Below are 1,153,433 nucleotides of genomic sequence, written 5' to 3'. Positions count from 1 at the left end.
TGATTTGATTCCTTCTCTCGACATGGTCATTAGACTGGCCGTGCCTGATGTCCTATTCACCTCTACCTTCTGCTCAGTTCCTGATCCGCTGCTTTGGTTCTCACTCTCCTGGTTTATTCAAATCCATCTGACTTGCACTAGCAACCCCCAAACCTCCCCTCCCTCCCACAAGGAAGCTGGTGCTCGTCCAGTTAAGATACAACCTGTCTTTTTTGTAAAGGTCCTCGCCTGTCTTGGAAGAGGTCCCATTGATCCAAAAATCTGAAACCCCCACCCCTAAACTAGCTTGTTAACAACATGTTAAGCTATACTATGTTCCTCATCCTTCCCTCTTTTCCACATAGCACGGGAAGTAATCCAGAGATTACACAAGGATTGTTGTCTTTCTCTCTCTCTCTACCTATCTCTCTCTCTCTCTCTCGCCTTCTCTCTCTCTCTCGCACCAACCCCCCACTACCCACACACATTCAGAAGACAGACAGACACCATATTATTTTGCAGAAGAATACAAATAACCTTAAAATAATTGGAATGATAACTGAAATGAAGGATTTAGTTAAAGGGAGGATGAGAGAAATTGCGCTTTTTCTGGATGCCAGTTTGCTCGCTGAGCTGGAGAGTTCATTTTCAGATGGTTCTTCACTGTACTAGGGAACATTATCGGTGAGCCTCTGGTGAAGTGCGGGTGTTATGTCCCACTTGCTATTTATGTGTTTAGGTTTCCTTGAGTCAGTGATGTAATTTCCAGTATTGGTGATTTTATGTCCGGTTCTTTTTCTCAGAGATTGTTAGATGGAATCAAAACCGATGCGTTTGTTGATAGAGTTCAGGTTGGAATGTTCTGCTTCTAGGAATTCTTGTGCGTGTTTCCGTTTGGCTTGTCCTAGATGGACCCAGTCGAAATGGTGTACTTCCTCATCTGTATGTAAGGATACTAGTGATAGTGCGTCATGTCTTTTTTTTTCTGGATAGCTGTTGTTCATGTATCCTGGTGGTTACTTTTCTGCCTGTTTTTTCCGATGTTGTGCTTGTTACAGTTCTTGCAAGGCTTATTCTTCCTGGAGGAGAACAGACAAATATGTGAACTTATTGCGGTGCTCAAAAGTATGAAAAAAAAATTGTAGAGTAAAACAGAAATTTCTGTTTCCGTTAGTTGGCATTACAGCATCAAGGAGTTCTCATTCCAAGATTGTTAACAAAAGAACCAGGTTTGAGATAAGGAAAAAATTCTCTATTGAGAGAGAGTTGTTAGGATTTGGAATGGTCTGCCTGGGAGAGTTGTGGATGAAGATTAAAAAGAGATCTGGATATGTATTTGGAAATATGAATTTAACAGGCTGCAGAGATAAGGCTAGCAAATGGGACGGGCATTCGAGGCATTCCTGGAGCTGATGCACACACAGTGGCCAATGGCCGCCTCCTGTACTTTAACGTTTTGCACTCTATCATGTGTCTGATGTGAACAAAAGTCAGTATCTGATTATTTCCCATTGTAAATGCTCACGCATATCTGATTATTTAGTGCAGCATAAGCATTTAAAATGCAAGTATTGCAAGACCATCTTTATTATATAGTCTAATTATTGCTCAGAACATGAATATTTTAAATGTTGTATTCCAATTACGAAAACAAATCTGTCATTGCTTTGGCACAAATGTCTTTGAAAAGATCTGACATTTTAGTCACGATAATATGTTTATCATTTTTCTTCACTGTCTGCATTTCAAATTAAATAACATTTTTTCTAAAAATTAAACGGTTTCAAATTATTGTTCACTAAAATTTGATAACACAAATCATTTATTTAGTTTAATATTCACAGGGCATGTTGAATTATATCCTAATTCGCTGGAAAATAGCTGAAGCTTGTACATTTCAGTGAGAAATTAAACTGATTGATTATATATAAATGTATAACATTGCTAATTCTATTTGATTGTCCAATCGTTTGCTCACCCTGAACATGTAATCCGAAGCCAACCGATTTCAAAATGTTGGAGTGACAGTGCATTATTTTGAATCCTGACATTGTGTGTGTAATTCTGATCGCCAAAAGAGTTACATCCATGTACAAAATAAAATGTACATTCTTTATTTCTGTGTTAGAAAATCTTGACAGGAGTTTATATTTTAGATCCATAAATATAGAATTAACCTAATTATTTTCAGAGATTGTAGTAGAGTCGAATAATCATAGTTGACGTCTTATTTTTGCCCAATTCACGCAACTTAAAAAAACATCTGATTAATACATGGGTCACCCAACAGATTGTATTTGAAGAAAACAGCAGCAAATGACAAGTCAAGAATCACGTTAATAATGGAACTTGGCGGAGCCTGCGTAGTGTACGACACCACACCTACTGTAATCGCATTCAGGTGAATGTAACATGAAAAACATAACTGGAAGTTTTGGGCTAACGCCCCTCCCAGTTTCCTGATCTTACATATATCACTCCCTCACACATTCAACAATTGATAAGAATCCACAGGCTGGGTGAAACATAAAACACAGAACAGTACAGCACATTTCAGACCCTTTGACCCTTGACGTTCTGCCGATCTTTTATCATACTCGAAGATCGGACTAACTGACATACCCAGACATGCTGGTCCGGTGACACGTAAAGTGCACAGTCAGCCATTCTCACTTCTTGATCTTTTCTGATATGCAGCTGTCTTGAAATGTCTGTTCAAACCAAACATATAGAATGAAATTCAAGCAGTCGAGACGACGTTCATGACTGTGTATTTCGATCAGGATTTAATGATGGATGAAATTCCAGAATAACATAATCAATGAATGAAAAACAGGGCAACACAAGAAATAGCAGCTGAGTGCAACATGTGGTTCTAAGCAGGCCTCGTGATATTACCGATAGATTATCAATCCAAAAAATCAGCTCCTGTTCTTTGGACCCAGGTTCGAATCCCGCCACTGCAGAAGGTAAAAATTCAATTCAATAATTTTAAAATATCCCTGGAATTAAGAATCTACCTATGAGAATAAAATCATTGCCGATTTTCAGAAAAATCAATCTGGATCATTAATATCCTTCAATGAAGGAATCTTCCATCCGCACCTGGTCTGGCTGACATGCAAATCCAGACCCAAAGCAACGACATTGACTCCCAATCCCCCCCTGAAATGGTCCAGTGAGTCATTCAGTTGTACCAATCGTTACAAAGTTTCAATGAATTGAAACCTGCTTGACCACCTGGCAGAAACTGTGCACTGGAAAAGTCAACATTAGAAACGCCACTGTAGAACCTCCAAAGTCTTCCTTGCTATCATCTAAAGGGTAGTGCCAAAATTGGGTCAACTGCCTTACAGAATGGTCAAGCAACAGCCTGACGCAGTCATTCTCACGGAATCATACCTTACAAAAATAACCCAGCCATCACCATCACCATCCCTGGATATGTCCTGCCCCAAAGGCAGGACGGATCAAGCAGAGGGGGCAGCTCAGTGAGATATAGTCGGTAGGACGTTGCTCTGGGAGTCTCCAGAATTGACTCCAGACCTAATGAAGTCCCATGTCTTCAGATTAAACATGGACAAAGACTTCTCTTACTGATTACCACGTAACATCTTTCCGCAACTGAATCAGTGCTCCTCTATGTTAAACAACACTTGGAGAAAGCATTGACTGAGGCAAGGAGATTGGCTGGGAGATTTCAAAGGCGACCACCAAGAATGGATTGGCAGCAGTAGTACTGATCACGCTGGTCGGATCCTAAAGGATATAGTTATTAGATTGGGTCTGCAGCAGGTGGCGAGGGAAAGAACAGGAGGGGGAAAAAAATCATACATGACCTCATCCTTACCAATCTACCATCTGCAGACGTATCTGTCCATGACAGTATCGGTAAAAGTCTCGCGGTCACAATCAGAATAAACTCTATTGTGTTATGTGGCACTATCACCATGCTAAATGGCACAGATTTCGAAGACAACTAGCAACTCAAGACTGAGCATCCATAAGACACTGTGGATCATTAATAGCAGCAGAACTGTACTCCAGCATAAACTGCAGTGTCACGACCCATCATATCCCCCCACTCAACCATTATCATCAAGGCAGAGAATCAACTCTGGTTCAATGTAGAATGCCGGAGGGCATGCCAGGAGCAGAATCAGGAAAAAACAAAGATAAAATGTTAATCTGCTGAAGCTTCCAAACAGAAATACTTGCGTGCCAAATAACATAAACAGCAAGGGACAGACAGAACTGAGCTATCCCACAACGAATGCATCAGATTTAAGTTCTGCAGTCCTCCTAATCCGATCATGGATGATGGTGGATGATCAAACAACTCACTAGAGTAGGAGTCTCCACAAATATCCCCATCCTCAATGATGGAAGATCCCAGAACATCAGCTTTCGCAGCAATCTTCAGTCAGAAGTTTTGAGTGGATGATCCATTTTGGCCTCCTCCGGTGGTCCCCATCATTACAGATAGCAGCCTTCAGCAAATTCGATTGACTGATATCAAGAAACGGTTGAAGGTACTGGATACTGCAAAGGCTATAACCCCTGATAACATGCCGACAATTGTCCTGAAGACTTGTACTCCAGAACTTTCCGCATCCCTAGACAAGCTGTTCCAGTACTGTTACAAAGAGACAATGGGGAAAACTGCTCAAGTATCTTTTAGATTACATTACAGCGTAGAAACAGGCCCTTCGGCCCAACAGGTCCACACGGACCCGCCGAAGCGCAACCCACCCATGCACCTACATTTACCCCTTACCTAACACTACGGGCAATTTAGCATGGCCAATTCACCTAACCTGCACATCTTTTGACTGTGAGAGGAAACCGGAGCACCCGGAGGAAACCCACGCAGACACGGGGAGAAAGTGCAAACTCCACACAGTCAGTCGCCTGAGGCGGGAATTGAACCCGGGTCTGTACATAAAACTTAGGACAAAGTCAACCCATCCAAATACCGCCTCATCAGTCCACTCTCCATCATCAGTAAAGTGATGGAAGGTGTCATCAACACTGTTATCAAGCAGCACCTGCTCAGGGACGCCCATTTTGTGTTCCACCAGGGTCACTCAGATCCTGACCTCATCATAGCCTTGGTTTAAACATAGAGAAATGAACTCAATTCCAGTCCTTGACATCAAGACTGCATTCTGCCAAATGGGATATGAAGGATCCCAAGCAAAAACGCAGGCCAACACTGCATTATTGTAGTCATACCTGACAGATAGGAAGATGGTCATTGTTGTTGGAGGTCAGTCATCTCATCTCCAGAACATCTCTGCAGTAGGATAATGTTCTAGGTACAAACATCGTCAGCAGCTTCAACAATGATCTTCCTTCCGTCATAAGGTCGGGAGTGGGGATAATCCAGGCTTGGGCTGACAGGTTGCAAGTAACATTCGTGCCACACAAATCCAGACAATGGCTTTCATGAATGAGAAACAATATAACCACTTGTTATTCAGCAGCATTATCATAACTAAATTCCCCCACGATCAAAATCCTGGGGGGTATTATTGACCATAAACTCAACTGGACTCGCCACAGATAAATGCAGATCAGAGGCTAGGAATACTGCGCGATTTTAACTCACCTTCTGACTTCCCAACATTTACAAAGCACAAATCAGGAATGAGATGGAATAATGCTCACTTACCTGAATGGGTGCAGCCCCAACAACACCAAGGAAGCTTGACACCATCCATGACAAAGCAGCCGATTTGATTTGCATCACATCCACAAACATTCACTCCCTTCTCCACGGTCACTCAGGAATAGCAGTGCGTACTGTCTACAATGCAGAAATTCCACAAAGATCCTCAGAGAGCTCCTTCCAATCTCACAAACACTTCCATGTAGAATGACAACGACAGTAGACTTTTGGGAACACCACCAACTTCAAATTCCCTTCCAAACCAATCAACATCCTGATTTGGAAATATATCGCCGTTCCTTCCCTGTTGCTGGTTCAAAACACTAGAATTTCCTCCTTAATCACTAGTGGGTCAACGCACAGCACGTAGGTTGCACCAGTTCAGAAAGGTAGATCACCACCACCTTCTCAAAGGCAACTCGGGACGGGCAAGAAATGCTGGGTCCATCCAGTGATGCCCACATCCAAAAAATATTTTTTTAAAACAACAGTTCCAAGTTGAGCATCTCGATGGGACAGATTATCTGATTTGAATGCGAACAGGAAAACAGTGTTTCTAATATTGAATATTTTAGACTTTATTTGTTATTGGAAAGGTGTTCCGTATTCGATGACATATTGTTGATGAGTGCTGTGATAAATTGCACCTTTTTACTAAAATCAACAATACTGATGTAACAGGCTCAATCCTTCGAAATGACCAGATTACAAATGACAATCATCGTCGAGACAATGTACTCCCGCCAGGTGAGACTCACAGATAGTAGCTTACATTCAACAGATTAATGGACTACTGGCTACACTGAATCCTCCCACCGTCTATATCACAGGGGTTACCATTGACCAGAACGTGAAGTCAAACCAATTTATAAATACAAGAGCAGATCAGAGACTTACAATTCTGCACTGTGCTGTTTTAGCATTGTCTCTCTGTCTAGTGGAAATATGTTCTACACACAGCATGTATCAATCTTTGCAGTAATCGATCAGTTTCAATCAGATGCTCCCCCTGTCATTCTTCTAAGTTCCATCGAGTACACACACTGCCGCTCATATGACAAGCCATCATCCCTCAGCAGTTCACAATATGCCAAATGCCGTCTGACCATTGCCCATTACATTCTCAACAGTATGTCACCTCATTTGTATTCTTGTTCTCTTGAAATGAACGCGAACATTGCATTTGCTTTCGTAACTGCCAACTGAACCTGCACATTAACCATAAGGGAGGACGAGTGCTTCAAAATACTTTTGTGCTTCAGATTGAATGGATCCTATTAGAACATAGTATCGGCCTCTATTCCGCCTATCAAAGTACATAATCTCACACGATTCCATATTTTGTTCCATCATCCACATCTTCTCCCACAGTCCAAAACTGCCCAAGTCTTTCTGCAGCCTCCCCACGTTCTCAATCTCATCTTCCCAGCAAGCCATCACTGCATCATCTTCAAACTTAGTAAAACTGCCCTCTGCTCCTTTGTCCAATTTGTCCATGTATAATACATTTCCTGGCTCCCAAAGGACTGTCCACCATCTACAAGGCACAACAATCCAGGTGCTTGACTCCATTCGTGTTGAAGCAATGGCTTGAGTGGAATTGCACCTGCAAAGTCTTCACTCCCTGCACCAAAGACTCTCAGTAGAAGCACACCCTGCCCCGTTTTGTGGTGAGTTTACTTCATTATGGCGCACAATCCCAGTCCATTGATGGCATTTTGTCTACACCCACCAATGTCACTGTGTGTTGATGACGATGGAGGGAGGTGGGGGAAGGAATGTCTACAATGAATAACTGTGTGACTGCCAGGCTGAAACCTGCCCCGACAGCCTCGGATGCATCTGTGCCCGCTGTCACCGCTGCAGACATGATCAGTCTTCCTGAGGGTCAAGGCAAGGGAAGCGATGGACCTGGACGATGTTCCCGGCTGTGTACTCAGATCCTGTGAGGACCAACTGGTAGAGGTATTCACATACAACTTCAGCTTCTCCCTCTTACAAGCCGAAGTCCCAACCTGCTTCAAGAAGATCACCATCATCCTCGTAAGTGAAAAAGCACATGTAACATGCCTTAATGACTACCGCCCAGTGGCTCTAACCTCAATAAACATGGAGTGATTTGAAACGCTGGTTATGGCCAACATCACCTCCAGTCTCCCAGGCTGACCTGATCCCTTATAATTTGCCGACTGATGTAACAGGTCCAGACGGATGCCATACCCCGATCCCTGCACTCATCCCTGGGACATCTGGACAACAAGGACACTTACACCAGACACCTGCTCATTGACTACAGCTCCACCTTCACATCATTATCCCCTCCAGACTAATCTCAAAATTCCGTGACATTAGTCGCGGCTCCATCCTCTGCAACTTGATCCCCCTGTTTCAGACCCACAGACCACAATCTGTGAAGATAGGTATCAGCACCTCGACCACAATCACACTCAAAATGGGATACCCAAGGATGCGCCCTCAGCCCCCTACTGTACTTCCTGTACACGCATGGCTGTGTTGCCAAATTCCAAACAACGCCAGCTGTAAGTTCGTTGATGCAGGTAAATGCAGGTATCCCCTGCTTTTCAAAAGTTCGCTTTTCGCCGCTTCCCTTTCCAAATGACCTACATTAGGACCTGTTTTCGCTAATCAAAAGAATTCCAAACAGGATTTTCACTTTTACGAAGATTGCCGAAATTTTTCCCATACAAATGAATGCTTATTCACTTTACACCACAATCAGCCTATGAAAGGAACACTGTACTTTCAGATAGCGCGGGAAACCTGTATATGTCTAAGACAATGTTTAAAGCGATTTTATCTCCCTGTCTCTCTTCCCTGAATGGTGGTCACCTTCTCATATTCGTTAATGGGATACGGGTATCACTGGATGGGCCAGCATTACTTCACTTTTTTAGCTGCTCTTGAGAAGACCGTGAGCCACTGTAGTCCACGTATTTGATTTGATTTGATTTGATTTGATTTGATTTGATTTATTTTAGTCAAATGTAAAATGGAAAGCTTTGATTTGTGAGTAGTGCAGCAACATGATAGTAGACAAAAAACACAGCTCATGGGGTACTTCAACAGAGTGAGGCATATTAGGTTACAGCTGCACGTGAGATGTGCAAAGCAAGATCGCTATTAGCAAGACTAGTATTATTTGAAGTTAGAGATGTCAATTCGTCAGTCTAATTACGGTAAGGAAGAAGGTGTTCCTGAGTATGCTGGTCCATGTTTTCAAGCCTCTCCATCTTCTTCCTGTTGGAAGAGGATGTCGGAGATCATTGCCAGTTTGGGAGAATTTTATTTATGTTATCAGACTTTCGGTGACAATAAGAAGTATAAATGGATGGAAGGTTGCCTTCCGTGATGGTCTGTGCTGTGCACGCAACCGTCTGTAGTTTCTTACGGTCCTGGGCAGAGCATCTACCATGTCACGCGAATAGAATGCTTTCAGTTGCCAGTATACGGAATAACAGTAGAGGTACACCTCATTCTAAGCTGGAAGAGATAATGGGTTGAGTTTCCTCAACCTTTGCTGTAATAATTCTGTGATATGTATTGAAAGCCTATGGAAGGGGGAGACAAGCTTGTTCAATGAAGGACACAGAGTGTTCCATCAACAAAAATCGATTCTTATTACGTCATGAAGTTCAGTTGCAATAAAAAGTGTTTTAGAACAGTGGTTTTCTGAGATTTACAGGATATTCAGAAACATGTTTTTTTTTCTCTTTGAATCTTTAGAAGAAACAGATTTCGGACTTAATACACGTGTCACAGACACACCAACTGTAATAGGAACAGGAAAGGACCACAGTGTCCAAATACAACCAAGGTCAACATATGGACCGGTCAAGAAACATGAGATATAATGATCTGCAAACATTAGATACAACCTGAACATGGTGGAGAAACGAAATAAAAAACGAATAAGTATCTGCAGATAGAAACAGAGTTAACATATTGATTGTGATGCGACACTTCTGAAAAGTCAAAGGTTAATTCTGTGCATCTCTGCGCAGATTCTACCAGATTTGATGAGTTTTGCTCCAGCTCTTTTGATTTCTTTTTTTTCTGAACTATAACAAATTGTCTGGTCTGAACCATAACAGCAAAGCCCCCGTCTCACTTGGATCTTGAGTAATTTGTTATGGACATTAAATGAAAAATTACGAAGTTCCTATGTTTGACAAGGCTCTAAATATTGATGACGCTTTGCATTGTGAGAACTTGCCATGAAAATGTTGAAACACAAACCGTAGTTGCTTCAAAAGCTCAGTAGGTCTGGCAGCATCTGTGCAGAGAAATCAGTTAACTTTTCGGGTTCAGTGACCCTTCCCCAGAACTGATGGTAGCTCGGAAAATGTTGGTTGATATGCAGAAGGGGCTGGACAGCTGTTAATGGAGATTGCTAGTGGCTAAACAGAGAGGGTGTATAATGAAAGGCGATGTGAGAACTAGGACATTGGGGAGTTCAGGGCTGAAAATTATTGAACTTGATTTTGAGTCAGAAGGGCTGTAGGGTCCTCACACGGTAAATGAGGCGTTGTTCTTCCAGTTTGCATAGACTTTTCCTGGAACACAGCAGCAAGCCTGACACAGAGATATTAGCCAGGGAACATGATTCGGTATTAAACTGGCAGGCAACTGGAAGCTCAGGGTCATTTGTATAGGTAGACTTTGGATGTTCAGTGAAGCGGCCACCCAGGCTACCGTTAGTTTCCCCAATGTAGAGGAGACCACATTGTGAGAAGCGAATCTAGACTAATTGTGGGAAATGTCGGTAAGATGCTGCTTCTTCAGTACGGTGTAGTTGGGCCCTTGGATAGTGAGAAAGGAGGACAGAAGTGCGAACATGTTACACTTTCGGCAGGGGCAGGTGAAGTGGACCTGTGGTGGGGGTGAGGGCGGGGTAATGGGAGTGATTAAAGAGTGAACCAGGGTGTCCTGGTCCCTACAGAAGGCAGACAAGGGAGAGGAGCGAAATATATATCTGGTGATGGCATCTTGCTGGAGGTGAGGGAAATGGCGGCTGATGATCCACTTCATGTGAAATCTGGTGGGATGGTAAGCCATGGCAAGAGGAATTATCTCGCTGTTGCAGGAGGGTAGAGAGAGGGTGAGAATAGAAATGCAAGAGGTGGGTCAGACCTGGTTGAGGGCACTCTCGAGAACAGTGCTGGGAAATTCTCAGTTGAGGAAGAAGATGGACATTTTGGAAATTGACATCATCAGAAGCAATGCGGTGGAGACAGAAAAATTGGTGGAATGGGATGGAGTATTAGCAAGAAACAGGTTGTGAGGGTGTATACCCCAGGTAGCTGTGGGATTCGGTTGGTTAATACTGGATATTAGTGGCCTGTCGATCCCCAGAAATGGAAACAGAGATGTCGAGGAAAGGAAGGGATGAGTCAGAGAAAGACTAGGTGAAAGTGAGGGAGAGTTGCAAATTGGAAGTGAAATCGATGATTTTTTTTTTCAAATTCAGGACAAGAGAGAGAAGCACAATCGGTTATATAATCTATGCATTGGAGAAAGAGTTGTGGTTGGGGCTGGAATAGAAGTGGAACAGGGAATTTTGTACGTACCCTTTGAAGAAACAGGTATGACTGGAGCCCACGTTTGTGTCCATGCACCCCCTTTGTGTGGCAGGAGTAGGCTGAAGCAATTGGTCTGCCTGGGCAGTTCTGTTTGTGGATTTTTAGGAGGAGATAGAAGTAAGCTCTGCTATCAGAGGTCCATCAACTTTGGGACCGTTAGGTGGGAGCAGGTAGGGTGTGAATGACAAGATGAAATGTGGTCAATTATCATAGTTGATTCAATGGCCTGATGTACCATGTTCGGGTCACAGTCCAGCAGGTGATATGAGGAGGTAACTGAGAGCTGGTGCTCAGTCTCTGCAATGTAGAGGTCAGTCCACCTGATTACAGCAGCATCACCCTTACCAACACAGGCTGAATAACAAAGTCAGGGTTGGATCAAAGCACACGGCGTACAGCCTGTTCAGAGGGTGATTTGTTGGATTGGGTGAGGGGATGCAGAGAAATTAAGACAACCAATGTCACATCGAACATTCTCAATGAACAGATTGAGTTCAAGCAAACGGCAGAGGGAGATGTCCAGGTGGAGGAAGAGTATTGGAGCTCGGCGAAGAGTCTGTGGAACGGGGAACAGAATCTTTGCCCAAAGAAATCGGTGCCGAGGAGAAGATGGTGGGAGAAGAGTTCAACGTCATGCCGTACCCGAAATTCATTAAAGTCGGGGCACAGCGGGATAATGCTGAGACTATCTTTAAGTACAGAACATTCAACATCAGAGTGTGGAAGGGTAGGAGGAAAGGTGAAGATACGACAGGAGGTTCATTTTGGGGAGGGGATGAAGTCAGAGTGCAGGGCACGGGTGGGGAGGTAGGTTCCAAGGGGTCATAGACATCTCTGTGTTATTGCATCTTGTGTGCCTCATATATCTGATGAGCATGGCGAATGAGCTGGAGAAAGAAATAGAATTGTGGAGTGGTGCAACCTTGAGCCAATGAGATGTGATGCTTTTGCACAGATAAAATGTTGATATCACTGGCACTGACATCACATGATCAGTCCTCAGGAAGTAACTGAATGAAAATGAACGTAATCTTATTGTACTGCCCTGATTTCATTGGAGTGAGACTCAACCAGCAAAGTCTTACTTTTCTAAGATTTTAGACAAAACTGTGAAAACATAATAAATGTTGATGTTATTAACAGGGCAAAGTCATCCTTGGATTTGAAAGGTATTAGCAAGTTCATTTGTCATTCTCAAAAGCTCTGGGGAAGGTGCCATCGTTCAGTGAGGAAATTACCAGGATAGAATTTCCTCCGATTCCCATTGACCACTGTGTACTCAGGGTCCGTGATGCCACATGAGTCAAATAATACTTTGGTGCAAGGGAAGCTACTCTGATCTCACCTCAAAAGAGGTAAACTGTGAAAATAATAAAAAGTAAAACACGGCTTGTTTGAAGAATGTGCTCACTGTACTCACAATGTTTAAGGGAAAACTGATGCATAGACTTCTGATTCTGAGGAAAGGGTCGTCCTATTTGTGATGAGGCTGTTTGGTTGTGCACTGCGACATAGAGACAGAAAGACACTCCACTCTGGACCATGGGGAACAAAACCATCTGTTCACGGTGCATGAGACAGTGACAGACACACACTATTGTCTGTTCTGATTGGACATTGATCTTCCCAATCTCTACATTCACTGATGATCAATAGCAGCACAGCACAGAAGCCAGCGGCTCCCATCATCCCAGTTGGAAAGCAAAAAGGGAATGCGAAGGTCAGATGAAGTGGGAGTAACTGGAGAATTGGTGTAACTTACAGTAGGAGTGGTAGAAGGAGGGTGTAAAGTGAACTCATCAGTAGAAGAGCATGTAGCAGCAGAAGGGGTAGTGCAAGGGAAGTAGGAGTGTGACGAAAGAGTAGGACGAAGGAGGAAGAATGACGGGTGAAGTTTTAGTGACAGGAAAAAACTTGTTTTCGGGGAAGCGAAAATCTCACTGTTCAGGAAAATCGAGATCAGGTTTCCATTCAAAATTAAGAAAAGTTTTCATGTACTTTCTTTTCTATCACTTGATTATTGTTAAGATTGTACATGTACTCTATATTTCTGTTTCAAGTGCAGAGGATTTTTTTTTCTTGTCTTCTGTGGTGTTTCAATAGTTTTGATTTTTCTTTACAGTATGTATTTGGTTCCAATTCAAGTTCGACATGAGAATATAATTTGATCTCCTTCAGTTTGTCCATAACATAGAATTTAATTGAGTATTTATCCTCATCACACTCGCTGATTTAAACAAATAATGAATTAGTCTGTGTCCATCCAGCAGATGAAAAATGTCTCCAGCTCTGGCTATTGCAGGCCTCCAAAAATTTAATGTTCCAGCGCAAGATGCCAAACTCTAGTTCATCTTAAATTATTTACAAGCTTTATAAATAAAACATGCAAAGTGTAAAAGATGAATTCAACTCTGTGTCAAAAATGTTATTTCTGGCTTCCTCATAAAATATGTTAACCACATCACTCTGTAAATTAACCAAAATAAGAAAAAACAGACACTGGAATTCTCAAATCTTCCTCTGAATAACATCTGGGGAACAGGAAGGAAATCACGGTTTGTTTGTGATATTCATAAATGACGATGGTGAGCATGTGGAAAATGGGGGTGGGGAGGTGGGGGCGGGGGGGCAGTGGAATGCTGACCAATGTTGTGGATGACACAAAGCTGAGCTGAGTGGCTCACAATCAGGAGGATATATATAGATTATTCAGATATCCAGATCAATGGCCGATTAAATTTAACACTAATAAATGTGGGATGATGCACGTCAGAAGTAATAAGACAAGGGAGTGCTCAAACTATGTATGGGGAGTGCTAAATTTGCTCGCTTGTTCTTTGCAACAGGGAATGTTGAGGAGTGAACCTGCTACAGATATACTGGAGTATAGGGGTATGGAGAGGATGAACAAACCGAAGCTGTTTCCCTTAGTCAAAGGGTCAAAAATAAAGGAACGCATTTTTTATAATGAAAGGCAAAGGGATTTGAGAGAGGATTTGTGGAATGTATTTCGTACTGAGAGGGTGGTATGAATCCGGAATGCATTGTTTGGAGGGTCGTTGAGGGAGGTAACCTCACAAACGTTTAAAAAGCCTTTGGATGAACACTTACTGGCACAGACCTTTAATTCGTTTCATGATTCTATGCGGTGGCAGCCATGAACCCTCTGTTAAATTCTGAAGCAATAAGCATTGACAGTTGCTGGTTTGTTCCTTTGACTGGACTCAGTAAGTGGCGAGATTACAAAACAGCATCATATCATGGAGCTTCAGCCCTTTCTCCACCTACAGCATCCAAGTCATCTCTGGGAACATCCAGGGTAATTCCCATGCTCAGTGAAAGCATTGTCTAACAACAGCACGAGCATTTTTCCAGCTGTTTACCAACATTATTATAGCTACAGCAATGTCATGGACATTGATTTTCCTTCAATATCATGCAGACTTCTAGCTATGAGGGTGCTATTTCTCTGAAGCATAATAAATTACTTCCCAGATATTCACTTTGACAAACAGCAAGTTTTCCTGTGTTTTGCTGCCAGTTATTTATCACAGAATTCCCCACTCCACTCCACCCCTTTAATATTTCCCCTTTAATATTTTCTTGTGCACTGCCTTCCTGATCTCTCACACCTCAATCCCTCACATCCCCCACACTCTACATCCTCATTTGTAAATCGCTGATAAACCTGAGCCTCATCTCTATCATTTATTCCAACTTCCATCTCACAATGTGAACAGATATGATTCCTTCCCTCAGCATGGTCATTAGTCTGGCCATGCCTGATGTGCAATTCATCTCGACTTTCTACTCAGTTTCTGACCCACTGCTTTGGTTACCAAACTCCTGGTTTATTCGTTTAAATCCATTCGACATGCACTAGCAAAGCTCCCCAAAAGGATGTTGTTGGTCCTCCAGTTAAGATGCAATCTGTCTTTTTTGTGCAGGTCCCGCCTGTCCTGGAAGAAATCCCAATAATCCAAAAATCTGAAACCATCAACCCTGAACTAGATTTTTAACAACATGTTAACTATACCGCCGTCCTAATCCTTACCTCTTTTCTATATAGCACGTGGAGTAATTCAGAGATAACAGAGAATTGTTCTGTCTCTCTCTCACACACACACAATCAGACAGACACCACATTACTTTGCAGAAGAATACCAATGACCTTATAAATAATCAGAATGATCACTGGAATGAAGGATTTAGTTAAAGAAAGGTCGAGAGAAACTGCATTTCTTCTGGATGTCAGTTTGCTCGCTGAGTAGGAGAGTTCATTTTCAGATGGTTCATCACTATACTAGTGAACATTATCAGTGAGCCTCCGCTGAAATGCTAGTGTTATGTCCCACTTCCTACTTAAGTGTTTAGGTTTCCTTGAGTCAGTTATGTAATTTCCAGTATTGGTGATTTCATGTCTGGTTCTTTTCCTCAGAGAGTGTTAGATGGAATCAAAATCGCTGTGTTTGTTGATAGAGTTCAGGTTGGAATGCTCTGCTTCTAGGAATTCTTGTGCGTGTCTCTGTTTGGCTTGTCCAAGATCGATGTGCAGACCTAGTCAAAATGATATACTTCCTCATCCGTATATAAGGATCTAGTGATAGTGCGTCATGTCTTTTTTCTGGCTAGTTGTTGTTCATGCATCTAGGTGGCTAGTTTTCTGCCTGTTTTTCCTTTGTAGTGTTTGTTACAGTACTTGCAAGGCTTATTCTTCCTGGAGCAGAACAGACAATGATGTGAACTGATTGTGGTGCTCAAAAGTATGAAGAAAGTTGCAGAGTAAATCAGGAAAACTCTGTTTCCGTTAGTTGGCATTACACCATCAAGGAGTTCTGATTTCAAGATGGTCAGCAAAAGAGCTGGGACTGAGATACATAAATACTTCTTTATTGAGAGAGTTGTGAGGATTTGGATTAGACTGCCTGGGAGAGTTGTACATGACGATTCAATAAAGAATTGGATATATATTTGGAAATCATGAATTTAATGGGCTACATAGATAGGGCTGGCAAATGGAAGGTGCTTGGGAAACATTACTGGAGCTGGTGCACACACAGTAGCCAATGGCCTCCTCCTGTACTTTAGAGGCTTGCACTCTATCATGTGTCTGATGCAAATAAAAGTCAGTATCGGATTATTTCTCGTTGTAAATGCTCGCAAATATCTGATTATTTGGTGCAGGATGAACATTTAAAATGCAAATATTGCAAGGTCAGTCTCATTATGTCGTCTATTTATTACTCCGAACATTAATATTTTAAATGTTATATTCTGATAACGAAAACAAATACATCATTGCTTTGGCACAAATCTCTTTGAAAAGGTCTGACCTTTCCCTCAGACCATAATACGTCCATCTTTTTTTTTCACTGTCCACATTTCATACTAAGTATCATTCTTTCTAAACATCGGAAGTTTTCAAATTATTGTTCGCTAAAATTTGATAACATAAATCATTTACAGTGCATGTTGAATTAACGCATTTCTAGATTGCTGGCTATTACCTGAAGCTCGTACATTTCACTGAGAAATTTAACTGATTGATTATTCATAAATATGTAATAATGCTAATTTTATTTGATTGTTCAATCGTTTACTCACTCTGAACACGTAATCATTCAGAAGCCTACTATTTTCAAAATGTTGGAGTGGCAATGCATTGTTTTGAATTCTGACATTGAATACATTATTCTGATCTCAACAGTTAGGTACCATGTTCTTTACTCGATATAAAATAAAATGTGCATTCTTTATTTCTGTGTTACAAATGATCGATAGGAGTTTATACCTTGCTCCCATAAATATAGAATCGACCTAATTGTTTTCAGAGATTATTCACGGAACATAGCTAACAGCTAATTATTGTTCGGGTCAGTAAACTCAACACCTTGCAATGAGCTACGGTAAAATGGCTTCCAAAAGATTTGGAATCATTTACAGTGTTTCTGGAATTCACAGTTGCCTGTGATGCTGAGTGACACACTGACCTGCTCCTAGATCTGTGCAAAGTGTTTCTAACCTGGGACAGGGCAGTCAGTCAAACATTTCTTCACAACAAATAATTTGGAATCCACCCTGGGAAAGGTGGGAGCTCGCTAATAGACTATTGCTGGTCTCAGTGTAGCTACAAATGATGTCCAAATTAGATATCAATGGCTGACCAGCAACCAGGTTTGAAAAAATCATCTTCAGTCAGAGCCTGGCCCAGTGGGCAGATGTGTCGACATGCAGTGTCAGAATCACACCGCACAACTTACTGATGGTGCTGACACCTGGCCTGCCTCCCAGACTCCATTCATCTGCACTCTGGACCGGATGCTGGGAAAAGACGTTAAGAAGTTGACAGTCTGATGCACTATCTTGAATCTCACAAAGAAACCTCTGAAACCGTACCCAATAAATGTCACCTTCATTATCATCAGTATCAAAATAAAATTTTACATCTCTGTGGATGGCCAGACATTAATGCATGGTTCACGCAACAGAATATATCTGCAGAAAACAGCAAAAAACGGCAGGCCAAGAAGTACGTTAATAACTGAACGTGGCGGATTCTGCTGGTGTGTGGTGAAATACACATATTGTACTGGCACACAGGTGACTGTAACAATGCACACCGTAAATATAAGTTTTGACTTAACACCTGGTTGCCTCCGGGTGCTCCGGTTTCCTCCCACAGTCCAAAGATGTGCAGGTCAGGTGAATTGGCCATGCTAAATTGCCCGTAGTGTTAGGTAAGGGGTAAATGTAGGGGTATGAGTGGGTTGCGCTTTGGCGGGTCGGTGTGGACTTGTTGGGCCGAAGGGCCTGTTTCCACACTGTAATGTAATCTAACCTCGTCAAAGCTTCATGATCTCACACACATTACTCCCTCACACACTCAAGAATTGATGAGAATCTACAAGCTTGGTGAAATAGGAATCATAGTCCAGACCGTTGAGCCCTTAACGTCCTGCCGACATTTTATCCTGTTAAAAGATCAGACTAACCTACATATCTTTCATCATACGATCATTCATGTGCCTATCCACACACCAATACTCTCTGTGTAAAGAACCTACCTCGGACATCTGCCATAAATATTCCTCCAATTACCTTAAAATCGTGCCCCATCATCATAGCCATTTCCGTCCTTGGTGAAAGTCTCTGGCTGTGCACTCTATATATGCCTCTAATCATCTTGCCCACCTCTATCAAGTCATGTTCCATTCTTTTTCGTTCCACTGCGGAAAAATCCTAGTTCTCTGAATTTTCTTCGCAAGATCTGCCCTCCAGTCCAAGCAGCGTCCTGATAAATTTACTCATTATGCTCACCAATGCTTCCACATCTTTCGTATCATGAGGCGACCAGTACGGAACACAACATTCTAAGTGTGATCTCGCCAGGGTTCCATAGAGCTGCAGCATAACCTCACTACTTAAACTAAATCCCCATGCTAATGAAAACACCATCCGGCTTCTTAATAACCTTATCAACCTGGGTGGCAACTTTGTGGGAGCAATGACATGGATCATCAGATCCCACTGTTACTCCACAATGCATGAATCCTACATTTAACCATGTATTTTTTTTTTTTAAATTTGACCTTCCAAACTGAATCGCTTCACAATTTGCCAGGTTGAACTCCAACTGTCCCTTATCAGCCCAGTTTAGCATCCTGTCAATGTCCTGTGCAAACTGCAATATCCCTCCACACTACCCACAATTCCACCATGCTTTGTTAAATTGAAAAAACTTACTAATCCACCTACCCTCTTTCTTATCGAAGTCATTTATAAATATCACAAACAACAGTGACCCCAGAACCGATCCCAATGGAACACCAATGGTCACCGAGCACCAGACAGAATGCTTGCCATTTACCACCCCCCTCTGTCTTCTATGGGCCAGTCAATTCTGAGTCCAGACAGGCAGGTTTCCCTGTATCCGATGTGTCCTTACTTTCTGAATGAACCTACCATGGGGAAATTTACCAAATGCCTGGTTAAAAACCATGTACTCCACATCCACTACTCTCGCTTCTTGATCCCATCCTCAAAGAATTCAGTAAGGTTTGTGAGGCATGACCTGCCCCTCACAAAGCCATGCTGACTATTTCTAACCAAACTATGATTTGCAAGTAATCATAAATTCTGTCTCTCAGAATTCTCTCCAAAACTTTGCCCAATGCTGATGTAAACTGGGCTGTAATTCTCAGGATTATCCCTATTCCATTTCCTGAACAAGGGAGTAACATTTGCAACCCTCCAATCATCTGACACTATTCCAGTGAAGAGTGAGGACGCAAAGATCATCTCCAAAGGTGCAGGAATCTCTTCGCTCTCTTCCTGTAGTAAGCCAGGGTGGATCCCGTCTCGCCGAAGATATTTATCTATCCCTATGTTTGTATTGCAATCAGTCTGTACTTGACCTCACCATATCTACTCACTGTCCTACTATCTGATTGACTGCTTTCCATTTCAGGGCTCTATACAGTGCTGCTTTCCTGAACACATATGGTTCCCTATAACCTGTTAAGCATGGAATGGAAAACATGGGAAGGCACCAATGCCTTCCTGATGAAAGGCTGATGCCCAAAGCTTTGACTGTCCTGCTTCTCAAATGTCGCCTGACATGCTGTGCTTTTCCAGCGCCACACTTTTCGACTCTGATCAAAAACATCTGCAGGTCTCACTTTCTCCATTACAAAGGGCTGTCCCCTCTGCACACTGAGCAGGCAATTAATCTGCAGAAACCCGTTGTATCTAGAGCTGGCTGTTCAGTTCTGGAAAGTTGCATTTGATGAATACATTTACTGAAAACGAAATTACTATTCAAAAAATATTCATTCAGTCCCAGAGTTACAGTTTTGGTTCATGAATTAGGCAGCTTGATAACGAGCAGTCAATGACTGAAGAACTCCGAGGTACAGAGTATTCCAGGTGATATATTCCAGGGTGGATGTGGTTTCCCTTACTTTTGGGTATATTATCGGACAGATAGATGTGATAAGGGAACGAGGTGACACATGGAATTGTGATATTTTTGCCATTACAGAGATGTGCGTGTGGGAGATCAGGGCTGAAAACTCAATATTCTGCGGTACAAGAAGTATAGGCAGTACAGAGAGGGGTAAAGGAGGAGGTGGTGTTGCATTACTAGTTATGGAACAGTTGCTGCAGTTCGAAGGGAATTAAATCGGAAAGAGAAGCTTAAAGCAGGTACAAACTGAACAGGTCAATGGAGGCAACTACCGTATGTGTAGGGCTAAACTTAAAACGGCAGTAGAAGCGTAAATATGAGGCGTGATAAAACATTAGCGGGTAGTATGAGCGGGTTGAGAGAGATAGGGAGTAGTATATGAATTGGGAGGGGCTGAGAGATATTAGGGAGGCGTGTAGGGTTTCGAGAGGATTAGAGGGATAGGGAGGCGTGCAGGGTTTGAGAGAGTTATGGAGTAATATAGGGTTTGGAGGAGGTTAGAGAGATAGAGAAGGGTTACGGATTGGAGGGGGTTAGACGGATAGGGCAATGTGTAGGTTTGGAGGGGTTAGAGAGATAGGGAGGCGTGCAGGGTTTGAGAGAGATACGGAATAGAATAGGGTTTGGAGCAGGTTAGAGAGATAGGGAAGGGGGTAGGGATTGGAGGGGATTAGACAGATAGGTGAAGGGTTTGGTGGGGTTGAGATATGTAGGAAGAGGTATAAGGTTTGGAGGGTTCAGAAAGATAGGGAGGGGAGCAGGGTTTAGAATGGGTTTAGCAGATAGAGTGTGGTACAGGGTCTAGAGTTTTGACGCTCATTGTGTCAGATCAAACACTGAAACAGAAACCTCCTGCTGACTCCCCTCCCGCAGCCTCACGGTGTCAGATCAAACACTGACACAGAAAACTCCTGCTGACTCCCCTCCCGCAGCCTCACGGTGTCAGATCAAACACTGACAATGAAACCTCCTGCTGACTCCCCTCCCGCAGTCTCACGGTGTCAGATCAAACACTGACACTGAAAACTCCTGCTGACTCCCCTCCATCAGCCTCACGGGGTCAGATCAAACACTGACACAGAAAACTCCTGCTGACTCCCCTCCCTCAGCCTCACGGTGTCACATCAAACTCTGACACAGAAACCTCCTGCTGTCCTCCCTCCCTCAGGTTCACGGTGTCAGATCAAACACTGACACGGAAAACTCCTACTGATCGCCCTGCCTCAGCCTCACGGTGTCAGATCAAACACTGACACGGAAATTTCCTGCTGACTCCCCTCCCTCAGCCTCAAGGTGTCAGATCAAACACTGACACGGAAACCTCCTGCTGATCACCCTCCCTCAGCCTCACGGGGTCAGATCAAATATTGACACGGAAACCTCCTGCTGACTCCCTTCCCTCAGCCTCACGGGGTCAGATCAAATATTGACACGGAAACATCCTGTTGACTCCCCTCCCTCAGCCTCACGGGGTCAGATCAAATACTGACACGGAAACCTCCTGCTGACTCCCCTCCCTCAGCCTCACGACGTCAGATCAAACACTGACACAAAAACTCCTGCTGACTCCCCTCTTGGGCCACTTACTCATCACATCTTATAAATAGCAAATGATACATACATCTATCCAATGAATCAGACCTAATCACTGCAATCCTCTCGCAGTGTGGGTGAGTGGTGGTGGACAATCACACAACTCACTGGAGGAGGAGGATCCACAAATACCACCTTCCTTAAAGATTGAAGAGCCCAGCACAATAATAGAAAAGCTAAGGCTGCAACTTTCACAAAAGTGTTCAGACAAAAATATCGATGGGATGATCTATTTTCGTTAAAAAAATGTGTTGCTGGAAAAGTACAGCAGGTCAGGCAGCATCCAAAGAGCAAGAGAATCAATGTTTCGGGCATAAACCCTTCTTCAGACTTATGCCTGAAACGTCGATTCTCCTGTTCCTTGGATGCAGCCTGACCTGCTGCACTTTTACAGCAACACATTTTTCAGCTCTGATCTCCAGCATCTTGCAGTCCTCACTTTCTCCTAGTTGATATATTGTAGTCTCCGCCAGATGGCAGTCTTCACCTAATCCTATTCGCTGTGTGTGGTATTTACAAACAGCTGGAGGGACTGGAGAATGCAAAGGCCGTGCGCTCTGATAACATTTCATTCAGGCTGTTCCTGCTGGGATACAGCACTGGCATCTACTTGACAATGTGGGAAACTATCCGGGTCTGTCCTGTACATACACAGACAAAACATCAGACAATCAATAACTGCCCCATTGCTCTCATCTCTATCATCAATAAAGGGATGGCAGATGTCACCTACAGTGGAATCAAGCAGCACTTCCTCAGCACCAACCTGCTCATTAAAGCTCAGTTTGGGCTCTCATCCCTTGGGCTCATTGAAGCCTTGGTTTAATGATGTACAACAAGAAAACACATAGCTGAATTTTAGAGGTAAGGTGACAGTGACAGTTAACATGATCATAACTGCATTTGACCAAATGTCGCATCCAGGATTAACGGCAAACCTGGAGCATATAGGAAACGTCTGCGTTGGCAGAAGTTACACCTGGTACAAATGAAGGTGGCTGGGGTTGGAGGAGAGCAGCCATCTCAGCTCCACCGCAGCTCCCCAGGGGAGGGGTTTCTGGGTAAGCCTGTAGATCAGAAACGGCAAAGTAGGGCACCATACCCGACAGATGATAGGGCTTCTCTCTCGTTAGACAGAGGCGACGGGTGGTAGTTTAACTGGGCAGTCATCATGCCTCAAGTGAGGGAGAGCTTAGGTAGGGCAGCCCATTTCAGACACCTCAGTCAGTGCAATAATTGAACCACACTGTTAGTATTAATATGCATTACAGACAAGTCGTCCAACTGATTGCGCTAACCAAGTCCTTACTCAACGCCTGGGGAAGATACTGTAACATTATTCCATTCAGATATGTTGTTAGACACATCTGGTCCAGGTGAAATTAGAAGCAAGCTTCCTAGCTCAGAGAGAGGGACATCATCACTGAGCTGTAAGAGTGCTCTCTGCCATAGGCCCAACACTTTTCAGCTGCTTCATAAATGACTATCTCTACTCAAGTGAAGTGAAAACTGGGGATGTTTGTCAATGATTGGACAGAATTCAACACTATTTGCGATTTGCTCAGATTTTGAAGCAATCCTTATCCAAATGCAACAAGGACCTGGGAATATGAAGGTGTGTGCTTAACAGTGATAAGTACAATTTCCATTGCACACATTGACAACGATTACCTCTAACAATTGAAAATGGAACCATGTCCTCTAACGTTCAATGCCACCACCATCACTGAACTCCCAAATACCAATATCCCGGGGATTACCATTAACCAGAACTGGACTGACCATATAATTTCATTCCCCATTCTTGTAAGGGGCTTATGCTAAAACGTTGACTCTCCTGTACCTCAGATGCTGCCTGACCTGTTGTGACTTTCCAGCGTCACACTTTGACGCATATAAATTAATTGGCAAAAGAATATCTCAAGAGCTAGGAATCCTGCAGAGATAACATACCTCATGATTTCCAAAAACGTGGACACCATCTCTAAGACGCACATTTAATGTGTATGTGATGAAATACCCGCCCCTCCCCATTTGCCTGTGAATGCAGCTTCACCTCTCATCCACTGACACTGAGGAGCAGAAATACCTGTCATCTACACGGTGCCCTGCAGAAATTTACCAATGTTTCTTACAACGTACCTCTGAAACCATGACCGTGAAGAAAGACAAGGGAAACAGATACATGGGATCATCACCATGTTCGCTTTCCGTTCCAAGCAACCCACCATCCTGATTGGGAAGTATATTGCCGTTCCTTCAGTGCCACTATTTCAAGTTCCCTCCCTAATTGTATCGTAAGTCTAATTACAGCACATCGACTGCAGTGGTTCAATTGGCAGCTCACCCTCACCTTCTCAATGGCAACAAGAGCTGGGCAATAAACACTGGCCCAATCATATTCCATGAATAAATGCAAATGAAAATATAGTCCAGACCTGCTCAATGCTGGACACTGTGCTTTTAGTTTTGTGAGCTCAGGCTGTTAGGGTCCAGGCAGTAACCTGTTTGTTGTGAACAGCTGAACGAATGTGCTGTTTTAAACAATCTGTCCATCTCTCAGATGCATGGCCTACGTACCGAGCATCACACAGACACTGACATTCACATCCCACATTACTGAGCTCTGAGATAGACAGAAGGAACTCAAAACGTACTCGTATCTGACTGTAACATATTTAAACACACAGTGATATTGTTGCCATGAAAGTGATTATGAGTGAATATAAGCAGGGAGAAAGTGAGGACAGCAGATGCTGGAGATCAGAGTCAAAAAGTGTGGTTCTTATAAAAAAAAACACAGTCGTTCTGGCAGCATCTGAGGAACAGGAGAGTCGACTATGAGTTCACAATATTAAGACAAGGGAAAATAAATGAATATGTTCAAAGTCCTTGGGTGTGGTAATGAGATTCATCATTTCAAAGCTCCTTACTGTGAGGTGGCCACTGTTTTCATCATATTGTTGTTATAAAAGTGAATAATTGGGTGGATTTTGTGCTTATTGGACAATCTAAAAGTTGGTACTATGAAAGGATGTCAGGCCTTCAGTAAAGAGACTATGCTGTTAATGGTTAGAACAATGCTGCAAACATTTACACAGACATTTCCAGCTCAAGTCACACTCAAGGTCGTTGGGCTGGGATGATTCTGGCCATCCATGGGGCCATACAATTCTGTTTGGATACTGACATTATGGGGCTAACATACACTGGATATGGTTTATGATGGATTCAATGTAAGATGCTATGTGCTGTAGGAGCCCTTCACCTTTATAACACCTTCATTCAGGATTGGATCCAAGGTGCAGATTTACACAAAGTTTAGGTGGCATAAGAAGGGATATACTTGCAAGACATGGTTGTTTACAGGTCATTGTTACAAATGTTGAACTGTGCCATGTTCTAGTCCATTGACTAGTCTGCCCCACACACCTCTTCCTGTTGTTCAGGTATGTCTCGAACCAGTCTATTGTGAGGGATTGTGTGAGTAACTGCCCAGATCCAGTTTGAAAGCTCCCTGGACAGATTTTGGAGATGGCCAGTGTTTTGGAGGTCATGGTGAGGGCCAGTAACACTGTGTCTGAATTCAGACTTTTCCTCAAAGTCATTTCCAACAGCTTTGCTTCCTGCAAGATGGTGTGTTTAATGATCTGAACATGAATCGGCTGTTTACTACAGTCACTGAATTGTGTAATAGTTAAGTGTGCGCTCTGGTATTTCAATTATTGTTCACTTAAATTGTTTTCAACTGAAAAATATTGATGTTTGGTTTATTTTAAAATACGTAAGAAACAAAGTGATATTAACACTTTATTATACAAAATGTAAAAGTGACCTGTTATATATTTCCCACGGACTAATAAAGAAACAATCAGACATTGTCTGCAAAGCAGGATTCTGTGAACAGGACTACGTCCCTGGTAACTTCACCACCCTCTCTGGTAGGTTCTGTCCCATTGACAGGACATAGCCAGGCTGAGGGGGCAGCTCCTTGGTATATAGTCAATACAGTGCTCAGCATTGATGCTGGATCCTATGGCTGCTAGACTGCTCTGTGGCAGGTTATGGGGGAATCAGTAAAAGGGAAACATATAATTGACCACATCGTCACCGAGCTGCCTACTGCAGATACACCACTCAATTTCATATATCGGGAAGAATGGTCACTGCACAGCCCTTGTGGGGAGCAAGGACTACCTTCACATTTTGCAGACCCACCTCACCATGATATGGGTTCCCATTTGGGACAGATGTTAAACAGATTGAGCAACAAATTATGATGCATCTAAGAGGTGCAATGGGCCAACAGCAGCAGCCAAATCATACTCTGGACAACTCAGTCTGCAACCTCACAGCCCGACATATCTCCCACTGTACAGTACCACCACGGCCCGACATACCTCCCACTGCACAGTAACTGTCAAGAGCTCAGTGCTGAACACTGCTGCCCCACAGTACAAAAGTCCTAGGTTCAATTCCGGCCTTGGGTGACTGTGTGCAGTTTGCACATTCCCCCCATGTCTGCGTGGGTTTCCTCTGGATGCTCCGGTTTCCTCCCACAGTCCAAAGCCGTGCAGGACAGGTGAATTGGCCATGCTAAATTGCCCATGGTATTAGGTGCATTAGTCAGGGGTAAAGATAGGGCAGGGGAATGGGTCTGGGTGGGTTACTCTTCTGAGGATTGATGTGGACTGGTTGGGCCGAAGGGCCTGTTTCCACATTGTAGGGAATCTAATCTAACCTCCAAAGTTCAAGTCAGGTATATGATGGGATAATCACTTGTCTGAATTAGTGCAGTACTCTAATATTGATTTACGAGCAACAGGCAATGCACTTGTGTGGGGAAGGTCCTGTCTCACAAACTTGATTGATTATTTTGAGGAACTGACAAAATTGATTGATGAGGGCATGGGGCTGAATGTTGGCCAATTGGACCTTAGCAAGGCCTTTGATATGGTTCCTTATGGCAGGCTCATACAGAAGGTGAAGTGACATAGGATCAGCGGTCAGTTAGTAAGATGGATAGAGAACGGCTTGGTCAAAGAAGACAAAGTAGTGGTGGAACAGTGTTTTTGAGACTGGAGATCTGTAAATATTTTGGCGGAATTGCAGATCATGAGAATAATTGCCAGAGAATACAGCAGGATACAGGTCAGCTGCAGATTTGGACAGAGAAAATGTAGATGTAACCTTATCTGTACAGGTGCAATGTGATGCATTTTAAAAGGTCTAATGCAGGAGAGAAGTATAAAGTGGAAGGAAAAACTACTCGCCGCATCAACATTGGAAGGGATCTAGGTGTACAGCTCCACAGTTCCCGGAAAGTGGCAACACGGGTGGATAGGGTGATCAAGAAAACTGACGGCAAACTTGCAGACAGGCATCGGAGCATGCAGTATGAAAATTAGCAGGTCATATTGCAGCTGTAGAGAAACTGTGTTCGGGTACATTTAGAATCTTGTGTACAGTACTGGTTGCCACACGATGTGGAAGTGTTGGCGAGGGTATGGAAAATTTTACCAGCATCTTGTCTGGTTTGGAGGGTAATAGCCAGAAGGATAAATCGAACAAACGTGGTTTGTGTGCACCTGGGCATTATTGGCTATGGGGCTGCCTGATAGATATTTACAAAATTATCAGAGGCATAGATAGAAGGACAGTTAGAAGCATTTTTCCCCCCAGAGTAGAAATATCAATTACTCAGGACCGTAGGTTTAAGGTAAAAGGGAGAAAGTTTAGGAGATGTGATTGGCAAGTTTATTTTTACTTGTTCAGACAGAATGTGAAAGTGCCTTCAATGCACTGATAGAGGAGAAGAAGCTAATATAGCAAGGTGTAAGAGAGATCTTGCCACAAATATGGGTAAGTCGGGAACAGAATGACATAGAGGGTGTCTGAGCAAAAATTTTCTTTTTAACTTTAGAAGGGCATCATGTGTCAGTGGGGCTTGCTGGCAGAAGAGCCTGTTCCTGTACTGGACTGTTGTTTAAAACAAGATTTGAGCGGGGGAGTGGGGAGATGCTGACTGAATGATTACTGATGATCACCAGCCACATTCAGTGGATCTCTCCTCAACAACTTGCAGCTTCATACCCTCCCTCTCACAGTAGGGAAACTCAATATGGAGAATTGGACGTGAAAGTCCAAGCTGGTAACTGGTGACTCCATCTCGTCCCTCGTTCCGACGGCCTTCTAACTTGGACCCCAACGTCTCGGGGGACACTGCACAGACAGAAGCTGCATGTAATTCACATCCACCAATGATGGCATCTGTCAGATGCCAGCCTCACCATGCCATCCCAGCAGATCCCCGACCCATTGACAGTACGCTTCTGTACTTCAATGCTGCAGCTCAGGGTGCACTGACAACTCTCATTTCAATGCTGCTGCAAGGACACTGTACTCAGAGGGACACACCCACCTCATGGACTACCCCTCTGGGCTACTCACTCCGTGTTTGTACGTACTCAATGCTGCTGCAAGGACACTGTGCTCAGGGACACACACCCAGCTCATGGGCTGTCCCTCTGGGCTGCTCACTCCGTGTTTGTACGCACTCAATGCTGCTGCAAGGACACTGTGCTCAGGGACACACACCCAGCTCATGGGCTGTCCCTCTGGGCTGCTCACTCCGTGTTTGTACGCACTCAATGCTGCTGCAAGGACACTGTGCTCAGGGACACACATCCAGCTCATGGGCTGTCCCTCTGGGCTGCTCACTCCGTGTTTGTACGCACTCACTTTGAGCTGACTTGAATACTCACAGAATTATTGTCTTGCCTTACCCTGCACTCAGCAGTGATTCCCCTCAGCCAGAGCTACCAGGCTCACCCGCTTGCTGTATTGTCTTGGTGTTTAGCGCCGACACAAACCGAGGAAGCTTGATATCATTGTCCACAGTCAGTCACGGTGCCCAACACAGTGAGTCAATGTGAGTCTCAGATCCCAGTCCGGGAGCTTGGACACGGTCAGACAACCTCTCGTGGTCGTTAGGGTCAGGATTCTTCCCCTGTGATGGGGTGAGGAGCTGAATGTTGGGGAGTCCTTGATCCCTCTTGGCTCTTTCTGCTCTCGGTTGGGGTGGATCCTTCCGAAATGTGAGAATTAGCAAGCGGTATTAAGGGAGGTGGAATTATTTGTTACAGCTGGGACAGCTGGGGGAAAGGTAGCGAGATGTCCTCAGTGAGTGAGTGGGCGCACAGACACCAGACAGAGTTTGGAAGACGGACAGAGAAGCGGTTAGAGAGAGACTGAGAGAAGGTGCTGCATTTAGTGAGGGTAGGAGAACATGAGCCTAGGTGGGAGGTGGGTGCAGTAACAGAGATAGAGTGAGATTGAGCTCACAGAGTGCAGATGGTGGCACTTAGCCTGGTGGAGTGGAGAAGGTCACTGACCTCCTTCCTACAATGCTGACATTCACCCAGAAGGCTGGCATCTCACTGACAGAGGGGCAACCTCGGGAGAAGCTGGCAGGGTCTGGTGCCATGGCCTCCCCTGCCAGTCTTAGAGGAAGATAATGTCCCTCTCCTGCACCATGTCATCCACCAGAATCTCAGGGGCTTGTCTACAAAGTGAAACCCCAGTTTTACTCCCTCTGCCATGTCTAGGGCAGTTTTGGACTGATCATCCAAGAGCATAATGACTTTTTAAAGATGCCAACTTTAACAGGGAGGTCAGTGCATTCTGTGATATCCAGGCAGAGGGCAGATGTTATGACAAAGGGAAATATCGTCGCGTTAGTGTTAGATGAGAGGAAGGCCACGCGGGCAGGGAAGGTATGAGGCAGATTGGGGATGGTATCATATGAAAATGCATTTCACCTTGTGGAGAGTAACCCTCCATGAAACCCGACTGAAATGAGACTTGACCAAATCATAAGATGGTTTTGGTTTCTCTCTGTCTGAATCAAAGTAAGGATGAAATATTGGGAGCAAAAACTTGGAGCGGAGAATTTTAAAGGAGATTCAAATCCTTAAAATAGGGGTAACACAATGTTCCAGACTGTTAAAAGGAGCTGGGGAAAATCCCCTGCGCTATAGTTACCCACATTATCCAATCCTCACTGGATGCAGGGATAGTGCCAGAGGCCTGGAAAACGGCTAACACTGTAGCTTTGTTTAATGTGGAGCAAGGGACTGACTGAAAAGATCGAGACTGGAATTCTGAGCCAGTGGGTAAACGGTCACTGAGGAAGTCCCAGGAACCCCAGGATAGTCTGTCTGAATTTGTTCAAGGAAGATCGTGTGTAATTAATCTGACTATGTCGGTTTGAGGCACTAACCTGTAACTGCATGTGACTTACTTGGATTTGACGAGAGATCCCATGGCAGACTGTTTTAAAACAGAAACTATGGGTCCAGGTGAATGGAGCAAACAACCCAGAGAATTGCACGGCAAGGCATTTGAGGACATCAACAATAGAGAAGAATGCACAATAAATTAGAATATGGTCAGTGTGGGCAGATAAATGAAGGTAGCTAGAAACATCAACGATCTTGTAGGTGTAGCAAATGGCATTATTTGCTCTATCAGACAAAATATTCTTCAGAGCAGGAAGCTTATGCAGGAACTGCATAAATAATGAGTCCAGTCACAGCTTGGGGATTGTGTGCACTTCTGGTCGCCCCATTACATGGAAGGATTGAATTGGACTGGAGAGGGCACAGAGGAGATCCGTTTCCCTGTCACATGGAAGTGCAGTTATGAGGAAAGATTGGAATTGAGGATGCTGAGAGGAGATTTGATTGGGATGCACATATTGTCAGGGGCCTGGGTAGAATACCTTGTTCCTGTTGGAGAGCTCAGTTACCAGCAGTGAATATTTAATGTAATTGGGTGAAATGTTAGGGACGTTGTGAGGAAGGTTGTTATTTTACCAGGAGTATGGTTGGGATCTGGGAGTCACACATGGAAGTGGAGTATAGGCAGAAACTCTCAAACCATTTTTAAAAGGTGCCGGGATCTACACCTGAAGTCCTACGCCGTCCGAGGAGACAGAACTAGGGCTATAAAAAAACAACATTACATCTTGTCCAATGTAGACAGTGGACAGAGTGATCTCCTCTGCACTGTGCTATGTTCTGAAGTTTTCAAAGTTTACCAATATTTGATAGGATCAATACGCAGGGATGAGGGGAGAGGACAGGGAGGAGCAGTGTGTAAATTGATTAGCATCACAATAATACTAATCCGATCCTTTATACACAATGCGACTTCACTGTGTTGGCCTATTAATCCTTCCAGTAGAAATGGGGAAAACTGTTGATTATCCAGTTCCCAGTCGTGGTCACACTGAAGCCCCATCTCCATAATGACAGCGAAACCTGACCTGGTACATGCTAGTTAAAGCTACCATTTCATTGGCCTCGTTGAAAAGTTCCCAGCTTCATTCGTGCCCCAATGAAGGTTGCTCTAAGTCAACTAATGTTTATCACTCTCAATTATTGCATATCATTCTCTACCATCATCCTGAACTTTACAATAAAATGATCGCTGCGCCCCAAAACATTCCACTACCGACACTCGATCCACTTGCCCCACCTCTTTCCCAAGGACCAGGTCCAACAGTACATACTCTTTTGGGCTGGACACATATTCCTGCAGTGAGCTCTCCTCCATGTAATCCAGGGACACTGGTCCATCATAACCCTGCACCACCAGTAACCCAGTCAATATCTGGATAAATTAAGTTTCACATTATAACTAATCTGTAGTACAGTCATCGCTCTCAAATGACCCTGCCTATTTATTCTCCATCATTTCTTTGGTTGCTGGCTGACAGACTGTACCTCACAGTTTAATTGTACACTTGTTGTTCTATAGCTCCAGCCAAATTCATTCTGTCCTTGGACGGATCCTCTTTCTCTTGGACCCCTTAGCAAACGCAAATCTCAACCAATGCTTCTACCTTCATCATTTCCCTTCCCTTCTATTATTTTGGAATCCTCTATACGCAGTAATAGTTAACACCCAGTCCTGCCATTCCTTGAGCCAGCTCTCGGTGATCAGTACATCAGATTTCCACACATCAATCTTCATCAAGAACTCCCCACACTCCGCGTAATCATGTCCATGTAGAGTACCTCTGATTAAGGCTTTCTTTCTTTCTCCATCTTCCACTGATAAACTTGTTGTTGTAAATTAATACCAACTGTATCTCCCATGATGTTGAGAATCTTGGTAGTCTCCTCCATTATTCCTTTTTGGATCCTAAGCACACGCCAAGTTTTTTTCTATCCCTCCCAAACACCACGTAAGAAATTCAGTCCCAGCTCTTTCACGTTAGACCATCCGGCTTGTACAGTTGCTGCCTTCCCCAGAACCAGTCCCAATGCCCCAGGAAGCCGAAGCCCATCCTGCTGCACCATCGTTCCAGTCACACTCTCATCTACCTAAACCTCTAAGTTCTGTTCTCACTTGTACATGGCATGGGGAGTATTCCAGGGATTGCTACATTTGAGGTCCTGCTTGCTAACCATCCACCTAGCTCCCTAAATTCTGACTCCCAGACCACTTCACCCTTCCTACCCAGGTCATTCCTACCAAAGTGGACATGACCTTTGACTGCTCACTGTCCCCGAGACGAATGTCCTGCAGACACCGTGACATTCTTAACCCCACTATCCTGGAATTACAGACACGCTGACACCTTCTTCACTTTACTGACTTCTCTGTGAATATTGCTCCTCCTTCGTTCAAGTCAGGCTGCTTGTGGTACCACAGACATGGCTCCGACTGCACTCCCCTGAGCAGCCAGCACCTTCATCAGCTTCCAAACCAGAAAACTGAATTGGGAGGGAGACACCAGGATATTATTTTATTCTCTGACTGTTTCTCGGTGGCACAGTGGTTAGCACTGCTGCCCCACAGCGCCAGAGACCATGGTTCAATTCCAGTCTCGGGCAACTATCTGTGTGGAGTTTGTACATTCTTCCAGTGTCTGCATGGTATTCCTCCCACAGTCCAAACATGTGCAGGTTAGGTGAATTGGCCATGCTAAATTGCCTGTAGTGTTAGGTGAAGGGGTAAATGTAGGGGGATGGGTCTGGGTGGGTTGCTTTTCGAAGGGTTGGTGTGGATTTGTTAGGCCTATTTCCACACTGCAAGTAATCTCATAAAATAAAAAGGACTCTCAGGATATAAGGAGGTACAGAGAATGGAAGAATTGCAAATTAGTGGGATTGCACGGGCTGGAAGAGCTAACAAGGATACGGAGGATGAAAAGTACCAATTTAGCACAACCAGCCGCTGTAATTCCAGATATTTAAGGAAGGGAACCTGTGCTGTCATTGAATACAGTTACATGGAGAGTTACAGATACTGTGGGGTTACAAATTTAGAAAGGAAGAGGTTATAGGTGATCAGAAGTGTAATCAAGAATAAAGAAATTTGAGAGATCACTAACACAGATGGGAATGGAGGAGGTGAAACATTCTGATGAACAATAAGAGTTGTCGGCAGAGGAGGATGTCCCAGAAAAAGGAAGAGCTGCATTGTCTGTATGCATTTACAGACATGAAGAGTGTTTTAGCGCCTGCTGGAGGGTACACAGATAATAACAGTTGCAACGGCTGGTGCAGTGGCTCAGGAAGGCAGCTCACCACCACCTTCTCCAGGGAATTACAGATGGGATGGCAATGATGGCTGAGCAAGAGATAGCCACATCCCATCAATGAATTTGTACAAGGGAAACTCATGGACTGTTCAAATCCCCTTTGCTTCCTCCACACAACCCACACTCCCATCTCTGTGTCAGCAACAAACATGGAAGCAGTAGATTTTGTCCGTCCATCAAATGCATCGAATCTCTTTGTGAATAGTTAGGGGTCAAGCACTAATCCATTTATTCCCGCGTATTTTTATGTTAAAGAATTCCCAATCCATGCCAGTACATTTCCTCCAATCCCACATTTGCCAATATTGCTTATCCACCTCTTCAGTGGGACCTTGTTGAAAAGTTTCTGAAAATCCCGACAAACCATTCCTCCCTTTTATCTACTCTGCTGTTTACAGCAAGACAGGAAAACAAATCCAGCAGGGTTTGTGAAATGAAATTTCAGTTTCAGAACAACATGCTTGGTGTGGATAGAGGATTGGCTGATTAGCAGAAGAAATAGTAGGTATTAAGGGGTCCTTTTCACGATGGGAACTGGCGACGAGGGGAGTTCCGCAGGGTTCAGTGTTGGGACAATGCTATACATTAACAGTCTGGACAAAGGATGTAAGGGGGTACAAGAACTAGTTTAGATTTTATTAGATTCCCTACAATATGAAGATGACACTTCGGTCCAGCAAGTCCACACCAACTCTCCAAAGAGTAATCCACCCAGACCCAGTTCCCTCTAAATGATGCGCCTAATGCTCTGGGCAGTTTAGAATGAATCCCACAGAGATCTGGAAAAACTAAATTCTCCCTCTGCGTTCCATATTACTGACCTTAAAAATATCAGATAGGGAGGATTGTGGGGTCTCCACATTTTGAGAGGGTTTCAGGTTACACTGATAAAGAGGGATATTGGGACTTTTGGAGTTTACAGAGACTGGGAGATTTGGAGCTGTTTCATTGTTAGAGAGATATTTTAGGGTCAGTAATATGGAACGCAGAGGGAGAGTTTAGATTTTATTAGATTCCCTACAATATGGAAACGACACTTCAGTCCAGCAAGTCCACACCAACTCTCCAAAGAGTAATCCACCTAGACCCAGTTCCCTCTAAATGATGCACCTAATGCTCTGGGTTGTTTGGAATGGCCAATTCACCCGACCATCTTTGGACTCTGGGAGGAAACCCATGCAGACACAGAGATAACTTTCTAACTCCATGCAGACAATCCCCCAGGAGTAGAATCGAACCTGGGTCTCTGGCGGTGGCGAGGTAACAGTGCTCACCACTGAACCGCCATGCCAACCTAAACGGCAGAGCTACACAAAGTGAGGGTGTTTGAGGTACAGGGAGGAGCACGCAGAGATGTGGAGTGTTGTGGAAGCTGGAAAAAGGTCTGGAGGTGTTTACACAGATAAGGAGGTTGGTAGGCATGGGAGATGGTTACAGAGGTCGTGTGTTGCTATAGGCCAGGAGGCAGGAGTGTGATCGGGCCTGTAGAAGGTTACAGTGATATCACTTTTTCTTGGGGCTTGAGGAAGGTACACAGGTGGATATTTTGGTCCGGTTTGGAGGATTTTACAGAGACAGGATGGATTGCAGTTATTGTGGAAAACTACAGAAATGGAGATTATTGTACTGAGTGCAGGAAGATATTATTGAGATGGGCATGTTATCGAGACCGGAGCAATTTGCCAATAGGGAGAGTCGTCAGCATTGTAGTAGGTTTCAAATATACAGCAATGTAATGGGAGGGGTGGAATAGGAACTTTTCTGGCAATTACAACCACTCAAGACACTGGTGCAGATGACTTGGACCAAAAGGTGTGTTTCCTTGCTGTATGACTCTATCACATGACAAGTGACCGCGTGAGGGGGGTGTAATAGGGAACAGAAAGATCCCAGGTTTCAATACCACCTTCTTGAGGGAGGCCTCCTTTCCCCTCTGTTGTCCTGATGCTCACTAAGGCAGCACAGGCCTGGATTGATAATTGTGAACTTCCTGTATTGTCATAGGAAGGTTCAGAACTGCAGAGATAAAAGTAAACAAGAGAGTGGAGATTGAGCCTGGGACCTTCATGCTCTGTGTTCACCCTTCAGCACTGTATCTGTGTCAGGTCTTCCGGACCAAACCTCGATCCCTTAAGTTTGCTCTGCTCTGTTCACTGTGAGTGATCTTACCTCGCTGCAGGATTTATTGAAGACTCGAGATCTCTCTGTCCTCCGGATGACCAACTGTGTTCAATGGGATGATGGATGAAACATCCAGCAGTTGGGAAGTTTATTGAGTCAGGACTGTCCTGAATATATGCAGGAGACAGATAAATAGACAGAATGGGAAATTAGACTGATACAGTGAGGGTTACGCATGGAGAGTGGCACTGAGTCCCACAGAGATCTGGAAAATCCCAGCCTCCATCCCTGGCCTGCGCTGCCTCGTCTCCCTGGAGTGCAGAATTCTGTTGGCTCAGGATCTGGAGTAGCTGAAAAAGCTGCAGTCACTGTCAGCAATTAAACCCTCACAGTGACAGATACCACATGGAGAGATACTGAGTGGTAGCACCAGAGTGCTGGAAGTTGTCAGGATCAAACCACGGTCAAGAAGAAGGTGCATTGGGAGCAGTACTCAGGGATAAGGGAGCTATCAGTGGGCGAGGCGATGGCCTAATATTACTCTCACTTGCCTGTTCATCCAGAATTTAATGCCGGTGGCAGGGATATCCATATGAATGCTCAATATCCTTTCAGGAAGTAAATCAGTGGTAGGCAGCTGGTCTGACCTACGTTTGACTCCAGACCCAGAGCAATGGAATTGACCTTAAACTACCCTCTGTAGAGCTCTGGCAAGGCACTTAGCTCAAGGGCAGCTCGGAAGTGGGCATGAAATGCTGGCCAGCCAGAGACAGCAATATTCCACGAGTGAATTAAAAACGACATCGTGGGGACCAGTGTCCTGGCCAATCATGTCGGTAGGTTTACGGACAGAGCTTTAAGCTAACATGGAGGATGCAGGAACAGGGTTCAGATGAAAGGAGCTTTTCAAATCCAAAGAGAAAAGTTGACGCATCGGAACAGTCCAGGAATGTGACTGAAGACAAGCAGAAAGGAACAGGAAGGGACAGAGTGTAACTAAAACTGTACATCAGTGAATCAGTTTGTGACAGGACATTGTGGGAAAGAATAAATTATAATGATTTTTTTGGAATTGCAATAAGATAATAGACTTGTGACACAGAGATAAATGGGATTTAGTCAGCAGAGAGATGTGGTTACAGGGTGAACAAAAGGTGGAACGTAAATATTCAATGGTAAACAACCTTGTGGGGTCTAGGGCAGAATGGGAGTACAGGATGGGTAACCGTGACAGTAATGGATAACAAAGACATTACAGAGAAAGCATTTGGCCTAAGATGATGTGGCTGAATCAGCCTGATTGTGAATCCTGGGTCCCATGTGTCACAAACACAAGCAGAAGAACTTTTTTTTTAAGGCTGCCTCGCAGCATTTCATCGTTCCTCCCTGTATTAAACTGGAATTCATTGGAATCTGTAACAAAGGCATTATGACAATTTTGGGAGACTTCAATCTTTTCATGATCTTGGACAGTCACACTGGCAAGAGTGATATTATCAGAGTTCCTCTTTGAATGTTTTTTGACAGTGTTTTTTTGAATAACATATTGTGTAAATGGCTCGGGATGTCACTAACTCAGATCGACGGTTGAGTGACGAAGGTGAGTGAAGGAGTGATGTCACACAGAGATCCTCCAGGAGATTGCAATATAGTGGAATTCAAAGAGATTATCAGGTTTTCAAGTTGCCATAAAGCACACCCGAGCATCAGAAACAAACATGAGTTTGAGAGGAGAACTGACCAAGGTAAACAGGAGAAACAGACTGAAATATCAGGTTGTAAATGGACAGTGGGGAAAAAATAGCGTCATAGAGATGTACAGCAGAGAAACAGACCCCCTCAGTCCAATTCGGTCACGCCGACCTGATATCATAACCATTCTAGTTCAATTTACCGGCACATATCCTACTAAACCGTTCCTATTCATATACCCACCCAGATGCCTTTTAAATGCTGTAACTGTACTAGCCTTCACCACTTCCTCTGGCAGTTGATTCCATACACACAGCACCCTCTATGTGAAAAAGTTGCCCCTTAGGTCTCCTTCAAATCTTACACCTGTCTGCGCTGAAATTATGCCCACTAGTTCTGGACTCCCCCTCCCCAGGGAAACGACCTTGTCTGTTTATCGTATCGATGCCCTTCCTGACTTTATGAACCTCTATAAGGTCACCCCTCAGCCTCTGACGCTCCAGGAAAAACAGCCCTAGCCTATTTAACCTCTCCCTATAACTCAAATTCTCCCACCCTGGCAAAATCCTTGTAAATCTTTTCTGAACCCTTTGAAGTTTCACAAAATCCTTCCAATAGGAACGAGACGAGAATCGCATGCATGTTGCAAAAGTGGTCTAACCAATGCCCTGTACAGCCGCAAGATGACCTCCCAACTCTTATACTAGATACTCTGACCAAACGTCTTCTTCACTATCCTATCTACCTACGACTCTACTTTCAAGGAACTATGAACCTGCACTCTAGGTTTCTTTGTTTAGCAACTCTCCATAAAACCTTACCATTAAGTGTATAATTCCTGTGAGGATTTGCTTTTCCAAAATGAAGCACCTCACATTAATCTAAATTAATCTCCATCTGCCATTCCTCACTCCATTGGCACATCTGATAAACAGGAGACAGTGAGGTCTGCAGATGCTGACGGTCAGTGTTGAGAGTGTGTTGCTGGAAAAGCACAGCAGGTCAGACAGCATCCGAGGAGAAGGAAAGTCGACATTTCGGGATGGAGCCCTTCATCAGGAATGAGCCTTGGATCCTCTGGGGTGGAGAGATCGATGGGAGGGGTGTGGGGTTGGGAACAAGGTGTCTGAGAGTGCAATAGGTGGTTGTAGATGGTGGTAGAGTGTTAGGTCAGAGAGGAGGGTGGAGCGGATAGGCAGGAAGGAAGATTGACAGGCGGGACAGGTCATGAGGGTAGTGCTGAGCTGGACAGTTGGAACTGGGGTAAAGGGGGTCAAGGGGAAATGAGAAAACTGGTGAAGTGCGCATTGATGCTCTGGGGTTGCGGGGTCCCAAGGCAGAAGACAAGGCGTTCATCGTCCAGGCATCTGGTGATGGGGGCGTGATGGTGGAAGAGGCCTAGGACCTGCATATTCTCGGCAGAGTGGCAGGGGTGTTGAAATGTTTGGCAACAGGTCGGTGGGTTGATTTTCAGGTGTCCGGGATATGGAGATGCTCTGTAAAGCGTGCTGTGAGAAGGCGCCCAGTCTCCTAATCTCCTCTACATTGGGGACATGGGACACCTTCTCACAGAGCACTTCAGAGAACATCTATGGACACCTGCACCAATCAACCCCACTGCCCTGTTGGACAGGATTCGAACTTGTGTGTGCAAGCCCCAATGGATTTCTAACTCCTCGCCTAAACCACACGACTACAATTATATGCTAACAGAGGTTACAGAGCAAAGGAGGATTGTACGGTCTGGAAGAGGTTTCATAGATTATGAGTGTAGTGGGGACTGGAGGAAAATACCAAAATAGGGAGGGTGTAAAATTGAAGGATTCTGCCGAAAGACTTCACAGTGTTAATGCAGGATTCTTGACAGTGTGGAGTAACAGAAAAGTCTTGGGGTCAACGTCCAGAGTTCCTTCAAAGTTGCCACCCAAGTTGTTAGGTTTGTTAAGAACGCCAATGTTGTGTCGGCTTCCGTTAGCAGGGTGATTGCGTCTAAACGCCGTGAGGTTATGCTGCAGCTCAATACAGATCATAATTGGAATATTGTGTTCAGTTCTGTGCACCTCATTACAGGAAAGATGTGGAAGCTTTGGAAAGGGTGCAGAGGAGAATTATCAGGATGCTGCTTGGACTGGACGGGAGATCTAATGAAGAAAGATTGAGGGAGCCAATGCTTTTCTCTTTGGAATGAAAAAGAATGAGAAGTGACTTGATAGAACCGTATGAGATGATGAGAGGCAGACATAGAGTGGGTGGCCCGAGAGTTTTCCCAAGTTAAAATAGCTAGAACAAGGAGGCAAAATTGTAAGGTAATTTGGAGGAATGTTGAGGGGAGATTTCAGAGGTCGCTTCTTTGCACAGTGTGTTGGGTGAGTGGAATGTATTGCCAGTATTGATGGTGGATCCAGGTGCATTATGGACATTTAAGTAACTTTTGGATAGACACATGAATGATAGCAAAATGAATTTCTCAAAATGGAGACCTGTGACCAGTGGTGTTCCACAGGGATCCGTGCAGGGCCCACTGTTGCTTGTGATGCATATTAATAATTTGGAGGAAGGTATCGGTTCCTTGATTAGCAAGTTTGCAGATGACACTAAGATTGGTGGAGGAGCAGACAGTGAAGGGGAATGTCAGATCATAGAGCAGAATATAGATAGATTGGAGAGGCGGGCAGAGAAATGGCAGATGGAGTTCAATCTGGGCAAATGCCAGTTGATCCATTTCGCAAGATCCAATTCAAGAGTGAACTATACTGTAAATGGGAAGGTCCTGGGGAAAATTGAGATTTGGGTATTCAGGTCCATTGTTCCTTGAAGGTGGTAACGCAGGTCAGTAAAGTGGTCAAGGTGGCATACGGCACGCTTTCCTTCATTGGACAGGGTATTGAGTACAAGAGTTGGCAGGTCATGTTACAGTTACATAGGACTTTGGTTTAGTGTGGTCTCCACATTACCAAAAGGATGTACATGCTTTGGACAGGGTGTAGAGGAGGTTCACCAGGATGGTGCCTGGTATATAGGGCGCTAGCAATAAGGAGAGATTGAATAGATTTGGATTGTTTTCATTAGAAAGACGAAGGTTGATTGGGGACCATTGCTATTTGCAGGTAAACGGACGTCAGGCAGATGGAAAGCTTTCAAAAGAACGATAAAATGAGAGTTCAGGGGCACCGTATTTTTGTTAGTGTGAAGTACAATGCTGACACAAGTGAGATACACTGGATGACTGGGGGTATTGAGGCTCTGCTCAACAAAAAGGGGGAACGTGTCACATATAGCTAGCTGGATCAAGGGAACCCATTGAAGAACATTGCAGGTGGAGTAATTAACTTAAGAGGGAATTCAGGAAGGCACAAAGGGGACCACAAAAAGCGTTGGCAGATCAGGTTGAGGAAAACCCAAAGGAATTATTCAAGTATATTCTTCAGGAGATTAACTAGGGGCAGAATATGGCTCCTTGACGACGAATGGGGCCATCCAAGTGTGGAAACACAGGAGATGGGTGAGATCCTGAACAAAAATTTCACATTTGAACTTAACTTGGAGAAATACTGGGGAAGCCAGTGAATAAGGAACAGTGACGTCTTCAAAATACTCCACTTAACAGAACAGGAGGTAATGAAGGTTCTAAAATGCATATAAGATGGACAAATCCTTGGGAACTAATCAAGTATATCCCAGGATATTGCGGGAAGCTCAGGAAGAAATTGTGAGGTCCCATAAAGAGATATTTCTATCACTGATAGCCATGGGTGATGAGCTGGAAGCCTGGAGCGTGGCTAAGGTTGTGCCAGTACTAAGGAAAGGCTGCAACGGAAATCCAGGGACATCAACACCAATTACTTTGATGTCAGCAATGCAAACGTTGTTGGAAGCAATTCTGCAGGACAGGAGTTACATGCATTTGCAACAACAAGGATTCATTAGGGATAATCGGCACAGCTTTGGAACGCTGCATAGAATTCTGATCATCCTGATCTGAGAAGTATTTCCTGAAACTGCAAATGGAGCAAAGATTGACGAAGATGTTACTGATACTGGAGGGGTTGACAGAAACAGAGAGGCTGGATAAGCTGGAAAGCAACATGGGGGAATGAGATAGATTTGGCAGATAAGGTTAAGGAGAATGCGAAGAAATTTCTACAGTACACAAGTACAAAAAAACAACTAGAGTGACACTAGGGCTCCTCAAAGATCAGTGAGGCCATCCATGTATCGACCACAGGAGATGGGAGAGAGCCTAAATGAGCGTTTCATGTCAGAACGTTTTGTGGACAAACACTAGGAAACAAAGTGAAAGAAACAGTGATGGCTTGTAAAGAGTCCCCATTACAGAAGGGGTGGTGCTGGAGGTCTTAGAACACAAAGGTAGAGAAAGCCCTAGTTCCTGAACAAGTATACCCCAGAACATTGTGGCAAAGTAGTAGCAGGGACGGGAGCAGAAATATTTATATCATTGTCCTTCACATTTCCACTGGGCGTAGGTGGCTGAGGGGTGTCCTCATAAAAGTTTATAAAACTATGAGGGGTACAGGTAGCCAACGTCTTTACCCCAGGGCAGTGGAGTCCATAACTAGATGGGAATTGAACTGCAGAAGGATAAGGTATTAGCAATTCTGGAAAGTGAAAAAAAAGGTCCCCTGGGCCAGATGGGATTTATTCTTGGTTTCTCTGGGAAGCCAGTAAGGAGATTTCTGAGCCTTTGGTTTTGACCTTTATGCCGTCATTGTCTTCAGGAATAGTGTCAGAAGGCTGGAGGACAGCAAATGTTGTCCCCTTGACCAATAAGGGGAATAGAGACAACCCTGCTAATTGTAGAACTGTGAGCCTTACTTCGATTCTGGGCAAATTGTTGGAAAGGCTTGTAAAAGCTAGCATTTATTATCATCTGGAGATGAATGCGTTGATGAGGGATAGTCAGCACGGTTTTGTGAAGGGTAGGTCATGCCTCACAAACCTTGTTGACTTCTTTGAGGTGACCAAACAGGTGGATGTGGGTAAAGCAGAACTTGGTAGTGCAGATGAGCAGAAAGGTCACTGTGTCTATGTACATGGATCGCTGAAAGTTGCCACCCAGTTTGATAGGGTTGTTAAGAAGGCATTCAGCATGTGAGCTTTTATTGGTACAGGGATTAAGTTTCGGAACAATGAGATAATGCAGCAGCTGTAAAAAAAAAACTCTGGTGCGGCCGCATTTGGAGTGTTGCCTATTGTTCACCACATTAGAAGAAAGATGTTAAAATATTTCGAAAGGGTTCTGAGGAGTTTTACTATGATGTTACCTGGTACGAGGGAAGGTGTTATGAGGAAGGCTGAGGGACTTGAATCTGTTTTTATTTGAGAGAAGAGTTTAAGGCCAATTAATTGAGACACATAAGATAATCAGAGGGTGACATGGGTTGGACAGTGAGAGCCTTTTCCCTCGGATGGCGATGGCTAGCACGAGGGCAAATATCTTTAAATTGAGGTAGTAACTAATATTAATATTAATTAATAGATATGGAACAGATGCCAAAGGTACGTTCTTTTCTCAGAATCGTCAGGGCATGGATTGCATGGCCTGAAACAGTGGAAGACTCGCCAACTTTAAGGCCATTTAAACGGTCATTGGATAGGCATATGGATGAGAATGGAATAGGGAAGGTTAGATGGGCTTCAGATTGGCTCCACAGGTTGGCGCACATTGAGGGACGAAGGGACTGTACTGCACTGTATTGTTCTGTTCTGTGTTCTGGATGGCATAAGTAGGAGATGGAAGAGGAATAAACTTAAAAGGGTTTGGAGGAGAAGATGATGGTTCAGGTATGGAATGGGTTTCGAGGGGAAGTGGTAGAGAAAAGTACAACAACAACATGCAAAAGACATTTGGGCAGGTACATGGAGAGGAGAAGGTTTGAACGGATATGGGTCAAGTGCAGGGAACCGCGACTCGTTCAGGGACTCTTGTCAACATGGACTAGTTGGATCGAAGGAACCGTTTCCGTGCTGCATGATCCTGTCTCCTGTTATTGTAGGAGGAGACTACGAAGATAAGGCATGTTATAGACACTGAAGCAAATTACAGCGATGGGGATAGTAGTCTGGAATGCAGTACAATTCAAATATGTGGAGGGAGTATAGGGAAGGGAGATAGTTACCGGGACAAGAACTGTTATAGTAGTCACAAATTATTGAAGACACAAGTCACCAAGACATGCCATAGATAGAGTGTTGCAGATTAGTGAGTCTTAGCACAACAGGATTTACTATAGGGGTGTTGATTGAGCCTGGGGTGTGTCTGTACTGTGCTCCCCCTCAAGCACTATATCTTTAATGTTTTGTTAGCCGATGTTTGGAGCTCTCTCTTTGTTCTCTGCTCTGTTCACTGTGAGTGATCTTACCTCACTGCAAGGTTTATTGAAGACTCCAAATCTCCCTTCCCTTTGTCTCCCTGGCTGATCAACCATCTTCAATGTGGCGATGGACGAGAAACCCAGCAGTTGGGAAGTCTATTGAGTCTGGACCTTCCTAATATCTACTGGAATTAGAGGAACAGACAGTATGGGAAATTAGAGTGATCCCGTGAGGGATACACATGGAGAATGGCTCTAAGTCCAACAGAGATCTGAAAAACCCTGTCTCCATCCCTGGCCTGTGCTGCTGCGTTTCTCTGGAGTAAAGACTTCAATTGGCTCAGGATCTGGAGTAGCTGCAAGAGTGAGAGCCGCTGACAGAGGCAGCAATTAGATCATCACAGTGAGGGATAACACATGGAGAGAGACTGAGTGACATCACAAGAGGGCAGCAAGATTTCATAATGAAACAATCATGTAGGAAGAACACGTTTAGGTTCCTGATGCTCTGGTATAAGTGCTCAGGAATGAGCAACCTTTGAACAGGTGAAGTAATGGCCTAGTAATATTATTGCGAGAGCATGTATCCAAAAGCTCACGCAATGTTCAGTGGAGGCAGGTTTAAATCCCACCATCAGAAATCGTGGAATTTGCAATTATCGTTTTTTTTTTTTTAAATTGCAACTAACAATCCATGAATAAGTACGAAATCATTGCTGATGTCCAAAACAATGTTTGTTCATCAAAACTACATTTGGGGACATCTGCCATCCTCACATGGTCTGCACGATATCCCCACAGCAAAGTGCTTTTTCCTCTCAATTACCCTCTGAAATGGCCGAGCAAGCTAGTCAGTTCAAGGGCAGCTAAGGCTGGGCAAGAAAGGCTGCTCGGCCAGAGACACCCACATCCCAGACCTGATTTTAAAAATAAACCATTTAGATGGTCCCACTGGAAGTGTGCTGGGACCAGTGCCCTGGCCAATCACGTCGGTAGGTTTAGGGACAGGACTTTCAACTGACAGAGAGAATGCAGGGATATGGTTCAGATGAAAGGATCTTTGCAAATCCAAATAGAAAAGGTGAAGCATTGGAACAGCATGGGAATGTGGCTGAAGACAAGCAGAAAGGAACAGAATGGGACAGAGTTTAACTAAGACTTTACATCAGCGAATCAATTTGTGACAGGAAATTGTCACCACTCCACCAGATTGGCAAACTTATAAATTTTATAAATTACTCACCACTCCACCAGATTGGCAAACTTACTAACCCACTCTCCAACATCCACATCCAAGTCATTTATAAAAATCACAGAAAGCAGAGTCCAAAAGCCGAGTGTTACAGAACACCACAGGATCAATACTGTCCATCTGCTGCCATACTCTGTCTTCTCTCGGCTGCCAATCCTGTATCCAGACAGACAGATTTCCCTGTATCCCATGCCTGCTTATTTTCTGAATGAGCGTCAACATATTATGCCATATCCTCAAAGAATTCAATAAGTTTTGTGAGGCATGACCTGCCCCTCACAAACCCATGCTGACTGTCTAAAATGTAACTATGGTTTTCCAAGTAGTCATAAATCCTGTCTGTCAGAGTCCTCTCCAGTAATCTGCACTTCACAGACATAAGACTAAATCTGTAATTCCCAGGATTCTACCTCCGTATCATGGCCCAGACTCTACAAAGCTTCCCTCCTCTGCCACGTTCCCCAAAAGGGCACTGGAGGGTGGTGGGGGTTACAGAGATAGGGAGGGATATCAGGACAGGAGGATTTTGCAGACATTCGGTGGGTTGCAGTGCCAAAAGGAGTATTCAGTAATTGTGAGGTTACATGGTAATGAACATATTTGAGGAGGGAGGGAGAGAGGATTGTAGCGAAATGCAAGGTTTCACAGTTTAGGTGTTTTGTTAGGACTGCAAGAGGTTACTGAGTTGGGAAAGGTTTAAGCACTGGTGGATTTTACATAAACATGATTTTGATTGCAATAGCAGGAAGAGGATTCAGGATGCTGGAGAGTATGGGGTCTGAACGAGGTTACACAAATGGGAAGAGTTGTGAGAGGTGGAGGTGTTTACAGAGACAGCAATGGTCTGATCTGGAGCAGAGGACCCAGATTGGGAGGGATGTGGGGACTGCAGGTGGTTTGACAGGGAGGGAGGACCATAGTGCCACAGGAGGTTACAGAAATGTGAAGAGCTGTCAGGCCTGCATGAGTTCATGGAGATAGGGAGGTTGGGAGGGATGGAGTCGTTTACAGGGATAAGGATAATAGTAGGACAGTGCAGATTTATACAGACAGGGACTATTTAGGGAATGGAGCAGATTACAGAGATAATATAGGTTGTATAGACTGGAAGAAAAAACATACATATGAAGGGTAGTCGGGACTGAACACGTTTAGAGATATCGAAATTATTAGGTTCTGGTGTTATTTAGACATGGAGGATGTGGAATCGGACAGATTTTCCTGGAAATGAGAACAGCAATTTTGATTGGAGACAGTTACACAGATAAAGGAGCATTAGTAACCTTCTCCAGTTTGGCCTAAGTGGGAAAGGGTTGTAGGTGAGGTTGTTGTTAACACAGATAGGGTTGTAAGAACTGGAGAAGTTTATGCAGAAAAGTAGATGGGTGTAAATACTGGAAGAGTTTACATTGACAGAGTGGGTGATAGTGATGAGAGCATATTACACAGATCGCAGGTCCTTTAGGAACTGGATTGGAACAGACACAGGGACTGGAGTGGGTTCGACAGATCGGAGTGGGGCAGAGACCTGAGAAGATTATAGAGTCTCCACAGATCGATTGTGTCTTTAGGGCTGGAAGAGGTTTGGTAGATACAGAAACCTTAAACCTAATGTATACCATCTTCATTTGCCAGACCAGAACCTCAATATCTCTCATCAGCCAGGGATCCCTAAACCTGCCATTTTCCCTTCACCCTAACAGGTACATACTGACCTGAATTTTCAGTATCACACTTTTAAAAGCCTCCCATTTTCCAGTCGTTTCTTCTCCTTCAAACAGACTCACCCACTCAACCTCTGCTAGGTCCTGCTTCATGACCCCAAAACTGGCTGTGTTCCAGCATAGCTCGTTAACCTGTGGACCTCTCCTATCGTTTTCTATAGATGTTAAAACTAAGACAGTTGCGGTCACTGGACCCAAAGTGCTCTCCGACTGACACTTCAGTCACTTCCTGATCTCGTTTTCTCAGGGGAGATTCAATTTTACGCCCACCTGAGTAGAGTAGGACCTTCTACATATCGGTCAAGGAAACTTTCTTGGACCTATTTGACAAATTGTAACCCATATGGGACGTTTATTCTCTGAGTTCACAAGTCAATCCAGGGGAAATTAAAATCTCCAATCAATACTACTCTCTTATTCCTAGAGCTATCTACATTCTCTCTACACATCTGCTCTTCTCATACCCGCTGGCTATTTGTGAGTCTGTGATACAGTCCCAACAAAGTGACCACCCCCTCTTCTCTCTAACTTCTAACCATATGGACTCATTTGATGACTCTTTAGGAGTATCCTCTCTGACCACTGATGTTATGCTCTCCCTTATCAAAAGCGCAACTCCCTCTTCTCATTTAATTGTCTTTCTGTCACACTTGTACCTTCTGTATCCTGGAACACTGAGCTGCCAGTCCTGCCCTTCTCTCAGCCATGTTTCTCTTATGGCTATAATATCCCAGTCCCCAGAGCCAATCCATGCACTGAGCTCACCTGCCTTACCAGTCAGGCCTCATGAAATAAATGCCCTTGAAACTAGAAGTCTTTTCCCTCTCTTGACTTTGCCCCTGGATATCCTGAATAGGAAACTTGCTCTCGGTGGCTGGTGTATTTTCCTCTGACTGGCCGATGGTCTCTCTCGTTTTCAGAATCCCAATCACCTGGCAAACCAGATTAAGCCCTCCCAGGTAACACTAGCAAATCGCCCTCCCAGGTTGCTAGTACCCCTCTGGTTCAAGTCTAACCCGTCCAACTTGTCCAGGTCATCTCTACTGCAGAAGAGATCCCAATGATCGAAGACGTAAAAACCCTTCCCCCACCACCAGCCCCTCAGGCACTCATTGATCGTCTTATCTTTCTATTTCCGTATTCACTGGCGAGCGGCACTGGGAGAAATCTGGAGCTCACTGTCCTTGTAGTCCTGCTTTTTAACTTCTTATCTAACTCCCAATACTTACTTGACCAGAACCCACCTAACTGTATTTATGTCATGTGTACTGATGTGCACAATTACCACTGGTTGTTTGCTCTCCCCCTAGAGAAAAGGGCAAAACCTGACCTCCCCTTGGAATACAATGTAGGGAAAGGGACTGAGGTGTTAGTTGGGGAGCACATTGACAAACTGACCACAACTATATTAGTTTTAGAACAGTTATGCAAAAGGACAAGCCTGGTCCATAAGTGAAACGTCAAAATTGGCCTGCCCCAATCCAGAAGTTATTGGTCAAGAGCTTTTAACAGTTGATTGTGGAGACTATTTGCAGGTAAATGGACTTCAGGCAGGTGGAAAGCTTTCAAAAGAAAGATAAAATGAAAGTTCAGGGTGAGGATATTTCTGTTAGTGTGAAGGACAATGCTGATTATAAGTATAAAATTCTGGATGCCTGGGGATATTGAGGTTCTGGTCAAGAAAAAGGCGGTCCATGTTATATATGGCGAGCTGGATTCCTCAAAGATCATTGTGGGTACAGTAATACACTGAAGAGGGAAAGCAGTAGGGCAAACAAGAGACCAGAGAAAACTTTGGCTGATAATGCTGAGGAAACTCCAAAGGGATTCTACATGAATACTAATGACAGAAGATTAACTAAGGACAGAATTTGTCCCCTTGAAGATCAATGGGATAATCCATGTGTGGAACCACAGGAGATGGGTGAGATCCTTTACGAATATTTCACATTAGAACTTAAAGACTGGAGATGTCAGGGAAATAAAGTCTTCAAAAGACTCTGCACATCAGAAAAAGAATTGCTGGAGATTTTAAAATGCATAAAAAATAGACAAATCCCTGGAGCTAATCATGTATATCCGAGGACATTGGGGGAAACTCAGGTAGAAGTGCCTCTTAAAGAGCTATTCATATCAGTGACAGCCATGGGTGATGAGCAGGAAGCCTGCACAAGTAGTGTCTCACAAACTTGACTGTGTTTGTTGAAGAAGTGACTAAGAAGATAGATGATGACAGAACAGGAGACTTTGTCTATACTGACCACAGCAAGGCCTTAGACAGGGTTTAGCGTGGGACACTGGTTAGTGAGGTTAGATCACATGGGAGCAGGGACAGCTATCCAACTGGATACAAAATTGGCTTGACAGTGGGAGACAGAGAGTGGTGGGAGAAGCTTGTTGTGCAGACTACGGCCTATCACCAGCAGTGTGCCATAAGGAACAGTACTAGATCCACTGTTATGCATCATTTACAGATATTATTTCTGTAAGAGCATAGGAGTTATTGTTAATAAGTTTGTTGATAAAAGTGGGTGGCACGGTGGCACAGTGGTTAGCACTGCTGCCTCACAGCGCCGGAGACCCGGGTTCAGTTCCCGCCTCAGGTGACTGACTGTGTGGAGTTTGCACGTTCTCCCCGTGTTTGCGTGGGTTTCCTCCGGGTGCTCCGGTTTCCTCCCACAGTCCAAAGATGTGCAGGTCAGGTGAATTGGTCATGCTAAATTGTCCGTAGTGTTAGGTAAGGCGTAAATGTAGGGGTATGGGTGGGTTGCGCTTCGGCGGGGCGGTGTGGACTTGTTAGGCCGAAGGGCCTGTTTCCACACTGTAAGTAATCTAATCTAAAAAAAAGTCCGGATATAACACGGGTTATAGCAGGAAATACAGTTATCGAGGGGGTTCTCGAACAACTGAGCCAGTGGTCAAGGAATGAAAGATGGAGTTGAATTCAGGCGATGGATTTTGTTAAAGCAAACTAGGGAGGACTAACACAATTAATGGGCAGTGTTGGCGAACAGAGAGACCAAGGAGTACAGTTACATTGTTCCTTGGATGTGGCATCACACGTGGACAGGATGGGGAAAGGGCATTTTGCAGACTACATGAGTTGGTACATCGTAAAATGGCTGTATAAGTCATTGCTGGGTCCCCAATTGGAGTACTGCATAGAATTCTGATCCTCCTGCTTTAGGAAGCATTTCCTGAAACTGCAAATGGAGCAAAGATTGACGGAGATGTTACTGATACTGGAGCGTTTGACAGAAACGGAGAGGCTGAATAAGTTGGAAAGCAACATATGGGGATTAGATAGATTTGGCATTTTAGGTTAAGGAGAATGCAAGGAAATTCTACAGCGCACAAGTACAAAAAAGCAACTAGAGAGACACTAGGGCCCCGCAAAGATCAATAAGGCCATCCATGTGTGCAATCACAGAAGGTGGGTGAGACCCTAAATGAACATTTAATGTCAGAAATTACTGCAGACAAGTCAGTTAAAGAAACAGTGATGGCTTGAAAAGAGTTCCCATTACAGAAGAGATGGTGCTGGAGGTCTTAGAACACAAAAGTGGAGAAAGCACTGGGTCCTGAACAGGTGTATCCCAAAACATTGTGGCAGAGTAGTGTCAGGAACACGAGCAGAAATATATGTATCATTGTCCTTCGATGATAAAAATTGCAGGACGATGATTCAAACCACGTCGAATACAGGAAAGGTGATTAGCCAACGACTTGACCCAGGGTAGTAGTCCATAACTAGATTGGATCGAAGTGCAGAAGGAGGAGGTGTTAGCAATTCTGCAAAGTCTAAAAATAGATAAGTCCCCGGGGCCGGATGGGATTTATCCTCGGATTCTCTGGGAATCCAGGAAGGAGATTGCCATGCCTTTGGCTTCTGATGTTTATGTCGTAATTGTTTACGGGAATAGTGCCAGAAAGCTGGAGGAGAGCAAATGTTGTACCCTTATAATAGATTACTTACAGTGTGGAAACAGGCCCTTCGGCCCAAGAAGTCCACACCGACCATCGGATGAGCAACCCACTCAGACACATTCCCTTACATTTACCCCTTCATCTAACACTATGTGCAATTTAGCATGGCCAATTCACCTAACCTGCACATTTTGGACTGTGGGAGGAAATCGGCAGACGCGGAGGAAACCCACACAGACACGGGGAGAATGTGCAAACTCCTCACAGACAGTTGGCTGAAGCAGGAATTGAAGCCGGGTCTCTGGCGCTGTGAGGCAACAGTGCTAACCACTGCGCCACCGTGTCACCCCAAGCAGAGGAGTGGAGACAATCCTGGTAGTTATAGACGTGTGAGCCTTACTTTGATTCTGGGTAAAGTGTTAGAAAGGCTTGTAATGGATAGGTTTTATATTCATCTGGAGATGAGTACGTTGATTAGGGATAGTCAACACGATTTTGTGAAGGGTAGGTCGTGCCTCCCAAAAACCTTATTGAGGTCTTTAAGAAGGAGAACAAAGACAGAGATGGATGAGTGTAAAGCAGTTGATGTGGTGTATATGTATTTCAGTAAGGCGTTTTTTTAAGGTCCCCCATGGTAGGCTATTGCCCATAATACGGAGGCATGGGATTGTGGGTGATTAAGCAGTTTGGATCAGAAATTGACTCACTGAAAGAAGACAGAGGGTAGTGGTTGATGAGAAAGATTGATCCTGGAGTTCAGCTACAAGTGGATACTGCCAGGATTTGTTTTGGGTCCACTGTTGCTGTCATTTATATAAATGACCTAAATGTGGGCATTGACGGATGGGTTAGTAAATTTGCAGAAGACAGTAAGGTTGGTAGAGATGTGGATAGTGACGAAGGACGTTGTAGGTTACAGAAAGGTATAGATAAGCTGCACAGCTGGACTGAAAGTTCGCAAATGGAGTTTAATGTGGAAAGGTGTGAGGCGATTCACTCTGGAGGGAGTAACAGGAACACAGAGTACTGGGATAATGGAAAGATTGTTGGTAGTGTAGATGAACAGAGAGATCTCTATGTCCATGTACATAGATCCTTGAAAGTTGCCACCCAGATTTAAGAAACCATTCAGTATGTGAGCTTGTATTGGTAGAGGGATTGAGTTTCGGAACCATAAGATCATGCTGCAGCCGTACAAAACTGGTGTGGCCACATTTGTTCAGGTCACTGCAATACAGGATGGATGTGCAAGCTTTGGAAATGATTCAGAGGAGATTTACTAGGAGGTTACCTGGTATGGGGAGGAAGGTCTTATGAGGAAAGGCTGAGAGACTTTTAACTGTTTTTGTTCAAGAGTTCAAATTGAGTTTGAGGTCAATTAATTGAGATATATAAGATTATCAGCAGGTGAGATTGGTTGGACAGTGAGAGCCTTTTCTCTTGGATGGTGATGCCTAGCACGACGGGAGATAGCTTTAAATTGAGGTAGATATAAATATTAATAATGAGATAGGGGACAGATGCCAGCGGTAGGTTCATTACTCAGAATAGTCGGGGCCAACTTTAAAGGCATTTATACGGTCTTTGGGTAGGCATATGGACAAGAATTGGAATAGTGTTGGTGCGATTGGCTTCAGATTGGGTCTACAGGTTGGCGCAAAATCGAAGGCAGAAGGGCCTGTATTGCGCTGTCATGTTCTGTGTTCTGTGGGCATAAATATGGGATGGGAGAGGAAATACTTAAAAGAGATTTTAGGGGACATTTTCTGCACAGAGGGTGGTGCAGTTATGGAATGATCTTCCAGGGGAAATTGTAGAGAAAAGTACAATTACAACATGTAAACGTTGGGCAGATAAATGGGGAGGAGAAGGTTTGAAGGGATACGGACTCTGTCTCCAGTTATTGGAGGAGGAGACTACCGAGATAAGGCATGTTATAGACACTGAAGCAAGTTACATAAATAGGGATGGTAGTCTGGAATACAGTACATTTCAAATATGTGGAGGAACTATTGGGCTAGGAGGAGGTTACAGAGATAGGAACTGTTGTCGGAATTACAAATTATTGAAGACACTGGTGCACAAGACATGCCATAGATACAGTGTTGCAGAGTAGTGAGTTTTAGTACAACAGAACTTACAGTAGGGATGGGGATTGAGCCTGGGGTGTGTGTGTATTCTGGGCTCCCCTCCAGAACTGTATCTATGTCATGTCTTGTTAGCCGATGTTTGGAGCCGTCTCGTTGCTCTCTGTTCTGTGCACTGTGAGTGATCTTACCTGCACCATTTATTGAGGGCTCCAGATCTCCCTGCCATTTGTCTCTCTGGCTGCCCACCACCTTCAATGTGGTGAAAAACGAGAAACCAACCAGCTGGGAAGTTAATTGAGTATGACCCTTCCTGAGTACCTACAGGAGACAGAGGAATAGACAGAATGGGAAATTAGACTGATGTAGGATTTAAAATGGCACTGAGTACCACCATAGAGATCTGGAAAATCCCAGTCTCCATCCCTGGCCTGTGCTCCCTCATCTCTCTGGAGTGGAGAATTCTGTTGGCTCAGGATCTGGTGTAGCTGCAATAGAGAGAGAGAGAGAGAGAGAGAGAGCGAAAGCAAGAGCAAGAGCGAGACTAAGTGATATCACCAGAGTTTTGGAAGATATAAGGATCACATAATTGATATGGAAGAACAGGTTTTGCTTCATCGTGCACTTATATAACCGGTCAGGAATGAGCAACCTGTGAGCAGGTGAAGTGATGGCCGAGTGGTATAATTGCTAGAGCATGTATCCCAAACCTCAGCTGATGTTCAAGAGATGCAGGTTGGAATCCCACCATAAGAAATGGTGGAATTTGAAATGAATATTTTAAAAATAGTAATTAACAATCCACAAATAAGTATGAGACCATTGCTGATGTACAAAAAACCCAAACACTTGTCCTTTCGAGAAGGACATCTGCCCATCCTCACGTGGCCTGCACGACATACCCACAGCAAAGTTGTTGCCTCACAATTACCCTCTGAAATGGCCGAGCAAGTTACTCAACTCAAGGGCAACTAGGGCTGGGCAAGAAAGGCTGGTCAGCCAGAGTCACCATATCCCATAACTGATTTAAAAAATAATCTATTCGGATGGTCCCACTGGAACCGTGCTGGGACCAGTGTCCTGGCCAATCATGTCAGTAGATTTATGAACAGATCTTTCAACTGACAGAGAGGATGCAGAGACAGTGTTCAGGTGAGAGGAGCTTTCCAAATCCAAAGACAAAAGGCGTCTCATCGGAACAGCATGAGAATGTGGCTTAAGACAAGCAAAAAGGAACAGAATGGGACGAAGTTTAAATGAAATTGTACATCAGTGAATAGATTTGTGACAAAAAATTGTAGGAAAAAGTAAGTTATGTTTTTTTTTAATAGACAACGTCGCTGCAATAAGGTAGATGGATTTAAGACTCAGCGATATGAGATTTAGACACCAGGGAGACACGGATATAGGGTGAACAAAAATATTCAATGGTTCACAAACTTGTGCAAGCTCAGGCAAATTGGGTAACGCTAACAATAATGGATAACAATTGCATTACAGCGAAAGCATTTGGACGCAGATTGAGGGTGGCACGGTAGCACAGTGGTTAGCACTGCTGCCTCATCAGCGCCAGAGACCCAGGTTCAATTCCCGCCTCAGGCGACTGACTGTGTGGAGTTTGTACATTCTCCCCGTGTCTGTGTGGGTTTCCTCCGGGTGCTCCGGTTTCCTCCCACATTCCAAAAATGTGCAGGTTAGGTGAATTGGCCATGCTAAATTGCCTGTAGTGTTAGGTCGGGTCGGTGTGGACTTGTTGGGCCGAAGGGCCTGTTTCCCCACTGTAAGTAATCGAATATAATCATGAAGTAAAGTCAGTCTGAATGTAAATTCTGGCTGCTACTTGCCAAGGACACAAGCAGCAGAACAGATTTGTCAACGAACAGTATTGCTCATCACTGCATGACAGAGGAACTCATTGGAATTGTTAACAAAGGCTTGGGGATAATTCAGTGGAACTTCAATCTTCGTATAATCTTGTCAATCACACTGACAACAGTGATATTGGAAGAGGAGTTGTGAGATGTTTTTTTCAGTGTTTCTTTGAATAACACATTGTGCAACTGGCTCGAGATGTATCTATGTCAGAGTCACCGTTGTATGATGGAACTTAGTGACTGAGTAATGTCACCTGGCAAGATCCTCTGGGAAATTGTGATAAAGTGCAGTTTAAAGGAATTTAAGCTTTGAAAGGGAATTACAGAAAGGATAAATTACAACTAGAAACAAAAATAGTCAGTTACATGGGGTTGAGAGGAGAACTGACCAAGATAAACAGGCTAAACAAAACTGAAATATATCTCTGTAATTGAACAACTGAAAACATTTTAAGGGACAGCGAAAAATACTCGACAAAAGAACATTCCATTGAAACATATCAAACCTCAGCAAGAAATTCCCACCCGTCCCTCACTCAGGAAAAATGGATCATACTAGATTATGAGGCTAAGAAGATCATCAAAACGTACTTAAAATCCTGAAGTAAGAGAATATTTTAAGAATAAGTGTTAAAGGGATTGGAAGGAGTCTGCTAGCAGGAGGAGGGCAGTTGGAAGGTGAATCATGATCAGGGTTTAATGATACGAGCGGAACAGGGAGAAATGAAGGTACTGGAGGTGGTGAGAGTGTCACAGAGAGTGGTCCAGGCCTGAATGGTGTTACAAAGCCAGTACGGATTCCTGAAGATGGAGGTGTTTGCAGAGATAGGGAGGGAGATATGTATTTTAATTTATTCATTAATGGGATGTGGGTGTCACTGATTGACCAGAATTCTTTGCCCCACTGCGAATTGACCAGAGGGTAGCACAGAGTCAGCATATTGCTGTGGGTCAGGAGTCACATGTTAGCCAGACCAGGTTAGAATGTCAGATGTCCTTCCCTAAAGCAGGTAAGTGAACATGATGAGTTCTTCCTACATATCAGCAATGCTTTTAAGGTGACCTCACCAGTGTCTTGTACAGATACAACATGGTAAAAACAAAGACTGCAGATGCTGAAAACCACAGTATAGATAATCGTGGTAGTGGAAACGCACAGCAGGTCAGGCAGCATCTTGACATCCCAACTCTTATTCTCAATACTCTGCCCAATAAATGTAACCATCCCAAACACCTGCTTCACCTGCCTGTCTACCTGGGATACCACTTTCAAAGAACTGTGTACCTGCATCCCTGGATCACTGATTGACAACACCAGGCAGGGCCCGAACATTAACTTTACAAGTCCCACTCTAGGTCATTTTACCAAAATGGAACACTTTGTATTTATCTAATTAAACTCCATCTGCTATTCTTCAGCCCACTATCCCAGCAGGACTGTTCATCCTGTTGTATCACAGACAACCTTCTTCACTGTCCATTTTACCATCAATTTCAGTATCACCCAAAAAACTTACTTACCAGTAAACCAATACTGCCATCCAAACCATTTATCCAAATGACAAACAACAGTGGACCCACTACACCGCTGGTCACATGCCTCAAGTCAGAAAAAACAACATGTCTTCCACCACCCTCTGTCTTCGACCAACAAGACAATTTTGTATCCAGTTGACTAGCTCCTCCTGAATGTCATATCCTTTTACATTGATCTGAGCTTATTATCCAGTTTACCATACAGAACGTAGAATACAGAACAATACAACACAAGACCCTTCGGTCATGATGCCATGCCAACCTTTTACCCAACTGTAAGATCAAACTAACCTACATAACCTTCATTTTACTATCATCCATGTGCCTAACTAAGAGTCTATTAAATGTACCGTTACACCCATCCACCACTCTCTGTGTAAAGATCCTAGATCTGAAATCTCCCCTTACGCATCCTCCAATCACCTTAAAATTATGCCTCCTTGTGCCATGTATGCCATGGGATAAAGAGGTCTCTCACTATTCACTTTAGCTATGCCTCACATCATCTTGTTCACCTCTATCAAGTCGCCCTCACTCTTCTTCACACCAGTGAGAAACGCCTAAGCTCCCTTAAGCTTTCTTCATAAGACATGCTCTCCAGTCTATGCAACATCCTGGTAAATCTCCTCTTCACCTTCTCTAAATCTTTCACATCCTTCCTGTATTGAGGGGATCCGAACTGAACACAATATTCTAAGTGGGTCAGAACAGGGCTCTCTAGAGCTGTAGTATAACCTCATGGCTTTAAAACGCAATCCCCAGCTCATGAAAGCCAATTCAACATATTCCTTCTTATTAACATTATCAGATTCGGGGGGTCAGATTTAACGGATCTCTGGTCGTGAAATCCAAGATCCATCTGTTCCTCCACACTATCCAGTATTGTGCCTTTATCCCTGTATTCTGCTAAATGAATCACGTCACACTTTTCCAGATTTGACTTCATCTGCCACTTCTCAGCCCAGCTCGACATCCTGTCAATGTCCCGTTGCAACCTCCAACAGCCCTCCACAGGAGTCATCACTCCACCAACCTTCATGTCATTGGCAAACCTACTAACCCACTCTTCCGCTCACACATCCAAGTCATTCATAAACTCACAAAGAGCAGAGATCCTGTAACTCTCCCTGCAGAAAACCACTGGTCACTGAGCTCCAGGCCGAATGCTTTTCATCTATCATCGTCCTCTGTCTTCTATTGGCCAGGAATTCTGCATCCACACAGATAGGTTTCCCTGCATCCCATGCTCTGTACTTTTACAATGAACAATAAATGCGTTTTGTCACATTCTCAAAGGATTCAAGAAGATTTGTGAGGCATGACCTGTCCCTTACAAAGCCATGCTGAACCTCTGTAATCAAACTATGGTTTTCCAAGAAATCATAAATCCTGTCTCTCAGAGTCCTCTCCAATAATCTGCACTTCACAGACAGAAGATTGACACGGTGGCACGGTGGTTAGCCCTGCTGCCTCACAGTGCCAGAGACACGGGTTCCATTCCCGTCTCAGGCGGCTGACTGTGTGGAGTTTGCGCATTATCTGCGTGGGTTTCCTCCGGGTGCTCCGGTTTCCTCCCACAGTCCAAAAATGTGCAAATTAGGTAAATTGGCCATGCTAAATTGCCCGTAGTGTTAGGCGAAGGAGTAAATGTAGGGGAATGGGTCTGAGTGGGTTGCAATGTCCCTAAGAGGGGGCAGATCACCCACACATTGGGAAGGATGGCATGGTCTCTGAGAGGGGGCAGATCATCCACACATTGGGAAGGACATCAGGGGCTCTCAGAGTGGGCAGATCACCCACACATTGGGAAGGATGGCAGGGTCCCTGAGAGGGAAAGATCACCCACACATTGGGAAGGATGGCAGGGCCCCTGAGAGGGAACGATCACCCACACATTGGGAAGGATGGCAGGGCCCCTGAGAGGGAAAAATTATCCACACATTGGGAAGGATGGCAGAGCCCCTGAGAGAGGGTCAAGTCACCCATAAATTGGGAAGGATGGCAGGGTCTCTGAGAGAGGGACAGGTCACCCACACATTGGGAAGGATGGCAAGGTCTCTGAGAGGGGCAGATCACCCACACATTGGGAAGAATGGCAGGGTCCCTGAGAGGGGGCACATCACCCACACATTGGGAAGGATGGCAGGGTCCCTGAGAGGGGCAGATTACCCACGCATTATGAAGGATGGCAGGGGCTGTGAGAGTGAGCAGATTACCCACACATTGGGAAGAATGGCAGGCTCCCTGAGAGGGACAGATTACCCACATATTACGAAGGATGGCAGGGTCCCTGAGAGAGGGCAGATCAACCACATATTGGGAAGGATGGCAGGCTCCCTGAGAGGGACAGATTACCCACATATTATGAAGGATGGCAGGGTCCCTGAGAGAGGGCAGATTACCCACACATTGGGAAGGATTACAGTGTTCTTGAGAGGGAGAGTTCACCAACACATTGGGAAGGATGGCAGGGTCCCTGAGAGGGGCAGATCACCCACACATTGGGAAGGATGGCAGGATCCCTGAGAGGGACAGATCACATACACATTGGGAAGGATGGCAGTATTCCTGAGAGGGACAGATCACTCACACATAGGGAAGGATGGCAGGGTCCCGGAGAGAGGGACAGATCACCCACAAATCAGAAGGGATGGCAGGGTCCTGAGAGGGGCAGATCTGCTACACATTGGGAAGGATGACAGGGTCCCTGAGAGTGGCAGATCACCCACATTTTGGGAAGGATAACAGGGTCCCTGCGAGGAGACAGATTGGTTCCTTTCCCAAAATGATTCATGTTGAATGAATCATAAGGTGAGGTTTTCATTGAAGCTGAAGGGAAATTTACAGGGTCTACCATTTACTATTCACATTAACTGAAAGGAAGTTGATCATGGGATGTAAATATAAGACTTTGGTTCAGATCGTCTGGGAGAATATGATGGAGAACTTATATGCCGTGAGTGGTAATGACCGAGGATACAACACTTATTGAAAGGTTAGTCATATTCAGTTTCACATGAATCGATCAATTGTGTCAGATTTTGTTTGTTTGGTGTTTCCTTTCTGTGAATCCACTTTAAGTATTCAGCCACGTTTAATAAAGACAGTGTCAGTCCAGGTGAGAAATCAGACAGATAAATAATTCACTTTGATCGATGCTTTTGTCTGTATATCCATCCTTGCAAGCCTCAGTGAAAGAAGCCTCCAGAATCCATCGCTATTAGTGCAGACAGAAAAGTTAATTAAAAGAGAGTAAGAAACTATCTCTAAACATGAACATTATTTATCACTCCCAAAAGCGAACAGTCCTATTTGGTTCTTCCAGCACCCTCTCTTTTATGTCCGAAACTCACATTAGTCCTGTTTCTGTCCGGGGTGACCAGGTAAAGTCACACAGAGATTATCACACATTGTGAAGGATGGGAGGGTCCTGAGAGGTGATAGTCTTATTCATTTTCCCCAGAGTTTCAAGACTGAATGATATAAGATACAATGGAGCAACTGGGGTTGAAGGGAGATGTGACAGAGCTTATGGGTTTATGACTGGTAGATGAAAACAAAATGTTCACATTAGCTGGGGGAAATGGATGATAAGACGCAAAGTTTAAGATTTGGCCAGATTGACAGGGAGGATTTGATGAAGTGGTTATACAGAAGGGATTCTGTACGTGTGTATCTTAATGACAGATAGTTGGACTGAGCTCCGTGAAGCGCTGCATTTAAGTTTCAGTTTCTGTCAAACTGTGGGTTTGAATTACCCCAGTACCAGAGCCACAGGTGATGCACATCAGTCACATCGAGGGGCCTGGGTAACTTCCAGTTTGTGATAGTTCCTTTCCCTCTGGGTGTTTGCAGACCCCTCTGACACGCTCGGTGATGAACGCAGGAAAATTGGTGACAGACTCTGAAAACAGTGAGAGCTCCAGCTGTTCCATCGCCCTTCAGATCTCCCCTAAACTTCCTGTGTAATGGGGATCGGCACGCCTGGTTGGTGTCAGTCTCTGTGGATCAAATGGTCAGCAGCAGGCTGCAAGTTAAAATGTTGGTACTTCAACATTATCCAGGTGTGCAGCTTTGGCTGTTTCAGATCAAAGTATAAGAGTGACCCCCACCTCTATTTAAACCGGAAAATCCATGACAAGGTTGGATTGCAGCCCAAACCATCCATGATTCTGTGATATGGGGATCCACACAGAGGAAGACGAGGCAAACACCATTCTCTCCAAACCTCCACTGCCAGCAGAAAGCAGCCACTCCAGCTTCAATCAGCAGCGTCCTGTCCAGCCCTGGGACGCAGCTTAATGAAACTATTTCCACATGAACGGCTCATTCCATGGGAAGGGGCATAAAGCTTTCTTTTTTCAATGCGGTAACGGCTGCAGCTGATACTCCCCTTTTTTCGGACCTTTGTAACCAAACCCCTGTCCCCGACATGAGAAGCTGGAGGATTTTGTGATGAGAGCAGTGTTATGAAGTTGAAGGCGTGACTATACCTTAAACAGAGTGAATGCTGTTCAGAACTGAGAGCCGACAAATACCTGTTGATGACCAGCTAGCAGTCTCAGTGTGTCCTGCCAAATTTAAAAAGATGTAAGGTTTGGTTATGAAATGGATAACTGAGTTGTTTTAATTGGTTAAAAACAATTCGAATTTAACCAATATGTCTAAATTATGCCTCAGAAAACTAAAATCCAATCGCGCTTGAATTTAGTGGTGTGAAATACTGCAGAAACGAAGGGCTTCCTTACTTTTGCCCCTACTGACCATACACCGTAAAATATTCCCAGACCCTCGGGTGAGGAATTTTGCTGTTGGATATTAGCTCACAAACCGTGCTACCATGTACAGCATTGAGCGAATCGCAAGATGGAAAGCGCTTAACACGGAACAGAAGCAAACATGACAAACCAAACACATTTTCAGATACACCTCATTACGAATGCAATTTGTGAGGAAGTCCGAAGGCAATGAGCTGTAAACTACCTCGACAATTGGCAGCAGAGCAACTCCAAACTGCTCTTCCAAACATCCTAGAGCCTTAATGCACCGCCACTTCCCGGAAAGTGCTGAAATGAGAGAAAAGGAAGAACAGAAAAGGAGTGGGCCACGAAAAGTGAAGATTACCAATCACAGTCTCGATTAGATTAGCTTTCCCTCCGATCAACAATGCAGCGTATCACCAACCTATGTCTCCAGGACAGAAGTGAAGGAAAATGAGAGAAATCCAAGACAATATGACTTCGCCATTAATTGGAATTATTTTCCCATTCGCCAGAACACCAAGCAAGGACGCTAGAGTCACTGCAGCATTTTGTTTCACAACAGCAATGACATAACAATCTTCACTGGGTTTCAGTGAAAAACACAACTTGCTTGGACTATGAAGCAGCAGTGGAGCTGCTGGAGCAAGTGATCACTCCAGTTCAGACACTGACCCGATGGACAGTCTGCACTCTCCCACATCAGAGACAAGTTTCAAATCAACAAATCCAGATGCGCATGTTGGAATTTAAATGCAGCAGCTTTTCGCACACAGCACGAGGGGAGACGAACCGACGCCTTCATGGAAGCACAAACCTTAATCCCGGGGCTTAGACAGCTTGGCCACAGCTCCATGCACGCTGCAATACTATTCTCATACATTTTCAATTGTACTCTTGCGAAAAAAACAGAAGCAAAGTCATAGGCAAACGGTTGCACGATCCCGGTCCTGCTCGCACTGCTACTGGGATGCGCCCAGCTACAATACCAGTTTCACCGCAGATAATGATAGCCCATCAATCCAGAAAAATATCAGTGGGAAGCTGAGTCTATCTTCTGAGCCTCGTTTGAGTCACAAATGGAATGTGTCTGTGAGAAAGTACATTCGGTTATGATACGATAAAGAAACCATGAGCTGCATGACAATACTGTAATTTTGATTCTTGGTTTGCTAACTGGTTTCGCCCATTGCTCAAAAAGGTACAACTATCGTGATTATGCGTAACATAAAACACACCGAACTGCAGGGAAAATTCAGAAAACTGAGCAGGCAATATATCAGATAATACAGTGCCACTAGACAATAGAAAATAGGTGCATGAGTAGGCCATTCTGCCCTTCGAGCCAGCACCACCATTCATTATGGTCATGGCTGATCAGCCTCAACCAATATCCTGTTCCTGCCTTATCCCCAGAACCCTTGACTCCACTTTCCTTAAGAGCTCTATCCAACTCTTTCTTGAAAGTATCTAGAGGCTTGGTCTCCACAGCCTTCTGGGGCAGGGCATTCCATACACTCACCACTCTCTGGGTGAAGAAATTTCTCCTCAACTCTGTTCTAAGTGGCCTGCCCCTTATTTTTAACTGTGTCCTCTGGATCGGAACTCACCCGTCAGTGGAAGCATGTTTCCTGCCTCCAGAGTGTCCAATCATTTTATAATCTTAAACGTCTCGATCAGATCCCCTCTCAGACTTCTAATCTCAATTTTATACAAGCCCAGTCGCTCCAATCTTTCAGCGTAAGATAGTCCCGTCATTCTGGGAATTGATCTCGTGGACCTACCCTGCACTCCCTCACCAGCCAGAATGTCGTTCCACAAATTTGCAGGGCCCAGTACAGCTGCAGAAGGACCGCTTTGCTTCTATACTCAATTCCTCTTGTAATGAATCCCAGCATGCTATTAGCTTTCTTCACTGCCTTCTGTGCCAGTATGCTTGCTTTCATTGACTGATGTACAAATACACCTAGATCACGATGTACTGCCCCTTTAACTAACTTGACTTCATTAAGATAGTAATCTGCCTTCCTGTTCTTGCCACCAAAGTGGATAACCACACATTTATCCACATTAAACTGCATCTGCATCTGTCCACTCACCTAGACTGGCCAGGTCACCCTGTATTCTCCTAATATCCTCCTCACATTTCGGACTGCCACCCAGCTATGTGTCGTCAGCAAATTTGATAATATTACTTTTAATACCTTCATCTATATCATTAATGTACATTCTAAAAACCTGCGGTCCCAGCACTGATCCCTGTGGCAAACCACTGGTCACCGCCTGCCATTCTGAAAGGGAGCCGTTTATCACTACTCTTTGTTTCCTGTCAGCCAACCAATTTTCAATCCAAGTCAGTATTGTGCCCTCAACCTCATGTGCCCTACTTTTGCTCACTAACCTCCTAGATGGGACGTTATCAAAGGCTTTCTGATAGTCAGGTATACTACATCCACTGGATCTACCTTGTTCATCTTCAGAGTTTCATCCTCAAAAAATTAAAGATTATTCAAGCATGATTTCCTCTTCATAAATCCATGCTGACTCTGACCTATCCTGTTACTGCGATCCAGATGTGTCATAATTTCTTCCTTTACAATTGACTCCAGTATTTTCCCACCAATGAGGTCAGACTAACTGGTCTATATTTCTCTGTTTTCTCCCTCCCTCCCTCCTTTCTTAAAAAGTGGGGCAACATTAGCCACCCTCCAATCCGCAGCAACTGATCCTGAATCTATAGAACATTGGAAAATGATCAACAATGCATCCACGATTTCTAGAGCCACCTCCTTCAGTACCCTGAGATGCAGACCGTCATGTCCTGGAGACTTATCAGCCTTTAGACCTAACAGTCTCTCCAAAACCATTTCCTGCCCAATATAAATTCCCTTCAGTTCAGGTCATTCAGCCACTGTTACATCTGGGAGATTGCTCGTGTCTTCCCCAGTGAAGACAGTTCTAAAGTACCAATTCGATTCTTTTGCCATTTCTTTGTTCCCCGTAATAAATTCAGATGCTTCTGTCTTCAAGGGCCCAATTTTAGTCTTAACCATTTTTTTCTTTTCATATACCTAACAAAACCTTTACTGTTGTCCTTTATATTTTTGTCCAGTTTGCCATCGTACCTTATTTTTTCTTTGCATATTTCCTTCTCAGTAATCCTCTGTTGTTCTTTAAAAGTGTTCCACTCCTCCGAATTCCCACTCATCTTTGCTATGTTATACTTTTACTATTTTGTCTTTATATGGTCCTTAACTTCCCTCGTCAGCTACGGCCACCCCTGTCTCCTCTTAGGATATTTCTTCCTTTTTGGAATGAATTAATCCTGCATCTTCTGCATTATACCCAGAGATACTTGCCATTGTTGTTCCACTGCCATCCCTGCTAGGGTATTGCACCATTGAACTTTGGCCAGCTCCTCTCTCATAGCTCCATAATTCCCCTTATTAAACTGAAATATTGTCAATTCCGATTCTACCCTCTCCGTTTCAAAATACAGATTAAAGCTTATTGTATTATCGTCACTACCTCTTAAGGGCTCCTTTACATCGAGGTCCCTGATCAACTCCCGTTCGTTGCACAACACCAGATCAAGAATTGCTTTTTCCCTGGTAGGGTCCAGCACAAGCTGTTCTAATAATCCATTTCGGAGGCACTCCACAACTCCCTTTCTTGGGGTCCAGTACCATCCTGATTCTCCCAGAAAACCTGCGTATTGAAATTCTCCATGACAACTGTAGTAATATCTTTGTGACAGGCCAATTTCAGATCCTTATTCCGCTTACACACTACGTCCAGGCTACTGTTTGGGGGTCTGTAGGTAACTCCCATTAGGGTCTTTCTACCCTTAGAATTTCTCAGCTCTACCCATACTGACTCTACATCCTCTGATTCTAGGTCCTCCCGCGCAGGGGACTGAATATCATTCCTTACCAAAAAGGCCACCCACCCCCTCTGCCAGTCAGTCTGTCCTTACGATAGCACATATAGCCTTGAATTTTCATTTCCCAGGCCCTGTCCATTGAAGCCATATCTCAGTTAACCCCACAACATTGTCACTGCCAATTTCCAAAGGAGCCTCAAGCTCATCCACCTTATTACAGCTACCACGACTGATTTGCAGACAAGGCGCCCCAATGAATGTTCTCTACATAAAAAGCTGAGTTACCGGTAGAATCCGAGAAGGGCAGATCACATTACGAGTATGTTCGAGCTTCAGTGCCGGTACGGGTGGCCAGTTTCCTTGTCTTTCACATTCAACGTGCAATTTGCTGCTGAGGTCATGAGCCAGATGGCTGCCAGCTGAGGTGGAACCCTGAGTGGGAATCGATGAGAAGCCACTCAGTAAAGTTGACTAAATTCCAGGGTACTTATTAGAGATGCACAAAACACACTTTCTGAACATAATGACGGAAAGCAAAAGGCCATCCCTCCACCCCTACGAGATGTCAAAGAGGTGCTAACTGTACGCTAGTGCTCTTTGCTCTCCATGTGAAAAGCTCTCCCGCCTGAGTCACCTTCACGTCACTTGTTGCTGTCTGAATCAGAAAGAAGGAGTTTCACCAGAGCTGCACGTGTTTCTCTGTGTTATTCCCCCTCTCCACACACACACACACACACCGCTGAGATTTTTCTGCTCCTCTGTGATGTAAAGAAATAACAATGGAGACAATGCCTTTCTAACATTTCCTCGGTTTCAGTTCCAACATGGCAGGGATTTCAGATGCGCACGTTAATATTACTGACTCTACGATAGCACAAGTCCAGAGCTTCGTCTGAGAGTGTAAATTCATTCATTCCTTTTGCTGATGGAGTGAGCCGTTGACATGTGAACTTCTCCAAAACATGATTCAGGCTTCTGATGCTGATTTTCACACGTTGAAAAACTGCAGACAGTTTCCAAATGATGCCTTTGAGAAACTGCTTTAGCATGCATTTGATAGAGAGACTACATTAGGAATCCGCGGTGCACTTTGACACCAGCACATCAGCTTTCTCCTTGGCTTTGAACCTGGCCGCCGGGGCAAGGAAAGCAAATGCGTTACTGCTTTTAGCGGAAGGATCAGAGCACGGTAACTACACTCTTCAACCCAGAATGGCCATCGTTGCTGTACACATTGCCGCATATTCAGAACCAGGGAGGAGAAAAACTTAACAATGCTTTACACAGTAATTAAATGGAGTTGCATGTCTTTCCATCGCTACAGCAGATACGGGCGAACAAACTCCAAGGCAGGTTTGCTGATGAAAGCAGCAAGCAAGAAGTGCCCATTCATGCAAACCTACCAGACTGCCATCGGGAGCAAGACTGTTCCTGCCCGGTTTCGAACCAGGGATCTTTTGCAGGTTAAGCAAATGCGATAACTACTACACTACAGAATCTCACACCACACGCGCCTGCTGCTGCTGCTGCTCAAAGTCGAGCACCACTGACATTTGCAGATGGTGACCTCTTCACTTTTCCGTTTCCAATAGCTCGTTGTTGTCCAGCGCAATTGGCATCTTTGAAAAATTAAGGAAATCACGTGAAATTGCTCACAAAATATAGATAAGGATGTGGAGATGATTGAAAGCGTTGGACTGTAGGGCGAGGCTGAATAGGCTGGGACAACATTCCCTCCGGCGTGGTGGCTGAGCCATGAGCTTATCGAAGGTTGATAAAGTCATGAGGAATATGGAAAAAAAACTAAATATTCAAGGTTACTTCGTCCCCAGAGTGGGGTGAGTTGAAATTTAGAGAGCATAGGTTTAAGGTGAGACTTGCTGACACCGGCTTGAAGAGATTATTTTTGACGGGGCTTGCCATCCGTCTGTGTAGCGGTATAGTTGCAGTATTTCCCCACACTAATTCTCTCTGCGCCAACCTCCCTGTGACATGTACATGCTGTGTATTATTCTGTTGCCCAAATGTGTCCCGGCTTTGTTAACATTTCCGCTGTCTAATACTGGACATTCTGTTGACTGGGATTTCACTCAGAATCACGACTGTGTCACAGCCCACCTTAGCTGTGCTGGTTCTCCACAGTAAGGAAAAGTATCCCTCTCTTTGTATCATTCTCTTGCCTTCTCCCTGTAACTCTGCACATTTCTACTTTCAACATAAACGTTGAATACTGTTTTCAGTAACTTAATTGAACCTGCCTCTTTGTCACTGTCAGACAGTGACTTGCAGATCCTAACCACTCCCTGTGTGAAAACCTTCCTCCTCATGTCACTTTTACTTCTATTCCTAATGACTTTAAATCTGTGCCAAATCGTTCTCGATCCTTTCAGGCGGAGGAGCATTTTCACTGCTTTTTTCCACTGTCTAAATCCCTCATCACTTGGAAAGCTTCAACCAGGCGATTTATCAGCCCTCGCGTCTCCAAAGGGAACTGTCCCAACTTTCCAATCCACCTTTATTGATGTCATTCCTCATACACCGCACCAATCCCACCAGCCAGTTCAGCGCTGTTTCCACTCATTCCATGTCCCTGCTTCCTAAACCTTCACACTCAGAACTGTGTGAACATCTAGATAGTGGATTTATTCAGAGTGGGATTGTGTGGGTGAAACAGTTGTTTCGCTTTCACCACGTGTGCTGCTGTACCATGTTCACGACAATGACACTCTGGTCCCAAACACAAACTTATTTCAAAGAGACTAACCTAATGTAGGGCATCTTTTTTTTTTTAAATCGAACAGCTTACAGGGCGACCTGGCAAAAGTGAAATCAAACGACCAAGGCTCGATGGCGATTTGAAGCAAGGGTCTCTCACATGCCGATTTAACACAAGCTCGGGGAATGTCATGCCCCGAGACAAACGAGCCAGTGACACTCTTGCATTTCTAACACTAAACCAGCTGAGAGCCGCTCAGAGCCAACTGCATCCCACTTTGCTTCAGGAATTCTAAGCAACAAAGCGTTTCAATAACATCGCCTTCTCATTCTCTCTCCGTGCACATGGGGCAGTGCTGTTTATCCCTTCCCCTTGGACTGAATTGTATCCATTGGTGGAGTATTCAGCCATTTCCCACCACTTTCAGGCAGTGTGAGGGGAGGCAAGCGCAGATATGCTCTGAAGCTCTCTCTCACCGGCACGGCCAGTTCACTCAGGCGCTGGCAGTGAGTAAATTTTATTGCGATCTTCCTCTAAATATCATTTATCTGAGACAGAGAGAAAGATATTGAACTGGTGGGAAAGAGAGAAATGTACTCCGGATATTCTTCCTTCAGGTATATTCAAACGAGTGCATTTTTGTCCAGCCTGTTTGATACTCAGAATCCATCTTCACGCAGTAATCCTGCAGAAAATCTTTTTTTAAACAGGGGTGTTGGAATCTTTGCTACAACCGGGCAGCAGTTAAAATCTGAGCTCCAACTGTCCCAGATGGAGAGGATCCACGTCAAGCCCTCACTCACCGTGAGCTATCCCTACGGGCCCTGAGCTGCGGGGCTGCTGACAGTCAAACGCGGAGGAGGGAAATAAAAATGAGCTATTGTTTCTCCCTCAGTGCTCTGTTCCAGAGACATGGAGAGGAACGGCATCAACGTGAGGTGTCATTCCCGCGCTGACAGAAGCGAAACAACCAATCAAGTCCATGGCGACTCTCTGTCACTGGTATCTCTCTGAGGTTATTCATAATCGGTGATATTTGCCCTAATAATGGGGATCGGTGTCTGTGCCATAATGCTGTCTCCCACAGGCTGATCCATTTGTCGTTCACGGTTTTTCAATTCACTGGGAAGACCGTGCTGCGTGAAACAACGTGGGGACTAACGGTAGGGCATCGTGCACATGGTACACACCACAACTGATATCTCTCACCTGCAGCAGTGTATTCCCAGCTCAGGGAAGGGATTTTGCGAAGCAGAGCATAGCAGATCGACAAAGAACCGGAAAAGAGATTCCAGATCTTCAGAAGTGTCTTTCCTCACCTGTGTAAATTTGGTGGGTGTATCAATATGAGATATTCATTTCAGATACATTGAGTGACAGGAAGCGGAAGACGAATCAATATGCAATGTGTAGAATGGAGCTCTGTTAGAGATGAGCACTGACGGGGGTAGGAAACACTTGCTGAATACTGGAACTGTTAACGAGCAAGGGATGTTTTCAATCCATGAATTTCTGGGTTATGGGCCAACCACGCTTGCCCTAGGCAGCTCTGTTAGCGCTGACCACAGCACTTTCCCGTATTTTTCAGGTTTTCATCTGGCGTATGGCATGTACCTTAGAGGATGATGTTGAAAGATCTTCGGTGTTCTTGATTGATTGTCTGTGGTGCAGACGTGTGGTGTCCTGTCTTTGTCAATATCGCGTCTGTGTTCCTTCCCACATTCTGTTGGTTTAACTGTGATTTCACTCAGAATCACAAAATGTTGTCACACTGCAGACCTTTAGGCCCCCTTCACTGCACTGGCTCCACACAGTGAGGAAATGATTGTGCCGTTCGATTGCTTGATTTTATACGATTGATTGATTGATTTTCATCTGTGCTGAAGTACAGTGAAAAAGCTTTGTTTGCGTTTGGTAAAAGCAGGTCATAGTGATCAAGGACATGCTGATCACAACGTGAGTAAAACAAAATTTGGGCAGACTAAGGCATTCAGGTTACTCCGCATAGGATGTGCGCTCAGAAAGATCTCCATTAACAGTATCAGCCTCATTTGAAGTTAGAGAATTTATTTATCAGACTAGTAATGGCCTAGAAAAGAAAAGAGGGGGTTTAATGGGATGGTGGAGTATTTGAAGAATCGCACCGAAAAAAAAATACGAAAGACTGAGTTGTGTCCTAATGGAAGGGTTCCAGCTGATGTGAGGTTGGTAAGAATAAATAGGAGGGGAAGTCCCACCTTCAGGTGAGTGGACATGCAGAGGTGAGAGTTGTTTGCTTTAGCTCGGCATTAAATGGAAACCAGTTAGTTCAGTCCGCTGGCTAACTGGATTATGGTATAGAGTGAGACCAACAACATGGAATTAATTGTTGCACTGTCTCAAGTTGCCATTAGGATCATCATCTCTCCCGTCCACCTGATCTGTAATACTATGGCGACTCTAATGAGTAAGATTTGGTCCGTCGATGTAAAACATCATTATCATTGCCATCTGTTGCCTCTAACATTTGGTCACAATCCCAAGAAATGGGACTGAGTCCGTTTAATACTCGCTGATCTCCGCCAGAAAAATCCAGCAACAAGACTCGTCCTTATTCCTATTTGAACGCTCTGTTCCGCACAGCAGCAATACTACTTATCATGCCTTTAGTAGATTTGCTGACAACATTCAAACTACCCAAACAGATAAATCTAGTTCTTTTCGATTGCTTTAATGGACTGTGCGAGTTTACAGCAAATTAAATAATATGAACCGAACTAAACAGTCTTGCCCAGAATGTAACCTCGTGCAAGGTCAACGATATGAGAAGGGCCATCAGACTAAAACTTTCCTCCTGTTTCTCTATCCACAGATAGATATTCACCTGGGGAATACTTGCAGCTTTTTAGTTAATAATTGACACTTTTCCCAAAGACAGAACAATCATCCAAATCAGAAACTGGAGTTTAAGGGCAAAGTTTGATTTACTCAACATTGTTTTTCAATTGTGTTTCAGTCTTATGATCCAATTACCCTTGGTCAGTGTCATTGAAAGCAGTTTAAAATCGGGACTGAAGTTATAAACTCGGCATTTTAAACACCTGTTAAGTACCAGGCGCTGAGTTATTACGCCACAGGAGGCGCGGCAGCCAGCCTCTAACGCGTCATATTCATACATCTGGCACCTTCCACCCAACAGCTCGACTTTTGCTGTAGTTCTGAAATGAACACTAACGCAGAGGAAGTTATATGGACATGGACTTGTGATTATTGGAGCATTCGCTTCAGAAAATGACCTAAAAAATGTTGTGAACAACAGACTTCATTGACAAGTAGGTTTCCATGGGTTCGTGCGTTGTTGACAGACAATGTTACATTGCCGCTGTCACAGGGCTTTCCATTCGATCGGCTTTAATTGGGCACAGAATTCGATTCAGTGAAACGTCACCAACTTCCTTCTGAAAGTTCATACAGACAACATGAAACATCCTGCACTGAAACCGGTTTTCCTGAATACTGAAGATATAACATGGTTATACAAGATTTAGTTGAATTTCAGTTTAAATTGTAAAGTGATGGGAATCCAGGGTTTTGCAGAATGTCCGAAATTCGTGTTTACTTGTGGCAAGAAGGCCAGACCAGCAAAGGGGAAATCTGTTCCTGAATCCCAAAATCCAGATGGTCCCTTGCTCCATGTGCCCAGTTGGACCCCTGTGTGAAGGAGCACGCAGTCTGACAGAGGGTCTGTGAAAATGCTCCATACTCTGATCTAACGCTGCAACAAGAGCCGTCTATTCCCGCTGTGAGAGCGGCTGGGTAAAGGGAAGGACCTTGATATTCCATGCTTTAGATTCACGTTGTCCTCATGGTGTTCTTGTTTAAAACTCTTTACCAGTAACAGCACAGACACAGGGCAACAAGTGGAGGATATTCAACCTCTCGGCCCTACCCCGCAATCTGATCTCATCATGGCTGATGGAACACTATAATGTCTTTTCCCAGACCATCCACATCCACCTATCGCCCCCACGAAACAGATATCTAAGAAACCAAAAATGTCAGTGCGGCTGTGAGTGTGTGTGTGTGTGTGTGGTGCTGGTGGGGGCGGGGGGGGGGGGGGGCAGTCATGTTCAGAGGCAGTGGGTTTCTGCTCGAACTTTGTACGTTTTGTGACTTATCTGCCAATTCTGGTCCGAACATGTTTAAAAGATACGTTTCCCTCAAAACTCACCACTAAGGAGGTAAGGAATTTCCTCTGATCAGCTGTAGGAACCAGAATTCCAGACGACAGGAATTGACGATGAATCAGCATAACCATCATTGATTATGAATAAACTCGGACTCAAACCCAACTAACTTTGAATAACAATGCTGTAGAAGTCTAATCCGCTTTTCGTTGCGCCACAGAGCCACACTGGCCGCCATTTTACTGCACCCAAAGTTGCGGTGTCTGGGTCTTTCATCAAGCAACTGTTTATTCTCGCCACACTTTCCAGTACCTGGTCCATATCCGTGTGTGCCCCAGCTCCTCAAGTGTTCAGCTGAATAGTCCTGAAATATTCTTATCACTCTTACCTTTACCACAGGTTCATACAGTGAATTCCAGATAAACAACAGTGTCAGGGTGATAACATTCTTCCTAAATCTCCTCCAGAAGTCCACTCTCTTGTGTTTAATGTGCAGCCCTGATTATTAATCCTTCCTAAAAGAAGTTTACTCTTATCACAAATGTCGATCCCCTTAATGTGCATGTAAATCAATTCCTCATTCAGCCTTCTGCGCTCTCAGACGAACAGCCCCAGCCGAGCTCGTCTATCTTCACAGTGGGAATGTTTCAGCCCAGGCAATCCCTTGGTCAATCCCCTTTGAACACCGTCCCGTGCAAACACACGATTCCTGCAGTCCGGCGATCAGAGCAGAACAAATGATTTGGATGAGTCAGTGGTGACAGGGGAGTACAAATTTAAAAATCACACAACAGCAGGTTATGGCCCAACAGGTTTATTTAGAGAGCACTAGCTTTTGGAGCACTGCTCTTCATCAGGTAATTGTCGAATGTAAGATCATAAGACACAGAATTTATCACAAAAGTTTACAGTGTGAGGTAATTGAAATTGTAAAGTCTCTCAGCTTTTAGAATGGATATGTTGGTTTCAGTTCTTTCATATGAAAATCTCAGAACTTTTTTAGAAGTTGCATTCTCAAGTGAACTTTAACAATTGGAGTCATATCGGCCCAAATAACGCATTGAAGGTGTGATGTGCCCTTTGTGAGGCTTCCTGTGCCCTACAAATATTGGACTGGCAGAATTTTACATGGATACTTGCAGTTTTCGATCAAAATAAAGTGGAATTCTGTAAATACAAATTCACCCCACAACTTTATAAGTGTGTGCGTGGTGGGTAGGTATGAGTGTGAGAGAGTGGGTGCACGTGTGTGAGCCTGAGTGTAAAGGGGTATGTCTGTAAGAGAGTGCGTGTACATGTGAGTATGTGAACGAAAGAGAGTGAGCTTGTTTTTGAGAGAGAGTCTGCGTGAGTGTATAGGTCTGTAGGAGTGCGCGTGTCTGTCAGTTTGTCTGTCGGAGTGTCTGTGTGTCTCTGTGCGTGTGTCTGTATGTGCTGTGCAGTAAGACCACCTGTAATGTGGCAAGAACTCAAGCTTCCGTTTGAGGCCATCCCCATGGTTACCAAAATTGGCTATCAGCCTCGGTCGGCCACTTTGCATTGTTGACTGTCCCGAAGTCCGCCTTGGAAGATGGTCACCAGCAGGTCCCAGGTCGAATGCCTGGTGATTGTTGTGCCATGTCCATTCATCCATTGCTGTAGCCTCTGCTCGGTCTCGCCGAGGTAACATGCCTCAGGGCATCCTTGCCTGCAGCGTATGACATAGACAATATTGGTGGAGTCACCATGTACATGTTGCAAGGTGTCCCCACGTGTAATGGTGGTACACTTCCCACCATGTACATGGCATGTGGCTGGGCCAAATCGTCTAACTCCAGAGGTTGTGGAGGTTGCATCGAGTACTGCATGTTGAATACTGAGATTGATAGATTTCTACAATAAATTAAAGGCTCAGTGGATAACGCAAGGTATTGTTGAAACGTATGCTTCAATAACAATGTAGTTTCACATCTGTTGCTTCACCAACCTCCCCACACAAGGCAGTATCCCATTGCTGCAAAGGATCACATAATCCCAGTTCCCAGACCCGGAATCAGAGAAACTGAGTGCCGCAGAAACATGTGTCCTTATATATTGTTAAGGCAAGTAGAGAAAGCTCCTGCTCGGCAACGGTTGAGATTTCTAGCACAGACGGGAATAGGGATTTTGAATTAGTTAGGAATTAGAATCGGATTGGTCCACATAAGCACCAAAAACAATGATAACTCTGACAAATGAGAATCCAATCATATCCCATTGAACCTCAATAGCATATTGTAACTGAATTCCCTCATATAATCGCCCAGTGAACAAGTATCTGTGAGAAACGGAACTTGACCAGCTATATAAATACTTTGGGTACAAAGGCAACTCAGTGGATAGGCATTTTTGTGGTTATTAACTCAGCTCTTAAATCCGTGCAGCCTGCATCGTTTGCAAGGCGCAAATCAGATGTGTAACAGATCTATCTCTCTCTCTCTATCCATTTGCCTGGATGGGTGAAGCTTAAATAACATTTAAGGAACTGAGCACCCTTCAAGACAATGCAGTCACTTAACTGTACCCTAAACAGTACCTGCAATAATTACTCCCTTCACCGCTAAGGCACAATTGCAGCAGAGTGCACCACTGACACAACGCACTGGTGTCACTCATCCAGGCTCTGTTGACAGAACCTTCAAAGCTCAACAGCTGTTACCGACGACAAAGACAAGGTGGGAAGGTGCATTGAAACCCCTTCAATTGCAAGTTACCCTCCAAGGCACATTCCACCATGACTTGGAGAGAGGTATCAGTGATAAACGCATTGATTTGTGAAGCGGACCTGATGGGAAAAGTGGCCTACTTCAGCCCTCCATCTTTTACATTATAGTTTTAAAAAATGCTGATTATTGTAGTGACCAGGCTTGTGCTCAGCCCTTTAGATTTTCCCTCAACTGGCGATTGCTAAAGTTCTAGTATCATCCCCAGCCTATGGTCAGCAACAGAACATATCCAAAAGCCCTCTCGACCAACTGACCTTGCTGTCCAACGATCTTCAGTGATCTATAAACGTCCACTCCCACATCGCTTTGTGCTTCTAAACCACTCAGAATCCTCACTGTTATTGTATCCTCTTCCCAAATTCATTATCACTCATTACTCTGCATTCAATCCCATTCATCACTTTTGCTTTCCACCTGTTTGATACATCTGTTCAGTCCCTGGCAATCTTCGTCGTATTCAACTACTCAACCAATTGTTGTATCGCATGGAAACTTCTAAATTATGACTCCAGCAAATAAGTGTAAATTTTGATAAACATCAGAAAATGGTGGGAACTCGACTGGAAACTGACGTCCAAGCATGGTTCATTGCTGGTTGGGATTAACAGCTGCAATCACAGCAGCATCGAACCACTGCTGTCATTTGTAAACATGCTGGTGACTCTGCAGTTTGGTTTCCTGAGTGATTACTTCTCGCATATGGGAGTGGTGGACGGCCTGTCCGTTGTGTGACTGAGCAAGTGAGTTTACACCTCAGCGGGTAATTGCATCCTTTCCTGCAGTCCCCCCAATGCCTTGACTGCCGGGCGGTGTAGGTATCTTTGTGTCTAAAGGTTTAGGCTGCTCATTTGAGTCAGTGGAGCATGTGCAGAGGCTGGCTGTTTAAAGGAACACTGTCCCTCTCTGCTGTTGTCGTTTAAAGGGATGGAGACATTGTGTGCGAGAGAGAGACTGATGTTAACCTGGAGAGCAGGGAAATCAGATCCTGAGCAGAAACTAATCATATAGTTAGTTAGAAACTGTTCTCAATTCCTCCTGCAATTTTACTGCAATAATGACAGAGAGAAACTTGTTTTACAACGAAAGGGTTCACAGATGGGAAATTCAGACTTTAAATCGATCTGAGAGTCACCCAATTGCGCAGATCCTGATTATTACGGGTAATATGGAAGTGAAAAACAGCAATCCCAGCCCAGAAAAACTATTCCCATGTTGTGTCTGTGGTCGAGGATTTAACTGGTCATGTGATCTAGGAAGACACCAATATGACGGGACCAGGTTGAGGCTGTGTAAATGTGGGAATTGTGGGAAAGAATCAGTTACCCCGCCCAGCGGGACACACAGAGACACTGTCACACCGGGAGAGGCCGTTCACCTGCCCCATGTGTGGGAAGGGATTTATTCGATCTTACAATTTGCTGAGGCACCAGTGAGCGCACAGAAGATTGAGAACATTCACCTCCTCAGTGTGTGGGAATGGATTCATTCAAATCTCTTACCTGCGGAGACAACAGTGCATTCCCACCGGGGAGAGACTATTCAGATGCTCAGTGTGTGGGAAAGGATTCCCGCAATCCTCTGATCTGCTGAAACACCAGCGAGCCCACACAGGGGAGAGGCCATTCAGATGCTCAGTGTGTGAGAAGGGTTTCAGTGATTCATCCCTCCTGCCGATACACCAGAGGGTTCACACTGGGTAGGAGCTGTTTCCCTCTCTGTGAGACAAGGGATTTGCTAAGTCTTCAACACGACTGAGAGACCAGTGAGTGGACACAGGGAAGTGGGCATCCACCTCCTCCGTGTGGGGTAGAGTTCACTCATCACTGCAGGATTCTGATTCTGATGTTACTGTTCATCAGAGTCAGGACAGGACCTTGTACATGATGACACTGTTGGAGCATTGATGTTGTGGTTGTTAATCACAATAACTGGGCTGGAGTTGACAGAATTTATATTGCCACTTTCTGGACCTCAGGGTGTCTCTCTGGGAAGTAAGTCTTCACAAACAGCATGTGACAATAAACAATGATCATCTGTTTTGATTTAAATTATGATTGTAGCACTGCTGCTTCACAGCACCACGTACAAAGTTGTCGTTCAATCTTGGTCAATGTGGAGTTCCCACATTCTCCCCATGATAGTGTGGGTCCCCTCCAGGTGTTCTGGTTTCCTCCCACAGTCCAAGGATGTGCAGGCTAGGTGGATCAGTCGTGCTAAATTGTCCACACTATCCAGGAATGTGCAGACTAGGTGGATCAGCCATGGGAAATGCAGTGTTACAGGGATGGAGTGCTCTGGGCGTGATGTTCTTCAGATGGTTGGTGGGATTTGATGGGCCAATGCTCTCCTTCCACACTGTGGGAATTCTACTATATGATTGAGGATAAAGGCTGTACAGCAGGGTGTCCTTGGAGAAGGAGCATGTGGTGTATATCAATGCTCTCGATGACTTTATGTAGAGGTGAGCACCGCAGGGGATACAGTGCTTTACCTCCACCGCTGCCCGCTCACCCTAACTCTACTTTGATTTAGTCCCTTCTCACTCTGTCACTTGTAATGGCTTTGTTTATGAATTTTCAATTGGTTACACGGGGGTGTTCCTGGTGGTGATTACACATTAACAAAAAGCAAAATAAAGGAATAATCTATTCTGATGGTGGGAAGATTGCTCAGTTGTGTGAGATAACACTTCTGGGTAAGAGAAACAGGGGAAAAAAGAACACTACACATCTCACAGAATGGGAACTGAAAAGAAGTTAAATCAAACCAATGGTTCAGACAGGGAGGGAATATTTCCCTGGAGTTTGAGTAACTGGAAAGTGATGGTGTCCGGGAATCGACAGGATTTTGTTCGAAAGGACATTTGAAATTCTAAAAACTGTTATATTCAGATAGTTTCATTTCTTTTAGTTTTATTTATTGTGGAATAAACATTTACATTTTAAGAAAAATGCAAATTCACAAACTATGTGTCAAAGACACCTGTTAAATAAAATCCATCAAACCATCGCTCACTGAAGCCTGATGTGGAAGTGCAATCTCATGGGGAATTCCTGCCCTGCTTACTTCTTTCTACCCGGGCTCCATGGCTATATATACATAGCAGCAGGGGGAGGCCATTCGGGCTTTCAATCCTGCTACACCATTCAATGGGAAACAGCTGAGCATTCAGCTCAGTCTCATGTTCCTGCTAGGCTCCAATCCCCTTTGATGACTTCTCCTCGAATAACACTATCCTTCTTTGGTTTAACTGCCTTTTGTTCCAGTGATATTGCTGCGTTACTGTGTGGGTGGAGGCAGGGGTAACGTGATGTTCTGCCTCCTGGAGGATGCACTCAGCGTTCCTCAGTAACATCAACTGGGTTTCAGCAACTAGAAATATAATCCACTTCCAGGATATGGGCATCACTGGCTCAGCCAGCATTTATTCCCCATCTCTAGTTACTCTTGAGAAGATGGTAGTGAGCTGCCGTCTTGAACCATTCACAGTCTATTTGGCGTAGATAGACCGACAATGCTGGGAGGGAGAGTGTTGCAGGATTTTGGCCGAGTGATTCTCCACCTTTGGTTCTTCAAATGCTGGTTAACCTAATCACGATCTGCGCATTATTCTGAGATTTGAGTCTGCAAATCTTCACCATCTAGCACCCTGTATAAAGGAATACGTACAGATTAGAAATTCAGAACAGACAATTCTCGTTTTGCTGAAATATCTTTTCCTCCCTTTCTTCCCCCAAAACTGGAACCCTCCAGCCCACTTACTCTGTCCCACCATTCTGTCTCTGCTACCCCCTAATGTACACCCTCCCCATTCTCATGGAGTTACTGATAAGCAGATCTATGCCACCACTTCCCGTTCCTGGTTAGACTCTGTACCCTTTCTGGGTTCACTTCCTTTGCCTTCAGTTGCTGCAAATCAAACATTTAACAGCAGAATGAAACAAAAGAAAACAGAAAGGGAGGTCGCAGATCCTGGACAGAGGAGGAACCTTCTGGCTGGGAGAATGGGTCAGATCCTTCTTTGTTTCTCATTGGTCGATTCCAGTGTTATGACGAGTTGGGGATGGAACTTGGTCCCATGTGGGTGTTGTAACACTTTGACCCTCCAACAGATCAATACTACAAGCAAATACGTTCCTCCTCCAGATAAACACAGTGTGAAATACTTTCCACTAGTTACCCCAAACCACATGCTCCAAAACCCACCCACATCCTGTACGTGTGCAGTGCAGGTTTTCCCACAGACGTGCGGTCCCTGCCTTGGAATTTGGAAGTTGTAGTCCCCATGCAGCCACTGGATCCCGGTCTCTGGAACGTGAATGAAAAGTGTGGGGTGGAAGATGTTGTGTATTGGATCCCCATTGAGATATACGGGGCATGCAGGCTGTCACTGGGATTTACTGAGACGTCCGCTTAGACAACCTGATTTCTGATGCAAGGAACATAGATTCAGCCAATTGGGGGTTAGGGAGGTTAATAAGGGGCAGCAGGTTTTAAGTAGAGGTGGCTCAGTGGCTAGCACTGCTGCCTCACAGCATCAGTGACCTTAGGCGACTGCGGGGAGCTTATACATTCTCCCCATGTTTGCATGGTTTCGTGCAGTTCTCCAGTTTCCTCACACAATCCAAAGATGTGCAAGTTAGATGGATTGCCCATGCTAAATTGCTGACAGTGTCCATGCACGTGCCGGTTAGACAATTAGCCATGGGAAATGCAATGATACAGGGAATAAGTGGGTCTGAATGGGATGCTCATTATAGGGTTGGTCTGGATTCGATGGATAAATACCCTGTTTCTGCACTATAGGGATTCTATTCTATTTTCATGAAGAAGAATGTACTTGTCTCGATATGTTGTGAATCTGTGAAATTCCCTATTCAAAATGCAGTGGATGCCAGGACAATTAGCCAATTTAATAAAGAGATACAGATGTTGAATTTGCAATGAGATGATGGGTGAGAGAGAGCAGGCGGGAAAATCCAGCTGAGACCGAGGTGAGCTCAATCATCACCGTATTAAATGGTGGGGCTTGTTCCCCTGTGCCCAGTGCTTATCTTCTTACTGTAATAACTGGAAAGCTGAATCCAAAATTCATACTTTCACCAAAGGAGATTTTTGGAAAATGCAGGATAGTCAGGTGGATTAGCGTTCCAAACTTAGATAGTGAGGAAGCATGTGGGAGATAATGAGTTTGCAATTTTAAACTGAAGGGAGACAGAGATTTATGGTTTTAGATTGTGTCGTACATTCACAACGTCCAGAATATGCTGTTGTGAATGTCTATCCTGTACTTTATTACAAAGCCAAGGTCACTGACAATGAAAACCAAAACACCCAGGAAACATCGCCTCACTTCGTAATCAGATAAAAGACTTGTGATAAGTCTGGTTGAACTTAGAACACAGCTGGAAAGCTGGAAGATTAGATCCAATCCCAAGATCAAGTGCATAAACAAAGGAGATTACAAAGGAGGCAGGAGTTGGCTAATGTAGACTGGAAACAAAGACTTTACGGTGGGAAAGTTGACGGGCAGTGCGGGAATATCAAAGCAATTTTTCGAAGTGCTCAGCAAAAGCATATATCAGGGAAGAGGAAGGACTGTAGGAAAAGGCGTAATCTGCCTTGGGTGGCTCAGGAAATAAGGGAGTCTATCAAACTGAAATAGAAAGCATACAAATTGGCAAAGACCAAGGAGAAACTAGGAGATTAGAAAAACTTTGAAGATCAACAGAAAGCGAGATGGGATTGGGGGAGAAAAGTGATGAGGGGCTATCCCCAGGGCCAGAATAGCAGTTTACACTGCTCGAGGGGAATTTAATGTGTGGGGGACATATGGCCTCTGTAATTGTTGAAGCACTTAACTGTTACCATAGAGATAATCCTGATCAAGTTAAAAATCACAGCACACCCCAAAAGCTTGTACTGCCAAATAAACCTGTTGGACTATAACCTGGTGTTGTGTGATTTATAACTTTGTCCACCCCATCCCAACACTGGCTCCTCCAAATCAGAATCCTGATAGACAGCCCCACTGAAACCTAAGCGTCTGTCAGATACTTGAGGGAGCCACGGGGGCGTGGGGGAGGGGTGTGTGGTTTAACCACAAAGTGCTGAACTGAACAAGACTTTCTAATTGCCTTTGCCATGGAGATAATACTGAGAGACAGTCTCTATTCAAAGTCTCAACCCACAAAGGTATAAGAATGGGAGCTGTACATCGGACAGGCAGGGAGTTACCTGATGCTGCCTGAAGGCGTTTTGCATGTACACTATCCATGTTACTGCCATGTTTCATCAATAAAGATTCAAAGAAGACCTCTAAGAGTTCTGTGCCTAGTTATTCCTATCCAGCAGGGTTCAGGAATATGAGTACACAGCAGTCAGTCTTCACAGTGGAGGATACGAAGAACATGCCAGTAATTGATATGGAGACTGAGAAGGGTGAGGACCTAGAAATAACCATTATCACGAAAGAATTAGAGCTGGGCAAGCTAACGGAGGTAAAGGTACACAAGTCTCATTGCCCTGATGGAATACATCCCAGGATACCAAAAGAGTTAGTGGGAGAAATAGCAAATGCACTTAGAGTCATAGAATCCTGCAGCAGGAACAGGCCCTTTGGCCCAAACTGGCCCATGCCGACCAGAATGTCAATCCACGCTAACCCCATTTCCATGCACTTGGCCCATCTGCTTCTGACCCTTTCCTATAGATGTATTTGTCCAAATGCCTTGTACCTGATGTGAGTGTACCCACTTCAACACTTCCACTGGCAGCTCATTCCATATACATACCTCCCTCTGTGTAAAACAGTTGCCCATCAGCTTCCCTTTCATTCTTTCTCCTTTAACCTTAAACTGATGCCCTCCAATCCTTGAGTCTCTGGAAAAAAGACTGACTGCATTCAGCTTTTCCATACCGCTCATGGTCTTATACACTTCTAGAAAAGAACCCCCTCAGTTTCCTCTGCTCTAAACATAAAACACTCGCTTGTCCAACCTCTCCTTATAACTCAGAAACTTGAGCCCTGACAACATCGTTGTAAATTTTTCTGTACGTTTTACAGTTTAATAACTGAAAATGACACTGCATTCATCACATTTCCAGTGTTTCCCCACGGCGCTGGAACCGACGTGACAATGCCCATGGATTACAATCCATGATCGAGAATTAACTCCTTTACAACAATCCCGATTTCATAGTGTTTCCCAAGGTGCAGGTATCCTTGTGTCTCTCTGGTTGCATGGTTAATTAAAGACTTGTCCTTCTACAAAGCAAAGCTGTGGCTTAAATGTTCCTGGGAAATGTGCCATGATTTTCCAGACTTTCAAAAGCAAATGAAACCTCTCTCCACACTCACCATGCTGACATGGACTTGGCTGTGTCTCAGTACTTTTGCAGTCACACTGAGATTTGGAATATTCGCCCACGGACAGAATGCACACCTTTCCTTCCAGATGAAAAGGCCAATGATATTCAGATCGGCACGGATCAAGTAACCATCAGATCTGAACATGAAGTTCAATTTGTATTTCTCAACCACAAATCCACCCTTTCAGTACCCTACAACAGAGAAAACAAGGTACCACTGTTAATACAGGATGGAAATACATAAGACAATTATAGTGTTAAATTGTATTTTCCTTGTTCCCCCAAAGCTTTAAATCTCCGTCTCACAATTTCTCTCTTCTGTGACTGAAATCCAAACCAATCTCCTCACTCCTTTCCTCCACACCCAGTTCTCACACTCTCTCTCCTCTCTTTGAATTCAGTTTCCTAGCTCCTGTCTGCAGACTAACAACCAAACCAATGAGTCTGACTCTGCGTCCGCCGGTAGTCGGGGGGAGGTGGGGGTGAGGAAGGAGTCAATCCTCTGAGGAGAACCATCCTGCACACACTGCTTCCTGCACACTCTGGCCAAAACCCATCTTACTAGGATGAGCCAAATTAGAATTCTAATTGCAGGCCCATCCTTGTCCCTTTCCATAATAACCCTGAATCTTCACAAAAGCGTTCTGATAACTTTCTGCAAAACGCTGCACCGCTGATAGTCTGATCCCATGTCAGGGTGCCAGAAAACGGGCCATTCCCCCGGGTCCTGCTCCCAGAGCGAGGAAGATGCCAATGACAGATTAATCCCTCACACCCACAGCCTCCTTCCCAGGCACTGACCTATACCAATCCCACAATTGGCCAGCACTGTGCCCGTGCACTTGTCTCCCCTTCTACAGCGCGTGCTCCCGATCATACAGGAGTCCGGGTGATTGACAGCAGCTGCTGCCCAATATATCAGAATCCCTACAGTATGGAAACTGGCCCTTTGGCCAAACAAGTCCATACCGACCCTCCAAACAATAGCTTACACAGACCCATTGCCCGACACTATATTTATCCCTAACTAATGTAACTAATACGATGGGCAAATTATAATGGCCAATTCAGCGGTCCTGCACATCATCGGACTGTGGGAAGAAACCGGAGCACATGGAGGAAACTCGCTCAGACACGGGGAGAATGCGCAAACTCCACACAGACAGTCGCCCGTGGCCGAAAACGAACCCGGGTACCTGGTGCTGTGCGGCAGCAGTGCTAACCACTGAGCCGTCTGTATAGACGGGAGGGGCCAGGTCTGGAGGACTGGGAAAATGGGATTGTAAACAATGAATGAATGTGGAGACCACTGGGGGATGGACAGGTCAGTGAGGGACAGGAGCAGTGCAGCAACAGGAGGGGATCCTGGACAAACTGAGCAATGGGAGAGTCTGACAGGAGAGAAACTACAGGATAGGTTCTGTTTGGACGCTCAGGCAGGCACAGCTGGGAGACATGTTTTCTAATCATCCTCTTCAAAGATGTTGTTTCTCAACTCTGAACCCGATCCTCCTGGTCCAGAGGTAAGGACACTGCCACCATTTCCTGGTGGGCAACGGATACAGGGGCTGCCTTTCAAAACGAACTCAACTGTGTTGGTGACAGTAACAAGACTCAATACAGAGACACTGACAAAATGCTGGTGTAATTGAACTTCAGAATATTAACACCTATAACTGGGCAACGCAGACCCAATGTACAGAGTTAAATCCTGGATACTAATAACAGCTTTGTGCATGGGAAATCATATCTCATGAATTTGACTCAGGTATTTTGAAGAATTAACAAAGAGGATTGCTGAGGTCAGAGCATCGTAATGATCTACATGGACTTCATTAATGTGTTCGACAAGGTTCCTCATGGGAGACTGGTCCGCAAGGTTAGATCGCAGGCAGTACAGAACTGGCCCGAAAGTAAAAGGCAGAGGGTACTTTTCAGGCTGCAGGCCTGTGACCAGTGGTGTGTCACAAGGATCAGTGCTGGATCGACTACTTTTCGTCATTTATATCCATGATTTGGATGTGAACAGAAGTATTGGAAGTAAGTTTGCAGATGACACCAAAATTGGAGATGTAGTAGACAATGAAAAAGATTACCTCAGAGTACAAGGGAATCTGGATCAGATGAGTGAATGGGCTAAGGAGTTCAGTTTAGAAAATGTGAGGTGCTGCATTTTGGAAAAGCAAACTTTACCAGGACTTATACAGTTAATAGTAAGTTCCTGGGGAGTGCTGCTAAACAAAGAGTACATGGGAGTGCAGGTTCATAGTTCCTTGAAAGTAGATTAGCAAGTAAATCGGATAGTGATGAAGGCAGTTGGTCGGCTTGTCTTTATTGGTCAGAGCATTGAGTATAGGGATTGGGTGGTCATATTGCGGCTGTACTGGACATTGATTCGGCAATTTTTGCAATATTCCATAGAATTCTGTTCTTCTTCCTATCAGATGGATGTTCTTAAACATGAAAGATGTCAGAAAAGAAGTATAGGATGTTGCCAGTGTTGGATAGGCTGTTTTCCCTGGAGCTTCAGAAGCTGAACGGTGACCTGAAGGAGATTTTTAAAATCAGGCCGGGCATGGATAGGGTAAATAGACAAGATATTTTCCCTCTAGTGGGGGAGTACAGAACTAGGGGTTTGGGAGGCAGGGTAGGCAGACAGGGAGTGAGTAGATTGAGAGGGGAGGGACAGAAATAGGTGGGGAAAGAGTGGGGGTATAGAGAGGGCTGGCACAGAAACGGGTGAGGACAGAAATTGAGATTAGAGAGGAGGAGAACAGACAGGGGGAACAGAGGAGCGACTGACGGTGGGTGGGGGGAGAGACGGGATGGGCGACTGACAGGAGGCGCAACCGACGGTGGGTGTGCGACCAACAGGGTGGGGGGCGCGACCGATAGGAGGGGGCAACCGACAGGGGGCGACCGACAGTAGGGGGCAAACGACAGAGAGGAGGGACAGACCGAAAGGGCGACAGATGGGGGAACAGACTGACAGGGGGGAGGACGACCCATGAGGGGTTGGGGCGACCGACAAAGAGGCTGGAACAGACAGAGCGGGGGGAGACGGGGTGAACAGAGGGGGAAGATGGAGAGTTATTTCATAGATCTACAACTCAACCCTGTTCCTGTTTTCTCATCCTCACCTTAATTATCTCTGGAGGGCTCAGAACAACTGCATAGTTCTTGGAAAGTAGAGTTTCAGGGAGATCAGCTGCTAAACGTGGCATTTGGGACACTAACATTGAATGGAATGTGCTGATCAATGAATGGACTCTGGTTCGATTCCACTGTCTGTGTGGTGTTTGCACATTCTCCCTGTGTGTCTGCGTGGGCTTCCTCTGGGTGCTCTTAATTTCCTCTCACAAATCCAAAGACATGCAGGTTAGCTGGATTAGCTTTGGGTAATGGTAGGTTACAGAGTTAGGGTGGAATGCTGTTCCGATGGTTGGTATGGTCTCATGGGCCGAACGGGCTTCTTCCACACTATCGGGATACTGTCACTGAGTATAGGGTTAGGAGGTCACATTGTTGCTGGGTAGGGCATTGGTGAGGCTAGTTTTAGAATATTGCATTCAATTGTAGTCTCTCTGATTTCAGAAAGATGTTACCAGAATAGGACGCAACCTCTTAATGGGAAGTTTTTGGGAAGTTGTTGTTGACAAACGAACAGACCGTGTAGTGTAGTTTAATAGTTCCTTGAAAGTGTCTGTGAAGGCAGACAGGTCGGTGAAGGTGGTGTTTGGTATGCCAGCTGTTATTGGGTAGTGCATTGAGTATAGGAGTCGAGAGTTCATGTTTCGGTTGTACAGTTTATTGGGTCGGCCACTTTTGGAATCCCCAGAATGCCTTCAATTCCAGTCTCCCTGCTATAGGAAAGATGTTGGGAAATTTGAAAGAGTTCAGAAAAGATTTACAAGGGTATTGCCAGTATTAGAACATTTGAACCATAGGGATTGACTGAGGCTATTTCCCTGTGGCACTGGACACTTTAGATGGCTTTATCGAACTTTATAACATTATGAGAAGCAATGATAGGGTGACTAGTCATGGTTTCTTTGGAATTAGTTTGGAATGTCATCATGATCTGCACAGACATGGTGGGCTGATTATTCCGGTGCTGTAACGGTTGTGATTTCCAGGGGGTAGAATGTTTTTTGAAGGAGCAACAAAAATGATTGATGAGGGCAGACTGGTCAACATGATCAACGTGGACTTTAGTAAGGCGCTCGTGGAGACTGGTTAGCAAGGTTAGATCTCATGGAATAAAGGGGAACCAACTATTTGAGTACAGAACTGGCTGAAAGGTAGAAGACAGAGAGTTGTGGTGAAGGGATGCTTTTCAGACTGGAGGCCCGTGGAGTGTCACAAGGATTGGTGCTTGATCCACTATTTTTCATCATTTATATCAATGATTTGGATGTGAACATAGGAGCTATTAGTAATTTTGCAGATGACGCCAAAATTGGACGTTTAGTAGACAGTGAAAAAGGCTGCAATGTTTCCTGCATCTGTCACTATTTCAGATGCTGCCCAACCAGCTGAGGATCTCCAGCACTTTTTAGTTTTATTGCAGATTTCCACCATTTTGCTGAAGCACATGGAGACAGAGAGCTGTACAGCTCCGTACTATGCTGTCTCTGATTCCTGGGATGGCAGGACTGATGGATGAAGAGGGACTCAATCCTCATTTAATCCTCCTTTCCTTTGGCTTTCTGAGCCGCTGACTACATAACTCATATTCTACCTCCCATTCCCTGTCCTGAATGTGACCCATCTAAACCGACAATTTATTTCCCATCCCCCTGCCAGACTAGTTAGAACCACAACACGAGAACTGGCAATATCCCACACGAGGAGAGTTGACCTAGGTCTGCCCAGGGGTAACCAGTCAGGCTGGTACAGGTCCCAACTAACCCAAAAACAGTCCCACTGCCTGAAGAATCTACACCCTTCTCTGGTACACCATTACTCCAGCCACACAACCAGCCGATCTACCCTCTTATTCCTGCTCTCACTAGCACACAGCACTGGGAGTAAGTCTGACATTGTATTTCAGGAGCTGCATTTTAATGAGTCCCTGCTCTCCCAATATCCAACTTTCAGGCCCTCATCCCTCTGTTTAGCGATGTAGTTGGTATCTGTGTGTTCCACAACCACGGGCTGTTTACCCTCCAACTCCAAAATGTCCTGTAGCTGCACCATGATATCGCGGATCCTGGCACCAGGGAGAGAACATACCAGCTTGGATTCATGGCTCTGGCCAGAGAAGTGCCTGTCTGTAATCCTGACTATTGAATCCCCTGCCACTCTCTTTCTTCCCGTTCTGGGCAGCAGAGCTATGTATGGTGTCATGAAACTGGCTGTTGCCGATTTTCCCTGAGACCGACACACACACCCACACACACACACGATTCCCAAGCAGTATACACTATCTGTTTGGGAAGGGAATAACCACTGGGAACTCCTGCACTCCCTTTCTGAGCCTTTTTCTTGATCTGATGCACACCCATTCCCTTTCTGCCTGTGTAACCCTCACCTGCGGTGTGACTAACTCACTGAACGTGCTGTCCATAACAATCTCAGTATTGCAGATGCTCCACAGTGAGTCCACTCACAGCTCCAGCTCTGAAAAGCAGTATCCCAGTAGCTGCAGATGGGAACATTTCCTGCACACACAGCCGTTAGGGACACTGGAAACATCCCTAATTTTCCCACATTGTACAAGAGGAGCACACCGCGGATCTGTCACACAGGCTCTCTAGATTCAGGTAGTTACTCCTATTAAGAGAATTTAACTGAGCGTGCAATCTTCCTACCCTTCAAACATATCCATTATAATCAAAATCCTGTGTTCTTTACTTAAGCTGATATTTTATACCTTTAAAACTGTTACAAAATCTCCACAGGTATCGCTTACAAACTGGCTGTTCCGTTTGGGACCATGTGAATTTCTGAATGGGCTGAAAGAAAAATGAGTTTCAGTTTCACATTCTCCCTGTCCCACCACGCTCTGTTTACACTCAACTCGAAAATACTCATTGAACCAAGCAGCACTCACAGTGCAGCCCTGTCATTTTCATTGCCTGCTCACACCTACACTGCCCTCAGCCTCCTGTACTGTTCCAATGCATCTCAATGGGAGCTCAGGAAAAGCATCTCATCATTCAATTCAATCCTTTATAACCGCAGAGTCAACATGGACCTCAGCAGTTTCTGGATGAACAGACAGTTGTTAGAATCTGGAACATTCCACCTAAAAAGGTACTGGAATTTGTGTTCATAAGGAGTTGCAGGGAATTGAAGATAAGAAGTTGACAGGTTAGCATCATGAAGTGGGTGATTGGGACTAAATCTGACAGTCCCTACAAAGAGACGAAGTGTAATTTGGACAAATCTGCGATCCCTCTCAGACCAAAAAAGACCCCGAGTCCAGTTGCCTGCTACTTTAACACATGAGTCTGTTCCCTGGCCAACATCTGTCTTATTCTTACTACAGTGTTGCAGGGAAGCTTGATGCAGAACACTCCAAGAACATACCAAATGGCCCTGTATTTCAAGGACTGCAATTTCCCCACCCATGTGATCAACAATACCCTTCAGTGTATCTCCACCACTTCCCGCACCTCTGCTATTGAACCGCACCACTCCAACCGCAGCAAGGATAGAACCCCCAAGTCCTCACTTTTCAGCCAGATACAACACATCATCCTCTGTCATTTCCACCACCTACAATCAGACCCCACCAGCAGAGATACCTTTCCCTCCACACCCCTTTCAGTATTCCTCAGAGACCATTCCCTGTGACTTCCGCATTAGATCCATGCTCCCCACCAACCCATCCTCCACTCCCAACATCTTTGCCTGCCATTGCAAGAGGTGCAAAACCTGGGCGCACACCTTCCCCTCACCACCATCCAAGGGACCAGAGGTTCCGCCCACATCCAGCAGATATTTTACTGTACATTGGGACACATCCACCACAAAATCCTAACTACATCACTCCTGGAGGAAGAATATCTCATCTTCTATCTTGGGACCCTTCAACCACAGAATCAACGTTTCGTCATTTCCCCTCACCCCACCTTATTCCAGATCCAGCCCTCCAACTCAGCACCACCCTCTTGGACAGTCCTACCTGTCCATCTTCCTTCCCAATTATCCACTCCACCTTCTCACCATTACCTTCCACCAGCATCTTCCTATCGCCTTCCCAACTACCTTCCCGCCATCCCCACACACCCATCCTATTATCTGTCAGCCCTCTTCCCCACCCTCACATTCCTGCTGAAAGGCTTAGGCCCAATATGTCAATTCTCCTGCTCCTTGGATACTGTCGGACCTGCTGTGCTTCTCCTGCGCCAAACTTGAACGTAAGCTGGAAGAACAACACCTCATTTTGTACTCGGGGACCCTTCAGCCCTCTGGCCTTAAAACTGAATTCATTCATTTTAGGTCCTAAGTCTCCGACGTCCTCTCGCCCTAGTCCCCCAGCCCACACTCCAGGCCTTGTTATTGAATAGCCTGCCATTACACACTACCTACGGTTAGCCACTAACAGTCCCCATTAACATTAAATCACCCTCCGCCAGCCAAATCGTTCTCCATTCCTTTGTCCAATTGCTCCTATATCTCTCTTTGGAATCTATCCCCACCTATCATTTACTCCTTAACCGCTACCTTCTGCATATAAACTGACATTGTTTCTCAGTCACATCAGTTCTGAGGTAGGGTCATTGGATCAGAAATGTGAACTCTGATTTCTCTTCACAGATGCTGCCAGACCTGCTGAGCTTTTCCAGTATCTTCTGGTTGTTGTTTCTGATTTAAGCATCTGCAGTTCTTTTGATTTTCATTTACTGAGAGTTTCTAATTCAGGTCTAGCAGCCTACATTGTGTGTTTATAAACCCTCCCAGTGCACACTGACTCCATTTCTCTCCCACTCCCTTCACGCTCACTGGGTCTCTTCCCACCCTCCGCCCAGTGACACTGCACCTCACAGCTCATGGTCACATGTTGGCCTATTGGCAACAACCCTCATTAACTCCTATTGGCTAGAGTATTACACCGAGTCTCCTATTTGTCCGTGTCAACACACGCTGCTCTAGATGAGGTGGGAGCTCCCATCCCTGGCAGCTTACACACCTCTATATCATCATAGAAATACTGCCCACTGACCATTTCCACCACTGGAGCCATTGGTGGATTATCCGCATCATGTGAATTTTATATTATTTTTAGTCACCACCGAATCATTATTTCCAAAAGACATTCTTTCTTAAACATTGTTTAGCATGTGCATGTTTCAGTCAATCCAAAATGAAAGAATGGTCCTAATTGATGTATGCTCAATAAAAATTTCATCCTATTTTTCATGTTGAATAACTGCTACTTAGCAAGGACAATGTTTATAATTAAATCGCACTTTTATTCCAGGTGAGGGAATTTGGTTTGCATTATTTAAAATGATCTTGTTCACTGTGTAAAATGATCAAATAGATCTCAATTTCAAAGCAAAGTTGGTTCCGTTGCCATCCAGCTTGACATGTGGTGTCCTCTTCTTTCAACTACACGGGTATTAGAACGAAACGTCTGTTAATGACATGCGTATAAAGACACATTAAATCATTTTTCATGCTTATGCTGCATGAATCTGCGGTTATTGATCCACAGTTTAGGTTCAGTCCCTACAGTTAACATGCTGACTTCTCCAGTTGTTCATAGTGCAATGTGATGCATCCAGTGTGTGCATAACGTTTTGGAGCTTGCTTCCCACATCTTGTGTTTATCTGTGCCTTATGTCCAGCATTCATCAATGGCGAGAGCAACGGGCGAGGGAGAGACCAATGCGTAAGTCTCTCTGTGCCCATGCACGGCACCAATATCGGCAATTCGCCACTGTGCATTTACAGCTAGTTCTCGGTGCTCCTACACCCATGCCCTGCCCCTTTTGAAATATCTCCATTGTTTTGTGCTGTCTCTCTGTGCTCTTCTCACCAAGATGAATCACTTCTACTCAACCTGCTCCAGATTTCATCTGACAAAACAGTCATTAAGAATCCCACTGCATAAACATACACTTCGCATCTCTAGTTATTTGGTGTTCCTGGATCTCTTTCATACAATAAGAAGTCACAGCAGCTTGACTTGAAAAATAAAATCGCGTTCCTTTTCATCATCCCAATGCGATCTACATTTCAATGCAGTTTAGGCAACTGGCTCAAAGTATTCTTTGAGATTTTATAATAGCGTCGATGCATATAAACTGACCATTGGAGTTCCAATTTCAATAAGACAGGGGTGAGCGTACAAAAATAGCAGCCTTAGAAACAGCGACGAGAGTGGGATTCGAACCCACGCGTGCAGAGCACAATGGATTAGCAGTCCATCGCCTTCACCTCTCGGCCACCTCGTCACATAGACCCAGAACGCTATGACCTTATTAATAAGTGAATTATATAAATTATGCAGAACAGCAGATATTTCTCCCTGGTGTTGGTGAAATGATCAATAGTACAGTACGTTTCCAAGACTATGGTCTGACCTCTGGGTTGTGAGGCAAACGCATTCCCACTCTGCTCACAGTGATTTGAACAAAAATTAAGAAAAGACTATGTGACAAGTTCTGTTGAATTCTGTGAAGATTTGAAGTCAACGGAATGAAGAACCCGAGAAAGCAGGAGGTGTTCTTTCAAGAAAGAGTTGGATAGAGCTCATAAGGATAGTGGAATCAAGGGTTATGGGGATAAGGCAAGAACAGGATACTGAATGAGAATGATCAGCCATGATCATAATGAATGGTAGTGCTGGCTCGAAGGGCAGAATGGCCTACTCCTGCACCTATTATCTGTTAAATTGCCTGTGAGGAATTGTTTTCCAGACTGGACGAGAGTGCATAGTGCTCAATGTCATTATTCGGAACACCTTTCTTCCACTCAGATATTTTTGACACACACTTGTGTACAGGACAGACAATTTCAAAATCCTAAATAAGGCCAAACTGACAATTGAATTCAACAATGCAAAAACCTTGATCTGTATCATTTTCCTGGGCCGTGCGACACAAAGTCACTGTATGATCACAGCAACAGAGTGAGCAAGTGTCAGAAGGAAAATGAGTGTAGTGCCAGAGCGCATGCTGGGAGCAACAGTTGACACACGGGAAGTGCATTTCCCACAACAGAAAAAATTCCCAAACAGCAGACTGCGGTGGAAGAATTCAGAGGGGGTTTACACTTTGGAATTCGATGCCAGAGACACAATGGAGATCTGTCATTGAGTCTGTTAAAGATGAAGATGTTAAGGTTTCTACAGATGAAAAACAAAATAAAATGTTCATTGGTTAGTGAAGGAAAATGTTGAAATTGTATATTTCAAACATCTACCCATCTTTGCAATCAGTAGCTCACCATTTTCCTCACACGGGGTCAGAACCACTGGTGAAGATGATCGTATAATCCCCGTTATTAGCCATGGAATCAGAGAAACTCGGTTTCCCAAACGTTAAGGTACAACCAGGAATGTGGAGGTAAGCATTAATGTGTTGCTCCTGTGCTGCAGGTGACCAGTGCACAATATCTCTGTTCCAGTATAGTGGGCTGTGCTGTGCCGAAGTTTTAAGTTTGAGCCTCACATGGAGCAGCTTCAATTTGTCATCGTGTTGAGGGGTCCGGATCGAAGGTGATATTGAGCAAAGCCAAGTTTATGGGAAAATATCCGAGATTGTGGATTGAGAAACGACCTTTTCTGGGTAATGAATCCTTGATCAACAAACAAACTGCAAGTATCTAAAACGTGTAGAGACATGTGTGGAGAGAGAGCCAAAGGTGATTTTTCAGTAGGTAGATAACGTTTCCCATGTGCACTGCGTCAAATTCCGGGAAAATAGATGTTGAACTGGTTTCATGTTACACAGTTTGTTACAAACTCACAAAGGTTATTGCAATAATAAAAAAAAAATCACATAGGACCGTTTGAATATTGTATTGAATTGAATTTTGTTCTGAGCATATTTTATCTTCAATGACGTGCTGCAGAAAAGTACAGAGGGTTAACGACACAAAAGGACAGAGTCCTCTTGGTGCATTTCGTGGGTGGAGTTATGAATGTACGAAATGTACATAACATCATGTGAATGTGGTCAAATCTTTAAAGTAGGTGTTGCGTCTCCAAGTGACGATTCAATTCCTACTCATTAGGATAGAACTTCTCTCTGTAGTTATTTTAGGACATCAGCTCCATTTGCAGAGTTTCACCTTGAATAATACGCCACACCTTACCAAGCCATGAACTTTTTATATTCAATCTTAATCAGTTGTACGTGTTCATGAAATGTCTTTGTGTCTGAAGTCAACCAAATTCGAAATTGTTACGCAACCACACTGACTTTCTCTCAATGGTAAATTCCCTCCTTGTATGTTTGTTCGTGTATCTTTTAAAACACTGTGAAATCAGCTTCTACGCTTTATTTCTGGAAAGTTGTTCACGATTTAACTAACTCTATTGAGTGGAAGAAACTCTCATCCAAACTTTTCTTAATCATTCACTGATGGTTTTGAAGCTCTAACTAAAGTTATTGATTCACTCGAAAAGGGTATTTCCCCATTTAGGTATTCAAACCTCGCGTTATGTGAAAATCTCATTAGTTTACTTCAAACTTGCGTGTTCCTGCTCCAGCATTTCCAAATCTCGTGAATAAACTCCTTCATTCTTTCTATCATCCCGTTTGTATCCTTTCTGATATTTTTATGTCTCAGTAAACAACGTCACTTAACTTTCTAATATCTTGCTATCCTGGAAACAGCGTCTGTGCCCTTTCTAACCTCTTTACATGTTTTTGGTGGTGAATGAGGACAAGGATTACATACAATGGTCCCACTGAGGGGGACCTACAGATACTACAGTTACACTATGAACTCTTTGCTTTTTAAATATGACGTCTCTATGCATAAACTCAAATAAGGTAAATTATTATCTATCCAGTTCATGAACATCGTTTCCATGGAGAAGAAAATTATCTATGACTCCCTTTATTCTTCCACGAAATGTTCAAAAGGTTTGGAAGGCCAACATCTCAAACTCCCCGTGCCCTGTGTGAGTCTCAGCTATTTCTAAAGGAGACTGAAGTTCAAATACTTCACAGTGTTTCTCCAGTCATTCCAGTGCAGATTGGTTCTGGACAGTAAATGCCATCACCAAAGGCCACCGTAGATCTGAAATCAACAGTTTTCACATTGTAATTATCGTAGCTATTGTGCAACGTATGTCCGTGTTCTTGTTCAATTTGTTCATAATTTCATGGGCCCCTGTATTGAATTCTACTGAATGATTAATTTGTGAATGGAGACATTCCCTTCACCACTCATTCGAAACTCCATGGAACTTTGAATAATTTTACTCATATGCTTACAGTCCTAACATTACTGGGATAAATCAGTGAACATTCCGGACGTATCCTCGAAGGCAAGGATTTCCTTCTCCAGTTTAGCGGATCATTACAACACTGAATCCCATGTGTGCGTTCATTAAAACAAAAACAGTTGCAGCAAGACTTTAAAACTAAGATTTTGCAATCTGCTTGCACTGGTTGTCCCAAACATTACATTCCACATTGAGGTATGTTTGTAGATGAAAGCATTTTCTGAATCTTGAGCAATTACATTTCAATTTTTATTAAAACGTTGTCATTCGCTGTTCTCTCTTACCCTTTCAGTTTCCCGTTTAATATCCCGTATTTTCTCAGTTTATCTTACGTTTTCAACAATTTCAATCAATCTCGCTCCTGATTACCAATCCGAGAGAATGCCACAATTTTGTCAATTTATATGCAGTGCAGCTGTCGGCCGCGGTGACCAAGTGGAAAGGCATTGAACACGTGAACCAAATAAAAGTAGCGAGCTGGTGGAATCTGGCCATTCCATCGCAGTCATATTTAAAACATTTAACGTAATCTTCAGCCAAATCATATTGGCAGAAAATAAGAAAACATAAACGAAAAAAAATGCCGATGTTGAAAATCAAACAAAAACAGACGTTGCTGGAAAATTTCAGGACGTCTGGCAGCATCTGTGGAGAGATGGACCCAGTGGATGTGACACGTTAACTGTAATTCATCTGCACAGAAGCTGCCAGCTCACCTGTGATTTTACTGCAATTTCTGTTTTAGTTTCAGATTGGCAGATTTTGTCACAGTTCATGAGAACAGTGTTCTCGAGAATCAAACAGACAGCATGGACCTGATAGTGTGAAATGAGACAGTAATAATGAATGAGTAGGGCATGTTGTACTGGAAAAGCACAGCAGGTCAGGCAACATGCGAGGAGCAGGAGAATGGACGACTTAGGCATAAGCCATTCATCAGGAATTACGCTTGTGAGTCGGGCAGAGTGACAAAGCTGAAGCCAGGTGCCAACTCGTAGGCACCTCCTCCTATTGACCCCGATCACGACCTCTCCTCCCATCACCAAACCATCATCCCTCAGACCATCCACAATCTCATCACCTCTGCACATCGCCCATCCACAACCTCCAACCTCATTGTCCATGAACCGTGCACTCCCCGATTCTACCTCCTTCCTAAGTTTCACAAACCTGAATTCCCCAGTCGACCTATTGCCTCAGCCTGCGCCTATCCCATCCGAATAATCTCTTCATACCTCGTCACAATCCTATCTCCCCAGTCCAGGAAATGTCCATTTTGTATTCGTGTCACCCCTATGCACTTCACCTCCTCCACGAATTTCGTTTTTCTTGCACCCAACGCGTCATCTTCACCATGGATATCCAGTCCCTGTACAAATCCATCTGCTGTGACAGAAGTCTGCAAGCCTTCCATTTCTTAATCTCACACCATCCCAACCAGTACCTTTCCACGGACATCCTCATCCAGCGGGCTGAACTCGTCCTCAAAATCAACAATTTATCTTTCCAATCTTCCCACTTCCTCCGTCGAAACGGGTAGCCATGGGCATCCGTATAGGACCTAGATATGCCTGCCTGTGTGTCAGATACGCGAAACTGTCCATCTTACGCAGTTACACTTGCACTATCCACCGTCTGTTCCTCCGCTACATTGATGAATGCATTGGCGCCACTTGGTGCTCCAACGAGGAGCTTGAATAGCTCACCAACTTTACTAACACCTTCCACCCCGACCTCAAATTTACCCGGATCATCTTGGCTACTTCCCTCACCTTCCTGGACCTCTCCATCAAAGTCTCTGGTGACTGACTAATTACAGACATATACTACAAGCCCACCGACTCCTACAGGTATCTAGACGACATCTCCTCCAATCCTCTCTCGTGTAAAAACTCCATTCCTTATTCCCAATTCCTCCGCCTCCACCACATCTGTTCCCAGGATGGTCAATTACACCTCAGAAAGACTCAGTTGGTCTCCTTCTTCCACGATCACAAATTGCCTACCCACGTGGTTGATAACGCCCTCCAGCGCATCCCCTCCACTTCACGCACCACCACCCTTGAACCCCACGCCACCCAAAGCAACAAGGACAGAACCTCCTGGTGCTCACCTTCCACCTAACCAACCACCGCATTAAACGCATCTTATCCTGCCACTGATGCCACCTCCAAACAGATACCACCACCAGAGATCTATTTCGCTACCCATCCCTGCCAGCATTCCGAAAAGACCATTCCATCCACGACCCCCTCTTCATGTCCACACTTCCCTCCACCAGCCCACAACCCTCTCCTGGCACTTTTCACTGCCACTAAAGGAGGGGTGAAAGTAGCACCCACACCACTCCCCTCATCTCCAATTCAGATCCGAAGGGATCATTCCACATCCATTAGAAATTCACCTGTACAGCTACCAATGTCATCTCCTGCATCTGCTGCGCCCAGTGTGGTCTCCTTTACATCAGGGAGACAGGACACCTTCCTGAAGATCATTTCAGAGAACATCTTTGGGTAACCCGCACCCACGAACTTCACCATCCCGTGGCTCAACACTTCAACTCCCCCTCCTACCCCGTCAAAGACATGCAGGTCCTGGACCTCCTCCACTGCCAAACCGTTACCACCTAACGCCTGGAGGAGGAACGCCACACATTCCGGCTTGGGACCTCTAACAGCACACGGGTTAAATGTGAATTCGAACAGTTTCCTCATTTCCCCTCCCCCAAACGCAAGCCTTCAACTTGCCATCTCCCTCTCGACCCATTCCATCACTGCCACTTCTGACCTATTATCTTCTCCCTCCTATTCATCCATCTATTGCTTTCCAGCTATTTCCTCTCAATCCCACACCACTTCCTTTTATTTCTCAGCCCCAACTCACAAACCTTTTCCTGATGAAGGGCTTAAGCCTGAAACCTGAATTCTCCTGCTCCTCGGATGCTACCTGATCTGCTGTGCTTTTCCAGCATCACACTACCATCTGCAGTCCTAACTTTATCTTTGGAATTGTCAATGACTTTGGAGTGAAGATATCCCTTTATTGCAGTGATCACAGTGTGACTGAGTTTTCCATTTATTTTGGGTGAGGGCAGACTGGATCTGAGACGAGCGCTTAACACCGAAACAATGGGAATGGTATCAGATAGCGAAGTTAGGGAGGACTGAAGTGAAGTGGAAAATTCTGTCAGAAGATGGGTCAATACAACTGCCCCACATCAACCAGATTGTAAAAGACACACAGAAGGAGCAAAGCCCCTTCAGTGCAGGCACAATGACAGGTAACGTGGAAAGGAGACAATACAGCACACTGAGGTGCAGTGGACTTACTTATGTTAAAGGATTCGATATATAAGCTAATTTACACATGGACTGCCCTCACATTGGAAAAAGGAATTTCCTGCAGGGTAACGGCGACATTTGCCTGTGATATCACAATGTTGAGAGACACTGACGTAGATTCTTCTGCAGTAGCGTGGCCTAGTGAAAGCATGATCGTCCCATTAACCAGAATTCAATACTTCAATACTTCAAAGCTCTCCTCTGCGCTGTACAACTTATTTGCTGCTCCTGTAGTCAGATCTCAATCGCTTCACAGTGTATCTTCTTCTGCTTCCAGCTTCACGAAAGCACTTGAAACGTGAACACATCCACTTTCCACTTTCACCAATCTTTTGCAACTCCCGAGTTGGCACAGGTACGAATGACCGATTGGCCATCTTGAGCGCTCTCAGTCTGGTATGATCTGAATGATAAAGTGCACTGTGCCTGATCTGCAGAATGTCACCACGCGGGACCGTGCTGTTTATCCCACGCGGGACTGAACTGTCTGTATTGGCAGAGTATTCAGACATTTCCCTCCACTTTCAGGCATTATGAGGGGATGTATGTGCGGACATGCTCTGCAGCTTCCTCTCACGGGCACAGCCAGGTGCAAGAGCGCCGCTGGAACTTAGCATCTTTGATTGCGAACTTCATCCAAATATCATTTATTTGAGAGAGAGAAAGATGCTCAGCTGGTGGGAAAGAGAGAAATGGGTTGTGGACTCTCTTCCCTCAGTAAAATTCCAGTAAGTGCATTTTTGTGCTGCCCATTTGATGTTCAGAATCAATCTTCGCAGAACTATCCTCCAGAAAGGCTTTTATTTCAGAGGCGGCTGCTTCTTTGCTGCAATCGGGCATCACTTAACATCTGAGTCCCAACTGTCCCAGATGAAGCGACTCCAATGAAACCCTCACTCACTAAGAACCATCCCCACAGCCGGGAGCTGCGGGGCTGCAGGCAGTGCAAAGCGGAAGGGAGGATTAAAAACAAGCCATTATTTCTCCTCAGCCACTCTGTCACAGAGACAGGCAGAGGGACGGCAAAGACGTGTGACGTCATTAACGTGCAGACAGAAGCCGTTCAGCCCATCAAGTCCACGGCAAATCTCGATCACTTGCTTCTCTCTGAGGTTATTCATCATCAGTGGTGCTTGTTCTAATAATAGGGAACTGTATCTGTCTCGAAATGCTGTCTCCAACATACTGTTCCACATGTCATTCACGGCTGTTCAAAGTTTAACCTGCACATCCACTAATACCATTTATTGTATCCGTTGCTCCCGATGCGGTCTCCTCTACATTGGGGAGACTGGGCGCCTCCTAGCAGAGCGCTTCAGGGAACATCTCCGAGACACCCGCATCAATCAACCAAACCGCCCCGCGGCCCAACATTTCAACTCCCCCTCCCACTCTGCCGAGGACATGGAGGACCTGGGCCTCCTTCACCGCCTCTCCCTCACCACCAGACGCCTGGAGGAAGAACGCCTCACCTTCCGCCTCGGAACACTTCAACCCCAGGGCATCAATGTGGACTTCAACAGCTTCATCATTTCCCCTTCCCCCACCTCATCCTAGTTTCAAACTTCCAGCTCCGCACTGTCCCCTTCACTTGTCCGGACTTGTCCGACCTGCCTAGCTCCTTTTCCACCTATCCACTCCACCCTCTCCTCCCTGACCTATCACCTTCATCTCCTCCCCTACTCACCTATTGTACTCTATACTACTTTTTCCCCACCCCCACCCACCTCTAGCTTATCTCTCCACACTTCAGGCTCTCTGCCTTTATTCCTGATGAAGGGCTTTTGCCCGAAACGTCGATTTTGCTGCTCGTCGGATGCTGCCTGAATTGCTGTGCTCTTCCAGCACCACTGATCCAGAATCTGGTTTCCAGCATCTGCAGTCATTGTTTTTACCTACCTGGTTATCACATGGACCTAAGTACAGTGGAAAGCGTTGTTTGCGATTGGTAAAGGCAGATCATAGTAATCAAGGACATGCAGATCACAGCGTGAGAAAAGCTAAATTTGACCAGACTCAGGAATTCAGGTTACTACGTGCGCTCAGCAAAATCCACATTGGTAAGATCAGCCTTATTTCAAGTTAAACAATCTATTTCTCAGAGCAGCAACGGCCGAGAAGAAGCGGTCCTTGAACTTGCTTGTGTATGTTTTCAAGCTTTGGAATCTTTATCTGACCCCGATCTCAACGAAATCATATCTTCTTAGTCAAAAATGAAGTAGTGTGCAAACTTCCAAGGCTCATCCGCAATGTGAACCCATGACTGCTCGCACGTATGTCACCTGTCTGAGGCAATATCAAACCCGAGACAAACGAGCCTGAACGGCGCCAGATGTGGTAACCATTATTCAGGTGAGTTTTTTTTGGTTAACTAAGGCTATGTCTGTTGTTTCAGAGTGAAAGAAGCACAGAGTTTTAAGAACAGCTCTTTTCCACTCTGACTCGCTTCTCCCAGGAGTCTGTGCTAGCTGCTTTCCCGGAACAGGGCGGTCTTGATTGGTAACTGGACGAACTCATCTTCTATTGTCATGCAGTTGGTGGAGAGCAGCTTGAACGCGGTCTTCAGCTCCCTATCAAACACGGGTTTGTGGAGCGGGGTAGGCGTCTGGCGGGTGTGGGAAGTATGGAAATTCTGGAAATGTGTAGAAAAGGGAAATCGTGCATGCACAACAAATCATTTTCTTTTGGGAACCCTTGTCCAAATAATGCCATCTGAGAAAGATAGAAAATGCAGAACTGCGAGGAAAGAGTGAATCTCTCCCCATTATTCGGGACCAGTGTCTCTGCTTCTCGAAGTCACAGGGAGGCTTCTGCTGTCTGAATCAGCATGGGATGTCACTGCAGCGAGTCCCCTCTCTCACGCAGCTGATGTGTATACATTTTTCCACGTAGCCTCCAGTTCAGATCATAGATTTCACAGCTCACATCATCCCAGAGTGACAAGGAAGAAAAGGAAGCGATTCTGACCATCCTCTTAATACAACCTGGGGATAACTTGGATGTGGGAGAGCGGACAGTCTCGGCTGATTCCAGCATTAACAATTTTGGTCCGTGTGGCAACAAAAGCAGGAACCAGGAACTGCTGATCTTGCTTCTTAAAATAGGTGAGTAATTTTTGAAGAGCATAGATATTTCTCCCTGTTGTTCATAAAATGATCAAGAGCAAAGTACGGTTCCTTGAGTATGGTCTGACTTCTGGGATATGGGCCAGGGCACTCCCACTGTGTTATATTCTGTTCACAAGATCTGACCACATGGAAAGAAATGACAGTGACAAGATCTATTGAATCGGATTCCGTGAAAAACAGAAGCCGATGGAATGAAAAGAGCCATGAGGGCGGGAATGTAACATTATCTGGGAGGAAGATGTTTTCCAGACTCGAGGAGCGTGCACAGTGCTGTTTCCAGGGGTCAATATTTGGATACGTAGACTGAATCAGCATCGGCTGTTATTGTACTGCATCTTTTGTACAATGTTGCAAAAGCACGGGCCTTTTGTATAGAGGGGACAACTTCAAAATCCTCAATGATGCAAAACACACAAATGAGGTGAATAACAAAGCAACCGCAGAAACTCGTGTTACGTCATGGGGTAAACTCCCCTGCTCAACTTTCGCTCAAATTCGTTCTCTGACAAATTCCTGAGCCTGAGATTCGAACAGTGAATGGTCTATGTTAATAAAAACTGCTCTGGTCTCGCAACCTCAGTATTTAATACGCCACTCCATGTATGTGTGACAACAGTCATTGATCCCTCACTGTGTTACTTCAGCGCACGTAGAGAAGAAATAAATATAAGAACAACACTCACGTATGTGACTGGGATTTGACCCGATGCTGCTGCAGCCAATCGATTCAGCTGTAATTGAAATTGCTTCCATCTTTCCTGTGCTGGAAATGAAATTGCATAGCTTAGTGGTGAGTTTTCATGCGTTGAATTGGACCCAGTATTCTTTCTCAGGTTGAAATTTACTGGGATATAAAGGCATGGTGAAAGACACGGTAGTGTTTACTGGAAGGATACGTTAGGACGATACTGTTGAGTTCACTTGATACAAAGTCGATAGAAACGACAGACATGACGCTTTCTTTGAGATAAAACCACTAGAAAAGGAAAGAGCAGATTTACTGGGAAGATGGGGTAGATAAAGAATCATGTAGGAGAAATCAGGAAAGACTTAGTTGTGTCTGAAGGGAGGTTATCCAGCTGATGTAACGTTGGTAAGAGTAAATCTGAGGGAAATTCCTTCGTTTAGATGAGTGGAAATTAAAAGTTGGAGTTTCAGAATCAACGGGGAATGATGAAGAAGTTTGGAGCAGACTTTGTTTATTCTGAGAATTATTGAAATCGGAGATGAATTTTCAGAAATAAAAACATTTTAGGATCTGATTCCACTGTATTTCAAAAGTCATGTGCAGACACACAGGGAGTGAATTTAACAGTGACAGAGATTCTTGGCTACCTGGATGGCGAGGCAAAAGGGACATACTCTCGAATTGGATAACATTCATCGGAAAGAAATTGCATAACCTGCAACTGAAAATGTTAAGTATCAGAAGAGCTGCTGGCGTTGATAGAGGTTGCAGCTCATTCTACATGAAATATTATATATTGTAAATACACTGAGCTGTTTGGTTTAGCTCTGCATTGAATGGAAGTCGGTTAGATCAGTCCGCTGACTAACCAGTTATGAGTAAAGTGAGACCAACAGCATGGGATTAATTCTCTCACTGTCTCAGGTTTGCATAAGGATCATCATCTACCCCTCTCACCTGATCTGTAATGATATGGTGCCTCTAGTGAGTAAGATTTGGCCTGTAGATATAAAACATCATTATTATTACCATCTGTTGCCGTGAATATTTGGTCACAATCACTCGAAAGAAGAGTGAGTCCATTTAATACTCACTGACCTCCGCTTCAAAAATCCTGTGACAAGACTCGACCTTATCCCAGTTGCACCCTCTGCTCCTCCCAACAGAAAAACTATTTGTTATACCTTTGCCAGATTTACTGACAACATTCAAACTCCCCAAAGAGATAAATCTAATACTTTCGATTAGATAATGAGCTTTGCGTGTTTGCAGGAAATGGAATGATATGAAATTAGTAAACAGACTTTCCCAGAATGTCATCCAGTGCAGGGAGAGTGATTTGAGAAAGTCATTAAGCAAAAGTTTCATCTCTGTTTCCCTATCCACAGATGGATATTCACCTGGGGAATATTTGCAGCTTTTCAGATAATAATTGACAAAAATGTGAAACTGGAGTTTTCAAATAAATGTTACTTTACTTAACATTGATTTCAATTGTGTTTTAGTATGATGCGCTAATAATCCCTTGTCAATGTCAGTAACAGCATCTTTAGATAAGCATTGAACTTAGAACCGTGGCATATTACGAACCTTTAAGTAGCAGGCGCTAACGAATTGCGCGATTGAAGCCGCAGACAGCAAGCTGGTCACATATACTACTCACACCTTAGGAACTTTAACTCAACTACTCTACTTTTGCTGCGGTTCTGAAATTAAAGCTAATGCAGACGAGGTGAAATTGACATGGACCTGTGATTATTGAAGTATCAGGTTCAGGAAAGGGGACACATAAAAATATGCAAATTAGACTTGATTGAAAAATGGGTTTCCTTTGGTTCCTGCATTGTTTACAGACAATGTTACATTGCCGCTCTCGCCAGGCCTTTCCTTCGATTGGCTTCAATTCGAATCAATAAAACTTCACAACTTCCTTCTGAAAGGTCATACTGGTAACATGAAACATACTGCATTTATCAATAATCTTCACCATTCCTACATCCATGAACACGTTGCACGGTTTCCATGAATACTTAAGATGTAAGAATGTGATGCAAGAATAAATTCAAATCCAGTTTAAATTGTAAAGTAAGAAGAATGCCCAGTAAGGCTCAGAATGTCAGAAATTCATATACGTCTCCATGTCCAGAACTGCAGCAAAACAGAGGTGTAATTTGTCCCTGAATCTCCACGTTTGCTTGCTCAATGTGTCCAGTTGGAAACCTGTGTGAAGGAGCATACAGTCTGACAGAGCGCTTGGGAGAATCCTCGATTGTCCTATCTAAACCTTGTCTGATTTCCATTCTGGCTGTGAGAGCGGTGGGGTAAACGGGAGGACCTTGATATTCCGTAGTGTAGATTCACATTCCAACAAATTATTGTTGAAAACGCTCTGTCAGAAACAGAACTGACAGAGAGGAACAGATGGACGCTATTCCAAACACTGGTCCTACCCCGCCATTTGACATCATCATGACTGACCGAATACATCAATATCTTTCCCCCGTCCATCCACAACAGACTGTCGCCCAAAGGGAAAAAGATATTTAAGCAATCGATAATGCCTGTGCAACTATTGGAGGGGAATGCGTTTAGAGACAGTGGGTTTCAGCACGGAGTTTGTAGGTTTCGGGGGTTAGCAGTTGATTCTGGTCTGATCATGCTTCAAATGATATGATTCCGTCAAAACTCACCAACAAGGGAGTCAGGAATTTTCTGTGGGAAACAGCAATTTCGAGAACCCCAGACGATGGGAATTAACGATGTATCAGCAGAATAATAATTGATTCAGCTGAAATCTGAACTCCGATTGTGGTGGAGCCCAAAACAACAAACTTTGTATAGCAATATTAACAATGCTGTCGAAATCTAGCGCACTTTTCATTGCACCACCGAGCCGCGCTAGCCACAATTTTACTGTACCCAATGTTGTGGTTGTTGTGGAGAAAATGTAATCAATCTCCAGGAGATGTGGGGAGTTCTTCAAGGAGTAGATCTTTTATTAGCAGACAAAAAACCGTGACACTCAGAGAGCAAACTCTTGAACGACCCCGAAACTCAGGATCCGTGGCTCTTTATACCCTTTCTTTAATTATATTTTTGTTAGCTTACCAGGATGCGCAACTGTGTTAGTCAGAATTAACTGACTCCAGGAATACAATAAACCATTATCGCTCTACTTCTGCCAATAGGGATTTTCTATTGTCACGATTATGTATCTTACTGCCACCTCTGCTGCAATGATCTTCCAGACGAGACTAGCCTGTCATGATTAGATTTTTAGCTACCCCATCTACCACAATGTTTTCCTGTCCCAAGCTGATTAGATATTTAATGTCTTTTTTTCTGCTAAAAGGGTTTCAAGCAGGCTGACTCTACTAACTATCAATCAAATATTTAAAATCAAGTCCTAAATATTTATTGTCATGACTTGTCCCAACCAGCCGTGATGATATTTAGCTGGCAAGGCTGACGATACTAATTGCTATCATCTCAGCCTGTCACAGTAACCGTTCATCCCAAGTCTGACTCTGTTAATTGGTGGAGGAGCATTCCACTATGATTATCCCATCCAGCCACAGTGGCCCCATCCTGCCACAGTGACCTTTTGACTCGTGTAGAATTCCACAGATCCCTTGTAACAGATCAACAGTAGTATCCATGCTTTTATCGTTCACATGCTTTCATGCTCTGTATTTTCCGTACAGTGTTCGGATCTTTGATCAGATATCTGTTTGTCTTCGCCCCACTTTCCATAGTCCTTATCCATGTGTGCTCTAGCTTCTCAAGTATTCGGCTAAATACTCCTGAAGTGTTTTGATGTCTCATAGTTTTACCACACGTTCAAACAGTGAGTTCCAATTATACAACACTCTCAGGTTGAAAATGTTCTTCCTATATCTCCTCTGACTACCTCTCCATTGCGTTTAACGTAGATCTATGATTGTAAACATTTCCCATAAGGAATTTATTTCTATAACATGCATCTATCTCCTTACTGTACACCTTCATCTCTTTCTCACTCACTCTTCTCAATCTCAGATAAAGAGCCTGAGCTAAGCTAATTTATCTTCACCATGACGAGATGGTCGTGCTGGAAAAGTACAGCAGGTCAGGCAGCATCCGAGAAGCAGGAGAACCGACGCTTTTGGCAATAGTCTTTCATCAGGGATGAGACGTGTGGGTGGGGGCGGAGAGATAAATGGGCGGCAGTTGGAGTTGGGTGGAAGGTAGCTGAGAAAGCGACAATTGGATGGAGGCGGGGGAGAAAGTGATAGGTCAGAGGGGGAAAAGATTAATAGGCCCGGAGTGTGGTGCTGAGTTGGATGCTTCGGACTGTGATAATGTGGGGGGAGGGGAATTGAGGAAGATTTGAAATCCACATTTATCCCGTATGGTTGCAGGGTACCAAGGCAGAATATGAGGCGTTCCTCTTCCAGGCAGCGGGTGGTAACGGTTTGGCGGTGCTTATGCCCGAAAAGTCGATTGTCCTGTTCTGCAAACCACATTTCGGGGGAGATGTGAAATACCAAAGACTGAAAAAAGGACAAAAACGTATAGAATCAGAGTTACTGGAATTAGAAACAAAGCAGACAGAAACTATTTGGCCAATTGAGTCTGCTCTATGCCGCCGAAGAGATTCACACTCCCCCATCCTATCTTTGTAAATCCGCATTATTGATCCACCTACAAAAATAGAAATGAGTTAAAAAACTCAGCGGGTTAGGTAGCATCGGTGGAGAGAAATCAGAGTTAACATCGCAAATCAAAATCTGTTTCAAGGAATGATCTGTTGACCCCAAATGGTCATTCTGTTTGCCATGAGCTGCAATTCCAACTTTTGTCTTTGATTTTGTATTTGATTATACAGTCCATTCAGGTTTGGTTTGCCATCTACCTGAAGTGCACACCTTTGGACAGTGAGAAGGAATCGGAGCAGCCAGAGGAAACCAACACAGAAGAGAGAGAAAAGGAGCGTGCAAATTCCACGAAGTCAGTCACATAAGTCTGGAATCAAATGCGGGTTTCTGGCTTCTTAGCCCTCACAAGCTGCAAGCGCCCGTCCCGGATGCGAATTGAACCCAATCTCACACAGTGACAGGCAGTGGTATTACCATGAGTTCTATGCAAAACGAAACCTATGTATCAGTACTGGAAATCAATAATCGATTAACTATCCGAATTCTTTTTTTTTAATCACTTGACCGACAGCCTTGTACGCCTGTCATCGAAAATTCCCATCTGACGACTTCTGAAAGTTATGAGGATTTCTGCCTCTCCAACCTTTGCATGCACTGAGTTCCAGATTTCAAAACGTTTGTCTGCACATTGACTCAAATCTTTCCTCCTCTGTTCTTAAATCTATTACCCCGTGAGTGATCTCTCCATTATAGCAAAACGTTTATTTCAGTCTCCGCTATCCGTATCCCTGATTATTTTGTATATCTCAATCATGTCTCCTCTCGATCTCTTGTGCTCTAAGTATATCCAGTCTATCAAATCTCTCTTCATAACAGAAACTCTTCTACCCAGACAATATCCTGGCAAATCACCCCAGCATCATTTCCAGTGCTAATGTGATTGCAGAACTGCACACAATAGTCTAGATCGAGCCGAATGAGTAAGTGAAATAAATGATGTGGGAGTCCGCAGAAAGACATCTGTTTGAAAAAAAAAGTTTTTTTTTTCTTCAGTGCTGCCCTGTGTTCTTTTCCTGAGCCTGAAGTTCCAATAATATCTGATCCATGTGATTAAAAACTGCTACTTGACCATTGATCTCAAAACCACAGTATCGAAATGGATTGACTGGTCTGAAGGTCGCAATGGTATGATTGCGGCAGGTTCACCCAACAACAGTGAGCGCAGCAGCACAGACTGAACAGGGTTCAATGTGAAAATGATTGTAAGGGAAATGGGAGGGTGAACCTAAAGGAAGTCAGTGATTGTGTGAGGGAGAGAAGTCTCCAAGAATGGGTGAGTCTGAATTCTGATATATATCTCACAGAAATGTGCGAGAGAGGGGTTTGATGAAAAAAATCATAATATCAGAGAAAGTTTTCATGTAAACTCAATTAATTCATTTCTGTGTTTCTTTGGCATGTGCCACAAGGCGTTAAAAAGGGGAGACCGTTACATGCCGTAACTCGGATTCAAACGAGGTTACTGCGGCCACAACGCACACCACTATATGATACCTGGGCCATGCAGAGATGAGTGTTTGAAAAGAGCAGTAACTACAGTGACATACGACATGTAAGGAAGTCTGCGGAGACACAACAGGACTATTTGGCGAGCAATAATAGACATGTGGGAACTCAGAATTGGCTGTATATTCAAATTGGATGTTTCAAGAGGCTGAGGAAGTTCCATCGAGTACTGCATGTTGAAGACTGAGGGTGATAGATTTTTACAAAACATCAAATTCACAAGGGATACTGCAGGATATTGTTGAAATGTATGTTTCAACAGCAATGAGGTTTCACATTTGTTGCCTCACGAGCTTCCCCACACAAGGAAGTACCCATTTCTGCAGTGGATCACATAATCCCAGTTCCTCCACCCAGAACCAATGCAAAGATAAAACTGAAAATTGGGATGGAAATGAGAACGTGAAGCTACTGTGTCGCACCAATGATGCGATCGGTGAGCACATGGTCCTTCTATGATGGTACCGAGGCGCATGAAATTCCGAGGCTGGGAGTTCTCCTGGTCAAAGGCGGGGAGGAAGGGCATATTTGTCTCCAGTTATTAGATTATTAAGATACAATAGCAGTATTAACCAGCACTGCAGATCGGCTCACCGGAAGCGTGCTGCAACCTCAAGCGAGAGCTCGATGTATTGCAAGCATTCAGTGCAACTTTCCTTAATGATGCACTGTTTTGTTATTTTGACAGTAAGAACTGTTTTTTTTTAATCACATCATCCTCTTACTCCCAGCAAACACTCCAGTACAGCGTACATCAGTTTCATTCCGACACAGCCACATGTAATATTCTCACTCCCTCTGAGATTATTGGAATTGCCAATGCCATTCTCTGAGATGGAGAAACATAGCATTGAGATGGTAGTGTAGTGAACAAAGAAGAACAAAGAACACAGAACATTTATAGCCCAGGAACAGGCCCTTTTGACCTCCAAGCCTGGGCTGAACCAAATCAACTGTCTAAACCTATCACCCAATTCCTCAGCATCTGTTTCCATCTGCTCCCCACTTACACATCTATCAAGGCGCACCTTGAATGAAACGACCGTGCCTGTCTCTACTACCTCTGTTAGCAACGTGTTCCAGGCACCTACCGCCCTCTGTGCTAAATAATTTCTACATCTATCCTCTTTAAAGGTTTCACCTCTCAATTTGAATGTGTGACCTCTCATTATTGAACCCCTCACCTGGAGAAAAAACCTATCTCTATACACCCGGTCTGTACCCTTCCAGATTTTGTAGACCTCAATCAGGACCCCTCAATCTCTTTATTTCGACTGAAAACAATCATAAACTTCTTAAACTTTCTTTACAGAAAGCATCTTCCATACCAGCAACATCCTCCTAAACCTTATCTGCACCCTCTCCTAAACGCCCACTTCCTTTTGGTAACTTGACGACCAGAACTGTGCACAGTATTCTAAACGCGGCAGAACCAAGATCTTGTACAATGTTTGCATGACCTACCAGCTCTTACACTCAAAGCCTGGTCCTATGACGACAAGCATGCCATATGCTTTCTTGACCGCTCTATCCACCTGTGCCGCCATCGTCATGGTACAAAGGACCTGAGCTCTCAGATTTCTCTGCTCATCAAATTTCTCCAAGGCTGTTCCGTTTACAGTGTAGTTGGTTCTAGAATTAGGCTTCCCAAAATGCATCACTTCACATTTGCCTCGATTGAACTCTGTCTGCCACTTCTCCGCTCAACTCTCCTGTCTATCTATATTCTTCGTCATTATTTGACTGACCTCTATGCTTTCTGCTACTCACCAAGCTTCGTGTCAAATGCAAATGTTTTGGCGATATACTGGGCTAGCAACCTTTGGAGACTGGAACATGGCAGCTGCTGGTATTTAAATCGATGAATAAAATCTGGAATATTAACCCCGATCAGAGGAACAGAGGCAAAAAGTTTTAATTTGCTGAAAACCCATTCATTCTTGTCCCTTTGAAAGGCAAATTTGCCGTCCTTAACGAGACATGCCAACATATGACTCCAGACTCACAACAGTCCGGTTCACCCTTAGAATCCCTCTGACTCAGTTCAAGGTGAATTAAGAATGAACAACAAATAATATTCAGACCATGGTGGCCACACTCCGTTGGAGAATAAAGTAGAATAAAAAAAAAATACATGGATGATGAGGAAAATTGGGAGTCATCTCTGCGTGGACTCAATTTCAACTGATTATCCAAGCTAAATAGACACATGGATACACACACCGCCAAGAAGTCAGGTCCATAGGGGGACTTCAGGAAAGGGTTCAATTATCCGCTGAAGTGTAAACCTACGTGCCCAGGCAAAATTTGGACACGTCATTCACCACTCCCATATGTGAGAAGGGATCACTGAGGAGGCCAACTGGCAGAATCACCAGCATGTTTACAAATGACATCAGGGGTCCGATTGTGCTGTTATTGCAGGCGTTCATCACATCCAGCAATGAACCATGATTGGACGCCTGTTTCCATTGGAGTTACACTGTTTCCTGATGTAGATCAACGATTCAGACTTAGTTGCAGGAGTCATGATTTAGAAGTTTACAGAGGATGCAATAATTGGTCGTGTATTTGACTATGATGAATAACGTCAGGGCCTGCAGTGATCTATCAATCAGGTGGAAAATAAAAACGGCGAATGGAATTGAATCCAGACCAATAAGTGGTAACGAATTTGGGGAGTTGAAACAATAACAGTGAGGATTCTGAGTGGTGAACAGAACAAACAGGAACAAAGAGATTTTGGAGTGGATATTCACAGATCACTGAAGAGTTTTGGACAGGGAGCTCAGTTGGTCGAGAGTATTTTTGGATATTTTCGGTTGTTGACCTAAGAATTTGGATGATATTCGATCTTTAGTAACCGCCAGTTTAGGACACAACTAAAAGAATGAGCACAAGTCTGGTCAATGCAATCATCAACATTTTAAAAAATTGTAAGATAAAGGATGGAGGGCTGAAGTATACCACTTTGACCATCAAGACCGCTTCATCACTCAATGAATTTACCACTGATACATCTCCAAGTCATGCCGGTATGCGTCTTGGAGGGCAATTTGCAAATGGTAGCGCTTCAGTGCATCTTCAACCTTGTCCTTACAGTCAGCACAGTTTTTGAGCTTTGAAAATTTTCTCAACACAGCCTGGATGACCTACTCCACCGCATCTTGTGGGTGGTGTACTCTACTGCAATTGGGCCTTCGCGTTGAGGTAATAAACATTCAGGTATTGAACGTGGTACAGTTAGGTGACTCCATTGTCGGGGAGGATGTCCAGTTCCTTCAGTGGTATTGAAACTGCACACATCCAGGCAAATGGAGAGAGTTATTTTACACATCTAATTTGTGCCTTGCAGATGATGCAGGCTTCACGGAGACACGAGTTATGTTAATAATCAAACAAAGTCGACTGACGGACTTTTTTTTGTAGTCAACGTCTTTATATGGGCGGTCAGGTTCCATTTCTCCTAAATATCAGCTCCGAGGGCGATTACACGGAGGACTTCAGTTACAATGAAGCCATTGAATGTCAATAGAATATCATTAGATTCTCATTTGTCAAAGTTATCATTACTCTATTTGGTCCATTTGTGGACTAATACGATTCCAATGGCTATCTGATTTCAAGTTCCAGTTCCCGTGCTGTAAGGGACAGCAGAGATTTATGAGGATGTTGTCAACTTTGAATGAAATGGTGCTTCGTGGAATGATTGGTCAGGCTGGGATTATTTTCCTTGAAACAAAATCGTGGGATCTTTATAGGGTAGGCAGGTGGCTTGCCCTCTGCTCTGAGGAGAGCACCAGAGGAGATAATCTAAGAATGAGATATCGCCCATTTAATTCAGAAATGAAGAGTAATTTCCATGCTCAGAGAATCTGTGGCTTTTTTTGGCAACCGAAGTAGAGGCTAAGTTGTTGGGTATTTTCAAACTGTGTCAGGTATTTAATCAGAAAGATGGTGAAGTTTGTCGAGGTAAGTGAGCAGAATGGAGTTGAAGATTATCAGATCAACAATGAGTTCGTTGTATGGTGGGGAAGACTCGATGAGCTGAATGGCATCCGTCCACTTTGTGTAACATTTGGTCTAACGCCAAATTTTATTTATAAGTTCAGATGGAATGAAGTGATAGAAAAGGTTTAGAAACAGATCAGGAACGAAACTTATAAGCTCATGAAGAAGAAATGTGCTGTGACCTGGGGGCAACAAATGACACTCTGCACAGCACAGGTGGCTATTTACAGAAGCTGTGATTGCTGAAGAAAATTGGTCGACCTTGCACAGTTAGCAAGTCAGTCATCACGCTGCATGTGAAAGAATGAAACGTTCGTTTCATTGGAGCAGTTTTCTGCGGTTCCAATTCCGAGTGACTGATTGAAATACTGATCAGATCATTGTGTGGACTGTTAGGTTAAAATAATCATGAACAATCACACTGGATAAATTTGTGCTCCCGATCACTTGTTCGTTATTTCTCTTTCTGTCGATATAAATTCATAGAAAGACAAGATTGAATGAGTGACATAAAGAAAAAAATGTGTTCCTTCCCATTACACCAATTTAATTCACTACTGAATAGAACATCTGCTCTAATTCTTTATTTCAACTTTAATGTGGTGTTTATTATTCGTGAATCTCCCGTGCAGTAAAGGGCAAGAACAAAATTCTCGATTCAGTGTATACCAGAGATTTGAGAGCAAAATAAAAATGCAGTAGTGGTTTGTGGAATTAACAATCAAAATGTGACTTGAACTCGTGAATGGGGAGCACGGTAGTATAATAACCCACCACCGTAATCTCTCGGTCTCCTCAGCACGTTTTGGAAAGGGGTGACATGCGACCTCATCAAGGTTACATGTGATGAAAGTCGTGGATGAGAAATTTCTAGAGCTAAATTGAATCCACATCATTGTGTTTCTGCTTTCACCAGAATTACAATAACAGCAAAATCCAAGAAATAGCCATGCTCGTCGGAATGAACATCTGTCATTGATTCATTCTGAATCAGAACTGTGTCAGAATGAAGCATTGAACAAGGATTTCCCGTCATTTTCACACCCACATTTTGCCTTGACTCATAATTTCATCAGTCACGTTCTCTCTCACGTGAAAAAGTCGCCATGGAGAGGGATATAAAGGCGATGTTGTGGTTCAATAGCCGTTCTCATATGGCTTAACTGAATTGGGTTAAATCGCAAGAAACGCTGTCTTGTTCGTTTCATTTTATTAATTAAACCGAAAGTCACACTGTTCATTGTAATAATCGGAAGTGAATTAGATTTATCTTATTGGAACGATTAATGATATATGCAAATTTGTTCCGAATTTATTTCAGCTGAAAGAAAATACTGCATAAAAAAAGAGACGATTAAAGTCCAAAAGAAAAACCAATAGTTTGTTGCTCGTGCATTGGCAGATTTCACTGATCATTAAATGGACCAAACATCATGGTGATCACATCTTTTAGCCACGTAATCAAAGCAGGAAGTCGATGTCCAACCAATGGGTCACTTACTATTCATTATGTAATATCTTTCCTTTTCGCGAAAAAAAAATCCACTATGTTCCATTTGCAAAGCTTCAGGTGGCATAGTATGTATAATCTTTCCAAATCCAGGGTATTTGAAACAAAATCTTATTCAGCCGTGCCTGTTCGCCAAATTTCTATACTTCTAAAGTCAACCAACTGAGACATTGTTTCCCCGCGGCTTCCAACTGACTACACCCCACCCCTACAACTTTACCTAGCCACAGACTATTTCTCTACTTTTGAAATTTATTCCTTGTAGGTCACCAAATGTGCCTTTCCAAATATTTTGAAAAACAGGTTCTCGGAGTGTCAGCGATTCTGTATCATCATTTCTTTGTCCCTCAAAGGTTTCCTCAAAGGTTTTGAAGGTTTGACGTTTAGATATTTACTAACTTGAAAGAGGGAATTTTCCACAAATTTATTTTGTCCAAGCATTACATAACCTGGAAAACCTCCATTAAGTCTTCCTTGGTTCAGGGATAACTGTTACAAATTTTCCAAGAAAACAAGTTAATAAAATCTCGTCTTCAGTAAACTCCGTCAGCATCGTCTCTAATAACGTTACACCTCCGTAAACGCCATTATTATCCTCTCCGATAGAATCACTGTATTCTACAGTGCAGAAAGAGCATTTCAGTCAATCCAATCCGTGTCGACTCTCGGAAGAGCATCTCACCCAGATCTAGCTCCCTTCCCTCTTCCTGTATATTTCACCTGAAGAAAGGACAGCTCTCCCTTTTATGATTTCAAATAAACCTGTTGGACTATAACCTGCTGTCCTGTAAATTCTGACCTTATTCCTCGCTACCCGTGGCGAATTCACTTAACTTACTTAATTCAATCCCTGGATACGAGAGGGCAATTTAACTTGGCCAATCTACCTAACACTCAGCCCTGACAGCGGTGCTAACTACTGAGCCAATGTTCTATCACAGTGAGCAAAATCTGTATCATTTTTAATGGTTTTATACCCTCCTAACTCAGCCTCATCAAGTCAAGCTGCGCCCCATGAACCCAAATTCAACATATCTAAACACTACTCTGTGCTTTACAGTCTCATTAGTGCTGCAGGAAATGATTCTACACTCGCATTAGAATGCTTTTACCCTAATTCTTTCTCAACTTCCTGCTTCCAATAAACACTTCAAACCGGAACAAGTCTGTCAAATGGTTTTCATTCCAATACAGACAAAGAATGCAGCTTGCAGAAGTCACATATTTGCACTTTCACTGACATTCTGCCTTCCTGAGAGCTGCAACCCTTCCCCATCTTGATTCGGGCAGCACTGTCCTTCCTGTGACATGCCCTATCGAGAATAGGACAAGTATCAATACCCGCACTTGGGAACGGGGCGACAGTTTTAAAATATTTACACTGTCGTCAGCAGAGAATTGAACCTTGTGACAGGCGGGGTCACAAACCATTATACTACCGAGAACAAGAGTGTCAAAGGAGGCCCTTCAGCCAATAGTGGCTATATTTGTCAAAACAACTGTTTAACGAACTGAATTCCTTTCACAGCGTTTATTCCACAGCCTTATTTGTCTTGGCATCACAAATGCACATCTGAATATTTCTTTAGGTTAAAAGGGTTTCTGCCTCTCTGAAAATTACAGACAGTGTATTGCAAATTCCGAACAACCCGCTGGCTGATAAAGCTTTTCTGCACATCTTCTCAAACCTTCCTGCCTTTTCCCTTGACTCTCTATCACCCGTTGATCGATCCCATCCATCAATGGGAAACTCTTTTAGTCTACCCTGTCCATACCTTTACTCAATCATGTTTTCGAGGAGAAAGAGCTGAAGAAGGGCTTATGCTTGAAACGTCGATTATCCTGTTCCTTAGATGCTGCCTGACCTGCTGAGCTTTTCCAGCAACACATTTTCAGCTCAATCATGTTTTATCTACATCTCCTTTGCACTGCGATGAACACTTCACTCTGTCATGTCTTTCTTCCTTACTGAAATTCTTCAGCCCAAACAATATGCCGGTAAATATCTCCTGCAAGTTTCTCTGGGTGATCACATCCCTGATCTAATGGGAATTGCAAAACTGCACACCCTGCTCTAGCTAGAGCCTAATGAGCATTTGTTTTAATCATTCTGTATTAGTCTGAGGGTGATTTTAGCTAGGCAACATTTACTACCCGTTCCTAATTGCCCAGAGGGCTGTTGAGACTCAACCATATCGTTATAAGTCTGAAGTCACATACAGGTCAGACAAAGTAAGAATAGCAGATGCTATCCCGAAATGACATCAGTGAAGCAGATGGATTTTTTACCTCCAACAATTATCAATGGATCTATAGTATTCATTAACTTCTTCATTGCAGATATTTATTGAATCCAAATTTTACAATCTTGGCACGGTGGGATTCAAATCCTTGTACCCAGACTATTAAATGGGTCTCTGGATTGTTAGTCCTACGAAATTACCACGACACCATCGCAGAAAGGCACAAAAGCTGATCTTTTCCAAAAAAAACTAATTCCCCCCAAACTGCCCAAGATCATTTTCAAGACCCTGATGCTCCAATTGTCTCTGGTCTATGTCAGCAAAAGCTGCTACATGGGGATTGATTTCACAACCGCGGTATCCAAACAGACAGACTTGTGTGAAGGTCCCGATGCTGGGATGGTGGCACGTTCACTCAAAAACAGTCACAGCAGCACAGACAGAACAGTATCAATGTGAAGAAGAGTGATAGATTGTGCATTGCCTCAGAGAAATGGAAGGAGGGACGGAAAGGAGGTTTAATGATCGTGGGAAGGAGAGGAATCTCCGACATTGGGTGTGTTTGAATTCTGATATATGAAACGCATAGATGTGAGAGAACGGAATTTGAAGGTAAAACAATTAATTTCTTAGCAGGTGTCATTAAAAGGACAACGGAATGAATACTTAGTGTCATGATTTGGTTTCGTACCGAGGTTGCTGTGGTCACAATGCAAAATACAGTGAACTATGATCACAGAAACCACACAACAGCATGCTGCAAAGCAGCAATAAGTGTGCTAACAGAGGAAATGTTCTGAAGAACAACAAATATACAATATCATTACTCAGCGGACTTGACAGACATGTGAGAACTGAGAATGAACTGAATGTTTAACTTCAATGTCCTCAGAAGCTGTGGAGATCCCCTGAAGGAGAATGTTGAAAACTGACATTTGTGGATTTCCACAAAGTATCAAGGCCTCGGGGGACAGTGCAGGATATTGTTGAAATGTGTGCTTCTATAGCATTGTAGTTTAACATCAGTGACTTCACCAGCTACCCAACTCAAGGCAGTAATCAGTACTGCAGATAATCACACATAATCCCAGTTCCCAGTCCGATCAGAGAAACAGTGACGCAGCTGCCCAGGTCCAAACGGAAATGGGGATGGGAATGAGTGCGCGGAGTTACTCTCTTGCTCCAGTCATGCAATAGGTGACCGTGCGGTCCTTCTATGTTGGAAAGAGGTGCAAGAAATTCCGAGGTTGTGAGTGCTCTTGATCAAGAGAATATTTGTCCCCGTTTATACTTTCATAGCGATCTATAGTGCATCTTTCCGAGACAGCTGAGTGGCACAACTGGAACGTGTTGAGCTCTTAACTGTGTAGTGGGGATTTAAAAGCTGATTATGCAATTTGGATCTGCGTTTCCGACACTGGTGGTGGCAGCTGCTTTTGCTCGCATCAGCTCAGAATGAGTTTCTTCCTCACAGTAAAGACTTCAGCCTAGAGAAGTTGGTGTTGGGGTGATATTTTGAACGAGGCAAAAGTGAGAACTGCAAATGCTGGAAACAAGAGTATAGATCAGAGTGCTGGAAAAGCACAGCAGGTCAGGCAGCATCCGAGGAGCAGGAAAATCGACGCTTTGGGCAAAAGCCCTTCATCAGGAATAGAAGCAGGAAACCTCCAGGGTGGAGAGATAAATGGGGTGTGGGTGGGGCTAAGGAGAATATAGCAAAGAGTACAAAGGTGAATAGGTGTGGGGATGGTGGTGATACGTCAGAGAGGAGGGTGGGGTAAGGTAGCAAAAGTACAAAAGGTGAATAGGTTGCAGATGGAGGTGATAGGTCAGAGGGGAGGGTGTAGCGGACAGGTGGGAAGGGAGATTGGCAAGTAGGACAGGTCATGAGGATAATGCTGAGCTAGAAGGTTGGAAAAGAGGTACAGTGGGGGGAGGGGAAATGAGGAAACAGGTGAAGTACACATTGATGCCCTCGGGTTGACGTGTTCCGAAATGGAATGTGAGGTCTTCTTCCTCCAGGCTTCGGGTGGTGAAGGAGCGGCGGTGGAGGAAGCCCGGGACCTGCATGTCCTCAGGAGAGTTGGAGGGGGAGTTGAAATGTTGGGCCACGGCGCGGTGTGGTTGATTGGTGAGGGTGTCTCAGAGATGTTCTCCGAAGTGCTCTGCGAGGAGGCAATATTTTAAACTAGTCATCCTTAGCGACTGTGACATGGAACTGGTGATGTTTAAGTTCGACGTATTAAATTTGGAATGCAAGCCTGACCTCACGAACAGAGATCATTACTTTAATTTCCTGAAATCCTATTCATTCATGTCCCTTATGCAGGGGATTCTACCATCATTACACAGTCCTGCTTACGTGTGACTCCAGGACCAGAAAAAAAATTAGCTGCCCCTTAATCAGGGAATCCCCACCGTGTGGGGAATCAGGCTATTCGGTCCTTCCAGTCCACACCATCTCTCCGAAACGCATCCCACCAGACCTCTCGCCCATAAGCTTGGATTTCCTATTGCTGATCCCTGTAACTGGCACATTTTTGTTCAGACGGTAGAAAATAACACAAAAACACAGAAATTGTGCAGACTGCACACAAACAGACACCCGAGGCTAGGATCGAAACCGGGTGCAGCCAGACAACATTGAACTAAGGACTAAATAAACGTTGTCTTAACCAGCGATCGCCACACCCTGTGGCGGAATACGGAAAAAGAAAGCCCATTCACAACATGGAAAACTGTTGTTGTGGTTCTGTTCGCCGAGCTGGGAATTTGTCTTGCAAACGTTTCGTCCCCTGTCTAGGTGACATCCTCAGTGCTTGGGAGCCTCCTGTGAAGCGCTTCTGTGTTGTTTCCTCCAGCATTTCTAGTGGCCTGTTTCTGCCACTTCTGGTTGTCAGTTCCAGCTGTCCGCTGTAGTGGCCGGTATATTGGGTCCAGGTCGATGTGTTTATTGATAGAGTCTGTGGATGAGTGCCATGCCTCGAGGAATTCTACTGGCTGTTCTCTGTTTGGCTTGCCCTATAATGGTAGTGTTGTCCCATTCGAATTCATGTTGCTTGTCATTCACCGATTGCATCACTGGAATCATCGAGTAGCTCTGCGATCTCGTTCACGTCCCGATTTCCAGTTGGATCTTCGCGACTGCTCCCTCAGTTCCTCTGAATCTGGGGCTGGAAATTGGGACTATGTGGCAGCAGTGGTTACTGCCTTGTGTGGAGAAACTGATGAAGTAGCCGAAGTTAAATGCATTGCTATTGAAGCGTACATTTCAACAAAACCTTCACTGTCCCCCGGGTCTTTGATATTTTAGAGAGATCTATCAATCTCAGCCTTCTGCATATTAATGATTGAATCACCAGCGCCTCTCGGGACACTGATGTTAAACGTTCAGCCCATTCTGAGTTCCTGCATGTCTGTCACTGTTCTGAGAATTACTGATGTTGTGCATTTGGAGCTCTGCTTAACATTTCCTCTGCGACTATAGCGCTGGCTTTTAATCATTGTCTATGGCGTGCCGTGATCGTGTAGTGGTTGGTACTCTGCGTTATAACCGTCACAACTTCGGCTCAAATCCGAGTCTCGGCGCTACTTTTTTTTCTGCTCCTGCTCCAGCGTTTGTGTTACACCTAAGAAATCAATTGTTTTTACATGGTAATATTCTTGGAAGAAATGTTTCTATTGACTGCAAATTCCACTCGCTCACATCTCTGCGTATCATTTGTCAGAATTCAAATCCAGCCGTTCTCTCCCTCACTAACCGTCCTTTCCGTCCGCCCACACCCCCCACCCCATTTCATTAATTTGGAGATGCTGGCGTTGGACTGGGGTTTACTAAGTTAAAAATCATACAATACCAGGTTTTCGTCTTTCAGGTTATTTGGAAGTTCGAGGTTTTGGAGCGCTGCTCTGTTATCATATGGTTGTTGAGTAATTTCCTTTTTCACTAATCGAAAACTCAATCTCACATTGACACCACTCAGTCTGTGCTGCTGTGTCACTGTTGATTAGATTACGTACAGTGTGGAAAACGGCCCTTCGGCCCAACAAGTCCACACCGACCCGCCGAAGCGTAACCCACCCATCCCCGTACCTTTACCCCTTTACCTAACACTACGGGCAATTTAGCATGGCCAATTCACCGGACGTGCACATCTTTGGACTGTGGAAGGAAACCCGAGCACCCGGAGGAAACCCACGCAGACACGGGGAGAATGTGCAAACTCCACAAAGTCAGTCGCCTGAGTCGGGAATTGAACCTGGGTCTCTGTCGCTGTGAGGCAGCAGTGCTAACCACTGTGCCACCGTGCCCCCCACACTGTTGTTGGGTGAATGTGTCCTAATCTTACGATCAGGGCCTTCAAACTAGCTGATCCATTTGGATGCCACGGTTATGAGATTTGTCTTCATGTAGCAGCTTTTACTGAAATGACCAGAGATTATTGGAGCATGAGGTTCGGGGAAATGAGACACGGCAGTATAGGGAATAAGTGACTTTATTGGAAAAGACGGGTTCAGCATCTTTCTGCAACGGCCGAGTGCTCCTATCACTCGGCTGCTATTTCAGACCCCGAGTTAATGTGCCCGGGTTTCACTCCAACTGTGCGAGGTGGTAGAATTGGGTTGCATGAAATATCGTGTACTACAAATGCAGTAACTTCTAAACTTTTTTTTACAATTGTTGAAAAAACAACCATCCGGTTCATTAATGTCATTTGAGGATGGAAACCGCCATTCTTACCTGGTCGGGCCGTTGTGATATGGTTCAGTATCAACTGCTTGCTGGGCATTTAGAGTTAGCATTAAATGCTACCGAGCCAGCGACACACATTATCCTGTAGCAGAATTTTTTAAAATGTTCATTTGGCTCTACCCATTGTATTGAGTGCAGTTCTACAATTCATATTATAGCATGGAAGTCACCGCACTGGGAATGGTGCAGGAGAGATTCGCTAGGATATTTTGTGGGCTGATGATTTTCAGTTATGAAGGGAGACAGGACAGGCATGGGTTGTTTGTCGCCGAGCAGAGGAGATTGAGAGAAGACATGATTGAGATGAACAAAATAATGAGGGATAGTGATAGAAAGAAACTTTTCCTACTGATGGACAGATCGATCATTGGGGGCCAGAGATTTCAGGAAAAATCAGCAAGGTTTCAATAGCTTTATCAGCCAGCGGGTGGTTGGAATTTGGAATGCACTGTCCGTAAGGGTCAGAGAGACAGAACTCCTCATAACCTGAAGAAATATCCAGATGTGAATTGGTGATGCAAAGACATATAAGGCTATGGGCTAAACGATGGAAAAATTGATTCAGATCGTTAAGTAGATAGAACATAGAACAATACAGTGCAGTGTAGGCCCTTCAGCATTCGATGTTGCACCGACCTGTGAACTATTCTCAGCTCGTCCCCCTACACTATCCCAAAATCATCCAAGTGCTTATCTAAGGATTGATTAAATCTCCATAATATGGCTGAGTTGACTACATGAGCAGGTAGGGCATTCTACACCCTTACCACTCTGCGTAAAGAACCTGCCTCTGTCACCTGTCAAATCTATTACTCCTCAATTTGCTACTATGCCCCCTCGTACACACTGACGTCATCATCCTAGAAAAAAGATTTCCACTGTGCACCCTATCTAATCCTCTGATTATCTTGTATGTCTCTATTAAATCCCCTCTTAGCTTTCTTCTTGCCAAATGAGAGCAGGTTCAAGTCTTTCAGCCTTTACTCAGAAGACCTTCCCTCCAGACCAGGCAACATCCTGGTAAATCTTCTGTTCACTTTTTCCAATGCTTCCACATCCTTCACCGAAATATGGGGCAAAAAACTGTACACAAAATTCCAAGTGTGGCCGCACCAACGTTTTGTACATTTGCAGCATGATATTGCGGCTCTGGAACTCAATCCATCTACAAATGAAACCTAACACATTGTATGCCTTCTTAAGAGCACTATCCACCTGAGTGGCAACTTTCAGGGATCTATGTACATGGACTCAAAGATCCCTCTGCACATCCACACTACCAAGAATCTTTCCATCGACCCAGAACTCTGCCTTCCCGTTATCCTTCCCAAAGAGCATCACCTCACATTTAACTGCATTGAACTCCATTTACCAACTCTCAATCCAATTCTGCAGTTTATGAAAATCCCCCTGCAACCTGTAACATTCTTCCACACTCTCCACTACTCCACCAACTTTCGTACCGCCTGGAAACTTACTAATTCAGCCACCTATGCCTTCGTCTAAGTCATTTATAAAAATTACAAACAGCACAGGTCCCAAAACAGATACGTGTGGTAGACCAGTTGTAACCAGCTGTTTTTTTGCAAATACGGCTACAACAGGCTGAAGGACTTCCTTCGACATTGTTTTTGTCGGTAGTATCGTGGTTAGTGTCCCCGCCTGTCACAGGGTTTAAATCCCCGCAGGGGGCATTGTAAATATTTTAAAACAATCGCTCTGTTCCCCAGTGAAGATTATTAATGTTTGGCGTTCCATTCTCGATTGGACATGTCACAGAAAGTACAGTGCTCTCTGAATCAGTGTGGGGAAGGACTGCAGCTCCCGTGCAGATAGAATGTAGGTGAAAGTGCAAAGACGTGACTTCTGCAAGCTTCACACTGTGTCCGTGTTGGAATGAAAACCATTTGATGGACTTACTCCAGATTGAAGTGTTTACTGGAAGCATGAAGCTGAAGTAGAAACATGGTAAAGCGATTCAGATCTGAGTGCAGAAATATTTCTTGCAGCAATAATGAGGTTGCACAGCACAGAGTCGCGTTTGGATGCTTGAATTCGGGTTGATGGGCGCAGCTTGCTTTCACTAGGCTGAGTTACCAGGTTATAAAACCATTAAAATGAGAGGCATAGTGCTTATTGTGATGGTACATTTGCTCAGTGGTTAGCACTGCTGTTAGGTCTGCAGGTTAGGTGGATTGGCCATGTTAAATTGCACTCTCGTGTCCATGGAGTGAATGCAATAAGTTAAGTTAATTAGCCATGCGTAATGCGGGAATACGGTCAGCAGTAACACGACACCAGTTTATAATCCAGCAGAGTTATTTGAAATCACATGCCAGAGGGCTGTCCCTTCTTCAGGTGAAATATACGGGGATAGAAAGGGGGTCTATGTCTGGTTGAGATAATCTTCTGTCACTCAGAGAATCCGTTTCCAAAACATTTGGAAAGGCACATTTGGAGATACACAAGCAGTGAGTTTCACTAGGAGAGAGACAGCCTGTGGCGGGGTGTAAGTGACAAAGTGGGGTATGGAGGATGGAAAATGCGATGTCTAATTTGGATGACTTTAAATGTAAAGAAATATCGTGAACGGGTGCAGATGAATAAGATTCGACCAAAAAAACCAACGAGTTTGAAGAATTTGCATTAATATTCCACGTGAAGTAACACGTCGTTTGGAGATCGATTTCCTGCTTTAATCACATGCCTTAAAGATTTGAGGACAATCACCACGATGTTGGGTTCATTTGATACCCACTGAAATCGGCCAATGTCACTGAGCACCAAAACGGGCATTTTGTTTTTGCGGTTTAACCTTCTGTTTTTCTCATCAGTGTTTCATTTAAGCTGAAATAAATTCGAAGTAAAATTTAATACATCTTTCAACGTTCCAATGAAGTATATCCAATTGACTTCCGGTCATTGCACTGCACAGAGTGATGGTTCAGCAAAATTAATAAAATGAAACGAACAAAACAACTTTTCCAGGAATTTTACCCAGTTCAGGTTCAGCCATAGGAGAAAGGCCATCGAGCTATAACATTACCTTCACTTCTCTCTTCATATATGCTTCTTCACGTGCGAGAGAATCTGACTGATAAATTATGAGTCGAGACGAAATGTGCGTGTGAATGTGACGGGCATTTCTTGTTCGAAGGTTCATTCTGAGACAGTTCTCACTCGGAATGGATTAAGGACAGCTGTTCCTTCCAAGGACCACGTTGATTTCTTGAATTTTACTGGTATTATTCCGCTGAAAGCAGGAACGTAATGGTGTGGATTCGATTCTGCTCAGGGAATTTCTCATCCCCGACCTTCACCATACATACTCTTGATGTATTACATGTCAGCACATTTTGCAAGCCATTAAGTGGCCAAGAGGTTAAAGTGGTTGGTTGATAACTCATTGAGTTCGTGTGCGTTCGAATCCTACTCGGCTTTCTCCTTCCATTAAACACAGATGTGGTTTTCCTTTGGGTCTTCTATTCTTTAGTTGACATGGGATTGAGAACGTTGCTCTTGTCTTGCACTGTATGGGAGATTCACGAATAATTGAAACCACATCAAAGTCGAAATAAAGCATTTCGATTCTGTTGTAAGTTAAATTGGGATAATGAAAGTCAATGCAACATTTCTTTCCTCCTTTCTAGGAGTTTACATCGAATGAAGGAGAAACAAATAAGGAGAGAACGGGAGCAATAATTTATACAGTGGGATTGTGAATTACTGTTTTATCGTAACACTCCTCACTGACCAGTATTTCAAACAGTCAATTGTAATTGGACCCGCAGAAAACTTAGGCAATGAAACGAACCTTTCATTCTTCCACAACTTTTTGCTGTGTGTGAATAATACTGCGAACCATCATCCAGCGTTATCACAAAGTTGCCAACAATATAAGGTTCACCAATTTTCTTTAGCAATCACAGCTTCTGCATATATCCATTTGTGGTGTGTCCATTGTCATTTGTTGCCTCCAGGTCTTGAAGATCTTAGACCCCTCAAGAGGGGCCTTTTGGTTCGAGATCGGTCAAAAGAACCAACGAATGCGGTCTGTTCAAAAAGCAAGTGTCATTAGTTTATTGAATTAAGGTACCTTGAAACAATTCTATCCAGCAACACAGGGGTTAGAGCTTCTGTGTTCCGTGGTGAAATTGCACAGTTATATTTGAAAATTAGGCTTTATTTACACGGTTGTTTTTGAGAAATACTACAGCATTAATTACAAGAAAGACTAATCACATATAATATTGTGACACGATTTGCAGCAAGTTAATCCAATGACAATTCCTGGGAAAGAGTTCTTAATTACAAAAACGCCCAATCAACTGTAATATGGAGGCAAGATTGAAAGCATGTTAATCCAATGGTAATTCCTTGGAAAATAAATTTTATTTACATAAGTTGTCATGCCATGGCGAGAGTTCAAGGTTATTTCAAATGGTCAATTAATGTGTCAGTATTCATTTTATGCAAACTCTGTTGTTCTCTTTGCTTAGAATTTCAGCTTAATTATGCAAATCACCAGTACAAGTTCACAGGGTTCAAAGACTATTCTCAGCCATTTCATCGTTATCTTTTAAATTGAAAACAAATTGTGCTAATCAAAAATCCACATATACTTATTGCTTCAAGCAATAAACTAAACTCAAATTTTAGACCCTCATCTCCCCCTTTGGTAATTCTATGACCAACTCATAAAGGCATGGAACAAATCATTCCAATTCGATGGCCGTAAAAGAGTGCATTACTTCCTCTTCCTTCGAAGAGGAACCAAGGGCAGGCAATGGTGTTTCTTCATCTTCATCTAAGTGGAGGAGAAACATTTTCTGGGTAGACCAATATTGTCATTAGAAGTTAATATTTTAGCAATAATACACTTCACTATCGCAATACCAACAAAATGACCAATTAAAACCATAGCACTATACAGAGCCGTATTAATTAGCCAGTTGCACATTTCTTTTTCATGAGCTTATGAGGCTAGTTCCTGATCTGTTTGATCAGTTTGAGAAAGCTTGCCGATCACTTCATCCTATCCCGTCGGAATTCTAAACTTATCAATAAAAGAAGGTGTTAGACCAAATGATCCAGTAGTGGAAGTCGGCCATTCAGACCATCGAGTCTGCTCGAACTTTCAATGAACTCATGGCTGATCTGATAATCTTCAACTCCATTCTCCTGTATTGCCTCGACAAAAATTCATCGTCTTTCTGATTAAATATATGTCTGACACAGTTTGAAAACACCCAACAACTCAGCCTCAACAGCAGTTTCGGAAAAGAGGTCCACAGATTCACTGGAGCCTAAGCATAGAAATTACTCTTCATTTCCGAATTAAGTAGGCAATATCTAATTCTGAGATTGTGTCCTCTGGTGCTGTCCTCACACCAAAGGGAAACCACATGTCCATATCTACCGTGTCAAAATTCCATGGATATTTAACGTTTATAGATGGTATTATGTGATTATAGAGCTCTCTCTCCTTCCCCCTCTCCGCCTCCTTTGCTTCAAGGACATTAATCCCAGCCTAACCAATCTTTCCAAGAAGTTCCATTTTATCCAATGTTGGCAACATATTCGTAAGTCTCTGCTGTTCCCTGCAGCATCATTGCATATTATTAAGGCAGGTAGAGGCATAAATGAGAGGCAACAGTTGAAACTTTAGGCAAAATCAGGAATAGGAAATTGAAATCAGATAAGGATAGGAATCGGATTGGTCCACACAATAACTAAATACCGTAATGAGAACTCTGACAAATGAGAATCTAATCATATCCCATTGACATTCAGTGGATTTACTGTAACTTAACCCTCATGTAATCATCCGCGGAGCTAGTATTTAGGAAAAACGGACTGCGACTGGCTATATAATCACTTTGACAACAGAAACTTGTGCGTTGGTAGATATTTTTGTTTACAAACTCAACTCTTGCCTCTGTGAAGCCTGCATAGTTTGTAAGGCACAATTGAGATGTGCTTCAGAACTCTCTCCATTTGCCTAGATGGGTGTAGCTTCAATTACACTTAAAGAACTGTACACCCGCCACGACAATGCAGTCACTTGATTGTACCCTCTTCAATACCTGAATATTCATTCCCATCACTGCGAAGGCACAATTGCAGCAGAGTGCACCAACTACAAGATGCATTGGAATAAGTCATCCTGGCGTTTTTGACAGGACCTTCGAAGCTCAACATCTATAAGGGTGATGCATTGAAACGCCACCATTTGCAAGTTATCCACGAAGGCACATAGCACCCTGACTTGGAGAGGTATCAGTGATAAACTAATTGAGTCGTGAAGCGGTCTTGATGGGCGAAGTTGTATACTTCAGCCCACCATCTTTTATTTTACAAATTTAAAAAATGTTGATTCATGCAGTGTCCAGACTTGTGCTCAGTCCTTTTGCTGTTCCCTAAACTGCAAAAGTTCTACTATCCTACACAGAGTGTGGTCGACAACAGCAAATATCCCAAAACCCTCTGAATCAACTGATTACCCTCAAGATTAAAGTGGTGCTGGAGAAGCACAGCCGGTCCGGCAGCATCAGAGGAGCAGGAAAAATCGACGTTTCAGGCAAAACTCCTTCATCACGAATGAGACTGGGAGCCTATGAGGTGGAGAGATAAATGGGAGTGGGTGGGGCTGTGGAGAAGTTAGCTGACAGTGCAGTAAGTGGATGGAGGAGGGGTGAAGGTGATATGTCACAGGAGAAGGTGGAGCGGATAGGTAGGGATGAAGATACACAGATGGGACAGGTCAGGAGGACGGTGTTGAGCTGGAAGGTTGGAAGTGAGGTAACGTGGGAGGAACGGGAATGAGAAAACTGATGAAGTGCACATTGATGTCATGGGCTTGAAGAGTCCCAAGGCAAAGGATAAGGGCTTCTTAATCCAGGCATCGGGTGGTGAGGCACTGGCGATGGAGGAGGCCCAGGACCTGCATTTCCTCGGGAGACTGGGAGAGGGAGTTGAAATATTTGGCCAAGAAGCAGTGGGGTTGATTCTTGCGGGTACCCTGGAGATGTTCTCTGAAGTGCTCTGTGAGAAGACATCCAGTCTCCCCAATTTAAAGGAGACCACATCGGGAGCAACTGACGCCATAAATGATATGTGTGGAAGTGCAGGTGAACCTTTGATGGATGTGGAAGGCTCCTTTGGGGCATTGGACAGAGGTGAGGGGTGTGAGCACAGGTTTTGCAATTCCTGCAGTGGCAGAGGAAGGTACTGGGATTGGAGGGTGGGTCGTTGCAGGGCGTGGATTTGACTAGGTATTTGTGAATTGAACCGTCTTATTTCAAAGTGGATAGTGGTGGGGAGGGAAATTATCCCAGGAGGTCAGTGTTACTGACATTGTTTTACTAATCCATTGATTTCCACAGCTATCTGGATTACACCTCCACCCTCTCCACCTCCTGCAGTAATGCTACCCTGTATTCCCAATTCCTCTGCCTCCACCCCATCTGCTCCCAAAGGACCAGTTCCAACACAGAACACACCAGATCCCCTTCTTCTTTAAAGACCAGAACTTACCTTCCCATGGGGTTCAAATGCCCTCCAATACATCTGTTCCATGCCCCGCCCCTGCGCCCACGAACACCACACCTCCAACCACAAAAAGGACAGAAACCCCTGGTCCTCACCTTCCATTCCATCAATCTCCACATAAATCATATCATCCACCAACAGATTCGCCACATCTAAACGGATCCCACCACCAGGGATATATGTCCCTCTCCATGCCTATCCACTTTCCCCAAAGTCCAATCCCCCCACAACTACCTGGTCAAGTCCACGACCTCCAATGATCCACTCTTCCCCCCGGCACATTAGGGCTACAGGACACCTTCTTGCAGAGTGCTTCAGAGAACATCTCCAGGACACCCGCAACAATCAAACGCAATGCCCTGTGACCGAACACTTCCACTCCCCCACTCTACCAAGGGCATGAAGGTCCTGGGCCTCCTCCACTGCCACTCCCTCACCACCCGACGCCTGGTGGAAGAACGCCTCATCTTCCGCCTCGGGACCCTATAACCCCATGGTATCAATGTGGATTTCACTAGTTTCCTCATTCCCCCCTCACCTTACTCTATTTCCAATCTTCCAGCTTGGCCCCGTCTTAGGCACGGTGGCACAGTGGTTAGCATTGCTGCCTCACAGCGCCGGAGATCCGGGTTCAATTCCCGCCTCAGGCGACTGACTGTGTGGAGTTTGCACGTTCTTCCCGTGTCTGCGTGGGTTTCCTCCGGGTGCTCCGGTTTCTTCCCACAGTCCAAAGATGTGCAGATCAGGTGAATTGGCCATGCTAAATTGCCCATAGTGTTAGATAAGGGGTAAATGTAGGGGTATGGGTGGGTTGCGCTTCGGCGGGTCGGTGTGGACTTGTTGGGCCGAAGGGCCTGTTTCCACACTATAATGTAATCTAATCTTACTTACCTGTCTATCTTCTTTCCCACCTATCGCTCCACCCTCTTTTCTGATCTATCATTTTTGTCCCCACCTCCATCCATCTATTGCACTCTTAACTAAATTCTCCCAGGCGCCACCCCTTCCCATTTATCTCTCAACCCTCGAGGCTTCCAGCCTTATTTCTGATGAAGGGCTTTTGCCAAAAGCGTGAATATTTCCTGAAGCTCGGATGCTGCCTGACCTGCTGTGCTTCCTCAACTCTACTCTAATCTTGACTCTGATCTCCAGCATCTGCAGTAAGCACTTCCGCCCAACTGATTCCCCTGTCCATTGATCTTCAGCGATCGTAAAAGTGCACTCCAAGATCTCTTTGTCCGTCTACACCACACAGAATACTCACTGTTATTGTTTCTTCTCCACAAATTCATTAACACTCATTGGTCTGGATTCAATTCGATTCACCATTTTACCTTTCCACCTGATTGATGCATCCCTGAGGCCCCTGGCTTTCTTCGTCACTGTCAAATACACGACCAATTTTTGCATTATCAGCAAACGTCTAAATCATGGCTCCTACAACTAAGTCTAAATCATTGATCTACATCAGAAAACAGTGGAACACCAGTGGAAACAGGCATCCAAATATGGTTATATTGCTGGTTGGGATTAACAAATGCAATAATAGCAGAATCGATCCCCTGCTGTCATTTGTAAACTTGCTGGTGATTCTGCCAGTTGGTCTCCTGAGTGATCACTTCTCACATATTGGAGTGGTGAAGGACCTGTGCGCATTATGACTTTGCAAGTGAGTTTACACTCAACAGATAATTGAATCCCATCCTGCAGTCATTCTGTGGACCTGACTTCTTGGTGACATGGGTTTCCTTGTTTCTATTTAGTTTGGATAATCAGTTGGATTCGAGTCCACACGGACACAATTCCCATTTTCCCCGTCGTCCATGTATTTGTATTCTTCATTATTCTCCCACGGAATGTGGCTATCATTGGTCTGAAGAGCATTTGTTGTTCATTCTTAATTCCACTTGAACTGAGTCAGAGAGCACTTATTGGTGAATCGCACTGTTGTAGATCTGGAGTCACATGTTGGCAGGGCTCATTACGGTCAGCAGATTTCCCTTTCAAAGGGACATGAATGAATGAGTTTTCAGTAAATTAAAGTTATCGTCTCTGTTCCTGAGATTGGGTTTATTTTCCATATTTTATTCATGCATTTAAATAACAACAGCTGCCATGTTCCAGTCGCCAAAGATTGCTAGCCCAATATATCGCCACTGCTGCATTTCTCCATTCAAAGAATGACATTGTCAATTCAGATTATCCAAAATGGAGAGAGAATAGGACGCGTTTCTGTGTTGGAATGGAAGCAATGTACGCTGGATTGGAGTGCTTACTGGAGCAAGAGACTGATGTGGGGACAATGTGAGCAAACACAACTCTTACTGTCAAAGAAACCAAACACTGCTGGTTAAGGAACATTTCATAGGCTGCTTTCAATGCATCGACCTCTCACTTAGGGCTCCATACGCTTCCTCTGAGCCAACCTTCAGTGCGGGTTGATGCTGCTGCAGAATCTTAATAATATAGTAAATGGAGACCAATATGGTCTGCCATCCCGCCTTTGACAAAGAGTACTCCTAGGCTCAGAATTTCACCGGCTTCTATCCCGTCATAGAAGGACTGCACCTTTACCAATCACGTTTCTGGTGCCACAGAACAGCTCCACGTGTTCATTTCCAACGCCACTTCCGATTTGATATTCACGCTGCGCCACTAGGTTTGACTGATACCATTTCTAGGAACTGGGATTATGTGACCGACTGCAGCAAAAGGTACTTCCTTGTGTGGGAAAGTTGGTGAAGCCATTGTTATTGAAACCATTGTTATTGAAACACACAGTGCATCAATATCCCGCACTATCCCCTGAACCGTCATTTTTTCTGGAAATCTACCAAACTCATTACTCAACATGTAGTACTCTATGGAACCACCACAGCGTTTGGGGTTATCGAATTTAAAGATTCAACCAATTCTGAATCCCTACATGTCTACTATCGCTCGCCTCATATTCCTGTTGTGAATCTGCTACTTTTCCTAACATATCCTCTGTCACTGTAATTATTGCTGGTTTTAAACGGATGTCTCTGCATGACTCAGTGATGGTTTTAATGTTAAAATATTCTACATTGTTGGCACAGTAACCACTTTCGAATCCGAGTCACTGCAGTTAACGTTCCCCTATTTTATACCTAGTGACACATGCTGAAGAAAGACACAAAGGAATTAGTTGACTTTACGTAAAAATATTCTCCGAGATTATGACTTTTTCCATCAATCCCCTCTCTCACACATTTCTGAGAGTCATATATCAGGATTCAGACTCACTCATTCTCGGAGAATCCTCTCCCTCCCACAATCATTTACCTCCTTTAAGTTCTCCCTCCCATTTTCCTTATAATCACTTTCACATTGCCCCCTGTTCAGTCTGTGCTGCTGTGATCACTGTTGCTGGATGACCATGACCAAGTTTCATCATCAGGACCTTCAAACTCGTTGATCCATTTCAATACCGCGGTTGTGAGATCAATCCTCATGTAGCAGCTTTTAACTGACATGGATCAGCGATTATTTAAACATCAGGCTCAGGAAAAGGACACATGGCAGCATTCAGGAAACAACAGTTATTCAAAAAACATCAGTTTTTGTGGATTTCCACATCATTTATTTCACGCTATCATTCTGCTCCAGCGAGACTATTGTGTTGTGGTTATGCAATTCAGGTTATACCAGGGATGTGATAGCACTGGAAACGATGCAGGGGAGATTTGACAGGATATTGTGTGGGCTGAATAAGGGAGATTGGTCAAACTGGAGTTGTTTTACTTAGAGCAGAGGAGATTGAGAGGGGTTATGATTCAGATGTACAAAATACTGAGGGATATGGATAGCATACACTGAAATAAATGTTCATTTGATAGACATTTCGATCACGGAGGGCTATCGATTTAAGGTCAGAGGCGGAAAGATTAGAGTGAATGCGTGGAAAAACGTTGAAACCTGGAACTCAGTGTATGCAAGCAACTGAGAGGCAGAAATCCACATAATTTTCTGAAGTATTCAGATGTGAATTTATGATGCCAGGACATATGAGGCTATGGGTCAATTCTTATTCAACAGTACAGATATTCTGATCCTAAGTGCGGGTTATTGATGCCTGTCCTTCCATTCTCGAAGTGGCATGTCACAGGTGCTGTCTGAATCAGCGTGGGGAAGTATTACAGATCCCGGGGAGACACAGTGAAAGAGAAAGTGCAAAGACGTGACTTCGGCAAGCTGTACCTAGTATCCGTGTTGGAATGAAAATCATTAGATAGTTTTGCTTCGAACTTATAGCAGGAACGTCAGGAAGATATACCTTCTACTGTACTTTTCACACGAGCTCATCCCACTGAATACCACCCATTACCGACACTATGCAGAAAATTTCTCTCTATACACCCTGGTCCAATCCTCCTTGACCCCCAGCCCTTCACCATACTACGAAATCCCTGAAGGTGTAATGCTGCTCGTTTACGATGTCTCTCCTCACTGTGTAAGGTTCCAGTGACTTGTCTGACCATTACACAATTTAGAAAACTACATTTCCAGCTCACGAAGTGATATCGTCTGGATTGGGGAGACTAAAAACAGAGCGGGTGACAAACGTGAGTACACCTACGTTCTGTTGCAAGCAAAAAAAAGACACTGAGTTTCCAGGTTCCTGTCACTGCAACATTGCACTGTGTTCCCATGCCTTCATTTCAGTTTGGTCTGCTGCAGAGCTCCCGCAGAGGACAGCGCGAATTGCAAGAGCGGCACGTCATTTCCTACTGAAAGACCGTGCAATCTTCAGTACCCAACATCGAGTCCAATCATTTTAGACCCTGTCCACCCTCTTTCACGTTCCTGCCCCAACTACACATACCATTCGTTCAAAAGGTGTATCGTTTTGCTCGAAAATCTCTCCCGAGTTTGGACAAACTGGAGTTGTTTTTCTTAGAGCAGAAGAGATTGAAGGGGGGTGGGGGGGCATGATTAAGATGTACAAAATACTGAGGGATATGGATAGTGTAGACTGAAATACATGTTTCACTTTGATAGAGATTTCGATCACGGTGGGGCCATCGATTTAAGGTCAGAGCTGGAAAGAATACAGTGAATGCGTGGAAATACGTTTTCAAACAGTGGGTGGCTGAAATCTGGAACACAGTGCATGCAAGGATCGGAGACGCATACAAGGCTATGAGTCAAGTGATTTGAAAAGGAGTTAGGATAGTTAAGTGATTTTTATTGAGCTATACAGATACTCCGTTCCAAGTGTGGATTATTAATATCTGTCCTTCCATTCTCGACGGGACATGTCACAGTAAGAACTGTACTATCTGAATCTAGGTGGGGGAGCACTACTGCTCCCGGGGAGATAGACTGACAGTGACAGTGCAAACACATGACTTCTGTAAGCTGGACTTCGTGTCGGTGTTGGAATGAAAATCATAAGATACTTTTGCTCTGTAGTGAGCTGTTTACTTATAGCAGGAAGCTCAGGAAGATATACATTTTACTGCCCTTTCCCCACTAGCCCATACCACTGAATACCAGCTCTATGCAGGAAAATTTCTCTCTGTACATCCTCGTCCAATCCTCCTTGACCCCCCAGCACTTCCCATATGGCACCATTCCACAAAATTTCAGAAGGTGTAATGCTGCTCGTTTACGATGTCCCTCCTCACTGTTTAAGGTTCCAGTGAATTATCTGCCCCTCACTCAATTTAGGAGAGAGTGAGGTCTGCAGACGCTGGAGATCAGAGTTGAAAATGTGTTGCAGGAAAAAATGTGTTCTGGAATCCTCATTCCAGAAGAAGGGCTTATGCCCGAAACGTCGATTCTCCAGTTCCCTGGATGCTGCCTGACCTGCTGCGCTTTTCCAGCAACACATTTTCACCTCACTCAATTTAGCAGATTACATTTCCTGCTCACAATATCACATCAATCAAAACTGGAGAGAGAAAAACAGAGTGGATGACAAATTTGAGTAAACGTACGTTCTGTCTGCAAGTAAAAAAGGACTCTGAGCTTCCAGGTTCCTGTCACTGCAACATCCCACTGTGTTCTCAAGACTTCATTTCAGTTTCTGGTCTGCTGCAGACTCCCACATAGCATAGCACAAGTTAGAAGATCGGCACGTCATTTTCTAGTGAGAGACCGTGCAACCTGCAGGACCCAAAATCGGGTTCAATCATTTTAGACCCTCTCCACCTTCTTTCACGTTGCTGCCCAACCTACACGTACCATCAGTTCCAAAGGTAAATCGTTAGGCTGGAAGAACTCTCTCCCAGACGCACTAGACCTGCTGATTTTGTTCAGATATTTCTGCTCTTTATTTGGAGAACTTGTTCTGTTCTGATCGCCAGACTTCAGGAAGCGTGTGTTTGCACGAGAGGGTGTTCAGAGGAGATTTACCAAGGTACTGCCAGGGCTCGACCATTCCCACTGCGAAGATAGGTGGAAGTGAGGGCTTCAGGTGCTGGAGCCCAGAGTCGAGAGTGTAGTGATGGAAAAGCACAGTCGGTCAGGCAGCATCTTAAGAGCAGGAGGAGCAATGTTTCTGTCACAAACCACCGCCATTCCATTACCACCGGATGCGTGGAGGAAGAACGTCTCATATTCCGCCTTCGGAATATGCAACCACATGGGATTAATGTGTACTTGAACAGCTTCCTCATTTCACTTCCTCCCACATTATACCAGTGGCAAGTCTCCAACTAGGCACTACTCTCTTGACCCGTCGATCAACCAACCCTCTGAATTAACACTTTCTCCTTCACCTTCATCCACCTGTCGCTTTCCCAGATACTTTACCACCAATAGAACTCCCTTCCCACTTATATCTCAACCCCTACCTACAAGCCTCATTCCTGATGAAGGGCTCATGCACAAAACGTCGATTCTTCTGCTCCCGGATGCTGCCTGACATGCTGTGCTATTAGCGCACTGCACTGTTGCCACTGCAAAGATAGATGAGCTCGGCTGGGGATCTTTATCTGACAGTGGAGAAAGCTGAGCTAGGAACTGATGAACGTTCACAGAAAGGGGATAGATATATGTGATAGGAATAAACTTCTCACGGGAAGGGTTAATAACCAGGGATATAGCAAGAGAGAGGATATTCAGAGAAGATTTAGGAAGAATGCTTTCATCCTGAGAGTATTGTTTGTCTGGAACTCACTGTTTGAACCTGTGGTAAAGCTAAGAGTCATGAGAACATTTCCGGATTATTTAGCCGAACACTTGAGGAGCTAGGCCTTAATGAGGAGGTACTGGAAAATGGGGCAAGATGTTCGATGAAAGACTTTAAACCATATCTTTGAGTGCAGCAAAATGAGGGCTGCACTCTGTGGCGAAATGAAAGATGTTTTAGAATTCCACTGCGTTGTTAAGATTGCGATTCAAGGATTGTTTGTTTGAGTCCCACCAGATTCGGAGTTTAGAACATAGAACAATACAGCACAGAATAGGCCCTTCGCCCCTCGATGTTGGGCTGACCTGTGAACTATTCTCACTGCGTCTCCCTATATTATTCCAAAATCATCCATGTGCTTATCAATTTATTTCACATTTCAGCGGAATCAATGATTGTTCGACTGATTCATCGTCAATTCCACTCATCTGGAGTTCTCGCCTCTGCTACTGACCAAAGGACATTCCTCACCTTCTTGGGGGTGAGCTTTGAGGGAATCGTATCATTTGAAACATGATCAGGCCAGAATCGGCTGCACATTCACAAAACCCACTGCAAAAGCCCACTGTCTCTAAATACATTTCCCACCCACAGTTGCACAGAGTTTTTCGGTTTATTCACTGTCTTTTTCCCATTGGATGACAGGTTGATGTGGATAGGTTTGGAAAAGATATTGATGTGTTTGGTCAGCCAAAATGGTATCAAATGACGGGGTAGCGCCGGCGGGTGAAATTGCCTCCTCTTGCTCCTCCCGCTGTCTGTGCTGTTTCTGACAGAGGAAATTAAACAATAACATTATGGGGACACTGTGAATGTACACCACTGAATATCAAGGACCTCCCCTTTATCCCACCGCTTTCACAGCTGGAATACACAGCTCCTGTTGCAGCTTTGATCAGACAGTGGAGGATTCTCCCAGGCGCTCTGTTCGACTGCGTGTTCCTTCACACAGGTTTCCAACTGGGCACATGGAGCAAACGGCCGTGTGGATATTGGGGATTCAGGGACAGATTTCCTCTTTCCTGGGCTAGAGTTCTGGCCACGTTAATGAACATGAATTTAACCGATTCTGTATGTTATTATGCATTCTTATCATTTTAAAATTTAAACTGAAATTCAATTTATTCTTGTTTAACTTTCTTATATCTTTAGTATTCATGAAAACTGTGCAACGTCCTCGGATGTAGCCCTGGTGAAGATTGATGATGAGTGCAGTATGTTTCATGTTGTCTGTATGAACTGTTAGAAGGAAGTTAGTGAAGTGTCTTTGAATCGAATTCTGTGCCGAATTGAAGCCGACCGAATGAAAAGCCCTGTGACAGCGATAATGTAACATTGGCTGTAAACAGGACAGTGACACACAGAAACGCAGCTTTCAATCAAGTCTAATTTGCACGACATTTTTCTATGTCCCTTTCCTGAACCTGGTGCTCCAATAGTCATAGGTCAGTTCCTCCTCCACTGCCTTAACTTTAATTTCAGGACTACAACTAAAGTAGAACAGGTTGGTCGAAGGTCCCAGAGGTACGAATAGAGCATGTTACAGGTTGGCGCTCTGCTGCTCCCATGGACCAATTCATCATCACTTAACAGCGTGTGAAATGCTGCAGCTATAAGTTCAATTATTATCTGAAGCTGCTTTTCCTGATGTTGATCAGGGATCATTGGAGCACCAGACTGAAGTGAATTTGAAAAATAACGTCGAATAAAGCATCAGTAAACCTCCAGTTTCTGATTTGTGGGATTTTTCTGCATTTGGGAAATGTGTCAATTATCAGCCGGAAAGGTGTCCATATTCCCCAGGCGATTATCCATCTGTGGATTGAGAAACAGGTAAGGTTTTAGCATGATGACACTTCTCAAATCTTTGACCCTCCACTGTATTCCATTCTTGGAAAGGCTGTTAAACTCGTTTCATATTATCCCATTTGCTGCAAACTCGCACAGTTCATTAAACTGCTCGAAAGGAATTAGATTTATCTCTTTGAGTAGAGTGAATGTTGTCAGTGAATCTGGTAAAGCCATAACCAATACTTTTGCTGTTGTGCAGAACAGAGCGTTCAAACAGGAATAAGGACGAGTCTTTTTGCTGTGTTTTTCACGCGGAGGTTAGTGAGTATTAAATGAACTCAGTTCCGTTCCTGGTTATTGTGACCAAATGTTCAAGGCAACAGATGGCAATGATGATGATGCTTGATATCCACAGGGCCATTCCTACTCACTAGAGTCACCATTGTATAACAGATCAGGTGAGTGGAAGAGATGATGATCTTTATGGCAACCTGAGACAGTGTGACAATTAATCCCACGTTGTTTGTCTCACTCTATACAATTAACTAGTTAGCCAGCGGACTGAGCTAACTGGCTTCAGTTTACTGCAAAGCTATAACATAATGATCAGTATATTAACAATATGTAGTAGTTCACGTAGAATCAGCCGTGACACATTTCAACACCACCAGCTTTTCTTATACTTAACTTCTTCAGTTGCAGGTGTTATACAATTTGTTTCCAATGAATGCGAAAGAATTTGTGAGTGTGCCACTTTTGCATCCCCATCCAAGAAGCCCAGAATCCCTGTCCCTGTTAAGTTCGCTCGTTGTGTGCCTGCATGTGGCTTTTCAAATATTCTGGAATCAGCTTCGAATTTTTTTTTTCTTTCGGGAAAATCATCTCCGATTTCAATAACTCTCAGAATAAAAAGTACCTGCTGTAAACTTATTTGTCATCCCTCGCTGGTTTTGAAGCTCTAACCTTTAGTTATACACTCACCTCAACGATGGAATTTCCCTCCTATTTACCCTTACCAACCTCACATCAGCTGAAAAACCTCCATTAGGACACAACTCAGTCATTCCTGATTTGTTCCGCTTATTATTCATCTATCCCAACATTCCATTAAACTCCTTAATTGCTTATCTCTTGGCTTTATCTCCCAGTAAATCTCATTTCCGTTGTCTCGAACGATTTTGTATCAAGGGAACTCTCACCATATCCTTCCTGACCATATTCCAACCCCAACCCCCATGTATCTCATCATGTCTTCATATGCCAGTAAATTTCGTCCTCAGAAATGATGTTGGGTCAAATTCAACGCATGAAAACTTACCACTATGCTATGCAATCTCATTGCCGGTACAGGAAAGATGTGGGCTATTTCACTGACAGCTGAATCGGTTGGCTGCAGCAACATTGGGTCAAATCGCAGTCACATAGGTGAAAGTTGTGTTCATTTTTAATTTCTTCTCAACGTATGCTGAAGTAACACAGTGAGGAATCAATTAATATTGTAAGACATACATACGGGGGCGTGTTAAATCTGAGGTTATGAGATCAGGGTCGTTTGAATAACTTAGACCAGAGATTGTTCAAATCTCAGGCTCATGAGATTGACAGAGAGCGATGTTGAGCATAATAGACTGTCTTGGCAAAACCCAGTGCTATGAAGTTGTGTGTGCAATGTACTTTAAAGGGTGCTGAAATTTCTGGCTAGCACAAGGAGTCCAGAACAAGGTAACAACATAACAGTTGGTCGAAACAACTAACAGCTTTGTTACATGGATTAAAAAAAACAAATTCGAATTCGCCTAATCAGTTTAAATTATGCCCCAATCAAGTTTGAATATGGTATTTCAACAATATCAAAGTCAGTGAAACGATCCGACTGTTTGTGGAACAAATATCAGACATGTTGAACAGTTACCCAGAGTGGCAAAGAACAGCAAAGAGCGAAGGTAAAAGACCAACAGATGTCGGATGCTAGTAAGATCTCCGAGGAGTGACTATCTGGAGAAATAGATTGCATAGAAAAAAGCATCGACACCGACCTGGAGAGAAAATCTGGAGAGGAAGATACAACGAGAAAACTCGACAACTGGCTGGTTTTTAAATATGAATATTTTTGTAAATATTAATGGGGTCGGGGTTGGGGAAGGCTTTTCAGACCAGTATTGTAGAGCAGAAGGTTAAAGACAGGTTTACAGAAAGGAGTGTAAGTAGTTGTAAGTTAATTATTCTCTGTAAAATGTAAAAATGTAATAAAGTTGTTATTTTTAACTTAATTCTTGCTATAGTTGTTTGTCTCTTGAATTTTAACACAATACAGCACGAGGTGAATCCTTTCTGTTTTGCTTGTTTACATTAGCAGAGGAGTTTACTCTCTTATGTAATACCAGTTTCTGTGGTTGCTGTGTTGTTTCACTCATTTGTGCATTTTGTCTCATTAACGATTTTGAAGTTGTCCCCTCGACGCAAAAGTTCCGTGCTTTTGCACCATTGTACAAAAGATGCAGTGTGTCTAAGCAACAGGGCTCCTTACAATAACATCCGACGCTGATTCAATCTATCTATCCTGGTATTGATCCATGGAAGCAGCACTGCACACTCTCCTCGCGTTTGGAAAACAATTCCCTGTAAGATAATGTAACATCCCCGCATTCAAGGGGATTTCATTCCATCGCATTCAATTCCTCATAGAATCCGATTTAACAAGTTTTGTTACTGAGTCGATTATTTGTTTGTGTTCAAATCATGTGAGCAAAGGGTCACAGTTGGAGACTGCTGGTCCCATAAAACAGAGGTCAGACCATACTCTGTGCACTGTACTCTGCTATTCATCATTTCACTAACAGCAAGTAGATGTATCTATGCTCTGCAAAATTTCCACGCCTGTTTTAAGAAGCAAGATAAACAGTTCCTGGTTCCTACTTTTGTTGTCACACAGACCAAGATTGTAAATGATGGAAACATGCACTGGTAGAGACTGTCGGCTCTCCGAAATCTCTATTCTCCCCAGCAGGTGGTAAGATGCTGGTCTGAATCGCTTTCTTCTGCTCCCTGTCACTCTGGGATGATGTGAGCTGTGAAAACTCTTCTCTGAGCTGGGGGTAACGTGGTAAAGTTTATGCACATCAGATGCAGAGTGCCTGAGCGACAGGACTCGCTGCAGTAACATCCCATGTTGATTCAGACAGCAGAGCCCTAGTTGTGAATTCGAGAAGTACACAGACACTGTTCCTGATTACTGGGAGAGATTCTCTCTTTCCCAGAATTTCTGCACTTTTCTATCTATCTCAGATGGAATTATTTGGACAATTATCCGAATAGAATATGAGTTCCTGTGCATGCAAGATCTCCCTTTTGTACAGCTTTCCAGAATTTCCATAACTCCCACTCCCACGAGCCACACCCCCGCTGCAGAAGCCGGTGTTTGATAGGGAGCTGAAGAGCGCATTCACCTTGCTGTCCCACAACACTGATTGCCAATAGAAGAGGAGTTCGTCCAGCTGCCAGCGGGGGAAGGGCTGGCGCAGCCTCCTGGGAAACGGGAGGCAGAATGGCAAGAATCTATTGTTAAAACTCAGTGCTGCCTTCACTCCGAAACAAAAGAAAAAGCCTTTTTTAAGCAAGGAGACTCACCTGATTTATAGATAACGCTTCAGGTGCAGTTATGGCTCGTTGGACTTGGGTGTGATATCCCCTCGGGTAGGTGATGTACGTGCGAGAAGTTACACTTGAGCCCTGGAGTTTGAATCCGGTCCCATTTTTGACTCAGAAAGTATGATTTCGATGAGCTCGAGGTCAGCTCAAGATACTGAATCTTCAAGACACATACCAGCTGCTTCTTGTAGGCGGTAACTAGACTGAGAAATGGATTTACTAACTTCAAATGATGCCGATCCTGTTAATGCGGATCTTGCCGAGCGCGCGTCCTGTACGGAGTAATCTGAATGCCTTGTTTTTCTCACGCTGTGTTCTGCATGTCCTTGATTACTATGATCTGCAATTGCAAAGGTTTTCACTGCACTCAGGTAAATGTGACAATCAATCAAGCAAATGTAATCAATCAAACGAACGATACAGACATTTCCTTATTGTTTGGGGCCAGCACAGCGAAGGTGGGCTGTATGGCCTCACTTTGCACTATTTCTTGATTCTGAGTGAAATCACAGTTAAACCAAAAGAATGTGGGAAGTTGCTCACAGGTTATGTTGACACAGCTGGAACACATCTGCGCCACAGTGTATCACACAATAATAATGAAGTCCTTCTTGAAATCATCCTCTGCGGCACATGCCACATGCCAGATTAAAAACTGAAGATCGCTGGAAACTACTGTAGTCAGCGCGAACAGAGCGACCCAGCGGGAGCGTACTGGGCTCATAACCCAGAAATTAATGGACTGAAAACATCCTCTGCTCGTTGACAATTCCAGGTTTCAGTGTGTGTACTGCCCCGCCAGTGTTCCTCTATAATATAGCTTCATTCAACGTATTGCATGTTGTTTCAATTTCCTCTTCCTTTCCCTCAATGTATCTAAAATGAATATCTCGTAATGATACACCCGCAAAATTTACACAGGTGAGGAAACACACTTGTGAATTTCTGGAATCTCTTTTCCTGTTCTCTGTCTTCTCTGATCTGATTCGCAAAATCACTTGCCAGAGTTGGGAATAAACTCGTGTAGGTAAGATATATCAGTTGCAGAGTGCTCTGTGCGCATGACGCCCTGCATTCATTCCCAACGCTGATTCACACTGCATTGTCCTCCCTGTGAAATGAAAAGCCATGAATGGCAATTGGATCATCTTGTTGGAGACAGCATTACGACACATACACAGTTCCGCATTATTAGGACATACATCACCAATTATGAATAACCACAGAGATATACAAGCGACACAGAGTCGCAGTGGACTCGATGGGCTGAACGGCTTCTGCCGGGGCGTGAGTGACGCCACACATTGATGCTGTCCCTCCTCCTGTTTCTGGGGCAGAGTGACTTAGGGTGAAACAATGTCTTATCTTTAACCCTCCTTCCGTGTTAGATTATTTGCAGCCCGCAGCTCAGGGCTGTGGGAATGGCTCTCAGTGAGTGAGGGTTTTACTCGGATTCTCTTCATCTCGGACAGTTGGGGCTCAGATGCTAATTGCTGCCCGATTGCAGCAAAGAAACAGATGTCTGTATTAGAAAAAAACTTCTCTGCAGAATTGCTGTGTGAAGATGGATTCTGAACACCAAACAGTCTGCACAAAAATGCCCTCACATGAATTTACCTGAGGGAAAAGTATCCGGAGTACATTTCTATATTTCCCACTATCACAACATCTTTGTCGCTCTCTCAGATAAATATATTGGGAGGAAGTTCCCAATCAAACTTGCTGATTTCCAGCGGTTGAGGGACCTGGTTGTGCCGATGAGAGAGAGCTTTAGAGCGTATTCGCGCTTGCCTCCCCTCACATTACCTGCAGGTGGATGGAAATAGATGAATAATCTGCCGATTGACACAGCTCAGTCCAAATGGAAGGGATAAACAGCACCGTCCCGCGAACAAGGAGAGGAAATGAGTAGGTGATATTCTTGAAACTCTTTGCTGCTTCGAAATCCGAGAGCAAAGTGGGATGTAGTTGGATCTGAGTGACTCTCAGATGGTTTAGTGTTGGAAATGGAAGAGTGTTTGGGGGTATGATCTTCGCTTCGCAGCTTGTGTTAATACTGGCATGTGAGAATTCGTACTTCAAGTCGTCTTCGAGCCTTGGTTGTTTGATTTCACTTCTGCTCGGTCGCCCTATCAACTGTTAAATAAAAAAAAATGCAAATTATGAAGTTGCACCCCTTAAAATAACTTTGTGTTTTGGGGTCAGAAGTGTCATTGTAGTGGGCATGACACAGTACCATATGTGGTGAAAGTGAAACAAATGTTTCAGGATGTTCACACGCACAATCCCACTCTGAATAAATCCACCATCTGGATGTTCGCACAGTTCTGAATGTTGACCTTTCGGAAATGGGAACGTGAAATGATTGGAAACAGCGCTGAACAGGTTGATGATAATTGTGTGGTGTATGAGGAATGGCAAAAATAAACGTCATTTGGAAAGTTGGGATACTTCTCCTTGGAGAGCAGAAGGCCGAAAACTGGCCTTGTTAAACTTTCCAAGACATGAGTGGATTAGACAGAGGAAATAAGGAAGGGAGAATGCTCCCCATGCCTGAAGGGATCGAGAACGATTCGGTAGAGTTTAAATGTCATTAGTAAAAGAAGAATAATGTACGTATGGAGTGGTTAGGGTCTGTAAACCACTGCCTGACATTGACAAAGACACAGTTTCAATCGAGTTGTTTAAAAAATAATTCGATGTTTATGTTAAAAGTAAAAGTGTGCAGAGTTTCAGGGAGAAGGCAAGAGAATGATATCCACAGAGAAGCACATTTATCTCTGTGGAGAGCCAGCACAGCTGAGGTAGTTTGTGACACATATGTGATTCTGAGTGGAATCACAATTCGACCAACAGAATGCAGGGAGTTAGATAACGGTGATATTGGCAAAGCCAGGACACATCTACACAACAAAATATTACCCGGCACGTACATGTCACATGGAGGATGGCGCTGTTTGAAAATCCTGCAGCGTGTCCTGCGGATCAGACACAATGCACTTCACTATTCCGAGTATGCCAGAGTAAGAGCCAGAGAAGGCAAATTGGTTAATTGTACGTTTTGTCAGCACGGGAGTTACGAACAATGAATGGAAGTGGAAATACTGATGATTTGTTCACATTTGAAGTGTTTACGGGAAGCAGGGAGCTGAGGAAGAGACAAGGTAAAGTTATTGAGATCTGACTGCAGGAGCAGCAAATACGTTGAATAGCACAGAAGAGATCTTTGAAGTCTTGAATTCTGGTTGATGGGCCTAGCGTGCTTTCACAAGGCCACAACGTTACAAAAGGTAATGTGTCCTTATCTGTTTTCCTTGTGTTGTAGCATGGTAAATATCGCCGTTACACTGCAGGACATTCAATTTTCCAACGAGAGGGCAGTCAGAATTTAAAAAAAGGATATATTGCGAAACTTTTCACATAAATTGTTGTATTCCATCTTAGTGTCTTGCTTTGTTTCCTTCCCACTTGACCTGTCATTGTGCCTGCACTGAAGGTGTTTTGCTTCTTCTGCGTGGCTTTTACAGTCTGAGTGACATGATGAAGCTGTACTGCTCCATCTTCTGATGCAATTTTCCACTTCAATTCAGCTCACCCTAACTTCGCTATCTGATACCATTCCCCTTGCTTCGGTTTTAAGCGCTCATCTTAGACCCAACCTATCCTCCTCCAAAATAAATATGAAACTCAGCCACACCGTCATCACTGCAAACCAGCGACACCTTCATTCTGAGGCCAATCATTACTGCGGTCTCATTTCACATGATCAGCTACCGTGCTCTCTGATGGCTTCTAGAAATCACTATGCTTATACATTGCTGTAACATCCGCCAATATGAAATAAAAACAGAAAGATTCAGGAAATTTTATCATCCACAAACAAACGACAATAAGGAATGTAACTTTTGAGACAAACGTTATTCAAGCAGATTGCAAAATCTTAATCTGAAAATCTTGCTGCAATTGTTTAGCTTTTAGTGAGCACACACATTGAGTTCAGTGCAGAACCGATCCCCAACTCGGAGAAGGGAATCCTTGGCTTTGAAGATCCGTTGAGAATGTTCACTGGATTCATCCCAGTAATGGGAGGACTGTCCTCCGGGAGCATATCGGTAAAATCATTCAATGTCGAATGGGGTTTCCAAACATGAGTGGTGAAGGGAATGTCTCCATTCACAAATTAAACGTTGGGTAGGATTTAACACAGGGACACACGAACAAACCAAACAAGAACACAGAAAAATGATAAACAATAGATATGATAATTGTGTTTTGGAAAGTTTTGATTTTAGATCCACGGTAGTCTTTGGTTATAGGTATTTCATGTCCACAACAAGTCTGCACAGAGAACGACTGCAGCCCCACTATGATGTGATTGAATCTCAGTTACCTTTAGAAAAAGCTGAGACTCACTCAGGTCGAGGGGATTTAGGGATGCTGGCCTTACAACCCTTTTCCCAAATTCCTTTGAAGTACAAAGGAAGTTTTCATGGGGAGGTTGTTCATGATCTGGTTAGATAATAATGAATGTTGTTTGAATTCATGAATAGGGAAATTGTATTACAAAGCAAAGAGTTCATAGTGTAACTGTAAAATCTAAAGGTCAAACTAAGTGCATACATTGTTTGTAATCCTTGTCCTCACTCTCCAACAAAAAAAGGAAAGACATTAGAAAGGGCACAGCCACAATTTCCTGTATAGAAAGGCACGAGGAAACTCAGGGTTGAGGTTTACTGAGGCATAAAAATATTAGAAATGATACAAACCGGTTTTATGAAGACGATAGACAGAATGAGGGATTTTATTCACGTGGTTTTGAAAATGCTGTACCAGAAACATGCAAGTTTGGGAAGTAAACTAAATAGATCTTTCACATAACACAAGGATTGAAGTGACTAAATCAGCGGTATTCCCTCTTTTGAGTAAATAAATAAATAGAGTCTCAGATTCAAAACCATTGGTCAATGATCCAGAAAAGCTTGAGTCAGAGTTTCTTCTGCTCAAGAGCTATTTAAATCCTAAAAGAATTTCCACAAAGAATGATAGTAGCTGAGTCCAGAGTGTTTTATAAGACACATCAACAAGAACACAAGTAGCGAATTTACCATTGGGAAAAAGTCAAAGTGTGTGTAAAAAATTCGCATTTTGTTGACTTATCAAAAAAGACTTTTCATGAAAACGTCCAGCTGGATAAGATGGAATATAAAATATTCATGAATTTGAAAGGTATTGCATATTATTCAACGTGAAACATTGTAAATGGAATTGATCTTCTCGAAGATTGCAAACAAAAGTTATTTCCTCATGAGAAAGAATTGAATTGTCGCTAGGAGAAATAATACCTGCTAAAAGATTTTACCACATTTGCATCATGTTACGTATATTTCATGATTTCTGATCTCCATCCATTAAATTCTCAAAGTTGTCTCTATCTTTTTTAGCCCTCTGTTCTTTCCTACAGCACGCAATTTTAAGCTGAAAGAAGCTCTGACCAAAAGTGAATGCAATATTCGAACGGTCCCTTGTGATCAATCTAATTCCTTTTTGATTATTACAATAACTTTTGCGAGTTTACAGCAAATTGAGTAACATAAAACGGGCTCAAAATGTTTTGTTTTCTCTGAATTTAACGCAGTGCGCATGGGAAACGCCATCCATTTGTTGAAAAATTATTTTCGGTTCTCTGTCCACACATGTTGTGACGTTTTAAAAATTTGCAGAAGGTTTGTTGGTAATGAGTCATTTTCCAAAAAAGGTCGTTTCTCAATTCAAAAAACTGATACTTTCCAATCAACTTGGCTTTGCTCAACGCCTTCCGTAATGAAACTTCAACACAATGACAAATTGAAGCAACTCCATGTGAGAATCAAATTTAAAACCTCCAATCAAATTTAAAACACAGCCTACTACATTGGCACAGAGATACCATCCACTGATTACCTGCTACACTGGATCCACGCATTAAAGCTTATCGCCAAATTCCTGGTTGTATCAAAACGGTTGGGACAACGAGTATCTCTGCTTCCACGGCTGGTACCTGGAATTATATGAACGCCTTTACCAGTGGCTCCAACGTTCTATGAGGAAATGGATGAGCTGCTCATTGCTAAGATGAGTTAATTATTTAATAATATAATTGCATTATTTACGTCCACTAACCCCAGGACTTTTTTATTTTGATTTTAATCCGTAGAAATATTTTAATTTTAATTTTGAACAGATTCAATAACTGATCCCCGCAGTGTCTGCAGAATCAATTATAACATTTCATAACACTCTGAGATCTTCCATCTCAGTCCGCTGTTTGGGAAGTGTTCCCGTTGTGGGAAATTAACTTCCCTGTGTATCTGCTGCTGCTCCCAACATGCCCTGTGGTACTACACACATTTTCCCTCTACCATTTACTCACTGTGTTGCTGTGCTTGTACAGTGACTTGGTGTCACCCGGCCCAGGAAAAGAACACAGGCCAAGGTTGAGCAAAATAAACTTTATTGTAAAGTGTCGCTCTAGTCGTCTTTTGCGTTGTTCACTTCAATTTTCAGTTAGTCTTATTTAAGATTTTGAAATTGTTCGCTCTAAGTGCGATCGGTCAAAAATATCTGTCCAGAAGAGAGGGAGCGCTAGTTCTGCCACTAAGCACTGTGGACTGTCCTCGAGTCGGGGAAACAATTCTTCAGAGACAGTGTTACATCGGCCCCGTCACAAGGCTTTTCATTCCATCAGCTCCAATTCTTGATAGAATTCAATTAAACAGATCTTGTTTCTTAGTCATTTCTTTATTTCTGTTCAGACCATGTGAGCAGATCGCCACATTGGGAATGCGCTTGCCCCATCAAGCAGAGGTGAGGCCATTCTTTATGAACTGGACTGTGCTATTTATCATTTCACCAACACTCGGGAGAAGTATCCGCTTCTATGCACAATTTACTCAACTCAATTAAACATTTGGTTGTGGGCGGCACGGTGGCACATTGGTACGCACTGCTAGACCCGGGCTAGCGGCTGAGACCCGGGTTCAATTGACGCCTCAGGCGACTCACTGTGTGGAGTTTGCACGTTCTCCCTGTGTCTGCGTGGGTTTCCTCTGGGTGCTCCGGTTTTCTCCCACAGTCCAAAGATGGGTTGCGCTTCGGCGGGTCGGTGTGGACTTGTTGCCCCCGAAGGGCCTGTTTGCACACTGTAATCTAATCTAAATCTAAAAGATGCGCATTGTATCTCCGACGTGGTGTCTGAGTGGTGAAAGTGATTGACTACTGACACATTGTTCTCTGCAGGCGTGGGATCGAGTCGCACTCTCGTCGCTTATGGAGTGCAGTCGTTCATGACACTGCTTTGGTTTGAGTCTCGGCTAAATTGGAGGACGACTGGTCAGTTTATTGCCATCGACGCTGCAGTAAAGTCTCCATTAATTAGTCGAATCTGTCGCTTAAACTGTATTGAAATGCAGACTGCCTTCGGATAATGAAACGGAACACGGTTTTCCTTTCGAAGACAAGTTATTGCGAGCTTTCATGGAATGAATGAGATCCAGGAAAAGCAAATAACGAGAGATGGCAAGCGCACGTTTATCCAATGGATTGTTAATGAGTATTTTGTCAGTTGAAACCTGTGCAGAGTGGGTAGAAGTGATTCATCTTAGTGACAAAAGCACAGACAGACAGCAGAAAATAATGGAGATATTTCGAAAGGGGCAGAGGAAGGGTTCAGGGACACCGAGTACTGGCTGTAAATGCACAGCAGAGAACTTGGTAATGCAGGTACTGTGCATGGACGTGGACACAGTTACACATTGGTCTCTCCCTTTCTCATTGCTCTTGCCAGTGATGAGTGCTGAATATGAGTGGGAAGCCAGCTCCCTCTCTTTATAAACAATTGGAGCAGACATCATGTTAGCTGCAGGGACTGACCAAAACTGTGGATCAATAACCGCTGACTAATGTAGAACAAACATGTGAAATTATTTAAATTTTATTTATTCTCTTGTCATTAATAGGTAGTTAGTTCGAACAACCGTGTGGCCAATATAAGACAACGCCTCATTTCATGTTGGATAACAACATTATCGAACATTTTTCAAATTGAGATCTATTGTGATCATTTTACACATTTAACAAGTTCAATTTAATGAATACAAACCTCATTCCCTCACAGGAAATAAAACTGCTGATTTCCTCAAATACATTCTCCTTGTTAAATAGCAGTTACACAGCATGAATCATGTGATGCAATATTTATTGAAAATCCGCCATTTAGCACTATTACCTTATGTCGCCTTGAGTGCAATAGGCGCATGCTAACCAAGGCTTTGGAAAGAAAGTCTTTCACAAAGTATATTTGGGCGGTGATTACAAATAAGATAAGGTTCTCATGTTGCGGGAAATACACCTGTATTTGGATACAACTTTAATAGTGCAACTACTCTGTGGCCCCCAGGGATGCAATCAGTGAGCGCACGGTACTTCTATGATCGCATAGAGGCGCATAGAGGCCGAGGCTTCTGTTCAAATAGCAGCTTGAGCAACTTCTATTGACATGGAGCAGCAGGGAGCATTGGGGCATCAGGCTTGGAGCTCCACCCTCATATGGAGCGGTTTCTATTGACATAGCGCAGCAGGGCTCATTGGGACACCAGACGGTAAGCTCCAACTGCACCTGGAGAAGCTTCTATTGACATGGAGCAGGGAACATTGGGACATCAGGCTGGGAGCTCAAAACTCACCTGGAGCAGCTTTGATTGACATGGAACTGGGAACATTGGGACATCAGGCTGGGATATCCAACTTTACCGAGTGCATCTTGACCTCATGCAGCTCATTGTTATATTATGAAATCAAAACCGAACATACATTCTTACACACACATATACACTTGCAGCTGAAAAGCGTCTCAGAAAATAGATTCAGATAACCATTGATTTATGTCTGGATTAATGGGCTATTCCTTATCTGCTGCGAAATTGATATTGGAGCCAGCATTTCCCAGAAGCTGTTGAAGCAGAGATGGATTACAGAACCCTTTCCCTGGGAACGCGCTTCTATTAAATTACAGAGGCATATCTGAAAACGTACGAAAGCATCCAGCAAGGTCACATGGCGGAGTGGGCTAAACCGGTGCACTGAGGTTTTTGAATCTCGGTTATGTGAATTCGAATGCCTGCGCTGCCATTTCGGTGGATCAACTGTAATGCTACAGCATGTTCAAATGTGGGTCAAAGTTAAAAAGTTGGGGTTTGCTTCTCAAAGACTTGACAGTGGTGGGTGTGAATATAGACTCAGGCAAAGGGATCAGTGCCTGTGCTGACGTAACAGTGTTGGCGTCCCGTACGAAAAATCGCGGGCTCAAGCTGCTCGACCGCAACTGTTTCGTTTCAGAAAAGTTGAGTTTTCACTGGAGCCGAATGCAGACTCTTATACCATCGCTGTTGTGAAACAAAGTCCTGCGGTGACTCGACTCATCGTTATTTGGTGTTTTGGCGAATGTTAAAAGTTTGCGATGTCATGTGTCCAATCATTTCCATCATTTCTGTCCGAAAGACAAAAGGGAAAGGTAATCTAATCGAGACTGGTATGTATGAAATTCACTTTTTATGGCCCATTCTCATTATGTTCTTTCTTTCTCTCTTTCCAGCACTTTCTGGGAAGTGGTAGCGCACTAAGGCTGAGACAAAATCGAACGCGGAGTTTGGACTTGCCCTGCTGTCAAGTTGCTGGATCCAGATTCCAGCCTCAACAGGGGCGTGATTTCGAACCACACCAGTGTCATTCCTGCTAATCACCTCTAACTCTGCAGCTTGTTAAAATGCTGTTTCGGTCCCCACTGTATTGATGTACAAAACAAAAGAAAAATGGGTTTGCTTCCCGCGGAATTAACTGTGGTGTGGGAAAGGGCCCAATTTTCCAAGGTGCCTGTGCTGCAATGATCGTGTTCGCCTCCCGTGCAGAAAATTGCAAACAGCTCTGCTGTTGCTTTATGTTCCAGGCAAGTTGAGTTATTACTGGAACCGAATGAAGACTGTTAATTCATCGCTGTTGTAAAACAAAGTCCTATGGTGACTCGACTCGTCCACCTCGCCCTACAGTCCAAACATTGACGACATCCTTGTCTATATTTTGTCATCAATTTCACGTGTCTTTTTTTTATGTTTTCTAGATGTCAATTACGCTGGAAAACAACGAGCTCTTGGAAACAGAAAGGTGAAACGTCGAATGCCTTCAACTTTCAGTGCTGGATGCCACTGAGGCGCTGGGCGGGCAGCTGATGCTTGTTTCGGTAATGTCGCGCTCATCACTTTCGCCTCACACGCGAAATGTCCCCAGTTCGAAACTGGGCAGAAACTGCTTTGTTCTTCAACTGCATCCTTTTGCATGGACAAGAACGGAGCTTTCTTGCTTGATTTCCCATCTGCAAACCTGCCTTCGAATTTGCTGGAACAAATCTGCTGCCGTAGTGAAATGTAATGCAATTCCATTTATTTGCTGTGCAAAGCATTGTAAAGTTTTTCTGCAACCTAGTTCTGATCATATGCCATTCTGTTTGAGAGTGTAGTTACCGCGTTCTGATCCTTCCACGAAAAGCAGTACCGCATTTGCATTCCTTGTGCAGGCGGCTCGGTTCAAAGACAGGGAAGAAGCTGATGCGCTGGTGTCACAGAGCACCACGAATTCCTGAACTTGTCTGTCTGTCAAATGTACCCCAAAGTCATCTCTCAAAGGCCTCATTTGGAAGCTGTCTGTCGTTATTCAACGTGCGAGAATTGGCACCAGATATCCTGAATCATGTTTTGGAGCAGTTCGCACGTTAGTGGCTCATTCAATCAGCAACAGCAATGAAAGAAATTACGCTCTCAGAGGAACCTTTGGACATGTGCTTTCATAGTGTCGCTAGTATTAAGGTACGCCCCGAGATCTAAGTCATGTTGGAACTGAAACGGAGGAATCGACAGAGAGGCTACGGAATGACATCGCATCCATTTGGTTTTCTTTAAATCACTGACGAGCAGGAAAATGTAAACGGGGAGGGCGAGTGGGGAAGTGAGGCAGTTGCAGCTCTGGTGAAATTCCTTCTTTGTGATTCACTCAGCCACAAGAGACGTGAAGGTGACTCAGGCGTGAGAGCTCTTCACATCGAGAACAAAAAGCACTCAAGGGCAGTTAGCACCTCTTCCGGAGTGAGGGTGGGCTGAGGGAATTACCTTTTGACTTCTGTTACTATGTTAAAAAAGTGGCTTTTAGATTGAGGTGAACAGAAACTGCATTTCTAAAAAAGCACCACGGAATTTAGCAAAATTTATTGAGTCGCTTCTCCTCGATTCCCACCCAGGTTTCCAACTCAGTTGGTATCCATGTGGCTCATGTCCAGGAGTGAATATCTCAGCAACAAATTGCACGGTTAAGGTAAAAGGCAAGGAAAGTGGCCTCTCGAACTGGCTCCGAGGTCAGAGCATCCTCACAATGTGATCTGTCGTTCTCGGAATGTCATGCTACCTCCGGTTTTAGGGTGGAGAACATTCTTTGGGACTCTTATTCTGCAAAACAGACACAGTGACTGAAACTATGCTGCACGGTATGATGTGGAACACGGCCTGCTCAGCTTTGTGCATTTTCCCTGTAGTCCGGTGTGTTTCTTGTTCCGTGTAAACGTGAAAGTCGTCCTGTTTCGAGCAATGGGTGAAATCATTTAGAAAAGCAAGAATCGAAATTGCAGTAATGTCAAGCAGCTCATGGTTATTTCACCAAATCATAAGTGAATATATATTCTCACGCACTCACAGATACATTTGTAGCTGAAAAGAGTCTAAGAAGATAGACTCAGCTTACCATTGATTTTTGTCTGGATTGATGGGCTATCATTATCTGCTGCGAAATTGACAATGTAGCCGGGCATATCCCAGCAGCTGTGCGGGTCGGAGAATCAGGGAACCCTTTTCATCGCTGTCCTGCAGTGACTCGACTAACAGCTGACTGTGTTGTAAGGAGCACTTCAAACGCTCCCTCCCACCTCTTCGCATTCCAGCGTTTACTCCTGAAGTCTTTCAGCACTATCCAGTCTCCAGGTTCTAGGTCGTGCATCTTCCCTTCTGCTGATTTGGGTAGTGCTGCCTTCAGTTGATTCTGTATTTGAGACGAAAGTGCAGACCGTTGCATGGTGGCACGGTGGTTAGCACTGCTACCTCAAAGCGCCCGAGACCTGGATTCGGTTCCCGTCTCAGGCAACTGTCTCTCTGGAGTTTGCACATTCTCCCCGTATCTGCCTGGGTTTCCTCCGGGTGCTCCAGTTTCCACCCACAGTCCAAAAATGTGCAGATTAGGTGAATTGGCCATGTTAAATTGTCTGTAGTGTTAGATGTAGGGGAGTGGTTCTGGGTGGGCTGCTCTTCGGAGGGTCGGGGTGGACTTGTTGGGCCGAAGGGCCTGTTTCTACACTGCAAGTAATCTGATCCTCACAGTGATCCTTTATCGGTTTACCTTAGGGTTTTGGCCAATTCCTGTATTGGGCGGCCTACCAAACAAAATCTATAACGGGCTAAGATTGGCTGTTCCTCTTCTTCTAGATCTCATATACTTAATCACAATTGGAAGTGCCTTTGTGCATGCCACCCCGAGTTGCTCACAATGTTTGTCAATTTATTTTTTAAGGTTGCATTTCTCTTTCCACTAACACCGCTTGTTGGGTGGTAGGCACAGTGTTGTCTCACGTTTATTCCCAAGTAATCACTGATCTACTCCACGGCAATAGTGACAAATGGTGTCGCATTGTCCCTGCTAAGCCATTGAGGAATTCCCCATCTCAGAATTATTTCAGTTAGCAAAGCCTTGGTTCCTGCAATGACATCCTATTTATACGTCGAGAGTGCTTCAACCCATTTGGAAAACATATCAATTATTAACAGACAATGCCTTTTCCCTTCGCTAGGTATTAGTTCAATAAAATACATCTGTTAATGTTCAAAGGGTCTTCGAGATTGAGGGTGTTCTGCTTGACTCATCTGTACTCCCTTCCCAACATTATTAGTGGCACAGATAACGCATCATTAACAATATTTTCAGGAGTAATGAATAGATCTCTTCGTGTACCAGTGCGCTGAAATACTGTCGTGCATCGCCCCTTTTGACGCATGGTACTCACTGTGTGTTAATTGGCATGGAATGGGAATAATGATCGCGGTAGACAGGGTTTACCAATGGGGCTACAGCATACCCATTCCCTCATTCTGCACCTTGCCATTGTCCATTGACGCTTCTCCCTCGGCGTGGCCTGCGACTCTAACTCCCATAAGTCTGTTTTGGATTATAAATATTTGACATACATATGTCAACTGATCATTTGGCGGCTGCTGGGCTGCCGTTCTTCCCACTGAGTTTGCATTCGCATTGCCTTGAGAAAGGGAATCATACGTTTTCGTGTGGACTTCACATTTACAGACAGCGAATGATTTAGGCGGTAGGACCGCTTCCAGGGGGTCAGAAATCAGGTCACGGTGTACGTTGGGCTTTACAGTGTAGGTCCAGAAGCCCCTGTGTTTCCACAGGGTTCAAAATTATGTACAGCCCCGAATGCATCTCTGCTGTCGGTGTAAATATTCACTGTCCTTCACTCCGTCAATTTAGATGCCTCAGTCAAGGCAATCAGCTCTGCTCCTTGAGCTGACAGATGACAAGGGAGTCATTCTGCTTTGACTACCTCGTGGATAGTTACTACAGCATACCAACCACAATTCTGGCCTGTCTGTTTTCTCCTGAATACTGACCAATCCACAAAAAAACTCAGAATATCCTGATTCTGAGTTTGTGAATCCTGCACGTCTGGTATTGGGCTGCAAATTTCATTCGTTACAGCGACACAGTCATGTGGGTCTCTGTCTCCTGTTGTGGCGAGAAGGCAAGCAGCATTACGGACGTTACATCTCGTTATTGTAATGTTAGGCATCTCCAATAGCACAGTATTGTATCTGAGCCAACGTGCTGCCGACATGTGTGCTGTGTTTTGCTCGCAAAACAGTCAGCATGCATGTGGGAACAGTGGGGTTAATTCTCCACAGCCGACTGTGTCCCTGGACGCTACAGCAAACATTTTCAGCTGCAGCCACGACTCGCAGGCATACAGGCAATCCTGCCGCTGCGAGGTCTAAGATTAGCCGAAATGTAAGCTACCTGCTCAATTTTCCCACATGATCCTGCATCAGCACAGATGTCATGCAGCCACGCTTCTCATCTACCGTTTGTACAAAAGGCTTGTTTACATTCGGAATCCCCAGTGTCGGTGTAGTTTGGAGCGCCATTTTCAATTCAACTGCTACGGTCTCTGGATCTGCAACTCTTAGCCATTGGAAATTTCTCTTGCGGGGGGCCTCAAGGGTTGTGTAATGTGGGATAAACATTCTACAGTAGGAGCGCATGACCAAAAAGAATAGCAATTGTTTCTTCGTGTGAGACTTTGGAATTTGCTGGATCGCTTGAACTCTGTCTTGACCAATGGCCTTCCCTTGTTCAGACAAGAAGTGACCTAAGAACTTCACCTGTTGTTGCACAAATTGTAGTTTTGCGAAACTAGCTTTGTGCCCATTCCGGGCTCGATGGCAGAGCAACACAAGCGTATTTTTCTCACATTGTTCCTCTGTTGGTGCTGCTATTAAACATTCGTCAAAATACCGCAGAAGCGCTGACCCCGGGGTTAAAACAAGAGTCTCCAGACTCCTGCATAGAACCTCATTAATTATGGTGGGGACTCACAGTAATCTTGACAAAGTCGCGTGATTGTACACGATTTGCCTTTGAATGGAAAAGTGAACCAGAATTGACTTTCTGGGTGTACCGGTACGCTAAAGAAGGCTTTTGCTAAATCCATAGCAGAGAAACATTTGCTGACAGCTGGAATTTGAGTTAATATAGTACAAGGATTAGGAACATTTGGGGCGGGCGGAACAATAGCATAATTGACTACCTGTAGGTCTTGAACAAAGCTCCGTTTCCATGATTCACCTGGAATGTTTGCCTTTTTGACCGGGAAAAATGGGGCTCTTACCGGTGATTATCCACAGGGAATTATCACTCAAGCCTTCAGGAGGGATGCAAAGTAATTCCTTTGAGAGCCTCGGGTTTTAACGTGTCTTGTGTTCTGCAAGGACGATGCTCAGACTTCTGGGGTTATTTTTATGGGTTCACAGCTTCGTATAAACCCCATACCACGTTTGCCTTTTGCCCTGCACTCAGTAGGGCCCCTTCTTAATCTTGGATCCGAAACATCTACCATAGCTAATCGCCAGGCTAGCCTTTTGGCGGGGGTTACCTGGACTGCCGTATCTGCCTGAGATAGCCAATTTCGTTTCTTCACATCTGTCCTTATATCTGCATTGAAGCAGATACGCATATCGTTCCTGAAGACACAATCTTTCGTTTTTGTGCCTATAGTACCCATGGTCCCAAACCCTGCCACCTGTCGCTGGATGCCTTCGCCAATGGTACATGAGGAAAGGTGCCTTCCACATCAAAAGGATAGGGTCTACTTGCCGTCACATGTACTTTGGACAAGTTAACACTGACTGCACATCTGTGATCATTCCAATAAACTTCGCACAACACTAACTGATCTGGTTTAACCAATCTCCTCAAACAATCCTTCTCATATGATTTGTAAGGGCCCTCACGGTGTATGTGTGCTGTTCAGTGCAGCATGTCCTCAGCAAGAAAATCTGTGTTAATGGAATTACCATGGTTACTTAATTGCTGGCCGGGCGAATCACTTACTGAACTTATGGCTCTCTGGCTTTATCGCCACTCATAGACATGCATCGGGGTCGTGAGTCGTAATTTACAGCTTGCGCTGGTAAATCTTTTCGTATTACCTGCAAGCCTGTCGGGGTACTGCACAACACGACCCCAATCTCACAATGTGATCGCGAGCCATCTGATTTAAAGGACAGATTTCCGACAATAGAAATGAGAATTGGAATGTTTCACCGTTACTGGTTCCGCACAATAGTGGTGCGGTTAAGCTTTCTCATATCACGACTCCTGAAGCATCCACTGCGTCGACTCTCTCAACTGCGTTGATTTAAGGACTGAATATGTTGCTCCTGTATCTACCAAAAAGGTAACTAGCTCACCTTCCACAAATAATACATTTTCCCTTGATACTAGAATTCGCTTCTTCTTATCAAAATCTCAAGTTCAGGGGCCTGAAACATTCGGGTTACTTTCCAGATACGGAGTTGTTTTTTCTCATTCTTGACTGTTGATATGGTAGTTTGCTGGCCTTGTAAGTCTGCTATTATTTCGGTTTAACTTAACATTTTTTTCAGTCTGTGTGCAACACTTGCCTCTGTAAAGTCAGGTACTTACTTATTTGTTTCCCTGTGCTTTCTTTGGTTTCAAAATAAATGTTAATTTTCCATTACAATGGACATCACATTATTTTACAGGTCGTGGCAACAGCCAGGGCCGAAGTGCCTGTACTGCATTGTAACGTTCTATGTTGTAAGTTACATTTCCTGCTGGTTTCCGATATCTCTCCTTGCTGTGAAAGCTTCTCGTCACATCTTCCAGTGATTTGTCTGCACTTCATTTAATCGAGGCAACTTTATTTACTGCTCAGAATGTGACCTTTCTCCAATGGAGAGAGGAAAATAGTGTCGGTGACAAAGCTGAGATCACTTACGTTTTGTCCAGAATGAACAAAAACTATCCAGATCTTCCAGTCTTCTGTACTTCAACATTACAATGTGTTCCCACCCTTCTGGGTCTCTGCCTGTATTCCTGATGAAGGGCTGTTGCCCGAAACGTCGATTTTACTGCCACCTCGGATGCTGCCTGAACTGCTGTGCTTTTCCAGCACCACTCTAATCTAGACACTGTGTTCCCATGCAATCATTTCAGTTTCTGGTCTGCTGCTGTGCTCTTCAAGACACAACACAATCTGGAAGACCGGCAACTCATTTTCTACCGACAGACCATGCAAACATTAGGACCCAACATCGAGTTCAATCATTTTAGAAACCGTCCGCCCTCTTCCACGTTCTTCGTCCACCCGCCCTTCCCATCATTTCCGAAGATGGATCATTGGACTCGAAACGTTAACTTTCCTTTCTATTCAGAGATGGACAAGAGCTGTTGATTTTGTTCACACCTTTTGGCTTTCCTCCTGAGAACTTTGCTTTTCCGTTATAATCGCCAGACTGCTGGAAGCGTCTGATTTCAGGAGGAGAATTTCACTGGAGATGAAAAGAATGGCAAGGGCTGGACCTCTCCCATTGTGAAGGTACACGAGCTAGGCTGGGGATGTTTATCTAACCGCAGAGAAGGCTGAATGAGAAACCGATTAACGTGCTCATGTTATGAAGAGGATAAATATGGGTGACAGGGATAAGCCTGTATTGGGAAGGAACAGAGTAACATAAATGAAAGACAGGAGACAAGGATTAGATTTAGGAAGAATGCTTTCATCTATAGAATATTGATTATCTGGAAATCATTATCTGAACATGTGGTAAAGCTAAGTATCATGAGAACGTTTCAGCAGTCTGTCACCGAACACTTGATGGGCCAGAGCACAAGTGGATAAGGACCAGGTACCGGAAAGTGTGACGAGGACAGACAGGCGCGAGATGGGTGTCCTGAACGCAATGCGTCAAAGGCAAACTTGTGTGTTTAAAGCTGGTTGCTTGCGCAGCTCTGTGGCGCAATGGAAAGCGTGTTGGACTTCTATATCTCTCTGCAGGCTGCTATTCAAAGGTTGTGGGCTCGAATCCCATCAGAGTCGAGTTTTAATTTATGTTTTGCAAAGTGGTCAGACCAGACTCGGTTGCTCATCTGCAAAACCAGTAATATTCGTGAATAAACCCAACTGTCTCGAAACAGAACATTTTCCTCTCACAGATTTACATTTTCGATGTCTATTTATGATAGAGATCGATAAATATCTGTTAGCCACTCGGCAACACGATGTCGTGGATGGGCCGGAAAAAGACTTAACATTGTTGTGTCAGCCATGATGATATCGAATGACGTGGCGGGGCAGGATCGGTGTTAAGAATGGCCTCCTTCTGCTCCTTTGTGTCTGTGCCATTTCTGGCCCAGGTTTTTAAACAATCACAATGAGGACAATATGAATTAAACGCCAAGTAATATTTTGGTCTCACCTCCACCTCGCTTCCCTCCCAATTGGAATAGACAGCTCTTGTTTCAGCTTTAGATCAGGCAGCGGAGGATTCTCACAAGTTCTCCTTCAGGCTGAACGTTCCTTCAAATAGGTTTCCAAGTGGACACATGGAGCAATCAATTGCATGGATGCTGGGGATTCAGGGGCAGATTTTCCCTTTGCTGGCTGGAATTCTGCCCAAGGTAATAAACGTGAATTTCTGACATTTTGAATCTTACTCTGGATTCTTGCGACTTTACTAATTAAACTGAATTTCAATTTGCCTTTGCATAACATTATCCAAACTTCACTGTTTATGAAAACCATGCCACATGCTCTTGGATGTAGTATGCTGAACATTGTTGATGTTATGTGCAGTGTGAGTGGATGTGTCATATGAAGATGCCAAAGGAAGTTGGTGAAATGTCAGTGAATCGAATCCTCTGACGAATTGACGCCAATAGAAGGAAAATCCCAGTGCAGTGGCGACATAACATTTCCTGTGATCAATGCAGGAAGCCACGGAAAACGTACGCAGTATTCAATAAAATCGATTTTCACCACATTTTCTGTGCCATTTTCCTGAAGTTGATGCTTCATAATCGGTGATTCATTATCAGTATAACCTCCTCTGCACTATGTTTCATTTCAGGTCCACAGGAAAAAGTGAGTAATTGGGTTGAGGGTCCCAGTTTGTCATCATTTGACGGCAGATCCAGCGGTGTAATTAGTTAGCTTGCTGTAGTTGCATTACAGAATGGCAGTACATGCACTGCCAAAATTGCGCATTGGATTCTCGCCAGGTGTTTGTTTTACTGATAGTGAACAGAGATGATTGCAACTTCAAGCTGAAGAACAGTTCAAACACGGAATATTACACCGCAATAAAGTGCTTTTGGCACTAATGTTGCACGGACCTGTGACGCCAATCTGAAGTCCATCTGACCAGCATTTTGGCATTATAAGCCGTAAATGTATCCAATGATCATTTAATTGCCTTGAATGTTGGTGAGTCTCCGACTGTTGAAGGCAAGGCGTTCTGCACCTTTACTACTCTCTGAGAAAGGAATCGACCTCGGCATCAATCACACTCAAATTACGTCGATGTGCCATTGAGCCAACCATCACCATTTGAAGAAAAAGGCCTTCACTGTCCACCTTAAAGCAACCTCTGATTATCTTTTATGTCTCTATTAATTCACCTTTCAAAATTCTTATCTAAATCAAAAACAGCCTCAAGTCCCTCAGCCTTTCCTCGTAAGACCGTCCTTTCACAGAAGGCAACATCCGAGGAAATCTCGTCTACAACCTTTCCAATGCTTTCACATCCATCCTATAATGTGGCGACCAGAACCGCACGCAACTCGACAAGTTTGGCCATACCTGACAAATTTCTGGAACTGCAAGGGGATCGTTTGGCCCTGAAACTCAATCCCTCTCCCAATAAAAACTAACACACTGTGCTCATTGCAAACAAATCCATCAACGTGTGTGTTAACTTTCAGAGTTTTATATACATGGACGCCGAGATCGCTCTGCTCACCTAAACTTCCAAGAATATTACAATTAGCCCAGAACTTCTTATTCTTGTTGTTCATTCCAAAGTAAATCACCTCACACTTTTCCACAATAACCTCCATATGCCACTTCTGAGCCCCGATCTACAGATTATTCATGTCCGTCTGTAACCTGCAGCAGACTTCGGCACTGTTGACAACTCCATCGACTTAGTGTGTTCTGCGAATTTACTCATCCATCATCCCATGCTCGAACCCAGGTCATTTATAAAGGTGACAAACAGCAGTGGACCCAAAAAGGAACCTTGTGGTACAGCATGAGTAACTGAACTACAGGATGAATATTTTCCATTAACTACCACACTCCGTGTTCTTTCAGCGAGCCAATTACTGATCTAAACCGTGAAATCACCCTCAATCCCATGTCTCTGTATTTTATGCAACAGCCGACCGTGCATTCGTGAAAATCATATCCACCATGTTAACCACTTTACTCTCATCCACTTGTTTGTTGACCTTTTCAAAGAGCTCAATAAAGTTTGTGAGGCACAACCTGCTATTCGCAAAATCGTGTTGACTGTAGCGAATCAACTTCTTCCCGCTTAGGTGATCATAAATCATATCTCTCATAACCTTTCCCAAAACTTCAACTTCAAGGAAATGCGGCTCACTGTTCTATAATTTCCAGCGTTCTCCCTACTCCTCTTCGTGAAGAAGGGGACAATATTTGCTGAACTCGAGTCTTCTCGCACTAATCACATAGACACTGACGAACTAAAGTTGGTAGTCAAAAGTTCTGCAATCTCCTCCCACGATTCCCAGAGAATCCTATGATACATCCCATCAAGCCCAGGGGACAATCTATTTGCAGGCTTTCAAGAATTGCGAACAACTCGTCTTTATGAATATCAATTTCGTTTATTCTTACAGATTGCATCTCAAAATTCTCTTCGACAGCATTGTCTTTTTCATTTGAGATATGATGAAAAATATACATTCAGCGCCTCTCCTATCCTCGGACTCCGTTGACGACGTCCTCCTACTGTTCTTAACAGGCCCTAATCATATCCTAGATATTATTTTATTCTTGAAATGACAAGAGAAAGCTTCAGGGTTTTAAATGACCCTGCCAGCTAAAGACTTTTAATGTCCCCTCTTTGCTCTGAGTAGCTCTCTCTTTTGGCCCTTCCTTGCTAGCTTTTAACTTTCAAGTGCACTAACTCAGCTTTCATATGACATGTTTACATGCACCGCCTTCTCCATCTTGACAAGAAATTCAACTTTTTGAGTAAAAATGGCTCCCTGTCTCAACCTCATATTCTCTGCATGACGCACACACACTTATCAAGGACATGCATGAGTGCTTCCCTGAACAAGCTCCATATTTCAGGTGTGCAAAACCCCTGCGTTTACTTTTCCATCTGGTGCATCCGAACTCTTGCCTGATCGCATCATAGTGGCCTTTCTCCCAGCGGTACCTCATGCTCTGCGATATATATATATATACATATATATATATATATATATATATTCCTATCCATCACTAAACAAACATACCGAATTGTGGTCACTATCACCAAAGTGCTCAATTATCTCCAAATCGAACAGTTGACTTGCTTCATTACGCAGTACCAAATCCAATGTTTTTGATTCTTGTTGGCCTGTCTACATGCTGCGTCACGAAACCCTCCTGCACACATTGGACAAAGACTGACCAATCAGAGCTCATCAAACAATAACATTTCCAATCAATATTTGGAAAGTTAAACTTCTCCACTACAACTACCTTGTTACTTCCGTTCCTATCCAGTATCATCTTTGCAATCTTTTCCTCCATATCTCTAGAACATTTTGGTGGTGACCTCCACTTCCCTGATTTTAATCTCAGCCCATTTTAGTTCAGCAGATTGAGTAGGGTCCTCACCAAATATCCTTTCTGCTACCATAGCACTGTCTTTGACTAAAAATGCCACATCTCCCCCTTTTTAACGACTTCCCTGTTCTTACTGAAAAATCAAAACTGAGGTGCCAGGCAAAACCATTCATTTCAGTGCTCCATTCATGTCTCTGAAATGGCCACAATATTGAAGTCCCAGTTAACAACCCATGACACCTGCTTTATCCCAGATGCTCCTAGCGGTGAAGTAGACAGACTTCAAACCACCTTCATCCTTGCCAGCATTCACTCGCAAACCCGAAAACCTATTTATGTCCTAACCACTCAAAGCTTCCAGCAAACTGCAGCTAAAATTCAGGTTCGCACTCAGCTGCTGAATTCGTTTAAACCCTCCTGAGGAGCTTTAGAAAATTATCCACTCAGGATGTTGGTACCCTTCCGGGTCAGGTGAAGACAATCCTGTTTATTGAGATCCAACCGACTTCAGAATGATCCCCAACTATCCAGATATCCAAATCCCTATCAGCTGCACCATCCTTACAACCACGCGTTCATCTGCTCTCTCCCTATTTTTTTCCCTCACTCCAACGTGGCATGTGTAACAAATCAGAGAGAACAACTCTGTTTGATCTAGATCTAAGATGTCACCCTGGATCCCTGAATTTCTGCCATACATCCACATCACTTTTATTTCATATGTTGTTAGTGCATATGTGAAACATGACCACGGGCTGCTCCCCCTCCCCTTAAGTATCCTGAAAACACGCTGCGAGACATCACAAACCTTGGTAACTTGGAGGTATCACATCAATCATGAGCCTGCCCTGTACCCACAGAAACTGCAGTCTGTCCCCCTTACTATGTAGTCCCCAATAACTATTGCTCTCCTCCCCTCTCCCCTACCCTTCTGATCACAGGGACAAACACTGTGCCAGAGATCTGTATCCCATGGCTTACCCCTCATATGTCATCCCCCCAAAAAGTAACAAATACGGTATGCTTGTTACAGATGGGCACAGCCAAAGTGGATGCCTGCACTGGCTGGCTGTTCCCTTATCGTCTCCCGACTGTATCCCATCGACCTTTTTCTTCTAACTGAAGTGTAACTGCCTCCCTATAACTCCTCTCAATTCACCTCAGACTTCCGAAAGATCCAATGTCCAGCTCCAGTTCCCTAAAGCTGTTACCAAGGAGATGGAGTTGGGTGCACTTCCCGTCGATTCAAATGTCAGAGGCATTACTGAAAACTCTTCGCTCGCACATTCTACAGGAATAACATTCAAATGGCCGACCATCCATTCCTAATATTCTGAATTCACACACACACACACATATGCGTGGGTGTGTGAATTCAGAAAATTTGGAATGGATATATATATATATATATATATATATATATATATATATGTGTGTGTGTGTGTGTGTGCGCGCATGCATGTATGTGTGTGTGTGCATATATATATGTAAGTTGCAAAAGAACATTGAGTAAAACAGCATTTATTCAAAAAATATCTGATTTTGTGGAGTGTTCTGTCCTTGGGAAATACCTCAGTTACTTAAGACCAGCCATAAAAACTCCCTGAGTGAATATTCATCACTTACTAGAGATACAGAGGTGATTTTTGAAGTCGATGACGTTTCTCATGTCGCTGATCCTCCGCTGTGTTAAATTCTGGAAAGGATGTTTAGCTCGTATCATATTACTGATATTGCTGCAAACTCGCACAGTCCATTAAAACAATCCGAAAATTATTAGGTTTATCTCATTGGACATTTTGGTTGTTATCAGAAAAACTGGAATAGAAATGACAAAGATGTTTTTAAGTACTGCTATGAAGATTACAGAATTCAAACAGGATTTTTTTTCGTGCCTTATCACTAGATATGGTTGGGGGAGATGAGTGAGCTGCAAATGAACTCACTCCCTTCTCTGTGATTGCAGCCAAATTTTCCAATGCAACAGATGAAAGAACAAAGGTGCATCACATCGGCAGGTCAGTTCCAACTCACGATAGTATAGTTTCACTTTGATTATCGCCACAGTCTAATTTATGAGCTGAGTTGGGAGATCAGGATCCTGACGGTATGCTGAGACATTGCGCAAATTATTCCCACACTGTTGGCATAACTTTATATCAAAAACCAGTTATGCAGCAGACTGAGCTAACCGGCTTCCTTTTAATGCTGAGCTAACACAAACTGCTCAGTTCTTTTACAATTTATAAAAGTTCACGTAGAACAAGTTGCTCAACCTTTCCTCACAATCAGCTCATTCTACACTTAGTCGTGCTCAGTTGCAGGAGTTATGAGGTTTCTTTCCAATTAACGTTAACCAATTAGAGAGTGTGCACCTTTTGTACCCATTCTAGCCGCCCAGACTACATATCCCGGTGAAATTCACTCCTTGTGTGTCTGCACGCATCTTTAGAAATGTTTTAGAATAAGCTTCTGAATAATTTTTCCTGAGAAAAAGTAATCATTTTCGAATTCAATAGCTGTAGAAAGAAAAAGAATGCGAGCTCCAAACTTCTCTTTATCATTCATCGCTGGTCTTCAAGTTCTATACTCTAGATTTAGATCCATCCGAATGAGGGAATTTCCCTCCTGTTTACACTCACCAAATTCACATCGCCTAGAAACCTTCTATACGGACACAACTCAGTTTTACCTGGTTTCACGCCACATGATCTATTCGTCTTTTCCACCATCCCATGAAACCCCGCTTTGTCTTTTCAAATGGCATTTTCCCCCACTACATCGTTGGCTTCCTTTCCATTTTTCTGTTTCCAAGTAAATGCTGTCCATTCTTACTGATGTCTTTTCATTCCAGTCATCGCCATCCATGTCTTTTATCATCTCTTTCTGTCCCAGTATAGTCCATGTTGAGAAAGGATGCTGGCGCCAAAACAACACATGAAAACCCATTCTAATGCTGCATACTACCATTACCAATGTAGGGGAAATGGGAGCTAGTTCAGTCAAAAGTGAATCCGTTGGTTGTTGCACAATGGATCAATCACTGATTTGGTCGTGCCTGTTTTTCCTCACTTTTCTCCCTTGTCTGAACATGTGCTAAAGCAACACAATAAGGGAACATGGAATGCCTACAGTTCAGAAATTGCCTATTCGATGCAACAAATGCACACCAATCCTCCGGGAATTAACCCTCACAGAACAATTCCTTACCCTTTTTCTCTTTATTTGCTCCTGAATAAGGCACCTTACTGACAGTCGACCCAGTTGTCGGCAAATCATATCTGTGGCGCTGTGAGGCAGCAGTGATAACCAGTGAGCCACCTTGCGGTCCTGCACAATTATGCAAGGCACATTCGGACGCGTTTGAAATGTCGAAGACGCTCACTTTTGTTGTTGCACCGTATCAGGAACAATAAATCCAGATTCCCTGACCAAGAAATTAACCCAAACCACAGCGGTGAAAGCGCTGTGTGGTAACCACTAGTCGACCAGGAAGGACGGCATGTGCAATTGCGTCTTCTCTTAACAGCATAGGTTTCTTTTCCTGCGATGAGAAATTCCTTCCAAAAAAGATTGTTTGTGACACCGTCCATTTACAGCACAGAATAATACATTATGTCAGTGCCAGTCATCAAACATCCAAATATTCTCGTTTCCAATTTCCACTCATTGGCCCAAAGCCTGACGTCTGAAGTGTTCATCTGAATGAGACTTTCCCTGCAAATTTTTAATCTCAAATGAACCATGAATGAGACTGAAGTCAGATACCGTCAAATTTGTTCATAAACTGCGGGACAACTGAACCCCATTTTGACCCATAGAGGGAACTATACAGACACATCTTTTGAAAGTGACGAAGGTCTCAGGAGAGCCCAACTTCCAAAGAATGAGGAATTGACCCGTTTGGACTATTCTGTCTTCATGACTCGCTTTAAAACCCGATTCTGTTTACATAAGCAGAGGGGTAAACAGGCGGGAGGCTGTCCCTCAAGGATTGTCCCAATCGGCAATAATTGATACCTGCTAAATGTTGACTTCTCCAACTCTGAGGCAGCCTGGCAAGCTGCGGTCTTCCAACTTCCTGCCTCTTTAAATGGATTCCAGCAGATTCATGTCTCTACATAAGGAACAGAAGCATTCAACCACATCCCTGTACGTTTTCTTCCCCCATTGTTTCACCGTTACTTTTCTGCTTTTCATGAATCACGTTGTTCTTCCTGCCAAACGAAGGCATTCTTCGCATCAGAAGCTTGTCATCCTCATGTTACTCGAAGGAAAATCACGTATGTAGACTTCCAAACTGAAACAAATGGGGCCTGGGGGGGTGGGGGGGGGGGCGGGGGGGGGGCGGGTGGTCTGCCTATAAAATTACTTCCAGCTATGCCTTCAAAAATAATTCCTAACAACATGGAGAACGCACCTTCGGATGCTTGCTGCAATAGTTTCAAGAAAATTCAGCAAGGCTGTAGTGTGAATCGAGGATGCAACCCCGGGCTCGAACCACTGAGCTTTGGCAGCACTAACGTATGAAGCGTTTTGAGACTGACAAAAGATGATGACATCGAGCAGAAAAACTTCGGTCATCTCAGTTTTGTGATACAAGCTTCGTTTTGTGTGACAAAATACGACTTGAAACTCACTTCTTTGATCATTTGTTTGATATAACACTTTGCTAGCTTCCCAATATCTCATAATGTGACAGGGATCAACATTTGTTTAAACTCACACAAAGTAAAAGCTTTGAAGCTTCTTTTATATAAAAGGCACGATGTAGTATTGATACCAGCTCATTACCCTTGATTTCAGCATGTATTGCAGTTTTTCTTAATCACTTGGTGAATAATTCCTTTCCTTTTGCCTGGTGCGATTTACGTTGCCACGGGAATTCATAATTTATGGTCTTGGCAGGTGACTTTTAGGCACCAAACGTGAAACAGTTCAAATCGAACGTGCTCCAGAACTTGGAATTCGAGGGAATGCAGAATATCTGAGAGTGCACTTTAAAACATAATCTTGGGTGTCGTGTCCGCTGGCTGGGTTGGCATCCTATTGACCAGCTCTATTTGCTCTTGAGTGGGCTGGAGGACATGACAGTGATAGTTAGAGGGAAGACAGTCAAGAGATTTGTAGAACATGATTAAAAATTTGAATTTTTTCCGCCCGGTGATGGATGAGCAACCCTTATTGTGAGTACTCCCACATGCTGGAGAGGTATTGGAAGACCTCAGGATTACATCATTGGGTGAATAACCTGCAACTCCTTCCCTTCCACCCTGTGGGAGCCCTTGTGGAAAGATAAAGCTGCGAAGGCCGCAGTGCACGTTTGGGAAAATGGGCGTTCGTAAAAATGCCATTCAGATAATGCACAATGAAACAGTGAACAGAACGCAAGTACACCCGTGAATAGAAGCAGAGGAGTTAGACCATACAACATAGAACAGAGAACATTACAGCGCAGTCCAGTCCCTTCGGCCCTCGATGTTGCGCCAACCTGTCATACCAATCTGAAGTCCATCTAACCTACACTATTCCATGTACGTCTATATGCTTGTCCAATGACGACTTAAATGTACTTACAGTTGGCGAATCTACTACCGTTGCAGGCAAAGCATTCCATACCCTTACTACTCTCTGAGTAAATAAACTACCTCTGACATCTGTCCAGTATCTATCACCCCTCAATTTAATTCTATGCCCCCTCGTGCTCGCCGTCACCATTCTTGGAAGAAGGCTCTCCCTGTTCACCCTATCTAAACCCACTGATTATATTATATGTCTCTATTAAGTCACCTCTCAACCTTCTTCTCTCTGACGAAAACAACCACAAGTCCCTCACCCTTTCCTCGTGAGACCTTCCCTTCATACCATGCAACATATGAGTAAATCTCCTCTGCACTTTTTCCAAAGCTTCATCATCCTTCTTATAGTGTTGTGACCAGAACGGTGTACAATAGTCGAAGTGCGGCCGCATTAGAGTTTTGTCTAGCTGTAGCATAACCTCATGGTTCCAGAACTCGATCCCTCAATTAATAAAAGCTAAATCACTGTATGCCTTCTTAACAAACTTGTCAACCTGGGTGGCAAATTTCAAAGATCTCTCTACCTGAACACCGAGATCTCTCTGCTCACCTACACTACCAAGAAAAACTTACCATTAGCACAATACTTTGCATTCCGGTTGTTCCGATCAAAAGGAATCACCTCTCACTTGTCCGCATTAAACTCCATTTGCCACCTCTCAGCCCAGCTTGGTAGCTCATCTATGTCTCTCTGTAAACTGCATCATCCTTCATCACTATCTACAACACCACTGACCTTAGTGTCGTCTGCAAATTTACTAACCTACCCTTCTACGCCCTCATTCAGGTCGTTTATAAAAAATAACGAACAGCAGTGGACCCAACACCGACCCTGGCGGTATACCACTGGTAACTGGACTTCAGGATGAACATTTCCCATCAACCACCACCCTCTGTCTTCTTTCAGCAAACCAATAACTGATTCAAACTGCTACATCTCCCAAAATCCCATTCTTCCGCATTTTGTGCAATAGCCTACTGTGGAGAACCTTATCGAACGACTTGCTGAAATCCATATACACAACATCAACCGGTTTACTCCAATCGACCTGCTTGGTCACCTTCTCAAAGAAATCAGTTAGTTTTGTGAGGCACGACCGACCCTTCACAAAACCATGCTGACTATCCCTGAACAAATTATTCCTTTCCAGATGGTTATAAATCCTATCTCTTATAACCTTTTCCAACAATTTACCAACAACTGAAGTGAGGCTCACTGATCTAAAATTAACAGGATTGTCCCTACTCCCCTTCTTGAACATGGGAACCATATTTGCTATCCTCAGGTCTCATGGCAAAATTCCTGGAGACAATGACGATTTAAAGTTCAATGCCAAACGCTCGGCAATCTTCCCCCGGCTTCCCAGAAGATCCTAGGATAAAGCTCATCCGGCCCAGGGGGCTTATCTATTTTCACATTCTGCAGGATTTCTAATACCTCCTCCTAGTAGCCTGTATCTCAGTATTCTCCTCGACAACATTGTCGTTTTCTAGACTGAATACTGTTGAAAAGTATTCATTTAGTGCTTCCCCCATCTCCTCTGACTCCACACACAACTTTCCACTGCTATTGCTGATTGGCCAAAATCTTACTCTCGACATTCATTTATTCCTTAAATACCGATAGAAAGCCTGAGTGTTGACCATGATCCTATCCGCCAAAAACTTCTCATGTCTCCTCCTGGCTCATCTGAGCTCTCTCTTTCGGTCTTTCCTGGCTAACTTGTAACCCTCAAGCGCCCTAACTGAGCCTTCGCCTCTCATCCTAATATAAGCCTTCTTCTTCCTCTTGACCAGACAGTCTACTTCCTTCGGAAACCACGGCTCCCGCTCTCGACAGCTTTCACTCTGCCTGACAGGTACATACTTATCTCGGAAACACAGTTGCGTTTCCTTGAATAAGCTCCACATTTCTAATGTGCCTATCCACTGCAGTTTCCTTCTCCATCCTATGCTTCCTAAATCTGACCTAATCGCATCATAATTGTCTTTCCCCCAGCTGTAACTCTTGCCCAATGGTACACACCTATCCATTTCTCTGTCAAAAGTAAACAAAACAGAATTGTGATCGCTATCACCAAAGTGCTCACCTACTTCCAAGTCTAACAACTGGCCCAGCTCATTACACAGTACAAAATCTAATGTAGCCTCGCCCCTTGTTGGCCTGTCTACATACTGTGTGAGAAAGCCCTCCTGCACACATTGGACAAAAACTGACCCATCTATAGTACTCGCACTATAGTGTTCCCAGTCAATATTTTAAAAGTTGAAATCCCCCATAACAACTACGCTGTCATTCTCACTGCTATCGAGAATCATCTTTGCTATCCTTTCCTCTACATCTCTGGAACTATTCGGAGGCTCTCATGAACTGTCCTGTCTGTCCATCTTCCTTCCCACCTATCTGCTCTACCCTGCGCTGCGACCTATAATCATTACCCCCATCTCCATCCTCCTATCACGCTCTCAGCTACTTTGTCCCAGCCACACACGCTCCCATTTGTCTCTCTACCCCCTCGCTTCACGAGCCTCTTTTCTGATGAAGGCTCGTGCCCGAAACGTCGATTGTCTTGCTCATTGGATGCTGCCTGCCCTGCTGTGTTCTTCCAATATCACACTTCCAACTCAGTGGTGGCGAAGCAGTGGGTTTTGAGTTCCGGACAGAAGTCAGATGCCTCAGTTTTGCAATGATTCAATTGTAAGAAATGTCTGCTCCATCAGGACTGGATGTCAGACATGTCAAGACAGTGTTTGACCTGGAGGGAACAGGGAGGTGATCGTGTTCATATCCACCTGCTGACCCTTTCGTCTCTGTGGTGGAGGCTGTGTGCATGAAAGATTCTGACAAAATTCTCTTCAAATTCTTCGTGTCGAAAATCCCTTACCTTCAGACCTTATCTTCAGACAGAATCTAGAGTCTTGTGAAAGACGGTTTCATACTCATTTTTGGATAACATCAGTTTCGCAGGATTTTAGAAGGGGAAGATTTACAAACCAACCTCTCCAACGTAATCTGATGAAGCCACGCAGTTTATCCCGAATACAACTTGATCAGATTTCGAACATGAAATGAAAAAGCTCTGGTTGCAGTAGGAGATAAATCGTTCATTTATTGTGTGTGTGGACGAGGCTTCTACCTGTCATCAGACCTTACACACCTCAATTGTAGTCATACTGAGGAAAGACTGGGGAAACATGGGGATCCACTCCCTGTCTGAGCTGAATTCCAGGGGAAGCAATGATACCAGGAACAAGCCATTAACCTGCTCAGAGTGTGGGAAGGGATTCACTCTGTCTCTGACCAGCTGCGACACCTAATCGTTCAAAATGATGAGAAACTATTTCAATGTCTGAACTGCGGAAAATGCTTTAAAACGTCCAGCGATTGGAGAACCGAACACCTCGTTCATACTAATAAGGAACCTTTTATCTCTCCGAATTTTGGAAAATGTTATCAACCCTTTATGTGCTTCATCTTTGAGAAATATGCTCACATAAATAAGAGTCCATTAAGAATCATAAAGACCTGATGTGATCCACGTGCTCACCCGGAGGACAGACATCTCCAGTTCCAAATCTGTGGGACTTGCTGTAACGTCCGAGCGACCGGATGGCTCATCACCTTTCACATAGCATTAACAGGTCTTTCTAAATGCCCTGACTGCGGGAAGTGCTGCACTCTTTTCTGAATACTAACGTGTCATCAACGTGTTCACACTGAAGATAGACATTAATCACTATAAACGTTCCTGGGGACAGTATATCATGAACGTCTTCACATTGAGGAGAGACCTTTCAAACATGTAGTCTGTGGGATGTGCTCTCTAGTCTCTGTGGAACTGATGTCCCATCGATATTTTCGAATTGTGAGAGACGTTTCAAGTGTATTTATTCCAGGAAGAGGTTCAAGTAATCATCTCAACTCTCAGTACACCATTTATTTTGCAGTTGTCAGCAAGCATTTACCTGCTCCATGTGAGAAAAACAGTTAGTTCACTCATCGAACCTGCTGAGAGAGTAGAGGAATCCCACTGAGGGATGGAATTCACTCACTCATCGACCCTAAAGAGACAGCGTAGAGTTTACATATCTCAACACCGATTGAACTTTGTTCTTCTCATTCAGGTCTGAAAGCAACGTTTTAATATTCTAGATAACAATCAAATAAATCAACTTTGTGTTAAACACAGTATCGAAGGTCATTGGAAGGATGGAATTATAGAGTACGTGAAGCATCAGCACAGGTTGTCAAGGAGAAATCACATTTGACAAATATATTAGAATGCTTTGAGGAGGTAATGAGCAAGTGAGACGAAGTCAAGCCTGTGGAGGTGACCGGCTTGAATTTCCATAGACATATGTCAAGGTGCAGTATGGCAAACTGCTAAATAAGAGGCCATGGATTGAGGTTTGGATGACTGACAGAAGGCAGGCAGTTCGGTAAAGAGGTCTCTTCCAGGATGGCAGCCCGTGGCTAGTGGAGTTCAAATGAGTCAGGGTTTGCACCACAGCTATTCACATTATGTATGGATGATCCATTCAAAGGAACTGAGGGTGTTATCGCTCCATTTGAAAAAGACACAATGATAGGTGGAAGGCCAGATCTTATTGATGAAGCGGGCATGCTGCAGAATGACTTGAACGGAGTGAGTGCTTCGAAAAATGTTGCAGTTGCCATACTTTGTGGAAAATATGAGGTCATATGTTTGGTGGAAAGAGTAGAGGCATAGGCAATTTTCTGAAAGCAGAAAGAATTCCAAGTTCAATTTTCTCTTATGTTCAGCATGCAGTTTCAGTTGGTGTTTAGGAAGGCAAATAAAATGTCGGCGTTCAGTTCAAGCAAATTAAAAAGCACGGGCAGAGGTTTAGGCCTCAGTCAATTGGAGGCTCTGGACCATTGCATTTGGAACATTGAGAGTAGGTTTTGGCCCCATATCTAAGTGATGGTATGTTTTGAGTGGTGGATAGGAGGTTTATAATGGCTGACTCAGTAGTGAGTAGTAATGTCTTGCAGCCTCCGCGATGTTTGTTCAATATCTACTTTGGACGAATGTGAATTTGGAGTTGGCACATCCTGTCCGTTTCAGCCTGCGTTTCCTCCCCAGACTAAAGATGTATGGCTGACGTTCTTTCGTCATGGGAAATTCAGAGTTACAGGAATTGGGTAGATGTGTGAGTTGGGTGCGATTCCCGTCGCATGATTCGTGTGGGTTTCTTGGCCCAAATGTCCGGTTTGCACATTTTAGGTATTCTGTTAGAACGTTGATTGCAGGGATTTAGGCCTTGTCATAAGATTTTTTTAACGGAGGTGACATCTTCTTTATAAACACATGGTTTCAAGTGAACGTCTTGAATGATATAAGGAGTGGAGGGACATTCTTGAGGAGGACAGCATAAAGGTCAATGGAGAATATTAAATAGCCTCAGACCATAAAGTTAAGTATAATCTAAAGAGATTCTGCAAGTACTTAAGAAATTGAGACCAAATAGGACCACTTTAAGATGAAAAAGCTCACCTATGTCTTGATCCTCAGCAGATGGAGAAACATATAATGTTCATTTCGCGTCAGTTTACACTCTGGAGAACGAAATGGCTAGTACACCTAAATACTGATGTTTTGAAAGTAGTTCACATTGAAAAGGTGAAGTGCTGGAGGATCTGGAAAATATAAAGTTGGATATTTCTCTGGGATCTGATCTCCTGTATCCCGGAAACTTGTGGGAAGTTAGGGAATGAAACTGTTGGGCCCTTCGTAGAAATATTTTTATCATGTATTATTACGAGTGAGGCGCCGAATGACTGGGGGATGGCTAATGTTGTGCCTTGGTTTAGAAAGGAATTCATGGAGAAATCTGGGATCGATAGACCTGTGTGTCTGGTTATGGTCGTGGGTAAGTTGTTGAATGCAATTCTAAACGATAGGATTTATTTGAATTTTTAGATACAAGGAATGAATCGGGATAATCAGCATGGTTTTGCACAAAATTGATTGAGTTTTTTGAGGGCGTAACCAAGAAGATCAATGAGGACATAGTGGTAGAGTTTGCTCACTTGGGTTTTAATAAAAGCTTTTACACTGTTCCACATGATTGACTAATTCATAAAGTTAAATCGCATAAGTTAAATGGAAGGATTCCAATTCGATATAAAATTAGTTCGATAGCTGGAAGCTGAGGTGGAAGGTAGTTTTCAGACTGGAGGACTGTTACCAATGGTATCCCATTGGCTGAGCGCACATTCATTTTATTTTTCATTTAAATAAATGATGTAGGTGGGAAGATAGAAAGCATGGTAAGTACGTTTGTAAAATTGATAGTAGAATGGACAATAATAAGGTTCTGGTAGGTTATGAAGCGATTTTCTCGTCAGGTCAGTTTCTCTCTGGCCTCGAGTTTAAAAAGCGTGTGGGGCAGGAGTTGTGAAGGGTCATTCGTCCATCGTGAAGCGTACGTTATCAGGCATCCATCTATTCTCGTCCCAGTTTGCAGCAATGAGATTGTCTGAAATGACATAACAATGGTACTGAAGGTTGACCTGGTCACACAGTTGTAACACCTTTGAGGAACGTATTCTCATGTTCAAATACAGAGGTAGTCACGCAGGCACATTCCCCGATAGTGACAGAGTCCTCAGGATGATACCCATTTCATGTGCTTTATGTCGGGAGAAAGTGAGGTCTGCAGATGATGGAGATCAGAGATGGAAATGTGTTGTTGGAAAAGCGCAGCAGGTCAGGCAGCATCTAGGGAACAGGAGAATCGACGTTTCGGGCATTAGAAGGGCTAATGCCCGAAACGTCGATTCTCCTGTTCCCTAGATACTGCCTGACCTGCTGCGCTTTTCCAGCAACACATTTCCATGTGCTTTATGTCTACAAGTATCTCCGGAGAAAGGCGGCTTTAAGTGGAATACAAGGCACTTCGCCAGAAAATGTGCACCGTTGCTGTGAGCCGCGATATGAAATGGATACTGAGCTGAAATGGTCCCAAACGCTTCTCATGTGAAACTTTCAATAACACAAATCCCACCACAACAAGTCCTCTGGCTCCTGGGACCTGACAGGTTAGTGCCCAGCAGACATTCCTCCCTAAAAACAACGGACACACGGCAAAATATAAACACTTTCATGTCTCGTCTTGTTCTGTTTCTGTCGCTGTCACACCTCCAGTTTCCCCTGAACGTCCAGTCTCGATGTCAATGAGCTGTTTGATATAAATACAGACACATCGAGAAAGCAATCTTTATTTCAAAAGCAGAGCCAGGGAATGTGAGCTGCAAGGGTTTGGTCTCTGCTGGGTAATGAAACATCACGGTCTCGTTGTCCTCATTATCATATAGACTGGGTCCACAAATATACAACGCAATAGTTATTACCAATTGAAATGTCCCAATGAATAACATGACTGACAGAAAGATCAGGGGAGAGTAGCTTCGACCCCTTCCTCGCCGAGGGACATTTTGCAATGAATGTCCTGTTACTTGACAAAATTACCTCCTCGAAGCTGGCCATGGAAGTGTCTAGCGCAATAATATCCATTGGCCCATATGTCTGCACTAGTCCAACACAATCCGCTGAACTGTTCTTACCTCATTTGGCGTCAATTGGTTCAGAGGGGCAAATGTATTCAGTCATGGAAGTGTACAACTAAATGGGTCTTACCTGCTCTGGAGTTTTCTGTCTTTTCTGTCGTTCCTTATTTTAGTTTTACGCATTTCATCTAATCCTGCGATTGAATTTCAAACAAGAAAGCAGAGAACAAGCACTCTTCAAGTTCACTCGCGGCTTTCAATCACAGTCAGCAAGATGCTTAACTGAATGAGGAATCCACATTGCATTTAACGCCCATCGCCTAAACTACATGGCCACATCTGCAGAAGCGTGCTACTAAACTGGTTTCAAGTACTCCCTCCCTGTGGAGCTGAGGGACAGGCAATCATTGTTCGGTTTGTTTGAATTCAATCACCACAGTTTCGACAGGGTTAAATGTCAGGACATGTTTGGTCTGTGTAATCAATCTCAAAGGTTGAAATGGTCATTCAGTTAAAAAGAAAGGGAGAGATTGCAGGAGAAACTAAACAGATTTGGCAGCATCTGGGGAGAGACAAATAGAGACAACGAATCAGAACTTCTTCAGGAGTTTCTCCGAACTCTGTTTTCTCCGACAGGTACTGGCATACCTGCCGAGTTCCATCATCAGTTTCTGTTTTTGTTTTAGATTCCGAGTGTCCATAACTAGCCAGTCAACAATACAGTAACGCATTTGTGGTTCCTCACTGGAGTTGGTTTCCGTTTGGGTGCATTTCCCTGACCCTATTAAAAACCCGAAAGTGCACAGCAAAGGAGTCGGATGGATAAGGACACCTGCCGCTCCATGCGTGTGTACAATTTCTCGGTTAACAGCCAAACGAGAGGACTAATTGCTCCACAGAGACTTGGTAGTCCCTTGTAGCAAGCCCCTTGCAGGGTCTCCGAAAGCAGACTGTCAGTGAATTCAAGCTTTCGCCTGCCCTTCGCAGAATGAAAATTGTCCTCAATTGGTTAAAGTTTCCAAAATGAATCCTGGGGCATTCATTGTGGACAATAGGAACAGTCTGATCTCATGCTTTGCAAACACATACATATCACCAGGAAACAGCTCTCCTAAAATGGGGAACTTCTCCCTTTGAGCCTTCTGAGGAACATTTTCCTGACCTTGGTAAAAACCCAAAACTGTGCGGACAAAAAAAAACAGATTGTGTGAGAACAGCTGTCGCTCTGTTCCTGGGTCGTAGGAGAACAGCAACCTGTCAGTGAAGAGCCGAACGCACTGACTAACATCGTCACAGAGACTGATGAGCCAATGGCATCACTGACCCCCGAATGCCAGCTGCAGCCTGCTCCTCCCATATTGACAATCATCCTTAATTAGCACTTTTTCCTAAATAAATCCAGGGAAATTCACGGTGAAGACATGGGAATAGTCTGATCCCACCCTCTATAGACGCACCCATGACACCGGAACCAGTTATCCTCCAACCACGATTGTCTCACTTCCAGCTTTTCAGTATCCTATCTGTTCCTGCGTTTTCGAATTGCCCTGGAGCTAGGATGAGATTTGACATCCTGACGTACAGGAACGAGAATCCTTCACCATCATAGATCATTTCATGTCCAGAGAACATCAGAGTCAAAGTACCAGACTCCGAAAGAACGGAAAGATTTCTAAACTGTCTCTGCCCAGTCAGCCATTTCACCCTTCACATTCTACTGAATCCGTGGCCCAAGGATTATCTAAAGATTCAGAAAACTCGAGTCTGGGATTTCTGTTTTGCTTGTTGACAGTTTTCCCACTTGACAAGTGGCAACACGTTCCCAGAATCTTTTCACAACCCTCTGCTTTGCACCATGTACAGAGATTCACGACCCTGGGAATGTTTTGTTTGGAGCAAAGAAGATTAATGGGAAATTTCTTGGGGACGTTTATAATGACGTGGGAGAAAGAGCTGTGGATGGGCGGACTAATGGTCAGGAGGAACTGCTGCCTCTGACCAGGGTAATTGACCAGAGGACGAGGAGTGAAGACGTTTAATGGAAAAAGACAACATGTTTCAAATAAACTCAGTGAAACCCATATCCCATGCTTTTTCTTTATCATCTGTGGAGAGAGAAACAGCTCCGTTTTGAGTTAGGTCCGTTTCTTGTTCAGAACGCAAGTTTCCTGCATGTCAAGAAATGAGCAGACCTGAGAACATATCGAGTTGTTTAGGCGAGATTTCTGGAGTTGCAGCGATAACTCTTCCAACAAGAAAACATGTAAAATAAACTGTAAGGGAAATGTGCTCGGTATTGATGAGAGATGGAATGAATATGAAGGATCCCTTTTCATGAGCAGAGAGATTAATAACACGGCAATGTTGGAGGAATAAAGATGCGCTTCTATCGCGCTTTTCAGCTCCACTTTAATCACAGGCACTGAAGCACCTGTGAAGCAAATGCGTCATTGTCAATAATAATGTGCTAATCAGGGCTGTTTGTTCAAACAGAGGTCAAAAAAGAAAACTCAGAACTGGCACTGGAAACGCCAGTGAGATTATGTTCCACTTTAAAAGTTTGTCCTGCTATTGTTTATATCCAGAATAGTGCAGGACCAGTGATCCCAATCTCAGGGGAAGGCGTTACCCTCTTAAGAAACAAATGAGGAGGATGTTCTCACTTTCAGTGGGTAGCAAGTATGTAGAAGTATTTACAGCCAAGGCCTGTCAAGACTCGGTATGTTCAAGGCTTCAATTATCTCTCTGTTAATAGCATGGAGCAAGTGGCAGTGTGAAATGTGTCCAAATTTGCTGACAATACGCACTCGTGGGAGCGCATGTTATGATAAGATCATGGCAATATGCATAGGTATATAGATAGATTGGGTGAGTGGGGACAAACTATTCAGGTGCAGTTTCATGTCCGGATTATGAGATCATGCACTTTGGTCGGAAGAGTCAAAAGAGAGATTACTATTAAAATCGAGAGAAAGTAGAAGAAACGTGTGACGCAGAGGAATATTATACATGGCACAAAGTTTAGTAACATATTCTTTCTCTGACAAAAAGGATGGCTACCTTTCCGAATGCGAACAATGAAATAGATTGTTTCCCAGGAAAGAAAAATAACTGAAACTAATCGAAAATTTAGAAAAGACTTGAATCGTTCCAATGGATGTTGTTGATGTTTATGGCTCGCTAACATTTGTTTCCAATGGGGCTGGGAGTGGGAGTTAGGGGACCTGGGGAGTGGAAGTCAGTTTACCCATGATTACTGTCATCCTTCATCTGTCTACGTCATTTTGTACGTTTTATTTCGCATTTTGGTTCCTGAGGCTGTCATTGTAAACTGTACCCGCTGGTGACTTATTTCCCTGGTTGTTCTTCATCACGACCTGAAAGAATTCAAAATTCTTTTCTCCTTGATTTCGCTGATCTCTAATCAAATGTCACCAATACATCGATATTTTCCACGCCTGTCAGCCTTCTTGCAATATCAGTTGATCAGTCACTGTGTTACTGTTTCACAAATTAAGAACAAATCAAACGGCACCAATAGCATCTCGGTTCCGAACGCAGATAACTGCAGCCACTCCCCAGAGTACTGCCAACTGTGTGATCACAGAAGCACACATTGAGCAGCCAGGAAACTCAAAACAACAGAAACACTCTTTTGGGTTACGGACCTGGTTATATATCTCAATCAGCAAACGAATTTTACATTGGTGATCTCAACAGTTCCCTCACACAAGGAACTAACCAATGCTGCAGACGGAGGAGAAAGTGAGGACTGTAGATACTGGAGGTCAGATTCGAGAGTGTGGTGCTGAAAAACACAGGTCAGGCAGCATCCGAGGAGCATGATAATGGACGTCTTGACCGAATGCCTGATGAAGTATTCATGTCAGAAACGTCCATTCTCCTGCTTCTTGGATGCTGCTGTACTTTTTCAGCAACGCACTGTCCATTGCTGCAGACTATCACACAACCGAGCTTCGAGCCACGGAATCAGCGACACTCAGTGTCATGAGTAAACCTACTGCGGACACCTGGCAGTGGTGTTTTGTATCATGAATGTGTATAGTGAATTGTCTGTCCTTTATAATGTTTCCTGCAGTCACTACGTGCAACATTGTTTGTCCAAATTTGTCCTGCAGATGATGGGTATTGGGTCCATTTTTTGGTGAGTTGTTGTTAAACGTGGCTTTCGGTTTATGTTGTCTCATAAATCCGAGTGGTCAGAGGGGTCTGGCTGTACGTGCCGAGACATTTTTTTTTACCTATAATGTAGAGTGATTGGTGTGTTGGATCATGGCATGTCCTCCTCGCGTTGATTTTGGCAAGGGATCTGCGGCAATATCTACTGTAGCAAAGTATTTCTGGAGGATCCAGTAAACAACACAACTAGCTGTTCCGAGTAGCAATGCACAGCGATGACGAGGACAACAAATTCGACGAGGTCAACACAAAAATAATAGGACAAGCTAAATAAAGTGCAGCCAGAGAATTTCTAGAATGACGAGATTCATCCAATGACTCCATCCAAAAACATGTTGATCTGGACCCAACATACTGGGACATGCAAAGGACAACAAGAACCAGCAACTGAAATCTGTGGGGAGCAAATCAAACCAATTCGAAACGCTGCAGGACAGCAGCGCTTCACAGGAGTTTCATCTGCCTTGAGGATATCACCGAGAAAGGGAAGGAAACGGCTGCAAACCAACTTCTCAAAACCACCAAACATCCCCACACCATCTGCACCCTTCACTGGAACTGCAGATCTTCACACAAACCTTGAAACCCTGAAACAGTCAGAGCCGCCACAGCGGGAAAATGACCCCTGGCCTCCCACGTGACAACTGAGGTTACAAAACGCCACACGGTGGATGTCAGAGCTAACTGAGCCTGCAAGCAACCTGTGCATGTTCTTGTCAATAACACCTGCTTGATTATCCTCATCTCAGTTTCCATCATTTAACGTTGTATGCCTTAAGCATTACAAATTCACAGTTAAATATCTCTGAAAATTGTGAGAATTTCTGCCGCTCTGACACATACAAACAGTGATGTCCAGATTCCAACCACTCCCGAGCTGATAAAGTTTTCTATGTACAGCTACTCGAACATTTATGACTCTTATCTTAAATCTATGGTTACCGTTTGATTGATCCCTCCATCATAGGGAAATTTTTCGTTCAGTGTACCCAATCCATTCCACTCATTATTTCCTACATCTCAATACTGTCTATTCTCAATCTCTACAGCTCTCACAAAAACAAGGCCAATCTGTCTGAACTCTATCATAGCTGAAGTTCTTCAATCCAGACAATATATTGGCAAATCACTTCTGCACCGTTTCTACAGCTGTCATATCGATTCTTTTATGTGAATTGCAGTATTGTACATAATACTCTAGTGAGTGACGAATAAAGACTTGAAATAAATGTGGGGAATTCACAAACATTGGTCTTTTATAATAAAGTCTCTTTCCCTCGAAACTGTTCTGTGTCCTTTCATGAACCCAGTGCTTCAATGAACTCTTGTCCATACAAATCAAACACTGTACATGAGGATTGATAACCAACCACATTATCTGATTGCATTGAGAGGCTTAAAAGTCCTCATGGTGGTATTCGGACATGTTCACCTAACAAGTGTGACAGCTGCAACACGAACTTAACGGTGTCAATGTGAAAGTGAATGTTAATTTGTGCAATGCCCCAGAGACATGGGAGGAGGGATGGAAAGGAAGAATAGTGATTGTGAAAGGGAAAAAATTCTCCGAGATTCGATGCAGATAAAGTTTGAAGCAAATAAATCATCGCCTTAGAGAGTATTTTCACATTAAAATTGAATGTTTCCTTTCTGCGTTTGTTTTTTACAGGTTATATGGAGTAACATGGAACAAATGCGCATTACTGATACTCGGATTTGAATGGAGGTTGCTTCGGCCACAGTGCAGAGGACGAACCACTACACGATCACATGAAAAACTAAACAGTGATAGCAATAAAAGCAATGGCTGAGATTGGCGAGGGACAGCACCACATGCACAAGAGGACAACGCACTGAGATTGTAATGAATCATCATCTTCAATGCCTTCATTGGCTGTGGAGATTCCATCATTGAGAATGTTGAAGACTGAGTTCAATAGATTTCTAACAAAAATGAAATGTACAGGCGATAGTACACAAATTGTTGAAATGTAGGTTTCAATAACAACGAAGTTTCACATCGTTACTTTATCAGTGCAGCGGGACAACGAAGTAACAACTGTTGAACACTCACATCACACCGGTTCCCAGGTCTGGAATCAGAGAAATTTAGTGGTGCAGTGGCGAAGATCCGATCGGAAATTGGGAATGGAATGAACGCGTGGATATCTACTCCATCTGCCAGTGACAAAGTCCGTGAACATGCAGTCCTTCTATGAAGGCAGAGAGGCGCGAGAAACGCCCAGGCTGGCAGCTCCAAGCTCAGCTGGAGCAACTTCTGTTGACATGGAATAGGGAGCATTGGGAGAAGAGGCTGGGAGTTCGAACCTCATCCGGATACACTTCAATTGACATGGTGCAGGAAACATTGGGTTGATGGAAAGTATTATGGACCATTTCAATCTGAACTGAAATAGTTTTCGGCAGCATACATTTTTGTGGATTGAGGGAGGATCTGCCCCAGGGAATTGTCACAATTGTAAATAAACATTTTGCAAAGACTCAGCTCAGATAGGAATACCTGTGCATTATGAAATGGACTAAATATCATTGCACTCTGACATTTCTCATATTCTGACTCTGCAGTCGGTTAATTTTCTGGAAGGATATTTTTATTTTTTTTGTGTTATTCAATTTCCTGCAAGCTTGTTCTGGTCTGGTCATTGATGTAACATAAACAACCAGAAATTAGAATGAAGTTAGGATTTGGTTCGAGGTTCCGTCGAATTACGGAAGAACAACAGTAGAGTAGAGGTGAAATTTATCAGAACAGCAGTGTTCAAATTGAGTGGATGGGCAGACAAAGGGTGAAAGGAAGCTTCATGGTGATAAATGTGCTTTCTTTGCCAATGAAACTTACCGCGTCACAAAGTGGTGACAATTGAAGTCAAGCATTGTGGGTGACAATATTTGTTGGTTTTGTGAATGTCTCACCTGCACTGACGGGAAGCTTATAAGTCCTTCTACACAGAGTGAGGCAGGGAGAATGTGAACACAGCAAGCTCCAAAAAAACAGAAATATGTCTTCTTTTCTGAACTTCAGTCCTGGACTGACTAAGATGACCTTTGCAAAATTATTTTACACCATGTCAGAGGAGGATTTACAGATTCGAACACGAAAACCAAATTATGTATCAAGATTAAATCATTCCACTTTATTCGCTAAGACAAAAGCAACATGGAAGTTTCACCTTATGACTCGCAGTAATTCTTGCACAATATCATACATTTGTTTCCCATGAAACGGGAACAGCTGCTCTTCCTCTAACTTCCTAAACGTATTAAAACCTTGGTATGTTGAACAAATCACACCTGAATCGTTTTGATCTCTGTAGAACAAATTCAACTTCTCCACCCTGAACTTAGATATAATATTCCGCATTTCTTTGACTGTTCTGATAAATCTCCTTTTCGATTTCTCCACAGACATTCACATTCTTTGTCGAGATCACCTGTTTGCGCAAACCCAAATGCTGTGTATTCATGTGGGTGATGTTATCACACACAAGCAATTGCTCAGTAACATCACCCTGATTCCTGTGTATTTCCTCAACTTTGACCACAGTGCTTCTGATTTCGTGCGACCTGCCGGGTCCAGCATTTGATTACCAAGATGAAATCAAATAAATCAAATAAATTACTTCAGTATTTTTTACTGATAATCTACTGTTACAATCTGACACAACCTTTTGTACTGTCTACTCGACTGCCAATCTTGATCTCATCTGCAAACTCACTGACCATGCTTTATACATTTATATCTAAATCATTTGTATGAATGAAAAACGAAAGTGGGCTCAGCATTGAACTCTGTGGAACACAGCTGGTAACAGTCCTCCAGTCAGAACACTACCTTCCACCACCGTTAATGCCTTCTACCATTAAACTAATTTTATCTCGAATTTTAAAGCTTACGTTAAATTCTATGTTAAAATTTAATAAACCTTGTGGAACCTTTTAAAAAGGATTTATTAAATTCCAACGGAACAATGCCTACCACTTAGTCCTCATCAATATTATTTGTTACGTCCTCAAATAACCCAACCATGTTTGTGAGACAGAAATTTCCTAGCACAAAACCAAACTGATTAGCCCTATTCCTTACTCGTCTCTCAAAATACTTATAAATCTGATTGCTCAGAATTGCTTCCTACAACTTACCCACGACCTTAGCAAGCCTCAGAGGTATATCATTTTTGTTTTCTCCATTCATCCCTTCCTCAACAAAACTACACCCTATTTATTGGGCACATCACTCGCAGTAATAGATGATGCAAAATATTTCTACCAAGGGCCCAACAGTTTATTTCCCTTTTTCCCACAAAGCCCTTTCTGCCCAAGATCAGATCCCAGAGAAATATCCAACTTTATATTTTCCAAGTCTTCCGGAACTTCCTTTTTTCAATGTGAACTACTTTCAAAACATCAATGTTTGTAGCCTCCATTTCGTTCACTAATGTGAAATGAACATGTAGTATCTCTCCCATCTGCTGAGGTGCAAGACAAATCATTCTGGGATCCGATTTGTTCTCTAGCTCTGAATATACTTATAAAATATCTTTACTTTATCCTTAAATTTATGTGCTAAGGCTATCTAATATGCTCGCTTTGCCTTCATGATTTCCTTTGAAGAATGCCCCTCTACTCCGTATATTGTTCAAGAGATTGACTTGATATCGCATGTTTACATGGAAACTGTGATTTTTTAAAAAAAATTCTTAGACGACAAGTCCTTCATCCCTGCGATCAACGTTGTTCTAATAGAATCCTGACAATGTGCGAAAAGGCAAATCAGCCCAAGAAGAACCCATGAAACATACAAAGATCATTGCACATAAGCTCACACCTTTACCCGATTCCTGTAACTCTGCATTTCCCACCGCCAAATGACGTCAACAACGTATTTTTCTTCTGTGGAGGAAACTCACGTAGACATGGAAAGAACGTGCAAACTGCAGACAGTCGCCCGATGAAGAAATTGAACCAGCGTTGCTTAGGCTGGAAGACAGCAGTGCTACCACTGTGTCAGCCATTGAAAACCTCCTATCCACCACTCATAATATATCTCCCCTGAGACATGAGGGTAATAGCTATTCCAGATAATCCAAATACGTCTGACGAGAGCCTCTTATCGCGTCAGTTGTAAACCTCTGCAGTTAGTTCTTAACTCGCCTGAATGAATGCCGACATTGCATTTACCCTCCGAACGGCCAACAGGACCTGCATGTTAAACATAAGAGAAATCTCAACTAGATCTATCAAGTGTCTTTAACCGAGGGATCTCTGAAGCCTTTCCCCGTCACAAAATGGTCTATGCCTCTAATCATGCCATTACTTCATGACCTCACTCTTTTCCACAGTGTTCTAACTGCAACAATTTTTTTATCCAAGCATTCAGCAAGTCCCTGTCATTCTGCAGCCTGCCCACTTCCTCAAAACCATCTGTCCTTCCACCTGTTGTTGTGTATTCTGCAAAATATCAACAACACTCTCAGGTCCTTTGACCCGATCATTCACGCATAACGGGAATAGTTGTGGTGCCAAAACTGACTCTTGCTGAACCCCACACGTCACGTGCTGCCATCCTGGAAAAGACCCTTTTACCCAACTGTTTTCAGACAGTCAGCCAAAACTCAAGCCATGCCAGTACTTTGCCCCTGACACCATAGACCCTTATTTCGCAGCTTCCGATACTGCACCTTGACAAATACCAGCTGCGAATTCAAGCTGATCACATTCACAGAATATGCTGTTTCTCACTTGCTCATTACCTCCTCATAGAACTCTATTACATTTGCCGTAAGAACCTGTGTTGATGCTTCAAGTACTACGGAATCCCATCCTTATATTGACCTCTCATACGGTATTGAGTACAAAATTGTTTTGTTTGACATTTATCTAAAATATTAAAACTTTGCTTTCAGTGCTGAATGTCACGAACAACAAAGTCCAATCGCAGTTGAACTCTGCGCTCTGAGCACGCTCAGCAGGCTCGATGAGTGAGTGAATTCCTTCCCCCAGTGGATCTCTCTGCGGTCTCAGCAGGGTCGATGCGTGAGCTAACTGTTTTTCTCAAATGAAGCATGTAAATACGTTCTGCCCACTGCAAACTCGCTGGTGTACTGAGAGTTGAGATGATCGTCCAACCGAGTCCCACAATGAAAACAATTGAAGTGTCTCTCAACTTGTGAAAATGTCGATGGAACATCAGTCCTGCAGAGACTGGAGAGCACATCCCACCACACACCGGATATTTGATAGTCTCTCCACAATGTGAAGACGTTCATGATTAAACGATCCCAAGGAACTTGTATAGTGATTACCACAATCTCAGCATTTAAAGGGTCTCTTCTTTGTGAATACGTTGATGCCATGTCAGTCCCCAGGAACATTTGCAACACTTGTCACCGTCTGGGCGTTGAAAAGATCTGTTAGTAATGTTGATGGGACTTCACATCGATCGGACATTTGCAGCACGTCCCACAGTTGTGGAATTGAAGATGTCTGTCCTCTGGATGAGCACGTGGATCGGACGCCAGGTCCCCAGAAGTTCTAAAGGACTTTCGTTCGTGTGAGCACATTTCCCATGCATCAACTACACAGAGGTATGATAATATTTTCTAAAGTCTGGACAGATGAAATGTTTCTCATTAGTATGAGCATGGTGTTGGATAATCCAATCACAGTATGTGTTATCGCATTTTCCGCAATCCAGACTTTGAAATGATTTCTCGTCATTATGATCGAGCAGGTATCGCAGTGGGTCAGAGAAGGAGTTTATCCCTTCCCACACATTGAGCTTGTTCCTGGTGACATTGCTTTCATGGGGTTTCAGCTCAGATGGAGAAATGAATCATCACTTGTCTACAGTCTCACTTAAATATGACTACAATTGTAGTTTGTGAGCTCTGGTGGGTGCAGAAGCCTTGTCCACACACACAACAAGTGAAGGATTCTCTCCCACCGTAACCGGAGCCTTTTCCTTCCATGTTCAAACTCTGATCAAGTTCTATTTCGGATAAATTGCGCGACTTCATATTATCATGGTGGAGTGATCGTTTATTAAAACTACCCCTTCTAATATGCTGTCAAATTGATGTTATAAATTATTTAAAATCAAGAGAATGAGAAAGAGTCTCTCACAGACTGTGGATTGTGCCTGAAGCTAGGATTGAAGTTAAGGGATTTAGGCACCAACAATTTGACAGGAAATTTGCAAGAATCTTTCAGACACACAGCCTCCACTTCCGCGAAAGAGCAGGTCAACAGGTGGATGTGATCACCATCAAATCCCTGTTCGCTCGAGGTCAAACACTGTCCGGACTTCTCTGATATCATGTCCTGTTGGAGCAGACATTTCCTACAATTGAATTGTGCAAAAGTGAGGTCTCTATCTTCAGTCCCCAACACAAATCCACTGGCTCGCCACTGAGTAGAGATTGTGGACTTGGAAAGGCACAGCAGGGCAGGCAGCACACGAGAAGCAGGAGAATCGACGTTTCAGGCAAGACCTCTTCATTTGGAATTAGGCCTTTGAGCCGAGGAGGTACAGAGACAAATAGGAGGAGACAAGGTATCTGAGAGTGTGACAGGTGGGTTGAGGTGTGGGTAATGTAAGATTGGTAAGATAACGAGTTTTTTTTTATTCTTTGTATTTTCAACAGTCTCTTTGGGAATTTAGAATCGTGGGAATGGAGGTGAGGGCATTTGAATGTTCCTCCTGCCGAATGTGGGAGGTGAGGCTCATGACTAGTATCCCTGCTGACTACATCTGCGGGAAGTGCACCCAAATCCAGCTCCACGAAGACCGCCTTAGGGAACTGGAGCTGGAGCTGTATGAACTTTGGATCATTCGGGAGGCAGAGAGGGTTATTGAGGGGAGTTCCAGGGAGGTAGTCACTCCTCAGGTACAAGTAAAAGGCAAAATGGTTACAGTCTTGGGACGGAAGTGCAACTGGCAGGCACTGCAGAGATCCCCTGTGGCCATTCCCCTCAACAATAAGTATACCGTTTTGAATACTATTGTGGGGGACGACTTACCAGGGGAAGTCAGTGGGGCACCGGGCTATGGCACAGTATCTATCCTTGCTGGTTAGAAGGGAAGGGGGGGAGAGGAGCAGAGCAGTATTCATTGGGGACTCCATAGTTAGGGGACAGATAGAAAGTTCTGTGGGAACGGAAGAGACTCACGGTTGGTGTGTTGCCTCCCAGGTGCCAGGGTTCATAATGTCTCTGATCGTGTTTTGGGGATTCTTAAGTATGAACGGGAGCAGCCACAGGTCATGGTCTATCGAGCACCAACGATATAGGTAGGAAGAGAGATGGGGATTTAAGGCAGAAATTCAGGGAGCTAGGATGGAAGCTTAGAGCTAGGACGAACAGCGTTGTTGTCTCTGTTTTGTTGCCCGTGCCACGTACTAGTGAGGCGAGGAATAGGAAGAGATTGGAGTTCAACACGTGGCTACAGGGATGGTGCAGGCTGGTGGGTTTTGGATTCTTTGATAATTGGGGCTCTTTCTGGGGTAGCTAGGACCTGCACAAGCAGGATGGTCTTCGTCTGAACCAGAAGGGTACCAATATCCTGGGGGGGGGGGGGGGGGGGATATTCGCTAAGGCTATTGGGGGTGGGTTTAAACTAATCCAGCAAGGGGATGGGAACCAAAATTGTAGTTCGAGTATTCAAAAGGTTGAGAGTATGGAGATCCGAAATCAAGTATCAGGGATGCAAGATGGCACCGGCAAGCAAGGTGTTGGTTTGAAGTGTGTCTACTTCAACGCCAGGGGCATCCAAAATAAGGTGGATAAACTTGCAGCATGGGTTGGTCCCTGGGACATCAATGTTGTGACCATTTCGGATACATAGATAAAGCAGGCACAGGAATGGTTGTTGCAGGTCCCAGGATTTAGATGTTTCAGTAAGAACAGTAGGTGGCACGGTGACACAGTGGTTAACACTGTTGCCTCACAGCGCCAGACGCCCCAGGTTCAATTCCCACCTTGGGCGACTGTCTGTGTGAAGTTTGCACATTCTCCCCGTGTCTGCGTGGGTTTCCTCCAAGTGCTCCGGTTTTCTCCCACAGTCCAAAGGATGTGCAGGTTAGGTGAATTGGCCATGCTAAATTGCCCCGAGTGTTAGGTGTAGGGGAATGGGTCTGGGTGGGTTGTTCTTCGGAGGGTCAGTGTGGACTTGTTGGGCCTAAGGACCTGTTTCCACACTGTAAGTAATCTAATCTAATCTAATCTAAACAGAGAAGATGGTAAAAGTGGCATTATTGGTCAAGGGACAGCATTGCAGTTGCAGAGAGGATGTTTGGAGACTCATCAACTGGGGTAGTATGGGCTGAGGTTATAAACAGGAAAGGAGAGGTCACGCTGTTGGGAGTTTTCTATCGGCCTCCAAATACTACCAGAGATATTGGGGAAAGGATAGCAAAGATGATTCTCGATAGCAATGAGACAGAGAAGGGAGTTGTCACGGGGGACTTCAACTTTCCAAATATTGACTGTAAACACTATAGTACGAGTACTATAGTTTGATCCGTTTTTGTCCAATGTGTGCAGGAGGGCATCCTGACACAGTATGTGGACAGGCCAACAAGGGGTGAAACCACATTAGATTTGGTACTGTGTAATGAGCGCGGACAGGAGTTAGAGTTGGAAATAGGTGAGCACTTTGGTGATAGCGATCACAATTCTGTTATGTTTACTTTAGTGATAGAAACGGACAGATGCATACCACTGGGCAATATCTACAGCTGGGGAAAAGGCAATTACGATGCGATTAGGCAAGATTTAGGCATATGGGGAAGGAAACTGCAGGTTTTGGGCACATTAGAAATGTGGAGCTTAATCAAGGAAAAGCTCCTGAGTGTCTAACATATGTATGCACCTGTCAGGCATGGAGGAAGCTGTAGAGCGCGGGAGCTGTAATTTATGAAGGAAGTTGAATCTCTGGTCACGATGAAGAAAGAGGTTTATGTTCGGATGAGATGTGAAGGCTCAGTTAGGCCGCTTGAGGATTACAAGACAACCAGGAAAGATCTAAAGAGTGAGCTCAGAAGAACCAGGACGAGACATGAGACGTTGTTGGTGGATACGGTCAGCATAAACCCTGAGGCTTTCTACAGGTATTTAAAGAATAAAAGAATGACAAGAGTAAGATTAGCGCCAATCAATGATAGTAATGGGAAGATGTGTGTGGAGAAGAGGGCACAGGGGAAGCACTAAATGAATATCTTTCGACATTAATCTCCTAGAAAACTGCCATGTTGTAGAGGAGAATATTGAGATACAGACTACTAGACTAGTGGGATTGAGGTTCACAAGGAAGAGGTATTAGAAATCCTGCAGAATGTGAATGTAGATAAGTCCCCTGGGCCGGATGGCATTTATCCTAGGATCCTCTGGGGAGCCAGAGAGGAGATTGCCGAGCCTTTGACATTGATCTTTAAATCGTCATTGTCCACAGGAAGAGTGCCAGAAACTGGAGGATAGCAAATGTGGTTCACCTGTTCAAGAAGGGGAGTAGAGACAACCCTGGTAATTACAGACCAGTGAGCCTTACTTCAGTTGTTCGTAAAATGTTGGAAAAGGTTATAAGAGACAGGAGTTATAATCATCTGGAAAATAATAATTTGATTAGGGATAGTCAGCACAGTTTTGTGAAGGGTAGGTCGTGCCTCACAACTTTTATTGAGATCTTTGAGAGGATGACCAAACAGGTAGATGAGAGTAAACCGGTTCACTTAGTGTATCTGGTTTGCAGCAATGCTTTCGATAAGATTCCCCAGAGTAGGCTGTTTTACAAAATGCGGGGGAATGGGATTATGGGAGATATAGCAGTTTGGATCAGTAATTGGCTTGCCGAAAGAAGACAGAAGGCGGTGGTTGATGGGAAATGTTCATCCTAGGCACCAGTACCCAGTGGTGTACCGCAAGGGTCGGTGTTGGGTCCACTGCTGCTCTTCATTTTAATAAACGACCTGGATGAGGGCGTAGAAGGGTGGGTTAGTAAATTTGTAGACGACACTAAGGTCGCTGGAGTTGTGGATAGTGACGACGGATGTTGTAGTTTACAGAGAGACAGAGATAAGCTACAGAGCTGGGCTGAGAGGTGGCAAATAGAGTTTAATGCGGAAAAGTGTGAGGTGATTGTTGTTGGTCAGAGTAACCGGAGTGCAAAGTATTGTGCTAATGGTAAGTTTCTTGGAAGTGGAGATGTTCAGGAACAAAGATCCTTGAAATTTGCTACCCAGGTTGACAGGGTTGTTAAAAAGGCATACAGTGTTTTAGCTTTCATTAATAGAGGGATCGAGTTTCGGAACCATGAGGTTACGCGACAGCTGTACAAAACTCTGGTGCGGCCGCACTTGGAGTATCGTGTACAGTTCTGTTCACCACATTATAAGAAGGATGTGGAAACTTTGGGAAGCGTGCCGATTTCCTCGGATGTTGCCTGGTATGAATGGAAGATCTTACGAGGAAAGGCTGAGGGACTTGACGCTGTTTACGTGGGCGAGAAGAAGGTTGAGAGGTGACTTAATAGAGACATATAAGATAATCATAGGGTTAGATAGGGTGGTAATTATTTCTGATGAAAAAGCGTGAAGTAGTTTTCTCCAGGGCTAAGCTGTTTGAGTTTGAAATTCCACTTCTGTGTTTCTCCTTCGAGGGACATGTGGATAACAAGCAGCTGACGCGAAGAATGCTCCGGTTTGGCAGGAAGAGCAACATGAGAGAGTAGAAGCCATAGAGTAACGGGGAAACAGTTGGGGAGGAGACGTACGGGAAGTGGCTTAATGCTTCTCTTCCTATGTAACGACAACACAACTAGAGGAATCCAAAGTAAACAGGCAGGATGATGGGAGATTACAGGAAGCCAGGCTGCCTCAGGAGGTATACGTTCAGCGTGTATCAATTCTAAACGGCTTGGCCTGTCCTCGAATGGCAGCCTGCTGCCTGTTTACATCTTTGCTTACGTAAACAGCTCTGGTTTTCAAGTCTATAGTGAAGGAAGAAGTAGCCAAATGGTTAGATTCCTAATTTTCTGAAAGTCGGTCCCAACTGAGGCATTTGTCACTCTCGCAAGATGTGTCTGTGGTAATAGAAAGACATGCATACATAAATTGTGAAATTGATATAAATTGATGTTTTTTTTCTTCCATGTTTGGGCTAAAAGTGTAACATGTAAATACTTAGATGATCATTAATATCCAATATTCAAGCCAGTTAGTGTTGTCACAAAACTACAAAACCAGAGGAAGAGTTGGGAGTTGCATGACTGAAGGAGGTGACTGCTCCTGCTTCCGATCCACTTTTCATCCCTTTTGTCCCAAGTTCAAGTGCAGAATCCAAATACTGGCAATCTGATATATATTTAAAAAAAAACAGAAAATGCTGGAAGTATTCAGCTTGTCTGGCAGCTTCTGAAAGTGTGGTGGAGGTTAACACCATCACAACCTGATTGTCATTACTTTGTATTCACGATAACTAATGTCCAAGTCACAACTCATTCAGACACATTTCCTCATCTTTAAAATGTATGCACGCTTTCAGTTTACCATGAGAAACGTGTTGTCAATTAATTCAGTACTGACAGGATAACCGTTTAAAGCTGTATGAAAGATGTTGCAAACGGTAATATCAGACAAAATGAGGTGCCCCGTGAAGAAATATGTGCTTCATTCAGGAAAGTTAAAATAGAATAGTTCATAGAAAATTGTGGTGAACTTTCTGGCGATTTTTTTGATGAGATAAGAAGAAGTCTTGATGATGCTAATCCAAAGCGATCAGATAAATGTAGATTTGCAAAACAAAAGACAAAAGTTCTTTGAGACCGCTGTGCATGAAACCTGGGGATGAAGGAATGGAAGGGGTAGTAGCAATATTGATCATAAATTGGCTGCGTGAAAGGTTACTGATGAAGGGAGCCTGCCTGAAACTTCGATTTTCATGATCCTCGGATGCTGCGTGATCTGCTGTGCTTTCTGAGCACGATTCTAATGCTGACTCTGATCTCTAGCATTTGCAGTCCTCACTTTCGTCTGCGGGAAAGGGAACAGAGTCATCATTAACAATTGTGTTTTGAACTGGAAGAATTTTTCAAGCGAACTTTGATTGAGCATTGTTGTGTGGAAGTTCGGGTTAGATTATTTTAGACAAGCAGCATTCTCTGATTTATCAGACCGCCCAGCGAGCCCATGAGATTCTCTGATTGGTTGGAGGACCAGTGTCTCCAGCTTGGTCCTGTAGGACCGCCTCTTCTTCGCTGTTGAACATTATACGTCATCACTTGGGATGGATCCTGCAGGATGCATAGGGTTAACATGAACTGTAAGCATGCTCGCGGCGAGTGCTCAATGGAACGAAATGTTGTTGTCTCCAATCGACAATCGTTAATTAAGGCTAAAGGGGAGGGAAGCGCCAGATGCTATAGCCCAGTTAGAGGTTACAGGTTGGGTCATGAAATGGTTCTGGAACCAAACATAGTTTATCTTGGATCGCCAATTTAGCCACAGAGAGCACGAGTCTTCTTCTCAGAAACAGGCCCCCGTCAGCGACCGCTATTCCTGTTTCAGTTTTATTTTTTAAAATTTATCAGGTTACGGTGGGTTGATCTATCTTTAGTGTGAAGAGCTGAAAATAAGTGATATTGTTTGAAATGATTGCGGTGGTCCATGAGGATGTAATGTTGTTGGGAGACGCTTGGGAGTGTATTAGTGACTGGAATTGGTGGGAAAGTGTACCCCATGAACACCTCTATCACTGACCTTGCTGTAAATTTGTCAGAGACGGAAAGAATGGAGCAGGAAGTGGAAAGACAAGACTCCTGAGCAGGATAGTGGGTCGCGGGAGTTTTGGAATTTGGGGTCATTCGTGGCCAATCCCTCAACAAAAACCCGACCCATTGTTTTTCTCACTGCTCCCCTTCCCCATACTTTCCTACCACTCCCTCCACCCAGCATTAGCAACAATTTAAAGACGTTTACTTATTTCATACATACTATCTCGCTTTTGTCAGAACATTCAGCAATTTGAGAACTGAATTGAAATTGACATATAGAACAGCCAGTGTACGAATCTCAAAAGTTACTTTGCACCTCCTCGAATTGCTAAAGTTCGTATTCTAAAATTGCTCCCCGATTACTGTTTGATAAGTACTTACATAATTATTTTTTAAATCTAGACAATATGTTACCGTGTCAGTTAAAACAATTGGTTTTCATATCCCACCTTTAACAGAATGGAAATATGAAATATTAGAACTGGCCTGGCTTGTTGTGATGTTTGATCCTTCTCTATAATTCAGTATGATCTTATATGATCATTCCACACAGTAACCTGCTACTTCTTTAGGCCTACACCTTATGATCCCTCTTGCCTCAAAACTTTAGATATCTTCATCTTGTCAACATTCCACATTCTGGCTTCAATTACGTTCCGTGGCATCAAATTTCACTTAGTAACCAGTCTTTGATTAATAAATAAAATCGTCATCTCAGTCTTAAATGGACTACCCATATTCTTAGAAATGACGCCACCTCCCAACCCTCTATGTTTTGGACGCCCTGGTCATTGAAAGCATCCTTCCTGCATTTACCTTGTACGTACCTTTTATAATTTTACTCATTTCGGTGACATCCTACTTCATCATTCTAAACTTGAGTGATTTTCATCCAAACGAATCCTCATACGTCAGTCCTGTCATCCCATGAATTAGTCTGGTAAACGTTTATTGTGCCATCTCCGAATGGAGAACATCCTTTATTAGATAAGGATCACTAAACTGCACTCTCGGTTGTGCTGTCAACAAGACCCTGCACAATTTCAGCAAGTCTTCCCTGCTCCTGTGTTCAAATCCTCTCAGTACAAAGGCAAACACCCCGTTTGGCTTCCTCACCTGCTGCTGCTCCTGCATGCTTACGTTCAGCGATTTGTGTACAAGAAGACGAGATCGCCTTTCCTATTTTAGTTTCGTAAATTCATGCTGACTCTGTCCAATTCAATTATTTTTTAAATCTAGACAATATGTTACCGTGTCAGTTAAAACAATTGTTTTTCATATCCCACCTTTAACAGAATGGAAATATGAAATATTAGAACTGGCCTGGCTTGTTTTGATGTTTGATCCTTCTCTATAATTCAGTATGATCTTATATGATCATTCCGCACAGTAACCTGCTACTTCTTTAGGCCTACACCTTATGATCCCTCTTGCCTCAAAACTTTAGATATCTTCACTTTTGAGATTCGTACACGGGCTGTTCTATATCTCAATTTCCAGTGTTAGGCTAACTTTTCTGTCATTCCATGTTTTCTCGCTACTTCCTTTTATAAATCGTGGCGTCATATTAACTGAACTCCAAGCCCGAGATATTGTTTCAGAGTCGATAGAATATTGAAATATGACAATTAATTTACTCTCTGTAGACTACACACTCTATTTACAGAACGCATTCACTGCATTTAGGGTGACTTCATGTACACTGCTGTTTGATTCGCAGTTGGTGGAATTTACTGTCTTTAATCTCATCAATTTCCACAACACTATCTCCCTGATAATACTGATTTCTTTCAGTTCCTCCCTCTCCTTTTCTTCCCAGCACTTTAGGAATATTACTTTTATCATCTGTGATGACAGAACCAATATACATGTTTATTTGGTGTGCTATATATTTATCCCGCATTATAACATCCTCTGTTTCTCATTGTAAGGGATTTGCTTTCAATAATCGTTTTTTGTTTTCTCAATTCATATACCTTCAGGAGTTTAACAATTCATTATATGCTTACTGTTAAACGACATTTTCGTTCTGTATTAATTCTTTCTTCATCTTCTGCTGATGTCTGATGTTTGCTGCTATTTTCAGCCAATTTGTAAGGCTCCTTGAGTGCAATGCTATGCCTAATGTCGCTTGTTAGCCATGACATGGCCACGTTTCCCGGTTTCTTTGTGTCAGACAGGAGTGAGAAGCAGTTGCAGTTCCTGCAAATGTTTTTGAAGTGCTTGTCATCCCTTTAAGTTCTGTTCCCCAATTCGTTATACCCTGCTCACGCTTCATATCAGTATCATTTCTTCTATTTAGATTTCGGCTCATAATCTGAGTCAGCTCTATCACTCTCCACCTTAATGAAGAGTTCTCTCACTGACTTATTCACTCTTCCTGAGGGACAGCATAGAGATAGATTGTCAATTATCCCTTGACATATATACAAATAAAGCTTTGAAATCAAAGTTGACATATTCCCAGGCCTGCTGACTCATTAGAGACAGAGACAGAGATAGAGAGAGAGAGAGAGAGAGAGATCGCGCGATTTGACTGTTGGTGCTTGAACCTGTGAGTAGTTGTGCCTCAGGCACAAGGTGAAAATGTGGGGACTTCATGAGACCAGTACGAGAACTGTGCACATGCTGCTGCTGTCATTCTTCATCTAAATCTCGTCGACCAGCCAACTAAGCTAGCTCACCAATAGCCATTAAACAGTATGTAATCAAGGATGCTCTGTCCTCCATTTGTGTCCTTAATGTACCGACTCAGAAAACCATCTCATACATACACCACGTAAGTCTCCTCCATAGTATTGTTACTGATCTGACTTGCTCAGTCTATGGGCAGGTTGAAGTCACACGCAATAGCGAGAAGGCCACAAGATACAGGAGCAGCATTCGGCCATTCAACCCATCGAGACCTCTCCAATATTTGGTCATGGTTGATATGTTTCTCAACCTCATTCTTCGGCTTTCTGCCAGTTCCTGTAACTGTTGATCCTCTTATCAATCAGGGACCTATCTATGTCTGTCTTGAAAACTTGCAATGACTTGACCACTAAGCCCTCTATGGCAGAGTTCCAAAGGATGACTAGCCTCTTGCTGAAGACATTCCTCCGCATCTCACTTCAAAATGGTCATCCTTTCTCTCTGTACTGTGCAGTCGGCTCCTGGTCTCTCGTGCTAGTTAAAAAACTTCTCCACAGCCACTTTAATTGCCCCTCTCTGTATTGTTTAAGTTTCAATCCGATCCTCCTCAAACTTCTAAATTGCATCAAGTACAGCCCCCGAGTTTTCAACATTTTATGACAAGCATTTCTTCCCCCGACGATCATTCTTTTAAACCTTCTTCGGACCCTCTCCAATGTCATCATATCTTCTGGAGTATTGTGTACAGTTCTTGTTTCCTCGTTACGAGAAGGATTTTATTATATTGGAGAGCGTTCAGAAAGTATTTACCAGAATGATGTCATGAATAGAAGTCTTCTGTTATAAAAATAGGCTGCGGTTTCTTTTTCACTGGAGCAGAGGACTACGATGTTTGGCCTTCTAGAGATTTGTGAAATCGATAGGAGCATAAATAAGATTACCATCAAAGGTGAGGGAGATCGCATCCAAGGGCATATGTTTAAAGTACGAGAAGGAACATTTATAAAGGACATGAGTGGTAGCTTTTGTTTTACACCCTTTGGTCACTGTGTGCAATAAACCGCTAGAGGAAGTGATGGATGCAACTATAGTTAAATTGTTTAAAAGTCATTTGGATAAGTAACTGATTAAGAATGTATTGGAAGTTTTTGGGTCAACGGCAGGCAGGCGGGTCTATTTGAATTTGGCAATGAGTTCTGCATGGTATATATGGAGTGAATGGTCTGCTAAACTGCTGTATGACTCTGAAATACCCTTAGATATCGGACCTAAATTCCTGCAATATTCCAAATGCAGTCTGACCACGAGTATATAAATGCTCAACTGGACATCTCTGCTCTTGTATTTGAGGCCCCTTGATATAAATTATAAAATTGAATTTTCCTTCCTGAATTCCAACTGAACCTGCCTGATCTCGGGCTCCCAAATCACATTGCACTTCGGATTTCTAAAGTCTTTCCGTGAACAGAAATGAGTTGAAGCCTGCCTTCTTCCTCTCATACTGCATAACCTGACACATCCCATATTGTATTGCATTTGCCACTTATTTGCCCCCTCTCTGCGCCTGCCTAGCATCTTATGAAGTTTTCCAGCTTTCTTGACACGACCTGTCTCTCAAACTACGTTTGTGTCAAGTGCAACTGTAGCGAAAATGCACTCTGTTCCTTTGTCCAGATGTTTAACGTGTAACTTGAATAGTCATGCTCTCAACACCGATGGCTGTGCAAGTCATAAAAAATCAGTAGCTGCCATCCTGTAAAAGACCCCTCTGTTCTCACTCAGCCAGTCAGCCAATCCCCTCCTTGTCACTAACAGCATGCTTTTAACTTATTTAGCAGTATGCCCTATGGCACCTTATCACAGGACTTATGGGTATTGAATTAGATCACGTCCACTGGCTCTGCTTTGCCTAACTTACTTGGTATTTCCTCAAAGAGATCTAGCATAGCTGTCGGACATGACGTCCACTTGATAAAGACATGCAGACTTTGCTGCATTTTACCATCCACTTGCAAGTGCTGTGCAACACTGTCGTTAGCATGGCCGACAGTAGTCTGTGTCTGCCTCTCCCCTTTCTTTCAGCAGGGGTGTTGCATTTAAAAATTTCCAGTCATCTGGGACCCACCCTGACGCCGATGACTCCTGACTGATCACGACCAACGCGCCCACAATCTCCTCAGCAATCTCCTTCAGAAATCAGGAATGCAGTCCATCTGGTCTCAGTGACTTAATCCCTTCAGACCTTGCAGCTTCCCTGGCATCTTCTGGTTATTGTTGGCATTTCATTCACTTCTTCCCTACGTGTCTATTAATTCACATATTTTGTTGTTGTCTTCCATTGTGAAAACTGATGCAAAGTACGTGTTCACCTGCACCATTTCGTTGTTCCCCATTACGTCTTCTCCAGTGCACCAATTTGCTCTCTTCTCTCTGTTATCTCTCCACAATTCAGGCGCTCCGTCTGTATTGCTGATGAAGGGCTTTTGCCCGAAACGTCGGATTTTGCTGCTCCTCGGAAGATGCCTGAACTGCTGTGCTTTTTCAGCACCACTCTACTCGAAAATCTGGTTTCCAGCATCTGCAGTCATTGTTTTACCTTACTATTCTCTCTGTAACCTTTCAAATATGTGAACAAACTCTTGCACCATTCTTTATATTTCATGTTCACACGCTTACGTACTAAATCTTAATAACTCATCTTGCCATTTCGGTTGTTCTCTGCTCGTTATTGAACCCTTCCAAATGCTCTAAGTTTCACTAATCTACACCAGATGGTGTTTTTCTTTTGTTTCTGTGCTCTCCCTGTCTTCTCTTGTCAGTCATGTTTGATTTATCCTCTCTTAAGTATGTTCAGGTGGCGTGAGCAATGGATCCGGTGTTACTAGGCGCTGACAGAGTGCCATTTGGACTTGAGATAACGTCCGCCAACTTCTACAGTATAGCACAGTACATGGAACAAGACTGTGACCAGGACACAATGATTGTGAATTTCTCTCCTGGACTGGTAGAGAAGGGTTTACGAAACTGCATTTACAGTGAGTTCAGAGGAGAGTATTTACACACACCAAACCCAACCCAAGGTATATTTGTGTCTTCTGAACTTCTTACCTGGATTGACAGTGATGAATTTTAGATACCCCTTTTTGTTATTTTACCATAACTCTTGTCGACTGTGTCTTTATGAGTTTTCCACCAATTACCATCCCCAGAGCCTGTGACTGTCACAAATCTACTCCATTTTCCTTCTGCTTCTCAGATCATAAGGATGAAGTAAATCTGCTTCATCTTTATTTCCTGATGTCTGTCTGCGCACGCTAAAACATTCATCTACCTTCTTTCCCTGCACAAACCCGACCAGCTAAGTTATTACAGCATAGCCTGTTTTATTAAAAAAAATATTTCAGCTGCTGCAGTATTTTGCTATGATTTTCTTGCAGGTGTTTCTCACAGCACTGAGTCTAAAAGTACAGATGTTCCAACGATTAGCTGCTTTCTTACTGAGTGGTGAATGCAGAAACAGATCCATGGCAGCCTGTGTGAGTCTTTTTTTCTTTAATTTTAGTCGCAATTACCGAATGATTGCAACACAAGATAATTTGCCGCGTCGTGCCAATGCTGGTTCCCTGATCAGATTAGTTCACCCCACTCTCCAGCCCTTTCATGGGCAAGACTGGCTGATATTGTCAATCTCCAATTGCCTGTGTAGACGTCGATAAATGATCTTCTTGAACTGCTGCAGTCCACGTAGTGCACGTGGTCCCAGATTACTGGCAGGTGAGGAGTTACAGGTTAAACACCTGGAAATGATGAAGGAATTGCAATGGATATCCAAATCAACAACATAAGATTATAATTCTACCCCGTCTTCCATCTGTCAAAATGTCCAAAATGATTCACAGGAATGTAAAAAGGCAGCACTTGACACTGAACCACATAAAGAGTTGTTTAGACACTTGACCAAGCATTTTTGAATGAGTTCTCTCTCAATTATATTTTTCAAATCAATTTTACAGGGTATTAGAAGGATTGATTTGCACCCAGCAAATTTGGATCAAAGATCACAGCAGAGTCTGACGGAGTCACATCATTTATCCGAACCTGAATAGTATGGTGTTCTGAACAGGAAAGGTACAAACTTCGTTCAAAGTCGGGAGAAACAGAGCACATGTGTGTGGGCGAGGCTTCAGCTGATCATCTGGCCTGGCAAGACGCAAAGCGAATCAGCACAGTGGGATACTATACAAATGTCAAGATTGTGGAAAAGGAGAAAGTGAGGATCGCAAATGCTTGCAATCAGTGTCGAAGAATGTGGTACTGGAAAAACACAGGCCGTCAGTCAACATCCAATCAGAAGCCCTTCATCGGGAGATTAAATGTCCCAAAAATACGAAACAAGGGACAAAAAAAAATAAGAACAGGAAAGAGGTCGTACTTCAAAAGTTAACTGGACTAAAGTTTGCGTCAATTAGACCAAACAGGCTTCACCCCAAAATTTTGAAGAAAGAGGAAAACAATGAGAGAATGTGGATGCGCTGGGAGTCATCTTTCAAGTTATGTGATCTCTGCAAAGTCTCCTGTGGAGTGGAATTCACGTTGGAACCCCACTGTTTTGCTTGTTCGGGAAGCTTTTTATCCGGTCCCACACAACATCACAAAACACAATGGGGTTGGAGAAAACGTGCCAGCATTCATTAAGGATTGTTTACCAGCTGGAAAGCATAGAGTAGGAATAAGGGCACTTTTCTCACGTTGGTGTTCTGTTACGGGTGGAGTACCACAAGGATCAGTGACAGCATTGCTGCCTCACAGTGCTAGAGACCGGGGTTCAATTCCATCGTCACGCGATTGCCAACATGAATTGTGCACAGTCATCGTGTCTGCGTGGGATTCCTGCGGATGCTGCTGTTTCTGCACACAGTACAAATATTCACGGTTTAAGTGAATTGCCCATTATATCCAGGAATGTACAGGCTAGGTGGATTGGGCATGCGAAATGCAACATTATAGGGAGAGTGTAGGACCTCATTGCAGTGACTGCATTGCCGAGATTCTATGGTTCAATGCTTGAACCAAATTGTTCCCAACCATTATACATGATTTGGACATTTGGACCTCTTGTAATTTTTCCAAACTTGTTGATGACACCAACTGGATCGGAATGTACATTGTAAGGAGGAAGGTGGGAGCCTTCAAGTGAAGTTTGACAGCCTCAAGAATGAGTCAGTAAATGGCGGTTTATCCATAACACACGATAGCTCCACAAAAGAATATCAATAATCTGGTTAAATCTGACTACCTTTTCGCAAAGTATCTTGAATTTTCATCATATGCTTGATTTTCTTTCTCCAAGTGCCTTGCTCAACAACTTTATTGAAAAAACATTGAGAAGCTTTCATGTGACAGATGTTAAGCTAACTACTTGTCATTTCCTCCTTGACTTCCCTTCTGTTCTGATAAAAAAAAAACTCACTGATCTGCATGGGTTGGAGAAATTGAGGACTGCAGATGCTGGAGATCAGACCTGAAATGTGTTGCTGGAAAAGCGCAGCAGGTCAGGCAGCATCCAGGGAACAGGAGAATCGACGTTTCGGGCATAAGCCCGAAGAAGGGCTTCCTGAAGAAGGGCTTATGCACGAAACATCGATTCTCCTGTTCCCGGATGCTGCCTGACCTGCTGCGCCTTTCCAGTAACACATGTTCAGATCTGTATTGGTTCCCACGATGACTCTCCACTGATTTTATAATTCTCATATTTGTTTTCAAATCCATCCATGGTCTTACACCCCATTAATCCACCACTGCTGCCAGCCCAACATTCCTCTGTGCTCTTCCCACTCCTCTACTTCTGCTCTCTGTATTCGAACGCTCCTTACTCCCCCACTGCGAAATATGCATTTTTACACTGAATGAGAGAGTCTGAAGCAGTGTTGCATTGCACTAAACACTACAGGCTACTGCTCTTGGCGGTAATATGGAGTTCTACCTCATCACCATGTTGTCTAAAAAAATTAGATCAATTCATTCTCATGATATGATGTATTTCCTGCAAAATACTTAACTATTTTCTGTGTGCTGGCAAGTACAGTATCTTTCTCTATCCCCTGTTTCACTTTGACTGTGACATGGCACATTTTACTGCTCCTTTATCCACTTATAACTGTTCTTTGTTTGAGGTCTGTATTTCTGGTTTTGTGTGCGGTGGGCCAGTGACAGCCTGATGTGCAATTCCAAATTGTTATGAAGGTGAAAATGTGTGCTGTACCTTTAAGAGAGGTAGAATGTTGTTCTGCACTGAGAGCTTACGAGAGCAGTGTCAGAGTTTACTGGAAAGTTGAAAATATATAACATTTGGCTGTGAAATCGGTACCTGAGTTGGTTCCTGTTTTGACGACAATTCAAATTTAACCAACGAGATTCATTTACGTCTCTGTAAATTAAAGGCCAATCGATTTCGAATTTATTATTCTGCCAACATCGAACAAATGAGATAATCCGATTTGGGGGTATAAGAAAGGTAGGCATTTTGAATGTCAGACAGAGTTACTACCATCAAGGGAGAACTACAGGAGGAAAAGAAAAGCCAAAAACAAAAAGACCGATTGCGAAATGAAGGGAAATGACTCTGGCAATTTGTGCAGCTAACACCAAACAAATGTTTGCATGAAAGCTGCTGGATTGCGCTGTTGGATCTTATCATCACAACGATCACATGTGCCCCACACGCTGACAATTGATAACTCCGCCGAATCTCAGTTCATCTGCTGCTGAAACTCTCATTTTTTTGCCCCTTTGATATCATTAGAGGGGACTTTAAATGAAAAGGCTGGCAATTTTGATCGATTGAAAAATTGCATTTCTGAGGAATGATGTTTTAAATGAACATCAAACGCGACTGTAAAAATTCAGCGAAGGAACAAAAAATGCAGTGACACTGGTGGAAGAGTGCCACGGAGACCAGAAAAACTTAGTGGTATAGTGGAGCTAATGGCAGTTAATCTCTCAATAATGATCAAATAAAAGGGTAGAAATAACAGTGGATTTTCACAACTCCAATGTAGTGTGTCATTGTAATGCGAAATGATTTTTGAAGTGATTTCAAGAGCACTGTTTTGATCAGTCATGGCAAGACAAACAAGAGAGGCACAATAGGAGGAATGGCGTCGGGAGAGCATCTTGGTGGTAGAGATCACAAACCAGTCAGCTTAACGTCAGACTGAAAACCACAGACCACAAGTATTAGAGTAGTATGGTTGACAAGATGTGTGTTCATTTCACCATGGCAAACTGGTTAAAAGATAAACGTCTGTGGCATAAATGGAAACGTAGCAAGTAAGGTGCCATACTGGCTTAGTGGCAGGAAATCAAGACGAATTGTTAACAGGTAATCTCTGGTCCATGCCAGTAAAGGCTCCGACATGATGATTGATTTCACAACCACCGGGATTGAAATGGATCGAATGGTTTCCTGTTCCCAATCATGGGATGGGACATGTTTACCCATCAAGACTGACAGCAGCAACACAGACAGAATGGTGCCAATGTGCACGTTAGATTATGGAATGCCTCAGTGAAATGGCAGGAGCGATGTAAAGGAGGGTTAGTGACCATGCAAGGGAGGGAAATCTCTGAAAGTGCGTGGGTTTGAATTCTGATTTATGAAATGGAGAAGTGTGATATTCCGCATAAGTAATCAGTGTTGCGGAATATCATATAATCTCATGTTCCCAGGGCTAAACTAAGAGAGACTGAGTGGCGCAGCAGTGAACATCAAACTGGAAATTGGCATGAGGATGAGCCCGCTGTGACGGTATAAAGGTGCATGAAACGCCGGGGCTTGGACTCCAACCTCACCTGTCGTATCTTCTCTTGACGTGGAGCAAGGAGCATTGTGATATCAGATTGGGACCTCCAATTTATATGGAACGGCTTCTGTTGGCATAAAGCAGGGGGCATTGTGGCAGCAGGCTGGAAGTTCCAACCTCACCTGGAGCAGATTGTATTGATAAGGAGCACGGACCGATGAGACGTAAAGTTGGAGAAAGGATACTCAGTTATTTTAATCTGAATTAAATTAGTATTTAGCAGGACCCATGTTTGTAGATTGAGTGAATATCTGTCCCAGGGAAATCTCGCAAAAAGAAGGAAAAATGTGGCAAAGATTCAGCTCGTGGAGGAGAATCTGTGCAGAAAGAAACGCAGGTAATATTTTCTTTTTCTGCCTTTATCAGAAGACTGACTGCGTATTTGGTTAAATTGCAGAAGTGATTTTCAGCTCGTGCCATGATATTATATTTCCTGAAAACCCATACAAGTCATTAAAGCGAACTAAACTTCCAAAAATTAACGGTATATAACTAGATCAAAGGGAGAGGACAGAGGGTGGTGCTGGAGGGTTGTTTTTCAGACTGGAGTCCCGTGACCAGTGGAGTGCTAGAAGGATCTGTGCTGGGTCCTCTACTTTTTGTCATTTAACTGGAGTTGTGGTGGATAGCGAAGAGAGTTACCACAGAACAGGATCTTGACCAGTTCGGCCAATCAGCTGAGAAATAGCAGATGGAGTTTAATTAAGATAAATGTGAGGTGCTGCATTTAGGAAAGCAAATCATAACAGGACTTCAACACTTAATGGCAATGTCTGAGGGAATGTTGCTGAACATACAGACCTTGGAGTGCAGGTTCATAGCATCCTGATGTTTGAAATTTAACTTGAAAGTGGAGTCGCAGGTAGATAGGATAGTGAAGAAGGCGTTTGGTATGCTTTCCTTTATTGTTCAGAGTATTGAGTACATGAGTTGGGATGTCATGTTGCAGCTGTATAAGACATTCGGTAGGCCACTGTTGGAATATTGCGTGCATATCTGGTCTCCTTCGTATCGGAAAGATGTTACGAAATTTGAAAGGGTTCAGAAAGAAATGAGGATTCTGTCAATGTTGGAGGATTTGCTAAAGAGGGAGTGGCTTAATTGGCTGGGACTGTTTTCCCTGGCGCGTCGGAGGCTGAGGCATGACTTGTTAGAGGTTTTCAAAATTATAAAGGTCAAAGATATGGTAAATAGAAAGAGTCTTTTCCCTGGGGTCTGTGGGTCCAAAATTAGAGGGCATAGTTTTACGGTGAAAGGGGAAGGATATACATGAGACCCACTGGGCAACGTTTTCACACAGAGAGTAATAAGTGTATGGAATGTGCTGCCAGAGGAAGTGGTGGAGGCTGGTACAATTGCAACATTTAAGAGGCATTTGGATCGATATACGAATAGAAAGGTTTTGGATGGATATGGACGGGGTGATGGCATAAGGGACTTGATTAGGTTTGGATATCTATTCAGCATGGACGAGTAGGACCAAAGGGTCTGTTTCCATGCTGTGCATCTCTCTGACTCTATGACTCTCTTTGATGTTGACATTATGCTCGAGTTTATCTTGATTTATGGAAGAAAAGCTGGAAACTAATGTTGAAATTTACAGGATCAACGATGATCCCATTCAATGACTGAACAGACAAGAGGCTGAATAGAAGCTTCATCATGACAGATATGTTTTCATTATGAATCGCGCTGAAACACAACGTGGGGAGGATTGGACTGAAGCAGTGGTGGTGATTTTCTTTCCTGGTTAAATTTTTGAATATGACTGCTATTTCTCCTGTCCTTGTTAACATCAAAACTCTGAAGCATGAAAGCGTGAAGAACATATGGGGCAAGTGGCGCAAAGTCTAACGTGCCTGACTCAAGATCAGAACATTGTAGATTTCACTCCGCTCGAGCTCGAGGTTAACACGGGTATTCATTACACTCACAACCTAATCTTCCTCATTGTTCTGAAGCCGAGATGAAGCTTGAGCTCCTGATATGCAGACACGAGAATCTCTTTGAGTACACATCCCGGAGAACATCACAGTCAATGTCGCAGCGTCATCACAAGTGAGGAAGACCAAATAGTCCCACACACTGCGAATCGGCACTTTTCAATTTCACAGAGCCATCGACCCAATCGCTGAGGCTCATAGTAATGGCAAGGAAACAAAATAAATATCTCAGTCTCATGTTGGTTCATGGAGTGCCGAAGCACCTTCTCCTTCTTTAAGAGGCTGGGACATTAACTTTGATGTTCGTGGAGACATTGATTGATTCGAAGCATTGAAAGGAATCCTATCACAGATGCCCACGCTGTTGATGCTGAACAAAACAGCCCTTACTGGGAATTGAACGCGGGCTGCAGTGGTAAAAGTGCCAATTCAGAACCACGACATGACCAGGGACGAGTACAGCGGTCGGAGGCACGTAGTGTGACAGCCCTCAAATGTGTTGGACGCGTTCTCTGCAGAAACAACCACTTCACTATCCTCATTCCATTTTCCATCTCTTTGCCTTGTATGCCTTAACATCACAAATACAGATTGAATTTCTCTGAAGGTTGTGTTGATTTCATCACAATGAGTTGCAGATTTATCCATCACCATTGGTGGATAACGTTTTTACTGCTTATCTACTGAAAATGTTCTGCCTCGTACATTTATCGACTCCACTTGGCGTTTGTCCGAGAGGAAACATTTCTTTCAGCCGAACATGCCTTTATCTCTCATCGTTCTGCACATTTCAATCATGTTTCCTCACAATCTCCTCTTCTCCATTGAAAGTAGAACAGAAAAACTGATCGTTTCCAAAAAAAAAATACCCTTTGCTAAATATGCATTGTGTCATTTTCCTGAGCCTGATGTTCCAGTGATCTCCGGAACATGTCAGTAAAAATTGCTACATGAGCACTGATCTAACAACAGCAGTATGTAAATGGATCGATTGGTTTTAAGGTCCTAACTGTGGGATTGGGTCACGTTCGCCCAACAATATTGACTGCAGCTGCACAGACTGAACAATGTCAATGCGAGTGCTTGATAGCCAAATGCCTCAGGGAAATTGGAGAAGGAACCTAAAGCAGGGTTACTGATCGTGGGATGGGGAGAAATCTCCGAGAATTGGTGCGTTTAAATCCTGATACATAGACAGCAGAGATGTGAAAGGGCCAGGGTTTGAAGGAGAAAAATCATCACCTCGACGAATATTTTCATGTCAAAAAAGATTGATTCGCTCCTGCTTTTGTGAAGCTTGTCTTACTCTGCATAAAACGGGAACAAGTGACAATACTGGAAGTCAAATTGGAGATGATCTTTCTGCTGCCACTACGCAAAGCACTAACCACTGCACGATACCGGCACCGCATGGAATAGCATGATGCAAAAAGCAGTAAAGATAGTGGCAGAGGATATGTTAGGAACAGGTCTACATGAACAGTAGGAATACTTGACAAACAGTGAATGAGAAATGCAAACTCATGGTTGGCTGAATGGTTAACTTCGGTATCTCTAGAGTCGATGGATATTTCATCACTTAGTTTGTTGAAGGCGAAGATTGATATAGTCCTCCAGAAAATGAAAGAATCAGGGAATAGCGCAGGGAATTGCTGGAATGTATTTCTGCAAAAGAAATTTAGTTTACCATCGGTTGCTTTAGCAATTTCGTCATGCAAGGAAGAAACCATTGCTGTGGAATATCATATAGTGCCAGGTTTCAGGCCTGGAATACGAGAAACTGTGTGGTGCAGCAGCGAAGATCAAACTGAAAATGCGGATGGGGATGAGGCAGTGGATATGAGTTCAGAAATGAAATCATTGAGTGTGAAATATTTCACCGAAAGTACAGAGTGAATTGAAATGCCGGGGACTGGGAGTTCCAACATTGCGTGGAGCAGTTTCTATTGACGTAGTATACGTCGCATCAGGCTGGGAGCTCCAACCTGAACTGCAGCAGCTTCCATTGACACGAAGCAGGGAGCACTGGGATATCAAGCTGGAAGTTCCAACTGTATCTGGAGCAGATACTATTGACATCTGCACTGAGAGAAATGGAGGTAATGTTTTCGCTCTCTGAGCTATCCATATGGCTAACTCTGCTCTGGGCAGAAAGGGAATTTTTTTGCTCATTTCATTTTATTGAATTTCTTGTAAACTCGCACAGGCCGTTAAAATACTTTCTGACTTCGAAAATTAGCTTGAATACGATGTTGTGATTAGGCATTAGTTGATCAAAAGTGATGGAGCAAAATCAGTGCAGTGAATTTGAAATTCATCAGATGAGCGGAGATCCCATTGAATGGCTGAGTAGACACAAAGTGAATGGAAGTTTCATGAGGATGAATGTCTTTTCGTTACAAAACCTCCCACTGCACAAAGAGTGGATCATTGGAGTGAAGCAGTAACGGTGGTTATCTTTCCTGGTTATTCAACTTTGAACATGAGTACGATTGGTCATGTCCGTGTTTAGATCACAACTCTGCAGTATACCAACCTCAAGCACGCGCGAGCACAGTGTCACAATGGATAATGCGCTTGGTTACGGTCCAGAGATTGTAGTTAAAGTTTCGACTTGGTTCAAGAGCAAGACTGGCTGGCTTCAAATTCACATACAAGTTAATTTACCGCACAATGTAGCACATACAACGGGCCAGTCGCACAATGGATAACATACCTAACTACAGATCTACTGTGTGGAGCTTCGATTCCAACCTGGCTTGCGGGCAGCACTGACTTTACTGCACTTAAAACTGACTGTTCTGAAACCGAAATGATCAAAACAAACCCAACTCCCGGACTGAGAATCAAAGCCGGGTGACAGCGAAGAAAGCGAAAAAAATAGACCCGCTAGCCCACCATGGACAGCTACACGAATACCACGTATGTGTAGAATGACAGCCCTCAAGGTCGTTGTACATGCTTTCGTCAGATGCAATCGCTTGACTATCTTTATTCATTTTCATCACTTGGCCTTGTATGCATTAACAACTCAAGTTCAGATCCGTGTATTTCTGAAGGTTATGTGGGTTCGCCTCTGCGCATCCCTTCAAACAGTGAATCTAGATTCAACCATCCGCTTGCTGATGAGATTTTTCTGCATATCTCCTCAAGCCTTTCCACCTCTTAACTTCAGTCTACGCCCCTGCTGATCGGTCAAGAGAAAACGTTTCTTTTAGTCTGCATTGTCCATGTTGCTCATTACTTAGTGCATATGAAACATGTATCCTCACAGTTTCCTCTGCCTTAAGAAAACAACCCCAGTCAAAACAATCTGTCTTCATAACCTAAACTTTTCAACTTGGTAAATTTCTGCAAGGTTTCCAGTGCGATCACATGACTCCTGTAATGTGAATTGCAGAACTGCACGCAATATTTGGGGGGAACCGAATGAACAAATGAAATAATTGACTGGAGAAAGCCACAGAAACTTGTCATTTCCAATAAAACATCTTTTGCTCAATCCTGCGCTGTGCACTTACCCTGAGCCCAATGTTCCAGTAATCTATTGTCTGTGTCAGTAAAAGCTGCTCCATGAGGATTAATTACAGAACAGCTGCATCTAAATGGATTGAATTGCTTGCAGATGCTGACCATGGAATTGAGCATTTTCACCCAAAACAGTGACCGCAGCAGTACAGAATGAACAGTGTAAATGTGAGTATTATATTGCACAATACCTCAGTGAAATGGGAGGGTGGACGTTTAGGCGAGTTAGTTCTTGTGGGAGGGAGAGATTTCTCCGATAAAGGGTGGTTATGATATGTGAAACGCAAAGATGTGAGATAGCGGGTGTTTGAAGAAGGAAACTTATCACCACGTATTATCATTTAAAACAAAGATTGATTTTCTCAGCGTTTGCTAAGCACATATTACATGGAGTAAAACGGGAAAATGCCGATTGCTGTCACTGTGATTCGAGCAGAACTTGCTGTGTTTACAATGCCAAGGAAGAACCATTTCATTATCCTGGCGCCACATGGAAAAGCACGATGCAAAAAGCAATAAGGATCGGGGCAGAGGTTATGCCAAGAACAGAAACACACGCACAAAGGAATACTTGTCAAACAGTGACTGAGATGTGGGAACTCAGATTCGGTTGCATATATATCGCTTCTATGTCCAGAGAGACTGTAGAAATTGCAACACTGAGATTGTAGGATGTTACGTTTGCGAGATAGCTACAAAACTTCAAAGGGTCATGGGATACTGCAGGGTATCGCTGAAGTGTATTTCTCAATAACAGTGTATTTTAACATCGGTTACTTCACCAATTTCCTCACTTATTGACGTAATCATATAATGGCATGCCATATAATCCCAGTTCAAGGGCGTGGAATCAGAGAAATTGACTTGCAGTGCACCCAAAACTAATTGGAAATGGTGATGGCGTTCAGCGCGAGCATGTGGCTGCGAAAATGCAATTGGTGAGCGTAATGCCATTCTCTGATGATACAGAGGCGCGTGTAATATCGAGGCTAAAAGCTCCCGCCTTAACGACAGCGGCTTCAATTCCCACGCATTAAGAAGCTGTGGGACTTCAGGCTGGGAGCTCCACTTTCACCTGAAAGAATTTGTATTCACATGGAACACGGAACTTTGGGACATCAGCTGGTAGAATAGATAGTCAACTATTTTATTCTTAAGTAAGTAGTTTTCAGCAGGATACTTGTTTGTGGATTGAAAGAACTGGGACAGTCTAAATTACAAATAAGAATTCTGCAAAGAGTCAATTCTTGGAGAAGCATCTGTGCAGAGAGATGCAGAGGAATGTTTACGTCATCTGCCGTTCTAATATGTTTGACTTTGCACTGGACTAATTTCCATGAAGGGATTTTTTTGCTCAGTTCACAGTATTCACTTTCCTGCATATTCGCAAAAGTCGCTACTGTACTCGAAACCTCTGAAAATTAACTGGTATATACATTGTGGTGATTAGGCTCACATTCACGTCAGTGATGCTGAAGAAGTGGATTCGAAATTCATCACATCACATTCCATTAAATGACTAAGCAGACAGAGTGTGAATGGAAGCTTCATGAGGACATATGTGGTTTTTTTTGGAAAATTCATTGCTTTGAAAAGTGATGAAGATTAGACTGAAGCAGTGACAGTGATTATCTTTATTGCTTGTTCAACTGGTGAACATGACTGCTATTAACCGTGTCCGTATTAACATCACGGCTCTTAAGGCTGTGCATCGGGCCAGTAGCGCAACGGATAACGCGCCTAACTACAAATCCGGAGACTTTGGTTCGAACCCTACCTGGCTCGCAGGCAGGGTAGATTTTAATCCCGCTTAAAAACTGATTTTTCAAAACCCGAAATAAGGTGTGAGCTCCTCATCTGCAGGAACGAGAATGCCTTCATTAAATGTACCTGAGAACATGAGAGTCAATGTCCCAGCGTCATCACAGGAGGGAAGCCAAATAGTCGCGCAGGTGACTTATGGGCACCTTTCCATTTCATAAAGCCACCGATCGAATAACTGTTGCTCGCGGTGATGCTCTGCTTTGAGCATTTTTCAAAACTCTTTGGCCCGTGAAATCAGAGAAGAATGAAGGGTTAACTGTCCAACTGATCTTTATAGAGTGTGAGTTCTGGAGTCTCCTACCTGCTGACTGATAAAGTTTTCCTACCAGTCTATTCAAAGCTTTCTGCATCTTATCTGAAATCTACAAACCCTGGTGATCGATCAAGAGCAAATGTTTCCTTTAATCTGTAATTCCTTGCTCTTCATTATTTCGTACACGTCAATCATGTCTCCTCACAATCAGCTCTGCTCTGAGAAAAACAACATTTTGAAAGTCTTGTGTTCACTGAAATTTCTTGTCTGTTTTTAACAGTTCGGTGAATGGAATAGTCCCACTGCTAACATTCAGCACAAACTTTCAGCAAAAACCACACAATGCGGGGAACCTTCGTACTGCTCTTTTCGTCAACAATGTGTAAAAGTCCCCTGTAACTTTCGATTTCGCATCCCGTGGGGCTATTTGTCCCTGTTCAACGACGTTTCCCAGGAAGGTCACTTTGGCTTTGGCAGATTCATTTTCAGCTAGGTTTACAAACCAGTTTGACTTCCGAATTCGATCAAAAAAGCCCGATAAATGCTGTAAATATTCAATCCACGAGAGTCTGAAAGTCACCAGGCACAATATACACCAATTAGTTGTGTATTCGGCAATTACCCTGTCAGTTAACCTCTGAAATGTGGCTGAAGTGTTTTTCGTACAAACGGCATTACTTTAAATTTCTGCAGGCCAGTTGGCGTTACAAAATTGCCTTTGATCTTTCTGACAAAGTTCCCTACCAGTAACCTTTGAGGAAGTTTAACTAAGAAACGCAAGTTGCTCCTCCAATCTTTCCCACACAGTCCTCCAACTGCAGATATGTATACGCATCAGTCTTTCTAACAACATTGATTTTGTGGTAGTCCACACATAACTGTTGGGTCTTTTCTGCCTTTGGCACCATGATGATGGGTGAACTCTATTCATTGAAACTCACTTCGGTTATGCAATTTTGGTGCATACGTGACATCTACTTATGAACTTGTACATCTTTAAAGGGTTATGCCTGCAAGGATGTTACAGAGTCAGAACAGCATCTCCTATATTTATATCATCTACAATTAGATTATTAATTCCCAGTATATTTCAGCAGATCTCCCCATGCAAGAGTAATAACTCTTTCGATTTTCTTCTGGAAGATAACGGAATAATTTTACCAATTTTGGACAACTTTTGCATTATCCAATTTTATTTCAGGAACGTCCAATGCAGAATTCCCTGACATTGGTTCTTCCCAGTGTGTCGTAGTCAATAACGCATTCTCCTCTTGCGTTCGTTCTCTGCCAAAATACCGTTAGAGGACATTCCCATCACATTCTGTGAGATTCTTTCATGACTGGAGTCCCTATCAAGTAACTAACCTCACTCAATTTCCTCTCAATTTGATAAGGTATTTTAAACCTTACTTTAAAGTTTCACCGACAAATGAATTTTAAATAATTGCATTATGCCCAGCGGCAAAATTGTGATTTTTTTGATTTCTCATACACTCCCTGCTTCACCATTTGCTGTGATACTTTTAAATACAGTCTCGACAACTCCCCAACATTATTTAGTTCAACTCTAAAATTTGACACATCATCCAAATGCGTGGTCTCTGTAATCTGACTTATTAGTTTTTCCTTAATAAATTTTAATGGTCCTCTTACTTTATGCCCAAAACTGGTTTCAGACGGACTTAGTTTGGTGGATTCTTTTGGTGCATCTCAGATCGCAAACAGCACTGACGCAACTCCCTTATGGAAATAATCTGGCTACTCCGAACCATAAAACTTCAATATAGTCTTTAATAATTGACCTCACCTTTCCAGTGCACTCTGTGATTCTGGATTGTACACAGTAGATTTGAATCGTTTTATTTCCAATCTATCTATACACTCCTTGAAAAGTTTTGACGTGAAGTTTGACCCTTGAGCTAATTGTATCTCTGATTGTAGTCTTAATCTCGTTCTTTTAAAAAACCGTAATTCGTCCACTATCCTTTTAGCTGTCATATTGCACGATTGAACAGCATTTGGAAATCTCGTCAAGACATCCTTTTTCTGTTAATTAATACTTATTCCCATCTTTTATTGGATGTAGGGATCCTCACAATGAATGAAGACACTTAAGAAAGATTTCTCGAACGCTGTGATAGATATTAAAGGTGCAGGATTTATTATTTCCAATGGTATTCCTATTAGTTGAAATGTATGACACGTCTGGCAAAATTCAAAGGCATTCCCCTGCAAGCCAGGCCGTAAAAATGTCTTTGTATTTTAGCCTCCGTTTTCATCACGCCGACGTACCCTCCAATTTGTGGCACATGCGGCACTCGCAGCACCACTTTTCTGTACCTACTGGAAAAATAAATTCTGCCCATTTCTCACTTGCTTGAATATGTGTTGCTCTCCATTTTTTCCTTAACATATCATTTGCTAAGTAATATCACACGGGGATGCATTCACTCTCCTTCCAAGTACATGTCTTCTGATCCAACTGCTTTAATTTTTCATCTTTCTGCTGTAACTCAGTTGCATAGCAGAGCTGAATATATTTGCATTATTAACGCTCGTCCCCTGCTGTGTCCCACTTACCTGATAAAAAAAAATGTAATCATATTTCAGCTTCCTTATCCGTGCCTTTTGATTTGTTCTGCTTCAGCTTGTGACTCTGTGATCGCGTTAAGGCACAATCTGGGAAAGTTCCTTGATAAACGTCCTGCATTGCTGCACTTGCCTGCATCTCGACTGGCTTTTCAACTGGAGAAGGCAGCACGCTTACCGGTGATTGAGCTATATCATTTGCAAGCACAAATTGTATTCTTGGAGCTGAGAGTTCCACCAGAAATTCCCCACTCTTTCTGCCCACTCTAGCCTCACTGTACATAACTCAGCAATTTTTCGTCCCACCATGAATTCCCGTATACATAGTTCTTCAGGAGTACATTTTTTCCCCTCCTTCTGAATCACAGACAGGCACGATCCTGTGTCCCTGAATATTGTTACCTCTCTATCTGCTACCCCTGGTCAAGGTAAATGAACTTTAACTTTGCAGGTATATTATTAAAGCAGATCTGCCACTTCCCCTTTACCAACCTCTGATTGGCTTGTGCACTCTGATGCAGCTTTCCACCCTCCACTGTGCTTTCTATGGCCATGCCAACAAAACATCCAGGCTTGTTTCGATTTCCTACATCTGACTTACCAGTGCTTTCCCTCGTTCTCCAACACAGACTTCATGTGGCCTACTTTATTGTAATGAAATCCTCAGATCTTGTTCCCTTCAAGAGTTCCCTATTTACCCTGTGATAAGTTATCCTAATGATTTTCACAGAGATTTCACTTTCCCTTTCCACGTGAGGATTTCTCTTTGCCCCAATTTCGATCCCTCAGACTTAAAATGATTCTGGAAGCCCATCCTTGTTTTATGGACCACTTCATAACAATCAGCCATTTCAGCTGCTAACCTTGTCGTTTTAACAATATGCTCTTCCAGAGTAAGCTTATCTTCAGCCTTTATCTCCAGCCTTTTAAGGTGAATTCCTTTAATAATTACCAATTTCTGAAGTTCAAGCCCTGTCTCCCTTTCTCTCTGCTCTGCTGCTCTCTCTTCTTCCCTATTTCTACTTCGAATCGTATCTCAAACTGCCTCAAATCTGGTGTCCTTTCCTTATCTCTCGAGTCTAACTCAAGCTGCTTCATTTTCAAATAAATTTTAACCATCTTTACAAATTCTCATGATTTTTTCAGCTTAGTTAAATGCTGAGCTACTGCGGGAATGATCTCTCCTTTCCTCACAGAAAGAGGCAAATACAACCCCAGTATGCCTGCTAATTCCAGAAACCCGGCCTGAATTATTTTTTTGTAAAACTACCAACTTGACATCGTCCATAGCAAGACAACTCTTTGTACCTAAATGAGACATTGCTTTCCCAAGCATTGTCTACCCCAATCCAAATGAACACCGGAAATAAAGAGCTGGAAATGTGTTGCTGGAAAAGCGCAGCAGGTCAGGCAGCATCCAGGGAACAGGAGAATAGACGTTTCGGGCATAAGCCCTGCACATTTTCAGCTCTGATCTCCAGCATCTGCAGACCTCACTTTCACCCGAAATAAAGACGCAAGCACCTATCAGTTGCTCTTTTAATCCATCAACTACCTTCCAATTTGTTATGGATGAGGCAAAACCATTCCAACGTTATTAAGCAGACAACCTAGACCGTAACGTTATATTTATTTCGTTAAGCGTACAGTGAAAATTACCCGAGTATGCTAGGTACCAAAATTATTCACAAAATGACGGATTGAAAAATAAAAAACAGAATATTGGATACCCACAGAACTTAGTCTATCCAAAGTAGACTTATTTATGCTGTTCTGAAAATATACAACAATCCTAAAAAAAACCCTTAAAAACAGTAAAAATGAAACAGAAGCTTACAGTTAAAAATTAGAAGGGCAGAAGGAGAGAGGTTATTAGTTAGTGCACCACTGCTGCAGGATCTAAAAACCGGAATTTAACTTTCCAAAATGACCACTCTTTTTCCATTATACAGTTCATTTCTAAAACATTAAATCTTTGGGCTTAAGCCTCAGCTGTTTACGGAGAAACGAAAGGCCTCACAGTGAACACTTTCATCTCTGTAACACTTCATCCGATTCGGAGCCTGAACTGTTTTAAAATGCCTTTGATAAAAAAGATATCAAGAGACATTAACCTTGAGAAAAAGTACAGCTCCGTTTCTTTTTTAAAAAGAGAACATCTTTGTGAGAGCCCAGTCCCTCCAAACTTTCTTCATAAGTGAAACTCTTCGAACAGCCAATATCCTGGTAAATCTGTTTTGCACCGTTTCCAAAGCTATCACATCCCTGCTCTAATGATAATTGCAGAAAGACACACAGTACTCCAGCTAGAGCCGATTGAGCAAATGAAACTAACAACTTAGAAAGCCACAGAAACTGCACGTTTCCAATAATGTGACTTTTACACAATGATGCCCCGTGGAGACAGTCAGATGTGAGAACTCAGAGCCGACAGTGTGGTGATAAAAAACACAATAGGTCAAGCAGCATGCGAGAGCGGGTGAGTTGATGATTCGGGCATAAACCCTTCTGTCGCATGCGAGACAAACTGCAACATTCATTTCCCCATAAATATCAGGTCATTCAGATCACTAAAGAAAAGAAAAATGCAGAGGCTGAATATCTGAGAGAAAAGAAATAATTGTTGTAGAATTCAGCAGCCTGTCAGTTCAACTGAATGTTTGGATATTAAAATTGGTAAAGGAAAAGAAATAACTGCTACGGTCTGTTTCTCAAAAGATAAAAAGGATTTCATGGACTGGAATGTTTCGATCAGGCAATGCATGCTCACCTTGCCAAGTGCTGATAGGAATGGAGGAATATATATTTGCTTCGCCACTGCTGAACAGATGAAAAATATCATTTTGCCTTCCGAATCAGTTGATGCTCCTGCAGAAAAGTCAATGTGACTCATAAACCCAGCACAGCCAGTTCGATGTGCATTTCAGAGTCCCGCAACATCACATTTTATTTAAAAGATCTTTATTGATTGTTCCTTATAAATATGGCATTCTCCATTTCATTATGCATTGGACAATATTGTACCCACTCACTTATTCATTGGTACATCACTCAATTTTAGTATCCCTAACGTTCCATTCACGACTTAACTACTAAACTACTTTCACGAAAAAAATGCTTATTTTTAAAACCGAACACTGAGCTGAAGCAATGCCTGTTGGAAATCAACCATCATTCTCTCACTCTCTATACCTTATTTAGTGTGTCTCAGTGCCTGTCACCTTAAACCTGTGCCCTCCAGTTCTGAACTTCACCATCCTGCGCAAACGATTTAGTCCAGTTGCCTATCCATGCCCCTCATAATTTTATAAACCGTGAGAACTTACACGCTGCCTGGAACATTCCAGCGAAAAAGCCCCTGCCTACCCCATCTCCACGCTTAACTCAAGCCCTCAGTTCCCCACAACATCCTTGTAACTCATTTGTGCACAGTTTCAATTTTCACAAAATCCTTCTTGTAGAAGTTGACCATCACTGCAAGCAGTATTCCGAATGTGATCTCGCCAATGCTCTATATCGCCACAACATGACATTCCTACTTGAATAATCGACTTTCTGACGAATGACAAAAAGCGTGCCAAGTACTTTCTTCACCATCTTGTCTACTTGTGACACCATTTTATCTGCTTTTATAAATATTGCCTTGACTGATAAAGTTGTGATTGTCACGATGTTCTGCTGCCTTGACGGATATGTTGTCCAACATGCAAAGTCTCTCTGGTCCTCTGGGTTTCCTCGTGTCCTGCCATTCATTGAGTAATCCGTTGGTGTGTTTCTTCCAATGTGCATCACCTCATGCTTTTCATGGTTAATTTCAACCTCCCCTATCTGAATTTAAAATTTGACAAATCCATCTCTGAGCTCCTCCATCCTAAGACCTTCTTCCTCACTATTAACCATTTTGCTAATATTCGCATCATGGATAACTCTGCTTCTCATTTCCCCCGAATTTGTTCTATATTCTTTACACACATCCACAAACGACATGGGACCCAGCATTCATCCTTTTGTTACACCATTGAATATCAGTTCCAATCACACAAACAGCCTTCTATCACCATCCTTTGTCTCCTACCACCACCAAATTAAGTTTGGATCCAACTTGCAAGGGACCTTAAATCCCTTTTCACTTTTATCCTCTTACCAGTCTCCAGTGTGGTGTCGTGTTAAAGGCTATGTTGAAATCCACACAAACAACATCAACTTTACTGCCCTCGTTAAAAAACCCGATCACTTGCCAATGAAATATATTTAATCCAATCTGTTAGGCATGACATTCTGTAACAAAGCCGTGATGACTCTTCCTGATGAAACCTTGCCTGGACAAGTGGCAGTTAACTCTCTCCTACAGGGTTTGCTCCAAAAGGTTCCCTTTAACTGATGTGAGACTCACTGCTGTGTGATTCTCTGGTTTATCTCTCCTTTTCCTGCTGAAAAGTGGAACTGCGTTAGTCCAGTCCACTACAAACTCAAAGAGGAAAGTAAAACATTTCCTCCATTGAGACAGAGAGGAACATAAGATACAAATCCGTCCTGAATTTGGAGTATGCCCACTTCAAGCCGCTCAGAACCACGAACACTTCATCAGTCCCTATATCAAACTTTTTCAGAACCTTTCCATCCCACGTCCTGCATTCTGTTCCTATATCTTAGCACAAGAGGACTGTTCGCTTGCTGAACAAGTAAAGTGATTTACTAAGTTATCCCATTTGCTGACACAACTCTACTGTCACACTGGAAGGAGAACATTCAGATATTCTAACTCGAAAATGCTGTATTAAGACTTTGTGGTTATAAAATATTTTGTTTTGATAGCCACAGTCTATTACAGCGAGAAATGGTGTGAATTTTCTCTAACTGAAAAACATTCACTTAATTCCACCTCTTGTGGAGATTCCTATCTGTTCCCATCTGACATGACCGAGATTTAGCTCTCTGTTGTTTTCCATATTCAGAACAGAACTGCGGCACAAATCCAAGCACATGATTTCTTTATTTATTGACCTACGAAGTCGATGCCAATGCCTCACGTTGTAATGGGATTCATCAACAAGAGAACTTTTCAGGATTAACACAGTTGTGTCTTATGTGCAAGGGGTCAATACACAACCACTGTATCATGCTTCCTCAGGGGCAAGACAAAAGATGCTGGAAAGAGAAATCGGAGTTAACATTTTCGGTGCAGTGATGCCGTCCTTAGCATTGATTATTTCCAGGAAAAGTTTGGTCTATATGCAGAAGATATGTGGGAGCGGGTACAGTAATTAGAAGTGAACGAGCTGTCGGGATAGAGCCGAAAGAGACAAACTAACAGTTGGACATAGGAATTGATAATGATTTGTTTGGAGCATTAACAACTGTTCACGGAGACTGTTTATGATTAACCATAAGTATTGTGTAATGGCTGCTATGCTATAACTAGGCCTGGTGGGTGTGTCGGGGGCCAGGACATGGGAGACCTCAGGCCTCTAAAATGATTGAAATTGGTATGGATGGTCGCGGGGTGCTCAAGCAGAAAATGGCCTGTTACTTTTTCAGCATGCGCTGAGCTATGGTGGAACACTGCAGTAAGCCTGAGATAGAGACGTTGGCGAGGAATCTTGGTTCTTTGCTAAAGGAGCAGTCAACTGGAAGCTCTGGGACATTTTTGGCGATAGAACTTTGTATTCTGCAAAACGGTCATTCAATCCAGACTTCATTTCCCAAGGTAATGGCGACCACAATATGAGCAGTGAATCTATTAGACTGGATTGTGTGAAGATTAGGGAAAGTGTTGCTGCACCTAGAAGGTGTATTTGAGCACTTGTGTACTAAGCAGGGAGTTCAGAAATGGACAAGTGAGGAGAAGTAAGAAGCAAGAAGAAAGGATAGCTTAGAAGATATTATTAGAGATGTTGTTTATAAATGTGTAAGAAAGCGACCATAAAGGAACTATACCTGAATGCTCGTACTTTTCGGAAGAAGGTTGGGGATATAACGGCATAAATTATCACGAACGAATACAATTTAGTAGACATTGCAGATACATGGAGACAGCATAGTCAAGACTGGGAGGTAAATATTCACGGGCATGAGACAATTTGGAAGGACAGAAATGGTGGTAAGGAAGGTGGTGTAACTCAAACATTCAAGGACAATCTCAGACCGATGCTGACAGATGATATACGTTCTATGGAGAAAGAGTTTGAATCCATTTGGGAGGAAAGTAGAAGTTCTAAGAAGAAAATGTCATTGACTGTCTGAGTCTACCGGCTTCAAATTTTAAGATCACATTGGGGAGGGCAGGAAACAAAGACATAAACAACACCTGAAAAAATGGTATGGCAATTATCATGCGGGATTTTAATCAACATGTCGATCGGTCGAAGCAGCTCAGTCAGCGTAGCCTTGATGAGAAGAGTATTGAGTATCTGCGATAGATTCCTTAACTACTGTGTAATGGAACAGGCCAACAAGGGGAGAGGCCAAATTAGATTTGGTACCGGGTAATGAACATGGCAAGGTGATGGATTTGGCGGTAGGTGAGCACTTTGGTGATAGTTACCAAAATTAAATTATGTTTACTTGAGCTTTTCAAAGGGATAGGTATACACCGGAGGGCAAGCGCTGCTGCTGGGGGAAAGAAAATTGTAATGCGATTAGATAAGATCACGCATGCACAGGTTGGGCAAGGAAACGGCAGGGAATGGGCAGAATAGACGTGATGAGCTTATTCAAGGAGCAGGTTCTGTGTGTATTTGATAAGTATGTAACTGTCAGAGAGGGAGGAAATTGTCAATTGCAGGAGTCATGATTACTGAGGAAGTTTAGGAAAGACCTGAAGAGAGACAGAAGATGAGCCAGGATGGTAGTTGAGAATTTGTTGGCAGATAGGATAAGGGAAAATCCTATATCTTTCCATAGTTACGTAAGGACTAAAAGAATGAATAGAATAAAATATGGCCAATGAAGGACAGTCGTGGTAAGTAGTGCGTGGAGACAGAAGTGATGGGGGAAGCGCAAAAGCAATATCTTTCGTCAGGATTCGCTCTGGAAAAACAAAATGTTGTAGAGGACAATACTGAGAAACAGTCTACCAGACGAGATCGGATTGAAGTTCCCAAGGACGAGGTGTTGCAAACTCTGAAAATGTGAAAATATATAAATTCCCGTGGGCCGGGTGGGATTTATCCTAGAATTCTCTGGGAAACCAAGAATCGGATTTCCGAGCCTTCGACTTTGATCTTTATGTTGTCATTGTCCAAAGGTGGAGGACCAGAACACTGCAGGATAGTAAACGTTGTTCCCTCATTCAAGAAGTAGAGAAAAACCTGGAAATTATAGACCATTGACCCTTGTTATGTGTGTTTGGGAAAAGGGACAGGCTAGCTGCTAGCGCGGTGGTGGTGTAGTGGTGAGCATAGCTGCCTTCCAAGCAGTTGATCTGGGTTCGATTCCCAGCCATCGCAGTGTTGCGGTTTTGCAAGGAAAAGTCTTGAGCACCAACGTTACATTCTGTGGCGAAATGGATTTGTCAGGTTCCTTGAGGGTTTTCATGGCGATGGTTCCTGTTCATTGCCGTGACAATCCGAGCAGCGTTGCTCGAAAGCTTTACTCTCTGCTGCCCATTGCTTATTTGAATATTGTTCGCAACATAAGGTTCGTTTTGTTTTGTTCGAAAAGTGAGAGATTGCTATCGTCAGAAACCTTAAATAATTACAGAAGCCGATGGGAATTCGGAACAGATCCAACAGCTTCTACCGTGGACAGGAAGGAGGTTTAAATGCGTCAAATTTCTTCAAGGTTAAAATACGTTCGCCCCTCAAAACCATTTGGAAGGTTAAGAATTACAAACATCACATTATAACTTTTCCTAATCCATTCAAGTTTCACAATATCATTCCGGTAGCAGGAAGACCAGTTTGGTATGTTTTATGCAATGTTACTATATTCGAACATTGACTGTTTCGTAGTTAAATGATGTTTCATTTCGTTAAGTTTTCTAATAGATTTGGGTTAGTCCACACTTTGTTTTTTGTTTGTGTTACAACGATAGTGAAAGTAAATTATGTTTCACTTCAAGCCTGGAAGTTTCACCAATTGAATTGCATTGCCGTACATTTGCCTTCAGGAGAAAAGAAAAAGGGATCTAGACAATCTTCTGAACTCATAGGAGTTTGATCTGGTTCAAACCCTCCTCAATTTCGGTCAATAGATGTTCCGACAGTCCGCAACAATGATTTTCACAGATTAGAGGAGGATGCACAGACATCGTTATTAATTGTTATTGCCTTGGACATGAGACATTTGGGAATGATATTCCTCAGACCATCGTCTGTCTGCTCAGCCAAGGTTAAAGGACTGGAATCCGGCAAAATTGGGAACAACACAATTCCCAGGAGACTGAGAGGTTACTAACAGAACGGGAGGTGGAGAGTCGGGAGCAGACCTACAGGGACAGTCCGCTCTGATCGCTGACCCTTCACCCTCAGTAAATCCAGTGCCAGGAATAACTGCCATTAGTCAGAATGACAAAATGTTGTCATGGAAAATAAAGAGCATGAAAGTAAGGGAAGGCTTAAAGCATGAACCCCACTGGCGATCTGTTGCAAGGGGTCTGTAGAATGCAGGATGAGATAAGAATAGTGGAATTCTCTCACACCAATTAGCAAAGAAAGGTTGACGCTGAAAGTTCTCGATGGTGAGATTAGATTACAGTTAGTAAAGTTAGGCTTCCTGTTAAGTATCATTATGACTCGATTGGGAACATAAATATTTGGGACATGACATTAAGTATCAAATTAATAGTTAATAGAGTCAGCCTGATTGAGATTATTGACAATAAATGACTTATTATGACATCGGGAAAATATGAAGTAGGATCTGGAAAGAAAGACTATTGTTGCGAAAGCTGACATTAAATATCTAACCGTCACATGAGAATAACGTTAAGTAGAAAGAACAATTAAAGAGATGATGGGAACTAACATCACTGGTTTATTGTGTAGCGAGTGTGAGGTACTATGATTAATATATTTAGACATGCTGATAAGCAAACAAAGTATGGGAAAAATTTATAAAAAAAACCATGGACAATGAATTTCGAGAGCATTCGAGAATCTGCTTTCTCGGTGTCACGGTTTTTCGTTTGCAAATAACAGACTGACTTCTTAAAGAACACTCTACGTCTCCTGGTGATTTTAGATACTTTTTCCACGACAAAACTCAGCAGGTCTGGCAGCATCCATGCAGAGAGAATCGTGGACAATGTTTAACAACTTCATCCGAACTCAATAATCTCCCACAGGTACTGCCAAACCAGATCGTTTTGTCAGCAGTTTCTGATTTTGTTTCAGATTCCCAGAGGCCACAGTTCATTACATTAACCTTTAAACCATTGCAGAAAGTTCTTTGTGGTTCTTCACATGGAAATTTTCTATTTGAGGAACATTTTCCTGCCCCCATTAGAAACAAGAAACCCTGCAGCAGATAAAACAGATGCTTTAACAACAACGATCGCTGTCGCCTTTGGAGGTCTTGAACGACCAGCCTTTCATTTAACGGTCTAATACGCTGAAACGTCCAACCTAAAAACTTGCCCGGACTTCAGTCTGTCCTTCCCAGACCAAGAAGTGTCCTCTTATCAGTTTTATTTTTCCAGAATAACGTCTGGAGCACTCATTATGGAGGCATGAGAACAATCTTATCCCATCCACGACAGACACACCCATGTCACTGAGCACCAGCTCTCCTCCAACTCGGACCATATCCCTTCAAGTCTCCTCGTCCCTTGTATGGTCCCGAGTTTTTTTTTATTGTCCCGGAGTCTAGATTAGGTTTGTGTTTGTCATGTAGGGGAACGAGAATTATTTCAATGTCTCAGATCAGTTCATGTCCCGAGAACATCAAAGTTAATGGTCTGTCCTCTTAAAGAAGGGGAAGCTGTCTTGACTGTCTCTGCTCATTCGGGCAGTTCACACTTCTTCATTCTCCTTGGATTTCACTTCTTACGGAGTTTCTGAGGATTCACAATGCTGGAGACTGGGTTATATGGTTTGCCTCATTTACATTTTTTCCACCTGCCAATTGATAATATTTTCACAAAATCTCTTTAACCCTCCTCTGCCTTGCACCATGTCCAGGGTCGAGATTTCCTCGCATTTGGAGAGATCCCCGGGGTTTTCTTTGGAGCCAAGAGAGTTAACTGAAGATGTTCTGCATCTGTTTATCTTAATAGGGGAGGGAGCGGTGGGGATTGGTACATTGACGAGCAGGAGGAAATATTGTCACTGAACAGGCTCAGTGTCCAGAGGACTGTGATTGAAGGAATTTAATAAAATGCAGCACTTGTGCACAGTAAATTTACAGAATACTGCAGAAAACCGACGGATCTAGCGGTAATTGTGGAAAAAGAAACAGAGCTAACATTTTGAGAGTGATATATTTGTGATCAAGCACTCGACTTTCGAGCGCACCATACTGCCAGCGAAATTACAGCCAAAGAAGTGTTTTTGAAGAAGATTCAGATCTATTTGTTCATTCAAAAGTCAAAAAAGACAATGCTGCAAACACTCAGAGATGGCACTGGACAGTGCAGACCGAGCTTGAGGGTATTTTTTCTGCTCTGATATGCACCTGGGATAATGTGGCACCAGAAGACCTCCTCACAGCGGAAGGGGTCAATTATGTAAGACTAAGGTGTGGAGGATATTTTCTCTTGCAGAGGGTAGCAAATCTGTGAAGTTTTTTGCAACAGAGGGTTGTCAAGGCTGCATGCATGCAAGGCTGAGAAAGATAGACTTTTGGTCACTTCGGGAATCTATTGCCATAGAAATGAGGCCGAAAGGGGATTTGACGATTAACCAAATCAGCCGTGATCTCATTGAAACTTGTCGCTGACTTGATGGGTTAAATTGCTTCCATCTGCTCTAATGTCTTTAGTTGTCATTTCGAAAATGTGAACCACCATTGCAAATTAAGAAAAGCAGAAAGTTTAGAAGAGATGAGTACAGTCAAACTGAGTCAACATCATTTTTGAAAGGAAAATCACACGATGATAATCCGACAGATTTCTTTGGTAGCATGACCTGCAGACTTGGTGAAGGACGATGCTTAGTAAAGTTCATTTGAATTTTAGCAAGCAATCAATAACGGGCTATATAAAAGTCCGTTGCACAAGAAAAGGAGTTCTTGGTGTTGGGTAATAAAGCAGCATTGTCTGTCCGTTGTCTATTTAATAGAAATCACCGAATCGAGATTAATGAGCAGTTTTCAAGTTGGAAAGATATATTTAGTGAAATCCAGATTGTTCAGTCATCGGATTTAATGTTTTATCTGACCGAATGACTTGGAGGAAGTGGCAGAGTGAAATGCTGCGATACACAATAGGTGGGTGAGAATATTGTGATAAGGATGTGGAATTTTGCAAACAGGTATCGATAGTATGAGTGAGTGGAGAAGTCTTGGCAAATGCAGTTTCATGTCGGGGTACTTTTATCTGTTAATAGGTTCACAGCGCTCCATTCAATTTGCAATGTTGCAACCCCACACAAGAGCGCATTCGCTCGCTGTTGCAGATTTTGTTCACACATTGTTACCACTGTTTTTGATCATGTGTTGGTTTCTGAGTGAAAATTATTTCCACTGTACCGGAGGTGCCAGAGACACGTTTATCAATTCAGCCGAATATACGATAAACATTGTCCCTCTCAAAACGTGAGGTTCCATTCCAACCATGCACCAACCAGACGTGGAATGCAAATGGCCACATGCTCGGGGGATTGACAATAACGTCTCCATGTCAAATAGTGCTGAAACAAAAGTAACTGATTTAGAATGCTCTGAATGAAACCGAACGGAACTCTCCCTAAACTTTTCCCAATTCATTCGGAAAATGATGCTGTTGCGTGCACGTAGGTTTACTTAATGAACAGTTTATTGCTAGTAACAGGGGTAGGGTGGGGCAGGATAATGAGGTTTTCGTGTGGCTGAGATGTGATCTGGTCGAACGGGGAATTCAAACGCCCACAGAACAGAGAGAGCTGGTTGATCCAGGAACTCACTCCCATCTTCTGTTTCAGTACCAACAAAAGAAATTGCTGGAAAATCTCAGCAGGTCTGGTAGAATCTTGGAAATGAAAATAGAGTTAAGACATCAAGACCAGTGACATTTCTTTCTCCATGTCCATCTCCCTCTGCCTTACACACCCTTCCTTTTTATTGAATATCTCCTGACTTCCAACTTTATACTCAGATCCTCTTTTATTACTTCATCTCCAAACATTTTCCCAGTCTCTAAACTTATATCAGACGTGTTCCATCTCTCACCTCACCCAGTTATGACCGGAGGACTTCGAACTGAAAAACAAACTCTCTTTCTATTTCCTTAGATTCCGGATGGCCAGGGACCAGAAGGCATCGGTGGACAGTTAGAACTTTCAGCCCATCTCGTCTGCCCGACCATTCGATCATGGCTGATATCTTTCCCAATCCAATTCTCCAGCCTTCTGTCTGTGACACTCAGCTCCCCTGAATTCCGTATCCAGTATATTTCCCGGAATGGGTCTGAATCCGCCCCAACCTTCTCCACATCTGCTGGCAGCTTTTACACCGCGTCTGTGTGTGATCGAACACAGTTTCAGTCCAACATAGCAAACCCGGTCTGTTCGGAGCAAAGCATTACCCGCTGTGGGACAGATATATGGGTCTCTGGCCCCAATTGTGTTTCTGCGAGGGAGTAGTTAGCTCCTTCACCACTCACAGCAAGGACTGGTGCTTCACAATGTGGGGAGAAAGAAATAGGTACAAAAGTTTGGACAGGTTAGGTCAAGGGTTATTGTCAGCATCAGTGGAGTCCCTGCTTCAGACTCTGAGTTTGAATTGCACAGACCTGGATCCAATTCGCATTCAGGAAATAAAGATTTATTTCTCTTCTTTTGGTTTATCTGAATGAAAACTATTTCCTGCTTCCACACAGAGCACAGACCCGGATCTGCCAGAATCAATCCAGTGATTTATCGCATCCAACTGGAAGGATCATTGCGGCAGATACACGAGACACCTGTCACCGCAAATTGCCTCTAAGAATCTCGCCTTTCTCAGCTGAAACTATCTCACTGTTCCTTCAATGTCGTTTGTTTTAATTCTTGGAATTCCCTAGCGACATCATGGATGCATCTCTGTGCTGAGTACTTCCACGATTCTGTAAAGTAACTCACTATCGCAAGCTCTGGAGTAATTATGGATGGGCAGTGAAGCTGATCCCAAAGAGTGACGTGCATATTCCAGAAATTCGTTTCAAACGGCTGCAATTTCGAAATGGAAAACCGAAAGTATTCGGGAACAAGTGAGAAGTTTCGAAGGGGGAGTAGGATAAACTGAAAGTCAATGATGACTGGGAGACGTGAGGCAAGAAGTGAATGAGATGCTGTTGGTGCAAGGCTCAATGTCAGTGCTAATGGGTCAGCCCTTACTACCCACTGTCAACACCGACTCACACACCACTCCTGGTAAATTCACCACAATTACCCTGATCTTTTGGTATGAGATTCCCTCTGTGCATATTCAGGCGTTTTATCGGCCCCGAGAGGATGAACGCATCCCCTTTATCCTGTCAGATTACAGAGGGGAAGGCAATAGTTTGAAAGCAAAGCAAGAAGAGATTGCCCCTTTCGGTGCATTTTCAGTGAAGGAAGACCAGCTGTGAACTGTTCTCTCCTGCAGGTTGATATATATTCTCATCGAGCAGCTTTATTACTGCAAGGAAGTCCGAGTTACTCTGATCAAATAGTTAATTAAATACACAACGGATTTGAAGAACACCGTATGTGGCTTTGTCAGTTAAAGCATCTGGTAATAACCAGGTGGGAATGGTGTCAAATGCTCTGAAATGTTCCGTACATTGAACGTTCATTGCATAAACTTATTGTAAAAGCCGTGTTGTTGATCCAATATCGCGACAGTGACGGCTCAGCATGCTTCTTGTGTTTGAGCTCAGTCCGTTGTTATTTGGTGAGACCAAGCCCTGCCGCCTGCTGTGGACCCATGAGTCAATGTTCTATCCTGCTCATCCAACGGCGAGATTCTGTACTCTGTTCACCAATAATTTCTCCATCTCTTCTACTTTTAGTCTCTCTGTCACAGCAAGTCTTTTTTTAAATAATGAAGTGAGGCAGGAGACACTGCAGACTTGCCAGGAAATGTTGTGGTAATAACGCATCCATTGCGAGATGACAGCTCTCATTGTCTGCTGTCACCATTCATTAATTTTAGGCAAACTGCAATGACGTCATTGAAATCCTATAATTGGAGAGAAACTGCTCTTTTCTGGTCGGTTAGGAATTCTAATTACAATTGTAAATGATCATATTTTGAGTGAAGAAATGTCACCTGACCTCAGACCTAAGTGACAGAGATATTACCTGGAGACTGTGAGCCCAGTTCTACACACTCTGGCCGGGGCGGGGTGGGGGGGGGGGAGGGGTGTCGGGTTGGGGGGGAGGCGGAGAAAGCCACGAAACAGGTATACTCTCAAACTGTCACCGAATTTCAGACCTTTCCAAGAGTAGGAATAGAAATTGAGGGATATTGACAGACAGAGAGTGGGAGAATGTAGAAGAGAGTGAGATGGTACAGAGTAAAAAAGAGAGACAAATAGATAAGCATACGAAGATAGACACTGAAAACAGAAACTCTCCACTCAACGTTGTTGCTCAAGGACAGAAAGGAGAAGATAAAGATAATGAGTAAGGCCAGCCTTTCACCAACTCAGGAGAACAGCAACAGCATTACAGCCGATAAGACAGTTTTCATTTTACAGATGACGTATGTCAGCTAATGAGAGATTCTGATATGTATGCTGATTCGTGAAGTGAAACTGGCAATTACCCAGGAATTAAAACAATAAAATGCACAAGTAACCTGATTCTGTCGATATGAAAAATTAAATCTCTTTGTCTCCACGGATGCTGTCAAGCCGGCAGAATTTGTTTGTCAATTCCTGTTCTGGATTCAGAATTCCAGGATTCGCACTTATTTGTTTTACACTAGTCTAAATAGTGTTTGTGACAAACCTCCATCAATTGCCAGCACCATACAACATTCCCTGCTTTGGGAAGGCTGTCAAAAAGATAACCAGTCAGAGGAAATCTCCCATTGCCACAGCAGTAAGAGTACTGAATCCTTACCACTAGACTTACAGGGAAATTGAAATATGGCGCTGAGTGTTTCCTTAATGAATGCCCTTTTATTTTTTCATTTCTGATCATTTTAGCTGCACATCAATTTCGTTCTTTCTCCCATTCCTTTCAGCGTGGAAAAGGCCTTTCCGCCTATCTGCAGTGCAGGAGACCGGATATTCATCTACTCTAGTCCCAGTTTCCAGCATGAGGCATTACCCTTACATGTTCTGATGTTTCCAGGGTAAATTTCAATGAGATACTCCCTGTGTTTTAAATGACACAATCATAGGACTGAACTTTGACGTGGTCACACTATATGGTAATCCCCCTGAGGAAATCATCCTCATTTTCATCCACACCGGTGGACAGACAAATCCCGCGACAGCAGGAGAGATGTCAAGATGAGACCAGTTTAGCGTGCTTTACATCTGCCAGTTTCTCCGACCACCTCACCGCAGCCGGTCAAAGATTTCTGTAGCACAGAAAATGCACTTCAGCTGAACAAGTTTGCACCAGTCGAACGCAAGACCCTGACTGTTCTCGTCTTTTTTCAACAGTTGGCTCACAGCTTCAAACGCAGTTGGTGGTAGAAGTGTACACCTCCATGAGTCTCAAATTTCTCTAGAAATTTCTGCTTGCTGCACCCTGACAGGCAGTGGGTTGCAGATTCCCACCATGCCCAATTTGCCCATTTTTGTTTTTAAGCTGACTCTTCCAGTGGAAGTCAGGGAGCAATTTCCCTTCGCAATTATTGGCATTTCTACATCACCATCAGTAGGATTCGAGGCTGCATGGTTTAAGCCATATGAATTTCAATTCCATTGCCTTAACCTCTCATCCAGGACGACAGGACGACACTGTGCAATTCACTTCCCAGGTCTCTTTCCTTGTGGAGTTGAGGAAGAGTAAATCATTATTGGGTTTGTTTGAATTCATCATTTCGCAGCTTCCAAACGTGTAAAATTTCGGTGCTTGGTGAGGCTGGCTGCATCATCCTGATGGATGGAATGGGCATTCAGTTAAAATAAAAACAGAACTTGCAAGAGAACCTCAGCAGGTCTAGCAGCATTTCTGGAGAGACATTAAGAGGCAATGTTTCAGAACGTCACCAGCGCTGTGTTTTCTCCCACAGGTACTCCCAAATTGGCTTGTTTCTGCAGCAGTTTCTTTTTGGTTTCAGAGTCCCACAAGTCACAGTTCTTGACATTAATCTTGACAGCAATGCGGAAATGTCATTGTGGTTAGTCACACGATATTGTTTCCATTTGGAGAATATCTGTTGACCTCATTAGAAACCGAAACAGTGCAGCAAAGCAAACAGATGCATTAAGGGCAGCAATCGCTGTGGCCCTGGGGGCTCTTGAATCAGTTATCTTTCATTCAGCAGACTAATGCGCTGAAACGTGCAATCCAGCACATCACACGATCCTCCAAAGTAGGTGGTTACTGAAACTCAACATCAGTCTGCCCTTCCCAGAATGGCAACTGTCCTCTATCAGATGTATTTTTCCAAAATAAAGCCTGGGACGCTCATTATGGAGACATAATAACAGTCTGATCCCACTCGCTGCAGGCGTACCCATGTCACTGGGAAGCCTCTCTCCCACAACCGGGACAATCTGGGTTCCAGCCTCTCAGTTTTTGTCTGGCCCGAGCTTTTTCAATGTCCTGGAGTCCTCATATACAAAAACGAGAAATCTTTCGATGTCTCAGATCAGTTCATGTCCCGAGAACATCAGAGTTAATGTCCCGTCCCCTTAAAGAGGGAGAAGCTGTCTTGACAGTTTCTGCTCAGTCCGACAGTTCACCCTTGCTCATTCCCCTCTGATTCCACTTCCCAAAAGGTTTCTGAAGATCCACAAAGCTGGAGACTGGTTTCCATGTTTTGCCTCCTTAACATTGTTCCGCTCTCAAATGTCAATATTTCCCCAAAATCTCTTCACTATCCTCTGTCTTGCACCATGTCCGGGGATGAGAATTCCCTTTATGAGGAGAGAGTCCAGAGGCTGGTAAGTTTCACTTTGGAGCGAAGAAGGTGAACCAGAGATTTTCTGCGGCTGTTGATAATGATGTGGGAGGGAGCGGTGGGGATGGGCGCTTTGACGAACAGGAAGAGAACTTGCCACCGTCCAGGGTCAGTACATAGAGGACTGTGATTAACGGAATCGAATGTAAAGTTGCACTTTTTCACAGTACATTCAGAAACTCGATGCGTCCAACAGTATCCGTGGAAAGAGAAACGGTCAAGGTTTTGATAGTGGCACAGTTCTGATTAAGAACTCGAGGTTAAAAAATCAAATCGAACATTTCCATTTTCATGTAGGTAGAATAGTGAACAAGGCGTATGGTATGCTTTCCTTTATTGTTCAGAGTACTGAGTACAGGTGTTAGGAGGTCATGTTGCGGCTATAAAGGACATTGTTTGTTGAGATTGTTCTTTTTTCAAGTTTGAGCCCGAAATCGTCCTTTGGAAATCATTGAAAACGTATTCGGCAGAATTCGAAACTGCGTGGGGTAGTCCCAATGGATATCTAACCCATCACATTTCCCACTCGGACCTGTCTACACATTTAACTCCTGTGCTTAATACATCTTATGAAATGAATGTTTCCAACCTGAAACACCAGTATTTGGCTTGCCCTGTCCGCAGCCTGACCCCAGCATTCGCTGTCCCCCTCTCTTGGTTCAGAACGGAGTAGGATGCTGGGAGATCAAGTTGAATTACACGCGTTGATGAGAGATAATTGTGGCTCAACAGTTAGCACTGCTGCCTCGCATCACCATGGTCCCAAGTTTGCTTCCAACGTCGGGCCACTGTCTGTGTGCTGTTTGCATATTCGCCCCCTGTCTGCCTGGGTTTCCTTCCACAGTCCAAACATGTGTTCATCAGGTGAATTTGCCGTGGTAAATTGCCCATTGTGCTTGGTGCATTACTCACAGGGAAATCAGTCTGGGTGGGTTACTCTTCAGAGGGTCATTGTGGACTGGTAGGGCCGAGGGGCCACACTGGAGGGAATTTAATCCATTAAAGTGGATGGGAAGGATCCATTTTCATGTGCAGAGAGATTAATAAACATAGCAATGGATTGAGAACATAAAAACGTTGTTGTATTGGTCCAGTGCTTTCATCGCCAGCTGAGTTACAGAGGGTTACCTCAGATTCCAACAGGATCTGTACCAGATGGGTCAATTGGCTGAGAAGTGGCAGCAGGTATTTAATTGAGATAAATGCGAGGTGCTGTATTTTGGGAAAGCAAATCTTTGCAGGACTTATGCCATTAATGGTAAGATCCTTGGGAGTGTTGCTGAACAAAGAGACCTTCGAATTCAGATTCGTAGCTCCTTGAAAGTGGAGTCGCAGGTAGGTAGAATAGTGAACAAGGCGTCTGGTCTGCTTTCCTTTATTGGTCAGAGTCCTGAGTACAGGTGTTGGGAGGTCATGTTGCGGCTATAAAGGACTTTGTTTAAGCCAATATTGGAATATTGCGTGCAATTTTGTTCACCTTCCTATCGGAAAGATGTTGTGAATATTGAAAGGGTTCAGAATAGATTTACAAGGATGTTACCAGGGTTGGAGGACCTGAGCTGCAGGGAGAGGCTGATCAGGCTGGGGCTATTTTCCCGGCTGCGTCGGAGGCTGAGGGGTGACCTTCTCGAGGTTTACAAAATTATGAGGGGCATGGATAGGATTAATAGACAAAGTCTTTTTCCTGGGATCGGGGAGTCTAGAACTAGAGGGCATAGGTTTAGGGTTAGAGGTGAAAGATATAAAAGAGACCGATGGAGCAATGTTTTCACGCAGAGGATGGTACGTGTATGGAATGAGCTGCCAGAGAATGTGGTGGAGGCCGGTACAATTGCAACATTTAACATGTATTTTGATGGGCAAATGAATGGAAAGGGTTTGGAGGGAAATGGGCCGGGTGCTGGCAGGTGTGACTAGATTGGGTTGGGATATCTGGTCGACATGGACGGGTTGGAACGAAGTGTCTGTTTCCATGCTGTGCATCTCTATGACTCTATGATTCTATGTGATCTTGAAGAATATTCGCTTTTGGCAAATCTAATGTGCATTTCATGTCTGTTTGTGTCATCTGAGGTCAAGATATGAAAATGTTTCAAATACTCACAGCTGGTTCTGCATAGTGAAGACCGACCTTCGGGTGTTTATTCTGCTCTGATTTACATCTGGGAAGATGTGGGGCCTTATCACAGCGGATGGGGTCAAACATGTAAAACTGACGTGAGGAAAATATTCTCTCCTTTGGAGGATAGCAAGTCTGTGGAAATGCATCCAAAAGAGGTTTGTCAAGAATGGGTACATTCATGGCTGAGATAGACAGTTATTTAGTCAGTCCACAATCAAGGGCCACGGAGATAAGGCTGAAAAGTAGAGTTGAGGATTATACAAATAAGCCGAGATATCATTGAAAGCTGTCGCTGACCTGATGGACTAAATTGCTACTATCTGCTCTAATGTCTTTGCTGTCATTTGGAAAATGCTAGACACCATTGAAAATGAGTAAAAACTCAACGTTAGGAAGAGATGTTTGCACTCAACATGAATCAACATTATTTATTGAAAGGAAAATCACACTTGCCAATTTGCCAGATTTCTTTGCTAACATGACCAGCGGAGCTGATCAAGGGAGCTGTTCGGTATAGCCCTTTCGAATTTCTGTCAAATACTCAATTAGGAGCCATATAATAGATCATTGCACACTGAGAGAGTTCACGGTGTTGGGTAATAAATCAGCATTAACTGTCCACTGTCTACTCACAAGAAGTCACCGAATCGGGATTATTGAACAGTTTTCAAGTTGAAAACATATAATTAGTGAAATCCAGAATGGTCAGTCATTGGGCTTCAATGATTTCTCTGTCTTAATGACTTGAAGGAAGTGGCAGAGTGAAATGTGTCCGGTTCTGCTGCCGATACGCAATCAGTGAGCGGGCTTATTTTGATGAGGACGTGAAAATCTGCAAAAAGATATCGATAGTATGAGTGAGTGGAGAAACCTTGCAGTTTCATGTTGTGAGTGTGAGGTCATGCACTTTGTTAGGAATAATCAAAAGACAGACTAATATTAATATGGAAAGAAACCCAATAAAAGTGTGGTTCAGATTGTTTCCAAGAAAAGACGGAAACTAAGTCGCCTGTAAAGTAATCGATGACCAAGATATGGCTTGTCTTGTTCTATGGGCCATACGTATTTTATTGATTATATTTCTCCAAACATTCTTTACAATAGAACCGGGAGTGGGAGAGGGGAAATTAAGATCACCCATGATTACTGCCACCTTTTAGCACTCACACACAGTACTTTTTCTTGTACGTCTTATTTCTCACTCTGGTTACTGCGAGTGAGCTTGTCAACTACACCTGCTACTGACTTCTTTTCTCACTGTTCCTTATCTCGGCACAAAACACATTTTACATCCTTATTTCCTGAATCAAGGCAATCTCTAATCATTGCATAAATATCACTAAAATCTCGGCATTTCGCACGCCTTTGAATGTCATCTTCCAATATTAATTGATTCTTTACTGTGTTGTAATTGCACATGATAAGAGAAAGACAAAAAAGACATTGGTGGACCTGGGCTTCACACTCGCATTATTGAAGTTAAAACGCAGATTACTGCCCACAATACGATCATAGAAGCACTCACTTAATCTTCAGGAAGCACAGAATAAGTACAGTGTTGTAGGGCATGTCAAGAGTAGCACCAGAAACACAACAGAAATACTGCTCTGGGCTACTATTTTGTATGTATTTCTCAATGAGCAATAGACTTTTACATGTGTTCCATCAGGAGGTACTTCACACAAGGAAGTAACCAGTGCTGCAGACGGTCATACAATCCCAGTTCCAACTCCCGGGATCAGAGATACTCAGTGTCCTGCATATCGATATGCGGAACAGCTGTCCGTGGCATTTATGGGCTGGGTGAACTTTATGAATGCAGCTCGCACGTTGTCAGCCTCTTTCTCCTATATATTGTTTCGTGCAGTCCCTTGGTGGAATCTCGTCAAATACTTTGTCCTGCACTTGATGGGTCTTGGGTCTTGTGTTCTCAAACCCCAACAATCGGAAGTGAAAACTATTGATTGAAACTAATTCAATTCATAACACTCACAGGACCGCAGCGTTTCACCTGAGCTTCAGCAGCGCTGAGAATGTCATCGAGAAAGGGGAGGAAAAGGCTGGAAACCTTCTTCACAGCTCCGCTGAAAATTCCAACAACAACTCCGAGGACAGGAGCTTATAGAACATAGAACATAGAAGAATACAGCGCAGTACAGGCCCTTCGGCCCTCGATGTTGCGCCGATCCAAGCCCACCTAACCTACACTAGCCCACTATCCTCCATATGCCTATCCAATGCCCGCTTAAATGCCCATAATGAGGGAGAGTCCACCACTGCTACTGGCAGGGCATTCCATGAACTCACGACTCGCTGAGTAAAGAACCTACCGCTAACATCTGTCCTATACCTACCTCCCCTTAATTTAAAGCTATGCCCCCTTGTAATAGCTGACTCCATACATGGAAAAAGATTCTCACTGTCAACCCTATCTAAACCCCTAATCATCTTATACACCTCTATCAAGTCACCCCTAAACCTTATTTTCTCCAATGAAAACAACCCCAAGTGCCTCAGCCTTTACTCATATGATCTTTCTACCATACCAGGCAACATCCTGGTAAACCTCCTCTGCACCCGTTCCAGTGCCTCCACATCCTTCCTATAGTATGGCGACCAAAACTGCACACAATACTCCAGATGCGGCCGCACCAGAGTCTTATACAACTGCAACATGATCTCAGTACTCCGGAACTCAATTCCTCTATCAATAAAAGCCAGTACGCCATATGCATTCTTCACTGCACTAATTACCTGGGTGGTAACCTTCAAAGATTTGTGTACATGGCCACCAAGATCCCTCTGCTCATCCACACTACCAAGTATCCGACCGTTAGCCCAGTACCCCATCTTTTTATTACTCTTACCAAAGTGAATCACCTCACACTTAGCTACATTGAACTCCATTTGCCACCTTTCTGCCCAGTTCTGCAGCTTATCTATATCCCGCTGTAATCTGCCACATCCTTCCTCACTGTCTACAACTCCTCCGACTTTCGTAACATCCGCAAACTTGCTCACCCAACCTTCTAACCCCTCCACCAGGTCATTTATAAAAATGACAAACAGCAATGGTCCCAAAACAGATCCTTGCGGAACACCGCTAGTGACGGCACTCCAAGATGAACCTTTGCCATCAACTACTACCCTCTGTCTTCTTCCAGCCAGCCAACTCCTAATCCAAACCTCCAACTCACCCTCAATGCCATACCTCCGTATTTTTTGCAGTAGTCTACCATGGGGAACCTTATCAAACGCCTTACTAAAATCCATATACACCACATCTACTGCTTTCCCCTCGTCCACCTCCTTAGTCACCTTCTCAAAGAATTCAATAAGGTTTGTGAGGCACGACCTGCCCTTCACAAAACCATGCTGACTATCCTTGATCACATTATTCCTATCCAGATGTTCATAAATCCTATCCCTTACAATCCTCTCTAAGATTTTGCCCACAACAGAAGTGAGACTTACCGGCCTATAGTTACTAGGGTTATCCCTACTCCCCTTCTTGAACAAGGGAACCACATTTGCTAGCCTCCAATCTTCTGGCACTACTCCTGTAGACAACGAGGACATAAAAATCAAGGCCAATGGCTCTGCAATCTCCTCCCTTGCTTCCCAGAGAATCCTAGGATAAATGCCATCAGGCCCAGGGGACTTATCTCTTTTCATCCTTTCCAGAATTTCCAACACCTCTTCTCTGCATACCTCAAATTCATCCATTCTACTTAATTGTGACTCAGTACTCACATTAACAACAATGTCCTGTTCCTGATTGAATACTGACGAAAAGTATTCATTCAGTGTCTCCCCAATCTCTTCAGCCTCCACACGCAACTTCCCACTACTATCCTTGACTGGACCTATTCCCACCCTAGTCATTCTTTTATTCCTAACATACCTATAGAAAGCCTTAGGGTTTTCCCTAATCCTACCAACTAAGGACCTTTCATGTCCCCTCCTTGCTGCTCTTAGCTCTCTCTTCAGGTCCTTCCTGGCTACCTTATAACTCTCAATCACCCCAATTGAACCTTCACGCCTCATCTTTACATAGGCCGCCCTCTTCCATTTAACATGGGATTCCAATTCCTTATTAAACCACGGCTCCCTCACACGACCCTTTCCTCCCTGCCTGACGGGTACATACTTATCAAGGACACTCAATAGTTGCTCCTTGAACAAGCTCCACATATCAATTACACCCTTGCCTTGAAGCTTATTTTCCAGGCCACACATCCTAAGTCATGCCTCACAGCATCATAATTTCCCTGCCCCCAGCTATAACTCTTGCCCTGTAGTGCACACTTATCCCTCTCCATCACTAGAGTAAAAGTCACCGAATTGTGGTCACTGTCCCCAAAGTGCTCACCTACCTCTAATTCTAACACCTGGCCTGGTTCGTTACCCAGAACCAAATCCAGTATGGCCTCACCTCTTGTTGGCCTATCTACATATTGTGTCAGGAAACCCTCCTGCACACATTGGACAAACACTGACGCATCTAACGAACTTGAGCTACAGCTTTCCAAATCAATATCAGGAAAGTTAAAGTCCCCCATAACAACCACCCTATTACTTTCACTCTTCTCTTGAATCATCCTCGCAATCCTTTCTTCTCCGTTTCTAGGACTGTTAGGAGGCCTGTAAAAAACTCCTAACAGGGTGAGCTCACCTTTCCTATTCCTAACCTCAGCCCAAACTTCCTCAGATGGCGAGTCTTCATCCATCGCCCTTTCCACAGCTGTAATACTATCTTTGACAAGCAATGCCACACCTCCCCCTCTTTTACCCCCACCTCTGACCCTACTAAAACATTTAAACCCTGGAACCTGCAACAGCCAATCCTGTCCCTGTTCTACCCATGTCTCCGTAATAGCCACAACATCGAAGTCCCAGGTACCAACCCACGCTGCAAGTTCACATACCTTATTTCGTATACTTCTTGCATTGAAGTATACACACTTCAAGCCACTTTCCTGTTTACAGGCACCCTCCTTTGAGATTGATGCCATGTTCCTAACCTCCCTACACTCCAGGTCCTGCACCCTAAAGCTACAGTCTGGGTTCCCATGCCCCTGCAGAGTTAGTTTACCCCCCCCCCCCCCCCCCAAGAGCACTAGCAAACCTCCCACCAAGGATGCTGGTGCCCCTCAGGTTCAGGTGCAGACCATCCTGTTTATAGAGGTCCCACCTTCCCCAGAAAGAACCCCAGTTATCCAAATACCGGAATCCCTCCCTCCTGCACCATCCCTGTAGCCACGCACTTAACTGTTCTCTCTCCCTATTCCTCGACTCTCTATCACGTGGCACGGGTAACAAACCAGAGACAACAACTCTGTTCGTTCTAACTTTGAGCTTCCAACCTAGCTCCCTGAAAGCCTGCCTAACATCCTCAGCCCTCCTCCTACCTATGTCATTGGTGCCAATGTGGACCACGACTTCGGGCTGCTCCTCCTCCCCCTTAAGGACCCGGAAAACACGATCAGAGACATCACGTACCCTTGCACCTGGGAGGCAACATACCAAACGTGAGTCTCTCTCGTTACCATAAAACCGCCTATCTGTGCCCCGAACTATCGAGTCCCCAATTACTATTGCTCTGCTCTTCTCCACCCTTCCCTTCTGAGTAACGGGGACAGGCTCCGTGCCAGAGGCCTGAGCCCCGTTACTTACCCCTGGTAAGTCGTCCCCCCCACAAGTATCCAAAACGGTATACTTGTTCTTGAGGGGAACGGCCGCAGGGGGTCCCTGCACTGGCTGCTTCCTCCCAGTCCCCCTCACTGTCACCCATCTATCTGCCATCTTTCTGCTCCAAAACTCTATGGTTTTCTGTCGCAGAGAAAACCACCCTCAACTCCCGCGTGCAAGGTGAGGATACCAAGCCCTACACTATCAAGTATGGTAGTTAGAGCGAGGGCAACACCGGTCACTGTCATATGGACAGTCACAAACACACTCTTTTCATATGGAAGTCCATTCCTTCACACTCTCTTCATTTTACCATCATCCCAGATATTATTCTGATAAAACAGCTTTGCAGTGCCTCTGTGACAAGGAGACCATTGATTTATAAAGGTCAGAGAGTCTGTCCACAATAGCCGAAATACTGCCTCAACAACACTCCACAACTCCTAAACATGCTTCATTTAGTAATGAAGGCTGACATTTCATTTCCTGTCCTGGTTAATGGATGCCCTGCATGAATTCTGTTCGTGATGTGTGACCAAGGACATTCCAGTCCTTTTTGGCAAAAGCACTTCCCAACCTCTCACCTTCTAATAAATACAACATGAAAAGGAATGTATAAGTTAACAAAAAAGAACAAAGGAAATTTACAGCCCAGCAACAGGCCCTTCGGCCTCCAAGTCTGGGAAGATCCAAATGTACTGTCTAAACCTGTCGGTCAATTCCGAAGCATCTGTATCCCTCTGCTCTCCATCTACTACATCTGTCCACACGCATCTTAAATGAATCTACCGTGCCTGCCTCTACCACCTCTGCTGGCAACGCCTTCCAAACGGCCACCACCCTCTGTGTGAAGTACTTGCTGCGTGTATCCCCCTTAAACTTTCCACCTCTCACCTTGAAAGCGTGACCTCTCGTTATTGAATCCTTCACCCTGGGAAAAAGCTTGTCTCTATCCACCCTGTCTATACGCTTCACGATTTTGTAAACCTCAATCAGGTCCCCCCTCAATCTCCTTTTTATTAATGAAAATAAACCCAACCTACTCAATCTTTCTTCATAGTCAGCACTTCCATCCTCGTAAACCTTCTTTGCACCCTCCAAAAGGCGTCTATATCCTTTTGATAATGTGGCCACCAGAACTGTATACAGAATTCTAAGTGCGGCTGAACCAATGTCTTGTACAATGTTAACATGACTTGCCAGTTCGTATACTCAATACGCCGTCCAATGAAGGCAAGCAAACCATATGCCTTCTTGACTACTCAATCCACCTGTGCAGCAACCTTCAGGGTACAATGGATCTGCACTCCCACATCTCTCTGCCCAATAACTTTTCTCAAGGCTCTTCCGTTCATTGTATAATTCGCTCTAGAATTAGTCTTGCCTACATGCATTATCTCATATTTGTCTGGATTGAAAACCATCTGCCACCTTCCGCCCAGATCTGCAGTCCCTCTATATCCTCCTGCATTCTCTGACAGTCCCTTATGCTTTCTGCTACTCCAACAATCTTCGTGTCATCTGCAAACTTGCTGATCATACCAACAGTGTCCTCTTCCAGATCATTTATTTATATCACAAACAACAGTTGCCCCAACACTGACCCCTGTGGATCACCACTGGTTACCTTTCACCATTTCGAGAAACTCCCTTCAAATACTCCTCTCTGTCTCCTGTTTCTCAACCAGTTCTTTATCCACCTAGCTGGAACACCCTGCACACTATATGACTTCAATTTCTTCATTCGTCTACCATGGGAAATCTTCTCAAACGCCTTACTAAAGTCCATGTATATGACATGTACAGCCCTTCTTTCATCTAGCAAATTGCTCACTTCCTCAAAGAGCTCAATTAAGTTGGTAAGGCACGATCTCCCCTGCACAAAACCATTTTGCCTATCACTGTAAACCCATTCTTTTCTAAATATAAGTAGATCCTATCCCTCAGTACCTTCTCCAGCAACTTTCCCACCACTGACGTCATGCACACTTGTCTTTGGTTACCCAGAATATTCCTACTACCCTTCTTGTACAGGGGGACAACATAAGCTACCCTCCAATCCTCCGGCACCTCACCTGTATTTAAGGATTCCACAAAGATATCTGTCAGGGCCACAGCTATTTCCCCTCTCGCCTCCCTCAGCAACTTGGGATAGATCCCATCCGGTCCTGGGGATTTGTCCACCTTAATAACCACTAGCCTACCCAACACATCTTCGCTACTTATGTCAGCATGATCAAGACTAATCAAACTTCTATCTCTAATCTCAACATTCATCATGTTCCTCTCCTCAGTGAACACTGATGCAAAGTCATCATTCAGAATCTCACCCATTCTCTCAGGTTCGACACACAGCCTTCCTTCGTTATTCTTTAGTGGACCGATCCTTTCTCTAGTTACCCTCTTGCTTCTTGTATAAAAAATAAAATGCTTAGTGATTCTCCTTAATTATGCTCGCTTACGTTATTTCATAACCCGTTTAAGCCCGCTTGATTCCTCGTTTAAGACTTGTCCAACATTTCCAATATTCTTCCGGGGCCCGTTCTGTTCTTAGCTGCCTAGACCTTATGTATGCTTCCCTTTTCCTCTTGGCTAGTCGGAGAATTTCTCCTGCCATCCACAGTTCACGAATGTTGCACTTCCTATTCTTTGCCTTCAACGGGACATGCCTATCCTGCACTATCCTTAACCTACCTTTCAAAGCATCCCACGTCTCAAATGTGGACTTCCCTTCAAATAGCTGTGTCCATTCCACATTTCCGAGCTTCTGCCGAATGTTGATATAATTGGTCTTAGCTCAGTTTAGTACTCTTCCCTTAGGACCACTCTCTTCTTTATCCATGAGTATTCTAAAACTTACAGAATTGTGGTCACTGTTCCCAAAGAAATCCCCCACCGCAACTTCTACCACCTGTCCTGGCTTGTTCCCCAGTGCCAGGTCCAATTTGACCCTTCCCTCGTCGGACTATTGACATACTGCTGTAGAAAACTCTCCTGGACATTTCTTACAAATTCCACCCCATCCAGACCTCTGACGCTAAGTATATCCCAGTCAATGTTGGGAAAATTAAAATCTCTCATCACTACTACCCTGTTGCCTCTACATATTTCCAAAATTTGTTTACCTATTTGTTCTTCTACCACATGCTCACTGTTGGGAGTCCTGTAATACAGCCCCGACAGTGTAACTGCACTCTTCTAATTTCTCTGCTCCACCCATAATGCCTCACTAACCAAGACCTCCATTGTGTGCTCCTTTAGCACAGCCGTGATATCGTCCTTGACCAGCAATGCAACTCCACCCCTCCCTTTTACTTCCCTCCCTGTCCTATCTGAAGCGTCTGTATCCAGGGATGTTTAATTGCCAATCTTCATGCCCTTACTTCAACCAAACCTCTGTGATTGCAATGACATGATACTCCCAGGCGCCAATCCAAGCCCTATATTCATCTGCCTTTCACGCTATACTCCTTGAAGTAATGTAGACGCATTTGTGCTCATCTACTCTCTGTCTACTCTTCCATTTATGAATGCAATCTTCATAATTCTTACAGTCTCCGGTCTCCACATCACTGCCTACTTGTTTTCTCTTCTGGTTCCCAGTCTCCTGCCACATTAGTTTGAATATCCCCAAATGCAGTAGCAAAAAAACCACTAAGGACATTGGTTCCAGTCTGGTTCAGATGTAGATTTTGTAATAGTCCCACCTGCTCCAGAACCGGTCCCAATGTCCAACAAATAGAGCCCCTCCCTTCTACATCATCTCTCAAACCATATGTTCAACCTGTCTTTTTTTTTATTTCTCCGCTGGCTAGCACGTGGCACTGGTAGTAATCCCGAGATCACTACCTTTGAGGTCCTCCTCTTTAACTTCTCTCCTCGCTCGCTGAATTCTTCTTTGAGTTCCTCATCTCATTTTCTACTTATATTGTTGGTGTCCATAAGCACCAAGACAACTGGCTGTTCACCCTCCCCTTTTAGAACGCTCTGCAGCTGATCGGTGGCATACCTGACCTGAGCACCTGTGAGGCAACATACCATCCAGAAGTCCCATTCCAGCACAGAACCGCCTATCTACTCCCATTCACAAGACAATTCCCTGTGACAATGATCCTACGAGTCGTTTTACCACCCTTCTGAACAGCAGTGCCTGCCACGATGCAATGAACCATGCAACTGCTGCCCTCCCCTGGTAAGTAATCTCCCCCAACAGCATGCAAAACGGTATACCTGTTTTGGAGGGAGATGTCGGCAGGGGACACCTGCACTGTCTTCTTACTCTTTTTCTGTCTTTTGGTCACCCATTCACTGTCTCCCTCAGCAATTCTAAACTGTGTTGTGACCAGCTCATTAAACATGCTATCCACGGCATCCTCAGCATTACAGATGCTCCACAGTGAGTCCATCCGCAGCTCCAGAGTCATCATGCGGTCAAACAAGAGCTGCAGCTAGGCACACTTCTTGCAAGTGTAAGAGTCTGGAGCGTCAGCCAAATTCCTAAGCTCCCACATCAAGCAAGAGGCACAGGCCACGGGTCTGAGTCAACCATTGTTGTTTTGCTAAAAGGATGACATAATACAGTGGAAGTTTATAGTATCCATTTGCCTTACAGACATCTTGCATTTCATGATTTTCCCTTATCCATGGTGTGTGTGTGTGTGTGTGTTTGCGTGTGTGAGAGAGAGTGACAGAGAGAGAGGGGTGTTGACAAGAATCCTATTGTTATTTTGGTATACTCTAATTATATTCAGGGGTTCAGCCTTTTTTACATGAATGTTCATTACTTCGGTGTTTGTTTGGAACTGAGAATTAACCGGAGTTCAGAATGGTTAGGATAATATAACTTGAGCAGCTATTTAAAACAAATCTGTATCTGCTCAAATCTTCCAAGTATTGACTCACAGTCCATGACTCACGAAGGAATTAATATAAAGCTGACATGACAAAGAAAGGCTAAAAAATAACTTCAGAGGACATTGGGGCGCTATAGAGAAATACAGGTTAAGTGAGTAGTCAAAGGCCTGAAAAATAGAGCTTTACGTGGATAAAAGTGAAGTTGTCCATTTTGACTGGAAAAAAAAGCATTCTGTTTTGATAGAGGGAGATTCCATAGCTCTGACATGCAGTGGGATCAGAGTGTAACATTACCTGAATCACAAAGTGCTAGCAGTACCTAATTAGGACAGTGCATAAATGTTTTCCTTTTATCGTGGGGGAATTTAAACACAAAAGTAGAGAGCACTGTTGAGCTTGTGTCTTGAATGCTCTAATTCTTATCGGTCACGCTGTTTATGGAAGGAAGTAAATACGATGGAGGCAATTCGGAGAAGGCTTACCAGAATATTACTTACAGAATGACTTGTCATACAAAGGGAATTCGGATAGTCTAGGCTTTTTGTCAGTTTGTGGTTAGGAGAGGAAGAGGCAAATTAATTGAAGCAAGATGTTTCCTCTGACAGAAGGGACGGGAATGAAGGATTGCTGTCTAAATGTCAGTGGTTGCCCATTTAAAACACATCCAGATGATTGGTTTTCTCTCAAAATTGGAGTTTCAATGTAAAGATCCAACAAACAAGTTTATAATGCTGAAATCCTCCATCTTCAGAGCTTTTTCAATGGTTGAAGTTTTCAAGTGTTTGTTTAAAATCACTTAATTTGTGCTGTAACAATAATTGCCGATATGGAAACTGGGACACTTCCAAGGCAGAAGAGATTCCAGTAATGAATGCAGTGATCACAAAGAAAGTTTTAGTCCAATGTGTGACTTAATTCAGATTCATCGAGAACACAACAATGTGAAAGAAAATTAGTTCCACTTCCTGTAAGTTCTATGGAGGGGCTTCTGACTGAGTAATGCCACAGCAATGCAACAAACACCAACCTACGGCAGTCACATTAACAAAGTTGCTTTAATATGTCTATAATGTTTGCATTTTTCTGAGGGATTAGAGATTTTGTTTGCTTAAAAAATAGTTGCATCAATACAAAACCTTCAAAATTGGTCAGTGGAAAATTGCTTGCCGATTCAATATTCAGATCTCAATTTGTATTCGAACATTTAGATAGCTGAACTCTGAAGAAAGAATAAATATATTGAACAATTAGGATTCCTATATCCTCTACTCCCCTCATTCTGCCTGTGATGTTTTTCAAAGCCCCATGATAGTTTTAAAGTAAAAACCTACTGTTTTCCATTGTCCCACTGCCTCTGGAAGTTGATCTACTTAATAAATACAGTTGATCAAAGAATATAATACTGAATCCCTGAGCATCCAGCAATTTTATACCAGCCATCAGCCAATTGTGCATACAAGACCTGGCTTAAAATGTTTTCTTTCATGACTAATTTCAGCTGCGTATACTGTGAAGAACCGGGAAATCTAATTTCTCCAGGAACAGTTGCAGAAAATAAGTTTGCTCCAGTTTGTGTATAAATGATCCTTGATTCAGAATTCAAAGACGTGAAAGGAAATTGCTGGAGAGCTGTTGTTTAGATTGTTCAGGGGCTACCTCTTGAAAGCATGTGACAGCAGTGCAACAAACACCTTTGCAGACCCGACCACAGCAATCGCACTAAATTTGCATCCCTAATGCTTGCTTTGTTCCTACTGATTGATGCTCTTATTTAACTAGAACAACAGAAAGCATCCAAATAAAACCCAAAAGAACTGCAAAAGCTGTAAATCAGAAGAAAAGCAGAGTTGCTGGAAAAGCCATTGCTTTAAAACATCCAAATCTCTTCAGTGAAACGTTTCCCCTTCTTCAGCCCGGTCCTGAACCTTTTACCTCCCATTGACCTCTCTGGTCTATACTGCAAGGAAAAATTCAATCTCCCCGACATTCTCTGCCTCTCCCCCTACCTGTGCTCTGACTTCTTGCAAACCAGTTATGTAAGTTTGACAAAAGAAATCACCAACACATGCAGTCATCCTTCTGCAGTGTGAGCAGTTTTTTTAAAAAAACAGCTGGATAAGTGCTGTAATACTGAATCCAAATCCGTCAGCCATTCCAGCAGCTGGCACACAATTGTATATGCAGACAAATGCTGATTTCAGTGACTAAAGTTGCCTGTTCAATTGCAAGCCTGGTAAACGTGACAACCTAAACTGTGATGGAGATGAAAAACCGTGCCTTCCAAATCTAAGGCGGTCTCGAAAAAGTATGTTTGATACGATATGTGACCATGATTTTGCTTCATGCAGAGTGCAAGAAAGTGAAAGTAAGTTGCTGGTGGGCAGGCAGTTATGGTAAGATAACGTACAGACCCCTCATGAAAACACCACACAGCAGTGCAGAGATTACCACTCCCGACCATAGCAATCACATACTGCCTCTCCATTATCCACATTGTTCTTTGGGTCGGAGAGTTCTTTTCAAAACAAACAGTTTTATGAGAGGACATCAAGAAAGCTTGAATTCAAAATTGCTTGCATATTTGGGTTACTTATTCCTGATCATTTTACTCTCTTAAAATGAATATATTCAAGAAATACGTATCCCATCACACACTCACCCTTATCACCAGCTATAGTGTCCATCAAACCAATGAAAGGGGTTGAAGAATAAAATCAGTATTGATTGCAGTATCCGTCTGGATTGTAAGGAGTTTAACAAAAGCAGCTGACCTCAGCCTGCAGGACTGAATCCAGAGTCTTCAGCCATTCAAGCAGCTGGCACTCAATAGTAGCTGGAGGCAAATGCTAACTGAAGGACTTAATTTATCTTGCCTGACCAGTTACAGGCATGGCAAGTTTGACAATCCAAACTGCATGGGATATGGAAAATATAGTTCTCCAGGATTGTTTACAATAACTACAAAATATGTTTGATCTTCAATGTACTTCATGTTTCATTTGATATTATTTTCTCCAAGGCAATTGCTGGAGAACAAGCAGTTCCTGTGAAGTTATGGAGATATTTCCTTCTGCATCCAGGAACCATGTAGCAGGCCCGAGTTACCACACTCAGCTTAACCCGCAAAATATGTATTACATCCAGAAGTTGGAAGATGGTGTTCTTCTTACACAAGACCTTTGCAGTCATAATTTTATGAATTCTGGTGAAGCCTGCTGGTTGAACTGAGAGCTGGATTATAACGCGATGGTTGACAGTGCCAAGGGTGGCATGGTACTGACAGTAGCTAATACAGAAGTTGCTGCCTGGTCACAAACCATTATTGAAATGGCATGATCCCAGGAGCTAACAGCAATAACAGAGTGAAGGCAGGGCAACGACCTTTCCTTTGCTGCCATTAGTGATGGGTATTGCTGAGCCTGTACTAAAGAGATTGCAGGCAAAAGCTCACTGTGGGAGTTGAGGAGCTCTATTGTTCAAAACACAGACAGACTTGAGTGGCTCTCAATTGGTGCCTTCATTTGCCCACCACTGACAAGATAATATAATGGTGCAGAAGGGATTGGGCTTTGCTCCTGAACTCCCCTCCACTTGGCCTGACTCATCAGAATCTTGGCAAGAGCAAGTTGACGTGGAAAAATCAGCCCTGTATGTCGAGACAGTACCAAAGGTCCTCATTGGAGACATTGGAAAATTGGTTGCCTCATCTCCATTTGGGCCTGGAGCTCTTTAGTTGAGATATTTTGAGACGTTTCAACAAGTATAAAGTATTGAGGAAATGAATTGGTTGCATCGTATCTCCCTTTCTTTGCTCCCACACTCCAGCCTCATTACCTTGTCTTGCAAACAGCCAATGAGGGTTTTGGGGTAATAAATCACCATCTACTATAATTGTGCCTTGAACTAGTTTTACACAACTAGCTGTCCATGGCTTGAAATACTTACTCAATGTTTCAGGTTAATAATGATGATTTTATTGTGGATGTAGATGTTCGCTTAAAATGACTGAATAGCACTTTTCTGACTATTAGCAGACCACCTGACAGTCCATAGTACAAGGTCGATGGAAAACTATACACTCCAAAATCTATCATGAAAAGGTAAGTTTGAAAATAATATGTAATTAATGTTTTGTTTCATTCAGAGTACAGAAAATAGAAAGGAAATTACTTTCTAGGTACTTTTCAGGAAACATCACACAGCAGCGCAGGGAACACCACTCCAGGCAAGAGCATTTGCATTACTGTCTCTCTGTTATCTGCATTAGAATTAGGGCTCCAGAATTTTGGTTCAAAAATATTGTATTAGGAGAGGACATCAAAGACACTTCATTGTAAGTTTGCTTGCATTTTGTTATTGAAGTTTCTAAACTCTAAATATGAATACATTGAAGAACTTGATATCCCCTTTCTGTGGCTAATCGTTATCACCAGCAACAAAGGTTTTGAAGAACAAATTCACCATCTAATGCAGTCACCCATCTGGAGTGTGACCAGTTTCACTCCAACGGCTGAATGCAGGCTGCAGTCCTGAATCCAGAATCTTCAGTCTTTCAAACAGCTGGCACACAATTGTGGGATGGAGCCAAATGCTTATTTAAATAACTTCATTTATCTTTTATGACGAATTGCAGGCATGGTGAGTGCGACAATCCAAACTGCGCTGGAAAAGAAACCTATAGTCCGTCAGGAACAACTGAAGAAATTAAAGAGTCAGTTTGATCCAAAGTGCAATTTAATTCCTGATTAATATTGTATTTGGAATAAAGGCTATTGCTGTAGAACCAGCAATTCCTGTGAAGTTATGTAGATATTTCCTTCTGCATACATCCGAGAACAATGTCAAATACGCTATTCCAGGCCATAGTTAGCACATGACGGAAACTGCTGGGCTCTGCCTCCCAAGTGTGTATTTTTTCTAGAAGTTAGATTGTGGTGTTTTTTCTTAAAAACAAGCCATTTGCAGTAATAATGTTGTGAATTGTGGTGGAGCCCTTCTGCTTGGACTGAGAGCTGGACCCAGCGCTGCTGTGAATGATGGTACCACTAATGTTGGCATGCTGCTGATATGGTCTGTTGCTGGGTCACTAGCCCAAGAAGGAAACGGCCAAATCTAAAGAGCTGGTGGATCAATTGGAGCAATAGCAGAGTAGCAAACCTTTCTGTGCCACTATTAATGTTTGCAATTGCTGAGCCAATACCCATTGATGAGGAAAAGTCAATCCTGTATATAGAACCAGAATCCAAAGCTCTTAAGTGGAGAAATTGGACAGTTAGTTGCCCTTCTCTAATTGCCCTAAGCTCTTTACTTGAGACTTTTCTAGACTGTGCAACACGTGTAAAGTATTGAAGAAATGGGTTTGTCACATCCTTCATTTCCACGTTCCAGCCTGACTGTCAGTGGCTTGAAATCCTGACACTCCTATTCAAGTTTCTAAAAATGTTTTTATTCTGAACGTAAATGTTTGGTTCAATTGACTTAATGGCACTTGATGACCATTTGCAGCTCTGAAAACATCAACTGCTGAAAGTGCAAGGGAGCTGGTGTTTCTGCTTCTCCAGAAACTAAGAAGGTCATTGAAAAGTAAGCTGAACACAATGTGTGACTGTCTACTAACAGCTAGCAGATCTGGCTGCATTTGTGGAGTGAAAGCAGAGTTAATGTTTTTCGTTGAATGACTCATGTTCACAACTTCAGATCTCTCTAAAGAAGGGTCACTTGACTCAAGGTGAACTCTGCTTTCTCTCCACAGATGCTGCAAAATATGTTGAGTTTCTCCAGCAACTTCTGTATTTCTTTCAGATTGTCAACTTCCACAGTTTGTTATTTTACATTAAATAAATTATTGACTGGCATGTAATCTTTGCTCTATCGATAGTCTTGTAAAAAAACATTTTAGGTGAAGCTTGCAGTGAATGCTGCAGACCTGATGCTGGGACTGAAACCTGGAGTTTTGGCGTATGCTAAGGATGGTATATTGCCAGCAGTGACCAATAAAGAGATTCTTCATTGATGAAGGGCTTTTGCCCGAAACGGCGATTTTCCTGCTCCTCAGATGCTGCCTGACCTGCTGTGTTTTTCCAGCACCATTCTAATCTAAAATGAAGAGATTCTTGCCAGAGTTACTCATCAGTTGACAGCGCAGCTTAGTTTCAAGAATTGCTACTCCAGTAAGACGGAGGACAGATCAACACATTTCTGAGCCCTACTGTTCATACTGATCATTGCTGAGGCTGCAAAGGTGGGCACAATCGGGGAAATGAGGGAGGCAGGTTTGAGAGATCATGTAGAGTCAAGATGTCAAAGACAACTGGTCTATGTCAGCATGGCTTAGCAATGAGAAGGTGCCAGAGTCCCGACCTGCCATTTTCTAAATCCTACCACCTCCCAGTTAAATGCCAGTGAATAATTGAGCATGCATTCACACAAAGTCGTTCAATAATCATTCCAGACCTTCAACGTTCAGGCCTTCAGTTGTTCACTTCAAAGCACTGGACTGTGCAATGAGGCTAAACATATTAAAAACACATTGACTACCTAACTCTCTGCTTCCCAATACTATTACATCGGCCACCTCCCCTCACCCCATCTCTTCAAAAAGAACTGACCATGGTTCAAGTTGAAAAAAAGGCAACATATATTGCAGTCATAGCTTTTGAAAGTGGCCTTTTTTAAGAGAATGTAATGTGAACAGGAGTTTCTGGAAAGCAGGAATTTCTGTAAGATTTGCTGATAGCAAACACCACCATTCCAGACTACAGCCCCTCCCGATATTTGCATTACTCCTGGCGAATAGAGTGATTCCTCTTTTAAAAAAAAACATTGTATCAGCTCAATAGAGCCTTTTGATCTTCAGGGTTTATTTCCAAATGTTCGCAAGTTGTTTATAGGTGTAAGCCTTTTGCTTAATTGGTGCTTCATTTTGACAGATGGGAATCAAATTTTGCCAGACGTGAGGGCAACCATGAGGAACCAAGTTTGATTTGATCTGATTTTGATGTGGTTTAATTATGCTTCATTTGGAATACAACAATGTGAAAAGGGAATGTTGGAGAACCACTGGTTCCTTTAAAATGTTTTGTGCAATGCGACAAATGCCAGTTCAGACAACAGCAGCTACATTATAGAGGCTGCTAGACTGTCTCCCAAGGAATTTAATATTAGTGACAGAGTTGTCTTAAACAGTAGTACCACCACCTGAAATGCTGAGACGGGAAATTACTTGCTGATCAATATTGAGGTTCTGTTTCTGGCCATTGGAGCTATAGTGAAAATCCTGAAGAATTGGGTTCCTCTCCTTCACCCCACCTCATCGCATCGTTTTGTTTCTCTTTCCTGCTCATCCTCACTTCCCCACCCACCATTCCACACTCCCTCCAAAATCATTGCCATGGCCTCCAGACTTTGGTGACATTTTATGAAATATGGCTATGGATTGGGACGAGCTCCTGGTCTCCTCGCCTTGTCTATCTCCCATACAATGTCGCCATTGAATGCTTCGCACTTTTTATAAGTTAAGTTGACCAGAGGCCATGTGTATCCACAGAGTCAGGCACATTCCCTAGTAATAGTTATTTGTTTGAATCAAACTTATAAAGTGCTTTCATGGTGAATTCAATACAGGCAGCATCACATCCACACCGTTTCATTGATGTCATCAATTAATCGAAGCCTAAATACTGAGGTCATTACACTGCTCTGGGTCAGAGACCTGTAATTACTTCTGGGTTTATTATGGTCAGATCTTGCAGTAAACTCCGAATGGATGAAGGAGCAGAAAAGGAAAAGGAATAAAATTTTCTTTTCAACAATACAGCCAATACTGACTAATATGACATGAACCTTCAGTGAATTTCAAAAATGAGAAATTACTAAATTCGGATTCTGAATCAAACATTGAGTTACAAATTGTGCTTGTAAGGGTTAAATTAGCAATATAATGTGAAGAGCTTGAGTTTCTTTTTCTAAGATCAAGAAGTTAAACTTAAATCCTTGTATTTGGGATGTTTTCTCTCTGTCCCAGTTCAGAAAGTCTTTATTTGACCTCTTTATTCCGCAACCACCAGCTCCTGCCCTCACAGCCAAAACTCTCGATGTTGATAAGAAGTGCCAAATATTAACTTGGTGATCATGCACATATTTAAAATGATCTAACTGGTACTTTATGATGAGTTGCAGCTGTGAAAATGTTGACACCTCACACTGTGAATTAGGTGGAAACCTAAGTTTGTCAGAAACAAAAGGAAACAGATTGGCAAGTAAGTCTGGTATAATGTCAGATTTAAATCTGCTATGTTAGGGATCCAATATTGTGAAAGGGAAGTGCTGGCAGTTGTTGTAAGATTATGTCAGGGTTGCCTCACGAAGGCATCCAATGGCAGTGTGGTGAACACTAACACAGATGAGAACAATCACAGAAAACAACTGCTTGACTGGTTCAGAAATGCTTGGCTTATTTTGAGAGACCAATCTTGAATCAGCCTAAAACATCCAAAGTTTTTCAATGGTCCGTTGAATTTTGCTTGTTTTTTAGTATGAAGGTCTTGCATAGCCCAGAAATGGCTATAAACAATGGTGACACACAAAGTAAATGGTTTTCTCTTCTATTCACCCTGTACTGACTCTTCCACACCCCAACCCCAGCATTCCATCAGTGTGGTGTACTGTAGACATCCTGTGGAAGTCAAAAGAACCACATACCAACACGACCACGATGGTTCATGATGCATCTTGAAAACAAATAACGTCGCAGCAACATTTTCCAGATCATAGGACAGCATTGCCAATACACTCCAGAGGGCTGGGTGGTGATGGCAGCAATAACTAATAACATTAGCAAGATTACAAGACTGGGATACAAGGTATACTGCTTTGTCATTACCCCCTCATTAACTTCACCATTACAAGGCTAAAATCGGGAGCATTGGAATCTTCACTGCTCACCTGGTGATTGGTTTAATTGCAACAATAGTCAAGAAGCTCAATGTGATCAAAGAGAGAGCAGTTTGATTGACTGGCAAAAGAACTAACGTACCTAATTTCCACTCCCTTCACCATCACTGAGCTACGATGTTGGGCTACGAAGGCATCCAATGGCAGTGTGGTGAACACTAACACAGATGAGAACAATCACAGAAAACAACTGCTTGACTGGTTCAGAAATGCTTGGCTTACTTTGAGAGACCAATCTTGGATCAGCCTAAAAGATCCAAAGTTTTTCAATGGTCGGTTGAATTCTGCTTGTTTTTTAGTATGAAGGTGTTGCATAGCCCAGAAATGGCTATAAACAATGGTGACATACTAAATAAATGGTTTTCTCTTCTTTTCACCCTGTACTGACTCCACGGAATGGACGACAGCAACTCATTAGACTTACACTGAAAGGACCTTTCCTGTCTATAATCTCTATTTCTGAAGAGAACAACGATCAGCGAAAGGCCTGTTACACCTGATTCTGACTTTGCATGGATATCTCTGTTCTTTTCTTATCACTATGGCAAAATAATGCGATTTATTAAAATTGCACAGTCATTGACTAACTTAAGAAAACTAGTCGATCAGGCTTGGAATATTTCCGTCTATGATTTCCTGGGTTTGATAGTATGTAGTTGACAGTGGCCCCAGGGATTCTGCACTTGTTTCAGAGATCTGGAAAGAGATGTTTAGGATACTCAGAGGTGGCATTAAGATTTTATATAAATGCGCAACTTTTCTACTCTGCTAGGGTAAAGCAGAGTGCATCATTTGACATCAATCTGCTTTTCTTTGTTCCATTATTGTATGGAGTTTATTCTCTTAAGTCAATAGCCTGGGCTTTGCCCAAAGTTTAAGAGGTTTTTACTCACATTGGTGAGTTTCTGTATCCCATGAGGTAGATTCATTGCAATCAGTAATGGGAAATATAGCAGATCAAATATAATGTTGTTAATTGTTATTACATCTTTTAACATGGATAACTATGTGCTGTTCTAGGAACCTCAAGATGTAAAAGCCTTTTCAGTGGAACCACTGCTGATTTAACCAATGCACTATACTGGTGAACTCACTGATACTGAAACCTCTATAATCTGGGACAATGATGAAATAGAAACTGACTGGAACTGCAACTTATCGAGAAAACTAGGGATCAGCGAGAGGTTGGGGCCGAAGCTCAGAATACAGAGGCACTGCAAACCCAAACACCCATTGACACAGTTTCTCAAGATGAATTATGATGTGGTTCTGCACTATTCGATTCTGATCTCTGTGGTTTGTGGAAAAAAATGATATCTGCTAGAAGACAACTACAAAGTTCTCTTGCAATAATGTGACACAGAATCAAGTGAAATTTGGAGTTCTCCTTTTGGGGCTTCTTTCATCCTTTCAAGTGACAGCTGAATTTGGTGATCAGGTATCAGTTACTATCGAATTGGATGAAATCTTGACAGTGATTCCTTTATTTACATTTCCCTATCTCTGAGGTTTGCCCCATTTCTTTATTAAAGGGCCAATGGGTGTGAAATCTCTTTCGTGCTGTCCATAGGATAGCCGTGCTCCTGCCACTGTGCAACTTCATATTGATATCTGCCTTTAAAAACAATCTGAATCTATGGTCAAATACTGGTGTCGGAACTAACCGGGTTTCATAATAGAATGACTAATTCTTCAACTGCTACAAACCAATATTGGCTAGATTTTCAAACTGTCATTATCACAAAGGTGCTTTTGGTGCCCCATTCAGCATTCAGAATGACAATTAGGTATTCTGTTAGTGCAGAATTTCTCTCTATTACTTTAAATAACAGTGTGCTGTGTGTATATGCATGTGGTTTGTTTCTATTTATTTCTGTTCCTCAGTGGCTTTGAAATTGTTGTTGTATAGTATCAAAGGCAAAGTAATGTCTCCACAAGGACATTGTTGCTGGTTTTCCTCTGAGACCAGTGCAGAAGTTTACCAGTTTATTGTAGGCCTGATACATTATAGTTAAGTTTCACCTCTGCCAGCTGGTACAACATGGAAATTTGAGTATTGATGAAATTAAAGTTTTTTTTATTTAAGTCTTTAATATTGTACTTAGCAGGACACTCTCAGAAATTCCAATGGAAAGAGAGAAAGCATTTAATCTATCTGGGTAATGAGTGCTGATTGATAAAGGCATGGAGCGTGGACCAGATGTTGGTTGGCAGTTAACTGCCAATGCTTGTTGTGATTCGACTAAATTGGCGATGGCCATTCTCTGCCTCATTTGGCATGACAATACCTTGACCACTTAGGCAACCTGCCAATTGAAAACTTAACAAAGTTCAGTTGTCAATGTCCATCACCATCTGACCAGTCCATTTTTCCATTGGGAATATCTCGATCAATCATTGTGCACTTTCCAAAGCATCAGAACTCTTTTCTTGTTCAGTATAAAATGTTGTTTCCCTTTATGTCAAAATATTTCTGTATTTGCAAACAATTGTTTGAATTTGGGAACCTTTTGTTAATGGAGTATCCAAAATCCAGCTGATATGATTAAAATGGAATCTAGTTTTCGAATTTGAAATGATTTAACCCCCTGACAAGCCCACTTTGTTCATGAAGATCCTCTTTGTATATTGTATTAGTCTGGCTGTTGAAAGACAGCTTCTGAAAGTTGTTTACTTTGGTCAATTTCTATTTAATGAATTGCTGAAATGGTGCAAAATGCATTCTATTGCATTTACAAAACTAAGATATCTTGTGAAATCAGGAGATGTGCACAGTGCAAATAAAATCCCATTTACTGCTGGCCTGAACAAGACTGGTAAACTTAAACTTGTGCTCATAGAGAAAGGACTGAGATCTTAACAGGCTCACTATCATCTAATGTATTAAGTTTAAACTTATGTATATCTCTAAATTCTTCAAGGCCTTGATCCACGCTGTCTCTTGTACCCCTTATATATACAATCTGTTCTTTTGTTCTCTGATTGCTTTATATCTTTTTTCCATGAACATGGCCAAGCCCCCTTAATTAGCTGTACTTTACTGATAAACTTACTCAGATGCCCTCTGGTACTCATTCTCTCTTTGAAAACTTGCTTAAAAGCAGGTTTCATGTTTTTGGTATTGGTCCTAACTCTTCTGATACATGCCAATAAACTTCTCCTGTTTGGCATTTGGTGCATCGTTTGCTAGTTTGAAAGGTCGAACTCGAATAAATATAGGATAAAAGACAGGATTCTTGGCAGTGTGGAGGAACAGAGGGATCTGGGTGTGCAGTACATAGATCCCTCTAAGTTACCACCCAAATGGATAGGGTTGTTAAGAAAGCATTTGGTGTGTTGGCTTTCATTTACCGCGGGATCGAGTTTGAGAGCCGTGAGGTTTTGCGATAGCTCTACAAGTCACTGGTGAGACCACACCTGGAATATTGTGTCCAGTTCTGGTCGCCCTACTATGTACTAAAGATGTAGAGGCTTTGGAGAGCATGCAAAGAAGGTTTACCAGGATGCTGCCTGGACTGGAGGGCTTGCCTTATGAAGAAAGGTTGAATAAGCTCAGACGTTTCTCTCTGGAAAGAAGGAGGAAAAGAGGAGACCTGATTGAGGTATACAAGATAATGAGAGGAGCAGATAAAGTCAATAGCTAGACACTTTTCCCCAGGGCAGGATTGACTGGTACAAGGGATCATATTTTTAAAGTATTAGTAGAAAGGTATAGAGGAGACGTCAGAGGTAGGTTCTTTATGTAGAGAGTTGTGAATGCATGGAATGCATTGCCAGTGGTGTTGGTGGAAGCAGAGTCATTAGGGACTTTTATGCGACTGCTGGGCATGCACATGTTTAGCAGTGAGTTGAGGGTTTGTAGGATGTTATTATATTTTACATTAGGATTAAACCTTGGCCAAAGGGCCTGTTCTGTGCTGTACATTTCTATGTTCTATGTTAAAGCATCTCATAAATGTGAGTATTTAATGTCCACTTTGGCAGATTTAATTGATTCTAATTGGAATGTATCAGCCAAAGCTTTAGCAAAACTGAATCAGCAAACAGCTTCAAGCTGTGCACACATCCATCATCTAACATTGCTGCTCCACATTAACTTTTCAAATGCACTGCTCCATTCCAAATACGGACCACCCGTTCCCTTTCATAGAAATTTGTTTCTGATGGATGGAAGTGGTTGTTTCTGTACTTCTGCCATTTTTATTGAACTCATCTCAAGTTACACTTTAGAATTTGACAGTCAGGCCAAGACTGTTTGTGTTAAGCTTTGTCAATGTTGACCAGTTTACCAGCTCTTCATGTTATTGAATATTGGAATGGGACTGCGTTCTATCAGCCCTCTAGGGACAGGCTGCAAGGTCATTAGGTGGATAATAGGGTGGAAGATGATAAGAGAAGGAAGGAGTTTCAGTGGCTCTCATATTTCCACCTCCGTAGTATTTTATTGATCCCAAATTAGGGAAAGTATGGCCACTCAGGTGGTCAAAGTAGAGATTGTTTCCGCCAATGCTGGCAGTTTATTAGCAGTAGGTGGGTCCTTCATTGTGTGGGAGACCTCCTCCTGCATCCTAGAGACACACCTGCAGGATGTCCCTCCTAATGAAGTATCTGCATACTGGAACAGTCTCCTGTCCATGGTGGCGATCATTACGGGAACTGAAAATCAGAGTAAGTGAGTGAAAGAAGCCGTGAGGGCTCGAGTGTTCACAACATTCCCAGGACCAGGTTGGCAGGTCCTGCTGAGACCATTAATAAGTCATTAAGATCCCCCAATTGGAGCATGGACACTGGGTTACTCTTACTCCTAGTAAGAGTACTGTGATTACTGCTGTTTCAGTGCTATCAAGCAAATAGTGAAGTGTGGCCATGTGATAAAATCATTTACATTCAGTGCTGGATACTTCAGACTTTTTTGTGAGAAACTTTATAATTCTTCTAGATGTTCTTAATACACTTTTTGTTTCATACAATGGTGGTTTTCTACATAGGATTGCAGAGGAAATACAGACCATTTGGCACAATCAGTTCATGTCAGTGCTTATGTTCCACTCAAGGTGTTTCACATCTTTTCTCATCTCAATCGCCCATTGTAATTCTCTATTCCCATCCCTTCCAAGTGCTCGCCTAGTTTCCTTGAAATACATCTAAACTATTGATTTCAAGTATTCTGTCTGGTCACATATTCCCCGTTCTCATCATTCTTTCAGTGAAGAGGTTTCTTCTGAATTCCCTTTTGGATTTCTTGAAGTACCGTCTTATATTGACAGGCTCTAGTTATGCTCTACCCCATAATGAAATGTTTTCTCTGTACCTTCTCGTTTCAAAACCTTTCATAATTTTAGAACTGTCATCCTTCTTTTCAAGAGAGAAGTGAACAGCACAACAATTCTTCCTTGATATGCACAGCCAGAAACTTGTGTATCATTCTTATAAATCTTCTCTTCACACTCTCTCATACATTCTATAATATGTCAACTCGAACTGCAGGCAATACTCTTAATTATAGTCAACCAAATTTCTACAGTGACCCTACTTTCAAATCTATCCCTTTAGAGATAAAGCTTAGAGCCTTGTTTGCATTTTTATGGCCTTTGGAACCTGTGGTGCATTTGTTAGTGACTGATGTAATTGTCTGAAATCCCTTTGTTTGTCTCCCTCACTTAGACGTGCATCTTTGAATAAATAACCTGCACATTATTCCTACCAAGATGTAACACCTTACGTTTATCTGTGTGGATCTTCACTTGCTAATTATTTGAACAATCCGTAAATTAATTAATGATCACTTGCAACTTCTTGTAGTCTTCAGAATTGGCTACATTTCAACATTCCTTTCCAATTTGGTGTCATTGAATTGCTAATTTTTTTCTCGTAATTAGATACAATATTAATTTGCAGTTTTACTTTATTTTGTTTTGAATTTTTAGAGAAGTGCAGTAATCCACACGGTAAATATAACAACTAAATGTCGAATGACAGATAGATGAAAATTATTACACACACAGGACTAATTAATAGACTCTATTAACTTCAAGGTCAAAACAGGGAATTATTTTTTACACGAATGATATGGTGATATTATCCGTAGTGCAATAACTTTTTGTCCATTTTTTTGTTGCAGTTTATTTCCCCAGGTCTTTCTGTGCTACTGGTATGAAATTGAAAAAGCACCCATCCTCCATTTTAAAAACTAAATGATAATAAAAAAACAGCGTTTATATAAAATGTAACATGATTTATGAAACCATCCCTCTCGGCTTATACATATTCACAGCCATGTAGAGTTATATAGGGAGAGGCCGAATGAGCTGGGGCTGATTTCCCTGGAGCGTTGGAGGCTGAGGGGTGACTTTATATTCATTCAAATTTATTAACCATTTCAGAAAGCATTTTTATCCAAAATGTTGATGTAAAAGCTAACAGAAGTGAATATAATGGCTGGATGCCACATTGAGACAAGAACACATGCGCTGTCAGGTGGGAATTTTCTGTACATTAGTAACAATCACCAGAAAGGGAATACAACGGCTCATCAGAAAGGGTAGGCAACCATTCCGAGTCAGGAACAAATAAAAACAAAACAAATGGGCTTCAAACAACTGGGAAGCTCCACATTCTTCCAACCACAACCATCTCAAAGATATCATAGTAAAAAGGAAAATCCATCAATAATTGTCTCAGTTATACGCTGATAAACTGAAGTCATCTCACTGTTAGAGTCAGCAACAGGACAGACTGTAGATTGGGAAGTCAGAGGCCTTGATAAGCAGATCCGGAAAGTCAAAGGGGTCCACAACTCATTCACTTAACCTGGAAAAGAGAGATAAAGCAATGACTCATTTGTTTATGATCGGGGGCATTCAGATTTAATTTTTATTCAATGGCACACTTAGAGATTTCACAAAACATATTGGGCTGCTTGGCATGAGAAAGATGTGATTATTCTCACCTTCACCAGAGTGACGGCAGCGCTATAGAAAATACTCAGGAAGAACAAGGTGATGAACGTGGAAGCAGTTGTCCAGATGTTGCTGTTATCATCCTCATAGTTTTCAATCCAGGTGCGATCTATTGAATCTATGAATATAAAGCCGAGAGAACGCATTTAGATTGTTTATTGATCCAGATCGATTTATCTGCATCGAAGTCATGTAATTAGAGACCATTACATTTTCATAAAACAGTCAGGTATTTCTCAAATGTGACTCTTATCTGTATCTATTAGTGCATTATTGATTCTCAGCAAGAAATTACAAATACTAACTGCACATGTTCTTTCTTCATTGTCCATGTCAGAACATTTTAAATTAGTTTATTTCTTTATTTATTGAAGGATATTATTATTTGGCGAATGCTTATAACAAATGATTATTTTAATTATTTCATTATATTTTAAATATAGGCTGTGACAGTTTAATTGAAAATTGTGGCCATCACTGACTAAAAGTTCAAATGTGATTCTCATCTTTATGTATTGGTGACCAATTGCTTGGCAAATCACGAATATGTTACATCACAATCAGAGCATTGTTTCATATTTTTGTTGTAGGATATGAATATTTAGGAATAAATTTTTGTGCATGTGTCCCTTAATTTATTTGATCTACTGCTTGGTGTTTATGGTTTTCCTTTAATGTTTGTGCATGTGGTTATGAGTGTTTCTTACTTCACTCTTGCCCATGTTGGAGTCTGTGCATGAATAAACCTATTCGTGTGCTCATGTTTGTGTACATAAATTTTGGCCTTTTCACATTGTGTAAGCATTATCATGCAAATATGCCACTTCGTTGCTGCCTATGCTTATCTTGTAATGTCTTTGTGAGTGTTCACTTTTCATTAGTGCTATCTAAAATGTGTGTTTATGTGTCTATTTCACATCCTACCTGAACTAGATTATTTTCATGTTTGTGCTTAATAAATGTTAGCATGCAACGTCACGTTTTGATGATGATTATATTTATGTGATGATGTCTGCTTGTGTGGCAATCTTTCCTAAACTATATCCTAATAAGCTTGTTTGTGTTATTGTGCGTGGATGCTTGCTGATGGTTGTGTCCATTATCCTTGTTTAATAAATGCCCCACTGTTTGTTAATTTATGCACTTGTCTGCATGTGAGACTCTAAATTTGTGTGTATGTGTGACCGTGTATACATGCTGATCGATGTGGTTTAAAAATAAATAACTAAGCTGCCTCTGTCATCGTATGTTTGTGATTATGAAAATGGGAAAATAATGATATTAATGTTTATCTCTGTGCACTTATGTGCCTGTGTGAGTCAACATGTGGGAGGACATTTTTCAGATTTTGTATCTGTGTGTTCATGTGTGTGTTATGTCTGTACGCATTGTGCTGTATGAATGTATATGTATTCGTGTCCATTTGTTTGTTACCGTGTTTCTCATGGTTATGTGTGAGTACCCCTGTTCAGTTGTGCAAATGCTTTTCTTTTGGTGTATGTGAGTTTTTGTAAGAGCTTAGGTGAGTGCTCAAGTACCATTTGCATGTGTAGCTCTCTGCAAGTATACGTGTGTGACGTCTTATCTATATGCACATTTGAGTGTGCACAAAAATATGTGTCTTTAGGTGAGAGCCTGTATATGTGTCTTTACATGTGTCATTTGTGAGCATCTCTGTATCTGTGTGCGTTTCTGCTCTTATACCAGACTGCATTTTTTATTATTCTAATTTTATTGTTCTAATTTTAATGGATTGCCCACAATTAGATCTGACCTTGGTGTTGTAGGAAACATTTTCCATCATCGTGGAGAAATAAGCGTTTTATGAGCGACTCTTCTGTTGCAGTGATAGAATTTCTGTTTCTGAGACAAAAAGGCCTGAGTTCAAATCCCCACTGTCCCAGAGATAACATTTCTGAATATGTTTATCATAAAATATCTACTTATGTTCTGTATGTGAAACAAAATAATATCAGGCGTTCGAATACAGAATTGATCCCATGTGCTCCACGAAACTGAGACAAAACTATGGAATTCAAACCGGGACAATGCAAATACCAGTTTTGGATTATGGGAATCAATGTTAATCATTTGTTAACAGAGTCAAGCGTGTCCAACATGCTTCAAAGGTATTGTTTTGCATGGAAATGTTAAATCTTCGGACAGTAAGCAAGAAGCTGACTGTTCCTGTTAGTAACTGGGTTACATTACAGAGGACATCTACCATGAAAACTCTGCGCAGGGAGCAAGAGGACAGACCATTCATCGTTCCCCTCTTCCCTTTGCTCCAGAAAAACTTATCTGTCGATTCTCTTTGGTGTGAAAGTGAAGATACATTCTGTCAACTCATGCATTGGTGCAAGATCTCTGGCAGTTCCCCAGAAACAAAGGTTACATTCAAACTGCTCTGCACTCTTTACGATTGGTATGTTCCAATCAAAACTAATTTTAAAAGTCTCTTAAATTTACATTTCCAATTGGCACAATGTGGCAGTTTAAAACTGACGTGAATTTTGTCAGAATGTCCAATCGGGGGAATCAAGAACACCAAGTTCAAAGCGCTTGCTCTCCTCTTGACATAAAATGGACATTGTTAGATTTCATCACAGAGGGATTTAGGATGGATAAGTTACTTGGCGGAATCCTGCAATGAGTGAGCTTTACTCTGTCTCTGACCCAGGGTGTATCTGAGCAGGGAACATTAACTGCACAAGACACTCGTCCTAGAGCTGTTAATAATCCACTTTAACTACACAGATGCAGTGTAAGTCAGAGTGAGAAACGACTAATTCAGTATTTAACTCACAACTGGAGGAAAAAAAACTTTATTACTTTTGTTGAATTATTAAATGTAACTTTGCGATTTTTATTGACATGAATTAACAGTGTCCATCAGTGCAAGTGAAATGTTTACAAAACTCGGTTTACCGCTGGTTTTATCGACTGTTCTGTTGATGATCTTCAATGGAATCGTTTCATGTCCCACCACACAGGGGTAAGAAGCACCGCTGGCCCACTCCTCCGCTGTAATGGATAACAGGCTGTAGATGAAGAAGGAGGTGTTGTCGCTCTCCGCCATCACCTCGGTGTTCTTGCAATTACTGGGATTCACCGGTTTGTCATTGTTTGTCCACTTGACGAAGATCTCTCGGGGGGAGACGCCTCTCACTAAACAGGTGAGGGAGAGAAACCTCTGAGCGGAGATTTCTTCTGTTGGTGGCAGGAGGACCGACACTGATGGCTCCAGCGGATTAATCACTGCAGAATATTTGAGATAAATATTAATTAACTATAAAAATCCAGAATCAACATCGCAATTTCACTAAATATTAAAATACACCATTTTTAATTTGGGATTTATTCACTTTCGTTTTTTAAAGGAGCAGAATGGTATCCGTGATGTTCAGTAAAAGAAGTAAAGAGTTTAGTTTGAAAGTCGCCTCCATGTTTCCAGCCCACAACGAGGACATTCTGTCCATTTGTCATTGCTGATGGTGACATCAGAACCCAGGCTTCTTCCCACCTTATCTGACTTAATCAGAATACAATATCCTTTGGTCAGTCTTCTTCTTAATCAGCTATTTAGCTATCCTGCCTTCAGATACATCATTAATGCTCCCAAAGGTGTTTGTTCATTTCCAATCAAAGCCTGCCATTGATGTAACTGGATCTGCATTACACATGGGATGCTTTGTGTTTTAATCTCACCGCTCACCTTTCTCCTTGTGAATGGAGTCTCTCATCGGAGTCGGTAGATTCTGATGGTACACCACACATTCAAAAGTAACGCCACTCAGCCAGGCTTCAGTAGAAATGTCTAATTTGCTGATCACGCTGTCGGGATTCTGTCCAGGCTGCTCATCAATCTCTGATTTCAGAGGCTTCTTTTCTTGTTTCCAGGTCACGTTGACTCCAGAAGGAAGATTGGACACAACGCAGGTTAACGTCACCGTCGCCTCCAGTAAGACTTGTTCTACTGGCGGTGGGAGGATTTTAACGGTGTTAGCGTGGCAATCGGTATCTTCTGTGAACAAAAATCAAAGTCAATGAAAAATGCCCCTTTATGATACAAACAGCCAATCTTCAGATTACTCCTTCACAGGGTGAAGACACCACCTTCAAAATGGCAACTCCAACTATTGCTGAAACGATGCTTACTATTGTTGATATATTTTGATTTGTGAAAGCATTTGTGATTACCTATAACATACCCTGTGTAATTATTCTTAAAGAACACTGGCTTTGTAACAAGTGAAACCGTGAAAAAAGTAAAATCATCGAAGATACCATCATGTAACCCATGGAATTACCTTTCTTTCAGAGTTTGTCTCTCACTTAAGGCCATCTACTGATAGTAATCTGAATATAATGAGTTCATTTCCATGTTCATAACCCTTACTGCTGGTCACAACTGCCAAATCAAATCCCAAATTTTGGACAAATTGTAATAAATAATAATTATTTTCTTTGCAGAGTTCTAAAGTGTTATGGGAGCGGTGAACAGCCATGGAAATTCTGTTCATTATATTTAAAGTGATCGAAAAGACTTTGCGTTATTGGTGTGAGATCATTCTCTAATTTACGTCATTGTTCCTCGTGGGCTGAGTGTGGAGTAGATCTGAAAACAAGACACTGAGTACAGCATTGGATATCGGGAAGGACACCCACACCCCTTAAGTCTTTCCCTCCATTCAGTTAGTTCATGACTGGTCTGTACTTTCACTTTATTTACCCGCTGCATGTTTTAATTTCTTCATAGATCAGAGAGAAAAAAACAAGCAAAAGCATCTTAAATTAATCTACAAATGCAATGGAAATGTGCACTAGTTTCATAGACATCCATTTCTAACTGTGTAAACATCACCACACCCAAACCAGGCTAAATCAGCCTGTCTCAAATTCTTAGTTCATTCATCCCTATTGTGGCATTACTACCAGAATATATTTTCCTGCCTCATCCACTAATTACAGAGAGCTCAGTGAGATCACGTTTATCCTATTCTGGATTAGTGGTGCTGGAAGAGCACAGCAGTTCAGGCAGCATCCAAGGAGCTTCGAAATTGACGTTTCGGGCAAAAGCCCTTCATCAGGAATAAAGGCAGTGAGCCTGAAGCGTGGAGAGGTAAGCTAGAGGAGGGTGGGAGGGGGACGGGGGGGGGGGGGGGGGGGGGGTTGGAGGATGCTACCTGAACTGCTGTGCTCTTCCACCACCACTGATCCAGAATCAGGTTTCCAGCATCTCCAGTCATTGTTTTTACCTCGTTGATTTTAACCCTACTGCGAATCCTCTTGCAAGGATACCTGCCTTAAAGACGTTTTCCTCCTCTCTCTATAAGAATCTCAGGGAGTCCCTCTCCCACTGCAACTCCCAAGTCATTTCCTCTGCCCTGAAGCTCACCCATTGTACTCTATGCTACTTTCTCCCCACCCCCACCCTCCTCTAGCTTATCTCTCCACGCTTCAGGCTCACTGCCTTTATTCCTGATGAAGGGCTTTCCAGAATCTGGTTTTCCAGCATCTGCAGTCATTGTTTTTATCACGTTTATCCTAGTTAATCAAATATGATACCCACTTGGTCTGTGGCCTGATCCCATAAATGAAGGAAAAGAGCTCAGTACCAGATAAAAATCAGTGTCGTACAATGTCCAAAGCCAACAGGTCATTCCTGAGCAGGGAATGAAGCATTGAACGCATATTGATTTATTTTCAAGTAAGGGTCACTGCAAATTTTAACCATGTCATTTTGAGACCACAACATCATAAGATAGAGGATCAGAATAAGGTTGTTCAGCCAATCCAGAGTGTAGATCAGAGTGGCGCTGGAAAAGCACAGCAGGTCAGGCAGCATCTGAGGAGCAGGAAAATCAACGTTTCGGGCTAAAGCCTTTTTGCCTGAAACGTCGATTTACCTGCTCCTCGGATGCTGCCTGACCTGCTGTGCTTTTCCAGCACCACTTTGATCTGCACTCTGGTTTCCAGCAGCTGCAGTCCTCACTTTTGCCTGTTTGGCTAATCCAGTCTGATCTGCCATTCAATCATGGGTGATATGTTTCTCAACCCCATTCTCCTGCCTTCTCCCCGGACTAAGCAAGAACCGATCTTTCTCTGTCTTGAATACACACAATGGCCTGGCCTCCACAGCCCTCTGCAGCAACAATTTCCACAGATTTATCACCCACTGGCTGAAGAAATTCCTCCCCATCTCAGTTCAAAACGGTGCCCCTTTGACCCTGAGACTGTCCCCTTGGGTCGTAGTCTCGCCTACCAGTCAAAACATCTATTCCACGTTTACTCGACCTCAGTCTCTCAGTATTTTCTATGTTTCAATCACATATCTCTCCAATACCCCCCCTCCACCCCCAAACTTATCCTTGAAGCCATTACCAGGCAAGGATTCAGCACTCTCAATTCCTCTCTCTGCATGGTCAGGCAACAAACTATTTAACACAGCTCACTGTCTATATAACTATCATCAAAGAGAGGAAACATACTTTTCTGACTTGCCAAAATGTTGAATTATGAGCAATGCTAATGTAACACTCAAACTGAAATAAGAGACACATGGCATATTGGGAAATGAGAAGCTGTACCGTGCTGTTTACTACGCCTGATAAATTAGTGTGTTTGATTCACATCCGAGTTCAGAGTGATTTGTAGCTCTCTCAGTCTGTGTCTCTTACCCTGGAGTGCGGTGATGTTTTTACTTTGAGTGTTCTCTCCATGAGTGACCTGGCAGGTATAGACCGCGCTGTTGTACCATTCACCATAAGGGACCATCAGCCGACTCGTCACCGAGAAGTTCCCGTTCGCCTCACACACGGGAGACGTGAAGAAGCCAGAATCCAAGGGTTGGCCATTTTTCAACCAACTCACGGCGATTGACTTCGGATGGAACTCGATGATTGAACAGACGACGGTTGCAAACTTGCTGCTTGCGATTTCTTCACTGGAGCTCACAGTTAGGAGAAGGGTTGGTGGGAGAGGACCTGTCCCTTTAGGAAACACATCGTATACATTATCTGACGAATTTCATAACAAATACAATCAGTTCTCATATATCAAGGTTTCTTGTGGTTAATGGATACTAACCTTGATATTATAAAAATCATAATTGTGCAGAGTGCTGAAGAAGCTGGGATCCACACAGAAAGATCATTGGGGAATGTGAAGGACTAAAATTAGAGGACACAGCAAGGGAGTCAAGGAGGCATAGAAACTATAGGCCGGTTAAATCAGAAGGGAGATAGCAACGTTGGATGGTATTCGTTTTAATGAAAGAGTCTGATGAACAAGGCAGATGAATTACCGGCATAAATGAGGAAATTATGCCGTTGTTATCATGGAGACATATTGAGAGTGGGGCAGGAGTGGCTATTCAATATTTCAGGATTTAGTACCTTCAGGTGAGACAGGGAAAGATGGAAAAGGATGGGAGTGGGGTGTATGGTACAGAATGTTGCTTCTGTCGCAATTCTGACAGGAGTATTTTTAGCTGGAAAGAGAAATGACATCATGGATACCTCCTCGAATGAAGGCAAATGAACAGTACTTCAAAACCAAAATACAGTAAACATAACTACTGGGAGAGCACAATAAGACCTTACTATAGGTCCAAAAGACCAAGTGCAGATACATGGGCAAATTTCAGAGTAACGTAAATTAAATAGGGGAATGAGAAAAGCGGTTTTTAACTTCCTCAGTATAGGCTTGGATATTCATTTTGTCAAAAGTTTAGAGGGAGCAGAATTCTGAAAATGTCCCCAGGAGAATATTTTAACAAAGTATGTGTTTAATACAGAGAATTTTAATCCAGACCTTGCAAGAAAGGGGTGAACCTGGACTTAACTTTAGGGAATGAAGTCGACCCAGTGGGTAAAACATTAATGGACAGTGCAGACAGTGATCATAAATCTGTTGGATTCCAGATTGTTCTGGAAAGAGATAGAAATTGGCCCAAAGTTCTGAAGGGGGAAGGACAATGTTAATAAGATCAGGTAATGATTGGACCAGAGTGGACTGGAACTTAGTGGTAAATCTAAATCATAGCAGTGTGACACATTTAAGAAAGAAATAGGAAAAGCACAGGGAGGACATTTCCCAGGAAGCCACTGTGTGGGACCAAGAATGTAGCGGGCTCTCGACATCAAACAGACCATGAGAAGAGCAAAAGGGACCATGAGAAAATAATAGCAGTCAAAATAAAGGAAAATATTTTAAGACGACACAGGCTCGTTCATAAAAGAATAATATGGGAAACAGTAATGCCCATTAAGTATTATTATTGGAATGGAGCCAGAGGATTAGGTTGCGGTCGAAATGAATCTTTTTTTTTTAATATTAGATTACTTACAGTGTGGAAACAGGCCCTTCGGCCCAACAAGTCCACACCGCACCGCCGAAGCGCAACCCACCCATACCCCTACATTTACCCCTTTCCTAACACTATGGGCAATTTAGCATGGACAATTCACCTGACCTGCACATCTTTGGACTGTGGGAGGAAACCGGAGTACCCGGAGGAAACCCACGCAGACACGGGGAGAACGTGCAAACTCCACACAGTCAGTCGCCTGAGGCGGGAATTGAACCCGGGTCTCTGGCGCTGTGAGGCAGCAGTGCTAACCAGTGTTGTGTCAGTGTTCACTAGTCAGATGGACAATGTGGGGACAGAACTCATGGAGGAGTGTTGTGATGTACTTTCAGAATTAGGACAGATGTGATGCTCTGTGTTGTCTTGCTGGATGAAAAGGACAGATGAAATGTATACCAAGCTGTTGAGCGATGCAAAGGATAAAATAGTTGGTCAATGACAACAATTTAGAATTCCTGTCTGGTCCCAGCAGTTGTGCCAAGTGAATGTAGATCAATCAACATTGCACTGTTATGCAGGACGAAGGAAGGCATAAACAATGAAAACACAGATCTGTCAATCTAGTCTAAGTGGTAGGGAAACTATTGAGAAGCGGGATTAGTCTTCAATTAGAAGATCAGTCAACAATTTTCAGTACGGTTTTATTGAGAGGAAGTCATGTCTAACACTTTGATGGTAGTTTTCAGAGAGATAACTCAATGTCCAGATGATAGCAATAATCGGAGCCAATGGGATCCGAGTTAATCTGACGGATTGGATTCAGAACTGGCTGAGTGGTGGGAGCAGGGGATAATGGTCATTGGGTGTCTGCGTGACTGGAAATCTATGTTTCGTGGTGTTCTGCAGGGATTGGTGTTAATTGCCTTGCTGTTTCTCTTATATACCAATGATTGAGACTAGAGTATAGGAGGGTTAACCAGTAAATTCACTGATGAAAGGAAAATTATCATGTTGGTAAGTCATGAGCATAATAGCTTTAGATTGCAGGAGGATATACAAGGGTTGGTTATATGTGAAGAGAAGTTGCAAATGGAAACATTCTGGAAAAGTGTAAGGTGATGTACTTCGGCAGAAGAAATTGCGAGGTATTACGTTTTAAATGATGGAACCCGGGAAAGGACTGAGGATCTTTGGTGTACGTATCCACCGATCCCCTATAGTACTGTGTCGTCTGGATAAAGAGGCTAAGAAGGTAGGGAGGATATTTGCTTTTATTAGCCGAGACATTGACAATGAGGAGTAGGGAGATGATACTGGAACTTAGTAAAACACTGGTTCGGCCATACGTTGTGTGCATGTTATCGAAGGATCTACAGTGTTATACGTTGGGTGCTCTTTGCTGTCCTGGTGATTTGTGCTGTTTCAGTGACAACGTTTACAAGAAAATCTAAGGTAGGGATAATGTACAGTGCTGGGTCCTCTACTTTTTGTCATTTACATAAATGATTTCGATGTGAGCATAAGAGGTTCAGTTAGTAAGCTTGCAGATGATACCAAAATTGGAGGTGTAGTGGACAGCGAAGAGGGTTACCTCAGATTAAAACAGGATCTTGACTAGATGTGCTAATAGGCTGCGAAATGGCTGATGGAGTTTAATTCAGATAAATGTGAGGTGCTGCATTTTGGGAAAGCAAACCTTAGCAGGATTTATACACTCCTGGGGAGTGTTGCTGAACAAAGAGACCTTGGAGTGCAGGTTAATAGCTCCTTGAAAGTGGAGTTGCAGGTAGATAGGATAGTGAAGAAGGCATTTGGTATGCTTTCCTTTACTGGTCAGAGTATTGAGTACAGGAGTTGGGAGGTCATGTTGCGGCTGTACAGGACATTGGTTAGGCCAATGTTGGAATATTGCGTGCAATTCTGGTCTCCTTCCTATAGGAAAGATGTAGTGAAACTTGAAAGGGTTCAGAAAAGATTGACAAGGATGTTGGCAGGGTTGGAGGATTTGAGCTACAGGGAGAGGCTGAACAGGCGGGGCTGTTTTCACTGGAGCGTTGGAGACTGAGGGGTGACCTTATAGAGGTTTACAAAATTATAAGGGGCATGGATAGAGTAAATAGGCAAAGTCTTTTCCCTGGGGTGGTGGAGTCCAGAACTAGAGGGCATAGGTATAAGGTAAGAGGGGAAAGATAGAACAGAGACCTATGGGGCAGCTTTTTCACACAGAGGGTGGTACGCGTATGGAATGAGCTGCCAGAGGAATTGATGGAGGCTGGTACAATTGCAACATTTAAGAGGCATTTGGATGGGTATATGAATAGGAAGGGTTTGGAGGGATATGGGCCGGGTGCTGGCAGGTGAGACTAGATTGTGTTGGGATATTCCGTTGGCATGGACGGCTTGGGCTGAAGGGTCTGTTTCCATGCTGTACATCTCTATGACTCTATGAATGTGATTACACTGAAGGCAGCATTGATGAGATTTGCCAGGATTTTGCCTGGATTGGTTTAGTTATGAAACTAGATTAGATAGACGGGGGGTTTTCCTTGGAACAAAGGAGAATTAGGGAGAAGATTATCATGATATCTGGAATTATTTTAGGCATATTCAGGGTAAACTGGACGAAACCTTTCCCCTTGATGGAGAGATCAATGCCTCAGGAGCACAGGATTAAGGTAAGGCCAGGAGGTTTACAGTGGATCTCGGGGGAAACAAAATCAAATAGAAGGTGATGTGAGTCTGGAGCTCAGTGCCTATAAGTCATGTAGAGACTAAGCCCCTCATAATATGTATGAAGTATTTAGACGCATACTTGCAAAGGCAAGTCACAGAAGGCAATGGATCAAGTGCTGGCACAATGAGATTGGAATAGGTGGCTATTATTGATAGGTGTGGACTGGATGGACCAAAGGGCCTTTTTCCTGTGCTGATTCTGTGAAAACTGTTATAAATAATGCCTTATTCATGTAAATCCACAGATGCTCTGTTTATCTCAGTTCCCACAACACTTACCAACGCATGGCATTTCTTTGCTCTTGTGTGACCCGCTGTGTTGAACCTCACAGTAGATTTCACTGGGGAAATCTACCGCTGACCCAGGCAGGGTTAACTGGCTGCTCAGGGTGTAGGTTCCCTTCTTGTTTCTCACTGATGGGTAAGTCTTCAATCCAGTCGTGATCAGCTCCTCACCTTTCTTCCAGGTTACCTTGGTGACGTCAGGGGAATAGTCCATCGCCAAACAACCAAAGATCAGAGAACCGGTGTTGTGCTCCTGACAGGAGGAGACCAGGCCATAAAGTGTGGGGGGAGACGGTGTCTCTACAATAGAATGACCAATTGAGCATGTTAGTTTCTGTTAATTTGACCTTATCAAATGTATCCTCATCTGTAAACGTTTGCCAGTATGCACCCGCTGAAGTTTACAGCATAACTGGAGTTTATTTTTGTTTCCTACCAACTGCTGGCCCTCTACCTTGACCATTACCATAATTAAGGAAGAAGAACATCCTGATCCCACACCAGTATCTGTTTGAAGATCTCACCAACTGACACTTTCAGTGGATTGCAAGTGAAGAGCAGAGAGATTTCAGTAAATACAAACCAATGATATGCAGATTCATCGAAATTCTACAGTGTGTGCAAACAGGCCATTTGGCCCAAGTCCACACCCACCCTCTGAAAAGTAACGCATCCAGACCCACTCCCCTACCTTATTACTCTACATTTAACCCTAACTAATGCACCTAACCTCCCAATTCCTGAACACAACATGGCCAATTCACCAGTCTGCACATCTTTGGACTGTGGGAGGAAACCCATACAGACACGGGGAGAAAGTGCAAATTCCACACAGACAGTCACGCGAAGTTGGAATCGAACCTGAGTCCCTAGCACTGTGAGGCAGCAATGCTAACCACGGAATCAGCGTGCTGCCCCACTAGGGCACAGTGCTGCTAGACATCAAAAATAAAACAGATATTGCTGGAAATACCCAACGGAGAGAACTCAGAGTGAATCAGGTCCAGTGAGCCTTCCTCACTTATCAATGCAAGGTAGAATGTTCTCTCTGGGAGGGAGGTCACTGCAGCAGCAGCACAGGCAGGAGCTGAGCACTGGGACGGGGAGGATGGCTGTCACGGCTGAACTCATGCCAATTGTCTGAAAGTTGAAACTTCTAATTTACAATTACCTGAATTTCGAGGCCTCTGAAAAATGGAGGACCATTAAGGTTCAGAGACTTTGGAGTGTTACACCTGAGTATTTACGTAAATATGATTTGAGAAATGAACAAGTACTCTTTAACTTTAATAACTATCAAACTGATACGCAGTTCACCATCAAACCTCATCTCTCAGACTAACCACTGCACGTACCCTCTGTCTAGACCTAAATTTCCATTCACATTGACAAACCCTACCCTGTCATATACCCATTCATACCCAGAACACACAACCATATCACAAGAAACACATCCAAGGCAATCCATATTGGTAGTGCAGCTGAGCAGAGAGATCTCAGTGTCCATGTACATAGATCCCTAAATGTTGCCAGCCAATTTGATAGGGTTGTTAACAAGGCATACTTTGTGTTGGCTTTCATCGATAGAGGGACTGAGTTTCAGAACCATGAGGTTCGGCTGCAGCTGTACAAAACTCTGGTGTGGCCGCACTTGGAGCATTGTGTACTGTTCTAGTCACCACATTCTCGGCAGAATGTGGAAGCTTTGGAAGAGTTCACAGGAGGTTTACCAGGATGTTGCTTGGTATGGCGGGAAGGTTTTAGGAGGAAAGGACGAGGGTCTTGAGGCTGTTCTTTTTGATAGAAGACGGTTCAGAGGTGACTTAATTGAGACATAAAAGATAAACAGAGGGTGATGGCTAGCAGGAGGAGACATAGCTTTACATTGAGGGCTGATAGATAGATAGAGGACAGATGTCACAAGTTGTTTCTTTACTCAGGAACACACTGCCTGCAACAATAGGACACTCGCCAACTTTAAGGGCATTTAAAAGATTGTTGGATAAACATATGGATGAAAATGGAATAGTGCAGGATAGACAGGCTTCAGATTGGTTCCACAGGTCGGTGCAACAATCGAGGTTTGAAGGGCCTGTACTGCACTGTAATGTTCTATGTTCTATATTCCAGATCGACATATAATCTTAATTCTTTTCACTCATTTCCACTCCTGCCACCCTGCACCTGGTCCATGATGAATCTGGTCCTGACTGGGACCTGGCACCGTAATTTGCACAACCTCTGACCTCACATGTTACCCAAGTCAACCTGTGCACATTGTGCTCCCTTCGCATCGGTGCTTTACCACCTGCCATTTTCCAGACTCCGAGCTTTGCATTTTGACATCACGTCCACCTGTCACTTCATTACAGTGACCTTCCAACCCCGCAACAACCTGGCATCCTGCCCACCTCTACACTAACCAGCCTGGCACTCTTCCCACCTCTCCACAAACCAACCTGGCAAAGACAGACCTCCTGCCTTTCAGCTCAAACTACCCCTCACCTACCAAGCACAATTTGACCAAATAAACCTGTGACCATTACCATTTACCTTGATGCCACCTTGCCAGACAGAGTGCATGCAAGCTTACCCAGCAGCCAGCCAACACCTCACAGCCTACCAGCCCAAACTCTCCCACATGCCCAATCTAGCCCCTCACTTGCTCACCACCTTCCAACTTTGAGCCTACTCCACCATAAAGTCAGTGAGTCATAAAGTCATACAGCACAGAAACAGTTCCCTTGGTCCAGCTCATTCATGCTGACCAGAGTTCCCAGATTAAACTAATGCCACTTGCCTGCCTTTGGCCCATATCCATCCAGACCTATCCAGTTCCTGGAGCTGTTCAAATGGCTTCCAAATGTTGGACCTATCTCTGCATTTACCACTTCCTCTGGCAGTTCATTCCAATGTTTTGGACAGTTACAACATGAAGCCCTAACTCCTGCACTCATTGCTCTGACCAATGAAGGTACATTTGCCAAACACCTTCAACACACGAGCTACTTGAGACAACGCTTTCAAGAATCTATGAGTCTGAACCTCAGGGCCCTGTGTTCAACATCACTACCCAGTGCCCTACCATTAACTCTGTAAGTTATGACCTGATTTATCTTCTCAAAAAGCAACATTTCGTATTCATTTAAATTAAACGCAATCTGCCACTCCTCAGCCCATTGGCCCAGCTGATCAAGATCTCATTGTACGTTTAGATAACTTTCACTGCCAATTATACTATCAATGTTGGCGTTACGTGCAAACTTACAAACCATGCCCCATTCAATGTTTTCATGGCTTTCAGCCAATATTATACCCTGCCTGCCTTTCTCACACATATCCGTAGCATTTTCTTTTAAGGATTGAAGGAATCTATCTCCTTCTTGAAATCATTTAATGTTTTGTCCTTAATCAATTTCTGTGGTGGAGAATTCCAAAGGTTCACCATTCTTTTGCTGGACAGTAAACAATCAGGATCAATGTTATTGGTGTGTTGGGAAGACTGGTGAGCAGCAAAATTAATGATGATCCCATGAATGGAATAGCCTTCTAGAGCGGCCGAGGGGCCTTCTTCAGCTTCTAATTTGAATGCTGACATGTCCCTTCGGCAGCATGTTCCAAAACTGTGATCCTTGAGGATAAGGGCGCACATGCATGTAAATGTTTCACCTGAGAGCTTTCCTCCAAATTAGACTTCAACTTGACTCTCAACTATTTCCCCGCCCCTTTCCTCTTCCTCAATCACAGCCATGGGACTCACTTCTAACAGTGCTGTGAATGTGCTAATACCACACAAACTTCAGCAATTCAAATACGCTGATGACAACTGGTTTCTCAAGGCGATATAAAACGTCTGACACTTCCACACCTGTCTAGAGATGCAAACAACCACTGGAAGAATTGAAAATTATTTGAGGTCCTTGTGTGTCCACACAAGATGACATGGTTTCCTTCTGGGTGATTTGACTGTGTTTTCACTGAATGAACAGAGCTATTTCTTAATCATATAATGGGAATGAAGCTTCCCTCATTTTTAGCAAGGCAATCACACATTATATTTCTTTATTCCAGGGAAGTGTAGTGCTAAACTAATGGAATATGATGATTGGGATGCTTCAATTGGAAATTGTCAGAGATTTAAAGCTTACTTTCATGAGCAATTAATTCCAGCCTCATTGTGTCACTTTAAATACTCACAGAAATGTCTTTCAGAAATGGTGTCTCCCTTTGTTATGGGCAGTCGAATCATTAAATCTGGGATAGTTTTTGCTTGTTAATCAAAGGCATTAAAGAGTTTTAGCCAAAGGGAGACCAGTGGATTTGGCTCACAGATGCACCATGATCTAAGTAAGTGGTAGAACAGCTCAAGGGGCTGAGTGCGCTCCTCTTGCTCCTACCTTCCTATCATTGTGTCATTCATTAAGCTAGCACTGGCAGTGAACGCTTTTTATTAAAATATTTCAACAAATTAATTGTTTCACACATGCTTTAAAAAAAAAACTTCTGTTGATTATTTGGAACGGGATCATTGACATTCTCTATTTGAGTGATCAAAATAACTTTCACCCAATTACAACAGCCACTGCGCTCTGGAGTGTGTTGTTACTTCATGATAGTTTCTTGTGAAACTACAGCTCGAGATCAGGGCGCTCAAATTCAATGATTCTCTGATATTTAATATCTCTGAAAATTCGCAATTTGTTCAAATGCATCTTCTCTCTGAAGAACGTGTTTCATCGAACAGAACTTTTTTCAATGAAACAACAAACATTAAATGCTAGAAAACCAACATACAGACAGAAATTGCTGAAGAAACTCAGCAGGTCTGGCAGCTCCTGTGGAGAGAAAGCAAGGTTAACCTTTCACTTCCAGAGACCCCCCTCTTCAGCAAATTGTTTTCATGTGTTTGGCACCAGAGGTCACACCTGCTGAGTTAGACAGCGATTATGTTGGCTTGACTCCTGTTGGAAAAAGGATTCTTAACAGAGGTACTGGATGGTCTGAGATAGCAATTGAAGACCAATTGAAAAGCTATCACCATCTGCTGCAAGTGTTGGATTCAGCGGAACCCCCACCGTACTAAACAATCAAATTCAGCTACAGCACTGGTTTAATATAAAGTAAAACAGCCTAAGCATAATCTCATCAAATATGCTTCGAAAATGATTCATTCTGGTTTAGTTATAAATGATATTGTTAGAACAGGAAGTAAAAAGCTGGGATTTCTTTGAGCACTTACTCCATTAACCCCATCTAGAGATACCCAAAAGCTTGTGAACAAATTTTGATCTGGAAAAAGCTGCTAACCGCCAAAATTCTATTTAATATCTAAGAGACACAAGTCAGGACAGCGAATTGAGTAGATTTCACTGGCCTCTGTGAGTGGAATTCCAACAAGCACCCAAACATGTCAATCTGCTTTCTTGCACTGAAGTAACCTGATAAGAGATGATGTTACATACCTCTCTTACACGTAGTAAGTGAACACAGGCCACCTGCCACAGAATCAGGGACCCTATTACAAACCACAACAGACCTGAACACAATGAGCTCGACACTATCGCGGAGAACACAGCCCACCTGTTTGACAGTGCACAAAGCATGTTAGTTATTAACACCTTCCAACAACCAGAGACTGTTCCAGAATGTTTGTACAATAAAAGTAACATTTCAACATTTATCCAATAATACTTTGACAGCAGCTCAGATTTGTTCAAATTCTATGGGAACTGCAGAAGAATAAAACTAGGAATTGCATTGCCATCTATTCACTGTCACTGGATTTCAACCTAGATCTCCCTTCCTCTTAGCCCTGTGAATGTTACTGCACCAGATGATCTTAGTCTGAAATAGATTTAAATGTTTTGAAGTGTATTATGACCGTTGCCAGTGACATTAAAAGCTGATGATAGGTTTTTAAATAATAGGATGCAAAATAATTTCTGCTTCTGCATTGTGCCACTAAACATGTCCCGGATAACTGAGGCACAAAGAAAATATGTAGCACATCTCCCTCTGCCTCGCTCAATCAAATATCCCTTGCTGCCAACAACCAATTTCAAAACTCTTATAATCTGCCTTTTGTTCCTGAAACGTTCGTTCTGATTGCTACAACTTAGTCAGGGCTCTCAATTCTGAAGCACGTAATCGAATATTGCATTTCTGATAAAAGTGGTTTTGAAGTGCAAGATAAAATTGAACTGTCTGAGATACACGTATCCGAACTGGACAATTTACAAATGGTCAGCACAAGTTGTCAAGTTAGCCGGAGATAGCACTGAAACAAACTGTACAACAGCCTTGATCCTAGCAAATACATCTGCTCAATTCCTCACATCAAGTATTTACTGGAATTGAACATTCATCAGAGGAACTAACCAGAGGATTAATGTGAACAAGAATGTGTTCACAATGAACATTGATAATCAATGGGTTTAAACTTAATAAGTCATTGTAATTAACAAAATTATTGAGGTGGGATATATCGCCAATTAAAGCACAGCCCCGGAGGAAATGGATTATTCTCTAATTTATTTTTTACATATTCTTAAAACATTTCTTGAACTGTGGAGATTTTGCATGCACTGCATAAAGCTAAAACAGCATTCAGTGTGGAAATGCATTTCTATTGAAGAAATTAGTGCAAGTTCATTTTCTTGTTAGCTGCTTTTAATGTATGAAAATGTTTAAATAAAAGGTATGAATTGAAAACATGCTTCTGTCGGGAACTGCCCGCTTTAACGGATGTGTAAGTAAATGTGGGCAGTTTCGTGGAGAGCACTGCTGTCTCACAGCTCCAGGTACCCGGGCTCGGTTCCAGCCTCGGGCGACTGTTTGTGTGGAGTTTTCACATTCTCCCCTGTATCTGTGTGGGTTTCCTCCCACAATCTAAAGATATGCACGTCAGGTGAACTGGTCATGTTATATTGTCCATAATGTTAGGTGCATCAGTCACCTAATGGGTCTGAGTAGGTTACTCTTCAGAGGATCGGTGTGGACTTGCTGGGCCAAATGGCAGGAAATCTAATCTAAATGATTGTCACACTTAACCAATGTGAGCAGATTCCTTCCGATAGCTACATTGCAATAATCGGTCAAGTATATTAATTAAAATAAATATTACCTTATTTTCAGTGCTTGAACAAACAATGTGCTCTGTTATCCTTTAGTTCATGTCTTCTGCAAATTTGTGAACTCTGCATATGTCTGAACACATTGATGTAAAATACATTCTCTGCGTTTGCAGCAAATACTCCCATGGTTTTAAGAGTAGATTTCCTACAGTATGGAAACAGGCCATTTGACCCAACAATTCCACACTGACCCTCCGAACAGTAAGTAGCCCACTCAGACCATTCCCCCTAACTTATATTTATACTTATATGTATAAGTGTATACTTATATGCACCCTAACCTCCACATCCCTGAACACTATATGCAATTTAGGACAGCCAATCTTTTGGACTGCGGTAGGAAACCAGAGCGTCTGAAGGAAACCAACGCAGACACAGGGAGAATGTACAAACTCCACACAGGCAGTCACCCGAGGGTGGAATTGAATTTGGGACCCTGGCGCTGTGAGGCAGCAGTGCTAACCACTAAGCCATCATGTTGCCCTGCGATTTCATGAGTGGATTATTTTAATTAATTCGAAATTTGGTCTTGGCCACATAATTCACAATAGCAGTTGTTTCCAAAAGAATGACTCTTCAGTTGATAATTTGTTGTAAAATGTAACTATTTATTTAAACGCACTGATTGGGAACACCTAAAGCACTGTGCAGATTAAATAATTCAGTTAATGTTTTATTTTTATCCTGCAAATCCAGTTTAATCAGGGACATAACAATTAATTAACTCTTGTGAAACAATTCAAAGCAGTGAAACTGATCTGTTCTTCATAGAATTGAGCAGAATTTCCAAATGGTCTTTGCCAATGATCTTTTCCAGCCTGAAAAATTGTATGTAGTGTTCAGCGGAATTGAAAGGTGTTTCTTGATCAATTATTACACCGTCATGGCATTTTTGCTCAAGAGCAAGAACTATTAGAACATTAGACTTTTGAAATTCTATTTATATTTCTCTATGGCTTGTAATCTGTTTAAAGACAGACCTTGTAAATGAACTAGACAGTTTAGTTCTGAATTTGGACTGTAAAGCATGGATTAGATTAAGCCTTAATTACTACTTCTAAGTAAAAATGGCGACCGAAGGTATATGTTTTCCCTTCATTTCCAAAACCTTTGCGATTTGCCTTTCACTTAATATTAGGCTTTACGAAATTTCAACTGGCATGCTGATTGCATTGAATGAGGAACCCTGGAGCAGTTCACTGTCACCAACCATATAAACAGTGCAAAAACAATGTAGAAACCAGAAACTGTTTCCCAAATATAACTAATTTAATATTACCCAAGCACACTCCCTCCTCAACAGAGCAAAGATCACCAAATCACAACACGGTGTGTTTGCAGCAGAACTCGCTCTGCAAACATTTCCAACACAACCAAGAACATGGTGTAACCTCACAAAAAAACAGAAATTGAAATCTAACAAAACTACTCAGAATCAAGCAAACTAATGATTAACTTGAACAGTCATAACAAGAAATAACAAGTCAAAACAGTAGCCTGTCTGTGAGGGGACTTAACACTTAAAGCTGTAACGTTTCCAGCAACAGTTCAATTTATTTCCAACCTGTACACCCTTCCTGATCAGGACAATCTTGTGCAGTCTACAGTAGAGCAGTTGAAGGAATATATTGATTAATCACTTCAAGGTCAAACAAAACTATTTGAATGGACAAATATTACCACATTATAATTTTAAGTTAGTTTCAATTACGTATTCTGATCAATTCTGCAGTTTCAGATTTTAGTCCCAAATTTTATTTTGAATGAGGCTACTCAAAACAAAATTCATTTAGTTTACATTAGAACTCAGATTTTTTTTAAAAAAGTCAGTGCATTAAAAACTCGTTTCTTTTTCATTTTTCACACTTCCGTGTTTCTGACTTAAGTTGGTTTTCAGACAGTTACAAACGGATGTAATGTTTTCAATCAAGCAGAGAAAAATATGTCATGAGTTTAACAAATCCAGAAATGATTCATGAAAAACAAAGAACTTCACAAATATTGGTAATGAAAAGTAATCCAGAGAGACAATCTCCTCACCAGAAAGAAAACACCAATTACAGAAAGCATGAAAACGCAGATCAAGTCCACAAACTGAATAAGAATCCAATCAACTCAATTCAACAGAATCAAGGAAAATAAAATCAGAATCCAATCAACTCAAAACAACAGATTTAAATGAATGATAATCAGAATCCAAGCAATTCAATTCAACAGAATCAAATAAAACAATTTCAAAAGCCAATCAACGCAATTCAACAAAACCAAGTAAAAACAAAGCCAAAATCCAATCAACTCACTTCAACAGAATCAAGTAAAACAAACTCAGAATCTAATAAAAACAGAATGAAATATAGCACAGCAGGAAAATTTTCTGACAGTTTCTAACCTGCTTGCCATCAACAAAATTAACAAAATAAATGAGAAAATATAATCATAGTAAGAACATTATGTATACGGGGAATATATTCAAGAAATGAATAATGATATTTTAACATATTTTAATCATGTTTGGTAATATTTCAAATATCTTTAAATTCTCAGCATTTGTTGCTGATAATAAAACTCACAGTCAGGGTGTCACTGACATTAAACATTATTTATACCTGACTGATTAAGAGACATTAGGTGCTTCAAGTAACCCAGCCACACAGAATGCCCATCTGATCCAAAAAAAGAGATACACCGAGCAACTGACTCCATCATCACCATTGTAACTATTTGCTGAGCCTTAACTGGTCTATAAATCAGTCTGAACAAAAATCAATCCGAACTAAACCAAACTCAGCACAGAATCTGAGTTTCATTTAATTCAGAAATTAGTCACATGAATAGAATGTTTTTTAAAAAGTCACTAAGAAAGTTCAAAGTTCTTACCTGAAGTCACTGTCACCATGGTCCCTTGGCCCCAGTCAGCAAGATAGTCACACAGTGTTACATTCTCTGGTCTGGGTCACACAATAACTAGCTCTGCATGAAACAAATCAAAAATCTACCATTATTTTAAATTTTCAGAACCACAGGCAAAATAACGTCACGATTAATCTTCATCACATAATTGCGCTAGTGAATTCTGATCATTCTTGATACATTTTAATACTGTTTTATACTTCACAGAGTAATACATGAGCTGATTCTCAAAATCCCCAACTGGTGTATCAATAATTACCCAAACACTCTCACAAATTAAATAGTGATGCTAGCATAAAACCCCACAGAACTAATACTGCACTGCAAGTTAAGACGGTTTGTAGAAGTAATCGCTGACTAGTGTCAATCAATGGAGGCTGAATAGGTTTTTGTATTGGTCATAATTGCAGTGTCACCCCAGCTATATCACTGTGAGACACGTTGTGTCAAATACTATGACAGACTGTAAACTGTAAGATGCAGATAATTTCATCACTCCCTGGAAAGCAGTGATTCAGACTCCTCTAAAAATGATTCAGTGCATTATTTCAGCTTTTACTATTCACTGTATTTTGAAAGCTTGGAATATTTTTACAGGTCTGGTCTGCATTTAACTTGGCAATCAACACAAAGAAGGGAGAAAACAAAATACACATTTTTTCAAACTAGAACTACTGGATTGCATTTAAATTGTATCTCACATTATTTCTCGCTCCTGCCATGGTAGAAATCATCAACTTGAGATAAACCCTTGTCAGCGGTTTTTGTATGAGGATGTCACTATGCACAATACTGTGACCCACTGTAGTATCACAATGATGTAGACCAGTACACTCATTCTCTGTTCTTTACTCTAGGTCTCAATTTTCATTTGAAAGAGCCATTTAGTACTGATCATGATTAGAATTAATGCCATAGTTGACATAACAATTAGCAGTGATTTCCTGAGCTGTCAGATATATTAAAACTAACATTTTGTCCGAGCATTTAATTGATGGCAGTGATAGCAGTACATATGATAAGCCCATAATATTGTCTCATTGTATCACCTAGTTTGCTAGTTTAAATGGTACACTTCCTTTTTGATAGTTTTGTAAGATGCAGCCTGAGGTCTGCTTCAGATTGCAGTTGGTATAATTGCATTTAAAACTCGTACTGACCATCAGTGTATGATGGTATTGACAAAATGTTCCCTCGAGCTGTTTTTGAATGGGTCCAGCCCTGGTTCCTCTCGCTGTGGTCTCTTGCACAGTAATAGATGGCGGTGTCTTCGATCTTCAGGTTCCCCATGTCCAACGCGAAAATGTTGTTTGAAGTGTCTTTGGACGCAGTAAATCGACCCTTAATCGCTGGTGCATAGTTATTGCTGTTTGAATTATAGTAGTTCAGCAGCCATTCCAGACCCTGTCCGGGAACCTGTCGGACCCAGTGCATGGTGTAGCTGCTAAGATCGAACCCGCTGGTTTTACAGGTCAGTTTCAGGCTGCCTGCGGGACGGCCAGTCTCTGCCTCTGGCTGGGTCAAAACAACCTCCGACTGGACACCTTTAAAAAAGAAAACAAATAAACCATGAGCATTAATGCTGATGAAATGATAGCTGAGTCTTTTACATTCCTGCGGTAGACTAACATTGAGACAGTCACAAAGAGAGACTTGAACAAAAAACACTCAGATGATAAGAAAGTCAGTAACAAACTGAGAAAAAGTGTCGACACAATCATTCTGATAACTTGTGGGAAACGGTTCTGTCAAGATCTTTCTAAACAAAGCCGACCCAGGAGTGTTGAATTACGGTCTCGTGCCCAGGATTTATATGGCCATCGGAAGGGGCAGGCTTACAGCTTCCGCCTGTTGGTGTCCTGCTGGAGGCTGAGACTGGATCCTGGTATCAGCTTGCACAGCCCGAACACATGGGGTCATGTCTTTACATGAGGTTCTGCTTAAACATAGATATATACACATCTTGGGATATTTGTTTTGCTGAATAGCTTCTTTGGAAGTAAATTTGAGTAGCTTCAGGTCTGTTTCAGATGATAGTTGCAAATGTTTTGTTTAACAAAACAAAACTAATTCAATTGGAAGTTCGCTCCCTTTATTTCTACAGTTGAGCTTTTTTCCCCTGCACACCGCAAGTCTCTGTCGCATTACAAAATAACATGTAATGCATAATAAACATTTAAAAATTCAATTTAGGCAACTGAATACAGAGCGTGTCCAAAGTGATTATATTTAGAATATTCAATTAGAAGTTAACTCTCTTTAGTCCTACCTTCAACCACAAGCACATAAAGCTAAAAAGAACTTCAATAATATTAGTGACTTTATTTTTGCTGTCACTCAAAGTCTCTCTCACATTACAAAATAACATACCATTTCTAATCTGCGTTTCTAAATTCAATTTAGGCAACCTAATATGGAGCATGTCTAAAGTGTTCAGAATGTGAGTGTATGTCACTAAACAGTTTGGACCCGGAGATTAGAAGCACCTCCTTACATTGCAGAATGTCTCTCCTTGCATCTTTTTTTTTCAAATTGCTCCAACCCTAAAATGCACAGTAAAGGAAAGCTGTGTGCCTGAGAAACAAAAAGTGAGTTGGCAGTGAAACATAACACCTAGGTAAACTTTTGAAAGAGCATCTAATGAACTACAACAGGACAGTCCATAAGTTTTTTTTTGAAAAATCCTCAACATCTAAACCATTTCAGGTAACTGTCTGGGTACATCAGGAGTGTCTGGTTAAATTAGAGAGTATTACAATAATCATTACCACGAATGTAGGTCATAAACAGTACATTTCTCTGCTCACTAATAGCTTTGACAGAGGCAGTTAACTCATAAAAATCAGCAAAAATTCGCCATTACACTACAGTATTAACCCACTCAGTTTCAATGAGATGCATGAATCAGAGAATGTTGCAACAAGTGATGTGAGTTTGAACTAATTCAAGTTTATTAATTTACTTTGAGATGATAACAAATGTTACTGCAATGTGGGATTTTGGATCCATTAACTTCATATTCAGGAGCTTTAAAGATACTCAATAAACAGGCTGAACTAACCAGAATGTCAGTGTCCTGTTTTCTGATAGTCATACAGTGAATGCTGTATTCAGTGACTTTCCTTTTTAAAGAAGAAATGCCAAGTGAAATGTGTCCATTGTGAATAAATGGGAAAATATTGTTTGTTTGGTAGGATTTTACTTTAGTTGATTCATTTTCCCTTTAATCGGCCGGATACTGCAATGTGGGATGCAATTAAGCTGCAATGTTGGCAGCAATTAAGCTGACTGCAGAAAAGGTCCTTGAGTTCCCAGTTTCATTTACTGGAAGCAGATGGAGTTTCTGCAGTGGATCAAAGATATTTTGCCTCACTGTTGACCACTTGGTGGAAAACCAACTGCAAACCATAACCACTGCCTCCGCACAAACAAATCTACTCAGCAACAATGCTGCAGAAAGGTTTATTTTTCAGTTGTGTAACTTGGAGAACTAGTCTCTCCTCTCACGGAAGGAAATATTCGCAGAGTCTCAGACACAACCAACATCAACAGCTCATTCGAGGATCACTACAGCACTGTTTAATATTGAGAAAAATTGATAAATAGTCATAGAGTCATGGAGTGATACAGCATGGTTACAGACCCTTCGGTCCAACCAGTCCATGCCAGTCCTAATCCCAAACTAAACTAATCCCACCTGTGTGTACTTGGCTGATATCCTTCCAAACATTTGATATTTATTTACTTATCCAAATGTCTTCTAAAGGTTGTAAGTATCCACCACCAAATCATCTCACACAAAAACCATTCTCTGATATCTTTTTTAAAATTTTTCTCCTCTCATTGTAAAAACATTTTCCCTACTGTTGAAATCCTCCATCATAGGGAAAACACGCCAATGTCTGGGTCAAAAATTAAAACAATCCCAGCTCCAAACATTTACAAAATATCACTGTGGATCTTCCTCGAATCCAAAAAAGATTGCCCCCTTTGATCAATGATTTCTAAAATTTACTCGCATATCTGTTGTGAAGGACGTTTTCAAATAACTTCAGAAGTGCAAATGGTTCACATCAGTCGGATTAAAGTAACATTTCGTGCGTTACCCCACACACAAAAAAGCGTGTTGACATGAATTGCTCTGAGGAAGTCTACGATGGATTCTTTTATCAAACAAAATCATTTCCAATGTTGTGAGGGCTCGTCCACCTTCTGTGCGATGATCTGAATTTTAAGTTGTGTCTGACTGCAGATGAAACTGGCTGATCTGTGTAAAAGTACAGTTTGTGCCTATCACATTGTTAACTTATATTGCTGACTTTAGTTGATAAAGTGACATTGTCCCAGGCATCATCTGGCACCAATAATTAGATCATTAATTTCCGCATCGCTCGCCAGAGAGTCAGGTGGAGTTTATTGATATGTGATATTTTTGAAACGAAAGCTTCGTACATTTCCAGGGTGAATCATGTCAATTAGAGCCATTCACCTTTCCACTCATGGCTTTATAAACTTATATGAGGTCACACCACCCCCTGAACTCTCACCCTCCAGTGAAACAAGTTCCAGTCTATCTGGATTTACAACGGTGGTTCTGTTCCCTCACATTCTGCTGTTAAAGATCATCCTGCCACCCCAGATCCACAGAGAGCATCCCTTGTTACTAGTTCAAAGAAATGAAAGGAACTTCTCCCACCATATTATTCAATTTTAGTTGGCTTCAAACACCATAAAAAATAAATGATCATGTCATTGCTGATTTTTGGGAGAATGCCGTGTACACAGTATCTGCTGAAATACCTGCAGTACCATCCTGAATCTGGTTTGTAGGTTCATCTGTTGCTCACAAACGCAACCAGACATCAGGGAACAGTGAACATCGCTCAACCCCACTCCTCCACCCTCCCCCCACCCCCGTACTTTGCTCTTTGTGAAATCTGTGTTGTCAATAATCAGTTAAAAGAAAGTGTTTTTTTTAAGCGTTCTTAATTCATGTTGCTGATCTTGGCTGAATGTTGCTGTCAGCATTTCTGGGGAATATGTCTGTATCTTTTTCATGTCGGTTAACAATGATATTAAGTCAAGAATAGTCAAAATGTCCTGAGAAACAATGTTTATAAATGGGCCTATTAGCTCCTCAGGGCTGTACCAACTGTTTGAATATTGATACAGTTCTGCCCCTACTTTTTCCCCATAAGCCAGGATTTACAGCATTGGAGATCATATCTATGTTGATAATGGATTAGACCCCACACAATGTTCCCGAATGTTTACAGTGCTATCACCTGCAGGGTCATGGACAACATGCTATAAATTGGGTTTTGGCTGGAAGGCTCTGTCTTCATGTGATATGGGTGCGATAGGTGAAATGATCTCTCTCTGTCGTGAAAACTTTCTACTACTCTAAATTCATCTTTCCTACTATGTTTCGTTCAGAGGCTCGAATTCACATGATTCATGCCGGAAATATTCCAAGCATTTGTTTCAATGAGATCAATAAACTCCACCTGATAGTCTGGCTAGTGATGTGGAAATTAATGGTCTAATTAATGGTGCTAGATTATGCCTGGGACAACATCACTTTATTCAACTTTATTCAACATCACTTTATTCATCAATATACATTAACAATGTGAAAGGCACAAACTTACTTTTACCCAGATCAGCCAGTTTCATCTGCAGTCAGACACAACTTAAAATTCAGACTATTGCACAGAGGATAGACGAGCCTTAAAACATTGGAAATGGTTTTGTTTGATAAAACAGTCCATCGTAGACTTGCTTGAGCAACTCGTGACAACAAACTTGCTGGATTTTTTTTGTGTGGGGAAACATATGAAATGTTATTATATTCCGACTGATGTGAACCATTTGCACTTCAGAAGTTATTTGAAAATGTCCTTCACAAAAGGTATGTGAGTAAATTTTAGAAATCATTGATCAAAGGGACAATTTTTTTTGGATTCAAGGAAGCTCCATAGTGATATTTGGTAAATGTTTGGAGCTGTGATTGCTTAAAACTTTTAACTAAGACATTGGCATACAGTGCACAACTTCTCAATTTGCTGTAACATGAAACTCGTAACCACTGTGAACCTGGAAGGCGATGGTTCAGAATTTAACAAGGACCTAGCAAGGTTCGTGGAATGGACCAACAAGTGATTCATGAAATTTAACAAAGGCATTTCTGAAATGATTAGTTTAGCTAGGAAGAATGTAGAGACACAAATTCACATCTCTGTTTGCATTTCAATATGCTATAAATTACTTTTCCATTATATCCTAAAATACTTGTGTCTTTGTTCATATTTAATACACTCTATCTTGTTCCAGTATTAAGATAGTTTCTTTATTTATTTCACTCAAGACTGTATGCTGTATTTTTGCCTCAGTATTGACCAAACTCGGTTGGGTGCCAGCTTATATTACTTGAGCTGCTTTTTCAGGAAGTGAATCTCTCCACCTGCTATGTCAAAATAATCTGTTCATGCTTAGATAGAAATAAATCCTGTTATTATCATCCCAAATTCAGGATCGGTTATTTTGTAATTATTCATTGGAAATGAACAGAATATGACTGGCCTGCTGGCTTGTTCTTGGTGGAGTGGGAGAGGGAGTTAAAGTGTACAGCCATGGGGCCATGGGGTTGGTGTCCCAGAGATTTCTCTGAAATAATCCGCAAGTTAGTGTCCTGACTCCCTGATGTAGAGGAGACCACGTCAGGTGGAACAGACACAGTGGATGACATTTGTGGAAGAATAGATAAATTTCTCTGGGATGTGAAGGATAATTTGGAGCCTTGTCGGAGGTGAGGGGGAAGGTGTGGGCACAGGTTTTGCACTTCCTGTGGTGGCAGGGGAAGGTGACAGGGCTGGGGAGTGGGCTGATGGAGGGGCATGGGCCTGACGAGGGAGTCGCGGAGGGAATGGTGTTTCCAGAATGCAGATAGGGATAGGGAGGGAAATATACCCGAGTGATGGGGTCTGTTTACAGGTGGTGGAAGCAGCGGAGGATGATATGATGTATGCAAGGTTGGTGCGGTGGAAGTTGAGGACCAGGAGGGCTCCCTGTTGCGATTGGAGGGATGGGGTTCAAGGGCATCGTCGACCACGTGGGAGGGGAAATTGCAGTCTTTGAAAAAGGAGGTTATCTGGGATGTTTTATGGTGGAACTGGTCCTCCTGGGAGCAGATGCGATGGAGGCAGAGGAACTAAGAATAAGTGATGGCATTTTTACAGGAGGTCGGGTTGGAGGAGTGTAGTTCAGGTAGCTGTTGGAGTCAGTGGGCTTGTCGTAAATGTTTAGTCGGTCACTGGAGATAGAGGTGGAGAGGTCTAGGAAAGGTAGGGAGGTGTCCGAGATGGTCCCTGTGAAGTTTAGGTCAGGGTGGAAGGTCTTAGTAAAGTTGATGAACTGTTCAACCTCCTAGTAGCAGCATGAGGTGGCGTTGATACAGTCATCAATGTAGCGGTGGTAAAGGTGGGCAATGATACCAGTGTAGCTGTGGAAGATTGACTGTTCCACATATCTGACGAAGAGGCAGGCATAGCTGGGGTCCATACAGGTGTCCATGGCTACCCCTTTGGTTTGGAGGAAGTGGGAGGATTGAAAGGAAATGTAGTTGAGTTTGAGCATGTGCTGCTTGGGTTGGCATGACAGGAAGAAATGGAGGGCTTCGAGGCCGACATCATGGCGTTTGGATGTGTACAGGGCCCGGACATTCTGTTCATTCTGGGGCTTATCAATAGCTTGCAGTTATTATGGAACTGCAAGGGCAATGGCTGGGAACTCGGAGAAACCAATGTTTAAGTCTTCTGCTTGAAGCAAATTCTGACTAAAACATTTAAACACCACAAAGCTCACTGTCGGAAATGCCAGTGCTGCAACTTTTAATAATATTTGAAACTTTGTTAAAAATAGGGATTTTTAGTCATAGTTTCTGAAAGAATCAAGAAAATAATTATCTGTTAGAACAAGCTCTTTCAAAGAGAGAGGATTTGCAAAGTTTGAAACCATACGGTGCTGTGGTTTATTTGAATTCAATGTCGGCCAGAGTTAGATACAGACAAGGTGATCTCTCCATATATTGGTTCTGTTAATCGGACACACCGACATACCTGAATGTACAAAACTGTATTATTTGTTTAAGTTGATCAAAATCTAGGAAATAGATCAAACAGAATGTATTCAGCTGGGGAGGTGATGGATACAGAAGACAGAATCTAAAACTGGGAACATTAAATCTGAAGAGAGAGTAACAAGTAGTACAAGATCAAAGACATGACAAGGTGCAGTCGATATGTCCCAGACCTTAGTGAATCGAATGAGCTTGTTAGATGGTCGAGAGACTCGTCCAATGACGTCCTGGAATCAGACTGTGAAACAGAGATCGAAAGGTCGATTTGCAAATGTCACTTCAAAGTCACTTCACATTCTGTGTCCTGATATAGGCCACATTGGCAGATGTTTCCACCAGATTGCATCCCCTGGGTTTATTTTCTGATCAGAAGTGAGATGTGTGGCTTGCTGCTGGCACATAGAAACAGGAAGTTGTGTGCCTGCTGAGAATGATACATCAGGCGTTACTTTCCGTATTATCAGCACAAACAGTCTTCCTGCCTCTGAGGGTGAACACACACTGACAGTGTCAAGAACAAACGGACTGATTGCTGTTGGTCTCAACATTGTATTCAATTCCATTCCCATTTTCCAGAATGAAACAGAAGAGACACAAGATTATTTCTGCGATAGTAAATTGTCTGTCAGAGAGATAAGAAGAGTTATCACCAGGCGAAAGGAGCTAAATGACAATGTGTAGTTTCGCTCATAAACCTATGTTTAAAAGTAGAAAGTTTGAGGGAAGTTAATAAGTAAATCTAAGAGACAGCATTGATTAAAAGTTGAAATTGTAAGGTTTAAGCAATAAAATTCAGCACGGCTTCAGTGGAAGTGATATCACATCTGACATGGCTAATACTGTTTTCCGAAGAGGCAATGAGATGTGTCATCGAGTGTAAAAAATGGATGTAATGCTTATTGATTTCAATCGGATTTTTGACAAGATCTTGCAACTTCAATAAGGTAAGGGTTCATGGGATCTGGTGCAGTTTGGCAAATGCATCGAAGGTTTATTTGGTGGCAGAAGGTAATGGCAGTCTTTGTGAAGACATCTTGTGTCCAGTGGCTTGCTGTTAGACTTGGTGCTGGATTCTTTGCTGTTTGCAGCGTATATGAACGATCTAGTCAAGAATGTAACAATTTTCATCAGTAAGTTCAAAGATGAGGTGAAAAACATTTGACTTTGCAATTAATGAGGATGAAAGCCAGTGTGACATCGATGACCTTGCCTGTTGGAGAGAAGAATTGAAACCAGAACATTATATCCTGAAGTCTGTGAAGTAAAGCATTTTCGAGACTAACAATTTAAGCGAAAATACAATGCACGGTAGGAATCTACAAAATACAAAAGATAAGCGATCTTCTGTTGTGCATATCTACATCATGGGGGTGGGGGGATATTGTGGCTAGACTATTAATTCAGGAAACTGGGGTCTGAGCCCGCAGTGCTGCCACATAAAGTCGTGAATTATGGTTGACAATTAAACAACTCGTTGGAGGAATAAGCTCCACAGATATTCCCTTGCTCTGCACAAAACATCAGCGCAAAAGTTAAGGCTGAAGCATTCACAGCAATCTTCAGCCAGAAGTGCCAATTGTCTGATCCATCTCGGCATCTTCCAGTGATCACCAATATGACAGATACCTGTCTTCAGGGAATTCACTTCTCCCCATGTGATATCAAGATACTGTTGGGCGGGGGGCACTGGTTACTGCAAATGCTATGGAGCCTGACAAAATTCTGGCAATAATACTGATGACTTGTGCTAGCCAAGCACTCCCGGTACAGCTACAACACTGGCATGGACAATGTGGAAAATAGGCCAGGCGTGTCCTGTGCACAGAAAATAGGTCAAACCACCCTGACAAATTACTGCCCCATCAGTCCATGCCCAACCATGAGTTAGGTGTAGAAGGTGCTATCAACAGTGCTATCAAGCAGCACTAGCTCAGCAATAACCTGCTCGGTGACATAAAATGTGGGTTACACAAGGCCTACTCAGCTCATGACTGAATTACAGACTTGATTGAAACATGGACAAAGAACTGAATTCCAGAAATGAGGGGAGAGTGACAGCCCTTCACATTAAGGTCACATTTGACAGAGTGTGATATTATAGAGTCCAAGCAAAACTGGATTCAATGGGTATCAGGCGACAAACTCCCTGCTGCCTGCAGTCATACCTCACACAATGGAAAATGTTTCTGCTTGTTAGAGGTCAGTCGCCTCAGCCAAAGCAAATCTTCGTTGGAGTTCCGAAAGAAAGTGTCCTCGGCCCAATCATCTTCAGCTGCTTCAGCAATGACCTTCCCTCCATCAGAATGTCAGAAGTGAAATCTGCATTAATCTAGCACTTTTTTTGTGACTCCTCAGTCCACATTCAAATGCAACAAAATCTGGACAATATCCAGACTTGAGCTGACAAGTGGCACATAGCATTCACACCACAAAACTGCAAGGCAATGACCATTGACAATAACAGACAATCTAACCAAAACCCCTTGATATTCAATATTGTTAACTTCACTAAATCATTCGCCATCAACATATTGGGTTTCCTTGTTCATTAGAAATTGAGCTGGACACTCCATATAAATACAATGGTTGTAAGAGCAGGCCAGATGCTAGGAATACTGCAGCGAGTAACTCACCCTCCTGACTCGCAAAGCCAATTGACTGTCTAAGAGACAGTGGTCAGGAGGGTAATAGCACAGCTCGCCCCTTGACTGGATAGGAGCAGCTTCAACTGCACTCAAGAAGCTTGGCATTGTCCAGGACAAAGCATCCCACTTGACCGGCAGCACATGCACAAGTGTCCATTGCCTCCAAATCTGATGCTTAGTACCTGGCGTATGCACTATCTAAAATACTACACTGCAGTAACTTAGCCACTTCCTTAGACAGTACCTTCCCACTGCCACTTGCATCTCGAAGGACAGGAGCAGCAGATACATGGGAACAGCACCACTGTAAGCCCCTCTCTAAAACACTCGGCATCCTGACATGGAAATATTCACTGATCCTTTACTGTAACTGGGTCAAAATCTGGAATTCCCTTCCTCAGGGCACATGTTATTTCAGAAAGGCAGCTTACTGCCATTTTCTGAAGGACACCTACAGACAACTAAAAGCAACCACTGTGTTCCATGAGTCAATTTAAAAAAATCATTCAAGCTAACATGACAGTTTGATAAAGGTTGAGGAGGCATTATGAGCATTTAATAAGCAATCGAAAGGTTTGGAGTAAAGTTCCAGAATCAATCTCTACCATGGTAGCTTCAATTAATGAAATGAAAATGCTGGAGTAATGAACGATATTCACAGACCTACCAAAGGTTTGAAGCATGTTACATGGTTCAGTATTGTTCTTCAGAGGAGGATGTGTGACCTTCCTACCTGGCCTGCCCTACCCGTTCAACAATAAGGCAATGGTCCTTTCCTGTGCCGAACCTGACTAAGAAACCAATCAGGAGAAAGTGAGGACTGCAGGTGCTGGAGATCAGAGTTGAGAGTGTACTGCTGGAAAAGCAGTAGGAAAATCAACGTTCCAGGCACAACCCCTTCATCAGATATCCTAATGAAGGCCTTATGCCCGAAACGTCGATTCTCCTGCTCCTCGGATGCTGCCTGACCTGCTGTACTTTTCCAGCACTACAGTCTCGACTGAGAAGCCATTTGGTTGTAATAAAGCTTCTTAAGAAAGATCAACCATGATTAGCTGAGCAAGATGGCAGGCCTTCAAAAAGGTACCACCTTCTTGGGATATGTCAGTAAAGAATTCAAAAAATGCAAATGACGGTGAGTCAGGCTCTTCAGACAGAGTCCGGTACACAGTTTAGATTGATGATTGGATGCAAAGTCTCCTGTGATGTTGCTGTGAACAGCAGGAGAGTTCTTGCCAGTATTGCACTTCAATATTTGTTCATGATGTAATGTGTCAGATTTATTGCATTTCTGTTTGTGACCGCTTTCTGTGCTTTCCCAACATTAGGATCACAGTGGTGATATCACGAGACCAGTATTCCCAAACTCCAGTTTGGTGTTAATTGGATGGCGTTTGGAATACCATCGTTTGCCCAGGGTGAAATTTGAATTTAAAGAAAGCCTGGAATCGAAAAGAAAGCCAAATGGTGACCATGTAACCCGAGTCAATGGAAAAATACAAGAACAGCTGGTTCACGAATGACAAAGTACCTGTCACCTTTACAAGGTCTGGCCGACATGAGATTCCAGACCCACTGGGAAGTAATTGACTGTGTTTTGAAGTGGCTTTAGCAAGCTATTCAATGGGCAATTGGGGATAGGGACTCGATGCTGACCCTAGCCAGAAAGTAATAAGTGTAACGAAACCTCGCAACAACTATATCAATTAAATGTAATTGTTGAGGCAGTTCCTGATGTCATTCAAGTATTTCATGTGAATATTCTAAAACGCACTTTGAGTGATGTTGCATCGTCTAAACGGACTGCATTATAACTCAGTGGGACATTCAGAGTAGATCCAGTTCCACATTGAAGTTTAATTGCAGAATTTTCAAAACGGAATTGGTAACCTAAATAAAAGTTTTAAATTGTGTTTATCTTCCAGAAATAAATAAAATCTGTTGCAATTCATCTTCATAAATTTGTATTCACTTCTGCAAATGGTCAACATTCTTAAAATAAACTTGTTTCGATTTGAAACTAACCAATAAATCACTTCGTTCATCTGGCTATGCTGTCATCATCACTTCCTTGAAACTAATTAAGCATTTATGTAAATAAACACAGAAATAGAATTCTCAGAATAGATTACAGAACAACAAAACCCCAACTTATATTTCCCCACAAGCACAGCACACGAATTGTGGAAAAATGCAAATAACTTAATGGATTCCAATACTAATTGATGTTAGGACTTTTTACGATATAAAAGTTGTATGATTGTTGAATGACAGAAGTATCAATTGTCATGTTTAGTCAAAAAACCTATAATTAAGAGATACATTGGCACAGCTAATATTTCTGTCTCTCTTTTTCTCTCTTCCCCTCCTGCCTTCCCCCCATTTTTCTTTATATCTGATGCCTTGTTTGCCTCTCCACAATCGGACAATGTTTTCCTCAATAACATGAAGCCAACACCTCACCAACATATCCTTTCAGCCAAATTCATCCATTTCTCTAGAGAGATTGGAGTCATTAGAGCAAGATTTTCTCAATATTGAATGATCTGGAAATGCTTGATAGGAATGAAGCTGCAAGACTTTACTGTGTTAGTGTTTTCATTGTATCTCAGCAGTATTGTTCTTGGCTGAGGAATGTTTAATAGTGTAATGCATATTTAGTCTATAATTAACCTTTACTGCACATCTCATGGAATGTTTAATATTGTAGAGGTCGATTTATTCTGTATCGACGCTGTGTTGTACCTGCTCTGGGAGGGTTTTTTCAGGGAATCTTGGATGCAGATCTACTCTGTGTCCTAACCAAAATGTATTTGACATATTTGCATTGGGCAGCACAATATAGAGGGAGATTTACCCAGCACATTACATGAGCTGTACAATCACAGAAAACATTTGATGTAGCCGTGTAAAGGGGCTTGAACTCCTACCCACTGTCATTCTGATTTTGAAATGCTTGATACCAGAATAAAAAGGGAACAACACTATGCTTCAAAAATTTGTTATAGAAGTAGATTATCATCTACAGGCACAGACATACACATGCACATATGCAAATCATCTATGAACAACCCTTGCAGTGTTTAATGGATGAGTGCTGAGAGAGCTTTAATTTGCAATGTGTGTATTCCATGCAACACATGCCGACAGTTTGTTTGATATGGTAGTTTAAATATAGTTTTGATCTGTCTTTAACCTTTTCTGTGACAGCTGTGGTTGTGTTTGACAAATATTCAACAGAACTGGAGGACTGTAAATGCAGTCACTGCATTAGAGGCAGAATGCAATGCCATCAAACAGGGAGAAAGGCGATCCCTGTGTATTTTCATGATGAGGAGGGATTGAAGCAGCTGAGCGTCAAACATGAAATGGAGGTTAGTTTGACTGAGGCCGAGATAATTCTGAAAAGACTAACTTAGAGCAAAGGTTCATGATAGAGAACCAGAAGCAGCCTGTTCAGCCAATGGAGTTTGGTCTTCCAAACAATGACGTCATAGCTGAGCTGATAATCCTCACCTCCACTTTGGAGTGTTTTAACTGTCAGCATTGATTCAATTACCAAATCAAAACCTGCCCATTTCAGCCTTCAAAATACTGAATGACCCAACCTCGACAGTCTTCTGTGGTAGAGAATTCCACGGATTCACAACATTCTGAGAGACAAAATTCTCTTCTGCCTGAAATTTGTGACCTCTAATTCAAAGATTCTACTCCCTGGTCTGAAACTCTCCCACAAGGGGAAACAACATTTCTGCATTTACACCATCAAGTTTCCTGAAAATAATAGATGTTTCAGAATGTCACCACTGAATCTTCTATGTTCTAATGTGTATTGGCCCAAACAACTCAATCTCTACTCCCAAGGCAGTCATTCCATCTTCAGGATCAGTCGACTGAACCTCATGTGGATTGTCTCACAGTCCAGTGTACGTTTTCTTTGATATTAGTCCCAAGAACAGGTCACAGTATTCCAGTTGTGATAAGAATAGAGCTTTTTTTTCAGTTTTAACAAACATTATAGTCATACAGATATCCAGCACAGAAACAGACCCTTCAGCCCAACTGCACTAACCAGATATCCCAATCTGACTGAGTACCATTTGCCAAACATTTGGCCCATCTTCCTCCGTTATCCGTTCATACACCCATCCAGGTGCCTTTTAAATGCAGTAATTTAACCTGCCTCCACCACTACCGCTGGCAGCTTTTTCCGTTCACTCACGCAAGTGGGCGGCACGGTGGCACAGTGGTTAGCACTGCTGCCTCACAGCGCCAGAGACCCGGGTTCAATTCCCGACTCAGGCGACTGACTGTGTGGAGTTTGCACATTCTCCCTGTGTCTGCTTGGGTTTGCTCCGGTTTCCTCCCACAGTCCAAAGATGTGCAGGTCAGGTGAATTGGCCATGCTAAATTGCCCGTAGTGTTAGGTAAAAAGGGGTACATGTAGGGTGGGTTGCGCGTCGGTGTGGACTTGTTGGGCCGAAGGGCCAGTTTCCACACTGTAAGTAATCTAATCTAAGAGAAAAGGTTACCCCTCAGGTTCTTTTCAAATGTTTCTCCTCTCACCTTAATCTGCTGTCCTCTAGTTTTGGACTCTCCCACTTGAGGAAAAAGATCTTGGCTATTCACCATATCAATGCCCCGCATGATTTTATAAGTCTTGTTCAGGGCACTCCTTAGCCTCCTTTCCTCTCACTTTAGGGAAAAGAAAAGCCCCAGCCTATTCAGCCTCACCTTATATCTTAAACACTCCAGTTCCAGCATCATTCTTGGAAATCTTTTTTTCCTTCCTCTCAAGTTTCACAAAATCCTTGAGAGAAATGATCAGACAGATTTGTCTGTAATAATTCTAAACGTAGCCTCATAACTGTTCTGTACAGCTGAGACATGACATCTCGACTCTTACACTTAATGTTAAGACCAATGAAGGAAAGCATGCCAAACACCTTTTTCCCCACCCTGTCTCCCTGCAACTCCACTTCCAAGGAATGATACATCTGCACCCTTTGGTTTCTTTGCTCAGCAACACTCCCCAAGGCCCAGCCATTAATTGTATAAGTCCTGCCCTGGTTTGCCTTACAAAAATACAACATCTCAAATTTATTTAATGAAGCATGGGTTCATGAAAGGCAGGTCATGTTTAACTGATTTATTGGAATTCTTTGAGGTCATAATGAGCGTGGTAGACAATGGGGAACTGGTGAACACAGTGATCTGGATTTCCAAAAGGCATTCAGCAAGGTGCTGCACAAAAGGCTGCTGCATAAGATAAAGATGCAGTGTTACAGGCAATGCATTAGCATGGACAGAAGATTAGTTCACGAACAGAATGCAAAACGTGTTTTTCTGGATGGCAATCAGTGGCTAGTGGTGTGTCTCAGGGATCAGTGTTGAGACTGCAATTGTTTACATTTCAGGTAGATTGCTTCGAGTTAGAGACCAAGTGTAGTGTGTTGTAGTTCGCAGAAGGCACTTAAATGAGTGATAGAGCAAAGTGTGCAGAAGGATATAGACAGGCTAAGTGAGTGGGCAAGGGTCTGGCAGATGGAGTACAATGTTAGTAAACATGATGTGATCCATTTTGGTAGGAATAATAGCAAAGTGGACTATTATAAAATGGTGAAAAATTACAGAATGCTGCTGTGCAGGGGGACATGATGCATAAAACACAAAAGTATGGTTTGTAAGTCCAGTAGCTAATTAGGAAGACAAATGGAATAATGTTCTTCATTGGCAGTGGATAGAGTTAAAATTAGGACTTTCTGCTGCAGCTGTATAGGGTGCCGGTGTGGCTACGCCGGGAGTACTTTGTACACTTTTCATCTCCTTACATGAGATGGTACTGGGTTGGGGTTTGCTGAGGAGGTTGACCATGTTGCTTCTGGAAATGAGAGAGTTGTTTTATGAGGAGAGATTGAGCAGACTGGGATTACACTCATTGGAATTTAGAAGAATGGGGGAGGGGATTGTAAAATTATAAATGGGATAGATACGACAGAAGCGGGGAGGCTGCTTCCACTGGTGGGTGAAATTAGAACTACAGGGCATAGCCTCAAAATAAGGGCAGCAGATTTCAGACTGAGTTGGGGATGAACATCTTCACCTAAAGGGTTGTGAATATGTGGAATTCCCTGTCTAGTGGAGTAGCTGAGGTTAACTTGTTGAATGTTTTAAAGGTCAAAATAGATTTTTGAACAGTAAAGGAATGTAGGGTTATCGTAAGCGGGTGGGTAAGTGAAGCCTCAGTCCATTGAAAGATGATCCATGATGTTATTGAAAGGCAGAGCAGACTCATGGGGTTAGATGTCCTTCTCCTGATCGTATTTCTTATGTTTGGATGTTGCTATGTTCAAACAGGCCTCCAATCCGAAAAGTAATGCTCTCTGACTACTAAATAAAAACTGAAAGAACAGTGGATGCTGTGTATCAGAAACAAAAACAGAAACTGCTGGAAATACTCAGAAGGTCTGGCAGCATCTATGGAGAGAAAGGCTCACCAGTTTATGGTTCCCTGGCTTTTCCATACAACTTTCTTCAATAATGCCGCCACATTAGTCACTCTTCAGTCTTCTGGCATCTCACCTATGATTATCAACGATACAAATATCTCAGCAAAGGGTCCAGGAATCTCTTCCTTAACTTCCCACAAAGTTCTGAGAAATACCTGATCAGGTCTTTGAGATTTATTTCCATTCTTCTGCTTTAAGACCTCCAACACCTCCTCTTCTGTAAGATGAACTCTTTTTAAGATCTCATTATTTATTTCCCAAGTCCCTTAGCTTCCATGTTTCTGTCTACTGTAAATATTGATGCAAAATATTTCCTTAGTGTCTCAACCATCTCCTGGGTTTCCATAGAAAGCCATGTTGATCTTTAAGGGGCTCAATTCTCTCCTTAGTTATTCTTTTAACCTTAACATAATTTTAGAATCTTTTCGGATTCTCCTTAATTCTATTTGTCAATGCAATTTCATGTCCCCCTTTTGCCCTCATGACTTCCTGTTTAAGTATACTCTTACTGCCCTTATACCCTTCTCAGGATTCACTCGATCCCAGCTGTCTATATCTGATGTATGTCCCGTTCATTTTCTGGATAGGAGTATCAATTTTCCTTGTCATCGAACTTTTCCCATGCCTTGCCCTTCACACAAATGGGAACATACCAACACTGAACTCTCACTGTCTCATTCTTAAAGGCCTCCCACTTATCAACCGCCCCCTTACCTGTGAATAGCCTCCCCCAACCAACTTCTCAAAGTCTAATACCATCGAAACTGGCCACAGTCCAATTTGGAACATTCATTTTTTAATCAATTTTATCCTATCTCGTCATTATTATAAAACCAATAGAATTATGATCACTTTCCCTGAAGTGTGCCCCTGTGGACACCTCAGTCACTTGCCATGCCTTGGTTCCCAACAGAACAAGTTGCACACTCTCCTAGTAGGTGCATCCACTGATTGAAAACAAAGTTTTTTTGTACACACTTAACCAATTTCTCCCCATTCCAAGATCTTAGCACTATCCCAAACTCTGTTTGGGAAGTTAAAATTCCCTACCATTATCCTTTTTTTCTTACAGATAGCTGAGACCTCCTTTCATATTCGCTTGTGAATTTCCCACTGACAATTGGGAATCCCATTTTACAATCCCAGCAGGGTGATCACCTCTTTCTTATTTTTAAGTTTCATCCATATAACTTCACTGGACAGTCTCCAAGGAATATCCTCTCTACATCCGGCCATAATGTTCTGACTAACCAAAAACACCACTCCTCCTCCTCTCTTGCTCCCCTGCCCATACATTCTATCATATCTGTATTCTGGAACATTAAGCTGCCAGTCCTGTCCATCCCTGAGCCACAATTCTGTAATGGTTATGATATCCTTGTCCCACATTCCCATGCATGCCCTGTGTTCATCTGACTCACATGTCAGGCCTCTTGCATCAAAGTAAATGGAGCTTAGCAGCCTTACCTTGCTCTTGCCAAACTGTTGTCTGCCTTGACTCTTAGAATTGCTCACCTCACCTCACCTCAAATGTCTCTTTTCTCACTATCTTGTTGGTTATTATCACCTCCCTTATTAGTTTAAAACCTTCAGCATACTGCTAGCAAATTTCCCCACAAGAATATCGGCCCCCATCCAATTCAGGTCCCTCTGAAATAGGTCATTTCTATCTCTGAAGAGATCCCAAATAATTGAAAAATGGGAATCCTAGCCCCTGCAGCAACTCCTCATTTGCTGCTCTATCTGACTATTCCTACTCTCAATATTTCATTAGTTTTTAAACAAATCGCAACATGATGTTTGCCATCCTTACTGACAGTTGAAATTGGGTGGCATGGTGCCACCGTGGTGAGCACTGCTGCCTCACAGCGAAAGAGACCCGGGTTCAATTCCCACCTCAGGAACTGTCTGTGTGGAATTTGCACATTCTCCCTGTGTCTGTGTGGGTTTCCTCCGGGTGCTTTGGTTTCTTCCCACAGTCCAAAATATGCAGGTTAGGTGAATTGGCCATGCTAAATTGCCCATAATGTTAGGTGAAGGGGGAATGGGTCTGGGTGGGTTGCTCTTCGGAGGGTTGGTGTGGACTTGTTGGGCCAAAGGGCCTGTTTCCACACTGTAAGGAATCTAAAAGCTAACTTTTTGTGGTTCGGACATGTGGACTCCCTGCAGATTTCAGAATTCAATCTCTATGTCAATAATACTCAGCCTCTCTATCTTGCCTGTTAAAATGCATAACTTCACTACTTGTGTCTGTTCTCATTTATTTCATCCGCATTGCATTAATCTGCAAAGCTCCTTGTTCACTCTGTTGTCCTATCTGTATCACTCCAAAAACTTCTTTTTGTGTCATACTCACCACTTGCCTCCTCTCCAATTTTTGTGTCATTCGCAAACTTGCCTACAACATATTCCCTTTCCTCATCTAAGTCATCAAAATATTTTGTAAATTTTTGTATCCCCAGAACTGATTTATGTGGTACTCCACAGATTGACATCCAGTAAAATAAAACTCTTAATCCAACTTTTCGGATTGGGATTTCAAAAATCCTCTCTCAACAATACCTCCAAAGCCATGGGCTCCTATCTTATTCAGTAATCTTATGCATGGTTGTTATCAAACACCTTCAGAAAATCAAAACATATTACAATCCCTATTTCCTCCATTTTCTCAAAGAATTTCAATACATTTATTAGGCAACATTTCCATTTTGTAAAGCCATTCTCAGTGTTCTGCTGTAAAATCTTTTTTTATAGACTCCACCATTTTTCAATAAATGATGTTAAACGAAGTAGCCTCAGTCAATCTTTTTTGTGCCTTGACTTTTTTTTGAGTGAAGGTGTTGGTTGAAGGATCTACGATCAGCCCTCACTTCCACCTGCTGGAGAAGTACTGCCATTGCATCTGCTGTGAAAATCTCAACAAAATGTATCTGATGCTCATCAACTGAGATAGTAATTCCACAAATGATCCAGCTCATCACCTTCTGCTGGTGGTCCCAGATTTTACAAAGCAACTCATTAAAAGTCGACAAGGCTTAAATAGCATCAAACCAAGATCAATATTGGAGCAAAGATATCTCAATTCCTGATCACATATTTTTGTTCATCTCTTTTTAGGACATTAGCTTCGACAATGTGGAGTCTGCATGGGGGGAGTTGTGAAATACCAAGGGACAAAAAACATGAGTGGGTGTCATACACAGACCCCCAGACTGCAGTAGTCATGTTGGAATAGCATTAAACAGGAAATTAGCCAAGCATGTGAGATGGATACATCGGTAATCATGGGTAATTTTAATTTGCATCTAGATTAGACAAATCAAATTAGCCACAATGTCTAAGAGGAGGAATTCCTGGAGTACATATGAGATGGCTTTCTTAAGTAACATGTGGATGAACCATCTAGAAAGCAGGCCATCTTAGACTGGGTACTGTGTATTGAGAAGGGAACATTGCCAATCTAACTGCGTGAGACTCCTTGGGGATGAGTGACTATGACATGATAGAACTTTTTTATCAAGATAGAGGGTGAGGCAGTTGATTTGGAGACTAGGGTGCTGAATCGTATTAATGGAAACTAAGAGGATATATAAGGTTTGAGTTGGCGTTTATAGATTAGTGAAAGTTACTTAAAGGTGTGACAGTAGATTGGCAATGGCGAATAGCCAAGGAAATCATGGGGGAGCTGCAACAACTATTTATTCCTGGCTGGTACAAAAGCAAAATGGGTAACAGGACCAATCCATGACTTACAAAGGAAATTAGATAGTATCCATTTGAAGGAAGAAGCATAGAGATTGGCCAAGAAAAATAATAGGTCTGATGTTTGACAGCAGTTTCGAATTCAGCAAAGAAGGGCCAAGGGATTGATTAGGATGGGGAAAACACAGTACAAAAGGAAGCTTGCAGGGAACATGAAGACTGAGACTACAATGTTCTACAGTACGTGAAGAGAAAGAGATTGGTGAAGACAAATGTAGATATTCTACAGATGGAAATGGGGAAATGTATAACAAAGGACAAAGAAACAGCTGATCAACTAAACACATACTGTCTTAAAAAAAAAGACAGTTGTGCAGGAGATTAGTGAGGCTGCAGTTGGAGCATTGTGTTCAGTTTTGGTCACCTTGCTCGAGGAAGGATGTTATTAAACTGGAAAGAGTGCAGAAGAAATTTATCAGGATGTTGCTAGGACTCAATGATCTGAGTTATAAGGAGAGGCTGAACCAGCTAGAAATTTTTTCTTAACTGTCTAGGAGACTGAGAGGGGATCTTAGAGAAGTGTACAAAATCATGAGAGACATGCACTCAGTCTTTTTAGCCAGGGTCAAGGAATCGAGCATTAAATGTCATTAGTTTAAGGTTAGAGGGGAAAAATATAAAAGGGAATCTGAGGGGCTATTTGTTTACACAGAGGCTGATACGTGTATGGAATGAGCTGCCAGCGGAAGTGGTTCAGATGGGTACGTTAACAACATTTAAAGGCATTTTGGCAAATACATGGATAGGATGTGGACCAAATGCAGGGAAACAAGGTGAGCATGGGTGGACATTTTGGTCGGTATGGACTAGTTTAGGCCAAACGACCTGTCTCTGTGCTGTAGGACTCTCTGAATCGAAGATACAAATCAAGTACCAGAAATCCTGGAGAATGCAAGATTTAGTGAGAGGGAAGAACTGAGGGAGGTCAATAATAGTAGAGAAATGGTGCTGGGAAATTGAGGGGATTAAACCCAATAAATCCTCAGTGCCTGATAAATCTACAGCCCAGAGTATTAAGGAAGTGGTTCGAGAAATAGTGGATGCTTTGGTTATCAGGATTCTTTAGATTTTAGTACAGTCCCTGCAGATTGGAGGGCAGCTACTGCCACTCCAACATTCAGAAAGAGCTGTACAGAGAAACCAGGCAATTATAGACCAGTAAGCTTCAGATCGTTAGTGGGGAAAATTCTCTAATCCTTTATCAAGTACTTTATGGCAGAGCATTGAGAAAGCCATGGCAGGATCAAACAGAGCCAGCGTGGATATATGGAGGGGAGATCATGCTTGATAAATCTATTGGAATTCTGCGAAGATGTAACTGTCAGAGTTGACAAAGGGGAACTAATCAATATGATATATTTGGGCTTTCAGAAAGTGTTTGACAATTCCCACTTAAGACATCACTGTACAGGATTAAAGCGAATGGGATTGGGGTAAGTGTACTGAGATAGATAGAAAACTGATCAGCAGAGAGGAAACAGAGTAGGGCTTAAGGGGTCCGTTTCAAATTGGCAGACAGTAACTAGTGGGTTACCACAGAGACCCCAGCTATTAACAATATATGTTAATGATTCGGATGAAGGAATAAAATGTAATATCTCAAGATTTGCAGCTGATACCAAATTGGGTGGGAGGGTGAACTGTGACGAGGATGCAGAGATCCTATGGCATGATCTGGACAGATTGGGTGAGCGGGCAAATCAGTGGCAGATGCAGTTTATTTTGGATAAATGTCAGATTATTCACTTTGGAAATAAAAGCAAGGTGGTGGATTACAACCTGACTGGCTGTAAAGTGGGAGAGGGGAGTGTGCTGCAGGACCTACATATCCTTGTGCACCAGTCGCTGAAGGTAAGCATGCAGGTGCAGCAGGTAGTAAAGAAGGCAAATGTTATATTGGCCTTCATTGTGAGATGTTTCAAGTACAGGAGCAGGATGTGTTGTTACAGTTGTACAGGGCTTTGGTGAGGCCACACCTCAAACACTGTGTGCAGCTTTGGTCTCCTTTATTGAGGAAGGATGCTCTTGCTCTGGAGGGAATACAGTGAAGGTTTACCTGACTGATTCCGAGGATGGTGGAACTAACATATTAGGACAAGTTGTCTAGGTTAGGATTGTTTTCGCTGGAGTTTAAATGAATGGGAGGGGATCTCATTCTAACAGGACGAGAAAGGGTAGATACAGGGAGGATGGTCCTGATAGTGGGTGTTTCCAGAATCAGGGGACGGAGATGAGGAGATACTTCGTCACCCAAAGAGTGATGAGCCTGTGGAATTCATTACCACAGGAATTAGTTGATGCCAAAGCATTGAATGTATTGAAGACACGGCTAGATGTAGCATTTAGGGAAAATGGGCTCAAAGGTAATGATGAATAAACAGGACAAGGCTATTGAGCTAGATGAAGAGCCATGATCATGATGAATGGCAGAGCAGGCTCAAAGGGCTGAGTGGCCTCCTCCTGCTCCTATCTTCAACGTTTAAGAGGATATTGCCCTGAGAAAACCGTGGACATTATTAGTGCTTTCCCATTTACCTCAAAATATCACTCATCACCCCACCCGAAAAATAATGTGGAGACATAACTTCTCAAATATCAATGACACAGCTCCTCCCAAGAGTCAAGATGTGATGGTTGAAGTGCAGCTTTGCTCATTCTTAACACAAGATGTCATTTTGTTCTGTGATTGTAAGGGTGTGTGTCTGCGTTTCTGTGTGCGTGTGTGTATGCGCGCGCGCGCGCATGAGTGTGTGTGTGTGTGCATGTGTATTTGTGTGTGCGTGTGTCTGTATTTCTGTGTGTGTGTGCACATGTGCATTTGTGTGTGCATGTGCATGTGTCTGTGTATATCCATGGCCGTGTGTCTGTCTCTGTATAGCTGTAAGTGTGTGTGAGTGTCTGTGTGGGTGCCTCTGTGTGGCTGTGTGTCTGTGAGTGTGTGTGTGTGTGTGTGTGTGTGTGTGTGTGTGTGTGTGTGTGTGTGTGTGTGTGTGTGTGTGTGTGTGTGTGGGCGCGGATGTACATTTCTGTGTCTGTGGCCATGTGAAGCACATCATATTTCCTTGAAACTACTTTCTTTGTCAGAGGCCACCAGCATGCTCCAGTTGCTGGAAGGTGCTCTCATGTATTTCAGATTGTGTGCCTCCATGCAATGTAACGCTCCTGTTTGACGAAGAGACTAATTCATAACAGACAGTTTTTTACCACCGATTTCTTACTAACAACTATAGAGTGTCATTATGAGTTATTGCCTTTAGTTTTAGCGTCTAAGGTGATGTCTGGTCACCCTGACAGCTCATGTCAAACCAATGGAAATCTTCCCATTCATTTCTCTCAGCCAATAGGGACTCTCTCCATATATAGTCGATGTTCAGGGCTGTCATACCATTCTTCAGCATACCTGAAGCAGATCCTTTGGTCCATCACTAGCTGCCTGGCTGTAGGAATCTTACCATGCAAGAAGTAAATTGTGTGGGCGGCACGGTGGCACAGTGGTTAGCACTGCTGCCTCACAGTGCCAGAGACCCGGGTTCAATTCCCGCCTCAGGTGACTGACTGTGTGGAGTTTGCATGTTCTCCCCGTGTCTACGTGGGTTTCCTCCGGGTGCTCCGGTTTCCACCCACAGTCCAAAGATGCAGGTCAGGTGAATTGGCCATGCTAAATTGCCCGTAGTGTTAGTTGAGGGGTAAATGTAGCGGTATGGGTGGGTTGCGGGTCGGTGTGGACTTGTTGGGCCGAAGGGCCTGTTTCCACACTGTAATCTAATCTAATCTAAATTCACAAGTCACATGCTTCCATTCTGTTGACATGTCCAAGACATGTTTGTTGGATGATTTAGGGACTCTCCATTTGAGAGGACACAGAATTCAAGAATTTGTCATGTCACCTCCGAATCTCAGCATTCCAACTGGGATACCCTCACCCAATTCAACCCAACAACTCTTGCATGTCTCCATACAACAGCCTTTTCACTCCTCCCTCTGCATGTTCCAAGACCACAAAACTCCTCACAAGTGCACCTGTATCTCTCAGATTACTTCAGACCAGACAACCAAGGGAAAAGCAGAAAATGAGGACTGAAGCTCAGAGTCAAAAGAAGTGGTGCTGGAAAAGCACAGCGGGTCGGGCAGCATATCCAAGGAGTAGGAGAGTCAATGTTTCGGGCATAAGCCTTTCATGGAGCTTCCTGCCCGAAACGCCGACTTTTCGGTCAGAAGTAAAGACGATTGTTGTGACAAGGTTTGCTGTTGGAATTGGGCAGTGAAAATCAATAACTTAGTAATCATTCTAATAGAACGCAATAAATCAACATTCTTGTGGATGGATTATCTCATGTTCTAAATAAAATACAATAAAATACATTGTTATGTGAATCATGAAAGAATTGGAGAACGTTAACAGATTGATAACAAGGTCACAAAGCCCCCAGTTGACACAGTAGAAGAAAACAAAGAGTGCAGATAAGCAAGTTAAAGCAGAATTATCAGAGATCATATTAGATTGAATGGCTCAGACAAGACAAGAACAGGTGACGAACAAATGGATATTTTTAGTTCAGAGAAATTGACTCAGCTACAATAGAAAGATGAAAACCTGAAGCAATATATTGAAAAGCATACACAGAAGAAGAATCTGAATGTATTCCGAAATTTTACTAACTTTAAAATGATGTCTTGATGAGGAAAGGGAGACCATCGCATATTCAGGCAGATGGGAAAGTGGCAGAAATTCATTACTGGGCTCATAGAAAAGAGGTGTGGCAGGGAGCATATGAGCTACCAGTGGGTCATTTTAGGAGTGATAAAACTCACCAAAATACAAGAACATTTTTACTGGCCTAGACTGCATTAAGAGTTGAAATTTGCCAGAAATGCCATACCTGTCATGCAACCGGAAAGCCTCAAGCAGGAATAAAACCAGCAGCACCTTTAATACCCACCCCTGCATTTGAGGAAACTTTTACAAGAGGCTTAATTGATTGAGTAGGACCCCTACATAAAACAAAAAGTGGGATCAGGATTTGTTAACAATAATAATTGAGTCCATTAGATTTGCAGAGGCCATTCCATTTGTGCAATACCACTGCTAGAAGGATTGTAGAAGAGTTACCCCAATGTTTAACTCGATAAAGACTACCCACAGAAATACATTTAGATCAAGGGTCAAATTTTACATCAAATTTATGCATGGAAGTTATGGGTAGCTTAGGAAAAACAATTCAATTCTACTACTTCCTAACAAGGATGCCAGGGAGTGTTAGAAAGGTGGCATGAAACTTTAAGACTATTAGTGAGTTTAGCGATGACCATATTGAGGGCTTATTATCAAGACAATCCAACCAACTGGACAAAGGAATTCCACTTGTACATCTTGCCAATAGGGATGTACTAAATGAACCTACCACATTCAGTCCATTTGAATGAGTTTTGGGGCATGAGCTGAGAGGACCACTGGAATTAAATAAGGAACAATTAGTGAGTCAGAGTTCAGCTACCATAAATTTGAACTGTGCGTCAAATTTTACAGAATGATAAAATTGAGTGGGGGAGTTGGCTAGATGGCATTTAAAAGTAGCACAGTATGTCATGAAGCAGGAAGCAGACAAAAGATCGAAAATTTGCAATTTTGTGAACAGAGATAAAGTGTTAGTGTTACTTCCAGTGGGAGGTGAACCTTTAAAAGCAAGATTTAGTGGAACTTATCAAAGTGAAAGGAAGTTGAGTGAGTTGAATTATTTGATAAGGACTGCAGATAGAAATAAATCTCAGAGTGTCATGTGAACATGCTCAAAAGGTATTGTGATAGTGCGACAAAGCTGTTCCTTTAACAAGGTTAGGTTGTCATTCATTTTTTTCCTTCTGGAGGTCATAAAAACACAGGTTCGGAAAAGTCTGAGTTTGGAAGGGTTTTAGGGCCAATTTGACAATAGCTAACAGATACTCAGGCAGAATGCTTTCACGCTTAAAAAACAAACACTTGCATAATGAAAGGGGAGCGGCCAGTTTTCCCAGCTCAGCTGCTCTCAGGTTTGGCTTTTATTAGCATTTGTGTGAAGAAAGGCTGCTGGACCCAAAGAAGCAGGTCCAGGCTGACAATCTCTCTCAGCCGTCTATCCTGTGATAACTTGTGTTTGATTTGACCTTTTGTGCCAAGGGGTGTTTATGGGGATGTTGCAAGTATCTTGGAACAGATAAACTGTTAGGTTTTAGGATAGGATAAGTTATTCAGTATTCTGTTTTCTGTTCTTTGTGTTTCATTCAGTAATCTTGTAAATAAATCCTGTTTGGTTTAAAATGAGGTGTTTTGACCAGCTGATTCTCTCCTTGAATATCCACTGTACACCTTCTCAAAACAACTAGCAAAGTTAGGGTCTGGGCTACCTTCTTGAAATGTTTTGAGGGGTCTAGCCTGGTCCATAACAATCGAGAAAGAAAGTAAAAGAAGAATGTGTCACTAGATAAAACACGAGTGATGAAGTGAGTTCAGAGGATTCTGAATTGGACTTTCCTCAAATTAAAATGGACAATGAGGACGTTCTCAAAATTTGGTCTAAATTATTGAGTTATCTTCCCCAGGAAATCAAAATGACCTGAAAGAGTTATTACTATTGCATGGTGAGATATATGGGAATAAACTGGGAAGTACAAATGATGTAGATATTGGAAATGCTGTTCCAATTAAGCGATATCCTTATAGAGTTACGCCAAAGAAAGTTGGTATAGGTTCAAAGACAACTTGAACGCATGTTCCAAAACAACAGCATCAAAGTGAGTTGCAGCAACTGGAGCTCAGTCATAGTAATGGTGCCACAGCCAGATGATTGTGTGCAGATTATTGCAAAGCTAATGCAGTTGCAGAGTTTGATTCATATCCGATTCCACATTGAGAAAACTGTATTGAAAAGGTAGAACAAGCATTTGTAATTTGGCCTTGCTCAGAGGATACTGGTAGGTACCTTTATCGGAAGGAATGAAGACAATTTCGGCTTTTGTCACAATGAATGGACATTACCAACTTAAAGTCATAGAGTCATAGAGATGTACAGCATGGAAACTGACCCTTTGGTCCAACCCATCCATACCAACCAGATATCCTAACCCAAAGTAGTCTCAGCTGACAGCGCCTGGCCCATAACCCTCCAAACCCTTCCTATTTATATACCCATCCAGATGCCATTTAAATGTTGCAATTATACCAGCCTCCACCACTTCCTCTGGCAGCTCATTCTATACACGTACCACCCTCTGTGTGAAAAAGTTGCCCCTTAGGTCTCGTTTATATCTTTCCCCTCTCACCCTAAACCTATGCCCTCTAGTTCTGAACTCCCCCACCCCAGGGGAAAAGACTTTGTCTACTTATCCTATCAATGCCCCTCATGATTTTGTAAACCTCTATCAGGTCACCCCTCAACCACCGATGGTCCAGGGAAAACAGCCCCAGCCTGTTCAGCCTCTCCCTGTAGCTCAAAGCCTCCAGCCCTGGCAACATCCTTGTCAATCTATTCTGAACATTTTCAAGTTTCAAAACATCTTTCCTATAGGAAGGAGACCAGAATTGTACACAATATTCCAACAGTGGCCTAACCATTGTCCTGTACAGTTGCAACATAACCTCCCAATTCCTGTACTTAATACTCTGACCAATAAAAGAAAGCATACCAAACACCTTTTTCACTATTCTATCTATCTGTTATTCCACTTTCAAGGAGCTGTGAACCTGCACTCCAAGGTCTCTTTGTTCAGTAACACTCCCTCGGACCTTACCATTAAGTGTATAAGTTTGCTAAGATTTGCTTTCCCAAAATGCAGCACCTCGCATTTATCTGAATTAAACTCCATCTGCCACTTCTCAGTCCATTGGCCCATCTGGTTAAGATCCTATTGTAATCTGAGGTAATCCTCTTCACTGTCCAGTACACCTCCAATTTTGGTGTCATCTGCAAACTTACAAACTGTACCTCTTATGCTCGCATCCAAATCATTGAAGTCATGCAATTTGGTTTGGAAAATGCACCAGCCACATTTGAAAGACTAACCAATAAAGTAAATTCTGGGTTATCCAATTGTATGGTGTACATCGACAACCTTGTGACCTCGAAGTTACACATGGAAGGAACATGTGCAGCATTTATTGGAACTATTTTACTGACTTTGGGAGGCAGGCTGGTGATAAACCTGACTAAGTATGGATTCGCCAAAGTCGGAGTCATGTCCCTGGACAAGTTGCCAGGCATGGACAGATGGCCCCGACCATAACATTGACAAAGACAGGAGGACTATGATTCCTGGGAGTGAACAGATTTACCAGAAGTTTGCACCAAATTGTAGCAATGTGGTTGCTCCACTGACTGACTAATTGAAGAAGTGCCGGATATTTTAGTGGACAGTAGAACATCTGGAGGCATTTGATAGCCTGAAAGCTGTGTTAGCCATTGCCCCAGTGTTAGCTCTGCCTAATTACACAAAGCTACTCAGCTCCTGACCTCATTAGAGCCTTGATCCAAATACGGACAAAACAGCTGAATGCTTGAGATAAGGTGAGAGTGACAGGCCTTGGTATCAAGGCTACATTCGATTGAATGTGGCTTCAAGGAGCCCTAGGAAAACTGGAATCAATGCATGTTGGTTGCAAACTTTCTGACGGTTGGAGTCAGACTTGACAAATAGGAAAATGAATGTGGTTGTTGGAGGTTAGTCACCTCAGGTCCAAGACGTCTATGCAGGAGTCCCTCAGGTGAGTGTCCTCACCCCGACCATCTTCAATTGCTTCATCAATGACCTTCCCCTCCATCACAAGGTCAGAAGTGGGGATGTTCGCCGATGATTGCATTACGTTCAGCACCATTCACGACTCCTCAGATACTGGTGTCATCCATATTCAAATGCTACAAGATTTAGACAATATCCAGGTATGGGCTGACAAATGGAAGTTACATTGGTGCCACACAAATGCCAGGCTATTACCATAAAAAAAAGACAATCCAACCACCGCCCCTTGGCATTCAATGGTATTACCATCACTGAATCCCATAATATCAACATCCTGGGGGTAATCATTGACCAGAAACTCAACTGCACTTACCACAAACACATTAGCTACAAGAGCAGGTCAGAAGTTGGAAATACTGCAGCGAGTAATACTGCACCAGTCCACCATCTACAATGCACAAGTCGGAAGTGTGATGGAATACTCCAAACTTGCCTGGATGGGTGCAGCCCCATCAACACTCAAGAAGCTTGCTACCATCCAGGACAAAGCAGCCCACTTGATTGGCACCACATCCACAAGCGTCCACTCCCTCCACCACACATGCTCAGTCCACACTGCTGTTGCTATAATTTACAAGATGCACTGCAGAAATTTACAAAAGATCCTCAGACAGCACTTTCCAAACTCACAACCACTTCCATATAGAAGGACAAGGGCATCAGATATATGAGAACTCCACCATCTCCAGTTCCCCTCCAAGTCGGTGGCACAGTGGTCAGCACTGCTGCTTCACAGCGTCAGAGACCCGGGTTCAATTCCTGTCTCAGGCAACTGTCTGTGTGGAGTTTGCACATTCTCTCCGTGTCTGTGTGGGTTTCCTCCGGGTGCTCCGGTTTCCTCCAACAGTCCAAAGATGTGCAGGTTAAGTGAATTGGCCATGCTAAATTGCCTGTAGTGTTAGGTGAAGGGGTAAATGTAGAGGAATGGGTCTGGGTGGGTTGCTCTTCAGAGTTTCGGTGTGGACTTGTTGGGCCGAAGGGCCTGTTTCCACACTGTAAGTAATCTAATCTAAAAAAATGTCATACACTATCCTGACTTGGAAATATATTGCCTTCACTTTTGCTGGGTCAAAGTCCTGGAATTCCCTCCCTAATGGCATTGGGAGTTAACAGCAGGTGGACCACAGCAGTTCAAGAAGGCAGCTCACCACCACCTTCTAAAGGGCAATAAATGCTGGCCAGCCAGTGACACCCACAACCCATAAAATGAATAAAAGAAAACAGTTCATTGTATTTGTGAGAAAGAGAAAGAGAGAGAGAGAGAGAGAGAAAACACCATGCCTGTGAGTGTGCATGAGAGAGAGAGAGAGAGATAGAGAGCGAGTGAGTGAGTGAGAGTGAGAGAGAGAGCATGCACACGTATGTGTGTGTATGTGTGTGTCAAGGGGGCAGGGGGAGTAGGGGCAGTGGGGGGTGTGGTGGTGTGAGGATGCTGTCACTTTAAAAAGGTTATTTTGTCCTGTGTTTTTTTGTAAAGGCAGAGGTGCCAAAAAGAGTCTAGAGTGCCTTCAGGTTTTTCTTAAAAACAGTTTAACAATAGAAAAGGCATGGCCAGTTCTCCAGTTCAGGTTCTTCTAGTTTTGGTTAAGCTGCAGCAATATGAAGATGTTTTGAGTATCAGAAGGTTGCAAGCTTCAGTAAATGATTCCAAACTGACCACTCGGACATTTCTCTGGATGTTGTTCCCTCATGCCTATAAGAATACGAGTTTGAATTTACCTTTTTGCTGAGGGATGTGTTCATGAGATGTTACAACATTGGAACAGGAAATTAGTAAGTTACTGTATCAAGTAGTCGGTTATGTTTTCCAATCATTGTTATTCTAAATGCCACTTTCTTTTGTTTGTGTTTCAACCGTAGTGTTTAAATAAATTCTGTTTGGCTTAAAGCTGAAAGGTTTAACCAGTTGTATCATACCTAGAACATCTGCCTTTAAACAAAGACAACCTTATTTACCCTAACTATGCCCCTCATGATTTTACAAACCTCTATAAGGTCACCCCTCAGCTACCGACGCTCCAAGGAAACCAGCCTCAGTTTCTTCAGTCTCGCCTTGTCGCTCAAACACTCCAACCCTGGTAACATCCTTGTAAATCTTTTCCAAACCCTTTCAAGTTTCGCAACAGCCTTCCTTTAGGAGGGAGACCAGCATTGCATGCAATATTCCAAATGTGGCCTAACCAGTACCCTGTATAGCCGCAACATGACCCCCCAACTCCTATACTCAATGCTCTGACCAATAAATGTAAGCATACTCAATCCCTCTTCACTATCCTGTCTTCCTGAGACTCCATTTCCAAGGAACTGTGAACCTGCACTCCAAGGTCTCTTTGATCAACAACATTCCCCAGGACCATACCATGAAGTGCGTAAGTCCACTGCTTTGCGTTTCCAAAATGCAGCACCTTGCATTTATCTAAATTGAACTCCATCTACCAACCTTTGGTCCATCTGATCAAGATCCCGTTGTACTCTGAGGTAACCTTCTTCGCTGTCCACTACACCTACAATCTTGGTATCTTCTGCAAATTTGCTACATATACCTTCTATGTTCACATCCAAATCTTACATATAAATGATGAAAAGCAGTGAACCCAGCAACGATCCTTGTGGCACTCCACTGGTCACAGACCTCCAGTCTGAAAAACAACCCTCCACCACCACCCTCTGTCTTCTGCCTTCAAGCCAGTTCTGCATCTAAGTGGCTAATTTTCCCTGTATACCATGAGATCTAACCTTGCTAACCAGTCTCCCACGAATAACTTTGTCGAATGCCATACTTAGGTTCATATAAATCACGTCCATTGCTCTGCCTCACTAATTCTCTTTGTTACTTATTCAAGAAACTCAATCAAGTTTGTGAGACATGATTTCCCATGCACAAAGCAATGCTGACTATCTCTAATCAGTCTTCGTCTTTCCAAATACATGTACATCCTGCCCCTCAGGATTCCCTCCAATTGCAACATGCCCACCAATCATGTCAGGCTCACTGGGCTATAGTTCCCTGGCTTTCCATACCACCTTTCTTAAACAGTGGCACCATGTTAGCCAACCTGCTGTCTTCTAGCACCTCACCTGTGACTATCGATGATACAAATATCTCAGCAATGGGCCCAGCAATCACTTCCCTAGCTTCCCCCAGAGTTCAAGGGTACACCATATCAGGTCCTGAGGATTTATCCACCTTTATGTAGTTTAAGACATCCAGCACCTCCTGCTCTGTAATCTGGACATTTTTGAAGATGTCACTATCTATTTCCTTACATTCTATATTTACCATGTCCTTCTCCACAGTAAACATTGATGCAAATACTCCTTTAGTATCTCCCCCATCACTTGCGGTTCGACACATTGGCTGCCTTGCTGATCCTTGAAGGGCCCTATTGTCTTCTTAGTTATCCCTTTATCCTTAATGTATTTGTAGAATCATTTTGGATTCTCCTTAACCCCATTTTTGCTCTCTTGATTTCCCTCTTAAGTATACTCCTACTTCCTTTATACTCTAAGGATTCACTCGATCTATTCTGTCTATACCTGTAATATGCTTCCTTCTTTTTCTTGACCAAACCTTCAACTTCTCTAGTCATCCAGCTTTCCTCACACCTACCAGCCTTGCCTTTCACCCCAACAGGAACACACTGTCTCATTATCTCATTTTTGATGGCTTCTCGTTTTCCAGCCATCCCTTTACCTGCAAAAATCCGCACCCAATTACCTTTTCAAAGTTTTCGCCTAACACTGCCAAAATTGTCCTTTATCCAATTTAGAATTTTAACAGTTAGATCCTGTCTATCCTTTTCCATCACTATTTTAAAACGAATAGAATTATGGTCGCTGGCCCCAAAGTGCTCCCCCACTGACAGCTCACTCACCTGCCCTGCCTTATTTCCCAAGAGTAGGTCAAGTTTTTCACCTTCTGTAGCAGATACATCCACATACTGAATCAGAAAATCTTCTTGTACACACTTAACAAATTCCTCTCTATCTAAACCCTTAACACTATGCCAGTCCCAGTCTACAGTTAGAAAGTTAAAATCCCCTACCATAACCACCCTATTGTTCTTACAGATAACTGAGATCTCCTTACAAATTTGTTTCTCAATTTCCTGCTGACTATGTGAAGCTCTATAGTACAATCCCAAAAAGGTAATAATCCTTTCTTATTTCTCACTTCCACCAAAATGACTTCCCAGATGTATTCCCAGGAATATCCTCCCTCAGTACAGCTGTAATGCTATCCCTTTTCAAAAATGGCACAACTCCTCCTGTCTTGCCTCCCTTTCTATCCTTCCTGTCGCATTTGTATCCGGGAACATTAAGCTGCCAGTCCTGTCCATCCCTGAGCCATGATTCTGTAATTGCTCTGATATCCCAGTCCCATGTTCCTAACCATGCCCTGAGGTCATCTGCCTTCCCTGTTAGGCCTCTTGCTTTGAAGTAAATGCAGGTTGATTTATCAGTCCTACCTTGTTTGCTGCTTTGTCCCGGCCTGCCCTGACTGTTTGACTTGCTCCTCTTCCCAACTGTACCAGTCTCAGATTAATCTCTTTCATCACTAGGCCCTGGGTCCTACCCATCCACCCCCCCACCCCCCTCCCCGACACCACCTCCCTAGCTTAGTACTTTCAATCCTCCCAAGCAGCTGCAGCAATCTCCCTTCCAGTATATATTAGTCCCCTTCCAATTCAGGTGCAATACATCCTTCTTGTATCGGTCACTTCGACCAGAGAAGAGCTTCCAATTATCTAAAATGTGAATCCTTCTCCCATACACCAGCTCCACAGCTACACATTCATCTTGGACACTGCCCTCCCTCCCCTTCCTGGACCTCTCCATCTCCATCAACAGTGTCCAACTCAACACTGACATCTTCTGCAAACCCACCGGCTCCCACAGCTAAACAAGGGCAGAACCTCCCTGGTCTTCACCTTCCATCCCACCAACCTCCAGATACATTTCATCATCGTCTGCCATTTCTGCCCTACAAATGGACCCCAGCACCAGAGATATATTTCCCTCCACATGCTTGTCTGCTTTCTGTAAAGATCATTTTCTCCACAACTCCCTTGTCAGGTCCACACCCCACAAACCCACCCTTCCCTCCCAGCACCTTACTCTGCCAACGCAGGAATAGCAATACCTGTGCCCACAACTCCCTCTCACTTCCGTCAAATACCCTGAAACAACCTTGCACATCCATCAGAGCTTTAGCTGCACTTCCACACATGTCATTTACTGTATCGGTTGCTCCCGATGCAGTCACCTCTACATCAGGGATGTAGGATGCCTACTTGCTGAGCGCTTCAGAAAACATCGCCAGGACACCCAGACCAACCAACCCCCTCTCAAATGGCTGAAAACCTCAACTCCCCCTCTCACTCTGCCGAAGACATGCAGGTCCTAGGCCTCCTCTATCACTTAACCCTAACCAACCAACGCCCGGAGAAAGAACGCCTCACATTCTGCCTTGGGACACTGCAAATACACGCTATCAATGTGGATTTCACCAGTTTCCTCACTTCTCCTCCCCTCCCAATCCCAGTCCCAACCTTCCAAATTGGCACTGGCCTCATGACCTGTCCTACCTGTCAATCTTCCTTCCCACCTATCCACTCCAACTTTTCACCTTTACCCCCAACTCCATCAACCTAGTGCACTCTCAGCTACCTTACCCCAGCCCCACCCCCCTCCCATTTATCTCGCCAACCCCTTGGCTCACTGCCTCTGTCCTGATGAAGGGCTTTTTCCTAAAATGTCGATTCTCCTGCTACTCGAATGCTGCCTGATCTGTTGTATTTTTCCAGCACCACATTCTCGACTCTGACCTCCAACATCTGCAGTCTTCACTTTTACCCAGACGTTCATCTGCTCGATCCTCCTATTCCTAGCCTCACTAGCTCAAAGCATCGGGAGTAATCCAGATATTACTACCATCGAGGACCACCTTTTAAAATTCCTGCCTAACTTTCTATATCCTCTCTGCAGAATCTCATCCTTTTTCCTTCCTGTGTCATTCATTCCAATGTGCACAGTGACCTGCTGCTGGTACCACTGCCCTTTGAGAATATTCTGCCTTGATCCTGGAAACAGGGAGACAACACACCATTCTGATTTCTCACTGTTGGCCGCAGAAACATCGTCTGTGCCTCTGACTAGAAAGTCCACTATCACAATCGATCGCTTGGTACCTGACATTACCTCATTACATTAGAGCCTGTCTCGGTCCCAGAAACTAGGCTGTTCATGCTGCATTCTCCTGAAAGGCAATCACCCCCTAAACTTTCCAAAACAACATACTTGTTTGAGGTGGGGTTAGCCACAGGAGACTCCTGCATTACCTGCCTCCCTCTCCTACTTTTCCTGGCAGGAATCCATCCACCTGACTGTATCTGCGGTTTTTCTCCCTTCCTATAAACTACCATCCGTCAGATGCCCCTAGCTCCTGCAAATTCCTCATTGCCTCAAACTGCCGCACCAACTGATCAATGCGATGTGATAGGATTCGAAACCAAACACACTTACTGCTGACATAATCATCAGTAATAAGGAAACTCTCCCTAATGTCGAACAGCCGACAGGAAGAGCACATCACTCTACCCAAGGACATCTTTGTACCTTAACAATCTACAGAAAATAGCATAGTCTTAGGCTCTTAAAAAAACACTGATCCAGTCTAACTAAGTATCTATATTTCATATTTTTAAATTTAAATAATGGACAGATCTCAAAACAAAAGAAAAAAAGAACCCACTCTGCTCACTATTAATATTACACTTAAAAACCATGCACTTATATGTTCCTGTTCTGTGAGCTCTCCCAACAGGTTCCTCCAATGTCAGCTGTGAATTTCACTGTTTGGTAATTATTTTTTCAGTCACTCCGATGTCCAGAAATACTTAAACTCAAACAGCAAAGGCAGTAACTGTGCAGATTCACTGCGGTATCAGTCAGCAGTGTAGGTTTCTTTCTCTCTCTCTCTCTCTCTCTCACTCTCTCTCTCTCTCTCCCTGAACATGTGGTCGCTACCTTTGTTCTCTTCGTCCTTTTCTCCCAAAATTCCAAAACAATGCAACAGCTTAAGAGCAGTAATTACTGCTTGTGGAATTTGAGGAGCTCCCTTCCAACACCAAAAATACCCCAAAAGCCAGCACCTCTTTCAGCCAAAACTTTTTCTCATCCTCCATCTTGGCTTACCCAAATCCTGATAGTTGTTGCTCCATATCCATGTCAATCCTTCTCAATCACAATAAATTGGTTTACCCTGTTTCAGTTTGGTTACTTGTCTTCTAATCCTAACGAATGCAAGGCAGAAAGTTTCAATTTTGTGTTTCTTTTAGCAATATTTCGATTTTGTTCGTTCTATAACAATAATTCACTATCTTCTTTTTAAAGTCCTTTCTACTTCTCTCATGGCTACATTTGTCACCTTCAGTTGTGTGGAATATTTGTGCCTATTCTTGAAGAAACTGAGTTCACCTTGTACCAAACTAGTTGAATGTCAGACAGATCAGGGAGTCAGGTATCATTCACCCCAGACGTACACTGACAAGGAAAGCTCAGACTTCAGTCAGGTTTTTTTCTTGTTTCTCACCAGCTATTCCTTAAGATACTGAAACTTGACTGTCTTCCAGTCCATTTCTGGAGTTCTTACTCTCTGAACCTTTAACCTTTAGTAGGGCCGGCGGTGAAATGCCACAGTGGGGGTGAACCCTTCAAAAAGGATCTAACTTGCATCAGAGATGTTAAAATGGCTCAAGGTATCTAATACAATGCTAATTTATTTGACTTTTAACCAAAATATCAAACCTGTCTCACACAGGTTAATTAACCTGAGCAGAAACAGACTCAGTGAACATGGCTTGGGCCTGGATGTGGTTAACAGCACAATCTCATTGCTGTAGTTTCTTATGAACACGTCGGTGTCTCAGCAGGTTGAATGAGTGAGCAAACCCTTCTTTCACACGGAGCAGGTGAATAGCCACTCCCTGGTGTGAACTCACTGATGTTTGATGTCAGATGATCGAATGAACCTGGTCCTGCAGTGACAGCACCAGAAAGGTTTCTCATCATTGTGAACATGTTGATGGGACATCAGTTCCCTGGAACTTTTAAAGCACTTCCCACAGTCTGGACATTTAAAAGGCCTGGTATCAGTGTGGACTCACTGGCCCCCCAGTAGGGCAGAAGAGTGAGCAAGTCCCTCCCTAAACACAGTGCAACGAAATCGTCTCACCCCTGTGTGAACTCACCTGTGTTTCTGCACATAAGATAAGGTACAGAATGCCTTCTCACTCAGCTCAGGGGAACAGTCTGAAGTTGCTGATATATCTGCAGCTGGATGACGGAATGAATGCCTTGCCACAGTTAGAGCAGGCTCTCAGCCTCTACCCAGTGTGAACTCACTGGTGTGAAGTGGATTGAAATGACTGTCTGAACTTAATGCCGCAGTGAGAGCACCTGAATGGTCTCTCCTCTGTGTGAGCACGTCAATGGCGCATTAGTTGCCCAGAATTTCTATCGCACTTTCCACAGTCTGGACATTTAAAAAGTTCTTTTATCTGTGTGAACTCAATGGTGTGCCTGCTGCTGAGAAGACTGAGTGAACCCCTTCCCACACTTGGAGCAGATGAATGGCCATTCCTCAATGTGAGTGTGTTGATGAATTTCCAGTTGAAATGGCAATTTTCTTACTTTCTCCCCAGTGTGACAGCGATTATGTCCTGACAGTTCAGATGATTGCCTGAAACTTAGTCCACACAGGACAGGTGCACAGTTTCTCCTCACTGTGATTGGTGTTTTCTCCTTCCAAGCTGAAACATGTGTTGCTGGAAAAGCAGAGCAGGTCAGGCAGCATCCAAGGAGCAAGAGAATCGATGTTTCAGCCATGAGCCCTTCTTCAGGAATGAAGAAGGTGTGCCAAGCAGGCTAAGATAAAAGGCAGTGAGGATGGACTGGGGGGAGGCATTGGGAATGCGTTAGATGGAAGGAGGTTAAGGTGAGGGTGATAAGGTGAGGGTGATAGGCCGGAGAGGGGGTGGGCCCCCACCTATCGCATTCCCAATGCCCCCCCGCTCCCCCAAGTCCATCCTCCCTACCTTTTATCTTAGCCTGCTTGGCACACCCTGAAGAAGGGCTCATGCCCGAAACATTGATTCTCCTGTTCCTTGGATGCTGCCTGACCTGCTGCACTTTTCCAGCAACACATTTTCAGCTCTGATCTCCAGCATCTGCTGTCCTCACTTTCTCCTAGTTGATTTTCTCCTTCTAAGTTCAGAGTCCAACAATATTCCGATCATTAAAAAAAATCAATCTTTCAGATTCTGTTTCCTGACCACTGACTGTTCCCTTCACATACTCTGTGAAACTAATTAAAGAGAATGAAAGTGAGTGAGAGAAGACCACAATCTGACTGAATGGCCATCACTGACACCAAGCAGCAGGATGAAGTTCTAGGACATTCCTGAAGAGGGCGATCGAAGTCAACACCAAAAGACACCAGGACGCAGGCGCTGAGCTGAACAAGGTGGAGCATGCGCATATTGACTGAAGGCCCTTTTGCCTCCGCCGGGGAATGGCTGGCAGGGAGTGATCCCGGACGAATAATGGAGCCAGCGGTGGGGGGGGGGGGGGGGGTGGTCTGATCCGTCTCGGTAATATCCAGTAAAGGCCCCGCGAACCGAATAAGAATTAGCAACTCCCGCGTTTTCAGCCCTGAGTCTAATTCACGGGACCAGGGACAAGGCTGTGGCGGCCATCTTTTTTGGGGGGCGAGGCGCATGCGCCGTTATCCAGGTGACGTGCAGTGAGTGGGCGGGGCCTCCTGTCCCATGGAGGAGACAGTGGGAGTGGGAGTGGGGATGGGGGACTGACCCAGGGAGGAGGGAGACCCTTGGGGGACTGGTATTCACAGCTCTGGGGGTGGTGTGGGGGAAACAGGACTGGGACAAATAATTCACCAATACTGGAAATGGTCTGAACCTCTCCCTTGTACTGACAGTGATCACTTTTATAAACTTCTTTTACAGGGGATCAGGAGAGGGCTAGAGAAAGGAAACTCAAACCAAACCAAAAACAGTCAAAATCTGATGCAACACAATTAATCAGGAACTGATTGCTACCGGTCTTTGAACGAGGAAGGAGAAGTGTTACAACCAGATGCACAGCCCAGTAAAAGCTTTGCACCATTCACAGCAGACAGGACCTAGCCTTCATAGAGTTACAAATTTTGAGTTAGAGATCGACAGCACAGAAAATGGTCCTTCAGCCCACTGAGTCTGTGCCAGTCAAAAACAACCACCTAACTATTCTAATCCCTTTTTACAGCACTTGGCCCATAGCCTAGTATGCCCTGGTACTGGAAGGATACATCTAAACACATTGCTATGACACGGCAATGGGCCCTTCTGCAATTTAAAAAAACCTTACAGAAAAACTCACCTCGCCTTGTAATCTGTTAAAGTACGAGTGACAGAGGACTCCCAATTTCCACTATTTAAAGAAAACTATCAATTTTATTCTTTAACTCTTAAAAGTGAACATTAAACAGCAACTACTGCATTTACAACTCTAAACCTCCTCTCTCTAAGATCTGTTTTCTGTGTCCAACTCTATAACAATATACTGATCCAATAAACCCCTATTAATATTTGCAGCATCTTAATTTTCAAAACCAGACAGTGGCTGTCGTCTCAGGTGTCGTTCATCCTCTGTTTATAGATCTCTCTGGTCGTCTTCGGACTTCTGCAAAGATGAAAACGGTACCTGTGATCGAGAGTGTTTTGGATGGCAGTCTCTCTCTCTGGCTAACTCTCAAAATGCTGGCTTTTTATACCCCAAATATTGGATCATCTCACAGGTTCTAAGTTATCAAAACAGTAAAATTCAAATTCGCTTGGTTTAGTATGCTGGGGCATAATTAAACTGATTGGTTAAATTGAAATAGTGGTCAAACTGAGATATCTAGTTTGCAGTCAAATGTTACATATTTTCAATTTTCCAATCGGAGACTCCTCGTCAGTCACACGACAGTTGCTCTCACTCCCAAAGCAGCTTTCACTCTCCCTTAAAGGTTCAGTAGATGCCTTCAACTTCATAACAACATCTTAAATATTTGGAGGTTTTCTGCTTCTGTCACATTTTCAGACAGTGAGTCACCGCTTCCCACCACCCTGCGGCTATGTTTGTGTGTGGGCAAGGCTTGAACTGATCACTTAACCTGGAGACAAACAATAACAGTACCACAGGGAAACCATGTAAACATGGAGATTGTGGAGAGGCATTCAAATACTCATTGCTGCTGAAAATTATCCACAGAATCACTCTGGAGCGAAGCCATTCTCCTGCACCCAGTGTGGGAAAGGATTCACTCAGTCAACAGCTCTGCTGACACACCAACTAAACTGTCACAGCTACTGATCCATCAGCATGTTCAAACTGGGCAAAGAACATTTTTAAGAATTTTTTAAAAATCTGCCATGTGTGAGAGAAAGGATTCATTAATACCTTCTGACCCATCAGTGAGTTCAAACTGTGTCGAGCTGAAAAATGTGTTGCTGGAAAAGCGCAGCAGATCAGGCAGCATCAAAGGAGCAGGAGAATCGACATTTCGGGCATAAGCCCTTCTTCAGGAATGAGGAGGGTGTGCCAAGCAGGCTAAGATAAAAGGTAGGGAGGAGGGACTTGGGGGAGGGGCGTTGGTAATGCGATAAGTGGAAAGAGGTTAAGGTGTGGGTGATAGGTCGGAGAGGGGGTGGGGGCGGAGAGGTCGGGAAGAAGATTGCAGGTCAATAAGGCGGTGCTGATTCCGAGGGTTGGGACTGAGATAAGGTTGGGGGAGGGGAAATGAGAAAGCTGGAGAAATCTGCATTCATCCCTTGTGGCTGGAGGGTTCCGAGGCGGAAGATGAGGCTCTCTTCCTCCAGGCGTCGTGTTGCCATGGTCGGGCGATGGAGGAGTGGGAGGGGGAGTTAAAGTGTTCAGCCACGGAGTGTTCACACTGTGTCGAGGCCATTCGCCTGCCCTATGTCAGAGAAAGGATTCACAACTTCATCCAACCTTCTGACACATCAGCAGATTCACATCTGAGAGTGACCACTTCAACCTGTGCAAGTGGATTTAGTCAGCTCACACACCAGCAAGTCCACATGGGACTGCAGAGGATGGAATATTCCATTATTCCTGTTCCTCGTGACATCCAGCACTGAATCAGGTATGTTCTGACAGTTAGGGTTTGTTTCTGCTGATGTCACTTCCTTATCACTAGAGTAGAGTTGAAGATTCTTGTCATTGTAGCTAACTGTGTTCTTTAGGGTAGAGTGTCCATTTAAAAACAGCTATCTAAGATCATTTTGCTAAATTAAAATAAACTCAGCAAATTATCTTACAACTAATATTGAATTTCTGCTTCATATGGAACTTGCTCCCTGGTAAAAGAACTGAAATTTGTAATCTGAAAGGTTCCTTTGGGATTAAAATCTCTAGTAATAAAGTGTTGATGAATTCTTGCTGACAATTCTTACTGACTTGAACATTCCGCACAGTGGCTCCTCCTTTCCGATTGGGAAGAATGCGAAGAGAAATCAAAGTTTATATCAGACCCGAGGACATTGGTGGCGCTGAGTGTGAGGCTGGTACAAGTCAGACAAGATGAGATTGGTGTCAGTTACTGTGGGGCTGGTTTATATCAAACGGGGAGATTGGTGTGAGTGACTGTGGAATTCGTTTATATCAGACAGGAGGTGGTTGGTGTCAGTGATTGTGGAGTTGGTTTAGATCAGACTGGGTGAAAGTCTTTTTCCTTCATTACTCAGACCTATGAGTAAATACTTGAGACATCATGTTGAGATTGTGCAGGCCTCTTCTGCAATACTGTAGGTAAAAACAATGGCTGCAGATGCTGGAAACCAGATTCTGGATTAGTGGTGCTGGAAAAGCACAGCAGTTCAGGCAGCATCCGAGGAGCAGTAAAATTGATGTTTTGGGCAAAAACCTTTCATCAGGAATACTGGCAGAGTGCCTGAAGGGTGGAGAGATAAATGAGAGGGGGGTGGGGGTGGGGAGAAAGTAGCATATAGTACAATAGGTGAGTGGAGGGGGGAGGAAGGTGATAGGTAAGGGAGGAGGGTGGGGGAAGGTAGCATAGAGTACAATGGGTGGATGGGGGTGGGATGAAGGTGATAGGTCAGGGAGGAAGATGGAGTGGATAGGTGGTAAAGAAAATAGGCAGGTAGGACAAGTCATGGGACAGTACTGAGCTGGAAGTTTGGAACTGGGGTGAGGTGGGGGAAGGGGAAATGAGGAAACTGTTGAAGTCCACATTGATGCCCTGGGGTTGAAGTGTTCCGACGCGGAAGATGAGGCATTCTTCCTCCAGGTGTCAGGTGGTGAGGGAGCAGCGGTGAAGGAGGCCCAGGACCTCCATGTCCTCGGTAGAGTGGGAGGGGGTGTTGGAATGTTGGGCCACAGGGCGGTGTGGTTGATTGGTGCAGGTGTCCCGGAGATGTTCCCTAAAGCGCTCTGCTAGGAGGCGTCCAGTCTCCCCAATGTAGAGGAGACCACATCGGGAGCAACGGATACAATAAATGATATTGGTCGATGTGCAGGTAAAACTTTGATGGATATGGAAGGCTCATTTAGGGCCTTGGATGGAGGTGAGGGAGGAGATGTGGGCGCAGGTTTTGCAATTCCTGTGGTGGCAGGGGAAGGTGCCAGGATGGGAGGGTGGGTTGTAGGGGGGCGTGGACCTGACCAGGTAGTCACGGAGGGAACGGTCTTTGTGGAAGGCGGAAAAGGGTGGGGAGGGAAATATATTCCTGGTGGTGGGGTCCGTTTGGAGGTGGCAGAAGTGTCAACGGATGATTTGGTTTATGCAAAGGTTGGTAGGGTGGAAGGTGAGCACCAGGGGCGTTCTGACCTTGTTACGGTTGGAGGGGTGGGGTCTGAGGGTGGAGGCCCGGGATGTGGAAGAGATGTGTTGGAGGGCATCTTCAACCACATGGGAAGGGAACTTCTGGTCTCTTAAGAAGGAGGCCATCTGGTGTGTTCTGTGGTGGAACTGGTCCTCTTGGGAGAAAATACGGCGGAGGAATTACGAATACGGGATGGCATTTTTGCAGGAGGTAGGGTGGGAAGAGATGTAATCCAGGTAGTTGTGGGAGTCAGTGGGTTTATAAAAAATGTCGGTGTCAAGTCAGTCGTCATTAATGGAGATGGAGAGGTCCAGGAAGGAGAGGGAGGTGTCAGAGATGGTCCAGGGTAAATGTAAGGTCAGGATGGAATGTGTTAGTCAATTCAGGTAAATTTAAAGTCAGGGTGGAAGTTCTGGAATACTGTGTCCAGTTCTGGGTCTCCCTGTTATAGGAAGGATATTGTTAAACTGGAGAGTGTTCAAAAAATATTTACAAGGATGTTGCCACGACTGCAGTGTTTGAGTTATATGGAAAGGAGCTTGGAGGTTGAGGGGTGACCTTACAGAGGTTTATAAAATCATAAGGGGCATATATAAGGTGAATTCAGATGTCTTTTCCCTGGAGTGATGGACTTCAAGATGAGGCGGCATATTTTTAAAGTGAGGGGAGAAAGCTTGAAAGGTGACATGAGGGCCATTTTTTTTTTTACACAGAAAGTGCTCTGTGTGTGGAATGACCTTCCAGAGGAATTAATGAATGAGGGTACAATTCCAACGTTTAAAAGATATTTGGATAAACAGAAAACGATTGGAGGGATATGGGCCAGGAGTAAGTGGTGTGACTAGTTTTGTTTGGGATTATGGTTAGCATGGACTTGTGGGACCAAAGGGTTTGTTTCCATGTTGTGTGACTTAATGACTCACATTCCCCGTAAGCCTCCTGCCCCTTACCTTAAATATCTGTACTGCCTTCCAGTCTTTACAACATATGTCTTTATTGATCCCTCCACCAAGGGATTCCTTACTGTCTACCCAATCAACACCTCTCATTATTTTATACACCTCAATGATGTCATAGAGTCATTGACGTGTACAGCGCAGAAATAGATCCTTCAACCCAACTTGTCCATGCCGATCAGATATCCTAAATTAATCTAGTCTCATTTACCAGTACTCGACCCATTTCCCTCTAATCTCTTCCTATTCACACACCATGTTAAGAAATACCAGGTTATAGTCCAACAGGTTTATTTGAAACTGCTAGTTTTCGGAGTGCTGCTCTTTTATTAGGTGATTGTGGAGTATTCATCTACCCTGCCAGATGCCTTATATGTGTTCCTAGCCTCGTACTAGCCTCCACTTCCTCTTGAATACATGCATCACCCTTTGCGTAGAAATGCTTCACCTTAGGTCCCTTTTAAGTCTTTCTTCTCTCACCCTAAGCCTATGCCCTTTATGTTCTGGATTCCCCCACCCCAGGGAGAAGACCTTGTCTATTTACCCTATCCATGCCCCCCTGATTTTGTCAACCTCTATAAGGTCACTCCTCAGCCTCTGACGCTCCAGGGAAAACAGCCTATTCAGCCAGTTCCTATAGTTCAAACCCTCCAACCCTGGCAAGATCCTTGAAAATGTTCTCTGAACCGTTTCAAGTTTCCATAGGAATCAGAGCAGAACTGTACACAATACTCCAAAGGTGGCCTAACCAATGTCCTGTACAGCCATAACATGACCTCCACACTCCTTAACTCAATGCTCTGACCAATAAGGGAAAGCATACCTAACACCAATCTACCTGCGACTCCCCTCTCGATCTCTTTGGTCTAAGGAAAATGGCCAATCTTTCCAAGCTCTCTTCATAACTACAACTCTCCAGTTCAGGCAACATCCTTGCAAGTCTCTTCACCTTCTTGAGTGCTAACTTATCCCTTCTATAATGTGGATTCCAGAAATGCAGACAACAAGCTAGCTGTCCCCTAGCCAATATTTTAGACAGTTCCAACATAACCTCCCAGCTCAAACACAGTGTTCAACAAGGAAAGGCAAGATTATCACCTGTCCCGGTGCTTAAGTGACTGGTGGACAGGCACATCAAGGTCCCTCTGATCTTCAGTGCTTCCCAGGGCCCTATCGTTCATCATGTATTCCATTGCCATGTTATCCTCCTGTGATCTAAGCCTATCTTCCTCACTATTTGCCACCACACTCGTTTTCATATCATCCATGAACGCACTGATCAATCCTCCTACTTTCAAGTGAAAATTATTTCTATAAGCCCAGAAATAGCAAGGACCCAATACTGATCCCTGCAAGATTCCCACTGGGCACATGCTTCCAGTTACAGAAGCACATCTCAACCCCCTCACCCTTTGCTTCCTAGCACTTAGCCCATTGTGGATCCAGTTTGCCAAATTGCCTTGAAACCCGTGGGCTCTTGTCTTTGCCATCAGTCTCCCATGGACCTTATCAAAAGCTCCATTGAAGTCAAGTAGACTACACCATCTGGTCATCTCCTTGAAAATTTCAATCAAATTGGTCAGACATGACCTTCCCTTAATAAAACCACACCTACTGTTCTTGATTAATCCCTGCCTGCTCCAAGTGCAGATTAATTCTGTCTTTAAGTATTGGTTTCATTAGTTTCCCCACTGTTAGACTGATTGTCCTGTAGTTTCCTGGTTTCTCCCTCCTCCCTTCTTGAAGAACTTGTCACGTTGGCTGTTTTTAAATTATGCAAAAGTGAAGACTGCAGATGCTGGAGGTCAGAGTCTAGATTAGAGTGGTGCTGGAAAAGCACAGCAGGTCAGGCAGCAACCGAGGAGCAGGAAAATCAACGTTACAGCAAAAGTCCTTCATCAGGAATGAATTTTAAAATTATGTCTGCAGCCAAGTTTTAGGCCTCTTGCACAGCTTGGGGAAGGTAGAAAAGGACAGTGGTAGCATCTTTACCTCTGAGCTAGGAGATCCAGGTTCAGGTCCCACCTGGTCCAGAGGACTATCGTACCATCACTGAACAAGTTAGTTGAGATACTATCTCCAAGGTGTGTTTGATCCACCTGGAATTGTTTACTCCTCTCCTTCAATGACTTAGTTAATCCTGAATAGAAATTCTGACAATACCTCTGCACCTGAATGGCACTATATGCTCTCAATCTAATGTTACTTGTTCTTCCATTGCAACCTCTCTCTCGAGAGAGAGCTTTAAGCAGTCACTTTACCCCAGAAAAGGGAGTTTTGCAGCTTTTAAAAACTTGCACTTTTGTGTCTTTACCAGTTTTTGAAATCAAGGCCCAACCAACCTGAAACAGTAGCAGGAATTTATCTTCTAGGGTACGCAATATGACCTTGCACACGCTGATGTACAGGCATGGTTGAGGTTTTGTTGGAGAGATGGTTTCTCCCAGAACTGAACCCTGATCTCCAACGATGACTGCTCCAGGGAGCCAGACAGCAACTGCAAATAACTTGTTGGATCTTCCTGTGCAACACCTCTTGCATCGACAGCACTGATCTGGTTGGATGCCTGCTTTTCTGAAGCATCTCCAAGCAACAAGTGACCATAGATTGACAACAGTTTTCCTCCAATCCATGTTTAAGACACATGTTTATGTAATTTCTCACTGTTTAAAAAGATCAGAATCTTCTAAAATGGGGTATGGCCTCCATCTTACGACACCAGTGTCCCTTGGAGGCCTGCGGAAATGATCAGGGAAGTGTATCTGTACCTTTCTACCTTCCCACAGCCACCCCTAAGATTGGAGCCCAGGGCCCAGGACATTATTTGGGTCTCTGGATTGATCATAGGCTGAATGGCCTGCTTCCACATTCTATCAGGTACACACTGACCCTTGGCAGAGCATCCCAACAACCACCCCCCCCCCCCCCCAACCCCCGACTCTACCCGGAGGCAGACACGGGGAGAATGTGCAGACTCCACACAGACAATTGCCCGAGGTTGGGATCGAACCCAGATGGGGTGAGGCAACATTGCTAACCACTGAGCCCGGTCACAATCCCTCCATCTCCTCCTCATTGATGACCGTTTATTTTTATTCTCGGCGAGTATCTAACTTGTCTAGCGTTTATTTAAGAAAGATTAGGGACAGGGGCAATGCCCCCACAAGCTCAAGATGCTTGATCCCCCTCTAAAATATCATTTTTTTAAGAAGACTTTATTAATAAAAACATCTTTATGTAGAAACTTAGTCACTAAATTTCGGTTCTGTACAGTCTTTCTGAAGGAATATTCCCGCAGAAATCACTGGATTGAAAGGTGAACTCTCTCTGTCTCTATCTCTCTCTTCACAGATACAGCTGGACATGCTTAGCTTCTTCAGCAATCTCTGTATTGATGTGTCAGGTCTCCAGCGTGTCCGTACAGGTTGATTTTAGTGTTGAATTCTCAAGCTTGCTCTATTAAAGGGATAGAATTCCTCCGCCATAAAGGGGGACCTGTTACCACAGCTAACTAGCTCATGATGCCAACATTGTTGGCTCAATCTCTATCATATCTGAAATTACCATGACGGCCCCAGCTTCTCAACCTCACTCCTCACCTGAGGTGTGTGACCCACCAGGCCTCTCTCTCTGACGAGACAGCAGCTCTCAGGTCCTCCTGGTCTACAGTAACTTTCCACTTTAAAGGGCCACTCCAGTAAGAGAGCTGTCTGCGTGATTCAGGTAAAAATCCTGAAGTTCCCTCCTTAACATCAATGTGGGACATCCAAGGACTGCAGCAGGAGAATACAGGTCACCCCCACCATCCAGGCAACTATTACATTGCGAGGTAATTATCTGCAAGTGAAATTTGAAAGTTACTTTTATTACAAGGTCACACTAGATGGTCACAAAGACTGTTTCTTTACCTCTGTTTAAATCAGCGTAACGGAGAATCAAAGGATGGATTGAAAATGACAGTGATAGCATTTCGTACATTGGTGTTTATTTGAGGTTGCATGAGTCTATGAATGTTTGAGCAAGTGCCATGCAGGTAGCTGCTCGAGGAAGTGGTGGGGGCTGGGACAATTGCGACATTTAAAAGGCATCTGGATGGGTATATGAATAGGAAGGGTTTAGAGGGATATGGGCCAAGTGCTAGCAAATGGAACTAAATTAGGTTAGGATATCTGGTCGGCATGAATAAGTTGGACCGAATGGTCTGTTTCCATGCTGTGCAACTCTCTGAATAGACTATTGCAGAGAGTTTCAGACAGGGCTTGGATTGTGTGTCTCTCTCATGCTTTCTCAGAACCTGCAAACGCAATGTCTCCACATTTCCACAAAACACTAAGAAATAGAAAAAAATAGGGAGGGTACTGAGGGAGCGCCGCAATGTTGGAGGGTCAGTGCTTACATTAGTGTTGCACTGTTGAGGATCAGTACTGAGGGAAACTGCACTGTCGGATTGTCAATACTGAAGGATTGCTGCAGTATCAGAGGGTCAGTACTGAGGGAGTGCTGCACTGTCAGAGGGTCAGAACTGAGGGAGAGCTGCAATGTCAGAGGGTAAGTACTGATGGATTGCGGCACTATCAGGGGGTCAATACTGAGAGAGCACTGCACTGTCAGAGGGTCAGTAATGAGTGTGTCCTGCACTGTTAGAGGGTCAATACTGAGGGAACGCTGCACTGTTAGAGGGTCAGTACCGAGGAAGTGCTGCACTGTCAGTATTGTGGGTGCGCCGTAATGTCGGAGGGTCGATATGGAGGGAGTGCCAAACTGTCAGAGAGTCACTACTGACAGAGTGCTGCTCTGTCAGAGGGGCAGTACCGAGGAGGTGTCGCACTCTCAGAGGGTCATTATGTAATGAGCACTCCACTGTCAGAGGGTCATTACTGAAGGAGTGCCACTCTGTGGAGAGTGAGTACTAAGTTAATGTTGTACTATCAGAGGATCAGAACTGGGGGAGCGCAACACCGCCGAAGCATCAGTACTGAGGGAGTGCTGCACTGTCAGAGGGTCAGCACAGAGGGAGTGCTGCACTGTCAGAGGGTCAGTACTGAGGGAGTGCTGCACTGTCAGAGGGTCAGTACTGAGGGAGTGCTGCACTGTCAGAGGGTCAGCACAGAGGGAGTGCTGCACTGTCAGAGGGTCAGTACTGAGGGATGCTGCACTGTTAGAGGGTCAGTGCTGAGGGAGTGCTGCACTTTCGGTGGGTCAGTTCTTAGGGAGAGCCACATTGTCAGAGGGTCAGTACTGAGTGAATGCTGTACTGTCGTAGCGTCAGTACTGAGTGAATGCTGTACTGTCAGTACTGAGTGAATGCTGTACTGTCATAGCGTCAGTACTGAGTGAATGCTGTACTGTCAGAGGGTCAGTCCTAGGGGAGTGCCACACTGTCAGAGTGTCTGTACTGATGGAGCGCTGCACTGTCAGAGGATCAGTCCTGAGGGCGTGCTTCCCTGTCAGAGGGTCAGAACAAAACTTGCGCATTACTGTTGGAAGGTCATTACTGTGGGAGCTCAACACTGTCGGAGGGTCTGTACTGATGGAGCGCAGCACTGTCAGAAGGTCAGTACTGAGGGAGCGCCACACTGTCGGAGGGTCTGTACTGATGGAGCGCTGCACTGTCAGAGGATCAATATTGAGAGAGTGCCACCCCGTCGGAGGGTCAATACTCAGGGAGCACTGCACAATCAGACGGCCAGAACTGAGGGATTGTCACACTGTCAGAGGGTCAGTACTGAGGAAGTGCTCACTCTCGGAGCGTCAATAAGGAGGGAGTGCCGCACTGTTGCTCGGTCAGTGCTGAGGGAATGGCATAGTGTCGGAGCAACAGCACTGTGAGAGGTCAGTTCCGAGGGAGTGTCACACTTCAAAGGTTCAGTCCTCAGGGAATGTCACACTGTCAGAGGGTCTGTACTGAGGGAGCTCTGCACTATCAGAGGGTCAGTAATGGGGGGAGTGCTACACTGTCAGAGGGTCAGTGCTGAGGGTGCGCTACACTGTCAAAGAATCAGTACTGAAGGAATGCTACAATGTCAGAGGGTCAGTACGGAGGGAGTGATGCACTGTCGGAGCATTAGTATCAAGGGAGTGCTGCACTAACTGAGAGTTAGTACTGAGCGAGTGCCACACTGTCAAAGGGTCAGTACTGAGGGTGTGCTGCATTGCCAGAGGGTCAGTACTGAGGGTGTACCGTATAGCCAGAGGGTCAATACTGAGGGTTTGCCGCACAGTTGGAGGAAGAGTACTGAGGGAATGCCGCATTGATGGAGATTCAGAACTGAGGGAGTATCGCACTATCAGAGGATCACTACTTAGCGTGTGTTGATCTGTTAGAGGGTCAGTCCTGAGGGAGCACCACACTGTCAGCGGGTAACTACTGAGGGATTGCTGCACTGTCGGAGGTTCACTACTGAGGGAGTGCTGCATTGTCACAAGGTCAGTATTGAGTGAGTTCTGTACTGTCACAGGGTCAGTCCTAGGGGAGTGCCACACTGTCAGAGAGTCTGTACTGATGGAGCGCCGCACTGTCAGAGGATCAGTCCTGAGGGCACGCTACACTGTCAGAGGGTCAGTACAAATCGAGCACTGCACTGTTGGAGGGTCATTACTGAGGGAGCACAACACTGTCGGAGTGTCAGTACTGAGGGAGTGCTGTACTGTCAGGGGGTCAGTACTGAGGGAGCACTGCATTGTCAGAGGGACAGTATTGAGTGAATGCCACCTTGTCAGAGGTTCTGTAGTGAGGAAGTGCTGCATTGTCAGAGGGTCAGTACTGCGGGAGTGCAACACTGTCAAATGGTCAGTACTGAGGGAGTGCTGCACTGTCAGGTGCAGGCGTGAGGGAGTGCCACACTGTCAGTATATATGGAGAGCTTCACTGTCAGTGGATCAGTACCGAGTTTGTGCTGCATAGTTAGGGGGTCAGTGCTGCGGGAGCGCAACAATGTCAAAGGGTCAGTACTGAGGGAGTACTGCACTGTCAGGGTGCGAAACCGAGGCATTGCCACACTGTCAGAGTGGCAGCGTAGAGAGAGTGCTGCACTGTCAGAGAGTCAGTACTGAGGGAGTGCTGCACTGTCAGTGGGTCAGTAATGTGGGACTGCCGCACTGTTGGAGGGTCAGTACTGTGGGTCCTCCGCAATGTCAGAGGGTCAGTATGGTGGGAATACCATACTATCAGAGAGTCACAACTGAGGGAGCGCTGTTCTGCCAGAGGGGCAGTACCGAGGGAGTGTGGTACGGTCAGAAAGTCAGTACTGAGGGAGTGTCACACTGTCAGATGGTCAGCCCTGAGGGAGTGATGCACTGTCGGAGGACCATTGCTGAGGGAGTGCCACGCTGTGGAGGATCAGTACTGAATTAATATATTAACAGTACTGAGGGAAAGCTGCATTGTCAGAGGGTCAGTACTGAGGGAGTGCTGCACTATCAGGGTGCGAAACCCGAGGGATTGCCGCACTGTCAGAGTGGCAGCGCAGAGGGAGTGCTGCACTGTAAGAGTGTCAGTACTGAGGGAGTGCTGCACTGTCAGAGTGTCAGCAATGAGGGAGTGCTGCACTGTCAGATAGTCAGTAATGAGGGAGTGCCACACTGTCACAGTGGCAGCGTAGAGGGCGTGCTGCACTGTAAGAGAGTCAGTACTGAGGGAGTGCTGCACTGTCAGAGGGTCAGCAATGAGGGAGTGCTGCACTGTCAGAGGGTCAGCAATGAGGGAGTGCTGCACTGTCAGATAGTCAGTAATGAGGGAGTGCCACACTGTCAGAGTGGCAGCGTAGAGGGAGTGCTGCACTGTAAGAGAGTCAGTACTGAGGGAGTGCTGCACTGTCAGAGTTTCATTACAGGTGCAGTGCTGCACTCTCAGAGTCACGACAGATGAGGTGCTGATCTGTCAGAGGGGCAGCTCTGGGCGAGAGTCGCATGGTCAGAGAGTCAGTAATGAGGGAGTGCCGCACTGTCAGAGGGTCAGTACCGAGGCAATGCTGCACTGTTGTTTGGTCAACGCTTAGGGAAAGCCGTACTGTCGGAAGGTCAGTACAGTAGGAGTGCTGCACTCTCTGAGGAGGTGCCACACTGTCAGAGTGTCAGCACAGATGGAGTGCTGCGCTGTCAGAGGGTCGTACTGACGGAACGCCACACTCTTTGACGGTCTGTACTGATGGTGCGCTGCACTGTCAGAAAATCAGTACTGAGGGAGCTCCAAACTGTCAGAGGGTCAAAGCTGAGAGTTTGCCACCCTGTCGTCGGGTGAATATTCAGGGAGCACTACGCTATCAGAGGGTCAGTTCTGAGGAAGTGGTTACTCTCGGAGGGTCAGTAAGGAGGGAGTGTCGTACAGTTGGTTGGTCAGTGCTGAGGGAACGGCGCACCGTCGGAGCGACAGCACCGTCAGAGGTCAGTTCCGAGGGAGTGTCGCACTGTCAAAGGTTCAGTCATGAGGGAATGCCACACTCTCAGAGGGTCTGTATTGAAGGAGCGCTGGACGGTCATTACTGAGGGAGTGCTACACTGTCAGAGGGTCAATACTGAGGGTGTTCTGCACTGGCAGAGGGTCAGTACTGCCAGAGGGTCAGACTGAGGGAGTGTTGCACTGCCAGAGGGTCAGTACTGAGGGGGTGTTGCACTGCCAGAGGGTCAGTACTGAGGGAGTGTTGCACTGCCAGAGAGTCAGTAATGAGGGAGTGCTGCATTGTCAGATGGTCAGTACTGAGGGAGCTCCACACTGTCAGAGGGTCAAAACTGAGAGTTTGCCACCCTGTCGTCGGGTGAATATTCAGGGAGCACTACGCTATCAGAGGGTCAGTACTGATGAAGTGCTCACTCTTGGAGGGTCAGTAAGGAGGGAGTGCCGTACTGTTGGTTGGTCAGTGCTGAGGGAATGGCGCACCGTCGGAGCGACAGCACTGTCAGAGTCAGTTCCGAGGGAGTGTCGCACTGTCAATGGTTCAGTCATGAGGGAATGCCACACTGTCAGAGGGTGTGTATTGAGGGAGCGCTGGACTGTTGGACGGTCATTACTGAGGGAGTGCTACACTGTCAGAGGGTCAATACTGAGTGTGTCCTGCACTGGCAGAGGGTCAGTACTGCCAGGGGGTCAGTACTGAGGGAGTGTTGCACTGCCAGTGGATCAGTACTGAGGGAGTGCTGCACTGTCAGAGGGTCAGTACTGAGGGAGCGGTATACTGTCAAAGGGCCAGTATTGAGAGGGTGCTGCACTGTCTAAGTGTCAGTCCCGGGGAAAGGCCACACTGTCAGAGGGTCAGTAATGAGGGAGTGCTGCATTGTCAGATGGTCAGTACTCAGGGAGGGGTAGACTGTTAAAGGGCCAGTACTGAGGGAATGCTGCACTGTCAGAGGGTCAGTACTGAGGGAGCGATACACTGTCAAAGGGTCAGTACAGAGGGAGTGCTGTACTGTTGGAGGGTCAGTAATGAGGAAGTGCTGCACTGTCAGAGGGTCAGTACTGAGGGAGTGATACACTGTCAAAGGGCCAGTATTGAGAAGTGGCAGTCCCGGGGAAAGGCCACACTGTCAGAGGGTCAGTAATGAGGGAGTACCGCACTGTCAGTGGGTCAGTTCTGAGGGAGAACCACATTGTCAGAGGGGTAGTAATGAGTGAGTGCTGTACTGTCAGAGGGCCTGATGGAGCACCGTACTGTCAGAGGATCAGTCCTGAGGGCACGCTACACTATCAGAGGGTCAGCACAAAAAGAGCGCTGCACTGTTGGAGGGTCATTACTATGGGAGAACAGCATTGTCGGAATGTCAGTATCGAGGAAGTGCTGCACTGTCAGAGGGTCAGTATTGAGAGAGTTTTACACTATCAGGGGTTCAGTACTGAGGAAGCAACTCATTGCCAGAGGGTCAGTACCGAGGGAGCACTGCATTGACAGAGGATAAGTATTGAGGAAATGCCACCCGGTCAGAGGGTCTGTAGTGAGGAAGTGCTGCATTGTCAGCGGGTCAGTACCATGGGAGTGCAACTCTGTCAAAGGGTCAGTGCTGATGGGGCGCTGCATTGTCAGAGGTTCAGTACTGATGGAGGACTTCATTGTTGGGTGAAGGACTGCGGGAGTGCTACACTATCAGAGAGTCAGCGTAGATGGAGGGCTGCACGGTCAGAGTCAGTACCGAGGGAATTCTGCATTGCCAGAGGGTCTGTACTGAGGACACAATGCACTATCGGAGGTTCAGAACTGAGGGAGTGCTCACACTGCGAGGGCAATAGTGAGTGAGCGCAACACTGTCATCTGCTCAGTACTGAGGGAGTTCTGCATTATTAGAGGGTCAGGATTGATGGAGTGCTGCATTGCCAGAGAGTCAGTACTGAGGGAACGCCGCACTGTCGGAAGTTCAGTCTGGAGAGAGTGTCGCACTGTCAGAGGGTCAGTACTGAGAGAGTGCTGCACTGTCAGAGGGTCAGTATGGAGTGAGTGCTGTGCTGTCAAAGGGTCAGTACTTTTGGGAGTGCTGCACTGTCAGAGGGTCTATACCAAAGGAGTGTCGCACCGTCAGAGGGTCAGTCCTGGGAGAGTGCCACACTGTTGGAGGGTCTGTACTGATGTAGTGCTGCACTGTCAGAAGGTCAGTACCGAGGGTGTGATATATTGTCACAGGGTCAGTGCTAAGCGAGCGCTACACTGTCAGAGGGTCATTACTGAGGGTGCGCCACACTGTGGAGAGTGATTACTGAGATACTGTTGCACTGTCAGAGGGTCAGTGCTGAGGGAGCACTTCACTGTCAGAGGGTCAGTACGAGGGATTGCTGCATTGTCTGAGTGTCAGTCCCGGGGAATGCCACACTGTAAGAGGGTCAGTAATGAGGGAGTACTGCATTGTCAGACGGTCAGTACTGAGTGAGTGCTGTAGTGTCAGAGGGTCAGTCCTGGGGGAGTGCTACACTGTCAGAGGGTCTGTACTGATGGGGCGCTGCACTGTCAGAGGGTCAGTCTTGAGAGCACGCTAGACTGTCAGAGGGTCTGTGCAAAACGAGCGCTGCACTGAGAGAGAACAACACTGTCAGAGCATAAGTGCTGAGGGAGTGCTGCACTGTCAGAGGGTCAGTACTGAGGGAGCTCTAAATTACCAACGGTTCAGTACTGAGAGAGTGCTGCACTGTCAGAGAGTCAGCACAGAGGGAGTGCTGCACTGTGAGAGGCTCAGTACTAAGGCAGTGCTGCACTGTGAAAGGGTCAATAATTAGGGAGTGCCGCACCATTGGAGGGTCAGTACTGTGGGTGCGTCGGAATGTCGGAGGGTCAGTAGGGAGGGAATACCGCACTGTCATTACTGAGGGAGTGCCACTCTGTGGAGAGTGAGTACTAAGTTAATGTTGCACTGTCGGAGGATCAGTATTGAGGGAAAGCTGCACTATCAGAGGATCAGTATTGGGGGAGCGCAACACTGCCGGAGCATCATTACTGAGGTAGTGCTGCACTGTCGTAGTGTCAGTGCTGAGGGAGTGCTGCAATGTCAGAGGGTCAGTACTGAGGGAATGTCACCCTGTGAGACGGTCAGTACTGAGAGAGTGTCACGCTGTGAGAGGGTCAGTATTGAAGAAGTGCCACTCTGTGTGGGTGTCAGTACTGAGGGAGCGCCACAATGTCAGAGGGTCAGTACTAAGGAAGTGCTGCACTTTGGGTCAGAATGTAAACTCTGTCAATGCAGCACTCCCTCAGTACTGACTATCTGACAGTGCAGCTCTCCCTCAGTACTGTCTTTCCAAAAGTGTGGCACTCCCTCAGCACTGAGTGATCTGTCTGAGTGTCAGTTCTGAAAGAGTGCCGCACTGTCAGAGGGTCAGTGCTGCACTGTCACTGACTTTCCAAAATCCGGCACTCCCTCAGTACTGATCCTCCGACAGATCGCCATACACTCAGTGCCAAGGGAGTGCCACATGTTTAGAAAGACAGTACTGAGGGAGTGCTGCACTGTCAGAGGGTCAGTACAGAGGCAGTGCTGCATTGCCGAAGGTTAAGTACTGAGGGTTTGCCACGCTGACAGAGGGTCAGTACTGACAGAACACCGCACTGTCAGAGGTGCAGAACTGAGTGAGTGCACACTCTCACAGGGTCAGTTCTGAGGGAGCACCACACTGACAGAGAGTCAGTACTGAAGGTGTTCTGCACTGGCAGTGGGTCAGTACTGAGGGAGTGTTGCACTGACAGGAAGTCAGTGCTGCCAGAGGGTCAGTACTGAGGGAGTGCTGTAATGTCAGAGGGTCAGTTCTGAGGGAGTGCTGCACTGTCACATGATTAGTAATGAGGGGGTATTGCACTGTCAGAGGGTCAGTACTGACGGAGTGCTGCACTGTCAGAGGGTCAGTACTGAGTGTGTGCTACACTGTCAGAGGGTCAGTACTGAGTGTGCGCTGCACTGTCAGAGAGTCAGTACTGAGGGAGTGTTGCACTGTCAGAGGGTTAGGACTGACGGAGTGCTGCACTGTCAGAGAATCCGTACTGAACGAGTGCTGCACTGACAAAGAGTCAGTACTGAGGAGTGCTGCACTGTTTGTCGGTCAGTGCTGTGTGAATGGCGCGCCGTCGGAGCGACAGCACTGTCAGAGGTCAGTACCGAGGGAGTGTCGCACTGTCAAAGGTTCAGTCATGAGGGAATGCCACACTGTCAGAGGGTCTGTATTGAGGGAGCGCTGGGTTTTGGAGGGTCATTACTGAGGGAGCGCTACACTGTCAGAGGGTCAATACTGAGGGTGTTCTGCACTGGCAGAGGGTCAGTACTGCCAGAGGGTCAGTACTGAGGGATTGTTGCACTGCCAGAGGTTCAGTACTGAGGGGATGTTGCACTGCCAGAGGGTCAGTACTGAGGGAGTGTTGCACTGCCAGAGAGTCAGTACTGAGGGAGTGTTGCACTGCCAGAGAGTCAGTACTGAGGGAGTGCTGCACTGCCAGAGGATCAGTACTGATGAGTGCTGCACTGTCAGAGGGTCAGTACTGAGGGAGTGCTGCACTGTCAGAGGGTTGGTACAGAGGGAGTGGTATACTGTCAAAGGGCCAGTACAGAGGGAGTGTTGCACTGTCAGAGGGTCCGTACTAAGGGAGCGATACACTGTCAGAGGGCCAATACTTAGGCGATGCTGCACTGTCAGAGGGTCAGAACTGAGGAGCGATACACTGTCAAAGGGCCAGTACAGAGAGAGTGCTGCACTTTCAGATGGTCAATAATAAATGAGTGTTGCACTGTCAGAGGGTCAGTACTGAAGGAGTGCTGCACTGTTTGTCAGTCAGTTCAAAGGGAATGACGCAGTGTCAGAGGTTCAGTACTGAGGGAGAGCTACACTGTCCGAGGGTCAATAATGAGGGAGTGCTGCTCTGTAAGATGTGCAGGACAGAGGGTGTGCTACACTGTCAGAGGGTCAGTACTGAAGGAGTGCTGCACTGTTTGTCAGTCAGTGCAAAGGGAATGATGCAGTGTCGGAGGTTCACTACTGAGGGAGAGCTACACTGTCAGAGGGTCAGTACTGAGGGAGTGCTATAGTGTGAGAGTGTCAGTAATGAGTGAGTGCTATATTGTCAAAGGGTCAGTACTGAGGGAGTGCAGCATTGTCAGAGGGTCAGTCCTTAGGGAGCGGCACACTGTCGGAGCATCAGTACTGAGGGTGTGCTGCACTGTCAGAGGTTCAGTACTGAGGGAGTGCCGCACTGACAGAGCGACAGCACTGTCAGAGGTCTGTACTGAGGTAGTGAGCTGAGAATGTGTTGCTGGAACAGCGCAGGAGGTCAGGCAGCATCCAGGGAACAGGAGGTAGTGTCACACTGTCAGAGGTTCAGTCCTTAATGAATGCCGCCCTGTCAGAGGGTCTGTACTGAGGGACTGTGGCACCGTCAGAGGGTCAGTCCTGAGCGAGCGCTACACTGTCAGAGAGTCAATCCTGAGGGAGCGCTACACTGTCAGAGGGTCAGTCCTGAGGGAGTGCTGCACTGTCAGAGGGTCGGTACTGAGGGAGCGGTATACTGTCAAAGGGCCAGTACAGATGGAGTGCTGCACTGTCAGAGGGTCAGTACTGATGGAATGCCGCACTGTTGGAGTGTCAGCACTGAGTGCGTGCTGTATTTGCAGTGAGTCAGTGCAAAGGGAGTGCTGCGTTGTCAGGAGTTTTGTTCTGAAGGAGGTCCGCACTGTCAGAAGGACAGCACTAAGGTAGTGCTGCACTATCAAAGGGCCAGGACTGAGTGAGTGATGAACTGTCAGAGGTCAGTACTAAGGTAGTGCTGCAATGTCAGAGGGTCAAGTAATGAGGGTGTGCTGCACTGTCAGAGGGTCACTACTGAGAGAGTGCTGCACTGTCAGAGGGTCACTACTGAGAGAGTGCTGCACTGTCAGTGGGTCAGTACTGAGGGAGTTCTGCACTGTCAGAGGGTCACTACTGAGAGAGTGCTGCAATGTCAGTGGGTCAGTACTGAGAGAGTGCTGCAATGTCAGTGGGTCAGTACTGAGGGAGTGCTGCACTGTTGGAAAGTCAGTATTGAGGGAGTGCTTCATTGCTGGAGGGTCACTGCTGAGGGTTTGCCACAGTGCCGTAGGGAGTGCACTGAGGGAATGCTGCACTGTCGAAGGTTCAGAACTGAGGGAGTGCTGCACTGTCAGAGGGTCACTACTGAGAGAGTGCTGCACTGTCAGTGGGTCAGTACTGAGGGAGTGCTGCACTGTCAGAGAGTCAGTACTGACAGAGTGCTGCACTGTCAGAGGATCAGTACTTAGGGGGAGTGCTGCACTGACAAAGGGTCAGTACTAAGCGAGTCCTGCACTGTTTGTCGGTCAGTGCTTTGGGTATAGCGCACCGTCGGAGCGACAGCACTGTCAGAGGTCAGTACTGACAGAGTGTCGCACTGTCAAAGGTTCAGTCATGAGGGAATGCCACACTGTCAGAGGGTCTGTATTGAGGGAGTGCTGCACTGTCAGCGAGTCAGTACTGAGGGAGTGCTGCACTGTTGGAAAGTCAGTATTGAGGGAGTGCTGCACTGTCAGAGGGTCAGTACTGAGGGAGTGCTGCACTGTCAGCGAGTCAGTACTGAGGGAGTGCTGCACTGGCAGAGGGTCAATACTGCCAGAGGGTCAGTACTGAGGGAGTGCTGCACTGACAGAGGGTCAGTACTGAGGGAGTGCTGCACTGGCAGAGGGTCAGTACTGAAGGAGTGCCGCATTCTCAGAGGGTCAGTACTGAGGGAGTGCTACACTGTCAGTGCGTTAGTACTGAGGAAGTGCTGCGATGTCAGTGAGTCAATACTGAGGGAGTGCTGCACTGTCAGAGGGTCAGTAATGGGGGAGCGATACACTGTCAGAGGGACAGTACTGAAGGAGTGCTGCGCTATTCATCTGTCAGTGCTAAGGGAATGACGCAGTGTCGGAGATTCAGCACTGAGGAAGCGCTACACTGTCAGTACATCAGTACTGAGGGAGTGCTGAATTGTCAGAGGGTCAGTAATGAGTGAGTGCTGTATTGTCAAAGGGTCAGTACTGAAGGGATGCCGCATTGTCAGACGGTCAGAACTGATCGAGTGCACACTCTCAGAGGGCCAGTAGAGAGGGAATGCTGCACCGTCAAACTGTCATACAGTGGGAGTGCCGAACTGTCAGAGGATCAGGACGGAGAGAGTGCAGCACTGTCAGAGAACCAGTATGGAGGGAGTGCCGCATTGTCAGAAGGACTTTACTGAGGGAGTGCTGCAGTGTCAGAGGGGCAGTACTGAAGGAGTGCCATACTGTCATCGGGTTTGTACTGAGGGAGTGCTGCATTGTCAGAGGATGAGTACTGAGGGAACGATACACTGTCAAAGGGCCAGTACAGAGGGAGTGCTATACTTTTTTTTTTAGATTAGATTACATTACAGTGTGGAAACAGGCCCTTCGGCCCAACAAGTCCACACCGACCCGCCGAAGCGAAACCCACCCATACCCCTATATTTACCCCTTACCTAACACTACGGGCAATTTAGCATGGCCAATTCACCTGACCCTGCACATCTTTTGGACTGTGGGAGGAAACCGGAGGTTCAGTACTGTCAGAGGTTCAGTACTGAGGCAGTTCTGCACAGTCTGAGAGTTAGTACTGAGCGAGGGCCGGATTGTCAGAGGATCAATACTGAAGGAGTGCTGCACTGTTTGTCGGTCAGTGCAAAGGGAATGACGCAGTGTCGGAGGTTCAGTACTGAGGGAGAGCTACACTGTCAGTACGTCAGTACTGAGGGAGCGCTGCCCTGTTAGGGGGTCAATACTGAGGGAGTGTTGCACTGTCGGAGGTTCAGTACTGAGGGAGTGCTGCACTGTCAGAGAGTCAGTACTGATCAAGTGCTGCACTGACAAAGGGTCAGTACTGAGGGAATGCTACACTGTTTGTCGGTCAGTGCTGTGGGAATAGCGCACTATCGGAGCGACAGCATTGTCAGAGGTCAGTTCCGAGGGAGTGTCGCACTGTCAAAGGTTCAGTCATGAGGGAATGCCACACTGTCAGAGGGTCTGTATGAGGGAGCGCTGGACTGTTGGAGGGACAGTACTGAGGGAGAGCTACACTGTCAGAGGGTCAGTACTGAGGGTGTTCTGCACTGGCAGAGGGTCAGTACTGAGGGAGTGTTACATTGTCAGACGGTCAGTACTGAGGGAGTCTTGCACTGTCAGAGGATCAGTACTAAGAGAGTGCTACACTGTCAGCGAGGCAGTACTGAGGGAGTGTTTCATTGTCAGAGGGTCAGTACTGAGGGAGTGCTGCACTGTCAGAGGGTCAGTACTGAGAGAGTGCTGAACTGTCAGTACTGAGGGTTTACTGCACTGCCGGAGGGAGAGTACTCAGAAAATGTCACTGTTTGGGAGATTCAGAACTGAGGGAATACTGCATTATTGGAAGGTCAGTAGTGAGGGAGTTCTGCACAGTCAGAGGGTCTTTACTGAGTGAGTGCTGCACTGTCATCGAGTCAGTATTGAGACAGTGCTGCAATGTCAGAGGGTCAGCACTGAGGGTGGTCCGCACAGTCAGAGGGTCAGTTCTGATGGAGCACTCCACTGTCAGAGGTTCAGAGCTGAGGGAGTGCACACTCTCAGAGGGTCAGTACAGAGGGAATGCTGCACTGTCGGAAGGTCAGTACGGAGTGAGTGCCGCAGTGTCAGAGGGGCAGTGCTGAGGGAGTGCCACACTGTCGGAGGGTCAGTAGTGAAATAGTGCCACACTGTCAGAGGGTCAATACTCAGAGAGCACCACACAATCAGATGATCAGTACTGAGGGATCGCTGCGCTATTGGAAGGTCAATATTGAGGAAGTGCTGCGCTGTCAGAAGGTCAGTGCTGAGGGAGCACTCCACTGTCAGAGAGTCTGTACTGAGGAAGTGCTAGCACTGCCAGAGAGTCAGTGCAAACGGAGTACTGCACTGTCAGAGATTAGTACTGAGCAAGTGCTACACTGTCAGCGGGTCTGTACTGAGGGAGTGCTGCACCATCAGAGAGTTAGTACTGATGGAGCGCCACACTGTCAGCGGGTCTGTACTGAGGGAGTGCTGCACCATCAGAGAGTCAGTACTGACGGAGCGCCACACTGTCATCGGGTCTGCACTGAGAGAGTGTTGCATTGTCAGAGGATCAGTACTGAGGGAGCGATACACTGTTAAAGGGCCAGTCCAGAAGGAAAGCTGAACTGTCAGATGGTCAGTACTGAGGGAGTGCTATACTGTCAGAGGATCAGTACCGAGAGAGTACTGCACAGTCTGGGAGTTAGTACTGAGCGAGGGCTGCATTGTCAGAGGGTCAGTACTGAAGGAGTGCTGCACTGTTTATCGGTCAGTGCAAAGGGAATGAAGCAGTGTCGTTTGTTAAGTACTGAGGGAGCGCTACACTATCAGTATGTCAGTACTGAGGGAGTGCTGCACTGTCAGAGGGTCAATACTCAGGGAAAGCCGCACTGTCAGAAGGTCAGCACCGAGGGAGTTCCGCAATATCAGGGGGTCTTTACTGAGTGAGTACTGCAATATCAACGGGTCAGTACTGAGGAACACTGCAATGTCAGAGGGTCAGTATTGAGGGAGTGCTGCGCTGTCAGATGGTCAGTGCTGAGGGAGCACTCCACTGTCATAGCATCAGTACTGAGGGAGTGCTATAGTGTGAGAGTGTCAGTACTGAGTGAGTGCTGCATTGTTGGAGGGTCAGTGCTGCACTGTCTGAGTGTCAGTCCCGGGGGAAAGCTACACTGTCAGTGGGTCAGTTCTGAGGGAGAGCAACATTGTACTGATGAAGCGCGGCACTGTCAGAGGATCAGTCCTGAGGGCACGCTACACTGTCAGAGGGTCAGTACAAAACGAGCGCTGCACTCTTGGAGGGTCATTACTGAGGGAGTGTTTCACTATCGGAGTATCAGTACTGAGGAAGTGCTGCACTGTCAGAGGGTTAATACTGAGAAGTTTTACACTGTCAGGGGGTCAGCACTGAGGGAGCGCCTCATTGTCAGACGGTCAGTACCGAGGGAAAACTGCATTGACAGAGGAGCAGTATTGAGGTTCTGTAGTGAGGAAGTGCTGCATTGTCAGAGGGTCAGTACCACGGAAGTGCAACTCTGTCAAAGGGTCAGTGCTGATGGGGCGCTGAAAAGAGGTTCAGTACTGAGGGAGGGCTTCATTGTCGGGTGCAGGATTGCGGGAGTGCCATACTGTCAGAGTGTCAGCATAGATGGAGTGCTGCACTGTCAGAGGGTCAGTACTGAGGGAGTGCTGCACTGTCAGAGGGTCTGCACTAAGGAAGCGCTGCACTGTCAAAGGGTCAGAACTGAGTGAGCACTGCACTGTCATGGGTGCAGGACTGACGGAGTGCCGCACTATTGGAATGTCAGTACTGAGTGAGTGCTGCACACTCATGGGGTTAATACTGAGCTAGTGCAGCACTGTCAGAGGGGTCAATCATGATGGAGTGCCGCACTGTCAGATGGTCAGTACTGAGGGAATGCTGCATTGCCAGGCGGTCATTACTGAGGCAGCGCCACAATGTCAGAGGGTCAGTACTGAAGGAGAGCCACACCGTGAGAGTGTCAGTACTGAGTGCTGCATGTCAGAGGGTCAGTACTGAGGGAGTGTTTCACTGCCAGAGGATCAGTAATGAGGGAATGCTACACTGTCAGCGAGTCAGTACTGAGGGAGTGTTGCACTGCCCAATGGTCAGTACTGAGGGAGTGTTTCATTATCAGAGGGTCAGTACTGAGGGAGTGTTTCATTGTCAGAGGGTCAGTACTGAGGGAGTGTTTCATTGTCAGAGGGTCAGTACTGAGGAAGTGACATGCAGTGAGAGGGTCAGTACTGAAGGAGCGCCACACTGTGAGATGGTCAGTACTGAGGAAGTGCTGCACTGTCAGCGGGTCAGTCCTGAGGGAACGCCAATTTTCGGAAGATCAGTACCGAGGAAGTTCCGCACTGTCAGAGGATCTTTACTGAGTGAGTGCTGCACTGTCAGCGGGTCAGTACTGAGGGAGTGCTGCGCTGTCAGAGGGTCAGTACTGAGGGAGTGCCGCATTGCCTGAGTGTCAGTCCCTGGGAAGGCCAAACTGTCATAAGGTCAGTAATGAGGGAGTACTGCATTGTCAGAGGGTCAGTACTGAGAGCACGCTACACTGTCAGAGAAGCAGTACAGAGGGCACGCTTCAGTGTCAGAGGGTCAGTGCAAAATGAGCGCTGCACTGTTGGAGGGTCATTACTGAGGGCGAACAACACTGTCAGAACATCAGTACTTAGGGAGTGCTGCACTGTGAAAGGGTCAGTAATTAGGGAGTGCTGCACTGTTGCAGGGCCAGTAATGACGGAGTGCCGCACTGATGGAAGGTCAGTACTGTGGGTGTGTCAGAATGTCGGAGAGTCAGTAGGGAGGGAATACTGCACTGTCAGAGTTTCATTACAGGTGCAGTGCCGCATTGTCAGAGGATCACGTGTGAGGGAGCCCTGCTCTGTGAGAAGGTCAGTACTAAGGGAGGGCTGCTCTGTCAGAGCGGCTGTACCAAAGGAGTGTTGCACTGTCAGAGAGTCACTACTAAGGGAGCGCTGCTCTGCCAGAGGGGCTGTACCGAGGGAGTGTCGCACTGTAAGAGAGTCACTACTGAGGGAGCGCTGCTCTGTCAGAGGGGCAGTACCGAGGGAGTGTCGCACTGTCAGAGAGTCACTACTGAGGGAGCGCTGCTCTGTCAGAGGGGCAGTACCGAGGGAGTGTCGTACGGTCAGAGGGTCAATATACAGTGAGCACTTCGCTGTCGGAAGGTCATTACTGAGGGAGTGCCACTCTGTGGAGAGTGCGTACTACGTTAATGTTGCACTGTCGGAGGATCAGTATTGAGGGAAAGCTGCACTATCAGAGGATCAGTATTGGGGGAGCGCAACACTGCCGGATTATCAGTACTGAGGGAGTGCTGCACTGTCGTAGCGTCAGTACTGAGGGAGTGCTGCAGTGTCAGGGGGTCATACTGTGGGAGCACTGCATTGTCAGAGGATCAGTGTTGAGGGAATGCCACCCTTTCAGAGGGTCAGTCCTGAGGAAGCACTGCACTGTCATGGATGCAGGACTGAGGGAATGCCGCATTGTCAGAGTGTCAGCGGAGAGGGAGTGCTGCACTGTCAGAGAGTCAGGAATGAGGGAGTGCTGCACTGTCAGAGAGTCAGGAATGAGGGAGTGCTGCACTGTCAGAATGTCAGTACTGAGGGAGTGCCACACTGTCAGAATGTCAGTACTGAGGGAGTGCTGCACAGTCATGGAGTTAATACTGAGTTAGTGCCACACTATCAGAAGGTCAATCCTAAAGGAGTGCCACACTGTCAGATGGTCTGTACTGAGGGAGTGCTGCACCATCAGAGAGTCAGTACTGACGGAGCGCCACACTGTCATCGGGTCTGCACTGAGAGAGTGCTGCATTGTCAGAGGATCAGTACTGAGGGAGCGATACACTGTTAAAGGGCCAGTCCAGAAGGAATGCTGAACTGTCAGATGGTCAGTACTGAGGGAGAGCTATACTGTCAGAGATTCAGTACCGAGAGAGTACTGCACAGTCTGAGAGTTAGTACTGAGCAAGGACTGCATTGTCAGAGGGTCAGTACTGAAGGGGTGCTGCGCTGTTTGTCAGTCAGTGCAAAGGGAATGACGCAGTGTCAATGGTTAAGTACTGAGGGTATGTCAGTACTGAGGGAGTGCTGCATTGTTGAGGGTCTGTACTGATGGAGCGCTGCACTGCCAGAAGGTCAGTACTGAGGGTGTGCTATATTGTCACAGAGTCAGTGCTAAGCGAGCGCTGCACTGTCAGAGGGTCATTACTGAGGGTGTGCCACACTGTGGAGAGTGATTGCTGAGTTACTTTTGCACTGTCAGAGGTTCAGTACTGAGAGAGCGCTGCGCGGTCAGAGGGTCAGTGCTGAGGAAGCACTCCACTCTCAGAGGGTCAGTACGAGGGATTGCTGCATTGTCAGAGTGTCAGTCCCGGGGGAAGGCCACACTGTCAGAGGGTCAGTAATAAGGGAGTACTGCATTGTCAGATAGTCACTACTGAGGGAGCGCTGCTCTGTCAGAAGGGCAGTACCGAGGGAGTATTGCACTGTCAGAGATTCAGTACAGAGGGAGCGCTGCTCTTTCAGAGGGGCAGTACCGAGGGAGTGTCGCACTGTCAGATGGTCACTACTGAGGGAGCGCTGCTCTGTCAGAGGGGCAGTACCGAGGGAGTGTCGCACTGTCAGAGAGTCACTACTGAGGGAGCGCTGCTCTGTCAGAGAGGCAGTACCGAGGGAGGGTCGTACGGTCAGAGGGTTAATATGCAGTGAGCACTTTGCTGTCGGAAGGTCATTACTGAGGGAGTGCCACTCTGTGGAGAGTGCGTAATGCGTTAATGTTGCACTGTCGGAGGATCAGTATTGAGGGAAAGCTGCACTATCAGAGGATCAGTATTGGGGGAGCGCAACACTGCCGGAGCATCAGTACTGAGGGAGTGCTGCACTGTCGTAGCGTCAGTACTGAGGGAGTGCTGCAGTGTCAGGGGGTCATACTGTGGGAGCATTGCATTGTCAGGGGATCAGGATTGAGGGAATGCCACCCTTTCAGAGGGTCAGTCCTGAGGAAGCACTGCACTGTCATGGATGCAGGACTGAGGGAATGCCGCATTGTCAGAGTGTCAAGGGAGAGGGAGTGCTGCACTGTCAGAGAGTCAGGAATGAGGGAGTGCTACACTGTCAGAGAGTCAGGAATGAGGGAGTGCTGCACTGTCAGAATGTCAGTACTGAGAAAGTGCCACACTGTCAGAATGTCAGTACTGAGGGAGTGCTGCACAGTCATGGAGTTAATACTGAGTTAGTGCCACACTGTCAGAAGGTCAATCCTGAAGGAGTGCCGCACTGTCAGACGGTCAGTACTGAGGAAGTGCTGCACTGTCAGAGGGTCAATACTGAGGGAACGCCAACTGTCAGAGGATCTTTTCTGAGAGAGTGCTGCGCTGTCAGAGGGTCAGTACTGAGAGAGTGCTGCACTGTCAGAGGGTCAGTGCTGAGGGAGCACTCCACTGTCAGAGGGTCAGTATGAGGGATTGCTGCATTTTTTGAGTGTCAGTCCCGGGGGAAAGGCCACACTGTCAGAGAGTTAGTACTGAGCAAGTGCTGCACTGACAAAGAATCAGTACTGAGGGAATGCCACACTGTCAGAGGGTCTGTATTGAGGGAGCTCTGGATTTTTGGAGGGTAAGTACTAAGGGAGTGTTACACTGTCAGAGGTTCAGTACTGAGGAAGTGCTGCACTCCCTGAGGGGCAGTACTGAGGGAGTGTTGCACTGCCAAAAGGTCTGTACTAAGGAAGCGCTGCACTGCCAAAGGGTCAGAACTGAGGGAGCACTGCACTGTCATGGGTGCAGGACAGACGGAGTGCCGCACTGTCAGAATGTCAGTACTGAGGGAGTGCTGCACACTCATGGAGTTAATACTGAGCTAATGCAGCACTGTCAGAGGGGTCAATCATGATGGAGTGCCGCATTGTCAGATGGTGAGTACTGAGGGAATGCTGCATTGCCAGGCGGTCAGTACTGAGGGAGCGCCACAATGTCAGAGGGTCAGTACTGAGTTCTGCATGTCGGAGGGTCAGTACTGAGGGAGTGTTGCACTGCCAGAGGATCAGTAATGAGGGAGTGCTACACTGTCAGCAAGTCAGTACTGAGGGAGTGTTGCACTGCCAGAAAGTCAGTACTGAGGGAGTGTTTCATTGTCAGAGGGTCAGTACTGAGGGAGTGACATGCAGTGAGAGGGTCAGTACTGAAGGAGCGCCACACTGTGAGATGGTCAGTACTGAGGAAGTGCTGCACTGTCAGCGGGTCAGTCCTGAGGGAACGCCAACTTTCAGAAGATCAGTACCGAGGGAGTTCCGCACTGTCAGAGGATCTTTACTGAGTGAGAGCCGCACCGTCAGCGGGTCAGTACTGAGGGAGTGCTGCGCGGTCAGAGGGCCAGTACTGAGGGAACGCTGCTCTGTCAGAGGTGCAGTATCGAGGGCGTGCTGCTCTGTCAGAGGGGCACTACTGAGGGAGCGCTGCTCTGTCAGAGGGGCAGTACTGAGGGAGCGCTGCTCTGTCAGAGGGGCAGTACTGAGGGAGCGCTGCTCTGTCAGAGGGGCAGTATCGAGGGAGTGTCGCACTGTCAGAAGGTCAGTACTGAGGGAGTGCTACACTGTCAGAGTATTAGTGTTGAGGGAGTGCTACACTGTCAGAGGGTCAGTACTGAGGGAGCTCTAAATTGCCAACGGTTCAGTACTAACGGAGTGCTGTACTGTCAGAGAGTCAGTACTGAGGGAGTGTTACACTGTCAGAGGGTCAGTACTGAGGGAGTGCCACACTGTGAGAGGGTCAGTACCGAGGGAGTGTTACACTGTCATAGGTTCGGTACTGATGATGCGCTGCAGTGTCAAAAGGGTCAGTACTGATAGAGTGCCACACTGTTGGAGGGTCAATACTCAGGGGGCACCACACAATCAGTACTGTGAGAGAGCTGCACTGTCAGATGGTTAGTACTGAGGGAACGTCACACTGTCAGAGGGGCACGAATGAGGGAGTGCCGCACTGTCAGACCGTCGGTGTGGGGCAGTGCTGCACACCCTTAGCACTGACCCGCCGACAGTTTGTCATACCCTCAGTACCGAGGGAGTGCCACACTTTTGAAAGGACAGTACTGGGGGAGTGCTGCAGTTCAGAGGGTAGGTACTAAGGGAATTGCGCATTGCCAGAGGGTCAGTACTGAGGGTTTGCCGCACTACCGGAGAGAACGCTGCACTGTCAGACGTTCAGAACTGAGGGAGTGCACACTCTCAGAGGGTCAGTACAGAGGGAGTGCTGCACTGTCAGACTGTCATAGAGAGGGAGTGCCGCACTGTCAGAGGGTCAGGACGGAGGGAATGCTGCACTGTCGGAAGGTCAGTACAGAGGGAGTGCCGCATTGTCAGGAGGACTTTACTGAGGGAGTGCTGCAGTGTCAGAGGGGCAGTACTTAGGGTGTGTCACACTGTCGGAGTGTCAGTACTGAGAGAGTGCCACACTGTCCAAGGGTCAATACTCAGGGAGCACCACACAATCAAATGATCAGTACTGAGGCATTGCTGCACTGTTGGAAGGTCAATACTGAGGGAGTGCTGTGCTGTCATTGGGTCAGTGCTGAGGGAGCACTCCACTGTCAGAGAGTCAGTAGGAATGGAGTACTGCACTATCAGAAAGCTAGTACTGAGCAAGTGCTACACTGTCAGAGGGTCTGTACTGAGGGAGTGCTACATCGTCAGAGAATCAGTACTGAGGGACTGCCATACTGTCATCGGGTCTGTGCAGAGGGTGTGCTGCATTGTCAGAGGGTCAGTACCGAGAGAGTGTTGCATTGCAAGAAGGTCAGTACTGAGGGAGTGCTACACTGTGAGAGGGTCAGTGCTGGGGGAACGCCGCACTGTCAGAATTTCAGTACCGAGGCAGTTCTGCACTGTTAGAGGGTCTTTACTGAGTGAGTGCTGCACTGTCAGCTGGTCAGTACTGTGGGAGTGTTGCACTCTGGGAGGGACAGTAGTGAGGGAACGCCACACTGTCAGAAGTTCAGCACTGACAGTTTGCCACACAGTCGGAGAATCAATACTCAGGGAGCGCCACACAATAAGTGGGTTAGTTCTTACCTGGACCATCTCTGACACCTCCCTCCCCTTTATGAACTTCTCCATCTCCATTAATGACGACTGACTTGACACTGACATTTTTTACAAACCCACCAACTCCCACAGCTATCTGGATTACACCTCTTCCCACCCTACCTCTTGCAAAAATACCATCCCATATTCCCAATTCCTCCGCCTCTGCCATATCTGCTCCCAGGAGAGCCAGTTCCACCACAGAACACACCAGATGGCCTCCTTCTTTAGAGACCGCAATTTACCTTCCCACGTGGTTAAAGATGCCCTCCAATGCATCTCGTCCACATCCCGCGCCTCTGCACTCAGACCCCACCCCTCCAACCGTAACAAGGACAGAACGCCCTTGGTGCTCACCTTCCACCCTACCAACCTTCGCATAAACCAAATCATCCGCCGACATTTCCGCCACCTCCAAAAAGACCCCACCACCAGGAATATATTTCCCTCCCCACCCCTTTCCACCTTCCGCAAAGACCATTCCCTCCGTGACTACCTGGCCAGCTCCATGCCCCCCTACGACCCACCCTCCCATCCTGGCACTTTCCGCAGCCACCGCAGAAACTGTAAAACCTGCGCCCACACCTCCTCCCTCACCTCTATCCAAGGCCCAAAAGGAGCCTTCCACATCCATCAACGTTTTACTTGCACATCCACTAATATCATTTATTGTATCCATTGCTCCCGATGCGGTCTCCTCTTCCTTGGGGAGACTGGGCGCCTCCTAGCAGAGCGCTTTAGGGAACCAAGTGCTGAACTATGAAAGCAACCACCCCAATACACACAAACGAAGTTGCATCAAGACACTATTCAAAAGGGCCACGATACACTGCAGCACACCAGAACTGCAAAAAGAGGAAGAGGAACACCTATACAAGGTATTCGCAAAAAACGGATATCCTCGCAATTTCACCAACAGCTGCCTAAGGGAAAGACAACAGAACGAGGACATGCCGCAACCCAAAGGACTGGCCACACTACCATACATCAAGAACATCTCTGAAATGACAACCAGACTACTGCAACCACAAGGACTTATAACAGCACACAAACCAACAGCCACTCTCAGACAACAACTCACCAAAACGAAGGACCCGATACCCAGTTGAGCAAAACTAATGTAGGGTACAAAATCCCATGCAAGGACTGCACAGAACACTATATAGGACAAACAGGAAGACAGCTAACGATCCGCATCCATGAACATCAACTAGCCACGAAACGACACGACCAGCATTTCCTAGTAGCCACACACGCAGACGACAAGCAACATGAATTTGACTGGGACAACACGACCTTTATAGGGCAAGCGAAACAAAGAACAGCCAGGGAATTCCTAGAAGCATGGCACTCATCCACAAACTCCAACAACAAACACATAGACCTGGACCCAATGTACTGGCCACTACAGCGGACAGCTGAAACTGACAACCAGAAGCGGCAAGGACAGGCCACTATAAATGCTGGAGGAAACACCACAGAAGCGCTTCACAGGAGGCTCCCAAGCACTGAGGATGTCACCTAGACGAAACGTTTGCAACGAAACCTTCCAGCTTGGCGAACAGAACCACAGCAACGAGCACCCGAGCTACAAATCTTCTCACAAACTTTGAGCTTTAGGGAACATCTCTGGGACACCCGCACCAATCAACCACACCGCCCCGTGGCCCAACATTTCAACTCCCCCTCCCACTCTGCCGAGGACATGGAGGTCCTGGGCCTCCTTCACCGCCGCTCCCTCACCACCAGACGCCTGGAGGAAGAACGCCTCATCTTCCGACTCAGAACACTTCAACCCCAGGGCATCAACGTGGACTTCAACAGTTTCCTCATTTCCCCTTCCCCCACCTCACCTAGTTCCAAACTTTCAGCTCAGCACTGTCCCTATGACTTGTCCGGACTTGTCCTACCTGCCTATCTCCTTTTCCACCTATACACTCCACCCTTTCCTCCCTGACCTATCACCTTCAGTCCCTCCCCCACTCACCCATTGTACTCTATGCTACTTTCTCCCCACCCCCACCCTCCTCTAGCTTATCTCTCCACGCTTCAGGCTCTCTGCCTTTATTCCTGATGAAGGGCTATTGCCCAAAACGTCGATTTTGCTGCTCCTTGGATGCTGCCTGAACTGCTGTGCTCTTCCAGCACCACTGATCCAGAACCATTGCGCTTCGGGTTGTCTGCTCAGTCTGCAGCATTGCAGGCCGTGGGAGCAGGGCAGTGGGAAAGGTACCACGTGTGGACTGCAATAGGACTTTCCACACATTGTTCCAGGCCAGTTACAGAGGTCCAGGAATTCTGAATGAGGATCGGAAAAATGCATTGATTGAAGGAGGAGGATCAGGAAAACAGGATAAAGCTGATGAGATCAGCAGGATTTCTCGGTCTAACTCTGTACCATAATTTATTTTCTGGTTCATAAATCTACAATCTGGAGCTCCACCCACTCAGAGCAAAACAAGCTCAGAAACAAATAATTCAAAGTTTGTGAGAAGATTTGTAGCTCGGGTGCTCGTTGATGTGGTTCTGTTCGCCGAGCTGGGAATTTGTGTTGCAGACGTTTCGTCCCCTGTCTAGGTGACATCCTCAGTGCTTGGGAGCCTCCTGTGAAGCGCTTCTGTGGTGTTTCCTCCAGCATTTATAGTGGCCTGTCCCTGCCGCTTCCGGTTGTCAGTTCCAGCTGTCCGCTGTAGTGGCCGGTATATTGGGTCCAGGTCGATGTGTTTGTTGATTGAATCTGTGGATGAGTGCCATGCCTCTAGGAATTCCCTGGCTGTTCTCTGTTTGGCTTGTCCTATAATAGCAGTGTTGTCCCAGTCAAACTCATGTTGTTTGTCATCTGCGTGTGTGGCTACTAAGGATAGCTGGTCGTGTCGTTTCGTGGCTAGTTGGTGTTCATGGATGCGGATCGTTAGCTGTCTTCCTGTTTGTCCTATGTAGTGTTTTGTGCAGTCCTTGCATGGGATTTTGTACAATACGTTGGTTTTGCTCATTCTGGGTATCGGGTCCTTTGTCCTGGTGAGTTGTTGTCTGAGAGTGGCTGTTGGTCTGTGTGCTGTTACGAGTCCTAATGCTCGCAGTAGTCTGGCTGTCAGTTCAGAAATGGTCTTGATTATGGTAATGTGGCTAGTCCTTTGGGTTGTGGCATGTCCTCATTCCGTTGTCTTTCCCTTAGGCATCTGTTGGTGAAATTGCAGGAGTATCCGTTTTTGGCGAATACATTGTAGAGGTGTTCCTCTTCCTCTTTTTGCAGTTCTGGTGTGCTGCAGTGTGTTGTGGCCCTTTTGAATAGTGTCTTGATGCAACTTCTTTTGTGTGTGTTGGGGTGGTTGCTTTCGTAGTTCAGGACTTGGTCTCTGTGTGTGGCTTTCCTGTATACCTTTGTGGTGAATTCTCCGTTCGGCAAAAAGAGGGAGCATTGGTGCAGTTCAAGATATGTGGAGGTTCTGTAATTTGGAGATTTCATGCAGGGATCGCAAGATTAGAGAATTCTGGTAGCAGACTACGAAGTGGGAAAATTGTTGCAGGGAAATACTGAATGGAAGAACTGGTGCACAGTGGGGCTAAATTAGAGAATGGGTGCATGGCACCAGAAAATGGGACAATTAGAGTAGGGCACCCTTCAATGGTAGAGTCAGATAGGGCATCAGTAAATGGAAGAATTAGTACAAGATCTGAGTAAATGGGAGATTTGGTGGGAATCAATAAATGGGAGATTCAGTGCACAGTGCCATTACACTGGAAGACTGGTGTGAGTGTCAATGTATTAGAAAATTCAAGCAAAGCATTTCTAAATTGGGGAATAGGGGCCAGGGAATCAATAAAAAGAAATGTTGCAAGCATCAGTAAATTGGAGATTCAGTTCAGTGCATCACTAAATGAAAACAGTTCAGCAGGACACCTGTACGTTGAAGAAGTGTTTCAGGGAACAATTAAATGGAAGGAATTTATTCAGGGCATCAATAATTGGAGAATTCATGCAGGGGCCTTTTAAATGAGCAGAACAACAACAATAATAATAATGGGAGAGTTGGTGCAGTTTCAGAATTTGTGCAGGATTGGTAAATGGGAGAATTATTTGCAAACAGTGGAGCCATAAGTAGAGTCATACAGTCATTGAGGTGTACAACATGGAAACAGACACTTCAGTCCAACTTATTTATGTCTCAATGTTAGAATTCTGGCAGCACTCCACGAAAGTGGTGAATCATTCCAAGGAACTACTAAATGGAATAGTTGGGAAAGGGCTTATCAAAATAAGAGAATTTGGAAAAGGAAATCTGATAGCTGGAGAACTGATGCAGTGAGCACCAAATGGGAAAATTGGGGCAGGAGAATACTTGATGTGGGAATGAGAGTAGGGCACCCCTAAATTGGGTGAGGGCATCAGTCACTATGAGGATTGGTGTAAGACAAAACTGAATGGAGAACGTGTTCAGGACGTCAGGAATTGGTGAAAAGGTGCGAAGCAACACTGAATTGGTGAATTGGTGTGGCGTATCAGTAAACGAGAGACCTGGTGCACAGAGGAGTTAAATTCGAGAATTGGTGCATGGCAACAGTGAATGGGAAATTAGTACAGGCATATGAATAAATGGGGGATTTGGTGGGATCAATAAATGGGAGATCTGGTGCACAGTGCCATGACATTAGAAAATTTGTGGGAGTGCCAATCTATTGGAAAATTGGAGCACAGCATGTCGAAATAGGGAAATAGGGGAAGGGAATCAATAAAAAGAAGAAATGTTGCAAGCATTGGTAAATTGGCGATTCAGTTCAGTGCATCACTAAATGAAAAACAAATTCAGCAGGGCATCCGGACGTGGAAGATGTGTATCAGGGAACAACTAAATGGAAGGAATTGATGCAGGGCAACAATAATTGGAGAGTTCATGCAGGTGCCATTAAATTCTAAGTGAGAGGACTGGGGCAGGATAACCTCAATGGATGAGTTGGAGGTATTCCCGACTTAGTGCAGGATTGGGAAATGAGAGAATTGGTGCAGGGAAGCGGAGCACTAATTACAACCTCAGAGATGTACAGGGCGGAAACGGACCCTTCAGTCCAACATGTCCACGCCTAAATTTAAGAATTCTGAACTTAGCTCTCCATTAAATGGGAGAATTATTGCAAGGAACGACTAAATGGAAAAATTGGGAAAGGGCTTCTCGAAATGTGAGTCATTGCAACAGATAATGGGTAAATTAGTGCAGTTCAGTGCTAAATGGGCGAGTTATGCTGTATTGCACGAAAAGGGAGAATTGGGGCTGTACATTAGATTTTCAGAGATTGAGAGTAGTGAACCCCTAAATTGGGCAAGGTATTCAGTCAGTTGTGAGGATTGATGTCAGGCAACACTAACTGTAGAAATTGTATGGGAAATCAGGAGCTGGAACAGCGTCACTGCTTCCCACTGTAGTATAGAAAATAAAGGAGCTGGAGCAGCGTCCCTGCTTCCTGCTGTATTATAGAAAATAAAGGAGCTGCAGCAGCATCACTGCTTCCTCCTGCATTGTAGGAAATAAAGGAGCTGGAGAAACGCCTCAATTTACTCAAGGGTTATAGAAAATAAACGAGCTGGAGGAGCCTCACTGTTTCCTCTTGTATTATAGAAAATAAAGGAGCTGGAGCAGCGTCACTGCTTCCTCCTGTATTATAGAAAATAAAGGAGCTGGCTCAGCGTCTCTGCTACCTCCTGTATTATAGAAAATAAAGGAGCTGGAGCAGCGTCTCTGCTTCTGCCTGCATTATAGAAAATACAGGAGCTGGAGCAGCGTCTCCGCTAACTCCTGTATAACAGAAAATAAAAAGTCTGGAGCAGCTCTCTGCTTCCCACTGTAGTATAGAAAATAAAGGAGCTGGAGCAGCGTCTCTGCTTCCTCCGGTATTGTGGAAAATAAAGGAGCTGGAGCAGCGTCACTGCTTCCGCCTGCATTATAGAAAATAAAGGAGCTGGAGCAGCGTCTCCGCTAACTCCTGTATAACAGAAAATAAAAAGGCTGGAGCAGGTCTCTGCTTCCCACTGTAGTATAGAAAATAAAGGAGCTGGAGCAGCGTCTCTGCTTCCTCCTGTATTATAGAAAATAAAGGAGCTGGAGCAGCGTCTCGACTTCCTCCTGTATTATAGAAAATAAAGGAGCTGGAGCAGCGTCAATGCTTCCTCACGTATTATAAAAAATAAGGGAGCTGGAGCAGCGTCACTGCTTCCTCCTGTATTATAGAAAATAAAGGAGCTGGAGCAGCGTCACTGCTTCCTCCTGTATTATAGAAAATAAAGGAGCTGGAGCAGCGTCACTGCTTCCTCCTGTATTATAGAAAATAAAGGAGCTGGAGCAGCGTCTCTGCTTCCTCCTGTATTATAGAAAATAAAGGAGCTGGAGCAGCGACACTGCTTCGTCCTGTATTATCGAAAATAAAGGAGCTGGAGCAGTGTCTCTGCTTCCTCATGTATTATAGAAAATAAAGAAGCTGGAGCAGCATCACTGCTTCCTTCGGTATTACAGAAAATAAAGGAGCTGGAGCAGTGACACTGCTTACTCCTGTATTATCAAAAATAAAGGTGCTGGAGCAGCGTCACTGCTTCCTTCGGTATTATAGAAAATAAAGGAGCTGGAGCAGTGACACTGCTTACTCCTGTATTATAGAAAATAAAGGAGCTGGAGCAGTGTCTCTGCTTCTTCCTGTATTAGAGAAAATAAAGGAGCTGGAGCAGCGTCCCTGCTTCCTCCTGAATTATAGAAAATAAAGGAGCCGGATCAGCGTCTCTGCTTCCTCCTGTATTATACACAATAAAGGAGCCGGATCAGCGTCTCTGCTTCATCCTGTATTAATAAAAATAAAGGAGCTGGAGCAGTGTGTCGATTTCCGCCAGTATTTTAGAAAATAAAGGAGCAGGAGCAGCGTCACTGCTTCCTCCTGAATTATACACAATAAAGGAGCCGGATCAGCGTCTCTGCTTCATCCTGTATTAATAAAAATAAGGGAGCTGGAGCAGTGTCTCTATTTTCGCCAGTATTTTAGAAAATAAAGGAGCTGGAGCAGCGTCACTGCTTCCTCCTGTATAAGAGAAAATAAAGGAGCTGGAGCAGTGTCTCTGCTTCCCCCTGTATTATAGAAAATAAAGAAGCTGGAGAAGCGTGTCTGCTTCCTCCGATACGATCGGAAATAAAGGAGCTGGAGCAGCGTCAATGCATCCTCCTGTATTATAGAAAATAAAGGAGCTGGAGCAGCGTCAATGCATCCTCCTGAATTATAGAAAATTAAGGAGCTGGATCATCGTCTCTGCTTCCTCCTGCATTATAGAAAATAAAGGAGCTGGAGCAGTGTCTCTATTTTCGCTTGTATTTTAGAAAATAAAGGAGCTGGAGTAGCGTCACTGCTTCCTCCTGAATTATAGAAAATAAAGGAACGGATCAGCGTCTCTGCTTCCTCCTGTATTAATAAAAATAACGGAGCTGGAGCAGTGTCTCCATTTTCTCCTGGATTAAAGAAAATAAAGGAGCTAGAGCAGTGTATCCATTTTCTCCTCTATGATAGAAAATAAAGGAGCTGGTGCAGCGTCTCCATTTCCTCCTGTATTATAGAAAATATCGGAGCCGGAGCAAAATTACGGCTTCCTCCTGTATTATAGAAAATAAAGGAGCTGGAGCAGCGTCTCTCCTTCCTCATGTATTATGGAAAATAAAGGAGCTGGATCAGCGTCACTGCTTTGTCCTGTATGATAGAAAATAAAGGAGCTCAAGCAGCGTCTCTGCTTCCTCCTGTATTATAAGAAAATAAAGGAGCCGGAGCAGCGTCACTGCTTCGTCCTGTATGATAGAAAATAAAGGAGCTCAAGCAGCGTCTCGGCTACCTCCTGTGTTATCAGAAAATAAAGGAGCTGGAGCAGCGTCTCACCTACCGCTTGTAATATAGAAAATAAAGGAGCAGGATCAGTGTCACTGCTTCCTTTTGTATTATAGAAAATAAAGGAGCTGGAGCTGCGTCTCTGCTTTCACCTGTATTATAGAAAATAAAGGAGCTGGAGCAGCGTCACTGCTTCCCCCTGTATTATAGAAAATAAAGGAGCTGGAGCAGCGTCACTGCCTCCTCCTGTATTATAGAAAATAAAGGAGCTGGTGTAGCGTCACTGCTTCCTCCTGTATAATAGAAAATAAAGGAGCTGGAGCAACGTCACTGCTTCCTCCTATATTATAGAAAATAAAGGAGCTGGAGCGGCGTCTCTGCTTCCTCCTGTATTATAGAAAATAAAGGAGCTGGACCAGCGTCACTGCTTCGTCCTGTATTATAAAAAATAAAGGATCTGGAGCAGCGGCTCTGCTTCCTTATGCATTATAGAAAATAAAGGAGGGGGAGCAGCGTCACTGCTTCCTCCTGTATTATAGAAAATAAGGGAGCTGCAGCAGCGTCTCTGCTTCCTCCTGTATTATAGAAAATAAAGGAGCTGCAGCAGCGTCTCTGCTTCCTCCTGTATTATAGAAAATAAAGGAGATGGAACAGCGTCACTGCTTCGTCCTGTATTATGAAAATAAAGGATCTGGAGCGGCGGCTCTGCTTCCTTCTGCATTATAGAAAATAAAGGAGGGGGAGCAGCGTCTCTGCTTCCTCCTGTATTATAGAAAATAAAGGAGCTGCAGCAGCGTCTCTGCTTCCTCCTGTATTATAGAAAATAAAGGAGCTGCAGCAGCGTCTCTGCTTCCTCCTGTATTATAGAAAATAAAGGAGCTGGAGTAGCATCACTGCTTCCTCCTGTATTATAGAAAATAAAGGAGCTGGAGCAGCGTCACTGCTTCCTCCTGTATAATAGAAAATAAAGGAGCTGGAGCAGCGTCTCTGCTTCCTCCTGTATGATAGAAAATAAAGCAGCTGGAGTAGCGTCACTGCTTCCTCCTGTATTATAGAAAATAAAGGAGTTGGAGCAGCGTCTCTGCTTCCTCCTATATTTTTGAAAATAAAAGAGCTGGAGCAGCATCTCTGCTTCCTCCTGTATTATAGAAACTAAAAGAGCTGGAGCAGCGTCTCTGCTTCCTCGTGTATTCTCCAAAATAAAGGAGCTGGAGCAACGTCACTGATTCTTCATGTATTATATAAAGTAAAGAAGCTGGAGCAGCGTCTCTGCTTCATCCTGTATTATAGAAAATAAAGGAGCTGGAGCAGCGTCACTCTTTCCCACTGTATTATAGAAAATAAAGGAGCTGGAGCAATGTCTCTGCTTCGTCCTGTATAATAGAAAATACAGGAGCTGGGGTAGCGTCACTGCTTCCTCCTGTATTATAGAAAATAAATGAACAGGAGCAGCGTCTCTGCTTCCTCCTGTATTATAGAAAATAAAGGAGTTGGAGCAGCGTCACTGCTTCCTCCTGTATTATAGAAAATAAATGAACAGGAGCAGCGTCTCTGCTTCCTCCTGTATTATAGAAAATAAAGGAGTTGGAGCAGCGTCACTGCTTCCTCCTGTATTATAGAAAATAAAGGAGCTGGAGCAGCGTCTCTGCTTCCTCCTGTATTATAGAAAATAAAGGAACTGGAGCAGCGTCTCTGCTTCCTCCTGTATTATAGAAATTAAATGAACTGGAGTAGCGTCTCTGCTTCCTCTTGTATTATAGAAAATAAAGGAGCTGGAGCAGCGTCTCTGCTTCCTCCTGTATTATAGAAAATAAACGAGCTGCAGCAGCGTCTCTGCTTCCTCCTGTATGATAGAAAATAAAGGAGCTGGAGCAGCGTCTCTGCTTCCTCCAATATTATAGAAAATAAAGGAGCTGGAGCAGCGTCACTGCTTCCTCCTGTATTATAGAAAATAAAGGAGCAGGAGCAACTTCACTGCTTCCTCCTGTACTATAGAAAATAAAGGAGCAGGAGCAGCGTCACTGCTTCCTCCTGTATTATAGAAAATAAAGGAGCTGGAGCAGCGTCACTGCTTCCTCCTGTGTTATAGAAAATAAAGGAACTGGAGCAGCGTCACTGCTTCCTCCTGTATTATAGAAAATAAAGGAGCTGCAGCAGCGTCTCTGCTTCCTCCTGTATTATAGAAAATAAATGAACTGGAGCAGCGTCTCTGCTTCCTCCTGTATTATAGAAATTAAATGAACTGGAGTAGCGTCTCTGCTTCCTCTTGTATTATAGAAAATAAAGGAGCAGGAGCAACTTCACTACTTCCTCCTGTACTATAGAAAATAAAGGAGCAGGAGCAGCGTCACTGCTTCCTCCTGTATTATAGAAAATAAAGGAGCTGGAGCAGCGTCACTGCTTCCTCCTGTATTATAAAAAATAAAGGAGCAGGAGCAACTTCACTGCTTCCTCCTGTATTATAGAAAATAAAGGAGCTGGAGCGGCGTCTCTGCTTCCTCCTGTATTATAGAAAATAAAGGAGCTGCAGCAGCGTCTCTGCTTCCTCCTGTATTATAGAAAATAAAGGAGCTGCAGCAGCGTCTCTGCTTTCTCCTGTATTATAGAAAATAAAGGAGCTGCAGCAGCGTCTCTGCTTCCTCCTGTATTATAGAAAATAAAGGAGCTGGAGTAGCGTCACTGCTTCCTCCTGTATGATAGAAAATAAAGCAGTTGGAGCAGCGTCTCTGCTTCCTCCTGTATTATAGAAACTAAAGGAGCTGGAGCAGCGTCTCTGCTTCCTCGAGTATTATACAAAATAAAGGAGCTGGAGCAACGTCACTGATTCTTCATGTATTATATAAAGTAAAGAAGCTGGTGCAGCGTCTCTGCTTCATCCTGTATTCTAGAAAATAAAGGAGCTGGAGCAGCGTCACTGTTTCCCACTGTATTATAGAAAATACAGGAGCTGTCGCAGCGTCACTGCTTGCTCCTGTATTATAGAAAATAAATGAACAGGAGCAGCGTCTCTGCTTCCTCCTGTAATATAGAAAATAAAGGAGCTGGAGCAGCGTCACTGCTTCCTCCTGTATTATAGAAAATAAAGGAGCTGGAGCAGCGTCACTGCTTCCTCCTGTATTATAGAAAATAAAGGAGTTGGAGCAACTTCACTGCTTCCTCCTGTATTATAGAAAATAAAGGAGCTGGACCAGCGTCTCTGCTTCCTCCAATATTATAGAAAATAAAGGAGCTGGAGCAGTGTCACTGCTTCCTCCTGTATTATAGAAAATAAAGGAGCTAGAACAGCGTCACTATTTCCTCCTGTATTATAGAAAATAAAGGAGCTGGAGCAGCGTCACTGCTTCCTCCTGTATTATAGAAAATAAAGGAGCTGGAGCAGTGTCACTGCTTCCTCCTGTATTATAGAAAATAAAGGAGTTGGAGCAACTTCACTGCTTCCTCCTGTATTATAGAAAATAAAGGAGCTGGAGCAGCGTCACTGCTTCCTCATGTATTATAGAAAATAAAGGAGTTGGAGCATCGCCCCTGCTTCCTCCTATATTTTTGAAAATAAAGGAGCTGGAGCAGCGGCTCTGCTTCCTTCTGTATTATAGAAAATAAAGAAGCTGGAACAGCGTCACTGCATCCTCCTGTATTGAAGAAAATAAAGGAGCTGGAGCAGATTCACTGCTTCCTCCTGTATTTTAGAAAATAAAGGAGGGGGAGCAGCGTCTCATATTCCTCCTGTATTATAGAAAATAAAGGAGCTTGGGTAGCATCTTTGCTTCCTCCTGTATTATAGAAAATAAAGAAGCTGAAGCAGCGACTCTGCCTCCTCCTGTATTACAGTAATTAAACGAGGTGGAGTAGCGTCTCATGTTCCTCCTGTAAAATAGAAAATAAAGGAGCTGGCGCTGCGTCACTGCTTCCTCCTGTATTATAGAAAATAAAGGAGCTGGACCAGCGTCACTGCTTCCTCCTGTATAAAAGAAAATAAATGACCTGGAGCAGAGTCGTTGCTTCCTCCTGTATTATAAAAAATAAAGGAGCAGGAGCAGCGTCACTGCTTCCTCCTGTATTATAGAAAATAAATGAACTGGAGCAGCGTCACTGCTTCCCCCTGTATTATAGAAAATAAAGGAGCTGGAGCAGTGTCTCTGCTTCGTCCTATATAAGAGAAAATAAAAGAGCTGGAGCCGTGTCTCTGCTTCCTCCTGTATTTTAGAAATTAAAGGAGCTGGAGCAGCGTCTCATATTCCTCCTGTATTATAGAAAATAAAGGAGCTGGAGCAGCGTCTCTGCTTCCTCCTGTATTATAGAAAATAAAGGAGTTGGAGCAACTACACTGCTTCCTCCTGTATTATAGAAAATAAAGGAGCTGGACCAGCGTCTCTGCTTCCTCCAATATTATAGAAAATAAAGGAGCTGGAGCAGTGTCACTGCTTCCTCCTGTATTATAGAAAATAAAGGAGCTAGAACAGCGTCACTATTTCCTCCTGTATTATAGAAAATAAAGGAGCTGGAGCAGCGTCACTGCTTCCTCCTGTATTATAGAAAATAAAGGAGCTGGAGCAGTGTCACTGCTTCCTCCTGTATTATAGAAAATAAAGGAGTTGGAGCAACTTCACTGCTTCCTCCTGTATTATAGAAAATAAAGGAGTTGGAGCAGCGTCACTGCTTCCTCCTGTAAAATAGAAAATAAAGGAGCTGGCGCTGCGTCACTGCTTCCTCCTGTATTATAGAAAATAAAGGAGCTGGACCAGCGTCACTGCTTCCTCCTGTATTATAGAAAATAAATGAACTGGAGCAGAGTCGTTGCTTCCTCCTGTATTATAAAAAATAAAGGAGCAGGAGCAGCGTCACTGCTTCCTCCTGTATTATAGAAAATAAATGAACTGGAGCAGCGTCACTGCTTCCCCCTGTATTATAGAAAATAAAGGAGCTGGAGCAGTGTCTCTGCTTCGTCCTATATAAGAGAAAATAAAAGAGCTGGAGCCGTGTCTCTGCTTCCTCCTGTATTTTAGAAATTAAAGGAGCTGGAGCAGCGTCTCATATTCCTCCTGTATTATAGAAAATAAAGGAGCTGGAGCAGCGTCTCTGCTTCCTCCTGTATTATAGAAAATAAAGGAGTTGGAGCAACTTCACTGCTTCCTCCTGTATTATAGAAAATAAAGGAGCTGGACCAGCGTCTCTGCTTCCTCCAATATTATAGAAAATAAAGGAGCTGGAGCAGTGTCACTGCTTCCTCCTGTATTATAGAAAATAAAGGAGCTAGAACAGCGTCACTATTTCCTCCTGTATTATAGAAAATAAAGGAGCTGGAGCAGCGTCACTGCTTCCTCCTGTATTATAGAAAATAAAGGAGCTGGAGCAGTGTCACTGCTTCCTCCTGTATTATAGAAAATAAAGGAGTTGGAGCAACTTCACTGCTTCCTCCTGTATTATAGAAAATAAAGGAGCTGGAGCAGCGTCACTGCTTCCTCATGTATTATAGAAAATAAAGGAGTTGGAGCATCGCCCCTGCTTCCTCCTATATTTTTGAAAATAAAGGAGCTGGAGCAGCGGCTCTGCTTCCTTCTGTATTATAGAAAATAAAGAAGCTGGAACAGCGTCACTGCATCCTCCTGTATTGAAGAAAATAAAGGAGCTGGAGCAGATTCACTGCTTCCTCCTGTATTTTAGAAAATAAAGGAGGGGGAGCAGCGTCTCATATTCCTCCTGTATTATAGAAAATAAAGGAGCTTGGGTAGCATCTTTGCTTCCTCCTGTATTTTAGAAAATAAAGAAGCTGAAGCAGCGACTCTGCCTCCTCCTGTATTACAGTAATTAAACGAGGTGGAGTAGCGTCTCATGTTCCTCCTGTAAAATAGAAAATAAAGGAGCTGGCGCTGCGTCACTGCTTCCTCCTGTATTATAGAAAATAAAGGAGCTGGACCAGCGTCACTGCTTCCTCCTGTATTATAGAAAATAAATGAACTGGAGCAGAGTCGTTGCTTCCTCCTGTATTATAAAAAATAAAGGAGCAGGAGTAGCGTCACTGCTTCCTCCTGTATTATAGAAAATAAATGAACTGGAGCAGCGTCACTGCTTCCCCCTGTATTATAGAAAATAAAGGAGCTGGAGCAGTGTCTCTGCTTCGTCCTATATAAGAGAAAATAAAAGAGCTGGAGCCGTGTCTCTGCTTCCTCCTGTATTTTAGAAATTAAAGGAGCTGGAGCAGCGTCTCATATTCCTCCTGTATTATAGAAAATAAAGGAGCTGGAGCAGCGTCTCTGCTTCCTCCTGTATTGAAGAAAATAAAGGAGCAGGAGCAGATTCACTGCTTCCTCCTGTATTTTATAAAATAAAGGAGCTGGAGCAGCGTCACTGCTTCCTCCTGTATTATAGAAAATAAAGGAGCTGGAGCAGCGTCTCTGCTTCCTCCTGTATTATAGAAAATAAATGAACTGGAGCAGCGTCACTGCTTCCCCCTGTATTATAGAAAATAAAGGAGCTGGAGCAGCGTCTCTGCTTCCTCCTGTATTATAGAAAATAAATGAACTGGAGCAGCGTCACTGCTTCCTCCTGTATTATAGAAAATAAAGGAGCAGGAGCAGCGTAACTGCTTCCTCCTGTACTATAGAAATTAAATGAACTGGAGTAGCGACTCTGCTTCCTCTTGTATTATAGAAAATAAAGGAGCAGGAGCAACTTCACTAGTTCCTCCTGTATAATAGAAAATAAAGGAGCAGGAGCAGTCTCACTGCTTCCTCCTGTATTATAGAAAATAAAGGAGCTGGAGCAGTGTCTCTGCTTCGTCCTGCATAATAGAAAATACAGGAGCTGGCTCAGCGTCACTGCTTGCTCCTGTATTATAGAAAATAAAGGAGCTGGAGCAGTGTCTCTGCTTCGTCCTGCATAATAGAAAATACAGGAGCTGGCGCAGCGTTACTGCTTCCTCCTGTATTATAGAAAATAAAGGAGCTGGAGCAGCGTCACTGCTTCCTCCTGTATTATAGAAAATAAAGGAGCTGGAGCAGCGTCACTGCTTCCTCCAATATTATAGAAAATAAAGGAGCTGGAGCAGTGTCACTGCTTCCTCCAATATTATAGAAAATAAAGGAGCTGGAGCAGTGTCACTGCTTCCTCCTGTATTATAGAAAATAAAGGAGCTGGAACAGCGTCACTATTTCCTCCTGTATTATAGAAAATAAAGGAGCTGGAGCAGCGTCACTGCTTCCTCCTGTATTATAGAAAATAAAGGAGCTGGCGCAGCGTCACTGCTTCCTCCTGTATTATAGAAAATAAATGAACAGGAGCAGCGTCACTGCTTCCTCCTGTATTATAGAAAATAAAGGAGTTGGAGCAGCGTCACTGCTTCCTCCTGTATTATAGAAAATAAAGGAGCTGGAGCAACGTCACTGCTTCCTTCAGTATTATAGAAAATAAAGGAGTTGGAGCAACTTCACTGCTTCCTCCTGTATTATAGAAAATAAAGGAGCTGGAGCAGCGTCACTGCTTCCTCATGTATTATAGAAAATAAAGGAGTTGGAGCATCGCCTCTGCTTCCTCCTATATTTTTGAAAATAAAGGAGCTGGAGCAGCGGCTCTGCTTCCTTCTGTATTATAGAAAATAAAGAAGCTGGAACAGCGTCACTGCATCCTCCTGTATTGAAGAAAATAAAGGAGCTGGAGCAGATTCACTGCTTTCTCCTGTATTTTAGAAAATAAAGAAGCTGGAACAGCGTCACTGCATCCTCCTGTATTGAAGAAAATAAAGGAGCTGGAGCAGATTCACTGATTCCTCCTGTATTTTAGAAAATAAATGAGCTGGAGCAGCGTCTCATATTCCTCCTGTATTATAGAAAATAAAGGAGCTGGAGTAGCATCTTTGCTTCCTCCTGTATTATAGAAAATAAAGAAGCTGAAGCAGCGAATCTGCCTCCTCCTGTATTACAGTAAATAAACGAGGTGGAGCAGCGTCTCATGTTCCTCCTGTATTATAGAAAATAAAGGAGCTGGCGCTGCGTCACTGCTTCCTCCTGTATTATAGAAAATAAATGAACTGGAGCAGAGTCGTTGCTTCCTCCTGTATTATAAAAAATAAAGGAGCAGGAGCAGCGTCACTGCTTCCTCCTGTATTATAGAAAATAAATGAACTGGAGCAGCGTCACTGCTTCCCCCGTATTATAGAAAATAAAGGAGCTGGAGCAGTGTCTCTGCTTCGTCCTATATAAGAGAAAATAAAAGAGCTGGAGCAGTGTCTCTGCTTCCTCCTGTATTTTAGAAATTAAAGGAGCTGGAGCAGTGTCACGGCCTCCTCCTGTATCATAGAAAATAAAGAAGCTGGAGCAACGTCACTGCTTCCTCCTGTATTGAAGAAAATAAAGGAGCAGGAGCAGATTCACTGCTTCCTCCTGTATTTTATAAAATAAAGGAGCTGGAGCAGCGTCTCATATTCCTCCTGTATTATAGAAAATAAAGGAGCTGGAGCAGCGTCTCTGCTTCCTCCTGTATTATAGAAAATAAATGAACTGGAGCAGCGTCTCTGCTTCCTCCTGTATTATAGAAATTAAATGAACTGGAGTAGCGTCTCTGCTTCCTCTTGTATTATAGAAAATAAAGGAGCTGGAGCAGCGTCTCTGCTTCCTCCTGTATTATAGAAAATAAACGAGCTGCAGCAGCGTCTCTGCTTCCTCCTGTATTATAGAAAATAAATGAACTGGAGCAGCGTCTCTGCTTCCTCCTGTATTATAGAAATTAAATGAACTGGAGTAGCGTCTCTGCTTCCTCTTGTATTATAGAAAATAAAGGAGCAGGAGCAACTTCACTACTTCCTCCTGTACTATAGAAAATAAAGGAGCAGGAGCAGCGTCACTGCTTCCTCCTGTATTATAGAAAATAAAGGAGCTGGAGCAGCGTCACGGCTTCCTCCTGTGTTATAGAAAATAAAGGAACTGGAGCAGCGTCACTGCTTCCTCCTGTATTATAGAAAATAAAGGAGCTGCAGCAGCGTCTCTGCTTCCTCCTGTATTATAGAAAATAAATGAACTGGAGCAGCGTCTCTGCTTCCTCCTGTATTATAGAAATTAAATGAACTGGAGTAGCGTCTCTGCTTCCTCTTGTATTATAGAAAATAAAGGAGCAGGAGCAACTTCACTACTTCCTCCTGTACTATAGAAAATAAAGGAGCAGGAGCAGCGTCACTGCTTCCTCCTGTATTCTCGAAAATAAAGGAGCTGGAGCAGCGTCACTGCTTCCTCCTGTATTATAGAAAATAAAGGAACTGGAGCAGCGTCACTGCTTCCTCCTGTACTATAGAAAATAAAGGAGCTGGAGCAGCGTCACTGCTTCCTCCTGTATTATAGAAAATAAAGGAACTGGAGCAGCGTCTCTGCTTCCTCCTGTATTATAGAAAATAAAGGAGCAGGAGCAGCGTCACTGCTTCCTCCTGTATTATAGAAAATAAAGGTGCTGGAGCAGCGTCACTGCTTCCTCCTGTATTATAGAAAATAAAGGAGCAGGAGCAGCGTCACTGCTTCCTCCTGTATTATAGAAAATAAAAGAGCAGGAGCAGTGTCACTGCTTCCTCCTGTATTATAGAAAATAAAGGAGCTGGAGCAGCGTCACTGCTTCCTCCTGTATTATAGAAAATAAAGGATCAGGAGCAGTGTCACTGCTTCCCCCAATATTTTAGAAAATAAAGGAGTTGGAGCACGGTCGCTGCTTCCTCCTGTATTATAGAAAATAAACGAGTTGACGCAGCGTCACTGCTTCCTCCTGTATTATAGAAAATAAAGGAGCTGGAGCAGCGTCACTGTTTCCTCCTGTATTATAGAAAATAAAGGAGCTGGAGCAACGTCACTGCTTCCTCCTGTATTATAGAAAATGAAAGAGCTGGAGCAGTGTCACTGCTTCCTCCTGTATTATAGAAAATAAAGGAGCGGGAGCAGCGTCACTGCTTCCTCCTGTATTATAGAAAATAAAGAGGCTGGTACAGCGTCACTGCTTCCTCCTATATTGAAGAAAATAAAGGAGCTGGATCAGATTCACTGCTTCCTCCTGTATTTTAGAAAATAAAGGAGCTGGAGTAGTATATTTGCTTCCTCCAGTATTATAGAAAATAAAGGAGCTGAATCAGCGACTCTGCTTCCTCCCGTATTACAGAAAATAAAGGAGGTGGAGCAGCGTCTCATGTTCCTCCTGTAATATAGAAAATAATGGAGCTGGCGCTGCCTCACTGCTTCCTCCTGTATTATAGAAAATAAAGGAGCTGGAGCAGCGTCACTGCTTCCTCCTGTATTATAGAAAATAAAGGAGCTGGAGCAGCGTCACTGCTTCCTCCTGTATTATAGAAAATAAACGAGCTGGACCAGCGTCACTGTTTCCTCCTGTATTATAGAAAATAAAGGAGCAGGAGCAGTGTCACTGCTTCCTCCTGTATTATAGAAAATAAAGGAGCTGGAGCAGCGTCACTGCTTCCTCCTAAATCATAGAAAATAAAGGAGCTGGACCAGCGTCACTGCTTCCTCCTGTATTATAGAAAATAAACGAGCTGGACCAGCGTCACTGTTTCCTCCTGTATTATAGAAAATAAAGGAGCAGGAGCAGTGTCACTGCTTCCTCCTGTATTATAGAAAATAAATGAACTGGCGCAGCGTCACTGCTTGCTCCTAAATCATAGAAAATAAAGGAGCTGGAGCAGTGTCACTGCCTCCTCATGTATTATAGAAAATAAAGGAGCTGGAGCAGCGTCTCTGCTTCCTCCTGTATTATAGAAAATAAAGGAGCTGGAACAGAGTCACTTTTCCTCCTGCATTGCTGAAAATAAAGGAGCAGGAGCAGCGTCTCATGTTCCTCCTGTATTATAGAAAATAAATGAACTGGAGCAGCGTCTCTGCTTCCTACTGTATCATAGAAAATAAAGGAGCTGGAGCAACTTCACTGCTTCCTCCTGTATTATAGAAAATAAAGGAGCTGGAGTAGCATCTTTGCTTCCTCCTGTATTATAGAAAATAAAGTAGCTGGAGCAGCGTCTCTGCTTCCTCATGTATTATAGAAAAAAAGGATCCGGACCGGCGTCTCATATTACTCCTGTAATATAGAAAATAAAGGTTCTGGAGCTGTGTCTCTGCTTCATCCTGTATTGTAGAAAAAAAAAGGAGCAGCGTCTCGACGTCCTCCTGTATTATAGAAAATAAAGGAGTTGGAGCAGCGTCTCTGCTTCCTCATATATTTTTGACAAGAAAGGATCCGGAGCAGCGTCTCTGCTTCCTCCTGTATTACAGAAAATAATGGAGTTGGAGCAGCGTCACTGCTCCCTCCTATATTTTACAATAAAGGAGCCGGACCTGCGTCTCAGCTTCATCCTGTATTATAGAAAAAAAACGGTGCAGCGTCACTGCGTCCTCCTGTATTATAGAAAATAAAGGAGTTGGAGCAGCGTCTCTGCTTCCTCCTATATTTTTGACAATAAAGGAGCCGGAGCAGCGTCTCTGCTTCCTCCTAAACGTTTGACAATAAAGGAGCCGGAGCAGTGTCACTGCTTCCACCTGTATTATAGAAAATAAAGGATTTGGAGCAGCGTCTCTGCTTCCTCCTAAATTTTTGACAATAAAGGAGCCGGAGCAGTGTCACTGTTTCCACCTGTATTATAGAAAATAAAGGATTTGAAGCAGCGTCACTGCTTCCACCTGTATTATAGAAAATAAAGGATTTGGAGCAGGGTCACTGCTTCCTCCTGTATTATAGAAAATAAAGGATTTGAAGCAGCGTCACTGCTTCCACCTGTATTATAGAAAATAAAGGATCTGGTGCACCGTGTCATATTCCTCCTGTATTATATAAAATCAAGGAGCTGGAGTAGCATCTTTGCTTCCTCCTGTATTATAGAAAATAAAGGAGCAGGAGCAGCGTCACTGCTTCCTCCAGTATTATAGAAAATAAAGGAGCTGGAGCAGTGTCACTGCTTCCTCCTGTATTATAGAAAATAAAGGAGCTGGAGCAGCGTCTCTGCTTCCTCCTGTATTATAGAAAATAAAGGATCTGGTGCACCGTGTCATATTCCTCCTGTATTATATAAAATCAAGGAGCTGGAGTAGCATCTTTGCTTCCTCCTGTATTATAGAAAATAAAGTAGCTGGAGCAGCGTCACTGCTTCCTCCTATATTATTGAAAATAAAGTAGCTGGAGCAGCGTCACTGCTTCCTCCTGTATTATAGAAAATACAGGAACTGGAGCAGTGACACTGCTTCCTCCTGTATTACATAAAATAAAGGAGCTGCAGCAGCGTCTCGGCTTTCTCCTGTCTTATAGAATAAACTCTGAGCCCTAAACTGAGGAGTCCGTAAATCTCCCAGTTATATATATTGTTTTAACCCACCAGCCCACAGTCTGTGCCCTAAACTGCGGACTTTCTAAATTTTCTGCTTACATATATTTAACCAGACAGCACAGAGTCACTGCCCTTCACTGAGCTGGCTCTAAAACTCCAGGTTTATGTATATTTAAACAGACAGCGGTGAGATGGTCCCCTTAATTGAGTAGAATCTAATTATCCTACTAATAATAATTTTAAACAGCCACCACACAGTCAGTGCCCTAAACTGAAGAGACTCTAAATATCCAGGTTGTATATATGTGTACTTCTCCACCCAGCACATAGTCTGAGCCCTAAACTGAGGAGACCCTAAATATCCTGGTTATATCTTTGTATTTACCTAGCCAGCACGGAGTCAGTGCCCAATGTTGAGCAGACTCAAAAAGTCCTGGTTATATATATTTATTTAATCAGCCAGCACAGAGTCAGTGCCAAAAACTGAGGAGACTCTCAATCTCCTGTTTATTTAACCAGCCAACACAGAGTCTGTGCCCTATACTGAAGAGACTCTAAATTTTCTGCTCATATATATTTAAAAAGATAGCACAGAGTCAGTGCCCTAATATGAGGAGACTCTAAACTTTCTGCTCATATATATTTATAAAGACAGCACAGAGTCAGTGCCCTTCACTGAGGAGACACTAAATCTCCTGGTTGACAGCACAGAGATAGTCCCCTTAACTGAGGAGAATCTAATTATCCTGGTTATAATAATGTTAACAAGCCACCACACAGTCAGTGCCCGAAACTGAGGAGAGTCTAAGAATCCTGGTTATATATATTTAAACAGACAGCACAGAGTCAGTGCCCTAAACTGAGGAGACTCTAAATATTCTGGTTATATCTTTGTATTTAACCAGCCAGGATAGAGTCAGTGCCCTATCATGAGCAGACTCAAGAAGTCCTGGTTAAATATATTTATTTAATCAGCTCGCACAGAGTAGTGCCCTAAAGTGAGGAGACTCTAAATATTCTGGTTATATTTATATTTATTTAACCATAACAGCTCAGATTCAGTGCCCTATAATGATCAGACACTAACTGTCCTGGTTATATATATTTATTTAACCAGCCACCTCAGAATCAGTGTCCTAAACTGAGGAGACCCTAAATCTCCTGGTTATACATATTTAAACAGACTGCACAGAGTGAGTTACCTATAATGATCAGGCTCTAAATGTCCTGGTTACATATATGTATTTAACCTGCCAGCACAGTCAGTGCCCTAAACGGAGGGGACTCTGAATCTCGTGGTTATATATATATATTTGTTCAAGCACTCAGCACTGAGTCAGTGCCCCAAACTGAAGAGACTCTAAATATACTGGTAACAAAACTTTTACCTACCCACCACACGGTCAATGCCTTAAAATGAGGAGACTCTAAATCTCCTGGTTATATTTATTTAACGAGCCAGCACAGAGACAGTGCCCTAAACTGAGGAGACTCTATATTTCCTGTTTATATATGTTTATTTAACCAGCCAGCACAGAGTCAGTGCCCTAAACTGAGGAGACACTAAATTCCCTGATTATGTTTGTTTATTTAACCAGCCAGCACATTGTCTGAACCCTAAAATGATCTGACTCTACATCTCCTGGTTATATATTTATTTACCCAGTCAGTCCAGAGTAAGTGCCCCAAACTGAGGATACTCTAAATATCCTGGTTATATATGTGTATTTATCCATCCAGCACATACTCTGAGTCCTAAACTGGGGCGAATGCAAATCTCCTAGTTATATATATTTAGTTAACCCGCTAGCCCACAGTCAGTGCCGTATAATAAGCAGACTGTAAATGTCATAGTTATATACATTCATTTAACCAGCCAGCACAGAGTCAGTGCTCTGAACTGAACAGACTCTCAATCTCCTGGTTAGATATATTTATTAAACCATCCAGCACACAGTCAGTGCCCTAAACTGAGGAGACTCTAAATCTCCTGGTTATATATAATTAATCAGTCAGCACAGAGTCACTGCCTTAACTGAGGAGACTCTAAAACTCCCGGTTATATATATTTAAACAGACAGCACAAAGTCAGTGCCCTAAAGTGAGGAGACTCTAAAACTCCTGGTTTTATATATATTTAAACAGACAGCACAGAGTCAGTTCCTTGAAATGAGGAGACTCTAAATCTCCTGGTCATATATATGTTTTTATCCATCCAGCACATAGTCTGAGCTCTAAACTGAGGAGATACGAAATCTCCTGGTTACATATATATATTTAAGCAGCCAACACAGAGTCAGTGCCCTAAACTGAGGAGATTCTAAATCTCCTGGTTACATATATTTATTTAATCAGTCAGCACAGAATCAGTGCCCCAAACTGAGGAGACTCTGACTCTCCTGGTTATATATATTTATTTAACCTGCCAGCGCACAGTCAGTGCCCTAAACCAGCAGATTTAGAGTCTCATCAGTTAAGGGCACTGACTCTGTGCTAGCAGGTGAAATATATATAACCAGAATATTTAGAGTCTGCTCAAGAAAGGGAACTTACTCTGTGCTGCCTGGTTAAATTAAAACATATAACCAGGAAATTTATAGTCTCCTCAGTTTTGGGTCCTGCCTCTGGGCTGGTTGGTGAATTATGTGAACAGAAGATTTTGAGTCTCCTCAGTTTAGGGCAATGACTCTGAGCTGGCTGGTTAAATAAATATATTTATCCAGGAGATTTAGAGTCTCCTCAGCTAAGGACACTGCGTCTGGGCTAGCTGGTTAAATAAATATGCATAATCAGGAGATTTTGAGTCTCCTTAGTTTAGGGCAATGACTGTGGGCTGGCTGGTCAAATATATATAACCAGAAGATTTTGAATCTCCTCAGTTTAGGGCACTGACTCTGTTCAGGCTGGTCAAATATATATAACCAGGAGACTTAGAGTCTCCTCAGTTTAGGGCACTGACTGTGGGCTGGTTGGTTAAAAATATATATATAACCAGGAGATTTAGAGTCTCCTCAGTTAAGGGCACTGGCTCTGTGCTGTCTGTTTAGATATATATTACCAGGAAATTTGGAGTCTCCTCAGTTTAGGGCACTGCCTGTGGGCTGGAACGTTAAATAAATATATATAACCAGGAGATTTAGAGTCTCCACAGTTCAGGGATGTCACTATGTTCTGGATGGATAAATACATATATAACCAGGTGATTTAGAGTCTCCTCAGTTTAGGGCACTGACTCTGTACTGGCTGGTAAAATAAATATAAATATCCAGGAGATTTAGAGTGTCCTCAGTTTAGGGCACTGTCTCTTTGCCGGCTGGTGAAATATATATAACCAGGTGATTTAGAGTCTCCTCAGTTTAGGGCACTGATTCTCTGCTGGCTGGTTAAATAAATATATATAAACAGGAGATTTACAGTCTCCTTAGTTTATGGCACTGACTCTGTGCTGGCTGGTTTAATATACATAACCAGAAGATTTAGGTAAGAGCGCTGACTCTGGGCTGGCTAATTAAGTATATGTAATCAGGAGATTTGGAGTCTTCTCAGATAAGGTGACTGTCTCTGTGCTGGCTGGTTAAATATATACAACCAGGTAATTTAGAGTCTCCTCAGTTTAGCGCACTGACTCTGTGCTTACTGTGTAAATGTACATAACCAGGAGATATACAGTCTACTCAGTTAAGGCACTGACTCTGTGCTGGCTGGTTAAATAAACACGTATAACCAGGAGACTTGAATTCTCCACCTTTGAGGGTACTGTCCGAGAACCAGGAGATTTATAGTCTCCTCAGTTTAGGGCAATGACTGTGTGGTGACTGGTTAAAATTTTTATAACTAGAAAATTACAGTCTCCTCAGTTTGAGGCACTGACTCTGGGCTGGCTGATTAAATACATAGATATATTCAAGAGATTTAGAGTCTCCTCAGTTTAGAGCACTGACTCTATGCTGGCTGGTTAAACAAATATATACATCCAGGAGATTTAGAGTCTCGTCAGCTTAGTGCATTGACTCTGTGCCCTAAATATATATATTTAACCAGCCAACACAGAGTCAGTGCCCTTAGCTGAGGAGATTCTAGATCTCCTGAATATATGTATTTATTTAACGAGCCAAGCCACAGTCTGTGCCCTAATCTGAGGAGACTGCAAATTTCCTGGTTATATACATTTAACCATGCAGCACAGAGGCAGTGCCCTAAACTGTGGAGACTCTAAATCTACAGATTACACATTTGTATTTGACCAGCAGCGCAGAGACTGTGCCCTAAACTAAGGAGACTCTACATCTCCAAGTTCAATATGTTTATTTAACCAGCCAGCCAGAGTCAGTGCCTTTAGCTGCGGAGACTGGATAAATATATTTATTTAACCAGCCAGCACAGAGTCAGTGACGTAAACTGATGAGACTCTAAATCTTTTGGTTATACATATATTTAACCAGCCAGAACAGAGTCAGTGCCCTAATCTGAGGAGACTCTATATTTCCTGTTTATATATGTTTATTTCACCAGCCAGCACAGAGTCAGTGCCTATAATGAACAGACTCTAAATCTCTTGGTTATATATATTTATTAAACCATCCAGCACAGAGTCAGTACCCCAAACTGAGGAGAAGCTGAATCTCCTGGTTATATATATTTAAATGGACAGCACAGAGTCAGTGCCCTTAGTGAGCAGAATCTATATCTCTTGGTTTTATTTAACCAACCAGCACAGAGTGAGTGTCGAATAATGCGCAGAATCTAAATTTCGTGGTTATATATATTTATTTAATCAGCTAGCATAGAATCAGTGCCTTAAAATGAGGAGACTCTGAATCTCCTGGTTATATATATTTATTTAACCAGCCAACACACAGTCAGTGCCCTAAACTGAGGACACTCTACATCTCCTGGTTATGTATATTTACCTAGCCACCACATAGTAAGTGTCCTAAACTGAGGAATATCTCAATCTCCTGGTTATATATATTTAAACAGACAGCACAGAGTCAGTGCCCTAAACTGAGGAATATCTCAATCTCCTGGTTATATATATTTAAACAGACAGCACAGAGTCAGTGCCCTTAATTGAGGAGACGCTACGTCTCCTGGTTTTTTGAATTTAACCATCAATCACAGAGTTAGTGCTCTAGATTGAGGAGAATCTGAATCTCCTGGTTATATATATTTATTTAACTCACCTGCAGAAATCAAACTCTACTGATTTTATCAATTTATTTAACCAGCCAGCACAGAGTCTGTGCCCCAAACTGAACAGACTCTAAATCTCCTGGTTACAAAAAGTTTTACCAGCCACCACACAGTCAGTGCCCTAAAGTGAGGAGACTCTAAATCTCCTGGTTATATATAATTAACCAGATAGCACAGAGTCAGTGCCTTAACTGAGGAGACTCTAAATCGCCTGGTTATATATATTTAAACAGACAGCACACAGTCAGTTCCTTAAACTAAGGAGACTCTAAAACTCATGGTAATTTATGTGTATTTATCCATCCAGCACATAGTCTGAGCCCTAATCTGAGGAGACTCAAAATCACCGAGTTATATATATTTATTTAACCCGCCAGCGCAGGTCAGTGCCCTAAACTGAGGAGACTCTAAATTTCTGGTTATATATATTTAAACAGACAGCACAGAGATAGTGCCCTTTACTGAGGAGACTCTAAATCTCCTGTTATTTTTTTTTTATTTAACCAGCCAGGACAAAGTCAGTGCCATAAACTGAACAGACTCTAAATCTCCTGGTTATATATATTTATTAAACCATCCAGCACAGAGTCAGTGCTCTAGACTGAGGAGAACCTGAATCTCCTGGTTTTATATATTTATTTAACAAGCCAGCAAAAAGTCAGTGCCCGAAACTGAGGCAACTCTAAATCTCCTGGTTATACTTATTTTTTAACCAGCCAGCCCAGAGACAGTGCCCCAAACTAAGGAGACTTTAAATATCCTGGTTATAAAAAAATTAACCAGCCACCACACAGTCAGTGCCTTGAAATGAGGAGTCTCTAAATCTCCAGGTTATATTTAATTAACCATCTCGCACCGATTCATGGCGTCAAAATGAGGAGACTCTAAATCTCCTGGTTATTCATAATGAACCTGCTAGCAAAGAGTCAGTGCCTGAAACTGAGGTTACTCTAAATATCCTGATTGTATATATTTAAACAGCCAGGACAGAGTCAGTGCCTGAAACTGAGGAGACTCTTAAATCTCCTGGATGTGCACATTTATTTAATCAGCCAGCACAGAGTCAGTGCCCTAAACTGAGGAGACCCTAAATCTCCTGGATGTATACATTTATTTAACCATCAAACACAGAGTCAGTGCCCCAAACTGAGGAGACTCTAAATATTCTGGTTATAAAAAAATTAACCAGCCACCACACAGTCATTGCCCTAAACTGAGGAGACTCTAAATGTCCTGATTATTAATATGTACTTATCCATCCAGCACATAGACTGAGACCTCAACTGAGGAGACACTAAATCTGCTAGTTATATATATTTATTTAACCCAGCCCATAGTCAGTGCCCTAAACCAACAGATTTAGAGTTTCATCAGTTAAGGGCACTGACTCTGTGCTGGCAGGTGAAATCTATATAACCAGAATATTTAGAGTCTGCTCAAGAAAGGGCACTTACTCTGTGCTGCCTGGTTAAATCAAAATATATAACCAGGAGATTTATAGTCTGCTCAGTTTTGGATCCTCCCTCTGGGCTGGTTGGCGAATTATGTGAGCAGAAGATTTTGAGTCTCCTCAGTTTAGGGCAGTGACTCTGTTCTGGCTGGTTAAATAAATATATTTATCCAGGAGATTTAGAGTCTCCTCAGCTAAGGACACTGCCTCTGGGCTAGCTGGTTAAATAAATATGCATAATCAGGAGATTTCGAGTCTCCTTAGTTTAGGGCAGTGACTCTGCGCTGGCTGGTCAAATGAATATATATAATCAGGAGGTTTAGAGTCTCCTCAGTTTCGGGCACTGACTGTGGGCTGGCTGGTCAAATATATATAACCAGGAGATTTAGAGTCTCCTCAATTTAGGGCACTAACTGTGGGCTGGCACATTAAATAATTATATATAACTAGAAGATTTAGAGTCGCCACAGTTCAGGGATGTGACTATTAGATTACATACCGTGTGGAAGCAGGCCCTTCGGCCCAACAAGTCAACACCAACCCGCCGAAGCGCAACCCACCCATACCCCTACATTTATCCCTTACCTAACACTACAGACAATTTAGCATGGCCAATTCACCTGACCCGCACATCTTTGGACTGTGGGAGGAAACCGGAGCACCCGGAGGAAACCCACACAGACACGGGGAGAACATGCAAACTCCACACAGTCAGTCGCCTGAGGCAGGAATTGAACTCGGGTCTCTGGCGCTGTGAGGCAGCAGTGCTAACCATTGTGTCACCATGCCGCCCAGACTATAATCTGGATGGATAAATACATATATAACCAGGTGATTTAGAGTCTCCTCAATTTAGGGCACTGACTCTGTGCTGGCTGGTAAAATAAATAAATATATCAAGGAGATTTAGAGTCTCCTCAGTTTAGGGCACTGTCTCTTTGCCGGCTGTTGAAATATATGTAACCAGAACATTTAGAGTCTCCTCAGTTTAGGGCACTGTCTCTTTGCCGGCTGGTTAAATATATGTAACCAGAACATTTAGAGTCTCCTCAGTTTAGTGCACTGATTCTCTGCTGGCTGGCTAATTAACTTTATGTAATCAGGAGATTTAGAATCTTCTCAGATTAGGGCACTGACTCTGTGCTGGCTGGTTAAATATATATATAACCAGGTGATTTAGAGTCTCCTCAGTTTAGGGCATTAACTCTGTGCTTACTGTTTAAATATACATAACCAGGAGATGTACAGTCTCCTCAGTTAAGGCAATGACTCTGTGCTGGCTGGTTAAATAAACACGTACATCCAGGAGATTTAAATTCTTCACCTTTGAGGGCACTGACTGAGAACCAGGAGATTTATAATCTCCTCAGTTTAGGACAATGACTGTGTGGTGGCTGGTTAAAGTTTTTATAACTGGAATATTTAGAGTCTCCTCAGTTTGGGGCACTGACTGTGGGCTGGCTGGTTAAATACGTAGATATAACCAAGAGATTTAGAGTCTCCTCAGTTTAGAGCACTGACTCTGTGCTGGCTGGTTAAATAAATATATACATCCGGGAGATTTAGAGTCTCGTCAGCTTAGGGCTCTGTGCCCTAAATATATATATTTAACCAGCCAGCACAGAGTCAGTGCCCTAAACTGTGGAGACTCCAAATTTCCTGGTTATGTATATTTAACCAGCCAGCGCAGAGTCAGCACCCTAAACTGAGGAGACTCCAAATCTCCTGGTTATGTATATTTATTTAACCATCCAGCACAGAGTCAGTGCCCTAAAGTGAGGAGACTCTAAGTCTCCTGGTTTGATATATTTAACCAGCCAGCCCAGAGTCAGTGCCCTAAGGTGAGGAGAATCAAAAGCTTCTGCTCATAGATAATTAAACAACCAGCCCAGAGGCAGGACCCAAACCTGAGGATACTCTGAGTCTCCTGGTTATATATATTTAACCAGCCAGAACAGAGAGAGTATCGTAACCTGAGGAGACCTTAAATCTTCTCGATGCATATATTTATTCAACCAGCCAGCACAGAGTCAGTGCTCTAAACTGTGGAGACTCCAAATTTCTGGTTATATATATTTATTTGACCAACAAGCGCAGAGACAGTTCCCTTAACTGAGGAGACTCTAAATCTCCTGGTTATATACACGTAATCAGCCAGCCCGGAGTCAGAGCTCTAACCTGAGGAGACTCTAAATCTCCTGGTCATGTATATTAAACCAGCCAGCACTTAGTCAGTGCCCTAATCTGAGGAGACTGTAAATCTCCTATATATATTTATTTAACCAGCCAGAACAGAGTCTGGGGCCCATAGCTGAGAAGACTCTAAATCTCTTGAATATATATACTTAATCTGCCAGCCCGGAGTCAGTGCTCTAAACTGAGTACACTTTAAATCTCCTGGTTATATATATTTATTTAACCAGCTAGCAGAGAATCAGTGCCCTAAACTAAGGATAATCTGAATGTCCTGGTTATATACAGTTAGTTAACCAGCCAGCACAGTGCCCTAAACTGAGGAGAGTGTAAATCTCCTGGTCAAATATATTTAACCAGCCAACACCGAGGCAGTGCCCTAAACTGAGGAGATTCAAAATCTTCTGCTCGAAGATAATTAACCAGCCAGCCCAGAGACAGGACGCAAAACTGAGGAGACTCCAAATCCCCTGGTTTTATATATATATTTAACCAGCCAAAACAGAGACAATGCACTAATCTGAGGGGAGTCTAACTCTCCTGGTTATATATTTTGATTTATCCAGGCAGCACAGAGTCAGTGCCCTATATTGAGCAGATTCTAAATATCCTGGTTAAATATATTTATTTAACCAGCCAGCACAGAGTCAGTACCCTAAACTGAGGAGACTGTAAATCTCCTGGTTATGTTCTTTAAACCAGCCAGCACAGAGTCAGTGTCCTAAACTGAATACACTTTAAATCTCCTAGTTATAAATATTTATTTAACCAGCCAGCAGAGAATCAGTGCCCTAAACTGAGAAGACTCTAAATGTCCTGGTTATATATATTTATTTAACCAGCCAGCACAGACTCAGTGCCCAAAACTGAGGAGACACTAATTCTCCTGATTATATATATACATATATATATCCTTCCAGCACATTATCTGAGCCCTAGAATGAGCAGACTCCAAATCTCCTGGTCACATATTTATTTAGTCACTCAGCATAGAATCATGCCCTAAACTGAGCAAACTCTAAATCTCCTGGTTTTATACATTTAAACACACAGCTCAGACTCAGTGCCCTAAACTGAGGAGACTCTAAATCTGCTGTGTATATATATATATATATATATATATATATATATATATGTATCTATTCATCCAGCACATAGCTTGAATCGGAAACTGAGGATATTCTAAATCTCCTGGTTATATATATTTAAACAGACAGTACAGAGACAGTGCCTTAACTGAGGAGACTCTAAATCTTCTGGTTATATTTGTTTAACCAGCCAGCACAGAGTCAGTGCCCTAAACCTAGGAGACTCTAAATCTCCTGGTTATGAGGATCTAAAATTTGAATTTAGGCAACAAGTTTGTGTAGATTTCTATTTACTCCAATATGGTTTCTTGATTTAAACCAATAGTCTAAAATGGCCTGATTTGCAGAATTAAGCTGAAATTCAAAGATATGGGGACAACAGTGTTTTCATAAATTGAATACTGACACATTAATTTACCATTTGAACTAACATTGAACTGACACATGGCATGTGTGGGATGTAGGTAAAACAGTGTTACTTCTGCAACCATAATGGTTTATTAACATCAGTATATGATTGTTTCAGCCAAATTAATAATTGCTTATTAACACCAGTATCAGCCAAAAGCTGAATTAGTGATTGCTTATGAAGGCAAAAATAAAAACTAACACAGGAAAGAAAACTATGTGGAAGAAAACCATAGCAACTTTTCTTTCGCTAAAATATGCATACAGGAATGAAATGTGCCTGCAAACAATGGAAGATGTTACAGACAGACAGATAAGGTCAAAAGAACATCAAGATATGCCAAGCTCAGCGCGTTTCCCTCATGTCAGCACTGAAGTGAGCCAAGTCACTTACAAATAAGGGATAGGGGTGAGGGTCGCCCGGCTTGGAGTAGGTGGAGAAGTAAACAAGGGCAGGGCGCAGCTAGGCAGGGGCAGAACACAATCAGGAATAGTGATAGGTTTGAAGGTCAATGAGGTAAATGGGGATGTACCGAGAATTAAACTGTATAAATTGTGGAGTAATTTCTGGATTGGGGTGGCTACTTGCTAGTCACCGATTCGTGCAAGAACATTTCAATAAAATTCGCTGCTTCAGAATTTGACTCAGACTGAAATTTATTATATTGTGAGCTCTGTTTCTCACAGCATGACAACTTATATAAATAAGATTTCTTTTACAAGGAATACCATTGGATTAGCCTGTTCTCAATTATATCACCACATTACAGTTTATTGGACTTTTCTTGTAATTAAGAGCCCTTTCCCAGGAAATAAGATTGGATTAATTTGCTGGAAATCATGTCACCTTACTATATGTGATGGTCTTTTTTGTAATTAAGGCTGTACTATTTCTTAAAGAACATATAAATAATGTGTAATTTTCAAATGTAATTGCGCAACTTCACCACAGAACACAGAAGCTTTAATCTCTGTGTTGCTGGACAGAATTGCATCAAGGTACTTTAATTCAATAAACTAATGGCCCTTCCTTTTTGAACAGACCACATGTGTCGATTCTTTTGACCGATCTCGAACCAAGAAGCCCCTCTTGAGGGGTCTCGGTTCTTCATTTTGGTGCTGTGACACGTTTTCGGCTCGGACAGATTGTGAACAGCGTAAGAGTTAAATGTCCTTTACTACTGTGTATTTTAAGAGCGTTTGGTTTTCCTCTCATTCAAGTGGTGTCTGACATGACCCCTCCCTGTTTGTTTTCCAGTCCAGCCCTAAAGGATCGGTCTTAGCAAGGGTTGAGTCTGGGGGACTTCTTAAATGTTAAAAAAAAGAGAGATTAATTGAAGTTGAGGGCGCTTTGGTACTGGGCAGTGGGCTTTGGAAATTGCTCAACTCTGAGGGGAGGGTTGAAATCTGAATTCCCAAGCCTTGTTAATTTTTGGGTTTTAAAAAAAAAACTTCGATTGCGTAAACTTTTTACGTTTATTTTCGGGTTTGGATCGTTTGAACTTCGTTTCTTTTCGGTTTTAAAATAAAACTTCGATCGCTTGAACTTCGTTAATTTCCGGGTTTTTGAAAAAAGTTTGGATGCGCCGAGCTTTGTACATTTCCAGGTTGTACAGAAATCGGATGTTTGTATTTTCAGCAGTATTTTCGGAAGCTGTTACCCTCAACAGTTCCAATATAGGCAGTTATTAAAGAAGTTCGATATTTAAAGTGTTTAGGGAGGGAAGAGGACCCCAGTTTTTAATTATATATTTTATTATATTAATAATAACCTAATACTTAAGAAGTTAATAAATGAATAAATAATCAATACTTATGCTGATTTTTAAAATGAAGTTATATTGCGATATTTTATAATAAAAGTTAATTTTTTAAAAAAGGTTTTGTGAAATAATTAGAAGTCTGATTAGTGATTTTTTTTTAAATTAGTTGCTATAGAACTGAAGTAATTTTAAAATGGGTAGATTAGATTAGATTACAGTGTGGAAACAGGCCCTTCGGCCCAACAAGTCCACACCGCCCCGCCGAAGCGAAACCCACCCATACCCCTACATTTACCCCTTACCTAACACTACAGGTAATTTAGTATGGCCAATTCACCTGACCCTGCACATCTTTGGATTGTGGGAGGAAACCGGAGCACCCGGAGGAAACCCACGCAGACACGGGGAGAACGTGCAAACTCCACACAGTCAGTCGCCTGAGGCGGGAATTGAACCCGGGTCTCTGGCGCTGTGAGGCAGCAGTGCTAACCACTGTACCATCGTGCCGCCCACATAGGTAATTACATAGACAGAACAAATGATCCATCATCAGTTAGTAAAATTATGTGTAAAATTTCCCGAAAAGTCTGGGGCCTTTAGAAAACTGTCTGGATGTCTAAATAAACATTGGATGATGAAGAATGGCCATTGGGTGTCCTCAAATCTGTCCAATTGGTTAAATCAGCTCAGCAATTGATCTGGCAACATAACATGGGACTGGGAACGAAAGAGTTAATTAGACTATGGCAACAGTTTTGTGATGAGAGGCACAAAGAATCAGTTTTGTGCCCGTGGCAGGATACTGCCACCAAATTGGGGATTGAATTAACTGCAAATGCTGCTATGAAGTCTTTTGAGGCTCTTAAAAGTGAACGTGCTCAAGCAAAACAACTGAATCAAAAGAAGAAGTCACAAGTGACTAGTTAAAAAACACAGCACTGTGCAGTTCGATGGTTGGCTGTAGTTTTAACGAGGAAGACAATGATAATTCGGATTTAGATGAGTAGTGTTCCTTTTTTTGTGGCTCCCATTTCAAACTCTTCCTTACAGGCTGCTCACTCTTTGGAATGTATAGCTGTTTTACTTAATTCTCAATAACTTTACTGCTTTCGCTAATGCTGTAGTCCAGGAACAACAACGCCAATATAATATTCCCGCCGCTGCATCGGTTATATTAACAAAGCCTATTGGCTTTACTCATATCCTTGAACATCACGCCAAAAATAAGGAGTCTGCTGAGGATTGTTTTGGAACGTTTTAGATAATTTTCTGAATCCTATTCCGGCGATCAAGCTTGGAATTTAAATGCTATTAATGCACAGTATAATTCTATGCTATTAAACTGCCTGTCTCTCTCTGTAGTTACAGCAGTCTTAACAAACATTCTAGGCTGGGTTGAACCCCCCCCCCCCCCACCCCCAATCAACTCCATCGTTCTATTAGGGCCTTGTGGAAGAGGCAGAGGATGAATCACCAGTTTTTCACAAAATAATCCCTCTTCCCCACTCAAAGGTTCGATGGTTGGCCACTCATTAGTTTTGTTGTACTTGTTGCATCTGTTCAGTTCGGCTTGTCTTGCTTTGTTGCTTTTTTTGTTTGTTTAGGTGATTATTCTTTGTTTATGGAATATGGAAGGTGGCTGTTGTTCTTTCCTGAAGTGTTAAAAGATAAGGCTGGCCAGCGGTAACAATTCTTCCACACTTGGTTAAGCAATGATGCCACAGCCAGCATTTATCAGAATAAACTCCCAAGCTAAAAACTGTGATATGGTGTGTGTGTGCGTGAGAGAGAGGAAAAAGAGCTGTACAGCTACTAGCAAGTTTAACCCTTTGTGATTCGGTTTGAATGCACATTTGGTGATTGAATGTTTGTGCTTTGTTCCCTGGAGCTTGAGAACCGGGATGTTTCGAATCTGATTTCTATTATGGAAATTTAACATGATTTCTTTTAAGGTTAAGGATTTTTCAGTGATTATGAAATAAAATATTAACTCCTGTTCTTTTTACAGGTCATGACTGCCTTACTGTCAGTTTCTAACTAATCTCTGTTATCCTAACATGAAAGCTAATCTTATTAGATTTCAAATCAGCTTAATACGGAGGAAAACAACATTATAACCTTTTTTTTGTTTCAGACTCATTTGTTTCCATTTAATGTTAATACTGATGAGTTTCATTGGTGATTATGATGTGCCAGCCATAGATTTATTCAGGAAGTCCACTCCCTCAATACAGTTGAAGTTTCAGTTCAACATTAGATTGTAATAAATCATCAAAAGAAAATCCCATGGTTAATATCTGTGTCCTTGGATGTGGCCATTATGCATACATTAGAAGTTTTTTTAATTTGAATAAACAAATGCTTTCAAGGCAGCTCCAGTTATTTCACGACCTATAGCATTATAATGGAGCAATGACTAGGCAGGACTACTTAATTTAAATCCAAAATTAAGTTTCTTAAGGGACTAAAACTGGGTATTATAGTGAATTTCAAAGTTGGGAACTGTATGTATTTTACATTTGAAATATTAAATACTGAATAAATGAATTTCATATATATAAATTAAATAAGAAAATAAAATGTTGTATAATACTTAGATATATATTGTAAAACTAATATTAATTGATATATTAAAACAGAGGAGATCTGATCCCAAAACAAGACAATGAGAACTAAGCTCTGTTGATCCTCCAATGTCCACAAAAATAATTGAAAACTTATTTTCCATAATCTTCTTCAGCTGGATCCCCACTCAGTAATGCATAAAGTATGCTTGATACCACTCCACTCAGTGCTCTCTTCAAAAATTGAAACTGATTCTATCCATATCATTAGGTGTCCCTAACGGATTAAAAAGGACTACTGCCTGACTTAAACAGGTATTGCTGTCACCCAGCATTCCAACCTTTGGAAAATAGGGACAGGCAAACATATCGAGGAATAGGATGGTATACCAACCACTTTCTTTTGCAGCATCACTGCCACATTGCCATGGAGCTGGCAAGCTCCATAATATCACAACCATGTGATACAGTGACCAGGACAAGTGAATGAGATAAATCACCGATTTAGTTATTCTCCTCTTCCAATTTTTGATTAGCTGAAAATTCAGATCTGAAAACTAGTTTTCAGATTATGACAATTAAGATTCCAAAATGTATAGTTAGGAACAGGCTTTAAAGTTAGACAAGCTAAATTGATAAATTGATTAAATGAGGTTAAAATGAAAATCGAGGCAAGGAGATCAACTACAGAAGGGAAGAGAATGATGTAATAAGAAGGATAAACCAGCAGAGTACAGTTTTAAAATATGTTAGTCACTTGTTGGGTTTCCACACTGAATTACAGATTATTATATTTATTATCATAAATATGTATTATTAATTATATACAATGTTATTTATGTTTATAATAAATCAATTGTACTAACCTGAATCAAAATTAATTGGCAGGATTCTTTTACACATTGCCAGTGACCTGTCAGTTTGATTCATGGTTAATTTAAAACATGACTGCATTAATTAATTGTTAATTTAGAATGAAAAGCTACATTATTGGCCAGTTTAAAAAATTCTGCATATGATTGGGGGATAAAATATATTATATTTTTAATCAGTTGAAACTCCCAAAAGCTGGGGAAGTGATTGTGAATGGGTGTATATATGGAAGAGAAATTAGGAATGACATTGTTTTCTAATGTAAGGCCACTAAGGTTGAGGAATATATAAACAAGGCTAAAGCATCAATACTATCAAATAAAATAAACTTACGCTGGGGATTCCAAGTAGAATCTATTTCTGGCATACCGACCCTTTTCGAGGATTGGTATTTGATTCCTGTATACCTGCTGAGCCCTGTGGCTATGTGGTTGGCACTGCTGCCTCACGGTGCTAGGGTCCTGGGTTTAATGCCAGCCTTGGATGGCTGTCTGTGTGGAGTTTGCACATTCTCCCTGTGTCTGTGTGGGTTTCCTCTGGGTGCTCCGGTTTCTTCCCATAGTCCAAAGATGTGCATGTCAGGTGAATTGGCCATGCTAACCTGGCTGTAGTGTTAGGTGCATTAGTCAGACGGAAATGGGTCTAGCTGGTTTATTCTCCGTAGGATCGGTGTGGACTTGTTGGGCCTGTTTCCACACTATAGGGAATTGAATCATCTCCTGGTTGTCCCCAGCCTTAATTTAAAGCAGGCACTTGTTGAACCTTTTTCCTTCTTTTAAAAATGAAGCATCCAGTCTTAATAGTCGATATCATGGGGATGAGTGACTTGTGCCATCCTAAACCGGGTCCCATCCCAGGGACTAGAGTAATGTTAATGAAGCATGCCTCTAACTGCAAGACCAAACCGGCCAAATTCGCTCAGTGTATCCAAGTGTGATATGGATGCAAGTGCAGTAAAATTCTAGGAGTAGCCTGAATACAAATGGCTTGTGTTACAAGACTGAAAGATACGCTTATCTGTCTGATGGAAGTGACAAACAATTGAACAATAATCAAGAAGCTCAATTACCTTTATTTAACCTGATGCTTTTGCAGTGATTTCTGTCTGGAGTCGCTGACATGATCCAGACCAACAGTACAAACAAGTCCAGGAATTTCTAGTCACAAATGAGGTGAGTGATGGTTTTCTATTGGGATGGCCAGAACCAGACTGAACCATGATGCAAGTTACAGGTAAAACAAATTATATTCAGCGTCCTCGCGGTCCCAAAGGGTTGATTGGAACCAGGATACCCACGGGGGGAGGACCCTACCTCATGACCACTGCTGGACAACGTTTTCCTGAGGGGATCCTGAAAATGGGAACAGGCAGGCCCCAGCATTTCACCTGTGAGACTGGTAACAAAACATCAAAAACCCCAGGGGCAAATGCCTGGCCCTTGCTTTAGCTGTTGAAATGTGGCTAATGGGGAGTAATGTGTCTTTAATGTTATCTCGGAGCCAACGTTGGGAATCGACATGCTTTCATCCTATCAAAAGGAAAATCTACTTATATACACTGACTCTTCATTGTGCTTTTAATATGATCCACGATTTTGGAGCCTTGTGGGAACATTGAGGATTGTTAACTCCCAAGGGGCGGGCAGCATTATAGTAATGCTACTTTGTCCAATCAATCTGACAGTTATCAAGATATCTGGCTCATGCTGATGAAACTGATCATGTTTCTAAAGTAGTGGGCAAGTATATGCAGCTGCCAAGTAGGCAGCCTTACACCCCAAACTTCTGATCCCATTGGATTCCCAGCAAAACTTAGTTAGGCACAGTATAAGGAGGGGAATTGCCAGACCTGGGTAAGGTGCAAAAATCATGGGGGAATGATACTGTCAGTTTAGTGCCAATTCACAATGTAGAGGCTGATTGCTCTATTGCTTACTGACTGTAATCGTACAGGTTTAGTGTTTGGATTGTTTTCAATATTGTTTTGAAATTTGGAAGTAATTTGTAAATTTCCATTTCTGAAATAATTACAGGCACTTTATGCTACAATCAATGACTGACTGACTAAATTATCAAGTGATTTGATTTCATACATGGACGCTAATCCGAAATATATTTGCTTTGTGTATGGCGCTTGTATGAATACGCACTGGTTGTTTTGATTTATTTTTGGATTGGGCTGTTAGTTCTAAGAAGTAGTGCCTGGCTGAGCTATGATCTTCACGTAGATATTAAGTACTGAACAGTGATGGCTTATAATTTTAAGATGGTACCAATATCTAAATTCTAGGGTTAGCTCAATATTAGAAAATTTTCAGTGTGATTTGAAAGCTTTGTGTCATGTTCCCAAAATTTGGGGACAGCATTGCCCTCCAGCCAATACTCATTACCAAAGTTTCTGCTCAAAATCACCATCAGGTTTCTACACTTAATTCTAATTACTGTTAACTAAAGCTGTAGATCGGGCCATTTAATTAGGCACAAGATTAATGATTTTTTTTTATACAAAAAGAATACAATATATTGCAGAACGAATCTAAATTTTATAGATGTTTTTAGTAGGGAAACTTCATAGAGCAAAGCTGGATTTATAAAAATAGGTTTGCTTAATTCACCCATGCCTGGGCTTTTCCATATAAAATAAGAAAATAATTTGTAGGAATAGTTTAAACTAGTGAATAGTTTAAAATTAACGAGCTTTTTGCCAGTATGGGCAATATATTTACTCCAGTGGGCTATTTGAGTTTGAATAATTTGAGAATTATTTATTTCAAAATTGCTCTTAGGGCTTCTAGCTGCTGAAGAGCACATATTATGGCCTAAAATAGGGTACTTCCGTGATATTCAAACCAGAATATGGGTGACCCTGACTAGATTAGTTTGTGTTACTTCTTTGCTGCTGCCTATTTTAATTGAATATCTGTATATTGTATATACTTATATACAAGGAGGAAATGGTTTATACTTTATTCGAATGGGCACTCTGCGATCTCCAACCTTGCAAAGGGGGGAGATAATAAAGATCGAACTTGACCTGCTGTGTGGACTTGCCATTGCCAGCATTGGCGCACAAGAAGGGACCGTTTACCTGTGAGATCCTGAGCAAACAGAGACGGTGTACCAACTCTGCCAGGAAGATGTCCTCGTGTGCCGAAAGACTGAAAGTTGCCAGGAAAAACTTGTGCAGTGGTCAACTATATAAAAAAATGGTTCATTTACACAACAAGTCTAAATGGTCTTTACCCTGTAAAGGTGTGTGCCAGTTTGATTACATTTGTACTCTGGGCATTCCTGGTAAGTCTTATCCCCTTTCAGATAGATCACGTAGTAAAAAAGAGACAAAGGGGACGATGTTTGTAGAAACCCATGAAAAAAGTTTTAGAAAGGATGAAGTAATTTGATACGCCCTTACTTCAGTAAGAGACTCCCTGACCCCTTTTATCCTTCCAAATCCTAACATGGGCGTATGGAATAGTAGTAAACTATTTACAGGACATAATATCTTGTTAGTTATTACCTCTCCCCACCTGCTACTTGTTTATGGACTTCCTCCAATAAATCCGCAATATCCTATCCAAATTGCTGCAATAGTAAGGGATGGGGGTGCAATTATATAAGATTGCCTAATTTTTTTTTCCTGTGCTATGATTAAATGTATTAGTTACCACTGCTTTTCTGAAGGACCTCATGTGTATTCCTAACCGAAAAATGTGTCCCTATTACCACTGGAATTCAAACTCTATGTGAAGAGGGTAATAACACCCACCTTCATTATGATACCCCTAACGGCACTAATATTTTCCCAATTATTGGATGGGTCGAACAATTTTGGGATGTTGACAATGTTTCTTATCAAGAAACGCACCTCATTAGATGAGATGATTTTCACCCTCAGCACCCAGGACAAAATTATGTAATTGTAGATTAGCCACATACCCCAAAAAGTCATAAAGATTGGCTCGCTTCTTACTGGGAAGGTCCCTCTATTATAGAACAAAGAACATAGAACATTACAACACAGTACAGGCCCTTCGGCCCTCGATGTTGCACTGACCTGTTATACCAATCTGAAGCCCATCTAACCCACACTATTCCATGTACTTGTCCAATGACGACTTAAATATACTATGTCGGAGAATCTACTACCGTTGCAGGCAAAGCATTGTATTACTACTCTCTGAGGAAAGAAACTACCTCTGACATCTGTCCTATATCTATCACCCCTCAATTTAAAGCTGTGCCCCCTCGTGCTCGCTGTTACCATACTTGGAAAAGGCTCTCCCTGTCCACCCTATTTAACCCTCTGATTATCTTATATGTCTGTATTGAGTCACCTCTCAACCTTCTTCTCTCTCATGAGGACAGCCTCAAGTCCCTTAGCCTTTCCTTATAAGACCTTCCCTCCATACCAGGCAACATCCCAGTATATCTCCTCTGCACCCTTTCCAAAGCTTTCACATCCTTCTTATAATGCGGTGACCAGAAGGATCTAAACTAGGATTTGTTTTCAGTTATAATAAAGCATGTACCTTATCCTAAATGAAGCAAGTACTCCTTGTGCCGTAAGCTGTAGGAACACTCCTTCCAACTCCTGTTCCCTGTCCAATTACCTCGCAATGACTCTTGAATTCCCCTTTTAAACATACAGTTTCTCCTGACTTCTGCGCAGAATGGAGGAATCCAAATACCATATCAAGAAGTAAAACACACTCATTGTCATAGTGTTCTTTCATTAAGAGAGTCCTTAAGAATTATTAGTCATCAAGACCATCATTATCTCATTTGCGGACTCCCGATTTTGAGAAATGAGACAACTGCTGCCTTAATAGAAATTAGTGACATACTTTCAGAATTATGCCTATTTGCCCAACAAAACCGCTCTGCCCTTGATTACATACTTGTGAAGGAAGGTGGAGTCTGTGCTATAGTTAAAGCAAAATGCATTATGGGGGTCACTGATCTCATTGAAAACATTACTAGACATGTTGATAATATTCAGACTTTGGTCAACCAATGAACGAAGGTGCGGGATGGGGAGATTGGGGATTTTGGTTCATGGTACAACTGATTAATCAATATGGTTATGTACGGTGTTATTGTTTTAATTAGTCCTTTTGTTGGTATTGCTTTAGTTAAGTGTATTATTGCTAAAATATTAACTTCTATTGACAATATTGGTTCCATCCACGAAGTGCTGCTTCTTTACTTACATCATGATGAGAAACATCATTGTCTGCCCCTGGTTCCCCATCGGAGGAAGGGGAAGTCTTTTGCTGCCATTGAATTGGGTTAATTTGATCCATGCCTTTATGGTGTGGTCATAGAATGACCAAAGGGGGGAATGAGGATCTACAATTTGCATTTAGGCAACACAAATATGTAGATTTTCCTTATAACAAAATGGTTTCTAGATGTAAAACAATACTATAAAATGGCCTGTGAAGCACATTGCTGAACATACTGCTGATTTGCAGAATTAAGTTGCAGTTCAAAGATAAGAGGGCAATAGAGTTTTCATAAGGTGAATACTGACACATTAATTGACCATTTGAACTAACCTTGAACTGATACATGGCATGACAATTTATGTAAATAAGATATCCTTCTTAAAAAAATACTATTGGATTAGCCTGCCTTCAATCATATCACATATTACAGTTGATTGAACATTTTTGTAGTTAAGAACCCATTCCCAGGAAATATCACTGGATTAATCATGTCACCTTTATAATATGTGATTGGTCTTTCTTGTGATTAAGACTGTACTATTACTAAAAACAAACAAATAAATAATGTGTAATTTTAAAATGTAATTGCGCAACTTCACCACTGAACGCAGACGCTTCAATCTCTGTGTTGCTGGACAGAATTGCGTCAAGGTACTTTAATTCAATAAACTAATGGCTCTTGCTTTTTGAACAGACCACATGTGTCGATTCTTTTGACCGATCTTGAACCAAGAAGCCCTTCTTGAGGGGTCTCGGTTCTTCATTTTGGTGCTGTGACACGTTTTCGGCTCGGACAGATTGTGAACAGCGTAAGAGTTAAATGTCCATCACTATTGAGTGTTGAGGAATTTGGCAGGCAAGACATAAGTATTTATGAGCGTTTCGTTTTCCTCTCATTCAAGTGGTGCCTGACGTGACCCCTCACTTCTTATTTTCCAGACCAGACGATCGGTCTTAGCAAGAGTTGGGGCTGGGGGACTTTTTAAAGGTTTACAAAAAATGGGGAGAGAGATTCGTTAAGGTTGAGGGTGCTTTGGTACTCTCCGTCCCCTTCTCTTCTGCCCAACTTCACCCCTCTCATTCCCCCCCACTCCTCCCCTCTCCTTCACACCCCCGCCTCCTGTCCTTCCCCCACTCACATTACCCCCTTCCCTGTCTCCTTCCTCCCTCGTCCCCCTCTCTCTTCCCACTCTCCTTCATCCACTCGCCCCCACCTTCCCCTCTCTCCTTCCCCGCCTCTCCTGCCCCCTTCTCTCCTCCCCTCTCTCCTTACCCCCTCTCCTCCCCTCTCTCCTTCACCCCTATCCTTTCCCCCTCTCAATTCCCCCTCTCCTTTCCACCCTCCCTATCAGCCCCCTTCCCTCCCTCTCCTTCACCCCCTTCCCTCCCTCTCCTTCAACCCCTTCCCTCCGTCTCCTTCACCCCCCTTCCCTCCCTCTCCTTCACCCCCCTTCCCTCCCTCTCCTTCACCCCCCTTCCCACCCTCTCCTTCACCCCCCTTCCCTCCCTTTCCTTCACCCCCCTTCCCTCCCTCTCCTTCACCCCCCTTCCCTCCCTCTCCTTCTCCCCCCTTCCCTCCCTCTCCTTCACCCCCTTCCCTCCCTCTCCTTCTCCCCCTTCCCTCCCTCTCCTTCTCCCCCTTCCCTCCCTCTCCTTCTCCCCCCTTCCCTCCCTCTCCTTCACCCCCCTTCCCTCCCTCTCCTTCACCCCCCTTCCCTCCCTCTCCTTCAACCCCCCCTTCACTTCCTCTCCTTCACCCCCCCTTCCCTCCCTCTCCTTCACCACCCCCTTCCCTCCCTCTCCTTCACCTCCCCTTCCCTCCCTCTCCTTCACTTCTTCTCCTTCCCACACCTCTCCTTTCCCACCTCTCTTCCACTCTCCGTCCCCACCCTTGTTGCCCCACTTCTTCCACCCCTTCCTTCCCTCCACTCCTTCACCACTCCCTGCCTCTCCTTCCCCTCCTCCTCCCCCCTCATTCCCCTCCCCTCCTTCCCCTACCCATCTCATTCACACCCCTTCCCTCCCTCTCCTTCAGCCCCTACCTCCACTCCTACCCCCTCTACTCCCGCCTCTCCTCCCCCTCTCCTCCCTATACCCTCCCTTCCCTTTCCTCCCCCCCTCTCCTCCCCCCTCTCCTCCCCCCTCTCCTCCCCCTCTCCTCCCCCCTCTCCTCCCCTCCTCTCCTACCCTCCTCTCCTCCCCCTCTCCTCCCCCTCTCCTTTCCCCATCTCCTTTCCCCATCTCCTTCCCCCCTCTCCTTCCCCCCCTCCTTCCCCTCTCTCCTTCCTCCCTCTCCTTCCCCCCTCTCCTTCCCCCCTCTCCATCCCCCCTCTCCTTCCCCCCCTCTTTCCTCCCCTCTCCTTCCCCCTCTCCCTTCCCCCCTCTCCCTTCCCCCTCTCTCTTCCCCCCTCTCCCTTCCCCCCTTTCCCTTCCCCCTCTCCCTTCCCCCCCTCCCTTCCCCCCTCTCCCTTCCCCCCTCTCCGCTCCCCCCTCTCCTTGCTCCCCCCTCTCCTTGCTCCCCCCTCTCCTTGCTCCCCCCTCCTTGCTCCCCCCTCTCCTTGCTCCCCCCTTCCCCTTGCTTCCCCTTCCTCCCCCTTCCCCTTCCTCTCCTCCCTCCCCCTTCCTCTCCTCCCTCCCCCTTCCTCTCCTCCCTCCCCCTTCCTCTCCTCCCTCCCCCTTCCTCTCCTCCCTCCCCCTTCCTCTCCTCCCTCCCCCTTCCTCTCCTCCCTCCCCCTTCCCCTCCTCCCTCCCCCTTCCCCTCCTCCTTCCCCCTTCCCCTCCTCCCTCCCCCTTCCCCTCCTCCCTCCCCTTCCTCTCCTCCCTCCCCCTTCCTCTCCTCCCTCCCCTTCCTCTCCTCCCTCCCCATTCCTCTCCTCCCTCCCCTTCCTCTCCTCCCTCCCCTTTCCTCTCCTCCCTCCCCCTTCCTCTCCTCCCTCCCCCTTCCTCTCCTCCCTCCCCCTTCCTCTCCTCCCTCCCCCTTCCTCTCCTCCCTCACCCTTCCTCTCCTCCCTCTCCTTCTTCACCCCCACCTTCATCCCACCTACTTCCTCCCCCCTCCTTCCTCCCCCTCTCTCCTCCCTCCCCCCTCTCCTCCCTCCCCTTCCTCTACTCCCTCCCCTACTTCTCCCCCTCTCTTTCCTCCCCACCATCTCCTTCTGACCCTATCCTTCCTCCCCCTCTCCTTCCTCCCCCTCTCCTTCCTCCCCCCTCTCCTTCCTCCCCCTCTCCTTTCTCCCCCTCTCCTTCCTCCCCCCTCTCCTTCCTCCCCCCTCCCTCCTCCCCTCTCTCCTTCCTCCCCCTCCTCCTTCCCCTTACTCTCCTCCCTCCCCCCTCTCCTCCCTCCCCACTCCTTCTCCCCCTCCTTTCTCCCCCTCTCCTTCCTCTCCCCTTCCTCCCCCCACCTCGTTTCTCACCTTCCTCTCCTCCCTCTCCCTCTCCTCCCTCCCCCACACCTTCTACCCACAATTCTCCCCCCTCCTTCACCCCCCTCCTTCTCCCCCTCCACCCTCCTTCTCTCCCCCTCCTTCTCTCCCCCTCCTTCTCCCCCTCTCCTTCTCCCCCTCTCCTTCTCCCCCTCTCCTTCTCCCCGTCTCCTTCTGCCACTCTCCTTTTGCCCCTCTCCTTCTCCCCCTCTCCTTCTCCCCCTCTCCTTCTCCCCCTCTCCTTCTGCCACTCTCCTTCTGCCCCTCTCCTTCAGGCCCTCTCCTTCTGCCCCTCTCGTTCTCCCCCTCACCTTCTGCCCCTCTCCTTCTCCCCCTCTCCTTCTCCCCCTCTCCTTCTCCCTCTCCTTTATCCCCCCTCTCCTTTATCCCCCCTCTCCTTTATCCCCCCTCTCCTTTATCCCACCACTCCTTTATCCCCCCTCTCCTTTATCCCCCCTCTCCTTTATCCCCCCTCTCCTCCATCCCCCCCGCCTCCTTTTCCACTCGCCTCCTTCCCCCCTCGCCTCCTTCCCCCCTCGCCTACTTCCCTCCTCGCCTCCCAACCCCCTCGCCTCCCTCCCCCCTCTCCTCCATCCCCCCCTCTCCTCCATCCCCCCTCTCCTCCATCCCCCCTCCTCCATCCCCCCTCTCCACCATCCCCCCTCTCCTCCATCCCCCCTCTCCTCCATCCCCCCCTCTCCTCCATCGCCCCCTCTCCTCCATAGCCCCTCTCCTCCACCCCCCTCTCCTCCATCCCCCCTCTGCTCCATCACCCCCCCTCTTCCATCCCCCCCTCTTCCATCCCCCCCCTTTCCATCCACTCCCCCTTCCATCCCCCCCTCTTCCATTCACCCCCTCTTCCATCCCCCTCTCTTCCATCCCCCCCTCTCTTCCACCCCCCTCTCTTCCATCCCCCCTCTCTTCCATCCCCCCTCTCTTCCATCCCCCCTCTTCCATCCCCCCTCTCCTCCATCCCCCTCTCCTCCATCCCCCCTCACCTCCATCCCCCCCTCTCCTCCATCGCCCCCTCTCCTCCATCGCCCCTCTCCTCCACCCCCCTCTCCTCCATCCTCCCTCTCCTCCATCACCCCCCCCTTCCATCCCCCCCCTTCCATCCCCCCTCTTCCATCCACTCCCCCTTCCATCCCCCCCTCTTCCATTCCCCCCCTCTTCCATCCCCCCCTCTTCCATCACCCCCTCTCTTCCACCCCCCCTCTCTTCCATCCCTCCCTCTCTTCCATCCCCCCTCTCTTCCACCCCCCCTCTCTTCCATCCCCCCCTTCCATCTCCCCCTATCTTCCATCACCCCCTCTCTTCCATCCCCCCCTCTCTTCCATCCCCCCCTCTCTTCCATCCCCCCCTCTCTTCCATCCCCCCTCTCTTCTATCCCCCCCTCTCTTCCATCCCCCCTCTCTTCCATCCGCCCCCTCTTCCATCCCCCCTCTCTCTTCCATCCCCCCCTCTCTTCCATCCCCACTCTCTTCCATACCCCCTCTCTTCCATCCCCCCCTCTCTTCCATCCCCCTCTCTCTTCCATCCCCCCACTCTTCCATCCCCCCCTCTCTTCCTTCCCCCCCTCTCTTCCTTCCCCCCCTCTCTTCCATCTCCCCCCTCTCCTCCATCCCCCCTCTTCCATCACCCCCTCTCTTCCATCCCCCCTCTCTTCCATCCCCCCCTCTCTTCCATCCCCCCCTCTCTTCCATCCCCCCCTCTCTTCCATCCCCCCCTCTCTTCTATCCCCCCCTCTCTTCCATCCTCCCCTCTCTTCCATCCCCCCTCTCTTCCATCTCCCCTCTCTTCCATCCCCCCTCTCTTCCATCCCCCCCTCTCTTCCATCCCCCCCTCTCTTCCATTCCCCCCCTCTCTTCCATCCCCCCTCTCTCTTCCATCCCCCCCTCTCTTCCATCCCCCCTCTCTTCCATCCCCCCTCTCTTCCATCCCCCCTCTCTTCCATCCCCCCCTCTCTTCCATCCCCCCCCTCTTCCATTCCCCCCTCTCTTCCATCCCCCCCTTTCTTCCATCCCCCCCTCTCTTCCATCCCCCCCCTCTCTTCCACCCCCCCTCTTTTCCATCCCCCCCTCTCTTCCATCCCCCCTCTCTTCCATCCCCCCTCTCTTCCTTCCCCCCCCTCTCTTCCATCCCCCCTCTCTTCCATCCCCCCCTCTCTTCCATCCCCCCCGTCTCTTCCATTCCCCCCTCTCTTCCATCCCCCCCCTCTCTTCCACCCCCCTCTCTTCCATCCCCCCCTCTCTTCCATCCCCCCTCTCTTCCATCCCCCCCTCTCTTCCATCCCTCCCCTCTCTTCCATCCCCCCCTCTCTTCCATCCCCCCCCTCTCTTTCATTCCCCGCCGTCTCTTCCATGCCCCCCTCTCTTCCATCCCCCCCTCTCTTCCATCCCCCCTCTCTTCCATCCCCCCCCTCTCTTCCATCCCCCCCTCTCTTCCATCCCCCCCTCTCTTCCATCCTCCCCTCTCTTCCATCCCCCCTCTCTTCCATCCCCCCTCTCTTCCATCCCCCCTCTCTTCCATCCCCCGTCTCTTCCATCCCCCCCTCTTCCATCCCCCCTCTCTTCCATTCCCCCTTCTCTTCCATCCCCCCTCTCTTCCATCCGCCCCCTCTCTTCCATCCCCCCTCTCCTTTATCCCCCCTCTCCTTTATCCCCCCTCTCCTTTATCCCCCTCTCCTTTATCCCCCCTCTCCTTTATCCCCCCTCCTTTATCCCCTCTCCTTTATCCCCCCCTCTCCTTTATCCCCTCCTCTCCTATATCCTCCCCTCTCCTTTATCCCCCCCCTCTCCTTTATCCCCCTCTCCTTTATCCCCCCCTCTCCTTTATCCCCCCTCTCCTTTATCCCCCCTCCTTTATCCCCCCCTCCTTTATCCCCCCTCCTTTATCCCCCCTCCTTTATCCCCTCTCCTTTATCCCCCCTCTCCTTTATCCCCCCCTCTCCTTTATCCCCCTCTCCTTTATACCCCCCTCTCCTTTATCCCCTCCTCTCCTTTATCCCCCCTCTCCTTTATCCCCCCTCTCCCTTATCCCCCTCTCCTTTACCCCCCCTCTCCTTTATCCCCCCCTCTCCTTTATCCCCCCCTCTCCTTTATCCCCCCCCTCCTTTCCCCCCCGCCCTCTCCTTCCCCCCCCCCTCCCCTGGCATTGTAGTCTATCTGCCCTTTTCCCACTCTCCTCATCTGTCCAAATCCTTCTGCAGCCTCCCCACCTCCTCGATGCTACCTGTCCCTCTACCTTTCTTTGTATCATCTGCAAACTTAGTCAGATTGCCCTCATTTCCTTCATCTAGATCGTTTATTCATGAAATGAAAAGTTGTGGTCCGAACACAGCCTTGAGGAACATCACTCGTCACTGGCTGCCATCCTCAGAAAGACCCTTTTAACGCCACTCTCTGCTTTCTGCCAGACAGCCAAGCTTCTCTCCATGCTAGCACCTTGCCTCTAACACCATGGCACCTTATCTTTCTCTGTAGTCTCCTGTGTGGAACCCTGTCAAAGGCCTTCTTGATGTCCAGGTAGATAACATCCACCGACTATCCTTAGTTCAACCTGCCCATCACTTCCTCAAAGTGTTCCAGAAGATGTGTCACGGAGGACCCCCCCTTGATGACTTTGCCTTATTTTACAATGCACTTCCAAGTGTTCACAAATTTCATCCTTCGCAATGGATTCCAGGATCTTACCCATGACCAAGGTTAGGCTAATCAGTCTGTAATTTTCTGCCTTACTCACTTTTTAAACAGGGGTGTTATGTTGGCGATTTTCCAGTCCTCTGGGATACTTTCTGATTCTAACGATTCCTGAAAGATCATCACTAATGCCTCCACTATTTCTTCAGCTATCTCCCTTAGACATCTGGGGTGTAGTCCATCTGGTCCAAGTGATTTATCCACCTTCAGGCCATTCAGGTTCTCTAACATTGTCTCCTTGGTGATGGCCACCATACTCAGCTCTTCCCCCTCACTCTCTTGAATGTTTTGGGATATTCCTCATGTATTCCACCATGAAGCATGACACAAAGTAATTGTTCAGTTCCTCAGCCATTTCATCGTTCCCCACCACTACTTCTCCAGTGTCCTTTTCCAGTGACCCAATATCCACTTTTGCCTCTTTTTTTGCCCTTTACACATCGAGAGAAACTCTTACAGTCTTCCTTTATATTACTGGCTAACTTACCCTTCTATTTAATCTTTTCCCTCCCCTTATTCCTTTTTCTGTTGCCCTCTTTTGTCTTTGTAAGCTTCCCAATCCTCTGGTTTCCTACTGTCCTTCTCCACATTCTGTGCTTTCTCTTTTGCTTTTCTGCAATCCCTGACTTCCCAACTCAGCTATTGTTGTCTCATCCTCCCTGGACCATGCTTCTTTTCCCTCGGGATGAATCTCTGTTGTGTCTTCTGAAATACTCCCAGAAACGCCTGCCATTGGTATTCCACTGTCCTGTCAGGCACCTCTCCCAGTCAATTCTACCCCAGCTCCTCCCTCATGACTCTGTCGTTGTTTTTATTCAGCTGTAATGCCGTTACTTCTGATTCTCCCTTGTCCTCTCAAATTGCAGAGTAAATTCAATCATATGATGATCACTGCCTCTTAAGGATCCTTCACCTTAAGTTCCCTGATCAAGTCTGTCTCATTGAACAACACTTAATCCAGTATTGGCTGCTCCCCCATGAGCTCCACCAAAAGCTGCTCCAAAAAGCCATCCTGTAGATATCTTTTTGCACATTCTCCCCGTGTCTGTGTGGGTTTCCTCCCACAGTCCAAAGATGTGCAGGTCAGGTGGATTGGCCATATTAAATTGCCCATAGTGTTAGATGCATTAGTGAGAGGGAAATGGGCCTTGGTGGGTTACTCTTCGGAGGGTCGGTGTGGACTGGTTGGGCCGAAGGGCCTGTTTCCACACTGTAGGAAATCTAATCTAATCTCATCTAGACATTCCACACATTCCATTCCTTGCAATCCACTACCAACCTGTATTTCCCAGTCTGCCTGCGTATGGACATCCCCCATGATCACTGTAACTTTACCTTTCCTCCCAATCTTTTCTATCTCCTGGTTTATCTTGTACCCCAGCTCCTGACTGCTATTTGGAGGGCTGTACATAACACCAACTGTGGTTCTAACCACTCAAATTCTATACCATCTGACCTTCCTTCGTTTCTTGCTATTGATTGAATTTCATTTCTGACTAATAAAGCAACCCCACCCCCTCTGCCCACCTGCTTATCTTTTCCTGATCCCCATGTAGCCATGTCTACGTGATGTCCACTGCATCATACCTGCTCATTTCAATCTGTGCCACAAGCTCATTTACCTTATTCCTTACACTGCGTGCATTCAGATGGAACACTTCAGCCCTGTATTAATCTTCCCCTTCTCATTCTCATTTGTTTGTCCAGTGTTTTTGAAGTTTGAATGCTAATCCTTTCCATACGCTTTGCCCTATTTGTATCTGTGCTGGAGAGTTTAATAACTTCTCCTGAGAGCTCTATTCTCATCTCCTCTTGAGTTTCCTAATTTCCCCGAGAAAATAATTCCACTCCCCATTTAGTATAAGTCCCTGTCTACAGTCCTAGTTTAGCGATTTGCTTGGACTCTGGTCCAGCATGGTTCAAATGAAGACCATCGGAACAGGTCCCTTCTTCCCAGGTACTGGTGCAGATGTCCCATGAATTAAAAAATTACACACACACCAGCTTATAGTGCCAATGGTTTGTTTGGAAGAAATAGCGTTTAAAGCACTGCTCCTTCATCAGGTGCTTCATGTTTGACTTGTAACTTTGTCCACCCCAGTCCAACACTGGCACCTCTAAGCCATGAATTTAAACCATTGCTCCCGCATTAATCTTTGAGCCACGTATTTACCTCCTTCATCTTACTGCCCCTGTGCCAATTAGTTTGTAGCTGTGCCTATTCAGTCTCAGCCTATAGCCTACATCCTAAACTCCCCAACCCTGGCAACATTCTTGTAAATCATTTCTGAACCCTTTCAAGTTTCACAGCATCTTTCTGATACGATGGAGACCAGAATTGCACACAATATTCCAACAGTGGCCTAACCAATGTCCTGTACAGCCGCAACATGACCTCCCATATCCTACAATCAGTGCTCTGACCAATAAAGGAAAGTATACCAACTGCCTTCTTCACTATCCTATCTACCTGTGACTCCACTTTCAAGGAGCTATGAACCTGCACTCCAAGGTCTCTTTGTTCAGCAACACTCCCCAGGACAATACCATTAAGTGTATAAGTCCTGCTCTGATTTGAATTTCCAAAATGCAGCACCTCACATTTATCTGCATTAAACTCCAACTGCCACTCCTCAGCCCATTGGCCCATCTGATCAAGATCCCGTTGGTAATCTCAAATAAGATTCTTCGCTGTCCACTGCACCTCCAATTTCAGTGTCATCTGCAAACTTACTAAATATACCTCCTATGTTCACATCCAAATCATTTCTATAAATGACGAAAAGTAGTGGGCCCAGCAGCGATCCTTGTGGCACACCGCTGGTCACAGACCTCCAGTCTGAAAAACAACCCTCCACCACCACCTTCTGTCTTCTGCCTTTGAGCCAGTTCTGTATCGAAATGGCTCGTTCTCTGTATTCCATGAGATCTAACCTTGCTAACCATGAGGAACCTTGTCAAACACCTTACGAAAGTCCATATAGATCATGTGTACTGTCCTACCATGATCAATCCTCTTTGTTACTTCTTCAAAAAACTAAATCAATTTCGTGAGAAATGATTTCCCACGTACAAAGCTTTGTTGACTATCCCTAATAAGTCCTCACCTTTCCAAGTACATGTTCATCCTGTCCCTCAGGATTCCCTCCACCAATTTGTCCACCACCGATGTCAGGCTCACCAGTCTGTAATTCCCTGCATTTTCCTTACCACCTTTTTTAAATACTGGCATCACATTAGCCAACTTCCAGTCTTCCGGCATCTCACCTGTGACTATCGATGATACAAATATCTCAGTAAGAGGCCCAGCAATCACTTCTCGAGCTTCCCACAGAGGTCAAGGGTACACCTGATCAGCTCCTGGGGATTTATCCACTTTTATTCATTTCAAGGCATCCAGCACCTCCTCCTCCTTATTTTGGACATTTTCATTATGTCATCTTCCATGTGTTATGACATGATGGTAAACCCTTCTGCTCATTGAACCAAACACGCAGAAAATCAGCTCATAATCTGTTAGTATGAGGAACAGAGAACTACACAAATTCCACTATTTAAAGAAGAAATATGAATTTTAGTTTTTAACTCTTAAAAGTGACGACTAAACAACTATTTATAGCCTCAGCTTCCTTTCTCTTAAAGGTTTTTATCTACCTCCCACTCTATAACAGTATACTGATCTAATAAGAGCCCCTATTAAAATTAGAGCAACGTACTTTTCAAAACCAGACTGTGTCTGTCGTCTCCAGTGTTGATCTTCTGTTTGTAGATCTCCCTGGATTGTCTTCAGTCTTCTGCTGCAAAGATATTTCATGTGAAAAAAATACCTTCAATCGTGAGTGTTGTGAATAGTAATCTTTCAATGGCAGTTGATGCTGTCTCCCAAGCTAACTGTCCAAAATGCCTGATTTTTTTACCCGAAACGTCAGATCATCTAATTGGTTGGATGTTGTCAGAACATTAAAATTCAAATTCGATTGGATTTTAGCATCTTGGGGCATAATTTAACCTGATTGGTTAAATTCCAACTGCTGTGAAAACAACTGAGGTATCTACGTTACAACCAAATGTTATACCTTTCAATTTTGCAGGACATTCTGTGAATGCTAGTCAGTCACATGATAGGTACTTGCAAGCTTTCAGCTTTCACTGTCTCTTAAAGGTACAGTGCACGCCTTCAACTTCATAACACATGCCCTTCTCCACAGGAAACACGGATGCAAAATACTCATTTAGTATCTCCCCATCTCCTGTGATTCCACATAGAGGCTGCCTTGCTGATATTTGAGGGGCCCTATTTTCTCTCTAGTTACCCTTTTGACCTCACCTGGGCCCCACAGGGTCCGGCCTGGTGAAAAGACCTCAGGCCTCAGGCCTGTGCTCCCCCTCTGGAGGTTATTCTTATCCAAGGCTTTCCTGGCCCCAGTCATTTTGGATCTTCACCTTGCAGCTTTCCCAACAAAAGTTTATGGGCATAAAAGAGGAAAAAGATGAGTTGAAAGGGGGGAATGAAAGCACTTTGATGCAAAATTACACAGCAGATCCTAGGTTTAAAAGCACTCCCCCTTCCTCATCCCCATCTCCATCCTCAATGCATTCCATAACATCACAGCAACATCAAAATAACAACAAATCAGAAACTTGAATAAACACACAGAAACACAATCTCTCTCTCTCTCTCTCTCACACACACACACACACGCCCACAGACTCAACCAGACAGGCGAGAGAGAGAGAGAACAGGGTTTGAGAATGAATCTGACAAACAATTCTTGTCCACATTTATCCTCGGTGAGGGGTTTGTGGTCTCCTCCCCTGCATCTCTGACGCATTGCAACATCTGTTAGTCTGCTCCCTAAGGAGGTCTCTGAATCATTGCTCCCACAGTCGTGTCTAAGAGCCTGACTGAAGACACCCTGACACAGACAGGGCTGGGACGGGAGGGGATATTTGCTGAGGATCTCTCGGGAACATCCTGCTGGACATGTGGTTCCTAGCATCAAATGCTCTTTTGCTGTCTCTCTCTCACTCTCTCTCTCTCTCTCTCTCTCTCTCTCTCTGTCTCTCTCTCTCTCTCTCCTGAGGAATAGGATCTATTTATATTTAGAAAAGAATGAACTTATCAGTGACAGGCAACATGGTTTTGTGCAGGGGAGATCGTGCCTTATCAACTTAATAGAGTTCTTTGAGAAAGTGATCAAGTTGATAGATAAATGAAGGCTGTTGATGTCATATATGTGGTCTTTAGTAAGGCATTAGATAAGGTTCCCCATGGTAGACTAATGGAGAAAGTGAAGTCACATGATGTGCAGGGTGTTCTAGCTAGGTGGATAAAGCACTGGTTGAGCAACAGCAGACAGAGAGTAGTAGTTGAAGGGAGTTTCTCAAAATGGAGAAAGGTGACCAGTGGTTTTCCACAGGGGTCAGTGCTGGGGCCAATGTTGTTTGTAATATACATAAATGATCTGGAAGAGGGCACTGTTAGTATGATCAGCAAGTTTGCAGATGACACAATGATTGGTAGAGTAGCAGAAAGCATAAGGGACTGACAGAGAGTACAGGAGGATATAGATAGATTGGGGAGTTGGGCGGAAAAGTGGCGGATGGATTTTAATCCAGACAAATGTGAGATGATGCATTTAGGCAAGACTAATTCTAGAGCAAATTATACAAAAAACGGAAGAGCCTTGGGAAATGTTGACGGGTGGAGAGATCTGGGAGTGCAGGTCATTGTACCCTGAAGGTTGCTGCACAGGTGGATAGAGTGGTCAAGAAGGCATATAGTCTGCTTGCCTTCATTGGACGGGGTATTGAGTATAAGAGCTGGCAAGTCATGTTAAAATTGTACAAGACATTGGTTTGGCCGCATTTAGAATACTGTGTACAGTTCTGGTCGCCACATTACCAAAAGGATGTGGACGCTTTGGAGAGGGTGCAGAGAAGGTTTACGAGGATGTTGCCTGGTATGGAAGGTGCTAGCTATGAAGAGAGGTTGAGTAGGTTAAGTTTATTTTCATTAGAAAAAAGTAGATTGAGGGGGGACCTGATTGAGGTTTACAAAATCATGAAGGGTGTAGACAGGGTAGATAGAGATAAGCTTTTTCCCAGGGTGAAGGATTCAATAACGAGAGGTCACACTTTCAATGTGAGAGGTGGAAAGTTTAAGGGGGATACTTCACACAGAGGGTGGTGGGCGTTTGGAACGTGCTCCCAGCAGCGGTGGTAGAGGCAGGCACTGTAGATACATTTCAGATGCGTCTGGACAGATGCATGAGTAGGTGGGGAGCAGGTGGATACAGATCCTTAGGAATTGACTGACAGGTTTAGGCAGTACATTTGGATTGGTTCAGGCTTGGAGGGCCGAAGGGCCTGTTCCTGGGCTGTAAATTCTCTTTGTTCTTTGTTCTCTCGCTGTCCCTGTGTTTCTCTGTCTCTTTCTGTCTCTCCTTGCCCTGCTCGACATGCAGCCATTTCTAACTTAACTTTCAATCTCTTATTTCCTTTCCCCTTCTCAAATATATCAGCAGCGATTGGGAATGAAAAGCATTGATCACATGCCTACTCCTCAACACCCACATTTCCCCTCCCGGCTGCTCCCCCTCCCCCCACCACCCCACCCACTCGGACCCCAAACCGTCCCCAGTACAGGACTGTGGTTTTTTGGGGGGACTGTGCACAGGTTTTGTCAGAGGAGAGAGTCAGTGAGGGTCTGAGCTCAATTATCATCACATAAGTGCCTGTTTGTGTGTGTGTGTGAGAGAGAGAGAGACAGAGAGAGAAAGATCATGCCTGGTATGTATGTGTCCATCTGAGTGCACAGTTTCAGTGTAAATGCAGTCACTCCTTAATGTGACTGTGTGTAAACCATGTGTTTATGTACCTGACCCAGGTATGATTCACAAACCATACACTGTCCCTCTTTCTCATTCACTCGCTCTCTGACACGTGTACACGCACACACACACCCTCGCATACCACATTCAGTTCTTCACGCGCACTCTCTCTAACAGGTACACTCCCTCTCTCAGGCACAACCTCTCTTTCAGGCACACCCTCTCTCGGAGGTACACTGACATACAATGTGCATACACACATAGTTCCTTTCACATGCACACTCTCTTTCACGCACACTCGCACGCACACACTCTCTCACACTTGCACTCTCTCTCACAGGTACACTCCCTCTCACAGGCATAACTTCTCTCTCAGGCATTCTCTGTCTCGCAGGCACACCGTCTCTCGGAGGTACACTGACATACAATATGCATGTGCACACTCTTCCTTTCACATGCACACTCTCTTAGATGCACATACTCTCTCTCTCGCACGCATTCTCTCTCACACGCGTGCACATTCTCTCTCTTTTGTGTATGCACACGTTCTCTCTTGCACACATTCTATCTCTCGCACACATTCTTTCAGGCATGCACATTCTTCATCTTTCCCACATGCAATCTCTTTCTCTTGCATCCACTCTCTTTTGCACACGCTATCTCTCTCACATGGACACGACCTCTCTTGCATGTGCAAACGCTCACTCACTCTCATACACACACAAAATCTTTCTCTTGTGCACGCATGCATTTTGTCTCTCTTACAAAGATGCACACTTTCTTGCACTTGCACACTCTCTTGTGCACAGTTTCTCTTGTTTGCACACACTCTCTATCACTCGCACACAGTCTCGTTCTCTCATGCAAGCACACACTCTCTCTCTGTTGCGTGCCCTCTCTCATACACACTCTCTCTCACATACATGCTTAATGTCTCGAGCATGCAAACACTCTTCCTCTTGCGCCCGTGCAGACTCTCTCTCTCGCATACACGCACACACTTCCTCTTGCGTTTGCACACTCTCTCCCTCTTGCGTTCGCACACTGTCTCTCTTCGATTTGTGCACACTCTCTCATATTCGCGTAAACTCTCTCTCTCACATTGATGTAAACTCTCTCTCTTGCATTTGCACACACTTTCTCGCTGTTGCATTTGCACACTCTCTCTTGCATTTGCACACTGTCTTTCTCATATTTGCTTACACTCTCTCATGCACACTCTCTCTTGGATGCACACTCTCTCTCACATGCACAACCTCTCTGAGGTACACTGACATACAATATGCATGCACACTCTTTCTTTCATATGCACACACTTCCTCTCACATGCACACACTCCCTCTCACATGCACACATACTCGCTCACATGGACACACTCGCGCTCACATGGACACACTCTCTCACATGGACACACTCTCTCTCACATGGACACACTCCCGCTCACGTGGACGCACTCCCGCTCACGTGGACACACTCCCGCTCACATGGACCCACTCCCGCTCACATGGACGCACTCCCGCTCACATGCACGCACTCCCGCTCACATGCACGCACTCCCGCTCACATGCACACTCTTACAGGCACTCTCTTTCGCAGGCACACCCTCTCTCGGAGGTACACTGACATACAATGTGCATACGCACACTTCCTCTCACATGCACACACACTCTTTCTCTTACATGCACATACTCTCTCTTGCACGCACATTCTGTCTTGCACACGTACACATTTCTCTTTTGCGCATGCACACGTTCTCTCTCGCACACGCACTCTCGCATGCACACAATCACCATCTCTCACACATTCTCTCTTTTTTCTGTATGCTCACAATCTTTCTTGCACACGCACTCTATCTCTCACGCATGCACGCACTTCATTTCTCTCGCAAGCAAACTCTCTCTCTCTCTCATGCATCCACTCTGTTTTGCATACACTCTCTCTCACACACCCGCTATCTCTCTTGCATGCGCACACGCTCATTCTCTCTCATGCACTCAGACACTGCTTCCCTTGTGCATGCGTGCACTCTGCCTCTCTCGCACAGGGGCACTCTCTTTCAAGGACATGCTCTTCTTTCTCTCACATGCACAGTCTATTGCATACACGCACACTCTTTCTCTCGCATGTGCATACTTTCGCTCTTGTCCGCACACACTCTCTTTCACCCACACGCAGTATCTTTCTCTCATGCAGGCACACACACTCTCTCTCTTTCTCACATGCTCTCTTTCGCACACATTCTCTCGCATGTTCTCTCTCACACTTTCTCGAAGACACACTCCCTTGTTTGCACCCACACAACCTTTCTGACACATGCACACGCACTCTCTCTTTTGCATATGCACACTCTTGCTTTCATATGTACACTGTCTTTTGCACATGCACAGAATGTCTCGCTCATGTACACACTTGTCCCCTTGCACGCAAGCGTACTGTCTCTCTTGCATACACACATACTTCCTTTCGCATTCGCGCACACTCTCTCTCATGCATTTGCACACTCACATTCGCGTAAACTCTCTCTCTCTCTCTCTCTCTCATGGACATAAACTCTCCCTCTTGTATTCGCACACACTTTCTCTTTCTGTCTCCCTTGCATTTGCACACTCTCTCTAGCGTTGGCACAAAATCTTTCTCATGTTCGTGTACACTCTCTCTCTCTCACTTTCATGTACTGTATAAAACAGTGTACTTGTCTGAGATGGGGATTTCTACAGGAGGGCCCTGTATGACCTGCCTCCCTCTCCTACCTTTCTTGGAGGTCCCCCATCTAGCTGACTGCATCTTTGGTTTATCTCCCTCCCTGCAACTGCCATCCATCACACCCCGTAGCTCCTGTAAATTCCTCATTGCCTCTAATGACCGCTCCAACCTACAAAGGTAGGCATTCTGATAGGATTTGCAACAAGACATACTTTGTAGAAAAATCATTCACAGCTACATGGAAACTATCCCTAATCTCCCACGTCCGACAGGAAGAGGACATCACTTTCCAAAAGGCGCTGTCACTGCACTTTAACAATTCACACACCGAGAAAATAGCACAGCCTTACTGCTCGAAAAACACTGCCCTCGGATAACTTGGTATCTGTGTTTTATATATTTTTTTAAATTAATCAACAGAGATCTCAATAAAGCATATGCACAAAAGCCCCATTCAATTCATTACTGTAGCTTTAAAAAGAGGTGTAAGGAAGGATTTTTAAAAACAAAGTGAGCGGTTCCCCTGCTGTGAGTTTTCTCCACAGCTGGGAATTTCACTGTTTTTCTGAGACTGAACTCCATGTTCAGAGCTTAAAACCAAACAGCACAGGCTTTCAGCTGGGAGGGTCACTGCAGGGTCAGACAATGATGAGGGTCACTGCAGGGTCACACGGCTGTGCAGGGTCACTGCGGGATCACAGGGCTGTACAGGGTCACTGCTGGGTCACACGGCTGTGCGGGGTCACTGCGGGATCACACGGCTGTGCAGGGTCACTGCTGGGTCACACGGCTGTGCAGGGTCACTGCTGGGTCACATGGCTGTACAGGGTCACTGCTGGGTCACACGGCTGTGCAGGGTCACTGCTGGGTCTCACGGCTGTGCAGGGTCACTGCAGGGTCACATGGCTGTGCAGGGTCACTGCGGGGTCACACGGCTGTGCAGGGTCACTGATGGGTCACACGGCTGTGCAGGGTCACTGCGGGGTCAGACAGCGGTACAGAGTCACTGTTGAGTCGGACGTGCTGTGCAATGTTACCTGTATGCCTCTATATTAGTGTTTCTAATCTGTACATCCTTGCTTACTATGATCTGCCTGTTTTGCTCATAAACAAAGATTTTTCACAGTAATTTGGTACACATGACAATAAATAAATCAAATCAAATCAATTCAAATCAAACTTTTCAAGAAAGGCAATAAAGATAGACAAGGAATAACAGACCAGTGTGTGTTATATCAGTGTTAGAGAAACTATTTGAGAAAAATTCAAAGGAGGGAATTAATCTCCATTTCAAGAGACATGGTTTGATCATGGAGAGTCAGCACAGCTTTGTCAGAGTAGGGCCATTCCAAACAAATCTGATCATGGAGAGTCAGCACAGCTTTGTCAGAGTAGGGTCATGGCAAACCAATCTGATCATGGAGAGTCAGCACAGCTTTGTCAGAGTAGGGTCATGGCAAACCAATCTGATCATGGAGAGTCAGCACAGCTTTGTCAGAGTAGGGTCATGCCAAACCAATCTGATCATGGAGAGTGAGCACCGATTTGTCAGAGTAGGGCCATGCCAAACCCAATCTGGTGGAACTTTTTGAGGAGGTGACCAGGTGTGTAGATGAGAGTAGGCCAATTGCTGTAGGTTGTATGGAGTTCAGAAAAGCCTTTTGACCAGGACCCACATGGGAGATAACAAAGGTAAAAACACGTGGCATCCGGAGTAACTTGGCAACTTGGCTCTAAAATTGGTTCAGTTAGAGAAGACAGAGGGTGTTGATAGAAGGCTGTTTGGGTAATTGGAAACTGGTGTCCAATGGTGTTCCACAGCTCTCAGGGCTGGTTGACTCATTCTTTGTGATAATCACAAATGACATTGATAAAGGTGTATGTTTGTGTGGGGAGGGGTTGGGATCACTGGGGGTGTGCAGGGTAGGTACAAGGGGAGGTTGGTGATGATACATATATTTGCATATTACACAAATATTGACCGAGTAGTTGGCAGCGAGAGAAATAGTCATTGGTTATCGATAGATCCAGACAGATTGTTCAGACGGGTAAATCAGTGGCAGATGAAATTTTACCCTGATAAATGTGAGGTGATACACTTTGGCAGAAGTCACAAGACAAGACAACACTCAATAAATGGCAGAACACCAGGGCACTTAGAGGAACAGAAAGATCTTGAGGTGATTGTTAACAGATCCCTGAAGGCAGCAGGACAGGTTAATAGGGTAAAGAAGGCAGACAGGACACATGCCCTTCCCGATCGACACATCGATTATAAGAGCAAGGAGGTCCTGCTTTGTTCAGGTCACAGTCTGAGTATTGTGTATAGTCCTGGTCACTGCACGATGGGAAGGATGTGATTGTAACGAAGGGAGTGCAAAGAAGATTCAGCAGAATGTTGTTTGAGCTGTAGCAAAGTCACTGTGAAGAGAAAGGCTGGATAAGCTCAGGCTGCTTTCTTTAGAGCAGTGATCGGTGTGTATAGTACTAAGGGGTGTGGACAGGGTGAATACAAAACAGATGTTTCCCTTGTTCAAGGGCAGATAATAAGGTGGAAGACAGGAGGTTTTGAGGGGACATGAGAAAAGATCTTCCCACGCAGAGGATGGTAGGGGCCTGCATTGCACTGCCCAGGAAGGTAGTTGAGACGGGAAACTTCACAACCTTTAAAACATACTTGGATTAGCTCAATACTTGAGCTCAATAACGTTCAGGGCAATGAGCCTAACGATGGAAAGTGGAAGTGATGTGAACTTAATGTAATTTTGGCAGAACAAATCCGATAGGCTGAAGGCCCTCTGCTGTTCTATGTGATTCTGCCATTCGACGATTCTGAAGGGAAGGATCTGGATTCGTTTTGGATTTTTTTGTATGTATTTTGAGAAAATCTTACCTCTTCAAGTTTCTACCTGTTGCTGTGATCAGCATCAGCATCAGGTTTGTGTTAGAGTGCTCGATCACAGGTCGAATTTCCAAATGAGTTGGATAACTGAATGAACAAGGAAAGCTGTGGTGTAACAGTGTGCAGTAGAAGAGATCGCAAGAGGCTTTACAACATGAGGTGCTGAATGACTGAGTAGCCTCAGCAAAATGAAGGGCATCACTGAAAATACAATTTAAAAAATTCAGATTTTGATGGGAGTGATATTGTTTGAAATAATATAAATCTTGTTGTTTGAAGATAATTTGCAATTAACATCTGAGACCCAATGGGATCAGATTAATCCAGTCTTTGGGGTATTCAGGAGAGACCTAAATCTCACGGGTATCACATCATTAAAATAAACATATTGTCATACTCTGTTTGTTCAAAATGATTTAATAATTGAAGATGTGATCACAGTTTCCTGGTGGAGATACCACACAACATAAAATAAAGACTGTGGAACTGTGTCAGCTCCAATAGCCAGCGAATTCTCCAATTCCCAGCACCAGGAAAGGAGAGGTTGTTCCACAAGCAACAATCTTCCAAGGCAAATGGTCAGAAAAGTATACAACACCATCCTTGCCTGTGTTGGTATTCCTGGTAAGTCTTGGGACAATGTCAATTTTATTAAATCATATTTATTGCATCAAATCAGACTTATTTCCACACTATTAATGGTAATTATTTTATTTCTATTTGGCAAAGAAAATCCCAATGCCAGACAATAGTATCCTCACTGACTGAGTTTTGAGTGAATAGTTTATCAATTAAGAGGCTCCTCAGTAATGTGCAGCATTGTCTGTTCCTCCATACTGTACAGAATGGGTTTGCACTGAGTATTGACCATTGCTGGCCAAGAAAGTGTTTAGCAAGACAACTCTCTCTCTGTCTGTCTCTCTCTCTGTGGTAGTTCAAACCCTGCTATCAGTCAGATGGGTTTTGTAACAACCCACCTCTCAGTGCCACCTGGTGTTTCCCATTACCTGATGTGAAGGGAGTTTGTTGGTGGATCTTGCTCAGACAGATGGCTCCGAATGGGAGCACAGGGACAACGTGGGCAAGAGGTGGGTTGGGCAGGTCATTATGGAGTGATAAGTGAGTGTCAGTATGGATGGCTTTGACTATCCTGTGTTTTTTTGCCTGTGAGCGGACATATGAGGGTGTGATATTTGTGAGGACAGATCACTGGGAGAGATGTTGAGTACAGTGTTCCAATGATGATGTGTGTTGTTGAATTATTTGATTGTCAAAAGGACGTGTTAGTTTGGCCATTTTGCAAAATGATGCACAGTACGGTCATGCAGACTTTAATAGGATTGTGTAAGGTTCACAGAGCATGTGTTACTGCCATTGTGCCCAGAGGTTAGTACAATGCAGAAGACTGAGTCAGGTACCAGCTTTCTGTAATGGGCTCTCTTGAAATATTTTATTCTTATCTTGGAGTTCAGTCTTCACTACCCTAGAGGATCCTACTCATTGATGTGGGGTGCTGTCTGAACACTAATCCAATGCCGTATGAAGTATGACAGATACATGTTACCTTTGACTCACTGGGCACTGGGTGAGGGCAGTATGTGTTCCTCGTGTGATACCAATGTGCACCATTAACATTTCCAAACTAACGCTGTGGATTAGGATGTAGCTTTTTTCACTGAGCTGTAGGTTTGATATCCAGATGTTTCATTACCTGGCTAGGTAACATCATCAGTGGTGACCTTCAAGTGAAGCGAAGCTGTTGTCTCCTGCTTTCTATTTATATCATTGTCCTGGATGGGGTTCCTGGGGTTTGTGGTGATGTCATTTCCTGTTCATTTTCTGAGGGGTTGAAAGATGGTATCGAGATCTATGTGTTTGTTTATGGCGTTGTGGGCCGAGTGCCAGAGAATTCCTAGAGGCCTGGCACTGCAACCACAACACCATAAACAAACACATAGATCTAGATACCATCTATCAACCCCTCAGAAAATGAACAGGAAATGACATCACTACAAACCCCAGAAACCCCATCCAGGAGAAAGATATAAATAGAAAGCAGGAGACAACAGCTTCGCTTCATTTGGAGGTCGCCACTGATGATGTTAACCAGCCAGGTAATGAAAGTCTGGATATCAAACCTACAGCTCAGAGAGCAATCCTACACCCTAAACTGCAACCTGAGCTACAAACCTTCACAAACCTTGCAATAATGCTGTGGTGTAATTCCTCTCCTAAGAAAATCTTTTCTCTATACCTCATGGACATGTTGCATTATCCATCGATTTAATGGAATGTTGTTTTTTTTATCAGTCAGTTTGCTGATGACATTAAAACAGGCGGTATCATGGAAGGTGATCAGAAATTGCAGCAGCATCTTGGTCAGCTGGGGAAGTGGGCCGAGAAATGACACATGGACTTTAATATAGATGTGTGAGGTCTTGCACTTTGGAAAGTCAAATCAAGTTCAGAGCTTCATGGTGAATGGTCGGGCCTTAAGGAGTGTAATGGAACAGCGGGATCTTGATGTTCAGGTTCACAGTTCTCTGAAAGTGGAGGCAGAGGTAGACATGGCAGCGAAGAAGGGTTTTGGTACTCTGGCCGACATCAGTCAGGGAATTGAGTGTAGAAGTTGGTAAGTTACGTTAAAGTTATACTGGAGGTTGGTGAGGCTGCACTTGGAGTATCGCGTTCAGTTTTGGTCACCTTGTTATTGGAAGGATGTTAGTAAACGGAAAGAGTGCAGAAGAAATTTACACGGTTGTTGGCAGGACTCAATGGTCTGAGTTGGGGTAGAGGTTGTACTGGCTAGGTCATTTTTCATCAGAGCTTAGGAGACAAAAGGGAGGATCTTATAGAGGAGCATAAGATCATGAGAGGCATGGAGAGGGTGAATGCACTCGATCTTTTTCCCAGGGTTGTGGAATCGAGTTCTGAAGGGCATCAGTGTAAGGTTAGAGGGGAAAGAATAAAAGGGAACCTGAGAGGAAACGTTTTTTCACACAGAGAGTGGTATACATACAGAACAAGCTGCCATTGGAAGTGGTTGAATTGTTTACATCAAGAGTTAAAAAGTATTTGGATAAATACATGGATAGGAATGGATTAAGAGGATATGGGCCAAGTGCAGGGAGATGCGGTTAGCATGGATGGACATTTGGTCAGCATGGACCAGTTTGGTCCAAAGGGCCTGTCTTCGTGCTGGAGGAATCTATGACTATGACTCTATTTGTTCATTGGTGTAGGATGTGGGCATCACTGGCTGGTCAGAATTTATTGTCCATCCCTAGTTGCCCTTGAGAAGATGGTGGTGAGCTGCCTTCTTGAAACACTGCAGCCCACCTCCTATGGGCTGACCAAAATGCCATTAGGGAGGGAATTCCAGGATTTCGACCCAGCAACAGTGAAGGAATGGCGATATATTTCTCCGTCAGAATGGTGAGTGGTTTGGAGTGGAACCTGAAGCTTTTAGAGTTCCCATATATATGCTGCCCTTGTCCTTCCAGATGGAACTGGTCGTGGGTTTGGAAAGTTCTGTCTGAGGATCTTTGGTGAATTTCTGCAGTGCATCTTGTAGATGTTGCACACTGCAGCTACTGAGCGTCAGTGGTGGAGGGAGAGGATGCTTGTGGATGCAATGCCAATCCTATGGCCTGAATTGTCCTGGATGGTGTCAAGTTTCTTCAGAGTTGTTAGGGCTGCACCCATCCAGGCAAGCAGACAATATTCCATCACACTCCTGATTTGTGTCTTGTAGGTAGCGGACAGACTTTGGGGAAGTCAGGAGATCAGTAACTCACCATGGCATTCCGAGAATGTTGTGTACTACTGATCCAGATCTCCAGGAATCCCTCTAAGTGAAGGTATTACTGATCATGGAATTGTACTGAATGGGGATGACGAAGCTCAGGCAGGACCCTCTGATTGCTGTGGCCTCATGTTGCTGGGAGGATGTGTCATTGCCGAATTGGACTGAGTGGGGGTTACTGCTGCAATGATATTTTCTGGCCCAGTGTTCTTGCCTTTCACAGCTCGCTGTAAATGCAGTATTGAAGTAAGTGTTCAGCACTAACAGCAGAACACTCATGAACTCAATTGCAAGTTTTACTGGGAATATCTTGTACTGTCCAACTGTATTGTGTGTGTGTGTCAACATGTTAATTCTATATTACGCCAAACTCAGGATCAAATAACTTGCATTGACAGAAGGATTGAATATCTGTTCCTCAATCAGTTTACACAGTTATATTTTAATGGTGAAAAGAAATGTTAATTTCTTAAACATATATATTACGAACACATGTTCACAATAAGAAGCTCTCGAAAAACTGGAGTCAATGAGATGACGACTCTTGTTTCAGCCTGAGGACAGATAAAGATGATTCTGGCTGTCGGAGGTCTCAGCCGTTGGACATCTCAGCCGTTGGACATCTCTGCAGGAATTCTTCACAGGTGTACCTTACAGTCTGAGCTCAGGCACAGATATGTTTGATCAATAACTTCAAGTCTCTTTTTTCCTTGTTGTCTCTCTTACAGTAAGTCTAGTGGTGATTCTAATCTTAGCTCGGGGCAAGTGTGGATTTTCTAGAAGCACCACTCATTATATGATGGCCATAGCAATATCTGATCTGCTGTTCATTGTTTTCCAAGTCGTACTTCGGCACTTTGCATCTTATTATTATCCACAGTGTTTCCTGGACATCACTCCTGTGTGTAGTGTCATCTATGTACTGAGCTGCTGGGCCATTGATTGTTCTGTCTGGTTCACCGTTACTTTCACTTTTGATCGATTTGTTGCCATTTGTTTTCATCAGATGAAAACTAAGTATTGGACAGAGAATACTTCAATTAGGGTTCTAGCAACAATCTGTATTTTCTTTTCATTTAAAAATATTCCCAACTACTTTCGATTTAAACCTGGAAAGATCATCAACAATGTGCCATGGTTCTGTTCTACCAGGTCCAGTTATTATATTAACCGCCGGTGGGCAAATTTTAAATATTTTGAGCGATTTTTAACACCAATGCTCCCATTCACGTTTATTCTCTTTCTTAACGTTCTGACTGTTGGACACATCTCTGAGGCCATTACGGTGCGTCGGGGGCTCAGAGGTCAGAGAAAAATAGAGAATGACCCAGAGATAGAGAGCAGAAGGAAATCTGTGATCTTACTCTTCTCCATATCTGCAAGTTTCATCCTTCTCTGGTTGCTGTATATTTTACATTTCTTTCATGTCAGCCATTCCTTGGATTCTACTGGTTTTGATATTTTTGTACAAGCCTCATTTATGCTGCGGGACTTGAGCTGCTGCACCAATGCACTTGTTTATGTGGTAACACAGAACAGTTTCAGAGACCAGTTAAAGCACGCCCTGAAATATCCAGTTATACAAATAATCCAATTGATGAATAAATCCAAGTAACTGAGAGCACACAATAAAGGCAGCAGATAATGGAATGAGGGGTGAGGAATGGACTGACAGGAGAAGGAGGAGCAGCAACACGGTAACACTCCTTTCCTAACGGGCAAGGAATGGTTCCATCTGAGGAACGAAACCAAAGAGACTGGAGGAGCAAAACAGTGGGAAGTGTTGTCAGCAATGGGCAACCGTTAAGAGAAAGCTGAACAACAAAAGTATAACTGAAACAGGAATCAGACATGCACAGAATAACATCATGCCCAGCAACTAATTGTCAGTGAGTGAACCAGATACCAGGTCAATGACCTGGAGGCAAGTACCATCGGTCACTGCAGGTCAGAGTGGGAACAGCAATGGCAGGCTCCTGTCCTCACGGAATTCACTCATCTGGACATAATTAAATAAAAAAGGGAATGTTCCCATTACACAGAGTAATATAATGTAAATAATCCGTGTCTTTTGATTAGAGATGCATTTTCAGCAATGATTTCCTTTCTCTGGTTCCATTCCCTCCCCTCCCCCCGGCCTGATGCTGATATAACTCCCTCTCTTAATTTGGTTCTTTCCACCAATCAGCCGCTGTGTTGGTGGGGAATCCACGGCCCAGTCAGAGGGCTCAGTGACAGACCGGATTCGACACTGGGGAATGGGGTTGATGTGGCAGAAGAGCCGACCCCCCTCAGTGCTGCCATGAGAAGGTTTTGTGGCTCTCACTGACTCCATCGGGCTCAGTGGGAACTGACTCTGGATAAACTCTGTTTGCTTGGGCCTTCATAATGGAGCCTGAGATCAATTGAAAGATCGATGGACAGTCAGCAAGGATTTTGTTTCCATCTGTAAAAGAGCTACTAAAACCCAACCTTGCATCAGTTCATGATTGGCCCGTCTGATCAAGGTCCTGTTTAACACTGAGGTAAACCTCCTTCACTGGTCACTACCCCACCACCACATTTGGAGCCACCTGCCACCTTACTAACCATCGGAGACAAGCAGGAGGCTGGAAGAACACAGCAAGCCAGGCAGCATCAGGAGGTGGAGAGGGCAATGCTTCTGGAGTGGGGGTAAGGGGAGCTGCTGATAAAGGGGTGTGGGGGAGGGCTTTTGGTGGGGGAGGGACGGAGTGCTGAGGTGAACACAGGTAGAGGGTACGGCCTGATCGGTCAATGGGAGGAATGAATCCAGTTGGTGGCAGGGAGGGGTGGAAGGGAGTCCGGGGATGGGGAGGAAGGTTATTTGAAATTGGAGAATTCAATGTTGAGTCCTCTGGGCTGTAGGTAGCCCAGGTGGAAGATGAGGTGTTGTTCCTCTAATCTGCGATCTCACTGGACCTTGTATTGGTTAATGGGCCTGGCCAGCTGACTGATCTTTCACTGGGATAGCATTTTCGAAACAGTGATCACAACTCCTTCAGTTTTAAGATCGCTATGAATAAGGATAAGTCAGAACCTTGTGGGCAGGTACTGAATTTAGGGAGGGCCAATTAAGACACTATTAAGCAGGAGCTAGGGAGAGTTAATTGGGAAGAGCTGTTATTGAGCAAGTCCACATTTCCCATGTGGGAGTTGTTTAAAGACCTGCTGATCAGACTTCAGAATGGGCATACTCCAGTACGGAGGAAGGACAGGGATGGCAAGGGACTGTTATAAAAGGTCCAGTTATTCTGAAGACTATCCATGGGAAAGGTTTAAATAATCCGAAACATTTTAACACCATTTTTACCATTTAATTTTGTTCTGTTTCTCAATATTCTGACAGTGAGGCAAAACTATGAGGCCGTAAGGTGTGTAACAGACTGAAGGGTCAGAGATAAATAGAGAATGGACAGAATTCTATGATCTTACTCTTTGTCATATCTGCCAGATTCATATTTCTCTACAATGAGACTGATACAATCCACACTGACAAACGGTGTGTCCGCTGCTGTCAGTGAACCATCCCCAATTCTAACGGATACTGACCCTCTTCATGGGCACTGAGCCCATCCTGACCAGGGGAAGGACAACTCTCAATACGAGTCCCACTGCACCCACCTTCCCACCATCTCCATCAATCCCATGCTTGGGGGTTTGAACAAAAACACAACAAACAACAGCCCTATCCCCAACTGAAGCAGACACAGTTTCTCAGGTCAGTAGAATAGCTCAGTGTCAAGCTCGGACAGTGGATATCTCTCTGCTGGGCAGAGCAGTGGCATCTCATCTCAGCCTCTCTCTGTCTCTGACTCTGTCTGTGTCTGTCCCTCTTGTGTTTAAACTGATACAATGCCACCCTCTGCTGGCCTCGCCGCGCCACTGCACAAGCAGCAGATTTCTTTTTCTCTGGGATAATTTGTTCCTGTCCCTGTTCATTCCATTCTCTCTAAACTGCAGTCCCTGGTCCCTGTCCAAATCAATCCAAGCAATAACAAAACGAAATAGAAACGGATAAGAGCTTGGATTGTTTTTCTAAGCCTTTATAAAAAGTTAACCTATTTGCATAAACTGCAAAAACTCTGTTTATTTTTTGAGTCACTCTGTGCAACCGCACAATCTGTCTGCAATAAAGAGACAGCAAGTTCCTGATCCCTAACTTCACTCGTTCATTTTAGATTCATTGATTTGTGTAAAATCCTTGTGTCCATTTGGATTGTAGCAGGGTGCTGTGCCTACTCTGGGTGTGAAACTGTAGCTTTGTGTCTGTGTGTATTCCAAGGCTGGGTCCAGAGGGGGTGGGGAAAGGACAGGGACAGACCTGGGCTAAACCATTGAGCTGCTGCTTTCTCCCAGAGTCCCCTCTAATCCCACAAAAATGATTGTTGGTGTGTCCCACACCTGGGGGAGGTGTGTTCCAGGTAGAGGAAGCTGGGCGCTGACTGGATGAACTGAGGTTAGGGAGGACATGGGTTTGAGTGACAGATCTTGAGGGTTTTTCAACCTGGTTCAGTCAGCCATTATTCTGCTGCCACATGCACTGACCGGGGAGAGAATCTATCTGTTTGTGAGTGTGTCAGTGAGAGAGTGAGAGTTGAATCTCAATCCCATTTTCAATGGTTTGAGTGTCCCGAAGCAGATTCTGTCCCTGATGTGTCACAGAGAGAGAAACCTTGGGGAGAGGGAACTGGGGAGTATTGCCTCTGTATCTCCATGTCTCGGGTTTGTCTCTGCCTCACATTTCCCCTTTTCTATCTCTCTCTCTGGCTCCTCTCTCTCTCTCTCTCTCCCTCTCTCTCTCTCTGTCAGTCTCTCTCCCTCTTTCTCTGAGTCTGGCTCTCTCCCCCTCTCTATGTCTCTCCTCCTCTCCCTGACTCTGTGTCGATCTCTCTCTGAGTGTGTTTCTCTCTATTCTATCTTTCTTGTGCGCGCTCTCTCTCTCTCTGACTGACTCTGTCCCCTGACGTTTGCTCCCCCACAATTCCTGCAGTTCCAGGAAAGAGGGAAGCTCCAAACTGTTGTAGGAAGGGAAACTACATGGGAATGTGAACAGGGCAGAGATAGGAAGAATGGGGATTGAAGGAAAGATGTGGGACAGACAGAGGGAGAGAGCAAGCTGGGAACACAGATGGTAGGGATAGGGGCTGTAGTGAGAGATGGAGGCAATGATATCTGTGGGATCAGACTGTGCAGCTGCTCCTTCTCCATCTTTTTCGCCCCTTTGTTCCCCCAGCCCAGAACTTGCCCCTTGTGGTAAAAAACCCACAGACGGCCTGAACCCCACAATTCTTTTCCCCATGTGTGAGCTTAAATGAGGAAACAGGACAGTTTCTGATTATTCTCTCTCTCTGGGTCCAGCTCTTGTCTGATGATTCCTTACAGGAGATTGGATTTGATTCTCTCTGTCTCTGCACGGTCCTGAGTTTCAGCCCCTGGGTCTAATCACCCCCTCCTCCTGGGGTGGGGAACAGCCTGAGAGAGAAATAAGAATTGATGTGATATAAAATAAAGCAGTGGCACCAAAAGCACAGCAAGATCCCACCACTCTCTGCCTTCCACAATCTCTCCCTTTACCCTGTGATGCTGTGAAGTTTAATTATTGCATCATTAAGGCATTGCATAACATCACAGCAACATCCAAATACAAAGAAATCACCATCGAGCAGTTGGCCAGAGGCTAGAAACATAAATAACCATGCACAGCAAGATCCCACAAACAGCAAAGTGACCACAGACACATTGTGTGTATCACTGATGCTGGTTTGATTCTGTGTCCAGGATGACAGAGAGGGACCAATCCTATTGTTTGACAAAATCCAAACATTACCCCCTTTCGCACTCTGTTTCCCCCCTCACTCACTGTTTCTCCCTTTTGCTTCCCCTCTCTCTCAGTTCCCTCTCTCAATCTCTCTGTCTCTCTCAGATTTAATCCTGTACACTGTAATCTTTATCCCAACACCCACTTTAAATAACGACAGCTCACCTTGGGATGGTTTTACTTATTGTGTGGGATGGTTTTACTTATTTGAAAACTCAACGAAAGAAACCCGGACAGAGAGCGATCCCCCACCCCCACCCCCACCGATTCTGAATTGAATTGAAATGACCAGCCTGTGCCTTTTTTTCTGCGATAATAACAATTTCTTCTCCTGGCCTATATGCATCTCACATTACTCTGACATTAGAACAGGACTTTGGAGAGAGTTTCTCATTTAAGGTTTTAATTCTCTCCTCGGGGAGTGCTGCCTCCCAGATCCTGGGGGTTAATCTGTTTGTGTAACAATCTTAGGGCCGGGTTACTTTAACCTCAGGCTTCAAACCCATTTAAAAAATGACAAGGCCGCAACCTGACAGGACCCAGTTAACCAGAGGCCCAAACAAACCAGATTCCACGCTCCCAAGAGACTAAACTTCGGGATGATAAACACACTACAACTCACCAGGGCCCCACGGCGTGCAGCCTGGTGAACAGGCCTCAGGCCCGTGCTCCCCCTCTGGAGGTTGTTCTGATCCAAGGTTTTCCAGGCCCCAGTCATTTTGGATCTTCACTTTGCGGCTTTCCCAACAAAAGTTCCTCGGGATAAAAGAGAGAAAAGATGAGTTGAAAGGGGGTCGTGAGAGCATTTTGCTGTCAAATTACACAGCAAGATTCCAGGTTTAAAAGCACCCTCCATCCCCATCCCCCAACGTCACAGTAACATCAAAATACAAACAAATCATAAGACAGCAATTAAAAAGAGACTGGAAACATTAATAAACACACGCACACACACACAGCCTCTCAACCAGACAGGGAGAGCTGCTCACTGCCGAGAGAGAGAGAGAAGGGTTTGAGAATGAATCTGACAATTTCTTGTCCACATTTATTCTCGGTGAGGGATTTGTGGCCTCCTCCCCTGCATCTTTAACACATTGCACCATCTGTCAGTCTGCTCCCTGGGGAGGCCTCTGTGTGATTGAGATGTTCATCCCCAGGACAGGAGCCTTGTTGGATCTAACTGCCCACTGAGGTCTTAATTCTCGGGCAACAAAGTGTTCCCATTCCTACTTTGTTAAACTCTTTTTTAAGCCTCGTTAGTTATGTCAGTACAGTTTGAAAATATTAACCATTGGTCTCACACTCTAAGAGAGTGGCTGTAGACACCCTGACTCACACAGGACTGGGAAGAGATTAGATTAGATTAGATTACTTACAGTGTGGAAACAGGCCCTTCGGCCCAACAAGTCCACACCGACCCGCCGAAGCGCAACCCACCCATACCCCTATATTTACCCCTTTAACCTAACACTACGGGCAATTTGGCATGGCCAATTCACCTGACCTGCACATCTTTGGACTGTGGGAGGAAACCCGAGCACCCGGAGGAAACCCACGCAGACACGGGGAGAATGTGCAAACTCCACACAGTCAGTCGCCTGAGTCAGGAATTGAACCCGGGTCTCTGGCGCTGATGAGGCAGCAGTGCTAACCACTGTGCCACCGTGCCGCCCACTAAAGAGAGGGAGATATTTTCTGAACATCTCGCGGGATTTTCCTGCTGTACATGTGGTTCCCAGAATCAAACTCTCTGTCTCTGTCCCTGTCTGTCTCTCTGTCTCGCTCTCTCTCTCTCCCTGTGTCTCTCTGTCTCTGTCTGTCTCCCTGCCCTGCTCTACACGCAGCCATTCTTAAATTGACTTTCAATCCCTTATTTTCTTTCCCTTTCTCAAATATTTCAACAGATTTGGGAAATTAAAATATTGATCGCTCACCTGGCAATCAACACCCATATTTCCCCCTCTCTGCTCCCATCCTGCTCCTCCTGCCCCATCCTACACACTCCCCCCCCCCCCCCCCCCCAACACACATCTGGAGAGATCATGGGGACTTTAATCTGAAATCTAATCGAAGGGTTCAGGGTGTTTTTATATCGAATAAGGGATACCCAGGAATGTGTTACAGACCGGAATCTATTTGAGGGGTTCGGGATGGTTTATATATGCAATAACATACACCCGGGAGTGAGTTACAGACTGGAATTGAATTGAAGGGTTTGAGGTGATGTGGATATAGAATAAGAGATAGCTGTCTCAGTCTTTGTCAATTTGAATCTCTCAGATATTTGGAGCTTGGAAGGGAAGGCAGACATTGCTGGAATGTGCCATTATCTCAGGCATTCACTGTAAACAGGTTCTAGAATTTGCATTTTAATCACCGTCAAAGAGCTGTGTCCATTTCCTATCTCTGTGAAGGGAATTCACATTTTGAAGATGTGTTAATGCAGGACAGAAAACAGCTTCTGAGACATTCCCATTGTGACAGTGTTTCAGACCCAAACTGAAACTTGGAGATTTTTTTTTTAGATTTTAGATTGGACAGTGTGGAAACAGGCCCTTCAGCCCAACAAGTCCACACCAACCCTCCGAAAAGTAACCCACCCTACATGTACCCCTTTTTACCTAACACTATGGGCAATTTAGCATGGCCAATTCACCTGACCTACACATCTTTTGGACTGTGGGAGGAAACCGGAGCACCCGGAGGAAACCCACGCAGACATGGGGAGAGCGTGCAAACTCCACACAGTCAGTCGTCTGAGTCGGGAATTGAACCCGGGCCTCTGGTGCTGTGAGGCAGCAGTGCTAACCACTGTGCCACCGTGCCGCCCACAATGGTAGGGCCGTAAGGAGTGTAGTGGAACAGAGGGACCTTGGAGTTCAGGGGCATGGTTCTCTGAAAGTGGAGCCACAGGTAGACAGGGTAGTGAAGGACACTTTTGGCACACTGGCCTTCATCAGTCAGGGCACTGAGTATAGACCTTGGGAAGTTATGCTGCAGTTAGACAGGACATTGGTGAGGCTGCGCTTGGAGTATAGTGTTCAGTTTTGGTCACCTTGCTGTAGGACAAACGTTATTAAATTGGAAAGAGTGCAGAAGAAATCTGCAAGGACTTTGCCAAACTGAAGGTACTGAGTTATAGGGAGAGGTTGGATAAGCTCTCATGATGCAATTGTATAAGACTCTGGTGCGGCCGCATCTGGAGTATTGTGTGCAGTTTTGGTCGCCATATTTTCGGAAGGATGTGGAGGCACTGGAACGGGTGCAGAGGAGGTGTACCAGGATGTTGCCTGGTATGGTAGAAAGATCGTATGAGGAAAGGCTGAGGCACTTGGGGTTGTTTTCAATGGAGAAAAGAAGGTTTAGGGGTGACTTGATAGAGGTGTATAAGATGATTAGGGGTTTAGATAGGGTCGACAGTGAGAATCTTTTTCCACGTATGGAGTCAGCTATTACAAGGGGGCATAGCTTTAAATTAAGGGGGGGTAGGTATAGGACAGATGTTATGGGTAGGTTCTTTACTCAGCGGGTCGTGAGTTCATGGAATGCCCTGCCAGTAGCAGTGGTGGACTCTCCCTCATTATGGGCATTTAAGCGGGCATTGGATAGGCATATGGAGGATAGTGGGCGAGTGTCGGTTAGGTGGGCTTGGATCGACGCAACATCGAGGGCCGAAGGGCCTGTACTGCGCTGTATTCTTCTATGTTCTATGTTCTATGTTCTATAAGCTGGGACTTCTTTCTTTAGAGACTGAGGCGGGATCTTATAGAGGTGTATAAGATCATGACAGGAATGGACAGTTTGAATGCACTCAGTCTTTTTCCCATGTTTGGGGAATCGAGGATTAGAGGGCATCAGTTTAAGGTTAGAGGGGAAAGAATAACAGGGAACCCGAGGGGCAACATTTATTACCCAGAGGGTGGTACGCATGTGGAATGAGCTGCCAGTGGAAGTGGCTGAGGCGGGTACATTAACAACATTGAAAAGGCATTTGGATTAATACTTGGATAGGAAAGGATGAGAAGTATATGGGCCAAGTGCAGGGAAATGGGGTTCATGTGAATGGACAAGTTTGGTCAGCATGGAGCAGTTTGGGCTGAACGGCCTGTTTCCGTGCTGTAGGACTCTGACTCGATGACTCTATGACAATGTTCGGCAGTATTGTAGACAGTGCAGATAGTACCATCACTTACAAAGGGATATTGATAGGCTGGGTGAATGGGCAAAGCTGTGTTAGATGGAGTTCAGTGTCAGCAAGTGTGTGGGTATCTGGTTCGAGTACAGAGATGGAGCACAAAGGAGGTTTACAAGAATGATCCTGAACCTCGGGGTCATATTCTGAGGGGACACTCGACAAATGAGGCCGTTTTCCTCCAGAATTGAGAAAGTTAAGGGGTGATCTGACCAAAGCCTCCAAGGTATAAACAGGATGAGACAGGATCGATCAAGATCAACGATTCCCACTGGTTGGAGATTCTAGACCGAGAGGGAGCAGAGTCTGAGAATGAGGGCCCAGAGCGTTCAGGAGACATGGTAGGAAGCACTTTGACACACAAAGGGTGGGAGAGGTTTGGGACTCTCTTCCACAAACAGCAGTGGATGCTGGATCAGTTGATCGTGTTAAATCCTACACTATTCCCATCAACACTCTCAGGACAGGGACTGTATGTGGTTAGATACATGTTAAAGCTCCCTTTAATGTATCCTCATCAAACACTTCCAGTGAAGGGAGAGCACAGAGTGAGATATATAATAAAGCTCCCTCCACACTGTCCCCATCATTTCCTCCCTGGTCAGGGAAAACATTCAAATTGATACAGAGTTAAGGTCCTTCGATGATATCACAGTCAAAACTTTAACGGCAGGTATAATCTGATGAGAGATGCTGATTTAAACTCACTCCTTACTTTCCCCATCTTACACGCATGTGTGCACACACACACACATACAAACACACATACACAGACACTCACATACAGAGACACACGCAAGCACAGACACACACACACAGACACACACACACACAGACACACACACAGACACACACACACAGACACATACACAGACACACACATACAAAACAAAAATGGAAGAACTCCACAAATTCAACACCAAGTTCTTTGTTTGATTCTCCCTGTTCTGTTCTGATTCCCTGTTAGATTGCTGGCTCGGGACATCCACAAGGAAGGAGAGGGGAGGGGGAAGGAGAGGAGAGGGGAGGGGGAAGGAGAGGAGGGGGGAGGGAGAGGGCGGGGAGGAGACGGGGAGGAGGGAAGGAGACGGGGAGGAGGGAAGGAGACGTGGGGAAGGAGACGGGAGGGGTGAAGGCGACGGGGGGGAGGCGACGGGGGGAGGTGACGGGGGGAAGGCGACGGGGGGAGGCGACGGGGGGAGGCGACGGGAGGGAGACGACAGGGGGGAGGCGACAGGGGGGAGGCGACGGGGGGAGGCGACGGGAGGGAGACGACAGGGGGAGGCGACGGGGGGAGGCGACAGAGGGGAGGCGACGGGAGGGAGGCGACGGGAGGGAGACGACGGGGGGAAGGCGACGGGGGGAGGCGACAGGGGTGAGGCGACGGGGGAGGCGACGGGGGGAAGGCGACGGGGGAAGGCGACGGGAGGGAGACGACAGGGGGGAGGCGACAGGGGGGAGGCGACGGGGGGAGGCGACGGGAGGGAGACGACAGGGGGAGGCGACGGGGGGAGGCGACGGGAGGGAGACGACGGGGGGAAGGCGATGGGGGGAGGCGACAGAGGGGAGGCGACGGGAGGGAGGAGACGGGAGGGAGACGACGGGGGGAAAGCGACGGGGGGAGGCGACAGAGGGGAGGCGACGGGAGGGAGGCGACGGGAGGGAGACGACGGGGGGAAGGCGACGGGGGGAGGCGACAGGGGGGAGGCGACAGGGGGGAGGCGACGGGAGGGAGACGACGTGGGGAAGGCGACAGGGGGGAGGCGACAAGGGGAAGGCGACAGGGGGGAGGCGACGGGGGGAGGCGACAAGGGGGAAGGCGACAGGGGGGAGGCGACGGGGGGAGGCGACAGGGTGGAAGGTGACAGGGGGAGGCGTCAGGGGGGAAGGTGAAGGGGGAGGCGACAGGGGGGAAGGTGACGGGGGGAGGCGACAGGGGGGAAGGAGACAGGGGGAGGCGACAGGGGGGAATGTGACGGGGGGAGGCGACAGGGGGGAAGGCAACGGGGGGGAGGCGACAGGGGGGAAGGAGACAGGGGGAGGCGACAGGGGGGAAGGTGACGGGGGGGAGGCGAAGGGGGGAAGGTGAAGGGGGAGGCGACAGGGGGGAGGCGACAGGGGTTAAGGTGACGGGGGAGGCGACGGGGGGAAGGTGAAGGGGGAGGCGACGGGGGGAAGGTGACGGGGGGGGAGGCGACAGGGGGGAAGGTGAAGGGGGAGGCGACGGGGGGAAGGTGACAGGGGGAGGCGACAGGGGGGAAGGTGATGGGGGGAGGCGACAGGGGGGAAGGTGACGGGGGTGAGCCGACAGGGGGGAAGGCGACGGGGGGAGGCGACAGGGGGGAAGGCGACGGGGGGAGGCGACAGTGGGGAAGGTGACGGGGGTGAGCCGACAGGGGGGAAGGCGACGGGGGGAGGCGACAGGGGGGAAGGTGACGGGGGGAGGCGACAGGGGGGAAGGCGACCGGGGGGAGGTGACAGGGGGGAAGGCGACGGGGGGAGGCGACGGGGGGGAAACGACGGGGGGAAGGCGACGGGGGAGGCGACAGAGGGGAGGCGACGGGAGGGACGCGACGGGAGGGAGACGACGGGGGGAAGGCGACGGGGGGAGGCGACAGGGGGAGGCGACAGAGGGGAGGCGACGGGAGGGAGACGACGGGGGGAAGGCGACGGGGGGAGGCGACAGGGGGGAGGCGACAGGGGGGAAGGTGACGGGGGAGGCGACGGGGGGAAGGTGAAGGGGGAGGCGACAGGGGGGAAGGTGACGGGGGGAGGCGACGGGGGGAAGGTGAAGGGGGAGGCGACAGAGGGGAAGGTGACGGGGGGAGGCGACGGGGGGAAGGTGAAGGGGGAGGCGACAGGGGGGAAGGTGACGGGGGGGAGGCGACAAGGGGGAAGGCGACGGTGGGAGGCGACAGGGGGGAAGGTGACGGGGGAGGCGACGGGGGGAAGGCGACGGGGGGAGGCGACGGGGGGGAGACGACGGGGGGAAGGCGACGGGGGGAGGCGACAGAGGGGAGGCGACGGGAGGGAGGCGACGGGAGGGAGGCGACGGGAGGGAGACGTCGGGGGGAAGGCGACGGGGGGAGGCGACAGAGGGGAGGCGACGGGAGGGAGACGACGGGGGGAAGGCGACGGGGGGAAGGTGACAGGGGGTAAGACGACGTGGGTAGGCGACAGGGGGGAAGGCGACGGGGGGAGACGACAGGGGGGGAGGCGACAGGGGGGAGGCGACAGGGGGGAGGCGACGGGGGGAGGCGACAGGGGGGAGGCGACAGAGGGGAGGCGACGGGAGGGAGACGACGGGGGGAAGGCGACAGGGGGGAGGCGACAGGGGGGAGGCGACAGGGGTTAAGGTGACGGGGGAGGCGACGGGGGGAAGGTGAAGGGGGAGGCGACGGGGGGAAGGTGACGGGGGGGGAGGCGACAGGGGGGAAGGTGAAGGGGGAGGCGACGGGGGGAAGGTGACGGGGGGGAGGCGACAGGGGGGAAGGCGACGGGGGGAGGCGACAGGGGGGAAGGTGACGGGGGTGAGCCGACAGGGGGGAAGGCGACGGGGGGAGGCGACAGGGGGGAAGGTGACGGGGGAGGCGACAGGGGGGAAGGCGACAGGGGGGAGGTGACAGGGGGGAAGGCGACGGGGGGAGGCGACGGGGGGGAGACGACGGGGGGAAGGCGACGGGGGAGGCGACAGAGGGGAGGCGACGGGAGGGACGCGACGGGAGGGAGACGACGGGGGGAAGGCGACGGCGGGAGGCGACAGGGGGAGGCGACAGAGGGGAGGCGACGGGAGGGAGACGACGGGGGGAAGGCGACGGGGGGAGGCGACGTGGGGGAGGCGACAGGGGGGAAGGTGACAGGGGGGAGGCGACAAGGGGGAAGGCGACAGGGGGGAGGCGACGGGGGGAGGCGACAGGGGGGAAGGTGACGGGGGAGGCGACGGGGGGAAGGTGAAGGGGGAGGCGACAGGGGGGAAGGTGACGGGGGGAGGCGACGGGGGGAAGGTGAAGGGGGAGGCGACAGGGGGGAAGGTGACGGGGGGAGGCGACGGGGGGAAGGTGAAGGGGGAGGCGACTGGGGGGAAGGTGACGGGGGGGAGGCGACAAGGGGGAAGGCGACGGTGGGAGGCGACAGGGGGGAAGGTGACGGGGGGTGAAGCGACAGGGGGGAAGGCGACGGGGGGAGGCGACAGGGGGGAAGGTGACGGGGGAGGCGACGGGGGGAAGGCGACGGGGGGAGGCGACGGGGGGGAGACGACGGGGGGAAGGCGACGGGGGGAGGCGACAGAGTGGAGGCGACGGGAGGGAGGCGACGGGAGGGAGACGACGGGGGGAAGGCGACGGGGGGAGGCGACAGAGGGGAGGCGACGGGAGGGAGACGACGGGGGGAAGGCGACGGGGGGAAGGTGACAGGGGGTAAGACGATGTGGGTAGGCGACAGGGGGGAAGGCGACGGGGGGAGACGACAGGGGGGAAGGTGACGGGGGGGAGGCGACAGGGGGTAAGACGACGTGGGTAGGCGACAGGGGGGAAGGCGACGGGGGGAGACGACAGGGGGGAAGGTGACGGGGGGGAGGCGACAGGGGGGAAGGCGACGGGGGGAAGGCGATGGGGGGAAAGGCGATGGGGGGAAAGGCGATGGGGGGAAAGGCGATGGGGGGGAAGGTGACGGGGGAAGGCGACGGGGGGAAGGCGATGGGGGGAAAGGCGATGGGGGGGAAGGTGACGGGGGAAAGGGGACGGGGGAAGGCGATGGGGGAAGGCGACGGGGGGAATGCGATGGGGGGAAAGGCGATGGGGGGAAAGGCGATGGGGGAAAGGCGACGGGGGGTAAGGCGACGGGGAGGGAAGGCGACGGGGGAAATGCGACAGGGGGAGGCAACAGGGGGGAAGGCGACGGGGGGAGGTGACAGGGGGCAAGGTGACGGGAGGGAGGCGACAGGGGGGAAGGCGACGGGGGGGAGGCAACGAGGGGAAGGCGACGGGGGGAAGGCGACGGGGCGGTAAAGCGATGGGGGGAAGGCGAAGGGGGGAAGATGATGGGGGGGAAGACAATGGGGGGAGGCAACGGGGGGTGTAAGGCGACAGGGGAGTAACGCCACGGGGGGGAAAGACGACGGGGGGAAAGGCGACGGGGGGGAAAGGCGACGGGGGAAGGCGACGGGGGGGAAAGGCGACGGGGGAAGGCGACGGGGGGGAAAGGCGACGGGGGAAGGCGACGGGGGAAGGCGACGGGGGGAAGGCGACGGGGAGAAAGGCGATGGGGGGAAAGGCGACGGGCGAAGGCGACGGGGGGAAGGCGATGGGGGGGAAGGCGATGGGGGAAAGGCGATGGGGGGAAAGGCGATGGGGGGGGAAGGCGATGGGGGGAAAGGCGATGGGGGGAAGGCGACGGGTGAAAGGCGATGGGGGGAAAGGCGATGGGTGAAAGGCGACGGGGGGTAAGGCGACGGGGGAAAGGCGATGGGGGGAAAGGCGATGGAGGAAAGGCGACGGCGGAAGGCGACGGGGGAATGCGACGGGGGGAAGGCGATGGGGGGAAAGGCGATGGGGGGAAAGGCGATGGGTGAAAGGCGACGGGGGGTAAGGCGACGGGGAGGGAAGGCGACGGGGGAAATGCAACAGGGGGAGGCAACAGGGGGGAAGGCGACTGGGGGAGGCGACAGGGGGGAAGGTGACGGGGGGGAGGCGACAGGGGGGAAGGCGACGGGGGGGAGGCGACAGGGGGGAAGATGACAGGGGGAAAGGCGACGTGGGGAAGGCGACGTGGGGAAGGCGACGGGGGGGAGGCGACAAGGGCGAGGCGACGGGGGGAAGGTGACGGGGGGAGGCGACGGGGGGGAAGGTGACGGGGGTGGGGCGACAGGGGGGAAGGCGACGGGGGGAGGCGACAGGGGGGAAGGTGACGGGGGGAAGCGACAGGGGGGAAGGCGACGGGGGGGAGGCGACAGGGGGGAAGGCGACGGGGGAGGCGACGAGGGGGAGGCGACAGGGGGGAAGGCGACGGGGGGGATGCGACAGGGGGGAAGGCGACGGGGGGGACGGCGACGGGGGGGAAGGCGACGGGGGGGACGGCGACGGGGGGGAAGGCGACGGGGGAAAGGCGACGGGGGACAGGCGATGGGGGGGAAGGCGATGGGGGGGAAGGCGATGGGGGGAAAGGCGACGGGGGGAAGGCGACGGGGGGGAGGCGACAGGGGGGAAGGCGACGGGGGAAAGGCGACGGGGGGGAAGGCGACAGGGGGAGGCGACGGGGGGAAAGGCGACGGGGGGGAAGGTGACGGGGGGAAGGCGACGGGGGGAAGGCGACGGGGGGGAAGGCGACGGGGGGAGGCGACGGGGGGAGGCGACGGGGGGAGGCGACGGGGGGTAAGGCGACGGGGGGGAAGGCGACGGGGGGAAAGGCGACGGGGGGGAAGGCGACGGGGGGAGCCGACGGGGGGTAAGGCGACGGGGGGGAAGGCGACGGGGGGAAAGGCGACGGGGGGTACGGCGACGGGGGGAGGCGACGGGGGGGAGGCGACGGGGGGGAAGGCGACGGGGGGAGGCGACGGGGGGAGGCGACGGGGGGAGGCGACGGGGGGGAGGCGACGGGTGGAAAGACGACGGGGGGAAGGCGACGGGGGGAAAGGCGACGGGGGGAAGGCGACGGGGGGAGCCGACGGGGGGAAAGGCGACGGGGGGGAGGCGACGGGGGGAAAGACGACGGGGGGAAGGCGACGGGGGGAAAGGCGACGGGGGGAAGGCGACGGGGGGAGGCGACGGGGGGAAAGGCGACGGGGGGAAGGCGACGGGGGGAGCCGACGGGGGGAAAGGCGACGGGGGGAAGGCGACGGGGGGAGCCGACGGGGGGAAGGGCGACGGGGGGAAGGCGACGGGGGGAGGCGACGGGGGGAAGGCGACGGGGGGAGCCTACGGGGGGGAGGCGACGGGGGGAAAGACGACGGGGGGAAGGCGACGGGGGGAAAGGCGACGGGGGGAAGGCGACGGGGGGAGCCGACGGGGGGAAAGGCGACGGGGGGAAGGCGACGGGGGGAGGCGACGGGGGGAAGGCGACGGGGGGAGCCGACGGGGGGAAAGGCGACGGGGGGAAAGGCGACGGGGGGAAGGCGACGGGGGGAGCCGACGGGGGGAAAGGCGACGGGGGGAAAGACGACGGGGGGAGGCGACGGGGGGAAAGGCGACGGGGGGAGGCGACGGGGGGAAAGGCGACGGGGGGAGGCGACGGGGGGAGCCGACGGGGTGTAAGGCGACGGGGGGGAAGGCGACAGGGGGAGGCGATGGGGGGAGCCGACGGGGGGAAAGGCGACGGGGTGGAAGGCGACGGGGGGTAAGGCGACGGGGGGAGGCGACGGGGGGAGGCGACGGGGGGAAAGGCGACGGTGGGGGGGCGACGGGGGGAAAGGCGACGGGGGGAGGCGACGGGGGGAGCCGACGGGTGGTAAGGCGACGGGGGGGAAGGCGACAGGGGGAGGCGATGGGGGGAGCCGACGGGGGGAAAGGCGACGGGGGGGAAGGCGACGGGGGGTAAGGCGACGGGGGGAGGCGACGGGGGGAGCCGACGGGGGGTAAGGCGACGGGGGGGAAGGCGACAGGGGGGAAGGCGACGGGGGGGAAGGCGACGGGGGGGAAGGCGACGGGGGGTAAGGCGACGGGGGGAGGCGACGGGGGGAGGCGACGGGGGGAAAGGCGACGGGGGGAGGCGACGGGGGGAGGCGACGGGGGGTAAGGCGACGGGGGGAAGGCGACGGGGGGTAAGGCGACGGGGGGAAAGGCGACGGGGGGAAGGCGACGGGGGAAAGGCGACGGGGGGAGGCGACGGGGGGAAGGCGACGGGGGGAAAGGCGACGGGGGGGAAGGCGACGGGGGAAAGGCGACGGGGTGGAAGGCGACGGGGAGGAAGGCGACGTGGGGGAAGGCGACGGGGCGGAAGGCGACGGGGGGGAAGGCGACGGGGGGGGAAGGCGACGGGGCGGAAGGCAACGGGGGGAAGGCGACGGGGGGGATGGCGATGGGGGCAAGGCGATGGGGGGAAGGCAACGGGGGAATGGCGATGGGGGCAAGGCGATGGGGGGAAGGCAACGGGGGGATGGCGATGGGGGGCAAGGCGACGGGGGGAAGGCAATGGGGGGATGGCGATGGGGGGCAAGGCGATGGGGGGAAGGCAACGGGGGGATGGCGACGGAGAGGAAGGCGACGTGGGGGAAGGCGACGGGGCGGAAGGCGACGGGGGGGAAGGCGACGGGGGGGGAAGGCGACGGGGCGGAAGGCAACGGGGGGAAGGCGACGGGGGGGATGGCGATGGGGGCAAGGCGATGGGGGGAAGGCAACGGGGGGATGGCGATGGGGGGCAAGGCGACGGGGGGAAGGCAACGGGGGGATGGCGATGGGGGGCAAGGCGATGGGGGGAAGGCAACGGGGGGATGGCGATGGGGGGCAAGACGATGGGGGGAAGGCAACGGGGGGATGGCGATGGGGGGCAAGGCGACGGGGGGAAGGCGACGGGGGGAGGCGACAGGGTGGAAGGTGACGGGAGGAAGACGATGGGGGGGAAAGCGACGGGTGTAGGCGACGGGGGGAGGAATGTGATGGTGGGGAAAGCATCGGGGGGAAGGCGATGGGGGAAGGCGATGAGGGGGAATGCGACGGGGCGGTAAGGCGACGGGGGGGAAAGGCGACGGGGTAAGGCGACAGGGGGAAGGCGACGGGGAGGAAGGCGACGGGGTAAGGCGACAGGGGGAAGGCAACGGGGAGGAAGGCGACGGGGGGAAGGCGACGGGGGGGAAGGCGATGGGGCGGAAGGCGACGGGGGGGATGGCGATGGGTGGGATGGCGAAGGGGGGCAAGGCGACGGGGGGAAGGCGACGGGGGAAGGCAACGGGGGGGTTGGCGATGGGGGGCAAGGCGACGGGGGGAAGGCAAAGGGGGGGTAAGGCGACGGGGGGAAGGCAACGGGGGGAAGGCAAAGGGGGGATGGCGATGGGTGGAAAGACGACGGGGGTAAGGCGACGGGGGGAAAGGCGACGGGGGGAAGGCGACGGGGGGAGCCGACGGGGGGAAAGGCGACGGGGGGAAAGGCGACGGGGGGGAGGCGACGGGGGAAAGGCGACGGGGGGAAAGACGACGGGGGGAAGGCGACGGGGGGAAAGGCGACGGGGGGAAGGCGACGGGGGGAGGCGACGGGGGGAAAGGCGATGGGGGGAAAGACGACGGGGGGAAGGCGACGGGGGGAAAGGCGATGGGGGGAAAGACGACGGGGGGAAGGTGACGGGGGGAAAGGCGACGGGGGGAAGGCGACGGGGGGAGGCGACGGGGGGAAAGGCGACGGGGGGAAGGCGACAGGGGGAAAGACGACGGGGGGAAGGCGACGGGGGGAGGCGACGGGGGGAAGGCGACGGGAGGAGGCGACGGGGGGAAGGCGACGGGGGGAGCCGACGGGGGGAAAGGCGACGGGGGGAAGGCGACGGGGGGAGGCGACGGGGGGAAGGCGACGGGGGGAGCCTACGGGGGGGAGGCGACGGGGGGAAAGACGACGGGGGGAAGGCGACGGGGGGAAAGGCGACGGGGGGAAGGCGACGGGGGGAGCCGACGGGGGGAAAGGCGACGGGGGGAAGGCGACGGGGGGAAAGACGACGGGGGGAGGCGACGGGGGGAAAGGCGACGGGGGGAGGCGACGGGGGGAAAGGCGACGGGGGGAGGCGACGGGGGGAGCCGACGGGGGGAAAGGCGACGGGGGGAAAGGCGACGGGGGGAAAGACGACGGGGGGAGGCGACGGGGGGAAAGGCGACGGGGGGAGGCGACGGGGGGAAAGGCGACGGGGGGAGGCGACGGGGGGAGCAGACGGGGGGTAAGGCGACGGGGGGGAAGGCGACAGGGGGAGGCGATGGGGGGAGCCGACGGGGGGAAAGGCGACGGGGGGGAAGGCGACGGGGGGTAAGGCGACGGGGGGAGGCGACGGGGGGAGCCGATGGGGGGTAAGGCGACGGGGGGGAAGGCGACAGGGGGGAAGGCGACGGGGGGGAAGGCGACGGGGGGGAAGGCGACGGGGGGTAAGGCGACGGGGGGAGGCGACGGGGGGAGGCGACGGGGGGAAAGGCGACGGGGGGAGGCGACGGGGGGAGGCGACGGGGGGTAAGGCGACGGGGGGAAGGCGACGGGGGGTAAGGCGACGGGGGGAAAGGCGACGGGGGGGAAGGCGACGGGGGAAAGGCGACGGGGGGAGGCGACGGGGGGAAGGCGACGGGGGGAAAGGCGACGGGGGGGAAGGCGACGGGGGAAAGGCGACGGGGGGGAAGGCGACGGGGAGGAAGGCGACGTGGGGGAAGGCGACGGGGCGGAAGGCGACGGGGGGGAAGGCGACGGGGGGGGAAGGCGACGGGGCGGAAGGCAACGGGGGGAAGGCGACGGGGGGGATGGCGATGGGGGCAAGGCGATGGGGGGAAGGCAACGGGGGGATGGCGATGGGGGCAAGGCGATGGGGGGAAGGCAACGGGGGGATGGCGATGGGGGGCAAGGCGACGGGGGGAAGGCAATGGGGGGATGGCGATGGGGGGCAAGGCGATGGGGGGAAGGCAACGGGGGGATGGCGACGGAGAGGAAGGCGACGTGGGGGAAGGCGACGGGGCGGAAGGCGACGGGGGGGAAGGCGACGGGGGGGGAAGGCGACGGGGCGGAAGGCAACGGGGGGAAGGCGACGGGGGGGATGGCGATGGGGGCAAGGCGATGGGGGGAAGGCAACGGGGGGATGGCGATGGGGGGCAAGGCGACGGGGGGAAGGCAACGGGGGGATGGCGATGGGGGGCAAGGCGATGGGGGGAAGGCAACGGGGGGATGGCGATGGGGGGCAAGACGATGGGGGGAAGGCAACGGGGGGATGGCGATGGGGGGCAAGGCGACGGGGGGAAGGCGACGGGGGGAGGCGACAGGGTGGAAGGTGACGGGAGGAAGACGATGGGGGGGAAAGCGACGGGTGTAGGCGACGGGGGGAGGAATGTGATGGTGGGGAAAGCATCGGGGGGAAGGCGATGGGGGAAGGCGATGAGGGGGAATGCGACGGGGCGGTAAGGCGACGGGGGGGAAAGGCGACGGGGTAAGGCGACAGGGGGAAGGCGACGGGGAGGAAGGCGACGGGGTAAGGCGACAGGGGGAAGGCAACGGGGAGGAAGGCGACGGGGGGAAGGCGACGGGGGGGAAGGCGATGGGGCGGAAGGCGACGGGGGGGATGGCGATGGGTGGGATGGCGAAGGGGGGCAAGGCGACGGGGGGAAGGCGACGGGGGAAGGCAACGGGGGGGTTGGCGATGGGGGGCAAGGCGACGGGGGGAAGGCAACGGGGGGTAAGGCGACGGGGGGAAGGCAACGGGGGAAGGCAAAGGGGGGATGGCGATGGGGGGCAAGGCGACGGGGGGAAGGCGATGGGAGGGAAGGCGACGGGGGGAAGGCGACGGGGGGAAGGCGATGGGGGGAGGGCGACGGGTGGCGGCGACGGAGGTGAAGGCAACGGGGGGAAGGCGACGGGGGAGGCGACGGGAGGGAAGGCGACGGGGGGAGGCGACGGGGGGGAGAGGCGACAGGGGGGAAAGGCGACGGGGGGAAGGCGATGGGGGGGAAGGCGACAGGTGGAGGCGATGGGGGGAAGGCAACCGGGGAAGGTGACGGTTGGGAAAGGCGACGGGGGGTAAGGCAACGGGGGAAGACGACGGAGGGGAAGGTGACGGGGGGGAAGGCGACGGGGGGGAGGCGCCGGGGGGAAGGCGACGGAGGGGAAGGCGACGGGGGGGAAGGCGACGGGGGGAAGGCGACGGGGGGGAGGCGACGGGGGGGGGAGGCGCCGGGGTAAGGCGACGGGGGGGAAGGCGAAGGGGGGAAGGCAACAGCGGGAAAGGCGCCGGGGGGTGGGAAGGTGAAGGGGGAGGGAAGGCGACGGCGGGGAAGGCGACGGAGGGGAGGCGACGGGGGGGAAGGCGAAGGGGGGAAGGCGAAGGGGGGAAGGCAACAGGGGGAAAGGCGCCGGGTGAGGGAAGGCGACGGCGGGGAAGGCGACGGAGGGGAGGCGACTGGGGGGGAGGTGACGGGGGGAAGGCGACGGGGGGGAAGGCGAAGGGGGGAAGGCAATGGGGGGAAAGCGGCGGGGGTGTAAGGCGACGGGGTGAAGGCGACGGGGGGGAAGGCGACGGGGTGGGAAGACGACGGGGGGAAGGCGACGGGTGTGTAAGGCAACAGGGGTGTAAGGCGACGGGGGGAAAGGCGACGGGGTGGAAGGCGATGGAGGAGAAGGTGATGGGTGAAAGGCGACAGGGGAGAAAGGCGACGGGGGGGAAGGCGACAGGGGGGAAGGCGACGGGGTTAAGGCGACGGAGAGGGAAGGCGACGGAGGGGGAAGGCGACAGGGAGGGAGGTGACGGGGGGAAGGCGACGGGGGGGAAGGCGAAGGGGGGAAGGCAATGGGGGGAAAGCGACGGGGGTGTGAGGCGACGGGGTGAAGGCGACGGGGGGAAGGCGACGGGGGTGTAAGGCAACAGGGGTGTAAGGCGACGGGGGGGAAAGGCGACGGGGGGGAAGGCGACGGGGGGAGGCGACGGGGGGAGCCGACGGGGGGTAAGGCGACGGGGGGGAAGGCGACGGGGGGTAAGGCGACGGGGGGTAAGGCGACGGGGGGAAAGGCGACGGGGGGAGCCGACGGGGGGTAAGGCGACGGGGGGAATGCGACGGGGGGAGGCGACGGGGGGTAAGGCGACGGGGGGTAAGGCGACGGGGGGAAAGGCGACGGGGGGAGCCGACGGGGGGTAAGGCGACGGGGGGAATGCGACGGGGGGAGGCGACGGGGGGTAAGGCGACGGGGGGAGGCGATGGGGGGAAGGCGACGGGGGGAGGCGATGGGGGTAAGGCGACGGGGGGTAAGGCGACGGGAGGAAGGCGATTGGGGGGAAGGCGACGGGGGGAGGCGATGGGGGTAAGGCGACGGGGGGAAAGGCGACGGGAGGAAGGCGATTGGGGGGAAGGTGACGGGGGGAGGCGATGGGGGTAAGGCGACGGGGGGTAAGGCGACGGGAGGAAGGCGATTGGGGGGAAGGCGACGGGGGGAAGGCGACGGGGGGAGCCGACGGGGGGGTAAGGCGACGGGAGGAAGGCGATTGGGGGGAAGGCGACGGGGGGAAAGGCGACGGGGGGAGGCGACGGGGGGGAAGGCGACGGGGGGAGGCGACGGGGGGAAAGGCAACGGGGGAAGACGACGTGGGGGAGGCGACGGGGGGTAAGGCGACGGGGGGAGGCGATGGGGGTAAGGCGACGGGGGGTAAGGCGACGGGGGGAAAGGCGACGGGGGGAGCCGACGGGGGGTAAGGCGACGGGGGGAATGCGACGGGGGGAGGCGACGGGGGGTAAGGCGACGGGGGGTAAGGCGACGGGGGGAAAGGCGACGGGGGGAGCCGACGGGGGGTAAGGCGACGGGGGGAATGCGACGGGGGGAGGCGACGGGGGGTAAGGCGACGGGGGGAGGCGATGGGGGGAAGGCGACGGGGGGAGGCGATGGGGGTAAGGCGACGGGGGGTAAGGCGACGGGAGGAAGGCGATTGGGGGGAAGGCGACGGGGGGAGGCGATGGGGGTAAGGCGACGGGGGGAAAGGCGACGGGAGGAAGGCGATTGGGGGGAAGGTGACGGGGGGAGGCGATGGGGGTAAGGCGACGGGGGGTAAGGCGACGGGAGGAAGGCGATTGGGGGGAAGGCGACGGGGGGAAGGCGACGGGGGGAGCCGACGGGGGGGTAAGGCGACGGGAGGAAGGCGATTGGGGGGAAGGCGACGGGGGGAAAGGCGACGGGGGGAGGCGACGGGGGGGAAGGCGACGGGGGGAGGCGACGGGGGGAAAGGCAACGGGGGAAGACGACGTGGGGGAAGGCGACGGGGGGAAGGCGACGGGGGGAAAGGCGACGGGGGGGAAGGCGACGGGGGGGAAGGCGACGGGGGGAAGGCGACGTGGGGGAAGGCGACGGGGGGAAGGCGACGGGGCGGAAGGCGACGGGGGGAAGGCGATGAGGAGGAAGGCGACGTGGGGGAAGGCGACGGGGGAAGACGACGTGGGGGAAGGCGACGGGGGGAAGGCGACGGGGCGGAAGGCGACGGGGGGAAGGCGATGAGGAGGAAGGCGACGTGGGGGAAGGCGACGGGGGGAAGGCGACGGGGCGGAAGGCGACGGGGGGGAAGGCGACGGGGGGAAGGCGACGGGGCGGAAGGCGACGGGGGGGAAGGCGACGGGGCGGAAGGCAACGGGGGGAAGGCGACGGGGGGGATGGCGATGGGGGCAAGGCGATGGGGGGAAGGCAACGGGGGGATGGCGATGGGGGGCAAGGCGACGGGGGGAAGGCAACGGGGGGATGGCGATGGGGGGCAAGGCGATGGGGGGAAGGCAACGGGGGGATGGCGATGGGGGGCAAGGCGATGGGGGGAAGGCAACGGGGGGATGGCGATGGGGGGCAAGGCGACGGGGGGAAGGCGACGGGGGGAGGCGACAGGGTGGAAGGTGACGGGAGGAAGACGATGGGGGGGAAAGCGACGGGTGTAGGCGACGGGGGGAGGAATGTGATGGTGGGGAAAGCGTCGGAGGGAAGGCGATGGGGGAAGGCGATGAGGGGGAATGCGACGGGGCGGTAAGGCGACGAGGGGGAAAGGCGACGGGGTAAGGCGACAGGGGGAAGGCGACGGGGAGGAAGGCGACGGGGTAAGGCGACAGGGGGAAGGCAACGGGGAGGAAGGCGACGGGGGGAAGGCGACGGGGGGTAAGGCGATGGGGGGGAAGGCGACGGGGGGGATGGCGATGGGTGGGATGGCGAAGGGGGGCAAGGCGACGGGGTGAAGGTGACGGGGGAAGGCAACGGGGGGGTTGGCGATCGGGGGCAAGGCGACGGGGGAAGGCAACGGGGGGTAAGGCGACGGGGGGGAAGGCAACGGGGGGAAGGCAATGGGGGGGATGGCGATGGGGGGCAAGGCAACGGGGGGAAGGCGACGGGTGGAGGCGACGGGGGGAAGGCGACAGGGGGAAGGCGCTGGGGGGGCAGGTGACAGGGGGGGGCGACAGGAGGAGGAATGTGACGGTGGGGAAGGCGACGGGGGGAAGGCGACGGGGGAGGCGACGGGGGGAAGGCGACGGGGGGGGAAGGCGAAGGGGGGAAGGCGATGGGAGGGAAGGCGACGGGGGGAAGGCGACGGGGGAAGGCGATGAGGGGAGGGCGACGGGTGGAGGCGACGGAGGTGAAGGCAACGGGGGGAAGGCGACGGGGGAGGCGACGGGAGGGAAGGCGACGGGGGGAGGCGACGGGGGGGAGAGGCGACAGGGGGGAAAGGCGACGGGGGGAAGGCGATGGGGGGGAAGGCGACAGGTGGAGGCGATGGGGGGAAGGCAACCGGGGAAGGTGACGGTTGGGATAGGCGACGGGGGGTAAGGCAACGGGGGAAGACGACGGAGGGGAAGGCGACGGGGGGTAAGGCGACGGGGGGGAAGGCGACGGGGGGGAATGCGACGGGGGGGAAGGCGACGGAGGGGAGGCGCCGGGGTAAGGCGACGGGGGGGAAGGCGACGGGGGGAAGGCGACGGGGGGGGAGGCGCCGGGGTAAGGCGACGGGGGGGAAGGCGAAGGGGGGAAGGCAACAGCGGGAAAGGCGCCGGGGGGTGGGAAGGTGAAGGGGGAGGGAAGGCGACGGCGGGGAAGGCGACGGAGGGGAGGCGACGGGGGGGAAGGCGAAGGGGGGAAGGCGAAGGGGGGAAGGCAACAGGGGGAAAGGCGCCGGGGGAGGGAAGGCGACGGCGGGGAAGGCGACGGAGGGGAGGCGACTGGGGGGGAGGTGACGGGGGGAAGGCGACGGGGGGGAAGGCGAAGGGGGGAAGGCCATGTGGGGAAAGCGACGGGGGTGTAAGGCGACGGGGTGAAGGCGACGGGGGGGAAGGCGACGGGGTGGGAAGACGACGGGGGGAAGGCGACGGGGGTGTATGGCAACAGGGGTGTAAGGCGACGGGGGGAAAGGCGACGGGGGGGAAGGCGACGGGGGGAAAGGCGACGGGGGGAAGGCGATGGAGGAGAAGGTGATGGGGGAAAGGCGACAGGGGAGAAAGGCGACGGGGAGAAGGCGACAGGGGGGAAGGCGACGGGGTTAAGGCGACGGAGAGGGAAGGCGACGGAGGGGGATGGCGACAGGGAGGGAGGTGACGGGGGGAAGGCGACGGGGGTGAAGGCGAAGGGGGGAAGGCAATGGGGGGAAAGCGACGGGGGTGTGAGGCGACGGGGTGAAGGCGATGGGGGGAAGGCGACGGGGGTGTAAGGCAACAGGGGTGTAAGGCGACGGGGGGGAAAGGCGACGGGGGGGAAGGCGACGGGGGGAAAGGCGACGGGGGGGAAGGCGATGGAGGGGAAGGTGACGGTGGAAAGGCGACAGGGGAGAAAGGCGACGGGGGGGAAGGCGACGGGGTTAAGGCGACGGGGGGAAAGGCGATGGGGTGAAGGCGACGGGGGGAAGGTGACGGGGGTGTAAGGCAACAGGGGTGTAAGGCGACGGGGGGGAAAGGCGACGGGGGGGAAGGCGACGGGGGGAAAGGCGACGGGGGGGAAGGCGATGGAGGGGAAGGTGACGGTGGAAAGGCGACAGGGGAGAAAGGCGACGGGGGGGAAGGCGATGGGGTTAAGGCGACGGGGGGAAAGGCGACGGGGTGAAGGCGACGGGGGGGGAAGGCGACGGGGTGGGAAGACGACGGGGGGAAGGCGACGGGGGTGTAAGGCAACAGGGGTGTAAGGCGACGGGGGGGAAAGGCGACGGGGGGGAAGGCGACGGGGTTAAGGCAACGGGGGGAAGGCGACGGGTTTAAGGCGACGGGGGGAAGGCGACGGGGAGAAAGGCGACGGGGGGAAGGCGACGGGGTTAAGGCGATGGGGGAAAGGCGACGGGGGGGAAAGGCGACGGGGGGTAAGGCGACGGGGGGAAAGGCGACGAGGCGAAGGCGATGGAGGGGAAGGTGATGGGGGAAAGGCGACAGGGGAGAAAGGCGACGTGGGGGAAGGCGACGGGGTTAAGGCGACAGGGGGAAAGGCGACGGGGGGGCAGGCGACGGGGTTAAGGCGACGGGGAGGGAAGGCGATGGCGGGGGAAGGCGATGGGGGAAGGCGACAGGGGGGAAGGCGACGGGGGTTGAGGGCGATGGGTGGGAAGGCAACGGGGGAAGGCGACGGGGGGAGGCGACGGGGAGGGAGACGACGGGGGGAGGTGACGGGGCGAGGCGACGGGGGGAAGGCGAAGGGGGAAGGTGACGGGGGGGTGGCGACGGGGGGGAGGCGAAGGGTGGGAGGCGAGGGGGAGGGAGGCAACGGGGGAGGCGACGGGTGGTAGGCGACGGTGGGTTTATGCGACGGGGGGAGGTGACAGCGGAGGGAAGGCGACGGGGGGGAAGGCAATTTACCGGAGAGCTGCCAGAATTCTTAAATTTAGGCGTGGACAGGTTGGATTGAAGGGTGTGTTTCCATGCTGTACATCTCTAAAGGTGTAATTAGTGTTCCGCTTCCCTGCACCAATTTCGACAGCCTCTGCTTAAATTTTCCAATATATTGGCACTCACACCAGTTTTCTAATGTAATGGCACTGTGCACCAGATCTCCCATTTATTGTTTCCACCAAATCTCCCAGTTACTCACATCCCTGTACTAATTCTTCCACTTACTGATCCACGAGCCCGATTCTACCATTTAAGGGTGCGCTACTCTAATTCTCCCATGTACTATTGCCATGCACCAATTCTCTAATTTAGCTCCACTGTGTACCAGGACTCTCATTTACTGATGGCCTGCATCAATTCTCCAATTCAGTATTGCTTAGCACCTTTTCCCCAATTACTGACGTCCTGAACAAGTTATCCATTCAGTTTTGCCTTACACCAATCCTCATACTGACTGATGCCCTCATTCCCACATCAAGTATTGTCCTGTCCTAATTCTCCCATTTACTGCTAAACTGAAACTCTCCCATTTGGTACTAACTGCACCAATTTTCCATTATCCGATGCCCTTTTCCAAATTCTCTTATTTCGATAAGCCTTTGTCCAATTCTTCCATTTAGTATTTCCTTGGAATGATTCTCCAATTTCTTGGAGCGCTGCCAGAATTCTAAAATTGACCCATAGACAAGTTGGACTGAAGTGTCCGTTTCCATGTTGTACATCTCTATGATTGTATGACTCTATTTATGGCTCCGCTGCTCTGCACCATTTCTCCCATTTACCAATTCTGCACAAATCCTGAAATTGTACCAACTCTCCTGTTGAGTATTATCCTGCCCAATTTAAAGGCATCTGCATGTATTCTCCAATTATTGTTTCCTCGCATCAATTCCTTCCATTTCATTGTCCCCTGAAACACTTCTTCCACGTACGGGTGCCTTGCTGAATAGTTTTATTTAGTGATGCACTGAACTGAATCTCCAATTTACCGATGCTGGCAACATTTCTTCTATTTATTGATTCCCTGGCCCCTGTTCCTCAATTTAGACATGCCCTGCTCCAATTTTCAAATATATTGACACTCCCACCAGTTTGCCAATATAATGGCACTGTGCATCGAATCTCCCATTTATTGATTCCCACCAAATCTCCCATTTACTCATATCCTTGTACTAATTCTTCCATTTATTGATGCCCGAGCCTGATTCTATCATTTATAGGTGCCATTTATGACGGCACGGTGGAACAGTGGTTAGCACTGCTGCCACACAGCGCCAGAGGCGGCTTCAATTCCCGCCTCGGGCAACTGTCAATGTGGAGTTTGCACATTCTCCCCGTGTCTGCGTGGGTTTCCTCCGGTTTCTTCCAACAGACCAAAGATGAGCAGGTTAGGTGAAATGGCCATGCTAAATTGCCGATAGTGTTAGGTGTAGGGAAATGGGTCTGGGTGGGTTGCTCTTTGGAGGGTCGGTGTGGACTTATTGGGCTAAACGGCCTGTTTCTACACTGTAGGTAATCTAATCATACCCTCATTCTCCCAATTACTGGTGCCATGCACCCATTCTCTAATTTAGCCCCACTGTGCACCAGTTCTTCCATTCAGTATTTCCCTGCAACAATTCTCCCATTTAGTAGTCTGCTGCCAGAATCCTCTAATCTTGCGATCCCTGTATCATATCTCCAAATTATCGATCCTGCGCATATCTTCCCTTTAGTGATGAACAGCACCAACTCCCCCATTTCGTGGTACACTGTATTGAATATGGACCACTAATCCTTTGCAACATTTGCCCTATTTACTGATGCACTGCCCGTGTTCTCCCATTTGCTCTAATTCTCGAAGTTATCAGCACCCTGCACCAGTTCTTTCATTTACTGATACCCCACACCAATTCTCCAATTCAGTGTTGCTTAGCACTAATTCCCTCAATTATTGATGTCCTGAACAGGTTCAGTGTTGCCTTACCCCAATCCCCATACTGACTGATGCCTCCGCCCAATTTAGCGACGCCCTATTCGAAATCTCCCAAAAGGTAATGTCCTGCTCCAATTCTCCCATTTAGTGCAACACAACATAGCTCACCCATTTAGTGCTGAACTGCACTAATTCACCCATTATCTGATGAACTGTTGCAAATTCTCACATTTCGATAAGCTCTTTCAAAATTTATCCATTTAGTATTTTCTTGCAATGATTCCCCAATTTACTAGAGCTTACAGAATTCTTAAATTAGGCGTGGACAAGTTGGTCTGAAGGGTCTGTTTCTGTGCTGTATATCTCCAAGGCTCTAATTAGTGTCCCGCTTCCCTGCACCAATTCTCCCATTTACCAATCCTGCACTAATTCGGCAATTTCACCAGCTCACCCATTGAGGTTATCCTGCCCCAGTCCTCCCACTGAGAATTTCATGGCACCTGCATAAACTCTCAAATTATTGTTGCCCTGCATCAATTTCTTCCATTTAGTTATTCCCTGATACACATCCTCCATGTACGGGTACCCTGCTGATTTTTAAATTTCATTTAGTGATGCACTGAACTGAATCTCCAATTTACTAATACTTGCAACATTTCTTCTTTTTATTCATTCCCTGGCCTTGAATCCCCAATTTAGACATGCTCTGCTCCAATTTTCTAATACATTGGCACTCCCACCAATTTTCTAAAGGAACGGCACTGTGCACCAGATCTCCCATTTATTGTTTCCACCAAATCTCCCATTTACCCGTATCCCTGTAGTAATTCTTCCATTTATTGATGCCTGAGCCTGATTCTACCATTTAAGGGTGCGCTACTCTAATTCTCCTATTTATTGATACTCCACACCTATTCCCCAATTCAGTGTTGCTTAGAACCATTTCCCTGAATTGCTGATGTCCTGAACAAGTTCTCCACTCAGTGTTGCCTTGCACCAATCCTCATACTGACTGATGCCCTCACCCAATTTAGCGATGCCCGACTCTAAATCTCGCTAAAGGTATTGTCCTGCCCCAATTCTCCCATTTAGTGCAACACAGCATAACTCATTCATTTAATGCTGAACTGCACGAATTCACAAATTATCTGATGCCCTGTTGCAAACTCTCACACATATCGATCAGCCCTTTTCCCATTTTTTCCATTTAGTAGTTTCTTGAAATGATTCTCCAATTTAGTGGAGAGCTGCCAGAATTCTTAAATTTAGGCATGGTCAAGTTGGACTGAAAGATCTGTTTCCGTGCTGTACATCTCTGAGGCTGTAATTAGTGCTCTGCTTCCCTGCACTGATTCTCCCATTTACCAATCCTGCACTAAGTCGGGAATTTCGCCAACTCACTTATTGAGATTATTCTGTCTCTGTCCTCCCACTTAGAATTTAATGGCACCGACATGAATTCTCCAATTAATGTTGCCCTGCATCAATTCCACCCATTTAGTTGTTCCCTGACACACATCTTCTACGTACGGATGCTGATTATTTTTTCTTCATTTAGTGATGCACTGAACTGAATCTCCAATTTACCGATGCTTGCAACATTTCTTCTTTTGATTAATTCCCTGGCCCCTAATCCCCAATTTAGATATGCTCTGCTCCAATTTTCCAATATATTGGCACTCACACCAGTTTTCTAATGTAACGGCACTGTGCATCAGATCTCCCAAATATTGTTTTCACCAAATCTCCCATTTACCCGTATCCCTGTACTAATCCTTCCATTTATTGATGCCCGAGCCTGATTCTACCATTTAAGGGTGCCCTACTCTAATTCTCCCATTTTCTGTTGCCACGCACCAATTCTCTAATTTAGCTCCACTGTGCACCAGGTCTTTCATTTACTGATACTCCACACCAATTCTCCAATTCAGTGTTGCTGAGCACCATTTCCCCCAATTACTGACGTCCTGAACAAGTTCTCCATTCAGTTTTGCCTTACACCAATCCTCATATTGACTGATGTCCTCGCCCAATTTAGGGGTGCCCTATTCTCATTCCCGCATCATGTATTGTCTTGTCCCAATTCTCCCATTTAGTGCTAAACTGAAACTCTCCCATTTGGTGCTAACTGCCCCAATTTGCCATTATCGGATGCCCCATTCCAAATTCTCTGATTTTGATAAGCCCTTGCCCAATTCTTCCATTTAGCATTTCCTTGGAATGATTCTCCAATTTCGTGGAGCGCTGCCAGAATTCTAAACTTGAGTCATACACAAGTTGGACTGAAGTGTCTCTTTCCATGTTGTACATCACTATGATTGTATGACTCTATTTATCGCTATTTCTCCCATTTCCCAATCCTGCACACATCCGGGAACTGCACCAATTCTCCCATTGAGTGTTATCCTGCCCCAGTTCTCCCACATCGAATTTAATGGCACCTGCATGAATTCTCAAATTAATGATGCCCTGCATTTTTTTTTCATTTAGTGATGCACTGAACTGAATCTCTAGTTAACTGATGCTTGCAACACTTCTTTTTATTGAAGGTAGAAGACAGAGGGTGGTTTGGGAGGGTTGCTTTTCAGACTGGTGGCTTGTGACCAGCGGTGTGCCACAAGGATTGGTGCTGGGTCCATTGTTGTTGTGTCATTTATATAAATGATTTCGATGTGACCATAGGACGAATGGTTAGTAAGTTTGCAGATGACAGTAAAATTGGAGGTGTGGAGGAGAGTGAAGATGGTTACCTCAGAGGACAACGGGATCTTGATCAGATGGGCCACTGGGCTGAGGAGTGGCAGATGGAGATTAATTTAGATAAGTGTGAGGTGCTGCATTTTGGAGAAGTAAAAGAGAGCAGGATATATACACTTAAGGCAAGGTACTGGGGCGTTGCGAAACAAATAGACCTGGAGTGCAGCTTCATAGATCGTTGAAAGTGGATTAACATTTCGATAGGATAGAGAAGAAGGCGTTTGTCACTTTTGTCTTTATGGCTCAGTTATTTGTGTAAATGAGTTAGGAGGTCATGTTGCAGTATTTGTTCGGCCACTTTTGGTATATAATGTGCAATTCTGGACTCCCTCCTGTAAGAAGGATGTTGTGAAACTTTAAAGGATTCAGAAAAGATTTACAAGGATGTTGCCAAGGTTGGAGGGTTTGTGCTGGAGGGTAAGACTGTATAGGTTGAGGCTATTATCCCTGGAGCGTCAGTGGCTGAGGGGGTAACCTTATCGAGCTTCCCAAAATCATGACGGGCCTCAAAAGGGTAAAAAGGCAAGGTGATTTCCCTGTGGTGGGGGAGTCCAGAAGCAGATGGTATGTGTTAAAGTTGAGAGGAGAAACATAAAAGGGACCTAAGGGGAACATTTTTCACGCAGAGGGCACTGTGTGCATGAGCTGCCAGAGGAAGTAGTGGAGGCTGGTACAATTACAACATTTAAAAGGTATCTGGGTGGGTGTAGGAGTTAAAAAGGGTTCAGAGGAACATGGGCCAAATACTGACAAATAGGATGAGATTTACATCGGATATCAGTTCGGCATGGATGTGTTGGACTGAATGATTTGTTTCTGAGCTTATATGGCTCTGAGTGGGTTGACCTCCGGATTGTAGATTTATGAACCAGAAAATAAATTATGGTACAGAGTTAGACCGAGAAATCCTGCTGATCTCATCAGCTTTATCCTGTTTTCCTGATCCTCCTCCTTCAATCGATGCATTGTTCAGATCCTCATTCAGAATTCCTGGAGCTCTGTGACTGCCCTGGAACAATGTATTGAAAGTCCTATTGCAGTCCACACGAGGTACCTTTCCCACTGCCCTGCTCCCACGGCCTGCAATGCTGCAGACTGAGCAGCCAACCCGAAGCACAATGATGAGCTCCTTCCGACCCACTGCCCTCCTTCTCACTGAATGAAGACAATCACCAGAAGCAGAATCCAGCTCTTGTTGGAGCCTTGAATACCTGACTCTGTCTCACTGAGTGAAGATTGGACTCAGAAACAGAAATGAAATCAACTTCCTATCTGCATTGTGTCACTCTTTAAGATCTCGGTGTGTCTGAGTTCAGGTCATTTGATTGGAGACTGTGGATGGCGGGTTCCCTGTGAAATGGAAAGAATGGTGGAGGAGCTTACTGAGGGACATCTCTCAAAGTGAGAATCAGAAAGATGCTATTCCACATTAGAAGAGTTTAAGGGGAATTGATGGCTCAGAATAATGTTATACGGATATTTGTAAAACTTAGGAACTCTGACTGTTTTGAGGCTGGAGTTTATTTTATCCTTGTATAGATTTGACACATTAATCCTCCCTCCCCACCACGACAGAAGCTGTTGGAACTGTTCAGTGTTTCCAGCGGCTTCTGTAATTATTTCAGGTTCCTGACGGTATCAGTCTCTCACTTTTCGAACAAAACAAACCCATCCTTGTGCTGCAACCAATATTTCAATAAGAAATGGGAAGCAGCAGAGGGGAAAGCTTCCGAGATGCCGAGCAATGCTGCCAGGTTCCACACTGCAATTCACAGGAACCATCGCCAGGAAAAGCAAGGAGCAATCTGACAGATCCATTTTACCACAGAATGAAACATTCATGTGCTGGTTTTATTCGGTGGATTTCTTAAAAGGTGAGTTTAAAAACCATAACCAGGAATTGAACCTGGGCGTGGAAGGCAGCTATGCTCACCACTATCCCACCATCACCCTGCTAACAGCTCCCTCCCCATTCCCAAACACACTTAGCAAGGCCGTGATCATCACCAAGTGGATTGGGGCTGAAATCCAAACAAGAAATTGCTGGGGAAGCTCAGCAGGTCTGACTGCACCAGAATCAGAAGCCTTCAGTTCTGAAGAACAATCACTGGATCTGAAAGGTTCCCTCCCCACAGATGCTGCCAGACCTGCTGAGTTTCCCCAGCAATTTCTGTGCTGTCTCTCAGATCTGCAGCATCTGCAGCTCTTTGTTGGAAACAAAGCAAACGTTGAGCCACCGAAGGGGATATTGGGTCAGGTGATAGTCTCCCTCATCAATAGAGGCAGATGGGAAGAGCATGGAATCATAGAATCCCTTTCGTGTGGAAAACGGCCATTCGGCCCATCATGCAGCCCACTAAGACACCTCCCCACCCCCCCCACCCCCACCCCACCCTCTCCCTGTAACCCCGCATTCCCCATGGCTAATCCACCTCACCGAAACATGCCTGGGCACAATGGCCAACTCAGCCAAACCTGTACATCTCAGGACTGTGGGAGGAAACCGGAGCACCCAGAGGAAACCCACGCAGCCACAGGGAGAATGTGCAAACCCCACACAGTCTTCAATCAGACAAGGATCTGGGTAATTGGAGAGGTTTAGAGAGGGAGTCCAGAGGGTTATACTGGCGTGTGAATGATGGGCCGAACAGCCTGATCTCAGTGCTGTAAAACCTCTACAGTAACATGCCTCCCTACATGCAGCATTCATCACAGTTTGTATTGTGTTTTAATCCGTCCTGTTATTGACCTTATTCTGAATGAAATGGATGGAGAGGGGTTGTTTGTGCATTCAGTCAGATCTGTGTATTGGTGGGTCAGGAGCATCATACCCAATAACAACAGGGGGAGGGCGGATTGAATTCCTGCCCCTTACAGACCCCATTGTAACATGCCATTTCCTCATGGATTTCATTTGGTTTAAGATGTTTTATTGTTTTTTTATAGATATTTTAATTAGAAATTTAAAATTTTTACAAGTTTACAAAACTAAAAAAAAACTCTCAAGTACAAACATTGATATACAACTAAATCTTAAATATATAATAACCAAAATTTAACAAAAGAAAAATACCGAGAAAAAAAAGCAAAACTCAACTAACTACTAATTTAACCTACAACTAACCAGAGTGTATATTTAAGTCTCTTACATTATTCAAATAAGAGAAAGAGAAAAAAAGACAAACAGCGGATAACATAGAAATTGGGTAGTGAGATACATGCTCGGAATGTGTTAACATCAAATGTAACAAAATCCGTATTCGTGCGGGATTCCTCTCTCCAAGGGACCCGGACCAGCCAGGTTAGTAATCTCAATTAAATAAAAGCCCATGTTAGGATAGCCAAAATACCTGTATTCATATAATTCAAGAAGGGCTGCCATATTTTATAAAATAATTTGGTCTTTCGGTGCACCATATTTGTAAGGAAGTCAAGGGGAATACATTCCATAATTAATCTGTGCCAATTTGAAAGTTCAGGGGGGCCCTCAGCCACCCAGTTTACCAAAATATTTTTCCTTGTACAGAAAGAGAGAATAGAAAATAGTCTCTTCCCGTGCATATCCAGGGAGGGAATGTTCGAAAGCCCAAAAGGAGAGATACCCGGTCTACTTTAATTTCCGTTCCTAAAATTTCTGTCAGGGTGCTTGCTACTTTAGTCCAGTATCTACGGATCTTATGATAGGTCCATAGACAATGTACAAGAGTGGCCACCTCTATTTTACATTTGGGACACATTGGAGATGCTCCTGCCTTAAATGTTGCCAATCGATCCGGTGCTATATGGGCCCTATGAAATATCTTCAGCTGGATAGCCTGGGTTCTGTTACAAATGGTGATTCTTCTGGCATCTTCTCAAATGTCATTCCACGTTTCTATAGAGATTTCTAGTCCCAATTCCTGATCCCATGTTTTAAGCAGATTGTCCATATCTCCCGATACTTCATCATGTAGTAAACGATAAATAGTACTGATGGAGGATACCCCCATTAGTCGTAGTACTCTATGTTCTCTATCTGATTTATAAAGACTACCTAATAACGTAGTCTTCTTCTGTATATAGTCTCGAATTTGGAAGTATCGATAGATGTCTCCATTAGGTAATCCGAATTTCTGACGCAGCTGTTCAAAAGACATCAGGACCCCCTCTTTAAATAGGTCCTCTAAACATGAGCTACCCCTGGTTCTCCAGGGTTTAAAAGTGGCATCTGTAAACCCCGGTTGAAATCCCCATGCTCCCACTATCGGTGCATAGGGGGATGTTTTATGTGAGTTTCCCTCATTTTGCCGCATTATATTCCAAGCTTTAATTGTGTTTAGTATTATGGGGTTTTTACAGTGATCCGTAATGATTTTCCTCTTGTCTGAAAATAAAAGGTTAATAAGTGAGCATTTTACTTGAGAAGCCTCGATGTTCAGCCAGGTTGATTGCGAGTCAGACAAAACCCAATCAGCTATGTAACTTAATAGGGAACTTAACTGATATTTCCTAAAATCTGGGAAGTCCAATCCTCCCCTTGCTTGTGGAAGCCGCAGCTTCTTCAGCTTAATGAGGGGCCGTCTATGATTCCAGATAAAGGAACCCAACCAGCCATATAATTTACATAGTGCCATCCTCAGCAGCATCACCGGAAGCATTCTCATGGGTATAGGAGACGGGGAAGGACATTCATTTTAATTAGTGCTATTCTACCTAGCCAGGAAATTAGAAGGTTTCCCCATCGCTGGAGGTCCTGCCTTATCCTCTCCAGTAAATGCGCAAAGTTAGCCTTGTATAACAGACCAAATACTGAGGTAATAAAAATGCCTAAATATAAGAAACCCTCCAGGGACCACCGAAAGGGAAAGTGGGATCCGTCCACTAAGTGGGGTATCATAGCAAGGCCACCCATTGGCATAGCCTCCGATTTTCAGAAATTAATTTATAGCCTGAGAATGCACTAAATGTATTAATAACTTGGATTAAGCGAGGCATGGACATCAGAGGAATACTGAGGAATAGAAGAACATTATCTGCATAAAGGGCAATTTTATGTTTACCTGTACCAATCCTCGGGGCCGTTATATTAGGATAAGCTCATATAGCTTCTGCTAGTGGTTCAATTATTAGCGGAAATAATAATGGCGAGAGGGGACATCCCTGACGGCAGCCCGTACCCACACTAAAGCTATCCAAACCTAATCCATTGGTAACCACAACTGCTTTGGGATCACTATACAATGTTGAGACCCATTTGATAAACACCTTTCCAATGCCAAACCTTTTCAATGTGTAAAACAAATATGACCATTCAACCCTATCGAATGCCTTTTCCGCGTCTAATGAAACGACTACTCCTCGTATCTTTCCCTGATGACAGGCTTGAATCATATTCAAAATCTTTCTAATATTATTGGATGATCTATAGCCCTTAATAAACCCCGTCTGATCCTCCTTTGTGATATATGGCAGTACCCTTTCTAGTCTCAATGCTAACGTTTTAGAAAGGATTTTAAAATCTACATTTAGCAAGGATATTGGTCTGTATGACGCGTGATCTTCTGGGTCCTTTCCTTTTTTTAGGATAAGAGAGATATTTGCCTCTTTCAACGAAGGCAGGAGACAGCCCTGACTGTATGCGTAGTTATACATGTCCATAAGTGGACCAGCCAATATTCCTGTAAATTCTTTATAGAATTCAACTTGAAAGCCATCTGGACCAGGTGCCTTACTGCTCTGAAGTTGTCTGATTGCATCAAGTATTTCTTGGACTGTTAGGGGAGTATTTAAGACCGATACCTGTTCCGGAGTTAGGCCCGGAAAGGTCAAATTTAAAAAAAAATAATTGCATCCTCCTAGTCCTGTCTTCACAATCCTGCGATTTATATAAATCAGAATAAAATTTTCTAAAGATTGCATTAATCCTTTTATGATCATGAGTCAAAATACCCGTACTTTCCTTGATAGACGTAATAGTTTGAGGGGCCTTTTCTTCCTTTGCAAGAAATGCTAAGTATCTACCCGGTTTGTCACCAAATTCATATAACCTTTGTTTTGCAAATAATAATACCCTCTTAGCCGTTTGGGTAAGCGTAGTGTTTAGAGCTGTCCTAAGGGCCGTAATCCTTTGCAATTTAATAATAGAAGGTCTATCAGTGTATGCTGTTTCAGCTGCTTTTAAGCGAGCTTCGAGCAGACGCTGTTGTTCTCCCTTTAATTTTTTCTGGGTCGCTGAGTAGGAGATGATCAAACCTCGCGCGTAAGCTTTGATGGTCTCCCACATCATTGATGGGTTGCTAGCCGTACCTAAATTAATTTCTAAAAAAAGTTTTAAGTTCTTGAGGGAAGGACTTTACAAATTTACTATCTTTCATTCTTTCATTCAATGTCCCATTGTTCCTCGTCTTGGTTTCCATATATACAGCAGCGTGATCGGAAATTGCTATACTACCTATTTAACAGGATGATATGGAATTTAAAAAAAATCGAGGGGGCAAAAAACATATCAATTCTGGTATGACATTTATGTGGATTGGAGTAAAAAGAAAAATCTCTGCCCTGTGGATGAAGATATCTCCATACATCTACTAATCCTAATTCTTTGTTCAAATCCACCAATTATCTAGATCTGGGAGATACTCCTGCAGTACTCTTGGGAATCCTATCTATTTCCGGATCCATAATACAATTAAAGTCTCCCCGTATAATTGTATGATGGGCACCAAGAGCCATCAATTTTGAGAAGGCATCCGTTATAAATTTAAAAGGATGTACCGGGGGCAGTACAAATTTAAAATCCCATACTCCTCTCCATTTATGAGGGCTTTAATCAGAACATATCGTCCAGATTCGTCTTTTATCTGATTTAGGATTTTGAGAGGGAAATTCTTCCAAATAAGAATAACCAACTCCACTGCTTTTTGAGCTAAAAGAAGAAAAAAAGGCCTGATAAAATCCACCCTGTCGTAATTTCAAGTGTTCTTTATCCAACAAGTGCGTCTCCGGTAGGAGAGCTATATCAACCCTTTCTTTCTTGTGATTTGATAATATTTTCTTCCTTTTGACTGGCGAATTACTCCCCTTGACATTCCAGGTGCACCACTTAACTGACTGATCAACCATAATCGTCCGGGCAAATCCGAGACCCCTCGGGAGGGGAAACCCTATCCAGAACATCCCGAGCATAGAGCATATAAAATTCACAAAAATAAACGCTCTCTAATACATTCACAACAGTGTAATAAAAAAACTATTTCTAAATAAAAAAAAATATAAAACGTATTTAAAAGGAGATTTTCCCCCTTGTTCCTAGGGGGTGTCACTTCCTTTCCAAAGGTCCATCGTATCCTCTCCCAACCAGTGCCCCACACTTGACCCAGGCGCTCCTCAATAGGATGAGGAATATTCAAATATACTACAGAGCTAGAGTTAACAGTGAGCACCCTACCCCCAACCCCCCACCCACACCAACACCTGGATATATTTGGTAATGTTAATACCATGTATAAACATATATAACTAAAATTACAACCTCAACAAGTAATAATTAAATATAATAATACAAAATAACAAGGGAAAACAATCCCGCTCCTGGAGACAGAGGTAAAATAGAATAAGGTAACCACCTCCCCCCACCAACATTAACTAGACCCCCCGGCCTAATATAATAATTAAAAAAAACCCAAGATGGGGAGAAAATCGTTAAGTAAATAACAGATAAATAAATCCCTCTCCCCACCCCCTAAGGTAATGTTAAACAGTATGGTAAGAAAAAAGAAAAGGGGGGATATAAACCAAAGCGGGGGGGGGGGGGGGGCGGGAGGCAAACCAACATCAATTATCTCTTACAATTTATCTAAGAGAGTCCAAAAATTCCTTAGCCTTTTCTGGCGATCCGAAGTTATACACGGATCCTTCATGGTTAAAGCGTAGCGTCGCTGGGTAGCATAAGGAGTACTGAATATTTAAGTCCCTTAAACGTTTCTTCGCCTGATCAAATGCCTTCCTCTTTCGAACCAGAGCCGGGGAAAAGTCCTGAAATAACACGATCTTGGATCCTTTATAGATCATAGCTTGGGAATCTTTTCCAAGATTTGTAGAGGCTTCTAGGAGAATCTGCCTCTCCTTATAGCTCTGCAGCCGGAACAGGACCGGGCGAGGCCGCTGGTTCGAGCCGGGCCCGCGTATTGCGACCTGGTAGGCCCATTCTACCCTTATCTGGCCTGATACAGCCTCCAGATTTAACAGTTGTGGAAGCCACTGTTCAAGGAATGCTGTAAGCTGCCCTTCCTCTTCCCGTTCGGGAAGGCCCGGCAAACGAATATTTTTTCGACAACGTCGATTCTCAAATTGTCAATATGATTCTCTAAGGTCCGGACCCGCTGTTCGAGAGTCCGGACCCGATCCACGGCCGATTGCGCGGTAGTTTGGGAGGTCGCGGCCTTTATCTCCGCCCCTCTGACTTGGCGCTCGATTTCCTTAATGTCTCGGTCGAGAGTGAGTCCCATCGACTTCGGAATTATTCAATAAAAGCGTCGATCTTCGCATCCAGTTGGAGATGATTTCCACAAGGCTCGCCACCGTAGCTAAGTCCCCCGGTGCAGCTGGGGACGCCTCTGCTGCAGCTAGAGAGGGTGGGGTAGGGGTTCCTGCTTGCTGAGAGCTGCGGGCTCCCTTTCCTTTAGTCATTTTTACTGAAGATTAAATTATTTAAATTTAATACTAAACAACTAATTAAATTAAACAGCTATTTTAAATGATTTGTTGAGTGTGGTGGGGGTGGGTGAGCCATTTTGCCCAAGTCTTGGGAGTAAGCACTGTAGACTCAGACTTGCTGGGTCGCCGCCATCTTGGATCCCTAATATCCTTAATTTTAACCATGAGGTACACTGGAGCAAGATCAGAGATGGCAATATTACCAATCGTACAGGATGCCACCAGATCCAGGGTTACCGCAGGGGTCAGAAAAAATATCAATCCTCGTGTGACATCTGTGCAGATTGGAGAAAAACGTGAAATCCCTACCTGTAGGGTGGAGACACAACCAGACATCTACCAATCCTAATTCCCCACACAAACCCAATAACTGTTCATTTGTGCAGAGGGTATAGATGGACCTTTCGGCAGCCTGTCTACTGTGGGGTCCATGAGGCAGTTAAAATCTCCCCCTATAATAATGTGCCGAGACTTGAGACTTATCAGTTTAGAAAAAGCATCTACCAAGAATTTAAGAGGATGAGCTGGGGGACAACAAACATTTAAAATGCCATATTCTTCCCCATTTATCAAGGCTTTAAGAATTACAAACCTCCCGTATGTGTCTTTAACACATTCCAACAATTTAAATGAGAGATTTTTCCTAACCAATATAGCCACTCCCCTACTTCTGGTATTAAATGATGAAAACTAAACTCGGTCAAAGCCATTCTGCTGTAATTTCAGATGCTCCTTGTCATCCAAATGTGTCTCCTGTAACAAAGCAATATCCACCTTCTCCTTTCTAAGACTCAAGAGTACCTTCTTGCTCTTAATTGGTGAGTGACTTCCCTTGATATTCCAGATACACCATTTAATCAAATCATTAGCCATAATCTTCTGCAATTACATTTAAATTCCAGAGAGGAGGAACCCGAACCACAAATTGCTGAGCATTAGTGTCGTATGGTCCACTAAATATAAAAACTACTTAAGCTAAAACCACTACATTTAACAAACATACAAAAACAACAAAAAACAGAAAACAAACCAACATATAAAGCACCAATAGCGCTGAGTAGGGGAACTCACCCCCTGCCCAGAGGGGGCAACTACCCATCCCGAACTGCCCATAAATAGGCATATAACTATCCCAACCACCTTCACTTCTCCCAGCTAGAGCCGCATCGCAAGCACAAGCTAAAAAGAATAAACACCCCATAGAATATAAATATGAATAAAAAAACCCTTCTTTTATAAAAAATAAAGGGAAATAAACACTCCACCCAGCCTTTGGTATGTCCTCACTTAGAAATTTAAAATGTACATCTTAACCACCGCCAGACATAGTTTGAACCAAATTATTATTAATAGAGGGAGAAAAAGGGGAAAAAAACAAAGCTTCAACCGGATTTCCCCCATTTCTTTTACAGAATGATAAACGCATACCTAAGCAACCATCTTGATACATACAACAATTGTTTAATTTAGGTTAGTTTGTCCACAAAGTCTCTTGCCTTCTCCGAGTGTCAAAGAGATGCATGGATCCATCTAAGGTGATCCGAAGCACTGCCGGATATCTCAGGGAGTACTGAATCTCAAGCTCCTTCAACCTTCTCTTGACACCATCATATGATTTTCATTTCTGGATCACCGCCGCTGAAAAGTCCTGGAAAAACATTATCTTAGACCCCTCGTAAATTAGGGCCTTTGAATCCTTCCCCAGGAGTCTAGAAGCCTCCATGACACTCTCCTTATCCCGGTAATGATGGAACTGCACCAGGAAAGGAAGAGGACGTTGACCCAGACCCGACCTCCGAGTTGCGACCCGGTGAGCCCTCTCTATCTTCAATCCTCTCATGCAAGTCTCCAAATCATTGAATTTCGGAAGCCAATCTTCAACAAATTCCGCAGGCATCTCACCTTCCTTACTCTCAGGCAGACCGATGAAGCTAATGTTTTTCTCCTGCCCCTGTTTTCAAGATCATCCACTTGGTCACGCAAATTACGAACCTGCGTCTTCATGGCTTCGATCTCTTCCTTGAATGAACTGGCATCAGCTTCCACCACTGTGACCCTGTGCTCCACCTCATCCGTCCTCTTCTCCAGGTCTCCCAGCTGCTGCTCATGCTTCTGCAGCATGAGAGAGACTGGAGCCAGCTTCTTTTCAATATGTTTCCCCAACATCTCGTGAGAATTCGAGAGCTGGTTCACCAGGCCCTGGAGAGTAATCGGCTCTGAGGCTGCTGCAGGCCTGGCCTCAGATGCTCCTCCCTTTTTAGGCATTTCTGGACAGCTGAAAATACAGGTGAGTCAATTTTTAAATGTTTCTTGGGGCGCCACAATCTTTCCAACACCCCAAGAAATCCTGATGACCTGTGTTGGGTTGGTTAAAGGACAATCCTGCTCCTGCTGCGAAGCGAAGCTCTGCAGTGTGATCTTCTCAGATCGCCACTATCTTAGATACCCTTACCTCAGTGTTAAACAGGACCTTGATCTGACGGGCCAATCATGAACTGATGCAAGGTTGGGTTTTAGGAGCTGTTTTACAGATGGAAACAAAATCCTTGCTGACGGTCCATCGATCTTTCAAATGATCTCAGGCTCCATTATGAAGGCCCAAGCAAACAGAGTTCATCCAGAGTCAGTTCCCACTGAGCCCGATGGAGTCAGTGAGAGCCACAAAACCTTCTCATGGCAGCACTGAAGGGGTTCGGCTCATCTGCCACATCCAACCCCATTCCTCAATGTCGGATCCGGTCTGTCACTGAGCCCTCTGACTGGGCCGTGGATTCCCCACCAACACAGCGGCTGATTGGTGGAAAGAACCAAATTAAGAGAGGGAGTTATATCAGCATCAGGCCGGGGGGAGGGGAGGGAATGGAACCAGAGAAAGGAAATCATTGCTGAAAATGCATCTCTAATCAAAAGACACGGATTATTTACAGTATATTGCTCTGCAGAATAGGAACATTCCCTTTTTTATTTAGTTGTGCCCAGATGAGTGAAGTCCATGAGGACAGGAGCCTGCCATTTCTGTTCCCACTCTGACCTGCAGTGACCGATGGTACTTGCCTCCAGGTCATTGACCTGGTATCTGGTTCTCTCACTGAGAACTAGTTGCTGGGGATGATGTTATTCTGTGCATGTCTGATTCCTGTTTCAGTTATACTTTTGTTGTTCAGCTTTCTATTAACGGTTGCCCATTGCTGACAACACTTCCCACTGTTTTGCTCCTCCAGTCTCTTTGGTTTCGCTCCTCAGATGGAACCATTTCTTGCCCGTTAGGAAAGGAGTGTTACCGTGTTGCTGCTCCTCCTTCTCCTGTCAGTCCATTCCTCACCTGGACCCCTCATTCCTTTATCTGCTGCCTTTAATGTTGCCTCTCAGTTGCTTGGATTTATTCATCAATTGAATTATTTTTATAACTGGATATTTCAGGGCATGCTTTAACTGGTCTCTGAAACTGTTCTGTGTTACCACAGAAACAAGTGCATTGGTGCAGCAGCTCAGGTCCCGCAGCATAAATGAGGCTTGTGAAAAGACACCGAAAGCAGTGGAATCCAAGGAATGAGCGACATGAAAGAAACGTAAAATATCCAGCAACCAGAGAAGGATGAAACTTGCAGATATGGAGAAGAGTAAGATCACAGATTTCCTTCTGCTCTCTATCTCTGGGTCATTCTCTATTTTGCTCTGACCGCTGAGCCCCCGACGCACCGTAATGGCCTCAGAGATGTGTCCGACAGTCAGAACGTTAAGAAAGAGAATAAATGTGAATGGGAGCATTGGTGTTAAAAATTGCTCAAAGTATTGAAAACTTGCCCACTGGCGGTCAATAAAGTAACTGGACCTGGTAGAACAGTACCATGGCACATTGTTGATGATCTTTCCAGGTTTAAATCGAAAATAGTTGGGAATATTTTTAAAAGAAAAGAAAATACAGATTGTTGCTAGAACTCTAATTGGAGTATTCTTTGTCCAATACTTAGTTTTCATCTGATGAAAACAAACAGTGACAAATCGATCAAAAGTGAAAGTAACGGTGAACCAGACAGAACAATCAATCGTCCAGCAGCTCAGTACATAGATGACACTACACACAGGAGTGATGTCCAGGAAACACCGTGGATAATAATACGTTCGAAACCAGCGAAGTACGATTTCGAAAGCAATGAATAGCAGATCTGACGTTGTCATGACCACCAGATAATGAGTGGTGCTTTTAGACAAACCACACTTGCCCAGAGCTAGGATTAGGATCACCACTAGACTTACTGTAAGACAGAGAGAAAGGAAAAAAAGAGACTTGAAGTTACTGATCAAATATATCTGTGCCTGAGCCCAGACTATATGTATTTTAGGCAAAAGTGAGGACTGCAGATACTGAAAACCAAAGGTTAGATTAGAGTGGTGCTGGAAAAGCACAGCAAGTCAGGCAGCATCGTAGGAGCAGGAAAATCGATGTTTTGGGCAAAAGCTCTTATCAGGAATAGCACAAAGATAATTGTTGTTCCATATCACACAAACGTTAAAGATTGTGAATCATTTTCACTTTGAAAATACATAGGGATGAACACAAATAACAGGTTAATCTCAGAAACACAGTGACGTATTCAACATTTTTTTGGGGGTTGACAGTAGTTGATTTATTCTGCTTCATACACTGCTCAGGTTTGATGGAGTTGTAAATTAGATGACAGCATTCACACAAACACTCCCAGGATCAGTAAAACAAAGAGTGGATACATCTAACACAGACATGGATTACAAAAAAATCCTGAATTCAGTTTTGGAGCCTCCACAGTTGAGTTTACTCCTTACATTCTGCACCCACACAACATGAATTACAGTACAAGGCACTGGATCACTCAAGCGTGTCGATGAATGGATAGTGTCTCAAATATGAACAAAGAAATGATAGAGCATTGAGCCCCTCACTCTGAACATCCTGGCAAGCTGAACTAAGAAGATATTCACCAGTGTATCCAACCACCATGTCCCAGCTTGGATAGCCAATGCAATCAGGAGAACTTCAACATTTGGCATGGACTCCCCACCACCTGTCGAACATTTTATACCACAACATCCACCCAAACCCAGACATGAGTAATATCCCAACAGTTAAGGAGAATTGGGGGCAGAGTTGAGTATGGTAGCCATTACAAAAGAGAAAGTGCTAAAAGAAAAGCCATAAGGTCTAAAAATCAATAAATCTCCTGGCTCTGATGGGCTACATCCTAGAGTTTTGAGGGAGGTGGCTGAGGAAATAGCAGAGGCATTGGTTGTGATCTTTCAAAAATCACTGGAGTCAAGGAAAGTCCCAAATGATTAGAAAATCACTGTTGTAACCTTCTTGTTCAAGAAAGGATTAAGACAAAAGATGGAAAATTATAGACCGATTAGCCTAATCTTGGTTGTAGGTAAAATTCTAGAATCCATCGTCAAGGATGTATTTCTAAATTCTTGGAAGTGCAGGGTCGGCTTAGAACAAGTCAGCGCGGATTTAGTAAGAGGAGGTCGTGCCTGACAAACCTGTTAGAATTCTTTGAAGAGTTAACAAGTAGGTTAGACCAGGGAAACCCAGTGGACTTCCAAAAGGCCTTTGATTAGATGTTTCACAGGAGGTTGCAGAGTAAGGTGAATTCCAATGGTGTTTGAGGTGAGCTACTGGCATGGATTGGGGATTGGCTGACTGATAGAAGGCAGAGAGTTGGGATAAAATATTATTTTTCGGAATGGCGGTTAGTGACATATGGTGTCCCACAGGGTTCAGTGTTGGGGCCGCAGCTGTTCACGTTATATATTAATGATCTGGATGAAGGGACTGGGGGCATTCTGGCAAAGTTTGCCGATGATACGAAGTTAGGTGGACAGGCAGGTAGTTCTGAGGAGGTGGGGAGGATGCAGAAAGATTTAGACAGTTGAGGAGAGTGGTCCAGGAAATGGCTAATAAAATTCAAGGTGAGCAAATGCGAGGTCTTGCACTTTGGAAAACAGAATACAGCCATGTGCTATTTTCTAAATGGTGATAAAAGTCCAAAAGCCAAAGTACAAAGGGATCCGGGAGTGCTCTTCCATGATTCTCTAAAGGTTGACTTGCAAGTTGTGTCCGTGGTTAAGAAAGAAAATGTAATGTCATTTATCTCAAGAGGATTGGAATGTAAAAGCAGCGACGTGCTACTGAGACTTTACAAAGCTCTGTTCGGCCCCATTTAGAATACTGTGTCCAGTTTTGGGCCCCACACCTCAGGAAGGACATGCTGGCACTGGAGTGTGTCCAGCGGAGATTCACACGAATGATCCCTGGAATGGTAGGCCTAACATACAATGAATGGCTGAGATCCTGGAATTGTATTCATTAGAGTTTAGAAGGTTAAGGGGAGATCTGATAGAATTCACAATGCGTGGCTTTCAATGGGCGGACGCTGGAATTTGTTTCCATCAGGTGGGGAGACTAGGACCTGTGGGCATAGCCTTAGAATTAGAGGGAGTCCATTTAGAACGGAAATAATGTACTATTGCTTGGCATCTGAAACTATCACTTTGGATTCAGGCCAATGTGAAAGATGAGCAGAGATGATGGCCTCAATGTCTTATCCCTAGATTATTAATTCAGAGACCGATGTTCGATGTCCACCATGGCAGATGGTGGAACTTCAATTCAATCGAAATCAAGACTTCTACTGTCTGATGGTGGCAATGAACGGTTGTCAATTGTTAGAAAAGAAACCATCTCACTCACTAATATCCTTTAGGGAGTGTCACCTGTCATCCTTTCCTAGTCTTGGAGTACATGTGACTCCAGATCTACAATAGTCTGGTTTATTCTGGGCAATAAGGGAAGTGTGGTAACTGTTGGTCTAGCCAGCGACACCCATAACCTTTCAATTAATAAAAGTAAATGGAGCTCCCCGTGCACAGATAACTCACTGTTCCTGAAGAATGCTCCCTTTTCAGACCACTCCCTGGTATTTTAATATCCCCATACTGAGTCCATTACCTCAACTATGAAATTCCCAAAATGGATCCACTATTAAAGATAAGGGATCCTAAAACTCTCTCAGTGTAGATACCTGGAATCGGGAGCACCAATACATTGGCCAGGACTCAGCATAGACAACCGAGGCAACAGGTTCTGTCTCCTGGCTTTGTGATCATCAAGAGTTGGGAAACTCATTGGACTTGACAAATTAAGCTATGACACGGATTATCCACTAGGATAGCTGATGCCCTGAGTTCAGCACGAAGCACCCATCCTTTCACTACTCTCTGCTGTACAGGATGTTCCCTTGGAGACTAACCAGCCCTCGGGTTCAGAGATCTCCCCTTGCAGATGTGGAAATAGTGATTACTTTAAAATGTCCTCACGGAGTGTAAGCTTTAACTGTCAAGCACGTGATGGTGTCTCAGGTGCTGGAGGTCATGGGTTTGTGAGATGCTGGTAAAAAGAGCCCTGCCCTGATCCTGGTTTGCATCTTGTAGGTGGTGTTCATTGCTGGCCGTGCTGTCATTGGTGAAGAGAGTGTGTGCTGAGTGGTCAGTGGGGAAGTTATGACAATCCTGGACAATGTGGAGCTTTGTGAATGTTGCACTCAGTGTTGCATGTGAGCTGCACTCAGCAAGATACTTGGAGAGAATTCAATCCCACCCCTGAGCGATGCTTTCTGGATGGTGGGGATGGATTGGAGACGCAGGCAGGGACGTTATTGTCACAGTAAGCATGGTGTCTGACATCCTCCTGTGTCCCCAGCACCTATACAGCTGGAACAGGTCATTTCCTCATCAATGATTGATCCGGGTTGTGGATAATAATGCACTCAGTGATGGCAATGTCATCCAACACCAATAGGAGATTGGTAGATTCTCACATTTTGAGATGGTCATTTCCTGGGGCTTGTGGGATATGAATGTTACTTGTCAATGATCAGCTCAAGCCAGATGTTAGCGCACTCTATATAGACACAGACCTCTCTGTTATCTCAAGAGTAGTAAATGGTGCTGAACATTGTGTATTCACGGGCAAACCTCACTAATTTTGAAATAATGACGGAGGGACCAGCATTGATGAGGTGCCTGCAGATTTTAGGACCAAGGTACAGCTGTGAAGAATTCCTGCAGAGATGTCCAACGGCTGAGATGACTGACCTCCCACAGCCAGAACCATCTTCACCTGTCCTCAGGCTGAAACAAGAGTCATCATCTCATTGACTCCAGTTTTTCGAGAGCTTCTTATTGTGAACATGTGTTCGTAATATATATGTTTATGAGTTGTACATTTCTTTTCACAATTAAAGTGTTACTGTGTAAACAGTTGCAACTGATTGAGGAACAGATATTCAATCCTTCTGGAAAAACAAGTCAACTGATCCTGCGGTTGGTGTATTACAGAGTTAACATGTTGTTGTATTGGAAGGTCAGAGGCTATGGTATAAAAACCAAGCGATGAGTGACAGAGTTTGGGCTCCCCGCAGAATCAGAATGTTTGTCATTCTGACGTGTACAAAAGGGAAATACTCATAAATCTGTAAATTGGATTTGTGCGCAGTGTTAGTGATATAGAGGATGCAGGTGTATAAATAGCACTTTGTGATACCAATATGGAAATGATATTCCCACTAATGAGAGGGACCGTGACTGCAGCTCATGAATATGGAACACTCATTCTGGTTTAGAAACTTAGTAATGGGAGAGGCTTGTGTAGTATATTAAAGCAGGGTGTTAAATGTTCCGTATTGTGGGCTCTCAAGTTGATGTAATGCTCCTTAACTTGATTATTAACCATAGTCAGAATATTGCAAGTCAGTTATTTGTTGAAACTGACATTTTAATTCCTATTATTATGAGTGTTTTGTTTTATTTTCATATATTGCCTTAAAACTGATTGATGCTCAGTTCCCATCAAAACATTTTCCTCCCAAGGAAGACTCACATCACAAAGCGAAGAGCAATGGTCGCTGGAAAACTCACTGTGGAAAGATTATGAATTACAAATTCAAACATTGTTCATCCAAATGTAACCAGGTACACCTATGAAATCTTGTTAGCATTTGCTGTTGTATTTTAGAGATGGCACAGTGCTCAGTACTGTTGCCTGGGAGCCTAGGTTCAATTCCATCACCAGGTGTACGGGGTCGGGAGGGTGGCAGAGTGTTTCCGCTGAGTGCTCCTGTTTCATTCCACAGTTCAAAGATGTGGAGGCTTGGTGGATTAGCTACAGGAAATGCAGGGTTACAGGGAGACGGTGCGATATTCTTTGGAGGGTTGGTGTGTCTCAAATGGCTTTCTTCCACACTATAGGGATTCCATTTTATGATCTCAATCCTGATTAATGTACATTCGCACAGCAATGTCCCACAACTTGTCCTAACCTTACAAAGATTAATCAGAACCAAAAGTATAATTTAAATCAGCATAATATGTCTACTGGGTATTTTACTGAATTAACATTATTGCTCTGCCATTTCCCTTTCTGAAAACTATTATGACATCTGTTCATCTCCAATGGAACATTTCACTTTGAAAACTTAGCATCGAACATATTCAACCAGCTGCCAAGATGTTCCCAGTTACAATCCATTGTATTTTTACAAACTACATTGACAGCTCCATCAGTGGACAGACAGGAATGAGAAATCTCCCAGAAATGAAGCACCATGGGATTTATATCTATATGGTCCTACTTCCCACTGTGGTCAGATATTCCGTTTCATCCACTTTTCCCCAACAGTGAGATTCTATACCCAGAAGTACTCCTACTTACACAAGACCACTGGAGTAGGCTGTTCTCCAGTTAGTAACCCACACTCAGTGTAAGTTTACTTTGAGAAATGCCCCCAGTAACATTTGGAGACTGGGGTTCGTTATTCCCCTTTGGCTAGGAACCCACACTCCGTAATATTCAAATTGAAAGATGTTCCCTGAATCACATTGTCACCGTCCCTTCAGGCTATTGACATACACACAATACAGTTGGACAGTGCAAGATATTCCCAGTAAAACTTGCAATTGAGTTCATGAGTATTCTACTGTTAGTGCTGAACACTTACTACAATACTGTATTTACAGTGAGCTGTGAAAAGCAAGAACACTGGGCCAGAAAATATCATTGCAGCAGTAACCCCCACTCAGTCCAATTCGGCAATGACACATCCTCCCAGCAACATGAGGCCACAGCAATCAGAGGGTCCTGCCTGAGCTTCGTCATCCCCATTCAGTACAATTCCATGATCAGTAATACCTTCACTTAGAGGGATTCCTGGAGATCTGGATCAGTAGTACACAACATTCTCGGAATGCCATGGTCAGTAACTGATCTCCTGACTTCCCCAAAGTCTGCCCGCTACCTACAAGACACAAATCAGGAGTGTGATGGAATATTGTCTGCTTGCCTGGATGGGTGCAGCACCAACAACTCTGAAGAAACTTGACACCATCCAGGACAATTCAGGCCATAGGATTGGCATTGCATCCACAAGCATCCTCTCCCTCCACCACTGACGCTCAGTAGCTGCAGTGTGCAACATCTACAAGATGCACTGCAGAAATTCACCAAAGATCCTCAGACAGAACTTTCCAAACCCACGACCAGTTCCATCTAGAAGGACAAGGGCAGCATATATATGGGAACACTAAAAGCTTCAGGTTCCACTCCAAACCACTCACCATTCTGACGGAGAAATATATCGCCATTCCTTCACTGTTGCTGGGTCGAAATCCTGGAATTCCCTTCCTAAGGGCATTTTGGTCAGCCCATAGGAGGTGGGCTGCAGTGTTTCAAGAAGGCAGCTCACCACCATCTTGTCAAGGGCAACTAGGGATGGACAATAAATTCTGACCAGCCAGTGATGCCCACATCCTACACTAATGAACAAATAGAGTCATAGTCATAGATTCCTACAGCACGAAGACCGGCCCTTTGGCCCAAACTGATCAAAATGCTAACCCCATTTTCCGTTATTCAGCCAATATCCTTTTAATCCTTTCCGATCCACGTATTCATCAAACTTCCTCTTCAATCTTAATGTAAATGGCTCAACCACTTCCTCTGGCAACTCATTCCATATGCATATCACCCTCTGTGTAAAACATGTTGCCCTTTAGGTTCCCTGTTATTCTTTCCTCTCTAACCTTAAACTGATGCTCTCTCGTTATCGATTCACAACCTGGGAAAAATATTGAGTGCATTTACCTTGTCATGCCTCTCACGATCTTGTACACCTCTATAAGATCCCTGAGATTAGAGTGGTGCTGGAAAAGCACAGCAGGTCAGGCAGCATCCGAGGAACAGGAGCCATCGACATTTCGAGCAAAAGCCCTTCATCGGGAATGGATGAAGTGCTTTTGCCTGAAACATTGGTTTTTTCTATTCCTGGATGCTGGCTGACCAGCTGTGCTTTTCCAGCACCACTCTAATCTTGACTCTAAGCTCCTGAATCTGCACTACCCACTTCTGCCTATTAGATCCCCTCCCCACCCCTCAGTCTCTCATGCTTTTAAAAAAGAAGTCCTACCTGTCCAATCTCTCCCACAACTCAGACCATTGAATCCAGGCAACATCCTTGTAAATTTTGTCTGCACTCTTTCCATTTAACTAACATCCTTCTTATAGCAATGTGACCAAAACTGAATACACTATACTCCAAGTGCAGCATCACCAACGTCCTGTATAACTGCAGCATATCTTCCCAACTTCTACGCTCAGTGCTGTGCCTGATGAAGGCCAGTGTTGCAAAAGCCTTATTCACTGTCTTGTCCACCTCTGACTCCACTTGCAGAAAACCGTGAACCTGAATTCCAAGATCACTCTGTTCCATTACACTCCTTAAGGCCCGACCATTCACCGTGAAACTCTGACCTTGATTTGACTTTCCAAAGTGCAAGACCTCACACATCTACATGAAAGTCCATGTGCTATTTCTCAGCCCACTTCCCCAGCAGATTAAGGTTTTGCTGCAATTTCTGATCACCTTCCTCACTGTCCATGATACCGCCCATTTTAATGTCATCAACAAACTTTCTGATAAAATACAAAATTCCATTAAATCACCGAATAATGCAGCGTGTCCACGAGGTACAGAGAAAAGATTTTCTTTTCTCAGGAACGAAATTACAACACAGGGTTATTTTGGAAATGTTAACTGTGTACATTGCTATCACATGAGGAACACGTACTGCCCTCATCCAGTGCCCAGTGAATCACGGGTAAAATGCATCTGTCATACGCAGCATTGGATGAGTGTTCAGACAGCACCCCACACCAATGAATAGGATCCTCTGGGGTAGTGAAGACTGAATTTCAAGATTGAATAAAATATTTCAAGAGAGCCAATTACAGAAAGCTGGTGCTGACTCAGTCTTCTGCATTGTACTAACCTCTGGGCACAATGGCAGTAACACATGCTCTGTGAACCTTACACAATCCTATTAAAGTCTGCATGACCGTACTGTGCATCTTTTTACAAATGGCCAAACTAACATGTACTTTTGACAATCAAATAATTCAACAACACACATCAGAATTGGAACACTGTACACAACATCTCTCCCAGTGATCTGTCCTCACAAATATCATGCCCCCATATGTCCGCTCAAAAGCAAAAACACACAGGATAGTCAAAGCCATCCGTGCTGACCCTCAATTATCACTCCATAATGACCTACCCAATCCACCTCTTGCCCAGATTGTCCCTGTGCTCCCATTCGGAACAAGCTGTCTGAGCAAGATCCACCAACAAACTCCCTTCACATCAGGTAATGGGAAACGCCAAGTGGCACTGAGAGGTGGGTTGTTACAAAACCCATCTGAGTGATAGCAAGGTTTGAACTACCACACACACACAGAGAGAGAGAGACAGAGAGAGTCTTGTCTTGCGAAACACTTTCTTGGCCAGCAGGGTCAGTACTCCGTCAAACTCCATCATTGTGGATTCAGTGCACCTATTCTGTACAGTATAGAGGAACAGACAATGTTGCACATTACTGAGGCGCCCCTTAATTGACAAACTATTCACTCAAAACTCAGTCAGTGAGGATACTATTTTCTGGCATTGGGATTTTCTTTGCTAAATGGAAAGAAAATAATTACCATTAATAACATGGAAACAAGTCTGATTTAATGCAATAAATATGATTTAATAAAACTTACATTGTCCCAAGACTTACCAGGAATACCAATACAGGCAAGGATGGTGTAGTATACTTTTCTGACCATTTGCCTTGGAAGATGCATTTTGTTGCTTGTGGAACAACCTCTCCTTTCCTGGTGCTGGGAATTGGAGAATTCGCTGGGTATTGGAGCTGACACAGTTCCACAGTCTTTATTTTATGTTGTGTGGTATCTCCACCGGGAAACTGTGATCACATCTTCATTTTGAACAAACGGATTACGACAAAATGTTTATTTTAATGATGTGATACCCGTGAGATTTAGGTCTCTCCTGAATACCCCAAAGACTGGATTAATCTGATCCCATTGGGTCTCAGATGTTAATTGCAAATTATCTTCAAACAACAAGATTTGTATTATTTCAAACAATATCACTCCCATCAAAATCTGAATAATTTTTGATTGTTTTTTCAGCGATGCCCTTCATTTTGCTGAGGCTACTCAGTCATTCAGTACCTCATGTTGTAAAACCTCTTGCGATCTCTTCTACGGCACACTGTTATACCACTGCTTTCCTTGTTCATTCAGTTATCCAACTCATTTGGGAAATTCTACCTGAGATCGAGCACTCTGATACAAAAACTGATGCTGATGCTGATCACAGCAACAGGTAGAAACTTGAAGAGGTAAGATTTTCTCAAAACAAATCCATAAAAATTCTGAAACGAATCCAGATCCTTCCCTTCCCGTCGAATGGCAGAATCACATAGAACAGCAGAGGGCCTTCAGCCTATCAGATGTGTTCTGCCAAAATTACATTAAGTTCACATCACTTCCACTTTCCATTGCTTGGCTCATTGCCTTGAATGATATGACAGTTCAAGTGTTAATCCAAGTACATTTTAAAGGTTGTGAAGTTTCCTATCTCAACCACCTTCCCGGGCAGTGCAATGCAGGCCCCTGCCATCCTCTGGGTGGGAAGATCTTTCCTCATGTCCCCTCGAAACCTCCTATCTTCCACCGTATTATCTGCCCTTGAACAAGGGAAACATTTGTTTTCTATTCACCCTGTCCACACCCCTCAGTCCTATACACCCCGATCACTGCTCTAAAGAAAGCAGCCTGAGCTTATCCAGCCTTTCTCTTCACAGCGACATTGCTACAGCTCAAACAACATTCTGCTGAATCTCCTTTGCACTCCCTTCGTTACAATCACATCCTTCCCATCGTGCAGTGACCAGGACTATACACAATACTCAGACTGTGACCTGAACAAAGCAGGACCTCCTTGCTCTTATAATCGATGTCTCGATTGGGAAGGGCATGTGTCCTGTCTGCCCTCTTTACCCTATTAACCTGTCCTGCTGCCTTCAAGGATCTGTTAACAATCACCGCAAGATCTTTCTGTTCCTCTAAGTGCCCTGGTGTTCTGTCATTTATTGAGTGTTGCCTTGTCTTGTGACTTCTGCCAAAGTGTATCACCTCACATTTATCAGGGTTAAATTTCATCTGCCACTGATTTATCCGTCTGACCAATCTGTCTGGATCTATCTATAACAATGACTATTTCTCTCACTGCCAACTACTCGGTCAATATTTGTGTAATATGCAAACATATGTATCATCACCAACCTCCCCTTGTACCTACCCCCATACCACCATGTCTACCCTGCACGCTCCCAGTGTTCCCACCCCTCCCCACACAAACAAAGACCTTTATCAATGTCATTTGTGATTATCACAAAGAATGAGTCACCCAGCACAGAGCTGTGGAACACCATTGGACACCAGCTTCCAATTACCCAAACAGCCTTCTATCAACACCCTCTGTTTTCATTGTCTGAACCAATTTTAGAGCCAAGTTGCCAAGTTACTCCGGCCATGTGTTTTTACCTTCGTTATCTCCCTGGTCAAAGGCTTTTCTGAAATTCATACAACCTACAGCAATTGGCCTCCTCTCATCTCCACACCTGGTCACCTCCTCAAAAAGTTCCACCAGATTGGTTTGGCATGGCCCTACTCTGAAAAAGCTGTGCTGTCTCTCCATGATCAGATTGGTTTGGTATGACCCTACTCTGACAAAGCGTGTGCTGACACTCCATGATCAGATTGAGTTTGGCATGACCCTACTCTGACAAAGCGTGTGCTGACTCTCCATGATCAAACCGTGCCTCTTGAAATGGAGAATAATTCCCTCCTTTGAAATTTTCTCAAATAGCTTCTGTGACACTGAAATGACACTCATTGTTCTGTGTGACCCCGCAGTGACCCTGCACTGCTGTCTGACCCCACAGTGACCCTGCACAGCCATCTGACCCAGCAGTGATCCTGCACAGCCGTGTGACCCTGCAGTGACCCTGCAAAGCCATGTGACCCAGCAGTGACACTGCATAGCTGTGTGACCCAGCAGTGACCCTGCACAGCCATGTGATCCAACAGTGACCCTGCACAGCCATGTGACCCTGCAGTGATCCTGCACAGCCGTGTGACCCTGCAATGACTCTACTCAGCCGTGTGTCCCAGCAGTGATCCTGCACAGCCGTGTGACCAAGCAGTGACCGTGCACACCTGTGTGACCCAGCAGTGACCCTGCACAGCCATGTGACCACGCAGTGACCCTGCACCGCTGTCTGACTCCGCAGTCACCCTGCACAGACATCTAGCCCAGCACTGACCCTGCACAGCCGTGTGACCCAGCACTGACCCTGCACAGCTGTGTGACACTGCAGTGACCTTGCACAGCTGTGTGACCCAGCAGTGACCCTGCACAGCCGTGTGACCCTGCAATGACTCTACTCAGCCGTGTGACCCAGCAGTGACCCTGCACAGCTGTGTGACCCTGCAGTGACTCTACATAGCCGTGTGTCCCAGCAGTGACCCTGCACGTGCATGTGATCCAGCAGTGATCCGGCACAGCCATGTGACCAACCAGTGACGCTGCACAGCTATGTGACCCTGCAGTGACCATGCACAGCCTTGTGACCCAGCAGTGACCCTGCACAGCCGTGTGACCCTGCAGTGACCCTGCAAAGCCATGTGACCCAGCAGTGACCCTGCACAGCCATGTGATCCAGCAGTGACCCTGCACAGCCATGTGACCCTGCAGTGATCCTGCACAGCCGTGTGACCCTGCAATGACTCTACTCAGCCGTGTGTCCCAGCAGTGATCCTGCACAGCCGTGTGACCAAGCAGTGACCCTGCAACCTGTGTGACCCTGCAGTGACCCTGCACAGCCGTGTGTCCCAGTAGTGACCCTGCACAGCTGTCTGACCCTGCACAGCCTTTTGACCCAGCAGTGACCCTGAACAGCCGTGTGACCCTGCAGTGACACTGCAAAGCCATGTGACCCAGCAGGAACACTGCATAGCTGTGTGATCCAGCAGTGACCCTGCACAGCCATGTGACCCTGCAGTGATCCTGCACAGCCGTGTGACCCTGCAATGACTCTACTCAGCCGTGTGTCCCAGCAGTGATCCTGCACAGCCGTGTGACCAAGCAGTGACCCTGCACACCTGTGTGACCCAGCACAGCCTTGTGACCCAGCAGTGACCCTGCACAGCCGTGTGACCCAGCCGTGACCCCGCACAGCCATGTGACCCCGCAGTGACCCTGCACCATTGTCTGACCCTGCAGTGACCCTGCACAGCCATCTGACCCAGCACTGACCCTGCACAGCCGTGTGACCCAGCAGTGACCCTGCAAAGCCATGACCCAGCAATGACCCTGCACAGCCATGTCACCCAGCAGTGACCCTGCACAGCTGTGTGACCCATCACTGACCCTGCACAGCTGTGTGAACCAACAGTGACCCTGCACAGTCATGTGACCCCACAGTGGCCCTGCACAGCCATGTGACCCCACAGTGGCTCTGCACAGTCGTGTGACCCTGCAATGACTCTACTCAGCCGTGTGTCCCAGCAGTGATCCTGCACACCTGTGTGACCCAGCACAGCCTTGTGACCCAGCACTGACCCTGCACAGCCGTGTGACCCAGCAGTGATCCTGCAAAGCCATGACCAAGAATGACCCTGCACAGCCATGTGACCCAGCAGTGTCCCTGCACAGCCGTGTGACCCAGCAGTGACCCTGCACAGCGGTGTGACCCAGCACTGACCCTGCACAGCTGTGTGACCCATCACTGACCCTGCCAGCTGTGTGAACCAGCAGTGACCCTGCACAGTCATGTAACCCCACAGTGGCCCTGCACAGCCATGTGACCCCACAGTGGCTCTGCACAGCCGTGTGACCCAGCAGTGACCCTGCAGAGATGTGTGACCCTGCACAGCCATGTGACCCTGCACATCCGTGTGACGCTGCAGTGACCCTGCACAGCCATATGACCTAGCAGTGACCCTGCACCGCCGTGGTATATGCAGTGACCCTGCACAGCTATGTGACCCAGCAGTGACACCGCACAGCCGTGTGACCCAGCACTGACCCTGCACAGTTGTGTGACCAAACAGTGACCCTGCACAGCTGTGTGACCCAGCAGTGATGCCAAACAGCCGTGTGACCTAGCAGTGACCCTGTACAGCTGTGTAACCCCGCAGTGAACGTGCACAGCCGTGTGTCCCAGCAGTGACCCTGCACAGCTGTGTGACCCAGCAGTGTCCCTGCACATCTATGTGACCCTGATATGACCCTGCACTGCTGTCTACCCCAGCACTGACCCTGTACAGCCTGCACAGCCGTTTGACCCAGCAATGACCCTGCATCACTGTCTGACCATTCAGTGACCCTCACAGCAGAAAGCCTGTGCTGTTTGGTTTCAAGCTCTGAACAGGGAGCTCAGCCTCAGAAAAACAGTGAAATTCCCAGCTGTGGAGAAAACTCACAGCAGGGGAACTGCTCACTTTGTTGCTAAAAATCCATCCTTACATCTCTTCTTAAATCATCAATAATGAATTGAATGGGGCTTTTGTGCACATGCTTTATTGAGATCTCTCTTGATTAAATTTTTAAAAAATATAAAACACAGATACCAAGTTATCCGAGGGCAGTGTTTTTCGAGCAGTAAGACTGTGCTATTTTCTCGGTGTGTGGATTGTTAAAGGGCAGTAAAAAGTGCCTTTGGGAGAGTGATGTCCTCTTCCTGTCAGACGTGGGAGATTAGGGATAGTTTCCATGTAGCTGGGAATGATGTTTCTACAAAGTATGTCTTGTTGAAAATCCTATCAGATTGCCTACCTTTGTAGGTTGGTGCGACCGTTAGAGGCAATGAGGAATTTACAGGAGCTACGGGGTGTGATGGATGGCAGTTGCAGGGAGGGAGATAAACCAAAGATGCAGTCAGCTAGATGGGTGACCTCCAGGAAAGGTAGGAGAGGGAGACAGGTCATACAGGACCCTCCTAGAGAAATCCCCACCTCAGACAAGTACACTGTTTTATACAGTACATGAATGTGAGAGTGAGAGTGTCCGCGAACGTGAGAAAGAGTTTGTGCAAAAGCAAGAGAGAGAGTATGCGCAAATGCAAGAGAGAGAGAGAAAGTGTGTGCGAACACACGAGAGAGAGTTTATGTCAATAGGAGAAAGAGAGAGAGAGTTTACGTGAATGTGAGAGTGTGTGCAAATGCATGAGAGCGTGTGTGTGAATGCGAAAGGAAGTGTGTTTGTATGCGATAGAGAGTATGCATGCATGCAAGGGGGAAGAGTGTGTACATGAGCGAGACATTCTGCGCATGTGCAAAAGACAGTGTACGTAAGGAAGCAAGAGTGTGCATATGCATGACAGAGAGTGCGTGTGCATGTGTCAAAAAGGTTGTGTGGGTGCACACAAGGGAGTGTGTTTTTGAGAAAGTGCACGAGAGAGAGAGCATGCGAGAGAATGTGTGAGAAAGAGAGTTTGCAAATGCAAGAGAGTGCAAATGCAACTGAGAGAGAGAGAAAGTGTGTGCAAATGCAAGAAAGAGAGTTTACATCAACGTGAGAGAGGAAGTTTACGCGAATATGAAAGAGTGTGCACAAATCCAAGAGAGACAGTGTGCAAACGCAAGAGGGAGAGAGTGCGTGAACGCGAGAGAAAGTGTGTGCATGTATGTGAGAGAGAGACAATTCACGGGCGCAAGAGGAAGAGTGTTTGCGTGCTCGAGACATTAGGCACGTGTGTGAGAGAGAGTATGTACGAGAGAGGGCACGCAACAGAGAGAGAGTGTGTGCTTGCACGAGAGAAAGAGACTGTGTGCGAGTGATAGAGTGTGTGCAAACAAGAGAGATTTTGCACGAGAGAGTGTGCACGTGCAAAAGAGTGTGCATCCTTGTAAAAGAGTGTCTCTGTATAAGAGAGACAGAGTGCATGCATGCACAAGAGAAAGATTGTGTGTGTAGGAGAGTGAGTGAGCGTGTGCACATGCAAGAGAGATTGTGTCAATGTGAGAGAGATAGCGTGTGCAAACGATGAAGTACATGCATGTGTGAAAGAATGTGTGTGAGAAATAGAATGTGTGCAAGAGAGAATGTGTGCATACGCAAAAGAGAGAGAATGTGTACGTGTGTGAGAGAGAATGCGTGCGAGAGAGAGAGTATCTGCATCTAAGAGAAAGGAAGAGTGTGCACATGCATATTATATGTCAGTGTACCTCCGAGAGAGGGTGTGCCTGCGAGAGAGAGAATGCCTGAGAGAGAAGTTATGCCTGTGAGAGGGAGTGTACCTGTGAGAGAGAGTGCACGTGTGAGAGAGTGTGTGCGTGCGAGAGAATGTGCGTGAGAGAGTGTGTGCATATGAAAGGAAGAGTGTGTTCATACACATTGTATGTCAGTGTACCTCCGAGAGAGGGTGTGCCTGTGAGAGTGCCTGTGAGAGTGTGCATGTGAGAGAACGTGTGCGCAAGAGTAACTGTGTGCGTGTGAGTGACAGAGTATGCAAGAGAGAACGTGTGCATATGCAAGAGAGATAATGTGTACGTGTGCGAGAGAGGGAGTGTGTCCATATGAGTGAGAGTGTGTGCATGTGAGAGAGAGTTTGCATGTGAGAGAGAGTGTGTGCATGTGAGAGGGAGTGTGTCCATGTGAGGGAGAGTATGCATGCAAGAGTGTGCGTGTGAGAGAGAGTGTGTTTGTGTGTGAATGTGCGTGCGAGCGAGAGTGTGTGTGCGAGAGAGAGAGTGTGCATGTGAAAGGAAGAGTGTGTTCATACACATTGTATGTCAGTGTACATCTGAGAGAGGGTGTGCCTGTGAGAATGCCTGTGAGAGTGTGCATGTGAGAGAACATATGCGCAAGAGTAACTGTGTGCGTGTGAGTGACAGAGTGTGCAAGAGAGAACGTGTGCATATGCAAGAGAGATAATGTGTTCGTGTGTGAGAGGGAGAGAGTGTGTCCATATGAGAGAGAGTGTGTGCATGTGAGAGAGTGTGTGCATGTGAGAGAGAATGTGTACATGTGAGAGGGAGTGTGCACACGAGTTGTGCATGTGAGAGAGAGTGCACGTGCGAGTGTGTGTGCGAGCGAGAGTGTGTATGCGAGAGAGAGTACACGTGCGAGGGTGTGTGCGTTCAAGAGAGTGTGCGTGCGAGAGAGTGTGCATGAGAGAGAGAGAGTGTGCATATGAAAGGAAGAGCGTGTTCATACACATTGTATGTCAGTGTACCTTCGAGAGAGGGTATGCCTGCGAGAAAGAGTGTGCCTGTGAGAGAGTGTACATGAGGGAGAGTGTGTGCATGCGAGAGTGTGTGCGAGGGAGAGTGTGTGCGAGAAAGAGTACACATGCAAGAGTGTGCACATGCGAGAGTGTGCGCGTGCGAGAGAGTGTGCGTGCGAGAGAGTGTGCATGTGAAAAGAAGAGTGTGTTCATACACATTGTATGTCAGTGTACCTCCGAGAGAGGGTGTGCCTGCGAGAAAGAGCGTGCCTGCGAGAGAGTGTGCGTGAGGGAGAGTGTGTGCGTGTGAGAGAGTGTGCATGTGAGAGGGTGTGTGTGAGGGAGAGTATGTGCGAGGGAGAGTGTGTGTGTGCGAGAGAGAGTGTGCGTGTGAGAGAGTGTATGCGTGTGAGAAAGTGTGCGTGTGAGAGAGTGTGCGTGAGGGAGTGTGTGCGTGAGGGAGTGTGCGCATCAGATTTTGTGCGTGTCAGAGAGTGTGCGTGTGAGAGAGTGTGCGTGTGAGAGTGTGCACGCGAGAGAGTGTGTGCCTGCGGGAGGGAATGTGCGTGTGAGAGAGTGTGTGCGTGTGAGAGAGTGTGTGCGTGCGAGAGAGAGAGAGTGGAGGCAAACACGAGAGTGTGCAAACACGAGAGAGAGTGTGGAAAAGCTAGAGAAAGAGAAAAAGTGTGTGTGAACACAATTGAGAGTTTATGTCAACGCGAGAGAACGAGAAATATAGAGAGAGTTTATGCGAAATGTGAGAGAGAGTGTGTGGAAATGCAAGAGAGAGAGAGAGAGTGAGAGAGAGAGTATGCACAGGTGCAAGGGGAAGAGTGTGGGCATGTGTGAGACGTTAGGCGCGTGTGCGAGAGAGAGAGCATGTGACTAAGAGTGTGTGTCTGCATGAGAGAAAGAGACTGCGTGCAGTGAGAGTAGAAAGAGAGTGTGCGCGAGTAACAGCGTGTGTGCGAGAGAATGTGCACATGCGAAAGAGCGTGTGCATGTGACAGACTGTACATGCGCGAGAGAGTGCGTCCTTGTAAGAGAGTGTCCCTGTACAAAAGAGACAGAGTGCATGCGTGCATGAGAGAGAGCGAGTGTGTGCGCATGCAAGAAAGATAGAGTGTGTGTGTGTGTGAGAGAGAGATAGTGTGCGCAAAAAGGAGTGGGTGCAAGAGCGAAAGAGAGATTGCATGCGAGAGAGAGAAAGTGCGTGCATGTGTGAAAGAATGCGTGCATGCGAGACAGAGTGTGCGCATGTGAGAGATAGAGTGCGTGTGCAAGAGAGAACGTGCGCATACACAAAAAAGAATGAGTGCGCAGGAGTGACTGTGTGCGTGTGAGTGACAGTGTGCAAGAGAGAACGTGTGCATATGCAAAAGAGATAATGTGTACGTGTGCAAGAGAGAGTATGTGCATGTGAAGAGAGAGTGTGTGTGAGAGAAAGTGTGTGTGCATGTGAGAAGAAGAGTGTGTGTATGCACATTGTATGTAAGTGTACAACTGAGAGACAGTCTGCATGCGAGAGAGAGTGCGCGTGAGAGAGAGAGTGTGCCTGTGAAAGTGTGTGTGCATGTAAGAGAGAGTTCATGCGTGCACAAGAGAGAGTGTGTGCATGCCCGAGATAGATGATCGTGTACATGTACGAGTGTGAGAGAGTGTATTTGTGTGTGTTAGAGTGAGTGAGAGACTTTGCGGGTGCGTCTGTGTGCGAGAAGCTTTGGAGACATTGTGTGTGTGAAAGAGTGCGTGAATGAATGTGTGTGAGCGGGTAAGTGTGTGGCAGTGTGTGTGAGAAAGTGTATGCATGCGTGTGAGAGGGTAAGTGCATGAAAGAATGAGTGTATGAGAGAGTGAGCATGTCAGAGTGTGTATGTGAAAGTGAGTGTGAGTGAGAGTGTGAGTGAGAGCGTGAGTGAGAACATGAGTGAGAGTGTGAGTGTATGCGCGAGTGCGTATGTGAGAGAGAGACAGTGAGAGAGGGTGTGTACATATGTGTGATCATGGTAGAGTGTGTGAAGCTATTTGAATGTGTATTTGCCTGAAAGAGTGAGAGTCTTGAATTGAGAGTGACTGTGTGTATAAGTCTGTGCATCGGTGTGGATGTTTGCATGCACATGTGTGAGAGTAAGAGTGAGCGTCTGTGAAGAATTGAATGCGGTATGCGAGGGTGTGTGTGTGTGTACACGTTTGAGGGAGCGAGTGAATGAGAGTGAGGGATGGTGTATTATTTGTGAATCATACCTGGGTCAGGTACATGAACACATGGTTTACACACAGTCACATTAAGGAGTGACAGCATTGACATTGAAACGGTGCACTCAGATGGACAAACACCAGGCATGATCTTTCTCTCTCTGTCTCTCTCTCTCTCACACACACACACACACACACACACGCGCGCGCGCATTTATGTGATGATAATTGAGCTCAGACCCTCACTGACTCTCTCCCCTGACAAAACCTGTGTATAATCCTCATAAAAACAACAGTCCTGTACTGGGGGGAGTTTGGGGACGGGATGGGTGGAGGTATGGTGGGGAGAGCAGCGAGGGGAAATGTGGGTGTTGAGGAGTAGGCATGTGATCAATGTTTTTCATTCCCAATCGCTGCTGATATATTTGAGAAGGGGAAAGGAAAAAAGAGATTGAAAGTTAAGTTAGAAATGGCTGCATGTCGAGCAGGGCAAGGAGAGGCAGAAAGAGACAGAGAAACACAGGGACAGCGAGAGACAACGTTTAAAGAAACTTTACAGCCCAGGAACAGGCCCTTCGGCCCTCCAAGCCTGAGAAAATCCAAATGTACTGTCTAAACCTGTCGGTCAATTCCGAAGGATCTGTATCCACCTGCTCCCCACCTACTCATGCATCTGTCCAGACGCATCTGAAATGAATCTACCATGCCTGCCTCTACCACCGCTGCTGGGAGCACGTTCCAAACGCCCACCACCCTCTGTGTGAAGTATCCCCCTTAAACTTTCCACCTCTCACCTTGAAAGTGTGACCTCTCGTTATTGAATCCTTCACCCTGGGAAAACTCTTGTCTCGATCTACCCTGTCTACACCCATCATGATTTTGTGAACCTCAATCAGGTCCCCCCTCAATCTCCTTTTTTCTAGTGAAAATAAACTTAACCTACTCAACTGCTCTTCATAGCTAGCACCTTCCATACCAGGCAACATCCTCGGAAACCTTCTCTGCACCTTCCCCAAAGCGTCCACATCCTTTTGGGAATGTGGTGACCAGATCTGCACACAGTATTCCAAATGCGGCTGAACCAACGTCCTTTACAATTTTAGCATGACTTGCCAGCTCTCATACTCAATACCCCATCCAATGAAGGCAAGCAGACTATATGCCTTCTTGACCACTCTATCCGCCTGTGCAGCAACCTTCAAAGTTCAATGGACCCGCACTCCCAGATCTCTCTGCCCATCAACTTTTCCCAAGGCTCTTCCGTTTATTTGTATAATTTGCTCTAGAATTAGTCTTGCCTAAATGCATCACCTCACATTTGTCTGGATTAAAATCCATCCGCCACTTTTCTGCCCAACTCTCCAGTCTATCCATATCATCCTGTATTCTCTGTCAGTCCCTTATGATTTCTGCTATTTTACCAATCATTGTGTCATCTGCAAACTTGCTGATCATACCAATAGTGCTCTTTTCTTGATCGTTTATGTATATTACAAACAACAGTGGCCCCTTACTGACCCCTGTGGAACACTACTGGTCACCTTTCTCCATTTTGAGAAACTCCCTTCAACTACTACTCTCTGTCTGCTGTTGCTGAACCAGTTCTTTATCCACCTAGCCAGAACACCCTGCACACCATGTGACTTCACTTTCTCCATTAGTCTACCATGGGGAACCTTATCAAACGCCTTACTAAAGTCCATGTATATGTCATCAACAGCCCTTCATTCATCTATCAACTTGATCACTTCCTCGAAGAACTCTATTAAGTTGATAAGGCACTATCTCCCCTGCACAAAACCATGTTGCCTATCACTAATAAGTTCATTCTTTTCTAAATATAAATAGATCCTAATCCTCAGGAGAGAGAGAGAGAGATAGAGGGAGAGAGAGAGAGACAGACAGATAGGGACAGCGAAAGAGCATTTGATGCTAGGAACCACATGTCCAGCAGGAAGTTCCTGAGAGATCCTCAGTAAATACCACCTCCCGTCCCAGCCCAGTCTGTGTCAGGGTGTCTTCAATCAGACTCTTAGACACGAGTGTGGGAGCAATGATTCAGAGACCTCCTTAGGGAGCAGACTGACAGATGTTGCAATGCATCAGAGATGCAGGGGAGGAGGCCACAAACCCTTCACCGAGACTAAATGTGGACAAGAATTGTCAGATTCATTCTCAAACCCTGTTTTCTCTCTCTCGCCTGTCTGGTTGAGAGTGTGTGTGTGTGAGAGAGAGAGAGATTGTGTTTCTGTGTGTTTATTCAAGTTTCCAACCTCTGGTTAATTGCTGTCTGCTGATTTGTTGGTATTTTGATGTTGCTGTGATGTTATGGAATGCATTGAGGATGGAGATGGGGATGAGGAAGGGGGAGTGCTTTTAAACCTAGGATCTGCTGTGTACTTTTGCATCAAAGTGCTTTCATTCCCCCCTTTCAACTCATCTTTTTCCTCTTTTATGCCCAGAAACTTTTGTTGGGAAAGCTGCAAGGTGAAGATCCAAAATGACTGGGGCCAGGAAAGCCTTGGATAAGAATAACCTCCAGAGGGGGAGCACAGGCCTGAGGCCTGAGGGCTTTTCACCAGGCCGGACCCTGTGTGGCCCAGGTGAGGTCAAAAGGGTAACTAGAGAGAAAATAGGGCCCCTCAAATATCAGCAAGGCAGCCTCTATGTGGAATCACAGGAGATGGGGAGATACTAAACGAGTATTTTGCATCAGTGTTTGCTGTGGAGAAGGGCATGTGTTATGAAGTTGAGGGTCTGCACTGTACCTTTAAGAGACAGTGAAAGCTGAAAGCTTGCAAGTACCTATCATGTGACTGACTAGCATTCACAGAATATACTGGAAAATTGAAAGGTATAACATTTGGTTGTAACGTAGATACCTCAGTTGTTTTCACAGCAGTTGGAATTTAACCAATCAGGTTAAATTATGCCCCAAGATGCTAAAACCCAATCGAATTTGAATTTTAATGTTCTGACAACAACCAATCATTAAATGATCTGATGTTTCCGTTATAAAAATCAGGCATTTTGTACAGTAAGCCAGAGAGAGAGCACCAACTGCCATTGAAAGATTACTATTCATAACACGCACGATTGAAGGTACCTTTTTCACATGAAACATCTTTGCAGCAGAAGACTGAAGACAATCCAGGGAGATCTACAAACAGAAGATCAACACTGGAGACGACAGACACAGTCTGGTTTTGAAAAGTACGTTGCTCTAATTTTAATAGGGGCTCTTATTGGATCAGTATATTGTTGTAGAGTGGTAGGTAGATAAAAACCTTTAAGAGAAAGGAAGCTGAGGCTGTAAATAGTCGTTTTGTTGGTCACTTTTAGAGTTAAAGAATAAAATTCATATTTCTTCTTTAAATAGTGGAATTTGAGGAGTTTTCTGTCACTCATACTTGAACAGCTTATGAGCTGATTTTCTCCGTGTTTGGCTTAATTAGCAGAAGGGTTTACCATCATGTCGTAACACATGGAAGATGACATCATGAAAATGTCCAAAATAAAGAGGAGGAGGTGCTGGATGCCTTGAAATGAATAAAAGTGGATAAATCCCCAGGACCTGATCAGGTCTACCCTAGAACTCTGTGGGAAGCTAGGGAAGTGATTGATGGGCCTCTTACTGAAATATTTGTATTATCGATAGTCACAGGTGAGGTGCTGGAAGACTGGAGGGTGGTTAATGTGGTGCCAGTATTTAAGAAAGGTAGTAAGGAAGAGACAGGGAACTATAGACCAGTGAGCCTGACATCGGTGGTGGACAAATTGTTGGAGGGAATCCTGAGAGACAGGATGAACATGTGTTTTGAAAGGCTCGGACTGATGTCTCACAAAATTGATTTAGTTTTTTAAAGAAGTAACAAAGAGAATTGATCATGGTAGAACAGTACAGGTGATCTATATGGACTTTAGTAAGGCGTTTGACAAGGTTCCTCATGGTTAGCAAGGTTAGATTTTATGGAATACAGATAGAACTAGCCATTTGGATACAGAACTGGCTCGAAGGTAGAAAACAGAGAGTTGTGGTGGTGGAGGGTTGCTTTTCAGACTGGACGTCTGTGACCAGTCGAGTGCCACAAGGATCGCTGCTGGGTCCACTACTTTTCATCATTTGTATAAATAATTTGGATGTCAACATAGGGGGTTAAAGTTAGTAAGTTTGCATATGACACCAAATTGGAGGTGTCGTGGTCAGCGAAGAACCTTACCTCAGATTACAACAGGATCTTGATCAGATGGGCCAATGGACTGAGGAGTGGCAGTTAGAATTTAATTTAGATAAATGTGAGGTAATGCGTTTTGAAAAATCAAATCAGAGCAGAACTTATACACTTAATGGTATTGTCCTGGGGAGTGTTGCTGAACAAAGAGACCTTGGAGTGCAGGTTCATAGTTCTTTTAAAGTAGAGTCGAAGGTAGATAGGATAGTGAAAAAGGCATTTGGTATGCCCTCCTTTATTGGTCAGAGCATTGAGTACAGGAGTTGGGAGGTCATGTTGTGGCCATTCAGGACAATGGTTAGGCCACTGTTGGAATATTGCATGCAGTTCTGGTCTCCATCCTCTCGGAATGATGTTGTGAAACTTGAAAGAGTTCAGAAATGATTTACAAGTGTGTTGTCAGGGTTGGAGAGTTTGAGCTATAGGCTGAGACTGAATAGGCTGTGTCACAAGCTAATTGGCACAAGGTCAGTAAGATTAAGCAAGTAAATGCGTGGCTGAAAGATTGGTGTGGGAGAAATGGTTTGAATTCATGGCTTGGAGGTGCCAGCTTTGGACTGGGGTGGACAAAGTTAAAAGTCACAAAACATGAAGTACCTGATGAAGGAGCAATGCTTTAAAAGCTATTGCTTCCAAACAAACCTTTTGCACTATAACCTGGTGTTGTGTGATTTTTAACTTTGAATTCATGGGACATTGGGACCAGTACCTGGGAAGAAGGGACCTGTTCTGATAGGATAGTCTTCATCTGAACCATGCTGGACCAGACTCCATGCAAATTGCTTAACTAGGACTGTAGACAGGGATTCAATCTAAATGGGGATGAGGGGGTTATTTTCTCGGGGAAATTAGGAAACTCAAGAGGAGATAAGAATAGAGCTCTCAGGAGAAGTTATTAAAATCTCCAGCACAGATACAAATAGGGCAGAGCGTATGGAAAGGATTAGCATTCAAACTTCAAAAACACTGGACAAACAAATGATAATGCGAAGGGGAAGATTAATACAGGGCTGAAGGTGTTACATCTGAATACACGCAGTGTAAGGAATAAGGTAAATGAGCTTGTGGTGCAGATTGAAATGAGCAGGTATGATGCAGTGGACATCACGTAGACATGGCTACACTGGGATCAGGAAAAGATCAGCACATGGGCAGAGGGGGTGGGATTGCTTTATTCGTCAGAAATGAAATTCAATCAAAGCAAGAAATGAAGGAGGGTCAGATGGTATAGAATTTGAGTGGTTAGAACCACCCTCTAAATAGCAGTCAGGAGCTGGTGCACAAGATACACCAGGAGATAGAAGGGATGTATAGGAAATGTAAAGTTACAGTGATCATGCGGGATTTCAATATGCAAGTGGACTGGGAAATACAGGTTGGTGGTGGATTGCAAGGAAATGAATATGTGAAATGTCTAGATTAGATTCCCTACAGTGTTGAAACAGGCAGTTCGACCCAACTAGTCCACTCTGACCCTCCAAAGAGTAACCCACCAAGGCCCATTTCCCTCTGACTAATGCATCTAACACTATGGGCAATTTAGTATGGCCAATCCACCTGACCCGCACATCTTTGGACTGTGGGAAGAAACCGGAGCACCCGGAGGAAACCCACACAGACACGGGGAGAATGTGCAAAATGATGTTTACAAGATGGCTTTTTGGAGCAGCTTTTGGTGGAGCTTATGGGGGAGCAGCCAATACTGGATTAAGTGTTGTTCAATGAGATAGACTTGATCAGGGAACTTAAGGTGAAGGAACCTTAGGAGGCAGTGATCATCATATGATTGAATTTACTCTGCAATTTGAGAGAAGGGAGAATCAGAAGTAACGGTATTATAGCTGAAGAAAAGCAACGACAGAGTTATGAGGGAGGAGCTGGGTAGAATTGACTGGGAGAGGTGCCTGACAGGACAGTGGAATACCAATGGCAGGCGTTTCTGGGAGTATTTCAGAAGACACAACAGAGATTCATCCCGAGGGAAAAGAAGCATGGTCCAGGGAGGATGAGACAACAATAGCTGAGTTGGAAGTCAGAGATTGCAGAAAAGCAAAAGAGAAAGCACAGAATGTGGAGAAGGACAGTAGGAAACCAGAGGATTGGGAAGCTTACAAAGACCAAAAGAGGGCAACAGAAAAAGGAATAAGGGGAGGGAAAAGATTAAATAGAAGGGTAAGTTAGCCAGTAATATAAAGGAAGACTGTAAGAGTTTCTTTCGATGTGTAAAGGGCAAAAAAGAGGCAAAAATGGATATTGGGTCACTGGAAAAGGACACTGGAGAAGTAGTGGTGGGGAACGATGAAATGGCTGAGGAACTGAGCAATTACTTTGTGTCAGGCTTCACGGTGGAATACATGAGGAATATCCCAAAACATTCAAGAGAGTGAGGGGGCAGAGCTGAGTATGGTGGCCATCACCAAGGAGACAATGTTAGAGAACCTGAATGGCCTGAAGGTGGATAAATCACTTGGACCAGATGGACTACACCCCAGATGTCTAAGGGAGATGGCTGAAGAAATAGGGGAGGCATTAGTGGTGATCTTTCAGGAATCGTTAGAATCAGAAAGTATCCCAGAGGACTGGAAAATCGCCAACATAACACCCCTGTTTAAAAAGTAAGGCAGAAAATGACAGACTGATTAGCCTCACCTTGGTCATGGGTAAGATCCTGGAATCCGTTGTGACTGATGAAATTTCTGAATACTTGAAACTGCATTGTAAAAACGGCAATGTCAGCAAAGCCATCAATGGAGGTCCCGCCTGATAAATCTTCTGGAATTCTTTGATGAAGTAATGGGAAGGTTGGACTAATGAGAGCCAAAGGATGTTATCTACCTGGACTTCAGGAAGGCCTTTGACAAGGTTCCACACAGGAGGCTACAGAGTAAGATAGCTGAAAAATGTGGTGCTGGAAAAGCGCAGCAGGTCAGGCAGCATCCAAGGAGCAGGAGAGTCGACGTTTCGGGCAAAGCCCTTCTTCAGTCTTATGCCCGAAACATCGACTCTCCTGCTCCTTGGATGCTGCCTGACCTGGTGCGCTTTTCCAGCAACACATTTTTCAGCTCTGATCTCCAGCATCTGCAGTCCTCACTTTCTACTCCTACAGAGTAAGATAAGGTGCCATGGTGTTAGAGACAAAGTGCTGGCATGGAGAGAAGCTTGGCTGTCTGGCAGAAAGCAGAGAGTGGCGATAAAAGGGTCTTTCTGAGGATGGCAGCCAGTGACGAGTGGTGTTCCTCAAGGCTGTGTTCGGACAACGACATTTCACTTGATACATAAATGATCTAGATGAAGGAACTGAGGGCACTCTGACTAGGTTTGTAGATGATATAAAGATCGGTAGAGGGACAGGTAGCATTGAGGAGGCGGGGAGGCTGCAGAAGGATTTGGACAGGTTGGGAGACTGGGCAAAGAAGTGGCAGATCGACTACAATGTGTGAAAGGATACGTTCATGCACTTTGGGCGGAGGAATAGAGGCAGATAGGCATGGACTATTTTCTAAATGGGGAGAAAATTCAGAAATCTGAAGTGCAGAGAGACTTGGGAGTTCTCGTCCAGGATTGTCTCAAGGTAAACCTGCAGGTTGAGACAGTAGTTAGGAAGGTAAATGCAATGATGTCATTTATTTTGAGAGCACTTGATTATAAAAGCAGGGATGTATCCGAGTTTCTATGAAGCTCAGGTCAGAACACATTTGGAGTATTGTACACAGTGTTTGGCCACATATCTCAGGAAAGATGCCCTGACCCTGGAACGCGTTCAGACGAGCTTCACGAGAATGGTCCCAGCGATGAAACGCTTAACATATGAGGAATGTGTGAGGACTCTGGGTCTATACTCAATGGAGTTCAGAAGGATGAGGGGGTGGGGGATCTATTAGAAACTTACAGAAAACTGAATGGCCTGGACAGAGTGGATGTTGGGAAGATGTTTCCATTTTGTCGGAGAGACTGGGACCCAATGGCACAGCCTTGGAGTAAAGGAAAGAGCTCTTAGAACAGTGATAAGGAGAAACCTGTTCAGCCAGAGAGTGGGGGAATCTGTGGAATTCATTCCCACTGAAGGCTGGGGAGGCCCAGCTCGCTGAGTATATTTAAGACTGAGATCGATAGGTTCCTGAGTATCAAGGGTTACAGGAAGAAAGCGGGACAATGAGGTGGAGAAATCTATCAGCCACGATTGAATGGTGGAGGAGGCTCGATGGGCTGAATGGTCTCGTTTCTTATGGTCTTATGGAATATCTCTGTAATTTCTATCATCACAAAAACTGACTCCCGGGTAACTGTTACGCTGAATAAAAACTACCTTGAATCCTTCAATTACATTCCAGTCTGTAACGTACTCCTGGGTATCTGTCTCTCTGTACATAAACCACCCCGATAGCCTCGATTAGATTCCTGTCTGCAACTCACTCCAAGTTATCAGTCACTCTGCATATAAATCGCCCCGACAGCCTCGATTAGATTCCAGTCTGAAAACCACACCTGGTTAAATATTAGTCTATAGCTAAAGTAATCAAAAATCGTGTTTAGATTCCAGTCTGTAACTCTCTTCTGTCTCTGTTATTGTATATATAAATCTCCCGGGACCCTTCAATTAGATTCCAGGCTGTAACTCAGTCCATGGTACCTGTTACTCCGAATGAATATCCCCACTGAACCCTTGATTAGATTCCAGTCAGAAACTCACTCTTGGGTATCTGATTTTTGATATGCAAAGCACTGTACCCATACCGAGTGGAAGAGTGAGTAAGAAAGAGAGTGAGAGGGCATAAGTGTTCGTGTGAGGGATGTGTGAGCGAGAGTCAGTGTCTGCGCATGAAAATGTGTGTGTAGAGAGTGTGTGTGAGTGCATGTGAGTGTGTGTGTATCTGTGTGTTTGTGTTTGCATGTGTGTTGTGAGTGAGTGTGTGCCTTTGTGTAAGTGAGTGAGTGTGAGGCTGCGAGTGTGTATGTGAGTGTGAGGAGTACCATCGCTCTCATAGATATGCTCACTCACAGCCAGAAACACACACATACACGCATATACACACACAGACACACATACACACACATGCATACACACACCCACACACACTGGAAATATAGAAATATAAGTCAGAGAGAGTTTTTTTTTCTGGGAGTCACACTGAGAACAGTAATATTCCAAGAGAGAACCTCAGCTTCAGGAGTTTAGGGTCAGAGAATCTTAGACGTTTGCGTGGCACCAAGATCCAAAATGTTCAAGGCCAGGTAAGAACAACCTCCAGAGGGGACAAGGTCCTGAGGCCTGAGGCCTGGTCAATAGGCTGCACCCCGTGGAGGCCCACGTGAGTTGTGTGTTTATTTACCCCAAGGTTTAATCTCCTCTGGGGGACCCTGGGCTTTAAGGACCTCTGGTTATCTGGCTCCTGTCGGATTGCGGCCCTGTCAATTTAAAAACATTTTTGATGCCTGGGGTTAAAGTGTGAGGTAAAAACAATGACTGCAGATGCTGGAAACCAGATTCTGGATTAGTGGTGCTGGAAGAGCACAGCATTTCAGGCAGCATCCGGGGAGCAGCAAAATCGACGTTTCGGTCAAAAGCCCTTCATTATTCCTGATGAAGGGCTTTTGCCCGAAACGTCGATTTTGCTGCTCCTCGAATGCTGCCTGAACTGCTGTGCTCTTCCAGCACCACTAACCCAGAATAGGACTAAAGTATGTTAATCCCCTGGATCTCAGAGGCAGGACTGCCGGAGGACAGAATTAAATCCCAAATGATGTGACCTTCTCGAAAGACTTGTCATAAAGTCAGAGTAATGTGGGTTGTAGAAAGTGCAGGATGAGAAAATTCGACAGTGGGAGAAAGAGAGTGAGAGGAATTGAGTGAAAATTTGAGAGAGCAAAAGAAACAGAAGGGGAAAGAAAGGAGAAGCATTTTGAGATTGTGAAATTGCTGTAACGTTTGATTCTAGGGTGACAGGAAATAATTAAACCGACACAGTATCACAGAGGGGAAAAATGATCAGAGTAATTAGCTGCTGCTGCATTGTTGCATGTGGGATCTTGCTGTGCACCAGCTGCCCCAATACTGTCATTGCAGGCAGTGACTGTTTTAATTAGCTAACCCGTCATTTCAAATTTTACTTTAGGATTAGGAGATCTTTGAACAAGAGCTTTCCCCAGCGGGGACACGGCCCTGAGGCCTGGTCGACAGGCTGCACCCCGTGGGGGCCCACGTGAGTTGTGTGTTTATTTACCCTGAGGTTTAATCTTCTCTGGGGGACCCTGGGCTTTGGGAGCCTCTGGTTCACTTGTTCCTTTCGGATTGCGGCCCTGTATTTTTAAAACAGTTTTGAAGCCTGGGGTTAAAGTAACCAGGTCCTTGGGATTTGATACAAATACATCAATCCCCAGACAGTGTCCAACAGACAGGACTCTCCAAGGAGGGAATTAAAACCTTAAATGAGAAACTCCCTCCAAAGACTTGCTGTAATGTCAGAGTAATGTGAGATGTGTACAGGCCTGGGTGATCAAATGTGATAATGCATAAATAAGAAGCAGGTTGGCCAGTTCAATTCAATTCCCTGAGTATCTGCGAGGGGATCTCTCTCTCTCTCTCTGTGTCCTCTCTCACACCCTCCCAGCTTTCTTTTGTTAGTTTTTCAAATAAATAAAACCGTCCCACACACAGCAATGTGACTCGTGGGTATTTGAAGTGGGGGAGATGGAAATATTTTGCAGCACAAGGCGATTGTTTCTGAGACAATGGGTTAAAAAAACACAAGATACGGACAAAGAGAGAGAGTGTGTGAGGGAAGGAGGGAGCGTTAGAGGGATAAGATGTGTCTTTGTAGCTGGGCTGGGAAAGGGAGACAGGATCTGGGAGAGGGGGGAGAGAACGGGGCTCTCCAATATCCCATCACCGTCCAGCTCCAATCACTTCCTTCTAGAAAGTACCATCCACAAAACTAAATCCAGGGATAGAGGGAATGATTTTTTTAAAAAAAAAACAGGACTCTCAAAGAAAGCCAAGGTCTCTTGCTAGATAGAAAAGAGGGATTGGAGCACATTCTGGAGCAGGAAGGAAGTACCCTGTGGGATCTCCCTGTGCATCAATGGCCCCCAGCATTACTGGCATAGAGACTGCTGGGAAACAGTGCCCCAGTTTATAAAAGGGAATTTTGTCAAATGTAAACACTGCTATCTTTTAAAAGGCAAATAATGATTACCATGGACAAGATTAAATCAGAGAGAGAGAAAGATTAGAGATGGAGAAAGGGAGGGTGGAAAGAGAGAGAGATAGGGAGAGAAAGTGAGAGGGAGAGAGAGAGAGGGAGAGAGGGAGAGAGAGAGGGAGGGAGAGAGAGCGAGAGGGAGAGAGAGAGAGACAGAAATAGAGGGAGAGAGAGAGACAGAGAGAGGTAGAGAGAGAGACAAAGAGAGGGAGAGAGAGAATGAGAGAGAGAGGGAGAGAGAGACAGAGCGAGAGAGAGAGATGGAGATAGTGAGAGACAGACAGAGAAAGAGAGAGAGAGAGGCAGCGAGTTCTTGGTGAAGAATGAAAGTGGGGGTTGGTTTAAATTTGTCAAACTGCCGGATCTTTGAACCTTTATCCAGCGTCAGTGAAACACACAACCTGTCTGCGGTCACACTGCTATACCCATCCAAATGCCTTTGAAATGTTGCAATTGTTCGAGCTTCCACCACTTCCTCTGGCAGCTCATTCCATACACGTACCACCCTCTGCTTGAAAACCTGATGAACCTACCCCAACAGTCACTGCATCAGAGGTCAGATCAGTTTTCCTTTGTGTGAATCCAAGGCAAGCGATAAGATCAGACATAGTACCAGGCTATGTACTCAGAGCATGCGCAGATCAACTGGCAGAGATCTTCCCAAACATCTTCAACCTCTCCCTGCAGCAGGCCACTGTCTCTGCCTGTTTCAAGAGGGCCAACATCATCCCTGTGCCTAAGTAGACTCATGCAGCATGTCTCAATAACTACCGCCCTGTGGCCCTAACTTCGGTGTTTGTGAAGTGCTTTGAAAGGCTGGTCATGGCATTAATCAACTCCAGCCTCCCCACTACTCTTGACCCACTCCAATTTGCCTATCGGTCCAACAGATCCATGTCAGATGACATATCACTTGCCCTTCATTCCTCCCTCGAACATCTTGACACCCAGAACATCTATGTAAGAATCCTATTCATTGACTACAGTTCAGCCTTCAACACTATTATCCCATCGAGACTGATTAATAAACTTTGTGATCTTGGACTAAGCCCAACTTTCTGCAACTGGACCCTCACTTTCCTGACTCACCGGCCACAATCAGTGAAGATTGGGGACAATATTTAATCCTCACTTACACTCAATACTGGAGCCCCCCAGGGGTGCGGACTCAGCCCCCTACTGTACTCACTGTGTACCATGACTTCGTCGCCAAATACCAGACTAATGCCATTTATATGTTCGCTGATGACACCACCATAGTCGGTCGAATCTCAGATGGCGACAAAACAGAATACAGACAGGAGGTGGAAGACCTAGAAAAATCGTGCACTGAGAACAACCTATCTCTCAATGCTGGCAAAACCAAGGAAATCATGATTGATTTTGGTGGGATGTTACTCATGCAAACCCCCCCCCCCACACACATTAACACCACAGAGGTGGAACGAGTGGAGAGTGTCAAGCTGCTGGGAGTGGTCATCCAAAATAAGCTTTCTTGGACTCTTCATGTGGACGCACTGGTTACAAAGGCCCATCAACGTGTCTTCTTAATTACAAGAAAAGTCCAATCAACTGTAATATGCTGACATGATTGACAACATGTTAATCCAATGATATTCCTTGGAAAAGAAATCTTATTTACGTAAATCATCATGCCATGGTAGCAGTTCAAGCTTAGTTCGAATGGTCAATTAATGTGTCAGTGTTCATTTTATGAAAACTCTATTGCCCTCTTGTCTTGGAATTTCAGCTTAATTCTGCAAATCAGCAGTACAGGTTCACAGGGTTCAGTCACTATTCTCAGCCATTTTATAGTATTCTTTTAAATTGAAAATTTATTTTGTGTTTAATAAAACTCTACATATACTTGTTGCCTAAATTCAAATTTTAGATCCTCAGATTGAGGGGGGGACCTGATTGAGGTCTACAAAACCATGAAGGGTATAGCCAGGGTAGATCGAGATAACCTTTTTCCCAGGGTGAGGGACTCAATAACGAGAGGTCATGCGTTCTAGGTGAGAGGTGAAAGATTTAAGAGGGATATACGTGGCAAGACATTACACAGGGTGGTAGGTGCCTGGAACGCAGAGGTAGTAGAGGCAGGAATGGTAGATTAATTTAAGGTGCGTGTGGACAGATGTATGAGTAGGTGGGGAGCAGAGGGATACAAATGTTTAGGAAATGGGTGATAGGTTTAGACAATGGATTTGGATCACCTCAGGTTTGGAGAGCCGAAGGCCCTGTTCCTGGGCTGTAAGTTTTCTTTGTTCTTTATGGGATATGGGTGCTGCAGCCTGAGCAACCTGAAGTCCCTAATTGCACTTGAATCTCTGCAGCCCATGTGCTGTTGTTAGATCCACAATGTTCTGTGGGAGGGAATTCCAGAACTTTAACCAAGTGACAGTGAAGGGAAGGTTATCCCATTTCCAAGTCAAAATGCTGCGTGAATGGGAAAGGAACTTGCAGTTCGTGGTCTTCCCATGTATGTGCTGTCCTTCTAGATGGAAGTGGCCATGGTTTTCCAATGTGCTTCCGAAGGATCTTTGCTGAATTTCTGTAGCACGTCTTGTAGATAATATACATTGCTGCTGCTGAGCGTCACTGGTGGATGGAACAAATGTTTATGGGATGTGATGCCAAGCAAGAGGCTCCTTTGCCCTGGAGATTATGAAACTTCTTGAGTGCTGTGGAGCTGTACTCATTCAGGGGAGTATAGCATCACATTCATGACTTGTGCCTCGCAGATAGCGTCCTAGAGTTAGCCAGGATGGAACCGGACCCTTCAGTCCAACTCGTCCATGCCGATCAGTCTTTCTAAACTGATCTAGTGCCATTTGCCAGCATTTAACCCATACCCCTCTAAAGCCTTTCTATTCATATCCCCATCCATATATTTCTTAAATGTTGTAAGTATACCCACCTCCAGTACTTCCTCTGGCAGCTCTTTCCATACACACACCACCTACTACATGCAAACTTTACCCCTCAGGTCCTTTTTATATCTTTCTCCTCTCACCTTAAACCTGTGACATCTAGCTTTGTACTCCCCTACGTTTGGAAAAGGATAATGGCTATTCACTATATCCATGATTTTCGAAATCTTTATGAGGTTACCCCTCAGCCTGCAATGCTTCAGGGAGTAAAGCCCCAGTGTTTTCACCCACTCCCAATGGCCCAAACGCTCAGTCCTGGCAACATCCTTATAAAACTTTTCCGAACCCTTTAAAGTTGAATAACACTTTCCAACAGCAGGGAGATTTGAATTGATAACAGTATTCTAATAGTCGCCTTATCATTATCCTGTACAGTGTGATGTCCCAACTCCTTTACTCACTGCACTGACCAATGAAGGCTAGTGTACCAAGCTAGTGTACGTTTTTCACCACGCTGTTGACATGCAACTGCACTATCAAGAAACTATGCAGCTGTACCCCTGGGTCTTTGTTCAGCAACTCTGCCCAAGACCCTACCATTAATTGTATAAGTCCTGCCCTGGTTCACCTCACCAGAATGCAACATCTAGGAGACAGTGAGGTCTGCAGATACTGGAGATCAGAGTTGAGAGTGTATTGCTGGAAAAGCACAGCAGGTCAGGCAGCATCCGAGGAGCAGAAAAATCGACGTTCAGACAAAAGCCCTTCATCAGGAATTAGGCTGGTAGTTTCGGGTTGGAGAGATAAATGGGAGGGGGTGAGACTGGGGAGAAGGTAGCTAAGATTGCAATAGGTGAATGGAGGTGGGGGTAAAGGTGATAGGTTGGAGAGAAGGGTGGAGCGGACAGTTGGGAAGGAAGATTGACAGGTATGACAGGTCATGAGAGCGGTGCTGAACTGGAAGGTTGGAACTGGGGTAAAGTGGTGAGAGGGGAAATGAGGAAACTGGTGAAGCCCACGTTCATACCCTGGGGTTGAAGGGTCCCAAGACAGAAGATAATGTGTTTTTCCTCCAGGCGTTGGGAGATAAGGGGGTGGTGATGGAGGAGGCTCAAGACCTACATGTCATCAGCAGAGTGGGAGGGGAAGTTGAAATGTTCGACCACGGGGCAATGGGGTTGATTGGTGCGGGTGTCCCAGAGATGTTCCCTAAAGCACTCTGCTAAGAAACGTCCAGTCTCCCCAATGTAGGGGAGACCGCATCGGGAGCAACGGATAAAAGAAATGAATGGATGTGCAGGTGAAATTTTGATGCATGTGGAAAGCTGCTTTGGTGCTTTGGAGAGAGGTGAGGGGGGAGGTGTGGGCCAAGGTTTAATTCCTACGGTGGCAGGGGAACGTGCCAGGAGGGAAGGGTGGCTTGTTCGGAGACGTGGACCTGACCAGGTAGTCATGGGGGGAATGGTTTTTGCGCAAAGTGGATAGGAGTGCTGGGACCAGTGTCCTGGCCAATATATCTCTGGTTGTGGGGTCCATTTGTCGGTGGTGGAAATGTCGGCGGATGATGCAATTTATACAGAGTTTGGTGGGGTAGAAGGTGACGACAAGTGGGGTTCTGTCCTTGTTGCAGTTGGAGGGGTGGGGCTCGAGGGCAGAGGTGCAGGACGTGGATACGATGCATGGGAGGCCACCTTCAACCACATGAGAGGGGATGCTCTTTAAAGACTTCAATTTCCCCTCCCACTGCTAAGTCAGGAATTCTGAGCAGCTACAGGAGACATATAAATAGACAGATTCAGAAATTAAACTGACGTCGTGAGGATTACACATATGAAATGATACTGAGTCTCACGGAGATCTGGAAAATCCCTGTCTCCATTCCTGGCCTGTGCTACATATCTTTCTACTCTTCTCTCAAGAGTGGAGAATTCTGTGGGCCCAGGATCTCAGGGCAGCAGCAACAGAAGGCGGCAGAGGCAACAGCTACACCCACAGAACAAAAGATATCACATGCAGAGATACTCAGCTATCCCGAATGCTTGCAGGAAGATTTCAAAATCAAACAACACACTCAGAAGAAATGGTTTTGATTCGGTATTCAGGAAAAGTGAGTTATCCCATTGTGATGGATTCCACTAGAACAGTGCTGGGACCAGGGTCCTGGCCAATCATATGAATACGATGATGGATAGCGGTGTAATCTGACAGAGGTGAGATTAGTGGGCGGCACGGTGGCACAGTGGTTACCATTGCTGTCTCACAGCGCCAGAGACCCGGGTTCAATTCCCGCCTCAGGCGACTGACTGTGTGGAGTTTGCACGTTCTCCCCGTGTCTGCGTGGGTTTCCTCCGGATGCTCCGGTTTCCTCCCACAGTCCAAAGATATGCAGGGTCAGGTGAATTGGCCATACTAAATTGCCCGTAGTGTTAGGTAAGGGGTAAATGTAAGGGTATGGGTGGGTTTCGCTTCGGCGGGTCGGTGTGGACTTGTTGGGCCGAAGGGCCTGTTTCCACACTGTAATCTAATCTAATCTAATCTAAAAGATGGGAGCAGGGGTCAGGTCAGTGGATATTTCCAAAAGGTTTAGAATTTCTTAAGTGTGTACAAGACAATTTTCTGATTCAGTATGTGGATGTACCTACTAGAGAAGGTGCAAATCTTGACCTACTCTTGGGAAATAAGGCAGGGCAGGTGTCTGAGGTGTCAGTGGGGGAGCACTTTGAGGCCAGCAACCATAATTCTATTGGTTTTAAAATAGTAATGGAAAACGATAGACCAGATCTAAAAGTTGAAGTTCTAAATTGGAGAAAGGCCAATTTTGACGGTATTAGGCAAGAACTTTCAAAAGGTGTTTTGAGGCACATCTTTGCAGGTAAAGGGTCAGCTGGAAAATGGGAAGCCTTCAGAATGAGACAACAAGAATCCAGTGAGAGTATATTCCTGTCAGGATGAAAGGGAAGGCTGGTAGGTATAGGGAATGCTGGATGACGAAAGAAATTGAGGGCTTGGTTAAGACAAAGAAGGAAGCATATGTAGGTTATAGACAGGATCGTGAGAATGAATCCTTAGAAGAGTATAAAGGCAGGAGGAGTATACTTAAAAGGGAAATCAGGAGGGCAAACCGGGGACATGAGACAGCTTTGGCAAATAGAATTAAGGAGAATCCAAAGGGTTTTTACAAATATACTAAGGACAAAAGTGTAACTAGGGAGAGAATAGGGCCCCTCAAAGATCAGCAAGGCGGCCTTTGTATGGAGCCACAGATAATGGGGGAGATACTAACTGAATATTTTGCATCAGTATCGACTGTGGAAAAGGATATGGAAGATATAGAATGTAGGGAAATAGATGGTGACATCTTGCAAAATGTCCAGATTACAGAGAAGGAACTGTTGGATGTCTTGAAACGGGTAAAGGTGGATAAATCCCAAGGACCTGATCAGGTGTACCCAAACACTGTGTGGGAAGATAGAGAAGTGGTTGCTGGGCCTTTTGCTGAGATATTTGTATCATGGATAGTCACAGGAGAGATGCTGGAAGACTGGAGGTTGGCAAACATGGTGCCACCGTTTAAGAAGGGTGGTAAGGATAAGCCAGGGAACTATAGACCGGTGAGCCTGACCTCAGTGGTGGGCAACTTGTTGTAGGGAATCCTGAGGGACAGGATGTGGATGTATTTGGAAATGCAAGGACTGATTAGGGATTGTTAACATGGCTTTGTGCATGAGAAACTCACAAACCTGATCGAGTTTTTTGAGGAAGTAACAAAGAAGATTGAGGACGGCAGAGCAGTACATGTGATCTATATGGACTTCAGTAAGGCCTTCGACAAGGTTCCCCATGGGAGACTGATCAGCAAGGTTAGAGCTCATGGAATACAGGGAGAACTAGCCATTTGGATGCAGAACTGGCTCAAAGGTAGAAGACAGAGGATGGTGGTGGAGGGTTGTTTTTCAGACTGGAGGACTGTGACCAGTGCAGTGCCACAGGATAGGTGCTGGGTCCTCTACTTTTTGTCATTTACATAAATGATTTGGATGCGAGCATAAGAGGTACAGTTAGTAAGTTTGTAGATGACACCAAAATTGGAGGTGTAGTGGACAGCGAAGAGGGTTACCTCAGATTACAACAGGATGTGGACCAGATGGGCCAATGGGCTGAGAAGTGACAGATGGAGTTTAATTCAGATAAATGCGAGGTGCTTCATTTTGGGAAAGCAAATCTTATCAGGACTGTCACTGAACAAAAAGACCTTGGAGTGCAGGTTCATAGCACCTTGAAAGTGGGGTCGCAGGTAGATAGGATAGTGAAGGTGGCATTTGGTCAGAGTATTGAGTACAGGAGTTGGGAGGTCATTTTGCGGCTGTACAGAACATTGGTTAGGCCACTGTTGGAATATTATGTGCAATTCTGGTCTTCTTCCTGTCGGAAAGATGTTGTGAAACTTGAAAGGGTTAAGAAAAGATTACAAGGATGTTGCCAGGGTTGGAGGATCTGAGCAAGAGGGAGAGGCTGAACAGGCTGGGGCTGTTTTTCCTGGAGCATTGGAGGATGAGGGGTGACTTATTGAGGTTTACAAAATTATGAGGGTCATGGGTAGGATAAATAGGCAAAGGCTTTTCCCGGGGGTTGGGGAGTCCAGAGCTAGAGGGCATTGGTTTATGGTGAGGGGGGAAAGACATGAAAGAGGCCGAAGGGGCAACTTTTTCAGTCAGAGGGTGGTATGTGTATGGAATGACCTGCCAGAGGATGTGCTGGAGGCTGGTACAAGTGAAACATTTAAGAGGCATTTGGATGGGTAAATGAATATGAAGGGTTTGGAAGAACATGGACCGAGTGCTGGCAGGTGGAACGAGATTGGATGGGGATATCTGGTCGGTGTGCACAGGTTGGACCGAAGTGTCTGTTTCCAGGCTGTACATGACTATGACTATGAATCTAAGAGCAGACTGAACCCACTCTGACAAACAGACTCACACAGACAAGAGCTGACTAACTCCACTCTGTCAATGTAACTCACACAGCCAAGAGCAGACTGACCTCACTCTGTCAAGATAACACACCCAGGGAAGAGCAGATTGACCCCACTCTGTCAATGTAACACGCCCAGGCAAGAGCAAACTGACCTCCACTCTGCAAAATAACTCACACAGTCAAGTGCAGACTGAACCCCACTCTGTTAATGTTACACATTCAGGGAAGAGCAGACTGAACCCACTCTGTCAATGTAACACATCCAGGGAAGAGAAGACTGACCCCACTCTGTCAATGTAATACATCCAGGGAAGAGAAGACTGACCCCACTCTGTCAATGTAACACACCCAGGGAAGAGCAGACTGACCTCACTCTGTCAAAGTAACCCACCCAGCGAATAGCTGACCAACCCAACTCTATCAATAGAACACACCCAGGCAAGAGCAGAATGACCCTACTCTGTCAATGTAACACACCAAGGAAAGAGCAGACAAACCACACTCTGTCAATGTTAAACATCCAGGCAAGAGCAGACTGACACCACTCTGTTAATGTAACACACCCAGGGAAGAGCCGACTAACCACACTCTGTAAATGTAACACACAGAGGGAAGAGCAGACTGACCCAACTCTGTCAATGTAACACACCCAGGGAAGAGCAGACTAACCACACTCTGTTAATGTAACACACAGAGGGAAGAGCAGACTAACCTCACTCTGTCAATGTAACACACCCTGGAAAGAGCAGACTGACCTCACTCTGTTATTTTAATCCAACCAGGGAAGATCAGACTGACCCCACTCTGTCAATGTAACACACCCAGGGAACAGTAGACAGACCCCAAACTGTCAATGTAACCAACCCAGAGAAGAGTAGACGGACCCCACTCTGTCAGTGTAACACACCCAGGGAACAGCTGACTGACCTCACTCTGTCAATGTAACACATCCAGGGGAGAGCTGACTGACCTCACTCTATCACTGTAACCCACCCATGGAAGTGCAGACTGACCCCACTCTGTCAATGTAACACACCCAGGGAACAGTAGACAGACCCCAAACTGTCAATGTAACCAACCCAGAGAAGAGTAGACGGACCCCACTCTGTCAGTGTAACACACCCAGGGAACAGCTGACTGACCTCACTCTGTCAATGTAACACATCCAGGGAAGAGAAGACTGACCTCACTCTATCACTGTAACCCACACATGGAAGTGCAGACTGACCCCACTCTGTCAATGTAACACACCCAGGGAAGAGCAGACTGACCCCACTCTGTCAATGTAACACACCCAGGCTAGAGCAGACTGATCCCACTCTGTTAATGGAACACACCCAGGGAAGAGCAGACTAACCTCACTCTGTCAATGTAATCCAACCAGGGAAGATCAGACTGACCCCACTCTGTCAATGTAACTCACCCAGGGAAGAGCAGACAGAACCCAATCTGTCAATGTAACACATCCAGGGAAGAGAAGACTGACGCCACTCTGTCAATGTAACACATCCAGGGAAGAGAAGACTGACCTCACTCTATCACTGTAACCCACCCATGGAAGTGCAGACTGACCCCACTCTGTCAAGATAACACACCCAGGGAAGAGCAGACTGACCCCACTCTGTCAATGTAACACACCCAGGTTAGAGCAGACTGATCCCACTCTGTTAATGGAACACACCCAGGGAAGAGCAGACTAACCTCACTCTGTCAATGTAATCCAACCAGGGAAGATCAGACTGACCCCACTCTGTCAATGTAACTCACCCAGGGAAGAGCAGACAGAACCCAATCTGTCAATGTAACACACCCAGGGAAGAGAAGACTGACCTCACTCTATCACTGTAACCCACCCATGGAAGTGCAGACTGACCCCACTCTGTCAATGTAACACACTCAGGGAAGAGCAGACTGACCCCACTTTGTCAATGTAACACAGCCAGGGAACAGCAGACTGACCTCACTCTGTCAATGTAACTCACCCAGGGAAGAGCAGACTGACCCCACTCTGTCAGTGGAACTCACCCAGGGAAGAGCAGACTGACCCCACTCTGTCGAACAAACTTACACACCAAGGGGAGACTAACACCACTATGTCAATATAAAACACACAGCGAATAGCAGACTGATCACACAAAGTAAGTCACCCAGGGAAGAGCAGACTGACCCCAACCTGTTAATGTAACCAACCCATGGAAATACAGACTGACTCCACTCTGTTAATGTAACACACATAGGCAAGAGAAGACTGACACCACTCTGTCAATGTAGCCCACCCTGGTAAGAGCAGACTGACCCCACTCAGTCCAACAAACTTACACACCAAGGGCAGACTAACACCACTCTGTCAAAATAACACACACAGCGAATAGCAGACTGACCACACTCTGTCAAAGTTAGTAACTCAGGGAAGAGCAGATTGACCCCACTCTGTCACTGCAACACACCCAGGGAATAGCAGGCTGACCTCTCTCTGTCAATGTAACCCAACCGGGGAAGAGCAGACGGTCCTCACTCTGTCAATGTAACTCACCCAGGGAAGAGCAGACTGACCCCACTCTGTCAATGTAACACACCCAGGAAAGAGAAGACTGACCCCACTCTGTCAATGTAACACACCCAGGAAAGAGAAGACTGACCCCACTCTGTCAATGTAACACATCCAGGGAAGAGAAGACTGACCTCACTCTATCACTGTAACCCACCCATGGAAGTGCAGACTGACCCCACTCTGTCAATGTAACACACCCAGGGAAGAGCAGACTGACCCCACTCTGTCAATGTAACACATCCAGGGAAGAGAAGACTGACCCCACTCTGTCAATGTAACATACCCAAGGAAGAGCCGACTGACCCCACTCTGTCAATGTAACACACCCAGGCTAGAGCAGACTGATCCCACTCTGTTAATGGAACACACCCAGAGAAGAGCAGACTAACCTCACTCTGTCAATGTAATCCAACCAGGGAAGATCAGACTGACCCCACTCTGTCAATGTAACTCACCCAGGGAAGAGCAGACAGAACCCAATCTGTCAATGTAACACATCCAGGGAAGAGAAGACTAACACCACTCTGTCAAAATAACACACACAGCGAATAGCAGACTGACCACACTCTGTCAAAGTTAGTAACTCAGGAAGAGCAGATTGACCCCACTCTGTCACTGCAACACACCCAGGGAATAGCAGGCTGACATCTCTCTGTCAATGTAACCCAACCAGGGAAGAGCAGACGGACCTCACTCTGTCAATTTAACTCACCCAGGGAAGAGCAGACTGACCCCACTCTGCCAATGTAACTCAGCCAGAGAAGAGCAGACTGTCCCCACTCTGTCAATGTAACTCACACAAGGCAGAGCAGACTGACCACATTCAGTCAATGTAACTCACCCAAGGTAGAGCAGACTGACCACTCTCTGTCAATGTAACTCAGCCAGGGAAGAGCTGACTGACCCCACTCTGTCAATGTAACCGACCCAGGCAAGAGGAGACTGACCCCACTCTGTCAATGTAACTCACACAAGGCAGAGCAGACTGACCCCACTCTGTCAATGTAACTCACCCAAGGTAGAGCAGACTGACCCCACTCTGTCAATATAATACACCCAGGGAAGACAGAAAGACGCCAATCTGTCAATGTAACACACCCAGGGAAGAGCAGACTGACACCACTCAGTCAATGTGACTCACCCAGGGAAGAGCAGACTGACCCCGCACTGTCAATGTAACTCACACAAGGAAGAGCAGACTGACACCACTCAGTCCAACAAACGTACACACCAAGGGCAGACTAACAACACTCTGTCAAAATACCACACACAGAGAATAGCAGAGTGACCACACTCTGTCAAAGTAATTCTCCCAGGGAAGAGCAGACTAACCACACTCTGTCAGTGTAACACACCCAGGGATAGCAGACTGACCACACTCTGTCAATGTTAAACATCCAGGCAAGAGCAGACTGACACCACTCTGTTAATGTAACACACCCAGGGAAGAGCCGACTAACCACACTCTGTTAATGTAACACACAGAGGGAAGAACAGACTGACCCAACTCTGTCAATGTAACACACCCAGGGAAGAGCAGACTAACCACACTCTGTTAATGTAACACACAGAGGGAAGAGCAGACTGACCCCACTCTGTCAATGTAACACACCCAGGGAAGAGCAGACTAACCTCACTCTGTCAATGTAACACACCCTGGAAAGAGCAGACTGACCCCACTCTGTCAATGTAACACACCCAGGGAAGAGCAGACAGACCCCAAACTGTCAATGTAACCAACCCAGGGAAGAGTAGACTGACCCAACTCTGTCAGTGTAACACACCCAGGGAACAGCTGACTGACCTCACTCTGTCAATGTAACACACCCATGGGAGAGCTGACTGACCCCACTCTGTCAATGTAACACACTCAGGAAGAGCAGTCTGACCTCACGCTGTCTATGTAACACACTCAGGAAAGAGCAGACAGACCCCAATCTGTCAATGTAACCCACCCAGGGAAGAGCAGACTGACCCCACTCTGTCAATGTAACACACCCAGGGAAGAGCAGACTGACCCCACTCTGTCAATGTAACACATCCAGGGAAGAGAAGACTAACACCACTCTGTCAAAATAACACACACAGCGAAAAGCAGACTGACCACACTCTGTCAAAGTAAGTCACCCAGGGAAGAGCAGACTGACCCCAACCTGTTAATGTAACCAACCCATGGAAAAGCAGACTGACTCCACTCTGTCAATGTAACACACACATGCAAGAGAAGACTGATCCCACTCTGTCAATGTAACCCACCCAGGGAAGAGCAGACTGACCCCACTCAGTCAAACAAACTTACACACCACTGGCAGACTAACAGCACTCTGTCAAAATAACACACACAGCGAAAAGCAGACTGACCACACTCTGTCAAAGTTAGTCACTCAGGGAAGAGCAGACTGACCCCACTCTGTCAATGCAACACACCCAGGGAATAGCAGGTTGACCTCACTCTGTCAATGTAACTCACCCAGGGAAGAGCAGACTGACCCCACTCTGTCAATGTAACTCACACAAGGAAGAGCAGACTGTCCCCACTCTGTCAATGTAACTCACCCAAGGAAGAGCAGACTGACCCCACTCTGTCAATGTAACTCACCCAACGAAGAGCTGACTGACCCCACTCTGTCAATGTAACTCACCCAAGGAAGAGCAGACTGACCCCACTCTGTCGATGTAACACACCCATGCAAGAGCGGAATGACCCTACTCTGTCAATGTAACACACCAAGGAAGAGCATACTGACACTACTCTGTCAATGCACAGCACCCAGGGAAAAGCAGACTGACGACACTCTGTCAATGTAACACATCCAGGGAAGAGAAGACTGACCTCACTCTATCACTGTAACCCACCCATGGAAGTGCAGACTGACCCCACTCTGTCAATGTAACACACCCAGGGAAGAGCAGATTGACCCCACTCTGTCAATGTAACACATCCAGGGAAGAGAAGACTGACCTCACTCTATCACTGTAACCCACCTATGGAGGTGCAGACTGACCCGACTCTGTCAATATAACTCATCCAGGGAAGAGCCGACTGACCCCACGCTGTCAATGTAACACACCCAGGCTAGAGCAGACTGATCCCACTCTGTTAATGGAACACACCCAGGGAAGAGCAGACTAACCTCACGCTGTCAATGTAATCCAACCAGGGAAGATCAGACTGACCCCACTCTGTCAATGTAACACATCCAGGGAAGAGCCGACTGACCCCACGCTGTCAATGTAACACACCCAGGGAAGAGCAGACTGACCCCACTCTGTCAATGTAACACATCCAGGGAAGAGAAGACTGACCTCACTCCATCACTGTAAACCACCCATGGAAGTGCAGACTGACCCCACTCTGTCAATGTAACACATCCAGGGAAGAGCAGCCTGACCCCACTCTGTCAATCTAACACACCCAGGTTAGAGCAGACTGATCCCACTCTGTTAATGGAACACACCCAGGGAAGAGCAGACTAACCTCACTCTGTCAATGTAATCCAACCAGGGAAGATCAGACTGACCCCACTCTGTCAATGTAACTCACCCGGGGAAGAGCAGACAGAACCCAATCTGTCAATGTAACACACCCAGGGAAGAGCAGACTGACCCCACTCTGTCAATGTAACTCACACAAGGAAGAGCAGACTGACCCCACTCTGTCAATGTAACTCACCCAAGGAAGAGCAGACTGACCCCACTCTGTCAATGTAACTCACCCAACGAAGAGCTGACTGACCCCACTCTGTCAATGTAACTCACCCAAGGAAGAGCAGACTGACCCCACTCTGTCGATGTAACACACCCGTGCAAGAGCGGAATGACCCTACTCTGTCAATGTAACACACCCAGGGAAGAGCAGATTGACCCCACTCTGTCAATGTAACACACCCAGGGAAGAGCAGATTGACCCCACTCTGTCAATGTAACACATCCAGGGAAGAGAAGACTGACCTCACTCTATCACTGTAACCCACCTATGGAGGTGCAGACTGACCCAACTCTGTCAATGTAACTCATCCAGGGAAGAGCCGACTGACCCCACGCTGTCAATGTAATCCAACCAGGGAAGATCAGACTGACCCCACTCTGTCAATGTAACACATCCAGGGAAGAGCCGATTGACCCCACGCTGTCAATGTAACACACCCAGGGAAGAGCAGACTGACCCCACTCTGTCAATGTAACACATCCAGGGAAGAGAAGACTGACCTCACTCTATCACTGTAACCCACCCATGGAAATGCAGACTGATCCCACTCTGTCAATGTAACACATCCAGGGAAGAGCCGACTGACCCCACGCTGTCAATGTAACACACCCAGGCTAGAGCAGACTGATTCCACTCTGTTAATGGAACACACCCAGGGAAGAGCAGACTGACCCCACTCTGTCAATGTAACACATCCAGGGAAGAGAAGACTGACCTCACTCTATCACTGTAACCCACCCATGGAAGTGCAGACTGACCCCACTCTGTCAATGTAACACACCCAGGGAAGAGCAGACTGACCCCACTCTGTCAATGTAACACACCCAAGGAAGAGCCGACTGACCCCACTCTGTCAATGTAACACACCCAGGTTAGAGCAGACTGATCCCACTCTGTTAATGGAACACACCCAGGGAAGAGCAGACTAACCTCACTCTGTCAATGTAATCCAACCAGGGAAGAGCAGACCGACCCCATCTGTCAATATAATACACCCAGGGAAGACAGAAAGACCCCAATCTGTCAATGTAATCCACCCAGGGAAGAGCAGACTGACACCACTCAGTCAATGTTACTCACCCAGGGAAGAGCAGACTGACCCCGCACTGTCAATGTAACTCACACAAGGAAGAGCAGACTGACCCCACTCAGTCCAACAAACGTACACACCAAGGGCAGACTAAAACCACTCTGTCAAAATACCACGCACAGCGAATAGCCGACTGACCACACTCTGTCAAAGTAAGTCACCCAGGGAAGAGCAGACGAACCACACTCTGTCAATGTAACACACCCAGGGATAGCAGACTGACCACACTCTGTCAATGTTAAACATCCAGGCAAGAGCAGACTGACACCACTCTGTAAATGTAACACATCCAGGGAAGAGCAGACTGACCCAACTCTGTCAATGTAACACACCCAGGGAAGAGCAGACTAACCACACTCTGTTAATGTAACACACAGAGGGAAGAGCAGACTGACCCCACTCTGTCAATGTAACACACCCAGGGAAGAGCAGACTAACCTCACTCTGGGAATGTAACACACCCTGGAAAGAGCAGACACACCTCACTCTGTTATTTTAATCCAACCAGGGATGATCAGACTGACCCCACTCTGTCAATGTAACACACCCAGAGAAGAGTAGACAGACCCCAAACTGTCAATGTAACCCACCCAGGGAAGAGTAGACTGACCCAACTCTGTCAGTGTAACACACCCAGGAAACAGCTGACTGACCTCACTCTGTCAATGTAACACACCCAGGGAAGAGCTGACTGACCCCACTCTGTCAATGTAACACACTCAGGGAAGAGCAGTCTGACTCATGCTGTCAATGTAACACACTCAGGAAAGAGCAGACAGACCCCAATCTGTCAATGTAACCCACCCAGGGAAGAGCAGACTGACCCCACTCTGTCAATGTAACACACCCAGGGAAGAGAAGACTGACCTCACTCTATCTCTGTAACCCACCCATGGAAGTGCAGACTGACCCCACTCTGTCAATGTAACACACCCAGGGAAGAGAAGACTGACCCCACTCTGTCAATGTAACACATCCAGGGAAGAGAAGACTGACCTCACTCTATCACTGTAACCCACCCATGGAAGTGCAGACTGACCCCACTCTGTCAATGTAACACACCCAGGGAAGAGCAGATTGACCCCACTCTGTCAATGTAACACATCCAGGGAAGAGAAGACTGACCTCACGCTGTCAATGTAATACACTCAGGAAAGAGCAGACAGACCCCAATCTGTCAATGTAACCCACCCAGGGAAGATCAGTCTGACCCCACTCTGTCAATCTAACACACCCAGGGAAGAGCAGACTGACCCCACTCTGTCAATGTAACACACCCAAGGAAGAGCCGACTGACCCCACTCTGTCAATGTAACACACCCAGGTTAGAGCAGACTGATCCCACTCTGTTAATGGAACACACCCAGGGAAGAGCAGACTAACCTCACTCTGTCAATGTAATCCAACCAGGGAAGAGCAGACCGACCCCATCTGTCAATATAATACACCCAGGGAAGACAGAAAGACCCCAATCTGTCAATGTAATCCACCCAGGGAAGAGCAGACTGACACCACTCAGTCAATGTTACTCACCCAGGGAAGAGCAGACTGACCCCGCACTGTCAATGTAACTCACACAAGGAAGAGCAGACTGACCCCACTCAGTCCAACAAACGTACACACCAAGGGCAGACTAAAACCACTCTGTCAAAATACCACGCACAGCGAATAGCCGACTGACCACACTCTGTCAAAGTAAGTCACCCAGGGAAGAGCAGACGAACCACACTCTGTCAATGTAACACACCCAGGGATAGCAGACTGACCACACTCTGTCAATGTTAAACATCCAGGCAAGAGCAGACTGACACCACTCTGTAAATGTAACACATCCAGGGAAGAGCAGACTGACCCAACTCTGTCAATGTAACACACCCAGGGAAGAGCAGACTAACCACACTCTGTTAATGTAACACACAGAGGGAAGAGCAGACTGACCCCACTCTGTCAATGTAACACACCCAGGGAAGAGCAGACTAACCTCACTCTGGGAATGTAACACACCCTGGAAAGAGCAGACACACCTCACTCTGTTATTTTAATCCAACCAGGGATGATCAGACTGACCCCACTCTGTCAATGTAACACACCCAGAGAAGAGTAGACAGACCCCAAACTGTCAATGTAACCCACCCAGGGAAGAGTAGACTGACCCAACTCTGTCAGTGTAACACACCCAGGAAACAGCTGACTGACCTCACTCTGTCAATGTAACACACCCAGGGAAGAGCTGACTGACCCCACTCTGTCAATGTAACACACTCAGGGAAGAGCAGTCTGACTCATGCTGTCAATGTAACACACTCAGGAAAGAGCAGACAGACCCCAATCTGTCAATGTAACCCACCCAGGGAAGAGCAGACTGACCCCACTCTGTCAATGTAACACACCCAGGGAAGAGAAGACTGACCTCACTCTATCTCTGTAACCCACCCATGGAAGTGCAGACTGACCCCACTCTGTCAATGTAACACACCCAGGGAAGAGAAGACTGACCCCACTCTGTCAATGTAACACATCCAGGGAAGAGAAGACTGACCTCACTCTATCACTGTAACCCACCCATGGAAGTGCAGACTGACCCCACTCTGTCAATGTAACACACCCAGGGAAGAGCAGATTGACCCCACTCTGTCAATGTAACACATCCAGGGAAGAGAAGACTGACCTCACGCTGTCAATGTAATACACTCAGGAAAGAGCAGACAGACCCCAATCTGTCAATGTAACCCACCCAGGGAAGATCAGTCTGACCCCACTCTGTCAATCTAACATACCCAGGGAAGAGAAGACTGACCTCACTCTATCACTGTAACCCACCCATGGAAGTGCAGATTGACCCCACTCTGTCAATGTAACACACCCAGGGAAGAGCAGACTGACCCCACTCTGTCAGTGTAACACATCCAGGGAAGAGCCGACTGACCCCACGCTGTCAATGTAACACACCCAGGCTAGAGCAGACTGATCCCACTCTGTTAATGGAACACACCCAGGGAAGAGCAGACTAACATCACTCTGTCAATGTAATCCAACCAGGGAAGATCAGACTAACCCCACTCTGTCAATGTAACACATCCAGGGAAGAGCCGACTGACCCCACGCTGTCAAAGTAACACACCCAGGCTAGAGCAGACTGACCCCACTCTGTCAATGTAACACACCCAGGGAAGAGCAATTTGACCCCACTCTGTCAATGTAATTCACCCAGGGAAGAGCAGACAGAACCCAATCTGTCAATGTAACACAGCCAGGGAACAGCAGACTGACCTCACTCTGTCAATGTAACTCACCCAGGGAAGAGCAGACTGACCTCACTCTGTCGAACAACCTTACACACCAAGGGGAGACTAATACCACTCTGTCAAAATAAAACAAACAGCGAATAGCAGACTGATCACACAAAGTAAGTCACCCAGGGAAGAGCAGACTGACCCCAACCTGTTAATGTAACCAACCCATGGAAATGCAGACTGACTCCACTCTGTCAATGTAACACACACAGGCAAGAGAAGACTCACACCACTCTGTCAATGTAACCCACCCATGGAGGTGCAGACTGACCCCACTCTGTCAATGTAACACACCCAGGGAAGAGCCCACTGACCCCACTCTGCCAACGTTACACACACAAGGAAGAGCAGACTGACATCACTCTGTCAAAGTAATCCACCCAGCGAATAGCTGACCGACCCAACTCTGTCAATGTTACACACCCATGCAAGAGCGGAATGACCCTACTCTGTCAATGTAACACACCAAGGCAAGAGCATGCTGACCCTACTCTGTCAATGCACAGCACCCAGGGAAAAGCAGACTGACGACACTCTGTCAATGTAACACACAGAGGGAAGACCAGACTGACCCCACTCTGTCAAAGCAACACACCCAGGGAAGAGCAGACTAACCTCATTGTGTCAATGTAATAAAACCAGGCAAGAGCAGACTGACCCCACTCTGATAATGTAACACACCCAGGGAAGAGCAGACTGACCTCACTCTGTCAATGTAACTCACCCAAGGAAGTGCAGACAGACCCCAATCTGTCAATGTAACACACTCAGGGAAGAGCAGACTGACCCCACTCTGTCAGTGTAACTCACCCAGGGAAGAGCAGAATGACCCCACTCTGTCGAACAAACTTACACACCAAGGGGAGACTAACACCACTCTGTCAAAATAACACACACAGCGAAAAGCAGACTGACCACACTCTGTCAAAGTAAGTCACCCAGGGAAGAGCAGACTGACCCCAACCTGTTAATGTAACCAACCCATGGAAAAGCAGACTGACTCCACTCTGTCAATGTAACACACACAGGCAAGAGAAGACTGATCCCACTCTGTCAATGTAACCCACCCAGGGAAGAGCAGACTGACCCCACTCAGTCAAACAAACTTACACACCACGAGGAGACGAACAGCACTCTGTCAAAATAACACACACAGCGAAAAGCAGACTGACCACACTCTGTCAAAGTTAGTCACTCAGGGAAGAGCAGACTGACCCCACTCTGTCAATGCAACACACCGAGGGAATAGCAGGCTGACCTCACTCTGTCAATGTAACTCACCCAGGGAAGAGCAGACTGACCCCACTCTGTCAATGTAACTCACACAAGGAAGAGCAGACTGACCCCACTCTGTCAATGTAACTCACCCAAGGAAGAGCAGACTGACCCCACTCTGTCAATGTAACTCACCCAACGAAGAGCTGACTGACCCCACTCTCTTCAATGTACCTCACCCAAGGAAGAGCAGACTGACCCCACTCTGTCGATGTAACACACCCATGCAAGAGCGGAATGACCCTACTCTGTCAATGTAACACACCAAGGCAAGAGCATACTGACCCTACTCTGTCAATGCACAGCACCCAGGGAAAAGCAGACTGACGACACTCTGTCAATGTAACACACAGAGGGAAGAGCAGACTGACCCCACTCTGTCAATGTAACACACCCAGGGAAGAGCAGACTAACCTCACTCTGTCAATGTAACACACCCTGGAAAGAGCAGACTGACCTCACTCTGTTATTTTAATCCAACCAGGGAAGATCAGACTGACCCCACTCTGTCAATGTAACACACCCAGGGAAGAGTAGACAGACCCCAAGGAAGAGCACACTGACACCACTCAGTCCAACAAACGTACACACCAAGGGCAGACTAACAACACTCTGTCAAAATACCACACACAGCGAATAGCAGAGTGACCATACTCTGTCAAAGTAATTCTCCCAGGGAAGAGCAGACTAACCACACTCTGTCAATGTAACACACCCAGGGATAGCAGACTGACCACACCCTGTCAATGTTAAACATCCAGGCAAGAGCAGACTGACACCACTCTGTTAATGTAACACACCCAGGGAAGAGACGACTAACCACACTCTGTTAATGTAACACACAGAGGGAAGAGCAGACTGACCCAACTCTGTCAATGTAACACACCCAGGGAAGAGCAGACTAACCACACTCTGTTAATGTAACACACAGAGGGAAGAACAGACTGACCCCACTCTGTCAATGTAACACACCCAGGGAAGAGCAGACTGACCTCACTCTGTCAATGTAACTCACCCAGGGAAGTGCAGACAGACCCCAATCTGTCAATGTAACTCACCCAGGGAAGTGCAGACAGACCCCAATCTGTCAATGTAACACACTCAGGGAAGAGCAGACTGACCCCACTCTGTCAGTGTAACTCACCCAGGGAAGAGCAGAATGACCCCACTCTGTCGAACAAACTTACACACCAAGGGGAGACTAACACCACTCTGTCAAAATAACACACACAGCGAAAAGCAGACTGACCACACTCTGTCAAAGTAAGTCACCTAGGGAAGAGCAGACTGACCCCAACCTGTTAATGTAACCAACCCATGGAAAAGCAGACTGACTCCACTCTGTCAATGTAACACACACAGGCAAGAGAAGACTGATCCCACTCTGTCAATGTAACCCACCCAGGGAAGAGCAGACTGACCCCACTCAGTCAAACAAACTTACACACCACGGGCAGACGAACAGCACTCTGTCAAAATAACACACACAGCGAAAAGCAGACTGACCACACTCTGTCAAAGTTAGTCACTCAGGGAAGAGCAGACTGACCCCACTCTGTCAATGCAACACACCGAGGGAATAGCAGGCTGACCTCACTCTGTCAATGTAACTCACCCAGGGAAGAGCAGACTGACCCCACTCTGTCAATGTAACTCACACAAGGAAGAGCAGACTGACCCCACTCTGTCAATGTAACTCACCCAAGGAAGAGCAGACTGACCCCACTCTGTCAATGTAACTCACCCAACGAAGAGCTGACTGACCCCACTCTCTTCAATGTACCTCACCCAAGGAAGAGCAGACTGACCCCACTCTGTCGATGTAACACACCCATGCAAGAGCGGAATGACCCTACTCTGTCAATGTAACACACCCAGGGAAAAGCAGTCTGACCTCATGCTATCAATGTAACACACTCAGGAAAGAGCAGACAGACCCCAATCTGTCAATGTAACCCACCCAGGGAAGAGCAGACTGACCCCACTCTGTCAATGTAACACACCCAGGGAACAGCTGACTGACCTCACTCTGTCAATGTAACACACCCAGGGAAGATCAGTCTGACCCCACTCAGTCAATGTAACTCACCCACGGAAGAGCAGAGTGACCCCACCCTTTCAATGTAACTCATACAGGCAAGAGCAGACTGACCCCACTCTGTCAATGTAACACATCCAGGGAAGATAAGACTGACACCTCCTCTGTCAATGTCACCCACCCAGGGAAGTGCAGATTGACCCCACTCTGTCAATGTAACACACCCAGGGAAGAGCAGACTAACCTCACTCTGTCAATGTAATACACCCAAGAAGGAGCAGATTGACATCACTCTGGCAATGTATTCCAAACAGGGAATATCAGACTGACCCCACTCTGTCAATGTAACTCACCCAGGGAAGTGCAGACAGACCCCAATCTGTCAATGTAACACACTCAGGGAGAGCAAACTGACCCCACGCTGTCAGTGTAACTCACCCAGGGAAGAGCAGAATGACCCGACTCTGTCGAATAAACTTACACACCAAGGGGAGACTAACACCACTCTGTCAAAATAACACACACACGGAAAAGCAGATTGACCACATTGTGTCGAAGTAAGTCACCCAGGGAAGAGCAGACTGACCCCAACCTGTTAATGTAACCAACCCATGGAAAAGCAGACTGACTCAACTCTGTCAATGTAACACACGCAGGCAAGAGAAGACTGATCCCACTCTGTCAATTTAACCCACCCAGGGAAGAGCAGACTGACTCCATTCTGTCAATGTAACTCACCCAGGGAAGAGCAGACTGACCCCACTCCGTCAATGTAACTCACACAAGGAAGAGCAGACTGACCCCACTCTGTCAATGTAACTCACCCAAGGGAGAGCAGACTGACCACTCTCTGTTAATTTTACTCACACAGGGAAGAGCAGCCTGACCCCTCTCTCTCAATGTAACTCACCCAGGGAAGAGCAGACTGACCCCACTCTGTCAATGTAACACACACAAGGAAGAGCAGACTGATCACGCTCTGTCAATTTAACTCACCCAAGGAAGAGCAGACTGACCCAACTCTGTCAATGTAACTCACACAGTGAAGAGCGGACTGAGCCCACTCTGTCATTGTAACTCACACAAGGAAGAGCAGACTGACCCCACTCTGTCAATGTAACACACCCAGGGAAGAGCAGACTGATCCCACTCTGTCAATGTAACACATCCAGGGAAGAGAAGACTGACCCACTCTGTCAATGTAACCCACCCTGGGAAGAACAGACTGACCCCACTCAGTCCAACAAACTTACACACCAAGGGCAGACTAACACCACTCTGTCAAAATAACACACACAGCGAATAGCAGACTGACCACACTGTCAAAGTTAGTCACTCAGGGAAGAGCAGACTGACCCCACTCTGTCAATGCAACACACCCAGGGAATAGCAGGCTGACCTCACTCTGTCAATGTAACTCACCTAGGGAAGAGCAGACTGACCCGACTCTGTCAATGTAATTCACACAAGGAAGAGCAGACTGACCCCACTCTGTCAATGTAACCCACCTTGGGAAGAGCAGACTGACTCCACTCTGTCAATGTAACTCACCCAGGGAAGAGCTGACTGACCCAACTCTGTCAATGTAACTCACACAGGGAAGAGCAGACTGACCCCACTCTGTCAATGTAACTCACCCAGGGAAGAGCAGACTGAACCCACTCTGTCAATGTAACTCACCCAGGGAAGAGCAGACTGACCCCACTCTGTCAATGTAACTCACACAAGGAAGAGCCGACTGACACCACTCCGTCAATGTAACTCACACAGGGAAGAGCAAACTAATCCCTCTCTGTCAATGTAACACACCCAGGGAAGAGCAGACTGACATCACTCTGTCAAAGTAATCCACCCAGTGAATAGCTGACCGACCCAACTCTATCAATCTAACACACCCATGCAAGAGCGGAATGACCCTACTCTGTCAATGTAACACACCAAGGCAAGAGCATACTGACCCTACTCTGTCAATGCACAGTACACAGGGAAAAGCAGACTGACGACACTCTGTCAATGTAACACACAGAGGGAAGAGCAGACTGACCCCACTCTGTAAATGTAACACACCCAGGGGAGAGCAGACAGACCCCAATCTGTCAATGTAACCCATCCAGGGGAGAGCTGACTGACCCCACTCTGTCAATGTAAACACACCCAATGAACAGCTGACTGACCTCACTCTGTCAATGTAACACATCCAGGGAAGAGAAGACTGACCACACTCTGTCCCTGTAACCCACCCATGGAAGTGCAGACTGACCCCACTCTGTCAATGTAACACACCCAGGGAAGAGCAGACTAACCTCACTCTGTGAATGTAAAAAAACCAGGCAGGAGCAGACTGACCCCACGCTGATAATGTAACACACCCAGGGAAGAGCAGACTAAACTCACTCTGTCAATGTAATACAACCAAGAAGGAGCAGACTGACATCACTCTGTCAATGTATTCCAAACAGGGAAGATCAGACTGACCTCACTCTGTCAATGTAACACACCCAGGGAAGTGCAGACAGACCCCAATCTGTCAATGTAACTCACCCAGGGAAGAGCAGACTGACCCCACTCTGTCGAACAAACTTACACACCAAGGGGAGACTAACACGACTCTGTCAAAATAACACACACAGCGAAAAGCAGACTGACCCCACTCTGTCAAAGTAAGTCGCCCAAGGAAGAGCAGACTGACCCCAACCTGTTAATGGAACCTGCCCATGGAAAAGCAGACTGACTCCACTCTGTCAATGTAACACACACAGGAAAGAGAAGACTGATCCCACTCTGTCAATGTAACCCACCCAGGGAAGAGCAGACTAACTCCACTCTGTCAATGTAACTCACCCAGGGAAGAGCAGACTGACCCCACTCAGTCAATGTAACTCACACAAGGAAGAGCAGACTGACCCCACTCTGTCAATGTAACTCACCCAAGGAAGAGCAGACTGATCACTCTCTGTCAATTTTACTCTCCCAGGGAAGAGCAGCCTGACCCCTCTCTGTCAATGTAACTCACCCAGGGAAGACCAGACTGACCCCACTCTGTCAATGTAACTCACCCAAGGAAGAGCAGACTGACCCCACTCTGTCAATGTAACTCACCGAACGAAGAGCAGACTGATCACTCTCTGTCAATTTTACTCACCCAGGGAAGAGCAGACTGACCCCACTCTGTCAATGTAACTCACCCAAGGAAGAGCAGACTGAACCCACTCTGTCAATGTAACACACACGAGGAAGAGCAGACTGATCACGCTATGTCAATTTAACCCACCCTGGGAAGAGCAGACTGACCCCACTCTGTCAATGTAACTCACCCAAGGAAGAGCAGACTGACCCCACTCTGTCAATGTAACTCACACAAGGAAGAGCAGACTGACTCCACTCTGTCAATGTAACACACCCAGGGAAGAGCAGACTGATCCCACTCTGTCAATGTAACACATCCAGGGAAGAGAAGACTGACCCACTCTGTCAATGCAGCACACCCAGGGAATAGCAGGCTGATCTCACTCTGACAATGTAACTCACCTAGGGAATTGCAGACTGACCCCACTCTGTCAATGTCACTCACCCAAGGAAGAGCTGACGGACCCGACACTGTCAATTTAACTGTCGCTGGGAAGAGCAGACTGACACCACTCTGTCAATGTAACTCACCCAGGGAAGAGCAGACTGACCCCACTCAGTCAATGAAACTCACACAAGGAAGAGCAGACTGACCCCACTCTGTCAATGCAACTCACACAGGGAAGAGCAGACTGACCCCACTCAGTCAATGTAACTCACACAGGGAAGAGCAGACTGACCCCAATCTGTCAATGTAACTCACCCAGGGAAGAGCAGACTGACCCCACTCAGTCAATGTAACTCACACAGGGAAGAGCAGACTGACCCCAATCTGTCAATGTAACTCACCCAGGGAAGAGCAGACTGACCCCACTCAGTCAATGTAACTCACACAAGGAAGAGCAGACTGACCCCAATCTTTCAATGTAACCTACAAGGCAAGAGCGGACTGACCCACTCTGTCAATGTAACACACCCAGGGAAGTGCAGACTGACCCCACTCAGTCAATGTAACTCACACAGGGAAGAGCAGACTGACCCCAATCTGTCAATGGCACTCACCCAGGGAAGAGCAGACTGACCCCACTCAGTCAATGTAACTCACACAAGGAAGAGCAGACTGACCCCAATCTGTCAATGTAACTCACCCAGGGAAGAGCAGACTGACCCCACTCAGTCAATGTAACTCACACAAGGAAGAACAGACTGACCCCAACCTGTCAATGCAACTCACACAGGGAACAGCAGACTGACCCCTCTCTGTCAATGTAACTCACACAAGGAAGAGCAGACTGACCCCAATCTGTCAATGTAACTCACCCAGGGAAGAGCAGACTGACCCCACTCAGTCAATGTAACTCACAGAAGGAAGAGCAGACTGACACCACTCAGTCAATGCAACTCACCCAGGGAAAGCAGACTGACACCACTCTGTCAGTGTAACACACGGAGGGAAGAGCAGACTGACACCACTCAGTCAATGTAACACACCCAGGGAAGAGCAGACTGACACCAATCAGTCAATGTAACTCACCCAGGGAAGAGCTGACTGACCCAACTCTGTCAATGTAACTCACACAGGGAAGAGCGGACTGACCCCACTCTGTCAATGTAACTCACCCATGGAAGAGCAGACTGACCCCACTCTGTCAATGTAACTCACACAAGGAAGAGCAGACTGACCCCGCTCTGTCAATGTGACTCACCCAGGGAAGAGCCGACTTACACCACTCCGTCAATGTAACTCACGCAGGGAAGAGCAGACTATCCCCACTCTATCAATGTAACTCACACAAGGAAGAGCAGACTGACTCCACTCTGTCAATATAACTCACACAGGGAAGAGCAAACTGATCCCACTCTGTCAATGTAAAACACCCAGGGAAGAGCAGACTGACCTCCACTCTGCAAAATAACTCACACAGTCAAGTGATGACTGAACCCAACTCTGTTAATGTTAGACATTCAGGGAAGAGCAGACTGACCCCACTCTATCAAACCAACTCACAAAGGGAAGAGCAGACTGACACCACTCTGTCAATGTAACACACCCAGGGAAGAGAAGACTGACCCCACTCTGTCAATGTTACCCACCAATGGAGGTGCAGACTGACCCCACTCTGTCAATGTAACTCACCCAGGGAAGAGCCCACTGACCCCACTCTGTCAAGGTTACACACACAGGGAAGAGCAGACTGACATCACTCTGTCAAAGAAGTACACCCAGCGAATAGCTGACCGACCCTACTCTGTCAATGTAACACACACATGCAAGAGCGGAATGACCCTACTCTGTCAATGCACAGCACCCAGGGAAAAGCAGACTGACGACACTCTGTCAATGTAACACACAGAGGGAAGAGCAGACTGACCCCACTCTGTCAATGTAACACACCCAGGGAAGAGCAGACTGACCTCACTCTGTCAATGTAACCCACCCAGGGAAGAGCAGACAGACCCCACTCTGTCAATGTAACACACCCAGGGAAGAGCAGATTAACCTCACTCTGTCAATGTAACACACCCTGGAAAGAGCAGACTGACCACACTCTATCACTGCAACCCACACATGGAAGTGCAGACTGATCCCACTCTGTCAATGTCACCCACCCAGGGAAGAGCAGACTGACCTCACTCTGTCAATGTAACCCACCCAGGGAAGAGCAGACTGACCCCACTCTGTCAATGTAACACACCCAGGGAAGAGCAGACTGACCTCACTCTGTCAATGTAACCCACCCAGGGAAGAGCAGACTGACCCCACTCTGTCAATGTCACCCACCCAGGGAAGTGCAGATTGACCCCACTCTGTCAATGTAACACATCCAGGGAAGAGAAGACTGACCACACTCTATCACTGTAACCCACCCATGGAAGTGCAGACTGATCCCACTCTGTCAATGTAACACACCCAGGGAAGAGCAGTCTAACCTCACGCTGTCAATGTAATAAAACCAGGCAAGAGCAGACTGACCCCACTCTGATAATGTAACACATCCAGGGAAGATAAGACTGACACCTTCTCTGTCTATGTCACCCACCCATGGAAGTGCAGACTGACCCCACTCTGTAAATGTAACACACCCAGGGAAGAGCAGACTAACCTCACTCTGTCAATGTAATACACCCAAGAAGGAGCAGACTGACATCACTCTGTCAATGTATTCCAAACAGGGAAGATCAGACTGACCCCACTCTGTCAACGTAACTCACCCAGGGAAGTGCAGACAGACCCCAATCTGTCAATGTAACACACTCAGGGAAGAGCAGACTGACCCCACTCTGTCCAACAAACTTACACAACAAGGGCAGACTAACAGCACTCTGTCCAAATAACACACACATCGAATAGCGGGCTGACCACACTCTGTCAAAGTTAGTCACTCATGGAAGAGCAGACTGACCCCACTCTGTCAATGTAACTCACCCAGGGAAGAGCAGACTGACCCCACTCTGTCAATGTAACTCACCCAAGGAAGAGCAGACTGACCCCACTCTGTCAATGTAACTCACCCAAGGAAGAGCAGACTGACCCCACTCTGTCAATGTAACTCACCCAAGGAAGAGCTGACTGACCCGACTCTGTCAATATAACTCACCCAGGGAAGAGCAGACTGACTCTACTCTGTCAATGTAACTCACCAAGGGAATAGCAGGCTGACCCCACTCTGTCAATGTAACTCACCCAAGGAAGAGCAGACTGACCCCACTCTGTCAATGTAACTCACCCAAGGAAGAGCAGACTGACCCCACTCTGTCAATGTAACTCACCCAAGGAAGAGCTGACTGACCCGACTCTGTCAATATAACTCACCCAGGGAAGAGCAGACTGACTCTACTCTGTCAATGTAACTCACCAAGGGAATAGCAGGCTGACCTCACTCTGTCAATGTAACTTAAACAGGGAAGAGCAGACTGACCCCACTCTGTCAATGTAACTCACACAAGGAAGAGCAGACTGATCCCACTCTGTCAATGTAACTCACCCAAGGAAGAGCAGACTGAACCCACTCTGTCAATGTAACTCACCCAAGGAAGAGCTGACTGACTCGACTCTGTCAATTTTACTCACACAGGGAAGAGCAGAATGACCCCTCTCTGTCAATGTAACTCTCCCAGGTAAGAGCAGACTGACCCCACTCTGATAATGTAACACATCCAGGGAAGATAAGACTGACACCTTCTCTGTCAATGTCACCCACCCATGGAAGTGCAGACTGACCCCACTCTGTAAATGTAACACACCCAGGGAAGAGCAGACTAACCTCACTCTGTCAATGTAATACACCCAAGAAGGAGCAGACTGACATCACTCTGTCAATGTATTCCAAACAGGGAAGATCAGACTGAACCCACTCTGTCAACGTAACTCACCCAGGGAAGTGCAGACAGACCCCAATCTGTCAATGTAACACACTCAGGGAAGAGCAGACTGACCCCACTCTGTCCAACAAACTTACACACAAGGGCAGACTAACAGCACTCTGTCCAAATAACACACACAGCGAATAGCAGACTGACATCACTCTGTCAATGTATTCCAAACAGGGAAGATCAGACTGAACCCACTCTGTCAACGTAACTCACCCAGGGAAGAGCAGACTGACCCCACTCTGTCAATGTAACACACACAAGGAAGAGCAGACTGATCACACTCTGTCAATTTACCCCACCCAAGAAAGAGCAGACTGACCCAACTCTGTCAATGTAACTCACACAGGGAAGAGCGGACTGAGCCCACTCTGTCAATGTAACTCACACAAGGAAGAGCAGACTGACCCCACTCTGTCAATGTAACACACCCAGGGAAGAGCAGACTGATCCCACTCTGTCAATGTAACACTTCCAGGGAAGAGAAGACTGACCCACTCTGTCAATGTAACCCACCCTGGGAAGAGCAGACTGAACCCACTCAGTCCAACAAACTTACACACCAAGGGCAGACTAACACCACTCTGTCAAAATAACACACACAGCGAATAGCAGACTGACCACACTGTCAAAGTTAGTCACTCAGGGAAGAGCAGACTGACCCCACTCTCTCAATGTAACGCACACAAGGAAGAGCAGACTGACCCCACTCTGTCAATGTAACTTACCCAAGGAAGAGCTGACTGACCCGACTCTGTCAATGTAACTCACACACGGAATAGCAGACTGACCCCAATCTGTCAATGTAACTCACCCAGGGAAGAGCAGACTGACCCCACTCAGTCAATGTAACTCACACAGGGAAGAGCAGACTGACCCCAATCTGTCAATGTAACTCACCCAGAGAAGAGCAGACTGACCCCACTCAGTCAATGTAACTCACCCAGGGAAGAGCAGACTGACCCCACTCAGTCAATGTAACTCACAGAAGGAAGAGTAGACTGACCCCAATCTGTCAATGCAACTCACACAGGGAAGAGCAGACTGACCCCACTCAGTCAATGTAACTCACACAGGGAAGAGCAGACGGACCCCAATCTGTCAATGTAACTCACCCAGGGAAGAGCAGACTGACCCCACTCAGTCAATGTAACTCACACAAGGAAGAGCAGACTGACCCCAATCTGTCAATGTAACTCACCCAGGGAAGAGCAGACTGACCCCACTCAGTCAATGTAACTCACACAAGGAAGAGCAGACTGACCCCAATCTGTCAATGCAACTCACACAGGGAAGAGCAGACTGACCCCACTCAGTCAATGTAACTCACACAGGGAAGGGCAGGCTGACCCCACTCTATCAATGTAACACACCCAGGGAAGTGCAGACTGACCCCATTTTGTAAATGTAACACACCCAGGGAAGAGCAGACAGACCCCAATCTGTCAATGTAACCCACACAGGGAAGAGCTGACTGACCCAACTCTGTCAATGTAACTCACACAGGGAAGAGCAGACTGACCCCACTCTGTCAATGTAACTCACCCAGGGAAGAGCAGACTGACCCCACTCTGTCAATGTAACTCACACAAGGAAGAGCAGACTGACCCCACTCTGTCAATGTAACTCACCCAGGGAAGAGCCGACTTATACCACTCCGTCAATGTAACTCACCCAGGGAAGAGCAGACTATCCCCACTCTATCAATGTCACTCACACAAGGAAGAGCAGACTGACCCCACTCTGTCAAATAACTCACAGAGGGAAGAGCAAACTGATCCCACTCTGTCAATGTAACACACCCAGGGAAGAGCAGACTGACCTCCACTCTGCAAAATAACTCACACAGTAAAGTGCAGACTGAACCCCACTCTGTTAATGTTACACATTCAGGGAAGAGCAGATTGACCCCACTCTTTCAAACCAACTCACAAAGGGAAGAGCAGACTGACACCACTCTGTCAATGTAACACTCCCAGGGAAGAGAAGACTGACCCCACTCTGTCAATGTAACTCACCCAAGGAAGAGCAGACTGACTCTACTCTGTCAATGTAACACACCCAGGGAAGAGCCCATTGACTCCACTCTGCCAAGGTTACACACACAGGGAAGAGCAGACTGACATCACTCTGTCAAAGTAATCCACCCAGCGAATAGCTGACTGACCTCACTCTGTCAATGTAACACACACATGCAAGAGCGGAATGACCATACTCTGTCAATGTAACACACCAAGACAAGAGCATACTGACCCTACTCTGTCAATGCACAGCACCCAGGGAAAAGCAGACTGACGACACTCTCTCAATGTAACACACAGAGGGAAGAGCAGACTGACCCCACTCTGTCAATGTAACACACCCAGGGAAGAGCAGACTGACCTCACTCTGTCAATGTAACCCACCCAAGGAAGAGCAGACTGACCCCACTCTGTCAATGTAACACACCCAGGGAAGAGCAGATTAACCTCACTCTATCAATGTAACACACCCTGGAAAGAGCAGACTGACCCCACTCTGTCAGTGTAACACACCCAGGGAACAGCTGACTGACCTCACTCTGTCAATGTAACACACCCAGGGAAGAGCAGTCTGACCTCACGCTGTCAATGTAACACACCCAGGAAAGAGCAGACTGACCCCACTCTGTCAATGTAACACACCCAGGGAACAGCTGACTGACCTCACTCTGTCAATGTAACACACCCAGGGATGATCAGTCTGACCCACTCAGTCAATATAACTCACCCATGGAAGAGCAGACTGACCCCACTCTTTCAATATAACTCATACAGGCAAGAGCAGACTGACCCCACTCTGTCAATGTAACACATCCAGGGAAAATAAGACTGACACCTTCTCTGTCAATGTCACCCACCCAGGGAAGTGCAGATTGACCCCACGCTGTCAATGTAACACATCCAGGGAAGAGAAGACTGACCACACACTATCACTGTAACCCACCCATGGAAGTGCAGACTGACCCCACTCTGTCAATGTAACAAACCCAGGGAAGAGCAGACTAACCTCACTCTGTCAATGTAATAAAACCAGGCAAGAGCAGACTGACCACACTCTGATAATGTAACACACCCAGGGAAGAGCAAACTAACCTCACTCTGTCAATGTAATACACCCAAGAAGGAGCAGACTGACATCACTCTGTCAATATATTCCAAACAGGGAAGATCAGACTGACCCCACTCTGTCAACGTAACTAACCCAGGGAAGTGCAGACAGACCCCAATCTATCAATGTAACACACTCAGGGAAGAGCAGACTGACCCCACTCAGTCAATGTAACTCACACAAGGAAGAGCAGACTGACCCCAATCTGTCAATGTAACTCACCCAGGGAAGAGCAGACTGACCCCACTCAGTCAATGTAACTCACACAAGGAAGAGCAGACTGACACCAATCTGTCAATGCAACTCACACAGGGAAGAGCAGACTGACCCCACATAGTCAATGTAAATCACACAGGGAAGAGCAGACAGACCCCAATCTGTCAATGTAACCCACAAGGGAAGAGCGGACTGACACCACTCTGTCAATGTAACACACCCAGGGAAGTGCAGACTGACCCCATTTTGTAAATGTAAACCACCCAGGGAAGAGCAGACTGACACCACTCAGTCAATGTAACACACCCAGGGAATAGCAGACAGACCCCAATCTGTCAATGTAACCCACACAGGGAAGAGCTGACTGACCCAACTCTGTCAATGTAACTCACACAGGGAAGAGCAGACTGACCCCACTCTGTCAATGTAACTCACCCAGGGAAGAGGAGACTGACCCCACTCTGTCAATGTAACTCACGCAAGGAAGAGCAGACTGACCCCACTCTGTCAATGTAACTCACCCAGGGAAGAGCCGACTTATACCACTCCGTCAATGTAACTCACCCAGGGAAGAGCAGACTATCCCCACTCTATCAATGTAACTCACACAAGGAAGAGCAGACTGACCCCACTCTGTCAAATAACTCACACAGGGAAGAGCAAACTGATCCCACTCTGTCAATGTAACACACCCAGGGAAGAGCAGACTGACCTCCACTCTGCAAAATAACTCACACAGTCAAGTGCAGACTGAACCCCACTCTGTTAATGTTACACATTCAGGGAAGAGCAGACTGACCCCACTCTTTCAAACCAACTCACAAAGGGAAGAGCAGACTGACCCCACTCTGTCAATGTAACACACCCAGGGAAGAGCCCACTGACCCCACTCTGCCAAGGTTACACACACAGGGAAGAGCAGACTGACCTCACTCTGTCAATGTAACCCACCCAAGGAAGAGCAGACTGACCCCACTCTGTCAATGTAACACACCCAGGAAAGAGCAGATTAATCTCACTCTGTCAATGTAACACACCCAGGGAAGAGCAGTCTGACCTCACGCTGTCAATGTAACACACCCAGGAAAGAGCAGACTGACCCCACTCTGTCAATGTAACACACCCAGGGAACAGCTGACTGACCTCACTCTGTCAATGTAACACACCCAGGGAAGATCATTCTGACCCACTCAGTCAATATACCTCACCCATGGAAGAGCAGACTGACCCCACTCTTTCAATGTAACTCATACAGGCAAGAGCAGACTGACCCCACTCTGTTAATGTAACACATCCAGGGAAAATAAGACTGACACCTTCTCTGTCAATGTCACCCACCCAGGGAAGTGCAGATTGACCCCACTCTGTCAATGTAACACATCCAGGGAAGAGAAGACTGACCACACACTATCACTGTAACCCACCCATGGAAGTGCAGACTAACCTCACTCTGTCAATGTAATAAAACCAGGCAGGAGCAGACTGACCCCACTCTGATAATTTAACACACCCAGGGAAGAGCAGACTAACCTCACTCTGTCAATGTAATACACCCAAGAAGGAGCAGACTGTCATCACTCTGTCAATGTATTCAAAACAGGGAAGATCAGACTGACCCCACTCTGTCAACGTAACTCACCCAGGGAAGTGCAGACAGACCCCAATCTGTCAATGTAACACGCTCAGGGAAGAGCAGACTGACCCCACTCTGTCATGTAACTCACCCAGGGAAAAGCAGACTGAGCCCACTCTGTCAGTGTAACTCCCCCAGGGAAGAGCAGACTGACCCCAGTCTGTCGAACAAACTTATACACCAAGGGGAGACTAACACCACTATGTCAAAATAAAACACACAGCGAAAAGTAGACTGATCACACTCTGTCAAAGTAAGTCACCCAGGGAAGAGCAGACTGACCCCAACCTGTTAATGTAACCAACCCATGGAAAAGAAGACTGACTCCACTCTGTCAATGTAACACACGCAGGCAAGAGAAGACTGATCCCACTCTGTCAATGTAACCCACCCAGGGAAGAGAAGACTGACCCCACTCAGTCCAACAAACTTACACACCAAGGGCAGACTAACAGCACTCTGTCCAAATAACACACAGAGCGAATAGCAGACTGACCACACTCTGTCAAAGTTAGCCACTCAGGGAAGAGCAGACTGACTCCACTCTGTCAATATAACTCACACAGGGAAGAGCAAACTGATCCCACTCTGTCAATGTAACACACCCAGGAAAGAGCAGACTGACCCCACTCTATCAAACCAACTCACAAAGGGAAGAGCAGATTGACACCACTCTGTCAATGTAACACACCCAGGGAAGGGAAGACTGACCCCACTCTGTCAATGTTACCCACCATTGGAGGTGCAGACTGACCCCACTCTTTCAATGTAACTCACCCAGGGAAGAGCCCACTAACCCCACTCTGTCAAGGTTACACACACAGGGAAGAGCAGACTGACATCACTTTGTCAAAATAATCCACCCAGCGAATAGCTGACCGACAAAACTCTGTCAATGTAACACACACATGCAAGAGCGGAATGACCAAACTCTGTCAATGTAACACACCAAGGCAAGAGCATACTGACCCTACTCTGTCAATGCACAGCACCCAGGGAAAAGCAGACTGACGATACTCTGTCAATGTAACACACAGAGGGAAGAGCAGACTGACCCCACTCTGTCAATGTAACACACCCAGGGAAGAGCAGACTGACCTCACTCTGTCAATGTAACCCACCCAGGGAAGAGCAGACTGACCCCACTCTGTCAATGTAACACACCCAGGGAAGATCAGTCTGACCTCACTCTGTCAATGTAAAACACCCTGGAAAGAGCAGACTGACCCCACTCTGTCAGTGTAACACACCCAGGGAACAGCTGACTGACCTCACTCTGTCAATGTAACACACCCAGAGACGAGCAGTCTGACCTCACGCTGTCAATGTAACACACCCAGGAAAGAGCAGACTGACCCCACTCTGTCAATGTAACACACCCAGGGAACAGCTGACTGACCTCACTCTGTCAATGTAACACACCCAGGGAAGATCAGTCTGACCCCACTCAGTCAATATAACTCACCCATGGAAGAGCAGACTGACCCCACTCTTTCAATGTAACTCATACAGGCAAGAGCAGACTGACCCCACTCTGTCAATGTAACACATCCAGGGAAGATAAGACTGACACCTTCTCTGTCAATGTCACCCACCCAGGGAAGTGCAGATTGACCCCACTCTGTCAATGTAACACATCCAGGGAAGAGAAGACTGACCACACTCTATCACTGTAACCCACCCATGGAAGTGCAGACTGAACCCACTCTGTCAATGTAACACACCCAGGGAAGAGCAGACTGACCTCACTCTGTCAATGTAATACACCCAAGAAGGAGCAGACTGACATCACTCTGTCAATATATTCCAAACAGGGAAGATCAGACTGACCCCACTCTGTCAACGTAACTCACCCAGCGAAGTGCAGACAGACCCCAATCTGTCAATGTAACACACTCAGGGAAGAGCAGACTGACCCCACTCTGTCATGTAACTCACCCAGGGAAAAGTAGACTGAGCCCACTCTGTCGAACAAACGTATACACCAAGGGGAGACTAACACCACTATGTCAAAATAAAACACACAGCGAAAAGTAGACTGATCACACTCTGTCAAAGTAAGTCACCCAGGGAAGAGCAGACTGACCCCAACCTGTGAATGAAACCAACCCATGGAAAAGAAGACTGACTCCACTCTGTCAATGTAACACACGTAGGCAAGAGAAGACTGATCCCACTCTGTCAATGTAACCCACCCAGGGAAGAGCAGACTGACCCCACTCAGTCCAACAAACGTACACATCAAGGGCAGACTAACAGCACTCTGTCCAAATAACACACACAGCGAATAGCAGACTGACCACACTCTGTCAAAGTTAGTCACTCAGGGAAGAGCAGACTGACCCCACTCTGTCAATGTAACTCACCCAGGCAAGAGCAGACTGACCCCACTCTGTCAATGTAACTCTCCCAAGGAAGAGCAGACTGACCCCACTCTGTCAATGTAACTCACCCAAGGAAGAGCAGACTGACCCCACTCTGTCAATGTAACTCACCCAAGGAAGAGCTGACTGACCCGACTCTGTCAATGTAACTCACCGAGGGAAGATCAGTCTGACCCCACTCAGTCAATATAACTCACCCATGGAAGAGCAGACTGACCCCACTCTTTCAATGTAACTCATACAGGCAAGAGCAGACTGACCCCACTCTGTCAATGTAACACATCCAGGGAAGATAAGACTGACACCTTCTCTGTCAATGTCACCCACCCATGGAAGTGCAGACTGACCCCACTCTGTCAATGTAACACACCCAGGGAAGAGCAGTCTAACCTCACTCTGTCAATGTAATAAAACCAGGCAAGAGCAGACTGACCCCACTCTGATAATGTAACACATCCAGGGAAGATAAGACTGACACCTTCTCTGTCAATGTCACCCACCCATGGAAGTGCAGACTGACCCCACTCTGTCAATGTAACACACCCAGGAAAGAGCAGACTAACCTCACTCTGTCAATGTAATACACCCAGGAAGGAGCAGACTGACATCACTCTGTCAATGTATCCCAAACAGGGAAGATCAGACTGACCCCACTCTGTCAACGTAACTCACCCAGGGAAGAGCAGACTGACCCCACTCTGTCATGTAACTCACCCAGGGAAAAGCAGACTGAGCCCACTCTGTCAGTGTAACTCCCCCAGGGAAGAGCAGACTGACCCCAGACTGTCGAACAAACTTATACACCAAGGGGAGACTAACACCACTATGTCAAAATAAAACACACAGCGAAAAGTAGACTGATCACACTCTGTCAAAGTAAGTCACCCAGGGAAGAGCAGACTGACCCCAACCTGTTAATGTAACCAACCCATGGAAAAGAAGACTGAATCCACTCTGTCAATGTAACACACGCAGGCAAGAGAAGACTGATCCCACTCTGTCAATGTAACCCACCCAGGGAAGAGCAGACTGACCCCACTCAGTCCAACAAACGTACACACCAAGGGCAGACTAACAGCACTCTGTCCAAATAACACACACAGCGAATAGCAGACTGACCACACTCTGTCAAAGTTAGTCACTCAGGGAAGAGCAGACTGACCCCACTCTGTCAATGTAACTCACCCAGGGAAGAGCAGACTGACCCCACTCTGTCAATGTAACTCACCCAAGGAAGAGCAGACTGACCCCACTCTGTCAATGTAACTCACCCAAGGAAGAGCAGACTGACCCCACTCTGTCAATGTAACTCACCCAAGGAAGAGCTGACTGACCCGACTCTGTCAATATAACTCACCCAGGGAAGAGCAGACTGACTCTACTCTGTCAATGTAACTCACCAAGGGAAGAGCAGGCTGACCTCACTCTGTCAATGTAACACACCCAGGGAAGAGCAGTCTGACCTCACGCTGTCAATGTAACACACCCAGGAAAGAGCAGACTGACCCCACTCTGTCAATGTAACACACCCAGGGAACAGCTGACTGACCTCACTCTGTCAATGTAACACACCCAGGGAAGATCATTCTGACCCACTCAGTCAATATAACTCACCCATGGAAGAGCAGACTGACCCCACTCTTTCAATGTAACTCATACAGGCAAGAGCAGACTGACCCCACTCTGTTAATGTAACACATCCAGGGAAAATAAGACTGACACCTTCTCTGTCAATGTCACCCACCCAGGGAAGTGCAGATTGACCCCACTCTGTCAATGTAACACATCCAGGGAAGAGAAGACTGACCACACACTATCACTGTAACCCACCCATGGAAGTGCAGACTAACCTCACACTGTCAATGTAATAAAACCAGGCAAGAGCAGACTGACCCCACTCTGATAATGTAACACACCCAGGGAAGAGCAGACTAACCTCACTCTGTCAATGTAATACACCCAAGAAGGAGCAGACTGACATCACTCTGTCAATGTATTCCAAACAGGGAAGATCAGTCTGACCCCACTCTGTCAACGTAACTCACCCAGGGAAGTGCAGTCAGACCCCAATCTGTCAATGTAACTCACACAAGGAAGAGCAGACTGACCCCACTCTGTCAATGTGACTCACCCAAGGAAGAGCCGACTTACACCACTCCGTCAATGTAACTCACCCAGGGAAGAGCCGACTTACACCACTCTATCAATGTAACTCACACAAGGAAGAGCAGACTGACTCCACTCTGTCAATATAACTCACACAGGGAAGAGCAAACTGATCCCACTCTGTCAATGTAACACACCCAGGGAAGAGCAGACTGACCTCCATTCTGCAAAATAACTCACACAGTCAAGTGCAGACTGTACCCCACTCTGTTAATGTTACACATTCAGGGAAGAGCAGACTGACCCCACTCTATCAAACCAACTCACAAAGGGAAGAGCAGACTGGCACCACTCTGTCAATGTAACACACCCAGGGAAGAGAAGACTGACCCCACTCTGTCAATGTTACCCACCAATGGAGGTGCAGACTGACCCCACTCTGTCAATGTAACTCACCCACGGAAGAGCCCACTGACCCCACTCTGTCAAGGTTACACACACAGGGAAGAGCAGACTGACATCACTTTGTCAAAGTAATCCACACAGCGAATAGCTGACCGACCCAACTCTGTCAATGTAACACACCAAGGCAAGAGCATACTGACCCTACTCTGTCAATGCACAGCACCCAGGGAAAAGCAGACTGACGACACTCTGTCAATGTAACACACAGAGGGAAGAGCAGACTGACCCCACTCTGTCAATGTAACACACCCCGGGAAGAGCAGACTGACCCCACTCTGTCAGTGTAACACACCCAGGGAACAGCTGACTGACCTCACTCTGTCAATGTAACACACCCAGAGAAGAGCAGTCTGAGCTCACGCTGTCAATGTAACACACCCAGGAAAGAGCAGACTGACCCCACTCTGTCAATGTAACACACCCAGGGAACAGCTTACTCACCTCACTCTGTCAATGTAACACACCCAGGGAAGATCAGTCTGACCCCACTCAGTCAATATAACTCACCCATGGAAGAGCAGACTGACCCCACTCTTTCAATGTAACTCATACAGGCAAGAGCAGACTGACCCCACTCTGTCAATGTAACACATCCAGGGAAGATAAGACTGACACCTTCTCTGTCAATGTCACCCACCCATGGAAGTGCAGACTGACCCCACTCTGTCAATGTAACTCACCCAGGGAAGAGCAGTCTAACCTCACTCTGTCAATGTAATAAAACCAGGCAAGAGCAGACTGACCCCACTCTGATAATGTAACACATCCAGGGAAGATAAGACTGACACCTTCTCTGTCAATGTCACCCACCCATGGAAGAGCAGACTGACCCCACTCTTTCAATGTAACTCATATAGGCAAGAGCAGACTGACCCTACTCTGTCAATGTAACACATCCAGGGAAGATAAGACTGACACCTTCTCTGTCAATGTCACCCACCCATGGAAGTGCAGACTGACCCCACTCTGTCAATGTAACACACCCAGGGAAGAGCAGACTAACCTCACTCTGTCAATGTAATACACCCAAGAAGGAGCAGACTGACATCACTCTGTCAATGTATTCAAAACAGGGAAGATCAGACTGACCCCACTCTGTCAACGTAACTCACCCAGGGAAGTGCAGACAGACCCCAATCTGTCAATGTAACACGCTCAGGGAAGAGCAGACTGACCCCACTCTGTCATGTAACTCACCCAGGGAAAAGCAGACTGAGCCCACTCTGTCAGTGTAACTCCCCCAGGGAAGAGCAGACTGACCCCAGTCTGTCGAACAAACTTATACACCAAGGGGAGACTAACACCACTATGTCAAAATAAAACACACAGCGAAAAGTAGACTGATCACACTCTGTCAAAGTAAGTCACCCAGGGAAGAGCAGACTGACCCCAACCTGTTAATGTAACCAACCCATGGAAAAGAAGACTGACTCCACTCTGTCAATGTAACACACGCAGGCAAGAGAAGACTGATCCCACTCTGTCAATGTAACCCACCCAGGGAAGAGAAGACTGACCCCACTCAGTCCAACAAACTTACACACCAAGGGCAGACTAACAGCACTCTGTCCAAATAACACACACAGCGAATAGCAGACTGACCACACTCTGTCAAAGTTAGCCACTCAGGGAAGAGCAGACTGACTCCACTCTGTCAATATAACTCACACAGGGAAGAGCAAACTGATCCCACTCTGTCAATGTAACACACCCAGGGAAGAGCAGACTGACCCCACTCTATCAAACCAACTCACAAAGGGAAGAGCAGATTGACACCACTCTGTCAATGTAACACACCCAGGGAAGGGAAGACTGACTCCACTCTGTCAATGTTACCCACCATTGGAGGTGCAGACTGACCCCACTCTTTCAATGTAACTCACCCAGGGAAGAGCCCACTGACCCCACTCTGTCAAGGTTACACACCCAGGGAAGAGCAGACTGACATCACTTTGTCAAAGTAATCCACCCAGCGAATAGCTGACCGACAAAACTCTGTCAATGTAACACACAAATGCAAGAGCGGAATGACCATACTCTGTCAATGTAACACACCAAGGCAAGAGCATACTGACACTACTCTGTCAATGTAACACACCCAGGGAAGAGCAGACTGACCCCACTCTGTCAATGTAACCCACCCAGGGAAGAGCAGACTGACCCCACTCTGTCAATGTAACACACCCAGGGAAGAGCAGTCTGACCTCACTCTGTCAATGTAAAACACCCTGGAAAGAGCAGACTGACCCCACTCTGTCAGTGTAACACACCCAGGGAACAGCTGACTGACCTCACTCTGTCAATGTAACACACCCAGAGACGAGCAGTCTGACCTCACGCTGTCAATGTAACACACCCAGGAAAGAGCAGACTGACCCCACTCTGTCAATGTAACACACCCAGGGAACAGCTGACTGACCTCACTCTGTCAATGTAACACACCCAGGGAAGATCAGTCTGACCCCACTCAGTCAATATAACTCACCCATGGAAGAGCAGACTGACCCCACTCTTTCAATGTAACTCATACAGGCAAGAGCAGACTGACCCCACTCTGTCAATGTAACACATCCAGGGAAGATAAGACTGACACCTTCTCTGTCAATGTCACCCACCCAGGGAAGTGCAGATTGACCCCACTCTGTCAATGTAACACATCCAGGGAAGAGAAGACTGACCACACTCTATCACTGTAACCCACCCATGGAAGTGCAGACTGAACCCACTCTGTCAATGTAACACACCCAGGGAAGAGCAGACTGACCTCACTCTGTCAATGTAATACACCCAAGAAGGAGCAGACTGACATCACTCTGTCAATATATTCCAAACAGGGAAGATCAGACTGACCCCACTCTGTCAACGTAACTCACCCAGGGAAGTGCAGACAGACCCCAATCTGTCAATGTAACACACTCAGGGAAGAGCAGACTGACCCCACTCTGTCATGTAACTCACCCAGGGAAAAGTAGACTGAGCCCACTCTGTCAGTGTAACTCCCCCAGGGAAGAGCAGACTGACCCCAGTCTGTCGAACAAACGTATACACCAAGGGGAGACTAACACCACTATGTCAAAATAAAACACACAGCGAAAAGTAGACTGATCACACTCTGTCAAAGTAAGTCACCCAGGGAAGAGCAGACTGACCCCAACCTGTTAATGTAACCAACCCATGGAAAAGAAGACTGACTCCACTCTGTCAATGTAACACACGTAGGCAAGAGAAGACTGATCCCACTCTGTCAATGTAACCCACCCAGGGAAGAGCAGACTGACCCCACTCAGTCCAACAAACGTACACATCAAGGGCAGACTAACAGCACTCTGTCCAAATAACACACACAGCGAATAGCAGACTGACCACACTCTGTCAAAGTTAGTCACTCAGGGAAGAGCAGACTGACCCCATTCTGTCAATGTAACTCACCCAGGCAAGAGCAGACTGACCCCACTCTGTCAATGTAACTCACCCAAGGAAGAGCAGACTGACCCCACTCTGTCAATGTAACTCACCCAAGGAAGAGCAGACTGACCCCACTCTGTCAATGTAACTCACCCAAGGAAGAGCTGACTGACCCGACTCTGTCAATGTAATTCACCTAGGGAAGAGCAGACTGACTCTACTCTGTCAATGTAACTCACACAAGGAAGAGCAGACTGACCCCTCTCTGTCAATGTAACTCTCCCAGGGAAGAGCAGACTGACCCCACTCTGTCAATGTAACACACACAAGGAAGAGCAGACTGATCACACTCTGTCAATTTACCCCACCCAAGAAACAGCAGACTGACCCAACTCAGTCAATGTAACTCACACAGGGAAAAGCGGACTGAGCCCACTCTGTCAATGTAACTCACACAAGGAAGAGCTGACCGACCTCACTCTGTCAATGTAACACACCCAGAGAAGAGCAGTCTGACCTCACGCTGTCAATGTAACACACCAAGGAAAGAGCAGACTGACCCCACTCTGTGAATGTAACACACCCAAGGAACAGCTGACTGACCTCACTCTGTCAATGTAACACACCCAGGGAAGATCAGTCTGACCCCACTCAGTCAATATAACTCACCCATGGAAGAGCAGACTGACCCCACTCTTTCAATGTAACTCATACAGGCAAGAGCAGACTGACCCCACTCTGTCAATGTAACACATCCACGGAAGATAAGACTGACACCTTCTCTGTCAATGTCACCCACCCATGGAAGTGCAGACTGACCCCACTCTGTCAATGTAACACACCCAGGGAAGAGCAGTCTAACCTCACTCTGTCAATGTAATAAAACCAGGCAAGAGCAGACTGACCCCACTCTGATAATGTAACACATCCAGGGAAGATAAGATTGACACCTTCTCTGTCAATGTCACCCACCCATGGAAGTGCAGACTGACCCCACTCTGTCAATGTAACACACCCAGGGAAGAGCAGACTAACCTCACTCTGTCAATGTAATACACCCAGGAAGGAGCAGACTGACATCACTCTGTCAATGTATCCCAAACAGGGAAGATCAGACTGACCCCACTCTGTCAACGTAACTCACCCAGGGAAGAGCAGACTGACCCCACTCTGTCATGTAACTCACCCAGGGAAAAGCAGACTGAGCCCACTCTGTCAGTGTAACTCCCCCAGGGAAGAGCAGACTGACCCCAGACTGTCGAACAAACTTATACACCAAGGGGAGACTAACACCACTATGTCAAAATAAAACACACAGCGAAAAGTAGACTGATCACACTCTGTGAAAGTAAGTCACCCAGGGAAGAGCAGACTGACCCCAACCTGTTAATGTAACCAACCCATGGAAAAGAAGACTGAATCCACTCTGTCAATGTAACACACGCAGGCAAGAGAAGACTGATCCCACTCTGTCAATGTAACCCACCCAGGGAAGAGCAGACTGACCCCACTCAGTCCAACAAACGTACACACCAAGGGCAGACTAACAGCACTCTGTCCAAATAACACACACAGCGAATAGCAGACTGACCACACTCTGTCAAAGTTAGTCACTCAGGGAAGAGCAGACTGACCCCACTCTGTCAATGTAACTCACCCAGGGAAGAGCAGACTGACCCCACTCTGTCAATGTAACTCACCCAAGGAAGAGCAGACTGATCCCACTCTGTCAATGTAACCCACCCAAGGAAGAGCAGACTGACCCCACTCTGTCAATGTAACTCACCCAAGGAAGAGCTGACTGACCCGACTCTGTCAATATAACTCACCCAGGGAAGAGCAGACTGACTCTACTCTGTCAATGTAACTCACCAAGGGAATAGCAGGCTGACCTCACTCTGTCAATGTAACTCACCCAAGGAAGAGCAGACTGACCCCACTCTGTCAATGTAACTCACCCAAGGAAGAGCAGACTGAACCCACTCTGTCAATGTAACTCACCCAAGGAAGAGCTGACTGACTCGACTCTGTCAATTTTACTCACACAGGGAAGAGCAGAATGACCCCTCTCTGTCAATGTAACTCACCCAGGGAAGAGCAGACTGACCCCACTCTGTCAATGTAACACACACAAGGAAGAGCAGACTGATCACACTCTGTCAATTTACCCCACCCAAGAAAGAGCAGACTGACCGAACTCAGTCAATGTAACTCACACAGGAAAGAGCGGACTGAGCCCACTCTGTCAATGTAACTCACACAAGGAAGAGCTGACCGACCTCACTCTGTCAATGTAACACACCCAGAGAAGAGCAGTCTGACCTCACGCTGTCAATGTAACACACCCAGGAAAGAGCAGACTGACCCCACTCTGTCAATGTAACACACCCATGGAACAGCTGACTGACCTCACTCTGTCAATGTAACACACCCAGGGAAGATCAGTCTGACCCCACTCAGTCAATATAACTCACCCATGGAAGAGCAGACTGACCCCACTCTTTCAATGTAACTCATACAGGCAAGATCAGACTGACCCCACTCTGTCAATGTAACACATCCAGGGAAGATAAGGCTGACACCTTCTCTGTCAATGTCACCCACCCATGGAAGTGCAGACTGACCCCACTCTGTCAATGTAACACACCCAGGGAAGAGCAGACTAACCTCACTCTGTCAATGTAATAAAACCAGGCAAGAGCAGACTGACCCCACTCTGATAATGTAACACATCCAGGGAAGATAAGACTGACACCTTCTCTGTCAATGTCACCCACCCATGGAAGTGCAGACTGACCCCACTCTGTCAATGTAACACACCCAGGGAAGAGCAGACTAACTTCACTCTGTCAATGTAATACACCCAAGAAGGAGCAGACTGACATCACTCTGTAAATGTATCCCAAACAGGGAAGATCAGAATGACCCCACTCTGTCAACGTAACTCACCCAGGGAAGAGCAGACTGACCCCACTCTGTCATGTAACTCACCCAGGGAAAAGCAGACTGAGCCCACTCTGTCAGTGTAACTCCCCCAGGGAAGAGCAGACTGACCCCAGTCTGTCGAACAAACCTATACACCAAGGGGAGACTAACACCACTATGTCAAAATAAAACACACAGCGAAAAGTAGACTGATCACACTCTGTCAAAGTAAGTCACCCAGGGAAGAGCAGACTGACCCCAACCTGTTAATGTAACCAACCCATGGAAAAGAAGACTGACTCCACTCTGTCAATGTAACACACGCAGGCAAGAGAAGACTGATCCCACTCTGTCAATGTAACCCACCCAGGGAAGAGAAGACTGACCCCACTCAGTCCAACAAACTTACACACCAAGGGCAGACTAACAGCACTCTGTCCAAATAACACACACAGCGAATAGCAGACTGACCACACTCTGTCAAAGTTAGTCACTCAGGGAAGAGCAGACTGACTCCACTCTGTCAATATAACTCACACAGGGAAGAGCAAACTGATCCCACTCTGTCAATGTAACACACCCAGGGAAGAGCAGACTGACCTCCACTCTGCAAAATAACTCACACAGTCAAGTGCAGACTGAACCCCACTCTGTTAATGTTACACATTCAGGGAAGAGCAGACTGACCCCAATCTATCAAACCAACTCACAAAGGGAAGAGCAGACTGACACCACTCTGTCAATGTAACACACCCAAGGAAGGGAAGACTGACCCCACTCTGTCAATGTTACCCACCATTGGAGGTGCAGACTGACCCCACTCTTTCAATGTAACTCACCCAGGGAAGAGCCCACTGACCCCACTCTGTCAAGGTTCCACACACAGGGAAGAGCAGACTGACATCACTTTGTCAAAGTATTCCACCCAGCGAATAGCTGACCGACACAACTCTGTCAATGTAACACACACATGCAAGAGCGGAATGACCATACTCTGTCAATGTAACACACCAAGGCAAGAGCATACTGACCCTACTCTGTCAATGCACAGCACCCAGGGAAAAGCAGACTGACGACACTCTGTCAATGTAACACACAGAGGGAAGAGCAGACTGACCCCACTCTGTCAATGTAACACACCCAGGGAACAGCTGACTGACCTCACTCTGTCAATGTAACACACCCAGGGAAGATCATTCTGACCCACTCAGTCAATATAACTCACCCATGGAAGAGCAGACTGACCCCACTCTTTCAATGTAACTCATACAGGCAAGAGCAGACTGACCCCACTCTGTTAATGTAACACATCCAGGGAAAATAAGACTGACACCTTCTCTGTCAATGTCACCCACCCAGGGAAGTGCAGATTGACCCCACTCTGTCAATGTAACACATCCAGGGAAGAGAAGACTGACCACACACTATCACTGTAACCCACCCATGGAAGTGCAGACTAACCTCACTCTGTCAATGTAATAAAACCAGGCAAGAGCAGACTGACCCCACTCTGATAATGTAACACACCCAGGGAAGAGCAGACTAACCTCACTCTGTCAATGTAATACACCCAAGAAGGAGCAGACTGACATCACTCTGTCAATGTATTCCAAACAGGGAAGATCAGTCTGACCCCACTCTGTCAACGTAACTCACCCAGGGAAGTGCAGTCAGACCCCAATCTGTCAATGTAACTCACACAAGGAAGAGCAGACTGACCCCACTCTGTCAATGTGACTCACCCAAGGAAGAGCCGACTTACATCACTCCGTCAATGTAACTCACCCAGGGAAGAGCCGACTTACACCTCTCTATCAATGTAACTCACACAAGGAAGAGCAGACTGACTCCACTCTGTCAATATAACTCACACAGGGAAGAGCAAACTGATCCCACTCTGTCAATGTAACACACCCAGGGAAGAGCAGACTGACCTCCATTCTGCAAAATAACTCACACAGTCAAGTGCAGACTGAACCCCACTCTGTTAATGTTACACATTCAGGGAAGAGCAGACTGACCCCACTCTATCAAACCAACTCACAAAGGGAAGAGCAGACTGGCACCACTCTGTCAATGTAACACACCCAGGGAAGAGAAGACTGACCCCACTCTGTCAATGTTACCCACCAATGGAGGTGCAGACTGACCCCACTCTGTCAATGTCACTCACCCACGGAAGAGCCCACTGACCCCACTCTGTCAAGGTTACACACACAGGGAAGAGCAGACTGACATCACTTTGTCAAAGTAATCCACCCAGCGAATAGCTGACCGACCCAACTCTGTCAATGTAACACACCAAGGCAAGAGCATACTGACCCTACTCTGTCAATGCACAGCACCCAGGGAAAAGCAGACTGACGACACTCTGTCAATGTAACACACAGAGGGAAGAGCAGACTGACCCCACTCTGTCAATGTAACACACCCCGGGAAGAGCAGACTGACCCCACTCTGTCAGTGTAACACACCCAGGGAACAGCTGACTGACCTCACTCTGTCAATGTAACACACCCAGAGAAGAGCAGTCTGACCTCACGCTGTCAATGTAACACACCCAGGAAAGAGCAGACTGACCCCACTCTGTCAATGTAACACACCCAGGGAACAGCTTACTCACCTCACTCTGTCAATGTAACACACCCAGGGAAGATCAGTCTGACCCCACTCAGTCAATATAACTCACCCATGGAAGAGCAGACTGACCCCACTCTTTTAATGTAACTCATACAGGCAAGAGCAGACTGACCCCACTCTGTCAATGTAACACATCCAGGGAAGATAAGACTGACACCTTCTCTGTCAATGTCACCCACCCATGGAAGTGCAGACTGACCCCACTCTGTCAATGTAACTCACCCAGGGAAGAGCAGTCTAACCTCAATCTGTCAATGTAATAAAACCAGGCAAGAGCAGACTGACCCCACTCTGATAATGTAACACATCCAGGGAAGATAAGACTGACACCTTCTCTGTCAATGTCACCCACCCATGGAAGAGCAGACTGACCCCACTCTGTCAATGTAACTCATATAGGCAAGAGCAGACTGACCCCACTCTGTCAATGTAACACACCCAGGGAAGAGCAGACTAACCTCACTCTGTCTATGTAATACACCCAAGAAGGAGCAGACTGACATCACTCTGTAAATGTATCCCAAACAGGGAAGATCAGAATGACCCCACTCTGTCAACGTAACTCACCCAGGGAAGAGCAGACTGACCCCACTCTGTCATGTAACTCACCCAGGGAAAAGCAGACTGAGCCCACTCTGTCAGTGTAACTCCCCCAGGGAAGAGCAGACTGACCCCAGTCTGTCGAACAAACCTATACACCAAGGGGAGACTAACACCACTATGTCAAAATAAAACACACAGCGAAAAGTAGACTGATCACACTCTGTCAAAGTAAGTCACCCAGGGAAGAGCAGACTGACCCCAACCTGTTAATGTAACCAACCCATGGAAAAGAAGACTGACTCCACTCTGTCAATGTAACACACGCAGGCAAGAGAAGACTGATCCCACTCTGTCAATGTAACCCACCCAGGGAAGAGAAGACTGACCCCACTCAGTCCAACAAACTTACACACCAAGGGCAGACTAACAGCACTCTGTCCAAATAACACACACAGCGAATAGCAGACTGACCACACTCTGTCAAAGTTAGTCACTCAGGGAAGAGCAGACTGACTCCACTCTGTCAATATAACTCACACAGGGAAGAGCAAACTGATCCCACTCTGTCAATGTAACACACCCAGGGAAGAGCAGACTGACCTCCACTCTGCAAAATAACTCACACAGTCAAGTGCAGACTGAACCCCACTCTGTTAATGTTACACATTCAGGGAAGAGCAGACTGACCCCAATCTATCAAACCAACTCACAAAGGGAAGAGCAGACTGACACCACTCTGTCAATGTAACACACCCAAGGAAGTGAAGACTGACCCCACTCTGTCAATGTTACCCACCATTGGAGGTGCAGACTGACCCCACTCTTTCAATGTAACTCACCCAGGGAAGAGCCCACTGACCCCACTCTGTCAAGGTTCCACACACAGGGAAGAGCAGACTGACATCACTTTGTCAAAGTAATCCACCCAGCGAATACCTGACCGACACAACTCTGTCAATGTAACACACACATGCAAGAGCGGAATGACCATACTCTGTCAATGTAACACACCAAGGCAAGAGCATACTGACCCTACTCTGTCAATGCACAGCACCCAGGGAAAAGCAGACTGACGACACTCTGTCAATGTAACACACAGAGGGAAGAGCAGACTGACTCCACTCTGTCAATGTAACACACCCAGGGAACAGCTGACTGACCTCACTCTGTCAATGTAACACACCCAGGGAAGATCATTCTGACCCACTCAGTCAATATAACTCACCCATGGAAGAGCAGACTGACCCCACTCTTTCAATGTAACTCATACAGGCAAGAGCAGACTGACCCCACTCTGTTAATGTAACACATCCAGGGAAAATAAGACTGACACCTTCTCTGTCAATGTCACCCACCCAGGGAAGTGCAGATTGACCCCACTCTGTCAATGTAACACATCCAGGGAAGAGAAGACTGACCACACACTGTCACTGTAACCCACCCATGGAAGTGCAGACTAACCTCACTCTGTCAATGTAATAAAACCAGGCAAGAGCAGACTGACCCCACTCTGATAATGTAACACACCCAGGGAAGAGCAGACTAACCTCACTCTGTCAATGTAATACACCCAAGAAGGAGCAGACTGACATCACTCTGTCAATGTATTCCAAACAGGGAAGATCAGTCTGACCCCACTCTGTCAACGTAACTCACCCAGGGAAGTGCAGTCAGACCCCAATCTGTCAATGTAACTCACACAAGGAAGAGCAGACTGACCCCACTCTGTCAATGTGACTCACCCAAGGAAGAGCCGACTTACATCACTCCGTCAATGTAACTCACCCAGGGAAGAGCCGACTTACACCTCTCTATCAATGTAACTCACACAAGGAAGAGCAGACTGACTCCACTCTGTCAATATAACTCACACAGGGAAGAGCAAACTGATCCCACTCTGTCAATGTAACACACCCAGGGAAGAGCAGACTGACCTCCATTCTGCAAAATAACTCACACAGTCAAGTGCAGACTGAACCCCACTCTGTTAATGTTACACATTCAGGGAAGAGCAGACTGACCCCACTCTATCAAACCAACTCACAAAGGGAAGAGCAGACTGGCACCACTCTGTCAATGTAACACACCCAGGGAAGAGAAGACTGACCCCACTCTGTCAATGTTACCCACCAATGGAGGTGCAGACTGACCCCACTCTGTCAATGTCACTCACCCACGGAAGAGCCCACTGACCCCACTCTGTCAAGGTTACACACACAGGGAAGAGCAGACTGACATCACTTTGTCAAAGTAATCCACCCAGCGAATAGCTGACCGACCCAACTCTGTCAATGTAACACACCAAGGCAAGAGCATACTGACCCTACTCTGTCAATGCACAGCACCCAGGGAAAAGCAGACTGACGACACTCTGTCAATGTAACACACAGAGGGAAGAGCAGACTGACCCCACTCTGTCAATGTAACACACCCCGGGAAGAGCAGACTGACCCCACTCTGTCAGTGTAACACACCCAGGGAACAGCTGACTGACCTCACTCTGTCAATGTAACACACCCAGAGAAGAGCAGTCTGACCTCACGCTGTCAATGTAACACACCCAGGAAAGAGCAGACTGACCCCACTCTGTCAATGTAACACACCCATGGAAGAGCAGACTGACCCCACTCTTTCAATGTAACTCACCCAGGGAAGAGCAGACTGACCTCACTCTGTCAATGTAATACACCCAAGAAGGAGCAGACTGACATCACTCTGTCAATATATTCCAAACAGGGAAGATCAGACTGACCCCACTCTGTCAACGTAACTCACCCAGGGAAGTGCAGACAGACCCCAATCTGTCAATGTAACACGCTCAGGGAAGAGCAGACTGACCCCACTCTGTCATGTAACTCACCCAGGGAAAAGTAGACTGAGCCCACTCTGTCAGTGTAACTCCCCCAGGGAAGAGCAGACTGACCCCAGTCTGTCGAACAAACGTATACACCAAGGGGAGACTAACACCACTATGTCAAAATAAAACACACAGCGAAAAGTAGACTGATCACACTCTGTCAAAGTAAGTCACCCAGGGAAGAGCAGACTGACCCCAACCTGTTAATGTAACCAACCCATGGAAAAGAAGACTGACTCCACTCTGTCAATGTAACACACGTAGGCAAGAGAAGACTGATCCCACTCTGTCAATGTAACCCACCCAGGGAAGAGCAGACTGACCCCACTCAGTCCAACAAACGTACACACCAAGGGCAGACTAACAGCACTCTGTCCAAATAACACAAACAGCGAATAGCAGACTGACCACACTCTGTCAAAGTTAGTCACTCAGGGAAGAGCAGACTGACCCCACTCTGTCAATGTAACTCACCCAGGGAAGAGCAGACTGACCCCACTCTGTCAATGTAACTCACCCAAGGAAGAGCAGACTGACCCCACTCTGTCAATGTAACTCACCCAAGGAAGAGCAGACTGACCCCACTCTGTCAATGTAACTCACCCAAGGAAGAGCTGACTGACCCGACTCTGTCAATGTAACTCACCTAGGGAAGAGCAGACTGACTCTACTCTGTCAATGTAACTCACACAAGGAAGAGCAGACTGACCCCTCTCTGTCAATGTAACTCACCCAGGGAAGAGCAGACTGACACCACTCTGTCAATGTAACACACACAAGGAAGAGCAGACTGATCACACTCTGTCAATTTACCCCACCCAAGAAATAGCAGACTGACCCAACTCAGTCAATGTAACTCACACAGGGAAGAGCGGACTGAGCCCACTCTGTCAATGTAACTCACACAAGGAAGAGCTGACCGACCTCACTCTGTCAATGTAACACACCCAGAGAAGAGCAGTCTGACCTCACGCTGTCAATGTAACACACCAAGGAAAGAGCAGACTGACCCCACTCTGTGAATGTAACACACCCAAGGAACAGCTGACTGACCTCACTCTGTCAATGTAACACACCCAGGGAAGATCAGTCTGACCCCACTCAGTCAATATAACTCACCCAAGGAAGAGCTGACTGACCCGACTCTGTCAATATAACTCACCCAGGGAAGAGCAGACTGACTCTACTCTGTCAATGTAACTCACCAAGGGAATAGCAGGCTGACCTCACTCTGTCAATGTAACTCAACCAGGGAAGAGCAGACTGACCCCACTCTGTCAATGTAACTCACACAAGGAAGAGCAGACTGACCCCACTCTGTCAATGTAACTCACCCAAGGAAGAGCAGACTGAACCCACTCTGTCAATGTAACTCACCCAAGGAAGAGCTGACTGACTCGACTCTGTCAATTTTACTCACACAGGGAAGAGCAGAATGACCCCTCTCTGTCAATGTAACTCACCCAGGGAAGAGCAGACTGACCCCACTCTGTCAATGTAACACACACAAGGAAGAGCAGACTGATCACACTCTGTCAATTTACCCCACCCAAGAAAGAGCAGACTGACCGAACTCAGTCAATGTAACTCACACAGGGAAGAGCGGACTGAGCCCACTCTGTCAATGTAACTCACACAAGGAAGAGCTGACCGACCTCACTCTGTCAATGTAACACACCCAGAGAAGAACAGTCTGACCTCACGCTGTCAATGTAACACACCCAGGAAAGAGCAGACTGACCCCACTCTGTCAATGTAACACACCCATGGAACAGCTGACTGACCTCACTCTGTCAATGTATCACACCCAGGGAAGATCAGTCTGACCCCACTCAGTCAATATAACTCACCCATGGAAGAGCAGACTGACCCCACTCTTTCAATGTAACTCATACAGGCAAGAGCAGACTGACCCCACTCTGTCAATGTAACACATCCAGGGAAGATAAGACTGACACCTTCTCTGTCAATGTCACCCACCCATGGAAGTGCAGACTGACCCCACTCTGTCAATGTAACACACCCAGGGAAGAGCAGACTAACCTCACTCTGTCAATGTAATAAAACCAGGCAAGAGCAGACTGACCCCACTCTGATAATGTAACACATCCAGGGAAGATAAGACTGACACCTTCTCTGTCAATGTCACCCACCCATGGAAGTGCAGACTGACCCCACTCTGTCAATGTAACACACCCAGGGAAGAGCAGACTAACTTCACTCTGTCAATGTAATACACCCAAGAAGGAGCAGACTGACATCACTCTGTAAATGTATCCCAAACAGGGAAGATCAGAATGACCCCACTCTGTCAACGTAACTCACCCAGGGAAGAGCAGACTGACCCCACTCTGTCATGTAACTCACCCAGGGAAAAGCAGACTGAGCCCACTCTGTCAGTGTAACTCCCCCAGGGAAGTGCAGACTGACCCCAGTCTGTCGAACAAACTTATACACCAAGGGGAGACTAACACCACTATGTCAAAATAAAACACACAGCGAAAAGTAGACTGATCACACTCTGTCAAAGTAAGTCACCCAGGGAAGAGCAGACTGACCCCAACCTGTTAATGTAACCAACCCATGGAAAAGAAGACTGACTCCACTCTGTCAATGTAACACACGCAGGCAAGAGAAGACTGATCCCACTCTGTCAATGTAACCCACCCAGGGAAGAGAAGACTGACCCCACTCAGTCCAACAAACTTACACACCAAGGGCAGACTAACAGCACTCTGTCCAAATAACACACACAGCGAATAGCAGACTGACCACACTCTGTCAAAGTTAGTCACTCAGGGAAGAGCAGACTGACTCCACTCTGTCAATATAACTCACACAGGGAAGAGCAAACTGATCCCACTCTGTCAATGTAACACACCCAGGGAAGAGCAGACTGACCTCCACTCTGCAAAATAACTCACACAGTCAAGTGCAGACTGAACCCCACTCTGTTAATGTTACACATTCAGGGAAGAGCAGACTGACCCCAATCTATCAAACCAACTCACAAAGGGAAGAGCAGACTGACACCACTCTGTCAATGTAACACACCCAGGGAAGGGAAGACTGACCCCACTCTGTCAATGTTACCCACCATTGGAGGTGCAGACTGACCCCACTCTTTCAATGTAACTCACCCAGGGAAGAGCCCACTGACCCCACTCTGTCAAGGTTCCACACACAGGGAAGAGCAGACTGACATCACTTTGTCAAAGTAATCCACCCAGCGAATAGCTGACCGACACAACTCTGTCAATGTAACACACACATGCAAGAGCGGAATGACCATACTCTGTCAATGTAACACACCAAGGCAAGAGCATACTGACCCTACTCTGTCAATGCACAGCACCCAGGGAAAAGCAGACTGACGACACTCTGTCAATGTAACACACAGAGGGAAGAGCAGACTGACCCCACTCTGTCAATGTAACACACCCAGGGAAGAGCAGACTGACCTCACTCTGTCAATGTAACCCACCCAGGGAAGAGCAGATTAATCTCACTCTGTCAATGTAACACACCCAGGGAAGATCAGACTGACCTCACTCTGTCAATGTAACACACCCTGGAAAGAGCAGACTGACCCCACTCTGTCAGTGTAACACACCCAGGGAACAGCTGACTGACCTCACTCTGTCAATGTAACACACCCAGAGACGAGCAGTCTGACCTCACGCTGTCAATGTAACACACCCAGGAAAGAGCAGACTGACCCCACTCTGTCAATGTAACACACCCAGGGAACAGCTGACTGACCTCACTCTGTCAATGTAACACACCCAGGGAAGATCAGTCTGACCCCACTCAGTCAATATAACTCACCCATGGAAGAGCAGACTGACCCCACTCTTTCAATGTAACTCATACAGGCAAGAGCAGACTGACCCCACTCTGTCAATGTAACACATCCAGGGAAGATAAGACTGACACCTTCTCTGTCAATGTCAACCACCCAGGGAAGTGCAGATTGACCCCACTCTGTCAATGTAACACATCCAGGGAAGAGAAGACTGACCACACTCTACCACTGTAACCCACCCATGGAAGTGCAGACTGAACCCACTCTGTCAATGTAACACACCCAGGGAAGAGCAGACTGACCTCACTCTGTCAATGTAATACACCCAAGAAGGAGCAGACTGACATCACTCTGTCAATATATTCCAAACAGGGAAGATCAGACTGACCCTACTCCGTCAACGTAACTCACCCAGGGAAGTGCAGACAGACCCCAATCTGTCAATGTAACACACTCAGGGAAGAGCAGACTGAGCCCACTCTGTCATGTAACTCACCCAGGGAAGAGCAGACTGACCCCAGTCTGTCGAACAAACTTATACACCAAGGGGAGACTAACACCACTATGTCAAAATAAAACACACAGCGAAAAGTAGACTGATCACACTCTGTCAAAGTAAGTCACCCAGGGAAGAGCAGACTGACCCCAACCTGTTAATGTAACCAACCCATGGAAAAGAAGACTGATTCCACTCTGTCAATGTAACACACGCAGGCAAGAGAAGACCGATCCCACTCTGTCAACGTAACCCACCCAGGGAAGAGCAGAATGACCCCACTCAGTCCAACAAACTTACACACCAAGGGCAGACTAACAGCACTCTGTCCAAATAACACACACAGCGAATAGCAGACTGACCACACTCTGTCAAAGTTAGTCACTCAGGGAAGAGCAGACTGACCCCACTCTGTCAATGTAACTCACCCAGGCAAGAGCAGACTGACCCCACTCTGTCAATGTAACTCACCCAAGGAAGAGCAGACTGACCCCACTCTGTCAATGTAACTCACCCAAGGAAGAGCAGACTGACCCCACTCTGTCAATGTAACTCACCCAAGGAAGAGCTGACTGACCCGACTCTGTCAATATAACTCACCCAGGGAAGAGCAGACTGACTCTACTCTGTCAATGTAACTCACCAAGGGAATAGCAGGCTGACCTCACTCTGTCAATGTAACTCAACCAGGGAAGAGCAGACTGACCCCACTCTGTCAATGTAACTCACACAAGGAAGAGCAGACTGACCCCACTCTGTCAATGTAACTCACCCAAGGAAGAGCAGACTGAACCCACTCTGTCAATGTAACTCACCCAAGGAAGAGCTGACTGACTCGACTCTGTCAATTTTACTCACACAGGGAAGAGCAGAATGACCCCTCTCTATCAATGTAACTCACCCAGGGAAGAGCAGACTGATCCCACTCTGTCAATGTAACACTTCCAGGGAAGAGATGACTGACCCACTCTGTCAATGTAACCCACCCTGGGAAGAGCAGACTGAACCCACCCAGTCCAACAAACTTACACACCAAGGGCAGACTAACACCACTCTGTCAAAATAACACACACAGCGAATAGCAGACTGACCACACTGTCAAAGTTAGTCACTCAGGGAAGAGCAGACTGACCCCACTCTCTCAATGTAACGCACACAAGGAGAGCAGACTGACCCCACTCTGTCAATGTAACTTACCCAAGGAAGAGCTGACTGACCCGACTCTGTCAATGTAACTCACACACGGAATAGCAGACTGACCCCAATCTGTCAATGTAACTCACCCAGGGAAGAGCAGAATGACCTCACTCAGTCAATGTAACTCACACAGGGAAGAGCAGACTGACCCCAATCTGTCAATGTAACTCACCCAGAGAAGAGCAGACTGACCCCACACAGTCAATGTAACTCACACAGGGAAGATCAGACTGACCCCAATCTGTCAATGCAACTCACACAGGGAAGTGCAGACTGACCCCAATCTGTCAATGTAACTCACATAAGGAAGAGCAGACTGACCCCAATCTGTCAATGTAACTCACCCAGGGAAGAGCAGACTGACCCCACTCAGTCAATGTAACTCACAGAAGGAAGAGCAGACTGACCCCAATCTGTCAATGCAACTCACACAGGGAAGAGCAGACTGACCCCACTCAGTCAATGTAACTCACACAGGGAAGAGCAGACAGACCCCAATCTGTCAATGTAACCTACAAGGCAAGAGCGGACTGACACCACTCTGTCAATGTAACACACCCATCGAAGTGCAGACTGACCCCACTCAGTCAATGTAACTCACACAGGGAAGAGCAGACTGACCCCAATCTGTCAATGTAACTCACCCAGGGAAGAGCAGACTGACCCCACTCAGTCAATGTAACACACCCAGGGAAGAGCAGACTGACCCCACTCAGTCAATGTAACTCACACAAGGAAGAGCAGACTGACCCCAATCTGTCAATGCAACTCACACAGGGAAGAGCAGACTGACCCCACTCAGTCAATGTAACTCACACAGGGAAGAGCAGACAGACCCGAATCTGTCAATGTAACCCACAAGGGAAGAGCGGACTGACACCACTCTGTCAATGTAACACACCTAGGGAAGTGCGGACTGACCCCATTTTGTAAATGTAACCCACCCAGGGAAGAGCAGACTGACACCACTCAGTCAATGTAACACACCCAGGGAAGAGCAGACTGACACCACTCAGTCAATGGAACTCACCCAGGGAAGGCAGACTGACGCCACTCTGTCAGTGTAACACACCCAGGGAAGAGCAGACAGACCCCAATCTGTCAATGTAACCCACACAGGGAAGAGCTGACTGACCCAACTCTGTCAATGTAACTCACACAGGGAAGAGCAGACTGACCCCACTCTGTCAATGTAACTCACCCAGGGAAGAGCAGACTGACCCCACTCTGTCAATGTAACTCACACAAGGAAGAGCAGACTGACCCCACTCTGTCAATGTAACTCACTCAGGGAAGAGCCGACTTGTACCACTCCGTCAATGTAACTCACCCAGGGAAGAGCAGACTATCCCCTCTCTATCAATGTAACTCACACAAGGTAGAGCAGACTGACCCCACTCTGTCAAAATAACTCACACAGGGAAGAGCAAACTGATCCCACTCTGTCAATGTAACACACCCAGGGAAGAGCAGACTGACCTCCACTCTGCAAAATAACTCACACAGTCAAGTGCAGACTGAACCCCACTCTGTTAATGTTACACATTCAGGGAAGTGCAGACTGACCCCACTCTTTCAAACCAACTCACAAAGGGAAGAGCAGACTGACACCACTCTGTCAATGTAACACACCCAGGGAAGAGCAGTCTGACCTCACGCTGTCAATGTAACACACCCTGGAAAGAGCAGACTGACCCCACTCTGTCAAAGTAAGTCACCCAGGGAACAGCTGACTGACCTCACTCTGTCAATGTAACACACCCAGGGAAGATCAGTCTGACCCCACTCAGTCAATATAACTCACCCATGGAAGAGCAGACTGACCCCACTCTTTCAATGTAACTCATACAGGCAAGAGCAGACTGACCCCACTCTGTCAATGTAACACATCCAGGGAAAATAAGACTGACACCTTCTCTGTCAATGTCACCCACCCAGGGAAGTGCAGATTGATCCCACTCTGTCAATGTAACACATCCAGGGAAGAGCAGACTAACCTCACTCTGTCAATGTAATAAAACCAGTCAAGAGCAGACTGACCCCACACTGATAATGTAACACACCCAGGGAAGAGCAGACTAACCTCACTCTGTCAATGTAATAAAACCAGGCAAGAGCAGACTGACCACACTCTGATAATGTAACACAGGCAGGGAGAAGCAGACTAACCTCACTCTGTCAATGTAATACACCCAAGAAGGAGCAGACTGACATCACTCTGTCAATGTATTCCAAACAGGGAAGATCAGACTGACCCCACTCTGTCAACGTAACTCACCCAGGGAAGTGCAGACAGACCCCAATCTGTCAATGTAACACACTCAGGGAAGAGCAGACTGAGCCCACTCCGTCAGTGTAACTCACCCAGGGAAAAGCAGACTGAGCCCACTCTGTCAGTGTAACTCCCCCAGGGAAGAGCAGACTGACCCCAGTCTGTCGAACAAACTTATACACCAAGGGGAGACTAACACCACTATGTCAAAATAAAACGCACAGCGAAATGCAGACTGATCACACTCTGTCAAAGTAAGTCACCCAGGGAAGAGCAGACTGACCCCAACCTGTTAATGTAACCAACCCATGGAAAAGAAGACTGACTCCACTCTGTCAATGTAACACACGCAGGCAAGAGAAGACTGATCCCACTCTGTCAATGTAACCCACCCAGGGAAGAGCAGACTGACCCCACTCAGTCCAACAAACTTACACACCAAGGGCAGACTAACAGCACTCTATCCAAATAACACACACAGCGAATAGCAGACTGACCACATTCTGTCAAAGTTAGTCACTCAGGGAAGAGAAGACTGACCCCACTCTGTCAATGTAACTCACCCAGGTAAGAGCAGACTGACCCCACTCTGTCAATGTAACTCACCCAAGGAAGAGCAGACTGACCCCACTCTGTCAATGTAACTCACCCAAGGAAGAGCAGACCTAACCCACTCTGTCAATGTAACTCACCCAAGGAAGAGCTGACTGACCCGACTCTGTCAATATAACTCACCAAGGGAATACCAGGCTGACCTCGCTCTGTCAATGTAACTCACCCAGGGAAGAGCAGACTGACTCCACTCTGTCAATGTAACACACCCAGGGAAGAGCAGACAGACCCCAATCTGTCAATGTAACCCACCCAGGGAAGAGCAGACTGACCCCACTCTGTCAATGTACCACACCCAGGGAAGTGCAGACTGACCTAACTCTGTCAATGTAACTCACACAGGGAAGAGCAGACTGACCCCACTCTGTCAATGTAACTCACCCAGGCAAGAGCAGACTGAGACCACTCTGTCAATGTAACTCACCCAGGGAAAAGCAGACTATACCCACTCTATCAATGTAACTCACACAAGGAAGAGCTGACTGACACCACTCTGTCAATGTAACTCACACAGGGAAGAGCAGACTGACCCCACTCTGTCAATGTAACCCACCCAGGCAAGAGGAGACTGAACACATTCTGTCAATGTAACACACCTAGGGAAGTGCAGACTGACCCCATTCTGTAAATGTAACCACTCAGGGAAGAGCTGACTGACCTCACTCTGCAAAGTAATTCACATTGTCAAGCGCAGATTTATCCCACTCTGTCAAAGTAGTACACACAGGCACGAACAGACTGATCCCGCTCTGTCAATGTAACCCACCCAGGGAAGACCAGACCGACACCGATCTGTCAATGTTACTCACCCAAGGATGTGCAGACTTATCCCACTCTGTGAATGTAACTCACACTGGGAAGAGCAGACTGATCCTACTCTGTCAATATAACCCTCCCAGGCAAGAGCAGACTGACCGCATTCTGTCAATGTAACACACCCAGGGAAGAGCAGACAGACCCCGCTCTATCAATGTCACACACCCAGGATAGAGCATACTGACCCCACCCTGTACAACATACTTACGCACCAAGGGCAGACTAATGCCACTCTGTCCAAGGAACTCACAGCGAATAGCAGACTATTCCCACTCTTTCAAAGTAACTCAGCCAGTGAATAGCAGAGTGATCCCACTCTGTTAATGTAACTCACACAGGCAAGCGCAGCTTGACGCCACTGTATCAAACCAATTCACACAGGGAAGAGCAGAATGACGCCACTCTCTCAATGTACACACCCAGTGAAGAGCAGACTGACCCCACTCTATCAATGTAACCCACCCTGGGAAGTGCAGACTGACCCCACTCTGTCAATGCAACCCACCCTGGGAAGAGCAGACTGACCCCACTCTGTCAATGTAACCCACCTATAGAAGAACAGTCTGAGCTCACTCTGTCAATGTGACCCAAGCAGGGAAGAGCAGACTGACCACACTCTGTCAATGTAACGCACAAAGACAAGAGCAGACGGACCCCACTCTGTCAATGTAAATCACACAGGCAAGCGTAGCTTGACGCCATTGTATCAAATCAATTAACACAGGGAAGAGCAGAATGACCCCACTCTCTCTATGTACACACCCAGTGAAGAGCAGACGGACCCCATTTTGTCAATGTAACCCAACCATAGAAGTGCAGACTGACCCCACTCTGTCAATGCAACCCACCCTGGGAAGAGCAGACTGACCCCATACTGTCAATGTTACCCAACCATAGAAGTACAGACTGACCACACTCTGTCAATGTAACATACCCAGGGAACAGCAGGCTGACACCACTCTGTCAATGTAACACAACCAAGGAAGAGCAGACTGACCCCACTCTGTCATTGTAACACACCCAGGGAAGAGCAGAGTGACCCCACTCTGTCAAGGTAACCCACCCTGGCAAGAACACACTGACCCCACGCTGACAATGTTACTCACCCAAGGAAGAGCAGACTGGCCACACTCTGTCAATGTTACCCATCAAGGGAAGAGTGGACTGACATCATTCTGTCAATGTAACACACCCAGCGAAGAGTAGACTGACCCCACTCTGTCAATGTTACCATCCAGGGAAGAGCAGACTGATCCCACTCTGTCAATGTATGCCATCCAGGGAATGGCAGGCAGACCACATTCTGTCAATGTAACACACCCAGCGAAGAGTAGACTGACCCCACTCTGTCAATGTTACCATCCAGGGAAGAGCAGACTGATCCCACTCTGTCAATGTACCCCATCCAGGGAATGGCAGGCAGACCACATTCTGTCAATGTAACACACCCAGGGAAGAGCAGACTGACCACACTCTGCCAGTGCAAACCACCCAGAGAAGAGCAGATTGACCCCACTCTGTCAATGTTACCCATCCAGGGAAGAGCAGACTGATCCCACTCTCTCAATTTAACACACACAGGGAAGAGAGGACTGACCTCACTCTGTCAAAATAAATCCCTCAAGCAACGGCAGACTGATCCCCAACTGTCAATGTAACACACCCAGTTAAGGGTTGACTGACCATACTCGGGCCAACAAACTTACACACCAAGGGCAGACTAACCACAGTCTGTCAAAGCAACACACCCAGGGAAGAGCAGACTGACCACACTCTGTCAATGTAACACACACAGGGAAGATCAGACTGACCCCACTCTGTCAATGTAACACACCCAGGGAAGAGCAGACAGACCGCACACTGCAAAATAACTCACACAGTCAAGTGAAGATTGATCTCACTCTTTCCATCTAACTCAGGCAGCCAAAAGCAGACTGACAGCATTCTGTCAATGTAACTCACACAGCCAAGAGCAGACGGACCTCACTCTGTCAATGTAACCCTTCCCCGGAAAGAGCAGAGTGACCTCACTCTGCAAAATAATTCACACTGTCATGCGCAGACTAAGCCCACTCTGTCAATGTAGGACACACAGGCAAGAACAGACTGACCCCGCTCTGTCAATGTAACCCACCCAGGCAAGAGCAGACTGACCGCATTCTGTCAATGTAAAAAAACCCAGGGAAGAGCAGACTGACCTCACTCTGTCAATATAACATACCCAGGGAAGAGTAGACTGACCCCACTCTGTCAATGTTACCCATCCAGGGAAGAGCAGACTGACCCCACTCTGTCAATGTAACTCACCCAGGGGAGAGCTGACTGACCCCACTCTGTCAATGTAACACACCCAGGGAAGAGCAGACTGACCCCACTCTGTCAATGTTACCCATCCAGGGAAGAGCAGACCGATCCAACTCTGTTAATTTAACCCATCGAAGGAACAGCAGGCAGACCACACTCTGTGAATGTAACACACCCTGGCAAGAGCAGACTGACCTCACTCTGTCAATGCAAGACACCCCGGAAAGAGCAGACCTACCACACTCTGTCAATGTACCCCACCCAGGGAAGAGCAGACTGACCGTACACTGTCAATGTAACACTCCCAGAGAAGAGGAGACTGACCCACTCTGTTAATGTCACTCAATCAGGCAAGAGCAGACTGACCCCATCTGTCAATGTAAACCATCAAGGGAAGAGCAGACTGACCCCGCTCAGTCAATGTTACCAACCCAGTGAAGAGCAGACTGACCCCACTCTGTCAATGTTACCCACTCAGTGATGAGCAGACTGACCCCACTCAGTCAATGTAACTCACCCAGGGGAGAGCAGACTGACCACACTCTGTCAATGTAACTCACACAGGGAAGAGCAGACTGACCCCACTCTGTCAATGTAACCCACCCAAGGAAGAGCAGACTTACTCCACTCTGTCAATGTAACCCACCCAGGGAAGAGCAGACTGACACCACTCTGTCAATGTAACTCACCCAGGGAAGAGCAGACTGACCCCATTTTGTAAATGTAACCCACCCAGGGAAGAGCATACTGACCTCACTCTGTCAATATAACACACCCAGGGAAGAGCAGACAGACCACACACTATCAATGTAACCCACCCAGGGAAGAGCAGACTGGCCCCACTCTGTCAATGTAACTCACCCATGGAAGAGCAGACTGACCCCACTCTGTCAATTTAACTTACACAAGGAAGAGCAGACTGGATCCACCCTGTCAATGTAACTCACCCAAGGAAGAGCATACTGACCACTCTCTGTCAATGTAACTCACCCAGGGAAGAGCAGACTGACCACACTCTGTCAATGTAGCTCACACAGGGAAGAGCAGACTGACCCCACTCTGTCAATGTAACCCACCCAAGGAAGAGCAGACTTACTCCACTCTGTCAATGTAACCCACCCAGGGAAGAGCAGACTGACACCACTCTGTCAATGTAACTCACCCAGGGAAGAGCAGACTGACCCCATTTTGTAAATGTAACCCACCCAGGGAAGAGCATACTGACATCACTCTGTCAATATAACACACCCAGGGATGAGCAGACAGACCACACACTATCAATGTAACCCACCCAGGGAAGAGCAGACTGGCCCCACTCTGTCAATGTAACTCACCCATGGAAGAGCAGACTGACCCCACTCTGTCAATTTAACTTACACAAGGAAGAGCAGACTGGATCCACCCTGTCAATGTAACTCACCCAAGGAAGAGCATACTGACCACTCTCTGTCAATGTAACTCACCCAGGGAAGAGCAGACTGACCACACTCTGTCAATGTAGCTCACACAGGGAAGAGCAGACTGACCCCACTCTGTCAATGTAACCCACCCAGGCAAGAGGAGACTGAACACATTCTGTCAATGTAGCACACACAGGGAAGTGCAGACTGACAACATTCTGTCAATGAAACCCACCCAGGGAAGAGCAGATTGACCTCACTCTGCAATATAATTCACACTGTCAAGCGCAGATTGAGCCCACTCTGTCAAAGTAGTACACAAAGGAAAGAACAGACTGACCCCGCTCTGTCAATGCAACCCACCCATAGAAGAACAGACTGAGCTCGCTCTGTCAATGTAACCCAAACAGGGAAGAGCAGACTGACCACACTCTGTCAATGTAACGCACCCAGGGAAGCACACGCTGACCCCACACTGACAATGTTAAACACCCAAGGAAGAGCAGACTGACCCCACTCTCTCAATGCAACCCACCCATAGAAGTACAGACTGACTTCATTCTGTCAATGTAACCCAAACTGAGAAGTGCAGACTGACCCCACTCTGTCAATGTTACACACCCAAGGAAGAGCAGACTTACTCCACTCTGTCAATGTAACCCACCCAGGGAAGAGCAGACTGACACCACTCTGTCAATGTAACTCACCCAGGGAAGAGCAGACTGACCCCATTTTGTAAATGTAACCCACCCAGGGAAGAGCATACTGACATCACTCTGTCAATATAACACACCCAGGGATGAGCAGACAGACCACACACTATCAATGTAACCCACCCAGGGAAGAGCAGACTGGCCCCACTCTGTCAATGTAACTCACCCATGGAAGAGCAGACTGACCCCACTCTGTCAATTTAACTTACACAAGGAAGAGCAGACTGGATCCACCCTGTCAATGTAACTCACCCAAGGAAGAGCATACTGACCACTCTCTGTCAATGTAACTCACCCAGGGAAGAGCAGACTGACCACACTCTGTCAATGTAGCTCACACAGGGAAGAGCAGACTGACCCCACTCTGTCAATGTAACCCACCCAGGCAAGAGGAGACTGAACACATTCTGTCAATGTAGCACACACAGGGAAGTGCAGACTGACAACATTCTGTCAATGAAACCCACCCAGGGAAGAGCAGATTGACCTCACTCTGCAATATAATTCACACTGTCAAGCGCAGATTGAGCCCACTCTGTCAAAGTAGTACACAAAGGAAAGAACAGACTGACCCCGCTCTGTCAATGCAACCCACCCATAGAAGAACAGACTGAGCTCGCTCTGTCAATGTAACCCAAACAGGGAAGAGCAGACTGACCACACTCTGTCAATGTAACGCACCCAGGGAAGCACACGCTGACCCCACACTGACAATGTTAAACACCCAAGGAAGAGCAGACTGACCCCACTCTCTCAATGCAACCCACCCATAGAAGTACAGACTGACTTCATTCTGTCAATGTAACCCAAACTGAGAAGTGCAGACTGACCCCACTCTGTCAATGTTACACACCCAGGGAAGAGCAGACTGACCCCACTCTGTCAATGTTACACACCCAGGGAAGAGCAGACTGACCCCACTCTGTCAATGTTTCCACCCAAGGAAGAGCTGACTGACCACACTCTGTCATTGTTGCCCATCCAGGGAAGAGCAGATTGACCCCACTCTGTCAATGTTACCAATCCAGTGAAGAGCAGACTGATCCCACTCTGTCAAAGTAACACACCCAGGGATGAGCCGACTGACCTCACTCTGTCAATGTAACACACCCAGGGAAGAGTAGACTGACCCCACTCTGTCAATGTTACCCATCCAGGGAAGAGCAGACTGATCCTACTCTGTCAATTTAACCCATCCAGGGAATGGCAGGCAGACCACACTCTGTCAATGTAACCCACACAGGGAAAAGCAGACTGACCACTCTCTTTCAAACTAATTCACACAGGCAAGAGCAGACTGACCCCACTCTGTCAATGTAACACACCCAGGGATGAGCAGACTGACCCCGCGCTGTCAATGTCACACACCCAGGGTAGAGCAGACAGACCTCAACCTGTCCAACATACTTACACACCAAGGGCAGACTAATGCTACTCTGTCAAAGTAAGTTACAGCGAATAGCAGACTAATCCCACTCTGTCAAAGTATCTCAGCCAATGAATAGCAGAGTGTCCACACTCTGTCAATGTAACACACACAGACAAGCGCAGTTTGACGCCACTGTATCAAACCAATCCACACAGGGAAGAGCAGAATGACCCCACTCTCTCAATGTACACACCCAGTGAAGAACAGACTGACCCCACTGTGTCAATGTAACCCACCCTGGGAAGTGCAGACTGACCCCACTGTGTCAATGCAACCCACCCTGGGAAGAGCAGACTGACCCACTCTGTCAATGTAACCCACCCATAGAAGTACAGACTGACCTCACTCTGTCAATGTGACCCAAAAAGGGAAGAGAAGACTGAACCCACTCTGTCAATGTAATGCACATTGACAAGAACAGACTGACCCCACTCTGTCAATGTAACTCACAGAGGGAAGACCAGACTGACCTCACACTGACAATGTTACCACCCAAATGAAGAGCAGACTGACCACACTCTGTCAATGTTGCCCATCCAGGGAAGAGCAGATTGACCCCACTCTGTCAAAGTTACCCATCCAGGGAATGGCAGGCAGACCACACTCTGACAATGTTACCCACACAGGGAAAAGCAGACTGACAACTCTCTTTCAAACTAACTCACACAGGCAAGAGCAGACTGACCCCACTCTGTCAATGCAACACATCCAGGAAAGTGCAGACCTACCACAGTCTGTCAATGTTCCCCACCCAGGGAAGAGCAGACTGACCCACTCTGTCAATGTCACTCAACAAGGCAAGAGCAGACTGACCCCATCTGTCAATGTAAACCATCCAGTGAAGAGCAGACTGACCAACTCTGTCAATGTTACCCACCCAAGGAAGAGCAGACTGACCCCACTCTGTCAATGTTACCCACCCAATGAAGAGCAGACGGACCCCACTCTGTCAATGTTACCCACCCAATGAAGAACAGACTGACCCCACTCTGTCAACGTTACCCACTCAGTGAGGAGCAGACAGACTCCACTCTGTCAATGTAACTCACCCAGGCAAGAGCAGACTGACCCCACACTGTCAATGTAACACTCCAAGAGAAGAGCAGACTGATCCCACTCTGTCAATGTCACTCAACCAGGCAAGAGCAGACTGACCCCGTCTGTCAATGTAAACCATCCAGGGAAGAGCAGACTGACCCAATTCTGTCAATGATACCCACCCAGGGAAGAGCAAACTGACCACACTCTGTCAATGTAACTCACCCAAGGAATAGCAGACTGACCCCACTCTGTGAATGTAAATCACACAGGGAAGAGCAGACTGACCCCACTCTGTCAATGTTACCCACCCAGTGAAGAGTAGACTGACCCCACTCTGTCAATGTATCTCACCCAGGGAAGAGCAGACTGTCCACGCTCTGTCAATGTAACTCACACAAGGAAGAGCAGACTGTCCCCACTCTGTGAATGTAACTTACACAGGGAAGGGCAGGCTGACCCCACTCTGGAAATGTAACCCACCCAGGGAAGAGTAGACTGACCTCACTCTGCAAAATAATTCACACAGTCAAGCGCAGATTGAGCCGACTCTGTCAATGTAACTCAAAAAGGCAAGAGCAGACAGACACCGCTCTGTCCAACATACTGACACACCAATGGCATATTAATCCCACTTTGTCAAAGTAGCTCACCCATCGAAAAGCAGACTGACCCCACTCTGTCAATGTAAGTCACACAGGCAAGCGCAGCTTGACGCCACTGTATCAAACCAATCCACACAGGGAAGAGCAGAATGACCCCACTCTCACAATGTACACACCCAGTGAATAGCAGACTGACCCCCCTTTGTCAATGTAACTCACCCTGGGAAGAGCAGACTGATCCCACTCTGTCAATGTTACCCACCCAGGGAAGAGTAGACTGACCACACTCTGTCAATGCTACCCACCCAGGGAAGAGCAGACTGACCACACTCTTTCAATGTTACCCATCCTGGGAAGAGCAGATTGACCCCACTCTGTCAATGTTACCCATCCAGGGAAGAACAGACTGACCTCACTCTGTCAAACAAAATCACTCAAGCAACGGCAGACTGATGCCAAACTGTCAATGTAACACACCCAGTTAAGGGTGAACTGACCCCACTCGGTCCAACAAACTTACACACCAAGGGCAGGCTAACCCCACTCTGTCAAAGTAACACATCCAGGGAAGATCAGACTGACCCCACTCTGTCCATGTAACCCACCCAGGGAACAGCAGACTGACCCCACTCAGTCCAACAAACTTACACATCAAGAGCAGTCTAACCCCACTCTGTAAAAGTAACTCACACAGCGAAAAGCAGACTGACCTCACTCTGTCAATGTAACACACCCAGGGTAGAGCAGACTAACCTCACTCTGTCAATGTAACCCAACCTGGCAAGAGCAGACTGACCCCACTCTGTCAATATACACATCCAGGGAATAGCATTCTGACCCCACTTTGTCAATTTAACCCACCCTGGGAAGAGCAGACTGACCCCACTCTGTCAATGTAACTCACACAGGCAAGAGCAGACTGACCTCACTCTGACAAACGAAATCACTCAAGCAACAGCAGACTGATCCCAAACTGTCAATATAACACACGCAGGGAAGGGTTGACTGACCCCACCCGGTCCAACAAACTCAGATACCAAGGGCAGACCAACCCCACTCTGTCAAAGAAACACACCCAGGAAAGAGCAGACTGACCACACTCTGTCAAACTAACTCACACAGACAAGAGCAGACTGACCCCACTCTGTCAATGCAACCGACCCAGGGGAGAGCAGACTGCCCCCTCTCTGTTAATGTAACCCACCCATGGAAAAGCAGAGTGACCCCACTCTGTCAATATAACACACCCAGGGAAGAGCAGACGGACCGCACTCTGCAAAATAACTCACGCTGTCAAGTGCAGACTGATCTCACTCTGTCAAACTAACTCAGTCAGCCAAGAGCAGACTGACCTCACTCTGTCAATGTAACCTCTCCCCGGGAAGTGCAGACTGACCTCACTCTGCAAAATAATTCTCACTGTCAAGCGCAGATTGAGCACACTCTGTCAATGGAGTACACACAGGCAAGAACAGACTGACCCCGCTCTGTCAATGTAACCCAACCAGACAAGAGCAGACTGACCGCATTCTGTCAATGTAACACACCCAGGAAAGAGCAGACTAACCTCACTTGGTCAATGTAACCCACCATGGCAAGAGGAGACTGACCACAGTCAGTCAATGTTACCCACCCAAGGAAGAGCAGACTAACCACACTCTATCAATGTTACCCATTCAGGGAAGAGCAGATTGACCCCACTCTGTCAATGTTACCCATCCAGGGAAGAGCAGACTGGTCCCACTCTGTCAATTTAACACACACAGGGAAGAGCAGACAGACCCAACTCAGTCCAACAAACTTACACACCAAGGGCAGACTAACCCCACTCTGTCAAAGTAACTCACCCAGCGAATAGCAGACTGACCTCACTCTGTCAATGCAACACACCCCGGAAAGAGCAGACAAACCTTACTCTGTCAATGTAACACACCCAGGGAAGAGTAGACTGTCCCACTCTGTCAATGTTACCCATCCAGGGAAGAGCAGACTGATCCCACTCTGTCAATTTAACCCATCCAGGGAATGGCAGGCAGACCACACTCTGTCAATGTAACCCACACAGGGAGGAGCAAACTGACCTCTCTATTTCAAACTAACTCACACAGCAAGAGCATACTGACCCCACTCTCTCAATGTAACACACCCAGGGAAGAGCAGACTGACCGCACTCTGTCAATGCAACCCACTCTGGGAAGAGCAGACTGACCCTACTCTGTCAATGTAACAAACCCATAGAAGTACAGACTGACCTCCTCTGTCAATGTAACACAAAAAGGGAAGAGCAGACTGACCCCACTCTGTCAAAGTAACACACACAGGGAAGAGCAGACTGACCCCACTCTGCCAATGCAACACACCCAGGAAAGAGCAGACTAAACTCACTTGGTCAATGTAACCACCATGGCAAGAGGAGACTGACCACAGTCAGTCAATGTTACCCACACAAGGAAGAGCAGACTGACCACACTCTATCAATGTTACCCATTCAGGGAAGAGCAGATTGACCCCACTCTGTCAATGGTATCCATCCAGGGAAGAGCAGACTGGTCCCACTCTGTCAATTTAACACACACAGGGAAGAGCAGACAGACCTCACTCTGTCAAAATAAATCACTCAAGCAACGGCAGACTGATCCCCAACTGTCAATGTAACACACCCAGTTAAGGGTTGACTGACCACACTCGGTCCAACAAACTTACACACCAAGGGCAGACTAACCCCACTCTGTCAAAGCAACACACCTAGGGAAGAGCAGACTGACTTCACTCTGTCAATGTATCCCACCCAGGGAAGTGCAGACTGACCCCACTCAGTCCAACAAACTTACACACCAAGGGCAGACTAACCCTACTCTGTCAAAGTAACTCACCCAGCGAATAGCAGACTGACCTCACTCTGTCAATGCAATACACCCCGGAAAGAGCAGACAAACCTTACTCTGTCACTGTAACACACCCAGGGAAGAGTAGACTGTCCCACTCTGTCAATGTTACCCATCCAGGGAAGAGCAGACTGATCCCACTCTGTCAATTTAACCCATCCAGGGAATGGCAGGCAGACCACACTCTGTCAATGTAACCCACACAGGGAAGAGCAAACTGACCTCTCTCTTTCAAACTAACTCACACAGGCAAGAGCATACTGACCCCACTCTCTCAATGTAACACACCCAGGGAAGAGCAGACTGACCGCACTCTGCAAAATAACTCACACAGTCAAGTGCAGATTGATCTCACTCTGTCAAACTAACTCAGGCAGCCATTAGCAGACTGACAGCATTCGGTCAATGTAACTCACACAGCCAAGAGCAGACTGACCTCACTCGGTCTATGTAACCCCTCCCCGTGAAGAGCCTACTGAACTCACTCTGCAAAATAATTCACACTGTCATGCGCAGATTGAGCCCACTCTGTCAATGTAACAAACCCATAGAAGTACAGACTGACCTCCTCTGTCAATGTAACACAAAAAGGGAAGAGCAGACTGACCCCACTCTGTCAAAGTAACACACACAGGGAAGAGCAGACTGACCCCACACTGACAATGTTACCACCCAAGGAAGAGTAGACTGACCGCACTCTGTCAATTTAACACACACAGGGAAGAGCAGACAGACCTCACTCTGTCAAAATAAATCACTCAAGCAACGGCAGACTGATCCCCAACTGTCAATGTAACACACCCAGTTAAGGGTTGACTGACCACACTCGGTCCAACAAACTTACACACCAAGGGCAGACTAACCCCACTCTGTCAAAGCAACACACCTAGGGAAGAGCAGACTGACTTCACTCTGTCAATGTATCCCACCCAGGGAAGTGCAGACTGACCCCACTCAGTCCAACAAACTTACACACCAAGGGCAGACTAACCCTACTCTGTCAAGGTAACTCACCCAGCGAATAGCAGACTGACCCCACTCTGTCAATGCAATACACCCCGGAAAGAGCAGACAAACCTTACTCTGTCACTGTAACACACCCAGGGAAGAGTAGACTGTCCCACTCTGTCAATGTTACCCATCCAGGGAAGAGCAGACTGATCCCACTCTGTCAATTTAACCCATCCAGGGAATGGCAGGCAGACCACACTCTGTCAATGTAACCCACACAGGGAGGAGCAAACTGACCTCTCTATTTCAAACTAACTCACACAGCAAGAGCATACTGACCCCACTCTCTCAATGTAACACACCCAGGGAAGAGCAGACTGACCGCACTCTGTCAATGCAACCCACTCTGGGAAGAGCATACTGACCCCACTCTCTCAATGTAACACACCCAGGGAAGAGCAGACTGACCGCACTCTGTCAATGCAACCCACTCTGGGAAGAGCAGACTGACCCTACTCTGTCAATGTAACAAACCCATAGAAGTACAGACTGACCTCCTCTGTCAATGTAACACAAAAAGGGAAGAGCAGACTGACCCCACTCTGTCAAAGTAACACACACAGGGAAGAGCAGACTGACCCCACTCTGCCAATGCAACACACCCAGGAAAGAGCAGACTAAACTCACTTGGTCAATGTAACCACCATGGCAAGAGGAGACTGACCACAGTCAGTCAATGTTACCCACACAAGGAAGAGCAGACTGACCACACTCTATCAATGTTACCCATTCAGGGAAGAGCAGATTGACCCCACTCTGTCAATGGTATCCATCCAGGGAAGAGCAGACTGGTCCCACTCTGTCAATTTAACACACACAGGGAAGAGCAGACAGACCTCACTCTGTCAAAATAAATCACTCAAGCAACGGCAGACTGATCCCCAACTGTCAATGTAACACACCCAGTTAAGGGTTGACTGACCACACTCGGTCCAACAAACTTACACACCAAGGGCAGACTAACCCCACTCTGTCAAAGCAACACACCTAGGGAAGAGCAGACTGACTTCACTCTGTCAATGTATCCCACCCAGGGAAGTGCAGACTGACCCCACTCAGTCCAACAAACTTACACACCAAGGGCAGACTAACCCTACTCTGTCAAAGTAACTCACCCAGCGAATAGCAGACTGACCTCACTCTGTCAATGCAATACACCCCGGAAAGAGCAGACAAACCTTACTCTGTCACTGTAACACACCCAGGGAAGAGTAGACTGTCCCACTCTGTCAATGTTACCCATCCAGGGAAGAGCAGACTGATCCCACTCTGTCAATTTAACCCATCCAGGGAATGGCAGGCAGACCACACTCTGTCAATGTAACCCACACAGGGAAGAGCAAACTGACCTCTCTCTTTCAAACTAACTCACACAGGCAAGAGCATACTGACCCCACTCTCTCAATGTAACACACCCAGGGAAGAGCAGACTGACCGCACTCTGCAAAATAACTCACACAGTCAAGTGCAGATTGATCTCACTCTGTCAAACTAACTCAGGCAGCCATTAGCAGACTGACAGCATTCGGTCAATGTAACTCACACAGCCAAGAGCAGACTGACCTCACTCGGTCTATGTAACCCCTCCCCGTGAAGAGCCTACTGAACTCACTCTGCAAAATAATTCACACTGTCATGCGCAGATTGAGCCCACTCTGTCAATGTAACAAACCCATAGAAGTACAGACTGACCTCCTCTGTCAATGTAACACAAAAAGGGAAGAGCAGACTGACCCCACTCTGTCAAAGTAACACACACAGGGAAGAGCAGACTGACCCCACACTGACAATGTTACCACCCAAGGAAGAGTAGACTGACCGCACTCTGTCAATTTAACACACACAGGGAAGAGCAGACAGACCTCACTCTGTCAAAATAAATCACTCAAGCAACGGCAGACTGATCCCCAACTGTCAATGTAACACACCCAGTTAAGGGTTGACTGACCACACTCGGTCCAACAAACTTACACACCAAGGGCAGACTAACCCCACTCTGTCAAAGCAACACACCTAGGGAAGAGCAGACTGACTTCACTCTGTCAATGTATCCCACCCAGGGAAGTGCAGACTGACCCCACTCAGTCCAACAAACTTACACACCAAGGGCAGACTAACCCTACTCTGTCAAGGTAACTCACCCAGCGAATAGCAGACTGACCCCACTCTGTCAATGCAATACACCCCGGAAAGAGCAGACAAACCTTACTCTGTCACTGTAACACACCCAGGGAAGAGTAGACTGTCCCACTCTGTCAATGTTACCCATCCAGGGAAGAGCAGACTGATCCCACTCTGTCAATTTAACCCATCCAGGGAATGGCAGGCAGACCACACTCTGTCAATGTAACCCACACAGGGAAGAGCAAACTGACCTCTCTCTTTCAAACTAACTCACACAGGCAAGAGCATACTGACCCCACTCTCTCAATGTAACACACCCAGGGAAGAGCAGACTGACCGCACTCTGCAAAATAACTCACACAGTCAAGTGCAGATTGATCTCACTCTGTCAAACTAACTCAGGCAGCCAAGAGCAGACTGACAGCATTCGGTCAATGTAACTCACACAGCCAAGAGCAGACTGACCTCACTCGGTCTATGTAACCCCTCCCCGTGAAGAGCCTACTGACCTCACTCTGCAAAATAATTCACACTGTCATGCGCAGATTGAGCCCACTCTGTCAATGTAGTACACACAGGCAAGAACAGACTGGCCCCGCTCTGTCAATGTAACCAACCCAGGCAAAAGCAGACTGACCGCATTCTGTCAAAGTAACACACCCAGGGAAGAGCAGGCACACCACGGTCTGTCAATGTCACACACCCAGGGTAGAGCAGACTGACCCCACCCTGTCCAACATACTTACACACCAAGGGCAGACTAATCCCACTCTGTCAATGAAACTCAGCCAATGAATAGCAGACTGATCCCATTCTGTCAATGTAAATCACACAGACAAGCGCAGTTTGACGCCACTATATCAAACCAATCCACACAGGGAAGAGCGGAATGACTCCACTCTCTCAATGTACACACTCAGTGAAGAGCAGACTGACCCCACTGCGTCAATGTAACCCACCCTGGGAAGTGCAGACTGACCCCACTCTGTCAATGCAACCCACTCTGGGAAGAGCAGACTGACCCCACTCTGTCAATGTAACAAACCCATAGAAGTACAGACTGACCTCCTCTGTCAATGTAACACAAAAAGGGAAGAGCAGACTGACCCCACTCTGTCAAAGTAACACACACAGGGAAGAGCAGACTGACCCCACACTGACAATGTTACCACCCAAGGAAGAGTAGACTGACCCCACTCTGTCAATGTTACCCATTCAGGGAAGAGCAGACTGATCCAACTCTGTCAATTTAACCCATCGAGGGAACAGCAGGCAGACCACACTCTGTGAATGTAACACAACCAGGAAAGAGCAGACCTACCACACTCTGTCGATGTACCCCACCCAGGGAAGAGCAGACTGACCGCACACTGTCAATGTAACACTCCCAGAGAAGAGCAGACTGACCCACTGTGTCAATGTCACTCAACCAGGCAACAGCAGACTGACCCCATCTGTCAATGTAAAACATCAAGGGAAGAGCAGACTGACCAACTCTGTCAATGTTACCCACTCAGTGATGAGCAGACTGACCCCACTCTGTCAATGTAACTCACTCAGGGGAGAGCAGACTGACTGCACTCTGTCAATGTAACTCACACAAGGAAGAGCAGACTGACACCACTCTGTCAATGTAACACACGCAGGGATATGCAGACTGACCCCATTTTGTAAATGTAACCCACCCAGGGAAGAGCAGACTGACCTCACTCTGTCAATATAACCCACCCAGGGAAGAGCAGACAGACTCCAATCTGTCAATGTTACCCACCCAGGGAAGAGCAGACTGACACTACTCTGTCGATGTAACTCACCCAGGGAAGAGCAGACAGACCCCACTCTGCCAATGCAACACACCCAGGAAAGAGCAGACTAACCTCACTTGGTCAATGTAACCCACCATGGCAAGAGGAGACTGACCACAGTCAGTCAATGTTACCCACCCAAGGAAGAGCAGACTAACCACACTCTATCAATGTTACCCATTCAGGGAAGAGCAGATTGACCCCACTCTGTCAATGTTACCCATCCAGGGAAGAGCAGACTGGTCCCACTCTGTCAATTTAACACACACAGGGAAGAGCAGACAGACCCAACTCAGTCCAACAAACTTACACACCAAGGGCAGACTAACCCCACTCTGTCAAAGTAACTCACCCAGCGAATAGCAGACTGACCTCACTCTGTCAATGCAACACACCCCGGAAAGAGCAGACAAACCTTACTCTGTCAATGTAACACACCCAGGGAAGAGTAGACTGTCCCACTCTGTCAATGTTACCCATCCAGGGAAGAGCAGACTGATCCCACTCTGTCAATTTAACCCATCCAGGGAATGGCAGGCAGACCACACTCTGTCAATGTAACCCACACAGGGAGGAGCAAACTGACCTCTCTATTTCAAACTAACTCACACAGCAAGAGCATACTGACCCCACTCTCTCAATGTAACACACCCAGGGAAGAGCAGACTGACCGCACTCTGTCAATGCAACCCACTCTGGGAAGAGCAGACTGACCCTACTCTGTCAATGTAACAAACCCATAGAAGTACAGACTGACCTCCTCTGTCAATGTAACACAAAAAGGGAAGAGCAGACTGACCCCACTCTGCCAATGCAACACACCCAGGAAAGAGCAGACTAAACTCACTTGGTCAATGTAACCACCATGGCAAGAGGAGACTGACCACAGTCAGTCAATGTTACCCACACAAGGAAGAGCAGACTGACCACACTCTATCAATGTTACCCATTCAGGGAAGAGCAGATTGACCCCACTCTGTCAATGGTATCCATCCAGGGAAGAGCAGACTGGTCCCACTCTGTCAATTTAACACACACAGGGAAGAGCAGACAGACCTCACTCTGTCAAAATAAATCACTCAAGCAACGGCAGACTGATCCCCAACTGTCAATGTAACACACCCAGTTAAGGGTTGACTGACCACACTCGGTCCAACAAACTTACACACCAAGGGCAGACTAACCCCACTCTGTCAAAGCAACACACCTAGGGAAGAGCAGACTGACTTCACTCTGTCAATGTATCCCACCCAGGGAAGTGCAGACTGACCCCACTCAGTCCAACAAACTTACACACCAAGGGCAGACTAACCCTATTCTGTCAAAGTAACTCACCCAGCGAATAGCAGACTGACCTCACTCTGTCAATGCAATACACCCCGGAAAGAGCAGACAAACCTTACTCTGTCACTGTAACACACCCAGGGAAGAGTAGACTGTCCCACTCTGTCAATGTTACCCATCCAGGGAAGAGCAGACTGATCCCACTCTGTCAATTTAACCCATCCAGGGAATGGCAGGCAGACCACACTCTGTCAATGTAACCCACACAGGGAAGAGCAAACTGACCTCTCTCTTTCAAACTAACTCACACAGGCAAGAGCATACTGACCCCACTCTCTCAATGTAACACACCCAGGGAAGAGCAGACTGACCGCACTCTGCAAAATAACTCACACAGTCAAGTGCAGATTGATCTCACTCTGTCAAACTAACTCAGGCAGCCATTAGCAGACTGACAGCATTCGGTCAATGTAACTCACACAGCCAAGAGCAGACTGACCTCACTCGGTCTATGTAACCCCTCCCCGTGAAGAGCCTACTGACCTCACTCTGCAAAATAATTCACACTGTCATGCGCAGATTGAGCCCACTCTGTCAATGTAGTACACACAGGCAAGAACAGACTGGCCCCGCTCTGTCAATGTAACCAACCCAGGCAAAAGCAGACTGACCGCATTCTGTCAAAGTAACACACCCAGGGAAGAGCAGGCAGACCACGGTCTGTCAATGTCACACACCCAGGGTAGAGCAGACTGACCCCACCCTGTCCAACATACTTACACACCAAGGGCAGACTAATCCCACTCTGTCAATGAAACTCAGCCAATGAATAGCAGACTGATCCCACTCTGTCAATGTAAATCACACAGACAAGCGCAGTTTGACGCCACTATATCAAACCAATCCACACAGGGAAGAGCGGAATGACTCCACTCTCTCAATGTACACACTCAGTGAAGAGCAGACTGACCCCACTGCGTCAATGTAACCCACCCTGGGAAGTGCAGACTGACCCCACTCTGTCAATGCAACCCACTCTGGGAAGAGCAGACTGACCCCACTCTGTCAATGTAACAAACCCATAGAAGTACAGACTGACCTCCTCTGTCAATGTAACACAAAAAGGGAAGAGCAGACTGACCCCACTCTGTCAAAGTAACACACACAGGGAAGAGCAGACTGACCCCACACTGACAATGTTACCACCCAAGGAAGAGTAGACTGACCCCACTCTGTCAATTTAACACACACAGGGAAGAGCAGACAGACCTCACTCTGTCAAAATAAATCACTCAAGCAACGGCAGACTGATCCCCAACTGTCAATGTAACACACCCAGTTAAGGGTTGACTGACCACACTCGGTCCAACAAACTTACACACCAAGGGCAGACTAACCCCACTCTGTCAAAGCAACACACCTAGGGAAGAGCAGACTGACTTCACTCTGTCAATGTATCCCACCCAGGGAAGTGCAGACTGACCCCACTCAGTCCAACAAACTTACACACCAAGGGCAGACTAACCCTACTCTGTCAAGGTAACTCACCCAGCGAATAGCAGACTGACCTCACTCTGTCAATGCAATACACCCCGGAAAGAGCAGACAAACCTTACTCTGTCACTGTAACACACCCAGGGAAGAGTAGACTGTCCCACTCTGTCAATGTTACCCATCCAGGGAAGAGCAGACTGATCCCACTCTGTCAATTTAACCCATCCAGGGAATGGCAGGCAGACCACACTCTGTCAATGTAACCCACACAGGGAAGAGCAAACTGACCTCTCTCTTTCAAACTAACTCACACAGGCAAGAGCATACTGACCCCACTCTCTCAATGTAACACACCCAGGGAAGAGCAGACTGACCGCACTCTGCAAAATAACTCACACAGTCAAGTGCAGATTGATCTCACTCTGTCAAACTAACTCAGGCAGCCAAGAGCAGACTGACAGCATTCGGTCAATGTAACTCACACAGCCAAGAGCAGACTGACCTCACTCGGTCTATGTAACCCCTCCCCGTGAAGAGCCTACTGACCTCACTCTGCAAAATAATTCACACTGTCATGCGCAGATTGAGCCCACTCTGTCAATGTAGTACACACAGGCAAGAACAGACTGGCCCCGCTCTGTCAATGTAACCAACCCAGGCAAAAGCAGACTGACCGCATTCTGTCAAAGTAACACACCCAGGGAAGAGCAGGCACACCACGGTCTGTCAATGTCACACACCCAGGGTAGAGCAGACTGACCCCACCCTGTCCAACATACTTACACACCAAGGGCAGACTAATCCCACTCTGTCAATGAAACTCAGCCAATGAATAGCAGACTGATCCCATTCTGTCAATGTAAATCACACAGACAAGCGCAGTTTGACGCCACTATATCAAACCAATCCACACAGGGAAGAGCGGAATGACTCCACTCTCTCAATGTACACACTCAGTGAAGAGCAGACTGACCCCACTGCGTCAATGTAACCCACCCTGGGAAGTGCAGACTGACCCCACTCTGTCAATGCAACCCACTCTGGGAAGAGCAGACTGACCCCACTCTGTCAATGTAACAAACCCATAGAAGTACAGACTGACCTCCTCTGTCAATGTAACACAAAAAGGGAAGAGCAGACTGACCCCACTCTGTCAAAGTAACACACACAGGGAAGAGCAGACTGACCCCACACTGACAATGTTACCACCCAAGGAAGAGTAGACTGACCCCACTCTGTCAATGTTACCCATTCAGGGAAGAGCAGACTGATCCAACTCTGTCAATTTAACCCATCGAGGGAACAGCAGGCAGACCACACTCTGTGAATGTAACACAACCAGGAAAGAGCAGACCTACCACACTCTGTCGATGTACCCCACCCAGGGAAGAGCAGACTGACCGCACACTGTCAATGTAACACTCCCAGAGAAGAGCAGACTGACCCACTGTGTCAATGTCACTCAACCAGGCAACAGCAGACTGACCCCATCTGTCAATGTAAAACATCAAGGGAAGAGCAGACTGACCAACTCTGTCAATGTTACCCACTCAGTGATGAGCAGACTGACCCCACTCTGTCAATGTAACTCACTCAGGGGAGAGCAGACTGACTGCACTCTGTCAATGTAACTCACACAAGGAAGAGCAGACTGACACCACTCTGTCAATGTAACACACGCAGGGATATGCAGACTGACCCCATTTTGTAAATGTAACCCACCCAGGGAAGAGCAGACTGACCTCACTCTGTCAATGCAACACACCCCGGAAAGAGCAGACAAACCTTACTCTGTCAATGTAACACACCCAGGGAAGAGTAGACTGTCCCACTCTGTCAATGTTACCCATCCAGGGAAGAGCAGACTGATCCCACTCTGTCAATTTAACCCATCCAGGGAATGGCAGGCAGACCACACTCTGTCAATGTAACCCACACAGGGAGGAGCAAACTGACCTCTCTATTTCAAACTAACTCACACAGCAAGAGCATACTGACCCCACTCTCTCAATGTAACACACCCAGGGAAGAGCAGACTGACCGCACTCTGTCAATGCAACCCACTCTGGGAAGAGCAGACTGACCCTACTCTGTCAATGTAACAAACCCATAGAAGTACAGACTGACCTCCTCTGTCAATGTAACACAAAAAGGGAAGAGCAGACTGACCCCACTCTGTCAAAGTAACACACACAGGGAAGAGCAGACTGACCCCACTCTGCCAATGCAACACACCCAGGAAAGAGCAGACTAAACTCACTTGGTCAATGTAACCACCATGGCAAGAGGAGACTGACCACAGTCAGTCAATGTTACCCACACAAGGAAGAGCAGACTGACCACACTCTATCAATGTTACCCATTCAGGGAAGAGCAGATTGACCCCACTCTGTCAATGGTATCCATCCAGGGAAGAGCAGACTGGTCCCACTCTGTCAATTTAACACACACAGGGAAGAGCAGACAGACCTCACTCTGTCAAAATAAATCACTCAAGCAACGGCAGACTGATCCCCAACTGTCAATGTAACACACCCAGTTAAGGGTTGACTGACCACACTCGGTCCAACAAACTTACACACCAAGGGCAGACTAACCCCACTCTGTCAAAGCAACACACCTAGGGAAGAGCAGACTGACTTCACTCTGTCAATGTATCCCACCCAGGGAAGTGCAGACTGACCCCACTCAGTCCAACAAACTTACACACCAAGGGCAGACTAACCCTACTCTGTCAAAGTAACTCACCCAGCGAATAGCAGACTGACCTCACTCTGTCAATGCAATACACCCCGGAAAGAGCAGACAAACCTTACTCTGTCACTGTAACACACCCAGGGAAGAGTAGACTGTCCCACTCTGTCAATGTTACCCATCCAGGGAAGAGCAGACTGATCCCACTCTGTCAATTTAACCCATCCAGGGAATGGCAGGCAGACCACACTCTGTCAATGTAACCCACACAGGGAAGAGCAAACTGACCTCTCTCTTTCAAACTAACTCACACAGGCAAGAGCATACTGACCCCACTCTCTCAATGTAACACACCCAGGGAAGAGCAGACTGACCGCACTCTGCAAAATAACTCACACAGTCAAGTGCAGATTGATCTCACTCTGTCAAACTAACTCAGGCAGCCATTAGCAGACTGACAGCATTCGGTCAATGTAACTCACACAGCCAAGAGCAGACTGACCTCACTCGGTCTATGTAACCCCTCCCCGTGAAGAGCCTACTGACCTCACTCTGCAAAATAATTCACACTGTCATGCGCAGATTGAGCCCACTCTGTCAATGTAGTACACACAGGCAAGAACAGACTGGCCCCGCTCTGTCAATGTAACCAACCCAGGCAAAAGCAGACTGACCGCATTCTGTCAAAGTAACACACCCAGGGAAGAGCAGGCAGACCACGGTCTGTCAATGTCACACACCCAGGGTAGAGCAGACTGACCCCACCCTGTCCAACATACTTACACACCAAGGGCAGACTAATCCCACTCTGTCAATGAAACTCAGCCAATGAATAGCAGACTGATCCCACTCTGTCAATGTAAATCACACAGACAAGCGCAGTTTGACGCCACTATATCAAACCAATCCACACAGGGAAGAGCGGAATGACTCCACTCTCTCAATGTACACACTCAGTGAAGAGCAGACTGACCCCACTGCGTCAATGTAACCCACCCTGGGAAGTGCAGACTGACCCCACTCTGTCAATGCAACCCACTCTGGGAAGAGCAGACTGACCCCACTCTGTCAATGTAACAAACCCATAGAAGTACAGACTGACCTCCTCTGTCAATGTAACACAAAAAGGGAAGAGCAGACTGACCACACTCTGTCAAAGTAACACACACAGGGAAGAGCAGACTGACCCCACACTGACAATGTTACCACCCAAGGAAGAGTAGACTGACCCCACTCTGTCAATTTAACACACACAGGGAAGAGCAGACAGACCTCACTCTGTCAAAATAAATCACTCAAGCAACGGCAGACTGATCCCCAACTGTCAATGTAACACACCCAGTTAAGGGTTGACTGACCACACTCGGTCCAACAAACTTACACACCAAGGGCAGACTAACCCCACTCTGTCAAAGCAACACACCTAGGGAAGAGCAGACTGACTTCACTCTGTCAATGTATCCCACCCAGGGAAGTGCAGACTGACCCCACTCAGTCCAACAAACTTACACACCAAGGGCAGACTAACCCTACTCTGTCAAGGTAACTCACCCAGCGAATAGCAGACTGACCTCACTCTGTCAATGCAATACACCCCGGAAAGAGCAGACAAACCTTACTCTGTCACTGTAACACACCCAGGGAAGAGTAGACTGTCCCACTCTGTCAATGTTACCCATCCAGGGAAGAGCAGACTGATCCCACTCTGTCAATGTAACCCACACAGGGAAGAGCAAACTGACCTCTCTCTTTCAAACTAACTCACACAGGCAAGAGCATACTGACCCCACTCTCTCAATGTAACACACCCAGGGAAGAGCAGACTGACCGCACTCTGCAAAATAACTCACACAGTCAAGTGCAGATTGATCTCACTCTGTCAAACTAACTCAGGCAGCCAAGAGCAGACTGACAGCATTCGGTCAATGTAACTCACACAGCCAAGAGCAGACTGACCTCACTCGGTCTATGTAACCCCTCCCCGTGAAGAGCCTACTGACCTCACTCTGCAAAATAATTCACACTGTCATGCGCAGATTGAGCCCACTCTGTCAATGTAGTACACACAGGCAAGAACAGACTGGCCCCGCTCTGTCAATGTAACCAACCCAGGCAAAAGCAGACTGACCGCATTCTGTCAAAGTAACACACCCAGGGAAGAGCAGGCACACCACGGTCTGTCAATGTCACACACCCAGGGTAGAGCAGACTGACCCCACCCTGTCCAACATACTTACACACGAAGGGCAGACTAATCCCACTCTGTCAATGAAACTCAGCCAATGAATAGCAGACTGATCCCATTCTGTCAATGTAAATCACACAGACAAGCGCAGTTTGACGCCACTATATCAAACCAATCCACACAGGGAAGAGCGGAATGACTCCACTCTCTCAATGTACACACTCAGTGAAGAGCAGACTGACCCCACTGCGTCAATGTAACCCACCCTGGGAAGTGCAGACTGACCCCACTCTGTCAATGCAACCCACTCTGGGAAGAGCAGACTGACCCCACTCTGTCAATGTAACAAACCCATAGAAGTACAGACTGACCTCCTCTGTCAATGTAACACAAAAAGGGAAGAGCAGACTGACCCCACTCTGTCAAAGTAACACACACAGGGAAGAGCAGACTGACCCCACACTGACAATGTTACCACCCAAGGAAGAGTAGACTGACCCCACTCTGTCAATGTTACCCATTCAGGGAAGAGCAGACTGATCCAACTCTGTCAATTTAACCCATCGAGGGAACAGCAGGCAGACCACACTCTGTGAATGTAACACAACCAGGAAAGAGCAGACCTACCACACTCTGTCGATGTACCCCACCCAGGGAAGAGCAGACTGACCGCACACTGTCAATGTAACACTCCCAGAGAAGAGCAGACTGACCCACTGTGTCAATGTCACTCAACCAGGCAACAGCAGACTGACCCCATCTGTCAATGTAAAACATCAAGGGAAGAGCAGACTGACCAACTCTGTCAATGTTACCCACTCAGTGATGAGCAGACTGACCCCACTCTGTCAATGTAACTCACTCAGGGGAGAGCAGACTGACTGCACTCTGTCAATGTAACTCACACAAGGAAGAGCAGACTGACACCACTCTGTCAATGTAACACACGCAGGGATATGCAGACTGACCCCATTTTGTAAATGTAACCCACCCAGGGAAGAGCAGACTGACCTCACTCTGTCAATATAACCCACCCAGGGAAGAGCAGACAGACTCCAATCTGTCAATGTTACCCACCCAGGGAAGAGCAGACTGACCCCACTCTGTCAATTTAACTGACACAAGGAATAGCAGACTGAATACACGCTGTCAATGTATCTCACCCAAGGAAGAGCAGACTGACCACGCTCTGTCAATGTAACGCACCCAGGGAAGCGCAGACTGACCCCACTCTGTCAATGTAACGCACCCAGGGAGGAGCAGACTGACCCCACTCTGTCAATGTTACCCACTCAGTGAGGAGCAGACTTACTCCACTTTGTCAATGTAACCCACCCAGGGAAGAGCAGACTGACACCACTCTGTCAATGCAACTCACCCAGGGAAGAGCAGACTGACCCCATTTTGTAAATGTAACCCACCCAGGGAAGAGCATACTGACCTCTCTCTGTCAATATAATACACCCAGGGAAGAGCAGACAGTCCCCACACTATCAATGTAACACACCCAGGGAAGAGCAGACTGTCCGCACTCTGCAAAATAACTCACACAGTCAAGTGCAGATTGATCTCACTCTGTCAAACTAACTCAGGCAGCCATTAGCAGACTGACAGCATTCGGTCAATGTAACTCACACAGCCAAGAGAAGACTGACCTCACTCGGTCTATGTAACCCCTCCCCGTGAAGAGCCTACTGACCTCACTCTGCAAAATAATTCACACTGTCATGCGCAGATTGAGCCCACTCTGTCAATATAGTACACACAGGCAAGAACAGACTGACCCCGCTCTGTCAAAGTAACACACCCAGGGAAGAGCAGGCAGACCACGCTCTGTCAATGTCACACACCCAGGGTAGAGCAGACTGACCCCACCCTGTCCAACATACTTACACACCAAGGGCAGCCAAATCCCACTCTGTCAAAGTAACTCAGCCAATGAATAGCAGACTGATCCCATTCTGTCAAAGTAAATCACACAGACAAGCGTAGTTTGACGCCACTGTATCAAACCAATCCACACAGGGAAGAGCAGAATGACCCCACTCTCTCAATGTACACACTCAGTGAAGAGCATATTGACCCCACTGCGTCAATGCAACCCACCCTGGGAAGAGCAGACTGACCCCACTCTGTCAATGTAACCCACCCATAGAAGTACAGACTGACCTCCTCTGTCAATGTAACGCACACAGACAAGAGCAGACTGACCCCACTCTGTCAAAGTAACACACACAGGGAAGAGCAGACTGACCCCACACTGACAATGTTACCACCCAAGGAAGAGTAGACTGACCACACTCTGTCAATATAACACACCCAGGGAAGAGTAGACTGACCCCACTCTGTCAATGTTACCCATCCAGGGAAGAGCAGACTGAGCCAACTCTGTCAATTTAACCCTTCGAGGGAACAGCAGGCAGACCACACTCTGTGAATGTAACACACCCTGGCAAGAGCAGACTGACCTCACTTTGTCAATGCAACACACCCAGGAAAGAGCAGACCTACCACACTCAGTCAATTTACCCCACCGAGGGAAGAGCAGACTGACCGCACACTGTCAATATAACACTCCCAGAGAAGAGCAGACTGACCACTCTGTCAATGTCACTCAACCAGGCAAGAGCAGACTGACCCCATCTGTCAATGTAAACCATACAGGGCAGAGCAGACTGACCAACTCTGTCAATGTTACCCACTCAGTGATGAGCAGACTGACCCCACTCTGTCAATGTAACTCACCCAGGGGAGAGCAGGCTGACTGCACTCTTTCAATGTAACTCACACAAGGAAGAGCAGACTGACCCCACTCTGTCAATGTAACTCACACAGGGAAGAGCAGACTGACCACACTCTGTCAATGTAACTCACCCAAGGAAGAGCAGACTGACCCCACTGTGTCAATGTAACTCACACAGGGAAGAGCAGACTGACCCCACTCTGTCAATGTAACCCACCCAGGGGAGAGCAGACTGACCCCACACTGAGAATGTTACCACCCAAGGAAGAGTAGACTGACCACACTCTGTCAATATAACACACCCAGGGAAGAGTAGACTGACCCCACTCTGTCAATGTTACCCATCCAGGGAAGAGCAGACTGATCCAACTCTGTCAATTTAACCCATCGAGGGAAATGCAGGCAGTCCACACTCTGTGAATGTAACACACCCTGGCAAGAGCAGACTGACCTCACTCTGTCAATGCAACACATCCAGGAAAGAGCAGACCTACCACACTCTGTCAATGTACCCCACCCAGGGAAGAGCAGACTGACCGCACACTGTCAATGTAACACTCCCAGAGAAGAGCAGACTGACCCACTCTGTCAATGTCAATCAAACAGGGAAGAGAAGACTGACCCCTTCTGTCAATGTAAACCATCAAGGGAAGAGCAGACTGACCAACTCTGTCAATGTAACCCACTCAGTGAAGAGCAGACTGACCCCACTCTGTTAATGTAACTCACCCAGGGGAGAGCAGACTGACTGCATTCTGTCAATGTAACTCACACAAGGAAGAGCAGACTGACCCCACTCTGTCAATGTAACTCACACAGGGAAGAGCAGACTGACCACACTCTGTCAATGTAACTCACCCAGGGAAGAGCTGACTGACCCCACTGTGTCAATGTAACCCACTCAGGCAAGAGGAGACTGACCACTCTCTGTCAATGTAACACACCCAGGGAAGTGCAGACTGACCCCATTCTGTAAATGTAACCCACCCAGGGAAGAGCAGACTGACCTCACTCTGCAATATAATTCACACAGTCAAGCGCAGATTGAGCCCACTCTGTCAAAGTAGTACACACAGGCAAGAACAGACTGACCCCGCTCTGTCAATGTAACCCACCCAGGGAAGACCGGACTGACACCGCTCTGTCTATGTTACTCACCCAAGGAAGTGCAGTCTGATCCAACTCTGTCAATGTGACTCACACAGCGAAGAGCAGACTGACCGCATTCTGTCAATGTAACTCACACTGGGAAGCGCAGACTGATCCCATTCTGTCAATGTAACCAACCCAGGCAAGAACAGACTGACCGCATTCTGTCAATGCAACACACCCAGGGAAGAGCAGACAGAACCCGCTCTATCAATGTCACACACCCAGGATAGACCAGACTGACCACACCCTGTCCAACATACTTACGCACCAATGGCAGACTAATGTCACTCTGTCCAAATAACTCACAGCGAGTAGCAGACTATTCCCACTCTGTCAAAGTAACTCAGCCAGTGAATAGCAGAGTGATCCCACTCTGTCAATGTAACTCACTCAGGCAAGCGCAGCTTAACGCCACTGTATCAAACCAATTCACACAGGGAAGAGCAGAATGACCCCACTCTCTCAATGTACACACCCAGTGAAGAGCAGACTGACCCCACTCTATCAATGTAACCCACCCTGGGAAGAGCAGACTGACCATACTCTGTCAATGTAACGCACACAGGGAAGAGCAGACTGACCCCACACTGACAATGTTATCACCCAAGGAAGAGCAGACTGACCCCACTCTCTCAATGCAACCCACCCATAGAATTACAGACTGACTTCACTCTGTCAATGTAACCCAAACTGGGAAGTGCAGACTGACCCCACTCTGTCAATGTAAAACACAAAGGGAAGAGCAGACTGACCCCACACTGACAATGTTACCACCCAAGGAAGAGCAGACTGACCACACTCTGTCAATGTTGCCCATCCAGGGAAGAGCAGATTGACCCTACTCTGTCAATGTTACCAATCCAGTGAAGCGCAGACTGATCCCACTCTGTCAATGTAACACACCCAGGGATGAGCAGACTGACCTCACTCTGTCAATGTAACTCACCCAGGGAAGAGTAGACTGACCCCACTCTGTCAATGTTACCCATCCAGGGAAGAGCAGACTGATCCCACTCTGTCAATTTAACCCATCCAGGGAATGGCAGGCAGACCACACTCTGACAATGTAACCCACACAGGAAAAAGCAGACTGACCACTCTCTTTCAAACTAACTCACACAGGCAAGAGCAGACTGACCCCACTCTGTCAATGTAACACACCCAGGGAAGAGCAGACAGGCCGCACTCTGCAAAATAACTCACACAGTAAAGCGCAGATTGATCTCAATCTGTCAAACTAACTCAGGCAGCCAAGAGCAGACTGAAATGACTCTGTCAATGTAGCCCCTCTCCGTGAAGAGCCTACTGACCTAACTCTGCAAAATAATTCACACTGTCAAGCGCAGATTGACCCCACTCTGTCAACGTAGTTCACACAGGCAAGAACAGACTGACCCCGCTCTGTCAATGTAACACACCCAGGCACGAGCAGACTGACCGCATTCTGTCAATGTAACAAACCCAGGTGAAAGCAGACTGACCCCACTCTGTCAATGCAACCCACCCTGGGAAGAGCAGACTGACCCCACTCTGTCAATGTAACACACCCACGGAAGCGCAGACTGACCTCACTCTGTCAATGTAATCTAACCAGGGAAGAGCATACTGACCCCACTCTGTCAATGTAACGCACCCAGGGAAGAGAAGACTGACCCCACTCTGTCAATGTAACACGCCCACGGAAGCGCAGACTGACCCCGCTCTGTCAATGTAATCTAACCAGGGAAGAGCATACTGACCCCACTCTGTCAATGTAACGCACCCAGGGAAGAGCAGACTGACCTCACTCTGTCAATGTAATCCAGCCAGGGAAGAGCAGACTGACCCCGCTCTGTCAATGTAACTCACCCAAGGAAGAGCAGACTGACCCCGCTTTGTGAATGTAACTCACCCAAGGAAGAGCAGACTGACCCCACTCTGTCAATGCAACCCAACCATAGTAGTACAGACTGACCTCACTCTGTCAATGTAACGCAACCAGGGAAGAGCAGACTGACCACACTCTGTCAATGTCACACACCCAGGGATGAGCAGACTGACCTCACTCTGTCAATGTAATCCAACAGGAGAAGAGCATACTGACCTCATTCTATCAATATAACACACCCAGGGAAGAGCAGACAGACCCCAATCGGTCAATGTAACACACCCACTGAAGAGCAGACTGACCCCCCTCTGTCAATGTAACTCACATAGGTAAGTGCAGACTGACCCCACTCTGTCAATGTAACACAACCAGGAAAAAACAGAGTGACCCCACTCTGTCAATGTAACACAACCAGGGAAGAGCAGACTGACCCCACTCTGTCAATGCAACCCACCCTGGGAAGAGCAGACTGACCCCACTCTGTCAATGTAACCCACCCATAGAAGTACAGACTGACCTCCTCTGTCAATGTAACACAAAAAGGGAAGAGCAGACTGACCCCACTCTGTCAATGTAACGCACACAGACAAGAGCAGACTGACCCCACTCTGTCAAAGTAACACACACAGGGAAGAGCAGACTGACCCCACACTGACAATGTTACCACCCAAGGAAGAGTAGACTGACCACACTCTGTCAATATAACACACCCAGGGAAGAGTAGACTGACCCCACTCTGTCAATGTTACCCATCCAGGGAAGAGCAGACTGAGCCAACTCTGTCAATTTAACCCATCGAGGGAACAGCAGGCAGACCACACTCTGTGAATGCAACACACCCAGGAAAGAGCAGACCTACCACACTCAGTCTATTTACCCCACCCAGGGAAGAGCAGACTGACCGCACACTGTCAATATAACACTCCCAGAGAAGAGCAGGCTGACCCACTCTGTCAATGTCACTCAACCAGGCAAGAGAAGACTGACCCCATCTGTAAATGTAAACCATCAAGGGAAGAGCAGACTGACCAACTCTGTCAATGTAACCCACTCAGTGATGAGCAGACTGACCCCACTCTGTTAATGTAACTCACCCAGGGGAGAGCAGACTGACCCCATCTGTCAATGTAAACCATACAGGGCAGAGCAGACTGACCAACTCTGTCAATGTTACCCACTCAGTGATAAGCAGACTGACCCCACTCTGTCAATGTAACTCACCCAGGGGAGAGAAGGCTGACTGCACTCTGTCAATGTAACTCACCCAGGGAAGAGCAGACTGACCCCACTGTGTCAATGTAACTCACACAGGGAAGAGCAGACTGACCCCACTCTGTCAATGTAACCCACCCAGGGGAGAGCAGACTGACCCCACACTGAGAATGTTACCACCAAGGAAGAGTCGACTGACCACACTCTGTCAATATAACACACCCAGGGAAGAGTAGACTGACCCCACTCTGACAATGTTACCCATCCAGGGAAGAGCAGACTGATCCAACTCTGTCAATTTAACCCATCGAGGGAACAGAAGGCAGACCACACTCTGTGAATGTAACACACCCTGGCAAGAGCAGACTGACCTCACTCTGTCAATGCAACACACCCAGGAAAGAGCAGACCTACCACACTCTGTCAATGTACCCCACCCAGGGAAGAGCAGACTGACAGCACACTGTCAATGTAACACTCGCAGAGAAGAGCAGACTGACCCACTCTGTCAATGTCACTCAACCAGGCAAGAGAAGACTGACCCCATCTGTAAATGTAAACCATCAAGGGAAGAGCAGACTGACCAACTCTGTCAATGTAACCCACTCAGTGATGAGCAGACTGACCCCACTCTGTTAATGTAACTCACCCAGGGGAGAGCAGACTGACTGCATTCTGTCAATGTAACTCACACAAGGAAGAGCAGATTGACCCCACTCTGTCAATGTAACTCACACAGAGAAGAGCAGACTGACCACACTCTGTCAATGTAACTCACCCAGGGAAGCGCTGACTGACCCCACTGTGTCAATGTAACCCACCCAGGCAAGAGGAGACTGACCACTCTCTGTCAATGTAACACACCCAGGGAAGTGCAGACTGACCCCATTCTGTAAATGTAACCCACCCAGGGAAGAGCAGACTGACCTCACTCTGCAATATAATTCACGCAGTCAAGCGCAGATTGAGCCCACTCTGTCAAAGTAGTACACACAGGCAAGAACAGACTGACCCCGCTCTGTCAATGTAACCCACCCTGGGAAGACCAGACTGACACCGCTCTGTCTATGTTACTCACCCAAGGAAGTGCAGTCTGATCCCACTCTGTCAATGTAACTCACACAGCGAAGAGCAGACTGACCGCATTCTGTCATTGTAACTCACACTGGGAAGAGCAGACAGACCCCGCTCTATCAATGTCACACACCCAGGATAGACCAGACTGACCACACCCAGTCCAACATACTTATGCACCAATGGCAGACTAATGTCACTCTGTCCAAATAACTCACAGCGAATAGCAGACTATTCCCACTCTGTCAAAGTAACTCAGCCAGTGAATAGCAGAGTGATCCCACTCTGTCAATGTAACTCACACAGGCAAGCGCAGCTTAACGCCACTGTATCATACCAATTCACACAGGGAAGAGCAGAATGACCCAACTCTCTCAATGTACACACCCAGTGAAGAGCAGACTGACCCCACTCTATCAATGTAACCCACCCTGGGAAGAGCAGACTGACCATACTCTGTCAATGTAACGCACACAGGGTAGAGCAGACTGACCCCACACTGACAATGTTATCACCCAAGGAAGAGCAGTCTGACCCCACTCTCTCAATGCAACCCACCCATAGAATTACAGACTGACTTCACTCTGTCAATGTAACCCTAACTGGGAAGTGCAGACTGACCCCACACTGACAATGTTAACACCCAAGGAAGAGCAGACTGACCACACTCTGTCAATGTTGCCCATCCAGGGACGAGCAGATTGACCCCACTCTGTCAATGTTACCAATCCAGTGAAGCGCAGACTGATCCCACTCTGTCAATGTAACACACCCAGGGATGAGCAGACTGACCTCACTCTGTCAATGTAACACACCCAGGGAAGAGTAGACTGACCCCACTCTGTCAATGTTACCCATCCAGGGAAGTGCAGACAGATCCCACTCTGTCAATTTAACCCATCCAGGGAATGGCAGGCAGACCACACTCTGACAATGTAACCCACACAGGGTAAAGCAGACTGACCACTCTCTTTCAAACTAACTCACACAGGCAAGAGCAGACTGACCCCACTCTGTCAAAGTAACACACCCAGGGAAGAGCAGACAGGCCGCACTCTGCAAAATAACTCACACAGTCAAGCGCAGATTGATCTCACTCTGTCAAACTAACTCAGGCAGCCAAGAGCAGACTGAAATGACTCTGTCAATGTAACCCCTCCCCGTGAAGAGCCGACTGACCTAACTCTGCAAAATAATTCACACTGTCAAGCGCAGATTGACCCCACTCTGTCAAAGTAGTACACACAGGCAAGAACAGACTGACCCCGCTCTGTCAATGTAACACACCCAGGCACGAGCAGACTGACCGCATTCTGTCAATGTAACAAACCCAGGTGAGAGCAGACTGATCCCACTCTGTCAATGCAACCCACCCTGGGAAGAGCAGACTGACCCCACTCTGTCAATGCAACCCACCCTGGGAAGAGCAGACTGACCTCACTCTGTCAATGTAATCCAACCAGGGAAGAGCAGACTGACCCCGCTCTGTCAATGTAACTCACCCAAGGAAGAGCAGACGGACCCCGCTTTGTGAATGTAACTCACCCAAGGAAGAGCAGACTGACCCCACTCTGTCCAACATACTTACACACCAAGTTCAGATTTATCCAACTACGTCAAAGTAACTCACCCATTGAATAGCTGACTGACCCCACTCTGTCAATGTAACTCACACAGGCAAGCGCAGCTTGACGCCACTGTATCAAAACAATCCACACAGGGAAGAGCAGAATGACCCCACTCTCTCAATGTACACACCCAGTGAAGAGCAGACTGACCCCACTCTGTCAATTTAACCCACACTGGGAGTTGCAGACTGACCCCACTCTGTCAATGCAACCCACCCTGGGAAGAGCAGACTGACCGCATTCTGTCAATACAACCCAACCATAGTAGTACAGACTGACCTCACTCTGTCAATATAATCTAACCAGGGAAGAGCAGTCTGACACCACTCTGCCAATGTAACACAACCAGGGAAGAGCAGACTGACCACACTCTGTCAATGTCACACACCCAGGGATGAGCAGACTGACCTCACTCTGTCAATGTAATCCAACAGGAGAGGAGCATACTGACCTCATTCTATCAATATAACACACCCAGGGAAGAGCAGACAGACCCCAATCGGTCAATGTAACACACCCACTGAAGAGCAGACTGACCCCCCTCTGTCAATGTAACTCACATAGGTAAGTGCAGACTGACCCCACTCTGTCAATGTAACACAACCAGGAAAAAACAGAGTGACCCCACTCTGTCAATGTAACACAACCAGGGAAAAGCAGACTGACCCCACTCTGTCAACGTAACGCACAGAGGGAAGAGCAGACTGACCCCACTCTGTCAATGCAACCAACCCTGGGAAGAGCAGACTGACCCCACGCTGTCAATGTCACCCAACCATAGAAGTACAGACTGACCTCACGCTGTAAATGTACCCCACACAGGGAAGAGCAGACTGACCCCACACTGTCAATGTAACACTCACAGGAAATAGCAGTCTGATCCCAATCTGTCAATGTCACTCAACCAGGCTAGAGCAGACTGACAGCATCGGTCAACGTTACCCACCCAGGGAAGAGCAGACTGATCCCATTCTGTCAATGTTACACACCCAGTGAAGAGCAGACTGACCCCACTCTATCAATGTAACCCACCCTGGGAAGAGCAGACTGACCATACTCTGTCAATGTAACGCACACAGGGAAGAGCAGACTGACCCCACACTGACAATGTTATCACCCAAGGAAGAGCAGACTGACCCCACTCTCTCAATGCAACCCACCCATAGAATTACAGACTGACTTCACTCTGTCAATGTAACCCAAACTGGGAAGTGCAGACTGACCCCACTCTGTCAATGTAAAACACAAAGGGAAGAGCAGACTGACCCCACACTGACAATGTTACCACCCAAGGAAGAGCAGACTGACCACACTCTGTCAATGTTGCCCATCCAGGGAAGAGCAGATTGACCCCACTCTGTCAATGTTACCAATCCAGTGAAGCGCAGACTGATCCCACTCTGTCAATGTAACACACCCAGGGATGAGCAGACTGACCTCACTCTGTCAATGTAACACACCCAGGGAAGAGTAGACTGACCCCACTCTGTCAATGTTACCCATCCAGGGAAGAGCAGACTGATCCCACTCTGTCAATTTAACCCATCCAGGGAATGGCAGGCAGACCACAATCTGACAATATAACCCACACAGGGAAAAGCAGACTGACCACTCTCTTTCAAACTAACTCACACAGGCAAGAGCAGACTGACCCCACTCTGTCAATGTAACGCACAGAGGGAAGAGCAGACTGACCCCACTCTGTCAATGCAACCAACCCTGGGAAGAGCAGACTGACCCCACGCTGTCAATGTCATCCAACCATAGAAGTACAGACTGACCTCACGCTGTCAATGTACCCCACACAGGGAAGAGCAGACTGACCCCACACTGTCAATGTCACACTCACAGGAAATAGCAGTCTGATCCCAATCTGTCAATGTCACTCAACCAGGCTAGAGCAGACTGAACGCATCTGTCAATGTTACCCACCCAGGGAAGAGCAGACTGACCCCATTCTGTCAATGTTACACACCCAGTGAAGAGCAGACTGTTCCCACTCTATCAATGTAACCCACCCTGGGAAGAGCAGACTGACCATACTCTGTCAATGTAACGCACACAGGGAAGAGCAGATTGACCCCACACTGACAATGTTATCACCCAAGGAAGAGCAGACTGACCCCACTCTCTCAATGCAACCCACCCATAGAATTACAGACTGACTTCACTCTGTCAATGTAACCCAAACTGGGAAGTGGAGACTGACCCCACTCTGTCAATGTAATACACAAAGGGAAGAGCAGACTGACCCCACACTGACAATGTTACCACCCAAGGAAGAGCAGACTGACCACACTCTGTCAATGTTGCCCATCCAGGGACGAGCAGATTGACCCCACTCTGTCAATGTTACCAATCCAGTGAAGCGCAGACTGATCCCACTCTGTCAATGTAACACACCCAGGGATGAGCAGACTGACCTCACTCTGTCAATGTAACACACCCAGGGAAGAGTAGACTGACCCCACTCTGTCAATGTTACCCATCCAGGGAAGTGCAGACAGATCCCACTCTGTCAATTTAACCCATCCAGGGAATGGCAGGCAGACCACACTCTGACAATGTAACCCACACAGGGTAAAGCAGACTGACCACTCTCTTTCAAACTAACTCACACAGGCAAGAGCAGACTGACCCCACTCTGTCAAAGTAACACACCCAGGGAAGAGCAGACAGGCCGCACTCTGCAAAATAACTCACACAGTCAAGCGCAGATTGATCTCAATCTGTCAAACTAACTCAGGCAGCCAAGAGCAGACTGAAATGACTCTGTCAATGTAACCCCTCCCCGTGAAGAGCCGACTGACCTAACTCTGCAAAATAATTCACACTGTCAAGCGCAGATTGACCCCACTCTGTCAAAGTAGTACACACAGGCAAGAACAGACTGACCCCGCTCTGTCAATGTAACACACCCAGGCACGAGCAGACTGACCGCATTCTGTCAATGTAACAAACCCAGGTGAGAGCAGACTGATCCCACTCTGTCAATGCAACCCACCCTGGGAAGAGCAGACTGACCCCACTCTATCAATGCAACCCACCCTGGGAAGAGCAGACTGACCTCACTCTGTCAATGTAATCTAACCAGGGAAGAGCATACTGACCCCACTCTGTAAATGTAACGCACCCAGGGAAGAGAAGACTGACCGCACTCTGTCAATGTAATCCAACCAGGGAAGAGCAGACTGACCCCGCTCTGTCAATGTAACTCACCCAAGGAAGAGCAGACGGACCCCGCTTTGTGAATGTAACTCACCCAAGGAAGAGCAGACTGACCCCACTCTGTCCAACATACTTACACACCAAGTTCAGATTTATCCAACTACGTCAAAGTAACTCACCCATTGAATAGCTGACTGACCCCACTCTGTCAATGTAACTCACACAGGCAAGCGCAGCTTGACGCCACTGTATCAAAACAATCCACACAGGGAAGAGCAGAATGACCCCACTCTCTCAATGTACACACCCAGTGAAGAGCAGACTGACCCCACTCTGTCAATTTAACCCACACTGGGAGTTGCAGACTGACCCCACTCTGTCAATGCAACCCACCCTGGGAAGAGCAGACTGACCCCACTCTGTCAATGCAACCCAACCATAGTAGTACAGACTGACCTCACTCTGTCAATGTAATCTAACCAGGGAAGAGCAGTCTGACACCACTCTGTCAATGTAACACAACCAGGGAAGAGCAGACTGACCACATTCTGTCAATGTCACACACCCTGGGATGAGCAGACTGACCTCACTCTGTCAATGTAATCCAACAGGAGAAGAGCATACTGACCTCATTCTATCAATATAACACACCCAGGGAAGAGCAGACAGACCCCAATCGGTCAATGTAACACACCCACTGAAGAGCAGACGGACCCCCCTCTGTCAATGTAACTCACATAGGTAAGTGCAGACTGACCCCACTCTGTCAATGTAACACAACCAGGAAAAAGCAGAGTGACCCCACTCTGTCAATGTAACACAACCAGGGAAAAGCAGACTGACCCCACTCTGTCAATGTAACGCACAGAGGGAAGATCAGACTGACCCCACTCTGTCAATGCAACCAACCCTGGGAAGAGCAGACTGACCCCACGCTGTCAATGTCACCCAACCATAGAAGTACAGACTGACCTCACGCTGTCAATGTACCCCACACAGGGAAGAGCAGACTGACCCCACTCTGTCAATGTAACACCCACAGGAAATAGCAGTCTGATCCCAATCTGTCAATGTCACTCAACCAGGCTAGAGCAGACTCACCGCATCTGTCAATGTTACCCACCCAGGGAAGAGCAGACTGACCCCACCCTGTCAATGTTACCAACCCAGTGAAGAGCAGAATGACCCCACTCTGTCAATGTTACCTACCCAGTGAAGAGCAGACTGACCCCATTCTGTCAATGTTACACACCCACTGAAGAGCAGACTGACCCCAACCTGTCAATGTTACCCACCCAGTGAAGAGCAGACTGACCCCACTCTGTCAACGTAATTCACCCAAGGAAGAGCAGACTGTCCCCACTCTGTGAATGTAACTCACACAGGGAAGAGCAGACTGACCCCACTCTGTCAATGTAACATACCCAGGAAGTGCAGACTGACCCCATTCTGTAAATGGAACCCACCCAGCGAAGAGTAGACTGGCCTCACTCTGCATAATAATTCACACAGTCAAGCGCAGATTGAGCCCACTCTGTCAATGTAACTCAAACAGGCAAGAGCAGACAGACCCCGCACGAACAATGTCACACACCCACGGTAGACCAGACTGACCCCACTCTGTCCAACATACTTACACACCAAGGGCAGATTTATCGCACTCTGTCAAAGTTACTCACCCATCGAATAGCAGACTGACCCCACTCTTTCAATGTCACTCACACAGGCAAGCGCAGCTTGAACACGCTGTATCAAACCAATTCATGAAGGGAAGAGCAGAATGACCCCTCTCCTAATGTACACATCCAGTGAATAGCAGACTGACCCCACTCTGTCAATGCAACGCACCCTGGGAAGAGCAGACTGACCCCACTCTGTCAATGTTACAGACCCAGGGAAGAGCAGACTGACCCCACTCTCTCAATGTACACAGCCAGTGAAGAGTAGACTGACCCCACTCTGTCAATGTAACCCACCCTGGGAAGAGCAGACTGACCCCACACTGTCAATGTTACCAACCATAGAAGTACAGACTGACCACACTCTGTCAATGTAACATACCCAGGGAACAGCAGGCTGACACCACTCTGTCAATGTAACACAACCAGGGAAGAGCAGACTGACCCCACTCTGTCATTGTAACACACCCAGGGAAAAGCAGAGTGACCTCACTCTGTCAATGTATTTCAACTAGAAAAGAACAGACTGACCTCACTCTGTCAATATAACTCACACAGGGAAGTCCAGACTGACCCCACTCTGTCAATGTAACACAACCAGGGAAAGGCATACTGACCCCACTCTGTCAATGTAACGCACGGAGAGAAGAGCAGACTGACCCCACTCTGTCAATGCAACCCACCCTGGGAAGAGCAGACTGACCCCACTCTTTCAATGTCACCCAAACATAGAAGTAAAGATTGACCTCACTCTGTCAATGTACCCCACCCAGGGAAGAGCAGACTGACCCCACTCCGTCAATGCACCCAACCCTGGGAAGAGCAGACTGACCCCACGCTGTCAATGTCACCCAACCATAGAAGTACAGACTGACCTCAGGCTGTCAATGTACCCCAGACAGGGAAGAGCAGACTGACCCCACACTGACAATGTAACACTCACAGGAAATAGCAGTCTGATCCCACTCTGTCAATGTCACTCAACCAGGCAAGAGCAGACTGACCCCATTCTGTCAATGTTACCCACCCAGTGAAGAGCAGACTGACCCCACTCTGTCAATGTTACTCACCCAGTGAAGAGCAGACTTACCCCACTCTGACAATGTTACCCATCCAGTGAAGAGCAGGCTTACCCAACTCTGACAATGTTACCCACCCAGTGAAGAGCAGACTGACTGCACTCTGTCAAAGTAACTCACCCAGGGAGGAGCAGACTGACCCCGCTCTGTCAATGTAACTCACCCAAGGAAGAGCAGACTGACACCAATCTGTCAATGTAACCAACCCAGGGAATAGCAGACTGACCTCACTCTGCAAAATAATTCACACAGTCACGCGCAAATTGAGCCCACTCTGTCAATGTAACTCAAACAGGCAAGATCAGACAGACCCCGCTCTAACAATGTAACACACCCACGGTAGAGCAGACTGACCCCACTCTGTCAATGTTACCCACCCATTGAAGAACAGACTGACACCACTCTGTCAATGTTACCCACCCAGTGAAGAGCAGACTGATCCCACTCTGTCAATGTAACTCACCCAAGGAAGAGCAGACTGACCCCACTCTGTCAATGTAACTATGCCAAGGAAGAGCAGACTGACCCCACTCTGTCAATCTAACGCACGCAGGGCAGTCAAGCGCAGATTGAGCCTACTCTGTCAATGTAACTCAAACAGGCAAGAGCAGACAGACCCCACTCTGCCAATGCAACACACCCAGGGAATAGCAGACTGACCCCACTCTGTCCGACATACTTACACACCAAGGGCAGATTAATCCAACTATGGCAAAGTAACTCACCCATCGAATAGCAGACTGACTCCACTCTGTCAATGTAACTCACACAGGCAAGCGCAGCTTGACGCCACTGTATCAAACCAATTCACACAGAGAAGAGCAGAATTACCGCACTCTCTCAATGTACACATCCAGTGAATAGCCGACTGACGCCACTTTGTCAATGTTACCCACCCTGGGAAGAGCAGACTGACCCCACTCTGCAAATGCAATCCACCCTGGGAAGAGCAGACTGACGCCACTCTGTCAATGTAACAGACCCAGGGAAGAGCAGACTGACCCTACTCTGTCAATGTAACTCACACAGGCAAGAGCAGACTGACCTAACTCTGTCAAACTAATCACTCAAGCAACGGCAGACTGATCCCAAACTGTCAATGTAACACACCCAGGGAAGGGTTGACTGACCCCACTCGGTCCAACAAACTTACACACCAAGGGCAGACTGACCTCACTCTGTCAATGTAACACACCCAGGGAAGAGCAGACTGACCCCACTCTGCCAATGTAACACACCCAGGGAAGAGCAGACTGACCCCACTCTGCCAATGCAACACACCCAGGGAATAGAAGACTGACCTCACTCTGTCAATGTAACTCACCCAGGGAAGAGCAGACTGACTCCACTCTGTCCATGCAACACACCCAGGGAATAGCAGACTGACCTCACTCTGTCAATGTAACGCACCCAGGGAAGAGCAGACTGACCCCACTCTGCCAATGCAACACACCCAGGGAATAGCAGACTGACCTCACTCTGTCAATGTAACACACCCAGGGAATAGCAGACTGACCTCACTCTGTCAATGTAACTCACCCAGGGAAGAGCAGACTGACTCCACTCTGTCAATGCAACACACCCAGGGAATAGCAGACTGACCTCACTCTGTCAATGTAACACACCCAGGGAATAGCAGACTGACCTCACTCTGTCAATGTAACTCACCCAGGGAAGAGCAGACTGACTCCACTCTGTCAATGCAACACACCCAGGGAATAGCAGACTGACCTCACTCTGTCAATGTAACACACCCAGGGAAGAGCAGACTGACCCCACTCTGCCAATGCAACACACCCAGGGAATAGCAGACTACCCTCACTCTGTCAATGTAACCCACCCTGGCAAGAGCAGACTGCCCCCACTCTGTCAATGTAATACTCCCTGGCAAGAGCAGACTGACCCCACTCTGTCAATTTACCCCACCCAGGGAAGAGCAGACTGACCTCACTCTGTCAATTTACCCCACCCAGGGAAGAGCAGACTGATTCCACTCTGTCAATGTCACTCAAGCAGTCAAGACCCGACTGACCCCACTCTATCAATGTAAACCGTCCAGGGAAGAGCAGACTGACCCAACTCTATCAATATTACCCACCAGGGATGAGCAGACTGACCCCACTCTGTCAATGTTACCCCCCAGTGAAGACAGATTCACCCCACTCTGTCTATGTTACCAACCCAGGGGATTGCACACTGACAGCACTCTGACAAACTAACTCACACAGGCAAGAGCAGATGACCCAACAGATGACCCGGTGGCCGTGTCAGTCCAGGGGTTAGGGACTGCAACACAGTGTCTGAGAGTTTGGGGTGGCCGGGTCAATTCAGGGTTTAGGGTCTAGTATACGTTGTCTGATCTTATGGGATTAACCGGATTAATCCAGGGGTTAGGTTCCGACCACAGTGTGTAAGTGTGTGATAGGCCGGAATAGTCAAGGGGTTTGGTCTGGAACGCAGTGCTTGAGAGTGTGGGATAGGCCGGATTAATCCAGGGGTTTATGTCTGGAATACAGTGTCTGAGAGTATACATAGGCCAGGTCAATCCTGGGGTTAGGGTCTGGAACACAGTGCCCGATAGTGTGGGATAGGCCGGATTAATCCAGGTGTTAGGGTCTGGAACACAGTGTCTGAGAGTATAGGATAGGCCGGGTCAATCCAGGGGTTAGGGTCTGGAACACAGTGCCTGAGATTATAGGATAGGCCGGGTAAATCCAGGGGTTAGGGTCTGGAACACAATGTCTGAGCGTGAGGGAGAGGCCGGATTAATCCAGGTGTTAAGATCTGGAACACAGCGTTGGAGAGTGTGAGATAGGCTGGATTAATACAGCGGTTTGGGTCTGGAATACAGCGTCTGCGGGAATAGGACAGGCCGGATTAATCCAGTGGTTAGGGTCTGGTACAAAGTGCCGGAAAGTGTGGGGAAAGCCGATTCAATCCCGGTGTTAGAGTCTGGAAGAAAGTGTCTGGGAGTAAAGGATAGGACGGATTAATCCAGGCATTAGGGTCTGGAAGTGTGTGTCTGAGGGTGTGGGGAGGCCGGATTAATCCAGGGGTTAGTGTCTGGAACACCGTGCATGAGTGTGTGAGATAGGCCGGGTTAATCAAGGAGTTAGGGTCTGGATCACATTGTCTGACAGTATCGGATAGGCTGGATTAATCCAGGGTTTAGAGTCTGGAACACAGTGTTTGAGAGTGTGGGATAGGTCGGATTAATCCAGGGGTTAGGGTCAGGAAGGAGAAAGTGAGGACTGCAGATGCTGGAGATCAGAACTGAAAATGTGTAGCTGGAAAAGCGCAGCAGGTCAAGAAGTGGGCTGAGAAATGGCAAATGGATTTTAATATAGCTCAGTGTAAGTTCCTGCATTTTAGAAAGTCAAATCAAGGTTGGAGTTTCATGATGAATGTTTGGGTCCTAAGGAGTGTAGTGGAACAGAGGGACCTTGGAATTCAGGTGCATGGTTCTCTGAAAGTTGATTTACAGGTAGACAGTGAAGAAAGCTTTTGGCACACTGGCCTTAATTGGTTTATATCACTGAGTATCGAAATTAGGGAGTTACGTTGCAGTTATACATGATGCTGGTGAGGCAGTTATGTTAGCGTTATGTTCAGTTTTGTTCACTTTGCTATAGGAAGGATGTTATTAAACTGGAAAAAATGCAGAAAAAAAATTAAAAGGATGTTGCCAAGGTCTCAATGGTCTAAGTTATAAGGAGAGTTTGGGCAAGCTAGGACTTACTTTTGTGTGTGTGAGACTGAGGGAGGATCATATTGAAGTCTATAAGATCATGATAGGCAAGGGTAGAGTGAATATATTCAGTCCGTTTTTTCCCTAGGGTTGGGCAGTCTCAAACTAGAGAGCATCAGTTTAAGGTCAGAGGAGAAAGAATAAAAGGGAACCTGAGGAACAATGTTTTTACACACAGGGGCTGGTACGCATATGAAATGAGCTGCCAGGGGAAGTGATTGAGGCGGATACATTAACAACCTTTAAAAGGCATTTGGACAAATACACGGATAGGAAAGGATTAGAAGGATACCGGCAATGGCAGGGAAATGGGGTTAGCGTAGATGGATATTTTAGTCGGAATGGACCAGTTTGGGCCGAAGGGCCTGTCTCCGTGCTGTCGGACTCTATGACTCTAACAACCATTGCTTATTTCCCACTGGATTTTATATTGTACTTTTCCAATTCACTTGAGCTATCTTGACCCTCTAGCCTCCAGTCTTCCATGATGTTTAACTAGAAGGTTCAAGCATTCTGTATTGTATGCAGACGCCGTGCAAATCCCACTTTATTAATGTGATTATTCCTTTAAAGCTGCTTCAGTACAAGGTTATTAATTCATCATTCTGACCACACAATACCAAATCCAAAATAACCTGTTCTCTAGTTTGCTTCACAGCATACTCTTCAACCTACCTCATATACACTTACGGAATTTGTTTTTCACAACATGTGCAGTCACTTAGTTAACGCAGTTTAGATGCAACTTGAAACCATCCAATAAGATTGCAGTATCCACAATACTTGCATATCTAATTTATGGAGCATATGATGCTGAGAATTTCTGCTGGCGTTTTGGTTTTGATATATAACACGCAAATATTTGCTTCACCTTGCTATTTCAAGCTCTACCTAAACTGATTCTGTGGAAGCTAAGGGGCAGGTCTGTGTTGTTATTAGTGACAGACTTGGACAACACACTCAGGGAGCCTCACCTCGACGCTGAGATGATCTGAACAAATGTCCTGCAATACAGGATAAGCATCCACATCCTCCTAGCTCTGTCAGGATAAGAGTTACCGTATACTCTTTGCTCGCTCACACTCACTGTATATCTGTTATAGCACCTACCCCCGAACAAGATTCACGCTCTATCTCCAGATAAGGCTCAGGCGCTACCACTCTCACTATTGAATTCAGTAACTTCCTTCCTCACTTTCTCTGTCACCTACGCAATACCTCCCACACTAATAATACTATATGGATTCAAAACTTTCGACTGACTCACTCCATGCACCTCACAATTCCTCCCAACTACACCAGCACTAACAGCAGGGTCACCCATTCCCACTCTCCCTGCCACCCTCCCTTTCTCCCATTCGAGGAGGAAGAGCCTGGAATAGGACAGAAAGGCAAAGTCGGGTGGTGGAGTGCCCAATATCCATTCCCTCACCCCACCCCGTGCCATGTGGGTAGGGCACTGGTATGAGCCAGAGAGGTCTGGGACGCCTTGTGTGGAGATTCTGAAACATCCATGTCGCACCGAGCGATTAATGAGCAATGTTTAGTGAAAGATAATTCTCATTTTAAACCCACTGGCAGATCCAACGACAGTCCTTTGCCTTCCAAAACAAAAAGACACAGAAACTCACTGCACAGAGACGCAGACACAGAAATACACAGAAGCGTTGGTAAACATCCCAATATAAAAACACACACAATACTCACAAGGAGATAGGCATACACACTGGTAGAAACAGACAGAGACATATACAATCACATATAAATAGACACAAACACAGTTAAGAAACACACAGGCTGATACACAGACAGGCAGACATAGACACACAAACACACAGATAACAAGCACATGGATGCTTACACACACACACACACACACACACAGAGCAACAGAAACTAGTGTCATTAAGACGCAAATCGCAATGCTTTGGATTTGTAAGGGGATCAAGGAATCTAGGAAGAAGGCAGAAGAATGAGGTTGAGGTACACATAAGAAATTATTGAACGGAATTTTAGACTCGGTGGGCCGAATGTCCTCATTCTGCTTCTTGCTTTTATGTTGTTGTGGTGTTATGCTATCGGGTATTCTCATTCTGAGACAGCAGCAGAGGCTGGGTTTGATACATATTTGATTGGAAAGGGTCAGCGGGAATGTGGGACAGGTTTGAAGTCCGGAATACTTTATGTTTATTCCTAATTATTGTGTCCTTATGTCTGAAAAGAAGTGATGATTTGACGCTAGGTTAACACGGTTTAAAATAACGGATCCCACAATGAAATAATGATGTCATTTTAATTTATTGTTGTGCTATCTGTGGTGTCCTCATCCTCAGGGAGCAGTGAAGACTCGGTTATTGATGATATGCAACACTGAGCTTGACTGAACTTTGTTGGACAGGAGAGTTAATGTTTACTGGGAACAGGCAGGAGACGGATACTCAGACACACTCGGATCAGTTAGGAACATTCTGAATGGTGCAGCCAAAAGGCCAGCTGCTGCTCCTACACAAGGCGCTGTGCTCTCAATCTAACCTCGAGGTTGTTACAGAAATGTACTGCTGCCCCTACCCCTTGTGTTATTCTCTCAATCACGCCCGAGGCTGTTACAGAGATATACTTCTGCACCTACCCCATGTGTCTTCGCTCAATCCACCCCTCGATGCTATTACAATGTAGGAGACCATCCCTTTCAGATAGACAGGATCGTTACAATGAGATGGGAGGAGACCATTCTGCCCCTCGAAGGAGTTACACAGGAATGGAGAATGAAGTAATTCAGCTCGTTGAGTACATTACACAGCCCAGGAGGAGACCATTCAACCCACCTTATGTGCTACACAGGAACGGGGCAGCTGTCGCTAAGAGGAAATAGAGAGTAGAGGTAAATGTTTATTTTCAGGTTGCAAAGCTGCAACTAATGTAGTGCTGTGGAGATCATTGAGGGATCATCAATGACAAATAATCTGTATCAAAGATCTGGAGGAAGGGAACTGAACGGCGCAAAGCTCAATTAGCGCATCACCAAGATGATCGTTCAAGATTTCGTCAAATGGAGATACTGAGTCTGCAATGTGATACAGACAGGGAAGGTTAGTGAGCAAACCTTCAAGAGAAAGAACATAAGGTGAGTTGTCTACTGTGGCAGGAAGGATAAACAATGGCGAACAATTTAAATGGAGACAGATTGCAGAACTCTGTGATAGAGGCTGTTTCCATGTTCCCGGGACATGAATCATATGAAGTCAGTCAGCAGATGCAGCAAGTGATCTGGAAGGGAAGTGGAATGATGCTGTTTCTGGCAAAGGTTATCACGTTTAATGAGGAATGTTTTACTGCATTTGAACGGGGCATTGCTGAGACCACACCGGATACACTGTGCGCAGTTTTGATCGCCTAAACTGAACAAGAAGATATAATTCTTTCAGAAGATTTTCATACATGTTTCCCTTTACTAATTCCTGGAAGGAAGGCCTTTTGTTATGGGGCATTATTAGTTTTGATCTGAGATGAGAAATCTTCTTGAACCATACATGAATTTCTGAAAGTTTTTTCAGCTGGATGCGTTTCCTCTTGTTAAGGAGTTTAAACCTGGAGAATAAATTTAAGAATAAGATTATTGCTATCAACACATGTATTATATAGGCATCGACCGATAATTACAAATTACACAGACGCATATAAACATGTCATCAGATGATAAAGCAGGGACTTTTTTTTCTAACCAAAGGCACTGTGTACAACAACAGGGGTGATGCACCTTCATATCGTCCATTCCCATCCGTTCCAGAGAATGCTCCAGGAGAGCACAGTTGGCCCAGTTGGATGTTCAGTTGACATTATTGTATGGTTCCAAATAGAGAGGGAGACAAATGTTCCCTACTTGAGTAGCAGCGGCTGATTGATCCCTCTCTCTTACTTTGTACACCCGATAGCAAAATGTGAGACCATAAAATCCCTGAGCTATCTTCACCACTTGTTAATGGTTCCTGTTGAGGATTCATTGGAATCTCTCTGCTGCCGGAATCAAGGGGAGTTCAGCCAAATCCAACTGTTCCACAAATAAATCCCATTACCCGCAGCTTGTGTGAGCAGAATAATTTCAGAGGCAGAAGCACATTTGGGGCATTCCATCATTTTACCATTTGTTGTGAGTTCAACTTTCTGCATCTCCCATTTTTCTCAGTCCTGAGTCCTACACAATTGGTCATATCACTAAACTGGCTGCATTTAAAATTTGTTGTAAACAGTGGAAGAGTGAGACTGGAAAATGACACAGTGACCCTCCAGCATTTGTCGGAACACAAATGAGAAATTCTTATTGGACTGTTCAGGTGGTAATTTCATTTACCAAACTTTGTGGTGCCTGGATGTTTGCAGTTGTTCAAAGTTGTGCTGTTTTCAAACATTTGACAGACAAGTGCATGTAGGAAAAAAGTATACAGACAGGAAAGTGCTGCTGAGACCACAATAAGAGCAGCTACGATCTTAGTGCCTTGTGGAGCAATGACAACGTGTCTAATGACCCACTCCTGCTCTTCAGTCCTATGTTCCTATGTTCAATTTAGCCCCTCAAACCTCCTGCACTTATGCTGACGGAGGCATCTTGATCCAAATGCCTGGTCCACAGTAACACAGGATCTCATTCCTTCCCTCCAGGCTGTCACACATAGTTTGGTGTGAGTTGGAAAATGTTACACCAAAACCCAGGCTGGGTTCGAAAGACAACTCTAGCATCTTTACAGAGTGTCTCCTCTCTGCAACTTGTGCTTCCTTTGTTGGCCATGGTATAGACCAAGATTCACTGTGAAATCAGCCTCTAGACCTGGACGGCACGGTGGCACAGTGGGTGGCACAGTGGCACAGTGGTTCGCACTGCTGCCTCACAGAACCAGAGACCCAGGTTCAATTCCCGACTCAGGCGACTGACTGTGTGGAGTTTGCACATTCTCGCTGTGTCTGCGTGCGTATACTCCGAGTGCTCCGGTTTCCTCCCATCATCCAAAGATGTGCCCGTCAGGTGAATTGGCCATGCTAAATTGCCCGTAGTATTAGTTAAGGGGTAAATACAGAATATGAGAACTTAAGCAACAGGATCAGGCAGTTCGGACAATCAAGCCATTGTGTACGATCATGGCCGATCTACTGTTCGTATTATCTCATCTTTAATGTCCAATTCTCCACACCTTCTCAGCTCTCTAACAGGTCAAAAGTCCATCTACCTCCTTTTTAAATACTTTCTGTGATGTAGCTCCCCTAGTTCTCGAGATAAGATAATTCCTGACATTCACTACCCTCTGTGAGAGGAAGACACTCCCCACACAGACACCGTCACTTTTTGATATGAACAAGAGGGGAACACATGGGCTCAGCAAAGAATGAATGGCCTAGATATTAAGGCAGTTTTTGACTGAGAATGTCATCAGAAGCGCTATCTTATTTGACCTTAATGGGAACCAGGTGTCCCCTCCCCACTGGCTGGGGTCTTTCAGAGCACAAAGGATGATGCTTGTGGGTGGGGGCCGAAAATCGTCTTAGTCCCGGGACATTTTTTCAGGAGATCCTCAGGGTAGTTACCTCAGCACAAACATCTTCAGCTGCTTCATCAATGTCCTTCCCCATCATGAGACCGGAGGTGGGGATGGTCACTGAGGGTTACACAATGTTCAGAACATTTTGTCTCCCATCAGCTCCTGATGCAATCTGTGTCCGTATTCAGTAAGACCCGGACAGCGTTCAGGCTTGTGCTGTTAAAGTGTCGGTAACATTCATGTAACTGTGCTGGCAGACACAGTTAAAAGAGGAGCTCATTCAACATCTCAAGTTGGTTACATACAGAAACGTGGAAGCCATTCAGCCCATCGAAACTACTGAACAAGAACAGCGACTGCTCATTCAATACTCCTGCTTGTTCCACACGAAGAGAAGGGGCCTGGTCAGTACATCGAGCTGTTAAACAGGATCAGATAGAGCCCACTCAGACCCTTGAATCTTTTCCATGGGATCTGGAGGAGGCCATTGAGCCCCACGACATTGTTATACTGGAACAGGAGGTGTCGTTGATGCTCCGCTACGACAAACCAATGGAGCAGAGACTGCATTCATGGATGGCTCAACGAGGTTGCTTGGGGGTCCATTGCTGGTGGATCGTCTGCTACTTTAAAGTGGTCATTTTCTACTGAGAGACCGTGCAACCTTCAGGACCCAACATCGGGTTCAATCATTTTAGACCCTATCCATCTTCTTTCACGTTGCTGCCCCACATACACGTACCATCAGTTCCAAAGATAGATCATTCCGCTGGAAAATCTCTCTCCCAGATCCACTAGACCTGCTGATTTTGTTCAGACATTTCTGCTTTTTTTGTGGAGAACTTGTTCTGTTCTGATCACCAGACTTCAGGAAGCGTGTGTTTGCACGGGAGGGTGGCCAGAGGAGATTTACCAAGGTGTTGCCAGGGCTCGACCACTCCAACTGCGAAGATAAGCAGAAGTGAGGGCTGCAGGTGCTGGAGCTCAGAGTCGAGAGCGTAGTGCTGGAAAAGCACAGCAGGTCAGGCAGCATCTGAAGAGCAGGAGAAGCAATGTTTCTGGCACAAACCACCGCCATTCCATTACCACCTGATGCGTGGAGGAAGAACGTCTCATATTCCGCCATCGGACCATGCAACCACACGGGATAATTGTGTACGTGAACAGCTTCGTCATTTCACTTCCTCCCACATTATACCAGTCGCAAGCCTCCAACTCGGCACTGCTCTCTTGACCCTTCGATCAAACACCCCTCTGAACTATCACCTTCTCCCTCACCTTCATCCACCTGTCGCTTTCCCAGATACTTTACCACCAAAAGAACTCCCCTCCCACTTATATCTCAACCCCGAAATACAAGCCTCATTCCTGATGAAGGGGTCAGGCCCGGAATTTCGATTCTCCTGCTCCACGGATGCTACCTGACATGCTGTGCTTTTAAATCACTACACTGTCGCCACTGCAAAGATAGATGAGCTCGGCTGGCGCTCTGTATCTGACAGTGGGGAAAGCTGAGCTAGGAACTGATTATCGTGCACAGAAAAGGGGTAGATATATGTGATAGGAATAAACTTCTTACGGGAAGGGTTAATAACCAGGGATATAGCAAAAGAGAAGATGTTCAGAGAAGATTTAGGAAGAATGCTTTCATCCTGAGAGTGTTGTTTGTCAGGAACTCAGTTTGAAGGTCAGGTAAAGCTCAGAGAAATCAGAACATTTCCGGAGTATTTAGCCGAACACTTGAGGAGCTAGCCCTTAATGACGAGGTACTGGAAAGTGGGGCAAGGATAAACAGATGTTCGATGAAAGACTTGAAACCGTATCTTTGGGTGCAGTAAAATGGAGGCTAGCGCACCTCTGTGGCGAAATGAAAGATGTTTTAGACTTCCACTGCGTTGTTAAGATTGCGATTCAAGGATTGTTTGTTTGAGTCCCACCAGATTCGGAATTTAGGACATAGAACAATACAGCACAGTATAGGCCCTTCGCCCCTCTGTGTTGCGCCGACCTGTGAACTATTCTCACTGCGTCTCCCTATATTATCCCCAAATCATCCATGTGCTTATCAATTTATTTCATATTTCAGCTGAATCAATGATTGTTCCACTGATTCATCGTCAATTCCAATCATCTGGAGTTCTCGTCCCTGCTACAGACCAGAGGACATTCCTCACCTTCTTGGGGGTGAGCTTTGAGGGAATCGTATCGTAATATGATCAGACCAGAATCGGCTGCTCATTCACAAAACCCACTGTAAAAACCCACTGTCTCGAAACACATTTCCCACCCACAGTTGCACAGAGATTTTCGGTTTATTCACTGCCTTTTTCCCATTGGGTGACAGGTTGATATGGATAGGTTGGGAAATGATATTGCTGCGTTTGGTCAGCCAAAATGATATCAAATGCCGGGGTAGCGCCGGCGGGTGAAATTGCCTCCTCTTGCTCCTCCCCCGTCTGTGCTGTTTCTGACAGTGGAAATTAAACAATAACATTATTAAACAATAACTGTGAATGTACACTACTGCATATCAAGGACCTCCCCTTTAACCCACAGTTCTCACAGCTGGAATACACAGCTCCTGTTGCAGCTTTAGATCAGACAGTGGAGGATTCTCTCAGGCGCTCTGTCAAACTGCATGCTCCTTCACACAGGTTTCCAACTGGCACATGGAGCAAACGGCCTTGTGGATATTGGAGATTCAGGGACAGATTTTCCCTTTGCTGGATGAGAGCTCTGGCCACATTAATAAACATGAATTTAAGTGATTCTGTATCTTATTATGAATTCTTATCATTTTACAATTTAAACTGAAATTCAATTTGCTCTTGCTTAACTTTCTTATAACTTTAGTATTCATTAAAACAGTGCAACATGTCCTCGGCTGTAGGAATGGTGAAGATTGATGATGAGTGCAATATGTTTCATATTGTCTGTATGAACTTTCAGAAAGAAGTTAGTGAAGTACCTTTGAATCAAATTCTGTGCCGAATTGAAGCCAACCGAATGAAAAGCCCTGTGACAGCGATAATGTAACATTGTCTGTAAACAGGACAGTGACCCACGGAAACGTTTCTTTCAATCAAATCTAATTTGCACAACATTTTTCTATGTCCCTTTCCTGAGCCTGATGTTCCAATAGTCACAGGTCAATGTCAGTTGCTCCTCCTCTGCCTTAACTTTAATTTCAGGATTACAACAAAAGTAGAACAGGTTGGTCGAAGGTCCTAGAGGTACGAATAGCGCACATTACAGGTTGGCGCTCTGCTACTCCCGTGGAGCAATTCATCATCACTAAACCGCGTGTGAAATGCTGCAGCTGTAAGTTCAATTATTATCTGAAGTTGCTTTTCCTGATGTTGATCAGGGAGCATTGGAGCACCAGACTGAAGTGAATTTGAAAAATAATGTCGAATAAAGCAGCATTTATTGTAAACCTCCAGTTTCTGATTTGTGGGATTATTCTGCATTTGGAAAATGTGGCAATTATCAGCCGGAAAGCTTTCCATATTCCCCAGGCGATTATCCATCTGTGGATCGAGAAACAGAGGTAATGTTTTAGCATGATGACACTTTTCAAATCTTTGACCCTCCACTGTATTCCATTCTTGGAAAGGCTGTTAAACCCGTTTCATATTATCCCATTTGCTGCAAACTCGCACAGTTCATTAAACTGTTCGAAAGGAATTAGATTTATCTCTTTGAGTAGATTGAATGTTGTCAGTGAATCTGGGAAAGTCATAACAAATAGTTTTGCTGTTGTGCAGAACAGAGCGTTCAAACAGGAATAAGGACGAGTCTTTTTGCTGGGTTTTTCACGCGGAGGTTAGTGAGTATTAAATGAACTCAGTTCCGTTCCTGGTCATTGTGACCAAATGTTCAAGGCAACAGATGGCAATGATGATGATGCTTGATATCCACAGGGCCATTCCTACTCACTAGAGTCAGCATTGTATTACAGATCAGGTGAGTGGAAGAGATGATGATCTTTATGGCAACCTGAGACAGTGCGACAATTAATCCCACGTTGTTTGTCTCACTCTATACCATAAACCAGTTAGCCAGCGGACTGAGCTAACTGTCTTCAGTTTACTGCAAAGCTATAACATAAAGATCAGTATATTAACAATATGTAGTAGTTCACGTAGAATCAGCCGTGACACATTTCAACACCACCAGCTTTTCTTATACTTAACTTCTTCAGTTGCAGGTGTTATACAATTTCTTTCCAATGAATGCGAAAGAATTCGTGAGTGTGCCACTTTTGCATCCCCATCCAGGCAGCCCAGAATCCCTGTCCCTGTTAAGTTCGCTCGTTGTGTGCCTGCATGTGGCTTTTCAAATATTCTGGAATCAGCTTCGAATTTTATTTTTCTTTCGGAAAAATCATCTCCGATTTCAATAACTCTCAGAATAAAAAGTACCTGCTGTAAACTTATTTGTCATCCCTCGCTGGTTTTGAAGCTCTAACCTTTAGTTATACACTCACCTCAACGATGGAATTTCCCTCCTATTTACCCTTACCAACCTCACATCAGCTGAAAAACCTCCATTAGGACACAACTCAGTCATTCCTGATTTGTTCCGCTTATTCTTCATCTATCCCAACATCCCATTAAACTCCTTAATTTCTTATCTCTTGGCTTTATCTCCCAGTAAATCTCATTTCCGTTGTCTCGAACGATTTTGTATCAAGGGAACTCTCACCATATCCTTCCTGACCATATTCCAACCCCCAACCCCCATGTATCTCATCATGTCTTCGTATGCCAGTAAATTTCGTCCTCAGAAATGATGTTGGGTCAAATTCAACGCATGAAAACTTACCACTATGCTATGCAATCTCATTGCCGGTACAGGAAAGATGTGGGCTATTTCACTGACAGCTGAATCGGTTGGCTGCAGCAACATTGGGTCAAATCGCAGTCACATAGGTGAAAGTTGTGTTCATTTTTAATTTCTTCTCAACGTGTGCTGAAGTAACACAGTGAGGAATCAATTAATATTGTAAGACATACATACGGGGGCGTGTTAAATCTGAGGTTATGAGATCAGGGTCGTTTGAATAACTTAGACCAGAGATTGTTCAAATCTCAGGCTCATGAGATTGACAGAGAGCGATGTTGAGCGTAATAGACTGTCTTGGCAAAACCCAGTGCTATGAAGTTGTGTGTGCAATGTACTTTAAAGGGTGCTGAAATTTCTGGTTAGCACAAGGAGTCCAGAACAAGGTAACAACATAACATTTGGTCGAAACAACTAACAGCTTTGTTACATGGATTAAAAAAAAAACAAATTCGAATTCGCCTAATCAGTTTAAATTATGCCCCAATCAATTTTGAATATGGTATTTCAACAATATCAAAATCAGTGAAACGATCCGACTGTTTGTGGAACAAATATCAGACATGTTGAACAGTTACCCAGAGTGGCAAAGAACAGCAAAGAGCGAAGGTAAAAGACCAACAGATGTCGGATGCTAGTAAGATCTCCGAGGAGTGACTATCTGGAGAAATAGATTGCATAGAAAAAAGCATCGACACCGACCTGGAGAGAAAATCTGGAGAGGAAAATACAACGAGAAAACTCGACAACTGGCTGGTTTTTAAATATGAATATTTTTGTAAATATTAATGGGGTCGGGGTTGGGGAAGGCTTTTCAGACCAGTATTGTAGAGCAGAAGGTTAAAGACAGGTTTACAGAAAGTAGTTTAAGTAGTTGTAAGTTAATTATTCTCTGTAAAATGTAAAAATGTAATAAAGTTGTTATTTTTAACTTAATTCTTGCTATAGTTGTTTGACTCTTGAATTTTAACACAATACAGCACGAGGTGAATCCTTTCTGTTTTGCTTGTTTACATTAGCAGAGGAGTTTACTCCCTTATGTAATACCAGTTTCTGTGGTTGCTGTGTTGTTTCACTCATTTGTGCATTTTGTCTCATTAACGATTTTGAAGTTGTCCCCTCGACGCAAACGTTCCGTGCTTTTGCACCATTGTACAAAAGATGCAGTGAATTCGAGAAGTACACAGACACTGTTCCCGATTACTGGAAGAGATTCTCTCTTTCCCAGCATTTCTGCACTTTTCTATCTATCTCAGATGGAATTATTTGGACAATTATCCAAATAGAATATGAGTTCCTGTGCATGCAAGATCTCCCTTTTGTACAGCTTTCCAGAATTTCCATAACTCCCAATCCCACGAGCCACCTCCCCTGCTGCAGAAGCCGGTGTTTGATAGGGAGCTGAAGAGCGCATTCACCTTGCTGTCCCACAACACTGATTGCCAATAGAAGATGAGTTCGTCCAGCTGCCAGCGGGGGAAGGGCGGGCGCAGCCTCCTGGGAAACGGGAGGCAGAATGGCAAGGATCTATTGTTAAAACTCAGTGCTGCCTTCACTCTGAAACAAAAGAAAAAGCCTTTTTTAAACAAGGAGACTCACCTGATTTATAGATCACGCTTAAGGTGCAGTTATGGCTCGTTGGTCTTGGGTGTGATATCGTCTCGGGTAGGTGATGTACGTGCGAGAAGTTACACTTGAGCCCTGGAGTTTGAATCCGGTCCCATTTTTGACTCAGAAAGTATGATTTCGATGAGCTCGAGGTCAGCTCAAGATACTGAATCTTCAAGACACATACCAGCTGCTTCTTGTAGGCTGTAACTAGACTGAGAAATGGATTTACTAACTTCAAATGATGCCAATCCTGTTAATGTGGATCTTGCTGAGCGCGCGTCCTGTACGGAGTAATCTGAATGCCTTGTTTTTCTCACGCTGTGTTCTGCATGTCCTTGATTACTATGATCTGCCTTTACCAATTGCAAAGGTTTTCACTGCACTCAGGTAAATGTGACAATCAATCAACCAAATGTAATCAATCAAACGAACGATACAGACATTTCCTTATTGTTTGGGGCCAGCACAGCGAAGGTGGGCTGTATGGCCTCACTTTGCACTATTTCTTGATTCTGAGTGAAATCACAGTTAAACCAAAAGAATGTGCGAAGTTGCTCACAGGTTATGTTGACACAGCCGGGACACATCTGCGCCACAGTGTATCACACAATAATAATGAAGTCCTTCTTGAAATCATCCTCTGCGGCACATGCCACATCCCAGATTAAAAACTGAAGATCGCTGGAAACTGCTGTAGTCAGCGCTAACAGAGCGACCCAGCGGGAGCGTACTGGGCTCATAACCCAGAAATTAATGGACTGAAAACATCCTCTGCTCGTTGACAATTCCAGGTTTCAGTGTGTGTACTGCCCCGCCAATGTTCCTCTATAATATAGCTTCATTCAACGTATTGCATGTTGTTTCAATTTCCACTTCCTTTCCCTCAATGTATCTAAAATGAATATCTCGTAATGATACACCCGCAAAATTTACACAGGTGAAGAAACACACTTGTGAATTTCTGGAATCTCTTTTCCTGTTCTCTGTCTTCTCTGATCTGATTCGCAAAATCACTTGCCAGAGTTGGGAATAAACTCGTGTAGGTAAGATATATCAGTTGCAGAGTGCTCTGTGCGCATAACGCCCAGCATTCATTCCCTACGCTGATTCACACTGCATTGTCCTCCCTGTGAAATGAAAAACCATGAATGGCAATTGGATCATCTTGTTGGAGACAGCATTACGACACATACACAGTTCCGCATTATTAGGACATACATCACCAATTATGAATAACCACAGAGATATACAAGTGACACAGAGTCGCATTGGACTCGATGGGCTGAACGGCTTCTGCCGGGGCGTGAGTGACGCCACACATTGATGCTGTCCCTCCTCCTGTTTCTGGGGCAGAGTGACTGAGGGTGAAACAATGTCTTATCTTTAACCCTCCTTCTGCGTTAGATTATTTGCAGCCCGCAGCTCAGGGCTGTGGGAATGGCTCTCAGTGAGTGAGGGTTTTACTCGGATTCTCTTCATCTCGGACAGTTGGGGCTCAGATGCTAATTGCTGCCCGATTGCAGGATTGCTGTGTGAAGATGGATTCTGAACACCAAACAGTCTGCACAAAAATGCCCTCACATGAATTTACCTGAGGGAAAAGTATCCGGAGTACATTTCTATATTTCCCACTATCACAACATCTTTGTCGCTCTCTCAGATAAATGATATTGGGAGGAAGTTCCCAATCAAACTTGCTGATTTCCAGCGGTTGAGGGACCTGGTTGTGCCGATGAGAGAGAGCTTTAGAGCGTATTCGCGCTTGCCTCCCCTCACATTACCTGCAGGTGGATGGAAATAGATGAATAATCTGCCGATTGACACAGCTCAGTCCAAATGGAAGGGATAAACAGCACCGTCCCGTGAACAAGGAGAGGAAATGAGTAGGTGATATTCTTGAAACTCTTTGCTGCTTCGAAATCCGAGAGCAAAGTGGGATGTAGTTGGATCTGAGTGACTCTCAGATGGTTTAGTGTTGGAAATGGAAGAGTGTTTGGGGGTATGATCTTCGCTTCGCAGCTTGTGTTAATACTGGCATGTGAGAATTCGCACTTCAAGTCGTCTTCGAGCCTTGGTTGTTTGATTTCACTTCTGCTCGGTCGCCCTATCAACTGTTAAATAAAAAAAAGTGCAAATTATGAAGTTGCACCCCTTAAAATAACTTTGTGTTTTGGGATCAGAAGTGTCATTGTAGTGGGCATGACACAGTACCATATGTGGTGAAAGTGAAACAAATGTTTCAGGATGTTCACACGCACAATCCCACTCTGAATAAATCCACCATCTGGATGTTCGCACAGTTCTGAATGTTGACCTTTCGGAAATGGGAACGTGAAATGATTGGAAACAGCGCTGAACAGATTGATGATAATGGTGTGGTGTATGAGGAATGGCAAAAATAAAGGTCATTTGGAAAGTTGGGATACTTCTCCTTGGAGAGCAGAAGGCCGAAAACTGGCCTTGTTAAACCTTTCCAAGACATGAGTGGATTAGACAGAGGAAATAAGGAAGGGAGAATGCTCCCCATGCCTGAAGGGATCGAGAACGATTCGGTAGAGTTTAAATGTCATTAGTAAAAGAAGAATAATGTACGTATGGAGTGGTTAGGGTCTGTAAACCACTGCCTGACATTGACAAAGACACAGTTTCAATCGAGTTGTTTAAAAAATAATTCGATGTTTATGTTAAAAGTAAAAATGTGCAGAGTTTCAGGGAGAAGGCAAGAGAATGATACCAACAGAGAAGCACATTTATCTCTGTGGAGAGACAGCACAGCTAAGGTAGTTTGTGACACATTTGTGATTCTGAGTGGAACCACAATTCGACCAACAGAATGCAGGGAGTTAGATAACGGTGATATTGGCAAAGCCAGGACACATCTACACAACTGAATATTACCCGGCACGTACATGTCACAGGGATGATGGCGCTGTTTGAAAATCCTGCAGGGTGTCCTGCGGATCAGACACAATGCACTTCACTATTCCGAGTATGCCAGAGTGAGAGCCAGAGAAGGCAAATTGGTTAATTGTACGTTTTGTCAGCACGGGAGTTACGAACAATGATTGGAAGTGGAAATACTGATGATTTGTTCACATTTGAAGTGTTTACGGGAAGCAGGGAGCTGAGGAAGAGACAAGGTAAAGCTATTGAGATCTGACTGCAGGAGCAGCAAATACGTTGAATAGCACAGAAGAGATCTTTGAAGTCTTGAATTCTGGTTGATGGGCTTTCACAAGGCCACAACATTACAAAAGGTAATGTGTCCTTGTCTCTTTTCCTTGTGTTGTAGCATGGTAAATATTGCCGTTACACTGCAGGACATTCAATTTTCCAACGAGAGGGCAGACAGCATTTAAAAAAGGATATATTGCGAAACGTTTCACATAACTTGTTGAATTCCATCTTAGTGTCTTGCTTTGTTTCCTTCCCACTTGACCTGTCATTGTGCCTGCACTGAAGGTGTTTTGCTTCTTCTGCGTGGCTTTTACAGTCTGAGTGACATGATGAAGCTGTACTGCTCCATCTTCTGATGCAATTTTCCACTTCAATTCAGCTCACCCTAACTTCGCTATCTGATACCATTCCCCTTGCTTCGGTTTTAAGCGCTCATCTTAGACCCAACCTGTCCTCCTCCAAAATAAATATAAAACTCAGCCACACCGTCATCACTGCAAACCAGCGACACCTTCATTCTGAGGCCAATCATTACTGCGGTCTCATTTCACATCATCAGCTACCGTGCTCTCTGATGGCTTCTATAAATCACTATGCTTATAAATTGCTGTAACATCCGCCAATATGAAATAAAAATAGAAAGATTCAGGAAATCTTATCATCCACAAACAAACGACAATAAGGAATGTAACTTTTGGGACAAACGTTATTCAAGCAGATTGCAAAATCTTAATCTGAAAATCTTGCTGCAATTGTTTAGCTTTTAATGAGCACACACATTGAGTTCAGTGCAGAACCGATCCCCAACTCGGAGAAGGGAATCCTTGGCTTTGAAGATCCGTTGAGAATGTTCACTGGATTCATCCCAGTAATTGGAGGACTGTCCTCCTGGAGCATATGGGTAAAATCATTCAATGTCGAATGGGGTTTCCAAACATGAGTGGTGAAGGGAATGTCTCCATTCACAAATTAAACGTTGGGTAGGATTTAACACAGGGACACACGAACAAACCAAACAAGAACACAGAAAGATGATAAACAATAGATATGATAATTGTGTTTTGGAAAGTTTTGATTTTAGATCCACGGTAGTCTTTGGTTACAGGTATTTCATGTCCACAACAAGTCTGCACAGAGAACGACTGCAGCCCCACTATGATGTGATTGAATCTCAGTTACCTTTAGAAAAAGCTGAGACTCACTCAGGTCGAGGGGATTTAGGGATGCTGGCCTTACAACCCTTTTCCCAAATTCCTTGGAAGTACAAAGGAAGTTTTCATGGGGAGGTTGTTCATGATCTGGTTAGATAATAATGAATGTTGTTTGAATTCATGAATAGGGAAATTGTATTACAAAGCAAAGAGTTCATAGTGTAACTATAAAATCTAAAGGTCAAACTAAGTGCATACATTGTTTGTAATCCTTGTCCTCACTCTCCAACAAAAAAAAGGAAAGACATTAGAAAGGGCACAGCCACAATTTCCTGTATAGAAAGGCACGAGGAAACTCAGGGTTGAGGTTTACTGAGGCATAAAAATATTAGAAATGATACAAACCGGTTTTATGAAGATGATAGACAGAATGAGGGATTTTATTCACGTGGTTTTGAAAATGCTGTACCAGAAACATGCAAGTTTGGGAAGTAAACTAAATAGATCTTTCACATAACACAAGGATTGAAGTGACTAAATCAGCGGTATTCCCTCTTTTGAGTAAATAAATAAATAGAGTCTCAGATTCAAAACCATTGGTCAATGATCCAGAAAAGCTTGAGTCAGAGTTTCTTCTGCTTAAGAGCTATTTAAATCCTAAAAGAATTTCCACAAAGAATGATAGTAGCTGAGTCCAGAGTGTTTTATAAGACACATCAACAAGAACACAAGTAGCGAATTTACCATTGGGAAAAAGTCAAAGTGTGTGTAAAAATTTCGCATTTTGTTGACTTATCAAAAAAGACTTTTCATGAAAACGTCCAGCTGGATAAGATGGAATATAAAATATTCATGAATTTGAAAGGTATTGCATATTATTCAACGTGAAACATTGTAAATGGAATTGATCTTCTCGAAGATTGCAAACAAAAGTTATTTCCTCATGAGAAAGAATTGAATTGTCGCTAGGAGAAATAATACCTGCTAAATGATTTTACCACATTTACATCATGTTACGTATATTTCATGATTTCTGATCTCCATCCATTAAATTCTCAAAGTTGTCTCTATCTTTTTTAGCCCTCTGTTCTTTCCTACAGCACGCAATTTTAAGCTGAAAGAAGCTCTGACCAAAACTGAATGCAATATTCGAACGGTCCCTTGTGATCAATCTAATTCCTTTTTGATTATTACAATGACTTTTGCGAGTTTACAGCAAATTGAGTAACATAAAACGGGCTCAACATGTTTTGTTTTCTCTGAATTTAACGCAGTGCGCATGGGAAACGCCATCCATTTGTTGAAAAATTATTTTCGGTACTCTGTCCACACATGTTGTGACGTTTTAAAAATTTGCAGAAGGTTTGTTGGTAATGAGTCATTTTCCAAAAAAGGTCGTTTCTCAATTCAAAAAACTGATACTTTCCAATCAACTTGGCTTTGCTGAACCCCTTCCGTCATGAAACTTCAACACAATGACAAATTGAAGCAACTCCATGTGAGAATCAAATTTAAAACCTCCAATCAAATTTAAAACACAGCCTACTACATTGGCACAGAGATACCATCCACTGATTACCTGCTGCACTGGATCCATGCATTAAAGCTTATCGCTAAATTCCTGGTTGTATCAAAACGGATGGGACAACGAGTATCTCTGCTTCCACGGCTGGTACCTGGAATTATATGAACGCCTTTACCAGTGGCTCCAACGTTCTATGAGGAAATGGATGAGCTGCTCATTGCTAAGATGAGTTAATTATTTAATAATATAATTGCAATATTTACGTCCACTAACCCCAGGACTTTTTTATTTTGATTTTAATCCGTAGAAATATTTTAATTTTAATTTTGAACAGATTCAATGACTGATCCCCGCAGTGCCTGCGGAATCAATTATAACATTTCATAACACTCTGAGATCTTCCATCTCAGTCCGCTGTTTGGGAAGTGTTCCCGTTGTGGGAAATTAACTTCCCTGTGTATCTGCTGCTGCTCCCAACATGCCCTCTGATACTACACACATTTTCCCTCTGCCATTTACTCACTGTGTTGCTGTGCTCGTACAGTGACTTGGTGTCACCCGGCCCAGGAAAAGAACACAGGCCAAGGTTGAGCAAAATAACTTTATTGTAAAGTGTCGCTCTAGTCGTCTTTTGCGTTGTTCACTTCAATTTTCAGTTGGTCTTATTTAAGATTTTGAACTTGTTCGCTCTGTACATAAGTGCGATCGGTCAAAAATATCTGTCCAGAAGGGAGGGAGCGCTAGTTCTGCCACTAAGTACTGTGGACTGTCCTCGAGTCGGGGAAATAATTCTTCAGAGACAGTGTTACATCGGCCCCGTCACAAGGCTTTTCATTCCATCAGCTCCAATTCTTGATAGAATTCAATTAAACAGATATTGTTTCTTAGTCATTTCGTTATTTCTGTTCAGACCATGTGAGCAGATTGCCACATTGGGAATGCGCTTGCCCCATCAAGCAGAGGTGAGGCCATTCTTTATGAACTGGACTGTGCTATTTATCATTTCGGGAGAAGTATCCGCTTCTATGCACAATTTACTCAACTCAGTTAAACATTTGGTTGTGGGCGGCACGGTGGCACATTGGTAAGCACTGCTAGATCCGGGCTAGCGGCTGAGACTCGGGTTCAATTGACGCCTCAAGCGACTGACTGTGTGGAGTTTGCACATTCTCCCTGTGTCTGCGTGGGTTTCCTCCGGGTGCTCCGGTTTTCTCCCACAGTCCAAAGATGGGTTGCGCTTCGGCGGGTCGGTGTGGACTTGTTGGCCCCGAAGGGCCTGTTTGCACACTGTAATCTAATCTAAATCTAAAAGATGCGCATTGCATCTCCGACGTGGTGTCTGAGTGGTGAAAGTGATTGACTACTGACACATTGTTCTCTGCAGGCGTGGGATCGAGTCGCACTCTCGTCGCTTATGGAGTGCAGTCGTTCATGACGCTGCTTTGGTTTGAGTCTCGGCTAAATTGGAGGACGACTGGTCAGTTTATTGCCATCGACGCTGCAGTAAAGTCTCCATTAATTAGTCGAATCTGTTGCTTAAACTGTATTGAAATGCAGACTGCCTTCGGATAATGAAGAGGAACACGGTTTTCCTTTCGAAGACAAGTTATTGCGAGCTTTCATGGAATGAATGAGATCCAGGAAAAACAAATAACGAGAGATGGCAAGCGCATGTTTATCCAATGGATTGTCAATGAGTATTTTGTCAGTTGAAACCTGTAGCAGAGTGGGTAGAAGTGATTCATCTTAGTGACAAAAGCACAGACAGATAGCAGAAAATAATGGAGATATTTCGAAAGGGGCAGAGGAAGGGTTCAGGGACACCGAGTACTGGCTGTAAATGCACAGCAGAGAACTTGGTAATGCAGGTACTGTGCATGGGCGTGGACACAGTTACACATTGGTCTCTCCCTTTCTCATTGCTCTTGCCAGTGATGAATGCTGAATATGAGTGGGAAGCCAGCTCCCTCTCTTTATGAACAATTGGAGCAGACATCATGTTAACTGCAGGGACTGATCAAAACTGTGGATCAATAACCGCTGACTAATGTAGAACAAACATGTGAAATTATTTAAATTTCATTTATTCTCTTGTCATTAATAGGTAGTTAGTTCTAACAACCGTGTGGCCAACATAAGACAACCCCTCATTTCATGTTGGATAACAACATTACCGAACATTTTTCAAATTGAGATCTATTGTGATCATTTTACACATTTAACAAGTTCAATTTTATGAATACAAACCTCATTCCCTCACAGGAAATAAAACTGCTGATTTCCTCAAATACATTCTCCTTGTTAAATAGCAGTTACACAGCATGAATCATGTGATGCAATATTTATTGAAAATCCGCCATTTAGCACTATTACCTTATGTCGCATTGAGTGCAATAGGCGCATGCTAACCAAGGCTTTGGAAAGAAAGTCTTTCACAAAGTATACTAGGGCGGTGATTACAAATAAGATAAGGTTCTCATGTTGCGGAAAATACACCTGTATTTGGATACAACTTTAATAGTGCAACTACTCTGTGGCCCCCAGGGATGCAATCAGTGAGCGCACGGTACTTCTATGATCGCATCGAGGCGCATAGAGGCCGAGGCTTCTGTTCAAATAGCAGCTTGAGCAACTTCTATTGACATGGAGCAGCAGGGAGCATTGGGGCATCTGGCTTGGAGCTCCACCCTCACATGGAGCGGTTTCTATTGACATAGCGCAGCAGGGCTCATTGGGACACCAGACGGTAAGCTCCAACCGCACCTGGAGAAGCTTCTATTGACATGGAGCAGGGAACATTGGGACATCAGGCTGGGAGCTCATAACTCACCTGGAGCAGCTTTGATTGACATGGAACTGGGAACATTGGGACATCAGGCTGGGATATCCAACTTTACCGAGTGCATCTTGACCTCATGCAGCTCATTGTTATATTATGAAATCAAAACCGAACATACATTCTTACACACACATATACACTTGCAGCTGAAAAGCGTCTCAGAAAATAGATTCAGATAACCATTGATTTATGTCTGGATTAATGGGCTATCCTTATCTGCTGCGAAATTGATATTGGAGCCAGGATTTCCCAGAAGCTGTTGAAGTAGGAGATGGATTACGGAACCCTTTCCCTGGGAACGCGCTTCTATTAAATTACAGAGGCATATCTGAAAACGTACGAAAGCATCCAGCAAGGTCACATGGCAGAGTGGGCTAAACAGGTGCGTTGAGGTTTTTGAATCTCGGTTGTGTGAATTCGAATGCCTGCGCTGCCATTTCGGTGGATCAACTGTAATGCTACAGCATGTTCAAATGTGGATCAAAGTTAAAAAGTTGGGGTTTGCTTCTCAAAGACTTGACAGTGGTGGGTGCGAATATAGACTCAGGCAAAGGGGTCAGTACCTGTGCTGACGTAACAGTGTTCGCGTCCCGTACGAAAAATCGCGGGCTCAAGCTGCTCGACCGCAACTGTTTCGTTTCAGAACAGTTGAGTTTTCACTGGAGCCGAATGCAGACTCTTATACCAACGCTGTTGTGAAACAAAGTCCTGCGGTGACTCGACTCATCGTTATTTGGTATTTTGGCGAATGTTAAAAGTTTGTGATGTCGTGTGTCCAATCATTTCCATCATTTCTGTCCGAAAGACAAAAGGGAAAGATAATCTAATCGAGACTGGGATTTATGAAATTCACTTTTTATGGCCCATTCTTATTATGTTCTTTCTTTCTCTCTTTCCAGCACTTTCTGGGAAGTGGTAGCGCACTAAGGCTGAGACAAAATCGAACGCGGAGTTTGGACTTGCCCTGCTGTAAAGTCGCTGGATCCAGATTCCAGCCTCAACAGGGGCGTGATTTCGAACCACACCAGTGTCCTGCTAATCACCTCTGACTCTGCAGCTTGTTAAAATGCTGTGTCGGTCCCCGCTGTATTGATGTACATACCAAAAGAAAAATGGGTTTGCTTCCCGCGGAATTAACTGTGGTGTGGGAAAGGGCCCAATTTTCCAAGGTGCCTGTGCTGCAATGATCGTGTTCGCCTCCCGCGCAGAAAATTGCAAACAGCTCTGCTGTTGCTTTATGTTCCAGGCAAGTTGAGTTATTACTGGAACCGAATGAAGACTGTTAATTCATCGCTGTTGTAAAACAAAGTCCGATGGTAACTCGACTCGTCCACCTCGCCCTACAGTCCAAACATTGACGACATCCTTGTCTATATTTTGTCATCAATTTCACGTGTCTTTTTTTAATGTTTTCTAGATGTCAATTACGCTGGAAAACAACGAGCTCTTGGAAACAGAAAGGTGAAACGTCGAATGCCTTCTACTTTCAGTGCTGGATGCCACTGAGGCGCTGGGCGGGCAGCTGATGCTTGTTTCGGTAATGTAGTGCTCATCACTTTCGCCTCACACGCGAAAAGTCCCCAGTTCGAAACTGGGCAGAAACTGTTTTGTTCTTCAACTGCATCCTTTTGCATGGACAAGAACGGAGCTTTCTTGCCTGATTTCCCACCTGCAAACCTGCCTTCAAATTTGCTGGAACAAATCTACTGTCGTAGTGAAATATAATGCAATTCCATTTAATTACTGTGCAAAGCATTGTAAAGTTTTTCTCCAACCTGGTTCTGATCATGTGCCATTCTGTTTGAGAGTGTAGTTACCACGTTGTGATCCTTCCACGAAAAGCAGTACCGCATTTGAATTCCTTGTGCAGGCGGCTCGGTTCAAAGACAGGGAAGAAGCTGATGCGCTGGTGTCACAGAGCACCACGAATTCCTGAACTTGTCTGTCTGTCAAATGTACCCCAAAGTCGTCTCTGAAAGGCCTCATTTGGAAGCTGTCTGTCGTTATTCAACGTGCGAGAATTGGCACCAGAGGTCCTGAATCATGTTTTGGAGCAGTTCGCACGTAAGTGGCTGATTCAATCAGCAACAGCAATGAAAGAAATTACACTCTCAGAGGAACCTTGGGACTTGTGCTGTCATAGTGTCGCTAGTATTAAGGTGCGCCCCGAGATCTAAGTCATGTTGGAACTGAAACGGAGGAATCGACAGAGAGATTACAGAATGACATCGCATCCATTTGGTTTTCTTTAAATCACTGACGAGCAGGAAAATGTAAACGGGGAGGGCGAGTGGGGAAGTGAGGCAGTTGCAGCTCTGGTGAAACTCCTTCTTTGTGATTCACTCAGCCACAAGAGACGTGAAGGTGACTCAGGCGTGAGAGCTCTTCACATCGAGAACAAAAAGCACTCAAGTGCAGTTAGCACCTCTTCTGGAGTGGGGGTGGGGTGAGCTAATTACCTTTTGGCTTCTGTTACTATGTTCAGAAACTGCCTTTTAGATTGAGGTGAACAGAAACTGCATTTCTAATAAACACCATGGAATTTAGCAAAATTTATTGAGTCGCTTCTCGTCGATTCCCACACAGGTTTCCAACTCAGTTGGTATCCATGTGGATCATGTCCAGGAGTGAACATCTCTGCAGCAAATTGCACGGTTCAGGTAAAAGGCAAGGAAAGTGGCATCGGGAACTGGCCCAGACGTCAGAGCATCCTCATTATGTGATCTGTCGTTCTAGCATTGTAATGCTACCTCCGGTTTTAGGGTGGAGAACATTCTTTGGGACTCTTATTCTGCAAAACAGACACAGTGACTGTAACTATGCTGCGCGGTATGATGTGGAACACGGCCTGCTCAGCTTTGTGCATTTTCCCTGTAGTCCGGTGTGTTTCGTGTTCCGTGTAAACGTGAAAGTCGTCCTGTTTCGAGCCATGGGTGAAATCATTTAGAAAAGCAAGAATCGAAATTGCAGTAATGTCAAGCAGCTCATGGTTATTTCACCAAATCATAAGCGAATATATATTCTCACGCACTCACAGATACATTTGTAGCTGAAAAGAGTCTGAGAAGATAGACTCAGCTTACCATTGATTTTTGTCTGGATTGATGGGCTATCATTATCTGCTGTGAAATTGACAATGTAGCCGGGCACATCCCAGCAGCTGTGCGGGTCGGAGAGGGATCATGGAACCCTTTTCATCGCTGTCCTGCAGTGACTCGACTAACAGCTGTCTGTGTTGTAAGGAGCACTTCAAACGGTCCCTCCCACCTCTTCGCATTCCAGCGTTTACTCCTGAAGTCTTTCAGCACTATCCAGTCTCCAGGTTCTAGGTCGTGCATCTTCCCTTCTGCTGATTTGGGTAGTGCTGCCTTCAGTTGATTCTGTATTTGAGACGAAAGTGCAGACCGTTGCATGGTGGCACGGTGGTAAGCACTGCTAGCTCAAAGCGCCCGAGACCTGGATTCGGTTCCCGTCTCAGGCAACTGTCTCTCTGGAGTTTGCACATTCTCCCCGTATCTGCCTGGGTTTCCTCCGGGTGCTCCAGTTTCCACCCACAGTCCAAAAATGTGCAGATTAGGTGAATTGGCCATGTTAAATTGTCTGTAGTGTTAGATGTAGGGGAGTGGTTCTGGGTGGGCTGCTCTTCGGAGGGTCGGGGTGGACTTGTTGGGCCGAAGGGCCTGTTTCTACACTGCAAGTAATCTCATCCTCACAGTGATCCTTTATCGGTTTACCTTAGGGTTTTGGCCAATTCCTGTATTGGGCGGCCTACCAAACAAAATCTATAAAGGGCTAAGATTGGCTGTTCCTCTTCTTCTAGATCTCATATACTTAATCACAATTGGAAGTGCCTTTGTCCATGCCACCCCGAGTTGCTCACAATGTTTGTCAATTTATTTTTTAAGGTTGCATTTCTCTTTCCACTAACACCGCTTGTTGGGTGGTAGGCACAGTGTTGTCTCACGTTTATTCCCAAGTAATCACTGATCTACTCCACGGCAATAGTGACAAATGGTGTCGCATTGTCCCTGCTAAGCCATTGAGGAATTCCCCATCTCGGAATTCTTTCAGTTAGCAAAGCCTTGGTTCCTGCAATGACATCCTATTTATACGTGGGGAGTGCTTCAACCCATTTGGAAAACATATCAATTATTAACAGACAATGCATTTTCCCTTCGCAAGGTATTAGTTCAATAAAATACATTTATTAATGTTCAAAGGGTTTTCGAGATTGAGGGTGTTCTGCTTGACTCATCTGTATTCCATTCCCAACATTATTAGTGGCACAGATAACGCATCATTCACAATATTTTCAGGAGTAATGAGTAGATCTCTTCGTGTACCAGTGCGCTGAAATACTGTCGTGCATCGCCCCTTTTGACACATGGTACTCACTGTGTGTTAATTGGCATGGAATGGGAATAATGATCGCGGTAGACAAGGTTTACCAATGGGACTACAGCATACCCATTCCCTCATTCTGCACCTTGCCATTGTCCACTCACGCTTCTCCCTCGGCGTGGCCTGCGACTCTAACTCCCATAAGTCTGCTTTGGATTATAAATATTTGACATACATATGTCAACTGATCATTTGGCGGCTGCTGGGCTGCCGTTCTTCCCACTGAGTTTGCATTCGCATTGCCTTGAGAAAGGGAATCATACGTTTTCGTGTGGACTTCACATTTACAGACAGCGAATGATTTAGGCGGTAGGACCGCTTCCAGGGGGTCAGAAATCAGGTCACGGTGTACGTTGGGCTTTACAGTGTAGATCCAGAAGCCCCTGTGTTTCCACAGGGTTCAGAATTATGTTCAGCCCCGAATGCATATCTGCTGTCGGTGTAAATATTCACTATCCTTCACTCAGTCAATTTAGATGCCTCAGTCAAGGCAATCAGCTCTGCTCCTTGAGCTGACAGATGACAAGGGAGTCATTCTGCTTTGACTACCTCGTGGATAGTTACTACAGCATACCAACCACAATTCTGGCCTGTCTGTTTTCTCCTGAATGCTGACCAATCCACAAAAAAACTCAGAATATCCTGATTCTGAGTTTGTGAATCCTGCACGTCTGGTATTGGGCTGCAAATTTCATTCGTTACAGCGACACAGTCATGTGGGTCTCTGTCTCCTGTTGTGGCGAGAAGGCAAGCAGCATTACGGACGTTACATCTCGTTATTGTAATGTTAGGCATCTCCAATAGCACAGTATTGTATCTGAGCCAACGTGCTGCCGACATGTGTGCTGTGTTTTGCTCGCAAAACAGTAAGCATGCATGTGGGAACAGTGGGGTTAATTCTCCACAGCCGACTGTGTCCCTGGACGCTACAGCAAATATTTTCAGCTGCAGCCACGACTCGCAGGCATGCAGGCAATCCTGCCGCTGCGAGGTCTAAGATTAGCCGAAATGTAAGCGACCTGCTCAATTTTCCCACATTATCCTGCATCAGCACAGATGTTATGCAGCCACGCTTCTCATCTACCGTTTGTACAAAAGGCTTGTTTACATTCGGAATCCCCAGTGTCGGTGTAGTTTGGAGCGCCATTTTCAATTCAACTGCTACGGTCTCTGGATCTGCAACTCTTAGCCATTGGAAATTTCACTTGCGGGGGGCCTCAAGGGTTGTGTAATGTGGGATAAACATTCTACAGTAGGAGCGCATGACCAAAAAGAATAGCAATTGATTCTTCGTGTGAAGCTTTGCAATTTGCTGGATCGCTTGAACTCTGTCTTGACCAATGGCCTTCCCTTGTTCAGACAAAAAGTGACCTAAGAACTTCACCTGTTGTTGCACAAATTGTAGTTTTGCGAAACTAGCGTTGTGCCCATTCCTGGCTAGATGGCAGAGCAACGCAAGCGTATCTTTCTCACATTGTTCCTCTGTTGGTGCTGCTATTAAACATTTGTCTAAATACTGCAGAAGCGCTGACCCCGGGGTTAAAACAAGAGTCTCCAGACTCCTGCATAGAACCTCATTAATTATGGTGGGGACTCACAGTCATCTTGACAAAGTCGCGTGAATGTACACGATTTGCCTTTGAATGGAAAAGTGAACCAGAATTGACTTTCTGGGTGTACCGGTACGCTAAAGAAGGCTTTTGCTAAATCCATAGCAGAGAAACATTTGCTGTCAGCTGGAATTTGAGCTAATATAGTACAAGGATTAGGAACATTTGGGGCGGGCGGAACAATAGCATAATTGACTACCTGTAGGTCTTGAACAAAGCTCCGTTTCCATGATTCACCTGGAATGTTTGCCTTTTTGACCGGAAAAAAATGGGGCTCTTACCGGTGATTATCCACAGGGAATTATCACTCAAGCCTTCAGGAGGGATGCAAAGTAATTCCTTTGAGAGCCTCGGGTTTTAACGGGTCTTGTGTTCTGCAAGGACGATACTCAGACTTCCGGGGTTATTTTTATGGGTTCACAGCTTCGTATAAACCCCATACCACGTTTGCCTTTTGCCCTGCACTCAGTAGGGCCCCTTCTTAATCTTGGATCCGAAACATCTACCATAGCTAATCGCCAGGCTACCCTTTTGGCGGGTTTACCTGGACTGCCCTATCTGCCTGACATAGCCAATTTAGTTTCTTCACATCTGTCCTTATATCTGCATTGAAGCAGATACGCATATCGTTCCTGAAGACACAATCTTTCGTTTTTGTGCCAATAGTACCCATGGTCCCAAATCCTGCCACCTGTCGCTGGATGCCTTCGCCAATGGTACATGAGGAAAGGTGCCTTCCACATCAAAAGGATAGGGTCTACTTGCCGCCACAGATACTATGGACAAGTTAACACTGACTGCACATCTGTGATCATTCCAATAAACTTCGCACAACACTAACTGATCTGGTTTAACCAATCTCCTCAAACAATCCTTCTCATATGATTTGTAAGGGCCCTCACGGTGTATGTGTGCTGTTCAGTGCAGCATATCCTCAGCAAGAAAATCTGTGTTAATGGAATTACCATGGTTACTTGATTGCTGGCCGAGCGAATCACTTACTGAATTTATGGCTCTCTGGCTTAATCGCCACTCATAGACATGCATCGGGGTCGTGAGTTGTAATTTACAGCTTGCGCTGGTAAATCTTTTCGTATTACCTGCAAGCCTGTCGGGGTACTGCACAACCCGACCCCAATCTCACAATGTGATCGCGAGCCATCTGATTTAAAGGACAGATTTCCGACAATAGAAATGAGAATTGGAATGTTTCGCCGTTACTGGTTCCGCACAATAGGGGTGCGGTTAAGCTTTCTCATATCACGACTCCTGAAGCATCCACTGCGTCGACTCTCTCATACGCGTTGATTTAAGGACTGAATATGTTGCTCCTGTATCTACCAAAAAGGTAACTAGCTCACCTTCCACAAATAATACATTTTCCCTTGATACTAGAATTCGCTTCTTCTTATCAAAATCTCAAGTTCAGGGCCCTGAAACATTCGGGTTACTTTCCAGATACGGAGTTATTTTTTCTCATTCTTGACTGTTGATATGGTAGTTTGCTGGCCTTGTCAGTCTGCTATTATTTCGGTTTAACTTTACATTTTTTTCAGTCTGTGTGCAACACTTGCCTCTGTAAAGTCAGGTACTTACTTATTTGTTTCCCTGTGCTTTCTTTGGTTTCAAAATAAATGTTAATTTTCCATTACAATGGACATCACATTATTTTACAGGTCGCGGCAATAGCCAGGGCCGAAGTGCCTGTACTGCATTGTAACGTTCTATGTTGTAAGTTACATTTCCTGCTGGTTTCAGATATCTCTACTTACTGTGGAAGCTTGTCGTCACATCTTCCAGAGGTTTGTCTGCACTTCATTTAATCGAGGCAACTTTATTTACTGCTCAGAATGTGACCTTTCTCCAATGGAGAGAGGAAAATAGTGTCGGTGACAAAGCTGAGATCACTTCCGTTTTGTCCAGAATCAACAAAAACTATCCCGATCTTCCAGTCTCCTGTACTTCAACATTACAATGTGTTCCCACCCTTCTGGGTCTCTGCCTGTATTACTGATGAAGGGCTGTTGCCCGAAACGTCGATTTTACTGCTCCTCGGATGCTGCCTGAACTGCTGTGCTTTTCCAGCACAACTCTAATCTAGACACTGTGTTCCCATGCAATCATTTCAGTTCCTGGTCTGCTGCTGTGCTCTTCAAGACACAACAGAATCTGGAAGACCGGCAACTCATTTTCTACCGACAGACCTTGCAAACATTAGGACCCAACATCGAGTTCAATCATTTTAGAAACCGTCCGCCCTCTTCCACGTTCTTCGTCCACCCGCCCTTCCCATCATTTCCGAAGATGGATCATTGGACTCGAAACGTTAACTTTCCTTTCTGATCAGAGATGGACAAGAGCTGTTGATTTTGTTCACACCTTTTGGCTTTCCTCCTGAGAACTTTGCTTTTATGTTGTAATCGCCAGACTGCTGGAAGCGTCTGATTTCAGGAGGAGAATTTCACTGGAGATGAAAAGAATGGCAAGGGCTGGACCTCTCCCATTGTGAAGGTACACGAGCTAGGCTGGGGATGTTTATCTAACCGCAGAGAAGGCTGAATGAGAAACTGATTAACGTGCTCAATTTATGAAGAGGATAAATATGGGTGACAGGGATAAGCCTGTATTGGGAAGGAACAGAGTAACATAAATGAAAGATAGGAGACAAGGATTAGATTTAGGAAGAATGCTTTCATCTATAGAATATTGATTATCTGTAAATCATTATCTGAACATGTGGTAAAGCTAAGTATCATGAGAACGTTTCAGCAGTCTGTAACCGAACACTTGATTGGCCAGAGCACAAGTGGATAAGGACCAGGTACCGGAAAGTGTGACGAGGACAGACAGGCGCGAGATGGGTGTCCTGAATGCAATGCGTCAAAGGCAAACTTGTGTGTTTAAAGCTCGCTGCTTGCGCGGCTCTGTGGCGCCATGGAAAGCGTGTTGGATTTCTATATCTTTCTGCAGGCTGCTATTCAAAGGTTGTGGGCTCGAATCCCATCAGAGTCGAGTTTTAATTTATGTTTTGCAAAGTGGTCAGACCAGACTCGGTTGCTCATCTGCAAAACCAGTGATATTCGTGCATAAACCCAACTGTCTCGAAACAGAACATTTTCCTCTCACAGATTTACATTTTCGATGTCTATTTATGATAGAGATCGATAAATATCTGTTAGCCACTCGGCAACACGATGTCGTGGATGGGCTGGAAAAAGACTTAACATTGTTGTGTCAGCCATGATGATATCGAATGAAGTGGCGGGGCAGGATCTGTGTTAAGAATGGCCTCCTTCTGCTCCTTTGTGTCTGTGCCATTTCTGGCCCAGGTTTTTAAACAATCACAATGAGGACAATATGAATTAAACGCCAAGTAATATTTTGGTCTCATCTCCACCTCGCTTCCCTCCCAGCTGGAATAGACAGCTCTTGTTTCAGCTTTAGATCAGACAGCGGAGGATTCTCACAAGTTCTCCTTCAGGCTGAACGTTCCTTCAAATAGGTTTCCAAGTGGACACATGGAGCAATCAATTGCATGGATCCTGGGGATTCAGGGGCAGATTTTCCCTTTGCTGGGCTGGAATTCTGCCCAAGGTAATGAACGTGAATTTCTGACATTTTGAATCTTACTCTGGATTCTTGCGACTTTACTAATTAAACTGAATTTCAATTTGCCTTTGCATAACATTATCCAAACTTCACTGTTTATGAAAACCATGCCACATGCTCGTGGATGTAGAATGCTGAACATTGTTGATGTTGTGTGCAGTGTGAGTGGATGTGTCATATGAACATGCCAAAGGAAGTTGGTGAAATGTCAGTGAATCGAATCCTCTGACGAATTGACGCCAATAGAAGGAAAATCCCAGTACAGTGGCGACATAACATTTCCTGTGATCAATGCAGGAAGCCACGGAAAACGTACGCAGTATTCAATAAAATCGATTTTCACTACATTTTCTGTGCCATTTCCCTGAAGTTGATGCTTCATAATCGGTGCTTCATTATCAGTATAACCTCCTCTGCACTATGTTTCATTTCAGGTCCACAGAAAAAAATGAGTAATTGGGTTGAGGGTCCCAGATTGTCATCATTTGACGGCAGATCCAGCGGTGTAATGAGTTAGCTTGCTGTAGTTGCATTACAGAATGGCAGTACATGCACTGCCAAAATTGCGCATTGGATTCTCGCCAGGTGTTTGTTTTACTGATAGTGAACAGAGATGATTGCAACTTCAAGCTGAAGAACAGTTCAAACACGGAATATTACACCGCAATAAAGTGCTTTTGGCACTAATGTTGCACCGACCTGTGACGCCAATCTGAAGTCCAAATGACCAGCATTTTGGCATTATAAGCCGTAAATGTATCCAATGATCATTTAATTGTCCTGAATGTTGGTGAGTCTCCGACTGTTGAAGGCAAGGCGATCTGCACCCTTACTACTCTCTGAGAAAGGAATCGACCTCGGCATCAATCACACTCAAATTACGTCGATGTGCCATTGTGCCAACCATCACCATTTGAAGAAAAAGGCCTTCACTGTCCACCTTAAAGTAACCTCTGATTATCTTTTATGTCTCTATTAATTCACCTCTCAATATTCTTATCTCAATCAAAAACAGCCTCAAGTCCCTCAGCCTTTCCTCGTAAGACCTTCCCTTCACAGAAGGCAACATCCGAGGAAATCTCGTCTACAACCTTTCCAATGCTTTCACATCCGTCCTATCATGTGGCGACCAGAACCGCACGCAACTCGACAAGTTTGGCCATACCAGACAAATTTCTGGAGCTGCAAGGGGATCGTTTGGCCCTGAAACTCAATCCCTCTCCCAATAAAAACTAACACACTGTGCTCATTGCAAACAAATCCATCAACGTGTGTGTTAACTTTCAGAGTTTTATATACATGGACGCCGAGATCGCTCTGCTCACCTAAACTTCCAAGGATATTACAATTAGCCCAGAACTTCTTATTCTTGTTGTTCATCTCACACTTTTCCACAATAACCTCCATATGCCACCTCTGAGCCCCGATCTACAGATTATTCATGTCCGTCTGTAACCTGCAGCAGACTACGGCACTGTTGACAACTCCATCGAGTTAGTGTGTTTTGCGAATTTACTCATCCATCATCCCATGCTCGAACCCAGGTCATTTATATTAGATTACTTACAGTGTGGAAACAGGCCCTTCGGGCCAACAAGTCCACACTGCCCCGCCGAAGCGCAAACCACCCATACCCCTACATTTACCCCTTACCGAACATTATGGGCAATTTAGCATGGCCAATTCACCTGACCTGCACATCTTTGGACTGTGGGAGGAAACCGGAGCACCCGGAGGAAACCCCCGCAGACACGGGGAGAATGTGCAAACTCCACACAGTCAGTCGCCTGAGGCGGGAATTGAACCCGGGTCTCTGGTGCTGTGAGGCAGCAGTGCTAACCACTGTGCCACCGTGCCACCGTGCCGCCCATTTATAAAGATGACAAACAGCAGTGGACCCAAAAAGGAACCTTGTGGTACAACATGAGTAACTGAACTCCAGGATGAATATTTTCCATTAACTGCCACACTCCGTGTTCTTTCAGCGAGCCAATTACTGATCTAAACCGCGAAATCACCCTCAATCCCATGTCTCTGTATTTTATGCAACAGCCGACCGTGCATTCGTGAAAATCATATCCATCATGTTAACCACTTTACTCTCATCCACTTGTTTATTGACCTTTTCAACGAGCTCAATAAAGTTTGTGAGGCACAACCTGCTATTCGCAAAATCGTGTTGACTGTAGCGAATCAACTTCTTCCTGCTTAGGTGATCATAAATCATATCTCTCATAACCTTTCCCAAAACTTCAACTTCAAGGAAATGCGGCTCACTGTTCTATACTTTCCAGCGTTCTCCCTACTCCTCTTCGTGAAGAAGGGGACAATATTTGCTGAACTCGAGTCTTCTCGCACTAATCACATAGACACTGACGAAATAAAGTTGGTAGTCAAAAGTTCTGCAATCTCCTCCCACGATTCCCAGAGAATCCTATGATACATCCCATCAAGCCCAGGGGACAATCTATTTTCAGGCTTTCAAGAATTGCGAACAACTCGTCTTTATGAATATCAATTTCGTTTATTCTAACAGATTGCATCTCAAAATTCTCTTCGACAGCATTGTCTTTTTCATTTGAGATATGATGAAAAATATACATTCAGCGCCTCTCCTATCCTCGGACTCCATTGACAACGTCCTCCTACTGTTCTTGACAGGCCCTAATCATATCCTCGATATTATTTTATTTTTGAAATGACAAGAGAAAGCTTCAGGGTTTTAAATGACCCTGCCAGCTAAAGACTTTTAATGTCCCCACTTTGCTCTGAGTACCTCTCTCTTTTGGCCCTTCCTTGCTAGCTTTTAACTTTGAAGTGCACTAACTCAGCTTTCATATTACATGTTTACATGCACCGCCTTCTCCATCTTGACAAGAAATTCAACTTTTTGAGTAAAAATGGCTCCCTGTCTCAACCTCATATTCCCTGTATGACGCACACACACTTATCAATGACATGCATGATCGCTTCCCTGAACAAGCTCCATATTTCAGGTGTGCAAAACCCCTGCATTTACTTTTCCATCTGGTGCATCCTAACTCTTGCCTGATCGCATCATAGTGGCCTTTCTCCCAGCGGTACCTCATGCTCTGCGATATATATATATATATTCCTATCCATCACTAAACAAACATACCGAATTGTGGTCACTATCACCAAAGTGCTCAATTATCTCCAAAACGAACAGTTGACTTGCTTCATTATGCAGTACCAAATCCAATGTTTTTGATTCTTGTTGGCCAGTCTACATGCTGCGTCACGAAACCCTCCTGCACACATTGGACAAAGACTGACCAATCAGAGCTCATCAAACAATAACATTTCCAATCAATATTTGGAAAGTTAAACTTCTCCACTACAACTACCTGGTTCCTTCCGTTCCTATCCAGTATCATCTTTGCAATCTTTTAGTCCATATCTCTCGAACATTTTGGTGGTGACCTCCACTTGCCTGATTTTAATCTCAGCCCATTCTAGTTCAGCAGATTGAGTCGGGTCCTCACCAAATATCCTTTCTGCTACCATAGCACTGCCTTTGACTAAAAATGCCACATCTCCCCCTCTTTAACGACTTCCCTGTTCTTACTGAAAAATCGAAACTGAGGTGGCAGGAAAAACCATTCATTTCAGTGCTCCATTCATGTCTCTGAAATGGCCACAATATTGAAGTCCCAGTTAACTTCCCATGACACCTGCTTTATCCCAGATGCGCCTAGCGGTGAAGTAGACAGACTTCAAACCACCTTCATTCTTGCCAGCATTCACTCGCAAACCCGAAAACCTATTTATGTCCTAACCACTCAAAACTTCCAGCAAACTGCAGCTAAAATTCAGGTTCGCACTCAGCTGCTGAATTCGTTTAAACCCTCCTGAGGAGCTTTAGAAAATTATCCACTCAGGATGTTGGTACCCTTCCGGGTCAGGTGAAGACAATCCTGTTTATTGAGATCCAACCGACTCCAGAATGATACCCAACTATCCAGATATCCAAATCCCTATCAGCTGCACCATCCTTACAACCACGCGTTCATCTGCTCTCTCCCTATTTTCTTCCCTCACTCCAACGTGGCATGTGTAACAAATCAGAGAGAACAACTCTGTTTGATCTAGATCTAAGATGTCACCCTGGAACCCTGAATTTCTGCCATACATCCACATCACTTTTATTACATATGTTGTTAGTGCATATGTGAAACATGACCACGGGCTGCTCCCCCTCCCCTTAAGGATCCTGAAAACACGCTGCGAGACATCACAAACCTTGGTAACTTGGAGGAATCACATCAATCATGAGCCTGCCCTGTACCCACAGAAACTGCAGTCTGTCCCCCTTACTATATAGTCCCCAATAACTATTGCTCTCCTCCCCTCTCCCCTACCCTTCTGATCACAGGGACAAACACTGTGCCAGAGATCTGTACCCCATGGCTTACCCCTCATATGTCATCCCCCCAAAAAGTAACAAATACGGTATGCTTGTTACAGATGGGCACAGCCAAAGTGGATGCCTGCACTGGCTGCCTGTTCCCTTATCGTCTCCCAACTGTATCCCATCGACCTTTTTCTTGTACCTGAAGTGTAACTGCCTCCCTATAACTCCTCTCAATTCACCTCAGACTTCCGAAAGATCCAATGTCCAGCTCCAGTTCCCTAAAGCTGTTACCAAGGAGATGGAGTTGGGTGCACTTCCCGTAGATTCAAATGTCAGAGACATTACTGAAAACTCTTCGCTCGCACATTCTACAGGAATAACATTCAAATGGCCGACCATCCATTCCTAATATTCTGAATTCACACACACACACATATGCGTGTGTGTGTGAATTAAGAAAATTTGGAATGGATATATATATATATAAATGTGTGTGCGCATGCATGTATGTGTGTGTGTGCATATATATGTAAGTTGCAAAAGAACATTGAGTAAAACAGCATTTATTCAAAAAAATATCTGATTTTGTGGAGTGTTCTGTGCACCTTTTGTACCCATTCTAGCCGCCCAGACTCCATATCCCGGTGAAATTTACTCCTTGTGTGTCTGCACGCGTCTTTACAAATGTTTTAGAATAAGCTTCTGAATAATTTTTCCTGAGAAAAAGTAATAATTTTCGAATTCAATAGCTGTAGAAAGAAAAAGAATGCGAGCTCCAAACTTCTCTTTATCATTCATCGCTGGTTTTCAAGTTCTATACTCTAGATTTAGATCCATCCGAATGAGGGAATTTCCCTCCTGTTTACACTCACCAAATTCACATCGCCTAGAAACCTTCTATATGGACACAACTCAGTTTTACCTGGTTTCACGCCACATGATCTATTCGTCTTTTCCACCATCCCATGAAACCCCGCTTTGTCTTTTCAAATGGCATTCTCCCCCACTACATCGTTGGCTTCCTTTCCATTTTTCTGTTTCCAAGTAAACGCTGTCCATTCTTCCTGATGTCTTTTCATTCCAGTCATCGCCATCCATGTCTTTTATCATCTCTTTCTGTCCCAGTATAGTCCATGTTGAGAAAGGATGCTGGCGCCAAAACAACACATGAAAACCCGTTCTAATGCTGCATACTACCATTACCAATGTAGGCAAAATGGGAGCTAGTTCAGTCAAAAGTGAATCCGTTGGTTGTTGCACAATGGATCAATCACTGATTTGGTCGTGCCTGTTTTTCCTCACTTTTCTCCCTTGTCTGAACATGTGCTAAAGCAACACAATAAGGGAACATGGAATGCCTACAGTTCAGAAATTGCCTATTCGATGCAACAAATGCACACCAATCCTCCGGGAATTAACCCTCACAGAACAATTCCTTACCCTTTTTCTCTTTATTTGCTCCTGAATAAGGCGCCTCACTGACAGTCGACCCAGTTGTAGGCAAATCATATCTGTGGCGCTGTGAGGCAGCAGTGATAACCAGTGAGCCACCTTGCGACCCTGCACAATTATGCAAGGCACATGTGGACGCGTTTGAAATGTCAAGGACGCTCACTTTTGTTGTTGCCCTTATCAGGAACAATAAATCCAGATTCCCTGACCAAGAAATTAACCCAAACCACAGCGGTGAAAGCGCTGTGTGGTAACCACTAGTCGACAAGGAAGGACGGCATGTGCAATTGCGTCTTCTCTTAACAGCATAGGTTTCTTTTCCTGCGATGAGAAATTCCTTCCAAAAAAGAGTGTTTGTGACACCGTGCTTTTAGAGCACAGAATAATACATTATGTCAGTGGCAGTCATCAAACATCCAAATATTCTCGTTTCCAATTTCCACTCATTGGCCCACAGCCTGACGTCTGAAGTGTTCATCTGAACGAGACTTTCCCTGCAAAGTTTTAATCTCCAATGAACCATGAATGAGACTGAAATCAGATACCGTCAAATTTGTTCATGAACTGCGGGAGAACTGAACCTCATTTTGACCCATAGAGGGAACTATACAGACACATCTTTTGAAAGTGACGAAGGTCTCAGGAGAGCCCAACTTCCATAAAATGAGGAATTGACCCGTTTGGACTATACTGTCTTCATGACTCGCTTTAAAACTCGATTCTGTTTACATAAGCAGAGGGGTAAACAGGCGGGAGGCTGTCCCTCAAGGATTGTCCCAATCGGCAATAATTGATACCTGCTAAATGTTGACTTCTCCAACTCTGAGGCAGCCTGGCAAGCTGCAGTCTTCCAACTTCCTGCCTCTTTAAATGGATTCCAGCAGATTCATGTCTCTACATAAGGAACAGAAGGATTCAACCACATCCCTGTACGTTTTCTTCCCCCATTGTTTCACCGTTACTTTTCTGCTTTTCATGAATCACGTTGTTCTTCCTGCCAAACGAAGGCATTCTTCGCATCAGAAGCTTCTCATCCTCATGTTCCTCGAAGGAAAAACACGTATGTAGACTTCCAAACTGAAACAAATGGGGCCTGAGGGGGGGTGGGGGGGGGGGGGGTGGGGGGGAGGGCGTGGGGCGGGGGGGGTTCTGTCTATAAAATGACTTCCAGATATGCCTTCAAAAATATTTCCTAACAACACGGAGAACGCACCTTCGGATGCTTGCTGCAATAGTTTCAAGAAAATTCAGCAAGGCTGTAGTATGAATCGAGGTTACAACCCCGGGCTCGAACCATTGAGCTATGGCAGCACTAACATATGAAGCGTTTTGAGACTGACAAAAGATGATGACCTCGAGCAGAAAAACTTCGGTCATCTCAGTTTTGTGATACAAGCTTCGTTTTGTGTGACAAAATACGACTTGAAACTCACTTCTTTGATCACGTGTTTGATATAACACTTTGTCAGCTTCCCAATATCTCATAATGTGACAGGGATCAACATTTGTTTAAAATCACACAAAGTAAAAGCTTTGAAGCTTCTTTTATTTAAAAGGCACGATGTAGTATTGATACCAGCTCATTACCCTTGATTTCAGCATGTATTGCAGGTTTTCTTAATTACTTGGTGAGTAATTCCTTTCCTTTTGTCTGGTGCGATTTACGTTGCCATGGGAATTCATAATTTATGGTCTTGGCAGGTGACTTTTAGGCACCAAACGTGAAACAGTTCAAATCGAACGTGCTCCAGAACTTGGAATTCGAGGGAATGCAGAATATCTGAGAGTGCACTTTAAAACATAATTTTGGGTGTCGTGTCCGCTGGCTGGGTTGGCATCCTATTGACCAGCTCTATTTGCTCTTGAGTGGGCTGGAGGACATGACAGTGATAGTTAGAGGGAAGACAGTCAAGAGATTTGTAGAACATGATGAAAAATTTGAAATTTTGCCGCCCAGTGATGGATGAGCAACCTTTATTGTGAGTACTCCCACATGCTGGAGAGGTATTGGAAGACCTCAGGATTACATCATTGGGTGAATAACCTGCAACTCCTTCCCTTCCACCCTGTGGGAGCCCTTGTGGAAAGATAAAGCTGCGAAGGCCGCAGTGCACGTTTGGGAAAATGGGCGTTCGTAAAAATGCCATTCAGATAATGCACAATGAAACAGTGAACAGAACGCAAGTACACCCGTGAATAGAAGAAGAGGAGTTAGACCATAGAACATAGAACAGAGAACATTACAGCGCAGTCCAGTCCCTTCGGCCCTCGATGTTGCGTCAACCTGTCATACCAATCTGAAGTCCATCTAACCTACACTATTCCATGTACGTCTATATGCTTGTCCAATGACTACTTAAATGTACTTACAGTTGGCGAATCTACTACCGTTGCAGGCAAAGCATTCCATACCCTTACTACTCTCTGAGTAAATAAACTACCTCTGACATCTGTCCTATATCTATCACCCCTCAATTTAATTCTATGCCCCCTCGTGCTCGCCGTCACCATTCTTGGAAGAAGGCTCTCCCTGTCCACCCTATCTAAACCCACTGATTATATTATATGTCTCTATTAAGTCACCTCTCAACCTTCTTCTCTCTGACGAAAACAACCACAAGTCCCTCACCCTTTCCTCGTAAGACCTTCCCTTCATACCATGCAACATACGAGTAAATCTCCTCTGCACCTTTTCCAAAGCTTCATCATCCTTCTTATAGTGTTGTGACCAGAACGGTGTACAATAGTCGAAGTGCGGCCGCATTAGAGTTTTGTCCAGCTGTAGCATAACCTCATGGTTCCAGAACTCGATCCCTCAATTAATAAAAGCTAAATCACTGTATGCCTTCTTAACAAACTTGTCAACCTGGGTGGCAAATTTCAAAGATCTCTCTACCTGAACACCGAGATCTCTCTGCTCACCTACACTACCAAGAAAAATTTACCATTAGCACAATACTTTGCATTCCGGTTGTTCCGATCAAAAGGAATCACCTCTCACTTGTCCGCATTAAACTCCATTTGCCACCTCTCAGCCCAGCTTGGTAGCTCATCTATGTCTCTCTGTAAACTACATCATCCTTCATCACTATCTACAACACCACCGACCTTACTGTCGTCTGCAAATTTACTAACCCACCCTTCTACGCCCTCATCCAGGTCGTTTATAAAAAATAACGAACAGCAGTGGACCCAACACCGACCCTGGTGGTATACCACTGGTAACTGGACTTCAGGATGAACATTTCCCATCAACCACCACCCTCTGTCTTCTTTCAGCAAGCCAATAACTGATACAAACTGCTACATCTCCCAAAATCCCATTCTTCCGCATTTTGTGCAATAGCCTACTGTGGAGAACCTTATCGAACGACTTGCTGAAATCCATATACACAACATCAACCGTTTTACACCAATCGACCTGCTTGGTCACCTTCTCAAAGAAATCAGTTAGTTTTGTGAGGCACGACCTAACCTTCACAAAACCATGCTGACTATCCCTGAACAAATTATTCCTTTCCAGATGGTTATAAATCCTATCTCTTATAACCTTTTCCAACAATTTACCAACAACTGAAGTGACGCTCACTGATCTAAAATTAACAGGATTGTCCCTACTCCCCTTCTTGAACACGGGAATCATATTTGCGATCCTCAGGTCTCATGGCACTATTCCTGGAGACAATGACGATTTAAAGTTCAATGCCAAACGCTCGGCAATCTCCCCCCGGCTTCCCAGAAGATCCTAGGATAAAGCTCATCCGGCCCAGGGGGCTTATCTATTTTCACATTCTGCAGGATTTCTAATACCTCTTCCTAGTAGCCTGTATCTCAGTATTCTCCTCGACAACATTGTCGTTTTCTAGACTGAATACTGTTAAAAAGTATTCATTTAGTGCTTCCCCCATCTCCTCTGACTCCACACACAACTTTCCACTGCTATTGCTGATTGGCCAAAATCTTACTCTCGTCATTCATTTATTCCTTAAATATCGATAGAAAGCCTTAGTGTTGACCATGATCCTATCCGCCAAAAACTTCTCATGTCTCCTCCTGGCTCATCTGAGCTCTCTCTCTTTCGGTCTTTCCTGGCTAACTTGTAACCCTCAAGCGCCCTAACTGAGCCTTCGCCTCTCATCCTAATATAAGCCTTCTTATTCCTCTTGACTAGACAGTCTACTTCCTTCGGAAACCACGGCTCCCGCTCTCGACAGTTTTCACTCTGCCTGACAGGTACATACTTATCTCTGAAACACAGTCGCGTTTCCTTGAATGAGCTCCACATTTCTAATGTGCCTATCCACTGCAGTTTCCTTCTCCATCCTATGCTTCCTAAATCTGACCTACTCGTATCATAATTGTCTTTCCCCCAGCTGTAACTCTTGCCAAAGTGGTACACACCTATCCATTTCTCTGTCAAAAGTAAACATAACAGAATTGTGATCGCTATCACCAAAGTGCTCACCTACTTCCAAGTCTAACAACTGGTCGAGCTCATTACACAGTACCAAATCTAATGTAGCCTCGCCCCTTGTTGGCCTGTCCACATACTGTGTGAGAAAGCCCTCCTGCACACATTGGACATAAACTGACCCATCTATAGTACTCGCACTATAGTGTTCCCAGTCAATATTTGGAGAGTTGAAATCCCCCATAACAACTACGCTGTAATTCTCACTGCTATCGAGAATCATCTTTGTTATCCTTTCCTGTACATCTCTGGAACTATTCGGACGCCTATAGAAAATAACCAACAGGGTGACATCTCATTTCCGGTTTCTAACTTCAGCCCATATTACCTCGGTTGACGAGTCTCCAAACATCTTTTCTGCAACTGTAATACTGTCCTTGACCAACACTGCCACAGGTCCCCCCTCTTTTACATTCTTCTCTGTTCTTACTGAAACATCTAAATCCTGGAATCTGCAGCAACCATTCATGTCCCTGTTCTATTCATGTCTACGAAATGGCCACAACACCGAATTCCCAGGTACCAACCAATCCTGTAACGTCATCGACCTTACTCCAGATGCACCTGGCGTTGAAGTAGACATACTCCAAACCAACGTCTTGCTTACCGGTGCAATCTTGCGACCCTGAAACTTGTTCTGGACCTCCCTACTCTCAAACTTTTCGATACTTGAACTACAATTTTGGTTCCCATCCCTCTGCTGGATTAGTTTAAACACACCCCAATAGTCTTAGCGAATGTCACCCCAGGATAATGGTACCCCTCTGGTTCAGATGAAGACCATCCACCTACCCCAGAAAGATCCCCAATTATCCAAGAATCCAAAACCCTCCCTCCTGCACCATCCCTGTAGCCACGTGTTCAACTCCACTCTCTCCATATTCCTTGCATCACGAGCACAACAGCAGGGAGGGAATTTGAAAGGACGGATGGAAGTGTATTATGACCCTGGCTTCCAAACGAATGGATTAGAGTTTGAGCTGGAGAAGAGCAGAGACGTGGAAGAGTTAATGATGTAATGAAGTGCAAGTCGGCTGACGTGGTGATGTTGGGGATATGTGGTTAAAAACACATCAGGAAGTGAAGTATGTCACCATGGTTATGACGTGCCTGTTCAGACTCAGACAATTACCAGGGAGGAGATTGAATCAGTGGGGAGGCATTTTCTCCTCGGACTTGGTCGATGATGCCTTCCAGCTCATCACATCTACTTCCCTCAACTCCGCTCCCAAAACTCATCCTTCCAACTGAGACGAGGATGGAACTCCCTTCTACATCACTTCAAAATCCAGCACCCTCTGTAGACATCATGTCATCCTCCGGTATTTCCGTCAGCTGCAAATGAAACCCACCAACTAAGATGTGTTTCCCTCCCCGCCCCTACCCACTTTCTGTAAATATCATTCCCTCTTCGACTTCTTGGTGGTGCACGCCCCCGCCAAATCACCCTCCCATCCGCTCCCAGCAAACGTCTCATTCCAACACGGAATTTGCAAAACATCCATCCACACCTCCGCCCTCAACTCTGTCCAAGGCCCCAAAGAACCCTTCCATGTCCATCAGAGTTTCACCTGCATTTCCATGCATGTCATTTACTATATCCATTGTTCCCTTTGCAGTCTCCTCGACACTGAGGAGATCGGATGCCTAATTACAGACCACTTCGGGAAACTTCCCCGGGACACCCGCACGAAACAACACCACTGGCTCCTGGCCGAACATGCCAACTCCCCCTCCCACACAGCCAAGTTCATTCAGGTCCAGGGCTTCTGCCGCTCTCATGAACTATCCTGTCTGTCCATCTTCCTTCCCACCTATCTGCTCTACCCTGCGCTGCGACCTATAATCATTACCCCCATCTCCATCCTCCTATCACGCTCTCAGCTACTTTGTCCCAGCCACACACGCTCCCATTTGTCTCTCTACCCCCTCGCTTCACGAGCCTCTTTTCTGGTTGCCACCCAGGTAAATAGTGCGGTGAAGAAGGCATATGGCGTACTGGCTTTTATTGGTAGAGGAATTGAGTTCCGGAGTACTGAGGTCATGTTGCAGTTGTATAAGACTCTGGTGCGACCACATCTGGAGTATTGTGTGCAGTTTTGGTCGCCATACTATAGGAAGGATGTGGTGGCACTGGAACGGGTGCATAGGAGGTTTACCAGGATGTTGCCTGGTATGGTAGAAAGATCGTATGAGGAAAGGCTGAGGCACTTGGGGCTGTTTTCATTGGAGAATAGAAGGTTTAGGGGTGACTTGATAGAGGTGTATAAGATGATTAGGGGTTTAGATAGGGTCGAAAGTGAGAATCTTTTTCCACGTATGGAGTCAGCTATTACAAGGGGGCATGGCTTTAAATTAAGGGGGGGGGGGTAGGTATAGGACAGATGTTAGGGGTAGGTTCTTTACTCAGCGAGTCGTGAGTTCATGGAATGCCCTGCCAGTAGCAGTGGTGGACTCTCCCTCATTATGGGCTTTAAGCGGGCATTGGATAGGCATATGGAGGATAGTGGGCTAGTGTAGGTTAGGTGGGCTTGGATCGGCGCAACATCGAGGGCCGAAGGGCCTGTACTTCGCTGTATTCTTCTATGTTCTATGTTCTATGTTCTATGATGAAGGCTCGTGCCCGAAACGTCCATTGTCTTGCACATTGGATGCTGCATGCCCTGCTGTGTTCTTCCAATATCACACTTCCAACTCAGTGGTGGCGAGGCAGTGGGTTTTGAGTTCGGGACAGAAGTCAGATGCCTCAGTTTTGCAATGATTCAATTGTAAGAAATGTCTGCTCCATCAGGACTGGATGTCAGACATGTCAAGACAGTGTTTGACCTGGAGGGAACAGGGAGGTGATCGTGTTCATATCCACCTGCTGACCCGCTCGTCACTGTGGTGGAGGCTGTGTGCATGAAAGATTCTGACAAAATTCTCTTCAAATTCTTCGTGTCGAAAATCCCTTACCTTCAGACCTTATCTTCAGACAGAATCTCGAGTCTTGTGAAAGACGGTTTCACACTCATTTTTGGATAACATCAGTTTCGCAGGATTTTAGAAGGGGAAGATTTACAAACCAACCTCTCCAACATAATCTGATGAAGCCACGCAGTTTATCCCGAATATAACTTGATCAGATTTCGAACATGAAATGAAAAAGCTCTGGTTGCAGTCGGAGATAAATCGTTCACTTATTGTGTGTGTGGACGAGGCTTCTACCTGTCATCAGACCTTACACACCTCAATTGTAGTCATACTGAGGAAACACTGGGGAAACATGGGGATCCACTCCCTGTCTGAGCTGAATTCCAGGGGAAGCAATGATACCAGGAACAAGCCATTCACCTGCTCAGAGTGTGGGAAGGGATTCACTCTGTCTCTGACCTGCTGCGACACCTACTCGTTCAAAATGATTAGAAACTATTTCAATGTCTGAACTGCGGAAAATGCTTTAAAACGTCCAGCGATTGGAGAACCGAACACCTCGCTCATACTAATAAGGAACCTTTTATCTAATAAGGAACCTGTTATCAACCCTTTATGTGCTTCATCTTTGAGAAATATGCTAACATAAATAAGAGTCCATTAAGAATCATAAAGACCTGACGTGTGATCCACGTGCTCACCCGGAGGAGAGACATCTCCAGTTCCAAATCTGTAGGACTTGCTGTAATGTCCGAGCGACCGGATGGCTCATCACCTTTCACACAGTATTAACAGGTCTTTCTAAATGCCCTGACTGCGGGAAGTGCTGCACTCTTTCCTGAATACTAACGTGTCATCAACGTGTTCACACTGAAGATCGACATTAATCACTATAAACGTTCCTGGGGACAGTATATCATGAACGTCTTCACATTGAGGAGAGACCTTTAAAACATGTAGTCTGTGGGATGTGCTCTCTAGTTTCTGTGGAACTGATGTCCCATCGATATTTTCGAAGTGTGAGAGACGTTTCAAGTGTATTTATTCCAGGAAGAGGTTCAAGTAATCATCTCAACTCTCAGTACACCATTTATTTTGCAGTTGTCAGCAAGCATTTACCTGCTCCATGTGAGAAAAACAGTTAGGTCACTCATCGAACCTGCTGAGAGAGTAGAGGAATCCCACTGAGGGATGGAATTCACTCACTCATCGACCCTAAAGAGACAGCGTAGAGTTTACATATCTCAACACCGATTGAACTTTGTTCTTCTCATTCAGGTCTGAAAGCAACGTTTTAATATTCTAGATAACAATCAAATAAATCAACTTTGTGTTAAACACAGTATCGAAGGTCATTGGAAGGATGGGATTATTGAGTACGGGAACCATCAGCACAGGTTGTCAAGGAGAAATCACATTTGACAAATATATTAGAATGCTTTGAGGAGGTAATGAGCAAGTGAGACGAAGTCAAGCCTGTGGAGGCGACCGGCTTGAATTTCCACAGACGTATGTCAAGGTGCAGTATGGCATACTGCTAAATAAGAGGCCAAGGATTGAGGTTTGGATGACTGGCAGAAGGCAGGCAGTTCGTTAAAGAGGTCTCTTCCAGGATGGCAGCCCGCGACTAGTGGAGTTCAAATGAGTCAGGGTTTGCACCACAGCTATTCACATTATGTATGAATGATCCATTCAAAGGAACTGAGGGTGTTATCGCTCCATTTGAAGAAGACACAATGATTGGTGGAAGGCTAGATCTTATTGATGAAGCGGGCATGCTGCAGAATGACTTGAACGGAGTGAGCGCTTCGAAAAATGTTGTAGTTGCAATACTTTGAGGAAAATATGAGGTCATATGTTTGGTGGAAAGAGTAGAGGCATAGACAATTTTCTGAAAGCAGAAATAATTCCAAGTTCAATTTTCTCTTATGTTTAGCATGCAGTTTCAGTTGGTGTTTAGGAAGGCAAATAAAATGTCGGCGTTCAGTTCAAGCAAATTAAAAAGCACGGGCAGAGGTTTAGGCCTCAGTCAATAGGAGGCTCTGGACCATTGCATTTGGAACATTGAGAATAGGTTTTGGCCCCATAATTGATGGTATGTTTTGAGTGGTGGATAGGAGGTTTATAATGGCTGACTCAGTGGTGAGTACTAATGTCTTGCAGCCTCCGCGATGTTTGTTCAATATCTACTTTGGACGAATGTGAATTTGGAGTTGGCACATCCTGTCCGTTTCAGCCTGCGTTTCCTCCCCAGACTAAAGATGTATGGCTGACGTTCTTTCGTCATGGGAAATTCAGAGTTACAGGAATTGGGTAGATGTGTGAGCTGGGTGCGATTCCCATCGCATGATTCGTGGGGGCTTCTTGGTCCAAATGTCCGGTTTGCACATTTTAGGTATTCCGTTAGAACAACGTTGATCGCAGGGATTTAGGCTATGTCATAAGAATTTTTTAACCGGGGTGACACCTTCTTTATAAACACATGGTTTCAAGTGAACGTCTTGAACGATATAAGGAGTGGAGGGACATTCTTGAGGAGGATATCATAAAGGTCAATGGAGAATATTAAATAGCCTCAGACCATAAAGTTTAGTATAATCTAAAGAGATTCTGCAAGTACATTAAGAAATTGAGACCAAATACGACCACTTTAAGATGAAAATGCTTACCTATGTCTTGATCCTCAGCAGATGGAGAAACATATAATGTTCATTTCGCGTCAGTTTACACTGTGGAGAACGAAATGGCTGGTACACCTAAATACTGATGTTTTGAAAGTAGTTCACATTGAAAAGGGGAAGTGCTGGAGGACCTGGAAAATATAAAGTTGGATATTTCTCTGGGATCTGATCTACTGTATCCCGAAAACTTGTGGGACGTTAGGGGATGAAACTGTTGGGCCCTTCGTAGAAATATTTTTATCATGTATTATTACGAGTGAGGCGCCGAATGACTGGGGGATGGCTAATGTTGTGCCTTGGTTTAGAAAGGAATTCATGGAGAAGTCTGGGATCGATAGACCTGTGTGTTTGGTTATGCTCGTGGGTAAGTTGTTGAATGCAATTCTAAACGATAGGATTTATTTGAATTTTTAGATACAAGGAATGAATCGGGATAATCAGCATGGTTTTGCACAAAATTGATTGAGTTTTTTGAGGGCGTAACCAAGAAGATCAATGAGGACATAGTGGTAGAGTTTGCTCACTTGGGCTTTAATAAAAGCTTTTACACTGTTCCACATGGTTCACTAATTCATAAAGTTAAATCACATAAGTTAAATGTAAGGATTCCAATTCGATATAAAATTAGTTCGATAGCAGGATGCTGAGAATGGTGGTGGAAGGTAGTTTTCAGACTGGAGGACTGTTACCAATGGTATCCCATTGGCTGAGCGCACATTCATTTTATTTTTCATTTAAATAAATGATGTAGGTGGGAAGATAGAAAGCATGGTAAGTACGTTTGCAAAATTGGTAGTAGAATGGACAATAATAAGGTTCTGGTAGGTTGTGAAGCGATTTTCTCGTCAGGTCAGTTTCTCTCTGGCCTCGAGTTTAAAAAGCGTGTGGGGGAGGAGTTGTGAAGGGCCATTCGTCCATCGTGAAGCGTACGTTATCAGGCATCCATCTATTCTCGTCCCAGTTTGCAGCAATGAGATTGTCTATGTGATTTGAAATTGTAACCCCTCTGAGGAACGTATTCTCATGTTCAAATACAGAGGTAGTCACGCAGGCACATTCCCCGATAGTGACAGAGTCCTCAGGATTATACCCATTCCATGTGTTTTATGTCTACAAGTATCTCCGGAGAAAGGCGGCTTTAAGTGGAATACAAGGCACTTCGCCAGAAAATGTGCACCGTTGCTGTGAGCCGCGATATGAAATGGATACTGAGCTGAAATGGCCCCAAACGCTTCTCATGTGAAACTTTCAATAACACAAATCCCACCACAACAAGCCCTCTGGTTCCTGGGACCTGACAGGTTAGCGCCCAGCAGACATTCCTCCCTAAAAACAACGGACACACGGCAAAATCTAAACACTTTCATGTCTCGTCTTGTTCTGTTTCTGTCGCTGTCACACCTCCAGTTTCCCCTGAACGTTCAGTCTCGATGTCAATGAGCTGTTTGAAATAAACACATGCACATGGAGAAAGTAATCTTTATTTCAAAAGCAGAGCCAGGGAATGTGAGCTGCAAGGGCTTGCTCTCTCCTCGGTAATGAAACATCACGGTCTCGTTGTCCTCATTATCATATAGACTGAGTCCACAAAAATGCAACGCAACAGTTATTACCAATTGAAATGTCCCAATGAATACCATGACTGACAGAAAAATCAGGGGAGAGTAGCTTCGAACCCTTCCTCGCCGAGGGACATTTTGCAAAGAATGTCCTGTTACTTGACAAAATGACCTTCTCGAAGCTGGCCATGGAAGTGTCTAGCACAATAATATCCTTTGGCCCATATGTCTGCACCAGTCCAACACAACCCCCTGAACTGTTCTTATCTCATTTGGCGTCAATTGGTTCAGTGGGGCAAATGTATTCAGTCATGGAAGTGTACAACTAAATGGATCTTACCTGCTCTGGAGTTTTCTGTCTTTTCCAGCCTGACAGGCAGTTAGTTGCAGATTCCTAACGTTCCTTATTTGAGTTTTACGCATTTCACTTAATCCTGCGATTGAATTTCAAACAAGAAAGCAGAGAACAACTACTCTTCAAGTTCACTCGCGGCTTTCAATCACAGTCAGCAAAATGCTTAACTTAATGAGGAATCCACATTGCATTTAACGCCCATCGCCTAAACTACATGGCCACATCTGCAGAAGCGTGCTACTAAACTGGTTTCAAGTACTCCCTCCTTGTGGAGCTGAGGGACAGGTAATCATTGTTCGGTTTCTTTGAATTCAATCACCACAGTTTCGACAGGGTTAAATGTCAGGACATGTTTGGTCTGTGTAATCAATCTCGATGGTTGAAATGGTCATTCAGTTAAAAAGAAAGGTAGAGATTGCAGGAGAAACTAAACAGATCTGGCAGCATCTTGGGAGAGACAAACAGAGACAACGATTCGGAGCTTCTCCAGGAGTTTCTCCGAACTCTGTTTTCTCCGACAGGTACTGGCAAACCTGCCGAGTTCCTTCATTAGTTTCTGTTTTTGTTTTAGATTCCGAGTGTCCACAACGAGCCAGTCAACAATACAGAAACGCATTTGTGGTTCCTCACTGGATTTGGTTTCCTTTTGGGTGCATATCCCTGACCCTATTAAAAACCCGAATGTGCACAGCAAAGGAGTCGGATGGATAAGAACAGCGGCTGCTCCATGCGTGGGTACACTTTCTCGGTTAACAGCCAAACGAGAGGACTAATTGCTCCACAGAGACTAGGTAGTCCCTTGTAGCAGGCCCCTTGCAGGGTCTCTAAAGCAGACTGTCAGTGAATTCAAGCTATCGCCTGCCCTTCGCAGAATGAAAATTGTCCCCAATTGGTTAAAGTTTCCAAAATGAATCCTGGGGCATTCATTGTGGACAATAGGAACAATCTGATCTCATGCTTTGCAAACACATACATGTCACCAGGATACAGCTCTCCTAAAACGGGGAACTTCTCCCTTTGAGCCTTCTGTGGAACATTTCCCTGACCTTGGTAAAAACCCAAAACTGTGAGGACAAGAAAAAACAGATGGTGTGAGAACTGCTGTCGCTCTGTTCCTGGGTCGTAGGAGAACAGCAACCTGTCAGTGAAGAGCCGAACGCACTGACTAACATCGTCACAGAGACTGATGAGCCAACGGCATCACAGACCCCCGAATGCAAGCTGCAGCCTGCTCCTCCCATATTGACAATCATCCTTAATTAGCACTTTTTCCGAAATAAATCCAGGGAACTTCACGGTGAAGACATGGTAATAGTCTGATCCCACCCTCTATAGACGCACCCATGACACCGGAACCAGTTATCCTCCAACCGGGATTGTCTCACTTCAGCCTTTCAGTGTCCTATCTGTTCCTGCGTTTTCGAATTGCCCTGGAGCTGAGATGAGATTTGACATCCTGACGTACAGGAACGAGAATCCTTCACCATCATAGATCATTTCCTGTCCAGAGAACATCAGAGTCAAAGTACCGGCCTCCGAAAGAACGGAAAGATTTCTAAACTGTCTCTGCCCAGTCGGCCATTTCACCCTTCACTTTCCACTGAATCCGCGGCCCAAGGATTATCTAAAGATTCAGAAAGCTCGAGTCTGGGATTTCTGTTTTGCTTGTTGACAGTTTTCCCACTTGACAAGTGGCAACATGTTCCCAGAATCTTTTCACAATCCTCTGCTTTGCACCATGTACAGCGATTCACGACCTTAGGAATGTTTTGTTTGGAGCAAAGAAGATTAATGGGAAATTTCTTGGGGACGTGTATAATGATGTGGGAGAAAGAGCTGTGGATGGGCGGATTAATGGTCAGGAGGAACTGCAGCCTCTGATCAGGGTAATTGACCAGAGGACGAGGAGTAAAGACGTTTTTTGGAAAAAGACAACTTGTTTCAAATAAAATCAGTGAAACCCATATCCCATGCTTTTTCTTTATCATCTGTGGAGAGAGAAACAGGTCCGTTTTGAGTCAGGTCCGTTTCTTGTTCAGAACGCAAGTTTACTGCATGTCAAGAAATGAGCAGACCTGAGAACATATCGAGTTGTTTAGGCGAGATTTCTGGAGTTGCAGCGATAACTCTTCCAACAAGAAAAATTGTAAAATCAACTGTGAGGGAAATGTGCTCGGTATTGATGAGAGATAGAATGAATATGAAGGATCCCTTTTCATGAGCAGAGAGATTAATAACACGGCAATGGTCGATTAATAAAGATGCACTTCTATCGCGCTTTTCAGCTCCACTTTAATCACAGGCACTGAAGCACCTGTGAAGCAGATATGTCATTATCAATAATAATGTGCCAATCAGGGCTGTTTGTTCAAACAGAGGTCAAAAAAGAAAACTCAGAACTGGCACTGGAAACGCCAGTGAGATTATGTTTTACTTTAAAAGTTTGTCCTGCTCTTGTTTATATCCAGAATAGTGCATGACCAGTGATCCCAATCTCAGGGGAAGGCGTTACCCTCTTAAGAAAAAAATGAGGAGGATGTTCTCACATTCAGTGGGTAGCAAGTGTGTAGAAGTATTTATAGCCAAGGCCTGTCAAGACTGGGTATGTTCAAGGCTTCAATTATCTCTCTGTTAATAGCATGGAGCAAGTGGCAGTGTGAAATGTGTCCAAATCTGCTGACAATACACACTCGTGGGAGCGCATGTTATGATAAGATCATGGCAATATGCATAGGCATATAGATAGATTGGGTGAGTGCAGTTTCATATCCGGATTATGAGGTCATGCACTTTGGTCTGAAGAGTCAAAAGAGAGATGATTATTAAAATCGAGAGAAAGTAGAAGAAACGTGTGCCGCAGAGGAATATTATACACGGCACAAAGATTAGTAACATATTCTTTCCCTGACAAAAAGGATGGCTACCTTTCCGAATGCGAACAATGAAAGAGATTGTTTCCCAGGAAAGAAAAATAACTGAAACTAATAGTCTAATCGAAAGTTTAGAAAAGACTTGAATCGTTCCAATGGATGTCGTTGATGTTTATGGCTCGCTAACATTTGTTTCCAATGGGGCTGGGAGTGGGAGTTAGGGGACCTGGGGAGTGGAAGTCAGATTACCCATGATTACTGTCATCCTTCATCTGTCTACGTCATTTTGTACGTTTTATTTCGCATTTTGGTTCCTGTGAGTGCCCTTGTAAACTGTACCCGCTGGTGACTTATTTCCCTGGTTGTTCTTCATCACGACTCAAAAGAATTCAAAATTCTTTTCTCCTTGATTTCAGTGATCTCTAATCAAATGTCACAAGTACCTCGATATTTTCCACGCCTGCCTGCCTTCTTACAATGTCAGTTGATCCGTCACTGTGTTACTGTTTCACAAATTAAGAACAAATCAAACAACATCAATAGCATCTCGGTTCCGAACTCAGATAACTGCAGCCGCTCCCCAGAGCACTGCAATCTGTGCGATCACAGAAGCACACATTCAACAGCCAGGAAATTCAAAACAACAGAAACACTCTTTTGGGTTACGTACCTGGTTGTATATCTCAATCAGCAAACGAATTTTACATTGTGATCTCAACAGTTCCCTCACACAAGGAACTAACCAATGCTGCAGACGGAGGAGAAAGTGAGGACTGTAGATACTGGAGGTCAGATTCGAGAGTGTGTTGCTGAAAAACACAGGTCAGGCAGCATCCGAGGAGCATGATAATCGACGTTTTGGCCGAATGCCTGATGAAGTATTCATGTCAGAAAGGTCCATTCTGTTGCTTCTTGGATGCTGCCTAACCTGCTGTACTTTTTCAGCAACGCACTCTCCATTGCTGCAGACTATCACACAACCGAGCTTCGAGCCACGGAATCAGCGATACTCAGTGTCATGAGTCAACCTACTGCGGACACCTGGCAGTGGTGTTTTGTGTCAAGTTGATCTTCATGAATGTGTATCGTGAGTTGTCTGTCCTTTATAATGTTTCCTGCAGTCACTACATGCAACATTGTTTGTCCAAATTTGTCCTGCCTTTGATGGGTATTGGGTCCATTTTTTGGTGAGTTGTTGTCAAACGTGGCTTTCGGTTTATGTTGTCTCATAAATCCGAGTGGTCAGAGGTGTCTGGATGTACGTGCCGAGACATTATTTTTACCTATAATGTAGAGTGATTGGTGTGTTGGGTCATGGCATGTCCTCCTAGCGTTGATTTTGGCAATGGACTTGCGGCAATATCTACTGTTGCAAAGTATTTCTGGAGGATCCAGTAAACAACACAACCATCTGTTCCGAGTAGCAATGCACAGCGATGACGAGGACAACAAATTCTTCTGGGTCAACACAAAAATAGTAGGATAAGCTAAATAAAGTGCAGCCAGAGAATTTCTAGAATGACGAGACTCATCCAATGACTACATCCAAAAACATGTTGATCTGGACCCAACATACTGGGACATGCAAAGGACGACAAGAACCAGCAACTGAAAGCTGTGGGAAGGAAATCAAACCAATTCGAAACGCTTCAGGACAGCAGCGTTTCACGCGAGTTTCATCTGCCTTGAGGATATCACCGAGAGAGGGGAGGAAACGGCCGCAAACCAACTTCCCAAAACCACCAAACATCCCCACACCATCTGCACCCTTCACTGGAATTGCAGATCTTTACACAAACCTTGAAACCCTGAAACAGTCAGAGCCGCCCCAGCGGGAAAATGAACCCTGGCCTCCCACGTGACAACTGAGGTTACCAAACGCCACACGGTGGATGTCAGAGCTAACTGAGCCTGCAATTACTTGTGCATGTTCTTGTCAATAACACCTGCTTGATTATCCGCATCTCAGTTTCCATCATTTAACGTTGTATGCCTTAAGCATTACAATTTCACAGTTAAATATCTCTAAACATTGTGAGAATTTCTGCCGCTCTGACACGTACAAACAGTGATGTCCAGATTCCAACCACTCCCCAGCTGATAAAGTTTTCTATCTACAGCTACTCGAACATTTATGACTCTTATCTTAAATCTACGGCTACCGTTTGATTGATCCCTCCATCATAGGGAACGTTTTCGTTAAGTGTACCCAATCCATTCCACTCATTATTTCCTACATCTCAATACTGTCTCCTCTCAACCTCTACAGCTCTCAGAAAAACAAGGCCAGTCGAAATGAACTCTATCATAGCTGAAGTTCTTCAGTCCAGGCAATATATTGGCAAATCACTTCTGCACCGTTTCCACAGCTGGCATAGCGCATCTTTTATGTGAATTGCACCATTGTACATAATACTCTAGTGAGAGACGAATACAGACTTGAAATAAATGTGGGGAATTCACAAACATTGGTCTTTTCCAGTAAAGTCTCTTTCCCTCGAAATTGTTCTGTGTCCTTTCATGAACCCAGTGCTCCAATGAACTCTGGTCCATGCAAATCAAACACTGTACATGAGGATTGATAACGAACCACATTATCTCATTGCATAAAGTGGCTTAAAGGTCCTCATGGTGGTATTCGGGCATGTTCACCTAACAAGAGTGACAGCTGCAACACTAACCTACCGGTGTCAATGTGAAAGTGAATGTTAATTTGTGCAATGCCCCAGAGACATGGGAGGAGGGATGGAAAGGAAGAATAGTGATTGTGAAAGGGAGAAAATTCTCCGAGATTCGATGCAGATAAAGCTTGAAGCAAATAAATCATCACCTTAGAGAGTATTTTCACATTAAAATTCGTTGTTTCCTTTCTGCGTTTGTTTTGCAAGGGTTATGTGAAGTAACATGGAACAAATGCGCATTACTGATACTCGGATTTGAATGAAGGTTGCTAAGGCCACAATGCTGAGGACGATCACATGAAAAACTCAACAGTAAAAGCAATAAATGCAATGGCTGAGATTGGCGAGGAACAGCACCATATGCACAAGAGGACAACGAACTGAGATTGGAATGAATCGTCATCTTCGATGCCCTCATTGGCTTTGGAGATTCCATCATTGAGAATGTTGAAGACTGAGTTCAATAGATTTCTAGCAAAGATGAAATGTACAGGGGATAGTACACAAATTGTTGAAATGTAAGTCTCAAAAACAACGAAGTTTCACATCGTTACTTATCAGTGCCGCGGGAGAACGTAGTAACAACTGTTGAACACTCACGTCACACCGGTTCCCAGGTCTGGAGTCAGAGAAATTTAGTGACGCAGTGGCGAAGATCCGATCGGAAATTGGGAGTGGAATGAACGCGTGAATCTTTACTCTTTCTGCCAGTGACAAAGTCCGTTTGCATGCAGTCCTTCTATGAAGGCAGAGAGGTGCGTGAAACGCCCAGGCTGGGAGCTCCAAACTCGGCTGGAGCAACTCCTGTTGACATGGAATAGGGAGCATTGGGAGAAGAGGCTGGGAGTTCTAACCTCATCTGGATACACTTCAATTGACATGGCGCAGGAAACATTGGGTTGATGGAAAGTACCCTGAGTCATTTCAATCTGAACTGAAATAGTTTTCGGCATCATACATTTTTGTGGATTGAGGGAGGATCTTACCCAGGGAATTGTCACAATTGTAAATAAACATTTTGCAAAGACTCAGCTCGTGTCGGAGTATCGGTGCATTATGAAATTGACTAAATATCATTGCACTCTGACATTTCTCATATTCTGACACTGCAGTCGGTTAATTTTCTGGAAGGATATTTTAATTTTTTTTTGTGTGTTATTCAATTTCCTGTAAGCTTGTTCTGCTCTGGTCATTGATGTAAAATAAACAACCAGAAATTAGCATGAAGTTAGGATTCGGTTCGAGGTTCCGTCGAATTACGGAAGAACAACAGGAGAGTAGAGGTGAAATTTATCAGAACAGCAGCGATCAAATTTAGTGGACGGGCAGACAAAGGATGAAAGGAAGTTTCATGGGGATAAATGTGCTTTCTTTGTAAATGAAACGTACCGCATCACAAAATGGTGACAATTGAAGTCAAGCATTGTGGGTGATAATATTTGCTGGTTTTGTGAATGTCTCACTTGCACTGACAGGAATGGAGTGCATAAGTCCTTCGACACAGAGTGAGGCAGGGAGAATGTAAACACAGCAAGCTCCAAAAATGCAGAAATATTTCTTCTTTTCTGAACTTCAGTCCCGGACTAAGATGACCTTTGAAAAATTATTTTACACCATGTCAGAGGAGGATTTACAGATTCGAACACGGAAACCAAATTATGTATCAAGATTAAATCATGCCACTTTATTCGCTAAGACAAAAGCAACATGGAAGTTTTACCTTCTGACTCGCAGTAATTCTTGCACAATATCATAAATTTGTTTCCCATGAAACGGGAACAGCTGCTCTTCCTCTAACTTCCTAAACGTATTAAAACCTTGGTATGTTGAACAAATCACACCTGAATCGTTTTTGATGTCTGTAGAACAACTTCAACTTCTCCACCCCGAACTTAGATATAATATTCCGCATTTCTTTGACTGTTCTGATAAATCTCCTTTTCGATTTCTCCACAGACATTCACATTCTTTGTCGAGATCACCTGTTTGCGCAAACCCAAATGCTGTGTATTCATGTGGGTGATGTCATCACACAGAGGCAATTGCTCAGTAACATCATCCTGATTCCTGGGTATTTCCTCAACTGTGAACGTTTGCTTTGACCACAGTGCTTCTGATTTCGTTCGAGCTGCCGGGTCCTGCATTTGATTAGCAAGAGGAAATCAAATAAATCAAATAAATTACTTCAGCATTTTTTACTGATAATCTACTGTTACCATCTGACACAACCTTTTGTACTGTCCACTCTACTACCAATCTGGATCTCATCTGCAAACTCACTGACCATGTTTTATACATTTTTATCTAAATCATTTGTATGAATGAAAAACGAAAGTGGGCTCAGTATTGAACCCTGTGGAACACAGCTGGTAACAGTCCTCCAGTCAGAACACTACCTTCCACCACCGTTCATGCCATCTACCATTAAATTAATTTTATATCTAATTGTAAAGCTTACGTTGAAGTCTATGTTAAAAATTAATTAACCTTGTGGAACCTTTTAAAAGGATTTATTAAATTCCAACTGAACAATGCCTACCACTTAGTCCTCATCAATATTCTTGGTTACGTCCTCAAAACACCCAACCATGTTTGTGGGACAGAAATTCCCTCGCACAAAACCAAACTGATTAGCCCTATTCATTACTCGTCTCTCAAAATACATATAAATCCGATTGCTAAGAATTGCTTCCAACAACTTACCCACGACCTTAACAAGCCTCACAGGTATACCATTTTCAGTTTTCTCCAGTCATCCGTTCCTCAACAAAACTACACCCTAATTATTGGGCACATCACTCGCAGTAATAGGTGATGCAAATATTTCTACCAAGGGCCCTACAGTTTATTTCCCTGTTTTCCCACAAAGCCCTTGCTGCACGTAATCAGATCCCAGAGAAATATCCAACTTTATATTTTCCAAGTCTTCCGGAACTTCCTTTTTTCAATGTGAACTACTTTCAAAACATCAATGTTTGTAGCCTCCATTTCGTTCAATAATGTGAAATGAACATTTAGTGTCTCTCCCATCTGCTGAGGTACAAGACAAATGTTAGCTCTTGCATCTTTCTGGGATCCGATGTGGTCTCTAGCACTGAATGTACTTATAAAATCTCTTTAGATTATCCTTAACTTTATGTGCTAAGGCTATTTAATATGCTCGCTTTGCCTTCATGATTTCCTTTGAAGAATGCCCCTCCACTCCTCATATTGTTCAAGAGATTGACTTGAGATTGCATGTTTACATGGAAACTGTGATTTTTTTAAAAAAATAAATTCTTAGACGACAAGTCCTTCATCCCTGCGATCAACGTTGTTCGAATAGAATCCTGACAATGTGCGAAAAGGCAAATCAGCCCAAGAAGAACCCATGAAACATACGAAGATCATTGCACATAAGCTCACACCTCTACCAGATTCCTGTAACTCTGCATTTCCCATGGCCAAATGACATCAACAACGTATTTTCCTTCTGTGGAGAAAACTCACGTAGACACGGAAAGAACGTGCAAACTGCAGACAGTCGCCCGATGAAGCAATTGAACCAGCGTTGCGAAGGCTGGAAGACAGCAGTGCTGCCACTGTGTCAGCCATTGGCAACCTCCTATCCACCAATATATCTCCCCTGAGACATGAGGGCAAAATTATTCCAGATAATCCAAATGCGTCTGACGAGCGCCTCTTATCGCGTCAGTTGTAAACCTCTGCAGTTGGTTCTTAACTCGCCTGAATGAATGCCGACATTGCATTTACCCTCCGAACGGCCAACAGGACCTGCATGTTAAACATAAGAGAAACCTCAACTAGATCTCTCAAGTATCTTTAACCGAGGGATCTCTGAAGCCTTTCCCCGTCACAAAATGGTCTATGCCTCTAATCATGCCATTACTTTATGGCCTCACTCTTTTCCACACAGTGTTCTAACTGCAACAATTTTTTATCCAAGCATTCAGCAAGTCGATGTCATTCTGCAGCCTGCCCACTTCCTCAAAACCATCTGTCCTTACACCTGTTGTTGTGTATTCTGCAAAATATCAACAACACTCTCAGGTCCTTTGACCCAATCTTTCACTCATAACGTGAAGAGTTGTGGTGCCTAAAGTGACTCTTGCTGAACCCCACACGTCACGCGCTGTCATCCTGGAAAAGACCCTTTCATCCAACTGTTTTCAGCCAGTCAGCCAAAACTCAAGCCATGCCAGTACTTTGCCCCTGACACCATAGACCCATATTTCGCAGCTTCCGATACTGCACCTTGACAAATACCAGCTGCGAATTCAAGCTGATCACATTCACAGAATATACTGTTTCTCACTTGCTCATTACCTCCTCATAGAATTCTATTATATTTGTCCTTAAGAACCTGTGTTGATGCTTCAAGTACTACGGAATCCCATCCTTATATTGACCTCTCGTACGGTATTGAATACAAAATTGTTTTGTTTGACATTTATCTAAAATATTAAAACTTTGCTTTCAGTCCTGAATGTCACGAACAACAAAGTCCAATTGCAGTTGAACTCTGCGTTCTGAGCTCTCTCAGCAGGCTCGATGAGTGAGTGAATTCCTTCCCCCAGTGGATCTCTCTGCGGTCTCAGCAGGGTCGATGAGTGAGCTAACTGTTTTTCTCCAATGAAGCATGTAAATACGTTCTGCCCATTGCAAACTCGCTGGTGTACTGAGAGTTGAGATGATCGTCCAACCGAGTCCCACAATGAAAACAATTGAAGTGTCTCTCAACTTGTGAAAATGTCGATGAACATCAGTCCTGCAAAGACTGGAGAGCACATCCCACCACACACCGGATATTTGATAGTCTCTCCACAATGTGAAGACTTTCATGATTAAACGATCCCAAGGAACTTGTATAGTGATTACCACAATCTCAGTATTTAAAGGGTCTCTTCTTTCTGAATACGTTGATGCCATGTCAGTCCCCAGGAACATTTGCAACACTTGTCACCGTCTGGGCGTTGAAAAGACCTGTTAATAATGTTGATGGGACTTCACATCGATCGGACATTTGCAGCACGTCCCACAGTTGTGGAATTGAAGATGTCTGACTTCTGGATGAGCACGTGGATCGGACGCCAGGTCCCCAGAACTTCTAAAGGACTTTCATTCGTGTGAGCACATTTCCCATGCATCAACTACACAGACGTATGATAATATTTTCCAAAGTCTGGACAGATGAAAGGTTTCTCATTAGTATGAGCATGGTGTTGGATAATCCAATCACAGGATGTGTTATCGTATTTTCCACAATCCAGACTTTGAAATGATTTCTCGTCATTGTGATCGAGCAGGTGTCGCAGTGGGTCAGAGAAGGAGTGTATCCCTTCCCACACATTGAGCTTGTTCCTGGTGACATTGCTTTCATGGGGTTTCAGCTCAGATGGAGAAATGAATCATCACTTGTCTACAGTCTCACTTAAATATCACTACAATTGTAGTTTGTGAGCTCTGGTGGGTGCAGAAGCCTTGTCCACACACACAACAAGTGAAGGATTCTCTCCCACCGTAACCGGAGCCTTTTCCTTCCATGTTCAAACTCTGATCAAGTTCTATTTCGGATAAATTGCGCGACTTCATCTTATCATGGTGCACTGATTGTTTATTAAAACTACCCCTTCTAATATGCTGTGAAATTGATGTTATAATTTTTTTAAAATCAAGAGAATGGGAAAGAGTCTCTCACAGACTGTGGATTGTGCCTGAAGCTAGGATTGAAGTTAAGGGATTTAGGCACCAACAATTTGACAGGAAATTTGCAAGAATCTTTCAGACACACAGCCTCCACTTCTGCGAAAGAGCAGGTCAACAGATGGATGTGATCACCATCAAATCCCCGTTCGCTCGAGGTCAAACACTGTCCGGACTTCTCTGATATCATGTCCTGTTGGAGCAGACATTCCCTACAATTGAATTGTGCAAAAGTGAGGCCTCTATCTTCAGTCCCCAACACAAATCCACTGCCTCGCCACGAAGGAGAGATTGTGGACTTGGAAAGGCACAGCAGGGCAGGCAGCACACGAGAAGCAGGAGAATCGACGTTTCAGGCAAGAGCTCTTCATTTGGAATGAGGCTTTTGAGCCGAGGAGGTACAGAGACAAATAGTAGGAGTCAAGGTATCTGAGAGTGTGATAGGTGGGTTGAGGTGTGGGTAATGTAAGATTGGTAAGATAATGAGTTTTTTTTTTTATTCTTTGTTTTTTTCAACAGTCTCTTTGGGAATTTAGAATCGTGGGAATGGAGGTGAGGGCATTTGAATGTTCCTCCTGCCGAATGTGGGAGGTGAGGCTCATGACTAGTGCCCCTGCTGACTACATCTGCGGGAAGTGCACCCAAATCCAGCTCCACGAAAACCGCGTTAGGGAACTGGAGCTAGAGCTGTATGAACTTTGGATCATTCAGGAGGCAGAGAGGGTTATTGAGGGGAGTTACAGGGAGGTAGTCACTCCTCAGGTACAAGTAAAAGGCAAAATGGTTACAGTCAAGGGACGGAAGTGCAACTGGCAGGCACTGCAGAGATCCCCTGTGGCCATTCCCCTCAACAATAAGTATACCGTTTTGAACACTATTGTGGGGGACGACTTACCAGGGGAAATCAGTGGGGCACCGGGCTATGGCACAGTGTCTATCCTTGCTGGTTAGAAGGGAAGGGGGGAGAGGAGTAGAGCAGTATTCATTGGGGACTCCATAGTTAGGGGACAGATAGAAAGTTCTGTGGGGACGGAAGAGACTCACGGTTGGTGTGTTGCCTCCCAGGTGCCAGGGTTCGTAATGTCTCTGATCGTGTTTTTGGGATTCTTAAGTGGGAACGGGAGCAGCCACAGGTCATGGTCTATCGAGCACCAACGATATAGGTAGGAAGAGAGATGGGGATTTAAGGCAGAAATTCAGGGAGCTAGGATGGAAGCTTAGAGCTAGGACGAACAGCGTTGTTGTCTCTGTTTTGTTGCCCGTGCCACGTACTAGTGAGGCGAGGAATAGGAAGAGATTGGAGTTCAACACGTGGCTACAGGGATGGTGCAGGCTGGTGGGTTTTGGATTCTTTGATAATTGGGGCTCTTTCTGGGGTAGCTGGGACCTGCACAAGCAGGATGGTCTTCGTCTGAACCAGAAGGGTACCAATATCCTGGGGGGGGGGGGGGGGGAGATATTCGCTAAGGCTATTGGGGGTGGGTTTAATCTAATCCAGCAAGGGGATGGGAACCAAAATTGCAGTTCGAGTATACAAAAGGTTGAGTATGGAGATCCGAAATCAAGTATCAGGGATGCAAGATGGCACCGGCAAGCAAGGTGTTGGTTTGAAGTGTGTCTACTTCAACGCCAGGTGCATCCAAAATAAGGTGGATGAACTTGCAGCATGGGTGGTACCTGGGACGTCAATGTTGTGGCCATTTCGGATACATGGATAGAGCAGGCACAGGAATGGTTGTTGCAGGTCCCAGAATTTAGATGTTTCAATAAGAATAGTAGGTGACACAGTGGTTAGCACTGCTGCCTCACAGCGCCAGACGCTCCAGGTTCAATTCCCACCTTGGGCGACTGTCTGTGTGAAGTTTGCACATTCTCCCCGTTTCTGCGTGGGTTTCCTCCAAGTGCTCCGGTTTCCTCCCACAGTCCAAAGGATGTGCAGATTAGGTGAATTGGCCATGCTAAATTGCCCCGAGTGTTAGGTGTAGGGGAATAGGTCTGGGCGGGTTGCTCTTCGGAGGTCGGTGTGGACTTGTTGGGCCGAAGGACCTGTTTCCACACTGTAAGTAATCTAATCTAATCTAAACAGAGAAGATGGTAAAAGTGGCATTATTGGTCAAGGGACAGCATTGCAGTTGCAGAGAGGATGTTTGGGGACTCATCAACTGGGGTAGTATGGACTGAGGTTATAAACAGGAAAGGAGAGGTCATGCTGTTGGGAGTTTTCTAATGTCCTCCGAATACTACCAGAGATATTGGGGAAAGGATAGCAAAGATGATTCTCGACAGCAATGAGACAGACAAGGTAGTTGTCATGGGGGACTTCAACTTTCCAAATATTGACTGAAAACACTATAGTACGAGTACTATAGTTGGATCCGTTTTTGTCCAATGTGTGCAGGAGGGCATCCTGACACAGTATGTGGACAGGCCAACAAGGGGTGAAACCACATTAGATTTGGTACTGTGTAATGAGCGCGGCCAGGAGTTAGAGTTGGAAATAGGTGAGCACTTTGGTGATAGCGATCACAATTCTGTTATGTTTACTTTAGTGATAGAAACGGACCGATACATACCACTGGGCAATATCTACAGCTTGGGAAAAGGCAATTACGTTGCGATTAGGCAAGATTTAGGAAGCATCATATGGGGAAGGAAACTGCAGGTTTTGGGCTCATTAGAAATGTGGAGCTTAATCAAGGAAAAGCTCCTGAGTGTCTAACATAAGTATGCACCTGTGAGGCATGGAGGAAGCTGTAGAGCGTGGGAGCTGTAGTTTATGAAGGAAGTTGAATCTCTGGTCACGATGAAGAAAGAGGTTTATGTTCGGATGAGATGTGAAGGCTCAGTTAGGCCGCTTGAGGATAACAAGACAGCCAGGAAAGACCTAAAGAGTGAGCTCAGAAGAACCAGGAGGAGACATGAGACCTTGTTGGTGGATAGGGACAGCATAAACCCTGAGGCTTTCTACAGGTATTTAAAGAATAAAAGAATGACAAGAGTAAGATTAGCGCCAATCAATGATAGTAGTGGGAAGTTGTGTGTGGAGAAGAGGGCATAGGGGAAGCACTAAATGAATATCTTTCGACATTAATCTCCTAGAAAACGGCCATGTTGTCGAGGAGAATATTGAGATACAGACTACTAGACTAGGTAGGATTGAGGTTCACAAGGAAGAGGTATTAGAAATCCTGCAGAGTGTGAATGTAGATAAGTCCCCTGGGCCGGACGGGATTTATCCTAGGATCCTCTGGGGAGCCAGAGAGGAGATTGCCGAGCCTTTGACATTGATCTTTAAATCGTCATTGTCCACAGGAAGAGTGCCAGAAACTGGAGGATAGCAAATGTGGTTCACCTGTTCAAGAAGGGGAGCAGAGACAATCCTGGTAATTACAGACCAGTGAGCCTTACTTCAGTTGTTCGTAAAATGTTGGAAAAGGTTATAAGAGACAGGAGTTATAATCATCTGGAAAAGAATAATTTGATTAGGGATAGTCAGCACAGTTTTGTGAAGGGGAGGTCGTGCCTCACAACTTTTATTGAGTTCTTTGAGAAGGTGACCAAACAGGTAGATGAGAGTAAACCGGTTCATTTAGTGTATCTGGATTTCAGCAAGGCGTTCGATAAGATTCCCCAGAGTAGGCTGTTGCACAAAATGCGGAGGAATGGGATTATGGGAGATATAGCAGTTTGGATCAGTAATTGGCTTACCGAAAGAAGACAGAAGGCGGTGGTTGATGGGAAATGTTCATCCTGGACACCAGTTCCCAGTGGTGTACCGCAAGGGTCGGTGTTGGATCCAATGCTGCTCTTCATTTTAATAAACGACCTGGATGAGGGCATAGAAGAGTGGGTTAGTAAATTTGTAGACGACACTAAGGTCGCTGGAGTTGTGGATAGTGACGACGGATGTTGTAGTTTACAGAGAGACATAGATAAGCTACAGAGCTGGGCTGAGAGGTGGCAAATAGAGTTTGATGCGGACAATTGTGAGGTGATTCTTGTTGGTCGGAGTAACCGGAGTGCAAAGTATTGTGCTAATGGTAAGTATCTTGGAAGTGGAGATGTTCAGGAACAGAGATCCTTGAAATTTGCTACCCAGGTTGACAGGGTTGTTAAAAAGGCATACAGTGTTTTAGCTTTCATTGATAGAGGGATCGAGTTTCGGAATCATGAGTTTATGCGACAGCTGCACAAAACTCTGGTGCAGCCGCACTTGGAGTATCGTGTACAGTTCTGTTCACCACATTATCAGAAGGATTTGGAAACTTTGGAAAGCATGCCGATTTCCTCGGATATGGCCTGCTATGAAGGGAAGGTCTTACGAGGAAAGGCTGAGGGACTTGACGCTGTTTACGTGTGCGAGAAGAAGGTTGAGAGGTGACTTAATAGAGACATATAAGATAATCATAGGGTTAGACAGGGTGGTAATTATTTCTGATGAAAAAGCGTGAAGTAGTTTTCTCCAGGGCTAATCTGTTTGAGTTTGAAATTCCACTTCTGTGTTTCTCCTTCGAGGAACATGTGGATAACAAGCAGCTGACGCGAAGAATGCTCCAGTTTGGCAGGAAGAGCAACATGAGAGAATAGAAGCCGTAGAGTAACGGGGAAACAGTTGGGGAGGAGACGTACGGGAAGCGGCTTAATGCTTCTCTTCCTATGTAACGACAACACAACTAGAGGAATCCAAAGTAAACAGGCAGGATGATGGGAGATTACAGGAAGCCAGGCTGCCTCAGGAGGTATACGTTCAGCGTGTATCAATTTTAAACGGCTTGGCCTGTCCTCGAATTGCAGCCTGCTGCCTGATTACATCTTTGCTTACGTAAACAGGCTCTGGTTTTCAAGTCTAAAGTGAAGGAAGAAGTAGCCAAATGGTTAAATTCCTAATTTTCTGAAAGTCGGTCCCTACTGAGGCATTTGTCACTCTCGCAAGATGTGTCTGTGGTAATAGAAACAACTAAAATTCCACCGAATCGTTCAAACGAATTGACGTCTTCATTGGAATCATCTTGCAAAGCAAGTTGTTTATCTTCTTAAACTCGGTTTTCCTAAATATCTCTCAAAAATGAGCTGTTTCTGAGTACTTTGTAGCCAGAGCATTTGAAAGAAATTAATTCTGTTTGAATTATTTGTGGCACTTTTTAATATACCGATTAATGTCTCCAATCGATGAATGCAACCGAGAATATCAGAGTCAACCTCAGACCGCTGTCAGTGGAGGGGAAGAGAGGAAGGGAAGGTCGGAGCATCTCGCACGCAGCGCTTGTGCACATTATCAATTTCAAATCAATCCAATACCTGCAACCCGTGGGAGTTTTAAGGAAACAATTAAAAGGAGCCCCGTTTCAAATCTGTGAATCTTTAGGGGAATGAAGGATGAACTGACCGAATGAGCAGAGAATGTCAAGGTGCCTTCCCCTTCTTGAAGGAGCAGGGACATGATCTCTGATGTTCTAGAGGCATGAACCGATCTGAGTTATTGAAGCATTCCCATCAGAGCTGCTCCACTGTCGTTGTTGTCACTCTCAGCAACAATATAACCTGATTCCCTGACCAGGCACCCAACCCTGGCCGCAGTGAAGAAAACACCGACTCTTAACCAATACACCACCAGTGCTGCCTCGCAAGCTGTTGAACTGCTTTTTAATGCCAAAGCATGTGGGGTTTAATTTATCAGTACATAAGTTTGAGCAAGTCATCGACTGGTTACAGAATGGAAAGAGGCCCATCATCCAAGTTTTCAGCTCTTGGCCTCTCCCGTTGTGTTCTCAAATGTTTCAAGCACTCGTCGTAATGCTATCATCCAGGCACGTTTTGCAATGTATCCGACTGAAGTTTAAGATGGATAACCTGTGTTCACACCCCGTCGGTGATCTAAACTGCATTTCTCTTACAGAGGCAAACACACAGACACGTTCTGGCGAAGTGACTGTGGCCTTTGGAGAGATCAGCCAGAAAATAGGATTGCACTCAATTGCCTTATTTCGTCCCATTTCAAATTTCAACACCAGAGTTTGGTTGCAGCAAAGAAAGGAAGCATTCAGCCATTCCCCTGTCTGTGTTCCTCCCCTATCTAAGCATTGAACTACGGAGGCAGTGTGCTCTGAGAGAAGGATCCTCACTCTTTAGAAAAAGCAACATAATAGATGATTGGATAGCCAGTGCATTAGAAACCAGTCGGAACAAAACCAAGACAGAACTGAAGGCATCATGAGCAGAAGGATGGGAGACTGTAAGGCCGAATCAGACAGTGTCCATGTTGATAGAAACAGCGACTGTCCCTGGAAGTCCAGTCATTTGGATTCCGTGCTCTCACAGCCATGGCCTGCGAATCGTTAGCATTTACTGTTACCAATATGAAATGCTGCCTTCCCCTTAAAAGTAGAATTATGACCTGGACATGCACACATAAATTGTGAAATTGATATAAATTGATGATTTTTTTCTTCCATATTTGGGCTGAAAGTGTAACATGTAAATACTTAGATGATCATTAAAATCCAATATTCATGCCAGTTAGTGTTGTCACAAAACTACAAAACCAGAGGAAGAGCTGGGTTTTGCATGACTGAAGGAGGTGACTGCTCCTGCTTCCGACCCACTTTTCATCCCTTTTGTCCCAAGTTCAAGAGCAGAAGCCAAATTCTGGCAATCTGGTATATATTTTTTTAAAAAACACAGAAAATGCTGGAAGTATTCAGCTTGTCTGGCAGCTTCTGAAAGTGTGGTAGAGGTCAGCACCATCACAACCTGATTGACTTTACTTTGTATTCACGATAACTAATGTCCAAGTCACAACTCATTCAGACACATTTCCTCATCTTTAAAAGGTATGCACGCTTTCAGTTTGCCATGAGAAACGTTTTGTCAATTAATTCAGTACTGACAGGATAACCGTTTAAACCTGTATGAAACATGTTGCAAACGGTCATACCAGACAAAATGAGGTGCCACGTGAAGAAATATGTGTTTCATTCAGGAAAGTTAAATTGAATTGTTCACAGAAAATTGTGTTGAATTTTCTGCCGATTTTTTTGATGAGGTAAGAAGAAGTCTTGATGATGCTAATCCAAAGCGATCAGATAAATGTAGATTGGCAAAACAAAAGACAAACGTTCTGTGAGACCGCTGTGCATGAAACCTGGGGATGAAGGAATAGAAGGGATAGTAGCAATATTGATCATAAATTGACTGCGTGAAAGGTTACTGATGAAGGGTGCCTGCCTGAAACTTCGATTTTCATGATTCTCGGATGCTGCGTGACCTGCTGTGCTTTTTGAGCACGACTCGAATGCTGACTATGACCTCTAGCATTTGCAGTCCTCACTTTCGTCTGCGGGAAAGGGAACAGAGTCATCATTAACAATTGTGTTTTGAACTGGAAGCATTTTTCAAGCGAACTTTGATTGAGCATTGGTGTGTGGCAGTTCTGGTTAGATTATTTTAGACAAGCAGCATTCTCTGATTTATCAGACCGCCCAGCGAGCCCATGAGATTCTCTGATTGGTTGGAGGACCAGTGCCTCCAGCTTGGTCCTGGAGGACCGCCTCTTCTTCGCTGTTGAACATTATACGTCATCACTTGGGATGGATCCTGCAGTATGCAGAGGGTTAACATGAACTGTGAGCATGCTCGCGGCGAGTGCTCAATGGAACGAAATCGACAATCGACAATCGTTGAGTGAGGGCTAAAGGGGAGGGAAGCGCCAGGTGCTATAGCCCAGTTAGAGGTTACAGGTTTGGTCATGAAATGATTCTGGAACCAAACATAGTTTATCTGGGATCGCCAATTAAGCCACAGAGAGCATGAGTCTTCTTCTCAGAAACAGGCCCCCGTCAGCGACTGCTATTCCTGTTTCAGTTTTTTTTTAATTTATCAGGTTACGGTTGGTTGATCTATCTTTAGTGTGAATAGAGCTGAAAATAAGTGACATTGTTTGAAATGATTGTGGTGGTCCATGAGGATGTAATGTTGTTGGGAGACGCTTGGGAGTGTATTATGAACTGGAATTGGTGGGAAAGTGTACCCCATGAACACCTCTATCACTGACCTTGCTGTAAATTTGACAGAGACGGAAAGAATGGAACAGGAAGTGGAGGGACAGGACTCCTGAGCAGGATAGCGGGTCGCGGGAGTTTTGGAATTTGGGGTCATTCGTGGCCAATCCCTCAACAAAAACCCGACCCATTGTTTTTCTCACTGCTCCCCTTCCCCACACTTTCTTACCACTCCCTCCACCCAGTATTAGCAGCATTTTAAAGACGTTTACTGATTTCATACATACTATCTCGTTTTTGTCAGAACATTCAGCAATTTGAGAACTGAATTGAAATTGAGATACAGAACAGCCAGTGTACGAATCTCAAAAGTTACTTTGCACCTCATCGAATTGCTGAAGTTCGTATGCTAAAATTGCTCCCCGGTTACTGTTTGGTAAGTACTAACAGAATTATTTTTTTAAATCGAGACAATATGTTACTGATATCTGCGTCAGTTAAAAACAATTGGTTTTCATATCCCACCTTTAACAGAATGGAAATAGGAAATATTAGAACTTGCCTGGCTTGTTGTGATGTTTGATCCTTCTCTATAATTCAGTATGATCTTATATGATCATTCCGCACAGTAACCTGCTACTTCTTTAGGCCTACACCTTATGATCCCTCTTGCCTCAAAACTTTAGATATCTTCATCTGTCAACATTCCACATTCTGGCTTCAATTACGTTCTGTGGCATCAAATTTCACTTAGTAACCAGTCTTTGATTAATAAATAAAATCGTCATCTCAGTCTTAAATGGACTATCCATATTCTTAGAAGTGACGCCACCTCCCAACCGTCTATGGTTTGGACGCCCTGGTCATTGAAAGCATCCTTCCTGCATTTACCTTGTTCGTCCCTTTTAGAATTTTACTCGTTTCGGTGACATCCTACTTGATCATTCTAAACTTGAGTGATTTTCATCCAAACGAATCCTCATACGTCAGTCCTGTCATCTCATGAATTAGTCTGGTAAACTTTTATTGTGCCGTCTCCGAATGGAGAACATCCTTTATCAGATAAGGATCCCTAAACTGCACTCTCGGTTGTGCTGTCAACAAGACCCTGCACAATTTCAGCAAGTCTTCCCTGCTCATGTGTTCAAATCCTCTCAGTACAAAGGCGAACACACCGTTTGCCTTCCTCACCTGCTGCTGCTCCTGCATGCTTACGTTCAGCGATTTGTGTACAAGAAGACGAGATCGCCTTTCCTATTTTAGTTTCGTAAATTCATGCTGGCTCTGTCCAATCCAATTACTGTTTTCCAGTGTTAGGCTAACTTTTCTGTCATTCCATGTTTTCTCGCTACTTCCTTTTATAAATCGTGGCGTCATATTAACTGACCTCCAAGCCCTGGATATTGTTTCAGAGTCGATAGAATATTGAAATATGACAATTAATTTACTCTATTTGGACTCCACACTCTAGTAACAGAACGCATTCACTGCATTTAGGGTGACTTTAAGTACACCTCTGTTTGATTCGCAGTTGGTGGAATTTACTGTCTTTAATCTCATCAATTTCCACAACACTATCTCCCTGATAATACTGATTTCTTTCAGTTTCTCCCTCTCTTTTTCTTCCCAGCACTTTAGGAATATTACTTTTATCATCTGTGATGACAGAACCAAAATACATATTTATTTGGTGTGCTATATATTTATCCCGCATTATAACATCCTCTGTTTCTCATTGTAAGGGATTTGTTTTCAATAATCGTTTTTTTTTTCCTTAACCTTCATTAACCTTAAATTCATTAACCTTCATGAGCTTTAACAATTCTTTATATGGTTACTGTTAAACGACATTTTCGTTCTGTATTAATTATTTCTTCATCTTCTGCTGATGTCTGATGTTTGCTGCTATTTTCAGCCAATTTGTAAGGCTCCTTGAGTGCAATACTATGCCTAATGTCGCTTGTTAGCCATGACATGGCCACGTTTCCCGGTTTCTTTGTGTCAGACAGGAGTGAGAAGCAGTTGCAGTTCCTGCAAATGTTTTTGAAGTGCTTGTCATCCCTTTAATTTCTGTTCCCCAATTCGTTATACCATGCTCACGCTTCATATCAGTATCATTTCTTCTATTTAGATTTCGGCTCATAATCTGAGTCAGCTCTATCACTCTCCACCTTAATGAAGAGTTCTCTCACTGACTTCTTCACTCTTCCTGAATGACAGCATAGAGATAGATTATCAATTATTCCTTTACATATATACAAATAAAGCTTTAAAATCAAAGTTGACATATTCCCAGGCCTGCTGACTCATTAGAGAGAGAGAGAGAGAGAGAGAGAGAGAGAGAGATCGCGCGATTTGACTGTTGGTGCTTTAACCTGAGAGTAGTTGTGCCTCAGGCACAAGGTGAAAATGTGGGGACTTCATGAGACCAGTACGAGAACTGTGCACATGCTGCTGCTGTCATTCTTTATCGAAATCTCGTCGACCAGCCAACTAAGCTAGCTCACCAATATCCATTAAACAGTACGTAATCAAGGATGCTCTGCCCTCCATTTGTGTCCTTAATGTAGCGACTCAGAAAACCATCTCATACATATACCACGTAAGTCTCCTCCACTGATCTGACTTGCTCAGTCTATGGGCAGGTTGAAGTCGCACGCAATAGCGAGAAGGCCACAAGATAAAGGAGCAGCATTAGGCCATTTAACCCATCGAGACCTCTCCAATATTTGGTCATGGTTGATATGTTTGTCAACCTCATTCTTCGGCTTTCTGCCATCTCCTGTAACTGTTGATCCTCTTTTCAGTCAGGGACCTATCTATGTCTGTCTTGAAACATTGCAATGTCTTGACCACTAAGCCCTCTATGGCAGAGTTCCAAAGGATGACTAGCCTCTTGCTGAAGAAATTCCTCCGCATATCACTTCAAAATGGTCATCCTTTCTCTCTATACTGTGCAGTCGGCTCCTGGTCTCTCGTGCTAGTTAGAAAACTTCTCCACAGCCACTTTAATTGCCCCTCTCTGGATTGTTTAAGTTTCAATCAGATCCTCCTCAAACTTCTAAACTGCATCAAGTACAGCCCCCGAGTTTTCAACATTTTATGACAAGCATTTCTTCCCCCCAGGATCATTCTTTTAAACCTTCTTCGGACCATATCCAATGTCACCATATCTTCTGGTGTATTGTGTACAGTTCTTGTTTCCTCGTTATGAGAAGGATTTTATTGTATTGGAGAGCGTTCAGAAAGTATTTACCAGAATGATGTCATGAATAGAAGTCTTCTGTTATAAAAATAGGCTGCGGTTTCTTTTTCACTGGAGCAGAGGACTTCGACGTTTGGCCTTATAGAGATTTGTGAAATCACGAGGAGCATAAATAAGATTACTATCAAAGGTGAGGGAGATCGCATCCAGGGGCATATGTTTAAAGTACGAGAAGGAAGCTTTATAAAGGACATGAGTGGCAGCTTTTGTTTTACACCCTTTGGTCACTGTGTGCAATAAACCGCTGGAGGAAGTGATGGATGCAACTACAGTTAAATTATTTAACAGTCAAAGTTTGTGCGAAGATTTGTAGCTCGGGTGCTCGTTGTTGTGGTTCTGTTCGCCGAGCTGGAAGTTTTTGTTGCAAACGTTTCGTCCCCTGGCTAGGTGACATCATCAGTTCTTGGGAGCCTCATGCGAAGCGCTTCTTTGATGTTTGCGCCGGTGTTTATAGTGGTCTGTCCCTGCCGCTTCCGGTTGTCAGTTTAAGCTGTCCGCTGTAGTGGTTGGTATATTGGGTCCAGGTCGATGTGTTTGTTGATGGAGTTTGTGGATGAATGCCGTGCCTCTAGGAATTCCCTGGCTGTTCTCTGTCTGGCTTGCCCTATGATAGTAGTGTTGTCCCAGTCGAATTCATGTTGCTTGTTGTCTGCGTGTGTGGCTACGAAGGATAGCTGGTCGTGTCGTTTCGTGGTTAGTTGATGTTCATGTATGCGGATTGTTAGCTGTCTTCCTGTTTTTCCTATATAGTGTTTTGTGCAGTCCTTGCATGGTACTTTGTACACTACATTCGTCTTGCTCATGTTGGGTATCGGGTCCTTCGTTCTGGTGAGTTGTTGTCTGAGCGTGGCTGTTGGTTTGTGTGCCGTTATGAGTCCTAGGGGTCGCAGTAGTCTGGCTGTCATTTCTGAGATGCTCCTGATGTATGGTAGTGTGGCTAGCCCTTTTGGTTGAGGTATGTCCTCGTTCCGTGGTCTTTCTCTTAGGCATCTATTGATGAAGTTGCGCGGCTATCCGTTTTTGGCGAATACCTTGTATAGGTGTTTCTCTTCTTCTTTTTGCAGTTCTGGTGTACTGCAGTGTATTTAACAGTCATTTGGATAAGTAACTGATTAGGAATGTATTGGAAGTTTTTGGGACAACGGCAGGCAGGCGGGTCTATTTTAATTTGGCAATGAGTTCTGCATGGTATATATGGAGTGAATGGTCTGCTAAACTGCTGTATGACTCTGAAATACACTTAGATATCGGACCTAACTTCCTGCAATATTCCAAATGCAGTCTGACCACGACTATATAAATGCTCAACTGGACATCTCTGCTCTTGTATTTGAGGCCCCTTGATATAAATTATAAAATTGAATTTTCCTTCCTGAATTCCAACTGAACCTGCCTGATCTAGGGCTCCCAAGTCACTTTGTCCTTCGGATTTCTAAAGGCTTTCCGTGAACAGAAATTAGTCAAAGCCTGCCTTCTTCCTCTCTTACTGCATAACCTGACACATCCCTTTTTGTATTGCATTTGCCACTTATTTGCCCACTCTCTGCGCCTGCCTAGCATCTTATGAAGTTTCCCAGCTTTCTTGACACGACCTGTCTCTCAAACTACGTTTGTGTCAAGTGCAACTGTAGCGAAAATGCACTCTGTCCCTTTGTCCAGATGTTTAACGTGTAACTTGAACAGTCATGCTCTCAAAACCGATGGCTGTGCAAGTCTTAAAAAATCAGTAGCTGCCATCCTGCAAAAGACCCCTCTGTTCTCACTCAGCAAGTCAGCCAATCCCCTCCTTGTCACTAACAGCATGCTTTTACCTTATTTAGCAGTCTGCTGTATGTCACCTTATCACAGGACTTATGAATATTGAATTAAATCACGTCCACTGGCTCTGCTTTGCCTAACTTACTTGGTACTTCCTCAAAGAGATCTAGCATAGCTGTCAGACATGACGTCCACTTGATGAAGACATGCAGACTTTGCTGTAATTTACCATCCATTTCCAAGTACTGTGCAACACTGTCAGTAGTCTGTGTCTGCCTCTCCCCTTTCTTTCAGCAGGGGTGTTGCATTTAAAAATGTCCCGTCATCTGGGACCCACCCTGACTCCTGACTGATCACGACCAATGCATCCACAATCTCCTCAGCAATCTCCTTCAGAAATCAGGAATGCAGTCCTTCTGGTCTCAGTGACTTAATCCCTTCAGACCTTGCAGCTTCCCCGGCATCTTCTGGTTATTGTTGGCATTTCATTCACTTCTTCCCTACGTGTCTATTAATTCACATATTTTGTTGTTGTCTTTCATTGTGAAAACTGATGCAAAGTACGTGTTCACCTGCACCATTTCGTTGTTCCCCATTACGTCTTCTCCAGTGCTCCAATTTGCACTCTTCTCTCTGTTGTCTCTCCACAATTCAGGCGCTCTGCCTGTATTGCTGATGAAGGGCTTTTGCCCGAAACGTCGGATTTTCCTGCTCCTCGGAAGATGCCTGAACTGCTGTGCTTTTCCAGCACCACTCTACTCCAGAATCTTGAATCCCGCATCTGCAGTAATTGTTTTTACCGAGTTGATTTTAACCCTACTGCGAATACTCTTGCAAGGATGCCTGCCTTGAAGAAATTTTCCTCCTCTCTCTACAAAAATCTCAGGGAGTCCTCTTCCACTGCAACTCCCAGGTCATTTCCTCTGCCCTGAAGCTACCTTCTCCCACTCTCCTCACTGACCTGTCACCTTCATCCTCACCCACAATCACCTATTGTACTCTATTCTACTTTCTCCCCATCCCCTCCCTCCTCACATTTCATTCTCCACCGTCAGGCTCTCTGCCTGTACTCCTGATGAAGGGCTTTTGCCCGAAACGTCGGAATTTCCTGCTACTCGGATGCAGCCTGAACTGCTGTGCTTTTCTAGCACCACTCTACTCAAGAATCTGGTTTCCAGCATCTGCAGTCATTGTTTTACCTTACTATTCTCTCTGTAACCTTTTAAATATGTGAACAAACTCTTGCACTATTCTTTATATTTCAAGTTCACACACTTACGTACTAAATCTTAATAACTCATCTTGCCATTTCGGTTGTTCTCTGCTCGTTATTGAACCCTTCCAAATGCTCTCGGCTTCACTAATCTACACCAGATGGTGTTTATCTTTTGTTTCTGTGCTCTCACTGACTTCTCTTGTCAGTCATGTTTGCTTTGTCCTCTCTTAAGCATGTTCAGGTGGCGTGAGCAATGGATCCGGTGTTACTAGGCGCTGACGGAGTGCCATTTGGACTTGAGATAACGTCCGCCAACTTCTACAGTATAGCACAGTACATGGAACAAGACTGTGACCAGGACACAATGATTGTGAATTTCTCTCCTGGACTGGTAGAGAAGGGTTTACGAAACTGCATTAACAGTGAGTTCAGAGGAGAGTATTTACACAGACCAAACCCAAAGCAAGGTATATTTGTGTCTTCTGAATTTCTTACCTGGATTGACAGTGATGAATTTTAGATACCTCTTTTTGTTATTTTACCATAACTCTTGTCGACTGTGTCTTTATGAGTTTTCCACCAATTACAATCCCCAGAGCCTGTGACTGTCACAAATCTACTCCATTTTCCTTCTGCTTCTCAGATCATAAGGATGAGGAAAATCTGCTTCATTTTTATTTCCTGATGTCTGTCTGCGCACGCTAAAACATTCATCTACCTTCTTTCCCTGCACAAACCCGACCAGCTAAGTTTTTCAGCATAGCCTGTTTTATTAAAAAAATATTTCAGCTGCTGCAGTATTTTGCTATTATTTCCTTGCAGGTGTTTCTCACAGCACTGAGTCTGAAAGTACAGATGTTCCAACGATTAGCTGCTTTCTTACTGAGTGGTGGATGCAGAAACAGATCCATGGCAGCCTGTGTGAGTCTTTTTTTCTTTAATTTTAGTCGCAATTACCGAATGATTGCAACACAAGATAATTTGGCGCATCGTGCCCATGCTGGTTCCCTGAGCAGATTAATTCACCCCACTCTCCAGCCCTTTCATGAGCAAGACTGGCTTATATTGTCAATCTCCAATTGCCTATGTAGAAGTCGATGGATTATCTTCTTGAACTGCTGCAGTCCACGTAGTGCACGTGGTCCCAGATTACTGGCAGGTGAGGAGTTACAGGTTAAACACCTGGAAATGATGAAGGAATTGCAATGGATATCCAAATCAAAAACATCAGATTGTAATTCTATCCCGTCTTCCATCTGTCAAAATGTCCAAAATGATTCACAGGAATGTGAAAAGGCAACACTTGACACTGAGCCACATAAAGAGTTGTTTAGACACTTAACTGAGCATGTTTGAATTGGTTCCCTCTCAATTATATTCTTCAAATCAATTTTACACGGTATTAGAAGGATTGACTTGCACTCAGCAAATTTGGATCAAAGATCACAGCAGAGTCTGACGGAGTCACATCATTTATCCTAACCTGAATAGTATGGTGTTCTGAACAGGAAAGGTACAAACTTCGTTCAAAGTCAGGAGAAACAGAGCACGTGTGTGTGGGCGAGGCTTCAGCTGATCATCTGGCCTGGCAAGACGCAAAGCGAATCAGCACAGTGAGATACTATGCAAATGTCAAGATTGTGGAAAAGGAGAAAGTGAGGATCGCAAATGCTTGCAATCAGTGTCGAAGAATGTGGTACTGGAAAAACACAGGCCGTCAGTCAACATCCAATCAGAAGCCCTTCATCGGGAGATTAAATGTCCCAAAAATACGAAACAAGGGACAAAAAAATAAGAACAGGAAAGAGGTCGTACTTCAAAAGTTAACTGGACTAAAGTTTGAGTCAATTAGACCAGACAGGCTTCATCCCAAAATGTTGAAGAAAGAGGAAGACAATGAGAGAATGTGGATGCGCTGGGAGTCATCTTTCAAGTTATGTGATCTCTGCAAAGTCTCCTGTGGAGTGGAATTCAGGTTGGAACCCCACTGTTTTGCTTGTTCAGGAAGCTTTTTATCCGGTCCCACACAACATCACAAAACACAATGGGGTTGGAGAAAACGTGCCAGCATTCATTAAGGATTGTTTACCAGCTGGAAAGCATAGAGTAGGAATAAGCACACTTTTCTCACGTTGGTGTTCTGTTACGGGTGAAGTACCACAAGGATCAGTGACAGCACTGCTGCCTCACAGTGCTCGAGACCGGGGTTCAATTCCATCGTCACGCGATTGCCAACATGAATTGTGCACATTCATAGTGTCTGCGTGGGATTCCTGCGGATGCTGCTGTTTCTGCACACAGTACAAATATTCACGGTTTAAGTGAATTACCCATTATATCCAAGAATGTCCAAGCTTGGTGGATTGGGCATGCGAAATGCAGCATTATAGGGAGAGAGTAGGGCCTCATTGCAATGCAGAGATTCTATGATTCGATGCTTTAACCAAATTGTTCCCAACCATTATACATGATTTGGACATTTGGACCTCTTGGAATTTTTCCAAACTTGTTGATGACATCAACTGGATCGGAATGTACATTGTAAGGAGAATGGTGGGAGCCTTCAAGTGAAGTTTGACAGCCTCAAGAATGAGTCAGTAAATGGCAGTTTATCCATAACACACGATAGCTCCACAAAGAATATCAATAATCTGGTTAAATCTGACTACCTTTTCGCAAAGTATCTTGAATTTTCATCATACCCTTGATTTTCTTTCTCTAAGTGCCTTGCTCAACAACTTTATTTAAAAAACATTGAGAAGCTTTCATGTGAAAGATGTTAAGCTAACTACTTGTCATTTCCTCCTTGACTTCCCTTCTGTTCTGACTAAATAAAACTCACTGATCTGCATGGGTTGGAGAAATTGAGGACTGCAGATGCTGGAGATCAGAGCTGAAAATGTGTTGCTGGAAAAGCGCAGCAGGTCAGGCAGCATCCAGGGAACAGGAGAATCGACGTTTCGGGAATAAGCACGAAGAAGGGCTTCCTGAAGAAGGGCTTATGCCCGAAACATCGATTCTCCTGTTCCCTGGATGCTGCCTGACCTGCTGCGCTTTTCCAGCAACACATTTTCAGATCTGCATTGGTTCCCACGATGACTCTCCACTGATTTTATAATTCTCAGATTTGTTTTCAAATCCATCCATGGTCTTACACCCCATTAATCCACCACTGCTTCCAGCCCAACATTCCTCTGTGCTCTTCCCACTCCTCTACTTCTGCTCTCTGTATTCGAACGCTCCTTACTCCCCCACTGCCAAATATGGATTTTACACTGAATGAGAGAGTCTGAAGCAGTGCTGCATTGCACTAAACACTACAGGCTACTGCTCTTGGCGGTAATATGGAGTTCTACCTCATCACCATGTTATCCAAAAAAAATAGATCAATTCATTCTCATGACTATGATGTAGATTCCTGCAAACTACTTGACTATTTTCTGTGTGCTGGCAAGTACAGTATCTTTCTCTATCCCCGTTTCACTTTGACTGTGACATGGCACATTTTACTGCTCCTTTATCCACTTATAACTGTCCTTTGTTTGAGGTCTGTATTTCTGGTTTTGTGTGCGGTGGGCCATTGACAACCTGATGTGCAATTCCAAATTGTTATGAAGTTGCAAGTGTGTGCTGTACCTTTAAGAGAGGTAGAATGATGTTCTGCACTGAGAGCTTACGAGAGCAGTGTCAGAGTTTACTGGAAAATTGAAAATATATAACATTTGGCTGTGAAATAGGTACCTGAGTTGGTTGCTGTTTTGACGACAATTCAAATTTAACCAACGAGATTCATTTACGTCTCTGTAAATTAAAAGCCAATCGATTTTGAATTTATTATTCTGCCAACATCGAACAAATGAGATAATCCGATTTGGGGGTATAAGAAAGGTAGGCATTTTGAACGTCAGACAGAGTTACTGCCATCAAGGGAGAACTACAGGAGGAAAAGAAAAGCCAAAAACAAAAAGACCGATTGCGAAATGAAGGGAAATGACTCTGGCAATTTGTGCAGCTAACACCAAACGAATGTTTGCGTGAAAGCTGCTGGGTTGCGCTGTTGGATCTTATCATCATCACGATCACATGTGCCCCACACGCTGACAATTGACAACTCGGCCGAATCTCAGTTCATCTGCTGCTGAAACTCTCATTTTTCCCCCTTTGATATCATTATAGGGGACTTTAAATGAAAAGGCTGGCGATTTTGCTCGATTGAAAAATTGCAGTTCCTAGAAATGATGTTTTAAATGAACATCAAACGCGACTGTAAAACTTCGGCGAAGGAACAAAAAATGCCGTGACACTGCTGGAAGAGTGCCACAGAGCCCAGAACAACTTAGTGGTACAGTGGAGCTAATGGCAGTTAATCTCTCAATAATGATCAAATAAAAGGGTGGGAATAATGGGGGGTTTTCACAACTCCAATGTAGTGTCTCATTGTAATGCGAAATGATTTTTGAAGTGATTTCAAGAGCACTGTTTTGATCAGTCATGACAAGACAAACAAGAGAGGCACAATAGGAGGAATGGCGTCGGGAGAGCATCTTGGTAATAGAGATCACAAACCAGTGAGCTTAACGTCAGACTGAAAGCCACCTAGCACAAGACTTAGACTAGTATTTTTGACAAGTTGTGTGTTTATTTTACAATGGCAAAGTGGTTAAAAGATAAACGTCTGTGGCATTAATGGAAACGTAGCAATTGAGGTGCCATACTGACTTCGTGGCAGGAAATCAAGACGCATTGTTTACAGATAATCTCTGGTCCATGTCAGTAAAGGCCCCGACATGATGATTGATTTCACAACCACCGGGATTGAAATGGATCTTCTGGTTTCAAGTTCCCGATGATGGGATGGGACACGTTTACCCATCAAGAGCGCCAGCAGCAGCACAGACAGAATGGTGCCGATTTGTGCATTAGGTTATGGAATGCCTCAGTGAAATGGGAGGAGCGATGTAAAGGAAGGTTAGTGACCATGCAAGGGAGGGAAATCTCTGAAAGTGCCTGGATTTGAATTCTGATTTATGAAATGGAGAAGTGTGCTATTCCGCAAAAGTAACCAGTGTTGCGGAATATCATATAATCTCGTCTTCCCAGGTCTAAACTAAGAGAGACTGAGTGGTGCAGCAGCGAAGATCAAACTGGAAATGGGCATGAGGATGAGCCCGCCGTGACAGTATAAAGGTGCATGAAATGCCGGGTCTGGGACTCCACACTGTAGTACCTTCTGTTGACATGGAGCAAGGAGCATTGTGATATCAGATTGGGACCTCCAACTTCTATGGAGCAGCTTCTGTTGGCATAAAGCAGGGGACATTGTGGCAGCTGGCTGGATGTTCCAACCTCACCTGGAGCAGATTGTGTTGATATGGAGCACGGAGCAATGAGACATCAAGTTGCAGAAAGGATACTCAGTTATTTCAATCTGAATTAAAGCAGTATTTAGCAGGACACATGTTTGTAGATGTCCCAGGGAAATCTCGCAACAATAAGGGAAAATGTGGCAAAGATTCAGCTCGTGGAGGAGAATCTGTGCAGAAAGAAACGCAGGTAATGTTTTCTTTTTCTGCCTTTTATCATAAGACTCACTGCGTATTTGGTTAAATTGCAGCAAGTGATTTTCAGCTCGTGTCATGATATTAAATTACCTGAAAACCCATACAAGTAATTAAAGCAAACTAAACTTCCAAAAATTAACGGTATAGAACTAGCTCAAAGGTAGAGGACATAGGGTGGTGCTGGAGGATTGTTTTTCAGACTGGAGTCCCGTGACCAGTGGAGTGCTACAAGGATCAGTGCTGGGTCCTCTACGTTTTGTCATTTAATTGGAGGTGTAGTGGACAGCGAAGAGAGTTACCACAGATTAGAACAGGATCTTGACCAGTTCGGCCAATCGGCTGAGAAGTGGCAGATTGAGTTTAATTCAGATAAATGTGAGGTGCTGCATTTTGGGAAAACAAATCATAACAGGACTCCCACACTTAATGGTAATATTCGAGGGAGTGTTGCTGAACAAAGAGACCTTGGAGTGCAGGTTCATAGAATTCTGATATTTGAAATTTAACTTGAAAGTGGAATCTCAGGTAGATAGGATAGTGAAGAAGGCGTTTGGTATGATTTCCTCTATTGGTCAGAGTATTGAGTATATGAGTTGGGAGGTCATGTTGCGACTGTACAAGACATTGGTTAGGCCACTGTTGGAATATTGCGTGCATATCTGCTCTCCTTCCTATCGGAAAGAAGTTACGAAACTTGAACGGGTTCAGAAAAAAAAAACATGAGGATTTTGCCAAGGTTGGAGGATTTGCTGGGGCTGGGGCTGGGGCTGTTTTCCCTGGCGCTTCGGAGGCTGAGGCGTGACTTGTTAGAGGATTTCAAAATTATGAGGGTCAAAGATATGGTAAATAGTAATAGTCTTTTTCCCTGGGGTCTGCGATTCCAAAATTAGAGGGCATAGTTTTAGGGTGAAAGGGGAAAGATATACATGAGACCGACTGGGCAGCGTTTTCACACAGAGAGTGATAAGTGCATGGAATGTGCTGCCAGAGGATGTGGTGGAGGCTGGTTCAATTGCAATATTTAAGAGGCATTTGGATGGATATACAAATAGACAGGGTTTGGAGGGATATGGACGGGGTGATGGCAGGTGGGACTACATTGGGTTGGGATATCTGGTCAACATAGACGAGTAGGACCAAAGGGTCTCTTTCCATGCTGTGCATTTCTCTGACTCTATGACTCTATTTGATGTTGACATTATGCTCGAGTTTATCTTGATTTATGGCGGAAAAGCAGGAAACTGATGCTCAAATTTACAGAATCAACGATGATCCCATTCAATGACTGAACAGACAAGAGGCTGAATGGAAGCTTCGTCATGACAGATATGTTTTCATTATGGATCGCACTGAAACACGAAGTGGGGAGGATTGGACTGAAGCAGTGGTGGTGATTTTCTTTCCTGGTTAAATTTTTGAATATGACTCCTATTTCTCCTGTCCATGTTCACATCACAACTCTGAAGCATGAAAGCGTGAAGAACACGTGGGACATTTGGCGCAAAGTCTAACGTGCCTGACTCAAGATCAGAACATTGTAGGTTTCACTCCTCTCTAGCTCGAGGTTAACGCAGGTATTTATTAATCTCACAACCTAATCTTCCTCATTGTCCTGAAGCCGAGATGAAGTTTGAGCTGCTGATATGCAGACACGAGAATCTCTTTCAGTACACGTCCCGGAGAATATCACAGTCAATGTCGCAGCGTCATCACAAGTGAGGAAGACCAAATAATCCCACACACTGCGAATCGGCACTTTTCAATTTCACAGACCCAACGACCCAATCGCTGCGGTTCCTCGTAATTGCAAGGAAACAAAATAAATATCTCAGTCTCACGTTGGCTCATGGAGTGCCGAGGCACCTTCTCCTAGTTTAAGAGGCTGGAACATTGACCCTGATGTTCGTGGACACATTGATTGATTCGAAGCATTGAATGGAATCCTATCACAGATGTCCATGCTGTTGATACTGAACAAAACCGCCCTTACTGGGAATTGAACCCGGGCCGCAGTGGTAAAAGTGCCAATTCAGAACCACGACACGTCCAAGGACGAGCACAGCGATCAGACGCACGTAGAGTGACAGCCCTCAAATGTGTTGGACGCGTTCTTGGCAGAAATAACCGCTTGACTATCCTCATTCCATTTTCCATCCCTTTGCCTTGTATGCCTTAGCATCACAAATACAGATTGAATACCTCTGAAGGTTGTGTTGATTTCATCTCAATGAGTTGCCGATTTATCCACCACCACTGGTGGATAACGTTTTTACTGCTAATTACTGAAAACTTTCTGCCTCTTACATTTAGTCTACACCACTTGGCGTTTGCCCGAGTGAAACCATTTCTTTCATCCGAACATGCCTTTATCTCTCATTGTTTTGCACAATTCAATCATGTTTCTTCACAATCTCCTCTTCTCCATTGAAATTAGAACAGAGAAACTGATCGTTTTTAAAAAAAAACACCCTTTGCAAAATACTGCATTGCGTCCTTTTCCTGAGCTTGATGTTCCAGTGATCTCCCGAACATGCCAGTAAAAATTGCTACATGAGCACTGATCTCACAACAGCAGTATGTAAATTGATCGACTGGTTTTAAGGGCCTAACTGTAGGATTGGGTCACGTTCGCCCAACAACATTGACTGCAGCTGCACAGACAGAACAATATCAATGGGAGTACTTGATTGCCAAATGCCGCTGGGAAATTGGAGGATGAACCGAAAGTAGGGTTACTGATCGTGTGATGGGGAGAAATCTCCGAGAATGGGTGGGTTTGAATCCTGATACATAGACAGCAGAGATGTGAAAGGGCGAGGGTTTGAAGGAGCAAAATCATCACCTCGACGAATATTTTCATGTCAAAAAAGATTGATTCGCTCCTGCTTTTGTGAAGCATGTCTTACTCTGCATAAAACGGGAACAAGTGACAATACTGGAAGTCAAATTGCTGATGATCTTTCTGCTGCCACAACGCAAAGCGCTAACCACTGCACGATACCGGCACCACAGGGAATAGCATGATGCAAAAAGCAGGAAAGATAGTGAATTCGTCACTCACGCTGCCCTTTACACCTGTCAACTTTCCGAGGTTCACTGTGGCACCTGCGATTGTGAAGGTAACAAGACGCAGAGCCAATTCTCAGCGTTGACAATTTTGGGAAAACCTTTAGGAAGCGGAATCAGAGGAGAATAGAGAGTGAACTGTCTGAATGAGCAGAGACTGCCGAGGTACCGCCCCCCTTCTTTAAGAGACTGGAACATCGTCTCTCATTTCTCGATGTCATTAATTGATCCGAGGTACGAAAAGCTCTCCCTTTGCAGGTGGTCTGCTTTTGCTGATGTCGCTGTTAGGATCAAAACAAACCCCAACTCCCAGACTGAGAATCAAAGCCGGGTCCCAGCGAAGAAAGCGAAAAAAATAGAACTGCTAGCCCACCATGGACAGCTACACAAATACCACGTATGTGTAGAATGACAGCCCTCAAGGTTGTTGTACATGCTTTCGTCAGATGCAATCGCTTGACTATCTTTATTCGTTTTCATCACTTGGCCTTGTATGCATTAACAACTCAACTTCAGATCCGTGTATTTCTGAAGGTTATGTGGGTTCGCCTCTGCGCATCCCTTCAGACAGTGAATCCAGATTCAACCATCCGCTTGCTGATGAGATTTTTTCTGCATTTCTCCTCAATCCGTTCCACCTCTTAACTACAGTCTACGCCCCTGTTGATCGGTCAAGAGGAAGCGTTTCTTTTAGTCTGCCTTGTCCATGTCGCTCATTACTTAGTGCAGATGAAACATGTATCCTCAGTTTCCTCTGCCTGAAGAAAACAACCCCAGTCAAAACAATCTGTCTTCATAACCTAAACTTTTCAACTTGGTCAATTTCAGCACGGTTTCCAGTGCGATCACATGACTACTGTAATGTGAATTGCAGAACTGCACGCAATATTTCGGGGGAATCGAAGGAACAAATGAAATAAATGACGGGAGAAAGCCACAGAAACTTGTCTTTTCCAATAAAACATCTTTTGCTCAATCCTGCGCTGTGCACTTATCCTGAGTCCAATGCTCCAGTCGTCTATTGTACATGTGAGTAAAAGGTGTTCAAAGTTTGGGTGAAGATTTGTAGGGACAGGCCAATATAAATGCCAGAGGAAACACCACAGAAACGCTTCACAGGAGGCTCCCAAGCACTGAGGATGTCACCTAGACAGGGGACGAAACGCTTGCAACAAAAATTTCCAGTTCGGCGAACAGAACCACAACAGTAAAAGGTGCTCCACGAGGATTAATTACAGAACAGCTGCATCTAAATGGATTGAATTGCTTGAAGATGCTAAACATGGGATTGAGCACTTTCACCCAAAACAGTGACCGCAGCAGTACAGAATGAACAGTGTAAATGTGAGTATTATATTGTGCAATACCTCAGTGAAATGGGAGGGTGGATGTTTAGGCGAGTTAGTTCTTGTGGGAGGGAGAGGTTTCTCCGATAAAGGGTGGTTATGATATGTGAAACGCAAAGATGTGAGACAGCAGGTGTTTGACGAAGGAAACCTATCACCATGTAGAGTATTTTCATGTAAAACAAAGATTGATTTTCTCAGCGTTTGCTGACCACACATTACATGGAGTAAAACGGGAAAAATGCCGATTGCTGTGACAGTGATTCTAGCAGAACTTGCTGTGCTGACAATGCCAAGGAAGAACCATTTCATGATCCTCGCGCCACATGGAAAAGCACGATGCAAAAAGCAATAAGGATCGTGGCAGAGGTTATTGAAGAACAGAACCACACGCACAAAGGAATATTTGTCAAACAGTGACTGAGATGTGGGAACTCAGATTCGGTTGAATATATAGCTTCTATGTCCGGACAGACTGTAGAGATTGCAACACGGAGGTTGTAGGATATTACATTTGCGAGATATCTACAAAACTTCAAAGGGTCATAGGATACTGCAGGGTATTGCTGAAATGTACTTCTCAATAACACTGTATTTTAACATCGGTTACTTCACCAATTTCCTCACTTATTGACGTAATCATATAATGGCATGTCATATAATCCCAGTTCAATAGCGTGGAATCAGAGAAATTGATTTGCAGTGCACCCAACACTAATTGGAAATGGTAATGGCGTTCAGCGCGAGCATGCGGCTGCGAAAATGCAATCGGTGAGCGTAATGCCATTCTCTGATGATACAGAGGCGCGTGAAATATCGAGGCTAAAAGCTCCCGCCTTAACGACAGCGGCTTCAATTCCCACGCATCAAGAAGCAGTGGGACATCAGGCTGGGAGCTCCAATTTCACCTGCAAGAACTTGTATTGACATGGAACACGGAACTTTGGGACATCAGCTGGTCGAATAGATAGTCAACTATTTTAATCTTAATTAAGTAGTTTTCAGCAGGATACTTGTTTGTGGATTGAAAGAATATCTACAACTGGGACCGTCTAAATTACAAAGAAGAATTCTGCAAAGAGTCAATTCTTGGAGAAGCATCTGTGCAGAGTGATGCAGAGGAATGTTTACGTCATCTGCCGTTCTTATATGATTGACGTTGCACTGGATTAATTTCCATGAAGGGATTTTTTTGCTCGGTTCACAGTATTCACTTTCCTGCATACTCGCAAAAGTCGTTACTGTACTCGAAACCTCTGAAAGTTAACTGGTATATACAATGTGGTGATTAGGCTCACGTTCACGTCAGTTATGCTGAAGAAGTGGATTCGAAATTCATCACATCACATTCCATTAAATGACTAAGCAAACAGAGTGTGAATGGAAGCTTCATGAGGACATATGTGTTTTTGTTTGGAAAATTCGTTGCTTTGAAATGTGATGAAGATTAGACTGAAGCAGTGACAGTGATTATCTTTATTGCTTGTTCAACTGGTGAACATGACTGCTATTAACCGTGTCCCTATTAACATCACGGCTCCTAAGCCTGTGCATCGGGCCAGTGGCGCAATGGATAACGCGCCTGACTAGGAATCAGGAGACTGTAGGTTCGAATCCTACCTGGCTCGCCTGCAGATTTTAATCCCGCTTAAAAATTGATTTTTCAAAAGCCGAAATAAGGTGTGAGCTCCTCATCTGCAGGAACGAGAATGCCTTCATTAAATGCCCCCGAGAACATGAGAGTCAATGTCCCAGCGTCATCACAGGAGGGAAGCCGAATAGTCGCGCAGGTGACTTATGGGCACCTTTCCATTTCATAAAGCCACCGATCGAATAACTGTTGCTCCCGGTGATGCTCTGCTTTGAGCATTTTTGAAAACTCTTTGGCCAGTGGAATCAGAGAAGATTGAAGGGTTAACTGTCCAACTGATCTTTATAGAGTGTGAGTTCTAGAGTCTCCAACCTGCTGACTGATAAAGTTTTCCTACCAGTCTATTCAAAGCTTTCTGCATCTTATCTGAAATCTACAAACCCTGGTGATCGATCAAGAGCAAATGTTTCCTTCAATCTGTAATTCCTTGCTCCTCATTATTTCGTACACGTCAATCATGTCTCCTCACAATCAGCTCTGCTCTGAGAAAAACAACGTTTTGAAAGTCTTGTGTTCACTGAAATTTCTTGTCTGTTTTTAACAGTTCGGTGAATGGAATAATCCCACTGCTAACATTCAGCACAAACTTTCAGCAAAAACCACACAATGCGGGGAACCTTAGTACTGCTCTTTTCGTCAAAAATGTGTAAAAGCCCCCTGTAACTTTCGATTTCGCATCCCGTGGGGCTATTTGTCCGTGTTCAACGACGTTTCCCAGGAAGGTCACTTTGGCTTTGGCAGATTCACTTTCAGCTAGGTTTACAAACCAGTTTGACTTCCGCATTCGATCAAAAAAGCCCGATAAATGCTGTAAATATTCAATCCACGAGAGTCTGAAAGTCACCAGGCACAATATACACCAATCAGTTGCGTATTCGGCAATTACCCTGTCAGTTAACCTCTGAAATGTGGCTGAAGTGTTTTTCGTACAAACGGCATTACTTTAAATTTCTGCAGGCCAGTTGGCGTTACAAAATTGCCTTTGATCTTTCTGACAAAGTTCCCTACCAGTAACCTTTGAGGAAGTTTAACTAAGAAATGCAAGTTGCTCCTCCAATCTTTTCCACACAGTCCTCCAACTGCAGATATGTATATGCATCAGTCTTTCTAACAACATTGATTTTGTGGTAGTTCACACATAACTGTTGGGTTTTTTCTGCCTTTGGCACCATGATGATGGGTGAACTCTATTCATTGAAACTCACTTCGGTTATGCCATTTTGGTGCATACGTGACATCTCCTTATGAACTTGTACAACTTTAAAGGGTTATGCCTGCAAGGATGTTACAGAGTCAGAACAGCATCTCCTATATTTACATCATCTACAATTAGATTATTAATTCCCAGTATATTTCAGCAGATCTCCCCATGCAAGAGTAATAACTCTTTCGATTTTCTTCTGGAAGATAACTGAATAACTTTACCAATTTTGGACAACTTTTGCATTATCCAATTTTATTTCAGGAACGTCCAATGCAGAATTCCCTGACATTGGTTCTTCCGTTCGTTCGCTGCCAAAATACCGTTAGAGCATATTCCCATCGCACATTCTGTGAGATTCTTTCATGACTGAAGTCCCTATCAAGTAACTAACCTCACTCAATTTCCTCTCAATTTGATAAGGTATTTTAAACCTTACTTTAAAGTTTCACCGACAAATTAATTTTAAATAATTGCATTCTTCCCAGCGGCAAAATTGTGATTTTTTTATTTCTCATACACTTCCAGCTTCACCATTTGCTGTGATACTTTTAAATACAGTCTCGACAACTCCCCAACATTATTTAGTTCAACTCTAAAATTTGACATATCATCCAAATGCGTGGTCTCTGTAATCTGACTTATTAGTTTTTTTTAATAAATTTTAATGGTCCTCTTACTTTATGCCCAAAACTGGTTTCAGATGGACTTAGTTTGGTAGATTATTTTGGTACATCTCAGATCGCAAACAGCACTGACGCAACTCCCTTATGGAAATAATCTGGCTACTCCGAACCATAAAACCTCAATATAGTCTTTAATAATTGACGTCACCTTTCCAGTGCACTCTGTGATTCTGGATTGTACACAGTAGATTTGAATCGTTTTATTTCCAATCTATCTATACACTCCTTGAAAAGTTTTGACGTGAAGTTTGACCCTTGAGCTAATTGTATCTCTGATGGTAGTCTTAATCTAGTTCTTTTAAAAAACAGTAATTCGTCCACTATCCTTTTAGCTGTCATAATGCACGATTCAACAGCATTTGGAAATCTCGTCAAGACATCCTTTTTCTGTTAATTAATATTTATTCCCATCTTTTATTGGATGTAGGGATCCTACACAATGAATGAAGACACTGAAGAAAGATTCCTCGAACGCTGTGATAGATATTAAAGGTGCAGGCTTTATTATTTCCAATGGTTTTCCTTTTAGTTGAAATGTATGACACGTCTGGCAAAATTCAAAGGCATTCCCCTGCAAGCCAGGCGGTAAAAATCTCTTTGTATTTTAGCCTCCGTTTTCATCACGCCGACTTACCCTCCAATTTGTGGCACATGCGGCACTCGCAGCACCACTTTTCTGTACCCTACTGGAAAAATAAATTCTGCCCATTTCTCACTTGCTTGAATATGTGTTGCTCTCCATTTCTTCCTTAACATATCATTTGCTAAGTAATATCACACGGGGATGTATTCACTCTCCTTCCAAGTACATGTCTTCTGATCCAACTGCTTTAATTTTTCATCTTTCTGCTGTAACTCAGTAGCATAGCAGAGCTAAATATATTTGCATTATTAACGCTCGTCCCCTGCTGTGTCCCACTTACCTGATAAAAAAAGTTGTAATCATATTTCAGCTTCCTTATCCGTGCCTTTTGATTTGTTCTGCTTCAGCTTGTGACTCTGTGATCGCGTTAAGACACAATCTGGGAAAATTCCTTGATTAACGTCCTGCATTGCTGCACTTGCCTGCATCTCGACTGGCTTTTCAACTGGAGTAGGCAGCACGCTTACCGGTGATTGAGCTATATCATTTGCAAGCACAAATTGTATTCTTGGAGCTGAGAGATTGTCCAGACCTCCAACCAGAAATTCCCCACTCTTTCTGCCCACTCTAGCCTCACTGTACATAACTGAGCAATTTTTCGTCCCACCATGAATTCCCGTATACATAGTTCTTCAGGAGTACATTTTTTCCCCTCCTTCTGAATCACAGACAGGCACGATCCTGTGTCCCTGAATATTGTTACCTCTCTATCTGCTACCACTGGCCAAGGTAAATGAACTTTAACTTTGCAGGTTTATTATTAAAGCAGATGTGGCACTTCCCCCTTACCAACCTCTGATCGGCTTGTGCACTCTGATGCAGCTTTCTACCCTCCACTGTGCTTTCTATTGCCATGCCAACAAAACATCCAGGCTTGTTTCGTTTCTCTGCATCTGACTTTCCAGTGCTTTCCCTCGTTCTCCAACACAGACTTCATGTGGCCTACTTTATTGTAATGAAATCCTCAGATCTTGTTCCCTTCAAGAGTTCCCTATTTACCCTGTGATAAGTTATCCTAATGATTTTCACAGAGATTTCACTTTCCCTTTCCACGTGAGGATTTCTCTTTGCCCCAATTTCGATCCCTCAGACTTAAAATGATTCTGGAAGCCCATCCTTGTTTTATGGACCACTTCATAACAATCAGCCATTTCAGCTGCTAACCTTGTCGTTTTAACAATATGTTCTTCCAGAGTAAGCTTATCTTCAGCCTTTATTTCCAGCCTTTTAAGGTGAATTCCTTTAATAATTGCCAATTTCTGAAGTTCAAACCCTGTCTCTCTTTCTCTCTGCTCTGTTGCTCTCTCTTCTTCCCTATTTCTACTTCGAATCGTATCTCAAACTGCCTCACATCTGGCGTCCTTTCGTTATCTCTCGAGTCTAACTCAAGCTGCTTCACTTTCAAATAAATTTTAACCATCTTTACAAATTCTCATGATTTTTTCAGCTTAGTTAAATGCTGAGCTACTGCGGGAATGATCTCTCCTTTCATCACAGAAAGGGGCAAATACAACCCCAGTATGCCTGCTAATTCCAGAAGCCCGGCCTGAATTATTTTTTGAAAAACTACCAACTTGACATCGTCCATAGCAAGACAACTCTTTGTACCTAAATGAGACATTGCTTTCCCAAGCATTGCCTGCCCCAATCCAAATGAACACCGGAAATAAAGAGCTGAAAATGTGTTGCTGGAAAAGCGCATCAGGTCAGACAGCATCCAGGGCACAGGAGAATAGACGTTTCGGGCATAAGCCCTGCACATTTTCAGCTCTGATCTCCATCATCTGCAGACCTCAATTTCACCCGAAATAAAGACGCAAGCACCTATCAGTTGCTCTTTTAATCCATCAACTACCTTCCAATTTGTTATGGACGAGGCTAAACCATTCCAACGTTATTAAGCAGACAACCTAGACCGTAATGTTATATTTATTTCGTTAAGCATACAGTGAAAATTACCCGAGTAAGCTAGGTACAAAAATTATTCACAAAATGACGGATTGAAAAACAAAAAAAACAGAATATTGGATACCCACAGAACTTAGTCTATCCAAAGTAGACTTACTTATGCTGTTCTGAAAATATACAACAATCCTAAAAAGAACACCTTAAAAACAGTAAAACTGAAACAGAAGCTTACAGTTAAAAATTAGAAGGGCAGAAGGAGAGAGGTTATTAGTTAGTGCACCACTGCTGCAGGATCTAAAAACCGGAATTTAACTTTCCAAAATGACCACTCTTTTTCCATTATACAGTTCATTTCTAAAACATTAAATCTTTGGGCTTAAGCCTCAGCTGTTTACGGAGAAACGAAAGGCCTCACAGTGAACACTTTCATCTCTGTAACACTTCATCCGAGTCGGAGCCTGAACTGTTTTGAAATGCCTTTGATAAAAAAGATATCAAGAGACATTAACCTTGAGAAAAAGTACAGCTCCGTTTCTTTTTTAAAAAGAGAACATCTTTGTGAGAGCCCAGTCCCTCCAAACTTTCTTCATAAGTGAAACTCTTCGAACAGCCAATATCCTGGTAAATCTGTTTTGCACGGTTTCCAATGCTATCACATCCCTGCTATAATGATAATTGCAGAAAGACACACAGTACTCCAGCTAGAGCCGATTGAGGAAATGAAACTAACAACTTAGAAAGCCACATAAACTGCACGTTTCCAATAATGTGACTTTTACACAATGCTGCCCCGTGGAGACAGTCAGATGTGAGAACTCAGAGCCGACAGTGTGGTGATAGAAAACACAATAGGTCAGGCAGCATGCGAGAGCGGGTGAGTTGATGATTCGGGCATACACCCTTCAACAGGAATTAGATTTGTGGCCGTGGGGACTGATAGATAAATGGGAGGTTCGGGGGTTTGGGGGCGTGATAGCTGTGAATGCGAGGAGTAGATAAATGTGGAGAATAAGATACTAGTTCTGACAGGAGGTGGAGCGGGTAGGTTGCAAAGGTGATGTGCAGGTCATGAAGGCAATGCTGAGTTGGAATCATGAAACTAGAATAATGTGAGGGAAGGGCGAATGAGGAAACTGGTGATCCCATGTGGCATCAAGGGCCCAAGGGGAAGATGAAGCCTTCTTCTTTCAGGCATCAGGTGTTAAGGGAATGTCAATGAAGGAGGCGCAGGACCTGCATGTGCTTGGCAGATTGAGAGGCGGAAAATGAATTTCATCAGTGATCAGCTTCTAACTGCATATCCAAACTATCATATTGAACATGTTGTTACATCTTCGGAACCGTATCTATCACTACCCCGCCTGAGGAGAAGGCGAGGATTGCAAATGCGAGAGATCAGAGTCTGGAAGGATGCCGCTAGAAAGCACAGCTTTTAGGCAACATCGTAGGGCCAGGAATGTCAATGTTTCCAACATTCCTGACAAAGAACTTATGCTCGAAACATCGACTTTCCTACTCCATGGATGCTGCCTTACCAGGTGTACTTTTCCGGATCCACACTTTTAACTCGACACCACTCAGCTCAACTGCATGGGAAAATTAAGATGCACCTGTCACCACTCAGTTGATTCTTCTGTCGCATGCGAGACAAACTGCAACATTCATTTCCCCATAAATATTGGTCATTCAGATCACTATAGAAAAGAAAAATGCAGAGGCTGAATATCTGAGAGAAAAGAAATAATTGTTGTAGAATTCAGCATCCTGTCAGTTCAACTGAATGTTTGGATATTAAAATTGGTAAAGAAAAAGAGAAAGCTGCAGTTCAATAACTGCTACGGTCTGTTTCTCAAAAGATAAAAAGAATTTCATGGACTGTAATGTTTTGATCAGGCAATGCATGCTCACCTTGCCAAGTGCTGATAGGAATGGAGGAATATATATTTGCTTCGCCACTGCTGAACAGATGAAAAATACCATTTTGCCTTCCGAATCGGTTGATGCTCCTGCAGAAAAGTCAATGTGACTCATAAACCCAGCACAGCCAGTTCGATGTGCATTTCAGAGACCTGCAACATCACATTTTATTTAAAAGATCTTTATTGATTGTTCCTTATAAATATGGCATTCTCCATTTCATTATGCATTGGACAATATTGTACCCAATCACTTATTCATTGGTACATCACTCAATTTTAGTATCCCTAACGTTCCATTCACGACTTAACTACTAAACTACTTTCACGAAAAAAATGCTTATTTTTAAAACCGAACACTGAGCTGAAGCAATGCCTGTTTGAAATTAACCATCATTCTCTCACTCTCTATACCTTATTTAGTGTGTCTCAGTGCCTGTCACCTTAAACCTGTGCCCTCCAGTTCTGAACGTCACCATCCTGCGCAAACGATTTAGTCCAGTTGCCTGTCCATGCCCCTCATAATTTCATAAACCGTGAGAACTTACATGCTGCCTGGAACATTCCAGCGAAAAAGCCCCTGCCTACCCCATCTCCACGCTTAACTCAAGCCCTCAGGTCCCCACAACATCCTTGTAACTCATTTGTGCACAGATTCAATTTTCACAAAATCCTTCTTGTCGAAGTTGACCATCACTGCAAGCAGTATTCCGAATGTGATCTCGCCAATGCTCTATATCGCCACAACATGACATTCCAACTTGGATAATCGACTTTCTGACGAGTGACAAAAAACGTGCCAAGTACTTTCTTCACCATCTTGTCTACTTGTGACACCACTTTATCTGCTTTTATAAATATTGCCTTGACTGATGAAGTTGTGATTGTCACGATGTTCTGCTTCCTTGACGGATATGTTGTCCAACATGCAAAGTCTCTCTGGTCCTCTGGGTTTCCTCGTGTCCTGCCATTCATTGAGTAATCCGTTGGTGTGTTTCTTCCAATGTGCATCACCTCATGCTTTTCATGGTTAATTTCAACATCCCCTATCTGAATTTAAAATTTGACAAATCCATCTCGGAGCTCCTCCATCCTAAGACCTTCTTCCTCACTATTAACCATTTTGCTAATATTCGCATCATGGATAACTCTGCTTCTCATTTCCCCCGAATTTGTTCTATATTCTTTACACACATCCACAAACGACATGGGACCCAGCATTCATCCTTGTGTTACACCATTGAATACCAGTTCCAATCACACAAACAGCCTTCTATCACCATTCTTTGTCTCCTACCACCACCAAATTAAGTTTGGATCCAACTTGCCAGGGGACCTTAAATCCTTTTCACTTTTATCCTCTTACCAGTCTCCAGTGTGGTGTCGTGTTAAAGGCTATGTTGAAATCCACACAAATAACATCAACACTACTGCCCTCGTTAAAAAACCCAATCACTTGCCAATGAAATATATTTAATCCAATCTGTTAGGCATGACATTCTGTAACAAAGCCGTGATGACTCTTCCTGATGAAACCTTGCCTGGACAAGTGGCAGTTAACTCTCTCCTACAGGGTTTGCTCCAAAAGGTTCCCTTTAACTGATGTGAGACTCACTGCTGTGTGATTCTCTGGTTTATCTCTCCCTTTCCTGCTGAAAAGTGGAACTGCGTTAGTCCAGTCCACTACAAACTCAAAGAGGAAAGTAAAACATTTCCTCCATTGAGACAGAGAGGAACATAAGATACAAATCCGTCCTGAATTGGGAATATGCCCACTTCAAGCCGCTCAGAACCACGAACACTCCCTCAGTCCCTATATCAAACTTTTTCAGAACCTTTCCATCCCACGTCCTGTATTCTGTTCCTATATCTTAGCACAAGAGGACGGTTCGCTTGCTGAACAAGTAAAATGATTTACTAAGTTATCCCATTTGCTGACACAACTCTACTGTCACACTGGAAGGAGAACATTCAGATATTTTAACTCGAAAATTCTGTATTAAGACTTTCTGGTTATAAAATATTTTGTTTTGATAGCCACAGTCTTTTACAGTGAGAAATGGTGTGAATTTTCTCTAACTGAAAAACATTCACTTAATTCCACCTCTTGCGGAGATTCCTATGTGTTCCCATCTGACATGACCGAGATTTAGCTCTGTGTTGTTTTCCATATTCAGAACAGAACTGCGGCACAAATCCAAGCACATGATTTCTTTATTTATTGACCTCCGAAGTCGATGCCAATGCCTCACGTTGTAATGGGATTCATCAACAAGAGAACTATTCAGGATTAACACAGTTGTGTCTTATGTGCAGGGGGTCATTACACAAGCACTGTATCAAGCTACCTGAGGGGCAAGACAAAAGATGCTGGAAAGAGAAATCGGAGTTAACATTTTCGGTGCAGTGACGCCGTCCTTAGCATTGATTATTTCCAGGAAAAGTTTGGTCTATATGCAGAAGATATGTGGGGGCGGGCACAGTAATTAGAAGTGAACGAGCTGTCGGGATGGAGCCGAAAGAGACAAACTAACAGTTGGACATAGGAATTGATAATGATTTGTTTGGAGCATTAACAACTGTTCACGGAGACTGTTTATGATTAACCGTAAGTATTGTGTAATGGCTGCTATGCTACAACTAGGCCTGGTGGGTGTGTCGGGGGCCAGGACATGGGAGACTTCAGGCCTCTAAAATGATTGTAATTGGTATGGATGGTCGCGGGGTGCTCAAGCAGAAAATGGCCTGTTACGTTTTCATCATGCGCTGAGCTATGGTGGAACACTGCAGTAAGCGTGAGATAGAGACGTTGGCGAGGAAACTTGGTTCTTTGCTAAAGGAGCAGTCAACTGGAAGCTCAGGGACATTTTTGGCGATAGAACTTTGTATTCTGCAAAACGGTCATTCAATCCAGACTTCATTTCCCAAGGTAATGGCGACCACAATATGAGCAGTGAATCTATTAGACTGGATTGTGTGAAGAGTAGGGAAAGTGTTGCTTCACCTGGAAGGTGTATTTGAGCACTTGCAGGGAGTTCAGAAATGGACAAGTGAGGAGAAGTAAGAAGCAAGAAGAAAGGATAGCTTAGAAGATATTATTAGAGATGTTGTTAATAAATGTGTAAGAAAGCGACCATAAAGGAACTATACCTGAATGCTCGTACTTTTCGGAAGAAGGTTGGGGATATAACGGCATAAATTATCACGAACGAATACAATTTAGTAGACATTGCAGATACATGGAGACAGCATAGTCAAGACTGGGAGCGAAATGTTCACGGGCATGAGACAATTTGGAAGGACAGAAATGGTGGTAAGGAAGGTGGTTTAACTCAAACATTCAAGGACAACCTCAGACCGATGCTGACAGATGATATACGTTCTATGGAGAAGGAATTTGAATCCATTTGGGAGGAAAGTAGAAGTTCTAAGAAGAAAATGTCATTGTCTGTCGGAGTCTACCGGCTCCAAATTTTTAGATCACATTGGGGAGGCAGGAAACAAAGACATAAACAACACCTGAAAAAATGGTATGGCAATTATCATGCGGGATTTTAATCAACATGTCGATCGGTCGAAGCAGCTCAGTCAGGGTAGCCTTGATGAGAAGAGTATTGAGTATCTGCGATAGATTCCTTAACTACTGTGTAATGGAACAGGCCAACAAGGGGAGAGGCCAAATTAGATTTGGTACCGGGTAATGAACATGGCAAGGTGATGGATTTGGTGGTAGGTGAGCACTTTGGTGATAGTTACCAAAATTAAATTATGTTTACTTGAGCTTTTCAAAGGGATAGGTATACACCGGAGGGCAAGCGCTGCTGCTGGGGGAACGAAAATTGTAATGCGATTAGATAAGATCACGCATGCACAGGTTGGGCAAGGAAACGGCAGGGAATGGGCAGAATAGACGTGAGGAGCTTATTCAAGGAGCAGGTTCTGTGTGTATTTGATAAGTATGTAACTGTCAGAGAGGGAGGAAATTGTCAAGTGCAGGAGTCATGATTACTGAGGAAGTTCAGGAAAGACCTGAAGAGAGACAGAAGATGAGCCAGGATGGTAGTTGAGAATTTTTTGGCAGATAGGATAAGGGAAAATCCTATACCTTTCCATAGTTACGTAAGGACTAAAAGAATGAATGGAATAAAATATGGCCAATGAAGGACAGTCGTGGTAAGTAATGCGTGGAGACAGAAGTGATGGGGGAAGCGCAAAAGCAATATCTTTCGTCAGGATTCGCTCTGGAAAAACAAAATGTTGTAGAGGACAATACTGAGGAACAGTCTACCAGACGAGATCGGATTGAAGTTCCCAAGGACGAGGTGTTACAAACTCTGAAAATGTGAAAATATATAAATTCCCATGGGCCGGGTGGGATTTATCCTAGAATTCTCTGGGAAACCAAGAATCGGATTTCCGAGCCTTCGACTTTGATCTTTATGTTGTCATTGTCCAAAGGTGGAGGACCAGAACACTGCAGGATAGTAAACGTTGTTCCCTCATTCAAGAAGTAGAGAAAACCCTGGAAATTATAGACCATTGACCCTTCCGTCGGTTGTGGGTAAAGTGTTGGAAAAAGTTCTGAGAGATAAAGTTTGTAATTATCTCGATTGGAAATAGTTTATGAGGGAAGGTCAAGCCGGTTTTGTGAATGGGAGGTCGAGACTCACAAACATTATTTGAGTTATTTGAGTAGGTCATTAAACTGGATGTCGGTTTGCTCACTGAATTGGAAAGTTCATTTCTAGACATTTCATCACCCTACGAGGTAACAATTTCAGTGGGTCTCCAGGCGAAGAACTGTTCATGATTCCTGTTTAAATTTTATATGTTTGGGGTTCTTCGGGTCGGTGATGTAATTTCTGGTGGTGATGTCATTTCCTGTTATTTTTCCTCAGCGGGAAGTCGATGACGTCGAGCTCGAATTGTTTGTTGGAAGAGTTCTGGTCGGGATGCCATGCTTCGAGGAATTCTTCTGCATGTATCTGTTTGGCTTGTCCTAGTATGGATGTGTTGCCTCAGTCGACTGTAGTGTTTGTCGAATGTAGTGTTTGTTTCCAGTTCTTGCACGGTATTTTGTAAATGTCGTCAGTTTTTGAATATGGACAAATAAGCAGAAAACGAGCCACCAGGATACATGAACATCAACTAGCCACAAAACGACGTGACCCTCTCTCACTGGTATCCTTCCATACAGATAAGGAAAGGCACCACTTTGACTTGGACACCGCATCCATCCGAGCACAAGTGAAACAGAGACATACACGAGAATTCCGAGAAGCATAGCATTCCAAACGGAAATCTATCAAAAAGCACATCGAGGTGGACCCCATCTACAACCCCCTGAGAAAAAGAACAGGAAATTATATCACTACAGGAAATTACATGACCAACCCAAAGAACCCCAAACATGTCAATAGAAAGCAGAAAGCCTGAACAGTACGCCGCCCGAAGGCCCACTGAAGATGTTACCCAGGAGGATAAAGAAAAGTATGTAAGTGAGCCTTCTAGCTCAGCGAGCAAATCTTCATGTGGAAGCTAATCCTGAGCTACAAACTTGTTAAAACTCGCCAGGTGACTAAACAGATAGATGAGGATAATGCCGTTCATGTCATGCACGTTTGGATTTCAGTTAGCCGTTTGATAAATTTCGCCATGGTAGATGACTGCACAAAATACTGAGGTATGGGCTTGAGGAGGATTTCGTGCTTTGGACCAGGAATTAACCAGCTGAAAGAGGACAGAAGGTGTTATTTGATGGGAAAACGTCATCCTGGAATTCAGTTGCTTTTGGTGTACTGCAACGATCAGTTTTGGGTTCACTGCTTTTTCTATTTTTATATAAACGACCTGGATGGGGGCGGAGAAGAATGGGTTCGTAAATTTGCGGACGACACTAAGTTCGGTTCAGTTGTGCATAGTGCTGAAGGATATTGTAGGTTACATAGGGACACAGGTATGCTGCAGTGTTGGGCTGAGAGTTGGCAAATGGAATTTAATGCAGAGAAAATGTGAGAAAGAGCATGGCATTAAAATTATCACAGAATATAAAGAGCGATAGCAGAAGTTTCTATTAAAATATAAAATGAAAAAGAGTGGCAATAGTAAACGTTGACACTTTCGTGGATAAGAAGGGGCATTTACTTATGGGATATGCAGAATAGCCTTGACATTGAACAGGCATTTGCGTCGGTCTTCACAGTGGAGAATATTAATTACATGCCAGTAATTGACAAAGTGATGGCGGTTGGTGACGTTTTGGGAACAGTCATTATAACAAAAGAGCTTGTGTTGGATTATTGGAGCTAATTAACATCGCAGGGTGTTATACGCGATGGTGTGTTAAAAAGAAGTTTGCTGACGGTATTTTTCCAAAATTCATTGGTCTCTGGGGCAGTCCCAGCTGATTAGAAAACACAAATATGACATCACTGTTTAAAAAGGGAGGCAGACAGAACATGAGGAATTAGATCAGATTACTTACAGTGTCGAAACAGGCCCTTCGGCCCAACAAGTCCACACCGACTGCCGAAGCGCGACCAATCCAGACCCATTCCCCAACATTATAGAACTTTGTTTAACTTCTGTAGTGCAGAAATTTCTTGAGTCTATTATCGAGGAAGAAATAGCAGAGTATCTCGACAGAAACTGGAAAGACGCAGCATGGGTTAAAGAAGGGCAGGTCATGCCTGAAAAATCTTTTCGAGTTCTATGATGGCATTACGAGCATGTGTATAACGGGACCCAGTGAATTGGTGTACCTAGATTTTCAAAATGCCATCGACAATTTTTCTTCAGTGGCTGACAGCAAACGTATGCATGCTGTTAAGGGTAAAGTATGAGCATGGATTCAGGATTATTTGTCCAACAGGAAGAGTAGAGCCGAGATAAATCAGTGCTATTCTATTGTCCATCAACGGTGTGCTTCAGGGATTGGTACTGGGACCGCAATTACTTACAACTTCTATGATGATTTGGATTTTGGAGCTATGCGCATCGTGTCAAGGTCTGCGGTTGACACAATGGTGAGTAGCTGAGCAAACTGTGCGGAGGACAGTGAAAATTTGCAGAGGAACATTGAAATATTGGGTTAATGGGCAATATTCTGGCGGATAGAATTCCGGATTTGAAGGTGTTCACTGATGACAAGAGACTATGTGGAACAGGATTGTATCGAAAATTCAGAAGAATTAGGCCGGATCTTATGGGAACATATAAAATTATGAAGGGCATGTGTGAGATTGAAGTAGAGAGCATGCTTCCATTGGAGGATGAAACGAGGACAAGAGGGCACATCCTCAAGATTATAAGGTGCCGATTTAGGACTGAATTGAGAAGGAATTTCTTCAACCAGAGGGCTGTTACTCTATGGAACTGCTTGCCCAACGAAGTAGTTGATGATACATCAATAAATGTTTTTTTTTAAGCTAGGACTGATTTTTGTTTGAACAATAAAGGAAGTAATGATTACCTTCAGAGGTTGGTTAAGTGGATGCATATCCACGGAAAGATCAGGCATGATCTTATTGAATGGCGAAGCAGTCTCTAATGCCCATATGGCATAGTCTTGCTCCTCGTTCTCATGTTCGATGAATGGATGTGTCACATAAACCGTAGATTTTAGGGAAACCTCCATGGGAAGGTGTTGAGAGATAAGGCACAGTGCACGACGGTCCCGCGGAGGGAATGGTTCCTAGGGAAGGCGGACAAGGGCGGGGAGGGGAATATATGTTTGGTAATAGTATTTCGCTGGAGGTGGTGGAATTAGGAAAATATTTCGTTGATGACTTGGAGTACCATAGCGCTGAAGGTTCCAGACCATGTTCTGAAAAACATGGGATGAGAATGGAACGTTGCTTCATGACGGACATTTGAAAGATGTGTGCAAAGTCCTTGTTTGGTTCGGTGAAAGTCACAATGTCTTTGAGAAGCTAACTTTAGCAGCCAAAAGCATTGTGGCCACAAGAGCAGGTCATAGTCAGAGATTTCCGTGATTCCCGAAAGCCTGTCATGCACATAGCCTGCGACGACACGCCACCTATGATTTGTCACCGGCAGTCTCCACTAACAGCTGTTCACTCTCCGAGCGAGAGCGTTATTCACCTCATTGACCAAATGTTCTTCACTTTCTTTTGTTCTTTCCCGACCAACTCTTTACTCCTTTACAATACAGAAGGAAACATGATGGGATAGTTCCTGTTCGCCTGGATGATTGCAGTGTTAAAGAAACAATGCACAGGAGAAGCACAGCAGATTAGTAAGCATCTGAGTTGCAAGAGACATTTAAATCACAACCTTCTTGAGGATTCCTTAGTGCATTTGCAGCAAAACTGAAAAGCTCAACACCGTCCAGAACAGAGCAGCTGAATTGAGCAGCAACACACAACTAATAAAACATCGACCAACATCCATTCCCTCCACAACCAAACACTCAGACATGCAGTCTGCACCATCCACAAGATGCGCTGCAGATATTCACCAAGGCTCCTTAAACAGTACATTACAAACTCACAACTAGTTCCATCTAAAAGGAAAAGGTTAGTAGATAGATAGGAAAGACCTACAACCCACTTACCATCCTGCTCTGGAAATATATTGCCGTTCCTCCAGAATCACTGGGTCAAAATTGTGGATTTCACTCCCCTATAATTTGGGTCTACCGACAGCACACGGAAACGATGGTTCAAGAAAGCAACTCATCACCACCTTGTGCAGTCAAATCAGGAATGAACAATAAATGCTGACCTGTTCTGGAATACCAACACCCGACGAAGAATGAAAATCATACGCTTTGGTGTTTTGAGGAGTTCTCTCTTCCTGAGATATATCTGGTTTTATTTGACGGGTATCAAAGATGAGGATTTGCATTTGGGAAACTGAAACGAAGCATCACATCAGAATTTGATGGAGTTGCTTTGTTCCATGTAGCCTTAACCTCACCGGCCTTTGAAAATGAAAGCAGAAAGCTACATTCACAGTGGAGTGAAAGCATTCAATATCTGAACTATCGAGACATAATTGGAGGGAAACTGAGAGAAAGTGCGGAAATGTGGTGACGATTCAATTACTTGTCTGTACTGAAAATTCATCAGTACAACCATACCGGGGAAAAGCCAATCAACTGTTCTGAGAGTGAAAATGGATTTACTCAGTTTTCTAACTTGCTGACTCACCACTGAGTTCACACGGAGAAGAAACCATTTAATTGTCCAGAGTATGGAAAAGGCTTCAAAAGTTTTCACGAACTGCTGTACCATCAATGTGTTCATGTTGATGAGAAACCATTCAAGTGTTCTCAGAGAGGGAGTGGGTTCAGGCCATCATTTGATCTCACTTTACATCTGCGAACCCAGTGGACAGAGGCCGTTCGCCTGTTCTAAGAATGGGAAAGCATTCAGTCAGTCATTCAATCTGCTGAGACACCAGTGAGTTCATACCATTCGTATGAGACCATTCGTCCGCTGCGATTTGAAGTAATTAATTGATTCCGGTAAACTGCTGAAATACAAGAGAGTTCAACTAGAAAGAGACCATTCACCTGCTCTGACGTTTCTCAAACTTACTGAAGGACGAGTGAATTGATATTGGCGAGAGGCCATTCATATGTACTGAATTGGGGAAAGGATGCACTTAAGCCATCCATCCTCCTGATACACCAACGGGTTCACTGTGACAATAATTTGTTTTAATGACGCAGTGTGGGAAATGCTTTATAAGTTTCCACTAATTGAGCTCGCATAAACATGTTCACGCTGATGAGAACACAATCTTATGCTCTCACTGTAGGATTGTTCTTTCTCTGATATAAGTGAATATACTTCACAAGGTCTTCATTTCGATGTGAAGAGCATTCATAAATGCTGAATGCATCGAACTAGTTTTTAGTACAAATCCACACTTAACAATGAAGAAAAGGATCAAGAACAGGGCAGTCAATGGATATCTACCAGTCTCCTCTAATTGTACAGAAATTCAGGGAAAAGAATCTTTGAATTTGATGTGATTGAAAACTGAAAAATTAAACACCAGATCAATTGAAGAGATTAAACACATCCAATGAAGTAAACCCCGGCTGACAGAACGAACACAGTTCAATTCTCGATGCAATAACTCCATATCGCATTCACATGTGGCCTCACTGGATTGTTTGCACTATTACCGTCTTTCCAGACCGGAGAGGCTACTGCCTTCATTTGAGAAAGAAAGGGCTGTTCGGTGATTTAACCAGGTCAGAGAAGATTTAGAGATAGACAACTTTTAAATTAACCTCAAACCAATGATAGGAATTCGAACACGTTGCGACCATCACACTGCTTTATAAGCGAACAAAGCAGCCAACTGAGCGAAACAGATTCCACCTGACTGGGTTGTCACACGTGCGAGTGAGTAATTGAATCCCTTGCTACCCACAGTGCAAATTAACTGCCTCTCCACGCACGGTGGCTCAGTGTTTAGCACTGCTGCCTCAGAGCATGAGGGGCTGGCTTCGATTCCAGTCTCGGAGGCCTGTCTGTGTGGCGTTTGCACGGTCTCCACGTGTCTGCGTGAGTTTCCTCCAGGTCCTCAAATTTCATCCCACAAGACAAACTGGTGCGCCGGTTAGTTGAATTGGTCATGATATATTACCAATACCGTAGGTTAATAGTTGGGGTAAATATAAGGGAGGGTAATGGGTTTGAGTGCTTTTGGAGAGTTTGTGTGAACTTGTTGGGCCGAAGGGGCTGTTGCTGCACTGCAAGGATTCTCATGTGTTTTCTGGTGTTTCGTCACATCATTGCTACTCCTTAAGCTCTTTTCAAAGTCAGACCATTGAAATTTTCTCTCATTTGAGGGAACAAGTCCATATCTGCTGAGATTGGAGACCCGAGTTAATCACTTCCTGGCAAGGAGCAAGTAAATGTTTCTCGCTAGTGTAAATATACTCGTGCTCACTGAATAGAGATGACCAGGTGAATCTCTTTCCACACTCAGTGCAGGCCTCTCTACAGTGTGCCCATTAATGTTTATCTGAACCTTTGCTGATTTAATAAATTCCTTCTCATACACAGAACAGACGAATGGTGTCTCTTCAGTGTCATGTCTTTGCAGATCTGAAAGTTTATTTTTCAACAGTATGGGAAATGACATGCAAACCTGCCTACACACTGCATGGCCAATAAGAACACAGAAAATCAAGCCTGTCCAAGCCATACAAGGAACACCCAAAAAGCCTCAGCATTGACCAAACAGGCTGACAAGGGAAACCATCCATGATCAGAGTTATTCACAAACCAGGGAATACACTTCCCAAGACAATCTACCAATAAGCTTCCTCGTCCCTATAAACACAGCTGAACCAAAGGCCGAAGGGTAATCTAGTACCCCAGTGATATCAAAGCCACATGAAGCTCAGGTCAGCCAGGGATGCACCGGAATACCTTGCTCATCTCTGGTGAGCACCAATGGTATCACCTTACTGCCAAGGAAAGGGACATTCTCACATACCCACGAAGAGAGCTCGAACCCCCTGATCCCATTCTTGAACTGGTTAATGCTGCTGGATGCTTGATTGTGTCCAGATTGTATCAATCACGGCCAGAGATTGTGCCGTAACCCGGATCCAGCCAGGGGAGAGCCAGAAGGGCAAAGGAAGCCTGGAAAAATAGAATGAGAGACTGCTGATGAAATTTTTCGCATCAATCCTAAGAGATTCCACAGCTCGAAGGAAATTGACCGGGGCTCCACCAGTTCACTTTTTGTTTCTAAGTGCAATGCTTAGCAGTCAGCGCAGGACGTCCAGTACGCCATGAAGGCAGGGAATTCCACCACTGCTGGGATGTGCTAGCTGGGCAACCCCAACCATGTGGTGAGAACGGCCCAGGACCGAAGTTGTACAAGACGATATTGAGGAGACATGTAAGTTTCAATTCCCTACAGTGTAGAAACAGGCCCGTCGACCCAACCAGTCCACCCCGACCCTCGGAAGAGGAAGCAGTGCAGACCCATTTCCCTCCCACCAATGCACCTGACACTATGGGCAATTTAGCACGGCCATTTCACCTGACTTACACACCTTTGTGATTGTGTGAGGAAACCGGAGCACACGGAGGAGTCCCAGGCAGACATGGGGAGAATGTGGGCTGAAAATGTGTTGCTGGAAAAGCGCAGCAGGTCAGGCAGCATCCAGGAACAGGAGAATCGACGTTTCGGGCATAAGCCCTTCTTCAGGGATCCCTGAAGAAGGGCTTATGTTCGAAACTTCGATTCTCCTGTTCCCTGAACGCTGCCTGACCTGCTGCGCTTTTCCAGCTACACATTTTCAGCTCTGATCTCCAGCATCTGCAGTCCTCACTTTCTCCCCATGGGGAGAATGTGTAAACTGCACACAGACAGTCGTCCAAGGTTGAAATCGAATCTGGGACTCTGGCTGTGAGGTTGCAGTGCTCACCACGCCCCCCTGTCAACACGTGAAAATCAAAATAAGGATATGAGATTCTCTTGTTATCCCTGATTCACTGGCAGACACTGTGCTGAAAGAGACAGGGGATGGCGGTTACTTTACCCACTTTACAGGAGACTTTTAAACATGTCCACAAGGAAATTGGCCAGATGGGAGGTCCTTTAAATTCGATAAGCTTGATTATTGGACCATATCCATTACGGGAGCGCACGTTGACCCCTCCGAGGACACTGTATACATGCTGCAGTGTCTTGCAAAGTTTCGGCAGGTTGCCCAGCAGTATCAGGCCGCGAAGGTGAAAGATTGCTGCAATAACAAGCGACACTGTGATCAAAATAATTCCGGATACAGCCACACCGCCCTATGCCCCACAGTACCCGAAATTTCCCGTGCTGGCTTCAAAGCCAGACCCGTTGGGCCTGAATGAAGTGGCTGCATTTTTTTTACCATGCATTACACAGCAAGCCCGCGATGGGACACATTAGCCGCCGGGCAGTATGAATCACCACTGCTGCCCAACACAAACGATAACTCCAGACTCACAAGAAGCCCTAGTGCTTGCCGAAATTACCAGGCAACCAACTGTCAGTTTCCCCGCATCATGATTGGGTGCACTCCCCTGTCTAAGACCTGGACCCACGCAGAGATCCGGGCCATGCTACAAGATGCCCCAGGCCCGTTGAAGTGACTGCTCCCGTTCTACAATTGGGTCCTCGAAATTTCCTGTATTTTCAACTGTCGGTCCCAAGATGTGCAGACCGTATTACAGCTTGTGCATATGACCCACTTGGTGACCATTAGCCCTGTTATTGACATCCCCCTGTGACACCGCTTCAGACTGGGAAACAGTGGCTGGAAAGCACCGTGAAGGATGCAATAAAGGCCAGTGCAAGACGGCACGCCGAGTTTGGGCTGTTATCCAGTGTCTGCAGAGCAGCCAAGCATTAGCTCGATGTCATTGTCCGCTTTAGGGAGATCTGTGACTCCTCGTCCGACATTCCATTAGCAGAGAACGAAAAGCTTGCCGTGCAGACCTTACATATGCTTACGTTTTCACATTGCACAATCGAACGACGAGCAGGACGGACAATTTAATTGTACTTAATAACTTGGACGGGAATGGGCGGTTCACTACACCAAAACGGACGTAGGCATTCGACTGGCTCGCACAACCCGACAACCACAGGGACACCCCCAGGCCAGTACAGCAAACTAGGTCAATTCAAAGAAGGCAGTGCTGTAGCAGTGTGAAATTGGAACACTGAGTGACACAGTGCTGGTCCAGGCAATGTCGCCCAGGGACATCTAACCTCTCCGTCTCCCCTCAGGCACGACAGCAGTCCACCACACAACACAGGCAGCTTCAGCAAGCTGCCTACACTGTGGCTGATCCCTTCCCCCGTGCTCCAGGAACTAACTAGGGCTATCGTGAGAGTGAGTTTTCACAGGCGATCTCAATATGTCGCTCACACGCCCCCTCTGAAATTCCGATGATGGATGTGGAGGTGCTGGGGAGATGGTCATTTCTTTTGTGTTGGATACTGGGTCTGTCCATCCGTCTGCTGCTTCCGACTCGGAAAATTACCTGAGTTGCAAGACCCTCTGCACTATACGGTTTTTGAGAATACCCATAACAGACCCACTCTCCTAACCCATTTACTCCAGTATTGGCCCTGCCACTGCGACTGATGCTGCCATTATTTCAGACTCTTGCCCAGTCGCCCTCCTGAGCCGGCAGACCTTATATAAATTGAATGCCAGTATCCACTGTTCCTCTGAGGATCTCACATTAGAGAACCTGGACGTCCATTATTCCATGCTGCGAGCAGTAATTTCACAGAGCCCTGAACCCTCTGACCAGGTAAGCTCCTGATGCTCTTGGTCATGCTGCAATTCACCTATCTGCGCTCTTCTCGACCCCCACTTGCGCTGTTGTCAATGGCCCCTTTCTGTAGACAGTTCCCTGACTCCCTGCTCCCAGTGGGGTGCGCAATTGAAGGTATTGTCTTGTCATGCATCCCACCAGAATTAATTGAAAATAGCGACACACAACGGTGATATGTAATCACAAAATAGATACTTGTGAAATCTAAGGACTTCAAGGTAACCTTCTTAGCAAATGCGGGTACTATGATGTTGCTGTACCTCTGCACTGACAGCTGAAGTGATGTCAAGCTGCTATCTGTTTTCTCCATTGGTTTTGATCATTCTGGCTCTCGTCTAATTGCCTGAAGACGAGAGGTGCCGACAACCTTGGAGCTTGCTGCGTGGTTTCTCGTGTAATTTGCAGAGGGGATGTGGAGCTGCTGTTGGTCACGGGAAGTGACTGTGAGGCCCCCAACCCCCACAACCCCGAAACCCCACAACCCGCCATAATCCAGTTACTGCAGTCAGCAACTGATCTACCCTGTCAGGGCACACTGGATCCTCCTTACCCTTAACTTTTGGAAGGACAGTCTGCTGCCATGAATTTGGCAATGGCTGGATATGATGTGTTTTGCTTTCAATTTCACTTTCATCTCTGGCCACATGTAAGTTCTTCAGTTTAACCATGTAACCCTTCCAGAAAATGTCCGTTCGCTGATCTCTTTTTGTCAACTTAACCAGGTTCCCCACACGTACTCACCACCTCAGCAATGTCTATTTGAACTTGCCCACATTGACTTATTGATCTTCTCCGGCCTTGATAGAACAGGGACTGTTCCTGTGCCCAAGCACCCTGCAGGAACTTTAATGAATCAGGGAGCAATCTGAATCTAATTGATGTTAAATCGTTGTTAGTAGCCAATATCTCTCCAGAGCTGTTGTTTGAAAGTATAGGTAACAGCCTTTAAATATGATTGCTGCATTCTCTGAACCGGAATATCCTCTGCCCACATTGATTGAACGACGCCCCCTGCTGACCGACCGTTAATTGACCAGTTCTGACAATGCTGCATTCAAGACTTTTCCTACCCTGGCCACGTGGCCACACCTCCTGATTCCAATCCTAGTCCCAGCATTTCATAGCTTCCAGTAATATTTTGGCACTTATGCTCAATTCCACCACAAACCCCATTCCCGACCTATTACTTTGTGCTTCCAAGCAACTTTGGGCAAGAAAGTTGGGATGCAGAGGTTCTGTTTTGCACCCTTATCATTTTGTTATCTCATCATTCCTGCACTTCCATTTTGTTTTCGTTGCCTCCGGTTTCCCTCTTTGTTCTTTGTCACTAAATCCTTTTAATTGCTGCATTTTTAATTTTTGACGAAAGCGAATGGAACTCAGAAAAAGTAAGTGTCTACAGCAGATTGTGAGCATTTGTTAATTGCCAATATAATACGTAACGTATGATTAGGATTCATTAAAAATTACGCTGAACACTTATTGATGTTGGAATATAAAGTCCACTTTCCCCCTTATTGACACGAAGTATGTTCCTCGATTTAATTTTCATATTTCAGAATCATTTCAGTTCAAATGGCAAACGACAGCGAGAGTCGCTGAAGTCACTGCATTCCAACCTGATTTTGGACACGTGAGAACTTCAGTTTCTCTCCCTACTAATCTCTCTACCCGAGCAACTTTCTCTGACTTCCTTTCCTTCACATTTAAGCGGCCGTGCTCCAGGGGGAAATACTATTGGATGTTGTTGAATCTCCAGCTCGAGCTGAGAGAGGGTTATCTCCCATTGTGAGGTCAAGAGACCCAGCCGCAGGTTGATGGGACTCAGGGATCAGGCCCCACTGCGCAGCCTCTGTAGAATCTCCATGTCTCGATGTTCCCCAAGGGGAAAGGCACATCCAGGAAGGAGTCACTGCGGGCCTAACTATAGGCTGCACAGAGGGACACTGAGAATTACACACGGAGCTTGGACAGCCAGTTCCAAGGGAACCGATGTGACACCTGTGCCCTGTGACTTAGCTTGGGAATTGAACCTGCGTGTGTTTAGGACAGGGACTCTTCCACTGGGTTAAATCCAGCCATTCAAAAGGGTTGAATATCTACTGTACGAATACCTGATATACTTCTGAACACCTCATGGAGACTATCATTTACAGCAGATTCTAGTCGATTGTACAACCAGAGAATTACACTGAAAAGTATAAATATTTCTCTGCATTAACTCATTCATAAACGAATCAATCCATTGGTCAGGTATTTGTTGGAGAAGCACAGGCTGGCGTTGCATGTCAGGCCCCTGCAAAAATCTGGACATAGACTCTGTTCTAATCAACTGGGGACCTGAAAACTCTGATGGGGAGACCCTCCTAAAGAATGTGACCTTCACTGTCTGTACTGTCACTTATTCCTCCCGAGAAGGTGGTGGAGAGTGAGCTCACTTGCTTAATCACTACAGATTACTGGAATATTGCGTGCATCTGTTCCTGGGTCCGGAACCTTCAATCTTGGGGATGGATTGGAAAGAATGGAACTGTTCAGATTGGGAATCTGATGGGACTTTCAAAAATCATGAGCCCTCTGGGAGTAACTGTTCCCGAATATAAGGTTCAAGAATGAGACAACACAGGCTGAAATTATCTGCAAAAGTAACAGATGTATAGTAAGAGATGTTTTTTGTTGACACAACGCTTGGTGTTTGTGTGGAGGGCCCTGCTGGCGTTCTAATGGAGGCGGCTCCAACTGACGCTTTTAACAGAGAACTAGGTCATTATTTGAATTTCACTGAGGGGTGGAGAGTCAATGGATAGAACAGAGTGTCACAGTTATTTAATTTCTGAATCTCAAACTCCCACTTTGTCAATGAGGACTTGGTCACTGACATCAAGAGATGTCAGCATGCTGACGCTTGGCTTGGGCGTCTTTGTTGTGGACATCGAGCTTTACTCACTGTCAACCTCCAGATAACAGGTCATGTCTTCAGAATTTGCAAATGACACAAATTGAAAATGCAGGAAACAGGGAAGAGAAGAGTAGCAGAATTTAGGAGGACACATGCAGAAGTTATTTCTAGTCGGTCTGAGGATGAACGTGGTTCACAGGATTCCTGCTATCCTCACAATGAACTAATCAGAGCCAGACTTCCTTATTGTTCGCGGCCAATTAATATGAAGCACAGAATTCCTGTGAAACAGACACGAGAGAGGCGAGAGCTTTCTGTTTGTCACAAAGAGCAAAACAGTCACGCAATGACCGTGGGGGAGTGACATTTCCTGGATTTAATCAAAATCACACCCTGACAAGGCGAACCCTCCAACTACCTGAGGGACTGTGATTTATAAAGCATATTCCACGTGAAGCTTGTTCAGAATCAGTCACAGATTTTTTTTTAAATCTGCAATCTGACTAGATTGATCCTGAAGGCAGAAGTTTTAGAGACACTGCAGAAAAGATTTACCACCTTGCTTCCTGGACTGGAGGGCATTTCTTATGCAGTAAGATTGAGGGGCTGGGGGCTTTTCTCATTAGAGTGAAGAAGGATGTGGGGTGAATTGATAAGGGTGTATATGATGACAAGAACTACAGATAGAATGAATTACCAGAGACTTCTTCCAAGTACAGAAATGTCTTCATAAGGGGGCATAATTTAAAAGTGATTAGAGGAAGGTTATTGGGGAGATGAGAGGTAAGTTCTTTCTATGCACCGACCAGACTCTGTGGCGGTGGTAGTTCAATCAGATGCATTATGGATGTTTTCGCGACTCTTGGATAGGCACATGGAAGATAGGTTATGCAGATTAGTTTGACCTTAAAGTAGATTAACCGATCAGCACATCATCGAGGGCTGAAGGGCCTGCACTGTACTCTTCTGTATGAATTGTCCTCCACATTATTGACTCCACTGTCAGTTAAAGTTCTGATACCATATATCCCCCTGAACGATAATGTTTAAGAACGTCTCACCATTTTCAACGGGATCATTCAATTTCTGTTCGATTCCTCCAACAAACGTGAACCAATTGTTGTAATTGTACCATTCTCCACCACGACCTCTGGAGAGCAAGTGGGAATATAGCGTTGAGATTGGGAATCAGGCATGATCACATTGAATGGAGAGGAGGCAGTAGGGGCTGAATGGCTTCGTCCTGCTCCTGGTTTCATTCAGCTAAATGTCCTCCTGAAAATCTCATCCTAAAAATTATCAGTGATTACATTGGGGAAGCACATCAGCAGTTGATTTCATTGAGATTTTCCTGCATCTTGAAAATTTGATTTTTCTTTGCAATGACCATGAACAGTCAGTCTGAGACTTCTGATGGCGTCTCAGTGAAAAAATTCATAGGAACGCTTCCTTACTGTTAATGACCAATCGCATGCAACGTGGCCTGAGATTTGAAAGGGTTCCAGTCTATTGTTAGATTACTCGACAATGAACCTATTTATAGATTCCAGAAGCAACAACGATATTTTCTCCCTATCTAATCCTGCAGTTCCGCTCATTGACTCTCAAACTCTCATCATTTTAGACTATTCAAAATTCCAGGGATACAGTCCTGGGCTTCTGTCATTTCCATGGCCATTGAACCCGTGCCGTCCAACTATAGTTCTATGAATCTACGCTGCATTCATTTGCACATGGATTCCCAAGTCCCCAACCCGTTCTTGCCTTTCCCTTATTATAAAGTCGCTGTCAGCGCTGTGCTGACATGAAATGGCTACCTGACACAAACATATAATGACTACTGACACTTTTGGAATCATTTGTCCTGGTTTGGCAGATTAAAACACATCGTACACTTTATACATTTTCATCTCTCGGCCTCCTGCAGATGAAATAAACTGGGATGTGAATCGATGGAATTTCGATGTAAGAGGAAGGATAATCTAAACCAAATGGTACAATGGTAAACTGGATGCAGGAGCAGAGAAGCTTCAGTTTGACTCTGAATTCTGTCAGCACAGGTGAGGGGCAAATGTGTGAAAAGCTTTTTTTTCCATTCATGCATTCCTACATTGTAGAAATGTTAATTTACAAATTAAACTGTAAAAACAGGATATGGAGAACTCTGTTACAAAGTTTCCATTGATTAAGATGCAGATTCCAGAATCCTTTTAACGTCCGTGCCCTGAGATTTTTAAAAATATGTCTAACTTTCCAAACTTCAAGACAAAAATACGACAGTAATATGACAGGTCTGCTACTGAATTGTAGGTGTGTGGTCTTGTTCAGAATCTGTCAGAGATTTAGCACGGAGTAAGATGTATTTTATCCAGATAACAGGCATTTATCAAGGACCAGCCGGACGTAATTTGTCTTCAAATTTTGTGTTCTCTAAAAATAAAGAAATTGATTCACCATTAAGCAAGCCTCTCGGATTGTGCATCATTAGTATACATTTGTGAAAGAGTAACTGTGTTTGTGAATGAGCGAGTGTGGCTTTGAGGTGTCTGTGACTGATTGACTGAGAGTTGGTGGCTGAGATTGGCTGAGTGAGAGGTTGTGTTCGAGTGTGAGATTCTGATATCGGGAGTTTGCAATGCTCTACTGTGCGTGTGACTGAACATGTGTGACTGCATGACAGTGTGTCTGTGCGTATGAGCTATGTAAGAGTTTGTGATAGACACTGTAGAGGCAGCTTTACTCTGTAATCTAACACACAACTTCCCTGACACGGGAGTGTTTGTGGACATATCTGTCCTTTGTATGTAACCCTATTTTTCCCGGACCCTAGGAGGTTTAGTTGGAGAAAGTGTACAGGGAAATGTACTCTGCCTATAAACCAGTGATATAACTATGCTAAGTGCATTTGATAGGGACAGTGTGGGGATAGGGGTTGACTTCGTCATTATCTAATTCCACAGTGAACATGGTCTGGGAGTTAGAAAAGCTGAAGTGCAGAAACAACTTTACTCTGAACTTAAACCCATTCACTACCTAAATACAATCTGAAAGAAATGCAGATTCTGTCAATCAGAAACAAAACCAAAAGTTACTGAAAAACCTCAGCAGGTCTGGCAGCATCTTTGAAGAGAAATCAACGTTAAAGTTTCAGGTCTGGCTCAGATAAACGGTGACCGGAAACGACGTGGTAACTCTGGTTTCTCTGTTCAGATGTTGCCAAAACTGCTGAGCTTTTATCAGCAATTTTTCCCTATTCTCTCCCTGTTCTACGAATTGCACCCCTCAATTAGCTTAGACACTTTGTTCTGTTGTACATCAGCTTGCTGACAACACATGGAATTCCAGTCTCTCAGTCAGACTAGAGTAAATGAATATATAATCCCAGCGGTGTGAAATTGCCCTGCCCTATCACTGTACATTTCCCTGACTAATAACCTAACCTTCACATGTCTGATCACTATGGGCAATTTAGCATGGCCAATATTACTGAACCCGCACATGTCGAAGCAAACCAGACCATCCGAAAGAACCCCACGCAAACACGGGGAGAACTTACAAACTCCATTTACAGTCGCACGATACTGCAATCAAACACGAGTCCCTGGAACTCTGAGGCAGCAATGCTAACCACTGAGTCACTGTGCCACCCAAACAGTTAAGTTTAAAAGCTGCAGTTTAATTTCTGCGACATTCAGTTTCTCCAAAAATAATGTTTTATGGAGTACATCAGTTCAATAAGGCAGTTCACTACCATCTTCTCAAGGGCTGATGGGAATGAGGGATAAATGCTGAGCCCAGCCAGTGATACTCACGTCCAATGAACAAACGAAAACTTCATCCCTTTGCCTTGCTAATACCTTGCTGCCCCTGCAGATTAACTTAATGTGTTTTAATATCCCAGGACACACAGATCCCTCTCTACGTCAGAGTCCTAGAAAATCTCCCCATTTAAACTAAAGTCTCTGTCGATTCTCCCTGACACTCTCCACTTTGTATTGTAAAAGACAAGGCTTTGCTCATTCACTTATCATTGCTACATCGATTTGTTTGTCAGCAGCTTACTTCCACTTCAGAGATTACTTCTAAACGAGTTTCACCAATAATATACTCAGTTTTTAGATCAAGACTGACTTGAGCAGATGACTTTTGGAAATCTCAAAAGCCTTCTGTCACTCTCTGTTCCTTATTCAGTGTGTCTGCCTGTTTCACTCTCCTCGCCCAGAATATCTGTGAATTGACACATTCATCCGTTATCATTTTGGAGATGCTTCATGGTGTCCATATCTCCTGCACGATCACAGTAAAACGTCTTCACCTCCCCAGGCCCAAGTCTTGGTCATAATTGCCAAACTGTCCACATATTTGGTGACGCCATCACTTTAACTCTCCCGATTTGTGTCCAAGGTTGTGGACAATGATGTTGAATCAATTAATAGGATCCAGAATAAAGGTGAACTTGACTGAAAGTAAATACAGTTCTCCTAAGGGACTGTAAAAAATTAACATCAGGATTTCCAAACATCAAAGCTTCATTAAACAATCCTGGATGTCAGATAAACAGGACATTCACACACCTGGGTCGGACTCAAGACTCAATCCCCCCGACACCGAAAGGTTCCTGTATCAAACAACATACGGTATTGGAATCAAATGCAGTTTTTGTGAGCAGGACATAGCACATGGGTTGAGGAAAATTGTCCATGTGGATGTTCCGAATCAGGAATCTAATTTAGAATCCAAACTGAACAGAAACAATCCTGTAAAGAACTCTGTGATGAAGTTCTGGAATACATCTATTTTTTGTTTGAAAATGGGAACCCTCTTGGATAACAATCGAGAATTACTGCTTGTGTGCGTGTGTGTGTGTGTGTGTGTGCCTGTGTGTGTGTGTTTGTGCGCACGTGTGTGTGTGTGCGTGTGTGTGTGCGCCCGCACGCACGTATGCGCGTGTGTTTCTGTGGTGATAGTTGAGAGTGAGTTAAATTTCTATCACTTCTCAGATTATACATATCTTCCAAATGTTTGGTTAGGCATCATCGATGGAACTTTACTTTGTATTTAACCCTGTGTTGTCAATTGATCTCACAGCTTCCTATGTACTGTTTTCAAGGCTCCAACCGTTGCCACATCTTATATTTGCTCGTATCCTTTTCAGACTGTCCTTCAGCCACTCAGTGACATCCCAGACTCTGCAACCAGGGAGGCAGTGTGCTACCTGGTGTCGCATCTACACTGTCACAGACATCTGCCTGATGCCCGAACAATGCAATCCCCTTATCACTATTGCTCTCCACTTCTTTTGTTTTCCTTCATTAAATTCAGAGAAGGATCATTTAAACTCGGAAGCAACAAATGTAACTTTTCGATTTGAAAATGGAGGGAGGCAGAAAACAGGGCCACTGCTGAAATTCTGTCCAAGCAACAATGTTAAACCTTTTCATCGTTCTGTGTTTCCTAACATTTATACATTTCCTGTACTATAGCATTGAAGTATTTCAGGGGGTGGGTGCTGCCTTGTTACAGAATGTTGAAATGAGAATAAACGACCTAGTTCTCCAAAAATATCGAGTTGCTTTTATTCAGAAAGTGGTTGCTGGTTCCTCTCGTGGCGGCCAGAGGGGATCGCTCTCCCTCACGTCACGGCCCTGGCACGAGTCACCTGTTGCCTCCTCTCGCTTCCTCGGTGTCAGACTTTCCCCGCTGGTTGTGGCCATCCTTTTTGTGACGTCGCTGCGCAGCCGTTTGCGCCTTTGCGTCATTCAGCGCATTGTGAGACTGTCAGAAATAAAAGAATGAACAGGGACAGGAGCAAAGTGCCCCAGAGAGAAAAGAAAATCTGCTGCTTGTACAGTGACACTGGGAGGCCAGCAGAGGGCGGTATTTTATCACTTTTAAAAAAAGAGGGACAGAGAGAGTCAGATATATTTCTTCAACAAATTTTAATTAATTCATTGATTGATCAACTCACGTTAACACTTCTGGTAATATTGGATCGACACCCTCACTCCCAGGCCCCCCTCCTCTGTCTTGGGTAGTTCTTGTGCAGGATGCCCTATTCCGAACAACTTTTGCAGCTCTTGGACTGCTTGTGCTCCTTTATCTGAAACCCTCCTCTTTGCAGTTCCTGCTGATGTTCATTTTACAGTCGGCTACCATACAACCAGAAGAACGTAAAGTCTCACACACTCTCATTTCTAGGATGAATGTTTGAATCATAAGCATTCATATTACCTGTGTGGTATTTCAACAACCCATGCATTGCTGAAATCTTCAGGACAATGGGCTTATAGCCGAGAAATGGGATTTGTGTATGTGGATCTTCATTGTCTGCCAGGACCATTCGTTAACATGTTTCCCTCTGAGCTATAAAGAACAAATGAACACAAGAAATAGGAGCATGAGTCTGGAATTCGGCTCCTCGAACCTGCTCCGATTTTTAATGCAATCATGGCCGTTCTCATTTATGAAGTGCTTTAAGAGGTTAGGAATGGCAAACATTAACTCCCAGATTGCTCAGGTCCTCGATAATTCGCCACGACCGTAATAGATCCATGCAGACCCCATCTCTCTAGCACTTCACTCATCTCTGGAACATCTGGATAACATGGACACCTACATCAGACTTCTGGAAATTGGCTTTAGCTCTGCCTTGAAGACCCTAATGCCAACAAGACTCATCGACATTTCTGAGTCCTAGGACTTTCCTCACATCGAGAACTGGATCTTTAACTTTCTGACCTGCAGATCACAATGAATGAGGAGAGTTGGAAACTCCTCCTCTTCAATAATACGCAATACTGGTGTCCTTCAAGGCTGTCCACTCAGCCCCCTTCAATATTTCTTACCCCCTTATGAATGTACCGCCAAATTCAGCTCTAACTCCATTTACAGATTTACTAATGACACCACGATAGTGGATAGGTCTCAAAATCGACCTAGATTACACCTCCTCCCACCATGCCCCCTGTAAAAACGCCATCCCATATTCTCAATTCCTTCACTTCCTCCGCATCTGCTCCCAGGTGGACCAATTCCAATACCGAACAACCCAGATGGCCTCCTTCTTCAAAGACCGCAATTTCCCCTCAGACGTGGTTAACGATGCTCTCCACCGCATCTCCTCCACTTCCCGCTCCTCCGCCCTTGAACCCCGCCCCTCCAATCGCCACGAGGACCGAACCCCACTGGTCCTCACCTATAACCCACCAACCTCCAGATATCGTATCATCCTTCGTCGTTTCTGCCACCTCCAAACAGACCCCACCACCAAGGATATGTTTCCCTCCCCTCCCCTACCAGCGTTCTGGAAATACTCCCTCCACGACTCCCTTGTCAGTTTCACAACCCCCACGAACTCAACCTCCACTCCCAGCACCTTCCCCTGCAACCGCAAGAAATGCAAAACTTGCGCCCACACCTCCCCCTCACTTCATTCCACGGCCCCAAGGGATCCTCCCATATCCGTCACAAATTCACCTGCACCTCAACACACAACATTTACTGCATCCACTGCACCCGATGTGGCCTCCTCTACATTGGGGAGACAGGCCGCTTACTGGCGGAACATTTCAGAGAACACCTCTGGGACACCCGCACCAAACAACCCAGCCACCCTTTGGCTGAACACTTTAACTCCCCCTCCCATTCCGCCAAGGACATGCAGGTCCTTGGCCTTCTCCATCACCAGACCATGGCAAGAGACGCCTGGAGGAAGAGCACCTCATCTTCCGCCTAGGAACCCTCCAACCACAAGAGATGACTGCAGATATCCCCAGCTTCCTCATTTCCCCTCCCCCCACATTATCTCAGTGCCAACCCTCCGACTCAGCACCGCCTTCTTGACCTGCAATCTTCTACCTGACCTCTCCCCGCCCACCCTCTCTCTGACCTATCACCATCACCTTAATCTCTCTTCACCTAGGCATTCCCAACGCCACTCCCTCATGTTCCTCCTCCCTACCTTTTATCTTAGCCTGCTTGGCACACCTTCCTCATTCATGAAGAAGGGCTTATGCTCGAAACGTCGATTCTTCTGCACCCTGGATGCTGCCTGACCTGCTGCGCTTTTCCAGCAACATATTTTTCAGCTCTGATCTCCAGCATCTGCAGTCCTCACTTTCTCCTACAGGAAATAGAGCTGCGTGACATGGTGAAAAGACAACAATCTTTCCCTCAATGTCAGCAAAACAAGGGAACTGGCCATTGACTTCAGGAATTGGACTGAAGGACACACACTGGTCTCTGCCATTGGTGCTGATTTGGAGGTGACGGACAGCTTCAAGATCCGAGTAATATCACAAACAATCAGTCTATCCATGTCAACTCTACAGCCAAAAAAGCACATCAATGCATCTACCACCTCAGACGGGGAAGGAAATTTAGCATTTTGGTAATGACTCTGATCAATTTTAATATTGCACTGCAGAAAACATTCTATCCAGATGCTTCGTATGGTAACTGCTCTGGCCGTACTGCAAGAAATTGCAGAGATGCATGTACCTAACACAATCCATCACTCAAATCATATTTCCTTCCATTGACTCAGTCTTGAATTCCCACTGCTTCAGGAATGCAGCCAACACAATCAAAGGCCCCTCCCACCACCGCAATGCTCTTTCCCAACCTCTTCCATCGGACAGAAGATGCAAATGTTTGAAAATACGCACCAAGGGATTCAGGAACAATTTCTTCCGTGTTGTTATCAAACTTGTTAATGGACCTGTTATATATAGAGTTGATCCTTTTCTGCACCTGTTCAAAAGCTGTGAAACTATATTAAACTGATGACCTTATGTAAGGTATGATTTGTACTGGAGAGAATGCAACACAATATTCTTCACTGTTTCTCAGAATGTATGACTATCATAAAACAAGCAAAATCAATCTGCATACCATACATCTGGGTCTGGTCTGCTCGATAACACTTTAAAACTATGTCTCCTGTGGTCTGTGTAAAAGGCTTCCATTATCCATTACTTCCATGACTGTCATAATTTCGAAAGGATCTATTTCATATCCCTCAGCCTCGTCGTTCATGTGAAAGAAATGATTTATTATATTGTCCCGCATCATTTATGATGGGAGCTGGCAGGACTGCAGATATTATGTCTGATCCGTGAGTGATAAAGTCAATTAGCCTTGTCTATCCGTTGCTTCTTATGGTTTCTGGCATGCAACTATTTCTGAGTCGTAGCTTCACCAGGTTGACACCTTACGTTTAGATATACCAAGTGTACACACTCATAGAACATAGAACATAGAAAAGTACAACACAGAGCAGGCCGTTTGGCCCACGAGATTTAATTCTAATATCAAATATAGTAACAGAACCTACGCACCCCTCAACTCACTGCTATCCATGTGCATGTCCAGGAGTCGCACCATGTCCCCAATGACTCTGCCTCCACGACCACAGCTGGCAACCGATTCCATGCATTCACAACCATCTGCGTAAAGAACCTACCTCTGACATCTCCTTTATACCTTCCTCCTAATATCTTCAAACTATGACTTCTCATAACAGTCAATCCTGGCCGTGGGAAAAGTCTCTTCCTATTGATTGTATCTTTTCCACACATTATTTTCTATACCTCGATCAGGTCTCCTCTCTTCCTCCTTCTCTCCAGAGAGAAAAGTCCTAGCTTATCCCAACTTTCTTCATAAGGCAAGCCCTCCAGTCCAGGCAGCATCCTGGTAAACCTTCTTTGCGCTTTCTCCGAAGCCTCGGCATTTTCCTATAGTAGGGCGACCAGAAGTAGACACAATATTCAAGGAGTGGTTTCACCAGGGACTTGTAGAGCTGCAGCAAAACCTCGCAGCTCTTAACCTCAATCCCCCTTATTGAAAGCGAATACTCCATATGCTTTCTTAATAACCCTATCCACTTGGGTGGCAACTTTGAGGGATCTTTGTACTTGCATACCCAGATCCCTCTGCTCATCCACACTACCAAGGATCCTGTCTTTAATCTTATATTCAGCATTCGTGTTCCTCCTTCCGAAATGCATCACTTCGCGTTTATCCAGGTTGAACACCATCTGCCATGCCCAGATCTGCATCCTATCTATGTCGCGCTGCAGCCTGACCTAGCCGTTTATACCGTCGACAATACCTGCAACCTTAGTGCCATCTGCAAACTTACTAACCCACTCTTCAACCTCCTCATCCACGTCATTTATAAGAACTACAAAGAGCAGAGGCCCAAGAACAGAGTCCTGCGGGACCCCAATCACCACTTTCCTCCAGGCAGAATATTTTCCATCTACAAGCACATTCTGCCTTCTGTCAGCCAGCCAATTCTGAATCCAGATCGCCAAATCTCACTGTATCCCATACTTCCTGACGTTATCTACTCTACTCTTCATTTCTCTTCGTCTACTTTTCATTTAACCAGGTTTGATCACTGGCTCCAAGTCCTAAGCCTCCCATTCATCTGCTTCCCCTGCCCTTCCATTTCTTCGTTGTCATGTCTTTAGAGCCTTGTTAAATTTGTACAGTGCATCTTGGAGGCTGTCATTGAGTTACACCATGCAGAAGGACTGGCTCATACTTACAAACAGTCTCTAACACACTCATTAAAAGGCAGAGCGCATAGGAACAGCTGAAACAAAAATAAACCAGGTTTCGTCAGGATTAAAGCACCGATCACTGCCGCGAGGAGAGAGAGCTCCTGAGCAGTTGAAGACTTCCCTGTATCTTGTTCAGAGTCCCAAGCTGTGTAGTTGCCTGAGAACCAATCACATCGTTGCTGGTAGCAGACAGCCTTTGTCAGTGGTGAACTCGTGGCCAATAATCAATGAGCTCCTTGTCACAAACAAATGCTGTGTATAACTCCGTTCATCTCCATTCACATTTCAATTATTGGGTCACTATCAGGTAAATTGCTGTCAAACCTTGCAGCTATCCTCCACTTCCGATCTGTTTATAAGGTCGCTCTTTTCACATTTTAGTTCACAATCACACTCAATTCTTTTTTAAAATATGTTTTATATGTATTCGCCCTGAGAAAACTAAAATGCCATTTCAAAAACGCATTTACTTTCAAAATACATGATGCACATTTTTTATAACAAGTACAGTCTATTTATTAATTCTCCCTTCTTGCAATGTTATGCAACCTTCGCATTTCTTAAAGCTTTTACGTATTTCACCATTTGTATTTTAGGACAATATATCTGAATTCACATTCAGTTATCTGGTGATGTGTATAATAAAATGGTTACAACAAACGACACCATCAAAATATGATGCATTGTTAATTTGAAACATTTAAAGAAGGCCAGTGGATTACAATCTGTGTAATTTTGTATTTCATTGTTCTTTGTTTGGTCGTCTTCAAAGTACTGAAGATCTAACAGAAACCCCAAAGTCCCCTTTCCTATGGAAGAGTACTTTTCCAATGTTCGGTATTGATTCTAATAGAACTATCCTCCAGGTTCTCAATTCCTAATTTATCATCCTGGAACAAGAAAGCACTTAGACCCAATTCAGAAGCATCAGCGGCCATTTTGAAAAGACTGGAAAACGCAAGGATGGTAAAATAGGTTCATCAATTCAAATTGCTTTCATCCTTCAACATTAACCTCGCACTCTACTAACTAAACCACCTTTTTCTTATTTCATTCAAAAACATGTTAAAGGCGCAGCTGTTCGGACAAAATTATGGACAAATTTCCTGTAAAGTCAAACAATCCAAAAATCTATTAATTTCTCATTTATTTTTAGGAAATAAATTCTGATAATATCACTTTTGCTGTCTCCATCAACATCTGTGCGCTTGTGTGTGTATGTCTGTGTGACTGTATGTGCACGTGTGTCTCTTTAAGTCGATATGTGTGCTTCTGTCTGTATGTGTCTTTGCACATCTCTCTGCACATGTGATTGTGCCTGAGTCTCTGTACGTATTTTCGTCTGTCACACACACAAAGAGACAGGCACAAAACACACACACACACGCGCACACGCACACACACACACACACAGACACACACACACACACACACACACACATACACACACACACACACACACACACGATATCTGGAGGTTCCAGAGGCGGAAGATCAGGCGTTTTTCCTCAAGGCGTTGGGTGGTGAGTGAGTGGTTATAGAGAAATTCCTGGTCCTGCATGTCCTCGGCAGATTCGGAGGGGGAATTCAATTCTCCCTCCGACAGTTGTTGTTTTGTATGTTGCTCCTGACCCATCAAAACACAGATCTGAGTGAATGCGCAAACAACCTCTCTCTATACATTTCACTCAAAATAATGTCAATAACAGGACGGATTAAAACAAAATGCAAACTCTGTTGAATCCTGGATGTAGGGAATCATATTACTGTAGAGCCTTTACAGCACTGAGATCAGGCTTTCGGCCCATCATACACACAGCAGTCTGCACTCCCTCTTGAAACCTCTCCAATTACCCAGATCCCTGTCTGATTGAAGACTGTCTGTGTGGAGTTTGCACATTCTCCCCGTGTCTGCGTGAGTTTCCTCCGGGTGCTCCAGTTTCCTCGCACAGTCCAAAGATGCGCAGGTTAGGGTGGATTTGCAACGCTCAATAGTCAGTAGTGTCCAGGTGAGTGTTGGTTATATGGTTAGCCATGAGAAATGCGGGGTTACAGGAATAGCGTAGAGGGTGAGACTTGGTGGGATGCATGATGAGCCGAACAGCCTGTTTCTACACTGTAAGAATTTTATGATCCTATACTCTATCCCATCTATATCTGTGTATGAAGAAGACAATCACCTGATCAAATACCCCTTCAATGGGTCAACGTTTGTTTTATATCTGACTAAGAACTGCAGACGTTGCAGATCTGAGAGACAGCACAGAAATTGCTGGGAAACTCAGCAGGTCCGGCATCATTTGTGAGGACTAAACCTTTTGGATCCAGTGATTGTTCTTAAGGGCTGAAGGCTTCTGATGCTGGTGTTTTCAGACCTGTTGACGTTTGACAAGCAATTTTATTGTTTTGCTTTCAGCCCCAGTTCAGTTGGTGACTATCACGGCTTTGTTATGTGTGTTTCGGAAAAGGGAGAGTTCAGCTGCAAGCGCGGTGGTGGTGTAGTGGTGAGCATAGCTGCCTTCCAAGCAGTTGACCTGGGTTCGATTCCCGGCCATCGCAGTGTTGTGGTTTTAAAAGGAAAAGTCTTGAGCACCAACGTTGCATTCTGTGGCGAAACGGATTTGTCAGGTTGCTTTTGGGTTTTCATGGCGATGGTTCCTGTAAATTGCCGTGACAATCCGGGCAGCGTTGCTCAAAAGCTTTCCTCTCTGCTGCCCATTGCTTATTTGAATATTGTTCGCAACATAAGGTTCATTTTGTTTTGTTCGAAAAGTGAGAGATTGCTGTCGTCAGAAACCTTAAATAATTACAGAAGCCCCTGGAAATTCGGACCAGATTCAATAGCTTCTATCGTGGACAGGAAGGAGGTTTAAATACATCAAATTTCTTCAAGGTTAAAATACATTCGCACCTCAAAACCATTTGGAAGCTTAAGAATTACAAACATCACATTATACCTTTTTCTCATCTGTTCAAGTTTCACAATATCATTCCGCTAGCAGGTAGGCCAGATTTGTGTAGTTTATGCAATGTTACGATATTCGAACATTGGCTGGTTCGTAGTTAAATGATATTTCATTTTGTTAAGTTTTCTAATAGAGTTAGGTTAGTCCACACTTTGTTTTTTGTTTGTGTTACAACGATAGTGCGAAGTAAATTGTGTTTCGGTTCAAGCCTGGAAGTTTCACCAATTGAATTGCATTGCCGTACATTTGCCTTCAGGGGAAAAGAAAAAAGGATCTAGACCATCTTCTTAACTCATAGGAGTTGATCTGGTTCAAAACCTCCTCAATTTCGGTCAATAAATGTTCCTACAGTCCGCAACAATGATTTTCACAGAATAGAGGAGGATGCACAGACATCGTTATTAATTGTTATTACCTCGGACATGAGACGTTTGGGAATGATATTCCTCAGACCATCGACTGTCTGCTCAGCCAAGGTTAAAGGCCTGGAATCCGGCAAAATTGGGAACAGTGCAATTCCCAGGAGACTGAGAGGTTACTAACAGAGCGGTAGGTGGAGAGTCGGGAGCAGACCTACAGGGACAGTCCTCTCTGATCACAGACAATTCAACGTTAGTAAATTCAGTGCCAGGAATGACTGCCTTTGGTCAGAATGACAAAATGTTATTATGGAAAATAAAGAGCATGAAAGCAAGGGAAGGCTTAAAGCATGTAAGCACGGGAAGGCTTAAAGCATGAACCCCACTGGCGATCTATTGCAAGGGGTGTGTAGAATGCAGGATGAGATAAGAATAGTGGAATTCTCTCACACCAATTAGCAAAGAAAGGTTGACGCTGAAAGGTCTCGATGGTGAGATTAGATTACAGTTAGTAAAGTTAGGCTTCCTGTTAAGTATCATAATGACTCGATTGGGAACATAAATATTTGGGACATGACATTAAATATCTAATTAAAAGTTAATAGAGTCAGCCTGATTGAGATTATTGACAATAAATGACTAATTATGACATCGGGAAAATATGAAGTAGCGTCTGGAATGAAAGCCCATTGTTGCGAAAGGTGAGATTAAATATCTAACCGTCACATGAGAATAAGGTTAAGTAGAATGAACAATTAAAGAGATGTTGGAACTAACATCACTGGTTTATTGTGTTGCGAGTGTGAGGTACTTTGATTAAAATATTTAGACATGCTGATAAACAAACAAAGTATGGGAAAAATTTATAAAAAAAACCATGGACAATGAAGTTCGAGAGGATTCTAGAATCTGCTTTCTCGGTGTCACGGTTTTTCGTTTGCAAATAATAAACCGACTTCTTGAAGAACACTCTACGTCTCCTGGTGATTCTCTATACTTTTTCCACGACAAAACTCAGCAGGTCTGGCAGCATCGTGACAATAGAGAATCGTGGACAATATTTAACAACTTCATCAGAACTCAATAATCTCCCACAGGTACTGCCAAATCAGATAGTTTTGTCAGCAGTTTCTGATTTTGTTTCAGATTCCCAGAGTCCACAGTTCATTACATTAACCTTTAAACCATTGCAGAAAGTTCTTTGTGGTTCTTCACACGGACATTTTCCGTTTGAGGAACATTTTCCTGCTCCCATTAGAAACAAGAAACCCTGCAGCAGAGAAAACAGATGCTTTAACAACAACGTTCGCTGTCGCCTTTGGAGGTCTTGAACCACCAGCCTTTCATTTAACGGTCTAATACGCTGAAACTTCCAACCTAAAACCTTGCCCGAACATCTAAAGCAGGCTGTGACAGACTTCAGTCTGTCCTTCCCAGACCGATAAGTGCCCTCTTATCAGTTTTATCAGTTCCCATGCCTCCATAACATTCATTATGGAGGCATGGGAACAGTCTTATCCCATCCACGACAGACACACCCATGTCACTGAGCACCAGCTCTCCTCCAACTGGGACCACCTCCATTCAAGCCTTCTTGTCCCTTGTGTGGTCCTGAGGTTTTTCATTGTCCTGGAGTCGAGATGAGGTTTGTATATGTCATGTAGGGGAACGAGAATTATTTCAATGTCTCAGATCAGTTCATGTCCAGAGAACATCAAAATTAATGGTCTGTCCTCTTAAAGATGGGGAAGCTCTCTTGACTGTCTCTGCTCATTCGGGCAGTTCACCCTTCTTCATTCTCCTTGGATTTCAGTTCTCACAGAGTTTCTGAAGATTCACAATGTTGGAGACTGGGTTATAAGGTTTGCCTCTTTAACATTTTTTCCACCTGCCAATTGATAATATTTTCCCAAAATCTCTTTAACACTCCTCTGTTTTTCACTATGTCCATGGTCGAGATTTCCTGGCATTTGGAGAGTTTCCCGAAGTTTTCTTTGGAGCCAAGAGACTTAACTGAAGATGTTCTGCAGCTGTTTATCTTGATGGGGGAGGGTGCGGTGGGGATTGGCACATTGACGATCAGGAGGAAGTATTGTCACTGAACAGGGTCAGTGTCCAGAGGACTGTAATTGAAGGAACTTACTGAAATGCAGCACTTGTGCACAGTAAATTCACAGAATACTGCAGAAAAACGACGGATCGTGCGGTACTTGTGGAAAGAGAAACAGAGATAATATTTTGAGAGTGATATATTTGTGATCAAGCACTCGACTTTCTAGCGCGCTAAACGGCCAGTGAAATTACAGACAATGAAGCATTTTTGAAAATAATCCAGGTCTATTTGTTCATTCAAAAGTCAAAAAAGACAATCCTGCAAATACTCAGAGCTGGCACTGGACAGGGCAGACCGATCTTGAGGGTTTTTTTTCTGCTATGATATACACCTGGGATAATGTGGCACCAGAAGGACTCCTCACATCGGAAGGGACCAATTATGTAAGACTTCGGTGTGGGGGATATTTTCTCTTTCAGAGGGTAGCAAATCTGTGATGTTGTTTGCAACAGAGGGTTGTCAAGGCTGTATACATGCAAGGCTGAGAAAGATAGACATTTGGCCACTTCGGGAATCTAGGGCCACAGAGATGAGGCGAAAGAGAATTTGAAGATTAACCAAATCAACCGTGATCTCATTGAAACTTGTCGCTGACTTGATGGGTTAAATTGCTTCCATCTGCTCTAATGTCTTTGTTGTCATTTCGAAAATGTGAACCACCATTGCAAATTAAGAAAAGCAGAATGTTTAGAAGAGATGATTACAGTCAAACTGAGTCAACATCATTTTTGAAAGGAAAATCACACGTTGACAATCTGACAGATTTCTTTGGTAGCATGACCTGCAGACTTGGTGAAGGACGATGCTCAGTCAAGTTCATTTGAATTTTAGCAAGCAATCAATAAGGGGCTATGTAAAAGTCCATTGCACAATAAAGGAGTTATCGGTGTTGGGTCATAAAGCAGCATTGTCTGTCCATTGTCTATTTAACAGAAATCACCGAATCGACATTAATGAGCATTTTTCAAGTGGCAAAGATATATTTCGTGAAATCCAGACTGCTCAGTCATCGGATTTAATGTTTTATCTGACCGAATGACTTGGAGGAAGTGGCAGAGTGAAATCCTGCGATACACAATAGGTGGGTGAGCCGTCAGTAACAGGGGTGGGGTGGGGCAGGTTAGTGAGGTTTTCGAGTGGCTGAGATGTGATCTGGTCGAACGAGGAATTCAAACGACCACAGAACAGAGAGCTGGTTGATCCAGGAACTCACTCCCATCTTCTGTTTCAGTACCAACAAAAGACATTGCGGGAAAATCTCAGCAGGTCTGGTAGAATCTTGGAAAAGAAAATAGAGTTAAGACTTCAAGACCAGTGACACTTCTTTCTCCATGTCCATCTCCCTCTGCCTTACACACTCTTCCTTTTTATTGAATATCTCCTGACTTCCAACTTTATACTCAGATCCTCTTTTATTACTTTGTCTCCAAACATTTTCCCAGTCTCTAATCTTACATCAGACGTGCTCCATGTCTCACCTCACCCAGTTATGACCGGAGGACTTCGAACTGAAAACAAAAACTCTGTTTCTATTTCCTTCGATTCCGGATGGCCAGGGACCAGAAGGCATCGGTGGACAGTTAGAGTTTTCAGCCCATCTAGTCTGCCCAACCATTCGATCATGGCTGATATTTTTCCCAACCCAATTCTCCAGCCTTCTTTCTGTGACACTAAGCTCCCTTGAATTCTGGATCCAGTCTATTTCCCAGAATGGGTCTGAATCCGCCCCAACCTTCTCCACATCTGCTGGCAGCTGTTACACCGTGTGTGTGTGTGATCGAACACAGTTTCAGTCCCACACAGCAAACCCGGTCTGTTCGGAGCAAAGCATTACTCGCTGCGGGACAGATATATGGGTCTCTGGCCCCAATTGTTTTTCGGCGAGGGAGTAGTTAGCTCCTTCACCACTCACGGCAAGGACTGGTGCTCCAAAATGTGGGGAGATAGAAAATAGGTACAAAAGTTTGGACAGGTTAGGTCAAGGGTTATTGTCAGCATCAGTGGAGTCCCTGCTTCAGAGTCTGAGTTTGAATCGCACAGACCTGGATCCAATTCGCATTCAGGAAATAAAGACTTATTTCTCTTCTTTTGGTTTCTCTGAATGTAAACTATTTCCTGCTTCCACACAGAGCACAGACGCGGACCTGCCAGAATCAATCCAGTGATTGATTGCCTGCAACTAGAAGGATCATTGCGGCAGATACACGAGACACCTGTCACCGCAAATCGCCTCTAAGAATCTCTCCTTTCTCAGCTGAAACATCTCACTGTTCCTTCAATGTCGTTTGTTTTAATTCTTGGAATTCCCTAGCGATATCAGGGATACATCTCTGATTCCACGATTCTGTAAAGTAACTTACTATCGTAAGCTCTGGAGTAATTATGGATGGGCAGTGAAGCTGGTCCCAAAGAGTGACGTGCATACTCCAGAAATTCGTTTCAAACGGCTGCAATTTCGAATTGGAAATCCGGAAGTGTTCGGGAACACGTGAGAAGTTTCGAAGGGGGAGTCGGATAAAGTAAAAGTCAATGATGACTGGGAGACGTGAGGCAAGAAGTGAGTGAGGTGCTGTTGGTGCAAGGCTCAATGTCAGTGCTAATGGGTTAGCCCTTACTTCCCACTGTTAACACCGACTCACACACCACTCCTGGTAAATTCACCACAATTACCCTGATCTTTTGGTATGAGATTCCCTCTGTGCATATTCACGCGTTTTATCGGCCCCGAGAGGATGAACGCAGCCTCTTTATCCTGTCATATTACAGAGGGGAAGGCAATAGTTTGAAAGCAAACAAGAAGAGATTGCCCCTTTCGGTGCATTTTCAGTGAAGGAAGACCAGCTGGGAACTGTTCTTTCCTGCACAAGCGCAGGTTGATATATTTTCTCATCGAACAGCTTTATGACTGCAAGGAAGTCCGAGTTACTGTGATCAAATAGTTAATTAAATGCACAAACGGATTTGAAGAACACCGTATGTGGCTTTGTCAGTTAAAGCATCTGGTAATAACCAGGCGGGAATGGTGTCAAATGCTGTGAAATGTTCCGTACATTGAAAGTTCATTACATAAAGTTATTGTAAAAGCCGTGTTGTTGATCCAATATCGCGACAGTGACGGCTCAGCATGCTTCTTGTGTTTCAGCTCAGCCCGTTGTCATTTTGTGATACCAAGCCCTGCCGCCTGCTGTGGACCCATTCGTCAATGTTCTATCCTGCTGATCCAACGCCGAGATTCTGTACACTGTTCAACAATGATTTCTCCATCGCTTCTACTTTTAGTCTCTCGCTGTCACAGCAAGTCTTTTTTTAAATAATGAAGTGAGGCAGGAGACACTGCAGACTTGCCAGGAAATGTTGTGGTAATAACGCATCCATTGCTAGATGACAGCTCTTATTGTCTGCTGTCACCATTCATTAATTTTAGGCAAACTGCAATGACGTCATTGAAATCCTAAATTGGAGAGAAACTGCTTTTCTTCTGGTCGGTTACGAATTCTAATTACAATTGTAAATGATCGTATTTTGAGTGAAGAAATGTCACCTGACCTCAGACCTAAGTGACAGAGATATTACCTGGAGACTGTGAGCCCAGTTCTACACACTCTGGCCCGGGCGGTTTGGGGGTGGGGCAGGTTGGTGGGGAGGCGGAGGAAGACACGAAACAGGTATACTCTCAAACTGTCACCGAATTTCAGACTTTTCCAAGAGAAGGAATAGAAATTGAGGGATATTGACAGACAGAGAGTGGGAGAATGTAGAAGAGAGTGAGGTGGTACAGAGAGACAAAGGGAGACACATACATAAGCATACGAAGGTAGACATTGAAAACAGAAGCTCTCCATTCAACGTTGTTGCTCATGGACAGAAAGGAGAAGATAAAGGTAATGAGTAAGGCCAGACTTTCACGAACTCAGGAGAACCGCAACAGCATTACAGCCGATATGACATTTTTCATTTTACAGATGACCTATGTCAGCTAATGAGAGATTCTGATATGTATGCTGATTCGTGAAGTGAAACTGGCAATTACCCTGGAATTAAAACAATAAAATGCACAAGTAACCTGATTCTGTCGATATGAAAAATTAAATCTTTTTGTCTCCACGGATGCTGTCAGGCCGGCTGAATTTGTATGTCAATTCCTGTTGTTGATTCAGATTTCCAGGATTCACACTTATTTGTTTTACGCTAATCTGAATCGTGTTTGTGACAAATCTCCATCAATTGCCAGCACCATACAACATTCCCTGCTTTGGGAAGGCTGTCAATAAGATAACCGGTCAGAGGAAATCTCCCATTGCCACAGCAGTAAGAGTACTGAATCCTTACCACTAGACTTCCAGGGAAATTGAAATATGGTGCTGTATGTTTCCATAACGAATCCCCTTTTATCTTTTCATTTGTGATCATTTTAGCTGCACATCAATATCGTTCTTTCTTCCATTCCTTTCAGCGTGGAAAAGGCCTTTCCGCCTATCTGCAGTGCGGGAGACCGGATATTCATCTACTCTAGTCCCAGCTTCCAGCATGAGGCACTTAACCTTGCATGTTCTGATGTTTCCAGGGTAAATTTTAATGAGATATTCCCCGTGCTCTTAAATGACACAATAATAGGACTGAACTTTGACGTGGTCACACTGTATGATAATCCCCCTGAGGAAATCATCCTCATTTTCATCCACACAGGTGGACAGACAGACAAATCCCCCGAGAGCAGGAGAGATGTCAGGATGAGACCAGTTTAACGTGCTTCACATCTGCCAGGTTCTCCGACCACTTAACCACAGCATGTCAAAGATTTCTGCAGCACAGAAAATGCACTTCAGCTGAACAAGTTTGCACCAGTCGAACACAAGTCCCTGACTGTCTCGTCTCATTTTCCAACAGTTGGCGAACAGCTTCAAACGCAGTTGGTGGTAGAAGTGTACACATCAATGCGTCTCAAATTTCTCTGGAAATTTCTGCTTGCTGCACCCTGACAGGCAGTGGGTTGCAGATTTGCCCGTTTTTGTTTTTAAGCTGACTCTTCCAGTCGAAGTTAGGGAGCAATTTCCCTTCGCAATTATTGGCAGTTCTCCATCGCCATCAGTAGGATTCGAGGTTGCATGGTTAAAGTCATATGAATTTCAATTCCATTGCCTTAACCACTCATCCAGGACGACAGGACGATACTGTGCAGTTCACTTCCCAGGTCTCCTTCCTTGTGGAGCTGAGGAAGAGGAAATCATTATTGGGTTTGTTTGAATCCAATCATTTCGCAGCTTCCAAACGTGTAAAATTTCGGTGCGTGGTGAGGCTGGCTGCATCATCCTGATGGATGAAATGGCCATTCAGTTAAAATAAAAACAGAACTTGCAAGAGAACCTCAGCAGGTCTAGCAGCATTTCTGGAGAGACATTAAGAGGCAATGTTTCAGAACGTCATCAGCGCTGTGTTTTCTCCCACAGGTACTCCCAAATTGGCTTGTTTCTGCAGCAGTTTCTTTTTGGTTTCAGATTCCCACAAGTCACAGTTCTTGACATTAATCTTGACAGCAATGCGGAAATGTCATTGTGGTTAGTCACACGATAGTGTTTCCATTTGGAGAATACCTGTTGACCTCATTAGAAACCGAAACAGTGCAGCAAAGCAAACATATGCATTAAGGGCAGCAATCGCTGTCGCCCTGGGGCCTCTTGAATCATCTATCTTTCATTCAGCAGACTCATGCGCTGACATGTGCAACCCAGCACATCACACGATCCTCCAAAGTAGGCGGTTACTGAATCTCAACTTCAGTCTGCCCTTCCCAGAATGACAACTGTTCTCTATCAGATGTTTTTTTTTTCAAAATAAAGCCTGGGACGCTCAATAGGGAGACCTAGGAACAGTCTGATCTCACTCACTGCAGGCGAACCCATGTCACTGGGAAGCCTCTCTCCCACAACCGGGACAGTCTGGGTTCCAGCCTCTCAGTGTTTGTCTGGCCCGAGCTTTTTCAATGTCCTGGAGTCCTCATATACATAAACGAGAAATCTTTCAATGTCTCAGATCAGTTCGTGTCCCGAGAACATCAGAGTTAATGTCCCGTCCCCTTAAAGAGTGGGAAGCTGTCCTGAGAGTTTCTGCTTAGTCCGACAGTTCACTCTTGCTCATTGCCCTCCGATTCCACTTCCCAAAAAGTTTCTGAAGATCCACAAAGCTGGAAACTGGTTTCCATGTTTTGCCTCCTTAACATTGTTCCGCTCTCAAATGTCAATATGTCCCCAAAATCTCTTCACTATCCTCTGTCTTGCACCATGTCCGGGGATGAGAATTCCCTTTATGAGGAGAGAGTCCAGAGGCTGGTAAGTGTCACTTTGGAGCGAAGAAGGTGAACCAGAGATTTCCTGCGGCTGTTTACAATTATGTGGGAGGGAGCGGTGGGGATGGGCGCTTTGACGAACAGGAAGAAAACTTGCCACCGTCCAGGGTCAGGACATGGAGGACTGTGATTAACGGAATCGAATGTAAAGTTGCACTTTTGCATAGTACATTCAGAGAATACTGCAGAAACTCGATGCGTCCAGCAGTATCCGTGGAAAGAGAAACGGTCAAGGTTTTGATCGTGGCACAGTTCTGATTAAGAACTCGAGGTTACAAATTCAAATCGAACAACAGGCATGGTTTGTTGAGATTGTTCTTTTTTCAAATTTGAGCGCGAAATCGTCCTTTCGGAAATCATTGAAAACGTAGTCGGCAGAATTCGAAACTGCGTGGGGACTCCCAGTGGATTTCTAACCCATCACCTTTCCCACTCGGACACGACTACATATTTAACTCCCGTGCTTAATACATCTTATGAAAGGAATGTTTCCAACCTGAAACACCAGTATTTGGCTTGCCGTGCCAGCAGCCTGACCCCAGCATTCGCTGTCCCCCCCTCTTCGTTCAGAACAGAGTAGGATGCTGGGAGATCCAGTTGAATTACACGCGTTGATGAGAGCTAATTGTGGCTCAGCAGTTAGCACTGCTGCCTCGCATCACCATGGTCCCAGGTTTGCTTCCAACGTCGGGCTACTGTCTGTGTGCTGTTTGCACATTCTCCCCCTGTCTGCGTGGGTTTCCTTCCACAGTCCAAACATGTGTTCATCACGTGAATTTGCCGTGGTAAATTACCCATAGTGTTTGGTACATTACTCACAGGGAAATGAGCTGGGTGTGTTAATCTTCAGAGGGTCAGTGTGGATTGGTAGGGCCGAAGGGGGCCACACTGGAGGGAATTTAATCCATTAAAGTGGATGAGAAGGATCCATTTTCATGTGCAGAGATATTAATAAACATAGCAATGGATCGAGAAAATAAAAACGTTGTTGTATTGGTCCAGTGCTTTCATCGCCAGCTGAGTTACAGAGGGTGACCTCAGATTACAACAGGATCTGGACCAGATGGGTCAAGGGGTTCAGAAGTGGCAGCAGGAATTTAATTGAGATAAATGCGAGGTGCTGCATTTTGGGAAAGCAAATCTTAGCAGGACTTATGCCATTTATGGTAAGATCCTAGGGAGTGTTGCTGAACAAGGAGACCTTCGAATGCAGGTTCGCAGCTCCTTGAAAGTGGAGTCGCAGGTCGGTAGAATAGTGGTCTGCTTTCCTTTCTTGGTCAGAGTACTGAGTACAGGAGTTGGGAGGACATGTTGCGGCTGTAAAGGACATTGTTTAAGCCAATGTTGGAATATTGCATGCAATTTTGTTCACCTTCCTATCGAAAAGATGTTGTGAATATTGAAAGGGTTCAGAATAGATTTACAAGGATGTTACCAGGATTGGAGGATCTGAGCTGCAGGGAGAGGCTGATCAGGCTGGGGCTATTTTTCCTGCTGCGTCGGAGGCTGAGGGGTGACCTTCTCGAGGTTTACAAAATTACGAGGGGCATGGATAGGATTAACAGACAAAGTCTTTTTCCTGGGGTCGGGGAGTCCAGAACTCGAGGGCATAGGTTTAGGGTTAGAGGTGAAAGATATAAAAGAGACCTATGGAGCAGTGCTTTCACGCAGAGGGTGGTACGTGTATGGAATAAGCTGCAAGAGGATGTGGTGGAGGCCGGTACAATTGCAACATTTAAGAGGCATTTTGATGGGCAAATGAATGGAAAGGGTTTGGAGGGAAATGGACCGGGTGCGGGCAGGTGTGACTAGATTGGGTTGGGATATCTGGTCAGCATGGACAGGTTGGATCGAAGTGTCTGTTTCCATGCCGTGCATCTCTATGACTCTATGATTCTATGTCATCTTGAAGAAGATTCGCTTTTGGCAAATCTAATGTGCAATTCATGTCTGTTTGTGTCTTCTGATGTCAAGATATGAGAATGTTTCAAATACTCACAGCTGGCTCTGCAGAGTTAAGACCGACCTTCGGGTGTTTATTCTGCTCTGATTTACACCTGGGAAGATGTGGGACCAGTGGGCCTTATCACAGCGGATGGGGTCAAACATGTAAGACTGACGTGAGGAAAATATTCTCTCTTTCGGAGGATAGCAAGTCTGTGGAAATGCATCCAACAGAGGTCTGGAGAGAAAGGGGTTGAGCGAGAGAGGGAGAGAGTGAGAGCGAGAGAGTGGGGGTGGGCCAGAGAGGGAGAGAGGGTTTTAGTGGGAAACAGGGCAAAAGAGAGAGAGAGGGTGAGAGAGAGGGAGATAGTGCGAGAGAGGGTGAAACAGTGAGAGAGGTCGATAAAGGGAGAGAGGGCGAGAGAAAGACAGAGGGCGAGAGAGGGTGAGAGGGCGAGGGGGGAGAGCCACAAAGAGGACGAGAGATGAAGAGAGAGAGAGAGAGAGATGGCGAGAGAGGGAGAGAAGGCAAAAAAGGGCGAGAGGACGAAAGAGGGAGAGAGGATGAGAGAGAGGGAAAGAGTGCGAGAGAGGGAGAAACGGCGAGAGAGGTCGAGGAAGGGTGAGAAATTGAGAGAGGGCGAGAGAGTACGAGAGAGGGAGAAGCGATGAGAGAGGGAGAGAGGGCAAAAAGGCGCGAGAGAGGGAAAGAGGGAGAGCGGGCGAGAAAGGTCGAGAGAGATACAGAGAGGGAGAGTGGGAGAGAGATGGAGAGAGGGCGAGAGGGAGAGAGGGCGAGAGAGAGAAAGAGAGGGAGAAAGAGGGAGAGAGGGCGAGAGCGGGAGCGAGGGCGAGAGAGGGAGAGAGGGCGAAAGAGGCAGAGAGAATGATAGAGGGCGAGAGGGCAAGAGATGGTGAGAGGGAGAGAGGGAAAGAGAGGGAGAGAAGGCGAAAGAGGCAGAGAGAGTGAGAGAGGGCGAGGGCGAAAGAGGGTGAGAGGGCGAGAGAGGGAGTGTGGGCGAGAGAGGCAGAGAGGGCGAGAGAGAGCAAGAGAGGGAGAGATGGAATGAGGGAGAGAGGGACAGAGAGGGAGAGAGTACGAAAGAGGGAGAGAGGGCGAGAGAGGGAGAGATGGCTAGGGGAGAGAGAGGGCGAAAGAGGGAGAAAGGACAAGAAAGGAAGAGAGGGAGAGAGAGGGAGAGAGGGAGAGAAAGGTCGAGAGAGGGATAGAGAGGTAGGGTGGGAGAGAGGTGGAGAGAGGGCGGGAGAGGGTGAGAGAGGGCGCGAGGGAGAGAGGGCGAGAGAAAGGGAGAGAGGGAGAGCGGGTGAGAAAGGTCGAGGGAGAGATAGAGAGGGCGAGTGGGAGAGAGATGGAGAGAGGGTGAGAGGGAGAGAGGGCGAGAGAGGTAGAGAGGAAAGGAGAGGGAGAGAGGGCGAAAGAGGGTGAGAGGGCGAAAGAGGCAGAGAGAATGAGAGAGGGTGAGAGGGCGAGAGAGGGTGAGAGAGGGAGAGAGGGAAAGAGAGGGAGAGAAGGCGAAAGAGGCAAAGAGAGTGAGAGTGGGCGAAGGCGAAAGAGGGTGAGAGGGCGAGAAAGGGAGTGTGGGCGAGAGAGGGAGAGAGAGCGAGAGAGGGATAGATGGAGTGAGGGAGAGAGGGCGAGAGAGGGAGAGAGTACAAAAGAGGGAGAGAGGGTGAGAGAGGGAGAGATGGCGAGGGGAGAGATAGGGCGAAAGAGGGAGTGAGGGCGAGAGAGGGCGAGAGAGGGAGAAAGGGCAAGAGAGAAAGAGAGGGAGAGAGAGAGGTAGAGAGGGCGAGAAAGTGCGAGAGAGGGAGTGAGGGAGAGAGAGGAAGAGAGGGTGAAAGAAATGTAGAGAGGGCAAGAGAGACAGAGAGGGCGAGAGAAGGCGGGAAAGGGAGAGAGGGTGAGAGAAAAAGAAATTGCGAGAGAGGGAGAGCGGGCCAGAGAGGGTGAGAGGGTGAGACAGGGAGAGATGGAAAGAGAGGGTGAGAGGGCGAAAGAAGGAGAGAGGGCGAGAGAGGGAGTATAGGCGAGAGAGGGCGAGAGAGAGCGAGAGAGGGAGAGATGGAGAGAGGGAGAGAGAGGCTGAGAGAGGGCAAGACAGGGAAAGAGGGCGAGAGAGGGAGAGAGGGCGAGAGAGGGAGAGAGGGCGAAAGAGAGAGAGAGGGTGAGAGCGGGAGAGAGGGCGAGAGAGGGAGAGGGGGAAGGAGAGGGTGAGAGAGCGAAAGAAGGAGAGAGGGCGAAACAGGCAGAGAGAGTGAGAGAGGGCGAGAGGACGAAAGAGGGTGAGAGGGCGAGAGAGAGAAAGAGAGAGAGAGGGAATGAGAGGGAGAGAGGGCGAAAGAGGGAGAGAGGGCGAAAGAGGGTGAGAGGTCGAGAGAAAGAGAGAGAGGGAAGGAGAGGGAGAGAGGGCGAAAGAGGGAGAGAGGGCGAAAGAGGTAGAGAGGGCGAGAGAGAGAGTGTAGGCGAGAGAGGGCGAGAGAGGGCGAGAGAGAGCGAGAGAGGGAGAGATGGAGAAAGGGAGAGAGGGCTAGACAGGAAGAGAGAACGAAAGAGGGAGAGAGGACGAGAGAGGGAGAGATGACGAAATAGGGAGTGAGGATGAGAGAGGGTGAGAGAGGGAGAAAGGGCAAGAGAGGGAGAGAGGGCGAGAGGCGAGAAAGTGCGAGAGAGGGAGTGAGAGAGAGAGAGGAAGAGAGGGTGAAAGAGAGGTAGAGAGGGCGAGAGAGAGAGAGCGAGGGCGAGAGAGGGAGAGAGGGCGAGAGAGGGAGAGAGGGAAGGGGAGGGTGAGAGGGCGAAAGAAGGAGAGAGGGCGAAAGAGGCAGAGAGAGTTAGAGAGGGCGAGAGGACGAAAGAGGGAGAGAGGGTGAGAGAGGGAAGGAGAGGGAGAGAGGGCGAAAGAGGGAGAGAGGGCGAGAGAGTGAGTGTAGGCAAGAGAGAGGGCGAGAGAGAGCGAGAGAGGGAGAGATGGAGAACGGGAGAGAGCGCGAGACAGGGAGAGAGTACGAAAGAGGGCGAGAGGACGAGAGACGGAGAGATGGCGAAATAGGGAGTGAGGACGAGAGAGGGTGAGAGAGGGAGAAAGGGCGAGAGGGCGTGACAACGAGAGAGAGAGAGGGGAGAGAGTGCGTGAGAGGGCGAGAAGGGGAGAGAGATGGAGCGAGGGCGAGAGAGGGAGAGTGGGCGAGAGGGCCAGAGAGAGAGAGGGCGAGTGAGGGAGAGAGAGCGAGAGCAGGTGAGAGGGTGCGAGGGCGAGAGACGGGGAGAGGACGAGAGCTAAAGAAGTCAAAAGAGGGACAGAGGGCGACAGAGGGAGAAACAGTGAGAGAGGGAGAGTGGGCGAGAAAGGTCGAGAGAGAGGGATAGAGAGGGAGAGTGGAAGAGAGAGGGAGAGAGGGCGAGAGAGGAAGAGAGGGCAAAAGAGGGCGAGAGCGGGAGAGAGCGGGAGAGGGCGAAAGAGGGAGAGACGACAAAAGAGGGAGAGAGGGCCAAAGCGGGAGAGAGGGTGAAAGAGGGCGAGAGAGGGAGAGAGGGCGAGAGCGCGAGAAAGGGAGAGAGTACGAAAGAGGGAGAGAAGATGAGAGAGGGAGTGATGACGAAAGAGTGAGTGAGGGCGAGAGAGGGAGAAAGGGCAAGAGAGGAAGACAGGGAGAGAGAGAAGTAGAGAGGGCGAGAAAGTGCGAGAGAGGGAGTGAGGGAGAGAGAGGAAGAGAGGGTGAAAGAGAGGTAGAGAGGGCAAGAGAGAAAGAGAGAGGGCGAGAGAGGGAGAGAGGGCGAGAGAGAGAGAGAGGGAAGGAGAGGGTGAGAGGGCGAAAGAATGAGAGAGGGCGAAAGAGGCAGAGAGAGTTAGAGGGCGAGAGGACGAAAGAGGGAGAGAGGGCGAGAGAGGGAAGGAGAGGGAGAGAGGGCGAAAGAAGGAGAGAGGGCGAAAGAGGCAGAGAGAGTGAGAGAGGGCGAAAGAGAGAGAGAGGACGAGAGAGTGAGTGTAGGCAAGAGAGGGCGAGAGAGAGCGAGAGAGGGAGAGATGGAGAGAGGGAGAGAGGGCGAGACAGGGAGAGAGTACGAAAGAGGGCGAGAGGATGAGAGAGGGAGAGATGGCGAAATAGGGAGTGAGGACCGAGAGAGGGCGAAAGAGGGAGAAAGGGCAAGAGAGGAAGAGAGGGAGAGAGTGAGAGGTAGAGAGGGCGAGAAAGTGCGAGAGAGGGAGTGAGGGAGAGAGAGGAAGAGAGGGTGAAAGAGAGTTAGAGAGGGCGAGAGAGAGAGAGAGGGCGAGAGAAGGCGAGAAAGGGAGAGAGGGTGAGAGAAAGAGAGAGTGCGAGAGAGGGAGAGCCGGTCAGAGAGGGTGAGAGGGCGAGACAGGGAGTGAGGGACAGAGAGGGTGAGAGGGCGAGAGAGGGAGAGAGGATGAACGAGGGAGCGAGGGCGAGAGAGGGAGAGAGGGCGAGAGAGGGAGAGAGAGGGAGACAGGGCAAGAGAGGGAGTGAGGGCGAGAGAGGGAGAAAGGGCAAGAGAGGAAGAGTGGGCGAGACAAGGAGAGAGGGTGAGAGAGGGAGAGAGGGCGAGAGAGGGTTAGAGGGAGGGAGAAGGAGAGAGGGCGAGAGAGGGAGAGAGTGCGAGAGGGCGAGAGAGGGAGAGTGGGCGAGAGAGCGAAAGAGAGAGAGAGGGTGAGAGAGGGAGAGAGCGTGGGCGGGAGAGAGAGGGAGAGTGCGTGGGCGGGCGAAAGATGGAGAGAGGGTGAGAGGGAGAGAGGGTGAGAGAGGGATAGAGGGCGAGAGACGGCGAGAGAGGGAGAGACAGCAAAAGAGGGAGAGAAGGCGAAAGAGGGAGAGAGGGTGAAAGAGGGCGAGAGAGGACGAGAGGGCGAGAGCGGGAGAAAGGGAGAGAGGGGCGAGAAAGGGAGAAACGGTGAGAGAGGGAGAGCGGGCGAGAAAGGTCGAGAGAGGGAGAGAGAGGGAGAGTGGGAGAAAGATGGAGAGAGGGCGAGAGAGGGTGAGAGAGGGCGAAAGAGAGAGAGGGTGAGAGAGGGAGAGAGAGAGAAGGTGAGAGAGGGCGAAAGAGGGAGAGAGGCCGAGAGTGGGAGAGAGGGTGATAGGGGAGAGAGGGTGAAGGAGGGAGTGAGGGCAAAATAGGGCGAGAGATGGAGAGAAGGTGAAAGAGGGCAAGAGGGTGAAAGAGGGAGAAAGGGCGAGAGAATGAAAGAGGGCGAGTGAGGGAGAGAGGGCGAGAGAGGGAGAGAGGGAGAGAAAGGTCGAGAGAGGGAGAGAGGGCGAAAGAGGGAGAGGGTGAGAGAGAGTGAGGGTGAGAGAGGGAGAGAGGGCGAGAGACGGCGAGAGAGGGAGAGATGGCAAAAGAGGGAGAGGGGGCGAAAGAGGGAGAGAGCGTGAAAGAGGGCGAGAGAGGGTGAGAGGGCGAGAGCAGTAGAAAGGGAGAGAGAGGGCGACCGATGGCGAGAGAGGATGAGAGGGTAGGAGAGGGAGAGAGGGCGGGAGAGGGAGAGAGGGTGGGAGAGAGAGTGGGCAAGAGAGGCAGAAAGGGCAAACGAGGGAGAGAGGGCGTAAGAGGGAGAGAGGGTGAAAGAGGGCATGAGAGGGAGTGAGGGCGAGAGCGGGAGAGTGGGAGAGAGAGATGGCGAGAGATGGCGAGAGAGGATGAGAGGGAGAGAGAGGGAGTGAGGGAGAGAAGGCGAGAGAGAGAGAGGGCGAGAGTGGGAGAGAGGGCAAGAGATGGCAAGAGGGCGAGAAAGAGAGAGAGAGGGTTAGACAAGGAGAGAAGGCGAGAGAGGGAGAAAGGGCGAAGAGGGAGAGAGGGCGAGAAAGGGCGAGAGAGGGAGAGAGGGATAGAGAGCGAGAGAGGGAGAGAGGACGAGAGGAGGAGAGATTGCGAGAGTGGGAGAGAGAGTGCGAGATAGAGAGAGATGGTGAGAAAGGGCGAGAAAGGGAGAGAGGGATAGAGGGCGAGAGAGGGATAGAGGGCGAGAGGAGGAGAGAGTGCGAGAGTGGGAAAGAGTGTGTGAGAGAGGGAGAGATGGCGATAGAGGGAGAGAGAGGGAGAGAGGGCAAGAGAGGGAGTGAGGGCGAAAGAGGAAGAAAGGACAAAAGAGTAATGAAGGGTGAGAGAGGGCGACAGAGGGAGAGAGGGCGAGAGGGCGAGACAAGGAGAGAGGGTGAGAGAGGGAGAGAGGGTGACAGAGGGAGAGAGGGAGAGAGAGGGAGAGAGGGCGAGAGAGGGAGAGAGATGGAGCAAGGGCGAGACAGGGAGAGTGGGCGAGAGGGCCAGAGAGAGAGAGGGCGAGAGAGGGAGAGAGGGCGAGTGAGGGAGAGAAGGCGAGAGAGGTTGAGAGGGTTATAGAGGGCAAGAGAGGGTGAGAGGGAGAGAGAGGGAGAGAGGGCAAGAGAGGGTGAAAGGGAGAGAGAGGGAGAGAGGGCGAGAGGGCGAGAGAGGGAGAGAGGGAGAGAGAGGGAGAGAGATGGAGCGAGGGCGAGAGAGGGAGAGTGGGCGAGAAGGCCAGAGAGAGAGAGAGGTCGAGAGGGTGATAGAGGGTGAGAGGGCAAGAGAGGGAGGGCAAGAGAGGGTGAGAGGGAGAGAGAGGGAGAGAGGGCGAGAGAGGGATAGAGAGTACGAGAGGGAGAGAAATCAAAAGAGGGAGAGAGGGCGACAGAGGGAGAAACGGTGAGAGAGGGAGAGCGGGCGAGAAAGGTCGAGAGAGGGATAGAGGGCGACAGAGGGCGAGAGAGAGAGAGAGGGTGAAAGAGGGAGAGTGGACGAGAAAGGGCGAGAGAGGTAGAGAAGGATAGAATGCGAGAGAAGGAGAGAGGCTGAGAGGAGAAGAGAGTGCGATAGGGGTAGAGAGAGTGCGGGAGAGGGAGAGAAGGCAAGAGAGGGAGAGAGGGTGATAAGGGAGAGAGGGTGAAGGAGGGAGTGAGGGCGAAGATGGAGAGAAGGTGAAAGAGGGCGAGAGGGCGAAAGAGGGAGAGAGGGCGAGAGAATGAAAGAGGGCGAGAGAGGGAGAGAGGGCGAGAGCGGGAGAAAGGGAGAGAGAGGGCGAGAAAGGGCAAGAGAGGTTGAGAGGGCGGGAGAGGGAGAGAGGGAGAGTGAGGGAGATAGGGTGGGAGAGAGAATGGGCAAGAGAGAGAGAGAGGGCAAACGAGGGAGAGAGGTTGTAAGGGGGAGAGAGGGTGAAAGAGGGCGAGAGAGGGTGAGAGGGCGAGAGAGGGATAGAGAGGACGACAGGGAGAGAAGTCAAAAGAGGAAGAGAGGGCGAGAGAGGGAGAAACGGTAAGAGAGGGAGAGCGGGCGAGAAAGGTCGAGAAAGGGATAGAGAGGGAGAGGAGGAGAAAGATGGAGAGAGGGCGAGAGAGGGTGAGAGAGGGCGAAAGAGAGAGGGTGAGAGAGGGAAAGAGAGAGAGCAGGTGAGAGAGGGCGAAAGAGGGAGAGAGGCCGAGAGTGGGAGAGAGGGTGATAGGGTAGAGAGGGTGAAGGAGGGATTGAGGGCGAGAGAGGGCGAGAGATGGAAAGAAGGCGAAAGAGGGCGAGAGGGTGAAAGAGGGAGAAAGGGCGAGAGAATGAAAGAGGGCGAGTGAGGGAGAGAGGGCGAGAGGGGGAGAGTGGGAGAGAAAGGTAGAGAGAGGGAGAGAGGGCGAAAGAGGGAGAGGGTGAGAGAGAGAGAGAGGGTGAGAGAGGGAGAGAGGGCGAGAGACGGCGAGAGAGGGAGAGACGGCAAAAGAGGGAGAGGGGGCGAAAGAGGGAGAGAGGGTGAAAGAGGGCGACAGCGGGAGAAAGGGAGAGAGAGGGCGAGAGATAGGGGTCGATGGCGAGAGATAGGGGTCGATGGCGAGAGAGTATGAGAGGGTAGGAGAGGGAGAGAGGGCGGGAGAGGGAGAGAGGGTGGGAGAGAGAGAGTGGGCAAGAGAGGGAGAGAGGGCAAGAGAGGGTGAGAGTGACAGAGAGGGAGAGAGGGCGAGAGAGGGATAGAGAGGACGAGAGGGACAGAAGTCAAAAGAGGGAGAGAGGGCGACAGAGGAAGAAACGGTGAGAGAGGGAGAGCGGGCGAGAAAGGTCGAGAGAGTGATAGAGGGCGACAGAGGGCGAGAGAGAGAGAGGGTGAGAGAGGGAGAGTGGGCGAGAAAGGGCGAGAGAGGGTGAGAGGGATAGAGTGCGTGAGAGGGAGAGAGCCTGAGAGGAGAAGAGAGTGCGATAGGGGTAGAGAGAGTACGGGAGAGGGAGAGAAGGCAAGAGAGGGAGTGAGGGTGATAGGGGAGAGAGGGCAAAGGAGGGAGTGAGGGCAAGAGATGGCGAGAGATGGAGAGAAGGTGAAAGCGGGCGAGAGGGCGAGAGAATGAAAGAGGGCGAGTGAGGGAGAGAGGGCGAGAGAGAGTGAGGTAGAGAAAGGGCGAGAGAGGGAGACAGGGTGATAGGGGGAGAGAGGGTGAAAGAGGGAGACAGGATTAGAGAGGGCGAGAGTGAGAGAGAGGGCAAGAGACGGAGAGAGGGAGAGAGGGTGAGAGACGGAGAGAGGGAAAGAAAGGGCAAGAGACAGAGAGAGGGATAGAGGGCGAGAGAGGGAGATAGGGCGAAAGGAGAAGGGAGTGCGAGAGCGGGAGAGAGAGTGCGAGAGAGGGAGAGAGGACGAGAGAGGGCGAGAGATGGAGAGAGGGCGAAAGAGAGCGAGAGGGCGAAAGAGGGCGTGATGGCAAGAGAGGGAGAGAGGGCGAGAGGGGGAGAGAGGGAGAGAAAGGGCGAGAGACGGCAAGAGAGGGCAAGAGGATGAGAGAGGGAGAGAAGGCGGTAGAGGGAGAGAGTGCGAGAGGACGAGAGAGAGAGGGAGTGAGTGTGAGAGAGGGAAAGTGAGTGCGATTGGATGAGAAAGGAATAGAGGGCGAGAGACGGGGCGTTGGCGAGACAGGGAGAGAATTCAAGAGGTCGAGAGAGGGTGAGAGAGGTAGAGGGGGAGAGAGGGAGAGAAGGTGAGAGAGGGAGAGAGGGCGAGAGAAAGGGGTTGGGAGAGAGATAGAGTGAGAGGGAGTGAGTGGGGGTAGGCCAGAGAGGGAGAGAGGGTGGTAGAGGGAGAGAGGGCAAAAGAGAGAGAGAGGGAGAGAGAGGGAGAGAGGGAGAGAGGCTGAGAGGGGGAGAGAGGGGGAGAGGGGGAGAGCGGAAAAGAGGGTGAGAGAGGGAGAGAGGGAGAGAGGGCGAGAGACAGAGAATGGGCGAGAGAGGGAGAAAGGGCAGGAGGGTGAGAGAGCGTGAGAGAGGGAGAGAGGGAGAGAGGGGGAGACAGGAAGAGAGGGCGAGAGATAGGGGTCGGGCGAGACAGGGAGAGAGTGAGAGCGAGTGAGTGGGGGTAGGCCAGAGAGGGAGAGAGTTTTTACAGGGAGAGAGGGTGATAGAGGGATAGAGGGCAAAAGAGAGAGAGAGAGGGAGAGAGAGGGAGAGAGAGGGTGAGAGAGGGAGGGAGGGGAGAGAGAGAGAGGGGAGAGAGGGCGAGAGAGGGAGCGAGGGGGAGAGCAGAAAAGAGGGCGAGAGAGGGAGAGAGGGCGAGAGACGGAGAATGGGCGAGAGAGGGAGAGAGGGTGGGAGAGAGAGAGTGGGCAAGAGAGGGAGAGAGGGCAAGAGAGGGTGAGAGTGACAGAGAGGGAGAGAGGGCGAGAGAGGGATAGAGAGGACGAGAGGGACAGAAGTCAAAAGAGGGAGAAAGGGCGACAGAGGGAGAAACAGTGAGAGAGGGAGAGCGGACGATAAAGGTCGAGAGAGTGATAGAGGGCGACAGAGGGCGAGAGAGAGAGAGGGTGAGAGAGGGAGAGTGGGCGAGAAAGGGCGAGAGAGGGAGAGAGGGATAGAGTGCGTGAGAGGGAGAGAGGCTGAGAGGAGAAGAGAGTGCGATAGGGGTAGAGAGAGTACGGGAGAGGGAGAGAAGGCAAGAGAGGGAGTGAGGGTGATAGGGGAGAGAGGGCAAAGGAGGGAGTGAGGGCTAGAGAGGGCGAGAGATGGAGAGAAGGTGAAAGCGGGCGAGAGGGCGAGAGAATGAAAGAGGGCGAGTGAGGGAGAGAGGGCGAGAGAGAGAGAGAGGTAGAGAAAGGGCGAGAGAGGGAGAGAGGGTGATAGGGGGTGAGAGACGGAGAGAGGGATAGAGGGCGAGAGAGGTAGAGAGGGAGAGAGGGCGAAAGGAGAAGGGAGTGCGAGAGCGGGAGAGAGAGTGCGAGAGAGGGAGAGAGGACGAGAGAGGGCGAGAGATGAAGAGAGGTTGAAAGAGAGCGAGAGGGCGAAAGAGGGCGTGATGGCAAGAGAGGGAGAGAGGGCGAGAGGGGGAGAGAGGGAGAGAAAGGGTGAGAGAGGGCAAGAGAGGGCAAGAGGATGAGAGAGGGAGAGAAGGCGGTAGAGGGAGAGATTGCGAGAGGACGAGAGAGAGAGGGAGTGAGTGTGAGTGAGGGAAAGTGAGTGCGATTGGATGAGAAAGGAATAGAGGGCGAGAGACGGGGCGTTGGCGAGACAGGGAGACAATTCAAGAGGTCGAGAGAGGGTGAGAGAGGTAGAGGGGGAGAGAGGGAGAGAAGGTGAGAGAGGGAGAGAGGGCGAGAGAAAGGGGTTGGGAGAGAGATAGAGTGAGAGGGAGTGAGTGGGGGTAGGCCAGAGAGGGAGAGAGGGTGGTAGCGGGAGAGAGGGCAAAAGAGAGAGAGAGGGAGAGAGAGGGAGAGAGGCTGAGAGGGGGAGAGAGGGGGAGAGGGGGAGAGCGGAAAAGAGGGTGAGAGAGGGAGAGAGGGTGAGAGAGGGAGAGAGGGAGAGAGGGCGAGAGACGGAGAATGGGCGAGAGAAGGAGAAAGGGCAGGAGGGTGAGATAGGGTGAGAGAGGGAGAGAGGGAGAGGGGGGAGACAGGAAGAGAGGGCGAGAGATAGGGGTCGGGCGAGACAGGGAGAGAGGGAGAGCGAGTGAGTGGGGGTAGGCGAGAGAGGGAGAGAGTGTTTAGAGGGAGAGAGGGTGATAGAGGGATAGAGGGCAAAAGAGAGAGAGAGGGAGAGAGAGGGAGAGAGAGGGTGAGAGAGGGAGGAAGGGGAGAGAGAGAGAGGGGAGAGAGGGCGAGAGAGGGAGAGAGGGGAGAGCGGAAAAGAGGGCGAGTGAAGGAGAGAGGGCGAGAGACGGAGAATGGGCGAGAGAGGGAGAGAGGGCAAGAGAGAGTATGAGAGAGGGAGAGAGGGAGAGCGTGCCTGAGAGGGAGAGAGTACGAAAGAGGGAGAGAGGGCGAGAGAGTGAGAGAGGGTGAGTGGGGGAGAGAGGGCGAAAGTGGGAGAGAGGGTGAAAGAGGTACAGAGTGTGAGAGAGGGCGAGAGGGCGATGGGGCGAAAGAGGCATATAGTGTGAGAGAGGGTTAGAGGGCAAGAGAGGGAGAGAGTGTGAGAGAGGGAGAGAGTTCAAGAGTGGGAGTGAGGGTGAGAGAGGGAGAGAGAGGGAGAGAGGGAGAGAAGGCAAGAGGGTGAGAGAGGGTGAGGGAGGGAGGAAGAGAGGGGGAGACAGGAAGAGAGAGCGAGAGATAGGGGTCGGGCGAGAGAGGGAGAGAGTGAGACCGAGAGAGTGGAGGTGTGCCAGAGAGGGAATGAGGGTGATAGAGGAAGTGAGGGCGAAAGAGGGAGAGATGACGAGAGTGGGAGAGAGGGAGAAAGGGCGAAACAGGGAGAGAGGATGAGAGAGGACGAGAGCGGGAGAGAGGGCGAGAGACGGAGAGAGGGAGAGAGAGGGTGAGAGATGGCGAGAGAGGATGAGAAGGCGAGGGAGGGAGAGAGGGCAAGAGAGGGAGAGAGGGCGAGTTGGAGAGACGGCGGGATAGGGAGAGTGTGAGAATGCGAGGGAGAGAGGGAGAGACGGAGTGAGCGTGAGAGAGGGAGACCGCGTGCGATAGGGTGAGAGAGGGCAAGAGAGCGAAAGAGGGAGTGAGGGCGAGAGAGGAAGAGAGGGCGAAAGGATGAGAGAGGGCGAAAGAGAGGGAGAAAGGGCCAGAGAAGGAGAGAGGGCAAGAGGACGAGAGAGGGAGAGAGGGCGAAAGAGGGAGAGTGGGTGAGAGTGAGAGTTAGAAAGGGTGAGAGAGGGGGTGAGGGTGAGAGAGAGAGGGAAGGCGACAGAGTGCGTGAGGGCGAGAGAGAGTGAGAGGGTGAGGTTGGATGAGACAGTGAGAGAGGCAGAGAGAGGGCGAGAGGGAGACAGAGCACGAGAGAAGGAGAGAGGGCGAAAGGGTGAGACAGGGTGAGTGAGAGAGAGAGAGCGAGAGAGAAAGTGGGGGGTAGAGACAGAGAGGGTAAGAGAGGGAGAGGGGGAGAGAGAGGGAGAGAGAGCGAGAGAGAGAGAGGGAGAGCAGGCGAGAGGGTGAGAGAGGAAGAGAGGGCGAGAGAGGGGGTGTGGGCAACAGAGGGAAAGAAGGCAAGAGGGCGAGAGAGGGAGAGAGAGGGAGAGCGTGCGTGAGAGGGAGAGAGTACGAAAGAGGGAGAGAGGGCGAGAGAGTGATAGAGGGTGAGAGGGGGAGAGAGGGAAAAAGAGGGAGTGAGGGCGAGTGTGGGAGAGAGGGCGAAGGAGGGAGAGAGGGCGAGTGGGGGGAGTGGGCGATAGAAGGAGAGAGGGCGAGAGAGAGGGAGAGAGGGTGAGAGAGGGAGATTGGGCGAGAGAGGGAGAGAGGGCAAGAGAGAGCGAGAGAGGGAAAGAGAGGGAGAGAAGGCGAAAGTGGGAGAGAGGGTGAAAGAGGCAGAGAGTGTGAGAGAGCGCGAGAGGGCGAATGAGGGAGAGAGGGCGAGAGAGGGAGAGTAGGCGAGAGAGAGTGAGAGAGGGAGAGAGGGAAAGAGAGCGGGGGAAGGAGAGAGTACGAAAGAGAGAGTGAGGGCGAGAGAGGGAGAGAGGGCAAAAGAGGGTGAGAAGGCAAGAGAGGGCGAGAGATGGAGAGAAGACAAAAGAGGCTGAGAGTGTGAGAGAGGGCGAGTTTGCGAGAGAGGGAGAGAGGGCGAGAGATGGAGAGAGGCTGAGAGAGGGAGAGAGAGGGAGATAGGGCGAAAGTGGGAGAGAGGGTGAAAGAGGTAGAGAGTGTGAGAGAGGACGAGAGTGTGAGAGAGGACGAGAGGGCGAGAGGGAGAAAGAGGCATAGAGTGTGAGAGAGAGTTAGAGGGCAAGAGAGGGCGAGAGTGCGAGAGAGGGAGAGAGGGTGAGATAGGGAGAGAGGGTGAGAGAGGGAGAGAGGGCGAGAGGGAGAAAGAGGCATAGAGTGTGAGAGAGAGTTAGAGGGCAAGAGAGGGCGAGAGTGCAAGAGAGGGAGAGAGGGTGAGATAGGGAGAGAGGGTGAGAGAGGGAGAGAGGGCGAAAGTGGGAGAGAGGGTGAAAGAGGTACAGAGTGTGAGAGAGGGCGAGAGGGCGATGGGGCGAAAGAGGCATATAGTGTGAGAGAGGGTTAGAGGGCAAGAGAGGGAGAGAGTGCGAGAGAGGGAGAGAGTTCAAGAGTGGGAGAGAGGGTGATAGAGGGAGAGAGGGCGAGAGGGAGAGAGAGGGAGAGAGGGAGAGAAGGCAAGAGGGTGAGAGGGTGAGGGAGGGAGGAAGAGAGGGGGAGACAGGAAGAGAGAGCGAGAGATAGGGGTCGGGCGAGAGAGGGAGAGAGTGAGACCGAGAGAGTGGAGGTGTGCCAGAGAGGGAATGAGGGTGATAGAGGAAGTGAGGGCAAAAGAGGGAGAGAGGACGAGAGAGGGAGAGAGGGGGAGAGAGGGCGAGAGAGGGAGAGAGGGCGACATTGGGCGAGAAGGCGAAAGAGGGAGAGATGACGAGAGTGGGAGAGAGGGAGAAAGGGCGAAAGAGGGAGAGAGGATGAGAGAGGACGAGAGCGGGAGAGAGGGCGAGAGACGGAGAGAGGGAGAGAGAGGGCGAGAGATGGCGAGAGAGGATGAGAAGGCGAGAGAGGGAGAGAGGGCAAGAGAGGGAGAGAGGGCGAGTTGGAGAGACGGCGGGATAGGGAGAGAGTGTGAGAGTGCGAGGGAGAGAGGGAGAGAGGGAGTGAACGTGAGAGAGGGAGACTGCGTGCGATAGGGTGAGATAGGGCAAGAGAGCGAAAGAGGGAGTGAGGGCGAGAGAGGAAGAGAGGGCGAAAGGATGAGAGAGGGCGAAAGAGAGGGAGAGAGGGCGAGAGAAGGAGAGAGGGCAAGAGGACGAGAGTGAGAGAGAGAGCGAGAGAGAAAGTGGGGGGTAGAGACAGAGAGGGTAAGAGAGGGAGAGGAGGAGAGAGAGAGGGAGAGAGGGCGAGAGAGATAGAGGGAGAGCAGGCGAGAGGGTGAGAGAGGAAGAGAGGGCGAGAGAGGGTGTGTGGGCGACAGAGTGAAAGAAGGAAAGAGGGCGAGAGAGGGAGAGAGAGGGAGAGAGGGAGAGAGGGGGAGAGTGGGAGACAGGGCGAGAGAAAGGAGTAGGGCGAGAGAGGGAGAGAGTGAGACCGAGAGAGTGGAGGTGGGCCAGAGAGGGAGTGACGGTGATAGAGGGAGTGAGGGCAAAAGAGGAAGACAGGGCAAGAGGGGGAGAGAGGGGAGAGAGGGAGAGAGGGAGAGAGAGGTAGAGTGGGAGAGAGAGGGAGAGAGAGCGATTGAAGAGAGGGAGAGAGAGGGAGAGTGTGGGTGAGAGAGGGTGAGAAAGACGGAGAGGGCGAGAGAGCGAAAGAGAGAGAGAGGGTGAGAGAGAGCGCGAGAGAGGGAGAGGGGGCGAGAGAAGGCGAGAGAGGGAGAGAGGCTGAGAGAGGGAGAGAGGCCGAGAGGACGAAAGAGAGAGAGAGGGCGACAGAAAGAGAGAGGGCGAGAGTGTGAGAGAGGGCCAAAGAAGGAGAGAGAGGGCGAGAGTGGGAGACAGGGCCAGAGAGGGTGAAAGGGCAAGAGGGCAAGACAGGGAGAGAGGGAAAGAGAGGGAGAGAGGAAGAGAGAGGGAGAGTGGGAGAGAGAGGGCGAGAGGGGGAGAGAGAGAGAGAGAGAGAGAGAGAGGGTGATAGAAGAGAGGGAGAGAGAGGGAGAGAGCGGGCGAGAGACGGTGAGAGAGGGCGAGAGAGGTTGGGAGGATGAGAGGGCGAAAGAGAGAGAGTACGAAAGAGGGAGAGAGGGCGAGAGAGGGAGAGAGGTTGAGAGAGGGCGAGAGAGGGAGAGATGACGAGAGTGCGAGAGAGAGGTCGAGAGAAGTTGAGAGGGCAAAAGAAGGAGAGGTGGCAAGAGAGAGGGAGAGAGGGCGAGAGAGGGCGAGAGCGAACAAAAGGCGAGAAAGACAGAGAGTGTGAGAGAGGGAGAGAGGGCAGAGAGGGAGAGAGGGTGTGAGAGAGAAAGGGCGAGCGAAGTCGAGAGAGGGAGAGAGGGTGAGAGAGAGGGAAGGCGAGAGAGTGCATGAGGGCAAGAGAGAGCGAGAGGGCGAGGGAGGATAAGACGGTGAGAGAGGAAGAGAGAGGGCAAGAGGGAGAGAGGGCGAGAGAGCGAGAGAGAGCTAGTGTGCGAGAGAGGGCGAGAGAAGGAGAGAGGGCGAAAGGGCGAGTCAGGGTGAGAGAGAGAGAGAGAGAAAGTGGGGGAGAGAGAGGGAGTGAGAGAGGGAGAGGGGGTGAAAGAGGGTGAGAGGGCAAGATGGAGAGAGGGAGAGCAGGCGAGCGGACGAGAGAGAGAGTGAGAGAGAAAGAGAGGGTGAGAGTGGGGGCGTGGGTGAGAGAGGGAGAGAAGGCAAGAGGGCGAGCGAGGGTGAGAGAGGAAGAGAGGAAAGAGGGGGAGAGAGGGAGAGAGGGCGAGAGAAAGGTGTTGGGCGAGAGAGGGAGAGAGTGAGACCGAGAGAGTGGAGGTGGGCCAGAGAGGGAGAGAGGGCAAAATAGGGAGAGAGTTTGAGAGAGGGAGAGGCCGAGATGGGAAGAGAGGGTGAGAGAGGGATAGAGGGGGAGAGAGGGCGATAGGGCGAATGAGGGAGAGAGGGCAATTGAGGGAGAGTGGACGAGAAAGGGCAAGAGAGGGAGAGAGGGATAGAGGGCGAGAGAAGGAGAGAGGGCGAGAGGAGAAGAGAGTGCGAGAGCGGGAGAAAGTGCGAGAGAGGGAGAGAGGGCTAGAGAGGGAGAGAGGGCGAAGGAGGGAGTGAGGGCGAGAGAGGGAGAGAGGGCAAAAGAGGGCGAGAGATGGAGAGAAGGCGAAGGAGGGTGCGAGGGCGAGTGGGGGGACTGGGCGAGAGAGGGAGAGAGGGAGAGCGGGCGTGAGAGGGAGAGAGTACGAAAGAGGGAGTGAGGGCGAGAGAGTGAGAGAGGGTGAGGGGGAGAGAGGGCAAAAGAGGGAGTGAGGGCGAGTGAGGGAGACAGGGCGAAGGAGGGAGAGAGGGCGAGTGGGGGGAGTGGGCGAGAGAGGGAGAGAGGGCAAGAGAGGGAGAGAGGGCGAGAGAGAGAGAGGGCGAGAGAGGGAGATTGGGCGAGATAGGGAGAGAGGGCAAGAGAGAGTGAGAGAGGGAAAGAGAGAGAGAGAGGGCGAAAGTTTGAGAGAGAAGGTGAAAGAGGCAGAGAGTGTGAGAGTGGGCGAGAGGGTGAGAGAGGGAGAGAGGGCGAGAGAGGGAGAGTGGGCGAGAGAGAGATAGCGAGAGAGAGTGACAGAGGGAGAGAGGGAGAGAGGTAGAGAGAGCAAGGGAAGGAGAGAGTACGAAAGAGAGTGTGAGGGCGAGAGAGGGAGAGAGGGCGATAGGGAGAGAGAGGTCGAAGGAGGGAGAGAGGGCGAGAGAGGGCGAGAGATGGAGTGAAGGCGAAAGAGGCAGAGAGTGAGGGAGAGGGCGAGTTTGTGAGAGAGGGAGAGAGGGCGACAGAGGGATAGCGGGAGAGAGGGCAAGAGAGAGTGACAGAGAGGGAGAGATGGCGAAAGTGGGAGAGAGGGTGAAAGAGGTAGAGAATGTGAGAGAGGGCGAGAGGGCGAGAGAGGGAGTGAGTGCGAGTGAGGGAGAGAGGGCGAAGGAGGGAGAGAGGGCAAGAGAGAGCGACAGAGAGGGAGAGATGGCGAAAGTGGGAGAGAGGGTGAAAGACGCATAGAGTATGAGAGAGGGTGAGAGGGCAGAGAAGGAGAGAGTGCGAGAGAGAGGGGGAGACACGAAGAGAGAGTGAGTGATAGGGGTAGGGTGAGAGAGGGAGGGAGTGAGACTGAGAGAGGTGGGCCAGAGAGGGAATGAGGTTGATAGAGGGAGTGAGGGCAAAAGAGGGGGATAAGACGAGAGAGCGAGAGAGGCCGAGAGGGGGAGAGAGGGTGAGAGAGGGAGAGAGGGGGCGAGAGGGCGAGAGAGGGAGAGAGGGCGAAAGTGGGCGAGAGGGCGAAATAGGGAGAGATGGCGAGAGTGGGAGAGGGGGCAAAAGAGGGAGAGAGGGTGAGAGAGGGCGAGAGATGGAAAGAAGACAAAAGAGGCAGAGTGTGAGAGAGGGCGAGTTTGCGAGAGAGGGAGAGAGGACGAGAGAGGGAGAGAGGTCGACGGAGGGAGAGAGTGCGAGAGAGGGCGAGAGATGGAGAGAAGGCGAAAGAGGCAGAGAGTGCGAGAGAGGGCGAGTTTGCGAGAGAGGGAGAGAGGGCGAGATAGGGAGAGAGGGCAATAGAGAGTGACAGAGAGGGAGAGAGGGCGAAAGTTGGAGAGAGGGTGAAAGAGGTCGAGAGTGTGAGAGAGGGCGAGAGGGCGAGAGAGGGAGTGAGTGTGAGTGAGGGAGAGAGGGCGAAGGACGGAGAGAGGGTGAAAGAGGCAGAGTGTGAGAGAGGGTGAGAGGGCAAGAGAAGGAGAGAGAGGGAGAGAGGGAGAGAAGGCAAGAGGGCGAGAGAGGGTGAGAGAGGGAGAGAGGGAGAGAGGGGAAGATATGACGAGAGGGCGAGAGATAGGGGTAGTGCGCGAGAGGGAGAGAGTGAGAACGAGAGAGTGGAGGTGGGCCTGAGAAGGAATGAGGGTGATAGAGGGAGTGAGGGCAAAAGAGGGAGAGAAGGCGAGAGTGGGAGAGAGGGAGAGAGGGCGAAAGTGGAGAGAGGGCGGGAGAGAGTGACAGAGGGCAAGAGTGGGAGAGAGGGTAAGAGAGGGCAGAGGGCGAGCGATAGAGAGAGAGTGTGAGAGAGGGAGAGAGGGCGAGAGAGGGAGAGAGGGCGAAAGAGAGGGAGAGACGGCATGAGAAGGAGAGAGAGCGAGAGAAGGCGAGAGAGGGAGAGAGGCTGAGAGAGGACGAGAGAGGGAGAGAGGGAGAGGGCGAGAGATGGCGAGAGAGGATCAGAAGGCGAGAGAGGGAGAGAGGGCAAGAGAGGGAGAGAGGGCGAGATGGAGAGTGGGCGGGATGGGAGAGAGTGCAAGAGTGCGAGAGAGAGAGGGAGTGAGCGTGAGAGAGGGAGAGTGAGTGCAATAGGGTGAGAGAGGGCAAGAGGGCGAAAGAGGGGGAGAGAGGGCGAGAGAAGGAGAGAGGGAAGGAGGACGAGAGAGGGAGAGAGGGCGGAAGAGGGAGAGTGGGTGAGAGTGAGAGTTAGGGAGAGTGAGAGCGGGAGAGAGGGTGAGAGAGGGAGAGAGGGCGAGATGGAGAGAGGGCGGGATGGGAGAGAGTGCAAGAGTGCGAGAGAGAGAGGGAGTGACCGTGAGAGAGGGAGAGTGAGTGCAATAGGGTGAGAGAGGGCAAGAGGGCGAAAGAGGGAGTGAGGGCAAGAGAGGGAGAGAGGGCGAGAGAGAGGGAGAGAGGGCGAGAGAAGGAGAGAGGGCAGGAGGACGAGAGAGGGAGAGAGGGCGGAAGAGGGAGAGTGGGTGAGAGTGAGAGTTAGAGAGAGTGAGAGCGGGAGAGAGGGTGAGAGAGAGAGAAGGCGAGAGAGTGCGTGAGGACGAGAGAGAGTGAGAGGGTGAGGTTGGATGAGACGGTGCGAGAGGCAGAGAGAGGGCGAGAGGGAGAGAGGGCGAGAGAGCGCGAGAGAGCTAGTGTGCGAGAGAGAAGGAGAGAAGGAGAGAGGGCGAATGGGTGAGACAGGGTGAGAGAGAGAGAAAATGGGGGGTAGAGAGAGAGAGGGTAAGAGAGGGAGAGGGGGCGAGAGAGGAAGAGAGAGGGAGAGAGGGACAGCAGGCGAGAGAGTGAGAGAGGAAGAGAGGGCGAGAGAGGGGGTGTGGGCGAGAGAGGGAGAGAGGGAGAGAGGGGGAGAGTGTGAGAGAGGGCAATAGAAAGGGGTAGGGCGAAAGAGGGAGAGAGTGAGACCGAGAGAGTGGAGGTGGGCCAGAGAGGGAGTGAGGGTGATAAAGGGAGTGAGGGCAAAAGAGGGAGAGAGGGCGAGAGAGGGAGAGAGGGAGAGAGGCCTAGAGGGGGATAGAGGGTGAGAGATGGAGAGAGGGAGAGAGAGGGAGAGTGGGAGAGAGAGGGAGAGAGGGCGATAGAAGAGAGGGAGTGAGAGGGAGAGTGTGGGTGAGAGAGGGTGAGAGAGGCTGAGAGAGGCGGAGAGGGCGAGAGAGTGAAAGAGAGAGAGAGGTTGAGAGCGAGCGCGAGAGAGGGAGTGAGGGAGAGAGGGTGAGAGAAGGAGAGAGGGTGAAAGAGAGGGAGAGGGGGCGAGAGAAGGAAAGAGAGGGCGAGAGAAGGTGAGAGAGGGAGAGAGGGTGGGAGAGGGCAAGAGGCCGAGAGGGCGAAGGAGTGAGAGCGGGCGACAGAAAGAGAGAGGGCGAGAGAGTGAGAGAGGGCCAAAGAGGGAGAGAGAGGGCGAGAGTGGGAGAGAGGGCGAGAGGGCAAGACAGGGAGAGAGGGAGAGAGAGGGCGAGAGGGGAAGAGAGAGGGAGAGTGGGCGAGAGAGGGCGAGAGACGGTGAGAGAGGGCGAGAGAGGTGGAGAGGGCGAGAGGGCGAAAGAGGGAGAGAGTATGAAAGAGGGAGAGAGGGCGATAGAGGGCGAGAGAGGGAGAGAGGGCGAGAGAGGGAGAGAGTGCAAGAGAATGAGAGAGGGCGAGAGAAGGCGAGAGAGGGAGAGAGGTTGAGAGAGGTCGAGAGGCCGAGAGGGTGAAGGAGTGACAGAGGGTGACAGAAAGAGAGAGGGCGAGAGAATGAGAGAGGGCGAAAGAGGTAGAGAGTGTGAGAGAGTGGGAGAGAGGGCCCGAGAGGGCGAGAGGGAGAGAGAGGGAGAGATTAAGAGAGAGGAAGAGAGGTAGAGAGAGGGTGAGAGGGAGAGAGAGAGAGAGGGCGATAGAAGAGAGGGACAGAAAGGGAAAGAGTGGGCGAGAGAGGGTGAGAGAGGATGAGAGAGGCAGAGAGGGTGAAAGGGCGAAAGAGGGAGTGAGGGCGAGAGAGAGAGGTCGAGAGAGAGAGAGTGGGCGAGAGAGGGAGAGAGGTTGAGAGAGGGAGTGAGGGAGAGAGAGGGCAAGAGACCGTGAGAGAGGGCGAGTGAGTGCGATAGGGCGAGAGAGGGCGAGAGGGCGAGAGAGGGAGAGAGGGCGAGAGAGGTAGAGAGGGTGAGAGAGAGTGGTGGGCGAAAGAGGCTGTGAGGGCGAAAGAAAGGGAGAGAGGGCGAGAGAGGGAGTGAGGGTGAGAGAGGGCGAGAGATGCAGAGAGGGCGAGAGAGATAGAGAGAAGTTGAGAGAGGGCGTGAGGGTGAGAGATAGCGAGAGGGCAAAGGTGGTTTAGACGGCGAGAGAGTCATTGAGAGGGCAAGAGAGGGAGAGAGGGCAAGAGGGCGAGAGAGACAGAGAGGCTGAGAGTGGGAGAGAGGGCAGAGAGGGAGAGGGGGCGAGTAAGTGCAAGAGAGAGGGAGAGGGAGAGAGGGCGAGAGAGGGAGAGAGGGCGAAAGAAAGGGAGAGAGGGTGAGAGAGAGAGAAGGCGAGAGATTGCGTGAGGGCGAGAGAGAGTGAGAGGGTGAGGGAGGATAAGACGGTGAGAGAGGCAGAGAGAGGGCGAGAGAGGGAGAGCGGGCAAGAGAGCGAGAGAGAGAGCTAGTGTGCGAGAGAGGACGAGAGAAGGAGAGAGGGCGAAAGGTAGAGAGAGGGTGAGAGAGAGCAAGTGGGGGAGAGAGAGAGAGTGAGAGAGGGAGAGGGGGTGAGAGAGGTAGAGAGGGCAAGATAAAGAGAGAGGGAGAGAGGGAGAGCAGGCGAGAGGACGAGTATGGGTAAGAGAGGAAGAGAGGGCGAGAGAGGGAGCGTGGTTCAGAGAGGGAGAGAAGGCAAGAGGGTGAGAGAGGGTGAGAGCGGAAGAGAGGGAAAGAGGGAGAGAGAGGGTGAGAGAGGGAGAGAGGGAGAGAGGGGAAGATAGGACGAGAGGGCGAGAGATAGGGGTAGGGCGAGAGAGGGAGAGAGTGAGAACGAGAGAGTGGAGGTGGGCCTGAGAAGGAATGAGGGTGATAGAGGGAGTGAGGGCAAAAGAGCGAGAGAAGGCGAGAGTGGGAGAGAGGGAGAGAGGGCGAAAGTGGAGAGAGGGCGGGAGAGAGTGACAGAGGGCAAGAGAGGGAGAGAGGGTTAGATTAGGCCAGAGGGCGAGCGATAGAGAGAGAGTGCGAGAGAGGGAGAGAGGGCGAGAGAGGGAGAGAGGGCGAAAGAGAGGGAGAGACGGCATGAGAAGGAGAGAGAGCGAGAGAAGGCGAGAGAGGGAGAGAGGCTGAGAGAGGACGAGAGAGGGAGAGAGGGAGAGGGCGAGAGATGGCGAGAGAGGATCAGAAGGCGAGAGAGAGGGAGAGAGGGCAAGAGAGGGAGAGAGGGCGAGATGGAGAGTGGGCGGGATGGGAGAGAGTGCAAGAGTGCGAGAGAGAGAGGGAGTGAGCGTGAGAGAGGGAGAGTGAGTGCAATAGGGTGAGAGAGGGCAAGAGGGCGAAAGAGGGGGAGAGAGGGCGAGAGAAGGAGAGAGGGAAGGAGGACGAGAGAGGGAGAGAGGGCGGAAGAGGGAGAGTGGGTGAGAGTGAGAGTTAGGGAGAGTGAGAGCGGGAGAGAGGGTGAGAGAGGGAGAGAGGGCGAGATGGCGAGAGGGCGGGATGGGAGAGAGTGCAAGAGTGCGAGAGAGAGAGGGAGTGACCGTGAGAGAGGGAGAGTGAGTGCAATAGGGTGAGAGAAGGCAAGAGGGCGAAAGAGGGAGTGAGGGCAAGAGAGGGAGAGAGGGCGAGAGAGAGGGAGAGAGGGCGAGAGAAGGAGAGAGGGCAGGAGGACGAGAGAGGGAGAAAGGGCGGAAGAGGGAGAGTGGGTGAGAGTGAGAGTTAGAGAGAGTGAGAGTGGGAGAGAGGGTGAGAGAGAGAGAAGGCGAGTGAGTGCGTGAGGACGAGAGAGAGTGAGAGGGTGAGGTTGGATGAGACGGTGCGAGAGGCAGAGAGAGGGCGAGAGGGAGAGAGGGCGAGAGAGCGCGAGAGAGCTAGTGTGCGAGAGAGAAGGAGAGAAGGAGAGAGGGCGAATGGGTGAGACAGGGTGAGAGAGAGAGAAAATGGGGGGTAGAGAGAGAGAGGGTAAGAGAGGGAGAGGGGGCGAGAGAGGAAGAGAGAGGGAGAGAGGGACAGCAGGCGAGAGAGTGAGAGAGGAAGAGAGGGCGAGAGAGGGGCTGTGGGCGACAGAGGGAAAGTCGGCAAGAGGGCGAGAGAGGAAGAGAGGGAGAGAGGGGGAGAGTGGGAGAGAGGGCAATAAAAAGGGGTAGGGCGAGAGAGGGAGAGAGTGAGACCGAGAGAGTGGAGGTGTGCCAGAGAGGGAGTGAGGGTGATAGAGGGAGTGAGGGCAAAAGAGGGAGAGAGGGCGAGAGAGGGAGAGAGGGAGAGAGGCCTAGAGGGGGATAGAGGGTGAGAGATGGAGAGAGGGAGAGAGAGGGAGAGTGGGAGAGAGAGGGAGAGAGGGCGATAGAAGAGAGGGAGTGAGAGGGAGAGTGTGGGTGAGAGAGGGTGAGAGAGGGTGAGAGAGATGGAGAGGGCGAGAGAGTGAAAGAGAGAGAGAGAGGTTGAGAGCGAGCGCGAGAGAGGGAGTGAGGGAGAGAGGGTGAGAAAAGGAGAGAGGGTGAAAGAGAGGGAGAGGGGGCGAGAGAAGGAAAGAGAGGGCGAGAGAAGGTGAGAGAGGGAGAGAGGATGGGAGAGGGCAAGAGGCCGAGAGGGCGAAGGAGTGAGAGCGGGCGACAGAAAGAGAGAGGGCGAGAGAGTGAGAGAGGGCCAAAGAGGGAGAGAGAGGGCGAGAGTGGGAGAGAGGGCCAGAGAGGGCGAGAGGGCGAGAGGGCAAGACAGGGAGAGAGGGAGAGAGAGGGCGAGAGGGAAAGAGAGAGGGAGAGTGGGAGAGAGAGGGCGAGAGACGGTGAGAGAGGGCGAGAGAGGTGGAGAGGGCGAGAGGGCGAAAGAGGGAGAGAGTACGAAAGAGGGAGAGAGGGCGAGAGAGGGCGAGAGAGGGAGAGAGGGCGAGAGAGGGAGAGAGTGCAAGAGAATGAGAGAGGGCGAGAGAAGGCGAGAGAGGGATAGAGGTTGAGAGAGGTCGAGAGGCCGAGAGGGCGAAGGAGTGACAGAGGGCGACAGAAAGAGAGAGGGCGAGAGAGTGAGAGAGGGCGAAAGAGGTAGAGAGTGTGAGAGAGTGGGAGAGAGGGCCCGGGAGGGCGAGAGGGAGAGAGAGGGAGAGATTAAGAGAGAGGGAGAGAGGGAGAGAGAGGGTGAGAGGGAGAGAGAGAGAGAGGGCGATAGAAGAGAGGGACAGAAAGGGAAAGAGTGGGCGAGAGAGGGTGAGAGAGGATGAGAGAGGCAGAGAGGGTGAAAGGGCGAAAGAGGGAGTGAGGGCGAGAGAGAGAGGTCGAGAGAGAGAGTGGGCGAGAGAGGGAGAGAGGTTGAGAGAGGGAGTGAGGGAGAGAGAGGGCAAGAGACCGTGAGAGAGGGCGAGTGAGTGCGATAGGGCGAGAGAGGGCGAGAGGGCGAGAGAGGGAGAGAGGGCGAGAGAGGTAGAGAGGGTGAGAGAGGGTGGAGGGCGAAAGAGGGTGTGAGGGCGAAAGAGAGGGAGAGAGGGCGAGAGAGGGTGTGAGGGTGAGAGAGGGCGAGAGATGCAGAGAGGGCGAGAGAGACAGAGAGAAGGTGAGAGAGGGCGTGAGGGTGAGAGATAGCGAGAAGGCAAAGGTGGTTTAGACGGCGAGAGAGTCATTGAGCGGGCAAGAGAGGGAGAGAGGGAAAGAGGGCGAGAGAGACAGAGAGGCTGAGAGTGGGAGAGAGGGCAGAGAGGGAGGGGGGCGAGTAAGTGCAAGAGAGAGGGAGAGGGAGAGAGGGCGAGAGAGGGAGAGAGGGCGAAAGAAAGGGAGAGAGGGTGAGAGAGAGAGAAGGCGAGAGATTGCGTGAGGGCGAGAGAGAGTGAGAGGGTGAGGGAGGATGAGACGGTGAGAGAGGCAGAGAGAGGGCGAGAGAGGGAGAACAGGCAAGAGAGCGAGAGAGAGCTAGTGTGCGAGAGAGGACGAGAGAAGGAGAGAGGGCGAAAGGTCGAGAGAGGGTGAGAGAGAGAAAGTGGGGGAGAGAGTGAGAGAAGGAGAGGGGGCGAGAGAGGGAGAGAGGGCAAGATAAAGAGAGAGGGAGAGACGGAGAGCAGGCGAGAGGACGAGAGTGGGTGAGAGAGGAAGAGAGGGCGAGAGAGGGAGCGTGGGTCAGAGAGGGAGAGAAGGCAAGAGGGTGAGAGATGGGTGAGAGTGGAAGAGAGGGAAAGAGGGAGAGAGAGGGAGAGAGGGCGAGAGAAAGGTGTTGGGCGAGAGAGGGAGAGAGTGAGACCGAGAGAGTGGAATTGGGCAAGAGAGGGAATGAGGGTGATAGAGGGAGTGAGGGCAAAAGCGGGAGAGAGGGCGAGAGAGGGAGAGAGGGCGAGAGAGGGAGAGAGGGTGTGAGAGGGAGAGAGGGGGAGAGAGGGTGAGATGTCGAGCAAGTGTGCGAGAGGGAAAGAGGGAGAGAGGGCGAGAGAGGGGGAGAGGGCGAAAGAGAGGGAGAGAGTGCAAGAGAATGAGTGAGGGCGAGAGAAGGCGAGAGAGGGAGAGAGGTTGAGAGAGGGCGTGAGGCCGAGAGGGCGAAGGAGTGACAGAGGGCGACCGAAAGAGAGTTGGCGAGAGAGTGAGAGAGGGCGAAAGAGGGAGAGAGTGTGAGAGAGTGGGAGAGAGGGCCCAAGAGGGCGAGAGGGAGAGAGAGGGAGAGATTAAGAGAGAGGGAGAGAGGTAGAGAGAGGGCGAGAGGGACAGAGAGGGAGCGATTAAAAGAGAGGGAGAGAGGTAGAGAGAGGGCGAGAGGGGGAGAGAGAGAGAGAGAGAGCGATAGAAGAGAGGGAGAGAAAGGGAAAGAGTGGGCGAGAGAGGGTGAGAGAGGATGAGACAGGCAGAGAGGGTGAAAGGGCGAAAGAGGGAGTGAGGGTGAGAGACGGAGAGAGGGAGAGAGGCCTAGAGGGGGATAGAGGGTGAGAGATGGAGAGAGGGAGAGAGAGGGAGAGTGGGAGAGAGAGGGAGAGAAGGCGATAGAAGAGAGGGAGAGAGAGGGAGAGTGTGGGTGAGAGAGGGTGAGAGAGGGTGAGAGAGGCGGAGAGGGCGAGAGAGCGAAAGGGAGAGAGAGAGGTTGAGAGCGAGCGCGAGAGAGGGAGTGAGGGAGAGAGGGTGAGAGAAGGAGAGAGTGCGAAAGAGAGGGAGAGGGGGCGAGAGAAGGAGAGAGAGGGCGAGAGAAGGTGAGAGAGGGAGAGAGGCTGAGAGAGGGCGAGAGGCCGAGAGGGCGAAGGAGTGAGAGCGGGCGACAGAAAGAGAGAGGGCGAGAGATTGAGAGAGGGCCAAAGAGGGAGAGAGAGCGCGAAAGTGGGAGAGAGGGCCAGAGAGGGCGAGAGGGCGAGAGGGCAAGACAGGGAGAGAGGGACAGAGAGGGCGAGAGGGGAAGAGAGAGGGAGAGTGGGAGAGAGAGGGCGAGAGACGGTGAGAGAGGGCGAGAGAGGTGGAGAGGGCGAGAGGGCGAAAGAGGGAGGGAGTACGAAAGAGGGATAGAGGGCGACAGAGGGAGAGAGGTTGAGAGAGGGCGAGAGAGGGAGAGAGGGCGAGAGAGCGAGAGATGACGAGAGAGGGAGAGAGGTCAAGAGAGGTCGAGAGGGCAAAAGTGGGAGCGAGGGCGCGAGGGCAAAAGAAGGAGAGGTGGCAAGAGAGAGGGAGTGAGGGCGAGACAGGGAGAGAGGGCAAGAGAGAGCAAGAGGGCGAGAGAGACAGAGAGGGCGAGAGTGGGATAGAGGGCAGAGAGGGAGAGGGGGCGAGCAAGTGCGAAAGAGAGGGAGAGGGAGAGTGGGGGAGAGGGCGAGAGGGCAGAGAGGGAGAGGGGGCGAGCAAGTGCGAAAGAAAGGGAGAGGGAGAGAGGGCGAGAGAGGGTGAAAGAAAGGGAGAGAGGGTGTGAGAGAAAGAGGGCGAGCGAAGGCGAGAGAGGGAGAGAGGGCGAGAGAAAGGGGTAGGGCGAGAGAGGGAGAGCGTGATACCGAGAGTGTGTAGGTGGGCCAGCGAGGGAGTGAGGGTGATAGAGGGAGTGAGGGCAAAATAGGGAAAGAGGGCGAGTGAGGGAGAGAGGGAGAGAGGCCGAGAGGGGGAGAGAGGGTGAGAGAGGGAGAGAGGCAGAGAGAGAGAGAGGGCGATAGAAGAGAGGAAGAGAGTAGGCGAGAGACGGTGAGAGAGAACGAAAGAGCGAGAGAGGGCGAGAGAGGGAGAGAGGTTGAGAGAGGGCGAGAGAGGGAGAGAGGGCGAGAGAGGGAGAGATGACGAGAGAGGGAGAGAGGTCGAGAGGGGTTGAGAGGGCAAAAGAGGGAGAGAGGGCGAGAGAGGGCAAGAGGGCAAAAGAAGGAGAGGTTGCAAGAGAGAGGGAGGAGAGGGCGAGAGAGGGAGAGAGGTTGAGAGAGCGCGAGAGAGGGAGAGAGGGCGAGAGAGCGAGAGATGACGAGAGAGGGAGAGATGTTGAGAGAGGTCGAGAGGTCAAAAGAGGGAGCGAGGGCACGAGGGCAAAAGAAGGAGAGGTGGCAAGAGAGAGGGAGTGAGGGCGAGAGAGGGAGATAGGGCAAGAGAGAGCAAGAGGGCGAGAGAGACAGAGAGGGCGAGAGTGGGATAGAGGGCAGAGAGGGAGAGGGGGCGAGCAAGTGTGAAAGAGAGGGAGAGGGAGAGAGGCCGAGAGGGGGAGTGATGGTGAGAGAGGGAGAGAGGCAGAGAGAGAGAGAGGGCGATAGAAGAGAGGAAGAGAGTAGGCGAGAGACGGTGAGAGAGAACGAAAGAGCGAGAGAGGGCGAGAGAGGGAGAGAGGTTGAGAGAGGGCGAGAGAGGGAGAGAGGGCAAAAGAAGGAGAGGTGGCAAGAGAGAGGGAGAGAGGGCGAGAGAGGGAGAGAGGTTGAGAGAGGGCGAGAGAGGGAGAGAGGGCGAGAGAGCGAGAGATGACGAGAGAGGGAGAGAGGTCTAGAGAGTTCGATAGGGCAAAAGAGGGAGAGAGGGCGCGAGGGCAAAAGAAGGAGAGGTGGCAAGAGAGAGGGAGTGAGGGCGAGAGAGGGAGATAGGGCAAGAGAGAGCAAGAGGGCGAGAGAGACAGAGAGGTCGAGAGTGGGATAGAGGGCAGAGAGGGAGAGGGGGCGAGCAAGTGCGAAAGAGAGGGAGAGGGAGAGAGGCCGAGAGGGGGAGAGAGGGTGAGAGAGGGAGAGAGGCAGAGAGAGAGAGAGGGCGATAGAAGAGAGGAAGAGAGTAGGCGAGAGACAGTGAGAGAGAACGAAAGAGTGAGAGAGGGCGAGAGAGGGAGAGAGGTTGAGAGAGGGCGAGAGAGGGAGAGAGGGCGAGAGAGGGAGAGATGACGAGAGAGGGAGAGAGGTCGAGAGAGGTTGAGAGGGCAAAAGAGGGAGAGAGGGCGAGAGAGGGCAAGAGGGCAAAAGAAGGAGAGGTGGCAAGAGAGAGGGAGAGAGGGCGAGAGAGGGAGAGAGGGCAAGAGAGAGCAAGAGGGCGAGAGAGACAGAGGGGCTGAGAGTGGGAGAGAGGGCAGAGATGGAGAGGGGGCGAGTAAGTGCGAGATAGAGGGAGAGGGAGAGAGGGCGAGAGAGGGAGAGAGGACGAAAGAAAGGGAGAGGGGGTGAGAGAGAGAGAAGGCGAGAGATTGCGCGAGGGCGAGAGAGAATGAGAGGGCGAGGGAGGATGAGACGGTGAGAGAGTCAGAGAGAGAGCGAGAGAGGGAGAGCGGGCAAGAGAGCGAGAGAGAGCTAGTGTGCGAGAGAGGACGAGAGAAGGAGAGAGGGCGAAAGGTCGAGAGAGGGTGAGAGAGAGAAAGTGGGGGAGAGAGAGAGTGAGAGAGGGAGAGGGGGTGAGAGAGGGAGAGAGGGCATGATAAAGAGAGAGGGAGAGAGGGAGAGCAGGCGAGAGGCCGAGAGTGGGTGAGAGAGGAACAGAGGGCGAGAGAGGGAGCGTGGGTCAGAGAGGGAGAGAAGGCAAGAGGGTGAGAGCGGAAGAGAGGGAAAGAGGGAGCGAGAGGGAGAGAGGGCGAGAGAAAGGTGTTGGGCGAGAGAGGGAGAGAGTGAGACCGAGAGAATGGAATTGGGCAAGAGAGGGAGTGAGGGTGATAGAGGGAGTGAGGGCAAAAGAGGGTGAGAGGGCGAGAGAGGGAGAGTCGGCGAGAGAGGGAGAGAGGGTGTGAGAGGGAGAGAGGGGGAGAGAGGGTGAGAGGTCGAGCAAGTGTGCGAGAGGGAAAGAGGGAGAGAGGGCGAGAGAGGGAGAGAGGGCGAAAGAGAGGGAGAGCGTGCAAGAGAATGAGAGAGGGCGAGAGAAGGCGGGAGAGGGAGAGAGGTTGAGAGAGGGCGTGAGGGAGAGAGGGCGAAGGAGTGACAGAGGGCGACAGAAAGAGAGAGGGCGAGAGAGTGAGAGAGGGCGAAAGAGGGAGAGAGTGTGAGAGAGTGGGAGAGAGGGCCCGAGAGGGCGAGAGGGAGAGAGAGGGAGAGATTAAGAGAGAGGGAGAGAGGTAGAGAGAGGGCGAGAGGGGGAGAGAGAGAGAGAGAGAGGGCGATAGAAGAGAGGGAGAGAAAGGGAAAGAGTGGGTGAGAGAGGGTGAGAGAGGATGAGACAGGCAGAGAGGGTGAAAGGGCGAAAGAGGGAGTGAGAGCGAGAGAGGGAGAGAGGGAGAGAGGCCTAGAGGGGGATAGAGGGTGAGAGATGGAGAGAGGGAGAGAGAGGGAGAGTGGGAGAGAGAGGGAGAGAGGGCGATAGAAGAGAGGGAGAGAGATGGAGAGTGTGGGTGAGAGAGGGTAAGAGAGGGTGAGAGAGGCTGAGAGGGCGAGAGAGCGAAAGAGAGAGAGAGAGGTTGAGAGCGAGCGCGAGAGAGGGAGTGAGGGAGAGAGGGTGAGAGAAGGAGAGAGGGCGAAAGAGAGGGAGAAGGGGCGAGAGAAGGAGAGAGAGGGCGAGAGAAGGTGAGAGAGGGAAAGAGGCTGAGAGAGGGCGAGAGGCCGAGAGGGCGAAGGAGTGAGAGCGGGCGACAGAAAGAGAGAGGGCGAGAGAGTGAGAGAGGGCGAAAGAGGGAGAGAGTGTGAGAGAGTGGGAGAGAGGGCCCGAGAGGGCGAGAGGGAGAGAGAGGGAGAGATTAAGAGAGAGGGAGAGAGGTAGAGAGAGGGCGAGAGGGGGAGAGAGAGAGAGAGAGAGGGCGATAGAAGAGAGGGAGAGAAAGGGAAAGAGTGGGTGAGAGACGGTGAGAGAGGATGAGACAGGCAGAGAGGGTGAAAGGGCGAAAGAGGGAGTGAGGGCGAGAGAGGGAGAGAGGGAGAGAGGCCTAGAGGGGGATAGAGGGTGAGAGATGGAGAGAGGGAGAGAGAGGGAGAGTGGGAGAGAGAGGGAGAGAGGGCGATAGAAGAGAGGGAGAGAGATGGAGAGTGTGGGTGAGAGAGGGTAAGAGAGGGTGAGAGAGGCTGAGAGGGCGAGAGAGCGAAAGAGAGAGAGAGAGGTTGAGAGCGAGCGCGAGAGAGGGAGTGAGGGAGAGAGGGTGAGAGAAGGAGAGAGGGCGAAAGAGAGGGAGAAGGGGCGAGAGAAGGAGAGAGAGGGCGAGAGAAGGTGAGAGAGGGAAAGAGGCTGAGAGAGGGCGAGAGGCCGAGAGGGCGAAGGAGTGAGAGCGGGCGACAGAAAGAGAGAGGGCGAGAGATTGAGAGAGGGCCAAAGAGGGAGAGAGAGGGTGAAAGTGGGAGAGAGGGCCAGAGAGGGCGAGAGGGCGAGAGGGCAAGACAGGGAGAGAGGGACAGAGAGGGCGAGAGGGGAAGAGAGAGGGAGAGTGGGAGAGAGAGGGCGAGAGACGGTGAGAGAGGGCGAGAGAGGTGGAGAGGGCGAGAGGGCGAAAGAGGGAGAGAGTACGAAAGAGGGATAGAGGGCGAGAGAGGGAGAGAGGTTGAGAGAGGGCGAGAGAGGGAGAGAGGGCGAGAGAGCGAGAGATGACGAGAGAGGGAGAGAGGTCGAGAGGGCAAAAGAGGGAGCGAGGGCGCGAGGGCAAAAGAAGGAGAGGTGGCAAGAGAGAGGGAGTGAGGGCGAGAGAGGGAGAGAGGGCAAGAGAGAGCAAGAGGGCGAGAGAGACAGAGAGGGCGAGAGTGGGATAGAGGGCAGAGAGGGAGAGGGGGCGAGCAAGTGCGAAAGAGAGGGAGAGGGAGAGAGGGCGAGAGAGGGAGAGAGGGCGAGAGGGCAGAGAGGGAGAGGGGGCGAGCAAGTGCGAAAGAAAGGGAGAGGGAGAGAGGGCGAGAGAGGGTGAAAGAAAGGGAGAGAGGGTGTGAGAGAGAGAGGGCGAGCGAAGGCGAGAGAGGGAGAGAGGGCGAGATAAAGGGGTAGGGCGAGAGAGGGAGAGAGTGATACCGAGAGAGTGCAGGTGGGCCAGCGAGGGAGTGAGGTTGATAGAGGGAGTGAGGGCAAAAGAGGGAAAGAGGGCGAGTGAGGGAGAGAGGGAGAGAGGCCGAGAGGGGGAGAGAGGGTGAGAGAGGGAGAGAGGCAGAGAGAGAGAGAGGGCGATGGAAGAGAGGAAGAGAGTAGGTGAGAGACGGTGAGAGAGAACGAAAGAGCGAGAGAGGGCGAGAGAGGGAGAGAGGTTGAGAGAGGGCGAGAGAGGGAGAGAGGGCGAGAGAGGGAGAGATGACGAGAGAGGGAGAGAGGTCGAGAGAGGTTGAGAGGGCAAAAGAGGGAGAGAGGGCGAGAGAGGGCAAGAGGGCAAAAGAAGGAGAGATGGCAAGAGAGAGGGAGAGAGGGCGAGAGAGGGAGAGAGGGCAAGAGAGAGCAAGAGGGCGAGAGAGACAGAGGGTCTGAGAGTGGGAGAGAGGGCAGAGAGGGAGAGGGGGCGAGTAAGTGCGAGAGAGAGGGAGAGGGAGAGAGGGCGAGAGAGGGAGAAAGGGCGAAAGAAAGGGAGAGAGGGTGTGAGAGAGGGAGGATGAGCGAAGGCGAGAGAGGGAGAGAGGGTGAGAGAGAGAGAAGGCGAGAGATTGCGTGAGGGCGGGAGAGAGTGAGAGGGCGAGGGAGGATGAGACGTTGAGAGAGGCAGAGAGAGGGCGAGAGAGGGAGAGCGGGCAAGAGAGCGAGAGAGAGCTAGTGTGCGAGAGAGGACGAGAGAGGGTGAGAGAGAGAAAGTGGGGGAGAGAGAGAGTAAGAGAGGGAGAGGGGGTGAGAGAGGGAGAGAGGGCAAGATAAAGAGAGAGGGAGAGAGGGAGAGCAGGCAAGAGGACGAGAGTGGGTGAGATAGGAAGAGAGGGCGTGAGAGAGAGCGTGGGTCAGAGAGGGAGAGAAGGCAAGAGGGTGAGAGAGGGTGAGAGCGGAAGAGAGGGAAAGAGGGGGAGAGAGGGAGAGAGGGCGAGAGAATGGTGTTGGGCGAGAGAGGGAGAGAGTGAGACCGAGAGAGTGGAATTGGGCAAGAGAGGGAGTGAGGGTGATAGAGGGAGTGAGGGAAAAAGAGGGAGAGAGGGTGAGAGCGGGAGAGAGGGCAAGAGAGGGAGAGAGGGTGTGAGAGGGAGAGAGGGGGAGAGAGGGTGAGAGGTCGAGCAAGTGTGCAAGAGGGAAAGAGGGAGAGAGGGCGAGAGAGGGAGAGAGGGCGAAAGAGAGGGAGAGAGTGCAAGAGAATGAGAGAGGGCGAGAGAAGGGGAGAGAGGGAGAGAGGTTGAGAGAGGGCGAGAGGCCGAGAGGGCGAAGGAGTGACAGAGGGCGACAGAAAGAGAGAGGGCGAGAGAGTGAGAGAGGGCGAAAGAGGGAGAGAGTGTGAGAGAGTGGGAGTGAGCGCCCGAGAGGGCGAGAGGAGAGAGAGGGAGAGATTAAGAGAGAGGGAGAGAGAGGTAGAGAGAGGGTGAGAGGGAGAGAGAGAGAGAGAGGGCGATAGAAAAGAGGGAGAGAAAGGGAAAGAGTGGGCGAGAGAGGGTGAGAGAGGATGAGAGAGGCAGAGAGGGTGAAAGGGTGAAAGAGGGAGTGAGGGCGAGAGAGAGAGGTCGAGAGAGAGAGAGTGGGCGAGAGAGGGAGAGAGGTTGAGAGAGGGAGTGAGGGAGAGAGAGGGCAAGAGACCGTGAGAGACGGCGAGTGAGTGCGATAGGGCGAGAGAGGGTGAGAGGGCGAAAGAGAGGGAGAGAGGGCGAGAGAGGGAGTGAGGGTGAGAGAGGGCGAGAGATGCAGAGAGGTCGAGAGAGATAGAGAGAAGGTGAGAGAGGGCGTGAGGGTGAGAGATAGCGAGAGGGCAAAGGTGGTTTAGACGGCGAGAGAGTCAGTGAGAGGGCGAGAGGGAGAGAGAGCGAGAGAGCGAGAGTGGGCAAGAGTGCGAGAGAGGGTGAGAGAGGGAGAGAGTGCGAGACAGGGCGAGAGAGGGAGAGAGGGCGAAAGGGCAAGACAGGGCGAGAGAGAGAAAGAGAGAAAGTGGGGTAGAGAGAGGGCAAGAGAGGCAGAGGGGGACGAGAGAGCGAGAGAGGGAGAGAGGGCGAGAGAGGGAGAGAGGGCGAAAGTGGGCGAGAGGGCGAAAGAGGGAGAAATGGCAGGAGCGGGAGAGCGGGAGAGAGGGAGAGAGGACGAAAGTGGGAGAGAGCGTGAGAGAGAGTGACAGAGGGCAAGAGAGGGAGAGAGGGTGAGAGAGGGCGGAGGGCGAGAGAGGGAGTGAGGGTGAGAGAGGGCGAGAGAGGCAGAGAGGGCGAGAGAGGGAGAGAGGGAGAGAGAGGGTGAGAGACGGCGAGTGAGGATGCGAGGGCGAGAGAGGGAGAGAGGGCAAGAGAGTGAGAGTGAGTGCGATAGGGCGAGAGAGGGCAAGAGGGTGAGAGAGGTAGAGAGGGCGAGAGAGGAAGAGATGGCGAGAAGGAGAGAGAACGAGAGAGAGTTAAAGAGTGCGAGAGAGATAGAGAGAAGGTGAGAGAGGGCGTGAGGGTGAGAGATAGCGAGAGAGCGAGGGTGGTTGAGATGGCGATAAAGTCTGTGAGAGGTCGAGATGGAGAGAGGGCAAGAGAGCGAAAGTTCGAGAGAGTGCGAGAGAGGGCGAGAGAGGGAGAGAGAGCGAAAAGGCGAGACAGGGCAAGAGAGAGAGAGAGAGAGAGAAAGTGGGGGAGAGAGAGAGGGCAAGAGAGGCAGAGGGGGCGAGAGAGGGAGAGAGAGGGCGAGAGAGGGAGTGAGGGTGAGAAGGAGAGAGGAAGAGAAAGAGAGTTAGTGAAGGTGAGAGAGAGAGAGAAAAAAGCCGAGAGAGGGAGAGAGTGTAAGAGATAGCAAGATGGCGAGGGTGGTTGAGACGGCGAGAGAGGCAGTGAGAGGGAGAGAGGACGAGAGAGCGAGAGTGGGCGAGCGTACGAGAGAGGGCGAGAGAGGGAGAGAGCACGAAAAGGCGAGACAGGGCAAGAGAGAGGGAGAGAGAGAAAGTGGGGGATAGAGAGAGGGCAAGAGAGGCAGAGGGGGCGAGAGAGGGCAAGAGGGCGAGAGAGGTAGAGAGTGCGAGTGAGGAAGAGAGGGCAAGAAGGAGAGAGGACGAGATAGAGTTAAAGAGGGCGAGAGAGATAGAGAGAAGGTGAGAGAGGGCGTGAGGGTGAGAGATAGCGAGTGGGCGAGGGTGGTTGAGACGGCGAGAGAGTCAGTGAGAGGGCGAGAGGGAGAGAGGGCGAGCGAGCGAAAATGGGCGAGAGTGCGAGAGAGGGCGAGAGAGGGAGAGAGGGCGAGAGAGGGAGAGAGGGTGAAAGTGGGTGAGAGGGCGAAAGAGAGAGAGAGTGTGAGAGCGGACGAGAGAGGAAGAGAGGGCGAGAGGGCAAGACGGCGAGAGAAGGAGAGAGGGCGAGAGAGGGAGAGAGGGTGAGAGAGGGCGGAGGGCGAGAGAGGGAGAGAGGGCGAGAGAGGGAGTGAGGGTGAGAGAGGGCGAGAGATGCAGAGTGGGCGAGAGAGATAGAGAGAAGGTGAGAGAGGGAGTAAGGGTGAGAGATAGCGAGAGGGCGAAGGTGGTTTAGACGGCGAGAGAGTCAGTGAGAGGGCGAGAGGGAGAGAGAGCGAGAGAGCGAGAGTGGGCGAGAGTGCGAGAGAGGGCGAGAGAGGAAGAGAGGGCGAAAGGGCGAGACAGGGCAAGAGAGAGAAAGAGAGATTCGTACCAGTCGCCCAAGGGAGCGGATCAAACCAGGGCACGAGCCCGCTCCTCAATGGGGAACGGGATGCGTCTTCCCAGTGTCTAAGGCCAGCCACTCCCACCAGCAATGGAAGAAAATCCCGGACAGCCCCCAATTGTGAGAAACAAAGCTCACTCACTTCAATAATTTCAGTCCGAGACAAAATCTGAATCAGCAGTGTCATTTATTTCACACTTGCAAGTTGGTGTGATGTCCAGTGCCTATAAGGCAGAGGACATACACAACCCAAATTCAATTCATACAAAATAATATATAATTTGGTTTCTTTTGTTTTACATTGCTCCTCCCCTGTTTACATCCTCCACTTCCCTTAGACTGGTCCCATTACTCCTGTTTATCTCTTGCCTTATCCAGCCTTGTCTGTGACAAAATGCTTTCTTCTGGCCTCACAAGGCCGTTTGACCCCATCCCGCTCGAGGTCATTGTTAGGCATATTCTTTCTTCATCATTATCTACACCCTCCATTTGTACCTTCCCCTGATCCTTGGGACCCTTTTAATTGGGGTTTGTTCCTGTGTCTCTGTAAAAGTGGGAAACATATGTTTATACCTACTGTTTGTACAGGCGTATCTAGCTTAACTTCATCCCCTTACAACATCTTATCTATTTGCCCGTAATATCTACCATTGTTTTGCTGTCATGTTTCATTCTGGCATACACTTTTAGCAAATACAAAAACAATTATATATTTCCTCCACATCGTTTCCTTTCTTGTTGACTCAGCTCTTGGCTAAAACAATTACACATTGGTGTGAGTTCATTTACCTTGTATCAGAAATTATAATTGCAGAATTGCAGAAGTAACATTAATTTACCTATATCCCACAGACACTCAGTAGCAGCAGTGTGCACCATAGACAAGATGCACTGGAGAAATTCCCCAAGGAAAAGAGTTATATGGATGTTTGTAATACTTAGGAACTCTGACTGTTTTCAGGCTGAAGTTTATCCTTGTATAGATTTGACACATTAATCCTCCCTCCCCACCACGAACAGCCTGATTTCAGTGCTGTAAAACTCTACAGTAACATGGCTCCCTGAGTGCACAAACAACCCCTCTCCATCCATTTCATTCACAATAAGGTCAATAACAGGACGGATTCAAACAAAATACAAACTGTGATGAATGCTGCATGTAGGGAGGCATGTTACTGTAGAGTTTTTACAGCACTGAGATCAGGCTGTTCGGCCCATCATTCACACACCAGTCTAACCGTTTGGACTCCCTCTCTAAACCTCTCCAATTACCCAGATCCCTGTCTGATTGAAAGTTCTCTGTGTGGAGTCTGTGTGGGTTTCCTCCGGGTGCTCCGGTTTCCTCCCACAGTCCTGAGATGTGCAGGTTTGGGTGGGTTGGCCATGCTAAATTATCCATAGTGTCCAGGGATGTGTAGGTGAGGTGGATTAGCCATGGGTTATAGCGATAGGGTAGCGGGGGTGAGTCTTAGTGGGATGCATGATGGGCCGAGTGGTCAGTTTCCACACTGTAGGGAGTCTATGAATCCATGCTCCTTCCCATCTGTCTCTATGGATGAGGGAGACTATCACCTGACACAATATCCCCTTCGGTGGCTCAACGTTTGCTTTGTTTCCAACAAAGAACTGCAGATGCTACAGATCTGAGAGACAGCACAGAAATTGCTGGGGAAACGCAGCAGGTCTGGCAGCATCTGTGGGGAGGGAACCTTTCGGATCCAGAGATTGTTCTTCAGAACTGAAGGCTTCTGATTCTAGTGCTGTCAGACCTGCTGAGCTTCCCCAGCAATTTCTTGTTTGGATTTCAGCCCCAATCCAGTTGGTGATGATCACGGCCTTGTTAAGTGGGTTTGGGAATGGGGAGGGAGTTGCTAGCAGGGTGATGGTGGGATAGTGGGGAGCATAGCTGCCTTCCCAGCAGTTAACCCAGGTTTGATTCCCGGCCAACGCAGTGTTGTTGGTTAATTTTATGGTAAACCGGATCTGTCAGGTTGCTCCTTGCTTTTCCCAGCGATGGTTTCTGTGAATTGCAGTATGGAATCGGGCAGCATTGCTCGACATCACGGAAGCTTTCCCCTCTGCTGCTTCCCATTTCTTATTGAAATATTGGTTGCAGCACAAGGATGGGTTTAGTTTGTTTGAAAAGTGAGAGACTGCTCCCGTCAGGAACCTGAAATAATTACAGAAGCTGCTGGAAACACTGAACAGTTCCAACAGCTTCTCTAGTGGTGGGGAGGGAGGATTAATGTGTCAAATCTATACAAGGATAACATAAATTCCAGCTTCAAAACAGTCAGCGTTCCTAAGTTTTACAAACATCCGTATAACATTTTTCTGAGCCATCAATTCACCTTAAACCCTTCCAATGTGGAATAGCATCTTTCTGATTCTCACTTTGAGAGATGTCCCTCAGTGAGCTCCTCCACCATTCTTTCCATTTCACTGGGGACCCGCCATCCGCAGTCTCCAATCAAATGACCTGATCTCAGACACACAGAGATCTGAAAGAGTGACACAATGCAGATAGGAAGTTGATTTCATTTCTGTTTCTGAGTCCAATCTTCACTCAGTGAGACGGAGTCAGGTATTCAAGGCTCCAACAAGAGCTGGATTCTGTTTCTGGTGATTGTCTTCATTCAGTGAGAAGGAGGGCCGTGGGCCGGAAGGAGCTCATCATTGTGCTTCGGGTTGTCTGCTCAGTCTGCAGCATTGTAGGCCGTGGGAGCAGGGCAGTGGGAAAGGCACCTCGTGTGCACTGCAATAGGACTTTCCACACATTGTTGCAGGCCAGTTACAGAGCTCCAGGAATTCTGAATGAGGATCTGAAAAATGCATTGATTGAAGGAGGAGGATCAGGAAAACAAGATAAAGCTGATGAGATCAGCAGGATTTCTCGGTCTAACTCTGTTCCAGACATTATGATCTGCTTCAAAAATATACAATCTGGAACTCAACCCACTCAGAGCAATATAAGCTCAGAAACAAATCATTCAGTCCAACACATCCATGCCAAACTGATTTTTTTTTATTTCAAAAATATACTTTATTCATAAATATTTTGATCTATACAACTGGACATGTCATACATATGTACACATTCCATTTCTTTGCGTGTCGAAACAGAGTAATCATTCTTATTTACAGCTTGGTGCGATTACATTGAGCTGAGGCGCCAGCATAGCCCAAATGACTGCGTGGGCGCCGTGTTCTTCTTAGGCAGGCAGATGTTACACGGTGGTCTTTCCCCACCGCGCATTGGCAGAAGCTGCCCCAAGCTTCAGCACATCCCTCAGCACGTCGTCCTGGACCTTGGAATGTGCCAGTCTGCAACCCTCAGTCGGGGCCAACTCCTTCAGCTGGAAGATCAACAGGTTTCGCACTGCCCAGAGAGCGTCCTTCATCGAGTTGATGATCCTCCAGGCACAGTTGATGTTCGTCTCGGTGTGCGTCCCGGGGAACAGGCCATGGAGCACGGAGTCCCGCGTCACGGCGCTGCTCGGGACGAACCTCGACAAACACCATTGCATTCCTCTCCAGACTTCCTCTGCATAGCCACATTCCAGAAGGAGGTGTGTGACAGTCTCGTCCCCCACTCAGCCGCTTCCAGGGCAGCGTGCGGTGCGGCTGAGAGTCCGGGCGTGCATAAAGGATCTCACAGGCAGAGCCCTTCTCACCACCAGCCAAGCCATGTCTTGGTGCTTGTTGGAAAGTTCTGGCAATGAGGCATTCTGCCAAATGGCTTTGACAGTCTGCTCAGGGAACCGCTCGATAGGATCCGCCCTCTCTTTTTCCCGAAGCGTCTCAAGGACACTACGTGCTGACCACTTCCTGATGGACTTGTGGTCAAAGGTGTTTTTCTTCATAAACTTCTCCAGGAAGGACAGGTGATATGGAACGGTCCAACTACTCAGAGCGTTCCGCAGCAGCGAGGCCAGGCCCATCCTTCGCAACACTGGGGACAGGTAGAACCTCAGTACGTAGTGACACTCAGTATTTGCGTACCGGGGATCCACGCACAGCTTGATGCAGCCACACACAAAGGTAGCCATCAGGGTGAGAGTGGCATTGGGTGTATTTTTTCTCCCGTTACCCAGATCTTTATACAGTGAGTGCCTTTGGACCAGGTCCATCTTTGACCTCCATATAAACTGGAAGATTGCCCGGGTGACTGCAGCGGCACAGGTTCTGGGAATAGGCCCGACCTGTGCCACATATAACAGCAATGACAGTGCCTCACACCTGATGACCAGGTTTTTTCCCGCGATGGAGAGCGACCGTAGCGTCCATCTGCCCAGTTTCTGCCTTACTTTGCTGATATGCTCCTGCCAAGACTTGGCACACGCCCAAGCCCCCCCGAACCAAATACCCAGCACCTTCAGATGGTCGGTCCTGACGGTGAAGTGGATCGAGGATTGGTTGGCCCAGTTCCCGAAGAGCATGGCCTCGCTCTTGCCTCGGTTTACCTTGGCCCCCGAGGCCCGTTCGCACTGGTCACATATGCGCATGAGTCTGCGCATGGACAGCGGATCCAAGCAGAAAACGGCGACGTCATCCATGTACAGGGAGGCCTTAACCTGTAGGCCCCCGCTGCCAGGAATAGTCACCCCTCTCAGGCTCGCATCCTTCCTGATGGACTTGTCAAATGGCTCTATGCAGCACATAAACAAGGCAGGAGAGAGAGGGCAGCCCTGCCTGACTCCAGATCTGACTGGGAAGCTATCTGATTCCTATCCATTGATTGAGACTGCACTGACAATGTTGGCGTAGAGCAGTCTGATCCAATTGCAGATTCCCTCCCCAAAGCCCATTTTGAAGAGAACATCTCTCATATACCTGTGTGATATCCTGTCAAAGGCTTTCTCCTGGTCCAGGCTGATCAGGCAGCTGTCCAACCCTCTGTCCTGCACGTAGGTGATCGTATCCCTGAGGAGTGAGAGACTCTCAGCGATCTTCCTGCCCGGCACAGCACATGTTTGGTCAGGGTGAATCACCAACCCCAGAGCAGACCTGACCCGGTTGACGATTACCTTTGACAGAATTTTTTAATCCGCATTCAACAGTGAGATTTGTCTCCAATTTTTGAGTTCGTCCCTCTCCCCCTTCCGCTTGTAGATGAGGGTGATGATGCCTTTCCTCATGGATTCACTCATGGTACCTGCCTGAAGCATGCTGACATACACCTCCAGCAGGTCCCGGCCAATCAAGTCCCACAGAGCGGAATAGAGCTCGACCGGTAAGCCGTCGCTTCCAGGAGTTTTATTCTTTTCGAAGGACTCGAGGGCCTTGGTCAGCTCGTCCAGAGATAGCGGCTGGTCCAGCCTCTTGCGTGTTCTGTTGTCTAAGACCTCCGTGATAGAGGACAGGAACGACTGGGAGGCCGCGCTGTCAGTCGGCTTCGCATCATACAGACTGGCGTAGAAGGATTTACTGATCCTCATGATGTCAGCCTGAGATGACGTTATCGAGCCATCTTCTTCCTTCAGGCTGCTGAGCACGGAGCTCTCTTTGTGCACCTTCTGGAAGAAGAAACGTGAGCACGTCTCGTCCTGCTCCACCGAGCGGACCCTGGACCGGAAGATTGTCTTGGAGGCCTCCGAAGAAAAGAGTGAGGCTTGCTGGGCCTTCACCTCCTTGAGGTCCTCCGTGACATCGACCCCCATCGTCTGCAGCAGGAGCAGGTTCTGCATACTTTCCTGGAGCTGGGACGTTTTCCCCGCCTCTCTCTCTCGCCTCCTGAACATCTTTGAGGATGAAGAACCTCTTGATGTTCCCTTTTACTGTTTCCCACCAGTCCGCTGGGGACTCAAAGAGGGGCTTCACGGTTCTCCAACCTGCGTAGTCCCTCTTGAGCTCCTCAATGTTTCCGGGGGTCAACAGCTTTGTGTTCAGCTTCCACGCTCCCTTACCAGCCCGCTGCTCGTCCTGTAGGTGACAGTCGGCCAGCAGGAGGCAGTGGTCAGTGAAGAACACCGGCTTGACGTCGGTGGATCTGACCGAGAGCGTTCGGGACACAAACAGGTCATCTATCCTTGAGCGGATAGACCCGTCTGCCCGTGACCAGGTGTATCTACGCTGCGCTCCGTCTGCAGGGGTGCTGAAGACGTCGTGCAGCTTGGCATCTTTTACCGTGTCCATCAGGGCTCTGGAGGTTGTGTCCAGTTTACTGTCCCCCCCGCCGGATCGTCCATCTGCATCAATGATACAGTTGAAGTCTCCGGCCAGAATGACCGGCCTGGACGTAGCCAGCAACAGTGGAAGCTGCTGCAGGACGGCCAACCGTTCACTCTTACCCACTGGGGCGTACACATTAATCAGTCTCAGGGGAGCATTCATGTTCATGACGTCGGCGATGAGGAGGCGCCCGGCCACCACCTCCTTAACCTCGGAGATGGTGAAGTTGCCTCCTCGCAACAGGATACCTAGGCCGGAGGCGCGGCTATCGTTGCCCCCCGACCACACTGACGGCCCATGGGCCCACAAGCTCGACCATCTCCTATAGCTGCTGATGTGCGGTATCCCACACTCCTGCAGGAACAGGACCTCGGCTTTAACGTTGGCCAGGAAGACCATCGTAGAAACACATCGCGTAGCCGATTTGATGCTACGCACATTGATGCTGGCAATTTTTAACCACATTTTAACAGTTTACAAGGTTGACATTGTCCATTTGCTGCTGGTCTTGCCCCTCTGGGGTAGTTGTGTGCATGCCCGTGGTGACGGCAAACTGCTGGACCCTCCCAGGGCTGAGGTAGCTGTCCAGCTCCACGCTGGAGCCATTTCCCCGCTCTGGTGTCTTCGGGTCGGGCCCAGGGTCCGTCTAGTTCAGTTCTCCATCTGACAGCAGGGCTGTCACAGGACCGCTGTTCCCAGTTACCTGGAGCTGTGGGCCGGTGGGTACCTCTTGGTTCTCACCGGGGGGGGGGGGGGGGGAGGCCTTTACCCATCCCCTCAGAGGGATCGTCTTTTCCTGCTTGGGTGGTGCTGTCCTCCTTTTTCCCCGCGGCGCTCTGTCTCTTCCTCTGGTGACGACCCTCCTTGCGCCTGTCCTCACCGTCGGAAGAGCTGCCTGTATTCTCGCCGTGTAGGTGTCGCTTCCCCCCTCGCTGGGTGGCTTTGGGAGGTTTCCTCTTCCTGCTTTTCACGGTAATCCAATCCTCTGCCTCCTTTGATCCCTTCCCTTCCCTTTCCTCCGTCTGTCCTGAAGGAGCTTGGATCGGCTGCTGCACCTCCCCGCTGTCTGTGTCTGCTCCGCTACAGCCTGCCCTTCCTTCTGGGTGCCTCCAGACACCGTTTCCGTGCTGTTTTGTGGTACCTTGCTGATCTTAGGCTGTCCACGGCTCGTGTTGCCACCTCCGGCCATCTGTGCGTAGGTGGTGGCCCCTCGTCTTGGGCAGGCCTTGCACATGTGGCCCGCCTCTCCGCACAGATTACAGTTCTTGGCCTCCTTACATTCCTTGGTCGGGTGGCCTTCCTGCTTGCAGTTTCGGCAGACGGTCGCCTTGCAATCCGCCACCATGTGTCCTGACCTCCCGCAGGTTCGGCACACTTTTGGCTGCCCTGCGTATGTCAGGTAACCTCTGCTTCCTCCGATGGCAAAGCTGGAGGGTGAGTGAAGGATGTTCCCACTGGCATCGACCCTCAGGGTTACCCTGACCTGTCGTTTGCTGGTCCAGATCCCGAAAAGATCGACCACATCGGTACTCTCTCCCTCGACCTGGACGTATCTTCTCAAGAAGGTCAGGACATCTGCTGCTGGGACGTGAGGGTTGTCCATCTGGATTGTTACAACCCGACTCCTCTGCGCAGGAAGCACACACAACGGGACCACCGACAAGATGGAGAACAGAGGCTCCCCTTCCTTCTCCTGGAAGACCTTCAGGAGCTGCTCGCAATTCTTCACGCTCCTGAAGGTCACATCGAAATAGCCTGCCGCAGGGAAATCCTGCAGGCAGTACACGTCCGCCGCTTCGAACCCGCAGCACTCCAGCAAAATCTTCTTCACAAACACTGTCTGATCGACTGGTGTGTGCTCCTCCACCTTCTTCACAGTCACCCTGACTGTGTTGCGAATGCCCTGGCCAGGGCTGCGAGTGGCTGCTGAGGCCATAGCTCTGAGGTTGGCTGGTACCTGAATTGGCGTTAGGCCGAAGCCAGCATTAAGATCCACTAAGAGCAGGTCAGCACAACCAAACGATCCTCCAACGTCCAATCACGATCCAGCGATGGTCTCCAGCAGCTCCGACGACTCGCAACACGATCCCCGCGGTTTCTCCCCCGCCAGCACACGTCCGCTGCGTCGAACCGACAGCACTCGAGCAGAATCTCTTCCTCCGGTCCTCAGGAACTACCCATATTCCGAGCCAAAAGGCCGAGAAGCGCACGTCCACTGCTTCAAACCCACAGCACTCCAGCAAAAGCAGTCGCTGGTAAATAGAACAGTGAAGAAGGCATTTGGTATGCTTCCCTTTATTGTTCAGAGCATTGGGTAAAGGAGCTGGACAGGACATTGGTTAGGTCACTTTTGGAATATTGTGTGCAGTTCTGGTCTCCCTCCTATCAGAAGGAGGTGCAGAAAGTTGAAAGGTTTGATAATTGATTTTCAAGGGGTTGCAGGACTTGAGTTGCAGGGAGAGGCATAATAGGCTGAGGTCGTTCTCCCTGGAGTGTCATAGGCTAAGGTGTGATGTTATAGAGGTTTATAAAATCGTGAGGGATATGGATAGCGTAAATAGACAAGGGTTGGTGGAGCCCAGAACTAGAGGATATCGGTTTAGGGTGGGGGGCCGGGGGGCGGGTGGGAAGTTCAAAACGAGCCTAAGGGGCAACTAAAATTGTAACATTTAAAAGCATTTGAATAGGAAGGGTTCAGAGGGATGTTGGCCATGTGCTGGCAAATGGGAATAGATTAGGTTAGAATATCTGGTTGGCACAGATGGGTTGGACCGAAGATCTGTTTCTGTGCTAGACATCTCTGACTGTGGGATCATAAAAGTGAACAACGCTCTGATTCATCTCTGGGCTCCTTGATGTCCACTTGTTTGTTATCCAGCTTCCTCAGTCTCTCGTGTGTATTTTTGTTCTGTATAGTATTTTACTATTATATTCACAGATCTTTTTGTAAATGAAGTCTTCACTGCTGCCCAGGTCCTGACCATAAGCTCCATTATCAAGTTATTTTTTCCACAATATCTTTGACAGCCAAGAGTTCTTTTTTCCAGTAAGTGAGTGGATTTTCCTTCCATTTCTGACAGTCAAATTCTGCACCATTTTCATTCCCTATAATTCATACTGCACTCTCTGAAACATGTGTATTTCTCCTTCCGCAGATACCAGTGATCAAGGCCAAAGCTCTGTTACCTGTTGAGAAGGTGATGTTTGACTTCCTTGTACTGCTGCAGTTTGTGTGGTGAAGGTGCTCCCACAATGTGGTTGGGTAGGAGACATTACAGATTATTCACTCAGCGATAGTGAAGAGTAGAAGATATCTGTGCAAATCAACACGTTTTAATTTCACAAAAATATTGAGAACTTTTAACATAAGGCCACAGCTGGAGAATATTATGTCCGGTGACCAAAACCTTTGTGAAATAAGCAATTTTTCAGGAATGACTTAAAGGAAGAAAGCAGATCTTAGAGGGTGGGAATTCCAGACCGTGTTGCCTTGGAATCTATAGAAACAGTCACACAGCTGAACTCAAAAATAAACATATCATTGGGAGTCTAAACTAAAATGAGTTATTGAGATATGAAAGGGTGTGTGGTGCAGGAAGATAGGAATGATTACAGCCCGGAATTAAGTCAAGTGTGTGAAAGTAAATTGTTGTTGCTTATAAATGGGAGCCTTTTGACGGATCAGCAAGTTCTGGTACAAGTGAACACTTGGGCGGTAGAGTTTTCAATATTCTGGAGATTAAAGGGAGGGTGATTGTGGGATGCTGGCCAGGAGTGGGTTTAGATAATGAAATCTAGAGTTAACAAAATGAATGAATGAGAGTTTCAGTAAATGAGCTGAGACTGTGGTGAAGTCAGGTGATATCACTGAAGTCGAAGTAGTGGTCTTGGAGTGGGACTGGGCTATCACCCTCACCTCACCTCTGGAATTCAGCTGTTTGTCAGTTTGTGAATCAAATCTGTAACAAGCTCGGGAGCTGAGTGGCCCTGGCAGAACTCAAACTGGGTGTCACCGAAGGTTATTGCTGAGCAGCTGCGTGACAGCACTGTTGATGATACCTTCCATCACTTCACTGCTGAGCGAGTGTCGACTGATGGAGGGAAAATGGCTGGGTTGGCTCTGTCCTGCATTTTTGTGTTGAACATCCCTGGGAAATGTTCCACAATGTCAGTAGGTGCCAGTACTGGACTTGTCTGGTGGGCAGCAATTTCTGGAGTACAGCCATCAGTATTATTGCCACAATGTTGGTAGGGCCGACAGCCTTTACACGACTTCTCCATTTCTTGATCTGATTTGAAATAAGTTTCAACCAATTCGATTCACATCTGTGCTGTGAGGGACCAATGGAGAAGGCTCATCCACTTGGCACTGCTAGCAGAAGATTGCTGCAAATGCTGTCCTCTTATCTGGTGCATGGATGTGTGAGGCCCCTCCATCAGTAAGGGTGGGGATATCTGTAATGCTTCCTCCAGTGAGTTGTTTAATTGCCCATCACCATTCCTGACTAGGTGTGGCAGAACTGCAGAGCTCAGATCTGATCCATTGGTTGTTGGATCACATAGTTCTATTTGGTGTTGCTTGCGCTGTTTAGCGTGCAGGTGGGTAGCTTCACCAGGTTGGCACCACATTTTTAGGTATGCCTGGTATTGCTCCTGGCATGCGCTGTGGAACTCTCCATTGAACTAGGGTTGATCCCCTGGCTTGATGTTAATGGCTGAACGGGGGATATACCAGGCCATGAGATTTCAGATTGGGCTGGAGTACAGTTAGAACATAGAACAGTACAGCACAGAACAGGCCATTCAGCCCACGCTGTTGTGCCAACCACTGATCCTCATGTATGAACCCTCAAATTTCTGTGACCATATGCATGTCCAGGAGTCTCTTAAATGTCACCAATAACCCTGGCTCCACAACTGCTGCTGGCAACGCATTCCATGCTCTCACAACTCTCTGTGGAAAGAACCCACCCCTGACATTCCCTCTATACTTTCCTCCAACCAGCTTAAAACTATGACCCCTCATGTTAGTCATTACTGCCCTGGGAAATAGGCTCTGCCTGTCGACTCTATCGATGCCTCTCACTATCTTGTATACCTCAATTAGGTCCCCTCTTCTCCTCCTTTTCTCCAATGAAAAAAGTCCGAGCTCAGTCAACCTCTCCTCATAAGATAAGCCCTCCAGTCCAGGCAGCATCCTGGTAAATCTCCTCTGAACCCTCTCCAAAGCATCCACATCTTTCTTATAATAGGGCGACCAGAACTGGACGCAATATTCCAAGTGCGGTCTAACCAGAGTTTTATAGAGCTGCAACAAGGTCTCACGTCTCTTAAACTCAATACCCCTGTAAATGAAAGCCAAAACACCATAAGCTTTCTTAACAACCCTGGCCACTTGGGTGGCCATTTTAAGGGATCTATGTACCTGCACACCAAGATCCCTTTGTTCCTCCACACTGCCAAGAATCCTATCCTTAATCCTGTACTCAGCTTTCAAATTCAACCTTCCAAAATGCATCACCTCGCATTTATCCAGGTTGAACTCCATAAACAGCAGTTCTGCTGCTGTTGTTGGCCCACAGTGAGGCAGAAGTTGCAGGGTCAAGAGGGCTGATTGTGTTGTTGTATTTTCTGGTGCATTGGTAGATGTAATGTGGTTCATCCAGTTTCATTCCTTTGTTGAGACTGTGCAATGATTAATACAATGAGTGATTGCTTGTGCCACTGTCAGGAATGCAACTTTTTAAAAAGGATTTTGTGATTTACACATGAAAGAAATGAAACTATCATGGTATTCGAACATGAAAGGTGAAAGACTCAACAGACAATCAATGGATATTTCAATGGATAATTTCAGTTACATCACACTGTAAGTTTTTGCTATAAATTCTGTGCCTTAGAATTGTGCCCTCCACAATCACCTGATTAAGGAACGGCGCTCTGAAAGCTAGTGTGCTTCCAATTAAACCTGTTGGACTATAACCTGGTGTTGTGTGATTCTTAACTTAGAATATTACAGCACTAATAACGGGGCTGCATGTAAACAGGCTCAGTGCAGTTAATCAATACATTCGGAAGGATTTCCTCCAAGTTTGATGACACAATATTAGTCAAAACCGTCAACTTCAACCTGCAATATAGCTCTTAACAAAAACTTCAGGCTGACACAAAGCTCCCCACCCAACTGCAATGTGGTAACTGGGCCCGGCCCAGGAATTGGAACTGGGACATTTGTGGACTGTGATCTCAAAGGAAATGAGCAAACAGAATTCTGACAGATTAGTTCTCAAAGATGAGTAGCAAGTTTGAGACAAGGCAGGTGGTATGCCACCTTGCACTTAGCTTAATTGCATTTCTTATTTACAGTCGTGTTTTGCAAAGTATAAAGAACCGGTGTGTTTTCCGTGGTTGGGGAGTTTTATCCTCGTTGATCACAGTTGCTGCCTTTCGCTCCCCAAGTCAAATTATAGGATCGATAACAAAACAATAAACTGCAGGTGCTGGAGATCTGAACCCCAGAAACAAAGTGCTGGAGAAACTCAGCAGTTCTGAGGGCATCGGTGAAGAGAAAAACATGTCACATTTCAAGTTTACTGACTCTTCGTCTGAACGGATAAAAGGTCATGAGACTTTGAATTACAATGTTTTATTCCCCTCAGAGATGCTGCTGGACCTGCGGTTCTCCAGCACTGTGCTTTCTATATTGAGCTTTATTTACAAAACACATCGGAAAATTACTGATCTTCACATGCGAAAGGTTTATTGCAAACACGAGCATAGTTTCCACACTTGAGTGACACAAGGACGCCTCAGTTTAAAAACAAGATTTAACTCAAAGTGTCATTCCATCTCAAAATTAGCCGAGTGACACCAGTAATAAAGCTCATCCACCCAATGAGGCACTTCAGCACAACATCCTGCAGTGTTGCACACAGCCACCTTTACCAAAGAATGATCACATGTCACAAAATTGAAGGCCAAAGCATGTCTCTTCAAAGGAGCTGAAGTCAAACTCTCAATTTTTGAAGAATTTTTACTAAACCTGATTGAACATTTAAATCTCAGAGCATAATCTTTGCTTTTATAAACAAAGTGTGTGGGAAACATCCCACATCTTGCTAAAGGTTCAGTTCAGTCTGATACATAGAGCCAAAGGTCAAGCAAACATCACACTTTCCATTCACCGCTACAAAGGGCTGACATCACATTTCTTCAGGATTTAAAGTATTTTATAAATTGTTTGTAAAATCATTGTCACGTTAAAGAACTGGACAATAAATGTCATTGTATGCAATAAGAGTGAAGCCTGTGACAGCAGATTTAGCTTCGGAGGGCAGTGTGTGCGCTTCCTAAATTCTGGGAGCATTTTGGGAGACTGCTCCCAGATGGTGATAGTGAGCATATCTGGAATGCACTGTTTAGATTTTGGAATCCTTGGGAGACTATCTGTGGTTTCAATAGTACTTGGCTTACATTGTTGGTGTACAGTAAGCAATTCAAAAAAATTATTTATGTATTGTTTTTGACGACCTGAATGGTATTCAAATCTGCCAGGTTGCCTCAATAGTGCAAATGCATCTATTGTAAATATTTGGAATATTCCAGAACTGCCCAGTGCTTGGAAAATTCAGGGGGGACAAAAATCACATTGAGTAATTCGAAATTAAGAATGCACGAGGATTTACGTACTTCAGTGATGAATTCAAATAGTTAAATGGAGTGCTCACATTTAAAATATCTCTTATCCATAAGAATGGCTGGACCGACAAAACAGGAACCAAATTCCTAGCTGGGAAGTGTGAAATGTGTTTTGATAATGTCACCTGCATTTAGCAACAATAATTTGCCAAGTTTGGAAATTTAACAAACAATACTAACTTCGGTGATGCTCTTAGTCCATAACCCTGCATGTTCCAGCATTTCAGTGACATCCATGTCCTGCTGGTGGGACAGGACATACAGGGATGGTGACGGTGGTGTCTAGGACATTGTAAGCTATGATTCTGTGCGTATGACTGTGTCAGGTTGTTGATTGACTAGTCTGCGTTCCAGCTCACCCAATAAGATGTTGGCCGGATGAGACACGACAGTTGGAGCTCCTCTGCTCGCCAGTTCCTTTCCTTTCTGCTTTTTAAAAAAATTCTTTCTCTCTCACTCTCCCCTTTGCAGACACTGACACACCTGTCTCAACCTGGAAACATGACAATTAAAAAAAAAACATGTCTCTACAAGAAAACCAATGGAGGAAGATATATTATTCTTGCATAACTGCATTTTTAAACAAAAACAATCCTGTTCAATAAACACTGTCTCATTTTTTCCTTCAATTCTATCAAGCGAGCTATTATATTTTGTCCCTCAGTTTACTGATATAAATAAATATCCAATCAATTTCAGAGCAACATGCTGACAAAGTATTGAACCAATTTATCTGTTTAGGTTTTAGCATTAGTTATCAAGTCATTACCATTACAATAATTGCATAATAATTGTTCCGGGTAATAAGCATACTGAGGTTCACAATTTAATTTATTGACTGTTTGAAAAATGGTACTATATGTCCTTTTTTTCAGGATTCTAAGAGTAATTGTTCAGGCATTTGCATGACTATAGTATAATTATAGTATACTTTAGTTTAGTCTTGCTAACAATTACAGTGAAGTTTATATGTGAATTTAATCCAATCTTCCCTAGTACCTATACAGTAATATAAAAATCCATTTTATTTCCAATCAACACACCTACAAAAGAATCCATTATTTCTGATGCAACGTGCACTGTTAAAAATATGACTTTTCCTCGTTTGAATGATCTGTGTAATCTCAGCCTTATAAATTTAGAAACACCTAATTGCTTTCCCTGCAACAATTCCTGTTTATTTTTGCAGATAGCACAGTCAATAGCAAGATGACATTTATCATTATTCTTAAGTATGCTAATAGAATTTTGAAAATCTATATGTTGCTAATATATAATAATTGTTCATTTCAATCCATAGAATATAGGACAGTACAGCACAGTAGGGCCCTTTGGCCACGATGTTGTTCCGACATTTTATCCTACTCTAAGATCAAACTAACCAACATGCCCTTCATTTACTATCATTCATGTGCCTATCCAAGAGTCGCTTAGATGTCACTGATGGATCTGAATCTACTACCACCACTGGCAGTGCATTCCACACACTCACCACTATCGATAAAGAAACTGTCTCTGACATCTCCCCACAACTTCCCCCATTCATCTTAAAAATATGCCACTTTGTGGGGAAAAGTCTTTCATTGTCCACTCTACCTATGCCTCTCATCATCTTCCACAAAGCTATCAAGTACACGCTCATCCGCTTTCACTGCAATGACCAAAGCCCCAGCTCTGTCAACCTTTATTCATAAGACATGCCTTCCAGTCCAGGCAACATCTTGATAAATCTTATCTGCACCTTCTCTAAAGCTTTCGCATCCTATGTCTCATGAGGTGATCAGAACAGAACACAATATTCCAAGTGTAGTCTCACCAGGGATCCATCGGGCTGTAGCATAACCTCGTGGCTCTTAAACTCAATCTCCCCGCTCATGAAAGCCAACACATTATGCACCATCTTAATAATCCTATCACCTTGGATGTCAGCTATGAGGGATGTATGGACGTGCACCCCACGATCCCTCTGTTCCTCCATATTGTCAAGAATCCTGCAATTAATCTGAACATATGCATTCAAATTTGATATTCCAAAATGAATAACTTCACAAATCACAAACAGCAGAGATCCCAGAACTAATCACTTCAGAACAACATTGGTCACCGTGCTCCAAGCTGAAAACTATCCATTTAATCTCACCCTGTCTTCTATGGGTAAGCCAATTTATTATTAAACCAGACAGGTTTCCCTGCATCCCAACCTCATTACTTTCAAAATGAGCCGACCATGAGGAATCTAATCAAACACCTTGCTAAAGTCCTTATACACCACATCCACTACTCTGTCCTCATCAATGTGTTTGCCACAACCTCAAATAATTCAATGAGGCTTGTGAGGCATAACCTGCCGCTCACAAAGCCATGCTGACCATTTCTAATCAATGTATGCTTTTACAAATAATCATAAATCCTGTCTCTCAGAATTCTCTCCAAACATTTGCCCACAACTGATGTAAGACTGACTCATCAATGATTCCCCGGATTATCTCAATTGCCTTTCTTGAATAAGGGAATAACTTTTGCCACCCTCCAATCATCTGGTATGAATCCAGTGGACAGTGCGGATGCAAAGATCATTGTCAAAACACAGTAATCACTTGCCTCCCTTCTCATAACAACCTAAGTTATATACTTTCTGGCCCAGGGGACTTATCTATCCCCATGATCTTTAAATATTTTCAGCACATTCTCCGCCTTAACATCAACCTGTTCGACCATATCAGCATGTTTCACGTCGTCCTCACAAGGAACAAAGTCCCACTCACTCGTGAATACTGAAGCAAAGTACTTATTAAGGACCTCCCCTACCTCCTCTGACTCCTGGCACAAGTTTGCTTCACTGTAAGGGGTATAAATGTGGAATTATGTCTCAGCACTGAATTAATGTAAAAATATAGCAGTGTACAATCAGTCGACTACTTTGAATATTGAACGGTATTTTAACTGAGAAAACACAGTTGAATTGATTTGATTATATTTCACGTCATGCTAACATTTATTGTATTTTGAACCACAATAAGAGTTTCCTTTTTACATATATGAAACTTCCTTAAATTATTCACATGTTTATGTGAAGAAAATAGAATTAGCATCTGCTTGTTACTTCCTTTATCAATGACTGTTCATTTTGAAATTGTGGAAGTTGTACATTGTTGAAAGGAAGGGAACTTGTCTTCGGCTGCATATTCACATTGAATGACTGATGCATTTTTAAAATCAAAGTACAATGATCACGCAGTTTTGTCAATTTGTCTTTCAAAGAATTGTCATGCGATTCCTCTTTATTTAAGACTATCATTCATTTATTCTATTGCTATTGTAAAATATTGTTTAATTTCCAGTCCATTACACACAGAAAGTACCTAATTATTTCCCATTCAAATTACTGCAATAAACAGCTGATTAGTTTTCATTTGTGGAACCACTTTAAACATAATATTGCCGTCCGGCCGTCCTGAGTGGGAACATTATGAAAGGAGCCTGTGGAGCTGTGGCATTGTCTATATTACTAGACCCGAGGGAAGGTTTCAAATCACACCTTAAACAGAAATATATCAAGAGCTATCTGAATGGTGATTAGAGAGCACCTAAGCACAGATCGAACTGCTTTTCAATCCAATATTAGATCTGCTTTTATCTATTACATCAATAATTACAAAATCTGATACTTATTTGTGTCAGGTTACCAAGAAATATGTGTTGGAAAATTCGCATTAGCCACTTTGCTTTTACAAAAGACTTACCTCTGTCCCTGCTTTCTCTAACTGAAAGAAATCTGAAGAGGGTTTTCACTTTTACGAAAAAGGGGAGGTGTTTCCCATATAAATTAATGCTTCTTCGATCTACGCCTTTTCAGTTTATGTAAGGTTTCATAATAACGCTCTATTTTCGGATAGTGGGGATACCTGTATCTAATTCTGTTGCTTATAAGTTCCTGGAGAATATTTGAAAATGTTGCAGAATTAAAGGTTACGATGTCCACGTAATGAAATTAATCTTTTTTGTTGCAAAGGGGCAAGTCCAAAAAAATTTGAAACACATTAAACATTATTCTCTCGTGCTATAAATTGGAAAGAAAGTTGATATCTTCTTCACTAAACTAACAAATGCTACCACCTATTACTTGTCAGTCAGCTGATTACCTACTTTGTAACTAAATGTTGTGATTCATCTAAATATTCCTCTGTCCTTTGATCAAAGTGAATATGTAATTGTTGTTCAGTTTATGAATTGTCAGAAACTTGTTTTTATTTTTCCATTCACCTGTTCATTTTGACCGTAAGATTGAAATGATTTGAAAATATTGGAGTTTGTTAATTTAAAAATAAGGTTTGCACATCTCTCACAAATCTCACTTCTTGTCCTATGATTCAAGAATGTTTTCTGGTGGAATTCTAGTAAATACCAAACATCTGTTGCCTTCAAATAAGGTCTTTAACACCCAGTTATCAATCTGTTGTTAATGTTTCAGCTGTTACATTGACATTGATTAGGTACTCATTCAGAGAGATCAACTGACAATTATAAACTATTTGCAGGATTATTGAATTGAGAAAATGATATAGACATGGAAACATTTTATTGTGCCCGGAATTTTGAGATTTGACTCAAAGTTAAGAAGAAAACGAAGAGCAATTAATATGAGAACTTGAGAGAATAGAAAGCACAGTAAATTTAAATTACAGACTGTGAGGTAGAGGAATTGAGTTCCGGAGCCCTGAGGTCATGTTGCAGTTGTATAAGACTCTGGTGCGGCCGCATCTGGAGTATTGTGTGCAGTTTTGGTCGCCATACTATAGGAAGGATGTGGAGGCACTGGAACGGGTGCAGAGGAGGTTTACCAGGATATTGCCTGGTATGGTAGAAAGATCGTAGGAGGAAAGGCTGAGGCACTTGGGGTTGTTTTCATTGGAGAAAAGAAGGTTTAGGGGTGACTTGATAGAGGTGTACAAGATGATTAGGGGTTTAGATAGGGTCGACAGTGAGAATCTTTTTCCACGTATGGAGTCAGCTATTACAAGGGGGCATAGCTTTAAATTAAGTGGGGGTAGGTATAGGACAGATGTTAGGGGTAGGTTCTTTACTCAGCGAGTCGTGAGTTCATGGAATGCCTTGCCAGTAGCAGTGGTGGACTCTCCCTCATTATGGGCATTTAAGCGGGAATTGGATAGGCATATGGAGGATAGTGGGCTAGGGTAGATTAGGTGGGCTTGGATCGGCGCAACTTCGAGGGCCGAAGGGCCTGTACTACGCGGTATTCTTCTATGTTCTATGTTCTATGTTCTATCAATATGGTTGGGGAAAGGGAGGAAATGTCACAGGTGGGGGATTTAGATAATAGTAATGGAGAATATTCCTAACAATGGGCCACAGCAGGATGTGGTGAAATGGCCAAGTAAATCTTGTACTTTATTATGTACAAGGCCGGATAAGGCAAGCGAGAAACAATAGTAATGGGCACCGGATTTAGAGTAGTGAGTCCTATATAAAGTATGTATTTGCTAAACTCTGTGTGCACAAAAACAAACCCCAATTAAAAGGTCATAAAGATCAATCATAATTTGTGCCATGTGGTTTTCTTTATCATTAGGTATATTGGGCTATGCTCTTTATCGGGACAATTGAGAGGTGATCGGAAGGTGGCCCAGTGTATTGTGACAAGACCATTATACCAAGTACCATACTCAAAGGACTTAAGATGTATCTCTGAGCTGCGGTACTGTCTCTGATTATCTACATCCCCACAATTTATTAAGTTACATGCATCAGGTCTATTACTTGCTGATTATCAGACTCAGGGACCGTTAATAACACATATGAAAATTATCTTTGACAAAATTTCAATACCAAGAGAGCGAGCATCATAATTCTAAGCATCCCCAGCATTCTAAAAATTGTGCTGAAGCACAAAAAAACTTTATACACAATCCTACAGAAATAATCCCGTGCTCGCGTCGCCACTGTATAATCAGTTACTCTAAGACTCTTCACCCTGAGTTTCAGCGGGTCTTGCGTTGATTTGGCTGTCCAGACTTCTTCCTCTGATCGAAATTTCACTGGCCCTTTGATCCGAGTGTAGTCAGTCCAGCCTTTCTCCGCTGACCTTATTGTCCTTCGGTAATCAAAGGATCCTGATACGGCCCTTCCCAGTCCGGCTACAATTTAGTCTCTGTCCATGATTTTACTAAGCCCCAATCTCCCGGCCGGATGGGATGAATGGTGAATTCAAGGGGTGGAGTCTGTGCCAATAAACTCTGTTTCCTGAGGAGAGACAAGGATGCGGACAAGCCCAGTATATATTTCTTTAGAACAAGCCTTTAGTTTCGGGAATTTTCAATTCTCCTTTCGTTCCCAGATAAGGTAATCCAAATATGATTTCATAGGAGGATAGTCCCAAATCTTTCCTTGGGGCTGTTCGTACTCGCAAGAGAGCTATAGGGAAACATTTGGTCCAAGGGAGTCTGGTTTCTATTATCAATTTAGAGAGCTGTCGTTTGAGTGTTTGGTTCATTCTCTCAAACCTTCCTGATGATGTTGGGTGCCATGGAGCATGGAACTCCCAGGAAATTCCCAACCCTTTCATTATCTCCTGTAACACTTTAGAGTAAAAAAGAGTTCCTTGGTCGGATTCTATACGGTTCACTAGCCCATATCGGGGAATTATGTGCTCTAATATTGTCTTAGACACCTCACTCGCAGTGGCAGTAGCTAGGGGGTATGCCTCAACCCAACCAGATAGATGATCTACTATGACCGGCATATATTTTAGTCTTCCTACTCTGGGTAGTTCAGTATAATCTCAATCCCGGGTCTCTTCCTTCCGGGGTCGGTTTTCTCAAGACTTTCTTATTTACCTTTGTGCATATTATACATGCCTCACATATTTATTTAGCAATTGTATATATTCCTTTACATCCATATTCCCTAAGAACTAAATCACATATTGCTTGTACCCCCCAATGGTTGCCTTGATGTAGGACAGCCATAATCACTCGCATCATCATTTGGTTTAACATTTCCCTTCCATCAGGTAACACCCATTGCCCATCTGCTGTTTTTTGCAGCCCCCAAATCTTTCAATTCTTTTTCTTCTCCTTCAGTAAGTATAGGAGCTTCCGGGGATCAGGGACAGTAGGTATTAGGGAATGAATCAGCACTCCTTGTGGGTCCAGGCCTGCTTCCTTAGCCACTTCATCGGCTAATCTATTCCCCCTAATTTCTGGTTCATTTCCTTTCTGATGACCATTTTCATGCACTACCACTATTTCTTGGGGGAGTAATAGGGACGCCAAGACCCGTTTAATCAACTCCTCATGTTCTAATTCCTTCCCTCGGCTATTGATCAGTCCTCTTTCCTGCCATATCTTTCCAACAGTGTGCACAACACCAAATGCATATTTAGAGTCACTGTATGCTGCTCCCTCTTTATTTTCTAACGCCCTAAGGGCTCTTTCCAATGCATACAGTTCGCAGGTCTGAGTTGACCACCCATTTGGGAACCTTCCTGCCTCCACCACACTACCTTTTGTCCCCTCTACGACTGCATACCCATTATGTCTTTTCCCTTCACTCACCAGGGATGATCCGTCCATAAACAGTCAGGCTCCTGCATGAAGTGGAACGTCTCTCAGGTCCATGCAGACCTTAGTTTGGTATTCTATAATGTCAAGGAAATTGTGCTCTGGATTCTGAGGACATTCTCCTTCCCCTTTCCAAAGAAAGGCAACTTGATTTAAACAATTGTCCGTGACCAACACTAGATCATCCTTTTCTATTAATATTGCCGCTTATTTCAGAACCCGCGAGTCTGTCAACCATCGCCCAGCTTTTTGGTTCAGGATCGTTCTCACATGGTGTGGGGTGCTTACTATTAGGGCTCCCCCAAATGTAAGCTTCCTGCTTTCCTCCACCAACAGTCCAGTGGCAGCCACGGCCTGCAGACACTCAGGCCAACCCCGGGATACTGGATCCAATAGCTTCGAAGGATATGCTACTGGCTGTTACATTCCTCCCCACCTCTAAGTTAATACTCCCAAAGCCGCTCCCTTATCTCCGGTAGCAAAGAGCTGGAAAGGTTAATCTAGAGAAGGTAAGGCTAACATGGCGGCATGGATCAGATCTGTTTTGAATTACTTGAATATTTATTGTTCCTCTTCTTCCCAACTCAGACACTTTGGTTCCTCCTCTATTAGTTTGAGACATAATTTATTCGTCTTTTGAGCAGAAGAATTAATCCACAATCTGCAATAAGCCGTTAAACCCCCCAAAATTATGTAATTCCCGTTTAATCTTGGGCAGCAGAATCCCCACTATTCCCTCTAACCATTCTGGGCTGATCTTTCGATTTCCCTCACTAACTAAATGTCCCAAGTATTGCACTTCCCCCTCCACATATTGGAGTTTGTTTTTAGATACTCGCAGTCCCTGCTGACCCAGGAAATTCAATATTCTTTTAGTGGCTTCTACTACTCTTTCTCTTCTCTTTCCTGTTACTAAGAGGTCGTCTACATACTGCAACGGGGTAGTTGCCTTGGGGCTGCTACATTTCTCCAATATTTGTTCTAACATCTGTCCAAATAAATTCGGGGATTGCGTAAACCCCTGGGGGAGCACGATCCACCGGTATTCATGTTTCCGTCCTGTCTTGGGATCTTCCCATTCCCTGCTTTCCTCCCCCAAGGAACAAGCCCAAAAGGCATCTTTTAAATCTATCACACTAAACCATTTGTGGTCATGAGGGATCTTACTTAATAACGTATAGTGATTTGGCACCACTGGGTGCCTGACCTGTTCTACTCGATTCAGTATTCTCAATTCCTGCACCAGTCGATAAGTTCCATCGAATTTTCACACTGGTAGAATTAGGATATTATAAAGAGACATACATGGCTCCAACAGTCCATCTCTAGCCCCTCAATTACTGGCTGCAGTCTTCGTTTGCCTTCTATGGAAATGGGATATTGTCGCTCATAAACAACGTCCCCTTTCCTTTTTAAACTTATTTATAGGGGACGGATCTGTATTTTTCACGATTGCCTTCTCTCGCCCATATAATAGAGTCTATCTCTCTCTCCACAACTTCTGTCAACATTGCCATTTGTGCAACCAGTTCTTTTTCCTGAATTCAAATCTCCAGTCCTAAGAGGATAATTAAATCTCTCCCTGGTAAGTTACTTCCTATATCAGGGATATACAACAGTTCCCCTGTCACTGTATCCTTCGGACCTTCTATCATCATAGGTTCAAATACTGGAACAGTAAATCCTTCCCCTTTTAACCCGGAAACAGTAATTGACCGTGTTGACATTCCTACTTTCTTTGATTTAAAATTCAGCGATGATGGTGCTGCCCCCCGTATCTACTAGGAAGACGACCTCAGGCGACTGACTGTGTGGAGTTTGCACGTTCTCCCCGTGTCTGCGTGGGTTTCCTCCGGGTGCTCCGGTTTCCTCCCACAGTCCAAAGATGTGCAGGTCAGGTGAATTGGCCATGCTAAATTGTACGTAGTGTTAGGTAAGGGGTAAATGTATGGGTGGGGGTTGTGCTTCGGCGGGGCGGTGTGGTCTTGTTGGGCCGAAGGGCCTGTTTCCACACTGTAAGTAATCTAATCTAAAGTAATTCCCCACAGGGTCTCACCTTCAAGTTGATCAAGAGTTCCTGATGGCTCCCCAGGGGCAGGAACCGCTGAAACCCCTATTCTACATCAAAATTCATAAGCGGAATTGCCCTTTCTTCCCTTTGTAGATCAGGACACTCCCGCTTAAAATGCCCGAGTTTCTGCAATAACAGCATCCTGCCTGTGGAGACTTCCATCTCTGCCCCTGTCGCCCGAACCCTCTATCAACCCCCTTTTCCTCTCCCTCTCCCTCTCCCTCTCTGTCCTACATGCTGCCACCCACCGCTCTGGTTGCTCACTATTGGTTCCATTATTTTCTTAACTACTTCATCAACCGTAGCTACCACCATTTTCACCTTCTGTTTTTGTCTCTCATCCTCTCTCTTTGCAAACACTTTCTGTGCCTCTCTTAACAATTCATCTAATGGTGTTTCACTCCTCCCTTCTATCTTCAGTATCTTTCTCTGTGTCTGGCCATGCCTTTGTCACAAAATATACTTTCAAATGACCCTGTGCCACTGGGTCCTCAGGGTTCATTCCACAGTATTTCCGCATTGAGTCTCTTAATCTTTGCAAGAAAGCTGACGGAGTCTCATCTTTCTCCTCTTTTACTTTAAAGGCTTTCGTCAAATTCTGCGACTTCGGAACTGCCTCTCTTATTCCTTTGAAAATCAGGTATTTCAATTCCATCATTTCTTCCCTATGCTCCGGGTTTTGATTTTCACACTTGGTGTCTCTGAAGGGAAACTCCGTCTCTCCCTGTCCAGTATCCCCATCTCCAATGGGAAGTTCGTTGTCCCATATTTTAATGGTTGCTCCTGGTATAATTCCCCTTTCTTCCCCTGTAAATAGTATATTCAAAATAGACATTAACTCAGTCCACGTATACAGACTGGGCCCCAAGAATTGATCAATTTGTTCAGTCACCCCTATCGCATCCTCAACCAGGACCTTCATCTCCTTTTTAAATGTTCTGACCTCCCCACTGGTGGGGGGGGGGGGGGGGGCACTTATAAACCCAATCTCTTTGTCCCCTATTGGTACCTCCCGAAGGGGATAAGACTTTATATTCTTCCACTTTTTTGTTTTGTTTTTCCCCTTAGCCTTTCGTTTAGATACTCCAGAGGCCTCCTCTACATCTACTTTATCCTCCCTTTCTTTTGTTGCGGATTGATGGGCGGGAACAACAACATCCCCGCCCACCGCCCCTTCGTCCTCCTCTTGTGGGTCATCCATTCCCTGTCCCTGTCTGTCTGTCTCTCCACCTCCCCCATTTTCACCTAATCTGATTTTATGGTACGGGGGGAGGGAGTGCAAACAGGCAAAAGGATCCCAGGGACTGGGTGGGGCAGAGGGGAAATCCTTTGTCTTTACTACCATCATTCCCAAACTGCCCTTCCAACAGGACACATAGTCCGCCTCTTCTTGACTAAAAGGTTGTTTTTATTCACATACAAATCTAAATACTGACAGACGCAATCTTTACCCGAATCATACTTTGGCCAGAAGACAGCTGGATGAAGGATTGGTTCTTTGGTCCATACTAAACAACAATATTTAATCATTTTCTATTTATCTTTTTCCCCTGTACAAGTGTTACTTGTCCATTCCCTCAACATCCTTCCCAACGGAGTTTCAGGAGGAATGTTACCAGGGAATTTTTCTTCCTTTACTCCGTGACAGTTCGACTTACTCTGCCTTACTCTATCTATGTTCCCCTTCATTTTTTGACAGTCTCCTATGTTTTCTGGTTACTCCACCAATCTTTGCGTCATCTGCAAATGTAGTGGCGAGATACTGGGCTGGCAACCCATGGAGATTGGAGCATGGCAGTTGTTCATCCCATGCAGCAAGGAACCATGTTTGGATGCTTATTCCCAGTGAAGTACCACTGTCTCCTGATGTAGATCAATAATTCAAACTTTTTTATTAGGAGTCATGATTTAGAAGTTTACTGACGATACATAGTCGTGTAGTTGACTATGATGAATAATGTCTGGGACCGCAGGGATGTATCCATCAGGTGGAGAGGAAAAATGGCGAATGGAATTGAATCCAGACCAATGAGTGGTGGTGAATTTAACAATAGCAGTGAGGTTTCTGAGTGGCGTACAGGAACAAAGAGATCTTGGAGTGGACATTCACAGATCCCTGAAGATTGTTGGACAGGGAGATCAGTTGTTCGAGAGGTTTATTGGATATTTTCTGTTGTTGACCACAGACTGTGGATGATATTCGATGTTTAGCAGCCTCCAGTTTAGGAAACAAGTAAAGGAATGAGCACAAGTCTGGTCCATGCAATAATCTACATTTTTAAAAATTGAAAGATGAAAGATAGAGGGCTGAATTATAAATCTTTGCCCATCAAACTACTTCACCACTCAATGAATTTACCACTGATTCCTCTCCAGGTCATGCTGGTATGTGCCTTGGAGGGTAATTTGCAAATGGTGAAGGTTCAGTGTATCTTCAACCTTGGCCTTATTGTCGGTACAGTTTTTGAGCTTTGAAGGTTCTGTCAACTAAACCTGGATGACTTACTCCAGTGAATCTTCTAGGTGGTGCACTCTGCTGCAATTGTGCCTGAGCAGTTCAGTGAATAAATATTCAGGTGTTGAACAATATACAGTTAAGTGACTGCATTGTCGTGGAGGGTGCCCAGTTCCTTCAGTGGCATTGAAGCTGCACCCACCGAGGGAAATGGAGATAGTTCTGTTAAACATCTAATTTGTGCGTTGCGGACGATGTAGGCTTCACGGAGACAGGAGTTGAGTTAATAATCAAACAGAATCGACCCACGGACAGTTTTTTGTCGTCAACTTCTTTATATGGGCGGTCAGGTTCTATTTTCCCTAAATGCTAGCTCCCAGGACGATTACACGGAAGAATTCAGTTACATTGAAGACAGTGAATGTCAATCGAATATGATTAGATTCTCATTTGTCAGAGTCATCATTGCTGTATTTGGTCCTTCTGTGGGTCAATCCGATTCTAATCGCTTTCTGATTTCAAGTTTCAATTCCCGTCTGCGCGTGAAATTTCAACCCGTTTCCTCACCGAAATTTCTCCACCTGCCTTAATAGTCTTACAGGACGCTGTAAGAGACAGTGCATACTTACTAACATGTTGCCAACTCTATACAGTAGAACTTCGTGGAATGATTGGTTAGGCTGGGATTATTGTCCTTGAAACAAAAGAGGAGGAGGGGAACTTTATAATCACATAACAACAATTATAAATGTACAATATTCGTGGGATCTTGACAGGGTAGATACGGGCAGGTGGCTTGCCCTATGCTCTCAGGAGAGAACCAGAGGACATAATCTCAGAATTAGATATTGCCCACTTAATTCAGAAATGAGGAGTAATTTCTTTGCTCAGGGGTCAAACAATCTGTGGCATTTTCCAGTAACCGCTGTTGAGACTGTGTGGTTGGGTATTTTCAAACTGTACCAGATAGTTAATAAGAAATATGATGAAACTTTGTCGAGCTAAGTGAGCAGAAAGGAATTCAAGATTATCAGATCAACTATGTTAAAAATCACACAACACCATGTTACAGTCCAACAGGTTTAATTGGAAGCACACGAGCTTTCGGAGCGACGCTCCTTCATCAGGTGCGAGTCAGGTGACTATCATCTGAAGGAGTATCGCTCCGAAAGCTCGTGTGCTTCCAATTAAACCTGTTGGACTATGACCTGGTGTTGTGTGATTTTTAACTTTGTACACCCCAGTTCAACACTGGCATCTCCAAATCAGATCATCCATGAGTTCGTTGAATAGTTAAGCAGGCTCCTTGGGCTGAATAGTATACCTCTACTAGGTTTAACATTTCGTCTAACGCCTTATTTTATTCATAAGTTCAGAATTGTGGGGGGATGGGATGAAGTGACAGAAAAGGTTTATTAAACAGATCAGACAGATCAGGAACAAAGCTCATAAACTCAGCAAGAAGAAATGTGCTGTGACCTGTGGGCAACAAATGACACTGGGCACAGCACAGGTGGCTGTGTACAGAAGCTGTGAATGCTGAAGGAAGTTGCTCGATCTTATACAGTTGGCAAGTCAGTGAACACGCTGGATGATGGATCGTTGTATGATTCGCACACATCAGAAATTTGTGAAAGAATGAAATGTTTGTTTCATTGGAGAAATTTTCTGCGGTTCCAATTCCGAGTGACTGTTTGAAATACTGATCAGATCTTTGTGTGAAGTGTTAGATTGAAATACTCATGAACAACCCCACTGGAGAAACTTGTGCTCCCGATCTCTTGTTACTTTTTTCTCTTTCTTTCGATGTAAATTGAGAGAAAAACAAGTTGGAATGTTGGGCTGAAAGAAAAATGCGTTCCTTCTCATTATACCAATTTAATCTACAATTGAATAAAATTACTGCTCTCACTCTTCATTTCGACTTTAATGAGGTGTCGATTATTTGTGAACCTCCCATGCAGTGAATGGCAAGAACAAGATTCTCGATCCAGTGTATACCAGAGTGTGAGGTGCAAAGGAAAACTGCAAAAGCGGTGCGTAAAGTTAGCAATCAGAGTGTGACTCGAACCCGTGAATGTGGAGCACAGCGGTATAATAACCAACTACCATAATCTCTCGGTCTCCTCTTCACATTTTGTAGAGGGGTGACATGTGACCTCATCAGGTTACATGCAGTGAAAGTCATGGATGAGAAAGTTCCAGAGCGGAATCGAATCCACACCATTGTGTTTCTGCTTTCACTAGAATTATAATAACAGCAAATTCCAATAAATAGCCATGCTGGTCAGAATGAATAGCTGTCAGTAATACATTCTGAGTCAGAACTGTGTCAGAATTAAACAGGACAAGAATTTTCCTTCATATGTACACCTACGTTTGATCCATAATTTCTTCAGTCAATTTCTCTCTCACGTGAAGAAGCAGCCATGGTGAGTGAAATAAAGGCAATGTTGTTGCTCAATGGTCTTTCTCATATGAAGCTGAATTGGATTAAATCGCAAGAAATGCTGATTTGTTCATTTCATTTTAATTTTGCTGAAACCTCACAATGTTAATTGTAATAATCAGAAGTGAATTAGATATACCTCATTGGAACGATTAATGTTGTATTCAAATTTGTTCTGACTTTATTTCAGCTTAAGGAAAATACTGCTTAGAAAAACAGACGGTTAAAGTGCAAAAGAAAACCCACCAGTTTTGTTGCTCGTTGCTTTGGCAGATTTCACTGAGTATTAAATGGACCAAACATCATGGTGTTTGTTCTCACATCTTTTACGCATGTGATGAAAGCAGGAAGTCGATCTTCAAACAACTGGTCACTTCCTATTCATTATTTAATATCTTCCCTTCACAATAAATAAAAATCCACTCAGTTCCATTTACAATGCTTTAGGTGGAATATTATTCCAAATCTTTCAAAATGCAGCGTTTTGGAACCGAACCTCATTCAGCTGCACACATTAAAGAAATTTCTTTACATTGAAAGTCAACCAACTTAGACATTGTTTCCCTGCAACTTCCGACCGACTACACCCCAGCTCTGAACTTTACCTAGCCACACGCTGTCTCTCTCCTTGTGAAATTTATTCCTTGTATGTCACCAAATGTGCCTTTCCAAATATTTTGAGAAACAGATTCTCGGAGTGACAGCGATTCTGTTCTCATCATTTCTTTGTCCTTCAAAGGTTTTATCAAAGGTTTTGAATGTCTAGCGTCTCGATGTTTACTTATTTGAAAAGGGTATTTCCCACCTATTTACTCTGTCCCAACATTTTATAACCTGAAAAAAACCCATTAAGTCTTCCTTGGTTCAGGGATAACTGTTCTCAATTTTCCAAGAAGACAAGTGAATAAAATCTCATCCTCAGTACACCCCCATCAGCATCTTCTCTAATGACTTTACACCCCAGTAGACACCGTCATTATCAATTCATAGAATCACATAATCCTACAGTGCAGAAAGAGCATTTCAGTCAATCGAACCGGTGTCGACTCTCTGAAGTGCATCTCACCCAGACCTAGCTCCCCTTCCTATTTCCTTATATTTCAACTGAAGAAGGGGAATCCCTCCCCCTTATGATTTCAAATAAACCTGTTGGAATATAACTTGACGTCCTGTGACTTCTGACCTTATCGCCGTGGTACCCAGGGCTAATTCACCTAATTTACTTAATTCACTCCCTGGACACGAGAGGGCAATTTAATTTTGCCAATCAACCTATCCCTCCCTCTGAGCAGCAGTGCGAATTACTGAGACAATGTTCCATCATACTGAGCAAATGCTGTATCATTTGTTAATGGTTTTATACCCTGGTAACAACCTCATCAAAACAAATGAACCCAAATTCAATGTATCGAAACGCTACTCTGTCCTTTACAATTTCATTCGTGCTGAGGGACATGTTTCTGCCCTCATATTTGAATACATTTATGTTGTTTCTTCCTCAGCTTCCTGCGTCTAATAAACACTTCAATCCGGAACAAGTCTGTCAAATGCTTTTCATTCCAACACAGTCGCAAGGTGAAGTTTGCAGAAGTCACGTGTTTGCACTTTCACTGACACTGCTTCCCTGAGAGCTGCAGTCCTTCCCCACCTTTATTCAGGCAGCACTGTCCTTCCTGTGACATTCCCCATCAAGAATGGAAGTTCAGGTATCAATACACGCACTTGGGAATGGAGCGACAGTTTTAAAACGTTTACACTGTCCCCAGCGGAGAATTGAGCCCGGTGACAGGAGGGGACACTAACCATTATATTACCGAGGACAAGAGTGTCAAAGGAGGCCCTTCAACTAATTGTGGCCACACTTGTCAAAAACAACTGCCTAATGAACGGAATCCCATTTCAGAATGCTTACTCTACAGCCTTATATACCTTGGCATCAAAAGTTCACATCTGAATATTTATTCAGGTTATAAGGGTTTCTGCCGCTCTGAACAATGCAGACAGTGTATTCCAAATTCTAACCACCCACTGGCTGATAAAGCTTTTTTGCACATTTTCTCAAGCCTTTCTGTCTTTCTCCTTAAGTCTCTGGCCCCTGCTGATCGATCCCTTCATCAATGGGAAACTCGTTCAGTCAACCTTGTCCGTACCCTAACTCAATCATGTCTTGTCTGCATCTCCTTTGCACTGCGACAAACACTCCACTCTGTCCTGTCTTTCTTCACAACTGAAACTCTTCAGCCCAAACAGTATCCCGGTAAATATCTCCTGCAATTTTCTCAATGTGATCCCATCCCTGCTATAATGTGACTTGCAAAACTGCACACAACACTTGCTTGAGCCTAATGAACATTTGTTTTAAAATTTCTGGATTAGTATGAGGGCGATTCTGGCTAAGCAGAATTTATTACCCATTCCGAATTGCCCAGAGGGCAATTGAGACTCAACCATGTTGCTATGAATCTGATGTCACATGCAGGCCAGACCAAGTAAGGATAGCAAATTCCATCCCGAAATGACATATGTGGAACAGATTTTTTTCTACAATTGCCAGTGGATCTATAGTAGTCATTAGATTCTTCCCTGCAGACATTTTTTGAATCCAAATTTGACAATCATGGCATAGTGGGATTCAAGCCCGATTACCCAGAGTATTACCTCGGTCTCTGGATTATCAGTCCGATGAAATGATCACAAGACCAACGCAGAAAGCCATAAAAGCTGATCTTTTCCAATAAAATGTCTTTTCACCAAAACTGCCCTGGGAATTTTCCATGAGTCTGACGCTCCAGTTGTCTCTGACCAATGTCAGTAAAGGCTGCTACATGGGGATTGATTTCACAACCGCGGTATTCAAATGGATCGACTTGTTTGAAGTTCCCGATTGTGGTATTGGGACACGTTCACCCAACAACAGTCACCGCAGCAGCAGCACAGACAGAACAGTATGAATGTGAAAGAGAGTAATAGACGGTGCATTACCTCAGAGAAATGGGGGGAGGGACGGAAAGGAGGTTTAATGATCGTGGGAAGGAGAGAAATCTCCGACAACGGCTGTGTTTGAATCCTGATATATGAAACGCAGAGATGTGAGAGAGCGGAACTTGAAGGTATAACAATTAATTTCTTAGCATGTGCCACAAAAAGGACAACGGAGAAAAAACCGGAGGTAGCATTACAATCCGAGAACGACAGTTCACATTGTGAGGATGCTCTGACCTCGGAGCCAGCTCGAGATGCCACTTTCCTTGCCTTTTACCTTAACCGTGCGATTTGCTGCAGAGATCTTAATTCCTGGGATTCGAGGAGAAGCGACTCAATAAATTTTGCTAAATTCCATGGTGCTTATTAGAAATGCAGTTTGTGTTCACGTCAATCTAAAAGGCAGTTTCTGAACATAGTCACAGAAGTCAAAAGGTAATTACCTCACCCCACCCCCACTCCGGAAGAGGTGCTAACTGTCCTTGAGTGCTTTTTGTTCTCGATGTGAAGAGCTCTCACGCCTGAGTCACCTTCACGTCTCTGGTTGCTGAGTGAATCACAAAGAAGGAATTTCACCAGAGCTGCAACTGCCTCATTTCCCCATTCGCCCTCCTCGTGTACATTTTCATGCTCGTCAGTGATTTAAAGAAAACCAAATGGATGCGATGTCATTCTGTAGCCTCTCTGTCGATTCCTCCGTTTCAGTTCCGACGTGGCTTAGATCACGTGGCGCACCTGAATACTAGCGACGCTATGAAAGCACAGGTCCAGAGGTTCCTCTCACAGTGTAATTTCTTTCGTTGCTGTTGCTGATTGAATGAGCCACTAACGTGCGAACTGCTCCAAAACATGATTCAGAACCTCTGGTGCCAACTCTCGCACGTTGAATAACGACAGACAGCTTCCAAATGAGGTCTTTCAGAGACGACTTTGGGCTACATTTGACAGACAGACGAGTTCAGGAATCCGTGGTGCGTTGTGCACCAACGCATCGGCTTCTTCCCTGTCTTTGAACCGGGCCGCTGCGCAAGGAATGCAAATGCGGTACTGCTCTTCGTGAAAGGATCAGAAGGCGGTAACTACACTCTCAAACGGAATGGCATATGAACAGAACCAGGTTGGAGAAAAACGTTACAATGCTTTGCACAGTAATTAAATGGAGTTGAATTACATTTCACTACGAGAGCACATGTGTTCAAGCAAATTCGAAGGCAGGTTTGCAGATGGGAAAGCAAGCAAGAAAACTCCGTTCTTGACCATGTAAAAGGTCGCAGTTGAAGAACAAAGCAGTTTCTGCGCACTTTCGAAACGGGCACCTTTCGCGTGTAAGGCGAGCGTGATGACCACTACACTACAGAAACCAGCCTAAGCCAGCCGTGCTGCGGCTCAGTGGCATCCAGCACTGACAGTTGAAGCCATTCTACTTTTCACCTTTCTGTTCCCAGTAGCTCGTTGTTTCATGGGACTTGTTTAATTTTGGCGATGTGGTGAGCATGGACGAGATACACCGAAGTATCTGTTTCCACGCGGTGTACTCCAATAACGTTGTGTTGCTTCCACCGGCTTGAAAGGATTACTTTTTAGCGGAGCTTGCCGTCGCAGTCTGTGGCACAATCATTTAGTCTGTTCGACTGCTCACGGGAAAGGTAGTATTGTGAAAAACTGCAGAAACGAACGACTTCCTTACTTTTGCACCGACTGACCATACTCTGTGAAATTTTCCCAGATCCTCAGCTGAGGATTTTTGCAGCTGTAAGTTACCTCAGAAACCCTGTTAATTCGTAATGCATTGAGCGAATCGCAAAACTGGAAGCATTTAACCGGAACACAAACAAAACTGGCATACCTCATGCATTTTCAGACACAGAGATGCATGAATGCTAAATGTGAGACAGTCCGGGGGCATGCGTCATAAAGTAATCTCACAACTAACAACAGGGCATTTCCAAACGACTCTTTCAAACATACTGTAGCCTTAGTGCACCATCATTTTCCAGACAATGCTGAAAAGAGAGAAAAAAAAGAACGTAATAAGAATTGGCCGTAAAAAGTGAATTTCACCAATCACAGTCTCGATTAGATTACCTTTCCCTTCCGATGTTCCCAGGTCGGAGATGAAGGAAATGGGAGAAATTCAATAAGGTATGACATCGAAATTCATTGGAACGATTTTCCCATTAGCTAGAAACCCAAATAACAACGAGTAGAGTCACCGTAGGACTTCGTTTCACAACAGCGATGAAATAACAGTCTCCATTCGGTTCCAGTAAAAGCTCAACTTTCCTGGGACGGCAGAACTGTTTGCGATTTTCCGCGCGGGAGGCGAACACGATCATGACAGTAGAGACATTTTGAAATATTTGGCAGTATCCCACACCACAGTTAATTCCCTGGGAAGCAAACCCATTTTACTTTTGTTTTCAACATCAATATACAGTGGGCACCGAAACAGCATTTTAACAAGCTACAGCGTTGGAGTTGATGAGCAGAAATGGCAGTGGTGGGATTCGAACCCACGCCCCTTTCGAGACTGGAAACTGGATCCAGCGCCTTAGACCGCTCGGCCAAACTACCAGCCGGCCGCGCCGCCTCATTTTCTTGTATTTCCACTTGTGCTCCTGCATAACAACAGATGCATCAATCCAGACAAAAGTCAATGGTAAGCTGAGTCTATCTTCTCAGACTCTTTTCAGCTACAAATGTATCTGTGAGTGCCTGAGAATGTGGGTTCGCTTATGATTTGGTCAAATAACCATGAGCTGCTTGACATTACGGGAATTTCCATTCTTGCTTTGCTAAATGATTTCACCCATTGCTCGAAACAGGACGACATTCACGTTTACACGGCACACGAAACATACTGGACTACAGTGAAAATGCACAAACCTGAGCAGGCCGTGTTCCACATCATAGCGTGCAGCATAGTTTCAGTCACTGTGTGTGTGTGTTTTTTTTTTCAGAACAAGAGTCCCAAAGAATGTTCTCCACCCTAAAACCGGAGGTACCATTACAATCCGAGAACGACAGGTCTCATTGTGAGAATGCTCTGACCTCGGAGCCAGTTCGAGATGCCACTTTCCTTGCCTTTTACCTTAACCGTGCAATTTGCTGCTGAGATGTTCACTCCTGGACATGAGCCACATGGATACCAACTGAGTTGGAAACCTGTGTGGGAATCGAGGAGAAGCGACTCAATATATTTTGCTAAATTCCGTGGTGCTTTTTAGAAATGCAGTTTCTGTTCACCTCAATCTAAAAGCCAGTTTCTGAACATAGTCACAGAAGTCAAAAGGTAATTACGTCACCCCACCCCCACTCCAGAAGAGGTGCTAACTGCCCTTTTTGTTCTCGATGTGAAGAGCTTTCACGCCTGAGTCACCTTCACGTCTCTGGTTGCTGAGTGAATCACAAAGAAGGAATTTCACCAGAGCTGCAACTGCCTCACTTCTCCACTCGCCCTCCCCGTTTACATTTTCCTGCTAATCAGTGATTTAAAGAAAACCAAATGGATGCGATGTCATTCTGTAGCCTCTCTGTCGATTCCTCCGTTGCAGTTCCAACATGACTTTGATCTCGGGGCGGACCTTAATACTAGAGACGCTATGAATGCGCAAGTCGAAAGGTTCCTCTGAGAGTGTAATTTCTTTCATTGCTATTGTTGATTGAATGAGCCACTAACGTGCGAATTGCTCCACAACATGATTCAAGACATCTGGTGCCAATTCTCGCACGTTGAATAACGATTGACAGCTTCCAAATGAGGTCTTTCTGAGACGACCTTGGGGTACATTTGACAGACAGACAAGTTCAGGAATTCGTGGTGCGCTGTGACACCAGACCATCTGCTTCTTTCCTGTCTGTGAACCGAGCCGCCTGCGCAAGGAATGCAAATGCGGTACTGCTTTTCTTGAAAGGATCAGAAGGCGGTAAATACACTCTCAAACAGAGTGGCATGTGATCAGAACAGGGTTGGAGAAAAACTTAACAACGATTTGCACTGTAATTAAATGGAATTGCATTACATTTCACTACCAGAGCAGATTTGTTCAAGCAAATTCGAAGGCAGGTTTGCAGATGGGAAAGCAAGCAAGAAAGCTCAGCTCTTGTCCATGTAAAAGGCTGCAGTTGAAGAACAAAGCAGTTTCTGCCCAGTTTCGAACTGCGGACATTTCGCGTGTTCGGCGAACGTGATGACCACTACACGACAGAAACAAGCCACAGTCGGCCGTGCTGCGGCTCACTGGCGTCCAGCAATGAAAGTTGAATCCGGTCTCCGTTTCACCTTTCTGTTTCCAATAGCTCATTGTTGTCCAGCGTAATCGACATCTTGAAAACGTAAAAAAAAAAGACACGTTAAATTGATGACAAAATATAGACAAAGATGTCGTCGATGTTTGTACCGTAGGGCGAGGTGGAATAGGCTGGGACGACTTTCCTTGCAGCTTAACAGCTGCGACATGACCTTATGGAAGGGTGGTAAACTGAGTATTTACGTGTTTTACCCAAGTTGGTGTGAGTTGAAAACTCGAGAGCATAGCTTTAAGGTGAGTGGACTGAAAGTGACAAAGGACCTGAGGCACATTTCCCACAAAGAAGGTTGTGCGTGTTTGGAATGATCTACCAGAGGAAGTGGAGGAGGCTATTACACTCAGAAAATTGCAAAGGTAATCGGGTGAGTTTCTGGATAGGATGCGTTTCGAGGGATTGGGGCCAAATGCTGGGGAACGGGACTTGTTTAATTTTGGCTATGTGGTGAGCATGGACGAGGTCCACCGAAGTATCTTTTTCCACGGTGTACCCCAATAACGTCGTGTTGCTTCCACCGGCTTGAAAGGATTACTTTTTAGCGGAGTTTGCCATCGCAGTCTGTGGCACAATCATTTAGTCTGTTCGACTGCTCACGGGAAAGGTAGTATTGTGAAACACTGCAGAAACGAACGACTTCCTTACTTTAGCTCCGACTGACCATACTCCGGGAAATTTTCCCAGATCCTCAGCTGAGGATTTTTGCTGCTGGAAGTTACCTCAGAAACCCTGTTAAATCGAAATGCATTGAGCGAATCGCAAAACAGAAAGCATTTAACACGGAACACAAACAAAACTGGCATACCTCATGCATTTTCAGACACAGAGATGCATGAATGCTAAATGTGATACAGTCCGAGGGCATGAGTCATAAAGTAATCTCACAACTAACAACAGGACAGTTCCAAACGACTCTTTCAAACATACTGCAGCCTTAGTGCACCACCACTTTCCAGACAATGCTGAAAAGAGAGAAAGAAAGAACATAATAAGAATTGGCCGTAAAAAGTGAATTTCACCAATCACAGTCTCGATTAGATTACCTTTCCTTTCCGATGTTTCCAGGTCGGAAATGAAGGAAATGGGAGAAATTCAATAAGGTATGACATCGAAATTCATTGGAACGATTTTCCCATTAGCTAGAAACCCAAATAACAACGAGTAGAGTCACCGTAAGACTTCGTTTCACAACAGCGATGAAATAACAGTCTCCATTCGGTTCCAGTAAAAGCTCAACTTGCCTGGGACGGCAGAACTGTTTGCGATTTTCCGCGCTGGAGACGAACACGATCATGACAGTAGAGACATTTTGAAATATTTGGCAGTATCCCACACCACAGTTAATTCCCTGGGAAGCAAACCCATTTTACTTTTGTTTTCAACATCAATATACAGTGGGCACCGAAACAGCATTTTAACAAGCTGCAGCGTTGGAGTTGATTAGCAGAAATGGCAGTGGTGGGATTCGAACCCACGCCCCTTTCGAGACTGGAACCTGGATCCAGCGCCTTAGACCGCTCGGCCAAACTACCAGCCGCCGCGCCGCCTTATTTTCTTGTATTTCCAATTGTGCTCCTGCATAACAACAGATGCAAAGTCACATGAAAAGGGTTCCATGATTCCTCTCGGACTCGCACAGCTGCTGGGATGTGCCCCGCTACAATGTCAATTTCGCAGCAGATATTGATAGCCCATCAATCCAGACAAAAGTCAATGGTAAGCTGAATCTATATTCTCAGACTCTTTTCAGCTACAAATGTATCTGTGAGTGCGTGAGAATATGGGTTCGCTTATGATTTGGTCAAATAACCATGAGCTGCTTGACATTCGGGGAATTTCCATTCTTGCTTTGCTAAATGATTTCACCCATTGCTCGAAACAGGACGACTTTCACGTTTACACGGAACACGAAACACACCGGACTACAGTGAAAATGCACAAACCTGAGCAGGCCGTGTTCCACACCATACCGTGCAGCATATTTTCAGTCACTGGGTCTGTTTTTGTTTCAGATTAAGAGTCCCAAAGAATGTTCTCCACCCTAAAACCGGAGGTAGCATTACAATCCGAGAACGACAGATCTCATTGTGAGAATGTTCTGACCGCAGAGACAGTTCGAGATGCCACTTTCCTTGCCTCTTACCTTAACCGTGCAATTTGCTGCTGAGATGTTCACTCCTGGACATGAGCCACATGGATACCAACTGAGTTGGAAACCTGTGTGGGAATCGAGGAGAAGCGACTCAATAAATTTTGCTAAATTCCGTGGAGCTTTTTAGAAATGCAGTTTCTGTTCACCTCAATCTAAAAGCCAGTTTCTGAACATAGTCACAGAAGTCACAAGGTAATTACCTCACCCCACCCCCACTCCAGAAGAGGTGCTAACTGCCCTTGAGTGCTTTTTGTTCTCGATGTGAAGAGTTCTCACGCCTGAGTCACCTTCACGTCTCTGGTTGCTGAGTGAATCACAAAGAAGGAATTTCACCAGAGCTGCAACTGCCTCACTTCTCCACTCGCCCTCCCCGTTTACATTTTCCTGCTCGTCAGTGATTTGAAGAAAACCAAATGGATGCGATGTCATTCTGTAGGCTCTCTTTCGATTCCTCCGTTTCAGTTCCAACATGACTTAGATCTCGGGGCGGACCTTAATACTAGAGACGCTATGAATGCGCAAGTCGAAAGGTTCCTATGAGAGTGTAATTTCTTTCATTGCTATTGTTGATTGAATGAGCCACGAACGTGGGAATTGCTCCAAAACATGATTGATGATATCTGGTGCCAATTCTCGCACGTTGAATAACGATTGACAGCTTCCAAATGAGGTCTTTCTGAGACGACCTTGGGGTACATTTGACAGACAGACAAGTTCAGGAAATCGTGGTGCGCTGTGACACCAGGGCATCTGCTTCTTTCCTGTCTTTGAACCGCGCCACCTGCGCAAGGAATGCAAATGCGGTACTGCTTTTCATGGAAGGAAATGAAGGCGGTAACTACACTCTCCAACAGAATGGCATGTGATCAGAACAGGGTTGGAGAAAAACTTAACAACGATTTGCACTGTAATTAAATGGAATTGCATTACATTTCACTACCAGAGCAGATTTGTTCAAGCAAATTCGAAGGCAGGTTTGCAGATGGGAAAGCAAGCAAGAAAGCTCAGCTCTTGTCCATGTAAAAGGCTGCAGTTGAAGAACAAAGCAGTTTCTGCCCAGTTTCGAACTGCGGACATTTCGCGTGTTCGGCGAACGTGATGACCACTACACGACAGAAACAAGCCACAGCCGGCCGTGCTGCGGCTCACTGGCGTCCAGCAATGAAAGTTGAATCCGGTCTCCGTTTCACCTTTCTGTTTCCAATAGCTCATTGTTGTCCAGCGTAATCGACATCTTGAAAACGTAAAAAAAAAGACACGTTAAATTGATGACAAAATATAGACAAAGATGTCGTCGATGTTTGTACCGTAGGGCGAGGTGGAATAGGCTGGGACGACTTTCCTTGCAGCTTAACAGCTGCGACATGACCTTATGGAAGGGTGGTAAACTGAGTATTTACGTGTTTTACACAAGTTGGTGTGAGTTGAAAACTCGACAGCATAGCTTTAAGGTGAGTGGACTGAAAGTGACAAAGGACCTGAGGCACATTTCCCACAAAGAAGGTTGTGCGTGTTTGGAATGATCTACCAGAGGAAGTGGAGGAGGCTATTACACTCAGAAAATTGCAAAGGTAATCGGGTGAGTTTCTGGATAGGATGCGTTTCGAGGGATTGGGGCCAAATGCTGGGGAACGGGACTTGTTTAATTTTGGCTATGTGGTGAGCATGGACGAGGTCCACCGAAGTATCTTTTTCCACGGTGTACCCCAATAACGTCGTGTTGCTTCCACCGGCTTGAAAGGATTACTTTTTAGCGGAGTTTGCCATCGCAGTCTGTGGCACAATCATTTAGTCTGTTCGACTGCTCACGGGAAAGGTAGTATTGTGAAACACTGCAGAAACGAACGACTTCCTTACTTTAGCTCCGACTGACCATACTCCGGGAAATTTTCCCAGATCCTCAGCTGAGGATTTTTGCTGCTGGAAGTTACCTCAGAAACCCTGTTAAATCGAAATGCATTGAGCGAATCGCAAAACAGAAAGCATTTAACACGGAACACAAACAAAACTGGCATACCTCATGCATTTTCAGACACAGAGATGCATGAATGCTAAATGTGATACAGTCCGAGGGCATGAGTCATAAAGTAATCTCACAACTAACAACAGGACAGTTCCAAACGACTCTTTCAAACATACTGCAGCCTTAGTGCACCACCACTTTCCAGACAATGCTGAAAAGAGAGAAAGAAAGAACATAATAAGAATTGGCCGTAAAAAGTGAATTTCACCAATCACAGTCTCGATTAGATTACCTTTCCTTTCCGATGTTTCCAGGTCGGAAATGAAGGAAATGGGAGAAATTCAATAAGGTATGACATCGAAATTCATTGGAACGATTTTCCCATTAGCTAGAAACCCAAATAACAACGAGTAGAGTCACCGTAAGACTTCGTTTCACAACAGCGATGAAATAACAGTCTCCATTCGGTTCCAGTAAAAGCTCAACTTGCCTGGGACGGCAGAACTGTTTGCGATTTTCCGCGCTGGAGACGAACACGATCATGACAGTAGAGACATTTTGAAATATTTGGCAGTATCCCACACCACAGTTAATTCCCTGGGAAGCAAACCCATTTTACTTTTGTTTTCAACATCAATATACAGTGGGCACCGAAACAGCATTTTAACAAGCTGCAGCGTTGGAGTTGATTAGCAGAAATGGCAGTGGTGGGATTCGAACCCACGCCCCTTTCGAGACTGGAACCTGGATCCAGCGCCTTAGACCGCTCGGCCAAACTACCAGCCGCCGCGCCGCCTTATTTTCTTGTATTTCCAATTGTGCTCCTGCATAACAACAGATGCAAAGTCACATGAAAAGGGTTCCATGATTCCTCTCGGACTCGCACAGCTGCTGGGATGTGCCCCGCTACAATGTCAATTTCGCAGCAGATATTGATAGCCCATCAATCCAGACAAAAGTCAATGGTAAGCTGAATCTATATTCTCAGACTCTTTTCAGCTACAAATGTATCTGTGAGTGCGTGAGAATATGGGTTCGCTTATGATTTGGTCAAATAACCATGAGCTGCTTGACATTCGGGGAATTTCCATTCTTGCTTTGCTAAATGATTTCACCCATTGCTCGAAACAGGACGACTTTCACGTTTACACGGAACACGAAACACACCGGACTACAGTGAAAATGCACAAACCTGAGCAGGCCGTGTTCCACACCATACCGTGCAGCATATTTTCAGTCACTGGGTCTGTTTTTGTTTCAGATTAAGAGTCCCAAAGAATGTTCTCCACCCTAAAACCGGAGGTAGCATTACAATCCGAGAACGACAGATCTCATTGTGAGAATGTTCTGACCGCAGAGACAGTTCGAGATGCCACTTTCCTTGCCTCTTACCTTAACCGTGCAATTTGCTGCTGAGATGTTCACTCCTGGACATGAGCCACATGGATACCAACTGAGTTGGAAACCTGTGTGGGAATCGAGGAGAAGCGACTCAATAAATTTTGCTAAATTCCGTGGAGCTTTTTAGAAATGCAGTTTCTGTTCACCTCAATCTAAAAGCCAGTTTCTGAACATAGTCACAGAAGTCACAAGGTAATTACCTCACCCCACCCCCACTCCAGAAGAGGTGCTAACTGCCCTTGAGTGCTTTTTGTTCTCGATGTGAAGAGTTCTCACGCCTGAGTCACCTTCACGTCTCTGGTTGCTGAGTGAATCACAAAGAAGGAATTTCACCAGAGCTGCAACTGCCTCACTTCTCCACTCGCCCTCCCCGTTTACATTTTCCTGCTCGTCAGTGATTTGAAGAAAACCAAATGGATGCGATGTCATTCTGTAGGCTCTCTTTCGATTCCTCCGTTTCAGTTCCAACATGACTTAGATCTCGGGGCGGACCTTAATACTAGAGACGCTATGAATGCGCAAGTCGAAAGGTTCCTATGAGAGTGTAATTTCTTTCATTGCTATTGTTGATTGAATGAGCCACGAACGTGGGAATTGCTCCAAAACATGATTGATGATATCTGGTGCCAATTCTCGCACGTTGAATAACGATTGACAGCTTCCAAATGAGGTCTTTCTGAGACGACCTTGGGGTACATTTGACAGACAGACAAGTTCAGGAAATCGTGGTGCGCTGTGACACCAGGGCATCTGCTTCTTTCCTGTCTTTGAACCGCGCCACCTGCGCAAGGAATGCAAATGCGGTACTGCTTTTCATGGAAGGAAATGAAGGCGGTAACTACACTCTCCAACAGAATGGCATGTGATCAGAACAGGGTTGGAGAAAAACTTAACAACGATTTGCACTGTAATTAAATGGAATTGCATTACATTTCACTACCAGAGCAGATTTGTTCAAGCAAATTCGAAGGCAGGTTTGCAGATGGGAAAGCAAGCAAGAAAGCTCAGCTCTTGTCCATGTAAAAGGCTGCAGTTGAAGAACAAAGCAGTTTCTGCCCAGTTTCGAACTGCGGACATTTCGCGTGTTCGGCGAACGTGATGACCACTACACGACAGAAACAAGCCACAGCCGGCCGTGCTGCGGCTCACTGGCGTCCAGCACTGAAAGTTGAATCCGGTCTCCGTTTCACCTTTCTGTTTCCAATAGCTCATTGTTGTCCAGCGTAATCGACATCTTGAAAACGTAAAAAAAAAGACACGTTAAATTGATGACAAAATATAGACAAAGATGTCGTCGATGTTTGTACCGTAGGGCGAGGTGGAATAGGCTGGGACGACTTTCCTTGCAGCTTAACAGCTGCGACATGACCTTATGGAAGGGTGGTAAACTGAGTATTTACGTGTTTTACACAAGTTGGTGTGAGTTGAAAACTCGACAGCATAGCTTTAAGGTGAGTGGACTGAAAGTGACAAAGGACCTGAGGCACATTTCCCACAAAGAAGGTTGTGCGTGTTTGGAATGATCTACCAGAGGAAGTGGAGGAGGCTATTACACTCAGAAAATTGCAAAGGTAATCGGGTGAGTTTCTGGATAGGATGCGTTTCGAGGGATTGGGGCCAAATGCTGGGGAACGGGACTTGTTTAATTTTGGCTATGTGGTGAGCATGGACGAGGTCCACCGAAGTATCTTTTTCCACGGTGTACCCCAATAACGTCGTGTTGCTTCCACCGGCTTGAAAGGATTACTTTTTAGCGGAGTTTGCCATCGCAGTCTGTGGCACAATCATTTAGTCTGTTCGACTGCTCACGGGAAAGGTAGTATTGTGAAACACTGCAGAAACGAACGACTTCCTTACTTTAGCTCCGACTGACCATACTCCGGGAAATTTTCCCAGATCCTCAGCTGAGGATTTTTGCTGCTGGAAGTTACCTCAGAAACCCTGTTAAATCGAAATGCATTGAGCGAATCGCAAAACAGAAAGCATTTAACACGGAACACAAACAAAACTGGCATACCTCATGCATTTTCAGACACAGAGATGCATGAATGCTAAATGTGATACAGTCCGAGGGCATGAGTCATAAAGTAATCTCACAACTAACAACAGGACAGTTCCAAACGACTCTTTCAAACATACTGCAGCCTTAGTGCACCACCACTTTCCAGACAATGCTGAAAAGAGAGAAAGAAAGAACATAATAAGAATTGGCCATAATAAGTGAATTTCACCAATCACAGTCTCGATTAAATTACCTTCCCCTTCCGATGTTTCCAGTACATAACTGAAGGAATTGGGAGAAATCCAATAATATATGACATCGAAATTCATTGGAGCGATTTTCCCATTGGCCAGAAAACCAAATAACGACGAGTCGAGTCACCGTAAGACTTTGTTTCACAACAGCGATGAAGTAACTGTCTCCATTCGGTTCCAGTAAAAATTCAAAATGCCTGGAACATAAAGCAACAGTAGAGGTGCTGGCGATTTTTCACACGGGAGGCGAACACAATCATGACAGCACAGATACTTCCCCACACGACAGTTAATTCCCCGGGAAGCAAAGCCATTTTTATTCTGTTTAAACATCAAAACAGCTGGGATCCTCATAGTATTTTTAGAAGCTCCGTCGTTGGAGCTTGTCAGCAGAAATGGCAGCGGTGGGATTCGAACCCACGCCCTTGTCGAGACTGGAGACTTCAAAATTTGGGACAAGATTTGTAGCTCGGGTACTCGTTGTTGTAGTTTTATTTGCCGTGCTGGAAATTTGCGTTGCAAACGTTTCGTCCCCTGTCTAGGTGACATCCTCAGTGCTCGGCAGCCTCCTGTGAAGCGCTTCTGTGGTGTTTCCGCCGGTGTTTATAGTGGTCTGTCCCTGCCGCTTCCGGTTGTCAGTTTCAGCTGTCCGCTGCAGTGGCCGGTATATTGGGTCCAGGTTGATGTGCTTGTTGATAGAGTTTGTGGATGAGTGCCATGCTACTAGGAATTTCCTGGCTGTTCTCTGTTTGGCTTGCCCTATAATTGTAGTGTTGTCCCAGTCGAATTCATGTTGCTTGTCGTCTGCGTGTGTGGCTGCTAGGGATAGTTGGTCGTGTCGTTTTGTGGCTCGTTGATGTTCATGGATGCGGATCGCGAGCTGTCTTCCCAGTTGTCCTATGTAGTGTTTTGTGCGGTCCTTGCATGGGATTTTGTACACTACATCAGTTTTGCTCATGCTAGGTATCGGGTCCTTCGTTCTGGTGAGTTGTTGTCTGAGAGTGGCTGTTGGTTTGTAGAAGAACATAGAACATAGAAGAATACATCGCAGTACAGGCCCTTTGGCCCTCGATGTTGCGCCGATCCAAGCCCACCTAACCTATACTAACCCACTATCCTCCACTTCCCACTACTATCCTTGACTGGACCTATTCCTACCCTAGTCATTCTTTTATTCCTAACATACCTATAGAAAGCCTTCGGGTGTTCCCTAATCCTACCGACTAAGGACCTTTCATGTCCCCTCCTTGCTGCTCTTAGCTCTCTCTTCAGGTCCTTCCTGGCTACCCTATAACTCTCAATCGCCCCAATTGAACCTTCACGTCTCATCTTGAGATAGGCCGCCCTCTTCCATTTAACAAGGGATTCCAATTCCTTATTAAACCACGGCTCCCTCGCACGACCCTTTCCTCCCTGCCTGACAGGTACATAATTATCAAGGACACTCAATAGTTGCTCCTTGAACAAGCTCCACATATCATTTACACTCTTGCCTTGGAGTCTACTTTTCCAAGCCACACATCCTAAGTCATGCCTCACCGCATCATAATTTCCCTGACCCCAGCTATAACTCTTGCCCTGTAGTACACACTTATCCCTCTCCATCACGAGAGTAAAAATCACCGAATTATGGTCACTATCCCCAAAGTGCTCACCTACCTCTAATTCTAACACCTGGCCTGGTTCGTTAACCAGAACCAAATCCAGTATGGCCTCACCTCTTGTTGGCCTGTCTACATATTGTGTCAGGAAACTCTCCTGCACACATTGAACAAACACTGACCCATCTAACGAACTTGAGCTATAGCTTTCCCAATCAATATCAGGAAAGTTAAAGTCCCCCATAACAACCACCCTATTACTGTCACTCATCTCCTGAATCACCTTCCCTATCCTTTCTTCAATGATTCTAGGACTATTAGGAGGCCTGTAAAAGACTCCTAACAGGGTGACCTCACCTTTCCTATTCCTAACCTCAGCCCAAACTACCTCAGATGGCAAGTCCTCATCCATCGTCCTTTCCACCACTGTAATACTATCTTTGACAAGCAATGCCACACCTCCCCCTCTTTTACCCCCTCTGACCCTACTAAAACATTTAAATCCTGGAACCTGCAACAGCCAATCCTGTCCCTGTTCTAGCCATGTCTCCGGAATAGCCACAACATCGAATTCCCAGGTACCAACCCACGCTGCAAGTTCACCTACCTTATTTCTTATACTTCTTGCATTGAAGTATACACACTTCAAGCCACTTTCCTGTTTACAGGCACCCTCCTTTGAAATTGATGCCATGTTCCTAACCTCCCTACACTCCAGGCCCTGCACCCTGAAGCACCCTCTCCTTCGCGCTTTTAAAGGGGGAAAAAACCTACCCAGGTAAGCTTACACTAACTGCTTCCGGGTCTCGGCTGCCCCTCTGGTCGTCGTCACTTCCCCCTGGTACTCCCGCTCTTTCTGTGAAGAGAGAGTGAAAGAGAAAAAAAACACCACTGCCCGCTACCGGTAAGTACTTTTAAAACCAAACGGTCTTACCTTCGCTGCTGCTCGCACTGGAAATGTGTGCAGTTATAAGTCGTAATGGGAGTAGTAGTGTGGCTATCAGTTCGGAAATGCTCCTGATGTATGCTAGTATGGCTAGTCCTTTGGGTTGCGGCATGTCCTCGTTCCGTTGTCTTTCTCTTAGGTATCCGTTGATGAAATTGCGGGGGTATCCGTTTTTGGTGAATACATTGTAGAGGTGTTCTTCTTCCTCTTTTTGCAGTTCTGGTGTGCTGCAGTGTGTTGTGGCCCTTTTGAATAGTGTCTTGATGCAACTTCGTTTGTGTGTGTTGGGGCGGTTGCTTTCATAGTTCAGGACTTGGTCAATGTGTGTGGCTTTCCTGTATACCTTTGTGGTGAAATCTCCGTTCGGTGTTCTCTGTACCATCTCGTCTAGGAATGGGAGTTGGTTACCTTACCAGGTACAACAATCAATTCAGAAAGCAAATGGAATTTTGAGCTTCATTGCTGAAGGGATTGTGTTCAAAAGCAGAGTTTATGTTCCAGCTATATTGGATGCTGTTAAGGCCACACCTGGAATACTGCATGCAGTTTCTGTCTCAAGGATGTACTGGCACTAGAGGAGTTGCAGAGGAGGTTAACTAGATTGATTCCAGAGTTGAGGGGGTTGGTTTAACAGAGACTGAGTAGATTGGGATTATAGTGATTGGGATTCAGAAGAATGGGAAACATATAAAATAATGAATGGAATGGATAACATAGAAGTAGAGAGAATGTTTCCACTGGCTGGTGAAGCCAGGACAAGAGGGCATCACCTCAAGATTAGAGGCAGCAAATTTAAGACTGAATTAAGAAGAAACTTCTTAACCTCTATGGAATTCATTGCCCAGGGAAGTAGTTGATGCTAGTTCAGTAAACGTTTTTAAAGCTAAGATAACTCTTTTAAAAATAACTAAATAATTAATTGATTAAGGGATATGATGAGAACGTTGGTAAATGGTTCTGCGTCCACAAAATGATCAGCCATGATCTTAATGAATGGCAGGACGGCCTTATCGTGTTCCTAGTTCTTTTGTTGTTATATTTTGCATTCCTCCCTCACTCTTGACTTTCAGCTGCTGGTGTTGGATTAGAATGGACAAAATTAAAATTCACAGAACTGGGACATTTGTGGACTGTGATCTCAAAGGAAGCGAGCAAACACAATTCTGACAGATTAGTCCTCAAAGATGAGAAGCAAGTTTGAGACAAGGGCGGTGGGATGACACCTTGCACTGAGCTTATTTGCATTTCTTATTTACAGTCGTGTTTTGCAAAGTATAAAGAACCAGTTTGTTTTCAGTGGTTGGGGAATTTTATCCTCGTTGATCACAGTTACTGCCTTTCGCTCCCCAAGTCAAATCATTTGATCTATAACAAAACAATAAACTGTAGGTGCTGGAGATCTGAACCCCAGAAACAAAGTGCTGGAGAAACTCAGCAGTTCTGAGGGCATCGGTGAAGAGAAAATAATGTTACATTTCAAGTTCACTGACTCTTTGTCTGAATGGAGAAAAGGTCACTGAACGTGAAACTTACAATGTTTAATTCCCCTTAGAGATGCTGCTGGACTTGCGGTTCTCCAGCACTGTGCTTTCTATAGTGAACTTTATTTACAAAACAGATCGGAAAAATACTAATCTCCAAAAGTGAAAGGTTCATTGCAAACATGAGCATTGTTTCCACACTTGAGTTACACAAGCACGTCTCAGTTTAAAAACAAGATTTTACTCAAAGTGACATTCTGTCTCAAAATTAGCCAAGTTACACCAGTAATAAAGCTCATCCACCTAATGTGGCACTTCAGCACAACATCCTGCAGTGTTGCACACAGCAACCTTTACCAAAGAATGATCACATGTCACAAAATTGAAGGCCAAGAGCATGTCTCTTTAAAGGAGCTGAAGTCAAACTCTCAATTTTTGGAAGGATTTTTATTAAACCTCATTGAACATTTACATCTCAGAGCAAAATCTTTGCTTTTTTAAACAAAGTGTGTGGGAAACATCCCACATTTTCCTAAAGGTTCATTTAGGCCTGATACATAGAGCCAAAGGTCAAGCAAACATCACACTTTCCTATCACCCCTACAAAGGGCTGACACCACATTTCTTCAGGATTTAAAGTATTTTCTAAATTGTTTGTAAAATCATTTGTCACGTTAAAGAACTGGACAATAAATATCATTGTATACAATAAGAGTGAAGCCTGTGACAGCAGGTTTAGCTTTGGAGGGCAGTGTGTGCGCTTTCTAAATTCTGGGAGCACTTTGGGAGACTGCTCCCAGATGGTGACAGTGAGCATATCTGGATTGCACTTTTTAGATTTGGGAATCCTTTAGAGACAATCTGTGGTTTCAATAGTACTTGGCTTGCGTTGTACAGTAAGCAATTCATAAAGTTACTTATGTATTGTTGTTGACTACCCGAATGGTATTCAAATCTACCAGCTTGCCTTCAATAGTGTAAATCCATCTATTGTAAATATTTGGAATATTCCAGATCTGCCCAGTGCTTGGCAAATTCAGGGGGGACAAAAAATCACATTGAGTAATTAGAAATTAAGAATCCAAAAGGACTTAACCACTGAAGTATTCAATTCAAATAGTTAAATGGAGTGCTCACATTTAAAATACCTCTTATCCATAGGAATGGATGGACTGACAGAATTGGGACCAAATTCCTAGCTGGGGCATGTGAAATGTGCTTTGATAAAGTCACCTGCATTTACCAACAATAATTTTGCAAGCTCGGAAATGTAAGAAACAATACAAGGTTCATTACTGCTCCAGTCAGGTCTCAAGCTCTGTGAAAAAATAACAATATTCAGGTTTATTGCATACACTCTGAAATAGGAGTTTCTTCTACAGATCTTGCAAGTTTCCCCAATGAGCACAGTCCATCCAAATGATGTTGCTAACTTTGGCCAACTCATTTCTTTCCTAGCCTCTATAGCCTGAAGAGTGACCAGAAGCAATTACTCCATTACTGACGAGGTGTTTTACCTTCAGAATTGATTTCCATACATTCAGTGCCCAGAAAAGCTAAAAAGCTTGTTATCTTTTATAGAGCAATGATTCAGTGGGAGTAAAACAGTGGGAAGGGATTGAACGTTTTCTTGCTTAACAGTCAAGCTGCCTAAATTTTAAAAATGAGCACTTCTTAATAGTTCACTAGATCCTAATGAAATATTTTCTGCGTAACAAATCACATGATACATATGTATTCAGATAATAAAACAAGTTTGTTCATTGAAGAACTCAGAGGAAAAAGTCATGAAATAATGTGAGTTTGATATACCTCAATCATCATTCCAAGTGCTGTCTGCATAAATTCTCCTTTTTCTCCTCGAAGTATTTAACTTCTTGAATAATTGAGGGAATAAAGTCACAGATGTACAACACAAAATCAGACTCTTCAGTCCGACTTGCCCATGCTTACCTGATATCAAAAATTAATCTAATCCCATTTGCCAGAATTTGTTCCATATCAACCTTAAACCATTTCTACTGATTATCAGTTTATTTTCCTTTTTCAGCACTTGAAATACTGACATTTTTGTTCTCCCAACATTGCTTAAAGATGTCAAAAGTTCATTCATCGAAGTTAATTTTGTAATCTTTCACAAAGAAACAAGTGAGAACAACATATAGCTGAGTCCAAAACAAAATACTGCAGCTGCGCGATATCTGGGAACACTCTAAAGGTGAGGCACTGATATTGCACAAGTTTGTCAGCACGGTTTCAATTACTGATAATAATTTAGTAATGTCTTAGCGTTCACATCGTTAAGGTAAATGTGAGATATCTGAATTTCATGAATTAGTTCCTATTGCACTTTGATCAACAAAAGTTATTCTTGGTTTAATCTACACAAAGGAGAAAGTGATGATCAAAGAACCTGGACATCAGAGCCGAAAAGTGTCATGCAGGAAAAACACAGCAAGTCAGGCAGCATCCGAGAAGCAGGAGAGTTGATGTTTCGGGCATAAGCCCTTCATCAGGAATTATAGGCTTCAGAAAAATAACTGGCATAGACTTATGGCAAAACATTTGTAGAAGGGTCAAAGCACGTTACTATCAGATTAGAGACTAATTTCAGATTTGATACCATTCAGTGCAACATTTCAGTATGATATTTACATATGTACCTAAAAGAGAAGTTGTCTAAAATTACAAGCTCTAGAATGATTCTACGATTAAATCTGGAAATAAAGCTGGTGAACAAGAATGGCAAAGTGAAGTCCCATCAGTATCGCCTTGGGCAGTGTCAAGTAAGAATTTGAGAGCAGAGTTGCCACTTTGGTGTAACCTGCAGTCTGGCCAAATTGCAGCAAACATCTGTTCAATGTTATCTGCAAACTATTTAATGCAAAATCCTCCTTGCCCAATAATGAGGCAGCAATTTGGGAAGTCATTTTTAAAATACATTATTTTCAAAGTTCCCCGCAATTAAAAGTGATCACTTGGTGCTGTCTGCATAAAACAGTAGAAAAGGAATTAACAAAAAAAAAATATAACCCAAATTCAGAGTCACTAATTTATTGATATTGTATGGGTCCAACATTGATAAGTAATCGATTTTTAAAAATAAATCCAGATAAATTTACTAACTACATTGGAGTACAGTCAAGTTTCTTACTGAACAGTGACTGGATTGGACAGAGTCCGCATGGATTTAAGAGAGGGGAAATCATACTTAGCAAAGCTACTGAAAGAATCTACAGAGTCAAATATTAAAGTAAGAAATTGCAGGACATTTAGAAAAGATTAGCATTAAACATGGTAGACTGGGTTTTGTGAAAGAGAAACTATATTTGACAAATTTGCGACAGTTCATTGAGGAGATAACAAGCAGGGCTGATAAAGGGCAATCCAATGATGTTCTGTATTTGGATTTTAAAAATGCAAATGATAAGGTGCTACATAACAGTTAATTGCACAATTTAGGAGCTCATGGTATTGGCGTAATGTATTAGCATGGATTGAGGATTGGTTAACCACACTGGCTGTTGCTGAGTCCTCATTTGCAATTCTGTATATAATGTTCGCTCCCATATTTAATAAAGGATAAACCAACATCAGAGACCATTCAAAAAAGATTCACTTACGTGCTTCGAGGACGAAAGGGTTGACCTATCAAAAATAGATAAGCAGGGGTAATATAATGGAAACAAGATTCTGAGGAGGTTGACAGGGTTGATGTTGACTAGATCTTCTAGCACCAGTGAAGTCTGAAACCAGGGGATATTACATAAGGGAACATTCATTTTATAAAAAGTAAAGATTTTTTTCTCTCATTGAACGGCAAGAATTTTCTCACCCAAACAATTGTGAAAGTTAAATGTGGGAGGGTAATGGTTGGGTTACTCTTCAGAGGGTTGTTCTGGCTTGTTGGGCTGAAGAACCTGTTTCTACACTGTAGGCAATCTATGATTCTATCTCCAATTATTTTGAAAGAGGGCAGATATATTTTTGAAATATTGAGCAGTTGAGGGCTATGCGGATCAAGCATAAAAGAGGTGTTGAGGTCTGGGTTGGCCCAGCCATGATCTGATAGAATGGGGGAACAAGCTGAAGGGAATGAATGCCCTACTCCTGCTCCGATTCCTTGAGGCTCCGTTTCATGTTTTTTTTATTCCAAAGAAGACCGTGATACAATGTGCTAAACATTTCAGATGTTGTGAAAATGGGGTGTTTATGTACTGATTCAGATGGCGTTGATTCATCAATCATAGCTATACAGTCATGAGTAGGAAGGCAATTCCCTCCATGAATAAAGGAAGTCTACTGCAGAGGGAATTCTTACCCTCAGTAAACTCTCCCATCACATTACCCAACATATCAGCTAAAGCAGGACACACTGCGCATGCTCTAGCCGACAAAGTGACCCGCGGGTGATTGATGTCAGCACCGGACCAATCAAAGGACGGTGGGCGGAGCTGGATGACCTAGCGGGATGTTGGTCCTCCAACCAATCAAAGTGAATGAAGGGCGGAGCTAAATAACCATGTGATCACTCCAGCGCGCGGCGAAGAGTCGCTGTAATGAATGCTCGGGAAGTTATGGAGAGAAAGGATATGATAAGGAAAGAAATAAACAGGGAAACGGGAGAAAAACTGTGTTGCTATGAGCGGAGAGGTTTTCAAACAAATTATGCACGTCGGAAAACACAAATGTGAACGTCCCAGTCCCGTGTTTGCAGTAAACGGGGAATTGCCTCAGCGCGGCTGCAGGCCTGAATGAGCGCCGCCATCTTTATTCGGGACAACGATTCACTGGATACGTGCGGAGCCGCCATCTTTGTAGGGGGCAAGATGCAGCCAGGCGCATGTGCAGCCTTTCTTTCGTCGAGAGTCTTTGGGATCACAGCAGCCAATACAGCTCTGATTCACCTCTGGGTTCCCTCATGACCACTTTGTCAATATCTGGCTTCCTTAGGTATATTTTTGGTCTGTTTGCTACTATATTATTACTTTTTTAGACCATTTGTAAATGAGTTTTTCACTGCAGCCCAGCCGCTGACCACGTGTTGCTCTATTATCAGATTATTTTTTTCTTGAAGATTTTTGACAGTCAAGAACTTTTTTTTTCGAACAAGCAAGTGTATTTTCCTTCCAGTTCTGACTGTCAAATTCTGCACCATTTTCATTCCCTGTAATCGATTTTGCACTCCCTGAAACATCAACTGTGTTTCTCCTTCCACAGATTCAAGTGATTAATGACAAAGCCCTGTTGCTTTTGGAGAGGATGATGTTTGACTTTCTTGTACAGCTGCAGTTTGTGTGGTGAAGGTGCTCCTACAATGTGGTTGGGTAAGTGGCATTATAGATTATTCATTCAGCAACAGTGATGATTTGAAAATAATGTCCAAATCAGCAACAGTTTGTATTTTTGTTATCATACTTATAATTTCACAAAAGTACTATTGAGAACTTTAGGCCAGAGATGGAGATATTAGGTCAGGTGACCAAAAGCATTGCCAAAAAGCAGGTTTTGAGGGATGTCTTAAAGGTGGAATGCAGACCTTTGAGTTTTGGCTGCAAATTTCAGACCATGCTGCTTCAGCAACTGTAGAAACAGCCACACAGGTGAAGTAATGAAGTAACAAATGGTTGGGATTCTTGAAGAAAATGGGTTGTCGAGGTCTCAAAGTGTGTGTAGTGCAGGGAGCTAGGGATGAATTAAATCAAGTGTGAGAATTCTAAATTGAAGGATATTCGCCAGGTGCTGGCAGGTGAGACTAGATTGGGTTGGGATATCTGGTCGGCATGGATGGGTTGGACTGAAGGGTCTGTTTCCTTACTGTACATCTCTATGTCTGTATGCTGTTGATGATAATTAGGAGCCTTTTGATGAATCAACAAGCAGAGATTTAGACTTTCTTCAGATTATAGGGAGGTTGAATGTGGGAACCTGGCCCTGAGTGTGTTTGGAAAATGAAGTCTGGGGATAACACAAGGTGGATGAAAGTATATGAGCAGAGACAATGATGAAATCAGCTAGGAATAGTGGTCTTGGAGTGGGACTGAGTTATCACACTCACCTCACCTCTGGGATTCAGCTGGTTGCCAGATTGTGAATCAGGGCAGTAACACAATCGGAAGCTGAGTGGCCCTGATGGTGCCTAAAATGAGTGTCGCTCAGCTGGCTGTTGCTGAGCAGTTGATGCTTAGTAGCCCTGTTGATGACATCTTCCATTACTTGACTGCTGATCAAGTGGGGACTGATGGATGGAAATTGCCTGGGTTGGATGCCCTATGCTTTTGTGTTGAACATCCCTGGGCAATGTTCCACATTGTCGGTAGATGCCAGTGCTGGAGCGGTACGAGGCTCGGTGGGTGGCAAGTTCTGGAGCACAAGCCATCAGTATTATTGCCAGAATATTGGCAGGGCCCGTAGCCTTTGCACTACTTAACCTTTATAACATTTCTTGATGTTATACAAACTGAATCGAACTGACTTAAAACTCACATCTGTGATGTTAGAAACCACTGGAGAAGGCGAAGATAGATCATCCCACTTTGCACTTCTGGCTGCAGGTTGCTGCAAATGCTGTCATCTTATCTGTTGCATGGATGTGTGAAGCCCCTCCTTTAATAAGGGTGGGGATTTCTGTGATGCTTCCTCCAGTGAGTTGTTTAATTGTCCATCACCGTTCACAACTCGGTGTGGCAGAACTGCAGAGCTCCTATCTGTTCCATTGAATGTAGGATCACTTAGCTCTGTTGCTTGCTGCTGATGCTGTTTGAAATGCAGATGGTCCTGTTTGATAGCTTCACCAGGTTGGCACTTCATTTTTAGGACTGCCTGGTGCTGCTCATGGCATGCCCTCCTTTCCTGTCCATTGTGATGGGTGAGAGCAGGATTTACAAACCCATGAGATTACAGATTGTGCTGGAGTGCAGTTCTGCTGCTGTTGATGTCCCACAGTGCCTCAGAGATACCCAGTTTGAGATCCTACATCTCTTCGAAGTCTGTCCGATTTAGAACTGTGATAATGCCACTCAACACGGTTGAGGTTTTTCTCAACTTTAAGGCAAGACTTTGTCTCCGAAAGGAATGTGTGATGGTCGCTCTTACTGATACTGTCATGGCCAGATCTATCTGCCGCTGCTCAATTCATAACAATGAGATCAAGTATGTTTTGCGCTCTTGTTGATTCCCTCACCACCCGCTGCAGACTCAGTTGAGCAGCGATATCCTTTCGGACCTGACCGGCTCAGTCAGTAATTCCGTTGCAGAACTAGTCTCGATTGTGGACCTTGAAATCCTGTACCCAGAGTACATTTGACACCGTTTTACTTCCTCAGTGCTTCCTCCAAATGTTGTTCAACATGAAGGAGAACCGATCCATCAGCCAAGGGAGGACGGGACGTGGTAATTGGCAGGAGCCCTGAGATTTCCTGGTCTCCGGACCCAATGCTGTGTCCTCCCAGGGCAAATCCTCCCTGTCTGTACGCCACTGTGCCACCACATCTGCCTGGTCTGTCCTGCTGGTGGGACAGAACCTATCCAGAGATTTCAGGAGAAAGTGAAGACTGCAGATGCTGGAGATCAGAGTCAAGAGTCTGGTGCAGGAAAAGCACAGCAGGTCAGGCTGATGAAGGGCTTAGACTCGAAACGTCGATTCTCCTGCTCCTCGGATGCTGCCTGACTGTTGTGCTTTTCCAGCACCACACTCTCGATATCTAGGGATGGTGATGGTGGTGTCTGGTCATTGTTTGTAAGGGATGATTCTGTGAGTATGAGTATGTCAGGCTCTTCCTTGATTGATCTGTGAGACAGCTCTCCACATTTTGGCACCAAAAACCATATGTTTGTGAGGAGGACGTTGCAGCATTGAGAGGGCTGATTCTGTGGTTGTAATTTCTGGTGCCTTGTTAGTTGCCAACTGGTCCATCCAGTTTCATTCCTTTGTTGAGACTTTGGAGTGATTAATACAGTGAATAGCTGGCTGGGCCGCTGTCAGGTTGGCAGGAGTTGTCTCGCCATTGACAATGGTTTCATGGAGATCAGGAGATTCCTAATACTTTTTTTTCTTGAATTCAGATTCCACCATCTGACAAGACGGGATTCGAACCAGGACTTTAGTCGTTTGTTTTAATATTCTGGATAAAAGCTAAATACATCAGGTTTGTTCACTCATTTTAAATATCACTAACCCTGGTTTTGTTTCTTTGTAAAACACTGTCCATCATCCTGACTCCTCCACCCTCCCCTCCAACAACGAGTGAAGAGCACATGGAGTTCCTCTGACACTAAGACTGAGATAATCCGATCTGCTCTTTCCCTCCCTCCCACTAGCCCACTGAGCCAAACTGCATCACGTGGTGTTCCTGGTTTTTATCCTAAACCTACATCTTTCTCCAGTCTCTTGTAAAGCCTTATCAGAGCCCCCCTTGACCCTTTACTCTAATCTCACTAAACTCACTTTCCAACTCTCTCTCCTCCGCTGCCGCCTCTTCACTCCCCCTCGCCAATTCATAGATATTGTTCCTTGTTCTGTCTGTTGGTCTTTTCTGGTTATGTCGTTCTCTCCCATTCTGTGAAAAACTAATATTTGACCTCACCGTTGTTGGAAAATCCTGCTCCATCTCCACTCTCCCTTTCCTTTCTGAATTCCTTGCATTTGGTGTCCCTCAACGATCTATCCTTGGTCTCTCCTGTATCTCACGTACATAGTGCCAGGAGGTGATATCATCCAAAAACACTGTTAGGTTTGACATGTACACTGACGATGCCCAGCTCTCCCTCCCCATCATCCCTCTCCATTACTCCACTGTTACTCAGTTATCAAAATGCTTACCACTCTCCCACTACTCGATTAGCTGCAGTTTCCTCCATTGAAACATTGTCACGGTTAAACCCATTGCCTTACCTTTACTTTTCTGCTGAGCCCCTCCCTCTCACTGGGAACTCTCTGAGGCAGAACAACACTCTTCACAATATTGCTGTTATATCTGACCCCAAGGTGACCTTCTGATCAGACATCCACACAATCACAACACCAGGAATTCCAATCTCTTAAACGTTGCTTTTCTCCACCTCATCCCAGCTCCATTGCCACTGAAACCCCTTACCCGCATCTGTGTCACCTTAAACTTGAAAAAAAAAACCCTTGATTCCGTGACTCAGAATCTGGATTCAGACTCCCCCCCTCCTCAGTATTTACCCTCAGACACATCCTCTCAGTATTTATCCTGTCAAACCCCTTAAGAACCCCATCGGTCTCAATGAGATCACCTCTCTTTCTCCAAAATCCAGTGAGTAGAGTCACAACCTTTTCAGCCTTTATTTAAAAGATAATCCCTCCAAACCAGGGATCATCTCATTAAATCTTCCCTGAAATGCCTCCAATAAAGTGACACATTTCCTTATCTAAAGGGACCAAAACTGCTCCCATTACTGCAGATATGGTGGTCTCACCAGCACTTCCACACGGTACTCTCAGGTATATACTCCAAACTCTAGTACTGAGAACCTTTGAAACAAAACATTCGATTCCCCTTCCTCATTCCCTGTTGTAACTTTGTGGTAGCTTTCTGTGTTTCCTGAACAATTACCCCTGGTCCCTTTGTGGTACAGCTTTCTACAGTTTCCACCATTTAAATAGTACTTAGTTCTTTTATTATCTCCTCCAAAATGAGCAACTTCCCATTTTCCCAAGTTACACCCCATCTGGCAACTTGTTGCCCCCTTCTCCTGAGCAACTCTCTCTTTTCATAATCCTCTTAGACCTTTATAGTTATGCCTTTTCTCGGAGATATCTCCCCTTCCCATTCTTCCAAACATTTACTGGGAGCACTGGGCAGTGGGAAGCAGGCAGAGTTGCTATCTTTTTAGGGATACGCTTTGGAGTGATTGGGAGGATCTTCCTACCCATTGGTCAGGATGGAGACAACTTGCCCATCGTTAGCCTTTCACACCCAAGTCTTATTGATGAGGCAGAGCGGCAGCACGGAATAAAAGAAAAGAAAGTAATTCTTGTTCCCCATATCTCACTGACGCTTGGATCATTTTCTCCAACGTGTCAAAGAACTGCTGTGTTCAGTCACATGAGATCTCAAGTTGGAATCTCCTAGAAACCCACAGATTTCCCCCTGAGTTGACTGCTGATGTCCTCAAGGGTAATATGTACAGTCATCCTGGGCCACGAGGAGGGGATGGTGTGGGTTTCTAACTTGAACTGGTAGTGACAGATTTTATAAACTTGTATTACAGGATATTACAGGTGGACATTCAGATGGTAATCTCAGTAAATATTCTGCCAAACTCTGATTGAATTACTCAGTATATCAGGACCTGGATATTCGCATTGTGTGTGTGAGTGTTGTGTTCCAGATCAATCCTATTTGCTGCTTAAAAATTCTCCTTTGAATCATCGCATTCTCGCAAAAGGTCTCCCCAAACCGTCAATGTGTCATGTAATCCTTTTATGATGACGTGCTGAGTGTAAGGTTTGTTATTCGAATGTGTAATTTTTGTATAAGGATGTCTCAGAGAGGGAGCAGAATATTCTTAAAGGGGAGAATAACCATTTTGAGGGGAGGCTGTTGTTTATTGGTATCAATGACATAGGAATAGAAGAGTTCACATTGTTGGATCATTGGAATCTCTTGTGGGGTAGAATTGACCTCCATCAGAAGGATGGATTGTACCTGCACTGGAAGGGAACAGTTGCTAGTGCTATTCAGGAGGCATTAAACCAGTGAAGGAATGTGGGTAAACCCAGAGAGAGAGTGAGGAAGAGCGAAGTCTGACGCTGGTACAGTTCAGACGTCAAACAGTCAAGGCAGACAAGGGCAAGGCACAGAATGAGCAGTTACACTGCATTTATTTCAATGCAGGAGGCCCGATAGGTCGGGCAGAGGAGCTCAGGGTATGGTTTTGAACATCGCACTGGGTTATTATAGCAATTACAGAGGCATGACTCAGGGATGGATAGGACCAGCAGCTTAATGTTCCAGTGTATAGATGCTATCGCAAAGATAGAAAGGGGGCAACAGAGCAAGGGGAGAGATATTTTTGATTAGGGATAACATTACAGCTGGGCTTCAAGAGGGTATTCCTGGGAGTACATCCAGGCAGGTGATACAGGTGGAACTGAGAAATAAGAAAGGGTTGATCTCCTTATTGGGATGGTACTATTGAGCCCCCCTTCCCCAATAGTCAGCAGGGAGTTGAGAAGCAAATTTACTAAGAGATGACTTCTCTGTAAGAATAGTATGGTTGTGTACAAGACTTTACCTTCTTTGTTATTCATTCACAGGATGAGAGTGTCACTGGCTGGGCCCAAAGGGCAGTAAAGAGTCAACCACATTGCTGTGGGTCTGGAGTCACATGTGTGCCAGATCAGGTAAGGATGGCAGATTCCTTCCCTGAAGGATACTAGCGAATCTGATGAGATTTCTTTTCGCAGTAATCAGCAATGGATTCATGGTCTTTAATAGATTCTTACTTCCAAATTTTTATTGAATTCACATTCCACTATCTGCCGTGACGGGATCCAAACCCTGGGCCCCAGAATGTTATCTGGGTGTCTGGATTATCCATCTAGTGATAATCTCACTAGGCCATTTGGCAGGGTGAGTGACTGAGGTATCCGTGGGCCAGCACATCAGCACCAAAGATCCCATGGTCTCTGCGGAAGATAGAAAGGGCTGGAGAGGGAGATATATCCCTGGTGGTGGGGTCTGACTGTAGGTAGCGGACATAGCAGAGGTTAATGGAGATTAGTGGGTGGCAGGTGAGGACTGGGGGGTTATATTCTTATTGTGGTTGGAGGGTGGGGGGAAAGCGGAGGTACAGGAAGTGGAGGATATGCGTTGGAGTGCATTGTTGATCACGTGGAAGGGAAATGTGGTCCTTGAAATAGGAAACCTTTCTGGGAGTGGAATTGCTTCTACTGGGAGCAGATATGGTAGAGGCGGAGGAATTGGGAGCACAGGATCACGTTTTTACAGTAATACACTCGAGGGTAATCAGGAGAGAAAAAGGGGACTTGAAATATCTCTAGGAAATAGTTTAAGGAGAATCCAAAGAGATTCTACAAATACATTAAGGATAAAATAATAACCGGACAGAGAATAGGACCCCTTAAAGATCAACAAGGCCATCTATGGAACAACAGGAGGTGGGACAAATACTATGCTATTCTATTCTAGAGAGTTTGGAGAAATAAATAGTGATCACTGGAAAAGTGTCTAGATTACAGAGGAGGAAGTAGTGGATGTCTTAAACAGTAGCAAGGTGGATAAATCCCTGGGACCTGATCAGGTGTATCCCAAAATTTGTGGAAAGCTAGGAAGGTGATGGCAGTGCCCCTCCCTGAAGTATTTATATCATTGTTTGTGACAGGTGAGATGCTGGAAGATGGGTGCCATTATTTAAAAAAGGTGTTAAGGAAAGCTAAAGAACAAGAGAAAAGTCAACCTAACGTCAGTGGTAGGTACGTTGTTGGAAGGGATTCTGAGGGACAGGATTTACATGTATTTGGAAAGACGAGGATTGATTAGGGATAGTTAACATGGCTTTGTGTGTGGGAAGTTCTCTCTCTCTAACTTGATTGAGTTTTTTTGAAGATGTGACAAAGATGATTGATGAAGGCAGACTGTGAACGTTGTCTATATGGACACTGAACGATGTTCCACAAAGCAGACTGGTTAGCAAGGTTAGATAACAACATGAAGTGGCGGGAGAACGAGCCATTTGGATACAAATCTAGCTTGAAGGTAGGAGGCAGAGGGTGGTGATGGAGGGTTGCTTTGCGGACTGGAGGCCTGTGAGCAGCATTGTCCTGCAGGAATGGATATTGGGTCCTTAAATAAATGACTTGGATGTGAATATGAGATATGGTCAGTGGGTTTACAGAAGACACCAAAATTGGAGGTGTAGTGGACAATGAAGAAGTGGACAAGTTCAGAATGCAACAGTATCTTGACCGGATGGGCCATTGGAGCGAGGAATGGCAGACTGGGTTCAATTTAGACAAATGTAAGCTGTTGGATTTTGGAAAGGCAAATCAGATCAGGACTTGTACACTTAATGGTAAAGTCCTTGGGAATGTTGCTGAACATAGAGACCATGGAGTGCAGGTTCATTGTTCCTTGAAAGTAGAGTCGCAGGTAGGCAGACTAGTGAAATGCTTATATTTATTGGTCAATGCATTGAGTACAGAAGCTGGGACGTCAAATTGTGGTTGGACAGGACATTGATTAAGCCATTTCAGGAATTATGTTTTAAGTTCAAAATTCCCTGTTCTGGAAAGGATGTTGTGAATCTTGAAAGAGTTCAGACAAGATTTACAAAGACTTTGCTAGGGTTGGAGGATTTGGACTACAGGGAGAGGCTGAATAGGCCAGGGTTAATTTCCCTGGAGAGTCAAAGACTGGGAGGTGACTTCATGGAGATTTATACAATCATGAAGGGCATGGATAAGGTGAACAGCCAGGGTCCTTTCCCCCCAGTTAGGTGGGATCAAAATAAGATCACATGGGCTTAGGTTGAGAGGGCAAAGATTAAAAACGGATCTAAGGGGCAAAGTTTTCAAGCTGTGTGTGGTGTATGTGTGGAATGAGCTGCCAGATGAAATAGTGGAAGCTGATACAGTTACAACATTTGAAAGGCATCCGATTGGGTACATGAAGAGGAAGAGTTTCCAATGATACGGACCAATAGCTGGCAAATGGGGCTCCATTTGTTGAGGATTCCTATTTGGCATGGACAAATTGGACCAAAGGTCTGTTTCTGTGCTGTACATCTCTATGACACTCATAAATGAAAATAAGATGTGTTCCTCTTTTGTGGAGAGCGAGCAGAAGCACAGATAATTGTCCTTGGAGCTGAGAAGGTTAAGCAGTGATTTTGACCAGATGCAAATTTGTTTCTAGGATATTTAATTTGCAGAGAGAGTGGAATTTTTAACAATGTCACAATTTTAGTAACTATTTTCAGGTAATTGGCAAATAATGTGAACATTATTTTATTCAGTAAATTCTGAGCATCTGGAACAGTCTGAATGCAGCTGGACACAGACTCAGCAGTTATTCATAAACAGATTTGGAATTTTACTTTTTAAGGGAAGATTTGGGAGGCTATGGGCAAAAAGGAAGGGAATTGGGACAGATTTGCAGCATCTCCGCAGGGAGAGGGTACATCCCAAATCGGCTGAATAGCCCCAGCCCCTGTGCTCTGTGATACTGCCCCATTAAGTGTGAATATTGTAGCTCATCCCAGGGCAGAGAGAGGGAGGATCCCACCACTCACCTCACAATGGGCCCCGATGATTGATGTCAGTGCAGGCCAATAGGGGGCAAAGGGCAGTACTGGAGGACCAGGCCGTACCAGTTTGTCCTCCAACCAATCGGAGTGAATGAGGGCATCCTCAAGGCTGGAACTAAAGAAAGGCACATATCGCAGAGATTTGAGAAACTGGAGGACATGAGATAGGGAGCGTTCTGTGGCTGGTGAGGAATTATATAAATAAGGAAGAGTTGTGAGGCTGGATGAAGTGACAGTGATCGGGAGAGTTGAGGATGGAGGAATTTAGAGTTATTGAGGATTAGAGTCATAATGTTATACAGCAAGGAAACAGGCCCTGTGGTCCAACCAGTCCATGCCAACCATAATTCCAAACTGAACGAATTGTACTTGCCTCCGCTTAGTCCACATCCATCCAAATGTTTCCTATTTATGTACTAATCTGAATGTCTTTTAAATATTGTAATTGTATTCACAGCTACCACTTCCTCTGGAAGTTCATTTCACACGTATACATTTTTAAAAAAAATCCTAATGTCTTTTCTGAAACCTTTCTTATTTCTTCTCAAAATGAATGCACCCGAGTTTTGAATCCCCCTCTCCCCCGGCTTTTCACCTTATCTACACTCTTTCTGATTTTATAAACCTCTAATAAGGTCACCCCTCAACCTCGTGCACGCCAGTGAAAAAATTCCAGCCTATCCAACCTCTCCTTAGAACACAATCCCTCCATTCATGGCAACATGCCGGTAAATCTCTCCTGAACCTGCTCCAATTTAATATCCTTCCTATAACAGCGCAACCAGAACTGGACAGAGTATTCCAGAAGAGGCCTTTCCAACGTCCTGTACATCCTCAACATAACGTCCGAACTCCTGTACTCAAAGGTCTGAACAATGAAGGTAAGTGTGCTAAGCATCTTCTTAACCACCCTGTCTACATGTAACACAAACTTCAAAGACATGAACCCCTTGGTCTCTTTGTTCCCATATCACTACTCAAGGCCCTACTTTTATTGAGTGTAAGTCCTACCCTCGTTTGTTTTGTCAGGATGTTATATTTTGCATTTATTCCAATCCAAAAAATTTTTGAGTATAAAGGCAGTAGGAGTATAATTAAGAGGGAAATCAAGAGGCAAAAAAAGGGACGTGAGATAGCTTTGGCGAATAGGGTTAAGGATAATCCAAAGGGCTTTTGTAAATATATGAGGAACAAAAGGCTAACTAGTGAGAAAATAGAGACCCTCAAAGATCAGCAAGGCAGCCATTGTGTGGAGCTGCAGGCGATGGGCGAGTTAGGAAATAAGTATTTTGCATCAGTGTTTACTGTGAAGAAGTACATCGGAGATATAGAATGTGGGGAAATAAATGGTGACATCTTGGAAAATGTCTATATTACAGAAGAGGAGGAGGTGCTCAATGAGTGGCTAAGGAGCTGGTGCAGGGGGAAAGGATTCACGTTTTTTGGATCGTTGTGATCTCCACTGGAGTAGAGTTGACCTGCGTAAGAAGGATGGATTGTACCTGAATTGGAAGGTGTCTAATTTCTAGGCAGGGAGACTTGCTGGTGATACTCGGGAGGCATTAAACCAGTGAGGGAGTAGGTGTAAACCCAAGAAGATAGTGAGGAAAGAGATATGTCTGAGGCTGGTACAGTTCAGAAATCAAATAGTCAAGGCAGGCAAGGGCAAGGCACAGAATGAAGTCGGACTGAGCAGTTGCACTGCATTTACGTCAATAGAAGAGGCCTGACAGGGAAGGCAGAGGAGCTCAGGGTATGGTTTTGAACATGGCACTGGGATATTATAGCAATTACAGAGGCATCACTCAGGGATGGATAGGCCTGGCAGCTTAATGTTCCAGGGGACAGATGCTATAGGAAGAATAGAAAGGGGGACGAGAGAGGAGGGGGAGTGGCAGTTTTGATTCGAGATAGCATTATGTTTTTTCTTAGGGAGGATATTCCTGGGAGTACGCCAGTGAAGATATTTAGGTGGAACTGGGAAATAAGAAAGGGATGATCATCTTATTAGGGGTTTCTGCATGGATTTCGTCTGGTTCCTCTGGTTTCCTCCCACAGTCCAAAGATGTGCAGGTTGGGTGGATTGTCCAGGCTGAATTGCCCATAATGTTCAGGGATGTGTACGTTGGGTAGCCCTGGGAAATCCAATGTTACAGCGGGAGGTTAAGAGGCTCTCAGGGTCAGCATCAATATGATGGGCTGAACGACCTGTTTCCACACTGTTGGGATTCTCTGATAATTCTACTATTTTAAAAATAGTTTTAGACAATAATATATCAGATCTAAACGTTAAGGATCTGAATTGGACAATGGCCAATTTTGATGGCACAAGGCAAGAACTTTCACCTGCCCCCTCAAGCCTGCTCTGCCATTCAACAAGATCAGGGCTGATCTTTCATGGCCTCAACTCCACATTCCTGCTCTCTCACCATAACCCTTAATTCTTTTCCTGTTCACAAATCTACATTTTGCCTTAAAGGCATGCAAGTTGATAACGTCAAATGCTGCACTCAGAAGGGAATTCCACAGATTCACAACCCTTTAGCTGAAGAAGCTCCTCCTGAGCTCAGTCCTAAATCTGATCCCCCTTATTTTGAGGTAATGCTCTGTTGTTTGACCTGCCCCCAGTGGAAATAGCCTCCCTGCTTCTATCTTACCTACTCCCGTCATAATTTTATTGTTTCCTATCCAAACTCCCATTCTTCTAAATTACAATGACAAGAGAACCAGTTTTCTCAATCTCTCCACATACGCCAACCCTCTCAACTCCCAACTCAAACTAGTGAACCTCCTCTGTACTCCCTCCAGTGCCAGTACATCCTTGCTAATGTAAGGGGACCAAACCTGTACACAGTACCCCAGGTGTGGCCTCACCAGCAGCATAACCATCCCTCTCGCATGGAAGGATAATATTCCCTTTATTCCCTTCACTGCCTTAATTACCTGCTGGAGCTGCAAACCAACTTCCTGTGATTCATGCACAAGGACACCCAGCTCCCTCCGCACAGCAGCCTGCTGCACGTTTTCACCATTTCATCATCCAGTTTGCTGTTCGTCCGACCAAAATGGATGACCTCACATATCCCAACATTGAACTCCATCTGCCAGATCCTTACCCACTCACTTAACCGATCTGTATCCCTGTGCAGACTGACAGTGGCCTCTGCAGACATTGCTTTACCTCATCTTCGTATCAAATGTGAACTCTGACACCGTACACTTGGTCCTCAACTCCAAAACATTTGTGTAAATTGCAAATAGTAGACAATTTCTACCCAGATATCTCACCACTACCTCCTTGAGAGGTTCAAGCATTTTCTCCACTACAGAAGTTAAGCTAACGGGTCCTTTTTGAAAAACAGTGGCACCACATTTGCAGCTTCCAGTCTGTCAAAACCATCCCAGAATCCAACAACTTTTAATGAATTATTACGAGTTGTATTTGCTATCCCACCCCCCGCCATCTTTTCTTTTAGTCCCTGGGATGCATTCCATCAGAGCCAGGAGACCCATCTACCTTGAGGCTGTTATCTTTCCCAACATTACCTCTTTACTGAGAATGATTGCTTCTCTGTCCTCATCTGCCATTGCTTCCATAGGCCTGCGACGATGAGAGTACATAGACAGTATTTTCCTGGTAAAGCCAAGGCTGATAGGTGTAGAGAATGCTGCCTGTCGAGAGAAATCGAGGGGCTGGTCAAGAAAATGAAGGAGGGATATGGCAGGTACAGAGAGCTGTGTTTGTGTGAATCCCTAGAGGAGTGTAGCGGCAGTAGGAGTATACTCGAGGTAAACCAGGAGGGCAAAAAGGGGACATGAGATAGCTTTAGGAAATAGGTTTAAGGAGAATCCAAAGTGATTGTACAAATACACTAAGGACAAAAAGTAACCAGGCAGAGAATAGGTACCCGCAAAAATCATCAAGACTGTCTGTGGAACCGCAGGAGGTGGGAGAGATTCTATATGAGATTCTTTTACTGAAAGTGGATGTGGCAGCTAGAGTGTTTGGAGAAATAAATAGTGATAACGTGATAAGTGTCCATATTACAGAGGAGGGGGTACTGGATGTCTTAAACGGTAGCAAGGTGGATAAATCCCTGGGACCTGCTCAGGTGTAACCCAGAACTTTGTGGGAATCTAGGGAAGTGTTTGCTGGACCCCACGCTGAGATATTTATGTCATTGATAGTCACAGGTGAGGTGCTGGAAGCTGGGCAGAATTATTTGAGAAAGGTAGGAAGGAAAGGCCAGGGAACAATAGACCAGTGAGCCTGAAATCAGTGGCACAGAAGTTGTTCAATGTGATTCTCAGGGACATGATTTACATGTAATTGGAAAGGCAAGAAGTGATGAGGGAGAGGCAGCATGGCTTTGTATATGGAAGTCACTAACTTGGACTCCGGGAAGACACAAGGTTCTACATAACAGACCGGTTAGCAAGTTTGAGACTGTAGAATACAGGGAGGACTAGCTATTTAGATACAGAATTGTCTAGAAGGTCATAGAGATGTATAACATGGAAACAGACCCTTCAGTCCGTACCGTCCATGCCAACAACTTACCCAACCCAACAACTGTGTGAGAAATATGCTGTCAGGATGGGTGCTGGGTCCACTGCTTTTTGTCATGTATATCAATGATTTCTATGTGAATATATGAGGTATGGTTAGTAGGTTTACACTAGACACCAAAATTGGAGGTGTAATTGACAGTGAAGAAGGTTACCTCAGTACAATGGGACTTCAATCAAATGTGCTAAGGAGGGGCAGATGGGTTTAATTTAGATAAATATGAGGTTCTGCATTTTGGAAAAGCAAATCAGACCAGGGCTTGTACACTTAATGAGGAGCTCCTGGGGAGTGTTGCTGAACAAAGAGACCTTGGAATGCAGGTTCACACTTCCTTGAAAGTGGAATCTTAGGTAGGCTAGTGAACGTGTTGTGTATTGAGTATAGGAGTTGCGACATTATTTTGGGGCTGTACAAGGCATTGATTCAGCTACTTCTCGAATTCTGCTTTCAGTCCTGGTCTCCCCGCTACAGGAATGATGTTGTGAAACTTGAAAGGATTCAGAAAAGATGCACAAAGATGTTGCCAGGGTTGAGAGTTTGAGATATAGGGAGAGGCTGAATTGGCTGGAGCTGTTTTCCCTGGGGCATGGGATGCTGAGAGGTGACCTCAGTGGTTGATACACTCGTGAGAGACATGGTTAGGGTGAACAGCCAGGGTCTTTTTCCCACATTAGGTGGGTCCAAAACCAGAGAGCACAGGCTTAAGGTGTGAGGGAAAAGATTTAAAAGCGATGTGAGGGGCAATGTTTTCAAGCTGAACATGGTATGTGTATGGAATGAGCTGCCAGAGAAAGTGTGGAGGCTGGTACAATTGAAACATTTAAAAGGCATCTGATTGGATATGTGATCAGGCAAGATTGAGAAAGATATGAGCCAAGTCCTGGCAAATGGGATGAGATTAATTTAGGATATCTGGTGGGCATGGACAAGTTGGACCAAGGGTTCTGTTTCTGTGCTGTACATTTCTATGACACTAAAATTTTAAAATTAAGATCGGTTTTTCTTTTATGGAGAGTTAGCAGAAGGTCAGAAAATTCTCCTTGGAGCTGAGAAGGTTAAGCAGTGATTTCAACGAGGAGCAGAATTGTTTCCAGGAAATTTAATTTACAGAGACAGCATGATAAATTATTAACATTGTCACAATTTTTATGAACTACTTTCAGGTAACTGGCAAATAATGCAGGGTAAAAACGTGAAGATTATTTTACTCAGTAAGTTCTGAGCATCTGGAACAGTTTGATTGACAGCTGGATGCAAATTCAGTAGTTATTGTCAAAACAAATTTGCAATTTTCCTTTTTAAAGGAAGGATTTGGAGGGCTATGTCCAAATGGAAGGTGAGTTGGGACTGACTGGCACCATCTCCAGAGGGAGTGTGTACAGCCCCATTGGGCTGAATAGCCCCCAGCCCCTGTGCTCTGAGATACTGTCCCATTCACTGTGAATTATGAAGCTCATCACAGGGCAGAGCCATAGACATGTACAGCATGAAAACACACTCTTTGGTTAAACTGGTCTATGCTGACCAGATATCCCAACCTAATCTAGTCCCATTTGCCAACACTTGGCACATATCCCTCTACTCCCTTACTATTCGTATACCCATCCATATTCCAAATGGTATAATTGTACCAACCTCCTCCACTTCCCGAGAGAAGATTCCATCCACGCACCAACTCCAGTGTGAAAGAAATTGCCCCTCAGATCCATTTTAAATCTTTCCCTTCTCATCTTAAACCTATGCCCTCTCGCTCTGGACTCCTCCATTCCAGGGAAGAGACCTTGTCTATTTATCCTATCCATGCCCCTCATTATTTAATAAACCTTTGAGGTCATCGCTCAGCCTCTGATGCACCTGGGAGGATCCCACCACTTATGTCACAATGGAGCCTGGCTGATTGACACAGCTTCAGACCAGTAGGACAGTTGGCGTGATCCTCCAGCCAATGGGAGTGAATGAGGGGGGGGGGGGGTGTCCAGCGGGCCAACACCTGACCATGAGCTTTGCAAGCGCAGTGTCACTGTGAGGGGAGAGGGGTCTCAGTCAGTATGAGGGACTGGGAGAGAGATGAAGTTAGTGTGGACTGGGAGGGTTGATAAATACTGTTTCAGTCTGCTTGACCTGAAAGAAATACTCGGGGTAAATTAAAACCAAAAGAACTGCGGATGCTGTAAATCACACACAACAACCAGAAGGTACTGGAAAAGCTCCGCAGATCTGACATCATCTGTGAAGAGAAATCAGTTCGCATTTTGGATCCGGTGACGCTTCCTCAGGTACTGATATTACTGAGAAAATTCTATTGGTTTATATGAAGAAGGTAGAGGTTAAGGAGTAAATGATAGGTGGGGATAAAGTCCAAAGAGAGAGAGATCAGAGCAGTTGGACAAAGGAGTGGATATCAACCTGGATGGGGGAGAGTAAATAGCTGTTTATGGGGACTGTTAGTGGTTATCCATAGGTAGTGTGTAATAACAGGCTATGTAATAACAAGGCCTGGTAGGTGAGGTAGGGGGCAAAAAAACTAGAACGTGGGAGAGTTCAGGACCTAAAATTATTGAATTCGATGTTGAAGCCAAAGGATTGCAGGGTCCCCGAGTGGGAGATGAGGTGTTGTTCTTCCAGCTTGCTTTGAAGTGTGGCGCTGGAAAAGCACAGCAATTCAGGCAGCATCCAAAGAGCAGGAGAATCGACATATTGGGCATATAAGCACTTCATCAGAAATGTGTGAGTGGGGGAAGCGGGCTGAGAGATAAATAGGGAGGGATGTGTGGGGAGCTAGGAAGAGACTAGGTAGATATAGATGGGGTAGTAAAAACAATGACTGCAGATGCTTGAAACCAGATTCTGGATCAGTGGTGCTGGAAGAGCACAGCAGTTCAGGCAACATCCAATGAGCTTTGAAATCGGCGTTTCGGGCAAAAACCCTTCCTGATGAAGGTCTTTTGCCTGAAAAGGCGATTTCAAAGCTCCTTGGATGCTGCCTGAACTGCTGTGCTCTTCCAGCACCACTAATCCAGTAGATGGGGTAGTGGTGAGAGGGTGGAATGGATAATTGGGAAGGATAATGGACAGGTGGGACAGTTTAAGAGGCCAGTGCCGAGTTGGAGGGTTGAATCTGCGATGAGATGGGGGAGAGGAGATGAGGAAACCTTGATGCCGTGTGGATGAAAGGTCCCAAGGTAGAAGATAAGGTGTTCTTCCTCCAGGCGTCGGGTGGCTCGGATTTGGGGGTGGATCACACCCAGGAATTGCATGTCCTTGGCAGCGTGGCGGCAGAGGGGGTTAGCTGAAGTGGTTGGCCACAGGGCGGTGGGGTTGGTTGGTGCATGTTCCCTGAAATGTTCCACAAGTTGGCATCCTGACTCCCCACTGTAGAGGAGACCGCATCGAGAGCAAAGGACACAAAAGTTGGGGTGTTTGGATGTGCAGGAAAATCTCTGTTGGATGTGGGAGGGGTGCGGAGGGAAATATATCTCTGGTGGTGAGGTCTGATTGTAGTTGGTGGAAATGGGTGGAAATGCATTGTATCTGGGTGGAAGGTGAGGACTAGGGGGATTCCATCCTTGTTGCAGTTAGAGGTGTGGGTGCCAAGGGCAGTGGTGTGGGAAGTGGAGGAGATACACGGGAGGGGAAATTGCAGTCCTTGAAATCGGAGGCCTTTTGGTATGTTCTGAAGTGTTCTGCCAGCTTGAATCAAGCTTCACTGGAACACTGCAGTAAGCATGAGACAGAAATGATGGCCTAGGAACAGTCTTGTGTGTTAAAGTGGGGGGAATTTGATGCTCCGGGTCTTTTTTGCAACAGAACGTAGATCATCAGCTGCCATTTCCACCACGGCTGCTGAGATGCTACCAGGTTCCTGTCTCCTCCATTAACAGCTTTCCGCCCTCCCAGCCGGATCGTTATCCACTCTTTTGTCTTTCCAAATGTTCCAGTCTCTCTTTGGGGTCTGTCCCCACCTATTATTTACTCTTTAAACCCTATCTCCTGTCGTCCAAAAATGTGCAGTTTGGAGAATTGGCCAAGCTATATTTCCCATAGTGTTCAGGGATGTACATTAGTCCGGGGAAATGGTGAGTAATAGAGTAGGGGAATGGGTCTGGGTGGGTGTGAATTGTTGGGCCGAAGGGCCTATTTCCTGTGGGGATTCTAATTTTCCGAAGTGGGGGGAGAAACCGAGAGGCGAGGGAGACTGTTATTTTATAGATCTGCAACACAACCCTGTTCCTGTTTTCTCCCCATCCCCTTCAATCCCTCTGAAGGGCTCGTACCTCCTCCCCCACCGCAGGGAAAAGACCTTGTGTATTTCCCCTATCCATGCCCCTACTGATTTTATACATCTCTATAAGGTCACCCATCAGCATCTGACGCTCCAGGGGACACAGTGTATTCATCCTCTCCCTGTACCTCAAATCCTCCAACCCTGGCAACATGCTTGTAATTCTTTTCTGAACCTTTCAAGTTTCACAATATTGTTTGATAGGAAGGTGACCAGAATTGCACGCAATATTCCAAGAGTGACCTCACCCATGTCCTGCACAGCCGCAACATGACCTCCAAACTGCTGTACTCTGTACTCTGACCAATAAAGGAAAGCATACTAAACGCCTTCTTCACTATCCTATCTACCTGCGATTGCTTTCATGGAGCTATGAACCTGCATTCCAAGGTCTTTTTGTTCAGGAGCACTCCCGAGGACTTTACCATTAAGTGTATACACCCTGCTAATATTTGCTTTTCCAAAATGCAGCACCTTACATTTATCTAAATTAAACTCTTTCTGCCAGTCCTCAGCACATTCGACCCTCTGATCAAGATCCCGTTGTAATCTGAGGTAATCCTCTTCACTGTCCACTACACCTCCAATTTTGGTGTCATCTTACTAATACTTCCTATATTCACATCCAAATCATTTATATAAATGATGAAAATTGGTGGATCCAGCACCGATCCTTTGTCACACTCCACTGGTCACAGTTCTCCATTCTGAAAAGCAACCTTCCACTACCACCCTCCGTCTTCTACCTTTGAGCCAGTTTTGTATCCAAATGGATAGTTCTCTCTATCTTCCGTGAGATCTAGCCTAGCTAACCAGTCAACCATTGGGAACCTTGTCGAAAACCTTACTGAAGTCCATGTAGATCGTTTCCACCGCTTTGCCCTCATCAATCCTCTTTGTTACTTCTTCAAAAAAATTGACTCATGTTCATGAGAGGTGATTTCTCACACACAAAGCCGTTATTAATATCCACGACTTAACTCTGTACATTGGGGTCTGCGTCACCCAATTATAGGTGTTAATATTCTGGATAAAGTTCATGTACACCAGCTTTGTGTTAGTGACTGTGTCTTGAATCTTGTTAATAACACCAATGCCGGTAAGTTCCTTTTGAAAGGCAGTCCCTTCCGTCTGCTCTGTCTCCTCCATCCCCACCGTAGACAGTAAGTGGGAGGAGCTCATGGAGTTTCCATGTGAGTCTGACTGAGAAAATCTTCCCTTCATTCCACTAGGCAACCAGGAAACGGCGATAGTGTCCTTACCTCTGAACCACGAGGTTTGGGTTCAAAGTTGAGTAACAGCATCTTTGAAGAGGCTGATTGGAAAACATGCCCAAGCTCCCAACTGTCCCTGTCTGAGCCTCCAAATCTTCCTGTAGTCTCTCTCCTGTCAGACTCTCCCATTGCTCAGTTTGTCCAGGATCCCCTCCTGCTGCTGCACTGCTCCTGTCCCTCACTGACCTGTCCATCCCCCAGTGTCCTCCACATTCATTCATTGTTTACCATCCCATTGTCCCAGTACTCCAGTCCTCCAGCCCCGCCCTCTCCACCCTATTGGGCAGCAACTGCAGTCAATCACCCAGGCTCCTGTGTGATCTGGAGCATGCTCTGTAGGAGGGGAGACGAGTGCACGGGCACAGTGCTGGCCAATTGTTGGCCTATGTGCAGTATGGGTCAGTGCCAGGGAGGGAGACTGTGGATGTATGGGATTAATCTGTCATTGTTTGCTCCCTCCCTTCCTCCCTCTGAGAACAGGACCCAGGGGAATGGTCCCAGCCTTCGTATCCTGACATGTGGTCGGCGTATCAGTGGGGGGAGCATTTTGCAGAAAGTTATCAGAACTCGTGTGAAGATTCAGGAATGTTATGGAAAGGAACAAGGATGGGCCTGCAATTAAAGTTCTAATTTGTTTCATTTTAGTTCAACCAGATATGATTTGGCCAGTGTGTGCAGGATGGTTCTTATCAGAGGGTCGGTGTGGGGAAAATAAATAAGAGATTCCAGATTGGGGAAAAAAGTCAGTTTGGTTCTGACGAGGAAGGAAACCCTGGGAGGTGGGAGGAGGATTCACCAACACCCGGAAAGCTCCGAGTTAGAGTAATAGACTTGATTAGATTAGATTTCCTACACTGTGGAAACAGGCCCTTAGGCCCAACCAGTCCACACCGACCGTCGGAAGAGTAACCCACTCAGATCCATTTCCCATGGCCGATTCACCTGACCTGCGCGTCTTTGGATTGTGGGAGGAAACCGGAGCACCCGGAGGAATCCCACGCAGACACGGAGAGAATGTGCAAACTCCACACAGACAGTCACCCAAGGCTGGAATCGAACCTGGGACCCGAGTGCTGTGGGGCAGCAATGCCATCATGCCACCCCTTTTTTTTGGTTCTTAGCCTGCAGGCAGGATCTAGGGAGCTGAATTCAAGGAGAGGAGAGAGAGTGTGAGAACTGGGTGTGGAGGAAAGGAGTGAGGAGATTGGTTTGGTCTTCAGTTAACAAGAGAGAGAAATTGTGAGACTGAGATTTAAAGCTTTGGGGCAACAAGGGAACTACAACTTAATACTATCATTGTCTTATAAAGATCCATCCGGTATTAACGATGGTATTTTATTTTCTCTGTACGTTACTGAAATGGCGGATTTATGGATGAGAAATTCAAATTGAACTTCATGTTCAGTTTTGATAGGTACGTGATCCGTGCCGATCTGGATATCATTGGCCTTTTCATGTAGAAGGAAAGGTGTGTATTCTGTCCGTGGGTGAATATTTCAAATGTCAGTGTGCCTGGAATAAATTACTGAGACACAGCCAAGTCCATGTTAGTGTGGTGACTGGGGAGAGAGATTTCATTTGTTTTTAAAAGTCTGAAAAACATGGCACATTTTCCAGGAACAATTAAGTTACAGATTTGTTTTGTATGAGGACAAGGTTTTAATTACCAAGCAACCAGAAAGAGACCAGGATACCTGCACCATGGAACAAACGATGAAAACGGGATTGTTGCAAAGGAGTTAATTATCGATTAAGGATTGTAATCCATTGGCGTTGTCACGTCGGTTCCAGCGCCGTGGGGAAATACTGGAAATGTGATGAATGTAATGTAGGTTTCAGCGATTAAATTGGAAAAAGTGCAGAAGAAATATATAAGGATTTTTGCCAGGGCTCAAGGGTCTGAGTTATAGGGAGAGGTTGGAGAAACGAGGATTTTTTGTTGTTGTTTAGAGCAGAGGAAACAGAGGGGGAATGTTTTCTCGAAGTCTATAAGACCATGAGAGGCATGGGTAAGGTGAATGCAGTCAGTCTTTTGCCCAGGGAATCAAGGAGTGGAGGGCATCAGTTTAAGGTTATAGGAGAAAGAATGAAAGGGAACCTGAGGGGCAACTGTTTTATACAGAGGGTGGTATGTATATGGACTGAGCTGCCAGTGGAAGTGGTTGAGGTGGGTACATTAACAACATGTGAAAGACATTTGGACAAATACATGGATAGCAAAGGGTGAGAAGCAGATGGGCCAAGTGCAGGGAAATGGGGTTCGTGTGGATGGACATTCTGGTCAGCATGGGATAGTTTGGGCCAAAGGGCCAGCCTCTGCTATAGGATGCTCTGACTCCAAGTATATTTACTATTTCTCCTTCTATCTCTGGTAGCACCCTGGGATGTATTTCATCTGAGCAAGGAGACTTGTCTACCTTTAACTCCATTAGCTTGCCCAACTCTAACGCTTTTGTGATGATGGTTGTTTCTTGGTCCTCACCTTCCTCAGTCTCCTTATCAATTACTGGCATGTTCTTCGTATCCTCCACTGTGAAGACTGACTGCTGTGTACTCATATTCCTGAACCCTGCTGGATAGGAATAACTAGGCACAGAACTCTGAGAGGTCTTCTTTGAGTCTTTATTGACGAGACATGGCAGTTACCTGGTTAGTGTACATGCAAAACACCTCCAGGCAGCATCAGGTAACTCCCCGCCTGTCCGATGTGCCACTCCCATTCTTATACCTTTGTGGTTTGTGGTTTTGAATGGAGGCTGTCTCTCAATATTATCTCCATGGCAATGGCAGTTAAAAAGTCGAGTTCAGCTCAACACTTTGTGGTTAAATCAAATACCCCTCCCCCACACCCCTGTGGCTCAGTTAGGTATCTGACAGGCACTTAAGTTTCAGTGGGGCTGTCTGTTAGGATTCTGATGTGGTAGAACTGGTGTTGGAGCGGGGTGGGCAAAGTTAAAAACCACACATCACCAAGTTGTACTTCCAAATAAAGCTGTTGGACTATAAGATTTTGCAGTGTGCTGTGCGTTTTAACTTGATCAGCATTATCTCTATGGTAACAGTTAAATGCTCCAACTATTACAGAGGCCATATGTTCCCCACATAATAGGTACCCCTCTAGCAGTGTAAACTGCTATTCTGGCCCTGGGGGTAGCTACTCAATCCCATCTCGCTTTTTGTGGATCTTTAAAGTTTTTCTAATCTCCTAGTTTTTCCTTGGTCTTTGCCAATTTGTATGCTTTCTATTTCAATTTGATAGACTCCCTTATTTCCTTAGACACCCATGGCAGCTTACTCCTTTTCCTACAGTCCTCAATTTTCACTGATACATACTTTTGCTGAGCAGTTTGAAAAATTCTTTGATATTCCTCCACTGTCTGTCAACTGTCCCACCCTAAAGTCTTTGCTTCCAGTCTACATTAGCCAACTCCTTCCTCATCCTATTGTAGGTCTCCTTTGTTTAAGCGCAGGGATTGGATTGGATTTAATCTTCCCGCTTTCCTTCTGTATTCTAAATTCAACCAGACTTATCACAAGTCTTTTATCAGATTACGAGGTGAGGCGATGTTACCTGGGAGTATTGGTTTTCATTGTCAGAGACCTTCGCTTTGTGATAAATTATAGGATAGATATTCACAGCAGAATATTCTGGACGGTGTGAATGAATGTACTCCACAGTCTAAAATCATAAATCACTGTCTCCCTTCAGTTTACATGATTTGGAAATGCCGGTGTTGGACTGGGGTGTACAAAATATTAAAAATCACACAACGCCAGGTATAGTCCAACAGTTTTAATTGGAAGCACACTAGCTTTCGGAGTGTCGCTCCTTCATCATGATCACATTAAACCTGTTGGACTATAACCTGTTGTTGTGTGATTTTTAACTCACCTCAGTTTAAAATTGCAAAATCATTATCTCCCACATACTTCCTCACGATCTAAGCTTGGAACGCTAATCCACCTGACTATCCTGCTTTTTCCGAAAATCTCCTTTGCTGAAGGTGGTGAGTTTTGGATTCAGCTTTCCAGTTATTACCGTAAGAAGATAAGCCCTGGGCACAGGAGAGGCAATGTAGCCCTTCGAACCAGCTCCACCATTTAATATGGTGATGATTGAGCTCACCTCGGTCTCAGCTGGATTTTCCTGCCTGCTCTCTCTCACCCTTCAACTCATTGCAAATTCAACATCTGTATCTATTCAGTAAATTTGCAATGAGTTGTCCTGGCATCCACCGCATTTTGAATAGGGAATTCCACAGATTCACAGCACATTGAGATAAGTACATTCTTCTTCATGAGAATAGAATAGAATCACTACAGTGCAGAAACAGGGTACTCGTCCATGGAGTCCACACCAACCCGATAATGAGCATCCCTTTCAGACTCACCCATTCCCTGTATTTCCCATGGTAAATAGCTTAACCTGCACAGGCATGGACACTGTGGGAATTTAGCACAGCCAATCCACTTAACATGCACATCTTGGGACTGAGAAATGAAACTGCAGCACCCAGAGGAAACTCGCACAGACACGGGGAGAACGTGTAAACTCCACACAGTCGCTTAAGGCTGGAATCAAATCCAGGTCCCTGACGCTGTGAGTCAGCAATGCTAACCATTGAGCCACCACTGCTTAAAATCATCTCTTCCTATTAACCACCCCACGCCCCAGTTGGCTGAATCTATAGTCCTTACATCAGAAAATGAGGTTGTGGAAGCAGATTTCTCAGTAAAACCCAATGACAGTCCATATGTTCTGTGTGTCTGAATGGGACTCCTATACACCCTCCAGTCCACACTTTTCATTTTCTTTCCAGAGATATGGCTCCAATGGCTTCATGGGGACTACAACTCCCACAATCCCTGAAGCAGGGACCACACCTGTGTGGGGAAACCCGGCACTGTACATGCATAGAATTTTGGCGGATTTTGGAGCATGTGCTTTGGGTAAGTATACTTTGCGGAAAGTATTTCACACTGTGTGATTGGCTGGAGGAAGAATGCATCTGCTTATAGTATTGATCAGTTGGGGAGTCAAAGTGTCACCACACAAATGGAGGACAATTCTCTATCCACAATTCATTGTAATAGTGGGAATCAACTAATGGGAAACAAAGAAGGATCTGACCCATTCTCCCAGACTGAAGGTTCCTCTTCTGTCCAGGACCTACCACCTCCCTGTCTGTTTCCTTTTGTTTCGTTCTGCTGTTACATTATTGACTTGCAGCAACTGAAGGGAAAGGAAGTGAACCCAGAAAGGGTGCAGAGTCTAACCAGGGACGGGAAGTGGTGGCATAGATCTGTTTATCAGCAACTCCCGTGAGAATGGGGAGGGTGTACATTAGGGGGTAGTAGAGTCAGAACGGTGGGAGAGGGTAATTGGGCTGGAGGGTTACAGCTTTGGGGGAAGAAAGGGGAAAAGATATTCCAGAGAATTGAGAATTGTCTGCTCTGACTTTCTAATCTGTACATATTACTTTATACAGGGTGCTAGTTGGTGAAGATTTGCAGACTGAAATATCAACATCATGTGCCGATCGTGATAAAGTTAACCAGCATTTGAAGAACCAAAGATGGAGAATCACTGGACCAAAATCCTGCAATACTCTCCCTCCCAGGATTATCGGTCTATCTGTACCAAATGGACAGTGAATGGTACAAGACAGCAGCCTACGACCATCTTCTCAAATGTAACGAGAGATGGGGAATAAATGCTGGCTGAGCCAGTGATGCCCATATCCTGGAAACGGTTTCTATCTCTAGTTGCTGAAACCCAATTGATGTTACTGCAGGATGAAGATGGAGGCTGAGAGCATTACCCCTGCCTATACGCACACAGTAACACAGCAACGTCACTGGAACAAAAGGCAGTGAAGCCAAAGGAGGGCTTAGATATAGTTCTTCGAGATAAAATCATCAAAGGGGATTGGAACACAGCAGGAACAGGAGGCTGAGCTGGATGGTCAGCTGCTTTCCATTGAATGGTGGAGCAGGATCGAAAGGCCTCCTCCTGCTGCTATCTCCCAGGTATGTACATAACCATGGAGCCCGGCTAGGAAGAAGTAGGCAAGGCAGGGATTCTCCAGGCGATTGCACTTCCACATCAGTTTTCAGTGAGGGATGGTATGATGGATTTTATTTAACATTTAGGTCTTTCACACAAGGTTTGTGACTTTGTTTTGCTTTAAATGTAAACGTTTATTCCACAATAAATAAATCTAAAAGAAAAGACACGGAATATCTACATATAAAAGTTTTAAAATTTCAAATGCCCTTTAGAACAAAATCATGTCTACTCCTGTACACCGTCACTACCCAGTTACTCACACTCCAGGGAAACATTCCCTCCCTTTCTGAACCTTTGTTTTGCTTTAACTGCTTTTCAGATCGCGTTCTGTGTGCTGTGAAGTGTTCTTTTTTCTTCTACACAGAAGTGTTATCCCATACGGCGGAACAACCTTCCCACCATCAAAATCATCATTACACCGTTTTGGTTTTTGTTAATATATAATCACTGGCAGTAAACCATTTGTAAACCAATTGAATATTTCCAAACAAAGCCCATTACGGGCCAAGCAAATCATTACAAGTGACAGAATGAGAAGGGACTGTATCAAAGTAGTGTTGTGGGAGGGGGCAGCGGTGGATATAAAGCACTGTATCCCCTGCGGTGCCCACCTCTATCCAAAGGCATCGAGAGCACTGATACACACCACATGCTCCTTCTCCAAGGACACCCTGCTGTGTAGCCTTTATTCTCAATCATAGAATAGAATCCCGACAGTGTGGAAGGAGACCATTGGCCCGTCAAATCCCACCAACCATCTGAAGAACATCACGTCCAGAGCACTCCATCCCTGTAACACTGAATTTCCCATGGCTGATCCACCGAGTCTGCACATTCCTGGATTCTGTGGACAATTTAGCACAACCGATCCACCTGAACTTCACATCTTTGGACTGTGGGAGGAAACCAGAGCACCTGGAGTGGACCCACACTATACGGGGGGGAATATGGGCACTCCATACAGGCCGTTGACCAAGGCTGGACTCCAACCTTGTACCTGGTGCTGTGAATTCACAATTTAAATCAAAACAGATGATACCTGCTCATTGTCACATTGCTGTTTGTGGAGACTTATGCCCAGAGAGACATCCCGAGGTTCAGAAAGTGGCAATATAAATTCAGTCAACTCCAGCCCAGTTAATGTGATTAACAGCCACACCAATACCCCAACAGTGTCATCATGTACAAGGTCCAGTCCTGACTCTGATGAACAGAAACTGCAGAATCAGAGTCCTGCAGTGATGTGTGAACTCTACCCCACATGGAGCAGGGGGATGACCACTTCCCTGTGTGCACCTACTGGTCTTTCAGTCCTGTTGAAGATGCAGCAAATCCCTTCTCGCACAGAGAGGTAAACCGCTCCTACCTAGTGTGGTCTCGCTGTGGTCTCAGAAGGCCGGATGAATCACTGAATCCTTTCTCGCACACTGAGCATCTGAATGGCCTCTCCCCTGTGTGGTCTTACTGAGGTCTCAGGAGGCAGGATGCATCACTGAATCCCTTCTCGCACATTGAGCGTTTGAATGGTCTCTGCCCTGTGAGGGGTCACTGGGGTCTCGGGGGAGGGATGAATCACTGAATCCCTCTCACACACTGAACATCTGAATGGCCTCTCCCCTCTGTGGGCTCAGTGGTGTCTCGGAGGAGGGATGAATCACTCATTCCCTTCTCACACACTGAGCATCTGAATGGCCTCTCCCCCTGTGTGGGCTCACTTGGGTCTCAGCAGCTGTGGCATTTGAGTGTGTCTCATCCCACACAGGGAGCAAGCACTTTTCCCCAGAGTGAGTTCCCTGGTGTTTCAGCTGGTCAAAGGACTGAGTGAACCCTTTCCCACACACTGCACAGGTGAATGGCCTCTCCCCAGTGGGAATGCACTGATGTCTTTGCAGATGAGAAGAGATTTGAATGAATCCTTTCTCACACATGGAGCAGGTGAAGGGTCTGAATCCTCTGTGCCCTCTCTGGTGCCTCAGCAGATTGCACGATCGAGTAAACCCTTTTCCATATGTGAGGCAGGTGAGCGGCCTCTCCGCAGTGTGACTGTGTTGATGAGTGTCCCACTGGGAGGGGTAGGTGAATTCCTTCCCTCCTTCCCCACATTTACACAGCCTCATGCTGGTCCTGTAATGATGGTATCTTCCCAGATCACATGACCAGTTAAATCCTCAACCATGCGCACAACATGGGAATGGTTTCTCTGGGCTGGGAATGCTGCTTTCCCTTCCATATTACCCATAATGATCAGGACCTGTGGAATTGGGTGGCTCTCATATCGCTTTCAAGTGTGAATTTCCCATCCGTGAATCCTTTGGCTGTAAAACAATCTCTGTCCTTATTGCAATAATATTGCAGGAGGAATTGAGAACAGTTCGTAATTTACTCTATTGTTCATTTCTGATCAGGATGTGATTTCTCTGCTCTCAAGGTTGACATCAGTCTGTCTCACACATTGTTTCTATCTCTTTAAATTAGAACAGCAGTGAAGGACAGTGTTCCTTTAACCAGCCAGCCTCTGCACATGCTCCAATGGCTCAAATGAGCAACTTAAAGCTGTAGTTATGCTTTCGTGTCTCCAAGGGAATGAGGAGAAGCTGGAAAAGAGGCTGGATCACTGAGAGGAAGTGAATTTCCCAGGCTTTGGAGAAGCAAAGACAAAACTGTAGGACAGAGTCTGAGTGGGACTAAGTTCTTTTTATCAATCGCAACTTTTGTCTTTTTTTGTCCCTCTGACTCCTAGCTCATCCCACAACGCCCAGCTCCAGCTTTCCCTTTAGTTATTTGAACGTAGAAAACTTGAACAATGTAATGATCTCAGTTATGTGTCCTACTGTCATCATGATGCTGAAAGTAAGTTAGCAACATTTTAAACAACTTTGTGCACTTAACCAGCAGAACTGACACCTCCTCCATTACTTACACTTCTTGACCCATGATACCAGCTTCTATGACAGTTATAATTCTTTGACAACTTGGTTAAAGCCAGGTAAGTCAGTTCCAACAACTATTAATAGATCGTATCGAAAGAGGGTGCCCCTCAACTGGCATTCATTTCCCAAATGTGTTTTTTTTTATAAACACTTGACATGTCTGGCAACGTGGCAATACAGCATACAGTAAACTGACAGTCTCAGTAGCCAGTTCCAATCCATGAAGCAGCCAGTAACATACACCAGTGAATTGATTTCTAACAGCAGCATTGCCCTCTCAGGAGAGATTGAGGAGAATGAAGCTGTCTTCTTGAGCGTATCTAAACATGAAACACTTGAAATGAACAAAATTTTTAAAGAGCTCAATAGGATCGATACAGGAAGGATGTGCTCCCTGGCTGGTGTGTCTGTAATGAAATAAACACTAACTGTGGTATCTTTAACCAGCGTCGTCTTCAGCTGCATCAATGTTGTGTGTTTCACTCTCTTGAGCATTCTCTTTGTTAACTGCTGTAATATTGGGGGCCATGCAAATTCATGAGATTTGGAATTCCATTCCCAGCCCTCAACCGTCTGTCCCTCACTTTTACTCATTGAGGCACTCCTTCAATTTGACCTCTTTACCAAGCTTTCCTTCACCTGCTCTGATTTTCCTTTATTTGGCTCAGAATTAAGTGACCACTGAACTTTTATAGCGTAAAAGGAGGCCATTTGGCTCATCAGCTCCCCAAAGGATCCTCTTCCCGCATGCTATTCTTGCATCTTTTCCCCATTCTTCCTCTTCCAATGTTGATGGGAGGCACAGTGGTTAGCATTGCTACCTCAGAGCACTTGAGACCTGGGTTCAATTCCCCTCTTGGGCGACTGTCTGTGTGGAGTTTGTACATTCTCCCCGTGTCTGCGTGGGTTTCCTCCGGTGCTCCTGTTTCCTTTCACAGTCCAAAAATGTGCAGGTTAGGTGAATTGGCCATGCTAAACTGCCCGTAGTGTTAGGTTAAGGCGTAAATGTAAGGGAATGGGTCTCGGTGGGTTGCATTTCCGAGGGTCGGTGTGGACTTGTTGGGTCGGATGGCCTGTTTCCACACTGTAAGTAATCTAATCTAATGTTCTCTTCATTGTACCTGGCTCCATTGGCAGTGAATTCCTAATCTCAACCTTTTGCCGCATGAAAGTGGTTTGTCTAAATGTCACATGCGCCTCGGTGCCTCAACATTCTTGATTCTTTCACAAATGTGAACATTTGGATTATGATTCCTTTTTAGCAGCATCCCTTCCATCCAGGCTGCAGGTTATGTTTGCAGTCAGGAGGAGTCCATGGGCAGTGTTCATATTCACTGTGACAGGTTCTAGCCTCTGTGCAGTTCCCTGAATGGGCAGCTTCCCAACATTCAGTGACGTATAAGTTCCATGTTCCTGACCCTGAGCTGTGCACGGTGGAAGCCATAGGGATGTTGAAGGATCTTCACTTGGTTAAAACTAATCTGTTGGACCAGAATGCACAGCGTGTGAGAGGCGGGTGACTGACTGAACAATAGTTAGAGGAGAATATGAGAGTCCACTTGGCCCATCAAGACTGCTCTGCCATTCAACAAAGTCATAGCTCACCCAATTGTGGCCTTCACTTCATTTTCCTTGTGGATTTGCTTCTGATCTGTCCATTTGTCTGTGCCTGATTATACAGCGAGATGAAGTGTGCGGAGACAAGCAGTGGACTTGATACCTTCCAGAACTATTGGACCCTCAGGACACAGGGTGTCTAACAGACACGGAGAAACACATTCTGATTTAATTAGACAGCTTCCCATGTCCCATTCCACTGTTTTGGACTTTGTTGCTGATTTTGGTTTATTTTAAATTGATTGGACTATATATTGAGTGAAGAAAACAGCGAAGAAGAAGCCCCTTCAGGTCGCTGTACAGAGGCTGGAAGCTCTCCCACTGACTATATCAAAAGCCTATGGACTGTTCTCAGCCCCTGCCCAGTGCTCTCTCCCTTCACATTGGTGACAGTGCTAACTGGGTGATAGGTTCCCATCCCTGATGAACATGAGTGAATCCTTTGGTGATTTAACAAGAACCTGATAGCTTTTATGGTCACTATTGCTGACTGCCAAACCCACTAATTACTACATTAATTCCCCTTGATTTCACAAGCTGCCTTTCAGTTTATTTTTTGTCTCACACTTTTTAAACATTTTAAGTCAATTCTAACGTGTTTTATAAAATGGAGACATGCAGTTAAGAGACAGACTAAACATCACCCCAGGATCAGAGAGAGATACTTCATTTAATATAAAATGAAGAGCGCTAGTTTTTAGAACATGGAAGGTGGATGCACCATTGACAGTGAGGAGAAACTGTACACATTCTGTATAGTCTGGGCCTCAGGTTAACATGTGACTTTTTGAAACTAAACCAATGCCACATTGACAAGAAACTGGGGATATGTGGGGACTGTGGGAACGGTTTCAGTTACTTATTCAATCTGTAAACGCATTGGTAAACACAGTCACAACGGGGAGATACCGTTCACCAGCTCAAAGTGAGGGAAGGCATTCATAAAGTCCACTCACCTCCTGGCTCAGCAGTGTCTTCACTCTGTTCCCCCACTCTGGGTGTGACAAGGAATTCAGTCAGACATCTCACCTGCAGACACACCAGTGAGTCTACACTGGGGAGAGACTGTTCCCCTGCTCTATGTGTGACAAGGAATTCATTCAGACATCCAACCTGCTGGCACACTAGTGAGTGCACACTGAGGAGAGACTGTTCCCCTGCTCTGAATGTAACAAGGACTTCATTCCGAAACCCCACCTGCTCACACACCAGTGCGACCACACTGGGGATAGACTGTTCCCCTGCTGTGTGTGATAAGGAATTCATTCAGACCTCCCATCTGCTGACACACTAGTGAGACCACACTGGGGAGACTGTCCCCCTGCTCTGAATGTGGGAAGAAATGCACTGTCATTCAGGTGAATTAATTACCAGCGAGTTCCCACGGAATGACAATGATTGGATTTTTGATTTTGTTTGTTTACAGGATCATCACATCCCTTTCTGGGGCAGCATTTATCAACCATTCAAACTATCCAGAGGATATTGAATAATCAACCACATTGTCATGTCTCAGTATTCACATATCGGTCCGACCAGGTGAAGATGGCAGATTCCCTTCATGAAAGGATATGAGTGAAGCAAATGGGAATTCAAAACAATTGACAGGATACCATGAGGCGAACCTTTTTAAACTCCAGAATTATATTAATTTAACGATTTGCAAATACTGTCAGTTGGGGTTCCTTAAACACATAATTTTACAGGGACAGCAAACGTTTATTGACCAGCAAAGTTTTATTTCAGGCAAAGTTGCGTTATTATTTAAGCAACTTGTACTGTAAATAAGGTATAACAGTATACCAGTTTCATTATGTTTAAATACTGTGTGCGTGATTTATACTAATTATGTGGAGCACATGATTACCTGGAATAGTTGATCAACAGGAACACTCCTGGACTCGATGGGTGCAGGTTAATAAAAGTTTTGTTGCTATGTCTGGTGAACATGCAGTTATGTTGATCAGCTCTGACACGAGTAGTTAACTTTCAAATTCTATGTCACATCGCCATGAGTCAAAAGGGTTCAGATAATTGATTGACACAGAAACAAACCGGCCTGAGAGCAGAGTATTACATGCTTCAGTCCTGGATATATTATATATGAGAATAGCAGATAGATAATAGATTGGAGAGCAGCAGGCTGACCTACAACCCATACAAGACTGCCCCATTGTTCGCCAACAGCCAGTTTGTCTTCTGTATCAGTGAACCATTTCCAATTGTCACAATGGGATAATTTCTTCATATATCATTTAATTCTTAATTAGTTAAATGATTCATTCTTAAACTCAATAAATTCTTTGGAAATTGCTACAAATTGCCAACTGCATATAGTCAGTAACTTTAATCACGAAACCATATAAATTCAACAGAATCCATATCCAGTACAACAGTCTGAGGTTGCCGATCACCCACACATTGGGAAGGATGGCAGGGTCCCTGAGAGTGGGCTAATCATCCGCACATTGGGAAGGATGGCATGGTCCCTGAGAGGGGGCCGATCACCCACACATTGGGAAGGATGGCAGGGTCCCAGAAAGGGGGGCGATCACCCACACATTGGGAAGGATGGCAGGGTCATGGAGAGGGGACAGAATCACCAGAACATTCGGAAGGATGGCTGTGTCCCTGAGTGGGACAGATCACTCACACATTGCGAAGATTGGCAGTGCCCTGAGAGGGGACAGATCACCCACACATTGGAAGGATGGCAGTGTCCCTGCGAGGAAGCTGATCAACCACACATTGGAAAGATTGGCAGGATCCCTGAGAAGGGCAGATCACCCACATATTGGGAGGATAGCAGGGTCCCTGAGATGGGGCAGATCACACACACATTGGTAATGTTTGCAGGGTCAGTGAGAGGGGAAGATAACCCACACTTTGGAAGGGATGGCAGTGTCCCTGAGAGGGGGCAGATCACCCACATATTGAGAAGGATGGCAGGATCCCTGAGAGGGAGCAGATCAACGATACAATGGGAAGGATGACTGCGTCAATGAGGGGGGACAGATCAACCTCACATAGGGAAGGACGGCAGGGACACTGAGAGGGGCCAGATCACCCACATTGAGAAGGATGGCAGTGTCCCTGAGAGGGGGCAGTTCACCCACATATTGGGAAGGATGGCAGCGTCCCTGAGGGGAAATTGATCAACCGCACATTAGGAAGGATGGCAGGGACACTGAGAGGGGCCAGATCACCCACATTGAGAAGGATGGCAGTCTCCCTGTGCGGTGGCAGATCGCCCACTCATTTGGAAGGATGGCAGCATCTGCTTTGAGGGGCAGATCACCCACACATTGGGAAGATTGGCAGTGTCTCTGAGAGGGGACAGATCACCGATATAATTGGAATAATGCCAGAGTCCCTGAGAAGGGACAGATCACCCACATATTGGGGAGGATGGCATTGTCCCTGAGAGGGGGCAGATCACCCACATATTGAGAAGGATGGCAGGATCCCTGAGAGGGAGCAGATCAACGATACAATGGGAAGGATGGCAGCGTCCCTGAGGGGGGAAAGATCAACCTCACATAGGGAAGGATGGCAGGGACACTGAGAGGGGCCAGATCACCCACATTGAGAAGGATGGCAGTGTCCCTGAGAGGGGGCAGATCACCCACACATTTGGGAGGATAGCAGGGTCCTCAAGAGAGGGCAGATCACCCACACATTGGGAAGGATGGCAGAGTCGCTGATTTTACAGATCACCCAAATATTGGGAAGGATGGCAGGGTCCATGAGAGGGAGCAGATCACCCACACTTTGGGAAGGATGGCAGGGTCCCTGAGAGGGACAGATCACCCACATATTGGGAAGGGTGGCAGGGACACTGAGAGGGGCCAGATAACCCACACATTGGGAAGGATGGCAGGGACACTGAGAGGGGCCAAATCACTCATACATTGTGAAAGATGGCAGGGTCACTGAGAGGGGGCAGACCACCCACACATTGTGAAGGATGGCAGCGACCCTGAGAGGGACATATCACCCACACATTGGGGAGGATGGCAGGGTCCCCGAGAGGAGGCAGATCACAAACACATTGGGAAGAATGGCAGGGTCCATCAGAGGGACAGATCACCCATACATTGGGAAGGATGGCAGGGTCCCTAAGAGGTGCCGATAATCCCACACATTGGGATGATAGGCAGGGTCTCTGAGAGGAAGATGGTCATCATCACATTGGAAAGGATGGCAGGGTTCTTGAGAGGTGCCGATCACCCACACATTGGGATGATTGCCAGGATCACTGAGAAGGGGCAGATCACCCACACATTGGGAAGGATGGCTGTGTCACTGTAATGGGGCAGATCACCCACATATTGGGAAGGATAGCAGGATCCCTGAGAGGGGGCAGATCAACGATACAATGGGAAGGATGGCAGGGTCCCTGAGGCGGGGGGAGGGGGGGGGGCAGATCAACCTCACATTGGGAAGGATGGCAGGGACACTGAGAGGGGCCAGATAACCCACATTGAGAAGGATGCAGTGTCCCTGAGAGGGGGGCAGATCACCCACACATTGGGGAGGATGGCAGGGTCCCCGAGAGGAGGCAGCTCACATACACATTGAGAAGAATGGCATGGTCCATCAGAGTGACAGGTCACCCTTACATTGGGAAGAATGGCAGGATCCCTGAGAGGGTGCAAATCACACACACATTGGGAAGTATAGTAGGGTCACTGAGAGGGGCCAGATGACCCACACATTGGGAAGCATGGCAATGACCCTGAGAGGGACAGATCACACACACATTGGGGAGGACGGCAGGGTCCCCAAGAGAGGGTAGATCACCCACACATTGGGAAGGATGGCAGAGTCTCTGTGATTTTACAGATCACCCAAATATTGGGAAGGATGGCAGGGTCCATGAGAGGGAGCAGATCACCCACACATTGGGATGATTGCCAGGGTCACTGAGAGGGACAGATCACCCACACATTGGGAAGGGTGGCAGGGACACTGAGAGGGGCCAGATAACCCACATATTTGGAAGGATGATAGGGACACTGAGAGGGGCCAAATCACACATAAATTGTGAAGGATGGCAGGGTCACTGAGAGGGGGCAGATCAACCACACATTGGGAAGGATGGCAGCGACCCTGAGAGGGACATCTCACCCACACATTGGGAAGGATGGCAGGGTCCCGGAGAGGGGGCAGACCACCTACACATTGGGAAGGATGGCAGGGTCCCTAAGAGGTGCCGATCACCCACTCATTGGGATGATAGGCAGGGTCTCTGAGAGGGGGAGGATCATCATCATCACATTGGAAAGGATGGCTGAGTCCCTGAGAGGTGCGATCACCCACACATTGGGATAATTGGCAGGGATACTGAGAAGAGAAAGATCATCTTCACATTGGGAAGGAAGGCAGGATCACTGAGAGGGGGCAGGTCGCCGACACATTTGGAAGAATGGCAGTGTCCCTGTGAGGGACAGATCACCCACACTTGGGAACGTTGGCAGGATCCCTGAGATGGGGCAGATCACCCACACATTGGTAATGTTTGCAGGGTCCCTGAGATTGGCAGATAACCCACAGTTTGGGAAGGATGGCAGTGTCCCTGAGAGGGGGCAGATCACCCACACATTGAGAAGGATGGCAGCGTCCCTGAGGGGAGACAGATCAACCTCACATTGGGAAGGATGGCAGGGACACTGAGATGGGCCAGATCACCCACATAGAGAACGATGGCAGTGTCCCTGAGAGGGGTCAGATCACCCACACTTTGTGGAGGATGACAGTATCTCTGAGAGGGGCATATCACCCACACATTGTAAAGGATGGCAGCATCTGCTTTGAGGGGCAGATCACCCACACATTGGGAAGATTGGCAGTGTCCCTGAGAGGGGCAGATCACTGACAAAATGGGAAGGATGCCAAGGTCCCTGAGAAGGGACAGATCACCCACACATTGGTAAGAATGGCAGGGTCACTAAGAGGGGCCAGATCACCCACACATTGGAAGGATGGCGGAGTCTCTGAGATTGTACAGATCACCCAAAAATTGGGAAGGATGGCAGGGTCCATGAGAGGGAAGAGATCACCCTCACATTGGGAAGAATGGCAGGGTCCTGAGAGGGACAGATCTCCCACACATTGTGAAGGATGGCATGGTCACTGAGAGGTGCCAGATCACCCACACTTTGGGAAGGATGGCAGGGTCACTGAGAGGTCGCAGATCACCTACACATTGGGAAGGATGGCAGGGTCCTTAAGAGGTGTCGATCACCCACACATTGGGGGCAGATAACCCACAGTTTGGGAAGGATGACAGTGTCTCTGAGAGGGGGCAGATCACCCACACATTGGGAAGGATGGCAGTATCTCTGAGAGGGGGTAGATCAACGATACAATGGGAAGGATGGCAGGGTCCTTGAGGGGAACAGATCAACCTCCAATTGGGAAGGATGGCAGGGACACTGAGAGGGGCCAGATCACCCACATTGAGAAGGATGGCAGTGTTCCTGAGAGGGGGCACATCACCCACACATTGAGGAGGATAGCAGGATCTCTGAGAGGGGGCAGGTCACCCACACATTGGGAAGGATGGCAGTGTCCCTGAGAGGGTCACATAACCCAAACATTGGGAAGGATGGCAGGGTCCCTGAGCGGTGGCAGTTTGCCCACACATTGGGAAGGATGGCAGTATCTCTGAGAGGGGCAGATCACCCACACATTGTAAAGGATGGCAGCATCTGCGTTGAGGGGCAGACCACCCACACATTGGGAAAATTGGCACTGTCCCTGAGAAGAGACAGATCACCCACACATTGGGGAGGATGACATTGTCCCTGAGAGGGGACACATCATCCACACATTGGGAAGAATGGCATGGTCCATCAGAGGGACAGATCACCCATATTTTACGAAGAATGGCAGGGTCCCTGACAGGGGGCAAATCACCCATACATTGGGAAGGATGGTAGGGTCACTGAGAAAGGCCAGATGCTCCACACATTGGGAAGGATTGCAATGAGCATGAGAGGGACAGATCACCCACACATTGGGGAGGATGGCAGGGTCCCCAAGAGTGGGCAGATCACCCACACATTGGGGAGGATGGCAGGGTCCCCAAGAGAGGGCAGATCACACACACATTGGGAAGGATGGCAGAGTCTCTGCGATTGCACAGATAACCCAAATATTGGGAATGATGGCAGGGTCCATGAAAGGGAGCATATCACCCACACATTGAGAAGGATGTCAGGGTCCTTAAAAGGGAAAGATCATCCACACATTGGGAAGGATGGCAGGGACACTGAGAGGGGCCAGATAACACACACATTGGGAAGGATGGCAGGGACACTGAGAGGGGCCAATTCACCCATAAATTGTGAAGGATGCCAGGGTCACTGAGAGGGGGCAGATCACCCACACATTGTGAATGATGGCAGCGACCCTGAGAGGGACATATCACCCACACATTGAGGAGGATGGCAGGGTTCCCGAGAGGGGGCAGATCACCTACACATTGGGAAGGATGGAATGGTCCCTAAGACGTGCCGATCACCCACTCATTGGGATGATAGGCAGGGTCTCTGAGATGGGGAAGATCATCATCACATTGGAAAAGATGGCAGGGTCACTGAGAGGTGCCGATCATCCACACATTGGGATGATTGGCAGGGTCACTGAGAGGAGAAAGATCATCTTCACATTGGGAAGGTTGGCAGGATCACTGAGAGGGGACAGGTCGCCCACACATTTGGAAGAATGGCAGTGTCCCTGAGAGGGACAGATCGCCCACACTTTTGGAAGGATGGCATTGACACATTAGGGCGGCACGGTGGCACAGTGGTTAGCACTGCTGCCTCACAGCACCAGAGACCCGGGTTCAATTCCCGCCTCAGGCGACTGACTGTGTGGAGTTTGCACATTCTCCCCGTGTCTGCGTGGGTTTCCTCCCGGTGCTCCGGTTTCCTCCCACCGTCACAAAAGATGTGCAGGTCAGGTGAATTGGCCATGCTAAATTGCCCGTAGAGTTAGGTAAGGGGTAAATGTAGGGGTATGGGTGGGTTGCGCTTCGGCGGGGCGGTGTGGGCTTGTTGGGCCGAAGGGCCTGTTTCCACACTGTATGTAATCTAATCTAATCTAATCTAAACCCACACTTTGGGAAGGATGGCAGGGTCCCTGAGAGGAGGCAGATCACTGATAAAATGGGAAGGATGCCAAGGTCCCTGAGAAGGGACAGATCACCACACATTAGGAAGGAAGGCAGGGTCGCTGAGAGTGGACAGATCACCCACACAGAGGAAGGATGGCAGAGTCTCTGAGATTGTCCAGATCACCCAAACATTGGGAAGGATAGCAGGGTCCATGAGAGGGAGCAGATTACCCTCACATTGGGAAGAATGGCAGGGTCCCTGAGAGGGAGAGATCACCCACACATTGGGAAGGATGGCAGAGACACTGAGAGAGGGCAGATCAACCACGCATAGAGAAGGATCGCTGCGTTCCTGAGAGCGACAGATCTCCCACACACTGGGGTGGATTGCAGGGTCCGTGAAAGGGGGCCAGATCACCCACACATTGGAAAGGATGGCAGGGTCCCTGAGAGGGACAGATCAACCACACATTGTGACGGATGGCAGGGTCACTGAGAGGCGGCAGATCACCGACACATCGGGAAGGATGGCAGGGTCTCTGAGAGGGGGAAGATCATCATCACATTGGGAATGATGGCCGGATCACTGAGAGGGGGCAGGTGGCCCACACACTGGTAAGGTTTGCAGGGTCCCTGAGAGCGGCAGATAACCCACACTTTGGGAAGGATGGCAGTGTCTCTGAGAGGGGGTAGATCATCCACATAGTGGGAAGGATAGCAGGATCCCTGACAGGGGGCAGATCAACGATAAAATGGGAAGGATCGCAGGGTCCCTGAGGGGGGACAGATCAAGCTCACATTGGGAAGGATAGCAGGGACACTGAAAGAGGCCAGATCACCCACATTGAGAAGGATGGCAGTGTCCCTGAGAGGGGGCAGTTCACCCACATATTGGGAAGGATGGCAGCGTCCCTGAGGGGAAATTGATCAACCTCACATTAGGAAGGATGGCAGGGACACTGAGAGGGGCCAGATCACCCACATTGAGAAGGATGGCAGTGTCCCTGTGCGGTGGCAGATCGCCCACTCATTTGGAAGGATGGCAGCATCTGCTTTGAGGGGCAGATCACCCACACATTGGGAAGATTGGCAGTGTCTCTGAGAGGGGGCAGATCACCGATATAATGGGAAGGATGCCAGGATCCCTGAGAAGGGACAGATCACCCACACATTGGGACGAATGGCATGGTCCATCAGAGGGACAGATCACCCATACATTGAGAAGAATAGCAGGGACCCTGAGAGGGGGCAAATCACCCACACATTGGGAAGGATGGCAGGGTCACTGAGAGGGACCAGATGACCCACACATTGGGAAGGATGGCACTGACCTGAGAGGGACAGATCGCCCACACATTGGGGAGGATGGCAGATTTCCAAGAGGGGGCAGATCACCCACATATTGGTAAGGATGGCAGAGTCTCTGAGATTGTACAGATCACCCAAACATTGGGAAGGATGGCAGGGTCCATGAGAGGGAGCAGATCACACACACATTGGGAAGGATGGCAGGGTCCCTGAGAGAGACAGATCACCCATCCATTGGAAATGATGGCAGGAATACTGAGAGGGGCCAGATAACCCATACATTGTGAAGGATGGCAGGGTCCCTGAGAGTGGGAAGATCACCCACACATTGGGAACGATGGCAGTGACCCTGAGAGGGACATATCACCCACACATTGCGGAGGATGGCAGGGTTCCCGAGAGTGGGCAGATCACCTACACATTGGCAAGGATAACAGGGTCCCTAAGAGGTGCCGATCACTCACACATTGGGATGATAGGCAGGGTCTCTGAGAGGGGCCAGATCACCAAACATTGGTAATGTTTACAGGGTCCCTGAGAGGGGCAGATAACACACACTTTGTGAAGGATTGCAGTGCCCCTGAGAGGGGGCAGATCATCCACACATTGGGAAGGATGGCGGTGTCCCTGAGGGGGGACAGATCAACCTCACATTGGGAAGGATGGCAGGGTCCCTGAGAAGGGACAGAACCCCACACATTGGGAAGGATGGCAGGGTCCCTGAGAAGGACAGTACACCCACACACTGGGAAGGATGGCAGAGTCCCTGGGAGGGACAGACAAACCACCCATTGGGAAGGATGGCAGGATCCCTGAGAGGGGACAGATCACCCACACAATTGGAAGGATGCCAGGGTCCCTGAGAGTGGGCAGATCACCCACACATTGGGAAGAATGGCAGTGTTCCTGAGAGGGAGCAGATCACCCAAACATTGTGGAGGATGGGAGGATTCCTGATAGGGGGCCGATCACCAACACATTGGAAAGGATGGCAGTGTACCTCAGAGGGGGCAGATCACCCACACATTGGGAAGGATGGCAGGGCACCTGAGAGGGGAAGGTCACCCACACATTGGGAAGGAAAGCAGGATCTCTGAGAGGGCCTGATCACCCACACATTGGGAACGATAACAGGATCTCTGAGAGGGGTCAGATCACCCACACAATGGGAAGGATAGCAGGATCTCTGAGAGGGGTCAGATCACTCACACAATGGGAAGGATGGCAGGGTCCCTGAGACGGGCCAGATCACACACACATTGTGGAGGATGGCAGTGTCCCTGAGAGTGGGCAGATCACACACACAATGGGAAGGATAGCAGCATCACTGAGAGCGGCAGATCACCAACACATTGGAGAGGATGGCAGTATACCTCAGAGGGGGCAGGTCACCCACAGATTGCGAAGGATGGCAGACTCCCTGAGAGTGGGCAGATCACCCACACATTAGGAAGGATGGCAGTGTCCCTGAGAGGGACAGATCAAACTCACATTGGGAAGATTTGCAGGGTCGCTGAGAGGGGACAGATCACCCACATATTGGGAAGGATGGCAGGGACACTGAGAGAGGCCAGATCACTCACACATTGGGAAGGATGGCAGCGTCCCTGATAGGGGGAGGTCACCCACACATTGGGGAAGGAAAACAGGGGCTCTGAGACGTATCAGATCACCCACACACTGGGAAGGATGGCAGTATCTCTGAGAGGGGCAGGTCACCCACGCATTGGAAAGAATGGCAGTATCTCTGAGAGCAGCAGATCAACCACACATTGGGAAGATTTGCAGTGTCCCTGAGAGGGGACAGATAACCCACACATTGGGAAGGATGGCAGGGTATTTGAGAGGGGACAGATCACCCAAACATTGGGATGGATGGCAGGGTCCCTGAGAAGGACAGATCCCTCACAAAATGGGTAGGATAGCGGGATCCTAGAGAGGGACAGATCACCGAAACATTGGAAAGGATGGCAGGGTCCTTGAAAGGGGACAGATCACCCAAATTTTGTGGAGGATGTCAGTGTTCCTGAAAGTGGCAGATCGCCCACACATAGGGGAGAATGGCAGGGTCACCGAGATGGGCTAGATTACCCACATAGGGAAGGATGGCAGGCTCCTTGAGAGGGCGCATATAACCCACACAGTGGGAAGGATGGCAGGGTCCCTGAGAGGGGACAGATTACCGAAACATTGTGGAGGATGTCAGTGTTCCTGAAAGTGGGCAGATCACCCACACAATGGGTAGGATAGCAGGGTCTCTGAGAGGGGGCAGATCACCCATAAAATGGGAAGGATGGCATTGTCCCTAAGAGGGGGCAGATCACCAACACTTTGGAAGAATGGCCGTGTTCCTGAGAGGGGCAGATCACCCACACATTGGGAAGGATTGCAGGGTATTTGAGAGGGGACAGATCACCCACACATTGGGAAGGATGGCAGGGTCCCTGAAAGGGGGCAGATCACCCAGACTTTGGGAAGGATGGCAGTGTCACTGAGAGGGGCCAGATCACCCAAACATTGGGAAGGATGGCATTGTCCCTGAGATGGGGCCAGATCACCCACACATTGGGAAGGATGGCAGGGTCCCTGAGAGGGACAGATCAAACACACTTTGGGAAGGATGGCAGGGACACTGAGAAGGGCCACATCACGCAGAACATTGGGAACGATGGCAGGTCCCTCAGAGAGTACAGATCCCTCACAAAATGGGTAGGATGGCAGGGTCACCCAGATGGGGTAGATTACCCACATAGGGAAGGATGGCAGGCTCCTTGAGAGGGCGCATATAACCCACACATTGGGAAGGATGGCAGGGTCCCTGAGAGGGGACAGATCACCTAAACATGTGGAGGATGTCAGTGTTCCTGAAAGTGGGCAGATCACCCACACAATGGGTAGGATAGTAGGGTCTCTGAGAGGGGGCAGATCACCCATAAAATGGGAAGGATGGCATTGTCCCTAAGAGGGGGCAGATCACCAACACTTTGGAAGAATGGCAGTGTTCCTGAGAGGGGCAGATCACTCACACATTGGGAAGGATGGCAGTGTTCCTGAGAGGGGACAGATCACCCACATAATGGGAGGGATTGCAGTGTCCCTGAGAGGGGACAGATGACGCACACATTGGGACGGATGACAGTGTCCCTGAGAAGGACAGATCACTCACATATTGGGAACGATGGCAGGTCCCTGAGAGGATACAGATCCCTCACAAAATGGGTAAGATGGCAGGGTCCCTGAGAGGGGACAGATCACCCAAACTTTGTGGAGGATGTCAGTGTTCCTGAAAATGGGCAGATCACCCACACAATGGGAAGGATAGCAGGGTCTCTGAGAGGGGGCAGATCACCCATAAAATGGGAAGGATGGTATGGTCCCTAAGAGGGGGCAGATCACCAACACTTTGGGAAGAATGGCAGTGTTCCTGAGAGGGGCAGATCACCCAAACATTGGGAAGGATGGCACGTTATTTGAGAGGAGACAGATCACCCACACATTGGGAAGGATGGCAGGGTCCCTGAAAGGGGGCAGATCACCCAGACTTTGGGAAGGATGGCATTGTTACTGAGAGCGGCCACATCACCCAGAACATTGGGAAGGATGGCAGTGACCATGAGACGGACAGATCGCCCACACATTGGGGAGAATGGCAGGGTCACTGAGATGGGCTAGATTACCCACATAGGGAAGGACGGCAGACTCCTTGAGAGGGCGCATATAACCCACACATTGGGAAGGATGGCAGGGTCCCTGAGAGGGGACAGATTACCGAAACATTGTGGAGGATGTCAGTGTTCCTGAAAGTGGGCAGATCACCCACACAATGGGAAGGATAGCAGGGTCTCTGAGAGGGGGCAGATCACCCATAAAATGGGAAGGATGGCATGGTCCCTAAGAGGGGGCAGATCACCAACACATTGGAAGAATGGCAGTATTCCTGAGAGGGGCAGATCACTCACACATTGGGAAGGATGGCAGTGTTCCTGAGAGGGGGCAGATCACCCACACAATGGGAGGGATTGCAGTGTCCCTGAGAGGGGACAGATCATGCACACATTGGGAAGGATGACAGTGTCCCTGAGAAGGACAGATCACTCACATATTGGGAACGATGGCAGTTCCCTGAGAGGGTACAGATCCCTCACAAAATGGGTAGGATAGCGGGATCCTAGAGAGGGACAGATCACCGAAACATTGGGAAGGATGGCAGGGTCCCTGAGAGGGGACAGATCACCTCAACATTGTGGAGGATGTCAGTGTTCCTGAAAGTGGGCAGATCACCCACACAATGGGAAGGACAGCAGGGTCTCTGAGAGGGGGCAGATCACCCATAAAATGGGAAGGATGTCATGGTCCCTAAGAGGGGGCAGATCACCAACACATTGGGAAGAATGGCAGTGTTCATGAGAGGGGCAGATCACTCACACATTGGGAAGGATGGCAGTGTTCCTGAGAGGAGGCAGATCATTCACACACAATGGGAATGATTGCAGTGTCCCTGAGAGGGGACAGATCACCCACACATTGGGAAGGATGGCAGTGTCTCTGAGAAGGACAGATCACCCACATATTGGGAACGATGGCAGGTGTCTGAGAGGGTACAGATCCTTCACAAAATGGGAAGGATATCGGCATCCTAGAGAGGGACAGATCACCCAAACATTGGGAAGGATGGCAGGATCACTGAGAGGGACAGAACAACCACACATTGGGAAGATTATCAGGGTCCCTGAGAGGGAGAAGAACATCATCACATTGGGAAGGATTCCAGGATCACTGAGAGGGGGCAGATCATCCACACATTGGGAAGGATGGCAGGGTCCCTGACAGGGGGCAGATCTCCCACACAATAGGAAGGATGGCAGTGTCCCTGTGAGGGGGCAGATCACCCTCACATTGAGAATGATTGCAGTGTCCCTGAGAGGGGGCAGATCACCTATATATTGGGAAGAATGGCAATGTCACTGAGAGGGGGCAGACCACCCACGCATTGGGAAGGATGGCAGTGTCCCTGAGATTGTACAGTTCACCCATACATTGGGAAGGATGGCAGGGTCCCTGAGAGGGATCAGATCACACACACATTGGTAAGGATGGCAGGGTCCCTGAGAGGGTGCAGGTCACCCACACATTGGGAAGGATGTCTGGGTCCCTGTGAGGGAGAGATCCCCCACACTTTGGGAAGGATGGCAGGGTCCCTGTGAGGGGGCAGATTACCCACACATTGGGAACGATGTCAGGGTTCCTGAGAGAGGACAGATCATCCAAACATTGTGGAGGATGGCGGTGTTCCTGGGAGTGGGCTGATCACCCACACAAACGGAAGGATAGCAGGGTCGATGAGAGGGGGACAGATCACCCATACAATGGGAAGGATGGTATGGTCCCTAAGAGGGGGCAGATCACCAACACATTGGGAAGAATGGCAGTGTTCCTGAGAGGGGCAGATCACACACATTGGGAAGGATGGCAGTGTTCCTGAGAGGAGGCAGATCACCCACACAATGGGAAGGATTGCAGTGTCCCTGAGAGGGGACAGATCACCCACACATTGCGAAGGATGGCAGTGTCCCTGAGATGGACAGATCACCCACATATTTGGAACGATGGCAGGTGTCTGAGAGGGTACAGATCCTTCACAAAATGGGAAGGAAATCGGGATCCTAGAGAGGGACAGATCACCCAAACATTGGGAAGGATGGCAGGATCACTGAGAGGGACAGAACAACCACATATTGGGAAGATTATCAGGTTCCCTGAGAGGGAGAAGAACATCATCACATTGGGAAGGATTCCAGGATCACTGAGAGGGGGCAGATCATCGACACATTGGGAAGAATGGCAGGGTCCCTGACAGGGGGCAGATCACCCACACAATGGGAAGGATGGCAGTGTCCCTGTGAGGGGGCAGATCACCCTCACATTGGGAATGATTGCAGTGTCCCTGAGAGGGGGACGATCACCCATATATTGGGAAGGATGGCAATGTCACTGAGAGGGGGCAGACCACCCACGCATTGGGAAGGATGTCAGGGTCCCTGAGATTGTACAGTTCACCCATACATTGGGAAGGATGGCAGGGTCCCTGAGAGGGATCAGATCACACACACATTGGTAAGGATGGCAGGGTCCCTGAGAGGGGGCAGGTCAACCACACATTGAGAAGGATGTCTGAGTCCCTGTGAGGGAGAGATCCCCCACACATTGGGAAGGATGGCATGGTCCCTGTGAGGGGGCAGATTACCCACACATTGGGAACGATGTCAGGGTCCCTGAGAGAGGCCAGATCATCCAAACATTGTGGAGGATGGCGGTGTTCCTGGGAGTGTGCTGATCACCCACACAATGTGAAGGATAGCAGGTCGATGAGAGGGGGACAGATCACCCATACAATGGGAAGGATGGTATGGTCCCTAAGAGGGGGCAGATCACCAACACATTGGGAAGAATGGCAGTGTTCCTGAGAGGGGCAGATCACTCACACATTGGGAAGGATGGCAGTGTTCCTGAGAGGAGGCAGATCACCCACACAATGGGAAGGATTGCAGTGTCCCTGAGAGGGGACAGATCATCCACACATTGCGAAGGATGGCAGTGTCCCTGAGATGGCCAGATCACCCACATATTGGGAACGATGGCAGGTGTCTGAGAGGGTACAGATCCTTCACAAAATGGGAAGGAAATCGGGATCCTAGAGAGGGACAGATCACCCAAACATTGGGAAGGATGGCAGGATCACTGAGAGGGACAGAACAACCACACATTGGGAAGATTATCAGGGTCCCTGAGAGGGAGAAGAACATCATCACATTGGGAAGGATTCCAGGATCACTGAGAGGGGGCAGATCATCGACACATTGGGAAGGATGGCAGGGTCCCTGACAGGGGGCAGATCACCCACACAATGGGAAGGATGGCAGTGTCCCTGTGAGGGGGACAGATCACCCATACAATGGGAAGGATGGTATGGTCCCTAAGAGGGGGCAGATCACCAACACATTGGGAAGAATGGCAGTGTTCATGAGAGGGGCAGATCACACACACATTGGGAAGGATGGCAATGTTCCTGAGAGGAGGCAGATCACCCACACAATGGGAAGGATTGCAGTGTCCCTGAGAGGGGACAGATCATCCACACATTGCGAAGGATGGCAGTGTCTCTGAGATGGCCAGATCACCCACATATTGGGAACGATGGCAGGTGTCTGAGAGGGTACAGATCCTTCACAAAAAGGGAAGGAAATCGGGATCCTAGAGAGGGACAGATCACCCAAACATTGGGAAGGATGGCAGGATCACTGAGAGGGACAGAACAACCACACATTGGGAAGATTATCAGGGTCCCTGAGAGGGAGAAGAACATCATCACATTGGGAAGGATTCCAGGATCACTGAGAGGGGGCAGATCATCGACACATTGGGAAGGATGGCAGGGTCCCTGACAGGGGGCAGATCACCCACACAATGGAAAGGATGGCAGTGTCCCTGTGAGGGGGCAGATCACCCTCACATTGGGAATGATTGCAGTGTCCCTGACAGGGGGAAGATCACCCATATATTGGGAAGGATGGCAATGTCACTGAGAGGGGGCAGACCACCCACGCATTGGGAAGGATGTCAGGGTCCCTGAGATTGTACAGTTCACCCATACATTGGGAAGGATGGAAGGGTCCCTGAGAGGGATCAGATCACACACACATTGGTAAGGATGGCAGGGTCCCTGAGAGGGGGCAGGTCACCCACACATTGAGAAGGATGTCTGAGTCCCTATAAGGGAGAGATCCCCCACACATTGGGAAGGATGGCATGGTCCCTGTGAGGGGGCAGATGACCCACACATTGGGAACGATGTCAGGGTCCCTGAGAGAGGACAGATCATCCAAACATTGTGGAGGATGGCGGTGTTCCTGGGAGTGGGCTGATCACCCACACAATGGGAAGGATAGCAGGGTCGATGAGAGGGGGCAGATCACCCATACAATGGGAAGGATGGTATGGTCCCTAAGAGGGGGCAGATCACCAACACATTGGAAAGAACAGTAGTGTCCCTGAGAGGGAGCAGATCACGCACACATTGCGAAGGATGGCAGGGTCCCTCAGGGGAGGCAGATCACCCACACATTGGGAAGGATGGCATTGTCCCTGAGAGGGAACAGATCACCAACACATTGGGAAGGAGAGCAGGTTCTCTGAGATTGACAGGTCATCCACACGTAGGGAATGATGGCAGGATCCCTGAGAGGGGGCCAGATCAGAGCTGAAAATGTGTTGCTGGAAAAGCGCAGCAGGACAGGAGAATCGACGTTTCGGGCATAAGCCCTTCTTCAGGAATGCTGCGCTTTTCCAGCAACACATTTTCAGCTCTGATCTCCAGCATCTGCAGTCCTCACTTTCTCCAGGGGGCCCGATCACCCACACATTGGTAACGATGGCAGGGTCCCTGAGAGGGGCAGATCACCCACACATTGGGAAGGATGGCAGGGTCCCTGACAAGGGGCAGATCACCCACACAATGGAAAGGATGGCAGTATCCCTGTGAGGGGGCAGATCAACCACACATTGTGCTGGATGGCAGTGTCCCTGAGACGGAGCAGATCACCCACACATTTGGAAGGATGGCAGGGTCCCTGAGAGTGGGCAGATCACCCACACATTGGGAAGGATGGCAGTGTCACTGAGAGGGGGCAGACCACCCACGCATTGGGAAGGATGTCAGGGTCCCTGAGATTGTACAGTTCACCCATACATTGGGAAGGATGGCATTGTCCCTGAGAGGGAAAGGATCACCAACACATTGGGAAGGAGAGCAGGTTCCCTGAGATTGACAGGTCATCCACACGTTGGGAATGATGGCAGGATCCCTGAGAGGGGGCCAGATCAGAGCTGAAAATGTGTTGCTGGAAAAGCGCAGCAGGACAGGAGAATCGACGTTTCGGGCATAAGCCCTTCTTCAGGAATGCTGCGCTTTTCCAGCAACACATTTTCAGCTCTGATCTCCAGCATCTGCAGTCCTCACTTTCTCCAGGGGGCCCGATCACCCACACATTGGTAACGATGGCAGGGTCCCTGACAAGGGGCAGATCACCCACACAATGGAAAGGATGGCAGTATCCCTGTGAGGGATCACGTCACCCACACAAAGGGAAGGATGGCAGGGTCCCTGAGACGGAGCAGGTCACTCACACATTGCGAAGACTGGCAGGGTCCCTGAGAGGGGGAGATCACCCACATACTGGAAAGGATGGCAGTATCTCTGAGAGAGGCAGATCACCCACACATTGCGAAGGATGGCAGGGTCCCTGAGAGGGGACCGATCACCGACGCATTCGGAAGGATGGCGGGGTCCCTGAGAGGGGACAGATCACCCACACATTGGGAAGGATGGCAGGGTCCATCAGAGGGACAGATCACCCATACTCTGGGAAGGATGGTAGTGTCCCTGAGAGGGGGCAAATCACCCACACATTAAAGGATGGCAGGGTCCTTGGGAGAGGGCATATAACCCACACATTGGGAAGGATGGCAGGGTCCCTGAGAGGGACAGATCACCCACACATCGGGAATGATGGCAGGGACACTGAGAGGGGCCAGATCACCCATACATTGTGAAGGATAGCAGTGACCCTGAGAGGGACAGATCACTCACACACTGGGGAGGATGGCAGGGTCCCTGGGAGAGCGCATATAACCCACACATTGGGAAGGATGGCAGGGTCCCTGAGAGGGGGCAAATCACCCACATATTGGTAAGGATGGCAGGGTCCCTGTGCGGTGGCAGGTCACCCAAACATTGGGTAGGATTGCAGTGTCCCTGACAGTGGGCAGATCACCCACACTATGGGAAAGATGACAGGATCTCTGAGGGGGGCAGATCACCCACACATTGGGAAGGAGGTCTGGGTCCCTGAGAGAGGGCAGATCAACGATACAATGGAAGGATGGCAGGGTCCCTGAGAGGGGACAGATCACCCACACATTGGGAAGGATGGCAGTGTTCCTGAGAGGGTGCAGATCACCCACACATTGGGGAGGATGGCAGGGTCGCTGAGAGGGGGCAGATTACCCACACATTGTGAAGGATGGCTGTGTCCCTGAGAGGGCCAGATCACCCACACACTGGAAAGGTTGGCAGTGTCTCTGAGAGGGGTAGATCACCCACACATTGGGAAGGATGGCAGGATCCTTGAAAGGGGACAGATCTGATACACATTGGGAAGGATGGCAGGGTCCATGAGAGGGGACAGCACACCCACACATTGGGAAGGATGGCAGTGTCCATCAGAGGGACAGATCACCCATACATTGGGAAGGATTGCAGGGTTCCCTGAGAGGGGGCATATAACCCACACATTGGGAAGGATGGCGGTTCCCTGAGAGGGGGCAGATCACCCACACATTAGGAAGGATCGCAGGGTTCCCGAGAGGGGGCATATCACCCACACATTGGGAAGGATGGCAGTGTCCCTTAGAGGGGACAGATCACCCACACATTGAGAAGGATGGCAGTGTCCATGAGAGGGTACAGATCTCCCATACATTGGGAAGGATGGCAGGGTCTCGGAGAGGGACAGATCACTCATACATTGGGAAGGATGGCAGGGTCCCGGAGAGAGGGCAGAACACCCACGCATTGGGAAGGATGGCAGGGACCCTGAGAGGGGGCATATCAACCACACATTGGGAAAGATGGCATTGTCCCTGAGAGGGGGCAGGTCACCGACACATTGGGAAGGGTGACAGGGTCCCTGAGTGAGGACAGATCACCCACACATTGGTAAGAATGGCAGTGTCCCTGAGAGTGGGCATATCACCCACACATTGGGAAGGATGACATTGTTCCTGAGAGAGGGCAGGTCACCCACACATTGGGAAGGATGGCAGTGTCCGTGAGAGGAGACAAATCATCCACACATTGGGAAGGATGGCAATGTCTCTGAGAGGGCGCAGGTCGCCCACACATTGGGAAAGATGGCAGGGTCCCTGAGAGGGAGCAGATCACTCATACAATAGTGAAGGAAATCAGGGTCCCTGAGAGGGGACAGGTCACCCAAACATTGTGGAGGATGGTAGTGTTCCTGAGAGGGGGCAGATTCCCCACACAATGGGAAGATTAGCAGGGTCTCTGCGAGAGGGCAGATCACCCACACATTGGGAAGAATGGCAGTGCCCCTGAGAGGGGGCAGATCACCCACAGATTGCGAAGGATGGCAGGGTCTCTAAGTGGGGGCAGATCACCCACACAATGGATCTCTGAGAGGGGCAGATCACCCACACATTGGGAAGGATGGCATCGTCCATGAGAGGGGCCAGTTCACCAACACATTGGGAAGAATGGCAGTGTCCCTGAGAGGGGGCAGATCACCCACAGATTGCGAAGGATGGCAGTGTCCCTGAGAGTTGGCAGATCACCCACACCATGGGAAGGATGGCATGGTCCCTAACAGGGGCCTGATCACCCACACATTGCGAAGGATGGCATGGTCCCTGAGAGAGGGACAGATCAACCACACATTGGGAAGGATGGCAGTGTCCCTGAGAGGGGACAGATCCCGTACACAATGGGAAGGATGACTAGGTCCCTGAGAGGGACAGATCACCCACACATTGTTTCTTAATGATAGATAGTTGAGCTGAGCGTCGTGAAGCGCTGTATTTAATCTCCAGTTTCTGTCAAACCATGGGCTTGAGTTATCCCAGTACCAGAACCACAAGTGACGTACCTCAAGTATTCACATCGATGGGCCTGGGTATCTTCCAGTTTGTGATAGTTCCTTTCCCTCTGGGTGTTTGCAGACCCCCTCAAGCTCTCTGACACTCTCGGTGATGAAAGCAGAAAATTGGTGACAGACTCTGAAAACAGTGAGAGCTCCAGCTGTTCACCGCCGTTCAGATCCCCGCTAACCTTCCTGCTTTAGAGAAATCGGCATGCCTGGTTGGTGGCAGGCTGTGTGGCTCAAATAGGCAGCAGCGGGATGCAAGATAAAGGTTGGTAGTTTGAGACCATCCAGGTATGGAGCTTTGGTTGTTCCAGATCAGACTATGGGAATACCACCCTACCTCCATTCAAACCGGAAAATCCATGGCAAGATTGAATTGCAACCCAAACTATTGATGATTCTGTATTCCCTGACCCCACACGGAGTACGATAAGGACAAACACTGCTCTCTCCAGTCCCCCCGCTGTCAACAAAAGGTGGTCACTGCAGCTCCCTGCACAGCCCTGGGACTCAGCTGACAGAAACTCCCCTCATGAACGGCGCTTCCCGTGTGAAAATTTTACATTTAATACGGTTACGGCTGCAATCCAACCCCTGTCCCCAAGACAGCTTCTAAGCTGCAGGATTTTGTGATGAGAACAGTGTTATGACGTGGAAGGTGTGCCCTCCACCTTTAAATGAGAGCGAATGCTGTTCAGAACTGACAGCTGACAAATACCTGTGATGACCAGCTAGCAGTCTCAGCGTGCACTGGAAAATTGGAAAGATGTAACATTTGGCTGTGAAACAAATCTGATTTGGTTTCTAATTAGGAAACAATTCCTATTTTACCAATCAAGTTTAAATTATGTCTCAGAATACAAAAATCCAATCGCGCTTCAATGTAGTGTTTAGCAACACTGCAGAACCGAGGACTTCCGTAATGTTGCCTCCACTGACCATTCCCCATGAAACATGCCCAGGTCCTCAGCTGAGGAATTTTGCGGGGAACCTTAGCTCCTTGGCTTTGAACCGGGCCGTCTGCCCAAGGAAAGTAAATGTGGTACTGCTTTTAGTGGAAGGATCAGAGCACGGTAACTCAACTCTGAAATAGAATGGTCATCTGTGTTGTACACATCTGTGCATATTCAGAACCAGGTTGGAGAAAACTGTAACAATGTTTCACCTAGTAATGAAACAGGATTGCATTATTTTTCACCACTCGAGCATGTATGAGCGAGAAAATTCAAAGTCACGTTTGCTGATATGAACAGCAAGTTAGAAAGCTCTGCTCATGTCAGTCTGAAAGGCTGCCATCGGGAATAAGGCTATTCGTGCCGGATTTTGACGCGGGGCGTTTATGTGTATGAGGTGACTCCAACACCCACTACACGACAGAAAGCATCCCCGCAAGCAGCTGGTCTTCAGAGTCGTCCAGTGCTAAAATTAACAGCCGTTCAACGCTTCATCTTTATGTTTCCAGGAGCTGGTTGTTCTCCAGCGTAACTGGCATCATTGAAACATTAAGAAAATTACGTGAAATTGCTCACAAAGTATAATTGACAGGGGCGCACAGTTTGGAATGTAGGGCGAGTCTGAAAATGCTGGGATAACTTTCCGTTCATCGTCAGGCATGACCTTAAGGAAGGTTTGTCAACGGAATACTGAAGTTTTTTGCTTTCGGCAATATACGGTGAGTTGAAAACTGGAGAGCAAAGGTTTAAGGTGAAATAGGTAAAATATAAAAAGGATTTGAGGCACCTTTCCCACACAGAAGGCTGTGCGTGTATGTAATCAGCTACCAGGTGAAGTGGAGGAGGCGAGTACACTCAGAAGATTTCAAAGGCAATTGGATGAATTTCTGGATAGGAAGGGTTTACTGGGATAGGGGCTAATTGCTGAGAAATTGTTTAAAATGCACTTTCAGAGATTTCGAAGCATGAATGCTGTTCTGGGAACAGTCCGAGGGCAATCAGCCATAAACGACACCCAGATCCTTCAGCAGAGCAATTCCATATTATGCTCCCAACATATATTGGAATCTTAGTGCAATGTCACCTCCCGAAAAACTCCGAAATGAGGGAAAACAAAGAACCGAACATGAATGGGCCATGAAAAGTGAATATTCCCAAACACAGTCTCGTTTAGATTAGTTAGCCCATCCGATCAACAATGCGGCAGTGCCTGCTGCCCACGTCTCCAGGACAGAATTGAAGGAAATGAAAGAAATGTAAGACCATATGACATCACAACTAACCGGAATTATTTTACCATTCGCCAGAACACCAAATAACGACAAGTAAAGTCACTGCAGGATTTTGTTTCACACCAGCGATGTAAGATCAATCTCCGTTCGGTTTCAGGAAAAACAGTGAACGACACAACTTGGCCGGAATATGAAGCAGTAGTGGAACCGTATGAGGCCCGGGCTTTTCGTGTGGGAGGTGAATGTGATCACGACAGCGTGGTCACTGGCAGGTTGGAGAGGGTGCACTCTCCCACATCAGAGATGCATTTCCAATACTCAAAGTAAGCTAGTCGTGTTGGAATTTAAACACTGAACATTAACACGCTGCAGTAAAACCGGCAAAGCACACAAATGGTGGAATTCAAACACACGCCTCATTGGAGATTCGAGCCACAATGCAGCGCCTCCGACCACTTGGCCACAAGACCAGCCGCGGCAGTCGCCCCTTATCTTACACTTTCAGTGATGCGCCTGCAAAACAACAGAAGCAAAGTCACAGGGAAAGACTTCCCCCATCCCTGCCCTGCTCACACAGTAATTATATGGAATTGCATTACCTTTCACGACGAGAGCAGATTTGTTCAAACAAATTCGAAGGCAGCTTTGCAGATGGGAAAGCAAGCAAGAAAGCTCCATTTTTGTCCATGTAAAAGGTGGCAGTTAAAGAACAAAGCAGTTTCTGCCCAGCTTCGAACTGGGGACCTTACGCGCAGAAGGTGAACATGATGACCACTACACGACAGAAACAAGCCCCAGCCGTTCCTGCTGCGGCTTAGTGGCATCGAGCACTGAGGGTTGAAGCCATTCTACTTTTCACATTTGTGTTTCCAATAGTTCGTTGTTTAATGGGACTTGTTTAATTTTGGCTATGTGGTGAGCATGGACGAGATACACCAAAGTATCAAGCTACCTCCAGAAACCCTGTTAATTCATAATGTATTGAGCGAATCGCAAAACAGAAAGCATTAAACACGGAACACAAACAAAACTGTCAAACCAAATGCATTTTCAGACACAGCGAGCATGAATGCTAAATGTGAGACAGTCCGAGGGCATGAGCCATAAAGTAATCACACAACTAGCAACAGGACAATTCCAAACTAATCTTTCAAACATCCTGGAGCCTTAGTGCACCACCACTTCCCCGACAATGCTGAAAAGAGAGAAAAAAAGAACACAATAAGAATGGGCCATAAAAAGTGAATTTCACCAATCACTGTCTCGATTAGATTACCTTTCCCTTCCGATGTCTCCAGGACGGAAATGAAGGAAATGGGAGAAATTGAATAACATATGACATCGAAATTCATTGGAACGTTTTACTCATTGGCCAGAAAGCCAAATAACGACGAGTCGAGTCACCGCAGGACTTTGTTTCACAACTACGATGAAATAACAGTCTCCATTCGGTTCCTGTCAAAATTCAACTTGCCTGGAACGTAAAGCAACAGTAGAGCTGCATGCAATTTTCCGCGCGGGAGAGAAACACGATCAGGACAGCACAGACACTTTGGAAAATTCCGCAGTTCCCCACACCACAGTTAATTCCCCGCAAAGCAAACGCATTTTTCTTCTGTTTTGAACATCAAATCAATGGGGATCGAAACAGCATTTTAACAAGCGGGGTCGTTGGAGTTGATCAATAGAAATGGCAATGGTGGGATTCGAACTCACGCCCCCGTCGAGACTGAAGCCTTAATCCAGCGCCTTAGACCACTCGGCCAGACTAATGCCCAAACGTCTTGCATTTCTAATTGGGCTCCGGCATAACAACAGATGCAAAGTCCCGTGAAAAAGTTTCCATGATCCCTCTCCGAATCGCACAACTGCTGGGATGTGCCCGTCGACAATCTCAATTTCGCAGCAGATAATGATAGCCCATCAATCCAGACAAAAATCAATGGTAAGCTGAGTCTATCTTCTCAGAAACTTTTAAACTACAAATGTATCTGTGAGTGCGTGAGAACATACGATCGGTTATGATTTGGTCAAATTACCATGAGCTGCTTGACATTACTGCAATTTCGATTCTTGCTTTGCAAAATGATTTCACCCTTTGATCGAAACAGGACAACTTTCACGTTTACACGGAACATGAAACACACCGGACTACAGGGAAAATGCACAAAGCTGAACAGGCCGTGTTCCACATCATACCGCGCAGCATAGTTACAGTCACTGTGTCTGTTTTGCAGAATAAGAGACCCAAAGAATGTTCTCCACCCTAAAACCGGAGGTAGCATTACAATCCGTGAACGACAGATCACATTGTGAGGATGCTCTGACCTCGGAGCAAGTTCGAGATGCCAATTTCCTTACCTTTTTGCCTTACCCGTGCAATTTGCTGCAGAGATGTTCATTCCTGGACGTGAGCCACATGGATACCAACTGAGTTGGAAACCTGTGTGGGATTCGAAGAGAAGCGACTCAATAAATTTTGCTAAACTCCACGGTGCTTATTAGAAATGCAGTTTCTGTTCACATCAATCTAAAAGGCAGTTTCTGAACATAGTAACAGAAGTCAAAAGGTAATTAGCTCACCCCACCCCCACTCCGGAAGAGGTGCTAACTGCCCTTGAGTGCTTTTTTGTTCTCGATGTGAAGAGCTCTCACGCCTGAGTCACCTTCACACGTCTCTGGTTGCTGAGTGAATCACAAAGAAGGAATTTCACCAGAGCTGCAACTGCCTCACTTCCCCACTCGCCCTCCCAGTTTACATTTTCCTGCTCGTCAGTGATTTAAAGAAAACCAAATGGATGCGATGTCATTCTGCAGCCTCTCTGTCGATTCCTCCGTTTCAGTTCCAACGTGGTTAGATCTCGGGGCGCTATCAAAGCACAGGTCCAGAGGTTCTCTGAGAGTGTAATTTCTTTCATTGCTGTTGCTAATTGAATGAGCCACTAACGTGCGAACTGCTCCAAAACATGATTCAGGACCTCTGGTAACAACTCACGCACGTTGAATACCGACAGACCGCTTCCAAATGATGTCCTTCATAGACGACTTTGGGGGTACATTTGACAGACAGACTAGTTCAGGAATCCGCGGTGCGCTGTGACACCAGCGCATCAGCTTCTTCCCTGTCTTGGAAACGGGCCGCCTGCGCAAGCAATGCAAATGCGGTACTGCTTTTCGTGGAAGGATCAGAACGCGATAATTACACTCTCAAACAGAATGGCATATGATCAGAACCAGGTTGGAGAAAAACTTTACAATACTTTGCACAGTAATTAAATGGAGTTGCATTACATTTCACTACGAGAGCAGATTTGTTCAAGCAAATTCGAAGGCAGGTTTGCAGATGGGAAAGCAACCAAGAAAACTCCGCTCCTGTCCATGTAAAATGCTGCAGTTGAAGAACAAAGCAGTTTCTGCTCAGTTTCGAACTGGGGACCTTTCGCGCGTAAGTCGAACGTGATGACCACTACACCACAGAAACAAGGCGCAGTCGCCACCGCTAAAGCTCAGTGTCACCCAGCACTGAAAGTTGAAGCCATTTTACCTTTCACCTTTCTGTTTCTAATCGCTCGTTGTTTAATGGGACTTCTTTAATTTTGGCTATGCGGTGAGCATGGACGAGATACACCGAAGTATCTGTTTCCACGCGGTGTGCGCCAATAACATTGTGTTGCTTACACCGGCTGTAAAGGATTACTTTTTAGCGGAGCTTGCCGTCGCAGTCTGTGGCACAATCATTTAGTCTGTTCGACTGCTCACGGGAAAGGTAGCGTTGTAAGACACTGCAGAAACGAACGACTTCCTTACTTTTGCTCCGACTGACCATACTCCGGGAAATTTTCCCAGATTCTCAGTTGAGGATTTCTGCAGCTGGAAGTTACCTCAGAAACCCTGTTAATTCGTAATGTATTGAGCGAATCGCAAAACAGAAAGCATTTAACACGGAACACAAACAAAACTGGCAAACCAAATGCATTTTCAGACACAGCGAGCGTGAATGCAAAATGTGAGACAGGCCGGGGGCATGAGTCATAAAGTAATCTCACAATTAACAACAGGGCAATTCCAAACTGCTCTTTCAAACATACTGGAGCCTGAGTGCACCACCACTTCCCAGACAATGCTGAAAAGAGAGAAAGAAAGAACACAATAAGAATGGGCCATAAAAAAGTGAATTTCACCAATCACAGACTCGATTAGATTACCTTTCCCTTCCGATGTCCGCAGGACGGAAATGAAGGAAATGGGAGAAATTCAATAACATGTGACATCGCAATTCATTGGAACGATTTTCCCATTGGCCATAAAACAAAATAACGACGAGTCGTGCCACCGCAGGACTTTGTTTCACAACAGCAATGAAATCACAATCGACATTCGGTTCCAGTAAACGCTCAACTTGCCTGGGACAGCAGAGCTGTTTGCGATTTTCCACGCAGGAGGCGAACACGATCATGACAGCACAGACACCGGAAAAGTTGGGACTTTGCCACACCACAGTTAATTGCCCGGGAAGCAAACCCAATTTTCTTCGGTTTTAAACAGAAATGCAGCAGGAGTCGAAACAGCATTTTAACAAGCTGCGTCGCTGGAAACGATCAGCAGAAATGGCAGCGGTGGGATTCGAACCCACGCCTCTGTCGAGACTGGAGCCTTAATCCAGCGCCTTAGACCGCTCGGCCACACTACCAGCCAGCCGCGCTGCCCCATTTTCTTGCACTTCCAATTGTGCTCCTGCATAACAACCGATGCAAAGCCACGTGAAAAGGGTTCCATGGTCCCTCTCCGACTCGCACAACTGCTGGGATGTGCCCGTCTACAATATCAATTTCGCAGCAGATAATGATAACCCATCAATCCAGACAACTATCAATGGTAAGCTGATCTTTTCAACTATCTTTTCATCAATCCAGACAACTATCAATGGTAACTACAAACGTATCTGTGAGCGCGTGAGAACATACGATCAGTTATGATTTGGTCAATTTACCATGAGCTGCTTGACATTACTGCAATTTCGATTCTTGCTTTGCTAAATGATTTCACCCTTTGATCGAAACAGGACAACTTTCACGTTTACACGGAACATGAAACACACCGGACTACAGGGAAAATGCACAAAGCTGAACAGGCCGTGTTCCACATCATACCGCGCAGCATAGTTACAGTCACTTTGTCTGTTTTGCAGAATAAGAGTCCCAAAGAATGTTCTCCACCCTAAAACCGGAGGTAGCATTACAATCCGTGAACGACAGATCACATTGTGAGGATGCTCTGACCTCGGAGCCAGTTCGAGATGCCACTTTCCTTGCCTTTTTGCCTTAGCCGTGCAATTTGCTGCAGAGATGTTCATTCCTGGACGTGAGCCACATGGATACCAACTGAGTTGGAAACCTGTGTGGGATTCGAAGAGAAGCGACTCAATAAATTTTGCTAAACTCCACGGTGCTTATTGGAAATGCAGTTTCTGTTCACATCAATCTAAAAGGCAGTTTCTGAACATAGTAACAGAAGTCAAAAGGTAATTAGCTCACCCCACCCCCACTCCGGAAGAGGTGCTAACTGCCCTTGAGTGCTTTTTTGTTCTCGATGTGAAGAGCTCTCACGCCTGAGTCACCTTCACACGTCTCTGGTTGCTGAGTGAATCACAAAGAGGGAATTTCACCAGAGCTGCAACTGCCTCACTTCCCCACTCGCCCTCCCAGTTTACATTTTCCTGCTCGTCAGTGATTTAAAGAAAACCAAATGGATGCGATGTCATTCTGCAGCCTCTCTGTCGATTCCTCCGTTTCAGTTCCAACGTGGTTAGATCTCGGGGCGCTATCAAAGCACAGGTCCAGAGGTTCTCTGAGAGTGTAATTTCTTTCATTGCTGTTGCTAATTGAATGAGCCACTAACGTGCGAACTGCTCCAAAACATGATTCAGGACCTCTGGTAACAACTCACGCACGTTGAATACCGACAGACCGCTTCCAAATGATGTCCTTCATAGACGACTTTGGGGGTACATTTGACAGACAGACTAGTTCAGGAATCCGCGGTGCGCTGTGACACCAGCGCATCAGCTTCTTCCCTGTCTTGGAAACGGGCCGCCTGCGCAAGCAATGCAAATGCGGTACTGCTTTTCGTGGAAGGATCAGAACGCGATAATTACACTCTCAAACAGAATGGCATATGATCAGAACCAGGTTGGAGAAAAACTTTACAATACTTTGCACAGTAATTAAATGGAGTTGCATTACATTTCACTACGAGAGCAGATTTGTTCAAGCAAATTCGAAGGCAGGTTTGCAGATGGGAAAGCAAGCAAGAAAACTCCGCTCCTGTCCATGTAAAATGCTGCAGTTGAAGAACAAAGCAGTTTCTGCCCAGTTTCGAACTGGGGACCTTTCGCGCGTAAGTCGAACGTGATGACCACTACACCACAGAAACAAGGCGCAGTCGCCAACACTAAAGCTCGGTGTCACCCAGCACTGAAAGTTGAAGCCATTTTACCTTTCACCTTTCTGTTTCTAATCGCTCGTTGTTTAATGGGACTTCTTTAATTTTGGCTATGTGGTGAGCATGGACGAGATACACCGAAGTATCTGTTTCCACGCGGTGTGCGCCAATAACATTGTGTTGCTTACACCGGCTGTAAAGGATTACTTTTTAGCGGAGCTTGCCGTCGCAGTCTGTGGCACAATCATTTAGTCTGTTCGACTGCTCACGGGAAAGGTAGCGTTGTAAGACACTGCAGAAACGAACGACTTCCTTACTTTTGCTCCGACTGACCATACTCCGGGAAATTTTCCCAGATTCTCAGTTGAGGATTTCTGCAGCTGGAAGTTACCTCAGAAACCCTGTTAATTCGTAATGTATTGAGCGAATCGCAAAACAGAAAGCATTTAACACGGAACACAAACAAAACTGGCAAATCAAATGCATTTTCAGACACAGCGAGCGTGAATGCAAAATGTGAGACAGGCCGGGGGCATGAGTCATAAAGTAATCTCACAATTAACAACAGGGCAATTCCAAACTGCTCTTTCAAACATACTGGAGCCTGAGTGCACCACCACTTCCCAGACAATGCTGAAAAGAGAGAAAGAAAGAACACAATAAGAATGGGCCATAAAAAAGTGAATTTCACCAATCACAGACTCGATTAGATTACCTTTCCCTTCCGATGTCCGCAGGACGGAAATGAAGGAAATGGGAGAAATTCAATAACATGTGACATCGCAATTCATTGGAACGATTTTCCCATTGGCCATAAAACAAAATAACGACGAGTCGTGCCACCGCAGGACTTTGTTTCACAACAGCAATGAAATCACAATCGACATTCGGTTCCAGTAAACGCTCAACTTGCCTGGGACAGCAGAGCTGTTTGCGATTTTCCACGCAGGAGGCGAACACGATCATGACAGCACAGACACCGGAAAAGTTGGGACTTTGCCACACCACAGTTAATTGCCCGGGAAGCAAACCCAATTTTCTTCGGTTTTAAACAGAAATGCAGCAGGAGCCGAAGCAGCATTTTAACAAGTTGCGTCGTTGGAAACGATCAGCAGAAATGGCAGCGGTGGGATTCGAACCCACGCCTCTGTCGAGACTGGAGCCTTAATCCAGCGCCTTAGACCGCTCGGCCACACTACCAGCCAGCCGCGCTGCCCCATTTTCTTGCACTTCCAATTGTGCTCCTGCATAACAACCGATGCAAAGCCACGTGAAAAGGGTTCCATGGTCCCTCTCCGACTCGCACAACTGCTGGGATGTGCCCGTCTACAATATCAATTTCCCAGCAGATAATGATAACCCATCAATCCAGACAACTATCAATGGTAAGCTGATCTTTTCAACTATCTTTTCATCAATCCAGACAACTATCAATGGTAACTACAAACGTATCTGTGAGCGCGTGAGAACATACGATCAGTTATGATTTGGTCAAATTACCATGAGCTGCTTGACATTACTGCAATTTCGATTCTTGCTTTGCTAAATGATTTCACCCTTTGATCGAAACAGGACAACTTTCACGTTGACACGGAACGTGAAACACACCGGACTACAGGGAAAATGCACAAAGCTGAACAGGCCGAGTTCCACATCATACCGCGCAGCATAGTTACAGTCACTTTATCTGTTTTGCAGAATAAGAGTCCCAAAGAATGTTCTCCACCCTAAAACCGGAGGTAGCATTACAATCCGTGAACGACAGATCACATTGTGAGGATGCTCTGACCTCGGAGCCAGTTCGAGATGCCACTTTCCTTGCCTTTTTGCCTTACCCGTGCAATTTGCTGCAGAGATGTTCATTCCTGGACGTGAGCCACATGGATACCAACTGAGTTGGAAACCTGTGTGGGATTCGAAGAGCAGCGACTCAATAAATTTTGCTAAACTCCACGGTGCTTATTAGAAATGCAGTTTCTGTTCACATCAATCTAAAAGGCAGTTTCTGAACATAGTAACAGAAGTCAAAAGGTAATTAGCTCACCCCACCCCCACTCCGGAAGAGGTGCTAACTGCCCTTGAGTGCTTTTTTGTTCTCGATGTGAAGAGCTCTCACGCCTGAGTCACCTTCACACGTCTCTGGTTGCTGAGTGAATCACAAAGAAGGAATTTCACCAGAGCTGCAACTGCCTCACTTCCCCACTCGCCCTCCCAGTTTACATTTTCCTGCTCGTCAGTGATTTAAAGAAAACCAAATGGATGCGATGTCATTCTGCAGCCTCTCTGTCGATTCCTCCGTTTCAGTTCCAACGTGGTTAGATCTCGGGGCGCTATCAAAGCACAGGTCCAGAGGTTCTCTGAGAGTGTAATTTCTTTCATTGCTGTTGCTAATTGAATGAGCCACTAACGTGCGAACTGCTCCAAAACATGATTCAGGACCTCTGGTAACAACTCACGCACGTTGAATATCGACAGACCGCTTCCAAATGATGTCCTTCATAGACGACTTTGGGGGTACATTTGACAGACAGACTAGTTCAGGAATCCGCGGTGCGCTGTGACACCAGCGCATCAGCTTCTTCCCTGTCTTGGAAACGGGCCGCCTGCGCAAGCAATGCAAATACGGTACTGCTTTTCGTGGAAGGATCAGAACGCGATAATTACACTCTCAAACAGAATGGCATATGATCAGAACCAGGTTGGAGAAAAACTTTACAATACTTTGCACAGTAATTAAATGGAGTTGCATTACATTTCACTACGAGAGCAGATTTGTTCAAGCAAATTCGAAGGCAGGTTTGCAGATGGGAAAGCAAGCAAGAAAACTCCGCTCCTGTCCATGTAAAATGCTGCAGTTGAAGAACAAAGCAGTTTCTGCCCAGTTTCGAACTGGGGACCTTTCGCGCGTAAGTCGAACGTGATGACCACTACACCACAGAAACAAGGCGCAGTCTCCAACACTAAAGCTCGGTGTCACCCAGCACTGAAAGTTGAAGCCATTTTACCTTTCACCTTTCTGTTTCTAATCGCTCGTTGTTTAATGGGACTTCTTTAATTTTGGCTATGTGGTGAGCATGGACGAGATACACCGAAGTATCTGTTTCCACGCGGTGTGCGCCAATAACATTGTGTTGCTTACACCGGCTGTAAAGGATTACTTTTTAGCGGAGCTTGCCGTCGCAGTCTGTGGCACAATCATTTAGTCTGTTCGACTGCTCACGGGAAAGGTAGCGTTGTAAGACACTGCAGAAACGAACGACTTCCTTACTTTTGCTCCGACTGACCATACTCCGGGAAATTTTCCCAGATTCTCAGTTGAGGATTTCTGCAGCTGGAAGTTACCTCAGAAACCCTGTTAATTCGTAATGTATTGAGCGAATCGCAAAACAGAAAGCATTTAACACGGAACACAAACAAAACTGGCAAATCAAATGCATTTTCAGACACAGCGAGCGTGAATGCAAAATGTGAGACAGGCCGGGGGCATGAGTCATAAAGTAATCTCACAATTAACAACAGGGCAATTCCAAACTGCTCTTTCAAACATACTGGAGCCTGAGTGCACCACCACTTCCCAGACAATGCTGAAAAGAGAGAAAGAAAGAACACAATAAGAATGGGCCATAAAAAAGTGAATTTCACCAATCACAGACTCGATTAGATTACCTTTCCCTTCCGATGTCCGCAGGACGGAAATGAAGGAAATGGGAGAAATTCAATAACATGTGACATCGCAATTCATTGGAACGATTTTCCCATTGGCCATAAAACAAAATAACGACGAGTCGTGCCACCGCAGGACTTTGTTTCACAACAGCAATGAAATCACAGTCGACATTCGGTTCCAGTAAACGCTCAACTTGCCTGGGACAGCAGAGCTGTTTGCGATTTTCCACGCAGGAGGCGAACACGATCATGACAGCACAGACACCGGAAAAGTTGGGACTTTGCCACACCACAGTTAATTGCCCAGGAAGCAAACCCAATTTTCTTCGGTTTTAAACAGAAATGCAGCAGGAGTCGAAGCAGCATTTTAACAAGCTGCGTCGTTGGAAACGATCAGCAGAAATGGCAGCGGTGGGATTCGAACCCACGCCTCTGTCGAGACTGGAGCCTTAATCCAGCGCCTTAGACCGCTCGGCCACACTACCAGCCAGCCGCGCTGCCCCATTTTCTTGCACTTCCAATTGTGCTCCTGCATAACAACCGATGCAAAGCCACGTGAAAAGGGTTCCATGGTCCCTCTCCGACTCGCACAACTGCTGGGATGTGCCCGTCTACAATATCAATTTCGCAGCAGATAATGATAACCCATCAATCCAGACAACTATCAATGGTAAGCTGATCTTTTCAACTATCTTTTCATCAATCCAGACAACTATCAATGGTAACTACAAACGTATCTGTGAGCGCGTGAGAACATACGATCAGTTATGATTTGGTCAAATTACCATGAGCTGCTTGACATTACTGCAATTTCGATTCTTGCTTTGCTAAATGATTTCACCCTTTGATCGAAACAGGACAACTTTCACGTTTACACGGAACATGAAACACACCGGACTACAGGGAAAATGCACAAAGTTGAACAGGCCGTGTTCCACATCATACCGCGCAGCATAGTTACAGTCACTTTGTCTGTTTTGCAGAATAAGAGTCCCAAAGAATGTTCTCCACCCTAAAACCGGAGGTAGCATTACAATCCGTGAACGACAGATCACATTGTGAGGATGCTCTGACCTCGGAGCCAGTTCGAGATGCCACTTTCCTTGCCTTTTTGCCTTACCCGTGCAATTTGCTGCAGAGATGTTCATTCCTGGACGTGAGCCACATGGATACCAACTGAGTTGGAAACCTGTGTGGGATTCGAAGAGAAGCGACTCAATAAATTTTGCTAAACTCCACGGTGCTTATTAGAAATGCAGTTTCTGTTCACATCAATCTAAAAGGCAGTTTCTGAACATAGTAACAGAAGTCAAAAGGTAATTAGCTCACCCCACCCCCACTCCGGAAGAGGTGCTAACTGCCCTTGAGTACTTTTTTGTTCTCGATGTGAAGAGCTCTCACGCCTGAGTCACCTTCACACGTCTCTGGTTGCTGAGTGAATCACAAAGAAGGAATTTCACCACAGCTGCAACTGCCTCACTTCCCCACTCGCCCTCCCAGTTTACATTTTCCTGCTCGTCAGTGATTTAAAGAAAACCAAATGGATGCGATGTCATTCTGCAGCCTCTCTGTCGATTCCTCCGTTTCAGTTCCAACGTGGTTAGATCTCGGGGCGCTATCAAAGCACAGGTCCAGAGGTTCTCTGAGAGTGTAATTTCTTTCATTGCTGTTGCTAATTGAATGAGCCACTAACGTGCGAACTGCTCCAAAACATGATTCAGGACCTCTGGTAACAACTCACGCACGTTGAATACCGACAGACCGCTTCCAAATGATGTCCTTCATAGACGACTTTGGGGGTACATTTGACAGACAGACTAGTTCAGGAATCCGCGGTGCGCTGTGACACCAGCGCATCAGCTTCTTCCCTGTCTTGGAAACGGGCCGCCTGCGCAAGCAATGCAAATGCGGTACTGCTTTTCGTGGAAGGATCAGAACGCGATAATTACACTCTCAAACAGAATGGCATATGATCAGAACCAGGTTGGAGAAAAACTTTACAATACTTTGCACAGTAATTAAATGGAGTTGCATTACATTTCACTACGAGAGCAGATTTGTTCAAGCAAATTCGAAGGCAGGTTTGCAGATGGGAAAGCAAGCAAGAAAACTCCGCTCCTGTCCATGTAAAATGCTGCAGTTGAAGAACAAAGCAGTTTCTGCTCAGTTTCGAACTGGGGACCTTTCGCGCGTAAGTCGAACGTGATGACCACTACACCACAGAAACAAGGCGCAGTCGCCACCGCTAAAGCTCAGTGTCACCCAGCACTGAAAGTTGAAGCCATTTTACCTTTCACCTTTCTGTTTCTAATCGCTCGTTGTTTAATGGGACTTCTTTAATTTTGGCTATGCGGTGAGCATGGACGAGATACACCGAAGTATCTGTTTCCACGCGGTGTGCGCCAATAACATTGTGTTGCTTACACCGGCTGTAAAGGATTACTTTTTAGCGGAGCTTGCCGTCGCAGTCTGTGGCACAATCATTTAGTCTGTTCGACTGCTCACGGGAAAGGTAGCGTTGTAACGAACGACTTCCTTACTTTTGCTCCGACTGACCATACTCCGGGAAATTTTCCCAGATTCTCAGTTGAGGATTTCTGCAGCTGGAAGTTACCTCAGAAACCCTGTTAATTCGTAATGTATTGAGCGAATCGCAAAACAGAAAGCATTTAACACGGAACACAAACAAAACTGGCAAACCAAATGCATTTTCAGACACAGCGAGCGTGAATGCAAAATGTGAGACAGGCCGGGGGCATGAGTCATAAAGTAATCTCACAATTAACAACAGGGCAATTCCAAACTGCTCTTTCAAACATACTGGAGCCTGAGTGCACCACCACTTCCCAGACAATGCTGAAAAGAGAGAAAGAAAGAACACAATAAGAATGGGCCATAAAAAAGTGAATTTCACCAATCACAGACTCGATTAGATTACCTTTCCCTTCCGATGTCCGCAGGACGGAAATGAAGGAAATGGGAGAAATTCAATAACATGTGACATCGCAATTCATTGGAACGATTTTCCCATTGGCCATAAAACAAAATAACGACGAGTCGTGCCACCGCAGGACTTTGTTTCACAACAGCAATGAAATCACAGTCGACATTCGGTTCCAGTAAACGCTCAACTTGCCTGGGACAGCAGAGCTGTTTGCGATTTTCCACGCAGGAGGCGAACACGATCATGACAGCACAGACACCGGAAAAGTTGGGACTTTGCCACACCACAGTTAATTGCCCGGGAAGCAAACCCAATTTTCTTCGGTTTTAAACAGAAATGCAGCAGGAGTCGAAACAGCATTTTAACAAGCTGCGTCGTTGGAAACGATCAGCAGAAATGGCAGCGGTGGGATTCGAACCCACGCCTCTGTCGAGGCTGGAGCCTTAATCCAGCGACTTAGACCGCTCGGCCACACTACCAGCCAGCCGCGCTGCCCCATTTTCTTGCACTTCCAATTGTGCTCCTGCATAACAACCGATGCAAAGCCACGTGAAAAGGGTTCCATGATCCCTCTCCGACTCGCACAACTGCTGGGATGTGCCCGTCTACAATATCAATTTCGCAGCAGATAATGATAACCCATCAATCCAGACAACTATCAATGGTAAGCTGATCTTTTCAACTATCTTTTCATCAATCCAGACAACTATCAATGGTAACTACAAACGTATCTGTGAGCGCGTGAGAACATACGATCAGTTATGATTTGGTCAAATTACCATGAGCTGCTTGACATTACTGCAATTTCGATTCTTGCTTTGCTAAATGATTTCACCCTTTGATCGAAACAGGACAACTTTCACGTTTACAAGGAACATGAAACACACCGGACTACAGGGAAAATGCACAAAGCTGAACAGGCCGTGTTCCACATCATACCGCGCAGCATAGTTACAGTCACTTTGTCTGTTTTGCAGAATAAGAGTCCCAAAGAATGTTCTCCACCCTAAAACCGGAGGTAGCATTACAATCCGTGAACGACAGATCACATTGTGAGGATGCTCTGACCTCGGAGCCAGTTCGAGATGCCACTTTCCTTGCCTTTTTGCCTTACCCGTGCAATTTGCTGCAGAGATGTTCATTCCTGGACGTGAGCCACATGGATACCAACTGAGTTGGAAACCTGTGTGGGATTCGAAGAGAAGCGACTCAATAAATTTTGCTAAACTCCACGGTGCTTATTAGAAATGCAGTTTCTGTTCACATCAATCTAAAAGGCAGTTTCTGAACATAGTAACAGAAGTCAAAAGGTAATTAGCTCACCCCACCCCCACTCCGGAAGAGGTGCTAACTGCCCTTGAGTGCTTTTTTGTTCTCGATGTGAAGAGCTCTCACGCCTGAGTCACCTTCACACGTCTCTGGTTGCTGAGTGAATCACAAAGAAGGAATTTCACCAGAGCTGCAACTGCCTCACTTCCCCACTCGCCCTCCCAGTTTACATTTTCCTGCTCGTCAGTGATTTAAAGAAAACCAAATGGATGCGATGTCATTCTGCAGCCTCTCTGTCGATTCCTCCGTTTCAGTTCCAACGTGGTTAGATCTCGGGGCGCTATCAAAGCACAGGTCCAGAGGTTCTCTGAGAGTGTAATTTCTTTCATTGCTGTTGCTAATTGAATGAGCCACTAACGTGCGAACTGCTCCAAAACATGATTCAGGACCTCTGGTAACAACTCACGCACGTTGAATACCGACAGACCGCTTCCAAATGATGTCCTTCATAGACGACTTTGGGGGTACATTTGACAGACAGACTAGTTCGGGAATCCGCGGTGCGCTGTGACACCAGCGCATCAGCTTCTTCCCTGTCTTGGAAACGGGCCGCCTGCGCAAGCAATGCAAATGCGGTACTGCTTTTCGTGGAAGGATCAGAACGCGATAATTACACTCTCAAACAGAATGGCATATGATCAGAACCAGGTTGGAGAAAAACTTTACAATACTTTGCACAGTAATTAAATGGAGTTGCATTACATTTCACTACGAGAGCAGATTTGTTCAAGCAAATTCGAAGGCAGGTTTGCAGATGGGAAAGCAAGCAAGAAAACTCCGCTCCTGTCCATGTAAAATGCTGCAGTTGAAGAACAAAGCAGTTTCTGCTCAGTTTCGAACTGGGGACCTTTCGCGCGTAAGTCGAACGTGATGACCACTACACCACAGAAACAAGGCGCAGTCGCCACCGCTAAAGCTCAGTGTCACCCAGCACTGAAAGTTGAAGCCATTTTACCTTTCACCTTTCTGTTTCTAATCGCTCGTTGTTTAATGGGACTTCTTTAATTTTGGCTATGCGGTGAGCATGGACGAGATACACCGAAGTATCTGTTTCCACGCGGTGTGCGCCAATAACATTGTGTTGCTTACACCGGCTGTAAAGGATTACTTTTTAGCGGAGCTTGCCGTCGCAGTCTGTGGCACAATCATTTAGTCTGTTCGACTGCTCACGGGAAAGGTAGCGTTGTAACGAACGACTTCCTTACTTTTGCTCCGACTGACCATACTCCGGGAAATTTTCCCAGATTCTCAGTTGAGGATTTCTGCAGCTGGAAGTTACCTCAGAAACCCTGTTAATTCGTAATGTATTGAGCGAATCGCAAAACAGAAAGCATTTAACACGGAACACAAACAAAACTGGCAAACCAAATGCATTTTCAGACACAGCGAGCGTGAATGCAAAATGTGAGACAGGCCGGGGGCATGAGTCATAAAGTAATCTCACAATTAACAACAGGGCAATTCCAAACTGCTCTTTCAAACATACTGGAGCCTGAGTGCACCACCACTTCCCAGACAATGCTGAAAAGAGAGAAAGAAAGAACACAATAAGAATGGGCCATAAAAAAGTGAATTTCACCAATCACAGACTCGATTAGATTACCTTTCCCTTCCGATGTCCGCAGGACGGAAATGAAGGAAATGGGAGAAATTCAATAACATGTGACATCGCAATTCATTGGAACGATTTTCCCATTGGCCGTAAAACAAAATAACGACGAGTCGTGCCACCGCAGGACTTTGTTTCACAACAGCAATGAAATCACAGTCGACATTCGGTTCCAGTAAACGCTCAACTTGCCTGGGACAGCAGAGCTGTTTGCGATTTTCCACGCAGGAGGCGAACACGATCATGACAGCACAGACACCGGAAAAGTTGGGACTTTGCCACACCACAGTTAATTGCCCGGGAAGCAAACCCAATTTTCTTCGGTTTTAAACAGAAATGCAGCAGGAGTCGAAACAGCATTTTAACAAGCTGCGTCGTTGGAAACGATCAGCAGAAATGGCAGCGGTGGGATTCGAACCCACGCCTCTGTCGAGGCTGGAGCCTTAATCCAGCGACTTAGACCGCTCGGCCACACAACCAGCCAGCCGCGCTGCCCCATTTTCTTGCACTTCCAATTGTGCTCCTGCATAACAACCGATGCAAAGCCACGTGAAAAGGGTTCCATGATCCCTCTCCGACTCGCACAACTGCTGGGATGTGCCCGTCTACAATATCAATTTCGCAGCAGATAATGATAACCCATCAATCCAGACAACTATCAATGGTAAGCTGATCTTTTCAACTATCTTTTCATCAATCCAGACAACTATCAATGGTAACTACAAACGTATCTGTGAGCGCGTGAGAACATACGATCAGTTATGATTTGGTCAAATTACCATGAGCTGCTTGACATTACTGCAATTTCGATTCTTGCTTTGCTAAATGATTTCACCCTTTGATCGAAACAGGACAACTTTCACGTTTACAAGGAACATGAAACACACCGGACTACAGGGAAAATGCACAAAGCTGAACAGGCCGTGTTCCACATCATACCGCGCAGCATAGTTACAGTCACTTTGTCTGTTTTGCAGAATAAGAGTCCCAAAGAATGTTCTCCACCCTAAAACCGGAGGTAGCATTACAATCCGTGAACGACAGATCACATTGTGAGGATGCTCTGACCTCGGAGCCAGTTCGAGATGCCACTTTCCTTGCCTTTTTGCCTTACCCGTGCAATTTGCTGCAGAGATGTTCATTCCTGGACGTGAGCCACATGGATACCAACTGAGTTGGAAACCTGTGTGGGATTCGAAGAGAAGCGACTCAATAAATTTTGCTAAACTCCACGGTGCTTATTAGAAATGCAGTTTCTGTTCACATCAATCTAAAAGGCAGTTTCTGAACATAGTAACAGAAGTCAAAAGGTAATTAGCTCACCCCACCCCCACTCCGGAAGAGGTGCTAACTGCCCTTGAGTGCTTTTTTGTTCTCGATGTGAAGAGCTCTCACGCCTGAGTCACCTTCACACGTCTCTGGTTGCTGAGTGAATCACAAAGAAGGAATTTCACCAGAGCTGCAACTGCCTCACTTCCCCACTCGCCCTCCCAGTTTACATTTTCCTGCTCGTCAGTGATTTAAAGAAAACCAAATGGATGCGATGTCATTCTGCAGCCTCTCTGTCGATTCCTCCGTTTCAGTTCCAACGTGGTTAGATCTCGGGGCGCTATCAAAGCACAGGTCCAGAGGTTCTCTGAGAGAGTAATTTCTTTCATTGCTGTTGCTAATTGAATGAGCCACTAACGTGCGAACTGCTCCAAAACATGATTCAGGACCTCTGGTAACAACTCACGCACGTTGAATACCGACAGACCGCTTCCAAATGATGTCCTTCATAGACGACTTTGGGGGTACATTTGACAGACAGACTAGTTCAGGAATCCGCGGTGCGCTGTGACACCAGCGCATCAGCTTCTTCCCTGTCTTGGAAACGGGCCGCCTGCGCAAGCAATGCAAATGCGGTACTGCTTTTCGTGGAAGGATCAGAACGCGATAATTACACTCTCAAACAGAATGGCATATGATCAGAACCAGGTTGGAGAAAAACTTTACAATACTTTGCACAGTAATTAAATGGAGTTGCATTACATTTCACTACGAGAGCAGATTTGTTCAAGCAAATTCGAAGGCAGGTTTGCAGATGGGAAAGCAAGCAAGAAAACTCCGCTCCTGTCCATGTAAAATGCTGCAGTTGAAGAACAAAGCAGTTTCTGCTCAGTTTCGAACTGGGGACCTTTCGCGCGTAAGTCGAACGTGATGACCACTACACCACAGAAACAAGGCGCAGTCGCCACCGCTAAAGCTCAGTGTCACCCAGCACTGAAAGTTGAAGCCATTTTACCTTTCACCTTTCTGTTTCTAATCGCTCGTTGTTTAATGGGACTTCTTTAATTTTGGCTATGCGGTGAGCATGGACGAGATACACCGAAGTATCTGTTTCCACGCGGTGTGCGCCAATAACATTGTGTTGCTTACACCGGCTGTAAAGGATTACTTTTTAGCGGAGCTTGCCGTCGCAGTCTGTGGCACAATCATTTAGTCTGTTCGACTGCTCACGGGAAAGGTAGCGTTGTAAGACACTGCAGAAACGAACGACTTCCTTACTTTTGCTCCGACTGACCATACTCCGGGAAATTTTCCCAGATTCTCAGTTGAGGATTTCTGCAGCTGGAAGTTACCTCAGAAACCCTGTTAATTCGTAATGTATTGAGCGAATCGCAAAACAGAAAGCATTTAACACGGAACACAAACAAAACTGGCAAACCAAATGCATTTTCAGACACAGCGAGCGTGAATGCAAAATGTGAGACAGGCCGGGGGCATGAGTCATAAAGTAATCTCACAATTAACAACAGGGCAATTCCAAACTGCTCTTTCAAACATACTGGAGCCTGAGTGCACCACCACTTCCCAGACAATGCTGAAAAGAGAGAAAGGAAGAACACAATAAGAATGGGCCATAAAAAAGTGAATTTCACCAATCACAGACTCGATTAGATTACCTTTCCCTTCCGATGTCCGCAGGACGGAAATGAAGGAAATGGGAGAAATTCAATAACATGTGACATCGCAATTCATTGGAACGATTTTCCCATTGGCCATAAAACAAAATAACGACGAGTCGTGCCACCGCAGGACTTTGTTTCACAACAGCAATGAAATCACAGTCGACATTCGGTTCCAGTAAACGCTCAACTTGCCTGGGACAGCAGAGCTGTTTGCGATTTTCCACGCAGGAGGCGAACACGATCATGACAGCACAGACACCGGAAAAGTTGGGACTTTGCCACACCACAGTTAATTGCCCGGGAAGCAAACCCAATTTTCTTCGGTTTTAAACAGAAATGCAGCAGGAGTCGAAACAGCATTTTAACAAGCTGCGTCGTTGGAAACGATCAGCAGAAATGGCAGCGGTGGGATTCGAACCCACGCCTCTGTCGAGGCTGGAGCCTTAATCCAGCGACTTAGACCGCTCGGCCACACTACCAGCCAGCCGCGCTGCCCCATTTTCTTGCACTTCCAATTGTGCTCCTGCATAACAACCGATGCAAAGCCACGTGAAAAGGGTTCCATGATCCCTCTCCGACTCGCACAACTGCTGGGATGTGCCCGTCTACAATATCAATTTCGCAGCAGATAATGATAACCCATCAATCCAGACAACTATCAATGGTAAGCTGATCTTTTCAACTATCTTTTCATCAATCCAGACAACTATCAATGGTAACTACAAACGTATCTGTGAGCGCGTGAGAACATACGATCAGTTATGATTTGGTCAAATTACCATGAGCTGCTTGACATTACTGCAATTTCGATTCTTGCTTTGCTAAATGATTTCACCCTTTGATCGAAACAGGACAACTTTCACGTTTACAAGGAACATGAAACACACCGGACTACAGGGAAAATGCACAAAGCTGAACAGGCCGTGTTCCACATCATACCGCGCAGCATAGTTACAGTCACTTTGTCTGTTTTGCAGAATAAGAGTCCCAAAGAATGTTCTCCACCCTAAAACCGGAGGTAGCATTACAATCCGTGAACGACAGATCACATTGTGAGGATGCTCTGACCTCGGAGCCAGTTCGAGATGCCACTTTCCTTGCCTTTTTGCCTTACCCGTGCAATTTGCTGCAGAGATGTTCATTCCTGGACGTGAGCCACATGGATACCAACTGAGTTGGAAACCTGTGTGGGATTCGAAGAGAAGCGACTCAATAAATTTTGCTAAACTCCACGGTGCTTATTGGAAATGCAGTTTCTGTTCACATCAATCTAAAAGGCAGTTTCTGAACATAGTAACAGAAGTCAAAAGGTAATTAGCTCACCCCACCCCCACTCCGGAAGAGGTGCTAACTGCCCTTGAGTGCTTTTTTGTTCTCGATGTGAAGAGCTCTCACGCCTGAGTCACCTTCACACGTCTCTGGTTGCTGAGTGAATCACAAAGAAGGAATTTCACCAGAGCTGCAACTGCCTCACTTCCCCACTCGCCCTCCCAGTTTACATTTTCCTGCTCGTCAGTGATTTAAAGAAAACCAAATGGATGCGATGTCATTCTGCAGCCTCTCTGTCGATTCCTCCGTTTCAGTTCCAACGTGGTTAGATCTCGGGGCGCTATCAAAGCACAGGTCCAGAGGTTCTCTGAGAGTGTAATTTCTTTCATTGCTGTTGCTAATTGAATGAGCCACTAACGTGCGAACTGCTCCAAAACATGATTCAGGACCTCTGGTAACAACTCACGCACGTTGAATACCGACAGACCGCTTCCAAATGATGTCCTTCATAGACGACTTTGGGGGTACATTTGACAGACAGACTAGTTCAGGAATCCGCGGTGCGCTGTGACACCAGCGCATCAGCTTCTTCCCTGTCTTGGAAACGGGCCGCCTGCGCAAGCAATGCAAATGCGGTACTGCTTTTCGTGGAAGGATCAGAACGCGATAATTACACTCTCAAACAGAATGGCATATGATCAGAACCAGGTTGGAGAAAAACTTTACAATACTTTGCACAGTAATTAAATGGAGTTGCATTACATTTCACTACGAGAGCAGATTTGTTCAAGCAAATTCGAAGGCAGGTTTGCAGATGGGAAAGCAAGCAAGAAAACTCCGCTCCTGTCCATGTAAAATGCTGCAGTTGAAGAACAAAGCAGTTTCTGCTCAGTTTCGAACTGGGGACCTTTCGCGCGTAAGTCGAACGTGATGACCACTACACCACAGAAACAAGGCGCAGTCGCCACCGCTAAAGCTCAGTGTCACCCAGCACTGAAAGTTGAAGCCATTTTACCTTTCACCTTTCTGTTTCTAATCGCTCGTTGTTTAATGGGACTTCTTTAATTTTGGCTATGCGGTGAGCATGGACGAGATACACCGAAGTATCTGTTTCCACGCGGTGTGCGCCAATAACATTGTGTTGCTTACACCGGCTGTAAAGGATTACTTTTTAGCGGAGCTTGCCGTCGCAGTCTGTGGCACAATCATTTAGTCTGTTCGACTGCTCACGGGAAAGGTAGCGTTGTAACGAACGACTTCCTTACTTTTGCTCCGACTGACCATACTCCGGGAAATTTTCCCAGATTCTCAGTTGAGGATTTCTGCAGCTGGAAGTTACCTCAGAAACCCTGTTAATTCGTAATGTATTGAGCGAATCGCAAAACAGAAAGCATTTAACACGGAACACAAACAAAACTGGCAAACCAAATGCATTTTCAGACACAGCGAGCGTGAATGCAAAATGTGAGACAGGCCGGGGGCATGAGTCATAAAGTAATCTCACAATTAACAACAGGGCAATTCCAAACTGCTCTTTCAAACATACTGGAGCCTGAGTGCACCACCACTTCCCAGACAATGCTGAAAAGAGAGAAAGAAAGAACACAATAAGAATGGGCCATAAAAAAGTGAATTTCACCAATCACAGACTCGATTAGATTACCTTTCCCTTCCGATGTCCGCAGGACGGAAATGAAGGAAATGGGAGAAATTCAATAACATGTGACATCGCAATTCATTGGAACGATTTTCCCATTGGCCATAAAACAAAATAACGACGAGTCGTGCCACCGCAGGACTTTGTTTCACAACAGCAATGAAATCACAGTCGACATTCGGTTCCAGTAAACGCTCAACTTGCCTGGGACAGCAGAGCTGTTTGCGATTTTCCACGCAGGAGGCGAACACGATCATGACAGCACAGACACCGGAAAAGTTGGGACTTTGCCACACCACAGTTAATTGCCCGGGAAGCAAACCCAATTTTCTTCGGTTTTAAACAGAAATGCAGCAGGAGTCGAAACAGCATTTTAACAAGCTGCGTCGTTGGAAACGATCAGCAGAAATGGCAGCGGTGGGATTCGAACCCACGCCTCTGTCGAGGCTGGAGCCTTAATCCAGCGACTTAGACCGCTCGGCCACACAACCAGCCAGCCGCGCTGCCCCATTTTCTTGCACTTCCAATTGTGCTCCTGCATAACAACCGATGCAAAGCCACGTGAAAAGGGTTCCATGATCCCTCTCCGACTCGCACAACTGCTGGGATGTGCCCGTCTACAATATCAATTTCGCAGCAGATAATGATAACCCATCAATCCAGACAACTATCAATGGTAAGCTGATCTTTTCAACTATCTTTTCATCAATCCAGACAACTATCAATGGTAACTACAAACGTATCTGTGAGCGCGTGAGAACATACGATCAGTTATGATTTGGTCAAATTACCATGAGCTGCTTGACATTACTGCAATTTCGATTCTTGCTTTGCTAAATGATTTCACCCTTTGATCGAAACAGGACAACTTTCACGTTTACAAGGAACATGAAACACACCGGACTACAGGGAAAATGCACAAAGCTGAACAGGCCGTGTTCCACATCATACCGCGCAGCATAGTTACAGTCACTTTGTCTGTTTTGCAGAATAAGAGTCCCAAAGAATGTTCTCCACCCTAAAACCGGAGGTAGCATTACAATCCGTGAACGACAGATCACATTGTGAGGATGCTCTGACCTCGGAGCCAGTTCGAGATGCCACTTTCCTTGCCTTTTTGCCTTACCCGTGCAATTTGCTGCAGAGATGTTCATTCCTGGACGTGAGCCACATGGATACCAACTGAGTTGGAAACCTGTGTGGGATTCGAAGAGAAGCGACTCAATAAATTTTGCTAAACTCCACGGTGCTTATTAGAAATGCAGTTTCTGTTCACATCAATCTAAAAGGCAGTTTCTGAACATAGTAACAGAAGTCAAAAGGTAATTAGCTCACCCCACCCCCACTCCGGAAGAGGTGCTAACTGCCCTTGAGTGCTTTTTTGTTCTCGATGTGAAGAGCTCTCACGCCTGAGTCACCTTCACACGTCTCTGGTTGCTGAGTGAATCACAAAGAAGGAATTTCACCAGAGCTGCAACTGCCTCACTTCCCCACTCGCCCTCCCAGTTTACATTTTCCTGCTCGTCAGTGATTTAAAGAAAACCAAATGGATGCGATGTCATTCTGCAGCCTCTCTGTCGATTCCTCCGTTTCAGTTCCAACGTGGTTAGATCTCGGGGCGCTATCAAAGCACAGGTCCAGAGGTTCTCTGAGAGTGTAATTTCTTTCATTGCTGTTGCTAATTGAATGAGCCACTAACGTGCGAACTGCTCCAAAACATGATTCAGGACCTCTGGTAACAACTCACGCACGTTGAATACCGACAGACCGCTTCCAAATGATGTCCTTCATAGACGACTTTGGGGGTACATTTGACAGACAGACTAGTTCAGGAATCCGCGGTGCGCTGTGACACCAGCGCATCAGCTTCTTCCCTGTCTTGGAAACGGGCCGCCTGCGCAAGCAATGCAAATGCGGTACTGCTTTTCGTGGAAGGATCAGAACGCGATAATTACACTCTCAAACAGAATGGCATATGATCAGAACCAGGTTGGAGAAAAACTTTACAATACTTTGCACAGTAATTAAATGGAGTTGCATTACATTTCACTACGAGAGCAGATTTGTTCAAGCAAATTCGAAGGCAGGTTTGCAGATGGGAAAGCAAGCAAGAAAACTCCGCTCCTGTCCATGTAAAATGCTGCAGTTGAAGAACAAAGCAGTTTCTGCTCAGTTTCGAACTGGGGACCTTTCGCGCGTAAGTCGAACGTGATGACCACTACACCACAGAAACAAGGCGCAGTCGCCACCGCTAAAGCTCAGTGTCACCCAGCACTGAAAGTTGAAGCCATTTTACCTTTCACCTTTCTGTTTCTAATCGCTCGTTGTTTAATGGGACTTCTTTAATTTTGGCTATGCGGTGAGCATGGACGAGATACACCGAAGTATCTGTTTCCACGCGGTGTGCGCCAATAACATTGTGTTGCTTACACCGGCTGTAAAGGATTACTTTTTAGCGGAGCTTGCCGTCGCAGTCTGTGGCACAATCATTTAGTCTGTTCGACTGCTCACGGGAAAGGTAGCGTTGTAACGAACGACTTCCTTACTTTTGCTCCGACTGACCATACTCCGGGAAATTTTCCCAGATTCTCAGTTGAGGATTTCTGCAGCTGGAAGTTACCTCAGAAACCCTGTTAATTCGTAATGTATTGAGCGAATCGCAAAACAGAAAGCATTTAACACGGAACACAAACAAAACTGGCAAACCAAATGCATTTTCAGACACAGCGAGCGTGAATGCAAAATGTGAGACAGGCCGGGGGCATGAGTCATAAAGTAATCTCACAATTAACAACAGGGCAATTCCAAACTGCTCTTTCAAACATACTGGAGCCTGAGTGCACCACCACTTCCCAGACAATGCTGAAAAGAGAGAAAGAAAGAACACAATAAGAATGGGCCATAAAAAAGTGAATTTCACCAATCACAGACTCGATTAGATTACCTTTCCCTTCCGATGTCCGCAGGACGGAAATGAAGGAAATGGGAGAAATTCAATAACATGTGACATCGCAATTCATTGGAACGATTTTCCCATTGGCCATAAAACAAAATAACGACGAGTCGTGCCACCGCAGGACTTTGTTTCACAACAGCAATGAAATCACAGTCGACATTCGGTTCCAGTAAACGCTCAACTTGCCTGGGACAGCAGAGCTGTTTGCGATTTTCCACGCAGGAGGCGAACACGATCATGACAGCACAGACACCGGAAAAGTTGGGACTTTGCCACACCACAGTTAATTGCCCGGGAAGCAAACCCAATTTTCTTCGGTTTTCAACAGAAATGCAGCAGGAGTCGAAACAGCATTTTAACAAGCTGCGTCGTTGGAAACGATCAGCAGAAATGGCAGCGGTGGGATTCGAACCCACGCCTCTGTCGAGGCTGGAGCCTTAATCCAGCGACTTAGACCGCTCGGCCACACTACCAGCCAGCCGCGCTGCCCCATTTTCTTGCACTTCCAATTGTGCTCCTGCATAACAACCGATGCAAAGCCACGTGAAAAGGGTTCCATGATCCCTCTCCGACTCGCACAACTGCTGGGATGTGCCCGTCTACAATATCAATTTCGCAGCAGATAATGATAACCCATCAATCCAGACAACTATCAATGGTAAGCTGATCTTTTCAACTATCTTTTCATCAATCCAGACAACTATCAATGGTAACTACAAACGTATCTGTGAGCGCGTGAGAACATACGATCAGTTATGATTTGGTCAAATTACCATGAGCTGCTTGACATTACTGCAATTTCGATTCTTGCTTTGCTAAATGATTTCACCCTTTGATCGAAACAGGACAACTTTCACGTTTACAAGGAACATGAAACACACCGGACTACAGGGAAAATGCACAAAGCTGAACAGGCCGTGTTCCACATCATACCGCGCAGCATAGTTACAGTCACTTTGTCTGTTTTGCAGAATAAGAGTCCCAAAGAATGTTCTCCACCCTAAAACCGGAGGTAGCATTACAATCCGTGAACGACAGATCACATTGTGAGGATGCTCTGACCTCGGAGCCAGTTCGAGATGCCACTTTCCTTGCCTTTTTGCCTTACCCGTGCAATTTGCTGCAGAGATGTTCATTCCTGGACGTGAGCCACATGGATACCAACTGAGTTGGAAACCTGTGTGGGATTCGAAGAGAAGCGACTCAATAAATTTTGCTAAACTCCACGGTGCTTATTAGAAATGCAGTTTCTGTTCACATCAATCTAAAAGGCAGTTTCTGAACATAGTAACAGAAGTCAAAAGGTAATTAGCTCACCCCACCCCCACTCCGGAAGAGGTGCTAACTGCCCTTGAGTGCTTTTTTGTTCTCGATGTGAAGAGCTCTCACGCCTGAGTCACCTTCACACGTCTCTGGTTGCTGAGTGAATCACAAAGAAGGAATTTCACCAGAGCTGCAACTGCCTCACTTCCCCACTCGCCCTCCCAGTTTACATTTTCCTGCTCGTCAGTGATTTAAAGAAAACCAAATGGATGCGATGTCATTCTGCAGCCTCTCTGTCGATTCCTCCGTTTCAGTTCCAACGTGGTTAGATCTCGGGGCGCTATCAAAGCACAGGTCCAGAGGTTCTCTGAGAGAGTAATTTCTTTCATTGCTGTTGCTAATTGAATGAGCCACTAACGTGCGAACTGCTCCAAAACATGATTCAGGACCTCTGGTAACAACTCACGCACGTTGAATACCGACAGACCGCTTCCAAATGATGTCCTTCATAGACGACTTTGGGGGTACATTTGACAGACAGACTAGTTCAGGAATCCGCGGTGCGCTGTGACACCAGCGCATCAGCTTCTTCCCTGTCTTGGAAACGGGCCGCCTGCGCAAGCAATGCAAATGCGGTACTGCTTTTCGTGGAAGGATCAGAACGCGATAATTACACTCTCAAACAGAATGGCATATGATCAGAACCAGGTTGGAGAAAAACTTTACAATACTTTGCACAGTAATTAAATGGAGTTGCATTACATTTCACTACGAGAGCAGATTTGTTCAAGCAAATTCGAAGGCAGGTTTGCAGATGGGAAAGCAAGCAAGAAAACTCCGCTCCTGTCCATGTAAAATGCTGCAGTTGAAGAACAAAGCAGTTTCTGCTCAGTTTCGAACTGGGGACCTTTCGCGCGTAAGTCGAACGTGATGACCACTACACCACAGAAACAAGGCGCAGTCGCCACCGCTAAAGCTCAGTGTCACCCAGCACTGAAAGTTGAAGCCATTTTACCTTTCACCTTTCTGTTTCTAATCGCTCGTTGTTTAATGGGACTTCTTTAATTTTGGCTATGCGGTGAGCATGGACGAGATACACCGAAGTATCTGTTTCCACGCGGTGTGCGCCAATAACATTGTGTTGCTTACACCGGCTGTAAAGGATTACTTTTTAGCGGAGCTTGCCGTCGCAGTCTGTGGCACAATCATTTAGTCTGTTCGACTGCTCACGGGAAAGGTAGCGTTGTAACGAACGACTTCCTTACTTTTGCTCCGACTGACCATACTCCGGGAAATTTTCCCAGATTCTCAGTTGAGGATTTCTGCAGCTGGAAGTTACCTCAGAAACCCTGTTAATTCGTAATGTATTGAGCGAATCGCAAAACAGAAAGCATTTAACACGGAACACAAACAAAACTGGCAAACCAAATGCATTTTCAGACACAGCGAGCGTGAATGCAAAATGTGAGACAGGCCGGGGGCATGAGTCATAAAGTAATCTCACAATTAACAACAGGGCAATTCCAAACTGCTCTTTCAAACATACTGGAGCCTGAGTGCACCACCACTTCCCAGACAATGCTGAAAAGAGAGAAAGAAAGAACACAATAAGAATGGGCCATAAAAAAGTGAATTTCACCAATCACAGACTCGATTAGATTACCTTTCCCTTCCGATGTCCGCAGGACGGAAATGAAGGAAATGGGAGAAATTCAATAACATGTGACATCGCAATTCATTGGAACGATTTTCCCATTGGCCATAAAACAAAATAACGACGAGTCGTGCCACCGCAGGACTTTGTTTCACAACAGCAATGAAATCACAGTCGACATTCGGTTCCAGTAAACGCTCAACTTGCCTGGGACAGCAGAGCTGTTTGCGATTTTCCACGCAGGAGGCGAACACGATCATGACAGCACAGACACCGGAAAAGTTGGGACTTTGCCACACCACAGTTAATTGCCCGGGAAGCAAACCCAATTTTCTTCGGTTTTAAACAGAAATGCAGCAGGAGTCGAAACAGCATTTTAACAAGCTGCGTCGTTGGAAACGATCAGCAGAAATGGCAGCGGTGGGATTCGAACCCACGCCTCTGTCGAGGCTGGAGCCTTAATCCAGCGACTTAGACCGCTCGGCCACACAACCAGCCAGCCGCGCTGCCCCATTTTCTTGCACTTCCAATTGTGCTCCTGCATAACAACCGATGCAAAGCCACGTGAAAAGGGTTCCATGATCCCTCTCCGACTCGCACAACTGCTGGGATGTGCCCGTCTACAATATCAATTTCGCAGCAGATAATGATAACCCATCAATCCAGACAACTATCAATGGTAAGCTGATCTTTTCAACTATCTTTTCATCAATCCAGACAACTATCAATGGTAACTACAAACGTATCTGTGAGCGCGTGAGAACATACGATCAGTTATGATTTGGTCAAATTACCATGAGCTGCTTGACATTACTGCAATTTCGATTCTTGCTTTGCTAAATGATTTCACCCTTTGATCGAAACAGGACAACTTTCACGTTTACAAGGAACATGAAACACACCGGACTACAGGGAAAATGCACAAAGCTGAACAGGCCGTGTTCCACATCATACCGCGCAGCATAGTTACAGTCACTTTGTCTGTTTTGCAGAATAAGAGTCCCAAAGAATGTTCTCCACCCTAAAACCGGAGGTAGCATTACAATCCGTGAACGACAGATCACATTGTGAGGATGCTCTGACCTCGGAGCCAGTTCGAGATGCCACTTTCCTTGCCTTTTTGCCTTACCCGTGCAATTTGCTGCAGAGATGTTCATTCCTGGACGTGAGCCACATGGATACCAACTGAGTTGGAAACCTGTGTGGGATTCGAAGAGAAGCGACTCAATAAATTTTGCTAAACTCCACGGTGCTTATTAGAAATGCAGTTTCTGTTCACATCAATCTAAAAGGCAGTTTCTGAACATAGTAACAGAAGTCAAAAGGTAATTAGCTCACCCCACCCCCACTCCGGAAGAGGTGCTAACTGCCCTTGAGTGCTTTTTTGTTCTCGATGTGAAGAGCTCTCACGCCTGAGTCACCTTCACACGTCTCTGGTTGCTGAGTGAATCACAAAGAAGGAATTTCACCAGAGCTGCAACTGCCTCACTTCCCCACTCGCCCTCCCAGTTTACATTTTCCTGCTCGTCAGTGATTTAAAGAAAACCAAATGGATGCGATGTCATTCTGCAGCCTCTCTGTCGATTCCTCCGTTTCAGTTCCAACGTGGTTAGATCTCGGGGCGCTATCAAAGCACAGGTCCAGAGGTTCTCTGAGAGTGTAATTTCTTTCATTGCTGTTGCTAATTGAATGAGCCACTAACGTGCGAACTGCTCCAAAACATGATTCAGGACCTCTGGTAACAACTCACGCACGTTGAATACCGACAGACCGCTTCCAAATGATGTCCTTCATAGACGACTTTGGGGGTACATTTGACAGACAGACTAGTTCAGGAATCCGCGGTGCGCTGTGACACCAGCGCATCAGCTTCTTCCCTGTCTTGGAAACGGGCCGCCTGCGCAAGCAATGCAAATGCGGTACTGCTTTTCGTGGAAGGATCAGAACGCGATAATTACACTCTCAAACAGAATGGCATATGATCAGAACCAGGTTGGAGAAAAACTTTACAATACTTTGCACAGTAATTAAATGGAGTTGCATTACATTTCACTACGAGAGCAGATTTGTTCAAGCAAATTCGAAGGCAGGTTTGCAGATGGGAAAGCAAGCAAGAAAACTCCGCTCCTGTCCATGTAAAATGCTGCAGTTGAAGAACAAAGCAGTTTCTGCTCAGTTTCGAACTGGGGACCTTTCGCGCGTAAGTCGAACGTGATGACCACTACACCACAGAAACAAGGCGCAGTCGCCACCGCTAAAGCCCAGTGTCACCCAGCACTGAAAGTTGAAGCCATTTTACCTTTCACCTTTCTGTTTCTAATCGCTCGTTGTTTAATGGGACTTCTTTAATTTTGGCTATGCGGTGAGCATGGACGAGATACACCGAAGTATCTGTTTCCACGCGGTGTGCGCCAATAACATTGTGTTGCTTACACCGGCTGTAAAGGATTACTTTTTAGCGGAGCTTGCCGTCGCAGTCTGTGGCACAATCATTTAGTCTGTTCGACTGCTCACGGGAAAGGTAGCGTTGTAACGAACGACTTCCTTACTTTTGCTCCGACTGACCATACTCCGGGAAATTTTCCCAGATTCTCAGTTGAGGATTTCTGCAGCTGGAAGTTACCTCAGAAACCCTGTTAATTCGTAATGTATTGAGCGAATCGCAAAACAGAAAGCATTTAACACGGAACACAAACAAAACTGGCAAACCAAATGCATTTTCAGACACAGCGAGCGTGAATGCAAAATGTGAGACAGGCCGGGGGCATGAGTCATAAAGTAATCTCACAATTAACAACAGGGCAATTCCAAACTGCTCTTTCAAACATACTGGAGCCTGAGTGCACCACCACTTCCCAGACAATGCTGAAAAGAGAGAAAGAAAGAACACAATAAGAATGGGCCATAAAAAAGTGAATTTCACCAATCACAGACTCGATTAGATTACCTTTCCCTTCCGATGTCCGCAGGACGGAAATGAAGGAAATGGGAGAAATTCAATAACATGTGACATCGCAATTCATTGGAACGATTTTCCCATTGGCCATAAAACAAAATAACGACGAGTCGTGCCACCGCAGGACTTTGTTTCACAACAGCAATGAAATCACAGTCGACATTCGGTTCCAGTAAACGCTCAACTTGCCTGGGACAGCAGAGCTGTTTGCGATTTTCCACGCAGGAGGCGAACACGATCATGACAGCACAGACACCGGAAAAGTTGGGACTTTGCCACACCACAGTTAATTGCCCGGGAAGCAAACCCAATTTTCTTCGGTTTTAAACAGAAATGCAGCAGGAGTCGAAACAGCATTTTAACAAGCTGCGTCGTTGGAAACGATCAGCAGAAATGGCAGCGGTGGGATTCGAACCCACGCCTCTGTCGAGGCTGGAGCCTTAATCCAGCGACTTAGACCGCTCGGCCACACAACCAGCCAGCCGCGCTGCCCCATTTTCTTGCACTTCCAATTGTGCTCCTGCATAACAACCGATGCAAAGCCACGTGAAAAGGGTTCCATGATCCCTCTCCGACTCGCACAACTGCTGGGATGTGCCCGTCTACAATATCAATTTCGCAGCAGATAATGATAACCCATCAATCCAGACAACTATCAATGGTAAGCTGATCTTTTCAACTATCTTTTCATCAATCCAGACAACTATCAATGGTAACTACAAACGTATCTGTGAGCGCGTGAGAACATACGATCAGTTATGATTTGGTCAAATTACCATGAGCTGCTTGACATTACTGCAATTTCGATTCTTGCTTTGCTAAATGATTTCACCCTTTGATCGAAACAGGACAACTTTCACGTTTACAAGGAACATGAAACACACCGGACTACAGGGAAAATGCACAAAGCTGAACAGGCCGTGTTCCACATCATACCGCGCAGCATAGTTACAGTCACTTTGTCTGTTTTGCAGAATAAGAGTCCCAAAGAATGTTCTCCACCCTAAAACCGGAGGTAGCATTACAATCCGTGAACGACAGATCACATTGTGAGGATGCTCTGACCTCGGAGCCAGTTCGAGATGCCACTTTCCTTGCCTTTTTGCCTTACCCGTGCAATTTGCTGCAGAGATGTTCATTCCTGGACGTGAGCCACATGGATACCAACTGAGTTGGAAACCTGTGTGGGATTCGAAGAGAAGCGACTCAATAAATTTTGCTAAACTCCACGGTGCTTATTAGAAATGCAGTTTCTGTTCACATCAATCTAAAAGGCAGTTTCTGAACATAGTAACAGAAGTCAAAAGGTAATTAGCTCACCCCACCCCCACTCCGGAAGAGGTGCTAACTGCCCTTGAGTGCTTTTTTGTTCTCGATGTGAAGAGCTCTCACGCCTGAGTCACCTTCACACGTCTCTGGTTGCTGAGTGAATCACAAAGAAGGAATTTCACCAGAGCTGCAACTGCCTCACTTCCCCACTCGCCCTCCCAGTTTACATTTTCCTGCTCGTCAGTGATTTAAAGAAAACCAAATGGATGCGATGTCATTCTGCAGCCTCTCTGTCGATTCCTCCGTTTCAGTTCCAACGTGGTTAGATCTCGGGGCGCTATCAAAGCACAGGTCCAGAGGTTCTCTGAGAGTGTAATTTCTTTCATTGCTGTTGCTAATTGAATGAGCCACTAACGTGCGAACTGCTCCAAAACATGATTCAGGACCTCTGGTAACAACTCACGCACGTTGAATACCGACAGACCGCTTCCAAATGATGTCCTTCATAGACGACTTTGGGGGTACATTTGACAGACAGACTAGTTCAGGAATCCGCGGTGCGCTGTGACACCAGCGCATCAGCTTCTTCCCTGTCTTGGAAACGGGCCGCCTGCGCAAGCAATGCAAATGCGGTACTGCTTTTCGTGGAAGGATCAGAACGCGATAATTACACTCTCAAACAGAATGGCATATGATCAGAACCAGGTTGGAGAAAAACTTTACAATACTTTGCACAGTAATTAAATGGAGTTGCATTACATTTCACTACGAGAGCAGATTTGTTCAAGCAAATTCGAAGGCAGGTTTGCAGATGGGAAAGCAAGCAAGAAAACTCCGCTCCTGTCCATGTAAAATGCTGCAGTTGAAGAACAAAGCAGTTTCTGCTCAGTTTCGAACTGGGGACCTTTCGCGCGTAAGTCGAACGTGATGACCACTACACCACAGAAACAAGGCGCAGTCGCCACCGCTAAAGCCCAGTGTCACCCAGCACTGAAAGTTGAAGCCATTTTACCTTTCACCTTTCTGTTTCTAATCGCTCGTTGTTTAATGGGACTTCTTTAATTTTGGCTATGCGGTGAGCATGGACGAGATACACCGAAGTATCTGTTTCCACGCGGTGTGCGCCAATAACATTGTGTTGCTTACACCGGCTGTAAAGGATTACTTTTTAGCGGAGCTTGCCGTCGCAGTCTGTGGCACAATCATTTAGTCTGTTCGACTGCTCACGGGAAAGGTAGCGTTGTAACGAACGACTTCCTTACTTTTGCTCCGACTGACCATACTCCGGGAAATTTTCCCAGATTCTCAGTTGAGGATTTCTGCAGCTGGAAGTTACCTCAGAAACCCTGTTAATTCGTAATGTATTGAGCGAATCGCAAAACAGAAAGCATTTAACACGGAACACAAACAAAACTGGCAAACCAAATGCATTTTCAGACACAGCGAGCGTGAATGCAAAATGTGAGACAGGCCGGGGGCATGAGTCATAAAGTAATCTCACAATTAACAACAGGGCAATTCCAAACTGCTCTTTCAAACATACTGGAGCCTGAGTGCACCACCACTTCCCAGACAATGCTGAAAAGAGAGAAAGAAAGAACACAATAAGAATGGGCCATAAAAAAGTGAATTTCACCAATCACAGACTCGATTAGATTACCTTTCCCTTCCGATGTCCGCAGGACGGAAATGAAGGAAATGGGAGAAATTCAATAACATGTGACATCGCAATTCATTGGAACGATTTTCCCATTGGCCATAAAACAAAATAACGACGAGTCGTGCCACCGCAGGACTTTGTTTCACAACAGCAATGAAATCACAGTCGACATTCGGTTCCAGTAAACGCTCAACTTGCCTGGGACAGCAGAGCTGTTTGCGATTTTCCACGCAGGAGGCGAACACGATCATGACAGCACAGACACCGGAAAAGTTGGGACTTTGCCACACCACAGTTAATTGCCCGGGAAGCAAACCCAATTTTCTTCGGTTTTAAACAGAAATGCAGCAGGAGTCGAAACAGCATTTTAACAAGCTGCGTCGTTGGAAACGATCAGCAGAAATGGCAGCGGTGGGATTCGAACCCACGCCTCTGTCGAGGCTGGAGCCTTAATCCAGCGACTTAGACCGCTCGGCCACACAACCAGCCAGCCGCGCTGCCCCATTTTCTTGCACTTCCAATTGTGCTCCTGCATAACAACCGATGCAAAGCCACGTGAAAAGGGTTCCATGATCCCTCTCCGACTCGCACAACTGCTGGGATGTGCCCGTCTACAATATCAATTTCGCAGCAGATAATGATAACCCATCAATCCAGACAACTATCAATGGTAAGCTGATCTTTTCAACTATCTTTTCATCAATCCAGACAACTATCAATGGTAACTACAAACGTATCTGTGAGCGCGTGAGAACATACGATCAGTTATGATTTGGTCAAATTACCATGAGCTGCTTGACATTACTGCAATTTCGATTCTTGCTTTGCTAAATGATTTCACCCTTTGATCGAAACAGGACAACTTTCACGTTTACAAGGAACATGAAACACACCGGACTACAGGGAAAATGCACAAAGCTGAACAGGCCGTGTTCCACATCATACCGCGCAGCATAGTTACAGTCACTTTGTCTGTTTTGCAGAATAAGAGTCCCAAAGAATGTTCTCCACCCTAAAACCGGAGGTAGCATTACAATCCGTGAACGACAGATCACATTGTGAGGATGCTCTGACCTCGGAGCCAGTTCGAGATGCCACTTTCCTTGCCTTTTTGCCTTACCCGTGCAATTTGCTGCAGAGATGTTCATTCCTGGACGTGAGCCACATGGATACCAACTGAGTTGGAAACCTGTGTGGGATTCGAAGAGAAGCGACTCAATAAATTTTGCTAAACTCCACGGTGCTTATTAGAAATGCAGTTTCTGTTCACATCAATCTAAAAGGCAGTTTCTGAACATAGTAACAGAAGTCAAAAGGTAATTAGCTCACCCCACCCCCACTCCGGAAGAGGTGCTAACTGCCCTTGAGTGCTTTTTTGTTCTCGATGTGAAGAGCTCTCACGCCTGAGTCACCTTCACACGTCTCTGGTTGCTGAGTGAATCACAAAGAAGGAATTTCACCAGAGCTGCAACTGCCTCACTTCCCCACTCGCCCTCCCAGTTTACATTTTCCTGCTCGTCAGTGATTTAAAGAAAACCAAATGGATGCGATGTCATTCTGCAGCCTCTCTGTCGATTCCTCCGTTTCAGTTCCAACGTGGTTAGATCTCGGGGCGCTATCAAAGCACAGGTCCAGAGGTTCTCTGAGAGAGTAATTTCTTTCATTGCTGTTGCTAATTGAATGAGCCACTAACGTGCGAACTGCTCCAAAACATGATTCAGGACCTCTGGTAACAACTCACGCACGTTGAATACCGACAGACCGCTTCCAAATGATGTCCTTCATAGACGACTTTGGGGGTACATTTGACAGACAGACTAGTTCAGGAATCCGCGGTGCGCTGTGACACCAGCGCATCAGCTTCTTCCCTGTCTTGGAAACGGGCCGCCTGCGCAAGCAATGCAAATGCGGTACTGCTTTTCGTGGAAGGATCAGAACGCGATAATTACACTCTCAAACAGAATGGCATATGATCAGAACCAGGTTGGAGAAAAACTTTACAATACTTTGCACAGTAATTAAATGGAGTTGCATTACATTTCACTACGAGAGCAGATTTGTTCAAGCAAATTCGAAGGCAGGTTTGCAGATGGGAAAGCAAGCAAGAAAACTCCGCTCCTGTCCATGTAAAATGCTGCAGTTGAAGAACAAAGCAGTTTCTGCTCAGTTTCGAACTGGGGACCTTTCGCGCGTAAGTCGAACGTGATGACCACTACACCACAGAAACAAGGCGCAGTCGCCACCGCTAAAGCTCAGTGTCACCCAGCACTGAAAGTTGAAGCCATTTTACCTTTCACCTTTCTGTTTCTAATCGCTCGTTGTTTAATGGGACTTCTTTAATTTTGGCTATGCGGTGAGCATGGACGAGATACACCGAAGTATCTGTTTCCACGCGGTGTGCGCCAATAACATTGTGTTGCTTACACCGGCTGTAAAGGATTACTTTTTAGCGGAGCTTGCCGTCGCAGTCTGTGGCACAATCATTTAGTCTGTTCGACTGCTCACGGGAAAGGTAGCGTTGTAAGACACTGCAGAAACGAACGACTTCCTTACTTTTGCTCCGACTGACCATACTCCGGGAAATTTTCCCAGATTCTCAGTTGAGGATTTCTGCAGCTGGAAGTTACCTCAGAAACCCTGTTAATTCGTAATGTATTGAGCGAATCGCAAAACAGAAAGCATTTAACACGGAACACAAACAAAACTGGCAAACCAAATGCATTTTCAGACACAGCGAGCGTGAATGCAAAATGTGAGACAGGCCGGGGGCATGAGTCATAAAGTAATCTCACAATTAACAACAGGGCAATTCCAAACTGCTCTTTCAAACATACTGGAGCCTGAGTGCACCACCACTTCCCAGACAATGCTGAAAAGAGAGAAAGAAAGAACACAATAAGAATGGGCCATAAAAAAGTGAATTTCACCAATCACAGACTCGATTAGATTACCTTTCCCTTCCGATGTCCGCAGGACGGAAATGAAGGAAATGGGAGAAATTCAATAACATGTGACATCGCAATTCATTGGAACGATTTTCCCATTGGCCATAAAACAAAATAACGACGAGTCGTGCCACCGCAGGACTTTGTTTCACAACAGCAATGAAATCACAGTCGACATTCGGTTCCAGTAAACGCTCAACTTGCCTGGGACAGCAGAGCTGTTTGCGATTTTCCACGCAGGAGGCGAACACGATCATGACAGCACAGACACCGGAAAAGTTGGGACTTTGCCACACCACAGTTAATTGCCCGGGAAGCAAACCCAATTTTCTTCGGTTTTAAACAGAAATGCAGCAGGAGTCGAAACAGCATTTTAACAAGCTGCGTCGTTGGAAACGATCAGCAGAAATGGCAGCGGTGGGATTCGAACCCACGCCTCTGTCGAGGCTGGAGCCTTAATCCAGCGACTTAGACCGCTCGGCCACACTACCAGCCAGCCGCGCTGCCCCATTTTCTTGCACTTCCAATTGTGCTCCTGCATAACAACCGATGCAAAGCCACGTGAAAAGGGTTCCATGATCCCTCTCCGACTCGCACAACTGCTGGGATGTGCCCGTCTACAATATCAATTTCGCAGCAGATAATGATAACCCATCAATCCAGACAACTATCAATGGTAAGCTGATCTTTTCAACTATCTTTTCATCAATCCAGACAACTATCAATGGTAACTACAAACGTATCTGTGAGCGCGTGAGAACATACGATCAGTTATGATTTGGTCAAATTACCATGAGCTGCTTGACATTACTGCAATTTCGATTCTTGCTTTGCTAAATGATTTCACCCTTTGATCGAAACAGGACAACTTTCACGTTTACAAGGAACATGAAACACACCGGACTACAGGGAAAATGCACAAAGCTGAACAGGCCGTGTTCCACATCATACCGCGCAGCATAGTTACAGTCACTTTGTCTGTTTTGCAGAATAAGAGTCCCAAAGAATGTTCTCCACCCTAAAACCGGAGGTAGCATTACAATCCGTGAACGACAGATCACATTGTGAGGATGCTCTGACCTCGGAGCCAGTTCGAGATGCCACTTTCCTTGCCTTTTTGCCTTACCCGTGCAATTTGCTGCAGAGATGTTCATTCCTGGACGTGAGCCACATGGATACCAACTGAGTTGGAAACCTGTGTGGGATTCGAAGAGAAGCGACTCAATAAATTTTGCTAAACTCCACGGTGCTTATTAGAAATGCAGTTTCTGTTCACATCAATCTAAAAGGCAGTTTCTGAACATAGTAACAGAAGTCAAAAGGTAATTAGCTCACCCCACCCCCACTCCGGAAGAGGTGCTAACTGCCCTTGAGTGCTTTTTTGTTCTCGATGTGAAGAGCTCTCACGCCTGAGTCACCTTCACACGTCTCTGGTTGCTGAGTGAATCACAAAGAAGGAATTTCACCAGAGCTGCAACTGCCTCACTTCCCCACTCGCCCTCCCAGTTTACATTTTCCTGCTCGTCAGTGATTTAAAGAAAACCAAATGGATGCGATGTCATTCTGCAGCCTCTCTGTCGATTCCTCCGTTTCAGTTCCAACGTGGTTAGATCTCGGGGCGCTATCAAAGCACAGGTCCAGAGGTTCTCTGAGAGAGTAATTTCTTTCATTGCTGTTGCTAATTGAATGAGCCACTAACGTGCGAACTGCTCCAAAACATGATTCAGGACCTCTGGTAACAACTCACGCACGTTGAATACCGACAGACCGCTTCCAAATGATGTCCTTCATAGACGACTTTGGGGGTACATTTGACAGACAGACTAGTTCAGGAATCCGCGGTGCGCTGTGACACCAGCGCATCAGCTTCTTCCCTGTCTTGGAAACGGGCCGCCTGCGCAAGCAATGCAAATGCGGTACTGCTTTTCGTGGAAGGATCAGAACGCGATAATTACACTCTCAAACAGAATGGCATATGATCAGAACCAGGTTGGAGAAAAACTTTACAATACTTTGCACAGTAATTAAATGGAGTTGCATTACATTTCACTACGAGAGCAGATTTGTTCAAGCAAATTCGAAGGCAGGTTTGCAGATGGGAAAGCAAGCAAGAAAACTCCGCTCCTGTCCATGTAAAATGCTGCAGTTGAAGAACAAAGCAGTTTCTGCTCAGTTTCGAACTGGGGACCTTTCGCGCGTAAGTCGAACGTGATGACCACTACACCACAGAAACAAGGCGCAGTCGCCACCGCTAAAGCTCAGTGTCACCCAGCACTGAAAGTTGAAGCCATTTTACCTTTCACCTTTCTGTTTCTAATCGCTCGTTGTTTAATGGGACTTCTTTAATTTTGGCTATGCGGTGAGCATGGACGAGATACACCGAAGTATCTGTTTCCACGCGGTGTGCGCCAATAACATTGTGTTGCTTACACCGGCTGTAAAGGATTACTTTTTAGCGGAGCTTGCCGTCGCAGTCTGTGGCACAATCATTTAGTCTGTTCGACTGCTCACGGGAAAGGTAGCGTTGTAAGACACTGCAGAAACGAACGACTTCCTTACTTTTGCTCCGACTGACCATACTCCGGGAAATTTTCCCAGATTCTCAGTTGAGGATTTCTGCAGCTGGAAGTTACCTCAGAAACCCTGTTAATTCGTAATGTATTGAGCGAATCGCAAAACAGAAAGCATTTAACACGGAACACAAACAAAACTGGCAAACCAAATGCATTTTCAGACACAGCGAGCGTGAATGCAAAATGTGAGACAGGCCGGGGGCATGAGTCATAAAGTAATCTCACAATTAACAACAGGGCAATTCCAAACTGCTCTTTCAAACATACTGGAGCCTGAGTGCACCACCACTTCCCAGACAATGCTGAAAAGAGAGAAAGAAAGAACACAATAAGAATGGGCCATAAAAAAGTGAATTTCACCAATCACAGACTCGATTAGATTACCTTTCCCTTCCGATGTCCGCAGGACGGAAATGAAGGAAATGGGAGAAATTCAATAACATGTGACATCGCAATTCATTGGAACGATTTTCCCATTGGCCATAAAACAAAATAACGACGAGTCGTGCCACCGCAGGACTTTGTTTCACAACAGCAATGAAATCACAGTCGACATTCGGTTCCAGTAAACGCTCAACTTGCCTGGGACAGCAGAGCTGTTTGCGATTTTCCACGCAGGAGGCGAACACGATCATGACAGCACAGACACCGGAAAAGTTGGGACTTTGCCACACCACAGTTAATTGCCCGGGAAGCAAACCCAATTTTCTTCGGTTTTAAACAGAAATGCAGCAGGAGTCGAAACAGCATTTTAACAAGCTGCGTCGTTGGAAACGATCAGCAGAAATGGCAGCGGTGGGATTCGAACCCACGCCTCTGTCGAGGCTGGAGCCTTAATCCAGCGACTTAGACCGCTCGGCCACACTACCAGCCAGCCGCGCTGCCCCATTTTCTTGCACTTCCAATTGTGCTCCTGCATAACAACCGATGCAAAGCCACGTGAAAAGGGTTCCATGATCCCTCTCCGACTCGCACAACTGCTGGGATGTGCCCGTCTACAATATCAATTTCGCAGCAGATAATGATAACCCATCAATCCAGACAACTATCAATGGTAAGCTGATCTTTTCAACTATCTTTTCATCAATCCAGACAACTATCAATGGTAACTACAAACGTATCTGTGAGCGCGTGAGAACATACGATCAGTTATGATTTGGTCAAATTACCATGAGCTGCTTGACATTACTGCAATTTCGATTCTTGCTTTGCTAAATGATTTCACCCTTTGATCGAAACAGGACAACTTTCACGTTTACACGGAACATGAAACACACCGGACTACAGGGAAAATGCACAAAGCTGAACAGGCCGTGTTCCACATCATACCGCGCAGCATAGTTACAGTCACTTTGTCTGTTTTGCAGAATAAGAGTCCCAAAGAATGTTCTCCACCCTAAAACCGGAGGTAGCATTACAATCCGTGAACGACAGATCACATTGTGAGGATGCTCTGACCTCGGAGCCAGTTCGAGATGCCACTTTCCTTGCCTTTTTGCCTTACCCGTGCAATTTGCTGCAGAGATGTTCATTCCTGGACGTGAGCCACATGGATACCAACTGAGTTGGAAACCTGTGTGGGATTCGAAGAGAAGCGACTCAATAAATTTTGCTAAACTCCACGGTGCTTATTGGAAATGCAGTTTCTGTTCACATCAATCTAAAAGGCAGTTTCTGAACATAGCAACAGAAGTCAAAAGGTAATTAGCTCACCCCACCCCCCTCTCCGGAAGAGGTGCTATCTGCCATTGACTGCTTTTTGTTCTCGATGTGAAGAGCTCTCACGCCTGAGTCACCTTCACGTCTCAATGAAAATGTCACTGAGACAAATTATTTTTCGATTCAACCCATTGAGTCGAAGACTCTACAGACCCCAATCCCTGTTACAACGCTGCAGTTGCTCGACCAATGCTTTGAATCACAGATAAGGAGCTAAACGTTACGCTACCCTTGGGACATTAGGCAGTGTGGAGGGGGTGGTTGAGGTATCACTGGGGGAGCACGTTATAGTAAGTCATCATAAGTCTATTAGTTTTAAGCTAGAGAAGGAAAAGGATGAACCACGTCTAAAACCTAAAGTTCTAAATTATTGAAAACCAATTTTGATGATATTAACTATGAATTCGATTGGGACAGATATTCTCACAAAATGGGGTCAGTTGGGAATCATATGTCAGGTATAGACAGCAGGAACTGAGGGTTCTTTCTTAATTAATTCACGGGAAGAAGGCGTCCCTAGCTAGGCAAGCACCTCGTACACATCCTTAATTAGCCAGAGGGTCGTTAGCAGTCAACCACATTGCTGTGAGTCTGGAGTCACTTGTAGGCCAGACCAGGTAAGAATGCCAGTTTGTTTCCTTAATGCGTATCAGTGAACCAGATGGATTTTCCCAACATTCGAAATGGTCATCATTAGCCTATTAATTCCTGATTTAAAGTGAATCACTAGAAGAGTCTGAAGGCAACAAGAGTATACTTAAGAGGGAATTCGGGTGAATAAAAAGGGGCCATATGATAGCTTTGACAAACAGAGTTCAGGAGAATCCAAAGGAATTCTACAAATACATCAAGAACGAAGAGTAACTGTGGAGAGAATAGGACATCCTTCAAGATCAACAAGGTTGCCCATGTGCAGAATCACAGGAAATGGGGGAGGTACTGAACGAATATTTTGTATCAGTATTTACTGGGCAGGAGGATATGGAAGCTAGAGAACTTGGGAAATAGGTAGTGACATCTAGGAAAGTGTGTGTCTTACAGAGGAGCTGCTGGACTTCGTAAAACATGCAAAAGAAGGAAAATGTCCTGGCTTTTTTAGATGGACGCTAGAACCCTGTGGGAAGCTCGCGAAGTGATTACTGGGCCCCTTGCTATCATCAATAGCCACAGGTAAAGTATCAGAAGACTGGAAGTTGGCTACGTGGTGCAACTACGTAATAGATTTAAGGAGGGTAATAAGGAAAATCTAGTGAGCCTGACGTTAGTGGTGGGTAAGTTGTTGGAGGGGATTCTGAGTCATCGGATTTTCACGCATTTTGAAAGGTAACGACTGATTAGGGATAGTAAACATGACTTTGTGCAAGCAATATTGTGTCTCACTGACTTGACTGAGATTTTTTTGAAGAAGCGACTAAGAAGATTAATTGAGATAGAGTGATGTACATTGTCGAGATGGACATCAGTCAGACGTTGAATAACATTGTGCATGGTCATCTGTTTAACAAGGTTGGTTCATATGAAAGCCATTTGGTTACAAAACTGGCTCAAAGGTCGGAGACAGAGGGTGGTGGTAGAGGGTTGCAATACCCTGGCAAAGGAGAAAGTGAGGACTGCAGATGCTGGAGATCAGAGCTTAAAAATGCGTTGCTGGAAAAGCGCAGCAGGTCAGGCAGCATCAAAGGAGAAGGAGAAACGACGTTTCGGGCATAACCCCTTCTTCAGCAAATATCCTGGTGAAGGTTTGCAATGTTTCTCATGCTATGTAGGTAGTCCAGTTTATGGAGTTGTCCACTAGCACGGCCTGCACAGCTCTCCATTTTAGCCTTTGTCTCAACCCAGTTTATGCTGTCTTGGCTGGTTCTGTGAGGCAGATTCAGAATTTGAGGCAATGGACCATTCTGGCGGATCTGGCTATGTCTCTATTCAATGCTTACTTTCTTGGGATTGGACCCAACATTGTCTCCCTTATCCCGTTATTCCAATCCGTCCATCTCCTTATCCATATTTTCAGCAAGTTATCAGTTCATAAATTATTTGTTTATTTTTCAGTATTTTTCCCTGGCCTTAGTTCTTGACTCCCTCGTGCATTGAGTGCTGGCATGGTGAAGCTCAGAAAAGTTGAAATGGTGTGTGTCAGGCTGTGTTCACTCCCCGATGTGAAGGTCACTAATCATATGCCAGTAATTGTCAAAGGGAGGAAGGTAGGTGAGGACCTGGAAACAACCATTCCCACGATAGAGATAGTGTTGGGCAAGCTAATGGATCTAAAGATAGGTAAGTCTCCAGGACCTGATGCAATGCATTCCAGGGTAATAACAGAAGTGGTGGGAGAAGTAGCAAATGCATTCGTGAAAACGTTTGTAATTCACCTGACTCTGATGCAGTTCCAGCAGATTGGAAAACAGGAAATCAGACACCACTGTTTAAAAAGGGAAGTAGGAAAGAATGGCGCATTATAGACTCGTTAGCCTCACATGTGCAGTGAGGAAAATATGTCAATCTGTAATCAAGGAATAAATAGCACGCATCTAGATAGAAATTGTCCCGTTGGACAGACACAGCATCAGTTCATGAAAGACAGGTTATGCTTAACTAATTGACTAGAAATCCATGAACACATTATGACCACGGAGACTCAGTAGATGTGGTGTACCGAGATTTACAAAAGGCATTCGACACAATGCCGCCAAAAAGTTTGCAGCATAAGGTAAAGATGCATGGCATTACGGGTAATGTATTAGCATGGATAGAGGATTGGTTAACTAACAGGATGCAATGAGTGGGAATAAATGAGTGATTTTCTGGTTACTGATCATTTTCTAGTGGTATGCCTCTGGGATCGGTGATGGGACCGCAATTATTCACAGCTTACACAGACGTTTTGAAGTTGGGGACCATGTGTAGTGTCTCAACGATAGCAGATTATGCTAAAAAGAGTGGCAGAGCAAAGTGTGCAGAGGACTGATAAACTTTACAACAGGACATAAATAGTATAATTGAGTGGGCAAAGGTCTGGCAGATGGAGTACAATTATAATAAGTGTGAAGTCATCCATTTTGATAGGAATACCAGTAAGAAAAAGACTATTATTTGAATGGCAAAAATGCAGCATGCGTCTGTGCAGAGGGACCTGGATGTCCTTGTGCATGAATCACAGTAGTTGGTCTGCAGGTGCAACAAATAATTAACAAGACAAATGGATTTGTGTCCTTCATTGCGAAAAGGATTGAGTTTAAACACAGGGAGGTTATTTTGCAGCTGTGCAGGGTGCTGGAGAGGTCACATCTGCAATACTGTGTGCAGTTTTGGTCTCCCTACTTGGGAAAGGACGTATTGGCGACAATGGATGCAGGGCAGGTTCGCTAGGTTGGCTCTGGAGTTGAGGGGGTTGGCTTTTGAGGAGAGACTGAGTGGACTGGAATTATATACTGATTGGAATTTGAAATAATGCGGGAGGATCGGATAGAAACACATATGATTATGACTGGAATAGAAAGAATAGAAATAGCGAGGATGCTTCCAGTGGCAGGCGGAACTTGGGCAAGAGGGCAAAATCTCAAAATTAGGTGGAGCAGATTTAGGACTGAATTGAGAAGGAACTTCTTGACCAAGAAGGTTGTGAATCTGTGGAATTCCCTGCCCACTGAAATAGTTGAGACTTTATCATTGAATGTATTTGAAGCTCAGATAGATAATGTTTTGTGCATTAAAGGAACAATAGGTTATGGAGAGCGGATAGATAAGTGGAGCTGAGGCCATGAAATGATCAGCCCTGATCTTATTGATGCTCATAGATTTTATGCATTGGGTCAATATGAAATGGGAATCATATTTGTGAAAATGGCTGGTTGATACGTACGAAGAAGCAATGGATGAATGCATTTGGATTTTCAGAAAGATCTTGGTACAGACTCTGGCCTAGTATGCAAAATTAGATGTTACAGGATTTGGGCTAAAATATCAACATGGTTTTAGAATTTGAGAGCTGACAGGAAGCAGTGAACATTAATAAAGCAGTGAACATTAATATGTTTTGAAGTGGAAGGAACATGGTGTGCCGCAAGGATCGGTGCTTGGGCCTCAACTATTCCCAATGCATGTCAAACATTCAGTTGAGGGAATCAAATGCAATATTCCCAAATCTGTTGCAGGCACTAAACGAGGTCGGATTGTGCATTGGTGAGGAGGATGTAGAAAAGCTACAAGGTGATTGAGACATGTGGAGTAAATGGTCAAATACGTGGCAGATGGAGTGCAATGGGGTGGATGCGACGGTGTGTATTTTGGTGGGAACAATAAAACAGCAACCTTTCATTCGAAAAGGGATTCGTTGAAACATGTTGATCTTTAAAGGGATTTAGATTCTAATTTTGTTTCTTCTGTGCAGCCCTCCGAGGTCCATGCAGGGCAGTGAGTTCTGAAGGAGAAAGTGAGGTCTGCAGATGCTGGAGATCAGAGATGGAAATGTGTTGCTGGAAAAGGGCTGCAGGTCAGGCAGCATCTAGGGAACAGGTTTGTTCCCTAGATGCTGCCTGACCTGCTGCGCTTTTCCAGCAACACATTTCCATCAGTGAGTTCTGAACCCAGAAGTCAATAATGGGAATGGCATTGACACACTGACCAGTGAACACAGACCCAAAAATAGGAGAGCTGTAACATTGAAAAGGACCTGTACCTCCTTGTACACCATTTACTGACAACAATATTGCAGGGAATAAAGCAGTTAGGAAGATAAAGGTTGTGTTGACCTTCATTTCAGGGAGATTTAATCCAGGAGTAAGGGTGTCTTACTGGAGCTGTACAGGGCCTTGGTGAGACCCCATCTCGAACATTGTGCAATATTGTGTGCAGTGTTGGTCTCCGTGCCTCATTAAGTGAGAGCATTGAAGGATGACCAGACTGATCGCTGGCTTGTTATGGGGCAGCTCTTGCATTGACTGGATTGGACCTTTAATCATGGGCTTTAGGAAAACGAATGGAGATATCAATGAAATATATAAAACCCAGACTGGGCGAGACAGATTGGAAGCAGGGATGGTAATTCCACTGGCTGGGACGTCTAAAACCAGGAGCCACAGTGTCAGGAGCAGGCAGGTCACTCTGCATTGAGAAGATAATAAATGTCTGCACTCACAGACTAATGAACCTGGGGAATTCTCTCCCACATAAGGTTGTGGAAGCCAGGACATTGAATATAAATAAGGATTTCTGGACACAAAAGGCATCAGGAGACAGCTGGATTACAGCTGTCAGAGGATCTCAGATGTTAGGAAGGAGATCTCTGCAGTATCAACAGGACTGTGTTTCCTGTTCCCTTTTCCGATAATGAGTTTGCTGTCGGTTTTATCCTTCCAAATTCGGAGCAGTTTGATAAATTTTAGTGTCTTGCTTGTGTGTTTTAGAGACCATTGAAGAGTTTATCACAAGTCGTGTGTCTGGAGTCACTTTTAGACCAGACCAGGCAAGCATGGGAGATTCACTTCCTGAAAGTACATTGGGCAAGGAAATAGATGTTTACAATCGACATTGGCTTCAAAGTCACTGTTACTGACACCAGATTTTAATTCTTGATATTTTATTAATTGTTTTAACTTCCACCAGCTGCCAGAGCATCAACCTGGTATGGATTAGTAATTCAGTGACATTTCTCCAACAGAACCATCTCCACATGGGGACCTATCAGATACCACACTGAGCAGGTTATTTCTGTGCTGCTTGACAGCTCTGTCAGAAAAAAAAAACACTAATTTGACTTTTGTGAAGACACTGGTGGTATGATAATTAGTCAGATTGTAACTACTTCTTTCTTTGAAACTGGACATAGCTGAGTAATTTTCCGCATTCCCAGGGAGATGTCAGAGTTGTCAGCTTGGTGGAAATGGTCGACTGAGGGATTATCCCAGTCAAAAAGTTACATTGTGTGTGAACAAAATGCTGTTTCAACTGCTGCTGCTGCTGTGGTGTACAGCACGACAACAATGCCAGGAATTCTGTATTTACGCAAGTTCAGCGAGTTATGTCATTGAAAGTATTTACAGAGGAGTTTTGACTTCGAAAATAATTGAGTGCAATGAAGAATTAGTGAGGAAAGAGGAGTTGTCAAGTCATAGACTCTGAGAGTCATATAACATGCAAACAGACCCTTTGGCCCAACTCATCCATGCTCACCAGGTTTCCTAAACTTCCAAACCTTTCCTATTCATGTACGCATCAGGTTGTCTTTCAATTGTTGTAATTGCACTCAGCAATACCTCTTCCTCTGACAGCTTGCTACACATACACACCAATCTCTGTGAGAAACAGATGCCCTTAGATCTCTTTTAAATCTCTTCCCTCTCAACTTAAACTTATCCTCTCTAATTTTGGACGGCCACACCCTGGGCAAAATACCTTGTCTCTTTATCCTATCCGTGCCACTCTTGATTTTATGAACCTCTGTAAGGCCACCCCTCAGCCTCCTACGCAAAAGGAACAAAATCCATGCCTCTCCATATATCTCAAAATCTCCCGTCTCCGTCACATCATTTTAAATACTTCGCCCCCTTTCCAGGTTATAACAACCTTCCTACAGCAGGGCGACAATAAGTGTACTCAGTACTACAAATGTGGCCTTACCATCCTCTGGTGCAGCGACAACATGATGTCCCAATTTCTGTACTCAATGCTCTGTTTGATGTAGGTAAGTGTTTCTAACGCCTTCTTCACATCACTGTCTACCTGCGACTCCACTTTCAAGGAACCATGTACCTGCACCCTGGGTCTTTCTGTTCGAATACACTCACCAATGCGCTGCTGTTAACTGCATAAATCCTGCCCTATTTTGTGTAACAAAAAGCAATACCTCACAGTTATCTGCATGAAGCTCTACCTGTCAATCCTCAGCCCACTTTCCCAGTTGATCACTATCTCATTTTTCTCTAAGATAACCTTCTTCACTGTCCACTTTTAACCCCAATTTTGGGGGATTTGTCAACGAACTTATTATCCATGGTTCCTGTATTCTCATCTAAATCATTTACAAAAACAATGAAAAGCAGCAGGCGGTTCCTTGTGGCACACCACTGGTCACGAGCCTCCAATTTGGACAACACATCTCTCCCAGAATAACCTACCTCCTACTGTCAAGCCAATTTTGTGTCTAATTGGCTAGCTCTCACTGATCCCCTGTGATGTAACCTTATGAACAGGCTACCATGAGGATCTTTGTTGGGCCTCACTAAGGTCCGCATAGGCGCCGCATGCTGCATTAACTTCGTCTATCTTCCCAATCACCTCTTCAAAAACTGCAATCTAGTTTGTGAGACATGGATTCCCAGACACAAAGCCGTGCTGAATATCCTTAATCAGTCTTTGCCTTTCCAAATGCATGTAAATCCTGCCTCTCAAAATCTCCTACAAACACACACCCACCCTTGACATGAAACTCACTGGTCTGTAGTTCCCTCGGTTTTCCCTACAGCCAAATTACAAATAATGGAAAAACATTAGTTGCTTCCAGCACTTCAACCATGGCTGTCAATGATACACATAAGAAAGTCAAGAGAACTGCAGATTTCGTAAATGTGCTGGAAAAGCTCAGCAGGTCTGGCAGTATCTGTGCAGAGAAATCAGAGTTAATGTGTTACAACACGGGGTAACACCCCAACCCCCACGCCATCCCGCACGCTAATTTAAACTTGCAAGACAGAAAAGATTTAACCCGTGCTGTAATCTGTAAAAGTTTGGAAGGCCAAGAACCATCCTAAAGGTCAGTATTTAACGTAAAAATTAACAACTTTTTTTTAAAGTCTAACAGGGAATAATTACCGTCAGCTATTAGCAACGCCTTTCTCTGACCTATCTTTTACTTTCTCTTCTACAATACTGGTCCGATAACACCCCCCACTTCAGATTTACCAAAGCAGACAAATTTCACAACCTGCCAGCTGTCCAATCTTCTCTTTGTATCTTCCTCTGTCTTCTTTTATTCTCCGTAGTGTTTCTGTTTCACAGGTCATTGATAAATATAGATGAATTTAAGAGAGCTATTCTGCGGGCAGTCTGCAGATGTTGGTGGCGTGGCAGTTCTCCCCCAACTGATCTTTTTTTTTTCAACTTTATACCTCAAAGCGTCGGGTCATTTCATTTTTTTATAATATTGCCAAATGCCAAATTTAAACTCGATTGTAGTTTAGCTTCTTGGGACATAATTTAAAAGGATTGAATTTGATTTTATTTTTTTGTCTCATAGCAACCCAGGTACTGCCAGCTGCTGAACCAAATTCTAAATTTTCCAGAACTCACTATGCGTGTAATCCCTTCACTCTCCTAAAGGTACAATACCCTTTACACATTCATAACACCTTCTCTCTCAAAAAAGAAGCATCATAATGAAAACACGGTCTCAATTGTTTTTCTATTCTTTAAACACATTACCATAACATACAGATAACTGAAATCTAAGATCACCTTAACTTTTCCCATATACCTATATTTTACATCGGATAAATGCAAATCTCGTCTAAATTTTATCAGTAAAATCTGTGAGAACACCTCTGTGATTACATTCTTATGACATTCTACATGTCTATTTTTTAAATGAAAAGACTGTAACATAAGACTCCAATTAAATAGTCTTTAAAGCATTCAAAGACTGTAAGTAGATTGGGATCCGTGTACACAGCCGTCTCCAACACGCTGAGTGCACATTAAAATGTCGTAAGGCTAGTGCCAAACTCAATAGTTCTTTCTCAATCATGGAACATGTTCTCTGGTGGATGTTGAGTTTCTTTGAAAAGTACAATCCCATCTCATCATCCTGTAGCAATATAGCTCCAACTCCTATGTCACTAGTGTCGATGGAAACTTTGAAAGGTTTTGAAACGTTTGGTATATCTAAAACTGATTTGGTGGTCAATATTTCTTTCTAGTGGTCGAATGCCTCCTGGCATTGTTCTGTCCATCAATACTTTGTGTTCTTCTTCAGCAAATTGGTTAATGGTGCCACTACACTGCTGACGTTTGGAACAAATTTCCGATAGAATCCGCTGACTCCTAAGAATCAAAACACCTTTTTCTTCGAGGTTGGTCATGGAAATTCCTGGGTAACTTTTGTCTTTGTGTTCCATGGGGTCAACTTTCCATGACCGATGTTTTGTAACAAGAACATCACATCTGCTTTCGTGAATTCAGTTTTTTTTTTCAATTTTGTCACAAGTTTTGTTTCACGTATTCATTCAAAGAGCTCTGCCAACTGTATCAAGTGATCTTTCCACGACTTAGTAAAGATTACTACATCGTTCAAACGGATTGCACAGTTTATTAATCAGGCCACAACTCTGTTCATGATTGTGTTGGTTGTGTTGTTCACTCCAAAGGGCATCACTTTGAATTGATACAGTCCATTTAGCGTTACAATTCAGAAATTTATTTTACCGTCTCTGACAAAGGTACCTGCCAGAAACTACGCATCAAGTCAAACTCTGTGGTGTAACTGACTTGTCCAACTTTCTCGATACAGTCTTCCAATGTCGGTATGAGATATGAGTCTGATTTTTTAACAGTGTTGACCTTCTAATAATCCAACCAAACTCATTGGACTGTTTGGGAACAAAGATAATCGGCGAGTTCCACTCGCTCTGGCTTGGTTTGATGATGACCTAAATGAGCAAACCCTCCACCTCCTTCTGGACCTGTCTACTTTGAGAGGATTAAGCCGTTAGGGGTGTTGAATTATCGGAATAGTATTCCATGCGTCTACTTCAGGTACAATGGCATTAGTTCTCCCCATATGCTACTTACATAAGCCCTCATATTGCAATAACAAATGTTTCAACTGCGTTCTATACTCCTGAGGCAAATTGTTTATGAACCTATCCCACTGCTCAAGGACATCTACATTTTTAACATATTTTGAGGCACATCAAAATCCACACCATCCTCACTCTGTGGGGCAGAAACTAGCACCTGTTTCTTCAATTCTTTCCCTCCTGTACTTTTCCGGAGGGCACACTAATTTATAAGCCGCATGAAGGGGTTTCTGAATGTGGGAATTGGTGACAGAGGTCCTAGTTTCATTACTGCCTGTGGCCTACCTGCTATTCGGCATGTATGACACGTATGCCAGAAGTTAACCATATCTTTGTGCATTCAAGGACAATAAAAATGTTTTTGTCCCTTAACCTGAGTCTTTTGTACCCCTCAGTGACCTCCCATAGGTAGTTCACGTGCTACCCGTAACACTTCCTGTTTCTATGCTACGGGCAACACAATCTGGTGCACTTCAGCACACTACTCCTCTGCACTAACCTGCCGTAGTCTCCATTTCTGTTTTAGGATTCTATATTTCTGATAATAATCCTCAGGAATAACTCTGCCTCACTTTCAGAGTACGCATCCACATATATATCTTTTACCATCTTGCTTGTCTGTTGCAAATCCCTTCGCCTTTCAGGACTAAACACCTTTGTCTGACCCTCTCTATGTTCATGTTTTCCCTGCACCATTACGTCAAACAGGATGTCAGCTAACAGATCCTTAACTCCTTCGTCGTTGTCTTATTTTTGTGCTTCCTGCTGTCACTTATGATAGTGGGATCTGGTTACTGTATAGTCTTCGAAAATACTAGTATATTTCTGTTTTAACTCCTCAGTTTCCTGGTCTACTTGGGCTTCTCCACAACAAGGGGTATCGCTCCCACATTGGACCCTGCTAAATCATTCTCGAGAACAAACCGGATTCCTGGAACTCACACTCTGTCAGTTACTCCCACGGTTACTTCCCCAGACTTGAGGAAGCACTCCAACCTCATCTTATGGAGAGGAAAGCTAAATTTCTGTCCATCTATCCCACAAATTATAACACTCTCGGGGAACAGATCTGAAATATTGCAAAGTTGCTCATCTCTTACTATTAGAAACTGGTTAAATCCTGTACCTCTCAAAATTATAACTTATTCTCATTCTCCTCCTGTTGTTTCTGAGTAAATTTTACTCACAAAGGCGAATTCTTTATTGAGATCAGGTACTAACCCCATACCTAGCCCCTGCCGAGGCTGTGCACTTTCCTGCAGCTCTTCGGTTCTTGTTGGGGTTTCCTTTAAGACTTTCACTAATGCCACTGGCTTACCTTCTTTTACCACATCTTTTCCCACAGTCACTTTCTGAACGATCAGCAGTGTGACCATGCATATGGCAGTGAAAACATCTTTTCCCAATGCCCTTCTGAAACCACCGGCACTGTAGTTTTCTGTGCCCCACTCTATTAAGTGAAAGCACCTGAGGCCTTTCATCTCTTTTATATATTCTTGGGTATCTTCGTTAACCTGTGGTAAACTCTTAATCTCTACTGTTTCTTTTACAATGTAGCATCTCCACATCTCCCAAATGCGATCCTTCACAGGACGAAATTCTGGTTGGAAGCTTGTCTTATGCAGCAACATGTATTCATCTGCTAATTCTACTACCCTTCTCATTTTCTGAACTTTCTGTTCCTCCACGTGAATTCTTATCATCTCTGGAAGTGAGTTTTTCAATTCGTTCAGCAGAATAATCTCCATTAGAGCCTCATAGGTCATATCTAGTATTAAAGCAAGCATCCATCTATCAAAATGCCTATGGATAATTATTTCAAACTCAACATAAGTCTGACCTGATTACTTCTTTATGTTTCTGTACTGCTGTCTATATGATTCTGGTACCAATTTGTGAGCACTTAAAAGAGCCTGTTTGGCGTCTTGAGAATCTCGTGACCCTCATCTGACAACGGAGAAAATACCTCACTTACCCTGCCTACCACTTTAATCCGAACTAGCATTACCCATAAATCCTTGGACCACTCCCAATGCCTTGCCAATTTTTCAAACGAGATAAAGAAGGCATCAACATCTTTCTCATTAAAATGTTGCAGAGTATTGACATAATTGCATATAACACGACCATTTATTTTACTCTCCATCTTTTTAATGTGACTTTGCTGACTAAATCGCAACTTCTCAAATTCAAATTCTCTCTTTTTTATCAGCTAAGAACCTTCTCCTTCTTTCTTTTTTCTCTCTCTGTGTTCCGTCTTGCTTTCTGTTTCTTCTCTCTCTCTCTCGTTCTCTCCCTTTGTTTATCTTTAAACTGCATTTTCCTCAATTGGAATTTACGTTTTGTTTTTCTCACTCTACTGCACTTGTCTGTGTTTCTGACACACCTTAGAATGTGAGAAGTTCCCGGACAATTTCAGCTTTACTTTTGTCCTTGGTTAAATCCAAATCTAACTTCCTTGCTAATTCTAAAAGTTTGGCCTTTATCTTTCCTTCTAAGATTTCGTGGCAAATTTGAGAATCATCTTCAAACCCCTCTAAACTTTTTTTTAACAGCCATTTCTCTCACTTTTAATTTAAACAGACACAAGAGATCAATTAAACAAGTTGTCTCACTGATGTTTTATTTAAAGATCTCAACATGAACGTGCAAATGTTTAAATATACTTTGTTTTCGTTTCATCCCACAAATCTATACAAATCTGCTCAAATCTCAGACTGGATCTGTCTAAACCTATTCATATCCTGGACGAAAGCCCCCAAACTGTTACGACACAGGGTTAACCTCTCTCCTAAATTAAACCAGCCACACAGAAAAAAGTTCACCTTATGCCATAATCTGTTAAATTTCGAGACGCAAAGATCCATTTACAGAGGTCACAATTTAAAGTAAAAGTAACAATTGTGTTATTTAAGTCCAACAGAGAATAATAAAACAAACAACTATTTATAACTCCCTTCGGTTAAACGTATCTTTGACCTCCCACTCTACAATACAGGTCCGATAAAACAAAAAAAAACGATTTACAAAAAAATAACACATTTCAAAACCAGTCAGCTTTGTCGATTCTCCATTGTATACTTTCCTCTGTAGAGCTTTCTCTCGGTTGGCATCGATGTTCTGCTATGCAAACCTCTTATGGACAGGAACCTTTCAGAAAGTCCTTCAACTCGCAGTCTATCTTTCTGGATGTCCTTAGCAGTTCTCCTCATAAATGTCCAGTTTTATACCTCTAAACATCGGACCATTTCATTGATTTTGAAGTCATCAAGTATTTAAAAATCAATTTGATTTCAGTTTGTTGGGGCAAAATTTAAACTGGCCGAATTTGAATTGGTTTGCGTTTCGTGGCAACTCAGCTATTGATTTCACAGTCAAATGTAACATTTAACTTCTTTCAGAACACTTTGTGCCAGCTTCCAATCTCTCTTAAATGTAACATATATGTCTCCAGCTTCATAACAGTAATTTTTATCTGCCTTGCATAGCTTTCCATAAATTTGATCAACCTAGTAATTTCACATGATAGTCTTTTCTGTTCCAAAAAGCCCCATTTTCTCTCATCCTTCTTTTACCTAAATCCTTCTTTCCAGTTATCATTCCAATTATTTACATTGTTAATGGTATTCTTCGACAAAGAATTACATTGTGTGTATGCGTGTGTCTGTGTATGTGCTTGCATGTGTGTATGCATATGTGTGTATCTGTTTGTATGTGTGTGTGCATTTTGTGAATAATTCTCTGTAATTGGACTGAGATGAAAGACTGAAATATTATCACATTCCCATATGAAAGAGTAAATGTGCAACCTTTCCAAAGAAATGTAAAAGCCTCCTTTATTCATGGATTGGGAAAGTGAACAAAGTGTCCATGGAAGGAACAGCAGTAATGTAATGAACCTTTACAGGGATCATTGAACGACCAAATAATTAGTTTTCTCTTGAGAGTTTAAATTCACCTTGTTTTTTTTTCCATTCTGTGTTGCACACGTTTTTATCAATATGCAATCAACATCGGTGACAAAACCAGAAGATGCTGGAAATGCTCGGTAGTTCTGTCATTATCTCTTGTGAGTAAGCAGACTCAACATAATGTAGAGGAATGGGTCTGGGTTGTTTGTGTTTCGCCAATCGTGGTCAGCGATGTGCCGCTTAGGTGCATTAGTCAGGGGTAAATGTAGAGTAACAGAGTAGGGGAATGGGTCGGACTGAGTTACTCTTCAATGGGTCCGTGTGGACGTGCTGTTTGAAATGCACTGTTTTCCCACCGTCAGGATTCTATGATACTATGATTTCTTCATAAAAAGGGTGGTCAGCACCAGGATCAAGAATGACTCCGAGCATGCTCAGGGCATACTGAAGTGGAAGGGTAAACAGTCAGCGGCCGTGGTTCACATTGACACCAATGACATAGGTAAGAAGAGTGAAAGGTTGGAAGAACCTGCAAAGAAAGTTAAGGGAGTTAGGAGTGAGTTTAAAATGAGGATCTCTAGGATTGTGTTCTTGGGATTACTCCCGGGGCATCTGGAAGTGAGACAAGGAAGAGGAAGATAGTCGCGTTGAATATGTGGCAAAGAATTAGTTTGGGAGGAGGGTTTCTGATTTTTGGATGATTCCGATCGTGTTCAATGCAGATGGGAACTGTAAAAAAAGGAAAGTGTGCGGTTTAACTGGAGGGCTCCAACGTCCTGGAAGGGAGATGTGATCATGCAGATTTAAGCTAATGATGCAGGAGGATGGGAACCAAATCAGCAGGTTAGAAAATGAACAGAAAGTAAAGGTTTGTCAATTAAACATACAGAACCATTGTAATGACCATGCTAAGGGAACATTTTTAAAAATGTGAGTTGAAAGTTGGAGTAAATGATAGGTTCACTATTATCAGGGATCAATAAATAAGGATGGAGCGCCTGTGCACACAAGTATTAAAAGAGAAAGATAAATCGATAGAACTTATGTTAAAACGTTTTCTAACTAAATGTGCGCAGTATTTGGAATAAAATGAATGAGCTGATAGCGCTAACAGGTAGAAATAGGTATGGCATGGTGTGCATGACTGAAATGTGGTTACATGAAGGTCAGGACTAGGGTGTTAAATGTCCAAGGCTACTCAGTATTCAGACAAGAAGGAGCAGCAGGTGGAGTGCCTATATTCGTTAAGGATTATGTCAAGGTTGTCTTAAGAAATGGTATTAGCGCGTGGGACAAATCTGATGAATCAGTCTGGTTTGAAATAAAACACATTGAAAGAAACCTATTGGTAGGAGCATTTCCAGCCCACAAATTACACCCCCCACGACAAATTACTTTCAAAGTAGGGAATAACATGAACCAGAAAATAACGATGGCTTGAGACAAGAGCACAAGAGTGATTATGGGAATGTAAGCATGCAAATTGACTGGATTAATCAATTTGGCAAGGGGAGCCTCAAAGAACGATTCGGCGAATATATGATGGATTATTTCTTTGATTAATATGTAATGGAACGAACCAGAGAACTGGCTTTGTTATTACGTAATGAGGAAGGAATGAAAAATCATATTGTAGCACAGGATCAACTTAGAAAGAGTGACCACAACATGTTGGAGTTTCATATTCAGACTGTAACAGCGAAGACAGAGTCACACAGGAGAGGTTAAATGTTGGACAATCATAATTTTACTGGCCTGAGGAAGGGCTTGGCCTGAGTGGACATGTCAAAAAGATGAAAGTGCAAGACATTTGAAGAACAGTGGCAACTACTTAGGGAGATAGTCAAAACCCTTCAAATAAAGTGTAATCCTGAGTGGAAGAGGAATTGTAAAAAGGTGAAAAGCAATCCATGTCTTAACAAGGAAGTCAACAATAACATGAAGGTTCTTGCCTGGTGGTATTATCGCTGACTGCTAATCCAGATAATGTTCTGGGGACATGGCTTCAAATGCCACCACGGCAGATGGTGGAATTTGAATCCAATATGAACCTGGAATTAAGAGTCTAATGATGGTAATGAATCCATTGCTCATTGGTGGAAATACGCATATGTTTCATGAATGTCCTTTAGGATCGGAAAACACCCTCCTTACCTGGTCTGACCTACATGTGATTTCAAACTCACACAAATCTGGTGGACGCTTAACTGCCCTCTGAGCAATTAGAGTCAGACAATGGCTGCTGTCTAACCAGTGACACGCTCATCCTTTAATGAATGAAAGAAAAATACATTACTTGTCAGCAAATGGTTACTGAAAACATAATCAAAACGGCTATGAAGGAAAATGAGATGAAAACATAAATGATAAAGAATACTTCTCTGAGTAGTCAAAAGGTTTAAAAATGCTGAAAGCAAATGTAGGCCTTTGAGAGGATGAAAATGGCGAGGTAATAATGGGAAACTCAGAAATGGCAGAGGTAAAACCAACACTTCCTGTTTTCACAGTGCAAGATAATTTCTTCCCAAAATTTAAAACAACTGCAAAGGACCATGATGGAACTATGATGACGAGGAAGAAGATATTAAATGCATTAATGGGATCATACGCAGGTCAGACCCTCGGCCTGCAGTATATCATATTCAAGGATGTAACAGCAGAAACAGTGGATGTGTTAATTAGGATATTCAAAAAAATCCTTGAATTCTGGAACGGTACATATGTATTGGAAAATTAATAATGTAGTACTCATTCCCAAAACATGAGATAGGCAAAAATTCACAAACTGTCGACCAGTGAGTTTAACCTCTGTAGTGGGGAAGTTTCTTCAGTCAACCGTAAAGTATGAAATAACTAAACACTTGGAAAACAAAGATCAATTCACCAGTGTCAGCACAGTTTCATTATGGGCAGGTTGTGCTTGACAAACCTGCTGGAGTTCTTTGAGAATGTAACCAGCAAGGTGGATAATGGGGATGCAGCAACTGCTGGATATCTGAACTTCAGAAGGCATTTGACAAGGTGCTGCACAAAGGACTGATCTAGCCGGTTAGATCCAAGGAGTTAAGGGTAGAATATTGAATTGGATAGAGGATTGACTGACTAACAGAAAGCAGAGCATCGGGATAAAGGGTCTTTCCCTGGCGAACTGAAACAATTGAGGTGCTGCAGGGTTCAGTGCTCAGACCTCAGTTGTTTACAATCTGGAAGGAGAGACAGAGTGTAGCAATTACATTCACAGATGGCATTAAACTAGGTGGTAAAACAGGCTGTAATGAGGAGCTAAAGAGTTTTCAGATGAATAATGGTAGGGTTCGAAAATGGGGCGGATTGCTATTTCTGGCAGATGGTGTTTAATGTGGTTAACTGCACAGTTGAATTTCCTACGGTCACTCATAATTTCTATTTCTTTGGATTTTATTCACCGTTGGTGGCTGGGGTCACAGGAGTCGAGAGGTTTGGTTGAGGGAGATGCAGGTTGCTCTGTGTGTCCAGAACAATACATTAACGTGGAGAAAAGACCACAGTCAGGCCTTGTTGATTCCCACAGCAGGCCTGGCAACCAGATGGCCTATCGCTGTTCTTACCTCCTGATGTTTAATTGCCTGGAGTAATCCACATCAAAATGTTACAGTCAGACAGACAGTCCGTAATTAATATGCCCATTTCATAATAAAGCGACAAATGGCCACTTAGATCAGAAGTAAAGACTTGGCAATTCTTTTGAGATTTAATGACTATTTGCAGCAACTGCAGTCTGGGAACTGGGTGATGGGAGAACAAAACAGTTCAGCATTGTTGCAAATTTATAGATTAAATATTGAGTAAAAATATTATGTTAGCAATTCTGTTAGAAAGTGTCCATAATCTATATCTTATGAAAAATGTGTTGAAGGTATTGTGGGAGAATACAAATATTGAATTGTTTAGAAAGGAAGATGTGAGGTGGATATAAGTCATAGAACATAGAACATAGAACAATGCAGCGCAGTACAGGCCCTTCGGCCCTCGATGTTGCACCGACCTGTCATACCAACCTGAAGCCCATCTAATCTACACTATTCCATGTACGTCCATATGCTTGTCCAATGACGACTTAAATGTACTTAAAATTGGCGAATCTACTACCGTTGGAGGCAAAGCATTCCATACTCTTACTTCTCTCTGAGTAAAGAAATTACCCCTGACATCTGTCCTATATCTATCACTCCTTAATTTAAAGCTATGCCCCCTCGTGCTCGCCGTCATCATACTTGGAAAAAGGCTCTCCCTGTCCACCCTATCTACCCTCAGATCATTTTATATGTCTCTATTACGTCACCTCTGAACCTTCTTTTCTCCAATGAAAACAGCTTCAAGTCCCTCAGACTTTCTTCGTAAGACCTACCCTCCATACCAGGCAACATCCTAGTAAATCTCCTCTGTACTCTTTCCAAAGCTTCCACATGCTCCTCATAACGTGGTGACCTGAACTGTATACAATACTCCAAGTACACAATACCAGAGTCCTGTACAGCTGTAGCATAATGTCATGGTTCCAGAATTCGATCTCTCTATTAATAAAAGCTAAAACACTCTATGCCTTCTTAACAACCCTCTCAACCTAGGTGGCAACTTTCTAAGATCTGTGTACCTGGGCACCGAGATCTCTCAACTCATCTACACGACCAAGATTCTTACCATTAGTCCATTACTTTGCATTCCGTTTACTCGAACCAAGGTGAATCACCTCACATTTGACCACACTAAACTACATTTTCCACCTCTCAGCCCAGCTCTGCAGCTTATCTATGTCTCTCTGTAACCTACAACATCATTCGTCACTATCCACAACTCCACCGACCTTCGTGTCATCTGCAAATTGACTAACCCACTCTTCTACGCCCTCAAATATTCGTTTATAAAAATGACGAACAGCAGTGGAACCAACACCGACCCTTGCGGTACACCACTGGAAACTGGACTCCAGGATGAACATTTCCCATCAAACGCCACCCTCTGTGTTTTTTCAGCAAGCTAATTACTGATCCAAAGAGCCAAATCTCCCACAATCCCATTACTCCGCATTTTGGACAATAGCCTACTGTGGGGAAACATATTGAACGATTGCTGAAATCCAAATACACCACATCAACCCGCTTGCGTTCATTTTTACTGTCTGGTCACCTTCTGAAAGAACTCAATAAGGTCTGTGAGGCACGACCTACCCTTCACAAAACCGTGCTGATTATCCCAAATCAAATTATTCTTTTGAGATGATTATAACTCAAAGCTCTTATAACGTTTTCCAACACTTTACCAACAACTGAAGTAAGGCTCACTGGTCTATAATTTCCAGGGTTGTCTCTACTCCCCTTCTTGAACAGGGGAACCACACTTGCTATCCTCGAGTCTTCCAGCACTATTTCTGTCGACAATGACGATTTAAAGATCAATGCCAAAGGCTCGGAATCTCCTCCCTGGCTTCCCAGACGATCGAGGATAAATCCCATCCGGCCCAGGGAACTTATCTCTTTTCATACTCTGCAGGATTTCTAATACCTCTTCCTTGTGAACCTCAATCACACCGAGTCTCAATCACACCTTTGTATTTGCCTCGACAACATTGTCGTTTTGTAGAGTGAACACTGTCGAAAAATATTCATTTAGTGCTTCCCCTATCTTCTCTGACTCCACACACAACTTCCCACTACTATCCTTGATTGTCCCTAATCTTACTCTCGTTATTCTTTTATTCCTTAAATATCGATAGAAAGCCTTAGGTTTTACCCTCATCTTATCCGCCAACAATTCTCATGTCTCCTCCTAGCTCTTCTGAGCTCTCTCTTTAGGTCTTTCCTGGCTACCTTGTAACCCTCAAGCGCCTTAACTGAGCCTTCACATCTCATCCTAACATAAGCCTTCTTCTTCCTCTTGACCAGAGATTCCACTCCCTTCGTAAACCACGGCCCCCGCGCACTACAGCTTCCTTCCTGCCTGACAGGTATATACTTATCTCGGACACTCAGGAGCTGTTCCTTGAATAAGCTCCACTTTTCTAATGTGTCCATCCCCGGCAGTTTCCTTCCCCGTCTTATGCTTCCTAAATCTTGCCGAATCGCATCGCAATTGCCTTTCTCTCAGCTACAACTCTTACCCAGTGGTATGCACCTATCCCTTTCTATCACTAAAGTAAACATAACATAATTGTTTTCGCTATCACCAAAGTGCTCACCTACGTCCTTTTCTAACACCTGGCCGGATTCATTACCCAGTACCAAATCTAATGTGACTTCACCCCTTGATGAGCTGTCTACATACAGTGGCAAGAAGCCCTCCTGCACACACTGGACAAAAACTGACCCATCTATATTATTCGTACTATCGTGTTCCCAGTCAATATTTGGAAAGTTGAAGTCCCCCATGACAACTACCCTGTCTCCCTCACTTCTATCAAGAATCATCTTTACTATCCTGTCCTCTAAATGTCTGGAAATATTCGGAGGCCTATAGCAAACTCCCAACAGGCTGATATCTCCTTTCCTGTTTCTAACCTCAGCCCATTCTACTTCAGTTGACGATTCCCCAAACATCCTTTCTGCAATTGTAATACTGTCATTGACTAACAATGCCACACCTCCCCTCTTTTACCATCTTCTCTGTTCTTACTGAAACATCTAAATCCTGGAACCTGCAACAGCCATTCTGTCCCTGCTCTAAACATTTCTCCGAAATGCCCACAACATTGAAGTCTCAGGTGCCAACCCCTGCTGTAAGTTCACCTACCTTAATCCGGATGCTCCTGGTGTTGAAGTAGACACACTTCAAACCAACTTCTTGCTTGCCGGTGCCATCTTGCATCCCTGAAACTTGACTTCTGACCTCCCTACTCTCAACCTTTTCTATACTCGAACTACAATTTTGGTTCCCATCCGCCTCTTGATTAGTTTAAACCCACCCGAATAGCCTTAGTGAATTAACCCCCCCCCCCCACCCCCAGGATATTGGTACCCCTTTGGTTCAGATGAAGACCATCCTGCTTGTAGAGGTCCCACCTACCCTAGAAAGAGCCCCAATTATCCAAGAATCCAAAACCCTCCGTCCCGCACCATCCCTGTAGCCACGTGTTCAATTCCTCTCTCTGTATCCCTTGTCCCACCTTACTAGCACGTGGCACGGGCATCAAACCAGAGACAACAACTCTGTTCATCCCAGCTCTAAGCTTCCATCCTAGCTCCCTGAATTCCTGCTTTAAATCCCCATCTCTCTTCCCAGCTATATCGTTGGTGCCGATGTCGACCTCGACCTGGGGCTGTTCCCCCTCCCCTTTAAGGATCCCAAAACCACGATCAGAGGCATCACGAATCCCGGTACCTGGGAGGCAACACACCAACTGTGAGTCTCTCTCGTCCCCACAGAACCTCCTTTCTGTCCCCCTAACTATGGAGTCCCCAATGACTACTGCTCTGCTCCTCTTCCCCTTCCCTTCTGAGCAGCAGGGACAGACTCTATGCCAGAGCCCTGTGCCCCACTGCTTTCCCCTGGTAAGCCCTCCAACAGTATCCAAAAAGATATACTTATTGTTGAGGTGAATGGCCACAGGGGATCCCTGCACTGCCTGCCGGTTCTCTTTCTATCCCCTGACTGTAACCCATTTGCTTTTTTCTTGTACCTGAGAAGTGACTACCTCCCTGTAACTCCTCACAATAACTCCATCTGCCTCCCGAATGATCCGAAGTTCATGCTTCTCCAGCTCCATTTCCCTAATGCGGTTTTCGAGGAGCTGGAGTTGGGTGCACTTCCCACAGATGTAGTCAGCAGGGACACGAGTGGTGACTCTTACCTCCCAAATTCTGCAGAAGGAACATTCAACTGCCCTCACCTCCATTCCCATGATTCTAAATTCCCATAGAGATTGTTGAAAAATAAGGAATAAAAAATAAACTCACTATCTTACCAATCTGGTGCACAGAAGTTTTTTTTTGGTCAGAGGAGGAGATGGGTGGGAGACACTACCCGAGTACTGTTTCAGGTAACGCAACCACACAAATATATGACTTCCCACACACTCCTCCCTCACACCTCTCAGCAAATGGAGGCCCGACTCCCGAGATAAGTCCCTTTTAATTCTTTATATAGGTCCAGACAAGCCAAAGAACGGGCAAATATTGGTCTTTGGATCATATTAGGAAAATGTGCCTGTGTGAGAGCACATTGACGAGTGAGGAGAAAGTGAGGACTGCAGATGCTTGAGATCAGAGCTGAAAATGTGTTGCTGGCAAAGCGCAGCAGGTCAGGAAGCATCCAAGGAGTAGGAGAATCGACGTTTCGGGCATGAGCCCTTCTTCAGGACTCCTGAAGAAGGGCTCATGCCCGAAACGTCGATTCTCCTGCTCCTTGGATGCTGCCTGACCTGCTGCGCTTTGCCAGCAACACATTTTCAGTCACAATGACGAGTTGAATGGAAAAAAACAGTGTATCATTTCAATAAATTATTTCCTTATTATTGAGCCTTCGAGTAAGGGGACGAGCTGCTCTTTGTTTTCCTTGTCTGGACCCCTCATGTTGTTAAACACGTCCATCAGGAGCACCTCTCAGCCTTCTTTGTTTAAAAGTAAAATCAAGTAAATCCAGCCTGTGTTCAGTTTGAGTACACTCTTGTCTTGTTATTTCTGAGAAGTATCAATGTTAAATTTCATTAGCGATTGATCTGTCAACCCGAACAACCGGTTTATACCATCCTGTACCCTCACACGTTCCTCATCACTGTGAACCACCATCTCATCTTTCTGTCAGCCACAAAATTATTTATCATTCCCTTCAAACTCCATCCCTCCCATTATCATCATCATCGTTTATGAAGTTCACAACTAAGCCCTGATTTTCTCCTGTTCTTCAGATGTTGTTCCCAGGGAAAGCATTGAGAATTCAATTCTCTTGTTTTTTCCTATTTTGGTGAATTTACAGCGTGATGCAGTTGAGTTCTTTTTTATGAGGGAGCCACAAATTTTATTTTGGACATGGAGCTGAATTCTACTTTTATACTATGCTCCTCTGTATGTTTATTAATTAAGCTTGTACGTAATTAGTATTGGATTAGGTTTAGATGGTTTTCACTGCAACACTTATGTTCCGCATGGACGTGGATAATGTTTTTTGTGTCGTTCCCTGCAATAGTCAGAGCTGAAGAAAGTTTCCGTTTCTACGATAGAGATAGACTCATAATTTTGTTTGAAATAGTTGGAGTGATGAGGATAAAGATTCAACTAAATTCTGTATATAGACTTACAGAAGGAGATCAAATCATATCGTCAAGTCTACCTTGAACTGGAAACAAATTATTAAATTATATGCCACTTTTCTTCATATTGTAAAAACATTTTCAAAACATATTCTTAGAGCAGCGTGGATCTTCTAGCTGCTCCTGGGAATGCAGACAGTTATAATCTTAATACAGTCCTTTTGCAGTTGATATAATAGTTTATTAATTTAACATAATTGTTTCTATTTTGTTTTATTAACATTCAAAAACAAACAAAACAGCAAAAAAAAAACTCTCAATTTTCTTTCAAATGAACATTTTTTAAAAAGAGTTGTTTAAGGGTGGTTTGCAAAAAAAACGTCTATTTTTGTTTTAAATAGTTTCTTTTATTACACTGCAGAATTTTTTTTTGTTTTATAAAAATAATTAATTAAAATAAGGAGGTGTACCTTCAATCCGGAGAATCGTACACATTTTCAGCTCTGGAGAAGACTATTTTCTTCTCGGACTTCATTGAAGAGAAATATTTTTTATTAATTTAATTAGCTAAATGGTTGGTTTTGTTTCATTTTTCTATGTTTGATACGTATATGTATATATTTTTCAATTTTAACATTGTCTGTAGGTAATGAAAGGTAACAGAAGGTTTTGTAAAAAAGTTCTGCTTTTAGGCATAACATTATTAAGATCACATATAAGGCACAGAGTGGATGGCTGGCAGAATTGGAAAAAAATGCTTTTCAGCTTTTAGAACAGCTGAAAGGGATTGTCTCTCTGAGGAAAATGGAAGAGCAGTCAATTATTGGACACTTGGAATGATTCTTATGTTCAGCAGCGTTTGAGAAGATTTAGTGGAATGATTGCTTCAGTGGACTTTTCTATCAGGGGCATGAACAGAATATTCTGTGGCAGTGACCGCTAATTCAGGATGCTTTGTTGATTTCCCTGTGCTAAGATTAAGAACGTCTCGAAACATTTCAAGCACGTTGTTAAAGGTGAGATTGAGTAGAGAAACATTATTGTAGTTATTGGCAGGAATGATATTTTTAGGGAAAGATTAAAGCAGTACAGAGTGAACTTAAGAGGTGACGTAGAGTATTAATAATAAAACCTTTAAAGCAATACTTTCTGGTTTACTCCCAATGCAAAACCCAACTGGGAAGTAACAAAAGGTTAACGGAGAAAAAAACAATGGCTGAAGAGCTATTGTTTTATTGAGGGATTTCGATTTTTGGGAAATTGGAATCTATTTTAGATTGGAAATGACCTGTTCAGAAAGGATTGGTCTAATCTAAACTGGAAATCAACCAATATTTTAGCAGGGAGGTTTGCTCATTCTATGTAGGGAGACTTTATGTTGATAGAGTTGACAAGGAGGATATTCCAAGTAGAATCATAAATGGTAGGATGGATGGAGAAGTTTATGAACGTGAGGAGAGCACGTCAATTAAAAAACAATAACGAGAGAATCAAAAGTATATAGCAATTCTGAAGCACGAAATTGCATTTCTTTCAATGTGAGGGGACTTACAGGGGAGGCTGATGAACTCGGGGCATGTTTAAGAACATGGAATCGGGATATCATATGTATTACAGAAAATTGGTTGCGAGACGATCAACTCGAAAATGTAGTGCTGGGAAAGCACAGCAGGTGATGTAGCATGTGAGGAGCAGGACAATCAACCTTTTGGGCAAAAGCCCTTGATCAGGAATGGGCTGATGAAGGGCTTTTGCTTGAAACGTCGGTTTTCCTGCTCCTTGGATGCTACCTGACCTGCTGTGCTTTTCCGGCACCACACTCTCGACTCTAACTTCCAGTATCTGCAGTCTTCACTTTCGCCTGAGAGATGTTCAAGCTGAGAGATGGCAATTCAATGCTCCAGCTATAAAGCGTCATAGAAAGGGTGGAAAATATATGCGGAGGGCAGGGAGGGGGCGGTCTACCATTTTTGATTAAGGAATAAATTATTGCTGGAATTGGGAAAGACATTTCTGAAAAATTATCCAGCTAAAATATGCAGGTAGTATTGAAAATAAAAAAAAAATTCACTTTGAACAGATTGCACTAAATGCTCTTTTGTGAAAAACCGTCCAGTGAAAATATATTGGTCGAAATTAAAAAGAAGAAAGGAAAGAACACGTTGATTGTATTGTACCATATGCTCTCCAACAGTAAGAAAGAAATTGAGAAACAAACATGTAGGGAAATCTCGGATATATATAAGCTTAATAAGGTTGTAATAATGGGGGATTTTAATTTTCTTAAAATTAATTGGGACGACCACAGCATTAAAGGGTTGGATGGTAAAGAATTTGTCAAATATGTTCAAAAAAATTTTCTTCATCAATATCCGGATGATTCTAACAGAGAAGGAGCAGAACTAGGCCTTCTTTTGTTCAAAATGCAGGGAAAGTGACTGAAGTAAACGTGAGGGAATGTTTTGGGCATTGCAATCATAATTCTATTAGTTTCATAATGGTTATGTAAAAGAATAAGCCTTTCATTACTTTTTTTTAATTGGAGTGCCATAAGTTTTAATGGCATGGGACAAGGACTCATCAAGTTTGATTGGAGTAGACTGTCAGCAGGTAAAATAATGTCTGACAAGTGGGAGGCATTCAACAGTGTGCCGACGGGAGTTGAGAGGCATTATGTTCCTGTTAAAGTGAAGGGAAGATTAAGGAACAATGGACAACTACAGTTATTGAGATTTTATTTAAAAATCAAATAAAACCTTACTTTAGATATAGACAACTTTATTCAATTTAATCTCTTAGACAATATAAAGAGTTCGGGGATTTGTTTCGAGAGAAATCAGGAAAGCAAAAAGGCGATATGAGTTAGCATGGGCAGATAAGGTTAAGGGTAATCCAAAAATATTGTGCAACTACACTAACAGCAAGAGGGTAACCATAGAAAAGGTTAGGCCTCTCAAAGATCATGAAGGATATCGATGTTTATGAACCCAGGAGATGGGAAATAAAATCATCCCTTTCCTGGTGCAACAGACAGCAACAAACACACACTATTACCTGCAACTCACATTCATCCAGCTTGAACTCTATCTGCTATCAGTCAATCTACTGACCCATTTCATCAAGATCCTTTTGCATTCTTAGAAAACATTCTTCACTGTCCACTGTGCCACCTGTTTTGGTGTCATCCACAAACTTACGAACCATGCCTTCGATTTTCTCACACAAATCATTTACATCAATGACAAACAAAGAAAACTCACAACCAACCTCTGTGGAACACTGCTGGGCAGAAGCCTTCCGTTCGAAAAACAACCGCCCACCATTACTCTGTTTCCTGCTGTTGCACCAATTGAAAGTGCTGGAGAGAAACCCCACTGCTCAGGCAGTATCGGGACAGAGAAAAATGGAATTAACTTTTTTTGAGTCCAACATAACTTGTTCAAGATAGGTTCATATAAAACTTGATAACTCTGTTTCTCTGCCCAGATCCTGTGTCATCTGTTGCTTTTCTCCATCATTTTGCATTTGCATTTCAGATTTCGACTTGCTCTAATATTTTGCTTTTTCTTGATTGGTCTGGATGTTGGTTATATTTGGACAATATGCTCCATTCCTGTTCCTATCACTTGAGCCAGTGACACATGTATTACACTAGAGTCTGTTTCTTCTTTAAGTTCTGAAAATAAATGCGTGGATCTCACCAATGTGATTTTGATTTAAACGGCCTTTTAGAGACAGCTGCACTTGATGAAAAGTAGGAATAGTTTATTAATTATGATATTGTCTGTGTGTTTTATGACGAGACTTGTCTCCTCAGTCTCTGAACATTTTCAATACGTTTCTCTGAATAATTACAACAAAGATGGTTGTCATGCAGCCCATCATCTCTGTACCAGCTAACTATGAGCTGTGTCTTCATTATTACTCTGCTGCAACTCATGTAACCCAATACATTTTGTAATCTGTGTCTGTTTTTATTTCTGTATATCCCGTCCCGATATAAACAATCTTAACTATCTGTATAACCTGTGATTAAACAGTCTATATATAAAATATAATGATGTACATCACATTTAAAATTGTCTTATTCCATTCACATTGTCGTTCAGCATTCCATGTACCAAAGGTCGTCTGTTATCTTGCTCTGCACTGCATTTCATTCCATTTGTCAGAAACAGTAATGGCTGAATACTAGTGACTGGGAGATATTGCTGCACTCCCCTCAGGTCTCCTCAGCCACTGCCCGCAGCCCTTTCTGTCTTATAGCCATTTTCATATTCATTCCATCCCTTACTCATTAATTCATGACTTTTAATAAACAAGGTTATTGTACATTGTTATGGACCAGGCTCGACCACTCAAAACATTATTAAGCACGTAGCCCAGTCCGTAATGTTGCCATTTGTTGAAGGGAAGTGTATAGTGGATATTCCCAGAATGAATTATTTGTTCGACTGCCGACTTTTAAACAAACAGAATGTATTTGTAAGAATAAGGAATGAAACACAACGAGCTGAAAACACCGTAACTGAATAATTCATCCTATCTAAAACTGACAAGCTACCTCGAATTAAGGATGCTGATCCAAATTACTTGCAACAATCCCAATAAACAAACCTACGAGCAGAAAGAGTAAAAATTACACAAGAAAGCTTATAATTTACCAAGTCAGAGAACTGAAGGAGGGGGAGAGCGTCCAATTTCAACAGTGAACCTGACTCAATTAACGCTCGAACTGAACTGACCTGTGCAGCCGGAGAGCTGGCTGTATCCCCTCGATTACACAATGAAGCATTCAAAATTGAGACACGTTGGAACATTGGGTCGTTTAGAACCTCTCTGAAAAAATTCAATGACCACATAACCTTGTAAAGGTACCACCTGTGTGACAACATCCCCAATATAAAACTGAATCTTCAATATCCAAGATGGCTTCAGTTTTCAAAACTCCCAAAAATCGTAGCTCGTACCCTACAATCTGCATGTACATTCGTTTACTATAAACGTGCAAACATGCACAATTACATCCAGATTGAGTGCATGGTACTTCCATCATTGAGTGCCTCCATTTGTCACTCAAGTCTCAACAATGCATTGGAGATAATTTTTTCAAGGCAGGCCACATGCACAATTTTCAAATTGAATGGCTGTAGCAACAGGCTCCAGCTAAACAGTCTCGCATTTTTGTCCTAACATTTCTCAAAAAGACTTCATTGAGTTATGATCTGTGAAAATGGTTGTCTCCGATACATTGCTGTTAATATAAACACTAAAATGTTGTCATACCAACACAAAGCTCACAGTCTCTTTCTCAGCTGTTGAATATTTCTACTAATGAACATTGAACTCCTTGGAGGAATACCCAGTAGGTCTCTCTGTCTTCTAGTCATCTTCCCGCAAGAGCCCAACACCGAAATCGACATCATTTGCTTTTAAATCCACCTTGAAAGATTTTGCATAATCAGGTGTGTCTGATCGTGAGCAGTGGTTAACACATATTTCAAATGCCTCAAATGCCTTCTTACAGTCCTCTGTCCACGGAAACGTCTTGCCTTTCTTTAAAACTTCAGTGAGTGGGCAGTCACACTGCGAAAATGAGGCACAAATATTCGATAAAATTGACTTAATCCCAGGAACTGCTCCTTTTGTCAACAGGATGCGAAATTCCCCAATTACCGTGACTTTTAAATCTCATGGCACCATTTATCTATGCCCAATTGCATGGCCAAGGAAGGTGACATTTGCTTTGGCAAATTCACTTTTCGCTCGGTTTACCACTAAGTCTTCCTTCCGAAGTCGATCGAACAAGTCTGATAGATGCTGTAGTGTTCCTTCCATGAGTCACTAACAATCACAAGGTCATCAATGTAAACCACAGGTTGGATAATCCGGCTACTTATTGGTTAGTCCCTGAAATGTGGCCGGCACATTTTTCATACCAAATGTAAGTTGCTTATCCCACATTTTCAACACAGTTTTCCAACCGTCGAACTCGGTGTACTTCAACCTTTTTAACTGCATTGACGTTACAATAGTCCACACATAACCGTTGTGTGCCATTTGGCTTTGGCACCATGACTATGGGTGATTTCCAGTCACTGCAACATATGTTGATTATGTCATCTTAGAGTTTGCATTCAATCTCCTTCTGAGCCTGTGCCAACTTTAGAGGATTATGCCTGTAAGGATGTTGGTTAATCGTAACAACATCTCCTATAGCTACATTATGCACAATTAGGTGAATACTTCCAAGTTAATATCTGCGTAATTCCACATGTGATCGTAATAACGCTTTCTGATAATTTCAATTTTTCTCATGAAGGTAAATCAATAAATCATCCCAATTTTAGACAAGTATCTCATTGTCCACTTTAATTTGAGGAATATCCGATTCAGAATCCTCTGAACTTGGTTCTTACTTCTGTGCCGTAATCATTAACACCTTGTCCTCTGGCTTTCCTTCCCTATCAAAGTACATTTTGAGCATATTCACATGACATACGCTGTGAGATTTCTTTTTTTCTGGAATCCTCATCAAGTAGTTATCCTCACTCTATATCCATTGTATTTGATTATGTCCACAAACCTTGCTTTTCATGGTTCACCTATAACTGAAAGTAACAGTAATACATTATCCCCGATCTCAAAATTGCATTTTTTAAATTTCCTGTCCGCTTCCTGCTTTATTGCATGCTGCAGTACTTTTACATGCTGTCCAGCCAACTCCCCGGCACTATTGATCGTTCCCTAAAGTTTGAGACCTAATCCAAATGTGTAGCCTTTTAATTCTGATTTACCATTTTCTCCGTAATCAATGTTAATTGTCCTCTCACTTAATATCCAAAAAATAATTCAAATGGATCGAATTTGCCCTGTTAATTTGGTACATCCCTAATCACAAAAAAGCGCAAATGGAATCCCCTTCACTAATCATCTGGATAATCCAGATCATAAGCCCTCAACATGGTCTTCAATGTTTAATATCACCTTTCTGACGCTACCTGCAATTTTGGATGGTATGCAGTCTATTTGAATTGCTTTATTCCTAAGATATCATAGTGAATAAATTAAATGTGAAGTTTGAACCTTGACCTCACTGTATCTCTATTGGTAGTCTGTGTCTATTTTTAAAAAAACAGAGTAATTACTTTGCAATTGTTTTAGCTGTGATACTGCATCTTGGGATGGCCTCTGGATATCTATTCGATACATCCATTATTGTTAACAAATACTGGTGACCACGTTTTTGTTTGAGGTCGGGGACCTCGCCAATCAATCAAGACTCTTGTAAAAGGTTGTTCAAATGCAGGAATAGTTAAGAAAGGCGCAGGTTTTATTATCACTTGTGTGTTCTCCAATAACCTGAGATTAATGACACGTCTGGCAAAATTCAACTACATTCTGTTGCAGTCCAGGCCAGTAAAAGTGTCTCTGTGTTTCAGCCTGTGTTTTCCTCACTCCGAGATGACTTCTAGGTGGTCTCTCATGCACCATCCACGTCACCACTTTTCTGTATTCCATTGGCAATGCGATTTGTTGAACCTCTGCCCAATTATCATCTCCTTGAGTATGTGATAGTCTCCATTTCCTCATTTGGACATCATTTTTAGGTTAATAACACTCAGGGATACATTCTAAATTTCTAACATATACGCTTTTTGATAAAATTGCTTTAACCTTTTATCTTTCTGCTGTAATCCAATTAGTTTAAATGAACTAAAATATTTGCATGATGCCCTGTTTGCTCAATAGTTTTTTCACAACTATGTGATGGAACAAAGTCTCGTTAAATGCCACTTCCGCTTCCTTATCTTTACATTTTTGATATCTCCTGTTTCAACTGGCTTCGTTACCCACACTCAGGAAACTTCCAGGATTAGACTTCTGCATTACTTCAGTTACCTGCGTCTCCACGGGCTTTTCAACCAGAGCCGGCAGTACTGCTACCAGTGACTCAGCTGTATGTTTTGCAAAGATAGATTGTATTCCTGGAGCTGAGAGTTTGTCCAATACTCCAACCACAATTTCTCCACACTTTTCTCGACACTCTATCCTCGCTTTAAATCATTATGCACTTTTTTGTCTCAAGGTGAATTCCCTTTAGCACTACCTTTTCTGGAAATAGTCCTTCTGGAGTATATATCTCCTGATCTTTCAGCATCACAGACGAAGAGTGTCCTGTGTCCCTTAATATTGCATCCTCTTTACATGCCCTATGTCTGTAAATGTTCCCTTTGTAGGTATATTTTCTAAGCAGATCTGCCACTTCCTCTTTAACAAACCTCTGATCAGCTTATATTCTCCGATGCAGCTTTCTAGCTTCCACTGTGCTTTCTGTTACCACCCCAACAAAACTTCCAAATTTATCCTGTTTTCCTGCATCTGTATTTTTTTTTCCTGAACCCTCCAATGCAGTGATTTCATGTGACATAATTTATTGCAATGAAAGTACCGGACCATTTTAACTTCTTTGTTTCCTTCAAGTGTTTACTTTTTAGCCTGTCCGAAGTTATCCTTATGACCTTCTCCGAGATCCACCTTTCCCTCCCACGTGAGGATTTCTCTTTGCCCCAGTTTCTATCCCTCATGGACTGAAATTGATTCCAGAAGCAAAACCATGTTTTATGGACCAATTCATAATCATCAGCCACTTAAGCTGCCAGCCTTGCCGTTTTAACTCTCTGCTCTTCCAAATGTGTTTGCACTATGTCAGGCAGCGAATCTTTGAACTCCTCCAAAGTATTGCCTCACTCAGAGCATTGTAAAGCTCTTTTCCAGCTATCAAAATTACTTTGTTTGATCCTTTCACACTCAATATATGTTTGATCAGGATCCCTCATTATATTCCTGAAACGTTGTCTGTTGGATTCTGGCACAAGCTCATATGCACTTTCTTTACCTCCTCATACAGCCCAGATCCCTCATCTGATAGTGTTGTGTTGCGAATACTTGCCGAACTTAACCTACAAGTTTTATTTGGATCAAGAAAACCCACATGGTCACTGGCCACTGCAATTGTTTAGCCACTTTTTCAAATGAAATGGAAAAGGTTTCCATATCCTACTCATCAAATTTAGGCAAGGCTTGAATATATTTAAAACGTTTCTCACCAGGCTTTTGACTACTATGGTTTTGCTCATCCTCTCTCCGTTCTTCACTAAGCTCACCTTCAGCCTTCATCCCCATCCTTTTAAGCTGACTTTCCATTCTAAGTGTCCATCTCTGAAGCACAAACCCTCTCTATTTTTCTTTCTCTCCTGCTAAGGACATTCATTGTTTTTTCTTTCCTCCGCTAAACCTATTCATTCTCTTTCTTTCTCTTCTGAGTTTAGCCGTAACTCAAACTGCTTCATTTCCACTTTTAACTCAAGCTGCGTCATTTGCAATTGAAGTTTGCTCATCTCTACAAATCCTGATGGGGAATCCAGCAATTTGGAATGCTGAGCTACTGCTGCAATCATCTCATCTTTCCTCACGTTAGGAGGTAGCTTCAACGCAAGCATGTCTACTAATTCCCGCAGCTTGGACTTATGTGAATTCTGTTAAAAATGCCAAGATCACTTCTTCCACCTCTAAAACATCCTTGGTTCCTGCAAGAGTCATTGCTATCTAAAGCTCTGTCTCCCCACCAAATAATCACACGAAATAAAAGACACTAATACTTGCCACTCGCTGCCTAAATCCCGCAAATGGCTCCCATTCTGTTATGGAACAGGTCCGACCCCACAGAAGATTTTAAGCAACTAGCCCAGACCGTAACTTTGTTATTTGTTAAAAGTTAGTGTACAGTGGATCTTCCTTGAGTGAATTAGCTGGTCAGACTGCCGAGTTTTAAACAAATAGCATTTATTTACCACATTACCGAATGAAACACAAGAAACCTAAAATAGAATGCCTGAATAACTAATCCTATATAAACCTGACAGGCTATCCAGACTTTAGGATCCTGTTACAAAATACTTGCAACAATCCTAATAAGCAAACCCCTTAGCACCAAGAGTAAAACTGACACAAAGGCTTACAGGTTATAAGGTCAGAAGGACAGAAGGAGGGGGAGAGCGTCCAGTTCCATCAGTGACCTTGACTGAACTAACCCCAGAACTGATCAGGCCTGTCCAATTGGAGAGTTGGCCACGTCCTCTTGATTGCCCAAATTTCTTATTAAATACTAAAAAAGCCTTCTGGCTGAGGCATTAACTGTTAAATATAAACAAAACGATCCCAATGAAACGTTCAAAGTTTAGACATATTTGAATCTTAGTTCATTTAGACTCTCTGTAAAAAAGTAAGGACAACATAACCTTGTAAATGGACCGGTTTTGTGACAACATGGCACATATGGCTTTGAACTGAATTCAGTAAATGTAAGTCTTACTGCTTTGAAGCCAATAAAATGTATTCAAGTGTTTGTGAGTTTACATAAAACAAAGCTGAATCGCATTATGTGTTGAAGGTTCAACATTGTTTTATTAGAGCTACGAGAGGAAAATCCAGACAGATCCACACTTCCTGTGTATGGTCAGGGAAAATATGCCCAGTGAGAATCTATTGGCTGGCGTCTGGTCTAGTTGAGGAGAGATCAGCACTTTAACTAATATCTAGATCGCGTATTTTGTGCGTGGCTCTGTTGGGAGGGTGGGGGAGGTTGTTCAGGTGGTTACAGCATTGCAAACGGACAACACAGCAGAATCATCGAGCCTGTGATAAAGAAACATCCATCATTCTCCCCCACAACTAACTTCACAAGAGCAATTTGTGATGGGAGATGTGACCAATAGTCAGCGATGTCAAAATTCAATCAAGTCCAGTTGTCATTTGTGATCTGAAGGTACCATAGTGAAAGGGGTTAACTGGATCTGTTTGTTCAGTGACTGTGATTGATGCCAGTCTCCATGGATCCCTAATGATGTTGTTGGATGTTTTCCCTCTTCTATTAGTAAGGGGTTTCTTGCAATAATTTATCCCATTGTAGCAGCCGATGCATCACCTGCAACACTAACAAGAATCAGAAGTTGCAGAGACCGGGAGAGGAGAGGTCAGAATCTGAGAGTAGACTGGAATATTCTAACAATGGATCAGAATCTGAGAACAGTAGACTGGAATGTTGCACCAATAGTTCAGAATCTGAGAACCCGAGGATGGAATGCTGTAACAATGGACAGGAGTTTATCCTGGGGTCTTATCTATGTTTCCTGTTATTGGGACAGATTACCACTTCGGATACACGGTGTACTGCTGATTATTCAGGCTGGTTACTATCCCATGCTCGCTATTGTTGGTGTTCCTGGTAAGTTTCCCCATCTCTATCTATTTATTAATCCCATAAGCCATGGTGAACTTCAGTGCTATTTCTGTTAACTATATTTGGCAAAGTTGGAAACGACTGTCTTCAGTTTCAAATGCAAATCCATTCATTACCACAAATTTCAAAACCGCCCACACCCCGACCTCACACACATCTGAGGACAAGGCTGTTCACAATCCGGAAGTACCTATATACCCTGAATTGATTTATGTCTTCACATTCTCTCCATCAACAAACAGACCCACCACCAGCTCTGTGGTATCCCCATTCCACAGCTTGACGTTTGTTCGGTTGCTAAATATACCATTACATACCTTGGAAAATTTCAGACTTCATGGTTCCAGCTCTCTTCTAATCACTCTTTCCATTTCAATGTTTCCATCATGACCTTGTTCTTGTCTCGAAAGTAATCACATGTCAGGCACACTGTGTCAGACTAGTAATGTCGCTGGCCACGTCATTCAGTGATCTAGGTTACTACACTAAAGACATTGTTTCAAATCCTATCTCAGAGAATGAGAGAACTTAAACTCAAATAACAGGAACTGGAAATAAAAGCGAATTTCACTAATATAACCCCACTAGCATTTTGTCAATATGTTTATATATTTCGCTGATGTCCTTTGGTAAAGAAAGCTAACATTATTATCTGGTCTGGATAAGGACGACGTCAGGTCCACAGCAATGTGTTTTGCTCTATACTGACTTAAGGAATGGCCTCACATTAAAGGGCATTTAGTGAGGTCAACAAACGGTGCTCTTAACAGCGTTGCAGACATCCTATATAATGACAACACTAAAGTTTGGGAAAAAAAAAGAATGATGCGAGAGATCAGAAGAAGTAGGAAGTGCCAGAGAAACTGAGCAGATTTGGCAGCCTCGGATCGAGATAAAAATAGAGTTGGCATTTCGAGTCCAATGACCATCCATCAAAACTGCACAGAACTGGGAAATAGTGTGATTGATATTGGTGACAGGGACGTCTGTTGTGAAGGGGAGAAGGAGGGAGTTGAACAGATAGAGAAAGAGAGAGATAGAGGGAAAGAAGCAAATAGAGGGATTGTTGATGACCAGCTGGAATGGAAATAAAAATCAAGATTAATCTTATTTATTTTTCTCCTGTTGCCATATTAACGAAAATGCTGTCCATGTAAGGTATACATCAAAGTCACGGTTTGAAGTGAGTTATGTCCTTTTGTCTCCCATTCCTAAGAATAATAATCTTTTTTTCAAAAAAAAATCATTAATGGGGCGTTGGACAGCATGCAATCCCTTTTCTACGTTGTCCTTGAGAAGCTGTTGGTGAGCTGCCTTCCTGACCATGGCAGTCTGTGGGGGTAAGCATTCAATGCTTAGTTGCGTCTGGTTTAATTTCTTTGAGACTTTTTAGTGAGTGAAATAACTGAATGGTTGGGCTTGGACGTTTAAAACGGCAGCCGAGAGTTAACAACATTGCTATGGGTCGAGAGTCACATATAAGCCCGATCAGGTGAAGATGATAGATCTCATTCCTTGATGGGCATCAATGTGCCAGGTAGGTTTTTCTGACAATCGTTTCATTGTTTCTTAATGCATGATATTTTATTGAACTCAACTTCCAATATTTGTGTGGTGGGATTTGAATCTGTGCTCTGGGTCATTACCTGGGTCGCTGCATGAATAATCTGGAGATAATACAGCTCGGCCATCGCCTCCTCAGCATCTCCAAACATCTCCAATGGCAAGAGTGATGATGCTGTTGTCATAGCTATGCTGGAAGTATAGCGTTTCGCAAGGCAAAGAAATTATTTGGAAAAACATACCATCCTTCTCATTTTGTATTTACGAGAGGGTGAAATGATGGGAAGTGCTCTTGGTGAAAAGGAGCTGAATGCCCTTGGTCATGAGTCACTGACAGAATTCATAGAGAGCAGCAAGTAGTCAGCACAGTATATTGTATAATGTCCTTCACTGAAAAATGATTCAAATATAGATGTGAAGACACCTCCCTGCAGTTTAGAGAGATATTGAGACAGCACGTGGGGCACTGTGAGCAGATTTTCTCTCCATTATAAGGAATGATCTCCTTGCCACAGTGAGATAGTTTAAAGGAGTTTGACCAGACTAATCCTTGCAGTGATGGTACCATGAGGAGCGTGTGAAGGAAATGAGTGTTTAATCTGTAAGGCTGCAAAAGATTAAAAAGTGATTGCAATAAAACTTGAGTGTTTTGAACCTGGACTCATTATTCACAAAACAAAACAATGATAGCGTGAAATATGACATGTGTTTTCCTGCAGTACATGTTTTCATATGTGTACAGATACATTGATAGAAAAGGTTTAGCAGGATATGGGTCAAGTACAGGGAAATGGAGTTAGCATGAATGGACATTTTGTTTGGCATAAACAAATTTGGGCGAAAGGGCCTGTCTCCCTGCTGTTAAACTCCATGACTGTCTGATAGTTTTCATTCTCTGTGGAGACCCCCTGTTGGTTGCAAGAGAACTGCAGATTCTGAATGAACTCTCTCCATCTCAACAACAGTTGGAGTGAGACCCTGCACTAAGCAACATGTTGTTCACAAACATGTCAGCAGCTGCACTGTGATCGAGTTGGCCATTCCCAAAAGTTTCTGATCTCCATGCCGAAGACAAGCCTGTCTTCTCAGAGATCGCAGATGCCTCCTTGCGACGTGGGACAAGCCATCCGTTGTACTCCTCTCCATCAGCAAACCACATTAATGTAACACATGTGTAGCTATAGCAATGGAGGCAGGAGGAAAAACTTGGGCCAGTCTGTCTGTGCAGTCTCTGCTTCATTGGTGTGTCGTGTTGCAGCATCAATGACATCCTCCTATTTTAGTGTAACAGTTTGGAGGGGCAGAATGATTCCTTCTTTTCGTGTGTCAGAGTCTCGACGAGGTTGCATATTCTCCTCCTCATCCCAGGGAAGAGGTTCATTGTTGGGTGACTCGTGGTAGCTGCTAACCAGCGTGTTGTGCTGACTAGACTCTTTAAGGTCCTGTGTAATAATAGACAAACAGGAGGCTGGAGAACACAACAAGCCAGGCAGCATCAGACGGTGGAGAAGTAAATATTTCCGGTATAATCGTTCTTCAGGATTGGGGGTGGGGTAGGGGAACTGCAGGTAAAGAGAGAAGGAAATGGTCGGGGTGGGGAGAGTAGGGAAGGGGAATTGAAATGGTTGGTGACTGGGAGCTCATGTCGGCCCCTTTGGGCCCGGCTGTGATGGTTGGGAAAATATGTCCTTAGTTTATGTTTGGTCTCCCCAATGTAGAGAAGACCACATCGGAAGCACTTGGTGGAGTACACTAGGTTGGAATGAGGCAGGTGAATCTCTGTATCACCTGGAAGGACTGTTTGGGACGCTGAATGGAGGTGAGAGAGATTGTGTGCCAGCAGGTGTTGCATTCCGTTTGCAGGGGCAGTTGTCAGTGGGGATTGGAGGGTTTGGTGGGGAGTGTGGCACGAACCAAAGATTAACGAAGGGAATAGTCCGTGTGGAAAATGTGGCAGGTGTTGGGATCCAACCTAGTTTACTGTAACTGGTGCTCCCAATGTGGTCTTCTCTACATCGGCGATCCCAAATGTTAACTAAGGGGATGTTTTGCTAAGCATCTCAGCTGGGCCCGTAAGGGCTGAGCTGACCTACCAGTCACTGCCTATTTCAATTCCCCCTCCAACGCCCTTTCCAACGTGGCCATCCTTGACTTCCTCCATTGACACAATGAAACAAACTGCAAATTGAAGTAACAACACTTCATCCTCTGCCTGGTCAACCTACAGCCGGGGGGACTCAATATTGAGTTCTCCAATTTCAAATACCCTCCACTCCAATCCCCTATAAACATTCCCAGCCCCTCCTCCTCCCTTCCATTCCACTGATCAGCCCATCTTCCATCTCCCAACTGGATTCATTCTTCCCATCGACCAACCCAGTCATAACCTCTACTTTTTTCACCTATCCTCTGTACCTGGACGATTGTGTACAGGGTTGGTGAGACTGTACCTGGAGTATTATGTACAGTTTTAGTGAGCTAATCTGAGAAAGAATATGCTGACCACAGAGGAAGTGCAATGGACATTCTCCAGATCCGTCCCTCAGATGGTGAGATTGTCTGATGCAGAAACTCGGCCTGTGTTCTCTAGGATTTCAAAGAACGACAGGTAATTGGAGTGAAGTTTAGAAAATTCACTAAGCATATGACAAGGTGGAAATAAACAGGATGTTTCTCTGGATGTCTACCCTAACTTAAGGCAAATAATGGCAGGATAAGGGACAGGCCATTTAAGACTGCAATGAGGAGGAAATTCTTCACTCGGAGAGCACTGACTAATACAGAGGCATGGAAATCTGCTGGCAGGGCAAGTTTAGGGAGACTCCCCAGGAATTCAGCAAGTGTGTCAAGTGGAACAGAATAAGCAGGCAATAGGTAGGAGTCATTAGTGAATTGACAATTTGCATCTAAATCAACTTTAGTGGAAGGAGACAGAGGGTAGTGGTAGAAGCCTGTTTGTGTCCAATGGTGTACGACGGGGAGCAGTGTTGTGTCCTTTATTATTTGTGATTCGGAGTTACTTGTGTTGGACTGGGGTGGCCAAGTTAAAAATCACACAACACCAGGTTTATTCGGGGGCACGAGCTTTCAAAGTGCACAACCACCTGATGAAGAAGCAGCGCTTCGAAAGCTCGTGCCTCCGAATAAACCTGTTGGGCCAGGGTAAACCTGGTGTTGTGTGATCTTTCACCTTATTATTTGTGGAATTCATAAATGTTGTATCTGTGAATATGGAGGAGGGGTGGTGAGAGTGTGATAACGAAGTTTGTGTTTGATACAACGAATGACCAGTTGATTGGCAGTGAGGAGGAAGGTTTTACGTTGCAGGAAGATACAGATGGAATGATCAGATGGGCAGATCAATAGCAGATGGAATGTAACCCATATAAATATGAGGTGATGCACTTTGGAAGAAGAAAGCAGACAGGGGAGTACTCAGTAAATGGCAGCACACTAGGGAGCTCAGAGGGAGCTTCTTCACACGTCGCTGAATGTGACTGGACAGGTTAATACACAAGTTGAAAAAGCAAATGGGAGCTAAGCATAGCCTTTATTCTTCGAGGCACAGATTAGAAGAGCTAGGCAGAACTTTGGTTAGGTCAAGATGGAATACTTGGTGTAGTTCTGGGAACCACATTAAAGGAAGGATGTGATTGTACTGGAGGAGGTTGCAGACGAGATTCGCCAGGATGTTCCCTGGGATGGAGCATATCAGCTATGAAAAGAGGCTAGGTAAGCTTGGGTTGTTTACATTGGAGCCGTGAAGGCTGAGGGGGACGTGATTCAGAAGGAAAAGATTTTGAGGGATATGGGTAGGCTGGATAGACAGCAGCTGTTCCTTTTAGTCAGAGGGCGAAGAAGAAGGGGGAGCACACTCTTAAAGTGAAGTGTTTGAGATTTAGAGGGGACTTGAGGATCATTTTTCACCCAGAGGGTTTTCAGGTCTGGAATGCACTACCGAAGAGGGAGTTGTCACGGGTAACCGCACAGCTGTTACAAAGTACTTGGATGACGTCTTGAAGTGTCATAATATTTGTGTAGAAAAGTGGGAGTAATGTAGACCGTGCTGTATTTCTGATGAGGACATGATTGAGCAAGGTCAATCATTGAGAAGCTTAAGACAGGAATTTTTGGGTTTCAGAACACTCTGTATGCACAAGGGTAATAAGAGTGAACTTGTAACAGCTTTAAAAAGTACGTCAATGTCAAAAAGTAAAGGAAACGAACGTGCAGCTTCTTTACAGCCTGAAACCAGAGAATGGAGAAGAGGGAAATGGCAGAACTATGCAGCAAATATTTCAGTTATGTCTTCACTGAAGAAAACAAAACAAAAAAAAATTCTTCCCAGCCATACAAGGAAAGCTTAATCTGGTGAGAGAGAAAAAGGGATTAGAATACAATTAGCAAATATACGTTATGGAGAAAATACGTTAACTGAAAGCAGTGGGCTGAGACAAAGTCAACAGAGATATATAAAATGGGAATCATATTTGAGAGACTGACTTTCAGAAAAACTATGGAGAAGCAATCAATACAATACGGATGGATTTTCAGAAAGATTTTTGATAAAGTCCCAAACCTACTATGCAAATTCGAATCCTATGGGACTGGGGCTAACAGAAGGGCATGGGTTTAGAATGGCAGAGCTAACAGGAAACAGTGTGTAGGAATAAATCGATTTTGTTTTACAGCAGAGGACTCGGGGGGTATAGCAGGATTCAGTGTTTGGGCTCTAGCTATTTCAAATACACACCAAGCTTTTGTTAGAGGGAATCAAATGCAATATCTCCGCACCAATCAACCAAACCGCCCCATGGCCAAACATTTCAACTCCCCCTCCCACTCTGCCGAGGCCATGGAGGTCCTGGGCCTCCTTCACCGCCGTTCCCTCACCACCAGACGCCTGGAGGAAGAACGCTTCATCTTTCGCCTCGGAACACTTCAACCCCAGGGCATCAATGTGGGCTTCAACAGCTTCCTCATTTCACCTTCCCCCACCTCATCCTAGTTTCAAACTTCCAGCTCAGCACTGTCCCCTTGACTTGTCCGGAATTGTTCGACCTGCCTAGCTCCTTTTCCACCTATCCACTCCACCCTCTCCTCCCTAACCTATCACCTTCATCTCCGCCACCACTCACCCATTGTATTCTATGCTACTCTCTTCCGACACCCACCCTCCCCTCGCTTATCTCTCCACGCTTTGGGCTCACTGCCTTTATTCCTGCTGAAGGGCTTTTGCCCGAAACGTCGATTTCGCTGCTCGTTGGATGCTGCTGAATTGCTGCGCTCTTCCAGCACCACTGATTCAGGCCCTTGATGAGACCCCATCTCGAACATTGTGCAGTATTGTGGGCAGTTTTGGTCTCCTTACCTAATAAAGGACAATGCTGACACTGCGGGAGAACAGTGAAGGATGACCAGACTGATCTCTGGGATAACAGGCTTGTTGAAAGGAGCAGAGTTTGGGTCGACTGAACCTCTATTCCATGTGCTTTAGCAAAATGAGTGGATACCTCAGTGAAATATATCAAACTCTGACAGGGTGAGACAGATTACAAGCAGAGATGATAATTTTGTAGCCATTTCAGAGACCATTGAAAAGTTTATCTCATGTTTGTGCATCTGGAGTCACTTTTATGCCAGACCTGGAAAGCACGGGAGATTTACTTCCTGAAAGTACACTGGGGATATAAACTGATGTTTACAATCGACATTGGCTTCAGGGTAACTATTACTGACACCAGATTTTATATCTCAATATTTTATTAATTGTTTTTAAATTCCACCAGCTGCCAGAGCATTATCATTGTCTACATTAGTAATCCAATTATATTTCCCCAATAGCACCATCTTCACATGGGGACCTATCAGAAACCACACTGAGCAGGTTATTCCTGTGCTGCTTGACAGCTCTGTTCAAAAGAACTCCCACCAATTTGAGCATCGTTATTGGACTTAGGGCGTGGAAATTGGTCAGATTGTAATTATTCTTCTCTTAAGGGAGTGGACATAGTTGGGTAATTTTCCACATTACCAGGGAGATGTCAGAGTTGGAGCTGGAATGAAACCTCTTCCCCAGGGACACGGCTTGTTTTGCAGCACAAGTCTTCAGTCCTACTGCAGGAATGGTGTCAGGGCCCATTGCCTTTGTCGTACCTACTGTGTTCAGCTGTTTCTCTATGTCACGTGCAGCAAATCGAATTGGTTGAACACGAGCATCTGTGATTCTGTGGGCATCATGGTGAGGGTGAGGTAGATCATCCACTCAACACTTTTGGGTGAGGATGTTGCAGATACTACATCCTTGTCTTTTACACTGAGGGTGCAGGGCTTTTCCCTTATTTAGGATGGGGATGTTTATGCAGTCCTTTCCTCCGTCATTTGTTTCATTATACATCACCATTTGTGACTAAATGTGCCAGGACTGCAGAGCTTCAATCAGATCTGTTGGTCAAGTCTGGTAGCTTTATCGGTTAGCATCAGATTTAGGTTCACGTGGTTCTGACCTTGGCACGTTCACCCACACTCGTCACTGAGCCATAGATCATGTTGATGGTAATGAAGGATTATCCTGGGCAAAAAAGTTACCAGTTGTGGTTGAATGCTGTTCTGCTTCTCCTGCTGCTGTGGTGTACAGCACTATATGAAAACGCAGTTTTGAGCTACAATATCTGCAATGCAATTCTGCTGTCTGTTCCCCAATTCACATCGAGACCCATTCGCCCATCAGCCCTGTACTCAGTGACCAACTCTGGTTTCTGATGTAGGAATACTTCCATTTTCTAAAATTCTCATTCTGCTGACGGTCTCTCCCCGAGTCATGCTTTCGATCTGACACATTCCACAAAAGCATTTAACTGATTTTAATTCAACTGTTTATTTCATCTGAATCTTTTTCCTTCATTAATGCCATCTTCAGTGTTAAAGTGAATGTGTTTCCCTCTGTTTCTCTGCCTGACCACGATTACGAGCTCTGTAGTGTCAGTGAAGCCAGCCTTATGTCGTTCCAGAGCCAATGAATTCTCTGGATTCCCAATAATCTTCACCACAGTGTATGTTTTCTCTTTTGACTTGATGCTGTCCCTTACTTGCCTTATCGTTCATGGCTGCCTTGTCCTCACATGAGTATATTTCATCTTCTTTCTGATGAATTTCATTATTTTCTGAATTATCCCCAGAAACTCCTTCCATTGCTGCTCTATGGTCTTCCCTGCTCAGCTTCCCTTCCAATTAACTCTGGCCAGCTCCTCCAGAATGTCTTTTGACTTATATTGCTCAATTATAATCACAGTACATCAAGAAAAGAGCAATAGATATAAACCGAAAGAAGGAGTTTTGAGAGATGGGACACGAAGAATAATTGGTGGATTTCGTAACTAGATAGAAAGAGATAACGAGAGACAGGATGTAAATGTGAAGGTAAGAAAAATGAGAAAACTAGATTATTGAAAGAAGTAGATGTACATCCCTCAATGGTTTGGCAATTCCTGTGTTCTACGGTCCTCTGTATAGTCTGATGCCAGAATGTTTATCTCCAATAATATGACAGACACTAGCTTTAGCAAGACCCAGCAGGCCAATATATTGAATTCCTGAAAGAAAGGGGATTAACTGAAATAAATTGGGACACCAAAAGCAAGCTTTATAGCACACATCCTGGTAAGAATGGGAGACAAGAGTAAGGAATCCCAGAAAAGGGGGAACGTTGAGAGAAGGGGAACATATCATTTCAGATGAGGATCAAATAATGCTTTAATGCTTTTTAAATGTTCTACATCATGTGCACCATTTTTTTGTTATCTGTCTCTCCATTGTTCATTCATAATGTGTTATACACATACGAACAATCTTCCTTATCTGAACACACACGGATAAAAAGTGTGTATAAAATAGTTTTTTCCACCATTTCAAACTGTCCTGTTGTCGTGCTATCAGGATACATGAACACCAACTGGCAACAAAAAGACATGACCCACTATCACTCGTTTCCATACATGCAGACAAAGAATTATACCACTTTGACTGGGACTACACACACATCGTAAGAAAGGCAAAACAAAGACGCACGAAAGTTCGTAGAGGCATGGCGTTCTAACCAGAAGTACATGAATAAACGCATCAATTTCGATCCTATCTACTTTCCCTTGAGAGAAAGAATTGGAAATGACATAATCCAACTTAAGAAACCAAAACCTATAAATAGAGAGTCGAGACATACCACCAGTGGGTTACCGGAGACTCTAACTGATTATGTTACCTCGTCATGGTAACGAAACATCTGAAAACAAACCTTCAAGCTCAGCGAGCTAATTTACATACTTATAAATTGTCATTTTTCTTTTAATGGTTGAATTTGGGACTTCCCTGTCACTCATGTTTTAACAGATTATGAGGCGAGGCGAGCTTTTCTGGGTGTGAGTTTTTTATTAACAGAGGGGTTCGACATCGACATCATAACAGCTTGAGGGCTTGTCGTGTGGGATTAGGACAGATTTGAACAGATTTGTGGTACGAACGTTGCCAGCAGATTCCATCACTTGGCAGTTAGTGACCTGGATCTTCAAATAAAACAGGTGAGAAAATTCTTTTAATTTTTATTCCTTGTGGTTGGTTAAATTATAAGAAATGGCTTTTTAACATCACTAAAGAGGTTCTGGGGTTTGAAGATGATTTCCAAGTTTGCCAAGAAAGTCGAAAAAGATTGAGGAAGGGCATAATTTTACAATTAGCAAATAGATTAGAATTGGGTTTAACCAGGGACAAAAGGAAAGCTGAAATTGTAATGGAATTGGTCCAACACTTTGGTGCATCAGAGAAACAGCAACTGCAGTCGAGTGAGAAAAAACTTAAATTGCAAATGCGGCAACTGGACTTAGAAGATAATGAAAGAGACAGAAAGAGAGAGAAAAAAGAGAAAGAGAACGAGAGGAAAAAGAAAGAGAAAGAATCTGAAATTCGGAAGTTTGAAATTAGATAAGCAAGTTAAATTAATAGGATGAAGATAAAGGGAGAATGTCGGGATGTATACAACTATGTTAATACATTGCCATATTTCGGTGAAAAAAAAGTCAAAAGCTTTTTTTATTTCTTTCGAAAAATTGACTCGGCAGATAGTAAGTTCAGAAACAGAAATGGAACCAGATCAGTTTGAAAGAATTAAACAAAGTAATTTAGACAGATGGATGCAGACCTTAAATATGGATAAGACCTGTGAGACCCGAAGGGAGATTATTCTGCTAGAGGTGTTTAAAAACTCACTTCCAGAGTTGGTAAGGATTCACGTGAATGGATAGAAATTGCAAGAAGTGAGAAGCGCGGCAGATTTGGCAGGTAAATATGCATTGGTGCATGAAATGAAATTTAGCTTCTCGGAGGAGTTTCATCCTGTGAGGGATAGAAATTGGGAGAAGGGGAGATCCTACACTGCAAAGCATAGAGTAAAGCACGCTGGCAATACTTTACCACAGGTGAAAAAAGAAGTCCAAGGGGTTGAAAGGTGGTGAAAGCTTCAGGTGTTCTCACTATAAGGGAGTGGAATTACAGTGTAATTACATAAAATTACAGTGCCTATGGTTTTAGAAGGGCACTGGGAAAAGGAGCTTTCACTGCTGTAAGCTGGGACACACAGTGCTGGGGGTTGAAGGAAGACACTTTGGGAAAAGATGTGGTAAAAGAGGCTAAGCCAGTGGCATTAGTGAAACTGGTAAAGGAGACCCCAAATGGTGCCAAGGAGCTGCAGGAGAGTGCACAGCCTAGCCGGGGTTGGTATGGAGTCAGTGCCTGATCTCGATAAAGAATTCGCCTCTGTAGATAAAGTTTACTCGGGGTGGGGGGGGGGGGGGCGGTGGACAAGAAATTATAACTTTGCAAGATACAGTATCTGTTCAGTATCTAATAGTTGAGAAGTTGGGCGCCAGAAAATCACAACAGATCAGGTAGCTTGCGAAGAGCAGGACAATCGACGTATCAGGCATAAACCCATTTTAGGAATGTGGTGGGGGGGGGGGGTTGGGGGGCCAAGGGGGCTGAAAGATACATAGGAGGGTGGGAGCTGGGCTGGTGGGAGGGTCACTGGGAGGGCCATAGGAAGATGAAGGTGAGAGTAATAGTGATATGTCGGAGGGTAGGGTGAATGCATAGGCGGGAAGGAAGATGGACAATTAAGACAGTTCAAGAGGGCTGTGCTAATTTGAATGATTGGATCTGGGATGAGGTTGGGGAAGGGAGATTTGGATTTTGGTGAATTCAACGTTGATGCTGTATAGTTTGAGGGTTCCAACTGTCCTACCACTTATCCACTTCACTCTCCTGTCCAACCTATCACCATCAGACCCCACCAGCATCTACCTATCGCCTTCGAAGCTAACGTCCACCCAGTTCCACACCCACCCTCCTATTTATTTCTCATTCCCTTCCCCCTCCCTTACCCCCCACTTTCCTGATGAAGGACTTGTGCCTGAAAGGTCAACTCTCCTGCCTTCCGGATGCTGCCGACCTGCTGTTTTTTTTTCAGCCCCACACTTTTCAACTCTGATCTCCAACAATTGCAGCCCTCAGTTTCTCTCGGCCTCTAATAGTAAGAGATGGAAGTAGTTTCACTCTTTCTAACATGTTATTCAAGAGCGTGATAATTTATGGAATGGGGACAGAAATTAAGCATTCCCTGTGTAACATCAGGTTGGAATGCTAAATCAATAGTGGGGAAGTAACAGTGAGAGTGAGTGACAGAGTGTCAGTTCCAGGAATACAGTTTGTTCTTGGGAATGATTTAGCAGGAGGCGAGGTGGGATAGGCACCCCTTGTGGTGGAGAAGGCAAAGGAAGATGAGAGAACTAGGGAGTGAAAAAGAAAAAAAGATTTTTTTCCAGAAAGTGTAGTAACAGATCTCATTGTCATAAGTCACAGCAGGAAGGAAAAAACGAAAGAAAAAGACAAAGGGGTCGATGTGCAGTTAACTGATACCCTGTTTGGTGTCACGGTGCAGGAACGAAACCTGACCAGGCAGAGGGTCAGGCAGTGGTGTTTAGTCCTGAAAGGCTCATGCACTTACACCAGAGATATATACCCACACATACACCTGCACACACACAGAAAAGGAATCAGAATATATTATCGAACGTTATTAATTGAAAGATAGAATCCTAAAATTAAAATGGAGACCACAGTAGGTTAGTGCAGAAGGGAAATGGGCCGAAGTGCAACAGATTGTGTTACCGGTAGCATACAGTGTTACGGGTAGCACATCAACTAACTGCAGGCGGTCACATAGGTGTACGGAAGACTCAGACTAAGGTACAGAAGAATTTCCAGTGGCCTGAAATGCACAAGGACGTGGTTAATTTTTGTTACATGCCAAATGGTATGTAAGTCTCAGGCAGTAAAAAAAAACAGCACCTTTGTGGGCAATTCCTGCATTCGAAGAACCTTTCACGTGGTTTATAATTAATTGTGTAGCTCCCCTTTCTAAATTAAAAAGTAGAAACCAATATTTGCTGGCCATGATGGATGTGTCTACCAGATTTCCAGAGGCAATTCCATTATGGAGTGTTAAGGTAAAAAGGGAGGTGGAGGCGTTGGCAGCTTTCTTTACTCGCTGTGGACTGTGCAGAGCGATTTATTCAGACCAAGGTTCTAATTTCACTGCTCAGCTGTTATAGGAAGTCATGGATAGCTTCGAAATACAGCAGTTCAAATCAGGTGCGGCCCATCCTGAATCCCAAAAAACCTTGAAAATTTAGCATCAGACACTGAAGACCATGTTAACAGCGTACTGTCAGGATTACCTGAATGATTGGGATAAAGGTGTCCCATTAAATTGTTTCCCATTAGAGATGTCCCAAATAAATCTATTCAGTTTACTTCCTTTGAGTTAATATTCGTACATGAAGTGAGAAGTCGTTTGAAGCTGTTTAAATATGAATTGACAAGACTGACTTCGGAGATCTCACACTTGGATTATGTACGTGAAGTGAGGGAGAGATTAGATGGAGTAGATGAGTTAGCTCAACAGCATCTGAAGAGGGCACAACATAGAATGAAGCAGGAGGCAGAAAAAAAAATCTAAAACTTTGATGATTTCCCGTGGGGACGCCGTATTGCCACTAGTGGTAGGAAATCCCTTTAAAGCCAGGTTTAGTGGCTCCTTTCAAATTAAAAAAAAATTGTTGAGTCAGTTAAACTATCTGGTAAAGATACCGGAGCTGACAAAAACGTTATTAAGTGTGTCATGTGAAGGAATAATGCTCCAGCCACATTTAAGTCTCAGGAACAGAGTTGAGGCCAGATGAACAAATTGTGCAGGTTTTCTGTATGATGTAGTGACCTTTAGCAAGTGGTTGAAAGCTCACATGTTACAGTTGGCAGAGCATGTTGAACGATTACAAGAAGCAAACTTGGTAATAAACTTAAAGAAAACAGAATTCGCGAAGGCAGATGTGGTGTTCTTGGGACATTACATTGGACATGGAAGGTTGATCCCATGGAACACAAAGACGAAGGGCTTTGAGGAATTTCCACGACCATCCTCGAAGAAAGAGGTGCTTCGATTTTTGGAACTGAGTGGATTCTATCAGAAGTTTGTAACAAACTTCAACAGCGTATTGGCACCACTGATGGATTTATTAAAGAAGAACACAGAATTGTGGTGGACAGAACAATGCCAGGAGGCATTTGAGAATTTTAATGCAGAATTAATCACCACACCAGTTTCAACTACACCAAATATTTTGAAACCCTTTGAAAATTGTGTTTGCTGCGAGCGATATAGGGGTCGGCGATGTATTGATACAGAAAGTTGATAATGGAATTGAGTGGCCAATTGGCTACTTGTCGAAAAAACTCAATATCCACCAGAAAGAAAAATACAAAATTTAAATTATAGAAAAAGAATGATTGAGTTTCGTACTGGCCTGACAATATTTTAATGGTTACATGACAATTTGTCCCAGATGGTTGTAGACAACAACGACAATCCTTTCGTATTTTTGAAATATTTAAAGACCAGAATATGAGACTATTTCACTGGAGTCTCATGTTACCAGCTTTGAACTTAAAATACACATGCTGTGGGTCCTAAAAATGTGATAACAGATGTGTAGATTTAAACATGTAGATTTAAAGGAAAAAGTGTAGATAAGATTTTATTTATTTCAGTGCTATATATGTGTGCAGAATTAATTTGAATGGTATAACTGAGATTAATACTTTGTATTTCAGAATAATGACGTTAAGAATCAGAGGAAAAAAGTTCATTTTTTTTCTGAACGGGTGAAGCGTTCTGAAGCCGAAAGCATGTCTCGTCACTTTAAGACAGAACGGGTTTTGCTGAATAGAAAGTATAGCCAAAGATGCCAGCTAAAGGTCAGGCTGTTTCACATGTCAGCATTAGCTGGGAAATAGATACCTGAGTTTTGGTTGCTGTTTTGACAACAATTCAAATACAACCAAAGAGTTTGAATAAAGCTCAGGATACCAGAAGCCAACGGAATGTGAATATTATTGTTTGGACACCTTGAAAGCAATCGAATTGTGAGAATTATTGTATCATGGGGAGTAAATAAACACAGCATTTTTAATAATAGAGGCAGAGCCAATGCCATCCAACAGCAGAGTAACTGCTGTAGAGAAGGAGTGCTTACTGGCCATCTCACACACTCTCTATCATGTAAAACCTACTTGCATTTTAAAAAAAACATGACCCAGGGAGATCAGCAGCTGGAAGAGTGAACACAGCAGGGAAGATGGAGAGTGTGTGGTCTTGAGATTGCAATGGTTAATATGTGGGTTGTTGGAACAGCATATTTTTACAGAGTTGGAGTCAGATAGTAAGTAGTTAAGAAACAGAAGGGCTTGTGTTTGTGAATAGTTGTTGTTCAGTGTTCACTATTAAAGTTAAGAAACTAACTTGTTCTATTTTTAAAATAGTGGAATGTGGGAGATCTCTGTCGCCCATATTTTAACAGATTACAAGGTGAGGCGTGCTTTTCTGGGTGTTTGGTTTGAATTAACAGAAGGGTTCGACTCTACCTTGTAAATGTCTATCCATTCCATCCGCATTTCCCTGCAGTTGGCCCATATCCTTCCAGTCATTTCCTATCCACATATTTATCCTAAAGGTTTTGAAATGTTGTTAATGTACCCCCTTCAACCGCATCTGCTGGCAGCACATCCACGTACCAGCCCTCTGTGTAAAGAAGTGGCCCCTCAATTTCCCTTTTATTCCTTCCCCTCGAACATTAAACTCATCCCCTCTAGTCCTCGATTCTCTAAACTTTGGAAAATACTGAGAGCATTCACCCTATCCATATCCCTCATGATCTTAGACAGCTCTATAAGGTTCCCGCTCAGTCTCTTACACTCTAAAGAAAATGTCATACTTTGTTCAACCTCTCTCTATTACTCAAACCACGAGGTCCTGACAACGTCCTTGTAAACTTCTTATGCACTCTTTCTAATTTAGTAACATCCTCCCTATAACAAGGTGATAAACTGAACACGATACTCCAAGTTCGGCCTTACCAAAGTCCTGTGTAATTGCAACATAAATTCCCAACTTCTATACTCAATGTCCTGCCTGATGAAGGCCAGTGTGCCAAAAACCTTTTCCCTGCCCTGTCTACCTGTGACTCCAATCTCAGAGAACCTTGTGCACCTGAACACAAAGGTCTTTCTTCCCTCGACGCCCCTTAAGGCCCTCCAATTCAACATGAAACTCCTCCCTTGAGTTAAGCTCCCAAAAGGCAAGACCTTATACATCTACACTACATTCCATTCTCCATTTCTCGGCCCACTTCCCCACTTGATTAAGACACTGCTTTAATTTCTGATAAACTTCCTCACTGATAACGATACTACTTATTTTAGTGTCATCTGCAAACTTACCAATCATGCCTTGTACATTTTAAAACAAATCGGAGACAACAAACAGCAATGGGCCCAGCCTCCAGTCTGACCATCACCCTTCCACAAAACCCTCTGCTTCCTGCCATCAAGACAACTGTGTATCCAATTGGCTAGTTCCCCCAGTATTCCACGCGATATAACCTACCCGAGCAGCCTGCCCTGTGGAACCTTTTCAAAGACCTTACTGAAATCCATAGAGACTACGTCTACAGTTCTGTCCTCATCAATCTTCCTGGTCATTTCATAAAAGAACGCTAACAAATTTTGGAAGCATGATCTCCCACTCACAAATCTATGCTGACTGCTCCGAATCACACCCTGTGTGCGTAATGGGTGCAGTCAATGGTATGCTGTCCTTCATTGTAAGATGATTCCAGTACAAAAGTAAAGCCATCTTCCTGCTGTTGTAGAGCCTTGCTGAGAGAGTATTTGGGGCACTCTGTATAGATTTGATCACCTTTGTAAGGAATGATCTCCTTACCACAGACACGGTTGATGGTAACATGAGGATAGAGTGAAGAAGCTGAGTGTTTAATCTGTAGAGCTGTGAGAGATTAATAAATACTGATACTGAGGAGTGGTCAGAGATCACTTATTTCAAAACAGACATTGACAGGGAGAGAAATTCCATACTTTACCCAGGATTGATTGGTTTGATTTATCGTCACGTATACCTCAGTAGAGGGAAACACTTTGTTTATGAGCAGTGGAAGCAGATCATAGTAAGCATGGCCAGGCAGATCATAGGGTGGAAATAAACTTGGACAGAGTAAGGCACACAGGTTACACTGAACAGGACGTGCACTAGACAAGATCAACATGAACAAGATCGGCATTATTTGAACTTTCCATTCATCTCATCTAATGTAACTTTCCTAATAGTTTATATGCCTTAATTAACTCTCCTCATGTTATTGTGCAGTCGGCGTGAGAACCCGTACTGGACGTCATGTTGCTCACAATCCCCAACAGCAGCCACAATACGTTCCATCTGAAACAGGTATCCATTCCCATCAGCTTTCTCCTTATATATTGAACACGAGGTTGGCTTCTCGGATTTGGAAGATACCTTCTTGAGACTTCACACAAGGCTTCTGTCCTCACCACGAGCAAACCAAATTAACGTCCCACGTGTGTATCATGAGCAACGGAGCCAGGAGGAACAACGTGGAGTAGTCTGTTTGTGCAGCCTCTGCTCCACTTGTTCATCATGTTAGAGCATCAATTAGGAGACAGTGAGGCATACCAATGCTGGAGATCAGAGTAGAGAGTGGTTTGCTGGAAAACCACAGCAGGTCAGGCAGCATCCGACAAGCAGGAGAATCAACGTTTCGGGCATAAGACATTCATCAGGAATCAGCAACAATTACCTCATTCTGCCCCCGTGTAAGTGCATTGAGGTGGGAATGGCCTCCTACTGTTTCTGTACAAGTGACTCAAGGGACTGAATGGCTTCTTCCTCGTTCGATTGGACAAGGCCAAGGGCCTGACTGGGTTACCCCGTTTGCTGTTTGACAGCTCAATGTGCTGACAAGTGTGATGATGCTGCAGCTTTAAGAGGTTATTTTGTTCTGGTTTCTTTTATGAGAGAGATTGAAAGATCGTTACCAAGCTGGCTAGTTAAGACCACTTGAGTAAACAGCTAGCGAGGCCTTAGGTTTATTTTAATGCAGCCTGAATGGGTGTGGCCAGCTCTCACAGATTAGGATCTCTGGGTTTTGGTTTCTCAGTAACATCAAAAACTATAAGGGTCTCCACAGAGTTGGAAGCTTCAGGAAATGTCTCCTGGTTGCTATTCTCTCTGAACTTTCTCTTGATGCTGTTTTCTATTCCTGAATTTTCCTTATTGCCAAGGGCTGTGTTTTCGGGAGTTTCCTACACTGGAACAGTTCATTAGTAATAGTTCCTAGAATTACGTTATTCTAAATTCCTCTTTATTTGGTTTTATTTCATTTTTCGTGTTTCAATAAATGGTGTTTTGCTTCACACCGAGTAGTTTGACCAGTCACATTGCATCTGGAACAGACCCTATATATTTCCTTTAAAATAAGAAAACATTAGAGTCCAGACTACCTGCCTTCCAATATTTTCGAGAGGCTCTGGTGTGGTCCATCACAATAGACTCCCTGTCTTCTTGAATAATAGGCTGGAGGCACTGAGTGGGCTGTCCCTGTTCTTCTCCAATCGTGTCAATGGGCTGAATGGTTTCCTTATATTCCTGTGAAACCAGCGTTCGGCGCTGATTGAACTCTTGTTTTACTGTGGCAATAGGCAGTGCTGTTACATGAATATTACTGACACGTTAACAGCACAAGTCTCAATGGAGTCTGGGTCTTACTGCACCTGGACATAGAGCAGTTCGTGAGCTGACGGGGGAACAAAATGTTCTGAACATTGTGGAATCTTCAGTGACCATCCCTACTTCTGATCTTATGGTGGGGAGGGTGGGGAGGGGAGACATTGATGAAGCAGCTGAAGATGTTTGTGAATAGGAAGCTACCCTGAGGATCTCCCACAGAGCTGACCCAGGACGGAGATGATGAACATATTCCTTTGTGCCATTTTTGCTTCCAAATACTGGAGAGTTTACTCTGATTCCCATTAAGTCCAGCTTTGTTAAGCTCCTTGATGTCAACAAAAGTCAACCACTGCCTTGATATCAGGGCCAGTCATTATTACCTGAACCCTTGTTTCAACCTCTTTTGTTCACATCAATAGGCCATGGTATAGGAGCAGCAAGTGTTTTCTTCAAACACATGGTATTGAATGTCAGGATTTCTCTTCTGAAGAGTGTTGGGGACCAAGATTACTGACAGTATTTGAAGAGGAGGTAGATGGATATTGACCTGTCAGAGAGGTGAGGGCTATGAGGAATTGGGCATTAAAGAGGATTTCAGACCGAGAGCAGATCAGCCACGATCTTGGTGAAGGACAAGGCAGGCTTGGGGAGTGAACGACCTGCCCCTGTTTCTGATGTTCTCACTTTCTGTTATTGGAAACTTAGTGGGTGCTATTTTCACGAATGCTCTGTTATTGCATATTGCAGTCAGGGAGACCAGAGGATTTTGTGAGCCATCTCTGGGTGAGGTATGGGGGCTGTATTCACAGTGAATCTGGGTCTACAACATGACCAATAAATGGAGCATAAATTGCAGAGAGGGGAAGCTCTGTAAAGAGAGGTGAGGGGCCTCTTTCATATCCAGCCTGGGTGTTCCAATTACATTTCCCAAATCATTTCAAAGCGTATGGGACAGTCTTAAAGGGCCGAATTGTCTAGTCTGTTTCTGTGCACCTGGTTATAGCAGTAAATGGCCTCCAACTGCTCCTGTCTAGCAGGTATGATGGGCTGAATGGAACACAGAAACAGAGGACTGAGGAGCAGGAGTGGGTCATTAGACACTTTGAGCCTTCTTCACTAGGCACTAAGATTGTGGCTGATTAGGTTGTGGTCTCAGCTCCTCTTTCCTGTCTATATCCCATTATGCATGACTCCCGTCTCTGTCAAATACTTAACTAATGCAGCTTTCAATCAATGTGAACATAGAGGCACAATAAACTTCCAATGAAGAGAATTCCCACTTGAAAGGTCCTTTCAGAATTATTCGTCGTTCCTCTTACAGAATCAAAACGTCATACAAAACGCAAACAGACCCGTTAGTCCAATCTGTTCACTCCGATCAGATATCAAATCTGATCCAGTCCTATTTGCCAGCATTTGGTAAATATCCCTCCTCTTTCAGATACTTTTTAAGTGTGGGATTGTAACCGCCTTCACCACTTCCTCTGACAGCACTTTCTGTACACACACCACGCTCTGTGTGAAACATTTATCTAAATCATTCGCCCTCTCCCCTCAAACCTATGCTCTCCTGTTTGGACTCCCCTGCCCTGGGGAGCAGCGCATGACTGTTCAGAATATCCATGCCTATGATGATTTTATAAACCTCTATAATGTCACCCCTCAACCTCTGACACTCCAGGAGGAAATACCTCCACCTAATCAGCCTCACCCTACAGATCAAACCTCCAGACCTGGAACATCCGTGGAAGTCATTTCTACAGAAAACCAAATTGTAAGTAGTATTCTTAATGTGGCCTCACCAACATCCTGTACAGATACAACATGCCACCACAATTCCTATACTCAATGCTCTGACTGATTAAGGCAAATGTGCCAAATGTGTTCTGCCCCACTCTGTCTACCTGCGACTCCACTTTCAAGGAACAATGTACCTGCAGCCCTATGTCCCTTTGTTCCTCAACACTCCACAGGACCTTACCATTAAGTGTGTAATTCCTGTCCTGATTTGCCTTCCCAAAATACAAAAAAACTCATCTTTACCGCAATTAAACTTCATCTATCACTCCTTGCCCCTTTGTCCCATCTAATTGCGGTCTCATTGTACTCTGAGATAATCTACTACACCACCTTTTCTGATGTCATTCTTAAACGTACTAACTATGGCACCAATATTCACATCTAAATCCTTTACATAAATGATGAAATGCAGTGAACTTAGTCCAGATTCTTACAGCACACTGCTGCTGACAAGCCTCCAGGCTGAAAAATATCCCTCCTCCTTCAAGCCAATTGTGACGAGCTTCTTATGTATCTCATGTGACTGAAACATACTAATCTGTCTACCAATCAAAATGAAATACTAGCTATGAAGAGAGGCTGAGTAGGTTAGGTTTATTTTCACAAGAATAAAATAGATTTAGGGGGGACCTGATTGAGGTTTTCAAAATCATGAAGGGTATCGACAGGGTGGACAGAGACAAGCTTTTGACAAGGAGGGATTGAGCTACAAGGAGAGGCTGGATCGGCTTGGATTTCTTTCACTGAAGAATATGAGATTAAGCGGTAACTTTACACAGGTTTATAAAATAATGAGGGGTACAGATAAACTGAAGGGCTGATGTCTTTTCCCTAGAGTTGGGGATTCAATTCTGAGGGATATTTTAAGATGCGAGGAAAAAGATTTACAAAAGTCACGAGAGGTAATTATGTTAGACAGAATCTGGTTTGGGTGTAGAATGAACTTCCAGAGGAAGTGGTGAAAGCAGGGGCAGTTACAACGTTTAAAGGACATTTCGATCAGTACATGATAAGACATCAGTTTGGATGGTGCTGTGAGCAGCTGCCCTCTCCCTCCCCCTCTCTGAATGAATCCCTTTTGGTTTGCACCCTCTGCCAATGTCTGTGCAGTGGCGTGTGGAGGCAAGCAGAGGGTGGCATTGCATCACTTTAAGCACCACAGAGACTGCCAGACCTGACCCACACAGAGACACACAGATACACACACAGCAATTGTTAGGACATAGCATTGAGCTCATCTGGTAATTTAAACTAAACATAAAGAAATGCTCAATTTGCCTTGTAAACTGTTAATTCCACTGTTTAAATTCCACTGTTTAAACAAAAATATCAATTTATTTTTTCACTCTGAAACTGAACATTTTATATCAACTATTCACAACACTGAGACCCCATTTCTCCTAACTGCTTATTACCCGACTCAAACTCTACAGCAATATATTGTTTCAAAATGACACTTATTAAAATTACATAAAAGTAATTTCAAAACCACACAGCAGCTGGCCTCATACCAATATCTCTTTTTCCCATCTTTCCTGGGAAGACAGGCTCATGTTACAGGATTTTATCGAAGAGTCTACCTTTCAGCAGTCTGCAACCTGGGAACGCATCATTCCATGACACTGTCTCTCAGTCTCTCCCTCTCTGTCTATACCACAAACCCCTCTCATGTGGTGATATTTAGACAGATTCCCCCGCCATCCCTCCCTGTCAGTGATGTTCACACCCACAGCATCCCCTTGTCAGGGTACAATGGAGAGATGGAGCAGTAAATGGGTGGGAGCTGCACATCCTGTCACTTCCAGCATGGGCTGCAAGTTTCCCCATACTGGGCAGTGATCAAACACAGTGTTACAGAGCAATGCACTGGGATGGTGTACACAGTCCGACATGTTGAGAGGGAACTGCTCCTGGTTTACAGATCAATGCACTCGGGTGGTGTACACAGTCCTACATGCTGGGAAGGTAACTGCTCCTGGTTTACAGATCAATGCACTGGGGTGGGGTACACAGCTCTGCATGCTGGGAGGGTAACTGCTCGTGGGTTACAGATCAATGCACTGTGGAGGTGTACATAGTTCTACATTCTGGGAGGGTAACTGCTCCTGGTTTACAGATGAATTCATGGGTGATCACTGCACAGGTTGCTGTGCTGGTCAGACTAGCAGGTTGAGGTTTATAGATAATGCCATGATGTGGTCTGTGCAGCTCCCCATGCTGGATGGATATTTGTTTCAGGTTTACACATTAGTGCCCAGTTGTGTTCTGCACAACTCCCGATGCTGGACAGATATCTAGTCTGGTCTTATAGATCAATGCATGGATGTGGTCTGCATTGCTTCCCACGCTGAATCCTTGCTGGAGGAATACAGCAATCCAGGCAGCATCAGGAAGTGTAGTATTTGATGTTTCAGGTGTAGCCCTCCTTCAGGATTCTTACAGAACGGTTACACCCGAAATGTCGACTTCTCCACGTCCTGATGGTGTCTGGATTGCTGTGTTCTCCCATCTTCCTGTCTGTCTACTTTGTACTCCAGCATCTGCAGCTTTTCTGTCTCTATCCCAGCTTCCCAAACTGGACAGATGTCTAGCCTGCGTTTGAAGATAAGTACTCTGACATGACATGATCTGTGCAGTGTTTCACTCTGGACATATTTCCGGATTGTATTCACCAGTGCAATGGATTAATCTGGAAAGATTGCGGGGTTGTACTGAGCCGCACACTGGCCAGGTTGGCACAGTGTTCCACGGTGAACAGTTATCTCCTCTGGATTTATGGTGTCTGGGCTGGTTCTGTGAGGTAGGTTGAGAATGTGGTATATCTAACCATTTCAGCTGATCTGGCAATGCCTTTAGTTCCCATTCCTGTGATTGGACCCACCGTCTCTCACCCCAATAATGTTACAATGTGCCCAGGCACAGTACATCATGTTGGTGGGGCGGGTAGGGGGGGAAAGGTGATGGACAGGTCAAGGAGTTCCCTGGAACGTTCTGACCCCGACATTCTATAACTGACATTCCCCAGAACGTTCTGTCCACAACATTCTATAACTGACATTCCCTGGAACGTTCTGGCCCTAACATTCTATAACTGACATTCCCCGGAATGTTCTGACCCCGACATTCTATAACTGACATTCGCTGGAACGTTCTGTCCCCAACATTCTATAACTGACATTCCCCGGAACGTTCTGTCCCCGACATTCTATAACTGACATTCCCCGGAACGTTCTGTCCCCAGCATTCTATAACTGACATTCCCCGGAACGTTCTGTCCCCGACATTGTATAACTGACATTCCCCGGAACGTTCTGTTCCCAACATTCTATAACTGACATTCCCCGGAACGTTCTGTCCCCAGCATTCTATAACTATCATTCCCCGGAACGTTTTGTCCCTGACATTCTATAACTGCCATTCCCTGGAACGTTCTGTCCCTGACATTCTATAACTGACATTCCCCGGAACGTTCTGTCCCTGACATTGTTTGTGAACGGCCGGACGTCAGTGAATTGAACAAACGATAAGATCCCGAGGGAAGAGATCCCGTTCCAGTGAGAAGGAGACACTGTTCCGAAGGCCCCTCAGGCAGTTAAAGGGGTGAATGCATTTTCGCTGCGTTTACATTTCTTCACGACACAGGATCGACCACATATTAGACCAAAATACAGGAATTCCCAAACTCCATTTGTCTTCAGGAAACTGGGAGATAATGCTTCAGGACAGCAACGTTTCCATCCTCCGTATTAGGAACTGGGAAGGAGTGACCTGTGTCTGCTCTCGAGTGATCGAGTGTGTGGGAATGTCCTAGAAACCATCTGTCCTTATGGATGCGTCTCTGTGTGTTTGGGGAGGGAGGGTTTCTTGTGGTTTATGTCACATTTTTGTCAGGAATTCAGACCTTTCCATTTGTTATTCCAGCTCCAATTATTTTAATAAATCCCTGAATACAGGGACACATTTGAAAATCTCACTGTGCCCCCGATCAAACGGGTCCCTTTGCCTCCAGGCTGATGGATAATGGGTTTGTTTTCCTTCCTCACAGTTAACGTAGTGACCATCTACGTCCTGCTTTATAAAGATTGTGGATTGTCTCCATGTGTCAGACGTTACCTGGGGGCCATGGCAGTGGCGGATCTCCTGGTCATTATCCTCGACCTGATCCTGAGACACATTCCCATTGTTTATCCGGAACAGTTTTATTTACTGTATTCTGTCCCGGTGTGTAATATCCACGCCGTCCTGCTTTATGCAGCCACTGACTGCTCTGTCTGGTTCACCGTCACTTTCACCTTTGATCGGTTTGTGGCAATTTGTTGCCAGAAGCTGAAAAGTAAATATTGCAGTGAGAAAACAGCGGCTGTGGTTCTGGGAGCAGTGACTGTGCTGAGCTGTTTAAAGAACATTTCCTGGTATTTTATGCTCACAGCTTCGTATTTGCTGGTGAACCGCGTTTGGTTTTGTGATGTAACACTCTCTGTTCGAATCTCCAGTGTCTGGGTCACAATCCAGTTCCTCCACCACATTCTAACCCCATGTGTCCCATTTCTCCTGATTCTGCTGCTCAATATTCTCACCATCAGACACATTTTAGTGACCAGCAGAGCCCGCAGGAGACTCCGCGCCCACACCAATCGGGACGCTCAGTCTGACACTGAAATGAGAAACCGAAAAAAATCCATCATTTTATTGTTTGTGATCTCGGCCAATTTCATCCTGTTATGGTCAATGTTAATGCTGTATTCTATATGGTACCGGATTTCTTTTATTGGATATAAGTCTTTGTATCTCCATCTCTTTGTGCAGGAATTGGGCTTCATGCTGCAGCTCCTCAGTTTCTGCACAAACACCGCGATTTATGCCGTGACCCAGACTAAGTTCAGGCAGCAGCTGAACAATGTGCTGAAATATCCCTTCACCCAAATCCATTCATCCATCAAATTCCCTCATTAATCAATCCATCCGGGATTTTCTCATTTCAGTTCAGTGTTTCAGTGATGGAGCAGTCTGTCGCTATGTTAACAGTCTGAGGTTAGCGCTGGTTTGTCCATCCTTATGCCACAGGGGGGTTACAGGGACACATTTCAATGTTTCTCACAACTCAGGGGAGAGTGAGAAAAGGCACCATCCCACTGACTGTGTCCATCACTTCCATTTGTAAACAATAAAAATGTTCATTAAAGCGTGCCGAGCAGCAGAGTGACCGATGTTGTTGTGTGTCTTTGTGATGGAGAAGCTGAGCTGGTGAGAGACAGACTCAGCCCCAAGTCCTGGTCCTCAGGGAAGGAGAGGGCACCACGCCCTGAGCTCAGGAGCTGGGTGCAACTCTCTCTGCCCTTACTTTCACCTCTGGGTCTCCCACTCCAACTTGGCTTTCAGCAGAATTCACCTTGCTCCCTTTGTCCCTCTCCCTCCATATATCCCGACCACTCTCACACTGCACTGCTCTTTCTCTCTCCTTTTCCCATTTACACACACAATTCCACTGTCCTTGCCTTCCCCAATCTCATTCACTCTCTCTCCATCTTGCGATCATAACCTCCCAATGTTACTGTCTTCCTCGAATCCTTCGGTGCTGGGGGAACAGAAGAGGGTTGTCGATCTTCAGGCCGATGTTAGGGAACAGAGATTGGGACGACATATCAGACCATTGCCAGGGCAACAGTATGGAGCTTGGGCCAAACGCCATTGCTCAGGGACATAGTGGTGTGAGAACATAAGCCGTTACTAGGGGGTAATAGGTGGAGTGGCATCGTGGACTGTGGCTGAAACTGGTACAACTGGATATCACAAAGAGAACACATTGTGTGGGACATACTGCCTGTTACTCAGGGGATAGAATGGGGATGTGGTTAAAGGCTATTTATTGGGGATCAACTGGGTCGGTGTTCACAGGCAGGAGCTCAGTTTAAGGTGTGTGAGGAGTGTGATGGTGGGAGACTGCAGGGGCGTGTGAGCGTGATGCTGGGAGAGTGTGCGAGGGAGTGAGCCTGATGGTGGGGGAAAGTGTGGGGGAGTGAGGGTGACGGTGGCGGTGGTGTGGGGCAGCGTGTGTGATGGTGGTGGAGTGTGTGGGGGTGAGCGTGGTGCGGGGCAGTGTGTGTGATGGTGGTGGTGTGTGTGTGAGTTAGCGTGTTGGTGGGGGTGGTGTGGGGCAGTGTGTGTGATGGTGGTGGAGTGTGTGGGGGTGAGCGTGGTGTGAGGTTGGTGTGGGGCAGTGTGAGAGATGGTGGTGGAGTGTGTGGGGGTAGGCGTGACGGTAGGCGTGTTCTGGGGCAGTATGTGAGGATGGTGTAGTGTGTGGGTGTGAGCATGAAGGTTGGGGTGGTGTGGGGAAGTGTGTGTGAGGGTGGTGGAGTGTGTGGGGGTGAGCGTGATGATGGGTTTAATGCGGGGCAGTGTGTATGATGGTGGTGAAGTGTGTGGGGGTGAGCATGATGGTGGGTAAGGTGTGGGTCAGTGTGTGATGATGATGGAGTGTGTGGAGGTGGGCTTGATGGTGGGGATGGTGGGCGGCAGTGTGTGTGATGATGTTGGAGTTTGTGGGGGTGAGCGTGACGGTGGGGGTGTTCTGCGGCAGTGTGTGAGATAATGGTGGAGTGTGTGGGGTTGAGCTTGAGGGTGCGTGTGGTGTGGGGCAGTGTGTGTATTGGTGGTGCAGTGTGTGGTGGTGAGCGTGACGGTGGGGGTGGTGAGGTGCAGTGTGTGTGATGATAGTGGCGTGTGTGGGTGTGAGCGTGATGGTGAGGCTGCTGTGGGGCAGTGTGTGTGGTGGTGGTGGAGTGTGTGGCGATGAGCGTGGCAGTGAGAGTGGTGTGGGGCTGTGTGTGTGATGGGGTGGAGTGTGTGGGGGTGAGCGTGATGGTGGGGGTGGTGTGGGGCAGTGTGTGTGATGATGGTGGAGTGTGTGGGGGTGAGCTTGAGGGTGGGTGTGGTGTGGGGCAGTGTGTGTGAGGGTGGTGGAGTGTGTGGGGGAGAGAGTGACGGTGGATGGGGCGTGCGGCAGTGTGTGAGAGGGTAGAGTAGAGTGTCGGAGTGGGCGTGACGTTGGGGGTGTTGTGGGGCAGTATTTGTGATGGTGGTGGAGTTTGTGGGGGTGAGCGTAATGGTGGGAGTGGTGTGGGGCAGTGTGTGTGAGGGTGGTTGAGTATGTGGGTGTGAGCGTGAAGGTGAGGGTGGTGCAGGGCAGTGTGCGTGATGGTGGAGTGTGTGGGGGTGAGCGTGACAGCGGGGGTGGTGTGGGGCACTGTGTGTGAGGGGGTGAGCGTGATGGTGGGGTGTTGTGGAACAGTGTGTGTGAGGGTGGTTGAGTGTGTGGGTATGAGCGTAAGGGTGTGGGTGGTGTAGGGCAATGTGTGAGGGTTTGGTGGAGTGTGTGGGAGTGAGCGTGACGGTGAGGGTGGTGTGGGGCAGTGTATGTGATGGTGGTGGAGTGTGTGGGTATGAGCGTGACTGTGAGGGTGGTGTGGGGAAGTGTGTGTGAGGGTGGTGGAATGTGTGGGGGTGAGCGTGTCCGTGGGGTTGGTGAGGGGCACTGTGTGTGAGTGTCATGGAGTGTGTGGGGGTGAGCGTGTCGGTGAGGGTCGTGTGGGGCAGTGTGTGTGAGGGTGGTGGAGTGTTTGGGGGCGAGTGTGATGGTGGGGGTGGTGTGGGACAGTGTGTGTGTGATGATGGTGGAGTGTGTGGGGGTGAGCTTGAGGGAGGATGTGGTATGGGGCAGTGTGTGTGAGGGTGGTGGAGTGTGTGGGGGTGAGCGTAATGGTGAAGGTGCCGTGGAGCAGTTTTTGAGAGGGTGGTGGAGTGTGTGGGGGTGAGCAGGGGGGTGACGGTGAGGGTGGTGTGGGGCAGTGTGTGTGTGATGGTGGTGGAGTGTGTGGGTGTGAGCGTGACGGTGGGGTGATATGGAGCAGTGTGTGTGAGGGTGGTTGAGTGTGTGGGTGTGAGCGGGAGGCTGTGCGTGGTGTGGGGCACTGTGTGATGGTGGTTGAGTGTGTGGGTATGAGCGTGACTGTGAGGGTGGTGTGGGGAAGGTGTGTGTGAGGGTGGTGGAATGTGTGGGGGTGAGCGTGACCGTGGGGGTGGTGAGGGGCAGTGCCTGTGAGGGCGGTTGAGTGTGTGGGCATGAGCGTAACGGTGAGGGTGGTGTGGAGCAGTGCTTGTGAGGCTGGTGGAATGTGGGGGGTGGTGAGGTGCAGTGTGTGTGATGATAGTGGCGTGTGTGGGTGTGAGCGTGATGGTGAGGCTGCTGTGGGGCAGTGTGTGTGGTGGTGGTGGAGTGTGTGGGGATGAGTGTGGCAGTGAGAGTGGTGTGGGGCTGTGTGTGTGATGGGGTGGAGTGTGTGGGGGAGAGCATGACGGTGGCAGGTGCGTGGGGCAGTGTGTGTGAGGGTGGTGGAGAGTGTGGGGGTGAGCGTGATGGAATGGGTCGTGTGGGGCAGTGTGTGTGTGGGTGAGCATGACGGTGGGGATGGTTTGGGGCAGTGTGAGTGAGGGTGGTGGAGTGTGTGGGGGTGAGCTTTACAGTGAGTATGTGATGGGGCAGTGTGTGTGATGATGGTGGAACATGTCGGGGTGAGCTTGAGCCTGGGTGTGGTGTGGGGCAGTGTGTGTGAGGGTGGTGGTGTGTGTTAGGGTGAGGGTGACGGTGATATTGGTGTGGGGCAGTGTGTGTGATGATGGTGGAGTGTGTGGGGGTGAGCGTAATGGTGGGGATGGTGTGGGGCAGTGTGCATGATGGTGGTGGAGTGTGTGGGGGTGAGCGTGACTATGAGGGTGGTGTCGGGAAGTGTGTCTGAGGGTGGTGGAATGTGTGGGGGTGAGCGTGACAGTGGGGGTTGGGGGGGCACTGTGTGTGAGGGTTATGGAGTGTGTGGGGGTGAGCGTGACAGTGGGGGTGTTGTGGAGCAGTGTGTGTGAGGGTGGTGGAGTGTGTGGGGGTGAGCGTGACGGTGAGGGTGATGTGGAGCAGTGAGTGTGAGGGTCATGGAGTGTGTGGGGGTGAGCGTGACAGTAGGGGTGGTGTGGGGCAGTGTGTGATGATGGTGGTGGAGTGTGTGGGTGTGAGCGTGACAGTGGGGGTGTTGTGCGGCAGTGTGTTTGAGATGGTGGTGGAGTGTGTGGGGTGAGCGTAACGGTGGGGATGGTGTGGGGCAATGTGTGAGATGGTGGTGGAGTGTAATAGTGGGGATGGGGTGGGGTAGTGTGTGTGAGGGTGATGGAATGTGTGGGAGTGGGCGTGACGGGGGTGTGGGGCACGGTGTGTGATGGTGGTAGAGTGTGTGGGGGTGAGCATAAGGGTGGGGTTGGTGTGGGTGTGAGTCTGAGGGGGTCAGGTTGACGGTGATGGAGTGAGTTTGAGGAGGACATGGTGATGGTGATGGAGTGAGTTTGAGGGGGTCAGGGTGACGGTGATGGAGTGAGTGTGAGGAGGACATGGTGACGGTGATGGAGTGAGTGTGAGGGGGTCAGAGTGAGGGTCATTGAGAGTGTGTGAGGGGGTCAGGGTTACGGTGATGGAGTGAGTATGAGAGGGTAAGTGTGACAGTGATGGAGTGAGTGTGTGGGGGTCAGAGAGACGGTGTTGGAGTGAGTGAGAGGGGGTCAGTGTGACTGTGATGGAGTGAGTGTGAGGGGTTCAGTGCGATGCTGAAATAGTGAGTGTGAGGGGTTCAGGGTGAGTGTCATGGAGTGAGTGTGAGGTGGTCAGGGTGTGGATGATGGGGTGAGTGTGAGGGGTTCAGGGTGAGTGTCATGGAGTGAGTGTTAGGTGGTCAGGGTGACAATGATGGAGTGAGTGTGAGGTGTTCAGTGTGATGCTGATGGAGTGAATGTGAGGGGTTCAGGTTGAGTGTCATGGAGTGAGTGCGAGGTGGTCAGGGTGAGGGTCATGGAGTGAGTGTGAGGCGGTTTGGGTGAGGGTGATGGAGTGAGTGTGAGGGGGTCAGGGTGACGGTGATGGAGTGAGTGTGAGGCGGTCAGGGTGAGTGTCATGGAGAGAGTGAGAGGCGGTTTGGGTGAGGGTGATGGAGTGAGTGTGAGGGGGTCAGGGTAACGGTGATGGGGTGAGTGTGAGGGGGTCAGGGTGACGGTGATAGAGTGAATGTGACGGGGTCAGTGTGATGGTGATGGAGTGAGTGTGAGGGGTCAGGATGACGGTGATGGAGTGAGTGTGAAGGGGTCAGTGCGACAGTGATGGAGTGAGTGTGACTGGGTCAGGGTGACGGTGATGCAGTGAGTGTGAGAGGGTCAGTGTGACGGTGATGGAGTGAGTGTGAGGGTTTCAGGGCGACGGTGATGGAGTGTGAGGGGATCAGGTTGAGTGTCATGGAGCGAGTCTGAGGGGGTCGGGTTGACGGTGATGGAATGAGTGTTTCGGGTGCAGTGTTACAGTAATGGAGTGAGTGTGAGGTAGTCAGGGTGATGGTGATGGAGTAAGTCTGAGAAGGCCAGGGTGACGGTGATGGAGTGAGAGTGAGGGGATCAGTGTGACGGTGATGGAGTGAGTGTGAGTGGTTCAGAGTGACGGTGATGGAGTGAGTGTGAGGGGGTCTGTGTGAGTGTGATGGAGTGAGTGTGAGGGGGTCAGTGTGACGGTGATGGAGTGAGTGTGAGGGGATTAGTGTGACGGTGATGGAGTGAGTGTGAGGGGATCAGTGTGACGGTGATGGAGTAGTGTGACGGGGTCAGTGTGACAGTGACGGAGTGAGTGAGACAGAATCAGGATGACGGTGATGGATTGAGTGTGAGGGGGTCATGGTGACGGTGATGGAGTGAGTGTGATGGGGTCAGTGTGATGATGATGGAGTCAGTGTGAGTGCTTCAGGGTGTCGGTGATGAAGTGAGTGTGACAGTTTCAGGGTGACGGTGATGGAGTGATTGTGAGGGGATCAAGTTGGCAGTGATGGAGTGAGTGTGAGGGTATCAGGGTGTTGGAGATGGGGCGAGTGTGAGAGGTTCAGGGTGAGGGCGATGTAATGAGTGTGAGTGGTTCAGGGTGACGGCAAAGGAATGAGTATGAGGGGGTCAGGGAGATGGCGATAGAGTGGGAGTGAGGGGGTCATTGTGACGGAGATGCAGTGGGTGTGCGGGTGTCAGGGCGAGGGTGATGGAGTGAATGTGAGTGAGTCAGCGTGGTGGTGATGAAGTGAGTGTGACAGAATCAGGGTGACGGTGATGGACCGAGTGTGAGGGGGTCTGGGTGACGGTGATGGAGCGAGGGTGAGTGGTTCAGGGTGACGGTGATGGAGTGAGTGTGAGGGGATCAGGGTGACAGTGATGCTGAGTGTGAGGGGGTCAGGGTGACGGTGATGGAGTGAGTGTGAGTGCGTCAGAGTGACAGTGATGGTGAGTGTGAGGGGGTCAGGGTGACGGTGATGGAGTGTGAGGGGGTCAGTTTGAAAGTGATGGAGTGAGCGTGAGTGCGTCAGGGTGTCGATGACGGAGTGTGAGGGGGTCATAGTGACTGTGACTGGATGAGTGTGAGGGGGTCAGGATGACGGGTTTGAAGTGAGTGTGAGGGGGTCAGCGTGGAGGTGATGAAGTGAGTGTGAAGAGGTCAGGGAGACGGTGATGGAGTGAGCGTGATGGGGACATAGTGACTCACTGGGCGAGTGTGAGGGGGTCAGTGTGACGGTGATGGAGTGAGTATGAGGTGGTCCGGTTGAGGGGGATGGAGTGAGTGTGAGAGGATCAAGGTGACAGTGATGGAGTGAGTGTGAGTGGGTCAGGGTGACGGTGATGGAATGAGTGTAGGAGGGTCAGGGTGACAGTGTTGGAGTATGTGTGAGGGGACCAGGGCAACTGTGATGAAGTGAGTGTGAGGGGGTCAGGGTGACGGTGATGGAATGAGTGTGACAGAATCAGGGTGATGGTGATGGTGTGAGTGTGAGGGGGTCAGGGTGACTGTAATGGAGTGAGTGAGAGGGTGTCAGGGAGACGGTGGTGGAGTGAGTGTGAGGGGATTATGGTGAAAGTGATGGAGTGAGTGTGAGGGGCTCACAGTGTCTGTGACTGGGTGAGTGTGAGGGGGTCAGGTTGAGGGTGATGGAGTGAGTGTGAGAGGGTCAGTACGACGATGATGGAGCGAGTGTGAGAGTGTCAGGGTGACGGTGCTGGAGTGAGTGTGAGGGGGTCATTGTGACGGAGATGCCGTGGGTATGAGGGTATCATGGTGACGATGATGGAGTGAGTGTGAGGGGATCATGGTGACGGTGATGGAGTGAGTGTGAGGGGGTCATAGTGATGGTGATGGAGTGAGTGTGAGGTGCAGATGCTCACAGTGTCTGTGACTGGGTGAGTGTGAAGAGGTCAGGGAGACCGTGATGGAGTGAGTGTGAGGATGTCAGTGTGACGGTAATGGAGTGAGTGTGAGAGGGTTAGGGCGACGGAGTTGGAATGAGTGTGACAGTATCAGGGTGACGGTGATGTAGTGAGTGTGAGGGGATCATGGTGATGGTGATAGAATGAGTGTGAGGGGGTCAATTCGACAGTGCTGTAGTGCATCTGAGGGGGTCAGTGTGAGGGTAATGGAGTGAGTGTGAGTGGTCAGTGTGACGGAGATTGAGTGAGTGTGAGGGGGTCAGAGTGGCGATGATGGAGTGAGTATGTGGGAGTCAGGGTGACGGTATGGAGTGAGTGTGAGGTGGTCAGGGTGATGGAGATGGAGTGATTGTGAGTGTATCAGGCTGACAGTGATGGAGTGAGAGAGAGGGGGTCAGGGTGACGGAGTGTGAGCGGGTCAGGTTGATAGCGAAGGAGTGAGTGTGAGGGGATCAGGGTGAGCGTGATGGAGTGAGTGTGAGGGGGTCAGGGTGACAGTGATGGAGTGAGTGTTTGGTGGTCAGGGTGAGTGATGAAGTGAGTGTAAGCGGGTCAGGTTGACAGTAATGGAGTGAGTGTGAGGGGGTCAAGGAGACGGTGATAAAGTGAGTGTGAAGAGGTCAGGGAGACCGTGATGGAGTGATAGTGACTGAGATTGGGTGAGTGTGAGGGGGTCAGGGTGACAGTGATGGAGTGAGTGTGAGGGTGACAGTGCGACAGTGACTGAGTGAGTGTCAGGGGGCAGGGGGACAGTGATGGAATGAGTGTGAGGGGGGTCAGGGTGATGGAGACGGAGTGAGTGTGAGGGGGACATGGTGACGGTGATGGAGTGAGTATGAGGGGGTCAGATTGACGGGTTTGGTGTGAGTGTGAGGGGGTCAGCGTGGTGGTGATGAAGTGAGTGTGAAGAGGTGAGGGAGACGGCGATGGAGTGAGCGTGATGGGGACTTAGTGACTCTCACTGGTTGAGTGTGAGGGAATCTGGGAGACGGTGATGGAGTGAGTGTGAGGGGCTCAGTGTCTGTGACTGTGTGAGTGTGAGGGGATCAAGGTGAGAGGTTTGGAGTGAGTGTGAGGGGTCAACGTGGCGGTGATAAAGTGAGTGTGAAGAGGTCAGGGAAACTGTGATGGAGTGAGCGTGTTGGGGAGATAGTGACTGTGACTGGGTGAGTGTGAGCCGGTCAGGTTGACAGCGATGGAGTCAGTGTGAGGGGGTCAGGGTGAGCATGATGGAGTGAGTGCGAGAGTGTCAGGGTGACGGTGCTGGAGTGAGTGTGAGGGCTTCATTGTGACGGAGATGCAGTGGGTATGAGGGGATCATGCTGACGATGATGGAGTAAGTGTGAGTGGAAAATGGTGACGGTAATGGAGTGAGTGTGCGAGGGTTAGAGTGACGGTGATGGGGTGAGTGTGAGGGGGTCATGGTGACGATGATGGAGTGAGTGTGAGGGGGTCATTTCGACAGTGATGCAGTGCATCTGAGGGGGTCAGTGTGAGGGTAATGGAGTGAGTGTGAGGGGGTCAGGGTGACGGTGTTGGAGTGAGGGTGAGCGGGTCAGTTGGAAAGTGATGGAGTGAGTGTGAGTGAGTCACGATGTCGATGATGGCGTGTGAGGGGTTCATAGTGACTGTGAATGGGTGAGTGTGAGGGGGTCAGGGTGATGGGTTTGAAGTGACTGTGAGGGGGTCAGCGTGGCCGTGATAAAGTAATTGTGAAGAGGTCAGGGAGACGGTGATGGAGTGAGCATGATGGGGACATTGTGACTCTCACTGGGTGAGTGTGAGGGGGTCAGGGTGACGGTGATGGAGTGAGTGTGAGGGGGACATGGTGACGGTGGAGGAGTGAGTCAGGGAGAGTGCGATGGAGTGAGTGTGAGGGGGTCAGGGAGACAGTGCTGGAGTGAGTGTGAGGGGGTCATTGTGACGGAGATGCAGTGGGTATGAGGGTATCATGGTGACGATGATGGTGTGAGTGTGAGGGGATCATAGTGACTGTGACTGGGTGAGTGTGAGGGGGTCAGCGTGGCGTTGATAGAGTGAGTGTGAGGGAGTCAGTACGACGATGATGGAGTGAGTGTGAGAGTGTCAGGGTGACGGTGCTGGAGTGAGTGTGAGGGGGTCATAGTGACTGTGACTGGGTGAGTGTGAGGGGTCAGCGTGGCGGTGATGAAGTGAGTGTGAAGAGGTCAGGGTGACGGTGATGGAGCGAGTGTGAGGGTATCATAGTGACTATGACTGGGTGAGTGTGAGGGGGTCAGCGTGGCGGTGATGAAGTGAGTGCGAAGAGGTTAGTGTGATGGAGATTGAGTGAGTGTGAGGGGGTCAGAGTGCCGGTGATGGATTGAGTGTGAGTGTGTCAGGCTGACAGTGATAGTGAGTGAGAGGGGATCAGGGTGACGGAGATGGAATGAATGTGACAGAATCAGGGTGACGGTGATGGAGTGAGTGTGAGGGGGTCATGGTGACGGTGACGGAGTGAGTGTGAGGGGGTCAGGGTGACAGTGATGAAGTGAGTGTGAGCGGGTCAGGTTGACAGCGATGGAGTCAGTGTGAGGGGGTCAGGGTGAGCGTGATGGAGAGAGTGTGAGGGGGTCAGAGTGACAGTAATGGAGTGAGTGTGAGGGGGTCAGGGTGATAGTGATGGAGTGAGTGTGAGGGGGTCTGGGAGACGGTGCTGGAGTGAGTGTGAGGGGCTCAGTGTCTGTGACTGGGTGAGTGAGAGGGGGTCAAGGTGACAGGTTTGGAGTGAGTGTGAGGGCTTCAGGGTGACGGTGATGGAGTGAGTGTGAGGGGGTCAGCGTGGCGGTGATAAAGTGAGTGTGAAGAGGTCAGGGAGACGGTGAGGGAGTGAGCGTGATGGGGAGATAGTGACTGTGCATGGGCGAGTGTGAGGGGGTCAGGGTGACAGTGATGGAATGAGTGTGAGGGGGCAGGGGGACAGTGATGGAATGAGTGTGAGGGGGGTCAGGGTGACGGAGACGGAGTGAGTGTGAGGGGGACATGGTGACGGTGATGGAGTGAGTATGAGGGTGTCAGCGTGGCGGTGAAGAAGTGACTGTGAAGAGGTCACGGAGACGGCGATGGAGTGAGCGTGATGGGGACATAGTGACTCTCACTGGTTGAGCGTGAAGGGATCAGGGTGACAGTGATGGAGTGAGTGTGAGGGGCTCAAAGTGTCTGTGACCCGGTGAGTGTGAGGGGGTCAGGGTGACTGTGATGGAGTGATTGTGAGAGGGTCGGGATGACGGTGATGGAGTGAGTGTGAGGGGAACAATGTTACAGCGATGGAGTGAGTGTGAGGGGGTCAGGTTGCTGGGGATGGAGTGGGTGTGATGGGAACATAGTGACTGACAGGGTGAGTGTGAGGTGTTCATGGTTACGGTGATGGAGTGAATGTGAGGGCGTTACTGTGACGGTAATAGTGAGTGTGAGGGGATCAGTGTGACGATATGGAGTGAGTGTGAGCGGGTCAGGGCGATGGTGATGGAGTGAGTGTGACGGAGTCAGAGTGACAGTGATGGAGTGAGTGTGAGGGGGTAAGGGTCCCAGTGATGGAATGCGTGTGAGGGGGTCAGGGTGACTGTGATGGAGTGAGTGTGAGGGCATAAGTGTGACTGTGATGGAGTGATTGTGAGGGGATCAGTGTGACGGTGATGTAATGAGTGTGACAGAATCAGGGTGACAGTGATGTAGTGAGTGTGATGGAGTCAGTGTGCCTGTGATGGAGTGAGTGTGAGCGGGTCAGGTTGACAGCAATGGAGTCATTGTGAGGGTGTCAGGGTTTCGGAGATGAGGTGAGTGTGAGAGGTTCAGGGTAACGGTGATGGAGTGAGTGTGAGAGGTTCAGGGTGACGTTGGTGGAGTGAGTGCGAGAGGCTCAGTATGACGGAGATGGACTGAGTGTGAGTGTGTCAGGGTGATTGTGATGAAGTGAGTGTGACTGGATCAGCGTGACGGTGCTGGAGTGAGTGTGAGGGGATCAGTATGACGGTGATGGAGTGAGTGAGAGGCGGTCAGGGTGACGGTGATGGAGTGAGTGTGAGGGGGTCAGGGTGACGGTGCTGGAGTGAGTGTGAGGGGATCAGTATGACGGTGATGGAGTGAGTGAGAGGCGGTCAGGGTGACAGTGATGGAGTGAGTGTGAGTGAGTCAGGGTGTCGATGAGGGAGTGTGAGGGGTTCATAGTGACTGTGACTGGGTGAGTGTGAGGGGGTCAGGGTGACGGGTTTGGAGTGAGTGTGAGGGGGTCAGCGTGGCCGTGATGAAGTGAGTGTGAAGAGCTCAGCGAGATGGTGATGGAGTGAGCGTGATGGGGACATAGTGACTCTCACTGGGTGAGTGTGAGGGGGTCAGTGTGACGGTGATGGAGTGAGTATGAGGTGGTCCGGTTGAGGGCGATGGAGTGAGCGTGTGAGGATCAAGGTGACAGTGATGGAGTGAGTGTGAGTGGGTCAGGGTGACGGTGATGGAATGAGTGTAGGAGGGTCAGGGTGACAGTGTTGGAGTGAGTGTGAGGGGGTCAGGTTGACAGCGATGGAGAGAGTGAGAGTGCGTCAGGGTGAGCGTGATGGAGCGAGTGTGAGGAGGTAAGGGTGACTGTGATGGATTGAGTGTGAGGGTGTCAGTGAGACGATGATGGAGTGAGTGTGAGGGGGTCAGGGTCGCGGTGATGGAGTGAGTATGAGGTGGTCCGGTTGAGGGCGATGGAGTGAGCGTGTGAGGATCAAGGTGACAGTGATGGAGTGAGTGTGAGTGGGTCAGGGTGACGGTGATGGAATGAGTGTAGGAGGGTCAGGGTGACAGTGTTGGAGTGAGTGTGAGGGGGTCAGGTTGACAGCGATGGAGAGAGTGAGAGTGCGTCAGGGTGAGCGTGATGGAGCGAGAGTGAGGAGGTAAGGGTGACTGTGATGGATTGAGTGTGAGGGTGTCAGTGAGACGATGATGGAGTGAGTGTGAGGGGGTCAGGGTCGCGGTGATGGAGTGAGTGTGAGGGGGTCAGGGAGACGGTGATAGAGTGGGAGTGTGGGGGTCAGGGAGACGGTGATAGAGTGGGAGTGTGGGGGTCATTGTGACGGAGATGCAGTGGGTGCGCGAGTGTCAGGGTGAGGATGATGAAGTGAGTGTGAAGAGGCCAGAGAGATGGTGATGGAGAGAGCGTGATGGGGACATAGTGACTCTCACTGGGTGAGTGTGAGGGTGTCAGTGAGACGATGATGGAGTGAGTGTGAGGGGGTCAGGGTGACGGTGATGGAGTGAGTGTGAGGTGGTCAGGGTGGCGGCGATGGAGTGAGTGTGAGGGGGTCAGGGTGGCGGTGGTGGAGTGAGTGTGAGGGGGTCAGGGAGACGGTGATTGAGTGGGAGTGAGGGGGTTATTGTGATGGAGATGCAGTGGGTGTGCGAGTGTTAGGGTGAGGGTGATGGAGTGAGTGTGAGTGTGTCAGCGTGGCGGTGATGAAGTGAGTGTGAAGAGGTCAGGGAGATGGTGATGGAGTGATCGTGATGGGGACCTAGTGACTCTCACTGGGTGAGTGTGAGGGGGTCAGTGTGACGGTGATGGAGTGAGTGTGAGGGGGTCAGTGAGACGATGATGGAGTGAGTGTGAGGGGGTCAGTGTGATGGTGATGGAGCGAGGGTGAGTGGGTCAGCGAGACGGTGATGGAGTGAGCGTGATGGGGACATAGTGACTCTCACTGGGTGAGTGTGAGCGGGTCAGTGTGACGGTGATGGAGTGAGTATGAGTGGGTCAGGGTGACGGTGATCGAATGAGTGTAGGAGAGTCAGGGTGACAGTGTCGGAGTGAGTGCGAGGGGGCCAGGGTGACTGTGATGGAGTGAGTGTGTGTGGGTCAGGGTGACTGTGATGGAGTGAGTATGAGTGGGTCAGGGTGACGGTGATGGAATGAGTATAGGAGAGTCAGGGCGACAGTGTCGGAGTCAGTGTGAGGGGGCCAGGGTGACTGTGATGGAGTGAGTGTGAGTGGGTCAGGGTGACTGTGATGGAGTGAGTGTGAGGGGGTCAGGGTGACTGTGATGGAGTGAGTGTGAGAGGGTCAGGGTGACAGTGATGGAGTGAGTGAGAGGGGGTCAGGGTGACGGAGATGGAGTGAGTGAGAGGGGTAAGTGTGACGGTGATGGACCAGGTGTGAGGGGGTCAGGGCAACTGTGATGGAGTGATTGTGAGTGGGTCAGGTGATGGAGTGAGTGTGAGTGCATCAGGGTGAGCGTGATGGAGTGAGTGTGAGTGGGTCAGGGTGATGGTGATGGAGCGAGTGTGAGGGGGTCAAGGTAAAGGTGATGGAGTTAATGTGAGGGGGTCAGGGCGACTGTGATGGAGTGAGTGTGAGGGGGTCAGGGTGACTGTGATGGAGTGAGTGTGAGTGGGTCAGGGTGACTGTGATGGAGTGAGTGTGAGGGGGTCAGGGTGACTGTGATGGAGTGAGTGTGAGTGGGTCAGGGTGACTGTGATGGAGTGAGTGTGAGGGGGTCAGGGTGACTGTGATGGAGTGAGTGGGAGGGGGCCAGGGTGACTGTGATGGAGTGAGTGTGAGTGTGTCAGGGTGATTGTGATGGAGTGAGTGGGAGGGGGCCAGGGTGACTGTGATGGAGTGAGTGTGAGTGGGTCAGGGTGACTGTGATGGAGTGAGTGTGAGGGGGTCAGGGTGACTGTGATGGAGTGATTGTCAGGGGGTCAAGTTCGCAGGGATGGAGTGATAGTCAGGGTATCAAGGTGTCAGAGATGGGGTGAGTGTGAGAGGTTCAGGGTGACAGCGATTTAGTCACTGTGTCGGGGTCTGGGTGACAGCGATGGAATGAGTGTGAGGGGGTCTATGTGACGGTGATGGAGTTAGTGTGAGGGGGTCATAGAGACTGTGACTGGGTGAGTGTGAGGGGTTCACGGTGACGATGACAGAGTGAGTGTGAGGGGGTCAGTGCGACGGTGATGGAGTGTGTGTGAGGGGGTCATAGAGACTGTGACTCGGTGAGTGGGAGGGGGTAAGTGTGACGGTGATGGCGTGAGTGTGAGGGCTTCAGTGTGACGGTGAATGAGCAAGTGTGAGGGTGTCAGGGCAACGGTGATGAAGTGAGTGTGAGCGGGTCAGGTGATGGAGTGAGTATGAGTGCGTCAGGGTGAGCGTGATGGAGTGAGTGTGAGGGGGTCAGGGTGATGGTGATGGAGCAAGTGTGAAGGGGTCACGGTGACGGTGATGGAGTGAGTGTGAGGGTTCAGAGAGAGTGTGATGGAGTGAGTGTGAGTGCGTCAGGGTGAGCGTGATGGAGAGAGTGTGAGTGCGTCAGTGTGACGGTGATGGAGTTAGTGTGAGTGGGTCAGTGTGGCGGTGATGGAGTGAGTGTGAGGTGACCATGGTGACGGTGATAGAGTGAGTGTGAAGTGGTCAGGGTGAGGGTGATGGAGTGAGTGTGAGGGTTCAGAGAGAGTGTGATGGAGTGAGTGTGAGTGCGTCAGAGTGAGCGTGATGGAGAGAGTGTGAGTGCGTCAGTGTGACGGTGATGGAGTTAGTGTGAGGGGGTCAGTGTGGCGGTGATGGAGTGAGTGTGAGGGGACCATGGTGACATGATGGAGTGAGCGTGAAGTGGTCAGGGTGAGGGTGATGGAGTGAGTGTGAGGGGGTCAGGGAGACAATGATGGAGTGAGTGTGAGGGAATCAAAGTGACAGTGATAGAGTGATTGTGAGGCGATCACGTTGGCAGTGACGAAGTGAGTGTGAGGGTGTCAGGGTATCGGAGATGGGGTGAGTGTGAGAGGTGCAGGATGACAGCGATTTAGTCAGTGTGAAGGGGTCAGGGTAACAGCAATGGAATGAGTGAGAGTGGTTCAGGGTAACAGCAATAGAATGAGTGTGAGTGGTTCAGGGTGACAGCGATGGAATGAGTGTGAGTGGGTCAGTGTGATGGTGACGGAGTGAGTGTGAGGGGTCAGGGTGACGGTGATGAAGTGAGTGTGAGGGGTCAGGGAGAGTGTGATGGAGTGAGTGTGAGCGGGTCAGTGTGACGGTGATGGAGTGAGTGTGAGGGGGTCAGGGTGAGGGTGATGGAATGAGTGTGAGGGGGTCAGTGTGACGGTGATGAAGTGAGTGTGAGGGGGTCAGGGTGAGGGTGATGGAGTGAGTGTGAGGGGATCAATTTGACGGTGATGGAGTGAGTGTGATTGTGTCAGGGTGTCGGAGATGGGGTGAGTGTCAGGAGGTCAGGGTGACGGTAATGGAATGAGTGTGAGGGGGTCAGTGTGACAGTGATGGAGTGAGTGTGAGGGGTTCAGGGTGACGTTGGTGCAGTGAGTGCGAGAGGCTCAGTATGACGGTGATGGAGTGAGTGTGAGAGTGTCAGGGTGACGGTGAGGGAGTGAGTGTGAGTGGGTTAGTGTGACGGTGCTGGAGAGATTTTGAGGGGGTCAGTGTGGCGGTGGTGGAGTGAGTGTGAGGGTGTCAGGTTGACAGCGATGGAGTGAGTGTGAGTGTGTCAGGGTGAGCGTGATGGAGTGAGTGTGAGGGGTCAGTATGACGGGGGTAGAGTGAGTGTGAGGGGATTATGGTGACGGTGATGGAGTGAGTGTGAGGGGGCCATAGTGACTGCGACTTGGTGAGTGTGAAGGGTCAGGGTGATGGGCTTGGAGTGAGTGTGAGGGGGTCAGGGAGACGGTGATGGTGTGAGCGTGATGGGGACCTGGTGACTGTCACTGGTTGAGTGTGAGGGGTCAGGGTGGCAATGCTGGAGTGAGTGCGAGAGGCTCAGGGTGATGGTGATGGTGTGAGTGTGAGGGGGTAAGTGTGTCGGTGATGGGGTGAGTGTGAGGGGATCAGTGTGACGGTGATGGAGTGAGTGTGAGGGGGTCAGGGTGATGATGATGGAGTGAGTGTGAGGGAGTAATGGTGACTGTGATGGAGTGAGTGTCAGGGCGTCAATGTGACGGCGATGGAGTGAGTGTGAGGGGGTGTGGGTGACGGTGATGGATTGAGTGACAGAGGGTCATGGTGACGGTGACAGAGTGAATGTGAGGGGGCAGTGGGACAGTGATGGAGTGAGTGTGAGGGGGTCAGGGTGACAGTGACTGGGTGAGTGTGAGGCGGTCAGGGTGACGGAGATACAGTGAGTGTGAGGGGATCAAGGTGACAGTGATGGTATGAGTGTGAGGGGGTCAGGGTGATGTTGAAGGAGTGAGTGTGAGAGGGTCAGGGTGACGGTGATGAAGTGAGTGAGAGAGTGTCAGGGCGACGGTAATAGAGTGAGTATGAGGGGGTCAGGATGATGGTGATGGAATGAGTGTGATGGTATCAAGGTGACAGTGATAGAGTGAGTGTGAGACTGTCAGGGTGACGGTGATGGAGTGAGTGTGGGGGGACAGGGTGACGGCGATGGAGTTGGTGTGAGTGGCTCATTGTGACTGTGATGGAGTGAGTATGAGGGTGTCAGCATGAGGGTGATGGAGTGAGTGTGAGGGGGTCAGGCTGACGATGATAGAGTGAGTGTGAGGCGGCCAAGGTGACACTGATGGAGTGAGTGTGAGAGGCTCAGGGTGACTGTGATGGAGTGAGTGTGATGGGGTCTGAGTGAGGGGGATGGAGTAAGTGTGAGAGTGTCAGGGTGACGGTGATAGAGTGAGTATGAGATGGCCAGGGTGAGGGTGATGGAGGGAGTGTGAGGGGGTCAAGGTGACTGTGGTGGAGTGAGTGTGAGGGTGTAAGTGTGACGGTGATGGAGTGAATGTGAGGGAATCAGGGTGTCGGAGATATTCACACACAGCCTGGGACTGACTCACTCACTCTCACACACACAGCCTGGGACTGTCACTCTCTCTCTCTCTCTCTCGCGCTCTCTCTCTCTCGCTCTCTCTCGCGCTCTCTCTCTCGCGCTCTCTCTCTCTCTCTCACTCACACACACACACACACACACACACACACACACACACACACACACACACACACACACACACACACACATACAAAGCCTGGGACTCACTCACTAAAACACACACGCACAGCCCGGGACTCACTGGCTCTCTCTCACACACACACAGCCTGGGACTACACACATACACAAACACACACACACAGCCTGGGACTCACTCACTGACTCACACACACACACACACAGAGCCTGGGACTCACTCACTCACTCTCATACACACACAGCCTGGAACTCTCACTCACACACAGCCTGGGACTCAGTCACTCACATACACACAGCCTGGGACGGACTCACTCACACACACACACAGCCTGGCACACACTCACTCTCACACACACACACAGCCTGGGACGGACTCACTCTCACACACACACACACACACACAGCCTGGGACTCACTCACTCACACACACTTGGGACATTCTGTGATTCTCTCTTACACTCGGGGATTCCCTTACACACCATAGGACTCTGGGATTCTCTCACACACACTCTGGGCACACTCACACACTCTGGGACACTGTGATTCTCCCTCACACTCTGGGATTCCGTTACACACTCCGGGACACTATGAGATCCTCTGACACACTCTGGGATTCTCTCACACAACCTGGGACTCTCTCAAACAATCTGGGACTCTGAGACCTTCTCCCAAACACTGTGGGACCCACTTCCACACACTCTGGGACACTGTTAATCTCATACGCACACTGGTATTATCTCGCACACTCGGGGACACTCTGAGATTGTCTCACACATTCTGGGACTCCCTCACACACACTCTGAGATTTTCTCTCACACTCTAGGAATCGCTTACACACTTTGGGACACTCTAGGATTCCCTTACGCAATCTGGGACACTAGGACCCTCGCCCACACACTCTGGGATTCCCTCAAAAAACACTCTGGGACTCCCTCACACATACTCTGGGAAACAATGGGATTCTCTCATACATTCTGGGACTCTCGCACACACTCTGGGACTCTCTCTCTCTCTCTCACTGTGGGATTCTGTTACACACTCTGGGATTCACTCACACACTCTAGGAATCCCTAACACACTCTGGGATTCCCTTATGCAATCTGGGACACTCTCACACACCCTGGGATTCTCTCGCACACACTGGGGGGGAACGGCATTGCGCGGGGCTGAGGAGACGGGGTTGCACGGGGTTGGGGGGGGGATCGGCGTCGCGCGGGGCTGGGGGGAATGGCGTTGCATGGGGTAGGGGGGAACGGCGTTGCGCGGGGTTGGGGGGACGGGTTTCGGGACGGCATTGCGCAGCGTTGGGGGAAACGGCATTGCAGGGTTGAGGGAACGGCGTTGCACGGGGTTGGGGGGGCGGCGTTGCACGGGGTTGTGGGGATCGGCGTTGCATGGGGTTGGGGGAACGGCGTTGCACGGGGTTGGGGGGATGGGGTTGGGTGAACGACATTGCACGGGGTTGGGGGGACGGGGTTGGGGGGACGGCGTTGCGCGGGGTTGGGGGGAACGGCTTTGCACGGGATTGGGGGGGACGGCGTTGCACGGGGTTGGGGGACGGGGTTGGGGGATTGGTGTTGCGCAGGGTTGGGGGGAACGGCTTTGCACGGGATTGGGGGGGACGGCGTTGCACGGGGTTGGGGGCGACGGGGTTGGGGGGAACGGCTTTGCACGGGATTGGGGGGGACGGCGTTGCATGGGGTTGGGGGCGACGGGGTTGGGAGGGAACGGCGTTGCACGGGGTTGGGGGGGATGGGGATGCAGGGACGGGGTTGGGGGGGACGGGGATGCAGGGACGGGGTTGGGGGGGACGGCGTTGCACGGGGTTGGGGGGGACGGCGTTGCACGGGGTTGGGGGAAACGGCGTTGCACGGGGTTGGGGGGACGGGGATGCAGGGACGGGGTTGGAGGGGACGGCGTTGCACGGGGTTGGGGGGACGGGGATGCAGGGACGGGGTTGGAGGGGACGGCGTTGAACGGGGTTGGGGGGGACGGCGTTGCACAGGGTTGGGGGGGACGGCGTTGCACGGGGTTGGAGGGGACGGGGATGCAGGGACGGGGTTGGGGGGGACGGCGTTGCACGGGGTTGGGGGGACGGGGATGCAGGGACGGGGTTGGAGGGGACGACGTTGCACGGGGTTGGGGTGGACGGCGTTGCACGGGGTTGGAGGGGACGGCGTTGCACGGGGTTGGAGGGGACGGGGATGCAGGGACGGGGTTGGGGGGGACGGCGTTGCACGGGGTTGGGGGGACGGCATTGCACGGGGTTGGGAGGGAACGGCGTTGCAGGGGATTGGAGGGGACGAGAATGCAGGGACGGGGTTGGGGGGACGGCGTTGCACGGGGTTGGGGGAACGGCGTTGCATGGGGTTGGGGGGACGGCGTTGCACGGGGTTGGGAGGGAACGGCGTTGCAGGGGGTTGGAGGGGACGAGAATGCAGGGACGGGGTTGGGGGGGACGGCGTTGCACGGGGTTGGGAGGGAACGGCGTTGCACGGGGATGGAGGGGACGGGGATGCAGGGACGGGGTTGGGGGGGACGGGAATGCAGGGACGGGGTTGGGGGGGACGGCGTTGCATGGGGTTGGGGGCGGGGATGCATGGACGGGGTTGGGGGGGACGGCGTTGCACGGGGATGGGAGGGAACGGCGTTGCACGGGGTTGGAGGGGACGGGGATGCAGGGACGGGGTTGGGGGGGGCGGGGAAGCAGGGACGGGGTTGGGGGGACGGCGTTGCACGGGGTTGTGGGGGACTGCGTTGCACGGGGTGGGGGGTCGGCGTTGCACGGGGTTGGGGGGACGGCGTTGCACGGGGTTGGGGTGGACGGCGTTGCATGGGGTGCGGGGAACGGCGTTTCTCGGGGTTGGGGTGTACGTGGTTGGGGAGGGAACGGCGTTGCATGGGGTTGGGGGAAACGGCGTTGCACGGGGTTGGGGGCAAACGGCGTCTCACGGGGTTGGGGGCGACGGGGTTGGGGAGGGAACGGTGTTGCACGGGGTTGGGGAAGAATGATGTCGGTCGGGGTGGGGGGTAACGGTTTCGGATGGGGTTGATGGGAGCGAGTTTGGACAGTGTTGGGGGTGGGTGAGGGGACGTGAGCCCCCTGTAAATAGAGGTACATTCCCCCCAGCGCCTCAGAGCCCCCTGTAAACACGGACACATTCCCCCTGCCCACCCCCCTCGGATCCCCCTCTAAATACTAACACATTGCCCCCCACCCTCCTCGGAGCCCCCTGTAAACACGAACACATTCCCCCCCCCCCCACCCCACTCGGAGCCCCCTGTAAACACTGACACATTCCCCCCCACCCCTCTCGAAGCCCCCTGTAAACATTGACACATTCCCCCTGCCCATCCCTATCGGAGCCCCCTCTAAATACTGACACATTCCTCTGGTGTATTAATCCGTTCCTGAAAGTTTGTATAATCATCCCCACAACCACGCTAAATCAGCTTCTCTCAAGCTCCCACTCACAATGAAAGTTGTAGCCCCCTCTACAAATTGGTGAAATGAACAATCCAAATGATACCCTTCCATTTCCTACATCAAAGCAGTGACTACTCTTCAAGCTGACAATCTGGGCCTCCAGTGAATCTCTCTGTCCTAACAATTAACTGAGTAAATATTAAAGAAATATCCGTTCTGATCCTGACAGACAACTTTTCAGGGACTCCTCCTGAGGGAAAATGTGGATATTGGGTATCTCTTGGATTGTCCCATCTGTTGGAAGGGTTTCTTCATCAAGATCCTCTGATTCAGATTCCAGAAGCCGGAATGTGTGGAAGGACAGGACTGTGTGAGCTACTGTAGACCACATCTGACTCTGTCATTCACAAAAATAAATCCCTCGGTTTGAGCCCTGTCATGGTCAGTGAGGATCAGTAATGGACGTCTGATTCCCTGTCTGGGAAAAATCTTCCTGTTTTGAAAGATCAACATTTTAAATTGAATATTCCCATGTATCAGAACTGCCTACAGAGTCAGCGATGAACAACGGACCCTAATTTACACCCAGACATCAATGAGACCCAGAAAGAGTCATTGCTGTTTCAATATCGCAATCACAGTGCCACAGTCAAGCAAATGAGGGGATTGTTTCTCCAAAAAAACTTCAACCACATGGACAGAACGATACCATTTAGCCCCAGGAGTCTGAGCACAGCTAATAACATTCTTTGTTCTGCTTAAAAGTTATATCAAATGCAAAACATTAACTCTGCTTCTCTCTCTCTACATTAGCTGCCGGTCTGTTTCAAATTTCCAGCAGCCACAGCATTTGTGTTCATTTTAGTAACATCATCGTTAACTTTCCAGAACTCACCCAGTTTCTGCAACATCTTTTGATCCACTTCGCATCGCAAACATTGCAAATTATCTCTGGAATGTAGTCAGTGATTCCGTTCTTGAGGTGGAAATGAACACAGATTCCCAGGTGTTTGAGTGAAGTCATTTCTCCTTATCTCAGTCACTCAGGCTGCTCTCCAGTCCTGAGACTGTGACCCATTGTGGATTCCTATCAGCAGAGACAGCTGCCAACATCAACCCTGCCAATCTCTTTGGTAATAATATCCAGTTCAATGAAAACACTTCTTATTCACATGCAGTACTCACCCACTTAGTCCCTCTTTGTAAACAACCTCCAGTCCTAGGAATGAGTCAGTGCCCTTCTGTTACAAACACTGATTGCAGCGTGTGCTTCCTTCAGGGAAGAAAATAAATTTGCACCCACCTGGGTCCATCTGTCTGCCTGAGGTTCCACTAAGTGCATTGATGGAAATCACATTGGAAAACCAAACCCCTTTCCAGGTGTTTACATCACTTCGTGCAGAATTTAGAAACAAAGGAAATCTGCATTATCGGGAGCATAATCTTATTAGTGACAGCCTGTTGCACAGAGCAACATGATCCTCTCACAAACACAAGCCATTGTTTTATGTTGAAATTGAAATATTACGCCAAAAAGGTCATGTAAACAATCTGCTGCTTGTCACTTTAATAAATGAACTTGCTGATAAGATAATGCTCAAAGTGTTTTAAAGTTGAACGTGTGTACTGTATCTTTAAGAGGGAGAGAACAATCTTCTGAACTGAGAGCTTACAACTACCTGTGTTCCGTATATGACTATCCAGCAAGCCAAAGTGTACTGGGAAAGCAAACAAATGTAACATTTGGCTGTGAAATATAGACCTGAGTTGGTTGCTGTTTTGACAAAATTCAAATTTAACCTATCAGTTTAAATTATACCCCAAGATTCTAAAACCCAATCGAGTTTGAATTTATTGTTTTGCCAGCATCAAGCCAATGAGATGATCTAATGGGGGCAATTAAAATGCAGACATTTTAAAAACTGGTCAGAGAGTAACTGCTGTCTGGGAGAGTTAACATCTTCCTCGTCAAGAAATAAGGAAAGTCTCTCAATCAAAGGATACCTTTTCATAGGAATCATACTCAGAGTAAAAGAAGACGACGATGACCCAGGGAGATCCTCCACCAGAAGCAGAAAGACACAAAATTCACGATTCACTGTGTGGGTTTGAAATTAAATTGATGTAATTTTAACAAGTGTCTGATTGAAATAGCGTATAGTTATAGAGCTGGAGGCAGATAATAAGCAGTGAAGAGAAAGGGAGAGCTTAGATTTATGAATAGTTGTTTAATATTCACTTTTCAGGTTAAAAATAAGTTGATGATATTTTCTTTAAATAGTTTTCTGTCACTCAGACTTGAACAGATTATGTGGGGAGGTGAACTTTTCTGGGTGTTTGGTTTAATTAACAGAGGGGGTCACCGTCATGTTGTAACAAAAGAAACACAACAAAGAACAGCACAGCACAGGAACGGGCCCTTCAGCCCAGAATGTTGTGCTGAATGTGACACCAAATTCAACTCATCCTTTCTGCCTATCTTTGTTCTATATCCTTGCATATTCACATGCTTACCCAAAAACCCTTTAAACACCCCTCTCACATCTTTCTCCTCCACCATCCCTGGCAGCATGTTCCAGATTCCGACCACTCTCTGTGGAAAACATATTACCCCTCACATCTCCTTGGAGCTCTCCCCCTCTCACCTTAAATGCACATTCTCTCGTAAACATATTTCAACTCTGGGTAAAACATTTTGACCGTCAACCCTGTGCATCTCATGGCGCTGCGCTGACTGTCCCTAATTAGGTCATTCTTTACCAAATGCGCATAAATCCTATCCGTAAGAATTCTGTCCAAAGCTTCCCAACCACAGAGGTGAGACTCACCAGGCTATAATTTCCTGGATTGTCCGTATTTCCCTTCTTGAAGAGAGGAAAACCATAAGCTACTCACCAGTCCTTTGCGACCTTTCCAGTGGCTAGTGAGGATTCAAAAATCATGGCCAAGACCCCAAAAATCTCCTGTCTTGCCTTTCTCAAATAACCTGGGGTAGCTACCATCGGGTCCTCGGGATTAATCCACTTTAATGCTCTTCAAGAAATCTAATGCTTCTTTCTCGACCTCAAAAATACCCGAGCACATTAGCATGCTCCACACAAATCTCATTATCCTCTATTTCCTTTTCCTGGGTGAATGCCGATGCAAAGTGATTATTTAGGATCTCGTCCACTTCCACTGACTTCAAGCACAAGTTCCTTCCTTTAGTCTTGACTGGCCCGACCTCTTTCCACTTCCACTGACTTCAAGCACAAGTTCCTTCCTTTAGTCTTGACTGGCCCGACCTCTTTCCTAGTTATGTGGAAGCTGTGGAAAGGGTACAGAGGAGATTTACTGGGATATTGCCTGGTATGAAAGGAAGGTCTTAAGAGGAAAGGCTGAGGGAATGGAGGCTGTTTTAGTTGGAAAGAAGAAGGTCGAGAGGTGACTTAATTGCCTGCAACAGTAGTAGAATCGCCGACGCAAAGGGCATTTAAATGGGCATTGGACATACATATGGGTAATATTGGAAGGGTGCAGGTTAGATAGGCGTCAGATTATTTTCACAGGTCGGAGCAACACTGAGGGCCAAAAGGCCTGGACTGCGCTGTAACGATCCATGTTCACATCCTCTTGTGGGTAATTATCTCCAGAACGATTTGGGATTCACTTTAACCCTACTTGCGAAGGGCATGCCCCTCCTTGCTCTGCTCATTCCCTGTTCAGGTTCCTTCCAGCTTTTGGTTTTTCACATTCCTCACATGCCATGTCCAATTCTAGCTTCTCAAACCTTGCATAGCTTGTTTTGTTTCCCCTTTTGACTAAATTCCCAGCCTCCCTTGTTATCCAAGGGGCCCTTACGTTACCAGCAATATCCCTCCTCCTTACTGGAACATGCTGGTCGTAAACTCCGATCAGCAAGCCTTGACCTATCTCCCACGTGCCCAATGTGGCATTGTCTGATGACAGCTCCTCCCAATTAAGACTCCCTAGCTCCTGCCTAATACTGACATCATTTGCAATCCCACAATTTAGAAACATCACATTTATTCGTAGCTGCCTTAAAAAAAAACGTAAGTTGCGATCACTGTTTCCAAAATGGTCTCCCACTGAAAGGTCAGTCACCTTGCCAGGCTCATTCAGCAATACAAGGTTCACTATGGCCCCTCCCCCTCCTTTACATTACTATTTCAAGAAACCCTCTTGAATACACTTCAACTCTGCACCGTTTTAGCCTCTTACTCTAAAGTAGTGCCAGCAAATGGTGGGGAAGTTAAAGTCACTTTGATAACTCTTGTTATTGTCTCCTTTCATAATCTGCCGAGATATTTGTACCTCGAGGTATCGTTGGCCGATTGAGGGTCCTATAGTATAATCCCATCAACTGCATTCTTCTTATCCACATTGCCTCAGTGGGCGAGCCCCTCCAGTATGTCCTGAGTGCAGATGTAACATTCACCCGATTGGTAATCCAACTCCTCCACCTCTTTTACCCTCCTGTCCATCTCATCTGAAATAATGAAACCTGGAACATTGAGCAGCCCGTCCTATCCTTCTCCGAAACAAATTTCTGGAATGGCCACAATATCGGATCTGAGCTTAACTACCTTAGCTATGTTGCGCCTTGTTGAAATTAACACAATCAGCCCATTCGAACTATGGTGTTCGTTTCTCTGTATTTCCTTTCTGATTGACTCGTATACATCTTCCGACCTTCCTTCCTTCCTCCCCCCCCCCCCCCCCCCCACGTGCTGCCCTGCTGCTGTGATTCCGAGGACCTTGCCATTCTAGGTTAAACCCTTCCCTTGTAGCAGGAGCGAGCCTCCCTGTGAGGATATTGGTTCCCCTCTAGTTCAGGTCATCCCTGCTCCAGAAGAGGTCCCAATGATTCAAGATCCTGAAACTCTTTCCCCTGTACCAGCTCTTCAGCCATGCATTCATCTCTGCTATCGTTCAATTCCTTGTGTCACAAGCACATGGGACTGGTGGTAACGTAATGATCACTATCCTCAAGGTCCTGCTTTTGAGTCGTTCCCTACTTCCTGTGCTTACTCCTCAGGATCTCATCCCTCTTTCTACCCATGTCGTTGGTAGCAATGTGCACCATGACCTCTGGCCTCCCATTCTCCCAATTCAGAATTTCAAGCAGATGCTCAGAGATGTCCTTGACCCAGGCATCATGGATACAACACCCCATCCTGGAGTCTCGGACGCAGCCACAGTAACACCTGTCTATGCCCCCAACTAGTGCCTCTCCTCCCATTTACGTTCCCTTGGATTTTGCCCGACCTTGTTCTACAGCAGAGTCAGTTATAGAGTCATAGAGTCCTACAGCACAGAGAGAGGCCCTAAGGGCCAGACTGATCCCTGGCAACCATAATGTCCATCTATGGCCACCCCATTTCCCTGCCCATTCCCCATATCCTTCTAATCCTTTCCTATCCATGTATTTGTCCAAATGCTTTTTAAATATTGTTAATGTACCTGCCTCGGCCACTTCCACTGACAGCTCATTCCGTATGAGAATCAGCATCTGTGTAAAAAGTTGCTGTTAACGTTCCCTTTTATTCTTTCCCCTCTAACCTTTAACTGATGCCCTCTAGTCCTCAATTCTTCAACCCTGGGAAAAAGACTGAATGCATTCACCCTATCCATGCCTCTCATGATCATATACATTTCTATAAGATCTCCCTTATGTCTCCTGTGCTCTGAAGAAAAATGTCCCAGCTTGTCCAACCTCTCCTGATAACTCAGGCCATTGAGTTGTGGTGCTATAGACCTGGCTACCGCTGTGCTCCTCCCCTGAGAAGCTATCCCCAACAATACACCAGCTCTCTCTCCTTAATCATCCCGCATCCAAACCCATCTTTGTCCCCTGTACGATCCTCACTGTCCTGCTGTTGCTCCAACCCAACAACGCGGACACCCACTACCTGATGGAACCTGGATGCTTGGACAGGACAAGATCATGGGTGTTTTTAAATGCAATGAATGGAATTCTGAAATTATATTTGGACTGAATATAATCTAGAGCAACGTGAAATGGAGGTGGATGACGTACGTGACTTGCTGACAGTAGAATCTGAGGTGATCATGAGTATATGAAGGTAGAATGTGGAAGACATGCTGGGACTGTATTGGAGTAGTCATGGTGAGAGGGAACAAATGCTGAATGGAGAGTTTCAGCAGCTGATGGACTGACAATGAAGTGAGCCATCGGAAACTGCGCAAGTGGCCACCATCTAATAGGACAGAGAAACTGATCCATCAGTCTGAAACTGACTCACCACGTGGCTATCAATGAATCCAATACAAGTGAATGGAAACATTGCTCAGAGCCTGTTTCTGTAACATTCAACACAACCAGGAAATGGAAAGTGAATAATGAGCTGAAAACAAGGCTCTGTTGGAGTCAAAATCATTCAATGTTCAGTCACTGAATATTCTAACCTGCAGAAAGGAATCTCCCAGAATCACAGCAGAAGGAGAAAACAAATTTCACAGAGGCAGAATGAAGCCACCGACTGCATCACAACAGCTCAGAGCAAAGAGGCTGAATTCTCAACCAACTGACAAGCAATACAGATACTTTCAGAGTTACAGATCGAGTTCAGAATTATTCAGGAAACAAACTTACCAGATACACTGGTCGGTGGTGTGTGCCAGAAATCCATGAAATAGCTTTGTGATGTGCCGTTTTTTCGTTGAGAAATGATTCTTTGTTTACGCTAAGAAGAGCAGATGCATAGTTCACTGATCATTAGATTTACAGACAAAGGAAACCTGATCAAGGACTCACAGGTCAATTACACTGTTAGTGACAGTCCATCGCACAAAACAACAGCCTGTTACACAGAGAACAGAACAGATTCTAGTTTAACAGAGACACTCTCACAATGAACATCTGCTGCTTTAATAAAAATGTTACCTTTTTGAAGAAAAGGGACATATCACCAATACAGCGAAACTTTTAAACTGCCCGATGTAACTGCAGAGTTTTTAAGCAATTCAGTGATCATTGTTTCTATGTAGCTTGAAGCTATTTTGAGCAGGGAATGTATCGAGGGTCGGTGTGTACTGCTAGACTAAGGGCCTGTTTCCACACTGGAGGGATACTATTCAATACAATTGTCAACCTGTCCCACAGCAGGATGGGTAAGGCCCGAGGGGAGTCTGTATCGGGCAGTGGTTGTGTCCCACAGCAGGATGGGTAAGGCCCGAGGGGAGTCTGTACCGGGCAGTGGTTGTGCCCACAGCAGGATGGGTAAGGCCCGAGGGGACTCTGTACCAGGGAGAGGCTGTGTCCCACAGCAGGATGGGTAAGGCCTGGGGGAATCTGTACCAGGCAGGGGTTGTGTCCCACAGCAGGATGGATAAGGCCCGAGGGGAGTCTGTACCGGGCAGTGGTTGCGTCCCACAGCAGGATGGGTAAGGCCCGAGGGGAGTCTGTACCGGGCAGTGGTTGTGTCCCACAGCAGGATGGGTAAGGCCTAAGGGGACTGTGTACCGGGCAGTGGTTGCGTCCCACAGCAGGATGGGTAAGGCCCGAGGGGAGTCTGTACCCGGCAGGGGTTGTGCCCCACAACAGGATGGTTAAGGCCAGTCAAGAGTCTGTACCGGGGAGGTGTTGTGCCCCACGGCAGGAAGGGTGAGGCCCGAGGGTACCCTGTACCAGGGTGGGTATGAGACCCAAAGCAGGACAGGTAAGGCTCAAGGGTAGACTGTACCGGGGAGGGGTTGTGTCCCACAGCCAGACGGTTAAGGCCCGAGGGGAGTCTGTACCTCGAAGGGGATGTGTCCCACAGCAGGATGGGTAAGACACGAGGGGAGTCTATACCGGGGAGTGGCTGTGTCCCACAGCAGGATGGGTAAGACCCAAGGGGAGACTTTACCGGGGAGGGGTTGTGTCCCACGGCTGGAAGGGTGAGGCCCGAGAGTACTCTGTACCAGGGAGGGTATGCGACCCAAAGCAGGACAGGTAAGGCTCAAGGGTAGACTATACTGGGGAGGGGTTATGTCCCACAGCCAGACAGTTAAGGCCTGAGGGGAGTCTGTACCTCGGAGGGGATGTGTCCCACAGCAGGATGGGTAAGGCCCGAGGGGAGTCTGCACTAGGGAGGGGTTGTGAAACACAGCAGGATGGTTAAGGCCAGAGAGTAATCTGTACCGGGGAGGGTATGCGTCCCAAAGTAGGATGGGTAAGGCTCAAGGGGAGACTGTCCCGGGGAGGAGTTCGGTCCCACAGCAAGATGGGTAAGGCCTGAGGACAGTCTGTACTGGGGATGGAATGTGTTGCACAGCAGGATGGGTAAGGCCAGAGGGAAAACTGTAACCGAGTGGGGTTGTGTCCAACAGCAGGGTGGGCAAGGCTCAAGATTAGACTTTACCAGGGAGGAGTTCATTCCCACAGCAGGATGGGTAAAGCCTAAGGGGAGTCTGTACCGGGGAGGAGTTCAGTCCCACAGCAGAGTGGGTAAGGCCCGAGGGCCATCTGTAAAGGTGAGGGATTGTGTCCCACTTCAGGATGGTTAAGGCCTAAAGGGCAGTCTGCACCGGGGAGGGGTTGTGTCCCACAGCAGGATGGGTATGTCCCAGGGGAGTCTGTACCTGGGAGGGGTTGTGTCCCACTTCAGGATGGGTAAGGCCCGAAGGATTCAGTACTGGAGCGGTCTTGTGTCCCACAGCAGGATGGGTAATGTCCGAGGGGAGTCTAGGTTGGGGAGGGGTTGTGTCCCACAGCAGAATGGGTAAGGTCTGAGGAGTGACCGAGAGCAAAGGTTTAGTTAGGGAGCTGAGGGGCAACATTTTCCACAGAGGACGGTTCATATACGGAATGGACTGCCAGTGGCACATGGGAGAAACAAGAACAATTACAATATGGAAAAGACATTTGGGCAGGAACATGGAGGGGAGAAGGTTTGAAGGGCCATGGGCCAAACGCAGGGAAATGCAACTCATTCAGTTCAGGAAACCTGGCCAGCATTGATGACTTCGACCAGAGAGTCATGCAGCACAGAAACAGACCCTAAGTCTTGGCTTATTGGGGGAGTGGACTATCGTGATAAGGCATGTTGTCGAGACTGAAGTAAGTTAGAGAGATATGGATGGTCGTCTGGACTGGAGCAGGTTCAAAAGTATGAAGTGATTGGTGAGAGGGGAGGAAAGTACAGAGATAGGAACTGTTTTTAGCATTAGAATGATTGAAGACACTGATCCACAAGACAAGCCATAGATACAGTGTGGGAGAGGGAACACAGAATGTAACATTCCCAGACAGCATTTCCACCCTCTCGTGGAAGGCCTGCGTTCCCCTCTTTTGTACTGATGCTCACTAAGACAGCACAAGCATGGATTGATAACTGTGACACTCCCGATGTTGTCTTAGTACAACAAAACTTGCAGTAAAGGCGGTGACCGAACCTGGGGTGTGTCTATATTGTGCTCCCTCTCCAGCACTATAGCTATGTCATGTCCTGTTAGTTGATGTTTGGAGCCCTCTCAATGCTCTGTGCACTGTGAGTGATCTTACCTCACTGCAGGATTTATTGAAGGCTCCAGATCTCCCTGCCCTGTGTCTCTCTGGCTGACAAAACATCTTCAATGAGGGATGGATGAGACACCCAGCAGCTGGGAAGTCTATTAGGTCAGGACCTTCCTGAGTACCTACAGACAGATAAACAGAATGGGAAATTAGACTGATGCAGTGAGGGCTACACATGTCAAATGGCACTGAGTCCCACAGAAATCTGGAACATCCCAGTCTCCATCGTCTATCTGGAGTGGAGAATTCTGTTTGCTCAGGATCTGGAGTAGCTGCAAGAGCGAGGGACACTGACAGAGGCAACAATTAGACCCACACAGTGAGGGATACCACATGGAGAAAGGCTGAGTGATATCACCAGAGTGCAAGATCAAACAATTGTGCAGGAAGAAAGGGTTTTGATTCATGTTGCACTGCGATGTGCAACCTATGAGCAGGCGAAGTGATAGCCTAGTGGCATTATGTGAGACAATTTATCCAGAAACTCAGCAAATGTGCTCTGGACACAGATTCAAATTCCACAATTGCAAATGATTGAATGTGAATTAAATGCTTCAAAAAAGATGTAATTAAAAACCTGTAAGTGAGTATTAATCAATTGCGGATGTTAAGAAAAATCCACCGGGTACATTCATGACTTTAGTGAAGTAATCTAAGGTGGGTCTTTCCTCCTGTTGTCCTAGACCCCGATAGCCCCGCCCTCCTGCACATTGACCTTCTCAAGATGGCGACTCTGAGGCCCGCACTCCCTCTTCCCTCAAACATATGGCGGCCGTGACCCTGGGCCGCTTTCCCGACAGAGACCACCACCTCCTTATCAGGGCCTTGAGGGTCTTTTTCAGGTTTTTTCAGCTATCCGCTTCTTGTGAATTCTCTATGCTCCTTTCTCCCAGTGAGTCTCCCACACGCCGCTCTCAGAAGCCGATCGTCGCCGCACCCGGAGAAAGCTGCTCCACGTCTCGCTGTATCCTGGTTAATGTGACACTGCGCATGCCCTTCATAGAAACCAAACTGCGCGTGCGTCGGAGGTTATCAGTGAGTTTATAGAGAATATTCTTACCTGCACAGAATCACGGGAGAAATATTAGACATTAACAATTGCTCTGTCGTGTTACAGTCATTGAGATGGTTCATATACAAATAGATTTCTCGGTCCAACTTAACCATACCAGCCAGGTAAGTAAATTACCAATCATTCTGGGAGTTTGAAAATAAGTTTGTTCCTCGAGTTGTGTAAATCGATTGGAAATGTGTACATTGTCAGATTTCCATCTCAACGATTTCTTTTAAACCTCACATTTTTTTCTGAGAGGGGATAATGCTCCACGATGTCGTGAGAATGATCAATCCTGCAAAACAGTTTACTTTCTGACCAATCCTGAAGCGTTCACTCCCGAGAATGCATTGGTCCCGCTCCTCACTCACTCTGGTTGGAGGAAAGGACGCTGCTCTGTCCTCCAGTTCCGCCGCTTCCTCCCAATTGCAGTGTTGATTGAGGCGCGACTCAGCAGCTAAGCAACAGAAACATTAAGGGAGAAGGGAAGTTGGAGTCGATGCCTTGTGATGCGGTGAAAATATCCCCAATCTTGGACCGAGAGGTCTGGGTTCAATTCACAGATGGTGCAGGTGTGTGTAAAAGCAACTTTGAACAGGTTCATGAGGGAAAACAAGGGAAGTCAGGAACCGAGTAAAAACAATAGAAAACGCATACAATGTGGTGGGGCTCTCAATACTCATATGATTTTAGTCTTTACCAAGTGTTTCAGCGTCCCAATACAGTCTGTTCCACTCTTCCTTGTGCACAGCCATATACCACGATTGTGGGATAAAGTGTTGTGGTGGGATATAAAGGTAGTTTTCTGGAACTCCCTCAGTTTTGGAGGTGAAAATAGGTGAGAAGGAGTAGGGTTTTGTATGGAGTTACCTGTTCCCCTTCTGTTGCAGCATCTTATTATTGCCCTGACTCTACCTCGTAGATGTTTGGTAGAGATCAGTGACATTTCATAAGCCCACAATACAAGATCCGTCACTCTGTTTAAGACAGCAGAAATCTCTTTTAGCACTATAGTCATGACATGCATGGACCTGTTGCAGTGCTTCAGAGACCATGAGGCAGCCATACTCTTTATGATAGACAAACTGAGTTTGGAACCTCCTCTGTCCTTAAGACTTTATGCACTGCTTGCACTCTTCCATTTCCCCTTTGCCCGTTCCCTTTCCAACCCACCCCACCTGCATCACTCCACAGTTGGAGCTGTCAAGAGCAGAAGTCTGTGGAATAGCCTCCCTAAACTTCTCTATCCTCCTTTTAAGATGTATTTTAAAATCATTCTCTTTTATCAACGTTTTGATCATCCATGAAGCACCTTAGGAGATTTGCCATTGTGAAAGTTCCATACAATGCAAGTAGTTGTTGTTATTGCCATACAGGAATGATGCAGTCAAAATTCTAACAAGAAAGTCACTGATAGGCGTAGTGTATAGGCCACCAAATAGGCATAGGTAATAAACAAATTCATAACTAATGCCTGTACAAATGGTACAGCCATTATCGTGGGTGATTTTAAACTACTGTAGATTGGTCAAATCAGGTCAAACCTGACCTGCTGCGCTTTTCTAGCAACATACTTTCAGCTCAAACCAACTCAGTCAAGGTAGCCTTGAGGAGTTCATTAAGTGTATTCATGATAGTTTTCTTGAACAGTATGAAATGGAACTGACAAGGGAGCAAGCTATCCAAGACCTGGCCCTGAACAATGAGGCAGGAATAATCAATGACTTCAGAATTAGGGATCCCCTGGGAAGAAGCGATCACCGTATGGTTGAATTAGAATACATATGGAGAGTGTGAAGATAAAATCTAATAACTGGGTCCTGTGCTTGAACACTGGGAACTACAATAGAATGAGAGAGAATCTGGATAAAGTAGACTGGAAACAAAAATTTTATGGTGGGAAGTTGATGAGCAGTGGAAGATTTTCAAAGACATTTTACAAAAGTCTATTCCAGTGAAAAGGAAGAACTGTATGAAAAGGCATACTCGGCAATGGGTATCTGAGGAAAGTGATCAAATTAAACTATAAGACCATAAGACATAGGAGTGGAAGTAAGGCTATTCGGCCCATCGAGTCCACTCCGCCATTTAATCATGGATGATGGGCATTTCAACTTCACTTACCCGCATTCTCCCCGTCGTCCTTAATTCCTTGTGACATCAAGAATTTATCAATCTCTGCCTTGAAGACATTTGGCGTCCCAACCGCCACTGCACTCCGTGGCAATGAATTCCACAGGCCCACCACTCTCTGGCTGAAGAAATGTTTCTGCATTTCTGTTCTGAATTGATCCATTCTAATTCAAAGGCTGTGCCCACCGGTCCTAGTCTCCTCGCCTAACGGAAACAATTTCCTAGAGTCCACCCTTTCCAAGCCATGTATTCTCTTGTAAGTTTCTATTAGATCTCCTCTTAACCTTCTAAACGCCAATGAATATAATCCCAGGATCCTCAGCCATTCCTCGTATGTTAGACCTACTATTCCAGGGATCATCCGTGGGAATATCCGCTGGACACGCTCCAGTGCCAGCATGTCCTTCCTGAGGTGTGGGGACCAAAACTGGACACAGTATTCCAAATGGGCCTAATCAGAGCATTTTAAAGTCTCAGCAGCACATCGCTGTTTTTATATTCCAACCTTCTTGAGATAAATGACAACATCGCATTCGCTTTCTTAATCACGGTTTCAACCTGCATGTTTACCTTTAGAGAATCCTCGACTAGCATTCCCAGATCCCTTTGTATTTTGGCTTTATTAATTTTCTCACCGTTTAGAAAGTAGTCCATGCTTGTATTCATTTTTCCAAAGTGCAAGACCTCGCGTTTGCACACATTGAATTCCATCAGCCATTTCCTGGACCCCTCTCCCAAACTGTCTAGATCCTTCTGCAGCCTTCCCACTTCCTCAGTACGACCTGCCTGTTTACCTAACTTCGTATCATCAGCAAACTTAGTTAGAATGCCCCCAGTCCCTTCATCAAGATCATTAATATATAATGTGACTATGCAGGTAACCATGCCTGGGATCCAATCAATAACAAGTCCAGCAGTAACTTTAGTGCAATTGCTGAATGGGCAGACTGTTTAACTCCAAGGAGTTATCCAAGCAGCTCAGTCCTCAGTCATACAGTCCCCTCAATTTCAGACAGTTCAGATTTCTAATATACTTGAAAATGAGGACTCCTAGGAATCTGTGGATAGCATGACTGACTCTCAGAAATGTAGAGAAATTCTACCGAGACGGCCTTCATACAGGAAAATCCTGAATGAACTTTCTTCTGATCCCCCAGTGTGCCAAGAAATCGATGAGGAGAAATCAGAAGAAGAGTCTGTCTCAACCATTACTACAATGACAATGCAGACACCCATCTTTCAGACGAGCAGCGGACAATACATTGCTATTACACAGGGGGGAGCAATTCAGCTGGCCAACAATGGTACAGATGGAGTGCAAGGACTCCAGACACTAACAATGACCAACGCAGCTATAGCCAAGGTTGGAGCAGCCATTATACAGTATGCACAGAGCCCTGATGGACAGCAAATCTTTGTGCCGGGCAGAAGTTTGATAGAAATTGTCCCATTGTACAGACACAACATGGGTTCATGAAGGGCAGGTCATGCTTGACCAATCTTTTGAAATTCTATGAAGACATTTCAAGCAAGGTGAACAACGAGGAGCCAGTGGATGTGGTGTAGCTGGATTTCAAAAAAAAAACATCATCAAGGTGCTGTGCAAGAGGCTGTTGCATAATATAAGGGTGCATGGTGTAAGGGGTAGAAGATTGGTTGACTAATAGAAAGCAAAGTGTGGGGATAAATAAGTATTATTCTGGCTGGCAATCATTGATAAGTAGTGTGCCTCAGGGATCGGTGTTGGGACTGCAATTATTTACAATTGATACAGATGATTTGGAGTTGGAACCAAATGTAGGGTGTCAAAGTTTGCATGTGACACTAAGATAATTAGCGGAACAAAGTGAGTGGAGGACTGTGAAACTTTCCAGTGGAACATAGATACATTGAGTGAGTGGGTAATGGTCTGTCAAATGAAATAGAATGTTTGTAAATATAAAGTTTATACTCTTTGGTTGTAGTAACATTTAAAAAAAATACTTGAATGTTATAAAGTTGCATCATTTGCTCTTCAGAGGGACCTGAGCATCCTTCTGCATGAAGGTTGGTCACCAGGTACAACAATCAATTCAGAAAACAAATGGAATATTGTCCTTCATTCCTGAAGGGATTGTGTTTAAAAGCAGAGGTTATTTTCCAGCTGTATTTGGGTGCTGGTGAGGCCACACCTGGAGTACTCCATGTAGTGTTTAACTCCTTCGTTGAGAAAGGATGTACTGGCACGAAAGGGGGGTGCCGAGGATGTTAACTAGGTTGACTTCGGAGTTGAGGGGGTTGGCTTAAGAGAGACTGATTAGATTGGGATTATAATCATTGGAATTCAGAAGAATGGAAACATATAAAATAATGAATGGAATGGATAAAATAGAAGTAGAGAGATGTTTCCATTAGCAAGTGAAGCTAGGACAAGAGGGCATCACCGCAAGACTAGAGGCAGCAAATTTAAGACTGAATTGAGAAGGAACTTCTTGACCTCTATGGAATTCATTGTCCAGGGAAGTAGTTGATGCCTGTTCAGAAAACGTTTTTAAAGCTAGTTTAGATTTTTTTAAAAAAGTAATTAATTAATAGACATGGTGAGAACGTGGGTAAATGGTTCTGTGTCCACGGAATGGTCAGCCATGATCTTATTGAATGGCAGAGCAGGCTAGAAGGGCAGGACGGCCTTCTACTGTTCCTAGTTCTTCTTCTGTTATACATCCCTCCCTCATTCGGGACTTGGAGGTGTTGATGTTGGATTGGGATGGATAAAATTAAAATTCACACAACACTAGGCTATTGGTCAACAGGATTATTTGGAAGCACTAGGTTTGCTGCTTCTTCATCAGGTGGTTTTGAGATGGTGTTGTCATTTTTAACTCTTGTAACTCATGAACAGCAACAAAAGCCACGAAGCAATCCGCATGCTCCAGCCAACAATGGGCTCCAGGTGATTGATGTCAGCGGCGGACCAATGGAAAGGCAGGGACAGAGCTGGAGGACCTGGCGGGGCAGTTGGTCCTCCGACCAATCAGGGTGATGTAGGGGCGGGACTAGACTATACCACGTGATCATCCTCGCGGTCGTTTCGGGATGTGTGGACGGAGAGCTGTTGGTAAAGATAGAAATAAGCAGCAGGAAGCATGAGGGAAATGGTGTTGGTCTGGGTTGAGAAGGTTTATAGACATTTAGTGCACATTGGAAAATACAAATTTGAAACTTTTTTGCAATAAACGGGAAAATGCCTCATCCAGCGATTGACTCGAGTAAGCGCCGCCATCTTTATTCGGGGCAACAATTCAGTGGACACTTGCAGGCGCCAGCTTTGTAGGGGGCAAAACGCATGTGCAGCCCTCTCTAGTCGAGAGTCATAGGGCAGGATTTACACAGAGCATATTCACACCAAGAGAAAAGGATTTTTTTCCTGGATTTGTTTTGTCATTCATTTAAATGATTTGGATGTGAATAGAGGCAGTACAGTTAGTAAGTTTGCAGTTGACACCAAAATTGGAGGTATTGTGGACAGTGACAAAGGTTGTCTCAGAGTACAATGGGATATTGATCGGATGGAACAATGGGCTGGGGAGTGGCAGATAGGGTTTAACTTAGATAAATGTGAGGTGCTGCATTTTAGAAAAGCAAATCAGAGCAGGACTCACACACTGAATTGTAAGATCTTGGAAAATCTTGCTGAACAAAGAGACCTTGGAATGTAGGTTCATATTTCCTTGAAAATAGAGTCGCAGGTAGATACGACAGTGAAGAAGGCATTTGGTATGCTTCCCTTTATTGGTCAGAACATTGAATAAAGGAGCTGGACAGGACATTGGTTGGGTCACTTTTGGAATATTGTGTGCAGTTCTGGTCTCCCTCCTCTCAGAAGGAGGCACTGAAACTTGAAAGGTTTGAGAATTGATTTTCAAGGATGTGACCAGGGTTGGAGGATTTGAGTTGCAGGGAGAGGCATAATAGGCTGGGGTCATTTTCCATGGAGTGTCATAGGCTGTGGTGAGACGGACGAAGAGATCATGGAGTGGGAATTCACGATCGCTAAAGTTCAATGGACAGGGGAATCATTTGGACGGAAGTACGTTCTGCAGATTTTGGGAACCAGAATCAATATTAGAGTGGTGCTGAAGAAGCACAGCAGGTCAGGCAGCATCCGGGTTGCAGAAAAAAAATGACGTTTCGGTCAAAAGCCCTACATCAGGAATAAAGCTGCGAGCCTCGAGGGTGCAGAGATAAACGGGAGGACTGGGTCTGGGAAGAATTTAGATGAGAGTGCAATAGGTGGATAGAGATGGGGTTAAAGGTGATAGGTCGGAGGAGAGGGTGGAGCGGATAGGTGGGAAGTAAGATAGATAGATGGGACAGGTCAATAGGATGGTGCCAATCTAGAAGGTTGGAACTCGGATAAGGTGGGCGTGGAGAGATAAGGAAGCTGGGGAAGACCACATTGATGCCCTGGGGTTGAACATCCCAAGGTGGAAGATGAGGCGTCAGGTGTTGACGGAATGGCGGTGGAGGAGGCGCAGGAACTGCATGTCCATGGGAAAGTGGGTGGGGGGGGGGGTTGGGGGGGAGGGAGGGAGTTGACGTGTTTGGTCATGGGGAGTTGAGGTTGAATGTTGCAGGTGTGTTGGAAATGTTCGCTGAAGTGCTCTGCGAGAAGGTGTCTGTTGACCCCAATGTAGAGGAGACCAACCGATGCAATAAATGACATGTGTGGCAGTGCAGATTCACATTTGATGGATGTGGAAGGATCTATTGGAGCCTTGGAAGGATGTGATGGGGAAGATGTGGGTGCAGGTTTTGCAATTCCTGTGGTGGCAAGGGAAGGTGCCGGGAGGGGAGGGTGGGTCATTGGAGGGCGTGGACTTGACTAGGTAGTCGTGCAGGAAACAGTCTTAGTGAAAAGTGGATAGGGGTGGCGAGGGAAATATATCTTTCAAGTTCAGTGTTACTGACACTTTTTACAAACTCACCGACTCCCACAGCTGTCTGGATTATACCTCCTCCCACCCCGTCTCTTGCACAAATGTGATCCTATATTCCCAATTCCTCCACCTCCATCGCATCTGCTCCCAAAGGAGAAGCACAGCGTTTCAGGAAGCATCCGAGGAGCAGTAAAATCGACGTTTTGGGCTAAAGCCCTTCGTCAGGAATACAGTCAGAGAGCCTGAAGGCTGGAGAGTTAAATGAGAGGAGGTTTGGGGTGGGGAGAAAGTAGCATAGAGTACAATAGGTGAGTGGGAGACGTGATGAAGGTGATGGGTCAGGGAGGAAGGTGGAGTGGATCGGTGGAAAGGAAGATAGGCAGGTAAGACAAGTCATGGGGACATTGCTGAGCTGGAAGTCTGGAGCTGGGGTGAGGTGGGGGAACGGTAAATGAGTAAACTGGTCAAGTCTACATTGATGCCCTGGGGTTGCAGTGTTCTGAGGCAGAAGATGAGGTGTTCTTCCTCCAGGCATCGGTTGTGAGGGAGTGGCGGTGTAGGAAGCCGAGGAGCTCCATGCCCTCAGCTCAGTTAGAAGGGGAGTTGAAATATTGGGCCACTGGGCAGTGTGGTTGCTTGGTGCGTGTGGCCCAGAGATGTTCCATAAAGTGCTCTGCTCGGAGGCGTCCTGTCTCCCTACTGTAGAGTAGACCGCATCGGGAGCAACGGATACAATAAATTATATTGGTGGCTGTGCAGGTAAAACTTTGATGCCTGTGGAAGGCTCCTTTGGGGCCATGGATGGAGGCCAGGGAGAAGGTGTGGACGCAGATTTTGCAATTATTGCGGTGGCAGGGGAATGTGCCAGGACGGGAGGATGGGTTGTTGGGGGGCGTGGACCTGACCAGATAGTCACGGAGGGAACGGTCTTTGTGGAAGGTGAAATGGGATAGGGAGGGAAATATATCCCTGGTGGTGGGGTCCGTTTGGAGGTGGTGGAAATGTTGGCGGATGATTTGGTTTCTGCGAAGGTTGGTAGGGTGGAAGGTGAGCACCATGTCGGTTCTGTCCTTGTTATTGTTGGAGGAGTTGGGTCTGAGGGCGGAGGTTCAGGATGTGGACAAGATGCATTGGAGGGCATCTTTAACCACATGCGAAGGGAAATTGCGGTCTCTAAACAAGGAGACCATCTGGTGTGTTCTGTACTCTATGCTACTTTCTCTTCACCCCCACCCTACTCTCATTTATCTCTCCACCCTTCAGGTTCTCTGCCTGTATTCCTGATGAAGGGCGTTTGCCCGAAACTTCGATTTTTCGGCTCCTCGGATTCTGCCTGAACTGTTGTGCTTTTCCAGCACCGCTCTAATCTCAACTCTTCTTTCCAGCATCTGCAATCATTGTTTTTACCCTCTGCTCCCAAAGGACAAGTTCCACCACAGAACATACCAGATGGCCTCCTTCTTTAAAGACCGGAACTTCCCAATCTATGTGGTTGAAGATGCCCTCCAACGCACCTCATCCATGTTCCGTACTCCACCCATGAACCCCAAACCTCCAACCACAACAAGACAGAACCCCCAGGTCCTCATCTTCTATCCCACCAACTTCTGCATAAATCACATCATCCGCTGACAGTTTCGCCAACTCAAAACGGATCCCATCACCAGGGATAGGTTCTCCTCCCCAGCCCTATCCACTTTCCACCAAGACCATTCGCTCTTTGACAACCTAGTCAAGTCCACGCCCTGCAATGTCCAACCCTTCCCTCCCGGCACCTTCCTCTGCCACCGCAGGAATTGCAAAACCTGCACCCACATCTACTCTTTATCTCTGTCCAAGGCTCCAATGGAGGCTTACACATCCATCAAAGTTTCACCTGCACTTCCAAACATGTCATTTCTTGTGTCCGTTGCTCCCGATGCGGTCTACTCTAAATTGGGGAGACCGGAAGTCTTCTCATAGAGCACTTCAGAGAATATCGCCAGGACACCCACAAGAATCAATCCCAGTGCCCTCATGGCCAAACATTTCAACTACCCCTCCCACTCTCCCGAGCACATGCAGATCTTGGGCCTCCTCCATTGGGCCTCCTCATCTTCCGCCTCGGGACCCTTCAAACCCAGGGCATCAATTGGGACTTCACCAGTTTCCTCATTTCCCCTCCCCCTACCTTACCCCAATTCCCAACTTCCAGCTCATCACCGTCCTCCTGACCTGTCACACCTGTGCATCTTCATTCCCACCTTTTCACTACACCTCTTCCCTGAAATATCATGTTCACCCTCCACCTCTATCCACTTACTGCACTCGCAGCTACCTTCTCCCCAGCCCCGCCCCACTCCCATTTATCTCTCCAACCAAATGCTCCCAGTCCCATTCCTGATGAAGGGCTTTTGCCTGTAATGTTCATTTTTCATGCTCATCAGATGCTGCCGGACATGCTGTGCTTCTCCAACACCACTCTAATCTTGAGGGGAATCAGTTGATTGGGAGCGTTTTCGGATATTTTCTATTGTTGACCACTTTAGCAGCTATCAGTTTAGGGAACAGCTAAAGGACTGAGCACAAGTCAAGTCACCACATAAACATTTTTTTTTAATTGTAAGATAAAACATGGAAAGCAGAAGTATGCAAATTTGCCCATCAATACTGTTTCACCAATGAGTTTATCATTGATTCCTTTCCAGATCAGAGTGCTATGGGCCTTGGAGGGGAACTTGAAAATGGTGGTGTTTCGTTGCAACCTCTAATCTTGTCCTTTTGGTCAGTACAGCTATTGAGCTTTGAAGGTTCTGTCAAATATGCCCACATGACTTACTCCAGTGCATCCTGTAGTTGGTGCACCCTGTTGCAAGTGTGCCTAAGCGGTGAAGAGAATGAATATTGCAGGTATTGACGAGGGTACAATCAAGTGACTGCATTGTCGTTGACCGTGTCCAGTTCCTTAAGTGTTACTGAAGTTACACCAATCGAGGCAAATGGAGAGAGTTATGTTCCACGTCTCATTTGTGCCTTGCAAACGATTTAAGATTCACGGAGACACAAGCTGAGTTTATAATCAAAAAATGTCGACCAAAGGACATGTTTCTGTTGTCCAATTGTTTATATAGCCAGTTTCTATCTGTTTATTTTTCTAAATACTAACTCTGTGGACTATTACACTGGATAATTTGGTTACAGTAAAGCCATTGAACGTCAGTGGGATATAATTAGATCCTCATTTGTCAGAGTTATCATTATTCTATTTCGTCCTTGTGTGGACCAATCTGATTCCAGTCGCTGTCTAATTTCAAGTTTCAATTCCCGTCTATGCTTGAAATTTCAATGGTTTCTTTACATAAATGTCTCCACGTGCCGTAATAACATGTAAGGACGCTGCAGGGGACAGCAGAGATTAATGAACATGTTGTCAACACAGGAGAAAATGGAGCTTTGTGGGATGATTGCTTAGGCTGGGATTATTCTCCTTGAAACAAAGGACGCTGAGTGCAGCTCTATAATCACGTAATAACATTTATACACGTTCAATATTCATGGGAACTTGACAGGGTAGTTACTGGCAGGTGGGGTGGTTTACTCTGGTATGAGGGGAGCACCAGAGGACATAAACTCAGAATTAGGCATTGCCAATTTAATTCAGAAATGGGGAGTAATTTCTTTGCTCAGGGACCAGTGAATCCGTGGAACTCCTTACCAAAACTGTTGTTGAGGCTGAGTTGCTGTGTATTTTCAAACTGTGCCAGACAGATATTTAACGAGAAAGACGATGAAGCTTTGTCGAGGTAATGCAGGAGAATGGAGTTGAGGATTATCAGATCAGCCATGAGTTCATTGAATGGTGGAGTTGACTCGATGGGCTGAATGGCCTACTTCCAATTTTACATCATTTGGTCTAACTCCTTACTTTATTGATAAATTTAGAATTCTGAGGGGATGGGATGAAGTGATAGAAAATGTTTCCAAACTGATCAGACAGATTAGGAACTAGGCTCATAAGCTCATGAACAAGAAATGTGCTGTGGCTTGGAGACAACAAAGGGCACTGGGCACACCGCAGATGGGTATGTGCAGACGCTGTGATTGCTAAAGAAAATTGGTGGATCTTATATTGTTGCCAACTTGGCGTCATGCTGGATGATGGATCTCGGTATGACTCACACAGCAAAAGGTTGTGAAAGAATGAAAGGTTCGTTTCATTGGAAAAGTTTTCTGTGGTTCCAATTCCAATTGACTGTTTGAAATACTGATCAGAAAGTTGTGTGGAATGTTACATTAAAATTCACAATCCCACTGGATAAACTATTGCACCCAATCTCTCCTTATTTGTTTCACTTTCATTCGAAGTAAATTCATAGAAAGTCAAGATGGAATGAAAGGAGGAAAGAAACGTTTGCACTCCTTTTCATTATCCCAATTCAACTTACAACAGAATCAAATTGCTTTATTTCGACTTTGATGAGGTATCAATTTATCACAAATCTCCGGTGCAATGAAGGACAAGAGCAAGATTCTCCATCCAGTGTATCCTAAAGATGCGAGGTACAAAGGAAACCACAGCTGCGTTTGATAGAAGTAACAGCCAGAGTAGGATTCAAATCCACACATTCACAATGAAAGAGCAACCTGACGCGTTAAACTCTGGGCCACTTAAGTCCATGGAAAAGGGGCTCACATATAACCACATCAAGATTACATATGGTGCACCTCGGGGAGAAGAAATTCCCTGAGCAGAATCGAATTCACACCATTATGTTTCTTCTTTCAGCGGAATAATCATATCAGCAAAATCCAAGGAATTGACCTCGTCCTTGGAAGGAATACCCTGTCCTTGATTTATTCCGAGTCGGTACTGTCTCAGAATGAACCAGCAAACATGTAATTCCCGTCACATTCATACATTTAGTCTTGACGCATAATTTCTTCAGACAGTTTCTCTCTCACGTGAAGAAGTATATACGGAGAGAGAAGTGAAGGTGATGTTTTAGATCGATGGACTTTCTCAAATGGATGAACCTCAAGTGGGTAAAATTCCCGGAAATGCGGTGTTGTTCGTTTCATATTATTAATTTTGCTGCAACTTCACTTTGTTCACTGGAATGATCGGAAGTGAATTGCATTTACATGATTGAAATGTTTAATGTTGTATTGAATTTTGCTCCGAATTCATTCCAGCTTAAAGAAAATACTGATGAGAAAACAGCAGGTTAAATTACAAAACAAGATGCCAGTTTTGATGCTCAGTTACGTTGGCAGGTTTCAGTGGGTATCAAATGAACCCAACATCATGGCGATTGTCGTCCCACCTTTAAAACATGGGATTAAAGCACGAAATCGATCTCTAAGAGACGGGTCACTTCCTATTCATTATGGAATTTCTTTCCTTGACAATATACAAACTCTGCTCAGTTCCATTTGTAATGCTTCATGTGAAATATTAATAGAAATCTTTCAAAACTCTGAGGTATTTTTTTGCTGAATCTTACTCAGCTGCATACGTTTGCGATATTTCTTTATATCTGAAGTCGTCCAAATTAGACATTGTTTCCTCGCACCTTCCACTCCCCACATCCCACTTTTACACTTTTGCCCAGCCACGGTTGTCTCTCTCCTGGAAAAACTCACTGCTTGTGTGTCTCTAAATGTGCCTTTCCAAATATTTTGGAAACGGATTATCTGAGTGACAGAAATTCTGCTCCCATCATTTCTTTGTCCTACGTCGATGGTTTTGAAAGCCTGACGTTCAGAAATATACGAACTTGAAATAGGGAATTTACCACCTATTTACTCTCTCCAAACCTCACATACACTGAAAAACTTGCATTCGGTTTTCCTTGGTTCAGTTTCAAGTTTTCCAAAACACAAATAACTAAAATACCATCCCCACTAAACGCCGTCAGCATCATCTCTAATGCCTTAGCTCCCCAGTAAAAGCTGGCAGTGTCCTCTCTGATAGAATCACAGATTCTCTACAAGGCAGAAAGTACAATTCAGCCAATCGAGTCTGTAGGGACACTCTGAACAGCATCTCAACCAGACCTAGCTCCCCTCTCTATCACTGCAGGCCTCTGGCTTGTGATTTTGAATAAACCTGCTGCAATAAAACCTGGCATCGTGTGACTGCTGACCTTATCACTGCGTTACCCATGGCTAATTCACTTAACTTACTGAATTCACTCCCTGGACACATCAGCGCAATTTAGCATTGCCAATCCACCTAACCTATAGACTTAACAGCAGTGCGACCCACTGAGCAAATGTGCCATCACATTCAACACCATCTGTATCATGTGTAATGGCTTTACACACTGGTAAGTCCGCCTAGTGAAAGCAAGCTGCCCCCGTCAACCCGAATTCAATGCATTCAAACGCGGTTCTACGCTGTACATCCTCATTAGTGCTGCCGGAAATGTTTCTGCACTCGGATCTGAGTGAGTTTACTCTTTTTTCTTACTCAGATTCCTGCTTTAAGTAAACACATCAGTCAGGAACAACTCTATATAATGGTTTTCATTGCAACACAAACATAATCTGCAGTTTGCAGAAATTACGTGCTTGCACTTTCACTGACGCTCTCTGCCCCAGGAGCTGCAGTCCTTCCCCAGCTGATTCAGACAGCACTGTCCTTCCTGTGACATATCCAATCGAGAATGGGAGGCCAGGCATTAATAACCTTCACTGGGGAACAGAGCTACAGGTTTAAAACTTTCACGATGCCCCCAGCGGAGAATTGAGCCCTGTGACAGGAGGGGACACTAACCACGATACTGTGGAGGACAAAAACATCGAAGGAAGCCCTTCATCCTGTTGTGGCTGCACTTGTCCAACACAACTGCTTAACGACCTGAATCAAGTTTTTCATTGTTTATCCTATAGTCTTATATGTTTTGGCATCACAAATTAACATCTCAATTTTTTTCAGGTTGGAAGGGTTTCCACCTCTCTGACCCTTTCCTATCTACTCATAACTTTCTGCCGTTTCCAGAAATCTCTTGGCCCCAGTGTTCGATCCATCCATCAATAACAAACGCTTTTTTCAGTCTATCTTATCCATATCCCTCATTATTTTGTACATCTCAGTCATATCTTCTCCAATCTCCTCTGCTCAGGGACAGACAACCCCAGTCTGTCCAATCTCTCATCATAACTGAAACTCTTCAGCCCAGACAATATACCATTGAATCTCTCCTGCAACGTTCCCAGTGCGATCACATCATTGCTATACTGTGAATTGCAGAACTGCACACAGTAATCTAGCTAGAGCCGAATTAACTTTTTTTTCTATTCTGTTACAGTATGAGGGCGTCGCTGGCTCGGCAGTATTCATTGTGATCCCGAATTGCACAGCGGGCAGTTGACACTCAACCGTATTGCAGTGAGTCTGGAGTCACATCGAGGCTCGACCAGGTAAGAATGGCAGGTTCCTTCCTCAAAGGACGTCAGTGAACCCGATGGTTTTGTTTTTTCAACAGTTGACCATGGATTTATTGGTGTTATTAGATTCGTAATTCCAGATATTTATTGAATCTCAATTCTAACACCTGGCATGGTTGGAGTCAAACCCTGGTTCGTTAGCTTATTGTCTGAATTAACAGTCCAGTTGTAATGGTGCTCAGCCATTGCAGAAAACCCGTGAAACTAATCTTTCTCAATGAAGTCACTTTTCCTCGATATTGTCCTGTGTCATTTTCCTGAGCTTGACTCCCAATAATCGCAAGTCCATATCAGTAAAAGCTGCTACCTGAGGATTGGCCTCACAACAGCGGTAAGCAAATGAAGCAACTGGTCTGCAGGTCCCTATGGTGGGGTTGGGGCACGTTCACCCAGCAACAGTGACCGCAGCAGCACAGAGTGAAGAGTATCAATGTGAGAGTCAGTGTAAGATTCTGCAGTGCCTTAATGAAATAGGAAATGACTCCACAACCACATGATGAAAGAGCAGCGCTCCCAAAACTAGTGCCCAGTTAAACCTGTTAGACTCTAACCTGGTGTTGTGTGATTTTTAACTTTGTACACCATAGTCGAACACTGGCATCTCTAAATTAATGAAATTGGGGTGTGGGACGGAAAGTTCGGTTAGCGATCGAAGGAGGGGGAGAAATCTCTGAGAACGGGTGGATTTGAATTCGGACATATGAAACACAGAGATGTGAGCGAGCAGAATTTGAAGGGAAAAGATAATCACCTTTGGAGAAAATTACCATGTGAAAACCACTGATTCCTTTGTGTTTCACAAAAACTGGGGCAGAGAGAGCGATTAGTGCCGTGACTCGGATTTGAACCGAAGTTGCTGCGGCCACAACGCAGAGTACTAACCACTATACGATCACGGCACTCCACAGACGCGCACGCTGACAGTGGGCAATAAGTACTGTATCATAGGAAATGTTAGGCAGCGCAACAAATGAACAATATCAGTGCTAAGCGAACAGTGGCAGATACGTGGGAACTCAGAATGGGCTGACCGTTTAATATCGGTTCCCCCAGTGGCTGTGGTGATTCCATATACTGTAGGCTGAGATAAATAGATTTCTCGAAAACATCAAAAACTCCAGGGACAGTGTTGTTGAAATGTATGCTTCAATAGTAATGCAGTTTAACATCGGCTAATTCACCAGTTTCCCCACACAAGGCAGTAACCACTGCTGCCACATAGTCCCAATTCCCAGCCCCAGAATCTGAGGAATGGAGTAGCGCAGTCGCGAAGATCCAACTGGAAGTCGGGATGAGAATGAGGTCGCACAGATACTCGAAAACTCCAGTGACACAACCGGTGAATGCAGGGCATTTCTATGACGGTTTAGAGGCGCAAGCAATTCCGAGGTTGGGAGTGCTTCTGGTCAAAGGCGGGGCAGAAGGGTAATTTTTTCCCGTTTATAGCAATCTACAGTGCATCTTGCTGAGACAGCTGAGTGCCACAACTGGAGCGTGGGCGGCTGGTTTGAAGTTTGAACTTGCTTCACTATCACCAACTTGCCTGGAATGAATTGCTCTCACCATTTTCATTTCCAATTGTTTAATATCTCCCTGCAGTCTGCGGCTTTCGTCCTCATGGTTAATTGCATGACTAACTGTTGTATGATCTGCACACTGCTAAATCACGGCCACTACAAGTAAATATGAATCATTGATCTATATGAGAAAACAGTGGAACTCACTGCAGGCATGCTTTGTCGGTTTGCAGGCGACGCCAGAATTGTAGACAGTGAGGAAGATTATCTAAGTTTCAAAAGGATCTTAATCCAATGAGTCGTTGGACTGAAAAATGTAACATGGAGTTCAATCTGGATCAATGGAAGGTATTGTATTTTGGTACAACAACAAGAGTAGGGCTTTGCATAGTTTTGGAGAACACAGAAGCTAGGGGTGCAGGTGCATAATTCCTTGTAGTTTGCATCACCGACAGACAAGATGGTTCAAAGGCATTTAACATACTTCCATACTTAACATACTTAACATAAAAGGCAGTGTTGTGTGATTTTTAACTTTGTACACCATAGTCCAACACCGGCATCGCTAAATTAATGAAATGGGGGTGTGGGACGGAACGTTCAGTTAGTGATCGAAGGAGGGAGAGAAATTTCTGAGAACGGGTGGATTTGAATTCTGACATATGAAACACAGGGATGTGAGCAAGCAGAATTTGAAGGGAAAAGATCGTCACCTTGGAGAAAATTACCATGTTTCAGCAACTGATTCCTTTGTGTTTCACAAAAACTGTGACACTTAGAGCGATTAGTGCCGTGACTCGGATTCAAACCGAGGTTGCTGCGGCCACAACGCAGAGTACTAACCACTATACGATCACGGCGTCCCACAGACGCGCACACGAGCAACATGCAATAAGTACTGTATCATAGGAAATGTTAGGCAGCGCACCAAATGCACAATATCAGTGATGAGCGAACAGTGGCAGATACGTGGGAACTCAGAATGGGCTGACCGTTTAATATCGGTTCCCCCAGTGGTTGTGGTGATTCCATTATTTATATACTGTAGGCTGAGATAAATAGATTTCTCGAAAACATCAAAAACTCCGGGGACAGTGCAGGTGTTGTTGCAATGTATGCTTCAATAGTAATGCAGTTTAACATCGGCTACTTCACCAGTTTCCCCACACAAGGCAGTAACCATTGCTGCCACATAGTCCCAATTCCCCGCCCTAGAATCAGAGGAATTGAGTGGCGCAGTCGCGAAGATCCAACTGGAAGTCGGGATGGGAATGAGGTCGCACAGATACTCGACGACTCCAGTGACAGAACCGGTGAATGCACTGCATTTCTATGACAGTTTAGAGGCGCAAGCAATTCCGAGGTTCGGAGTGCTCATGAGCAAAGGCGGGGCAGAAGGGAAAATGTGTTCCCGTTTCTAATAACAGCAATCTGCAGTGCATCTTGCTGAGACAGCTGAGTGCCACAACTGGAGCGTGGGCGGCTGTTTTGAAGTTTGAACTTGCTTCACTGTCACCAACTTACCTGGAATGAATTGCTTTCACTATCTTTCTTTTCAATTGTTTAATATCTCCCTGCAGTCTGCGGCTTTCTTCCTCATGGTTAATTGCATGACGAACTGTTGTATGATCTGCACACTGCTAAATCACGGCCACGACAAGGGAATATGAATCATTGATCTGCATGAGAAAACAGTGGAACTCACTGCAGGCATGCTTTGTCGGTTTGCAGGCGACGCCAGAATTGTAGACAATGAGGAAGATGATCTAAATTTCAAAAGGATCTTAATCCAATGAGTCTTTGGACTGAAAAATGTAACATGGAGTGCAATCTGGATAAATGGAAGGTATTGCATTTTGGTACAACAACAAGTTGCGTAGTGTTGGAGAACACGGAAGCTCGGGGTGCAGGTGCATAATTCCTTGTAGTTTGCATCACCTACAGACAAGATGCTTCAAAGGCACTTAACATACTTCCCTTCATTGTTCAGTCCTTTGTGTATAGGAGTTGGGACGTTATGTTGAAGCTTTGCAGGACATTGATGAGGCCACTTCTGGAATATTATGTCCAGTTCTGGTCTCCCAGTTGTTGGAATAATATTATTGGAGTTGGAGCAGGTTCAGAAAGTATGCACGCATGTTGCCGTGTGTGGAAGGTTTGAGTTATAATGAAAAGCTGGATAGGCTGAGACTATTTTCAGATTCGAGATCGGGGTGCTGGAAAACCACAACAGGTAAGGCAGCATCCCAGGAGCAGGAGATTTTTTTTTTGCGCAAGTGTCCTTCATCAGGCTCTTCCCCGAAACGTCGATTCTCCTGCTCCTCAAATGCTGCCTGACCTGCTATGCTTTCCCAGCACAACACTCTGGACTCTGATCTCTCATCTGCAGTTCTCACTTTCTCCTAGTTGAGACTGTTTTCACTCTAGGATAGGGGTTTGAACGACGACCTGATAGAAGTTTATCAATTATTGAGAGGCAAGTTAGAGTTTACGATACCGGCCTTTTCCCAGGAGGGGAATTTCAAGGCGAGCGGGCATCTGTTTGAGATGAAAAGAGAGATTTTTTTTAAAAAATCACGTGAGGCTTTTTTTTAAGGAAGGTGTTTTACGTGTGCAATTAACTTGCTCAGGAAGTGATGGATGAGTGTACGTTTGCAACATTTAATGGACAATTGATTCCAAACATGAATGGGAAAGTGGGATTTTTAAAATAAATTTCTTCATGCCTAGTACATCAGTTATTTCCCAGAGGACATTTAAGAGTCAACCACGGTATTATCCATCTGGAGTCTCCTGTGGGATAGAGCAGATGAATATGAGTTTGCTTCCCGAATTGCCATGAGTGAACCAGATGGGATTTTCCACACAACTGATTCAGGTCATCACGAGACTCTTCAATTCCAGGTGCTTATTGAATTCAAACTCCACTATCTGTCATGCCAGGACCTGAACTCTTTGTCCCCAAAACATTACCTGTTTTTTTGGATTAACAACACAGTAATAAAACTACAAGGGCATTATAACCACTCAACGGGTACAGCAGGAGGCAGATGGGACGAGATTAGTTTGGCAGTATGTTCAGCATGGATTGGTTGGACTGACAGGCCTGTTTTCATGCTGTGTGACTCTATGATTGACGCTATGGAACAAATAGCTGGTTGGGATTAACAGCAGCATTGACAGCATAATCGAATACCTGATGGAATATGTAATCCTGCTGAAGTCTCCGGAGGTTGTTTTGCTCAGTCATCTTTCCCACACACGGGACTGGTGAACGGTCTCTCCCCAGTGTTACTGATGAAATGAGTTTCAATTTCTGTGGTTAATTGAATCCCATCCAGCAGTTCCCACATTGCCCTGCTTTCTCTGTGGTATCAGTGTCCTTTTTTCTACCCAGGGTAAACGATCCTTTCAAATTGTGTCCACACAGATACAAATCCCGTTTTCCATGTTGTTAATGTGTTTCCCTTCTTTCTCATTCACCCACAGGGTGTGAGTATGACTGGTCAGGACAACATTTATTTTTCGCCCCTCGTACATTGCTGTCTGGCTACACCACAAACTCGGGTGTGGTCCCAGCCTCGGGTGTCTGTCTGTGGGTAGTCTGCACATTCTCTGTGTGTTTGCGTTTTTATTTCTCCCTCTGACCAAAGATGTGCCAGTTACAGGGATCAACAATGGAAAATGCAGGCTTATGGGACAGGGAATACCCTGGGGTCTGGTGGGATGCGCTTCCGATGTACCCGATGGACTGGAAGGGCCGACAAGCCTCTCTCCCCACACGGTGAGGATTCTTGAACTAAGGGTCATCTCATGTTTGTTTCTGGTCCTGGAGTCTCTCGTAGGCAGGACTGGGTGAAGATGGTAGAATCCGCTGCATAAGGGACATGAATGAATGAGATTGCAGGAAATTAAAGTCATGATCTCTGTTTCTGAAGTCAGGCTTTTATTTCAGGTTTTATTCGTCGACCTTCAAGCAAATCGATCCATTTGGATACCGCGGTTGTGAAATCAATCCCCATGTAGCAGCTTTTACTGACATAGGCCAGAGATAATTGGAGCGTCAGGCTCATGGAAAAGACCCAGGCAGTTTTGGTGAAAAGACATTATATTGGAAAAGATCAGCTTTTATGGCTTTCTACGTTGGTCTTGTGATAATTTCATAGGACTGATAATCCAGAGACCGAAGTAAAAGTCTGCGTACTCGGGCTTGAATCCAATCATGCCATGATTGTCAATTTTGGATTCAAAAAATATCTGCAAGGAAGAATCTAATGACTACTATAGATCCATTGACAATTGTTGAAAAAAAAAATTGTTCCACTGATGTCATTTCGGGACGGAATTTGCTAACCTTACTTGGTCTGGGCTGCATGTGACTTCAGACTCATAGAAATATGGTTGAGTCTCAACTGCCCTCTGGGCAATTCGGAATGGATAATAAATTCTACTTAGCCAGAATCGCCCTCATACTAATCCAGAAATTTGAAAACAAATGCCGATTATGCTTTAGCAAGAATGTTGTGTGCAGTTTTGCAAGTCAAATTATAGCAGGGATGTGATCACACTGAGAAAATTGCAGGAGATATTTACCGGGATATTGTTTGGGCTGAAGAATTTCAGTTGTGAAGAAACACAGGACAGAGTGGAGTGTTTGTCGCAGTGCAAAGGAGATGTATACAAGACATGATTGAGTATGGACAGGGTTGGCTGAATGAGTTTCCCATTGATGGAGGGATCGATCAGCAGGGGCCAGAGACTTAAGGAGAAAGACAGAAAGGTTTGAGGAGATGTGCGCAAAGGCTTTATCAGCCAGTGGTTGGTTGGAATTTGGAATACATTGTCTGCATTTTTCAGAGCGGCAGAAACCCTTATAACCTGAATAAATATTCAGATGTGAACTTTTGATGCCAAGACATATAAGGCTGTGGGGTAACCATTCTGAAATGGGATTCAGTTCATTAGGCAGTTGTTTTTGACAAGTGTGGCCACAGTTGGTTGAAGAGCCCCCTTTTACACTTTTAACCTCGGTAGTATAATGGTTAGTGTACCCGCCTGTCACAGGGCTCAATTCTCCGCTGGGGACAGTGTAAACGTTTTAAAACTGTCGCTCCATTCCCGAGTGCGGGTCTTGATACCTGTCCTTCCATTCTTGATGGGGCATATCACAGGAAGGACAGTGCTGCCTGAATAAAGGTGGGGAAGGACTGCAGCTCTCAGGGAGGCAGAGCGTCAGTGAACGGCCAAACACGTGACTTCTGCAAACTTCACCTTGTGACTCTGTTGGAATGAAAAGCATTTGACAGACTTGATCTGGATTGATGTGTTTGCCAGAAGCAAGAAGCTGAGGAAGAAACAACATAAACGCATTCAAATATGAGTGCAGAAACATTTCCCGCAGCACGAGTGAAATTGTAAAGTACAGAGTAGCGTTTACATTGAATTTGGGTTCATTTGTTATACCAGGGTATAAAATCATTAAAAAATGATACAGCATTTGCTCAGTATGATGGAACATTGAATCAGTGATTCGCACTGCTGTTCAGAGGGAGGGTTAGGTTGATTGGCAAAGTTAAATTGCTTTCTCGTGTCCAGGGAGTGAATTAAGTGAGTTCGGTGAATTAGCCATGGGCAACGCGGGGATCAGGTCAGAAGTCACAGGACGTCAGGTTATACTCCAACAGGTTTATTTGAAATGATAAGGGGGAGGGATTCCCCTTCTTCAGGTGAAATATAAGGAAATAGGGAGGGGAGCTCTTCAGAGTGAGATGCTCTTCAGAGAGTCGACACGGCTCGATTGACTGAAATGCTCTTTCTGCACTGTAAGATTCTGTGATTCTATGAATTGATAATGACGGTGTTTACTCGGATGTAAAGCCATTAGAGAAGGTGCTGATGGGGGTGTACTGAGGATGAGATTTTGTTCACTTGTCTTCTTGGAAAATTCAGAACAGTTATCCCTGAACCAAGGAAGACTTAATGGGTTTTTTTCAGGTTATGAAATGTTTGGATGAGTAAAAGGTTTAAAGTTTGTGCGAAGATTTGTAGCTCGGTTGCTCGTTGTTGTGGTTCTGTTCGCCGAGCTGGAAGTTTTTGTTGCAAACGTTTCGTCCCCTGGCTAGGCGACATCATCAGTGCTTGGGAGCCTCCTGCGAAGCGCTTCTTTGATGTTTCCTCTGGTGTTTATAGTGGTCTGTCCCTGCCGCTTCCGGTTGTCAGTTTCAGCTGTCCGCTGTAGTGGTTGGTATATTGGGTCCAGGTCGATGTGTTTGTTGATGGAGTTTGTGGATGAATGCCATGCCTCTAGGAATTCCCTGGCTGTTCTCTGTCTGGCTTGCCCTATGATAGTAGTGTTGTCCCAGTCGAATTCATGTTGCTTGTTGTCTGCGTGTGTGGCTACTAAGGATAGCCGGTCGTGTCGTTTCGTGGCTAGTTGATGTTCATGTATGCGGATTGTTAGCTGTCTTCCTGTTTGTCCTATATAGTGTTTTGTGCAGTCCTTGCATGATATTTTGTACACTACACTGCAAAAAGAAGAAGAGGAACACCTATACAAGGTATTCGCCAAAAACGGATACCCGCGCAACTTCATCAACAGATGCCTGAGAGAAAGACCACGGGGCGAGGACATTCCACAACCAAAAGGACTAGCCACACTACCATATATCAGGAGCATCTCAGAACTTACAGCCAGACTACTGCGACCCCTAGGACGCATAACGGCACACAAACCAACAGCCACGCTCAGACAACAACTCACCAGAACGAAGGACCCGATACCCAACATGTGCAAAATTAATGTAGTGTACACAATACGATGCAAGTACTGCACAAAACACTATTCCATTTGCCTAGGTGGGTGCAGCTTCAATACCACTGAAGGAACTGGGCACCCTCCACGACAATGCAGTCACTTTACGGTATATTTTTCAACACCTGAATATTTATTCCCTTAACTGCTAAGGCACAATTGCAGCAGAGTGCACCACATAGAAGATTCACTGGTGTAAGTCATCCAGGCTTTGTTGACAGAACCTTCAAAGCTCAAACATTGTACTGATTATAAGGACAAGGTTGAAGATGCACTGAACCTTCACCATTTGCAAATTACCCTCGAAGGCATATACCAGCATGACCTGGAGGGGAATCAATGGTAAATTCATTGAGTGGTGCAGTAGGTTGATGGGCAAAGATTTATACTTCAGCCCTCTATCTTTCATCTTTCAATTTTTAAAAATGTAGATTATTGCATGGACAAGACTTGTGCTCATTCCTTTAGTTGTTTCCTAACCTGGCGTTTGCTAAAGATAGATATCATCCACAGTCAACAATAGAAAATACCCAAAAACCTCTCGAACAACTGATCTCCCTGTCCAACAATCTTCAGGGATCTGTGAATGTTCACTCCAAGATCTCTTTGTTCCTATACACCACTCAGAATGCTCACTGTTATTGTTACAACTCCCCAAATTCACTACCGCTCATTGGTCTGGATTCAATTCCATTCACCATTTTTCCTTTCCACCTGATGGATACATCCCTGCGGTCCCTGACATTATTCATCATAGTCAACTACACAACTATGTATCGTTAGTAAACTTCTAAATCATGACTCCTAATAAAAAAGTTTGATTTATTGATCTACATCAGGAAACAGTGGTACTTCACTGGGAAAAATCTTCCAAACAGGGTTCCTTACTGCCATGTTCCAATCTCCAAGGGTTGCTAGCCCAGTATCTCGCCACTACATTTGCAGATGACACAAAGATTGGTGGAGAAGCCAGAAATCATAGGGGACTGTCAAAGAATGAAGGGGAATATAGATAGACAGAAGGGTTGAGCGGAGAATTGGCAAATGGTGTTCCATTCAAGCAAATGTGAGGTGATGATTTTGGGAAGTCTAATTCCAGAGCCAAGTATACAGTAAACGGAACAGCCTTGGGTAAACTTGATGAGAAGAGAGATCTGGGAGTTCAGGTTCTTTGTACCCTGAAGGTGACTGCACAGGTGGATAGAGTGGTCAAGAAGGCATATGGCATGCTTGCCTTCAACGGATAGGGCATTGAGTATAAGAGCAGGCAAGTCCTGCTAAAATTGTACTGGAGTTTGTTTCGGCCACGTTTAGAATACTCTGTACAGTTCTGGTATCCAAATTACCAAAATTATGTGGACGTTTAGTAGAGAATGCGGAGAAGGTTTACGCAGTTGTTGCCTGGTATGGAAGATGCAAGCTCTGAAGAGAGGTTGAGTAGGTTACTTCTGCTTTCATTAGAAAAAACGAGATTGCTGGGACCTGATTGATGCCTACAATATCATGAAGGGTATAGACAGGGTGGCTAAAGATAAGCTTTTTTCCAAGATAAGTAATTCAATAATGAGAGGTCACGCGTTCAATGAGAGAGGTGAAACGTTAAAGGGAGATAGACATGGAAAGTATTTTACACAGAGGTTGGCAGGTGCTGGAATGCGTTGCCAGCAGTGGTCGTAGAGGCAGGCATGGTAGATTCATTTCAGGTGCGCCTGGACAGATGCATGAGAAAGTGAGGAGCAGAGGGATACGGATGCTTAGAAATTGGGCGACATGTTTAGTTAGTTGATTTGGACCGGCTGAGGCTTGGCCGTCCAAAGGGCTTGTTCCTGGGCTGCACATTTTCTGTATTCTTTGTTCTTCTTTGTTCACTACACTACCAACTGTGGGTTACAGGTGAAGTATTGTTACTTCTGCAATCATAATTACTTATGCAAGGTAAATGAACTCACACCAGTGCACAATTGTTTCAAGCAAGAGCTGAGTCAACAAGAATGAAACCTATGTGAAGGAAATATATAATTGTTTTCATATTAGCTAAAATGTGCATAAAGAATGAAAGGTGCCTGCAAACAATGGTAGATGGTACAGACAAATAGATAAGGTGCTATGAGGGTGTAGGTTAAGCCAGATATGCTTGTACAAGCAGTAGTTATGAGCATTTGTTTCCCATTTCTGCAAAAAACAAACAAAAAAGAAACCCAATTAAAAGGTCTTAAGGTTCAATATGGTTGGGGTAAGGGAGGAAATGTCACAAGTGGGGGAAATAGATCGCAGTGAAGGAGGATATACCTAACAGTTGACCACAGCCAGAATGTGGTGAAAAGGCCAAGTAAAACCTGTACTTTGTTATGCACAAGGCCGGATAAGGCAAGAGATAAACAATAGTGATGGGCAGCGGGTTTGGAGTAGTGAATCCTATGAACTTGCTAAACTCTGCAAGTCTATTTCAGGCACCATGCTTGCAAGTGTATAATAAACATACTGATTGCTTCATACCTTGTCTCGCATGAAATTATTGAAGGGAGTGGGTTTAGTTTCTCACAATTGGGGGATCCTCCGCGATATTCTTCCATCGCCGGGGGGAGTGGTTGGCCCTGGACACTGGGAAGAGGCCTCCCATTCCCAATTGAGGAGCGGCTTTTGTCCCGGTTTTGTCCGCTCCCTTGGGTGGCTGGTACGAATTCCACAAGAGTGACATCAGAATCAGACAGTGAAAGAAGGTCGATAAAAAATATGGAAAAAAAAGGGGCCAGGCAACTCTGGGCACAGACCAACGTCAGAAAACTGACTTTTAAGTATTAACTTGGTGGCCGGGGAAAGGGGTATTTAATCGCTGAGGGACTGGTGAGGGGCCCGAGAAATGGGGGGGGGGGGGGGGGGGGAGGGTAGGCAAAGAAAGTCGAACTGTCACGGAGTAAAGGAAGAAAAAGTCCCTGGTAACATTGCTCCTGAAAGTCCGTTGGGGAGGATGTTGAGGGAATGTTTGAGGAGAAAGTGATGTCTGCAGATGCTGGAGATCAGAGATGGAAATGTGTTGCTGGAAAAGCCCAAAGAAGAAGGGCTAATGCCCGAAACGTCGATTCTCCTGTTCCCTAGATGCGGCCTGACCTGCTGCGCTTTTCCAGCAACACATTTCCATCATCTGTTGAGGGAATTGACAAGTAACACTTGTGCAAGGGAAAAAGTTAAAAAAAAAATGATTGAATATTGTTGTTTAGTATGGACCAAAGAACCAATCCTTCATCCAGCTGTCATCTGGCCAATGTATGATTCGGATTAGGATTGGGTATGTCAGTATTTAGATTTGTATGTGAATAAAAAAACAAACTTTTAGTCAAGAAGAGGCGGACTATGAGTCCTGTTCGAAGGGCAGTTTGGGAATGATGGTAGTAAAGCCAAAGGATTCCCCCCTGCCCCACCCAGTTACTGGAATCGGTTTTCCCGTTTGCACTCCCGCCCCCCCGTACCATAAAATCAGATAAGGTGAAAATGGGGGAGGAGGAGAGACAGACAGACAGGGACAGGGAACAGATGACCCACAAGAGGAGAACGAAGGGGCTGTGGACGGGGATGTTGTTGTTCCCGACCCTCAATCCACAACACAAGGAAGGGAAGATAAAGTAGACGTAGAGGAGGTCTTTGGAGTATCTAAACGAAAGCCTAAGGGGGAAATTCAAAAACAAAAAAGGGGAAGAATATAAAGACTTATCCCCTTCGGGAGGTACCAATAGGGGACAAAGAGATTGGATTTTTAAGTGCCCCCTTAACCAGTGGGGAGGTCAGAACATTTAAAAAGGAGATGAAGGTCCTGGTTGTGGATCCGGTAGGGTTGTCTGAACAAATTGATCAATTATTGGGGCCCAGTCTGTATACGTGGACAGAGTTAATGTCTATTTTGAATGTACTATTTACTGGGGAAGAAAGGGGACTTATACCAGGAGCAGCCATTGAAATATGGGACAGGGAACTTCCCATTAGAGATGGGGATACCGAACAGGGAGAGACGGAGTTTCCTCTCAGAGACACCCAGCGGGAAAATCAAAACCCGGAACATAGGGAAGAAATGATGGAATTGAAAGACCTGATTCTAAAAGGAAGAAGAGAGGCAGTTCCGAAGTCGCAGAATTTGACTAAAGCCTTTGAGGTTAAACAGGAGAAAGATGAGATACCCTCAGCTTTCTTGCAAAGATTAAGAGACTCAATGCGGATATACTCTGGAATGAACCCTGAGGACCCAGTGGCACAGGGTCTTTTGAAAGTATATTTTGTGACGAAGGCATGGCCAGACATACAGAGAAAGATACAGAAGATAGAAGGGTGAAGTGAAAAACCATTAGATGAATTGTTAAGAGAGGCAAAGAAAGTGTTTGCAAAGAGAGAGGTTGAGAGACAAAAACAGAAGGCAAAAATGATGGTAGATACGATTGATGAAGTAGTTAAGAAAAGAATAGAACCAATAATGAGCAACCGGAGCGGTGGGTGGCAGCATGTCGGACAGAGAGGAAGAGGGAGAGGGAGAGGAAAAGGGGGAGCATTTTATAGAGGGTTCTGGCGACAGGGACAGAGATGGAAGTCTCCACAGGCAGGATGCTGTTCTTGCAGAAACTCGGGTATTTTAAGCGGGGGTGTACTGATCTACAAAGGGAAGAAAGGGCAATTCCGCTTATGAATTTTGATGAAGATTAGGGGTGTTAGGGGTTCCTGCCCCCGGGGAGCCACCAAGAACTCTTGATAAACTTGAAGGTGGGACACTGTGGGGAAGAGGTAGTCTTCCTAGTAGATACGGGGGTAGCACGGTCATCACTGATTTTTAAACCAAAGAAAGTAGGAATGTCAACACGGTCAATTACTGTTTCCGGGGTAAAAGGGGAATAATATACTGTTCCAGTATTTGAACCTATGATGATAGATGTTCCGACGGACACAGTCACAGGGGAACTGTTGTATATCCGTGATATAGGAAGTAACTTACTAGGGATAGATTTAATTATTCTCTGAGGACTGGAGATTTGAATTCAGGAAAAAGAATTAGTTGTACCAATGGCAATGTTGACAGAAGATGTGGAGAGAGAGATAGACCCTATTATATGGGCTAGAGAAGGGAATTGTGGAAAAATACAGATCCGTCCCCTAGAAATAACTTTAAAATGGAAAGGGGACGTTGTTTATGAGCGACATTATCCCATTTCCATAGAAGATAAACGAGGACTGCAGCCAGTAATTGAGGGGCTAGAGATGGACTATTGGAGCCATGTATGTCTCCTTTTAATATCCTAATTCTACCAGTGCGGAAATCTGATGGAACTTATCGATTGGTGCAGGATTTGAGAACATTGAATCGAATAGTACAGATCAGGCACCCAGTGGTGCCAAATCCCTATACGTTATTAAGTAAGATCCCTCATGACCACAAATGGTTTAGTGTGATAGATTTAAAGGATGCCTTTTAGGCTTGTCCCTTGGTGGAGGAAAGTAGGAATTTGTTCGCCTTTGAATGGGAAGATCCCAAGACAGATCGGAAACAGCAATAGCGGTGGACCGCGCTCCCCCAGGGGTTTACGCAATCCCCGAATTTATTTGGACAGATGTCAGAACAAATATTGGAGAAATTTAGCAGCCCCAAGGGAACTACCCTGTCCCAGTATGTAGACGACCTCTTAGTAACAGGAACGAGAAGAAAAAGTGTAGTAGAAGCCACTAAAAAAATGTTGAATTTCCTGGGTCAGCAGGGACTGCGAGTATCTATAAACAAAATACAATATGTGGAGCGAGAAGTGAAATACTTGGGACATTTAGTTAGTGAGGGAAAGAGAAAGGTAAGCCCGGAACGCTTAAAGGGAATAGTGGGGATTCCGTTGCCCAGGAATAAACGGAAATACCTTAATTGTTTGGGTTTAACTGGATATTGCAGATTGTGGATTGATTCTTATGCTCAAAAGACGAATAAATTATATCTCAAACCAATAGAGGAGGAACCAAAGTGTCTGAGTTGGCAAGAAGAGGAAAAAGAACTAGTTACGAATTCCAAAGGGATCTGATCCATACCCCCATGTTAGCCTTACCTTCTCTAGATAAACCTTACCAGCTCTTTGCTACCGTTGATAAGTGAGCGGCTTTGGGCGTATTAACCCAGAGGTGGAGAGGAATGAAACAGCCAGTAGCATATCTTTCGATGCTCTTGGATCACTATCCCGGAGAAGGCCTGAATGTGTGCAGGCCGTGGCTGCTACTGCATTGTTGGTGGAGGAAAGCAGAAAGCTTACATTTGGGGGAGCCCTAATATTAAGTACCCCACACCAAGTGAGAATGATCCTAAACCAAAAAGCTGGGCGATGGTTGACAGACTCGCGGATTCTGAAGTATGAGGCAATATTAATACAAAAGGATGATCTAGTGTTGGTCACGGACAATTGTTCAAATCCAGCTGCCTTTCTTTGGAAAGGGAAGGAGAATCTCCTGAGAATCCAGAGCACAACTGCCTTCACATAATAGAATAACAAACTAAAGTCCGCATGGACCTGAGAGATGTTCCACTTCATGCAGGAGCCTGACCGTTTGTAGACGGATCATCCCGGGCGACTGAAGGGAAAAGAAATAATGAGTATGCAGTCGTAGACGGGACGAAAGGTAGTGTGGTAGAGACAGGAAGGTTGCCAAATGGGTGGTCAGCTCAGACCCGCGAACTCTCTGCATTGGAAAGAGCCCTTAGGGCATTAGAAAATAAAGAGGGAGCACCATACAGTGACTCAAATATGCATTTGGTGTTGTGCACACTTTTGGAAAGATATGGCAGGAAAGAGGACTGATCAATAGCCGGGGGAAGGAATTAGCAAATGAGGAGTTGATTAAATGGGTCTTGGGGTCCCTATTACTCCCCCCGAGAAATAGCAGTATTGCATGTAAATGGTCATCAGAAAGGAAATGAACCAGAAGTTAGGGGGAATAGATTAGCCAATGAAGTGGCTAAGGAAGCAGGCCTGGACCCACAAGGAGTGCTGATTCATTCCCTAATACCTGCTGTCCCTGATCCCTGGGAAGCTCCTATATTTACAGAAAGAGAAGAAAAAGAATTGAAAGATTTTGGGGCTGAAGAAAACAGCAGACCGGCAATGGATATTGCCCGATGGAAGGGAAATGTAAAACAAAATGATGATGCGAGAAATTATGGCTGTCCTACATCAATTCAACCATTGGGGAGTACAAGCAACGTATCTTTTAGTTCTTAGGAAATATGGATGTAAAGGAATATATACAATTGCTAAACAAATATGTGAGGGATGTATAATATGCACAAAGGTAAATAAGAAAGTCCTGAGAAAACAGACCACGGGAGGAAGAGACCCAGGATTGAGACCCTTCCAGAGTATACAAGTAGATTATATTGAACTACCCAGAGTAGGATAACTAAAATATATGTTGATCATAGTAGATCATCTATCTGGTTGGGTTGAGGCATACCCTCTAGCTACTGCCACTGCGAATGTGGTGTCTAAAACAATATTAGAGCACATAATTCCCCGATATGGGCTCGTGATCCATATAGATTCCGACCAAGGAACTCATTTTACCTCTAAAGTGTTACAAGGGGTATTGAAAGGTTTGGGAACTTTCTGGGAGTTCCATGCTCCATGGCACCCACCATCATCAGCAAAGTGTTAGAGAATGAACCAATCATTCAAACGACAGCTCTCTAAATTGATAATAGAAACCAGACTCCCTTGGAACAAATGTTTACCTATAGCTCTCTTGCAAGTACGAACAGCCCCAAGGAAAGATTTGGGACTAACCCCTATGAAATCATATTTGGATTACCTTATCTGGGAAAGAACGGAGAATTGACAATTCCCGAAAATGATGACTTGTTCTAAAGAAATATATACTGGGCTTATCCGCCTGTTTGTCTTTCCTCAGGAAACAGGGTTCATTGGCACAGACTCCGCCCCTTGAATTCACCGCCCATCCCCTCCGGCCAGGAGATTGGGGCTTAGTAAAATCATGGACAGAGACTAAATTGCAGCCGGACTGGGAAGGGCCATATCAGGATCCTTTGGCCGAAACGGCAATAAGGACAGCTGAGAAAGGCTGGACTCACTACACTCAGATCAAAGGGCTAGTAAAATGTCCAGTTGAGGAAGAAGTCTGGACAGCCGAATCAACGCAAGACCCGCTGAAACTCAGGCTGAAGAGATTTATAGTAACTGATTATACAGTGGCGATACGAGCGCGGGATTATTTCTGTAAGATTGTGTATTAAGGTTTTTTGTGCTTCAGCACAATTTTTAGAATGCTGGGGATGCTTAGAAGTATGATGTAGTATTCTTAGTATTGGGATTTTGTCAAATATAATTTTCATATGTGTTATTAACGGTCCCTGCGTCTGATAATCAGCAAGTAATAGACCTGATGCATGTAACTTAGTAAATTGTGGGGACGTAGATAATCAGAGACAGTACCGCAGCTCAGAGATACATCTTAAGTCCATTGGGGATGCTACTTGGTATAATGGTCTCGTCACAGGACACTGGGCCCCCTCCGACCAGCTCGCAATTGTCCCGATAAAAAGTGTAACCCAATATACCTAATGATAAAGAAAACCACATGGCTCAAAGCAATTCTGGGAGGTGGGGTGGGGGATACCTATAAAATACAATTAGATGAAACATTTGGGAAAGAAATGTAAGCAAATGGGAAGGAGTTCTCGGGCTGTTGTTTTCAAATTAGCGTAGGACAGGGAAAACGGGCAGAACTATTGGATAATAAGGTACAACCTTTCACCCCTCCCGATGATCCTAAAGTAGTAAAAATTATAGAGATGAAGGACTTGAAACAGACAATCGAAATAGAAACTGGATACGGGGATGCAAATGCCTGGGTCGAATGGGTAAAGTATACTGTAAAAAGTCTGAACAAGAGCAATTGCTATGTATGTGCCTCCCGTAGGCCAGTGGCCCAGGTGGTTCCCTTTCCGCTTGAGTGGAAGTGAGACAAGAAGGGCATGAAATGTATGATAGCCCTGTATCAGGATAAGACTGCATTGAATGATAGGAATTGTACCTCCCTATCTCTTATTTTCGCTCCCTGGGAGAAGAAAGATTCAAAAGCCCCCCTATGTTTTCAACCGCAGTTGGAAATCACACGTCGTACAAATCAGTCTGGAGATTTGGGGGAGCTGAAAGTATGTACAGAGATTAAGAATGTCACCGAAACAGACAAGGGAGGGAACTACTCAGCACCAAAGGCTACTCGAGCGGACCTGTGGTGGTACAGTGGAGGCAAAATATTGAGACCCACCCTACCACCGGATTGGAGAGGGATATGTGCAATTGTACAATTGGTAATTCCATTTACCCTGGCATTTGAGAAGGAAAAGATAGTGGGGAAAAAGGAAAAGAGTAAGAGATCACTGTTAGACACTTCTTTCGATGACAGGATTTATCTCGATTCTGTAGGAGTCCCTAGGAGGGTACCTGATGAGTTCAAGGCTCGTAACCAGATTGCAGCAGGCGTTGAGTCAGCTCTCTTTTGGTGGGTAACAATTAATAAAAATGTAGATTGGATAAATTACATTTTCTATAATCAACAGCGACTTATAAATTATACAAGAGATGTGGTTAAAGGAATATCAGAACAGCTTGATGCGACAAATAGGATGGCATGGGTACACAGAATGGCCCTTGATATGATTTTAGCAGAAAAAGGGTGTGTATGTGTGATGTTAGGAGGAAGCTGTTGCACCTTTATTCATAACAACACTGCACCTGATGGTTCAATTACTCGGGCATTAAGGGGATTGACTACCTTAGCAGAGGAACTGGATGAGAATTCAGGAGTAGACACATCTCTCACGGGATGGCGTGAATCATGGTTTGGAAAATGGAAGGGGTGGTGGTTTCCATCCTTATTGCCCTGATAGTAGTAGCCGGGGTATTGGTAGCCATTGGCTGTTGCATCATGCCCTGTATACGAGGACTCACCCAAAGACTGATTCAGACAGCCTTAATAAAACAGATGAGACCAAGATGGATGAAATCTCCGGAATGATGCTTCTGAATTTTTGGACAATGCTTAAAAGAAAAATGCAGAAGATAACAAATGGTAATTAAAGAAAAAGGGGGAAATTTTGGGATATAGGTAAAGTTGTGTCACTTCTGCAACATAATTATTTATGCAAGGTTTATGCACTCACAGGAGAAAGTGAGGTCTGCAGATGCTGGAGATCAAAGTTGAAACTTTATTGCTGGAACAGCACAGCAGGTCAGGCAGCATCCAGGGAACAGGAGATTCGACGTTTCGGGCACAGGCCCTTCTTCAGGCCCATTAAGTGTTATTATTGGAGTGGAGCCGGAGGATTAGTTTGTGGTCAAAACGAATGTGTTGTGTCAGTGTTCACTAGTAAGAGTGACAATGTGGGGACAGAAATCATGGAGGGGTGTTGTGATGGACTTTCAGAAATTAGGACACATGACGTGATGTTCTGTGTTGTCTTGCTGAATGAAAAGTGGTTGTATTTCCAGGGCAGATGAAAAATATACCAAGCGGTTGAGCAATGCAAAGGATGAAATAGTTGGGTCGCTGACAATAATTTAGAATTCCTGTCTGGCCACAGCAGTTGTGCCGAGTGAGTGCAGATCAGCCAACGTTGCACTGTTATGCAGGACGAAGGAAAGGATAAATAATGAAAACACAGATCTGTCAAGCTAGTCTCAGTGGTAAGGAAACTATTGAGAAGTGAAATTAGTCTTCATTTGCAAGATAAATCAACAATTTTCAGCACGATTTTATTGAGAGGAAGTCATGTGTAACAATTTGATAGTAGTTTTCATAGAGATAACTCGATGTCCAGATGATAGCAATAATCAGAGCCAATGGGATCCGAGTTAATTTGGCAGATTGGATCTAGAACTGGCTGAGTGATGGGAGCTGGCGATAATAGTCATCGGGTGTCTGCGTGACAGGAAATCTATGTCTCCTGGTGTTCTGTAGGGATTGGTGTTGATTTCCTTGCTATTTCTCTTACATACCAATGATGGAGACTCAAATTTAGGAGGATTAACCAGGGAATTCACAGATGAAATGAAAACTGTCATGTTGGTAAGTCATGAGCACAATGGCTTTAGATTGCAGGAGGATATGAAAGAGTTGGTTGTATGTGAAGAGAAAAGTTGCAAATGGAAATTATTCTGAATAAATGTAAGGTGATGTAATTCGGCAGAAGAATCTGTGAGGTATGACGTTTTGAATGGTGGAACCATGGAAAGGCCTGAGGATCTTTGGTGCATGTACCCACCGATCCCCTATAGTACTGTGTCGTCTGGATAAAGAGGCTAAGAAAGTGGGAGGATATTTGCTTTTATTAGCCTAGACATTGACAATGAAGGGTGGTGAGATGATACTGGAACTTAATAAAACACTGGTTAGGCCATACGGAAGCGTTGTGTGCATGTTATCGAAGGAATGTGATTACACTGAAGGCAGTATTCATGAGAATTGCCAGGGTCTTGCCTGGGTTGGAGGGTTTTAGTTAAGAAACTAGTTTAGATAGACAGGGGTTTTCCTTGGAGCAGAGGAGAATTAGGGAGAAGATTATCATGATATCTAGAATTATTTTAGGCATAGACAGGGTAAACTGGATGAAACCTTTCCCCTTGATGGCGAGATCAATGCCTCAGGGGCACAAGGTGAAGGTAAGGCCAAGAGGTTCCAAGTGGATCTCATGGGAAAACAAAATCAAACAGAGGGTGGTGTTAGCCTGGAGCTCAGCACCTACAAGTCATGGAGAGACTGAGCCCCTCATTATAAGTAGGAAGTATCCTTGCAAGGGCAAGTCACACAAGGCAATGGATCGTGTGCTGGCACATGAGACTGGAATAGTTAGGTGGCTGTTATTGATAGATGTGACTTTGATGGATCAAAGGGCCTATTTCCTGTGCTATATAAGGTGATTCTGTGAAAACCTTCTTCATGTTAATCACAGATGATCTGTTTATCTCAGTTCCCACAACACTGACCTGGACATGGCATTACTTTGCTCTTGTGTGTCCCGCTGTGTTGAACCTCACAGGAGATTTTGCTGGGGCAATCCACCGCTGACCCGGGCAGGGTTAACTGGCTGCTCAGGGTATAGGTTCCCTTCTTGTTTCTCACTGATGGGTAAGTCTTCAATCCAGTCGTGATTAGCTCCCCACCTTTCTTCCAGGTTACCTTGGTGACGTCAGGGGAATAGTCCATCGCCAAACAACCAAAGATCACAGAACCGGTGTTGTGCTCCTGACAGGAGGAGACCAGGCCATAAAGCGTGGGGGGAGACGGTGTCTCTACAACAGAATGACCAATTGAGCATGTTAGTTTCTGTTAATTTGACCTTCTCAGTTACTCAAATGTATCCTCAGCTGTAAACGTTTGCCAGTACGCTCCCGCTGAAGTCGACAGCATAACTGGGGTTTATTTTTGTTTCCTATCAGTTGCTGATCATGATCATTGGTTGCCTCTTTAGAAACATGCCCTCGACCTTGACCATTGCCATATAATTTCGGAAGAAGAACATCCTGATGCCACCCCAGTAACTGTTTGAAGATCTCACCAACTGACACTTTCACTGGATTGCTGTGAAGAGCAGAGACATTTCACAAAATACAAACCAAGGAAATGCAGATTCATCGAATTTCTACAGTGTGTGCAAACAGGCCATTTGGCCCAACAACTCCACACCCACCCTCTGAAAAGTAACGCATCCAGACCCATTCCCCTACCCTATTATGCTACAGTTAACCCTGACTAATGCACCTAAACTCCCAATCACTGAACACAACATTTGCAATTCCCAGAACTTGCACATCTTTGGAGTGTGGGAGGAAACACACACAGACATGGGGAGAAAGTGCCAACTCCACACAGACAGTCACCCGAGGCTGGAATGGAACCTGAGTCCCTCGCACTGTGAGGCAGCAGCACAAACCACGGAATCAACTTCTGCTCCACGAGGTGCCGTGCTGCTGGAAATACCCAACAGCTGGCAGTACCCCCGGAGAGAAGTCAGAGTGAATCATAGAACATAGAACATGACAGCGCAGTACAGGCCCTTCGGCCCTCGATGTTGCGCTGCCCTGTCATACTAATCTGAAGCCCATCCCACCTACACTATCCCATGTACGTCCATATGTTAGCCCAATGACGACTTAAATGTACTTAAACTTGGCGAATCTACTACTGTTGCAGGCAAAGCATTCCATACCCTTACTACTCAATGAGTAAAGAAACTACCTCTGACATCTGTCTTATACCTATCTCCCCTCACTTTAAAATTGTGTCTCCCCGTGTTTGCCGTCCCCATACTTGGAAATCAGGTCCAGTGAGCCTTCCTCACTTATCAATGCAAGGCAGAATGTTCTCTCTGGGAGGAAGGTCACTGCAGCAGCAGCACAGGCAGGAGCTGAGCACTGGGACTGGGAGGATGGTTGTTACGGCTGAACTCATGCCAATTGGCTGGAAGTTGAAACATCTCATTTACAATTATCTGAATTCTGGAGGCCTCTGAAAATTGGAGGACCATTAAGGTTCAGCGACTTTGGAGTGTTACAGCTGAGTATTTACGTAAATATGATTTGAGAAACGAACAAGTAATCTTTAACTTTAATAACTATCAAACTGACACACAGTTCACCACCAAACCTCATGTCGCAGACTAACCACTGCACTTATTCTGTCTCGACCTAAATTCCCACTCACATTGACAAACCCTACCCTGCTATACACCCATTCATGCCCGGAACACACAACCCCTATCACACGAAACACATCCAAGGCAATCCATATTGGTAGTGTAGCTGAGCAGAGAGATCTCGGTGTCCATGTACATAGATCCCTAAAAGTTGCCAGCCAGTTTGATAGAGTTGTTAAGAAGGCATACTTTGTGTTGGCTTTCATCGATAGAGGGAATGAGTTTCAGAACCACGAGGTTAGGCTGCGGCTGTACAAAACTCTGGTGTGGCTGCACTTGGGAGTATTGTGTACTGTTCTGGTCACCACATTATAGGGAGAATGTGGAAGCTTTGGAAGAGTTCAGAGGAGGTTTACCAGGATGTTGCTTGGTATGGTGGGAAGGTTTAATGAGGAAAGGATGAGGGTCTTGAGGCTGTTTTTATTTGAGAGAAGAAGGTTGAGAGGTTACTTAATTGAGACATAAAAGATAAACAGAGGGTGGACAGTGAAAGTCTTTTTCCTTGAATAGTGATGGCTAGCAGGAGAGGACATAGATGACAGATGTCAGAGGTTGTTTCTTTACTCAGAGAGTAGTAGGGCCATGGAACGCACTGCCTGCAACAATAGTACACTCGCCAACTTTAAGGGCATTTAAAAGGTCATTGGATAAACATATGGATGAAAATGGAATCGTGTAGGATAGATAGGCTTCAGATTGGTTCCACAGGTCAGCGCAATATCGAGGGCTGAAGGGCCTGTACTGCACTGTAATGTTCTGTATTCTATGTTCCAGATGGACATATGATCACAATCCCTTTCACTCATTTACACTCCTGCCGCCCTGCGCTGGCCCATGGTGATTCTGGCCCTGACTGGATCTGGCACCATCATTTTCACAACCTCAGACAAAAGCCCACTACCCAAGACATGACCTCAGTCCATGATCACTGACCTCTCACCTTACCCAAGTCAACTTGTGCACATTGCATCCCAGCTCCTTTCACATCTGTCATTTACCACCTACCATTTTGCCAGACTCCGAGCTTTGCATTTTGACAACACGTCCCCCTGTCACTTCATTACAGTGACCTTCCACCCCCGAAACATCCTGGCACACTGCCCACCTCAACACTAACCAACCTGGCACACTGCCCACCTCTACACTAACCAGCCCGGCACATTGCCCACCTCTACACTAACCAGCCCGGCACACTGCCCACCTCTACACTAACCAGCCTGGCACTCTGCCCACCTCTACACTAACCAGCCTGGCACTCTGCCCACCTCTACACTAACCAGCCCGGCACACTGCCCACCTCTGCACTAACCAGCCAGACACTCTGCCCACCTCAACACTAATCAGCCTGGCACTCTGCCCACCTCTACACTAACCAGCCCGGCACATTGCCCACCTCTGCACTAACCAGCCTGGCACTCTGCCCACCTCTACACTAACCAGCCTGGTACACTGCCCACGTCTACACTAACCAGCCCGGCACACTGCCCACCTCGACACTAACCAGCCTGGCGCACTGCCCACCTCTACACTAACCAGCCTGGCACACTGCCCACCTCTCTATAAACCGGCCTGGCACTCTGCCCACCTCTACACTAACCAGCCTGGCACTCTGCCCACCTCTACACTAACCAGCCCGGCACACTGCCCACCTCTACACTAACCAGCCTGGCACACTGCCCACCTCTACACTAACCAGCCTGGCACACTGCCCACCTCTACACTAACCAGCCTGGCACACTGCCCACCTCTGCACTAACCAGCCCGGCACTCTGCCCACCTCTACACTAAGCAGCCTGGCACTCTGCCCACCTCTACACTAACCAGCCTGGCACACTGCCCACCTCTGCACTAACCAGCCTGGCACTCTGCCCACCTCTACAATAACCAGCCTGGCACTCTGCCCACCTCTACACTAACCAGCCTGGCATCCTGCCCACATCTCCATAGACCAGCCTGGCAAAGACAGACCTCCCGCATTTCAGCTCAAACTACCCCTCACCTACCAAGCACAATTCGACCAAATTATCCTGTGACCATTACCATTTACCTTGATTCCACCTTGCCAGACAGAGTGCATGCAAGCTTACCCAGCAGCCAGCCAACACCTCACAGCCTACCAGCCCAAACTCTCCCACATGCCCAATCTAGCCCCTCACTTGCTCACCACATTCCAACTTTGAGCCTACTCCACCATAAAGTCAGTGAGTCATAAAGTCGTACAGCACAGAAACAGTTCCTTTGTTCCAGCTCATCCATGCTGACAAGAGTTCCCAAATTAAACTAATTCCACTTGCCTGCCTTTGGCCCATATCCATCCAGACCTATCCAGTTCCTGGAGCTGTTCAAATGTCTTCTAAATGTTGGACCTATCTCTGCATTTACCACTTCCTCTGGCAGTTCATTCCAATGTTTTGGACAGTTACAACATGAAGCCCTAACTCCTGCACTCAGTGCTCTGACCAATGAAGGTACATGTGCCAAACACCTTCAACACACTAGCTACTTGAGACAACGCTTTCAAGAATCTATGAGTCTGCACCCTCAGGGTCCTCAGTTTTCAATATTACTACCCAGTGCCTTACCATGAACTCTGTAAGACTCTATGAGTCTGGACCCTCAGGGCCCTGTGTTCAACATCACTATCCAGTGCCCTACCATTAACTCTGTAAGTTGTGACCTGATTTGACTTCTCAAAAAGCAACACGTCGTATTCATTTAAATTACACTCCATCTGCCACTCCTCAGCCCATTGGCCCAGCTAAGCAAGATCTCATTGTACGTTTGGATAACTTTCACTGCCAATTATAACACCAATGTTGGTGTTACGTGCAAACTTACAAACCATGTCCCATTCAATGTTTTCATGGCTTTCAACCAATATTGTACCCTGTTTGCCTTTCTCCATATATCCGGAGCATTTTTTTAAGGATTGAAGGAATCTATCTCCTTATTGAAATCATTTAATGTTTTGTCCTGAATCAATTTCTGTGGTGGAGAATTCCAAAGGTTCACCATTCTTTTGCTGAACAGCAAACAATCAGGTTCAATGTTATTGGTGTGTTGGGAAGACTGGTGAGCAGCATGATTAATGTTGATCCCATGATTGGAATAGCATTCTAGAGGGGCCGAGGGGCCTTCTTCAGCTTCCAGATTGCATGCCGACATGTCCCTTTGACAGCATGTTCCAAAGCTGTGATCCTTGAGGATAAGGGCGCACATGCATGTAAATGCTTCACCTGAAAGCTCTCCTCCAAATTAGACTTCAACTTGACTCTCAACTATTTCGCTGCCCGTTTCCTCTTCCTCAATCACAGCCATGGGACTCACTTCCTAACAGCGGTGTGAATGTGCTAATGCCACACAAACTTCAGCAATTCAAATAGGCTGATGATAACTGGTTTCTCAAGGCGATATAAAAAGTCTGACACTTCCACACCTGTCTAGAGATTCAAACAACCACTGGAAGAATTGAAAATTATGTGAGGCACTTGTGTGTCTGCACAAGATGACGTGGTTTCCTTTTGTGTGATTTGACTGTGTTTTCACTGAATGAACAGAGCTAGTTCTTAATCATGTATTGGGAAGGAAGCTTCCCTCATTTTTAGCAAGGCAATCACACATTATATTTCTTTATTCCAGGGAAGTATAGGGTTAAGTTAATGAAATATGATGATTGGGATGTTTCAATTGGAAATTGTCAGAGATTGAAAGTTTACTTTCATGAGCAATTAATTCCAGCCTCATTGTGTCACAGTACTCACAGGAATGTCTTTCAGAAATGGTGTCTCCCTTTGTTGCGGGCAGTCGAATCAGTAAATCTGGGATAGTTTTTGCTTGTTAATAAAAGGGGTTGAAGAGTTTTAGCCAAAGGGAGACCTGTGGATTTAGCTCACAGATGCACCATGATCTAAGTAAGTGGTGGAACAGCTCGAGGGGCTGAGTGGCCTCCTCTTGCTCCTACCTTCCTATCATTGTGTCATTCATTAAGCTAGCACTGGTGGTGAACACTTTTTATTAAAATATTTCAACAAATTAATTGTTTCACACATGCTGCAAAAAAACGTTCTGTTGATTATTTGGAACGTGATCATTGACATTCTCTATCTGAGTGATCAAAATAACTTCCACCCAATTACAGCAGCCACTGCGCTCTGGAGTGTGTTGTTACTTCATCATAGTTTCTTGTGAAACTACAGCTCGAGATCAGGGCGCTCCAATTCAATGATTCTCTGATATTTAATATCTCTGAACATTCGCAATTTGTTCAAATGCATCTTTTCTCTGAAGAACGTGCTTCATCGAACACAACTTTTTTCAATGAAACAACAAACTTTAAATGCTAGAAAACGAAAATAAAGACAGAAACTTCTGAAGAAACTCAGCAGGTCTAGCAGCTCCTGGGGAGAGAAGGCAAGGTTAACCTTTCGCATCCAGAGACCCCCTCCCCGCCCCTTCACCAAATTGTTTTCATGTTTTTGGCACAAGAGCTCACACCTGTTGAGATAAACAGTGATTACGTTGGCTTGACTCCTGTTGGAAAAAGAATTCTTAGCAGAGATACTGGATGGTCTGAGATAGCAATTGAAGACCAACTGAAAAGCTTTCACCATCTGCAGCAAGTGTTGGATTCAGCGGAACTCCCACCGTACTGAACAATCAAATTCAGCTCCAGCACTGGTTTAATATAAAGTAAAACAGCCGAAGCATAATCTCATCAAATATGCTGCGAAAATGATCTATTCTGGATTAGTTATAAATGATATTGTTAGAACAGCAAGTCAAAAGCTGGGATTTCTTTGAGCACTTACTCCATTAACACCATCTAGCGATGCCCAAAAGCTTGTGAACAAATATTGATCTGGAAAAAGCTGCTCACCACCAAACTTCTGTTTAATATCTAAGAGACACAAGTCAGGACAGCGATTGAATAGATTTCATTGGCCTCTGTGAGTGGAATTCCAACAAACACCCAGACATGTCAATCTGCTTTCTTGCACTGAAGTAACCTGATAAGAGATTGTGTTACATACCTCTCTAACAGGTTGTAAGTGAACACAGGCCACCTGGCACAGAATCAGGGACTCTACTACAACATCACAACAGACCTGAACACAATGAGCTTGACACTATCACGGAGAACACAGCCCACATGTTTTGACAGTACATAAACCATGTTAGTTATTATCACCTTCCAACAACCAGGGATTGCTCCAGAATGTTTGTACAATGAAAGTAACATTTCAACATTTATCGAAGAATGCTTTGACAGCAGCACCAAATTGTTCAAACTCTATGGGAACTACAGAGGAATAAATCTAGGAATTACATTGCCATCAATTCACTGTCACTGGATTCCAACCTAGAACTCCCTTCCTCTTTCCCCTGTGAATGTTGCTGCACCAGACGGTCTACTTAGTTTGGAAAAGATTAAAATGTTTTGAAGTGTAATATGACCGTTTCCAGTGACACTAAAAGCTGATAATAGGTTTTCAAATAATAAGATGCAAAAAAATTCTGATTCTACATTGTGCCTCGAAACACGTCCTGCATAACTGAGGCACAAAGAAAATATACAGCATATTTCCCTCTGCCTCTCTCAATCAAATATCTCTTGTTGCCAACAACCAATTTCAAAACTCTTGCTATCTGCCTGTTGTTCCTGAAACGTTCATTCTGATTGGAACAACTTAGTCAGGGCTCTCAATTCTGAGGCACCTAATCGAATATTGTATTTCTGGCAGATAAAAGTGGTTTTGAAGCTCAAGATAAAATTGAACTGTCTGAGATTCAGGTATCCGAACTGGACAATTTACAAATGGTCAGGACCATTGACAAGTTAGTCAGACATAGCACTGAAATAAACTGCACAACAGACTTAATCCTAGAGGATAGATTGCTCAACTCCTCACGTCAAATATATTCACTGTAATTGAACATTCATCAGAGGAACTAACCAGAGTATTAATGTGAACAAGAATGTGTTCACAATGAACATAAATAACCACTGAGTTAATAAACTTAATAAGTCATTGTATTTAACAAAATTATTGAGGTGGGAAATATCGCCAATTAAAGCACAGATCCGGAGGAAATGGATTATTCTCTAAATTGTTTTTACATATTCTTAAAACGTTCCTTGAACTGTGGAGATTTTGCATGCACTGCATAAAGTCAATACTGCATTCCAGTGTGGAAAGCATTTCTGTTGAAGGAATTAGGGCAAGGTCATTTTTTTGTTAACTCCTTTAATGAACGAAAATGTTTCAAAAGGTATGAATTGAAAACATGCTTCTGTCTGGAGTTGCCCGCTTTAGCGGATGTCTAAGTAAATGTGGGCACTGCTGCCTCACAGATCCAGGTACCCAGGCTCGGTTCCAGCCTCGGGTGACTGCCTATGTGGAGTTTACACAATCTCCCCTGTGTCTGTGTGGATTTCCTCCCACAATCCAAAGATGTGCATGTCAGGTGAACTGGTCATGCTGTATCGTCCATAGTGTTAGGTGCATTAGTCAGGGGTAAATATAGGGAAGGGGAATGGGTCTGGGTGGGTTACTTTTCAGAGGGTCGGTGTGGACTTGTTGGGCCAAATGGCCCGATACATACTGCAGGAAATCTAATCTAAATGATTGTCACACTTAACTAATGTGAGCAGATTCCTTCCGATCGCGACATTGCAATAAATCGGTCAAGTATATTAATTAAAATAAATATTACTCTATTTTCAGTGTCTGAATAAACCATGTGCTCTGTTATCCTCTAGTTCATGTCTTCTGCAAATTTGTGAACACTGCATCCGTCTGAACACATCGATGTAAAATGAATTCTCTGCGTTTGCAGCAAGCACTCCCATGGTTTTAAGAGTAGGGTTCCTACAGTATAGAAACAGGCCATTTGGCCCAACAATTCCACACTGACCCTCTGAACAATAAGTAGTCCAGCCAGACTCATTCCCCCTAATTTATATTTACCCCTGACTAATGCACCCTAACCTACACATCCCTGAACACTATGTGCAATTTAGCACAGCCAATCACCTGACCTGCACATCTTTTGGACTGTGGTAGGAAACCAGAGTGCCCGAAGGAAACCCACGCAGACACAGGGAGAATGTGCAAACTCCACACAGACAGTCACCCGAGGGTGGGATCGAATTTGGGACCCTGACACTGTGAGGCAGCAGTGCCACCCACTGAGCCACCATGCTGCCCTGCGAGGTCATGAATGGATTATTTTAATTAATTTGAAATTTGGCCTTGGTCACATAATTCATTATAGCAGTTGCTCCGAAAGAATGACTCTTCAGTTGATATTTTGTTGTAAAATGTAACTATTTATTTAAAATGCACAGATTGGGAACACCTAAAGCACTGTGCAGATTAAATAATTCAATTAATGTTTTATTTTATCCAGTAAATCCAGTTTAATCAGGGACATAATTAATTAACTCAAGTTACATGTGAAACTGATCAAAGCAGTGAAACTGTCCAGTTCTTCATAGAATTGAGCAGAATTTCCAAATGGTCTTTGCCAATGATCTTTTCCAGCCAGAAAAATATGTATGTAGTGTACAGCGGAATTGAAAGGTGTGTGTTGATCAATTATAACACAGTCATGGCATTTTTGCTCAAGAGCAAGAACTATTAGAACATTAGACTTTTGGAATTCTATTTATATTTCTCTATGACTTGTAAACTGTTAAAAAACACACCTTGTGATTGAACTAGATAGTGGAGTTCTGAATTTGGATTGTAAAGCATGGATTAGATTAATCCTTAATTATTACTTTTAAGTAAAAATGGCGCCCGAAGGTATCTGTTTTCCCTTCATTTCTAAAACCTTTGCGATTTGCCTTTCACTTAATAATAGGCTTTATGAAATTTCACCTCGCATGCTGATTGCATTGAATGAGGAACCTGGAGCGGTTCACTGTCACCAACCATGTTAACATTGCAAAAACAATGTAGAAACCAGAAACGGTTTCCCAATTATAACATATTTAATGTTACCCAAGCACAGTCCCTCCTCAACTGATCATCGATCACCAGATCACAACACGGTGTGTTTGCAGCAGAACTAGCTCTGCAAACATTTTCAACAGAACCAAGAACATGATGTAACCTCACAAAAAAAAATAAATTGAAGTCTAACAAAGCTGCTCAGAATCCAGCAAACTAATGATTAAATTGAATAGAAATAGCAAGTCATAACAGCAGCCTTGTTTGTGAGGGGACTTAACACTTAAAGCTGTAACGTTTCTGGCAACAGTTCAATTTATTTCCAACCTGTACACACTTCTTGATCGTGACAATCTTGTGCAGCGCACAGTAGAGCAGTTGAAGGCATATATTGATTAATCACTTAATGATCAAAACAAAATTACTGAATGGACAAATATTACCACATTATAATTTTAAGTTAGTTTCAATTACATAATCTGATCAATTCTGCAGTTTCAGATTTTAGTCCCAAATTTTATTTTGAATGAGGCTACTCAAAACAAAATTCAGTTAGTTTACAATTAGAACTGAGTTTTTTTTAAAGTCAATGCATTAAAAACTCGTTTTTGTTTCATTTCTCACACTTCCGGGTTTCTGCCTTAAGTTGTTTTTCAGACCGTTACAAATGGATGTAATGTTTTCAATCAAGCAGAGAAAAATGTGTCATATAATTTTAACAAATGCAGAAATGATTCATGAAAAACCAAAGAACTTCACAAATATTGGTAATGAAAAGTAATCCAAAGAGTCAATCTCCTCACCAGAAAGAAAACACCGATTACAGAAAGCATGAAAACGCTGATCAATTTCACAAACTGAATAAGATCCAATCAACTCAATTCAACAGAATCAAGGAAAATAAAATCAGAATCCAATCAACTCAAAACAACAGATTTGAATGAAACATAATCAGAATCCAAACAATTCAATTCAACAGAATCAAATAAAACAATTTCAAAAGCCAATCAACACAATTCAACAAAACCAAGTAAAAACAAAGTCAGAATCCAATCAACACAGTTCAAACCGAACCAACTAAAACAAAGCCAAAATCCAATCAACTCAATTCAACAGAATCAAGTAAAACAAACTCAAAATCTAATCAACAGAATGCAATATAGCACCGCAAGAAAGTTTTATGACAGTTTCTAACCTGCTTGTCATCAACTAATTTACAAAATAAATGAGAAAATATAATCAGGGTAAGAACATATATTCACGAAGTGAATAATGATATTTTAGCATATTTTAATCATGTTTAGTAATATCTCGAACATCTTTGATTTCTTAGCGTTTGTTGATGATAATAAAACTCACAGTCAGGGTGTCACTGACATTAACCATTATTTATAGCTGACTGATTAAGAGACATTAGGTGTTTCAAGTAACCCAGCCACACAGAATGCCCATCTGATCAAAAAAAGCGATACAACGAGCAACTGACTCCATTATCCCCATTGTAACTATTTGCTGAGCCTTAACTGAAGTCCGTAATCAGTCTGAACAAAAATCAATCCGAACCAAACCAAACTCAGCACAGAATCTGAGTTTCATTTAATTCAGAAATTAGTCACATGAATAGAAAGTTTTTAAAAAGTCACTAAGAAAGTTCAAGGGTCTTACCTGAAGTCACTGTCACTATGGTCCCTTGGCCCCAGTAATCAAGATAGTCACAGTGTTACATTCTCTGGACTGGGTCACACAATAACTAGCTCTGCATAAAACAAATCAAAAATCTACCATCATTTTAAATTTTCAGAACCACAGGCAAAATAAAGTCATGATAAATCTTCATCACATAATTGCGCTAGTGAATTCTGATCATTCTTGATTAATGTTAATACTGTTTTATACTTCACAGAGTAACACATGCGCTGATTCTCAAAATCCCCAACTGGTGTATCGATAATTACCCAAACACTTTCACAAATTAAATAGTGATACTGGCATTAAACCGCACAGAACTAATACTGCACTGCAAGTTAAGACGGTTTGTAGAAGTAATCACTGACTAGTTTCAAACAATGGAGGCTGAATAGGTTTTTGTATTGGTCATAATTGCAGTGTCACTCCAGCTATATCACTGTGAGACACGTTGTGTCAAATACTATGACAGACTGTAAACTGTAAAATGCAGAGAATTTCTTCACTTCCTAGAAAGCAGTGATTCAGACTCCTCTAAAAATGATTCAGTGTGTTATTCCAGCTTTTACGATCCATTGTATTTTGAAAGCTTGGAATACTTTTCCAGGTTTGGTCTGCATTGAACTTGACAATCAACACGAAGAAGGTAGAAAAATTTATACATTTGTACAAACTAGCACTACTGGATTGCGTTTAAATTGCATCTCACATTATTTCTCGCTCCTGCCATGGTAGAAATCACCAATTTGAGATAAACACTTGTCAGTGTTTTTTGTATGAGGATGTCGCTGTGCACAACACTGTGACCCACTGTAGTATCACAATGATGTTGACCAGTACACTCATTCTCTGTTCTTTACTCGAGGTCTCAATTTTCATTTGAAAGAGCCATTTAGTTCTGATCATGTTTAGAATTGATGCCATAGTTGACATAACAATGAGCAGTGATTTCCTGAGCTGTCAGATATATTAAAACGAACATTTTGTCCGAGCATTTAATTGATGGAAGTGTTAGCAGTACATATGAGATGCCCAAAACATTGTCCCATTGTGTCACCAGTTTGCTAGTTTAAATGGTACATTTCCTCTTTGATAGTTTTGTAAGAGGCAGCCTGAGGTCTGCTTCAGATTGCAGTTGGTATAATTGCATTTAAAACTCGTACTGACCGTCAGTTTATGATGGAATTGACAAAATGTTCCCTCGAGCTGTTTTTGAACGGGTCCAGCCCTGGTTCCTCTCGCTGTGGTATCTTGCACAGTAATAGATGGCGGTGTCTTCGATCTTCAGGTTCCCCATGTCCAACGCGAAAATGTTGTTTGAAGTGTCTTTGGACGCAGTAAATCGACCCTTAATCGCTGGTGCATAGTTACTGCAGGATGAACTATAGTAGTACAGCAGCCACTCTAGACCCTGTCCGGGAACCTGTCGGACCCAGCTCATGGTGTAGCTGCCAAGATCGAACCCGCTGGTTTTACAGGTCAGTTTCAGGCTGCCTGCGGGACGGCCAGTCTCTGCCTCTGGCTGGGTCAAAACAACCTCCGACTGGGCACCTTTAAAAAAGAAAACAAATAAACTATGAGCATTAAGCTGGTGAAATTATGGCTGAGTCTTTTACATTCCTGCCGTAGACTAACATTGAGACAGTAACAAAGAGAGACTTGAACAACAAACACTCACATGATAAGAAAGTCAGTAACAAACTGAGAAAAAGTGTCGACACAATCATTCTGATAACTTGTGGGAAGCGGTTCTGCGAAGATCTTTCTAAACAGATCCGACCCAGGAGTGTTGAATTACGGTCCAGTGCCCAGGATTTATACGGCCATCGGAAGGGGCAGGCTTACAGCTTCAGCATGTTGGTTTCCTGCTGGAGGCTCAGACTGGATCCTGGTATCAGCTTGCACAGCCCGAACACATTGGATCATGTCTTTACATGAGGTTCTGCTTAAACATGGACACATACGCATCTTGGGATATTTCTTTTGCTGAATAGCTTCTTTGGAAGTAAATTTGAGTGGCTTCAGGTCTGTTTCACATCATAGTTGCATGTATTTTGTTTACAAAAAACAAATTCAACTGGAAGTTAGCTCCCTTTATTTCTACATTCATTCACAAGCAGATAAAACTAAAATCAAAGTTCAAACATATAACTAGCTAATAAAACAGTTGAGCTTTTCTTCCCTGGATACTGCAAGTCTCTGTCGCACTCAAAATAACATGTAATTCATACTAAACATTTCAAAATTCAATTTAGGCAACTGAATACAGAGCGTGTCTAAAGTGATTATATTTAGAATATTCAATTAGAAGTTAACTCCCTTTAATCCCACATTCCACCACAAGCAGATAAAGCTAAAAAGAACTTCAATAATATTATTAGACAACAAAATGAATGACTTTATTTTTGCTGTCACTCAAAGTCTCTCTCACATTACCAAATAACATACCATTTCTAATTTGCGTTTCTAAATTCAGTTTCGGCAACCTAATATGGAGCATGTCTAAAGTGATTATGTTCAGAATGTGAGTGTATGTCACTAAACAGTTTGGACCCGGAGATTAGAAGCACCTCCTTACATTGCAGAATGTCTCTCCCTGCATCTATTTTTTCAAATTGCTCCTACACTAAAATGCACAGTAAAGGAAAGCTGTGTGCCTGAGAAACAAAATGTGAGTTCGCAGTGATACATAACACCGAGGTAAACTTTTGAAAGAGCATCTAATGAACTAGAACAAGACAGTCCATAAGTTTTTTTTAAAATCCTCAACGTCTAAACCATTGCATGTAACAGTCTGGGTACATCAGGAATGTTTGGTTAAGTTAGAGAGTATTACAGTAATAATTACCACGAATGTAGGTTATAAACAGTACATTTCTCTGCTCACTGATAGCACTGACAGGGCAGTTAACTCATAAAAATCAGCAAACATTCGCTGTTACAGTACACCAGTGTTAACCATGTATAAAGGGCCCACTCAGTTTTAATGAGATACATGAATCAGAGAATGGTATAACAAGTGATGTGAGTTTGAACCAATTCAATTTTGTTAATTTACTTTGAGATGATAACAAATGTTACTGCAATGTGGGATTTGGGATCCATTAACTTCATTTTCAGGAGCTTTAAAGATACTCAATAAACAGACTGAACTAACCAGAACGTCCTGTTTTCTGATAGTCATACAGTGAATGCTGTATTCAGTGACTTTCCTTTTAAAGGGAGAAATGCCAAGTGAAATATGTCCATTTTGAGTTAATGGGAAAATATAATTTGTTTGGTAGGATTTAACTTTAGTTGATTCATTTTCCCTTTAATCGGCCGGATCCAATAGTTTGCAGCAATTAAGCTGACTACAGAAAAGGTCCTTGAGTTCCCAGTTTCATTTACTGGAAGCAGGTGGAGTTTCTGCAGTGGATGAAAGATATTTTGTCTCACGGTTGACCAGTTGGTGGAAAGCCAACTGCAAACTATAACCACCGCCTCCGCAGAAACAAAACAACTCAGCAACAATGCTGGAGATTAGTTTAATTTCAGTTGTGTAACTTGGAGAACTAGTCCCTCCTCTCATTGAAGGAAATATTCGCAGAGTCTCAGACACAACCTAAACATCAACAGTTCATTCAAGGATCACTATAGCACTGTTTAGTATTGAGAAAAATTGATCAATAGTCATAGAGTCATGTAGTGATACAGCATGGTTACAGACCCTTCGGTCCACCCAGTCCATGCCAGTCCTAATCCCAAACTAAACTAATCCCACCTGTGTGTACTTGGCCCATATCCATCCAAACATTTGATATTCATTTACTTATCCAAATATCTTCTAAAGGTTGTAAGTATCCACCACCAAATCATCCCACACACAAACCATTCTCTGTGTCTCTGATATCCTTTTTAAAAATTTTCTGCTCTCATTTGAAAAACGTGTTCCCTATTGTTGAAATCCCCCACCATAGGGAAAATACAGCAATGTCTGGGTCAAAAATTGAACACAATCCCAGTTCCAAACATTTACAAAATATCACTATGGATCTTCCTCGAATCCAAAAAAGATTGTCCCCTTTGATCAATGATTTATAAAATTTACTCGTGTATCTACTGTGATAGACGTTTTCAAATAACTTCTTAGGTGCAAATTTTTTTCACATCAATCGGATTAAAGTAACATTTCGTGCGCTACGCCCACACACAAAAAAACAAGTTTGTTGACATGAATTGCTCTGAGGAAGTCTACGATGGATTCTTTTATCAAACAAAATTATTTCCAATGTTGTGAGAGCTCGTCTATCTTCTGTGCAATGGTCTGAATTTTAAGTTGTGTCTGACTGCAGATGAAATTGGCTGAAGTGGGTAAAAGTACAGTTTGTGCCTTTCACATTGTGAATGTATATTGCTGACTTTAGTTGAGTAAAGTGATGCTGTTCCAGCATCGTCTGGCACCATTAATTATACCATTAATTTCCACATCACTAACCGTAGGGTCAGGTGGGGTTTATTGATATGTGATATGTTTGAAACGAAAGCTTCGTACATTCCCAGTATGATTCATGTCAATTAGAGCCATTCACCTTTCCACTCATGGCTTTATAAACTTATATGAGGTCACCCCCCCCCCCGCCCGCCCCTCACCCCGCCGAACTCTCACCCTCCAGTGAAACAAGTTCCAGTCTATCTGGATTTCCAACATGATTCTGTTCCCTCACATTCTGCTGTGAAAGATCCTCCTGCCACCCCAGATCCACAGACACTGTCCCTTGTTACTAGTTCAAAGAAATGAAAGGAACTTCTCCCACCATATTGTTCAATTTTAGTTGGCTTCAAACACTATCACAAATAAAGGCTCATGTCATTGCTGATTTTTGGGAGAATTCCGTGTACACAGTATCTGCTGAAATACCTGTAGTACCATCCTGAATCTGGTTCGCAGATTCATCTGTTGCTCACAAACGCAACCAGACATCAGGGAATAGTGAACATCGCCCACCCCCACCCCTCCACCCTTCCCTTCTGTACTTTGCACTTTGTGAAATCCGTGTTGTCAATAATCAGTTAAAAGAAAGATTTTTCAAAACTTTCTTAATTCATGTTGCTGATCTTGGCTGAATAAAGGTATGTAGCTGTCAGCATTTCTGGGGAACATGTCTGCATTTTTTTCATGTCAGTTTACAATGATATTAAGTCAAGAATAGTCAAAATATCCTGAGAAACAACGTTTAGAAATGGGTCTATTAGCTCCTCAGGGCTGTACCAACTGTTTGAATATTGATACAGTTTTGCCCCTACTTTTTTCCCATAAGCCAGGATTTACAGCATTGGAGATCATATCGATGTTGATAATGGATTAGACCCTACACAATGTTCCCGAATGTTTACAGTGCTATCACCTGCACGGTTATGGACAACATGCTGTAAAGTGGGTGTTGGCTGGAAGGCTCTATCTTCACGCGATACAGGTGCGATGGGCAAAGTGATCTCTCTCTGTCGTAAAAACATCCTACTACTCGAAATTCATCTTTCCTACTTTGTCTCCAGGATGTTGCCTGGAATGGAGAATAGGTCGCACGAGGATAGGTTGAGAGTGCTAGGCCATTTCTCATTGGAAAGGCGAAGGAAGAGGGGTGATAGAGGTTTATAAGATGATCAGGGGAATAGATAGAGTAGACAGTGAGAGAGTTTTTCCCCGAGTACAACAGAGTGTTACAAGGGGACATAAATTTAAGGTGAAGGGTGGAAGGTATAGGGGGGATGTCAGGGGTATGTTCTTTACCCAGAGAGTGGTGGGGGCATGGAATGTGCTGCCTGTGGGAGTGGCAGAGTCAGAATCATTGGTGACCTTTAAGTGGAAATTGGATAGGTACATGGATAGGTGCTTAAGCTAGGACAAATGTTCGGCACAACATCGTGGGCCAAAGGGCCTGTTCTGTGCTGTATTGTTCTATGTTCTATGTCTCGTTCAGAGGATCCACTTCACATGATTCATACCGGAAATATTCCAAGCATTCGTTTCAATGAGATCAATACACCCCACCTGATAGTCTGGCCAGTGATGTGGAAATTAATGATCTAATTAATGGTGCCAGACGATGCCTGGGACAACATCACTTTTTCAACTCAAGTCAGCAATATACATTAACAACGTGAAAGGCACAAACTGTACTTTTACCCAGATCAGCCAGTTTCATCTGCAGTCAGACTCAACTTAAGATTCAGACCATTGCACAGAAGATAGACGAGCGCTCACAACATTGGAAATGATTTTGTTTGATAAAACAGTCCATCATAGACTTGCTGAGAGCAACTCGTGAATATTGCTTGATTTCTTTTTGTGTGGGGTAACACATGAAAAGTTACTGTATTCCGACTGATGTGAACCATTTGCACTTCAAGTTATTTGAAAACTTCCTTCACAACAGATATGTGAGTAAATTTTAGAAATCATTGATCAAAGGGACAATTTTTTTTGGATTCAAGGAAGATCCATAGTGATATTTTGTAAATGTTTGGAGCTGTGATTGCTTTAAATTTTATTTAAGACATTGGCATACAGTGCACAACTTCACAATTTGCTGTAACATGAAACTCACAACCACTGTGAACCTGGAAGGCGATGGTACAGAATTTAACAAGGACCTCGCAAGGTTCGTGGAATGGACCAACAAATGATTCATGAAATTTAACAAAGGCATTTCTGAAATGATTAATTCAGCTAGGAAGAATGTCGAGACACAAATTCACATCTCTGTTTGCATTTCAATATACTATAAATTACTTTTCTATTATATCCTAAAGTACTTGTGTCTTTGGTCATATTTAATACACTCTATCTTATTTCTCTCAAGACTGTATGCTGTATTTTTGCCTCAGTATTGACCAAACTCGGTTTGGTGCCAGCTTATACCACTTGAGCTGCTTTTTCAGGAAGTGAATCTCTCCACCTGTTTTGTCAAAATAATCTGTTCATGCTTAGATCAAAATAAATCCTGTTAATATCATCCCAAATTCAGGCTCGGTTATTTTGTATTTATTCATTGGAAATGAACAGAATATGACCGGCCTGTTCTTAGTGGAGTGGGAGAGGGAGTTAAAGTGGTCAGCCACGAGGCTGTGGGGTTGGTTGGCACGGGTGTCCCAGAGATGTTCTCTGAAATGATCCGCAAGTTAGTGTCCTGTCTCCCTGATGTAGAGGAGACCACAGCAGGTGGAACAGACACAGCGGATGACATTTGTGGAAGTATAGATAAATTGCTCCGGGATGTGGTAGGATCATTTGGGGCCTTGTCGGAGGTGAGGGGGGAGGTGTAGGCTGGTGGAGGGGCGTGGACCTGACAAGGGAGTCGCGGAGGGAATGGTGTCTCCGGAATGCAGATAGGGGTAGGGAGGGAAATATACCCCGAGTGATGGGGTCTGTTTACAGGTGGTGGAAGCAGCGGAGGATGATATGATTTATGCGAGGTTGGTGCGGTGGAAGAGGGCCAGGAGGGCTCCCTGTTGCGATTGGAGGGTTGGGGTTCAAGGGCATCGTCAACCACATGGGAGGGGAAATTGCAGTCTTTGAAAAAGGAGGTTATCCGGGATGTTTTATGGTGGAACTGGTCCTCCTGGGAGCAGGTGCGGTGGAGGCAGAGGTATTGACAATAAGGGATGGCATTTTTACAGGAGGTTGGGTGGGAGGAGTGTAGCCCAGGTAGCTGTGGGAGTCAGTGGGCTTGCAGTAAATGTTTAGTCGGTCACTGGAGACAGAGGTGGAGAGGTCTAGGAAAGGGAGGGAGGTGTCCGAGATGGTCCCTGTGAAGTTTAGGTCAGGGTGGAAGGCTTTAGTAAAGTTGATGAACTGTTCAATCTCCTTGTGCGAGAATGAGGTGGCGTTGATACAGTCATCAATGTAGCGGTGGTAAAGATGGGCAATGATACCGGTGTAGCTGTGGAAGATTGACTGTTCCACATATCTGACGAAGAGGCAGGCATAGCTGGCGTCCATACAGATGTCCATGGCTACCCCTTTGGTTTGGAGGAAGTGGGAGGATTGAAAGGAAATGTAGTTGAGGTTGAGCATGTACTGCTTGGGTTGGCGTGTCAGGAAGAAAGGGAGGGCTTCGAGGCCGACGTCATGGCGTTTGGATGTGTACAGGGCCTGGACATTCTGTTCTCTCTGGGGCTTAGCAATAGCTTGCAGTTATTGTGGAACTGCAAGGGCAATGGCTGAGAACTCGGAGAAACCAATGTTTAAGTCTTCTGCTTGAAGCACATTTTGACCAGAACATTTAAATACCACAAAGCTCACTGTAGGAAATGCCAGGGCTGCAACTTTTAATAATATTTGAAACTTTGTTAAAAATAGGGATTTTTAGTCATAGTTTCTGAAATAATCAAGAAAAGAATTAACCGTTAGAACAAGCTCTTTCAAAGAGAGAGGATTTGCAAAGATTGAAACCATACAGTGCTGTGCTTTATTTGAATTCAATGTCGGCCAGAGTTCGATACAGCCAAGGTGATCTCTCCATATATTGATTCTGTTAATCTGACACACCAACATACCTGTCTGTACAAAACGGTATTATTTGTTTAGTTGATCAAAATTTAGGAAACAGATCAAACAGAATGTATTCGGCTGGGAAGGTGATGGATACAGAAGACAGAATCAAAAACTGGGAACATTAAATCTGAAAAGAGAGTAACAAGTAGTACAAGATCAAAGACATGACAAGGTGCAAGTCGATATGTCCCAGACCTTAGTGAATCGAATGAGCTTGTTAGATGGTCGAGAGACTCGTCCAATGATGTCCTGGAATCAGACCGTGAAACAGAGATCGAAAGGTCAATTTGCAAATGTCACTTCAATGTGATCACTTCATACTCTGTGTCCTGATACAGGCCACATTGGCAGATGTTTCCGCTAGATTGCATCCCCTGGGTTTATTTTCTGATCAGAAGTGAGATGTGTGGCTTGCTGCTGGCACATAGAAACAGGAAGTTGTGTGCCAGCTGAGAATGATACATCAGGCGTTACTTTCCGTATTATCAGCACAAAGTCTTCCTGCCTCTGAGGGGGAACATACACTGACAGTGTCAAGAACAAACGGACAGATTGCTGTTGGTTTCAACACTGTATTCAATTCCATTCCCATTTCCCAGAATGAACCAGAAGAGACACAAGATTATTTCAGCTGGAGTAAATTATCTGTCAGAGAGATAAGAAGAGTTGTCATCGGGTGAAAGGAGCTAAGTGACAATGTGTAGTTTCACTCATAAACCTATGTTTAAAAGTAGAAAGCTCGAGGGAAGTTAATAAGTAAATCTAAGAGACAGCATTCATTAAAAGTTGGAATTGTAAGGTTTAAGCAATAAAATTCAGCATGGCTTTGGTGGAAGTGATATCATATCGGAAGTGGTTGATTCTGTTTTCCGGAGAGGCAATGAGATGTAACATCGGGTGTAAAAAGTGGATGTAATGCTTCTAGACTTCAATCAGGTTTTTGACCAGATCTTGCATCTTTAATATGGTAAGGGTTCATGGGATCTGGTGCCGTTTGGCAAATGATTCGAAGGTTTATTTGTTAGCAGAAGGTAATGGTCGAAGGTAGTCATTGTGAAGACATCTTGTGTCCAGTGGCTTACTACATGACTGGTTGCTGGATCCTTTGATGTTTGCAGCGTATATGAACGGTCTAGTCAAGAATGTAGCAATTTTGATCAGTAAGTTCAAAGATGAGGTGAAAAACGTTTGGTTTTGCAATTAGTGAGGAGGAAAGCCAGTGTGACATCGATGACCTTGTCTGTCGGAGAGAAGAATTGAAAACAGAACATTATATCCTAAAGTCTGTGAAGTAAAGTATTTTCGAGACTAACAATTTAAGCGAATATACGATGCATTGTTGGAATCTACACAATACAAAGGATAAGCAATCTTCTGTTGTGAATATCCACATTATGGAGTGGGGGTTGGAATTATAGTCTGGAGATATTGTGCCTAGACCATTCTTTCAGGAAACAGGGTTCTGAGCCCACAGTGCTGCCACATCAAGACATGAATTAAAGTTGATAATTAAACAACTCATTGAAGGAATAAGCTCCACAGATATTTCCTTGCTCTGCTTTGGAGAGCACAACACATCAGCACAAAAGTTAAGGCTGAAGCATTCACAGCAATCTTCAGCCAGAAGTGTCAATTGTGTGATCCATCTCGGCATCTTTCATAGATCACCAATATCACAGTTACCTGTCAGCAGGGAATTCGCCCCTCTCCATGTGAAATCAAGACACTGTTGGCCGGTGGGGGGAGGCGGGGGGGGGGAGGAGGGAGGGGGGTGGGGCAGGGGTTACTGCAAATGCTATGGAGTCTGACAAAATTCTGGCAATAATACTGATGACTTGTGCTAGCCAAGCAATCCCGGTACAGCTTATACACTGGCATGGACAATGTGGAAAATAGGCCAGGCACGTCCTGTGCACAGAAAATAGGTGAAACCACCCTGGCGAATTACTGTCCCATCAGTCCATGCTCAATCATGAGTTAGATGTAGGGAGGTGCTTTCAAGCAGCACTAGCTCAGCAATAACCTGCGTAAAAGTGGGTTACGCAAGGCCTACTCAGCTCATGTCTGAATTACAGACTTGATTTAAACATGGACAAAGAACTGAATTCCAGAAATGAGGGGAGAGTGACAGCCCTTCACATTAAGGTCACATTAGACAGAGGGTGATATTATGGAGCCTAGCAAAACTGGGTTCAATGGGTATCAGGTGACAACCTCCCTGCTGCCTGCAGTCATACCTCACACATTGAAAGATGGCTTTGCTTGTTAGAGGGCAGTCGTCTCAGCCAAAGCAAATCCCTGTTGGAGTTCCTGAAGAAAGTGTCCTTGGCACAATCATGTTCAGCTGCTTCAGCAATGACCTTTCCTCCATCAGAAGATCAGAAGTGAAATCTGCATGAATCTCGCACTTTTTAGTGACTCCTCAGTCCACATTCAAACACAACAAAATTTGGACAATTTCCAGACTTGAGCTGACAAGTGGCACATAGCATTCACACCACAAAGCTGCGAGACAATGACCATTGACAATAAGAGAAAACCTAACCAAAACCCCTTGACATTCAATAGTGTTACCATCACTGAATCCCTCACCATCGACACCCTGGGTTTTATTGTTCATTAGAGATTGAGCTGGACACTCCATATAAATACAATGGTTGTACGAGCAGGCCGGAGGCTAGGAATACTGCAGCGAGTAACTCACCCTCCTGACTCGCAAAGCCAATTGACTGTCTAAGAGACAGAGGTCAGGAGGCTAATATCACAGCTCGCCCCTTGACTGGATAGGAGCAGCTTCAACTGCACTCAAGAAGCTTGGCATTGTCCAGGACAAAGCATCCCACGTGATCAGTAGCACATCCACAAGCGTCCGTTGCCTCCAAATCTGATTCTTAGTACCTGCCATATGCCCTATCTAAAATCCTACACTGCAGTAACTTAGCCACTTCCTTTGACAGTACCTTCCCACTACCACTTGCATCTCGAAGGACAGGAGCAGCAGATACATGGGAACAGCACCACTGTAAGCTCCTCTCTAAAACACTCGGCATCCTGACATGGAAATATGTCACCGATCCTTTACTGTAATTGGGTCAAAATCTGGAATTCCCTTCCTCAGGCCATTTTGGAACATGTTATTTCAGAAAGGCAGCTTACTGCCATCTGCTGAAGGACAACTACGGACAACTAAAAGCAACCACCATGTTCCAGGAGTCAATAAAAAAATCATTGAAGCTAACATGACAGTTTGATAAAGTGGTTCAGGAGGCATTACGAGTATGTAATAAGCAATCAAAAGGTTTGAAGTAAAGTTCCAGAATCAGTCCCTACCATGGTAGCTTCAATTAATAAAAGAGTATGAAATAAAAATGCTGGAATAATGAACGATAATCACAGACCTACCAAAGGTTTGAAGCATGTTACATGGTTCAGTATTGTCCTTCAGAGGAGGTCGTCTGACCTTCCTACCTGGCCTGCACTACTCGTTCAACAATAAGGTGATGGTCCTTTCCTGTGCCGAACCTGACTAAGAAACCCATCAGGAGAAAGTGATGACTGCAGGTGCTGGAGATCAGAGTTGAGAGTGTAGTGCTGGAAAAGCACAGCAGATTAGGCAGCATCCGAGGAGCAGGAAAATCAACGTTCCAGGCATAACCCCTTCATCAGGTATCCTAATGAAGGCCTCATGCCCGAAACGTCGATTCTCCTGCTCCTCGAACGCTGCCTGACCTGCTGTACTTTTCCAGCACTACAGTCTCGACTGAGAAGCCATTTGGCTGTAATAAAGCTTCTTAAGAAAGATCAACCATAATTAGCCGAGCAAGATGGCAGGCCTTCAAAAAGGTAGCTGATGACCACCTTCTTGGGATATGTGACTAACCTTTTCATAAGTCAGTGAAGAATTCAAAAAATGCACATTATGGTGAGTCAGGCTCTTCAGACAGAGTCCGGTACACAGTTTAGATTGATGATTGGATGCAAAGTCTCCTGTGACGTTGCTGTGAACAGCAGGAGAGTTCTTGCCAGTATTGCACTCCAATATTTGTTCATGAGTTAAAGTGTCAGATTTATTGCATTTCTGTTTGTGACCGCTTTCTGTGCATTCTCAATATTAGGATCACAGCGGTGACACCACGACACCAGTATTCCCAAACTCCAGTTTGATGCTGAATGGACGGGGTTTGGAATACCATCGTTTGCCCAGGGTGAAATTTGAATTCAAAGAAAGCCTGGAATTGGAAAGAAAGCCAAATGGTGACCATGTCACCCGAGTCAATGGGAAAATACAAAAACAGTTGGTTCACGAACGACAAGGCATCTGTCACCTTTCCATGGTCTGGCCGACATGACATTCCAGACCCACTGTGTTCTGAAGTGGTTTTAGCAAGCTATTGAATGGGCAGTTGGGGATAGGGACTCATTGCTGACCCTTACCAAAAAGTAATACGTGTAACAAAACCTCACAACAACTATATCAATTAAATGTAATTGTTGCGCAGTTCCTGATGTCATTTCAAGTATTTCATGTAAATATTCTAAAATGCACTTTGAGTGATGTTGCACCGTCTAAACGGACTACAATATAAATTAGTGGGACATTCAGAGTAGGAGAAAGTGAGGACTGCAGATGCTGGAGATCAGAGCTGAAAATGTGTTGCTGGAAAAGTGCAGCAGGTCAGGCAGCATCGAAGGAGCAGGAGAATCGATATTTCAGGCATAAGCAACACATTTTCAGCAGCGACATTCAGAGTAGATCCAGTTCAACATTGAAGTTTAATTGCAGAATTTTCAGCACTGAATATTTAACCTAAATAAAAGTTTTAAATTGTGTTCATCATTCAGAAATAAATAAAATCTGTTGCAATTCGTCTTCATAAATTGGTATTCACTTCTGAAAATGGTCACCATTCTTAAAATAAACTTGTTTCGATTTGAATCTTACCAACAAATCACTTCTTTCATCTGGCTTTGCTGTCCCCATCACTTCATTGAAACCAATTAAGCATTTATGTAAATAAACACAGAAATAGAATTCTCAGAATAAATTACAGAACAACAAAACCGCAATTTATATTTCCCCACAAGCACAGCACACGAATTGTGGAAAAAATGCAAATAACTCAATGGATTCCAATACTAATTGATGTTAGGACTTTTTAATACATAATTTGTATAATTGTTGAATGACAGAGGTATCAATTGTCATGTTTAGTCAAAAAAAAACTATAATTAAGTGATACATTGGCACAGCTAATATTTCTGTCTCTCTTTTTCTCTCTTCCCCTCCTGCCTCCCCCCATTTTCCTTTATATCTGATGCCTTGTTTTGCCTCTCCACAATCGGACAACGTTTTCCTTAATAACATGAAGCCAACACCTCACCAACATATGCTCTCAGCCAAATTCATCCATTTCTTTCGAGAGATTTGAGTCAGTACAACCAGATTTTCTCAAAAATCTGTCTGAGTATTGAGTTATCTGGAAATGCTTGATCGGAAAGACTTTACTGTGATAGTGTTTTCATTGTAACTCAGCAGTATTATTCTTGGCTGAGGAATGTTTAATGGTTCAGTGCAATGCATATTTAGTCTATAATTAACTTTTACTGCACATCTCATGGAATGTTTAATATTGTAGAGGGTGATTTATTCTGTGTCGACTCTGTGTTTTACCTGCTCTGGGAGGGTTTTTTTTTAGGGAATCCTGGATGCGAATCTATACTGTGTCTAAACCAAAATGTATTTGACATGTTTGCATTGGACAGCACAATATAGAGGGAGATTTACCCAGCACATTACATGAGCTGTACAATCACAGAAAACATTTGATGTAGCCGTGTAAAGGGGCTTGAACTCCTACCCACTGTCATTCTGATTTTGAAATGCTTGATACCAGAATAAAAAGGGAACAACACGATGCATCGAAACTTTGTTATACAAGTAGATTATCATGTACAGGCACAGACATACATACACACATAAGCAAATCATCTACGAACAACCCTTGCAGTGTTTAATGGATAAGTGCAGAGAGACCTTTAATATGCAATGTGTGTATTCCATGCAATGCATACCGATAATGCGTTTGATATGGTAGTTTAAATGTAGTTTTGATTAGATTAGATTAGATTACTTACAGTGTGGAAACAGGCCCTTCGGCCCAACACGTTCACACCGACCCGCCGAAGCGTAACCCACCCAGACCCATTTATCCCTTCACCTAACACTATGGGCAATTTAGCATGGCCAATTCGCCTAACCTGCACATTTTTTGGATTGGAGGAAACCGGAGCACCCGGAGGAAACCCACGCAGACACGGGGAGAATGTGCAAACTCCACACAGTCAATCGCCTGAGGAGGGAATTGAACCCGGGTCTCTGGCGCTGTGAGGCAGCAGTGCTAACCACTGTGCCACCGTGCCACCCACCTGTCTTTTGATCTGTCTTTAACCTTTTCTGTGACAGCTGTGGTTGTGTTTGACAAATATTCAACAGGACTGGAGGAATTTAAATGCAGTCACTGCATTAGAGGCAGAATGCCATGCCATCAAACAGGGAGAAAGGCGATCCCTGTCTTTTTTCATGATGAGGAGGCATTGAAGCAGCTGGGCTTCAAACATGAAATGGAGGTTAATTTAAATGAGGCCGAGATAATTCTGAAAAGACTAACTTAGAAGAAAGGTCAATGATAGAGAACCAGAAGCAGCCTGTTCAGCCAATGGGGTTTGGTCTTCCAAACAATGACATCATGGCTGAACTGTTAACCCTCACCTCCACTTTCCAGCGTTTTAACTGTTAGCATTGATTCAATTACCAATCAAAATCTGTCCATTTCCGCCTTCAAAATACTGAATGACCCAACCTCGACAGTTTTCTGTGGTAAAGAATTCCACAAATTCTCTACATTCTGGGAGACAAAATTCTCTTCTGCCCGAAATTTGTGACCTCTAATTCAGAGAATCTACTCCCTGGTCCGAGACTCTCCCACAAGGGGAAACAACATTTCTGCATTTACACCATCAAGTTTCCTGAAAATAATAGATGTTTCAGAATGTCAAGACTGAATCTTCTATGTTCTAATGAGTATAGGCCCAAACGACTCAATCTCTACTCTCAAGACAGTCCCTCCATCTTTAGGATCAGTCGACTGAACCTCGTGTGGATTGTCTCTCTGTCCAGTGTACCTTTTCTTTGTGATATGAGTCCCAAGAACAGGTCACAGTATTCCAGCTGTGGTAAGAATACAGCTTCTTTTCAGTTTTAACAAACATTATAGTCATACAGATATCCAGCACAGAAACAGACCCTTCGGTCCAACTGCACTGACTAGATATCCCAATCTGACTGAGTACCATTTGCCAAACATTTGGCCAATCTTCCTCTAAATGTGACCTGTTCATACACCCATCCAGGTAACTTTTAAATGCAGTAATTGAACCCGCCTCCACCACTACCGCTGGCAGCTTTTCCCACACATACACGTGAAAAGGTTACCCATCAGGTTCTTTTCAAACTTATCTCCTCTCACGTTAAACCGCTGTCCTCTCGTTTTGGACTCTCCCGCTCGAGGAAAAAGGCCTTGGCAATTCACCATATCAATGCCCCGCATGATTTTATACGTCTTGTTCAGGCTACTCCTTAGCCTCCATTTCTCTCACTGCAGGGAAAAGAGAAGCCCCAGCCTATTCAGCCTCAGCTTATATCTTAAACACTCAAGTTCCAGCATCATTCTTGGAAATCTTTTCTACACCCTCTTAAGTTTCACAAAATCCTTCATAGAAACGGTCAGCCAGATTTGTCTATAATAATTCTAAATGTGGCCTCACAAATGTTCTGTGAGACATGACATCTCGACTCCTACACTTAACATTATGACCAATGAATGAAAGCTTGCCAAACACCTTTTTCCCCACCCTGTCTCCCTGCAACTCCACTTTCAAGGAATGATGCATCTGCACCCTTTGGTTTCTTTGCTCAGCAACACTCCCCAAGGCCCAGCCATTAATTATATAAGTCCTGTCCGGTTTGCCTTACAAAAATGCAACACCTACATTTATTTAATGAAGCTTGGGTTCATGAAAGGCAGGTCATCTTTAACTGATTTATTGGAATTCTTTGAGGTTGTAATGAGCGTGGTAGACAATGGGGAACTGGTGAACGTGGTGTATCTGGATTTCCAAAAGGCATTCAGCAAGGTGCTGCACAAAAGGCTGCTGCATAAGATAAAGATGAACAGTGTTATGAGCAATGCATTAGCATGGACAGAAGAATGGTTAACTACCAGAACGCAAAAAGTGGGGATAAATGGGTGTTTTTCTGGTTGACAATCAGTGGCTAGTGATGTGTCTCAGGGATCAGTGTTGAGAATGCAACTGTTTACAATTGTTGGGACTGCAATTGTTTACAATTCAGGGAGATTGCTTCGAGTTAGAGACCAAGTGTAGTGTGTTGTAGTTCGCAGAAGCCACTAAAATGAGTGATGGAGCAAAGTGTGCAGGAGGATATAGACAGGTAAAGGGAGTGGGCAAGGGTCTGGCAGATGGAGTACAATGTTAGGAAACATGAGGTCAACCATTTTGGTAGGATTAATAACAAAGTGGACTACTTTAAAATGGTGAAAAATTACAGAATGCTGCTGTGCAGGGGGACCTGGGTGTTCCTGTGCATGAAACACAAAAGTCTGGTTTGCAAGTCCAGTAGCTAATTAGGAAGGCAAATGGAATAATGTCCTTCATTGCCAGTGGATAGAGTTTAAAATTAGGACTTTCTGCTGCAGCTGTATAGGGCGCTGGTGTGGCCACGCCTGGAGTACTCTGTACACTTTTCATCGCCTTCCATGAGATGGCACTGGGGTGGGGTTTGCTGAAGAGTTTAACTACGTTGATTCTGGAAATGAGGGGGTTGGCTTATGAGCAGACTGGGATTATACTCATTGGAATTCAGAAGAATGGGGGAGGGGATTGTAAAATTATAAATGAGATAGATAAGACAGAAGCAGGGAGGCTCAAAGTTTGGGAGAAGATTTGTCGCTCGGGTGCTCGTTGTTGTGGTTCTGTTCGCCGAGCTGGGAATTTGTGTTGCAGACGTTTCGTCCCCTGTCTAGGTGACATCCTAAGTGCTTGGGGCACTCCTGTGAAGCGCTTGTGTGATGTTTCCTCCGGCATTTATAGTGGTTTGTATCTGCCGCTTCCGGTTGTCAGTTCCAGCTGTCCGCTGCAGTGGCTGGTATATTGGGTCCAGGTCGATGTGCTTATTGATTGAATCTGTGGATGAATGACATGCCTCTAGGAATTCCCTGGCTGTTCTCTGTTTGGCTTGTCCCAATAGTAGTGTTGTTCCAGTCGAACTCATGTTGCTTGTCATCTGCGTGTGTGGCTACTAAGGATAGCTGGTCAAGCCAATGTCTTCACCCAAAGGGTTGTGAATCTCTGGAATCCCCTGCCGAGTGAAGCAGCTGAGGCTAACCTGTTGAATGTTTTAAAGGTGAAGATAGATTTGTGAACAGTAAAGGAATGAAGGGTTATCGTGAGCAGTGGGTAAGTGGAGTCTCAGTCCATTGAAAGATGATCCATGATGTTATTGAAAGGCAGAGCTGACTCATGGAGTCAAATGGCCTACTCCTGATTGTATTTCTTATGTTCGGATGTTGTTATGTTCTAACAGGCCTCCAATTCAAAACGTAATGCTCTCTAACTACTAAATAAAAACTGAAAGAACTGTGGATGCTGTGTATCAGAAACAAAAGCAGAAACTGCTGGAAATGCTCAGAAGGTCTGGCAGCATCTCTGGTGTGAAAGGCTCACCAGTTTATGGTTCCCTTGTTTTTCCATACAACTTTCTTCAATAATGCTGCCACATTAGTCACTCTGCAATCTTCTGGCATCTCATCTATGATTATCAACGATATAAATATCTCAGCAAGGGGTCCAGGAATCTCTTCCCTAGCTTCCCACAAAGTTCTGGGAAATATCTAATCAGGTCTCCAGGATTTATTTCCATTTTTCTGTAACCTCCTTTTCTGTAAAATGAACTCATTTTAAAGAACTCGTTATTTATTTCCCAAGTTTCTTAGCTTCCATGCTCCTGTCTACTGTAAATATTGATGCAAAATATTTGCTTGGTGTCTCTGCCATCTCCTGTGGTTACATGCAGGAAAGCCATGTTGATCTTTAAGGCCTGTATTCTCTACTTAGTTATTCTTTTAAACTTAAAATAATTTTAGAATCTTTTCGGATTCTCCTTAATTCTATTTGCCAAAGCAATTTGATGTCCCCATTTTCCCCCTCATGATTTCCTGTTTACGTATACTCCTACTGCCCTTATACCCTTCTCAGGGTCACTCAATCCCAGCTGTCTATATCTGATGAATGGTCCCTTCTTTTTCTGGACAGGATTTGCAATTTCCCTCATCATTGAGCTTTTCCCATGCCTTGCCCTTCACACAAACAGAAACATACCATCACTGAACTCTCATTGTCTCATTCTTAAAGGCCTCCCACTTGTCAGCCGTCCCTTTACCTGTGAATAACCTCCCTCAACCAACTTCTCAAAGTCTAATACCATCGAAACTGGCTACACTCTAATTTGAAACTTTCATTTTTAAATCAATGTTATCCTTTCTCATCATTATTATTAAACCAATAGAATTATGATCACTTTCCCTGAAGCCTACCCCTATGGACACCTCAGTCACTTGCCCTGCCTTGGTTCCCAACAGAAGGTCAAGTATTGCGAACTGTCTCGTAGGTGCATCCACATATTGAATAACAACGTTTTCTTGTACACACTTAACCAATTTCTCCACATTCCAAGATCTTAACACTATCCCAAACTCTGTTTGGAAAGTTAAAATTCCCTACCATTATCCTTTTTTCTTACAGATAGCATAATCGCTTGTAAATTTCCCACTGACTATTAGGAGGCCCATTTTACAATCCCAGCAAGGTCATCACATCTTTCTTATTTTTAAGTTTCATCCATATAACCTCACTGGGCAGTCTCCAAGACATATCCTCTCTACATCCAGCTGTAATGTTCTTTCTAACCAAAAACACCACTCCATCTCCTCTCTTGCTCCTCTGTCTATACATTCTACAGCATCTATGTCCTGGAACATTAAGCTGCCAGTCCTGTTCATTCCTGAGCCACGTTTCTGTAATGGCAATGATATCCTTGTCCCACATTCCCAACTATGCCCCATGTTCATCTGTCTCACATGTCAGGCCTCTTGCATCAAAGTAAATGCAGTTTCGCAGTCTTACCTCGCTCTTGCCAAACTGTTGTCTGCCTCGACCCCTAGAATTGCTCACCACATCTCACCTCAAACATTTCTCTTTTCTCACTATCTTGTTGGTTCCCACCATCCCCCTTACTAGTTTAAAACTTTCAGCATACTGCTAGCAAATTTCCCCACAAGAATATCGGTCCCCTTCCAATTCAGCTCCCTCTTATACAGGTCATTTCTATCCCTGAAGAGATCCCAGTGATTGAAAAATGGGAACCCTAATCCCTGCAGCAGCTCCTCAGCCACACATTAGCTGCTCTATCTGACTGTTCCTAATCTCAATATTCCATTAGTTTTTAAACAAACCCCAACATGACATTTGCCATCCTTATTGACAGTTGAAATTAAAAGCTAACTTTTTGTGGTTCGGAGATGCTGACTCCTTGTAGATTTCTGAATTCAATCTCTATCTTGCCCGTTGAAATGCATAACATCACTGTTTATGTCTGTTTTCATTTATTTAATCCACATTACATTATTATGCAAAGCTCCTTGTTCACTCTCTTGTCCTATCTGTATCCCTCCGCAAACTTCTTTTTGTTTCATACTCACCACTTGTCTCCGCTCCAATTTTATAGTCATTCGCAAACTTGCCTACAGTATATTCACTTTCCTCATCTTAAGTCATCAAAATACTTTGTAATTGTTTTTGTCCCCAGAACAGATTTATGTGGTACTCCACAGATTGACATCCTGTAAAATAAAACACTTAATCAAACTTTTCTTATTGGGATTTCAAAAACCCTCTCTCCATGTTAATACAGCACCTCCAAAGCCAAGGCTCCTTGCTTGTTCGGTCATCTTATGCATGGGTGCTATCAAACATCTTCAGAAAATCAAAACATGTTACAATCACGGTTTCCTCCATTTTCTCAAAGAATTCCGATACTTTTATCAGGCAAGATTTCCATTTTGTAAAACCATTCTCAGTTTTCTGCTGTAACATCCTTTTTTAAAGATTCCACCATTTTTTCAATAAATGATTTTCCACTAAATGGCCTCAGTCAATCTTTTTTGTGCCTTGACGTTTTTTGAGTGAAGGTGTTGGTTGAAGGATCTATTATCAACCGTCACTTCCACCTGCTGTAGAAGCACTGTCTTTGCATCTACTGTGAAAATCTCAACAAAATGTATCTGATGTTCATCTACTGAGAAAGCAATTCCACAAATGTTCTCGCTCATCACCTTCTGCTGGTGGTCCCAGATTTACGAAGCAAGTCGACAAGGCTAATTAGCATCAAACCAAGATCAATATTTGAGCAAATATATCTCAATTCCTGGTCATGTATTGTTGTTCATCTCTTTTTAGGATATTAGCTTTGACAATATGAATTCTGTGTGGGTGGACCTGTGAAATACCAAGGGACAAAAACATTAGTGGGTGTCATACAGAGACCCCCAGACTGTAGTGGTCATGTTGGAATAGTATTAAATAGGAAATTAGCCAAGCTAATGATATGGAGACATCTGTGATCATGGGTAATTTTAATCTGCATCCAGATTGGTCAAATCAAATTAGCCACAATGTCTACGAGGGGGAATTCCTGGCCTACATATGGGATGGTTTTCTTAACCAACATGTGGATGAGCCAACTATAGAGCTTCGACTGGATACTGTGTAATGAGAAGGGAATCATTGCCAATCTAGCTGCATGAGACTCCTTGGAGATGAGTGACCATGACATGATACAACTTTTTTAATCAGGATGGAAAGTGAGCCAGCTATTTTGGAGACTAGAGTGCTGAATTTTATTCAAGGAAACTATGAAGATATATAAGGCTTGATTTGACGTTGATAGATTAGTGAAAGTTACTTAAAGGTGTGACAGTATATAGGCATTGGCAAATACCCAAGGAGATCATGGGGGAACTGCAACAACTACTTATTCCTGTCTGGTACAAAAGCAAAATGGGTCACAGGGCCAATCCATGGCTTATAAAGGAAATTAGATAGTATCCAATTGAAGGAAAAAGCATAGAGATTGGCCAAGAAAATAATAGGTCTGATGTTTGAGAGCAGTTTCGATTCAGCAAAGAAGGACCAAGGGTTTGATTAAGATGGGAAAAATACAGTACAAAAGGAAGTAAGCTTGCAAGGAATATGAAGACTGACACTACAAGGTTATACAGTATGTGAAGAGAAAGAGATTGATGAAGACAAATGTAGGTCTCTACAGATGGAAATGGGGAAATGTACAACAAAGGACAAAGAAACAGCTGAGCAACTGAATACATAATTTAGTTCTGTCTTCACAAAAAAGGACCGTTGTACAGGAGGTTGGTGAGGCTGCAGTTGGAGCATGTGTTCTGTTTTGGACACCTTGCTCGAGGAAGGATGTTATTAAACTGGAAAGAGTGCGGAAAAAAATTATCACGATGTTGCTAGGACTCAATGATCTCAGTTATAAGGAGAAGCTGAACAAGCTCGAACTTCTTTTCTCGGCAGTCTAGGCAATCATGAGAGACATGCACCCTTTTTTTTAGCCAGGGTCAAGGAATCGAGGATTAAATGTCATTAGTTTCAGGTTAGAGGGGAAAAGTATAAAAGGGAACCTGAGCGGCATTGTTTTTACACAGAGGCTGGTACTTGTATGGAACGAGCTGCCAGCGGAATTGGTTCAGTTGGGTACGTTAACAACATTTAAAGGCATTTTGACAAATACATGGATAGGATGTCGACCAAATGCAGGGAAATGGGGTTAGCATGGTTGGACATTTTGGTCAGTATGGACCAGTTTGGGCCAAACGACCTGTCTCTGTGCTGTAGGACTCTCTGATTCGAAGATACAAATCAAGTACCAGAAATCCTGGGGTATGCAAAATTTAGTGAGAGGGAAGAACTGAGGGAAGTCAATATTAGTAGAGAAATGGTGCTGGGAAATTGAGGCGATTAAACCCAATAGATCCTCAGGACCTGATAAATCTACATCCCAGAGTACTTAAAGAAGCGGTTCTAGAAATCATGGATGCTTTAGTTGTCAGGATTCTTTAGATTTTGGTACAGTCCTTGCAGATTGGAGGTCAGCTACTGCCACTCCAATATTCAGAAAGAGAGGTACAGAGAAACCATGGAATTATAGACCAGTAAGATTCAGATCGGTTAGTGAGGAACATTCTCAATTTATCAAGTAGTTTATGGCAGAGCATTGAGAAAGCCGCGGCAGGATCAAACAGAGTTAGCATGGCTTTATGGAGAGGAAATCATGATTGTCAAATCTATTGGAATTCTGCGAAGATGTAACTATCAGAGTTGACAAAGCGGAGCCAGTAAATATGGTATATTTGTACTTACAGAAAGTGTTTGACAATGCCCCATTTAAGAGATCACTGTACAAGATTAAAGTGCATGGGATTGGGGTAAGTGTACTGAGATAAATAGAAAACTGATTGGCAGAGATAAAACAGAGTAGGTCCTAAGGGGTCCGTTTCAAATTGGCAGACAGTAACTAGTGGGTTGCCACAGGGTCCCCAACTATTAACAATACATATTAATGATTTGGATGAAGGAATAAAATGTAATATCTCAAGGTTTGCAGATGATACCAAGTTGGGTGGGATGGTGAACTGTGACGAGGATGCAGAGATCCTATGGCATGATCTGGACAGATTGGGTGAGCGGGCCAATCAATGACAGATGCAGTTTATTTTGGATAAATGTCAAATTATTCACTTTGGAGACAAAAGCAAGGTGGTGAATTACTACCTGACTGGCTGTAAATTGGGAGAGGGGAGTGTGCTGCAGGGCCTACATGTCCTTGTGCACCAGTCGCTGAAGGTAAGCATGCAGGTGCAGCAGGCAGTAAAGAAGGCAAATGCTATATTGGCCTTCATTGAGAGATGTTTCGAGTACAGGAGCAGGGATGTGTTGTTGCAGTTATACAGGGCTTTGGTGAGGCCACACCTCAAACACTGTGTGCAGTTCTGGTCTCCTTTTCTGAGGAAGGATGCTTTTGCTCTGGAGAGAATACAGCGCCGGTTTACCTGACTGATTCCGAGGATAGTGGAAGTAACGGATGAGGACAGGTTGTCGAGGTTAGGATTGTTTTTTGCTGGAGTTTAAACGAATGGGAGGGGACCTCATTCTAACAGGACGAGGCAGGGTAGATACAGGGAGGATGCTCCTGATGGTGGAGATGTCCAGAATCAGGGGACACAGACTGAAGATTCGGGGTGTATCATGTAGGATGGAGATGAGGAGACATTTCTTCACCCAAAGAGTGATGACCCTGTGGAATTCATTACCACAGGAATTAGTTGATGTAAAAGCATTGAGTGTATTGAAGACGCAGCTAGATGTCGCATGTAGGGCAAATGGGAGCAAAAGTAATGGGGAGTAAACAGGACGAGGCTATTGAGCTGGATGATGAGTCATGATCGTGATGAATGGCAGAGCAGGCTGCAAGGGCGGAATGGCCTCCCCCTGCTCCTACCTTCAATGTTTAAGAGGATATTGCCCTGAGAAAACCATGGACATTCTTCGTGCTTTCCCATTTACCTCAAAATATCACTCATCACCCCACCAGAAAAATAATGTGGAGACATAACTTCTCAAATTTCAATGACACAGCTCCTCCCAAAGTCAAGATGTGATGGTTGAAGTGCAGCTTTGTTAATTCTTAACACAAGATGTCATTTTCTTCTGTGATTGCTTGTGTATGTCTGTATTTCTATGTGTGTGCGTGCATGTGTATTTGTGCATGCATGCGCATGTTGTTGTTGTGTGTGCATGTGTCTCTGTGTGCGTGTCTGTGTCTGAGTGTCTGTGTGTGGCTGTGTGTGTGTCTGTGTGTGTCTGTGTCTGAGCATATCTATGACTATGCGTCTGTCTCTGTGAAGATGTAAGTGTGTGTGAGTGTCCGTGTGTGTGTCTGCATCTGTGTGTGTGTGTGTGTGTGTGTGTATGTGTGTGTGTGTGTGTGTCTGTGTCTGTGCATAGCCATGGCTATTTGTCTGTCTCTGTGTAGGTGTAAGTGTATGTGAGTGTCTGTGCCTGCGTCTGTGTCTGTGTGTGTGCACGTGCGGGTGTATGTTTCTGTGTCTGTGGCATTTTGAAGCACATCATATTTCGTTGAAACCACTTTCTTTGTCAGAGGCCACCAGCATGCTCCAGTTGCTGGAAGGTGCTCGAATGTATTTCAGATTGCGTGCCTCCATGCAATGTAACTTTCCTGCTTGACGAAGAGACTAATTCATAACAGTTAGTGTTTACCACCAATTTCTCACTAACAATTACAGAGTGCAATTATGAGTTATTGCCTTTAGTTTTAGCGTCTAAGGTGGTGTCTGGTCACCCTAACAGCTCACATCAAACCAATGGAAATCTCCCATTCATTTCTCTCAGCCAATAGGGACTCTCTCCATGGAGAGTCGATGTTCAGGGCTGTCATACCATTCTTCAGCATTTCTGAAGCGGACCCTTTGGTCCATCACTATCTGCCTGGCTGTAGGAATCTCACCATGCAGGAAGTAAATTCACACGTCACATGCTTCCATTCTGTTGACATGACCAAGACACACTTGTTGGATGATTTAGGGACTCTCCATTTGAGAGGACACAGAATTCAAGAATTTGTCATGTCACTTCCAAATCTCAGCGTTCCAAAGGGGATACCCTCGCCCACCTCTCAATCAACCCAACAACTCCTCCAAGTCTCCATACAACAGCCTTTTCACTCCTCCCTCTTCATGTTTCAGGTCCACAAACTCCTTGCAAGGGCATCTGTACCTCTCAGGTTATTCCAGACAAGGCCACCGAGGGAAAAGGAGAGAGGACTGCAGATCAGAGTCAAAAAGTGTGGTGCTGGAAAAGCACAGCGGGTCAGGCAGCATATTGAAGGACAAGAGTCAGCGTTTAGGGCATAAGGCTTTCATGGAGATTCCTGCCCAAAACACCGACTTCTCGGTCAGAAGTGAAGACTATTGTTGTGATAAGGTCTGCTGTTGGAATTGGGCAGTGAAAATCAATAACTTCATCATCATTCTAATAGAGGGCAATAATTCAACATACTTGTGGATGGATTATCTCATGTTCGAAATAAATACAATGATAATCATTGTTATATGATTCGTGAAGGAATTGGACAACATTAACAGATTATTAACAGGGTCTCAAAGCCCCCCCCCCCCCCCCCCCAGTTAACACAGGCGAAGAAAATAAAGAGTACAGATAGGCAAGTTAAAACAAAAGTATCAGAGACCACATTTGATTGAACGGCTCATACAAAACAAGAACAGATTGAGAACTAATGGATATTTTTAGTTCAGAGAAATTAACTCAGTTACAACAGAAAGATAAAAAACTGAAGGAATAGCATTTAGAAGCAAACACAGAAGAAGCATCTGAGTGCATTCCCAAATGTTACTAACTTGAAAATGATGTCTTGATGAGACATTCAGGCAGATGGGAAAGTGGGAGAAATTCATTACCAGGGGTTTATAGAAAGGAGGTTTGGCAGGTAGCACATGAGTCACCTGTGGGTCATTGTGGGAGTGAGAAGAACTTCCACCAAAATACAAAAACATTTTTACTGGCCTGGACTGCATAAATATGGAGTTGAAAATTGCCAGAAATGTCATACTTGTCATGTAACTGGAAAACCTTAGGCAGTAATAAAACAGGCACCTTTAATTCCATCCCTGCATTTGAGGAATCTTCTACAAGGGTCTTACTTGATTGAGTAGGACCCCTACAAAAACAAAAAGTGGGAATTAGTATTTGTTAACTATAATTGATGAGTCCATTCGATATCCAGAAGCCATTCTATGTCTGCAATACCACTGCTAGAAGGTTTGTGGAAGAGTTATACCAATGTTTAACTCGATAAGGAACACGCAGAGATACAATACAATGGTCAAAATTTACATCAAATTTATGCATGGCAGTTATGGGTAGCTTACCCACTGCTTACCAACAAGGATGGCAAGGGAGTGTAAGAAAGGTGGGGTCAAACTTCAAACACCATTAGTGAGCACAGAGAAGATCATGTTGAGAGCTTATCGTAAAGATAATCCAAACGACTGGATAAAGGTATTCCATTTGTACATCTTACCAGTCGGGATGCACTAAATGAACCTACCACATTCAGTCCATTTGAATGAGTGTTGGGGCATGAGCTGAGAGGATCACTGAAATTAAATAAGGAGCAATTACTGAGTCAGAGTTCAGCGACCACATACTTAAACTGTGTGTCAAATTTTAGGGAATGATTAAATTGAGTAGGGGAGTTGGCTCCAATTAAGCAATATCCTTACAGACTTACGCCAAAGAAAGTTGACGTATGTTCGAAGACAGACTGAACACATGTTCCAAAAACAACAACATCAAAGTGAGTTGCAGCAACTGGAGCTCAGCCATAGTAATGGTGCCAAAGCCAGATGATTGTGTGCAGACTATTGCAAAGTTAATGCGGTTGCAGAGTCTGATTCATATCCGAGTCCACATTGGGGAGACTGTATTGAAAAGGTAGGACAAGCAACTTAGATTTGTAATTTGGACTTGCTCAGAGGTTACAGGCAGGTACCTTTATCCGAAGGAGTGAAGACTATTTCGGCTTTTGTAACACTGAACGGACTTTACCAATTTGAAGTCATGCCAGTTGTTATGGAAAATATGCCAGCCACATTTCAAAGGATAACCAATAAAGTCATTTCTGGGTTATCCAATTGCAAGGTGTCCATCAACAACCTTGTGATCTTTTAGTCACACACGGAAGGAACATTTGCAGCATTTGTTGAAACTATTCAATTGACTTTGGGAGGCAGGCTGGTGAGAAACCTGGCTAAGTGTGAATTCGCCAAAGTTTGAGTCATGTCCCTCGGCCAAGTTGTCAGGCATGGAACAGATGGCCCGGACCATAACTTTGACAAAGACAGCAGGACTATGACTCCTGGCAGGGAACAGGTTTAACAAAAGTTTGTACCAAATTGTCGTTGTGTGGTTGTTCCACTGACTGACTAATTGAAGAAGTGCGGATATTTTAGTGGACAGTAGAATGTCAGAAGGCATTTGCCAGCCTGAAAGCTATGTTAGCCACTGCCCCAGTCTCCCCTTTAATTGTACGATATTCCCCAAAGGTAATGAGCCTCGAGAGCGCATCCATTAGAAATTTGAGGCGGTGTGCTGGGGGCAATATTATACAAGGTCCCATATTCCTCTCCATGTATTAAAGATTTAAGGATCTGAAACCACTCACCCTTAATTTGGTCAAACAACTGAAGTGGAAGGTTTGTATGAAAGAGTGAAGTTACTCCTCTACTTTTCCAAATAAAGGATGAAATAAACAGCGGGCCGAATCTTCCCTGCTGTAACTTGAAGTGCTCCTTATCAGTTAGATGTGTTTCTTGCAGCAAAGCGACATCGACCCCTTCCTTTCTGAGGCTTGAAAGTATCTTTTACTCTTAATTAGTGAGTGACTCTCCTTAACGTTCCGCGTGCACCATTTAAACGAGCGGTTAGCCATAGCAATCTGAAGCAGCCCATGACCCACTGGGAGAAGAACCCCATTTATAGTGCGTCAAGTGAAAGCAGTAAACAGTTCATACAAACTTGAACATATAACTACAATAACAACCAAATCAAAACTTCTAACAACTATTTCTACAATAAACCAACATCTAACATAAATAAGTGGAGACTTTCCGCCTTCCTGCAGAGGGTGTTCATATTACCCATTAATCCCCCATGGCTCCTCCTAGCTGAAGCCGCTCCCCAAACCCAGGCAAAACAATGTGTTAAAAAGTTGCACGCGTCTTACAATAAGAAAATTAAAAGTGGGCATTCAATCCGTCCCATCCATACTTTGACCCGAGGCAGTCCTGGTGAAACAAAATGTAACCAACCCCACCATCCCCAAACCCCCTTTCGCATTCCGGGCTAAGTGAGAGTAACGAAAAGCAAATGATAGAAAAACAAAGGATAATGTGAGTTTAGGAAGAAAGGAGAAGAAAGAGAAAAGAAAAAAAAAGAACTTCCACATACTAAAAAAAGCGTGGTAAACCAGGCAAACGCCGGAGAAATCAAAGAGAACATAATAGTCCATATTATTTCAACCAGCCAGTCTATTTTTAGATATACAGGAAGTCCTTTGAGTTTTCCGGTGAGTAAAAATTAAACACAGACCCTCCATGGCTGAAACAGAATATTGCCGGATATCCTACCAGAATATTCACATCCCTCAGCCTCCTTTTTACCTTACCAAAGGAATGCCTCTTGCGGATCACAGCCGGAGAAAGGTCTTCGAAAAACATAATTCGTAATCCTTTATAGATCAGAACCTACGGATCCTTCCCCGGAGCTTACAGCACTTTATTTTTCTATCGTGTTGGAGTTGCACGAGGACCGGGTGGGGGCACCGCTCTGATCCCAATGGGCCCACTCGACCCGCACCCATTCTGCCCTGACTTCCAGCTTCAAAAATTGTATGAGCCATTTCTCCAAGAAGCTGACGAGCTGGCCTTTTTCTTCTTGTTCCGGAATCCCGACCAGACTGATGTTTTTCTGATGGCTCCGATTTTTGAGGTCGTCGACCTACTCTACTAAGGCTCTTACCTCACATTCCAGGGCTTGGACACGACCCGCCGAGGATTCTGCCATGGTTTCCGAAGCTGCGGTCCGCTGGTCCACCTCGATGATGCGCGGCCCTAGACGCTGGGTCTCCTGCTCCTGCTTCTGCAGATTGGTTGAAATCAGTTCCAGCCTGGTTCGGGTCTCCTCCATCGCTGAATCAATCTTCTTTTGCCGGCTCTGAACTCAGAGACCAGGCTCTACTCGACAGATAAGTCCACTGGGGCGTTCGCAGAGGCCTTCTTCAAAGCCGCGGGCGTATCCATCGCTGCAGTGCCCTGCTGGTTGTGATCTTCATGCTTCTTTTCCCTTAGCCATTTTCCTTTCTCACTTGAAATGGCATAGAGCAACACTGGGGATCAAAAACGACCGATTTTACCTCAAGATGGAAGAAAGAGAGGGTGAATACATCACTTTGTCTGGGTACTGGTGCAGAGCTCAGCACGGCAGACCAACTTAATCGCCGTCATCGTGGATCTCACCCGTATAATCACTGTTAATAAACTTTTTTGAAATGGTTTCAAGATGTTTCTTGTAGGGAGAGACAATGGAGAACTATTGGATGTGATATAGTTAGATATTCAGGTGGATGTTTAAGAGTTCAAAAAGTGAATAGTAAATAAAATTGAACTAACGTGGTTCAGGGGTGACTTTTGGAAATTGAAAGGTAAAAGTGAAGTTGGCCTTCAGTTAACGGAAATTGGAAAATCGAAGTAAAAGCGTTCTGCACAGACTGCATGCAGTGTGGATGAGATTACACCTGTGTTTTGTACTGTTTCAAACAATGAGAGGTGATCTCAGGGAAACTTAAAAAAGTCACCCACAGCAGACTGACTAATACAGGGGCATGGAGAAGTGCAGCAGGCAACGTTAGGGGGAACCCAAGATTTTCTGCGAAAACATCAAGCTGAACAGAATAACCAGGTAAAACTTAGGTCCGATTTCGAAACCAAGGAGGTAATCAGTAAGTGAAACTGGGGAACATTGATAGACTGTAACATGAGAGCTTCACATCTGTTTTAGTTGGGAGAAGGAAGATGCATGTACAGAATTCAAGAAGATGGACTGGGAAGCTCTCGAACAGATTGATATAAGATGCAAGTTGGGATTGATGGTTTTGGATGATGTAAAGTCCAGATGAGTTGTATCGCAGGATGCTGTTGGAGACAAGAGAGGAGATGTCCTGTCCTAATTGTTTAAGTCCAATCTGACCACATAAGGGAGGTGCTAGAGGACTGGAGAACAGCTATGTGGTCCCAAGTTACTGGAAAGGTGGTAGAGATAGACCAGTGTATGGTGGTGTACCACAGCGAACAGTGCAGTTGTATTATTTGTGGTATTCATAAATGATGTAAACGTGAATGTGGAGGGAGTGGTGGGGGGTGGGGGCTAAGCGTAATAAGTAATTTTGTGTTTGACACAAAGATTGGCCAGGTGGTTGGCAGTGAGGAGGAAGGCCTTATATTACAGGAAGATACAGGTGGAATGGTCAGATGTTCAGATCACTGGCAGATGGAATGGAACCCTGGTAAATATGAGGTGATGCACTTTGGAAGAAGGAGCCAGACAGGGGAGAATTCAATGAATAGCAGAACACTTGTGACGTCAGAAGGTGTTTCTTCACACATCCCTGAATGTGATTGGACAGTGTAATAGCCAGTTCAGAAATCACACGGGACTGTAGGCATAATGTTTATTCATCGAGGCGACATAATATAAGTTAAACATGCCATTGGTTAGGCCATAGATAGAATACTGTGTGCAGTTCTGGCAGCCACATTACAGAAAGTGTTTTGCTGTTATAATAACATCAGAAGCTATTGGGGTCTCCACAGAGTTGGAAGCTTCAGGGGAAGTCTCCTGGCTGCAACTCACTCTAAATTTTCACTTGATTTGTTTTTCCTCCTAGATTAGAGAACTGTATCTGAGAATCTGTGTCTGATCTTTCCTTTTTGCCAATTACATGTGTCAGAACACTTAATTATTAATAGATTCTAGGCCAACGCCTTCAAATATTTTTGAGGAGCTCTGCTGTCGTCCATAACACGTGACTCCTTCTCTTCCTGTGTAATTGGTTGGAGGCACTAAATGAGCTATCTCTACACTTCTCCAATAATTTCATTGAGCCGAATGCCTTCCTCATATTCCTGTGAAGCTACCGTGAGAGCTGAATAATCGCCTCCTTTTAACTGTGGAAATGTGCAGTGTCCAGCAGCACTGTTACATGAGTGTTACCAATACTTACAAGAGCACAAGCCTGAATGTTGTCCAGATCTTGCTGCACATGGACACAGACTAGTTCAGGAGCTGAAGGGGGACGTTTTTCCTGAATATTTTATGATCTTCAGTGAATACCTCCACTTCTAATCTTATGGTGTAGGCAAGACATTTATGAAGCAGCTGAAGATGTTTGTGCGGAGGAAGCTACGTTGAGGATGTTTTGCAGACATATCCAGGACTGAATGGAGTTTTGTACACAAACCACAGTCATGGTGCGTTATGCTTTAAATCACTCTAACCAGGGAAGTTTACAACTCATTCGCATTAAGTGCAATCCTGCTCAAAAAGAGAAAAGGAGAGAGAAAAAGAGAGAGATAAAGAGAGGAAAAGAGACAAATAGAGAAAGAGAGAAAGTAGGGACACTACCACCACTCCACAATAGTCCCAAAAGTTGCAACATTATTTTCCTGTGTGTTTGTTCATCAGCCTGTTCAGACATGCTGCACCTGAATCCAGACAATCTGGTCTCGAGCTAGGGACACTACCAGACAAGTTCAGGAATTCGAATAGAATCCAGAGGTCTGGCTCAGAGGAAGGGATACTACCGACTACACAAGATCTAAACCATGCCCAAATTTTTAACTTTAAATGCCAGCTTTCAGATCGGTATGGATTCATTGAAATCTGGTTTACTTTACTGAATTACCCAGTTAAAATAGTAACGTTGTTAAAAAATGCAAGGTATTTACCTCAACTGTAGGATGTCGAGTTTATGTGCTCTGTCTTCGAGATAAACTATGAACATCTTTCAACACTTGGCTATTATTTCCGGTTTAAATGGCTATTATCTGTAGTCCTCAATATAAAGGAATGAAATCCTGCAGACACACTTTGCACTGTGAAGGAACTCGAATGGATATCAATACTGAACATCAGAGACAAAGACAGAGCATAAATTTCTGGCCTGAAACAGCGATCACTGTTTCCCACCTCTAACGTGTGACTGCCGTCTTCCTAAAACAATTAAATAATACAAGGCAACTGATTATTTTTCAGCCTTTCTTCCCCAGTATTATCATTTACTGGGCAAAAGAATTGCAGATGGAGTTTAATGTTGATAAATGCAAGGTATTGTACTTTGGTAAAACAAACTAAAAAACACATATACCATTAAATGTTGAACCATTGGTAGTGTTGAAGAACAGAGCAACCTAGAGTTTCAGGCATAATTCGTTGAAGTTTGCTTCATATGTCGACAGGGTGGTTATGAAGGTGTTTCACTTGCTGACCTTCATTATAGAGACATAGAGTCATAGAGATGTAATGCAGGGAAATAGACCTTCTGGTCCAACTTGTCCATGTCGACCAGATACCCTAACCTAATCTTGTCAATTTTGCCAACACTTGCCCATATCCCTCAGAACCCTTCCTATTTATATACTCATCCAGATGTCTTTTAAACACTTTAATTTGACCAGCCTCTGGCAACTCATTCCATACACATACCACCCTCTATGCATAAAAATTACCCCTGAGGTCCCTTTTAAATCTTTTCCCTCTCATCCTAAAGCTATGCCCTCTACTTGTGGACTCGCTCACCCCAGCGAAAAGACATTGTCTATTTACCCGATGCATGCCTCTCATGATTTTATAAACCTCTATAATTCACCTTTAGTCTCTATGATTCAGAGAAAACAGCCCCAGCCTATTCCAGCTTTCCCTCCAGCTCAAATCCTCCAGCCCTGGCAATACCCTTGTTAATCTTTTCTGAACCCTTTCAAGTTTCGCAACATCTTTCCGATAGGAATGAGACCAGAATTGTACACAATATTCCAAAAGTGGCCTAACCAATTTCCTGTACAGCTGCAAATGACCTCCCAACACTTGTATTCAGTGGTTTGAACAATAAAGGAAAGCATATTAAACACTTACTTCACTATCCTATCTACCTGCAACTCTATTTTCAAGGAAATAGGAACCTGTACTCCAAGGTCTCTTTGTTCAGCAACACTCTCCAGGATTTTATCATTAAGTGTATAAGTCCTGCTCTGATTTGCTTTTCCTAAATGTAGCACCGCGCATTTATCTAAATTTATCTCCATCTGCCACTCCTCAGTCCATTGGCCCATCTGATCTTGATTCCATTTTACTCTGTGGTAACGTTCGTAAGTGTTCACTACAACTCCAATTTTCGTCTCATCTGCAAACTTACTAGCTATATCTCCTATGTTCACATGCAAATCATTTATATAAATTACGAATAGCAGTTGACAGTCCTTTGAATACAGGAGTTGGGACGGTATGTTCAGGTTGCGCAGGACATTCATGAGGCATCTCCTGGAGGACTGTGTGCAGTTCTGGTCGCCCTGTTATATAGAAAATATTATCAAGTTTGAAAGAGTTCAAAGAGATTTGTCAGGATGTTGCTGGGAATGGAGTATTTGAATTATAAGGACAGGCTCAACAGCCTCGAACATTTCCTACTGGAGCATAAGAGGCTGAGACGTAACCTTGTGGAGGTTTATAATATCATGAGAGGTTTCGATAATGTTAAATTGTAGGTGTCTTTTCCCTCGCCTGGGGGATTGTTTTACAATAAGAGGAGGAAGTTTCTTAAAAGAAATAGCGTCATAGAGCTGCATAGCATAGAAACAGACCCATTGGTCCAACGTGTCCATGCCAACCAGATAGACAAAATTATTCTCCTTCTATTTGCCGGCATATGGTCAATTTCCATTTAAACCCTTCCCATTCATCTGTCCATCCAGATGCCTGTTAAATGTTGTAATTGTGCCAGCCTCAATACCTTCCTCTGGCAGCTCATTACACACGGACCATCCTCTACATGAAGATGTTGCCCATTAGAGCCCATTTTTGTCTTTCCCATCCGACCTTAAACCTTTGCCATCTAGTTTTTGACTGCACTATCCTAGGGAAAAGACCTTGACTATTCACTTTATCCGTTGCACCCATGATTTTACTAACCTGTAACGTCAACCCTCATCCTCTGATTCTCCAGGGAAAATAGGCTCAGCCTATTCAGCTCTCCCTGTAACTCAAAACCTCCAACCATGGCAACTTCAGTGTAAACCCTTCTTGAAGCCTTTAAAATTTGACAACATCCTTCCTACAGAGCAGGGAGATCAGAATTGCATACAATATTCCAAATGTGGTCGAACCAATGTCTTGTACAGTCTCAATTATGTCTCCTAACGCATATACACAATGCACTGACCAATAACATATCAAATACTTTCTTCACTGTCCTATCTACCTGCACATCCACATTCAAAGAACTATATACCTCTACTCTGATGTCACTTTGTTCAGCAACACTCCCCAGGACTTTATCTGTAAGTGTATAAGTCCTGCCTTGATATGCCTTTCCAATATGCAGCATCTCACTTTAACCTAAATTAAACTCTGTCTGCCACTCCTCGGTCCATTGGCCCATCTGATTAAGTTCCCGCCGTAATCTGAGGTAACCTTCTTTGCTGGCCACTATACCTCCAATTTTGGTGTCATCTGCAAACGCACTAACTGTCCTATGTTCATATCGAAATCATTTATATAAATGACGAAATGTAGCGGGCCCAGCACTGATCCTTGTAGCACTCCACTAGTCACAGGCCTCCATTCTGCAAAACAACCCTCCACCACCACCCTCTGTCCTCTACCTTTGAGCCAGTTCTCTATCCAACTGGGTAATTCTCCCTGTATTCCATGTGATCTAACCTTGCTAACCAGTCTCCATGGGGAACTGTGTCGAATGCCTAACTGAAGTCCATATAGATCACATCCAGCGTTCTGCCTTCATCAATCCTCTCCGTTACGTCTCAACAAAAACAATCAAATTAGTGAAACATGATTATCCACGCACGTTCCCATTTCACTATCCAGATAAAGGGCTATTGCCCAGAACGTCGATTTTCATGCTCATCAGATGCTGTCTGACCTGCTGTGCTTTTCCAGTACCACTCTGATCTAGACTCTGATCTGTTGCATCTGCAGTCCTCACTTTTGCCGATCCCTAATCAGTCCTTGCCTATCCAAATGCATGTAAATCCTGTAGCTCATGATTCCCTCCAACGCCGTGCCCACCACTTATGTCAGGCTCCCCAGTCTATAGTTCTTGGCTTTTTCTTTCCATTTTGTTTAATAGCAAAACTTTAGTCAAACTCATGACTTCCAGCATCTCACCTGTGGCTATTGATGATGACAACATCTCAGCAAGGGACCCAGCATCACTTCCTTAGCTTCCTACAAATTTATTGGGTCCAGCTGATCAGGACCTGTGAGGTGATTCATGTTTTACACAGCATGTGGTTCGTGAAGGGAATGTACTTTCTGAAGAAGTGATGGATTGTGGGTGAAGTTATAACATTTAAAACGCATTTGGTTAAGTACAAGAATAAGAGAACATTTGGACAAATCTGAGCCAAGCGCAGGCAATGGAATGATTTAGCTTGGGATTATGGTCAGCATGGACTGTATGGGCCGAAAGGCCTTTTTGCAAATACCCTGTATAACTCGATGAGTCTATGTGTGTTTGCATGTCCAAGTATGTGTCTGCATATTTCTGCTCGTGTTTGTCTATTCCTGTGTGTCTATATATGTCTCTGTTAACCTCTGTGCGCATGTCTATCTCTCTGTGCTTGTTACATGTGTTCCTGCATTAGTGTGTGGATCTCTGTCTCTGCATCTCTGTGCAATGGGAACTCTTCTTGTTTTTGGTGTGAATCACTGAAACTGGGTCAAAACCGCTCTCCCTTCCTCTCCATTTCCCTCTTTTCTTTAAAGTGATACAAACCCACACTCTGCTGGTCTGGTTTAGGTCTTTTCAATCCTTTCTCACATGTAAGGTTACTTGTAAGAGTAAAACATTAAAAATTCCAAGATACAGGAAGTGCATTAAAATTAATCCCATCGCCTTGGAAAGTGGCTCACTCGGAATTGCTTGGATATATTTGCAATGGAAATAAGCTTTCATGTGTGTACACTGTGTGTTGGAAATATTACCCAGTGACAAACCATTTCCACATTGCAGAAGGAGCGCAGACATTTCTCCACACGAACATATTCCAATCTGCGGGCCTAAGTACAATGACAATCCTCTCCGAACCAACCTCGTGTGTGCATGTGCGTGAGTGTAAGTGTGTGTTTGGTGCAATCAACATTCAGGTTGTATTGTGCTGCGAGCTGCTGCCCTCCCTATCTCCCTCTCAGATTGAATCCCTGATCGTTTACACACTTTAGCACCAGGATTACAGTGGCGTAGGGGGTGGGGAATCGGGGTGGGGGTGCAACAGAGATTGCCAACAACAGAAATCTCAGCAGCTCTGGAAGCATCTTTGGACAAAAATGAAAGTTGACGTTTTGGATCGAGTGATCCTTACTCAGAACTCATATCGGGGCATATTACATCACTTTAAACATCACAGTGACTGCCAGACCCGCCCCACACAGATACACACACGAATACAGACACATAGAATCACTCACTATACATTGACAGTAATACAGACCTGGAGAGTGTGTCAATATTTCACTCGCTCTGTTTGGTGTGTGTCAGTATTTTTGAGTGGAGTGTGACTGTAGGACAATTTCAATAGTTGCAGATACCAAACCTGAAAGAATTGTAAAGTTTGTTGAGGACGGTGTGGAACTCCAACAGGAAAGTTATGTGTTGATGTAGTGTTCAGGTGTATGGCAGATGACGATCAATGCAGCGCAGTGTGAGGTGATGTTCTTTAGTAGGAAGGACATTGAAAGACAATATAAAACAGGTTGTACCGTTATAAAGGAGGCGCAGGAACAAAGGGCAAGGGTGTATATGAGAACAGGTTATTGAAGATGTCAGGACAAGTGGGGAAAGCTATAAATCTCACAGAATAGTTTCAGAATCTGAGCTGTTAACAGGGGGAGGTGTAGAAGGGAGTCTCCGTGCTCCTTTCCTGGGATGTGAAGGAGACGATGTGTTGCGAGCCCACCCTCCTGCCGACCGAGACCGTGGGGATTCCATTTGTACCAGCTCGACACAAAAGGGAGATGGCATCAGGGCCACGTCTTCTAAGTTGTGCCGGGGGGAAACGGAGGTGCCAGTAAGTTAAAAATCAAAATTGCCCTTCACTGAACATTGCTCCTTACTCGGTTGCTGGGACGTTTCAGAATCTCCACTCGAGGCGTTCCAGTCCTCTCCGACTCGTACCAGGGGCCTCCCAACATGGCGGGGGGAGGGGGGACGTGAGGGAACGGATATCGGGCACTCCACCACTCGGCTTGGCACTTACTGTCCTATTCCAGGCTGTTTCTCCTGGAATGGGAGAAAGGGAGGGACGGAGGGAGGGAGGGTGGGAGTGGGTGCCTCTGCTTTTCGTGCTGGTGTAGGTGGGGGGAGATATGGTGAGGTATCTGGAGGGAGTCAGTCCACAGTGTTGTATCCATGCAATGTTATTAGTGTGTGTGTGTGTGGGGGGGGGGGGGGGGGGATAATGGGGAGAGAGAGAGAGAGAAGAAAGGTACTGCAAGCAGCATTGAGGGTGGTGTAGCATGAACGTTGTTCTGGGTAGCTGCTGCAACAGATATACAGTGAGTGTGAAGGACCAGAGAGAATACGGTGACCCTAATCCTGACAGAGCGGGGAAGGTTATTGATGCTTGTCCTGTATTGCTAGACATTTCTTCAGACTGCAGATACTGCACTGAGCTGGGTGGGGAGCTCAGACCATGCCAGGTGTGTCTGATAGTGTGAGCACCCTCTGGAAAGAGATTGGTCCCCCTCTGTACTACCCCATCCACCAGGACCTCCGTGCCCCTGTTAGGGTGAAGGGTAAGGCTGATAGATTTAAGGAATGCTGGAGGACTGGAGAAATTGAATGTCTGGTCATGGATAAGAGGGAATTATATGTCAGGTAGAGAGTGCAGGAGTCAAGGTTTTTTCAGTACTCATTCATGGGTTGAGGGTATCACTGGTTGGGCCTGCATTCATTACCCATTACTAATTGCCCAGCGGGCAGTTCCGAGTCACATTTCAACTCTCCCTCCCACTCTGCCGAGGACATGGAGGTCCTGGGCCCCCTTCATCGCCGCTCCCTCACCACCAGACGCCTGGAGGAAGAACGCTTCATCTTCCGTCTCGGAACACTTCAACCCCAGGGCATCAATGTGGACTTCAACTGTTTCCTCATTTCCCCTTCCCGCACCTTATCCCAGTTCCAAACTTCCAGCTCAGCACGGTCCCCGTGACTTGTCCGGACTTGTCCTGCCTGCCTATCTTCTTTTCCACCTATCCACTCCACCCTTCCCCCCGTCCCCGACCTATCACCTTCATCCCCTCCCCCACTCACCTATTGTACTCTATGCTACTTTCTCCCCACCCCCAACCTCCTCTAGCTTATCTCCCCACGGTTCAGGCTGTCTGCCTTTATTCGATGAAGGGCTTTTCCCCCAAACGTCGATTTTACTGCCTCTCGGATGCTGCCTGAACTGCTGTGCTCTTCCAGCACCAATAATCCAGTTACGAATCACACACATTGTTGTCGGTCTGGAGTCACATGTAACCCATGCCAAGTAAGGATGGTAGTTTGCTTCCTTCAAGGCCATCAGCGAACCTGATGGGTTTGTCAAAATCGAAAATTGATTCATCATCGTCATTTGACTCTTAATTCCAGATTTAAAGTCACTGTCGAGAAGGGTCTAAAGCCAGTAGGAGTATACATAAGAGGGACATCCGGAGGCCATAAAGGGGACATGAGATAGTCCTGGTAAATACGGTTAAGGAGAATCCAAAGGGACTCTACACATACATTAAGGACAAAAGAATAACTCAGGAGAGTTTTGGGCCACTTAAAGATCAGCAAGGTTGCCGATGTGCAAGACCGCCGGAGATGGAGGCGATACCAAATAAGCATCGTGCGTCAGTATTGACTGTGCAGAAGGATATGCAAGCTAAAGAACTTTGGAAATAAACCGTGACATGTTGAAAAGTGCCTGTATTACAGCGAAGGAGATGCTGGAGTTCGGAAACCCGTAAAGGTGGAAAAATCTCCATGACCTGATCAGATGTACCCCAGAACTCTGTGGGAAGCGAGTGAAGTGATTGATGGGACACTTGCTGAGATATTTGTATCGTCAATTGTTACAGATGAGGTAGCAGAAGATAGGAGGCTTGCGAACTTGGTGCGATTATTGACAACATTTAAGAAGGATGGTAAGGAAAAGCTAGTGAGCCAGACTTCAGTGGAAGGAAAGCTGTTGATAAGGATTATGAGGCACAAGGTTTGCATGGATTTTGAAAAGCAAGGACTGATAAGTGATAGGCCACATGGGTCGAAGCATGGAAAGTTGTGTCTCACTAAATTGACTGAGTATGTTTGAAGAAGTGACTCAGAGGATTCATTGAGGCAGAGGTGTATATTGTTGGTATGGACTTCAGTCAGGCATTTGCCAACTTCCTGCATGGTAGATTGGTTAACAAGTTTAGTTCATATGGAATACAGGGAGAAATAGCCATGTGTCGACACAATTAGCCCGAAGGCAGGAGACAGAAGGTGGTGGTGAAGGATTGCTTTTCGAAAAGGAGGGTTGTGACCATTGGTGTGCTACAAGGGTTAGTGCTGGCTCCACTGCATTTCACTATTCACATAAATCATTTGGATGTGATCATTGCAGCAATAGTTGCTACGTTTGCAGATGAAACCAAAAATGATGTTGTAGTGTAGAAAAAAGAAGGTTTACCTCAGAGTACAATGGAATCTTGATCAGATGGGCAGATGGACTGACAATTGGCAGATGGTTTTTAATGTAAATCAATGGGAGGTGCTGCATTTTGGAAATGCAAATCAGGGCAGGACATGTCCACTTCATGCTAACGTCCTGGGGGTTGTTGCTGAACAAAGCGACCTTGGAATGCAGGTTCATAGTTTCTTGAAAGAAGAATCGCAGGTAGATAGGATTGTGAAGAAGGCATTTGGTATGCTTGCCTTTATTGGCCAGTGCTTTGACTATATGAATTGGGTGGTCATGTTGCTGCTGTACAGCACATTACTTTGGCCACTTTTGGAGTCCTGAATTCAATTCTGGTCTGCCTCCTTTTGGAAATATATTGTGAAAATTGAAGAGAGTCAGTTAAGATTTACAAGGATGTTGCCAGGATTGGAGCTATTAGGAGAGTGTGAGTAGATTGGGTTCTCACAAACTTTGATGATTGGGTTATTTTATTCCTGCAGGGTGAGGAGCATGTATAGGGTGTATAGCCAAGGTCTTTTTTCCCCAAAACTAGAGGGCATGGATTTCCGATGAGAGGGAAAAGATTTTAAAATGATCTAATGAGCACATTTTTCCCACAGAGGGTGGTGCATGTGTGGAATGAGCTGCCAGAGGAGGTGTTGGAGGCTTTTACAATTATAACGTCTAATGATATTGGGATGGGTACATGAAGAGGAAGGGTTTACATCGACATTGGCCAAATGCGATTAGTTTAATTTGGGATATCCCATCAGCATGGACGAGTTAGACTGAAGCGTCTTATTCTGTGTTGTACATCTCCGAGACTCTGACTCTATCTGACCTTGCACCAATACCGTATTAATTCATCATTCCCGGACATACTAACCTATGTTGCTAGATATGATCGAAATGTCTTCATTTCAGCATTCTGAAACCTGCAAACACATCCTTCCGTAACACTTACTCAGAGTCTCTCTCCCTCTGGCTATTTCCCAAATCCCTGTGGATGTTTAAACTGCTTCCCAGCCATCCAGTTTTAATTGTCCAGTTTTAATGTGAATAACTGTCCTATATCTTTTCCTGCCCTTGAATGTTGCTCACCCAAGAGCATCAGCTTCCAACACTAAGAAGTTTAGAAACAGTGGTCAAAAAGCATTGCTTGCGTTTTCTTTGACTTCCCAGTATCCTGCCCTGTGCTCCACGTTGGAGAGTGGGGTTTTAGCAGTTTCGAGGCACACCTTTGTAACTTGTTCTGTGCCTATTCATTTTACGCCTGTGTTAATCACTCTCTGCTGCTCATGTGCTCAGTAACATGAGAAATCCTCACAACTATTAGTGATTCAGACCAGGCTTCTCATTTGCCTTTGACTGACATCTGACTTAACTCTAGTTTTTGTACATTCGTGGAAATGCTGGGGATGGTTTTCTGGAGGCTGTGTTTTAAGCTGCTGTGGAAATTCAGGAAGACCAGAGGCTTTGGTGACCCAACTCTGGATGAAACAATGGTGACTGTAGTTACAGCATCTGGATCTGCAACATGACCAACAAATGGAGCAGAGGCTGCAGAGAGGAGAGTCTCCGTAAAATGGAATGAGGGTCTTACAATCAGATCAGTCATGGTTTTGAAGAATGTTGGAGCAGGATTGAATGACTCGTTCATGCAACTTATTCAGATATTTCTGTTAGTACCAAGGCAAATACTCTTCTCTCCCAGTGTCTTACAGTGGTGGGTAGAGAGTCACCTCCTCCTGTTCCTGGGGAATAGACATCTGGGCCTCACTAGCCTCCAGATTTCCCTGTATGGTAGTCTCGAGCAGTTGAGTGACTCCTCCTGTGCCTGTGTCCCAGTATCGAATAGTTGAAAGACTGCCTCCTGTTCCTCTGTCCCTGTCTCGAGCAGTTGAGTGACTACCTCCTGTTTCTCCCTGTTCCTGAGCAGCAGTTTCAATGCTCTGAATGATGTCACAAGGTGAAGAAAGGACTTGATAACAGGGAATTTCAAACTTGGAGCAGCATTACACAAAGGTTTCGAGAAACGCCTCCACCAAACATTTTATGCAGCTCGTCTGTTATTTTATTCCTGTCTCCTTTCATTTACAGGGTGAATCATATACAACAGTGCAGTGTTCCGACAATACTCCCATATATAGGGAAGACAGATTAAAAAGATTGAAAGATTTATGATCTATCCCTTAGCAACTCTCATTCTTTCCATCCAAACCTAGTAAATGTACCCGTTTATTGTGTTATGTAAAATGATGTAAGGAACTGGTTAACTGAACCTATTTGTTTGGTGACTGTGACTAATGTCAGTCTCCATGGAATCTAATTATCCCAGTGGAGAGTTTCCATCTTGTAACGATAAAAGAGCTCGATTCAATATGTTATCCCATAGTATGGGCGGGAGCATCACCGATAGCACTAACAGGGGTCGGCTGCTCCAGAGAGAGGGAGAGATCAGAAACTGAGAACATTAGACTGGAATGTTACAACAATGGATCAGAATCTGAGAGCAATGGACAGGAATGTTCCAACAATGGACAGGGGTTTATCCCATTATGTTTGGATTTTTTCTACATATTATTGGTGGCCGTTATCATCGCGGATCAGATATGCACTTTACATTATTCAATGTTTTTATTATCCTATCCTGGCTATTGTTGGTGCCCCTGGTAAGTTTCACTGTCGATATATTATTTGCATTAACCATGTGCGACCGTATTACTGTTCTTTTCATTTACTCTACTCTGTAAGTATTCACGGTCCAAACCACAACAAACAACAGTGAACCTGTTCATTCTTTCTCTCCTTCTTTTGTTCTGGCACTGGGCCTTGTTGGTTGACCTACTCACTTTCAGGTATGAACCAGGATGCATTGCATCACTGCCCTTGCTATTTAAATATTGAGAGCTTGGAGGTCACTGTCTTCTGTTCTGGATGCAAACTCCATTTCCTTCCTCTGACTCCATCTCATATCTGGCCAATAACTGAGGCTGAAACAGACGAGTCACAACTACGGTGATCCCTTTGGCCACAAGCTGATTACTGACACTATATCCTGACCATTCCTAATTTTAACTATTGACAGCTGCAGAATATACTTCACTGGTTCATCCCATCTGCTGTTTGAACCTTCAGCTATGAAACACAATCTTAATAAAGCCAATAATCTGCTGTTGCTTAACCAAATTTGAGTCGGTATTCCATGGCTTGTATCTAAAGGCAGACCAAAATCTCATCATTCCTGTACGGATTGCTTTATATTGTTGTTGGGTCTGGCAATGCCTTTACTTTAATATTCACAAGGACATCGTCACCTCTGTCTATAACACGGTCCTCAATCTCCCTCGGTTAATGACACAAAACCCTGTCAGTTGTTCACATTTAAACTGATTTCCTCTATGTCTATTCTCTCTCAAATAATAATTTTCATATCTATTGCTACCAACACACACACACACACACACACACACACACACACACACACACACACACACACACACACACACACACACACACACACACACACACACACACACACACAATCTCTTATCTTATACTTCAGCAGTGGAGATACAGAGCCATACATTTGTGGGAGTCCATTTACTGTCACTGCATGGGTTACTCATCTTCCCGTGCAAGACATTTCTGTAGTGCAAGTATAGGAGCAATATACTGGCAAAGGTTTGCAATGGTTCCCATGCTGGGCAGGTAGTCCAGTTTATAGAGTAGTCCACTAGCATGGTCTGCACAGCTCTCCATTCTGGCTAGTCCCTTGTCCTAGTTTATGGTGTTTTGGATGGTTCTGTGAGGCAGATTCACAATTTGATGTAACTAACCATTTCAACTGATTTGGCAGTAATTTTATTGAATGGTCCCATTCTTGTGATTGGACCCACCATTGTCTCACTTCTCCAGTTACTCTCACTCCCCTGTCTCCTTATCCATATTTTCACAACATGTTATCAGTTAATTAATTGTTTGTTTTTCTGTATCTTTCCCTGGTGTTGTTTTTTCACTCCCGAGTGTATCGAGTGCTAGCATTGTGAAGCTTAGAAAAAATGAAATGGTATGTGGCGGGCTGTTGCTCCAAGTTGGAAAGGGGGTTCCAGCAGCTTTGAGACACGTCTTTCAAATTTGGTCTGTGCCTGACCTCTTAAGGCCTGTGTTTGTCCCTCTCAGTTGATTGTGTAGACCATAACATGAGGAAACCCCTCGAGTATTATTGTCAAGGAACAGGAGCCGAGGGGCATCCTGCTGCCTCCTGTCATGGAAAGGTTAGTGGAGGTGATGGAGATGGTTTGCTGGAGGTTGTGCTGTGAGCTGCCTTAGACATTCAGGGAAACCTAAGGATTTGATGAACCAACTCTGGATGGAGCATGGGGACTGTAGTTCCAGCATCTGGGTCTGCAACATGAACAACAAATGGAGCAGAGGCTGCAGAGAGGGGGAGCTCTGAAACCACAGAGTGTTTATGGGGAAAGGGATCTGCCAAACCTGCCTGTGTTTTAACGAGGAGACACACATCCTTTCGCTCTCCCCTTTAAGTACACCCATGCAAATTCACCCTATACTTCTCGCACACAAACACATTCCCCCTCTCTCACATGCATACACACTCTCCCCTCTCTCACACGCACGCATACCCTCTCTCTCCCTCCCAAAGACACACATACTCCCCCTCACTCTCTCACAAACGCACACACACTCTCTCTCCTTCCCACAGACACTCCACCTTATTTTTAATCACACACAAGCACATGCGTGCAAACACACACACACACATACACACACATACACACACACACACACACGCACACACACATACACACACACACACACATCTAATCTGTAAGATGAATTTTCATTTGCCGATTTGTATTTCCAGATGCATTATATTTTCTCAAAAAAATACAATTTGTAGACAGTCTGTCAATACGATATTTTATTAACTCCTACTTTGGAAATAAACCTAGTCTGATTCCAGGTGAAGACACATACAGACTCCAAACATGCCTAAAATACGATGTCTGACTGGAGGGGTCACCTCCTTTACATCGATAATACTTGAAGGTATCTCCAGGCAGGACTTGAAAGGAACTCTTGGATTTGCATATTCATCAGTCAATATCTGCGTCTCCATTCTAACCGATTAAAGATTTAGCAACCATCTTAGATGTGTTCAATTCATATGCATGTGTTGTACAAGCCTTTCATCTTTTCCTTATAAATTTTGTGCCTAAGGTCTTTTCTCTCTAACTTCTGACAAAGTAGCAAGGACAATGAAAGTTTGTGTTTTCAAATTAACCCGTCAGACTATAACCTGATGCCATATGATCATTGACCTGACTCAACCCAGTCCAAAGCTAGCACCTCCATATCATGTTTTTTTTTATTGGTTAGGCAAATTTCTCTCCAAGCAAATAAATTGTCCTAACTCATGTGCTCTTGACTTGCATACTAATCTTTCGTCAAGCATTGCCTTCTTGAAGTCTAGATATAATACATCTTTCAGATCCCCGTTATTCAACTTGTTTGTCACACGTTTTAATTTAAAAAAAATCGGAAAATAATTCAACAATGATTTATCCTTAATACAATCATGTCGACTTTGATGGGTTGTGGTTTGACTTTCCAAGTCTCCTGTTGTTAATTCCTTAATAACCGATTCAAACAATTTGTCTTCAATCGTTTGCTCATAACTTTTCATTCCCGATTGAAGTTGGTTATTCTAAGTTCTTCCCTTTCCATAACCTCGACAGTCCGTTTCAATTCCTGTGAAATAGGCACAACGCTGTAAAAGATCGGCTCCAATTGCTGTGTAAGATGCATGGGTGGCTGATTGGACTCATTGTGTTCCTGCTTTACAGACACGATGGGCTGAATGTCCTCCTGGTGATCCTACATTATAGCTTCGATGCCTTGCATGTCCTGCGCCTGTTCCTGACCAAGCCACTCAAGATATCATTGTCCTCATCCTGTTGCACACTGACAAGTTTGGGGACTTATGGAATCTCCCTGCTGTTATGCTACATTTCGAGTGTTGAATTGTGCAGGCAGGTTGCGTTGCCCACAGTGGGTAGCTCAGTGGTTGGCACTGCTGCCTCCCAGCACCAGAGAACTGGGTTCAATTTCAGTCTCGCGTCACTTTTGTGTGGAGTTTGCGCATTTTCCTTGTGCTTGCAAGGGTGTCTGTCGTGTACTGCAGTTTCCTCCCACAGTCCCCAGATGTGCCAGTTAGGTGCATTAGCCATGGAAAATGCTAGGTTGCAGAGATTGGGTTGGGAAGGGGGTTGGAGAATGGGGTTTGTATGGGATGGCCTTCGGAGGATCAGCGTGGAGTCGATGGGTCAAATGGTCTGCTTCCACACTGTAGGGATTCTATGATTAACACCTTCATTGCAGAAATCAGTTGAGGGAATAATATCTGAGTTAATACCAATACCCTTTCTTAGTGAGGAGATTAAATCTGTGCACATTACTCCAGACGTGATCTCACTAAGACCCTGCACAGCAGCAGCCACACTTTACCAGCTTGTTGTAAGGTTCCCACTCAGGTGAGAGCAGACTCAGCTGTCACGGGAATGCACAATTTTGTTGAAAATGAATGGTGTGCTGACCTTCATTTCAGGATGATTTGAGTCCAGGAGTAAGGGCGTCTTACTGCAGCTGTACAGGCCCTTGGTGAGACCCCATCTTGAACATTGTGCAGTATTGAGTGCAGTTTCGGTCTCCTTACCTAATAAAGGACAAACGTGACATTGAGGGAGAGCAGCGAAGGATGACCAGACTGATCTCTGGGATGACAGGCTTGTTGTGGCAGAGTTTGGGGCGACTGAGCCTGTATTCCATGAGGTTTAGGAAAATGGGTGAACTATATAAAACTCTGACATGGCGAGACAGGTTGGAAGCAGGGATGATAATTCCCCTGAGTGGGATGTCCAAAACACGGGCTCACAGTGTTGGGTACAGCCAGGCCAAAGTGCGTTGAGACGAAACTAAATGTCTGCACTCAGAGACTGGTGAATTTGGGGAATTATTTCCCTGATCAGGCTGTGAAAGCTAAGGTACTGAATATAAATAAGGATTTCAAGACACAGAAGGGATGGGGAGAGTGCAGGGGTTTGGTGTGGAGATATAGAATCAGCAATAATTACAGGTAGTTATCCAATACTGTGGCAGCTGTGTTCCTGTGGAATACCGTATTATAGAAAACGGTGCAATATAAATAATGGGGCTAATGGAAAAAAAAAGGCTTCGGTGCAAACCCCCAAATTACAAGTAAAAATCAAAACAAAAATAATAGTCGGCCTAACGCAAACAATAGCACAGGCTACATAAATTTTTAAACCGTATATTGTAATGAGTTAGTGCAGTAAATGCCACACGTTAACACTACAGTCACTGACTACAGCCTTGTACCTTTCACCAAGGTCTTCACCAGAAATCGCGCGGGTTGACTGACCACGTGATGCGGAATTACAGTTCTCTCCAAAATATTCCACTCCCGGTTTGAAATAAAGTCTACAAATCCCGCATTCAGGCTCAGTTTCAAGGCTTGCAGAGCAGATTACATTCCTGCTTTATCTGAACACACTGAGGGTGCATTTGGCAGACAGAGGGCTCCTGAGGTTGGGATTTGCTGTTCAGCTGGTGCCAGAGACAGACTCCCATAACAGTGAACGGGAGCTCGTTTTATAAAGAAAGGGGCACAATTCACTAATTGTGTTGCAGCGAAATTGCGTTTAATAAACACACCTTATTGGATAACTGCCTGTATATTGAATGGAGGATAAAAATGTATGGACCAAAGCGAATACAGTATATAGAACATAGAACATAGAAGAATACAGCACAGTACAGGCCCTTCGGCCCTCGATGTTGCGCCGATCCAAGCCCACCTAACCTACACGAGACCACTATCCTCCATATGCCTATCCAATGCCCGCTTAAATGCCCATAATGAGGGAGAGTCCACCACTGCTACTGGCAGGGCATTCCATTAACTCACGACTCGCTGAGTAAAGAACCTACCCCTAACATCTGTCCTATACCTACCCCCCTTAATTTAAAGCTATGCCCCCTTGTAATAGCTGACTCCATACGTGGAAAAAGATTCTCACTATCGACCCTATCTAAACCCCTAATCATCTTATACACCTCTATCAAGTCACCCCAAACCTTCTTTTCTCCAATGAAAACAACCCCAAGTGCCTCAGCCTTTCCTCATACGATCTTTCTACCATACCAGGCAACATCCTGGTAAAAAGTAGTTCATATTTTATGTGTTCCGATGATTAAACATGCTAAAGGATATGTGTGTTGAAAACTGAATTGAGGAGATTTTCACCATGAACTAGAATGGGGGATGCTCAGTGTGTTGAATGACCTACTCCTTTCCCGAAGTTTCTGTGCAGTATGTGGGAAAACTCTGTAAATATTGCCACCAGCTCTCAGATGTTAGGAAGGAGCTCTCTGCAGGGTCAATAGGATAGTGTTTCCCGTTCCACTACTGAGGCTGGTGCCGGGTGATCTGTACAGCTTTATCCTTTAAGGCTTCGGAGCAGTTTGATACAATAGAGAGTCTTGCTTGGCAGTTTCTGAGACCATTGAAGAGTTTTCCACATATCTGTGTATCTGGATTCACTTTTAGGCCAGACCAGGAAAGCACCCGAGATTCAATTCCTGAAAGTATATTGAGGAAGGAAATTAGTGTTTATAATCGACATTGGCTTCAAGGTCACTGTTAATGACTCCAGGTTTTACGTCTTGATATTTTATTAATTATAACTTCCACCGCCTGCCAGAGAATTAGCTTGGTCTGGATTAGTAATCCAGTGATATTTCCACAACAGCACCATCTCCACATGGGGACCTATCTGAAACACACGGAGCAGGTTATTTCTGTGCTGCTTGACAGATCAGCCAGAAAGAACTCCCACCAATGCGACCATTGCAATGGGACTCAAGGCGTGGTAAATGGTCAGACTGCGGTTATTCCCTTGTTATGGGATTGGACATAGCTGAATTGTTTTCCACATTGCCAGGGAGATGTCAGAGTTGGAGCTGGAATCAAACAGCTTCCCCAGAGACACGGCTTGTTGTGCAGCACAAGTCTTCAGTCCTATTGCAGTAATGGTGTCGGGGCCCATTGCCTTTGTCGTATCTACTGTGTTCAGCTGTTTCTTCATGTCACAAACAGTGAATCAGATCTATTAAAGACTGGCATCTGTGATTCTGCGGGCAGCACGATGAGGGTGAGGTGGATCATCAACTCAACACTTCTGCTAAGGACGTTGCAAATAGTACAACCATGTCTTTTACACTAATGTACAGGGCTGTCCCGTTATTTAGGATGGCGATATTTATGGAGTCCTCTCCTCCAGTGAGTTGTTTAATAGTCCATCGACATTTATGTCTCGATGTGGCAGCACTGCACAACTTCGATATGATCTGTTAGTCTTGGGATCATTTCGCCCTCTGTATCAGATGTTAGTCCTGCTGTTGCGAATGCAACCAGTCAAGTGCGGTAGCTTAAATGGGTTGTCATCAGGTTTAGGTACACATGGTTTCGAACCCTATCATGTTCACCCGCACTCCTCGCTGACCCATAGATCAGTTTGATGGTAATGGTAGGATGAGGGATTATCCTGGGGAAAATGTTACAGATTGTAGTTGAATACAATTCTGCTGCTGCTGTGATTCTACCGCACCACATGACTGCCCACTTTGAGCTCCAATATGTTCAATTCAATTCTACTGACTATCTCCCAGTTCACACCAAGACCCATTCACACATCAGCCCTGTCCTCACTGTCTTAGCTTGGTTTCTGATGTGGTAACACTTCCATGTTCCTATTCTGATTCTGCTGAGGGTCTCTGCCTGATGTCGCGCCTCCAATTTGTTCCTTTACTTAAACCCCTTAACATATGCATCTGAATCTTTTCCATTCCCCCAATGCCATGTTCTGTGTTTGATGTGAATGTGTTCCCCTCTTTTTCTCTCCCCGAGCATGATTAAGAGCTCTGCAGTGTCCGAGATGCCAGCCTTATGCAGTTTCAGATCAAGGAATTTGTGCACCTTGCATTATCGGTCACTTCCCAGTGCATTCCATGTGAGACAGAGCGTTTGAGCAGCTTTAACACACGTCTATGGAACTTGTTCAAAAACAGAAATTTCTGACGAAACTCAGCAGGTCTGGCAGCATTTTGTGGAGTGAAAGCAGAGTTAATCTTTCTGGACCAGTGACCTTTCTACAAAGCTCCCATTTTCTCCAGCAATTTTCGCATTTTCATTTCCAGTATCCATAGTTATTTGTTTAATTGAAAAGTTGTTGTGAGCCTATTCATTTCTAGAGAAACTCAACAGGTCTGGCATCATCTGCAGAGACAGAGTAATAGAGTTAGCCTTTCAAGTCCAGTATGACACTTCTTCAGAAAGGATTGGAAAATGAGCTTTATAATCCCTTGACAGATGTGAGGAGTGGGTTGACGGATAAAAGAGGGTATGGCAAAATATAAACATGCTTTTAGTAGTGGTGAACGAGAAGATCATGTTAAATAGCTTTAAATTAAGATGTGAATGGGGAAAAGGGGTTCTCTCTATTCAGTGAAAGATAAAGAAGATACAACCACACAAGGTCATCGGGAGGCCAGGAGAGAGATTGTACGGAAATTGGAGAACAGTTATAATGGGGTCAGACTATGAAATTATGAAATTGTACATTAACTCCTAAAGGCTGTAACGTAGGAAAATGTAAAGTGAGTTGTTACTCGAGATTCGGTTGTGCTGCCTTGGAACATTGCAGCAGCCCAGGGCTGAAATGTTAGCATGAGAGCAAGGTAAATTATTGAAATGGGAAGCAATGAGAAGGTTAGAGTTATTTCTACAGACAGAGTGGGTGTGTTCCTCAAAGCAATCTCAATTTGGTCCCGCCAATATAAAGAGACTGCATTATGAGCAGCAATGACAGGAGATCAGATTGAAAGTTTACAAGTGAAATGCTGCTTCTCCTGGAAGCTATGTTTGGGGCCTTGGAGAGTGAGGAGGGATGAGATTATTGGACAAGTGTTGCAGCTTCTGTAATTGCCCGGGATGGTGCGATGGGGAGTGGGGAAACGTTCGGGGTGATGGACGTTGACATAGAGGGAACGGTCGCTGTGAAATACTGACAGTGGGTGGGAGGGGAAGATGTGTTTGATGATGCTGTCCTGCTGGAGATGGTGGAAATGGCGTAAGATGATTATGTGAATGTGGATTCTCGTGCAGGAGGAAGTGTGGACAAGGAAGGATCTATCATTGTTCTGGGATGGAGGGGACGGATTGAGGGCAACACCGTGGGAGATGGGACAGTCATAGCTGAAAGCCCTGTCCACCAGAGTTCGGGGATTTCTGGTTTGAAGGAAAATGAGGTCACGTTAGAAGCAGTTCACAGGAATGTGGCATCATCAAACAGAAGCAACAGAGATGCAGAAACTTGGAGAGTGGAGTCAGCCTCCGCTGATCATGTGTTCAGCCACAGGCAAAAGTTCCCCCTGAATGATTGAAAAGAAACAGGCATCTAATTTGAGGATTTCTGCCTCACATCTGGTCGAAAGCGGAATGTGAAAATAGACCCAGAGGAAGGACAGTGAGTACACGTGAGCAGACATTCAAACAGATGTCCCAAACCGCTCAGTAATTATTGTTTCTGTTTAAAAAGATGAACTCGATAAGAAGATGAAGCACCCATGGTTGACAAAGGCTCTCAAGGATACCATTGATGAGCATTAGTGGAGGTCCAGATTTAGGAAGTTTATTTCAGGGACCAGAAGCAGATGTTAGGCATGAATTTCAGCTGTGCTTCCTGAATTTCCCCCAGAAACTGCTGCCATTGCTGCTCCATCCTCTTCCCTGCTTGTGTCCCTTTCGTGATTCCACGTTCTCCCTCTCAAATTATAGAGTACATTCTCTTACATTATGGTCCCTCATCACTTCACCTGAATCTCCTTGATCAAGTCTACCTACTCTTCAGTAACATCAAGCTAGGTTTAGTGTTGCCACTTAGTCTTTGGTCTCAGTGTGGCTCGGCCTCTCCATTCATCCTGTTTTACACCTCCCACACATCTCACTCCGGAAAGTTTCCTTCTTTGAGTAAACCTTATTGAAAACACCTCTCCCACTTTGCACTGAATTCACACTGTGATCCAAATTTCAAAAGGTGTACTCAGCCTTCATCTCACTCTGCTAAAGGCAACTGCACGCTGACCGTGTGGTACAAGAATTCCCCTTCTTACATGGTTCAGGCCAGTGATGCGCTTTCACTGTAGAGCAATTCAGGTGTATGACTTCTTATTGGTGCTCGTCACAGTTTCCTGCTGCCTTCGTATTATAACATGGAGAAAAAAAACAAATCACAGTATGAAGCTTGGGCTGAGTGTCATTTACCTGCCATTTGAATACTGTTTCAAATTTGCAGTGCTTATCTTTAAATGCTTGTTCATAAAGTTAGTGACAGATAGGGCGTAGGAGGTTGAGGGATGATATTGTAGAAGTTTATAAGATCATGAGATGTATGCATAGAGTGACCAGCCAAGGCCTTTCCCACGGGATGGGGGAGTTCAATCATAGAAGGCATAGGTTTAAGGTGAAAGAGGGAAGATTTGAAATGGACGAAGGGTCAATGTTTTCACGCAGAGGGTGATGTGTGTATGTGGAATGAATTGTCAGAGGAAGAGTGGGAGATGCAAGTACAGCTACAACATTTACAACTCATTAGGACAAACATATGAATGCGAAAAGTTAAGAGGCATATGGACAAAATGCAATCAGATGGGACTAGTTTAGTTTGGAAAACCTGGTCAGCATGGATAAGTTGGACCAAAGGGTCTGTTTGTGCGCTATATGACTGTATGAGTCTAGAAACCGAGGAAAAGGGGAGAAAAGACATGATGCGGTAAATTGGCAAGAAATACAAAAACAAGCAGCACGAGCTTTTCCGAGCATATAAAAAAAAGTTTAAGATGAGTGTGTGATCTTAGGTGAAATTAATTAGGAAAGTATACTGAGGATAATTGGCGGGTGTGACTGAAGAATTGGCTACAGGGAACCGACAGATAATTTACACACATGTTTTGCATCATTCCTCACAGGGGAAGGCACAGTAAGTATTTCAATGATGCAAACAAAATGTTAATAGGAGGGAAGTTCTTGAACCGTCTCTAACAAAAGGAACAAGGATTTTTCGAACAGGTAAGAGTAAGAGTAGACAGATCAGCAGTAATTCACAGCTGGTTTTAAAAGAAGTGGTCACAGTCTTGGGGTCATTGCTCCCTCTCTATCAGGTATTAGTTCTGCTGTTTGTTAATGTAAGCAGTAAGTGCGGTAGCTTGAATGGGTTGTCATCAGGTTTAGGTACACACGGTTCTGACCATGGCATGTTCACCCACACTCATCACTGAAGCGAAGATCGGCTTCATGGCAATGGTAGACTGAGAGATTATATTGTGGTTGAATATAATTCAACTCCTGCTGCTGATACTACAGCTGCTATGATTTCCAGCATCACATGAATGCCCAGTTTGAGCTGCAATATCTGCAATACAATTCTGCTGCCTGTCCTCATTCTCATGGGGACCCAGTCACCCTTCTCCCCTGTACACAGTGCCCTATACAGGTTTCTGATGTGGGAACGCTTCCTTTTTTAAAAAATTCTCATCCTGTTTGGGTATCTTCATGATGTCATGACTCCAATTTGTCGCATTCTTCAAAAGCATTTAACGTTTTCACCTGAATCTCTTCCCCTCTGTTGAAAGCGACTGTGTTTCCCTGTTTCTCTCCATGACCATGATTAAGAGCTCTGTAGTGTCGGTGATGACAGCCTTATGTAGTTTCAGAGCAAATGAATTTGTATATCTTGCATTATCACTCAATTCCCGGTGTATGGCGCTCCATGTTGGACAGGGCGTGTGAGCAGCTTTGACATACATGTTTGGAACTTGTTCAAAACCAGAAATTGCTGAAGACACTGACAAGTCTGACAGCATCTGTGGAGTGAAAGCAGAGTTAATCTTTCGGGTTCTGTGACTGTTCCTCAAAGCACCTAGTAAGTCCACCAATATTAGCTCTGCCTCGTGCAGACATTCCTTCTGTCGCACTCAATGAAAATGGCACTGAAACAAATTATTGTTAGATTTCGCCCAATGAGTCGAAGACTCTGCTCATCCTACTCCCAGTTGCAAAGCTGCAGGACAAATGCTTATCCAAAACTCTCCATCATCTTAACTTACACCAATATCATGCTCACCCATCATTCCTGGAAACAGTGACCTATATTGCAAGATGCTATCGAAATGTTTTCATTTCACAATTTTTAAACCTATCATAAGATCCTTTTGTGAAATTCTCTCTCAATCTCCCCCTCGCTTTTAACTAAGCTCCTCCCATTTGTTGGTATTAAAACTAATTTCCCCGCCATCTCTCTCTGGCAGAGAGTTTCACATCCAAAGCACTCCTGTGTCATGCCACAATGTTGATATGGAGCTGTAAATGGAGGAGCTGCACATCCTGTCACTTGTAGCATGAGCTGCAAGTTTCCCCACGCTGGGCAGTGATCTAACACAGTGTTACTCAGCAATGCAGTGATTGGTGTACACAGCTGTGTATGCTGGGAAGGTAACTGCTCCAGATTAATAGATAAATTCACTGCTATTCACTGCACAGCTCCCCATGCTGCACAGATATCCAGTCCGTGTGTATAGAACAATGCCTTTGTGTGTTCTGCACAACGCCCTGTGCTGAAAAGATTATCTAGTCCAAGTTCATAGATCAGTGCACTGTTGGACCGATAAGTAGTGAACTGGTGAGTTCCAAACAGTGTTCGATCCTGGACAGATTGCTGAGCAGTACACCAGCCTGGTCTACTCAGTGTTTCATGCTGAAGGAGCTAATACGTCTCCGGGCTGGATCTGAGAGGTGGATTCAGTATCCGATATAATTCCTGACATGATTATCACTCCTCTGGCTCGGTCCATTCTGCTGGTAAATGTGAGGTGATATGTTTAAGATAGAATTTACTTGGTCAAAACATTCGACATTAAGCAAAACACAATTTATTCGAATACTGTCGATAAAAGACATCAAAAGGAAGAGGAATTTGCAATAACTTAATTCTGTTGGAAAACTTAGCAGAATAATAGTTTACTTAATAGCTGTACAGTAACTGTTCCAACTACCGAAAGGTAAAACTAAGAATCCTGGTTCTGTGAGAGTTTGACTATCACTTCACCGGACCAGGCCGTGGCTGCAAGAACACAAGGAATGGACGGAATCTACATCGTCTATGGCTCTGTAGGTGTCTCTCAAAAAATCCTAAACCACCTTAGCCGTTAAATGCTGGACAGACAAAAGTCAAAGATAAGCATAAATCAATAAAATTAAAAGATGCAGCAGGCCTGGTGATCAGACACAGACGGCCTCGGGAGCCCAGCAATTCCTACGCTGCCAAAACACAGCAGAATCATCGAGCTTGTGAAGAGAAAGAATTATCTCGCTCCCTCACCTATATGTTTACAACTGGAGATATGCCATTAGACCAATAATCAGTGATATCAAAATCCCACCCACACCAAGTATTATTGTGATATATCAGAGTTGCCGTGAAATGGGTTAACTGGAGCTGTTTGTTCAGTGACTGTGATTAATATCAGTCTTCCTGGACCTAATTGGTTTACTGGAGTATTTCCCTCTTCCATAATTAGGGACTTCTTTCAACTTGTTATGCCATAGTATTCGGCGCAGAGTCAACCTCAACAAGATTGGGATCAGCAGCTACAGAGAAAGAGAGAGAGATCGGAATCTGAGAACATTAGAATGTTCCAACAATGGATTTGAATTTGAGAATATTAGATTGGAACCTTCCAACAATGGATCAGAATCTGAGAACATTAGACTGGAATGTTCCAACAATGGACAGGAGTTTATCCTGGAGACTTTACTGGCTTTCTCAGGATTGGCCACGATTACAGTTGCGGATAGAAGCCGTACTGATGATTATTCAAACTGGGTACTATCCCATCCTCGCTATTGGTGTTCCTCGTATCTCTGTCAATTCTATAAATGATGCTGAATGTTATTGCTATTCTGGTTGATTATGTTTAACAAAAACATAAACTTTCAGTCACAAACGCCACTTCCTTCTCATGCATTTCCAAACTACTCACTCATAAACATCAGAGAAGGAACAAGACTGTTCAGAACGTTGAGTCCCTTTTTACTGTGAACTGTTTTTTGTCTCCATATTCTCTCTGTCATCAAACCTGCTGACATCCACCTTCATAATATCCACAATTTCCAGCTCTGCCTGAGTTCTGTTGCTGACTTCGCCATCACCTACCCCTTCGTTAACAACAGATTTTATGGCTCCAGTTCTCTTCTGACCTCTCTTCCAGTTACAAATAGTTTGACCACAAGCTTGTTCTTGTCTCTACGGTTACTTCACAAGAGGGACTCTTAAACAGAGTAATAATGTCACTGGCTGTGTAACTCAGAGGCACGGGTTATGACTCTAAAAGCATTGTGTGAAATCCTACCACAGTCGATGACTACATTTAAATTCCAATGACAAAAATTGGAATGAAACCTAATTTCACTCATGGCAACCATAAACCATCAGGATTTATTTTCTTATTTTATTAATAAACTTTGGTAAAGAAACCTAACATGTTTGCCCTGTCTGAACTAAGTGTCACCTCAGATCCACAACAATATGGTTGTCTCCATATTGCCTTGACAAATGGCCGCGTAGTCAAGGGCAGGTAGGATGGACAACAAATGCTGCCCTTGCCAGTGATGCTGGCATCCCGCGAAACAACAACATTAAAGGTGAAATAACCAAGGAAATGTGGATGCTGGCGATCTGAAATAAAATTCTCCACCTTCTGAAAGAATGTTGGAGAATCTCAGCAGGTCTGGCAGTCTGTTGGAAGAAACACAAATAGCGTTTCGAGTTCGGTGGACCTATCAAAACTGAATGCAACTGGCAAAAAATATTATTATATCAAGGATGGCTGGAAGGGTGAGCGGGGGGTTTGTGTTGAGTGGATGATGTCCAGCAAGAGAGAGAGAGAGAGAGACAGAGAGAGAGAGAGAGGAAAAGCAAGCAAAATGATTGCTGATGATGGACTGGAAGGAAAACAGAATGGGAAGTTATTCTAACAATACCCCTTTTCACATATTCCTGAATATCATATTTATTATGGGATGTCCCTGCTTACTGTGAGTTATGTTCCTCTAGCTCTCGTCTCGGAGTGTTGTGATGAACTCCATCAGCAATACTTAAAGTCGCTGAGATAGAGAGAAACGTAATGTTCCATTGTCAACTTTTTCTCTAGAGAGAGGAACTGTTACTGTGCGACTGTGTGGAGATGTAAGAGCTTTCTCAGCCAGGAAGGGAAACCGAGGAGACCGAGGCATTTTCAACATTGAATGGATGGACTATGGTTGTGGGGAATTGACTTGCTGCTGTCATCTAGAAAGTCAGTGGAGGCTCTGTGGATGGTGTTCTCAGGATTGTGATGTCAGCTACTGGGTTCATTCAGGGAGCCCGGAGAGTCTGGAGACTCCACTCTGAACACTGCATTTACAGTGTGGCTGGGTCCATTGTAAACAAATGGAGCTGAGACCAAAGAAGGGAAGCTGTGTAAACTGGGAGGAGCAGAGCACTGTACTATACTCTCTGGGATTTCCAGGGCGATTTGTCTAAGCTGCACCCATTCTGGTGTAAAAATTAAAACCAGCTTGTCTCAAAATTGAGGTGGCCATTGAGCTGTATCCCCTCCTTCAGTATAACCTATCGTCTCACACCAGGGACAGGACTGAGCTGACACTCACGATGAATTAAATTGGATTGATTCTGGAACTTTGCAGGCATCAGTGGGTAAGATATCCACCATCTCTGAAGTGCAGTCCTCCAATTTATTCACAAGCGATCATAAACCAGCTGCCTGCTGAGAGGAATGCGTTGGTTCCATCTCCACAGGGGAAGGTACAGAAACTAACTTCCAGAAATATTAGGGAACAGAGTGATTAGTAAAAATGGAAACTGCAGGAAATCAGAATTACTAAAACGTATGTTATTGGAAATCTATTTGAATTGAAGCGTATGTTATTGGAAATTTAATTGAATTGAAGTTTCATAAGTTGCTGCATCTGATGAGCTACATCCCAGAGTGATTCAGATGAGAACAGAGCTAGTGAAAGAATTACTGATTATTCTTCAAAGCTAGTTAGATTCTGGAAAAAAAAATCTGCAGACTGGAAAACAACTATTGTAAACTTAAATATTTAAAAAAAGGATGGAGAGGGAAAACAGAAAACTAAATAGCTTGATATCAGCTGTGAGAAAAAATATTGGAACGTTATATAAGGAACGTGACAACTAGATACTTGGAGAATAATGATATGATTGGTATATTCGGCCTAGATTCAGGAAAGGGAAATGGACTTTGATAAACCTGTTTGTGGACACTATCCGTTGTGACATCGACAGTTGAGAACCAATGGGAATGGAGTATTTGTATCTTTAGAAGACGCTTGACATGTTTGAATACAGGTGATTGGGGAACGTTCGAGTCCATGGGTAGGTAGGGGTGGAATATATACCACATGTTTTAAAAATTGGGCAATGGAGAAACGAGAAGAATACTGTTTTTCACTGGACTGAATGATTAATAGGTGGCAGCAGGATCAGTGTTTGGACAATAGCTGTTCAATGGGTATAAAAATGATTTAGATGTGAACAACAAATATCATCATGTACATTTATATTTATTAAATGGTGCATAGGTTGGCGAGTGCTTTTGTTGAAAAGGACCTGGATGTCCTTGGTCATACGTCACTGACAGAAATCATACGGGGACAGGAAGTAAATGATATTTGGCTCTTCATGCAAAATGATTGAAGTACAAACGTTAGAATATCGTTCCCACTGATCGTGTTTTGTTGAGAGAGTATTTGGTGCATTGTGTAAAGATTTGGTCTGCTTTATAAAAACGATCCCTTTGTCACTAAGAGAGTGCAAAGTAGTTTGACCAGAGTAAACACTGGCATGATGTTACCATGAGGTGAGACTGCAGTAACTATGCGTTTAATCTCAAGCTCTGTGCGAGAATAAGAAGCTGAAGCTTGATGGGTATGGACAGAAGCTGAATAGGGTGAAAAGTTCATTCTTTTCATGAAGTGTTTGATTCACGACAGTTTACATGCATCTGCAGAGCCCCCATGTCGATTGTCAGAGAGGTACAGACTCTGAATGAACTCTGAACACTTGAATGCGCAGTTACTGTGTGACACTGCATTGAATGTCACTTTGTACACAACCCTGTCAGCAGCCAACATGCCTTCATTCTGAAACAGTTAGTTATTCCCCACCGGTTTCTGACATCCACGGAGACCATGGGACTGCCTTCTTGGAGATGGAAGATAACTTGGAGAATGGCTAAAAAATGTTGGCTTCATTCCGATTACCAGAAAACCATGTTAAAGTAACACATCTGTACCATGAGTAATTAAGCCATGTGGATCAATTTGGAGCAGTCTGTCTATGTAGCCCTTGCTCCATTTGTTTGTCATGTTGGAGCATCTCTGACATTTTCCTGTTCCTGCGTTAGTGGCTTGACAAGCTGAATTACCTCTTCCTCCTCCTTTGTAAGTGACTCCGGGTGTGAAATGGTTCTTTCTGTTCCCATGTACGTTACAGGTAGGAGGGACTGAATGGTCTATCCCTCTTTTTGCCCAGTAGTTTTGATGGGATGAATAGCTTCACCACATTCTTGTGAAACCAGATTGAGGTGCTGAATGAACTCGTCATTTCACTGTGGAAATGTACTGTGCTGTTACATACACGTTACCCAGACTTTAACAGCACGATCTTGAATGTTGTCCAGGTCTTGTTGCACATGGTCACAGACTGTTTCAAGAGCTGAAGAGGGACAACTTGTCCTGAAAAGTTTGTAAACTTCAGTGAATGCCCAATCTTCTGCTGGCACGGTGGCTCAGTAGCTAACACTGCTGCCTCACAGCACCAGGGTCCCAGGTTCGATTCGAGCCTTGGGCAACTATCTGTGTGGAGTTTGCACATTCCTCATTTGTCTGCATGAGTTTCCTCCGGGTGGTCCGGTTTCCTCCCACAGTCCCAAGATGTGCACGCCAGAGGAATTGGCCATACTAAATTGTCCATTATGTTAGGCGCATTAGTCAGACGGAAATGTGTTTGGGTGGGTTACTCTTCGGAGGGTCGGTGTGGACTGGTTGGGCCGAAGTACCTGTTTCCACATTGTAGGGAATCTACTCTGCTCAGTTTGGACTCAATGGGCTGAATATCCTCCTTCCACACTGTAGGGATTCTATGATGACAAACTGGAGATGCCCGGGGCTGAGGATGCTACGCTGAGGATCTCCTGCAGATGTGTCCCACGGCTAAGATGATTGATGCCCACCAATGATAATCATCTTCCCTTGTGCCGTGAATGACTCCAAACAGTGTAGAGGTCATAATTAATTCTCATTAATGTGTGATTTTGTTCAGGCTCCTTGATGTCATCCTGCGTCAAATGCTGCCTTGAGTTCAGGGTCAGTCTCTCTTACCTGAGCCCCTGTGTTACCTCTTTTGTTCATATCAATAGGTCATGGTGCAGAAGCAGAGAACGTTTTCTTCAATGAGAGGGTAGTGAATATCAGGAATTCTCTTGTGCAGAGAGGTAGGAGTGCTAGACCACTGAAAAGGACCAGTGGTGTCCCGCTGGGATCAGTTCAGTGACCTCTGCTCTTTGTTATTTTCAAAAATGACTTGGATATGGGTATTGAAGAGTGGGCTAGTAAATTTGCCGATGACACAAAGGTTGTTGGAATGGTACAGAATGTGGAGGGCTATTGTAGTTTGCAATGGGACATCGACAGGATGCAGCGCTGGGCTGAGAAGTGGCACATGGAGTTCAAACTTGCAAGCTCGACTGTGAATGCAGAATACATGGTTAAAGGCAGGTTTCTTGGCAGTGTGGAGAAACAGAGGGATCCTGGTGTCCGTGTCCACAGATCCCTCAAAGTTGCCACCCAAGTTGATCGGGTTGTTAAGAAGGCGTCTGTTGTGTTGGCTTTCAGTTGCAGGAGGATTGAGTTTAAGAGCCGCGAGGTTATGCTGCAGCTCGATAGAGCCCTACTCGGACCGCACAGGGAATATTGTGCTCAGTTCTGGTCTCCTCATTATAGGAAGGATAAGAAGCTTTCGACAGTGTAAAGAGGAGATTTAACAGGATGTTGCCTGGACTGGCGGGCAGGTCTGACGAAGAAATCGTGAGGGAGCGAGGGCTTTTTTCATTGGAGGAAAAATAGATGAGTGGTGACTTGATGGAGGTGTACAAGTTGATGAGAGGCAGAGAGAGAGTGAATAGTCAGAGACATTTTCCCATGGCAGAAATGTCTATCATTAGGTGGCATAATTTTAAGGTAATTGGTGGAAGTTTTAGGGGAGATATCAGAGGTAGATTCTTTACACAGAGAGTGGTGGTTGTCTCGAATGCACTGCCAGCGGTGGTAGTAGCATCAAATACGTGAGAGAAACTTGAGACTCCTGGATAGGCACATGGAACAAAGTGAACGGAAGCATGTAGGTTAGTCTGATCTTAGAGTAGGATAAAGGGTGCAATGTCGAGGGCTGAAGGTCCTAACTGCATGCATTCTTGTAGAACTCTGAGCTCAAAAACTGCATGAATTCATGTAAAACTCCGTTATCTCTCTTTTTAGCTTAGAATCAATCTAAATATCATGGCATAGTCAGAGAACACAGGGGGCCAACACCTTCAACATTTTGTCTAGCTATCACCATTGTTCACAGCTCACCTGAGAATGCAACTTTTTTAAAAAATTAGGTTTTTGTGATTTACACATGAAAGAAGTAAAACTATCATGGTATTCTAACAGGTGAAAGGCTTCACAGACAATCAATTTTTCCATATATAATTTCAGTTACATTACACTGTAAATGTTTGTTGTAAATTCTGTGTTACGATCGAGCCCTCCACTATCACCTGATGAAGGAGAGATGTTACAAAATCTAGTGTACTTCCAATTAAACCTGTTGGACTATAACCTGGTGATATGTGATTTCTAACTTTGTACACCCCAGTCGAACACCGACATCTCCACATCAGTGCTGTTCTTTGTTCTGTGTTCTATGGAAGTGCTCAAGAAGACTTGGACATTGAGGAAGATTTGAGACTTGGAGCAGGTCAGCCTTGATCTTAGTGAAGGGCAAGGCAGGCTTGGGATGGGAATGACCTGCCCCTGTTTCTGATGTTCTCCCGTTCTGTTATTGGAATGTTAGTTGGTGTTACTTTCCTGGAAGGTCTTTTATGGAATGTTGCAATCAGGGAGACCCGTGGATTTTGTGAGTCATCACTGGGTGATATTTGGGGACTGTATTCACAGTGAACCTGGCTCTACAACATCATCAACAAATGAAGCACAAGATACAGAGAGGGGAAGCCCTGTAAAGAGAAATGACCAACCTCTTCCATATCCAGCCTGGGTCTTCCAATTACATTTTCTATATCTCCCAAACCGAGTAGGACAGTCTTGAGGGGCCGATTGTTTCCTCTAGTTCTGTGCACCATGCTATAACAATAAGTGGACTCGAACTGCTCCTGTCTAGCAGGTTAGAGGCGTTGAATGGGACACAGAAACATGGGACTGAGGAGCAGTAGTGTCTCATTAGAGAATTTGAGCCTTCTCCACCAGGCATTAAGATTGTGGCTGATCAGATTGTGGTCTCAGCCTCATCGTCCCGTCTGTGTCCCATTTTCCGTGACACACCTGTCTGTCTAATCTTTAACTAACTCAGCTGTGAATACTTGTAATCAGGGAGGCACCACAAACTTCCGGCGAAGAGAATTCGAATGGCCCTTTCAGAATTCTTCCTCATCCCGCTGTAAAAATAAGAGAATCATACAGCGTGGAAACAAATCCTTTTGTCCAATTTGTCCATGCCAATCTGGCATCTGAATCCGATCTCGTCCCACTTGTCAGCATTTGGCCCACATCCCATGATCTATTCCTATTTATGTACCTATCCAGTTACATTTTAAACGTGTACTTGTACCCGCTTTCACCACTTCCTCTGACAGTAAACCCACCAGCCTCTGTATGGAAAGGGTTCCCCTCAGGTTCCTTCTAAGTCTTTGCCCTGTCACCTTCACCCTATGCCGTCTAGTTCTGGACGCCCCTACACCGGGAAAAAAAATCTTGCCCATTCAGACTATCCATGCCTCTCAGGACTTTATTAATCCTCTGTCATGTCACCATTCAGCCTCTGGCAGTCCAGGGGGAAAAGCCTCAACCTGTTCATCATCTCCATGTAGCTCAAACCCTCAGGTTCCAGAAAATCCTTGTAAATCTTTTCTGCACCCGTTCAAGCTTAACAACATCCATCCTGAAACAGAGTCAACTGATATGTATACAGTTTTCTTAAAGTGGCCTCACCTACGTCCTGTACAAGCGCAACATGCTACTCCAACTCCTATTCTCAATGTTCTGACCGATTAAGGCAAGCATGTCAACCACGTTCCTCACTACGCTACCGACCTAAACTCCACTTACGAGGAACAATGAATCTTCACCCGTAGTTCTCTTTGTTAAGCAACATTCCCCAGGGCACTACCCCGCTTTAACTTACCAAAATGTAAAACGTCACAAATATCTAAACTAAACTCCATCTGCCAGTCCTTGGCTCATTGATGGTCAAGGATCCCGTTATATTCTGAGATAATCTTCTTCACTGTCCACTGAACCAATTTGGTCATGTTATCTGTAAACTTACTAACCATGCCTCCGATAATCACATCAAAGTTGTTATGTTCGTGACGAAAAGCAGTGAGCTCAGCATTGATTTTTTCAGAACACCGCTGGCCACAGGTCTTCAGTCTGGAAAACAATCCATTACCTTCAATCCAATTTTGTATTCAATTGTTTAGCTTTTCCTCGATTACATATAACCTAATTTTAGTAATCTGTCTACGATGGGGAACCTTATTAAATGCCTTGCTGAAGTCTGTGTAAAAATTGTACACCACAGTGTTCAATCTTCTTTCTTTGTCTTCAATCCTCTTTGTCACCTCTTCATAATACTCAATCACATTAATTAGACATGATTTCCATCACACAAATCCATATTGACTATCCCTAATCATTCCTTGTCTTTCTAAATACATGCAAATTCTATCCCTCAGAATCCCCTCCAAGGAACTCCTCGTCTCTGACGTTGGCTGATTGAGTCGATAATTCCCTGTGTTGTTTTGGCTCACTGCTCCCTTTTCTAGCCCCACTCCTCCACTGCCCACAAAAGAACAATTATAACTATGTTGGTGCTATGGCCAATGATATAGTTCTCAGAGTGTGTCAGGGTCAGTTTTAGGAACAAGTCAGGCAGATTTCTTTAATCTACTAAAACAACGTGTCTATGACGAAAACAAACTATGATGGAAAGAGGAATGGCGAGAGGATATTGCAAATATGTACAGTGATATTTCCCTTTGAAAAATACTGAGAAACACACACACACACAGACAGACACACACACAGACAGACAGACACACAGACAGACACACACACAGACACATCCCTCAGAGTCTTCTCAAGTAACCTACGTACCACAGATGTTAGACTTCCTGGTCTATCGATCCCAGGTTTTTCTTTGCTTACCTTCTTGAATAATGGCACAATTGCTAATCTCCAATATTCTGGAACCTAAACTGTAGCGAACGATGATGCAAAAATATCAACCTGGGTCCCCGTAGTTTCTTCTGCAGCGTCTTGCACTGTTCTTGGATGCATCTGTTTAGGACCAGGAGATTTATCCACCTTCATACATTCTAATGCATCCAACAGGTCCTCTCCCGTGATATTGACTCATCCCAAGATAACACTACGACTTTTCTTAACCTCCCAAGTTTCATGTATTTCTCCACGGTAAAAACAGATGAGAAATATTCATTGAGAATCTCGCAAATCTCCTACGGTTCCAGACATGCATGTCCATTTTGGACTTTGAGGGGACATATTCTCATTTAGCTATTCTTTTTACTTTAATATACTTATGAACCTCTTTGGATTCACCGTAATCTTCTCGGCCAAAGCTATCTTGTGCCCCCTTTTCACCCTCCTGATTTCCTTCTTCAGTAAACTACTGTATCTGCTGTACACCTGCAGGTATTCCCTCGGTCCCAGCTGCCTAGACCTGAGCCACGCCTCCTTTTTGCTGGTCAAAGCCTCAATATCTCCTGACATCCGAGGTTCCCCCTTCCTACCAACCTTGCCTTTTACCCCCACAGGAACATATAGACCTTGAACTGTAGACATTTCACTTTTAAAGTCCTCCCACTTGCAGGAGGTCCCTTCGCCTGCAAACAAACTCCTCCAACCAACCCCTACAAGCTCCTGTCTAATTCCATCAAAATTCGCCCTGCCCCAAGTTTGAACTTAAACATGTGGAGCAGTTTTGTCCTTCTCCGTAACTATTTAAAAAATAATAGAACTATGTTCACGGGTCCCAGAAGGCTCCCCCACTGTCACCTCAGTCACCTGCCCTGCCCTAGATCTTAGAGTAGGTCAAGTTTCGTCCCTTCCCGAGTTGCACCCTCTACTTACTGCTTGAGGAAACTATTCTGAACACACTTAATAAATACACCCCATCTCAGTCCTTAATTCTCTGTCATTCCCAGTCTATGTTAGGAAAATTAAAATCTCCTACTAATGCAATCCTATTGGCCCTGCAAGTCTCCCCAGTCTGTCTGCATAGTTTTGTTCCCCTAATTCCTCGTTTACTGTTTGGGGGTCTATAGTAGAATCCAAATTTATCACCATTCCCTTCTTAATTATTAGCTCCCCAGATTAATTCTCTCAGGATTATCCAAGTGTTATTTTATCACTGATTACTGCTGTGATACTCGCCTTAATCAAAAATGAAACTCCCCGTCCCCTCCTTCCACCGTCTCTGTCCCGCATAAAGCACCTGTACCCTGGTACATTAAGCTGCCGGTGCTATCCCTCCCTTAGTCATGTTTCAGTAATGGCAATAATATCCCAGTCCCACGCACCGATCCATGCCCTGAGTTCATCGGCCTTGCCTGTCAGCCATCTTGCATTGAAACAGTTGCAATTTAATCCAACAGGCATTCCTTGCTCCCTGTCGTTGACTAGCCTGACCTGTCTCTTCATTTTACTGTTTTTGATTACTGTATCTCTTTCCAGCCTCGCACATGCCTCCCTGCTGTTGAGGATCCCACCAGTCCCCAACCCCAGCCAATCTAGTTGAAACCCTCCCTTGCAGCAGTTGTAAACCTGCGTGCCAGCATATTGGCCCCCTTCCACCTCAGGTACAACCCGTCCTTCCTGAACACGTCACCTTGCCCCACAAACGATCCCAGTATTCCAAAAATCTCTGCCCCCTGCACCAATTCATCAGCCACCCCTTCATCTGCCATATAATCCTATTCTTACCCTCACTAGCACAGAGAACTGGAAGTAAACTGGATATTACCTCTGTCTTTTATCCTTTTCCCGAGCTCTCTACAAGCACTCTGCATCACTATTTCTACCCGTGTCACTCTGTCCTTTGTACCAATGTGCACAATGACTTCTGTCTGCTTCCCGCCCACTCCGACGCCCCACCCCCCACAACCCTGGGTGAGAACGTTCTGCAGCCGCTCTGAGACATTTTGGACCCTGGGCATGTGGGAGGCTACACACCAGTCCGGATTCCCATTTGCAGCCACAGAATCTCCTGTCTGTTCCCCTCACTATCGAGTCGGATAATTACTTCTGTTGTTATTCTGCTTGCACAGCCTTCTGACAATGGGATTTCTTCATGAAACAGTTGACTTTGGCTGAATTGTTTTGCTTCAGATAATGGGGAGATTCCAATGAATCCTCATCAGGAATCCTCCATTAGTGGGAAAGACGACTGGGCTTTTTTTCACTCCCACACATTGCTGTGATGAGCGATCGTGAAACAGAAAGGGAGCAATAGAATGTTTATCCACAGATAGGCTACATTTTCCATCTGTAAGTTAAATCAATAACGTTATCAGTCCCACACTGGACTCTGTGAGCTCTTCTTGAACATTGTCCGAACTATATGAATCCATCACATTCTCGACTCCAGGTCAGTGCGTTAACAATAAATGGCCATACTTGTTTTGAAGATGTGTTAATATGTGCTTGCATAATGTAAAAATAAGCGTTTCATGTCTTCACAATATCTGTGTTAAAATGAATATTCTTAAACATATACAGTAATTGCTGGAAAAGCTCAGCTTGTCTGTCAGTATGTACGTACAGAATTCATAGTTCAATCTTTCGGTCCAATGACCTTTCCTTTGAACCTGACTTATTCTCAAAGTATTTCCCCAGTTTTATTCTCCCACACAAGAAGAAATATCAATCCGGTATTCACCAACTACACTCTTTTCAAGATCTTATATGGTCAATAAAATATCCCTCATTCTCAGGCCGAACTGTTAATTCTTCATAAGGTAATGCCTTCATCCCAAGAATGCGTAAAGAGAAACATCTTTGAGACGTTTCGAAAGCAATTTTGTTTTTTTTTTTCAGTTTAGGCAGTTATAACTACACGTAATACAACAGATGTAATCTCAGCAATGCCCTACACTGATGCAGAAAACATCGCTAAGATCATACCCAACACCCTTGCACGAAACAGGATCACACTTATATTCCAAATCACTTGCTACATCTTCAGATTAATTTGATGTGATTCATGTACTAAGACACACAAATCCCCCTGTAACACTGACTTCCGCATTCTCCTTGCATTTAAATAAATTTCTGATCTTTCGTCTTTTCCACAAAACAGAAAATTTCCATCACATAAATATTATACTGGTTTTTTTTTCTGCTGAAGCTTTGCTCATAGCCATCCTCTGTCTGTGTGCCATTGCTTGTTGCTGTGCCCTCCCCAGTCTGTGTCCCATTGCAGACGTTCTGCACTCCCTCTGCCTGTATCCCATTGCAGAAGCACTGCCCTCCTCCATCTGTATCCCATTGCTGATGCTCTGCCTCCCCGTCTGGATCCAATAGCAGACGCTCTGCACTCACCCATCAGTATCCCATTGCAGACGCTCTTCGCTCCCTCTGTCTGTATCCCATTGCAGACGCTCTGCCCTTCCCCTGTCTGTATCCCATTGCAGAGGTTCATACCTCCCCCTATCTGTCTCCTATTGCAGACACACTGCCCTTCCCCTGTCTGTATCCCACAGTAGACGCACTGCTCTCGCTCTGCCCTCCGCTGTCTGTATCTAATTGCAGGCGCTTTTCCCTCCCCAGTCAGTCTCCCAACGCAGACGCCCTTCCCTCCCCCTGTCTGTATCCCATTGCAGACGCTCTGACCTCCCTTGTCTGTATTCCATTGCAGACGCTCTGCCCTCCCCCGTCTGTATCCCACTGCAGTCAGTCTTCCCTCCACTGTCTGTATCCCATTGCAGACGCTCTGCCCTCCCCCGTCTGTACCCCATTGCAGACGCTCTGCCGTCCCCTGTCTGTATCCCTTTGCAGACGCTCTGCCCTCCCCTCTCTCTATCCCACTGCAGGCAGTCTTCCCTCCACTGTCTGTATCCAATTGCAGGCGATCTGTCTTTCCCCTGTCTGTATTCCATTTCAGACGCCCTGCCCCCCACCCCCCCCTGTCTGTATCCCATTGCAGACGCTCTGCCGTCCCCTGTCTGTATCCCATTGCGACGCTCTGTCTCCATTTCACATCTTATTGAATGACTATCCTGGTGCATGATCAAACTGCGCCCCATCTCCCTCATCCGGTTCTTTAGTTTCGATTGTATTTTGTTGAGGACCTCACACAGATCCCTGAAGAATTCCACTCGTTACAGCTTTCCAAACACAACATGAGTAATGATCTCTACTCTGTATTTCCTGACAACTACCCAGGGCGTCCCTGCTTCTGCATAACAGCCTGGGATGGTTATATGGCGTCCCCCTGTGCTGTGTAATTTACTGAATATTTCATTCTGTTTGGTGCGGCCTGTTTGGTGCAGCCCATTTTGCCGCAGACCCATTTAGGGCAGAACTATTTCAGCGCAGCTCATATTTATTCCTTTTCAGGCTTCGATAAAAGCATTAATCAAAGCAATAAAAATAAAAATAATGTGTATTCCCTTCAGTAAAAATGTTAAAAAGACACTTGAGTAAGTATAACATTGACTCAGAGTTTTCTTTCAGAGCTAAAATGATAATTGGTCTTGCATTTCTTCAGATTGAAAACATTCATGAAGCTATTGAACATTTGTCTGATGCGCTTCCAGATGAATTGCAACCGCTGCTGGACTGGTTCGAGGATAACTATGGAGGTAGAAGATTACACAGAGGAAATGGTCTCCGTCCACGGCTTTTTCCAGTTGGAATGTGGAATTTATATGAAAGAACTTTAAACAATGAGGACAAAACAAACAATAATGTAGAAGCTGCCCACAGGAGATGACAATGCGAACTTGATGTGGAACATCCAGTTATTTGTAAATATATTGACAGTTTACGAAAAGTTCAGAGGGGAAGGGACATTTAATATGAGCATCTGATAGCAGGGCACGATATTCCGTTGAAATTAAAGAAACAGATGCTAGAATACAAACACTCGTAAGAAGATTTAATGAGAGAAATGATATCGAGTATTTACGAGGATTCCCCATAATTTAGAATGAAGTCATGTTTTAGATTTTTCATAATGAAGTGATATCGTTTATTTTTTTATTTTTTTAAATTTTTACTGAGGAGAATAAACATCATTTATATTTTTAATATTTCATTAATGCTTTTAACTAAGCCTGAAAAGTGAGAGAGATGAGATTGGAAAAGCCAGCGAGTTTAAATTGAGAATTGCTCTTTACTGAACATTGCTGCTTACTTGGTTGGTGGGACGTCGATGTTTCAGAATCTCCACACAAGGTGTCCTGGTCCTCTCTGGCTCTTTCCAGGATCCTCCCCACATGTCGAGGTAGAGGGTGAGGGAACGGATATCGGGCACTCTAACACCCGGCTTGGCCTTTTATGTCCTATTCCAGGATGTTTCCCCTGGAATGCGAGAAGAGGAGATTTGGAGAGAGGGTGGGAGTGGGTGTCCCTGCTGCTAATGCTGGTATAGGGGAAGGGGGAAGGGTGAGGTGTCCGGATGGAGTCTGACCACAGTGTTGTGTCCATGCAGTGGTATTAGTGTGGGGGGCTATTGCGTCAGTGACAGAAAAAGTGTGAGAGGGAAAGTGCTGAATTCAACAGTGAGTGTGGTCGTGCTTGAGCCTTATTTGGAGTGTGAGCTTTGTTCGGAGGTAGGTGCTACAACATATATACAGTGAGTGTGAGAGAGAAGAGAGAATATGGTGACACTTATCCAGGCAAAGTTGGGGGAAAGAATATTGATGCTTGACCTGTATTGCTGACCAATTCTTCAGATCATCTCAGCGTTGAGGTGAGTCTCCCTGAACGTCTTGCCCAAGTCTGTCGCTAATAACGCCACAGACCCTTTCCCTCGCTTCCCACAGAATCAGTTCGGGTGGATCTTACAAATAGCAAGATGAAACAAACATTAGTGTGTTATATATCAAAACTAAATCTGTCAGGTAATTACTTTATAACATATGCTCTGGAAATTAGGTATGCAAGCGGGAGCAATGACACAGTGACATTATCGCTGGGCTATTAACCCAGAGACCCAGGCAATATGCTTTGGGGACATGAATTCAAATCCTGCCATGGCAGATGGTGGAATTTGAATTCAATATGTATCTGGAATTAAGGGTTTATGATGACCAGGAATCCATTGTCGATTGTTGGAAAACTCATATGGTTCACAGATGTCCCTGAGGGAAAGATACTGCTGTCCTTACCTGGTGTGGCCTGAATGTGACTCCAGACTCAAGGCAATGCTGCTGACTTTTAACTGCCCTCTGGTATTGGCAATAAATACTGGTTATCCAGCGACGCCCTCATCCTGTGAATGAGTAACAAATAATCGTGGGTGCTGCAGTAATAATGGATGGTCTCAAATTGCACCGAAACTGCAGTGACTACTAATACTGTGAAGAAAAACTTCCGTAACCGTGTATTGGGTAAGTGAACAGTACGTTGTGAACCAAACTAGAGAGCAGGTTATTTCGGATTTGGCGTTGCGTTGTCAGGAGGACTAATTAATAACCTTGCTTTGAAGCAGCTTTTGAGGAATAGTGACATCAATATGCTGCATTTTTACATGGCGTCTGAATACAATATCGAATGGTTGAACATTCTGGTCAAAGAACATGGAAGCCCGGAGGCTAGAGGGTCTAGTACAATCCATTGAGTTGGGAAAGTATAATATAACATTCAATGGGAGAAGCAATGATTGTGAGAGTTATAGAGTCCGACAGCACGGAGAAAGGCCCTTCAGCCCAAACTGGTCCATTCCAAACATAATGTCCATTCACATTAACCCCATTACCCTGTCCTTGCCCCGTATCCTTATTATTCTTTCTTATGCATGTATTTGTCCAAATGCATTTTAATTTTTGTGAATATACCTTCCTCAACCACTTCTGCTGGCAGCTCATTCCATGTGCATACCACCCTGTGTGTAAAAGAAATTGCCCCTCAGGTTCCCTTTTACTCTTTCGCCTCGGATCTTAAATTGATGCCCTCTAGTTCGTGGGTTGCTCAATCCTGTGGAAAAAAGACTGAGTGTGTTCGCTCTATCCATGCTTCCCATGATCCTATACACTTCTATCATATCCCCCTCAGTCTCATACACTCTAAAGTAAAAACTCCTAGCTTGCCCAACCTCTCACTATATCTCAGACCATTGAGTCTGGGCAACATCCTTGTAAATTTCTTCTGCACTATTTCCTGTTTAATAACATTCTTCCTGTAGCAAAGTGAACAACACTGAACATAACACTACCAGTAGTGCCTCACCAGCATATGACTACAACGTAACTCCCTAATTTCGATACTCATTACTCTGACTGATGAAGGCCAGAATGCCAAATGCCTTTTTCACTGCCCTATCTACCTGTGACTCCACTGTCAGAGAACTTGAACCTGAATGCCAAGGTCCCTTTGTTTCAATACACTCCTTAAGACCCTATCATTCACCATGAAACTCCTAACCTTGATTTAACTTTCTAAAATGCAAGAACTGACACTTATCTGTAAGTATATATACAATATACATGCATAAAACAAACAGCAATAGTCCCAGAACCGACTCCTGAGGCATTCCACTCATCACAGGCCTTCAGTCCGACAAGCATGCTTCCACTATTACTCTATGTTTCCTACCATCAAGCAAATTTTGGATCTGATTTGCCAGCTCCCCCACAATTCCATATGATCTAAACTTCCAGAGCAGCCTACCATGTGGAACCTTACTGAAGGCTTTACTGAAATCCATATACACTACGTACATCACCATGCCCTTGTCAAAGTTACTGGTCATTTCACTGCTCAAACAAATGTTTGAGCCATGATCCCCCATGCACAAAGCCGTGCTGACTGCTCATAATCACACCCTGCCTTTCCAAATGCATGTATATCGTCTCTCTCAGAATCTTCTCAAGAAACCTACCTACCAGAGATATCAGGTGTACTGGTCTATAGTTCCCAGGTTTTTCTTTGTATCTCTTCTTGAATAAGGGCACAGCATTCGCTACCCTCCAGTCCTCCGGGACCTCACCCGTTGGCTACCGATGATACAAAAGTACCAACCAGGGCCCTCACTATTACTTTTCTGTCCTCTTGCAGTGTTCTGAATATATCTGGTCAGGACCAGGAGATTAATAGAAATACTGCCTAGTCTGAAAGACATGTGTACTTATTTCAGGTGACAACACCAAAGAGTGAGTAAGTGACTTAATGATGATAAACATAACAAATTAAAGAATATATTAATCACAGGAAGTGACTTCAGAAGAATTCCAGACATTGTGGAATCCTAAGAATTCTCAGAAAATTGCAATCCAGAAAAGGAGGGCCATGAAACTGATCAGGAAATCAAAAAGCGAACATGCATGCAAACAAACAGGAACACAAAGACGGCAAAAATCTATAATCTATATTTCAAAAGAAAAAAAAATAGTCAAATGTGGAAATTTGCAATCGGCAGAGACGAGTTTATGGCGGATAACAGGGAAATGCGAGTTGATTATCAGAAAGATTTTTGATAAAGCCCCAAGCCTATTGTGCAAATTCGAATCCTATGGGAATCGAGCTAATATATGGTCATTGATTTAGAATGGGAGAGCTGGCAGGAAACAGTGAGTAGGAATAAAACAATGTTTTATTTTTAAATGGAAGGCTTGGAGGATTCTGTAAGTGTCGTGTCTGGGGCTCCAGCTATTCCCAATACACATCATATCTTTGGGTGAGGGGCGCAAATGCAATATTCCCAAGTCTGCAAACAGCACTAAACGATGTCAGCTTGTGAGTGGATGAGGAGGATGTAAAAAGGTTCCAAGGTGATTGAGACAAGTGGAGTGACTGGGTAAATACGTGGCAGATGGAGAGCAATGGGAGAGATAAGATGTTGTGTACTTTGATGGGAACAATAGAATGGCAGCCTATCACTTGAAAATTGAGTGTTTGAAAAATGTTGCACTATAAATGAACTTAAGCTGCATTTTTGTTTATTTCTGTGTAGTCCTCAGAGTCCAAGTAGGGCAGTGAGTTCTGAAGCCAGAAGTCAGTACTGGGAATTGCATTGAAACGCTGACAATTGTATATAGCCCAGCAAGTGGGGGACTGTAACTTTGAAAGGAATCTGGATCTCTCTGTATACCAGTCACTGAAAGCAATATTGCAGGAGTAGAAAGCAGGAAAGAAGATAAATACTGTATTCGCCTTCATTTCAGGGGGATTTCAGTACAGGAGTAAATGTACCTTACTGCAGCTGTACAGGGCCTTGGTGAGACCCCATCTCGAAAATTGTGCAGTATTGTGTGCAGTTTTGGTCTCTTTTCCTAATAGACGACAAACCTGACCTTGAGGGAGAGCACCAAAGGATGACCAGACTGATCTCTGGGATGACAGACTTGTTGTGGGAGCAGAGTTTAGGGCAACTGGACCTATATTCCATGGGCTTTAGGAAAATGAGTGGAAATCTCAGTGAAATATATAACTCTCTGACAGGGCGAGACAGATTAGAAGCAGGGATGGTAAATCGCCTGGCTGGGACGTCGAAAACAAGGGGCCACAATATTAGGTACAGACAGGCCACTTTGCATTGAGATGAGAATAAATGCCTGCACTCAGAGACTGGCAAACCAGGGCTTCTCTCTCCCAGATCAGGCTGTTGGAGTCAAGGGGCTGAATATAAATAAGGATTTCTGGAACCTAAAGGGATAGGAGAGAGCAGGAGTATGGTGTGAAGTTAGATGATCAGCTATTATTCCAGGTTGTTCTCCAATAACACAGTAACTGTGTTCCTGTGCAACACTGTGTTGTAGAAAATCGTGCAATATGAATAATGGGGTCTGTGGAAAAAAGAGGGTAAGTGGCGAACTCCCAAAAATATCAGTAAAAACCAAAAATTAAATTTGATCTAACACGCAATAGAACATTCTAAATACATTTTCAAATGACATGTTGTAATGGAACAGTGCTGTAAATGTAACGCTTTCACACTACAGTCACTCACTGGTGCACCGTACCTTTCACCACAATCTTCACCAGAAAGCGCGCGGGGTCTGACTGACCATGTGATGCCCTTGCCGACTTCCAGTTCTCCCCAAGATTCTCCCACAGTTTGAAATAAAGTTCTTTCGAAATATAGACTATAATTCCCAGTTTCCGGCTCAGTTTCAAGGCCTGCAGAGCCGATTGCATTCCTGTTTTTTGCTGAACACATTGATTGTACCTTTTGTAGACAGAGGATTTCTGAGGCTGGGCTTGCTGTTCAGCTGGTGCCAGCCAAGGAATCGCGTCACAGTGAACGCCAGTTCACTTTATAGAAAAAGGTTCATGAATTGCATTGCAGCCAAATTGTATTTAATCAACACGCGTTATTGGTGAACTGCCTGTACATAGAATGGAGACGCAAAACTGATGGGCTGACTGGACTACAGCAGTTCTCATTTTATGGTTCACAATGTTTAAACATATTCAGGGATATGAATATTGTATGGGGAAAACTGCGTTGAGGAGATGTTCGGCCATTAACTAGAATAGAGAAAGCTCAATGTGTTGTATGACGTATTCCTTTCCCGATGCTTGTGTGCAGTGTGTGGGAAAGCTCTGTAAATGTTGTCACAAGATCTCAGCTGTTAGGAAGGAGGTCTCTGCAAGGTCGACAGGATTGTGTTTCCAGTTCCCTTTTCTGAAAACGAGGCTGGTGTCGGGTGTTCTCTCCGGGTTTATCCTTTAAGACCTCGGAGCAGTTTGATACAATTGTGTGCCTTGCTTGGCCGTTTCAGAGACCATTGAAGAGTGTATCACATCTCTGTGTGTCTGGAGTCACTTTTAGACCAGACCAGGAAAACACGGGAGATTCACTTCCTGAAAGTACACTGGGGAAGGAGATCGACGTCTATGAACGACATTGAACACAAGATCACTATTACTGACACCAGATATTAGATCTCGATATTTTATTAATTGTTTTTAACTTGCACCAGTTGCCAGAGAGTTAGCCTGGTCTGGATTAGCAATCCAATGAAAATTCCACAACAGCAGCATCTCCACATGGGGGCCTATCGGAAACCACACTGAACCGACTATTTCTGTGCTGTTTGACAGCTATATCATAAATAACCCCAACCAATTTGACTATCCTGATGGGACCGAGGACGTGGTAATTGGTCTGATTGTAATCATTCCCTTCTTAGGGGATGGGACATAGTTGAGTACCTACATTACCAGGGAGTTGTCAGAGTTGGAGCTGGAATGAAACCGCTTCCACAGGTACATGGCTTGTTGTGAAGCAAAAGTCCTCAGTCCTATTGTAGGAATGGTGTCAGGGCCAAATGCTTTTGTCGTATCTACAGTGTCCAGCTGTTGCTTCATGCCACGTGCAGTGAATTGAATTGGTTGAAGACGGGCATCTGTGATTCTGAGGGTATAATAGTGAGGGTGAAGTGGGTAATCGACTCAACACTTCTGGCTGAGGATGGTGCAGATACTGCATCTTTTACATGGATGCACAGGGCTGTTCCATCATTTAGGATGGAGATATTTGTGGAGCCCTCTTCTCCCGTAAGTTGTTTAATGGTCTATCGACTTTTATGCATGGATTTGACAGGACGACAGACCTTTGATCTGATTTGTTAGTCTTGGGATCATCTCTCTCTCTGTATCAATTGTTAGTCCTGCTGTTTGTAGTGTAACCAGTTAAGTGCGGTAGGTTTAATGGGTTGTCATCAGGTTTAGCTGCACATGATTCCGAGCCGACCATGTTCATCCACACCCATCACTGACCCATGGATCGGCTTGATGGAAATTGTAGACGGATGGACTATCCTGGGGGAAAACTTACAGGTTGTCATTGAAATCTATAGCATCAGATGATAACCAAGTTTTAGCTGCAATATCTACAATTCAATTCTACTGACTGCCCCCAGTCCACACCGAGACTCATTCATCCATCAGCCCTGTACTCAGTGATCGACTCTGGTTTCTGATGCGGAAATACTTCAATTTTCATATTCTCATTCTGCTGGAAGTCTTTCCTTGGTGTCACGCCTCCAATTTGTTACATAAACAATATTCATTTAAGGTACTAATCTGAATCTTTTCCTTTCAGTAATGTCATCTTCTGTATTTGATGTGAATATGTTTCCTTCTGTTTTTCTCCCTGACCATGATTCAGAGCTCGGCAGTATCAGTGATGCCAGCCTTATGGAGTTTCAGAGTCAAGGAACTTGTCACCATGCGTTACTGTTCAGTTCCCAGTGTACGGCGCTTCATGTTGGACAGGATGTTTGGGCATCTTTGACAATATGTCGTTGGAAATTGTTTAAAAACAGAAATTGCTGAAGAAATTGCTAAAGATGTTGCAGAATTTTCTGGAATGAATGCAGAGTTAAACTTTCAGGTCCAGTGAACCTTCTATAGAGATTTTTTAAAATTTTTATTTCCAGTATCCATAATTATTTATTTAATAGAAAAATCGTTCTGTGCCTATTCATTTCTGGAGAAACTTAGCAGGTCTGTCAACATCTGCAGAGAAAGAGAAACAGAGTTAGCGTTTCCAGTCAGTGTGACAATTCCTCAAAACTGAATACAATTGCAAAATGGTCTTTTAGTCCCTTGCCTGAGGTGGAGGATGGGTGACAGAGAAAAGAGGGTGTGGCAAAAGAAAAACGGGCTTTTAGCAGTGGTAAACGAGAAGATTCTGTATAACGGGTCGAAGTTAAGGTGTGAATGGGGAAAGGGGTTCTCTCTATTGAATGCAAGATAAAAACGACACAACCACACAAAGTCATACGGAGGCCAGGAGGGAGAATGTTGACCATGTGGTATTATATAAATCTGCCAAAAAAATACGTTTTCACTGTAGTGATCATCACCCCCTTTAGACAAGGAATTCAGGTGCTTGACTTCTTATTGGCACTAGTAAGCGTTTCATGCTGCCTTAGTATTGTAATATGGAGAAAAACAAATTCCAGTATGACGTTTGGGCTGAGTGTTGGTTACCTGTCATTTTTAATATTGTTTCAATTTTGCAGTGCTTATCTTTCAACCCTTGTTCTTGAAGTTAGTATCAGATGGAGTGTAGGATGTTGAGGAGTGACATTATAGAAACTTATAAAATCATGAGAGGTACGGATAGGGTGAATAGCCAAGGTCTTTTCCACAGGATAGGGGAATCCAAACATGGAGGGAATAGGTTTAAGGTGAAAGAGGGTAGATTTAAAAGGGACTAAAGGGCAGCGTTTTTATGCAGAGTGTGGGGGAGGCGGGTATGGAATGAACTTCCAGAGGAAGAGTGGGAGATGCAAGGACAGCTACAACATTTAAAACTCATTTGGGCAAACATATTAATTGGAAACATTTAGAGGCACATGGACTTAATGAAAACAGATAGGATTAGTATAGTTTGGAAAACCTGGCAAACATGGACATTTATAAAAGCTTCACGCAGAGTCAGTGTGGTTTTGTGAAAAGGAAATGATATTTTGCCCTGTAAAATCAAGCAAAGTTTTTCTGGAGATGCCTGTAAATGTAAGAAGTGGACTTGATAAAGGGGATCCGGTAGACACGAGGCTTTCCAGAGATTTTCCACAAGGTATTACAAAACAAATGTTCTTACACAAAACAGAAGCTCCAGGACATCGGATACTGTATTAACATGGGATGATGATTGGTTAACACAGAAATCGGAGATTCGGGATTAATGGATCTTTATGGTAAAGGTGTATCTGCTGGAGTACCACAAATATCAGTCTGATGGCATCAGTTATTTACAATCTATGCTGACAGCTTGAAGGAGGGAGCTGAGTGCAATATACATCCGAGTTTGTGGATGACACTGAGAATCAAACGGCAGGCTGTTATTTAATGGGGAGAACTTCCAGAAAAGGAGCAGTGAAGGCATTGGAGTGTTCCTGTGTATGAAACATAAAGTCAGCATGCTGATGCAGCAAGTACTTCGGTTGGTACATGAGGCAGTTTCCTAGGATGAAATGGTTGAGTTATTGAGAATCTCTAAGATGGTGAGGCGATAATTCATTGGGGTTTAAATGAATTAGGAGTGATCCTGCTGAAACCTACAAGACACAGAAGGGGTTGGGGAAGGTAGATGTTGAGAAGTTGTTCCCATTCTTGTGCAAAGTGTCGAACTCGAGGATATAGATACCGAATAAGGAACATCGATTTCAATCTGAGATGCAGAGTCATGGCTTCTCTCCGAAGGTAGTGAATGTCTGGGATTCCCTGACCCAGAGAGGTGTGGAGAGATACAAAGAGTCGGCAAGAGAGTGGAGTTGAGCCCTGGAGTAGATCAGCCATGTTCTTATTAAATGACAGGGTTAGCTTGAGGGGCCGATTGACCTGTTCCTATTTATTAATTTCACATGTTATGCTTTTGGAAAGTAACGGGTTATTTTGCTGGAAATCGTGTTGTACAATGTCGCATTCAGGGAGAGCAGAGGATTTGATATTTTAACCATGGGTGGGGTATGTGGCTGTATTCCCAGCGTATCTGGGTCTGCAACATGACTCACATCTGGAGCAAAAGTTACAGAGAGGAAAAGCCTGGAGACAGAGACTGGGGGTTGGCGTGGTGGTCACTTCCTGATCCAGCCTGGATTTTCCAAGTACATTTACAAAACTACACCTAACTATTGGAATGGCCTTGATCTGCCACTGTTTAGCATGTCCGAGGCCTGAATGGAACATCAGAACATAGGGCTGAGGGACACAATTGGGCCATTCAGCCCTTTCACACTACTCCACCAGTAAATAACGTCATGGCTCATCTCATTGTGATCCCAGCTGCACGTTTCTTTCCATGCACCATTATCCCTGATTCACCTATCCATGGAAAATCAGACAAAGCCAGCTTCGATATAATATAAAGATCCAACCATCCCAAAGTTCTGGGAATGAGAATTCCCACTTGACTGAAATCCCACTTTGTGAATTTCTACTAATTCCTGCTCTGACGGAGGTTGGAGGATGTCACTGTTTCCTTTTCTCGTCCCATTCTTCCATTGCTCACACCAAAGTTTTAATGTAACCAGGTTGGTGATATGGACGATGATAAAGGTCTCAGACTGAGTCAGGTTCAGTGACAGGAACAAGTCAGGCAGATTTCTTTAGTCAGCCACAAGTAACTAACAGAACGAATGGATGCGCATGGTGGATCTGTGGTTAGCACTGCTACCTCCCATCACCAAGGAGCTGCGTTCAATTCCAACCTCGGGCCACTCTCTATGTGGAGTTTGAATATTCTCCCCATGTCTGTGTGGGCTTCCTCCCAGTGTTCCAGTTTCCACCCACAGTCCAAAGATATGCAGCTTAGAGCGGATTGGCCATGCTAAATTGCCCATAGTGCCCAGGGATGTGCAGGTTAGATAGGTTAGTCATGGCAAATGCAGGGTTACATGGATAGAGTAGGGGACAGGTCCGGGGGGGACACTGTTCCGAGGGTCGATGTGGACTTGATGGACCGAATGTAGAGATTCCATAAAAACAACAAGAAGTTTGGACGATACAAACACCCAGTGGGGATCTATCTGATCACTCTCCTCTAGGTTTTGTATGTTTCAATAAGATCACATCTGCTTCCAAGAGTAACCTGCTAAAGCCTTCATAATATAAGACCCTCATCCCTCGAATACATGTAGTGAAACATCTCCGAACTGCTTCCAATTTAATTATATCATTTCTCAGGTAAGGAGACAAAAATAATCTCACCCACAGATCAGGTTAATTTTTGTTTTGTCAGTGGTGAGAATATTTGGAAGTCTCTTCCTTGCAGAGCATTGGAGGCAGAGATATTGAATATGTTTGAGTCACAGACAGAAGGTTCATAAATAATAATGGAGTCAAGGATTATCGGGAAATGGCAGGAATGTGAAGTGTTGGGGAAATGCTGACACTGGTAGAAAATCACACTGCTCCAGCACATCCAGGAATATAATGCAAAATGAAATGATAATATCGATAAAATGTTAAGGGGAAATCCAAGATGGTGGTGATCGGGAATGTCTGCCTTGTTGGGCTCTGCATCACAGCACGGGCAAAGTGCTTCCTTAACCCACTCCATCCCAGCCATTTACTTAAAATGTTTAGTTTTGGAATGTTTTGAGAGTTGATAGTTGTAGTAGTCTTAGTTTGTGTAGTTTTTAAGCTCTGTGAGACTTTGTTTATTAATGATCAGTAATTCGAGTTCTTTCTCTCTCAAATTCAAATGTTGCTACAGTGTGTTCTGGGTAATGATGTGCTCAAATGGTCGACCTGGAACCTTAAGGGGTGCCAGTGGCCAGGAAAGAGGAGAAATGTACTTTTTAGTCTTAAAAAGAGAGGGTGTATGTTGTCCTATTGCAGGAGATGCACCTTGATGACAAGGAACATTGACATTACAGCAGGGCGGGTTAGATCGGGTTTATTTCTCCTCTTTTAATATTACGAGGAGGGGAGAAGCTATAATGGATAAAACGAATCTTCCATTTAACCTACTAGTTTGCATTTGACTCTCACGGTAGGCTCATAATCTCCAAAGCCTTGAACTAAGGTAAATAATACAGTATTTTTGAATGTTTATTGATTCCCCGGCGCACCCTCTTACAAACCTGGTAAATGCAGTTTCCAAATTCAGATATCTTGCATCGTGACACATAATTGTAGAAAATTTCAACTGTCTTATGGACCCCACGGTGGACAGAATGTCCAAAGGTGCTCCACTACCCTCGTTATAATGTAAGCAATTAATGGATTTGTGTGCAGAACTAGAGGTGGTGGATTACTGGAGGCAGATCCACATCACAAGTAGGGATTTTATTTTCTACTTTAACCGGCAGAAATACCACACGAGGGTTGATATTGTCCCCATCCCTGCAACAATCATAGATTCGGTGGCATCCGACACAATTGAGAATATTACCATTTCTGACCATGCAGCAGTATACTCATTGATTAAGAGCAATATAGCAGGTCCGAGACATTGGCAAATGCATCCCTTTATTGTGAAGACTGGTTAGTTCATTGAGTATTTAGATTAGATTGCTTACAGTGCAAAAACAGGCCATTCGGCCCAACAAGTCAACTCCGACACGCAACCCACCCAGACCCATTCCCCGACACCTAACACTACGGGCAATTTAGCATGGCCAATTCACCTAACCTGCACATTTTTGGACTGTGGGAGGAAACTGGAGCACCCGGACGAAACCCACGCAGAATGCATAAACTCCACACAGTCAGTCAACTGAGACGGGAATTGAACCTGGGTCTGCATAGAACATAGAACATAGAAGAATACAGCGCATTACAGGCCCTTCAGCCCTCAATGTTGCGCCGATCCAAGCCCACCTAACCTACACTAGCCCACTATCCTCCATATGCCTATCCAATGGCCGCTTAAATGCTCATAATGAGGGAGAGTCCACCACTGCTACTGGCAGGGCATTCCATGAACTCACGACTCGCTGAGTAAAGAACCTACCCCTAACATCTGTCCTATACCTACCCCCCCCCCCTTAATTTAAAGCTATACCCCATTGTAATAGCTGACTCCATACGTGGAAAAAGATTCTCACTGTCGATCCTATCTAAACCCCTAATCATCTTGTACACCTCTATCAAGTCACCCCTAAACCTTCTTTTCTCCAATGAAAACAACCCCAAGTGCCTCAGCCTTTCCTCATACGATATTTCTATGATACCAGGCAACATCCTAGTAAACCTCCTCTGCATCCGTTCCAGTGCCTCCACATCCTTCCTATAGTATGGCGACCAGAACTGCACACAATACTCCAGATGCGGCCGCACCAGAGTCTTATACAACTGCAACATGACCTCAGTACTCCGGAACTCAATTCTTCTACCAATAAAAGCCAGTACGCCATATGCCTTCTTCACCGCACTATTTACCTGGGTGGCAACTTTCAAAGATTTGTGTACATGGACACCAAGATCCCTCTGCTCATTCACACTACCAAGTATCCGACCGTTAGCCCAGTACCCCATCGTTTTATTACTCTTACCAAAGTGAATCACCTCACACTTAGCTACATTGAATTCCATTTGCCACCTTTCTGCCCAGTTGTGCAGCTTCTCTATATCCCGCTGTAACCCGCCACATCCTTCCTCACTGTCTACAACTCCTCCGACTTTCGTATCATCCGCAAACTTGCTCACCCAACCCTCTAACCCCTCCTCCAGGTCATTTATAACAATGACAAACAGCAATGGTCCCAAAACAGATCCTTGCGGAACACTGCTAGTGACGGCACTCCAAGATGAACCTTTGCCATCAACTACTACCCTCTGTCTTCTTCCAGCCAGCCAACTCCTAATCCAAACCTCCAACTCACCCTCAATGCCATACCTCCGTATTTTTTGCAGTAGTCTACCATGGGGAACCTTATCAAACGCCTTACTTAAATCCATATACACCACATCTACTGCTTTCCCCTCGTCCACCTCCTTAGTCACCTTCTCAAAGAATCCAATGAGGTTTGTGAGGCACGACCTGCCCTTCACAAAACCATGCTGACTATCCTTGATCACATTATTCCTATCTAGATGTTCATAAATCCTATCCCTTACAATTCTCTCTAAGATTTTGCCCACAACAGAAGTGAGACTCACCGGCCTATATTTACTAGGGTTGTCCCTACTCCCCTTCTTGAACAAGGGAACCACATTTGCTAGCCTCCAATCTTCTGGCACTAATCCTGTAGACAACGAGGACATAAAAATCAAGGCCAATGGCTCTGCAATCTCCTCCCTTGCTTCCCAGAGAATCAGAGGATAAATGCCATCAGGCCCAAAGGACTTATCTATTTTCACCCTTTCCAGAATTTCCAACACCTCTTCTCTACATACCTCAAAGCGATCCATTCTACTTAATTGTGCCACAGTACTCACATTGACAACAATGTCCTGTTCCTGATTGAATACTGACGAAAAGTATTCATTCAGTGTCTCCCCAATCTCTTCAGCCTCCACACGCAACTTCCCACTACTATCCTTGACTGGATCTATTCCTACCCTAGTCATTCTTTTATTCCTGACATACCTATAGAAAGCCTTAGGGCTTTCCCTAATCCTACCAACTAAGGACCTTTCATGTCCCCTCCTTGCTGCTCTTAGCTCTCTCTTCAGGTCCTTCCTGGCTACCTTATAACTCTCAATCGCCCCAATTGAACCTTCACGCCTCATCTTTACATAGGCCGCCCTCTTCCATTTAACAAGGGATTCCAATTCCTTATTAAACCACGGCTCCCTCACACGACCCTTTCCTCCCTGCCTGACGGGTACATACTTATCAAGGACACTCAATAGTTGCTCCTTGAACAAGCTCCACATATCGATTACACCCTTGCCTTGAAGCTTACTTTTCCAGGCCACGCATCCTAAGTCATGCCTCAGAGCATCATAATTTCCGTGCCCCCAGCTATAACTCTTGCCCTGTAGTGCACACTTATCCCTCTCCATCACCATAGTAAAAGTCATCGAATTGCGGTCACTGTCCCCAAAGTGCTCACCTACCTCTAATTCTAACACCTGGCCTGATTCATTACCCAGAACCAAATCCAGTAAAGCCTCACCACTTGTTGGCCTATCTACATATTGTGTCAGGAAACCCTCCTGCACACATTGGACAAACACTGACCCATCTAACTAACTTGAGCTACAGCTTTCCCAATCAATATCAGGAAAGTTAAAGTCCCCCATAACAACCACCCTATTATTTTCACTCTTCTCTCGAATCATCCTCGCAATCCTTTCTTCTACGTTTCTTGGACTGTTAGGAGGCCTGTAAAAAACTCCTAACAGGGTGAGCTCACCTTTCCTATTCCTTACCTCAGCCCAAACTACCTCAGATGGCGAGTCTTCATCCATCGTCCTTTCCACAGCTGTAATACTATCTTTGACAATCTACACCTCCCCCTCTTTTACCCCCACCTCTGACCCTACTAAAACATTTAAACCCTGGAACCTGCAACAGCCAATCCTGTCCCTGTTCTACCCATGTCTCCGTAATAGCCACAACATCGAAGTCCCAGGTACCAACCCACGCTGTAAGTTCACCTACCTTATTTCTTATACTTCTTGCATTGAAGTATACACACTTAAAACTACTTTCCTGCTAACCTTTGTGCCACCGTGCCGCCCACTGTAATGATTTCAGATCTTTGTCAGCCATTAATTCATATTCAACCAGTAACTCATCCACTCTATGGGAAATTGCTAAGGCTTATGCCAAGAGAATAATTAATCCTTAGGATGTAGCAGAAGGGGGAGCAGGAACGCTGGTTTGAGGCACAGCTGAGTGCAGTCGAGAGGGCATACTGTGGTAGACCCTCAGTGGCTAAGCTACAGACGATCACAATGCTTCAGTCTACAGTGAATTCCACGCACACACATGCAGCCAAGAAGGAACTTACTTTTGCAAAACAAAGGCTGTTTGAACATGGTGATAAGCCAGGCAGGTATTTAGTCTATCTTTCCAGGAAAACGAGCGCCACTCTCAAGCCGTTACCTCAGTTAGGGAAGGTACTGGGATCCTTCCCTTCAATTCCAAAATATTAATGCCTCCTGTCCGATATTTTTCTCCGAATTATTTTAGACTGAACATTTTGGATTAAGATAGATTGAGATGGAATCATTTTTCAAGAACCTGGATTTTCCAGGAGTAACCCCTGAAGAAGTGTTGTCCTTAATGCGCCATTGTCAGCGCATGAGAGTGTGAAACAGCTTCGGAATGTAAAGGTGCACGTTCCTGACGGATTTCCGAGTGAAAGCTATAAATAATTTATTAACCTATTGTCAGGGCTGATGTTTAACATGTTACGTCACTCATACAGTCACGAACCGCTCCCTCCACCCTTAAGATGTGCTGAAGAAATGCTGAAGAAATCAAAATGCTGATGCTGAAGAAATCAAGACCCTGGAAGGTTATGCTTCTTACCCTCCAATCTCACTTTTAAATGTTGGTTTCAAAATCCTGTCTGAGATCCATGCATTAAGGTGGAAACTTTGCTGTCTTCCGTTACCAAAGAGGACCAAACATGCTTTATAAAGGGCCGCAGATATTCCAAAATGTTCAGAATTTACTCAATATGATCCAAGAGTGTCAACAACAATCTGTCCAGATCAACAATTGATCTCTTTTGATGAGAGAAGACATTTGATTGGGTTGAGTGGCCGGATCTCATCTGTACATTAGAACGGTTTGGTATATGCAAAGTTTTTATCAAGTTGGTGACGGTCCTTTACCGCAATCTTCTGACTGCGGTTCTCACTAATGGTGTGCCAACCAGTAATATTAATATTTCTCCAGGCAGCCGACATGGTTGACACCTTTCGCCATTGTTGTTTACGTTGGTGATTGAACCACTGGCGGAGGCCATCCGTAGGGATGCCAACATATCTGCCCCAGAAGTGGGATAGAAGTCGCGTGAGATTACATTGTATGCAGATGAGGGTCTTATGTTTTTGTCAAATACTGCAATTTCGGTAGTTCATGTGATGCAATGCATTAATTCGTTTGTTGCCTTTCCTGACGATAAGATTAATTTTACAAAATTGGAGGCCGTGCCTATGGGAAATCTTAGGGATACACCTCATACCGAGGCCAAATCCTGGTTTCCTTTTAAATGGTCGCGGGGGTGGTTTCCCTATTTCAGTATATTCATTACATCTGCCTTTGAACATTTCTTTAAAGTGAGCTATGTCCATTTGTTTGACAAAATTAAACAAGACCTTCAAAGATGGGAGGCATTTCCAATATCCTGGCTAGGTCAGATAGCTATTATTAAAATGAATGTCCTTCCTCATTTCCTACACCCCGTGTGAATGCATTACTTTATGTTTCCCAGACAGATGAGGCATGTGGGCGGCACGGTGGCACAGTGGTTAGCACAGCTGCCTCACAGCGCCAGTGACCCGGCGCCACTTCCCGCCTCAGGCGACTGGCTGCATGGAGTTTGCACATTCTGCCCGTGTCTGCGTAGGTTTCCTCCGGGTGCTCCGGTTTCCTCCCACAGTCCAAAAATGTGCAGGTTCGGTGAATTGGCCATGCTAATTTGCCCGTCGTGTTGGGTGAAGGGGTAAATGTAGGGGAATGGGTCTGGGTGGGTTGTGCTTTGGCGGGTCGGAGTGGTATCGTTGGGCTGAAGGCCCTTTTCCCACACTGTAAGTAATCTAAAAAAAATTTTAGAAAAGAAATGGCTGGTTTCTCTCTTTTAGTTTGCACCATAAGCGATTCTTTATCAAGCTAACAAAATTGCAACAGCCCCTCAGATTGTGGGGAGTTGATCTCCCAGATTAAAAGCAATCAATTCAGTTGTTATTTTCATCGTATTTGAGTGCCTGGGCCGCTAAGATCTCGGCATCAATATGGCTAGACTTTGAGCCCTCTCAGACAAAGTGAACCCTTATTAGTCTGTTGTTCTTAGATAAATTGACAACGTTTATGGAGTGTTGTCATAAACTAATGATGATCAATACTGTTAAAGCATGAAGAACAATGCGTCAGATTGAGGGCAATACAGCCAAAACCACGTTTCTTATCCCTGTAATTGGTATACCGGGTTGTCAACCGGGGATAATGGATTCCAAGTTTAAACTGTGGGCAGCCAGGGGAGTACCTTGCTTGGGTGATATAGAATTAGTAGAATCCCTACAGTGTGGAAACGGTCCTTCAGCCCAACAAGTCCACTTCGATACTCTGAAGTGTAACCCATCCAGACTCATTCCCCTACCATCCTATATTTATCCTGACTGATGTCTGAAATTACAGATCCTAGAACACTATGAACAATTTAGCAATGGGCAATTCATCTAACCTCCACATCTTTGTGACTGTGGGAAGAAACCTATGCAGACACAGTTGAGAATATACTAACTCCACACAGCCAGTCACCCAAGGCTGGAACCAAACCTGTGACCCTGTTGCGGTGAGTCAGCAGTGTAAACCACTGAGCCACCACGTGTTACTTGAGGGAAAAACAATGATATAATTTGGTCAAATAACTTGTAAGTATGGGCTTCCTCGTAGAGACTTCTTCTGTTTTTTTTTTCCAGATTAGAGATTTGATTAAAAAAATACTTTTAACAGAGACTTATAGATCCGATATAGAGAAGTGGGTTCTTACTGCTAAGAATTACACTCTCTGTCAGCAACCTTTATCATTAGTTGAATAGTGTCCCCTCAGACAAGACTGTGCAGCTTCATAACGTCTGTGCGAGAGAGTTGGGGGTTTAGATCTCTCCGGAGACATGGGAGGATATTTGTGAAAATGCTCGAAGGATTTTGATCTGTAATAGGACCCACTCCATGCAGTTGAAAATTCTTCATAGGGTCTATCTGACACCAGGTTTTCTCTCAAAATTCAAAGTGGGATTATCTGCAGCATGTCCTAAATGCAGAATGACTACAGGCACTCTTGCTCATTGCATGTGGTCCTGCTGCAGGCTTCATATAGATTGGAGCACTGTGTTCGGTGTGGTAGAGTGGGGCTTGGGGACCGAATTGGAGCTGGACCCGTTTTCTCTTTTCCTGGGGATGCCCAGAGTGCCTTACGCAGATGCACATGGGATAAAAATATATCTTACGTGCTGTGCTAGGAAAAATATTCTGTGGTGTTGGATGTCTGAAAACTTCCCGGGTCTGTTGGGACTTTGTAAGCTCATCATGGAGAATATTCTTTTGGACTTTCTCACCAGAATGGTGCACCAAAAAAAAAATAGAGATTAATATAAGTCATAGAATCATACAGTCAAGGAGATGTAAAGCATGGAACCATACCCTTCGGTAAGACCCATCCTTGCCGATCACATATCCCAAACCAATCTAGTCCCACCTGCCAGCACCCAGCTCACAACCCTCCAAACTCTTCCTATTCATTTGCCCATCCAAATGCTTCTTAAATGTTGCACTTCAATCAGCCTCCCCCACATCCTCTGACAGCGCATTCCATACACGTACCACCTTCTGTGTGAAACAATTGCCCCGTAGGTCTCTTTTATATCTTTCTCCTCTTACCCTAAACCTATGGCCTCTAGTTCTGGACATCCCGACCCCAGGGAAAAGACTTTACCTCTTTACCCTATCCATGCTACTCATAATTTTGTAAACCTCTAAAATGTCACCACTCAGCATCCGACGCTCCAGGGAAAACATCCCCAGCCTGATCAGCCTCTCTCTATAGCTCAAATCCTCCAACCCTGGCAACATATTTGTAAATCTTTCCTGAAACCTTTCAAGTTTCACAGTTTATCTGTATGATGTAGTGATCTTTAGCAAGTGATTGAAAGCTCACATGATACAGTTGGCAGAGCATGTTGGACGATTACAAGAAGCAAACTTGGTAATAAACTTAAAGAAAACAGAATTCGCGAAGGCAGAGGGGACGTTCTTGGGACATTACATTGGAAATGGAAGGTTGACCCTATGGAACACAAAGACGAAGGACTTTGAGGAATTTCCACGATCATTTTCGAAGAAAAAGGTGCTTCGATTTTTGGGACTGAGTGGATTCTATTGGAAGTTTGTTGCAAACTTCAGCAGCGTATTGGCACCACTGATGGATTTATGAAAGAAGAATACAGAATTGTGGTGGACAGAACAATGCCAGGAGGCATTTGAGGATTTTAAAGCGGGATTAATCACCGCATCAGGTTTAGCTACACCAAATATTCTGAAACCCTTTTAAAATTGTGTTTGATGCTGGGGTATAGTTGTCGGCGATGTATTGATATAGTAAGATGATGATGGAATTGAATGGCCCATTGGCTACTTGTCGAAAAAACTCAATATCCACCAGAAAAAAATACAAACCTCCATTATTGCAAAAGAATGATTCGTACTGGCCTGGCAGTATTTTAATGTTGATATGACAAACAAATTGTCGGAGATGGTTGTGGACAACAACAATCCTCTCGCATTTTCTGGAATATTTAAAGACGAGAATATGAGACTAGTTCATTGGAGTCTTATCTTACCGACTTTAAATTTACACAATGTATCTGCTGTGGGTCCTAAATATGTGATAGCAGATGTGTTATCGAGGATTTAAAGGACTAAGCGTAGATAAGATTTGACTTATTCCAGTGTTATATATCTGTGCAGAATTAGTATGAATGGCATAACAGAGATTAATACTATTGTATTTCATAATAATGAGATTAAGAATTAAAGGAAAATAAATGAAGTTATCTTTTCATTCTGATGGTTCATTTTTTTTCTGAAGGGGGAAGGTGTTATGAAGCTGAAAGCATGTCTGATCACTTTAAGACAGAACGGGTATCGCTGAATAGAAAGTACAGCCATCGATGCCAGCTAAAGGTCAGGCTGTTCCACATGTAACAAATAGGTAAGAAATGGCTGTTTTGACACCAATTCAAATATAACCAACAATTTTAAATACCGCTCAGAATACCAGAAGCCAACGGAATTCAATATTATTGTTTGGAAAACTGGAATGCAATCACATTATGAGAATTATTGTATCATGGGAAGTATATAATTCCAGCATTTTGAACATTAGAGGGAGAGCTGCTGCCATCCACCCGCAGTGGAACTGCTGTAGAGCAGAAGTGCTAACTAACCATCTCATACACTCTCTATCAAAGACACATGTTCATGTAAAACTTACTTGCAGTTAAAAAAACAAGCATGGCCCAGGGAGATCAGCAGCTGAAGGAGTGTACACAGCGGGGAAGATAGAGACTGTGTGGTCTTGAGATTGTAATACTTAATATGTGGGTTGTTGGAACAGTATATTTTTACGGAGTTGGAGTCAGATAGTAAGTAACTAAGAAAAGAGGGGCTTGTGTTTGCGAATAGTTGTTGTTTAGTGTTCACTATTAAAGTTAAGAAACTAACTTGTTCTTTTTTTTTAAATAGTGGAATTTAGGAGATCTGTGTCGCTCATATTTTAACAGATTACGAAGTGAGGCAAGCTTTTCTGGGTGTTTGGGTTTAATTAACAAAGGGGTTCGACCCCACCTTGTAAATGTCCATCCATGCTAACCCCATTTCCCTGCAGTTGGCCCATATCCTTTTAGTCCTTTCCTATCCACATATTTATCCAAATGCTTTTGAAATGTTGTTAATGCACACAACCCCCTCCTCCCCGCAACCACATCTGCTGGCAGCTCATCCACGTACCAACCCTCAGTCTAAAGAAGTGGCCCCTCAGGTTCCCTTTTATTCCTTCTGCTCTAATCTTGAACTGATCCCCTCTCGTCCTCGATTTTCTAAACCTTGGAAAAAGACTGAGATCATTCACGCTATCCATAAACCTACACGATCGTATACACCTCTATAAGGTCCCCCCCACCCTCAAACTCCTGCACTCTAAATAAAAGATCCTACCTTGTCAAATCTCTCCCTATACCTCAGACCATTGGGTCCTGGCAACGTCTTCGTAAATTTCGTCTGCACTCTTCCTCATTTCATAACATCCTCCTTAAAACAACGTGACAAAAAACTGAACACAATACTCCAAGTGCGGCCTTACCAAAGTCCTGTGTAACTGCAACATAAATTCCCAACATCTATACTCAATGTCCTGCCTGATGAAGGCCAGTGTGCCAACAGCCTTCTTCACTGCCCTGTCTACCTGTGACTCCACTCTCAGAGAACCATGCACCTGAAAGCCAAGGTCTCTCTTCCCAATACACCTCATAAGACTCTCCCATTAACTATGAAACTCCTACCTTAATTTGAGTTTCCAAAATGCAAGACCTCAGACATCTACATTAATTTCCATTTGCCATTTTATGGCCCACTTCCCCACTTGATTAAGGTTATGCTGCAATTTCTGATAAAATTCCTCACTGATCACGCTACCACTTATTTTAGTGTCACCTGCAAACTTACTAATCATGCCTGGTACATTCTCAACCCAATCATGGATAACAAACAGCAATGGACTCAGCCTCCAGTCTGACAAGAATCCTTCCACTAAACCCTCTGCTTCCCACCATCAAGTCAACTGTGTATCCCGTTGGCCAGTTTCCCCAGCATTCCACGTGATGGAACCTTCCAGAGCAGCCTGCCGTGTGGAACCTTATCAAAGGCCTTACTGAAATCCATTGAGACTACGTCTAACACTCTGCCCTCGTCAACTTTCTTGATCACTACATCAAAGGACTCGAACAAATTTGGGAAGCATTTTATCCCACTCACAAGTCTATGCTGACCGGTCCGAATCAAGCCCTGTATGAGTAATGGATGCAGTTAATGGTATGCTGTCCTTCATTGTAAGATGATTCGAGTACATAAGTCAAGTCATCTTTCTGCTGTTGTAGAGCCTTGCTGAGAGAGTATTTGGGGCACTCTCTACCAATTTGATCTCCCTTATAAGGAATGATCTCCTTCCCCCAGACATAGGTGATGGTAACATGAGGATAGAGTGAAGACGTTGTGGTTTAGTCTGTGGAGCTGTGTGAGACGAAGAAATGACAATGCTAAATCATGAGGAGTGGCAGCGATCACTTATTTCCAAAAGAGACATTGATAGGGTGAGAAATTCCATACTTTACCCAGGATTAATTGATCTGATTTATTGTCACGTGTACCTCAGTACAGGGAAACACTTTATTGATGAGCAGTTAAGACAGATGAATATCAGCATTGTCAGGCAGATCATAGGGTGGAAATAGACTTAGACAGAGTAAGGCACACAGGTTATACTGCACAGGACGTGCACTAGACATGATCAACATGAACAAGAGCAGCATGATTTGAACTTAGAGAGTCCATTCATCAATCTAACTTGGCTTTGTTAATTGTTTATGTGCCTTAACTGACTTTCCAGTACTGAACGCCATGTTCAGTAGCCACAATACCTTCCTTCTGAAACACGTAGCCATTCCCACCAGCTTCTGCTCTCCATAGAGAACACCAGGCTGGCTTCTCGGAGATGGAAGATGTCTTATTGAGACTTCACACAAGGCATAGGGCTTCAATCCTCACAGCGTGATAACCACGTTAAAGTCCCACATGTGTATCATAAGCAATGGAGCCAGGAGGAACAACGCGGAACAGTCTGTCTGTGCAGCCTCTGCTCCACTTATTCATCATGTTAGAACATCAATTAGGAGACTGTGAGGACTGCCCATGCTGGAGATCAGAGTAGAGAGTGGATTGCTCGAAAAATACAGCAGGTCAGGCAGCATCCGAGGAGCAGGAGAATCGACGTTTCAGTCATGAGCCATTCATCAGGAAGTAGCATCAATTACCTCATTCTGTCACTGTGTAAGTGCGTTGAGGCGGGAATGGCCTCCTCCTCTTCCTGTATAAGTGCCTCGATGGGCTGAATAGCCTCCCCTTGTTACTGTGGAAGTGACTCAAGGGGCTGAATAGCCTCATCTTATTGCTGTTTAAGTGACTCAAGGGACTGACTGGCTTCTTCCTCGTCCGATTGGACAGGGCCATGGGTCTGTTTGGGTTACCCCTGGTTCCTGTTGATAGCTCGATGTGCTGAAAGTGCGATGATGCTGTAGCTTCAAGAGGTTATTTTGTCCTGGTTTCATTTCAGAGAGAGATTGAATAATCGTTACCAAGCTGGCTAGTTCAGACCACTTGGGTAAACAGCTAGGGAGGCCTTGGGTTCATTTTAATGCAGCCTGAATGGGTGTGGCCAGCTCTCACAGATTAGGATCTCTGGGAATTGGTTTTTCAGTAACATCAGAAACTATTGGCGTCTCCACAGTGTTGGAAGCTTAAGTGAATGTCTCCTGTCTGCTACTCTTTCTGAATTTTCTCTTGATGCTGTTTTTTATTCCTGGATTGGAGAAATGTTTGTGACAATCTGTGTCCGAATATTCCTTTTTGCCAAGGGTTGTGCTTATGGGATTTTCGTATATAGGAACAGTTCATTCGTAATAGTTCGAAGGTACATTATTCTGTTAACTTGTCCAATAGATTTAAGTTATTCTAGATTCCTCTTTCTTTGGTTTCATCGTATCTTTCATGTTTAAGTAGATGGTGTTTTGCTTCACACCGAGTAGTTTGACCTGTCACATTGCATCTGGAACAGACATTTTACATTTCCTTTAAAATGAGAAAACATTAGAATTCAAAGTTTGTGGGAAAATATCAGAGCCTAGGCTGCTGCCTTCAAATATTTTCGAGGGGCTGTGGTGTGTTCCATCCCACTAGACTCATTCTCTTGCTGAGTAATAGGCTGGAGGCACTGAATGGGCATTCTCTGTTCTTCTCCAATAATATCAATGGGCTGAATGGCTTTCTAATATTCCTGTAAAACCGGCGTGAGGTGCTGAATGAACTCTTATTTTACTGTGGCAATGCGCAGTGCCAGGCAGTGCTGTTACATGAATGTTACAGACACTTTAACAGCACATGCCTCAAAGGAGTCTGGGTCTTGCTGCACATGGACACAGGTCAGTTCAGGAGCTGACGGGGTCAAAGCATTCTGAACATTGTAGAATCTTCAGTGACCATCCCCACTTCTGATCTTATGGTGGGGAAGGTGGGGGAGGGGAGACATTGATAAAGCAGCTGAAGATGTTTATGAAGAGGAAGCTACCTTGAGGATCTCTCACAGAGGTGACCCAGGACGGAGATGATGAACATTTTCCTTTGTGCCATGTTTGACTCCAAATACTGGAGAGGTTACTCTGATTGCCATGAAGTCCAGTTTTGTTAAGCTCCTTGATACCAGCAGGAGTTAACCACTGCCTTGATATCAGAGCCAGTCATTTTTACCTGAACCCTTGTGTCAACTTCTTTTGTTCATATGAATAAGCCATGATATAGGAGCAGGGAGTGCTTTCTTCAAACAGGTGGTATTGAATGTCAGGATTTCTCTTCTCAAGAGTGTTCGGGGAGCGAGATGACTGAAAGTATTTGAAGAGGAGGTCGATGGATATTGACCAGTCACAGAGTTGAGGGCTATGAAAAATTGGGTATAAAAGAGGATTTGAGACCAAGAACAGATCAGTCATGATCTTCGTGAAGGGCAAGGCAGGCTTGGGGAGTGAATGACCTGCCCCTGTTTCTAATATTCACACATTCTGTTCTTGGAAAGTTAGTGGGTGTTATTTTCATGAATGTTCTGTTATTGAATGTTGCAGTCAGGGAGACCAGAGGATTTTGTGAGCCATTGATGGGTGAGGTATGTGGGCTGTATTTACAGTGAATTTGGGTCTACAACAAGACCAACAAATGAAGCACAAGTTGCAGACAGGAGAAGTTCTGTAAAGAGAGACGTGGGGCCTCTTTCATACCCAGCCTGGGCTTTCGAATTGCATTTCCCAAATCACCTCAAACCGTGTGTGATAGTCTTGAAGGGCTGAATGATCTCCTTTATTTCTGTGCACCAGTTTATAGTAGCAAGTAGCCTCCCACTGCTCCTGCCTAACAGGTTTGGTGTGCAGAATGGAACACAGGAACATGGGACTGAGGAGCAGGAATGGGTCATTAAATACTTTGAGCCTTCTCCACCAGGCACTAAGATAGTGGCTGATCGGGTTGTGGACTCAGCCCCATTTTCCTGTTTGTATCCCATTATCCGTGACTCACTTCCCTGTCAAATATTTAACTGAAGCAGCTTTCAATCAATGTGAACATAGGGGTACGATAAACTTGCAGTGAAGAGAATTTGACTTGAAAGGTTATTTTAGAATTTTTCGTCATGCCTCTTATAGAATCAGAGTCATGCAGAACGGAAACAGACCCGGTAGTCCAATCTGTTCACTCCGATCAGTTATCAAATCTGATTCAGTCCCATTTGCCAGCATTTGGCCAATATCCCTTCTCTCAGATATTTTTTAAATGTGCGATTGTAACCGCCTTCAGCACTTCCTCTGACAGCACTTTCTGTACACACACCACTCTCTGTGTGAAACATTTTCCCTAAGGTCCCTTCTAAAGCATTCGCCCTCTCGCCTTCAACCTATGCCCTCTTGTTCTGGGCTCTCATTCCCTGGGAAACAGAAAGTACCTGTTCGGAATGTATATGCCCCTGACGGTTTTATATACCACTATAATGCCACCCTTCTGCCTCTGACACTCCAGGGGGAAACACCTCAACCTAATCAACTTCTCCCGAAAGCTTAAACCCTCCAGTCCTGGAACATCCGTGTCAATCTTTTCTGCAGGCCAACAAGTTGTATGCAGTATTCTTAAAGTGGCCGCACCAACATCCTGTACAGATGCAACTCCTATATTCAATGCTCTGACTGATTAAGGCAAATGTGCCAAATGTGTTCTGCGCCACACTGACTACCTGCAACTCCACTTTCAAGGAACAATGTACCTGCAGCCCTCGGTCCCTTTGTTCTACAACACTCCCCAGGACCTTACCATTCAGTGTATAATTTCTGCCCTGATTTGTCTTCCCAAAATGCAAAACCTCGTGTTTATCTAAATTAAACGTCATCTGTCACTCCTTGCACCATTGTCCCATTTAATTGTGGTCTTGTTATACTCTGAAATAATCTACTACACCACCTTTCTGATGTCATCTGTAACCTTACGAACTATGACCCCGATAGTCACATCCAGATCCCTGACATAAATGATGAAATGCAGTGAACTCAGTACCGATTCTTACAGCACAGTGCTGCTCACAAGCCTCCAGTCTGAAAAATACGCCACTTCTTTCAAGACAATTATGACGAGCTTCCTCTGTATCCCATGTGACCAAACCTTATTCATCTGCCTAACAATCGGAATGTTATGAACACCTTGCTGAGGTCCATGTGGACAATGTCTACCAAACTGCCTTCATCAATCTTCTTTGTCACCTCTTCATAAAACTCAATAAAATTAATGAGACATGATTTCCCATGCAGAAAGACATGTTGCCTACCCCGATCAGCCCTTACCTTCCCAAATGTATGTAAATCCTATCCCTCAGAATCACCTCTAACAACTTACCCACCACTGACATCAGGCTCACGGGTCTATAGTTCCCCGGCTTTTTGGGTCACTGTTTCCTGTTCTAGTCCCACTCCTCCACTGCTCACAACAAATGTTAAATATAACCAGGTTGGTGACATGGCCGATCATATCGGTCTCAGACTGGGTCAGGGTCAGTTTAAGGAACTAGTCAGGCTGGTTTGCTAGTTTCGTTAATCTGCTAAAATAGCACATTTATGATCCAGAGCAATTTTACTCAAACAATGATGGAAAGATGAATGGCAAACTGTTTGGGTATTGCAAATATATAATCAATATTTCTCTGTTTAAAACACTGAGACACACACACACACACACACACACACACACACACACACACACACACACACACACACACACACACACACACACACAAAACGATAAACAGAATCTCTGCAATTTTAACTTGAAAGAACTTTGTATATATCTTAGTGTAACTCACGACAAAAGTAAAAACTGACAGATTGCCCAAAAGTTATTCTAATTCTGAAGATATGCTAGCAATGGGATTTCATCCTGGAACAGTTGGATTTGGCTGAATTCCCTGATCATTAGGCAGGGAGGAGATTCCAATAGATTCTGATCAGTGATCACCCAAAGAGTAGCACGGTTGCTCAATGATTATCACCGCTGCCTCATAGCATCAGGGATCTGGGTTTGATTCTAAACTTGGGCTAATATCTGTGTGGAGTTTGTACATTCACTCCTTGTCTGTGTGAGCTTCTAATGGGTGTTCCAGTTTCCTCCCACAGTCCAAAGCTGTGCAGGTTAGGTGGTTTGGCCATGCTAAATAGTCCATAGTGTTCAGGGATTTCTAGGTTAGGTGCATTCGTCAGGGGTAAATATAGGGGAACGGGTTGGAAAGATTACTCTTTGGAAGGTTGGTATGGAGTTATTGGGCCAAAGAGCATTTTTCCACACTGCAGGGATTCTATAAAAATAAGAATGGTAACGATGACTGTAGAGTTTTGTTTTTTAGCTCGCACACATTGCTGTGATGAGGAACAATGAAGGAGAGAGAGTGCAATAGGCCATTCCTTCTCAGGAAGATTACATTTTCTGCCTCTCTGAGTTGAATCGTACAGTAATATCATCCTTTCCCAAACTCGACCATGTGAGGTCCCTTGTACATTGTCCAAACTATGTCTCCATCACATTCCCTGTTCCATGTAGGTGCACCATTGCTACTGTCACACACAGAGTCATACCCTTAGCAGAAAATGGTCTCGGTCACTTTGAAGATATATGTTGCTGCGTCATTAAAAACTAAAATGTTTAAAGAATTCAGAATACCTATGTTAAAATGAATGCATTTTGTAATAAATACAGAAATTGATGGAAAAGCTCGGCAGGTCTGTCAGCATCCACATGCATTTTACATGCTGTAGTTGTACCAGCCTCCATCACTTCCGCTGGCAGGTCATTCCAGACGTACACCACCCTCTGCGTGAAATGGTGCTCCTTAGGCCTCTTCAAAAGCTTGCCCCTCTCACTTTTAACCAATGCCCTCTAGTTTTAGACGCCCCTAACCTGAGGAAAAACCCTGATTACTCTCCGTATCCATGACCATTCTGATTTTATGAAGCGCTACTGCTGCGAAATGTGACTCCAATCAACACGAATACCTGTACTTTCAGTCATCCTGGGCCTAAATTCTGAAATTCAATACTGACACCTCTTCCTTCTCCATCAGGTCACAATTCTCAATCCATTTTAATCAGTTTGTTCAGATTTATCATGAGAGACTTCTGTGGGATTTACACCTAGACCTTTGTGACTGGAGGGAGGCTCACGAGCATCACTCGGCAAAACCCATAAAGCTGTAACATTATTCTTCTGTGTGTTTGTTCATCAGCCTGTTATGACATGATGTGACATACCTCTTCAACAGGCAGGACTTGAATCCAGACCTTCTAGTTCAGAGCGAGGAACACTACCACACAAGTTCAGGTACTGGAATAAAATGCAGAGCTCTGGCTCAGAGGCAGGGACAGTACCCACTACACTACCATACTCAAATTTTCGGTCATATTTTATGTAACAGCGTTCAGTTTTGTGTGGATTTATTATAATCAGGTTACCATTATTGAACTACACAAAACACTTTGTGTTGTTAAACAAATGCAAGGTATTTGTCTTAACTGTAGAATGTTGAGTACACGTGCTGTGCCATCGAAATTAACTATGACCATCTTTAATCGCTATTATCTGTACTCTGAAATATTAGGGAAAGAAAACCTGCAGACACACTCTGCACAATGAAGGGTCTTGAACAGACAGAGACAGAGAAAGACCATAATATCTGGCCCCAAAATACGGATCAGTGTTACCCACCTCTCATGTGTGACTGCCCTCTTCCTCAAACCATGAAATGATACAAGGCAACTGATTACTGTCCAGCCTCTCCTCCCCACTGCCTGTGTCTACAATCAGTCCCTCATCCCCCTAACAACACAAGGCAACCCAAGCTCAGGGTCTTTGTGAAAACACAAGCCGGAATCAAGGCATCCTGCAGAGGGGAAGGAATTTTAAAATTAAACGGGGAAGGTAAGTAGGTGGTAATATCACTTACTGGGTTGAACAGTGGCAAGTGGAGTTTAGTTTGGATTAATGCGAGGTATTGGATTTGGTAAATCAAACAAGAACAGGACCTATACAATTAAAAGTAAGGCCTTTGGGAGTGTTTTAGAACAGAGACCTAGGCCATCAAGTATAGTCATTTAAAATTTGCATCTCATACAGATAGTGTGGTTAAGAAGGTGCTTAACACAGTTGTCTTCATTGGTCAGACCTTTGAGTATCGGAATTGGGACGTCATGCTGTGGTTGTACAGGATATTGGCGAGACGTCTTCTGGAATACTGTGTCCAGTCTGGTCTCCCTGCCTGCTCATTGCATAGGCATACCACCCTCTATGTGAAAAGGCTGCGCTTTAGGTCACTTTTCAATGTTTCCCTCTCACCTGAAAACTATGCCCTCTAGTTTTGGTTCCCCCTACACTGATAAAATACATTGACTTTTCACTTTAATGTTATTGACCATGATATTATTAAGCTGGAGAGGGTTCAGAAGAGATTAATCTGGATGTTGCTGGGAATGTAGAGAGTGATCGATAAGGAGAGGTTGGGTAGGCTGGGACATTTTTCACTGGAAAGGATGAGATTAAGGGGTAACTTCACAGAAATTTACAAAATAATGAGGGGTACAGATAAGCTGAAGGGCTGATGTCTTTACCCTCGAGGTGGGGATTCAAAACTGAGGGATATTTTAAGATGCGAGAAAAAAGATTGACAAAAGTCATGAGAGGTAATTATTTTAGACAGAAGCTGGATTGGATGTGGAATGAACCTCCAGAGAAGTGGTGAAAGCAGGGACAGTTACAATGGTTAAGGGACATTTAGATCAGTACATGGATAAGACATTCGTTTGGATGGTACTGTGAGCAGCTACCCTCTCCCTCCCCCTCTCTGAATGAATTCCTGTTGGTTTTCACCCTCTGAAAATGCCTGTGCAGTGGCGTGTGGAGGCCAGCAGAGGAGGGCATTGCATTACCTTAAGCCCCACAGAGACTGCCAGACCTGCCCCACACAGAGATACACAGATACACACACGGGGATGGTGAGGACACGGCATGAAGCTCATCTGGTAATTTAAATTAAACATAGCGGTATTGGGAATATAGCAGTATTTAACTTGCTCACACTCGTGAGTGGGGCAGGATTTCAGTTGTTTCATGGGGAATGTGATGCCAAAACAATCTCAGCGTTTGTAGATGACACAGAACCTGGAAGAATTGTAAATTTTGTGGAGGACATTGCGGAACTCTAACAGGACAATCACATGTTGATATAGTGTTCAGGTTTATGGCAGATGGGGATCAGTGCAGAGCAGTTTGAGGTGATACACTTTGGTAGGAAAGACAATGAAATACAGTTTAAAACAGGCGGTGCCAAATAAAGGGGGTGCAGGAGCAGAGAGCGCTGCGTGTATATGAGCACTGATTGTTGAAGATGTCAGGACAAGTGGGGAGAGCAGTAACTATCACAGATTAGTTTCAGTATCTGAGCTGTTTACAGGGGGAGGTGTAGGAGGGAGTCTCCGTGGTCCCTTCCTGGGAAGTGGTGGTGATGATGTGTTGTGAGCCCACCCTCCTGCCCACCGAGACCGTGGGGATTCCATTTGTACCAGCTCGACACAAAAGGGAGATGGCATCAGGGCCACAGCTTCTAAGTTGTGACAGGGGGAAACGGAGCTGCCAGTGGGTTTAAAGTGAGAATTGCCCTTCACTGAACATTGCTCCTTACTCGGTCGGTGGGACGTGGATGTTTCAGAATCTCCACACGAGGTCTCCCGGTCCTCTCCAGCTCGTCCAAGGTCCTCCCCACATGGCGGGGGGAGGGGGGTGAGGGAAAGGATATCGGGCATTCCACCACCCGGCGTGGCCCTTTCTGTCCTATTCCAGGCTGTTTCTCCTGGAATGGGAGAAAGGGAGGGAGAGAGGGAGGATGGGAGTGGGTGGCCCTGTTGTTAGTGATGGTGTAGGTGGGGGACATGGTCATGGTGAGGTGTCAGGTGGGAGTCAGTCCACAGTGTTGTATCCATGCAGTGTTATTAATGTGGGAGGGGGTAAAGTGGAGGGAAGGAAAGAGAGACAGAGACAGAGATGGAAAGGGGAAGGTGCTACATGCAGCAGTGAGAGTGGTGGATCATGAGCCTTATTTGGGGGTGGATGCTATAACAGATGTACAGTGAGTGTGAGGGAGCAGAGACAATATGGTGACCCTTATCCTGACAGAGCTGGGAAGGTTATTGATGCTTGTCCTGTATTGCTGGGCATTTCTTCAGACCACACATACTGCACTGACCTGGGTGGGGAGCTCAGACCATGCTCGGTGGGTCTGGTGGTGTGGCTCCCTCTGGAAAGAGAATGCCCCCCCCCCCGATAATAGCCCATCCACCAGGACGTCCGTGCCCCGTCAACAAATTGTGGTGTAATTGCCACTTATCTGCCATGGTCGGGGTAAACTGTGCAGGGCAGCTCCTTACATAGATTCTGTGGAAACTAATTCCAGTTACAATTATGCAGAACAAATGCTCATCTGATCTCACACGAATATCCCTTTTTCCCATCTTTCCTGGGAAGACTGGCTCATGTTACAGGATGTTATCGTCGTGTCTACATTTCAGCATTCTGAAACCTGGGAACACATCGTTCCATGACACTGTCTCTCAGTCTCCCCCTCTCTGTCTATTTCCCAAACCCCTCCCATGTGGTGATATTTAAACTGATTCCCCCGCCATCTCTCTCTGGCAGTGATGTTCACACCCACAGCACCCCCTTGTTATGGCACAATGGAGATATGGAGCTGTAAATGGATGGGAACTGCACATCCTGTCACTCCCAGCCCGGGCTGCAATTTTCCCCACACTGGGCAGGGATCTAACACAGTGTTACTGAGCAATGCACTGGGGTGACGGACACAGTCCTCCAAGCTGGAAGGGTAACTGCTCCAGGTTTACAGATCAATGCACTGGGGTGATGTACACAGGACTACATGCTGGGAGCGTAATTGCTCCTGGTTTACATTAATGCACTGGGGTGGGGTACACAGACCTACATGCTGGGAGGGTAACTGTTCCCGGTTTACAAATTAATTGACGATTGATCACTGCACAGGTCGCTGTGCAGGTCAGACTAACTGGTTCAGGTTTATAGATAATGCAATGATATAGTCTGTGTAGCTCCTTATGCTGGATAGATATTTGTTTCAATTTTCACATTAGTGCCCTGCTGTGATCTGCACAGCTGCCCGTACTGGACAGATATCTAGTCCGGGGTTATAGATCAATGCACTGCTGTGGTCTGCACTTCTCCCCGTGCTGGACAGATATCTAGTCCGGGGTTATCGATCAATGCACTGCTGTGGTCTGCACTTCTCCCCGTGCTGGACAGATATCTAGTCCGGGGTTATAGATCAATGCACTGCTGTGGTCTGCACTTCTCCCCGTGCTGGACAGATATCTAGTCCGGGGTTATCGATCAATGCACTGCTGCGGTCTGCACAGCTCCCCGTGCTGGACAGATATCTTGTGCGGAGTTATAGATGAATGCACTGCTGTGGTCTGCACAGCTCCCCGTTGCGAACAGATATTTAGTCCGGGGTTATAGATCAATGCACTGCTGTGGTCTGCACAGCTGGCCGTGCTGGACAGATATTTAGTCCGGGGTTATAGATCAATGCACTGCTGTTATCTGCACAGCTCCCCGTGCTGGACAGATATCTAGTCCGGGGTTATAGATCAATGCACTGCTGTGGTCTGCACAGCTCCCCATGCTGCACAGATATCTAGTCGGCGGTTATAGATCAATGCACTGCTGTGGTCTGCACAGCTGCCCGTGCTGGACAGATATCTAGTCCGTGGTTATAGATGAATGCACTGCTGTGGGCTGCACAGCTGCCCGTGCTGGACAGATGTCTAGTCCGTGGTTATAGATCAATGCACTGCTGTGGTCTGCACAGCTGCCCGTGCTGGACAGATATCTAGTCCGGGTTATAGATCAATGCACTGCTGTGGTCTGCACAGCTCCCCATGCTGCACAGATATCTAGTCCGGTGTTATAGATGAATGCACTGCTGTGGTCTGCACAGCTGCCCGTGCTGGAAAGATATCTGGTCCGTGGTTATAGATGAATGCACTGCTGTGGTCTGCACAGCTCCCCGTGCTGGACAGATATCTCGTCCGGGGTTATAGATCAATGCACTGTTGTGGTCTGCACAGCTCCCCGTGCTGGACAGATATCTAGTCTGGGGTTATAGATCAATGCACTGCGGTGGTCTGCACAGCTCCCCATGCTGCACAGATATCTAGTCCGGGGTAAAAGATCATTGCACTGCTGTGGTCTGCACAGCTGCCCGTGCTGGACAGATATCTAGTCCGTGGTTATAGATGAATGCACTGCTGTGGTCTGCACAACTCCCCGTTCTGAACAGATATCTAGTCCGGGGTTATAGATCAATGCACTGCTATGGTCTGCACAGCTCCGCATGCTGCACAGATATCTAGTCCGGGGTTATAGATCAATGCACTGCTGTTATCTGCACAGCTCCCCGTGCTGGACAGATATCTAGTCCGGGGTTATAGATCAATGCACTGCTGTGGTCTGCACAGCTCCCCGTGCTCGACAGATATCTCGTCCGGGGTTATAGATCAATGCACTGCTGTGGTCTGCACAGCTTCCTGTGCTGGACAGATATCTAGTCTGGGGTTATAGATCAATGCACTGCTGTGGTCTGCACAGCTCCCCGTGCTGCACAGATATCTAGTCGGTGGTTATCGATTAATGCACTGCTGTGGTCTGCACAGCTCCCCGTGCTGGACAGATAATTAGTCTGGCTTTATAAATCAATGCACTGCTGTGGTCTGCACTTCTCACTGCGCTGGACAGATGTCTAGTCCGTGTTTAGAAATCAATGCACTGCTGTGATCTGTGCAGCTTCCGGTGTTGTACAGATATCTCGTCCGTGTTTATAGATCAATGCCCTAAACTGATTGGTGCAGTGTTCCACTCTGGACAGATTGCTGCGTTGCATTGACCAGTGCAATGGATGAATCTGGACAGATTACTGTGTGGTACTGAGCAGTACACTGGCCGGGTCTACACAGTGTTCCACGGTGAACAGATATCTCCACTGGGTTGATGGTGTCTGGGCTGGTTCTCTGAGGTGGATTGAGAATGTGGTATATCTAACCATTTCAGCTGGTCTGGCAATGCCTTTAGTTACCATTCATGTGATTGCACCCCCCGTCTCTCACCCCATTAATGTTACAGTGTGCCCAGCCACAGGACATCATGTTGGTCGGGTGGATAGGGGGGAAAGGTAATGGACAGGTCAAGGGGTTCCCCGAACGCTCTGTTCCAAACATTCTATACCTGATATTCCCCGGAACATTCTGTCCCTGACATTGTTTGTGAACGGCCGGACGTCAGTGAATTGAACAAACGATGAGATCCCGAGGGAAGAGATTATGTTCCAGGGAGAATAAGACACTATTCCGAAGGCCCCTCAGGCAGTTAAAGGGGTGAATACATTTTCACTGCATTTACATTTCTTCACGACACAGGATCGACCACAATTGAGACCAAAATACAGAAATTCCCAAACTCCGTTTGTCTTCAGGAAACTGGGAGAGAATCCTTCAGGACAGCAACGTTCCCACCCTCCGTATTAGGAACTGGGAAGGAGTGACCTGTGAATGCTCTCGACTGATCGATTGAGTGGGAATGTTCTAGAAACCATCTGTCCTTATGGATGTGTCTCTGTGTGTTTGGGGAGGGAGGGTTTCTTGTGGTTTATGCCACATTATTGTCAGTAATTACGACCTTCTCATTTGTTATTCCAGTTCCAATTATTTTAATAAATCCCTGAATACAGGGACACATTTGAAAATCTCAATGGGTCCCCAGTCAAACGGGTCCCTTTGCCTCCAGGCAGATGGATAATGGGTTTGTTTTCCTTCCTCACAGTTAACGTAGTGACCATCTACGTCCTGCTTTATAAAGATTGTGGATTGTCTCCATGTGTCAGACGTTACCTGGGGGCAATGGCAGCGGCGGATCTCCTGGTCATTATCCTCGACCTGATCCTGAGACACATGCCCATTGTTTATCGGGAACAGTTTTATTTCCTAAGGGACTCCGTCCCGGTGTGTAATATCCATGCCATCCTGATTTATGCAGCCACTGACTGCTCTGTCTGGTTCACCGTCACTTTCACCTTTGATCGGTTTGTGGCCATTTGTTGCCAGAAGCTGAAAAGTAAATATTGCAGTGAGAAAACGGCGGCTGTGGTTCTGGGAGCAGTGACTGTGCTGAGCTGTTTAAAGAACATTTCCTGGTATTTTATGTTCACGGCTCGGTATTGGCTTCGGAACCTCCCTTGGTTTTGTGATGTAACAGACGCTGTTCTACTCTCCAGTGTTTGGGCCACAATCGAGTTCCTCCACCACATTCTAACTCCAGGAGTCCCATTTCTCCTGATTCTGCTGCTCAATGTTCTCACCGTCAGACATATTTTAGTGGCCAGCAGAGCCCGCAGGAGACTCCGCGCTCACACCAATGGGGACGCTCAGTCTGACACTGAAATGAGAAACCGAAAAAAATCCATCATTTTACTGTTTGTGATCTCAACCAATTTCATCCTGTTATGGTCAACGTTCATGCTGTTTTCTGTATGGTACCGGATGTCGTGGATTGTGGATACCCGTCTGTCTCTCAATGCCTTTGTGCAGGAATTGGGCTTCATGCTGCAGCTCCTCAGTTGCTGCACAAACACCGCGATTTACGCCGTGACCCAGACTAAGTTCAGGCAGCATCTGAAGAATGTGCTGAAATATCCCTTCACCCAAATCCATCCATCCATCAAATTCCCTCATTAATCAATCCATCCGGGATTTTCTCATTTTAGTTCAAAGTTTCGGCGACGGAGCAGCCTGTTGCTATGGTAACAGACTGAGGGTGGCGCTGGTTTGTCTATCCTTATCCCCCAGGGGGGTTACAGGGAAACATTACAATGTTTCTCAAAACTCAAGGGCCAGTGAGAAAAGGCACCATCCACTGACTGTATCCATCACTCCCATTTGTAAACAACAAAAAAATGATTATTAAAGCGTGCCGAGCAGCAGAGTGAATAGTGTTGTTTTGTGTCTTTGTGTTGGAGAAGCTGAGCTGGAGAGAGACAGACTCAGCCCCAAGTACTGGTCCTCAGGGAAGAGGAGGGCACAGCGCTCTGAGCTCAGGAGCTGGGTTTAACTCTTTCTGTCCTTACTTTCACCTCTGGGTATCCCACTCCAACTTGGCTCTCAGCAGAATTCACCTTGCTCCCTTTGTCCCTCTCCCTCCATATAGCCCTCCCACTCTCGCACTGCACTGCTATTCCTCTCTCATTTTCCCATTTACACACTCAATTCCACTGTCCTTGCCTTCCCCAATCTCATTAACTCTCTCTCCATCTTGCGTTCATAACCTCTCAATGTTACTGTCTTCCTCGAATCCTTCGGTGCTGGGGGAACAGAAGAGGGTTTTCGATCTTAAGGCCGATGTTAGGGAACAGAGATTCGGACGGCATATCAGACCATTGCCAGGGCAACAGTATGGAGCTTGGATCAAACGCCATTGCTCGGGGACATAGTGGGTGTGAGAACTCCAGCCGTTACTAGAGGGGTAACAGGTGAAGTGGCACCGTCGGCTGTGGTTGAGACTGGTACAACAGGATATCACAAACAGAACACATTGTGTGGGACATACTGCCTGTTACTCAGGGAATAGAATGGGGATGGTGTTAAAGGCGGTTTAGAGGCGATCAACTGGGTCGGTGTTCACAGGCACGAGTTCAGTTTAACGTGTGCAAGGGGTGTGATGGTGGGAGACTGCGTGGACATATGAGTGTGAAGCTGGGGGAGTGTGCCAGGGAGTGAGCCTGATGGTGGGGGAATGTGTGGGGGAGAGAGTGTGACGGTGGTTGAGAGTGTGGGGAAATGAGAGTGATGATGGGGGCGTGTGCAGGGGAGTGAATGGGACAATGGGAGTGTGCGGGAGAGTGAGCGTGATGATGGGGCAGTGCTCGGGGTCTGAGAGTCAAGGTCGGACTGTGTATGGGGGAGTGAGCAATACAGTGGGGGAGAGTGTGGTTGAGTGAGTCTGATGGTGAGGCTTTGTGCAGGATGAGTGAGCATGACAGTGGGGTTATGTGTGATGGAGTGTGTGTGAAGGTGTGCGACTATGCAGTGGAGTGAACATGACGGTAGGGGATGTTGCGGGGGTGAGGGTGACAGTGGGGGTTGTGTGGGGCAGTGTGTGTGAGTGTGGTGGAATGTGTCGCGGTGAGCGTGATGGTGAGGGTGGTGTGGGGCAGTGTGTGTGAGTGCGGTGGAGTTTGTGGTGGTGAGCGTGACGGTGAGGGTGGTGTGGGGCAGTATGTGTGAGTGTGGTGGAGTGTTGGGGGGGGTGAGCGTGACGGTGTGGATGGTGTGTGGCGGCATGTGTGTTGGTTGTGAATTGTGTGTGGGTGAGTATGATGGCGAGGGTGGTGTGGGGCAGTGTGTGAGGGTGGTGAGAGTGTGCGGGTGAGTGTGACGGTGGCGATGGTGTGGGGCAATGTGAGTGAGTCTGGGGCAGTGCGTGGGGGTGAGCGTGATGGTGAGGGTGGTGTCGGGCAGTGTGTGTGAGGGGATCAAATGTGTGTGGGTGTGAACGTGACGGTGGGGGTGGTATGGGGCAGTGTGTGAGGGTGGTGGAGTGTGTGCGGGTGAGTGTGACGGGGGGTGGTGTGGGGCAATGTGTGTGAGTGTGGGACAGTGTGTCGTGGTGAGTGTGATGGTGAGGGTGGTGTGGGGCAGTGTGTGTGAGGGTGGTGGAGTGTGTAGTGGTGAGTGTGATGGTGAGGGTGGTGTGGGGCAGTGTGTGTGAGGGTCGCGGAGTGTGTGGTCATGACGGTGGGGTTGGTTTGGGGCAGCGTGTGTGAGGGTGGTGGAGTGTGTGGGTGTGAGCGTGATGGTGGGGGTGGTGTGGGGTAGTGTGTGTGATGGTGGTGGAGTGTGTGGGTGTGAACGTGATGGTGGGTGTGGTGTGGGCAGTGTGTGTGAGGGTGGTGGAGTGTGTGTGGGTGAGTGTGACGTGGGTGGTGTGGGGCCGTGTGTGTGATGGTAGTGGAGTGTGTGGGGGTGAGCATGACGGTGGGGGTGGTGTGGGGCAGTGCGTGTGAGGGTGGTTTTGTGTGTGTGCATGAGTGTGACGGTGGGGGGGGGTGGGGCAGTGTGTGTGAGGGTGGTGGAGTCTGTGCGAGTGAGCATGACGGTGGATGTGGTGTGGGGCAGTGTGTGTGATGGTGGTGGAGTGTGTCGGGGTGAGCGTGACGGTGGGGGTGGTGTGGGGCAGTGTGTGTGAGGGTGGCGGAGTGTGTGGTGGTAGGCATGATGATGGGGTGGTGTGGGGCAGTGTGTGTGATGGTGGTGGAGAGTGTGGGGGTGAGCGTGACGGTAGGGGTGGTGTGGGGCAGTGTGTGTGAGGGTGGCGGAGTGTGTGGTGGTGGGCATGATGATGGGGTGGTGTGGGGCAGTGTTTGTGATGGTGGTGGAGTGTGTGGGGGTGAGCGTGATGGCGAGGGTGGTGTGGGGCAGTGTGTGTGAGGGTGGCGGAGTGTGTGGTGGTGGGCATGATGATGGGGTGGTGTGGGGCAGTGTGTGTGATGGTGGTGGAGTGTGTGGGGGTGAGCGTGATGGTGAGGGTGGT

General features: G+C 45.7%; 7 non-coding genes, 1 pseudogene and 2 gene segments (V, D, J or C); 3 read left to right on the top strand and 7 right to left on the bottom strand.

Moving 5' to 3' along the window:
- Positions 1 to 90,935: 90,935 nt before the first annotated feature.
- On the bottom strand, positions 90,936 to 91,017 carry trnas-gcu (transfer RNA serine (anticodon GCU)). Its single transcript has one exon. It is a non-coding gene; the product is annotated as a tRNA-Ser (tRNA).
- A 129,656-nt stretch (positions 91,018 to 220,673) lies between these two features.
- Positions 220,674 to 220,745, top strand: trnag-ucc (transfer RNA glycine (anticodon UCC)). The gene has a single exon. It is a non-coding gene; the product is annotated as a tRNA-Gly (tRNA).
- A 41,123-nt stretch (positions 220,746 to 261,868) lies between these two features.
- On the bottom strand, positions 261,869 to 1,045,957 carry LOC148137593 (Ig heavy chain C region-like). The segment is given in 7 exon segments: positions 261,869 to 262,317; positions 262,775 to 263,083; positions 265,740 to 266,051; positions 1,032,846 to 1,033,151; positions 1,044,175 to 1,044,265; positions 1,045,363 to 1,045,746; positions 1,045,874 to 1,045,957. Coding segments are annotated over 4 exon segments (1,233 nt in total).
- LOC122545693 (Ig heavy chain V region-like) lies at positions 270,395 to 282,192 on the bottom strand. The segment is given in 4 exon segments: positions 270,395 to 270,688; positions 280,399 to 280,513; positions 281,592 to 281,975; positions 282,128 to 282,192. Coding segments are annotated over 3 exon segments (417 nt in total).
- On the top strand, positions 677,859 to 677,931 carry trnap-agg (transfer RNA proline (anticodon AGG)). Its single transcript has one exon. It is a non-coding gene; the product is annotated as a tRNA-Pro (tRNA).
- On the top strand, positions 714,587 to 714,658 carry trnag-ucc (transfer RNA glycine (anticodon UCC)). The gene has a single exon. It is a non-coding gene; the product is annotated as a tRNA-Gly (tRNA).
- Positions 763,504 to 764,832, bottom strand: LOC148137597 (uncharacterized; annotated as a pseudogene).
- On the bottom strand, positions 870,766 to 870,847 carry trnal-aag (transfer RNA leucine (anticodon AAG)). Its single transcript has one exon. It is a non-coding gene; the product is annotated as a tRNA-Leu (tRNA).
- trnal-aag (transfer RNA leucine (anticodon AAG)) lies at positions 873,717 to 873,798 on the bottom strand. The gene has a single exon. It is a non-coding gene; the product is annotated as a tRNA-Leu (tRNA).
- Positions 876,668 to 876,749, bottom strand: trnal-aag (transfer RNA leucine (anticodon AAG)). The gene has a single exon. It is a non-coding gene; the product is annotated as a tRNA-Leu (tRNA).
- Positions 1,045,958 to 1,153,433: the final 107,476 nt, after the last annotated feature.

This window comes from Chiloscyllium plagiosum, unplaced genomic scaffold (genome assembly GCF_037043375.1).
Source record: "Chiloscyllium plagiosum isolate Xiang-an unplaced genomic scaffold, Cpla_swu_hap1 HiC_scaffold_42, whole genome shotgun sequence".
Classification (NCBI taxonomy): domain Eukaryota; kingdom Metazoa; phylum Chordata; class Chondrichthyes; order Orectolobiformes; family Hemiscylliidae; genus Chiloscyllium; species Chiloscyllium plagiosum.
This window is presented reverse-complemented; position numbering and strand designations above follow the sequence as displayed.